The sequence below is a fragment of the Plecotus auritus genome, assembly GCF_963455305.1.
Source record: "Plecotus auritus genome assembly, chromosome: 1".
In the NCBI taxonomy this organism is placed as follows: Eukaryota; Metazoa; Chordata; class Mammalia; order Chiroptera; family Vespertilionidae; genus Plecotus; species Plecotus auritus.
In genome coordinates this window covers 1,126,506-2,279,938 of record NC_137770.1, presented here as the reverse complement: position 1 = coordinate 2,279,938, position 1,153,433 = coordinate 1,126,506, and positions in this window count along the sequence as shown.

Below are 1,153,433 nucleotides of genomic sequence, written 5' to 3'. Positions count from 1 at the left end.
GTCTGGTATTTGGAGCAGAAACTAGAGGTGGCTTTCTCCCAGACAGGCTGCTCCTAGGGGTCATTGATTCTGTGCTGGGACCTGCCCCATCACATAGTTGCCTCAAAGCCATATCTGAGGGTCCGTCAGTCTGGCTCCACAGTGTGCTCTGCCCTGCTAATTCCCTGAGAACTCACCCCATCCAAAATGCAGCCCCACCCAAGCTGCTTGCAGCAGCCTTTCCATAGGAATGGCTTGTCCTGGCTCAGGCTTCAGACTCTCCTAAAATCTCTCAAACAAGCAGCAGCTGGTATCAGCATGCCCCAAACCTATCAATAGGAGACACAAGACCTGGCACTAGCACCAGCATGCCCTGCTTCACAACTTGTCCTCACCTGGGCACTTCCATGCCCAATACAAGTAGCAGCCATCTGCAGATCCCCCTGTAGCCTCTGCTTGGTGGCCCCAGGCAGTGACTGACTTTGCACCTCCCAGGAGTCACTAGAGCCAGTGCACCCAGTGGACAGCTTTGGACAACCCCACATTACAACTCCACACATTCAGGAGGGGGAGGAGGAAGAGATGGGGGATGAGGGGGAGAAGGAGGAAGATGAGGAGGAAAAGGAAAGGAGGAGGAGGTGGAGGAGGAGGAAGAGGAGGAGGAGGAAGAACAAGAAGGGAACAAAGCCATACCGGTTTGGCTCTGTGGTTAGAGCGCTGGCCTGCTGATTGTAGGGTTCCAGGTTTGAATCTGGTCAGGGGCATGTGCCTTGATTGTGGGTGTGCAGAAGGTGGCTGATCAGTAATTCTCTGTCATCATTGATGTTACTTTCTCTCTCTCTCTCTCTCTCTCTCTCTCTCTCATCTCTATCTCTATCTCCTCTCTATCTCTCTCTCTCTTCCTCTCTCTCTCTCTCTCCCCCTCCTAACCCTCTGTAATTAATAAAAATATAAAAATAGAAAATACGAACAAAATAATGGCAATACATACATAACTATCAACAATTGAATATAAGAACAAAAATAAATGAACAAAATACCTAATTAACAAAATTAACTGATGAAAAAAATAGAACTGGAGGCATGAAAACATGGAACAGAATGACGAAACTCAGAGGGAAGAGGGAGGGGAGGGTGGAAAGGGATGAACCAAAGAACTCATATGCATATGCATGACCTTTGGACACAGACAGGATGGTGGTGAAGACAGGATTGGGGTAGGAATGGGGTGGAAGGTTGATATGGGGATAAAAAGTGGGACATCAGTAATACTCTCAACAGCAAAGATTTTTTTTAAGAAAAGAAATTAGAAAAGGAAGATCAAAATCACCCAGAATCAAGCAGAAGGAAGGAAAAATAAAGGTGAACAGAGATTAATGAAACCAACAGAGAAAAATGATAGAAAACAACCAATGATGCCAACAGCTGAATCTTTGAAAAGATCAATAAAACTAACTCAATGCTAACAAGACTGACAAAGACACAAATGACCAATATCAGGAATTAATTAGGAGATATGAACACGTTCCCCCAGGGCATTCTTATGAGACCGGCATTCTTTGTGCAGTGAGTACAGAGAAAGAGTAAACTACAGACCGAAATCTCTCATTAACATATTTACTAAAATCCTCAACAGAAGATGAGCCAATCCCACCAGCAATATAATAAAATCATACTACACCATGACCAAGCAGGAAGTATCGCAACAATTCAAAGCTGATTCCACATTTTTAAATCAACCAGTGTAATCCACCAGGTCAACTGTGTAGAGAAGAGAAGTCACATGGTTATTAAAATCGACACAGAAAAGTGTGTGACAAAGCACAGCACTCATTCATGATCACACGCTTAGGGCACTTGGGATAAAGGCCCTTCCTCACTCTGGTCCTGGGACTCCTGTAGCTACTATCATACTCGATTGTGGGGAGTTAAATGATCCCCTCAGATGGGGACAAGGTCAGAAAGGTCCACTCTCACCACCTCTATTCACATGGCACTTGACGCTTTAACAAGAGCAAGAAGACGAGAAAAGTGCATGGAGCCATTCCGATGTGAACCAACATACAAGGCGGCCCTCCTTGCAGGGGACATGTTCATCTGTGAAGAGAAACCAGAAGACTCTGCTTCAGCATCACGGGTGAGTGTACAGAAATGGGGCTATTTGAGACGTATCCTCACGGCAGTGGAGCTGCCCATGTGGGGCTGGCAAAGCAGCAGATAAGGGGGCGGAACTGAGTTCTTGCGGGAAACCATCCCCAGAAACACAGCTTCTCCCAGAGGTGCAGCCTCCAGGAGGAACTGGGCAGCACACTGGTCCCCAGAGTTCGCCCCAAATCCCCTGCTGACTGGAGGGGCCACGCGTGTTTGCTCACTGAGCTGAGCCCACGGAACAGGACATCTCCCGCCTCTTTGGGACAGGAAGTAGGTTTGCACTGGGAGCCAGGAGCCCCCTGAAGCCTGGCTGCCCCCTTTCTCCCACAGAAGCGGGGAGAGGGGTGCCCCTAGAGGTCACACTTCAGAGTGGGTTCCCAGGTCCCCAGAAAGCATGCTGGGATTGAAGCTGGGGAGGTGCTCAGTGAGCTTCTAAACTGACATTGAAAACCACATGCGTGTTGAAGGGAAGGGGGGCGGAAGTCCCTGTCTCCTCCTTGCACCTGGGAAAACGGACTTTTCCTCATTTAGGTTTGTATTTCCTCAGCCTCACGGAGCCCTCACCAGCTGGCTGGGGCGGGTCCCCCACAGAGAGGCCCAGCATCCGCCTGCAGGAGAGGGGGTCCGGGTGGTTCTGGTCTTTAAGTCTCTGGAGAGAGGTTCCGGCCCAGCTCCCCATGCACCCCTGTATCCTGGCCCCTGGGGCTGCCCTTCTGGGGGCCTCTCCATTCTGGTTCCCCTGGTTCTGGCAACACAGACAACCCCCAGGTCTGCTGTTCCCTGGCAGGACCCCGGCTGCCTGCATGTGGTGCGGGGCCTCCACAGTGTTAACTAGACATGGGGGGAGGGCCCTATCCATATAGCTCAGTGGATAGAGCCTCAGCCTATGGACTGACGGGTCTTGGGTTTGATTCCTGTCAAGGTCACGGACCTCAATTACAAGCTCGATTTCTGCCTGCAAGTGGCATCTTCTCACTGTGTCTCTATGGGCTCCCCTTCTCCCCTCCCTTCCACTTTCTCTAAAAATAAGAGGGAAATATCCTCGGGTGAGGATGAACACAACTAACTGAATAAAGGAATCTTAAAAAAAAAAAATAGAAAGAAGGAAAGAAATGGTAAGAGGTCACCCCAGAGCCCTCCCAGTGTTACTCATTGGTTGAGCTTCGACCTATGAACCAAGAGGTCAGGGTTGGAGTCCTGGTCAGGGCACTTGCCTGAGCTGCTGCCTGGACCCCCAGTGGGGGGCGTGCAGGAGGCAACTAATAGATGATTCTCTCTCATCACTGAGGTTTCTATCTCTATCTCCCCTCCTTTCTTCTCTGAAATCAATAAAAATATATTTTAAAATAAGAATAAAAAATGAAAAGGAAGAGAGAAGGAAGGCTTCGTGGTGTCTGACCTGCCCACGCCTCCCCCTCCCCAGCGTGATCGCACTTTCCAAGTGATGGTGGCCGCCTTCCCAGAGATACAAGGGACCACAGTCCCAGATTCCTGTGTCCATCTGTCCTCACCTGGGGCTGTGGGAGGATGGACACAGGTGGCCGCTCTCCTCTGAGATGGAAGGTGATCACCTGACCCCAAGGATGACAAGATGCCTCAACTCCCTACCCAGGGTTTTGCTTCCAAGAGCAAACATATTATTTCTTATCTTTTTTCATCGTCACCCAAGGATATATTTCCATTGCTTTTCAGAGAGAGAGAGAAAGGGAGGGAGGGGAAGAAAGAAACATTGATGTGAGAGAAACACATCAAATGGGTGCCTCCTGCATGTGCCCTCGCCAGGGCTAAGGCAAAGGAGGGGCCTGCAACCCAGGTACGTGCCCTTGACCAGAATCCAACCGGGTACCCTTTGGTTCAAAGGGCAGCACTGTATCCACTGACACAATCTGGCCAGGGCCAGGACTCCATTTTAAAAACTTATTTATTTACTCAGATTTATTAATATTTTATTGTTAAAAGTCACGCATTACTTTCTTCGCCTCATTGATCCCCTCCAGGCCGCACACACCATCTGCCAGGGCTCCATGTGTAACTTATGGAAACTCTCTCACTTTGAGAAGCTGGGAAACAGGGCTTTTGCACACGCACAGCTGGGAAGTTGAGGGAAATGTGTGCTTTGGGGAGGCAGCTGTGTGCTTGTGAGAGTGGCAGCAGGTTAGAGATGGAGGCTGCGGCCACAGCGTCCAGCCCAGCCTCTCCTGCCTCCTCACAGGCACATGTTAGAGTTTTGTGGACGATCTGGTTGTGGAAAATACATGGAGAATCTTTCAGTCTCAAAATAAAAGCATCATCCAATGCAAATTCTTATTCCCAAACCACAGAAAGCAACATGGCCCACGGCGGGTGAAGGGGAGCGAGAGGAAGCCCCATCCACACGACTCTGGGGGCAGCACCCCTGGGTCCTCATCAAAACCCCGAGGAAGGAGGACTCTCAATCCTGGAAGCTGACCCCAAGGAATGGGGTCAGGGTGACTGGTCTCAGTATAGGAGGGAGGGAGGAGGGCCAGGATGGGACCCCCTGTGGCCAGCATCCTTGAGTCCTTTCCCATCTGGGGTCGCCCCTAGGATGACAAGGTCAGGCATGCAGCCCAGGGTCACAGCTGCACCTTATATGCAGACTCCATGCAAATGGGGCTCTCCTCCTGCTCATAAAAGGGGGCCCTTGCCCTCCATGTTGGAAGACACCCAGAACCTAAGTGCCTGAGACAGGACCCCAGCAGTGCCACCATGGACTTGGTGCCAAGCTGCGTTTTCCTCCTGATCATTTCTCAAGGTCATTCTCAGGAGTGGGGAGTGCTGAGACCTGTACCTGTGCCTGTGTGTGCTTCCATGTGATTCTAAGTCCCCCTGTGTCTCTGTGTTTGCAGGTGTCCAGTGTGAGGTGCAGCTGGTGGAGTCTGGGGGAGGCCTGGTGCAGCCTGGGGGGTCTCTGAGACTCTCCTGTGTAGCCTCTGAATTCACCTTCAGGGACTATCGCATGAACTGGGTCCGCCAAGCTCCAGGGAAGGGGCTGGAGTGGGTCGCCTACACTAGTTATGGTGACGGTAAACCCATATACTATGCCGACTCTGTGAAGGGCCGCTTCACCATCTCCAGGGACAACGCCAAGAGCACGCTGTACCTGCAAATGAGCAGCCTGAAAGCCGAGGACACAGCCATGTATTATTGTGCGAGAGACACAGTGAGGGGAAGTCAGTGTGAGCCCAGACACTAACCTCCCTGAGGAGACAGAAGGCTGGGCTGCAGAGAGGGTCCAGGACACCAGGGGGCGCTCAGGAACCACAGCACAGAGAGCAGCCCCAGAGCAGGGGCAGAGGGAGGTGGGAGGGAAGGGCCTTCCTGTTGGGCACAGGGATTTCCTCTCAAGCTCTCAGCTGTCTCCAGGGAAGGCTCCTGCTCTTTCTCTGAGGCTCTAATTCCCCGCTTTCTCACTGCAGACCCCAGAGGAGGAGGTGACACTGCTGCTGGCAGATGACATATGGGCAGTGATGGGGACTCTTCTCACCAGGTGCCTGTATTTCCTGCTTTTCTTTCTCAGCAGAGACCATCCTCAGGGCTCTCCTTGGCCTGTGGTTGGAAACTTTCCCACCAAGAGAGACCCCAGCACAGCCCAGGCCCCTGTGTGCTGAGCTCGGGGTCTGACCCACATGCGCACCTGCCCCATAGGGGCCTTCGTACTGACAGGCCCACAGTAAATAAAACATGTGCACATCCCACGGACAGTGGAAGCTGGATGAAACCATCTGAATGGTGCAAAGGGCCCCTGAGCGCTGCTCTCTGGTAGCCTCACCTGTACAGGTGCCAGGATTTGCTGTTTCTGGTCCCACAAGAGCAGGAAATGACCTCAGCTCTCTTCCTACAGGCGTCACACCAGCACTGATGTGAGAGGATCGCAGTGTGCGTGTCCCGTGTAGTGTAGTTTAATAGGGATGTTAAACAAGGTTCATTGGAAATCATCTCATTTCAACAAGCAGCTGACTTGGGAAATCTCTTGGTGAAGGAGACAGCTTTACAGTTTTCCAATCGTTTTTACTTAAAACCATGAGCTAAAGTTTGACATTTCATAATGACGGTGTTGAGTCCTCTGTAGATCACTCCTCTGAGGGCGCAGACGGGATAATAACCCAGGTAGAGGCTGCTTGTTGGTTGTTGCTCTATCTCAGCATTTCCCAGCCTCCATGTTATAGGTTCTGTAGTGGCCCCACCTTCTCCTCACTCACGTCTGCAGGATGGAGGAGACCTCCCATGCCGAGTTTCTTGTCCCAGCTTTATGAAGGGTTCAGCAATCTGGAGAAAGGAGCTGATGGATGCATAGATTACGAAGGAGTCCAAAGATGAAAGATAATTTTGAAAGGCATTGGGGGTCAGAGGATCCTCAGCTAAAGGAGCTAGAAGACTACCCCTTGACTTAGGACCCCCTGCTATTTATTAACACAATTTGTCCTAAGGCAAGGTGGAGATAATACACTTCTAAGGGTTGGGTTTCAAAGGGTAGGGTACAGAAGCATTTTCATTTTGGGGAATAGCCTATAACTGTTGAGGTGTTTAGCAATAGAACGTAGATTTAAGATGCTCTGAGCTGTCTGGCAGCAAGCAATAATCTTATTCAGGGTTGGGGAAATGCCCTTCAGCAGTCCCAGATGATTCAGCCCTGCTGACATGCTGGTACTGGCTTTTGGCACTCCCACACTTCCCTCCTTGCTCCTTTGATGGGTTTCTGGGAGCCATGAGAACCCACTGTATCTGCAAAGCTTCCCCAAGTCATGCACTACTGCTCAGACCTCTTTGTGTCTCCCCTGGTCCCCTCCTGATTGACAGCTCTGGTGACTACAGAACCTTTCACCACTCAGGAAGGGGACCCAGTAAAATCAGGAGCTGGTATTTTGAAAAGATAAAAACGATTGATGAACCATTAGCCCGACTCATCAGGAAACAGAGAGAGGGAACCCAAATAATAGTCAGAAATGAAAGCGGAGAAGTAACAACCAACATCCCAGAAATAAAAAGGGTTGTAATAAAGTACTATGAACAACTATATGCCAACAGGCTGGACAATCAGGATGAAATGGACAAATTCATAGAGAAACACAGTACCCCAAAATGAGACAGGAAGAACCAGAAAACCTGAATAGACCAATAACAACTGAGGAAATAGAAGCAAGAATCCAAAAACTCCCAGCAAACTAAAGTCCTGGTCTGCCTGCCTTCACAGGGGAGTTTTACCAAACATCCAAAGAACTAACTATACTCCCCAAACTATTCAGAAAAATTCCAAGAGGAAGGGACACTTCCAAACTCTTTTTATGAGGCCAACATTATCCTATCTCCAAAACCAGATGACACTACTAAGAACACTAATTACTGGCCAGTATCCCTGATGAACATAGATGCTAACATTCTCAACAAAATATGAGCAAATTGGATCCAGTAGTATTTTAAAAAGATCATACACCATCACCAACTGGGATTTACCCAGGGATGCAAGGCTGGTACAATATTCACAAATCAATAAATGTGATACATCACATAAACAAACTGAAAAACAAAAAATAACATGTCCATATCTATAGATTCCGAAAAAGCATTAGACAAAACCCAGCACTACTTTTGATAAATGCTCTCAGCAAAGTGGAAGAAGAGGGCTCATATCTCAACATAATAAAGGACATGTATGACAAACCTACAGCCAAAATCATATCCAATGATCTGTCTGTGTCTCTCTAGTTCCTGCTTCTGGTTCCCATGGACCCAATCAGACACTGCACTTCCCCCCAATACTTGGTCCATGGACTCTAGAGTCACACTCTGATCTTAGTTTGTCCTCTGATCACTCTGTAGAGCAACTAGTGTCAGAGGGAACTTCCTGTCTCCTGAACATGAGCCTCCTTGTCTTTTACTTCTTTCTCAGCTGGTGAGGGTTGATTTCTCTTGGTTGTCATTACTGGTGACTGTCAAAGGCATCTCTCATTTCAAAGCTTCTCTTTTCCTTTTTAAGACAAATTTCTCTCCTGGGTCTCTGTGCAGCTCTCCTGCAGCAGAAGGATCCAGTGGGGAGGGCACAGGCCAGATGCAGGGCTCACTATTTCCACATGTGGACACTTGAACAAGCTGCAAATCTACTTAGAATTTTGTATTTAGTTATTGAAATGTTACCGTGACCACAGTCCTCCCACAGGACACTCTCACCTGCACGGAGGCAGGGCCCTCCCTGTATGTCTCCCACTCAGAGCTCCCTATATAGCAGAAGGACACGCAAATAGGGCCCCCTCTGCTCATAAAATCCAGCCCAGCCCCGACCCTGGAGCTCTGGGACAGGAGCCCAGCCCCGGCATCCCAGGTGTTCCCATTCCCTGATCAGGACTCAACACTGACCACTCACCATGGACTCTGGGCTCAGCTGGGTTTTCCTTGTGGCTCTTTTATGAGGTAATTTATGGAAAAGAAGAGACACTGAGTATGTGAGTGGACATGAGTGAGAGAAACAGTGGACGTGTGAGGGTTTCCCGACCAGGATGTCTCTGTGTTTGCAGGTGTCCAGTGTGAGGTGCAGCTGATAGAGTCTGGGGGAGGCCTGGTGCAGCCTGGCGGGTCTCTGAGACTCTCCTGTGCAGCCTCTGGATTCAACATCAGTAGCTACTGGATGCACTGGGTCCGCCAGGCTCCAGGGAAGGGGCTGGAGTGGGTTTCTACTCATACTAGTGTTAGCACATACTACACCGACTCTGTGAAGGGCCGCTTCACCATCTCCAGAGACAATACCAAGAGCACGCTGTACCTGCAAATGAGCAACCTGAGAACCGAGGACACGGCCGTGTATTACTGTGAGAGTAACACAGTGAGGGGAAGTCAGTGTGAGCCCAGACACTAACCTCCCTGAGGAGGCAGCAGGGCTGGGCTGCAGGGAGCGTCCAGGACATCAGGGGGCGCTCAGGACCAGCACACCCAGGGTCCCAGCTCAGAGGCTGTCCCTGGAGGGGTTGTGAGTGCTTCCTATTGGGGTCAATGCTTCCTTCCCTCCTAGTGTCCTGGGGGCAGGCCCTGCTTCCTTCTTTGTGTCTAATTAGATTCGCTGCAGGAAAAAAGCAGGAAGTGGCTGTGTTTCAGATCTGGTCGACTTCTCTGCGCCTTTCCTGTCAGCATGTCCCTGATGGAGGATCTCCGGGGTGACAAGGAAAACATTGTAAGGGTTCTGGTTCCCTCACTGAGAGCGACATCCCCCACCCTCCACACAGTGCTGAGCGGGGAACACGGAGTCCAGGCCCCAAACCTCACCTGCAGGTGATGAGCCCCTTGCCCTGCCCCAGGAGAAGCCCTTTGGGGGCAGTTAGCCGCTTGCCTCTCACTGACATGGCTGCACATGGAGGTGTAGGGTCGGACCTGCAGGCGCTGCCTCTCTGTGAGCCTGGAAGCACCCACCTCTCCGTGTGCCCCAGATGGAGGCAGGAAGCCCTGCTGGGCCCTGTTCCCCGTGGGTGTCAGAACCTGGTCCCAGGGGACGTGTCCCAACACCTGTCCCGCTTCCCCTGTAGAACCACCTGCATCCTGAGAACCTGCTGAAGGGAGACCTGGTCCCACCACCTCTGCTGTGCCTCCAGCTCTGCAGACTTCACCCCATCCTCACCCTCTGTCCTCTGCCGCCCACACTCTCACCCCATGGGGCCTGCACAGGACGTCCCATGTGGATACATCTGCCCTCTCCTTCCCGCCCTGGTAGGTTTGGCCACATATGCACCCCCAGGTCACCCCCTCATGCCCATCTCCTGTGCCACACCCTCCCTGAGATACCAACCCTGGGGACACTCAGGCGGCCTGAAGCCAATCTCAGCCTCCTTGCTGAGCCCACTGGCAGTGCCCACATGTGATGTCAGCCTGTGAGGGTACCACCTGTGTTAGGTGGAGACACAGCTGAGCACTGAGCTCAGAGCACCTCCAACAGCTCGCACCTGTGCTGAGGGAACTTCCAGGGGCCCGTGAGCTGCAGAGCATTGTGGTGGACAAGCCCGTGGCCACTGAGGTCAGAGGGCAGTCATGGATTGGCTGGACCCTGGTCACCTGTAAGGTTGGCAACGTCCTGCTGACCAGAGCCCAGGTACACGGGGAGCTCCGTGAATCCTAAAAGTTCAGGGACAGCCCAGCCAGTGTTGCTCAGTGATTGAGGAGCGACCTCTTAAGAAGAGGTCACGGCCAAAACCGGTTTGGCTCAGTGGATAGAGCGTCGGCCTGCGGACTGAAAGGTCCCGGGTTCGATTCCGGTCAAGGGCATGTACCTTGGTTGCGGGCACATCCTCAGTGGGAGGTGTGCAGGAGGCAGCTGATCGATGTTTCTCTCTCATCGATGTTTCTAGCTCTCTATCCCTCTCCCTTCCTCTCTGTGAAATATCAATAAAATATATTAAAAAAAAAAAAAAAAAAGAAGAGGTCACAGTTCGATTCCAGGTCAGGGCACATGCCCAGGTTGCCACTAACATCCTCAGTTGGGGCATGCAGGAGGCAGCCAATCAAATATTCTCTCTTATAAATGATGTTTCTGTCTCTCTCTCACTCTCCCTTCCTCTCTGATATCTATTTTAAAATATTTGAATGAATAAATGAAAATGTGGCAGGTGTGGTTAGCAGTATGGGTGCATATGTGAAGCAACTGATCAATGTTTCTCTCTCACATCCATGTTTCTCTCTCTCCATCTCTTTCTTTCCTTTGCCTCTAAAAAATAATGAACATATCCTCAGGTGAGGAAAAAAAAAAAGAAAATCCACCCTGGCTCATGTGGCTCAGCAGTTGTGCGTCGACACATGAACCAAGAAGTCACTGGTTTGATTCCTGGTGAGGGCACTTGATGGGGTTATAGTCTCCATCCCCAGTGGGGGCCATGCAGGAGTCAGCCAATTGATGATTCTCTCTCATGGATGTTTCTATCTGTCTATCTCACTCCTTTCCTCTCTCTCTAAATACCAAGAAAATTGCATTTTTTTAAAAATATCTATATCTATGTCTATCTCTACTTCTATATCTATAGACCTATATCTACATCTATACCTATATATATACCTTATCGATATGTATCTATATCCATGGAAGAAGAGGCACATTGATGTTATCCCTAAGGAGTCACTGATTGTGCCCATATCCCAATTCCTGACCACTTCCTGCAGCACAGCCCCTGGTGTGGAAGAAGAGGCCCCTGGGCACAGTGACCAGGACCCCAAAGAGGGCCTGGTTCTCTGAGGGCACAGTCAGAACCTCCTTCCAGAAGAAACTCCAGAGACCGGACCTCCCTCACCTCTTGCCTTTTGTATGTGCAGACACCTCCCATATGCAAATGCCCACACAGCCACCAGATACACACACAGTTGGCGTCCACTTAAATGCTGGGCCTCCTCACCCTGGAGAATACTTTCTGGGGGACGAGGACCTCACCTGCAAGACATGACTCCCCTGTGGCTCTTCCTGTTCCTGCTGTCAGCTCCCAGATGTGAGTGACTCAGGGCTTAGACGTGAGGAGATGGGGACCCTGCATCTGAACCCAGGACTCACTGTGTTCTCTCTGTCCCAGGTGTCCTGTCCCAGGTGCAGCTGCAGGAGTCGGGCCCAGGACTGGTGAAGCCCTCGCAGACCCTCTCCCTCACCTGCACTGTCTCTGGTTACTCCATCACCAGTGGTGGTTACTCCTGCAACTGGATCCGCCAGCCCCCAGGGAAGGGGCTGGAGTGGATGGGGAATATTTGATATGATGGAGACACTTACTACAGCCCCTCCCTCAAGAGCCGAACCTCCATCTCCAGAGACACATCCAAGAACCAGTTCTCCCTGCAGCTGAGCTCCGTGACCACCGAGGACACGGCCGTGTATTACTGTGCGAGAGACACAGTGAGGGGAAGTCAGTGTGAGCCCAGACACTAACCTCCCTGATGGAGACAGCCAGGCAGGGCTGCAGGGAGCATCCAGGACCAGCAGGGGGCGCTCAGGACCAGCACAGAGCCCTGATCAGGAGCAGATGGAGAGTTGAGCAAACACCATTTCCTGCTCCATCTTAAATTCCTTTTGCTCTGAGGCTCAGCCACAGAGCTCACAGGAAGCCCTGTCCTAGGTCTAGTTTTAGGGATTGTGTTTGTGAACAAAAAGGGGGCTCTGTCCTAAATCTGACAGAACTCAGTGACTGACAGGACCCTCACAGGAGGCTCTGATCACACATTCCTACCTGGGCAGTCCTGGGGGTGGGCTCCCCCCAGGCCTATAACTTCTTTACTAAAAGGCTCCTCTTTGCCTGAAGCACCCCGTCCATGGTTCCTGTGCATCTGGGTTAACACACCTGTGACATCAGCATGACCACCCTCAGGAGAGCACCTCTTGGCCATCTGTGTGTCCACTTTGGAGACTTCCCCATTTAGGCCCTTTGCCCACTTTTTAATCACATTGTTGTCTTCCTTTTGTGAAGTTGTATGAGTTCCTATACATTTTGGAGATTAACCTCTTATCAGACGTACCCATGCTGCTGCAAATGGTCAGAGTTCTTTCTTTTTCATGGCTGCATAGTGTTCCATGGTGTAGAAATACCACGATTTTTTATCCAATCGACTGCTGACGGGCACTTAGGCTGTTTCCAAACCTTAGTTATTGTAAACTGCACTGCTATGAACATAGGGGTGCATGCATTCTATGTGATGAGTGTTTTGGGTTTCTTAGGATGTATTCCTAGAGGAGGGATCACTGGGTCAAATAGGAGTTCCACTTTTAGTTTTTAGATGGAACTCCGTATTTTTACCATAATGGCTGCCCCAGTGTGCATTGCTAATGGACCAACTAAACTGATGAACAAAAGTAGACCCAGAGCCGTAGAAGCATGAACAGACCATGGAACCTCAGAGGGAAGGCAGGGGAAGGGGTGGGAAGAGATCAGCCCGTGGACTTGTCTGCGTATATGCCTCACCCGGGGTGGACACAGACTGTCCGAGAGAGGAGGGTGTTACCGAGGCGTCCCTTCGGATAAACTTAACGAGAAGGGGCTGGGACATTTCACGTAGGTGCTAGTGAAGAGACTGCTCCAGGCCAGCGGGGCCGAGGGTAGGCACCATCATCTGACCTTATCTTAGCACAATTAAGACCCCAGGGAATTAGCCACACAAATCCATGCAGCTGCAGATCACACCGCACTGCCTTCCTTCCCCAGATTCCTGGAGCCGGGGTACAGGCCTCACGGGATCCCAGATGTGGCTCTCCTCTAGCAGCAGCAGCAGCGGCAGGGTGTCTGCCTGGCAGGTCGGGTCAGGAACGTGGTTTCGGTTTTGGGGGCGTCGCTGTCAGAGGTCCTTGTGCCCCGCCATGGTATTGCGCCCATAGATCCGAGGCTCAGCCCTTCCTCTGCCTTCCTGTGGGGAGCGGAGCGGACTGCACCCAGACTGGGGCCATCATCGAAGGCAAGCTTCCAGCCATCCCGCACCAGCGGGGCGCAGGGATCCATGCGATCAGCGATGGCAGCGCGTCCAGCGATCAAGCAATGACCGCAGAGGTCTCTTGGGGGACCCGATTGTATAGCCTGTTCGCACCCACAGCAGTCCAGGTGTTTATCTTACAACCACGTCAGGGCTGAGAGGGTTCATCAGCAAGTACGCAGGTGAACATGGGTCTTCACAGCAAGTCACTCTCAGTCGGTAATCGAAGGCCACATCCTTATCTATGGACACACACGCTCAGGGTGGGGGTGGGGGCGTCCTTCATACCACGCTTTCAGTTTCAGGAAATTTAACTCAAACATTTTAAAACATTTTAAACCTTTTCAGACATTTTTAAACATTTTAGACATTTCTATATGTTACTACAACACAGACACTGGGGTGGTGAGAACATAGATGGGGGACGGGAGGGAGCAGGAAGGGGTTTATGGGGGGAAAGGAAGGCCTATGTAATACTTTTAACAATAAAGATTTTTAGGGAGAGAGAGAGAGAGAGAGAGAGAGAGAGAGAGAGAGAGAGCACCTCCTGTTCACTCTCCTGTCACCCAGTCCCGCCTTGCTCTCTCCCACCCCCATGTCACTCCTCACCTTCCCTCCTTCACTGCAAATGCACAAACGCAGCTGCAAACGGTTATTCTCCGGAGCATTGGAGGTCTTGCTCCCCAACAGATGTCGTCAGTTTGGCTGAAATAAAATCTTATGAACATGCTCTCCATGTTTGGACATTTCTTACACCAACGTGTTGTCTTTTCTTCGTTTACCACACACGTTCACACATGTCCTCCCGTGTGGAGAGGGCGGTGCACACAATCATAAAACCTGCTGCCTCCACATGATGGTGGTGGTGACTCTAAAGAGTTCGCACCCGCCGAAACCGGTTTGGCTCAGTGGTAGAGCGTCGGCCTGCGGACTGAAAGGTCCCAGGTTCGATTCCGGTCAAGGGCATGTACCTTGGTTGCGGGGATGTCCCCAGTAGGAGGTGTGCAGGAGGCAGCTGATCGATGCTTCTCTCTCATCGATGTTTCTAACTCTCTATCCCTCTCCCTTCCTCTCTGTAAAAAATCAATAAAATATATTAAAAAAAAAAAAAAAGAGTTCGCACCCTTTGGTGCGGGGATGACGCTCCAACCACTGAGCCCACCAGCCAGGCTCCATGTGTAAATGATGGAAACTCTCCCCTGTGAGAGGCTGGGAACAGGGCTTGTGCACACGCACAGCAGGGAAGTTGAGGGAAAAGTGAGCTTTCGGGAGGCAGCTGTGTGCTTGTGAGAGTGGCAGCAGGTTAGAGACGGAGGCTGCGGCCACAGCGTCCAGTCCAGCCTCTCCTGCCTCCTCACAGGCACATGTTAGAGTTTTGTGGACGATCTGGTTGTGGAAAATCACAAGGAGAATCTTTCAGCTTCAAAATAAAAGCATCATCCAATGTAAGTTCTTATTCCCACACCCCTTAAAGAACATGGCCCACGGCGGGTAAAAGGGAGCGAGAGGAAGCCCCATCCATGCGCCTCTGGGGCAGCACCCCTGGGTCCTCATCAAAACCCCGAGGAAGGAGGACTCTCAGTCCTGGAAGCTGCCCCCAAAGGAATGGCGTCATGGTGAGGGGTCTCAGGAAAGGAGTGATGGAGGGCAGGTCAGGACGGGAACCCTGTGGCCAGCATCCTTGAGTCCTTTCCCATCTGGGGTCGCCCCTAGGATGACAAGGTCAGGCATGCAGCCCAGGGTCACAGCTGCACCTTATATGCAGACTCCATGCAAATGGGGCTCTCCTCCTGCTCATAAAAGGGGGCCCTTGCCCGGCATGTTGGGGAGACACCCAGAACCCAAGTGCCTGAGACAGGACCCCAGCGGCTCCACCATGGACTTGGTGCCAAGCTGTGTTTTCCTCCTGATCATTTCTCAAGGTCATTCTCAGGAGTGGGGAGCGCTGAGACCTGTGCCTGTGCCTGTGTGTGCTTCCATGTGATTCTAAATCCCCCTGTGTCTCTGTGTCTGCAGGTGTCCAGTGTGAGGTGCAGCTGGTGGAGTCTGGGGGAGGCCTGGTGCAGCCTGGGGGGTCTCTGAGACTCTCCTGTGCAGCCTCTGGATTCACCTTCAGTAGCTACTACATGCACTGGGTCCGCCAGGCTCCAGGGAAGGGGCTGGAGTGGGTTGCATACCAGTACATTAGTAGTGATGGTAGAAGTTACATAAACTACGCCGACTCTGTGAAGGGCCGCTTCACCATCTCCAGGGACAACGCCAAGAGCACGCTGTACCTGCAAATGAGCAGCCTGAGAAGTGAGGACACGGCCGTGTATTACTGTGCAAGAGACACAGTGAGGGGAAGTCAGTGTGAGCCCAGACACTAACCTCCCTGAGGAGACAGCAGGGCTGGGCTGCAGGGAGCGTCCAGGACACCAGGGAGCGCTCAGGACCCACAGCACAGAGAGCAGCCCCAGGAGCAGGGGCAGAGGGAGGCTGGGGGATGGGCCTTCCTGTTGGGTTCAGGGATTTCCTCTCAAGCTCTCAGCTGTCTCCAGGGAGGGCTCTTCCTTCTCATGTTCTCAATGCAGACAACAGTGAAGAAGGGCATTGTGTTTGCAGGTGACATGAGGGCAGGGAGTGGACTCTCCTTCACCAAGTCTCTTATTTTCTGCTTCTCTTTCTCTACAAGGAGATCATCCTCAGTGCTCTCAGCGTTCTGGGTTTGGGAAACGTTCCCACCATGAGAGACCCCAGCGCAGCCCAGGTCTCTGTGTGCTGACCTCAGGCCCCTGTCCCCACCTTTCCCTCTCACAGGCCCCTGTCCCCACCTTTCCCTCTCACAGGCCCACCTGCCCCCACCTTTCCCTCTCACAGGCCCACCTGTCCCCACCTTTCCCTCTCATGGGGACACGTGGCGCCATGTTGACGAGGATCATCCCCAGGACCTCCCATCACAGCTCTCTATCATCCCTACCACACGCTTCCCTCCTGATCCTCATTCACTCGAGTGGATGTGCAAACCCACCCCAATTTCTGGCTTCAATCATCACAAAACCTTGGGTCTGATTTGCTTTGTTTCCCAATGAAGGGGACCCTGTGGTTACAGGAATTTCCCAGCAGATGGCTCAGGGTTACCCCCACGTCAGCACCCTTAGCTCCATTGTCCCCACCTTAACCATCTGCAAAGTCCTGTCATATAAGGATACCCACAGGCCACCGCAATGAGAACCTGGATATTCCTGAGGTCAGGGTCCAGCCATCACAATCCCCTGAGAGTCAGGGCCTCCAGGGCCCCTCAAGAACCTGGGGACGGGTTTCCTTCCTGGGAGCTGGGAGTTGTGTGTGTGAGAGTGTGAGTGTGCATGTGTGTGTGTGTGTGTGCACATGGTAATCTGTTTGGAATTGAGCCATGACACCCGTCTGTCTGGGATGCAGACACAGTAGTTCGGACGTCACGTGGAACCTGAAACGTGGGTTAATCTTCAAGCCAATGCTTCCTTTTGAAGGACTCCAGATGTGATGTGTGGCTATTTCAGGGAAGAGAGAGGCCAATGGAACTGGTTGGACAATGAGGAAATCACAACACAATGGAGGAACGGTCCCAGAGATGTGCCTGCTCAGACGTGGTGAATTCCCGTGAATGGTAATTCCCCTTCAGTCTCAGGGTGGCTTTTCCCATGTTGCACGTGGGTCCATCCAGTGAATGGGCTTTAGGGCCTGGGGTCGCCCATCATGTAGGGACACGGTGACGGCACTGCCCAGGGCCACAGGCAGACCCGAGGAGGCACTGGAGAGGGAGGACATGGTGCCTCTGAAATGAGCTCCTAATGAAGCAGGAAAGCCCCACGTGCCCTCCCGCTCCCTGGTTAGAACCATGTCACATGTCCACATGGACTCAGACCCTGATGGAAAGAACAAGGCAGAGCCACCAAGGCTGAGCAGGTTTCTATGACATTAGATCCATCAGCTCCAGTAACGGGCGGTTTTCTGGATGATCTATTCATTCTGTAATAACGGACAGAGAAAAAGAATACTCTTCATAGATAAACTAGATGCCCGGTGTGTGAAATTTGTGCACGGGGCCGGGGGTGGGGGGGCCTCAGCCCAGCCTGCACCCTCTCCAATCTAGGTTCCCTTGGGGGATGTCTGACTGCCTCTCACAATCTGGGACCGCTGGCTCCAAACGGCTCGCCTGCCTGCCTGCCTCATCGGCCCTGACCCCTGTGCCTCACTGCCTCATCGCCCCTAACCACCTTTGTCTGCCTCATCGCCCAAACCACCTCTACCTGTCTGCCTGATTGCTCCTATCTACTGGCCTACTGGCCTGATCGCCCTAAGTGCTCCCCTGCTGGCCTGATCGCCCGTAGCCACCTCTGCCTCATCCCATACCCAAGACCCAGGATTCCCTCCTCCGGCTGGTCTCAGGCACCTGGGACCTGGGCTTCCCACCCTCTGGCTGGCTGCAGGCACCCAGGACCTGGGCCCACTTCGCCTGGGCTGGCTGCAGCCGCAGGGGACCATGGGCGGGTGGCTTTGCTTGGGCCACAGCCGCAGGTGCCTGGGACTGCTGGCAGGTCGCTTATCCCTCTCCAGGAGCTTAGTCACAGGAGCTGACATCTGGGACTGCGGGTTGTGTGGCTTGTCCCTCTCCTGGGCCACAGCCTGGCTCGTCCCCATTCTTCTCTCACAAGCTCATTTATGCCTGGCTGGTCCTCATTCCTCTCTCCCCATTGTTGAGTGTCTGAGTAGTCCAGGCCTGACGGTGTGAGGGCATGACAACCATTTGCATATTAGCTCTTTATTATATAGGATGATTTATTATATCTGTTCTTTCATATCAGTGTTTTACATCAAGACTTTTTATAATTAAACTAGAGGCCCGGTGCACAAATTTGAGCACCAGTGGGGTCTCGGCCTGGCGTGCGTGATTGGGCCGAAACTGGCTCTCTGACATCCCCTGAGGGATCCCGGATTGTAACAGGGCACAGGCCTGCCAAGAGACCCCACTGGTTCAGGATCAGGGTTGGGAAAAGACACAGGAGGTTGGCCATCCAGGGAGGGACCTCAGGAGTGCTCCAGGGTATGTCTGCCCATCTGGCTCAGTCTCAATAGGCTGGACCCCAGCATCAAGGAAACCTGCCGGTCGGAGCATCTGCCCTGTGGTGGTCAGTGCACGTCATAGCGAGCAGATGAGCTGCCTTAGCATATCATTAGCATATTATGTTAATGATCAAATCTTCTGACCCAGGTCTCTAGATCCAACGAGAGGCTCTTCTGACTCCACAGTGCAGCTCAGCCCCACACAGCTCAGGGCCAAGCCAGCCAGCAGGACAGGAGCTTGGTGGACAGCGGGCACTGTGAATGCCGCATCCATTAGTGGCTAGGGTTCAAGGTCTAGAGAAGGGGCTGATGCATAAATGAATACACTAGACAAGAAATATAAATTTAGAAAGCCTGGGGGAGCCATGGGGAGACCTTACTCTTTAGCAGAGAGGCTCCCTGAAACCCCGGACCCATCACCTTTTATTTACTTGTACACACATTTGCCCTTTAGGAGTGCACACAGGCATATCCATGGTAAAGTTTGGTAAACAGTAAAGGATTATCAGGTTAGGGGTTTGCCTGCAGCCATTCGGCCCAAAGCAGGGCAATATTATGCTGATTTTCAGCCCTTACTGTATATCAAAGTCCATTGGCTTTCCAGTAGACTTCTTGTATAATTATGCTAACTACTTGTTGGTCTTCGCCTCCAGCAGGGCACCCGTCATGTGACCCCCAAAACTAGAGAAGAAGGACCCCAGGTGTTCAAGGTCATTGACTTGTCATCATACTCACAACACTGAGAGTAGCTGACACCAGGCAGAGGCAGCTGACCCCCAGCAGCTCGGTCCAGATGTCCAGGACGACCACCAATACCCACACCAAGGGGCATGGGATGTGTATTATGCACGTAGCTGAGCTCTCTGGAAGCACAGGAAAGGCCCTTCAGGAAGGCAGAGCTGCTTTGATGGAGCCAGGAAAGGAGACTCCCTCAGGGATTTTATTTGTTGAGGGGATGGGGGGAGGGGGATTCTGCTTCCAGGGGTTGTGTGGCTTCAACCTCTTAGTGACCAATGAAGAGGAGAACAATATTTCGGGTCAGATTGTCGTGGGGGGCAGATGGAGAAGAGGCAGGAATGAGCCATACGTTGTCAGCAGTCGAATGTAAATAATATAATGTCTGGCTACCTATTGCCCTTAACAATGTTAATAAATGAACAAATATGAAGTTAAGGGTCAGTACTGTGTGCAACAACCATGTCTACAGAAAATGGGTGGAGAACAATTATAGGTAAGACGATGTTGTGGATGAGGATGATCATGGTGGTGATGATGACGATGACCATGGACTGAGACAGGGGTCCTGATCCAATGGAATGAAGGCTCCTCATACAGACACACCGTCACCTTGTCTCCTGCATTGAGGGGTGTCCAACATTCCCTGTAGGTGTTGTGAGATTTCATAAATGGGACCCCAAAGAATGAGGCAGCTTGGGTGATTCAGGTGAGACCATGTGAATAATGACACCACAGGTGTCTGAGTGCTAATCCTATTGGCCTGGGAAGGTGTCACCTTTGAGAACAGAGACACTGTGAGAATGTGCATGTAGGAAACAGGGGAACCATTCCCACCAGTGTGCAGTGATGGGTTCCTTATTTCTCTTGATCCCTGCCTGCATGACCTTTAACGCTTCTACTTCAATCAACTGCTCATCATTATTCAGGTGTTTCCTATGATGATAGGAGCTGTCTCTGTGATGCCCTGCACTTCCTTCTGGGCATTCACTGCAGGAGGCTTTAAACCCACATGTCCAGTAGCTCTTTGTCCATGAACATCAGGCACAGTTCTGTCATGTGACTCAAATCAAGTCCAGCTTCCTCCCCTCACCCAGGTCCATAGCCACGTCCAGATTTATGGGTAGTTTCCCAGCAGCACTCCCCTCTGCTACCAGAACCTGCTCCAGTTCCTGTGGCTGCTGTAGCCAATGCACATGTGGAAGCCCAGCATTTTCTAGGGAGTTCTTTGTAAAATCACCCAAAACAGGTCCCATCAAAGACAATAGTGATGAATTGAACATTAATAAAATAAACCCATTTTCCCCACCAAATATTCCATCAAGTAAATTTAATGACAAGCTTAGCAAGAGAATATCTCTCAAATCCTGTGCCTGATGGGGAATGTGTGCATTGCACATTACGGGTGTGGTATGTTGTGGGGAGACCCCGGCACCCTCTGACCACAGTGAGCATCCTCAGGGACAGGGCAGAGGGAGGCTGGGAGTGAGGGATTCCTGACAGGGTTGAAGTGTCCTTTCCTGTGAGAAAATGTACGCTAGGAATTCTCCAATTCCCCTCCCTCTGAACCCCAACACCACTGAGAACACTAGACTGAGAAATCGGGTCACTTAACAGGCTGCCATATCACTTCAACATATGAAAGATTCTCAGTGGTGCACTGGCATAATCACTGCTTTTATTTCTAATCTTTTCTCCAGGTTAAATCATGATTATCTCTGCTGTGATTAGCTCTGCTATGATTATCTCTGCTGTGCAATATGCAATGGGCTGGCATAAGGGAAGAGTTTCCACAGTGAGTTATAACACAATAAAAAGGTTCCAACATCAAGAATCAAGGGTCTCCCTTTTCCTTGTGCTTTGGTAGTAGTTACTCAGATCAAAGTGAATACCGACCTCAGATCCTCTACTTATAAGGGAAAGGCTGATCCACATGCAAATTTCCATTCAAGCTCCAGGGTACTTCCTCCCCTGGGCTGTGCAGGCTCACAGCTCTCTCCTCACTCAGGGCTGAGGTCTCTGGAAGGCAGAGCTGAGGTCTAGAAGAAGATGAGACTGCTGGGTCTTCTCCTGTGCCTGCTGACAGCCCCACAAGGTGAGGGTCTCAGGGGTCAGGCAGGGGTCATGGGGTGGCTCTGACTGCAGGTGACTGACAGGACTGATGCTCCTTGTCCCCAGGTGTCCTGTCCCAGGTACAGCTGCAGGAGTCGGGCCCAGGACTGGTGAAGCCCTCACAGACGCTCTCTCTCACCTGCACTGTGTCTGGATTCTCTCTGACAAGCTATGGTGTACACTGGACTCGCCAGGCTCCAGGAAAGGGGCTGGAGTGGGTCGGGATTATGTGGAGTGATGGAAGTACAGACTATAACCCAACACTGAAATCCCGCCTCAGCATCACTAGGGACACGTCCAAGAGCCAAGTTTACTTAACACTGAACAGCATGAGAGCCGAGGACACGGCTGTGTATTACTGTGCTAGACACACAGTGAGGGGAAGTCAGTGTGAGGCCAGACACTAACCTCCCTGAGCAGACAGCAGGGCTGGGCTGCAGGGGGCACTCAGGACACCAGGGGGCGCTCAGGACCCACAGCACAGAGAGCAGCCCCAGGAGCAGGGGCAGAGGGAGGTGGGAGGGAAGGGCCTTCCTGTTGGGCTCAGGGATTTCCTCTCAAGCTCTCAGTTGCCTCCAGGGAGGGCTCCTGCTCTTTCTCTGAGGCTCTAATTTCCTGCTTTCTCACTGCAGACCCCAGAGGAGGAGGTGACACTGCTGCTGGCAGATGACATATGGGCAGTGATGGGGACTCTCCTCACAACATGATACTGTACATACAAAACCTGAAGGACTCAACCAAAAACCTACTGGATTTAAGAAACGAATTCGGTAATGTAGCAGAATATGAAATGAACACGGGGAAGTCGATGGTATTTTATACACCAAAAATGAATTCTCAGAAAGGGAAACCAAACCCACAACCCCATTTACCCTTGCATCAAAAACATTATGATACTTACGAATAAACTGAACCAAACAGGTAAAAAGACTTGTACTCAGAAAAATACGGGATGTGAATAAAGAGATAGAGGAAGGTATTAACAAGTGAAAAAATATACTGTGATCATGGATTGGTAGAATTAACATCATTAAAATGTCCATATTACCCAAAGCACTCTACAGATTCATGTAATCCCTATTAAAATAGCAACAGCATATTTCAAAGATCTACGACAAATACTTCAAAAATTTGTATGGAACCAAAAAAGACCCCATTTAGCCATAGCAATCTCCAGAAAGAAGAACAACCGTGGAGGGATCACAATACCAGATATCAAATTACACTCCAAAGCCATAGTAATCAAAACAGCCTGGTACTGGCACTAGAACAGGCATATACATCCATGGCCAGAACAGAGAACCCAGAAATCTACCCAAGCCATTACACTCAATTAATATATGACAAAGGAGGCAAGAGCATACAATGGAGTCAAAACAGTCTCTACAATAAATATTGTTGGGAAAATTGGACAGATAATCGTGCAAAAAAAAGGAAAAAAATACACAAACATATACCATACACAGGAGTAAACTCAAAATGGTTAAAAGACTTCAATGTAAGTAGGGAAACCATAAAATTCCTAGAAGAAACCATAGGCAGCAAAAACTCAGACATCTCTCATAGCAATGTGTTAGCAGATACATCTCCCAGGACAAAGGAAACTAAGGAGAAAATAAACAAATGGGGACACATCAGAATAAAAAGTGTCTGCACATTAAAGAAACCATCCACAAAATGAAAAGGGAGCCCACAGTATGGGAGAACATATTTGGCAAGGACACATGTGATAAAGGGTTAATATCCAACATGTATAAGAAACACATACAACTTACCCAAAGGAAGATAAGCAATCCAATTACAAAATGGGCAAAGGACCTAAATACACACTTCTCCAAAGGGAACACACAGATGGCCAAGAGCCATAGGAAAATGCTCAGAGTCAGTGACCATCAGAGAGATGCAAATTAAAGGACAGTGAGGTATCAGCTCACACCTGTCAGAATGGGGACCATCAACAAATCAACAAATAACAAGTGCTGGTGAGGGTGTGGAGCAAAGGGAACCCTCCTACTCTGCTGGTGGGAAGGCAGGCAGGTGCAGCCACTATGAACACAGGATGGAGTTTCCTCAAAAAATAAAAGATGAAACTGCCATTTCACCAGTGATCCCACTTTTAGGAATATATGCTAAGGGACCCCAAACACCAATCAGAAACAATGTATGCACCCCTATGTTCATAGCAGCACAATTTGCAATCACTAAGATCTGGAAACAGCCCAAGTGTCCATCAGTAGCTGAGTGGATAAAAAGCTGTGGTACATTTATGCCACGGAATACTATGCAGCAGTAAAAGAGAAGGATCTCTCACACTTTGGGACAGCGTGGAGGGACCTGGACAGTATCATGGTAAGTGACGTAAGCCAGTCAGAGAAAGCCAAGTGTCACATGATCTCACTCATATGTGGAACCTAATGAACAAAATAAACTGATGAAGAGAATGGATCCAGAGACCTGGAAGCATGGAGCAGACTGGGGAATCTCAAAGGGAAGTCGTGGTAGGGTGGGTGGGTGGGAAGAGGTCAATGAACAAACTCGAGTGCATAGAGGCTTAATCCAGGGACACAGACAATAGGATGGTGAAGCCCTGGGGCACCCGGGGCAGGCTAGAAGGTGTCAATGGGGTTGAAAGGGGACATGTGGAATACCTTCAACAATTATGGTACAATTTAAAGAAAAAAGAATTAGGACTTGGACCCTCAGACACCCACTGAACATGGTCCCTGTGTCATCATCTTCTCTCAGGTGGGGTCAAGACCTCAGCTATGAAATACTCTGCCTCATGACTATGCAAAAGAGAGGAGGCAGAGGAGGGTAAATATGGGTAAGTCTGTGCCCTGAGGGCATCACCCACAGCCACACCCTCCCCTACAGAAGTGCTCCCAGCACAGCCCTCACCATGCACTGGAGCTGGAGAACCCTCCTCCTGGTGGCCATGGCGACAGGTAAGGGGCTCCCGTCCTGGTTAAGGAGGGTCCAGGGACAGTCCAGGGGGATTCCACTCACTCCTGTCTCCTCCCACAGGTGTCCACTCCCAGGTGCAGCTGGTGCAGTCTGGGGCTGAGGTGAGGAAGCCTGGGGCCTCCGTGAAGGTCTCCTGCAAGTCTTCTGGATACACCTTCACCAGCTACTGGATGCACTGGGTGCGACAGGCCCCAGGACAGGGACTTGAGTGGGTGGGGATAGTTAACCCTTTATTTATAATAACAAACTACGCACAGAAATTCCAAGGCAGAGTCTCCATGACAGCAGACACGTCCACGAGCACAGCCTACATGGAGCTCAGCAGCCTGAGAACCAAGGACACAGCCGTGTATTACTGTGGGAGACTCAGTGAGGGGAAGTCAGTGTGAGCCCAGACACTAACCTCCCCGAGGAGGCAGCAGGACTGGGCTGCAGGAAGCGTCAGGGACACCAGGCATCGCTCAGGGCCCTCACCAAAAGCATGTGGAGAGTTAAAGAAAGACACCATTTCCTGCACCATCTTAAATTAGTTTTGCACCGAGGCTCAGCCACAGAGCTCACAGGAAGCCCTGTCCTAGGTCTAGTTTTAGGGATTATGTTTGTGAACAAAAAGGGGGCTCTGTCCTAAATCTGACAAAACTCAGTGACTGACAGGACCTCACAGGAAGCTCTGATCACACATTCCTACCTGGGCAGTCTTGGGGGTGGGCACGCCCCAGGCCTATGACTTCTTTACTAAAAGGCTCCTCTTTGCCTGAAGCACCCCCATCCATGGTTCCTGTGCATCTGGGTTAACACACCTGTGACATCAGCATGACCACCCTCAGCAGAGCACCTCCTGTTCACTATCCTGTCACCCAGTCCCCGCCTTGCTCTCTCCCACCTCAATATCACTCTGCACCTTCCCTCCTTCACTTCAAATGCACAAACGCAGCTGCAACCCGTTATTCTCTAGAGCATTGGAGGTCTTGCTCCCCAACAGATGTGGTCAGTTTGGCTGAAATAAAATCTTATAAACATGCTCTCCATGTTTGGACATTCCTTACACCAACGTGTTGTCTTTTCTTCGTTTACCACACACGTTCACACACGTTTCTCCCATGTGGAGAGGGAGGTGCACACAATCATAAAACCTGCTGCCTCCACATGATGGTGGTGGTGACTCTGAAGAGTTCGCACCCTTTGGTGTGGGGATGACGATCCAACCACTGAGCCCTCCATCCAGCTCAATGTGTAAATGATGGAAACTCTCCCCTGTGAGAGGCTGGGAACAGGGCTTGTGCACACGACCAGCAGGGAAGTGGAGGGAAATGTGTGCTTTAGGGAGGCAGCTGTGTGCTTGTGAGAGTGGCAGCAGGTTAGAGACGGAGGCTGCGGCCACAGCGTCCAGCCCAGCCTCTCCTGCCTCCTCACAGGCACATGTTAGAGTTTGTGGACGATGTGATTGTGGAAAATAACAAGGAGAATCTTTCAGTCTCAAAATAAAAGCATCATCCAATGCAAATTCTTATTCCCAAGCCCCAGAAAGCAACATGGCCCATGGCGGTTGAAGGGGAGCAGAGGAAGCCCCATCCACGCGCCTCTGGGGAGCACCCCTGGGTCCTCATCAAAACCCCGAGGAAGAAGGACTCTCAGTCCTGGAAGCTGCCCCCAAAGGAATGGGGTCAGGGTGATGGGTCTCAGGAAAGGACGGAGGGAGGGCGGGTCAGGACTGGACCCCCTGTGGCCAGCATCCTTGAGTCCTTTCCCATCTGGGGTCGCCCCTAGGATGACAAGGTCAGGCATGCTGCCCAGGGTCACAGCTGCACCTTATATGCAGACTCCATGCAAATGGGGTTCTCCTCCTGCTCATAAAAGGGGGCCCTTGCCCAGCATTTTGGGGAGACACCCGGAACACAAGCGCTTGATACAGGACCCCATCGGCTCCACCATGGACTTGGTGCCAAGCTGCGTTTTCCTCCTGATCATTTCTCAAGGTCATTCTCAGGAGTGGGGAGCGCTGAGCCCTGTGCCTGTGCCTGTGTGTGCTTCCATGTGACTCTAAGTCCCCATGTGTCTTTGTGTTTGCAGGTGTCCAGTGTGAGGTGCAGCTGGTGGAGTCTGGGGGAGACCTGGTGCAGCCTGGGGGGTCTCTGAGACTCTCCTGTGCAGCCTCTGGATTCACCTTCAGTAGCTACGAAATGAACTGGGTCCGCCAGGCTCCAGGGAAGGGGCTGGAGTGGGTCTCATACATTAGTAGTAGTGGTGGTAGCACATACTATGCCGACTCTGTGAAGGGCCGCTTCACCATCTCCAGGGACAACGCCAAGAGCACGCTGTACCTGCAAATGAGCAGCCTGAGAACTGAGGACACAGCCATGTATTACTGTGCGAGAGACACAGTGAGGGGAAGTCAGTGTGAGCCCAGACACTAACCTCCCTGAGGAGGCAGCAGGGCTGGGCTGCAGAGAGCATGGAGGACACCAGGGGGCGCTCAGGACCCACAGCACAGAGAACAGCCCCAGGAGCAGGGGCAGAGGGAGGCTGGGGGAAGGGCCTTTCTGTTGGGCTCAGGGATTTCCTCTCAAGTTCTCAGCTGCCTCCAGGGAGGGCTCTTCCTTCTCATGTTCTCAATGCAGTCAACAGTGAAGAAGGGCATTGTGTTTGCAGGTGACATGAGGGCAGGGAGTGGACTCTCCTTCACCAAGTCTTATTTTCTGTTTCTCTTTCTCTACAAGGAGATCATCCTCAGTGCTCTCGGCGTCCTTGGTTTGGGAAACGTTCCCACCATGAGAGACCCCAGCGTAGCCCAGGTCCCTGTGTGCTGACCTCATGGCCCTGTCCCCACCTTTCCTTCTCACAGGCCCACCTGACCCCACCTTTACCTCTCACAGGTTCACCTGTCCCCACCTTTCCCTCTCACAGGCCCACCTGCCCCCACCTTTCCCTCTCACAGGCCCACCTGTCCCCATGTTTCCTTCTCACAGGTCCACCTGTGACACCACGACCAGGATCATCCCCCGGGACCTCCCACCTCAGCACTTCGTCATCCCTACCTGTTGAATGAAACACACAAGGGCTTTAATCTAACAGACAGGAGTGGGTAGAACTGGTCTGTATTTTGAATTTCTAGAGGTTAAGAAAGTAACAACATCTGCAATGAATAATACATGGAGTTAGACTCACACTGCAGATTAAACATACATGAACTTCAAGAAGTCTAAGGAAACTCTCCAAAATGGAACACAGAATAAATTTCCCACAAAACAGCCAAGTGTCAGGAATGTTAGAGACAATAAAGCAGTTAAATATCTGTAATCATAAAAGTGTAATATGCAAATCGACCAAACAACCAAACAGCAGAATGACCATCCAGACGACTTTCCAGATGACCTCGCTGTGACACACACTGGCACCAGGCCAACCAATGAGGGTGCAATGTGATTGGATGGGGGTCCCCACCATTGCCCCATGATTGCCCTGGAAATGGATGCCCAGGCCACTGCCAGCAACACTCCGGTGGGTGTGCAGGGCCATCCAATGATCACCCCACAGAGGGAGGTCCAGGCAAGCTAAGCGATTGCACTCCTTTCCTGTTTCCACAGGGGGAGGCGACCTGTGGTGGGGAAAGGAGGCAGAACCACATAGATGGCAAGTAGTGGCAGCAGCGGGGGTGGGTCCAGCTGCTGCAGCGGGAGGAAAGAAAACCCTGATGGGCCTTGATCACCGGCCAGGCCTAGGGACCCTACCTGAGGGGTCCTGGATTATGAGAGGGCACAGGCCGGGCTGAGTGACACCACCTGTCCTGTGCACAAATTCCATGCACCGGGCCTCTAGTCTATATGTACAACTGCCTAAAGGACCGAATGACTGAACCACCATTTGACCAGTTGCTATGATACGCACTGACCACCAGGGGGAAATCACTCAATGCAGGAGCTGCCCTCTGGTGGTCAGTGTGCTTCCATAGCAGCAGCGAGCTCAGCTGAATAACAGACACTGGCCTTACAGCTGGCGAGAGCAGCTGCAGCAGCACAAGCCTCTACAGCAGCACGCTACCAAGTGACGGCCTGCGCAGCACGGCCAGAATCAGCTGGAGCATCGTGGCACCCAGCCCGCGCTCAGGCTCCTCCCTGGCCACCTGCCAGTTGGCGCACTACTACATCCCTCAGAGGATGTCAGACTGCTGGTGTCCAGCCTATTCCTGCAGGCCCCAAGGGGTCCCGAATTGCGAGATGGTGCAGGCCAGGCTGAGGGACCCCACCGGTGAACGAATCAGTGCACTGGATCCCTAGTATATACATGGAATTGGAATCCAATAAAGAGGAGAGGGGGCACCAAGAAAAATGTTTGAAGAAATCATTTCAAATAGTTTTTCAGAATTTGATGTAAACTATAAAGAGATCTAAGGACACCAAAGTACTCCAAGAAGAAATGAAAATAAACAACATTAAGTCATGGCCCATTGAAGTCAAACTGGTGAAAAAGATAAAATGCCCACGGGCAGCAAAGAGAAAACCACACCTGAGTCAAGAAACAAGATTAATAATAACATAAAAGGTCACATGAAAAACTACCCAAACCAGAAGACAATGGAGGGACAACTCAAAGAGCTGAAGGAACATTAAAGGAACATCAATGTAGAATTCTAAACTAACAGAATATCTATTTCAAAACTTGATGCAATGAAATTACAAAATATCAGTTTTGTGAGATGCAGCTAGAGCAGTGCTTGGAGGGAAATGGACAGCATTAAATGCTTATGTTAGAAAAGGATAAAGATCTTTACAGCGATCATCTAAGCCAGTGGTCGGCAAACTCATTAGTCAACAGAGCCAAATATCAACAGTTCAATGATTGAAATTTCTTTTGAGAGCCAAAAACCAACTTCTGCGCATGGGCCACGAAGTTTCAATCGCACTGCATGTGCACGCCTACACGTGGTATTTTGTAGAAGAGCCACACTCAAGGGGCCAAAGAGCCGCATGTGGCTCGCGAGCCGCAGTTTGCCAACCACTGATCTAAGCCCCCACTATAAAAAATTGGAAAAGGGTGAGAACCAATTTGGAGGCAGAGGTAAATGCATGTTCCCGCTGCCTCCCACAACCACATGAAATGCACAACTAAGGTAGAGAACAACCATCATTCTGGACTAGGGAGGTAAAGAAGAAAGCACACTGAGATAGGTAGGAAGGGTGGAGGTGGGAGCAGGCTGGTACGACACCCACATGTGGCATGTTTTTAATTGGCAGGGATATCTCAGCTCTGGAGGCCTCCTGTGAGAAGCAAAGAGTCCCAGTCCAACACCAGAGCCCCAACCCAGGGTTCCAGAGCTGGGAAGAGAAGTCTTCAGAGCTTCAGGATGTAAAAACCAGCAATGATTGTCACTGAGTGACATGGACGCAGCTGCAGACCCAGGCTGTTCCCCTTAAAGGGACAGCACAGGAACTGACAGGGTCCCCCCTCCTCTGAGCTCCAAGGAGCAGATGGTGGAATTAGAGGATCCAGGGACATACGGGAAAGAACTGGATTCTTCAGCATTAGGGCAGGAACTTGTGATGGCTTTCTCCCAGACAGGCTGCTCCCAGGGTTCTTTGATTCTGTGCTGGGACCTCCCCCATCGCATACCTGCCTTGAAGCCATATCTGAGGTTCCATCAGTGGGGCTTCCACAGTGTGCTCTGCCCTGCTGATTCCCTGAGAACCCACCCCATCCAAATTGCAGCCCCACCCAAGGTGTTTGCAGCAGCCTTTCCATGTGATTGGCTTGTCCTGGCTCAGGCTTCAGACTCCCCTAAAATCTCTCAAACAGGCAACAGCTGGCATCAGCGTGCCCCAAATCTATCAATAATAGACCCAAGTCTGGCACTAGCACCAGCCTGCCTTGCTTCACAGCTTGTCCTCACCTGGGCACCTCCATGCCCAATACAAGTAGCAGCCATCTGCAGATCCCCCTGTAGGTCCTGCTTGGTGGTGTTGTGGAGTGAATTCGAGTGAACGACCACTGGATTCCAAACCAAATTAAAATTTAGGGAGCCTTTATTAGCCGGCCAGCTGGCCGGCCAGTCAGCCGGCAACTGCTCTGCCTTTCTCTATGCAGGGAGCCCAGAGAGCAGCCCCTACCCTTTGTGCAGGACCACTTTTAAGCACAATAACCACATCCTGTTTTTGCAGAGCAAGTAACCCAAGACAAAACAGTTTTTCCTAAGCAATGTCAGGATCATGCCATTGACGACCATGTTATTCACAGGGTCATCCTGTTCTTCAGAAAGCTGACAGTGTTCTATGACAGAAGGCCTACGTGCTGGGAGGGGCCATGAGACCGTATCTCAAGGCCTGGCCTGGTGTCAGCATTGACAACTCTTTCTGGGGCATAGTCAGTGACCTCTCTGGAATGGTAGTAGTAAGCATGCTCAAAAATTCAAACTCTCAACAGGTGGCCCCAGGCAGTGGCTGACTTTGCATTTTCCAGGAGGACCTAGAGCCAGTGCACCCAGTGGACAGTTTCAGATCACACCAGATTACAACTCCACACATTCAGGAAAAGGAGGAGAAGGAGAAAGAAGAGGGGGGAAAGTTGGAGGGAAAGGAGGAGGAGAAGGAGGAGTAGCAGGAGGATCAGGAAAAGGAAGAAGGAGGAAGAAGAAGGAGGAGGAGGAGGAGGAGGAGGAGGAGGAGGAGGAGGAGGAGGAGGAGGAGGAGAAGAAGAAGAAGAAGAAGAAGAAGAAGAAGAAGAAGAAGAAGAAGAAGAAGAAGAAGGAGAAGAAGAAGAAGAAGAAAAGGAAGAGGAAGAAGAAGGAGAAGAAGAAGGAGGAGAAGAAGAAAATATGAACAAAGGAATAGCCAGTTTGGGTCAGTGGATAGAACATTGGCCTGCTGACTGTAGGGTTCCAGGTTTGAATGTGGCCAGGAGCACGTGCCAGGATTGTGGACTTGCAGAAGGTGGCTGATCAGTGATTGTCTGTCACCATTGATGTTTCTCTCTCTCTCTCTCTCTCTCTCTCTCTCTCTCTCTCTCTCTCTGTCCCTCCCTCTTTCTCTCTCTCTCTCTCTTTCCCTTCCTGTCTGAAATCAATAAAAATATAAAAATAAATAAAAATAAAATGTATGAACAAAATAATGGCAATTATTACCTATGTATAAACAATTAAATCTAAGAACCAAAAAAAAATAAAATATCTAATTAACTTATAAGTAAAATAGAACCTGGTGCATGGAAACATGGAACAGAATGACCAAACTCAGAGGGAAGAGTGGGGGAGAGAGGAAAGGGATGAACCAAAGAACTCATATGCATATGCATGACCTACAGACACAGACAGGAGGGTGGTGAAGGCAGGGGTGGGGCAGAATGGGGTATAAGGTTGATATGGGGGTAAAAAGGGGGACATCAGTAATACTCCCAACAGCAAAGATTTTTTAAAGAAAGAAATTAGAAAAGAAAGATCAAAATCACCTACAATCAAGCAGAAGGAAGGAAAAATAAAGATGAACAGAGATTAATGAAATCAACAGACAAAAATGATAAAAAACAACCAATGATGCCAACAGCTGAATCTTTGAAAAAATCAATAAAATTAACTCAATGCTAACAAGACTGCCAAAGAGACAAATGACCAATATCAGAAATTAATCAGGAGATATAAATACGTTTCCCAGTGCATTCTTATGAGACCGGCATTCTTTGTGCAGTCAGTATAGAGAAAGAGTAAACTACAAACCGAAATCTCTTGTTAACATATTTAATAAAATCCTCATCAGAAGATGAGCCAATCCTACCAGCAAGATAAGAAAATCATACTACACCATGACCAAGCAGTAATTATCCCAACAACTCAAAGCTGAGTCAACATTTTTAAATCAACCAGTGTAATCCACCAGGTCAACTGGGTAGAGAAGAGAAGTCACCTGGTCATTAAAATCAACACAGAAAAGTGTGTGACAAAGCACAGCACTCATTCATGATCACATGCTTAGGGCACTTGGGATAAAGGCCGTTCCTCACTCTGGTCCTGTAGCTACTATCATACTCGATTGTGGGGAGTTAAATGATCCCCTCAGATGGGGACAAAGTCAGAAACCACTTCTATTCACATAGTACTTGACGCTTTAACAAGAGCAAGAAGACGAGAAAAGTGCATGGAGACATTCCGATGTGAACCAACATACAAGGCGTCCCTCCTTGCAGGGACATGTTCATCTGTGAAGAGAAACCAGAAGAATCTGCTTCAGCATCACAGGCGAGTGTACAGAAATGGGGCTATTTGAGACGTATCCTCACGGCAGTGGTGCTGCCCGTGTGGGCTGGCAAAGCAGCAGATAAGTGGACGGAACTGACTTCTTGCGGGAAACCATCCCCAGAAACACAGCTTCTCCCAGAGGTGCAGCCTCCAGGAGGAACTGGGCAGCACACTGGTCCCCAGAGTTCACCCTAAATCCCCTGCTGACTGGAGGGGCCACGCGTGTTTGCTCATTGAGCTGAGCCCAGGGAACAGGACATCTCCCTCCTCTTTGGGACAGGAAGTAGGTTTGCACTGGGAGCCAGGAGCCCCCTGAAGCCTGGCTGCCCCCTTTCTCCCACAGAAGCGGGGAGAGGGGTGCCCCCTAGGGTCACACTTCAGAGTGGGTTCCCAGGTCCCCAGAAAGCATGCTGGGGTGTGAAGCTGGGGAGGCGCTCAGTGAACTTCTAACTGACATTGAGCCCCACATGCGTGTTGAAGGGAAGGGGGGAGGAAGTCCCTGTCTCCTCCTGGCACCTGAGTAAACGGACTTTTCCTCATTTAGGTTTGTATTCCCTCAGCCTCACGGAGCCCTGACCAGCTGGCTGGGGCGGGTCCCCCACAGCGAGGCTCAGCATCCGCCTGCAGGAGAGGGGGTCTGGGTGGTTCTTCCTCTTTAAGTCTCTGGAGAGAGGTTCCGGCCCAGCTCCCCATGCACCCCTGTATCCTGGCCCCTGGGGCTGCCCTTCTGGGGGCCTCTCCATCCTGGTTCCCCTGGTTCTGGCAACACAGACAACCCCCAGGTCTGCTGTTCCCTGGCAGGACCCTGGCTGCCTGCCAGCGGTGCCGGGCCTCCACAGTGTTAACTAGACATGGGGGGAGGGGCCCTACCCGTGTGGCTCAGTGGATAGAGCCTCAGCCTGCGGACTGACGGGCCTCCGGTTTGATTCCTGTCATGGGCACGGACGTCCATTGCAAGCTCCATCCCTGCCTGCAAGAGGCACCTCCTCACTGTGTCTCTATGGGCTCCCCCTCTCCCCTCCCTTCCACTTTCTCTAAAAATAAGTGGGAAATATCCTCGGGTGAGGATGAACACTACTAACTGAATAAAGGAATCTTTAAAAAAATATATAGAAAGAAGGAAAGAAATGGTAAGAGGTCACCCCAGAGCCCTCCGAGTGTTGCTCATTGGTTGAGCTTCGACCTAAAACCAAGAGGTCAGGGTTGGAGTCCTGGTCAGGGCACTTGCCTGGGCTGCTGCCTGGACCCCCAGTGGGGGGCGTGCAGGAGGCAACTAATCGATGATTCTCTCTCATCACTGAGGTTTCTATCTCTCTCCCCTCCTTTCCTCTCTGAAATCAATAAAAATATATATTAAAATAAGAATAAAAAATGAAAAGGAAGAGAGAAGGAAGGCTTCATGGTGTCTGACCTGCCCATGCCTCCCCCTCCCCAGCGTGACCGCACTTTCCAAGTGGTGGTGGCCGCCTTCCCAGAGGAACAAGGGACCACAGTCCCAGATTCCTGTGTCCCTCTGTCCTCACCTGGGGCTGTGGGAGGATGGACACAGGTGGCCGCTCTCCTGTGAAAAGAGAAAAGCTCACCTGCCCCCAAGGACGACGAGGTGCCTCAACTCTCTACCCAGAGTTTTGCTTCCAAGAGCCAACATATTCCTTTTTTTTCTTTTTTCATCCTCACCCAAGGATATTGTTCCATTGCTTTTCAGAGAGAGAGTGGAAGGGAGGGAGGGGAAGAGAGAAACATTGATGAGAGAGAAACACATCAACTGGGTGCCTCCTGCATGTACCCTCACCAGGGCAAGGGCCAGGGAGGGGCCTGCATCGCAGGTACGTGCCCTTGACCAGAATTGATCCTCAGACCCTTTGGTTTAAAGGCCAACACTCTATCCACTGACACAAACTGGCCAGGGCCATGACTCCATTTATTAAATTTATTTATTCATTTATTCGTATTTATTAATGTTTTATTGTTGAAAGGATCACATATGTCCCCTTTACCAATTGATCCCCTCCAGCCCACCTCCACCACCTACTAGGGCTCCATGTGTAAATGATGGAAACTCTCCCCTGGGAGAGGCTGGGAAACAGGGCTTGTGCACACGCACAGCAGGGAACTGAGGGAAATGTGTGCTTTCGGGAGGCAGCTGTGTGCTTGTGAGAGTGGCAGCAGGTTAGAGACGGAGGCTGCGGCCACAGTGTCCAGCCCAGCCTCTCCTGCCTCCTCACAGGCATATGTTAGAGTTTTGTGGATGATCTGATTGGGTAAAACAACAAGGAGAATCTTTCAGCTTCAAAATAAAAGCATCATCCAATGCAAATTCTTATTCCCAAACCCCAGAAAGCAACATGGCCCACGACCGGTGAAGGAGAGCGAGAGGAAACACCCTCTACGCACCTCTGGGGAGCACCCCTGGGTCCTCATCAAAACCCCGAGGAAGGAGGACTCTCAAACCTGGAAGCTGCCCCCAAAGGAATGGGGTCAAGGTGAGGGGTATCAGGAAAGGAGGGAGGGAGGAGGGTCAGGACGGGACCCCCTGTGGCCAACATCCTTGAGTCCTTTCCCATCTGGGGTCGCCCCTAGGATGACAAGGTCAGGCATGCAGCCCAGGGTCACAGCTGCACCTTATATGCAGACTCCATGCAAATGGGGCTCTCTTCCTGCTCATAAAAGTGGGCCTTTGTCCGGCATGTTGGGGAGACACCCAGAACCCAAGTGCCTGAGACAGGACCCCAGTGACTCCACCATGGACTTGGTGCCAAGCTGCGTTTTCCTCCTGATCATTTCTCAAGGTCATTCTCAGGAGTGGGGAGCGCTGAGACCTGTGCCTGTGCCTGTGTGTGCTTCCATGTGACTCTAAGTCCCCCTGTGTCTCTGTGTTTGCAGGTGTCCAGTGTGAGGTGCAGCTGGTGGAGTCTGGGGGAGGCCTGGTGCAGCCTGGGGGGTCTCTGAGACTCTCCTGTGCAACCTCTGGATTCACCTTCAGTAGCTATGGCATGCACTGGGTCCGCCAGCCTCCAGGGAAGGGTCTGGAGTGGGTTTCTGCTATTGGTAGTGGTGGTAGCACATACTACGCCGACTCTGTGAAGGGCCGCTTCACCATCTCCAGGGACAACGCCAAGAGCACGCTGTACCTGCAAATGAGCAGCCTGAGAACTGAGGACACAGCCTTGTATTACTGTGCTAGAGACACAGTGAGGGGAAGTCAGTGTGAGCCCAGACACTAACCTCCCTGAGGAGGCAGCAGGGCTGGGCTGCAGAGAGCATGGAGGACACCAGGGGGCGCTCAGGACCCACAGCACAGAGAGCAGCCCCAGGAGCAGGGGCAAGGGAGGGGTGAGGGAAGGGCCTTCCTGTTGGGCTCAGGGATTTCCTCTCAAGCTCTCAGCTGCCTCCAGGGAGGGCTCTTCCTTCTCATGTTCTCACTGCAGACAACAGTGAAGAAGGGCATTGTGTTTGCAGGTGACATGACGGCAGGGAGTGGACTCTCCTTCACCAAGTCTTTTATTTTCTGTTTCTCTTTCTCTACAAGGAGATCATCCTCAGTGCTCTCGGCGTCCTTGGTTTGGGAAACGTTCCCACCATGAGAGACCCCAGCGTAGCCCAGGTCCCTGTGTGCTGATCTCAGGCCCCTGTCCCCACCTTTCCTTCTCTCAGGCTCACCTGCCCCCACCTTTCCCTCTCACAGGCCCACCTGCCCCCACCTTTCCCTCTCACAGGCCCACCTGTCCCCACCTTTCCCTCTCACGGGAACAAGTAGCGCCATGGCAACGAGGATCATCCCCCAGGACCTCCCATCACAGCTCTCTATCATCCCTACCACACGCTTCCCTCCTGGTCCTCATTCACTCGAGTGGATGTGCAAACCCACCCCAAATTCTGGCTTCAATCATCACAAAACCTTGGGTCTGATTTGCTTTGTTTCCAGATGAAGGGGACCCTGTGGTTACAGGAATTTCCTAGCAGATGGCTCAGGGTGACCCCCAAGTCAGCACCCTTAGCTCCATTGTCCCCACCTTAACCATCTGCAAAGTCCTGTCATATAAGAACACCCACAGGCCCCCGCAATGAGAACCTGGATATTCCTGAGGTCAGGGTCCAGCCATCACAATCCCCTGAGAGTCAGGGCCTCCAGGGCCCCTCAGGAACCTGGGGACGGGTTTCCTTCCTGGGAGCTGGGAGTTGTGTGTGTGAGAGTGTGAGTGCGCATGTGTGTGTGGGTGTGCACATGGTAATCTGTTTGGAATTGAGCCATGACACCCGTCTGTCTGGGATGCAGACACAGTAGTTCGGACCTCACGTGGAACCTGGAACGTGGGTTAATCTTCAAGCCAATGCTTTCTTTCCTGAAGGACTCCAGAGGTGATGTGTGGCTATTTCAGGGAAGAGAGAGGCAAATGGAACTGGTTGGACAATGAGGAAATCACAACGCAATGGAGGAAAGATCCTGGAGATGTGCCTGCTCAGACGTGGTGAATTCCCGTGAATGGTAATTCCCCTTCAGGCTCAGGGTGGCTTTTCCCATGTCGCACGTGGGTCCATCCAGTGAATGGGCTTTAGGGCCTGGGGTCGCCCATCATGCAGGGACACGGTGACGGCACTGCCCAGGGCCACACGCAGACCCGAGGGGGCACTCGAGAGGGAGGACATGATGCCTCTGAAATGAGCTGCTGATGAAGCAAGAAAGCCCCACTGCCCTCCCGCTCCCTAGTTAGAACCACATCACATGTCCACATGGACTCAGACCCTGACAGAGAGAACGAGGCAGAGCCACCAAGGCTGAGCAGGTTTCTATGACATTAGATCCAACAGCTCCAGTAACGGGCAGTTTTCTGGATGATCTATTCATTCTGTAATAATGGATAGAGAAAAAGAATACTCTTCATATATAAACTAGATGCCCAGGGTGTGAAATCCGTGCACGGGGCCAGGGTGGGGGGGCCCCTCAGCCCAGCCTGCACCCTCTCCAATCTAGGATCCCTTGGGGGATGTCTGACTGCCTCTCACAATCTGGGACCGCTGGCTCCAAACGGCTCTCCTGCCTGCCTGCGTCATCGCCCAAACCACCTCTACCTGTCTGCCTGATTGCTCCTAACTACTGGCCTACTGGCCTCATCGCCCTAACTGCTCCCCTGCTGGCCTGATTGCCCCTAGCCACCTCTGCCTCACCCCATACCAAGACCCAGGATTCCCTTCTCTGGCCGGTCTCAGGCACCCTGGACCTGGGCTTCCCTCCCTCTGGCTGGCTACAGGCACCCAGGGCCTGGGCCCACTTTGCCTGGGCCGGCTGCAGCCGCAGGAGACCATGGGCGGGTGGCTTTGCCTGGGCCACAGCCCCAGGCGCCCGGGACTGCTGGCAGGTTGCTTATCCCTTTCCAGGGGCGTAGCCTCAGGAGCTTACACCTGGGACTGTGGGGTGTGTGGCTTGTCCCTCTCCTGGGCCACAGCCTGGCTCGTCCCCATTCTTCTCTCACAAGCTCATTTATGCCTGGCTGGTCCTCATTCCTCTCTCCCCATTGTTGAGTGTCTGAGCAGTTCAGGTGTGAGGGTGTGAGGGCATGACAACCATTTGCATATTAGCTCTTTATTATATAGGATGATTTATTATATCTGTTCTTTCATATCAGTGTTTTACATCAAGACTTTTTATAATTAAACTAGAGGCCCGGTGCACGAATTTGTGCACCAGTGGGGACTCGGCCTGGCTTGCGTAATCGGACCGAAACTGGCTCTCTGACATCCCCTGAGGGGTCCCGGATTGCAAGAGGGCACAGGCCTGCCAAGAGACCCCACCGGTTCAGGATCAGGGTTGGGAAAAGACACAGGAGGTTGGCCAGCCAGTGAGGGACCTCAGGAGTGCTCCAGGGTGTATCTGCCCATCTTGCTCAGTTTCAATAGGCTGGACTCCAGCAGCAAGGAAACCTGCAGGTCGGAGCATCTGCCCTCTAGTGGTCAGTGCACGTCATAGCGAGCAGTTGATCTGCCTTAGCATATCATTAGCATATTATGTTAATGATCAAACCTTCTGACCCAGGTCTCTAGATCCAACAAGAGGCTCTTCTGACTCCACAGTGCAGCTCAGCCCCACACAGCTCAGGGCCACGCCAGCCAGCAGGACAGGAGCGTGGTGGACAGCGGGCACTGTGAATGGCCCATCCATTAGCGGCTAGGGTTCAAGGTCTAGAGAAGGGACTGACGCATAAATGAATACACTAGACAAGAAATATAAATTTAGAAAGCCTGGGGGAGCCATGGGGAGACCTAACTCTGTAGCGGAGAGGCTCCCTGAAACCCCGGACCCATCACCTTTTATTTACTTGTATACACATTAGCCCTTTAGGAGTGCACACAGGCATATCCATGGTAAAGTTTGGTAAACAGTAAAGGATTATCAGGTTAGGGGATTGCCTTCAGGCATTCGGCCCAAAGCAGGGCAATATTATGCTGATTTTCAGCCCTTAGTGTATATCAAAGTCCAATGGCTTTCCAGTGGACTTCTTGTATAATTATGCTAACTACTTGTTGGTCTTCGCCTCCAGCAGGGCACCCGTCATGTGACCCCCAAAACTAGAGAAGAAGGACCCCAGGTGTTCAAGGTCATTGACTTGTCATCATACTCACAGCACTGAGAGTAGCTGACACCAGGCAGAGGCAGCTGACCCCCAGCAGCTCGGTCCAGATGTCCAGTACGACCACCAATACCCACACCAAGGGGCATGGTATGTGTATTATGCACGTAGCTGAGCTCTCTGGAAGCACAGGAAAGGCCCTTCAGGAAGGCAGAGCTGCTTTGATGGAGCCAGGAAAGGAGACTCCCTCAGGGATTTTATTTGTTGAGGGGATGGGGGGAGGGGGATTCTGCTTTCAGGGGTTGTGTGGCTTCAACCTCTTAGTGACCAATGAAGAGGAGACCAATATTTCGGGTCAGATTCCCGTGGGGGCAGATGGAGAAGAGGCAGGAATGAGCTATACGTTGTCAGCAGTCGAATGTAAATAATATAATGTCTGGCTACCTATTGCCCTTCACAATGTTAATAAATGACCAAATATGAAGTAAAGGGTCAGTACTGTGTGCCACAACCATGTCTACAGATAATGGGTGGGAGAACGATTATACGTAAGACGATGTTGTGGATGAGGATGATCATGGTGGTGATGATGACGATGACCATGGACTGAGACAGGGGTCCTGATCCAATGGAATGAAGGCTCCTCATACAGACACACTGTCACCTTGGCTCCTGCAGTGAGGGGTGTCCAACTTTCCCTGTAGGTGTTGTGAGATTTCATAAATGGGACCCCAAAGAATGAGGCAGCTTGGGTGATTCAGGTGAGACCATGTGAATAATGACCCCACAGGTGTCTGAGTGCTCATCCTATTGGCCTGGGAAGGTGTCACCTTTGAGAACAGAGACACTGTGAGAATGTGCATGTAGGAAACAGGGGTCCCCTTCCCACCAGTGTGCAGTGACAGGTTCCTTATTTCCCTTGCTGTGATTATCTCTGCTGTGATTATCTCTGCTGTGCAATATGCAATGGGCTGGCATAAGGGAAGAGATTCACAGTGAGTTATAACACAATAAAAAGGTTCCAACATCAAGAATCAAGGGTCTCCCTTTTCCTTGTGCTTTGGTAGTAGTTACTCAGATCAAAGTAAATACCGACCTCAGGCCCTCTACTTATAAGGGAAAGGCTGCCCCACATGCAAATTTCCATTCAAGCTCCAGGGTACATCCTCCCCTGGGCTGGGCAGGCTCACAGCTCTCTCCTCACTCAGGGCTGAGGTCTCTGGAAGGCAGAGCTGTGGTCTAGAAGAAGATGAGACTGCTGGGTCTTCTCCTGTGCCTGTTGACAGCCCCACAAGGTGAGGGTCTCAGGGGTCAGGCAGGGGTTATGGGACAGCTGTGACTGCAGGTGACTGACAGGACTGATGCCCCTTGTCCCCAGGTGTCCTGTCCGAGGTGCAGCTGCAGGAGTCAGGCCCAGGACTGGTGAAGCCCTCCCAGACCCTCTCTCTAACCTGCACTGTGTCTGGATTCTCTCTGACAAGCTATCATGTACACTGGATCCGCCAGGCTCCAGGAAAGGGGCTGGAGTGGGTCGGGATTATGTGGACAGATGGAAGTACAAAGTATAACCCAACTCTAAAATCGCGCCTCAGCATCACCAGGGACACGTCCAAGAGCCAAGTTTACTTAACGCTGAACAGCCTGAGAGCCGAGGACAGGGCCGTGTATTACTGTGCAAGAGACACAGTGAGAAGAAGTCAGTGTGAACCCAGACACTAACCTCCCTGAAGAGACAGCAGGGCTGGGCTGCAGGGGGCACCCCGGACACGAGGGGGCGCTCAGGACCCACAGCACAGAGAGCAGCCCCAGGAGCAGGGGCAGAGGAAGGTGGGAGGGAAGGGCCTTCCTGTTGGGCACAGGGATTTCCTCTCAAGCTCTCAGCTGCCTCCAGGGATGGCTCTTGCTCTTTCTCTGAGGCTCTAATTTCCTGCTTTCTCACTGCAGACCCCAGAGGAGGAGGGAACACTGCTGCTGGGAGATGACATATGGGCAGTGATGGGGACTCTCCTCACAACATGATACTATACATAGAAAACCTGAAAGACTCAACCAAAAAACTACTGGATTTAAGAAACGAATTTAATAATGTAGCAGGATAGGAAATTAACAGCCCAAAATCGATGGAACTTTTTACAACAATAACGAATTCTCAGAAAGGGGAACCAGACCAACAATCCCATTTACCATTGCATCAAAAACATTATGATACTTCAGAATAAACTTAGCCAAGCACGTAAATGACTTGTACTCAGAAAAACACAGGAGGTTGAATAAATAGATAGAGGAAGACATAAACAAGTGAAAAAGTATACTGTGATCATGGATTAGTAGAATTAACATCATTAAAACGTCCATATTACCCAAAGCACTCTACAGATTCAATGTAATCCCTATTAAAATAGCAACAGCATATTTCACAGATCTACAACAAATACTCCAAAAATTTATATGGAACCAAAACAGATCCCACGTAGCCACAGCCATCTTGAGAAAGAAGAATAACGGTGGAGGGATCACAATACCAGATATCGAATTATACTCCAAAGCCATAGTAATCAAAACAGCCTGGCACTGGCACTGGAACAGGCATATACATCCATGGAACAGAACAGAGAACCCAGAAATCTACCCAAGCCATTACGCTCAATTAATATTTGACAAGGAGGCAAGAGCAGACAATGGAGTCAAAACAGTCCTTCAATAAATATTGTTGGGAAAATTGGACAGATATATGAGCAAGAAAATGAAACAATACACTAACATACACCATACACAGCAGTAAACTCAAAATGGTTAAAAACTTAAATGTAAGTAGGGAAACCATAAAAATCCTAGAAGAAGCCATAGGCAGCAATATCTCAGACATCTCTCATAGCAATGTGTTTGCAGATACATCTCCCAGGACAAAGGAAACTAAGGAGAAAATAAACAAATGGGGATACATCAGAATAAAAAGTGTCTGCGCATTAAAGAAACCATCCACAAAATTAAAAGGGAGCCCACAGTATGGGAGAACATATTTGACAAGGACACATGTGATGAAGGGTTAATATCCAAAATGTATAAGAAACCCACACAACTTAACCAAAGGAAGACAAGCAATCCAATTTAAAAATGGGCAAAGGCCCTAAATACACACTTCTCCAAAGGGAACACACAGATGGCCAAGAGCCATAGGAAAATGCTCAGAGTCAGTGACCATCAGAGAGATGCAAATTAAAAGGACAGTGAGGTATCAGCTCACACCTGTCAGAATGGCGACCATCAACAAATCAACAAATGACAAGTGCTGGCGAGGGTGGGGAGCAAAGGGAACCCTCCTACTCTGCTGGTGGGAATGCAGGCAGGTGCAGCCACTATGGACACAGTATGGAGTTTCCTCAAAAAATTAAAGATGGAACTGCCATTTCACCCAGTGATCCCACTTTTAGGAATATATGCTAAGGGACCCCAAACACCAATCAGAAACAATGTATGCACCCCTATGTTGATAGCAGCACAATTTGCAATCGCTAAGATCTGGAAACAGCCCAAGTGCCCATGAGTAGCTGAGTGGATAAAAAGCTGTGGTACATTTATACCATGGAATACTATGCAGCAGTAAAAGAGAAGGATCTCTTATGTTTTGGGACAGCATGAAGGGACCTGGAGAGTATCATAGTAAGTGAAATAAGCCATTCCCAGAAAGACAAGTATCACATGATCTCACTCATATGTGGAACCTAATGAACAAAATAAACTGACGAAGAGAAAGGATCCAGAGACCTGGAAGCATGGAGCAGACTGGGGAATCTCAGAGGGAAGTCGTGGTAGGGTGGGTGGGTGGGAAGAGGTCAACCAACAAACTCATATGCATAGAGGCTTAATCCAGGGACATAGACAATAGGATGGTGAAGTCCTGGGGCACCCGGGGCAGGCTCGAACGTGTCAATGGGTGATGAAAGAGGACATGAGTAATACCTTCAACAATAAAGGTACAATTTAAAGAAAAAAGAATTAGGACTTGGACCCTCAGACTCCCCCTGAACATGGTCCTTGTGTCACCCATCTTCTCTCAGGTGGGGTCAAGACCTCAGCTATGAAATACTCTGCCTCATGAATATGCAAAAGAGAGGAGGCAGAGGAGGTTAAATATGAGTAAGTCTGTGCCCTGAGGGCATCACCCACAGCCAAACCCTCCCCTACAGAAGTGCTCCCAGCACAGCCCTCACCATGGACTGGAGCTGGAGAACCCTCCTCCTGGTGGCCATGGCGACAGGTAAGGGGCTCCCGTCCTGGTTAAGGAGGGTCCAGGGAGAGTCCAGGGGGATTCCACTCACTCCTGTCTCCTCCCACAGGTGTCCACTCCCAGGTGCAGCTGGTGCAGTCTGGGGCTGAGGTGAGGAAGCCTGGGGCCTCCGTGAAGGTCTCCTGCAAAGCTTCTGGATTCACCTTCACCAACTACTACATGTACTGGGTGCGACAGGCCCCAGGACAGGGGCTTGAGTGGGTGGGGAGGGTTGACCCTGAAAATGGAAACACAAAGTACGCACAGAAGTTCCAAGGCAGAGTCTCCATCACCGCAGACACGTCCACGAGCACAGCCTACATGGAGCTCAGTAGCCTGAGAGCCGAGGACACGGCTGTGTATTACTGTGCAAGACACAGTGAGGGGAAGTCAGTGTGAGTCCAGACACTAACCTCCCTTTAGGAGACAGCGGGTCTGGGCTGCAGGGGGCACTCGGGACACCAGGGGGCGCTCAGGGCCCACAGCAGAGAGCAGCCCCAGGAGCAGGGACAGAGGGAGGTGGAGGGAAGGGCCTTCCTGTTGGGCACAGGGATTTCCTCTCAAGCTCTCAGCTGCCTCCAGGGAAGGCTCCTGCTCTTTCTCTGAGGCTCTAATTTCCCGCTTTCTCACTGCAGACCCCAGAGGAGGAGGTGACACTGCTGCTGGCAGAGGACATATGGGCAGTCATGGGGACTCTCCTCACAACATGATACTGTACATAGAAAACCCGAAGGACTCGACCAAAAACCCACTCTATTTAAGAAACGAATTTGGCAGAATAGGAAATTAACAGCCAAAAATCAATGCTATTTTTATCTACCAATAACGAATTCTCTGAAAGGGAAACCAAACCGACAATCCCATTTACCATTGCATCAAAAACATTATGATACTTAAGAATAAACTTAACCAAGCAGGTAAAAGACTTGTACTCAGAAAAATACAGGAGGTTGAATGAAGAGATAGAGGAAGATATAAACAAGTGGAAAAATATACCGTGATCATGGATTGGTAGAATTAACATCATTAAAATGTCCATATTGCTGAAATCACTCTACAGATTCAATGTAATCCCTATTAAAATAGCAACAGCATAGAACAACCAAGATGGTGGCATAGGTAAACACCTGTGCTTGCTGCCTCTCACAACCACATCGAAACTCCAACTAAAAGACAGAACGAATATCATCCAGAACCACGGGAAAACTGCTTGAGGGGAAGTTCTACAACCAGAAGGAAAGAGAAAAGCGCATTGAGACTGGTAGGAGATGCTTAGGTGCGGAGGCACGGAGGCACGAGTGAAATGGGCTGGCAACTGGGTGCGCTGTTGTTCTTTTTCAATAGGGAGGGAGATACAAGCTCCTGATTGCTCTGAACTCCAGTTCCAGGTGAGACTCTGGGGACCCACACTCATATGGGGACAATCTAGCCAGCCGTGGGCTGGATCCGGCCCGTTCGGCTGTTCTATCCGGCCCGCAGAGCCGAAAGAGCAGAGGGTTCTCTTGCTCTCCCCTCCGCTCCTTCACCAGCAGCAGTGTTAACATGGCAACGTCGGGAAACACGGCCGCAGCTCCTTCTTCTGAGTGGGCGGATTTATATCCTCCCATTCAGTAGAAGGAACAACCTCTCAATCTTCCAGAGGCTCCTTGGAATGCCCGCGGACGCGTCGCCCGACATCACCCTGGGAATGCGTAGACACGTTATCGTGATGATGTAGGGAGACACGCCCCTGGAGAGCACAGTATCAGAGCCTTTCTGAGGTAAGATTAAGAGCTCTACTCAAACACAATTTTTTCCTGTTCCCACATTCTGTACATCACAATGACTTGTTAATAAAACAACAAAGACTTTCAGCTTTTAGGGCTTGTATCCACTGCAATTTTTTTTCCCACTGCAGACGCACGCAGCAGGGAAAAAGACATACAGAGGACATGTCACACTAGCCATGCTGCGGCTGCATTTTTTTGCTGATACGGATGCGGTATCAGTAACGCTACCGTGGCCACTAACCGCATGTGTTAGCGGCAAAACAAATGCATTTTGCACTGCGTTTGCTTCTCCCCCTTGCGCCTGTAAAAATTCGTGCTACAGGGCATTTGTGTTAAGGTGCACCACTGCACATTAGCATCAACGCAAACATGATGAAACCTGTGTACCCTGCATTAACCCTAGCTGCCCTGCATTGCAGTACTGCACCACACTGCAACGGCAGCACAGCTAGTGTGAACGAACCCTAATTCAGTGGGTTGAACAAAAAGATTGTATAGAAATGTGATGAACTAAAGATTTTATTACAAAATCGCTTAATTTCAGGGTTTCAGAAGTAATTGGACAAATGAAAAACTGAAGATCAAATATTCATATCTAATACTTGGATGAAACCCTTTCCTGGTAATGACAGCCTGAAGTCTTGTACTTATGGACATCACCAGATGCTGGGTTTTCTCCTTTGTAATGCTCTGCCAGGCTGTCACAGTAGAGGTATATATATAAATATCCTGCCATTTCCAGCTTTTAATAAGAAAAACTGTTGCAATGGGCATTTAAAAGTGGCACTTGGTTGTTTTTATAGAGTCCAGTGGATACAATCTGACATTGATAATGGGCTCTTTCACACTATGTGCACTGCAGCTGTTTTTTGCCAGTAACGGAAGTGCTAGTGGTAACTACTGGTTACCCATGTTTTGCACTGCCCTAGCACCTCCCATACAAGTGTGTCTGGAAGACACAGCAATGTGCAGCTATGTGTGTTACCATAAACAAAGGGCCTGTGTGAAAGACACACAGGTTTCCTATGGAGGAAAGGGGTTGTTCTCTATGGTCAGGGTGTGCCTCTGTCCCATGTCTGAACTTTTTCAGATGATTTTGTTATATATATATTTTTAGAAGACCAAAAATGTTATAGTAGAGCAAATTTAATCACTTGTTTTTATACTTTACTGTCTTATTTTAGTAAAGAATTTAATAAGAGAATGGTACTGTTGGTTTTAGCCCAATATTAAACATGAGTGGACCAAAGAAAAGGAAAGTGGACAGTGAATGCCGAGTGTTTAAGAGGGAGTGGACAACAAAATATTTTTTCTCCGAAGTCCGATCAATGCCGGTATGTCTGATATGCCAGGAAACACTTGCAGTCTTCAAAGAGTACAATCTCAGCCGTCACTTTGCCACAAAGCATGGCAACTATGCTAGCAAGCAGTCACCTCAAGAACGGGAGGCTACTGCACAGAGGTTGATGGCTAAATTACAGGCTCAGCAAAATGTCTTTCACAGACAAACTGCAATTCAAGAGACAACTACCAAAGCAAGTTTTATGCTATCATTCAAATTAGCAAAAGCTAGCAAACCTCTCTCTGAAGGCGAGTTTTTGAAAGAATGTATGATAGAGACAGCAGGTCTCTTGTGTCCAGAGAGCAAAGGCAAGTTTGAAAAACTCAGCTTATCGCGCAGGACAGTGACTCGTCGAGTGGAACTGATTGATGAAGACTTGGCCAGCAAGTTAAATAGTAAGGCAGAGTTCTTTAAGTTTTATTCACTAGCATTGGATGAAAGTAATGACGTAAAGGACACTGCTCAGCTCTTAATTTTTATCCGAGGGATTAGTGACAATTTTGAAATTACGGAGGAGTTTTTAGCCATGGAGCCACTGAAAGGAAAAACACGGGGAGAGGACTTGTATGACCAGGTGTCTACTGTCATCGAGAAAATGAAGCTACCCTGGAGTAAACTTGCTAATGTCACGACAGATGGATCTCCAAATTTAACTGGAAAAAATGTTGGACTGCTAAAAAGAATTCAGGATAAAGTGAAAGAGGAGAACCCTAACCAAGATGTTATTTTTCTTCACTGTATTATTCACCAGGAATCATTGTGCAAGTCTATATTACAACTTAATCATGTTGTCAATCCAGTCGTAAAGCTTGTTAATTTCATTCTTGCAAAGGGACTTCAGCACCGTCAGTTTATTAAGTTTCTGGAGGAAACTGATGCGGATCACCACGACTTACTTTACCACTCTCGTGTCCACTGGTTGAGTTTGGGCAAAGTTTTCCAACGAGTGTGGGAGCTCAAAGAAGAGATTGGTTCATTTTTGAAATTAAAGGGGAAGTCTGACGAATTTACTGAGCTGAGTGACAAGAATTGGCTGTGTGACTTTGCATTTGCTGTAGATATATTTTCACATTTGAATGAGCTAAATGTGAAGCTACAGGGAAAAGATCAGTATGTACATGACATGTACACTAATGTGAAAGCCTTTAAATCGAAGCTGATTTTCTTTTCCAGACAAATTTCAGACAAAAGTCTTCACTCATTTTGCCACACTAGCCACACAGAAGGAGACCATCCAAAACGTGAAGAAATATAGCAAATCACTGGATGACCTGCATGCAGAATTCTGTCATCGGTTTTCTGATGTTGAAAAAATTGACCAGTCACTTCAACTGGTGGCCTGTCCTTTGTCACAACCCTGAAACAGCACCAGAAAAGGTGCAACTGGAACTCATCGATCTTCAGTCTGACTTTGTCCTAAAGGAGAAATTCAGCTCTCTTGAACTAAGAGACTTTTATGCTTCACTTAATGAAGCCACTTTTCCAAACATCCGGAGGATGGCACAGAAGATACTGGTGCTGTTTGGGTCAACCTATGTTTGTGAGCAGACATTTAGCATCATGAACATCAACAAAGCCCCTCACAGATCCAGCTTAACTGACGAACACCTCAGATCTATCCTGAGAATAGCCACAACAAAACTAACTCCAGACTTTGATGCATTAGCTAAAAAAGGAGACCAACAACACTGTTCCCACTGAAGTTGATGTTTTAAAGACCCCAAACCTTTCAACCCAGTCTACATTGCCATCTACATCTACATCCCGGGCATAATTTGGAAGTTGCACTAAAGAAAATGTTTAATTTACTGTTTACACATTTTGTTCTTTTCTATTTGTTTTAGTTTTAAATTATTTTATTATATTTAAGTTTAATTTGAAAGGCTTTTGTACCTTTCCTTTGTTAGGCAATTTTATTTTGCCTTTGCCATCTTCAATATAAAGTATGTTATTGTGCTATGATTCCTCCATTTTTTGAAGTTTCAAATTATAATAATTAGTGTTTACATTCTTCTTGTTAAAATGTTTGAAATGAATAAAACTATTGAAATAAAAAAAAAAAAGACCGTACCCTTTTATGTAATGATGTTTACTTTGAATTTATATTAGTTCACACAAACACTCCATCCATGATTTTGTTCTGGCCCTCCGATCCAGTTTAAGAACCCATTGTGGCCCTCGAGTCAAAAAGTTTGCCCACCCCTGGTCTAGGGAATGAACACCACAAAGGAGGCCGTGCAGCTGCTACACGTCCAGCACCAAACTGCCCTGAAGGAGTAGGACCCAGGAGCTCTGTCTGTGTCTCTCTAGTTCATGCTTCTGGTTCCCAGGGACCCTCACAGACGATCCTCTTTCCCCAACACATGGTCCACTGGCTCTAGGCTCACACTCTGATCTTAGTTTGTCCTCTGAACTGTTTGTAGCGGAAACAATGTCAGGCAATTTCCTGCCTCCTGAACATGAACCAACTGCACTTTTTCATCTTTCTCGGGTTGTGAGATTGGGTTTCCCTTGATTGTCATGACTGGTGACTGAAAAGGCATCTCTCCCTGTAAGCCCTACTCGTGTTCTTTTATGACAATTTTCTCTTCTGGGTCTCTGTACAGGTCCCTGCAGCAGTGGGGTCCAGAGAGGAGGCCACACGCCAGATGTTGGGTTCACTTTTATCACATGTTGACACTTGAACAAGCTGCAAACCTACTTAGAATTTTATATTTAGTTATTGAAATGTTATCCTGACCACAATCCTCCCACAGGACACTCTCACCTGCACGAAGGCACTGCCCTCCCTGTAGGTCTCCCACCCAGAGCTCCCTATATAGCAGAAGGACATGCAAATGGGGCCACCTCTGCTCATAAAAACCAACCCCAACCTTGCAACTCTGGGACAGGAGCCCGGATCCAGGATCCCCAGGTGTGTCCATTCCCTGATCAGGACTGAACACTGAACACTCACCGTGGTGTTGGGGCTCAGTTGGGTGTTCCTTGTTGCTATTTTGAGAGGTAATTTAAGGAGAAGAAGAAACACTGAGTATGTGAGTGGACATGGGGAAGAGGAACAGTGGAAGTATGAGAGTTTCCTAATGAGGACGTTTATGTGTTTGCAGGTGTCCAGTGTGAGGTGCAGATGGTGGAGTCTGGGGGAGGCTTGGTGCAGCCTGGGGGGTCTCTAAAACTCTCCTGTGCAGCCTCTGGATTCATCTTCAGTAGCTACAACATGGACGGGGTCCTTCAGGCTCCAGGGAAGGGGCTGGAGTGGCTATCAGGCATTAGTGCTGTTGGTAGCACACACTACGCCCACTCTGTGAAGGGCCGCTTCACCATCTCCAGCGACAACGCCAAGAACTCGCTGTACCTGCAAATGAGCAGCCTGAGAGCTGAGGACATGGCTGTGTATTACTGCACAAGACACAGTGAGGGGAAGTCAGGATGAGCCCAGACACAAACCTCCTTGTGTGACCACCAGGGGGCGCCCAGGGTCCCTGAACATAAGGACCATCCCAGCAGCAGGTGCAGTTGGAAGATTGAGCTGATTCCTGTGTTGTTTCCTCCTCATGCCACAGTTTCCCCCAGGGAACCTCTGGGTCCTGATTCTGCACTTACCTCTGACGCCTCTGAGGGAGAAAGTCTGTTGTAAACAGAAACAACTTCCTCACATGGACAAACCGCAGAGTCTTTGCAGGCACTCCTATGCCAAGTACCAGGTAATGATCAAATCTCTGACCCAGGTCACCTAGATCCAAAGAGAGGCTCTTCTGACTCCACAGTGCAGCTCAGCCCCACACAGCTCAGGGCCCAGCCAGCCAGCAGGACAGGAGCGTGGTGGACAGAGGGCACTGTGAATGCCGCATCCATTAGCGGCTAGGGTTCAAGGTCTAGAGAAGGGGCTGACACATAAATGAATATACTAGACAAGAAATATAAATTTAGAAAGCCTGGGGGAGCCATGGGGAGACCTTACTCTATAGCGGAGAGGCTGCCTGAAACCCCGGACCCATCATCTTTTATTTACTTGTATACACATTTGCCCTTTAGGAGTGCACACAGGCATATCAATGGTAAAGTTTGGTAAACAGTGAAGGATTATCAGGTTAGGGGATTGCCTTCAGCCATTCGGCCCAAAGCAGGGAAATATTATGCTGAGTTTCAGCCCTTACTGTATATCAAAGTCCAATAGCATACCAGTGGACTTCTTATATAATTATGCTAACTACTTGTTGGTCTTCCCCTCCAGCAGGGGACCCGTCATGTGACCCCAAAACTAGAGAAGAAGGACCCCAGGTGTTCAAGGTCATTGACTGGTCATCATACTCACAGCACTGAGAGTAGCTCACACCAGGCAGAGGCATCTGACCCCCAGCAGCTCGGTCCAGATGTCCAGGACGACCACCAATACCCACACCAAGGAGCATGGGATGTGTATTATGCACGTAGCTGAACTCTCTGGAAGCACAGGAAAGGCCCTTCAGGAAGGCAGAGCTGCTTTTTGGAGCCAGGAAAGGAGACTCCCTCAGGGATTTTATTTGTTGAGGGGATGGGGGGAGTGGGATTCTGCTTCCAGGGGTTGTGTGGCTTCAACCTCTCAGTGACCAATGAAGAGGAGAACAATATTTCGGGTCAGATTCCCGTGGGGGGCACATGGAGAAGAGGCAGGAATGAGCCATACGTTGTCAGCAGTCGAATGTAAATAATATAATGTCTGGCTACCTATTGCCCTTCACAATGTTAATAAATGAGCAAATATGAAGTAAAGGGTCAGTACTGTGTGCAACAACCATGTCTACAGAAAATGGGTGGAGAACTATTATACGTAAGACGATGTTGTGGATGAGGATGATCATGGTGGTGATGATGACGATGACCCTGGACTTAGACAGGGGTCCTGATCCAATGGAATGAAGGCTCCTCATACAGACACACCGTCACCTTGGCTCCTGCAGTGAGGGGTGTCCAACTTTCCCTGTAGGTGTTGTGAGATTTCATAAATGGGACCCCAAAGAATGAGGCAGCTTGGGTGATTCAGGTGAGACCATGTGAATAATGACCCCACAGGTGTCTGAGTGCTCATCCTATTGGCCTGGGAAGGTGTCACCTTTGAGAACAGAGACACTGTGAGAATGTGCATGTAGGAAACAGGGGTCCCCTTCCCACCAGTGTGCAGTGACAGGTTCCTTATTTCCCTTGATCCCTGCCTGCATGACCTTTAACGCTTCTACTTCAATCAACTCCTGCTCACCATTATTCAGGTATTTCCTACGATGATGGGAGCTGTCTTTATGATGCCTTGCACTTCCTTCTGGGCCTTCACTGGAGAAGACTTTAAACCCACATGTCCAGTAGCTCTTTGTCCATGAACATCAGGCACAGTTCTGTCATGTGACTCAAATCAAGTCCAGCTTCCTCCCCTCACCCAGGTCCATAGCCACGTCCAGATTTATGGGTAGTTTCCCAGCAGCGCTCCCCTCTGCTACCAGAACCTGCTCCAGTTCCTGTGGCTGCTGTAGCCAATCCACATGGACAGTGGAAGCCCAGCATTTTCTAGGGAGTTCTTTGTAAAATCACCCAAAACCGGTCCCATCAAAGAAAATAGTGATGAATTGAACATTAATAAAATAAACACATTTTCCCCACCAAATATTCCATCAAGTAAATTTAATGACAAGCTTAGCAAGAGAATATCTCTCAAATCCTGTGCCTGATGGGGAATGTGTACATTGTACATTAAGGGTGTGGTATGTTAGGGGGAGAGCCCTGCACCCTCTGACCACAGTGAGCATTCTCAGGGACAGGGCAGAGGGAGGCTGGGATGAGGGATTCCTGACAGGGTTGAAGTGTCCTTTCCTGTGAGAAAATGTTTGCTAGGAATTCTCCAATTCCCCTCCCTCTGAACCCCAACATCACTGATAACACTAGACTGAGAAATCAGGTCACTTAACAGGCTGCCATATCATTTAAAATATAAGAGATTCTCAATGGTGCACATGCATAATCACTGTTGTTATTTCTAATCCGTTCTCCAGGTTAAAACATGACTAACTCTGAAGTGATTAGCTCGGAGTCTGTGCACTATTCAATGGCATTGCATAAGGGAAGAGTTTTCACAGTGTATTATCCTATATAATAAGAGCTTAATATGCTAAGTGTCCGGTCGACCAGTCAGCTGTTCAATCAAGCAATCAAAGCATAATATGCTAATGATCTGCTAGAGGTGCTCAACCGCTCGCTATGACATGCAAAGACCACCAGGGGGCAGACGCTCCAAAAGGTAGGTTAGCTAGCTGCTGGGGTGTGGCAATCTGGACTGAGCAAGATAATCCACACATGTCCCGGACCCCTCCCACAGTACCTCCCGGCTGGCCAACCGCCCACTTATCTCCCCAGCCCCAATCATGCACTGGTGGGGTTTCTCGGCCTGGCATGTGCCCTATCACAATCCAGGACCCCTCAGGGGATGTCGAACTGCGGGTTTTGGCTCAATCCTGCAAGCCAGGCCAAGAGACACCACTGGTGCACGGATCAGTGCACTGGGCCTTTAGAACCACAATAAAAAGGTTCCAACGTCAAGAATCAAGGGTCTCCCTTTTCCTTGTGCTTTGGTAGTAGTTACTCAGATCAAAGTGAATACAGACCACAGATCCTCTACTTATAAGGGAAAGGCTGACCCACATGCAAATTTCCATTCAAGCTCCAGGGTACATCCTCCCCTGGGCTGGGCAGGCTCACAGCTCTCTCCTCACTCAGGGCTGAGGTCTCTGGAAGGCAGAGCTGTGGTCTAGAAGAAGATGAGACTGCTGGGTCTTCTCTTGTGCCTGCTGACAGCCCCCCAAGGTGAGGGTCTCAGGGGTCAGGCAGGGGTCATGGGATGGCTGTGACTGCAGGGGACTGACAGGACTGATGCTCCTTGTCCCCAGGTGTCCTGTCCCAGGTGCAGCTGCAGGAGTCGGGCCCAGGACTGGTGAAGCCCTCACAGACCCTCTCTCTCACCTGCACTGTGTCTGGATTCTCTCTGACAAGCTATGGTGTACACTGGATCCGCCAGGCTCCAGGAAAGGGGCTGGAGTGGGTCGGGGTTATGTGGGGTGGTGGAAGTACAGACTATAACCCAACACTCAAATCCCGCCTCAGCATCACCAGGGACACGTCCAAGAGCCAAGTTTACTTAAAACTGAACAGCCTGAGAACCCAGGACACGGCCGTGTATTTCTGTGCAAGAGACACACAGTGAGGGGAAGTCAGTGTGAGCCCAGACACTAACCTCCCTGAGGAGGCAGCAGGGCTGGGCTGCAGGGGGCGCTCAGGACACCAGGGGGCGCTCAGGACCCACAGCACAGAGAGCAGCCCCAGGAGCAGGGGCAGAGGGAGGTGGGAGGGAAGGGCCTTCCTGCTGGCCTCAGGGATTTCCTCTCAAGCTCTCAGCTGCCTCCAGGGAGGGCTCCTGCTCTTTCTCTGAGGCTCTAATTTCCTGCTTTCTCACTGCAGACCCCAGAGGAGGAGGTGACACTGCTGCTGGCAGATGACATATGGGCAGTGATGGGGACTCTCTTCACCATGTTCCTGTATTTCCTGCTTTTCTTTCTCAGCAGAGACCATCCTCAGGGCTCTCCTCGGCCTGTGGTTGGAAACTTTCCCACCAAGAGAGACCCCAGCACAGCCCAGGCCCCTGTGTGCTGAGCTCGGGGTCTGACCCACATGCCCACCTGCCCCATAGGGGCCTTCGTACTGACAGGCCCACAGTAAATAAAACATGTGCACATCCCACGGGCAGTGGAAGCTGGATGAAACCATCTGAATGGTGCAAAGGGCCCCTGAGGGCTGCTCTCTGGTCGCCTCACCTGTACAGGTGCCAGGATTTGCTGTTTCTGGTCCCACAGGAGCAGGAAATGACCTCAGCTCTCTTCCTATAGGCGTCACACCAGCACTGATGTGAGAGGATTGCAGTGTGCGTGTCCCGTGTAGTGTAGTTTAATAGAGATGTTAAACAAGGTTCATTGGGAATCATCTCATTTCAACAAGCAGCTGACTTGGGGAATCTCTTGGTGAAGGAGACAGCTTTACATTTTTCCAATCTTTTTTACTTAAAACCATGGGCTAAAGTTTGACATTTCATAATGACGGTGTTGAGTCCAATGTAGATCACTCCTCTGAGGGCGCAGACGGGATAATAACCCAGGTAGAGGCTGCTTGTTGGTTGTTGCTCTATCTCAGCATTTCCCAGCCTCCATGTTATAGGTTCTGTAGTGGCCCCACCTTCTCCTCACTCACGTCTGCAGGATGGAGGAGACCTCCTATGCCGAGTTTCTTGTCCCAGCTTTATGAAGGGTTCAGCAATCTGGAGAAAGGAGCTGATGGATGCATAGATTTCGAAGGAGTCCAAAGATGAAAGATAATTTTGAAAGGCATTGGGGGCCAGAGGATCCTCAGCTAAAGGAGCTAGAAGACTACCCCTTGACTTAGGACCCCCTGCTATTTATTAACACAATTTGTCCTAAGGCAAGGTAGAGATAATACACTTCAAAGGGTTGGGTTCCAAAGGGTAGGGTACAGAAGCATTTTCATTTTGGGGAATAGCTTATGGCTGTTGAGGTGTTTGGCAATAGCATGTAGATTTAAGATGCTCTGAGCTGTCTGGCAGTAAGCAATAATCCTATTCAGGGTTGGGGAAATGCCCTTCAGCTGTCCCAGATGATTCAGCCGTGCTGATATGCTGGTACTGACTTCTGGCACTCCCACACTTCCCTCCTTGCTCCTTTGGTGGGTTTCTGGGAGCCATGAGAACCCACTGTGTCTGCAAAGCTTCCCAAAGTCATGCACTGCTCCCCAGACCTCTTTGTGTCTCCCCTGGTCCCCTCCTGATTGACAGCTCTGGTGACTACAGAACCTTTCACCACTCAGGAATGGGATCCAGTGAAACCAGGAGCTGGTACTTTGAAAAGATAAAAACGTTTGATGAACCATTAGCCAGACTCATCAGGAAACAGAGAGAGGGAACCAAAATAAATAGTCAGAAATGAAAGCGGAGAAGTAACAACCAACATTCCAGAAATAAAAAGGGTTGTAATAAAATATTATGAACAACTATATGCCAACAGGATGAATGATGAGGATTAAATGGACAATTTCATAGAAAACACAGTACCCCAAAATAAAGCAGGAAGAACCAGAAAACCTGAATAGACCAATAACAACTGAGGAAATAGAAGCAGGAACCCAAAAACACCCAGCAAACTAAAGTCCTGGTCTGCATGCCTTCACAGGGGAGTTTTACCAAACATCCAAAGAAGAACTAACACCCATACTCCCCAAACTATTCAAAAAAAAAATCCAAGAGGAAGGAACTCTTCCAAACTCTTTTTATGAGGCCAACATTATCCTAATTCAAAACCAGATGACACTACTAAGAACACTAATTACAGGCCAGTATCCCTGTTGAACATAGATGCTAACATTCTCAACAAAATATTAGCAAATTGGATCCAGCAGTATTTTAAAAAGATCATACACCATCACCAACTGGGATTTATCCAGGGATGCAAGGCTGGTACAATATTCACAAATGAATAAACATGATACATCACCTAAACAAACTGAAAGAGAAAAATAACATGACCATATCTATAGATTCAGAAAAAGCATTCGACAAAACCCAACGCCCATTTTGATAAATATTCTCAGCAAAGTGGGAGAAGAGGGCTCATATCTCAACATTATAAAGGACATGTATGACAAACCCACAGCCAGAATTATATTCAATGAACAAAAACAAAAAACATTTCCCCTAAGAAATGGAACAAAACAGAAATGTCAGTTTTCACCACTCTTATTCAACACTAGAGGCCAAGTGCACGAAATCCGTGCACTGGTGGAGGGGGTCCCCTCAGCCCAGCCCTCACCCTCTCCAATCCGGGACCCCTCGGGGGATGTTGGCTGCTGGTTTAGGATCGGTCCTAAACTGGCAGTCAGACATCCCTCTCACAATCCAGGACTGCTGTCTCCCAACTGCTTGCCTGCCTGCCTGATTACCCCTCACTGCTTCTGCCTGCCAGCCTGATCACCCACTAACTATTCCCCAGCCAGCCTGATCGATGCTAATTGCTCCCCTGCCAGCCCAATCACCCCCAACTGCCCTCTCTTACAGGCCTGGTTCCCCCCAACTGCCCTCCCCTGCTGGCCTGGTTGCCCCTAACTGTCCTCCCCTGCCGACTGGTCACCCCTAACTGCCCTCCCTGTTCAGCCTGGTTGCCCCTAACTGCCCTCCCCTGCTGGCCTGGTTGCCCCTAACTGCCATCACCTGAAGAACTGGTCCCCCCTCAAATGCCCTCCCTCCTCTGCAGGCCAGGTCGCCCTCAACTGCCCTCCCTTGCTGGCCTGGTAGGTTTTGCCTTAAATGCACCCCCACGTCATCTCCTCATGCCCACCTCCAGTGCCAGGCCGTCTCACAGACTCCAAGGCCAGGGCCACTCAGCCACCTTGCTAATACGGGCAGTGCCCACGTGTGATGTCAGGCTGTGGGGGCCCCTCTTGTGTCAGGTAGAGACAAAGCTGAGCACTGAGTTCAGAGCACCTCCAATAGCTCACACCTGAGCTGAGGAATCACCAGGGGCCCGTGAGCTGCAGAGCATTGTGGTGGACAAACCCATGGCCACTGGGGTCAGAGGGCAGTCAGAGAAGGCCTAGTGCCTGGTCACCTATGATGTTACCAACGTCTCGCTGACCAGAGCCCAGGTGCACAGGGAGCTCTGTGAATCCTAAAAGTGCAAGAACAGCCCAGCCAGCATGGCTCAGTGGTTGAGCATCGACCTATGTACCAGGAGGTCATAGTTCAATTCCCGGTCAGGGCACATGCCCAGTTTACTAACAACATCTCCAGTGTGGGGTGTGCAGGAGGCAGCCAGACAATGATCCTCTCTCATCATTGATGTTTCTATGTCTCTCTCCCTCTCCCTTCCTCTCTAATATCAATTAAGAAATATTTAAACAAATCCTATATAATAAAAAGCTCAAATGCAAATGGTCATCATGCCTCATGCCATCACACAGTAATGGCTCACACACTCAACACTGGGGAGGAAGAATGGGACCAGCCAGGCACAAATGAGCTCGTGAGAGAGGAATGAGGACCAGCCAGGCTGTGGCCCGGGAGAGGGACAAGCTGCCCACTACACGGTCCCAGGCGCCAGCGGATGAGGCTACAGGCCAGGAGAGGGACAGCTGCCCACCCTTCAGTTCCGGGTGCCAGCGTCTGCGCCTGCGCCTGCTGCCTGGGAAAGGGACAAGCCACATGCCCCATGTTACTGTCACCGGTGGCTGTGACCTGGGGAAAGCCGCCAGTGCACGGTCTCCTGCAGCTACAGCCGACCAGGGCGAAGCTGGGATGGGTCCTGGTGCCTGTGGCCAGCCAGAGGGAGGGAAGCTGAGGTCCCGGATGCCTGCAACCAGCCAGAGGAGGGAATACTGGGTCCCTGGTACAGGCCAAGGCAGAGGCAATTAGGGGCGATCAGGCAGGCAGGCAGAGGTTGTTAGAGGCAATCAGGCAGGCAGAGATACTTAGGGGCGATCAGGCAGGTAGGCAAGTGAACAGTTAGGAGCCAGGGATCCCTGATTGCAAGAGGCAGTTGGACATACCCAGAGGCGTTCCGGATTGGAGAGGGAGAGGCCGGGCTGAGGGACCTCCCCACCTTACACGAATTTCATGCACCCGGCCTGTGGTAAATACATAAATGAAAACGTTGCTGGTTTGATTCACAGAATGGGCATATATGGAAGGCAACTGATCACTATGTCTCTCTCACATCAGTGTTTCTCTCTGTCCTTCTCTCTCTCCTTCCCTTTCCTCTAAAAATCAATGAACATATCCTCAGGTGAGGATAAAGAAAATAGTATCTATATCTATACATATGTGTACATCCACAAAGACATCTACATCTTTATATCTATATCTGTCTCTACATCTCTATCTATATCTAGAGCTATATCTACATCTCTATCTATTTCTAGAGCTATATCTATATCTGTATCTATATCTATGTCCATGGGAGCAGAGGCACATTGATATTATCCCTAAGGAGTCATTGATTGTGCCCACATCCTACTTCCTGACCACCTCCTGCAGCACAGCCCCTGGTGTGAAAGAAGAGGCCCCTGGGCACGGTGACCAGGACCCCAAGGAGGGCCTGGTTCTCTGAGGGCACAGTCAGAACCTTCTTCCAGGAGAAGCCCCAGAGACCAGGACCTCCCTCACCTCTTGCCCTTTGTATGTGCAGGCACCTCCCCTATGCAAATGCCCACACGGCCACCAGACACACACACAGTTGGCGTCCACTTAAATGCAGGGCCTCCTCACCCTGGAGAATACTTTCTGGGGGACGAGGACCTCACCTGCAAGACATGACTTCCCTGTGGCTCTTCCTCTTCCTGCTGTCAGCTCCCAGATGTGAGTGACTCAGGGGCTTAGATGTGAGGGGATGGGGACCCTGCATCTGAGCCCAGGACTCACTGTGTTCTCTCTGTCCCAGGTGTCCTGTCCCAGGTGCAGCTGCAGGAGTCGGGCCCAGGACTGGTGAAGCCCTCGCAGACCCTCTCCCTCACCTGCACTGTGTCTGGGGGCTCAGTCACCAGCAGTTACTACTGGCACTGGATCCGCCAGCCCCCGGGGAAAGGGTTGCAGTGGATGGGGTACTGGACAGGGGGCACAAGCTACAACCCAGCCTTCCAGGGCCGCATCTCCATCACTGCTGACACAGCCAGGAACCAGTTCTCCCTGCAGCTGAGCTCCGTGACCACCGAGGACACGGCCATGTATTACTGTGCAAGAGACACAGTGAGGGGAAGTCAGTGTGAGCCCAGACACTAACCTCCCTGAGGAGACAGCAGGGCTGGGCTGCAGGGAGCGCTCAGGACACCAGGGGGCGCTGAGGACCCGCAAAACCAGGCTCCCAGTTCAGAGGCTGTCCCTGGAGCAGTTGTGAGGGCTTGCTATTGGGGTCAGTGCTTCCTTCCCTCTTAGTGTCCCAGGGGCAAGTGCTGCTTCCTTCTTTGTGTCTCTAAATAGATTCTCTGCAGGAAAAAGCAGGAAGCAGCTGTGTTTCAGATCTGGTCCACTCCTCATCTGCTCCTTTCCCGTCACCAGGTCCCTGATGGTCGCTCTCTGGGTTGACAAGGAAAACATTGTAGGGAATCCCATCCCCTCACTGAGAGCGACGTCCCCCACCCTCCAAGTAGTGCTGAGAGGGGAACACGGAGTCCAGGCCCCAATCCTCACCTGAGGGTGATCAGCCCCTCGCTCTGCCCCAGGAGGAGCCCTTTGTGGGGCAGTTAGCCGTTTGCTTCTCCCTGAAATGGCTGCACATGGAGGTGTAGGGTCGGACCCTGCAAGCACTGCCTCTCTGTGAGCCTGGAAGCGCCCAGCTATCCTTGTGCCCCAGATGGAGGCAGGAAGCCCTGCTGGGCCCTGTTCCCCGTGGGTCTCAGAACCTGGTCCCAGGGGACGTGTCCCAACACCTGTCCCGCTTCCCCTGGAGAACCACCTGCATCCTGAGAACCTGCTGAGGGAGACCTGGTCCACCCACCTCTGCTGTGCCTCCAGCTCCGCAGACTCCACCCCATCCTCCCCCTCTGTCTTCTGCCGCCCACACTCTCACCCCATGGGGCCTGCACAGGACGTCCCGTGTGGCTGTGCTCTGCCCTCTCCTTCCCGCCCTGGTAGGTTTTGCCTTAAATGCAGCCCCACGTCATCTCGTCATGCCCATCTCCTGTGCCAGGCCCTCCTTGAGACGCCAGGGCCAGGGCCACTCAGCCGCTCTTCTGAGCCCATGGGCAGTGCCCAAGTGTGATGTCAGGCAATGGGGGCCCCTCTTGTGTCCGGTGGAGACACAGCAGAGCACTGAGCTCAGAGCACCTCCAACAGCTCACACCTGAGCTGAGGGAACCTCCAGGGGCCAGTGAGCTGCAGAGCATCGTGGTGGACAAGCCTGTAGCCACTGGGGTCAGAGAGCAGTCAGGGAAGGGCTGGTGTCTGGTCACCTATGATGTTACCAATGTCTCCTTACCAGAGCCCAGGTACACAGGGAGCTCTGTGAATCCTAAAAGTGCAGGAACAGCCCAGGCAGCATGGCTCAGTGATTGAGCTTCGACCTATGTACCAGGAGGTCATGGTTCAATTCCCGGTCAGGGCACCTGCCCTGGTTACCAACAACATCTCCAGTGTGGGGCGTACAAGAGGCAGTCAGACAATGATTCTCTCTCATCATTGATGTTTCTTGTCTCTCTCCCTCTCCCTTCCTCTCTAATATAAATTAAGAAATATTTAAACAAATCCTATATAATAAAGAGCTAATATGCAAATGGTCATCATGCCCTCATGCCATCACATGGTAATGGCTCAGACACTCAACACTGGGGAGGAGGAATGGGACCAGCCAGGCACAAATGAGCTCGTGAGGGAAGAATGGGGACCAGCCAGGCTGTGGGCTGGGAGAGGGACAAGCCACCTGCCCTGTGTTCCCAGGCGACAGCATCTGCACCTGCGACTGTGGCCTGGGAGAGGGACAAGCCACATGACCCATGGTCCTGTCACCTGCGGCTGCGGCCAGGGCGAAGCCGCCAGCGCACGGTCCCCTGCAGCTACCACCTGGCCAGGCAAATACAGCTCAGGTCCTGGTGCCTGTGGCCGGCCAGAGGGTGGGAAGCTGAGGTTCTGGGTGCCTGCAACCAGCCAGAGGAGGGAATACTGGGTCCTGGGTGCAGGGCATGGCAGAGGCAGTTAGGGATAATCAGACTGGTAGGGGAGCAGTTAGGGGCTGTCAGGGAGGCAGGCAGAGGTGATTAGGGTTGATCAGGCAGGCTGAGGTGGTTAGGGGTGATCAGTCAGGCAGAGGGAGTTAGGGACGATCAGGCAGACAGTCAGGCGAGCGGTTATGAGCCAGTGATCCCAGATTGTGAGAGGCAGTCAGACATCCCCCGAGGGGTCCCAGATTGGAGAGGGAGCAGGCTGGGCTGAGGGACCTCCCCACCTTGCACGAATTTCATGCACCCGGCCTGTGGTAAATACATAAATGAAAATGTTGCCGGTTTGATTCACAGTATGGGCATGTATGGAAGGCAACTGATCAATATGTCTCTCTCACATCAATGTTTCTCTCTGTCCTTCTCTCTCTCCTTCCCTTTCCCTCTAAAAATCAATGAACATATCCTCAGGTGAGGATAAAGAAAACAGTATCTATATCTATACATATGTGTACATCCACAAATACATCTACATCTGCATCTTTATAACTATATCTGTCTCTACATCTATATCTATATCTATATATCTATATCTAGAGCTATACCTACGTCTCTATCTATATCGAGAGCCATATCTGTATTTATATCTATATCTATATCTACCTCATCTATATCTATATCTATATCTATATCTATATCTATATCTATATCTATATCTACATCTACATCTATATCTACATCTACATCTACATCTATATCTATATCTATATCTATATCTATATCTATATCTATATCTATATCTATATCTATATCTATCTCTGGAAGAACAGGCACATTGGTGTTATCCCTAAGGAGTCACTGATTGTGCCCACATCCCACTTCCTGACCACCTCCTGCAGCACAGCCCCTGGTTTGGAAGAAGAGGCCCCTGGGCATGGTGACCAGGACCCCAAGGAGGGCCTGGTTCTCTGAGGGCACAGTCAGCACCTCCTTCTCTGGAGAAGCCCCAGAGACCAGGACCTCCCTCACCTCTTGCCCTTTATATATGCAGACACCTCCCATATGCAAATGCCCACATCGGAGCCAGACACACACACAGTTGGCATCCACTTAAATGCAGGGCCTCCTCACCCTGGAGAATACTTTCTGGGGGACGAGGACCTCACCTGCAAGACATGACTCCCCTGTGGCTCTTCCTCTTCTTGCTGTCAGCTCCCAGATGTGAGTGACTCAGGGGCTCAGAGGTAAGGAGATGGGGACCCTGCATGTGAGCCCAGGACTCACTGTGTTCTCTCTGTCCCAGGTGTCCTGTCCCAGGTGCAGCTGCAGGAGTCGGGCCCAGGACTGGTGAAGCCCTCGCAGACCCTCTCCCTCACCTGCACTGTCTCTGGTTACTCCATCACCAGTGATTACTGCTGGAGTTGGATCCGCCAGCCCCCGGGGAAGGGGCTGGAGTGGATGGGGTGCATAAATTATGGTGGAAACACTTATTACAGCCCCTCCCTCAAGAGCCGAACCTCCATCTCCAGAGACACGTCCAAGAACCAGTTCTCTCTGCAGCTGAGCTCCATGACCACTGAGGACACAGCCGTGTATTACTGTGCAAGAGACACAGTGAGGGGAAGTCAGTGTGAGCCCAGACACTAACCTCCCTGAGGAGACAGCAGAGCTGGGCTGGAGGGGGCTCCCCGGGCACCAGGGGGCGCTCAGGACCCACAGCACAGAGAGCAGCCCCAGGAGCTGGGGCAGAGGGAGGGGGGAAGGAAGGGCCTTCCTGTTGGGCGCAGGGATTTCCTCTCAAGCTCTCAGCTGCCTCCAGGGAAGGCTCTTCCTTCTCATGTTCTCACTGCACACAACATGAAGAAGGGCATTGTGTTTGCAGGTGACATGGCGGCAATGAGGGGGACTCTCCTTCACCAAGTCTCCTTCACAAATTCTAAAAGTGGCTTTTTTTTTCACTGTCTTTTCAGTGTTTCGCTGACGACTGTGAACTCCGCAGCTGTGTCACTGGGATTGGGCTGTGTGCACAGCTCTGCATCCCTCCCTCGGGGGGCACAACTCCCTCACTGTCTGACTCTCCATGTGCCCTCCCCTCCTGGTTCCTGGGAGATCACAGGCCCTCCCTCTGCTGAAAGGCCTGAGCACACTCAGGGCTGCAGACCTCACTCATCCCCTCTGGGTCCACATTGACCCCCAGAAGAGCTGTCAGCTCAGTGCACCAAACACAGGGAGCCCCACATCCATCTACCTGAGGGCCCTGCTGTCCATCAGGAAGCAGTGCTAACCCCACAGCGGGGCAGGTGACTTTGTGGGCTGGGATGTGCATCATCAAACTCTTCCTCCACCTTCCCTCCTGGAGCCAAGGTTTTCTAGCTTCACTGGGGGTGAGATATGCATGGGGAGCATTTTGGAAGCTGAGGAGCATCGGTGGGACCCCCTCCATCCATCCTGTCCTCTTACTACTTGCCCAGGAAACAGAGTCACACACAAACACACACACACAGTCACACACACATACACACAGACACACAGTCACACATACAGTCACGCACACAGTCACACACACAGAGTCACACATATAGAGACACACTTGTTTCTGGAAAAGACATGCAGTCACACATGAGCAGTGATACAAAACCGTTCCTGTCCTTATACACTGTACTTTATGAATTCTATATAAGAAAATGGGGTTATCCCTAGCCAATTTGGCTCAGTGGATAGAGCGCTGGCCAGCAGACTGAAGGGTCCTGGATTTGATTCCTGTCAAGGGCACATATCCCAGCGGGTGAAGTGCAGGAGACAGCCAATCAATAATTCTCTCTCATCATTAGTGTTTCTATCTCTCGCTCCCTCTACCTTCCTCTCTGAAATCAATAAAGAAATATTTCTTTTTAATTATTTAAAAAGAAAATTGGGGTTATATTTCATTTTCTTGGATGCCATATGAAATAAATATGAGGTCTGCAAGCAACTATTATTTCAACACTGACCACAACCTGTGAAGATCAACAGTTGTATTTCTCAGTCCACTTAGTAGGAGCTCAAATTAGGAATTTAAACCAAACTTTGCTAGATTACAACAAAGTTTTAAAATATAATTGAAGTAATAGTGAAAATTTTCCAACAAATATAAGCCAAGGGCCAAATGAACTCAAGGTTGAATTGTATCAGAATTTCAAATAAGAGTTGAGAACTTTCTATCAACTCTTCTTGAACTCTTCCAAGAATTAAGGAAAGAGACAACACTTACAAACAGATTTATTAAGGTGACCATTACATTCATATCAAAGTAAAGTAAAAACATACAAAAATGACAGGTCAATATCCCTGATGAAATTACATGTAAAACCCTCAAAAATATACTAGGAAACTAAACTGCATACTGAAAGGGTCATTTACCGCAATCAAGTGGGATACCGTCCTAGCATCCAAGGATGGTTCAATGTATGTAAAAGAGTAACTATGCCACATCTCATCCACAGAATGAATGATAAAGTATACCGTTGTGTAAAAAGATACAGAATAAAGCCGTAAAATTGAGAATCACTAAGGAATTAAAATTCTTAGCAGACTAGGTGTAGAAGTGATGGACCTCAATATACTAAAGGCCACATTTGAAAAGCCAACAAGTGACATCACGCTACACAGAGAAAATTTCAAAGCTTTTCTTCTTACATCAGGACCAAGACAAGGGCTCCCTGTGACTACTTCTATTCGTCAAAACTACAAGTCCTTTTCAGAATAATTAGGCAAGAAAAGGACATTTCAAATGTCTAAATCATAAAGAAACGAGTTAAAATAAATGTTTCTCCTTATCTGTAAGCAGATGACAGGATCTTGTACATAGAAAACCCTAAAAACTGTATGAGAAGCTCATACAACTGGAATCCAGGAAAGATGTAAGATACAAAACCAACACACAAATTGCTTGTGTCCCTGCTCCCTCTTAACAGAGTGTCTTCATGGCTCCAGGAAACATGTGGGCTGTTTCAGAGGAAAGTGAGGGAAGGAAACGTGAACTGGCTACACAACAAGGAGATGACAACCTAATGAGACAAGAACCCGGGACCTGTGTGTCCTCGGTCTTGGTTAATCCCCCATCATGTTCCCAGGGAGCTCTCCCCGCAATGTGGCACTGGGTCAGGTGCGGGTTCCAGTTGACCCCCATCATGTGGGGACAGTGGTCACAAGGGTCACATGCAGACATGAGCTCTCCAATAAGAAGATTTCATCACCTAAACTTAATTATTCCTAAATCATTTCCGACATCTTCCCCTCAACACACCTGGTCATATCGGAGGTTCTTCTATGTCCCAAGGCATGCAACTGGGTCTACAACAGAGTCTAGAGAATGAACACCACAAAGGAGGTCGTGCAGCTGCTACACGTACAGCACCAAACTGCCCTGAAGGAGTAGGACCCAGAGCTCTGTCTCTGTCTCTGTAGTTCATGCTTCTGGTTCCCAGGGACCCTCACAGACATTCCGCTCTCCCCAACACTCTGTCCGCTGGCTGTAGGCTCACACTCTGCTCTTAGTTTGTCCTCTGATCACTTTGTAAGAGAAACAGTGTCAGATGGGACGTCTGGTCTCCTGAACATGAGCCTCCTGCAACAAATGAGGACGTTAAGTGCTGAAGGAAAACTGAGTAGCATTCAAGGTTGAATTCTAAATGAACTGAAAGTATATTTCAAAATTGAATGAAGTCATGCAGGTGTGGCACAGTGGTTGAGCTTCGACCTGTGATTCCATTCTTGATCAGGGCAATGACCTGGGTTGTGGGCTTGATTCCCAGTAGTGACCATTGAGGAGGCAGCTGATCAATGGTTCTCTTTCATCATTGATATTTCTGTCACCCTCTCCATTCCTCTATGAAATAAAATATATATATATTAAAATAAATATATGACAAGGTTATGGGTTTGATTCCCACTCTTGGGAGATATGGGAGGTAAATGATAAATATCTTCCCTACCAGCAATGTTTCTCTCTTTCTCACCATCTTTCTCTGTTCAATATTTCTATCCCACATCAATGTCTCTCTCTCTGTCTCACTCTCTCTCTATCTCTATCTCTATCTCTATATATCTCTATATCTCTCTCCTTTCCATTTCTCTAAAAATCAATGAAAATATCCTCAAGTAAGGACAAAGAAAAGAATCCCTATATCTATATCGACATATACAACTATAGCTAAGCTATACATATAAAAATCTATATCTATATCTATATCTATATCTATATCTATATCTATATCTATATCTATATCTATATCCATGGGAGCAGAGGAACATTGATGTTATCCCCAAAGGAGTCACTGATTGTGCCCACATCCTACTTCCTGACCACCTCCTGCAGCACAGCCCCTGCTGTGGAAGAAGAGGTCCCTGGGCATGGCGACCAGGACCCCCAGGAGGGCCTGGTTCCCTGAGGGCACAGTCAGCACCTCCTTCCAGGAGAAGCCCCAGAGACCGGGACCTCCCTCACCTCTTGCCCTTTGTATGTGCAGGCACCTCCCATATGCAAATGCCCACACGGCCACCAGACACACACACAGTTGGCGTCCACTTAAATGCAGGGCCTCCTCACCCTGGAGAATACTCTCTGGGGGACGAGCACCTCACCTGCAAGACATGACTCCCCTGTGGCTCTTCCTCTTCCTGCTGTCAGCTCCCAGATGTGAGTGACTCAGGGGCTCAGAGGTAAGGAGATGGGGACCCTGCATGTGAGCCCAGGACTCACTGTGTTCTCTCTGTCCCAGGTGTCCTGTCCCAGGTGCAGCTGCAGGAGTCGGGCCCAGGACTGGTGAAGCCCTCGCAGACCCTCTCCCTCACCTGCACTGTGTCTGGATTCTCCATCACAACCAGTGGTTACCGCTGGAGCTGGATCCGCCAGCCCCCAGGGAAGGGGCTGGAGTGGTTGGGGTACATAGCTATTAGTGGGAGCACGTACTACAACCCCTCCCTCAAGAGCCGAACCTCCATCTCCAGAGACACGTCCAAGAACCAGTTCTCCCTGCAGCTGAGCTCCGTGACCACCGAGGACACGGCCATGTATTACTGTGCAAGAGACACAGTGAGGGGAAGTCAGTGTGAGCCCAGACACTAACCTCCCTGAGGAGGCAGCAGGGCTGGGCTGCAGGGATCATGCAGGACACCAGGGGGCGCTCAGGACCAACGAAACCAGGCTCCCAGCTCAGAGGCTGTTCCTGGAGGGGCTGTGAGGGCTTCCTATTGGGGTCAGTGCTTCCTTCCCTCTTAGTGTCCCAGGGGCAGGTCCTGCTTCCTTCTCTGTGTCTCTAATTAGATTCTCTGCAGGAAAAACCAGGAAGTGGCTGTGTTTCAGATCTGGTCCACTCCTCATCTGCTCCGTTCTTGTCACCACGTCCCTGATGGTCGCTCTCTGGGTTGACAAGGAAAACATTGTAGGGATTCCCGTCCCCTTACTGAGAGCGATGTCCCCCACCCTCCACGAAGTGCTGAGCAGGGAACATGGAGTCCAGGCCCCAACCCTCCCCTGAGGGTGATCAGCCCCTCGCTCTGCCTTAGGAGGAACCATTTGGGGGCAGTTAACCACTTGCCTCTCACTGTCATGGCTGCACATGGAGGAGTAGGGTCTGATCCCTATGGGCGCTGCTCCTCCATTTGCCTGGGAGATGGACCCAGCCCCCAGGGTGTCCCTGGACAGAGGCAGAAAGGAGGCCCAGTGACAGGCCCTGTCCCAGCCCTACTGGGCCCTGTTCCCCGTGGGTCTCAGAACCTGGTCCCAGGGGACGTGTCCCAACACCTGTCCCGCTTCCCCTGGAGAACCACCTGCATCCTGAGAACCTGCTGAAGGGAGACCTGGTCCCACCACCTCTGCTGTGCCTCCAGCTCCGCAGACTCCACCCCATCCTCCCCCTCTGTCCTGTGCCGCCCACACTCTTACCCCATGTGGATGCATCTGCCCTCTCCTTCCTGCACTGGTAGGTTTTGCCTCAAATGCAGCCCCACGTCATCCCGTCATGCCCATCTCCTGTGACAGGCCCTCCCTCAGACGCCAGGGCCAGGGCCTCTCAGTCGTCCTGCTGAGCCCATGTGCAGTGCCCATGTATGATGTCAGGCTGTGAGGGCCACTCCTGTGTCAGGTAGAGACACAGGTGAGCACTGAGCTCAGAGCACCTCCAACAGCTCACATTTGAGCTGAGGGAACCTCCAGGAGCCCATGAGCTCAGAGCATCCTGGTGGACAAGTCTGTGGCCACTGGGGTCAGAGGGCAGTCAGGGAAGGGCTGGAGCCTGGTCACCTATGATGTTGCCAACATCTCCTGACCAGAGTCCAGGTGCACAGGGAGCTCTGTGAACCCTTAAAGTGTAGGCAGAGCTGGGCCAGCATGGCTCAGTGGTTGAGTGCTGACCTATGAACCAGGAGGTCACCATTCTATTCCCAGTCAGGGCACATGTTCAGAATGTGGGAAACATCCCTAGTGTGGGGCATGCAGGAGGTTGCCCATGTGTGATTTTCTCTTAACACTGATGTTCCTATCTCTCTCTCCCTTCCTCTCCGTAATCAATAAAAAAATTTTAATAAATAAATAAATCTATATATAAACAGGTGATATGCAAATTAGCTGGGCATGACGACCGGCTCAAGGAGGCTGCGTCACCACCGCTTAGGAGGAGCTGCTCGCACAGATGGGTGGGTGGGTGGGTACCGCGTGCTGCCCTCACCCCAGCGGACACACACACACCTCCGGTGGGGTGTGCTCAGAGCTGGGACACACACACCAGGGCCAGGGGAGAGCTGGGAGTGGCCGTGTGGCGTGGCTCGGATCAGCCCCCAGTTGGTGGCAGCGGCTAAAGAAAAGTAGCCCAGGTCCCGGGTGCTGGAGGGAAACCAGAGCTGGCAGCCGGGGAAGGAAGGCTTATTCCAGCAAACCCTTCCTGCAGCGGGCCTCCAGCACGTACATAAATGTTGTGCAGATTTGATTGACAGTGGAGTCATATATGGGAGGAAACTGATCAATATTTCCCTCTCACATCAAAGTTTCTCTCTTTCCTTCTCTCTCTCTCTCCTTTACTTTCCCTCTAAAAATGAATGAATATATATTCGGGTGAGGATAAAGAAAACTATATCTATACCTTTATGTACATCTGCAAATACATCTTCATCTGCATCTTTATCTTTACATCGATCTCTACATTTGTATCTATATATATATCTATACCTATCATCTCTGGAAGAAGAGGCACATTGATGTTATCCCTGAGGAGTCACTGATGGTTCCCACATCCCACTTCCTGACCACCTCCTGCAGCACAGCCCCTGCTGTGGAAGAAGAGGCCCCTGGGCACAGTGACCAGGACCCCAAGGAGGGCCTGGTTCTCTGAGGGCACAGTCAGCACCTCCTTCCAGGAGAAGCCCCAGAGACCAGGACCTCCCTCACCTCTTGCCCTTTGTATGTGCAGACACCTCCCATATGCAAATGCCCACACGGCCACCAGACACACACACAGTTGGAGTCCACTTAAATGCAGGGCCTCCTCATCCTGGAGAATACTTTCTGGGGGACGAGCACCTCACCTGCAAGACATGACTCCCCTGTGGCTCTTCCTCTTCCTGCTGTCAGCTCCCAGATGTGAGTGACTCAGGGGCTCAGATGTGAGGAGATGGGGACCCTGCACCTGAGCCCAGGACTCACTGTGTTCTCTCTGTCCCAGGTGTCCTGTCCCAGGTGCAGCTGCAGGAGTCGGGCCCAGGACTGGTGAAGCCCTCGCAGACCCTCTCCCTCACCTGCACTGTCTCTGGTTACTCCATCCAGTGGTTACTGCTGGGCCTGGATCCGCCAGCCCCCAGGGAAGGGACTGGAGTGGATGGGAAGCATATGTTATAATGGAAACACTTACTACAGCCCCTCCCTCAAGAGCCGAACCTCCATCTCTAGAGACACGTCCAAGAACCAGTTCTCCCAGCAGCTGAGCTCCATGACCACAGAGGACACAGCCGTGTATTACTGTGCGAGAGACACAGTGAGGGGAGACAGTGTGAGCCCAGACACAAACCTCCCTGCAGCAGAGGCTGCAACCACCAGGGGGCGCACAGGACCCACAGCACAGAGAGCAGCCCCAGGAGCAGGGGCAGAGGGAGCAGGGAGGGAAGGGCCTTCCTGCTGGGCTCAGGGATTTCCTCTCAAGCTCGCAGCTGCCTCCAGGGAGGGCTCTTCCTTCCCATGTTCTCACTGCAGACAACAGTGAAGAAGGGGCATGGTGTTTGCAGGTGACATGTAGGCAGGGAGCGAGGACTCTCCTTCACCAAGTGTTTTATTTTCTGTTTCTCTTTCTCTGCCAGGAGACCATCATCAGCACTCTCATCGTCCTGGGTTTGGGAAACGTTCCCACCGAGAGAGACCCCAGCACAGCTCAGGCCCCTGTTCCTACCTTTCTCTCTCACAGGCCCACCTGTCCCCACCTTTCCCTCTCACAGGCCCACCTGTCCCCCCCTTTACCTCTCACAGGCCCACCTGTCCCCACCTTCCCTCTCACAGGCCCACCTGTCCTCACCTTTTCCTCTCACAGGCCCACCTGTCCCCACCTTCCCTCTACAGGCCCACCTGTCCTCACCTTTCCCTCTCACAGGCCCACCTGTCCCCACCTTCCCTCTCACAGGCCCACCGGCCCTCACTTTTCCCTCTCACAGGCCCACCTGTCCCCACCTTTCCCTCTCACAGGCCCAACTGTCCCCACCTTTACCTCTCACAGGCCCACCTGTCCCCACCTTTCCCTCTCACAGGCCCAACTGTCCCCACCTTTACCTCTCAAAGGCCCACCTGTCCCCACCTTTCCCTCTTACAGGCCCACCTGTCCCCACCTTTCCCTCTCACAGGCCCACCTGTCCCCACCTTTCCCTCTCACAGGCCCACCTGTCTTCACCTTTCCCTCTCACAGGCCCACCTGTCCCCACCTTTCCCTCTCACAGGCCCACCTGCCCCCACCTTTCCCTCTCACAGGCCCACCGGCCCTCACCTTTCCCTCTCTCAGGCCCACCTGTCCCCACCTTTCCCTCTTACAGGTCCACCTGTCCCCACCTTTGCCTCTCACAGGCCCACCTGTCCCCACCTTTCCCTCTCACAGGCCCACATGTCCCCACCTTTCCCTCTTACAGGCCCACCTGTCCCCACCTTTCCCTCTCACAGGCCCACCTGTCCCCACCTTTCCCTCTCACAGGCCCAACTGTCCCCACCTTTACCTCTCACAGGCCCACCTGTCCCCACCTTTCCCTCTCACAGGCCCAACTGTCCCCACCTTTACCTCTCAAAGGCCCACCTGTCCCCACCTTTCCCTCTTACAGGCCCACCTGTCCCCACCTTTCCCTCTCACAGGCCCACCTGTCCCCACCTTTCCCTCTCACAGGCCCACCTGTCTTCACCTTTCCCTCTCAGAGGCCCACCTGTCCCCACCTTTCCCTCTCACAGGCCCACCTGTCCCCACCTTTCCCTCTCACAGGCCCACCGGCCCTCACCTTTCCCTCTCTCAGGCCCACCTGTCCCCACCTTTCCCTCTTACAGGTCCACCTGTCCCCACCTTTGCCTCTCACAGGCCCACCTGTCCCCACCTTTCCCTCTCACAGGCCCACATGTCCCCACCTTTCCCTCTTACAGGCCCACCTGTCCCCACCTTTCCCTCTCATAGGCCCACCTGTCCCCACCTTTCCCTCTCACAAGCCCACCTGGGCCACCACGACCAGGATCATCCCCCAGGACCTCCCACCACAGCGCTCCGTCCTCCCTACCTGTTGAATGAAAAACACAAGGGCTTTAATCTAACAGACAGGAGTGGGTAGAACTGGTCTGTATTTTGAATTTCTAGAGGTTAAGAAAGTAACAACATCTGCAATAACTAATACATGGAGTAAGACTAACACTGCAGGTTAAACATACGTGAACTTCAAGAAGTCTAAGGAAACTCTCCAAAAGGGAACACAGAATAAATTTTCCACAAAACAGCCAAGTGTCAGGAATGTAAGAGATGATAAAGCAGTCAAATAGCCATAATGGTAAATGCGTAATCTGCACATAGACCGAACGACCGAACAGCAGAACAACCGTCCACACAACCTTCCGGACGACCACGCTCTGACACACACTGGCACCAGGCCAACCAATGCGAGTGCAATGTGATTGGATGGGGGGCCCCACCACTGCCCCAAGATCACCCTGCAGAGGGAGGCCCAGGCCACCAGCCTGCGATGCTGTGGCGGGTGTGCAGGGCAGCCAATGATCACCCCAAATTTGGAGGCCCAGGGAAGCCAAGCAATTGCACCCCATGCCTGTTTCCCACAGAGGGAGGCTACCAGTGGTGGGGGAAAGGGGCAGAAACACACAGATGGCAAGCAGTGGCATCAGCGGGGGTGGGTCCAGCTGCCACAGCCAGAGGAAATAAAGCTCTGATAGGCCCTGAACGCTGGCCAGGCCTAGGGACCCTACCTGAGGGGTCCTGGATTACAAGAGGGCACAGGCCGGGCTGAGTAACACCCCCTGTTCTGTGCATGAATTTCATGCACTGGGCTTCTAGTCTATATATATAAAAGCTTAAACGCCTGAATGAGGGTTTGACTGGTCACTTTGACAGGCAACTGACAACCAGGGGGTAAATGCTCAATGCAGGAGCTGCCCCATGATGGTCAGTGTGCTCCCTCAGCAGGAGCATGGCTCCGCTGACTGACAGATGTTGGGCTTATGGTTGGTGAGTGCAATAGCAGTGGAGCAAGCCTCTCCTGCCTCCACGGCAGCACACTACAGAGTGACAGAAGGCGCAGCTGGGCCAAGATCAGGCTAAACCCGTGACACCTGCCGCTGGGCGCACTACTACATCCCTCAGGGGATGTCAGACTGCTGGTTTCGGCCCGAACCCTGCATGCTCCAAGGGGTCCCAAATTGAAAAGGGTGCAGGACCCCACTGGTGCATGAATCCGTGAACTGGGTCTCTAGTATGTAAGTGGAATAGGAATTCCAGAAAGAGGAGAGAGGGGACCCCAAGAAAAATGTTTGAAGAAATCCTTGCAAATACTTTTTCAGAATTTGATGTAAACTATAAAGAGATCTAAGAACACCAAAGTACTCCAAGAAGAAATGAAAATAAACAACATTAAGTCATGGCACATTGAAGTCAAACTGGTGAAAAAGATAAAATGCCCTAGGGCAGCAAAGAAAAAACCACACCTGAGTCAAGGAACAAGATTAATAATAACATCAAAGGTCACATGAAAAACTACCCAAACCAGAAGACAATGGAGGGACGACTCAAAGAGCTGAAGGAACATTGAACGAACATCAACGTAGAATTCTAAGCAAAAAGAAAACCTATTTCCAACTGGATGAAAATGAAATTACAAAATATCCAATATTGTGAGATGGAGCTAGAGTGGTGCTTGGAAGGAAATGTATAGCATTAAATGCTTATGTTAGAAAAGAATAAAGATATTTAAAGCAATCATCTCAGCCTCCACTTTAAAAAATTGGAAAAGGGTGAGAACCAATTTGGAGGCAGAGGGAAATGCATGTTCCCGCTGCCTCCCACAACCACGTGAAATGCACAACTACAATAGAGAACAACCATCATTCTGGACTAGGGAGGTGAAGAAGAAAGCACACCGAGACTGGTAGGAAGGGTGGAGGTAGGAGCAGGCTGGTCCAACACTCATATATGGAGTGTTTTTAATCGGCAGGGATTTCTCAGCTCTGGAGGCCTCCTGTGAGAAGCAAAGAGTCCCAGTCCCACACCAGACCCCCAACCCAGGGTTCCAGAGCTGGGAAGAGAAGTCCTCAGAGCTTCAGGATGTAAAAACCAGCAATGATTGTCACTGATTGACATGGACGCAGCTGGAGACCCAGGCTGTTCCCCTTAAAGGGACAGCACAATAACTGAAAGGGTCTCCCCTCCTCTGAGCTCCAAGAATCAGATGGTGGAATTAGAGTATCCAGGGACATATGGGAAAGCACTGGATTCTTCAGCATTAGGGCAGGAACTTGGGGTGGCTTTCTCCCAGACAGACAGCTCCCAAGGTTATTTGACACCTCCCCCATCGCATAGCTGCCTTGAAGCCATATCTGAGGTTCCATCAGTGTGGCTTCCACATTTTGCTCTGCCCTGCTGATTCCCTGAGAACCCACCCCATCCAAATTGTAGCCCCACCCAAGCTCTTTGCAGCAGCCTTTCCATGTGATTGGCTTGTCCTGGCTCAGGCTTCAGACTCCCCTAAAATCTCTCAAACTGGCAACAGCTGGCATCAGCGTGCCCCAAAGCTATCAATTATAGACCCAAGACTGGCACTAGCACCAGCCTGCCTTGCTTCACAACTTGTCCTCGCCTGGGCACTTCCATGCCCAATACAAGTAGCAGCCATCTGCAGATCCCCCTGTAGGTCCTGCTTGGTGGTGTTGTGGAGCAAATGCGAGTGAACTACTACTGGAGTCCCAACCAAATTAAAATTTAGGGAGCCTTTATTAGCCATCCAGCTGGCTGGCCAGTCAGCTGGTGACTGCTCTGCCTTTCTCCATGCAGGGAGCCCAGAGAGCAGCCCCTACCCTTTGTGCAGGACCACTTTTAGCACATTTACCACATCCTGTTTTTGCAGAGCAAGTAACCCAAGACAAAACAGTTTTTCCTAAACAATGTCAGGATCATGCCATTGACGACCATATTATTCACAAGGTCATCCTGTTCTTCAGAAAGCTGACAGTGTTCTATGAAAGAAGGCCTATGTGCCGGGAAGGGGCCATGAGACCGTATCTCAAGGCCTGGCCTGGTGTCAGCACTGACAACACTGTCTGGGGCATAGTCCACGGCCTCTCTGGAATGGTAGTAGTAAGCATGCTCAAAAATTCGCACGCTCCAACAGGTGGCCCCAGGCAGTGGCTGACTTTGCATCTTCCAGGAGGACCTAGAGCCAGTGCACCCAGTGGACAGTTTCAGACCACACCAGATTACAACTCCACACATTCAGGAAAAGGAGGAGAAGGAGAAAGAAGAGGGGGGAAAGGAGGAGGAAGTAGAGGAGGAGCAGGAGGATCAGGAAAAAGAAGGAGAAAAAAGAAGGAGGAGGAGGAGAAGGAGGGGGAGGGGGAAGAGGAGGAGGAGGAGGAGGAGGAGGAGGAGGAGGAGGAGGAGGAGAAGAAGAAGAAGAAGAAGAAGAAGAAGAAGAAGAAGAAGAAGAAGAAGAAGAGGAAGAAGAAGAAGAAGAAATGAACAAAGGATTAGCCATTTTGGGTCAGTGCATAGAACATTGGCCTGCTGACTGTAGGGTTCCAGGTTTGAATGTGGCCAGGGCCACATGCCAGGATTTGGGGCTTGCAGAAGGTGGCTGATCAATGATTCTTTGTCATCATTGATCTCTCTCTCTCTCTCTCTCTCTCTCTCTCTCTCTCTCTCTCTGTCTCTCCCTTCCTCTATGAAATCAATAAAAATATAAAAATAAATAAAAATAAAATATATGAACAAAATAATGGTAATTATTACATATGTATAAACAATTAAATCTAAGAACCAAAATACACAAATAAAGTATCTAATTAACTTATAAATAAAATAGAACCTGGAGCATGGAAACATGGAACAGAATGACCAAACTCAGAGGTAAGTGGGAGGGGAGAGTGGAAAGGGATGAATCAAAGAACTCATATGCATATGCATGACCTATGGACACAGACAGGAGGGTAGAGAAGGCAGGGGTGGGGCACGAATGGGGTGTAAGGTTGACATGGTGGTAAAAGGGGGGACATCAGTAATACTCTCAACAGCAAAGAATTTTTAAAGAAAGAAATTAGAAAAGGAAGATCAAAATCACCTAAAATCAAGCAGAAGAAAGGAAAAATAAAGGTAAAGAGAGATTAATGAAATCAACAGAGAAAAATGATTAAAAAAAAAAACCAATGATGCCAACAGCTGAATCTTTGAAAAGATCAATAAAACTAACTCAGTGCTAATAAGACTGCCAAAGAGACAAATGACCAATATCAGAAATTAATTAGGAGACATAAACACGTTCCCCAGGGCATTCTTATGAGACCGGCATTCTTTGTGCAGTCAGTACAGAGAAAGAGTAAACTACAGACCTAAATCTCTCGTTAACATATTTACTAAAATCCTCAACAGAAGATTAGCCAATCCTACCAGCAATATAAGAAAATCATACTACACCATGACCAAGCAGGAATTATCCCAACAATTCAAAGCTGATTCCACATTTTTAAATCAACCAGTGTAATCCACCAGGTCAACTGGGTAGAGAAGAGAAGTCACCTGGTCATTAAAATCGACACAGAAAAGTGTGTGACAAAGCACAGCACTCACTCATGAGCACACGCTTAGGCACGGGGGATAAAGGCCCTTCCTCACTCTGATCCTGGGACTCCTGTACCTACTATCATACTCAATTGTGGGGAGTTAAATGATCCCCTCAGATGGGGACAAAGTCAGAAAGGTCCACTCTCACCACCTCTATTCACATAGAACTTGACGCTTTAACAAGAGCAAGAAGACGAGAAAAGTGCATGGAGACATTCCAATGTGAACCAACATACAAGGCGTCCCTCCTTGCAGGGGACATGTTCATCTGTGAAGAGAAACCAGAAGAATCTGCTTCAGCATCACGGGTGAGTGTACAGAAACGGGGCTATTTGAGGCGTATCCTCACGGCAGTGGTGCTGCCCGTGTGGGGCTGGCAAAGCAGCAGATAAGGGGACGGAACTGAGTTCTTGTGGGAAACCATCCCCAGAAACACAGCTTCTCCCAGAGGTGCAGCCTCCAGGAGGAACTGGGCAGCACACTGGTCCCAGAGTTCACCCTAAATCCCCTGCTGACTGGAGGGGCCACGCATGTTTGCTCACTGAGCTGAGCCCACGGAACAGGACATCTCCCGCCTCTTTAGCACAGGAAGTAGGTTTGCACTGGGAGCCAGGAGCCCCCTGAAGCCTGGCTGCCCCCTTCCTCCCACAGAAGCGGGGAGAGGCGTGCCCCTAGAGGTCACACTTCAGAGTGGGTTCCCAGGTCCCCAGAAAGCACACTGGGTGTGAAGCTGGGGAGGCGCTCAGTGAGCTTCTAAACAGACATTGAACCCCACATGCGTGTTGAAGGGAAGGGGGGCGGAAGTCCCTGTCTCCTCCTGGCACCTGGGAAAATGCACTTTTCCTCATTTAGGTTTGTATTTCCTCAGCCTCACGGAGCCCTGACCAGCTGGCTCAGGCGGGTCCCCCACAGCGAGGCTCAGCATCCGCCTGCAGGAGAGGGGGTCTGGGTGGTTCTTCTCTTTAAGTCTCTGGAGAGAGGTTCCAGCCCAGCTCCCCATGCACCCCTGTATCCTGGCCCCTGGGGCTGCCCTTCTGGGGGCCTCTCCATCCTGGTTCCCCTGGTTCTGGCAAACAGACAACCCCCAGGTCTGCTGTTCCCTGGCAGGATACCGGCTGCCTGCATGCTGTGCGGGGCCTCCACAGTGTTAACTAGACATGGGGGGAGGGGCCCTACTGGTGTGGCTCAGTGGATAGAGCCTCAGCCTGCGGACTGAGGGGTCTCGGTTTTGAATCCTGTCAAGGGCACGGACGTCCATTGGAAGCTCCATCCCTGCCTGCAAGAGGCACCTCCTCACTGTGTCTCTATGGGCTCCTCCTCTCCCCTCCCTTCCACTTTCTCTAAAAATAAGAGGGAAATATCCTCGGGTGAGGATGAACACCACTAACTGAATAAAGGAATCTTTTTTAAAAAAAATAGAAAGAAGGAAAGAAAGGGTAAGAGGTCACCCCAGAGCCCAGCCGGTGTTGCTCATTGGTTGAGCTTCAACCTATGAACCAAGAGGTCAGGGTTGGAGTCCTGGTCAGGGCACTTGCCTGGGCTGCTGCCTGGACCCCCGGTCGGGGGCGTGCAGGAGGCAACTGATCGATGATTCTCTCTCATCACTGATGTTTCCATCTCTCTCCCCTCCTTTCCTCTCTGAAATCAATAAAAATATATTTTAAAATAAGAATTAAAAATGAAAAGGAAGAGAGAAGGAAGGCTTCGTGGTGTCTGACCTGCCCATGCCCTCCCCCTCCCCAGCGTGATCGCACTTCCCAAGCGGTGGTGGCCGCCTTCCCAGATGAACAAGGGACCACAGTCCCAGATCCCTGTGTCAGTCTGTCCTCACCCGGGGCTGTGGGAGGATGGACACAGGTGGCTGCTAACCTCCAAGAAAGGAGGTGCTCACCTGCCCCCAAGGACGACGTGGTGCCTCAACTCTCTACCCAGGGTTTAGCTTCCAAGAGCCAACATATTCCTTTTTTATCTTCTTTCATCCTCACCCAAGCATATATTTCCATTGCTTTTCAGAGAGAGAGAGGAAGGGAGAGAGGGGGAAGAGAAAAACATAGATGTGAGAGAAACACATCAACTAGTTGCCTCCTGAACGTGCCCTCACCAGGGCAAGGGCCAGGAAGGGGCCTGCAACCCAGGTAAGTGCACTTGACCAGAATTGATCCCGACACCCTTTGATTCAAAGGCCAACACTCTATCCACTGACACAAACTGGCCAGAGCCAGGAATCCAGTTATTAAATTTATTTATTCATTTATTCGTCTTTATTAATATTTTATTTTTGAAAAGATCACATATGTCCCCTTTATCCATTGATCCCCTCCAGCCTGCCCCCACCACCAGCCAGGGCTCCATGTGTAAATGATGGAAACTCTCCCTGTGAGAGACTATGAAACAGGGCTTGTGCACACGCACAGCAGGGAAGTTGAGGGAAATGTGTGCTTTCGGGAGGCAGCTGTGTGCTTGTGAGAGTGGCAGCAGGTTAGAGACAGAGGCTGCAGCCACAGCGTCCAGCCCAGCCTCTCCTGCCTCCTCACAGGCACATGTTAGAGTTTTGTGGAGGATCTGGTTGTGGAAAACAACAAGGAGAATCTTTCAGCTTCAAAATAAAAGCATCATCCAATGTAAATTCTTATTCCCAAACCCCAGAAAGCAACATGGCCCACGACCGGTGAAGGAGAGCGAGAGGAAACCCCATCCCAGCTCCTCTGGGAGAGCACCCCTGGGTCCTCATCAAAACCCCAAGGAAGGAGGACTCTCAAACCTGGAAGCTGCCCCCAAAGGAATGGGGTCAGGGTGACGGGTCTCAGGAAAGGAGGGAGGGAGGCGGGTCAGGACAGGACCCCCTGTGGCCAGCATCCTTGAGTCCTTTCCCATCTGGGGTCGCCCCTAGGATGACAAGGTCAGGCATGCAGCCCAGGGTCACAGCTGCACCTTATATGCAGACTCCATGCAAATGGGGCTCTCCTCCTGCTCATAAAAGGGGGCCCTTGCCCAGCATGTGAGGGAGACACCCAGAACCCAAGCACCTGAGACAGGACCCCAGCGGCTCCACCATGGACTTGGTGCCAAGCTGCGTTTTCCTCCTGATCATTTCTCAAGGTCATTCTCAGGAGTGGGGAGCGCTGATCCCGTTCCTGTGCCTGTGTGTGCTTCCATGTGATTCTAAGTCCCCCTGTGTCTCTGTGTTTGCAGGTGTCCAGTGTGAGGTGCAGCTGGTGGAGTCTGGGGGAGGCCTGGTGCAGCCTGGAGGGTCTCTGAGACTCTCCTGTGTAGCCTCTGGATTCACCTTCAGAGACTATGGCATGAACTGGGACCGCCAGGCTCCAGGGAAGGGGCTGGAGTGGGTTGCATACCAGTACATTAGTAGTGATGGTAGAAGTTACATAAACTACGCTGACTCTGCGAAGGGCCGCTTCACCATCTCCAGAGACAACGCCAAGAACATGCTGTACCTGCAAATGAACAGACTGAGAACCGAGGACACAGCCCTGTATTACTGTGCAAGAGACACAGTGAGGGGAAGTCAGTGTGAGCCCAGACACTAACCTCCCTGAGTAGACAGCAGGGCTGGGCTGCAGGAGGATCTGTGACCACCAGGGGTCGCGCAGGATCTTTGAACACAAGGACCATCCCAGCAGCAGGTGTAGTTGTAAGGTTTGGCAGTTTCCTGTGTGGTTTCCTCCTCATGTCACAGTTTCCCTCAGGGAACCTCTGGGTCCTGATTCTGCACTTACCTCTGAGGACTCTGAGGGAGAAAGTCTGTTGTAAACAGAAACAACTTCCTCACATGGACAAACCGCAGTCTTTGCAGGCACTCCTGTGCCAAGTACCAGGTAATGATCCAGTCTTCTGACCCAGGTCACCTAGATCCAACGAGAGGCTCTTCTGACTCCACAGTGTAGCTCAGGCCCACACAGCTCAGGGCCAAGCCAGCCAGCAGGACAGGAGCGTGGTGGACAGCGGGCACTGTGAATGCCGCATCCATTAGCGGCTAGGGTTCAAGGTCTAGAGAAGGGGCTGATGCATAAATGAATACATTAGACAAGAAATATAAATTTAGAAAGCCTGGGGGAGCCATGGGGAGACCTTACTCTATAGCGGAGAGGCTCCCTGAAACACCGGACCCATCACCTTTTATTTACTTGTACACACATTTGCCCTTTAGGAGTGCACACAGGCATATCCATGGTAAAGTTTGGTAAACAGTAAAGGATTATCAGGTTAGGGGATTGCCTTCAGGCATTCGGCCCAAAGCAGGGCAATATTATGCTGATTTTCGGCCCTTACTGTATATCAAGGTCCATTGCCTTTCCAGTGGACTTCTTGTATAATTATGCCAACTACTTGTTGGTCTTCCCCTCCAGCAGGGGACCCGTCATGTGACCCCAAAACTAGAGAAGAAGGACCCCAGTTGTTCAAGGTCATTGACTTGTCATCATACTCACAGCACTGAGAGTAGCTGACACCAGGCAGAGGAAGCTGACCCCCAGCAGCTCGGTCCAGATGTCCAGGATGACCACCAATACCCACACCAAGGGCCATGGGATGTGTATTATGCACGTAGCTGAGCTCTCTGGGAGCACAGGAAAGGCCCTTCAGGAAGGCAGAGTTGCTTTGATGGAGCCAGGAAAGGAGACTCCCTCAGGGATTTTATTTGTTGAGGGGATGGGGGGAGGGGGATTCTGCTTCCAGGGGTTGTGTGGCTTCAACCTCTTAGTGACCAATGAAGAGGAGACCAATATTTCGGGTCAGATTCCCGTGGGGGGCAGATGGAGAAGAGGCAGGAATGAGCCATACGTTGTCAGCAGTCGAATGTAAATAATATAATGTCTGGCTACCTATTGCCCTTCACAATGTTAATAAATGACCAAATATGAAGTAAAGGGTCAGTACTGTGTGCAACAACCCTGTCTACAGATAATGGGTGGAGAACTATTATACCTAAGACGATGTTGTGGATGAGGATGATCATGGTGGTGATGATGACGATGACCATGGACTGAGACAGGGGTCCAGATCCAATAGAATGAAGGCTCCTCATACAGACACACCGTCACCTTGGCTCCTGCAGTGAAGGGTGTCCAACTTTCCCTGTAGGTGTTGTGAGATTTCATAAATGGGACCCCAAAGAATAAGGCAGCTTGGGTGATTCAGGTGAGACCATGTGAATAATGACCCCACAGGTGTCTGAGTGCTCATCCTATTGGCCTGGGAAGGTGTCACCTTCTAGAACAGAGACACTGTGAGAATGTGCATGTAGGAAACAGGGGTCCCCTTCCCACCAGTGTGCAGTGACAGGTTCCTTATTTCCGTTGATCCCTGCCTGCATGACCTTTAACACTTCTACTTCAATCAACTCCTGCTCACCATTATTCAGGTATTTCCTACGATGATACGAGCTGTCTCTATGATGCCTTGCACTTCCTTCTGGGCCTTCACTGGAGGAGGCTTTAAACCCACATGTCCAGTAGCTCTTTGTCCATGAACATCAGGCACAGTTCTGTCATGTGACTCAAATCAAGTCCAGCTTCCTCCCCTCACCCAGGTCCATAGCCACGTCCAGATTTATGGGTAGTTTCCCAGCAGCGCTCCCCTCTGCTACCAGAACCTGCTCCAGTTCCTGTGGCTGCTGTAGCCAATCCACATGGACAGTGGAAGCCCAGCATTTTCTAGGGAGTTCTTTGTAAAATCACCCAAAACAGGTCCCATCAAAGAAAATAGTGATGAATTGAACATTAATAAAATAAGCACATTTTCCCCACCAAATATTCCATCAAGTAAATTTAATGACAAGCTTAGCAAGAGAATATCTCTCAAATCCTGTGCCTGATGGGGAATGTGTACATTGCACATTAAGGGTGTGGTATGTTAGGGGGAGACCCCGGCACCCTCTGACCACAGTGAGCATCCTCAGAGACAAGGCAGAGGGAGGCTGGGATGAGGGATTCCTGACAGGGTTGAAGTGTCCTTTCCTGTGAGAAAATGTACGCTAGGAATTCAACAATTCCCCTGCCTCTGAACCCCAACATCACTGATAACACTAGACTGCGAAATCAGGTCACTTAACAGGCTGCCATATCACTTCAACATATGAAAGATTCTCAGTGGTGCACAGGCACAATCACTGCTTTTATTTCTAATCTTTTCTCCAGGTTAAATCATGATTATCTCTGCTGTGGTTATTTCTGCTGTGATTATCTCTGCTGTGCAATATGCAATGGGCTTGCATAAGGGAAGAGTTTCACACTGAGTTATAACACAATAAAAAGGTTCCAACATCAAGAATCAAGGGTCTCCCTTTGCCTTGTGCTTTGGTAGTAGTTACTCAGATCAAAGTGAATACAGACCTCAGGCCCTCTACTTATAAGGGAAAGGCTACCCCACATGCAAATTTCCATTCAAGATCCAGGGTACATCCTCCCCTGGGCTGGGCAGGCTCACAGCTCTCTCCTCACTCAGGGCTGAGGTCTCTGGAAGGCAGAGCTGTGGTCTAGAAGAAGATGAGACTGCTGGGACTTCTCCTGTGCCTGCTGACAGCCCCCCAGGGTGAGGGTCTCAGGGGTCAGGCAGGGGTCATGGGGTGGCTGTGACTGCAGGTGACTGACAGGACTGATGCTCCTTGTCCCCAGGTGTCCTGTCCCAGGTGCAGCTGCAGGAGTCGGGCCCAGGACTGGTGAAGCCCTCACAGACGCTCTCTCTCACCTGCACTGTGTCTGGATTCTCTCTGACAAGCTATAGTGTACACTGGATCCGCCAGGCTCCAGGAAAGGGGCTGGAGTGGGTTGGGATTATGTGGAATGATGGAAGTACAGACTATAACCCAACACTGAAATCCCGCCTCAGCATCACCAGGGACACGTCCAAGAGCCAAGTTTACTTAACACTGAACAGCCTGAGAGCCGAGGACACGGCCGTGTATTACTGTGCGAGAGACACAGTGAGGGGAAGTCAGTGTGAGCCCAGACACTAACCTCCCTGAGGATACAGCAGGGCTGGGCTGCAGGGGGTGCTCAGGACACCAGGGGGCGCTCAGGACCCACAGCACAGAGAGCAGCCCCAGGAGCAGGGGCAGAGGGAGGTGGAGGGAAGGGCCTTCCTGTTGGGCACAGGGATTTCCTCTCAAGCTCTCAGCTGCCTCCAGGGAAGGCTCCTGCTCTTTCTCTGAGGCTCTAATTTCCTGCTTTCTCACTGCAGACCCCAGAGGAGGAGGTGACACTGCTGCTGGCAGATGACATATGGGCAGTGATGGGGACTCTCCTCACAACATGATACTGTACATAGAAAACCTGAAAGACTCAACCAAAAAACTACTGGATTTGAGAAACCAATTCGGTAATGTAGCAGGATAGGAAATTAACAGCCAAAAATCTATGGAACTTTTTACAACAATAACGAATTCTCAGAAAGGGGAACCAGACCAACAATCCCATTTACCATTGCATCAAAAAATTATGATACTTCAGAATAAATTTAGCCAAGCAGGTAAAAGACTTGTACCTAGAAAAACACTGGAGGTTGGATAAATATATAGAGGAAGACATAAACAAGTGAAAAAGTATACTGTGATCATGGATTAGTAGAATTAACATCATTAAAACGTCCATATTACCAAGCACTCTACAGGTTCAATGTAATCCCTATTAAAATTTAGCAACAGCATATTTCACAGATCTACAACAAATACTCCAAAAATTTATATGGAACCGAAAAAGATCCCACGTAGCCACAGCCATCTTGAGAAAGAAGTATAACAGTGGAGGGATCACAATACCAGATATCGAATTATACTCAAAAGCCATAGTAATCAAAACAGCCTGGTACTGGCACTAGAACAGGCATATACATCCATGGAACAGAAGAGAGAAACCAGAAATCTACCCAAGCCATTACACTCAATTAATATATGACAAAGGAGGCAAGAGCATACAATGGAGTCAAAACAGTCCTTCAATAAATATTGTTGGGAAAATTGGACAGATAAATGAGCAACAAAATGAAACAATACACGAACATACACCACACACAGGAGTAAACACAAAATGGTTAAAAACTTAAATATAAGTAGGGAAACCATAAAAATCCTAGAAGAAACCATAGGCAGCAATAACTCAGACATCTCTCATAGCAATGTGTTTGCAGATACATCTCCCAGGACAAAGGAAACTAAGGAGAAAATAAACAAATGGGGTTACATCAGAATAAAAAGTGTCTGCACATTAAAGAAACCATCCACAAAATGAAAAGGGAGCCCACAGTATGGGAGAACATATTTGGCAAGGACACATGTGATAAAGGGCTAATATCCAAAATGTATAAGAAACCCATACAACTTAACCAAAGGAAGACAAGCAATCCAATTACAAAATGGGCAAAGGGCCTAAATACACACTTCTCCAAAGGGAACATACAGATGGCCAAGAGCCATAGGAAAATGCTCAGAGTCACTGACCATCAGAGAGATGCAAATTAAAGGACAGTGAGGTATCAGCTCACTCCTGTCAGAATGGCGACCATCAACAAATCAACAAATGACAAGTGCTGGCGAGGGTGTGGAGCAAAGGGAACCCTCCTACTCTGCTGGTGGGAAGGCAGGCAGGTGCAGCCACTATGAACACAGGATGGAGTTTCCTCAAAAAATAAAAGATGGAACTGCCATTTCACCCAGTGATCCCACTTTTAGGAATATATGCTAAGGGACCCCAAAAACCAATCAGAAACAATGGATGCACCCCTATGTTCATAGCAGCACAATTTGCAATAGCTAAGATCTGGAAACAGCCCAAGTGCCCATAAGTAGCTGAGTGGATAAAAAGCTGTGGTACATTTATGCGATGGAATACTATGCAGCAGTAAAAGAGAAGGATCTCTTACTCTTTGGGACAGCATGGAGGGACCTGGAGAGTATCATGCTAAGTAAAATAAGCCAGTCAGAGAAAGACAAGTATCACATGATGTCACCCATATGTGGAACCTAATGAACAAAATAAACTGACAAAAAGAGTGGATCCAGAGACCTGGAAGCATGGAGCAGACTGGGGAATCTCAGAGGGAAGTCGTGGTAGGGTGGGTGGGTGGGAAGAGGTCAATGAACAAACTCGTAAGCATAGAGGTTTAATCCAGGGACACAGACAATAGGATGGTGAAGGCCTGGAGCACCTGGGGTAGGCTAGAAGGTGTCAATGGGGTTGAAAGGGGACATGAGTAATACCTTCAACAATAAAGGTATAATTTCAAGAAAAAGAATTAGGACTTGGACCCTCAGACACCCACTGAACATGATCCCTGTGTCACCATCTTCTCTCAGGTGGGGTCAAGAACTCAGCTATGAAATACTCTGCCTCATGACTATGCAAAAGAGAGGAGGCAGAGGAGGGTAAATATGGGTAAGTCTGTGCCCTGAGGGCATCACCCACAGCCACACCCTCCCCTACAGAAGTGCTCCCAGCACAGCCCTCACCATGGACTAGAGCTGGAGAACCCTCTTCCTGGTGGCCATGGAGACAGGTAAGGGGCTCCCGTCCTGGTTAAAGAGGGTCCAGGGACAGTCCAGGGGGATTCCACTCACTCCTGTCTCCTCCCACAGTTGTCCACTCCCAGGTGCAGCTGGTGCAGTCTGGGGCTGAGGTGAGGAAGCCTGGGGCCTCCGTGAAGATCTCCTGCAAGGCTTCTGGATACACCTTCACCAGCTACTGGATGCACTGGGTGCGACAGGCCCCAGGACAGGGGCTTGAGTGAGTGGGGAGGGTTGACCCAAGTGATGGAGAAACAAATTACGCACAGAAGTTCCAGGGCAGAGTCTCCATTACTGCACACACGTCCAGGAGCACAGCCTACATGGAGCTCAGCAGCCTGAGAGCCGAGGACATGTCCGTGTATTACTGTGCGAGACACAGTGAGGGGAAGTCAGTGTGAGCCCAGACACTAACCTCCCTGAGGAGGCAGCAGGACTGGGCTGCAGGAAGCGTCCTTGACACAAGGGGACGCTCAGGACCAACACAGTGCCCAGATCAGGAGCAGGTGGAGAGTTGAGCAAGATACCATTTCCTGCTCCGTCTTAAAATAGTTTTGATCTGAGGCTCAGCCACAGAGCTCACAGAAAGCCCTTTCCTACGTCTAGTTTTAGGGATTATGTTTGTGATAAAAAAGGGGGCTCTGCTCTATGGATGAAAGGACCACATGCTAACCTGACAAGCTCAGGGGAGGCCTGCATGGCGGTTGTACAAACTCAGAGACCTAACATAACGACAGAAGATGGTCTGAAAATTAAATATTTAACTACAAACAGGTTATGGTGGGTAGTCATGTTCTAGGCCAGTATTTTCCCTACAAAGATCTACTTAGATCTTACCTGAGCCCATTGGTCTTTTTGCCTCTAAGATAACATATTGGTGAGATGACTGGGTAACTTGTAACTTCCCTTTTTTTCCCCCAGACCCTTCAGGGCACAACAAATAGCACCAGGACATTCCCTCATTGTGATTGTTATCAAGTTAATCTTCAACTGTTAATTATGTTAAACTATACCTTATCCATCTCTGTAAAAGAAGCACATGTTCATCATCTCACTTTTTGCCCTATCCCAGAGGTCTCCCCGCTTTGCTTTCTCCACCTCCTTAATCGATCACCAATGAATTTCATGTAACCCCTCTACATCCCTTCCTTTGTTTGCAATGTATAAATACAGATGTACCCCGCCAATCTCCGGAGCATTATCTCAATTCATTGAGGTTCTGCTTCTCAGCCTATGTACACAGTTTGGCTCAAATAAACTCACAAAATTCTTCACAGGTTTAAATGTTTTTTACGTTAACAGTTCTTTCTTTTTCACGACTGCATAGTGTTCCGTGGTGTAGATGTACCACGCTTATCCAATCATCTGCTAATGGGCACTTAGGCCGTCTCCCATGCTTAGCTGTTGTAAATTACACTGCTATGACCATAGGGTTGCATACACTCTTTCTGATGAGTGTGTTGGGTTTCTTAAGATGTATTCCTAGGTGTGGGATCACTGGGTCAAATGAGAGTTCCATTTTCAATTTTTAGATGGAACTCCATATTGTTTACCATAATGGCTGCCCCAGTCTGCATTGCTAATGGACCAACTAAACTGATGAACAAAAGTAGACCCAGAGCCGTAGAAGCATGAAGAGACCATGGAACCTCAGATGGAAGGCAGGGGAGGGTGGGTGGGAAGAGATCAGCCAATGAACTTGTCTGCATATAAGGCTCACCCGGGGACACAGACAATGGGGTGGTGATGGCCTGGGGAGGGAATGGGAGCGAGGAGGGAGGGGATAATGGGGAGAAAAGGGGGACCTATGTAATACTTTCAACAATAAAGATTAGAAAGAGAGAGAGAGAGAGAGAGAGAGAGAGAGAGAGAGAGAGAGAGAGAGCACCTCTGTTCACTATCTGGGCATCCAGTCCCCGCCTAGCTCTCTCCCACCTCCATGTCACTCCTCGCCTTCCCTCCTTCACTTCAAATGCACAAACAGGGCTGCAAACGGTTATTCTCCGGAGCATTGGAGGTCTTTCTCCCCCACACTTGTCATCCGTTTGGCCCCAATAAAATCTTATCAAATATTTTCTACATGTTAGGACATTTCTTACATCAAAATATTGTCTTTTCTTCATTTACAACACACGTTCATACACGTTTTATCTCCGTGTGCAGAGGGAGGTTCACACAATTATTAAACACCTGCCACTGTTACAGAATTTACCAGGGGACCAGAAATACACAGGAGAACCCGGAGATACAGGAAAACCCATTCATTTCCAGATGCACCAGTACCGTGACTCAGGGGAGCCTGTGTCCAAACCCTGAGCAAGCCCATATGGAGGAGGAAGCTTTCTCTTTATACCCTTTGGTTTCTTTGTCCCCCAAACATGGATCAGACTTCCGGACCTTTTGGGGGCTTTGCAAAAAGCCCCGTGTGCTGGGATGGGGCGATGGGACCACCTACAGGCCTGGCCTGGCGCCAGCGCTGATAACCCCTCTGGGGGTTGTGTATGGTTCATGGTTTATGGCCTCTGTGACGTGGGAGTGTTTAGTAAACAGGTCTTGCAAGACCAGATAATTAAGGAAGGGGCAGTGACACATTCATATGTTAGAGTTTTATGGAGGATCTAGTTGGGGAAAACAACAAGGAGAATCTTTAACCTTCAAAATAAAAGCATCATTCAATGCAAATTCTTATTCACAAACCCCAGAAACCAACATGACCCATGGTGGGTGAAGGGGAGGGAGAGGAAGCCCCGTCCGCTTGCCTCTGGGGAGCACCCCTGGGTTCTCATCAAAACCCCAAGAAAGGAGGACTCTCAGTCCTGGAAGCTGCCCCCAAAGGAATGGGGTCAGGGTGATGGGTCTCAGGAAAGGAGGGAGGGAGGGCGGGTCAGGACGGGACCCCCTGTGGCCAGCATCCTTGAGTCCTTTCCATCTGGGGTCGCCCCTAGGATGACAAGGTCAGGCATGCAGCCCAGGGTCACAGCTGCAGCTTATATGCAGACTCCATGCAAATGGGGCTCTCCTCCTGCTCATAAAAGGGGGCCCTTGCCCGGCATGTGGGGGAGACACCCAGAACCCAAGTGCCTGAGACAGGACCCCAGCGGCTCCACCATGGACTTGGTGCCAAGCTGCGTTTTCCTCCTGATCATTTCTCAAGGTCATTCTCAGGAGTGGGGAGCACTGAGACCTGTGCCTGTGCCTGTGTGTGCTTCCATGTGATTCTAAGTCCCCCTGTGTCTCTGTGTTTGCAGGTGTCCAGTGTGAGGTGCAGCTGGTGGAGTCTGGGGGAGGCCTGGTGCAGCCTGGGGGGTCTCTGAGACTCTCCTGTGCAGCCTCTGGATTCACCTTCAGTAGCTATGGCATGCACTGGGTCCGCCAGGCTCCAGGGAAGGGGCTGGAGTGGGTTTCTGCTATTGGTAGTGGTGGTAGCACATACTACGCCGCCTCTGTGAAGGGCCGCTTCACCATCTCCAGGGACAACGCCAAGAACACGCTGTACCTGCAAATGACCAGTCTGAGAACCGAGGACACAGCCGTGTATTACTGTGCAAGAGACACAGTGAGGGGAAGTCAATGTGAGCCCAGACACTAACCTCCCTGAGGAGGCAGCAGGGCTGGGCTGCAGGGGGGCGTGCAGGACACCAGGGGGCGCTCAGGACCAAAACACCCTGGGTCCCAGCTCAGAGGCTATCCCTGGAGGGGGTGTCCCCAGGGCAGGTCCTGCTTCCTTCTTTGTGTCTCTAATTAGATTCTCTGCAGGAAAAAAGCAGGAAGCAGCTGTGTTTCAGATCTGGTCGACTTCTCATATTTCCCCTTCCTGTCACCATGTCCCTGATAGTCGCTCTCTGAGGTGACAAGGAAAACATTGTAGGGAATGCAGTCCCCTCACTGAGAGTGAAGTTCCCCACCCTCCATGCAGTGCTGAATGAGGAAGTCGGAGTCCAGGCCCCAAACCTCACCTGAGGGTGAACAACCCCTCGCTCTGCCCCAGGAGGAGCCCTTTGGGGGCAGTTAGCCGCTTGCCTCTCACTGACATGGCTGCACATGGAGGTGTAGGGTCCGACCCCTGTGGGCGCTGCCTCTCTGTGAGCCTGGAAGCGCCCACCTCTCCGTGTGCCCCAGATGGAGGCAGGAAACCCTGCTGAGCCCTGTTCCCCATTGGTCTCAGAACCTGGTACCAGGGGAAGGGTCCCAACAACTGTCCCGCTTCCCCTGGAGAACCACCTGCATCCTGGGAACCTGCTGAAGGGAGACCTGGTCCCACCCACCTCTGCTGTGCCTCCAGCTCCGCAGACTCCACTCCATCCTCACCCTCTGTCCTCTGCCGCGCACACTCTCACCCCATGGGGCCTGCACAGGACGTCCCGTGTGGCTGTGCTCTGCCCTCTCCATTCCACCCTGGTAGGTTTTGCCTTAAATGCAGCCCCACGTCACCCCCTCATGACCATTTCCTATGCCAGGCCCTCCCTGAGACGCCAGGGCCAGGGACACTCAGCAGCCCTTGTGAGCCCACAGGCACTGCCCACGTGTGATGTCAGGCCGAGGGGCCCCTCCTGTTTCAGGTGGAGACACAGCTGAGCACTGAGCTCAGAGCACCTCCAACAGCTCACACCTGAGCTGAGGGAACCTCCAGGGGCTTGTGAGCTGCAGAGCATCCTGGTGGACAAGCCCGTGGCCACTGGGCTCAGGGGGCAGTCAGGGAAGGGCTGGTGCCTGGTCACCTATGATGTTACCAACGTCTCCTGACCAGAGCCCAGGTGCACAGGGAGCTCTGTGAATCCTAAAATTGCAGGGACAGCCCAAGCAGCATGGCTCAGTGGTTGAGCATCGACCTATGTACCAGGAGGTCACGGTTCAATTCCAAGTCAGGGCACCTGCCCTGGTTACCAACAACATCTCCAGTGTGGGCCGTACAGGAGGCAGTCAAACAATGATTCTCTCTCATCATTGATGTTTCTATGTCTGTCTCCCTCTCCCTTCCTCTCTAATATCAATTAAGAAATATTTAAAGAAATCCTATATAATAAAGAGCTCATATGCAAATGGTCATCATGCCCCATGCCATCACACAGTAATGGCTCAGACACTCAACACTGGGGAGAGAGGAATGGGACCAGCCAGGCACAAATGAGCTCGTGAGGGAAGAATGGGGACCAGCCCGGCTTTAGCGCAGGAGAGGGACAAGCTGCCCACTCCACGGTCCCAGGTGCTAGTAGCTTAGGCTGCAGGCCAGGAGAGGGACAGCTGCCCGCCCTTCAGTTCCAAGTGCGAGTGGCTGTGCCTGCAGCCAGGGAGATGGACAAGCCGCATGCCCCATGGTCCCATCGCCTGCGGCTGCGCCCGGCCCGGGTAAAGAAGGCCTGGGTTCTGGTGCCTGCGGCCAGCCAGAGAGAGGGAAGCCAAGGTCCCCAGTGCCTGCAACCAGCAAGAGGAGGGGATACTGGGTCCCAGGTGCAGGGCAAGGCAGAGGCAATTAGGGGCGATCAGACAGGCAGGCAAAGGTCGTTAGGGGCAATCAGGCAGGCAGATGTAGTTAGGGGTGATCAGGCAGGCAAGCAAGTGAGCAGTTAGGAGCCAGCGATCCCTGATTGCAAGAGGCAGTTGGACATTCCCCGAGGGGTTCAGGATTGGAGAGGGAGAGGCCGGGCTGAGGGATACCCTCCCCCCCCCCTGCATGAATTTCATGCACTGGGCCTCTAGTTAGTAAATACATAAATGAAAACGTAGCCGGTTTGATTCACAGTATAGGCATATATGGAAGGCAACTGATCACTATGTCCCTCACACATCAATGTTTCTCTCTGTCCTTCTCTCTCTCCTTCCCTTTCCTCTAAAAAATCAATGAACATATCCTCAGGTGAGGATAAAGAAAAAAGTATCTATATCTACACATATGTGTACATCCACAAATACATCTACATCTTTATATCTATATCTGTCTCTACACCTATATCTATTTCTAGAGCTATATCTACATCTCTATCTATTTCTAGAGCTATATCTATATCTATATCTATATCTATATCTACATCTGTATCTATATCTATATCTATATCTATATCTATATCTATATCTATATCTATATCTACATCTATATCTATATCTGTATCTGTATCTATATCTATATCTATATCTATATCCATGGGAGCAGAGGCACATTGATGTTATCCCTAAGGAGTCACTGATTGTGCCCACATCCCAATTCCTGACCACCTCCTGCAGCACAGCCCCTGGTGTGGAAGAAGAGGCCCCTGGGCACAGTGACAAGAACCCACAGGAGGGGCTGGTTCTCTGAGGGCACAGTCAGCACCTCCTTCCAGGAGAAGCCCCAGACAATGGGACCTCCCTCACCTCTTGCCCTTTGTATGTGCAGACACCTCCCATATGCAAATGCCCACACGGCCACCAGACACACACACAGTTGGCGTCCACTTAAATGCAGGGCCTACTCACCCTGGAGAATACTTTCTGGGGGACGAGGACCTCACCTGCAAGACATGACTCCCCTGTGGCTCTTCCTCTTCCTGCTGTCAGCTCCCAGATGTGAGTGACTCAGGGCTTAGATGTGAGGAGATGGGGACCCTGCATGTGAGCCCAGGACTCACTGTGTTCTCTCTGTCCCAGGTGTCCTGTCCCAGGTGCAGCTGCAGGAGTTGGGCCCAGGACTGGTGAAGCCCTCGCAGACCCTCTCCCTCACCTGCACTGTCTCTGGATTCTCCATCACAACCAGTCCTTACTGCTGGGACTGGATCCGCCAGCCCCCAGGGAAGGGGCTGGAGTGGATTGCAGCAATATGTTATGAAGGGAGCACTTTCTACAGCCCCTCCCTCAAGAGCCGAACCTCCATCTCCAGAGACACATCCAAGAACCAGTTCTCCCTGCAGCTGAGCTCCGTGACCACCGAGGACACGGCTGTGTATTACTGTGTGAGAGACACAGTGAGGGGAAGTCAGTGTGAGCCCAGACAGAAACCTCCCTGAGGAGACAGCAGGGCTGGGCTGCAGGGTGAGCTTAGGATACCAGTGGGCGCCCAGGACCAGCACAGGGCCCTGACCAGGAGCCTGAGGAGAGTTAAAAAAGACACCTTTTCCTGTTCCTCTTAAAATAGTTTTGCTCTGAGGCTCAGCCACAGAGCTCACAGGAAGCCCTGTCCTAGGTCTGGTTTTAGGGATTGTGTTTGTGAACAAAAAGGGGGCTCTGTCCTAAATCTGACAGAAATCAGTGACTGACAGGACCCTCACAGGTGGCTCTGATCACACATTCCTACCTGGGCAGGTCATGGTGAGCACTCATGCCCCAGGCCTATGACTTCTTTACTAAAAGGCTCCTCTTTGCCTGAAGCACCCCGTCCATGGTTCCCGTGCATCTGGGTTAACACACCTGTGACATCAGCATGACCACCCTCAGGAGAGCACCTCCTGTTCACTATCCTGTCACCCAGTCCCGCCTTGCTCTCTCCCACCCCCATGTCACTCCTCACCTTCCCTCCTTCACTGCAAATGCACAAACGCAGCTGCAAACGGTTATTCTCCGGAGCATTGGAGGTCTTCCTCCCCAACAGATGTCGACAGTTTGTCTGAAATAAAATCTTATAAACATGCTCTCCATGTTTGGACATTCCTTACACCAACGTGTTGTCTTTTCTTCGTTTACCACACACGTTCACACATGTTTCTCCCGTGTGGGGAGGGAGGTGCACACAATCATAAAACCTGCTGCCTCCACACGATGGTGGCGGTGACTCTAACGAGTTCGCACCCATTGGTGTGGGGATGACGCTCCAACCACTGAGCCCGCCATCCAGCTCAATGTGTAAATGATGGAAACTCTCCCCTGTGAGAGGCTGGGAACAGGGCTTGTGCACACGACCAGCAGGGAAGTGGAGGGAAATGTGTGCTTTCGGGAGGCAGCTGTGTGCTTGTGAGAGTGGCAGCAGGTTAGAGACGGAGGCTGCGGCCACAGCGTCCAGCCCAGCCTCTCCTGCCTCCTCACAGGCACATGTTAGAGTTTTGTGGACGATCTGATTGAGGAAAATAACAAGGAGAATCTTTCAGTCTCAAAATAAAAGCATCATTCAATGCAAATTCTTATTCCCAAACCACAGAAAGCAACATGGCCCACGGCGGGTGAAGGGGAGCGAGAGGAAGCCCCATCCACACGACTCTGGGGGCAGCACCCCTGGGTCCTCATCAAAACCCCGAGGAAGGAGGACTCTCAGTCCTGGAAGCTGACCCCAAAGGAATGGGGTCAGGGTGACGGATCTCAGGAAAGGACGGAGGGAGGAAAGCGGGTCAGGACGGGACCCCCTGTGGCCAGCATCCTTGAGTCCTTTCCCATCTGGGGTTGCCCCTAGGATGACAAGATCAGGCATGCAGCCCAGGGTCACAGCTGCACCTTATATGCAGACTCCATGCAAATGGGGCTCTCCTCCTGCTCATAAAATGGGACCCTTGCCCGGCATGTTGGGGAGACACCCAGAACCCAAGTGCCTGAGGCAGGACCCCAGCGGCTCCACCATGGACTTGGTGCCAAGCTGAGTTTTCCTCCTGATCATTTCTCAAGGTCATTCTCAGGAGTGGGGAGTGCTGAGACTTGTACCTGTGCCTGTGTGTGCTTCCATGTGATTCTAAGTCCCCCTGTGTCTCTGTGTTTGCAGGTGTCCAGTGTGAGGTGCAGCTGGTGGAGTCCGGGGGAGGCCTGGTGCAGCCTGGGGGGTCTCTGAGACTCTCCTGTGCAGCCTCTGGATTCACCTTCAGTAACTTCTACATGAACTGGGTCCGCCAGGCTCCAGGAAAGGGGCTGGAGTGGGTCTCTAGCATTAGTGAGGGTAGTGGTTACATATACTACGCCGACTCTGTGAAGGGCCGCTTCACCATCTCCAGGGACAACGCCAAGAGCACTCTGTTCCTGCAAATGAGCAGCCTGAGAACCGAGGACACAGCCCTGTATTACTGTGCGAGAGACACAGTGAGGGGAAGTCAGTGTGAGCCCAGACACTAACCTCCCTGAGGAGACAGCAGGGCTGGGCTGCGGGAGGATCTGTGACCACCAGAGGTCGCCCAGGGTCTCTGAACACAAGGACCATCCCAGCAGCAGGTGCAGTTTGAGGTCTGGGCTGGTTCCTGTGTGGTTTCCTCCTCATGTCACAGTTTCCCTCAGGGAATCTCTGGGTCCTGATTCTGCTCTGACCTCTGAGGACTCTGAGGGAGAAAGTCTGTTGTTAACAGAAACAACTTCCTCACATGGACAAACCGCAGAGTCTTTGCAGGCACTCCTGTGCCAAGTACCAGTTAATGATCAAATCTTCTGACCCAGGTCACCTAGATCCAATGAGAGGCTCTTCTGACTCCACAGGGCAGCTCAGCCCCACACAGCTCAGGGCCCAGCCAGCCAGCAGGACAGGAGCGTGGTGGACAGCGGGCACTGTGAATGCAGCATCCATTAAGGGCTAGGGTTCAAGGTCTAGAGAAGGGGCTGACGCATAAATGAATACACTAGACAAGAAATATAAATTTAGAAAGCCTGGGGGAGCCATGGGGAGACCTTACTTTATAGCGGAAAGGCTCCCTGAAACCTCGGACCCATCGCCTTTTATTTACTTGTACACACATTTGCCCTTTAGGAGTGCACACAGGCATATCCATGGTAAAGTTTGGTGAACGGTAAAGGATTATCAGGTTAGGGGATTGCCTTCAGCCATTGGCCCAAAGCAGGGCAATATTATGCTGAGTTTCAGCCCTTACTGTATATCAAGGTCCAATAGCTTTCCAGTGGACTTCTTGTATAATTATGCTAACTACTTGTTGGTCTTCGCCTCCAGCATGGCACCCGTCATGTGACGCCAAAACTAGAGAAGAAGGACCCCAGGTGTTCAAGGTCATTGACTTGTCATCATACTCACAGCACTGAGAGTAGCTGACACCAGGCAGAGGCAGCTGACCCCCAGCAGCTCGGTCCAGATGTCCAGGACGACCACCAATACCCACACCAAGGGGTATGGGATGTGTATTATGCACGTAGCTGAGCTCTCTGGGAGCACAGGAAAGGCCCTTCAGGAAGGCAGAGTTGCTTTGATGGAGCCAGGAAAGGAGACTCCCTCAGGGATTTTATTTGTTGAGGGGATGGGGGAGGGGGATTCTGCTTCCAGGGGTTGTGTGGCTTCAACCTCTTAGTGACCAATGAAGAGGAGACCAATATTTCGGGTCAGATTCCCGTGGGGGGCAGATGGAGAAGAGGCAGAAATGAGCCATACGTTGTCAGCAGTCGAATGTAAATAATATAATGTCTGGCTACCTATTGCCCTTCACAATGTTAATAAATGACCAAATATGAAGTAAAGGGTCAGTACTGTGTGCAACAACCCTGTCTACAGAAAATGGGTAGAGAACTATTATACGTAAGACGATGTTGTGAATGAGGATGATCATGGTGGTGATGATGACGATGACCATGGACTGAGACAGGGGTCCTGATCCAATGGAATGAAGGCTCCTCATACAGACACACCGTCACCTTGGCTCCTGCAGTGAGGGGTGTCCAACTTTCCCTGTAGGTGTTGTGAGATTTCATAAATGGGACCCCAAAGAATGAGGCAGCTTGGGTGATTCAGGTGAGACCATGTGAACAATGACCCCACAGGTGTCTGAGTGCTAATCCTATTGGCCTGGGAAGGTGTCACCTTTGAGAACAGAGACACTGTGAGAATGTGCATGTAGGAAACAGGGGTCCCCTTCCCACCAGTGTGCAGTGACAGGTTCCTTATTTCCCTTGATCCCTGCCTGTGTGACCTTTAAGGCTTCTATTTCAATCAACTCCTGCTCACCATTATTCAGGTATTTCCTACGATGATGCGAGCTGTCTCTATGATGCCCTGCACTTCCTTCTGGGCCTTCACTGGAGGAGGCTTTAAACCCACATGTCCAGTAGCTCTCTGTCCATGAACATCAGGCACAGTTCTGTCATGTGACTCAAATCAAGTCCAGCTTCCTCTCCTCCCTCAGTTCTACAGTCACATCCAGATTTATTGATAGTTTCCCAGCAGCAGGCCCCTCTGGTACCAGAACCTGCTCCAGTTCCTGTGGCTGCTGTAGCCAATCCACATGGACAGTGGAAGCCCAGCATTTTCTAGGGAGTTCTTTGTAAAATCACCCAAAACAGGTCCCATCAAAGAAAATAGTGATGAATTGAACATTAATAAAATAAGTACATTTTCCCCACCAAAAATTCCATCTAGTAAATTTGTGAAAAGCTTAGCAAGAGAATATCTCTCAAATCCTGTGCCTGATGGAGAATGTGTGCATTGCACATGAAGGGTGTGGTATGTTGTGGGGAGAGCCCGGCACCCTCTGACCACAGTGAGCATCCTCAGGGACAGGGCAGAGGGAGGCTGGGATGAGGGGTTCCTGACAGGGTTGAAGTGTCCTTTCCTGTGAGAAAATGTACGCTAGGAATTCTCCAATTCCCCTCCCTCTGAACCCCAACACCACTGATAACACTAGACTGAGAAATCAGGTCACTTAACAGGCTGTCATATCATTTAAAATATAAGAGATTCTCAATGGTGCACATGCATAATCACTGCTGTTATTTCTAATCTGTTCTCCAGGTTCAAACATGATTATCCCTTGAAGAGATTAGCTCAGGGTTTCTGCAATATGCAGTGGGCTTGTATAACGGAAGAGTTTTCACAGTGTATTTTCCTACGTAATAAGAGCTTAATATGCTAAGTGTCTGCTGGACCGGTCCGCTGTTCAATCAAGCAATGAAAGCATAATATGCTAATGATTTCCTAGGGCTGCTCAACTTCTCACAATGACATGCAATGACCACCAGGGGGCAGACGCTCCAACCGGTAGGTTAGCTAGCTGCTGGGGTGCGACCAATCAGGACAGAGCAAGATAATCCAGACATGCCCTGGAGCCCTCCCGCAGTACCTCTTGGCTTGCCAACCTCCCACATCTCTCCCCGGCTACATCATGCACTGGTGGGGTTTCTCGGCCTGGCATGTGCCCTCTCATAATCAGGGACCCCTCGGGGGTTGTCGAAATGCCGGTTTTGGCTCAATCCTGCAAGCCAGGTCAAGGGACCCCACTGGTGCACGGATCAGTGCCCTGGGCCTTTAGAACCACAATAAAAAGGTTCCAACATCAAGAATCAAGGGTCTCCCTTTTCCTTGTGCTTTGGTAGTAGTTACTCAGATCAAAGTGAATACAGACCTCAGATCCTCTACTTATAAGGGAAAGGCTGCCCCACATGCAAATTTCCATTCAAGCTCCAGGGTACATCCTCCCCTGGGCTGGGCAGGCTCACAGCTCTCTCCTCACTCAGGGCTGAGGTCTCTGGAAGGCAGAGCTGTGGTCTAGAAGATGAGACTGCTGGGACTTCTCCTGTGCCTGCTGACAGCCCCACAAGGTGAGGGTCTAAGGGGTCAGGCAGGGGTCATGGGATGGCTGTTACTGCAGGGGACTGACAGGACTGATGCTCCTTGTCCCCAGGTGTCCTGTCCCAGGTGCAGCTGCAGGAGTCGGGCCCAGGACTGGTGAAGCCCTCACAGACGCTCTCTCTCACCTGCACTGTGTCTGGATTCTCTCTGACAAGCTATAATGTACACTGGATCCGCCAGGCTCCAGGAAAGGGGCTGGAGTGGGTTGGGATTATGTGGAATGATGGAAGTACAGACTATAACCCAACACTGAAATCCCGCCTCAGCATCACCAGGGACACGTCCAAGAGCCAAGTTTACTTAACACTGAACAGCCTGAGAGCCGAGGACACGGCCGTGTATTACTGTGCGAGAGACACAGTGAGGGGAAGTCAGTGTGAGCCCAGACACTAACCTCCCTGAGGATACAGCAGGGCTGGGCTGCAGGGGGTGCTCAGGACACCAGGGGGCGCTCAGGACCCACAGCACAGAGAGCAGCCCCAGGAGCAGGAGCAGAGGGAGGTGGAGGGAAGGGCCTTCCTGTTGGGCACAGGGATTTCCTCAAGCTACAGCTGCCTCCAGGGAGGGCTCCTGCTCTTTCCCTGAGGCTCTAATTTCCAGCTTTCTCACTGCAGACCCCAGAGGAGGCGGTGACACTGCTGCTGGCAGATGACATATGGGCAGTGAGGGGGACTCTCCTCACAACATGATACTGCACATAGAAAACCTGAAAGACTGGACCAAAAAAACTACTGGATTTAAGAAACGAATTCGGTAATGTAGCAGGATAGGAAATTAACAGCCAAAAATCTATGGAACTTTTTACAACAATAACGAATTCTCAGAAAGGGGAACCAGACCAACAATCCCATTTACCATTGCATCAAAAAATTATGATACTTCAGAATAAATTTAGCCAAGCAGGTAAAAGACTTGTACCTAGAAAAACACTGGAGGTTGGATAAATATATAGAGGAAGACATAAACAAGTGAAAAAATATACTGTGATCATGGATTAGTAGAATTAACATCATTAAAACGTCCATATTACCAAGCACTCTACAGGTTCAATGTAATCCCTATTAAAATTTAGCAACAGCATATTTCACAGATCTACAACAAATACTCCAAAAATTTATATGGAACCGAAAAAGATCCCACGTAGCCACAGCCATCTTGAGAAAGAAGTATAACAGTGGAGGGATCACAATACCAGATATCGAATTATACTCAAAAGCCATAGTAATCAAAACAGCCTGGTACTGGCACTAGAACAGGCATATACATCCATGGAACAGAAGAGAGAAACCAGAAATCTACCCAAGCCATTACACTCAATTAATATATGACAAAGGAGGCAAGAGCATACAATGGAGTCAAAACAGTCCTTCAATAAATATTGTTGGGAAAATTGGGCAGATAAATGAGCAACAAAATGAAACAATACACGAACATACACCACACACAGGAGTAAACACAAAATGGTTAAAAACTTAAATATAAGTAGGGAAACCATAAAAATCCTAGAAGAAACCATAGGCAGCAATAACTCAGACATCTCTCATAGCAATGTGTTTGCAGATACATCTCCCAGGACAAAGGAAACTAAGGAGAAAATAAACAAATGGGGTTACATCAGAATAAAAAGTGTCTGCACATTAAAGAAACCATCCACAAAATGAAAAGGGAGCCCACAGTATGGGAGAACATATTTGGCAAGGACACATGTGATAAAGGGCTAATATCCAAAATGTATAAGAAACCCATACAACTTAACCAAAGGAAGACAAGCAATCCAATTACAAAATGGGCAAAGGGCCTAAATACACACTTCTCCAAAGGGAACATACAGATGGCCAAGAGCCATAGGAAAATGCTCAGAGTCACTGACCATCAGAGAGATGCAAATTAAAGGACAGTGAGGTATCAGCTCACTCCTGTCAGAATGGCGACCATCAACAAATCAACAAATGACAAGTGCTGGCGAGGGTGTGGAGCAAAGGGAACCCTCCTACTCTGCTGGTGGGAAGGCAGGCAGGTGCAGCCACTATGAACACAGGATGGAGTTTCCTCAAAAAATAAAAGATGGAACTGCTATTTCACCCAGTGATCCCACTTTTAGGAATATATGCTAAGGGACCCCAAAAACCAATCAGAAACAATGGATGCACCCCTATGTTCATAGCAGCACAATTTGCAATAGCTAAGATCTGGAAACAGCCCAAGTGCCCATAAGTAGCTGAGTGGATAAAAAGCTGTGGTACATTTATGCGATGGAATACTATGCAGCAGTAAAAGAGAAGGATCTCTTACTCTTTGGGACAGCATGGAGGGACCTGGAGAGTATCATGCTAAGTAAAATAAGCCAGTCAGAGAAAGACAAGTATCACATGATGTCACCCATATGTGGAACCTAATGAACAAAATAAACTGACAAAAAGAGTGGATCCAGAGACCTGGAAGCATGGAGCAGACTGGGGAATCTCAGAGGGAAGTCGTGGTAGGGTGGGTGGGTGGGAAGAGGTCAATGAACAAACTCGTAAGCATAGAGGTTTAATCCAGGGACACAGACAATAGGATGGTGAAGGCCTGGAGCACCTGGGGTAGGCTAGAAGGTGTCAATGGGGTTGAAAGGGGACATGAGTAATACCTTCAACAATAAAGGTATAATTTCAAGAAAAAGAATTAGGACTTGGACCCTCAGACACCCACTGAACATGATCCCTGTGTCACCATCTTCTCTCAGGTGGGGTCAAGAACTCAGCTATGAAATACTCTGCCTCATGACTATGCAAAAGAGAGGAGGCAGAGGAGGGTAAATATGGGTAAGTCTGTGCCCTGAGGGCATCACCCACAGCCACACCCTCCCCTACAGAAGTGCTCCCAGCACAGCCCTCACCATGGACTAGAGCTGGAGAACCCTCTTCCTGGTGGCCATGGAGACAGGTAAGGGGCTCCCGTCCTGGTTAAAGAGGGTCCAGGGACAGTCCAGGGGGATTCCACTCACTCCTGTCTCCTCCCACAGTTGTCCACTCCCAGGTGCAGCTGGTGCAGTCTGGGGCTGAGGTGAGGAAGCCTGGGGCCTCCGTGAAGATCTCCTGCAAGGCTTCTGGATACACCTTCACCAGCTACTGGATGCACTGGGTGCGACAGGCCCCAGGACAGGGGCTTGAGTGAGTGGGGAGGGTTGACCCAAGTGATGGAGAAACAAATTACGCACAGAAGTTCCAGGGCAGAGTCTCCATTACTGCACACACGTCCAGGAGCACAGCCTACATGGAGCTCAGCAGCCTGAGAGCCGAGGACATGTCCGTGTATTACTGTGCGAGACACAGTGAGGGGAAGTCAGTGTGAGCCCAGACACTAACCTCCCTGAGGAGGCAGCAGGACTGGGCTGCAGGAAGCGTCCTTGACACAAGGGGACGCTCAGGACCAACACAGTGCCCAGATCAGGAGCAGGTGGAGAGTTGAGCAAGATACCATTTCCTGCTCCGTCTTAAAATAGTTTTGATCTGAGGCTCAGCCACAGAGCTCACAGAAAGCCCTTTCCTACGTCTAGTTTTAGGGATTATGTTTGTGATAAAAAAGGGGGCTCTGCTCTATGGATGAAAGGACCACATGCTAACCTGACAAGCTCAGGGGAGGCCTGCATGGCGGTTGTACAAACTCAGAGACCTAACATAACGACAGAAGATGGTCTGAAAATTAAATATTTAACTACAAACAGGTTATGGTGGGTAGTCATGTTCTAGGCCAGTATTTTCCCTACAAAGATCTACTTAGATCTTACCTGAGCCCATTGGTCTTTTTGCCTCTAAGATAACATATTGGTGAGATGACTGGGTAACTTGTAACTTCCCTTTTTTTCCCCCAGACCCTTCAGGGCACAACAAATAGCACCAGGACATTCCCTCATTGTGATTGTTATCAAGTTAATCTTCAACTGTTAATTATGTTAAACTATACCTTATCCATCTCTGTAAAAGAAGCACATGTTCATCATCTCACTTTTTGCCCTATCCCAGAGGTCTCCCCGCTTTGCTTTCTCCACCTCCTTAATCGATCACCAATGAATTTCATGTAACCCCTCTACATCCCTTCCTTTGTTTGCAATGTATAAATACAGATGTACCCCGCCAATCTCCGGAGCATTATCTCAATTCATTGAGGTTCTGCTTCTCAGCCTATGTACACAGTTTGGCTCAAATAAACTCACAAAATTCTTCACAGGTTTAAATGTTTTTTACGTTAACAGTTCTTTCTTTTTCACGACTGCATAGTGTTCCGTGGTGTAGATGTACCACGCTTATCCAATCATCTGCTAATGGGCACTTAGGCCGTCTCCCATGCTTAGCTGTTGTAAATTACACTGCTATGACCATAGGGTTGCATACACTCTTTCTGATGAGTGTGTTGGGTTTCTTAAGATGTATTCCTAGGTGTGGGATCACTGGGTCAAATGAGAGTTCCATTTTCAATTTTTAGATGGAACTCCATATTGTTTACCATAATGGCTGCCCCAGTCTGCATTGCTAATGGACCAACTAAACTGATGAACAAAAGTAGACCCAGAGCCGTAGAAGCATGAAGAGACCATGGAACCTCAGATGGAAGGCAGGGGAGGGTGGGTGGGAAGAGATCAGCCAATGAACTTGTGTGCATATAAGGCTCACCCGGGGACACAGACAATGGGGTGGTGATGGCCTGGGGAGGGAATGGGAGCGAGGAGGGAGGGGATAATGGGGAGAAAAGGGGGACCTATGTAATACTTTCAACAATAAAGATTAGAAAAGAGAGAGAGAGAGAGAGAGAGAGAGAGAGAGAGAGAGAGAGAGCACCTTTGTTCACTATCTGGGCATCCAGTCCCCGCCTAGCTCTCTCCCACCTCCATGTCACTCCTCGCCTTCCCTCCTTCACTTCAAATGCACAAACAGGGCTGCAAACGGTTATTCTCCGGAGCATTGGAGGTCTTGCTCCCCCACAGTTGTCATCCGTTTGGCCCCAATAAAATCTTATCAAATATTTTCTACATGTTAGGACATTTCTTACATCAAAATATTGTCTTTTCTTCATTTACAACACACGTTCATACACGTTTTATCTCCGTGTGCAGAGGGAGGTGCACACAATTATTAAACACCTGCTACTGTTACAGAATTTACCAGGGGACCGGAAATACACAGGAGAACCCGGAGATACAGGAAAACCCATTCATGTCCAGATGCACCAGTACCGTGACTCAGGGGAGCCTGTGTCCAAACCCTGAGCAAGCCCATATGGAGGAGGAAGCTTTCTCTTTATACCCTTTGGTTTCTTTGTCCCCCAAACATGGATCAGACTTCCGGACCTTTTGGGGGCTTTGCAAAAAGCCCCGTGTGCTGGGATGGGGCGATGGGACCACCTACAGGCCTGGCCTGGCGCCAGCGCTGATAACCCCTCTGGGGGTTGTGTATGGTTCACGGTTTATGGCCTCTGTGACGTGGGAGTGTTTAGTAAACAGGTCTTGCAAGACCAGATAATTAAGGAAGGGGCAGTGACACATTCATATGTTAGAGTTTTATGGAGGATCTAGTTGGGGAAAACAACAAGGAGAATCTTTAACCTTCAAAATAAAAGCATCATTCAATGCAAATTCTTATTCACAAACCCCAGAAACCAACATGACCCATGGTGGGTGAAGGGGAGGGAGAGGAAGCCCCGTCCGCTTGCCTCTGGGGAGCACCCCTGGGTTCTCATCAAAACCCCAAGAAAGGAGGACTCTCAGTCCTGGAAGCTGCCCCCAAAGGAATGGGGTCAGGGTGATGGGTCTCAGGAAAGGAGGGAGGGAGGGCGGGTCAGGACGGGACCCCCTGTGGCCAGCATCCTTGAGTCCTTTCCATCTGGGGTCGCCCCTAGGATGACAAGGTCAGGCATGCAGCCCAGGGTCACAGCTGCAGCTTATATGCAGACTCCATGCAAATGGGGCTCTCCTCCTGCTCATAAAAGGGGGCCCTTGCCCGGCATGTGGGGGAGACACCCAGAACCCAAGTGCCTGAGACAGGACCCCAGCGGCTCCACCATGGACTTGGTGCCAAGCTGCGTTTTCCTCCTGATCATTTCTCAAGGTCATTCTCAGGAGAGGGGAGCGCTGAGACCTGTGCCTGTGCCTGTGTGTGCTTCCATGTGATTCTAAGTCCCCCTGTGTCTCTGTGTTTGCAGGTGTCCAGTGTGAGGTGCAGCTGGTGGAGTCTGGGGGAGGCCTGGTGCAGCCTGGGGGGTCTCTGAGACTCTCCTGTGCAGCCTCTGGATTCACCTTCAGTAGCTATGGCATGAACTGGGTCCGCCAGGCTCCAGGGAAGGGGCTGGAGTGGGTTTCTGCTATTGGTAGTGGTGGTAGCACATACTACGCCGCCTCTGTGAAGGGCCGCTTCACCATCTCCAGGGACAACGCCAAGAACACGCTGTACCTGCAAATGACCAGTCTGAGAACCGAGGACACAGCCGTGTATTACTGTGCAAGAGACACAGTGAGGGGAAGTCAATGTGAGCCCAGACACTAACCTCCCTGAGGAGGCAGCAGGGCTGGGCTGCAGGGGGGCGTGCAGGACACCAGGGGGCGCTCAGGACCAAAACACCCTGGGTCCCAGCTCAGAGGCTATCCCTGGAGGGGGTGTCCCCAGGGCAGGTCCTGCTTCCTTCTTTGTGTCTCTAATTAGATTCTCTGCAGGAAAAAAGCAGGAAGCAGCTGTGTTTCAGATCTGGTCGACTTCTCATATTTCCCCTTCCTGTCACCATGTCCCTGATAGTCGCTCTCTGAGGTGACAAGGAAAACATTGTAGGGAATGCAGTCCCCTCACTGAGAGTGAAGTTCCCCACCCTCCATGCAGTGCTGAATGAGGAAGTCGGAGTCCAGGCCCCAAACCTCACCTGAGGGTGAACAACCCCTCGCTCTGCCCCAGGAGGAGCCCTTTGGGGGCAGTTAGCCGCTTGCCTCTCACTGACATGGCTGCACATGGAGGTGTAGGGTCCGATCCCTGTGGGCGCTGCCTCTCTGTGAGCCTGGAAGCGCCCACCTCTCCGTGTGCCCCAGATGGAGGCAGGAAACCCTGCTGAGCCCTGTTCCCCATTGGTCTCAGAACCTGGTACCAGGGGAAGGGTCCCAACAACTGTCCCGCTTCCCCTGGAGAACCACCTGCATCCTGGGAACCTGCTGAAGGGAGACCTGGTCCCACCCACCTCTGCTGTGCCTCCAGCTCCGCAGACTCCACTCCATCCTCACCCTCTGTCCTCTGCCGCGCACACTCTCACCCCATGGGGCCTGCGCAGGACGTCCCGTGTGGCTGTGCTCTGCCCTCTCCATTCCACCCTGGTAGGTTTTGCCTTAAATGCAGCCCCACGTCACCCCCTCATGACCATTTCCTATGCCAGGCCCTCCCTGAGACGCCAGGGCCAGGGACACTCAGCAGCCCTTGTGAGCCCACAGGCACTGCCCACGTGTGATGTCAGGCCGAGGGGCCCCTCCTGTTTCAGGTGGAGACACAGCTGAGCACTGAGCTCAGAGCACCTCCAACAGCTCACACCTGAGCTGAGGGAACCTCCAGGGGCTTGTGAGCTGCAGAGCATCCTGGTGGACAAGCCCGTGGCCACTGGGCTCAGGGGGCAGTCAGGGAAGGGCTGGTGCCTGGTCACCTATGATGTTACCAACGTCTCCTGACCAGAGCCCAGGTGCACAAGGAGCTCTGTGAATCCTAAAATTGCAGGGACAGCCCAAGCAGCATGGCTCAGTGGTTGAGCATCGACCTATGTACCAGGAGGTCACGGTTCAATTCCAAGTCAGGGCACCTGCCCTGGTTACCAACAACATCTCCAGTGTGGGCCGTACAGGAGGCAGTCAAACAATGATTCTCTCTCATCATTGATGTTTCTATGTCTGTCTCCCTCTCCCTTCCTCTCTAATATCAATTAAGAAATATTTAAAGAAATCCTATATAATAAAGAGCTCATATGCAAATGGTCATCATGCCCCATGCCATCACACAGTAATGGCTCAGACACTCAACACTGGGGAGAGAGGAATGGGACCAGCCAGGCACAAATGAGCTCGTGAGGGAAGAATGGGGACCAGCCCGGCTTTAGCGCAGGAGAGGGACAAGCTGCCCACTCCACGGTCCCAGGTGCTAGTAGCTTAGGCTGCAGGCCAGGAGAGGGACAGCTGCCCGCCCTTCAGTTCCAAGTGCGAGTGGCTGTGCCTGCAGCCAGGGAGATGGACAAGCCGCATGCCCCATGGTCCCATCGCCTGCGGCTGCGCCCGGCCCGGGTAAAGAAGGCCTGGGTTCTGGTGCCTGCGGCCAGCCAGAGAGAGGGAAGCCAAGGTCCCCAGTGCCTGCAACCAGCAAGAGGAGGGGATACTGGGTCCCAGGTGCAGGGCAAGGCAGAGGCAATTAGGGGCGATCAGACAGGCAGGCAAAGGTCGTTAGGGGCAATCAGGCAGGCAGATGTAGTTAGGGGTGATCAGGCAGGCAAGCAAGTGAGCAGTTAGGAGCCAGCGATCCCTGATTGCAAGAGGCAGTTGGACATTCCCCGAGGGGTTCAGGATTGGAGAGGGAGAGGCCGGGCTGAGGGATACCCTCCCCCCCCCCTGCATGAATTTCATGCACTGGGCCTCTAGTTAGTAAATACATAAATGAAAACGTAGCCGGTTTGATTCACAGTATAGGCATATATGGAAGGCAACTGATCACTATGTCCCTCACACATCAATGTTTCTCTCTGTCCTTCTCTCTCTCCTTCCCTTTCCTCTAAAAAATCAATGAACATATCCTCAGGTGAGGATAAAGAAAAAAGTATCTATATCTACACATATGTGTACATCCACAAATACATCTACATCTTTATATCTATATCTGTCTCTACACCTATATCTATTTCTAGAGCTATATCTACATCTCTATCTATTTCTAGAGCTATATCTATATCTATATCTATATCTATATCTATATCTATATCTACATCTGTATCTATATCTATATCTATATCTATATCTATATCTATATCTATATCTACATCTATATCTATATCTGTATCTATATCTATATCTATATCTATATCTATATCTATATCTATATCTATATCTATATCTATATCCATGGGAGCAGAGGCACATTGATGTTATCCCTAAGGAGTCACTGATTGTGCCCACATCCCAATTCCTGACCACCTCCTGCAGCACAGCCCCTGCTGTGGAAGAAGAGGCCCCTGCGCACAGTGACAAGAACCCACAGGAGGGGCTGGTTCTCTGAGGGCACAGTCAGCACCTCCTTCCAGGAGAAGCCCCAGACAATGGGACCTCCCTCACCTCTTGCCCTTTGTATGTGCAGACACCTCCCATATGCAAATGCCCACACAGCCACCAGACACACACACAGTTGGCGTCCACTTAAATGCAGGGCCTACTCACCCTGGAGAATACTTTCTGGGGGACGAGGACCTCACCTGCAAGACATGACTTCCCTGTGGCTCTTCCTCTTCCTGCTGTCAGCTCCCAGATGTGAGTGACTCAGGGCTTAGATGTGAGGAGATGGGGACCCTGCATGTGAGCCCAGGACTCACTGTGTTCTCTCTGTCCCAGGTGTCCTATCCCAGGTGCAGCTGCAGGAGTTGGGCCCAGGACTGGTGAAGCCCTCGCAGACCCTCTCCCTCACCTGCACTGTCTCTGGATTCTCCATCACAACCAGTCCTTACTGCTGGGACTGGATCCGCCAGCCCCCAGGGAAGGGGCTGGAGTGGATTGCAGCAATATGTTATGAAGGGAGCACTTTCTACAGCCCCTCCCTCAAGAGCCGAACCTCCATCTCCAAAGACACATCCAAGAACCAGTTCTCCCTGCAGCTGAGCTCCGTGACCACCGAGGACACGGCTGTGTATTACTGTGTGAGAGACACAGTGAGGGGAAGTCAGTGTGAGCCCAGACAGAAACCTCCCTGAGGAGACAGCAGGGCTGGGCTGCAGGGTGAGCTTAGGATACCAGTGGGCGCCCAGGACCAGCACAGGGCCCTGACCAGGAGCCTGTGGAGAGTTAAAAAAGACACCTTTTCCTGTTCCTCTTAAAATAGTTTTGCTCTGAGGCTCAGCCACAGAGCTCACAGGAAGCCCTGTCCTAGGTATAGTTTTAGGGATTGTGTTTGTGAACAAAAAGGGGGCTCTGTCCTAAATCTGACAAAACTCAGTGACTGACAGGACCCTCACAGGTGGCTCTGATCACACATTCCTACCTGGGCAGCCCTGGGGGTGGGCATGCCCCAGGCCTATGACTTCTTTACTAAAAGGCTCCTCTTTGCCTGAAGCACCCCGTCCATGGTTCCCGTGCATCTGGGTTAACACACCTGTGACATCAGCATGACCACCCTCAGGAGAGCACCTCCTGTTCACTCTCCTGTCACCCAGTCCCGCCTTGCTCTCTCCCACCCCCATGTCACTCCTCACCTTCCCTCCTTCACTGCAAATGCACAAACGCAGCTGCAAACGGTTATTCTCCGGAGCATTGGAGGTCTTGTTCCCCAACAGATGTCGTCAGTTTGGCTGAAATAAAATCTTATAAACATGCTCTCCATGTTTGGACATTTCTTACACCAACGTGTTGTCTTTTCTTCGTTTACCACACACGTTCACACATGTTTCTCCCGTGTGGAGAGGGCGGTGCACACAATCATAAAACCTGCTGCCTCCACACGATGGTGGCGGTGACTCTAACGAGTTCGCACCCTTTGGTGTGGGGATGACGCTCCAACCACTGAGCCCACCAGCCAGGCTCCATGTGTAAATGATGGAAACTCTCCCCTGTGAGAGGCTGGGAACAGGGCTTGTGCACACGACCAGCAGGGAAGTGGAGGGAAATGTGTGCTTTCGGGAGGCAGCTGTGTGCTTGTGAGAGTGGCAGCAGGTTAGAGACGGAGGCTGCGGCCACAGCGTCCAGCCCAGCCTCTCCTGCCTCCTCACAGGCACATGTTAGAGTTTTGTGGACGATCTGGTTGTGGAAAATAACAAGGAGAATCTTTCAGTCTTAAAATAAAAGCATCATTCAATGCAAATTCTTATTCCCAAACCCCAGAAAGCAACCTGGCCCACGGCGGGTGAAGGGGAGCGAGAGGAAGCCCCATCCTCACGCCTCTGGGGCAGCACCCCTGGGTCCTCATCAAAACCCCGAGGAAGGAGGACTCAATCCTGGAAGCTGCCCCCAAAGGGATGAGGTTGGGGTGACGGATCTCAGGAAAGGAGGAATGGAGGGCGGGTCAGGACGAGACACCCTGTGGCCAGCATCCTTGAGTCCTTTCCCATCTGGGGACGCCCCTAGGAGGACAAGGTCAGGCATGCAGCCCAGGGTCACAGCTGCACCGTATATGCAGACTCCATGCAAATGGGGCTCTCCTCCTGCTCATAAAAGGGAGCCCTTGCCCAGCATGTTGGGGAGACACCCAGAACCCAAGCGCCTGAGACAGGACCCAGCGGCTCCACCATGGACTTGGTGCCAAGCTGCGTTTTCCTCCTGATCATTTCTCAAGGTCATTCTCAGGAGTGGGGAGCGCTGAGACCTGTGCCTGTGCCTGTGTGTGCTTCCATGTGATTCTAAGTCCCCCTGTGTCTCTGTGTTTGCAGGTGTCCAGTGTGAGGTGCAGCTGGTGGAGTCTGGGGGAGGCCTGGTGCAGCCTGGGGGGTCTCTGAGACTCTCCTGTGCAACCTCTGGATTCACCTTTAGTAGCAACTGGATGAGTTGGGTCCGCCAGGCTCCAGGGAAGGGGCTGGAGTGGATATCAGCCATTAATGGTGGTGGTGGTAGCACATACTAAGCCGACTCTGTGAAGGGCCGCTTCACCATCTCCAGAGACAACGCCAAGAACACGCTGTACCTGCAAATGAGCAGCCTGAGAACTGAGGACACTGCCCTTTATTACTGTGCGAGAGACACAGTGAGGAGAAGTCAGTGTGAGCCCAGGCACTAACCTCCCTGCAGGAAGATCTCTGACCACCAGGTGGCGATCAGGGTCCCTGAACCCAAGGACCATCCCAGCAGCAGGTGCAGTTGGAGGTCTGGGCTGGTTCCTGTGTGGTTTCCTCCTCATGTCACAGTTTCCCTCAGGGAACCTCTGGGTCCTGATTCTGCACTTACCTCTGACGTCTGAGTGAGAAAGTCTGTTGTGAAGAGAGACAACTTTCTCTTGTGGCCAAACCACAGAGACTTTCTTTTGGAAAGTCTTGTGTCCAAACAATAATCATCTAATCTTCTGACCCTCATCACCTAAATCCAACCAGCGGCTCTGTTTACTCACCAGTGCAACTCAGCCCCACAGAGCTCAGGGTCCTAGCCAGCCAGGAGGACATGAGGGTGTTAAACAATGGGCACCAGAGTCATGTTACCCCAAAGCTAGAGAAGAAAAACCTTTGGGGTACAGGTCATTGGCCTGACATGGTGCTCATGGCAACAAGAGTAGGTGACACCAGGCAGAGGCTTGGGGACCCACATCAGCTTGGTACAGATGTCCAGGGTGACGACAAACACACACCGAGGCACATGAAATGTTAATTCCATGCATAACTAAATCTCTGGGGAGCATAGGATAGGCCCTCCAGGAAGTCAGACCTGCTTTGATGGAGTCAGGAAAGGAGACTGGCTCGGGGCTTTTATTTTGGTGAGGTGTGGGGGAGGGGAGGAATTTTGCTCCCAGGGGCTTATGTGGTTTCTACCTCTTAGTGACAAATGAAGAGGAGACCGATGTTTCTGGTTTGATTCCCATGTGGGGCAGATGGAGAAGAGGCGAAGAATGAGCCATACATTGTCAGCATTCAAATGTAAAGGAATATAATGTCTGGCCAGGTATTTTCCTTAAAAATTTTAATATATGACCAAAAATGAGATAAAGGGTCATTATTTGTTGACAACAAATATGTCTACAGAAATGAGTGCAAGAACAATTATAAGTGAGCCAGCGGTGTGGATGATGATGATGGTGATGATGGTGATGGTGGTGATGGTGGTAATAAGGATGATGATGGTTATGATGACAAGGATGGACTGAGACAGGGGTCCTGGTCCAAAGAAATGAAGGCTCCTCATACAGACACACCATCACCATGGCTCCTACAGTGAGAGGTGTCCACCCTTCCCTGTCAGTGTTGAGAGAGTTCATAGAAGAGACACAAATGAATTGTGCATCTTCAGGAATCCATGGTGAGACCAGATCAGTAATGACCCCAAAGGTGTCCAAGAGGGAATACCTTGAACCTGGGAAGTGTCACCTTCTAGAACAGAGACACTGTGAGAATGTGCCTGTGGGAAACAGGGGACCCCTTCCTACCACTTTGAGTGACAGGTTCCTTATTTCCCTTGATCCCTGCCTGCATGATCTTTAACGTTTCTACTTCAATTAACTCCTGCTCATCATTATTCAGGTGTTTCCTATGATGATACGAGCTGTCTCTATGATGCCCTGCACTTCCTTCTGGGCCTTCACTGGAGAAGACTTTAAACCCACTTGTCCAGTAACTCTCTGTCCATGAACATCAGGCACAGTTCTGTCATGTGACTCAAATCAAGTCCAGCTTCCTCCCCTCCCTCAGTTCTACAGTCACATCCAGATTTATTTATAGTTTCACAGCAGCAGGCCCCTCTGGTACCAGAACCTGCTCCAGTCCCTGTGGCTGCTGTAGCCAATCCACATGGACAGTGGAGGCTCAGCATTTTCTGGGAAGTTTTTTATAAAATCACCCAAAAGAGCACCCATCAAAGAAAATAATGAGGAATTGAACTTTAACAAAATAAATACATTTTCCCCAACAAAGATTCCATCAAGTAAATTTAATGACAAGCTTAGCAAGAGAATATCTCTCAAATCCAGGCCTGATGGGGAATGTGTACATTGCACATTAAGGGTGTGGTATGTTAGGGGGAGACCCCGGCACCCTCTGACCACAGTGAGCATCCTCAGGGACCGGGCAGAGGGAGGCTGGGAGTGAGGGATTCCTGACAGGGTTGAAGTTCCCTTTCCTGTGAGAAAATGTTTGCTAGGAATTCTCCAATTCCCCTCCCTCTGAACCCCAACATCACTGATCACACTAGACTGAGAAATCAGGTCACTTAACAGGCTGCCATATCATTTAAAATATAAGAGATTCTCAAAGGTGCACATGCATAATCATTGCTTTATTTCTAATCTGTTCTGGTTAAAACATGATTATCTCAAGAAGAGATTAGCTCAGGGTTTCTGCACTATGCAGTGGGCTTGCATAACGGAAGAGTTTTTTCACAGTGTATTTTCCTATGTAATAAGAGCTTAATATGGTAAGTGTCTGGTCGACCAGTCAGCTGTTCAATCAAGCAATGAAAGCATAATATGCTAATGATTTCCTAGGGCTGCTCAACTTCTCACAATGACATGCAATGACCACCAGGGGGCAGACGCTCCAACCAGTAGGTTAGCTAGCTGCTGGGGTGGGGCCAGTGAGGATTGAGCAAGATAATCCAGACATGCCCTGGAGCCCTCCCTCAGTATCTCCTGGCTTGCCAACCTCCCACGTCTCTCACCGGCTACATCATGCACTGGTGGGGTTTCTCGGCCTGGCATGTGCCCTCTCATAATCTGGGACCCCTCCGGGGTTGTCAAACTGCGGGTTTGGTCTCAATCCTGCAAGCCAGGTCAAGGGACCCCACTGGTGCACGGATCAGTGCACTGGGCCTTTAGAACCACAATAAAAAGGTTCCAACATCAAGAATCAAGGGTCTCCCTTTTCCTTGTGCTTTGGTAGTAGTTACTCAGATCAAAGTGAATACCGACCTCAGATCCTCTACTTATAAGGGAAAGGCTGCCCCACATGCAAATTTCCATTCAAGCTCCAGGGTACATCCTCCCCTGGGCTGGGCAGGCTCACAGCTCTCTCCTCACTCAGGGCTGAGGTCTCTGGAAGGCAGAGCTGTGGTCTAGAAGAAGATGAGACTGCTGGGTCTTCTCCTGTGCCTGCTGACAGCCCCCCAAGGTGAGGGTCTCAGGGGTCAGGCAGGGGTCATGGGACAGCTGTGACTGCAGGTGACTGACAGGACTGATGCTCCTTGTCCCCAGGTGTCCTGTCCCAGGTGCAGCTGCAGGAGTCGGGCCCAGGACTGGTGAAGCCCTCACAGACCCTCTCCCTCACCTGCACTGTGTCTGGATTCTCTCTGACAAGCTATGGTGTAAACTGGATCCGCCAGGCTCCAGGAAAGGGGCTGGAGTGGGTCGGGGTTATGTGGAGTGGTGGAGGTACAGACTATAACCCAACACTGAAATCCCGCCTCAGCATCACCAGGGACACGTCCAAGAGCCAAGTTTACTTAACACTGAACGGCCTGAGAGCCGAGGACACAGCCGTGTATTACTGTGCGAGAAACACAGTGAGGGGAAGTCAGTGTGAGCCCAGACACTAACCTCCCTGAGGAGACAGCAGGGCTGGGCTGCAGGGGGCGCTCAGGACACCAGGGGGCGCTCAAGACCCACAGCACAGAGAGCAGCCCCAGGAGCAGGGTTAGGGGGAGGTGGGAGGGAAGGGCCTTCCTGTTGGGCACAGGGATTTCCTCTCAAGCTCTCAGCTGCCTCCAGGAAGGGCTCCTGCTCTTTCTCTGAGGCTGTAATTTCCTGCTTTCTCACTGCAGACCCCAGAGGAGGAGGTGACACTGCTGCTGGCAGATGACATATGGGCAGTGATGGGGACTCTCCTCACAACATGATACTGTACATAGAAAACCTGAAAGACTCGACCAAAAAACTACTGGATTTGAGAAACCAATTCGGTAATGTAGCAGGATAGGAAATTAACAGCCAAAAATCTATGGAACTTTTTACAACAATAACGAATTCTCAGAAAGGGAAACCAGACCAACATTCCCATTTACCATTGCATCAAAAACATTATGATACTTAAGAATAAACTGAGCCAAGCAGGTAAAAGACTTGTACTCAGAAAAACACAGGAGGTTGAATAAATAGATAGAGGAAGATACAAACAAGTGGATAACAATACCGTGATCATGGATTGGTAAGATTAACATCATTAAAACGTCCATATTACCAAGCACTCTACAGATTCAATGTAATCCCTATTAAAATAACAACAGCATATTTCAGAGATCTACAAGAAATACTCCAAAAATTTATATGGAACCAAAAAAGATCCCACGTAGCCACAGCCATATTGAGAAAGAAGAATAACGGTGGAGGGATCACAATACCAGATATCGAATTATACTCCAAAGCCATAGTAATCAAAAAGGCCTGGCACTGGCACTAGAACAGGCATATACATCCATGGAACAGAAGAGAGAAACCAGAAATCTACCCAAGGCATTACGCTCAATTAATATGACAAAGGAGGCAAGAACATACAATGGAGTCAAAACAGTACTACAATAAATATTGTTGGGAAAATTGGACAGATAAATGAGCAACAAAATGAAACAATACACGAACATACATCATACACAGGAGTAAACTCAAAATGGTTAAAAGACTTCAATGTAAGTAGGGAAACCATAAAAATCCTAGAAGAAGCCATAGGCAGCAAAAACTCACACATCTCTCATAGCAATGTGTTTGCAGACACATCTCCCAGGACAAAGGAAACTAAGGAGAAAATAAACAAATGGGGATACATCAGAATAAAAAGTGTCTGCACATTAAAGAAACCATCCTCAAAATGAAAAGGGAGCCCACAGTCTGGGAGAACATATTTGGCAAGGACACATGTGATAAAGGGTTAATGTCCAAAATGTATAAGAAACCCACACAACTTAACCAAAGGAAGACAAGCAATCCAATTTAAAAATGGGCAAAGGACCTAAATACACACTTCTCCAAAGGGAACACACAGATGGCCAAGAGCCATAGGAAAAATGCTCAGAGTCAGTGACCATCAGAGTGATGCAAATTAAAGGACAATGAGGTATCAGCTCACACCTGTCAGAATGGCGACCATCAACAAATCAACAAATGACAAGTGCTGGCGAGGGTGTGGAGGAAAGGGAACCCTCCTACTCTGCTGGTGGGAATGCAGGCAGGTGCAGCCACTATGAACACAGAATGGAGTTTCCTCAAAAAATTAAAGATGGAACTGCCATTGGACCCAGTGATCCCACTTCTAGGAATATATGGTAAGGGACCCCAAAAACCAATGAGAAACAATGGATGCACCCCTATGTTCATAGCAGCACAATTTGCAATAGCTAAGATCTGGAAACAGCCCAAGTGCCCATGAGTAGCTGAGTGGATAAAAAGCTGTGGTATATTTATGCCACACAATACTATGCAGCAGTAAAAGAGAAGGATCTCTTACCCTTTGGGACAGCATGGAGGGACCTGGAGAGTATCATGTTAAGTGAAATAAGCCAGTCAGAGAAAGACAAGTGTCACATTATCTCACCCATATGTGGAACCTAATGAACAAAATAAACTGACAAAGAGAGTGGATCCAGAGACGTGGAAGCATGCAGCAGACTGGGGAATCTCAGAGGGAAGTCGTGGTAGGGTGGGTGGGTGGGAAGAGGTCAACCAACAAACTCGAAAGCATAGAGGCTTAATCCAGGGACACAGACAATAGGATGGTGAAGCCCTGGGGCACCCGGGGCAGGCTAGAAGGTGTCAATGGGGTTGAAAGGGGAGATGAGTAATTCCTTCAACAATAAAGGTACAATTTAAAGAAAAAAGAATTAGGACTTGGACCCTCAGACACCCACTGAACATGGTCCCTGTGTCACCATCTTCTCTCAGGTGGGGTCAAGATCTCAGCTATGAAATACTCTGCCTCATGACTATGCAAAAGAGAGGAGGCAGAGGAGGGTAAATATGGGTAAGTCTGTGCCCTGAGGGCATCACCCACAGCCACACCCTCCCCTACAGAAGTGCTCCCAGCACAGCCCTCACCATGGACTGGAGCTGGGGAACCCTCCTCCTGGTGGCCATGGCGACAGGTAAGGGGCTCCCATCCTGGTTAAGGAGGGTCCAGGGAGAGTCCAGGGGGATTCCACTCACTCCTGTCTCCTCCCACAGGTGTCCACTCCCACGTGCAGCTGGTGCAGTCTGAGGCTGAGGTGAGGAAGCCTGGGGCCTCCGTGAAGGTTTCCTGCAAGGATTCTGGATTCACCTTCACCAGCTACTACATGCACTGGGTGCGACAGGTCCCAGGACAGGGGCTTGAGTGGGTGGGGAGGTTTGACCTAAGCGATGGAGAAACAAAGTACGCACAGAAGTTCCAAGGCAGAGTCTCCATGACCGGAGACACGTCCACGAGCACAGCCTACATGGAGCTCAGCAGCCTGAGAGCCGAGGACACGGCCGTGTATTACTGTGCGAGACACAGTGAGGGGAAGTCAGTGTGAGCCCAGACACTAACCTCCCTGAGGAGGCAGCAGGACTGGGCTGCAGGGAGCGTCCTTGACACAAGGGGCCGCTCAGGACCAACACAGTGCCCAGATCAGGTGGAGGTGGAGAGTTGAGCAAAGATACCATTTCCTGCTCCGTCTTAAAATAGTTTTAATCTGAGGCTCAGCCACAGAGCTCACAGAAAGCCCTTTCCTAGGTCTAGTTTTAGGGCTTATGTTTGTGATAAAAAAAGGGGGCTCTGTTCCATGGATGAAAGGGGCCACATGCTAACCTCACAAGCTCAGGGGAGGCCTGCATGGCCATTGTACAAACTCAGAGACCTAACATAATGACATAAGATGGTCTGAAAATTAAATATTTAACTACAAACAGGTTATGGTGGGTAGTCATGTCCTAGGCCAGTATTTTCCCTACAAAGATCAACTTAGATCTTTCCTGAGCCCATTTGTCTTGTTGCCTCTAAGATAACACACCTGTGAGATGACTGGGTAACTTGTAACTTCCCTTTTTTCCCCCAGAGCCCTCAGGGAACAACAAATGGCACCAGGACATTCCCTCATTGTGATTGTTATCAAGTTAATCATCAACTGTTAATTATGTTAAACTATACCTTATCCATCTCTGTAAAAGAAGCACATGTCCATCATCACACTTTTTACCCTATCACAGAGGTCTCCCCGCTTTGCTTTCTCCACCTCCTTAATCGATCACCAATGAATTTCATGTAACCCCTCTACATCCCTTCCTTTGATTGCAATGTGTAAATACAGATGTAACCCGCCAATCTCCGGAGCATTATCTCAATTCACTGAGGTTCTGCTTCCTGGCCTATGTCCACAGTTTGGCTCAAATAAACTCACAAAATTCTTCACAGGTCTAAATGTTTTTTATGTTAACAGTTCTTTCTTTTTCATGACTGCATAGTGTTCTATGGTGTAGATGTACCACGGTTATCCAATCATCTGCTAATGGGCACTTAGGCTGTCTCCAAAGCTTAGCTGTTGTAAATTACACTGCTATGACCATAGGGGTGCATACATTCCTTCTGATGAGTGTTTTGGGTTTCTTAGGATGTATTCCTAGAAGTGGGATCACTGAATCAAATGGGAGTTCCATTTTCAATTTTTAGATGGAACTCCATATTGTTTACTATAATGGCTGCTCCAGTATGCATTGCTAATGGACCAACTAAACTGATGAACAAAAGTAGACCCAGAGCCGTAGAAGCATGAACAGACCATGGAAACTCAGAGGGAAGGCAGGGGAGGGGGGGTGGGAAGAGATGAACCAATGAACTTGTCTGCATATATGCCTCACCCGGGGACACAGACAATGGGGTGGTGAGGGCCTGGGGAGGGAATGGGAGCGAGCAGGAAGAGGATAATGGGGAGAAAGTGGGGAACCTATGTAATATTTTCAACAATAAAGATTAGAAAAGAGAGAGAGAGAGAGAGAGAGAACCTCCTGTTCACTATCTGGGCATCCAGTCCACGCCTAGCTCTCTCCCACCTCCATGTCACTCCTCTCCTTCCCTCCTTCACTTCAAATGCACAAACGCAGCTGCAAACGGTTATTCTCCAGAGCATTGGAGGTCTTGCTCCCCCACACTTGTCATCCGTTTGGCCCCAATAAAATCTTATCAAATATTCTCTACATGTTAGGACATTTCTTACATCAAAATATTGTCTTTTCTTCATTTACAACACACGTGCATACACGTTTTTTCTCCGTGTGCAGAGGGAGGTGCACACAATTATTAAACACCTGCCACTATTACAGAATTTACCGGGGACCAGAAATACACAGGAGTACCCGGAGATACAGGAAAACCCATTCATTTCCAGATGCACCAGTACCGTGACTCAGGGAGCCTGTGTCCAAACCCTGAGCAAGCCCATATGGAGGAGGAAGCTTTCTCTTTATTCCCTTTGGTTTCTTTGTCCCCCAAACATGGATCAGACTTCCGGACCTTTTGGGGGCTTTGCAAAAAGCCCCGTGTGCTGGGATGGGGGCTATGTGACCACCTACAGGTCTGGCCTGGCGCCAGTGCTGATAACCCCTCTGGGGGTTGTGTATGGTTCATGGTTTATGGCCTCTGTGACGTGGGAGTGTTTAGTAAACAGGTCTTGCAAGACCAGATAATTAAGGAAGGGGCAGTGACTGGACTACACGCTAACAGGAATGTGCATTAGGACTACTGATTAACTCAGTACACAGTCAGGCTGCGGGTCTCGTACATTCTTTCACAAATGTCTTATTTTCCTCATCACGACCTCCACAGGATGAATTCTAAGGAGTTCGCACCCTTTGGTGTGGGCAATGGTGCTCCAGCCACTGAGCCACAGCAGCCAGGGCTCCATGTGTAAATGATGGAAACTCTCCCCTGTGAGAGGCTGGGAAACAGGGCTTGTGCACACGCACAGCAGGGAAGTTAAGGGAAATGTGTGCTTTCGGGAGGCAGCTGTGTGCTTGTGAGAGTGGCAGCAGGTTAGAGACGGAGGCTGCGGCCACAGCGTCCAGCCCAGCCTCTCCTGCCTCATCACTTGAATACGGTGGAGGTTTTTCGGGGTAGGAATGCACTGCTGGGGAACCGGCTAGACTTGTAGGACATAGTAATCCTGCTCTGTTAACGGTGAAGGTTTATTCTGATTAAAGAAGCACATTCTAGCCTGGCTGGCAGCCACAGGGGGGACCTGGGACTCACCTGGAAGCTCAGCCCTTCCTCCCACTGGGAGCTGCCTGTTATCCTGGAGAGATGACCAACTTTGCTGCAGGAACAGAGCAGCAGCCCCATGAAGGTCCCAGCCCTCTGCTCCCCGTCAACGGCCCCTCGCCATACCCTGTGGCTCCTTCCACGTAATCTTCATCCTTTCACTCAATATAAGCAGCTGCTTATGGGGGCTGCAGAGCAGGTTTTTGTGGATGACCTGCTGCTCTCCCATATTGCCCGCAGCATTGGAATGAATGTCGACGTGTGATTCAACCCCGCCTCTGCTCGATTGGCTCAGGGACTGACCAGGCAGCACAGACCATGCACTGTCCGATTACATGTTGGTGTGTGTGAGATGTGATGGGGGAACACAACAAGGAGAATCTTTTAGTCTCAAAATAACAGCATCATTCAATGCAAATTCTTATTCCCAAACCCCAGAAAGCAACATGGCCCACGGCGGGTGAAGGGGAGCGAGAGGCAGCCCCATCCACACGCCTCTGGGGGAGCACCACTGGTTCCTCATCAACACCCCGAAGAAGGAAAACTCTCAATCCGAGAAGCTGCCCCTAAAGGAATGGGGTCAGGTTGACGGGTCTCAGGAAAGGAGTGAGGGAGGCGGGTCAGGAAGGGACCCCCTGTGGCCAGCATCCTTGAGTCCTTTCCCATCTGGGGTCGCCCCTAGGATGACAAGGTCAGGCATGCAGCCCAGGGTCACAGTTGCACCTTATATGCAGACTCCATGCAAATGGGGCTCTCCTCCTGCTCATAAAAGTGAGCCCTTGCCAGGCATGTTGGGGAGACACCCAGAACCCAAGTGCCTGAGACAGGATCCCAGCGACTCCACCATGGACTTGGTGCCAAGCTGCGTTTTCCTCCTGATCATTTCTCAAGGTCATTCTCAGGAGTGGGGAGCGCTGAGCCCTGTGCCTGTGCCTGTGTGTGCTTCCCTGTGATTCTAAGTCCCCCTGTGTCTCTGTGTTTGCAGGTGTCCAGTGTGAGGTGCAGCTGGTGGAGTCTGGGGGAGGCCTGGTGCAGCCTGGGGGGTCTCTGAGACTCGCCTGTGCAGCCACTGGACTCACCTTCAGTGACTACTACATCAACTGGGTCCGCCAGGCTCCAGGGAAGGGGCTGGAGTGGGTTTCTGCTATTAGTAGTGATGGTAGCACATACTACGCCGACTCTGTGAAGGGCCGCTTCACCATCTCCAGGGACAACGCCAAGAACACGCTGTACCTGCAAATGAGCAGCCTGAAAGCCGAGGACTCGGCCCTGTATTACTGTGCGAGAGACACAGTGAGGGGAAGTCAATGTGGGCCCAGACACTAACCTCCCTGCAGGAAGATCTCTGACCACCAGGGGGCACTCAGGGTCCCTGAACCCAAGGACCATCCCAGCAGCAGGTGCAGTTGGAGGTCTGGGCTGGTTCCTGTGTGGTTTCCTCTTCATGTCACAGTTTCCCTCAGGGAACCTCTGGGTCCTTGTTCTGCACTTACCTCTGACGTCTGAGTGAGAAAGTCTGTTGTGAAGAGAGACAACTGGCTCATGTGGTCAAACCACAGAGGCTTTCTTTTGGAAAGTCTTGTGTCCAAATAATCATCATCTAATCTTCTGACCCTCGTCACCTAAATCCAACCAGAGGCTCTGTGTACTCAATGATAGATCGTCCCTTCCCCCAACTGGTGGGCGGAGTATGACATACGATGTAACCGGCGTCTGCTGCCTGGACATCCCTGAGACATTCAACCACCAATCAGCATGTGCTGAGTGCCCTGGGCCCCACCCCTTCCTGTTCCTCCCCTCAAAAGGCATGTTCACTGCTGCACGTGCTGCTGTCTCTCCCAGTCTGTGAGGCAGCCCCGCTGAGGTCCTTTTTCTTCTCCTTCTCCCCCTCCTCTAATCCTGGTCTATCTACCCTCCTCTGTAATGAATCTCGCTCGTTAATGTGGAATAAACCTCCTCTTTAACATGCCTTGGTCTCCGACTCCCGTTTCCTGTACCTCGAACCTTACACTCAACAATGCAGCTCAGCCCCACAGAACTCAGGGTCCCAGCCAGCAGGACATGAGCGTGTTAAACAGTGAGCACCAGAGTCATGTGACCCCAAAGCTAGAGAAGAAAGAACTTTGGGGTGAAGGTCATTGGCCCGTCATAGTGCTCATGGCAACAACAGTAGGTGACACCAGGCAGAGGCTTAGAACCCACACCAGCTTGGTACAGATGTCCAGGGTGACGACAAACACACACCGAGGCACATGAAATGTTTATTCCATACATAACTAAATCTCTGGGAAGCACAGCATAGGCCCTCCAGGAAGTCAGACCTGCTTTGATGGAGTCAGGAAAGGAGACTGGCTTGGGGCTATGATTTTGGTGAGGTGGTGGGGGAGGGAAGGAATTCTGCTTCCAGGGGCTTATGTGGTTTCTACCTCTTAGTGACAAATGAAGAGGAGACCCATGTTTCTGGTTAGATTCCCGTGTGGGGCAGATGGAGAAGAGGCGAGGAATGAGCCATACATTGTCAGCATTCAAATGTAAAGGAATATAATGTCTGGCCAGGTATTTTCCTTAAACATTTTAATATATGAGCAAAAATGAGATAAAGGGTCATTATTTGTTGACAACAAATATGTCTACAGAAATGAGTGCAAGAACAATTATAAGTGAGCCAGTGGTGTTGATGATGATGAGGGTGATGGTGGTGATGGTGGTGATAAGGATGATGATGGTTATGATGACAAGGATGGACTGAGGCAGGGGTTCTGGTCCAATGAAATGAAAGGTCCTCATACAGACACACCCTCACCATGGCTCCTACAGTGAGGGGTGTCCACCCTTCCCTGTCAGTGTAGAGAGAGTTCATAGAAGGGACACAAATGAATTGTGCATCTTCAGGAATCCATGGTGAGACCAGATCAGTAATGACCCCAAAGATTTCCAAGAGGGAATACCTTGAACCTGGGAAGTGTCACCTTCTAGAACAGAGACAGTGTGAGAATGTGCCTGTGGGAAACAGGGGTCCCCTTCCCACCACTTTGAGTGACAGGTTCTGTATTTCTCTTGATCCCTGCCTGCATGACATTTAATGCTTCTACTTCAATCAACTCCTGCTCATCATTATTCAGGTGTTTCCTTCGATGATGCGAGCTTTCTCCATGAATCCCTGCACTTCCTTCTGGGCCTTCACTGGAGGAGGCTTTAAACCCACATGTCCAGTAACTCTCTGTCCATGAACATCAGGCACAGTTCTGTCATGTGACTCAAATCAAATCCAGCTTCCTCCCCTCCCTCAGTTCTACAGTCACATCCAGATTTATGGGTAGTTTCCCAGCAGCAGGCCCCTCTGGTACCAGAACCTGCTCCAGTCCCTGTGGCTGCTGTAGCCAATCCACATGGACAGTGGAGGCTCAGCATTTTCTGGGAAGGTCTTGTAAAATCACCCAAAAGAGCACCCATCAAAGAAAATAATGAGGAATTGAACTTTAACAAAATAAATACATTTTCCCCAACAAATATTCCATCAAGTAAATTTGTGACAAGCTTAGCAAGAGAATATCTTTCCAAATCCTGTGCCTGATGGGAGAATGTGTGTGTTACAAATTAAGGGTGTGGTATGTTAGGGGGAGAGCCCGGCACCCTCTGACCACAGTGAGCATCCTCAGGGACAGGGCAGAGGGAGGCTGGGATGAGGGGTTCCTGACAGGGTTGAAGTTCCCTTTCCTGTGAGAAAATGTATGCTAGGAATTTAACAATTCCTCTCCCTCTGAACCCCAACATCACTGATAACATTAGACTGAGAAATCAGGTCACTTAACAGGCTGCCATATCATTTAAAATATAAGAGATTCTCAATGGTGCACATGCATAATCACTGCTTTTATTTCTCATCTTTTCTCCAGATTAAAACATGATTATCTCTTGAAGAGATTAGCTCAGGGTTTCTGCAATATGCAGTGGGCTTGCATAAGGGAAGAGTTTTCACAGTGTATTATCCTATGTAATAAGAGCTTAATATGCTAAGTGTCCGGTCGACCGGTCAGCTGTTCAGTCAATCAATCAAAGCATAATATGCTAATGATCTGCTAGAGGGGCTCAACCGCTCGCTATGATATGCAATGACCACCAGGGAGCAGACGCTCCAAAAGGTAGGTTAACTAGCTGCTGAGGTGTGGCAATCTGGACTGAGCAAGCTAATCCAGACATGCCCTCCCACAGTATCTCTGGGCTGGCCAACCGCCCACGTCTCAACCCAGCCACAATCATGCACTGGTGGGGTTTCTCGGCCTGGCATGTGCCCTCTCAAAACCCAGGACCCCTCAGGGGATGTCGGACTGCCATTTTGGCCCAATCCTGCAAGCCAGGCCGAGGGACCCCACTGGTGCATGAATCAGTGCACTGGGCCTTTGGTACCACAATAAAAAGGTTCCAACATCAAAAATCAAGGGTCTCCCTTTTCCTTGTGCTTTGGTCGTAGTTACTCAGATCAAAGTGAATACAGACCTCAGATCCTCTACTTATAAGGGAAAGGCTGCCCCACATGCAAATTTCCATTCAAGCTCCAGGGTACATCCTCCCCTGGGCTGGGCAGGCTCACAGCTCTCTCCTCACTCAGGGCTGAGGTCTCTGGAAGGCAGAGCTGTGGTCTAGAAGAAGATGAGACTGCTGGGTCTTCTCCTGTGCCTGCTGACAGCCCCCCAAGGTGAGGGTCTCTGGGGTCAGGCAGGGGTCATGGGATGGCTGTTACTGCAGGTGACTGACAGGACTGATGCTCCTTGTCCCCAGGTGTCCTGTCCCAGGTGCAGCTGCAGGAGTCGGGCCCAGGACTGGTGAAGCCCTCACAGACGCTCTCTCTCACCTGCACTGTGTCTGGATTCTCTCTGACAAGCTATGGTGTACACTGGATCCGCCAGGCTCCAGGAAAGGGGCTGGAGTGGGTCGGGGTTATAGGGAGTAGTGGAGGTACAGCCTACAACCCAACACTGAAATCCCGCCTCAGCATCACCAGGGACACGTCCAAGAGCCAAGTTTACTTAACACTGAACAGCCTGAGAGCCGAAGACACGGCCATGTATTACTGTGCAAGACACACAGTGAGGGGAAGTCACTGTGAGCCCAGTCACTAACCTCCCTGAGGAGACAGCAGGGCTGGGCTGCAGGGGGCACTCAGGACACCAGGTGGCGCTCAGGACCCACAGCACAGAGAGCAGCCCCAGGAGCTGGGGCAGAGGGAGGTGGGAGGGAAGGGCCTTCCTGCTGGCCTCAGGGATTTCCTCTCAAGCTCTCAGCTGCCTCCAGGGAAGGCTCCTGCTTTTTCTCTGAGGCTCTAATTTCCCGCTTTCTCACTGCAGACCCCAGAGGAGGAGGTGACACTGCTGCTGGCAGATGACATATGGGCAGTGATGGGGACTCTCCTCACCATGTTCCTGTATTTCCTGCTTTTCTTTATCAGCAGAGACCATCCTCAGGGCTCTCTTCGGCCTGTGGTTGGAAACTTTCCCACCAAGAGAGACCCCAGCACAGCCCAGGCCCCTGTGTGCTGAGCTCGGGGTCTGACCCACATGCCCACCTGCCCCATAGGGGCCTTCGTACTGACAGGCCCACAGTAAATAAAACATGTACACATCCCACGGGCAGTGGAAGCTGGATGAAACCATCTGAATGGTGCAAAGGGCCCCTGAGCGCTGCTCTCTGGTCGCCTCACCTGTACAGGTGCCAGGATTTGCTGATTCTGGTCCCACAGGAGCAGGAATTGACCTCAGCTCTCTTCCTATAGGCGTCACACCAGCACTGATGTGAGAGGATTGCAGTGTGCGTGTCCCGTGTAGTGTAGTTTAATAGGGACATTTAACAAGGTTCATTGGGAATCATCTCATTTCAACAAGCAGCTGACTTGGGAAATCTCTTGGTGAAGGAGACAGCTTTATAGTTTTCCAATCTTTTTTACTTAAAACTATGAGCTAAAGTTTGACATTTCATAATGACGGTGTTGAGTCCTCTGTAGATCACTCCTCTGAGGGCGCAGACGGGATAATAACCCAGGTAGAGGCTGCTTGTTGGGTTGTTGCTCTATCTCAGCATTTTCCAGCCTCCCTGTTATAGGTGCTATAGTGGCCCCACCTTCTCCTCACTCACGTCTGCAGGATGGAGGAGACCTCCCATGCCAAGTTTCTTGTCTCAGCTTTATGAAGGGTTCAGCAATCTGGAGAAAGGAGCTGATGGATGCATAGATTAAGAAGGAGTCCAAAGATGAAAGATAATTTTGAAAGGCATTGGGGTCAGAGGAACCTCAGCTAAAGGAGCTAAAAGACTACCCCTTGACTTAGGACCCCCTGCTATTTATTAACACAATTTGTCCTAAGGCAAGGTGGAGATCATACACTTCAAAGGGTTTGGTTTCAAAGGGTAGGGTACAGAAGCATTGTCAGTTTGGGGAATAGCCTATGACTATTGAGATGTTTGGCAATAGCATGTATATTTAAGATGCTCTGAGCTGTCTGGCAGCAAGCAATAATCCTATTCAGGGTTGGGGAAATGCCCTTCAGCCGTCCCAGATGATTCAGCCCTGCTGACATGCTGGTACTGACTTCTGGCACTCCCACACTTCCCTCCTTGCTCCTTTGGTGGGTTTCTGGGAGCCATGAGAACCCACTGTGTCTGCAAAGCTTCCCCAAGTCATGCACTGCTCCCCAGACCTCTTTGTGTCTCCCCTGGTCCCCTCCTGATTGACAGCTCTGGTGACTACAGAACCTTTCACCACTCAGGAATGGGATCCAGTGAAACCAGGAGCTGGTACTTTGAAAAGATAAAAACGATTGATGAACCATTAGCCCGAGTCATCAGGAAACAGAGAGAGGGAACCCAAATAAATAGTCAGAAATGAAAGCGGAGAAGTAACAACCAACATCCCAGAAATAAAAAGGGTTGTAATAAAGTATTATGAACAACTGTATGCCAACAGGCTGGACAATGAGGATGAAATGGACAAATTCATAGAGAAACACAGTACCCCAAAATGAAACAGGAAGAACCAGAAAACCTGAATAGACCAATAACAACTGAGGAAATAGAAGCAAGAATCCAAAAACTCCCAGCGAACTAAAGTCCTGGTCTGCATGCCTTCACAGGGGAGTTTTACCAACATCCAAAGAACTAACACCCATACTCCCCAAACTATTCAGAAAAATCCCAAAAGGAAGGAACACTTCCAAACTCTTTTTATGAGGCCAACATTATCCTATCTCCAAAACCAGGTGACACTCCTAAAAGAGATAATTACAGGCCAATGTCCCTGATGCTAAAATCCTCAACAAAACTTTAGCAAATTGGATCCAGCAGTATTTTTAAAAAGATCATACACCATCACCAACTGGGATTTATCCAGGGATGCAAGGCTGGTACAATATTCACAAATGAATAAACATGATATATCACCTAAACAAACTGAAAGAGAAAAATAACATGACCATATCTATAGATTCAGAAAAAGCATTCGACAAAACCCAATGCCCACTTTTGATAAATATTCTCAGCAAAGTGGGAGAAGAGAGCTCATATCTCAACATAATAAAGGACATGTATGACAAACCCACAGCCAGAATTATATTCAATGAACAAAAACAAAAAACATTTCCCCTAAGAAATGGAACAAAACAAAAATGTCAGTTTTCACCACTCATTCAACACTAGAGGCCAAGTGCCCGAAATCCGTGCACGGGTGGGGGGGTCCCCTCAGCCCAGCCCTCACCCTCTCCAATTTGGGACCCCTCAGGGGATGTCGGCTGCTGGTTTAGGATCGGTCCTAAACTGGCAGTCAGACATCCCTCTCACAATCCGGGACTGCTGTCTCCCAACTGCTTGCCTGCCTGCCTGATTACCACTCACTGCTTCTGCCTGCCAGCCTGATCACCCACTAACTCTTCCCCAGCCAGCCTGATCGATGCTAACTACTCCCCTGCCAGCCCGATCATCCCCAACTGCCCTCTCTTACAGGCCTGGTTCCCCCCAACTGCCCTACCCTGCTGGCCTGGTTGACCCTAACTGCCCTCCCCTGCCGACCTGGTCACCCCTAACTGCCCTCCCTGTCCAGCCTGGTTGCCCCTAACTGCCCTCCCCTGCTGGCCTGGTCGTAACTAACTGCCATCCCCTGAAAAACTGGTCCCCCCTCAAATGCCCTCCCTCCTCTGTAGGCCAGGTCACCCTCAATTGCCCTCCCCTGCTGGCCTGGTAGGTTTTGCCTTAAATGCACCCCCATGTCATCTCCTCATGCCCATCTCCAGTGCCAGGCCCTCCCTCAGACGCCAGGGCCAGGGCCACTCAGCCGCCCTGCTGAACTCAGGGGCAGTGCCGACGTGTGATGTCAGGCCGTAGGGGCCCCACCTGTGTCAGGTGGAGACACAGCTGAGCACTGAGCTCAGAGCACCTCCAACAGCTCACACCTGAGCTGAGGGAACCTGCAGGGGCCCGTGAGCTGCAGAGCATCGTGGTGGACAAACCCATGGCCACTGGGGTCAGAGGGCAGTCAGGGAAGGCCTAGTGCCTGGTCACCTATAATGTTGCCAACGTCTCGCTGACCAGAGCCCAGGTGCACAGGGAGCTCTGTGAATCCTAAAAGTGCAGGGACAGTCCAGCCAGCATTGCTCAGTGGTTGAGCATCGACCTATGTGCCAGGAGGTCATGGTTCAATTCCCGGTCAGGGCACATGCCCAGTTTACTTACAACATCTCCAGTGTGGGGTGTGCAGGAGGCAGCCAGACAATGATTCTCTCTCATCATTGATGTTTCTAAGTCTCTCTCCCTCTCCCTTCCTCTCTAATATCAATTAAGAGATATTTAAACAAATCCTATATAATAAAGAGCTAATATGCAAATGGTCATGATGCCCTCACGCCATCACACAGTAATGGCTCAGACACTCAATACTCGGGAGAGAGGAATGGGACCAGCCAGGCACAAATGAGCTCCTGAGAGAGGAATGGGGACCACCCAGGCTGTGGCCCAGGAGAGGGACAAGCTGCCCACTCCACGGTCCCAGGTGCCAGCGGCTGAGGCTGCAGCCCAGGAGAGGGACAAACTGCCTGCCCTTCATGTCAGGGTGCGAGTGGCTGCTCCTGTGGCCAGGGAGAGAGACAAGCTGCATGCCCCATGGTCTCATCGCCTGCGACTGCGGCCCGCCCAGGTAAAGACGATCTGGGTTCTGGTGCCTGCGGCTGGCCAGAGAGAGGGAAGCCAAGGTCCCCAGTGCCTGCAACCAGCAAGAGGAGGGGATACTGGGTCCCAAGTGCAGGGCAAGGCAGAGGCAATTAGGGGCGATCAGGCAGGCAGGCAGAGGTAGTTAGGGGCAATCAGGCAGGCAGAGATACTTAGGGGTGATCAGGCAGGCAGGCAAGTGAGCAGTTAGGAGCCAGCGATCCCCGATGCAAGAGACAGTTGGACATTCTCCGAGGGGTTCAGCATTGGAGAGGGAGAGGCTGGGCTGAGGGATACTCCCCCTCCCCCGCATGAATTTCATGCCCTGGGCCTCTAGTTAGTAAATACATAAATGAAAACGTAGCCGGTTTGATTCACAGTATGGGCATGTATGGAAGGCAACTGATCACTATGTCCCTCACACATCAATGTTTCTCTCTGTCCTTCTCTCTCTCCTTCCTTTTCCCTCTAAAAATCAATGAACATATCCGCAGGTGAGGATAAAGAAAACAGTATCTATATCTGTACATATGTGTACGTCCACAAATACATCTACATCTGTATATCTATATCTGTCTCTACACCTATATCTAGAGCTATATCTACATCTCTATCTATATCTAGAGCAATATCTATATCTGTATCTATAAATTATATCCAGGGGAGCAGAAGCACATTGATTTGATCCCTAAGGAGTCACTGATGGTTCCCACATCCTACTTCGTGACCACCTCCTGCAGCACAGCCCCTGGTGTGGAAGAAGAGGTTCCTGGGCACAGTGACCAGGACCCCAAGGAGGGCCTGGTTCTCTGAAGGCACAGTCAGCACCTCCTTCCAGGAGAAGCCCCAGACACCAGGACCTCCCTCACCTCTTGCCCTTTGTATGTGCAGACACCTCCCATATGCAAATGCCCACAGAGACACCAGACACATACACAGTAGTCGTCCACTTAAATGCAGGGCCTCCTCACCCTGGAGAACACTTTCTGGGGGTCGAGGACCTCACCTGCAAGACATGACTCCCCTGTGGCTCTTCCTCTTCCTGCTGTCAGCTCCCAGATGTGAGTGACTCAGGGGCTCAGACATGAGGAGATGGGGATCCTGCATCTGAGCCCAGGACTCACTGTGTTCTCTGTCCCAGGTGTGCTGTCCCAAGTGCAGCTGCAGGAGTCGGGCCCAGGACTGGTGAAGCCCTCACAGACCCTCTCGCTCACCTGCACTGTGTCTGGTTACTCCATCACCAGTGGTTACCACTGGAGCTGGATCCGCCAGCCCCCGCGGAAGGGGCTGGAGTGGATGGGGTACATGAGGTATGATGGATATACTAACTACAGCCCCTCCCTCAAGAGCCGAACCACCATCTCCAGAGACACGTCCAAGAACCAGTTCTCCCTGCAGCTGAGCTCCATGACCACCGAGGACACGGCTGTGTATTACTGTGCGAGACACAGTGAGGAGAAGTCAGTGTGAGCCCAGACATTAACCTCCCTGAGCAGGCAGCAGGGCTGGGCTGCAGTGAGCGTCCAGGACACCAGGGGGCGCCCAGGACCAGCTCAGGGCCCTGACCAGGAGCAGGTGGAGAGTTAAAGAAAGACACCATTTCCTGCTCCATCTTAAATTCCTTTTGCTCTGAGGCTCAGCCACAGAGCTCACAGGAAGCTCTGTCCTATGTCTAGTTTTAGGGATTGTGTTTGTGAACAAAAAGGGGGCTCTGTTCTGAATCTGACAAAACTCAGTGACTGACAGGACCCTCACAGATGGCTCTGATCACACATTCCTACCTGGGCAGTCCTGGGGGTGGGCTCCCCCCAGGCCTATAACTTCTTTACTAAAAGGCTCCTCTTTGCCGGAAGCACCCCGTCCATGGTTCCTGTGCATCTGGGTTAACACACCTGTGACATCAGCATGACCACCCTCAGGAGAGCACCTCTTGGCCATCTGTGTGTCCACTCTGAAGACTTACCCATTTAAGCCCTTTGCCCACTTTTTAATCATATTGTTGTCTTCCTTTGGTGAAGTTGTATGTGTTCCCTTTATGACACAGGAATGTTTAGGGGTGAAAAGGACAGGTCTAGGAACTTTTAGGAATTTTAGAATTTAAGGGGACCGGGAAGAAGCACAGGGCTGCAGAGCAGCAGAAGGTGCATTTCCATGGAATGGGGAGCTGGGAACAGCCAGGTCTGTATTTACAAACTAAAGGGAAGGAAGCCCCTCATCCAGAGGAGAAGGAAGCCCAAAGGGAATAGGAAATCAATAAGGAAGGAGGAGGAGACCATCACGTGTCCCCTGTGACTTTAGACCTTTGAGCTCAGGAGTTACCATAGTAACCAGTCTAAGGGAATAGTGACCAATCAGAGGGGATATCAAGGCACAAAGATCTGTAGCCTCTATACAACGTGGAAAAGGGACTCAGTGGGACCCTTCCACCCCCCACGTGGGAGTCAGTACTTGTTCTTTAATAAATTTCCACCTTTGCTACCCCACCTTCCATCCCTGGATTCATTCTTCGACTCAGAGGGACAAAGAACCCGGGAACCATCCTGCGCAGAGGAACACCCCATGTTCCAGTCCAAAAATCCCACTTCCTGTACATTTTGGAGATTAACCCCTTATAGGACGTACCCATGCTGCTGCGAATGGTCAGAGTTCTTTCTTTTTCACGGCTGCATAGTATTCCATGGTGTAGATGTACCACAGTTTTTTATCCAATCGACTGCTGACGGGCACTTAGGCTGTTTCCAAGCCTTAGTTATTGTAAACTGCACTGCTATGAACATAGGGGTGCATGCATTCTGTCTGATGAGTGTTTGGGTTTCTTAGGATGTATTCCTAGAAGAGGGATCACTGGGTCAAATAGGAGTTCCACTTTTAATTTTTAGATGGAACTCCGTATTTTTACCATAATGGCTGCCCCAGTGTGCATTGCTAATGGACCAACTAAACGGATGAACAAAAGTAGACCCAGAGCCGTAGAAGCATGAACAGACCATGGAACCTCAGAGGGAAGGCAGGGGAGGGGGGGTGGGAAGAGATCAGCCCGTGGACCTGTCTGCGTATGTGCCTCACCCGGGGACACAGACTGTCCGAGAGAGGAGGGTGTTACCGAGGCGTCCCTTCGGATAAACTTAACGGGAAGGGGCTGGGACATTTCAGGTGGTTGCTAGTGAAGAGACTGCTCCAGGCCAGCAGGGCCGAGGGTAGGCACCATCATCTGACCTTATCTTAGCACAATTAAGACCGCGGGGAATTAGCCACACAAATCCATGCAGCTGCAGATCACACCGCACTGCCTTCCTTCCCCAGATTCCTGGAGCCGGGGTACAGGCCTCACGGGATCCCAGATGTGGCTATCCTCGAGCGGCAGCAGCAGCGGCGGGTGTCTGCCTGGCAGGTCGGGTCAGGAAAGGGGTTTCGGTTTTGGGGGCGTCGCTGTCAGAGGTCCTTGTACCCCGCCATGGTATTGCACCCATAGATCCGAGGCTCAGCCCTTCCTCTGCCTTCCTGTTGGGAGCGGAGCGGACTGCACCCAGACTGGGGTCATCAGCGAAGGCAAGCTTCCAGCCATCCCGCACCAGCGGGGCGCAGGGATCCATGTGATCAGCGATGGCAGCGCGTCCAGCGATCAAGCAATGATCGCAGAGGTCTCTTGGGGGACCCGTTTGTATAGCCTGTTCGCACCCACAGCAGTCCAGGTGTTTATCTTACAACCGCGTCAGGGCTGAGAGGGTTCATCAGCAAGTACGCAGGTGAACATGGGTCCTCACAGCAAGTCACTCTCAGTCGGTAATCGAAGGCCACATCCTTATCTATGGGACACACACGCTCAGGGTGGAGGTGGGGGCGTCCTTCATAGCACGCTTTCAGTTTCAGAAAAATTAACTCAAACATTTTAAAATAATTTACAGCTTTTCAGACATTTTTCACATTTTAGACATTTCTATATGTTTCTACAACACAGACACTGGGGTGGTGAGAGCATAGATGGGGGATGGGAGGGAGCAGGAAGAGGGTTCATGGGGGGAAAGGAAGGCCTATGTAATACTTTTAACCATAAAGATTTTTAAAGAGAGAGAGAGAGAGAGAGAGAGAGAGCACCTCCTGTTCACTCTCCTGTCACCGAGTCCCCGCCTTGCTCTCTCCCACCTCCATGTCACTCCTCACCTTCCCTCCTTCACTGCAAATGCGGAAACACAGCTGCAAACGGTTATTCTCCGGAGCATTGGAGGTCTTGCTCCCCAACAGATGTCGTCAGTTTGACTGAAATAAAATCTTATAAACATGCTCTCCATGTTTGCACATTCCTTACACCAACGTGTTGTCTTTTCTTCGTTTACCACACACGTTCACACACGTTCCTCCCGTGTGGAGAGGGAGGTGCACACAATCATAAAACCTGCTGCCTCCACACGATGGTGGTGGTGACTCTAAAGAGTTCACACCCGTTGGTGTGGGGATGACGCTCCAACCACTGAGCCCACCAGCCAGCTCCATGTGTAAATGATGGAAACTCTCCCCTGTGAGAGGCTGGGAACAGGGCTTGTGCACACGCACAGCAGGGAAGTTGAGGGAAATGTGTGCTTTGGGGAGGCAGCTGTGTGCTTGTGAGAGTGGCAGCAGGTTAGAGACGGAGGCTGCGGCCACAGCGTCCAGCCCAGCCTCTCCTGCCTCCTCACAGGCACATGTTAGAGTTTTGTGGACGATCTGATTGTGGAAAATAACAGGAGAATCTTTCACCTTCAAAATAAAAGCGTCATCCAATGCAAATTCTTATTCCCAAACCCCAGAAAGCAACATGGCCCATGGCGGGTGAAGGGGAGCGAGAGGAAGCCCCATCCATGCGCCTCTGGGGCAGCACCCGTGGGTCCCCATCAAAACCCGAGGAAGGAGGACTTTCAATCTTGGAAGCTGCCCCCAAATGAATGGGGTCAGGGTGACAGGTCTCAAGAAAGGAGGGAGTGAGGGAGTCGGGTCAGGATGGGACCCCCTGTGGCCAGCATCCTTGAGTCCTTTCCCATCTGGGGTCGCCCCTAGGATGACAAGATCACGCATGCAGCCCAGGGTCACAGCTGCACCTTATATGCAGACTCCATGCAAATGGGGCTCTCCTTCTGCTCATAAAATGGGACCCTTGCCCGGAATGTTGGGGAGACACCCAGAACCCAAGTGCCTGAGGCAGGACCCCAGCGGCTCCACCATGGACTTGGTGCCAAGCTGAGTTTTCCTCCTGATCATTTCTCAAGGTCATTCTCAGGAGTGGGGAGTGCTGAGACTTGTACCTGTGCCTGTGTGTGCTTCCATGTGATTCTAAGTCCCCCTGTGTCTCTGTGTTTGCAGGTGTCCATTGTGAGGTGCAGCTGGTGGAGTCTGGGGGAGGCCTGGTGCAGCCTGGGGGGTCTCTGAGACTCTCCTGTGCAGCCTCTGGATTCACCTTCAGTAACTTCTACATGAACTGGGTCCGCCAGGCTCCAGGAAAGGGGCTGGAGTGGGTCTCTAGCATTAGTGAGGGTAGTGGTTACATATACTACGCCGACTCTGTGAAGGGCCGCTTCACCATCTCCAGGGACAACGCCAAGAGCACTCTGTTCCTGCAAATGAGCAGCCTGAGAACCGAGGACACAGCCCTGTATTACTGTGCGAGAGACACAGTGAGGGGAAGTCAGTGTGAGCCCAGACACTAACCTCCCTGAGGAGACAGCAGGGCTGGGCTGCTGGAGGATCTGTGACCACCAGAGGTCGCCTAGGGTCTCTGAACACAAGGACCATCCCAGCAGCAGGTGCAGTTGGAGGTCTGGGCTGGTTCCTGTGTGGTTTCCTCCTCATGTCACAGTTTCCCTCAGGGAATCTCTGGGTCCTGATTCTGCTCTGACCTCTGAGGACTCTGAGGGAGAAAGTCTGTTGTTAACAGAAACAACTTCCTCACATGGACAAACCGCAGAGTCTTTGCAGGCACTCCTGTGCCAAGTACCAGTTAATGATCAAATCTTCTGACCCAGGTCACCTAGATCCAATGAGAGGCTCTTCTGACTCCACAGGGCAGCTCAGCCCCACACAGCTCAGGGCCCAGCCAGCCAGCAGGACAGGAGCGTGGTGGACAGCGGGCACTGTGAATGCAGCATCCATTAGGGGCTAGGGTTCAAGGTCTAGAGAAGGGGCTGACGCATAAATGAATACACTAGACAAGAAATATAAATTTAGAAAGCCTGGGGGAGCCATGGGGAGACCTTACTTTATAGCTGAAAGGCTCCCTGAAACCTCGGACCCATCACCTTTTATTTACTTGTACACACATTTGCCCTTTAGGAGTGCACACAGGCATATCCATGGTAAAGTTTGGTGAACGGTAAAGGATTATCAGGTTAGGGGATTGCCTTCAGCCATTGGCCCAAAGCAGGGCAATATTATGCTGGGTTTCAGCCCTTACTGTAGATCAAGGTCCATTGCCTTTCCAGTGGACTTCTTGTATAATTATGCTAACTACTTGTTGGTCTTCGCCTCCAGCATGGCACCCGTCATGTGACGCCAAAACTAGAGAAGAAGGACCCCAGGTGTTCAAGGTCATTGACTGGTCATCATACTCACAGCACTGAGAGTAGCTGACACCAGGCAGAGGCAGCTGACCCCCAGCAGCTCGGTCCAGATGTCCAGGACGACCACCAATACCCACACCAAGGGCCATGGGATGTGTATTATGCACGTAGCTGAGCTCTCTGGAAGCACAGGAAAGGCCCTTCAGGAAGGCAGAGCTGCTTTGATGGAGCCAGGAAAGGAGACTCCCTCAGGGATTTTATTTGTTGAGGGGGTGGGGGGAGGGCGATTCTGCTTCCAGGGGTTGTGTGGCTTCAACCTCTTAGTGACCAATGAAGAGGAGACCAATATTTGGGGTCAGATTCCCGTGGGGGGCAGATGGAGAAGAGGCAGAAATGAGCCATACGTTGTCAGCAGTCAAATGTAAATAATATAATGTCTGGGTACCTATTGCCCTTCACAATGTTAATAAATGACCAAATATGAAGTACAGGGTCAATACTGTGTGTCACAACCATGTCTACAGAAAATGGGTGGAGAACTATTATACGTAAGACGATGTTGTTGATGAGGATGATCATGGTGGTGATGATAACGATGACCATGGACTGAGACAGGGGTCCTGATCCAACGGAATGAAGGCTCCTCATACAGACACACCGTCACCTTGGCTCCTGCATTGAGGGGTGTCCAACTTTCCCTGTAGGCGTTGTGAGAGTTCATAAATGGGACCCCAAAGAATGAGGCAGCTTGGGTGATTCAGGTGAGACCATGTGAATAATGACCCCACAGGTGTCTGAGTGCTAATCCTATTGGCCTGGGAAGGTGTCACCTTCTAGAACAGAGACACTGTGAGAATGTGCATGTAGGAAACAGGGGTCCCCTTCCCACCAGTGTGCAGTGCCAGGTTCCTTATTTCCCTTCATCCCTGCCTGCATGACCTTTAACGCTTCTGCTTCAATCAACTCCTGTTCACCATTATTCAGGTATTTCCTAAGATGATACGAGCTGTCTCTATGATGCCTTGCACTTCCTTCTGGGCCTTCACTGGAGAAGACTTTAAACCTACATGTCCAGTAGCTCTTTGTCCATGAACATCAGGCACAGTTCTGTCATGTGACTCAAATCAAGTCCAGCGTCCTCCCCTCACCCAGGTCCATAGCCACGTCCAGATTTATGGGTAGTTTCCCAGCAGCGCTCCCCTCTGCTACCAGAACCTGCTCCAGTTCCTGTGGCTGCTGTAGCCAATGCACATGGACAGTGGAAGCCCAGCATTTTCTAGGGAGTTCTTTGTAAAATCATCCAAAAGAGAACCCATCAAAGAAAATAGTGATGAATTGAACATTAATAAAATAAACACATTTTCCCCACCAAATATTCCATCAAGTACATTTAATGACAAGCTTAGCAAGAGAATACCTCTCAAACCCTGTGACTGATGGGGAATGTGTGCATTGCACATTAAGGGTGTGGTATGTTGTGGGGAGAGCCCGGCACCCTCTGACCACAGTGAGCATCCTCAGGGACAGGGCAGAGGGAGGCTGGGATGAGGGGTTCCTGACAGGGTTGAAGTGTCCTTTCCTGTGAGAAAATGTATGCTCGGAATTCTCCAATTCCCCTCCCTCTGAACCCCAACATCATTGATAACACTAGACTGAGAAATCAGGTCACTTAACAGGCTGCCATATCACTTCAACATATGAAAGATTCTCAGTGGTGCACAGGCATAATCACTGCTTTTATTTCTAATCTTTCTCCAGGTTAAATCATGATTATCTCTGCTGTGATTAGCTCTGCTGTGCAATATGCAATGGGCTTGCATAAGGGAAGAGTTTCGCAGTGAGTTATAACACAATAAAAAGGTTCCAACATCAAGAATCAAGGGTCTCCCTTTTCCTTGTGCTTTGGTAGTAGTTACTCAGATCAAAGTAAATACCAACCTCAGGCCCTCTACTTATAAGGGAAAGGCTGCCCCACATGCAAATTTCCATTCAAGCTCCAGGGTACATCCTCCCCTGGGCTGGGCAGGCTCACAGCTCTCTCCTCACAGGGCTGAGGTCTCTGGAAGGCAGAGCTGTGGTCTAGAAGAAGATGAGACTGCTGGGACTTCTCCTGTGCCTGCTGACAGCCCCCCAAGGTGAGGGTCTCAGGGGTCAGGCAGGGGTTATGGGACAGCTGTGACTGCAGGTGACTGACAGGACTGATGCCCCTTGTCCCCAGGTGTCCTGTCCGAGGTGCAGCTGCAGGAGTCAGGCCCAGGACTGGTGAAGCCCTCCCAGACCCTCTCTCTAACCTGCACTGTGTCTGGATTCTCTCTGACAAGCTATCGTGTACACTGGATCCGCCAGGCTCCAGGAAAGGGGCTGGAGTGGGTCGGGATTATGTGGACAGATGGAAGTACAAACTATAACCCAACTCTAAAATCGCGCCTCAGCATCACCAGGGACACGTCCAAGAGCCAAGTTTACTTAACGCTGAACAGCCTGAGAGCCGAGGACACGGCCGTGTATTACTGTGCGAGAGACACAGTGAGGGGAAGTCAGTGTGAGCCCAGACACTAACCTCCCTGAGGAGACAGCAGGGCTGGGCTGCAGGGGGCACCCCGGACACGAGGGGGCGCTCAGGACCCACAGCACAGAGAGCAGCCCCAGGAGCAGGGGCAGAGGGAGGTGGAGGGAAGGGCCTTCCTGTTGGGATTTCCTCTCAAGCTCTCAGCTGCCTCCAGGGAGGGCTCCTGCTCTTTCTCTGAGGCTCTAATTTCCCGCTCTCTCACTGCAGACCCCAGAGGAGGAGGTGACACTGCTGCTGGGAGATGACATATGGGCAGTGATGGGGACTCTCCTCACAACATGATACTGTACGTACAAAACCTGAAAGACTCAACCAAAAAACTACTGGATTTAAGAAACGAATTTGGTAATGTAGCAGGATAGGAAATTAACAGCCAAAAATTTATGGAACTTTTTACAACAATAACGAATTCTCAGAAAGGGGAACCAGACCAACAATCCCATTTACCATTGCATCAAAAACATTATGATACTTCAGAATAAACTTAGCCAAGCACGTAAATGACTTGTACTCAGAAAAACACAGGAGGTTGAATAAATAGATAGAGGAAGACATAAACAAGTGAAAAAGTATACTGTGATCATGGATTAGTAGAATTAACATCATTAAAACGTCCATATTACCCAAAGCACTCTACAGATTCAATGTAATCCCTATTAAAATAGCAACAGCATATTTCACAGATCTACAACAAATACTCCAAAAATTTATATGGAACCAAAACAGATCCCACGTAGCCACAGCCATCTTGAGAAAGAAGAATAACGGTGGAGGGATCACAATACCAGATATCGAATTATACTCCAAAGCCATAGTAATCAAAACAGCCTGGCACTGGCACTGGAACAGGCATATACATCCATGGAACAGAAGAGAGAACCCAGAAATCTACCCAAGCCATTACGCTCAATTAATATTTGACAAGGAGGCAAGAGCAGACAATGGAGTCAAAACAGTCCTTCAATAAATATTGTTGGGAAAATTGGACAGATATATGAGCAAGAAAATGAAACAATACACTAACATACACCATACACAGCAGTACACTCAAAATGGTTAAAAACTTAAATGTAAGTAGGGAAACCATAAAATTCCTAGAAGAAGCCATAGGCAGCAATATCTCAGACATCTCTCATAGCAATGTGTTTGCAGATACATCTCCCAGGACAAAGGAAACTAAGGAGAAAATAAACAAATGGGGATACATCAGAATAAAAAGTGTCTGCGCATTAAAGAAACCATCCACAAAATGAAAAGGGAGCCCACAGTATGGGAGAACATATTTGACAAGGACACATGTGATGAAGGGTTAATATCCAAAATGTATAAGAAACCCACACAACTTAATCAAAGGAAGACAAGCAATCCAATTTAAAAATGGGCAAAGGCCCTAAATACACACTTCTCCAAAGGGAACACACAGATGGCCAAGAGCCATAGGAAAATGCTCAGAGTCAGTGACCATCAGAGAGATGCAAATTAAAAGGACAGTGAGGTATCAGCGCACACCTGTCAGAATGGCGACCATCAACAAATCAACAAATGACAAGTGCTGGCGAGGGTGTGGAGCAAAGGGAACCCTCCTACTCTGCTGGTGGGAAGGCAGGCAGGTGCAGCCACTATGAACACAGTATGGAGTTTCCTCAAAAAATTAAAGATGGAACTGCCATTTCACCCAGTGATCCCACTTTTAGGAATATATGCTAAGGGACCCCAAACACCAATCAGAAACAATGTATGCACCCCTATGTTGATAGCAGCACAATTTGCAATCGCTAAGATCTGGAAACAGCCCAAGTGCCCATGAGTAGCTGAGTGGATAAAAAGCTGTGGTACATTTATACCATGGTATACTATGCAGCAGTAATAGAGAAGGATCTCTTATGTTTTGGGACAGCATGAAGGGACCTGGAGAGTATCATAGTAAGTGAAATAAGCCATTCCCAGAAAGACAAGTATCACATGATCTCACTCATATGTGGAACCTAATGAACAAAATAAACTGACGAAGAGAAAGGATCCAGAGACCTGGAAGCATGGAGCAGACAGGGGAATCTCAGAGGGAAGTCGTGGTAGGGTGGGTGGGTGGGAAGAGGTCAACCAACAAACTCATATGCATAGAGGCTTAATCCAGGGACATAGACAATAGGATGGTGAAGTCGTGGGGCACCCGGAGCAGGCTCGAACATGTAAATGGGTGATGAAAGAGGACATGAGTAATACCTTCAACAATAAAGGTACAATTTAAAGAAAAAAGAATTAGGACTTGGACCCTCAGACTCCCCCTGAACATGGTGCTTGTGTCACCCATCTTCTCTCAGGTGGGGTCAAGACCTCAGCTATGAAATACTCTGTCTCATGAATATGCAAAAGAGAGGAGGCAGAGGAGGTTAAATATGAGTAAGTCTGTGCCCTGAGGGCATCACCCACAGCCACACCCTCCCCCACAGAAGTGCTCCCAGCACAGCCCTCACCATGGACTGGAGCTGGAGAACCCTCCTCCTGGTGGCCATGGTGACAGGTAAGGGGCTCCCGTCCTGGTTAAGGAGGGTCCAGGGAGAGTCCAGGGGGATTCCACTCACTCCTGTCTCCTCCCACAGGTGTCCACTCCCAGGTGCAGCTGGTGCAGTCTGGGGCTGAGGTGAGGAAGCCTGGGGCCTCCGTGAAGGTCTCCTGCAAAGCTTCTGGATTCACCTTCACCGACTACTACATGTACTGGGTGCGACAGGCCCCAGGACAGGGGCTTGAGTGGGTGGGGAGGGTTGACCCTGAAAATGGAAACACAAAGTACGCACAGAAGTTCCAAGGCAGAGTCTCCATCACCGCAGACACGTCCACGAGCACAGCCTACATGGAGCTCCGCAGCCTGAGAGCCGAGGACACGGCCGTGTATTACTGTGCAAGACACAGTGAGGGGAAGTCAGTGTGAGCCCAGACACTAACCTCCCTTTAGGAGACAGAGGGTCTGGGCTGCAGGGGGCACTCGGGACACCAGGGGGCGCTCAGGGCCCACAGCAGAGAGCAGCCCCAGGAGCAGGGTCAGAGGGAGGTGGGAGGAAAGGGCCTTCCTGTTGGGCTCAGGGATTTCCTCTCAAGCTCTCAGCTGCCTCCAGGGAAGGCTCCTGCTCTTTCTCTGAGGCTCTAATTTCCCACTTTCTCACTGCAGACCCCAGAGGAGGAGGGAACACTGCTGCTGGCAGATGACATATGGGCAGTGATGGGGACTCTCCTCACAAACATGATACTGTACATACAAAACCCGAAAGACTCGACCAAAACCCCACTCTATTTAAGAAACGAATTTGGCAGAATAGGAAATTAACAGCCAAAAATCAATGCTATTTTTATCTACCAATAACGAATTCTCTGAAAGGGAAACCAAACCGACAATCCCATTTACCATTGCATCAAAAACATTATGATACTTAAGAATAAACTTAACCAAGCAGGTAAAAGACTTGTACTCAGAAAAATACAGGAGGTTGAATGAAGAGATAGAGGAAGATATAAACAAGTGGAAAAATATACCGTGATCATGGATTGGTAGAATTAACATCATTAAAATGTCCATATTGCTGAAATCACTCTACAGATTCAATGTAATCCCTATTAAAATAGCAACAGCATAGAACAACCAAGATGGTGGCATAGGTAAACACCTGTGCTTGCTGCCTCTCACAACCACATCGAAACTCCAACTAAAAGACAGAACGAATATCATCCAGAGCCACGGGAAAACTGCTTGAGTGGAAGTTCTACAACCAGAAGGAAAGAGAAAAGCGCATTGAGACTGGTAGGAGATGCTTAGGTGCGGAGGTGCGGAGGCACGAGTGAAATGGGCTGGCAACTGGGTGCGCTGTTGTTCTTTTTCAATAGGGAGGGAGATACAAGCTCCTGATTGCTCTGAACTCCAGTTCCAGGTGAGACTCTGGGGACCCACACTCATATGGGGAGAATCTAGCCAGCCGTGGGCTGGATCCGGCCCGTTCGGCTGTTCTATCCGGCCCGCAGAGCCGAAAGAGCAGAGGGTTCTCTTGCTCTCCCCTCCGCTCCTTCACCAGCAGCAGTGTTCACATGGCAATGTCGGGAAACATGGCCGCAGCTCCTTCTTCTGAGTGGGCGGATTTATATCCTCCCATTCAGTAGAAGGAACAACCTCTCAATCTTCCAGAGGCTCCTTGGAATGCCCGCGGACGCGTCCCCCGACATCACCCTGGGAATGCGTAGACACGTTATCGTGGTGATGTAGGGAGACACGCCCCTGGAGAGCACAGTATCAGAGCCTTTCTGAGGTAAGATTAAGAGCTCTACTCAAACACAATTTTTTCCTGTTCCCACATTCTGTACATCACAATGACTTGTTAATAAAACAACAAAGACTTTCAGCTTTTAGGGCTTGTATCCACTGCAATTTTTTTTCCCACTGCAGACGCACGCAGCAGGGAAAAAGACATACAGAGGACATGTCACACTAGCCATGCTGCGGCTGCATTTTTTTGCTGATACGGATGCGGTATCAGTAACGCTACCGTGGCCACTAACCGCATGTGTTAGTGGCAAAACAAATGCATTTTGCACTGCGTTTGCTTCTCCCCCTTGCGCCTGTAAAAATTCGTGCTACAAGGCATTTGTGTTAAGGTGCACCACTGCACATTAGCATCAACGCAAACATGATGAAACCTGTGTACCCTGCATTAACCCTAGCTGCCCTGCATTGCAGTACTGCACCACACTGCAACGGCAGCACGGCTAGTGTGAACAAACCCTAATTCAGTGGGTTGAACAAAAAGATTGTATAGAAATGTGATGAACTAAAGATTTTATTACAAAATCGCTTAATTTCAGGGTTTCAGAAGTAATTGGACAAATGAAAAACTGAAGATCAAATATTCATATCTAATACTTGGATGAAACCCTTTCCTGGTAATGACAGCCTGAAGTCTTGTACTTATGGACATCACCAGATGCTGGGTTTTCTCCTTTGTAATGCTCTGCCAGGCTGTCACAGTAGAGGTATATATATAAATATCCTGCCATTTCCAGCTTTTAATAAGAAAAACTGTTGCAATGGGCATTTAAAATTGGCACTTGGTTGTTTTTATAGAGTCCAGTGGATGCAATCTGGCATTGATAATGGGCTCTTTCACACTATGTGCACTGCGGCTGTTTTTTGCCAGTAACGGAAGTGCTAGTGGTAACTACTGGTTACCCATGTTTTGCACTGCCCTAGCACCTCCCATACAAGTGTGTCTGGAAGACACAGCAATGTGCAGCTATGTGTGTTACCATAAACAAAGGGCCTGTGTGAAAGACACACAGGTTTCCTATGGAGGAAAGGGGTTGTTCTCTATGGTCAGGGTGTGCCTCTGTCCCATGTCTGAACTTTTTCAGATGATTTTGTTATATATATATTTTTAGAAGACCAAAAATGTTATAGTAGAGCAAATTTAATCACTTGTTTTTATACTTTACTGTCTTATTTTAGTAAAGAATTTAATAAGAGAATGGTACTGTTGGTTTTAGCCCAATATTAAACATGAGTGGACCAAAGAAAAGGAAAGTGGACAGTGAATGCCGAGTGTTTAAGAGGGAGTGGACAACAAAATATTTTTTCTCCGAAGTCCGATCAATGCCGGTATGTCTGATATGCCAGGAAACACTTGCAGTCTTCAAAGAGTACAATCTCAGCCGTCACTTTGCCACAAAGCATGGCAACTATGCTAGCAAGCAGTCACCTCAAGAACGGGAGGCTACTGCACAGAGGTTGATGGCTAAATTACAGGCTCAGCAAAATGTCTTTCACAGACAAACTGCAATTCAAGAGACAACTACCAAAGCAAGTTTTATGCTATCATTCAAATTAGCAAAAGCTAGCAAACCTCTCTCTGAAGGCGAGTTTTTGAAAGAATGTATGATAGAGACAGCAGGTCTCTTGTGTCCAGAGAGCAAAGGCAAGTTTGAAAAACTCAGCTTATCGCGCAGGACAGTGACTCGTCGAGTGGAACTGATTGATGAAGACTTGGCCAGCAAGTTAAATAGTAAGGCAGAGTTCTTTAAGTTTTATTCACTAGCATTGGATGAAAGTAATGACGTAAAGGACACTGCTCAGCTCTTAATTTTTATCCGAGGGATTAGTGACAATTTTGAAATTACGGAGGAGTTTTTAGCCATGGAGCCACCGAAAGGAAAAACACGGGGAGAGGACTTGTATGACCAGGTGTCTACTGTCATCGAGAAAATGAAGCTACCCTGGAGTAAACTTGCTAATGTCACGACAGATGGATCTCCAAATTTAACTGGAAAAAATGTTGGACTGCTAAAAAGAATTCAGGATAAAGTGAAAGAGGAGAACCCTAACCAAGATGTTATTTTTCTTCACTGTATTATTCACCAGGAATCATTGTGCAAGTCTATATTACAACTTAATCATGTTGTCAATCCAGTCGTAAAGCTTGTTAATTTCATTCTTGCAAAGGGACTTCAGCACCGTCAGTTTATTAAGTTTCTGGAGGAAACTGATGCGGATCACCACGACTTACTTTACCACTCTCGTGTCCACTGGTTGAGTTTGGGCAAAGTTTTCCAACGAGTGTGGGAGCTCAAAGAAGAGATCGGTTCATTTTTGAAATTAAAGGGGAAGTCTGACGAATTTACTGAGCTGAGTGACAAGAATTGGCTGTGTGACTTTGCATTTGCTGTAGATATATTTTCACATTTGAATGAGCTAAATGTGAAGCTACAGGGAAAAGATCAGCATGTACATGACATGTACACTAATGTGAAAGCCTTTAAATCGAAGCTGATTTTCTTTTCCAGACAAATTTCAGACAAAAGTCTTCACTCATTTTGCCACACTAGCCACACAGAAGGAGACCATCCAAAACGTGAAGAAATATAGCAAATCACTGGATGACCTGCATGCAGAATTCTGTCATCGGTTTTCTGATGTTGAAAAAATTGACCAGTCACTTCAACTGGTGGCCTGTCCTTTGTCACAAAACCCTGAAACAGCACCAGAAGAGGTGCAACTGGAACTCATCGATCTTCAGTCTGACTTTGTCCTAAAGGAGAAATTCAGCTCTCTTGAACTAAGAGACTTTTATGCTTCACTTAATGAAGCCACTTTTCCAAACATCCGGAGGATGGCACAGAAGATACTGGTGCTGTTTGGGTCAACCTATGTTTGTGAGCAGACATTTAGCATCATGAACATCAACAAAGCCCCTCACAGATCCAGCTTAACTGACGAACACCTCAGATCTATCCTGAGAATAGCCACAACAAAACTAACTCCAGACTTTGATGCATTAGCTAAAAAAGGAGACCAACAACACTGTTCCCACTGAAGTTGATGTTTTAAAGACCCAAAACCTTTCAACCCAGTCTACATTGCCATCTACATCTACGTCCCGGGCATAATTTGGAAGTTGCACTAAAGAAAATGTTTAATTTACTGTTTACACATTTTGTTCTTTTCTATTTGTTTTAGTTTTAAATTATTTTATTATATTTAAGTTTAATTTGAAAGGCTTTTGTACCTTTCCTTTGTTAGGCAATTTTATTTTGCCTTTGCCATCTTCAATATAAAGTATGTTATTGTGCTATGATTCCTTCATTTTTTGAAGTTTCAAATTATAATAATTAGTGTTTACATTCTTCTTGTTAAAATGTTTGAAATGAATAAAACTATTGAAATAAAAAAAAAAGACCGTACCCTTTTATGTAATGAAGTTTACTTTGAATTTATATTAGTTCACACAAACACTCCATCCATGATTTTGTTCTGGCCCTCCGATCCAGTTTAAGAACCCATTGTGGCCCTCGAGTCAAAAAGTTTGCCCACCCCTGGTCTAGGGAATGAACACCACAAAGGAGGCCGTGCAGCTGCTACACGTCCAGCACCAAACTGCCCTGAAGGAGTAGGACCCGGGAGCTCTGTCTGTGTCTCTCTAGTTCATGCTTCTGGTTCCCAGGGACCCTCACAGACGATCCTCTTTCCCCAACACATGGTCCACTGGCTCTAGGCTCACACTCTGATCTTAGTTTGTCCTCTGAACTGTTTGTAGCGGAAACAATGTCAGGCAATTTCCTGCCTCCTGAACATGAACCAACTGCACTTTTTCGTCTTTCTCAGGTTGTGAGATTGGGTTTCCCTTGATTGTCATGACTGGTGACTGAAAAGGCATCTCTCCCTGTAAGCCCTACTCGTGTTCTTTTATGACAATTTTCTCTTCTGGGTCTCTGTACAGGTCCCTGCAGCAGTGGGGTCCAGAGAGGAGGCCACACGCCAGATGTTGGGTTCACTTTTATCACATGTTGACACTTGAACAAGCTGCAAACCTACTTAGAATTTTATATTTAGTTATTGAAATGTTATCCTGACCACAATCTTCCCACAGGACACTCTCACCTGCACGAAGGCACTGCCCTCCCTGTAGGTCTCCCACCCAGAGCTCCCTATATAGCAGAAGGACATGCAAATGGGGCCACCTCTGCTCATAAAAACCAACCCCAACCTTGCAACTCTGGGACAGGAGCCCGGATCCAGGATCCCCAGGTGTGTCCATTCCCTGATCAGGACTGAACACTGAACACTCACCGTGGTGTTGGGGCTCAGTTGGGTGTTCCTTGTTGCTATTTTGAGAGGCAATTTAAGGAGAAGAAGAAACACTGAGTATGTGAGTGGACATGGGGGAGAGGAACAGTGGAAGTATGAGAGTTTCCTAATGAGGACGTTTATGTGTTTGCAGGTGTCCAGTGTGAGGTGCAGATGGTGGAGTCTGGGGGAGGCTTGATGCAGCCTGGGGGGTCTCTGAAACTCTCCTGTGCAGCCTCTGGATTCATCTTCAGTGGTTACAACATGGACTGGGTCCTTCAGGCTCCAGGGAAGGGGCTGGAGTGGGTATCAGGCATTAATTGTCTTGGTAGCACACACTACGCCCACTCTGTGAAGGGCCGCTTCACCATCTCCAGCGACAATGCCAAGAACTCGCTGTACCTGCAAATGAGGAGCCTGAGAACTGAGGACATGGAGGTGTATTACTGTGCAAGACACAGTGAGGGGAAGTCAGGGTGAGCCCAGACACAAACCTCCATGTGTGACCACCAGGGGGCGCCCAGGGTCCCTGAACACAAGGACCATCCCAGCAGCAGGTGCAGTTGGGGATGGGCTGTTTCCTGTGTGGTTTCCTCCTCATGTCACAGTTTCCCTCAGGGAACCTCTGGGTCCTGATTCTGCACTTACCTCTGAGGACTCTGAGGGAGAAAGTCTGTTGTAAACAGAAACAACTTCCTCACATGGACAAACCGCAGAGTCTTTGCAGGCAATCCTGTGCCAAGTAACAGGTAATGATCAAATCTTCTGACCCAGGTCACCTAGATCCAACGAGAGGTTCTTCTGACTCCACAGGGCAGCTCAGCCCCACACAGCTCAGTGCCAAGCCAGCCAGCAGGACAGGAGCGTGGTGGACAGCGGGCACTGTGAATGCCGCATCCATTAGCGGCTAGGGTTCAAGGTCTAGAGAAGGGGCTGATGCATAAGTGAATACACTAGACAAGAAATATAAATTTAGAAAGCCTGGGGAGCCATGGGGAGACCTTACTCTATAGCGGAGAGGCTCCCTGAAACCCCGGACCCATCACCTTTTATTTACTTGTACACACATTTGCCCTTTAGGAGTGCACACAGGCATATCCATGGTAAAGTTTGGTAAACAGTAAAGGATTATCAGGTTAGGGGATTGCCTTCAGGCATTCGGCCCAAAGCAGGGCAATATTATGCTGATTTTCAGCCCTTACTATATATCAAGGTCCATTGCCTTTCCAGTGGACTTCTTGTATAATTATGCTAACTACTTGGTGGTCTTCGCCTCCAGCAGGGCACCCGTCATGTGACCCCAAAACTAGAGAAGAAGGACCCCAGGTGTTCAAGGTCATTGACTGGTCATCATACTCACAGCACTGAGAGTAGCTGACACCAGGCAGAGGCAGCTGACCCCCAGCAGCTCGGTCCAGATGTCCAGGACGACCACCAATACCCACACCAAGGGCCATGGGATGTGTATTATGCACGTAGCTGAACTCTCTGGAAGCACAGGAAAGGCCCTTCAGGAAGGCAGAGCTGCTTTGATGGAGCCAGGAAAGGAGACTCCCTCAGGGATTTTATTTGTTGAGGGGGTGGGGGGAGGGGGATTCTGCTTCCAGGGGTTGTGTGGCTTCAACCTCTTAGTGACCAATGAAGAGGAGACCAATATTTCGGGTCAGATTCCCGTGGGGGGCAGATGGAGAAGAGGCAGGAATGAGCCATACGTTGTCAGCAGTCAAATGTAAATAATATAATGTCTGGCTACATATTGCCCTTCACAATGTTAATAAATGAACAAATATGAAGTAAAGGGTCAGTACTGTGTGCAACAACCATGTCTACAGAAAATGGGTGCGAGAACTATTATACGTAAGACGATGTTGTTGATGAGGATGATCATGGTGGTGATGATGACGATGACCATGGACTGAGACAGGGGTCCAGATCCAATGGAATGAAGGCTCCTCATACAGACACACCGTCACCTTGGCTCCTGCAGTGAGGGGTATGCAACTTTCCCTGTAGGTGTTGTGAGATTTCATAAATGGGACCCCAAAGAATGAGGCAGCTTGGGTGATTCAGGTGAGACCATGTGAATAATGACCCCACAGGTGTCTGAGTGCTAATCCTATTGGCCTGGGAAGGTGTCACCTTCTAGAACAGAGACCCTATGAGAATGTGATTGTAGGAAACAGGGGTCCCCTTCCCACCAGGGTGCAGTGACAGGTTCCTATTTCCCTTGATCCCTGCCTGCGTGACCTTTAACGCTTCTACTTCAATCAACTCCTGCTCACCATTATTCAGGTATTTCCCACGATGATACGAGCTGTCTCTATGATGCCCTGCACTTCCTTCTGGGCCTTCACTGGAGAAGACTTTAAACCCACATGTCCAGTAGCTCTTTGTCCATGAACATCAGGCACAGTTCTGTCATGTGACTCAAATCAAGTCCAGCGTCCTCCCCTCACCCAGGTCCATAGCCACGTCCAGATTTATGGGTAGTTTCCCAGCAGCGCTCCCCTCTGCTACCAGAACCTGCTCCAGTTCCTGTGGCTGCTGTAGCCAATCCACATGGACAGTGGAAGCCCAGCATTTTCTAGGGAGTTCTTTGTAAAATCACCCAAAACAGGTCCCATCAAAGACAATAGTGATGAATTGAACATTAATAAAATAAACACATTTTCCCCACCAAATATTCCATCAAGTAAATTTAATGACAAGCTTAGCAAGAGAATATCTCTCAAATCCTGTGCCTGATGGGGAATGTGTGCATTGCACATTAAGGGTGTGGTATGTTGTGGGGAGAGCCCGGCACCCTCTGACCACAGTGAGCATCCTCAGGGACAGGGCAGAGGGAGGCTGGGATGAGGGATTCCTGACAGGGTTGAAGTGTCCTTTCCTGTGAGAAAATGTTTGCTAGGAATTCAACAATTCCCCTCCCTCTGAACCCCAACATCACTGATAACACTAGACTGAGAAATCAGGTCACTTAACAGGATGCCATATCACTTCAACATATGAAAGATTCTCAGTGGTGCACAGGCATAATCACTGCTTTTATTTCTAATCTTTTCTCCAGGTTAAATCATGATTGTCTCTGCTGTGATTATCTCTGCTGTGATTATCTCTGCTGTGCAATATGCAATGGGCTTGCATAAGGGAAGAGTTTCGCAGTGAGTTATAACACAATAAAAAGGTTCCAACATCAAGAATCAAGGGTCTCCCTTTTCCTTGTGCTTTGGTAGTAGTTACTCAGATCAAAGTGAACACAGACCACAGATCCTCTACTTATAAGGGAAAGGCTGCCCCACATGCAAATTTCCATTCAAGCTCCAGGGTACATCCTCCCCTGGGCTGGGCAGGCTCACAGCTCTCTCCTCACTCAGGGCTGAGGTCTCTGGAAGGCAGAGCTGTGGTCTAGAAGAAGATGAGACTGCTGGGACTTCTCCTGTGCCTGCTGATAGCCGCCCAGGGTGAGGGTCTCAGGGGTCAGGCAGGGGTCATGGGGTGCCTGTGACTGCAGGTGACTGACAGGACTGATGCTCCTTGTCCCCAGGTGTCCTGTCCCAGGTGCAGCTGCAGGAGTCGGGCCCAGGACTGGTGAAGCCCTCACAGACGCTCTCTCTCACCTGCACTGTGTCTGGATTCTCTCTGACAAGCTATCATGTACACTGGATCCGCCAGGCTCCAGGAAAGGGGCTGGAGTGGGTCGGGGTTATGTGGAATTATGGAAGTACAGATTATAACCCAACACTAAAATCCCGCCTCAGCATCACTAGGGACACGTCCAAGAGCCAAGTTTACTTAACACTGAACAGCCTGAGAGCCGAGGACACGGCCGTGTATTACTGTGCGAGAGACACAGTGAGTTGAAGTCAGTATGAGCCCAGACACTAACCTCCCTGAGGATACAGCAGGGCTGGGCTGCAGGGACGCTCAGGACACCAGGGGGCGCTCAGGACCCACAGCACAGAGAGCAGCCACAGGAGCAGGGGCAGAGGGAGGTGGGAGGGAAGGCCCTTCCTGTTGGGCACAGGGATTTCCTCTCAAGCTATCAGCTGCCTCCAGGGAGGGCTCCTGCTCTTTCTCTGAGGCTCTAATTTCCTGCTTTCTCACTGCCGACCCCAGAGGAGGAGGGAATACTGCTGCTGGCAGATGACATATGGGCAGTGATGGGGACTCTCCTCACAACATGATACTGTACATAGAAAACCTGAAAGACTCAACCAAAAACCTACTGGATTTAAGAAACGAATTCGGTAATGTAGCAGGATAGGAAATTAACAGCCCAAAATCTATGGAACTTTTTACAACAATAACGAATTCTCAGAAAGGGGAACCAGACCAACAATCCCATTTAACACTGCATCAAAAACATTATGATACTTCAGAATAAACTGAGCCAAGCAGATAAAAGACTTGTACTCAGAAAAACACAGGAGGTTGAATAAAGAGATAGAGGAAGACATAAACAAGTGAAAAAGTATACTGTGATCATGGATTAGTAGAATTAACATCATTAAAACGTCCATATTACCCATAGCACTCTACAGATTCAATGTAATCCCTATTAAAATAACAACAGCATATTTCACAGATCTACAACAAATACTCCAAAAATTTATATGGAACCGAAAAAGATCCCAAGTAGCCACAGCCATCTTGAGAAAGAAGAAGAACGGTGGAGGGATCACAATACCAGATATCAAATTATACTCCAAAGCCATAGTAATCAAAACAGCCTGGTACTGGCACTAGAACAGGCATATACATCCATGGAAGAGAACAGAGAACCCAGATTCTACCCAAGCCATTAGGCTTAATTAATATTTGACAAAGGAGGCAAAAGCATACAATGGAGTCAAAACCGTCCTTCAATAAATATTGTTGGGAAAATTGGACAGATAAATGAGCAACAAAATGAAACAATACACAAACATACACCATACACAGGAGTAAACTCAAAATGGTTAAAAACTTAAATGTAAGTAGGGAAACCATAAAAATCCTAGAAGAAACCATAGGCAGCAATATCTCAGACATCTCTCATAGCAATGTGTTTGCAGACACATCTCCCAGGACAAAGGAAACTAAGGAGAAAATAAACAAGTGGGGATACATCAGAATAAAAAGTGTCTGCACATTAAAGAAACCATCCACAAAATGAAAAGGGAGCCCACAGTCTGGGAGAACATATTTGGCAAGGACACATGTGATGAAGGGTTAATATCCAAAATGTATAAGAAACCCATACAACTTAACCAAAGGAAGACAAACAATCCAATTTAAAAATGGACAAAGGACCTAAATACACACTTCTCCAATGGGAACATACAGATGGCCAAGAGACATAGAAAAATGCTCAGAGTCGGTGACCATCAGAGAGATGCAAATTAAAGGACAGTGAGGTATCAGCTCACACCTGTCAGAATGGCGACCATCAACAAATCAACAAATGACAAGTGCTGGTGAGGGTGTGGAGCAAAGGGAACCCTCCTACTCTGCTGGTGGGAATGCAGGCAGGTGCAGCCACTATGAACACAGTATGGAGTTTCCTCAAAAAATTAAAGATGGAACTGCCATTTCACCCAGTGATCCCACTTTTAGGAATATAGGTTAAGGGACCCCCAAAACCAATCAGAAACAATGGATGCACCCCTATGTTCATAACAGCACAACTTGCAATAGCTAAGATCTGGAAACAGCCCAAGTGCCCATGAGTAGCTGAGTGGATAAAAAGCTGTGGTACATTTATGCCACACAATACTATGCAGCAGTAAAAGAGAAGGATCTCTTACCCTTTGGGACAGCATGGAGGGACTTGGAGAGTATCATGTTAAGAGAAATAAGCCAGTCAGAGAAAGACAAGTGTCACATGATCTCACCCATATGTGGAACCTAATGAACTAAATAAACTGACGAAGAGAATGGATCCAGAGACCTGGAAGCATGGAGCAGACTGGGGAATCTCAGAGGGAAGTCGTGGTAGGGTGGGTGGGTGGGAAGAGGTCAATGAACAAACTCGTAAGCATAGAGGCTTAATACAGGGACACAGACAATAGGATGGTGAAGCCCTGGGGTGTCAATGGGGTTGAAGGTGTCAATGGGGTTGAAAGGGGACATGAGTAATTCTTTCAACAATAAAGGTATAATTTAAAGAAAAAAGAATTAGGACTTGGACCCTAAGACACCCACTGAACATGGTCCCTGTGTCACCATCTTCTCTCAGGTGGGGTCAAGACCTCAGCTATGAAATACTCTGCCTCATGAATATGCAAAAGAGAGGAGGCAGAGGAGGTTAAATATGGGTAAGTCTGTGTCATGAGGGCATCACCCACAGCCACACCCTCCCCTACAGAAGTGCTAACAGCACAGCCCTCACCATGCACTGGAGCTGGAGAACCCTCCTCCTGGTGGCCATGGCGACCCTCCCACAGGTGTCCACCCCCAGGTGCAGCTGGTGCAGTCTGGGGCTGAGGTGAGGAAGCCTGGGGCCTCCGTGAAGGTCTCCTGCAAGGCTTCTGGATACACCTTCACCGACTACTACATGCACTGGGTGCGACAGGCCCCAGGACAGGGGCTTGAGTGGGTGGGGTGGGTTTACCCTAATAATGGAAACACAAACTATGCACAGAAGTTCCAAGGCAGAGTCTCCATGACCGCAGACACGTCCACGAGCACAGCCTACATGGAGCTCAGCAGCCTGAGAGCCGAGGACACGGCCGTGTATTACTGTGCAAGACACAGTGAGGGGAAGTCAGTGTGAGCCCAGACACTAACCTCCCTGAGGAGACAGCAGGGCTGGGCTGTAGGGAGCGTCCAGGACACCAGGGGGCGCTCAGGACCAGCACAGGGCCCTGAACAGGAGCAAGTGGAGAGGTAAGAAAGACACCATTTCCTGCTCCATCTTAAAATAGTTTTAATCTGAGGCTCAGCCACAGAGCTCACAGGAAGCCCTGTCCTAGGTCTAGTTTTAGGGATTGTGTTTGTGAACAAAAAGGGGGCTCTGTCCTAAATCTGACAAAACTCAGTGACTGACAGGACCCTCACAGGAGGCCCTGATCACACATTCCTACCTGGGCAGACCTGGTGGGTGGGCACGCCCCAGGCCTATGACTTCTTTACTAAAAGGCTCCTCTTTGCCTGAAGCACCCCGTCCATGGTTCCCGTGCATCTGGGTTAACACACCTGTGACATCAGCATGACCACCCTCAGGAGAGCACCTCCTGTTCACTCTCCTGTCACCCAGTCCCGCCTTGCTCTCTCCCACCTCCATGTCACTCCTCACCTTCCGTCCTTAACATCAAATGCACAAACGCAGCTGCAAACGGTTATTCTCCGGAGTATTGGAGGTCTTGCTCCCAACAGATGTCGTCAGTTTGGCTGAAATAAAATCTTATAAACATGCTCTCCATGTTTGGACATTCCTTACACCAATGTGTTGTCTCTTCTTCGTTTACCACACACTTTCACACACGTTTCTCCCGTGTGGAGAGGGCGGTGCACACAATCATAAAACCTGCTGCCTCCACATGATGGTGGTGGTGACTCTAAAGAGTTCGCACCCGTTGGTGTGGGGATGACGCTCCAACCACTGAGGCCACCAGCCAGCTCCATGTGTAAATGATGGACACTCTCCCCTGTGAGAGGCTGGGAACAGGGCTTGTGCACACGACCAGCAGGGAAGTGGAGGGAAATGTGTGCTTTGGGGAGGCAGCTGTGTGCTTGTGAGAGTGGCAGCAGGTTAGAGACGGAGGCTGCGGCCACAGCGTCCAGCCCAGCCTCTCCTGCCCCCTCACAGGCCCATGTTAGAGTTTTGTGGACGATCTGATTGAGGAAAACAACAAGGAGAATCTTTCAGCTTCAAAATAAAAGCATCATCCAATGCAAATTTTTATTCCCAAACCCCAGAAAGCAACATGGTCCACGGCGGGTGAAGGAGAGCGAGAGGACGTCCCTTCCACGCGCCTCTGGGGAGCACCCCTGGGTCCCCATCAACACCCCGAGGAAGGAGGACTCTCAGTCCTGGAAGCTGCCCCCAAAGGAATGGGGTCAGGGTGAGAGGTATCAGGAAAGGAGGGAGGGAGGCGGGTCAGGATGGGACCCCTTGAGGCCAGCATCCTGGAGTCCTTTCCCATCTGGGTCGCCCCTAGGATGACAAGGTCAGGCATGCAGCCCAGGGTCACAGCTGCACCTTATATGCAGACTCCATGCAAATGGGGCTCTCCTCCTGCTCATAAAAGGGGGCCCTTGCCCGGCATGTTGGGGAGACACCCAGAGCCCAAGCGCCTGAGACAGGACCCCAGCAGCTCCACCATGGACTTGGTGCCAAGCTGCGTTTTCCTCCTGATCATTTCTCAAGGTCATTCTCAGGAGTGGGGAGCGCTGAGACCTGTGCCTGTGCCTGTGTGTGCTTCCATGTGATTCTAAGTCCCCCTGTGTCTCTGTGTTTGCAGGTGTCCAGTGTGAGGTGCAGCTGGTGGAGTCTGGGGGAGGCCTGGTGCAGCCTGGGGGATCTCTGAGACTCTCCTGTGAAGCCTCTGGATTCACCTTCAGTAGCTACTGGATGAATTGGGTCCGCCAGGCTCCAGGGAAGGGTCTGGAGTGGGTCGCATACATTAGTACTGGTGGTGGTAGCACATACTACGCCGACTCTGTGAAGGGCCGCTTCACCATCTCCAGAGACAACGGCAAAAACACGCTGTTCCTGCAAATGAGCAGCCTGAGAACCGAGGACACGGCCATGTATTACTGTGCCAGAGACACAGTGAGGGGAAGTCAGTGTGAGCCCAGACACTAACCTCCCTGAGGAGACAGCAGAGCTGGGCTGCAGGGAGCATCCAGGACACCAGGGGTCGCTCAGGACCCACAGCACAGAGAACAGCCCCAGCAGCAGGGGCAGAGGGAGGTGGGAGGGAAGGGCTTTCCTGTTGGGCTCAGGGATTTCCTCTCAAGCTCTCAGCTGCCTCCAGGGACAACTCTTCCTTCTCATGTTCTCACAGCAGACAACAGTGAAGAAGGGGCAATGTGTTTGCAGGTGACGAATTCACAATGACGGGGACTCTCCTTCACCAAGTCTTGTATTTTATGTTTCTCTTTCTCTACAAGGAGATCATCCTCAGGGCTCTGGTCGTCCTGGGTTTGGGAAACGTTCCCACCAAGAGAGACCCCAGCACTGCCCAGGTCCCTGTGTGCTGACCTCAGGCCCCTGCCCCCACCTTTCCCTCTCACAGGCTCACCTGTCCCCACCTTTCCCTCTCACAGGTCCACCTGAGTTGGAAGTCGCCCATTGTCCTCACTAGCAGAGGGGTGTGGACAAAGAACCAGGACGGTTGGTCAACCTTGAAGCTCTGAAAGGTCAGAGCCAACCACCTACTGTCTAGTTGAGACAATGGTAGCTAAATCAACCTCCACCTTTTAATCTTATGTGAATCCTTGCTGAATCAGTATTACTGGAATTGCCTGCCTAGAGCTATGGGTGGATTCCAAACCTTAATAAAAGGGATCTCAAGGCCAGAGCAAAGTGAAGTCCTGCTCCTTGAGTTGGGCTCCTGCCTGGCCCCCAATATTTCCAAATTAATATTTTCAAGTCTCTTCATTTGCGTGCGGCCTCCTCCAGAGCCCAAACCCTGAACCTGAACCCTGAACCACGCGACGTGAAGAGGAGTTCACTACAAACCTGCCCACACATTTCCCTCTCACAGGCACACCTGCCCCCACCTTTCCCTCTCACAGACCCACTTGCCCCCACCTTTTTCTCTGACAGGCCCACCTGTCCCCACCTTTCCCTCTCACAGACCCACTTGCCCCCACCTTTCCCTCTCACAGGCCCACCTGTCCCCACCTTACCCTCTCACAGGTTCACCTGTCCCCACCTTTCCCTCTCACAGGCTCACCAGTCCCCACCTTTCCCTCTCACAGACCCACCTGTCCCCACCTTTTTCTCTGACAGGCCCAACTGTCCCCACCTTTCCCTCTCACAGGCCCACCTGTCCCCACCTTTCCCTCTCACAGGCCCACCTGTCCCCACCTTTCCCTCTCACACGCCCACCTGGGCCATCACAACCAGGATCATCCCCCAGGACCTCCCACCACAGCGCTCCGTCCTCCCTACCTGTTGGATGAAACACACAAGGGCTTTAATCTAACAGAAAGGAGTGGCTAGAACTGGTCTGTATTTTGAATTTGTAGAGGTTAAGAAAGTAAAAACATCTGCAATGAATAATACATGGAGTAAGACTCACACTGCAGATTAAACATACATGAACTTCAAGAAGTCTAAGGAAACTCTCCAAATTGGAACACAGAATAAATTTTCCACAAAATAGCCAAGTGTCAGGAATGTAAGAGACAATAAAGTAGTCAAATATCTATAATAATAAAAGCATAATATGCAAATAGACAGAACAACGGAACAGCAGAACATCCGTCCAGACGACCTTCCAGAAGACCACGCTATGCCACGCACTGGCACCAGGCCAACCAATGGGGAAGCAATGTGATTGGATGGTGGGCCCCACCATTGCCCATGATCGCCCTGCAGAGGGAGGCCCAGGCCACCCTCTGTGGGGCAATTGAAGGGGGGGGTGACTCTGCCATCAATCACCCTGCAGAAGGCTGGCTGAGGGACCCTACCCGTGAACAAATCTGTGCACTGGGCCTCTAGTATATACATGTAATAGGAATCCCAGAAAGAGGAGAGAGGGGGCCCCAAGAAAAATGTTTGAAGGAATCATTGCAAATAGTTTTTCAGAATTTGATGTAAACTATAAAGAGATCTAAGAACACCAAAGTACTGCAAGAAGAAATGAAAATAAACAACATTAAGTCATGGCACATTGAAGTCCAACTGGTGAAAAAGATAAAATGCCTAAGGGCAGCAAAGAAAAAAACCACACCTGAGTCAAGAAACAAGATTAATAATAACATCAAAGGTCACATGAAAAACTACCAAAACCAGAAGACAATGCAGTGACAACTCAAAGAGCTGAAGGAACGTTAAAGGAACGTCAACATAGAATTCTAAACTAATAGAATATCTATTTCAAAACTGGATGAAATAAAATTACAAAATATCAATTTTGTTTGATGCAGCTAGAGCAGTGCTTGGAGGGAAATGGACAGCATTAAATGCTTATGTTAGAAAAGAATGAAGATCTTTAAAGCGATCATCTAAGCCAGTGGTTGGCAAACTCATTAGTCAACAGAGCCAAATATCAACAGTACAACGATTGAAATTTTTTTGAGAGCCAAAAACCGACTTCTGCGCCTGGGCCACGAAGTTTTAATCGCACTGTACTTGCACGCCTGCACGTGGTATTTTGTGGAAGAGCCACACTCAAGGGGCCAAAGAGCCGCATGTGGCTCGCGAGCCACAGTTTGCCAAACACTGATCTAAGCCTCCACTTTAAAAAATTGGAAAAGGGTGAGAACCAATTTGGAGGCAGAGGTAAATGCATGTTCCCGCTGCCTCCCACAACCACATGAAATGCACAACTAAGATAGAGAACAACCATCTTTCGGGACTAGAAAGGTAAAGAAGAAAGCACACCGAGACTGGTAGGAAGGGTGGAGGTGGGAGCAGGCTGGTCCGACACCCACATGTGGCATGTTTTCAATTGGCAGAGATATCTCAGCTCTGCGGGCTTCCTGTGAGAAGCAAAGTGTCCCAGCACCACACCAGACTCCCAACCCAGGGATCCAGAGCTGGGAAGGGAGGTCCTCAGAACTTCAGGATGTAAAAACCAGCAATGATTGTCGCTGAGGGAAATGGAGGCAGCTGGAGATCCAAGCTGTTCCTCTTAAAGGGCCAGCACAGAAACTGATAGGGTCCCGCCTCCTCTGAGCTCCAAGGAGAAGATGGTGGAATTGGAGGATCCAGGGACATATGGGGAAGACCTGGGTATTCCAGCATTAGGGCAAGAAGGTGGGGTGGCTTTCTCCCAGACAGGGCTGCTCCCAGGGTTCTTTGATTCTGTGCTGGGACCTCCCCCATCGCATAGCTGCCTTGAAGCCATATCTGAGGTTCCATCAGTGTGGCTTCCACAGTTTGCTCTGCCCTGCTGATTCCCTGAGAACCCACCCCATCCAAATTGCAGCCCCACCCAAGGTGTTTGCAGCAGCCTTTCCATGTGATTGGCTTGTCCTGGCTCAGGCTTCAGACGCCCCTAAAATCTCTCAAACAGGCAACAGCTGGCATCAGCGTGCCCCAAACCTATCAATAAGAGACCCAAGACTGGCACTAGCACCAGCCTGCCTTGCTTCACAACTTGTCCTCGCCTGGGCACTTCCATGCCCAATACAAGTAGCAGCCATCTGCAGATCCCCCTGTAGGTCCTGCTTGGTGGTGTTGTGGAGCGAATGCGAGTGAATGACCACTGGAGTTCAGACCAAATTAAAATTTAGGGAGCCTTTATTAGCCGGCCAGCTGGCCGGCCAGTCAGCCAGTGACTGCTCTGCCTTTCTCCACGCAGGGAGCCCAGAGAGCAGCCCCTACCCTTTGTGCAGGACCACTTTTAAGCACATTAACCACATCCTGTTTTTGCAGAGCAAGTAACCCAAGACAAAACATTTTTTCCTAAGCAATGTCAGGATCATGCCATTGACGACCATGTTATTCACAGGGTCATCCTGTTCTTCAGAAAGCTGACAGTGTTCTATGACAGAAGGCCTACGTGCTGGGAAGGGGCCATGAGACCGTATCTCAAGGCCTGGCCTGGTGTCAGCGCTGACAACTCTATCTGGGGCATAGTCCACGGCCTCTCTGGAATGGTAGTAGTAAGCATGCTCAAAAATTCCCACTCTCCAACAGGTGGCCCCAGGCAGTGGCTGACTTTGCATCTTCCAGGAGGACCTAGAGCCAGTGCACCCAGTGGACAGTTTCAGACCACACCAGATTACAACTCCACACATTCAGGAAAAGGAGGAGAAGGAGAAAGAAGAGGGGGGAAAGGAGGAGGAAGACGAAGAGGAGGAGGAGGAGGAGGAGAAGGAGGTGGAGCAGGAGGATCAGGAAAAGGAAGAAAGAGGAAGAAGAAGAAAGAGGAGGAGGAGGAGGAGGAGAAGAAGAAGAAGGAGGAGGAGAAGGAGGAGGAGAAGGAGGAGGAGGAGGAGGAGGGGGAGAAGGAGGAGGAGGAAGAGGAGGAGGAGGAGGAGATATGACAGAGGATTAGCCAGTTTGGGTCAGTGGATAGAACATTGGCCTGGTGACCGTAGGGTTCCAGGTTTGAATCTGGTCAGGGGCACATGCCAGGATTTCGGGCTTGCAGAAGGTGGCTGATCAGTGATTCTCTGTCATCATTGATGTTTCTCCCTCTCTCTCTCTCTCTCTCTCCCCCCTCCCTCTTTCTCTCTCTCTCTCTTTCCCTTCCTCTCTGAAATCAATAAAAATATAAAAATAAATAAAAATAAAATATGTGAACAAAATAATGGCAATTATTACATATGTATAAACAATTAAATCTAAGAACCAAAATAAACAAATAAAGTATCTAATTAACTTATAAATAAAATAGAACCTGGTGCATGGAAACATGGAACAGAATGACCAAACTCAGAGGGAAGAGGTAGGGGAGAGTGGAAAGGGATGAAACAAAGAACTCATATGCATATGCATGACCTACGGACACAGACAGGAGGGTGGTGAAGGCAGGGGTGGGGCACGAATGGGGTGTAAGGTTGATATGGGGGTAAAAAGGGGGACATCAGTAATACTCTCAACAGCAATTTTTTTTTTAAAGAAAGAAATTAGAAAAGAATGATCAAAATCACCTAAAATCAAGCAGAAGGAAGGGAAAATAAAAGTGAACAGAGATTAATGAAATCAATAGACAAAAATGATAAAAAACCAATTATGCCAACAGCTGAATCTTTGAAAAGATCAATAAAACTAACTCAATGCTAACAAGACTGACAAAGACACAAATGACCCTTCCTCACTCTGGTCCTGGGACTCCTGTAGCTACTATCATACTTGATTGTGGGGAGTTAAATGATCCCCTCAGATGGGGACAAAGTCAGAAAGGTCCACTCTCACCACTTCTGTTCACATTGTACTTGACGCTTTAACAAGGGCAAGAAGACAAGAAAAGTGTATGGAGACATTCCGATGTGAACCAACATACAAGGCGTCCCTCCTTGCAGGGGACATGTTCATCTGTGAAGAGAAACCAGAAGAATCTGCTTCAGCATCACGGGTGAGTGTACAGAAACGGGGCTATTTGAGACGTATCCTCACGGCAGTGGAGCTGCCCGTGTGGGCTGGCAAAGCAGCAGATAAGGGGACGGACTGAGTTCTTGTGGGAAACCATCCCCAGAAACACAGCTTCTCCCAGAGGTGCAGCCTCCAGGAGGAACTGGGCAGCACACTGGTCCCCAGAGTTCACCCTAAATCCCCTGCTGACTGGAGGGGCCACGCGTGTTTGCTCATTGAGCTGAGCCCATGGAACAGGACATCTCCCGCCTCTTTGGGACAGGAAGTAGGTTTGCACTGGGAGCCAGGAGCCCCCTGAAGCCTGGCTGCCCCCTTCCTCCCACAGAAGCGGGGAGAGGGGTGCCCCTAGAGGTCACACTTCAGAGTGGGTTCCCAGGTCCCCAGAAAGCATGCTGGGATTGAAGCTGGGGAGGTGCTCAGTGAACTTCTAACTGACATTGAACCCCACATGCATGTTGAAGGGAAGGGGCGCGGAAGTCCCTGTCTCCTCCTGGTACCTGGGAAAACGGACTTTTCCTCATTTAGGTTTGTATTCCTTCAGCCTCACGGAGCCCTGACCAGCTGGCTCGGGCGGGTCCCCCACAGCGAGGCCCAGCATCCGCCTGCAGGAGAGGGGGTCTGGGTGGTTCTTCTCTTTAAGTCTCTGGAGAGAGGTTCCGGCCCAGCTCCCCATGCACCCCTGTATCCTGGCCCCTGGAGCTGCCCTTCTGGGGGCCTCTCCATCCTGGTTCCCCTGGTTCTAGCAACACAGACAACCCCCAGGTCTGCTGTTCCCTGGCAGGACCCTGGATGCCTGCCAGCGGTGCGGGGCCTCCACAGTGTTAACTAGACATGGGGAGAGGGGCCCTACCCGTGTGGCTCAGTGGATAGAGCCTCAGCCTACGGACTGAGGGGTCTCGGGTTTGATTCCTGTCAAGGTCACGGACCTCAATTACAAGCTCGATTTCTGCCTGCAAGTGGCATCTTCTCACTGTGTCTCTATGGGCTCCCCATCTCCCCTCCCTTCCACTTTCTCTAAAAATAAGAGGGAAATATCCTCAGGTGAGGATGAACACAACTAACTGAATAAGGGAATCTTTAAAAAAAATAGAAAGAAGGAAAGAAATGGTAAGAGGTCACCCCAGAGCCCTCCCAGTGTTGCTCATTGGTTGAGCTTCGACCTATGAACCAAGAGGTCAGGGTTGGAGTCCTGGTCAGGGCACTTGCCTGAGCTGCTGCCTGGACCCTCAGTGGGGGGCGTGCAGGAGACAACTAATCAATGATTCTCTCTCATCACTGATGTTTCCATCTCTCTCCCCTCCTTTCTTCTCTGAAATCAATAAAAATATTTTTTAAAATAAGAATAAAAAATGGAAAGGAAGAGAGAAGGAAGGCTTCGTGGTGTCTGACCTGCCCATGCCTCCCCCTCCCAGCGTGATCGCACTTTCCAAGTGGTGGTGGCCGCCTTCCCAGAGGAACAAGGGACCACAGTCCCAGATTCCTGTGTCCGTCTGTCCTCACCCAGGGCTGTGGGAGGATGGACACAGGTGGCCGCTCTCCTATGAGAAGGGAGGTGCTCACCTGCCCCAAGGACAACGTGGTGGGTCAACTCTCTACCCAGCGTTTGCTTCCAAGAGCCAACATATTCCTTTTTTATCTTCTTTCATCCTCACCCAAGGATATTGTTCCATTGCTTTTCAGAGAGAGAGAGGAAGGGAGGGAGAGGAAGAGGGAAACATTGATTTGAAAGAAACACATCAACTGGTTGCCTCCTGCACACGCCTTAACCAGGGCAAGGGCCAGGGAGGGGCCTGCAACCTAGGTACAGGCCATTGACAGGAATCGAACCCGAAACCCTTTGGTTCAAAGACAACACTCTATCCACTGAGTGAAACCAGCGATGGCCAGTACTCCATTTTAAATTTTAATTAATTAATTAATTAATTAATTAAATAATTTTTATTGTTGAAAGTATCACATATTTCCACTTTTTTACAGCATCCTTTAGTCCTTTCCCATCTGGGATCCCCCCTAGGATGACAAGGTCAAGCATGCAGCCCAGGGTCACAGCTGCACCTTATTTGCACAGTCCATGCAAATGGGGCTCTCCTCCTGCTCATAAAAGGGGGCCCTTGCCCGGCATGTTGGGGAGACACCCAGAACCCAAGTGCCTGAGACAGCAACCCAGTGGCTCAACCATGGACTTGATGCCAAGCTGCGTTTTCCTCCTGATCATTTCTCAAGGTCATTCTCAGGAGTGGGGAGCGCTGAGACCTGTGCCTGTGCCTGTGTGTGCTTCCATGTGATTCTAAGTCCCCCTGTGTCTCTGTGTTTGCAGGTGTCCAGTGTGAGGTGCAGCTGGTGGAGTCTGGGGGAGGCCTGGTGCAGCCTGGAGGGTCTCTGAGACTCTCCTGTGCAGCCTCTGGATTCACCTTTGATGACTATGGCATGAACTGGGTCCGCCAGGCTCCAGGGAAGGGGCTGGAGTGGGTCTCATATATTGATTGGAGTAGTAGTTACATATACTACGCCAACTCTGTGAAGGGCCGCTTCACCATCTCCAGAGACAACTCCAAGAACTTGCTGTACCTGCAAATGAGCAGCCTGAGAACCGAGGACACGGCCTTGTATTACTGTGCCAGTGACACAGTGAGGGGAAGTCAGTGTGAGCCCAGACACAAACCACCCTGAGGACACAGCTGGGCTGGGAGCAGGGAGCATCCAGGACACCAGGGGGCGCTCAGGACCAGCAAACCTAGGTCCCAGCTCAGAGGCTGTCCCTGGAGAGGTTGTGAGGGCTTCCTATTAGGGTCAAGGCTTCCTTCCCTCCTAGTGTCCCTGGGGCAGGTCCTGCTTCCTTCTCTGTGTCTTTAATTAGATTCTCTGCAGGAAAAGAGCAAGAAGTGACTGTTTCAGATCTGGCCGACGTCTCCTCTGCGCCCTTTCTGTCAGCATGTCCCTGATGGTCGCTCTCTGAGTTGACAAAAAAAGTTGTAGGGAATCCTGTCCCTCACTGAGAGCGACGATTCTCCCCCTCCATGCAGTGCTGAGTGGGGAACACAGAGTCCAGGCCCCAAACCTCACCTGAGGGTGATCAGACCCTCGCTCTGCCCCAGGAGGAGCCCTTTGGGGGCAGTTAGCCGCTTGCCTCTCACTGACATGGCTGCACAAGGAGGATTAGGGTCCGACCCCTGTGGGCACTGTCTCTCTGTGAGCCTGGAAGCTCCCAGCTCTCCGTGTGCCCCAGATGGAGGCAGGAAGCCCTGCTGGACCCTGTTCCTCGTGGGTCTCAGAACCTGGTCCCAGGGGACGGGTCCCAACACCTTCCCCACTTCCCCTGGAGAACCACCTGCATCCTGGGAAGCTGCTGAAGGGAGAACTGGCCCACCCACCTCTGCTGTGCCTCCAGCTCCGCAGACTCCACCCCATCCTCCCCCTCTGTCCTCTGCCGCCCACACTCTCACCCCATGGGGCCTGCACAGGACGTCCCGTCTGGCTGTGCTCTGCCCTCCCCATCCCGCCCTGGTAGGTTTTGCCTTAAATGCAGCCCCACGTCATCCCCTCATGCCCATCTCCTGTGCCAGGCCCTCCCTGAGACGCCAGGCCAGGACCACTCAGCCGCGCTGCTGAGCCCACGGGCAGTGTCCACGTGTAATGTCAGCCCGTGGGGGCCCCTCCTGTGTCAGTTGGAGACACAACTGAGCACTGAGCTCAGAGCACCTCCAACAGCTCACACCTGAGCTGAGGGACCTCCAGGAGCCCGTGAGCTGCAGAGCATCCTGGTGGACAAGCCTGTGGCCACTGGGGTCAGAGGGCAGTCACGGAAGGGCTGGTGCCTGGTCACCTATGATGTTACCAATGACCTGCTGACCAGAGCCCAGGTGCACAGGGAACTCTGTGAATCCTAAAAGTGCAGGGATAGCCCAGCCAGCATGGCTCAGGGGTTGAGCATTGACCTATGTACCAGGAGGTCATGGTTCAATTCCCAGTCAGGGCACATGCCCAGTTTACTAACAACATCTCCAGTGTGGGGTGTGCAGGAGGAAGCCAGACAATTATTCTCTCTTATCATTGGTGTTTCCATGTCTCTCTCCCTCTCCCTTCCTCTCTAATATCAATTAAGAAATATTTAAAGAAATCCTATATAATAAAGAGCTAATATGCAAATGGTCATCATGCCCTCATGCCATCACATGGTAATGGCTCAGACACTCAACACTGGGGAGGAGGAATGGGACCAGCCAGGCACAAATGAGCTCCTGAGAGAGGAATGGGGACCAGCCAGGCTGTAGCCCGGGAGAGGGACAAGCTGCCCACTCCACGGTTCCAGGTGCTAGTAGCTTAGGCTGCAGGCCAGAAGAGGGACAAACTGCCTGCCCTTCAGTTCCGGGTGCGAGTGGCTGTGCCTGCAGCCAGGGAGAGGGACACGCCGCATGCCCCATGGTCCCATCGCCTGCGGCTGCGGCCGGCCTGGGTAAAGACAACCTGGGTTCTGGTGCCTGCGGCCCGACAGAGAGAGGGAAGCCAAGGTCCCCCGTGCCTTCAACCAGCCAGAGGAGGGGATACTGGGTCCCAGGTGCAGGGCAAGGCAGAGGCAATTAGGGGCGATCAGGCAGGCAGGCAGAGGTCGTTAGGGGCAATCAGGCAGGCAGATGTAGTTAGGGGTGATCAGGCAGGCAAGCAAGTGAGTAGTTAGGAGCCAGAGATCCCCAATTGCAAGAGGGGGTTGGGCATTCCCCGAGGGGTTCAGGATTGGAGAGGGAGAGGCCGGGCTGAGAGATACCGTCCCCCCCACCCCCGCATGAATTCCATGCACTGGGCCTCTAGTTAGTAAATACATAAATGAAAACGTTGCCAGTTTGATTCACAGAATGGGCATATATTGAAGGCAACTGATCACTATGTCTCTCTCACATCAATGTTTCTCTCTGTCCTTCTCTCTCTCCTTTCTTTTCCCTCTAAAAATCAATGAACATATCCTCAGGTGAGGATAAAGAAAACAGTATCTATATCTATACATATGTGTACATCCACACAGACATCTACATCTTTATATCTATATCTGTCCTACATCTCTATCTATATCTAGAGCTATATCTACATCTCTATCTATTTCTAGAGCTATATCTATATCTGTATCTATATCTATATCCATGGGAGCAGAGGCACATTGATATTATCCCTAAGGAGTCATTGATTGTGCCCACATCCTACTTCCTGACCACCTCCTGCAGCACAGCCCCTGGTGTGGAAGAAGATGCTCTTGGGCACAGTGACCAGGACCCCAAGGAGGGCCTGGTTCTCTGAGGGCACAGTCAGCACCTCCTTCCAGGAGAAGCCCCAGAGACCGGGACCTCCCTCACCTCGTGCCCTTTGTATGTGCAGACACCTCCCTATGCAAATGCCCACACGGCAACCAGACACACACACACAGTTGGCGTCCACTTAAATGCAGGGCCTCCTCACCCTGGAGAATACTTTCGGGGGGACGAGGACCTCACCTGCAAGACATGACTTCCCTGTGGCTCTTCCTCTTCCTGCTGTCAGCTCCCAGATGTGAGTGACTCAGGGCTTAGACATGAGGAGATGGGGACCCTGCATCTGAGCCCAGGACTCACTGTGTTCTCTCTGTCCCAGGTGTCCTGTCCCAGGTGCAGCTGCAGGAGTCGGGCCCAGGACTGGTGAAGCCCTCGCAGACACTCTCCCTCACCTGCTCTGTCTCAGGATTCTCCATCACAACCAGTGGTTACTGCTGGCATTGGATCCACCAGTACCCGGGGAAGGGGCTGGAGTGGATAGGGCATATCTGGTATAATGGAGACACTTACTACAGCCCCTCCCTCAAGAGCCGAACCTCCATCGCCAGAGACACGTCCAAGAACCAGTTCTCCCTGCAGCTGAGCTCCATGAACACCGAGGACACGGCTGTTTATTACTGTGCAAGAGACACAGTGAGGGGAAGTCAGTGTGAGCCCAGACACTAACCTCCCTGAGGGAGAATGCAGGGCTGGGCTGCAGGGGGCTCCCCAGACACCAGGGGGAGCTCAGGACCCACAGCACAGAGAGCAGCCCCAGGAGCAGGGGCAGAGGGAAGTGGGGGGAAAGGCCTTCCTGTTGGGCACAGGGGTTTCCTCTCAAGCTCTCAGCTGCCTCCAGGGAAGGCTCTTCCTTCTCATGTTCTCACTGCAGACAACAGTGAAGAAGGGCATTGTGTTTGCAGGTGGCATGGCGACAGTGACGGGGACTCGCCTTCACCAAATCTCCTTCACAAATTCTAAAAGTGACTTTTTTCACTGTATTTTCTACGTATTGCTGATGAGTGTGAACTACACAGCTGGGTCGCGGGGATTGGGCTGTGTGCACAGCTCTGCATCCCTCCCTCAGCGGCACAGCTCCCTTAGTGTCTGACTCTCCCTGTGCCCTCCCCCTCCTGGTTCCAGGGAGATCACAGGCCCTCCCTCTGCTGAAAGGCCTGCGCACACTCAGGGCTCAGGGACCTCACCCATCCTCTCTGGTTCCACATTGACCCCCAGAAGAGCTGTCAGCTCAGTGCACCAAACACAGGGAGCCCCACATCCATCTACCTGAGGGCCCTGCTGTCCATCAGGAAGCGGTGCTGACCCCACAGCGGGGACAGGTGACCCTGAGGGCTAGGATGTGCATCATCCAACTCCTCGTCCACCTTTCCTCCTGGAGCCAAGGTTCTCTAGCTTCACTGTGGGTGAGATGTGCATCGGGAGCGTGTTGGAAGCCGAGGAGCATCCGTGGGACCACCTGCATCCATACTGTCCTCTTACTACTTGCCCAGGAAACGCAGTGTCACACACTCACACACACACACACACACACACACACACACAGTAACATATACAGTCACACACACAGAGTCACACACACAGTCACACACACAGAATCACACACAAAGTGACACACTCGTTTCTGGAAAAGACATGCATTCACACATGAGCAGTGATATAAACCCTTCACGTACTTTATGAATCCTATGTAAGAAAGTGGGGTTATCCCTAGCCGATTTGGCTCAGTCGATAGAGCGCCAGCCTGTAGATTGAAGGATCCAGGATTTGATTCAGGTCAACGGCACATATCCCAGTGCGTGAAGTGCAAGATGCAGCCAAAGATTCTCTCTCATTATTGATGTTTCTACCTCTATCTCTCTCTACCTTCCTCTCTAAAATCAATAAAGAAATATTTCTTTTTAATTGTTTAAAAAGAAAAAATGGGGTTATATTTCATTTTCTTGGATGCCATATGAAGTAAATATGAGGTCTGCAAGCAACTATTATTTCAACACTGACCACAACCTGTGAAGATCAACAGTTGTATTTCTCAGTCCACTTAGTAGGACCTCAAATTAGAAATTTAATCCAAACATTGCTGGATTACTACAAAATTTTAAAATATAATTGAAGTAATAGTGAAAAATTGCCAACAAATAAAAGCCAAGGACCAAATGAACTCAAAGGTGAATTGTATCAGAATTTCAAATAAGAATTGATAACTTTCTATCAACTCTTCTTGAATTCTTTCAAGAATTAAGGGAACAGACAACACTTTCAAACAGATTTATTGAGGTGACCATTACATTCATATCAAAGTCAAGTAAAAACATACAAAAATGACAGGTCAATATCCCTGATGAAATTACACGTAAAACCCTCAAAAATATACTAGAAAACTAAACTGCATACTGACAGGGTCATTGACCACGATCAAGTGGGATACCATCCTAGCATGCAAGGATGGCTCAACATATGTAAACCAGTAACTGTGCTACATCTCATCCACAGAATGAAGGATAAAGTAAACAGTTGTATAAATAGATACAGAATAAAGCTTTTAAAATTGAGAATTGGTTCAGAATTAAAATTCTTAGCAGACTAGGTGCAGAAGTAATGGACCTCAATATACTAAAGGCCACATTTGAAAAGCCAACAAGTGACATCACGGCATACAGAGAAAATTTTAAAGCTTTTCCTCTTACATCAGGACCAAGACAAGGGCTCCCCTATGACTACTTCTATTCATCAAAACAAGAAGTGTTTGTCAGAATAATTAGGCAAGAAAAGGAAATTTCAAATGTCTAAATCAGAAAGAAATGAGTTAAAATGTTCCTCCTTATCTGTAAGAAGATGACAGGATCTTGTACATAGAAAACCCTAAAAACGTAAGAGAAACTTATAGAACTAGAATCCAGGAAAGATGTAAGATAAGAAACCAACATGCAATGGCTTGTGCCCCTGCTTCCTCTCAACAGAGTGTCTTCACGGCTGTAGGAAACATGTGGGCTGTTTCAGAGGAAAGTGAGGGAAGGAAACGTGAACCGGCTACACAACAAGGAGATGACAACCTAATGAGACAAGAACCCGGGACGTGTGTGTCCTCGGTCTTGGTTAATCCCCCATCATGTTCCCAGGGAGTTCTCCCCGCAATGTGGCACTGGGTCAGGTGCGGGTTCCAGTTGACTCCCATCATGTGGTCACAAGGGTTACAAGGGTCACATGCAGACATGAGCTCTCCAATAACAAGATTTTCATCACCTAAACTTAATTATTCCTAAACCATTTCCGACATCTTCCCCTCAACACACCTGGTCATGACGGAGGTTCTTCTATGCCCACAGCATGGAACTGGGTCTACAACAGAGTCTAGAGAATGAACACCACAAAGGAGGCCGTGCAGCTGCTACACGTCCAGCACCAAACTGCCCTGAAGGAGTAGGACCCGGAGCTCTGTCTCTGTCTCTGTAGTTCCTGCTTTTGGTTCCCAGGGACCCTCACAGACGTTCCTCTCTCCCCAACACTCTGTCCACTGGCTCTAGGCTCACACTCTGGTCTTAGTTTGTCCTGTGATCACTTTGTAAGGGAAACAGTGTCAGATGGGACTTCTGGTCTCCTGAACATGAGCCTCCTGCAGCAAATGAGGACGTTAAGTGCTGAAAAAAACTTGAGTGGTGTTCAAGGTTGAATTCTAAATGAACTGAAAATATATTTCAAAATTGAATGAAGCCATGCTGGTGTGGCACAGTGGTTGAGCTTCGACCTGTGATTCCATTCCTGGTCAGGGCAATAACCTAGGTTGTGGGCTTGATTCCCAGTAGTGACCATAGAGGAGGCAGCCAATCAATGGTTCTCTTTCATCCTTGATGTTTCTATCTGTCTCTCCCTCTCGATTCCTCTATGAAATAAAAAATATATATTAAAATAAATGTATGACAAGGTTGTGGGTTTGATTCCCAGTCTTGGGAGATATGGGAGCAAATGATAAATATGTTACCCATCAGCAATGTTTCTCTCTTTCTCACCATCTTTCTCTGTTCAATATTTCTATCTCACATCAATGTCTCTCTCTCTGTCTCATTCTCTATCTCTATCTTTATCGCTATCTCTTTATATCTCTATATCTCTCTCCTTTCCATTTCTCTAAAAATCAATGAAAATATCCTCAAGTAAGGACAAAGAAAAGAATCTCTATATCTATACTATATCTAAATCTACATATACAACTATAGCTAAGTTATACATATAAAAATCTATGTCTATATCTATATGTGTATTTATATCTATATCTATCTATATACATGGGAGCAGAGGAACATTGATATTATCCCTAAGGAATCACTGATTGTGCCCACATCCTACTTCCTGACCACCTCCTGCAGCACAGCCCCTGCTGTGGAAGAAGAGGCCCCTGGGCAAGATGACCAGGACCCCAAGGAGGGCCTGGTTCTCTGAGGGTACAGTCAGCACCTCCTTCCAGGAGAAGCCCCAGAGACCGGGACCTCCCTCACCTCTTGCACTTTGTATGTGCAGGCACCTCCCATATGCAAATGCCCACACGGCCAACAGACACACACACAGTTGGCGTCCACTTAAATGCAGGGCCTCCTCACCCTGGAGAATACTTTCTGGGGGACGAGCACCTCACCTGCAAGACATGACTCCCCTGTGGCTCTTCCTCTTCCTGCTGTCAGCTCCCAGATGTGAGTGACTCAGGGCTTAGATGTGAGGAGATGGGGACCCTGCATCTGAGCCCAGGACTCACTGTGTTCTCTCTGTCCCCGGTGTCCTGTCCCAGGTGCAGCTGCAGGAGTCGGGCCCAGGACTGGTGAAGCCCTCGCAGACCCTCTCCCTCACCTGCACTGTCTCTGGATTCTCCATCACAACCAGTTATTACTGCTGGCACTGGATCCGCCAGCCACCGGGGAAGGGGCTGGAGTGGATGGGAAGCATATGTTATGATGGAAACACTTACTACAGCCCCTCCCTCAAGAGCCGAACCTCCATCTCCAGAGACACGTCCAAGAACCAGTTCTCCCTGCAGCTGAGCTCCGTGACCACCGAGGACACGGCCGTGTATTACTGTGGGAGACACAGTGAGGAGAAGTCAGTGTGAGCCCAGACACTAACCTCCCTGAGGAGACAGCAGGGCTGGGCTGCAGGGAGCATCCAGGACACCAGGGGGCGCTCAGGACCCGCAAACCCAAGCTCCCAGCTCAGAGGCTGTCCCTGGAGAGGTTGTGAGGGCTTCCTATTGGGGTCAATGCTTCCTTCCCTCTTAGTGTCCCAGGGGCAGGTCCTGCTTCCTTCTCTGTGTCTCTAATTAGATTCTCTACAGAAAAAGCAGGAAGCAGCTGTGTTTCAGATCTGGTCCACTCCTCATCTGCTCCTTTCCTGTCACCAGGTCCCAGATGGTGGCTTTCTGGGTTGACAAGGAAAACATTGTAGGGATTCCCGTCCCCTCACTGAGAGCGATGTCCCCCACCCTCCACGCAGTGCTGAGAGGGGAACATGGAGTTCAGGCCCCAAACCTCACCTGAGGGTGATCAGCCCCTCGCTCTGCCCCAGGAGGAGCCCTTTGGGGGCAGTTAGCCGCTTGCCTCTCACTGACATGGCTGCACATGGAGGTGTAGGGTCCGACCCCTGTGGTCGCTGCCTCTCTGTGAGCCTGGAAGGACCCAGCTCTCTGTGTGCCCCAGATGGAGGCAGGAAGCCTTGCTGCACCCTGTTCCCTGCGGGTCCAGAATCTGGTCCCAGGGGACTTGTCCCAACACCTGTCCCGCTTCCCCTGGAGAACCACCTACATCCTGAGGACCTGCTGAATGAGACATGGTCCCACCCACCTCTGCTGTGCCTCCAGCTCCTCAGACTCCACCCCATCCTCCCCCTCTGTACTCTGCTGCCCACACTCTCACCCCATGGGGCCTGCACAGGACGTCCCTTGTGGCTATGCTCTGCCCTCTCCTTCCCGCCCTGGTAGGTTTTGCCTTAAATGTTACCCCACGTCATCCCCTCATGTCCATCTCCTGTGCCAGGCCCTCCCAGAGATGCCAGGGCCAGGGACACTCAGCCGCCCTGCTGAGCTCACGGGCAGTGCCCACGTGTGATGTCAGGCAATGGGGCCCCTCCTGTGTCAGGTGGAGACACAGCTGAGCACTGAGCTCAGAGCACCTCCAACAGCTCACACCTGGGCTGAGGGAACCTCCAGGGGCCAGTGAGCTGCAGAGCATTGTGGTGGACCAGCCCGTGGCCACTGGGGTCAGAGGGCAGTCAGGGAAGGGCTGCGCCTGGTCACCTATGATGTTACCAAGGTCTCGCTGACCATAGCCCAGGTGCACAGGGAGCTCTGTGAATCCTAAAAGTGCAGGGACAGCCCAACCAGCATGACTCACAGGTTGAGCGTTGACCTATGTACCAGGAGGTCACGGTTTGATTCTCAGTCAGGGCACCTGTCCAGGATGGGGGAAACATCCCCAGTGTTGGGCATGCGGGAGGCAGCCAATCAATAATTCTTTCTCATCATTGATGTTTCTATCTGTCTCTTCCCCTCCCTTCCTCTCTGAAATCTATAAAAAAATTTAATTAATAAATACATACATACATAAAAATGGCACAGATTTGAATCACAGTAGAGTCATATATGGGAGGAAACTGACCAATATTTCTCTCTCACATCCATGTTTCTCTCTTTCCTTCTCTCTCTCTCCATTACTTTTCCCCTAAAAATGAATGATTATATCGTCAGGTGATGATAAAAAAAACAATATCTATATCTATACCTTATGTACATCTACAAATACATCTCCATCTCCATCTTTATCTCTATTTCTATCTCTACATCTACATCTATATCTATAAATCAATGAACATATTCATAGGTAAGAATAAAGAAAAGAAGATCTATCTATGTCTATCTCCATATCTATATCTAAACCATCTATAATAATAAAAGCATAATATGCTAATTAGACCGGATGTCCTTCCACAAGGAACAGTGGAGACAGTGGGGGCCGAGCCCCTTGAACCAATTTCGTGCATTGGGCCTCTAGTATATCTATATCTATATCTATATCTATATCTATATCTATATCTATATCTATACCTATATCTATATCTATATCTATATCTATATCTATATCTATATCTATATTTATATCTATCGAAATCCATGAAAACAGAGCCTCATTGATTTTATCCCCAAAGGAGTCACTGATGGTGCCCACATCCTACTTCCTGACCACCTCCTGAAGCACAGCCCCGGCTGTGGAAGAAGAGGTCCCTGGGCACAGTGACCAGGACCCTCAAGAGGGCCTGATTCTCTGAGGGCACAGTCAGAACTCCTTTCCAAGGGAAGCCCCAGAGACCAGGACTTCCCTCACCTCTTGCCCTAAGTATGTACAGACACCTCCCATATGCAAATGCCCACACGGCCACCAGACACACACACAGTTGGCATCCACTTAAATGCAGGGCCTCCTCACCCTGGAGAACACTTTCTGGGGGACGAGCACCTCACCTGCAAGACATGACTGCCCTGTGGCTCTTCCTCTTCCTGCTGTCAGCTCCCAGATGTGAGTGACTTAGGGCTTAGACGTGAGGAGATGGGGACCCTGCATCTGAGCCCAGGACTCACTGTGTTCTCTCTGTCCCAGGTGTCCTGTCCCAGGTGCAGCTGCAGGAGTCGGGCCCAGGACTGGTGAAGCCCTCGCAGACACTCTCCCTCACCTGCACTGTCTCTGGTTACTCCATCACCAGTGATTACTCCTGGAACTGGATCCGCCAGCCCCCAGGGAAGGGGCTGGAGTGGATGGGGAATATTTGGTATAATGGAAACACTTACTACAGCCCCTCCCTCAAGAGCCGAACCTCCATCTCCAGAGACACGTCCAAGAACCAGTTCTCCCTGAAGCTGAGCTCCGTGACCACCGAGGACACGGCCGTGTATTACTGTGCAAGAGGCACAGCGAGGGGAAGTCAGTGTGAACCCAGACACAAACCTCCCTGAGGAGACAGCAGGGCTGGGTTGCAGGGAGCATCCAGAACACCAGGGGGCGCCCAGGACCAGCTCAGGGCCCTGACCAGGAGCAGGTGGAGTTTTAAAGAAAGATACCATTTGCTGCTCCATCTTAAATTCCTTTTGCTCTGAGGCTCAGCCACAGAGCTCACAGGAAGGTCTGTCCTAGGTCTAGTTTTAGGGAATGTGTTTGTGATCAAAAAGGGGGCTCTGTCCTAAATCTGGCAAAACTCAGTGACTGACAGGACCCTCACAGGCAGCTCTGATCACACGTTCCTACCTGGGCAGTCCTGGGGGTGGGCACGCCCCAGGCCTATAACTTCTTTTCTAAAAGGCTCCTCTTTGCCTTAAGCACCCCGTCCATGGGTCCTGTGCATCTGGGTTAACACTCCTGTGACATCAGCATGACCACCCTCAGGAGAGCACCTCCTGTTCACTATCCTGTCACCCAGTCCCCCCTTGCTCTCTCCCACCTCCATGTCACTCCGCACCTTCCCTCCTTCACTTCAAATGCACAAACGCAGCTGCAAACGGTTCTTCTCCGGAGCATTGGAGGTCTTCCTCCCCAACAGATGTCGACAGTTTGTCTGAAATAAAATCGTATAAACATGCTCTCCATGTTTGGACATTTCTTACACCAATGTGTTGTCTTTTCTTCGTTTACCACACACGTTCACACATGTTTCTCCCGTGTGGAAAGGGAGGTGCACACAATCATAAAACCTGCTGCCTCCACATGATGGTGGTGGTGACTCTAAAGAGTTCGAACCTGTTGGTGTGGGGATGACGCTCCAACCACTGAGCCCACCAGCCAGGCTCCATGTGTAAATGATGGAAACTCTCCCCTGTGAGAGGCTGGGAAACAGGGCTTGTGCACACGCACAGCAGGGAAGTGGAGGGAAATGTGTGCTTTGGGGAGGCAGCTGTGTGCTTGTGAGAGTGGCAGCAGGTTAGAGACGGAGGCTGCGGCCACAGCGTCCAGCCCAGCCTCTCCTGCCTCCTCACGGGCATATGTTAGAGTTTGTGGACGATGTGATTGTGGAAAATACATGGAGAATCTTTCAGTCTCAAAATAAAAGCATCATCCAATGCAAATTCTTATTCCCAAACCCCAGAAAGCAACATGGCCCAAGGCGGGTGAAGGGGAGCAGAGGAAGCCCCATCCATGCGCCTCTGGGACAGCACCCCTGGGTCCTCAACAAAACCCCGAAGAAGGAAGACTCTCAGTCCTGGAAGCTGCCCCCAAAGGAATGGGGTCAGGGTGACGAGTCTCAGGAAAGGAGGGAGGGAGGCGGGTCAGGACAGGACGCCCTGTAGGCAGCATCCTTGAGTTCTTTCCCATCAGGGGTCGCCCCTAGGATGATAAGGTCAGGCATACAGCTCAGGGTCACAGCTGCACTTTATATGCAGACTCCATGCAAATGGGGCTCTCCTCCTGCTCATAAAAGGGGGCCCTTGCCCGGCATGTTGGGGAGACACCCAGAACCCAAGCGCCTGAGACAGGACCCAGCGGCTCCGCCATGGACTTGGTGCCAAGCTGCGTTTTCCTCCTGATCATTTCTCAAGGTCACTCTCAGGAGTGGGGAGCGCTGAGCCCTGTGCCTGTGCCTGTGTGTGCTTCCATGTGATCCTAAGTCCCCCTGTGTCTCTGTGTTTGCAGGTGTCCAGTGTGAGGTGCAGCTGGTGGAGTCTGGGGGAGGCCTGGTGCAGCCTGGGGGGTCTCTGAGACTCTCCTGTGCAGCCTCTGGATTCACCTTCAGAGACTATGGCATGAACTGGGTCCGCCAGGCTCCAGGGAAGGGACTGGAGTGGGTTGCATACACTGGTAGTGGTAGTGGTAATCCCATATACTACGCCAACTCTGTGAAGGGCCGCTTCACCATCTCCAGAGACAACGCCAAGAACACGCTGTTCCTGCAAATGAGCAGCCTGAGAACCGAGGACACCGCCGTGTATTACTGTGCGAGAGACACAGTGAGGGGAAGTCAATGTGAGCCCAGACACTAACCTCCCTGAGGAGACAGCAGGGCTGGGCTACAGGGAGCGTCCATGACCAGCAGGTGGTGCTCAGGACCCGCAAAGGGCCCTCACCAGGGGCAGGTGGAGAGTTAAGAAAGACACCATTTCTTGCTCAGTCTTAAAATAGTTTTAATCTGAGGCTCAGCCACAGAGCTCACAGGAAGCCCTGTCCTAGGTCTAGTTTTAGGGATTGTGTTTGTGAACAAAACGGGGGCTCTGTCCTAAATCTGACAGAACTCAGTGACTGACAGGACCCTCACAGGAGGCTCTGATCACACATTCCTACCTGGGCATCCCTGGGGGTGGGCACGCCCCAGCCTATAACTTCTTTATTAAAGGTTCCTCTTTGCCTGAAGCACCCCGTTCCTGTGCATCTGGGTTAACACACCTGTGACATCAGCATGACCACCCTCAGGAGAGCACCTCCTGTTCACTATCCTGTCACCCAGTCCCCGCCTTGCTCTCTCCCACCTCCATGTCACTCCTCACCTTCCTTAACTTCAAATGCACAAACGCCGCTGCAAACCGTTATTCTTCGGAGAATTGGAGGTCTTGCTCCCTATAGTTGTCGACAGTTTGGCCCCAATAAAATCTTATAAACATTCCCTACATGTTTGGACATTCCTTACATCAACATGTTGTCTTTTCTTCATTTATAACATATGTTCACACACGTTTCTTCCCTGTGTGGAGAGGAAAGTGCACACAATTATAAAAACCTGCTACCTGGATGGGATGAGTTCAAATGAGTTCACAGGAGCTGGAGATGAGACAAGTTTGCTGTTGGTTGTCATGGACATAAGTGTCCCATCTTTTTACAGCCCAGCAGGTGTGACTGGGAGGTTGAGCATCGACCTATGAACCAGGAGGTAATGGTTGGATCCCTTGGTCACGGCACATGTACGGGTTGCATTCTCGATCCCCAGGGGTTGGGATCAGGAGGCAGCCGATCAGTGATTCTCATCATTGATGTTTCTATCGCTCCACTGGCCTCCTCTCTGGAGTCAAGGAAAGTGTATAAAGAAGGAGAAGGAAAGAAAGGCGGCTTCCCCAGCTATGCCTTCTCCCCTGTGACACTCTGGCGCGTTCCCCTGCTAGTTGAATCGGCATAAAATCCACAACATGAATGAGCCACTTTGAAGCCATTGACATGAGAACCTCTAAGCCCCTGGAGAATATTTTTAAGAGTTAATTTGAGACAAACTTGATCACCGGAACAGCGAGCCCAGCTTCTTCTGTCCCCGGGGTGGGGGGTCACCAAGTCCAAGAATGAAATCGGGGACCAGAAGATTTAAGCAAAAGCGTGGAGGGTTTATTACAAGCAGATTCAGTCTCCCTGCATGAGGAGGGGCCCCCTGATGGGCTGCCCCTGAAGCCTGTGGTCTCGGGTGTATATGTGCCACCAGCCTGCTCCGTGTCCCCCCGTGTGCCCACCTGATGGCCCTCCTTGTTCCTGCCCAGCAAGGGGCCTGCACGTCCCCTGTCCCCTTGTGTGCGCTCCCCTTCCTGTCCCAGGCCCTCCCTCATTTCCCAGGCTCCCGCTCTGAGTCCCGAAACATTGTGCTGTGTCTGCCTGGTTGGTGCCTGTGGTTCGGCTGCTCAGAGGGCTGAGTCTGCCCTGCCTACCAGCCACCTGCCTTGGTTTCCCATGGACCCTGCCCTGTCTGCCTGCCCGTCAAGCTAACTCCCCTCAACGCCACCCCTTCTGGACGTGTGTCTGGGGTCCTCCAGGAACAGGAGGCTCATCTTCCTAAAACACAGGCTCTCCTTACAAACACCAGAGTCATTGCTCAGCCCCGGCCCCTCCTCCCGCCTCTGCTGGCCTGGGATGGGCGCTGCCCCCTCTGTTCTCTCTGTTGTTGGTAGATTCCCGGGGCGGTTGCTCTTCTCCCTTCTCATTCTCTGTTTGTTCAAAAGGAGTCACTGAGGAGAAGGGGGAGAAGAAAAATGGTGTTGGAGGCAGCTTCAAACTCTTGTTCCAACACAAAAGCATCAAAAAACAAACTAAACTGTCAGAACTGGCATCTGAAGGGCTCTCGAACACAGTCAGAAACCTGCAGCAACTGAGTGAACCCCAAGTCAAGTACATGCTGCTCAGAAAGGGAAGGAGCCGAGGGTGCGGTTCAGGGGTTGAGTGTAGGCCCAGGAACCACCAGGTTATGGGATTGATTCCCGGTCAGGGCACATGCCCTGGGTTGCAGGATCAATCCCCAATAGCAGGCATGCAGGAGGCAGTCGATCAATGATTCTCTCTCATCACTGATGTTTCCATCTCCTTCTCCCTCTCCCTACCTCTCTGACACCAAAAAAAATATTTTTTAAATAATAATAAAAACATCAAACGTCACACAATAAACTGAAAAAGGAATAACGACTTAAAAGTGCTGAAGAAGTAGGAGATCCAAGATGGCGGCATAGGTAAACACCTAAACTGCTGCCTCGCACAACAATTTCAAAACTACACCTAAAAGACAAAACATCTATCACCCAGTACCACGGGAAAGCTGGCTGAGTGGAAGTTCTACAACTAGAAGGAAAGAGCAAACAGCATTGAGGGGTGCACAAGCGCTGAAAAGCTGAGGTACGGAGACGCGCGAATCGGGCTGGCGACGGGTGACTGGGAACGCTGCTGTTTTCAACCCAAAGGGAGATAAGCTCCCGATTACTCCGAACTCGTTTCTGGGGAGACGCGGGGGACCCAAACTCCTACGGGGAGAAGCTGGACTGTCTGCCATCAGGTCGGTAAGTGAGGGAGGCTTGCTTGCAGGGCTGCGCGCAGGAACAATTGTTTATTGTGCTGGGAGGTGGGATGCGGGGACACGGTTGGAGACACAGAGCCTCAGAGCCGGCTTACTGGCAGCCATCGCTGTTTGCCACGCCCTAGCCTAGTCACGCCCTGAGACCCCGCCCTGCACAATCTACGAACCCACCCAAGCTCCAAGCAGCGTCTTTAGCATATGAATGGCCTGCCTTATCGCAGCTTAACCTAGCAAACTTGCAGCCCGGGTCAGACAGCTCCAAAACCTCCAAACCCCAAGCAAAGAGGAGAAAACTGTAGTTCTTACTGTAGCTCCTGCTGGGTGGCCTCAGACAGTAGCTGACCTGCACCCCATTGGAGATCCAGAAGCCAGTGTACCTGGTGGTCAGTGTGAGACACCAAATTTCAACTCCTCACATCCATAAGTGATACATTCAAGAGGCAGACTCAGTGAGCACCAAAGCCTCACTGAAACAAGTCCTGCACCATAAGCATGTCTCCAGCGCAGCAGTTCTTCCATTATAGACACAGCGGGTCCTCACAGCCAATTGGCCTGGAGGTCAATTCCTCCCAGTGTACCAACAGCAATCAAGGCTTAACTACATCAAGACTTTGCACTCAGCCCACAAAGGGGTGTACCAAAGGTGTCCACCTCAGGTGATTGGGGAGGCTGAGCTACCGGTCCTATAGGTCACCTACCACACAAAGCCACTCCATCAACACAAGGAAGCAGCAAAATGCGGAGACAAAGAAACATGTCACGAATGAGAGAAATGGAGGAAAGCAAACTAATGGACGACATAGAGTTCAGAACCACATTTATAAGGTTACTCAAGAATCTTTTAAAAACCCCCGAGAAACTTGATGAGACCTCCGAGGAGCTTAGTGAGACCTTCAAGGACCTTAATGAGAATGCCAAAAAAATGGAAAAGGAACAGTCAGAAATTAAGCATACACTGTCTGAAATAAAGAATATACAGAAACTCAACTGTAGATCAACGTACCCCAAAAATCAAACCAAAGATCTGAAATATGAGGAAACAAAAACACCCAACCAGAAAAACAAAAAGAAAAAATCCAAAAATATGAAGATAGTGTAAGGAGCCTCTGGGACAACTTTAAGCGTACCAACATCCAAATTTTTGGGGTGCCAGAAGAAGAGAAAGAGCATAATATTGAAAACCTATTAGAAGAAATAATGACAGAAAACTTTCCCTACCTGGTGAAAGAAATAGACTTTCAAGTTCAGGAAGCACACAGAACCCCATATAAGAGGAATCCAAAGAGGACCACACCAAGACACATCATAATTAAAATGCCAAGGGCAAAAGACAAAGAGAGAATCTTGAAAGCAGCAAGAGAAAAACGGTTAGTTACCTACAAGAGAGCACCCATACGACTGTCAGTTGATTTCTCGGCAGAAACTATGCAGGCCAGAAGGGAGTGGCAAGAAATATTCAAAGTGATGAACAGCAAGAACCTACAATCAAGATTACTCTACCCAGCAAAGCTATCATTCAGAGTTGAAGGTCAGATAAAGAGCTTCACAGACAAGAAAAAGCTAAAGGAGTTCATCACCACCAAACCAGGATTACATGAAATACTGAAGGGTGTTCTTTAAGAAGAGGAAGAAGAAGAAAAAGGTAAAGATAAAAATTATGAACAACAAAATGACATCAAATACATACCTACCAACAAGTGAATCTAAAAATCAAGTGAATAAAAAATCTGAAGAATAGAATGACTGGTGAATATAATAGAATCAGGGACATAGAAAGGGAGTGGACTGACAATTCTCAGGAGGAAGGGGGTGTGAGGGGTGCGGGAAGAGACTGGACAAAAAGCTTACACCTATGGATGAAGACAGTGGCGGGGGGTAAGGGCATGGGTGGGGTGGGGAATCAGGTGGAGGGGAGCTAGGGGGGAAAAAAGAGGAACACCTGTAATAATCTGAACAATAAAGATTTATTTTTTTAAAAAAAAGTGCTGAAGAAAAAATGAAAAGCCATCCACTTAGAATTTTAAACTAACTGAAAATATATTTCAACATGGAATGAAGCCTGGTTGATGTCACTCAGTGGTTGAGCTTTGCCCTATGATTCCATTCCTGGTCAGGGCACACGCCCGCATTTTGAGCTCCATACCCAATATTGGCCATGCAGGACACAACAGATCAATGATTCTCTCTCATTATTGATGTTTCTATCTCTCCCTCCCTCTCCCTTCCTCTCTGAAATCTATGAAATATATACTATATTTAAAAAAATGCTAATATGCAATTTGTCACCTGGACCAGGAGTTTAACCAGGGTGCGGGGCCGGCTGGCCAACTACCCGCCGCCCTTCCCTCCAACCGGCCCACCCCGATAGTCCAGGATCGAGCGGGCCGGCCAGACTCCACCCGCGCACAAATTCCCGCTCTTGGCCTCTAGTTTTAAAATAAATAAATAAAAAGGTTGTGGATTTGATTACCAGTCCCAGCAGTTATTTTCTCTGCTGTCAATATTTCTCTTTCTCTCCCATCTCTGATCAATATTTCTATCTGACATCAATATTTCCCTCTCCTTTCCTTTCCCTCTAAAAATCAACGAGCACATTCTCTGGTGAGAATAAAGGAAAGAAGATCCAGCCTGGCTCCTGTGGCTCAGTGATTTAACTTTGAATCTGGACCCAAGAAGTCACTGGTTTGATTCCTGGTGAGGACACATGAATGGGGTTGCAGGCTCCATCCCCAAAGAGGGACATGCAGTAGGCAGCCAGTCAATGATTCTCTCTCATGTATGTCTCTCTCTATTCCTCTCCCTTCTTCTCTCTCTAAATATCAAGAAAATTATATTTTAAAAAAAATCTGTATCTATGTCTATCTGTACATAAATCTATATATGTATATCTATATCTATATCGCTATGTCTATGTCTATATCTATATCTATATCTATATCTATATCTATATCTATACGTCTATATCTATATCTATACGTCTATGTCTATATCTATATCTATATGTCTATGTCTATATCTATGTCTATATCTATATCTATATCTATATCTATATCTATATCTATATTGCTATGTCTATATCTATATCTATATCTATGTCTATGTCTATGTCTATATCTATATCTATATCTATATCTATATCTATATCTATATCTATATCTATATCTATATCTATCTATAACTCTGGAAGAACAGGCACATTTATTTTATCCCTAAGGAGTCACTGATTGTGCCCACATCGCATTTCCTGACCACCTCCTGCAGCACAGCCCCTAGTGAGGAAGAAGAGGTCCCTGGGCACGTGACCAGGACCCCAAGGAGGGCCTGGTTCTCTGAGGGCACAGTCAGCACCTCCTTCCAGGAGAAGCCTCGGAGCCCGAGACCTCCCTCACCTCTTGCCCTTTGTATGTGGAGACACCTCCCATATGCATATGACCACACGACCACCAGACACACACACAGTTGGTGTCCACTTAAATGCAGGGCCTCCTCACCCTGGAGAATACTTTCTGGGGGACGAGGACCTTGCTTGCAAGACATGACTCCCATGTGGTTCTTTCTTTTCCTGCTGTCAGCTCCCACATGTGAGTGCTTCAGGGCTTAGATGTGAGGAGATGGGGACCCTGCATCTGAGCCCAGGACTCACTGTGTTCTCTCTGTCCCAGGTGTCCTGTCCCAGGTGCAGCTGCAGGAGTCGGGCCCAGGACTGGTGAAGCCCTCGCAGACCCTCTCCCTCACCTGCTCTGTCTCTGGATTCTCCATCACAACCACTGGTTACTACTGGAGCTGGATCCGCCAGCCCCCGGGGAAGGGGCTGGAGTGGATGGGGCATATCTGGTATAATGGAGACACTTACTACAGCCCCTCCCTCAAGAGCCGAACCACTATCTCCAGAGACACGTCCAAGAACCAGTTCACTCTGCAGCTGAGCTCCGTGACCACTGAGGACACGGCCGTGTATTACTGTGCGAGACACAGTGAGGGGAAGTGGGGGTGAGCCCAGACACTAACCTCCCTGAGGAGACAGCAGGGCTGGGCTGCAGGGGGCGCCCATACATAAGGGGGCACTCAGGGTCCCTGAACACAAGGACCCTCCCAGCAGCATTTGCAGTTGGAGGTCTGGGCTGGTTCCTGTGTGGTTTCCTCCTCATGTCACAGTTTCCCTCAGGGAACCTCTGGGTCCTGGTTCTTCGCTGTTGTCTGAGTCTCTGAGTGAGAAAAGTCCGTTGTGAAGAGAGACAACTTTCTCATGGGAACAGAAGGTAGAGTCTCTTTCATACACATTTGTGCCATAATGAGTTCTGACATCAAACCTTCTGACTCACGTCACCTGAATCTAACAAGACGCTCAAAGGTCTCAACACTGCAGCTCACCTGCATGCTGGACGGTGGGCAACACATGTGTGTGACCCCAAAGCTACAGAAGAGGGACCCACAGGGTGACAGCCCTTGTCTTGTCGTCATGCTCACAGCACCTAGAGTAGTGGACACCATGCAGAAGCAGAGGCACAAGAGCTGGTGCAGATGTTCATGACGCACACACGCCAAGGGCACGTGGGGTGTTTATTCTGCTCATGATTGACATCCCTGAGAAGCACAGGAAAGACCCCTCAGCAGGTCAGCCCTGCTGGATGGAGACTGGAAAGGAGACAGGCGCCGGGCCTTTATGTTGGCGAGGTGGTGGGAAGAGGGAGGACTTCTGCTTCCAGGGACTAGTGTGGTTTCAGTCTCCCAATGACTTCTAAAGAGAACACTATGGCCCTCCCCCCTCACTCCTGCGCACTGCTTTCCCTGTGGACCCTGTGGTCCCAGTCCCAGGTGAGCAGCTGCAGGAACCACCACCTCCAAGGCCCTGCCACCAGCGGGGGAGCCCCCACCGCCTCGCCGCTGCCCTCCCCTCTGGGTCCTCACGTTGCCATGGGCCAGAGCAGGAGGAAGCGCTTCAAGGAACCTCCTTTCTCCCTCCAGCCACTGTCAGGCCGAGTTGGCAGCTGGGAGAAGGGGACTGAGCAAGAGGATGCTGAGCTACTGGGAGAGCTCCAGCCCCCAGCACCCAGGTCCCTGAGTGGGGAGGGGGAACCACCTCAGAGGCCAAGGAAAGGCTGGGGAAGGCGAGGGTGGGTCTGACCCCAGGCAATGAGATGCAGGAGGCTCCTCCTCAGCGAAGGGGCAGGAGGAAACCTTCTTTTCGGACTGGAGAGAGGCCCCACTGCTGAGGGAGCAGCAGACCTGCTGCAGGTCCCTGTCCTCCTGTGCTCCACACAGAGGCCTAGGCCCCTTGTAGGGAGAGAGCTTTCCCGGGAGACAATGAGGCTCAGGGAGAGCCCCTGGCGAGGGCGGGGCAGCTGTGTCTCCCCTCTGCCTCCCCCCTGAGAAGTGCCGCCCCCACCACTGCCCCCTCCCCAGGAAGGCCTCTGAGAAAACCCCTGTCCCAGCAGCGCTGCAGTGGGCGCCTGTTACAGGAGCCCCGTGTGGAAGCCTGTGGGTAGAAAGGTGAACTCCATGCCCTGCGAGCCCTCCTGTGTCTCCATCCCCTTTCCCTGTGGAGGCAGAGCCCTGGGCTGGTGGACCTCCAGGCCCTGGGGCAGCTCCTGTGCACCCCCTTTCTCAGCCAGACTTTCCAAGCCCCTGGGCACCCTGTAGCCAGAGACAGTGCCTGGAGGGCCTTCTGCACACAATGGCCGCCAAGAACCGTCCTCAGGGCGTGACCCAGACCCACTGATGACTGTGCTGCGCAGGCATCCAGAGGGCAGCAAGGGGCGGGGGGTGGGTGAACGTGGTCAGTATTTTGGGGACCACAGGCATGGGCCTTGCCAAGGAGGATGGTGCACTTGAGACTCTCAGACCATCGGGTGCTTCCTGCCGGATGGAGCCACCCAGGGCCCCTCGCTGGTGGTGATGGGAGAGGCCGTGACGCCCCCTTCCATGTGTCCCCCACAGCAAGGAGGCTGAGAGGGCCCCGTGCAGACCCATCTGTTACCTGCCCTGAAGGATTTCAGCCATTCCTCAGGATGAAGATCCGAGAACAAGGGAAAGGCAAGTGCGGTCCAGACCAGCTGTGCGATCTCCACACCGTGAAGGTGGACTTGAGGAGGGTTGTCGCTCATCAAGAAACTTGAGAAAAGACTGACTGCTTGGCCCGTTGAAAGAGAACAATTCTTGTCCCAAAGTGTCCAACCCCCCAGGTCTCCCTGGCGTGTGTACATTTCGGAAAGCGCTGGTCAGTGTCTGTATTCTGGGTGTTAATTTGAAGTTCCCAGAACTTTGAGGTCCGTCAGAAACTCGTCCTTCCTTGAGCTCTGGGATCAGAGGGCCTTTCTCGTGCTCTCTCCGCCTCAGTCACCGGACAGGGGAGGCTGGCAGCTCGGTGGAGCCTCAGCTGGTGCTCCAGGAGCAGTGCAGAAACTTGACTGGATTTTGCAAAAACAGGAGAACCAGAGGCATTGCTTGGATGCTCTTTTACGTCAGTACCATTCTACATTGGCTGACTCTCTAACACATTTGAAGACAAGCTCGATGAAAGATTTTTGGTCTGAAGTGTATCAATTATGTTTACCTTTTGTGAAGTGAACAAATTGAATTTGTGTCCCACCATTTAGTAGAATATACGAAAGAGCTAATGAGGTCTTTATCACCCTCTATAGAACCAGATCAGATGGATTATTGCTTTGTAACCTCTCTCCTTGTTTAATTTGATATGTCATCAGAATTGGAGAAAAATATTTTGTAATAAATAACTTTTTCATCAAAAAAATAAGAAAACAGTGATTTCTTATGTGATTTCCCGTGTGTGGGGCAGATGGAGAAGAGGCAGCAATGAGCCATCTGTTGTTAGAAGTCAAATGAAAAAGAAAATGGACTATGGACCCCAATTTTACATACAACCATACACAATGAGCAAAAATTGATGGGAAAAAAAGGTCCTTATATCTCTACTAAAATCACATCTAAAGAAATTGAGAAGAATAATTATAAGTTTGCAAATAATGGTGATGATGATGTTGACCATGATGGTGATGGTGGTGGTGGTGATGGTGATGGTGGTGGTGGTGGTGGTGGTGGTGGTGGTGGTGGTGGTGATTGTGGTGGTGATGGTGATGGTGATGGTGGTGATGGTGATGGTGGTGGTGATGATAGAACTGGAAAGGAATCTTGGTCCAATGTCTTGGTGGGAATCTGTCCTTTCCCACCAATCTGTCATTTGCTTTTTCAAAGGCCTGTGTCAACTGAGAGTTGGGCCATTGGGGTCTCAATCCCTGATGGCATGTGAAGAGGAGGCGCCAGCTTTGTTTACTTATAAGAAGTCGTTGTGTGTGGACAACCACCATGTCCATAGAAAATGAGAAGAATGATTATAAGTAAGCACATTGTGGTGATGATGATGATGTTCACAGTGATTGCAATGAAGATGATGGACTGAGACAGGAGCCCTGGTCTAATGGAATGAAGGCTCCTCATACAGACACACTGTCACCTTGGCTCCTCCAGTTAGGAATGTCCACTCTTCCCAGTGAGTGTGGAGAGATTTTATAAATGGGACCCCAATAAATTATACAACTTGGGTGATTCATGGTGAGACCATGTGGTTAATCAACCCCAAGTGGTGTCCAAGTGGGAATACCTTGAACCTGGGAAGGTGTCACCTTCTAGAACAGAGACCCTGTGAGAATGTGCATGTAGGAAACAGGGGTCCCCTTCCCACCAGTGTGCAGTGACAGGTTCCTTATTTCTCTTGATCCCTGCCTGCATGATCTTTAATGCTTCTACTTCAATCAACTCCTGCTCATCATTATTCAGGTATTTCCTAAGGTGATGCGAGCTTTCTCCATGAATCCCTGCACTTCCTTCTGGGCCTTCACTGCAGGAGGCTTTAAACCCACATGTCCAGTAACTCTCTGTCCATGTACATGAGGCAGATTTCTGTCATGTGACTCAAAACAATCCAGCTTCCTCCCCTCACCCAGTTCCACAATCACGTCCAGATTTATGGGTAGTTACCCAGCATCAGGCCCCTCTGGTACCAGAACCTGCTCCAGTCCCTGTGGCTGCTGTAGCCAATCCACATGGACAGTGGAGGCTCAGCATTTTCTGGTAAGGTCTTGTAAAATCACCCAAAACAGCACCCATCAAAGAAAATAGTGATGTTGAACTTTAATAAAATAAATACATTTTCCCCACCAAATATTCCATCAAGTAAATTTAATGACAAGCTTAGCAAGAGAATATCTTTCCGAATCCTGTGCCTGATGGGGAATGTGTGCATTGCACATTAAGGGTGTGGTATGTTAGGGGGAGACCCCGGCACCCTCTGACCACAGTGAGCATCCTCAGGGACAGGGCAGAGGGAGGCTGGGATGAGGGGTTCCTGACAGGGTTGAAGTGTCCTTTCCTGTGAGAAAATGTTTGCTAGGAATTCTCCAATTCCCCTCCCTCTGAACCCCAACATCACTGATCACACTAGACTGAGAAATCAGGTCACTTAACAGGCTGCCATATCATTTTAAATATAAGAGATTCTCAATGGTACACATGCATAATCATTGCTTTTATTTCTAATCTGTTCTCCAGGTTAAAACATGATTATCTCTTAAAGAGATTAGCTCAGGGTTTCTGCAATATGCAGTGGGCTTGAATAACGGAAGAGTTTTCACAGTGTATTTTCCTACGTAATAAGAGCTTAATATGCTAAGTGTCTGCTCGACCAATCAGCTGTTCAATCAAGCAATGAAATCATAATATGCTAATGATTTACTAGGGCTACTCAACTTCTCACAATGACATGCAATGACCACCAGGGGGCAGACGCTCCAACCGGTAGGTTAGCTAGCTGCTGGGGTGCGAACAATCAGGACTGAGCAAGATAATCCAGACATGCCCTGGAGCCCTCCCTCAGTACCTCCGGGCTTGCCAACCTCCCAAATCTCTCCATGGCTAGATCATGCACTGGTGGGGTTTCTCGGCCTGGCATGTGCCCTCTCATAATCTGTGACCCCTCAGGGGTTGTCGAACTGCGGGTTTTGGCTCAATCCTGCAAGCCAGGTCAAGGGACCCCACTGGTGCACGGATCAGTGCACTGGGCCTTTAGAACCACAATAAAAAGGTTCCAACATCAAGAATCAAGGGTCTCCCTTTTCCTTGTGCTTTGGTAGTAGTTACTCAGATCAAAGTGAATACCGACCACAGATACTCTACTTATAAGGGAAAGGCTGCCCCACATGCAAATTTCCATTCAAGCTCCAGGGTACATCCTCCCCTGGGCTGGGCAGGCTCACAGCTCTCTCCTCACTCAGGGCTGAGGTCTCTGGAAGGCAGAGCTGTGGGCTAGAAGAAGATGAGACTGCTGGGTCTTCTCCTGTGCCTGCTGACAGCCCCCCAAGGTGAGGGTCTCAGGGGTCAGGCAGGGGTCATGGGGTGGCTGTGACTGCAGGTGACTGACAGGAATTTATGCTTTTTGTCCACAGGTGTGCTCTCCCAGGTGCAGCTGCAGGAGTCGGGTCCAGGACTGGTGAAGCCCTCACAGACCCTCTCCCTCACGTGCACTGTGTCTGGATTCTCTCTGACAAGCTATGGTGTACACTGGATCCGCCAGGCTCCAGGAAAGGGGCTGGAGTGGGTCGGGGTTATGTGGGGTGGTGGAAGTACAGCCTATAACCCAACACTGAAATCCCGCCTCAGCATCACCAGGGACACGTCCAAGAACCAAGTTTACTTAACACTGAATAGCCTGAGAGCTGAGGACACGGCCGTGTATTTCTGTGCAAGACACACAGTGAGGGGAAGTCAGTGTGAGCCCAGACATTAACCTCCATGATGAGACAGCAGGGCTGGGCTGCAGGGGGTGCTTCGGACACCAGGGGGCGCTCAGGACACACAGCAGAGAGCAGCCCCAGGAGCAGGGTTAGGGGGAGGTGGGAGGGAAGGGCCTTCCTGTTGGGCACAGGGATTTCCTCTCAAGCTCTCAGCTGTCTCCAGGGAGGGCTCCTGCTCTTTCTCTGAGGCTCTAATTTCCCGCTTTCTCACTGCAGACCCCAGAGGAGGAGGTGACACTGCTGCTGGCAGATGACATATGGGCAGTGATGGGGACTCTCCTCACCATGTTCAGTATTTCCTGCTTTTCTTTCTCAACAGAGACCATCCTCAGGGCTCTCCTCAGCCTGTGGTTGGAAACTTTCCCACCAAGAGAGACCCCAGCACAGCCCAGGCCACTGTGTGCTGAGCTCAGGGACTGACCCACATGCCCACCTGCCCCATAGGGGCCTTCGTACTGACAGGCCCACAGTAAATAAAACATGTACACATCCCACGGACAGTGGAAGCTGGATGAAACCATCTGAATGGTGCAAAGGGCCCCTGAGGGCTGCTCTCTGGTCGCCTCACCTGTACAGGTGCCAGGATTTGCTGTTTCTGGTCCCACAGGAGCAGGAATTGACCTCAGCTCTCTTCCTACAGGCGTCACACCAGCACTGATGTGAGAGGATTGAAGTGTGCATGTCCCGTGTAGTGTAGTTTAATAGGAACATTTAACAAGGTTCATTGGAAATCATCTAATTTCAACAAGCAGCTGACTTGGGGAAACTCTTGGTGAAGGAGACAGCTTTACAGTTTTCCAATCTTTTTTACTTAAAACCATGGGCTAAAGTTTGACATTTCATAATGACGGTGTTGAGTCCTCTGTAGATCACTCCTCTGAGGGCGCAGACGGGATAATAACCCAGGTAGAGGCTGCTTGTTGGCTGTTGCTCTATCTCGGCATTTCCCAGCCTCCATGTTATAGGTGCTGTAGTGGCTCCACCTCCACCTGACTCAAGTCTGCAGGACGGAGGGGACCTCCCACTCTTCCCTCCTTGCTCCTTTGGTGGGTTTCCAGGAGCCATGAGAACCCACTGTGTCTGCAAAGCTTCCCCAAGTCATGCACTGCTCCCCAGACCTCTGTGTGTCTCCCCTGGTCCTCTCCTGATTGACAGCTCTGGCGACTACAGAACCTTTCACCACTCCGGAATGGGACTTGGTGAAACCACCAGCTGGTTCTTTGAAAAGATTTTTTAAAAAATTGATGAACCATTAGCCAGATTCATCAGGAAACAAAGAGAGGGAACCAAAATAAACAAAGTCAGAAATGAAAGCAGAGAAGTAACAACCGACACCCCAGAAATAAAAAGGGTTCTAATAAAGAACTATGAACAACTATATGCCAACAAGCTGGACAATGAGGATGAAATGGACAAATTCATAGAAAAACACAGTACCCCAAAACTTTAACAGGTAGAATCAGAAAACCTGAATAAGCCAATGACAACTGAGGAAATAGAAGCAGGAATCCAAAGGTCCTGGTCTGGATGCCTTCACAGGGGAGTTTTACCAAACATCCAAAGAACTAACACCCATACTCCCCAAACTATTAAAAAAAATCCAAGAGGAAGGAACACTTCCAAACTCTTTTTATGAGGCCAGCATTATCTTAATTCCAAAACCAGATGACACTCCTAAGAGAGATAATTACAGGCCAATGTCCCTGATGAACATAGATGCTAAAATCCTCAACAAAATATTAGCAAATTGGATCCAGCAGTATTTTTAAAAAGATCATACACCTTCACCAACTGGGATTTATCCAGGGATGCAAGGCTGGTACAATATTCACAAATGAATAAACATGATACATCACCTAAACAAACTGAAAGAGAAAAATAACATGACCATATCTATAGATTCAGAAAAAGCATTCCACAAAACCCAACACCCACTTTTGATAAATATTCTCAGCAAAGTGGGAGAAGAGGGCTCATATCTCAACATAATAAAGGACATGTGTGACAAACCCACAGCCAGAATTATATTCAATGAATAAAAACAAAAAACATTTCCCCTAAGAAAAGGAACAAAACAGAAATGTCAGTTTTCACCACTCTTATTCCACACTAGAGGCCAAGTGCACGAAATCCATGCACGGGTGGAGGGGTCCCCTCAGCCCAGCCCTCACCCTCTCCAATCCGGGACCCCTCGGGGGATGTAGGCTGGTGGTTTAGGATCGGTCCTAAACCGGCAGTCAGACATCCCTCTCACAATCCAGGACTGCTGTCTCCCAACTGCTTGCCTGCCTGCCTGATTACCCCTCACTGCTTCTGCCTGCCAGCCTGATCACCCACTAACTATTCCCTAGCCAGCCTGATCAATGCTAACTGCTCCCCTGAAAGCCCGATCATCCCCAACTGCCCTCTCCTACAGGCCTGGTTCCCCCCAACTGCCCTCCCCTGCTGGCCTGGTTGCCCCTAACTACCCTCCCCTGCCGACCTGGTCACCCCTAACTGCCCTCCCTGTTCAGCCTGGTTGCCCCTAACTGCCCTCCCCTGCTGGTCTGGTCGCCCATAACTGCCATCACCTGAAGAACTGGTCCCTCCTCAAATGCCCTCCCTCCTCTGCAGGCCAGGTCGCCCTCAACTGCCCTCCCCTGCTGGCCTGGTAGGTTTTGCCTTAAATGCACCCCCACGTCATCTCCTCATGCCCATCTCCAGTGCCAGGCCCTCCCTCAGACGCCAGGGCCAGGGCCACTCAGCCGCCCTGCTGAGCCCACAGGCAGTGCCCACGTGTGATGTCAGACCATGGGGGCCCCTCCTGTGTCAGGTGGAGACACAGCTGAGCACTGAGCTCAGAGCACCTCCAACAGCTCACACCTGTGTTGAGGAATCACCAGGGGCCCATGAGCTGCAAAGCATCGTGGTGGACAAACCCATGGCCACTGGGGTCAGAGGGCAGTCAGGGAAGGCCTAGTGCCTGGTCACCAATGATGTTACCAACATCTCCTGACCAGAGCCCAGGTGCACAGGGAGCTCTGTGAATCCTAAAAGTGCAAGAACAGCCCAGCCAGCATGGCTCAGTGGTTGAGCATCGACCTATGTACCAGGAAGTCATGGTTCAATTCCCAGTCAGGGCACATGCCCAGTTTACTATCAACATCTCCAGTCTGGGGTGTGCAGGAGGCAACCAGACAATGATTCTCTCTCATCATTGATGTTTCTATGTCTCTCTCCCTCTCCCTTCCTCTCTAATATCAATTAAGAGATATTTAAACAAATCCTATATAATAAAGAGCTAATATGCAAATGGTCATCATGCCCTATGCCATCACACAGTAATGGCTCAGACACTCAATACTGGGGAGGAAGAATGGGACCAGCCAGGCACAAATGAGCTTGTGAGAGAGGAATGGGGACCAGCCAGGCTGTGGCCCGGGAGAGGGACAAGATGCCCACTCCACGGTCCCAGGCGCCAGCGTCTGAGGCTGCAGGCCAGGAGAGGGACAGCTGCCCACCCTTCAGTTCCGGGTGCCAGCGGCTTTGCCTGCGCCTGCTGCCTGGGAAAGGGACAAGCCACATGCCCCATGTTACTGTCACCTGTGGCTGCGACCTGGGGAAAGCCGCCAGTGCACGGTCCCCTGCAGCTACAGCAGACCAGGGCAAAGCTGGGCTGGGTCCTGGTGCCTGTGGCCAGCCAGAGGGAGGGAAGCTGAGGTCCCGGATGCCTGCGACCAGCCAGAGGAGGGAATACTGGGTCCCTGGTACAGGCCAAGGCAGAGGCAATTAGGGGTGATCAGGCAGGCAGGCAGAGGTTGTTACAGGCAATCAGGCAGGCAGAGATACTTAGGGGCGATCAGGCAGGCAGACAAGTGAACAGTTAGGAGCCAGGGATCCCCGATTGCGAGAGGCAGATGGACATTCCCCAAGGGGTTCCGGATTGGAGAGGGAGAGGCCGGGGGAAGGACCTCCCCACCTTGCACGAATTTCATGCACCCGGCATCTAGTAAATACATAAATGAAAACGTTGCCGGTTTGATTCACACTATGGGCATGTATGGAAGGCAACTGATCAATATGTCTCTTTCACATCAATGTTTCTCTCTGTCCTTCTCATTCTCCTTCCCTTTCCCTCTAAAAATCAATGAACATAACCTCAGGTGAGGATAAAGAAAACAGTATCTATATCTATACATATGTGTACATCCAAAAATACATCTACATCTTTATATCTATATCTGTCTCTACATCTCTATCTATATCTAGAGCTATATCTATACCTCTATCTATTTCTAGAGCAATATCTATATCTGTATCTATATCTGTATCTATATCTATATCCATGGGAGCAGAGGCACATGGATATTATCCCTAAGGAGTCACTGATTGTGCCCCCATCCTACTTCCTGACGACCTCCTGCAGCACAGCCCCTGGTGTGGAAGAAGAGGTCCTGGGCATGGTGACCAGGACCCCAAGGAGGGCCTGGTTCTCTGAGGGCACAGTCAGCACCTCCTTCCAGGAGAAGCCTCGGAGCCCAAGACCTCCCTCACCTCTTGCCCTTTGTATGTGCAGACACCTCCCATATGCAAATGCCCACACAGCCACCAGACACACACACACAGTAGGCGTCCACTTAAATACAGGGCCTCCTCACCCTGGAGAATACTTTCGGGGGGACGAGCACCTCACCAGCAAGACATGACTCCCCTGTGCCTCTTCCTCTTCCTGCTGTCAGCTCCCAGATGTGAGTGACTTAGGGCTTAGACGTGAGGAGATGGGGACCCTGCATCTCAGCCCAGGACTCACTGTGTTCTCTCTGTCGCAGGTGTCCTGTCCCAGGTGCAGCTGCAGGAGTCGGGCCCAGGACTGGTGAAGCCCTCGCAGACCCTCTCCCTCACCTGCACTGTCTCTGGATTCTCCATCACAACCAGTTATTACTCCTGGAACTGGATCCGCCAGCCCCTGGGGAAGGGGCTGGAGTGGATGGGGAATATCTGGTATGATGGAGACACTTACTACAGCCCCTCCCTCAAGAGCCGAACCTCCATCTCCAGAGACACGTCCAAGAACCAGTTCTCCCTGCAGCTGAGCTCCGTGACCACCGAGGACACAGCCGTGTATTACTGTGCAAGAGGCACAGTGAGGGGAAGTCAGTGTGAACCCAGACACAAACCTCCCTGATGAGACAGCTGGGCTGCAGGGAGCATCCAGGACCAGCAGGGGGCGCTGAGGACCAGCCCAGAGCCCTGACCAGGAGAAGGTGGAGATTTGAGCAAAGACACCATTTCCTGCTCCGTCTTAAATTCGTTTTGCTCTGAGGCTCAGCCACAGAGCTCACAGGAAGCCCTGTCCTAGGTCTAGTTTTAGGGATTGTGTTTGTGAACAAAAAGGGGGCTCTGTCCTAAATCTGACAAAACTCAGTCACTGACAGGACCCTCACAGGCAGCTCTGATCACACATTCCTACCTGGGCAGCCCTGGGGGTGGGCTCGCCCCAGGCCTATTACTTCTTTACTAAAAGGCTCCTCTTTGCCTGAGGCACCCCGTCTATGGTTCCTGTGCATCTGGGTTAACACACCTGTGACATCAGCATGACCACCCTCAGGAGAGCACTTCTTGGCCATCTGTGTGTCCACTTTGGAGACTTCCCCATTTAGGCCCTTTGCCCACTTTTTAATCATATTGTTGTCTTCCTTTTGTGAAGTTGTATGAGTTCCTATACAGTTTGTTGATTAACCCCTTATCGGACACAACCGTACTGCTGCAAATGGTCAGAGTTCTTTCTTTTTCACGGCTGCATAGTGTTCTATGGTGTAGACGTACCACAGTTTTTTATCCAATCGTCTGCTGACGGGCACTTAGGCTGTTTCCAAGCCTTGGTTATTGTAAATTACTCTGCTATGAACATAGGGGTGCATGCATTCTTTCTGATGAGTGTTTGGGTTTCTTAGGATGTATTCCTAGAAGAGGGATCACTGGGTCAAATAGGAGTTCCACTTTTAATTTTAGATGGAACTCCATATTTTTACCATAATGGCTGCACCAGTGTGCATTGCTAATGACCAACTAAACGGATGAACAAAAGTAGACCCAGAGCCGTAGAAGCATGAACAGACCATGGAACCTCGGAGGGAAGGCAGGGGAGGGGGTGGGAAGAGATCAGCCCGTGGACTTGTCTGCGTATATGCCTCACCCGGGGACACAGAATGTCCCAGGGAGGAGGGTGTTACCCGAGGCGTCTCTTCGGATAAACTTAACGGGAAGGGGCTGGGACATTTCAGGTAGTTGCTAGCGAAGAGACTGCTCCAGGCCAGCAGGGCCGAGGGTAGGCACCATCATCTGACCTTATCTTAACACAATTAAGACCCCGGGGAATCAGCCACACAAATCCATGCAGCTGCAGATCACACTGCACTGCTTTCCTTCCCCAGATTCCTGGAGCCGGGGTACAGGCCTCACGGGATCCCAGATGTGGCTCTCCTCTAGCGGCAGCAGCGATGGGGTGTCTGTCTGACAGGTCGTGTCAGGAACGGGGATTCGGTTTTGGGGGCGTCGCTGTCAGAGATCCCTGTGCCCCGCCATGGTATTGCGTCCATAGATCCGAGGCTCAGCCCTTCCTCTGCCTTCCTGTGGGGACCGGAACGGACTGCACCCAGACTGGGGCCATCAGCGAAAGCAAGCTTCCAGCCATCCCGCACCAGCAGGGGCACAGGGACCCATGCGATCAGCAATGGCAGCGCGTCCAGCGATCAAGCAATGATCACAGAGGTCTCTTGGGGGACCCGTTTGTATAGCCTGTTCGCACCCACAGCAGTCCAGGTGTTTATCTTACAACCACGTCAGGGCTGAGAGGGTTCATCAGCAAGTACGCAGGTGAACACGTGTCTTCACAGCAAGTCACTCTCAGTCGGTAATCGAAGGCCAAATCCTTATCTATGGACACATACGCTCAGGATGGGGGTGCGGGTGTCCTTCATACCCCACTTTCAGTTTCAGAAAAATTAACTCAAACTTTTAAAAATATTTTTAACCTTTTCAGACATTTTAAACATTTTAGACATTTCTATATGTTACTACAACACAGACAATGGGTTGGTGAGAGCATAGATGGGGGACAGGAGGGAGCAGGAAGGGGTTTATGGGGGGAAAGGAAGGCCTATGTAATACTTTTAACAATAAAGATTTTTAAAGAGAGAGAGAGAGAGAGAGAGCACCTCCTGTTCACTCTCCTGTCACCCAGTCCCGCTTTGCTCTCTCCCACCTCCATGTCATTCCTCACCTTCCCTCCTTCACTGCAAATGCACAAACGCAGCTGCAAACGGTTATTCTCCTGAGCATTGGAGGTCTTGCTCCCCAACAGATGTCGTCAGTTTGGCTGAAATAAAATCTTATAAACATGCTCTCCATGTTTGGACATTTCTTACACCAATGTGTTGTCTCTTCTTCGTTTACCACACACGTTCACACACGTTCCTCCCGTGTGGAGAGGGAGGTGCACACAATCATAAAACCTGCTGCCTCCACACGATGGTGGTGGTGACTCTAAAGAGTTCGCACCCGTTGGTGTGGGGATGACGCTCCAACCACTGAGCCCACCAGCCAGCTCCATGTGTAAATGATGGAAACTCTCCCCTGTGAGAGGCTGGGAACAGGGCTTGTGCACACGCACAGCAGGGAAGTGGAGGGAAATGTGTGCTTTCGGGAGGCAGCTGTGTGCTTGTGAGAGGGGCAGCAGGTTAGAGACGGAGGCTGCGTCCACACCGTCCAGCCCAGCCTCTCCTGCCTCCTCACTTGAATCTGTTAGAGTTTTGTGGACGATCTGGTTGTGGAAAATAACAAGGAGAATCTTTCAGCTTCAAAATAAAAGCATCATTCAATGCAAATTCTTATTCCAAAACCCCAGAAAGCAACATGGCCCATGGCGGGTGAAGGGGAGCAGAGGAAGTCCCATCCACACGCCTCTGGGGGAGCACCCCTGGGTCCTCATCAAAACCCCGAGGAAGGAGGACTCTCAATCCTGGAAGCTGCTTCCAAAGGAATGGGGTCAGGATGACGGGTCTCAGGAAAGGAGGGAGGGAGGTCGGGTCAGGATGGGACCCCCTGTGGCCAGCATCCTTAAGTCCTTTCCCATCTGGGGTCGCCCCTAGGATGACAAGGTCAGGCATGCAGCCCAGGATCATAGCTGCACCTTATATGCAGACTCCATGCAAATGGGACTCTCCTACTGCTCATAAAAGGGGGCCCCTGCCCGGCATGTTGGGGAGACACCCAGAACCCAAGCTCCTGAGGCAGGACCCCAGCAGCTCCACCATGGACTTGGTGCCAAGCTGTGTTTTCCTCCTGATCATTTCTCAAGGTCATTCTCAGGAGTGGGGAGCGCTGAGCCCTGTGCCTGTGCCTGTTTGTGCTTCCATGTGACTCTAAGTCCCCCTGTGTCTCTGTGTTTGCAGGTGTCCAGTGTGAGGTGCAGCTGGTGGAGTCTGGGGGAGGCCTGGTGCAGCCTGGGGGGTCTCTGAGACTCGCCTGTGCAGCCACTGGACTCACATTAAGTGACTACCACATAAACTGGGTCCGCCAGGCTCCAGGGAAGGGGCTGGAGTGGGTTTCTGCTATTAGTAGTGGTGGTAGCACATACTACGCCGACTCTGTGAAGGGCCGCTTCACCATCTCCAGGGACAACGCCAAGAGCACGCTGTACCTGCCAATGAGCAGCCTGAAAGCCGAGGACACGGCCGTGTATTACTGTGCAAGATACACAGTGAGGGGAAGTCACTGTGAACCCAGACACTAACCTCCCTGCATGAAGATCTCTGACCACCAGGGGGCACTTAGGGTCCCTGAACCCAAGGACATCCCAGCAGCAGGTGCAGGTGGAGGTTTGGGCTGGTTCCTGTGTGGTTTCCTCCTCATGTCACAGTTTCCCTCAGGGAACCTCTGGGTCCTGGTTCTGCACTTACCTCTGACATCTGAGTGAGAAAGTCTGTTGTGAAGAGAGACAACTTTCTCATGTGGCCAAACACAGAGACTTTCTTTTGGAAAGTCTTGTGTCCAAATAATAATCATCTAATCTTCTGACCCTCATCACCTAAATCCAACCAGAGGCTCTGTGTACTCAATGATAGATCGTCCCTTCCCCCAACTGGTGGGTAGAGTATGACATACGATGTAACCGGCGTCTGCTGCCTGTACATCCCTGAGACATTCAACCACCAATCAGCGCGTGCTGAGTGCCCTGGGCCACACCCCTTTCTGTTCCTCCCCTCAAAAGGCATGTTCACCACTGCACATGTTGCTGTCTCTCCCAGTCTGCGAAGCAGCCTGGCTGAGGTCCTTTTTCTTCTCCTCCTCCCCCTCCTCTCATCCTGGTCTACCTACCCTCCTCTGTAATAAATCTTGCTCGTTAGAGTGGAATAAACATCCTCTTTAACATGCCTTGGTCTCAATCTCCCGTTTCCTGCGCCTCGAACCTTACACTCAACAATGCAGCTCAGTCCCACAGAACTCAGGGTCCCAGCTAGCCAGCAGAGCATGAGTATGTTAAACAGTGGGCACCAGAGTCATGTGACCCCAAGATAGAGAAGAAAGACCTTTGGAGGTGAAGGTCATTGACCTGTCATGGTGCTCATGGCAATAAGAGTAGGTGACACCAGGCAGAGGCATAGAGACCCACATCAGCTTGGTACAGATGTCCAGGGTGACGACAAACACACACCGAGGCACATGAAATGTTAATTCTATGCATAACTAAATCTCTGGGGAGCACAGCATAGGCCCTCCAGGAAGTCAGACCTGCTTTGATGGAGCCAGGAAAGGAGACTGGCTCGGGGCTATGATTTTGGTGAGGTGGTGGGGGAGGGGAGGAATTCTGCTTCCAGGGGCTTATGTGGTTTCTACCTCTTAGTGACAAATGAAGAGGAGACCCCGATGTTTCTGGTTAGATTCCCATGTGGGGCAGATGGAGAAGAGGCTACTAATGAGCTATACATTGTCAGCATTAAAATGTAAAGGAATATAATGTCTGGCCAGGTATTTTCCTTAAAAATTTTAATATATGACCAAAAATGAGATAAAGGGTCATTATTTGTAGACAACAAATATGTCTACAGAAATGAGTGCAAGAACAATTATAAGTGAACCAGTGGTGTTGATGATGATGAGGGTGATGAGGGTGATGGTGGTGATGGTGGTAATAAGGATGATGATGGTTATGATGACAAGGATGGACTGAGACAGGGGTCCTGGTCTAACGAAATGAAGGCTCCTCATACAGACACACCATCTCCATGGCTCCTGCAGTGAGGGGTGTCCACCCTTCCCTGTCAGTGTTGGGAGAGTTCATAGAAGGGACACAAATGAATTGTGCAGCTTCAGGAATCCATGGTGAGACCAGATCAGTAATGACCCCAAAGGTGTCCAAGAGGGAATACCTTGAACCTGGGAAGTGTCACCTTCTAGAACAGAGACACTGTGAGAATGTGCCTGTGGGAAACAGGGGACCCCTTCCCACCACTTTGAGTGACAGGTTCCTTATTTCTCTTAATCCCTGCCTGCATGATCTTTAACGTTTCTACTTCAATTAACTCCTGCTCACCATTATTCAGGTATTTCCTTCGATGATGCGAGCTGTCTCTATGATGCCCTACACTTCCTTCTGGGCCTTCACTGGAGGAGGCTTTAAATCAACATGTCCAGTAGCTCTCTGTCCATGAACATCAGGCACATTTCTGTCATGTGACTCAAATCAAGTCCACCTTCCTCCCCTCCCTCAGTTCCACAGTCACATCCAGATTTATTTATAGTTTCCCAGCATCAGGCCCCTCTGGTACCAGAATCTGCTCCAGTCCCTGTGGCTGCTGTGGCCAATCCACATGGACAGTGGAGGCTCAGCATTTTCTGGGAAGTTTTTTATAAAATCACCCAAAACAGCACCCTTCAAAGAAAATAGTGATGAATGGAACATTAATAAAATAAACACATTTTCCCCACCAAATATTCCATCAAGTAAATTTAATGACAAGCTTAGCAAGAGAATAACTTTCTGAATCCTGTGCCTGATGGAGAATGTGTGCATTGCACATTAAGGGTGTGGTATGTTAGGGGGAGACCCCGGCACCCTCTGACCACAGTGAGCATCCTCAGGGACAGGGCAGAGGGAGGCTGGGATGAGGGATTCCTGACAGGGTTGAAGTTCCCTTTCCTGTGAGAAAATGTACGCTAGGAATTCTCCAATTCCCCTCCCTCTGAACCCCAACATCACTGATAACACTAGACTGAGAAATCAGGTCACTTAACAGACTGCCATATCATTTAAAATATAAGAGATTCTCAATGGTGCACATGCATAATCACTGCTTTTATTTCTAATCTGTTCTCCAGGTTAAAACATGATTATCTCTTGAAGAGATTAGCTCAGGGTTTCTGCAATATGCAGTGGGCTTGCATAACGGAAGAGTTTTCACAGAGCATTATCCTATGTAATAAGAGCTTAATATGCTAACTGTCTGCTCGACCGGTCAGCTGTTCAATCAAGCAATGAAAGCATAATATGCTAATGATTTACTAGGGCTGCTCAACTTGTCACAATGACATGCAATGACCACCAGGGGGCAGACGCTCCAACCGGTAGGTTAGCTAGCTGCTGGCGTGTGACCAATCAGGACTGAGCAAGATAATCCAGACATGCCCTAGAGCCCTTATGCAGTACCTCCCACATCTCTCCATGGCTACATCATGCACTGGTGGGGTTTCTCGGCCTGGCATGTGCCCTCTCATAATCTGGGACCCCTCAGGGGTTGTCGAACTGCGGGTTTTGGCTCAATCCTGCAAGCCAGGTCAAGGGACCCCACTGGTGCACGGATCAGTGCACTGGGCCTTTGGTACCACAAAAAAGGTTCCAACATCAAGAATCAAGGGTCTCCCTTTTCCTTGTGCTTTGGTAGTAGTTACTCAGATCAAAGTGAACACAGACCTCAGATCCTCTACTTATAAGGGAAAGGCTGCCCCACATGCAAATTTCCATTCAAGCTCCAGGGTACATCCTCCCCTGGGCTGGGCAGGCTCACAGCTCTCTCCTCACTCAGGGCTGAGGTCTCTGGAAGGCAGAGCTGTGGTCTAGAAGAAGATGAGACTGCTGGGACTTCTCCTGTGCCTGCTGACAGCCCCACAAGGTGAGGGTCTAAAGGGTCAGGCAGGGGTCATGGGATGGCTGTGACTACAGGGGACTGACAGGACTGATGCTCCTTGTCCCCAGGTGTCCTGTCCCAGGTGCAGCTGCAGGAGTCAGGCCCAGGACTGGTGAAGCCCTCACAGACCCTGTCCCTCACCTGCACTGTGTCTGGATTCTCTCTGACAAGCTCTCTTGTACACTGGATCCGCCAGGCTCCAGGAAATGGGCTGGAGTGGGTCGGGGTTATGTGGGGTGATGGAAGTACAGCCTATAACCCAACACTGAAAACCCGCCTCAGCATCACCAGGGACACGTCCAAGAACCAAGTTTACTTAACGCTGAACAGCCTGAGAACTGAGGACACGGCCGTGTATTACTGTGCAAGAGACACAGTGAGAGGAAGTCAGTGTGAGCCCAGACACTAACTTCCCTGAGGAGACAGCAGGGCTGGGCTGCAGGGGGCGCTCAGGACACCAGGGGGCGCTCAGGTGCCACAGCACAGAGTGCAGCCCCAGGAGCAGGGGCAGTGGGAGGTGGGAGGGAAGGGCCTTCTTGTTGGGAACAGGGATTTCCTCTCAAGCTCTCAGCTGCCTCCAGGGAGGGCTCCTGCTCTTTCTCTGAGGCTCTAATTTCCCGCTTTCTCACTGCAGACCCCAGAGGAGGAGGTGACACTACTGCTGGCAGATGACATATGGGCAGTGAGGGGGACTCTCCTCACACCATGATACTGTACATACAAAACCTGAAAGACTCAACCAAAAAACTACTGGATTTGAGAAACGAATTTGGTAATGTAGCAGGATAGGAAATTAACAGCCAAAAATCGATGGAACTTTTTATAACAATAACGAATTCTCAGAAAGGGGAACCAGACCAACAATCCCATTTACCATTGCATCAAAAAATTATGATATTTCAGAATAAATTTAGCCAAGCAAGTAAAAGACTTGTACTCAGAAAAACACAGGAGGTTGAATAAAGAGATAGAGGAAGATACAAACAAGTGGATAACAATACCGTGATCATGGATTGGTAAGATTAACATCATTAAAACGTCCATATTACCAAGCACTCTACAGATTCAAGTAATCCCTATTAAAATAACAACAGCATATTTCAGAGATCTACAAGAAATACTCCAAAAATTTATATGGAACCAAAAAAGATCCCACGTAGCCACAGCCATCTTGAGAAAGAAGAATAACGGTGGAGGGATCACAATACCAGATATCGAATTATACTCCAAAGCCATAGTAATCAAAAAGGCCTGGCACTGGCACTAGAACAGGCATATACATCCATGGAACAGAAGAGAGAAACCAGAAATCTACCCAAGGCATTACGCTCAATTAATATGACAAAGGAGGCAAGAACATACAATGGAGTCAAAACAGTACTACAATAAATATTGTTGGGAAAATTGGACAGATAAATGAGCAACAAAATGAAACAATACACGAACATACATCATACACAGGAGTAAACTCAAAATGGTTAAAAGACTTCAATGTAAGTAGGGAAACCATAAAAATCCTAGAAGAAGCCATAGGCAGCAAAAACTCACACATCTCTCATAGCAATGTGTTTGCAGACACATCTCCCAGGACAAAGGAAACTAAGGAGAAAATAAACAAATGGGGATACATCAGAATAAAAAGTGTCTGCACATTAAAGAAACCATCCTCAAAATGAAAAGGGAGCCCACAGTCTGGGAGAACATATTTGGCAAGGACACATGTGATAAAGGGTTAATGTCCAAAATGTATAAGAAACCCACACAACTTAACCAAAGGAAGACAAGCAATCCAATTTAAAAATGGGCAAAGGACCTAAATACACACTTCTCCAAAGGGAACACACAGATGGCCAAGAGCCATAGGAAAAATGCTCAGAGTCAGTGACCATCAGAGTGATGCAAATTAAAGGACAATGAGGTATCAGCTCACACCTGTCAGAATGGCGACCATCAACAAATCAACAAATGACAAGTGCTGGCGAGGGTGTGGAGGAAAGGGAACCCTCCTACTCTGCTGGTGGGAATGCAGGCAGGTGCAGCCACTATGAACACAGAATGGAGTTTCCTCAAAAAATTAAAGATGGAACTGCCATTGGACCCAGTGATCCCACTTCTAGGAATATATGGTAAGGGACCCCAAAAACCAATGAGAAACAATGGATGCACCCCTATGTTCATAGCAGCACAATTTGCAATAGCTAAGATCTGGAAACAGCCCAAGTGCCCATGAGTAGCTGAGTGGATAAAAAGCTGTGGTATATTTATGCCACACAATACTATGCAGCAGTAAAAGAGAAGGATCTCTTACCCTTTGGGACAGCATGGAGGGACCTGGAGAGTATCATGTTAAGTGAAATAAGCCAGTCAGAGAAAGACAAGTGTCACATTATCTCACCCATATGTGGAACCTAATGAACAAAATAAACTGACAAAGAGAGTGGATCCAGAGACGTGGAAGCATGCAGCAGACTGGGGAATCTCAGAGGGAAGTCGTGGTAGGGTGGGTGGGTGGGAAGAGGTCAACCAACAAACTCGAAAGCATAGAGGCTTAATCCAGGGACACAGACAATAGGATGGTGAAGCCCTGGGGCACCCGGGGCAGGCTAGAAGGTGTCAATGGGGTTGAAAGGGGAGATGAGTAATTCCTTCAACAATAAAGGTACAATTTAAAGAAAAAAGAATTAGGACTTGGACCCTCAGACACCCACTGAACATGGTCCCTGTGTCACCATCTTCTCTCAGGTGGGGTCAAGATCTCAGCTATGAAATACTCTGCCTCATGACTATGCAAAAGAGAGGAGGCAGAGGAGGGTAAATATGGGTAAGTCTGTGCCCTGAGGGCATCACCCACAGCCACACCCTCCCCTACAGAAGTGCTCCCAGCACAGCCCTCACCATGGACTGGAGCTGGGGAACCCTCCTCCTGGTGGCCATGGCGACAGGTAAGGGGCTCCCATCCTGGTTAAGGAGGGTCCAGGGAGAGTCCAGGGGGATTCCACTCACTCCTGTCTCCTCCCACAGGTGTCCACTCCCAGGTGCAGCTGGTGCAGTCTGAGGCTGAGGTGAGGAAGCCTGGGGCCTCCGTGAAGGTTTCCTGCAAGGATTCTGGATTCACCTTCACCAGCTACTACATGCACTGGGTGCGACAGGTCCCAGGACAGGGGCTTGAGTGGGTGGGGAGGTTTGACCTAAGCGATGGAGAAACAAAGTACGCACAGAAGTTCCAAGGCAGAGTCTCCATGACCGGAGACACGTCCACGAGCACAGCCTACATGGAGCTCAGCAGCCTGAGAGCCGAGGACACGGCCGTGTATTACTGTGCGAGACACAGTGAGGGGAAGTCAGTGTGAGCCCAGACACTAACCTCCCTGAGGAGGCAGCAGGACTGGGCTGCAGGGAGCGTCCTTGACACAAGGGGCCGCTCAGGACCAACACAGTGCCCAGATCAGGTGGAGGTGGAGAGTTGAGCAAAGATACCATTTCCTGCTCCGTCTTAAAATAGTTTTAATCTGAGGCTCAGCCACAGAGCTCACAGAAAGCCCTTTCCTAGGTCTAGTTTTAGGGCTTATGTTTGTGATAAAAAAAGGGGGCTCTGTTCCATGGATGAAAGGGGCCACATGCTAACCTCACAAGCTCAGGGGAGGCCTGCATGGCCATTGTACAAACTCAGAGACCTAACATAATGACATAAGATGGTCTGAAAATTAAATATTTAACTACAAACAGGTTATGGTGGGTAGTCATGTCCTAGGCCAGTATTTTCCCTACAAAGATCAACTTAGATCTTTCCTGAGCCCATTTGTCTTGTTGCCTCTAAGATAACACACCTGTGAGATGACTGGGTAACTTGTAACTTCCCTTTTTTCCCCCAGAGCCCTCAGGGAACAACAAATGGCACCAGGACATTCCCTCATTGTGATTGTTATCAAGTTAATCATCAACTGTTAATTATGTTAAACTATACCTTATCCATCTCTGTAAAAGAAGCACATGTCCATCATCACACTTTTTACCCTATCACAGAGGTCTCCCCGCTTTGCTTTCTCCACCTCCTTAATCGATCACCAATGAATTTCATGTAACCCCTCTACATCCCTTCCTTTGATTGCAATGTGTAAATACAGATGTAACCCGCCAATCTCCGGAGCATTATCTCAATTCACTGAGGTTCTGCTTCCTGGCCTATGTCCACAGTTTGGCTCAAATAAACTCACAAAATTCTTCACAGGTCTAAATGTTTTTTATGTTAACAGTTCTTTCTTTTTCATGACTGCATAGTGTTCCATGGTGTAGATGTACCACAGTTATCCAATCATCTGCTAATGGGCACTTAGGCTGTCTCCAAAGCTTAGCTGTTGTAAATTACACTGCTATGACCATAGGGGTGCATACATTCCTTCTGATGAGTGTTTTGGGTTTCTTAGGATGTATTCCTAGAAGTGGGATCACTGAATCAAATGGGAGTTCCATTTTCAATTTTTAGATGGAACTCCATATTGTTTACTATAATGGCTGCTCCAGTATGCATTGCTAATGGACCAACTAAACTGATGAACAAAAGTAGACCCAGAGCCGTAGAAGCATGAACAGACCATGGAAACTCAGAGGGAAGGCAGGGGAGGGGGGGTGGGAAGAGATGAACCAATGAACTTGTCTGCATATATGCCTCACCCGGGGACACAGACAATGGGGTGGTGAGGGCCTGGGGAGGGAATGGGAGCGAGCAGGAAGAGGATAATGGGGAGAAAGTGGGGAACCTATGTAATATTTTCAACAATAAAGATTAGAAAAGAGAGAGAGAGAGAGAGAGAGAACCTCCTGTTCACTATCTGGGCATCCAGTCCACGCCTAGCTCTCTCCCACCTCCATGTCACTCCTCTCCTTCCCTCCTTCACTTCAAATTCACAAACGCAGCTGCAAACGGTTATTCTCCAGAGCATTGGAGGTCTTGCTCCCCCACACTTGTCATCCGTTTGGCCCCAATAAAATCTTATCAAATATTCTCTACATGTTAGGACATTTCTTACATCAAAATATTGTCTTTTCTTCATTTACAACACACGTGCATACACGTTTTTTCTCCGTGTGCAGAGGGAGGTGCACACAATTATTAAACACCTGCCACTGTTACAGAATTTACCAGGGGACCAGAAATACACAGGAGTACCCGGAGATACAGGAAAACCCATTCATGTCCAGATGCACCAGTACCGTGACTCAGGGAGCCTGTGTCCAAACCCTGAACAAGCCCATATGGAGGAGTAAGCTTTCTTTTTATTCCCTTTGGTTTCTTTGTCCCCCAAATATGGATCGGACTTCCGGACCTTTTGGGGGCTTTGCAAAAAGCCCCGTGTGCTGGGATGGGGGCTATGTGACCACCTACAGGTCTGGCCTGGCGCCAGTGCTGATAACCCCTCTGGGGGTTGTGTATGGTTCATGGTTTATGGCCTCTGTGACGTGGGAGTGTTTAGTAAACAGGTCTTGCAAGACCAGATAATTAAGGAAGGGGCAGTGACTGGACTACACGCTAACAGGAATGTGCATTAGGACTACTGATTAACTCAGTACACAGTCAGGCTGCGGGTCTCGTACATTCTTTCACAAATGTCTTATTTTCCTCATCACGACCTCCACAGGATGAATTCTAAGGAGTTCGCACCCTTTGGTGTGGGCAATGGTGCTCCAGCCACTGAGCCACAGCAGCCAGGGCTCCATGTGTAAATGATGGAAACTCTCCCCTGTGAGAGGCTGGGAAACAGGGCTTGTGCACACGCACAGCAGGGAAGTTAAGGGAAATGTGTGCTTTCGGGAGGCAGCTGTGTGCTTGTGAGAGTGGCAGCAGGTTAGAGACGGAGGCTGCGGCCACAGCGTCCAGCCCAGCCTCTCCTGCCTCGTCACTTGAATAGGGTGGAGGTTTTTCGGGGCAGGAATGCACTGCTGGGGAACCGGCTAGACTTGTACGACATAGTAATCCTGCTCTGTTAACGGTGAAGGTTTATTCTGATTAAAGAAGCACATTCTAGCCTGGCTGGCAGCCACAGGGGGGACCTGGGACTCACCTGGAAGCGCAGCCCTTCCTCCCACTGGGAGCTGCCTGTTCTCCTGGAGAGATGACCAACTTTGCTGCAGGAACAGAGCAGCAGCCCCATGAAGGTCCCAGCCCTCTGCTCCCCGTCAACGGCCCCTCGCCATACCCTGAGGCTCCTTCCATGTAATCTTCATCCTTTCACTCAATATTAGCAGCTGCTTATGGGGGCTGCAGAGCAGGTTTTTGTGGATGACCTGCTGCTCTCCCATATTGCCCACAGCATTGGAATGAATGTCGACGTGTGATTCAACCCCGCCTCTGCTTGATTGGCTCAGGGACAGACCAGGCAGCACGGACCATGCCCTGTCCGATTACATGTTGGTGTGTGTGAGATGTGATGGGGGAACACAACAAGGAGAATCTTTTAGTCTCAAAATAACAGCATCATTCAATGCAAATTCTTATTCCCAAACCCCAGAAAGCAACATGGTCCATGGCAGGTGAAGGGGAGCGAGAGGAAGCCCGATCCACGCGCCTCTGGGGCAGCACCACTGGGTCCTCATCCACACCCCGAAGAAGGAGGACTCTCAATCCTGGAAGTTGCCCCCAAAAGAATGGGGTCAGGGTGACAGGTCTCAGGAAAGGAGAGAGGGAGGCGGGTCACGACGGGACCCCCTGTGGCCAGCATCCTTCAGTCCTTTCCAATCTGGGGTCGCCCCTAGGATGACAAGGTCAGGCATGCAGCCCAGGGTCACAGCTGAAACTTATATGCAGACTCCATGCAAATGGGGCTCTCCTCCTGCTCATAAAAGGGGGCCCTTGCCCGGCATGTTGGGGAGACACCCAGAACCCAAGTGCCTGAGACAGAACCCCAGAGGCTCCACCATGGACTTGGTGCCAAGCTGCGTTTTCCTCCTGATCATTTCTCAAGGTCACTCTCAGGAGTGGGGAGCGCTGAGACCTGTGCTGTGCCTGTGAGTGCTTCCATGTGATTCTAAGTCCCCCTGTGTCTCTGTGTTTGCAGGTGTCCAGTGTGAGGTGCAGCTGGTGGAGTCTGGGGGAGGCCTGGTGCAGCCTGGGGGGTCTCTGAGACTCGCCTGTGCAGCCACTGGACTCACCTTCAGTGACTACTACATCAACTGGGTCCGCCAGGCTCCAGGGAAGGGGCTGGAGTGGGTTTCTGCTATTAGTAGTGGTGGTAGCACATACTACGCCGACTCTGTGAAGGGCCGCTTCACCATCTCCAGGGACAACGCCAAGAACACGCTGTACCTGCAAATGAGCAGCCTGAAAGCCGAGGACACGGCAGTGTATTACTGTGCGAGAGACACAGTGAGGGGAAGTCAGTGTGAGCCCAGACACTAACCTCCCTGAGGAGACAGCAGGGCTGGGAGCAAGGAGCGCCCCAGACACCAGGGGGCGCTCAGGGCCCACAACACAGAGAGCAGCCCCAGGAACAGGGGCAGAGGGAGGTGGGAGGGATGTGCTTTCCTGTTGGGCAAAGGGTATTCCTCTCAAGCTCTCAGTTGCCTCCAGGGAAGGCTCTTCCTTCTCATGTTCTCACTGCACACAACAGTGAAGAAGGGGCATTGTGTTTACAGGTGACGAATTCACAATGACTGGGCCTCTCCTTCACCAAGTCTCCTTCACAAATTCTAAAAGTGGCTTTTTTCACTCTTTCCAATGTTTCTCTGATGAGTGTGAACTCCCCGGGTGGGTCGCTGGGATTGTGCTGTGTGCACAGCTCTGCATCCCTCCCTTGGGGGGCACAGCTCCCTCAGTGGCTGACTCTCCGTTTGCCCTCCCCCTCCTGGTTCCAGGAAGATCACAGGCCCTCCCTCTGCTGAAAGGCCTGAGCACACTCAGGCCTGCAGACCTCTCCCATCCTCTCTGGGTCCACATTGACCCGGGAAGAGCTGTGAGCTCAGTGCACCAAACACAGGGAGCCCCACATCCATCCACACGAGGGGCCCTGCTGTCCATCAGGAAGCAGTGCTAACCCCACAGCAGGGACAGGTGACCCTGAGGGCTGGGATGTGCATCATCCAACTCCTCCTCCACCTTTCCTGCGTCCATACTGTCCTCTTACTACTTGCCCAGGAAACACAGGGTCACACGGACACATAGTCACACACTCAGAGTCATACACACACACACACACAGTCACACACACAGTCACACACACACACACACACAGTCTCACACACACACAGTCACACTCACACAGTCACACACTCGTTTCTGGAAAAGACATTCATTCACACATGAGCAGTGATACAAAAGCATTCATGTCGTTACACACTGTACTTTAGGAATTCTATATAATGAAACGGGGTTATAGGTCATGCTCTTGGATGACATATGAAATAAATACGTAGTGTGCAAGCAACTATTATTTCAACACTGATTACAACCTGTGAAGATCAACAGTTGTATTTCTCAGTCCACTTAGTAGGAGCTCAAATTAGGAATTTAATCCAAACTTTGCTAGATTGCTACAAAATTAAAAATATGACGGAAGTAATAGTGAAACCTTCCACCAAATAAAAGCCAAGGACCAAATGGACTCAAGGGTGAAATCTATTACAGTTTCAAATAGGAATTGATAACTTTCTATCAACTCTTATTGAACTCTTCCAAGAATTAAGGAAAGAGACAACATTTCCAAACACATTTATTGAGGACACCATTACACTCATATCAAAGCCAAGTAAAAACATACAAAAATGACAGGTCAATATCCCTGATGAAATTACATGCAAAACCCTCAAAAATATACTAGGAAACTAAACAGCACACGGACAGGGTCATTTACCACAATCAATGGGATACTGTCCTAGCATGCAAGGATGGCTCAACATATGTAAACCAGTAACTATGCTACATCTCATCCACAGAATGAAGGATAAAGTGTACAGTCATATAAATAGATACAGAATAAAGCCTTTAAATTTGAGAATCGCTTCAGAATTGAAATTCTTAGCAGACTAAGTGTAGAAGTGATGGGCCTCAATACACTAAAGGCCACATTTGAAAAGCCAACAAGTGACATCATGCTACACGGAGAAAAATTCAAAGCTTTTCTTCCTACATCAGGAAGAAGACACGCCCCCCACCCCGCACCCCCGCCGCCCGTGACTATTTCTATTTGTAAAAACAAGAGGTCCTTGTCAGAATAATTAAGCCAGAAATGGAAACGTCAAATGTCTAAATCAGAAAGAAATGAGTTAAAATATTTCTCTTATCTGTAAGCAGATGACAGGATCTTGTACATAGAAAACCCTAAAAACTGTATGAGAAGCTCATAGAACTAGAATCCAGGAAAGATGTAAGATACAAAACCAACACACAATGGCTGGTGCCCCTGCTCCCTCTCAACACAGTGTCTTCATGGCTCCAGGAAACATGTGGGCTGTTTCAGAGGAAAGTGAGGGAAGGAAACGTGAACTGGCTACACAACAAGGAGATGACAACCTAATGAGACAAGAACCCGGGACGTGTGTGTCCTCGGTCTTGGTTAACCCCCCATCATGTTCCCAGGGAGCTCTCCCCCAATGTGGCCCTGGGTCAGGTGCGGGTTCCAGTTGACTCCCATCATGTTGTCACAAGGGTTACAAGGGTCACATGCAGACATGAGCTCTCCAATAACAAGACTTTCATCACCTAAACTTAATTATTCCTAAATCATTTCTGACATCTTCCCCTCAACACACCTGGTCATGACGGAGGTTCTTCTATGTCCCAAGGCATGGAACTGGGTCTACAACAGAGTCTAGAGAATGAACACCACAAAGGAGGCCGTGCAGCTGCTACACGTCCAGCACCAGACTGCCCTGAAGGAATAGGACCCGAGAGCTCTGTCTGTGTCTCTCTAGTTCCTGCTTCTGGTTCCCCGGGACCCTACAGATACTCCTCTCTCCCCCAACACTTGGTCCACTGGATCTAGGCTCACACTCTGGTCTTAGTTTGTCGTCTGATCACTTTGTAAGGGAAACAGTGTCAGATGGGACTTCTGGTCTCCTGAACATGAGCCTCCTGCAACAAATGAGGACGTTAAGTGCTGAAGGAAAACTGAGTAGCATTCAAGGCTGAATTCTAAACGAACTGAAAATATATTTCAAAACTGAATGAAGCCATGCTGGTGTGGCACAGTGGTTGAGCTTTGACCTGTGATTCCATTCCTGGTCAGGGAAATTACCTGGATTGTGGGCTTGATTCCCAGTAGTGACCATAGAGGAGGCAGCTGATCAATGATTCTCTTTCATCATTGATGTTTCTATCTGTCTCTCCCTCTCCATTCCTCTATGAAATAAAAAATATATATTAAAATAAATATATGACAAGGTGTGGGTTTGCTTCCCAGTCTTGGGAGATATGGGAGGCAAATGATAAATATGTTCCCCACCAGCAATGTTTCTCTCTTTCTCACTTTCTTTCTCTGTTCAATATTTCTATCTCACATCAATGTCTCTCTCTCTGTCTCACTCTCTCTCTATCTCTATATATCTCTATATCTCTCTCCTTTTCATTTCTCTAAAAATCAATGAAAATATCCTCAAGTAAGGACAAAGAAAAGAATCTCTATATCTATAGTATATTTATATCTACATATACAACTATAGCTAAGCTATACATATAAAAATCAATATGTATATCTATATGTATATCTATATCTATATCTATATCTATATCTATATATCTATATCTATACCTATACCTATATGTATATGTATATGTATATGTATATGTATATGTATATCTATATCTATATCTATATCTATATCTATATCCATGGGAGCAGAGGCACATTGATGTTATCCCTAAGGAGTCACTGATTGTGCCCACATCCTACTTCCTGACCACCTCCTGCAGCATAGCCCCTGGTGTGGAAGAAGAGGTCCCCGGGCACGGTGACCAAGACCCCAAGGAGAGCCTGGTTCTCTGAGGGCACAGTCAGCACCTCTTTCCAGGAGAAGCCCCAGAGACCGGGACCTCCCTCACCTCTTGCCCTTTGTATGTGCAGACACCTCCCCTATGCAAATGTCCACACAGACACCAGACACACACACACAGTTGGCGTCCACTTAAATGCAGGGCCTCCTCACCCTGGAGAATACTTTCTGGGGGACGAGGACCTCACCTGCAAGACATGACTCCCCTGTGGCTCTTCCTCTTCCTGCTGTCAGCTCCCAGATGTGAGTGACTCAGGACTTAGACGTGAGGAGATGGGGACCCTGCATCTGAGCCCAAGACTCACTGTGTTCTCTGTCCCAGGTGTGCTGTCCCAGGTGCAGCTGCAGGAGTCGGGCCCAGGACTGGTGAAGCCCTCGCAGACCCTCTCCCTCACCTGCACTGTCACTGGTTACTCCATCACCAGTGGTTACTGCTGGGACTGGATCCGCCAGCCCCCGTGGAAGGGGCTGGAGTGGATGGGAAGCATATGTAGTAGTGGGAACACTTACTACAGCCCCTCCCTCAAGAGCCGAACCTCCATCTCCAGAGACACGTCCAAGAACCAGGTCATTGGTAACATCATCCCTGCAGCTGAGCTCCGTGACCACCGAGGACAAGGCCATGTATTAATGTGCTAGATGCACAGCGAGGGTAAGTCAGTGTGAGCCCAGACACTAACCTCCCTGAGGAGACAGCAGGGCTGGGCTCCAGGGAGCGTCCAGGACACCAGGGGGCGCTCAGGACCCGCAAACCCATGCTCCCAGTTCAGAGGCTGTCCCTGGAGCAGTTGTGAGGGCTTCCTATTGGGGTCAGTGCTTCCTTCCCTCTTAGTGTCCCCGGGGCAAGTCCTGCTTCTTTCTCTGTGTCTCTAATTAGATTCTCTGCAGGAAAAAGCAGGAAGTGGCTGTGTTTCAGATCTGGTTCACTGCTCATCTGCTCTTTTCCTGTCACCACTTCCCTGATGGTCGCTCTCTGGGTTGACAAGGTAAACATTGTAGGGAATCCCATCCCCTCACTGAGAGCGACGTCCCCCACCATCCACGCAGTGCTGAGAGGGGAACACGGAGTCCAGGCCCCAAACCTCACCTGAGGGTGATAAGCCCCTCGCTCTGCCCCAGGAGGAGCCCTTTGTGGGGCAGTTAGCCGTTTGCTTCTCCCTGAAATGGCTGCACATGGAGGTGTAGGGTCCGACCCTGCAGGCGCTGCCTCTCTGTGAGCCTGGAAGTGCCCACCTCTCCGTGTGCCCCAGATGGAGGCAGGAAACCCTGCTGGGCCCTGTTCCCCGTGGGTCTCAGAACCTGGTCCCAGGGGACGTGTCCCAACACTTGTCCCGCTTCCCTGGTGAAACACCTGCATCCTGAGAACCTGCTGAGGGAGACCTGGTCCCACCACCTCTGCTGTGCCTCCAGCTCCGCAGACTCCACCCCATCCTCTCCCTCTGTCCTCTGCTGCCCACACTCTCACCCCATGGGGCCAGCACAGGACATCCCATGGGTATGTGTCTGCCCTCTCCTTCCCGCCCTGGTAGGTTTTGCCTTAAATGCAGCCCCACGTCACCCCTCATGCCCATCTCCTGTGCAAGGCCCTCCCTGAGACGCCAGGGCCAGGGCCACTCAGCCGCCCTGCTGAGCCCACGCGCAGTGCCCTCGTGTGATGTCAGCCCGTGTGGGCCCCTCCTGTGTCAGGTGGAGGCACAGCTGAGTACTGAGCTCAGAGCACCTCCAACAGCTCACACCTGAGATGAGGGAACCTCCAGGAGCCCATGAGCTCAGAGCATCCTGGTGGACAAGCCTGTGGCCACTGGGGTCAGAGGGCAGTCAGGGAAGGGCTGGTGCCTGGTCACCTATGATGTTACCAATGACCTGCTGACCAGAGCCCAGGTGCACAGGGAACTCTGTGAATCCTAAAAGTGCAGGGACAGCCCAGCCAGCATGGCTCAGGGGTTGAGCAGCCACCTATTTTACCAGGAGGTTATGGTTCAATTCCCAGTCAGGGCACATGCCCAGTTTACTAACAACATCTCCAGTGTGGGGTGTGCAGGAGGCATCCAGACAATGATTCTCTCTCATCATTGGTGTTTCCATGTCTCTCTCCCTCTCCCTTCCTCTCTAATATCAATTAAGAAATATTTAAACAAATCCTATATAATAAAGAGCTAATATGCAAATGGTGATGATGCCCTTACGCCATCACACAGTAATGGCTCAGACACTCAACACTGTGGAGAGAGGAATGGGACCAGCCAGGCACAAATGAGCTCGTGAGAGAGGAATGGGAACCAGCCAGGCTGTAGCCCGGGAGAGGGACAAGCTGCCCACTCCACGGTCCCAGGTGCTAGTAGCTTAGGCTACAGGCCAGGAGAGGGACAAACTGCCTGCCCTTCAGTTCCGGGTGCGAGTGGCTGCGCCTGTGGCCAGGGAGAGGGACAAGCCGCATGCCCCATGGTCCCATCGCCTGCGGCTGCGGCCGGCCAGGGTAAAGAAGGCCTGGGTTCTGGTGCCTGTGGCTGGCCAGAGAGAGGGAAGCCAAGGTCCCCAGTGCCTGCAACCAGCAAGAGGAGGGGATACTGGGTCCCAGGTGCAGGGCAAGGCAGAGGCAATTAGGGGCGATCAGGCAGGCAGGCAGAGGTCGTTAGGGGCAATCAGGCAGGCAGATGTAGCTAGGGGTGATCAGGCAGGCAGAGATACTTAGGGGCGATCAGGCAGGCAAGCAAGTGAGCAGTTAGGAGCCAGCGATCCCCGATTGCAAGAGGCAGTTGGACATTCCCCGAGGGGTTCAGGATTGGAGAGGGAGAGGCCGGGCTGAGGGATACCCTCCCCCGCGGCATGAATTTCATGCCCTGGGCCTCTAGTTAGTAAATACATAAATGAAAATGTAGCCGGTTTGATTCACAGAATGGGCATATATGGAAGGCAAATGATCACTATGTCCCTCACACATCAATGTTTCTCTCTGTCCTCTCTCTCCTTCCCTTTCCTCTAAAAAATCAATGAACATATCCTCAGGTGAGGATAAAGAAAACAGTATCTATATTTACACATATGTGTACATCCACAAATACATCTACATCTGTATATCTATGTCTGTCTCTACACCTATATCTATTTCTAGAGCTATATCTACATGTCTATCTATATCTATATCAATATCTATATCTATATCTATATCTATATCTATATCTATATCTATATCTATATCTATATCTGTATCTATATCTATATCCATGGGAGCAGAGACACATTGATGTTATTCCTAAGGAGTCACTGATTGTGCCCACATCCTACTTCCTGACCACCTCCTGCAGCACAGCCCCTGGTGTGGAAGAAGAGGTCCCTGGGCATAGTGACCAGGACCCCAAGGAGGGCCTGGTTCTCTGAGGGCACAGTCAGCACCTCCTTCCAGGAGAAGCCCCAGACACCGGGGCCTCCCTCACCTCTTGCCCTTTGTATGTGCAGACACCTCCCATATGCAAATGCCCACACGGCCACCAGACACACACACAGTTGGCGTCCACTTAAATGCAGGGCCTCCTCACCCCGGAGAATACTTTCTGGGGGACGAGGACCTCACCTGCAGACATGACTCCCCAGTGGCTCTTCCTCTTCCTGCTGTCAGCTCCCAGATGTGAGTGACTCAGGGCTTAGATGTTAGGAGTTGGGGACCCTGCATCTGAGCCCAGGACTCACTGTGTTCTCTCTGTCCCAGGTGTGCTGTCCCAGGTGCAGCTGCAGGAGTTGGGCCCAGGAGTGGTGAAGCCCTCGCAGACCCTCTCCCTCACCTGCACTGTCTCTGGATTCTCCATCACAACCAGTCCTTACTGCTGGGACTGGATCCGCCAGCCCCCAGGGAAGGGGCTGGAGTGGATTGCAGCAATATGTTATGAAGGGAGCACTTTCTACAGCCCCTCCCTCAAGAGCCGAACCTCCATCTCCAGAGACACATCCAAGAACCAGTTCTCCCTGCAGCTGAGCTCCGTGACCACCGAGGACACGGCTGTGTATTACTGTGTGAGAGACACAGTGAGGGGAAGTCAGTGTGAGCCCAGACAGAAACCTCCCTGAGGAGACAGCAGGGCTGGGCTGCAGGGTGCGCTTAGGATACCAGTGGGCCCCCAGGACCAGCACAGGGCCCTGATCAGGAGCCTGTGGAGAGTTAAAAAAGACACCTTTTCCTGTTCCTCTTAAAATAGTTTTGCTCTGAGGCTCAGCCACAGAGCTCACAGGAAGCCCTGTCCTAGGTATAGTTTTAGGGATTGTGTTTGTGAACAAAAAGGGGGCTCTGTCCTAAATCTGACAAAACTCAGTGACTGACAGGACCCTCACAGGTGGCTCTGATCACACATTCCTACCTGGGCAGGTCGTGGTGGGCACTCATGCCCCAGGCCTATGACTTCTTTTCTAAAAGGCTCCTCTTTGCCTGAAGCACCCCATCCATGGTTCCTGTGCATCTGGGTTAACACACCTGTGACATCAGCATGACCACCCTCAGGAGAGCACCTCCTGTTCACTCTCCTGTCACCCAGTCCCGCCTTGCTCTCTCCCACCTCCATGTCACTCCTCACCTTCCCTCCTTCACTGCAAATGCACAAACGCAGCTGCAAACCGATATTCTCCGGAGCATTGGAGGTCTTCCTCCCCAACAGATGTCGTCAGTTTGGCTGAAATAAAATCTTATGAACATGCTCTCCATGTTTGGACATTCCTTACACCAACGTGTTGTCTTTTCTTCGTTTACCACACACGTTCACACATGTTTCTCCCGTGTGGGGAGGGAGGTGCACACAATCATAAAACCTGCTGCCTCCACACGATGGTGGTGGTGACTCTAAAGAGTTCGCACCCTTTGGTGTGGGGATGACGCTCCAACCACTGAGCCCGCCATCCAGCTCCATGTGTAAATGATGGAAACTCTCCCCTGTGAGAGGCTGGGAACAGGGCTTGTGCACACGACCAGCAGGGAAGTGGAGGGAAATGTGTGCTTTGGGGAGGCAGCTGTGTGCTTGTGAGAGTGGCAGCAGGTTAGAGACGGAGGCTGCGGCCACAGCGTCCAGCCCAGCCTCTCCTGCCTCCTCACAGGCACATGTTAGAGTTTTGTGGATGATCTGATTGTGGAAAACAACAAGGAGAATCTTTCAGTCTCAAAATAAAAGCATCATCCAATGCAAATTCTTATTCCCAAACCACAGAAAGCAACATGGCCCACGGCGGGTGAAGGGGAGCGAGAAGAAGCCCCATCCACACGACTCTGGGGGCAGCACCCCTGGGTCCTCATCAAAACCCCGAGGAAGGAGGACTCTCAGTCCTGGAAGCTGACCCCAAAGGAATGGGGTCAGGGTGACGGATCTCAGGAAAGGACGGAGGGAGGAAAGCGGGTCAGGACGGGACCCCCTGTGGCCAGCATCCTTGAGTCCTTTCCCATCTGGGGTTGCCCCTAGGATGACAAGATCAGGCATGCAGCCCAGGGTCACAGCTGCACCTTATATGCAGACTCCATGCAAATGGGGCTCTCCTTCTGCTCATAAAATGGGACCCTTGCCCGGCATGTTGGGGAGACACCCAGAACCCAAGTGCCTGAGGCAGGACCCCAGCGGCTACACCATGGACTTGGTGCCAAGCTGAGTTTTCCTCCTGATCATTTCTCAAGGTCATTCTCAGGAGTGGGGAGTGCTGAGACCTGTGCCTGTGCCTGTGTGTGCTTCCATGTGATTCTAAGTCCCCCTGTGTCTCTGTGTCTGCAGGTGTCCAGTGTGAGGTGCAGCTGGTGGAGTCCGGGGGAGGCCTGGTGCAGCCTGGGGGGTCTCTGAGACTCTCCTGTGCAGCCTCTGGATTCACCTTCAGTAACTTCTACATGAACTGGGTCCGCCAGGCTCCAGGAAAGGGGCTGGAGTGGGTCTCTAGCATTAGTGAGGGTAGTGGTTACATATACTACGCCGACTCTGTGAAGGGCCGCTTCACCATCTCCAGGGACAACGCCAAGAGCACGCTGTTCCTGCAAATGAGCAGCCTGAGAACCGAGGACACAGCCCTGTATTACTGTGCGAGAGACACAGTGAGGGGAAGTCAGTGTGAGCCCAGACACTAACCTCCCTGAGGAGACAGCAGGGCTGGGCTGCTGGAGGATCTGTGACCACCAGAGGTCGCCTAGGGTCTCTGAACACAAGGACCATCCCAGCAGCAGGTGCAGTTGGAGGTCTGGGCTGGTTCCTGTGTGGTTTCCTCCTCATGTCACAGTTTCCCTCAGGGAATCTCTGGGTCCTGATTCTGCTCTGACCTCTGAGGACTCTGAGGGAGAAAGTCTGTTAACAGAAACAACTTCCTCACATGGACAAACCGCAGAGTCTTTGCAGGCACTCCTGTGCCAAGTACCAGTTAATGATCAAATCTTCTGACCCAGGTCACCTAGATCCAATGAGAGGCTCTTCTGACTCCACAGGGCAGCTCAGCCCCACACAGCTCAGGGCCCAGCCAGCCAGCAGGACAGGAGCGTGGTGGACAGCGGGCACTGTGAATGCAGCATCCATTAAGGGCTAGGGTTCAAGGTCTAGAGAAGGGGCTGACGCATAAATGAATACACTAGACAAGAAATATAAATTTAGAAAGCCTGGGGGAGCCATGGGGAGACCTTACTTTATAGCGGAAAGGCTCCCTGAAACCTCGGACCCATCACCTTTTATTTACTTGTACACACATTTGCCCTTTAGGAGTGCACACAGGCATATCCATGGTAAAGTTTGGTGAACGGTAAAGGATTATCAGGTTAGGGGATTGCCTTCAGCCATTGGCCCAAAGCAGGGCAATATTATGCTGAGTTTCAGCCCTTACTGTATATCAAGGTCCAATAGCTTTCCAGTGGACTTCTTGTATAATTATGCTAACTACTTGTTGGTCTTCGCCTCCAGCATGGCACCCGTCATGTGACGCCAAAACTAGAGAAGAAGGACCCCAGGTGTTCAAGGTCATTGTCTTGTCATCATACTCACAGCACTGAGAGTAGCTGACACCAGGCAGGGGCAGCTGACCCCCAGCAGCTCGGTCCAGATGTCCAGGACGACCACCAATACCCACACCAAGGGCCATGGGATGTGTATTATGCACGTAGCTGAGCTCTCTGGAAGCACAGGAAAGGCCCTTCAGGAAGGCAGAGCTGCTTTGATGGAGCCAGGAAAGGAGACTCCCTCAGGGATTTTATTTGTTGAGGGGATGGGGGGAGGGGGACTCTGCTTCCAGGGGTTGTGTGGCTTCAACCTCTTAGTGACCAATGAAGAGGAGACCAATATTTCGGGTCAGATTCCCGTGGGGGGCACATGGAGAAGAGGCAGGAATGAGCCATACGTTGTCAGCAGTCGAATGTAAATAATATAATGTCTGGCTACCTATTGCCCTTAACATTGATAATAAATGACCAAATATGAAGTAAAGGGTCAGTACTGTGTGCAACAACCATGTCTACAGATAATGGGTGGAGAACTATTATACGTAAGACGATGTTGTGGATGAGGATGATCACGGTGGTGATGATGACGATGACCATGGACTGAGACAGGGGACCTGATCCAATGGAATGAAGGCTCCTCATACATACACACCGTCACCTTGGCTCCTGCAGTGAGGGGAGTCCAACTTTCCCTGTAGGTGTTGTGAGATTTCATAAATGGGACCCCAAAGAATGAGGCAACTTGGGTGATTCAGGTGAGACCATGTGAATAATGACCCCACAGGTGTCTGAGTGCTAATCCTATTGGCCTGGGAAGGTGTCACCTTCTAGAACAGAGACACTGTGAGAATGTGCATGTAGGAAACAGGGGTCCCCTTCCCACCAGTGTGCAGTGACAGGTTCCTTATTTCTCTTCATCCCTGCCTGCATGACCTTTAACGCTTCTACTTCAATCAACTCCTGTTCACCATTATTCAGGTATTTCCTACGATGATACGAGCTGTCTCTATGATGCCTTGCACTTCCTTCTGGGCCTTCACTGGAGAAGACTTTAAACCCACATGTCCAGTAACTCTCTGTCCATGAACATCAGGCACAGTTCTGTCATGTGACTCAAATCAAGTCCAGCATCCTCCCCTCACCCAGGTCCATAGCCCAGTCCAGATTTATGGGTAGTTTCCCAGCAGCGCTCCCCTCTGGTACCAGAACCTGCTCCAGTTCCTGTGGCTGCTGTAGACAATCCACATGGACAGTGGAAGCCCAGCATTTTCTAGGGAGTTCTTTGTAAAATCACCCAAAACAGGTCCCATCAAAGAAAATAGTGATGAATTGAACATTAATAAAATAAACACATTTTCACCACCAAATATTCCATCAAGTAAATTTAATGACAAGCTTAGCAAGAGAATATCTCTCAAATCCTGTGCCTGATGGGGAATGTGTGCATTGCACATTAAGGGTGTGGTAGGTTGTGGGGAGAGCCCGGCACCCTCTGACCACAGTGAGCATCCTCAGAGACAAGGCAGAGGGAGGCTGGGATGAGGGATTCCTGACAGGGTTGAAGTGTCCTTTCCTGTGAGAAAATGTACGCTAGGAATTCAACAATTCCCCTGCCTCTGAACCCCAACATCACTGATAACACTAGACTGCGAAATCAGGTCACTTAACAGGCTGCCATATCACTTCAACAAATGAAAGATTCTCAGTGGTGCACAGGCACAATCACTGCTTTTATTTCTAATCTTTTCTCCAGGTTAAATCATGATTATCTCTGCTGTGGTTATTTCTGCTGTCATTATCTCTGCTGTGCAATATGCAATGGGCTGGCATAAGGGAAGAGTTTCGCAGTGAGTTATAACACAATAAAAAGGTTCCAACATCAAGAATCAAGGGTCTCCCTTTTCCTTGTGCTTTGGTAGTAGTTACTCAGATCAAAGTGAATGCAGACCTCAGATCCTCTACTTATAAGGGAAAGGCTGCCCCACATGCAAATTTCCATTCAAGCTCCAGGGTACATCCTCCCCTGGGCTGGGCAGGCTCACAGCTCTCTCCTCACTCAGGGCTGAGGTCTCTGGAAGGCAGAGCTGTGGTCTAGAAGAAGATGAGACTGCTGGGACTTCTCCTGTGCCTGCTGATAGCCGCCCAGGGTGAGGGTCTCAGGGGTCAGGCAGGGGTCATGGGGTGGCTGTGACTGCAGGTGACTGACAGGACTGATGCTCCTTGTCCCCAGGTGTCCTGTCCCAGGTGCAGCTGCAGGAGTCTGGCCCAGGACTGGTGAAGCCCTCACAGACGCTCTCTCTCACCTGCACTGTGTCTGGATTCTCTCTGACAAGCTATCATGTACACTGGATCCGCCAGGCTCCAGGAAAGGGGCTGGAGTGGGTCGGGGTTATGTGGAATTATGGAAGTACAGAGTATAACCCAACACTAAAATCCCGCCTCAGCATCACCAGGGACACGTCCAAGAGCCAAGTTTACTTAACACTGAACAGCCTGAGAACCGAGGACACGGCTGTGTATTACTGTGCGAGAGACACAGTGAGGGGAAGTCAGTATGAGCCCAGACACTAACCTCCCTGAGGAAACAGCAGGGCTGGGCTGCAGGGACGCTCAGGACACCAGGGGGCGCTCAGGACCCACAACACAGAGAGCAGCCCCAGGAACAGGGGCAGAGGAAGGTGGGAGGGAAGGGCCTTCCTGTTGGGCACAGGGATTTCCTCTCAAGCTCTCAGCTGCCTCCAGGGAGGGATCCTGCTCTTTCTCTGAGGCTCTAATTTCCCGCTTTCTCACTGCAGACCCCAGAGGAGGAGCGAACACTGCTGCTGGCAGAAGACATATGGGCAGTGAGGGGGACTCTCCTCACAACATGATACTGTACATAGAAAACCTGAAAGACTCAACCAAAAACCTACTGGATTTAAGAAATGAATTCGGTAATGTAGCAGGATAGGAAATTAACAGCCCAAAATCTATGGAACTTTTTACAACAATAACGAATTCTCAGAAAGGGGAACCAGACCAACAATCCCATTTACCACTGCATCAAAAACATTATGATACTTCAGAATAAACTGAGCCAAGCAGGTAAAAGACTTGTACTCAGAAAAACACAGGAGGTTGAATAAAGAGATAGAGGAAGACATAAACAAGTGAAAAAGTATACTGTGATCATGGATTAGTAGAATTAACATCATTAAAACGTCCATATTACCCAAAGCACTCTACAGATTCAATGTAATCCCTATTAAAATAACAACAGCATATTTCACAGATCTACAACAAATACTCCAAAAATTTATATGGAACCAAAAAAGATCCCACGTAGCCACAGCCATCTTGAGAAAGAAGAAGAACGGTGGAGGGATCACAATACCAGATATCAAATTATACTCCAAAGCCATAGTAATCAAAACAGCCTGGCACTGGCACTAGAACAGGCATATACATCCATGGAACAGAACAGAGAACCCAGAAATGTACCCAAGCCATTAGGCTCAATTAATATTTGACAAAGGAGGCAAGAGCATACAATGGAGTCAAAACAGTCCTTCAATAAATATTGTTGGGAAAATTGGGCAGATAAATGAGCAAGAAAATGAAACAATACACTAACATACACCATAGACAGGTGTAAACTCAAAATGGTTAAAAACTTAAATGTAAGTAGGGAAACCATAAAAATCCTAGTAGAAGCCATAGGCAGCAAAATCTCAGACATCTCTCATAGCAATGTGTTTGCAGATACATCTCCCAGGACAAAGGAAACTAAGGAGAAAATAAACAAATGGGGATACATCAGAATAAAAAGTGTCTGCACATTAAAGAAACCATCCACAACATGAAAAGGGGGCCCACAGTCTGGGAGAACATATTTGGCAAGGACACATGTGATAAAGGGTTAATATCCAAAATGTATAAGAAATCCATACACCTTAACCAAAGGAAGACAAACAATCCAATTTAAAAATGGGCAAAGGACCTAAATACACACTTCTCCAAAGGGAACATACAGATGGCCAAGAGCCATAGGAAAAAGGCTCAGAGTCAGTGACCATCAGAGAGATGCAAATTAAAGGACAGTGAGATATCAGCTCACACCTGTCAGAATGGGGACCATCAACAAATCAACAAATGACAAGTGCTGGAGAGGGTGTGGAGCAAAGGGAACCCTCCTACTCTGCTGGTGGGAATGCAGGCAGGTGCAGCCACTATGAACACAGGATGGAGTTTCCTCAAAATATTAAAGATGGAACTGCCATTTGACCCAGTGATCCCACTTTTAGGAATATATGCTAAGGGACCTCAAACACCAATCAGAAACAATGTATGCACCCCTATGTTCAAAGCAGCACAATTTGCAATAGCTGAGATTTGGAAACAGCACAAGTGCCCATGAGTAGATTAGTGGATCAAAAGCTGTGGTACATTTATGCCATGGAATACTATGCAGCAGTAAAAGAGAAGGATCTCTTACCCTTTGGGACAGCGTGGAGGGACCTGGACAGTATCATGGTAAGTGACGTAAGCCAGTCAGAGAAAGCCAAGTGTCACATGTTCTCACTCATATGTGGAACCTAATGAACAAAATAAACTGATGAAGAGAGTGGATCCAGAGACCTCGAAGCATGGAGCAGACTGGGGAATCTCAGAGGGAAGTCGTGGTAGGGTGGGCGGGAGGAAGTCAACCAACAAACTCATAAGCATAGAGGCTTAATCCAGGGACACAGATAATAGGATGGTGAAGACCTGGGGCACCCGGGGCAGGCTAGAAGGTGTCAATGGGGGAAAAAAGGGGACATGTGGAATACCCTCAACAATAAAGGTACAATTTAAAGAAAAAAGAATTAGGACTTGGACCCTCAGACTCCCCCTGAACATGGTCCCTGTGTCACCATCTTCTCTCAGGTGGGGTCAAGACCTCAGCTATGAAATACTCTGCCTCATGAATATGCAAAAGAGAGGAGGCAGAGGAGGTTAAATATGGGTAAGTCTGTGCCCTGAGGGCATCACCCACAGCCACACCCTCCCCTACAGAAGTGTTCCCAGCACAGCCCTCACCATGCACTGGAGCTGGAGAACCCTCCTCCTGGTGGCCATGGCGACAGGTAAAGGGCTCCCGTCCTGGTTAAGGAGGGTCCAGGATGAGTCCAGGGGGATTCCACTCACCCCTGTCTCCTCCCACAGGTGTCCACTCCCAGGTGCAGCTGGTGCAGTCTGGGGCTGAGGTGAGGAAGCCTGGGGCCTCCGTGAAGGTCTCCTGCAAGGCTTCTGGATACACCTTCACCAGCTACTACATGCATTGGGTGCGACAGGCCCCAGGACAGGGGCTTGAGTGGATGGGGAGGGTTAACCCTAATAATGGAGACACAAACTACGCACAGAAGTTCCAGGGGAGAGTCTCCATCACAGCAGACTCGTCCATGAGCACAACCTACATGGAGCTCCGCAGCCTGAGAGCCGAGGACACGGCCGTGTATTACTGTGCGAGACACAGTGAGGGGAAGTCAGTGTGAGCCCAGACACTAACCTCACTGAGGAGACAGCAGGCCTGGGCTGCAGGGGGCACTGGGGATACCAGGGGGCGCTCGGGACCCACAGCAGAGAGAGCAGACCCAGCAGCAGGGGCAGAGGGAGGTGGAGGGAAGGGCCTTCCTGTTGGGCTCAGGGGTTTCCTCTCAAGCTCTCAGCTGCCTCCAGGGAGGGCTCCTGCTCTTTCTCTGAGGCTCTGATTTCCTGCTTTCTCACTGCAGACCCCAGAGGAGGAGGTGACACTGCTGCTGGCAGATGACATATGGGCAGTGATGGGGACTCTCCTCACAAACATGATACTGTACATAGAAAACCCGAAGGACTCGACCAAAAACCCACTCTATTTAAGAAAGGAATTTCGCAGAATAGGAAATTAACAGCCAAAACTCAATGCTCTTTTTATAAACCAATAACGAATTCTCTGAAAGGGAAACCAAACCAACAATCCCATTTACCATTGCATCAAAAACATTATGATACTTAAGAATAAACTTAACCACGCAGGTAAAAGACTTGTACTCAGAAAAATACAGGAGATTGAATGAAGAGATAGAGGAAGATATAAACAAATGGAAAAATATACTGTGATCATGGATTGGTAGAATTAACATCATTAAAATGTCCATATTGCTGAAATCACTCTACAGATTCAATGTAATCCCTATTAAAATAGCAACAGCATGGAACAACCAAGATGGTGGCATAGGTAAACACCTGTGCTTGCTGCCTCTCACAACCACATCGAAACTCCAACTAAAAGACAGAACGAATATCATCCAGAGCCACGGGAAAACTGCTTGAGTGGAAGTTCTACAACCAGAAGGAAAGAAAAAGGCACATTCAGACTGGTAGGAGATGCTTAGGTGCGGAGGTGCGGAGGCACGAGTGAAATGGGCTGGCAACTGGGTGCGCTGTTGTTGTTTTCAATTCGGAAGGAGATACAAGCTCCTGAATGCTCTGAACGCCAGTTCCAGGTGAGACTCTGGGGACCCAGACTCATATGGGGAGAATCTAGAGCCAGCCTTAGGCAAACTATGGCCCGTGGGCTGGATCCGGCTGTTCTATCCAGTTCTCTTGCTCTCCCCTCCGCTCCTTTACTTTGAATTTATATTAGTTCACACAAACACTCCATCCATGCTTTTGTTCCCGCCCTCCGGTCCAGTTTAAGAACCCATTGTGGCCCTCGAGTCAAAAAGTTTGCCCACCCCGATCTAGGCTGTCAGGTATCGGGCAGGAACGCGAGGGCAGCTTTCTCTCCGAGGTGCTCGCAGCGATCATTGTTCCTGCACGGTGCCATGGGACACAGAGACCCAGGGATGTAGAGAGCGCCTGGGAAGGCACCTGGGCATTCTTTAATTATTGTCAGCTGAACCCAGTGGCGTTGGCAAAGCCACACCCTGGGAACACGCTTTGCCAAAAAGGCAAGAATGTTATCAGCTTGACCTCCATTTCAGCCCAGGTGTCCAGAGTGTGTTTTGATATGTAAATCCAATGAAGCACCAGGAATGCTCAGGCCTACTCAACAATGCAAATAATCTCCTTTGTCTTTCTTTTGGTGAAACTTCCTGGTATTTGGGATATAAAATAAACTCTCTGGATTGGCTCTGGGTTATTGTTTCTTCAGCAGAAGAGGGCAGTGGTCCCACCCAGTCCAGCTTTTTCCTTCTATTTTGTGTCTTGTCTCTTTCTTTTATTTCTCAATCCCCAGCCGCCCCTACTCAGGAACTAGACTTGCTCTCTAGCCGTTCTGGACGAGGAAAGAGAGAAATACCTACAGAATAGGACCTGCGAGCTCTGCCTGTGTCTCTAGTTCATGCTTCTGACTCCCAGGGACCCAAGCAGATGCTGCACTTACCAACACTTGGTCCACTGGATCTAGAGACACAGCCTGATCTTAGTTTGTCCTCTGATCTCTTTGTAAGGGAAACAGTGTCAGATGGGACTTCTGGTCTCCTGAACATGAACCTCCTGCAACAAATGAGGACATTAAGTGCTGAAGGAAAATTGAGTAGCATACAAGGATGAATTCTAAACTAACTGAAAATATATTTCAAAACTGAAGGAAGCCATGCTGGTGTGGCGCAGTGGTTGAGCTTCGACCTGTGATTCCATTACTGGTCAGGGCAATTACCTGGGAGACATGGTCCCACCCACCTCTGCTGTGCCTCCAGCTCTGCAGACACCACCCCATCCTCACTCTCTCTCCTCTGCCGGGCACACACTCACCCCACGGGGCCTGCACAGGACATCCCGTGTGGCTGTGCTCTGCCCACTCCTTCCTGCCCTGGTAGGTTTTGCTTTAAATGCTGCCCCACGTCATCCCCTCATGTCCATCTCCTGTGCCAGGCCCTCCCAGAGATGCCAGGGCCAGGGACACTCAGCCGCCCTGCTGAGCCCACAGGCAGTGCCCTCGTGTGATGTCAGGCCATGGAGGCCCCTCCTGTGTCAGGGAGACACAGCTTAGCACTGAGCTCAGAGCACCTCCAACAGCTCACACCTGAGCTGAGGGACCTCCAGGGGCCTGTGAGCTGCAGAGCATCCTGGTGGACAAGCCTGTAGCCACTGGGGTCAGAGGGCATTCAAGGAAGGGCTGGTGCCTGGTCACGTATGATGTTGCCAACGTCTCCTGACCAGAGCCCAGGTGCACAGGGAGCTCTGTGAATCCTAAAAGTGCAGGGACAGCCCGGCCAGCATGGCTCAGTGGTTGAGCATCGACTTATGTACCAGGAGGTCATGGTTCAATTCCTGGTCAGGGCACCTGCCCTGGTTACCTACAACATCTCCAGTGTGGGGTGTGCAGGAGGCAGCCAGACAATGATTCTCTCTCATCATTGGTGTTTCTATGTCTCTCTCTTCTCTCCCTTCCTCTCTAATATCAATTATGAAATATTTAAACAAATTCTATATAATAAAGGGCTAATAGCAAATGGTCATCATGTCCTCATGCCATCACACAGTAATGGCTCAGACACTAAACACTGGGGAGAAGGAATGGGACCAGCCAGGCACAAATGAGCTCGTGAGGGAAGAATGGGGACCAGCCAGGCTGTGGCCTGAGAGAGGGACAAGCCACATGCCCCATGGTCCTGTAACCTGCGGCTACGGCCAGGGCAAAGCCGCCAGCGCACGGTCCCCTGCAGCTACAGCCTGACCAGGCAAATTCAGCTCAGGTCCTGGTGCCTGTGGTGGGCCAGAGGGAGGGAGGCTGAGGTTCTGGGTGCCTGCAACCAGCCATAGGAGGGAATACTGGGTCCTGGGTGCAGGGCAAGGCAGAGGCAGTTAGGGATAATCAGACTGGCAGGGGAGCAGTTAGGGGTGTCAGGGAGGCAGGCAGAGGTGATTAGGGGTGATCAGGTAGGCTGAGGTGGTTAGGGGTGATCAGTCAGGCAGAGGTAGTTAGGGACCATCAGGCAGACAGTCAGGCGAGCGGTTATGAGCCAGTGATCCCAGATTGTGAGAGGTAGTCAGACATCCCCCGAGGGGTCCCAGATTAGAGAGGGAGCAGGCTGGGCTGAGGGACCTCCCCACCTTGCACGAATTTCATGCACCCAGCCTGTGGTAAATACATAAATGAAAATGTTGCCGGTTTGATTCACAGAATGGGCATGTATGAAAGGGAACTGATCAGTATGTCTCTCTCACATCAATGTTTCTCTCTGTCTTTCTCTCTCTCCTTCCCTTTCGCTCTAAAATTCAATGAACATATCCTCAGGTGAGATAAAGAAAACAGTATCTATATCTATACATATGTGTACATCCACAAATACATCTACATCTACATCTTTATATCTATATCTGTCTCTACATCTATATCTATATCTATATCTATATCTATATCTATATCTATATCTATAGCCATATCTGTATTTATATCTATATCTATATCTACATCATCTATATCTATATCTCTGGAAGAACAGGCACATTGATGTTATCCCTATGTTGTAATTGATTGTGCCCACATCCTACTTCCTGACCACCTCCTGCAGCATAGTCCCTGGTGAGGAAGAAGAGGTCCCTGGGCACAGTGACCGGGACCCCAAGGAGGGCCTGGTTCTCTGGGGGCACAGTCATCACCTCCTTCCAGGAGAAGCCCAGAGACCGGGACCTCCCTCACCTCTTGCCCTTAATATGTGCAGACACCTCCCATATGCAAATGCCCACACGGCCACCAGACACACACAGTTGGCGTCCACTTAAATGCAGGGCCTCCTCACCCTGGAGAATACTTTCTGGGGGACGAGGACCTCACCTGCAAGACATGACTCCCCTGTGGCTCTTCCTCTTCCTGCTTTCAGCTCCCAGATGTGAGTGACTCAGGGCTTAGACGTGAGGAGATGGGGATCCTGCATCTGAGCCCAGGACTCACTGTGTTCTCTCTGTCCCAGGTGTCCTGTCCCAGGTGCAGCTGCAGGAGTCGGGCCCAGGACTGGTGAAGCCCTCCCAGACCCTCTCCCTCACCTGCACTGTCTCTGGTTACTCCATCACCAGTGGTTACTGCTGGAGTTGGATCTGCCAGCCCCCAGGGAAAGGGCTGGAGTGGATGGGGTGCATAAATTATGATGGAAACACTTATTACAGCCCCTCCCTCAAGAGCCGAACCTCCATCTCCAGAGACACGTCCAAGAACCAGTTCTCCCTGCAGCTGAGCTCCCTGACCACCGACGACACGGCCGTGTATTACTGTGCAAGAGACACAGTGAGGGGAAGTCAGTGTGAGCCCAGACAGAAACCTCCCTGAGGAGACAGCAGGACTGGGCTGGAGGGTGCTCCCCGGGCACCAGGGGGTGCTCAGGGCACACAGCACAGAGAGCAGCCCCAGGAAGATGGGCAGAGGGAGGGGGAGGGAAAGGCCTTCCTGTTGGGCTCAGGGATTTCCTCTCAAGCTCTCAGCTGCCTCCAGGGAAGGCTCTTCCTTCTCATGTTCTCACTGCAGACAACAGTGAAGAAGGGCATTGTGTTTGCAGGTGACATGGCAGCAGTGAGGGGGACTCTCCTTCACCAAGTCTCCTTCACAAATTCTAAAAGTGGCTTTTTTCACTCTTTCCAACGTTTCACTGATGAGTGTGAACTCCGCAGCTGGGTCACTGGGATTGGGCTGTGTGCACAGTTCTGCCTCCCTCCCTCAGGGGGCACAACTCCCTCACTGTCTGACTCTCCATGTGCCCTCCCCCTCCTGGTTCCTGGGAGATCACAGTCCCTCCCTCTGTTGAAAGGCCTGAGCACACTCGGGCCTGCAGACCTCACTCATCCTCTCTGCGTCCACATTGACCCCGCAAGAGCTGTCACCTCAGTGCACCAAACACAGGGAGCCCCACATCCATCTACCTGAGGGCCCTGCTGTCCATCAGGAAGCAGTGCTAACCCCACAGCGGGGACAGGTGACTCTGTGGGCTGGGATGTGCATCATCACACTCCTCCTCCACCTTCCCTCCTGGAGCCAAGGTTTTCTAGCTTCACTGGGGGTGAGATATGCATGGGGAGCATTTTGGAAGCTGAGGAGCATCCGTGGGACCCCCTCCATCCAACCTGTCCTCTTACTACTTGCCCAGGAAACAGAGTCACACACAAACACACACACACACACACAGTCACACACACACAGTCACACACACATACACACAGACACACAGTCACACATACAGTCACGCACACAGTCACACACACAGAGTCACATATACAGTGACACACTTGTTTCTGGAAAAGACATGCATTCACACATGAGCAGTGATACAAAACCGTTCCTGTACTTTATGAATTCTATGTAAGAAAATGAGGTTATCCCTAGCTAATTTTGCTCAGTGGATAGAGCGCTGGCCAGCAGACTGAAGGGTCCTGGATTTGATTCCTGTCAAGGGCACATATCCCAGCGGGTGAAGTGCAGGAGACAGCCAATCAATAATTCTCTCTCATCATTAATGTTTCTATCTCTCGCTCCCTCTACCTTCCTCTCTGAAATCAATAAAGAAATATTTCTTTTTAATTATTTAAAAAGAAAATTGGGGTTATATTTCATTTTCTTGGATGCCATATGAAATAAATATGAGGTCTGCAAGCAACTATTATTTCAACACTGACCACAACCTGTGAAGATCAACAGTTGTATTTCTCAGTACACTTAGTAGGAGCTCAAATTAGGAATTTAATCCAAACTTTGCTAGATTACAACAAAATTTTAAAATATAATTGAAGTAATAGTGAAAATTTTCCAACAAATATAAGCCAAGGGCCAAATGAACTGAAGGTTGAATTGTATCAGAATTTCAAATAAGAGTTGATAACTTTCTATCAACTCTTATTGAACTCTTCCAAGAATTAAGGAAAGAGACAACACTTACAAACAGATTTATTGAGGTGACCATTACATTCATATCAAAGTAAAGTAAAAACATACAAAAATGGCAGGTCAATATCCCTGATGAAATTACATGTAAAACCCTCAAAAATATACTAGGAAACTAAACTGCACACCGAAAGGGTCATTTACCACAATCAAGTGGGATACCGTCCTAGCATCCAAGGATGGTTCAATGTATGTAAACCAGTAACTGTGCCACATCTCATCCACAGAATGAATGATAAAGTATACTGTTGTGTAAAAAGATACAGAATAAAGCCGTTAAAATTGAGAATCTCTTCGGAATTAAAATTCTTAGCACACTAGGTGTAGAAGTGATGGACCTCAGTATACTAAAGGCCACATTTGAAAAGCCAACAAGTGACATCACGCCAAACAGAGAAAATTTCAAAGATTTTCTTCTTACATCAGGACCAAGACAAGGGCTCCCCTGTGACTACTTATACTCATCAAAACTACAAGTCCTTTTCAGAATAATTAGGCAAGAAAAAGACATTTCAAATGTTTAAATCATAAAGAAACGAGTTAAAAAAATATTTCTCTTATCTGTAAGCAGATTACCGGATCTTCTAAATAGAAAACCCTAAAAACTGTATGAGAAGCTCATACAACTGGAATCCAGGAAAGATGTAAGATACAAAACCAACACACAAATTGCTTGTGTCCCTGCTCCCTCTTAACAGAGTGTCTTCATGGCTCCAGGAAACATGTGGGCTGTTTCAGGGGAAAGTGAGGGAAGGAAACGTGAACTGGCTACACAACAAGGAGATGACAACCTAATGAGACAAGAACTCGGGACGTGTGTGTCCTTGGTCTTGGTTAATCCCCCATCATGTTCCCAGGGAGCTCTCCCCACAATGTGGCACTGGGTCAGGTGCGGGTTCCAGTTGATCCCCATCATGTGGGGACACTGATCACAAGGTTCACATGCAGACATGAGCTCTCCAATAACAAGATTTCATCACCTAAACTTAATTATTCCTAAATCATTTCTGACATCTTCCCCTCAACACACCTGGTCATGAAGGAGGTTCTTCTATGTCCCAAGGCATGAAACTGGGTCTACAACAGAGTCTAGAGAATGAACACCACAAAGGAGGCCGTGCAGCTGCTACACGTCCAGCACCAGACTGCCCTGGTGGAATAGGACCCGGAGCTCTGTCTCTGTCTCTGTAGTTCCTGCTTTTGGTTCCCAGGGACCCTCACAGACATTCCTCTCTCCCCAACACTCTGTTTACTGGCTGTAGGCTCACACTCTGCTCTTAGTTTGTCCTCTGATCACTTTGTAAGAGAAACAGTGTCAGATGGGACGTCTGGTCTCCTGAACATGAGCCTCCTGCAACAAATGAGGACGTTAAGTGCTGAAGGAAAACTGAGTAGCATTCAAGGTTGAATTCTAAATGAACTGAAAGTATATTTCAAAACTGAATGAAGTCATGCAGGTGTGGCACAGTGGTTGAGCTTCGACCTGTGATTCCATTCTTGGTCAGGGCAAATACCTGGGTTGTGGGCTTTATTTCCAGTAGTGACCATAAAGGAGGCAGCTGATCAATGGTTCTCTTTCATCATTGATATTTCTGTCACCCTCTCCATTCCTCTATGAAATAAAAAATATATATTAAAATAAATATATGACAAGGTTATGGGTTTGATTCCCACTCTTGGGAGATATGGGAGGCAAATGATAAATATCTTTCCTACCAGCAATGTTTCTCTCTTTCTCACCATATTTCTCTGTTCAATATTTCTATCCCACATCAATGTCTCTCTCTCTGTCTCACTCTCTCTCTATCTCTATCTCTATCTCTATCTCTATCTCTATATATCTCTATATCTCTCTCCTTTCCATTTCTCTAAAAATCAATGAAAATATCCTCAAGTAAGGACAAAGAAAAGAATCCCTATATCTAAATCGACATATACAACTATAGCTATGCTATACATATAAAAATCTATATCTATATCTATATCTATATCTATATCTGTATCTATATCTATATCTATATCTATATCTATATCTATATCTATATCTATATCTATATCTATATCTAACATCTCTGGAAGAAGAGGCACATTGATGTTATCCCTAAGGAGTCACTGATGGTTCCCACATCCCAATTCCTGACCACCTCCTGCAGCACAGCCCCTGCTGTGGAAGAAGAGGTCCCTGGGCACGGTGACCAGGACCCCAAGGAGGGCCTGGTTCTCTGAGGGCACAGTCAGCACCTCCTTCCAGGAGAAGCCCCAGAGACCGGGACCTCCCTCACCTCTTGCCCTTTGTATGTGCAGACACCTCCCATATGCAAATGCCCACATGGCCACCAGACACACACACACAGTTGGCGTCCACTTAAATGCAGGGCCTCCTCACCCTGGAGAATACTTTCTGGGGGACAAGCACCTCACCTGCAAGACGAGACTCCCCTGTGGCTCTTCCTCTTCCTGCTGTCAGCTCCCAGATGTGAGTGACTCAGGGCTTAGACGTGAGGAGATGGGGACCCTGCATCTGAGCCCAGGACTCACTGTGTTCTCTCTGTCCCAGGTGTCCTGTCCCAGGTGCAGCTGCAGGAGTCGGGCCCAGGACTGGTGAAGCCCTCGCAGACCCTCTCCCTCACCTGCACTGTGTCTGGATTCTCCATCACAACTACTGGTTACTACTGGAGCTGGATCCGCCAGCCACCGGGGAAGGGGCTGGAGTGGATGGGAAGCATATGTTATGATGGAAACACTTACTACAGCCCCTCCCTCAAGAGCCGAACCTCCATCTCCAGAGACACGTCCAAGAACCAGTTCTCCCTGCAGCTGAGCTCTGTGACCACCGAGGACACGGCTGTGTATTACTGTGCGAGACACAGTGAGGGGAAGTCAGTGTGAGCCTAGACACTAACCTCCCTGAGGAGACAGCAGGGCTGGGCTGCAGGGAGCGTCCAGGACATCAGGGGGCGCTCAGGACCCGCAAACCCAGGCTCCCAGCTCAGAGGCTGTCCCTGGAGGGGCTGTGAGGGCTTCCTATTGGGGTCAGTGCTTCCTTCCCTCCTAGTGTCCCCGGGGCAGGTCCTGCTTCCTTCTCTGTGTCTCTAATTAGATTCTCTGCAGGAAAAGAGCAGGAAGTGTCTGTGTTTCAGATCTGGTTCACTGCTCATCTGCTCCTTTCCTGTCACCATGTCCCTGATTGTGGCTTTCTGGATTGACAAGGAAATCATTGTAGGGATTCCCGTCCCCTCACTGAGAGCGATGTCCCCCACCCTCTACGCAGTGCTGAGAGGGGAATACGGAGTCCAGGCCCCAAACCTCACCTGAGGGTGATCAGCCCCTCGCTCTGCCCCAGGAGGAGCCCTTTGGGGGCATTTAGCCACTTGCCTCTCACTGACATGGCTGCACATGGAGGTGTAGGGTCTGACCTCTGTGGGCGCTGCCTCTCTGTGAGCCTGGAAGCTCCCACCTCTCCGTATGCCCCAGATGGAGGCAGGAAGCCATACTGGGCCCTGTTCCCCTTGGGTCCAGAATCAGGTCCAGGGGACATGTCCCAACACCAGTCCTGCTTTCCCAGGAGAACCACCTGCATCCTGAGAACCTGCTGAAGGAGACATGGTCCCACCCACCTCTGCTGTGCCTCCAGCTCTGCAGACACCACCCCATCCTCCCCCTCTGTCCTCTGCCGCCCTCACTCTCACCCCACGGGACCTGTACAGGACGTCCCGTGTGGCTGTGCTCTGCCCTCTCCTTCCCGCCCTCGTAGGTTTTGCCTTAAATGCAGCCCCATGTCATCCCGTCATGCCCATCTCCTGTGTCAGGCCCTCCCTGAGACGCCAGGGCCAGGGCCACTCAGCCGTCCTGCTGAGCTCACGGGCAGTGCCCACGTGTGATGTCAGGCTATGGGGGTCCCTCCTGTGTCAGGTGAATACACAGCTGAGCACTGAGCTCAGAGCACCTCCAACAGCTCACACCTGAGCTGAGGGACCTCCAGGGGCCCGTGAGCTGCAGAGCATCCTGGTGGACAAGTCTGTGGCCACTGGGGTCAGAGGGCAGACAGGGAAGGACTAGGGCCTGGTCGCCTATGATGTTGCCTAAGTCTCCTGACCAGAGCCCAGGTACACAGGGAGCTCTGTGAATCCTAAAAGTTCAGGGGGAGCTGGACCAGCATGGCTCAGTGGTTGAGTGTTGACCTATGAACCAGGAGGTCACCATTCGATTCCCAGTCAGGGCACATGTCCAGAATGTGGGAAACATCCCCAGTGTGGGGCATGCAGGAGCCTGCCAATCTATGATTTTCTGTTAACACGATGTTTCTATCTCTCTCTCCCTTCCTCTCTGAAACAAAATTAACAAAAATTTAATAAATAAATAAATCTATATATATAAACAGGTAATATGCAAATTAGCTGGGCATGACGACCGGCTCAAGGAGGCTGCGTCACCACCGCTCAGGAGGAGCTGCTCGCACAGATGGGTGGGTGGGTGGGTGGGTACTGCGTGCCGCCCCCTCCCCAGCGGACACACACACACACCACCGGTGGGGTGTGCTCAGAGCTGTGACACACACACCAGGGCAGGGGGCGAGCTCGGAGTGGCCATGTGGCGCGGCTCGGATCAGCCCCCAGTGGGTGGCAGCGGCTGGAGAAAAGTAGCCCAGGTCCAGGGTGCTGGAGGGAAACCAGAGCTGGCAGCCCGGGGAAGGAAGGCTTATTCCCTCAAACCCTTCCCGCATCAGGCCTCCAGCACGTGCATAAATGTTGTGCAGATTTGATTGACAGTGGAGTCATATATGGGAGGCAACTGATCAATATTTCCCTCTCACATCAAAGTTTCTCTCTTTCCTTCTCTCTCTCCTTTACTTTCCCTCTAAAAATGAATGAATATATATTCGGGTGAGGATAAAGAAAACTATATCTCTGCCTTTATGTACATCTGCAAATACATCTTCATCTGCATCTTTATCTCTACATCGATCTCTAAATTTCTATCTATATCTATATCTATACCTATCATCTCTGGAAGAAGAGGCACATTGATGTTATCCCTAAGGAGTCACTGATTGTGTCCACATCTCACTTCCTGACCACCTCCTGCAGCACAGCCCCTGGTGTGGAAGAAGAGGCCCCTGGGCACAGTGACCAGGACCCCCAGGAGGGCCTGGTTCTCTGAGGGCACAGTCAGCACCTCCTTCCAGGAGAAGCCCCAGAGACCAGGACCTCCCTCACCTCGTGCCCTTTGTATGTGCAGACACCTCCCTTATGCAAATGCCCACACGGCCACCAGACACACACACAGTTGGCGTCCACTTAAATGCAGGGCCTCCTCACCCTGGAGAATACTTTCTGGGGGACGAGGACCTCACCTGCAAGACATGACTCCCCTGTGGCTCTTCCTCTTCCTGCTGTCAGCTCCCAAATGTGAGTGACTCAGGGCTTAGATGTGAGGAGATGGGGACCCTGCATGTGAGCCCAGGACTCACTGTGTTCTCTCTGTCCCAGGTGTCCTGTCCCAGGTGCAGCTGCAGGAGTCGGGCCCAGGACTGGTGAAGCCCTCGCAGACCCTCTCCCTCACCTGCACTGTCTCTGGATTCTCCATCACAACCAGTCCTTACTGCTGGGACTGGATCCGCCAGCCCACAGGGAAGGGGCTGGAGTGGATAGGGCTCATATGTTATGATGGAAACACTTACTACAGCCCCTCCCTCAAGAGCCGAACCTCCATCTCCAGAGACACGTCCAAGAACCAGTTCTCCCTGCAGCTGAGCTCAGTGACCACCGAGGACACGGCTGTGTATTACTGTGCGAGAGACACAGTGAGGGGAGTCAGTGTGAGCCCAGACACAAACCTCCCTGCAGCAGAGGCTGCAACCACCAGGGGGCGCTCAGGACCCACAGCACAAAGAGCAGCCCCAGGAGCAGGAGCAGAGGGAGCAGGGAGGGAAGGGCCTTCCTGTTGGGCTCAGGGATTTCCTCTCAAGCTTTCAGCTGTCTCCAGGGATGGCTCTTCCTTCCCATGTTCTCACTGCAGACAACAGTGAAGAAGGGGCATGGTGTTTGCAGGTGACATGTGGGCAGGGAGCGAAGACTCTCCTTCACCAAGTCTATTATTTTCTGTTTCTCTTTCTCTGCCAGGAGACTATCCTCAGCACTCTCGTAGTCCTGGGTTTGAGAAACGTTCCCACCGAAAGAGACCCCAGGGCAGCTCAGGCCCCTATCCTCACCTTTCCCTCTCACAGGCCCACCGGCCCTCACCTTTCCCTCTCACAGGCCCACCTGTCCCCACTTTTCCCTCTCACAGGCCCACCTGTCCCCACCTTTACCTCTCACAGGCCCACCTGTCCCCACCTTTCCCTCTCACAGGCCCACCTGCCCTCAACTTTCCCTCTCACAGGCCCACCTGTCCCCACTTTTCCCTCTCACAGGCCCACCTGTCCCCACCTTTACCTCTCACAGGCCCACCTGTCCCCACCTTTACCTCTCACAGGCCCACCTGTCCCCACCTTTCCCTCTTAAAGGCCCACCTGTCCCCACCTTTCCCTCTCACAGGCCCACCTGTCCCCACCTTTCCCTCTCACAGGCCCACCTGTCCCCACCTTTCCCTCTTAAAGCCCCACCGGCCCTCACCTTTCCCTCTCCCAGGCCCACCTGTCCCTACCTTTTCCTCTCACACGCCCACCTGGGCCACCACAACCAGGATCATCCCCAGGACCTCCCACCACAGTGCTCCGTCCTCCCTACCTGTTGAATGAAACACACAAGGGCTTTAATCTAACAAACAGGAGTGGCTAGAACTGGTCTGTATTTTGAATTTCTAGAGGTTAAGAAAGTAACAACATCTGCAATAACTAATACATGGAGTAAGACTAACACTGCAGGTTAAACATACGTGAACTTCAAGAACTCTAAGGAAACTCTCCAAAAGGGAACACAGAATAAATTTTCCACAAAATAGCCAAGTTTCAGGAATGTAAGAGACAATAAAGCTGTCAAATAGCCATAATGATAAACGCTTAATCTGCACATAGACCGAACGACCGAACAGCAGAACAACTGTCCACACAACCTTCTGGACGACCACGCTCTGACACACACTGGCACCAGGCCAACCAATGGGAGTGCAATGTGATTGGACGGGGGGCGTCCACCACTGCCCCAAGATCACCCTGCAGAGGGAGGCCCAGGCCACCAGCCCGCGATGCTGTGGTGGGTGTGCAGGGCAGCCAATGATCCCCCCAATTTGGAGGCCCAGGCAAGCCAAGCAATTGCACCCCACACCTGTTTCCCGCAGAGGGACGCTACCAGTGGTGGGGGAAAGGGGCAGAAACACACAGATGGCAAGCAGTGGCAGCAGCGATGGCGGATCCAGCTGCCACAGCCAGAGGAAATAAAGCTCTGATAGGCCCTGATCGCTGGCCAGGCCTAGGGACCCTACCTGAGGGGTCCTAGATTACGAGAGGGCACAGGCCGGGCTGAGTGACATCCCCTGTTCTGTGCATGAATTTCATGCACTGGGCCTCTAGTTTATATATATATAAAAGCTTAAACGCCTGAACGAGGGTTTGACCGGTCACTTTGACAGGCAACTGACAACCAGGGGGCAAACGCTCAATGCAGGAGCTGCCCCATGATGGTCAGTGTGCTCCTCAGCAGGAGCACGGCTCCGCTGACTGACAGATGTCGGGCTTATGGTTGGTGAGTGCAATAGCAGTGGAGCAAGCCTCTCCCGCCTCCACGGCAGCACACTACAGAGTGACAGAAGGCGCAGCTGGGCCAGGATCAGGTTCCTCCCGTGACACCTGCTGCTGGGCACACTTCTACATCCCTCAGGGGATGTCAGACTGCTGGTTTCGGCCCGAACCCTGCAAGCTCCAAGGGGTCCCAAATTGGAGAGGGTGCAGGACCCACTGGTGCATGAATCCGTGAACTGGGCCTCTACTATATACATGGAATTGGAATCCCAGAAAGAGGAGAGAGGGGGCCCCAAGAAAAATGTTTGAAGAAATCCTTGCAAACAGTTTTTCAGAATTTGATGTAAACTATAAAGAGATCTAAGAACACCAAAGTACTCCAAGAAGAAATGAAAATAAACACATTAAGTCATGGCACATTGAAGTCAAACTGGTGAAAAAGATAAAATGCCCAAGGGCAGCAAAGAAAAAAACCACACCTGAGTCAAGGAACAAGATTAATAAAAACATCAAAGGTCACATGAAAAACTACCAAAACCAGAAGACAATGGAGGGACAACTCAAAGAGCTGAAGGAACATTAAAGGAACATCAATGTAGAATTCTAAACTAACAGAATATCTATTTCAAAACTGGATGAAATAAAATTACAAAATATCAGTTTTGTGAGATTCAGCTAGAGTGGTGCTTGGAGGAAAACGGACAGCATTAAATGCTTATGTTAGAAAAGAATAAAGATCTTTAAAGCGATAATCTAAGCCAGTGGTCGGCAAACTCATTAGTCAACAGAGCCAAATATCAACAATACAACGATTGAAATTTCTTTTGAGAGCCAAAAACCGACTTCTGCGCATGGGCCACGAAGTTTCAATCGCACTGTACGTATGTGCCTGCACGTGGTATTTTGTGGAAGAGCCACACTCAAGGGGCCAAAGAGCCGCATGTGGCTCACGAGCCGCAGTTTGCCAACCACTGATCTAAGCCTCCACTTTAAAAAATTGGAAAAGGGTGAGAACCAATTTGGAGGCAGAGGTAAATGCATGTTCCCGCTGCCTCCCACAACCACGTGAAATGCACAACTAAAATAGAGAACAACCATCATTCTGGACTAGGGAGGTAAAGAAGAAAGCACACCGAGATAGGTAGGAAGGGTGGAGGTGGGAGCAGGCTGGTCCGACACCCACATGTGGCATGTTTTTAATTGGCAGGGATATCTCAGTTCTGGGGGCCTCCTGTGAGAAGCAAAGTGTCCCAGCACCACACCAGACTCCCAACCCAGGGATCCAGAGCTGGGAAGGGAAGTCCTCAGAGCTTCAGGATGTAAAAACCAGCAATGATTGTCGCTGAGGAAAATGGAGGCATCTGGAGATCCAAGCTGTTCCTCTTAAAGGGCCAGCACAGGAACTGACAGGGTCCCGCCTCCTCTGAGCTCCAAGGAGAAGATGGTGGAATTAGAGGATCCAGGGACATAGAGGGAAGAACTGGATTCTTCAGCATTAAGGCAGGAAGGTGGGGTGGCTTTCTCCCAGACAGGGCTGCTCCCAGGGTTCTTTGATTCTGTGCTGGGACCTCCCCCATCGCATACATGCCTCCAAGCCATATCTGAGGTTCCATCAGTGTGGCTTCCACAGTGTGCTCTGCCCTGCTGATTCCCTGAGAACCCACCCCATCCAAACTGCAGCCCCACCCAAGCTGTTTGCAGCAGCCTTTGATGTGATTGGCTTGTCCTGGCTCAGGCTTCAGACTCCCCTAAAATCTCTCAAACAGGCAACAGCTGGCATCAGCGTGCCCCAAAGCTATCAATAAGAGACCCAAGTCTGGCACTAGCACCAGCGTGCCTTGCTTCACAACTTGTCCTCGCCTGGGCACGTCCATGCCCAATACAAGTAGCAGCCATCTGCAGATCCCCCTGTAGGTCCTTCTTGGTGGTGTTGTGGAGCGAATGCGAGTGAACGACCACTGGAGTCCAAACCAAATTAAAATTTAGGGAGCCTTTATTAGCCGGCCACCTGGCCGGCCAGTCAGCCGGTGACTGCTCTGCCTTTCTCCACGCAGGGAGCCCAGAGAGCAGCCCCTACCCTTTGTGCAGGACCAATTTTTAGCACATTAACCACATCCTGTTTTTGCAGAGCAAGTAACCCAAGACAAAACAGTTTTTCCTAAGCAATGTCAGGATCATGCCATTGACGACCATGTTATTCCCAGGGTCATCCTGTTCTTCAAAAAGCTGACAGTGATCTATGACAGAAGGCCTACGTGCTGGGAGGGGCCATGAGACCGTATCTCAAGGCCTAGCCTGGTGTCAGCACTGACAACTCTGTCTGGGGCATAGTCCATGGCCTCTCTGGAATGGTAGTAGTAAGCATGCTCAAAAATTCCCACTCTCCAACAGGTGGCCCCAGGCAGTGGCTGACTTTGCATCTTCCAGGAGGACCTAGAGCCAGTGCACCCAGTGGACAGTTTCAGACCACACCAGATTACAACTCCACACATTCAGGAAAAGGAGGAGAAGGAGAAAGAAGAGGGGGGAAAGGAGGAGGAAGAGGAAGAGGAAGAGGAGGAGGAGGATGAGGAGGAGGAGGAGGAGAAGGAGGTGGAGCAGGAGGATCAGGAAAAGGAAGAAGGAGGAAGAAGAAGAAAGAGGAGGAGGAGGAGAAGGAGAAGAAGAAGAAGAAGAAGAAAAAGAAGAAGGAGGAGGAGGAGGAGGAGGAAGAGGAGGAGGAGGAGAAGGAGATATGAACAGAGGATTAGCCAGTTTGGGTCAGTGGATAGAACATTGGCCTGCTGACCGTAGGGTTCCAGGTTTGAATCTGGTCAGGGGCACATGCCAGGATTTCGGGCTTGCAGAAGGTGGCTGATCAGTGATTCTCTGTCATCATTGATGTTTCTCTCTGTCTCTCTCTCTCTCTCTCTCTCTCTCTCTCTCTCTTTCCCTTCCTCTCTGAAATCAATAAAAATATAAAAATAAATAAAAATAAAATATATGAACAAAATAATGGCAATTATTACATATGTATACACAATTAAATCTAAGAACAAAAATAAACAAATAAAGTATCTAATTAACTTATAAATAAAATAGAACCTGGTGCATGGAAACATGAAACAGAATGACCAAACTCAGAGGGAAGAGGTAGGGGAGAGTGGAAAGGGATGAACCAAAGAACTCATATGCACATGCATGACCTACAGACAGGGACAGGAGGGTGGTGAAGGCAAGGGTGAGGCACGAATGGGGTGTAAGGTTGATATGGGGGTAAAAAGGGGGACATCAGTAATACTCTCAACAGCAAAGATTTTTTAAAGAAAGAAATTAGAAAAGAAAGATCAAAAATCACCTAAAATCAAGCAGAAGGAAGGGAAAATAACAGAGATTAATGAAATCAACAGACAAAAATGATAAAAAAACAACCAATGATGCCAACAGCTGAATCTTTGAAAAGGTCAATAAAACTAACTCAATGCTAACAAGACTGACAAAGACACAACTGACCAATATCAGAAATTAATTAGGAGATATGAACACGTTCTCCATGCATTCTTATGAGACCGGCATTTTTTGTGCAGTCAGTACAAAGAAAGAGTAAACTACAGAGCAAAATCTCTTGTCAACATATTTACTAAAATCCTCATCAGAAGATGAGCCAATCCTACCAGCAATACAATAAAATCATACTACACCATGACCAAGCAGGAATTATCCCAACAACTCAAAGCTGATTCGACATTTTTAAATCAACCAGTGTAATCCACCAGGTCAACTGGGTAGAGAGGAGAAGTCACATGGTCATGAAAATCGACACAGAAAAGTGTGTGACAAAGCACAGCACTCACTCATGATCACACGCTTAGGGCACGGGGGATAAAGGCCCTTCCTCACTCTGATCCTGGGACTCCTGTACCTACTATCATACTCGATTGTGGGGAGTTAAATGATCCCCTCAGATGGGAACAATGTCAGAAATTTCCACTCTGACCACTTCTATTCACATGGTACTTGACGCTTTAACAAGACAAGAAGACGAGAAAAGTGCATGGAGACATTCCAATGTGAACCAACATACAAGGGGTCCCTCCTTGCAGGGGACATGTTCATCTATGAAGAGAAACGAGAAGAATCTGCTTCAGCATCACGGGTGAGTGTACAGAAACGGGGCTATTTGAGACGTATCCTCACGGCAGTGGTGCTGCCCGTGTGGGACTGGCAAAGCAGCAGATAAGGGGACGGAACTGAGTTCTTGTGGAAACCAGCCCCAGAAACACAGCTTCTCCCAGAGGTGCAGCCTCCAGGAGGAACTGGGCAGCACACTGGTCCCCAGAGTTCACCCTAAATCCCCTGCTGACTGGAGGGGCCACGCGTGTTTGCTCATTGAGCTGAGCCCACGGAACAGGCCATCTCCCGCCTCTTTGGGACAGGAAGTAGGTTTGCACTGGGAGCCAGGAGCCCCCTGAAGCCTGGCTGCCCCCTTCCTCCCACAGAAGCTGGGAGAGGGGTGCCCCCTAGAGGTCACACTTCAGAGTGGGTTCCCAGGTCCCCAGAAAGCATGCTGGGTGTGAAGCTGTGGAGGCGCTCAGTGAGCTTTTAAACTGACATTGAACCCCACATGCGTGTTGAAGGGAAGGGGGGAGGAAGTCCCTGTCTCCTCCTGGCACCTGGGAAAACGAACTTCTCTTTTAGGTTTGTATTTCCTCAGCCTCACGGAGCCCTGACCAGCTGGGACGGGCAGGTCCCCCACAGTGAGTCCCAGCATCCGCCTGCAGGAGAGGGAATCTGGGTGGTTCTTCATCTTTAAGTCTCTGGAGAGAGGTTCCGGCCCAGCTCCCCATGCACCCCTGTATCCTGGCCCCTGGAGCTGCCCTTCTGGGGGCCTCCCCTGGTTCTGGCAACACAGACAACCCCCAGGTCTTCTGTTCCCTGGCAGGACCCTGACTACCTGCATGTGGTGCGGGGCCTCCACAGTATTAACTAGACATGGGGGGAGGGCCCTATCCGTATAGCTCAGTGGATAGAGCCTCAGCCTGCAGACTGAGGGGTCTCGGGTTTGATTCCTGTCAAGGGCACGGACGTCCATTGCAAGCTCCATCCCTGCCTGCAAGAGGCACCTACTCACTGTGTCTGTATGGGCTCCCCCTCTCCCCTCCCTTCCACTTTCTCTAAAAATAAGAGGGAAATATCCTCGGGTGAGGATGAACACCACTAACTGAATAAAGGAATCTTTTTTTTTTTTTAATAGAAAGAAGGAAAGACATGGTAAGAGGTCACCCCAGAGCCCTCCCAGTGTTGCTCATTGGTTGAGCTTTGACCTATAAACTAAAAGGTCAGGGTTTGAATCCTGGTCAGGGCACTTGCCTGGGCTGCTGCCTGGACCCCCAGTGGGGGGCGTGCAGGAGGCAACTGATCATTGATTCTCTCTCATCACTGATGTTTCCATGTCCCTCCACTCCTTTCCTCTCTGAAATCAATAAAAATATATTTTAAAATAGGAATAAAAAATGAAAAGGAAGAGAGAAGGAAGGCTTCAGGGTGTCTGACCTGCCCATGCCTCCCCCTCCCAGCGTGATCGCACTTTCCAAGTGGTGGTGGCCGCCTTCCCAGAGGAACAAGGGAACACAGTCCCAGATTCCTGTGTCTGACTGTCCTCACCCGGGGCTGTGGGAGGATGAACACAGGTGGCCGCTCTCCTATGAGAAGGGAGGTGCTCACTTTCCCCCAAGGACGACGAGGTGCCTCAACTCTCTACCCAGGGTTTTGCTTCCAAGAGCCAACATATTCCTTTTTAATCTTTTTTCATCCTCACCCAAGGATATTGTTCCATTGCTTTTCAGAGAGAGAGAGGAAGGGAGGGAGGGGAAGAGAAAAACATTGATGTGAGAGAAACACATCAACTGGTTGCCTCCTGCACATGCCTTAACCAGGGCAAGGGACAGGGAGGGGCCTGCAACCTAGGTACAGGCCCTTGACAGAAATTGAACCCGATACCTTTTGGTTCAAATGCAACACTCTACCCACTGAGTGAAACCTACCATGGCCAGTACTCTATTTTAAATTTTAATTAATTAATTAATTAATTAATTAATTAAACATTTTTATTGTTGAAAGTATCGCATATATCCACTTTTTTTCAGCATCCTTGATTCCTTTCCCATCGGGGGTCCCCCCCTAGGATGACAAGGTCAAACATGCAGCCCAGGGTCACAGCTGCACCTTATATGCAGACTCCATGCAAATGGGGCTCTCCTCCTGCTCATAAAAGGGGGCCCTTGCCTGGCATGTTGGGGACACACCCAGAACCCAAGTGCCTGAGACAGGACCCAGCGGCTCCACCATGAACTTGGTGCCAAGCTGCGTTTTCCTCCTGATCATTTCTCAAGGTCATTCTCAGGAGTGGGGAGCTCTGAGACCTGTGCCTGTGCCTGTGTGTGCTTCCATGTGATTCTAAGTCCCCCTGTGTCTCTGTGTTTGCAGGTGTCCAGTGTGAGGTGCAGCTGGTGGAGTCTGGGGGAGGCCTGGTGCAGCCTGGGGGGTCTCTGAGACTCTCCTGTGCAGCCTCTGGATTCACCTTTGATGACTATGCCATGCACTGGGTCCGCCAGGCTCCAGGGAAGGGGCTGGAGTGGGTCTCATACATTAGTTGGAATGGTGGTAGCACAAACTACGCCGACTCTGTGAAGGGCCGCTTCACCATCTCAAGAGACAACTCCAAGAACTTGCTGTACCTGCAAATGAGCAGCCTGAGAGCCGAGGACACGGCCATGTATTATTGTACCAGAGACACAGTGAGGGGAAGTCAGTGTGAGCCCAGACACTAACCTCCCTGAGGAGACAGCAGGGCTGGGCTGCAGGGAGCGTCCAGTACACCAGGGGGCGCCCAGGACCAGCAAACCTAGGTCCCAGCTCAGATGCTGTCCCTGGAGGGGTTGTGGGTGCTTCCTATTGGGGTCAATGCTTTCTTCCCTCCTAGTGTCCCTGGGGCAGGTCCTGCTTCCTTCTCTGTGTCTTTAATTAGATTCTCTGCAGGAAAAGAGCAGGAAGTGACTGTTTCAGATCTGGTCGACGTCTCCTCATCTGCTCCTTTCCTGTCAGTATGTCTCTGATGGTCGCTATCTGAGTTGACAAAAAAAATTGTAGGGAATCCTGTCCCTCACTGAGAGCGACGTTTCCCTCCCTCCATGCAGTGCTGAGTGGGGAACACGGAGTCCAGGCCCCAAACCTCACCTGAGGGTGATCAGCCCCTCACTCTGCCCCAGGAGGAGCCCTTTGGGGGCAGTTAGCCGCTTGCCTCTCACTGACATGGCTGCACAAGGAGGATTAGGGTCTGACCCCTGTGGGCGCTGCCTCTCTGTGAGCCTGGAAGCACCCACCTCTCCGTGTGCCCCAGTTGGAGGCAGGAAGCTCTGCTGGACCCTGTTCCCCGTGGGTCTCAGAACCTGGTCCCAGGGAACGGGTCCCAACACCTGTCCCGCTTCCCCTGGAGAACCACCTGCATCCTGGGAACCTGCTGAAGGGAGACCTGGTCCCACCCACCTCTGCTGTGCCTCCAGCTCCGCAGACTCCACCCCATCCTCCCGCTCTGTCCTCTGCCGCCCACACTCTCACCCCATGGGGCCTGCACAGGACGTCCCGTCTGGCTGTGCTCTGCGCTCTCCTTCCCGCCTGGTAGGTTTTGCCTTAAATGCAGCCCCACATCACCCCCTCATGCCCATCTCCTGTGCCAGGCCCTCCCTGAGACGCCAGGGCCAGGGCCACTCAGCCGCCCTGCTGAGCCACCGGGCAGTGCCCACGTGTGATGTCAGCCCGTGCGGGCCCCTCCTGTGTCAGGTGGAGACACAGCTGAGCACTGAGCTCAGAGCACCTCCAACAGCTCACACTTGGGCTGAGGAAACCTCCAGGGGCCTGTGAGCTGCAGAGCATCCTGGTGGACAAGCCTGTGGCCACTGGGGTCAGAGGGCAGTCACGGAAGGGCTGGTGCCTGGTCACCTATGATGTTGCCAATGACCTGCTGACCAGAGCCCAGGTGCACAGGAAACTCTGTGAATCCTAAAAGTGCAGGGACAGCCCAGCCAGCATGGCTCAGTGGTTGAGCATCGACCTATGTACCAGGAGGTCATTGTTCAATTCCCAGTCAGGGCACATGCCCAGTTTACTAACAACATCTCTAGTGTGGGGTGTGCAGGAGGCATCCAGACAATGATTCTCTCTCATCATTGGTGTTTCCATGTCTCTCTCCCTCTCCTTCCTCTCTAATATCAATTAAGAAATATTTAAACAAATCCTATATAATAAAGAGATAATATGCAAATGGTGATGATGCCCTTACGCCATCACACAGTAATGGCTCAGACACTCAACACTGTGGAGAGAGGAATGGGGACCAGCCAGGCTGTAGCCCGGGAGAGGGACAAGCTGCCCACTCCACGGTCCCAGGTGCTAGTAGCTTAGGCTGCAGGCCAGGAGAGGGACAAACTGCCTGCCCTTCAGTTCCGGGTGCGAGGGGCTGCGCCTGTGGCCAGGGAGAGGGACAAGCCGCATGCCCCATGGTCCCATCGCCTGCGGCTGCGGCCGGCCAGGGTAAAGAAGGCCTGGGTTCTGGTGCCTGTGGCTGGCCAGAGAGAGGGAAGCCAAGGTCCCCAGTGCCTGCAACCAGCAAGAGGAGGGGATACTGGGTCCCAGGTGCAGGGCAAGGCAGAGGCAATTAGGGGCGATCAGTCAGGCAGGCAGAGGTCGTTAGGGGCAATCAGGCAGGCAGATGTAGTTAGGGGTGATCAGGCAGGCAAGCAAGTGAGAAGTTAGGAGCCAGCGATCCCCGATTGCAAGAGGCAGTTGGACATTCCCCGAGGGGTTCAGGATTGGAGAGGGAGAGGCCGGGCTGAGGGATACCCTCCTCTCCCCCCCCCCCCGCATGAATTTCATGCACTGGGCCTCTAGTTAGTAAATACATAAATGAAAATGTAGCCGGTTTGATTCACAGAATGGGCATATAGGGAAGGCAACTGATCACTATGTCCCTCACACATCAATGTTTCTCTCTGTCCTCTCTCTCCTTCCCTTTCCTCTAAAAAATCAATGAACATATCCTCAGGTGAGGATAAAGAAAACAGTATCTATATCTACAATATGTGTACATCCACAAATACATCTACATCTGTATATCTATATCTGTCTCTACACCTATATCTATTTCTAGAGCTATATCTACATGTCTATCTATATCTATATCAATATCTATATCTATATCTATATCTATATCTGTATCTGTATCTATATCTATATCTATATCTATATCTATATCTATATCTATATCTATATCCATGGGAGCAGAGGCACATTGATTTGATCCCTAAGGAGTCACTGATTGTGCCCACATCCTACTTCCTGACCACCTCCTGCAGCACAGCCCCTGCTGTGGAAGAAGAGGCCCCTGGGCACAGTGACCAGGACCCCAAAGAGGGCCTGGTTCTCTGAGGGCACAGTCAGCACCTCCTTCCAGGAGAAGCCCCAGAGACCGGGACCTCCTTCACCTCTTGCCCTTTGTATGTGCAGACACCTCCCATATGCAAATGCCCACACGGCCACCAGACACACACACAGTTGGCGTCCACTTAAATGCAGGGCCTCCTCACCCTGGAGAATACTTTCTGGGGGACGAGCACCTCACCTGCAAGACATGACTCCACTGTGGCTCTTCCTGTTCCTGCTGTCAGCTCCCAGATGTGAGTGACTCAGGGCTTAGATGTGAGGAGATGGGGACCCTGCATCTGAGCCCAGGACTCACTGTGCTCTCTCTGTCCCAGGTGTCCTGTCCCAGGTGCAGCTGCAGGAGTCGGGCCCAGGACTGGTGAAGCCCTCGCAGACCCTCTCCCTCACCTGCACTGTCTCTGGATTCTCCATCACAACCAGTCCTTACTGCTGGGACTGGATCCGCCAGCCCCCAGGGAAGGGGCTGGAGTGGATTGCAGCAATATGTTATGAAGGGAGCACTTTCTACAGCCCCTCCCTCAAGAGCCGAACCTCCATCTCCAAAGACACATCCAAGAACCAGTTCTCCCTGCAGCTGAGCTCCGTGACCACCGAGGACACGGCTGTGTATTACTGTGCAAGAGGCACAGTGAGGGGAAGTCAGTGTGAGCCCAGACAGAAACCTCCCTGAGGAGACAGCAGGGCTAGGCTGCAGGGTGCGCTTAGGAAACCAGGGGGCGCTCAGGACCAGCACAGGGCCCTGACCAGGAGCCTGTGGAGAGTTAAAAAAGACACCTTTTCCTGTTCCTCTTAAAATAGTTTTGCTCTGAGGCTCAGCCACAGAGCTCACAGGAAACCCTGTCCTAGGTCTGGTTTTAGGGATTGTGTTTGTGAACAAAAAGGGGGCTCTGTCCTAAATCTGACAGAACTCAGTGACTGACAGGACCCTCACAGGAGGCTCTGATCACACATTCCTACCTGGGCAGCCCTGGGGGTGGGAATGCCCCAGGCCTATGACTTCTTTACAAAAAGGCTCCTCTTTGCCTGAAGCACCCCATCCATGGTTCCTGTGCATCTGGGTTAACACACCTGTGACATCAGCATGACCACCCTCAGGAGAGCACCTCCTGTTCACACTCCTGTCACCCAGTCCCGCCTTGCTCTCTCCCACCCCCATGTCACTCCTCACCTTCCCTCCTTCACTGCAAATGCACAAACGCAGACGCAAACGGTTCTTCTCCGGAGCATTGGAGGTCTTCCTCCCCAACAGATGTCGTCAGTTTGTCTGAAATAAAATCTTATAAACATGCTCTCCATGTTTGGACACTTCTTACACCAACGTGTTGTCTTTTCTTCGTTTACCACACACGTTCACACACGTTCCTCCCGTGTGGGGAGGGAGGTGCACACAATCATAAAACCTGCTGCCTCCACACTATGGTGGTGGTGACTCTAAGGAGTTCGCACCCGTTGGTGTGGGGATGACGCTCCAACCACTGAGCCCACCAGCCATCTCCATGTGTAAATGATGGAAACTCTCCCCTGTGAGAGGCTGGGAACAGGGCTTGTGCACACGACCAGCAGGGAAGTGGAGGGAAATGTGTGCTTTCGGGAGGCAGCTGTGTGCTTGTGAGAGTGGCAGCAGGTTAGAGACGGAGGCTGCGGCCACAGCGTCCAGCCCAGCCTCTCCTGCCTCCTCACAGGCACATGTTAGAGTTTGTGGACGATCTGATTGAGGAAAATAACCTGGAGAATCTTTCAGCTTCAAAATAAAAGCATCATCCAATGCAAATTCTTATTCCCAAACCCCAGAAAGCAACATGGCCCATGGCGGGTGAAGGGGAGCGAGAGGAAGCCCCATCCACGCGCCTCTGGGGAGCACCCCTGGGTCCTCATCAAAACCCTGAGGAAGGAGGAATCTCAGTCCTGGAAGCTGACCCCAAAGGAATGGGGTCAGGGTGACGGGTCTCAGGAAAGGACGGAGGGAGGGCGGGTCAGGACGGGACCCCCTGTGGCCAGCATCCTTGAGTCCTTTCCCATCTGGGTCGCCCCTAGGATGACAAGGTCAGGCATGCAGCCCAGGGTCACAGCTGCACCTTATATGCAGACTCCATGCAAATGGCGCTCTCCTCCTGCTCATAAAAGAGGGCCCTTGCCCAGCATGTGGGGGAGACATCCAGAACCCAAGTGCCTGAGACAGGACCCCAGCGGCTCCACCATGGACTTGATGCCAAGCTGCGTTTTCCTCCTGATCATTTCTCAAGGTCATTCTCAGGAGTGGGGAGCGCTGAGACCTGTGCCTGTGCCTGTGTGTGCTTCCATGTGATTCTAAGTCCCCCTGTGTCTCTGTGTTTGCAGGTGTCCAGTGTGAGGTGCAGCTGGTGGAGTCTGGGGGAGGCCTGGTGCAGCCTGGGGGGTCTCTGAGACTCTCCTGTGCAGCCTCTGGATTCACCTTCAGTAGCTACGAAATGAACTGGGTCCGCCAGGCTCCAGGGAAGGGGCTGGAGTGGGTCTCATACATTAGTGGTCCTAGTGGTAGTAGCACATACTACGCCGACTCTGTGAAGGGCCGCTTCACCATCTCCAGAGACAACGCCAAGAGCACGCTGTACCTGCAAATGAGCAGCCTGAGAACTGAGGACATGGCCATGTATTACTGTGTGAGAGACACAGTGAGGGGAAGTCATTGTGGGCCCAGACACTAACCTCCCTGCATGAAGATCTCTGTCCACCAGGGGGCACTCAGGGTCCCTGAACCCAAGGACCTTCCCAGCAGCAGGTGCAGTTGGAGGTCTGGGCTGGTTCCTGTGTGGTTTCCTCCTCATGTCACAGTTTCCCTCAGGGAACCTCTGGGTCCTGATTCTGCACTTACCTCTGACGTCTGAGTGAGAAAGTCTGTTGTGAAGAGAGACAACTTTCTCATGTGGCCAAACACAGAGACTTTCTTTTGGAAAGTCTTGTGTCCAAACAATAATCATCTAATCTTCTGACCCTCGTCACCTAAATCTAACCAGAGGCTCTGTGTACTCAATGATAGATCGTCCCTTCCCCCAACTGGTGGGCGGAGTATGACATAAGACGTAACCGGCGTCTACTGCCTGGACATCCGAGACATTCAACCACCAATCAGCATGTGCTGAGTGCCCTGGGCCCCACCCCTTCCTGTTCCTACCCTCAAAAGGCATGTTCACTGCTGCACGTGCTGCTGTCTCTCCCAGTCTGTGAGGCAGCCCCGCTGAGGTCCTTTTTCTTCTCCTCCTCCCCCTCCTCTAATCCTGGTCTATCTACCCTCCTCTGTAATGAATCTCGCTCGTTAATGTGGAATAAACCTCCTCTTTAACATGCCTTGGTCTCCGACTCCCGTTTCCTGTACCTCGAACCTTACACTCAACAATGCAGCTCAGCCCCACAGAACTCAGGGTCCTAGCCAGCAGGACATGAGCGTGTTAAACAGTGAGCACCAGAGTCATGTGACCCCAAAGCTAGAGAAGAAAGAACTTTGGGGTGAAGGTCATTGGCCCGTCATAGTGCTCATGGCAACAACAGTAGGTGACACCAGGCAGAGGCTTAGAACCCACACCAGCTTGGTACAGATGTCCAGGGTGGCGACAAACACACACCAAGGTACATGAAATGTTTATTCCATTCATAACTAAATCTCTGGGAAGCACAGGATTGGCCGTCCAGGAAGTCAGACCTACTTTGATGGAGCCAGGAAAGGAGACTGGCTTGGGGCTATGATTTTGGTGAAGTGGTGGGGGAGGGGAGGAATTCTGCTTCCAGGGGCTTATGCGGTTTCTACCTCTTAGTGACAAATGAAGAGGAGACCCATGTTTCTGGTTAGATTCCCCTGTGGGGCAGATGGAGAAGAGGCGAGGAATGAGCCATACATTGTCAGCATTCAAATGTAAAGGAATATAATGTCTGGCCAGGTATTTTCCTTAAAAATTTTAATATATGAGCAAAAATGAGATAAAGGGTCATTATTTGTTGACAACAAATATGTCTACAGAAATGAGTGCAAGAACAATTATAAGTGAGCCAGTGGTGTTGATGATGATGAGGGTGATGGTGGTGATGGTGGTGATAAGGATGATGATGGTTATGATGACAAGGATGGACTGAGGCAGGGGTCCTGGTCCAATGAAATGAAAGGTCCTCATACAGACACACCCTCACCATGGCTCCTGCAGTGAGGGGTGTCCACCCTTCCCTGTCAGTGTTGGGAGAGTTCATAGAAGGGACACAAATGAATTGTGCAGCTTCAGGAATCCATGGTGAGACCAGATCAGTAATGACCCCAAAGGTGTCCAAGTGGGAATACCTGGGACTTTAGAAGGGGTCACCTTCTAGAACAGAGACAGTGTGAGAATGTGCCCGTAAGAAACAGGGGTCCCCTTCCCACCAGTGTGCAGTGACAGGTTCTTTATTTCCCTTTATCCCTGCCTGCATGATCTTTAACGTTTCTACTTCAATCAACTCCTGCTCATCATTATTCAGGTGTTTCCTACAATGATGCGAGCTGTCTCTATGATGCCCTGCACTTCCTTCTGGGCCTTCACTGGAGGAGGCTTTAAACCCACATGTCCAGTAGCTCTCTGTCCATAAACATCAGACACAGTTCTGTCATGTGACTCAAATCATGTCCAGCTTCCTCCCCTCCTTCAGTTCCACAGTCACATCCAGATTTATGGGTAGTTACCCAGCAGCAGGCCCCTCTGTTACCAGAACCTGCTCCAGTCCCTGTGGCTGCTGTAGCCAATCCACATGGACAGTGGAGGCTCAGCATTTTCTGGGAAGTTTTTTATAAAATCACCCAAAAGAGCACCCATCAAAGAAAATAGTGAGGAATTGAACTTTAACAAAATAAATACATTTTCCCCAACAAATACTCCATCAAGTAAATTTAATGACAAGCTTAGCAAGAGAATATCTCTCAAATCCTGTGCCTGATGGGGAATGTGTGCATTGCACATTAAGGGTGTGGTATGCTGTGGGGAGAGCCCGGCACCCTCTGACCACAGTGAGCATCCTCAGGGACAGGGCAGAGGGAGGCTGGGATGAGGGGTGCCTGACAGGGTTGAAGTTCCCTTTCCTGTGAGAAAATGTACGCTAGGAATTCAACAATTCCCCTCCCTCTGAACCCCAACATCACTGATAACACTAGACTGAGAAATCAGGTCACTTAACAGGCTGCCATATCATTTAAAATATTAGAGATTCTCAATGGTGCACATGCATAATCACTGCTTTTATTTCTTATCTGTTCTCAGGTTAAAACATGATTATCTCTTGAAGAGATTAGCTCAGGGTTTCTGCAATATGCAGTGGGCTTGCATAACGGAAGAGTTTTCACAGTGTATTATCCTATGTAATAAGAGCTTAATATGCTAAGTGTCTGGTCGCCTGGTCAGCTGTTCAATCAAGCAATGAAAGCATAATATGCTAATGATCTGCTAGAGGTGCTCAACCGCTCACTATGACATGCAATGGCCACCAGGGGACAGACGCTCCAACCGGTAGGTTAGCTAGCTGCTGGGGTGCGACCAATCAGGACTGAGCAAGATAATCCAGACATGCCCTGGAGCCCTCCCTCAGTACCTCCCGGCTTGCCAACCTCCCACATCTCTCCCCGGCTACATCATGCACTGGTGGGGTTTCTCGGCCTGGCATGTGCCCTCTCATAATCTGGGACCCCTCAGGGGTTGTCGAACTGCGGGTTTGGTCTCAATCCTGCAAGACAGGTCAAGGGACCCCACTGGTGCACGGATCAGTGCACTGGGCCTTTAGAACCACAATAAAAAGGTTCCAACATCAAGAATCAAGGGTCTCCCTTTTCCTTGTGCTTTGGTAGTCGTTACTCAGATCAAAGTGAATACAGACCACAGATCCTCTACTTATAAGGGAAAGGCGGCCCCACATGCAAATTTCCATTGAAGCTCCAGGGTACATCCTCCCCTGGGCTGTGCAGGCTCACAGCTCTCTCCTCACTCAGGGCTGAGGTCTCTGGAAGGCAGAGCTGTGGGCTAGAAGAAGATGAGACTGCTGGGTCTTCTCCTGTGCCTGCTGACAGCCCCCCAAGGTGAGGGTCTCAGGGGTCAGGCAGGGGTCATGGGATGGCTGTGACTGCAGGGGACTGACAGGACTCATGCTCCTTGTCCCCAGGTGTGCTGTCCCAGGTCCAGCTGCAGGAGTCGGGCCCAGGACTGGTGAAGCCCTCACAGACGCTCTCTCTCACCTGCACTCTGTCTGGATTCTCTCTGACAAGCTATCCTGTACACTGGATCCGCCAGGCTCCAGGAAAGGGGCTGGAGTGCGTTGGGGTTATATGGAGTTATGGGGGTACAGCCTATAACCCAACACTAAAATCCCGCCTCAGCATCACCAGGGACACGTCCAAGAGCCAAGTTTACTTAACGCTGAACAGCCTGAGAACCGAGGACACGGCCATGTATTACTGTGCTAGAGAGAGACACAGTGTGGGGAAGTCAGTGTGAGCCCAGACACTAACCTCCCTGAGGAGACATCAGGGCTGGGCTGCAGGGAGCGTCCTTGACACCAGGGGCGCTCAGGACCCACAGCACAGAGAGCAGCCCCAGGAGCAGGGTCAGAGGGAGGTGGGAGGTGAGGGCCTTCCTGTTGGACTCAGGGATTTCCTCTCAAGCTCTCAGCTGCCTCCAGGGAGGGCTCCTGCTCTTTCTCTGAGGCTCTAATTTCCTGCTTTCTCACTGCAGACCCCAGAGGAGGAGGTGACACTGCTGCTGGCAGATGACATATGGGCAGTGATGGGGAGTCTCCTCACAACATGATACTGTACATAGAAAACCCGAAACACTCAACCAGAAAACTACTGGATTTAAGAAACGAATTCGGTAATGTAGCAGAATATGAAATGAACAGGTGAAAGTCGGTGGTACTTTTATACACCAATAATGAATTCTCAGAAAGGGAAACCAAACCCACAATCCCATTTACCCTTGCATCAAAAACATTATGATATTTAAGGATAAACTTAGCTAAACAGGTAAAAGACTTGTACTCAGAAAAATACGGGATGTGAATAAGGAGATAGAGGAAGGTATTAACAAGTGAAAAAATATACTGTGATCATGGACTGGTAGAATTAACATCATTAAAATGTCCATATTACCCAAAGCACTCTACAGATTCATGTAATCCCTATTAAAATAGCAACAGCATATCTCAAAGATCTACACCAAATAATTCAAAAATTTTATGGAACCAAAAAAGACCCCATTTAGCCATAGCAATCTCCAGAAAGAAGAACAACCGTGGAGGGATCACAATACCAGATATCGAATTATACTCCAAAGCCATAGTAATCAAAACAGCCTGGCCCTGGCAGTACAACAGGCATATACATCCATGGAACAGAAGAGAGAAACCACAAATCTACCCAAGCCATTATGCTCAATTAATATTTGACAAAGGTGGCAAGAGCATACAATGGAGTAAAAACAGTCCTTCAATAAATATTGTTGGGAAAATTGGACAGATAAATGAGCAAGAAAATGAAACAATACACTAACATACACCATACACAGCAGTAAACTCAAAATGGTTAAAAATTTAAATGTAAGTAGGAAAACCATAAAAATCCTAGAAGAAGCCATAGGCAGCAAAAACTCAGACATCTCTCATAGCAATGTGTTTGCAGACACATCTCCCAGGAAAAAGGAAACTAAGGAGAAAATAAACAAATGGGGATACATCAGAATAAAAAGTGTCTGCACATTAAAGAAACCATCCACAAAATGGAAAGGGAGCCCACAGTATGGGAGAACATATTTGGCAAGGATACATGTGATGAAGGGCTAATATCCAAAATGTATAAGAAACCCATACAACTTAACCAAAGGAAGACAATCCAATTTAAAAATGGGCAAAGGACCTAAATACACATTTCTCCAAAGGGAACATACAGATGGCCAAGAGCCATAGGAAAAATGCTCAGAGTCAGTGACCATCAGAGAGATGCAAATTAAAGGACAATGAGGTATCAGCTCACACCTGTCAGAATGGCGACCATCAACAAATCAACAAATGACAAGTGCTGGTGAGGGTGTGGAGCAAAGGGAACCCTCCTACTCTGCTGGTGGGAATGCAGGCAGGTGCAGCCACTATGAACACAGGATGGAGTTTCCTAAAAAAATTAAAGATGGAACTGCCATTTCACCCAGTGATCCCAATTTTAGGAATATATGCTAAGGGACCCCAAACACCAATGAGAAACAATGTATGCACCCCTAAGTTCATAACAGCACAACTTGCAATAGCTAAGATCTGGAAACAGCACAAGTGCCCATGAGTAGCTGAGTGGATGAAAAGCTGTGGGACATTTATACCATGGAACACTATGCAGCAGTAAAAGAGAAGGATCTCTTACCCTTTGGGACAGCATGGAGGGACCTGGAGAGGATCATGGTAAGTGAAATAAGCCCGTCCCAGAAAGCCAAGTATCACATAATCTCACTCATATGTGGAACCTAATGAACAAAATAAACTGATGAAGAGATTGGATCCAGAGACCTGGAAGCATGGAGCAGACTGGGGAATCTCAGAGGGAAGTCATGGTAGGGTGGGTGGGTGGGAAGAGGTCAACCAACAAACTCATATGCATAGAGGCTTAATCCAGGGACACAGACAATAGGATGGTGAAGGCCTGGGGCACCCGGGGCAGGCTAGAAGGTGTCAATGGGGGATTGACTGCACAAAGAATGCCGGTCTCATAAGAATGCGTTGGGGAACCTGTTTATATCTGCTAATTAATTTCTGATATTGGTCATTTGTCTCTTTGCCATTCTTATTAGCATTGAGTTAGTTTTAATGATCTTTTCAAAGATTCAGCTGTTGGCATCATTGGTTGTTTTCTATCATTTTTCTCTGTTGATTTCATTAATCTCTGTTCATCTTTATTTTTCCTCCTTCTGCTTGATTTTAGGTGATTTTGATCTTCCTTTTCTAATTTCTTTCTTTAAAAAAATCTTTGCTGTTGAGAGTATTACTGATGGCCCCCTTTTAACCCCCATATCAACCTTCCACCCATTCCTGCCCCACCACTGCTGGTCATAGAATTAGGACCTGGACCCTCAGACTCCCCCTGAACATGGTCACTGTGTCACCATCTTCTCTCAGGTAGGGTCAAGACCTCAGCTATGAAATACTCTGCCTCATGAATATGCAAAAGAGAGGAGGCAGAGGAGGGTAAATATGGGTAAGTCTGCGCCCTGAGGGCATCACCCACAGTCACACCCTCCCTTACAGAAGTGCTCCCAGCACAGCCCTCACCATGCACTGGAGCTGGAGAACCCTCCTCCTGGTGGCCATGGCGACAGGTAAGGGGCTCCCGTCCTGGTTAAGGAGGGTCCAGGGAAAGTCCAGGGGGATTCCACTCACTCCTGTCTCCTCCCACAGGTGTCCACTCCCAGGTGCAGCTGGTACAGTCTGGGGCTGAGGTGAGGAAGCCTGGGGCCTCCGTGAAGGTCTCCTGCAAGGCTTCTGGATTCACCTTCACCGACTATGGCATCCATTGGGTGCGACAGGCCCCAGGACAGGGGCTTGAGTGGGTGGGGTGGGTTGACCCTGATAATGGAAACACAAACTACGCACAGAAGTTCCAAGGCAGAGTCTCCATCACCGCAGACACGTCCACGAGCACAGCCTACATGGAGCTCAGTAGCCTGAGAGCCGAGGACACGGCCGTGTATTACTGTGAGAGTGACACAGTGAGAGGAAGTCAGTGTGAGCCCAGACACTAACCTCCCTGAGGAGGCAGCAGGGCCGGGCTGCAGGGGGCACTCGGGATACCAGGGGGCGCTCGGGACCCACAGCACAGAGAGCAGCCCCAGGAGCAGGGGCAGAGGGAGGTGGGAGGGAAGGGCCTTCCTGTTGGGCACAGGGATTTCCTCTCAAGCTCTCAGCTGCCTCCAGGGAGGGCTCTTGCTCTTTCTCTGAGGCTCTAATTTCCCGCTTTCTCACTGCAGACCCCAGAGGAGGAGGTGACACTGCTGCTGGCAGATGACATATGGGCAGTGATGGGGACTCTCCTCACAACATGATACTGTACATAGAAAACCCGAAGGACTCGACCAAAAACCCACTCTATTTAAGAAACGAATTTGGCAGAATAGGAAATTAACAGCCAAAAATCAATGCTATTTTTATCTACCAATAACGAATTCTCAGAAAGGGAAACCAAACCAACAATCCCATTTACCATTGCATCAAAAAATTATGATACTTAAGAATAAACTTAATCACGCAGATAAAAGACTTGTACTCAGAAAAATACAGGAGGTTGAATGAAGAGATAGAGGAAGACATAAACAAGTGAAAAAGTATACTGTGATCATGGATTGGTAGGATTAACATCATTAAAATGTCCATATTGCTCAAAGCACTCTACAGATTCAATGTAATCCCTATTAAAATAGCAACAGCATAGAACAACCAAGATGGTAGCATAGGTGCTTGCTGCCTCTCACAACCACATCGAAACTCCAACTAAAAGACAGAACGAATATCATCCAGAACCACGGGAAAACTGCTTGAGTGGAAGTTTTACAACCAGAAGGAAAGAGAAAAGCGCATTGAGACTGGTAGGAGATGCTTAGGTGCGGAGGTACGGAGGCACGAGTGAAATGGGCTGGCAACTGGGTGTGCTGTTGTTGTTTTTCATTCGGGAGGGAGATACAAGCTCCTGATTGCTCTGAACTCCAGTTCCAGGTGAGACTCTGGGGACCCAGACTCATATGGGGACAATCTAGAGCCAGCCGTGGGCAAACTACGGCCCGCGGGCCGGATCCGGCTGTTCTATCCGGTTCTCTTGCTTTCCCCTCCGCTCCTTTACTTTGAATTGATATTAGTTCACACAAACACTCCATCCATGCTTTTGTTCTGGCCCTCCGGTCCAGTTTAAGAACCCATTGTGGCCCTCGAGTCAAAAAGTTTGCCCACCCCTGACTGTCAGGTATCGGGCAGGAACACGAGGGCAGCTTTCTCTCCAAGGTGCTCGCAGCGATCATTGTTCCTACACGGTGCCATGGGACACAGAGACCCAGGGATGTAGAGAGCGCCTGGGAAGGCACATGGGCATTCTTTAATTATTGTCAGCTGAACCCAGTGGCATTGGCAAAGCCACACCCTGGGAACATGCTTTGCCAAAAAGGCAAGAATGTTATCAGCTTGACCTCCATTTCAGCCCAGGTGTTCAGGAGTGTGTTTTGATATGTAAATCCAGTGAAGCACCAGGAATGCTTGGGCCTACTCAACAATGCAAATAATCTCCTTTGTCTTGACTTTTGGTGACACTTCCTGGTATTTAGGATATAAAATAAACTCTCTGGATTGGCTCTGGGTCATTGTCTCTTCAGCAGAAGAGGGCAGTGGTCCCACCCAGTCCAGCTTTTTCCTTCTATTTTGTGTCTTGTCTCTTTCTTTTATTTCTCAATCCCCAGCCGCCCCTACTCAGGAACTAGACTCGCTCTCTAGCCGTTCTGGACGAGGAAAGAGAGAAATACCTACAGAATAGGACCTGCGAGCTCTGCCTGTGTCTCTAGTTCATGCTTCTGACTCCCAGGGACCGAAGCAGATGCTGCACTTACCAACACTTGGTCCACTGGATCTAGAGTCACAGCCTGATCTTAGTTTGTCCTCTGATCTCTTTGTAAGGGAAACAGGGTCAGATGGGACTTCTGGTCTCCTGAACATGAACCTCCTGCAACAAGTGAGGACATTAAGTGCTGTAGGAAAATTGAGTAGCATACAAGGATGAATTCTAAACTAACTGAAAATATATTTCAAAACTGAATGAAGCCATGCTGGTGTGGCACAGTGGTTGAGCTTCGACCTGTGATTCCATTCCTGGTCAGGGCAATTACCTGGGTTATGGGCTTGATTCCCAGTAGTGACCATACAGGGGGCAGCTGATCAATGATTCTCTTTCATCATCGATGTTTCTATCTGTCTCTCCCTCTCCCTTCCTCTCTGAAATCTTAAAATATATATTTAAAAAAGTAAATGACAAGGTTGTGAGTTTTATTCCCAGTCTTGGGAGATATGGGAGGCAAATGATAAAGATGTTCCCTGCAATCAATGTTTCTCTCTTTCTCACCATCTTCCTCTGTTCAATATTTCTATCTCTCATCAGTGTTTCTCTCTCTCTCTCTCTCTCTCTCTCTCTCTCTCTCTCTCTCCCCCTCCCCTCTCTCTACCTTTCTCTCTCTTTCTCTCTCAATCTCTATCTCTCTCCTTTCCATTTATCTAAAAATTAATGAAAATATCCTCAAGTAAAGATAAAGAAAACAATCTCAATATCTATATCTACAAATACAACTATACTTAAGTTATACATGTATCTAAATCTATATCTATATCAATATCCATGGGAGCAGAGGCACATTGATTTGATCCCTAAGGAGTCACTGATTGTGCCCACATCCTACTTCCTGACCACCTCCTGTGGCACAGCCCCTGGTGTGGAAGAAGAGGTCCCTGGGCACGGTGACCAGAACCCCAAGGAGGGCCTGGATCTCTGAGGGCACAGTCAGCACCTCCTTCCAGGAGAAGCCCCAGAGACCGGGACCTCCCTCACCTCTTGCCCTTTGTATGTGCAGACACCTCCCATATGCAAATGCCCACACGGCCACCAGACACACACACAGTTGGCGTCCACTTAAATGCAGGGCCTCCTCACCCTGGAGAATACTTTCTGGGGGACGAGCACCTCACCGCAAGACATGACTCCCATGTGGCTCTTCCTCTTCCTGCTGTCAGCTCCCAAATGTGAGTGACTCAGGGCTTAGACGTGAGGAGATGGGGACCCTGCATCTGAGCCCAGAACTCACTGTGTTCTCTGTCCCAGGTGTCCTGTCCCAAGTGCAGCTGCAGGAGTCGGGTCCAGGACTGGTGAAGCCCGCACAGACCCTCTCCCTCACCTGCACTGTCTCTGGTTACTCCATCACCACTGGTTACTGGAGCTGGATCCGCCAGCCCCCAGGGAAGGGGCTGGAGTGGATGGGCTACATCAGGTATGATGGATATACTAACTACAGCCCCTCCCTCAAGAGCCGAACCACCATCTCCAGAGACACATCCAAGAACCAGTTCTCCCTACAGCTGAGCTCCTTGACCACCGAGGACACAGCTGTGTATTACTGTGCTAGACACAGTGAGGGGAAGTCAGTGTGAGCCCAGACACTAACCTCCCTGAGGAGACAGCAGGGCTGGGCTGCAGGGAGCATCCAGGACACCAGGGGGCCCCCAGGACCAGCTCAGGGCCCTGACCAGGAGCAGGTGGAGAGTTAAAGAAAGATACCATTTGCTGTTCCATCTTAAATTCCTTTTTCTCTGAGGCTCAGCCACAGAGCTCACAGGAAGCCCTGTCCTAGGTCTAGTTTTAGGGATTGTGTTTGTGAACACAAAGGGGGTTCTGTCCTAAATCTGACAGAACTCAGTGACTGACAGGACCCTCACAGGAGGCTCTGATCACACATTCCTACAATGGCAGTGCTAGGGGTGGGCTCACCCCAGGCCTATGACTTCTTTACTAAAAGGCTCCTCTTTGCCTGAAGCACCCCGTCCATGGTTCCTGTGCATCTGGGTTAACACACCTGTGACATCAGCATGACCACCCTCAGGAGAGCACATCTTGGCCATCTGTGTGTCCACTTTGGAGACTTACCTATTTAGGCCCTTTGCCCACTTTTTAATCATATTGTTGTCTTCCATTTGTGAAGTTGTATGCATTCCCTCTATGACACAGGAATGTTTAGGGGTGAAAAGGACAGGTCTAGGAACTTTTAGGAATTTTAGAATTTAAGGGGACCAGGAAGAAGCACAGGGCTCCAGAGCAGCAGGAGGTGCATTTCCATAAAATGCAGGAGCTGGGAACAGCAGGTCTGTATTTACAAAATAAAGGGAAGGAAGCCCCTCATCCAGAGGAGAAGGAAGCCCAAAGGGAATAGGAAATCAATAAGGAAGGAGGGGGAGACCCTCACATGTCCCCTGTGACTTTAGACCTTTGAGCTCAGGAGTTACCATAGTAACCAGTCTAAGGGAATAGTGACCAATCAGAGGGGCTATCAAGGCACAAAGATCTGTAGCCTTTATACACCGTGGAAAAGGGACTCAGTGGGACCCTTCCACCCCCCACGTGGGAGTCAGTACTTGTTCTTTAATAAATTTCCACCTTTGCTACCCCACCTTCCATCCCTGGATTCATTCTTCGACTCAGAGGGACAAAGAACCCGGGCACCATCCTGCCCAGAGGAACACCCCAAGTTCCAGTCCAAATATCCCAGTTCCTGTACATTTTGGAGATTAACCCCTTATCGGACGTACCCATGCTGCTGCGAATGGTCAGAGTTCTTTCTTTTTCACGGCTGCATAGTGTTCCATGGTGTAGATGTACCACGGTTTTTTATCCAATTCTCTGCTGACGGGCACTGAGGCTGTTTCCAATCCTTAGTTATTGTAAACTGCACTGCTATGAACATAGGGGTGCATGCATTCTGTCTGATGAGTGTTTTGGGTTTCTTAGGATGTATTCCTAGAAGAGGGATCACTGGGTCAAATAGGCGTTCCACTTTTAATTTTTAGATGGAACTCCGTATTTTTACCATAATGGCTGCCCCAGTGTGCATTGCTATTGGACCAACTAAACTGATGAACAAAAGTAGACCCAGAGCCGTAGAAGCATGAACAGACCATGGAACCTCAGAGGGAAGGCAGGGGAGGGGGGTGGGAAGAGATCAGCCCGTGGACTTGTCTGCGTATATGCCTCACCCGGGGACACAGACTGTCCGAGAGAGGAGGGTGTTACCGAGGCGTCCCTTCGGATAAACTTAACGGGAAGGGGCTGGGACATTTCAGGTAGTTGCTAGTGAAGAGACTGCTCCAGGCCAGCGGGGCCGAGGGTAGGTACCATCATCTGACCTTATCTTAGCACAATTAAGACCCCGGGGAATTAGCCACACAAATCCATGCAGCTGCAGATCACACCGCACTGCCTTCCTTCCCCAGATTCCTGGAGCCGGGGTACAGGCCTCACGGGATCCCAGATGTGGCTCTCCTCGAGCGGCAGCAGCAGCGGCGGGTGTCTGCCTGGCAGGTCGGGTCAGGAACGCGGTTTCGGTTTTGGGGGCGTCGCTGTCAGAGGTCCTTGTGCCCCGCCATGGTATTGCGCCCATAGATCCGAGACTCAGCCCTTCCTCTGCCTTCCTGTGGGGAGCGGAGCGGACTGCACCCAGACTGGGGCCATCAGCGAAGGCAAGCTTCCAGCCATCCCGCACCAGCGGGGCGCAGGGACCCATGAGATCAGAGATGGCAGCGCGTCCAGCGATCAAGCAATGATCGCAGAGGTCTCTTGGGGGACCCGTTTGTATAGCCTGTTCGCACCCACAGCGGTCCAGGTGTTTATCTTACAACCACGTCAGGGCTGAGAGGGTTCATCAGCAAGTACGCAGGTGAACATGGGTCTTCACAGCAAGTCACTCTCAGTCGGTAATCGAAGGTGAAATCCTTATCTATGGGACACACACGCTCAGGGTGGGGGTATGTGTCCTTCATACCACGCTTTCAGTTTCAAAAAAAAAATAACTCAAACATTTTAAAAGATTTTAAACCTTTTCAGATATTTTTAAACATTTTAGACATTTCTATATGTTACTACAACACAGACACTGGGGTGGTGAGAGCATAGATGGGGGACGGGAGGGAGCAGGAAGGGGTTTATGGGGGGAAAGGAAGGCCTGTGTAATACTTTTAACCATAAAGATTTTTAAAGAGAGAGAGAGAGAGAGAGAGAGCACCTCCTGTTCACTCTCCTGTCACCCAGTCCCGCCTTGCTCTCTCCCACCTCCATGTCACTCCTCACCTTCCCTTCTTCACTGCAAATGCACAAACGCAGCTGCAAACGGTTATTCTCCAGAGCATTGGAGGACTTGCTCCCCAACAGTTGTCGTCAGTTTGACTGAAATAAAATCTTATGAACATGCTCCCCATGTTTGAACGTTTCTTACACCAACGTGTTGTCTTTTCTTCGTTTACCACACACGTTCACACATGTTCCTCCCGTGTGGGGAGGGAGGTGCACACAATCATAAAACCTGCTGCCTCCACACGATGGTGGTGGTGACTCTAAAGAGTTCGCACCCGTTGGTGTGGGGATGACGCTCCAACCACTGAGCCCACCAGCCATCTCCATGTGTAAATGATGGAAACTCTCCCCTGTGAGAGGCTGGGAACAGGGCTTGTGCACACGCACAGCAGGGAAGTGGAGGGAAATGTGTGCTTTCGGGAGGCAGCTGTGTGCTTGTGAGAGTGGCAGCAGGTTAGAGACGGAGGCTGCGGCCACAGCGTCCAGCCCAGCCTCTCCTGCCTCCTCACAGGCATATGTTAGAGTTTTGTGGACGATCTGATTGAGGAAAATAACATGGAGAATCTTTCAGTCTCAAAATTAAAGCATCATTCAATGCAAGTTCTTATTCCCAAATTCCAGAGCAACATGGCCCATGACGGGTGAAGGGGAGTGAGAGTAAGCCCCATCCATGCGCCTCTGGGGGCAGCACCCCTGGGTCCTCATCAAAACCCCGAGGAAGGAGGACTCTCAATCCTGGAAGCTGCCCCAAAAGGAATGGGGTCAGGGTGACGGGTCTCAGGAAAGGAGGGAGGGAGGCGGGTCAGGATGGGACCCCCTGTGGCCAGCATCCTGGAGTCCTTTCCCATCTGGGGTCGCCCCTAGGATGACAAGGTCAGGCATGCAGCCCAGGGTCACAGCTGCACCTTATATGCAGACTCCATGCAAATGGGGCTCTCCTCCTGCTCATAAAAGGGGGCCCTTGCCCGGCATGTTGGGGAGACACCCAGAACCCAAGTGCCTGAGACAGGACCCCAGCAGCTCCACCATGGACTTGGTGCCAAGCTGCGTTTTCCTCCTGATCATTTCTCAAGGTCATTCTCAGGAGTGGGGAGCGCTGAGCCCTGTGCCTGTGCCTGTGTGTGCTTCCATGTGACTCTAAGTCCCCCTGTGTCTCTGTGTTTGCAGGTGTCCAGTGTGAGGTGCAGCTGGTGGAGTCTGGGGGAGGCCTGGTGCAGCCTGGGGGGTCTCTGAGACTCTCCTGTGTAGCCTCTGGATTCACCTTCAGGAACTATCGCATGAACTGGGTCCGCCAAGCTCCAGGGAAGGGGCTGGAGTGGGTCGCCTACACTAGTTATGGTGACGGTAAACCCATATACTACGCCGACTCTGTGAAGGGCCGCTTCACCATCTCCAGGGACAACGCCAAGAGCACGCTGTACCTGCAAATGAGCAGCCTGAAAGCCGAGGACACAGCCATGTATTATTGTGCGAGAGACACAGTGAGGGGAAGTCTGTGTGAGCCCAGACACTAACCTCCCTGAGGAAACAGAAGGCTGGGCTGCAGAGAGCGTCCAGGACACCAGGGGGCGCTCAGGACCCACAGCACAGAGAGCAGCCCCAGGAGCAGGGGCAGAGGGAGGTGGGAGGGAAGGGCCTTCCTGTTGGGCTCAGGGATTTCCTCTCAAGCTCTCAGCTGCCTCCAGGGAGGGCTCCTGCTCTTTCTCTGAGGCTCTAATTCCCCGCTTTCTCACTGCAGACCCCAGAGGAGGAGGTGACACTGCTGCTGGCAGATGACATATGGGCAGTGATGGGGACTCTTCTCACCAGGTGCCTGTATTTCCTGCTTTTCTTTCTCAGCAGAGACCATCCTCAGGGCTCTCCTTGGCCTGTGGTTGGAAACTTTCCCACCAAGAGAGACCCCAGCACAGCCCAGGCCCCTGTGTGCTGAGCTCGGGGTCTGACCCACATGCGCACCTGCCCCATAGGGGCCTTCGTACTGACAGGCCCACAGTAAATAAAACATGTGCACATCCCACGGACAGTGGAAGCTGGATGAAACCATCTGAATGGTGCAAAGGGCCCCTGAGCGCTGCTCTCTGGTCGCCTCACCTGTACTGGTGCCAGGATTTGCTGTTTCTGGTCCCACAAGAGCAGGAAATGACCTCAGCTCTCTTCCTATAGGCGTCACACCAGCACTGATGTGAGAGGATCGCAGTGTGCGTGTCCCGTGTAGTGTAGTTTAATAGGGATGTTAAACAAGGTTCATTGGAAATCATCTCATTTCAACAAGCAGCTGACTTGGGAAATCTCTTGGTGAAGGAGACAGCTTTACAGTTTTCCAATCGTTTTTACTTAAAACCATGAGCTAAAGTTTGACATTTCATAATGACGGTGTTGAGTCCTCTGTAGATCACTCCTCTGAGGGCTCAGATGGGATAATAACCCAGGTAGAGGCTGCTTGTTGGTTGTTGCTCTATCTCAGCATTTCCCAGCCTCCATGTTATAGGTTCTGTAGTGGCCCCACCTTCTCCTCACTCACGTCTGCAGGATGGAGGAGACCTCCCATGCCGAGTTTCTTGTCCCAGCTTTATGAAGGGTTCAGCAATCTGGAGAAAGGAGCTGATGGATGCATAGATTACGAAGGAGTCCAAAGATGAAAGATAATTTTGAAAGGCATTGGGGGTCAGAGGATCCTTAGCTAAAGGAGCTAGAAGACTACCCCTTGACTTAGGACCCCCTGCTATTTATTAACACAATTTGTCCTAAGGCAAGGTAGAGATAATACACTTCAAAGGGTTGGGTTTCAAAGGGTAGGGTACAGAAGCATTGTCAGTTTGGGGAATAGCCTAAGACTGTTGAGGTGTTTAGCAATAGAATGTAGATTTAAGATGCTCTGAGCTGTCTGGCAGCAAGCAATAATCTTATTCAGGGTTGGGGAAATGCCCCTCAGCCGTCCCAGATGATTCAGCCCTGCTGACATGCTGGTTCTGACTTCTGGCACTCCCACACTTCCCTCCTTGCTCCTTTGATGGGTTTCTGGGAGCCATGAGAACCCACTGTATCTGCAAAGCTTCCCCAAGTCATGCACTACTGCTCAGACCTCTGTGTGTCTCCCCTGGTCCCCTCCTGATTGACAGCTCTGGTGACTACAGAACCTTTCACCACTCAGGAAGGGGACCCAGTAAAATCAGGAGCTGGTATTTTGAAAAGATAAAAACGATTGATGAACCATTAGCCCGACTCATCAGGAAACAGAGAGAGGGAACCCAAATAATAGTCAGAAATGAAAGCGGAGAAGTAACAATCAACATCCCAGAAATGAAAAGGGTTGTAATAAAGTACTATGAACAACTATATGCCAACAGGCTGGACAATCAGGATGAAATGGACAAATTCATAGAGAAACACAGTACCCCAAAATGAAACAGGAAGAACCAGAAAACCTGAATAGACCAATAACAACTGAGGAAATAGAAGCAAGAATCCAAAAACTCCCAGCAAACTAAAGTCCTGGTCTGCCTGCCTTCACAGGGGAGTTTTACCAAACATCCAAAGAACTAGCTATACTCCCCAAACTATTCAGAAAAATTCCAAGAGGAAGGGACACTTCCAAACTCTTTTTATGAGGCCAACATTATCCTATCTCCAAAACCAGATGACACTACTAAGAACACTAATTACTGGCCAGTATCCCTGATGAACATAGATGCTAACATTCTCAACAAAATATGAGCAAATTGGATCCAGTAGTATTTTAAAAAGATCATACACCATGTCCAATTGGGATTTACCCAGGGATGCAAGGCTGGTACAATATTCACAAATCAATAAATGTGATACATCACATAAACAAACTGAAAAACAAAAAATAACATGTCCATATCTATAGATTCCGAAAAAGCATTAGACAAAACCCAGCACCACTTTTGATAAATGCTCTCAGCAAAGTGGAAGAAGAGGGCTCATATCTCAACATAATAAAGGAAATGTATGACAAACCTACAGCCAAAATCATATCCAATGATGTGTCTGTGTCTCTCTAGTTCATGCTTCTGGTTCCCAGGGACCCAAGCAGATGCTGCACTTCCCCCCAATACTTGGTCCATGGACTCTAGAGTCACACTCTGATCTTAGTTTGTCCTCTGATCACTCTGTAGAGCAACTAGTGTCAGAGGGAACTTCCTGTCTCCTGAACATGAACCTCCTACTCTTTTACTTCTTTTTCAGCTGGTGAGAGTTGATTTCTCTTGGTTGTCATTACTGGTGACTGTCAAAGGCATCTCTCATTTCAAAGCTTCTCTTTTCCTTTTTAAGACAAATTTCTCTCCTGGGTCTCTGTGCAGCTCTCCTGCAGCAGAAGGATCCAGTGGGGAGGGCACAGGCCAGATGCAGGGCTCACTGTTACCACATGTGGACACTTGAACAAGCTGCAAACCTACTTAGAATTTTATATTTAGTTATTGAAATGTTATCCTGACCACAATCCTCCCGCAGGACACTCTCACCTGCACGAAGGCAGGGCCCCCCCTGTAGGTCTCCCACCCAGAGCTCCCTTTATAGCAGAAGGACATGCAAATAGGGCCCCCTCTCCCTATAAAACCAGCCCCAACCCTGCAGCTCTGGGACAGGAGCCCAGCCCCGGGATCCCAGGTGTTCCCATTCCCTGATCAGGACTCAACACTGACCACTCACCATGGGGTCTGGGCTCAGCTGGGTTTTCCTTGTGGCTCTTTTACGAGGTAATTTATGGAAAAGAAGAGACACTGAGTATGTGAGTGGACATGAGTGAGAGAAACTGGACATGTGAGCGTTTCCCGACCAGGATGTCTCTTTGTTTGCAGGTGTCCAGTGTGAGGTGCAGCTGGTGGAGTCTGGGGAGGCCTGGTGCAGCATGGCGTGACTCTGAGACTCTCCTGTGCAGCCTCTGGATTCAACATCACTTGCTACTGGATGCACTGGGTCCGCCAGGCTCCGGGGAAGGGGCTGGAGTGGGTTTCTACTCATACTGGTGGTAGCACATACCACGCTGACTCTGTGAAGGGCCGCTTCACCATCTCCAGAGACAACGCCAAGAACATGCTGTACCTGCAAATGAGCAGCCTGAGAACCGAGGACACGGCCTTGTATTACTGTGAGAGTGACACAGTGAGGGGAAGTCAGTGTGAGCCCAGACACTAACCTCCCTGAGGAGACAGCTGGGCTGGACTGCAGGGAGCGTCCAGGACACCAGGGGGCGCTCAGGACACGCACACCCAGGGTCCCTGCTCCCAGGTTGTCTCTGGAGTGGCTGTGAGGGCTTCCTATTGGGGTCAGTGCTTCCTTCCCTCTTAGTGTCCCAGGGGCAAGTCCTGCTTCCTTCTCTGTGTCTCTAATTAGATTCTCTGCAGGAAAAAAGCAGGAAGTGGCTGTGTTTCAGATCCGGTCGATTTCTCATATTTCCCCTTACTGTCACCAGGTCCCTGATGGTCTCTCTCTGGGTTCACATGGAAAATATTGTAGGGGTTCCCTTCTCCTCACTGAGAGCGACGTCCCCCACCCAGTGCTGAGCGGGGCAAATGGATTCCAGGCCCCAAACCTCACCTGAGGGTGGTCAGCCCCTCGCTCTGCCCCAGGAGGAGCCCTTTGGGGGCAGTTAGCCGCTTGCCTCTCACTGGCATGGCTGCACTTGGAGGTGTAGGGTCGGACCCTGCACGTGCTGCCTCTCTGTGAGCCTGGAAGCACCCACCTCTCCGTGTGCCCCAGATGGAGGCAGGAAGCCCTGCTGGGCCCTGTTCCCCGTGGGTCTCAGAACCTGGTCCCAGGGGATGTGTCCCACCACCTGTCTGGCTTCCCCTGGAGAAACACCTGCATCCTGAGAACCTGCTGAAGGGAGACCTGGTCCCACCACCTCTGCTGTGCCTCCAGCTTCGCAGACTCCACCCCATTCTCCCCCTCTGTCCTCTGCTGCCCACACTCTCACCCCATGGGGCCTGCACAGGACATCCCATGTGGATGCATCTGCCCTCTCCTTCCCACCTGCTGGTTTGGCCACATATGCACCCCCAGGTCACCCCCTCATGCCCATCTCCTGTGCCAGGCCCTCCCTGAGACGCCAGGGGCAGGTTCACTCAGCTGCCCTGCTGAGCCCATGAGTGCCCACTTGTGATGTCAGGCCATGGGGGCCCTGTTGAAAGCTGCCCATTGTCTTCACTAGCAGAGAGCTGTGGACAAGGAACCGGAAAGGCTGGTGACCCTTGAGCCCTGGCAAAGGTCAGGGCTGTGTCTCCACCGTTAGTCCAGACAATGGTAGCTGAAGCAACTTCCCCACCTGACAGTCACGTAAATCCTTACTGACAAGATAGTCTGCCTGTTACTGGAAATTGCCTGCCTAAGGGCTATAGGTGTATCCCAAATGGAATAAAAGTATGGCGATGCCAGAGCCCAGGCCGAGTCCTTCCTCATGAGCTAGGCTCCCGCCTGGTTAACCAATATTTTCCAAATTATTTCTTGTCTCATCTCTTTCATTTGCCTGCGGCCCCTCTTCCAGAGCCGGAACCCTGAACCACGCGGGACGTGGGAATTCACAGGGCCCCTCCTGTGTCAGGTGGAGACACAGGTGAGCACTGAGCTCAGAGCACCTCCAACAGCTCACACCTGGGCTGAGGGAACCTCTAGGGGCCCATGAGCTCAGAGCATAGTGGTGGACCAGCCCATGGCCACTGAAGTCAGAGGGCAGAAAGGGAAGGACTAGGGCTTGGTCACCTATGATGTTGCCAACGTCCTGCTGACCAGAGCCCAGGTACACAGGGAGCTCTGTGAATCCTAAAAGTGCAGGGACAGCTGAGCCAGCATGGCTCAGTGGTTGAGTGTTGACCTATGAACCAGGAGGTCACCATTCGATTCCCAGTCAGGGCACATATCCAGAATGTGGGAACATTCCCAGTATGGAGCATGCAGGAGGCTGCTGATCTGAGATTTTCTCTTAACACTGATGTTTCTATCTCTCTCTCCCTTCCTTTCTGAAATCAATAAAAAAAATTTTTAATAAATATATATATATATATATATATATATATGTATATATATATATATATATATATATATATATATATATATATATATATATACAGGTGATATGCAAATTAGTCGGGCATCACAACTGGCTCCAGAGGGCTGCATCATGACTGCTCAGGAGGACCTGCATGCGCAGCTGGGGGGGAGGGGACTGCGTGCCGCCCCCACCCCAGCGGACACACACACACCAGGGCTGGAGGCCTGCTCTGAGCTGGGATGCACAGCATGGCTCAGAGCACACCCCAGTGGTTGGCAGCAGCGGCTGGAGCAAAGCAGCGCGGGTCCCAGGTGCCAGAGAGGAACCGGTGCTGGCAACCAGGAGAAAGAAGGCTTATTCTTGCACGAATCTTCCTGCATCGGGCCTCTAGTACATACTTAAAATGTTGCAGATTGGATTCTCAGTGGAGTCATATATGGGAGGCAACTGATCAATATTTCTCTCTCACATCAATATATCTCTCTTTCCTTCTCTCTCTCACCTTTACTTTCCCTCTAAAAATGAATGAATATTTTCTCAGATGAGAATAAAGAAAATTATATCTATAGCTATACTTTTAAGTACATCAACAAATACATCTACATCTACACCTTTATGTCTATGTCTACCTCTACATCTGTATCCATATAAGTCAATGAACATATTCACAGGTGAGGATAAAGAAAAGAAGATCTACCTATGTCTATCTCCATATCTATATATCTATATCTATACCTATACCTATACCTATATCTATATCTATATCTATATCTATATCTACATCTATCTATATCTATATCTATATCTATATCTATATCTATATCTATATCTATATCTATATCCATGGGAGCAGAGGCACATTGATGTTAACCCTAAGGAGTCACTGATTGTGCCCACATCCCACTTCCTGACCACCTCCTGCAGCACAGCCCCTGGTGTGGAAGAAGAGGCCCCTGGGCACAGTGACCAGGACCCCAAAAAGGGCCTGGATCTCTGAGGGCACAGTCAGCACCTCCTTCCAGGAAAAGCCCCAGAGACCAGGACCTCCCTCACCTCTTGCCCTTTGTATGTGCAGACACCTCCCATATGCAAATGCCCACAGAGACACCAGATACATACACAGTTGGCGTCCACTTAAATGCAGGGCCTCCTCACCCCGGAGAATACTTTCTGGGGGACTAGGACCTCCCTGCAAGACATGTCTCCCATGTGGCTCTTCCTCTTCCTGCTGTCAGCTCCCAGATGTGAGTGACTCAGGGGCTCAGACTTGAGGAGATGGGGACCCTGCATCTGATCCCAGGACTCACTGTGTTCTCTGTCCCAGGTGTCCTGTCCCAGGTGCAGCTGCAGGAGTTGGGCCCAGGACTGGTGAAGCCCTCACAGACCCTCTCCCTCACCTGCACTGTCTCTGTTTACTCCATCACCAGTGGTTACTGCTGGGACTGGATCCTCCAGCCACCGCGGAAGGGGCTGGAGTGGATGGGAAGCATATGTAGTAGTGGGAACACTTACTACAGCCCCTCCCTCAAGAGCCGAACCTCCATCTCCAGAGACACGTCCAAGAACCAGTTCTCCCTGCAACTGAGCTCCGTGACCACCGAGGACACAGCCATGTATTACTGTGCAAGAGACACAGTGAGGGGAAGTCAGTGTGAGCCCAGACACTAACCTCCCTGAGGAGACAGCAGGGCTGGGCTGCAGAAAGTGCCCAGGACACCAGGGGGCCCTGAGGACCTGCAAAACCAGGCTCCCAGTTCAGCAGCTGTCCCTGGAGCAGTTGTGAGGGCTTGCTATTGGGGTCAGTGCTTCCTTCCCTCTTAGTGTCCCAGGGGCAAGTGCTGCTTCCTTCTTTGTGTCTCTAAATAGATTCTCTGCAGGAAAGAGCAGGAAGCAGCTGTGTTTCAGATCTGGTCCACTCCTCATCTGCTCCTTTCCTGTCACCACGTCCCTGATGGTCGCTCTCTGGGTTGACAAGGAAAACATTGTAGGGAATCCCATCCCCTCACTGAGAGCGATGTCCCCCACCCTCCAAGAAGTGCTGAGAGGGGAACACGGAGTCCAGGCCCCAAACCTCATCTAAGGGTGATAAGCCCCTCGCTCTGCCCCAGGAGGAGCCCTTTGTGGGCCAGTTAGCCGTTTGCTTCTCCCTGAAATGGCTGCACATGGAGGTGTAGGGTCGGACCCTGCAAGCGCTGCCTCTCTGTGAGCCTGGAAGCACCCAGCTCTCCTTTTGCCCCAGATGGAGGCAGGAAGCCCTGCTGGGCCCTGTTCCCCGTGGGTCTCAGAACCTGGTCCCAGGGGACGTGTCCCAACACCTGTCCCGCTTCCCCTGGAGAACCACCTGTATCCTGAGAACCTGCTGAGGGAGACCTGGTCCACCCACCTCTGCTGTGCCTCCAGCTCCGCAGACATCCTCCCCCTCTGTCCTCTGTCGCCCACACTCTCACCCCACAGGGCCTGCACAGGACGTCCCGTGTGGCTGTGCTCTGCCCTCTCCTTCCGCCCTGGTAGGTTTTGCCTTAAATGCTGCCCCACGTCATCCCGTCATGCCCATCTCCTGTGCCAGGCCTTCCTTGAGACGCCAGGGCCAGGGCCACTCAGCAGCTCTGCTGAGCCCATGGGCAGTGCCCACGTGTGATGTCAGGCAATGGGGGCCCCTCCTGTGTCCGGTGGAGACACAGCAGAGCACTGAGCTCAGAGCACCTCCAACAGCTCACACCTGAGCTGAGGGAACCTCCAGGGGCCAGTGAGTTGCAGAGCATCGTGGTGGACAAGCCTGTAGCCACTGGGGTCAGAGGGCAGTCAGGGAAGGGCTGGTGTCTGGTCACCTATGATGTTACCAACGTCTCCTGACCAGAGCCCAGGTGCACAGGGAGCTCTGTGAATCCTAAAAGTGCAGGAACAGCCCAGGCAGCATGGCTCAGTGATTGAGCTTCGACCTATGTACCAGGAGGTCATGGTTCAATTCCCGGTCAGGGCACATGCCCAGGTTACCAACAACATCTCCAGTGTGGGCCGTACAGGAGGCAGTCAAACAATGATTCTCTCTCATCATTGATGTTTCTTGTCTCTCTCCCTCTCCCTTCCTCGCTAATATCAATTAAGAGATATTTAAACAAATCCTATATAATAAAGAGCTAATATGCAAATGGTCATCATGCCCTCATGCCATCACATGGTAATGGCTCAGACACTCAACACTGGGGAGGAGGAATGGGACCAACCAGGCACAAATGAGCTCGTGAGGGAAGAATGGGGACCAGCCAGGCTGTGTCCTGGGAGAGGGACAAGCCACCTGCCCTGTGTTCCCAGGCGACAGCATCTGCACCTGTGACTGTGGCCTGGGAGAGGGACAAGCCACATGACCCATGGTCCTGTCACCTGCGGCTGCGGCCAGGGTGAAGCCGCCAGCACACGGTCCCTTGCAGCTACCACCTGGCCAGGCAAATCCAGCCCAGGTCCTGGTGCCTGTGGCCGGCCAGAAGGAGGGAAGCTGAGGTTCTGGGTGCCTGCAACCAGCCAGAGGAGGGAATACTGGGTCCTGGGTGCAGGGCAAGGCAGAGGCAGTTAGGGATAATCAGACTGGTAGGGGAGCAGTTAGGGGCAATCAGGGAGGCAGGCAGAGGTGATTAGGGGTGATCAGGCAGGCAGAGGTGGTAAGGGGCGATCAGTCAGGCAGACAGTCAGGGGAGCGGTTAGGACCCAGTGATCCCAGATTGTGAGAGGCAGTCAGACATCCCCCGAGGGGTCCCAGATTGGAGAGGGAGCAGGCTGGGCTGAGGGACCCCCTCCCGACCCCCCGCACGAATTTCATGCACCCGGCCTGTGGTAAATACATAAATGAAAATGTCGCCGGTTTGATTCACAGTATGGGCATGTATGGAAGGCAACTGATCAATATGTCTCTCTCACATCAATGTTTCTCTCTGTCCTTCTCTCTCTCCTTCCCTTTCCCTCTAAAAATCAATGAACATATCCTCAGGTGAGGATAAAGAAAACAACATCTTTATTTGTACATATGTGTAATCCACAAATACATCTACATCTTTATATCTATATCTGTCTCTACACCTATATCTAGAGCTATATCTACATTTCTATATATATCTAGAGCCATATCTGTATCTATATCTATATCTATATCTATATCTATATCTATATCTGTATCTATATCTATATCTATATCTCTGGAAGAACAGGCACATTGATGTTATCCCTAAGGAGTCACTGATTGTGCCCACATCCCAATTCCTGACCACCTCCTGCAGCACAGCCCCTGCTGTGGAAGAAGAGGTCCCTGGGCATGGTGACCAGGATCCCAAGGAGGGCCTGGATCTCTGAGGGCACAGTCAGCACCTCCTTCCAGGAGAAGCCCCAGAGACCGGGACCTCCCTCACCTCTTGCCCTTTGTATGTGCAGACACCTCCCATATGCAAATGCCCACACGGCCACCAGACACACACACATTGGGAGTCCACTTAAATGCAGGGCCTCCTCACCCTGGAGAATACTTTCTGGGGGACGAGGACCTCACCTGCAAGACATGACTCCCCTGTGGCTCTTCCTCTTCCTGCTGTCAGCTCCCAGATGTGAGTGACTCAGGGCTTAGGCCTGAGGAGATGGGGATCCTCCATCTGAGCCCAGGACTCACTGTGTTCTCTCTGCCGCAGGGGTCCTGTCCCAGGTGCAGCTGCAGGAGTCGGGCCCAGGACTGGTGAAGCCCTCGCAGACCCTCTCCCTCACCTGCGCTGTCTCTGGATTCTCCATCACAACCAGTGGTTACTACTGGCACTGGATCCGCCAGCCCCTGGGGAAGGAGCTGCAGTGGATGGGGTACATACATAGTAGTGGGAGCACACACTACAGCCCCTCCCTCAAGAGCCGAACCTCCATCTCCAGAGACACGTCCAAGAACCAGTTCTCCCTGCAGCTGAGCTCCGTGACCACCGAGGATATGGCCGTGTATTACTGTGCAAGAGACACAGTGAGGGGAAGTCAGTGTGAGCCCAGACACTAACCTCCCTGAGGAGGCAGCAGGGATGGGCTGCAGGGAGCGTCCAGGACATCAGGGGGCGCTCAGGACCCGCAAACCCAAGCTCCAGCTCAGAGGCTGTCCCTGGAGGGGCTGTGAGGGCTTCCTATTGGGGGTCAATGCTTCCTTCCCTCCTAGTGTCCCAGGGGCAAGTCCTGCTTCCTTCTCTGTGTCTCTAATTAGATTCTCTGCAGGAAAAGAGCAGGAAGCAGCTGTGTTTCAGATCTGGCCACTCCTCATCTGCTCCTTTCCTGTCACCACGTCCCTGATGGTCGCTCTCTGGGTTGACAAGGAAAACATTGTAGGGATTCCCATCCCCTCACTGAGAGCGATGTCCCCCTCCCTCCATGCAGTGCTGAGTGGGGAACACGGAGTCCCAGCCCCAAACCTCACCTGAAGGAGATCAGCCCCTCGCTCTGCCCCAGGAGGAGCCCTTTGGGGGCAGTTAGCCACTTGCCTCTCACTGACATGGCTGCACATGGAGGTGTAGGGTCCGAACCTGTAGGGGCTGCCTCTCTGTGAGCCTGGAAGTGCCCAGCTCTCCGTGTGCCCCAGATAGAGGCAGGAAGCCCTGCTGGCCCTGTTCCCGTGGGTCTCAGAACCTGGTCCCAGGAGACATGTCCCAACACCTGTCCTACTTCCCCTGGAGAACCACCTGCATCCTGAGAACCTGCTGAAGGGAGACCTGGTCCCACCACCTCTGCTGTGCCTCCAGCTCCGCAGACTCCACCCATCCTCCCCCTCTGTCCTCTGACGCCCACACTCTCACCCCATGGGGCCTGCACAGGACGTCCCGTGTGGCTGTGCTCTACCCTCTCCTTCCTGCCCTGATAGGTTTTGCCTTAAATGCTGCCCCACGTCATCCCCTCATGTCCATCTCCTGTGCCAGGCCCTCCCTGAGACGCCAGGGCCAGGGACACTCAGCCGCCCTGCTGAGCCCACATGTGATGTCAGGCAATGTAGGCCCCTCCTGTGTCAGGTGGAGACACAGGTGAGCACTGAGCTCAGAGCACCTCCAACAGCTCACATTTGGGCTGAGGGAACCTCCAGGAGCCCATGAGCTCAGAGCATCCTGGTGGACAAGTCTGTGGCCACTGGGGTCAGAGGGCAGTCAGGGAAGGGCTGGAGCCTGGTCACCTATGATGTTGCCAACGTCCTGCTGACCAGATCCCAGGTGCACAGGTAGCTCTGTGAACCCTAAAAGTGTAGGCAGAGCTGGGCCAGCATGGCTCAGTGGTTGAGTGCTGACCTATGAACCAGGAGGTCACCATTCTATTCCCAGTCAGGGCACATGTCCAGAATGTGGGAAACATCCCTAGTGTGGGGCATGCAGGAGGCTGCCGATGTGTGATTTTCTCTTAACACTGATGTTCCTATCTCTCTCTCCCTTCCTCTCTGTAATCAATAAAAAATTTTTAATAAATAAATAAATCTCTATATATAAACAGGTGATATGCAAATTAGCTGGGCATGACGACCGGCTCAAGGAGGCTGCGTCACCACCGCTCAGGAGGAGCTGCTCGCACAGATGGGTGGGTGGGTGGGTGGGTACTGCGTGCCGCCCCCACCCCAGCGGACACACACACACCACCGGTGGGGGTGTGCTCAGAGCTGGGACACACACACCAGGGCCGGGGGCGAGCTCGGAGTGGCCCTGTGGCGCGGCTCGGATCAGCCCCCAGTGGGTGGCAGCAGCTGGAGAAAAGTAGCCCAGGTCCCGGGTGCTGGAGGGAAACCAGAGCTGGCAGCCCGGGGAAGGAAGGCTTATTCCCTCAAACCCTTCCTGCAGCGGGCCTCCAGCACATACATAAATGTTGTGCAGATTTGATTGACAGTGGAGTCATATATGAGATGCAACTGATCAATATTTCTCTGTCACATCAATGTTTCTATCTTTCCTTCTCTCTCTCTCTTTTACTTTCCCTCTAAAAATGAATGAATATATCCTCGGGTGAGGATAAAGTAAACTATATCTATATCTTTATGTACTTCTGCAAATACATCTTCATCTGCATTTTATCTCTACATCGATCTCTACATTTGTATCTATATCTATATCTATATCTATATCTATCATCTCTGGAAGAACAGGCACATTGATGTTATCCCTAAGGAGTCACTGATTGTGCCCACATCCCACTTCCTGACCACCTCCTGCAGCACAGCCCCTGCTGTGGAAGAAGAGGCCCCTGGGCACAGTGACCGGGACCCCAAGGAGGGCCTGGATCTCTGAGGGCACAGTCAGCACCTCCTTCCAGGAAAAGCCCCAGAGACCGGGACCTCCCTCACCTCTTGCCCTTTGTATGTGCAGACACCTCTCATATGCAAATGCCCACACGGCCACCAGACACACACACAGTTGGCGCCCACTTAAATGCAGGGCCTCCTCACCCTGGAGAATACTTTCTGGGGGACGAGCACCTCACCTGCAAGACATGACTCCCCTGTGGCTCTTCCTCTTCCTGCTGTCAGCTCCCACATGTGAGTGACTCAGGGCTCAGACGTGAGGAGATGGGGACCCTGCATCTGAGCCCAGGACTCACTGTGTTCTCTCTGTCCCAGGTGTCGTGTCCCAGGTGCAGCTGCAGGCGTCAGGCCCAGGACTGGTGAAGCCCTCGCAGACCCTCTCCCTCACCTGCACTGTGTCTGGGGGCTCAGTCACCAGCAGTTACTACCGGCACTGGATCCGCCAGCCCCCTGGGAAAGGGTTGCAGTGGATGGGGTACTGGACAGGGGGCACAAGCTACAACCCAGCCTTCCAGGGCCGCATCTCCATCACTGCTGACATGGCCAGGAACCAGTTTTCCCTGCAACTGAGCTCCGTGACCACCGAGGACACGGCCGTGTCCGTGTATTACTGTGCGAGACACACAGTGAGGGGTAGTCAGTGTGAGCCCAGACACTAACCTCCCTGAGGAGACAACAGGGCTGGGCTGCAGGGAGGGCCCCGGACACCAGGGGGCGCTCAGGGCCCACAGCACAGAGAGCCACCCCAGGAGCAGGGGCAGAGAGAGGTGGGAGGGAAGGGCCTTCCTGTTGGGCTCAGGAGTTTCCTCTCAAGCTCTCAGCTGCCTCCAGTGAAGGCTCTTCCTTCTCATGTTCTCACTGCAGACAACAGTGAAGAAGGGCATTGTGTTTGCAGGTGACATGGCGGCAGGGAGTGGGCACTCTCCCTCACCAAGTCTTTGTATTTTCTGTCTCTCTTTCTCTACAAGGAGACCATCCGCAGTGCCCTCCTCATTCTGCTTCCAGGGAGATCTCAGGCCCTTCCTCTGCTGAAAGGCCAGAGCACACTGCAGACCTCACCCATCCTCTCTGGGTCCACATTGACCCGGGAAGAGCTGTGAGCTCAGTGCACCAAACACAGGGAGCCCCACATCCATCCACACGAGGGGCCCTGCTGTCCATCAGGAAGCAGTGCGAACCCCACAGCGGGGACAGGTGACCCTGAAGGCTGGGATGTGCATCATCCAACTCCTCCTCCACCTTCCCTCCTGGAGCCAAGGTTCTCTAGCTTCACTGTGGGTGAGATGTGCATCGGGAGCATGTTGGAAGCTGAGGAGCATCCATGGGACCCCCTGCGTCCATACTGTCCTCTTACTACTTGCCCAGGAAACACAGCGTCACACACACACATAGTCAAACACTCAGAGTCATAGACACACACACACACAGTCACACACAGTCACACACACACACGCACACAGTCACACACACAGTCACACACACAGTCACACACACAGTCACACACACAGTCACACACTCGTTTCTGGAAAAGACATTCATTCACACTTGAGCAGTGATACAAAAGCATTCATGTCGTTACACACTGTACTTTAGGAATTCTATATAATAAAACGGGGTTATATGTCATGCTCTTGGATGCCATATGAAATAAATATGTAGTGTGCAAGCAACTATTATTTCAACACTGACCACAACCTGTGAAGATCAACAGTTGTATTTCTCAGTCCACTTAGTAGGAGCTCAAATTAGGAATTTAATCCGAACTTTGCCAGATTGCTACAAAATTAAAAATATGACGGAAGTAATAGTGAAAACCTTCCACTAAATAAAAGCCAAGGACCAAATGGACTCAAGGGTGAAATCTATTACAGTTTCAAATAGGAATTGATAACTTTCTATCAACTCTTATTGAACTCTTCCAAGAATTAAGGAAAGAGACAACATTTCCAAACGCATTTATTGAGGTCACCATTACACTCATATCAAAGCCAAGTAAAAACATACAAAAATGACAGGTCAATATCCCTGATGAAATTACATGCAAAACCCTAAAAAATATACTAGGAAACTAAATAGCACACTGACAGGGTCATTTACCACAATCAATGGGATACTGTCCTAGCATGCAAGGATGGTTCAAGGTATGTAAACCAGTAACTGTGCTACCTCTCATCCACAGAATGAAGGATAAAGTATACAGTCATATAAATAGATACAGAATAAAGCCTTTAAATTTGAGAATCGCTTCAGGATTAAAATTCTTAGCAGACTAGGTGTAAAAGTGATGGGCCTCAATACACTAAAGGCCACATTTGAAAAGCCAACAAGTGACATCATGCTACACGAAGAAAATTTCAAAGCTTTTCTTCCTACATCAGGAAGAAGACATGCCCCCTCACCCACCGCCCGTGACTATTTCTATTTGTAAAAACAAGAGGTCCTTGTCAGAATAATTAGGCCAGAAATGAAAACGTCAAATGTCTAAAACAGAAAGAAATGAGTTAAAATATTTCTCTTATCTGTAAGCAGATGACAGGATCTTGTACATAGAAAACCCTAAAAACTGTATGAGAAGCTAATAGAACTAGAATCCAGGAAAGATGTAAGATACAAAACCAACACACAATGGCTGGTGCCCCTGCTCCCTCTAAACAGAGTGTCTTCATGGTTCCAGGAAACATGTGGGCTGTTTCAGAGGAAAGTGAGGGAAGGAAATGTGAAGTGACTACACAACAAGGTGATGACAACCTAATGAGACAAGAACCCGGGACGAGTGTGTCCTCGGTCTTGGTTAATCCCCCATCATGTTCCCAGGGAGCTCTCCCCCAATGTGGCACTGGGTCAGGTGCGGGTTCCAGTTGATCCCCATCATGTGGGGACAGTGGTCACAAGGGTCAGATGCAGACATGAGCTCTCCAACAACAAGACTTTCATCACCTAAACTTAATTATTCCTAAATCATTTCTGACATCTTCCCCTCAACACACCTGGTCATGACGGAGGTTCTTCTATGTCCCAGGGCATTGAACTGGGTCTACAACAGAGTCTAGAGAATGAACACCACAAAGGAGGCCGTGCAGCTGCAACACGTCCAGCACCAAACTGCCCTGAAGGAATAGGACCAGGAGCTCTGTCTGTGTCTCTCTAGTTCCTGCTTCTGGTTCCCCGGGACCTTACAGATGCTCCTCTCTCCCCCAACACTCGGTCCACTGGCTCTAGGCTCACACTCTGGTCTTAGTTTGTCCTGTGATCTCTTTGTAAGGGAAACAGTGTCAGATGGGACTTCTGGTCTCCTGAACATGAGCCTCCTGCAACAAATGAGGACGTTAAGTGCTGAAAAAAAATTGAGTAGTGTTCAAGGTTGAATTCTAAACGAACTGAAAATATATTTCAAAATTGAATGAAGCCATGCTGGTGTGGCACAGTGGTTGAGCTTCGACCTGTGATTCCATTCCTGGTCAGGGCAATAACCTAGGTTGTGGGCTTGATTCCCAGTAGTGACCATAGAGGAGGCAGCCGATCAATGGTTCTCTTTCATCATTGGTGTTTCTATCTGTCTCTCCCTCTCCATTCCTCTATGAAATAAAATATATATATTAAAATAAATATATGACAAGGTTGTGGGTTTGATTCCCAGTCTTGGCAGATATGGGAGGCAAATGATAAATATGTTACCCACCAGCAATGTTTCTCTGTTTCTCACCATCTTTCTCTGTTCAATATTTCTATCTCACATCAATGTCTCTCTCTCTGTCTCACTCTCTATCTCTATCTCTATCGCTATCTCTATATATCTCTATATCTCTCTCCTATCCATTTCTCTAAAAATCAATGAAAATATCGTCAAGTACGGACAAAGAAAAGAATCTCTATATCTATACTATATCTATATCTACATATACAACTATAGCTAAGCTATACATATAAAAATCTATATCTATATCTATATGTGTATGTATATCTATATCTATCTATATCCATGGGAGCAGAGGCACATTGATGTTATCCCTAAGGAGTCACTGATTGTGCCCACATCCTACTTCCTGACCACCTCCTGCAGCATAGCCCCTGCTGTGGAAAAAGAGGCCCCTGGGCAAGATGACCAGGACCCCAAGGAGGGCCTGGTTCTCTGAGGGCACAGTCAACACCTCCTTCCAGAAGAAACCCCAGAGACCGGGACCTCCCCTCACCTCTTGCCCTTTGTATGTGCAGACACCTCACATATGCAAATGCTGACACGGCCACCAGACACACACACAGTTGGCGTCGACTTAAATGCAGGGCCTCCTCACCCTGGAGAATACTTTCTGGGGGACGAGGACCTCACCTGCAAGACATGACTCCCCTGTGGCTCTTCCTCTTCCTGCTGTCAGCTCCCAGATGTGAGTGACTCAGGGCTTAGACGTGAGGAGATGGGGACCCTGCATCTGAGCCCAGGACTCACTGTGTTCTCTCTGTCCCAGGTGTGCTGTCCCAGGTGCAGCTACAGGAGTCGGGCCCAGGACTGGTGAAGCCCTCGCAGACTCTCTCCCTCACCTGCACTGTGTCTGGATTGTCCATCACAGCCAGTTATTACTGCTGGTACTGGATCCGCCAGCCACCGGCGAAGGGCCTGGAATGGATAGGGCATATATGTTATGATGGAAGCACTTACTACAGCCCCTCCCTCAAGAGCCGAACCTCCATCGCCAGAGACACATCCAAGAACCAATTCTCCCTGCAGCTGAGATCCGTGACCACCGAGGACACGGCCGTGTATTACTGTGCAAGACACAGTGAGGGGAAGTCAGTGTGAGCCCAGACACAAACCTCCCTGAGGAGACAGCAGGGCTGGGCTGCAGGGAGCGTCCAGGACATCAGGGGGCGCTCAGGACCCGCAAACACAGGCTCTCAGCTCAGAGGCTGTCCCTGGAGCTGTTGTGAGGGCTTCCTATTGGGGTCAGTGCTTCCTTCCCTCCTAGTGTCCCAGGGGCAGGTCCTGCTTCCCTCTTTGTGTCTCTAATTAGATTCTCTGCAGGAAAAAGCAGGAAGCGCTGTGTTTCAGATCTGGTCGACTCCTCATCTGCTCCTTTCCTGTCACCAGGTCCCTGATGGTCGCTCTCTGGGTTGACAAGGAAAACATTGTAGGGATTCCCGTACCCTTACTGAGAGCAATGTCCCCCACCATCCATGCAGTGCTGAGCGGGGAACACGGTGTCCAGGACCCAAACCTCACCTGAGGGTAATCAGCCCCTCGCTCTGCCCCAGGAGCAGCCCTTTGGGGGCAGTTAGCCGCTTGCCTCTCACTGACATGGCTGCACAAGGAGGATTAAGGTCCGACCCCTGTGGGCGCTGCCTCTCTGTGAGCCTGGAAGTGCCCACCTCTCCGTGTGCCCCAGATGGAGGCAGGAAGCCCTGTTGGGCCCTGTTCCCTGCGGGTCCAGAATCTGGTCCAGGGGACGTGTCCCAATACCTGTCCTGCTTCCCCTGGAGAACCACCTGCATCCTGAGAACCTGCTGAAGGGAGACCTGGTCCCACCACCTCTGCTGTGCCTCCAGCTCCGCAGACACCACCCCATCCTCCCCCTCTGTCCTCTGCTGCCCACACTCTCACCCCAAGGGGCCTTCACAGGACGTCCCCTGTGGATGCATCTGCCCTCTCCTTCCTGCCTGGTAGGTTTGGCCACATATGCACCCCCAGGTCACCCCCTCATGCCCATCTCCTGTGCCAGGCCCTCCCTGAGACGCCATGGCCAGGGCCACTCAGCCACCCTGCTCAGCCCATGAGTGCCCACTTGTGATGTCAGTCCTTGGGGCCCCTGTTGAAAGCTTCTCATTGTCTTCACTAGCAGAGAGGTGTGGACAAGGAACCGGAAAGGCTGGTGACCCTTGAGCTCTGGCAAAGGTCAGGGCTGTGTCTCCACCGTTTAGTTCAGACAATGGTAGCTGAATCAGCTTCCACACCAGACAGTCACGTAAATCCTTACTGACAAGATAGTCTGCCTGTTACTGGAAATTGCCCTACTAAGGGCTATAGGTGTATCCCAAATGGAATAAAAGGATATCGAGGCCAGAGCCCAGGTCCAGTCCTTCCTCTTGAGCTGGGCTCCCGCCTGGTAAACCAATATTTTCCAAAATATTTCTTGTCTCATCTCTTTCATTTGCGTGCGGCCCCTCTTCCAGAGCTGGAACCCTGAACCACGTGGGGACGTGGGAAATCACAGGGTCCCTCCTGTGTCAGGTGGAGACACAGGTGAGCACTGAGCTCAGAGCACCTCCAACAGCTCACACTTGGGCTGAGGGAACCTCTAGGGGCCCATAAGCTCAGAGCATCGTGGTGGACAAGCCCATGGCCACTGAGGTCAGAGGGCAGACAGGGAAGGACTAGGGCCTGGTCACCTATGGTGTTGCCAGTGTCGTGCTGACCAGAGCCCAGGTGCACAGGGAGCTCTCTGAATCCTAAAAGTGCAGGGAGAGCTGGCCCAGCATGGCTCAGTGGTTGAGTGTTGACCTATGAACAAGGAGGTCGCCATTCAACTCCCAGTCAGGGCACATATCCAGAATGTGGGAAACATCCCCAGTATGGAGCATGCAGGAGGCTGCCAATCTGTTATTTTCTCTTAACACTGATGTTTCTATCTCTCTCTCCCTTCCTTTCTGAAATCAGTAAAAAAAAATTTTAAATAAATAAATCTATGTATCTATATATAAACAGGTGAGTGATATGCAAATTAGTCGGGCGTCACGACTGGCTCCAGGAGGCTGCATCATGACCGCTCAAGAGGAGCTGCGTGTGCAGCTGGGTGGGAGGGGACTGCGTGCCGCCCCCACCCCAGCGGACACACACACACCAGGGCTGGAGGCATGCTCTGAGCTGAGATGCACAGCATGGCTCAGAGCACACCCCAGTGGTTGGCAGCAGCGGCTGGAGCAAAGCAGCCAGGGTCCCAGGTGCCAGAGGGGAACCGGTGCCGGCAACCAGGAGAAGGAAGGCGTATTCTTGCACAAATCTTCCTGCATCGGGCCTCTAGTACATACTTAAAATGTAGATTGGATTCGCAGTGGAGTCATATATGGGAGGGAACTGATCAATATTTCTCTCTCACATCAATATATCTCTCTTTCCTTCTCTCTATCACCTTTACGTTCCCTCTAAAAATGAATGAATATTTTCTCAGATGAGAATAAAGAAAACTGTATCTATAGCTATACCTTTAAGTACATCTAAAAAATACATCTACATCTACACCTTTATGTCTATATCTATCTCTACATCTGTATCCATATAAGTTAATGAACATATTCATAGGTGAGGATAAAGAAAAGATCTACCTATGTCTATCTCCATATCTATATCTACATGTATATCTATATCTATATCTATATCTATATCTATATCTATATCTATATCTATATCTATCTATATCCATGGGAGCAGAGGCACATCGATGTTATCCCTAAGGAGTCATTGATTGTGCCCACATCCTACTTCCTGACCACCTCCTGCAGCACAGCTCCTGGTGTAGAAGACGAGGCCCCTGGGCACAGTGACCAGGACACCAAGGAGGGCCTGGTTCTCTGAGGGCACAGTTAGCACCTCCTTCCAGGGGAAGCCCCAGAGACCAGGACCTCCCTCACCTCTTGCCCTTTGTATGTGCAGACACCTCCCATATGCAAATGCCCACATGGGAGCCAGACACACACACAGTTGGCGTCCACTTAAATGCAGGGCCACCTCACCCTGGAGAATACTTTCTGGGGGACGAGGACCTCACCTGCAAGACATGACTCCCATGTGGCTCTTCCTCTTCCTGCTGTCAGCTCCCAGATGTGAGTGACTCAGGGCTCAGACCTGAGGAGATGGAGACCCTGCATCTGAGCCCAGGACTCACCGTGTTCTCTCTGTCCCAGGTGTGCTGTCCCAAGTGCAGCTGCAGGAGTCGGGCCCAGGACTGGTGAAGCCCTCGCAGACCCTATCCCTCACCTGCACTGTCTCTGGTTACTCTATCACCAGTGGTTACGGCTGGAGCTGGATCCGCCAGCCCGCAGGGAAGGGGCTTGAGTGGATGGGGTACATGAGGTATGATGGATATACTAACTACAGCCCATCCCTCAAGAGCCGAACCTCCATCTCCAGAGACACGTCCAAGAACCAGTTCTCCCTGCAACTGAGCTCCGTGACCACCGAGGACACGGCCGTGTATTACTGTGCGAGTTACACAGTGAGGGGAAGTCAGTGTGAGCCCAGGCACTAACCTCCCTGAGGCGACAGCAGGGCTGGGCTGCAGGGAGCACCCAGGACACCAGGGGGCGCGCAGGAGCCCCAAACCCAGGCTCCCAGTTCAGAGGCTGTCCCTGGAGGGGTTGTGAGTGCTTGCTATTGGGGTCAGTGCTTCCTTCCCTCTTAGTGTCCCCGGGGCAAGTCCTGCTTCCTTCTTTGTGTCTCTAATTAGATTCTCTGCAGGAAAAAGCAGGAAGCAGCTGTGTTTCAGATCTGGTCCACTCCTCATCTACTCCTTTCCTGTCACCAAGTCCCTGATGGTCGCTCTCTGGGTTGACAAGGAAAACATTGTAGGGAATCCCATCCCCTCACTGAGAGCGACGTCCCCCACCCTCCACGCAGTGCTGAGAGGGGAACACGGAGTCCAGGCCCCAAACCTCACCTGAGGGTGATCAGCCCCTCGCTCTGCCCCAGGAGGAGCCCTTTGTGGGGCAGTTAGCCGCTTGCCTCTCACTGTCATGGCTGCACATGGAGGTGTAGGGTCCGACCCCTGTGGGCGCTGCCTCTCTGTGATTCTGGAAGCTCCCACCTCTCCCTGTGCCCCAGATGGAGGCAGGAAGCCCTGCTGGGCCCTGTTCCCCGTGGGTCTCAGAACCTGGTCCCAGGGGAAGGGTCCCAACACCTGTCCCGCTTCCCCTGGAGAACCACCTGCATCCTGAGAACCTGCTGAGGGAGTCCTGGTTCCAACACCTCTGCTGTGCCTCCAGCTCCGCAGACTCCACCCCATCCTCCCCCTCTGTCCTCTGCCGCCCACAGTCTCACCCCATGGGGCCTGCACAGGACGTCCCGTGTGGATGGATCTGCCCTCTCCTTCCCGCCTGGTAGGTTTTGCCTTAAATGCAGCCCCACGTCACCCCCTCATGCCCATCTCCTGTGCCAGGCCCTCCCTGAGACGCCAGTGCCAGGGCCACTCAGCCGTCCTGCTGAGCCCACGGGCAGTGCCCACGTGTGATATCAGGTGATGAGGGCCCCTCCTGTGTCAGGTGGAGGCACAGCTGAGCACTGAGCTCAGAGCACCAACAAAGGCTCACACCTGAGCTGAGGGAACCTCCAGGAGCCCGTGAGCTCAGAGCATCGTGGTGGACAAGCCCATGGCCACTGGGGTCAGAGGGAAGTCAGGGAAGGGCTGGTGCCTGGTCACCTATGATGTTGCCAACGTCTCCTGACCAGATCCCAGGTGCATAGGGAGCTCTGTGAATCCTAGATGTGCAGTGAGAGCTGGGCCAGCATGGCTCAGTGGTTGAGTGTTGAACTATGTACCAGGAGGTCACCATTCAATTCCCAGTCAGGGCACATATCTGGAATGTGGGAAACATCCCCAGTGTGGGGCATGGAGGAGGCTGCTGATCTATGATTTTCTCTTAACACTGATGTTCCTATCTCTCTCTCCCTTCCTCTCTGAAATCAATAAAAAAAGTTTTTTTTAATAAATAAATAAATCTATCTATATAAACAGGTAATATGCAAATTACCTGGGCATCACCACCAGCTCAAGGAGGCTGCGTCACCACCGCTCAGGAGGAGCTGCTCGCACAGATGGGTGGCTGGGTGGGTACCGCGTGCTGCCCCCACCCCAGCGGACACACACACACCACCGGTGGGGTGGGCTCAGAGCTGGGACACACACACCAGGGCCGGGGGTGAGCTCGGAGTGGCCGTGTGGCGCGGCTCGGATCAGCCCCCAGTGGGTGGCAGCGGCTGGAGAAAAGTAGCCCAGGTCCCGGGTGCTGGAGGGAAACCAGAGCTGGTAGCCTGGGGAAGGAAGGCTTATTCCCACAAACCCTTCCTGCAGCGGGCCTCCAGCACATACATAAATGTTGTGCAGATTTGATTACCAGTGGAGTCATATATGGGAGGCAACTGATCAATATTTCTCTCTCACATCAAAGTTTCTCTCTTTCCTTCTCTCTCTCTCCTTTACTTTCCCTCTAAATGAATGAATATATATTCGGGTGAGGATAAAGAAAACTATATCTATACCTTTATGTACATCTGCAAATACATCTTCATCTGCATCTTTATCTCTACATCGATCTCTAAATTGCTATCTATATCTATATTTATATCTATATCTATATCTATATCTATATCTATATCTATATCTATATCTATATCTATACCTATCATCTCTGGAAGAAGAAGCACATTGATGTTATCCCTAAGGAATCACTGATGGTTCCCACAACCTACTTCCTGACCATCTCCTGCAGCATAGCCCCTGGTGTGGAAGAAGAGGTCCCTGGGCACGGTGACCAGGACCCCAAGGAGGGCCTGGTTCTCTGAGGGCACAGTCAGCACCTCCTTCCAGGAGAAGCCCCAGAGACCGGGACCTCCCTCACCTCTTGCCCTTTGTATGTGCAGACACCTCCCATATGCAAATGCCCACACGGCCACCAGACACACACACAGTTGGCGTCCACTTAAATGCAGGGCCTCCTCACCCTGGAGAATACTTTCTGGGGGACAAGGACCTCACCTGCAAGACATGACTCCCCTGTGGCTCTTCCTCTTCCTGCTGTCAGCTCCCAGATGTGAGTGACTCAGGGCTTAGACGTGAGGAGATGGGGTCCCTGCATCTGAGCCCAGGACTCACTGTGTTCTCTCTGTCCCAGGTGTCCTGTCCCAGGTGCAGCTGCAGGAGTCGGGCCCAGGACTGGTGAAGCCCTCCCAGACCCTCTCCCTCACCTGCACTGTCTCTGGATTCTCCATCACAACCAGTGGTTACTGCTGGGGCTGGATCCGCCAGCCACCGGGGAAGGGACTGGAGTGGATGGGGCTCATATGTTATGATGGATACACTTACTACAGCCCCTCCCTCAAGAGCCGAACCTCCATCTCCAGAGACACGTCCAAGAACCAGTTCTCCCTGCAGCTGAGCTCCATGACCACCGAGGACACAGCCGTGTATTACTGTGCGAGAGACACAGTGAGGGGAGTCAGTGTGAGCCCAGACACAAACCTCTCTGCAGCAGAGGCTGCAACCACCAGGGGGCTCTCAGGACCCACAGCACAGAGAGCAGCCCCAGGAGCAGGGGCAGAGGGAGCAGGGAGGGAAGGGCCTTCCTGTTGGGCCCAGGGATTTCCTCTCAAGCTCTCAGCTGCCTCCAGGGAGGGCTCTTCCTTCCCATGTTCTCACTGCAGACAACAGTGAAGAAGGGGCATGGTGTTTGCAGGTGACATGTAGGCAGGGAGCGAGGACTGTCCTTCACCAAGTCTTTTATTTTCTGTTTCTCTTTCTCTGCCAGGAGACCATCCTCAGCACTCTCGTCGTCCTGGGTTTGGGAAACGTTCCCACCGAGAGATACCCCAGCGCAGCTCAGGCCCCTATCCCCACCTTTCCCTCTCACAGGCCCACCTGTCCCCACTTTTCCCTCTCACAGGCCCACCTGTCCCCACCTTTACCTCTCACAGGCCCACCTGTCCCCACCTTTACCTCTCACAGGCCCACCTGTCCCCACCTTTCCCTCTCACAGGCCCACCTGCCCCCACCTTTCCCTCTCACAGGCCCACCTGCCCCCACCTTTCCCTCTCACAGGTTCACCTCTCCCCACATTTCCCTCTCACAGGCCCACCTGCCCCCATCTTTTTCTCTGACAGGCCCACCTGTCCCCACCTTTCCCTCTTACATGCCCACCTGGGCCATCACGACCAGGATCATCCCCCAGGACCTCCCACCACAGCGCTCCATACTCCCTACCTGTTGAATGAAACACACAAGGGCTTTAATCTAACTGAAAGGAGTGGGTAGAACTGGTCTGTATTTTGAATTTCTAGAGGTTAAGAAAGTAACAACATCTGCAATGACTAATACATGAAGTAAGACTAACACTGCCCGTTAAACACACATGAACTTCAAGAAGTCTAAGGAAACTCTCCAAATTGGAACACAGAATAAATTTTCCACAAAATAACCAAGTGTCAGGAATGTAAGAGACAATAAAGCAGTCAAGCATCTATAATAATAAAAGCATAATATGCAAATCGACCAAACAACCGAACAGCAGAACGACCATCCACACAACCTTCCCGATGACCTCGCTCTGACACACACTGGCACCAGGCCCACCAATGCTGCTGCAATGTGATTGGATGGGAGGCCCCACCATTGCCCATGATCGCCCTGCAGAGAGAGGCCCAGGCCACCCTCCAACGATGCTGTGGCCGGTGTGCGAGGCCAGCCCACAATCACTCCCATAGAGGGAGGCCCAGGCAAGCCAAGCGATTGCACTCCACGCCTGTTTCCCGCAAAGGGAGGTGACCCATGTTGGGGGGAGGGGGCAGAACCACACAGATGGCAAGCAGTGGCAGCAGCTGGGGCAGTTCCAGCTGCCGCAGCAGGAGGAAAGAAAGCTCCGATAGGCCTTGATCGCCTGCCAGGCCTAGGGACTCTACCTGAGGGGTCCTGGATTATGAGAGGGCACAGGCCAGGCTGAGTGACACCCCCTGTTTTGTGCACAAATTCCATGCACTGGGCCTCTAGTCTATATGTACAACTGCCTAAAGGACCGAATGACTGAACCACCATTTCACCGGTCGCTATGATGCGCACTGACCACCAGGGGGGAAACACTCAATGGAGGAACTGCCCCCTGGTGGTCAGCGTGCTTCCATAGCAGCAGCGAGCTCAGCTGAATAACAGACACTGGGCTTACAGCTGGCGAGGGCAGCTGCAGCAGCGCAAGCCTCTACAGCAGCATGGCCAGGATCAGCTGCAGCTGATGGCACCCGGCCCGGGCTCAGGCTCCTCCCTGGCCACCTGCCACTTGGCAAACTACTACATCCCTCAGGGGATGTTGGACTTCTGGTGTAGGTTGTAACCCCGCAGGCCCCAAGGGGTCCCAAATTGCAAGAGGGTGCAGGCCAGGCTGAGGGACCTCACCAGTGAAGGAATCCATGAACTGGGCCTCTAGTATATACATGGAATTGGAATCCCAGAAAGAGGAGAGAGGGGGCACCAAGAAAAATGTTTGAAAAAAATCGTTGCAAATAGATTTTCAGAATTTGATGTAAACTATAAAGAGATCTAAGAACACCAAAGTACTCCAAGAAGAAATGAAAATAAACAACATTAAGTCATGGCACATTGAAGTCAAAGTGGTGAAAAAGATAAACTGCCTAAGGGCAGCAAAGAGAAAACCACAACTGAGTCAAGAAACAAGATTAATAATAACATCAAAGGTCACATGAAAAACTACCCAAACCAGAAGACAATGGAGTGACGACTCAAAGAGCTGAAGGAACATTGAAGGAACATCAACGTAGAATTCTAAACTAACAGAATATCTATTCAAAACTGGATGAAATAAAATTACAAAATATCCAATTTTGTGAGATGTAGCTAGAGCAGTGCTTGGAGGGAAATGTACAGCATTAAATGCTTATGTTAGAAAAGAATAAAGATCTTTAAATCAATGATCTCAGCCTCCATTTTAAAAAAATTGGAAAAGGGTGAGAACCAATTTGGAGGCAGAGGTAAATGCATGTTCCCGCTGCCTCCCACAACCAGGTGAAATGCACAACTAAGATAGAGAACAACCATCACTCCGAACTAGGGAGGTAAAGAAGAAAGCACACAGAGATAGGTAGGAAGGGTGGAGGTGGGGAGCAGGCTGGTCCGACACCCACATGTGGCATGTTTTTAATCGGCAGGGATATCTCAGCTCTGGAGGCCTCCTGTGAGAAGCAAAGGGTCCCAGCCCCACACCAGACCCCCAACCCAGGGTTCCAGAGCTGGGAAGAGAAGTCCTCAGAGCTTCATGATGTAAAAACCAGAAATGATTGTCGCTGAGTGACATGGAGGCAGCTGGAGATCCAGGCTGTTCCCTTTAAAACAAGACAATCTCCTTCCATCAGCATTTCAACATATGAATGATTCTATGTTGTGCACATACATGATCACTGCTTTTATTTCGTGTCTTCTCTCCACGTAGAGCCATGACCATTTCTGATGGAACTATCTGGTGTCTCCGCAATAGGCCATGAGCTGGCATAAGGGAAGAGTGTGCACAGGAAGCTAACTCCTGTCAGAATGGCAACCATAAACAAATTAATGAATAACGAGTGCTGGCGAGGGTGTGGAGCAAAGGGAACCCTCCTACTCTGCTGGTGGGAATGCAGGCAGGTGCAGCCACTATGAACACAGGATGGAGTTTCCTCAAAAAATTAAAGATGGAACTGCCATTTCACCAGTGATTTCACTTTGAGGAATATATGCTAAGGGACCCCAAACAACAATCAGAAACAATGTATGCACCCCAATGTTCATAGCAGCACAATTTTCAATAGCTAAGATCTGGAATCAGTGAAAGTGTCCATCAGCAGAGGAGTGGATAAAAAGCTGTGGTACATTTATGCGATGGCATACGATGCAGCAGTAAAAGAGAAGGATTTCTTACCCTTTGGGACTGCATGGAGGGACCTGGAGAGTATTATGGTAAGTGAAATAAGCCACTCAGAGAAAGACAAGTATCACATGATCTCAATCATATGTGGAACCTAATGAACAAAACAAACTGATGAAGAGAATGGATCCAGAGACCTGGAAGCATGGAGCAGACTGGGGAATCTCGGAGGGAAGTCGTGGTAGGCTGGGTGGGTGGGAAGAGGTCAACCAACAAACTCGTAACCATAGAGGCTTAATCCAGGGACACAGACAATAGGATGGTGAAGACCAGGGGCACCCGGGGCAGGCTAGAAGGTGTCAATGGGGGATACAAGGGGACATGTGTAATACCTTCAACAATAAAGGTACAATTTAAAGAAAAAAGAATTAGGACTTGCACCTTCAGACTCCCCCTGAACATGGTCCCTGTGTCACCATCTTCTCTCAGGTGGGGTGAAGACCTCAGCTATAAAATACCCTGCCTCATGAATATGCAAAAGAGAGGAGGCAGAGGAGGTTAAATATGGGTAAGTCTGTGCCCTGAGGGCATCACCCACAGCCACACCCTCCGCTACAGAAGTGCTCCCAGCACAGCCCTCACCATGGACTGGAGCTGGAGAACCCTCCTCCTGGTGGCCATGGCAACAGGTAAGGGGCTCCCGTCCTGGTTAAGGAGGGTCCAGGGAGAGTCCAGGGGGATTCCACTCACTCCTGTCTCCTCCCCACAGGTGTCCACTCCCAGGTGCAGCTGGTGCAGTCTGGGGCTGAGGTGAGGAAGCCTGGGGCCTCCGTGAAGATCTCCTGCAAGGCTTCTGGATTCACCTTTACTGACTACTACATGCACTGGGTGCGACAGGCCCCAGGACAGGGGCTTGAGTGGGTGGGGAGGGTTGACCCAAGCGATGGAGACACAAACTACGCACAGAAGTTCCAAGGCAGAGTCTCCATCACCGCAGACACGTCCACGAGCACAGCCTACATGGAGCTCAGCAGCCTGAGAGCCGAGGACATGGCTGTGTATTACTGTGCAAGACACACAGTAAGGGGAAGTCAGTGTGAGCCCAGACACTAACCTCCCTGAGGAGACAGCGGGGCTGGGCTGCAGGGAGCGTCCAGGACACCAGGGGGCGCTCAGGACCCGCAAACCCAGGATCCCAGCTCAGAGGCTCCCTGGAGGGGCTGTGAGGGCTTCCTATTGGGGTCAGTGCTTCCTTCCCTCTTAGTGTCCCTGGGGCAGGTCCTGCTTCCTTCTTTGTGTCTCTAATTAGATTCTCTGCAGGAAAAAAGCAGGAAGCAGCTGTGTTTCAGTTCTGGTCCACTCCTCATCTGCTCCTTTCCTGTCACCAGGTCCCTGATGGTCGCTCTCTGGGTTGACAAGGAAAACATTGTAGGGGTTCCTGTCCCCTCACTGAGAGCGACATCCCCCACCCTCCACGCAGTGCTGAGCGGGAACACGGAGTCCAGGCCCCAAACCTCACCTGAGGGTGATCAGCCCCTCGCTCTGCCCCAGGAGGAGCCCTTTGGGGGCAGTTAGCCGCTTGCCTCTCTCTGACATGGCTGCACATGGAGGTGTAGGGTCGGACCCCTTTGGGCCCTGCCTCTCTGTGAGCCTGGAAGCACCCACCTCTCCGTGTGCCCCAGATGGAGGCTGGAAGCCCTGCTGGGCCCTGTTCCCCGTGGGTCTCAGAACCTGGTCCCAGGGGACGTGTCCCAACACCTGTCCGGCTTCCCCTGGAGAACCACCTGCATCCTGAGAACCTGCTGAAGGAGACCTGGTCCCACCACCTCTGCTGTGCCTCCAGCTCTGCAGACTCCACCCCATCCTCACCCTCTGTCCTCTGCTGCCCACACTTTCACCCCATGGGGTCTGCAGAGGACTTCCTGTGTAGATGCATCTGCCCTCTCCTTCCGTCTGGTAGGTTTGGCCACATATGCAACCCCAGGTCACCCCGTCATGCCCATCTCCTGGGCCAGGCCCTCCCTGAGACGCCAGGGCCAGGGACACTCAGGCGCCCTGCTGAGCCCACAGGCAGTGCCCACGTATGATGTTAGGCAATGGGGGCCCCTCCTGTGTCAGGTGGAGACACAGCTGAGCACTGAGCTCAGAGCACCTCCAACAGCTCACCCCTGAGCTGACGGAACCTCCAGGAGCCGGTGAGCTGCAGAGCATCCTGGTGGACAAGCCTGTAGCCACTGGGGTCAGAGGGCATTCAGGGAAGGGCTGGTGCCTGCTCACCTATGATGTTACCAACGTCTCCTGACCAGAGCCCAGGTGCACAGGAAGCTCTGTGAATCCTAAAAGTTCAGGGACAGACCGGCCAGCATGGCTCAGTGGTTGAGCATCGACCTATGTACCAGGAGGTCATGGTTCAATTCCCGGTCAGGGCACATGCCCTAGTTACCAACAACATCTCCAGTGTGGGGCGTACAGGAGGCAGCCAGACAATGATTCTCTCTCATCATTGATGTTTCTATGTCTCTCTCCCTCTCCCTTCCTCTCTAATATCAATTAAGAAATATTTAAACAAATCCTATATAATAAAGAGCTAATATGCAAATGGTCATCATGCCCTTATGCCATCTCATGGTAATGGCTCAGACACTCAACACTGGGGAGGAGGAATGGGACCAGCCAGGCACAAATGAGTTCATGAGGGAAGAATGGGGACCAGCCAGGCTGTGGCCTGGGAGAGGGACAAGCCACCTGCCTTGTGTTCCCAGGCATCAGAATCTGCACCTGCGACTGTGGCCTGGGAGAGGGACAAGCCACATGCCCGATGGTCCTGTCACCTGCGGCTGCGGCCGGGGTGAAGCCGCCAGCGCACGGTCCCCTGCAGCTACCACCTGGCCAGGCAAATTCATCCCGGGTCCTGGTGCCTGTGGCCGGCCAGAGGGAGGGAAGCTGAAGTCCCGGGTGCCTGCAACCAGCCAGAGGAGGGAATACTGGGTCCTGGGTGCAGGGCAAGGCAGAAGCAGTTAGGGATAATCAGACTGGTAGGGGAGCAGTTAGGGGTGATCACGGAGGCAGGCAGAGGTGATTAGGGGTGATCAGGCAGGCTGAGGTGGTTAGGGGCGATCAGTCAGGCAGACAGTCAGGCGAGCGGTTAGGAGCCAGTGATCCCAGATTGTGAGAGGCAGTCAGACATCCCCCGAGGGGTCCCAGATTGGAGAGGGAGCAAGCTGGGCTGAAGGACCTCCCCACCTTGCACGAATTTCATCCACCGGGCCTGTGGTAAATACATAAATGAAAATGTTGCCTGTTTGATTCACAGAATGGGCATGTATGGAAGGCAACTGATCAATATGTCTCTCTCACATCAATGTTTCTCTCTGTCTTTCTCTCTCTCTTCCCTTTCCCTCTAAAAATCAATGAACATATCCTCAGGTGAGATAAAGAAAACAGTATCTATATCTATACATATGTGTACATCCACAAATACATCTACATCTACATCTTTATATCTATATCTTTCTCTACATCTATATCTATATCTAGAGCTATATCTACATCTCTATATATATCTAGAGACATATCTGTATTTATATCTATATGTATATCTACATCATCTATATCTATATCTATATCTATATCTACATCATCTATATCTATATCTATATCTCTGGAAGAACAGTCACATTGATGTTATCCCTATGTTGTCATTGATTGTGCCCACATCCTACTTCCTGACCACCTCCTGCAGCATAGTCCCTGGTGTGGAAGAAGAGGTCCCTGGGTATGGTGACCAGGACCCCAAGGAGGGCCTGGTTCTCTGAGGGCACAGTCAGCACCTCCTTCCGGGAGAAGCCCCAGAGACCAGGACCTCCCTCACCTCTTGCCCTTTGTATGTGCAGACACCTCCCATATGCAAATGCCCACACGGCCACCAGACACACACACAGTGGGCGTCCACTTAAATGCAGGGCCTCCTCACCCTGGAGAATACTTTCTGGGGGACGAGGACCTCACCTGCAAGACATGACTGCCCTGTGGCTCTTCCTCTTCCTGCTGTCAGCTCCCAGATGTGAGTGACTCAGGGCTTAGACGTGAGGAGATGGGGACCCTGCATCTGATCCCAGGAATCACTGTGTTCTCTGTCCCAGGTGTCCTGTCCCAGGTGCAGCTGCAGGAGTCGGGCCCAGGACTGGTGAAGCCCTCGCAGACCCTCTCCCTCACCTGCACTGTCTCTGGTTACTCCATCACTAGTGGTTACTGCTGGAGTTGGATCCGCCAGCCACCGGGGAAGGGGCTGGAGTGGATGGGGTGCATAAATTATGGTGGAAACACTTATTACAGCCCCTCCCTCAAGAGCCGAACCTCCATCTCCAGAGACACGTCCAAGAACCAGTTCTCCCTGCAGCTGAGCTCCGTGACCACTGAGGACACTGCCGTGTATTACTGTGCAAGAGACACAGTGAGGGGAAGTCATTGTGAGCCCAGACAGAAACCTCCCTGAGGAGACAGCAGGGCTGGGCTGCAGGGGGCGCTCCGGACACCAGGGGGAGCTCAGTGCCCACAGCACAGAGAGCAGCCCCAGGAACAGGGGCAGAGGGAGGGGGTAGGAAGGGCCTTCCTGTTGGGCACAGGGATTTCCTCTCAAGCTCTCAGCTGCCTCCAGGGAAGGCTCTTCCTTCTCATGTTCTCACTGCACACAACAGTGAAGAAGGGCATTGTGTTTGCAGGTGGCATGGCGGCAGTGAGGGGGACTCTCCTTCACCAAGTCTCCTTCACAAATTCTAAAAGTGGCTTTTTTTTCCCACTGTCTTTTCAGTGTTTTGCTGATGAGTGTGAACTCCACAGGTGGGTCCCTGGGATTGGGCTGTGTGCACAGCACTGCATCCCTCCCTCGGGGGGCCCAGCTCCCTCAGTGTCTGACTCTCCGTGTGCCCTCCCTTTCCTGGTTCCAGGGAGATCACAGGCCCTCCCTCTGCTGAAAGGCCTGAGCACACTCAGGGCTCAGGGACCTCACCCATCCTCTCTGGGTCCACATTGACCCCCGGAAGAGCTGTCAGCTCAGTGCACCAAAGACAGGGATCCCCACATCCATCTACAAGAGGGTCCCTGCTGTCCATCAGGGAGCAGTGCTGACCCCAAGGAGGGGACAGGTGACCCTGAGGGCTGGGATGTGCATCATCCAACTCCTCCTCCACCTTCCCTCCTGGAGCCAAGGTTTTCTAGCTTCACTGGGGGTGAGATGTGCATGGGGAGCATTTTGGAAGCTGAGGAGCATCCGTGGGACCCCCTCCATCCAACCTGTCTTCTTACTACTTGCCCAGGAAACAGAGTCACACACACACACACACACACACAGTCACACACACAGTCACACACACAGAGTCCCACATACAGTGACACACTTGTTTCTGGAAAAGACATGCATTCACACATGAGCAGTGATACAAAACCATTCCTGTCCTTATACACTGTACTTTATGAATTCTATGTAAGAAAATGGGGTTATCCCTAGCCAATTTGGCTCAGTGGATAGAACACTGGCCAGCAGACTGAAGGGTCCTCGATTTGATTCCTGTCAAGGGCACATATCCCAGTGGGTGAAGTGCAGGAGACAGCCAATCAATGATTCTCTCTCATCATTGATGTTTCTATATCTCGCTCCCTCTACCTTCCTCTCTGAAATCAATAAAGAAATATTTCTTTTTAATTATTTAAAAAGAAAATTGGGGTTATATTTAATTCTCTTGTATGCCATATGAAATAAATATGAGGTCTGCAAGCAACTATTATTTCAACACTGACCACAACCCGTGAAGATCAACAGTTGTATTTCTCAGTCCACTTAGTAGGAGCTCAAATTAGGAATTTAATCCAAACTTTGCTAGATTACAACAAAGTTTTAAAATATAATTGAAGTAATAGTGAAAATCTTCCAACAAATGAAAGCCAAGGGCCAAATGAACTCAAGGTTGAATTGTATCAGAATTTCAAATAAGAGTTGATAACTTTCTATCAACTCTTCTTGAACTCTTCCAAGAATTAAGGAAAGAGACAACACTTTCAAACAGATTTATTAAGGTGACCATTACATTCATATCAAAGTCAAGTAAAAACATACAAAAATGACAGGTCAATATCCCTGATGAAATTACATGTAAATCCTCAAAAATATACTAGGAAACTAAACTGCACACAGAAAGGGTCATTTACCACAATCAAGTGGGATACTGTCCTAGCATCCAAGGATGGTTCAATGTGTGTAAACAGTAACTGTGCTACATCTCATCCACAGAATGAAGGATAAAGTATACTGTTGTGTAAAAAGATACAGAATAAAGCCATTAAAATTGAGAATCTCTTCGGAATTAAAATTCTTAGCACACTAGGTGTAGAAGTGATGGACCTCAGTATACTAAAGGCCACATTTGAAAAGCCAACAAGTGACATCACGCCAAACAGAGAAAATTTCAAAGCTTTTCTTCTTACATCAGGACCAAGACAAGGGCTCCCCTGTGACTACTTCTATTCATCAAAACTACAAGTCCTTTTCAGAATAATTAGGCAAGAAAAAGACATTTCAAATGTCTAAATCATAAAGAAACGAGATAAAAAATGTTTCTCCTTGTCTGTAGGCAGATGACAGGATCTTGTACATAGAAAACCCTAAAAACTGTATGAGAAGCTAATAGAACTAGAATACAGAAAAGACATAAGATACAAAACCAACACACAAATGGCTTGTGTCCCTGCTCCCTCTCAACAGAGTGCATTCATGGCTCCAGGAAACATGTGGGCTGTTTCAGAGGAAAGTGAGGGAAGGAAACGTGAACTGGCTACACAACAAGGAGGTGACAACCTGATGAGACAAGAACCCGGGACGTGTGTGTCCTCGGTCTTGGTTAATCCCCCATCATGTTCCCAGGGAGCTCTCCCTGCAATGTGGCACTGGGTCAGGTCGGGTTCCAGTTGACCCCTATCATGTGGGGACAGTGGTCACAAGGGTCACATGCAGACATGAGCTCTCCCATAACAAGATTTCTTCACCTAAACTTAATTATTCCTAAATCATTTCTGACATCTTCCCCTCAACACACCTGGTCATGACGGAGGTTCTTCTATGTCCCAAGGCATGGAACTGGGTCTACAACAGAGTCTAGAGAATGAACACCACAAAGGAGGCCGTGCAGCTGCTACACGTCCAGCACCAGACTGCCCTGGGGGAATAGGACCCGGAGATCTGTCTGTGTCTCTCTAGTTCATGCTTCTGGTTCCCAGGGACCCTCACAGACGCTCCTCTCTCCCCAACACTTGGTTCACTGGCTCTAGGCTCACACTCTGGTCTTAGTTTGTCCTCTGATCACTTTGTAAGGGAAACAGTGTCAGATGGGACTTCTGGTCTCCTGAACATGAGCCTCCTGCAACAAATGAGGACGTTAAGTGCTAAAAGAAATTTGAGTAGCATTCAAGGTTGAATTCTAAACTAACTGAAAATATATTTCAAAACTGAATGAAGCCATGCTGGTGTGGCACAGTGGTTGAACTTCGACCTATGATTCCATTCTTGGTCAGGGCAATTACCTGGGTTGTGGGCTTGATTCCCAGTAGTGACCATTGAAGAGGCAGCCGATCAATGATTCTCTTTCATCATTGATGTTTCTATCTGTCTCTCCCTCTCCCTTCCTCTACAAAATCTATCCTATCTAATAAAGCTGTAATATGCTAATTGACCATCACTCCATCACAAAGATGGCTGCACCTACAGCTGAAGCCAAGTTCCCATAAGGAGCCTTAAGGAGCAATCAGCAGGGACCTGAGGCGATGCCCTCCCCAACCCCCGTGGGGCTTGACAGGGGACCTCATGCTGCATCCTCCAGCAGGGCTTGACAGGGGACCTCAGGCCACGCCTCCCACCTTAGCACCAGGCTGCGGGACCTCAGGCCACACCCCCCGCCTGCAGGGCTTGATGGGGGACCTCAAGGTGCTCTTCCCATCCTGGTGCTGGGCTAGGGGACCTCAGGCTGCTCCCCTCGCCCCAGCGCCAGGCCGGGGGACCTCAGGCTGTGCCCCCCTCCAGGTGGGACTTGACAGGGGACCTCTGGCTGCACCGCCCACCTCAGCACCAGGCCAGGGGACTTGAAGCTGCACCCCCGTGCCTGGTGAGGCTTGACAGGGGACCTCAGGCCGTGATCCCCACCCAGTGGGGCTTGACAGAGGACCTCAAGGTGCACCCCCAGTGCTGGGTCAGGGGAACTCAGGCTGCACCCCCTGCCCAGCAGGGCTTGATGGGGGACCTTCGGCTGTACCCCTCTGCTGGTGGGGCTTGATGGGGGACCTGAGGCTGCACCCCTCTGCTGATGGGGCTTGACAGGGGGCCTGAAACTGTGTCCCTCTCCCAGTGCTGGGCCAGGGGACCTGAGGCTGTGCCCCCCTGCATGGTGAGGATTGACAGGGGACCTCAGGCCATGACCCACACCCAGTGGGGCTTGACAGGGGATCTCATGCCATGTCCCGCACCTGGCGGGGCTTGACAGGGGACCCCAAGGCATGCCCCCCACCCCAGTCTGGGCTGGGAGACCTCAGGCCACGTCCCCCATCCTGGCGCCGGGCCAGGGGACCTGAGGCTATGTCCCCTGCCCGGTGGGGTTTGACAAAAGTGGGACTGCCCAGGTTTGGATCTAGCCCAATGGGGGCAGGGGCTAGCCAGGTCTGGGTCTCATGTGATTTTGAGGTGCATGTGGGTGGGCCAGGACTTGACTCTGGGTCCCGTGGTGCACCTTAGACTCTGACAGGAGGAAGGGTTTCATATACATTTTACTAATTTTCTTTCATCTCTGACACTTCTATTATAGAGAAAGGGCAAATAGCAATATTAAATTATTTCCTCTAATTAATCCCCTTTTAATGTGCACGAATTTCCTGCACTGGGCCACAGGTAAAATATATATTAAAACAAGTAAATGACAAGGTTGTAAGTTTGATTCCCAGTCTTGGCAGATATGGGAGGCAAATAATAAATATGTTCCCTGCCATCAATGTTTCTCTCTTTCTAACCATCTTTCTCTGTTCTATATTTCTATCTCACAGCAATGTTTCTCTCTCTCTCTCTCAATTTCTATAGCGCTATCTCCTTTCCATTTATCTAAAAATCAATGAAAATATCCTTAAGTGAAGATAAAGAAAACAATCTCTATATCTATAGGATATCTATATCTACAAATACATCTATACTTAAGCTATACATATATCTAAATCACTATCTATATCTTATCAATATCTATATCTATATCTATATCTATATCATCTATATCTATATCTATATCTATATCCATGGGAGCAGAGGCACATTGATGTTATCCCTAAAGAATCACTGATTGTGCCCACAAACTTCTTCCTGACCACCTCCTGCAGCATAGGCCCTGGTGTGGAAGAAGAGGCCCCTGGGCATGGTGACCAGGACCCCAAGGAGGGCCTGGTTCTCTGAGGGCACAGTCAGCACCTCCTTCCAGGAGAAGCCCCAGAGACCAGGACCTCCCTCACCTCTAGCCCTTTGTATGTGCAGACACCTCCCCTATGCAAATGCTCACACGGCCACCAGACACACACAGTTGGCGTCCACTTAAATGCAGGGCCTCCTCACCCTGGAGAATACTTTCCGGGGGACGAGCACCTCACCTGCAAGACATGACTCCCCTGTGGCTCTTCCTCTTCCTGCTGGCAGCTCCCAGATGTGAGTGCCTCAGGGCTTAGATGTGAGGAGATGAGGACCCTGCATCTGAGCCCAGGACTCACTGTGTTCTCTCTGTCGCAGGTGTCCTCTCCCAGGTACAACTACAGGAGTCGCGCCCAGGAATGGTGAAGCCCTCGCAGACCCTCTCCCTCACCTGCTCTGTCTCTGGATTCTCCATCACAACTACTGGTTACAGCTGGAACTGGATCCGCCAGCGCCCAGGGAAGGGGCTGGAGTGGATGGGAAGCATAGATTATGATGGAGACACTTACTACAGCCCTTCCCTCAAGAGCCGAACCACCATCTCTAGAGACACGTCCAAGAACCAGTTCTCTCTGCAGCTGAGTTCCGTGACCACGGAGGACACGGCCATGTATTACTGTGCGAGAGACACAGTGAGGGGAAGTCAGTGTGAGCCCAGACACAAACCTGCCAAAGGGAGACAGCAGGGCTGGGCTGCAGGGGGCGCCCAGACATAAGGGGGCGCTCAGGGTCTCTGAACACAAGGACCCTCCCAGCAGCAGGTGCAGTTGGAGGTCTGGGCTTCTTCCTGTGTGGTTTCCTCCTCATGTCACAGATTCCCGCAGGGAACCTCTGGGCCCTGATTCTTCGCTGACATCTGAGTCTCTGAGTGAGAAAAGTCCGTTGTGAAGAGAGACAACTTTCTCATGGGAACAGAAGGTAGAGAGTCTCTTTCATACACACTTGTGCCATAATGAGTTCTAACGTCAAATCTTCTGACCCACGTCACCTGAATCTAACAAGAGGCTCTAATGACTCAACACTGCAGCTCACCTGCCTGCTGGACCATGGGCACCACATGTGTGTGACCCCAAAGCTACAGAAGAGGGACCCACGAGGTGACAGTCCTTGTCTTGTGGTCATGCTCACAGCACCTAGAGTCGTGGACACCATGCAGACGCAGAGGCACAACAGCTGTTACAGATGTCCATGACACCCTCAGCCAAGGGCACGTGGGGTGTTTCTTCTGCTCATGATTGACATCCCTGAGAAGCACAGGAAAGACCCCTCAGCAGGTCAGCCCTGCTGGATGGAGACTGGAAAGGAGACGGGCGCCGAGCCTTTATGTTGGCGAGGTGGTGGGGAGAGGGAGGACCTCTGCTTCCAGGGACTTGTGTGGTTTCAGTCTCCCAATGACTTCTAAAGAGAACACTATGGCCCTCCTCCCTCGCGCCTGCGCACTGCTTTCCCTTTGGGCCCTGTGATCCCAGTCCCAGGTGAGCAGCTGCAGGAACCACTGCCTCCAAGGCCTTGCCACCAGCGGGGGAGCCCCCACCGCCTCGCCGCTGCCCTCCCCTCTGGGTCCTCACGTTGCCATGGGCCAGAGCAGGAGGAAGCGCTTCAAGGAATCTCCTTTCTCCCTCCAGCCACTGTCAGGCCGAGTTGGCAGCTGGGAGAAGGGGACTGAGCAAGAGGAGGCAGAGCTGCTGGGAGAGCCCCAGCCCCCCAGCACCCAGGTCCCTGAGTGGGGAGAGGGAACCACCTCAGAGGCCAAGGAAAGGCTGGGGAAGGCGAGGGCAGGTCTGACCCCAGGCAATGAGGTGCAGGAGGCTCCTCCTCAGCGAAGGGGCAGGAGGAAACCTTCTTTTCGGACTGGAGAGAGGCCCCACTGCTGAGGGAGCAGCAGACTGTGCTGCAGGTCCCTGTCCGCCTGTGCTCTGCACAGAGGCCTCGGCCTTGCGTTGGGGGAGAGCTTTCCAGGAAGAGAATGAGGCACAGGGAGAGCCGCTGGCTAGGGTGGGGCGGCTGTGTCTCCCCTCTGTCTCCCCCCTGAGAAGCGCTGCCCCCACCACTGGCCCCTCCCCAGGAAGGCCTCTGAGAAAACCCCTTTCCCAGCAGCACTGCCCTGGGCTCATGTTCCAGGAACCCCTCCTGGAAGCCGGTGGGTAGAAAGGTGAACTCCATACCCTGCGAGCCCTCCTGTGTCTCCATCCCCTGTCCCTGTGGAGGCGGAGCCCTGGGCGGGCGGCCCTCCAGGCCCTGCAGCTCCTGTGCACCCCTTCTTTCTCAGCCAGACTTTCCAAGCCCCTGGGCGCCCTGGAGCCACAGGCAGTGCCTGGATGCCCTTCTGCACACAATGGCTGCCAAAAGCAGTCCTCAGGGCGCGACCCCTACCCGCTGATGACTGTGCTGCGAGGGCATCCAGAGGGCAGCGTGGGGGGAAGGTGAACGTGGTCAGTATTTTGGGGACCACAGGCAGCGGCCTTGCCAAGGAGGATGGTGCACTTGAGACTCGCAGACCATCGGGTGCTTCCTGCCGGATGGGGCCACGTAGGGCCGCTCGCTGATGGTGGGGGGAGAGGCCCTGAAGCCCCATTTCATGTGTCCCTACAGCAAGGAGGCGGAGAGGGCCCCATGCAGACCCATCGGTTTCCTGCCCTGAGGGATTCCAGCCAGTCTTCAGGATGAAGATCCAGGAAGAAGGGAAAGGCAAGTGCAGTCCAGACCAGCTGTGCGATCTCCACACCGTGAAGGTGGACTTGAGGAGGGTTGTCGCTCATCAAGAAACTTGAGAAAAGACTGACTGCTTGGCCCGTTGAAAGAGAACAATTCTTGTCCCAAAGTGTCCAACCCCCAGGTCTCCCCGGCGTGTGTACATTTCCGAAAGCGCTGGTCAGTGTCTGTATTCTGTGTGTTAATTTGAAGTTCCCAGAACTTTGAGGCCCGTCAGAACTCGTCCTTCCTTGAGCTCTGGGATCGGAGGGCCTTTCTCCTGCTCTCTCCGCCTCAGTCACTGGACAGGGAAGGCTGGCAGCTCAGAGGAGCCTCAGCTGGTGCTCCAGGAGCAGTGCAGGAACTTGACTGGATTTTGCAAAAACAGGAGAACCAGAGGCATTGCTTGGATGCTCTTTTACGTCAGTACCATTCTACATTGGCTGACTCTCTAACACATTTGAAGACAAGCTTGACGAAAGATTTTTGGTCTGAAGTGTATCAATTATGTTTACCTTTTGTGAAGTGAACGAGTTGAATTTGTATTCCACCATTCAGTAGAATGTACGAAAGAGCTAATGAGTTCTTTATCACCCTCTATAGAACCAGATCAGATGGATTATTGCTTTGTAACCTCTCTCCTTGTTTAATTTGACATATCATCAAAATTGGAGAAAAATGTTTTGTAATAAATAACTTTTTCATCAAAAAAATAAGAAAATGTGATTTTTTACGTGATTTCCCGTCTGTGGGGCAGATGGAGAAGAGGCAGCAATGAGCCATCTGTTGTTAGAAGTCAAATGAAAAAAAAAATGGACTATGGCCCCCAATTTTACATACAACCATACACAATGAGCAAAAAATGATGGGAAAAAAGGTCCTTATATCTCTACTAAAACCACATCTAAAGAAACTGAGAAGAATAATTATAAGTTTGCAAATAATGCTGATGATGATGTTGACCATGATGGTGATGGTGGTGGTGGTGGTGATGGTGATGGTGGTGGTGGTGGTGATGGTGATGATAGAACTGGAAAGGAATCTGGGTCCAATGTCTTGGTGGGAATCTGTCCTTTCCCACCAATCTCTCATTTGCTTTTTCAAAGGCCTGTGTCAACTGACAGTTGGGCCATTGGGGTCTCAATCCCTGATGATGTCTAAAGAGGAGGCGCCAGCTTTGGTTACTTATAAGAAGTCATTGTGTGTGGGCAACCACCATGTCCATAGAAAATGAGAAGAATGATTATAAGTAAGCACATTGTGGTGATGATGATGATGTTCACGGTGTTTGCAATGAAGATGATGGACTGAGACAGGAGCCCTGGTCTAATGGAATGAAGGCTCCTCATACAGACACACCGTCACCTTGGCTCCTCCAGTGAGGAATGTCCACTCTTCCAGTGAGTGTGGAGAGATTTCATAAATGGGACCCCAATAAATTATGCAGCTTGGGTGTTTCATGGTGAGACCATGTGGTTACTCAACCCAAAGGTGTCCAAGTGAAAATACCTTGGACCTGGGAAGGGATCACCTTCTAGAACAGAGACCCTGTGAGAATGTGCATGTAGGAAACAGGGGTCCCCTTCCCACCAGTTTGCAGTGACAGGTTCCTTATTTCTCTTGATCCCTGCCTGCATGATCTTTAATGTTTCTACTTCAATTAACTCCTGCTCATCATTATTCAGGTATTTCCTAAGGTGATGCGAGCTTTCTCCATGAATCCCTGCACTTCCTTCTGGGCCTTCACTGCAGGAGGCTTTAAACCCACATGTCCAGTAACTCTCTGTCCATGAATATGAGGCACATTTCTGTCATGTGACTCAAAACAATCCAGCTTCCTCCCCTCACCCAGTTCCACAATCACGTCCAGATTTATGGGTAGTTACCCAGCAGCAGGCCCCTCTGGTCCCAGAACCTGCTCCAGTTCCTGTGGCTGCTGTAGCCAATCCACATGGACAGTGGAGGCTCAGCATTTTCTGGGAAGGTCTTGTAAAATCACCCAAAACAGCACCCATCAAAGAAAATAGTGATGTTGAACCTTTAATAAAATAAATACATTTTCCCCACCAAATATTCCATCAAGTAAATTTAATGACAAGCTTAGCAAGAGAATAATTTTCCGAATCCTGTGCCTGATGGAGAATGTGTACATTGCACATTAAGGGTGTGGTATGTTGTGGGGAGAGCCCGGCACCCTCTGACCACAGTGAGCATCCTCAGGGACCGGGCAGAGGGAGGCTGGGATGAGGATTCCTGACAGGGTTGAAGTTCCCTTTCCTGTGAGAAAATGTTTGCTAGGAATTCAACAATTCCCCTCCCTCTGAACCCCAACATCACTGATAACACTAGACTGAGAAATCAGGTCACTTAACAGGCTGCCATATCATTTAAAATATAAGAGATTCTCAATGGTGCACATGCATAATCACTGCTTTTATTTCTAATCTGTTCTCCAGGCTAAAACATGATTATCTCTTGAAGAGATTAGCTCAGGGTTTCTGCACTATGCAGTGGGCTTGCATAACGGAAGAGTTTTCACAGTGTATTTTCCTACGTAATAAGAGCTTAATATGCTAAGTGTCTGGTCGACTGGTCAGCTGTTCAATCAAGCAATGAAAGCATAATATGCTAATGATTTCCTAGGGCTGCTCAACTTCTCACAATGACATGCAATGACCACCAGGGGGCAGACGCTCCAACCGGTAGGTTAGCTAGCTGCTGGGGTGCGGCCAGTGAGGACTGTGCAAGATAATCCAGACATGCCCTGGAGCCCTCCCGCAGTACCTCCTGGCCTGCCAACCTCCCACATCTCTCCCCTGCTAGATCATGCACTGGTGGGGTTTCTGGGCCTGGCATGTGCCCTCTCATAATCTGTGATCCCTCGGGGGTTGTCGAACTGCGGGTTTTGGCTCAATCCTGCAAGCCAGGTCAAGGGACCCCACTGGTGCACGGATCAGTGCCCTGGGCCTTTAGAACCACAATAAAAGGTTACCAACATCAAGAATCAAGGGTCTCCCTTGTTCTTGTGCTTTGGTAGTAGTTACTCAGATCAAAGTGAATACAGACCACAGATCCTCTACTTATAAGGGAAAGGCTGCCCCACATGCAAATTTCCATTCAAGCTCCAGGGTACATCCTCCCCTGGGCTGGGCAGGCTCACAGTTCTCTCCTCACTCAGGGCTGAGGTCTCTGGAAGGCAGAGCTGTGGTCTAGAAGAAGATGAGACTGCTGGGACTTCTCCTGTGCCTGCTGACAGCCCCACAAGGTGAGGGTCTCAGGAGTCAGGCAGGGGTCATGGGGTGGCTGTGACTGCAGGTGATTGACAGGGACTGATGCTTTTTGTCCACAGTTGTGCTGTCCCAGGTGCAGCTGCAGGAGTCGGGCCCAGGACTGGTGAAGCCCTCACAGACCCTCTCCCTCACCTGCACTGTGTCTGGATTCTCTCTGACAAGCTCTGGTGTACACTGGATCCGCCAGGCTCCAGGAAAGGGGCTGGAGTGGGTCGGGATTATGTTTGGTGGTGGAAGTACAGACTATAACCCAACACTGAAATCCCGCCTCAGCATCACCAGGGACACGTCCAAGAGCCAAGTTTACTTAACACTGAACAGCCTGAGAGCCGAGGACACGGCTGTGTATTACTGTGCGAGAGCCACAGTGAGGGGAAGTCAGTGTGAGCCCAGACACTAACCTCCCTGAGGAGACAGCAGGGCTGGGCTGCAGGGGGCACTCGTGACACCAGGGGGTGCTCAGGACCCACAGCACAGAGAGCAGCCCCAGGAGCAGGGGCAGAGGGAGGTGGAGGGAAGGGCCTTCTTGTTGGGCACAGGGATTTCCTCTCAACCTCTCAGCTGCCTCCAGGGAAGGCTCCTGCTCTTTCTCTGAGGCTCTAATTTCCCGCTTTCTCACTGCAGACCCCAGAGGAGGAGGTGACACTGCTGCTGGCAGATGACATATGGGCAGTGATGGGGACTCTCCTCACCATGTGCCTGTATTTCCTGCTTTTCTTTCTCAGCAGAGACCATCCTCAGGGCTCTCCTTGGTCTGTGGTTGGAAACTTTCCCACCAAGAGAGACCCCAGCACAGCCCAGGCCCCTGTGTGCTGAGCTCGGGGTCTGACCCACATGCCCACCTGCCCCATAGGGGCCTTCGTACTGACAGGCCCACAGTAAATAAAACATGTACACATCCCACGGGCAGTGGAAGCTGGATGAAACCATCTGAATGGTGCAAAGGGCCCCTGAGGGCTGCTCTCTGGTCGCCTCACCTGTACAGGTGCCAGGATTTCCTGTTTCTGGTCCCACAGGAGCAGGAATTGACCAAAGCCCTCTTCCTATAGGCGTCACACCAGCACTGATGTGAGAGGATTGAAGTGTGCATGTCCCGTGTAGTGTAGTTTAATAGGAACATTTAACAAGGTTCATTGGAAATCATCTAATTTCAACAAGCAGCTGACTTAGGAAATCTCTTGGTGAAGGAGACAGCTTTACAGTTTTCCAATCTTTTTTACTTAAAACCATGAGCTAAAGTTTGACATTTCATAATGACGGTGTTGAGTCCTCTGTAGATCACTCCTCTGAGGGCGCAGACGGGATAATAACCCAGGTAGAGGCTGCTTGTTGGTTGTTGCTCTATCTTGACATTTCCCAGCCTCCATGTTATAGGTTCTGTAGTGGCCCCACCTTCTCCTCACTCACGTCTGCAAGATGGAGGAGACCTCCCATGCTGAGTTTCTTGTCCCAGGTTTATGAAGGGTTCAGCAATCTGGAGAAAGGAGCTGATGGATGCATAGATTACGAAGGAGTCCAAAGATGAAAGATAATTTTGAAAGGCATTGGGGGTCAGAGGATCCTCAGCTAAAGGAGCTAGAAGACTACCCCTTGACTTAGGACCCCCTGCTATTTATTAACACAATTTGTCCTAAGGCAGGGTGGAGATAATGCACTTCAAAGGGTTGGGTTTCAAAGGGTAGGGTACAGAAGCATTGTCAGTTTGGGGAATAGCCTATGACTGTTGAGGTGTTTGGCAATAGCACGTAGATTTAAGATGCTCTGAGGTGTCTGGCAGCAAGCAATAATCCTATTCAGGGTTGGGGAAATGCCCTTTAGCCGTCCCAGATGATTCAGCCCTGCTGACATGCTGGTACTGACTTCTGGCACTCCCACACTTCCCTCCTTGCTCCTTTGATGGGTTTCTGGGAGCCATGAGAACCCAATGTGTCTTCAAAGCTTCCCCAAGTCAGGCACTGCTCCCCAGACCTCTTTGTGTCTCCTCTGGTCCCCTCCTGATTGACAGCTCTGGTGACTACAGAACCTTTCACCACTCAGGAATGGGACCCAGTAAAACCAGGAGCTGGTATTTTGAAAAGATAAAAACAATTGATGAACCATTAGCCCGACTCATTAGGAAACAGAGAGAGGGAACCCAAATAAATAGTCAGAAATGAAAGCGGAGAAGTAACAACCAACATCCCAGAAATAAAAAGGATTGTAATAAAGTACTATGAACAACTATATGCCAACAAGCTGGACAATGAGGATGAATGGACAAATTCATAGAGAAACACAGTACCCCAAAATGAAACAGGAAGAACCAGAAAACCTGAATATACCAATAACAACTGAGGAAATAGAAGCAGGAACCCAAAAACTCCCAGCAAACAAAAGTCCTGGTCTGCATGCCTTCACAGGGGAGTTTTACCAAACATCCAAAGAAGAACTAACACCCATAATCCCCAAACTATTAAAAAAAATTCCAAGAGGAAGGAACACTTCCAAACTCTTTTTATGAGGTCAACATTATCCTATCTCCAAAACCAGATGACACTACCAAGAACACTAATTACAGGCCAGTATCCCTGATGAACATAGATGCTAACATTCTCAACAAAATATTAGCAAATTCCATCCAGCAATATTTTAAAAAGATCATACACCTTCACCAACTGGGATTTATCCAGGGATGCAAGGCTGGTACAATATTCACAAATGAATAAACATGATACATCACCTAAACAAACTGAAAGAGAAAAATAACATGACCATATCTATAGATTCAGAAAAAGCATTCGACAAAACCCAGCGCCCACTTTTGATAAATACTCTCAGCAAAGTGGGAGAAGAGGGCTCATATCTCAACATAATAAAGGACATGTGTGACAAACCCACAGCCAGAATTATATTCAATGAACAAAAACAAAAAAACATTGCCCCTAAGAAATGGAACAAAACAGAAATGTCAGTTTTCACCACTCTTATTCAACACTAGAGGCCAAGTGCACGAAATCCGTGCACTGGTGGAGGGGGTCCCCTCAGCCCAGCCCTCACCCTCTCCAAACTGGATGAGGCTGCAGGCCAGGAGAGGGACAAGCTGCCCTCCTTAAGTTCCGGATGCCAGATGCTGTGCCTGTGCCTGTTGCCTGGGAGAGGGACAAGCCACATGCCCCATGGAACCGTCGCCTGTGGCTGCGGACTGGGGAAAGCCGCCAGTGCATGGTCTCCTGCAGCTACAGCCGACCAGGGAAAAGCCTGGCCAGGTCCTGGTGCCTGCGACCAGCCAGAGGGAGGGAAGCTGAGGTCCCAGATGCCTGCGACCAGCCAGAGGAGGGAATACTGGGTCCCTGGTACAGGCCAAGGCAGAGGTACTTAGGGGCGATCAGGCAGGCAGGCAAGTGAGCAGTTAGGAGTCTGTGATCCCCGATTGCGAAAGGCAGTTGGACATTCCCTGAGGGGTTCTGGATTGGAGAGGGAGAGGCCGGGCTGAGGGATCCCCCCACCGTGCACGAATTTCATGCACCCTGCCTCTAGTAAATACATAAATGAAAACATTGCCGGTTTGATTCACACTATGGGCATATATGGAAGGCAACTGATCACTATGTCTCTCTCACATCAATGTTTCTCTCTGTCTTTCTCTCTCTACTTCCCTTTCCCTCTAACAGTCAATGAACATATCCTCAGGTGAGGATAAAGAAAACAGTATCTATATCTATACATATGTGTACATCCACAAATACATCTACATCTGTATATCTATATCTGTCTCTACATCTCTATCTATATCTACAGCTATATCTACATCTCTATCTTATCTAGAGCTATATCTACATCTCTATCTATATCTAGAGCAATAACTATATCTGTATCTATATCTGTATCTATAATCTATATCCATGGGAGCAGAGCCACATTGATATTATCCCTAAGGAGTCACTGATTGCACCCACATCCTACTTCCTCACAACCTCGTGCAGCACAGGCCCTGCTGTGGAAGAAGAGGCTGCTGGGCACGTGACCAAGACGCCAAGGAGGGCCTGGTTCTCTGAGGGCACAGTCAGCACCTCCTTCCAGGAGAAGCCCCAGAGACCAGGACCTCCTCACCTCGTGCCCTTTGTATGTGCAGACACCTCCCATATGCAAATGCCCACACGGCCACCAAACACACACACAGTTAAATGCAGGGCCACTTAAATGCAGGGCCACTTAAATGCGTCCACTTAAATGCAGGGCCTCCTCACCCTGGAGAATACTTTTTTGGGAACGAGCACCTCACCTGCAAGACATGACTCCCCTGTGCCTCTTCCTGTTCCTGCTGTCAGCTCCCAGATGTGAGTGACTCAGGGGCTTAGATGTGAGGAGATGGGGACCCTGCATCTGAGCTCAGGACTCACTGTGTTTTCTCTGTCCCAGGTGTCCTGTCCCAGGTGCAGCTGCAGGAGTCGGGCCCAGGAGTGGTGAAGCCCTCGCAGACCCTCTCCCTCACCTGCACTGTCTCTGGATTCTCTATCACAACCAGTTATTACTGCTGGGACTGGATCCGCCAGCCCCCAGGGAAGGGGCTGGAGTGGATGGGTGAAATATGTTATAATGGAAACACTTACTACAGCCCCTCCCTCAAGAGCCGAACCTCCATCTCCAGAGACACGTCCAAGAACCAGTTCTCCCTGCAGCTGAGCTCTGTGACCACCGAGGACACGGCCGTGTATTACTGTGCAAGAGACACAGTGAGGGGAAGTCAGTGTGAGCCCAGACACTAACCTCCCTGAGGAGACAGCAGGGCTGGGCTGCAGGGAGCATCCAGGACACCAGGGGGCGGTCAATACCAGGAATTGGCCAGAACCAGGAGCAGGTGAAGAGTTGAGCAAAGATACCATTTCCTGCACCATCTTAAATTAGTTTTGCACCAAGGCTCAGCCACAGAGCTCACAGGAAGCCCTGTCCTATGTCTAGTTTTAGGGATTGTGTTTGTGAACAAAAAGGGGGCTCTGTCCTAAATCTGACAGAACTCAGTGACTGACAGGACCCTCACAGGTGGCCCTGATCACACATTCCTACCTGGGCAGTCCTGGGGGTGGGCTCCCCCCAGGCCTATAACTTCTTTACTAAAAGGCTCCTCTTTGCCTGAAGCTCCCCGTCCATGGTTCCTGTGCATCTGGGTTAACACACCTGTGACATCAGCATGACCACCCTCAGGAGAGCACCTCTTGGCCACCTGAGTGTCCACTTTGGAGACTTACCCATTTAGGCCCTTTGCCCACTTTTTAATCATATTGTTGTCTTCCTTTTGTGAAGTTGTATGCGTTCCCTCTATGACACAGGAATGTTTAGGGGTGAAAAGGACAGCTTTAGGAACTTTTAGGAATTTTAGAATTTAAGGGGACCGGGAAGAAGCACAGGGCTGCAGAGCAGCAGGAGGTGCATTTCCATGGAATGGGGAGCTGGGAACAGCAGGTCTGTATTTACAAACTAAAGGGAAGGAAGCCCCTCATCCAGAGGAGAAGGAAGCCCAAAGGGAATAGGAAATCAATAAGGAAGGAGGAGGAGACCCTCACGTGTCCCCTGTGACTTTAGATCTTTGAGCTCAGGAGTTACCATAGTAACCAGTCTAAGGGAATAGTGACCAATCAGAGGGGCTATCAAGGCACAAAGATCTGTAGCCTTTATACACCGTGGAAGAGGGACTCAGTGGGACCCTTCCACCCCCCACGTGGGAGTCAGTACTTGTTCTTTAATAAATTTCCACCTTTGCTACCCCACCTTCCATCCCTGGATTCATTCTTCGACTCAGAGGGACAAAGACCCCGGGAACCATCCTGCGCAGAGGAACACCCCATGTTCCAGTCCAAAAATCCCACTTCCTGTACATTTTGGAGATTAACCCCTTATCGGACGTACCCATGCTGCTGCGAATGGTCAGAGTTCTTTCTTTTTCACGGCTGCATAGTGTTCCATGGTGTAGATGTACAACGGTTTTTTATCAAATCGACTGCTGATGGGCACTTAGGCTGTTTCCAAACCTTAGTTATTGTAAACTGCACTGCTATGAACAGAGGGGTGCATGCATTCTGTGTGATGAGTGTTTTGGGTTTCTTAGGATGTATTCCTAGAAGTGGGATCACTGGGTCAAATAGGAGTTCCACTTTTAATTTTTAGATGGAACTCCGTGTTTTTACCGTAATGGCTGCCCCAGTGTGCATTACTAATGGACCAACCAAACTGATGAACAAAAGTAGACCCAGAGCCGTAGAAGCATGAACAGACCATGGAACCTCAGAGGGAAGGCAGGGGAGGGGGGTGGGAAGAGATCAGCCCCTGGAATGTCTGCGTATATGCCTCACCCGGGGACACAGACTGTCCGAGAGAGGAGGGTGTTACCGAGGCGTCCCTTCGGATAAACTTAACGGGAAGGGGCTGGGGCATTTCAGGTAGATGCTAGTGAAGAGACTGCTCCAGGCCAGCAGGGCCGAGGGTAGGCACCATCATCTGACCTTATCTTAGCACAATTAAGACCCCGGGGAATTAGCCACACACATCCATGCAGCTGCAGATCACACCGCACTGCCTTCCTTCCCCAGATTCCTGGAGCCGGGGTACAGGCCTCACGGGATCCCAGATGTGGCTCTCCTCTAGCGGCAGCAGCAGCGGCGGGGTGTCTGCCTGGCAGGTCGGGTCAGGAACGGGGTTTCGGTTTTGGGGGAGTCGCTGTCAGAGGTCCTTGTGCCCCGCCATGGTATTGCGCCCATCGATCCCAGGCTCAGCCCTTCCTCTGCCTTCCTGTGGGGAGCGGAGCGGACTGCACCCAGACTGGGGCCATCAGCGAAGGCAAGCTTCCAGCCATCCCGCACCAGCGGGGCGCAGGGATCCATGCGATCAGGGATGGCAGCGCGTCCAGCGATCAAGCAATGACCGCAGAGGTCTCTTGGGGGACCCGTTTGTATAGCCTGTTCGCACCCACAGCAGTCCAGGTGTTTATCTTACAACCACGTCAGGGCGGAGAGGGTTCATCAGCAAGTACGCAGGTGAACATGGGTCTTCACAGCAAGTCACTCTCAGTCGGTAATCGAAGGCCAAATCCTTATCTATGGACACACACGCTCAGGGTGGGGGTGGGGGTGTCCTTCATACCCCGCTTTCAGTTTCAGAAAAATTAACTCAAATATTTTAAAACATTTTAAACCTTTTCAGACATTTTTAAACATTTTAGACATTTCTATATGTTACTACAACACAGACACTGGGGTGGTGAGAGCATAGATGGGGGACGGGAGGGAGCAGGAAGGGGTTTATGGGGGAAAAGGAAGGCCTATGTAATACTTTTAACCATAAAGATTTTTAAAGAGAGAGACAGAGAGAGAGAGAGAGAGAGAGAGAGAGAGAGAGAGAGAGAGAGAGAGCACCTCCTGTTCACTGTCCTGTCACCCAGTCCCGCCCTGCTCTCTCCCACCTCCATGTCACTCCGCACCTTCCCTCCTTCACTGCAAATGCACAAACGCAGCTGCAAACGGTTATTCTCCGGAGCATTGGAGGTCTTGCTCCCCAACAGATGTCGTCAGTTTGGCTGAAATAAAATCTTATGAACATGCTCTCCATGTTTGCACATTCCTTACACCAACGTGTTGTCTTTTCTTCGTTTACCACACACGTTCACACACGTTCCTCCCGTGTGGAGAGGGAGGTGCACACAATCATAAAACCTGCTGCCTCCACATGATGGTGGTGGTGACTCTAAAGAGTTCGCACCCTTTGGTGTGGGGATGACGCTCCAACCACTGAGCCCACCATCCAGCTCCATGTGTAAATGATGGAAACTCTCCCCTGTGAGAGGCTGGGAACAGGGCTTGTGCACACGCACAGCAGGGAAGTGGAGGGAAATGTGTGCTTTGGGGAGGCAGCTGTGTGCTTGTGAGAGTGGCAGCAGGTTAGAGACGGAGGCTGCGGCCACAGCGTCCAGCCCAGCCTCTCCTGCCTCCTCACAGGCACATGTTAGAGTTTTGTGGACGATGTGATTGGGGAAAACAACAAGGAGAATCTTTCAGTCTCAAAATAAAAGCGTCATTCAATCCAAATTCTTATTCCCAAACCCCAGAAAGCAACATGGCCCACGGCGGGTGAAGGGGAGCAGAGGAAGTCCCATCCATGCGCCTCTGGGGGAGCACCCCTGGGTCCTCATCAAACCCCAAGGAAGGAGGACTCTCAATCCTGGAAGCTGACCCCAAAGGAATGGAGTCAGGGTGATGGGTCTCAGGAAAGGAGGGAGAAAGGCGGGTCTGGACGGGACCCCCTTGTGGCCAGCATCCTTGAGTCCTTTCCCATCTGGGGTCGCCCCTAGGATGACAAGGTCAGTCATGCAGCCCAGGGTCACAGCTGCACCTTATATGCAGACTCCATGCAAATGGGGCTCTCCTCCTGCTCATAAAAGGGGGTCTTTGCCCGGCGTGTTGGGGAGACACCCAGAACCCAAGCGCCTGAGACAGGACCCAGCGGCTCCACCATGGACTTGGTGCCAAGCTGCGTTTTCCTCCTGATCATTTCTCAAGGTCATTCTCAGGAGTGGGGAGCGCTGAGACCTGTGCCTGTGCCTGTGTGTGCTTCCATGTGACTCTAAGTTCCCCTGTGTCTCTGTGTTTGCAGGTGTCCAGTGTGAGGTGCAGCTGGTGGAGTCTGGGGGAGGCCTGGTGCAGCCTGGGGGGTCTCTGAGACTCTCCTGTGCAGCCTCTGGATTCACCTTCCGTAGCTACGAAATGAACTGGGTCCGCCAGGCTCGAGGGAAGGGGCTGGAGTGGGTCTCATACATTAGTTGGAGTGGTAGTACAATATACTACGCCGACTCTGTGAAGGGCCGCTTCACCATCTCCAGGGACAACGCCAAGAACACGCTGTACCTGCAAATGAGCAGCCTGAGAACCGAGGACACGGCCTTGTATTACTGTGCGAGAGACACAGTGAGGGGAAGTCAGTGTGAGCCCAGACACTAACCTTCCTGCAGGAAGATCTCTGACCACCAGGGGGCACTCAGGGTCCCTGAACCCAAGGACCTTCCCAGCAGCAGGTGCAGTTGGAGGTTCAGGCTGGTTCCTGTGTGGTTTCCTCCTCATGTCACAGTTTCCCTCAGGGAACCTCTGGGTCCTGGTTCTGCACTTACCTCTGACGTCTGAGTGAGAAAGTCTGTTGTGAAGAGAGACAACTTTCTCATGTGGCCAAACCACAGAGACTTTCTTTTGGAAAGTCTTGTGTCCAAATAATCATCATCTAATCTTCTGACCCACGTCACCTAAATCCAACCAGAGGCTCTGTGTACTCAATGATAGATCGTCCCTTCCCCCAACTGGTGGGTAGAGTATGACATACGATGTAACCGGCGTCTGCTGCCTGTACTTCCCTGAGACATTCAACCACCAATCAGTGCGTGCTGAGTGCCCTGAGCCCCACCCCTTTCTGTTCCTCCCCTCAAAAGGCATGTTCACTGCTGCACGTGCTGCTGTCTCTCCCAGTCTGTGAGGCAGCCCCGCTGAGGTCCTTTTTCTTCTCCTCCTCCCCCTCCTCTAATCCTGGTCTATCTACCCTCCTCTGTAATGAATCTCGCTCGTTAATGTGGAATAAACCTCCTCTTTAACATGCCTTGGTCTCCGACTCCCGTTTCCTGTACCTCGAACCTTACACTCAACAATGCAGCTCAGCCCCACAGAACTCAGGGTCCTAGCCAGCAGGACATGAGCGTGTTAAACAGTGAGCACCAGAGTCATGTGACCCCAAAGCTAGAGAAGAAAGAACTTTGGGGTGAAGGTCATTGGCCCGTCATAGTGCTCATGGCAACAACAGTAGGTGACACCAGGCAGAGGCTTAGAACCCACACCAGCGTGGTACAGATGTCCAGGGTGGCGACAAACACACACCGAGGCACATGAAATGTTAATTCTATGCATAACTAAATCTCTGGGGAGCATAGGATAGGCCCTCCAGGAAGTCAGACCTGCTTTGATGGAGCCAGGAAAGAGACTGGCCTGGGGCTATGATTTTGGTGATGTGGTGGGGAAGGGGAGGAATTCTGCTTCCAGGGGCTTATGTGGTTTCTACCTCTTAGTGACAAATGAAGAGGAGACCCCGATGTTTCTGGTTAGATTCCCGTGTGGGGCAGATGGAGAAGAGGCTACGAGTGAGCCATACGTTGTCAGCATTCAAATGTAAAGGAATATAATGTCTGGCCAGGTATTTTCCTTAAAAATTTTAATATATGAGCAAAAATGAGATAAAGGGTCATTATTTGTTGACAACAAATATGTCTATAGAAATGAGTGCAAGAAGAATTATAAGTCAGCCAGTGGTGTTGATGATGATGAGGATGATAATGGTGATGGTGGTAATAAGGATGATGATGGTTATGATGACAAGGATGGACTGAGACAGGGGTCCTGGTCCAATGAAATGAAGGCTCCTCATACAGACACACCATCACCATGGCTCCTGCAGTGAGGGGTGTCCACCCTTCCCGGTCAGTGTTGAGAGAGTTCATAGAAGGGACACAAATAAATTGTGCATCTTCAGGAATCCATGTTGAGATCAGATCAGTAATGACCCCAAAGGTGTCCTAGAGGGAATACCTTGAACCTGGGAAGTGTCACCTTCTAGAACAGAGACACTGTGAGAATGTGCATGTAGGAAACAGGGGTCCCCTTCCCTACAGTTTGCACTGACAGGTTCCTTATTTCTCTTCATCCCTGCCTGCATGATCTTTAACGCTTCTACTTCAATCAACTCCTGCTCACCGTTATTCAGGTGTTTCCTACAATGATGCGAGCTGTCTCTATGATGCCCTGCACTTCCTTCTGGGCCTTCACTGGAGGAGGCTTTAAACCCACATGTCCAGTAGCTCTCTATCCATGAACATCAGGCACAGTTCTGTCATGTGACTCAAATCAAGTCCAGCTCCCTCCCCTCACCCAGTTCTACAGTCACGTCCAGATTTATTGATAGTTTCCCAGCAGCAGGCCCCTCTGGTACCAGAACCTGCTCCAGTCCCTGTGGCTGCTATAGCCAATCCACATGGACAGTGGAGGCTCAGCATTTTCTGGGAAGTTCTTTATAAAATCACCCAAAACAGGTCCCATCAAAGAAAATAATGAGGAATTGAACTTTAACAAAATAAATACATTTTCCCCAACAAATATTCCATCAAGTAAATTTGTGAAAAGCTTAGCAAGAGAATGTCTTTCCGAATCCTGTGCCTGATGGAGAATGTGTGCATTGCACATTAAGGGTGTGGTATGTTAGGGGGAGACCCCGGCACCCTCTGACCACAGTGAGCAACCTCAGGGACAGGGCAGAGGGAGGCTGGGATGAGGGATTCCTGACAGGGTTGAAGTTCCCTTTCCTGTGAGAAAATGTATGCTAGGAATTCTCCAATTCCCCTCCCTCTGAACCCCAACACCACTGATAACACTAGACTGAGAAATCAGATCACTTAGCAGGCTGCCATATCATTTAAAATATAAGAGATTCTCAATGGTGCATATGCATAATCACTGTTTTTATTTCTAATCTGTTCTCCAGGTTAAAACATGCCTATCTCTTGAAGCGATTAGCTCAAGGTTTCTGCAATATGCAGTGGGCTCGCATAACGGAAGAGTTTTCACAGTGTATTTTCCTACGTAATAAGAGCTTAATATGCTAAGTGTCTGGTCGACCAGTCAGCTGTTCAATCAAGCAATGGAAGCATAATATGCTAATGATTTCCTAGGGCTGCTCAACTTCTCACAATGACATGCAATGACCACCAGGGGGCAGACGCTCCAACCAGTAGGTTAGCTAGCTGCTGGGGTGCGGCCAGTGAGGACTGAGCAAGATAATCCAGACATGCCCTGGAGCCCTCCTGCAGTACCTCCAGGCTTGGCAACCTCCCACATCTCTCCCTGGCTACATCATGCACTGGTGGGGTTTCTGGGCCTGGCATGTGCCCTCTCATAATCTGGGACCCCTCGGGGGTTGTCGAAATGCGGGTTTAGGCTCAATCCTGCAAGCCAGGTCAAGGGACCCCACTGGCGCACGGATCAGTGCACTGGGCCTTTAGTACCACAATAAAAAGGTTCCAACCTCAAGAATCAAGGGTCTCCCTTTTCCTTGTGCTTTGGTAGTAGTTACTCAGATCAAAGTGAATACAGACCACAGATCCTCTACTTATAAGGGAAAGGCTGCCCCACATGCAAATTTCCATTCAAGCTCCAGGGTACATCCTCCCCTGGGCTGTGCAGGCTCACAGCTCTCTCCTCACTCAGGGCTGAGGTCTCTGGAAGGTAGAGCTGTGGTCTGAAAGAAGATGAGAATGCTGGGTCTTCTCCTGTGCCTGTTGACAGCCCCCCAAGGTGAGGGTCTCAGGAGTCAGGCAGGGGTCATGGGGTGGCTGTGACTGCAGGTGACTGACAGGGACTGATGCTTTTTGTCCACAGCTGTGCTGTCCCAGGTTCAGCTGCAGGAGTCGGGCCCAGGACTGGTGAAGCCCTCACAGACCCTCTCCCTCACCTGCACTGTGTCTGGATTCTCTCTGACAAGCTATAATGTACACTGGATCCGCCAGGCTCCAGGAAAGGGGCTGGAGTGGGTCGGGGTTATGTGGTATGATGGGGGTACAAACTATAACCCAACCCTGAAATCCCGCCTCAGCATCACCAGGGACACGTCCAAGAGCCACGTTTACTTAACACTGAACAGCCTGAGAGCCGAGGACACGGCTGTGTATTGCTGTGCGAGAGACACAGTGAGGGGAAGTCAGTGTGATTCCAGACACTAACCTCCCTGAGGAGGCAACAGGGCTGGGCTGCAGGGGGCGCTCAGGACACCAGGTGGTGCTCAGGACCCACAGCACAGAGAGCAGCCCCAGGAACAGGGCCAGAGGGAGGTGGGAGGTAAGGGCCTTCCTGTTGGGCACAGGGATTTCCTCTCAAGCTCTCATCTGCCTCCAGGGAAGGCTCCTGCTCCTTCTCTGAGGCTCTAATTTCCTGCTTTCTCACTGCAGACCCCAGAGGAGGAGGTGACACTGCTGCTGGCAGATGACATATGGGCAGTGATGGGGACTATCCTCACCATGTTCCTGTATTTCCTGCTTTTCTTTCTCAGCAGAGACCATCCTCAGGGCTCTCCTCGGCCTGTGGTTGGAAACGTTCCCACCAAGAGAGACCCCAGCACAGCCCAGGCCCCTGTGTGCTGAGCTCGGGGTCTGACCCACATGCCCACCTGCCCCATAGGGGCCTTCGTACTGACAGGCCCACAGTAAATAAAACATGTACACATCCCACAGGCAGTGGAAGCTGGATGCAACCATCTGAATGGTGCAAAGGGCCCCTGAGGGCTGCTCTCTGGTCGCCTCACCTGTACAGGTGCCAGGATTTGCTGTTTCTGGTCCCACAGGAGCAGGAAATGACCTCAGCTCTCTTCCTATGGGCGTCACACCAGCACTGATGTGAGAGGATTGCAGTGTGCGTGTCCCGTGTAGTGTAGTTTAATAGGAACATTTAACAAGTTTCATTGGAAATCATCTCATTTCAACAAGCAGCTGACTTGGGAAATCTCTTGGTGAAGGAGACAGCTTTATAGTTTTCCAATCTTTTTTACTTAAAACTATGAGCTAAAGTTTGACATTTCATAATGACGGTGTTGAGTCCTCTGTAGATCACTCCTCTGAGGGCGCAGACGGGATAATAACCCAGGTAGAGGCTGCTTGTTGGGTTGTTGCTCTATCTCAGCATTTTCCAGCCTCCCTGTTATAGGTGCTATAGTGGCCCCACCTTCTCCTCACTCACGTCTGCAGGATGGAGGAGACCTCCCATGCCAAGTTTCTTGTCCCAGCTTTATGAAGGGTTCAGCAATCTGGAGAAAGGAGCTGATGGATGCATAGATTAAGAAGGAGTCCAAAGATGAAAGATAATTTTGAAAGGCATTGGGGTCAGAGGAACCTCAGCTAAAGGAGCTAAAAGACTACCCCTTGACTTAGGACCCCCTGCTATTTATTAACACAATTTGTCCTAAGGCAAGGTGGAGATCATACACTTCAAAGGGTTTGGTTTCAAAGGGTAGGGTACAGAAGCATTGTCAGTTTGGGGAATAGCCTATGACTATTGAGATGTTTGGCAATAGCATGTATATTTAAGATGCTCTGAGCTGTCTGGCAGCAAGCAATAATCCTATTCAGGGTTGGGGAAATGCCCTTCAGCCGTCCCAGATGATTCAGCCCTGCTGACATGCTGGTACTGACTTCTGGCACTCCCACACTTCCCTCCTTGCTCCTTTGGTGGGTTTCTGGGAGCCATGAGAACCCACTATGTCTGCAAAGCTTCCCCAAGTCATGCACTGCTCCCCAGACCTCTTTGTGTCTCCCCTGGTCCCCTCCTGATTGACAGCTCTGGTGACTACAGAACCTTTCACCACTCAGGAATGGGATCCAGTGAAACCAGGAGCTGGTACTTTGAAAAGATAAAAACGATTGATGAACCATTAGCCAGACTCATCAGGAAACAGAGAGAGGGAACCCAAATAAATAGTCAGAAATGAAAGCGGAGAAGTAACAACCAACATCCCAGAAATAAAAAGGGTTGTAATAAAGTATTATGAACAACTGTATGCCAACAGGCTGGACAATGAGGATGAAATGGACAAATTCATAGAGAAACACAGTACCCCAAAATGAAACAGGAAGAACTAGAAAACCTGAATAGACCAATAACAACTGAGGAAATAGAAGCAAGAATCCAAAAACTCCCAGCGAACTAAAGTCCTGGTCTGCATGCCTTCACAGGGGAGTTTTACCAACATCCAAAGAACTAACACCCATACTCCCCAAACTATTCAGAAAAATCCCAAAAGGAAGGAACACTTCCAAACTCTTTTTATGAGGCCAACATTATCCTATCTCCAAAACCAGGTGACACTCCTAAAAGAGATAATTACAGGCCAATGTCCCTGATGAACATAGATGCTAAAATCCTCAACAAAACTTTAGCAAATTGGATCCAGCAGTATTTTTAAAAAGATCATACACCATCACCAACTGGGATTTATCCAGGGATGCAAGGCTGGTACAATATTCACAAATGAATAAACATGATATATCACCTAAACAAACTGAAAGAGAAAAATAACATGACCATATCTATAGATTCAGAAAAAGCATTCGACAAAACCCAATGCCCACTTTTGATAAATATTCTCAGCAAAGTGGGAGAAGAGGGCTCATATCTCAACATAATAAAGGACATGTATGACAAACCCACAGCCAGAATTATATTCAATGAACAAAAACAAAAAACATTTCCCCTAAGAAATGGAACAAAACAAAAATGTCAGTTTTCACCACTCATTCAACACTAGAGGCCAAGTGCCCGAAATCCGTGCACGGGTGGGGGGGTCCCCTCAGCCCAGCCCTCACCCTCTCCAATTTGGGACCCCTCAGGGGATGTCGGCTGCTGGTTTAGGATCGGTCCTAAACTGGCAGTCAGACATCCCTCTCACAATCCGGGACTGCTGTCTCCCAACTGCTTGCCTGCCTGCCTGATTACCCCTCACTGCTTCTGCCTGCCAGCCTGATCACCCACTAACTCTTCCCCAGCCAGCCTGATCGATGCTAACTACTCCCCTGCCAGCCCGATCATCCCCAACTGCCCTCTCTTACAGGCCTGGTTCCCCCCAACTGCCCTACCCTGCTGGCCTGGTTGACCCTAACTGCCCTCCCCTGCCGACCTGGTCACCCCTAACTGCCCTCCCTGTCCAGCCTGGTTGCCCCTAACTGCCCTCCCCTGCTGGCCTGGTCGTAACTAACTGCCATCCCCTGAAAAACTGGTCCCCCCTCAAATGCCCTCCCTCCTCTGTAGGCCAGGTCACCCTCAATTGCCCTCCCCTGCTGGCCTGGTAGGTTTTGCCTTAAATGCACCCCCATGTCATCTCCTCATGCCCATCTCCAGTGCCAGGCCCTCCCTCAGACGCCAGGGCCAGGGCCACTCAGCCGCCCTGCTGAACTCAGGGGCAGTGCCGACGTGTGATGTCAGGCCGTAGGGGCCCCACCTGTGTCAGGTGGAGACACAGCTGAGCACTGAGCTCAGAGCACCTCCAACAGCTCACACCTGAGCTGAGGGAACCTGCAGGGGCCCGTGAGCTGCAGAGCATCGTGGTGGACAAACCCATGGCCACTGGGGTCAGAGGGCAGTCAGGGAAGGCCTAGTGCCTGGTCACCTATAATGTTGCCAACGTCTCGCTGACCAGAGCCCAGGTGCACAGGGAGCTCTGTGAATCCTAAAAGTGCAGGGACAGTCCAGCCAGCATTGCTCAGTGGTTGAGCATCGACCTATGTGCCAGGAGGTCATGGTTCAATTCCCGGTCAGGGCACATGCCCAGTTTACTTACAACATCTCCAGTGTGGGGTGTGCAGGAGGCAGCCAGACAATGATTCTCTCTCATCATTGATGTTTCTAAGTCTCTCTCCCTCTCCCTTCCTCTCTAATATCAATTAAGAGATATTTAAACAAATCCTATATAATAAAGAGCTAATATGCAAATGGTCATGATGCCCTCACGCCATCACACAGTAATGGCTCAGACACTCAATACTCGGGAGAGAGGAATGGGACCAGCCAGGCACAAATGAGCTCCTGAGAGAGGAATGGGGACCACCCAGGCTGTGGCCCAGGAGAGGGACAAGCTGCCCACTCCACGGTCCCAGGTGCCAGCGGCTGAGGCTGCAGCCCAGGAGAGGGACAAACTGCCTGCCCTTCATGTCAGGGTGCGAGTGGCTGCTCCTGTGGCCAGGGAGAGAGACAAGCTGCATGCCCCATGGTCTCATCGCCTGCGACTGCGGCCCGCCCAAGTAAAGACGATCTGGGTTCTGGTGCCTGCGGCTGGCCAGAGAGAGGGAAGCCAAGGTCCCCAGTGCCTGCAACCAGCAAGAGGAGGGGATACTGGGTCCCAGGTGGAGGGCAAGGCAGAGGAAATTAGGGGCAATCAGGCAGGCAGGCAGAGGTAGTTAGGGGCAATCAGGCAGGCAGAGATACTTAGGGGTGATCAGGCAGGCAGGCAAGTGAGCAGTTAGGAGCCAGCGATCCCCGATGCAAGAGACAGTTGGACATTCTCCGAGGGGTTCAGCATTGGAGAGGGAGAGGCTGGGCTGAGGGATACTCCCCCTCCCCCGCATGAATTTCATGCCCTGGGCCTCTAGTTAGTAAATACATAAATGAAAACGTAGCCGGTTTGATTCACAGTATGGGCATGTATGGAAGGCAACTGATCACTATGTCCCTCACACATCAATGTTTCTCTCTGTCCTTCTCTCTCTCCTTCCTTTTCCCTCTAAAAATCAATGAACATATCCGCAGGTGAGGATAAAGAAAACAGTATCTATATCTGTACATATGTGTACGTCCACAAATACATCTACATCTGTATATCTATATCTGTCTCTACACCTATATCTAGAGCTATATCTACATCTCTATCTATATCTAGAGCAATATCTATATCTGTATCTATAAATTATATCCAGGGGAGCAGAAGCACATTGATTTGATCCCTAAGGAGTCACTGATGGTTCCCACATCCTACTTCGTGACCACCTCCTGCAGCACAGCCCCTGGTGTGGAAGAAGAGGTTCCTGGGCACAGTGACCAGGACCCCAAGGAGGGCCTGGTTCTCTGAGGGCACAGTCAGCACCTCCTTCCAGGAAAAGCCCCAGAGACCGGGACCTCCCTCACCTCTTGCCCTTTGTATGTGCAGACACCTCCCATATGCAAATGCCCACAGAGACACCAGACACATACACAGTAGTCGTCCACTTAAATGCAGGGCCTCCTCACCCTGGAGAACACTTTCTGGGGGTCGAGGACCTCACCTGCAAGACATGACTCCCCTGTGGCTCTTCCTCTTCCTGCTGTCAGCTCCCAGATGTGAGTGACTCAGGGCTCAGACGTGAGGAGATGGGGATCCTGCATCTGAGCCCAGGACTCACTGTGTTCTCTGTCCCAGGTGTGCTGTCCCAAGTGCAGCTGCAGGAGTCGGGCCCAGGACTGGTGAAGCCCTCACAGACCCTCTCGCTCACCTGCACTGTGTCTGGTTACTCCATCACCAGTGGTTACCACTGGAGCTGGATCCGCCAGCCCCCGCGGAAGGGGCTGGAGTGGATGGGGTACATGAGGTATGATGGATATACTAACTACAGCCCCTCCCTCAAGAGCCGAACCACCATCTCCAGAGACACGTCCAAGAACCAGTTCTCCCTGCAGCTGAGCTCCATGACCACCGAGGACACGGCTGTGTATTACTCTGCGAGACACAGTGAGGAGAAGTCAGTGTGAGCCCAGACATTAACCTCCCTGAGCAGGCAGCAGGGCTGGGCTGCAGTGAGCGTCCAGGACACCAGGGGGCGCCCAGGACCAGCTCAGGGCCCTGACCAGGAGCAGGTGGAGAGTTAAAGAAAGACACCATTTCCTGCTCCATCTTAAATTCCTTTTGCTCTGAGGCTCAGCCACAGAGCTCACAGGAAGCTCTGTCCTATGTCTAGTTTTAGGGATTGTGTTTGTGAACAAAAAGGGGGCTCTGTCCTAAATCTGACAAAACTCAGTGATTGACAGGACCCTCACAGGAGGCTCTGATCACACATTCCTACCTGGGCAGTCCTGGGTGTGGGCACGCCCCAGGCCTATGACTTCTTTACTAAAAGGCTCCTCTTTGCCTGAAGCACCCCGTCCATGGGTCCTGTGCATCTGGGTTAACACACCTGTGACATCAGCATGACCACCCTCAGGAGAGCACCTCTTGGCCATCTGTGTGTCCACTTTGGAGACTTACCAATTTAGGCCCTTTGCCCACTTTTTAATCATATTGTTGTCTTCCTTTTGTGAAGTTGTATGAGTTCCCTCTATGACACAGGAATGTTTAGGGGTGAAAAGGACAGCTTTAGGAACTTTAAGGAATTTTAGAATTTAAGGGGACCGGGAAGAAGCACAGGGCTGCAGAGCAGCAGGAGGTGCATTTCCATGGAATGGGGAGCTGGGAACAGCAGGTCTGTATTTACAAACTAAAGGGAAGGAAGCCCCTCATCCAGAGGAGAAGGAAGCCCAAAGGGAATAGGAAATCAATAAGGAAGGAGGAGGAGACCCTCACGTGTCCCCTGTGACTTTAGACCTTTGAGCTCAGGAGTTACCATAGTAACCAGTCTAAGGGAATAGTGACCAATCAGAGGGGCTATCAAGGCACAAAGATCTGTAGCCTTTATACACCGTGGAAAAGGGACTCAGTGGGACCCTTCCCCCTCCCAGGTGGGAGTCAGTACTTGTTCTTTAATAAATTTCCACCTTTGCTACCCCACCTTCCATCCCTGGATTCATTCTTCGACTCAGAGGGACAAAGAACCCGGGCACCATCCTGCCCAGAGGAACACCCCATGTTCCAGTCCAAAAATCCCACTTCCTGTACATTTTGGAGATTAACCCCTTATCAAACGTACCCATGCTGCTGCAAATGGTCAGAGTTCTTTCTTTTTCACGGCTGCATAGTGTTCCATGGTGTAGAAATTCCGCGGTTTTTTATCCAATCGTCTGCTGACGGGCACTTAGGCTGTTTCCAAACCTTAGTTATTGTAAACGGCACTGCTATGAACATAGGGGTGCATGCATTCTGTGTGATGAGTGCTTTGGGTTTCTTAGGATGTATTCCTAGAAGAGGGATCACTGGGTCAAATAGGAGTTCCACTTTTAGTTTTTAGATGGAACTCCGTGTTTTTACCATAATGGCTGCCCCAGTGTGCATTGCTAATGGACCAACTAAACTGATGAACAAAAGTAGACCCAGAGCCGTAGAAGCATGAACAGACCATGGAACCTCAGAGGGAAGGCAGGGGAGGGGGGGTGGGAAGAGATCAGCCTGTGGACTTGTCTGCGTATATGCCTCACCCGGGGACACAGACTGTCCGAGAGAGGAGGGTGTTACCCGAGGCGTCCCTTCGGATAAACTTAACGGGAAGGGGCTGGGACATTTCAGGTAGTTGCTAGTGAAGAGACTGCTCCAGGCCAGGGGGGCCGAGGGTAGGCACCATCATCTGACCTTATCTTAGCACAATTAAGACCCCGGGGAATCAGCCACACACATCCATGCAGCTGCAGATCACACCGCACTGCCTTCCTTCCCCAGATTCCTGGAGCCGGGGTACAGGCCTCACGGGATCCCAGATGTGGTTCTCCTCTAGCAGCAGCAGCGGCGGGGTGTGTGCCTGGCAGGTCGGTCAGGAAAGGGGTTTCGGTTTTGGGGGTGTCGCTGTCAGAGGTCCTTGTGCCCCGCCATGGTATTGCACCCATCGATCCGAGGCTCAGCCCTTCCTCTGCCTTCCTGTGGGGAGCGGAGCGGACTGCACCCAGACTGGGGCCATCAGCGAAGGCAAGCTTCCAGCCATCCCGCACCAGCGGGGCGCAGGGATCCATGCGATCAGTGATGGCAGCGCCTCCAGCGATCAAGCAATGACCGCAGAGGTCTCTTGGGGGACCCGTTTGTATAGCCTGTTCGCACCCACAGCAGTCCAGGTGTTTATCTTACAACCACGTCAGGGCGGAGAGGGTTCATCAGCAAGTACGCAGGTGAACATGGGTCTTCACAGCAAGTCACTCTCAGTCGGTAATCGAAGGCCAAATCCTTATCTATGGACACACACGCTCAGGGTGGGGGTGGGGGTGTCCTTCATACCACGCTTTCAGTTTCAGGAAAATGAACTCAAACATTTTAAACCTTTTCAGACATTTTAAACATTTTAGACATTTCTATATGTTACTACAACACAGACACTGGGGTGGTGAGAACATAGATGGGGGATGGGAGGGAGCAGGAAGGGGTTTATGGGGGGAAAGGAAGGCCTATGTAACACTTTTAACCATAAAGATTTTTAAAGAGAGAGAGAGAGAGAGCACCTCCTGTTCACTATCCTGTCACCCAGTCCCGCCTTGCTCTCTCCCACCTCCATGGCACTCCTCACCTTCCCTCCTTCACTTCAAATGCACAAACGCAGCTGCAAACGGTTATTCTCCGGAGCATTGGAGGTCTTGTTCCCCAACAGTTGTAGTCAGTTTGGCTGAAATAAAATATTATAAACATGCTCTCTATGTTTGGACATTTCTTACACCAACGTGTTGTCTTTTCTTCGTTTACCACACACGTTCACACACGTTCCTCCCGTGTGGAGAGGGAGGTGCACACAATCATAAAACCTGCTGCCTCCACACGATGGTGGTGGTGACTCTAAAGAGTTCGCGCCCGTTGGTGTGGGGATGACGCTCCAACCACTGAGCCCACCAGCCAGGCTCCATGTGTAAATGATGGACACTCTCCCCTGTGAGAGGCTGGGAACAGGGCTTGTGCACACACACAGCTGGGAAGTTGAGGGAAATGTGTGCTTTGGGGAGGCAGCTGTGTGCTTGTGAGAGTGGCAGCAGGTTAGAGACGGAGGCTGTGGCCACAGCGTCCAGCCCAGCCTCTCCTGCCTCCTCACAGGCACATGTTAGAGTTTTGTGGACGATGTGATTGTGGAAAATAACAAGGAGAATCTTTCAGCTTCAAAATAAAAGCATCATTCAATGCAAATTCTTATTCCCAAACCCCAGAAAGCAACATGGCCCACGGCGGGTGAAGGGGAGCAGAGGAAGTCCCATCCACGCGCCTCTCGGGCAGCACCCCTGGGTCCTCATCAAAACCCCGAGGAAGGAGGAATCTCAGTCCTGGAAGCTGACCCCAAAGGAATGGGGTCAGGGTGACGGGTCTCAGGAAAGGAGGGAGGGAGGGAGTGTCAGGACGGGACCCCCTGTGGCCAGCATCCTTGAGTCCTTTCCCATCTGGGGTCGCCCCTAGGATGACAAGGTCAGGCATGCAGCCCAGGGTCACAGCTGCACCTTATATGCAGACTCCATGCAAATGGGGCTCTCCTCCTGCTCATAAAAGGGGGCCCTTGCCCGGCATGTTGGGGAGACACCCAGAACCCAAGTGCCTGAGACAGGACCCAGCGGCTCCACCATGGACTTGGTGCCAAGCTGCGTTTTCCTCCTGATCATTTCTCAAGGTCATTCTCAGGAGTGGGGAGCGCTGAGCCCTGTGCCTGTGCCTGTGTGTGCTTCCATGTGACTCTAAGTCCCCCTGTGTCTCTGTGTTTGCAGGTGTCCAGTGTGAGGTGCAGCTGGTGGAGTCTGGGGGAGGCCTGGTGCAGCCTGGGGGGTCTCTGAGACTCTCCTGTGCAGCCTCTGGATTCACCTTCAGTAACTTCTACATGAACTGGGTCCGCCAGGCTCCAGGAAAGGGGCTGGAGTGGGTCTCTAGCATTAGTGAGGGTAGTGGTTACATATACTACGCCGACTCTGTGAAGGGCCGCTTCACCATCTCCAGGGACAACGCCAAGAGCACTCTGTTCCTGCAAATGAGCAGCCTGAGAACCGAGGACACAGCCCTGTATTACTGTGTGAGAGACACAGTGAGGGGAAGTCAGTGTGAGCCCAGACACTAACCTCCCTGAGGAGACAGCAGGGCTGGGCTGCTGGAGGATCTGTGACCACCAGAGGTCGCCTAGGGTCTCTGAACACAAGGACCATCCCAGCAGCAGGTGCAGTTGGAGGTCTGGGCTGGTTCCTGTGTGGTTTCCTCCTCATGTCACAGTTTCCCTCAGGGAATCTCTGGGTCCTGATTCTGCTCTGACCTCTGAGGACTCTGAGGGAAAAAGTCTGTTGTTAACAGAAACAACTTCCTCACATGGACAAACCGCAGAGTCTTTGCAGGCACTCCTGTGCCAAGTACCAGTTAATGATCAAATCTTCTGACCCAGGTCACCTAGATCCAACGAGAGGCTCTTCTGACTCCACAGGGCAGCTCAGCCCCACACAGCTCAGGGCCCAGCCAGCCAGCAGGACAGGAGCGTGGTGGACAGCGGGCACTGTGAATGCAGCATCCATTAGGGGCTAGGGTTCAAGGTCTAGAGAAGGGGCTGACGCATAAATGAATACACTAGACAAGAAATATAAATTTAGAAAGCCTGGGGGAGCCATGGGGAGACCTTACTCTATAGCGGAGAGGCTCCCTGAAACCTCGGACACATCACCTTTTATTTACTTGTACACACATTTGCCCTTTAGGAGTGCACACAGGCATAGCCATGGTAAAGTTTGGTGAACGGTAAAGGATTATCAGGTTAGGGGATTGCCTTCAGCCATTGGCCCAAAGCAGGGCAATATTATGCTGAGTTTCAGCCCTTACTGTATATCAAAGTCCAATAGCTTTCCAGTGGACTTCTTGTATAATTATGCTAACTACTTCTTGGTCTTCGCCTCCAGCAGGACACCCATCATGTGACCCCCAAAACTAGAGAAGAAGGACCCCAGGTGTTCAAGGTCATTGTCTTGTCATCATACTCACAGCACTGAGAGTAGCTGACACCAGGCAGAGGCAGCTGACCCCCAGCAGCTCGGTCCAGATGTCCAGGACGACCACCAATACCCACACCAAGGGGTATGGAATGTGTATTATGCACGTAGCTGAACTCTCTGGAAGCACAGGGAAGGCCCTTCAGGAAGGCAGAGCTGCTTTGATGGAACCAGGAAAGGAGACTCCCTCAGGGATTTTATTTGTTGAGGGGATGGGGGGAGGGCGATTCTGCTGCCAGGGGTTGTGTGGCTTCAACCTCTTAGTGACCAATGAAGAGGAGACCAATATTTGGGGTCAGATTCCCGTGGGGGGCAGATGGAGAAGAGGCAGAAATGAGCCATACGTTGTCAGCAGTCAAATGTAAATAATATAATGTCTGGCTACCTATTGCCCTTCACAATGTTAATAAATGACCAAATATGAAGTAAAGGGTCAGTACTGTGTGCAACAACCATGTCTACAGAAAATGGGTGGAGAACTATTATACGTAAGCAGATGTTGTGGATGAGGATGATCATGGTGGTGATGATGACGATGACCATGGACTGAGACAGGGGTCCTGATCCAATGGAATGAAGGCTCCTCATACAGACACACTGTCACCTTGGCTCCTGCAGTGAGGGGTGTCCAACTTTCCCTGTAGGTGTTGTGAGATTTCATAAATGGGACCCCAAAGAATGAGGCAGCTTGGGTGATTCAGGTGAGACCATGTGAATAATGACCCCACAGGTGTCTGAGTGCTAATCCTATTGGCCTGGGAAGGTGTCACCTTTGAGAACAGAGATACTGTGAGAATGTGCATGTAGGAAACAGGGGTCCCCTTCCCACCAGTGTGCAGTGACAGGTTCCTTATTTCTCTTCATCCCTGCCTGCATGACCTTTAACGCTTCTACTTCAATCAACTCCTGCTCATCATTATTCAGGTATTTCCTAAGGTGATGCGAGCTTTCTCCATGAATCCCTGCACTTCCTTCTGGGCCTTCACTGGAGGAGGCTTCAAACCCACATGTCCAGTAGCTCTTTGTCCATGAACATCAGGAACAGTTCTGTCATGTGACTCAAATCAAGTCCAGCTTCCTCCCCTCACCCAGGTCCATAGCCACGTCCAGATTTATGGGTAATTTCTCAGCAGCGCTCCCCTCTGCTACTAGAACCTGCTCCAGTTCCTGTGGCTGCTGTAGCCAATGCACATGGACAGTGGAAGCCCAGCATTATCTAGGGAGTTCTTTGTAAAATCACCAAAAACAGGTCCCATCAAAGAAAATAGTGATGAATTGAACATTAATCAAATAAACACATTTTCCCCACCAAATATTCCATCAAATACATTTAATGATAAGCTTAGCAAGAGAACACCTCTCAAATCCTGTGCCTGATGGGGAATGTGTGCATTGCACATTAAGGTTGTGGTATGTTGTGGGGAGAGCCCGGCACCCTCTGACCACAGTGAGCATCCTCAGGGACAGGGCAGAGGGAGGCTGGGATGAGGGGTTCCTGACAGGGTTGAAGTGTCCTTTCCTGTGAGAAAATGTTTGCTAGGAATTCTCCAATTCCCCTCCCTCTGAACCCCAACATCACTGATAACACTAGACTGAGAAATCAGGTCACTTAACAGGCTGCCATATCATTTAAAATATAAGAGATTCTCAATGGTGCACATGCATAATCATTGCTTTTATGTATAATCTGTTCTCCAGGTTAAAACATGATCATCTCTTGAAGAGATTAGCTCAGGGTTTCTGCAATATGCAGTGGGTTTGCATAACGGGAGAGTTTTCACAGTGCATTTTCCTACGTAATTAGAGCTTAATATGCTAAGTGTCTGGTCGACCGGTCAGCTGTTTAATCAAGCAATGAAAGCATAATATGCTAATGATTTAATAGGGCGGCTCAACTTCTCACAATGACATGCAATGACCACCAGGTGGCAGACGCTCCAACAGGTAGGTTAGCTAGCTGCTGGGGTGCGACCAAAAAGGACTGAGCAAGATAATCCAGACATGCCCTGGAGCCCTCCTTCAGTACCTCCAGGCTTGCCAACTTCCCACATCTCTCACCGGCTACGTCATGCACTGGTGGGTTTTCTCGGCATGGCATGTGCCCTCTCATAATCTGTGACCCCTCAGGGGTTTTCGAACTGTGGGTTTAGGCTCAATCCTGCAAGCCAGGTCAAGGGACCCCACTGGTGCACGGATCAGTGCACTGGGCCTTTAGTACCACAATAAAAAGGTTCCAACCTCAAGAATCAAGGGTCTCCCTTTTCCTTGTGCTTTGGTAGTAGTTACTCAGATCAAAGTGAATACAGACCACAGATCCTCTACTTATAAGGGAAAGGCGGCCCCACATGCAAATTTCCATTCAAGCTCCAGGGTACATCCTCCCCTGGGCTGGGCAGGCTCACAGCTCTCTTCTCACTCAGGGCTGAGGTCTCTGGAAGGCAGAGCTGTGGGCTAGAAGAAGATGAGACTGCTGGGTCTTCTCCTGTGCCTGCTGACAACCCCCCAAGGTGAGGGTCTCAGGGATCAGGCAGGGGTCATGGGACGGCTGTGACTGCAGTTGACTGACAGGACTGATGCTCCTTGTCCCCAGGTGTCCTGTCCCAGGTGCAGCTGCAGGAGTCGGGCCCAGGACTGGTGAAGCCCTCACAGACGCTCTCTCTCACCTGCACTGTGTCTGGATTCTCTCTGACAAGCTATCCTGTAGACTGGATCCGCCAGGCTCCAGGAAAGGGGCTGGAGTGGGTCGGGGTTATAGGGAGTAGTGGAGGTACAGTCTATAACACAACACTAAAATCCCGCCTCAGCATCACCAGGGACACGTCCAAGAGCCAAGTTTACTTAACGCTGAACAGCCTGAGAACCGAGGACACGGCCGTGTATTACTGTGCAAGACGCACAGTGAGGGGAAGTAAGTGTGAGCCCAGACACTAACCTTCCTGAGGAGACAGCAGGGCAGGGCAGCAGGGGGCACTCAGGACACCAGGGGGCGCTCAGGACCCACAGCACAGAGAGCAGCCCCAGGAGCAGGGGCAGAGGAAGGTGGGAGGGAAGGGCCTTCCTGTTGGGCACAAGGATTTCCTCTCAAGCTCTCAGCTGCCTCCAGGGAGGGCTCCTGCTCTTTCTCTGAGGCTCTGATTTCCTGCTTTCTCACTGCAGACCCCAGAGGAGGAGGTGACACTGCTGCTGGCAGATGACATATGGGCAGTGAGGGGGACTCTCCTCACAACATGATACTGTACATAGAAAACCTGAGAGACTCGACCAAAAAACTACTGGATTTAAGAAATGAATTCGGTAATGTAGCAGGATAGGAAATTAGCAAAAAATCGATGGAACTTTTATACACCAATAACGAATTCTCAGAATGGGAAACCAGACCAACAATCCCATTTACCATTGCATCAAAAACATTATGATACTTAAGAATAAACTGAGCCAAGCAGGTAAAAGACTTGTACTCAGAAAAACACAGGAGGTTGAATAACTAGATAGAGGAAGACATAAACAAGTGAAAAAGTATACTGTGATCATGGATTAGTAGAATTAACATCATTAAAACACCCATATTACCCACAGCACTCTACAGATTCAATGTAATCCCTATTAAAATAGCAACAGCATATTTCTCAGATCTACAACAAATACTCCAAAAATTTATATGGAACCAAAAGAGATCCCACGTAGCCACAGCCATCTTGAGAAAGAAGAATAACGGTGGAGGGATCACAATACCAGGTATTGAATTACACTCCAAAGCCATAGTAATCAAAACAGCCTGGCACTGGCACTAGAACAGGCATATACATCCATGGAACAGAAGAGAGAAACCAGAAATCTACCCAAGGCATTACGTTCAATTAATATTTGACAAGGAGGCAAGAGCATACAATGGAGTCAAAACAGTCCTTCAATAAATATTGTTGGGAAAATTGGGCAGATAAACGAGCAAGAAAATGAAACAATACACAAACATACACCATACACAGGAGTAAACTCAAAATGGTTAAAAACTTAAATGTAAGTAGGGAAACCATAGAAATCCTAGAAGAAGCCATAGGCAGCAGTATCTCAGACATCTCTCATAGCAATGTGTTTACAGATACATCTCCCAGGACAAAGGAAACTAAGGAGAAAATAAACAAATGGGGTTACATCAGAATAAAAAGTGTCTGCACATTAAAGAAACCATCCACAAAATGAAAAGGGAGCCCACAGTCTGGGAGAACATATTTGGCAAGGACACATGTGATAAAGGGCTAATATCCAACATGTATAAGAAACCCATACAACTTAACCAAAGGAAGACAAGCAATCCAATTTAAAAATGGGCAAAGGACCTAAATACACACTTCTCCAAAGGGAACGTACAGATGGCCAAGAGACATAGAAAAATGCTCAGTCACTGACCATCAGAGAGATGCAAATTAAAGGACAGTGAGGTATCAGCTCACACCTGTCAGAATGGCGACCATCAACAAATCAACAAATGACAAATGCTGGTGAGGGTGTGGAGCAAAGGGAACCCTCCTACTCTGCTGGTGGGAATGCAGGCAGGTGCAGCAACTATGGACACAGGATGGAGTTTCCTCAAAAAATTAAAGATAGAACTGCCATTTCACCCAGTAATCCCACTTTTAGGAATATAAGCTAAGGGACCCCAAACACCAATCAGAATCAATGTATGCACCCCTAAGTTCATAGCAGCACAATTTTCAATAGCTAGATCTGGAAACAGCACAAGTGCCCATGAGTAGCTGAGTGGATACAAAGCTGTGGGACATTTATAGCATGGAATACTATGCAGCAGTAAAAGAGAAGGATCTCTTACCCTTTGGGACAGCATGGAGGGACCTGGAGAGTATCATACTAAGTGAAATAAGCCAGTCCCAGAAAGACAAGTATCACATGATCTCACCCATATGTGGAACCTAATGAACAAAATTAACTGATGAAGAGAATGGATCCAGAGACCTGGAAGCATGGAGCAGACTGGGGAATCTCAGAGGGAAGTCGTGGTAGGGTGGGTGGGTGGGAGGAGGTCAACCAACAAACTCTTAAGCATAGAGGCTTAATCCAGGGACACAGACAATAGGATGATGAAGGCCTGGGGCACCCGGGGCAGGCTAGAAGGTGTCAATGGGGGATGAAAGGAGACATGAGTAATACCTTAAACTATAAAGGTATAATTTAAAGAAAAAAGAATTAGGACTGGGACCCTCAGACACCCACTGAACATGGTCCCTGTGTCACCCATCTTCTCTCAGGTGGGGTCAAGATCTCAGCTATGAAATACTCTGCCTCATGAATATGCAAAAGAGAGGAGGCAGAGGAGGTTAAATATGGGTAAGTCTGTGCCCTGAGGGCATCACCCACAGCCTCACCCTCCCCTACAGAAGTGCTCCCAGCACAGCCCTCACCATGGACTGGAGCTGGAGAACCCTCCTCCTGGTGGCCATGGCGACAGGTAAGGGGCTCCCATCCTGGTTAAGGAGGGTCCCGTAAGAGTCCAGGGAGATTCCACTCACTCCTGTCTCCTCCTACAGGTGTCCACTCCCAGGTGCAGCTGGTGCAGTCTGGGGCTGAGGTGAGGAAGCCTGGGGCCTCCGTGAAGGTTTCCTGCAAGGCTTCTGGATACACCTTCACCGACTACTACATGCACTGGGTGCGACAGGCCCCAGGACAGGGGCTTGAGTGGGTGGGGTGGGTTTATCCTGGAAATGGAAACACAAAATACGCGCAGAAATTCCAAGGCAGAGTCTCCATGACCGCAGACACGTCCACGAGCACAGCCTACATGAGCTCAGCAGCCTGAGAGCTGAGGACACAGCCGTGTATTACTGTGCAAGACACAGTGAGGGGAAGTCAGTGTGAGCCCAGACACTAACCTCCCTGAGGAGGCAGCAGGACTGGGCTGCAGGGAGCGTCCTTGACACCAGGGGGCGCTCAGGACCAGCACAGTGCCCAGATCAGGAGCAGGTCCAGAGTTGAGCAAAGATACCATTTCCTGCTCAGTCTTAAAATAGTTTTAATCTGAGGCTCAGCCACAGAGCTCACAGAAAGCCCTTTCCTAGGTCTAGTTTTAGGGATAGTGTTTGTGATATAAAAGGGGGCTCTGTTCTATGGATGAAAGGGGCCACATGCTAACCTGACAGGCTCCAGGGAGGCCTGCATGGCGGTTGTACAAACTCAGAGACCTAACATAACCACAGAAGATGGTCTGAAAATGAAATATTTAACTACAAACAGGTTATGGTGGGTAGTCATGTCCTAGGCCAGTATTTTCCCTACAAAGATCATCTTAGATCTTTCCTGAGCCCATTTGTCTTTTTGCCTCTAAGATAACATATTGGTGAGATGACTGGGTAACTTGTAACTTCCCTTTTTTTCCAAAACCTCTCAGGGCACAACAAATGGCACCAGGACATTCCCTCATTGTGATTGTTATCAAGTCAATCATCAACTGTTAATTATGTTAAAGTATCCTGTATCCATCTCTGTAAAAGAAGCACATGTCCATCATCACACTTTTTACCCTATCCCAGAGGTCTCCCCGCTTTGCTCTCTCCACCTCCTTAATCTATCACCAATGAATTTCATGTTACCCCTCTACATCCCTTCCCTTGTTTGCAATGTATAAATACAGATGTAACCCGCCATTCTCTGGAGCATTATCTCAATTCATTGAGGTTCTGCTTCCTGGCCTATGTCTACAGTTTGGCTCAAATAAACTTTCAAAATTCTTTACAGGTCTAAATGTTTTTTTACGTTAACAGTTCTTTCTTTTTCACGACTGCATACTGTTCCATGGTGTAGATGTACCATGGTTATCCAATCATCTGCTAATGGGCACTTAGGCTGTCTCCAAAGCTTAGCTGTTGTAAATTACACTGCTATGACCATAGGGGTGCATACATTCTTTCTGATGAGTGTTTTGGGTTTCTTAGGATGTATTCTTAAAAGTGGGATCACTGGGTCAAATGGGAGTTCCACTTTTAATTTTTAGATGGAACTCCGTATTTTTACCATAATGGCTGCCCCAGTCTGCATTGCTAATGGACCAAATAAACTGATGAACAAAAGTAGACCCAGAGACATGGAAGCATGAACAGACCATTGAACCTCAGAGGGAAGGCAGGGGACGGTGGGTGGGAAGAGATGAACCAATGAACTTGTCTGCATATATGCCTCACCCGGGGACACAGACAATGGGGTGGTGAGGGCCTGGGGAAGGAATAGGAGCGAGCAGGAAGAGGATAATGGGGAGAAAATGGGGACCTGTGTAATACTTTCAACAATAAAGATTAGAAGAGAGAGAGAGAGAGAGAGAGAGAGAGAGAGAGAGAGAGAGAGAGAGAGAACCTCCTGGTCACTATCCGGTCATCAGGTCCCCGTCTAGCTCTCTCCCACCTCCATGTCACTCCTCACCTTCCCTCCTTCACTTCAAATGCACAAACAGGGCTGCAAACAGTTATTCTCCAGAGCATTGGAGGTCTTGCTCCCCCACAGATGTCATCTGTTTGGCCCCAATAAAATCTTATCAAATATTCTCTACATGTTAGGACATTTCTTACATCAAAATATTGTCTTTTCTTCATTTACAACACACGTTCATACACGTTTTTTCTCCGTGTGCAGAGGGAGGTTCACACAATTATTAAACACCTGCCACTGTTACAGAATTTACCAGGGGACCAGAAATACACAGGAGTACCCGGAGATACAGGAAAACCCATTCATTTCCAGATGCACCAGTACCGTGACTCAGGGAGCCTGTGTCCAAACCCTGAGCAAGCCCATATGGAGGAGGAAGCTTTCTCTTTATACCCTTTGGTTTCTTTGTCCCCCAAACATGGATCAGACTTCCGGACCTTTTGGGGGCTTTGCAAAAAGCCCCGTGTGCTGGGATGGGGCCTATGTGACCACCCACAGGCCTGGCCTGGTGCCAGCGCTGATAACCCCTCTGGGGGTTGTGTATGGTTCATGGTTTATGGCCGCTGTGAGGTGGGAGTGTTTAGTAAACAGGTCTTGCAAGACCAGACAATTAAGGAAGGGGCAGTGACTGGTCTCCAGGCTAACAGGAATGTGCATTAGGACTACTGATTAACTCGGTACAGAGTCAGGCTGCGGGTCTCCTACATTCTTTCACAAATGCCTTATTTTCCTCATCACGACCCCCACAGGATGAATTGTAAGGAGTTCGCACCCTTTGGTGTGGGCACTGGTGCTCCAACCACTGAGCCACAGCAGCCAGGTTCCATGTGTAAATGATGGACACTCTCCCCTGTGAGAGGCTTGGATACAAGGCATTTGCACACGCACAGCAGGGAAGTTGAGGGAAATGTGTGCTTTCGGGAGGCAGCTGTGTGCTTGTGAGAGGGGCAGCAGGTTAGAGACGGAGGCTGCGGCCACAGCGTCCAGCCCAGCCTCTCCTGCCTCGTCACTTGAATAGGGTGGAGGTTTTTCGGGGCAGGAATGCACTGCTGGGGAACCGGCTAGACTTGTAGGACATAGTAATCCTGCTCTGTTAACGGTGAAGGTTTATTCTGATTAAAGAAGCACGTTCTAGCCTGGCTGGCAGCCACAGGGGGGACCTGGGACTCACCTGGAAGCGCAGCCCTTCCTCCCACTGGGAGCTGCCTGTTATCCTGGAGAGATGACCAACTTTGCTGCAGGAACAGAGCAGCAGCCCCATGAAGGTCCCAGCCCTCTGCTCCCCGTCAACGGCCCCTCGCCATACCCTGTGGCTCCTTCCATGTAATCTTCATCCTTTCACTCAATATAAGCAGCTGCTTGTGGGGGCTGCAGAGCAGGTTTTTGTGGATGACCTGCTGCTCTCCCATATTGCCCACAGCATTGGAATGAATGTCGACGTGTGATTCAATCCCGCCTCTGCTCGATTGGCTCAGGGACTGACCAGGCAGCACGGACCATGTACTGTCCGATTACATGTTGGTGTGTGTAAGATGTGATGGGGGAACAAAACAAGGAGAGTCTTTCAGTCTCAAAATAAAAGCGTCATTCAATGCAAATTCTTATTCCCAAACCCCAGAAAGCAACATGGCCCACGGCGGGTGAAGGGGAGGGAGTGGCAGCCCCATCCACCCGCCTCTGGGAGAGCACCACTGGGTCCTCATCAAAACCCCGAGGAAGAAGGACTGTCAATCCTGAAGCTGCCCCCAAAGGAATGGAGTCAGGGTGACGGGTCTCATGAAAGGAGAGAGGGAGGCGGGTCAGGAAGGGACCCCTTGTGGCCAGCATCCTTGAGTCCTTTCCCATCTGGGGTCGCCCCTAGGATGACAAGGTCAGGCATGCAGCCCAGGGTCACAGCTGCACCTTATATGCACACTCCATGCAAATGGGGCTCTCCTCCTGCTCATAAAAGGGGGCCCTTGACCAGCATGTTGTGGAGACACCCAGAACCCAAGTGCCTGAGACAGGACCCAGCGGCTCCACCATGGACTTGGTGCCAAGCTGCGTTTTCCTCCTGATCATTTCTCAAGGTCACTCTCAGGAGTGGGGAGCGCTGAGACCTGTGCCTGTGCCTGTGTGTGCTTCCATGTGATTCTAAGTCCCCCTGTGTCTCTGTGTTTGCAGGTGTCCAGTGTGAGGTACAGCTGGTGGAGTCTGGGGGAGGCCTGGTGCAGCCTGGGGGGTCTCTGAGACTCTCCTGTGCAGCCTCTGGATTCACCTTCAGAGACTATGGCATGAACTGGGTCTGCCAGGCTCCAGGGAAGGGGCTGGAGTGGGTCTCATACATTAGTAGCAGTGGTGGTACCACATACTACGCCGACTCTGTGAAGGGCCGCTTCACCATCTCCAGAGACAACGCCAAGAACTCGCTCTATCTGCAAATGAGCAGCCTGAGAACTGAGGACACGGCCATGTATTACTGTGCGAGTGACACAGTGAGGGGAAGTCAGTGTGGGCCCAGACACTAACCTCCCTGAGGAGGCAGCAGGGCTGGGCTGCAGGGGGCGTCCAGGACACCAGGGGGCGCTCAGGACCCGCAAACCCAGGGTCCCAGTTCAGAGGCTCCCTAGAGGGGTTGTAAGGGCTTCCTATTGGGGTCAGTGCTTCCTTCCCTCTTAGTGTCCCAGGGGCAGGTCCTGCTTCCTTCTTTGTGTCTCTAATTAGATTCTCTGCAGGAAAAAAGCAGGAAGGGGCTGTGTTTCAGATCTGGTCGACTTCTCATCTGCTCCTTTCCTGTCACCATGTCCCTGATGGTCGCTCTCTGGGTTGACAAGGAAAACATTGTAGGGATTCCCGTCCCCTCACTGAGAGCGATGTCCCCCACCCTCCACGCAGTGCTGAGCGGGGTACATGGAGTCCAGCCCTCAAACTTCACCGAGGGTGATCAGCCCCTCGCTCTGCCCCAGGAGGAGCCCTTTGGGGGCAGTTAGCCGCTTGCCTCTCACTGACATGGCTGCACATGGAGGTGTAGGGTCGGACACCTGTGGGCCCTGCCTCTCTGTGAGCCTGGAAGCGCCCACCTCTCAGTGTGCTCCAGATGGAGGCAGGAAGCCCTGCTGGGCCCTGTTCCCCGCGGGTCCAGAATCTGGTCCAGGGGACGTGTCCCAGCACCTGTCCCGCTTTCCCTGGAGAACCACCTGCATCCTGAGAACCTGCTGAAGAGAGACCTGGTCCCACCCCCCTCTGCTGTGCCTCCAGCTCCGCAGACTCCAACCCATCCTCACTCTCTCTCCTCTGCCTGCACACACTCACCCCACGGGGCCTGCACAGGACGTCCCGTGTGGCTGTGCTCTGCCCTCTCCTTCCCGCCCTGGTAGGTTTTGCTTTAAATGCTGCCCCACTTCATCCCCTTATGTCCATCTCCTGTGCCAGAACCTCCCTGAGACGCCAGGGCCAGGGACACTCAGCCGTTCTGCTGAGCCCACAGGCAGTGCCCATGTGTGATGTCAGGCCATGGAGGCCCCTCCTGTGTCAGGTGGAGACACAGCTGAGCACTGAGCTCAGAGCACCTCCAACAGCTCACACCTGTGCTGAGGGAACCTCCAGGGGCCCGTGAGCTGCAGAGCATTGTGGTGGACAAGCCTGTAGCCACTGGGGTCAGAGGGCAGTCAGGGAAGGGCTGGTGCCTGGTCACGTATGATGTTGCCAACGTCTCCTGACCAGAGCCCAGGTGCACAGGGAGCTCTGTGAATCCTAAAAGTGCAGGGAGAGCCCAGCCAGAATGGCTCAGTGGTTGAGCATCAACCTATGTACCAGGAGGTCATGGTTCAATTCCCGGTCAGGGCACCTGCCCTGGTTACTAACAACATCTCCAGTGTGGGGTGTGCAGGAGGCAGCCAGACAGTGATTCTCTCTCATCATTGGTGTTTCTATGTCTCTCTCCCTCTCTCTTCCTCTCTAATATCAATTAAGAAATATTTAAACAAATCCTATATAATAAAGAGCTCAAATGCAAATGGTCATCATGCCCTCATGCCATCACATGGTAATGGCTCAGACACTCAACACTGGGGAGGAGGAATGGTACCAGCCAGGCATAATTGAGCTCGTGAGGGAGGAATGGGGACCAGCCAGGCTGTGGCCTGGGAGAGGGACAAGCCACCTGCCCTGTGTTCCCAGGCGACAGCATCTGCACCTGCGACTGTGTCCTGAGAGAGGGACAAGCCACATGACCCATGGTCCTGTCACCTGCGGCTGGGGCCAGGGCGAAGCCGCCAGCACACGGTCCCCTGCAGGTACCACCTGGCCAGTCAAATACAGCTCAGGTCCTGGTGCCTGTGGTGGGCCAGAGGGAGGGAAGCTGAGGTTCCGGGTGCCTGCAACCAGCCAGAGGAGGGAATACTGGGTCCTGGGTGCAGGATATGGCAGAGGCAGTTAGGGATAATCAGGCAGGTAGGGGAGCAATTAGGGGTGATCAGGCAGGCAGAGGTGGTTAGGGGTGATCAGGCAGGCAGGCTGAGGTGGTTAGGGGTGATTGGTCAGGCAGAGGTAGTTAGGGACGATCAGGCAGACAGTCAGGGGAGTGGTTAGGAGCCAGTGATCCCAGATTGTGAGAGGCAGTCAGACATCCCCCGAGGGGTCCCAGATTGCAGAGGGAGCAGGCTGGGCTGAGGGACCTCCCCACCTTGCACGAATTTCATGCACCCGGCCTGTGGTAAATACATAAATGAAAATGTTGCCGGTTTGATTCACAGTATGGGCATGTATGGAAGGCAACTGATCAATATGTCTCTCTCACATCAATGTTTCTCTCTGTCTTTCTCTCTCTCCTTCCCTTTCCCTCTAAAAATCAATGAACATATCCTCAGGTGAGGATAAAGAAAACAGTATCTATATCTGTACATATGTGTACATCCACAGATACATCTACATCTTTATATCTATATCTGTCTCTACATCTATATCTATATCTTTATGTATATCTATATCTATATCTATATATCTATATCTATATCTAGAGCTATATCTACATCTCTATCTATATCTAGAGCCATATCTGTATTTATATCTCTATCTATATATATACCTACATCATCTATATCTATATCTATATCTCTGGAAGAACGGACACATTGATGTTATCCCTACGTTGTCATTGATTGTGCCCACATCCTACTTCCTGACCACCTCCTGCAGCACAGCCCCTGGTGTGGAAGGAGAGGCCCCTGGGCATGGTGACCAGGACCCCAAGGAGGGCCTGGTTCTCTGAGGGCACAGTCAGCACCTCCTTCCAGGAGAAGCCCCAGAGACCGGGACCTCCCTCACCTCTTGCCCTTTGTATGTGCAGACACCTCCCACATGCAAATGCCCACACGGCCACCAGACACACACACAGTTGGTGTCCACTTAAATGCAGGGCCTCCTCACCCTGGAGAATACTTTCTGGGGGACGAGGACCTCACCTGCAAGACATGACTCCCCTGTGGCTCTTCCTCTTCCTGCTGTCAGCTCCCACATGTGAGTGACTCAGGGGCTCAGATGTGAGGAGCTGGGGACCCTGCCTCTGAGCCCAGGACTCACTGTGTCCTCTCTGTCCCAGGTGTCCTGTCCCAGGTGCAGCTACAGGAGTCGGGCCCAGGACTGGTGAAGCCCTCGCAGACCCTCTCCCTCACCTGCACTGTCACTGGATTATCAATCACAACCAATCCTTACTGCTGGGCCTGGATCCGCCAGCCCCCAGGGAAGGGGCTGGAGTGGATTGCAGAAATATGTTATGAAGGGAGCACTTACTACAGCCCCTCCCTCAAGAGCCGAACCTCCATCGCCAGAGACACGTCCAAGAACCAGTTCTCCCTGCAGCTGAGCTCCGTGACCACCGAGGACATGGCCTTGTATTACTGTGCCAGAGACACAGTGAGGGGAAGTCAGTGTGAGCCCAGACAGAAACCTCCCTGAGGAGACAGCAGGGCTGGGCTGCAGGGAGTGTCCAGGACACCAGGGGGCGCTCAGGACCCGCAAACCCAGGCTCCCAGCTCAGAGGCTGTCCCTGGAGCAGTTGTGAGGGCTTCCTATTGGGGTCAATGCTTCCTTCCCTCCTAGTGTCCCAGGGGCAGGCCCTGCTTCCTTCTCTGTGTCTCTAATTAGATTCTCTGCAGGAAAAAGCAGGAAGGGGCTGTGTTTCAGATCTGGTCCACTCCTCATCTGCTCCCTTCCTGTCACCACGTCCCTGATGGTCGCTCTCTGGGTTGACAAGGAAAACATTGTAGGGGTTCCCTTCCCCTCACTGAGAGCAATGTCCCCACTCTCCACGCAGTGCTGAGCGGGGAACACGGAGTCCAGGCCCCAAACCTCACCTGAGGGTGGTCAGCCCCTCGCTCTGCCCCAGGAGGAGCCCTTTGGGGGCAGTTAGCCGCTTGCCTCTCACTGACATGGCTGCACAAGGAGAATTAGGGTCCCACCCCCGTGGGTGCTGCCTCTCTGTGAGCCTGGAAGCGCCCACCTCTCCGTGTGCCCCAGATGGAGGCAGGAAGCCCTGCTGGGCCCTGTTCCCTGCAAATCCAGAACCTGGTCCCAGGGGACGTGTCCCAACACCTGTCCTGCTTCCCCTGGAGAACCACCTGCATCCTGAGAACCTGCTGAAGGGAGACCTGGTCCCACCACCTCTGCTGTGCCTCCAACTCCGCAGACTCCACCCCATCCTCCTCCTCTGTCCTCTACCGCCCACACTCTCACCCCATGGGACCTGCACAGGACGTCCCGTGTGGCTGTGTTCTGCCCTCTCCTTCCCGCCTGGTAGGTTTGGCCTTAAATGCAGCCCCACGTCATTCCCTCATGTCCATCTCCTGTTCCAGGCCCTCCCTGAGACGCCAGGGCCAGGGCCACTCAGCTGCCCTGCTGAGCCCACTGGCAGTGCCCACATGTGATGTCAGGCAATGGGGGCCCCTCCTGTGTCAGGTGGAGACACAGCTGAGCACTGAGCTCAGAGCACCTCCAACAGCTCACACCTGGGCTTAGGGAACCTCCAGGGCCCGTGAGCTGCAGAGCATTGTGGTGGACAAGACTGTGGCCACTGGGGTCAGAGGGCAGTCAGGGAAGGGCTAGGGCCTGGTCACCTATGGTGTTACCAACGTCTCGCTGACCAGAGCCCAGGTGCACAGGGAGCTCTGTGAATCCTAAAAGTGCAGGGACAGCCCAACCAGCATGACTCACAGGTTGAGCGTTGACCTATGAACCAGGAGGTCACGGTTTGATTCCCAGTCAGGGCACCTGTTCAGGATGCGGGAAACCCCCAGTGTTGGGCATGTGGGAGGCAGCCAATCAATAATTCTTTCTCATCATTGATGTTTCTATTTCTCTCTTCTCCTCCCTTCCTCTCTGAAATCTATAAAAAAAAATTTTAATTAATAAATACATAAAAATGGCACTGATTTTAATCACATTAGAATCATATATGGGAGGAAACTAACCAATATTTCTCTCTCACATCAATGTTTCTCTCTTTCCTTCTCTCTCTCTCCTTTACTTTTCCTCTAAAAATGAATGATTATATCGTCTGGTGAGTAAAAAGAAAACAATATCTATATCTATACCTTATGTACATCTACAAATACATTTCCATCTACATCTTTATCTCTATTTCTATGTCTACATCTACATCTATATCTATAAATCAATGAACATATTCATAGGTGAGGATAAAGAAAAGAAGATCTATCTATGTCTATCTCCATATCTATAACTATATCTAAACCATCTATAATAATAAAAGCATAATATACTAATTAGACCAGATGTCCTTCCACAAGAAAGAGCGGAGACAGTGGGGGCCGAGCCCCTTGAACCAATTTCGTGCATTGGGCCTCTAGTATATCTATATCTATATCTATATCTATATCTATATCTATATCTATACCTATACCTATATCTATATCTATATCTATATCTATATTTATATCTATCGAAATCCATGAAAACAGAGCCTCATTGATTTTATCCCCAAAGGAGTCACTGATGGTGCCCACATCCTTCTTCCTGACCACCTCCTGCAGCACAGCCCCGGCTGTGGAAGAAGAGGCCCCTGGGCACAGTGACAAGAACCCACAGGAGGGCCTGATTCTCTGAGGGCACAGTCAGCACCTCCTTCCAGGAGAAGCCCCAGAGACCAGGACCTCCCTCACCTCTTGCCCTTTGTATGTGCAGACACCTCCCCTATGCAAATGCCCACACGGCCACGAGACACACACACAGTTGGCATCCACTTAAATGCAGGGCCTCCTCACCCTGGAGAATACTTTCTGGGGGACGAGGACCTCACCTGCAAGACATGACTGCCCTGTGGCTCTTCCTCTTCCTGCTGTCAGCTCCCAGATGTGAGTGACTCAGGGGCTCAGACGTGAGGAGATGGGGACCCTGGCTCTGAGCCCAGGACTCACTGTGTTCTCTCTGTCCCAGGTGTCCTGTCCCAGGTGCAGCTGCAGGAGTCGGGCCCAGGACTGGTGAAGCCTTCGCAGACCCTCTCCCTCACCTGCACTGTCTCTGGTTACTCCATCACCAGTGGTTACTACTGGAGCTGGATCCGCCAGCCCCCAGGGAAGGGGCTGGAGTGGATGGGGAATATCTGGTATAATGGAAACACTTACTACAGCCCCTCCCTCAAGAGCCGAACCTCCATCTCCAGAGACACATCCAAGAACCAGTTCTCCCTGCAGCTGAGCTCCATGACCACCGAGGACACAGCTGTGTATTATTGTGCAAGAGACACAGTGAGGGGAAGTCAGTGTGAGCCCAGACACTAACCTCCCTGAGACAGCAGGGCTTGGCTGCAGGGAGCATCCAGGACCAGCAGGGGGCGTTCAGGACCAGCACAGAGCCCTGACCAGGAGCTGGTGGAGAGTTAAAGAAAGACACCATTTCCTGCTCCATCTTAAATTCCTTTTGCTCTGAGGCTCAGCCACAGAGCTCACAGGAAGCCCTGTCCTAGGTCTAGTTTTAGGGATTGTGTTTGTGAACAAAAAGGGGGCTCTGTCCTAAGTCTGACAGAACTCAGTGACTGACAGGACCCTCACAGGAGGCTCTGATCACACGTTCCTACCTGGGCAGCCCTGGGGGTGGGCACAGCCAGGCCTATAACTTCTTTACTAAAAGGCTCCTCTTTGCCTGAAGCTCCCCGTCCATGGTTCCTGTGCATCTGGGTTAACACACCTGTGACATCAGCATGACCACCCTCAGGAGAGCACCTCTTGGCCATCTGTGTGTCCACTTTGGAGACTTACCCATTTAAGCCCTTTGCCCACTTTTTAATCATATTGTTGTCTTCCTTTTCTGAAGTTGTATGAGTTCCTATACATTTTGGAGATTAACCCCTTATCGGACGTACCCATGCTGCTGCAAATGGTCAGAGTTCTTTCTTTTTCACGGCTGCATAGTGTTCCATGGTGTAGAAATACCACGGATTTTTATCCAATCGTCTTCTGACGGGCACTTAGGCTGTTTCCAAACCTTAGTTATTGTAAACTTCACTGCTATGAACATAGGGGTGCATGCATTCTGTCTGATGAGTGTTTGGGTTTTTTAGGATGTATTCCTGGAAGAGGGATCACTGGGTCAAATAGGCGTTCCACTTTTAATTTTTAGATGGAACTCCGTGTTTTTACCATAATGGCTACCCCAGTCTGCATTGCTAATGGACCAACTAAACTGATGAACAAAAGTAGACCCAGAGCCGTAGAAGCATGAACAGACCATGGAACCTCAGAGGGAAGGCAGGGGAGGGGGGTGGGAAGAGATCAGCCAGTGGACTTGTCTGCGTATATGCCTCACCCGGGGACACAGACTGTCCGAGAGAGGAGGGTGTTACCCGAGGCGTCCCTTCGGATAAACTTAACGGGAAGGGGCTGGGACATTTCAAGTAGTTGCTAGTGAAGAGACTGCTCCAGGCCAGCAGGGCCGAGGGTAGGCACCATCATCTGACCTTATCTTAGCACAATTAAGACCGCGGGGGAATTAGCCACACACATCCATGCAGCTGCAGATCACACCGCACTGCCTTCCTTCCCCAGATTACTGGAGCCGGGGTACAGGCCTCACGGGATCCCAGATGTGGTTCTCCTCTAGCAGCAGCAGCAGCGGGGTGTGTGCCTGGCAGGTCGGTCAGGAAAGGGGTTTCGGTTTTGGGGGTGTCGCTGTCAGAGGTCCTTGTGCCCCGCCATGGTATTGCGCCCATAGATCCGAGGCTCAGTCCTTCCTCTGCCTTCCTGTGGGGAGCGGAGCAGACTGCACCCAGACTGGGGCCATCAGCGAAGGCAAGCTTCCAGCCATCCCGCACCAGCGGGGCGCAGGGATCCATGCGATCAGCAATGGCAGCGCGTCCAGCGATCAAGCAATGACCGCAGAGGTCTCTTGGGGGACCCGATTGTATAGCCTGTTCGCACCCACAGCAGTCCAGGTGTTTATCTTACAACCACGTCAGGGCTGAGAGGGTTCATCAGCAAGTACGCAGGTGAACACGTGTCTTCACAGCAAGTCACTCTCAGTCGGTAATTGAAGGCCAAATCCTTATCTATGGGACACACACGCTCAGGGTGGGGGTGGGGGTGTCCTTCATACCACGCTTTCAGTTTCAGGAAAATGAACTCAAACATTTTAAAACATTTTAAACCTTTTCAGACATTTTTAAACATTTTAGACATTTCTATATGTTACTACAACACAGACACTGGGGTTGTGAGAACATAGATGGGGGACAGGAGGGAGCAGGAAGGGGTTTATGGGGGGAAAGGAAGGCCTATGTAATACCTTTAACAATAAAGATTTTTAAAGAGAGAGACAGAGAGAGAGAAAGAGAGAGAGAGAGCACCTCCTGTTCACTCTCCTGTCACCCAGTCCTGCCTTGCTCTCTCCCACCTCCATGTCACTCCACACCTTCCCTCCTTCACTTCAAATGCACAAACGCAGCTGCAAACGGTTATTCTCCGGAGCATTGGAGGACTTGCTCCCCAACAGTTGTCGTCAGTTTGGCTGAAATAAAATCTTATGAACATGCTCTCCATGTTTGGACATTTCTTACACCAACGAGTTGTCTTTTCTTCGTTTACCACACACGTTCACACATGTCCTCCCGTGTGGAGAGGGCGGTGCACACAATCATAAAACCTGCTGCCTCCACACGATGGTGGTGGTGACTCTAAAGAGTTCGCACCCTTTGGTGTGAGGATGACGCTCCAACCACTGAGCCCGCCATCCAGCTCCATGTGTAAATGATGGAAACTCTCCCCTGTGAGAGGCTGGGAACAGGGCTTGTGCACACGCACAGCAGGGAAGTGGAGGGAAATGTGTGCTTTTGGGAGGCAGCTGTGTGCTTGTGAGAGTGGCAGCAGGTTAGAGACGGAGGCTGCGGCCACAGCGTCCAGCCCAGCCTCTCCTGCCTCCTCACAGGCATATGTTAGAGTTTGTGGACGATCTGATTGTGGAAAATACATGGAGAATCTTTCAGCTTCAAAATAAAAGCATCATCCAATGCAAATTCTTATTCCCAAACCACAGAAAGCAACATGGCCCACGGCGGGTGAAGGGGAGCGAGAGGAAGCCCCATCCACACGACTCTGGGGGCAGCACCCCTGGGTCCTCATCAAAACCCCGAGGAAGGAGGACTCTCAGTCCTGGAAGCTGACCCCAAGGAATGGGGTCAGGGTGACGGGTCTCAGGAAAGGAGGGAAAGAGGAGGGTCAGGATGGGACCCCCTGTGGCCAGCATCCTTGAGTCCTTTCCCATCTGGGGTCGCCCCTAGGATGACAAGGTCAGGCATGCGGCCCAGGGTCACAGCTGCACCTTATATGCAGACTCCATGCAAATGGGGCTCTCCTCCTGCTCATAAAAGGGGGCCCTTGCCCTCCATGTTAGAAGACACCCAGAACCTAAGTGCCTGAGACAGGACCCCAGCAGTGCCACCATGGAATTGGTGCCAAGCTGCGTTTTCCTCCTGATCATTTCTCAAGGTCATTCTCAGGAGTTGGGAGCGCTGAGACCTGTGCTTGTGCGTGTGTGTGCTTCCATGTGATTCTAAGTCCATCTGTGTCTCTGTGTTTGCAGGTGTCCAGTGTGAGGTGCAGCTGGTGGAGTCTGGGGGAGGCCTGGTGCAGCCTGGGGGGTCTCTGAGACTCTCCTGTGTAGCCTCTGAATTCACCTTCAGGGACTATCGCATGAACTGGGTCCGCCAAGCTCCAGGGAAGGGGCTGGAGTGGGTCGCCTACACTAGATATGGTGACGGTAAACCCATATACTATGCCGACTCTGTGAAGGGCCGCTTCACCATCTCCAGGGACAACGCCAAGAGCACGCTGTACCTGCAAATGAGCAGCCTGAAAGCCGAGGACACAGCCATGTATTATTGTGCGAGAGACACAGTGAGGGGAAGTCAGTGTGAGCCCAGACACTAACCTCCCTGAGGAGACAGAAGGCTGGGCTGCAGAGAGGGTCCAGGACACCAGGGGGCGCTCAGGAACCACAGCACAGAGAACAGCCCCAGAGCAGGGGCAGAGGGAGGTGGGAGGGAAGGGCCTTCCTGTTGGGCACAGGGATTTCCTCTCAAGCTCTCAGCTGTCTCCAGGGAAGGCTCCTGCTCTTTCTCTGAGGCTCTAATTTCCTGCTTTCTCACTGCAGACTCCAGAGGAGGAGGTGACACTGCTGCTGGCAGATGACATATGGGCAGTGATGGGGACTCTCCTCACCATGTTCCTGTATTTCCTGCTTTTCTTTCTCAGCAGAGACCATCCTCAGGGCTCTCCTTGGCTTGTGGTTGGAAACTTTCCCACCAAGAGAGACCCCAGCACAGCCCAGGCCCCTGTGTGCTGAGCTCGGGGTCTGACCCACATGCCCACCTGCCCCATAGGGGCCTTCGTACTGACAGGCCCACAGTAAATAAAACATGTGCACATCCCACGGACAGTGGAAGCTGGATGAAACCATCTGAATGGTGCAAAGGGCCCCTGAGGGCTGCTCTCTGGTCGCCTCACCTGTACAGGTGCCAGGATTTCCTGTTTCTGGTCCCACAGGAGCAGGAATTGACCAAAGCCCTCTTCCTATAGGCGTCACACCAGCACTGATGTGAGAGAATCGCAGTGTGCGTGTCCCGTGTAGTGTAGTTTAATAGGGATGTTAAACAAGGTTCATTGGAAATCATCTAATTTCAACAAGCAGCTGACTTGGGAAATCTCTTGGTGAAGGAGACAGCTTTACAGTTTTCCAATCGTTTTTACTTAAAACCATGAGCTAAAGTTTGACATTTCATAACGACGGTGTTGAGTCCTCTGTAGATCACTCCTCTGAGGGCTCAGATGGGATAATAACCCAGGTAGAGGCTGCTTGTTGGTTGTTGCTCTATCTCAGCATTTCCCAGCCTCCATGTTATAGGTTCTGTAGTGGCCCCACCTTCTCCTCACTCACGTCTGCAGGATGGAGGAGACCTCCCATGCCGAGTTTCTTGTCCCAGCTTTATGAAGGGTTCAACAATCTGGAGAAAGGAGCTGATGGATGCATAGATTACGAAGGAGTCCAAAGATGAAAGATAATTTTGAAAGGCATTGGGGGTCAGAGGATCCTTAGCTAAAGGAGCTAGAAGACTACCCCTTGACTTAGGACCCCCTGCTATTTATTAACACAATTTGTCCTAAGGCAAGGTAGAGATAATACACTTCAAAGGGTTGGGTTTCAAAGGGTAGGGTACAGAAGCATTGTCAGTTTGGGGAATAGCCTAAGACTGTTGAGGTGTTTAGCAATAGAATGTAGATTTAAGATGCTCTGAGCTGTCTGGCAGCAAGCAATAATCTTATTCAGGGTTGGGGAAATGCCCCTCAGCCGTCCCAAATGATTCAGCCCTGCTGACATGCTGGTTCTGACTTATGGCACTCGCACACTTCCCTCCTTGCTCCTTTGATGGGTTTCTAGGAGCCATGAGAACCCACTGTATCTGCAAAGCTTCCCCAAGTCATGCACTACTGCTCAGACCTCTGTGTGTCTCCCCTGGTCCCCTCCTGATTGACAGCTCTGGTGACTACAGAACCTTTCACCACTCAGGAAGGGGACCCAGTAAAATCAGGAGCTGGTATTTTGAAAAGATAAAAACGATTGATGAACCATTAGCCCGACTCATCAGGAAACAGAGAGAGGGAACCCAAATAATAGTCAGAAATGAAAGCGGAGAAGTAACAACCAACATCCCAGAAATGAAAAGGGTTGTAATAAAGTACTATGAACAACTATATGCCAACAGGCTGGACAATCAGGATGAAATGGACAAATTCATAGAGAAACACAGTACCCCAAAATGAGACAGGAAGAACCAGAAAACCTGAATAGACCAATAACAACTGAGGAAATAGAAGCAAGAATCCAAAAACTCCCAGCAAACTAAAGTCCTGGTCTGCCTGCCTTCACAGGGGAGTTTTACCAAACATCCAAAGAACTAACTATACTCCCCAAACTATTCAGAAAAATTCCAAGAGGAAGGGACACTTCCAAACTCTTTTTATGAGGCCAACATTATCCTATCTCCAAAACCAGATGACACTACTAAGAACACTAATTACTGGCCAGTATCCCTGATGAACATAGATGCTAACATTCTCAACAAAATATGAGCAAATTGGATCCAGTAGTATTTTAAAAAGATCATACACCATGTCCAATTGGGATTTACCCAGGGATGCAAGGCTGGTACAATATTCACAAATCAATAAATGTGATACATCACATAAACAAACTGAAAAACAAAAAATAACATGTCCATATCTATAGATTCCGAAAAAGCATTAGACAAAACCCAGCACCACTTTTGATAAATGCTCTCAGCAAAGTGGAAGAAAAGGGCTCATATCTCAACATAATAAAGGACATGTATGACAAACCTACAGCCAAAATCATATCCAATGATCTGTCTGTGTCTCTCTAGTTCCTGCTTCTGGTTCCCAGGGACCCAAGCAGATGCTGCACTTCCCCCCAATACTTGGTCCATGGACTCTAGAGTCACACTCTGATCTTAGTTTGTCCTCTGATCACTCTGTAGAGCAACTAGTGTCAGAGGGAACTTCCTGTCTCCTGAACATGAACCTCCTACTCTTTTACTTCTTTTTCAGCTGGTGAGAGTTGATTTCTCTTGGTTGTCATTACTGGTGACTGTCAAAGGCATCTCTCATTTCAAAGCTTCTCTTTTCCTTTTTAAGACAAATTTCTCTCCTGGGTCTCTGTGCAGCTCTCCTGCAGCAGAAGGATCCAGTGGGGAGGGCACAGGCCAGATGCAGGGCTCACTGTTACCACATGTGGACACTTGAACAAGCTGCAAACCTACTTAGAATTTTATGTTTAGTTATTGAAATGTTATCCTGACCACAATCCTCCCGCAGGACACTCTCACCTGCACGGAGGCAGGGGCCCCCCTGTAGGTCTCCCACTCAGAGCTCCCTTTATAGCAGAAGGACATGCAAATAGGGCCCCCTCTCCCTATAAAACCAGCCCCAACCCTGCAGCTCTGGGACAGGAGCCCAGCCCCGGGATCCCAGGTGTTCCCATTCCCTGATCAGGACTCAACACTGACCACTCACCATGGGGTCTGGGCTCAGCTGGGTTTTCCTTGTGGCTCTTTTAAGAGGTAATTTATGGAAAAGAAGAGACACAGAGTATGTGAGTGGACATGAGTGAGAGAAACTGGACATGTGAGCGTTTCCCGACCAGGATGTCTCTTTGTTTGCAGGTGTCCAGTGTGAGGTGCAGCTGGTGGAGTCTGGGGGAGGCCTGGTGCAGCATGGCGTGACTCTGAGACTCTCCTGTGCAGCCTCTGGATTCAACATCACTTGCTACTGGATGCACTGGGTCCGCCAGGCTCCGGGGAAGGGGCTGGAGTGGGTTTCTACTCATACTGGTGGTAGCACATACCACGCCGACTCTGTGAAGGGCCGCTTCACCATCTCCAGGGACAACGCCAAGAACACGCTGTACCTGCAAATGAGCAGCCTGAGAACCGAGGACACGACCTTGTATTACTGTGAGAGTGACACAGTGAGGGGAAGTCAGTGTGAGCCCAGACACTAACCTCCCTGAGGAGACAGCTGGGCTGGACTACAGGGAGCGTCCAGGACACCAGGGGGCGCTCAGGACACGCACACCCAGGGTCCCTGCTCCCAGGTTGTCTCTGGAGTGGCTGTGAGGGCTTCCTATTGGGGTCAGTGCTTCCTTCCCTCTTAGTGTCCCAGGGGCAAGTCCTGCTTCCTTCTCTGTGTCTCTAATTAGAATCTCTGCAGGAAAAAAGCAGGAAGTGGCTGTGTTTCAGATCCGGTCGATTTCTCATATTTCCCCTTACTGTCACCAGGTCCCTGATGGTCTCTCTCTGGGTTCACATGGAAAATATTGTAGGGGTTCCCTTCTCCTCACTGAGAGCGACGTCCCCCACCCAGTGCTGAGCGGGGCAAATGGATTCCAGGCCCCAAACCTCACCTGAGGGTGGTCAGCCCCTCGCTCTGCCCCAGGAGGAGCCCTTTGGGGGCAGTTAGCCGCTTGCCTCTGTCAGTTAGCAGCCTGACATGGCTGCACTTGGAGGTGTAGGGTCGGACCCTGCACGTGCTGCCTCTCTGTGAGCCTGGAAGCACCCACCTCTCCGTGTGCCCCAGATGGAGGCAGGAAGCCCTGCTGGGCCCTGTTCCCCGTGGGTCTCAGAACCTGGTCCCAGGGGATGTGTCCCACCACCTGTCTGGCTTCCCCTGGAGAACCACCTGCATCCTGAGAACCTGCTGATGGGAAACCTGGTCCCACCACCTCTGCTGTGCCTCCAGCTTCGCAGACACCATCCCATCCTCCCCCTCTGTCCTCTGACGCCCACACTCTCACCCCATGGGGCCTGCACAGGACATCCCATGTGGATGCATCTGCCCTCTCCTTCCCGCCTGCTGGTTTGGCCACATATGCACCCCCAGGTCACCCCCTCATGCCCATCTCCTGTGCCAGGCCCTCCCTGAGACGCCAGGGGCAGGTTCACTCAGCTGCCCTGCTGAGCCCATGAGTGCCCACTTGTGATGTCAGGCCATGGGGGCCCTGTTGAAAGCTGCCCATTGTCTTCACTAGCAGAGAGCTGTGGACAAGGAACCGGAAAGGCTGGTGACCCTTGAGCCCTGGCAAAGGTCAGGGCTGTGTCTCCACCGTTAGTCCAGACAATGGTAGCTGAAGCAACTTCCCCACCTGACAGTCACGTAAATCCTTACTGACAAGATAGTCTGCCTGTTACTGGAAATTGCCTGCCTAAGGGCTATAGGTGTATCCCAAATGGAATAAAAGTATGGCGATGCCAGAGCCCAGGCCGAGTCCTTCCTCATGAGCTAGGCTCCCGCCTGGTTAACCAATATTTTCCAAATTATTTCTTGTCTCATCTCTTTCATTTGCCTGCGGCCCCTCTTCCAGAGCTGGAACCCTGAACCACGCGGGACGTGGGAATTCACAGGGCCCCTCCTGTGTCAGGTGGAGACACAGGTGAGCACTGAGCTCAGAGCACCTCCAACAGCTCACACCTGGGCTGAGGGAACCTCTAGGGGCCCATGAGCTCAGAGCATCGTGGTGGACCAGCCCATGGCCACTGAAGTCAGAGGGCAGAAAGGGAAGGACTAGGGCTTGGTCACCTATGATGTTGCCAACGTCCTGCTGACCAGAGCCCAGGTACACAGGGAGCTCTGTGAATCCTAAAAGTGCAGGGAGAGCTGGCCCAGCATGGCTCAGTGGTTGAGTGTTGACCTATGAACCAGGAGGTCACCATTCGATTCCCAGTCAGGGCACATATCCAGAATGTGGGAACATTCCCAGTATGGAGCATGCAGGAGGCTGCTGATCTGAGATTTTCTCTTAACACTGATGTTTCTATCTCTCTCTCCCTTCCTTTCTGAAATCAATAAAAAATTTTTTAATATATATATATATATATATATATATATATATATATATATATATATACAGGTGATATGCAAATTAGTCGGGCATCACAACTGGCTCCAGGAGGCTGCATCATGACTGCTCAGGAGGACCTGCATGCGCAGCTGGGTGGGAGGGGACTGCGTGCCGCCCCCACCCCAGCGGACACACACACACCAGGGCTGGAGGCCTGCTCTGAGCTGGGATGCACAGCATGGCTCAGAGCACACCCCAGTGGTTGGCAGCAGCGGCTGGAGCAAAGCAGCCCAGGTCCCAGGTGCCAGAGAGGAACCGGTGCTGGCAACCAGGAGAAAGAAGGCTTATTCTTGCACAAATCTTCCTGCATCGGGCCTCTAGTACATACTTAAAATGTTGCAGATTGGATTCTCAGTGGAGTCATATATGGGAGGCAACTGATCAATATTTCTCTCTCACATCAATATATCTCTCTTTCCTTCTCTCTCTCACCTTTACTTTCCCTCTAAAAATGAATGAATATTTTCTCAGATGAGAATAAAGAAAATTATATCTATAGCTATACCTTTAAGTACATAAACAAATACATCTACATCTACACCTTTATGTCTATGTCTACCTCTACATCTGTATCCATATAAGTCAATGAACATATTCACAGGTGAGGATAAAGAAAAGAAGATCTACCTATGTCTATCTCCATATCTATATATCTATATCTATACCTATACCTATATCTATATCTATATCTATATCTATATCTATATCTATATCTATATCTATATCTATATCTATATCTATCTATATCTATATCTATATCTATGTCTATCTCCATATCTATATCTCCATCTATATCTATATCTATATCTATATCTATATCTATATCTATATCTATATCTATATCTATATCCATGGGAGCAGAGGCACATTGATGTTAACCCTAAGGAGTCACTGATTGTGCCCACATCCCACTTCCTAACCACCTCCTGCAGCACAGCCCCTGGTGTGGAAGAAGAGGCCCCTGGGCACAGTGACCAGGACCCCAAAAAGGGCCTGGATCTCTGAGGGCACAGTCAGCACCTCCTTCCAGGAGAAGCCCCAGAGACCAGGATCTCCCTCACCTCTTGCCCTTTGTATGTGCAGACACCTCCCATATGCAAATGCCCACAGAGACACCAGATACATACACAGTTGGCGTCCACTTAAATGCAGGGCCTCCTCACCCCGGAGAATACTTTCTGGGGGACTAGGACCTCCCTGCAAGACATGACTCCCCTGTGGCTCTTCCTCTTCCTGCTGTCAGCTCCCAGATGTGAGTGACTCAGGGGCTCAGACTTGAGGAGATGGGGACCCTGCATCTGATCCCAGGACTCACTGTGTTCTCTGTCCCAGGTGTCCTGTCCCAGGTGCAGCTGCAGGAGTTGGGCCCAGGACTGGTGAAGCCCTCACAGACCCTCTCCCTCACCTGCACTGTCTCTGTTTACTCCATCACCAGTGGTTACTGCTGGGACTGGATCCTCCAGCCACCGCGGAAGGGGCTGGAGTGGATGGGAAGCATATGTAGTAGTGGGAACACTTACTACAGCCCCTCCCTCAAGAGCCGAACCTCCATCTCCAGAGACATGTCCAAGAACCAGTTCTCCCTGCAACTGAGCTCCGTGACCACCGAGGACACAGCCATGTGTTACTGTGCAAGAGACACAGTGAGGGGAAGTCAGTGTGAGCCCAGACACTAACCTCCCTGAGGAGACAGCAGGGCTGGGCTGCAGAAAGTGCCCAGGACACCAGGGGGCCCTGAGGACCTGCAAAACCAGGCTCCCAGTTCAGCAGCTGTCCCTGGAGCAGTTGTGAGGGCTTGCTATTGGGGTCAGTGCTTCCTTCCCTCTTAGTGTCCCAGGGGCAAGTGCTGCTTCCTTCTTTGTGTCTCTAAATAGATTCTCTGCAGGAAAAAGCAGGAAGCAGCTGTGTTTCAGATCTGGTCCACTCCTCATCTGCTCCTTTCCTGTCACCACGTCCCTGATGGTCGCTCTCTGGGTTGACAAGGAAAACATTGTAGGGAATCCCATCCCCTCACTGAGAGCGATGTCCCCCACCCTCCAAGAAGTGCTGAGAGGGGAACATGGAGTCCAGGCCCCAAACCTCACCTAAGGGTGATAAGCCCCTCGCTCTGCTCCAGGAGGAGCCCTTTGTGGGCCAGTTAGCCGTTTGCTTCTCCCTGAAATGGCTGCACATGGAGGTGTAGGGTCGGACCCTGCAAGCGCTGCCTCTCTGTGAGCCTGGAAGCAACCAGCTCTCCTTTTGCCCCAGATGGAGGCAGGAAGCCCTGCTGGGCCCTGTTCCTCGTGGGTCTCAGAACCTGGTCCCAGGGGACGTGTCCCAACACCTGTCCCGCTTCCCCTGGAGAACCACCTGCATCCTGAGAACCTGCTGAGGGAGACCTGGTCCACCCACCTCTGCTGTGCCTCCAGCTCCGCAGACATCCTCCCCCTCTGTCCTCTGTCGCCCACACTCTCACCCCACAGGGCCTGCACAGGACGTCCCGTGTGGCTGTGCTCTGCCCTCTCCTTCCGCCCTGGTAGGTTTTGCCTTAAATGCAGCCCCACGTCATCCCGTCATGCCCATCTCCTGTGCCAGGCCTTCCTTGAGACGCCAGGGCCAGGGCCACTCAGCCGCTCTGCTGAGCCCATGGGCAGTGCCCACGTGTGATGTCAGGCAATGGGGGCCCCTCCTGTGTCAGGTGGAGACACAGCAGAGCACTGAGCTCAGAGCACCTCCAACAGCTCACACCTGAGCTGAGGGAACCTCCAGGGGCCAGTGAGTTGCAGAGCATCGTGGTGGACAAGCCTGTAGCCACTGGGGTCAGAGGGCAGTCAGGGAAGGGCTGGTGTCTGGTCACCTATGATGTTACCAACGTCTCCTGACCAGAGCCCAGGTGCACAGGGAGCTCTGTGAATCCTAAAAGTGCAGGAACAGCCCAGGCAGCATGGCTCAGTGATTGAGCTTCGACCTATGTACCAGGAGGTCATGGTTCAATTCCCGGTCAGGGCACATGCCCAGGTTACCAACAACATCTCCAGTGTGGGCCGTACAGGAGGCAGTCAAACAATGATTCTCTCTCATCATTGATGTTTCTTGTCTCTCTCCCTCTCCCTTCCTCGCTAATATCAATTAAGAGATATTTAAACAAATCCTATATAATAAAGAGCTAATATGCAAATGGTCATCATGCCCTCATGCCATCACATGGTAATGGCTCAGACACTCAACACTGGGGAGGAGGAATGGGACCAACCAGGCACAAATGAGCTCGTGAGGGAAGAATGGGGACCAGCCAGGCTGTGTCCTGGGAGAGGGACAAGCCACCTGCCCTGTGTTCCCAGGCGACAGCATCTGCACCTGCGACTGTGGCCTGGGAGAGGGACAAGCCACATGACCCATGGTCCTGTCACCTGCGGCTGCGGCCAGGGTGAAGCCGCCAGCACACGGTCCCTTGCAGCTACCACCTGGCCAGGCAAATCCAGCCCAGGTCCTGGTGCCTGTGGCCGGCCAGAAGGAGGGAAGCTGAGGTTCTGGGTGCCTGCAACCAGCCAGAGGAGGGAATACTGGGTCCTGGGTGCAGGGCAAGGCAGAGGCAGTTAGGGATAATCAGACTGGTAGGGGAGCAGTTAGGGGCAATCAGGGAGGCAGGCAGAGGTGATTAGGGGTGATCAGGCAGGCAGAGGTGGTAAGGGGCGATCAGTCAGGCAGACAGTCAGGGGAGCGGTTAGGACCCAGTGATCCCAGATTGTGAGAGGCAGTCAGACATCCCCGAGGGGTCCCAGATTGGAGAGGGAGCAGGCTGGGCTGAGGGACCTCCCCACCTTGCACGAATTTCATGCACCCGGCCTGTGATAAATACATAAATGAAAATGTCGCCGGTTTGATTCACAGTATGGGCATGTATGGAAGGCAACTGATCAATATGTCTCTCTCACATCAATGTTTCTCTCTGTCCTTCTCTCTCTCCTTCCCTTTCCCTCTAAAAATCAATGAACATATCCTCAGGTGAGGATAAAGAAAACAACATCTTTATTTGTACATATGTGTAATCCACAAATACATCTACATCTTTATATCTATATCTGTCTCTACACCTATATCTAGAGCTATATCTACATCTCTATATATATCTAGAGCCATATTTGTATCTATATCTATATCTATATCTATATCTGTATCTATATCTATATCTATATCTCTGGAAGAACAGGCACATTGATGTTATCCCTAAGGAGTCACTGATTGTGCCCACATCCCAATTCCTGACCACCTCCTGCAGCACAGCCCCTGCTGTGGAAGAAGAGGTCCCTGGGCATGGTGACCAGGATCCCAAGGAGGGCCTGGATCTCTGAGGGCACAGTCAGCACCTCCTTCCAGGAGAAGCCTCAGAGACCAGGACCTCCCCTCACCTCTTACCCTTTGTATGTGCAGACACCTCCCATATGCAAATGCCCACACGGCCACCAGACACACACACAGTGGGAGTCCACTTAAATGCAGGGCCTCCTCACCCTGGAAAATACTTTCTGGGGGACGAGCTCCTCACCTGCAAGACATGACTCCCCTGTGGCTCGTCCTCTTCCTGCTGTCAGCTCCCAGATGTGAGTGACTCAGGGCTTAGACGTGAGGAGATGGGGATCCTCCATCTGAGCCCAGGACTCACTGTGTTCTCTCTGCCGCAGGGGTCCTGTCCCAGGTGCAGCTGCAGGAGTCGGGCCCAGGACTGGTGAAGCCCTCGCAGACCCTCTCCCTCACCTGCGCTGTCTCTGGATTCTCCATCACAACCAGTGGTTACTACTGGAACTGGATCCGCCAGCCCCTGGGGAAGGAGCTGCAGTGGATGGGGTACATACATAGTAGTGGGAGCACACACTACAGCCCCTCCCTCAAGAGCCGAACCTCCATCTCCAGAGACACGTCCAAGAACCAGTTCTCCCTGCAGCTGAGCTCCGTGACCACCGAGGATACGGCCGTGTATTACTGTGCAAGAGACACAGTGAGGGGAAGTCAGTGTGAGCCCAGACACTAACCTCCCTGAGGAGGCAGCAGGGATGGGCTGCAGGGAGCGTCCAGGACATCAGGGGGCGCTCAGGACCCGCAAACCCAGGCTCCAGCTCAGAGGCTGTCCCTGGAGGGGCTGTGAGGGCTTCCTATTGGGGGTCAATGCTTCCTTCCCTCCTAGTGTCCCAGGGGCAAGTCCTGCTTCCTTCTCTGTGTCTCTAATGAGATTCTCTGCAGGAAAAGAGCAGGAAGCAGCTGTGCTTCAGATCTGGCCACTCCTCATCTGCTCCTTTCCTGTCACCACGTCCCTGATGGTCGCTCTCTGGGTTGACAAGGAAAACATTGTAGGGATTCCCATCCCCTCACTGAGAGCGATGTCCCCCTCCCTCCATGCAGTGCTGAGTGGGGAACACGGAGTCCCAGCCCCAAACCTCACCTGAAGGAGATCAGCCCCTCGCTCTGCCCCAGGAGGAGCCCTTTGGGGGCAGTTAGCCACTTGCCTCTCACTGACATGGCTGCACATGGAGGTGTAGGGTCCGAACCTGTAGGGGCTGCCTCTCTGTGAGCCTGGAAATGCCTACCTCTCCGTGTGCCCCAGATGGAGGCCGGAAGCCCTGCTGGCCCTGTTCCCGTGGGTCTCAGAACCTGGTCCCAGGAGACGTGTCCCAACACCTGTCCTACTTCCCCTGGAGAACCACCTGCATCCTGAGAACCTGCTGAAGGGAGACCTGGTCCCACCACCTCTGCTGTGCCTCCAGCTCCTCAGACTCCACCCATCCTCCCCCTCTGTCCTCTGACGCCCACACTCTCACCCCATGGGGCCTGCACAGGACATCCCGTGTGGCTGTGCTCTACCCTCTCCTTCCTGCCCTGATAGGTTTTGCCTTAAATGCTGCCCCACGTCATCCCCTCATGCCCATCTCCTGTGCCAGGCCCTCCCTCAGACGCCAGGGCCAGGGCCACTCAGCCGCCCTGCTGAGCCCACGTGTGATGTCAGGCAATGGGGGCCCCTCCTGTGTCAGGTGGAGACACAGGTGAGCACTGAGCTCAGAGCACCTCCAACAGCTCACATTTGGGCTGAGGGAACCTCCAGGAGCCCATGAGCTCAGAGCATCCTGGTGGACAAGTCTGTGGCCACTGGGGTCAGAGGGCAGTCAGGGAAGGGCTGGAGCCTGGTCACCTATGATGTTGCCAACGTCCTGCTGACCAGATCCCAGGTGCACAGGTAGCTCTGTGAACCCTAAAAGTGTATGCAGAGCTGGGCCAGCATGGCTCAGTGGTTGAGTGCTGACCTATGAACCAGGAGGTCACCATTCTATTCCCAGTCAGGGCACATGTCCAGAATGTGGGAAACATCCCTAGTGTGGGGCATGCAGGAGGCTGCCGATGTGTGATTTTCTCTTAACACTGATGTTCCTATCTCTCTCTCCCTTCCTCTCTGTAATCAATAAAAAATTTTTAATAAATAAATAAATCTCTATATATAAACAGGTGATATGCAAATTAGCTGGGCATGACGACCGGCTCAAGGAGGCTGCATCACCACCGCTCAGGAGGAGCTGCTCGCACAGATGGGTGGGTGGGTGGGTACTGCGTGCCGCCCCCACCCCAGCGGACACACACACACCACCGGTGGGGGTGTGTTCAGAGCTGGGACACACACACCAGGGCCGGGGGCGAGCTCGGAGTGGCCCTGTGGCGCGGCTCGGATCAGCCCCCAGTGGGTGGCAGCAGCTGGAGAAAAGTAGCCCAGGTCCCGGGTGCTGGAGGGAAACCAGAGCTGGCAGCCCGGGGAAGGAAGGCTTATTCCCTCAAACCCTTCCTGCAGCGGGCCTCCAGCACATACATAAATGTTGTGCAGATTTGATTGACAGTGGAGTCATATATGAGATGCAACTGATCAATATTTCTCTGTCACATCAATGTTTCTATCTTTCCTTCTCTCTCTCTCCTTTACTTTCCCTCTAAAAATGAATGAATATATCCTCGGGTGAGGATAAAGTAAACTATATCTATATCTTTATGTACTTCTGCAAATACATCTTCATCTGCATTTTATCTCTACATCGATCTCTACATTTGTATCTATATCTATATCTATATCTATATCTATCATCTCTGGAAGAACAGGCACATTGATGTTATCCCTAAGGAGTCACTGATTGTGCCCACATCCTACTTCCTGACCACCTCCTGCAGCACAGCCCCTGCTGTGGAAGAAGAGGCCCCTGGGCACAGTGACCGGGACCCCAAGGAGGGCCTGATTCTCTGAGGGCACAGTCAGCACCTCCTTCCAGGAAAAGCCCCAGAGACCGGGACCTCCCTCACCTCTTGCCCTTTGTATGTGCAGACACCTCTCATATGCAAATGCCCACACGGCCACCAGACACACACACAGTTGGCGCCCACTTAAATGCAGGGCCTCCTCACCCTGGAGAATACTTTCTGGGGGACGAGCACCTCACCTGCAAGACATGACTCCCCTGTGGCTCTTCCTCTTCCTGCTGTCAGCTCCCACATGTGAGTGACTCAGGGCTTAGACGTGAGGAGATGGGGACCCTGCATCTGAGCCCAGGACTCACTGTGTTCTCTCTGTCCCAGGTGTCCTGTCCCAGGTGCAGCTGCAGGAGTCGGGCCCAGGACTGGTGAAGCCCTCGCAGACCCTCTCCCTCACCTGCGCTGTCTCTGGATTCTCCATCACAACCAGCTATTACTACTGGAGCTGGATCCGCCAGCCCCCAGGGAAGGGACTGGAGTGGATAGGGTTCATAGACAGTAGTGGGAGCACTTACTACAACCCTTCCCTCAAGAGTCGAACCTCCATCTCCAGAGACACGTCCAAGAACCAGTTCTCCCTGCAGCTGAGCTCCGTGACCACTGAGGACACGGCTGTGTATTACTGTGCTAGAGCCACAGTGAGGGGAAGTCAGTGTGAGCCCAGACACTAACCTCCCTGAGGAGACAGCAGGGCTGGGCTGCAGGGGGCGCCCATACATAAGGGGGCGCTGAGGGTCCCTGAACACAGGGACCATCCCAGCAGCATTTGCAGTTGGAGGTCTGGGCTGGTTCCTGTGTGGTTTCCTCCTCATGTCACAGTTTCCCTCAGGGAACCTCTGGGTCCTGACTCTTCGCTGACGTCTGAGTCTCTGAGTGAGAAAAGTCCGTTGTGAAGAGAGACAACTTTCTCATGGGAACAGAAGGTAGAGAGTCTCTTTCACACACACGTGTGCCATAATGAGTTCTGACATCAAATCTTCTGACCCACGTCACCTGAATCTAACAAGACGCTCAAAGGTCTCAACACTGCAACTCACCTGCATGCTGGACTGTGGGAACCACATGTGTGTGACCCCAAAGCTACAGAAGAGGGACCCACGGGGTGACAGCCCTTGTCTTGTCGTCATGCTCACAGCACCTAGAGTAGTGGACACCATGCAGAAGCAGAGGCACAACTGCTGGTGCAGATGTTCATGATACACACACACCAAGGGGACGTGGGGTGTTTATTCTGCTCATGATTGACATCCCTGAGAAGCACAGGAAAGACCCCTCAGCAGGTCAGCTCTGCTGGATGGAGACTGGAAAGGAGACAGGCGCCGGGCCTTTACATTGGCGAGGTGGTGGGGAGAGGGAGGACTCTGCTTCCAGGGACTTGTGTGGTTTCAGTCTCCCAATGACTTCTAAAGAGAACACTATGGCCCTCCTCCCTCGCCCTGCGCACTGCTTTCCCTGTGGACCCTGTGGTCCCAGTCCCAGGTGAGCAGCTGCAGGAACCACCACCTCCAAGGCCCTGCCACCAGCGCGGGAGCCCCCACCGCCTCGCCGCTGCCCTCCCCTCTGGGTCCTCACATTGCCATGGGCCAGAGCAGGAGGAAGCGCTTCAAGGAACCTCCTTTCTCCCTCCAGCCACTGTCAGGCCGAGTTGGCAGCTGGGAGAAGGGGACTGAGCAAGAGGAGGCTGAGCTACTGGGAGAGCTCCAGCCCCCAGCACCCAGGTCCCTGAGTGGGGAGAGGGAACCACCTCAGAGGCCTAGGAAAGGCTGGGGAAGGCGAGGGCGGGTCTGACCCCAGGCAATGAGATGCAGGAGGCTCCTCCTCAGCGAAGGGGCAGGAGGAAACCTTCTTTTCGGACTGGAGAGAGGCCCCACTGCTGAGGGAGCAGCAGACTGCTCTGCAGGTCCCTGTCCGCCTGTGCTCTGCACAGAGGCCTGGGCCCTGCTTTGGGGGAGAGCTTTCCAGGAAGAGAATGAGGCACAGGGAGAGCCGCTGGCTAGGGTGGGGCGGCTGTGTCTCCCCTCTGCCTCCCCCCTGAGAAGCGCTGCCCCCACCACTGGCCCCTCCCCAGGAAGGCCTCTGAGAAAACCCCTTTCCCAGCAGCACTGCCCTGGGCTCATGTTCCAGGAACCCCTCCTGGAAGCCGGTGGGTAGAAAGGTGAACTCCATACCCTGCGAGCCCTCCTGTGTCTCCATCCCCTGTCCCTGTGGAGGCGGAGCCCTGGGCGGGCGGACCTCCAGGCCCTCCAGCTCCTGTGCACCCCTTCTTTCTCAGCCAGACTTTCCAAGCCCCTGGGCGCCCTGGAGCCACAGGCAGTGCCTGGATGCCCTTCTGCACACAATGGCTGCCAAAAACAGTCCTAAGGGCGCGACCCCTACCCGCTGATGACTGTGCTGTGCGGGCATCCAGAGGGCAGCGTGGGGAGAAGGTGAACGTGGTCAGTATTTTGGGGACCACAGGCAGCGGCCTTGCCAAGGAGGATGGTGCACTTGAGACTCGCAGACCATTTTGTGCTTCCTGCCGGATGGGGCCACATAGGGCCGCTCGCTGATGGTGGGGGGAGAGGCCCTGAAGCCCCATTTCATGTGTCCCTACAGCAAGGAGGCGGAGAGGGCCCCATGCAGACCCATCGGTTTCCTGCCCTGAAGGATTCCAGCCAGTCTTCAGGATGAAGATCCAGGAAGAAGGGAAAGGCAAGTGCAGTCCAGACCAGCTGTGCGATCTCCACACCGTGAAGGTGGACTTGAGGAGGGTTGTCGCTCATCAAGAAACTTGAGAAAAGACTGACTGCTTGGCACGTTGAAAGAGAGCAATTCTTGTCCCAAAGTGTCCACACCCCCAGGTCTCCCTGGCGTGTGTACATTTCCGAAAGCGCTGGTCAGTGTCTGTATTCTGTGTGTTAATTTGAAGTTCCCAGAACTTTGAGGCCCGTCAGAACTCGTCCTTCTTTGAGCTCTGGGATCGGAGGGCCTTTCTCGTGGTCTTTCAACCTCAGACACCGGACAGGGGAGGCTGGCAGCTCAGAGGAGCCTCAGTTGGAGCTCCAGGAGCAGTGCAGGAACTTGACTGGATTTTGCAAAAACAGGAGAACCAGAGGCATTGCTTGGATGCTCTTTTACGTCAGTATCATTCTACATTGGCTGACTCTCTAACACATTTGAAGACAAGCTTGATGAAAGATTTTTGGTCTGAAGTGTATCAATTATGTTTACCTTTTGTGAAGTGAACGAATTGAATTTGTATTCCACCATTTAGTAGAATGTACGAAAGAGCTAATGAGGTCTTTGTCACCCTCTATAGAACCAGATCAGATGGATTATTGCTTTGTAACCTCTCTCCTTGTTTAATTTGATATGTCATCAGAATTGGAGAAAAATATTTTGTACTAAATAACTTTTTCATGAAAAAAAAAGAAAACAGTGATTGCTTTTGTGATTTCCCGTCTGTGGGGCAGATGGAGAAGAGGCAGCAATGAGCCATCTGTTGTTAGAAGTCAAATGAAAAAGAGAATGGACTATGGCCCCCAATTTTACATACAACCATACACAATGAGCAAAAATTGATGGGATAAAGGTCCTTATATCTCTACTTAAAACCACATCTAAAGAAACTGAGAAGAATAATTATAAGTTTGCAAATAATGGTGATGATGATGTTGACCATGATGGTGATGGTGGTGGTGGTGGTGATGGTGATGGTGGTGGTGGTGGTGGTGGTGATGATAGAACTGGAAAGGAATCTGGGTCCAATGTCTTGGTGGGAATCTGTCCTTTCCCACCAATCTGTCATTTGCTTTTTCAAAGGCCTGTGTCAACTGACAGTTGGGCCATTGGGGTCTCAATCCCTGATGGTGTCTAAAGAGGAGGCGCCAGCTTTGGTTACTTATAAGAAGTCATTGTGTGTGGGCAACCACCATGTCCATAGAAAATGAGAAGAATGATTATAAGTAAGCACATTGTGGTGATGATGATGATGTTCACGGTGATTGCAATGAAGATGATGAACTGAGACAGGAGCCCTGGTCTAATGGAATGAAGGCTCCTCATACAGACACACAGTCACCTTGGCTCCTCCAGTGAGGAATGTCCACTCTTCCAGTGAGTGTGGAGAGATTTCATAAATGGGACCCCAATAAATTATGCAACTTGGGTGTTTCATGGTGAGACCATGTGGTTACTCAACCCAAAGGTGTCCAAGTGAAAATACCTTGGACCTGGGAAGGGATCACCTTCTAGAACAGAGACACAGTGAGAATGTGCATGTAGGAAACAGGGGTCCCCTTCCCAACAGTTTGCACTGACAGGTTTCTTATTTCTCTTGATCCCTGCCTGCATGATCTTTAATGTTTCTACTTCAATTAACTCCTGTTCATCTTTATTCAGGTATTTCCTAAGGTGATGCGAGCTTTCTCCATGAATCCCTGCACTTCCTTCTCGGCCTTCACTGGAGGAGGCTTTAAACCCACATGTCCAGTAACTCTCTGTCCATGAACATCAGGCACATTTCTGTCATGTGACTCAAATCAAGTCCAGCTTCCTCCCCTCACCCAGTTCCACAATCACGTCCAGATTTATGGGTAGTTACCCAGCAGCAGGCCCCTCTGGTCCCAGAACCTGCTCCAGTTCCTGTGGCTGCTGTAGCCAATCCACATGGACAGTGGAGGCTCAGCATTTTCTGGGAAGGTCTTGTAAAATCACCCAAAACAGCACCCATCAAAGAAAATAGTGATGTTGAACCTTTAATAAAATAAATACATTTTCCCCACCAAATATTCCATCAAGTAAATTTAATGACAAGCTTAGCAAGAGAATAATTTTCCGAATCCTGTGCCTGATGGAGAATGTGTACATTGCACATTAAGGGTGTGGTATGTTGTGGGGAGAGCCCGGCACCCTCTGACCACAGTGAGCATCCTCAGGGACAGGGCAGAGGGAGGCTGGGATGAGGGGTTCCTGACAGGGTTGAAGTGTCCTTTCCTGTGAGAAAATGTTTGCTAGGAATTCAACAATTCCCCTCCCTCTGAACCCCAACACCACTGATAACACTAGACTGAGAAATCAGGTCACTTAACAGGATGCCATATCATTTAAAATATAAGAGATTCTCAATGGTGCACATGCATAAGCATTGCTTTTATTTCTAATCTGTTCTCCAGGTTAAAACATGATTATCTCTTGAAGAGATTAGCTCAGGGTTTCTGCAATATGCAGTGGGCTTGCATAACCGAAGAGTTTTCACAGTGTATTTTCCTACGTAATAAGAGCTTAATATGCTAACTGTCTGCTCGACTGGTCAGCTGTTCAATCAAGCAATGAAAGCATAATATGGTAATGATTTACTAGGGCTGCTCAAGTTCTCACAATGACATGCAATGACCACCAGGGGGCAGACGCTCCAACTGGTAGGTTAGCTAGCTACTGGGGTGCGACCAATCAGGACTGAGCAAGATAATCCAGACATGCCCTGGAGCCCACCCTCAGTACTTCCAGGCTTGCCAACCTCCCACATCTCTCCCAGGCTACATCATGCACTGGTGGGGTTTCTCAGCCTGGCATGTGCCCTCTCATAATCTGGGACCCCTCAAGGGTTGTCGAACTGCGGGTTTAGGCTCAATCCTGCAAGCCAGGTCAAGGGACCCCACTGGTGCACGGATCAGTGCACTGGGCCTTTAGAACCACAATAAAAAGGTTCCAACATCAAGAATCAAGGGTCTCCCTTTTCCTTGTGCTTTGGTCGTAGTTACTCAGATCAAAGTGAATACAGACCACAGATCCTTTACTTATAAGGGAAAGGCTGCCCCACATGCAAATTTCCATTCAAGCTCCAGGGTACATCCTCCCCTGGGCTGGGCAGGCTCACAGCTCTCTCCGCACTCAGGGCTGAGGTCTCTGGAAGGCAGAGCTGTGGTCTAGAAGAAGATGAGAATGCTGGGTCTTCTCCTGTGCCTGCTGACAGCCCCACAAGGTGAGGGTCTCAGGGGTCAGGCAGGGGTCATGGGACGGCTGTGACTGCAGTTGACTGACAGGACTGATGCTCCTTGTCCCCAGGTGTGCTGTCCCAGGTGCAGCTGCAGGAGTCGGGTCCAGGACTGGTGAAGCCCTCACAGACCCTCTCCCTCACCTGCACTGTGTCTGGATTCTCTCTGACAAGCTATCTTGTACACTGGATCCGCCAGGCTCCAGGAAAGGGGCTGCAGTGGGTCGGGGTTATAGGGAGTAGTAGAGGTACACTCTATAACCCAACACTAAAATCCCGCCTCAGCATCACCAGGGACACGTCCAAGAGCCAAGTTTACTTAACGCTGAACAGCCTGAGAACCAAGGACACGGCCCTGTATTACTGTGCGAGAGACACAGTGAGGGGAAGTCAGTGTGAGCCCAGACACTAACCTCCCTGAGGAGACAGCAGGGCTGGGCTGCAGGGGGCGCTCAGGACACCAGGGGGCGCTCAAGACCCACAGCACAGAGAGCAGCCCCAGCAGCAGGGGCAGAGGGAGGTTGAGGGAAGGGCCTTCCTGTTGGGCTCAGGGATTTCCTCTCAAGCTCTCAGCTGCCTCCAGGGAAGGCTCCTGCTCTTTCTCTGAGGCTCTAATTTCCCGCTTTCTCACTGCAGACCCCAGAGGAGGAGGTGACACTGCTGCTGGCAGATGACATATGGGCAGTGATGGGGAGTCTCCTCACAACATGATACTGTACATAGAAAACCTGAAAGACTCGACCAAAAAACTACTGGATTTGAGAAACCAATTCGGTAATGTAGCAGGATAGGAAATTAACAGCCAAACATCTAAGGAACTTTTTACAACAATAACGAATTCTCAGAAAGGGAAACCAGACCAACATTCCCATTTACCATTGCATCAAAAACATTATGATACTTCAGAATAAACTTAGCCAAGCAGGTAAAAGACTTGTACTCAGAAAAACACAGGAGGTTGAATAAATAGATAGAGGAAGACATAAACAAGTGAAAAAGTATACTGTGATCATGGATTAGTAGAATTAACATCATTAAAACGTCCATATTACCCAAAGCACTCTACAGATTCAATGTAATCCCTATTAAAATAGCAACAGCATATTTCACAGATCTACAACAAATACTCCAAAAATTTATATGGAACCAAAAAAGATCCCACGTAGCCACAGCCATCTTGAGAAAGAAGAATAACGGTGGAGGGATCACAATACCAGATATCGAATTATACTCCAAAGCCATAGTAATCAAAACAGCCTGGCACTGGCACTAGAACAGGCATATACATCCATGGAACAGAAGAGAGAACCCAGAAATCTACCCAAGGCATTACGCTCAATTAATATTTGACAAGGAGGCAAGAGCAGACAATGGAGTCAAAACAGTCCTTCAATAAATATTGTTGGGAAAATTGGACAGGTAAATGAGCAACAAAATGAAACAATACACGAACATACACCATACACAGGAGTAAATTCAAAATGGTTAAAAGACTTCAATGTAAGTAGGGAAACCATAAAAATCCTAGAAGAAACCATAGGCAGCAATATCTCAGACATCTCTCATAGCAATGTGTTTGCAGACACATCTCCCAGGACAAAGGAAACTAAGGAGAAAATAAACAAATGGGGATACATCAGAATAAAAAGTGTCTGCACATTAAAGAAACCATCCACAAATGAAAAGGGAGCCCACAGTCTGGGAGAACATATTTGACAAGGACACGTGTGATAAAGGGTTAATATCCAAAATGTATAAGAAACCCACACAACTTAACCAAAGGAAGACAAACAATCCAATTTAAAAATGGGCAAAGGACCTAAATACACACTTCTCCAAAGGGAACGTACAGATGGCCAAGAGACATAGGAAAAATGCTCAGAGTCAGTGACCATCAGAGAGATGCAAATTAAAGGACAATGAGGTATCAGCTCACACCTGTCAGAATGGCGACCATCAACAAATCAACAAATGACACGTGCTGGCGAGGGTGTGGAGCAAAGGGAACCCTCCTACTCTGCTGGTGGGAAGGCAGGCAGGTGCAGCCACTATGGACACAGTATGGAGTTTCCTCAAAAAATTAAAGATGGAACTGCCATTTGACCCAGTGATCCCACTTTTAGGAATATAAACTAAGGGACTCCAAACACAATCAGAAACAATGTATGTAACCCTATGTTCATAGCAGCACAATTTTCAATAGCTAAGATCTGGAAACAGCCCAAGTGCCCATGAGTATCTGAGTGGATAAAAAAGATGTGGTACATTTATGCCATGGAATACTATGCAGAGCGACATCCCCTTCCGTTCACACAGTGTTGAGTGGGGAACACGGAGTCCAGGCCCCAAACCTCACCTGAGGGTGATTAGACCTGGGAGGTGGACCCAGCTCTCAGGGTGTCCCAGGACAGAGGAAGGAAGGAGGCCCAGTGACAGGCCCTGTCCCAGCCCTTCTGGGCCCTGTTCCCCCTGGGTCTCAGAACCCGGTCCCAGGGGACGTGTCCCAACACCTGTCGCGCTTCCCCTGGAGAACCACCTGCATCCTGAGAACCTGCTGAAGGGAGACCTGGTCCCACCCACCTCTGCTGTGCCTCCAACTCCGCAGACACCACCCATTCTCACCCTCGGTCTTCTGCCGCCCACCCTTTCACCCCATGGGCCGGCACAGGACGTCCCGTGTGAATGCGTCCGACCTCTCCTTCCTGCCTGGTAGGTTTATCCTTAAATGCAACCCCAGGACCAGAGCCACTCAGGCAGCCTGAAGCCGGCCTCAGCCGCCCTGCCAAACCCACATGCAGTGCCAAATCCACATGCAGTGCCCACGTGTGACGTCAGACCATGGGAGCCCCACCTGTGTCAGGTGGAGACACAGCTGAGCACTGAGCTCAGAGCACCTCCAACAGCTCACACCTGGGCTGAGGGAACCTCTAGGGGCCCATGAGCTGCAGAGCATCGTGGTGGACAAGCCCATGGCCACTGGGGTCAGAGGGCAGTCAGGGAAGGGCTGGTGCCTGGTCACCTATGATGTTTCCAACGTCCTGCTGTCCAGATCCCAGGTGCACAGGGAGCTCTGTCAATCCTAAGAGTGCAGGGACAGCCTGGCTAGAATGGCTCAGTGGGTGGGCAGCGACCTAAGAACCAGGAAGTCATGGTTGGATTCCTGGTCAGAGCACATGCCCAGGTTGCCACCAACATGCACAGTGTGGGGCATGCAGGAGGCAGCCAATCAGTTATTCTCTTTTATCATTGACGTTTCTCTCTCTCTCTCACTCTTCCTTTCTCTCTGATATCTATTTTAAAGTATTTAAATAAATAAAGTAAAATGTTGCAGGTGTGGTTAGCAGTATGGGTTTATATGGGAGGCAACTGATCAATGTTTCTCTCCGTCCTTCTCTCTCTCCCCTTTTCCTTTCACTCTGAAAATCAATGAACACATCCTCAGGTGAGGACAAAGAAAAGAAGATCCAGCCTGGCTCATGTGGCTCTGAGGTTGAGCTTCATCCCAGGAACCAAGAAGTCACTGGTTAGATTCCTGGTAAGGACGCATGATGGGGTTATAGTCTCCATCCCCAGTGGGGGCCATGCAGGAGGCAGCCAATTGATGATTCTCTCTCATGCATGTTTCTATCTCTATGCTGCTCCATTCCTCTCTCTCTACATATCAAGAAAATAGTATTTTTTAATGATCTATGTCTATATCTATATATCTATATCTATATCTATATCTATATCTATATCTATATCTATATCTATCTATATCCATGGGTGCAGAGGCACATTGATTTGATCCCTAAGGAGTCACTAATTGTGTCCGCATCCTACTTCCTGACCACCTCCTGCAGCACAGCCCCTGCTGTGGAAGAAGAGGTGCCTGGGTATGGTGACCAGGACCCCAAGGAGGGCCTGGTTCTTCTCTGAGGGCACAGTCAGCAACTCCTTCCAGGAGAAGCCCCAGAGACCAGGACCTCCCTCACCTCGTGCCCTTTGTATGTGCAGACACCTCCCATATGCAAATGCCCACATGGCCACCAGACACACACACACAGTTGGCGTCCACTTAAAATCAGGGCCTCCTCACCCTGGAGAATACTTTCTGGGGGACGAGGACCTCACCTGCCAGACATGACTCCCCTGTGGCTCTTCCTCTTCCTGCTGTCAGCTCCCAGATGTGAGTGACTCTGGGCTTAGACGTGAGGAGATGGGGATCCTGCATCTGAGCCCAGGACTCACTGTGTTCTCTCTGTCCCAGGTGTCCTGTCCCAGGTGCAGCTGCAGGAGTCGGGCCCAGGACTGGTGAAGCCCTCGCAGACCCTCTCCCTCACCTGCACTGTCTCTGGATTCTCCATCACAACCAGTGGTTACAGCTGGAACTGGATCCGCCAGCCTCGAGGGAAGGGGCTAGAGTGGATTGGGCGAATAAGATATAGTGGAGACACTTACTACAGCCCCTCCCTCAAGAGCCGAACCTCCATCTCCAGAGACACGTCCAAGAACCAGTTCTCCCTGCAGCTGAGCTCCATGACCACCGAGGACACGGCCGTGTATTACTGTGCAAGACACACAGTGAGGGGAAGTCAGTGTGAGCCCAGACACAAACCTCCCTTAGGAGCCAGCAGGGCTGGGCTGCAGGGAGTGTCCAGGACACCAGGGGGCGCTCAGGGCCTACAGCACAGAGAGCAGCCCCAGTAGCAGGGGCAGAAGGAGCAGGGAGGGAAGGGCCTTCCTGTTGGGCTCAGGGATTTCCTCTCAAGCTCTCAGCTGCCTCCAGGGAAGGCTTTTCCTTCTCATGTTCTCACTGCAGACAACAGTGAAGAAGGGCATTGTGTTTGCAGGTGACATGTCGGCAATGAGGGGGACTCTCTTTCACCAAGTCTCCTTCACAAATTCTAAAAGTGGCTTTTTTCACTCTTTTCAGTGTTTCGCTGATGAGTGTGAACTCCGCAGCTGGGTCGCTGGGATTGGGCTGTGTGCACAGCTCTGCATCCCTCCCTCTGGGATACAGCTCCCTCAGTGTCTGACTCTCCCTGTGCCCTCCCCCTCCTGGTTCCAGGGAGATCACCGTCCCTCCCTCTGCTGAAAGGCCTGAGCACACTCAGGGCTGCGGACCTCACCCATCCTCTTTTTAACGAAAAAAAACAAAAGCATTGAAACCTGTAAAGAATTTTTGTAAGTTTATTTGAGCCAAACTGTGGACATATGCTGGGAAGCAGAACCTCAATGAATTGAGATAATGCTCCAGAGAATGGTGGGTTACGTCTGTATTTACACATTGCAATCAAAGGAAGGGATGTAGAGGGGTTACATGACATTCACTGGTGATAGATTAAGGAGGTGGGATAAAGCAAAGTGGGGAAACCTCTGGGATTGGGTAAAAAGTGAAATGATAGACATGTGCTTCTTTTACAGAGATGGATACAGGATAGTTTAATGTAATTAACAGTTGACAATTAACTTGATAACAATCACAATGAGGTAATGTCCTGGTGCCCTGAGGGATCTGGGTAAAAAGGAAGTTACAAGTTACCCAGACATGTCACAGATATGCTATCTTAGAGGCAAAAAGGTAAATGGCTGGTTAAAGATCTAAGTTGATCTTCATCAGGGAAAATATCAGCCTAGGACATGACTACCCACTATAACCTGTTTGTATTTAAATATTTAAATTTCAAACCATCTTTTGTGGTTATTTTAGGTCTCTGAGTTTGCAAGACTGCCACACAGGCCTCCCCTGAGCTTGTCAGGTTAGCATGTGGCTCCTTTCGTCTACACTCTCTGGGTCCCCATTGACCCCCGGAAGAGCTGTCAGCTCAGTACACCAAACACAGGGAGCCCCAAATCCATCCACACAAGGGGCCCTGCTGTCCATCAGAAAGCAGTGCTAACCCCACAGCGGGGACAGGTGACCCTGAGGGCTGGGATGTGCATCATCGAACTTCTAAACCACCTTTCCTCCTGGAGCCAAGGTTTTCTAGCTTCACTGTGGGTGAGTTGTGCATCGGGAGCATGTTGGAAGCTGAGGAGCATCCATGGGACCCCCTGCGTCCATACTGTCCTCTTACTACTTGCCCAGGAGACACTGAGTCACACAGACACATAGTCACACACACAGTCACACACACACACACACACACACACACACAGTAACACACACATAGTCACACACACAGTCACACACAGTAAAACACAGAGTCACACTCACACAGTCACACACTCATTTCTGGAAAAGACATGCATTCACACGTGAGCAGTGATACAAAACCATTCATATCATTACACACTGTACTTTAGGAATTCTATATAATACAACGGAGTTATATTTCATACTCTTGGATGTCATATAAAATAAATATGTTGTGTGCAAGCAACTATCATTTCAACACTAACCACAACCTGTGAAGATCAACAGTTGTATTTCTCAGTCCACTTAGTAGGAGCTCAAATTAGGAATGTAATCCAAACTTTGCTAGATTGCTATAAAATTTTAAAATATAATTGAAGTAATAGTGAAAACCTTCCACCAAATAAAAAACAAGGTCCAAATGAACTGAAGGGTGAATTCTATCAAAATTTCAAATAGGAATTGATAACTTTCTATCAACTCTTCTTGAACTCTTCCAAAAATTAAAGAAAGAGACATTTCCAAACAGATTTATTGAGGTGACCATTACACTCATATCAAAGCCAAGTAAAAACATACAAAAATGACAGGTCAATATCCCTGATGAAATTACATGCAAAACCCTCAAAAATATGCTAGGACACTAAACTGCACACTGAAAGGGTCATTTACCATGATCAAGTGGAATACCGTCCAAGCATGCAAGGATGGTTCAACGTATGTAAATCAGTAACTGTGCTACATCTCATCCACAGAATGAAGGATAAAGTGTACACTCATATAAATAGATACAGAATAAAGCCTTTAAAATTGAGAATCACTTTAGAATTAAAATTCTTAGCAGACTAGGTGTAGAAGTAATGGGCCTCAACACACTAAATGCCACATTTGAAAAGCCAACAAGTGACATCACGCTACACAGAGAAAATTTCAAAGCTTTTCTTCTTACATCAGGACCAAGACATGGGCTCCCCTGTGACTACTTCTATTCCTCAAAACAAGAAGTCCTTGTCAGAATAATTAGGCAAGAAAAGGAAATTTCAAATGTCTAATTCATAAAGAAACGAGTTAAAATAAATGTTTCTCCTTATCTGTAAGCAGATGACAGGATCTTGTACATAGAAAACCCTAAAAACCGTATGAGAAGCTAATAGAACTAGAATCCAGGAAAGATGTAAGATACAAAACCAACACACAAATGGCAGGTGCCCCTGCTCCCTCTCAACAGAATGTCTTCATGGCTCCAAGAAACATGTGGGCTGTTTCAGAGGAAAGTGAGGGAAGGAAACGTGAACTGGCTACACAACAAGGAGATGACAACCTAATGAGACAAGAACCCGGGACGTGTGTGTCCTCGGTCTTGGTTAATCCCCCATCATGTTCCCAGGGAGCTCTCCCCCAATGTGGCACTGGGTCAGGTGCGGGTTCCCGTTGACCCCCATCATGTGGTCACAGAGTCACATGCAGACATGAGCTCTCCAATAACAAGATTTTTATCACCTAAACTTAATTATTCCTAAACCATTTCCGACATCTTCCCCTCAACACAGCTGGTCATGACAGAGGTTCTTCTATGTCCCAAGGCATGGAACTGGGTCTACAACAGAGTCTAGAGAATGAACACCACAAAGGAGGCCGTGCAGCTGCTACACGTCCAGCACCAAACTGCCCTGAAGGAGTAGGACCCGGAGCTGTGTCTGTGTCTCTCTAGTTCATGCTTCTGGTTCCCAGGGACCCAAGCAGACACTTCTCCCTCCCCAACACTCGGTCCCCGGGCTCTAGGCTCACACTCTGTTCTTAGTTTGTCCTCTGATCACTTTGTAAGGGAAACAGTGTCAAATAGGACTTCTTGTCTCCTGAACATGAACCTCCTGCAACACATGAGGACGTTAAGTGCTGAAGGAAAATTGAGGAGCATTCAAGGTTGAATTCTAAATGAATTGAAAATATATTTCAAAACTGCATGAAGCCATGCTGGTGTGGCACAGTGGCTGAGCTTCGACCTATGATTCCATTGATGGTCAGTCAGTGCAATTACCTGGGTTGTTGGCTTGATTCCCAGTAGTGAACATACAGGAGACAGCGATCAATTATTCTTTTTCATCATTGATGTTTCTATCTGTCTTTCCCTCTCACTTCCTCTCTGAAATCTATAAAATATATATTAAAACAAATAAATGATAAGGTTGTGGGATTGCCTCCCAGTCTTGGCAGATATGGGAGGCAAATGATAAATATGTTCTCCACCATCAATGTTTCTCTCTCTCTCTCTCTCTCTCTCTCTCTCAATGTTATATCTCTCTCTCCTTTTCATTTCTCTAAAAATCAATGAAAATATCCCCAAGTAAGAATAAAGAATACAATCTCTATATCTATACTATATCTATATCTACAAATGCAACTATAGTTAAGCTATACATATATAAATCAATATCTATCTTATCGATAACTATCTACATCCATGGGAGAAGAGTCACATTGATTTTATCCCCAAAGGAGTCACTGATTGTCCCAAATCCTACACCCTGACCACCTCCTGCAGCATAGCCCCTGGTGTGGGAGAAGAGGCCACTGGACACAGTGACCAGGACCCCAAGTCTGGTTCTCTGAGGGCACAGTCAGCCCCTACTTCCAGGAGGAGCCCCAGAGACCAGGACCTCCCTCACCTCTTGCCCTTTGTATGTGCAGACACCTCCCACATGCAAATGCCCACACAGCCACCACACACACACACAGTTGGCGGCCACTTAAACGCTGGGCCTCCTCACCCTGGAGAGTACTTTCTGGGGACGAGGACCTCACCAGCAAGACATGATTCCCCTGTGGCTCTTCCTCTTCCTGCTGTCAGCTCCCAGATGTGAGTGACTAAGGGCTTAGACATGAGGAGATGGAGAACCTGCATCTGAGCCCAGAACTCACTGTGTTCTCTCTGTCCCAGGTGTCCTGTCCCAGGTGCAGCTGCAGGAGTCGGGCCCAGGACTGGTGAAGCCCTCGCAGACCCTCTCCCTCACCTGCACTGTCTCTGGATTCTCCATCACAGCCAGTGGTTACTGCTGGGACTGGATCCGCCAGCCCCCAGGGAAGGGGCTGGAGTGGATTGCAGAAATATGTTATGAAGGGAGCACTTACTACAGCCCCTCCCTGAAGAGCCGAACCACCATCTCCAGAGACACGTCCAAGAACCAGTTCTCCCTGCAGCTGAGCTCCATGACCACCGAGGACACGGCTGTGTATTACTGTGCGAGACGCACAGTGAGGGGAAGTCAGTGTGAGCCCAGACAGAAACCTCCCTGAGGAGACAGCAGGGCTGGGTGCAGGGAGCTCTCAGGACACCAGGGGCCGCTGGGGACCACAGACATGAGGACCAGCTCAGGAGCTGGGACCTGGGGGATATAGTCTCCGATGACCTGGTCGGTGGTTTTATTCTCCAGGAGTAACACCCTCCTCAAGGACTAACTGCCCCTCCCCTTTATGCCTTACGTTTCCTTTCACACCACCCCTGAGAGGAAGTCCCTTTCCTCCCTGCCCCATTGATCAGTCAGAAGGAGGCCTTAGTGTTTCCTTTGGTCTCTCCTCCAGGAGACATTGCCATGTTCAGGAGGCCATTGGGGACGTCGTTGGGCAGTGACCAGAGGAACGTGACTGCAGCCCCAGCAACCAAGAAGCTCGGCTGTGCTAACAAAGGGCCAGTCTTCTGTCAGGAGCTTCTGGTGGATGAAACACACGAGGGCTTTAATCTAACAGAAAAGAGCGGGTACAACTGGTCTGTATTTTGAATTTCTAGAGGTTAAGAAGGTAACAATATCTGTAATAAATAATAAATGGAGTTAGACTCACACTGCGGATTAAACATAGGTGAACTTCAAGAAGTCTAAGGAAACTCTCCAAAAGGGAACACAGAAGAAATTTTCCACAAAATAGCCAAGTGTCAGGAATGTAAGAGACAGTAAAGCAGTCAAATATCAATAAAAATTAAAGCATAATATGCACATAGACCGAATGTGCGAACAGCAGAACAACCGTCCAGACGACCTTCCAGACGACCACGCTATGACACACACTGGTACCAGGCCAACCAATGCAGGTGCAATGTGAATGGTCAGGGGCCCTACTGCAGAGGGAGGCCCAGGACCGCTCTGCAGAGGGAGGCCCAGGTCAGCCAAGCGATCACACCCTCGCCTGTTGCCCGCAAAGGGAGGCGTCCAGTGGCAGGGAAGGGGGGCAGAGCTAAACAGATGGAAAGCAGTGGCAGCGGCGGTGGAGGCGGGGCCAGCTGCAGCAGCTGGAAGAATGAAAGCCCCTATAGGCCCTGATCATTGACCAGCCTTAGAGACCTTACCCTTAGGGTCCAGGATTGTGAGAGGGTGCAGGCCAGGGTGAGGAACCTCACGGTACAGGAATGCGTGCACTGGGCCTCTAGTATATGCATGTGATTGGAATCCCAGAAAGAGGAGAGAGGGGGCACCAAGAAAAATGTTTGAAGAAATCATTGCAAATAGTTTTTCAGAATTTGATGTAAACTATAAATACATCTAAGAACACCAAAGTACTCCAAGAAGAAATGAAAATAAACACATTAAGTCATGGCACATTGAAGTCAAACTGGTGAAAAAGATAAAATGCCCAAGGGCAGCAAAGAAAAAACCACACCTGAGTCAAGAACAAGATTAATAATAACATCAATAGTAACATGAAAAACTACCCAAACCAGAAGACAATGGAGGGACGACTCAAAGAGCTGAAGGAACATTGAGAAGTCATCAACGTAGAATTCAAAACAGGATGAAATTACAAAATAACAATTTTGTGAGATGCAGCTAGAGCGGTGCTTGGAGGGAAATGTACAGCATTAAATGCTTATGTTAGAAAAGAATAAAGATCTTTAAATCAATGGTCTCAGCCTCCACATTAAAAAATTGGAAAAGGGTGAGAACCAATTTGGAGGCAGAGGTAAATGCATGTTCTCTGTGCCTTCCACAAACAGGTGAAATGCACAACTACAGTAGAGAACAACCATCATTCTGGACTAGGGAGGTAAAGAAGAAAGCGCACCGAGATCGGTAGGAAGGGTGGAGGTGGGGAGCAGGCTGGTCCGACACCCACATGTCGAATATTTTTAATTGGCAGGGATATCTCAGCTCTGGAGGCCTCCTGTGAGAACCAAAGGGTCCCAGCCGCACACCAGACTCCCAACCCAGGGTTCCAGAGCTGGGAAGAGAAGTCCTCAGAGCTTCAGGATGTAAAAACCAGAAATGATTGTCACTGAGGGACATGGAGGCAGCTGGAGATCCAGGCTGTTCCCCTTCAAACAAGACAATCTCCTTCCATCAGCATTTCAACATATGAATGATTCTATGTTGTGCACATACATGAGCACTGCTTTTATTTCGTGTCTTCTCTCCATGTAGAGCACTGACTATTCTGATGGAACTATTTGGTGTCTCCACAATAGGCCATGAGCTGGCATAAGGGAAGAGTGTGCACAGGAAGCTAACTCCTGTCAGAATGGCAACCATAAACAAATTAATGAATAACAAGTGCTGGAGAGGGTGTGGAGCAAAGGGAACCCTCCTACTCTGCTGGTGGGAATGCAGGCAGGTGCAGCCACTATGAACACAGAATGGAGTTTCCTCAAAAAATTAAAGATGGAACTGCCATTTCACCAGTGATCCCACTTTTAGGAATATAGGCTAAGGGACCCCAAAAACCAACCAGAAACAATGTATGCACCACTGTGTTCATAGCAGCACAATATTCAATAGCTAGATCTGGAAACAGCACAAGTGCCCATGAGTAACTGAGTGAATAAAAAGCTGTGGTACATTTATGCCATGGAATACTATGCAGCAGTAAAAGAGAAGGATCTCTTGCCCTTTGGGACAGCATGGAGGGACCTGGAGAGTATCATGCTAAATGAAGTAAGCCAGTCAGAGAAAGACAAGTATCACATGATCTCACTCATATGTGGAACCTAATGAACAAAATAAACTGATGAAGAGAATGGATCCAGAGACCTGGAAGCATGGAGCAGACGAGGAAATCTCAGAGGGAAGTTGTGGTAGGGTGGTGGGTGGGAAGAGGTCAATGAACAAACTCGGGTGCATAGAGGCTTAATCCAGGGACATAGACAATAGGATGGTGAAGTCGTGGGGCACCTGGGGCAGGCTCGAACGTGTCAATGGGGGATAAAAGGGGACATGTGTAATACCTTCAACAATAAAGGTACAATTTAAAGAAAAAAGAATTAGGACTTGGACCCTCAGACACCCACTGAACATGGTCCCTGTGTCACCATCTTCTCTCAGGTGGGGTCAAGACCTCAGCTATGAAAGACTCTGCCTCATGAATATGCAAAAGAGAGGAGGCAGAGGAGGGTAAATATGGGTAAGTCTGTGCCCTGAGGGCATCACCCACAGCCACACCCTCCCCTACAGAAGTGCTCCCAGCACAGCCCTCACCATGGACTGGAGCTGGAGAACCCTCCTCCTGGTGGCCATGGCGACAGGTAAGGGGCTCCCGTCCTGGTTAAGGAGGGTCCAGGGACAGTCCAGGGGGATTCCACTCACTCCTGTCTCCTCCCCACAGGTGTCCACTCCCAGGTGCAGCTGGTGCAGTCTGGGGCTGAGGTGAGGAAGCCTGGGGCCTCCGTGAAGGTCTCCTGCAAGGCTTCTGGATACACCTTCACCACCTACTGGATGCACTGGGTGCGACAGGCCCCAGGACAGGGGCTTGAGTGGGTGGGGAGGGTTTACCCTGGTGATGGAGACACAAACTACGCACAGAAGTTCCAAGGCAGAGTCTCCATGACCGGAGACAAGTCCACGAGCACAGCCTACATGGAGCTCAGCAGCCTGAGAGCCGAGGACACGGTCGTATATTACTGTGCAATACACAGTGAGGGGAAGTCAGAGTGAGCCCAGACACAAACCTCCCTGAGGAGGCAGCAGGGCTTGGCTTCAGGGAGCGTCCAGGACACCAGGGGACGCTCAAAACCAGCACAGGGCCCTGACCAGGAGCAGGTGGAGAGTTAAAGAAAGATACCATTTCCTGTACCATCTTAAATTCCTTTTACTCTGAGGCTCAGCCACAGAGCTCACAGGAAGCCCTGTCCTAGGTCTAGTTTTAGGGATTGTGTGTGTGAAAAAAATGGCTTCTCTGTCCTAAATCTGACAGAACTCAGTGACTGACAGGACCCTCACAGGAGGCTCTGATCACACATTCCTACCTGGGCAGCCCTGGGGGTGGGCTCGCCCCAGGCCTATGACTTCTTTACTAAAAGGCTCCTCTTTGCCTGAAGCACCCCGTCCATGGAACCTGTGCATCTGGGTTAACACTCCTGTGACATCAGCATGACCACCCTCAGGAGAGCACCTCTTGTTCACTCTCCTGTCACCCAGTCCCCCCTTGCTCTCTCCCACCTCCATGTCACTCCTCACCTTCCCTCCTTCACTTCAAATGCACAAACGCAGCTGCAAACGGTTATTCTCCGGAGCATTGGAGGTCTTGCTCCCCAACAGATGTCGTCAGTTTGGCTGAAATAAAATCTTATGAACATGCTCTCCATGTTTGGACATTTCTTACATCAACGTGTTGTCTTTTTTTCGTTTACCACACACGTTCACACACGTTCCTCCCGTGTGGAGAGGGAGGTGCACACAATCATAAAACCTGCTGCCTCCACATGATGGTGGTGGTGATTCTAAAGAGTTCGCACCCTTTGGTGTGGGGATGACGCTCCAACCACTGAGCCCACCATCCAGCTCCATGTGTAAATGATGGAAACTCTCCCCTGTGAGAGGCTGGGAACAGGGCTTGTGCACACGACCAGCAGGGAAGTGGAGGGAAATGTGTGCTTTCGGGAGGCAGCTGTGTGCTTGTGAGAGTGGCAGCAGGTTAGAGACGGAGGCTGCGGCCACAGCGTCCAGCCCAGCCTCTCCTGCCTCCTCACAGGCACATGTTAGAGTTTTGTGGACGATCTGATTGTGGAAAATAACAAGGAGAATCTTTCAGCTTCAAAATGAAAGCATCATCCAATGCAAATTCTTATTCCCAAACCCCAGAAAGGAACATGGCCCACGGTGGAGGAAGGGGAGCAGAGGAAGCCCCATCCATGCGCCTCTGGGAAGCACCCCTGGGTCCTCATCAAAACCCCGAGGAAGGAAGACTCTCAAGCCTGGAAGCTGCCCCCAAAGGAATGGGGTCAGGATGACGAGTCTCAGGAAAGGAGAGAGGGAGGGCGGGTCAGGACGGAACCCCCTGTGGCCAGCATCCTGGAGTCCTTTCCCATCTGGGGTTGCCCCTAGGATGACAAGGTCAGGCATGCAGCCCAGGGTCACAGCTGCACCTTATATGCAGACTCCATGCAAATGGGGCTCTCCTCCTGCTCATAAAAGGGGGCCCTTGCCCGGCATGTTGGGGAGACACCCAGAACCCAAGTGCCTGAGACAGGACCCCAGCGGCTCCACCATGGACTTGGTGCCAAGCTGTGTTTTCCTCCTGATCATTTCTCAAGGTCATTCTCAGGAGTGGGGAGCGCTGAGACCTGTGCCTGTGCCTGTGTGTGCTTCCATGTGATTCTAAGTCCCCCTGTGTCTCTGTGTTTGCAGGTGTCCAGTGTGAGGTGCAGCTGGTGGAGTCTGGGGGAGGCCTGGTGCAGCTTGGGGGATCTCTGAGACTCTCCTGTGCAGCCTCTGGATTCACCTTCAGAGACTATGGCATGAACTGGGTCCGCCAGGCTCCAGAGAAGGGACTGGAGTGGGTTGCATACACTGGTAGTGGTAGTGGTAATCCCATATACTACGCCAACTCTGTGAAGGGCCGCTTCACCATCTCCAGAGACAACGCCAAGAACACGCTGTTGCTGCAAATGAGCAGCCTGAGAGCTGAGGACACGGCCGTGTATTACTGTGCGAGAGACACAGTGAGGGGAAGTCAGTGTGAGCCCAGACACTAACCTCCCTGAGGATGCAGCAGGGGTGGGCAGCAGGGGGTGCTCAGGACACCAGGGGGCGCTCAGGGCCCACAACACAGAGAGCAGACCCAGGTGCAGGGGCAGAGGGAGGTGGAGGGAAGGGCCTTCCTGTTGGGCACAGGGATTTCCTCTCAAACTCTCAGTTGCCTCCAGGGAGGGCTCCTGCTCTTTCTCTGAGGCTCTGATTTCCTGCTTTCTCACTGCAGACCCCAGAGGAGGAGGTGACACTGCTGCTGGCAGATGACATATGGGCAGTGATGGGGACTCTCCTCACAACATGATACTGTACATAGAAAACCCGAAGGACTCGACCAAAAAACTACTGGATTTGAGAAACCAATTCGGTAATGTAGCAGGATAGGAAATTAACAGCCAAAAATCAATGGAACTTTTTACAACAATAACGAATTCTCAGAAAGGGAAACAGAACCAACAATCCCATTTACCATTGCATCAAAAACATTATGATACTTCAGAATAAATTTAGCCAAGCAGGTAAAAGACTTGTACTCAGAAAAACACAAGAGGTTGAATAAATAGATAGAGGAAGACAAAAACAAGTGAAAAAGTATACTAGGATCATGGATTAGTAGAATTAACATCATTAAAACACCCATATTACCCAAAGCACTCTACAAATTCAATGTAATCACTATTAAAATAACAACAGCATATTTCACAGATCGAGAACAAATACTCCAAAAATTTATATGGAACCGAAAAAGATCCCACGTAGCCACAGCCATCTTGAGAAAGAAGAATAACGGTGGAGGGATCACAATACCAGATATCGAATTATACTCCAAAGCCATAGTAATCAAAACAGCCTGGCACTGGCACTGGAACAGGCATATACATCCATGGAAGAGAACAGAGAACCCAGAAATCTCCCCAAGGCATTACGCTCAATTAATATATGACAAAGGAGGCAAGAGCATACAATGGAGTCAAAACAGTCCTTCAATAAATATTGTTGGGAAAATTGGACAGATAAATGAGCAACAAAATGAAACAATACACGAACATACACCACACACAGCAGTAAACTCAAAATGGTTAAAAACTTAAATGTAAGTAGGGAAACCATAAAAATCCTAGAAGAAGCCATAGGCAGCAAAATCTCAGACATCTCTCATAGCAATGTGTTAGCAGATACATCTCCCAGGACAAAGGAAACTAAGGAGAAAATAAACAAATGGGGATACATCAGAATAAAAAGTGTCTGCACATTAAAGAAACCATCCACAAAATGAAAAGGGAGCCCACAGTATGGGAGAACATATCACACACATGTGATAAAGGGTTAATATCCAAAATGTATAAGAAACCCATACAACTTAACCAAAGGAAGACAAACAATCCAATTTAAAAATGGGCAAAGGACCTAAATACACACTTCTCCAAAGGGAACGTACAGATGGCCAAGACATAGAAAAATGCTCAGAGTCACTGACCATCAGAGAGATGCAAATTAAAGGACAGTGAGGTTATCAGCTCACACCTGTCAGAATGGCGACCATCAACAAATCAACAAATGACAAGTGCTGGCGAGGGTGTGGAGCAAAGGGAACCCTCCTACTCTGCTGGTGGGAATGCAGGCAGGTGCAGCCACTATGGACACAGTATGGAGTTTCCTCAAAAAATTAAAGATGGAACTGCCATTTGACCCAGTGATCCCACTTTTAGAATATATGCTAAGGGACCCCAAACACCAATCAGAAACAATGTATGCACCCCTATGTTCATAGCAGCAAAACTTGCAATAGCTAAGATCTGGAAACAGCCCAAGTGCCCATGAGTAGCTGAGTGGATTAAAAGCTGTGGGACATTTATAGCATGGAATACTATGCAGCAGTAAAAGAGAAGGATCTCTCCCTTTGGGACAGCATGGAGGGACCTGGAGAGTATCATGCTAAGTGAAATAAGACAGTCCCAGAAAGACAAGTATCACATGATCTCACCCATATGTAAAATCTAATGAACAAAAAAAACTGATGAAGAGAGTGGATCCAGAGACCTGGAAGCATGGAGCAGACTGGGGAATCTCAGAGGGAAGTCGTGGTAGGGTGGGTGGGTGGGAGGAGGTCAACCAACAAACTCATATGCATAGAGGCTTAATCCAGGGACACAGACAATAGGATGATGAAGACCAGGGGCACCCGGGGGCAGGCTAGAAGGTGTCAATGGGGTTGAAAGGGGACATGAGTAATACCTTCAACAATAAAGGTATAATTTAAAGAACAAAGAATTAGGACTTGGACCCTCAGACTCCCACTGAACATGGTCCCTGTGTCACCATCTTCTCTCAGGTGGGGTCAAGACCTCAGCTATGAAAGACTCTGCCTCATGAATATGCAAAAGAGAGGAGGCAGAGGAGTTTAAATATGGGTAAGTCTGTGCCCTGAGGGCATCACCCACAGCCACACCCTCCCCTACAGAAGTGCTCCCAGCACAGCCCTCACCATGCACTGGAGCTGGAGAACCCTCCTCCTGGTGGCCATGGCGACAGGTAAAGGGCTCCCATCCTGGTTAAGGAGGGTCCAGGGACAGTCCAGGGGGATTCCACTCACTCCTGTCTCCTCCCCACAGGTGTCCACTCTCAGGTGCAGCTGGTGCAGTCTGGGGCTGAGGTGAGGAAGCCTGGGGCCTCCGTGAAGATCTCCTGCAAGGCTTCTGGATTCACCTTCACCGACTACTACATGCACTGGGTGGGACAGATCCCAGGACAGGGGCTTGAGTGGGTGGGGTGGGTTGACCCTGAAGATGGAGACACAAACTACGCACAGAAGTTCCAGGGCAGAGTCTCCATCACCACAGACTTGTCGAGGAGCACAGCCTACATGGAGCTCAGCAGCCTGAGAGCCAAAGACAGGGCCGTGTATTACTGTGCGAGACACAGTGAGGGGAAGTCAATGTGAGCCCAGACACTAACCTCCCTGAGGAGACAGCAGGGCTGGACTGCAGGGAGCATCCAGGACACCAGGGGGCGCTCAGGACCAGCACAGGTCCCTGACCAAGAGCAGGTGAATAGTTCAGCCAAGACACCATTTCCTCTCCTTCTTAAATTACTTTTGCTCTGATGCTCAGCCACAGAGCTCACAGAAAGATCTTTCCTCAATCTAGTTTTTAGGGATTATGTTTGTGAACATAAAGGGGGCTCTGTCCTAAATCTGACAAAACTCAGTGACTGACAGGACCCTCACAGGAAGCTCTGATCACAGATTCCTAACAGGGCAGTCCTGGAGATGGGCACACCTCAGGCCTATAACTTCTTTACTAAAAGGGTCCTCTTTGCCCAAAGCACTCCGGTCCATGGTTCCTGTGACATCAGCATGACCACCCTCAGGAGAGCACCTCCTGTTCACTATCCTGTCACCCAGTCCCGCCTTGCTCTCTCCCACCTCCATGTCACTCCTCACCTTCCCTCCTTCACTGCAAATGCACAAAAGCAGCTGCAAACGGTTCTTCTCCGGAGCATTGGAGATAATGCTTCCCAATAGTTGTGGACAGTCTGGATTCAATGAAATCTTACAAAACATTTTCTACATGTTTGACATTTCTTACATCAACATGTTATCTTTTCTTCTTTACCACATACGTTCACACACGTTTCTTCCCTGTGTGGAGAGGGAAGTGCACACAATTATAAAAACCTGCTACCTGGACGGGGTGAGTTCAAATGAGTTCACAGGTGTTAGAGATAATACAAGTTTGCTGTTGGTTGTCATGAACATAAGTGTCCCGTCTGTTTCCAGCCCAGTAGTCGTGACTGGGAGGTTGAGCATCGACCTTTGAACGAGGAGGTCATGGTTTGATCCCTTGGTCAGGGCACATGCACGGGTTGCAGTCTCCATCCCCAGGGGGTGAGGGGCAGGAGGCAGCTGATCAGTGATTCTCATCATTGATGTTTCCATCGCTCCACTGGCCTCCTCTCTGGACTCAAGGAAAGTGTATAAAGAAGGAGAAGGAAAGAAAGGAGGCCTCCCCAGCTGTGCCTTCTCCCCTGTGACACTCTGGCAGGTTCCCCTGCTGGTTGAATCGGCATACAATCCACAACATAAATAAGCCACTTTGAAGTCTTGACATGAGAACCTCTAAGCCTGTGGAGAACATTTTTAAGAGTTTATTTCAGACAAACTTGATCACTGGAACAGCGAGCCCAGCTTCTTCTGTCCCCGGGATCGGGGGTTAATAAGAATGAAATCGGGGACCAGAAGGTTTAAGCTAAAGGAGGCCTGGTGCAGCCTGGGGGTCTCTGAGACTCTCCTGTGCAGCCTCTGGATTCACCTTCCGTAGCTATGGCATGCACTGGGTCCGCCAGGCTCCAGGGAAGGGGCTGGAGTGGGTCGCATACATTAGTTGGAATGGTGGTAGCACATACTACGCTGACTCTGTGAAGGGCCGCTTCACCATCTCCAGAGACAACGCCAAGAACACACTGTACCTGCAAATGAGCAGCCTGAGAACCCAGGACACGGCCGTGTATTACTGTGGAGACACAGTGAGGGGAAGTCAGTGTGAGCCCAGACACTAACTCCCTGGGACATGCAGGAGGCAGCCAATCAGTTATTCTCTCTCATCATTGATGTCTCTATGTCTCTCTCCTCTCTCTTCCTCTCTGATATCAATTAAGAGATATTTAAAGAAATCCTATATAATAAAGAGCTAATATGCAAATAGTCATCATGCCCTCAGGCCATCACAAGGTAATGGCTCAGACACTCAACACTGGGGAGGAGGAATGGGACCAGCCAGGACCCTAGACATGGTGACCAGGACCACAAGGATGGCCGGGTTCTTGAGGGCACAGTCAGCACCTCCTTCCAGGAAAAGACCCAGAGACCAGGACCTCCCTCACCTCTTGCCCTTTGTATGTGCAGACACCTCCCATATGCAAATGCCCACACGGCCACCAGACACACATACAGTTGGTGTCCACTTAAATGCAGGGCCTCCTCACCCTGGAGAATACTTTCTGGGGGACGAGCACCTCACCTGCAAGACATGACTCCCCTGTGGCTCTTCCTCTTCCTGCTGTCAGCTCCCAGATGTGAGTGACTCAGGGCTTAGACGTGAGGAGATGGGGACCCTGCCTCTGAGCCCAGGACTCACTGTGCTCTCTCTGTCCCAGGTGTCCTGTCCCAGGTGCAGCTGCAAGAGTCGGGCCCAGGACTGGTGAAGCCCTCGCAGACCCTCTCCCTCACCTGCACTGTGTCTGGGGTCTCAGCCACCAGCAGTGATTACTGGCACTGGATCCGCCAGCCCCCGGGGAAAGGGTTGCAGTGGATGGGGTGGTGGAGAGGGAGCACAAGCTACAACCCAGCCTTCCAGGGCCGCATCTCCATCAGTGCTGACACGGCCAGGAACCAGTTCTCCCGGCAGCTGAGCTCCGTGACCACCGAGGACTCGGCCGTGTATTACTGTGGGAGACACACAGTGAAGGAAAGTCAGCGTGAGCCCAGACACTAACCTCCCTGAGGAGACAGCAGGGCTGGGCTGCAGGGAGCGTCCAGGACACCAGGGGGCGCTCAGGGTCCACAGCACAGAGAGCAGCCCCAGGAGCAGGGGCAGAGGGAGGGGGGAGGAAGGGCCTTCCTGTTGGGCACAGGGATTTCCTCTCAAGCTCTCAGCTGCCTCCAGGGAGGGCTCTTCCTTCTCATGTTCTCACTGCAGACAACAGTGAAGAAGGGCATTGTGTTTGCAGGTGACATGTCAGAAATGACGGGGACTCTCCTTCACCAAGTCTCCTTCACAAATTCTAAAAGTGGCTTTTTTCACTCTGTTCAATGTTTCGCTGATGAGTGTGAACTCTGCAGCTGGGTCGCTGGGATTGGGCTGTGTGCACAGCTCTGCATCCCTCCCTCAGGGGCACAGCTCCCTTAGTGTCTCAAGCTCCGTGTGCCCTCCCCCTCCTGGTTCCAGGGAGATCACAGGCCCTCCCTCTGATGAAAGGCCTGAGCACACTCAGGGCTGCGGACCTCACCCATCCTCTTGTTAACGAAAAAAAAAAAAAACACATTGAAACCTGTAAAGAATTTTTGTGAGTTTATTTGAGCCAAACTGTGGACATATGCCGGGAAGCAGAACCTCAATGAATTGAGATAATGCTCCGGAGAATGGAGGGTTACATCTGTATTTATACACTGCAATCAAAGGAAGGGATGTAGAGGGGTTACATGACATTCACTGGTGATAGATTAAGGAGGTGGGATAAAGCAAAGTGGGGAAACCTCTGGGATTGGGTAAAAAGTGAAATGATGGACATGTTCTTCTTTTACAGAGATGGATACAGGATACTTTAACTTAATTAATAGTTGACAATTAACTTGATAACAATAACAATGAGGGAATGTCCCAGTGCCCTGAGGGGTCTGGGGTAAAAAGGAAGTTACAATTACCCAGACATGTCACAGATATGCTATCTTAGAGGCAAAAAGGTAAATGGCTCGTTAAAGATCTAAGTTGATCTTCGTCAGGGAAAATATCAGCCTAGGACATGACTACCCACTATAACCTGTTTGTAGTTAAATATTTAATTTTCAAACCATCTTTTGTGGTTATTTTAGGTCTCTGAGTTTGCAAGACTCCCATGCAGGCCTCCCCCTGAGCTTGTCAGGTTAGCATGTGGCTCTTTTCGTCTACACTCTCTGGGTCCCCATTAACCCCAGAAGAGCTGTCAGCTCAGTGCACCAAACACAGGGAGCCCCACATCCATCTACATGAGGGGCTCTGCTGTCCATCAGGAAGCAGTGCTAACCCCACAGCGGGGTTAGGTGACCCTGAGGGATGGGATGTGCATCATCAATCTCCTCCTCCACCTGTCCTCCTGGAGCCAAGGTTTTCTAGCTTCACTGTGGGTGAGATGTGCATTGGGAGCATGTTGGAAGCTGAGGAGCATCCGTGGGACTCCCTGCATTCATACCGTCCTCTTACTACTTGCCCAGGAAACACTGAGTCACATAGACACATAGTCACACAAACAGTCACACACACACACACACACACACACACACAGTCACACACTCGTTTCTGGAAAAGACATGCATTCACACGTGAGCAGTGATACAAAACCATTCATATTATTACACACTGTACTTTAGGAGTTCTATATAATACAACGGTGTTATATTTCATACTCTTGGATGTCATATAAATAAATATGTTGTGTGCAAGCAACTATTATTTCAACACTGACCACCACCTGTGAAGATCAATAGTTGTATTTCTCAGTCCACTTAGTAGGAGCTCAAATTAGGAATGTAATCCAAACTTTGCTAGATTGCTATAAAATTTAAAAATATAATTGAAGTAATAGTGAAAATCTTCCACCAAATAAAAAACAAGGTCCAAATGAACTGAAGGGTGAATTCTATAAAAAATTTCAAATAAGAATTGATAACTTTCTATCAACTGTTCTTGAATTCTGCCAAAAATTAAAGAAAGAGACAACATTTCCAAACATATTTATTGAGGTGACCATTACACTCATATCAAGTCAAGAAAAAACATACAAAAATGACAGGTCAATATCCCTGATGAAATTACATGTAAAACCCTCAAAAATATGCTAGGAAACTAAACTGCACACTGAAAGTGTCATTTACCACGATCAAGTGGGATACCGTCCTAGCATCCAAGGATGGTTCAACGTATATAAATCAGTAACTGTGCTACATCTCATCCACAGAATGAAGGATAAAGTATACAGTCATATAAACAGATACAGAATAAAGCCTTTAAATTTGAGAATCACTTCAGAATTAAAATTCTTAGCACACTAGGTGTAGAAGTGATGGACCTCAATGTACTAAAGGCCACATTTGCAAAGCCAACAAGTGACATCACGCCAAACAGAGAAAATTTCAAAGCTTTTCTTCTTACATCAGGACCAAGACATGGGCTCCCTTGTGACTACTTCTATTCGTCAAAACTAGAAGTCCTTGTAGGAATAATTATGCAAGAAAAGGAAATTTCAAAAGTCTAAATCATAAAGAAACGAGTTAAAATAAATGTTTCTCCTTATCTGTAAGCAGATGACAGGATCTTGTACATAGAAAACCCTAAAAACCGTATGAGAAGCTAATAGAACTAGAATCCAGGAAAGATTTAAGATAGGAAACCAACACACAATGTCTTGTGTCCCTGCTCCCTCTCAACAGAGTGTCTTCATGGCTCCAGGAAACATGTGGGCTGTTTCAGAGGAAAGTGAGGGAAGGAAACGTGAACTGGCTACACAACAAGGAGATGACAACCTAATGAGACAAGAACCCGGGACGTGTGTGTCCTCGGTCTTGGTTAACCCCCCATCATGTTCCCAGGGAGCTCTCCCTGCAATGTGGCACTGGGTCAGGTGCGGGTTCCAGTTGACCCCCATCATGTGGGGTCAGTGGTCACAAGGGTTACAAGGGTCACATGCAGACATCAGCTCTCCAATAATAATATTTTCATCACCTAAACTTAATTATTCCTAAATCATTTCTGACATCTTCCCCTCAACACACCTGGTCATGACAGAGGTTCTTCTATGTCCCAAGGCATGGAACTGGGTCTACAACAGAGTCTAGAGAATGACCACCACAAAGGAGGCCATGCAGCTGCTACACGTCCCGCACCAAACTGCCCTGAAGGAGTAGGACCCGGAGCTCTGTCTGTGTCTCTCTAGTTCCTGCTTCTGGTTCCCAGGGACCCTCACAGACACTGCACTTCCCCCCAATACTTGGTCCATGGACTCTAGAGTCACAATCAGGTCTTAGTTTGTCCTCTGATCACTCTGTAGGACTAAGAGTGTCAGAGGGAACTTCCTGTCTCCTGAACATGAGCCTCCTTGTCTTTTACTTCTTTCTCAGGTGGTGAGGGTTGATTTCTCTTGGTTGTCATTACTGGTGACTGTCAAAGGCATCTCGCATTTGAAACCTTCTCTTTCTTTTTAAGACAAATTTCTCTCCTGGGTCTCTGTGCAGGTCTCCTGCAGCAGAGGGGTCCAGTGGGGAGGGCACAGGCCAGTTGCAGGGCTCACTGTTACCACATGTGGACACTTGAAGAAGCTGAAAACCTACTTAGAATTTTGTATTTAGTTATTGAAATGTTATCGTGACCACAATCCTCCCACAGGACACTCTCACCTGCACGGAGGCAGGGCCCTCCCTGTAGGTCTCCCACTCAGAGCTCCCTATATAGCAGAAGGACATGCAAATTGGGCCCCCTCTGCTCATAAAATCCAGCCCAGCCCCGACCCTGCAGCTCTGGGACAGGAGCCCAGCCCCGGGATCCCAGGTGTTCCCATTCCCTGATTAGGACTCAACACTGACCACTCACCATGGGGTCTGGGCTCAGCTGGGTTTTCCTTGTGGCTCTTTTAAGAGGTAATTTATGGAAAAGAAGAGACACTGAGTATGTGAGTGGACATGAGCAAGAGAAACAGTGGACGTGTGAGAGTTTCCTGACCAGGATGTCTCTGTGTTTGCAGGTGTCCAGTGTGAGGTGCAGCTGGTGGAGTCTGGGGGAGGCCTGGTGCAGCCTGGGGGGTCTCTGAGACTCTCCTGTGCAGCCTCTGGATTCACCATTAGTAGCTACTGGATGCACTGGGTCCGCCAGGCTCCAGGGAAGGGGCTGGAGTGGGTTTCTACTCATACTGGTGGTAGCACATACTACGCCGACTCTGTGAAGGGCCGCTTCACCATCTCCAGAGACAACGCCAAGAACACGCTGTACCTGCAAATGAGCAGCCTGAGAGCCCAGGACACGGCCTTGTATTACTGTGCAAGAGACACAGTGAGGGGAAGTCAGTGTGAGCCCAGACACTAACCTCCCTGAAAAGGCAGCAGGGCTGGGCTGCAGGGAGCATTCAGGACACCAGGGGGCGCTCAGGACCAGCAAACCCAGGCCCCCAGCTCAGATGCTGTCCCTGGAGGGGTTGTGAGGGCTTCCTATTGGGGTCAATGCTTCCTTCCCTCCTAGTGTCCCAGGGGCAGGCCCTGCTTCCTTCTCTGTGTCTCTAATTAGATTCTCTGCAGGAAAAAAGCAGGAAGTGGCTGTGTTTCAGATCTGGTCCACTCCTCATCTGATCCTTTCCTGTCACCAGGTCCCTGATGGTCGCTCTCTGGGTTGACAAGAAAACATTGTAGGGATTCCCGTCCCCACACTGAGAGTGATGTCCCCCACCCTCCACACAGTGCTGAGCGGGGAACACGGAGTCCAGGCCCCAAACCTCACCTGAGGGTGGTCAGCCCCTCGCTCTGCCCCAGGAGGAGCCCTTTGGGGGCAGTTAGCCTCTTGCCTCTCACTGACATGGCTGCACATGGTGGTGTAGGGTCGGACCCCTGCAGGCGCTGCCTCTCTGTGAGCCTGGAAGCACCCACCTCTCCGTGTGCCCCAGATGGAGGCAGGAAGCCCTGCTGGGCCCTGTTCCCGGTCGGTCTCAGAACCTGGTCCAGGGGACGTGTCCCAACACCTGTCCTGCTTCCCCTGTAGAACCACCTGCATCCTGATAACCTGCTGAAGGGAGACCTGGTCCCACCCATCTCTGCTGTCCCTCCAGCTCCGAAGACACCACCCATCCTCCCCCTCTGTCCTCTGCTGCCCACACTCTCACCCCATGGGGCCTGCACAGGACGTCCCTTGTGGCTGTGCTCTGCCTTCTCCTTCCCACCTGGTAGGTTTTGCCTTAAATGCACCCCCAGGTCATCCCCTCATGTCCATCTCCGGTATCAGGCTCTCCCTGAGACGCCAGGGCCAGGGACACTCAGCTGTTCTGCTGAGCCCACGGGCAGTGCCCACTTTTGATGTTAGGTCCTGGGGGCCCCGCCTCTGTCAGGTGGAGAAACAGCTGAGCACTGAGCTCAGAGCACCTCCAACAGCTCACACCTGTGCTGAGGGAACCTCCAGGGGCCAGTGAGCTGCAGAGCATCATGGTGGACAATCCTGTGGCCACTGGGGTCAGAGGGCAGTCAGGGAAAGGCTGGGGCCTGGTCACCTATAATGTTGCCAACGACCCACTATTGACAGAGCCCAGGTGCACAGGGAGCTCTGTCAATCCTAAAAGTGCAGGGACAGCCCGGCCAGTATTGCTCAGTGGTTGAGCGTTGACCTATGAACCAAGAGGTCACTGTTCGATTCCCTGTCAGGGCACATGCCCAGGTTGCTGACAACATCTCCGGTGTGAGGCATGCAGGAGGCAGTCAATCAATAATTCTCTGTTATAATTGATGTTTCTATCTCTCTATCCCGCTCCAATTCTCCCTGATATCAATTAAGAAATACTTAAACAAATACATACATAAATGAAATGTTGCCGATTTGATTCACAGTATGGGCATATATGGAAGGCAACAGATCAATTTTTCTCTCTCACATCAATTTTACCCTCTGTCCTTCTCTCTCTCTTTTCCTTTCCCTCTAAAAATCAATCAACACATCATCAGATGAGGGCAAATAAAACAGTATATATATATATATATATATATATATATATATATATATATATATATACACACATACACACACACATATATATACACCTATAAATACATCTACAACTATATATCTCTGTGTCTAGCTATATCTATATCTATATCTATATCTATATCTATATCTATACCTATATCTACATCTACATCTACTTCTACATCTACATCTACATCTACATCTACATCTATATCTATATCTATATCTATATCTATATCTATATCTATATCTATATCTATGTCATCTATAACTCTGGAAGAACAGGCACATGGATGTTAACCCTAAGGAGTCACTGATTGTGCCCACATCCCACTTCCTGACCATCTCCTGCAGCTCAGCCCCTGCTGTGGAAGAAGAGGTCCCTGGGCACAGTGACCAGGACCCCAAAGAGGGCCTGGTTCTCTGAGGGCACAGTCAGCACCTCCTTCCAGGAGAAGCCCCAGAGACCGGGACTTCCCTCACCTCTTGCCCTTTGTATGTGCAGACACCTCCCATATGCAAATGCCCACACGGCCACCAGACATACACACAGAGTTGGCGTCCACTTAAATGCAGGGCCTCCTCACCCTGGAGAATACTTTCTGGGGGACGAGCACCTCACCTGCAAGACATGACTCCCCTGTGGCTCTTCCTCTTCCTGCTGTCAGCTCCCAGATGTGAGTGACTCAGGGCTTAGACGTGAGGAGATAGGGACCCTGCATCTGAGCCCAGGACTCACTGTGTTCTCTCTGTCCCAGGTGTCCTGTCCCAGGTGCAGCTGCAGGAGTCGGGCCCAGGACTGGTGAAGCCCTCGCAGACCCTCTCCCTCACCTGCACTGTCTCTGGATTCTCCATCACAACCAGTGGTTACTGCTGGGACTGGATCCGCCAGCCACCGGGGAAGGGGCTGGAGTGGATGGGAAGCATATGTTATGATGGAAACACTTACTACAGCCCCTCACTCAAGAGCCGAACCTCCATCTCCAGAGACACGTCCAAGAACCAGTTCTCCCTGCAGCTGAGCTCTGTGACCACCGAGGACACGGCTGTGTATTACTGTGCAAGACACACAGTGAGGGGAAGTCATTGTGAGCCCAGACACTAACCTCCCTGAGGAGACAGCAGGGCTGGGCTGCAGGGAGCATCCAGGACATCAGGGGGCGCTCAGGACCCGCAAACCCAGGCTACCAGCTCAGATGCTGTCCCTGGAGAGGTTGTTAGGGCTTCCTATTGGGGTCAATGCTTCCTTCCCTCTTAGTGTCCCAGGGGCAAGTCCTGCTTCCTTCTCTGTGCCTCTAATTAGATTCTCTGCAGGAAAAGAGCAGGAAGTGTCTGTGTTTCAGATCTGGTCCACTCCTCATCTGCTCCTTTCCTTTCACCAGGTCCCTGATGGTGGCTTTCTGGGTTGACAAGGAAAACATTGTAGGGATTCCCGTCCCCTCACTGAGAGCAATGTCTCCCACCCTCTACGCAGTGCTGAGAGGGGAACACGGAGTCCAGGCCCCAAACCTCACCTGAGGGTGATCAGCCCCTCGCTCTGCCCCAGGAGGAGCCCTTTGGGGGCATTTAGCCGCTTGCCTCTCACTGACATGGCTGCACATGGAGGTGTAGGGTCTGACCCCTGTGGGCGCTGCCTCTCTGTAAGCCTGGAAGTGCCCACCTCTCCGTGTGCCCCAGATGGAGGCAGGAAGCCCTACTGGGCCCTGTTCCCCATGGGTACAGAATCAGGTCCAGGGGACGTGTCCCAACACCAGTCCTGCTTTCCCTGGAGAACCACCTGCATCCTGAGAACCTGCTGAAGGAGACATGGTCCCATCCACCTCTGCTGTGCCTCCAGTTCTGCAGACACCACCCCATCCTCACTCTCTCTCCTCTGCCGCGCACACACTCACCCCACGGGGCCTGTACAGGACGTCCCGTGTGGCTGTGCTCTGCCCTCTCATTCCCGCCCTCGTAGGTTTTGCCTTAAATGTCACCCCCTCATGCCCATCTCCTGTGCCAGGCCCTCCCTGAGATGCCAGGGTCAGGGCCACTCAGCTGTCCTGCTGAGCTCACGGGCAGTGCCCACGTGTGATGTCAGGCTATGGGGGTCCCTCCTGTGTCAGGTGGAGACACAGCTGAGCACTGAGCTCAGAGCACCTCCAACAGCTCACACCTGAGCTGAGGGACCTCCAGGGGCCCGTGAGCTGCAGAGCATCCTGGTGGACAAGTCTGTGGCCACTGGGGTCAGAGGGCAGTCAGGTAAGGGCTGGGCCTGCTCACCTATGATGTTGCTTAAGTCTCCTGACCAGAGCCCAGGTGCACAGGGAGCTCTGTGAATCCTAAAAGTGTAGGTGGAGCTGGACCAGCATGGCTCAGTGGTTGAGTGTTGACCTATGAACCAGGAGGTCACCATTCTATTCCCAGTCAGTGCACATATCCAGATTGTGGGAAACATCCCCAGTGTGGGGCATGCAGGAGCCTGCTGATCTATGATTTTCTCTTAACACTGATGTTTCTATCTCTCTCTCCCTTCCTCTCTGAAATCAATAAAAAAAAAATTAATAAATAAATAAATCTGTATATATAAACAGGTGATATGCAAATTAGCTGGGCATCACCACCAGTTCAAGGAGGCTGTGTCACCACCGCTCAGGAGGAGCTGCTCGCACAGATGGGTGGGTGGGTGGGTACCGCGTGCCGCCCCCACCCCAGCGGACACACACACACCACCGGTGGGGTGTGCTCAGAACTGGGACACACACACCAGGGCCGGGGGCGAGCTCGGAGTGGCCGTGTGGCGCGGCTCGGATCAGCCCCCAGTGGGTGGCAGTGGCTGGAGAAAAGCAGCCCAGGTCCCGGGTGCTGGAGGGAAACCAGAGCTGGCAGCCGGGAAAGGAAGGCTTACTCCAGCAAACCCTTCCCGCATCGGGCCTCCAACACATACATAAATGTTGTGCAGATTGGATTCCCAGTGAAGTCATATATTGGAGGGAACTGATCACTATTTCTCTCTCACATCAAAGTTTCTCTCTTTCCTTCTCTCTCTCTCCTTTACTTTCCCTCTAAAAATGAATGAATATATATTCAGGTGAGGATAAAGAAAACTATATCTATACCTTTATGTACATCTGCAAATACATCTTCATCTGCATCTTTATCTCTACATCGATCTCTACATTTGTATCTATATCTATATCTATATCTATCATCTCTGGGAGAAGAGGCTCATTGATGTTATCCCTAAGGAGTCACTGATGGTTCCCACAACCTACTTCCTGACCACCTCCTGCAGCACAGCCCCTGCTGTGGAAGAAGAGGCCCCTGGGCACAGTGACCGGGACCCCAAGGAGGGCCTGGTTCTCTGAGGGCACAGTCAGCACCTCCTTCCAGGAGAAGCCCCAGAGACCAGGACCTCCCTCACCTCTTGCCCTTTGTATGTGCAGACACCTCCCCTATGCAAATGCCCACACGGCCACCAGACACACACACAGTTGGCGTCCACTTAAATGCAGGGCCTCCTCACACTGGAGAATACTTTCTGGGGGACGAGCACCTCACCTGCAAGACATGACTCCCCTGTGGCTCTTCCTCTTCCTGCTGTCAGCTCCCAGATGTGAGTGACTCAGGGGCTCAGATGTGAGGAGATGGGGACCCTGCACCTGAGCCCAGGACTCACTGTGTTCTCTCTGTCCCAGGTGTCCTGCCCCAGGTGCAGCTGCAGGATTCGGGCCCAGGACTGGTGAAGCCCTCGCAGACCCTCTCCCTCACCTGCACTGTCTCTGGTTACTCCATCCAGTGGTTACTGCTGGGCCTGGATCCGCCAGCCCCCAGGGAAGGGACTGGAGTGGATGGGAAGCATATGTTATGATGGAAACACTTACTACAGTCCCTCCCTCAAGAGCCGAACCTCCATCTCCAGAGACACGTCCAAGAACCAGTTCTCCCAGCAGCTGAGCTCCATGACCACAGAGGACACAGCTGTGTATTACTGTGCGAGAGACACAGTGAGGGGAGACAGTGTGAGCCCAGACACAAACCTCCCTGCAGCAGAGGCTGCAACCACCAGGGGGCGCACAGGACCCACAGCACAGAGAGCAGCCCCAGGAGCAGGGGCAGAGGGAGGAGGGGGAGGGAAGGGCCTTCCTGCTGGGCTCAGGGATTTCCTCTCAAGCTCTCAGCTGCCTCCAGGGAGGGCTCTTCCTTCTCATGTTCTCACTGCAGACAACAGTGAAGAAGGGGCATGGTGTTTGCAGGTGACATGTAGGCAGGGAGCGAGGACTCTCCTTCACCAAGTGTTTTATTTTCTGTTTCTCTTTCTCTGCCAGGAGACCATCCTCAGCACTCTCATCGTCCTGGGTTTGGGAAACGTTCCCACCGAGAGAGACCCCAGCACAGCTCAGGCCCCTGTTCCTACCTTTCCCTCTCACAGGCCCACCTGTCCCCACCTTTCCCTCTCACAGGCCCACCTGTCCCCCCCTTTACCTCTCACAGGCCCACCTGTCCCCACCTTTACCTCTCACAGGCCCACCTGTCCCCACCTTTCCCTCTCACAGGCCCACCTGTCCCCACCTTTCCCTCTCACAGGCCCACCTGTCTTCACCTTTCCCTCTCACAGGCCCACCTGTCCCCACCTTTGCCTCTCACAGGCCCACCTGTCCCCACCTTTCCCTCTCACAGGCCCACATGTCCCCACCTTTCCCTCTTACAGGCCCACCTGTCCCCACCTTTCCCTCTCATAGGCCCACCTGTCCCCACCTTTCCCTCTCACAAGCCCACCTGGGCCACCACGACCAGGATCATCCCCCAGGACCTCCCACCACAGCGCTCCGTCCTCCCTACCTGTTGAATGAAAAACACAAGGGCTTTAATCTAACAGACAGGAGTGGGTAGAACTGGTCTGTATTTTGAATTTCTAGAGGTTAAGAAAGTAACAACATCTGCAATAACTAATACATGGAGTAAGACTAACACTGCAGGTTAAACATACGTGAACTTCAAGAAGTCTAAGGAAACTCTCCAAAAGGGAACACAGAATAAATTTTCCACAAAATAGCCAAGTGTCAGGAATGTAAGAGATGATAAAGCAGTCAAATAGCCATAATGGTAAACGCGTAATCTGCACATAGACCGAACGACCGAACAGCAGAACAACCGTCCACACAACCTTCCGGACGACCACGCTCTGACACACAAGGGCACCAGGCCAACCAATGCGAGTGATTGGATGGGGGGCCCCACCACTGCCCCAAGATCACCCTGCAGAGGGAGGCCCAGGCCACCAGCCTGCGATGCTGTGGCGGGTGTGCAGGGCAGCCAATGATCACCCCAAATTTGGAGGCCCAGGGAAGCCAAGCAATTGCACCCCACGCCTGTTTCCCACAGAGGGAGGCTACCAGTGGTGGGGGAAAGGGGCAGAAACACACAGATGGCAAGCAGTGGCATCAGCGGGGGTGGGTCCAGCTGCCACAGCCAGAGGAAATAAAGCTCTGATAGGCCCTGAACGCTGGCCAGGCCTAGGGACCCTACCTGAGGGGTCCTGGATTACAAGAGGGCACAGGCCGGGCTGAGTAACACCCCCTGTTCTGTGCATGAATTTCATGCACTGGGCCTCTAGTTTATATATATAAAAGCTTAAACGCCTGAATGAGGGTTTGAATGGTCACTTTGACAGGCAACTGACAACCAGGGGGTAAATGCTCAATGCAGGAGCTGCCCCATGATGGTCAGTGTGCTCCTCAGCAGGAGCACGGCTCCGCTGACTGACAGATGTCGGGCTTATGGTTGGTGAGTGCAATAGCAGTGGAGCAAGCCTCTCCTGCCTCCACGGCAGCACACTACAGAGTGACAGAAGGCCCATCTGGGCCAGGATCAGGCTCCTCCCGTGACACCTGCTGCTGGGCGCACTTCTACATCCCTCAGGGGATGTCAGACTGCTGGTTTCGGCCCGAACCCTGCATGCTCCAAGGGGTCCCAAATTGAAAAGGGTGCAGGACCCCACTGGTGCATGAATCCGTGAACTGGGTCTCTAGTATGTAAGTGGAATAGGAATTCCAGAAAAAGGAGAGAGGGGACCCCAAGAAAAATGTTTGAAGAAATCCTTGCAAATACTTTTTCAGAATTTGATGTAAACTATAAAGAGATCTAAGAACACCAAAGTACTCCAAGAAGAAATGAAAATAAACAACATTAAGTCATGGCACATTGAAGTCAAACTGGTGAAAAAGATAAAATGCCCTAGGGCAGCAAAGAAAAAACCACACCTGAGTCAAGGAACAAGATTAATAATAACATCAAAGGTCACATGAAAAACTACCCAAACCAGAAGACAATGGAGGGACGACTCAAAGAGCTGAAGGAACATTGAACGAACATCAACGTAGAATTCTAAGCAAAAAGAAAACCTATTTCCAACTGGATGAAAATGAAATTACAAAATATCCAATATTGTGAGATGGAGCTAGAGTGGTGCTTGGAAGGAAATGTATAGCATTAAATGCTTATGTTAGAAAAGAATAAAGATATTTAAAGCAATCATCTCAGCCTCCACTTTAAAAAATTGGAAAAGGGTGAGAACCAATTTGGAGGCAGAGGGAAATGCATGTTCCCGCTGCCTCCCACAACCATGTGAAATGCACAACTACAATAGAGAACAACCATCATTCTGGACTAGGGAGGTGAAGAAGAAAGCACACCGAGACTGGTAGGAAGGGTGGAGGTAGGAGCAGGCTGGTCCAACACTCATATATGGAGTGTTTTTAATCGGCAGGGATTTCTCAGCTCTGGAGGCCTCCTGTGAGAAGCAAAGAGTCCCAGTCCCACACCAGACCCCCAACCCAGGGTTCCAGAGCTGGGAAGAGAAGTCCTCAGAGCTTCAGGATGTAAAAACCAGCAATGATTGTCACTGATTGACATGGACGCAGCTGGAGACCCAGGCTGTTCCCCTTAAAGGGACAGCACAAGAACTGAAAGGGTCTCCCCTCCTCTGAGCTCCAAGAATCAGATGGTGGAATTAGAGTATCCAGGGACATATGGGAAAGCACTGGATTCTTCAGCATTAGGGCAGGAACTTGGGGTGGCTTTCTCCCAGACAGACAGCTCCCAAGGTTATTTGACACCTCCCCCATCGCATAGCTGCCTTGAAGCCATATCTGAGGTTCCATCAGTGTGGCTTCCACATTTTGCTCTGCCCTGCTGATTCCCTGAGAACCCACCCCATCCAAATTGTAGCCCCACCCAAGCTCTTTGCAGCAGCCTTTCCATGTGATTGGCTTGTCCTGGCTCAGGCTTCAGACTCCCCTAAAATCTCTCAAACTGGCAACAGCTGGCATCAGCGTGCCCCAAAGCTATCAATTATAGACCCAAGACTGGCACTAGCACCAGCCTGCCTTGCTTCACAACTTGTCCTCGCCTGGGCACTTCCATGCCCAATACAAGTAGCAGCCATCTGCAGATCCCCCTGTAGGTCCTGCTTGGTGGTGTTGTGGAGCAAATGCGAGTGAACTACTACTGGAGTCCAAACCAAATTAAAATTTAGGGAGCCTTTATTAGCCATCCAGCTGGCTGGCCAGTCAGCTGGTGACTGCTCTGCCTTTCTCCATGCAGGGAGCCCAGAGAGCAGCCCCTACCCTTTGTGCAGGACCACTTTTTAGCACATTTACCACATCCTGTTTTTGCAGAGCAAGTAACCCAAGACAAAACAGTTTTTCCTAAGCAATGTCAGGATCATGCCATTGACGACCATATTATTCACAAGGTCATCCTGTTCTTCAGAAAGCTGACAGTGTTCTATGAAAGAAGGCCTATGTGCCGGGAAGGGGCCATGAGACCGTATCTCAAGGCCTGGCCTGGTGTCAGCACTGACAACACTGTCTGGGGCATAGTCCACGGCCTCTCTGGAATGGTAGTAGTAAGCATGCTCAAAAATTCGCACGCTCCAACAGGTGGCCCCAGGCAGTGGCTGACTTTGCATCTTCCAGGAGGACCTAGAGCCAGTGCACCCAGTGGACAGTTTCAGACCACACCAGATTACAACTCCACACATTCAGGAAAAGGAGGAGAAGGAGAAAGAAGAGGGGGGAAAGGAGGAGGAAGTAGAGGAGGAGCAGGAGGATCAGGAAAAAGAAGGAGAAAAAAGAAGGAGGAGGAGGAGAAGGAGGGGGAGGGGGAAGAGGAGGAGGAGGAGGAGGAGGAGGAGGAGGAGGAGGAGGAGGAGGAGGAGGAGGAGGAGGAGAAGAAGAAGAAGAAGAAGTAGAAGAAGAAGAAGAAGAAGAAGAAGAAGAAGAAGAAGAAGAAGAAGAAGAAGAGGAAGAAGAAGAAGAAGAAATGAACAAAGGATTAGCCATTTTGGGTCAGTGCATAGAACATTGGCCTGCTGACTGTAGGGTTCCAGGTTTGAATGTGGCCAGGGCCACATGCCAGGATTTGGGGCTTGCAGAAGGTGGCTGATCAATGATTCTTTGTCATCATTGATCTCTCTCTCTCTCTCTCTCTCTCTCTCTCTCTCTCTGTCTCTCCCTTCCTCTCTGAAATCAATAAAAATATAAAAATAAATAAAAATAAAATATATGAACAAAATAATGGTAATTATTACATATGTATAAACAATTAAATCTAAGAACCAAAATACACAAATAAAGTATCTAATTAACTTATAAATAAAATAGAACCTGGAGCATGGAAACATGGAACAGAATGACCAAACTCAGAGGTAAGTGGGAGGGGAGAGTGGAAAGGGATGAATCAAAGAACTCATATGCATATGCATGACCTATGGACACAGACAGGAGGGTAGAGAAGGCAGGGGTGGGGCACGAATGGGGTGTAAGGTTGACATGGTGGTAAAAGGGGGGACATCAGTAATACTCTCAACAGCAAAGAATTTTTAAAGAAAGAAATTAGAAAAGGAAGATCAAAATCACCTAAAATCAAGCAGAAGGAAGGAAAAATAAAGGTAAACAGAGATTAATGAAATCAACAGAGAAAAATGATTAAAAAAAAAAAAACCAATGATGCCAACAGCTGAATCTTTGAAAAGATCAATAAAACTAACTCAGTGCTAACAAGACTGCCAAAGAGACAAATGACCAATATCAGAAATTAATTAGGAGACATAAACACGTTCCCCAGGGCATTCTTATGAGACCGGCATTCTTTGTGCAGTCAGTACAGAGAAAGAGTAAACTACAGACCTAAATCTCTCGTTAACATATTTACTAAAATCCTCAACAGAAGATTAGCCAATCCTACCAGCAATATAAGAAAATCATACTACACCATGACCAAGCAGGAATTATCCCAACAACTCAAAGCTGATTCCACATTTTTAAATCAACCAGTGTAATCCACCAGGTCAACTGGGTAGAGAAGAGAAGTCACCTGGTCATTAAAATCGACACAGAAAAGTGTGTGACAAAGCACAGCACTCACTCATGAGCACACGCTTAGGCACGGGGGATAAAGGCCCTTCCTCACTCTGATCCTGGGACTCCTGTACCTACTATCATACTCAATTGTGGGGAGTTAAATGATCCCCTCAGATGGGGACAAAGTCAGAAAGGTCCACTCTCACCACCTCTATTCACATAGAACTTGACGCTTTAACAAGAGCAAGAAGACGAGAAAAGTGCATGGAGACATTCCGATGTGAACCAACATACAAGGCGTCCCTCCTTGCAGGGACATGTTCATCTGTGAAGAGAAACCAGAAGAATCTGCTTCAGCATCACAGGCGAGTGTACAGAAATGGGGCTATTTGAGACGTATCCTCACGGCAGTGGTGCTGCCCGTGTGGGCTGGCAAAGCAGCAGATAAGTGGACGGAACTGACTTCTTGCGGGAAACCATCCCCAGAAACACAGCTTCTCCCAGAGGTGCAGCCTCCAGGAGGAACTGGGCAGCACACTGGTCCCCAGAGTTCACCCTAAATCCCCTGCTGACTGGAGGGGCCACGCGTGTTTGCTCATTGAGCTGAGCCCAGGGAACAGGACATCTCCCTCCTCTTTGGGACAGGAAGTAGGTTTGCACTGGGAGCCAGGAGCCCCCTGAAGCCTGGCTGCCCCCTTTCTCCCACAGAAGCGGGGAGAGGGGTGCCCCCTAGGGTCACACTTCAGAGTGGGTTCCCAGGTCCCCAGAAAGCACGCTGGGTGTGAAGCTGGGGAGGCGCTCAGTGAACTTCTAACTGACATTGAGCCCCACATGCGTGTTGAAGGGAAGGGGGGAGGAAGTCCCTGTCTCCTCCTGGCACCTGAGTAAACGGACTTTTCCTCATTTAGGTTTGTATTCCCTCAGCCTCACGGAGCCCTGACCAGCTGGCTGGGGCGGGTCCCCCACAGCGAGGCTCAGCATCCGCCTGCAGGAGAGGGGGTCTGGGTGGTTCTTCCTCTTTAAGTCTCTGGAGAGAGGTTCCGGCCCAGCTCCCCATGCACCCCTGTATCCTGGCCCCTGGGGCTGCCCTTCTGGGGGCCTCTCCATCCTGGTTCCCCTGGTTCTGGCAACACAGACAACCCCCAGGTCTGCTGTTCCCTGGCAGGACCCTGGCTGCCTGCCAGCGGTGCCGGGCCTCCACAGTGTTAACTAGACATGGGGGGAGGGGCCCTACCCGTGTGGCTCAGTGGATAGAGCCTCAGCCTGCGGACTGACGGGCCTCCGGTTTGATTCCTGTCATGGGCACGGACGTCCATTGCAAGCTCCATCCCTGCCTGCAAGAGGCACCTCCTCACTGTGTCTCTATGGGCTCCCCCTCTCCCCTCCCTTCCACTTTCTCTAAAAATAAGTGGGAAATATCCTCGGGTGAGGATGAACACTACTAACTGAATAAAGGAATCTTTAAAAAAATATATAGAAAGAAGGAAAGAAATGGTAAGAGGTCACCCCAGAGCCCTCCGAGTGTTGCTCATTGGTTGAGCTTCGACCTAAAACCAAGAGGTCAGGGTTGGAGTCCTGGTCAGGGCACTTGCCTGGGCTGCTGCCTGGACCCCCAGTGGGGGGCGTGCAGGAGGCAACTAATCGATGATTCTCTCTCATCACTGAGGTTTCTATCTCTCTCCCCTCCTTTCCTCTCTGAAATCAATAAAAATATATATTAAAATAAGAATAAAAAATGAAAAGGAAGAGAGAAGGAAGGCTTCATGGTGTCTGACCTGCCCATGCCTCCCCCTCCCCAGCGTGACCGCACTTTCCAAGTGGTGGTGGCCGCCTTCCCAGAGGAACAAGGGACCACAGTCCCAGATTCCTGTGTCCCTCTGTCCTCACCTGGGGCTGTGGGAGGATGGACACAGGTGGCCGCTCTCCTGTGAAAAGAGAAAAGCTCACCTGCCCCCAAGGACGACGAGGTGCCTCAACTCTCTACCCAGAGTTTTGCTTCCAAGAGCCAACATATTCCTTTTTTTTCTTTTTTCATCCTCACCCAAGGATATTGTTCCATTGCTTTTCAGAGAGAGAGTGGAAGGGAGGGAGGGGAAGAGAGAAACATTGATGAGAGAGAAACACATCAACTGGGTGCCTCCTGCATGTACCCTCACCAGGGCAAGGGCCAGGGAGGGGCCTGCATCGCAGGTACGTGCCCTTGACCAGAATTGATCCTCAGACCCTTTGGTTTAAAGGCCAACACTCTATCCACTGACACAAACTGGCCAGGGCCATGACTCCATTTATTAAATTTATTTATTCATTTATTCGTATTTATTAATGTTTTATTGTTGAAAGGATCACATATGTCCCCTTTACCAATTGATCCCCTCCAGCCCACCTCCACCACCTACTAGGGCTCCATGTGTAAATGATGGAAACTCTCCCCTGGGAGAGGCTGGGAAACAGGGCTTGTGCACACGCACAGCAGGGAACTGAGGGAAATGTGTGCTTTCGGGAGGCAGCTGTGTGCTTGTGAGAGTGGCAGCAGGTTAGAGACGGAGGCTGCGGCCACAGTGTCCAGCCCAGCCTCTCCTGCCTCCTCACAGGCATATGTTAGAGTTTTGTGGATGATCTGATTGGGTAAAACAACAAGGAGAATCTTTCAGCTTCAAAATAAAAGCATCATCCAATGCAAATTCTTATTCCCAAACCCCAGAAAGCAACATGGCCCACGACCGGTGAAGGAGAGCGAGAGGAAACACCCTCTACGCACCTCTGGGGAGCACCCCTGGGTCCTCATCAAAACCCCGAGGAAGGAGGACTCTCAAACCTGGAAGCTGCCCCCAAAGGAATGGGGTCAAGGTGAGGGGTATCAGGAAAGGAGGGAGGGAGGAGGGTCAGGACGGGACCCCCTGTGGCCAACATCCTTGAGTCCTTTCCCATCTGGGGTCGCCCCTAGGATGACAAGGTCAGGCATGCAGCCCAGGGTCACAGCTGCACCTTATATGCAGACTCCATGCAAATGGGGCTCTCCTCCTGCTCATAAAAGGGGGCCCTTGCCTGGCATGTTGGGGAGACACCCAGAACCCAAGTGCCTGAGACAGGACCCAGCGGCTCCACCATGGACTTGGTGCCAAGCTGCGTTTTCCTCCTGATCATTTCTCAAGGTCATTCTCAGGAGTGGGGAGCGCTGAGACCTGTGCCTGTGCCTGTGTGTGCTTCCATGTGACTCTAAGTCCCCCTGTGTCTCTGTGTTTGCAGGTGTCCAGTGTGAGGTGCAGCTGGTGGAGTCTGGGGGAGGCCTGGTGCAGCCTGGGGGGTCTCTGAGACTCTCCTGTGCAACCTCTGGATTCACCTTCAGTAGCTATGGCATGCACTGGGTCCGCCAGGCTCCAGGGAAGGGTCTGGAGTGGGTTTCTGCTATTGGTAGTGGTGGTAGCACATACTACGCCGACTCTGTGAAGGGCCGCTTCACCATCTCCAGGGACAACGCCAAGAGCACGCTGTACCTGCAAATGAGCAGCCTGAGAACTGAGGACACAGCCTTGTATTACTGTGCGAGAGACACAGTGATGCGAAGTCAGTGAGAGCCCAGACACAAACCTCCCTGAGGAGGCAGCAGGGCTGGGCTGCAGGGAGCATCAAGGACACCAGGGGGCGCTCAGGACCCACAGCACAGAGAGCAGCCCCAGGAGCAGGGGCAAGGGAGGGGTGAGGGAAGGGCCTTCCTGTTGGGCTCAGGGATTTCCTCTCAAGCTCTCAGCTGCCTCCAGGGAGGGCTCTTCCTTCTCATGTTCTCACTGCAGACAACATGAAGAAGGGTGTTGTGTTTGCAGGTGACATGACGGCAGGGAGTGGACTCTCCTTCACCAAGTCTTTTATTTTCTGTTTCTCTTTCTCTACAAGGAGATCATCCTCAGTGCTCTCGGCGTCCTTGGTTTGGGAAACGTTCCCACCATGAGAGACCCCAGCGTAGCCCAGGTCCCTGTGTGCTGATCTCAGGCCCCTGTCCCCACCTTTCCTTCTCTCAGGCTCACCTGCCCCCACCTTTCCCTCTCACAGGCCCACCTGCCCCCACCTTTCCCTCTCACAGGCCCACCTGTCCCCACCTTTCCCTCTCACGGGAACAAGTAGCGCCATGGCAACGAGGATCATCCCCCAGGACCTCCCATCACAGCTCTCTATCATCCCTACCACACGCTTCCCTCCTGGTCCTCATTCACTCGAGTGGATGTGCAAACCCACCCCAAATTCTGGCTTCAATCATCACAAAACCTTGGGTCTGATTTGCTTTGTTTCCAGATGAAGGGGACCCTGTGGTTACAGGAATTTCCTAGCAGATGGCTCAGGGTGACCCCCAAGTCAGCACCCTTAGCTCCATTGTCCCCACCTTAACCATCTGCAAAGTCCTGTCATATAAGAACACCCACAGGCCCCCGCAATGAGAACCTGGATATTCCTGAGGTCAGGGTCCAGCCATCACAATCCCCTGAGAGTCAGGGCCTCCAGGGCCCCTCAGGAACCTGGGGACGGGTTTCCTTCCTGGGAGCTGGGAGTTGTGTGTGTGAGAGTGTGAGTGCGCATGTGTGTGTGGGTGTGCACATGGTAATCTGTTTGGAATTGAGCCATGACACCCGTCTGTCTGGGATGCAGACACAGTAGTTCGGACCTCACGTGGAACCTGGAACGTGGGTTAATCTTCAAGCCAATGCTTTCTTTCCTGAAGGACTCCAGAGGTGATGTGTGGCTATTTCAGGGAAGAGAGAGGCAAATGGAACTGGTTGGACAATGAGGAAATCACAACGCAATGGAGGAAAGATCCTGGAGATGTGCCTGCTCAGACGTGGTGAATTCCCGTGAATGGTAATTCCCCTTCAGGCTCAGGGTGGCTTTTCCCATGTCGCACGTGGGTCCATCCAGTGAATGGGCTTTAGGGCCTGGGGTCGCCCATCATGCAGGGACACGGTGACGGCACTGCCCAGGGCCACACGCAGACCCGAGGGGGCACTCGAGAGGGAGGACATGATGCCTCTGAAATGAGCTGCTGATGAAGCAAGAAAGCCCCACTGCCCTCCCGCTCCCTAGTTAGAACCACATCACATGTCCACATGGACTCAGACCCTGACGGAGAGAACGAGGCAGAGCCACCAAGGCTGAGCAGGTTTCTATGACATTAGATCCAACAGCTCCAGTAACGGGCAGTTTTCTGGATGATCTATTCATTCTGTAATAATGGATAGAGAAAAAGAATACTCTTCATATATAAACTAGATGCCCGGTATGTGAAATTCTTGCACGGGGCCGGGGGTTGGGGGGCCCCTCAGCCCAGCCTGCACCCTCTCCAATCTAGGATCCCTTAGGGGATGTCTGACTGCCTCTCACAATCTGGGACCGCTGGCTCCAAACGGCTCTCCTGCCTGCCTGCCTCATCGCCCAAACCACCTCTACCTGTCTGCCTGATTGCTCCTAACTACTGGCCTACTGGCCTCATCGCCCTAACTGCTCCCCTGCTGGCCTGATTGCCCCTAGCCACCTCTGCCTCACCCCATACCAAGACCCAGGATTCCCTTCTCTGGCCGGTCTCAGGCACCCTGGACCTGGGCTTCCCTCCCTCTGGCTGGCTACAGGCACCCAGGGCCTGGGCCCACTTTGCCTGGGCCGGCTGCAGCCGCAGGAGACCATGGGCGGGTGGCTTTGCCTGGGCCACAGCCCCAGGCGCCCGGGACTGCTGGCAGGTTGCTTATCCCTTTCCAGGGGCGTAGCCTCAGGAGCTTACACCTGGGACTGTGGGGTGTGTGGCTTGTCCCTCTCCTGGGCCACAGCCTGGCTCGTCCCCATTCTTCTCTCACAAGCTCATTTATGCCTGGCTGGTCCTCATTCCTCTCTCCCCATTGTTGAGTGTCTGAGCAGTTCAGGTGTGAGGGTGTGAGGGCATGACAACCATTTGCATATTAGCTCTTTATTATATAGGATGATTTATTATATCTGTTCTTTCATATCAGTGTTTTACATCAAGACTTTTTATAATTAAACTAGAGGCCCGGTGCACGAATTTGTGCACCAGTGGGGACTCGGCCTGGCTTGCGTAATCGGACCGAAACTGGCTCTCTGACATCCCCTGAGGGGTCCTGGATTGCAAGAGGGCACAGGCCTGCCAAGAGACCCCACCGGTTCAGGATCAGGGTTGGGAAAAGACACAGGAGGTTGGCCAGCCAGTGAGGGACCTCAGGAGTGCTCCAGGGTGTATCTGCCCATCTTGCTCAGTTTCAATAGGCTGGACTCCAGCAGCAAGGAAACCTGCAGGTCGGAGCATCTGCCCTCTAGTGGTCAGTGCACGTCATAGCGAGCAGTTGATCTGCCTTAGCATATCATTAGCATATTATGTTAATGATCAAACCTTCTGACCCAGGTCTCTAGATCCAACAAGAGGCTCTTCTGACTCCACAGTGCAGCTCAGCCCCACACAGCTCAGGGCCACGCCAGCCAGCAGGACAGGAGCGTGGTGGACAGCGGGCACTGTGAATGGCCCATCCATTAGCGGCTAGGGTTCAAGGTCTAGAGAAGGGACTGACGCATAAATGAATACACTAGACAAGAAATATAAATTTAGAAAGCCTGGGGGAGCCATGGGGAGACCTAACTCTGTAGCGGAGAGGCTCCCTGAAACCCCGGACCCATCACCTTTTATTTACTTGTATACACATTAGCCCTTTAGGAGTGCACACAGGCATATCCATGGTAAAGTTTGGTAAACAGTAAAGGATTATCAGGTTAGGGGATTGCCTTCAGGCATTCGGCCCAAAGCAGGGCAATATTATGCTGATTTTCAGCCCTTAGTGTATATCAAAGTCCAATGGCTTTCCAGTGGACTTCTTGTATAATTATGCTAACTACTTGTTGGTCTTCGCCTCCAGCAGGGCACCCGTCATGTGACCCCAAAACTAGAGAAGAAGGACCCCAGGTGTTCAAGGTCATTGACTTGTCATCATACTCACAGCACTGAGAGTAGCTGACATCAGGCAGAGGCAGCTGACCCCCAGCAGCTCGGTCCAGATGTCCAGGATGACCACCAATACCCACACCAAGGGCCATGGGATGTGTATTATGCACGTAGCTGAGCTCTCTGGAAGCACAGGAAAGGCCCTTCAGGAAGGCAGAGCTGCTTTGATGGAGCCAGGAAAGGAGACTCCCTCAGGGATTTTATTTGTTGAGGGGATGGGGGGAGAGGGATTCTGCTTCCAGGGGTGGTGTGGCTTCAACCTCTTAGTGACCAATGAAGAGGAGACCAATATTTTGGGTCAGATTCCGGTGGGGGGCAGATGGAGAAGAGGCAGGAATGAGCCATAAGTTGTCAGCAGTCGAATGTAAATAATACAATGTCTGGCTACCTATTGCCCTTCACAATGTTAATAAATGAACAAATATGAAGTAAAGGGTCAATACTGTGTGTCACAACCATGTCTACAGAAAATGGATGCGAGAACTATTACACATAAGACGATGTTGTGGATGAGGATGATCATGGTGGTGATGATGATGATGACCATGGACTGAGACACGGGTCGTGATCCAATGGAATGAAGGCTCCTCATACAGACACACCGTCACCTTGGCTCCTGCAGTGAGGGGTGTCCAACATTCCCTGTAGGTGTTGTGAGATTTCATAAATGGGACCCCAAAGAATGAGGCAGCTTGGGTGATTCAGGTGAGACCATGTGAATAATGACCCCACAGGTGTCTGAGTGCTAATCCTATTGGCCTGGGAAGGTGTCACCTTTCAGAACAGAGACACTGAGAGAATGTGCATGTAGGAAACAGGGGTCCTCTTCCCACCAGTGTGCAGTGACAGGTTCCTTATTTCTCTTGATCCCTGCCTGCATGACCTTTAATGCTTCTACTTCAATCAACTCCTGCTCACCATTATTCAGGTATTTCCTACGATGATACGAGCTGTCTCTATGATGTCTTGCACTTCCTTCTGGGCCTTCACTGGAGAAGACTTTAAACCCACATGTCCAGTAGCTCTTTGTCCATGAACATCAGGCACAGTTCTGTCATGTGACTCAAATCAAGTCCAGCTTCCTCCCCTCACCCAGGTCCATAGCCACGTCCAGATTTATGGGTAGTTTCCCAGCAGCGCTCCCCTCTGCTACCAGAATCTGCTCCAGTTCCTGTGGCTGCTGTAGCCAATCCACATGGACAGTGGAAGCCCAGCATTTTCTAGGGAGTTCTTTGTAAAATCACCCAGAACAGGTCCCATCAAAGAAAATAGTGATGAATTGATCATTAATAAAATAAACACATTTTCCCCACCAAATATTCCATCAAGAAAATTTAATGACAAGCTTAGCAAGAGAATGTCTCTCAAATCCTGTGCCTGATGGGGAATGTGTACATTGCACATTAAGGGTGTGGTATGTTAGGGGAGAGCCCGGCACCCTCTGACCACAGTGAGCATCCTCAGGGACAGGGCAGAGGGAGGCTGGGATGAGGGATTCCTGACAGGGTTGAAGTGTCTTTTCCTGTGAGAAAATGTTTCCTAGGAATTCTCCAATTCCTCTCCCTCTGAACCCCAATATCACTGATAACACCAGACTGAGAAATCAGGTCACTTAACAGGCTGCCATATCACTTCAACATATGAAAGATTTTCAGTGGTGCACAGGCATAATCCCTGCTTTTATTTCTAATCTTTTCTCCAGGTTAAATCATGATTATCTCTGCTGTGATTAGCTCTGCTGTCATTATCTCTGCTGTGCAACATGCAATGGGCTTGCATAAGGGAAGAGTTTCGCAGTGAGTTATAACACAATAAAAAGGTTCCAACATCAAGAATCAAGGGTCTCCCTTGTTCTTGTGCTTTGGTAGTAGTTACTCAGATCAAAGTGAATAACGACCTCAGATCCTCTACTTATAAGGGAAAGGCTGCCCCACATGCAAATTTCCATTCAAGCTCCAGGGTACATCCTCCCCTGGGCTAGGCAGGCTCACAGCTCTCTCCTCACTCAGGGCTGAGGTCTCTGGAAGGCAGAGCTGTGGTCTAGAAGAAGATGAGACTGCTGGGACTTCTCCTGTGCCTGCTGACAGCCCCACAAGGTGAGGGTCTAAGGGGTCAGGCAGGGGTCATGGGATGGCTGTGACTACAGGGGACTGACAGGACTGATGCTCCTTGTCCCCAGGTGTCCTGTCCCAGGTGCAGCTGCAGGAGTCGGGCCCAGGAGTGGTGAAGCCCTCAGAGACCCTGTCCCTCACCTGCACTGTGTCCGGATTCTCTCTGACAAGCTATGGTGTACACTGGATCCGCCAGGCTCCAGGAAAGGGGCTGGAGTGGGTCGGGGTTATATGGAATGTTGGAAGTACAGCCTATAACCCAACACTGAAATCCCGCCTCAGCATCTCCAGGGACAGGTCTAAGAGCCAAGTTTACTTAACGCTGAACAGCATGAGAGCTGAGGACACGGCCGAGTATTACTGTGCGAGACACACAGTGAGGGGAAGTCAGTGTGAGCCCAGACACTAACCTCCCTGAGGAGACAGCAGGGCTGGGCTGCAGAGGGCGCTCAGGACACCAGGGGGCGCTTGGGTCCCACAGCACAAAGAGCAGCCCCAGGTGCAGGGGCAGATGGAGGTGGGAGGGAAGGGCCTTCCTGTTGGGCACAGGGATTTCCTCTCAAGCTCTCAGCTGCCTCCAGGGAAGGCTCCTGCTCTTTCTCTGAGGCTCTAATTTCCTGCTTTCTCACTGCAGACCCCAGAGGAGGAGGTGACACTGCTGCTGGCAGATGACATATGGGCAGTGATGGGGACTCTCCTCACAACATGATACTGTACATAGCAAACCCGAAACACTCAACCAGTAAACTACTGGATTTAAGAAACGAATTCGGTAATGTAGCAGAATATGAAATGAACAGGCGGAAGTCGATGGTTCTTTTATACACCAATAATGAATTCTCAGAAAGGAAACCAAACCCACCATCCACTTACCATTGCATCAAAAACCTTATGATACTTAAGAATAAACTTAACAAAGCAGGTAAAAGGCTTGTACTCAGAAAAATACGGCATGTGAATAAAGAGATAGTGGAAGGTATTAAAAAGTGAAAAAATATACTGTGATCATGGATTGGTAGAATTAACATCATTAAAATGTCCATATTACTCAAAGCACTCTACAGATTCAAGTAATCCCTATTAAAATAGCAACATCAAATTTCAAAGATCTACAACAAATACTTCAAAAATTTGTATGGAACCAAAAAAGACCCCACTCAGCCATGGCAATCTCCAGAAAGAAGAACAACCATGGAGGGATCACAATACCAGATATCGAATTATACTCCAAAGCCATAGTAATCAAAACAGCCTGGCACTGGCACTAGAACAGGCATATACATCCATGGAAGAGAAGAGAGAACCCAGAAATCTACCCAAGCTATTATGCTCAATTAATATATGACAAAGGAGGCAAGAGCATACAATGGAGTCAAAACAGTCCTTCAATAAATATTGTTGGGAAAATTGGACAGATAAATGAGCAACAAAATGAAACAATACACGAACATACACCATACACAGGAGTAAAGTCAAAATGGTTAAAAACTTAAATGTAAGTAGGGAAACCATAGAAATCCTAGAAGAAGCCATAGGCAGCAATATCTCAGACATCTCTCATAGCAATGTGTTTGCAGGTACATCTCCCAGGACAAAGGAAACTAAAGAGAAAATAAACAAATGGGGATACATCAGAATAAAAAGTGTCTGCACATTAAAGAATCCATCCACAAATGAAAAGGGAGCCCACAGTCTTGGAGAACATATTTGGCAAGGACACATGTGATGAAGGGTTAATATCCAAAATGTATAAGAAACCCATACAACTTAACCAAAGGATGACAAACAATCCACTTTAAAAATGGGCAAAGGACCTAAATACACATTTCTCCAAAGGGAACGTACAGATGGCCAAGAGCCATAGGAAAAATTCTCAGAGTCACTGACCATCAGAGAGATGCAAATTAAAGGACAATGAGGTATCAGCTCACACCTGTCAGAATGGCTACCATCACAGAACACCCCAAGTGCCCATGAGTAGATGAGTGGATGAAAAGCTGTGGTACATTTATGCCATGGAATACTATGCAGCAGTAAAAGAGAAGGATCTCTTACCATTTGGGACAGCATGGAGGAACTGGAGAGTATCATGCTAAGTGAAATGAGCCAGCCCCAGAAAGCCAAGTATCACATGATCTCACCCATATGTGGAACCTAATGAACAAAATAAACTGATGAAGAGAGTGGATCCAGAGACCTGGAAGTATGGAGCTGACTGGGGAATCTCAGAGGGAAGTCGTGGTAGGGTGGGTGGGTGGGAAGAGGTCAACCAACAAACTCCTAAGCATAGAGGCTTATCCAGGGACACAGACAATAGGATGGTGAAGACCTGGGGCACCCGGGCAGGCTAGAAGGTGTCAATGGGGTTGAAAGGGGACATGAGTAATACCTTCAACAATAACGGTACAATTTAAAGAAAAAAGAATTAAGACTTGGACCTTCGGACTCTACATGAACATGGTCCCTGTGTCACCATCTTCTCTCAGGTGGGGTCAAGACCTCAGCTATGAAATACTCTGCCTCATGAATATGCAAAAGAGAGGAGGCAGACCAGGTTAAATATGGGTAAGTCTGTGCCCTGAGGGCATCACCCACAGCCACACCCTCCCCTACAGATGTGCTCCCAGCACAGCCCTCACCATGCACTGGAGCTGGAGAACCCTCCTCCTGGTGGCCATGGCGACAGGTAAGGGGCTCCCCTCCTGGTTAAGGAGGGTCCAGGGACAGTCCAGGGGGATTCCACTCACTCCTGTCTCCTCCCACAGGTGTCCACTCCCAGGTGTAGCTGGTGCAGTCTGGGGCTGAGGTGAGGAAGCCTGGGGCCTCCGTGAAGGTCTCCTGCAAGGCTTCTGGATTCACCTTCACCAGCTACGCGATGCACTGGGTGCGACAAGCTCCAGGACAGGGGCTTGAGTGGGTTGGGTGGGTTTATCCTGTATTTGGAGACAAAAACTACGCACCGAAATTCCAGGGCAGAGTCTCCATCACCGCAGTCTTGTCGACGAGCACAGCCTACATGGAGCTCAGCAGCCTGAGAGCCAAAGACAGGGCCGTGTATTACTGTGCGAGACACAGTGAGGGGAAGTCAGTGTGAGCCCAGACACTAACCTCCCTGAGGAGACAGCAGGGCTGGACTGCAGGGAGCATCCAGGACACCAGGGGGCGCTCAGGACCAGCACAGGGCCCTGACCAAGAGCAGGTGGATATTTCAGCCAAGAAACCATTTCCTCTCCTTCTTAAACTACTTTTGCTCTGATGCTCAGCCACAGAGCTCACAGAAAGACCTTTCCTCAATCTGGTTTTTAGGGATTGTGTTTGTGAACAAAAAGGGGGCTCTGTCCTAAATCTGACAAAACTCAGTGACTGACAGGACCCTCACAGGAGGCTCTGATCACACATTCCTACCTGGGCAGTCCTGGGGGTGGGCACACCCCAGGCCTATAACTTCTTTACTAAAAGGGTCCTCTTTGCCCAAAGCACCCCCGTCCATGGTTCCTGTGACATCAGCATGACCACACTCAGGAGAGCACCTCCTGTTCACTCTCCTGTCACCCAGTCCCGCCTTGCTCTCTCCCACCTCCATGTCACTCCTCACTTTCCCTCCTTCACTTCAAATGCACAAACGCAGCTGCAAACGGTTCTTCTCCAGAGCATTTGAGATAATGCTTCCCAATAGTTGTCGACAGTCTGGCTTCAATGAAATCTTACAAAACATTTTCTACATGTTTGACATTTCTTACATCAACATGTTATCTTTTCTTCATTTACCACATACGTTCACACACGTTTCTTCCCCATGTGGAGAGGGAAGTGCACATAATTATAAAAAACTGCTACCTGGATGGGATGAGTTCAAATGAGTTCACAGGAGCTGGAGATGAGACAAGTTTGCTGTTGGTTGTCATGGACGTAAGTGTCCCATTTTTTTCCAGCCCAGCAGGTGTGACTGGGAGGTTGAGCATCAACCTATGAACCAGGAGGTCATGGTTGGATCCCTTGGTCAGGGCACATGCACGGGTTGCAGTCTCGATCCCCAGGGGGTGCGGGGCAGGAGGCAGCTGATCAGTGATTCTCATCATTGATGTTTCCATCGCTCCACTGGCTTCCTCTCTGGAGTCAAGGAAAGTGTATAAAGAAGGAGAAGGAAAGAAAGGAGGCTTCCCCAGCTGTGCCTTCTCCCCTGTGACACTCTGGCACGTTCCCCTGCTGGTTGAATCAGCATACAATCCACAACATAAATGAGCCACTTTGAAGTCTTGACATGAGAACCTCTAAGCCTGTGGAGAACATTTTTAAGAGTTTATTTCAGACAAACTTGATCACTGGAACAGCGAGCCCAGCTTCTTCTGTCCCCGGGATCGGGGGTTAATAAGAATGAAATCGGGGACCAGAAGGTTTAAGCTAAAGGAGGCCTGGTGCAGCCTGGGGGTCTCTGAGACTCTCCTGTGCAGCCTCTGGATTCACCTTCCGTAGCTATGGCATGCACTGGGTCCGCCAGGCTCCAGGGAAGGGGCTGGAGTGGGTCTCATACATTAGTTGGAATTGTGGTAGCACATACTACGCTGACTCTGTGAAGGGCCGCTTCACCATCTCCAGAGACAATGACAAGAACTCGCTGTACCTGCAAATGAGCAGCCTGAGAACCCAGGACACGGCCGTGTATTACTGTGGAGACACAGTGAGGGGAAGTCAGTGTTAGCCCAGACACTAACTCCCTGGGACATGCAGGAGGCAGCCAATCAGTTATTCTCTCTCATCATTGATGTCTCTATGTCTCTCTCCTCTCTCTTCCTCTCTGATATCAATTAAGAGATATTTAAAGAAATCCTATATAATAAAGAGCTAATATGCAAATAGTCATCATGCCCTCAGGCCATCACAAGGTAATGGCTCAGACACTCAACACTGGGGAGGAGGAATGGGACCAGCCAGGACCCTAGACATGGTGACCAGGACCACAAGGATGGCCGGGTTCTTGAGGGCACAGTCAGCACCTCCTTCCAGGAAAAGACCCAGAGACCAGGACCTCCCTCACCTCTTGCCCTTTGTATGTGCAGACACCTCCCATATGCAAATGCCCACACGGCCACCAGACACACACACAGTGGGCGTCCACTTAAATGCAGGGCCTCCTCACCCTGGAGAATACTTTCTGGGGGACGAGGACCTCACCTGCAAGACATGACTCCCCTGTGGCTCTTCCTCTTCCTGCTTTCAGCTCCCAGATGTGAGTGACTCAGGGCTTAGACGTGAGGAGATGGGGACCCTGCATCTGAGCCCAGGACTCACTGTGCTCTCTCTGTCCCAGGTGTCCTGTCCCAGGTGCAACTGCAGGAGTCGGGCCCAGGACTGGTGAAGCCCTCGCAGACCTTCTCCCTCACCTGCACTGTGTCTGGGGTCTCAGTCACCAGCAGTGATTACTGGCACTGGATCCGCCAGCCCCCGGGGAAAGGGTTGCAGTGGATGGGGTGGTGGAGAGGGAGCACAAGCTACAACCCAGCCTTCCAGGGCCGCATCTCCATCAGTGCTGACACGGCCAGGAACCAGTTCTCCCGGCAGCTGAGCTCCGTGACCACCGAGGACTCGGCCGTGTATTACTGTGGGAGACACACAGTGAAGGAAAGTCAGCGTGAGCCCAGACACTAACCTCCCTGAGGAGACAGCAGGGCTGGGCTGCAGGGAGCGTCCAGGACACCAGGGGGCGCTCAGGGCCCACAGCACAGAGAGCAGCCCCAGGAGCAGGGGCAGAGGGAGGCCAGAGGGAAGGGCCTTCCTGTTGGGCTCAGGGGTTTCCTCTCAAGCTCTCAGCTGCCTCCAGGGAAGGCTTTTCCTTCTCATGTTCTCACTGCAGACAACAGTGAAGAAGGGCATTGTGTTTGCAGGTGACATGTCAGAAATGACGGGGACTCTCCTTCACCAAGTCTCCTTCACAAATTCTAAAAGTGGCTTTTTTCACTCTGTTCAATGTTTCGCTGATGAGTGTGAACTCTGCAGCTGGGTCGCTGGGATTGGGCTGTGTGCACAGCTCTGCATCCCTCCCTCAGGGGCACAGCTCCCTTAGTGTCTCAAGCTCCGTGTGCCCTCCCCCTCCTGGTTCCAGGGAGATCACAGGCCCTCCCTCTGATGAAAGGCCTGAGCACACTCAGGGCTGCGGACCTCACCCATCCTCTTGTTAACGAAAAAAAAAAAAACACATTGAAACCTGTAAAGAATTTTTGTGAGTTTATTTGAGCCAAACTGTGGACATATGCCGGGAAGCAGAACCTCAATGAATTGAGATAATGCTCCGGAGAATGGAGGGTTACATCTGTATTTATACACTGCAATCAAAGGAAGGGATGTAGAGGGGTTACATGACATTCACTGGTGATAGATTAAGGAGGTGGGATAAAGCTAAGTGGGGAAACCTCTGGGATTGGGTAAAAAGTGAAATGATGGACATGTTCTTCTTTTACAGAGATGGATACAGGATACTTTAACTTAATTAATAGTTGACAATTAACTTGATAACAATAACAATGAGGGAATGTCCCAGTGCCCTGAGGGGTCTGGGGTAAAAAGGAAGTTACAATTACCCAGACATGTCACAGATATGCTATCTTAGAGGCAAAAAGGTAAATGGCTCGTTAAAGATCTAAGTTGATCTTCGTCAGGGAAACTATCAGCCTAGGACATGACTACCCACTATAACCTGTTTGTAGTTAAATATTTAATTTTCAAACCATCTTTTGTGGTTATTTTAGGTCTCTGAGTTTGCAAGACTCCCATGCAGGCCTCCCCCTGAGCTTGTCAGGTTAGCATGTGGCTCTTTTCGTCTACACTCTCTGGGTCCCCATTAACCCCGGAAGAGCTGTCAGCTCAGTGCACCAAACACAGGGAGCCCCACATCCATCTACATGAGGGGCTCTGCTGTCCATCAGGAAGCAGTGCTAACCCCACAGCGGGGTTAGGTGACCCTGAGGGATGGGATGTGCATCATCAATCTCCTCCTCCACCTGTCCTCCTGGAGCCAAGGTTTTCTAGCTTCACTGTGGGTGAGATGTGCATTGGGAGCATGTTGGAAGCCAAGGAGCATCCGTGGGACTCCCTGCATTCATACCGTCCTCTTACTATTTGCCCAGGAAACACTGAGTCACATAGACACATAGTCACACAAACAGTCACACACACACACACACACACACACACACACACAGTCACAAACACATAGTCACACACACAGTCACACACAGTAAAACACAGAGTCACACTCACACAGTCACACACTCGTTTCTGGAAAAGACATGCATTCACACGTGAGCAGTGATACAAAACCATTCATATTATTACACACTGTACTTTAGGAGTTCTATATAATACAACGGTGTTATATTTCATACTCTTGGATGTCATATAAATAAATATGTTGTGTGCAAGCAACTATTATTTCAACACTGACCACCACCTGTGAAGATCAATAGTTGTATTTCTCAGTCCACTTAGTAGGAGCTCAAATTAGGAATGTAATCCAAACTTTGCTAGATTGCTATAAAATTTAAAAATATAATTGAAGTAATAGTGAAAATCTTCCACCAAATAAAAAACAAGGTCCAAATGAACTGAAGGGTGAATTCTATAAAAAATTTCAAATAAGAATTGATAACTTTCTATCAACTGTTCTTGAATTCTGCCAAAAATTAAAGAAAGAGACAACATTTCCAAACAGATTTATTGAGGTGACCATTACACTCATATCAAGTCAAGTAAAAACATACAAAAATGACAGGTCAATATCCCTGATGAAATTACATGTAAAACCCTCAAAAATATGCTAGGAAACTAAACTGCACACTGAAAGTGTCATTTACCACGATCAAGTGGGATACCGTCCTAGCATCCAAGGATGGTTCAACGTATATAAATCAGTAACTGTGCTACATCTCATCCACAGAATGAAGGATAAAGTATACAGTCATATAAACAGATACAGAATAAAGCCTTTAAATTTGAGAATCACTTCAGAATTAAAATTCTTAGCACACTAGGTGTAGAAGTGATGGACCTCAATGTACTAAAGGCCACATTTGCAAAGCCAACAAGTGACATCACGCCAAACAGAGAAAATTTCAAAGCTTTTCTTCTTACATCAGGACCAAGACATGGGCTCCCTTGTGACTACTTCTATTCGTCAAAACTAGAAGTCCTTGTAGGAATAATTATGCAAGAAAAGGAAATTTCAAAAGTCTAAATCATAAAGAAACGAGTTAAAATAAATGTTTCTCCTTATCTGTAAGCAGATGACAGGATCTTGTACATAGAAAACCCTAAAAACCGTATGAGAAGCTAATAGAACTAGAATCCAGGAAAGATTTAAGATAGGAAACCAACACACAATGTCTTGTGTCCCTGCTCCCTCTCAACAGAGTGTCTTCATGGCTCCAGGAAACATGTGGGCTGTTTCAGAGGAAAGTGAGGGAAGGAAACGTGAACTGGCTACACAACAAGGAGATGACAACCTAATGAGACAAGAACCCGGGACGTGTGTGTCCTCGGTCTTGGTTAACCCCCCATCATGTTCCCAGGGAGCTCTCCCTGCAATGTGGCACTGGGTCAGGTGCGGGTTCCAGTTGACCCCCATCATGTGGGGTCAGTGGTCACAAGGGTTACAAGGGTCACATGCAGACATCAGCTCTCCAATAATAATATTTTCATCACCTAAACTTAATTATTCCTAAATCATTTCTGACATCTTCCCCTCAACACACCTGGTCATGACAGAGGTTCTTCTATGTCCCAAGGCATGGAACTGGGTCTACAACAGAGTCTAGAGAATGACCACCACAAAGGAGGCCATGCAGCTGCTACACGTCCCGCACCAAACTGCCCTGAAGGAGTAGGACCCGGAGCTCTGTCTGTGTCTCTCTAGTTCCTGCTTCTGGTTCCCAGGGACCCTCACAGACACTGCACTTCCCCCCAATACTTGGTCCATGGACTCTAGAGTCACAATCAGGTCTTAGTTTGTCCTCTGATCACTCTGTAGGACTAAGAGTGTCAGAGGGAACTTCCTGTCTCCTGAACATGAGCCTCCTTGTCTTTTACTTCTTTCTCAGGTGGTGAGGGTTGATTTCTCTTGGTTGTCATTACTGGTGACTGTCAAAGGCATCTCGCATTTGAAACCTTCTCTTTCTTTTTAAGACAAATTTCTCTCCTGGGTCTCTGTGCAGGTCTCCTGCAGCAGAGGGGTCCAGTGGGGATGGCACAGGCCAGTTGCAGGGCTCACTGTTACCACATGTGGACACTTGAAGAAGCTGCAAACCTACTTAGAATTTTGTATTTAGTTATTGAAATGTTATCGTGACCACAATCCTCCCACAGGACACTCTCACCTGCACGGAGGCAGGGCCCTCCCTGTAGGTCTCCCACTCAGAGCTCCCTATATAGCAGGAGGACATGCAAATAGGGCCCCCTCTGCTCATAAAATCCAGCCCAGCCCCGACCCTGCAGCTCTGGGACAGGAGCCCAGCCCCGGGATCCCAGGTGTTCCCATTCCCTGATTAGGACTCAACACTGACCACTCACCATGGGGTCTGGGCTCAGCTGGGTTTTCCTTGTGGCTCTTTTATGAGGTAATTTATGGAAAAGAAGAGACACTGAGTATGTGAGTGGACATGAGTGAAAGAAACTGGACATGTGAGCGTTTCCCGACCAGGATGTCTCTGTGTTTGCAGGTGTCCAGTGTGAGGTGCAGCTGGTGGAGTCTGGGGGAGGCCTGGTGCAGCCTGGCGGGTCTCTGAGACTCTCCTGTGCAGCCTCTGGATTCACCATCAGTAGCTACTGGATGCACTGGGTCCGCCAGGCTCCAGGGAAGGGGCTGGAGTGGGTTTCTACTCATACTGGTGGTAGCACATACTACGCCGACTCTGTGAAGGGCCGCTTCACCATCTCCAGAGACAACGCCAAGAACACGCTGTATCTGCAAATGAGCAACCTGAGAGCCCAGGACACGGCCTTGTATTACTGTGCGAGAGACACAGTGAGGGGAAGTCAGTGTGAGCCCAGACACTAACCTCCCTGAGGAGGCAGCAGGGCTGGGCTGCAGGGAGCGTCCAGGACATCAGGGGGCGCTCAGGACCAGCACACCCAGGGTCCCAGCTCAGAGGCTGTCCCTGGAGGGGTTGTGAGTGCTTCCTATTGGGGTCAATGCTTCCTTCCCTCCTAGTGTCCTGGGGGCAGGCCCTGCTTCCTTCTTTGTGTCTAATTAGATTCTCTGCAGGAAAAAAACAGGAAGTGCCTTGTTTCAGATCTGGTCGACTTCTCTGCGCCTTTCCTGTCAGCATGTCCCTGATGGAGGATCTCCGGGGTGACAAGGAAAACATTGTAAGGGTTCTGGTCCCCTCACTGAGAGCGACATCCCCCACCCTCCACACAGTGCTGAGCGGGGAACACGGAGTCCAGTCCTCAAACTTCACCGAGGGTGATCAGCCCCTCGCTCTGCCCCAGGAGGAGCCCTTTGGGGGCAGTTAGCCGCTTGCCTCTCACTGACATGGCTGCACATGGAGGTGTAGGGTCGGACCTGCAGGCGCTGCCTCTCTGTGAGCCTGGAAGCACCCACCTCTCCGTGTGCCCCAGATGGAGGCAGGAAGCCCTGCTGGGCCCTGTTCCCCGTGGGTGTCAGAACCTGGTCCCAGGGGACATGTCCCAACACCTGTCCCGCTTCCCCTGGAGAAACCACCTGCATCCTGAGAACCTGCTGAAGGGAGACCTGGTCCCACCACCTCTGCTGTGCCTCCAGCTCCTCAGACTCCACCCCATCCTCCCCCTCTGTCCTCTGCCGCCCACACTCTCACCTCATGGGGCCTGCACAGGACGTCCCATGTGGATACATCTGCCCTTTCCTTCCCGCCCTGGTATGTTTGGCCACATATGCACCCCCAGGTCACCCCCTCATGCCCATCTCCTGTGCCAAACCCTCCCTGAGATACCAACCCTGGGGACACTCAGGCGGCCTGAAGCCAATCTCAGCCTCCTTGCTGAGCCCACTGGCAGTGCCCACATGTGATGTCAGCCTGTGAGGGTACCACCTGTGTTAGGTGGAGACACAGCTGAGCACTGAGCTCAGAGCACCTCCAACAGCTCGCACCTGTGCTGAGGGAACTTCCAGGGGCCCGTGAGCTGCAGAGCATTGTGGTGGACAAGCCCGTGGCCACTGAGGTCAGAGGGCAGTCATGGATTGGCTGGACCCTGGTCACCTGTAAGGTTGGCAACGTCCTGCTGACCAGAGCCCAGGTACACGGGGAGCTCCGTGAATCCTAAAAGTTCAGGGACAGCCCAGCCAGTGTTGCTCAGTGATTGAGGAGCGACCTCTTAAGAAGAGGTCACGGCCAAAACCGGTTTGGCTCAGTGGATAGAGCGTCGGCCTGCGGACTGAAAGGTCCCGGGTTCGATTCCGGTCAAGGGCATGTACCTTGGTTGCGGGCACATCCTCAGTGGGAGGTGTGCAGGAGGCAGCTGATCGATGTTTCTCTCTCTTCGATGTTTCTAGCTCTCTATCCCTCTCCCTTCCTCTCTGTGAAATATCAATAAAATATATTAAAAAAAAAAAAAAAGAAGAGGTCACAGTTCGATTCCAGGTCAGGGCACATGCCCAGGTTGCCACTAACATCCTCAGTTGGGGCATGCAGGAGGCAGCCAATCAGATATTCTCTCTTATAAATGATGTTTCTGTCTCTCTCTCACTCTCCCTTCCTCTCTGATATCTATTTTAAAATATTTGAATGAATAAATGAAAATGTGGCAGGTGTGGTTAGCAGTATGGGTGCATATGTGAAGCAACTGATCAATGTTTCTCTCTCACATCCATGTTTCTCTCTCTCCATCTCTCTCTTTCCTTTGCCTCTAAAAAATAATGAACATATCCTCAGGTGAGGAAAAAAAAAAAAAGAAAATCCACCCTGGCTCATGTGGCTCAGCAGTTGTGCGTCGACACATGAACCAAGAAGTCACTGGTTTGATTCCTGGTGAGGGCACTTGATGGGGTTATAGTCTCCATCCCCAGTGGGGGCCATGCAGGAGTCAGCCAATTGATGATTCTCTCTCATGGATGTTTCTATCTGTCTATCTCACTCCTTTCCTCTCTCTCTAAATACCAAGAAAATTGCATTTTTTTAAAAATATCTATATCTATGTCTATCTCTACATCTATATCTATAGACCTATATCTACATCTATACCTATATATATACCTTATCGATATGTATCTATATCCATGGAAGAAGAGGCACATTGATGTTATCCCTAAGGAGTCACTGATTGTGCCCATATCACAATTCCTGACCACCTCCTGCAGCATAGCCCCTGGTGTGGAAGAAGAGGCCCCTGGGCACAGTGACCAGGACCCCAAAGAGGGCCTGGTTCTCTGAGGGCACAGTCAGAACCTCCTTCCAGAAGAAACTCCAGAGACCGGACCTCCCTCACCTCTTGCCCTTTGTATGTGCAGACACCTCCCATATGCAAATGCCCACACAGCCACCAGACACACACACAGTTGGCGTCCACTTAAATGCAGGGCCTCCTCACCCTGGAGAATACTTTCTGGGGGACGAGGACCTCACCTGCAAGCCATGACTCCCCTGTGGCTCTTCCTCTTCCTGCTGTCAGCTCCCAGATGTGAGTGACTCAGGGGCTCAGACGTGAGGAGATGTGGATCCTGCATCTGAGCCCAGGACTCACTGTGTTCTCTCTGTCCCAGGTGTCCTGTCCCAGGTGCAGCTGCAGGAGTCGGGCCCAGGACTGGTGAAGCCCTCGCAGACCCTCTCCCTCACCTGCACTGTCTCTGGTTACTCCATCACCAGTGGTGGTTACTCCTGGAACTGGATCCGCCAGCCCCCAGGGAAGGGGCTGGAGTGGATGGGGAATATTTGGTATGATGGAGACACTTACTACAGCCCCTCCCTCAAGAGCCGAACCACCATCTCCAGAGACACGTCCAAGAACCAGTTCTCCCTGCAGCTGAGCTCCGTGACCACCGAGGACACGGCCGTGTATTACTGTGCAAGAGGCACAGTGAGGGGAAGTCAGTGTGAGCCCAGACACAAACCTCCCTGATGGAGACAGCCAGGCAGGGCTGCAGGGAGCATGCAGTACCAGCAGGGGGCGCTCAGGACCAGCACAGAGCCCTGATCAGGAGCAGATGGAGAGCTGAGCAAACACCATTTCCTGCTCCATCTTAAATTCCTTTTGCTCTGAGGCTCAGCCACAGAGCTCACAGGAAGCCCTGTCCTAGGTCTAGTTTTAGGGATTGTGTTTGTGAACAAAAAGGAGGCTCTGTCCTAAATCTGACAAAACTCAGTGACTGACAGGACCCTCACAGGAAGCTCTGATCACACGTTCCTACCTGGGCAGCCCTGGGGGTGGGCACGCCCCAGGCCTATAACTTCTTTACTAAAAGGCTCCTCTTTGCCTGAAGCACCCCGTCCACTGTTCCTTTGCATCTGGGTTAACACACCTGTGACATCAGCATGACCACCCTCAGGAGAGCACTTCTTGGCCATCTGTGTGTCCACTTTGGAGACTTACCCATTTAGGCCCTTTGCCCACTTTTTAATCACATTGTTGTCTTCCATTTGTGAAGTTGTATGAGTTCCTATACATTTTGGAGATTAACCCCTTATCGGACGTACCCATGCTGCTGCAAATGTTCAGAGTTCTTTCTTTTTCACGGCTGCATAGTGTTCCATGGTGTAGATGTACCACGGTTTTTTATCCAATCGTCTGCTGACGGGCACTTAGGCTGTTTCCAAACCTTAGTTATTGTAAACTTCACTGCTATGAACATAGGGGTGCATGCATTCTGTCTGATGAGTGTTTTGGGTTTCTTAGGATGTATTCCTAGAGGAGGGATCACTGGGTCAAATAGGAGTTCCACTTTTAATTTTTAGATGGAACTCCGTGTTTTTACCATAATGGCTGCACCAGTGTGCATTGCTAATGGACCAACTAAACGGATGAACAAAAGTAGACCCAGAGCCGTAGAAGCATGAACAGACCATGGAACCTCAGAGAAAAGGCAGGGGAGGGGGTGGGAAGAGATCAGCCCGTGGACTTGTCTGCGTATATGCCTCACCCGGGGACACAGACTGTCCGAGAGAGGAGGGTGTTACCCGAGGCGTCCCTTCGGATAAACTTAACGGGAAGGGGCTGGGACATTTCAAGTAGTTGCTAGTGAAGAGACTGCTCCAGGCCAGCAGGGCCGAGGGTAGGCACCATCATCTGACCTTATCTTAGCACAATTAAGACCCCGGGGAATCAGCCACACAAATCCATGCAGCTGCAGATCACACCGCACTGCCTTCCTTCCCCAGATTCCTGGAGCCGGGGTACAGGCCTCACGGGATCCCAGATGTGGCTCTCCTCTAGCAGCAGCAGCGGTGGGGTGTCTGCCTGGCAGGTCGGGTCAGGAACGCGGTTTCGGTTTTGGGGGCGTGGCTGTCAGAGATCCCTGTGCCCCGCCATGCTATTGCGTCCATTGATCTGAGGCTCAGCCCTTCCTCTGCCTTCCTGTGGGGAGCGGAGCGGACTGCACCCAGACTGGGGCCATCAGCGAAGGCAAGCTTCCAGCCATCCCGCACCAGCGGGGCGCAGGGACCCATGCGATCAGCGATGGCAGCGCGTCCAGTGATCAAGCAATGACCGCAGAGGTCTCTTGGGGGACCCGTTTGTATAGCCTGTTCGCACCCACAGCGGTCCAGGTGTTTATCTTACAACCACGTCAGGGCTGAGAGGGTTCATCAGCAAGTACGCAGGTGAACATGGGCCTTCACAGCAAGTCACTCTCAGTCGGTAATCGAAGGCCAAATCCTTATCTATGGGACACACATGCTCAGGGTGGGGGTGGGGGCGTCCTTCATACCCCGCTTTCAGTTTCAGAAAAATTAACTCAAACATTTTAAAACATTTTAAACCTTTTTAAACATTTTTAAACATTTTAACATTTCTATATGTTACTACAACACAGACACTGGGGTGGTGAGAGCATAGATGGGGGACGGGAGGGAGCAGGAAGGGGTTTATGGGGGGAAAGGAAGGCCTATGTAATACTTTTAACAATAAAGATTTTTAAAGAGAGAGACAGAGAGAGAGAGAGAGCACCTCCTGTTCACTCTCCTGTCACCCAGTCCCCGCCTTGCTCTCTCCCACCTCCATGTCACCCCTCACCTTCCCTCCTTCACTGCAAATGCACAAACACAGCTGCAAACGGTTTTTCTCCGGAGCATTGGAGGTCTTGCTCCCCAACAGTTGTTGATAGTTTGGCTGAAATAAAATCGTATAAACATGATCTCCATGTTCAGACATTTCTTACACCAACGTGTTGTCTTTTCTTCGTTTACCACACACGATCACACACGTTCCTCCCGTGTGGAGAGGGCGGTGCACACAATCATAAAACCTGCTGCCTCCACACGATGGTGGTGGTGACTCCAAAGAGTTCGCACCCGTTGGTGTGGGGATGACGCTCCAACCACTGAGCCCGCCATCCAGCTCCATGTGTAAATGATGGAAACTCTCCCCTGTGAGAGGCTGGGAACAGGGCTTGTGCACATGCACAGCAGGGAAGTGGAGGGAAATGTGTGCTTTGGGGAGGCAGCTGTGTGCTTGTGAGAGTGGCAGCAGGTTAGAGACGGAGGCTGCGGCCACAGCGTCCAGCCCAGCCTCTCCTGCCTCCTCACAGGCACATGTTAGAGTTTGTGGACGATGTGATTGAGGAAAATAACATGGAGAATCTTTCAGCTTCAAAATAAAAGCATCATCCAATGCAAATTCTTATTCCCAAACCCCAGGAAGCAACATGGCCCATGGCGGGTGAAGGGGAGCAGAGGAAGCCCCATCCATGCGCCTCTGGGGGAGCACCCCTGGGTCCTCATCAAAACCCCGAAGAAGGAAGACTCTCAGTCCTGGAAGCTGCCCCCAAAGGAATGGGGTCAGGGTGACAGGTCTCAGGAAAGGAGGGAGGGAGGGCGGGTCAGGACGGGACACCCTGTGGCCAGCATCCTTGAGTCCTTTCCCATCTGGGTCGCCCCTAGGATGACAAGGTCAGGCATGCAGCCCAGGGTCACAGCTGCACCTTATATGCACACTCCATGCAAATGGGGCTCTCCTCCTGCTCATAAAAGGGGGCCCTTCCCTGGCATGTGGGGGAGACACCCAGAACCCAGGCACCTGAGACAGGACCCCAGCGGCTCCACCATGGACTTGGTGCCAAGCTGCGTTTTCCTCCTGATCATTTCTCAAGGTCATTCTCAGGAGTGGGGAGGGCTGAGACCTGTGCCTGTGCCTGTGTGTGCTTCCATGTGATTCTAAGTCCCCCTGTGTCTCTGTGTTTGCAGGTGTCCAGTGTGAGGTGCAGCTGGTGGAGTCTGGGGGAGGCCTGGTGCAGCCTGGGGGGTCTCTGAGACTCTCCTGTGAAGCCTCTGGATTCACCTTCAGAAACTATGGCATGCACTGGGTCCGCCAGGCTCCAGGGAAGGGGCTGGAGTGGGTATCAGACATTAATGGTGGTGGTGATAGCACATACTACGCCGACTCTGTGAAGGGCCGCTTCACCATCTCCAGAGACAACGCCAAGAACTCGCTGTACCTGCAAATGAGCAGCCTGAGAACTGAGGACACGGCCATGTATTACTGTGCGAGAGACACAGTGAGGGGAAGTCAGTGTGACCCCAGACACTAACCTCCCTGAGGAGGCATCAGGGCTGGGCTCTAGGGATCATCCAGGACACCAGGGGGCGCTCAGGACCAGCAAAGGGCCCTGACCAGGAGCAGGTGGAGAGTTGAGAAAAGATACCATTTCCTGCTCCATCTTAAATTAGTTTTGCTCCGAGGCTCAGCCACAGAGCTCACAGGAAGCCCTGTCCTATGTCTAGTTTTTAGGGATTGTGTTTGTGAACAAAACGGGGCTCTGTCCTAAATCTGACAAAACTCAGTGACTGACAGGACCCTCACAGGCAGTTCTGATCACACATTCCTACCTGGGCAGTCCTGGGGGTGGGCACGCCCCAGCCTATAACTTCTTTACTAAAAGGGTCCTCTTTGCCTGAAGCACCCCGTCCATGGTTCCTGTGCATCTGGGTTAACACACCTGTGACATCAGCATGACCACCCTCAGGAGAGCACCTCCTGTTCTCTATCCTGTCACCCAGTCCCCCCTTGCTCTCTCCCACCTCCGTGTCACTCCTCACCTTCCCTCTTTCACTGCAAATGCACAAACACAGCTGCAAACGGTTATTCTCTTGAGCATTGGGGGTCTTCCTCCCCAACAGATGTCGTCAGTTTGGCTGAAATAAAATCTTATAAACATGCTCTCTATGTTTGGACATTCCTTACACCAACGTGTTGTCTTTTCTTCGTTTACCACACACGTTCACACATGTTCCTCCCGTGTGGGGAGGGAGGTGCACACAATCATAAAACCTGCTGCCTCCACACGATGGTGGTGGTGACTCTAAAGAGTTCGCACCCGTTGGTGTGGGGATGACGCTCCAACCACTGAGCCCACCAGCCAGGCTCCATGTGTAAATGATGGACACTCTCCCCTGTGAGAGGCTGGGAAACAGGGCTTGTGCACAAGCACAGCAGGGAAGTGGAGGGAAATGTGTGCTTTGGGGAGGCAGCTGTGTGCTTGTGAGAGTGGCAGCAGGTTAGAGACGGAGGCTGCGGCCACAGCGTCCAGCCCAGCCTCTCCTGCCTCCTCACATGCTTATGTTAGAGTTTTGTGGATGATCTGATTGAGGAAAACAACAAGGAGAATCTTTCAGTCTCCAAATAAAAGCGTCATCCAATGCAAATTCTTATTCCCAAACCCCAGAAAGCAACATGGCCCACAGCGGGGAAAGGGGAGCGAGAGGAAGCCCCATCCATGCGCCTCTGGGGCAGCACCCCTGGGTCCTCAACAAAACCCCGAGGAAGGAGGACTCTCAATCCTGGAAGCTGCCCCCAAAGGATTGGGGTCAGGGTGAAGGGTCTCAGGAAAGGAGGGAGGGAGGGCGGGTCAGGACAGGACCCCCTGTGGCCAGCATCCTTGAGTCCTTTCCCATCTGGGGTCGCCCCTAGGATGACAAGGTCAGGCATGCAGCCCAGGGTCACAGCTGCACCTTATATGCAGACTCCATGCAAATGGGGCTCTCCTCCTGCTCATAAAAGGTGGTCTTTGCCCGGCGTGTTGGGGAGACACCCAGAACCCAAGCGCCTGAGACAGGACCCAGCGGCTCCACCATGGACTTGGTGCCAAGCTGCGTTTTCCTCCTGATCATTTCTCAAGGTCATTCTCAGGAGTGGGGAGCGCTGAGACCTGTGCCTGTGCCTGTGTGTGCTTCCATGTGACTCTAAGTCCCCCTGTGTCTCTGTGTTTGCAGGTGTCCAGTGTGAGGTGCAGCTGGTGGAGTCTGGGGGAGGCCTGGTGCAGCCTGGGGGGTCTCTGAGACTCTCCTGTGCAACCTCTGGATTCACCTTCAGTAGCTACTGGATGAGTTGGGTCCGCCAAGCTCCAGGGAAGGGGCTGGAGTGGGTATCAGCCATTAATGGTGGTGGTGGTAGCACATACTACGCCGACTCTGTGAAGGGCCGCTTCACCATCTCCAGAGACAACGCCAAGAACACGCTGTACCTGCAAATGAGCAGCCTGAAAGCTGAGGACTCGGCCCTGTATTACTGTGCGAGAGACACAGTGAGGGGAAGTCATTGTGGGCCCAGACACTAACCTCCCTGCAGGAAGATCTCTGACCACCAGGGGGCACTCAGGGTGCCCGAACCCAAGGACCATCCCAGCAGCAGGTGCAGTTGGAGGTTCAGGCTGGTTCCTGTGTGGTTTCCTCCTCATGTCACAGTTTCCCTCAGGGAACCTCTGGGTCCTGATTCTGCACTTACCTCTGACGTCTGAGTGAGAAAGTCTGTTGTGAAGAGAGACAACTTTCTCATGTGGCCAAACCACAGAGACTTTCTTTTGGAAAGTCTTGTGTCCAAACAATAATCATCTAATCTTCTGACCCTCATCACCTAAATATAACCAGAGGCTCTGTTTACTCACCAGTGCAACTCAGCCCCACAGAGCTCAGGGTCCCAGCCAGCCAGCAGGACATGAGCGTGTTAAACAGTGGGCACCAGAGTCATGTGACCCCAAAGCTAGAGAAGAGAGTCCTTTGGAGGTGAAGGTCATTGGCCTGTCATGGTGCTCATGGCAACAAGAGTAGGTGACACCAGGCAGAGGCTTGGGGACCCACATCAGCTTGGTACAGATGTCCAGGGAGATGACAAACACACACCGAGGCACATGAAATGTTAATTCCATGCATAACTAAATCTCTGGGAAGCACAGCATAGGCCCTCCAGGAAGTCAGACCTGCTTTGATGGAGCCAGGAAAGGAGACTGGCTCGGGGCTATGATTTTGGTGAGGTGGTGGGGGAGGGGAGGAATTCTGCTTCCAGGGGCTTATGTGGTTTCTACCTCTTAGTGACAAATGAAGAGGAGACCGATGTTTCTGGTTAGATTCCCGTGTGGGGCAGATGGAGAAGAGGCTAGGAATGAGCCATACATTGTCAGCATTCAAATGCAGAGGAATATAATGTCTGGCCAGGTATTTTTCTTAAAAATTTTAATATATGAGGAAAAATGAGATAAAGGATCATTATTTGTTGACAACAAATATGTCTATAGATATGAGTGCAAGAAGAATAATAAGTCAGCCAGTGGTGTTGATGATGATGAGGATGATAATGGTGATGGTGGTGATAAGGATGATGATGGTTATGATGACAAGGATGGACTGAGACAGGGGTCCTGGTCCAATGAAATGAAGGCTCCTCATACAGACACACCATCACCATGGCTCCTGCAGTGAGGGGTGTCCATCCTTCCCTGTCAGTGTTGAGAGAGCTCATAGAAGGGACACAAATGAATTGTGCATCTTCAGGAATCCATGGTGAGACCAGATCAGTAATGACCCCAAAGGTGTCCAAGAGGGAATACCTTGAACCTGGGAAGGTGTCACCTTCTAGAACAGAGACACTGTGAGAATGTGCATGTAGGAAACAGGGGTCCCCTTCCCAACAGTTTGCACTGACAGGTTCCTTATTTCTCTTGATCCCTGCCTGCATGATCTTTAATGTTTCTACTTCAATCAACTCCTGCTCATCATTATTCAGGTGTTTCCTTCGATGATGCGAGCTGTCTCTATGATGCCCTGCACTTCCTTCTGGGCCTTCACTGGAGGAGGCTTTAAATCCACATGTCCAGTAACTCTCTGTCCATGAACATCAGGCACATTTCTGTCATGTGACTCAAATCAAGTCCAGCTTCCTCCCCTCCCTCAGTTCCACAGTCACATCCGCATTTATTGATAGTTTCCCAGCAGCAGGCCCCTCTGGTACCAGAACCTGCTCCAGTCCCTGTGGCTGCTGTAGCCAATCCACATGGACAGTGGAGGCTCAGCATTTTCTGGGAAGTTCTTTATAAAAACATCCAAAAGAGAACCCATCAAAGAAAATAGTGAGGAATTGAACTTTAACAAAATAAATACATTTTCCCCAACAAATATTCCATCAAGTAAATTTGTGAAAAGCTTAGCAAGAGAATGTCTTTCCGAATCCTGTGCCTGATGGGAGAATGTGTACATTGCACATTAAGGTTGTGGCATGTTAGGGGGAGACCCCGGCACCCTCTGACCACAGTGAGCATCCTCAGGGACAGGGCAGAGGGAGGCTGGGAGTGAGGGATTCCTGACAGGGTTGAAGTGTCCTTTCCTGTGAGAAAATGTTTGCTAGGAATTCTCCAATTCCCCTCCCTCTGAACCCCAACATCACTAATAACACTAGACTGAGAAGTCAGGTCATTTAACAGGCTGCCATATCATTTAAAATATAAGAGATTCTCAATGGTGCACATGCATAATCACTGTTTTTATTTCTAATCTGTTCTCCAGGCTAAAACATGATTATCTCTTGAAGAGATTAGCTCAGGGTTTCTGCAATATGCAGTGGGCTTGCATAATGGAAGAGTTTTCACAGTGTATTTTCCTACGTAATAAGAGTTTAATATGCTTACTGTCTGCTGGACCGGTCCGCTGTTCAATCAAGCAATGAAAGCATAATATGCTAATGATTTCCTAGGGCTGCTCAACTTCTCACAATGACATGCAATGACCACCAGGGGGCAGACGCTCCAACCGGTGGGTTAGCTAGCTGCTGGGGTGCGGCCAGTGAGGACTGAGCAAGATAATCCAGACATGCCCTGGAGCCCTCCTGCAGTACCTCCTGGCTTGCCAACCTCCCACATCTCTCCCCGGCTACATCATGCACTGGTGGGGTTTCTGGGCCTGGCATGTGCCCTCTCATAATCTGGGACCCCTCAGGGGTTGTCGAACTGCGGGTTTTGGCTCAATCCTGCAAGCCAAGTCAAGGGACCCCACTGGCGCACGGATCAGTGCACTGGGCCTTTAGAACCACAATAAAAAGGTTCCAACATCAAGAATCAAGGGTCTCCCTTTTCCTTGTGCTTTGGTAGTAGTTACTCAGATCAAAGTGAATACAGACCACAGATCCTCTACTTATAAGGGAAAGGCTGCCCCACATGCAAATTTCCATTGAAGCTCCAGGGTACATCCTCCCCTGGGCTGGGCAGGCTCACAGCTCTCTCCTCACTCAGGGCTGAGGTCTCTGGAAGGCAGAGCTGTGGTCTAGAAGAAGATGAGGCTGCTGGGACTTCTCCTGTGCCTGCTGACAGCCCCACAAGGTGAGGGTCTAAAGGGTCAGGCAGGGGTCATGGGATGGCTGTGACTACAGGGGACTGACAGGACTGATGCTCCTTGTCCCCAGGTGTCCTGTCCCAGGTGCAGCTGCAGGAGTCAGGCCCAGGACTGGTGAAGCCCTCACAGACCCTGTCCCTCACCTGCACTGTGTCTGGATTCTCTCTGACAAGCTCTCTTGTACACTGGATCCGCCAGGCTCCAGGAAATGGGCTGGAGTGGGTCGGGGTTATGTGGGGTGATGGAAGTACAGCCTATAACCCAACACTGAAAACCCGCCTCAGCATCACCAGGGACACGTCCAAGAACCAAGTTTACTTAACGCTGAACAGCCTGAGAACTGAGGACACGGCCGTGTATTACTGTGCAAGAGACACAGTGAGAGGAAGTCAGTGTGAGCCCAGACACTAACTTCCCTGAGGAGACAGCAGGGCTGGGCTGCAGGGGGCGCTCAGGACACCAGGGGGCGCTCAGGTGCCACAGCACAGAGTGCAGCCCCAGGAGCAGGGGCAGTGGGAGGTGGGAGGGAAGGGCCTTCTTGTTGGGAACAGGGATTTCCTCTCAAGCTCTCAGCTGCCTCCAGGGAGGGCTCCTGCTCTTTCTCTGAGGCTCTAATTTCCCGCTTTCTCACTGCAGACCCCAGAGGAGGAGGTGACACTACTGCTGGCAGATGACATATGGGCAGTGAGGGGGACTCTCCTCACACCATGATACTGTACATACAAAACCTGAAAGACTCAACCAAAAAACTACTGGATTTGAGAAACGAATTTGGTAATGTAGCAGGATAGGAAATTAACAGCCAAAAATCGATGGAACTTTTTATAACAATAACGAATTCTCAGAAAGGGGAACCAGACCAACAATCCCATTTACCATTGCATCAAAAAATTATGATATTTCAGAATAAATTTAGCCAAGCAAGTAAAAGACTTGTACTCAGAAAAACACAGGAGGTTGAATAAAGAGATAGAGGAAGATACAAACAAGTGGATAACAATACCGTGATCATGGATTGGTAAGATTAACATCATTAAAACGTCCATATTACCAAGCACTCTACAGATTCAATGTAATCCCTATTAAAATAACAACAGCATATTTCAGAGATCTACAAGAAATACTCCAAAAATTTATATGGAACCAAAAAAGATCCCACGTAGCCACAGCCATCTTGAGAAAGAAGAATAACGGTGGAGGGATCACAATACCAGATATCGAATTATACTCCAAAGCCATAGTAATCAAAAAGGCCTGGCACTGGCACTAGAACAGGCATATACATCCATGGAACAGAAGAGAGAAACCAGAAATCTACCCAAGGCATTACGCTCAATTAATATGACAAAGGAGGCAAGAACATACAATGGAGTCAAAACAGTACTACAATAAATATTGTTGGGAAAATTGGACAGATAAATGAGCAACAAAATGAAACAATACACGAACATACATCATACACAGGAGTAAACTCAAAATCGTTAAAAGACTTCAATGTAAGTAGGGAAACCATAAAAATCCTAGAAGAAGCCATAGGCAGCAAAAACTCACACATCTCTCATAGCAATGTGTTTGCAGACACATCTCCCAGGACAAAGGAAACTAAGGAGAAAATAAACAAATGGGGATACATCAGAATAAAAAGTGTCTGCACATTAAAGAAACCATCCTCAAAATGAAAAGGGAGCCCACAGTCTGGGAGAACATATTTGGCAAGGACACATGTGATAAAGGGTTAATGTCCAAAATGTATAAGAAACCCACACAACTTAACCAAAGGAAGACAAGCAATCCAATTTAAAAATGGGCAAAGGACCTAAATACACACTTCTCCAAAGGGAACACACAGATGGCCAAGAGCCATAGGAAAAATGCTCAGAGTCAGTGACCATCAGAGTGATGCAAATTAAAGGACAATGAGGTATCAGCTCACACCTGTCAGAATGGCGACCATCAACAAATCAACAAATGACAAGTGCTGGCGAGGGTGTGGAGGAAAGGGAACCCTCCTACTCTGCTGGTGGGAATGCAGGCAGGTGCAGCCACTATGAACACAGAATGGAGTTTCCTCAAAAAATTAAAGATGGAACTGCCATTGGACCCAGTGATCCCACTTCTAGGAATATATGGTAAGGGACCCCAAAAACCAATGAGAAACAATGGTTGCACCCCTATGTTCATAGCAGCACAATTTGCAATAGCTAAGATCTGGAAACAGCCCAAGTGCCCATGAGTAGCTGAGTGGATAAAAAGCTGTGGTATATTTATGCCACACAATACTATGCAGCAGTAAAAGAGAAGGATCTCTTACCCTTTGGGACAGCATGGAGGGACCTGGAGAGTATCATGTTAAGTGAAATAAGCCAGTCAGAGAAAGACAAGTGTCACATTATCTCACCCATATGTGGAACCTAATGAACAAAATAAACTGACAAAGAGAGTGGATCCAGAGACGTGGAAGCATGCAGCAGACTGGGGAATCTCAGAGGGAAGTCGTGGTAGGGTGGGTGGGTGGGAAGAGGTCAACCAACAAACTCGAAAGCATAGAGGCTTAATCCAGGGACACAGACAATAGGATGGTGAAGCCCTGGGGCACCCGGGGCAGGCTAGAAGGTGTCAATGGGGTTGAAAGGGGACATGAGTAATTCCTTCAACAATAAAGGTATAATTTAAAGAAAAAAGAATTAGGACTTGGACCCTCAGACACCCACTGAACATGGTCCCTGTGTCACCATCTTCTCTCAGGTGGGGTCAAGATCTCAGCTATGAAATACTCTGCCTCATGACTATGCAAAAGAGAGGAGGCAGAGGAGGGTAAATATGGGTAAGTCTGTGCCCTGAGGGCATCACCCACAGCCACACCCTCCCCTACAGAAGTGCTCCCAGCACAGCCCTCACCATGGACTGGAGCTGGGGAACCCTCCTCCTGGTGGCCATGGCGACAGGTAAGGGGCTCCCATCCTGGTTAAGGAGGGTCCAGGGAGAGTCCAGGGGGATTCCACTCACTCCTGTCTCCTCCCACAGGTGTCCACTCCCAGGTGCAGCTGGTGCAGTCTGAGGCTGAGGTGAGGAAGCCTGGGGCCTCCGTGAAGGTTTCCTGCAAGGATTCTGGATTCACCTTCACCAGCTACTACATGCACTGGGTGCGACAGGCCCCAGGACAGGGGCTTGAGTGGGTGGGGAGGTTTGACCTAAGCGATGGAGAAACAAAGTACGCACAGAAGTTCCAAGGCAGAGTCTCCATGACCGGAGACACGTCCACGAGCACAGCCTACATGGAGCTCAGCAGCCTGAGAGCCGAGGACACGGCCGTGTATTACTGTGCGAGACACAGTGAGGGGAAGTCAGTGTGAGCCCAGACACTAACCTCCCTGAGGAGGCAGCAGGACTGGGCTTCAGGGAGCGTCCTTGACACAAGGGGCCGCTCAGGACCAACACAGTGCCCAGATCAGGTGGAGGTGGAGAGTTGAGCAAAGATACCATTTCCTGCTCCGTCTTAAAATAGTTTTAATCTGAGGCTCAGCCACAGAGCTCACAGAAAGCCCTTTCCTAGGTCTAGTTTTAGGGCTTATGTTTGTGATAAAAAAAGGGGGCTCTGTTCCATGGATGAAAGGGGCCACATGCTAACCTCACAAGCTCAGGGGAGGCCTGCATGGCCATTGTACAAACTCAGAGACCTAACATAATGACATAAGATGGTCTGAAAATTAAATATTTAACTACAAACAGGTTATGGTGGGTAGTCATGTCCTAGGCCAGTATTTTCCCTACAAAGATCAACTTAGATCTTTCCTGAGCCCATTTGTCTTGTTGCCTCTAAGATAACACACCTGTGAGATGACTGGGTAACTTGTAACTTCCCTTTTTTCCCCCAGAGCCCTCAGGGAACAACAAATGGCACCAGGACATTCCCTCATTGTGATTGTTATCAAGTTAATCATCAACTGTTAATTATGTTAAACTATACCTTATCCATCTCTGTAAAAGAAGCACATGTCCATCATCACACTTTTTACCCTATCACAGAGGTCTCCCCGCTTTGCTTTCTCCACCTCCTTAATCGATCACCAATGAATTTCATGTAACCCCTCTACATCCCTTCCTTTGATTGCAATGTGTAAATACAGATGTAACCCGCCAATCTCCGGAGCATTATCTCAATTCACTGAGGTTCTGCTTCCTGGCCTATGTCCACAGTTTGGCTCAAATAAACTCACAAAATTCTTCACAGGTCTAAATGTTTTTTATGTTAACAGTTCTTTCTTTTTCATGACTGCATAGTGTTCCATGGTGTAGATGTACCACAGTTATCCAATCATCTGCTAATGGGCACTTAGGCTGTCTCCAAAGCTTAGCTGTTGTAAATTACACTGCTATGACCATAGGGGTGCATACATTCCTTCTGATGAGTGTTTTGGGTTTCTTAGGATGTATTCCTAGAAGTGGGATCACTGAATCAAATGGGAGTTCCATTTTCAATTTTTAGATGGAACTCCATATTGTTTACTATAATGGCTGCTCCAGTATGCATTGCTAATGGACCAACTAAACTGATGAACAAAAGTAGACCCAGAGCCGTAGAAGCATGAACAGACCATGGAAACTCAGAGGGAAGGCAGGGGAGGGGGGGTGGGAAGAGATGAACCAATGAACTTGTCTGCATATATGCCTCACCCGGGGACACAGACAATGGGTTGGTGAGGGCCTGGGGAGGGAATGGGAGCGAGCAGGAAGAGGATAATGGGGAGAAAGTGGGGAACCTATGTAATATTTTCAACAATAAAGATTAGAAAAGAGAGAGAGAGAGAGAGAGAGAGAGAGAGAGAGAGAGAGAGAGAGAGAGAGAGAACCTCCTGTTCACTATCTGGGCATCCAGTCCCCGCCTAGCTCTCTCCCACCTCCATGTCACTCCTCACCTTCCCTCCTTCGCTTCAAATGCACAAACAGGGCTGCAAACGGTTATACTCCAGAGCATTGGAGGTCTTGCTCCCCCACACTTGTCATCCGTTTGGCCCCAATAAAATCTTATCAAATATTCTCTACATGTTAGGACATTTCTTACATCAAAATATTGTCTTTTCTTTATTTACAACACACGTTCATACACGTTTTTTCTCCGTGTGCAGGGGGAAGTTCACACAATTATTAAACACCTGCCACTGTTACAGAATTTACCAGAGGACCAGAAATACACAGGAGAACCCGGAGATACAGGAAAACCCATTCATTTCCAGATGCACCAGTACCGTGACTCAGGGAGCCTGTGTCCAAACCCTGAGCAAGCCCATATGGAGGAGGAAGCTTTCTCTTTATACCCTTTGGTTTCTTTGTCCCCCAAACATGGATCAGACTTCCCGACCTTTTGGGGGCTTTGCAAAAAGCCCCGTGTGCTGGGATGGGGGCGATGTGACCACCTACAGGCCTGGCCTGGCGCCAGCGCTGATAACCCCTCTGGGGGTTGTGTATGGTTCATGGTTTATGGCCTCTGTGACGTGGGAGTGTTTAGTAAACAGGTCTTGCAAGACCAGATAATTAAGGAAGGGGCAGTGACTGGACTACACGCTAACAGGAATGTGCATTAGGACTACTGATTAACTCGGTACAGAGTCAGGCTGCGGGTCTCCTACATTCTTTCACAAATGCCTTATTTTCCTCATCACGACCTCCACAGGATGAATTCTAAGGAGTTCGCACCCGTTGGTGTGGGCACTGGTGCTCCAGCCACTGAGCCACAGCAGCCAAGTTCCATGTGTAAATGATGGAAACTCTCCCCTGTGAGAGGCTTGGATACAAGGCATTTGCACACGACCAGCAGGGAAGTGGAGGGAAATGTGTGCTTTCGGGAGGCAGCTGTGTGCTTGTGAGAGTGGCAGCAGGTTAGAGATGGAGGCTGCGGCCACAGCGTCCAGCCCAGCCTCTCCTGCCTCGTCACTTGAATAGGGTGGAGGTTTTTCGGGGCAGGAATGCACTGCTGGGGAACCGGCTAGACTTGTAGGACATAGTAATCCTGCTCTGTTAACGGTGAAGGTTTATTCTGATTAAAGAAGCACGTTCTAGCCTGGCTGGCAGCCCCAGGGGGGACCTGGGACTCACCTGGAAGCTCAGCCCTTCCTCCCACTGGGAGCTGCCTGTTATCCTGGAGAGATGACCAACTTTGCTGCAGGAACAGAGCAGCAGCCCCATGAAGGTCCCAGCCCTCTGCTCCCCATCAACGGCCCCTCGCCATACCCTGTGGCTCCTTCCACGTAACCTTCATCCTTTCACTCAATATAAGCAGCTGCTTGTGGGAGCTGCAGAGCAGGTTTTTGTGGATGACCTGCTGCTCTCCCATATTGCCCGCAGCATTGGAATGAATGTCGACGTGTGATTCAACCCCGCTTCTGCTCGATTGGCTCAGAGACTGACCCGGCAGCACGGACCATGTACTGTCTGATTACATGTTGGTGTGTGTAAGATGTGATGGGGGAACACAACAAGGAGAGTCTTTCAGTCTCAAAATAAAAGCATCATCCAATGCAAATTCTTATTCCCAAACCCCAGAAAGCAACATAGCCCACGGCGGGTGAAGGGGAGCGAGAGGAAGCCCCATCCATGCACCTCTGCGGCAGCACCCTTGGGTCCTCATCAAAACCCCGAAGAAGGAAGACTCTCAACACTGGAAGTTGCCCCCAAAAGAATGGGATCAGGTTGACGAGTCTCAGGAAAGGAGGGAGGGAGGCGGGTCAGGAAGGGACCCCCTGTGGCCAGTATCCTTCAGTCCTTTCCCATGTGGGATCGCCCCTAGGATGACAAGGTCAGGCATGCAGCCCAGGGTCACAGCTGCACCTTATATGCAGACTCCATGCAAATGGGGCTCTCCTCCTGCTCATAAAAGGGGGCCCTTGCCCGGCATGTTAGGGAGACACCCAGAACCCAAGTGCCTGAGACAGGACCCAGCGGCTCCACCATGGACTTGGTGCCAAGCTGCGTTTTCCTCCTGATCATTTCTCAAGGTCATTCTCAGGAGTGGGGAGCGCTGAGACCTGTGCCTGTGCCTGTGTGTGCTTCCATGTGATTCTAAGTCCCCCTGTGTCTCTGTGTTTGCAGGTGTCCAGTGTGAGGTGCAGCTGGTGGAGTCTGGGGGAGGCCTGGTGCAGCCTGGGGGGTCTCTGAGACTCTCCTGTGCAGCCTCTGGATTCACCTTCAGAGACTATGACATGCACTGGGTCCGCCAGGCTCCAGGGAAGGGGCTGGAGTGGGTCTCATACATTAGTGGTCCTAGTGGTAGTAACATACAGTACGCCGACTCTGTGAAGGGCCGTTTCACCATCTCCAGGGACAACGCCAAGAGCACGCTGTACCTGCAAATGAGCAGGCTGAAAGCCGAGGACACGGCCATGTATTACTGTGCGAGAGACACAGTGAGGGGAAGTCAGTGTGGGCCCAGACACTAACCTCCCTGAGGAGACAGCAGGGCTGGGCTGCAGGGGGCGCTCAGGACACCAGGGGGCGCTAAAGAACCACAGCACAACCAGGGTCCCAGCTCAGAGGCTGTCCCTGGAGGGGTAGTAAGGTCTTCCTATTGGGGTCAAGGCTTTCTTCCCACCGCTGTCCCCAGGGCAGGTCCTGCTTCCTTCTCTGTGTCTTTAATTAGATTCTCTGCAGGAAAAAAGCAGGAAGCAGCTGTGTTTCAGATCTGGTCAACGTCTCCTCTGCGCCCTTCCTGTCACCATGTCCCTGATGGTCGCTCTCTGGGTTGACAAGGAAAACATTGTAGGGGTTCCCTTCCCCTCACTGAGAGCGATGTCCCCCACTCTCCACGCAGTGCTGAGCGGGGAACACGGAGTCCAGGCCCCAAACCTCCCCTGAGGGTGATCAGCCCCTCGCTCTGCCCCAGGAGGAGCCCTTTGGGGGCAGTTAGCCGCTTGCCTCTCACTGACATGGCTGCACATGGAGGTGTAGGGTCTGACCCCTGTGGGTGCTGCCTCTCTATGAGCCTGGAGATGGACCCAGCTCCCAGGGTGTCCCGGACCGAGGCAGGAAGGAGGCTCAGTGACGGGCCCAGTCACAGCCCTGCTGGGCATGTTCCCCATGGGTCTCAGAACCCTGTCCCAGGGGACGTGTCCCAACACCTGTCCTGCTTCCCCTGGAGAACCACCTGCATCCTGAGAACCTGCTGAAGGGAGTCCTGGTCCCACCCACCTGTGCTGTGCCTCCAGCTCTGCAGACACCACCCCATCCTTATCCTCTGTCCTCGCTGCCCACACTCTCACCCCACGGGGCCTGCACAGGACGTCCCGTGTGGCTATGCTCTGCCCTCTCCTTGCTGCCCCGGTCGGTTTTGCCTTAAATGCACCCCCACGTCATCCCCTCATGCCCATCTCCTGTGCCAGGCCCTCCCTGAGACGCCAGGGCCAGGGCCACTCAGCTGCCCTGCTGAGCCCATGGGCAGTGCCCAAGTGTAATGTCAGGCCGTGGGGGCCCCTCTTGTGTCAGGTGGAGACACAGCTGAGCACTGAGCTCAGAGCACCTCCAACAGCTCACACCTGAGCTGAGGGACCTGCAGGGGCCTGTGAGCTGCAGAGCATCCTGGTGGACAAGCTTCATGGCCACTGGTGTCAGAGGGCAGTCAGGGAAGGGCTGGTGCCTGCTCACCTATGAGTTTGCCAACGTCCTGCTGAGCAGATCCCAGGTGCACAGGGAGCTCGGTGAATCCTAAAAGTGCAGGGACAGCCCAGCCAGCATGGCTCAGTGGTTGAGCATCAACCTATGTACAAGGAGGTCATGGTTCCATTCCTGGTCAGGGCACATGTCCAGGTTACCAACAACATCTGCACTATGGAGCGTGTAGGAGGCAGCCAATCAGTTATTCTTTCTCATCAAGAATATTGTATGTTCTAAAAAGATCTATATCTATATCTATGTTTATATTGATTTTATCCCTAAGGAGTCACTGATTGTGCCCACATCCTACTTCCTGACCACCTCCTGCAGCACAGCTCCTGGTGTGGAAGAAGAGGCCCCTGGGCACGGTGACCAGGACCCCAAAGAGGGCCTGGTTCTCTGAGGGCACAGTCAGCACCTCCTTCCAGAAGAAGGCCCAGAGACCGGGACCTCCCTCACCTCTTGCCCTTTGTATGTGCAGACACCTCCCCTATGCAAATGCCCACACGGCCACCAGACACACACACACAGTTGGCGTCCACTTAAATGCAGGGCCTCCTCACCCTGGAGAATACTTTCTGGGGGACGAGGACCTCACCTGCAAGACATGACTCCCCTGTGGCTCTTCCTCTTCCTGCTGTCAGCTCCCAGATGTGAGTGACTCAGGGCTCAGACGTGAGGAGATGGGGACCCTGCATCTGAGCCCAGGACTCACTGTGGTCTCTCTGTCCCAGGTGTCCTGTCCCAGGTGCAGCTGCAGGAGTCGGGCCCAGGACTGGTGAAGCCCTCGCAGACCCTCTCCCTCACCTGCACTGTCTCTGGTTACTCCATCACCAGTGGTTACTGGCACTGGATCCGCCAGCCCCCGGGGAAAGGGTTGCAGTGGATGGGGTACTGGACTGGGGGCACAAGGTACAACCCAGCCTTCCAGGGCCGCATCTCCATCACTGCTGACACGGCCAGGAACCAGTTCTCCCTGCAGCTGAGCTCCGTGACCACCGAGGACACGGCCGTGTATTACTGTGCGGGGAAGCACAGTGAGGGGAAGTCAGTGTGAGCCCAGACACTAACCTCCCTGAGGAGACAGCAGGACTGGGCTGCAACAGGAACCCCAGACACTAGGGGGCACTCAGGACCCACAGCACAGAGAGCAGCCCCAGGAACAGGCGCAGAGGGAGGGGTGAGGGAAGGGCCTTTCTGTTGGGCACAGGGATTTCCTCTCAAGCTCTCAGCTGCCTCCAGGGAAGGCTCTTCCTTCTCATGTTCTCACTGCAGACAACAGTGAAGAAGGGCCATTGTGTTTACAGGTGACGAGTTCGCAATGAGGGGGACTCTCCTTCACCTAGTCTCCTTCACAAATTCTAAAAGTGGCTTTTTTCACTCTTTTCAGTGTTTTTCTGATGAGTGTGAACTCCGCTGGTGGGTCGCTGGGATTGTGCTGTGTGCACAGCTCTGCATCCCTACCTCAGGGGCACAGCTCCCTCTGTGTCTGACTCTCCGTGTGCCCTCCGCCTCCTGGTTCCAGGGAGATCACAGTCCCTCCCTCTGCTGAAAGCCTGAGCACACTCAGGGCTCAGGGACTTCACCCATCCTCTCTGGGTCCACAATGACCCCCAGAAGAGCTGTCAGCTCAGTGCACAAAACACAGGGAGCCCCACATCCATCTACACGAGGGGCCCTGCTGTCCATCAGGAAGCAGTGCTAACCCCACAGCGGGGACAGGTGACCCTGAAGGCTGGGATGTGCATCATCCAACTCCTCCTCCACCTTTCCTCCTGGAGCCAAGGTTCTCTAGCTTCACTGTGGGTGAGATGTGCATCGGGAGCATTTGGAAGCTGAGGAGCATCCATGGGACCCCCTGCGTCCATACTGTCCTCTTACTACTTGCCCAGGAGACACAGAGTCACACAGACACATAGACACACAGACAGTCACACACTCAGAGTCACACACACACACACACACACACACACACAGTCACATTCACAGAGTTACACACACAGTCACACACTGGTTTCTGGAAAAGACATGCATTCACACATGAGCAGTGGTACAAAACCATTCATGTCGTTACACGCTGCACTTTAGGAATTCTATGTTAAAACAGAGTTATATTTCATACTCTTGGATGTCATACGAAATAAATACGTGGTGTGTAAGGAACTGTTATTTCAACACTGACCACAGCCCGTGAAGATGAACAGTTCTATTTGTCAGTCCACTTAGTAGGAGCTCAAATTAGGAATTTCATCCAAACTTTGCCAGATTGCTACAAAATGTAAAAATATAACTGAAGTAATAGTGAAAACCTTCCACCAAATAAAAGCCAAGGACCAAATGAACTCAAGGGTGAATTCTACAGAATTTCAAATAGGAATTGATGACTGTCTATCAACTCTTCTTGAACTCTTCCAAGAATTAAGGAAAGAGACAACACTTTCAAACAGATTTATTGAGGTCACCATTACATTCATATCAAAGTCAAGTAAAAACATACAAAAATGACAGGTCAATAACCCCTGAGGAAATTACATGTAAAACCCTCAAAAACATACTAGGAAACTAAACTTCACACTGAAAGGGTCATTTACCTCGCCAGCCCTCAGGGAAGGGGCTGGAGTGGATAGGGTACATACATAGTAGTGAAAGCACTTACTACAGCCCCTCTCTCAAGAGCCGAACCACCATCTCCAGAGACTTGTCCAAGAACCAGTTCTCCCTGCAGCTGATATCTGTGACCACCCAGGACACGACCGTGTATTACTGTGGGAGATATACAGTGAGGGGCAGTCAGTGTGAGCCCAGACACAAACCTCCCTGAGGAGACAGCAGGGCTGGGCTGCAGGAGAATCTCTGACCACCAGGGGGAGCACAGGGTCCCTGAACACAAGGACCCTCCCAGCAGCAGGTGCAGTTGGAGGTCTGGGCTGCTTCCTGTGTGGTTTCCTCCTCATGTCACAGTTTCCCTCAGGGAACCTCTGGGTCCTGACTCTTCGCTGACGTCTGAGTCTCTGAGTGAGAAAAGTCCGTTGTGAAGAGAGACAACTTTCTCATGGGAACAGAAGGTAGAGAGTCTCTTTCTTACACACGTGTGCCATAATGAGTTCTAACGTCAAATCTTCTGACCCACGTCACCTGAATCTAACCAGAGGCTCTAATGACTCAACACTGCAGCTCACCTGCATGCTGGACTGTGGGCAACACATGTGTGTGACCCCAAAGCTACAGAAGAGGGACCCACAGGGTGACAGTCCTTGTCTTGTTGTTATGCTCACAGCACCTAGAGTAGTGGATACCATGCAGAAGCAGAGGCACAACAGCTGGTGCAGATGGACTTGAGGAGAGTTTTCGCTCATAAAGAAACTTGAGAAAAGACTGACTGTTTGGCCCGTTGAAAGAGAGCAATTCTTGTCCCAAAGTGTTCAGCTTTCCAGGTCTCCCTGGCGTGTGTACATTTCTGAAAGCCGCTGGTCAGTGTCTGTATTCTGTGTGTTAATTTGAAGTTCCCAGAACTTTGAAGCCCATCAGAAACTCGTCCTTCCTTGAGATTTGGGATTGGAGGGCATTTCTCCTGCTCTCTCCGCCTCAGTCACCGGACAGGGGGAGGCTGGCAGCTCGGAGGAGCCGCAGCTGGTGCTCCGTGAGCAGTGCAGGAACTTGACTGGATTTTGCAAAAACAGGAAAACCAAAGGCATTGCTTGGATGCTCTTTTACGTCAGTACCATTCTACATTGGCTGACTCTCTAACACATTTGAAGACAAGTTGATGAAAGATTTTTGGTCTGAAGTGTATCAATTATGTTTACCTTTTGTGAAGTGAATGAATTGAATATGTATTCCACCATTTAGTAGAATGGATAAAAGAGCTAATGAGGTCTGTATCACCCTCTATAGAACCAGATCAGATCGATTATAGCTTTGAAACCTCACTCCTTGTTTAATTTGATATGTCATCAGAATTGGAGGAAAATATTTTTAATAAATAACTTTTTAATGAAAAAAAGAAAACTATGATTTCTTATGTAATATCCCGAGTGTGGGGCAGATGGAGAAGAGGCAGCAATGAGCCATCTGTTGTTAGAAGTCAAACGAAAAGGAAAATAGACTATGGCCCCCCCATTTTACATACAACCATACAAAATGAGCAAAAATTGAGGGGGAAAAAGGTCCTTATATCTGTACTAAAACCACATCTCAAGTAAATGAGAAGATTAAGAATAAGTAAGCAAATGATGGTGATGATGATGTGGACTATGATGATGGTGGTGGTGGTGGTGGTAGTGGTGGTGATAGTGGTGGTGGTGGTAGTGGTGGTGATGGTGATGATAGAATTGGAAAGGAATCTTGCTCCAGTGTCTTGGCGGGTATCTGTCCTTTCCCACCAATCTGTCATCATCTTTTTCAAAGGCCTGTGTCAACTTACAGGTGGGCCATTGAGGTCTCAGGCCCTAATGGTGTCTAAAGAGGAGGCGCCTCCTTTGTTTACTTATAAGAAGTCGTTGTGTGTGGACAACCACCATGTCCATAGAAAATGAGAAGAATGATTATAAGTAAGCACATTGTGGTGATGATGATGATGTTCATGGTGATTGCAATGAAGATGATGGACTGAGACAGGAGCCCTGGTCTAATGGAATGAAGGCTCCTCATACAGACACACCATCATCTTGGCTCCTCCAGTAAGGAATGTCCACTCTTCCCAGGGAGTGTTGAGAGATTTCATAAATGGGACCCCATTGAATTATGCGACTTGGGTAATTCATGGTGAGACCATGTGGTTACTCAACCCAAAGGTGTCCAAGTGAGAATACCTTCGACCTGGGAAGGTGTCACCTTCTAGAACAGAGACCCTGTGAGAATGTGCATGTAGGAAACAGGGGTCCCCTTCCCAACAGTTTGCAGTGACAGGTTCCTTATTTCCCTTGATCCCTGCCTGCATGATCTTTAACGCTTCTACTTCAATCAACTCCTGCTCATAAATATTCAGATTTTTCCTACAATGATGAGAGCTGTCTCTATGATGCCCTGCACTACCTTCTGGGCCTTCACTGGAGGACACTTTAAACCCATATGTCTAGTAATTCTCTGTCCATCAACATCAGGCACATTTCTGTCATGTGACTCAAATCAAGTCCTGCTTCCTGCCCTCCCCTCCCCCAGTTCCACAGTCACATCCAGATTTATGGGTAGTTTCCCAGCAGTGCTCCCCTCTGGTACCAGAACCTGCTCCAGTCCCTGTGGCTGCTGTAGCCAATACACATAAACAGTGGATGCTCACAATTTTCTAGGGAGTTTTTTGTAAAATCAACCAAAACAGGTGCCAATAAAAAAAATACTGATGTACTGAACTTTAATAATAGTAAAATATTTGTCCCACTAAGAATTTCATCAAGAATATTCAATGACAAGCTTAGCATGAGATTGTATTTAGGAATTGTGTACCTGATGGGAGAATGTGTGTATTACACAATAAGGATGTTGTATGTTATGGGGGAGAGCCCACCACCATCTGACCACAGTGGCCTCCCAGAGGAAGAGCAGAGGGAGATTGGGAGGGAGGGATTCCTTTCAGGGTTGAAGTTCCCTTTCCTGTGAGAATTCTCTGGTGGAATTCTCCTCACTCACCTCCCTCTGAACCCAACATCACGGACGACACTAGACTGAGAAAGCAGGCCAATCTCCTTCCACCATCATTTCAACATATGAATGATTCCATGTAGGGCACATACATGAACACTGCCTTTACTTCATGTCTTCTCTCCACATAGGGCCATGACCATTTCTGATGGAACTATGTGGTGTCTTTGCAATAGGCCACGACCTTACATAAGGGAAGAGTGTGCACAGGAATCTCACACCTGTCAGAATGGCGACCATCAACAAATCAACAAATAACAAGTGCTGGTGAGGGTGTGGAGCAAAGGGAACCCTCATACTCTGCTGGTGGGAATGCAGGCAGGTGCAGCCACTATGAACACAGAATGAAGTTTCCTCAAAAAATTAAAGATGGAACTGCCATTTGACTCAGTGATCCCACTTTTAGGAATATATGTTAAGGGACCCCAAAAACCAATCAGAAACAATGTATGCACCCCTATGTTCATAGCAGCTCAATTTGCAATCACTAAGATCTGGAAATAGCCCAAGTGCCCTTAGTAGCTGACTGGATAAAAAGGTGTGGTACATTTATGCCATGGAATACTATGCAGCAGTAAAAGAGAAGGATCTCTTACCCTTTGGGACAGCATGGAGGGACCTGGAGAGTATCATGCTAAGTGAAATAAGCCAGTCCCAGAAAGACAAGTATCACATGATGTCACCCATATGTGGAACCTAATGAACAAAATAAACTGACAAAGAGAATGGATCCAGAGACCTGGAAGCATGGAGCAGACTGGAGAATCTCAGAGGGAAGTTGTGGTAGGGTGGGTGGGAAGAGGTCAACCAACAAACTCATATGCATAGAGGCTTAATCCAGGGACACAGACAATAGGATGGTGAAGACCTGGGGCACCAGGGGCAGGCTAGAAGGTGTCAATGTGGGATACAAGGGGACATGTGTAATACCTTCAACAATAAAGGTACAATTTAAAGAAAAAAGAATTAGGACTTGGACCCTAAGGCTCCCACTGAACATGGTCCCTGTGTCACCATCTTCTCTCAGGTGGGTCAAGACCTCAGCTATAAAATACTCTGTCTCATGAATATGCAAAAGAGAGGAGGCAGAGGAGGTTAAATATGGGTAAGTCTGTGCCCTGAGGGCATCACCCACAGCCACACCCTCCCCTACAGAAGTGCTCCCAGCACAGCCCTCACCATGCACTGGAGCTGGAGAACCCTCCTCCTGGTGGCCATGGCGACAGGTAAGGGGCTCCCGTCCTGGTTAAGGAGGGTCCAGGGTGAGTCCAGGGGGATTCCACTCACTCCTGTCTCCTCCCACAGGTGTCCACTCCCAGGTGCAGCTGGTGCAGCCTGGGGCTGAGGTGAGGAAGCCTGGGGCCTCCGTGAAGGTCTCCTGCAAGGCTTCTGGATACACCTTCAGAAGCTACTGGATGCACTGGGTGCGACAGGCCCCAGGACAGGGGCTTGAGTGGGTGGGGAGTGTTGACCCAAGAGATGGAGAAACAAAGTATGCACAGAAGTTCCAAGGCAGAGTCTCCATCACCGCAGACACGTCCATGAGCACAGCCTACATGGAGCTCAGCAGCCTGAGAGCCGAGGACACGGCTGTGTATTACTGTGCGAGACACACAGTGAGGGGAAGTCAGTGTGAGCCCAGACACTAACCTCCCTGAGGAGGCAGCAGGGCTGGGCTGCAGGGAGCGTGCAGAACACCAGGGGGCGCTCAGGACCAGCAAACCCAGGGTCCCAGCTCAGAGGCTGTCCCTGGAGGGGCTGTGAGGGCTTCCTATTGGGGTCAATGCTTCCTTCCCTCTTAGTGTCCCAGGGGCAAGTCCTGCTTCCTTCTCTGTGTCTCTCATTAGATTCTCGGGAGAAAAAGCAGGAAGCAGCTGTGTTTCAGATCTGGTCCACTCCTCATCTGCTCCTTTCCTGTCACCACGTCCCTGATGGTCGCTCTCTGGGTGACAAGGAAAACATTGTAGGGATTCCCGTCCCCTCACTGAGAGCGATGTCCCCCACCATCCACGCAGTGCTGAGCGGGGAACACGGAGTCCAGGTCCCAAACCTCACCTGAGGGTGATCAGCCCCTCGTTCTGCCCCAGGAGAAGCCCTTTGGGGGCAGTTAGCCGCTTGCCTCTCATTGACATGGCTGCACATGGAGGTGTAGGGTCCGACCCTGTAGGGGCTGCCTCTCTGTGAGCTTGGAAGTGCCCAGCTCTCCGTGTGCCCCAGATTTAGGCAGGAAGCCCTGCTGGGCCCTGTTCCCCATGTGTGTCAGAACCTGGTCCCAGGGGACATGTCCCAACACCTGTCCTGCTTCCCCTGGAGAACCACCTGCATCCTGAGAACCTGCTGAAGGGAGACCTGGTCCCACCACCTCTGCTGTGCCTCCAGCTCCACAGACTCCACCCCATCCTCCTCTTCTGTCCTCTGCCGCCCACACTCTCACCCCATTGGGCCTGCACAGGGCGTCCCGCGGGCTGCGTGTGCCCACTCCTTCCCGCCCTGGTAGGTTTTGCCTTAAATGCACCCCCACACCATCCCTTCATGCCCATCTCCTTTGCCAGGCCCTTCCTGAGAGACCAAGGCCAGGGCCAGTCAGCTGCCCTGCTGAGCCCACAGGCAGTGCCCCCTTCTGATGTTAGGTCCTGGGGGCCCCTCCTATGTCAGGTGGAGACACAGCTGGGCACTGACCTTAGAGAACCTCCAAGCTCACACCTGTGCTGAGGGAACCTCCAGGGGCCCGTGAGCTGCAGAGCATCTTGGTGGACAAGCCCGTGGCCATTGGGGTCAGAAGGCAGTCAGGAAAGGGCTGGGTCGTGGTCACGTATAATGTTGCCAACGTCCCACTGTTGACAGAGCCCACGTACACAGGGATCTCTGTCATTTCTAAAAGTGCAGGGACAGCCTGGCCAGTATTGCTCAGTGGTTGAGCGTCGACCTATGAACCAGGAGGTCACTGTTCGATTCCCTGTCAGATCACATGCCCAGATTGCTGACAACATCTCCAGTGTGGGGCATGAAGGAGGCAGTCAATAATTCTCTCTCATCATTGATGTTTCTCTCCAATTCTCTCTGATATCAATTAAGAAATATTTAAACAAATACATACATAAATGAAATATTGCCAGTTTGATTCACAGTATGGGCATATGGAAGGCAACAGATAAATGTTTCTCTCCCACATCAGTGTTACCCTCTGTCCTTCTCTCTCTCTTTGCCTTTCCCTCTAAAAATAAATAAACACATCCTCAGATGAGGACAAATAAAAGAGTATCTAAATATATACATATGTATACACCTATAAATACATGTACAACTATATCTCTATAGCTATCTATATCTATATCTATGTCTTCTATATCTATATCTATATCTATATCTATATCTATATCTATATCTATATCTATATCTATATCCATGGGAGCACAGGCACATTGATGTTATCCCTAAGGAGTCACTGATTGTGCCCACATCCTACTTCCTGACCACCTCCTGCCGCATAGTCCCTGGTGTGGAAGAAGAGGTCCCTGGGCATGGTGACCAGCACCCCAAGGAGGGCCTGGTTCTCTGATGGCACAGTCAGAACCTCCTTCCAGAAGAAACTCCAGAGACCGGACCTTCCTCACCTCTTGCCTTTTGTATGTGCAGACACCTCCCATATGCAAATGCCCACACGGCCACCAGACACACACACAGTTGGCGTCCACTTAAATGCAGGGCCTCCTCACCCTGGAGAATACTTTCGGGGGGACGAGCACCTCACCTGCAAGACATGACTCCCCTGTGGCTCTTCCTGTTCCTGCTGTCAGCTCCCAGATGTGAGTGACTCAGGGCTTAGACGTGAGGAGATGGGGACCCTGCATCTGAGCCCAGGACTCACTGTGTTCTCTCTGTCCCAGGTGTCCTGTCCCAGTTGCAGCTGCAGTAGTCAGGCCCAGGACTGGTGAAGCCCTTGCAGACCCTCTCCCTCACCTGCTCTGTCTCTGGTTACTCCATCACCAGTGATTACTCCTGGAACTGGATCCGCCAGCCCCCAGGGAAGGGGCTGGAGTGGATGGGGAATATCTGGTATGATGGATACACTTTCTACAGCCCCTCCCTCAAGAGCCGAACCTCCATCTCCAGAGACACTTCCAAGAACCAGTTCTCCCTACAGCTGAGCTCCGTGACCACCGAGGACACGGCCCTGTATTACTGTGCAAGAGGCACAGTGAGGGGAAGTCAGTGTGAGCCCAGACACAAACCTCCCTGATGGAGACAGCCAGGCAGGGCTGCAGGGAGCATGCAGTACCAGCAGGGGGCGCTCAGGACCAGCACAGTGCCCTGATCAGGAGCAGATGGAGAGTTGAGCAAACACCATTTCCTGCTCCATCTTAAATTCCTTTTGCTCTGAGGCTCAGCCACAGAGCTCACAGGAAGCCCTGTCCTAGGTCTAGTTTTAGGGATTGTGTTTGTGAACAAAAAGGGGGCTCTGTCCTAAATCTGACAAAACTCAATGACTGACAGGACCCTCACAGGAAGCCCTGATCACAGATTCCTAACTGGGCAGTCCTGGGGGTGGGCACACCTCAGGCCTATAACTTCTTTACTAAAGGGTCCTCTTTGCCCAAAGCACCCCCGTCCATGGGTCCTGTGACATCAGCATGACCACACTCAGGAGAGTACCTCCTGTTTACTATCCTGTCACCCGTCCCGCCTTGCTCTCTCCCACCTCCATGTCACTCCTCACCTTCCCTCCTTCACTTCAAATGCACAAACGCAGCTGCAAACGGTTCTTCTCCAGAGCATTGGAGATAATGCTTCCCAATAGTTGTCGACAGTCTGGCTTCAATGAAATCTTACAAAACATTCTCTCCATGTTTGGACATTTCTTACATCAACATGTTATCTTTTCTTCATTTACCACATACGTTCACACACGTTTCTTCCCCTGTGGAGAGGGAAGTGCACACAATTATAAAAAACTGCTACCTGGACGGGGTGAGTTCAAATGAGTTCACAGTTGCTGGAGATGAGACAAGTTTGCTGTTGGTTGTCATGGACATAAGTGTCCCATCTTTTTCCAGCCCAGCAGGTGTGACTGGGAGGTTGAGCATCGACCTATGAACCAGGAGGTCATGGTTTGATCCCTTGGTCAGGGCACATGCACGGGTTGCAGTCTCGATCCCCAGGGGGTGAGGGGCAGGAGGCAGCTGATCAGTGATTCTCATCATTGATGTTTCCATCGCTCCACTGGCCTCCTCTCTGGAGTCAAGGAAAGTGTATAAAGAAGGAGAAGGAAAGAAAGGAGGCCTCCCCAGCTGTGCCTTCTCCCCTGTGACACTCTGGCACGTTCCCCTGCTGGCTGAATTCGCATAAAATCCACAACATAAATGAGCCACTTTGAAGTCATTGACATGAGAACATCTAAACCACTGGAGAATATTTTCAAGAGTTTATTTGAGCCAAACTTGATCACTGGAACAGCGAGCCCAGCTTCTTCTGTCCCTGGGATCAGGTGTCACCAATTCCAAGAATGAAATCAGGGACCTGAAGATTTAGCAAAAGCCTGGGGCTTTTATTACAAGCAGATTCAGGCTCCCCGCAAGGGGAAGGGCCCCCTGATGGGCTGCCCCTGAAGCCTGTGGTCTCGGGTGTATATGTGCCACCAGCCTGCTCCGTGTCCCCCCGTGAGCCCACCTGATGGCCCTCCTTGTTCCTGCCCAGCAAGGGGCCTGCACGTCCCCTGTTCCCTTGTGTGCGCTCCCCTTCCTGTCCCAGGCCCTCCCTTGTTTCCCAGGCTCCCGCTCTGAGTCCAGAAACATTCTGCTGTGTCTGCCTGGTTGGTGCCTGTGGTTCGGCTGCTCAGAGGGCCGAGTCTGCCCTGCCTACCAGAAACCTGCCTTGGTTTCCCATGGACCCTGCCCTGTCTGCCTGCCCGTCAAGCTAACTCCCCTCAAAGCCACCCCTTCTGGACGTGTGTCTGGGGTCCTCCAGGAACAGGAAGCTCATCTTCCTAAAACACAGGCTCTCCTTACAAACACCAGAGTCACTGCTCAGCCCGGGCCCCTCCTCCCGCCTCTGCTGGCCTGGGATGGGTGCTGCCCCTTCTGTTCTCTCTGTTGTTGGTAGATTTCTGGGGCGGATGCTCTTCTCCCTTCTCATTTTCTGTTTGTTCAAAAGGAGTCACTGAGCAGAAGGGGCAGAAGCAAAATGGTGGCGTAGGCAGCTCCAAACTCTTGTTCCTCCAAAAAAAGCAGCAAAAAACAAACCAAAACTTTCAGAACTGGCATCTGTTGGGTTCTCGAACACAGTCAGACCTGCAGCAACTGAGTGAACCCCGAGTCAAGTACATGCTACTCAGAGAGGGAAGGAGCCAGGGTGTGGTACAAGGGTGAGTGTTGGCCCAGGAACCACCAGGTTATGGGTTTGATTCCGGGTCAGCGCTCACGCCCTGGGTTGCAGGATCAATCCCCAATGGGAGGCATGCAGGAGGCAGCAGATCAATGATTCTCTCTCATCATTGATGTTTCCATCTCGTTCTCCCTCTCCCTACCTCTCTGACATCAATAACAATACTTTTTAAAGATTAATAAAAACATCAACCATCACAAAAAACTGAAAAACCAGAGGATAAAGGAAGACAACTTTAAAGTGCTGAAGAGAAAATGAAAAGCCATCAACTAAGAATTCTAAACTAACTGAAAATGCATTTCAACATGGAATGAAGCCTGGTTGATGTCGCTCAGTGGTTGATCCTCGCCCCATGATTCCATTCCTGGTCAGGGCACCTGCCCGAGTTGTAGGCTCCAAACCCAATTGTGACCATGCAGGACACAACAGATCAATGATTCTCTTTCATCATTGATGTTTCTATCCCTCCCTCCTTCTCCTTTCCTCTCTGAAATCTATAAAATATATATTAAAATAAATAAATGAAAAGGCTATGGGTTTGATTACCAATCCCAGCATTATTGGAGGCAACTGATAAATATTTCTCTCTCCCGTCAATGTTTCTCTTTCTCTCCCCATCTTTCCCTGTTCAGTGTTTGCTGTAATATCATGTTTCTCCCCCTCCTTCTCTCCCTCTCTTTCCTTTCCCTCAAAAAGTCAATGAACAGCCCTTACCGGTTTGGCTCAGTGGATAGAGCGTTGGCCTGCGGACTGAAGGGTCTCAGGTTCAATTCCGGTCAAGGGCATGTACCTTGGTTGCGGGCACATCCCCAGTAGGGAGTGTGCAAGAGGCAGCTGAATTGATGTTTCTCTCTCATCGATGTTTCTAACTCTCTATACTTCTCCTTTCCTCTCTGTAAAAAATCAATAAAATATATTTTTAAAAAAAAAGTCAATGAACACATCCTCAGGTGAGGACAAAGGAAAAAAGACCCACCCGGGCTCGTGTGGCTCAGCAGTTGAGCTTTGACTCAGGACCCAAGAAGTCACTGGTTTCATTCTTGATGAGGACACTAGACAGGGTTGCAGTCTCCATCCCCAGTGGGGGCCATGCAGGAGGCAGCCAATCGATGATGCTCTCTCATCGATGTTTATCTCTATCCCTCTCCCTTCCTCGCTCTCTAAATAACACAAAAGTTATATTATTTTTAAAAAGATCTGTATCTATATTTATCCCTATCTATATCTATATTTATATCTATATCTATATCATCTATATCCATGACAACACAGCCTCATTGATTTTATCCCCAAAGGAGTCACTGATTGTGCCCACATCCCACTTCCTGACCACCTCCTGTGGCACAGCCCCTGCTGTGGAAGAAGAGGTCCCTGGGCACGGTGACCAGGACCCCAAGGAGGGCCTGGATCTCTGAGGGCACAGTCAGCACCCCCTTCCAGGAGAAACCCCAGAGACCTGGACCTCCCTCACCTCTTGCCCTTTGTATGTGCAGACACCTCCCCTATGCAAATGCCCACACGGCCACCAGACACACACAGTTGGCGTCCACTTAAATGCAGGGCCTCCTCACCCCGGAGAATACTTTCTGGGGGACGAGCACCTCACCGCAAGACATGACTCCCCTGTGGCTCTTCCTCTTCCTGCTGTCAGCTCCCAGATGTGAGTGACTCAGGGCTTAGACGTGAGGAGATGGGGACCCTGCCTCTGAGCCCAGAACTCACTGTGTTCTCTGTCCCAGGTGTGCTGTCCCAAGTGCAGCTGCAGGAGTCGGGCCCAGGACTGGTGAAGCCCTCGCAGACCCTCTCCCTCACCTGCACTGTCTCTGGTTACTCCATCACCAGTGGTTACTACTGGAGCTGGATCCGCCAGCCCCCAGGGAAGGGGCTGGAGTGGATGGGCTACATCAGGTATGATGGATATACTAACTACAGCCCCTCCCTCAAGAGCCGAACCACCATCTCCAGAGACACATCCAAGAACCAGTTCTCCCTGCAGCTGAGCTCCGTGACCACCGAGGACACAGCTGTGTATTACTGTGCGAGACACAGTGAGGGGAAGTCAGTGTGAGCCCAGACAGAAACCTCCCTGAGGAGACAGCAGGGCTGGGCTGCAGGGAGCATCCAGGACACCAGGGGGTGCACAGGTCCAGCTCAGGGCCCTTACCAGGAGCAGGTGGAGAGTTAAAGAAAGACACCATTTGCTGCTCCATCTTAAATTCCTTTTGCTCTGAGGCTCAGCCACAGAGCTCACAGGAAGCCCTGTCCTAGGTCTAGTTTTAGGGATTGTGTTTGTGAACACAAAGGGGGCTCTGTCCTAAATCTGACAGAACTCAGTGACTGACAGGACCCTCACAGGAGGCTCTGATCACACATTCCTACCTGGGCAGTCCTGGGGGTGGGCTCGCCCCAGGCCATAACTTCTTTACTAAAAGGCTCCTCTTTGCCTGAAGCACCCCGTCCATGGTTCCTGTGCATCTGGGTTAACACACCTGTGACATCAGCATGACCACCCTCAGGAGAGCACATCTTGGCCATCTGTGTGTCCACTTTGGAGACTTACCCATTTAAGCCCTTTGCCCACTTTTTAATCATATTGTTGTCTTCCTTTTGTGAAGTTGTATGAGTTCCTATACATTTTGGAGATTAACCCCTTATCGGACGTACCCATGCTGCTGCAAATGGTCAGAGTTCTTTCTTCTTCACGGCTGCATAGTGTTCCATGGTGTAGAAATACCACGGTTTTTTATCCAATCGTCTGCTGACGGGCACTGAGGCTGTTTCCAAACCTTAGTTATTGTAAACTTCACTGCTATTAACATAGGGGTGCATGCATTCTGTCTGATGAGTGTTTGGGTTTCTTAGGATGTATTCCTAGAGGAGGGATCACTGGGTCAAATAGGAGTTCCACTTTTAATTTTTAGATGGAACTCCGTGTTTTTACCATAATGGCTGCCCCAGTGTGCATTGCTAAAGGACCAACTAAACTGATGAACAAAAGTAGACCCAGAGCCGTAGAAGCATGAACAGACCATGGAACCTCAGAGGGAAGGCAGGGGAGGGGGGGTGGGAAGAGATCAGCCTGTGGACTTGTCTGCGTATATGCCTCACCCGGGGACACAGACTGTCTGAGAGAGGAGGGTGTTACCGAGGCGTCCCTTCGGATAAACTTAACGGGAAGGGGCTGGGACATTTCAGGTAGTTCCTAGTGAAGAGACTGCTCCAGGCCAGGGGGGCCAAGGGTAGGCACCATCATCTGACCTTATCTTAGCACAATTAAGACCCCGGGGAATTAGCCACACACATCCATGCAGCTGCAGATCACACCGCACTGCCTTCCTTCCCCAGATTCCTGGAGCCGGGGTACAGGCCTCACGGGATCCCAGATGTGGCTCTCCTCGAGCGGCAGCAGCAGCAGCGGGGTGTCTGCCTGGCAGGTCGGGTCAGGAACGCGGTTTCGGTTTTGGGGGCGTCGCTGTCAGAGGTCCTTGTGCCCTGCCATGGTATTGCGCCCATAGATCCGAGGCTCAGCCCTTCCTCTGCCTTCCTGTGGGGAGCGGAGCGGACTGCACCCAGACTGGGGCCATCAGCGAAGGCAAGCTTCCAGCCATCCCGCACCAGCGGGGCGCAGGGATCCATGCGATCAGCAATGGCAGCGCGTCCAGCGATCAAGCAATGATCGCAGAGGTCTTTTGGGGGACCCGTTTGTATAGCCTGTTCGCACCCACAGCGGTCCAGGTGTTTATCTTACAACCACATCAGGGCTGAGAGGGTTCATCAGCAAGTACGCAGGTGAACATGGGTCTTCACAGCAAGTCACTCTCAGTCGGTAATTGAAGGCCAAATCCTTATCTATGGACACACACGCTCAGGGTGGGGGTGTCCTTCATACCATGCTTTCAGTTTCAGGAAAATGAACTCAAACATTTTAAACCTTTTCAGACATTTTTAAACATTTTAGACATTTCTATATGTTACTACAACACAGACACTGGGGTGGTGAGAGCATAGATGGGGGACGGGAGGGAGCAGGAAGGGGTTTATGGGGGGAAAGGAAGGCCTACGTAATACTTTTAACAATAAAGATTTTTAAAGAGAGAGAGAGAGAGAGAGAGAGAGAGAGAGCACCTCCTGTTCACTCTCCTGTCACCCAGTCCCCCCTTGCTCTCTCCCACCTCCATGTCACTCCTCACCTTCCCTCCTTCACTGCAAACGCACAAACGCAGCTGCAAACGGTTATTCTTCGGAGCATTGGAGGTCTTGCTCCCCAACAGTTGTCATCAGTTTGGCTGAAATAAAATCTTAGAACATGCTCTCCATGTTTGGACATTTCTTACACCAACGTGTTGTCTTTTCTTCATTTACCACACACGTTCACACATGTTCCTCCCGTGTGGAGAGGGCGGTGCACACAATCATAAAACCTGCTGCCTCCACACGATGGTGGTGGTGACTCTAAAGAGTTCGTACCCGTTGGTGTGGGGATGACGCTCCAACCACTGAGCCCACCAGCCAGGCTCCATGTGTAAATGATGAAAACTCTCCCCTGTGAGAGGCTGGGAACAGGGCTTGTGCACACGCACAGCAGGGAAGTGGAGGGAAATGTGTGCTTTGGGGAGGCAGCTGTGTGCTTGTGAGAGTGGCAGCAGGTTAGAGACGGAGGCTGCGGCCACAGCGTCCAGCCCACCCTCTCCTGCCTCCTCACAGGCACATGTTAGAGTTTTGTGGTCGATCTGGTTGTGGAAAATAACAAGGAGAATCTTTCAGCTTCAAAATAAAAGCAACATTCAATGTAAGTTCTTATTCCCAAACCCCAGAAAGCAACATGGCCCATGGCGGGTGAAGGGGAGCAGAGGAAGTCCCATCCATGCGCCTCTGGGGGAGCACCCCTGGGTCCTCAACAAAACCCCGAAGAAGGAAGACTCTCAGTCCTGGAAGCTGCCCCCAAAGGAATGGGGTCAGGGTGACGTGTCTCAGGAAAGGAGGGAGGGAGGGAGAGCGGGTCAGGACGGGACCCCTGTGGCCAGCATCCTTGAGTCCTTTCCCATCTGGGGTCGCCCCTAGGATGATAAGGTCAGGCATACAGCCCAGGGTCAGAGCTGCACCTTATATGCAGACTCCATGCAAATGGGGCTCTCCTCCTGCTCATAAAAGGGGGCCCTTGCCCGGCATGTTGGGGAGACACCCAGAACTCAAGTGCCTGAGACAGGACCCCAGCGGCTCCACCATGGACTTGGTGCCAAGCTGCGTTTTCCTCCTGATCATTTCTCAAGGTCATTCTCAGGAGTGTGGAGCGCTGAGCCCTGTGCCTGTGCCTATGTGTGCTTCCATGTGATTCTAAGTCCCCCTGTGTCTCTGTGTTTGCAGGTGTCCAGTGTGAGGTGCAGCTGGTGGAGTCTGGGGGAGGCCTGGTGCAGCCTGGGGGGTCTCTGAGACTCTCCTGTGTAGCCTCTGGATTCACCTTTGATGATTATGCCATGCACTGGGTCCGCCAGGCTCCAGGGAAGGGGCTGGAGTGGGTCTCAGGCATTAGTAGTGGTGGTAGTTACATATACTACGCCGACTCTGTGAAGGGCCGCTTCACCATCTCCAGAGACAACGCCAAGAACATGCTGTACCTGCAAATGAACAGCCTGAGAACCGAGGACACAGCCCTGTATTACTGTGCAAGAGACACAGTGAGGGGAAGTCAGTGTGAGCCCAGACACTAACCTCCCTGCAGCAGAGGCTGCGACCACCAGGGGGCACTCAGGACCCACAGCACAGAGAGCAGCCCCAGTAGCAGGAGCAGAGGGAGGGGTGGGGGAAGGGCCTTCCTGTTGGGCACTGGGATTTCCTCTCAAGCTCTCAGCTGCCTCCAGGGAGGGCTCTTCCTTCTCATGTTCTCACTGCAGACAACAGTGAAGAAGGGGCATTGAGTTTGCAGGTGACATGTAGGCAGGGGGTGGGGACTCTCCTTCACCAAGTCTTTTATTTTCTGTGTCTCTTTCTCTGCAACGAGATCATCCTCAAGGATCTGGTCATCCTGGGTTTGGGAAACGTTCCCACCAAGAGATACCCCAGCACAGCCCAGGCCCCTGTGTGCTGAGCTCAGACCCGTGCCCCCATCTTTCCCTCTCACAGGCCCACCTGTCCCCACCTTTCCCTCTCACAGGCCCACCTGTCCCCACCTTTCCCTTTCACAGGCCCACCTGTCCCCACCTTTCCCTCTCACAGACCCACCTGGGCAACCACGACCAGGATCATCCCCCAGGACCTCCCACCACAGCGCTCCGTCCTCCCTACCTGTTGAATGAAACACACAAGGGCTTTAATCTAACAGACAGGAGTGGCTAGAACTGGTCTGTATTTTGAATTTCTAGAGGTTAAGATGTAACAACATCTGCAATAACTAATACATGGAGTAAGACTAACACTGCAGATTAAACATACATGAACTTCAAGAAGTCTAAGGGAACTCTCTAAAATGGAACACAGAAGAAATTTTCCACAAAATAGCCAAGTGTCAGGAATGTAAGAGACAATAAAGCAGTCAAATATCTTTAATAATAAAAGCATAATATGCAAATCGACCAAACAACCGAACAGCAGAACGACCATCCACACAACCTTCCCGACGACCACGCTCTGACACACACTGGCACCAGGCCCACCAGTGCGGGTGCAATGTGATTGGATGGGGGGCCCCACCATTGCCCATGATCGCCCTGCAGAGGGAGGCCCAGGCAAGCCAAGTGATTGCACTCCACGCCTGTTTCCCACAAAGGGAGGCGACCCATGTTGGGGGGAGGGGGAAGAACCACACAGATGGCAAGCAGTGGCAGCAGCGGGGGCGGTTCCAGCTGCCACAGCGGGATGAAAGGAAGGTCCGATAGGCCTTGATCGCTGGCCAGGCCTAGGGACTCTACCTGAGGGATCCTGGATTATGAGAGGGCACAGGCCGGGCTGAGTGACACCCCCTGTCCTGTGTACAAATCCATGCACCGGGCCTCTAGTCTATATGTACAACTGCCTAAAGGACCGAATGACTGAACCACCATTTCACCGGCAACTATGATGCACACTGACCACCAGGGGGGAAACACTCAATGGAGAAGCTGCCCCTGGTGGTCAATGTGCTCCCATAGCAGCAGCGAGCTCAGCTGAATAACAGACACTGGGCTTACAGCTGGCGAGGGCAGCTGCAGCAGCAAAAGCCTCTACAGCAGCACGGCCAGGATCAGCTACAGAGGATGGCACCCGGCCCAGGCTCAGGCTCCTCCCTGGCCACCTTCCACTTGGCAAACTACTACATCCCTCAGGGGATGTCGGACTGCTGGTGTAGGTCGTAACCCCGCAGGCCCCAAGGGGTCCCAAAATGCAAGAGGGTGCAGGCCAGGCTGAGGGACCTCACCAGTGAAGGAATCTGTGCACTGGGCCTCTAGTACATACATGGAATTGGAATCCCAGAAAGAGGAGAGAGGGGGCACCAAGAAAAATGTTTGAAGGAATCCTTGCAAATAGTTTTTCAGAATTTGATGTAAACTATACAGAGATCTAAGAACACCAAAGTACTCCAAGAAGAAATGAAAATAAACACATTAAGTCATGGCACATTGAAGTCAAACTGGTGAAAAAGATAAAATGCCCAAGGGCAGCAAAGAAAAAACCACACTTGAGTCAAGGAACGAGATTAATAAAAACATCAAAGGTCACATGAAAAACTACCAAAACCAGAAGACAATTCGAGGGACGACTCAAAGAGCTGAAGGAAAATTGAAGGAACATCAACGTAGAATTCTAAACTAACAGAATATCTATTTCAAAACTGGATGAAATAAAATTACAAAATATCGATTTTGTGAGATGCAGCTAGAGCAGTGCTTGGAGGGAAATGGACAGCATTAAATGCTTATGTTAGAAAAGAATAAAGATCTTTAAAGCGATCATCTAAGCCAGTGGTCGGCAAACTCACTAGTCAACAGAGCCAAATATCAACAGTACAACCATTGAAATTTCTTTTGAGAGCCAAAAACCGACTTCTGCGCCTGGGCCACGAAGTTTTAATCGCACTGTACTTGCACGCCTGCACATGGTATTTTGTGGAAGAGCCACACTCAAGGGGCCAAAGAGCTGCATGTGGCTCGTGAGCCGCAGTTTGCCAACCACTGATCTAAGCTTCTACTTTAAAAAATTGGAAAAGGGTGAGAACCAATTTGAAGGCAGAGGTAAATGCATGTTCCAGCTGCCTCCCACAACCACATGAAATGCACAACTAAGATAGAGAACAACCATCATTCTGGACTAGGGAGGTAAAGAAGAAAGCACACCGAGATAGGTAGGAAGGGTGGAGGTGGGAGCAGGCTGGTCCGACACCCACATGTGGTATGTTTTTAATTGGCAGGGATATCTCAGCTCTGGAGGCCTCCTGTGAGAAGCAAAGAGTCTCAGTCCCACACCAGACCCCCAACCCAGGGTTCCAGAGCTGGGAAGAGAAGTCCTCAGAGCTTCAGGATGTAAAAACCAGCAATGATTGTCGCTGAGTGACATGGAGGCAGCTGGAGACCCAGGCTGTTCCCCTTAAAGGGCCAGCACAAGAACTGAAAGGGTCTCCCCTCCTCTGAGCTCCAAGGAGCAGATGGTGGAATTAGAGGATCCAGGGACACATGGGAAAGAACTGGATTCTTCAGCATTAGGGCAGGTACTTGGGGTGGCTTTCTCCTAGACAGGCTGCTCCCAGGGCTATTTGATTCTGTGCTGCGACCTCCCCCATCGCATAGCTGCCTTGAAGCCATTTCTGAGGTTCCATCAGTGTGGCATCCACAGTTTGCTCTGCCCTGCTGATTCCCTGAGAACCCACCCCATCCAAACTGCAGCCCCACCCAAGCTGTTTGCAGCAGCCTTTCCATGTGATTGGCTTGTCCTGGCTCAGGCTTCAGACGCCCCTAAAATCTCTCAAACAAGCAGCAGCTGGCATCAGCATGACCCAAACCTATCAATAAGAGACCCAAAACGGGCACTAGCACCAGCCTGCCTTGCTTCACAACTTGTCCTCACCTGGGCACTTCCATGCCCAATACAAGTAGCAGCCATCTGCAGATCCACCTGTAGTTCCTGCTTGGTGGTGTTGTGGAGCGAATGGGAGTGAATGACCACTGGAGTCCAAACCAAATTAAAATTTAGGGAGTCTTTATTAGCCGGCCAGCTGGCCGGCCAGTCAGCCAGCGACTGCTCTGCCTTTCTCCATGCAGGGAGCCCAGAGAGCAGCCCCTACCCTTTGTGCAGGACCACTTTTTAGCACATTAACCACATCCTGTTTTTGCAGAGCAAGTAACCCAAGACAAAACAGTTTTTCCTAAGCAATGTCAGGATCATGCCATTGACGACCATGTTATTCACAGGGTCATTCTGTTCTTCAGAAAGCTGACAGTGTTCTATGACAGAAAGCCTAGGTGCTGGGAGGGGCCATGAGACCGTATCTCAAGGCCTAGCCTGGTGTCAGCACTGACAACTCTGTCTGGGGCATAGTCCACGGCCTCTCTGGAATGGTAGTAGTAAGCATGCTCAAAAATTCCCATGCTCCAACAGGTGGCCCCAGGCAGTGGCTGACTTTGCATCTTCCAGGAGGACCTAGAGCCAGTGCACCCAGTGGACAGTTTCAGACCACACCAGATTACAACTCCACACATTCAGGAAAAGGAGGAGAAGGAGAAAGAAGAGGGGGAAAAGGAGGAGGAGGAGGAGGAGGAGAAGGAGGAGAGTAGGAGGAGCAGGAGGAGCAGGAAAAGGAAGAAAGAGGAAGAATAAGAATAAGAAGGAGGAGGAGGAGGAGGAGGAGGAGCAGGAGCAGGAGGAGAAGGAGGAAGAGGAGGAGGAGAAGGAGGAGGAAGAGAAGAAGAAGAAGAAGAAGAAGAAGAAGAAGAAGAAGAAGGAGAAGGAGAAGGAGAAGGAGAAGGAGAAGGAGAAGGAGAAGGAGAAGGAGAAGGAGAAGGAGAAGGAGAAGGAGAAGGAGAAGGAGAAGGAGAAGGAGAAGGAGAAGGAGAAGGAGAAGGAGAAGGAGAAGGAGAAGGAGAAGGAGAAGGAGAAGGAGAAATAATGAACAAAGGATTAGCCAGTTTGGGTCAGTGGATAGAACATTGGCCTGCTGACTGTAGGGTTCCAGGTTTGAATCTGGTCAGCGGCACGTGCCAGGATTGCGGGCTTGCAGAAGGTGGCTGATCAGTGATTCTCTGTCATCATTGATATTTCTCTCTCTCTCTCTCTCTCTCTCTCTCTCTCTCTCTCTCTCTCTCTCCCCCTTCCTCTCTGAAATCAATAAAAATATAAAAATAAATAAAAATAAAATATATGAACAAAATAATGGCAATTATTACATATGTATACACAATTAAATCTAAGAACAAAAATAAACAAATAAAGTATCTAATTAACTTATAAATAATGTAGAACCTGGTGCATGGAAACATGAAACAGAATGACCAAACTCAGAGGTAAGAGGGAGGGGAGAGGGGAAAGGGATGAACCAAAGAACTCATATGCATATGCATGACCTACAGACACAGACAGGAGGGTGGTGAAGGCAGGGGTGGGGCACGAATGAGGTATAAGGTTGATATGGGGGTAAAAAAGGGGACATCAGTAACACTCCCAACAGCAAAGATTTTTTAAAGAAAGAAATTAGAAAAGGAAGATCAAAATCACCTAAAATTAAGCAGAAGGAAGGGAAAATAAAGGTGAACATAGATTAAAGAAATCAACAGACAAAAATGATAAAAAAAACAACCAATGATGCCAACAGCTGAATCTTTGAAAAGATCAATAAAACTAACTCAATGCTAACAAGATTGACAAAGACACAAATGAACAATATCAGAAATTAATCAGGAGATATGAACACGTTCTCCATGCATTCTTATGAGACCGACATTCTTTGTGCAGTCAGTACAGAGAAAGAGTAAACTACAGACCGAAATCTCTTGTTAACATATTTACTAAAATCCTCAACAGAAGATGAGCCAATCCTACCAGCAATATAAGAAAATCATACTACACCATGACCAAGCAGGAATTACCCAACAACTCAAAGCTGATTCGACACTTTTAAATCAACCAGTGTAATCCACCAGGTCAACTGTGTAGAGCGAAGTCACATGGTCATTAAAATTGACACAGAAAAGTGTGTGACAAAGCACAGCACTCATTCATGATAACACGCTTAGGGCACTTGGGATAAAGACCCGTCCTCACGCTGGTCCTGGGACTCCTGTAGCTACTATCATACTCGATTGTGGGAGTTAGATGATCCCCTCAGATGGGGACAAAGTCAGAAAGGTCCACTCTCACCACTTCTATTCACATGGTACTTGACGCTTTAAGAGCAGGAAGATGAGAAAAGTGCATGGAGACATTCCAATGTGAACCAACATACAAGGGGTCCTCTTTGCAGGGGACATGTTCATCTATGAAGAGAAACCAGAAGAATCTGCTTCAGCATCACGGGTGAGTGTACAGAAACAGGGCTATTTGAGGCGTATTCTCACGGCAGTGGTGCTGCCCGTGTGGGGCTGGCAAAGCAGCAGATAAGGGGACGGAACTGAGTTCTTGTGGGAAACCATCCCCAGAAGCACAGCTTCTCCCAGAGGTGCAGCCTCCAGGAGGAACTGGGCAGCACACTGGTCCCCAGAGTTCACCCTAAATCCCTGCTGACTGGAGGGGCCACGCGTGTTTGCTCATTGAGCTGAGCCCACGGAACATGACATCTCCCGCCTCTTTGGGACAGGAAGTAGGTTTGCACTGGGAGCCAGGAGCCCCCTGAAGCCTGGCTGCCCCCTTCCTCCAACAGAAGCGGGGAGAGGCGTGCCCCCTAGAGGTCACACTTCAGAGTGGGTTCCCAGGTGCGCAGAAAGCATGCTGGGAGTGAAGCTGGGGAGGCGCTCAGTGAGCTTTTAAACTGACATTGAACCCCACATGCGTGTTGAAGGGAAGTGGGGCGGAAGTCCCTGTCTCCTCCTGGCACCTGGGAAAACGAACTTTTCCTCATTTAGGTTTGTATTTCCTCAGCTTCAGGGAGCCCAGTCCAGCTGCTAGGGCGAGTCCCCCACAGCGAGGCCCAGCATCCGCCTGCAGGAGAGGGGGTCTGGGTGGTTCTTGGTCTTTAAGTCTCTGGAGAGAGGTTCCGGCCCAGCTCCCCATGCACCCCTGTATCCTGGCCCCTGGGGCTGCCCTTCTGGGGGCCTCTCCATCCTGGTTCCCCTCGTCCCGGCAACACAGAAAACCCCCAGATCTGCTGTTCCCTGGCAGGACCCTGGATGCCCGCATGTGGTGCGGGGCCTCCACAGTGTTAACTAGACATGGGGAGAGGGGCCCTACCAGTGTTGCTCAGTGGATAGAGCCTCAGCCTGCAGACTGACGGTCCTCGGGTTTGATTCCTGTCAAGGGCACGGACCTCCATTGGAAGCTCCATCCCTGCCTGCAAGAGGCACCTTCTCACTGTGTCTCTATGGGCTCCCCCTCTCCCCTCCCTTCCACTTTCTCTAAAAATAAGAGGGAAATATCCTCGGGTGAGGATGAACACTACTAACTGAATAAAGGAATCTTTTATTTTTTAAATAGAAAGAAGGAAAGAAATGGTAAGAGGTCACCCCAGAGCCCAGCCGGTGTTGCTCATTGGTTGAGCTTCAATCTATGAACCAAGAGGTCAGGGTTGGAGTCCTGGTCAGGGCACTTACCTGGGCTGCTGCCTGGACCCCCAGTGGGGGGCATGCAGGAGGCAACTGATCATTGATTCTCTCTCATCACTGATGTTTCCATCTCCTTCCCCTCCTTTCCTCTCTGAAATCAATAAAAATATATTTTAAAATAAGAATAAAAATGGAAAGGAAGAGAGAAGGAAGGCTTCGTGGTGTCTGACCTGCCCATGCCTCCCCCTCCCCAGCGTGATCGCACTTTCCAAGTGGTGGTGGCCACCTTCCCAGAGGAACAAGGGACCACAGTCCCAGATTCCTGTGTCCATCTGTCCTCACCTGGGGCTGTGGGAGGATGGACACAGGTGGCCGCTCTCCTCTGAGAAGGGAGGTGCTCACCTGCCCCCAAGGACAACGTGGTGCCTCAACTCTCTACCCAGGGTTTTACTTCCAAGAGTCAACATATTCCTTTTTTATCTTCTTTCATTCTCACCCAAGGATATTGTTTCATTGCTTTTCAGAGAGAGAGGAAGGGAGGGAGAGGAAGAGAGAAACATTGATGTGAGAGAAACACATCAACTGGTTGCCTCCTGCATGTGCCCTCACCAGGGCAAGGGCCAGGGAGGAGCCTGCATCCCAGGTACGTGCCCTTGACCAGATTGATCCTCAGACCCTTTGGTTCAAAGGCCAACACTCTATCCACTGACACAAACTGGCCAGGGCCATGACTCCATTTATTAAATTTATTTATTCATTTATTCGTATTTATTAATATTTTATAGTTGAAAGGATCACATATGTCCCCTTTAACCATTGATCCCCTCCAGCCCATATCCACCACCTACTAGGGTTCCAGGTGTAAATGATGGAAACTCTCCCCTGTGAGAGGCTGGGAAACAGGGCTTGTGCACACGCACAGCAGGGAACTGAGGGAAATGTGTGCTTTGGGGAGGCAGCTGTGTGCTTGTGAGAGTGGCAGCAGGTTAGAGACGGAGGCTGCGGCCACAGTGTCCAGCCCAGCCTCTCCTGCCTCCTCACAGGCACATGTTAGAGTTTGTGGATGATCTGATTGTGGAAAACAACAAGGAGAATCTTTCAGCTTCAAAATAAAAGCATCATCCAATGCAAATTCTTATTCCCAAACCCCAGAAAGCAACATGGCCCACGACCGGTGAAGGAGAGCGAGAGGAAACACCCTCTACGCACCTCTGGGGAGCACCCCTGGGTCCTCATCAAAACCCCGAGGAAGGAGGACTCTAAAACCTGGAAGCTGCCCCCAAAGGAATGGGGTCAAGGTGACGGGTCTCAGGAAAGGAGGGGGCAGGCGGGTCAGGATGGGACCCCTTGTGGCCAGCATCCTTGAGGCCTTTCCCATCTGGGGTCGCCCCTAGGATGACAAAGTCAGGCATGCAGCCCAGGGTCACAGCTGCACCTTATATGCAGACTCCATGCAAATGGGGCTCTCCTCCTGCTCATAAAAGGGGGCCCTTGCCCGGCATGCTGGGGAGACACCCAGAACCCAAGCGCCTGAGACAGGACCCAGCGGCTCCACCATGGACTTGGTGCCAAGCTGCGTTTTCCTCCTGATCATTTCTCAAGGTCATTCTCAGGAGTGGGGAGCGCTGAGACATGTGCCTGTGCCTGTGTGTGCTTCCATGTGACTCTAAGTCCCCCTGTGTCTCTGTGTTTGCAGGTGTCCAGTGTGAGGTGCAGCTGGTGGAGTCTGGGGGAGGCGTGGTGAAGCCTGGGGGGTCTCTGAGACTCTCCTGTGCAGCCTCTGGATTCACATTCAGTAGCTTCTACATGAACTGGGTCCGCCAGGCTCCAGGGAAGGGGCTGGAGTGGGTCTCACGCATTAGTAGTGGTGGTAGTTACATATACTACGCCGACTCTGTGAAGGGCCGCTTCACCATCTCCAGGGACAACGCCAAGAGCACGCTGTACCTGCAAATGAGCAGCCTGAGAACTGAGGACACGGCCGTGTATTACTGTGCAAGAGACACAGTGATGCGAAGTCAGTGAGAGCCCAGACACAAACCTCCCTGAGGAGGCAGCAGGGCTGGGCTGCAGGGAGCATCAAGGACACCAGGGGGCGCTCAGGACCCACAGCACAGAGAGCAGCCCCAGGAGCAGGGGCAGAGGGAGGCTGGGGGAAGGGCCTTTCTGTTGGGCTCAGGGATTTCCTCTCAAGCTCTCAGCTGCCTCCAGGGAGGGCTCTTCCTTCTCATGTTCTCACTGCAGACAACATGAAAAAGGGTGTTGTGTTTGCAGGTGACATGACGGCAGGGAGTGGATTCTCCTTCACCAAGTCTTTTATTTTCTGTTTCTCTTTCTCTACAAGGAGATCATCCTCAGTGCTCTCAGCCTCCTGGGTTTGGGAAACGTTCCCACCATGAGAGACCCCAGCGTAGCCCAGGTCCCTGTGTGCTGACCTCAGGCCCCTGTCCCCAACTTTCCTTCTTACAGGCCCACCTGCCCCCACCTTTCCTTCTCACAGGCCCACCTGCCCCCACCTTTCCCTCTCAAAGGCCCACCTGTCCCCACCTTTCCCTCTCACAGGAACAAGTAGCGCCATGACGACGAGGATCATCCCCCAGGACCTCCCATCACAGCTCTCTATCATCCCTACCACACGCTTCCCTCCTTGTCCTCATTCACTCGAGTGGATGTACAAACCCACCCCAAATTCTGGCTTCAATCATCACAAAACATTGGGTCTGATTTGCTTTGTTTCCCGATAAAGGGGACCCTGTGGTTACAGGAATATCCTAGCAGATGGCTCAGGGTGACCCCCACGTCAGCACCCTTAGCTCCATTGTCCCCACCTTAACCATCTGCAAAGTCCTGTCATATAAGAACACCCACAGGCCCCCGCAATGAGAACCTGGATATTCCTGAGGTCAGGGTCCAGCCATCACAATCCCCTGAGAGTCAGGGCCTCCAGGGCCCCTCAAGAACCTGGGGACGGGTTTCCTTCCTGGGAGCTGGGAGTTGTGTGTGTGAGAGTGTGAGTGCGCATGTGTGTGTGTGTGCACATGGTAATCTGTTTGGAATTGAGCCATGACACCCGTCTGTCTGGGATGCAGACACAGTAGTTCGGACCTCACTTGGAACCTGGAACGTGGGTTAATCTTCAAGCCAATGCTTTCTTTCCTGAAGGACTCCAGATGTGATGTGTGGCTATTTCAGAGAAGAGAGAGGCCAATGGAACTGGTTGGACAATGAGGAAATCACAACACAATGGAGGAATGGTCCCAGAGATGTGCCTGCTCAGACGTGGTGAATTCCCGTGAATGGTAATCCCCCTCCAGGCTTAGGGTGGGTTTTCTCATGTTGCACGTGGGTCCATCCAGTGAATGGGCTTTAGGGCCTGGGGTCGCCCATCATGTAGGGACACGGTGACGGCACTGCCCAGGGCCACATGCAGACCCGAGGGGGCACTGGAGAGGGAGGACATGGTGCCTCTGAAATGAGCTGCTGATGAAGCAGGAAAGCCCCACATGCCCTCCCGCTCCCTGGTTAGAACCATGTCACATGTCCACATGGACTCAGACCCTGATGGAGAGAACGAGGCAGAGCCACCAAGGCTGAGCAGGTTTCTATGACATTAGATCCATCAGCTCCAGTAACGGGCGGTTTTCTGGATGATTTATTCATTCTGTGATAATGGACAGAGAAAAAGAATACTCTTCATATATAAACTAGATGCCCAGGGTGTGAAATTCGTGCACGGGGCCGGGGTGGGGGGGCCCCTCAGCCCAGCCTGCACCCTCTCCAATCTAGGATCCCTTGGGGGATGTCTGACTGCCTCTCACAATCTGGGACCGCTGGCTCCAAACGGCTCGCCTGCCTGCCTGCCTCATCGGCCCTGACCCCTCTGCCTCACTGCCTCATCGCCCCTAACCACATTTGCCTGCCTCATAGCCCAAACCACCTCTACCTGTCTGCCTGATTGCTCCTAACTACTGGCCTACTGGCCTGATCGCCCTAACTGCTCCCCTGCTGGCCTGATCGCCCCTAGCCACCTCTGCCTCACCCCATACCCAAGACCCAGGATTCCCTCCTCTGGCCGGTCTCAGGCACCTGGGACCTGGGCTTCCCTCCCTCTGGCTGGCTGCAGGCACCCAGGACCTGGGCCCACTTCGCCTGGGCCGGCTGCAGCCGCAGGGAACCATGGGCGGGTGACTTTGCCTGGCCTACAGCCACAGGCACCCGGGACTGCTGGCAGGTCGCTTATCCCTCTCCTGTGGCGTAGCCACAGGAGCTGACATCTGGGACTGCGGGTTGTGTGGCTTGTCCCTCTCCTGGGCCACAGCCTGGCTCGTCCCCATTCTTCTCTCACAAGCTCATTTATGCCTGGCTGGTCCTCATTCCTCTCTCCCCATTGTTGAGTGTCTGAGCAGTTCAGGTGTGACGGTGTGAGAGCATGACAACCATTTGCATATTAGCTCTTTATTATATAGGATGATTTATTATATCTGTTCTTTCATATCAGTGTTTTACATCAAGACTTTTTATAATTAAACTAGAGGCCCGGTGCACAAATTTGTGCACCAGTGGGGTCTCGGCGTGGCTTGCGTGATCGGGCCAAAACTGGTTCTCAGACATCCCCTGAGGGGTCCCAGATTGCAAGAGGGCACAGGCCTTCCAAGAGACCCCACCGGTTCAGGATCAGGATTGGGAAAAGACACAGGAGGTTGGCCAGCCAGGGAGGGACCTCAGGAGTGCTCCAGGGTATGTCTGCCCATCTGGCTCAGTCTCAATAGGCTGGACCCCAGCAGCAAGGAAACCTGCCAGTCCAAGCATCTACCCTCTAGTGGTCAATGCACGTCATAGTGAGCAGTTGAGCTGCCTTAGCATATCATTAGCATATTATGCTTTGATTGGTTGAACTGCCGACTGATTGACCAGACACTTCCCACATTAGGGGTTTTTATGTAGGATTTACAAAACTACAACATAATTTCTGACCCATTGATATAAACAACTTCACCTAAACTGATCTGGTCATGATTACTTTCTTCTATGTCCCAAGGCATGGAACTGGGTCCACAGCAGAGTCTAGAGAAGAAACACCACAAAGGAGGCCGTACAGCTGCTACACGTCCAGCACCAAACTGCCATGAAGGAGTAGGACCCGGGAGCTCTGTCTGTGTCTCTCTAGTTCCTGCTTCTGGTTCCCAGGGACCCTCACAGACACTCCTCTCTCCCCAACACTCTGTCCACTGGCTCTAGGCTCACACTCTGCTCTTAGTTTGTCCTCTGATCACTTTGTAAGGGAAACAGTGTCAGATGGGACGTCTGGTCTCCTGAACATGACCTCCTGCAACAAATGAGGACGTTAAGTGATGAAAGAAAATGGAGTAGCCATCAAGGCTGAATTCTAAACGAACTGAAAATATATTTCAAAACTGAATGAAGCCATGCTGGTGTGGCACCATTTGCTCTGCCCTGCTGATTCCCTGAGAACCCACCCCATCCAAACTGCAGCCCCACCCAAGCTGTTTGCAGCAGCCTTTCCATGTGATTGGCTTATCCTGGCTCAGGCTTCAGACGCCCCTAAAATCTCTCAAACAAGCAGCAGCTGGCATCAGCATGACCCAAACCTATCAATAAGAGACCCAAAACGGGCACTAGCACCAGCCTGCCTTGCTTCACAACTTGTCCTCACCTGGGCACTTCCATGCCCAATACAAGTAGCAGCCATCTGCAGATCCCCCTGTAGGTCCTGCTTGGTGGTGTTGTGGAGCGAATGGGAGTGAATGACCACTGGAGTCCAAACCAAATTAAAATTTAGGGAGCCTTTATTAACCAGCCAGCTGGCTGGCCAGTCAGCCGGTGACTGCTCTGCCTTTCTCCATGCAGGGAGCCCAGAGAGCAGCCCCTACCCTTTGTGCAGGACCACTTTTAAGCACATTAACCACATCCTGTTTTTGCAGAGCAAGTAACCCAAGACAAAACAGTTTTTCCTAAGCAATGTCAGGATCATGCCATTGACGACCATGTTATTCACAGGGTCATCCTGTTCTTCAGAAAGCTGACAGTGTTCTATGACAGAAGGCCTACGTGCTGGGAGGGGCCATGAGACCGTATCTCAAGGCCTAGCCTGGTGTCAGCACTGACAACTCTGTCTGGGGCATAGTCCATGGCCTCTCTGGAATGGTAGTAGTAAGCATGCTCAAAAATTCCCACGCTCCAACAGGTGGCCCCAGGCAGTGGCTGACTTTGCATCTTCCAAGAGGACCTAGAGCCAGTGCACCCAGTGGACAGTTTCAGATCACACCAGATTACAACTCCACACATTCAGGAAAAGGAGGAGAAGGAGAAAGAAGAGGGGGGAAAGGAGGAGGAAGAGGAAGAGGAGGAGGAGGATGAGGAGGAGGAGGAGGAGAAGGAGGTGGAGCAGGAGGATCAGGAAAAGGAAGAAGGAGGAAGAAGAAGGAAGAGGAGGAGGAGGAGAAGGAGAAGAAGAAGAAGAAGAAGAAGAAGAAGAAGAAGAAGAAGAAGAAGAAGAAGAAGAAGAAGAAAAAGAAGAAGGAGGAGGAGGAGGAGGAGGAAGAGGAGGAGGAGGAGAAGGAGATATGAACAGAGGATTAGCCAGTTTGGGTCAGTGGATAGAACATTGGCCTGCTGACCGTAGGGTTCCAGGTTTGAATCTGGTCAGGGGCACATGCCAGGATTTCGGGCTTGCAGAAGGTGGCTGATCAGTGATTCTCTGTCATCATTGATGTTTCTCTCTGTCTCTCTCTCTCTCTCTCTCTCTCTATCTCTCTCTCTCTCTTTCCCTTCCTCTCTGAAATCAATAAAAATATAAAAATAAATAAAAATAAAATATATGAACAAAATAATGGCAATTATTACATATGTATACACAATTAAATCTAAGAACCAAAATAAACAAATAAAGTATCTAATTAACTTATAAATAAAATAGAACCTGGTGCATGGAAACATGAAACAGAATGACCAAACTCAGAGGGAAGAGGTAGGGGAGAGTGGAAAGGGATGAACCAAAGAACTCATATGCACATGCATGACCTACAGACAGGGACAGGAGGGTGGTGAAGGCAAGGGTGAGGCACGAATGGGGTGTAAGGTTGATATGGGGGTAAAAAGGGGGACATCAGTAATACTCTCAACAGAAAAGATTTTTTAAAGAAAGAAATTAGAAAAGAAAGATCAAAAATCACCTAAAATCAAGCAGAAGGAAGGGAAAATAAAGGTGAACAGAGATTAATGAAATCAACAGACAAAAATGATAAAAAACAACCAATGATGCCAACAGCTGAATCTTTGAAAAGGTCAATAAAACTAACTCAATGCTAACAAGACTGACAAAGACACAATTGACCAATATCAGAAATTAATTAGGAGATATGAACACGTTCTCCATGCATTTTTATGAGACCGGCATTTTTTGTGCAGTCAGTACAAAGAAAGAGTAAACTACAGAGCAAAATCTCTTGTCAACATATTTACTAAAATCCTCATCAGAAGATGAGCCAATCCTACCAGCAATACAATAAAATCATACTACACCATGACCAAGCAGGAATTATCCCAACAACTCAAAGCTGATTCGACATTTTTAAATCAACCAGTGTAATCCACCAGGTCAACTGGGTAGAGAGGAGAAGTCACATGGTCATGAAAATCGACACAGAAAAGTGTGTGACAAAGCACAGCACTCATTCATGATCACACGCTTAGGGCACGGGGGATAAAGGCCCTTCCTCACTCTGGTCCTGGGACTCCTGTAGCTACTATCATACTCGATTGTGGGGAGTTAAATGATCCCCTCAGATGGGGACAAAGTCAGAAAGGTCCACTCTGACCACTTCTATTCACATGGTACTTGGCGCTTTAACAAGAACAAGAAGACGAGAAAAGTGCATGGAGACATTCCAATGTGAACCAACATACAAGGGGTCCCTCCTTGCAGGGGACATGTTCATCTGTGAAGAGAAACGAGAAGAATCTGCTTCAGCATCACGGGTGAGTGTACAGAAACGGGGCTCTTTGAGACGTATCCTCACGGCAGTGGTGCTGCCCGTGTGGGGCTGGCAAAGCAGCAGATGAGGGGATGGAACTGAGTTCTTGTGGGAAACCATCCCCAGAAACACAGCTTCTCCCAGAGGTGCAGCCTCCAGGAGGAACTGGGCAGCACACCGGTCCCCAGAGTTCACCCTAAATCCCCTGCTGACTGGAGGGGCCACGTGTTTGCTCACTGAGCTGAGCCCACGGAACAGGACATCTCCGGCCTCTTTAGGACAGGAAGTAAGTTTGCACTGGGAGCCAGGAGGCCGCTGAAGCCTGGCTGCCACCTTCCTCCCACAGAAGTGGGGAGAGGGGTGCCCCTAGAGGTCACACTTCAGAGTGGGTTCCCAGGTCCCCAGAAAGCATGCTGGGTGTGAAGCTGTGGAGGCGCTCAGTGAGCTTTTAAACTGACATTGAACCCCACATGCGTGTTGAAGGGAAGGTGGGGGGAGGAAGTCCCTGTCTCCTCCTGGCACCTGGGAAAACGGACTTCTCTTTTAGGTTTGTATTTCCTCAGCCTCACGGAGCCCTGACCAGCTGCTCGGGCGAGTCCCCCACAGCGAGGCCCAGCATCCGCCTGCAGGAGAGGGAATCTGGGTGGTTCTTCTCTTTAAGTCTCTGGAGAGAGGTTCCGGCCCAGCTCCCCATGCACCCCTGTATCCTGGCCCCTGGGGCTGCCCTTCTGGGGGCCTCTCCATCCTGGTTCCCCTCGTTCTGGCAACACAGACAACCCCCAGGTCTTCTGTTCCCTGGCAGGACCCCGACTACCTGCATGTGGTGCGGGGCCTCCACAGTGTTAACTAGACATGGGGGGAGGGGCCCTATCCATATAGCTCAGTGGATAGAGCCTCAGCCATCGGACTGAGGGGTCTCGGGTTTGATTCCTGTCAAGGGCACGGACGTCCATTGCAAGCTCCATCCCTGCCTGCAAGAGGCACCTACTCACTGTGTCTCTATGGGCTCCCCCTCTCCCCTCCCTTCCACTTTCTCTAAAAATAAGAGGGAAACATCCTTGGGTGAGGATGAACACTACTAACTGAATAAAGGAATCTTTTTTTTTTTTTTAATAGAAAGAAGGAAAGAAGTGGTAAGAGGTCACCCCAGAGCCCTCCCAGTGTTGCTCATTGGTTGAGCTTTGACTTATGAACCAAGAGGTCAGGGTTGGAATCCTGGTCAGGGCACTTGCCTGGGCTGCTGCCTGGACCCCCGGTGGGGGGCATGCAGGAGGCAACTGATCATTGATTCTCTCTCATCACTGATGTTTCCATCTCCCTCCCCTCCTTTCCTCTCTGAAATCAATAAAAATATATTTTAAAATAAGAATAAAAAATGGAAAGGAAGAGAGAAGGAAGGCTTCATGGTGTCTGACCTGCCCATGCCTCCCCTCCCCAGCGTGATCGCACTTTCCAAGTGGTGGTGGCCGCCTTCCCAGAGGAACAAGGGACCACAGTCCCAGATTCCTGTGTCTGACTGTCCTCACCCGGGGCTGTGGGAGGATGAACACAGGTGGCCGCTCTCCTCTGAGACGGGAGGTGCTCACTTTCCCCCAAGGACGACGAGGTGCCTCAACTCTCTACCCAGGGTTTTGCTTCCAAGAGCCAACATATTCCTTTTTAATCTTTTTTCGTCCTCACCCAAGGATATTGTTCCATTGTTTTTCAGAGAGAGAGAGGAAGGGAGGGAGGGGAAGAGAAAAACATTGATGTGAGAGAAACACATCAACTGGTTGCCTCCTGCACAGGCCTTAACCAGGGCAAGGGCCAGGGAGGGGCCTGCAACCTAGGTACAGGCCCTTGACAGAAATTGATCCCGATACCTTTTGGTTCAAATGCAACACTCTACCCACTGAGTGAAACCTACCATGGCCAGTACTCTATTTTAAATTTTAATTAATTAATTAATTAATTAATTAAACATTTTTATTGTTGAAAGTATCGCATATATCCACTTTTTTTCAGCATCCTTGATTCCTTTCCCATCTAGTGTCGCCGATAGGATGACAAGGTCAAACATGCAGCCCAGGGTCACAGCTGCACCTTATATGCAGACTCCATGCAAATGGGGATCTCCTCCTGCTCATAAAAGGGGGCCCTTGCCTGGCATGTTTGGGAGACACCCAGAACCCAAGTGCCTGAGACAGGACCCAGTGGCTCCACCATGGACTTGGTGCCAAGCTGTGTTTTCCTCCTGATCATTTCTCAAGGTCATTCTCAGGAGTGGGGAGCGCTGAGCCCTGTGCCTGTGCCTGTGTGTGCTTCCATGTGATTCTAAGTCCCCCTGTGTCTCTGTGTTTGCAGGTGTCTAGTGTGAGGTGCAGCTGGTGGAGTCTGGGGGAGGCCTGGTGCAGCCTGGGGGGTCTCTGAGACTCTCCTGTGCAGCCTCTGGATTCACCTTTGATGATTATGCCATGCACTGGGTCCGCCAGGCTCCAGGGAAGGGGCTGGAGTGGGTCTCATACATTAGTTGGAATGGTGGTAGCACAAACTACGCCGACTCTGTGAAGGGCCGCTTCACCATCTCAAGAGACAACTCCAAGAACTTGCTGTACCTGCAAATGAGCAGCCTGAGAACCGAGGACACGGCCATGTATTATTGTACCAGAGACACAGTGAGGGGAAGTCAGTGTGAGCCCAGACACTAACCTCCCTGAGGACACAGCAGGGCTGGGCTGCAGGGAGCGTCCAGTACACCAGGGGGCGCCCAGGACCAGCAAACCTAGGTCCCAGCTCAGAAGCTGTCCCTGGAGGGGTTGTGGGTGCTTCCTATTAGGGTCAAGGCTTTCTTCCCTCCTAGTGTCCCCAGGGCAGGTCCTGCTTCCTTCTCTGTGTCTTTAATTAGATTCTCTGCAGGAAAAGAGCAGGAAGTGACTGTTTCAGATCTGGTCGACGTCTCCTCATCTGCTCCTTTCCTGTCAGTATGTCCCTGATGGTCGCTCTCTGAGTTGACAAAAAAAATTGTAGGGAATCCTGTCCCTCACTGAGAGCGACGTTTCCCTCCCTCCATGCAGTGCTGAGTGGGGAACACGGAGTCGAGGCCCCAAACCTCACCTGAGGGTGATCAGACCCTAGCTCTGCCCCAGGAGGAGCCCTTTGGGGGCAGTTAGCCGCTTGCCTCTCACTGACATGGCTGCACATGGAGGTGTAGGGTCGGACCCCTGTGGGCGCTGCCTCTCTGTGAGCCTGGAAGCGCCCACCTCTCCGTGTGCCCCAGATGGAGGCAGGAAGCCCTGCTGGGCCCTGTTCCCCGTGGGTCTCAGAACCTGGTCCCAGGGGACGTGTCCCAACACTTGTCCCGCTTCCCTGGTGAAACCACCTGCATCCTGAGAACCTGCTGAAGGGAGACCTGGTCCCCCCACCTCTGCTGTGCCTCCAGCTCCGCAGACTCCACCCCATCATCCCCCTCTGTCCTCTGCCGCCCACACTCTCACCCCATGAGGCCTGCACAGGACATCCCGTCTGGCTGTGCTCTGCCCTCTCCTTCCCGCCCTGGTAGGTTTTGCCTCAAATGCAGCCCCACGTCACCCCCTCATGCCCATCTCCTGTGCCAGGCCCTCCCAGAGACGCCAGGGCCAGGGCCACTCAGCCGCCCTGCTGAGCCCACGGGCAGTGCCCACGTGTGAAGTCAGACCATGGGGGCCCCTCCTGTGTCAGGTGGAGACACAGCTGAGCACTGAGCTCAGAGCACCTCCAACAGCTCACACGTGAGCTGAGGGACCTCCAGGGGCCCGTGAGCTGCAGAGCATCCTGGTAGACAAGTCTGTGGCCACTGGGGTCAGAGGGCAGTCAGGGAAGGGCTGGGGCCTGCTCACCTATGATGTTGCCAACGTCTCCTGACCAGAGCACAGGTGCACAGGGAGCTCTATGAATCCTAAAAGTGCAGGGACAGCCCGGCCAGTATTGCTCAGTGGTTGAGCGGTGACCTATGAACCAGGAGGTCACGGTTATCCCCGGTCAGGGCACATGCCCAGGTTACCAACAACATCTCCAGTGTGGGTGTGCAGGAGGCAGTCAAACAATGATTCTCTCTCATCATTAATGTTTCTATGTCTCTCTCCTCTCCCTTCCTCTCTAATATCAATTAAGAAATATTTAAACAAATCCTATATAATAAAGAGCTAATAGCAAATGGTCATCATGCCCTCATGCCATCACATGGTAATGGCTCAGACATTCAACACTGGGGAGGAGGAATGGGACCAGCCAGGCACAAATGAGCTCCTGAGGGAGGAATGGGGACCAGCCAGGCTGTGGCCTGGGAGAGGGACACGCCACATGCCCCATGGTCCAGTCACCTGCGGCTGCGGCCAGGGCGAAGCCGCCGGTGCACGGTCCCCTGCGGCTACAGCCTGCCCGGGCAAAGCAAGACCAGGTCCTGGTGCCTGCAGCCAACCAGAGGGAGAAAAGCTGAGGTCCCGGGTGCCTGCGACCAGTCAGAGGAGGGAATATTGGGTCCGAGGTGCAGGGCAAGGCAGAGGCGGTTAGGGGCGGTCAGGCCAGTAGATGAGCAGTTAGGGGCAATGAGGCAGGCAGGCAGAGGTAATTAGGGGCAAGCAGACAGGCAGAGGTGGTTAGGGATGATCAGGAGGCAGGCAGGCGAGCCGGTAGAAGCCAGCGATCCCAGATTGCGAGAGGTAGTCAGACATTCCCCGAAGGGTCACGGATTGGAGAGGGAAAAGGCCGGGCTGAGCGACCTCCCCACCTTGCATGAATTTCATGCACTGGACCTCTAGTAAATACATAAATGAAAATGTTGCAGGTTTGATTCACACTATGGGCATGTATGGAAGGCAAGTGATCACTATGTCTCTCTCAAATCAATGTTTCTCTCTGTCCTTCCCTTTCTCCTTTGCTTTCCCTCTAACAATCAATGAACATATCCTCAGGTGAGTATAAAGAAAATAGTAACTATATCTACACATATGTGTACATCCACAAATACATCTACATCTGTATATCTATATCTGTCTCTACATCTATATCTATATCTAGAGCTATATCTACATCTCTGTCTATATCTAGAGCTATATCTATATCTATATCTATATCTACATCTATATCTATATCTATATCTATATCTATATCTATATCTATATCTATATCTGTATCTATATCTACATCTATATCTATATCTATATCTATATCTATATCTGTAACTATATCTATATCTATATAAATATATCCATATCCATGGGAACATTGATTTAATCCCTAAGGAGTCACTGATTGTGCCCATATACCAATTCCTGACCACCTCCTGCAGCACAGCCCCTGGTGTGGAAGAAGTGGTCCCTGGGCACGGTGACCAGGACCCCAGGAGGGCCTGGTTCTCTGAAGGCACAGTCAGCACCTCCTTCCAGGAGAAGCCCCAGAGACCGGGACCTCCCTCACCTCTAGCCCTTTGTATGTGCAGACACCTCCCATATGCAAATGCCCATATGGCCACCAGATACACACACAGTTGGCGGCCACTTAAATGCAGGGCCTCCTCACCCTGGAGAATACTTTCTGGGGGACGAGGACCTCACATGCAGAACATGACTCCCCTGTGGCTCTTCCTCTTCCTGCTGTCAGCTCCCAGATGTGAGTGACTCAGGGGCTCAGACGTTAGGAGATGGGGATCCTGCCTCTGAGCCCAGGACTCACTGTGTTCTCTCTGTCCCAGGTGTCCTGTCCCAGGTGCAGCTGCAGGAGTCGGGCCCAGGACTGGTGAAGCCCTCGCAGACACTCTCCCTCACCTGCACTGTCTCTGGTTACTCCATCACCAGTGGTTACTGCTGGGGCTGGATCCGCCAGCCCCCAGGGAAGGGGCTGGAGTGGATGGGGTACATATGCAGTGGTGGAGACACTTACTACAGCCCCTCCCTCAAGAGCCGAACCTCCATCTCCAGAGACACGTCCAAGAACCAGTTCTCCCTGCAGCTGAGCTCTGTGACCACCGAGGACACGGCCATGTATTACTGTGCAAGAGACACAGTGAGGGGAAGTCAGTGTGAGCCCAGACACTAACCTCCCTGCAGGGGGATCTGTGACCACCAGGGGACGCCCAGGGTCCCTGAACACAAGGACCATCCCAGCAGCAGGTGCAGTTGGAAGATTGGGCAGTTTCCTGTGTGGTTTCCTCCTCATGTCACAGTTTCCCTCAGGGAACCTCTGGTTCCTGATTCTGCACTTACCTCTGACGCCTCTGAGGGAGAAAGTCTGTTGTAAACAGAAACAACTTCCTCACATGGACAAACCGCAGAGTCTTTGCAAGCACTCCTGTGCCAAGTACCAGGTAATGATCAAATCTTCTGACCCAGGTCACCTAGATCCAACGAGAGGCTCTTCTGACTCCACAGTGCAGCTCAGCCCCACACAGCTCAGGGCCAAGACAGCCAGCAGGACAGGAGCGTGGTGGACAGCGGGCGCTGTGAATGCCGCATCCATTAGCGGCTAGGGTTCAAGGTCTAGAGAGGGGGCTGACACATAAATGAATACACTAGACAAGAAATATAAATTTAGAAAGCCTGGGGGAGCCATGGGGAGACCTTACTCTATAGCGGAGAGGCTCCCTGAAACCCCGGACCCATCGCCTTTTATTTACTTGTACACACATTTGCCCTTTAGGAGTGCACACAGGCATATCCATGGTAAAGTTTGGTAAACAGTAAAGGATTATCAGGTTAGGGGATGCCTTCAGCCATTCGGCCCAAAGCAGGGCAATATTATGCTGATTTTCAGCCCTTACTATATATCACAGTCCATTAGCTTTCTAGTGGACTTCTTGTATAATTATGCTAACTACTTGTTGGTCTTCGCCTCCAGCAGGGCACCTGTCATGTGACCCCCAAAACTAGAGAAGAAGGACCCCAGGTGTTCAAGATCATTGACTTGTCATCATACTCACAGCACTGAGAGTAGCTGACACCAGGCAGAGGCAGCTGACCCCCAGCAGCTTGGTCCAGATGTCCAGGACGACCACCAATACCCACACCAAGGGGCATGGGATGTGTATTATGCACGTAGCTGAGCTCTCTGGAAGCACAGGAAAGGCCCTTCAGGAAGGCAGAGCTGCTTTGATGGAGCCAGGAAAGGAGACTCCCTCAGGGATTTTATTTGTTGAGGGGATGGGGGGAGGGGGACTCTGCTTCCAGGGGTTGTGTGGCTTCAACCTCTTAGTGACCAATGAAGAGGAGACCAATATTTCGGGTCAGATTCCCTTGGGGGGCAGATGGAGAAGAGGCAGGAATGAGCCATACGTTGTCAGCAGTCAAATGTAAATAATATAATGACTGGCTACCTATTGCCCTTCACAATGTTAATAAATGACCAAATATGAAGTAAAGGGTCAGTACTGTGTGCCACAACCATGTCTACAGAAAATGGGTGCGAGAACTATTACACATAAGACGATGTTGTGGATGAGGATGATCATGGTGGTGATGATGACGATGACCATGGACTGAGACAGGGGTCCTGATCCAATGGAATGAAGGCTCCTCATACAGACACACCGTCACCTTGGCTCCTGCAGTGAGGGGTGTCCAACTTTCCCTGTAGGTGTTGTGAGATTTCATAAATGGGACCCCAAAGAATGAGGCAGCTTGGGTGATTCAGGTGAGACGATGTGAATAATGACCCCACAGGTGTCTGAGTGCTAATCCTATTGGCCTGGGAAGGTGCCACCTTCTAGAACAGAGACATAGTGAGAATGTGCATGTAGGAAACAGGGGTCCCCTTCCCAACAGTGTGCAGTGACAGGTTCCTTATTTCCCTTGATCCCTGCCTGCATGACCTTTAACGCTTCTACTTCAATCAACTCCTGCTCACCATTATTCAGGTTTTTCCTATAATGATGTGAGCTGTCTCTACGATGCCCTGCACTTCCTTCTGGGCCTTCACTGGAGAAGACTTTAAACCTACATGTCCAGTAGCTCTTTGTCCATGAACATCAGGCACCTTTCTGTCATGTGACTCAAATCAAGTCCAGCTTCCTCCCCTCACCCAGGTCCATAGCCACGTCCAGATTTATGGGTAGTTTCCCAGCAGCGCTCCCCTCTGCTACCAGAACCTGCACCAGTTCCTGTGGCTGCTGTAGCCAATCCACATGGACAGTGGAAGCCCAGCATTTTCTAGGGAGTTCTTTGTAAAATCACCCAAAACAGGTCCCATCAAAGAAAATAGTGATGAATTGATCATTAATAAAATAAACACATTTTCCCCACCAAATATTCCATCAAGTACATTTAATGACAAGCTTAGCAAGAGAATATCTCTCAAATCCTGTGCCTGATGGGGAATGTGTGCATTGCACATTAAGGGTGTGGTATGTTGTGGGGAGAGCCCGGCACCCTCTGACCACAGTGAGCATCCTCAGGGACAGGGCAGAGGGAGGCTGGGATGAGGGGTTCCTGACAGGGCTGAAGTGTCCTTTCCTGTGAGAAAATGTATGCTAGGAATTCAACAATTCCCCTCCCTCTGAACCCCAACACCACTGATAACACTAGACTGAGAAATCAGGCCACTTAACAGGCTGCCATATCACTTCAACATGTGAAAAATTCTCAGTGGTGCACAGGCATAATCCCTGCTTTTATTTCTAATCTTTTCTCCAGGTTAAATCATGATTATCTCTGCTGTGATTAGCTCTGCTGTGATTATCTCTGCTGTGCTATATGCAATGGGCTTGCATAAGGGAAGAGTTTCGCAGTGAGTTATAACACAATAAAAAGGTTCCAACATCAAGAATCAAGGGTCTCCCTTTTCCTTGTGCTTTGGTAGTAGTTACTCAGATCAAAGTGAATACAGACCACAGATCCTCTACTTATAAGGGAAAGGCTGCCCCACATGCAAATTTCCATTCAAGCTCCAGGGTACATCCTCCCCTGGGCTGGGCAGGCTCACAGCTCTCTCCTCACTCAGGGCTGAGGTCTCTGGAAGGCAGAGCTGTGGGCTAGAAGAAGATGAGACTGCTGGGTCTTCTCCTGTGCCTGCTGACAGCCCCACAAGGTGAGGGTCTCAGAGGTCAGGCAGGGGTCATGGGATGGCTCTGACTGCAGGGGACTGACAGGACTGATGCTCCTTGTCCACAGGTGTGCTGTCCCAGGTGCAGCTGCAGGAGTCGGGCCCAGGACTGGTGAAGCCCTCACAGATGCTCTCTCTCACCTGCACTGTGTCTGGATTCTCTCTGACAAGCTATCATGTACACTGGATCCGCCAGGCTCCAGGAAAGGAGCTGGAGTGGGTCGGGATTATGTGGAGGGGTGGAAGTACAGACTATAACCCAACACTGAAATCCCGCCTCAGCATCACCAGGGACACGTCCAAGAGCCAAGTTTACTTAACGCTGAACAGCCTGAGAACCGAGGACACGGCTGTGTATTACTGTGCAAGAGACACAGTGAGGGGAAGTCAGTGTGAGCCCAGACACTAACCTCCCCGAGGAGACAGCAGGGCTGGGCTGCAGGGGGCGCTCAGGACACCAGGGGGCGCTCAGGACCCACAGCACATAGAGCAGCCCCAGGAGCAGGGGCAGAGGAAGGTGGGAGGGAAGGGCCTTCCTGTTGGGCACAGGGATTTCCTCTCAAGCTCTCAGCTGCCTCCAGGGAGGGCTCCTGCTCTTTCTCTGAGGCTCTAATTTCCTGCTTTCTCACTGCAGACCCCAGAGGAGGAGGTGACACTGCTGCTGGCAGATGACATGTGGGCAGTGATGGGGACTCTCCTCACAACATGATACTGTACATACAAAACCTGAAAGACTCGACCAAAAAACTACTGGATTAGAGAAACCAATTCGGTAATGTAGCAGGATAGGAAATTAACAGCCAAAAATCGATGGAACTTTTTACAACAATAACGAATTCTCAGAAAGGGAAACCAGACCAACATTCCCATTTACCACTGCATCAAAAACATTATGATACTTCAGAATAAACTTAGCCAAGCAGGTAAAAGACTTGTACTCAGAAAAACACAGGAGGTTGAATAAATAGATAGAGGAAGACATAAACAAGTGAAAAAGTATACTGTGATCATGGATTAGTAGAATTAACATCATTAAAACGTCCATATTACCCAAAGCACTCTACAGATTCAATGTAATCCCTATTAAAATAGCAACAGCATATTTCACAGATCTACAACAAATACTCCAAAAATTTATATGGAACCAAAAAAGATCCCACGTAGCCACAGCCATCTTGAGAAAGAAGAATAACGGTGGAGGGATCACAATACCAGATATCGAATTATACTCCAAAGCCATAGTAATCAAAACAGCCTGGCACTGGCACTAGAACAGGCATATACATCCATGGAACAGAAGAGAGAACCCAGAAATCTACCCAAGGCATTACGCTCAATTAATATTTGACAAGGAGGCAAGAGCAGACAATGGAGTCAAAACAGTCCTTCAATAAATATTGTTGGGAAAATTGGACAGGTAAATGAGCAACAAAATGAAACAATACACGAACATACACCATACACAGTAGTAAATTCAAAATGGTTAAAAGACTTCAATGTAAGTAGGGAAACCATAAAAATCCTAGAAGAAACCATAGGCAGCAATATCTCAGACATCTCTCATAGCAATGTGTTTGCAGACACATCTCCCAGGACAAAGGAAACTAAGGAGAAAATAAACAAATGGGGATACATCAGAATAAAAAGTGTCTGCACATTAAAGAAACCATCCACAAATGAAAAGGGAGCCCACAGTCTGGGAGAACATATTTGACAAGGACACGTGTGATAAAGGGTTAATATCCAAAATGTATAAGAAACCCACACAACTTAACCAAAGGAAGACAAACAATCCAATTTAAAAATGGGCAAAGGACCTAAATACACACTTCTCCAAAGGGAACATACAGATGGCCAAGAGCCATAGGAAAAATGCTCAGAGTCACTGACCATCAGAGAGATGCAAATTAAAGGACAGTGAGGTATCAGGTCACACCTGTCAGAATGGCGACCATCAACAAATCAACAAATGACAAGTGCTGGTGAGGGTGTGGAGCAAAGGGAACCCTCCTACGCTGCTGGTGGGAATGCAGGCAGGTGCAGCCACTATGGACACAGTATGGAGTTTCCTCAAAAAATTAAAGATGGAACTGCCATTTGACCCAGTGATCCCACTTTTAGGAATATATGCTAAGGGACCCCAAACACCAATCAGAAACAATGTATGCACCCCTATGTTCATAGCAGCACAATTTGCAATAGCTGAGATCTGGAAACAGCCCAAATGCCCATGAGTATATGAGTGGATAAAAAAGATGTGGTACATTTATGCCACGGAATACTATGCAGAGCGACGTCCCCCTCCTTTCACACAGCGCTGATTGGGGGACACGGAGTCCAGGCCCCAAACCTCACCTGAGGGTGATTAGACCTGGGAGGTGTACCCAGCTCTCAGGGTGTCCCTGGATGGAGGAAGGAAGGAAGCCCAGTGACAGGCCCCATCCCAGTCCTTCTTGGCCCTGTTCCCCGTGGGTCTCAGAGCCTGGTCCCAGGGGATGTGTCCCAACACCTGTCCGGCTTCCCCTGGAGAACCACCTACATCCTGAGAACCTGCTGAAGGGAGACCTGGTCCCACCCACCTGTGCTGTGCCTCCAGCTCCACAGACTCCACCCCATCCTCCCCCTCTGTCCTCTGCCGCCCACACTCTCACCCCATGGGCTGGCACAGGACGTCCCGTGTGAATGCGTCCGACCTCTCCTTCCCACCTGGTAGGTTTATCCTTAAATGCAACCCCAGGACCAGAGCCACTCAGGCAGCCTGAAGCCGGCCTCAGCCGCCCTGCCAAACCCACATGCAGTGCCCACGTGTGACATCAGACCATGGAAGCCCCACCTGTGTCAGGTGGAGACACAGCTGAGCACTGAGCTCAGAGCACCTCCAACAGCTCACACCTGGGCTGAGGGAACCTCTAGGGGCCCATGAGCTGCAGAGCATAGTGGTGGACAACCCATGGCCACTGGGGTCAGAGGGCAGTCAGGGAAGGGCTGGTGCCTGGTCACCTATGATGTTTCCAACGTCCTGCTGTCCAGATCCCAGGTGCACAGGGAGCTCTGTGAATCCTAAGAGTGCAGGGCCAGCCTGGCTAGAATGGCTCAGTGGGTGGGCAATGACCTAAGAACCAGGAAGTCATGGCTGGATTCCTGGTCAGAGCACATGCCCAGGTTGCCACCAACATGCACAGTGTGGGGCATGCAGGAGGCAGCCAATCAGTTATTCTCTCTCATCATTGATGTTTTTCTCTCTCTCTCTCTCACTCTTCCTTTCTCTATGATATCTATTTTAAAGTATTTAAATAAATAAAGCAAAATGTTGCAGGTGTGGTTAGCAGTATTGGTTTATATTGGAGGCAACTGATCAATGTTTCTCTCCGTCCTTCTCTCTCTCCCCTTTCCTTTCACTGTAAAAATCAATGAACACATCCTCAGGTGAGGACAAAGAAAAGAAGATCCAGCCTGGCTCATGTGGATCTGAGGTTGAGCTTCATCCCAGGAACCAAGAAGTCACTGGTTAGATTCCTGGTGAGGACGCATGATGGGGTTATAGTCTCCATCCCCAGTGGGGGCCATGAAGGAGGCAGCCAATTGATGATTCTCTCTCATGCATGTTTCTATCCCTATGCTGCTCCATTCCTCTCTCTTTAAATATCAAGAAAATAGTACTTTTTTAAATGATCTATGTCTATATCTATATATCTATATCTATATCTATCTATATCCATGGGTGCAGAGGCACATTGATGTTATCCCTAAGGAGTCACTAATTGTGCCCACATCCTACTTCCTGACCACCTCCTGCATCACAGCCCCTGGTGTGGAAGAAGAGGTCCATGGGCACGGTGACCAGGACCCCAAGGAGGGCCTGGTTCTCTGAGGGCACAGTCAGCACCTCCTTCCAGGAGAAGCCCCAGAGACCAGGACCTCCCTCACCTCGTGCCCTTTGTATGTGCAGACACCTCCCATATGCAAATGCCCACATGGCCACCAGACACACACACAGTTGGCGTCCACTTAAAATCAGGGCCTCCTCACCCTGGAAAATACTTTCTGGGGGACGAGGACCTCACCTGCAAGGCATGACTCCCCTGTGGCTCTTCCTCATCCTGCTGTCAGCTCCCAGATGTGAGTGACTCAGGGTTCAGACGTGAGGAGATGGGGACCCCGCATCTGAGCCCAGGACTCACTGTGTTCTCTCTGTCCCAGGTGTCCTGTCCCAGGTGCAGCTGCAGGAGTCGGGCCCAGGACTGGTGAAGCCCTCGCAGACCCTCTCCCTCACCTGCTCTGTCTCTGGATTCTCCATCACAACCAGTGGTTACTACTGGAGCTGGATCCGCCAGCCCCCGAGGACGGGGCTAGAGTGGATTGGGCGAATAAGATATAGTGGAGACACTTACTACAGCCCCTCCCTCAAGAGCCGAACCTCCATCTCCAGAGACACGTCCAGGAACCAGTTCTCCCTGCAGCTGAGCTCCGTGACCACTGAGGACACGGCCGTGTATTACTGTGCAAGAGACACAGTGAGGGGAAGTCAGTGTGAGCCCAGACACTAACCTCCCTGAGGAGATAGCAGGGCTGGGCTGCAGGGAGCGTCCAGGACACCAGGGGGCGCTCAGGGCCCACAGCACAGAGAGCAGCCCCAGGAGCAGGGGCAGAGGGAGTGGGGAGGAAGGGCCTTCCTGTTGGGCTCAGGGGTTTCCTCTCAAGCTCTTAGCTGCCTCCAGGGAGGGCTCTTCCTTCTCATGTTCTCACTGCAGACAACAGTGAAGAAGGGCATTGTGTTTGCAGGTGACATGGCGGCAGTGAGGGGGACTCTCCTTCACCAAGTCTCCTTCACAAATTCTAAAAGTGGCTTTTTTCACTCTTTCCAATGTTTCCCTGATGAGTGTGAACTCCTCAGCTGGGTCGCTGGGATTGGGCTGTGTGCACAGCTCTGCATCCCTCCCTCTGGGATACAGCTCCCTCAGTGTCTGACTCGCCATGTGCCCTCCCACTCCTGGTTCCAGGGAGATCACAGGCCCTCCCTCTGCTGAAAGGCCTGAGCACACTCAGGGCTGCGGACCTCACCCATCCTCTTGTTAACGAAAAAAAACACAAAAAACATTGAAACCTGTAAAGAATTTTTGTGAGTTTATTTGATCCAAACTGTGGTCATATGCCGGGAAGTAGAACCTCAATGAATTGAGTTAATGCTCCGGAAAATGGAGGGTTACATCTGTATTTACACATTGCAATCAAAGGAAGGGATGTAGAGGGGTTACATGACATTCACTGGTGATAGATTAAGGAGGTGGGATAAAGCAAAGTGGAGAAACCTCTGGGATTGGGTAAAAAGTGAAATGATGGACATGTGCTTGGTTTACAGAGATGGATACAGGATACTTTAATGTAATTAACAGTTGACAATTAACTTGATAAGAATCACAATGAGGGAATATCCCGGTGCCCTGAGGGGTCTGGAGTAAAAAGGAAGTTACAAGTTACTCAGACGTGTCACAGACATGTTATCTTAGAGGCAAAAAGGCAAATGGCTTCTTAGAGATCTAATTTGATCTTTGTCAGGGAAAATATCAGCCTAGGACATGACTACCCACTATATCCTGTTTGTAATTAAATATTTAATTTTCAAACCATCTTTTGTGGTTATTTTAGGTCTCTGAGTTTGCAAGACTGCCACGCAGGCCTCCCCTGAGCTTGTCAGGTTAGCATGTGGCTCCTTTCGTCTACACTCTCTGGGTCCCCATTGACCCCGGAAGAGCTGTCAGCTCAGTACACCAAACACAGGGAGCCCCACATCCATCTACCTGAGGGCCCTGCTGTCCATCAGGAGCAGTGCTAACCCCACAGCGGGGACAGGTGACCCTGAGGGCTGGGATGTGCATCATCCAACTCCTCCTCCACCTTCCCTCCTGGAGCCAACTCCTCCTCCACCTTCCCTCCATCTCACTGTGGGTGAGATGTGAATCGGGACCATGTTGGAAGCTGAGGAGCATCCATGGGACCCCGTAGTCCATACTGTCCTCTTACTACTTGCCCAGGAAACAGAGTCACACAGACACATAGTCACACACACAGTCACACACATACACACACACACACACATAGTCACACACACATAGTCACACACACAGTCAAACACAGAGTCACACTCACACAGTCACACACTCATTTCTGGAAAAGACATGCATTCACACGTGAGCAGTGATACAAAACCATTCATATCATTACACACTGTACTTTAGGAATTCTATATAATACAACGGAGTTATATTTCATACTCTTGGATCTCATATAAAATAAATATGTTGTGTGCAAGCAACTATTATTTCAACACTGACCACAACCTGTGAAGATCAACAGTTGTATTTCTCAGTCCACTTAGAACCTCAAATTAGGAATGTAATCCAGACTTTGCTAGATTGCTATAAAATTTAAAAATATAATTGAAGTAATCGTGAAAACTTTCCACCAAATAAAAAACAAGGTCCAAATGAACTGAAGGGTGAATTCTATAAAAAATTTCAAATAAGAATTGATAACTTTCTATCAACTGTTCTTGAACTCTTCCAAAAATTAAAGAAAGAGACAACATTTCCAAACATATTTATTGAGGTGACCATTACACTCATATCAAGTCAAGAAAAAACATATAAAAATGACAGGTCAATATCCCTGATGAAATTACATGTAAAACCCTCAAAAATATGCTAGGAAACTAAACTGCACACTGAAAGCGTCATTGACCACGATCAAGTGGGATACCGTCCTAGCATGCAAGGATGACTCAACGTATATAAACCAGTAACGGTGCTACATCTCATCCACAGAATGAAGGATAAAGTATACAGTCATATAAACAGATACAGAATAAAGCCTTTAAATTTGAGAATCGCTTCAGAATTAAAATTCTTAGCAGACTAGGTGTAGAAGTGATGGACCTCAATGTACTAAAGGCCACATTTGCAAAGCCAAAAAGTGACATCACGCCAAACAGAGAAAATTTCAAAGCTTTTCTTCTTACATCAGGACCAAGACAAGGGCTCCCCTGTGACTACTTCTATTCGTCAAAACTTGCCAAAACCGGTTTGGCTCAGTGGATAGAGCGTCGGCCTGTGGACTGAAAGGTCCCAGGTTCGATTCTGGTCAAGGGCACGTAACTTGGCTGCGGGCACATCCCCAGTAGGGGGTGTGCAAGAGGCAGCTGATTGATGTTTCTCTCTCATCGATGTTTCTAACTCTCTATCCCTCTTCCTTCCTCTCTGTAAAAAATCAATAAAATATATTTAAAAAAAACAAAAAACTAGAAGTCCTTGTAGGAATAATTATGCAAGAAAAGGAAATTTCAAAAGTCTAAATCATAAAGAAACGAGTTAAAATAAATGTTTCTCCTTATCTGTAAGCAGATGACAGGATCTTGTATATAGAAAACCCTAAAAACCGTATGAGAAGCTAATAGAACCTGAATCCAGGAAAGACGTAAGATAGGAAACCAACACACAAATGGCTGGTGCCCCTGCTCCCTCTCAACAGAGTGTCTTCATGGCTCCAGGAAACATGTGGGCTGTTTCAGAGGAAAGTGAGGGAAGGAAACGTGAACTGGCTACACAACAAGGAGATGACAACCTAATGAGACAAGAACCCGGGACGTGTTTGTCCTCGGTCTTGGTTAACCCCCCATCATGTTCCCAGGGAGCTCTCCCCACAATGTGGCACTGGGTCAGGTGAGGGTTCCAGTTGACCCCCATCATGTGGGGACAGTGGTCACAAGCGTCACATGCAGACATGAGCTCTCCAATAACAAGATTTTCATCTCCTAAACTTAATTATTCCTAAACCATTTCCGACATCTTCCCCTCAACACACCGGGTCATGACAGAGGTTCTTCTATGTCCCAAGGCATGGAACTGGGTCTACAACAGAGTCTAGAGAATGAACACCACAAAGGAGGCTGTGCCCCTGCTACACGTCCAGCACCAAACTGCCCTGAAGGAGTAGGACCCGCGAGCTCTGTCTGTGTCTCTCTAGTTCATGCTTCTGGTTCCCAGGGACCCTCACAGATGCTCCTCTCTCCCCAACTCTGTCCACTGGCTCTGGGCTCACACTCTGGTCTTAGTTTGTCCTCTGATCACTTCGTAAGGGAAACATTGTCAGATGGGATGTCTGGTCTCCTGAACATAAGCCTCCTGCAACAAATAAGGATGTTAAGTGCTGAAGGAAAATTGAGTAGCATTCAAGGTTGAATTCTAAACGAACTGAAAATATATTTCAAAACTGAATGAAGCCATGCTGGTGTGGCACAGTGGTTGAACTTCATCCTGTGATTCCATTCTTGGTCAGGGCAATTACCTGGGTTGTGGGCTTGATTCCCAGTAGTGACCATTGAGGAGGCAGCCGATCAATGATTCTCTTTCATCATTGATGTTTCTATCTGTCTCCCTCTCCATTCCTCTATGAAATAAAAAATATATATTAAAATAAATATATGACAAGGTTGTGGGTTTGATTCACAGTCTTGGGAGATATGGGAGGCAAATGATAAATATGTTCCCCACCAGCAATGTTTCTCTCTTTCTCACAATATTTCTCTGTTCAATATTTCTATCTCACGTCAATGTCTCTCTCTCTGTCTCACTCTCTCTCTATCTCTATCCCTATTTCTATATATCTCTATATCTCTCTCCTTTCCATTTCTCTAATAATCAATGAAAATATCCTCAAGTAAGGACAAAGAAAAGAATCTCTATATCTATATCGACATATACAACTATAGCTAAGCTATACATATAAAAATCTATATCTATATCTATATCTATATCTATATCTATATCTATATCTATATCTATATCTATCTATATCCATGGGAGCAGAGGAACATTGATGTTATCCCCAAAGGAGTCACAGATTGTGCCCACATCCTACTTCCTGACCACCTCCTGCAGCACAGCCCCTGGTGTGGAAGAAGAGGTCCCTGGGCACGGTGACCAGGACCCCAAGGAGGGCCTAGTTCTCTGAGGGCACAGTCAGCACCTTTTTCCAGGAGAAGCCAAGAGACCGGACCTCCTTCACCTCTTGCCCTTTGTATGTGCAGGCACCTCCCATATGCAAATGTCGACATGGCCACCAGACGCGCGCACACACACACACACACACACACACACACACACACACAGTGGGGGTCCACTTAAATGCAGGGCCTCCTCACCCTGGAGAATACTTTCTGGGGGACGAGGACCTCACCTGCAAGACATGACTCCCCTGTGGCTCTTCCTCTTTCTGCTGTCAGCTCCCAGATGTGAGTGACTCAGGGGCTCAGACGTGAGGAGATGGGGACCCTGCATCTGAGCCCAGGACTCACTGTTTTCTCTCTGTCCCAGATGTCCTGTCCCAGGTGCAGCTGCAGGAGTCGGGCCCAGGACTGGTGAAGCCCTCGCAGACCCTCTCCCTCACCTGCACTGTGTCTGGATTCTCCATCACAACCAGTGGTTACCGCTGGAGCTGGATCCGCCAGCCCCCAGGGAAGGGGCTGGAGTGGATAGGGTACATATGGTATGATGGAGATACTAACTACAGCCCCTCCCTCAAGAGCCGAACCTCCATCTCCAGAGACACGTCCAAGAACCAGTTCTCCCTGCAGTTGAGCTCCATGACCACCGAGGACACGGCCAAGTATTACTGTGCGAGAGACACAGTGAGGGGAAGTCAGTGTGAGCCCAGACACTAACCTCCCTGAGGAGGCAGCAGGGCTGGGCTTCAGGGAGCGTCCAGGACACAAGGGGGCGCTCAGGACCAGTGAACCCAGGGTCCCAGCTCAGAGGCTGTTCCTGGAGGGGTTGTGAGGGCTTCCTATTGTGGTCAGTGCTTCCTTCCCACTTAGTGTCCCAGGGGCAAGTCCTGCTTCCTTCTTTGTGTCTCTAATTAGATTCTCTGCAGGAAAAAAGCAGGAACTGGCTGTGTTTCAGATCTGGTCGACATCTCTTCTGCGCCCTTCCTGTCACCAGGTCCCTGATGGTCGCTCTCTGGGTTGACAAGGAAAACATTGCAGGGATTCCCGTCCCCTCACTGAGAGCGACGTCTTCTTCCCTCAACTCAGTGCTGAGCTGGGAACTGGAGTCCAGGACCCAAACCTCACCTGAGGGTGATCAGCCCCTCGCTCTGCCCCAGGAGGAGCCATTTGGGGGCAGTTAACCACTTGCCTCTCACTGACATGGCTGCACATGGAGGAGTAGGGTATGATCCCTATGGGCGCTGCTCCTCCGTTTGCCTGGGAGATGGACCCAGCTCTCAGGGTGTCTCTGGACAGAGGCAGGAAGGAGGCCCAGTGACAGGCCTTGTCCCAGCCCTACTGGGCCCTGTTCCCCGTGGGTCTCAGAACCTGGTCCCAGGGGACATGTCCCAAACCTGTCCTGCTTCCCCTGGAGAACCACCTGCATCCTGAGAACCTGCTGAAGGGAGACCTGGTCCCACCACCTCTGCTGTGTCTCCAGCTCCACAGACACCATCCCATTCTCCCCCTCTGTCCTCTGCCACGCACACACTCACCCCATGGGGCCTGCACAGGACGTCCCATGTGGCTGTGCTCTGCCCTCTCCTTCACTCCCTGGTAGGTTTTGCCTTAAATGCAGACCCAAGTCATCCCCTCATGCCCATCTCCTGTGCGAGGCCCTCCCTCAGACGCCAGAGCCAGGGCCACTCAGCCGCCCTGCTGAGCCCACGGGCAGTGCCCACGTGTGATGTCAGGCCGTGAGGGCCCCTCCTGTGTCAGGTGGAGATACAGCAGAGCACTGAGCTCGGAGCACCTCCAACAGCTCACTCTTGGGCTGAGGGAACCTCCAGGGCCCATGAGCTCAGAGCATCCTGGTGGACAAGCCCGTGGCCACTGGGGTCAGAGGGCAGTCAGGGAAAGGAAGGTAACCTATGATCTTGTAAACGTCTCCTGACCAGAGGCCAGGTGCACAGGGAGCTCTGTGAATCCTAAAAGTGCAGGGACAGCCCAGCCAGCATGGCTCAGTGGTTGAGTGCTGACCTAAGAACCAGGCGGTCACCATTCGATTCCCAGTCAGGGCACATATCCGGAATGTGGGAAACATCCCTAGTGTGGGGCATGCAGGAGCCTGCCAATCCGTGATTTCCTCTTAACACTGATGTTTCTATCTCTCTCTCCCTTCCTCTCTGAAATCAATAAAAAAAAGTTTAATAAATAAATAAATCTCTATATATAAACAGGTGATATGCAAATTAGCTGGGCATGACGACCGGCTCAAGGAGGCTGCGTCACCACCGCTCAGGAGGAGCTGCTCGCACAGATGGGTGGGTGGGTGGGTACTGCGTGCCACCCCCACCCCAGCGGACACACACACACACCACCGGTGGGGGTGTGCTTAGAGCTGCGACACACACACCAGGGCCGGGGGCGAGCTCGGAGTGGCCCTGTGGCGCGGTTCCGATCAGCCCCCAGTTGGTGGCAGCGGCTGGAGAAAAGTGGCCCAGGTCCCGGGTGCTGGAGGGAAACCAGAGCTGGCAGCCTGGGGAAGGAAGGCTTATTCCCGAAAACCCTTCCTGCATTGGGCCTCCAGCACATACATAAATGTTTTGCAGATTTGATTGACAGTGGAGTCATATATGAGATGCAACTGATCAATATTTCTCTGTCACATCAATGTTTCTATCTTTCCTTTTCTCTCTCTCCTTTACTTTCCCTCTAAAAATGAATGAATATATCCTCGGGTGAGGATAAAGTAAACTATATCTATATCTTTATGTACATCTGCAAATACATCCTCATCTGCATTTTATCACTATATCTATCTCTACGTTTGTATCTATATCTATATCTATATCTATATCTATATCTATATCTATCATCTCTGGAAGAACAGGCACATTGATGTTATCCCTAAGGAGTCACTGATGGTTCCCACATCCTACTTCCTGACCACCTCCTGCAGCACAGCCCCTGGTGTGGAAGAAGTGGTCCCTGGGCACGGTGACCAGGACCCCCAGGAGGGCCTGGTTCTCTGAGGGCACAGTCAGCACCTCCTTCCAGGAGAAGCCCCAGAGACCGGGACCTCCCTCACCTCTTGCCCTTTGTATGTGCAGACACCTCCCATATGCAAATGCCCACACAGCCACCAGACACACACACAGTGGGTGTCCACTTAAATGCAGTACTTCCTCACCCTAGAGAATACTTTCTTGGGGACGAGGACCTCACCTGCAAGACATGACTTCCCTGTGGCTCTTCCTCTTCCTGCTGTCAGCTCCCAGATGTGAGTGACTCAGGGTTTAGACGTGAGGAGATGGGGACCCTGCATCTGAGCCCAGGACTCACTGTGTTCTCTCTGTCCCAGGTGTCCTGTCCCAGGTGCAGCTGCAGGAGTCGGGCCCAGGACTGGTGAAGCCCTCGCAGACACTCTCCCTCACCTGCACTGTCTCTGGTTACTCCATCACCAGTGGTTCCTGCTGGGGCTGGATCCGCCAGCCCCCAGGGAAGGGGCTGGAGTGGATAGGGCACATATGTTATGATGGAAACACTTACTACAGCCCCTCCCTCAAGAGCCGAACCTCCATCTCCAGAGACACGTCCAAGAACCAGTTCTCCCTGCAGCTGAGCTCCATGACCACAGAGGACACAGCCGTGTATTACTGTGCAAGAGACACAGTGAGGGGAGACAGTGTGAGCCCAGACACAAACCTCCCTGCAGCAGAGGCTGCAACCACCAGGGGGCGCTCAAGACCCACAGCACAGAGAGCAGCCCCAGGAGCAGGGGCAGAGGGAGCAGGGAGGGAAGGGCCTTCCTGTTGGGCTCAGGGATTTCCTCTCAAGCTCTCAGCTACCTCCAGGGAGGGCTCTTCCTTCTCATGTTCTCACTGCAGACAACAGTGAAGAAGGGCATGGTGTTTGCAGGTGACATGTAGGCAGGGAGCGAGGACTCTCCTTCACCAATTCTTTTATTTTCTGTTTCTCTTTCTCTGCCAGGAGACCATCATCAGCACTCTAGTCATCCTGGGTTTGGGAAATGATCCCACCGAGAGAGACCCCAGCCCAGCTCAGGCCCCTATCCCCACCTTTACCTCTCAAAGGCCCACCTGTCCCCACCTTTACCTCTCACAGGCCCACCTGTCCCCATCTTTACCTCTCACAGGCCCACCTGTCCCCACCTTCCCTCTCACAGGCCCACCTGTCCTCACCTTTCCCTCTCACAGGCCCACCTGTCCCCACCTTCCCTCTCACAGGCCCACTGGCCCTCACTTTTCCCTCTCACAGGCCCACCAGTCCCCACCTTTCCCTCTCCCAGGCCCACCTGTCCCGACCTTTCCCTCTCCCAGGCCCACCTGTCCCCACCTTTCCCTCTCACAGGCTCACCTGTCCCCACCTTTCCCTCTCACAGGCCCACCTATCCCCACCTTTCCCTCTTACAGGCCCACCTGTCCCCACCTTTCCCTCTCACAGGCCCACCTGTCCCCACCTTTCCCTCTTACAGGCCCACCTGTCCCCACCTTTCCCTCTCATAGTTCCACCTGTCCCTACCTTTTCCTCTCACACGCCCACCTGGGCCACCACAACCAGGATCATCCCCCAGGACCTCCCACCACAGCGCTCCGTCCTCCCTACCTGTTGAATGAAACACACAAGGGCTTTAATCTAACAGACAGGAGTGGGTAGAACTGGTCTGTATTTTGAATTTGTAGAGGTTATGAAAGTAACAACATCTGCAATAACTAATACATGGAGTAAGACTAACACTGCAGGTTAAACATACGTGAACTTCAAGAACTCTAAGGAAACTCTCCAAAAGGGAACACAGAATAAATTTTACACAAAATAGCCAAGTGTCAGGAATGTAAGAGACAATAAAGCAGTCAAATAGCCATAATGATAAACGCGTAATCTGCACATAGACCGAACGACCGAACAGCAGAACAACCGTCCACACAACCTTCCGGACGACCACGCTCTGACACACACTGGCACCAGGCCAACCAATTGGAGTGCAATGTGATTGGACGGTGGGGCCCACCACTGCCCCAAGATCACCCTACAGAGGGAGGCCCAGGCCACCAGCCCGCGATGCTGTGGCCGGTGTGCAGGGCAGCCAATGATCACCCCACATTTGGAGGCCCAGGCAAGCCAAGCGATTGCACCCCACACCTGTTTCCCGCAGAGGGAGGCTACCAGTGGTGGGGGAAAGGGGCAGAAACACACAGATGGCAAGCAGTGGCAGCAGCGATGGCGGGTCCAGCTGCCACAGCCAGAGGAAATAAAACTCTGATAGGCCCTGATCGTTGGCCGGGCCTAGGGACCCTACCTGAGGGTTTCTGGATTACGAGAGGGCACAGGCCGGGCTGAGTGACACCCCCTGTTCTGTGCATGAATTTCATGCACTGGACCTCTAGTCTATATATATAAAAGCTTAAACGCCTGAACGAGGGTTTGACCGGTCACTTTGACAGGCAATTGACAACCAGGGGGCAAACGCTCAATGCAGGAGCTGCCCCATGATGGTCAGTGTGCTCCCTCAGCAGGAGCACGGCTCCGCTGACTGACAGATGTCGGGCTTATGGTTGGTGAGCGAAGTAGCAGTGGAGCAAGCCTCTCCCGCCTCCACGGCAGCACACTACAGAATGACAGAAGGCGCAGCTGGGCCAGGATCAGGCTCCTCCCGTGACACCTGCCGCTGGGCGCACTACTACATCCCTCAGGGGATGCCAGACTGCTGGTTTCGGCCCGAACCTTGCAAGCTCCAAGGGGTCCCAAATTGGAGAGGGTGCAGGACCCTACTGGTGCATGAATCCGTGAACTGGGCCTCTAGTATATACATGGAATTGGAATCCCAGAAAGAGGAGAGAGGGGACCCCAAGAAAAATGTTTGAAGGAATCATTGCAAATAGTTTTTCAGAATTTGATGTAAGCTATAAAGAGATCTAAGAACACCAAAGTACTCCAAGAAGAAATGAAAATAAACAACAGTAAATCAAGGCACATTGAAGTCAAACTGGTGAAAAAGATAAACTGCCCACGGGCAGCAAAGAAAAACCACACCCGAGTCAAGGAACAAGATTAATAATAACATCAAAGGTCACATGAAAAACTACCAAAACCAGAAGACAATGGAGGGACGACTCAAAGAGCTGAAGGAACATTAAAGGAACATCAATGTAGAATTCTAAACTAACAGAATATCTATTTCAAAACTGGATGAAATAAAATTACAAAATATCAGTTTTGTGAGATGCAGCTAGAGTGGTGCTTGGAGGAAAATGGACAGCATTAAATGCTTATGTTAGAAAAGAATAAAGATCTTTAAAGCGATCATCTAAGCCAGTGGTCGGCAAACTCATTAGTCAACAGAGCCAAATATCAACAGTACAACGATTGAAATTTCTTTTGAGAGCCAAAAACCGACTTCTGGGCATGGGCCACGAAGTTTCAATCGCACTGGACGTGCACTCCTGCATGTGGTATTTTGTGGAAGAACCACACTCAAGGGGCCAAAGAGCCGCATGTGGCTCACGAGCCGCAGTTTGCCAACCACTGATCTAAGCCTCCACTTTAAAAAATTGGAAAAGGATGAGAACCAATTTGGAGGCAGAGGTAAATGCATGTTCCCGCTGCCTCCCACAACCACATGAAATGCACAACTAAGATAGAGAACAACCATCATTCTGGACTAAGGAGGTAAAGAAGAAAGCACACCGAGATAGGTAGGAAGGGTGGAGGTGGGGAGCAGGCTGGTCTGACACCCACATGTGGCATGTTTTTAATTGGCAGGAATATCTCAGCTCTGGGGCCTCCAGTGAGAAGCAAAGAGTCCCAGTCCCACACCAGACCCCCAACCCAGGGTTCCAGACCTGGGAAGAGAAGTCCTCAGAGCTTCAGGATGTAAAAACCAGCAATGATTGTCACTGAGTGACATGGAGGCAGCTGGAGACCCAGGCTGTTCCCCTTATAGGGCCAGCACAGGAACTGACAGGGTCTCCCCTCCTCTGAGCTCCAAGGAGCAGATGGTGGAATTAGAGTATCCAGGGACATATGGGAAAGAACTGGATTCTTCAGCATTAGGGCAGGAACTTGGGGTGGCTTTCTCCCAGACAGGCTGCTCCCAGGGTTATTTGATTCTGTGCTGGGACCTCCCCCATCACATAGCTGCCTCGAAGCCATATCTGAGGTTCCATCAGTGTGGCTTCCACAGTTTGCTCTGCCATGGTGATTTCTGGAGAACCCACCCCATCCAAACTGCAGCCCCACCCAAGCTGTTTGCAGCAGCCTTTCCATGTGATTGGCTTGTCCTGGCTCAGGCTTCAGACTCCCTTAAAATCTCTCAAACAAGCAGCAGCTGGCATCAGCATGCCCCAAACCTATCAATAAGAGACCCAAGACTGGCACTAGCACCAGCCTGCCTTGCTTCACAACTTGTCCTCGCCTGGGCACTTCCATGCCCAATACAAGTAGCAGCCATCTGCAGATCCCCCTCTAGGTCCTGCTTGGTGGTGTTGTGGAGCTAATGCGAGTGAACGACCACTGGAGTCCAGACCAAATTAAAATTTAGGGAGCCTTTATTAGCCGGCCAGCTGGCCGGCCAGTCAGCCGGTGACTGCTCTGCCTTTCTCCACTCAGGGAGCCCAGAGAGCAGCCCCTACCCTTTGTGCAGGACCACTTTTTAGCACATTTACCACATCCTGTTTTTGCAGAGCAAGTAACCCAAGACAAAACAGTTTTTCCTAAGCAATGACAGGATCATGCCATTTACAACCATGTTATTCACAGGGTCATCCTGGTCTTCAGAAAGCTGACAGTGTTCTATGACAGAAGGCCTACGTGCTGGGAGGGGCCATGAGACCGTATCTCAAGGCCTGGCCTGGTGTCAGCACTGACAACTCTGTCTGGGGCATAGTCCACGGCCTCTCTGGAATGGTAGTAGTAAGCATGCTCAAAAATTCCCACTCTCTAACAGGTGGCCCCAGGCAGTGGCTGACTTTGCATCTTCCAGGAGGACCTAGAACCAGTGCACCCAGTGGACAGTTTCAGACCACACCAGATTACAACTCCACACATTCAGGAAAAGGAGGAGAAGGAGAAAGAAGAGGGGGAAAAGGAGGAGGAGCAGTAAAAGGAAGAAGGAGGAAGAAGAAGAAGAAGAAGAAGAAGAAGAAGAAGAAGAAGAAGAAGAAGAAGAAGAAGAAGAAGAAGAAGGAGAAGAAGAAGAAGAAGAAGGAGAAGAAGAAGAAGAAGAAGAAGAAGAAGAAGAAGAAGAAGAAGAAGAAGAAGAAGGAGAAGAAGAAGAAGAAGAAGAAGAAGAAGAAGAAGAAGAAGAAGAAGAAGAAGAAGAAGGAGGAGGAGGAGGAGGAGGAGGAGGAGGAGGAGGAGGAGGAGGAGGAGGAGGAGGAGGAGGAGGAGGAGAAGAAGAAGAAGAAGAAGAAGAAGAAGAAGAAGAAGAAGAAGAAGAAGAAGGAGAAGAAGAAGAAGAAGAAGGAGAAGAAGAAGAAGAAGGAGAAGAAGAAGAAGAAGAAGAAGAAGAAGAAGAAGAAGAAGAAGAAGGAGGAGGAGGAGGAGGAGGAGGAGGAGGAGGAGGAGGAGGAGGAGGGAGGAGGAGGAGGAGAAATGAACAAAGGATTAGCCAGTTTGGGTCAGTGCATAGAACATTGGCCTGCTGACTGAAGGGTTCCAAGTTTGAATCTGGTCAGGGCCACGTGCCAGGATTTCGGGCTTGCAGAAGGTGGCTGATCAGTGATTCTTTGTCATCATTGATCTCTCTCTCTCTCTCTCTCTCTCTCTCTCTCTCTCTCCCTTCCTCTCTGAAATCAATAAAAATATAAAAATAAATAAAAATAAAATATATGAACAAAATAATGGCAATTATTGCATATGTATAAACAATTAAATCTAAAAACCAAAATAAACAAATAAAGTATCTAATTAACTTATAAATAAAAAAGAACCTAGAGCACGGAAACATGGAACAGAATGACCAAACTCAGAGGTAAGAGGGAGGGGAGAGTGGAAAGGGATGAACCAAAGAACTCATATGCATATGAATGACCTATGGACACAGACAGGAGAGTGGAGAAGGCAGGGGTGGGGCACGAATGGGGTGTAAGGTTGACATGGGGGTAAAAAGCAGGACATCAGTAATACTCTCAACGACAAAGATTTTTTAAAGATAGAAATTAGAAAAGGAAGATCAAAATCACCTAAAATCAAGCAGAAGGAAGGAAAAATAAAGGTGAACAGAGATTAATGAAATCAACAGAGAAAAATGATAAAAAACAACCAATGATGCCAACAGCTGAATCTTTGAAAAGATCAATAAAACTAACTCAATGCTAACAAGACTGACAAAGACACAAATGATCAATATCAGAAATTAATTAGGAGATATGAACACGTTCCCCAGGGCATTCTTATGAGACCGGAATTCTTTGTGCAGTCAGTACAGAGAAAGAGTAAACTACAGACCGAAATCTCTCCTTAACATATTTACTAAAATCCTCATCAGAAGATGAGCCAATCCTTCCAGCAATATAAGAAAATCATACTACACCACGACAAAGCAGGAATTATCCCAACAATTCAAAGTTGATTTAACATTTTTAAATCAACCAGTGTAATCCACCAGGTCAATGGGGTAGAGAAGAGAAGTCACATGGTCATTAAAATCGACACAGAAAAGTGTGTGACAAAGCACAGCACTCATTCATTATCACACGCTTAGGGCACTTGGGATAAAGGCCCGTCCTCACGCTGGTCCTGGGACTCCTGTAGCTACTATCATACTGGATTGTGGGCAGTTAAATGATCCCCTCAGATGGAGACAAGGTCAGAAAGGTCCACTCTGACCACTTCTATTCACATGGTACTTGACGCTTTAACAAGAACAAGAAGACGAGAAAAGTGCATGGAGTCAGTCCAATGTGAACCAACATACAAGGCGTCCTCCTTGCAGGGGACATGTTCATCTGTGAAGAGAAACCAGAAGAATCTGCTTCAGCATCACGGGTGAGTGTACAGAAACGGGGCTATTTGAGACGTATCCTCACGGCAGTGGTGCTGTCCGTGTGGGGCTGGCAAAGCAGCAGATAAGGGGACGGAACTGAGTTCTTGTGGGAAACCATCCCCAGAAACACAGCTTCTCCCAGAGGTGCAGCCTCCAGGAGGAACTGGGCAGCACACTGGTCCCCAGAGTTCACCCTAAATCCCCTGCTGACTGGAGGGGCCATGCGTGTTTGCTCATTGAGCTGAGCCCACGGAACATGACATCTCCCGCCTCTTTGGGACAGGAAGTAGGTTTGCACTGGGAGCCAGGAGCCCCCTGAAGCCTGGCTGCCCCCTTCCTCCCACAGAAGTGGGGAGAGGGGTGCCCCCTAGAGGTCACACTTCAGAGTGGGTTCCCAGTTGCCCAGAAAGCACGCTGGGAGTGAAGCTGGGGAGGCGCTCAGTGAGCTTCTACCAGCTGTGGGAAAACTACGGCCCGCAGGCTGGATCTGGCTGTTCTATCCGGTTCTCTTGCTCTCCCATCCGCTCCTTTACTTTGAATTTATATTAGTTCACACAAACACTCCATCCATGATTTTGTTCCTGCCCTCCGGTCCAGTTTAAGAACGCATTGTAGCCCTCGAGTCAAAAAGTTTGCCCACCCCTTCTAAAGTGACATTGAACCCCACATGCGTGTTGAAGGGAAGGGGGGAGGAAGTCCCTGTCTCCTCCTGGCACCTGGGAAAATGGACTTTTCCTCATTTAGGTTTGTATTCCCTCAGCCTCACGGAGCCCTGACCAGCTGGCTCGGGCGGGTCCCCCACAGCGAGGCCCAGCATCCGCCTGCAGGAGAGGGGGCTGGGTGGTTCTTCCTCTTTAAGTCTCTGGAGAGAGGTTCCGGCCCAGCTCCCCATGCACCTCTGTATCCTGGCCCCTGGGGCTGCCCTTCTGGGGGCCTCTCCATCCTGGTTCCCCTGGTTCTGGCAACACAGACAACCCCCAGGTCTTCTGTTCCCTGGCAGGACCCCGGCTGCCTGCATGTGGTGCTGGGCCTCCACAGTGTTAACTAGACATGGGGAGAGGAGCCCTACCCGTGTGGCTCAGTGGATAGAGCCTCAGCCTGCGGACTGAGGGGTCTCAGGTTTGATTCCTGTCAAGGTCACAGACCTCCATTGCAAGCTCCATCCCTGCCTGCAAGAGGCACCTACTCACTGTGTCTCTATGGGCTCCCCCTCTCCCCTCCCTTCCACTTTCTCTATAAATAAGAGGGAAATATCCTCGAGTGAGGATGAACACAACTAACTGAATAAAGGAATCTTTTATTTTTTTAATAGAAAGAAGGAAAGAAATGGTAAGAGGTCACCCCAGAGCCCTCCCAGTGTTGCTCATTGGTTGAGCTTTGACCTAAAACCAAGAGGTCAGGGTTGGAGTCCTGCTCAGGGCACTTGCCTGGGCTGCTGCCTGGACCCCCGGTGGGGGGCGTGCAGGAGGCAATGGATCATTGATTCTCTCTCATCACTGATGTTTCCATCTCCCTCCCCTCCTTTCCTCTCTGAAATCAATAAAAATATATTTTAAAATAGGAATAAAAAATGGAAAGGAAGGGAGAAGGAAGGCTTCGTGGTGTCTGACCTGCCCATGCCTCCCCCTCCCCAGCGTGATCGCACTTTCCAAGTGGTGGTGGCCGCCTTCCCAGAGGAACAAGGGACCACAGTCCCAGATTCCTGAGTTTGTCTGTCCTCACCCAGGGCTGTGGGAGGATGGACACAGGTGGCCGCTCTCCTCTGAGAAGGGAGGTGCTCACTTTCCCCCAAGAACGACGAGGTGCCTCAACACTCTCCCTAGGGTTTTGCTTCCAAGAGCCAACATATTCCTTTTATCTTCTTTCATCTTCACCCAAGGATATTGTTCCATTGCTTTTCAGAGAGAGAGAGGAAGGGAGGGAGGGGAAGAGGGAAACATTGATGTGAAAGAAACACATCAACTGGGTGCCTCCTGTACAAGCCTTAACCAGGGCAAAGGCCAGGGAGGGGCCTGCAACCCAGGTACAGGCCATTGACAGGAATCGAACCCGAAACCCTTTGGTTCAAAGGCAACACTCTATCCACTGAGTGAAACCAGCCATGGCCAGTACTCCATTTTAAATTTTAATTAATTAATTAACTAATTAATTAATTAATTTAATTAATAATTTTTATTGTTGAAAGTATCACATATTTCCACTTTTTTACAGCATCCTTGATCCCTTCCCCTTTTGAGGTCCCCCCAGGATGACAATTTCAAGCATGCAGCCCAGGGTCACAGCTGCACCTTATTTGCACACTCCATGCAAATGGGGCTCTCCTCCTGCTCATAAAAGGGGGCCCTTGCCCGGCATGTTGGGGAGACACCCAGAACCCAAGTGCCTGAGACAGGACCCCAGCGGCTCCACCATGGACTTGGTGCCAAGCTGCGTTTTCCTCCTGATCATTTCTCAAGGTCATTCTCAGGAGTGGGGAGTGCTGAGACCTGTGCCTGTGCCTGTGTGTGCTTCCATGTGATTCTAAGTCCCCCTGTGTCTCTGTGTTTGCAGGTGTCCAGTGTGAGGTGCAGCTGGTGGAGTCTGGGGGAGGCCTGGTGCAGCCTGGGGGGTCTCTGAGACTCTCCTGTGCAGCCTCTGGATTCACCTTCAGAGACTATGGCATGAACTGGGTCCGCCAGGCTCCAGGGAAGGGGCTGGAGTGGGTCTCATATATTGATTGGAGTGGTTATGACATATACTACGCCAACTCTGTGAAGGGCCGCTTCACCATCTCCAGAGACAGCTCCAAGAACTTGCTGTACCTGCAAATGAGCAGCCTGAGAACCGAGGACACAGCCGTGTATTACTGTGCGAGAGACACAGTGAGGGGAAGTCAGTGTGAGCCCAGACACAAACCTCCCTGAGGATGCAGCTGGCTGGCAGCAGGGAGCATCCAGGACACCAGGGGGCGCTCAGGACCAGCAAACCTAGGTCCCAGCTCAGAAGCTGTCCCTGGAGGGGTTGTGGGTGCTTACTATTAGGGTCAAGGCTTTCTTCCCTCCTAGTGTCCCCGGGGCAGGTCCTGCTTCCTTCTCTGTGTCTTTAATTAGATTCTCTGCAGGAAGAGAGCAGGAAGTGACTGTCTCAGATCTGGTCGACGTCTCCTCTGCGCCCTTCCTGTCACCACGTCCCTGATGGTCGCTCTCTGAGTTGACAAGGAAAACATTGTAGGGAATCCTGTCCCCTCACTGAGAGCGACGATTCTCTCCCTCCATGCAGTGCTGAGCGGGAAACACGGTGTCCAGGCCCCAAACCTCACCTGAGGGTGATCAGCCCCTCGCTCTGCCCCAGGAGGAGCCCTTTGGGGGCAGTTAGCCGCTTGCCTCTCACTGACATGGCTGCACAAGGAGGATTAGGGTCCTACCCCTGTGGGTGCTGCCTCTCTGTGAGCCTGGAAGCGCCCACCTCTCCGTGTGCCCCAGATGGAGGCAGGAAGCCCTGCTGGACCCTGTTCCCCGTGGGTCTCAGAACCTGGTCCCAGGGGACGGGTCCCAACACCTGTCTCGCTTCCCCTGGAGAACCACCTGCATCCTGAGAACCTGCTGAAGGGAGACCTGGTCCCACCACCTCTGCTGTGCCTCCAGCTCCACAGACTCCACCCCATCCTCCCCCTCTGTCCTCTGCCGCCCACACTCTCACCCCATGGGGCCTGCACATGACATCCCGTGTGGCTGTGCTCTGCCCTCTCCTTCCAGCCCTGGTAGGTTTTGCCTTAAATGCAGCCCCACGTCACCCCCTCATGCCCATCTCCTGTGCCAGGCCCTCCCTGAGAGGCCAGGGCCAGGGACACTCAGCCGCCCTGCTGAGCCCACGGGCAGTGCCCACGTGTGATGTCAGGCAATGGGGGCCCCTCCTGTGTCAGGTGGAGACACAGCTGAGCACTGAGCTCAGAGCACCTCCAACAGCTCACACCTGAGCTGAGGGACCTCCAGGAGCCCGTGAGCTGCAGAGCATCCTGGTGGACAAGCCTGTAGCCACTGGGGTCAGAGGGCAGTCAAGGAAGGGCTGGTGCATGGTCACCTATGATGTTACCAACGTCTTGCTGACCAGAGCCCAGGTGCACAGGGAGCTCTGTGAATCCTAAAAGTGCAGGGACAGCCCAGCCAGCATGGCTCAGGGGTTGAGCATTGACCTATGTACCAGGAGGTCATGGTTCAATTCCCAGTCAGGGCACATGCCCAGTTTACTAACAACATCTCCAGTGTGGGGTGTGCAGGAGGCAGCCAGACAATGATTCTCTCCCATCATTGGTGTTTCCATGTCTCTCTCCCTCTCCCTTCCTCTCTAATATCAATTAAGAAATATTTAAAGAAATCCTATATAATAAAAAGCTAATATGCAAATGGTCATGATGCCCTTACGCCATCACACAGTAATGGCTCAGACACTCAACACTGGGGAGAGAGGAATGGGACCAGCCAGGCACAAATGAGTTCCTGAGAGAGGAATGGGGACCAGCCAGGCTGTAGCCTGGGAGAGGGACAAGCTGCCCACTCCACGGTCCCAGGTGCTAGTAGCTTAGGCTTCAGGCCAGGAGAGGGACAAACTGCCTGCCCTTCGGTTCCAGGTGCGAGTGGCTGTGCCTGCGGCCAGGGAGAGGGACAAGCCACATGCTCCATGGTCCCATCGCCTGCGGCTGCGGCCGGCCTGGGTAAAGAAGGCCTGGGTTCTGGTGCCTGTGGCTGGCCAGAGAGAGGGAAGCCAAGGTCCCCAGTGCCTGCAACCAGCAAGAGGAGGAGATACTGGGTCCCAGGTGCAGGGCAAGGCAGAGGCAATTAGGGGCGATCAGGCAGGCAGGCAGAGGTCGTTAGGGGCAATCAGGCAGGCAGATGTAGTTAGGGGTGCTCAGGCAGGCAAGCAAGTGAGTAGTTAGGAGCCAGAGATCCCCGATTGCAAGAGGGAGTTGGGCATTCCCCGAGGGGTTCAGGATTGGAGAGGGAGAGGCCGGGCTGAGGGATACCGCCCCCCCCCTCATGAATTTCATGCACTGGGCTTCTGTTAGTAAATACATAAATGAAAACGTTGCCGGTTTGATTCACAGAATGGGCATATATGGAAGGCAACTGACCACTATGTCTCTCTCACATCAATGTTTCTCTCTGTCCTTCTCTCTCTCCTTTCTTTTCCCTCTAAAAATCAATGAACATATCCTCAGGTGAGGATAAAGAAAACAGTATCTATATCTATACATATGTTTACATCCACACAGACATCTACATCTTTATATCTATATCTGTCTCTACATCTCTATCTATATTTAGAGCTATATCTACATCTCTATCTATTTCTAGAGCTATATCTATATCTGTATCTATATCTATATCCATGGGAGCAGAGGCACATTGATATTATCCCTAAGGAGTCATTGATTGTGCCCACATCCTACTTCCTGACCACCTCCTGCAGCACAGCCCCTGGTGTGGAAGAAGAGGTCCCTGGGCACAGTGACCAGGACCCCAAGGAGGGCCTGGTTCTCTGAGGGCACAGTCAGCACCTCCTTCCAGGAGAAGCCCCAGAGACCGGGACCTCCCTCACCTCGTGCCCTTTGTATGTGCAGACACCTCCCCTATGCAAATGCCCACACGGCCACCAGACACACACACAGTTGGCATCCACTTAAATGCAGGGCCTCCTAACCCTGGAAAATACTTTCGGGGGGACGAGGACCTCACCTGCAAGACATGACTCCCCTGTGGCTCTTCCTCTTCCTGCTGTCAGCTCCCAGATGTGAGTGACTCAGGGCTTAGACGTGAGGAGATGGGGACCCTGCCTCTGAGCCCAGGACTCACTGTGTTCTCTCTGTCCCAGGTGTCCTGTCCCAGGTGCAGCTGCAGGAGTCGGGCCCAGGACTGGTGAAGCCCTCGCAGACCCTCTCCCTCACCTGCACTGTGTCTGGGGGCTCAGTCACCAGCAGTGATTACTGGCACTGGATCCGCCAGCCCCCAGGGAAAGGGTTGCAGTGGATGGGGAGGTGGTCAGGGGTCACAAGGTACAACCCAGCCTTCCAGGTCCGCATCTCCATCACTGCTGACACGGCCAGGAACCAGTTCTCCCTGCAGATGAGCTCCGTGACCACCGAGGACACGGCCGTGTATTACTGTGCGAGACACAGTGAGGGGAAGTCAGTGTGAGCCCAGACACAAACCTCCCTGAGGAGACAGCAGGGCTGGGCTGCAACTAGAACCCCAGACACTAGGGGGCACTCAGGAAGCACAGCACAGAGAGCAGCCCCAGGAGCAGGGGCAAAGGGAGGTGGGAGGGAAGGGACTTCCTGTTGGGCACAGGGATTTCCTCTCAAGCTCTCAGCTACCTCCAAGGAAGGCTCTTCCTTCTCATGTTCTCACTGCAGACAACAGTGAAGAAGGGCATTGTGTTTGCAGGTGACATGGCGGCAGTGAGGGGGACTCTCCTTCAACAAGTCTCCTTCACAAATTCTAATAGTAGCTTTTTTCACTCTTTCCAACATTTCGCTGATGAGTGTGAACTCCGCAGCTGGGTCCCTGGGAGTGTGCACAGCTCTGTATCCCTCCCTCGGGGGGCACAGCTCCCTCCGTGTCTGACTCTCCGTGTGCCCTCCCCCTCCTGGTTCCAGGGAGATCACAGGCCCTCCCTCGGCTGAAAGGCCTGAGCACACTCAGGGCTCAGGGACCTCACCCATCCTCTCTGGGTCATATTGACCCTGAGAAGAGCTGTCAGCTCAGTGCACCAAACACAGGGAGCCCCACATCCATCTACACGAGGGGCCCTGCTGTCCATCAGGAAGCAGTGCTAACCCCACAGCGGGGACAGGTGACCCTCAGGGCTGGGATGTGCATCATCCAACTCCTCCTCCACCTTTCCTCCTGGAGCCAACTCCTCCTCCACCTTCCCTCCATCTCACTGTGGGTGAGATGTGAATCGGGACCATGTTGGAAGCTGAGGAGCATCCATGGGACCCCCTGCGTCCATACTGTCCTCTTACTACTTGCCCAGGAAACACTGAGTCACACAGACACATAGTCACACACACAGTCACACACTCAGAGTCACACACACACACACACACACACACACACACAGTCACATGCACAGAGTTACACACACAGTCACACACTGGTTTCTGGAAAAGACATGCATTCACACATGAGCAGTGGTACAAAACCATTCATGTCCTTACACGCTGCACTTTAGGAATTCTATGTAATAAAACAGAGTTATATTTCATACTCTTGGATGTCATACGAAATAAATACGTGGTGTGCAAGGAACTGTTATTTCAACACTGACCACAGCCCGTGAAGATGAACAGTTCTATTTGTCAGTCCACTTAGTAAGAGCTCAAATTAGGAATTTAATCCAAACTTTGCCAGATTGCTACAAAATGTAAAAATGTAACTGAAGTAATAGTGAAAACCTTCCACCAAATAAAAGCCAAGGACCCAATGAACTCAAGGGTGAATTCTACAGAATTTCAAATAGGAATTGATGACTTTCTATCAACTCTTCTTGGACTCTTCCAAGAATTAAGGAAAGAGACAACACTTCCAAACAGATTTATTGAGGTCACCATTACATTCATATCAAAGTCAAGTAAAAACATAGAAAAATGACAGGTCAATATCCCTGATGAAATTACATGTAAAGCCCTCAAAAACATACTAGGATACTAAACTTCACACTGAAAGGGTCATTTACCTCGCCAGCCCTCAGGGAAGGGGCTGGAGTGGATAGGGTACTTACATAGTAGTGAAAGCACTTACTACAGCCCCTCTCTCAAGAGCCGAACCACCATCTCCAGAGACTCGTCCAAGAACCAGTTCTCCCTGCAGCTGATATCTGTGACCACCCAGGACACGACCGTGTATTACTGTGGGAGGTATACAGTGAGGGGCAGTCAGTGTGAGCCCAGACACACACCTCCTGAGGAGACAGCAGGGCTGGGCTGCACGAGAATCTCTGACCACCAGGGGGCGCACAGGGTCCCTGAACACAAGGACCCTCCCAGCAGCAGGTGCAGTTGGAGGTCTGGGCTGGTTCCTGTGTGGTTTCCTCCTCATGTCACAGTTTCCCTCAGGGAACCTCTGTGCCCTGATTCTTCGCTGACGTCTGAGTCTCTGAGTGAGAAAAGTCTGTTGAAAAGAGAGACAACTTTCTCATGGGAACAGGTAGAGAGTCTCTTTCATGCACACTTGTGCCATAATGAGTTCTAACATCAAATCTTCTGACCCAAGTCACTGGAATCTAACAAGAGGCTCTAATGACTTAACGGTGCAGTTCCCCTGCCTGCTGGACCGTGGGCCCCACATGTGTGTGACCCCAAAGCTACAGAAGAGGGACCCACGGCGCTACAGTCCTTGTCTTGTTGTTATGCTCACAGCACCTAGAGTAGTGGACACCACGCAGAAGCAGAGGCACAACAGCTGGTGCAGATGAACTTGAGGAGAGTTTTCGCTCATAAAGAAACTTGAGAAAAAACTGACTGTTTGGCCCGTTGAAAGAGAGCAATTCTTGTCCCAAAGTGTTCAGCTCTCCAGGTCTCCCTAGGGTATGTACATTTCCGAAAGCCGCTGGTCAGTGTCTGTATTCTGTGTGTTAATTAGAAGTTCCCAGAACTTTGAAGCCCCTCAGAAACTCGTCCTTCCTTGAGCTCTGGGATCGGAGGGCGTTTCTTGTGCTCTCTCCGCCTCAGTCACCGGACAGGGGAGGCTGGCAGCTTGGAGGAGCCGCAGCTGGTGCTCCGTGAGCAGTTCAGGAACTTGACTGGATTTTGCAAAAACAGGAAAACCAGAGGCATTGCTTGGATGCTCTTTTATGTCGATATTATTTTATATTGGCTGACTCTCTAACACATTTGAAGACAAGTTGATGAAAGATTTTTCGTCTCAAGTATATCAATTATGTTTGCCTTTTGTGAAGTGAATGAATTGAATATGTATTCCACCATTTAGTAGAATGGATAAAAGAGCTAATGAGGTCTGTATCACCCTCTATAGAACCAGATCAGATCGATTATAGCTTTGAAACCTCACTCCTTGTTTAATTTGATATGTCATCAGAATTGGAGGAAAATATTTTTAATAAATAACTTTTTAATGAAAAAAAGAAAACTATGATTTCTTATGTAATATCCCGGGTGTGGGGCAGATGGAGAAGAGGCAGCAATGAGCCATCTGTTGTTAGAAGTCAAACGAAAAGGAAAATAGACTATGGCCCCCCCATTTTACATACAACCATACAAAATGAGCAAAATTTGAGGGGGAAAAAAGGTCCTTATATCTGTACTAAAACCACATCTCAAGTAAATGAGAAGATTAAGAATAAGTAAGCAAATGATGGTGATGATGATGTGGACTATGATGATGGTGGTGGTGGTGGTGGTAGTGGTGGTGATGGTGGTGGTGGTGGTAGTGGTGGTGATGGTGATGATAGAATTGGAAAGGAATCTTGCTCCAGTGTCTTGGTGGGTATCTGTCCTTTCCCGCCAGTCTGTCATCATCTTTTTCAAAGGCCTGTGTCAACTTACAGTTGGGCCATTGGGGTCTCAGGCCCTAATGGTGTCTAAAGAGGAGGCGCCTCCTTTGTTTACTTATAAGAAGTCGTTGTGTGTGGACAACCACCATGTCCATAGAAAATGAGAAGAATGATGATAAGTAAGCACATTGTGGTGATGATGATGATGTTCATGGTGATTCCAATGAAGATGATGGACTGAGACAGGAGCCCTGGTCTAATGGAATGAAGGCTCCTCAAACAGACACACCGTCATCTTGGCTCCTCCAGTGAGGAATGTCCACTCTTCCAGTGAGTGTTGAGAGATTTCATAAATGGGACCCCATTGAATTATGCAACTTGGGTGATTCATGGTGAGACCATGTGGTTACTCAACCCAAAGGTGTCCAAGTGAAAATAGCTTCGACCTGGGAAGGTGTCACCTTCTAGAACAGAGACCCTGTGAGAATGTGCATGTAGGAAACAGGGGTCCCCTTCCCACCAGTGTGCAGTGACAGGTTCCTTACTTCCCTTGATCCCTGCCTGCATGATCTTTAACGCTTCTACTTCAATCAACTCCTGCTCATAAATATTCAGATTTTTCCTACAATGATGCGAGCTGTCTCTATGATGCCCTGCACTACCTTCTGGGCCTTCACTGGAGGACACTTTAAACCCATATGTCTAGTAATTCTCTGTCCATCAACATCAGGCACATTTCTGTCATGTGACTCAAATAAAGTCCTGCTTCCTGCCCTCCCCTCCCCCAGTTCCACAGTCACATCCAGATTTATGGGTAGTTTCCCAGCAGTGCTCCCCTCTGGTACCAGAACCTGCTCCAGTCCCTGTGGCTGCTGTAGCCAATACACATAAACAGTGGATGCTCACAATTTTCTAGGGAGTTTTTTGTAAAATCAACCAAAACAGGTGCCAATAAAAAAAATACTGATGTACTGAACTTTAATAAAAGTAAAATATTTGTCCCACCAAGAATTTCATCAAGAATATTCAATGACAAGCTTAGCATGAGATTGTATTTAGGAATTGTGTACCTGATGGGAGAATGTGTGTATTACACATTAAGGATGTTGTATGTTATGGGGGAGAGACCACCACCAACTGACCACAGTGACCTCCCAGAGGAAGAGCAGAGGGAGATTGGGAGGGAGGGATTCCTTTCAGGGTTGAAGTTCCCTTTCCTGTGAGAAATTCTCTGGTGGAATTCTCCTCACTCACCTCCCTCTGAACCCAACATCACGGACGACACTAGACTGAGAAAGCAGGCCAATCTCCTTCCATCATCATTTCAACATAGGAATGATTCCATGTAGGGCACATACATGAACACTGCCTTTACTTCATGTCTTCTCTCCACATAGGGCCATGACCATTTCTGATGGAACTATGTGGTGTCTCTGCAATAGGCCATGAGCTCACATAAAGAAAGAGTGTGCACAGGAATCTCACACCTGCCAGAATGGTGACCATCAACAAATCAACAAATGACAAGTGCTGGTGAGGGTGTGGAGCAAAGGGAACCCTCCTACTCTGCTGGTGGGAATGCAGGCAGGTGCAGCCACTATGAACACAGAATGGACTTTCCTCAAAAAATTAAAGATGGAACTGCCATTTGACTCAGTGATCCCACTTTTAGGAATATATGTTAAGGGACCCCAAAAACCAATCAGAAACAATGTATGCACCCCTATGTTCATAGCAGCGCAATTTGCAATAGCTAAGATCTGAAAACAGCCCAAGTGCTCATGAGTAGCTGAGTGGATAAAAAGCTGTAGTACATTTATGCCACCGAATACTATGCAGCAGTAAAAGAGAAGGATCTCTTACCCTTTGGGACAGCATGGAGGGACCTGGAGAGTATCATGCTAAGTGAAATAAACCAGTCCCAGAAAGACAAGTATCACATGATGTCACCCATATGTGGAACCTAATGAACAAAATAAACTGACGAAGAGAATGGATCCAGAGACCTGGAAGCATGGAGCAGACTGGGGAATCTCAGAGGGAAGTCGTGGTAGGGTGGGTGGGTGGGAAGAGGTCAACCAACAAACTCATATGCATAGAGGCTTAATCCAGGGACATAGACAATAGGATGGTGAAGACCAGGGGCACCCGGGGCAGGCTAGAATGTGTCAATGGGGGATACAAAGGGACATGAGTAATACCTTCAACAATAACGGTATAATTTAAAGAAAAAAGAATTAGGACTTGGACCTTTGGACTCTCTATGAACATGGTCCCTGTGTCACCATCTTCTCTCAGGTGGGGTTAAGACCTCAGCTATGAAATACTCTGCCTCATGAATATGCAAAAGAGAGGAGGCAGACCAGGTTAAATATGGGTAAGTCTGTGCCCTGAGGGCATCACCCACAGCCACACCCTCCCCTACAGAAGTGCTCCCAGCACAGCCCTCACCATGCACTGGAGCTGGAGAACCCTCCTCCTGGTGGCCATGGCGACAGGTAAAGGGCTCCCGTCCTGGTTAAGGAGGGTCCAGGGAGAGTCCAGGGGGATTCCACTCACTCCTGTCTCCTCCCACAGGTGTGCACTCCCAGGTGCAGCTGGTGCAGTCTGGGGCTGAGGTGAGGAAGCCTGGGGCCTCCGTGAAGGTCTCCTGCAAGGCTTCTGGATACACCTTCACCAGCTACTGGATGCACTGGGTGCGACAAGCTCCAGGACAGGGGCTTGAGTGGGTGGGGAGGGTTTATCCTGTATTTGGAGACACAAACTACGCACAGAAGTTCCAGGGCAGAGTCTCCATCACCGCAGACTTGTCGAGGAGCACAGCCTACATGGAGCTCAGTAGCCTGAGAGCCAAAGACAGGGCCATGTATTACTGTGCGAGACACAGTGAGGGGAAGTCAGTTTAGCCCAGAAACAATCCTCCCTGAGGAGACAGCAGGGCTGGACTGCAGGGAGCATCCTTGACACCAGGGGGCGCTCAGGACCAGCACAGGGCCCTGACCAAGAGCAGGTGGATAGTTCAGCCAAGACACCATTTGCTGCTCCATCTTAAATTCCTTTTGCTCTGATGCTCAGCCACAGAGCTCACAGAAAGACCTTTCCTCAATCTAGTTTTTAGGGATTGTGTTTGTGAACAAAAAGGGGGCTCTGTCCTAAATCTGACAAAACTCAGTGACTGACAGGACCCTCACAGGAGGCCCTGATCACACATTCCTACCTGGGCAGTCCTGGGGGTGGGCACCCCCCATGCCTATGACTTCTTTACTAAAAGGGTCCTCTTTGCCTGAAGCACCCCGTCCATGGTTCCTGTGACGTCAGTATGACCACCCTCAAAAGAGTACCTCCTGTTCACTATCCTGTCACCCAGTACCCGCCTTGCTCTCTCCCACCTCCATGTCACTCCTCACTTTCCCTCCTTCACTTCAAATGCACAAACGCAGCTGCAAACGGTTCTTCTCCAGAGCATTTGAGATAATGCTTCCCAATAGTTGTCGACAGTCTGGCTTCAATGAAATCTTACAAAACATTTTCTACATGTTTGACATTTCTTACATCAACATGTTATCTTTTCTTCATTTACCACATACGTTCACACACGTTTCTTCCCTGTGTGGAGAGGGAAGTGCACAAAATTATAAAAACCTGCTACCTGGACGGGATGAGTTCAAATGAGTTCACAGGAGCTGGAGATGAGACAAGTTTGCTGTTGGTTGTCATGGACGTACATGTCCCATCTTTTTCCAGCCCAGCAGGTGTGACTGGGAGGTTGAGCATGGACCTATGAACCAGGAGGTCATGGTTTGATCCCTTGGTCAGGGCACATGCACGGATTGCAGTTCCGATCTTCAGGGGGTGGGGGGCAGGAGGCAGCCGATTAATGATTCTCATTGATGTTTCCATCGCTCCACTGGCCTCCTCTCTGGAGTCAAGGAAAGTGTATAAAGAAGGAGAAGGAAAGAAAGGAGGCTTCCCCAGCTGTGCCTTCTCCCCTGTGACACTCTGGCAGGTTCCCTCGCTGGTTGAATCGGCATAAAATCCACAACATAAATGAGCCACTTTGAAGTCATTGACATGAGAACCTCTAAACCACTGGAGAATATTTTCAAGAGTTTATTTGAGCCAAACTTGATCACCGGAACAGCGAGCCCAGCTTCTTCTGTCCCAGGGATCAGGTGTCACCAAGTCCAAGAATGAAATCGGGGACCAGAAGGTTTAAGCAAAAGCGTGGGGCGTTTATCACAAGCAGATTCAGGCTTCCCGCAGGGGGAGGGGCCCCCTGATGGGCTGCCCCAGAAGCCTGTGGTCTGGGGTGTATATGTGCCACCAACCTGCTCCGTGTCCCCCCGTGTGCCCACCTGATGGCCCTCCTTGTTCCTGCCCAGCAAGGGGCCTGCACGTCCCCTGTTCCCTTGTGTGTGCTCCCCTTCCTGTCCCAGGCCCTCCCTCATTTCCCAGGCTCCCGCTCTGAGTCCAGAAACATTCTGCTGTGTCTGCCTGGTTGGTGCCTGTGGTTCGGCTGCTCAGAGGGCCGAGTCTGCCCTGCCAACCAGCCACCTGCCTTGGTTTCCCATGGACCCTGCCCTGTCTGCCTGCCCGTCAAGCTAACTCCCCTCAACGCCACCCCTTCTGGACGTGTGTCTGGGGTCCTCCAGGAACAGGAGGCTCATCTTCCTAAAACACAGGCTCTCCTTACAAACACCAGAGTCAATGCTCAGCCCGGGCCCCTCCTCCCACCTCTGCTGGCCTGGGATGGGCGCTGCCCCCTCTGTTCTCTCTGTTGTTGGTAGATTTCAAGGGCGGTTTCTCTTTTCCCTTCTCATTCTCTGTTTGTTCAAAAGGAGTCACTGAGCAGAAGGGCCTTAAGCAAAATGGTGGTGTAGGCAGCTCCAAACTCTTGTTCCTCCAAAAAAAGCAGCAAAAAACAAACCAAAACTCTCAGAACTGGCATCTGTCGGGCTCTCAAACACAGTCCGACCTGCAGCTACTGAGTGAACCCCGGGGCAAGTACATGCTACTCAGAGAGGGAAGGAGCCAGGGTGCAGTTCAGGGGCTGAGTGTAGGCCCAGGAACCACCAGGTTTATGGGTTTGATTCCGGGTCAGGGCACACGCCCTGGGTTGCAGGATCAATCCCCAATAGGAGGCATGCAGGAGGCAGCAGATCAATGATTCTCTCTCATCATTGATGTTTCCATCTCCTTCTCCCTCTCCCTACTTCTCTGACATATATAACAATACTTTTTAAAGATTAATAAAAACATCAACCATCACACAAAACTGAAAAACCAGAGGATAAAGGAAGAAAACTTTAAAGTGCTGAAGAGAAAATGAAAAGCTATCAACTAAGAATTCTGAACTAATTGAAAAAACATTTCAACATGGAATGAAGCCTGGTTGATGTCGCTCAGTGGTTGATCCTCGCCCTATGATTCCATTCCTGGTCAGGGCACCTACCCGAGTTGTAGGCTCCAAACCCAATTGTGACCATGCAGGACACAACAGATCAATGATTCTCTTTCATTATTGATGTTTCTATCCCTCCCTCCTTCTCCTTTCCTCTCTGAAATCTATAAAATATATATTAAAATAAAAAAATGAAAAGGCCGTGGATTTGATTACCAATCCCAGCAGTATTGGAGGCAACTGATAAATATTTCTCTCTCCCGTCAATGTTTCTCTTTCTCTCCCCATCATTCACTGTTCAGTGTTTGCTGTCATATCATGTTTCTCCCCCTCCTTCTCTCCCTCTCTTTCCTTTCCCTCAAAAAATCAATGAACACATCCTCAGGTGAGGACAAAGGAAAAAAGACCCACCCGGGCTCGTGTGGCTCAGCAGTTGAGCTTTGACTCAGGACCCAAGAAGTCACTGGTTTCATACTTGGTGAGGACACTAGACAGGGTTGCGGTCTCCATCCCCAGTGGGGAGGCAGCCAATCGATGATGCTCTCTCATCGATGTTCTCTCTATCCCTCTCCCTTCCTCGCTCTCTAAATAACACAAAAGTTATATTATTTTTAAAAAGATCTGTATCTATATTTATCCCTACCTATATCTATATCTATATCTATATCTATATCTATATCTATATCTATATCTATATCTATATCTATAACTATATCATCTATATCCATGAAAACACAGCCTCATTGATTTTATCCCCAAAGGAGTCACTGATTGTGCCCACATCCTACTTCCTGACCACCTCCTGCAGCACAGCCCCTGGTTTGGAAGAGGCCCCTGGGCATGGTGACCAGGACCCCAAGGAGAGTCTGGTTCTCTGAGGGCAAAGTCAGCACCTCCTTTCAGGAGAAGCCCCAGAGACCGGGACCTCCCTCACCTCTTGCCCTTTGTATGTGCAGACACCTCCCATATGCAAATGCCCACACAGCCACCAGACACACACACAGTGGGCGTCCACTTAAATGCAGGGCCTCCTCACCCTGGAGAATACTTTCTGGGGGACGAGGACCTCACCTGCAAGACATGACTCCCCTGTGGCTCTTCCTCTTCCTGCTGTCAGCTCCCACATGTGAGTGACTCAGGGCTTAGACGTGAGGAGATGGGGACCCTGCATCTGAGCCCAGGACTCACAGTGTTCTCTCTGTCCCAGGTGTCCTGTCCCAGGTGCAGCTGCAAGAGTCGGGCCCAGGACTGGTGAAGCCCTCGCAGACCCTCTCCCTCACCTGCACTGTCACTGGTTACTCCATCACCAGTGGTTACTGCTGGAGCTGGATCCGCCAGCCACCGGGGAAGGGGCTGGAGTGGATGGGGTGCATACATAGTAGTGGGAGCACATACTACACCCCCTCCCTGAAGAGCCGAACCTCCATCTCCAGAGACACGTCCAAGAACCAGTTCTCCCTGCAGCTGAGCTCCGTGACCACCGAGGACACGGCCGTGTATTACTGTGCAAGAGACACAGTGAGGGGAAGTCAGTGTGAGCCCAGACACAAACTTCCCTGAGGAGACAGCAGGGCTGGGCTGCAGGGAGCATCCAGGACACCAGGGGGCGCTCAGGACCCGCAAACCCAGGCTACCAGCTCAGAGGTGGTCCCTGGAGCAGTTGTGAGGCTTCCTATTGGGGTCAGTGCTTCCTTCCCTCCTAGTGTCCCCGGGGCAGGTCGTATTTCTTTCTCTGTGTCTTTAACGAGATTCTCTGCAGGAAAAAAGCAGGAAGCAGCTGTGTTTCAGATCTGGTCCACTCTTCATCTGCTCTTTTCCTGTCACCACGTCCCTGATGGTCGCTTTCTGGGTTGACAAGGAAAACATTGTAGGGAATTCAGTCCCCTCACTGAGAGCGATGTCTCCCACCCTCCATGCAGTGCGGAGAGGGGAACACGAAGTCCAGGCCCCAAACCTCACCTGAGGGTGATCAGCCCCTCGCTCTGCCCCAGGAGGAGCCCTTTGGGGCAGTTAGCTGCTTGCCTCTCACTGACATGGCTGCACATGGAGGTGTAGGGTCCGACCCTGTAGGGGCTGCCTATATGTTAGCCTGGAAGCGCCCAGCTCTCCGTGTGCCCCAGATGGAGGCAGGAAGCTCTGCTGGGCCCGGTTCCCCGTGGGTCTCAGAACCTGGTCCCAGGAGACGGGTCCCAACACCTGTCCGGCTTCCCCTGGAGAACCACCTGCATCCTGGGAACCTGCTGAGGGAGTCCTGGTCCCACCACCTCTGCTGTGCCTCCAGCTCCGCAGACACCACCCCATCCTCCCCCTCTGTCCTCTGCAGCCCATACTCTCACCCCATGGGGCCTGCACAGGACGTCACATGTGGCTGTGCTCTGCCCTCTCCTTCCCGCCTGGTAGGTTTTGCCTTAAATGCACCCCCACGTCATCCCCTCACGCCCAACTCTGGTACCAGGCCCTCCCTGAGACACCAGGACCAGGGCCACTCAGCCGTCCTGCTGAGCCCATGGGCAGTGCCCACTTCTGATGTTAGGTCCTGGGCCCCACCTCTGTCAGGTGGAGACATAGGTGAACACTGAGCTCAGAGCACCCCCAACAGCTCACACCTGTGCTGAGGGAACCTCCAGGGGCACGTGAGCTGCAGAGCATCCTGGTGGACAAGCCTGTGGCCACTGGGGTTAGAGGGCAGTCAGGGAAGGGCTGGGGCCTGGTCACCTATGATGTTACCAATGACCTGCTGACCAGAGCCCAGGTGCACAGGGAGCTCTGTGAGTCCTAAAAGTGCAGGGACAGCCCGGCCAGTATTGCTCAGTGGTTGAGCGGCGACCTAGGAACCAAGAAGTCACTGTTCGATTCCCTGTCAGGGCACATGCCCAGGTTGCTGACAACATCTCCGGTGTGAGGCATGCAGGAGGCAGTCAATCAATAATTCTCTCTCATCATTGATGTTTCTATCTCTCTCTCCTGCTCCAATTCTCTCTGATATCAATTAAGAAATATTTAAACAAATACATACATAAATGAAATGTTGCCGGTTTGATTCACAGTATGGGCATACATGGAAGGCAACAGATCAATGTTTCTCTCTCACATCAGTGTTACCCTCTGTCCTTCTCTCTCTCTTTTCCTTTCCCTCTAAAAATCAATAAACACATCATCAGATGAGGACCAATAAAACAGTATATATATATATATATATATATATATATATATATATATATATATAAATACATATACAATAATATCTAATAATATCTTATATCTAGCTATATCTATATCTATGTATACTATATTTATATCTATATCTATATCTATATCTATATCTATATCTATATCTATATCTATCTCTGGAAGAAGAGGCACATTGATGTTATCCCTAAGGAGTCACTGATTGTGCCCACATCCTACTTCCTGACCACCTCCTGCAGCACAGCCCCTGGTGTGGAAGAAGAGGCCTTTGGGCACAGTGACCAGGACCCCCAGGAGGGCCTGGTTCTCTGAGGGCACAGTCAGCACCTCCTTCCAGGAGAAGCCACAGAGATCAGGACCTCCCTCACCTCTTGCCCTTTTTATGTGCAGACACCTCCCATATGCAAATGCCCACACGGCCACCAGACACACACACAGTAGGCGTCCACTTAAATGCAGGGCCTCCTCACCTGGAGAACACTTTCTGGGGGACGAGGACCTCACCTGCAAGACATGACTCCCCTGTGGCTCTTCCTCTTCCTGCTGTCAGCTCCCAGATGTGAGTGACTCAGGGCTTAGACGTGAGGAGATGGGGACCCGGTCTCTGAGCCCAGAACTCACAGTGTTCTCTCTGTCCCAGGTGTCCTGTCCCAGGTGCAGCTGCAAGAGTCGGGCCCAGGACTGGTGAAGCCCTCGCAGACCCTCTCCCTCACCTGCACTGTCACTGGTTACTCCATCACCAGTGGTTACTACTGGAGCTGGATCCGCCAGCCCCCGGGGAAGGGGCTGGAGTGGATGGGGAATATCTGGTATAATGGAAACACTTACTACAGCCCCTCCCTCAAGAGCCGAACCACCATCTCCAGAGACACGTCCAAGAACCAGTTCTCCCTGCAGCTGAGCTCCGTGACCACCGAGGACACGGCCGTGTATTACTGTGCAAGAGGCACAGTGAGGGGAAGTCAGTGTGAACCCAGACACAAACCTCCCTGAGGAGACAGCAGGGCTCGGCTGCAGGGAGCATCCACGACCAGCAGGGGGCGCTCAGGACCAGCACAGTGCCCTGATCAGGAGCAGGTGGAGAGTTGAGCAAAGACACCATTTCCTGTTCAGTCTTAAATTCCTTTTGCTCTGAGGCTCAGCCACAGAGCTCACAGGAAGCCCTGTCCTAGGTCTAGTTTTAGGGATTGTGTTTGTGAACAAAAAGGGGGCTCTGTCCTAAATCTGACAAAACTCAGTGACTGACAGGACCCTCACAGGAGGCTCTGATCACACATTCCTACCTGGGCAGCCCTGGGGGTGGACACACCTCAGGCCATAACTTCTTTACTAAAAGGCTCCTCTTGGCCTGAGGCACCCCGTCCATGGGTCCTGTGCATCGGAGTTAACACACCTGTGACATCAGCATGACCACCCTCAGGAGAGCACCTCTTGGCCATCTGTGTGTCCACTTTGGAGACTTACCCATTTAAGCCCTTTGCCCACTTTTTAATCATATTGTTGTCTTCCTTTTGTGAAGTTGTATGAGTTCCTATACATTTTGGAGATTAACCCCTTATCGGACGTACCCATGCTGCTGCAAATGGTCAGAGCTCTTTCTTTTTCACGGCTGCATAGTGTTCCATGGTGTAGAAATACCACGGATTTTTATCCAATCGTCTTCTGACGGGCACTTAGGCTGTTTCCAAACCTTAGTTATTGTAAACTTCACTGCTATGAACATAGGGGTGCATTCATTCTGTCTGATGAGTGTTTGGGTTTTTTAGGATGTATTCCTAGAGGAGGGATCACTGGGTCAAATAGGCGTTCCACTTTTAATTTTTAGATGGAACTCCGTGTTTTTACCATAATGGCTGCCCCAGTGTGCATTGCTAAAGGACCAACTAAACTGATGAACAAAAGTAGACCCAGAGCCGTAGAAGTATGAACAGATCATGGAACCTCAGAGGGAAGGCAGGGGAGGGGGTGGGAAGAGATCAGCCCATGGACTTGTCTGCGTATATGCCTCACCCGGGGACACACACTGTCCGAGAGAGGAGGGTGTTACCGAGGCGTCCCTTCGGATAAACTTAACGGGAAGGGGCTGGGACATTTCAGGTAGTTGCTAGCGAAGAGACTGCTCCAGGCCAGCAGGGCCAAGGGTAGGCACCATCATCTGACCTTATCTTAGCACAATTAAGACCCCGGGGAATTAGCCACACAAATCCATGCAGCTGCAGATCACACCGCACTGCCTTCCTTCCCCAGATTCCTGGAGCCGGGGTACAGGCCTCACGGGATCCCAGATGTGGCTCTCCTCGAGCGGCAGCAGCAGCGGCGGGTGTCTGCCTGGCAGGTCTGGTCAGGAATGCGGTTTCGGTTTTGGGGGCGTCGCTGTCAGAGGTCCTTGTGCCCCGCCATGGTATTGGGCCCATAGATCCGAGGCTCAGTCCTTCCTCTGCCTTCCTGTGGGGAGCGGAGCGGACTGCACCCAGATTGGGGCCATCAGCGAAGGCAAGCTTCCAGCCATCCCGCACCAGCGGGGCGCAGGGATCCATGCGATCAGCGGTGGCAGCGCGTCCAGTGATCAAGCAATGACCGCAGAGGTCTCTTGGGGGACCCGTTTGTATAGCCTGTTCGCACCCACAGCAGTCCAGGTGTTTATCTTACAACCACGTCAGGGCTGAGAGGGTTCATCAGCAAGTACGCAGGTGAACACGTGTCTTCACAGCAAGTCACTCTCAGTCGGTAATCGAAGGCCAAATCCTTATCTATGGGACACACACGCTCAGGGTGGGGGTGGGGGTGTCCTTCATACCACCCTTTCAGTTTCAGGAACATTAACTCAAACATTTTAAAATAATTTACAGCTTTTCAGACATTTTTCACATTTTAGACATTTCTATATGTTTCTACAACACAGACACTGGGGTGGTGAGAGCATAGATGGGGGACGGGAGGGAGCAGGAAGAGGGTTCATGGGGGGAAAGGAAGGCCTATGTAATACTTTTAACCATAAAGATTTTTAAAGAGAGAGAGAGAGAGCACCTTCTGTTCACTCTCCTGTCACCCAGTCCCCACCTTGCTCTCTCCCACCTCCATGTCACTCCTCACCTTCCCTCCTTCACTTCAAATGCACAAATGCAGCTGCAAACAGTTATTCTCCGGAGCATTGGAGGTCTTGCTCCCCAACAGTTGTCGTCAGTTTGGCTGAAATAGAATCTTATGAACATGCTCTCCATGTTTGGACATTTCTTACACCAATGTGTTGTCTCTTCTTCGTTTACCACACACGTTCACACATGTTCCTCTCGTGTGGAGAGGGCGGTGCACACAATCATAAAACCTGCTGCCTCCACATGATGGTGGTGGTGACTCTAAAAAGTTCGCACCCGTTGGTGTGGGGATGACGCTCCAACCACTGAGCCCACCAGCCAGCTCCATGTGTAAATGATGGAAACTCTCCCCTGTGAGAGGCTGGGAAACAGGGCTTGTGCACACGACCAGCAGGGAAGTGGAGGGAAATGTGTGCTTTCGGGAGGCAGCTGTGTGCTTGTGAGAGTGGCAGCAGGTTAGAGACGGAGGCTGCGGCCACAGCGTCCAGCCCAGCCTCTCCTGCCTCCTCACAGGCACATGTTAGCGTTTGTGGACGATCTGATTGTGGAAAATAACAAGGAGAATATTTCAGCTTCAAAATAAAAGCATCATTCAATGCAAATTCTTATTCCCAAACCCCAGGAAGCAACATGGCCCACGACGGGTGAAGGGGAGCGAGAGGAAGCCCCATCCATGCGCCTCTGGGGCAGCACCCCTTGGTCCCCATCAAAACCCCAGGAAGGAGGACTTTCAATCTTGGAAGCTGCCCCCAAATGAATGGGGTCAGGGTGACGGGTCTCAAGAAAGGAGGGAGGGAGGGCGGGTCAGGACGGGACACCCTGTGGCCAGCATCCTTGAGTCCTTTCCCATCTAGGGTCGCCCCTAGGATGACAAGATCACGCATGCAGCCCAGGGTCACAGCTGCACCTTATATGCAGACTCCATGCAAATGGGGCTCTCCTTCTGCTCATAAAATGGGACCCTTGCCCGGCATGTTGGGGAGACACCCAGAACCCAAGTGCCTGAGGCAGGACCCCAGTGGCTCCACCATGGACTTGGTGCCAAGCTGTGTTTTCCTCCTGATCATTTCTCAAGGTCATTCTCAGGAGTGGGGAGCGCTGAGACCTGTACCTGTGCCTGTGTGTGCTTCCATGTGATTCTAAGTCCCCCTGTGTCTCTGTGTTTGCAGGTGTCCAGTGTGAGGTGCAGCTGGTGGAGTCCGGAGGAGGCCTGGTGCAGCCTGGGGGGTCTCTGAGACTCTCCTGTGCAGCCTCTGGATTCACCTTCAGTAACTTCTACATGAACTGGGTCCGCCAGGCTCCAGGAAAGGGGCTGGAGTGGGTCTCTAGCATTAGTGAGGGTAGTGGTTACATATACTACGCCGACTCTGTGAAGGGCCGCTTCACCATCTCCAGGGACAACGCCAAGAGCACTCTGTTCCTGCAAATGAGCAGCCTGAGAACCGAGCACACAGCCCTGTATTACTGTGTGAGAGACACAGTGAGGGGAAGTCAGTGTGAGCCCAGACACTAACCTCCCTGAGGAGACAGCAGGGCTGGGCTGCTGGAGGATCTGTGACCACCAGAGGTCACCTAGGGTCTCTGAACACAAGGACCATCCCAGCAGCAGGTGCAGTTGGAGGATGGGCTGGTTCCTGTGTGGTTTCCTCCTCATGTCACAGTTTCCCTCAGGATATCTCTGGGTCCTGATTCTGCTCTGACCTCTGAGGACTCTGAGGGAGAAAGTCTGTTGTAAACAGAAACAACTTCCTCACATGGACAAACCGCAGAGTCTTTGCAGGCACTCCTGTGCCAAGTACCAGGTAATGATCAAATCTTCTGACCCAGGTCACCTAGATCCAACGAGAGGCTCTTCTGACTCCACAGGGCAGCTCAGTCCCACACAGCTCAGGGCCCAGCCAGCCAGCAGGACAGGAGCGTGGTGGACAGCGGGCACTGTGAATGTCGCATCCATTAGCGGCTAGGGTTCAAGGTCTAGAGAAGGGGCTGACGCATAAATGAATACACTAGACAAGAAATATAAATTTAGAAAGCCTGGGGGAGCCATGGGGAGACCTTACTCTATAGCGGAGAGGCTCCCTGAAACCCCGGACCCATCACCTTTTATTTACTTGTATACACATTTGCCCTTTAGGAGTGCACACAGGCATATCCATGGTAAAGTTTGGTAAACAGTAAAGGATTATCAGGTTAGGGGATTGCCTTCAGCCATTCGGCCCAAAGCAGGGCAATATTATGCTGATTTTCAGCCCTTACTGTATATCAAAGTCCAATGGCTTTCCAGTGGACTTCTTGTATAATTATGCTAACTACTTGTTGGTCTTCGCCTCCAGCAGGCCACCCATTATGTGACCACAAAAACTAGAGAAGAAGGACCCCAGGTGTTCAAGGTCATTGACTTGTCATCATACTCACAGCACTGAGAGTAGCTGACACCAGGCAGAGGCAGCTGACCCCCAGCAGCTCGGTCCAGATGTCCAGGACGACCACCAATACCCACACCAAGGGGCATGGGATGTGTATTATGCATGTAGCTGAGCTCTCTGGAAGCACAGGAAAGGCCCTTCAGGAAGGCAGAGCTGCTTTGATGGAGCCAGGAAAGGAGACTCCCTCAGGGATTTTATTTGTTGAGGGGATGGGGGAGGGGGATTCTGCTTCCAGGGATTGTGGGGCTTCAACCTCTTAGTGACAAATGTAGAGGAGACCAATATTTCGGGTCAGATTCCCGTGGGGGGCAGATGGAGAAGAGGCAGGAATGAGCCATACGTTGTCAGCAGTCAAATGTAAATAATATAATGTCTGGCTACCTATTGCCCTTCACAATGTTAATAAATGAACAAATATGAAGTAAAGGGTCAGTACTGTGTGCAACAACCATGTCTACAGAAAATGGGTGCGAGAACTATTATACGTAAGACGATGTTGTTGATGAGGATGATCATGGTGGTGATGATGACGATGACCATGGACTGAGACAGGGGTCCAGATCCAATGGAATGAAGGCTCCTCATACAGACACACCGTCACCTTGGCTCCTGCAGTGAGGGGTATGCAACTTTCCCTGTAGGTGTTGTGAGATTTCATAAATGGGACCCCAAAGAATGAGGCAGCTTGGGTGATTCAGGTGAGACCATGTGAATAATGACCCCACAGGTGTCTGAGTGCTAATCCTATTGGCCTGGGAAGGTGTCACCTTCTAGAACAGAGACCCTATGAGAATGTGATTGTAGGAAACAGGGGTCCCCTTCCCACCAGGGTGCAGTGACAGGTTCCTATTTCCCTTGATCCCTGCCTGCGTGACCTTTAACGCTTCTACTTCAATCAACTCCTGCTCACCATTATTCAGGTATTTCCCACGATGATACGAGCTGTCTCTATGATGCCCTGCACTTCCTTCTGGGCCTTCACTGGAGAAGACTTTAAACCCACATGTCCAGTAGCTCTTTGTCCATGAACATCAGGCACAGTTCTGTCATGTGACTCAAATCAAGTCCAGCGTCCTCCCCTCACCCAGGTCCATAGCCACGTCCAGATTTATGGGTAGTTTCCCAGCAGCGCTCCCCTCTGCTACCAGAACCTGCTCCAGTTCCTGTGGCTGCTGTAGCCAATCCACATGGACAGTGGAAGCCCAGCATTTTCTAGGGAGTTCTTTGTAAAATCACCCAAAACAGGTCCCATCAAAGACAATAGTGATGAATTGAACATTAATAAAATAAACACATTTTCCCCACCAAATATTCCATCAAGTAAATTTAATGACAAGCTTAGCAAGAGAATATCTCTCAAATCCTGTGCCTGATGGGGAATGTGTGCATTGCACATTAAGGGTGTGGTATGTTGTGGGGAGAGCCCGGCACCCTCTGACCACAGTGAGCATCCTCAGGGACAGGGCAGAGGGAGGCTGGGATGAGGGATTCCTGACAGGGTTGAAGTGTCCTTTCCTGTGAGAAAATGTTTGCTAGGAATTCAACAATTCCCCTCCCTCTGAACCCCAACATCACTGATAACACTAGACTGAGAAATCAGGTCACTTAACAGGATGCCATATCATTTAAAATATAAGAGAATCTCAATGGTGCACATGCATAAGCATTGCTTTTATTTCTAATCTGTCCTCCAGGTTAAAACATGATTATCTCTTGAAGAGATTAGCTCAGGGTTTCTGCAATATGCAGTGGGCTTGCATAAGGGAAGAGTTTTCACAGTGTATTTTCCTACGTAATAAGAGCTTAATATGCTAACTGTCTGCTCGACTGGTCAGCTGTTCAATCAAGCAATGAAAGCATAATATGGTAATGATTTACTAGGGCTGCTCAAGTTCTCACAATGACATGCAATGACCACCAGGGGGCAGACGCTCCAACTGGTAGGTTAGCTAGCTACTGGGGTGCGACCAATCAGGACTGAGCAAGATAATCCAGACATGCCCTGGAGCCCACCCTCAGTACTTCCAGGCTTGCCAACCTCCCACATCTCTCCCAGGCTACATCATGCACTGGTGGGGTTTCTCAGCCTGGCATGTGCCCTCTCATAATCTGGGACCCCTCAAGGGTTGTCGAACTGCGGGTTTAGGCTCAATCCTGCAAGCCAGGTCAAGGGACCCCATTGGTGCACGGATCAGTGCACTGGGCCTTTAGAACCACAATAAAAAGGTTCCAACATCAAGAATCAAGGGTCTCCCTTTTCCTTGTGCTTTGGTAGTAGTTACTCAGATCAAAGTGAACACAGACCACAGATCCTCTACTTATAAGGGAAAGGCTGCCCCACATGCAAATTTCCATTCAAGCTCCAGGGTACATCCTCCCCTGGGCTGGGCAGGCTCACAGCTCTCTCCTCACTCAGGGCTGAGGTCTCTGGAAGGCAGAGCTGTGGTCTAGAAGAAGATGAGACTGCTGGGACTTCTCCTGTGCCTGCTGATAGCCGCCCAGGGTGAGGGTCTCAGGGGTCAGGCAGGGGTCATGGGGTGCCTGTGACTGCAGGTGACTGACAGGACTGATGCTCCTTGTCCCCAGGTGTCCTGTCCCAGGTGCAGCTGCAGGAGTCGGGCCCAGGACTGGTGAAGCCCTCACAGACGCTCTCTCTCACCTGCACTGTGTCTGGATTCTCTCTGACAAGCTATCATGTACACTGGATCCGCCAGGCTCCAGGAAAGGGGCTGGAGTGGGTCGGGGTTATGTGGAATTATGGAAGTACAGATTATAACCCAACACTAAAATCCCGCCTCAGCATCACTAGGGACACGTCCAAGAGCCAAGTTTACTTAACACTGAACAGCCTGAGAGCCGAGGACACGGCCGTGTATTACTGTGCGAGAGACACAGTGAGTTGAAGTCAGTATGAGCCCAGACACTAACCTCCCTGAGGATACAGCAGGGCTGGGCTGCAGGGACGCTCAGGACACCAGGGGGCGCTCAGGACCCACAGCACAGAGAGCAGCCACAGGAGCAGGGGCAGAGGGAGGTGGGAGGGAAGGCCCTTCCTGTTGGGCACAGGGATTTCCTCTCAAGCTCTCAGCTGCCTCCAGGGAGGGCTCCTGCTCTTTCTCTGAGGCTCTAATTTCCTGCTTTCTCACTGCCGACCCCAGAGGAGGAGGGAATACTGCTGCTGGCAGATGACATATGGGCAGTGATGGGGACTCTCCTCACAACATGATACTGTACATAGAAAACCTGAAAGACTCAACCAAAAACCTACTGGATTTAAGAAACGAATTCGGTAATGTAGCAGGATAGGAAATTAACAGCCCAAAATCTATGGAACTTTTTACAACAATAACGAATTCTCAGAAAGGGGAACCAGACCAACAATCCCATTTAACACTGCATCAAAAACATTATGATACTTCAGAATAAACTGAGCCAAGCAGGTAAAAGACTTGTACTCAGAAAAACACAGGAGGTTGAATAAAGAGATAGAGGAAGACATAAACAAGTGAAAAAGTATACTGTGATCATGGATTAGTAGAATTAACATCATTAAAACGTCCATATTACCCATAGCACTCTACAGATTCAATGTAATCCCTATTAAAATAACAACAGCATATTTCACAGATCTACAACAAATACTCCAAAAATTTATATGGAACCGAAAAAGATCCCAAGTAGCCACAGCCATCTTGAGAAAGAAGAAGAACGGTGGAGGGATCACAATACCAGATATCAAATTATACTCCAAAGCCATAGTAATCAAAACAGCCTGGTACTGGCACTAGAACAGGCATATACATCCATGGAAGAGAACAGAGAACCCAGATTCTACCCAAGCCATTAGGCTTAATTAATATTTGACAAAGGAGGCAAAAGCATACAATGGAGTCAAAACCGTCCTTCAATAAATATTGTTGGGAAAATTGGACAGATAAATGAGCAACAAAATGAAACAATACACAAACATACACCATACACAGGAGTAAACTCAAAATGGTTAAAAACTTAAATGTAAGTAGGGAAACCATAAAAATCCTAGAAGAAACCATAGGCAGCAATATCTCAGACATCTCTCATAGCAATGTGTTTGCAGACACATCTCCCAGGACAAAGGAAACTAAGGAGAAAATAAACAAGTGGGGATACATCAGAATAAAAAGTGTCTGCACATTAAAGAAACCATCCACAAAATGAAAAGGGAGCCCACAGTCTGGGAGAACATATTTGGCAAGGACACATGTGATGAAGGGTTAATATCCAAAATGTATAAGAAACCCATACAACTTAACCAAAGGAAGACAAACAATCCAATTTAAAAATGGACAAAGGACCTAAATACACACTTCTCCAATGGGAACATACAGATGGCCAAGAGACATAGAAAAATGCTCAGAGTCGGTGACCATCAGAGAGATGCAAATTAAAGGACAGTGAGGTATCAGCTCACACCTGTCAGAATGGCGACCATCAACAAATCAACAAATGACAAGTGCTGGTGAGGGTGTGGAGCAAAGGGAACCCTCCTACTCTGCTGGTGGGAAGGCAGGCAGGTGCAGCCACTATGAACACAGTATGGAGTTTCCTCAAAAAATTAAAGATGGAACTGCCATTTCACCCAGTGATCCCACTTTTAGGAATATAGGTTAAGGGACCCCCAAAACCAATCAGAAACAATGGATGCACCCCTATGTTCATAACAGCACAACTTGCAATAGCTAAGATCTGGAAACAGCCCAAGTGCCCATGAGTAGCTGAGTGGATAAAAAGCTGTGGTACATTTATGCCACACAATACTATGCAGCAGTAAAAGAGAAGGATCTCTTACCCTTTGGGACAGCATGGAGGGACTTGGAGAGTATCATGTTAAGAGAAATAAGCCAGTCAGAGAAAGACAAGTGTCACATGATCTCACCCATATGTGGAACCTAATGAACAAAATAAACTGACGAAGAGAATGGATCCAGAGACCTGGAAGCATGGAGCAGACTGGGGAATCTCAGAGGGAAGTCGTGGTAGGGTGGGTGGGTGGGAAGAGGTCAATGAACAAACTCGTAAGCATAGAGGCTTAATACAGGGACACAGACAATAGGATGGTGAAGCCCTGGGGTGTCAATGGGGTTGAAGGTGTCAATGGGGTTGAAAGGGGACATGAGTAATTCTTTCAACAATAAAGGTATAATTTAAAGAAAAAAGAATTAGGACTTGGACCCTAAGACACCCACTGAACATGGTCCCTGTGTCACCATCTTCTCTCAGGTGGGGTCAAGACCTCAGCTATGAAATACTCTGCCTCATGAATATGCAAAAGAGAGGAGGCAGAGGAGGTTAAATATGGGTAAGTCTGTGTCATGAGGGCATCACCCACAGCCACACCCTCCCCTACAGAAGTGCTAACAGCACAGCCCTCACCATGCACTGGAGCTGGAGAACCCTCCTCCTGGTGGCCATGGCGACAGGTAAGGGGCTCCCGTCCTGGTTAAGGAGGGTCCAGGGAGAGTCCAGGGGGATTCCACTCACTCCTGTCTCCTCCCACAGGTGTCCACCCCCAGGTGCAGCTGGTGCAGTCTGGGGCTGAGGTGAGGAAGCCTGGGGCCTCCGTGAAGGTCTCCTGCAAGGCTTCTGGATACACCTTCACCGACTACTACATGCACTGGGTGCGACAGGCCCCAGGACAGGGGCTTGAGTGGGTGGGGTGGGTTTACCCTAATAATGGAAACACAAACTATGCACAGAAGTTCCAAGTCAGAGTCTCCATGACCGCAGACACGTCCACGAGCACAGCCTACATGGAGCTCAGCAGCCTGAGAGCCGAGGACACGGCCGTGTATTACTGTGCAAGACACAGTGAGGGGAAGTCAGTGTGAGCCCAGACACTAACCTCCCTGAGGAGACAGCAGGGTTGGGCTGTAGGGAGCGTCCAGGACACCAGGGGGCGCTCAGGACCAGCACAGGGCCCTGAACAGGAGCAAGTGGAGAGGTAAGAAAGACACCATTTCCTGCTCCATCTTAAAATAGTTTTAATCTGAGGCTCAGCCACAGAGCTCACAGGAAGCCCTGTCCTAGGTCTAGTTTTAGGGATTGTGTTTGTGAACAAAAAGGGGGCTCTGTCCTAAATCTGACAAAACTCAGTGACTGACAGGACCCTCACAGGAGGCTCTGATCACACATTCCTACCTGGGCAGTCCTGGGGGTGGGAATGCCCCAGGCCTATGACTTCTTTACTAAAAGGCTCCTCTTTGCCTGAAGCACCCCGTCCATGGTTCCCGTGCATCTGGGTTAACACACCTGTGACATCAGCATGACCACCCTCAGGAGAGCACCTCCTGTTCACTCTCCTGTCACCCAGTCCCGCCTTGCTCTCTCCCACCTCCATGTCACTCCTCACCTTCCGTCCTTAACATCAAATGCACAAACGCAGCTGCAAACGGTTATTCTCCGGAGTATTGGAGGTCTTGCTCCCAACAGATGTCGTCAGTTTGGCTGAAATAAAATCTTATAAACATGCTCTCCATGTTTGGACATTCCTTACACCAATGTGTTGTCTCTTCTTCGTTTACCACACACTTTCACACACGTTTCTCCCGTGTGGAGAGGGCGGTGCACACAATCATAAAACCTGCTGCCTCCACATGATGGTGGTGGTGACTCTAAAGAGTTCGCACCCTTTGCTGTGGGGATGATGCTCCAACCACTGAGGCCACCAGCCAGCTCCATGTGTAAATGATGGACACTCTCCCCTGTGAGAGGCTGGGAACAGGGCTTGTGCACACGACCAGCAGGGAAGTGGAGGGAAATGTGTGCTTTGGGGAGGCAGCTGTGTGCTTGTGAGAGTGGCAGCAGGTTAGAGACGGAGGCTGCGGCCACAGCGTCCAGCCCAGCCTCTCCTGCCCCCTCACAGGCCCATGTTAGAGTTTTGTGGACGATCTGATTGAGGAAAACAACAAGGAGAATCTTTCAGCTTCAAAATAAAAGCATCATCCAATGCAAATTTTTATTCCCAAACCCCAGAAAGCAACATGGTCCACGGCGGGTGAAGGAGAGCGAGAGGACGTCCCTTCCATGCGCCTCTGGGGAGCACCCCTGGGTCCCCATCAACACCCCGAGGAAGGAGGACTCTCAGTCCTGGAAGCTGCCCCCAAAGGAATGGGGTCAGGGTGAGAGGTATCAGGAAAGGAGGGAGGGAGGCGGGTCAGGATGGGACCCCTTGAGGCCAGCATCCTGGAGTCCTTTCCCATCTGGGTCGCCCCTAGGATGACAAGGTCAGGCATGCAGCCCAGGGTCACAGCTGCACCTTATATGCAGACTCCATGCAAATGGGGCTCTCCTCCTGCTCATAAAAGGGGGCCCTTGCCCGGCATGTTGGGGAAACACCCAGAGCCCAAGCGCCTGAGACAGGACCCCAGCAGCTCCACCATGGACTTGGTGCCAAGCTGCATTTTACTCCTGATCATTTCTCAAGGTCATTCTCAGGAGTGGGGAGCGCTGAGACCTGTGCCTGTGCCTGTGTGTGCTTCCATGTGACTCTAAGTCCCCCTGTGTCTCTGTGTTTGCAGGTGTCCAGTGTGAGGTGCAGCTGGTGGAGTCTGGGGGAGGCCTGGTGCAGCCTGGGGGGTCTCTGAGACTCTCCTGTGAAGCCTCTGGATTCACCTTCAGTAGCTACTGGATGAATTGGGTCCGCCAGGCTCCAGGGAAGGGTCTGGAGTGGGTCGCATACATTAGTACTGGTGGTGGTAGCACATACTACGCCGACTCTGTGAAGGGCCGCTTCACCATCTCCAGAGACAACGGCAAAAACACGCTGTTCCTGCAAATGAGCAGCCTGAGAACCGAGGACACGGCCATGTATTACTGTGCCAGAGACACAGTGAGGGGAAGTCAGTGTGAGCCCAGACACTAACCTCCCTGAGGAGACAGCAGAGCTGGGCTGCAGGGAGCATCCAGGACACCAGGGGTCGCTCAGGACCCACAGCACAGAGAACAGCCCCAGCAGCAGGGGCAGAGGGAGGTGGGAGGGAAGGGCTTTCCTGTTGGGCTCAGGGATTTCCTCTCAAGCTCTCAGCTGCCTCCAGGGACAACTCTTCCTTCTCATGTTCTCACAGCAGACAACAGTGAAGAAGGGGCAATGTGTTTGCAGGTGACGAATTCACAATGACGGGGACTCTCCTTCACCAAGTCTTGTATTTTATGTTTCTCTTTCTCTACAAGGAGATCATCCTCAGGGCTCTGGTCGTCCTGGGTTTGGGAAACGTTCCCACCAAGAGAGACCCCAGCACTGCCCAGGTCCCTGTGTGCTGACCTCAGGCCCCTGCCCCCACCTTTCCCTCTCACAGGCTCACCTGTCCCCACCTTTCCCTCTCACAGGTCCACCTGAGTTGGAAGTCGCCCATTGTCCTCACTAGCAGAGGGGTGTGGACAAAGAACCAGGACGGTTGGTCAACCTTGAAGCTCTGAAAGGTCAGAGCCAACCACCTACTGTCTAGTTGAGACAATGGTAGCTAAATCAACCTCCACCTTTTAATCTTATGTGAATCCTTGCTGAATCAGTATTACTGGAATTGCCTGCCTAGAGCTATGGGTGGATCCCAAACCTTAATAAAAGGGATCTCAAGGCCAGAGCAAAGTGAAGTCCTGCTCCTTGAGTTGGGCTCCTGCCTGGCCCCCAATATTTCCAAATTAATATTTTCAAGTCTCTTCATTTGCGTGCGGCCTCCTCCAGAGCCCAAACCCTGAACCTGAACCCTGAACCACGCGGGACGTGAAGAGGAGTTCACTACAAACCTGCCCACACATTTCCCTCTCACAGGCACACCTGCCCCCACCTTTCCCTCTCACAGACCCACTTGCCCCCACCTTTTTCTCTGACAGGCCCACCTGTCCCCACCTTTCCCTCTCACAGACCCACTTGCCCCCACCTTTCCCTCTCACAGGCCCACCTGTCCCCACCTTACCCTCTCACAGGTTCACCTGTCCCCACCTTTCCCTCTCACAGGCTCACCAGTCCCCACCTTTCCCTCTCACAGACCCACCTGTCCCCACCTTTTTCTCTGACAGGCCCAACTGTCCCCACCTTTCCCTCTCACAGGCCCACCTGTCCCCACCTTTCCCTCTCACAGGCCCACCTGTCCCCACCTTTCCCTCTCACACGCCCACCTGGGCCATCACAACCAGGATCATCCCCCAGGACCTCCCACCACAGCGCTCCGTCCTCCCTACCTGTTGGATGAAACACACAAGGGCTTTAATCTAACAGAAAGGAGTGGCTAGAACTGGTCTGTATTTTGAATTTGTAGAGGTTAAGAAAGTAACAACATCTGCAATGAATAATACATGGAGTAAGACTCACACTGCAGATTAAACATACATGAACTTCAAGAAGTCTAAGGAAACTCTCCAAATTGGAACACAGAATAAATTTTCCACAAAATAGCCAAGTGTCAGGAATGTAAGAGACAATAAAGTAGTCAAATATCTATAATAATAAAAGCATAATATGCAAATAGACAGAACAACGGAACAGCAGAACATCCGTCCAGACGACCTTCCAGAAGACCACGCTATGCCACGCACTGGCACCAGGCCAACCAATGGGGAAGCAATGTGATTGGATGGTGGGCCCCACCATTGCCCATGATCGCCCTGCAGAGGGAGGCCCAGGCCACCCTCTGTGGGGCAATTGAAGGGGGGGGTGACTCTGCCATCAATCACCCTGCAGAAGGCTGGCTGAGGGACCCTACCCGTGAACAAATCTGTGCACTGGGCCTCTAGTATATACATGTAATAGGAATCCCAGAAAGAGGAGAGAGGGGGCCCCAAGAAAAATGTTTGAAGGAATCATTGCAAATAGTTTTTCAGAATTTGATGTAAACTATAAAGAGATCTAAGAACACCAAAGTACTGCAAGAAGAAATGAAAATAAACAACATTAAGTCATGGCACATTGAAGTCCAACTGGTGAAAAAGATAAAATGCCTAAGGGCAGCAAAGAAAAAAACCACACCTGAGTCAAGAAACAAGATTAATAATAACATCAAAGGTCACATGAAAAACTACCAAAACCAGAAGACAATGCAGTGACAACTCAAAGAGCTGAAGGAACGTTAAAGGAACGTCAACATAGAATTCTAAACTAATAGAATATCTATTTCAAAACTGGATGAAATAAAATTACAAAATATCAATTTTGTTTGATGCAGCTAGAGCAGTGCTTGGAGGGAAATGGACAGCATTAAATGCTTATGTTAGAAAAGAATGAAGATCTTTAAAGCGATCATCTAAGCCAGTGGTTGGCAAACTCATTAGTCAACAGAGCCAAATATCAACAGTACAACGATTGAAATTTTTTTGAGAGCCAAAAACCGACTTCTGCGCCTGGGCCACGAAGTTTTAATCGCACTGTACTTGCACGCCTGCACGTGGTATTTTGTGGAAGAGCCACACTCAAGGGGCCAAAGAGCCGCATGTGGCTCGCGAGCCACAGTTTGCCAAACACTGATCTAAGCCTCCACTTTAAAAAATTGGAAAAGGGTGAGAACCAATTTGGAGGCAGAGGTAAATGCATGTTCCCGCTGCCTCCCACAACCACATGAAATGCACAACTAAGATAGAGAACAACCATCTTTCGGGACTAGGGAGGTAAAGAAGAAAGCACACCGAGACTGGTAGGAAGGGTGGAGGTGGGAGCAGGCTGGTCCGACACCCACATGTGGCATGTTTTCAATTGGCAGAGATATCTCAGCTCTGCGGGCTTCCTGTGAGAAGCAAAGTGTCCCAGCACCACACCAGACTCCCAACCCAGGGATCCAGAGCTGGGAAGGGAGGTCCTCAGAACTTCAGGATGTAAAAACCAGCAATGATTGTCGCTGAGGGAAATGGAGGCAGCTGGAGATCCAAGCTGTTCCTCTTAAAGGGCCAGCACAGAAACTGATAGGGTCCCGCCTCCTCTGAGCTCCAAGGAGAAGATGGTGGAATTGGAGGATCCAGGGACATATGGGGAAGACCTGGGTATTCCAGCATTAGGGCAAGAAGGTGGGGTGGCTTTCTCCCAGACAGGGCTGCTCCCAGGGTTCTTTGATTCTGTGCTGGGACCTCCCCCATCGCATAGCTGCCTTGAAGCCATATCTGAGGTTCCATCAGTGTGGCTTCCACAGTTTGCTCTGCCCTGCTGATTCCCTGAGAACCCACCCCATCCAAATTGCAGCCCCACCCAAGGTGTTTGCAGCAGCCTTTCCATGTGATTGGCTTGTCCTGGCTCAGGCTTCAGACGCCCCTAAAATCTCTCAAACAAGCAGCAGCTGGCATCAGCGTGCCCCAAACCTATCAATAAGAGACCCAAGACTGGCACTAGCACCAGCCTGCCTTGCTTCACAACTTGTCCTCGCCTGGGCACTTCCATGCCCAATACAAGTAGCAGCCATCTGCAGATCCCCCTGTAGGTCCTGCTTGGTGGTGTTGTGGAGCGAATGCGAGTGAATGACCACTGGAGTTCAGACCAAATTAAAATTTAGGGAGCCTTTATTAGCCGGCCAGCTGGCCGGCCAGTCAGCCAGTGACTGCTCTGCCTTTCTCCACGCAGGGAGCCCAGAGAGCAGCCCCTACCCTTTGTGCAGGACCACTTTTAAGCACATTAACCACATCCTGTTTTTGCAGAGCAAGTAACCCAAGACAAAACATTTTTTCCTAAGCAATGTCAGGATCATGCCATTGACGACCATGTTATTCACAGGGTCATCCTGTTCTTCAGAAAGCTGACAGTGTTCTATGACAGAAGGCCTACGTGCTGGGAAGGGGCCATGAGACCGTATCTCAAGGCCTGGCCTGGTGTCAGCGCTGACAACTCTATCTGGGGCATAGTCCACGGCCTCTCTGGAATGGTAGTAGTAAGCATGCTCAAAAATTCCCACTCTCCAACAGGTGGCCCCAGGCAGTGGCTGACTTTGCATCTTCCAGGAGGACCTAGAGCCAGTGCACCCAGTGGACAGTTTCAGACCACACCAGATTACAACTCCACACATTCAGGAAAAGGAGGAGAAGGAGAAAGAAGAGGGGGGAAAGGAGGAGGAAGACGAAGAGGAGGAGGAGGAGGAGGAGAAGGAGGTGGAGCAGGAGGATCAGGAAAAGGAAGAAAGAGGAAGAAGAAGAAAGAGGAGGAGGAGGAGGAGGAGAAGAAGAAGAAGGAGGAGGAGAAGGAGGAGGAGAAGGAGGAGGAGGAGGAGGAGGGGGAGAAGGAGGAGGAGGAAGAGGAGGAGGAGGAGGAGATATGACAGAGGATTAGCCAGTTTGGGTCAGTGGATAGAACATTGGCCTGGTGACCGTAGGGTTCCAGGTTTGAATCTGGTCAGGGGCACATGCCAGGATTTCGGGCTTGCAGAAGGTGGCTGATCAGTGATTCTCTGTCATCATTGATGTTTCTCCCTCTCTCTCTCTCTCTCTCTCCCCCCTCCCTCTTTCTCTCTCTCTCTCTTTCCCTTCCTCTCTGAAATCAATAAAAATATAAAAATAAATAAAAATAAAATATGTGAACAAAATAATGGCAATTATTACATATGTATAAACAATTAAATCTAAGAACCAAAATAAACAAATAAAGTATCTAATTAACTTATAAATAAAATAGAACCTGGTGCATGGAAACATGGAACAGAATGACCAAACTCAGAGGGAAGAGGTAGGGGAGAGTGGAAAGGGATGAAACAAAGAACTCATATGCATATGCATGACCTACGGACACAGACAGGAGGGTGGTGAAGGCAGGGGTGGGGCACGAATGGGGTGTAAGGTTGATATGGGGGTAAAAAGGGGGACATCAGTAATACTCTCAACAGCAATTTTTTTTTTAAAGAAAGAAATTAGAAAAGAATGATCAAAATCACCTAAAATCAAGCAGAAGGAAGGGAAAATAAAAGTGAACAGAGATTAATGAAATCAATAGACAAAAATGATAAAAAAACCAATTATGCCAACAGCTGAATCTTTGAAAAGATCAATAAAACTAACTCAATGCTAACAAGACTGACAAAGACACAAATGACCCTTCCTCACTCTGGTCCTGGGACTCCTGTAGCTACTATCATACTTGATTGTGGGGAGTTAAATGATCCCCTCAGATGGGGACAAAGTCAGAAAGGTCCACTCTCACCACTTCTGTTCACATTGTACTTGACGCTTTAACAAGGGCAAGAAGACAAGAAAAGTGTATGGAGACATTCCGATGTGAACCAACATACAAGGCGTCCCTCCTTGCAGGGGACATGTTCATCTGTGAAGAGAAACCAGAAGAATCTGCTTCAGCATCACGGGTGAGTGTACAGAAACGGGGCTATTTGAGACGTATCCTCACGGCAGTGGAGCTGCCCGTGTGGGCTGGCAAAGCAGCAGATAAGGGGACGGACTGAGTTCTTGTGGGAAACCATCCCCAGAAACACAGCTTCTCCCAGAGGTGCAGCCTCCAGGAGGAACTGGGCAGCACACTGGTCCCCAGAGTTCACCCTAAATCCCCTGCTGACTGGAGGGGCCACGCGTGTTTGCTCATTGAGCTGAGCCCACGGAACAGGACATCTCCCGCCTCTTTGGGACAGGAAGTAGGTTTGCACTGGGAGCCAGGAGCCCCCTGAAGCCTGGCTGCCCCCTTCCTCCCACAGAAGCGGGGAGAGGGGTGCCCCTAGAGGTCACACTTCAGAGTGGGTTCCCAGGTCCCCAGAAAGCATGCTGGGATTGAAGCTGGGGAGGTGCTCAGTGAACTTCTAACTGACATTGAACCCCACATGCATGTTGAAGGGAAGGGGCGCGGAAGTCCCTGTCTCCTCCTGGTACCTGGGAAAACGGACTTTTCCTCATTTAGGTTTGTATTCCTTCAGCCTCACGGAGCCCTGACCAGCTGGCTCGGGCGGGTCCCCCACAGCGAGGCCCAGCATCCGCCTGCAGGAGAGGGGGTCTGGGTGGTTCTTCTCTTTAAGTCTCTGGAGAGAGGTTCCGGCCCAGCTCCCCATGCACCCCTGTATCCTGGCCCCTGGAGCTGCCCTTCTGGGGGCCTCTCCATCCTGGTTCCCCTGGTTCTGGCAACACAGACAACCCCCAGGTCTGCTGTTCACTGGCAGGACCCTGGATGCCTGCCAGCGGTGCGGGGCCTCCACAGTGTTAACTAGACATGGGGAGAGGGGCCCTACCCGTGTGGCTCAGTGGATAGAGCCTCAGCCTACGGACTGAGGGGTCTCGGGTTTGATTCCTGTCAAGGTCACGGACCTCAATTACAAGCTCGATTTCTGCCTGCAAGTGGCATCTTCTCACTGTGTCTCTATGGGCTCCCCATCTCCCCTCCCTTCCACTTTCTCTAAAAATAAGAGGGAAATATCCTCAGGTGAGGATGAACACAACTAACTGAATAAGGGAATCTTTAAAAAAAATAGAAAGAAGGAAAGAAATGGTAAGAGGTCACCCCAGAGCCCTCCCAGTGTTGCTCATTGGTTGAGCTTCGACCTATGAACCAAGAGGTCAGGGTTGGAGTCCTGGTCAGGGCACTTGCCTGAGCTGCTGCCTGGACCCCCAGTGGGGGGCGTGCAGGAGACAACTAATCAATGATTCTCTCTCATCACTGATGTTTCCATCTCTCTCCCCTCCTTTCCTCTCTGAAATCAATAAAAATATTTTTTAAAATAAGAATAAAAAATGGAAAGGAAGAGAGAAGGAAGGCTTCGTGGTGTCTGACCTGCCCATGCCTCCCCCTCCCCAGCGTAATCGCACTTTCCAAGTGGTGGTGGCCGCCTTCCCAGAGGAACAAGGGACCACAGTCCCAGATTCCTGTATTCGTCTGTCCTCACCCAGGGCTGTGGGAGGATGGACACAGGTGGCCGCTCTCCTATGAGAAGGGAGGTGCTCACCTGCTCCAAGGACAACGTGGTGGGTCAACTCTCTACCCAGCGTTTTGCTTCCAAGAGCCAACATATTCCTTTTTTATCTTCTTTCATCCTCACCCAAGGATATTGTTCCATTGCTTTTCAGAGAGAGAGAGGAAGGGAGGGAGAGGAAGAGGGAAACATTGATTTGAAAGAAACACATCAACTGGTTGCCTCCTGCACATGCCTTAACCAGGGCAAGGACCAGGGAGGGGCCTGCAACCTAGGTACAGGCCATTGACAGGAATCGAACCCGAAACCCTTTGGTTCAAAGACAACACTCTATCCACTGAGTGAAACCAGAGATGGCCAGTACTCCATTTTAAATTTTAATTAATTAATTAATTAATTAATTAAATTAATAATTTTTATTGTTAAAAGTATCACATATTTCCACTTTTTTACAGCATCCTTTAGTCCTTTCCCATCTGGGGTCCCCCCTAGGATGACAAGGTCAAGCATGCAGCCCAGGGTCACAGCTGCACCTTATTTGCACACTCCATGCCAATGGGGCTCTCCTCTTGCTCATAAAAGGGGGCCCTTGCCCGGCATGTTGGGGAGACACCCAGAACCCAAGTGCCTGAGACAGCAACCCAGTGTCTCAACCATGGACTTGGTGCCAAGCTGCGTTTTCCTCCTGATCATTTCTCAAGGTCATTCTCAGGAGTGGGGATCGCTGAGACCTGTGCCTGTGCCTGTGTGTGCTTCCATGTGATTCTAAGTCCCCCTGTGTCTCTGTGTTTGCAGGTGTCCAGTGTAAGGTGCAGCTGGTGGAGTCTGGGGGAGGCCTGGTGCAGCCTGGGGGGTCTCTGAGACTCTCCTGTGCAGCCTCTGGATTCACCTTTGATGACTATGGCATGAACTGGGTCCGCCAGGCTCCAGGGAAGGGGCTGGAGTGGGTCTCATATATTGATTGGAATAGTAGTTACATATACTACGCCAACTCTGTGAAGGGCCGCTTCACCATCTCCAGAGACAACTCCAAGAACTTGCTCTACCTGCAAATGAGCAGCCTGAGAACCGAGGACACGACCGCGTATTACTGTGCGAGAGACACAGTGAGGGGAAGTCAGTGTGAGCCCAGACACTAACCTCCCTGAGGACACAGCTGGGCTGGGAGCAGGGAGCATCCAGGACACCAGGGGGCGCTCAGGACCAGCAAACCTACGTCCCAGCTCAGAAGCTGTCCCTGGAGGGGTTGTGGGTGCTTCCTATTAGGGTCAAGGCTTTCTTCCCTCCTAGTGTCCCCAGGGCAGGTCCTGCTTCCTTCTCTGTGTCTTTAATTAGATTCTCTGCAGGAAAAGAGCAGGAAGTGACTGTTTCAGATCTGGTCGACGTCTCCTCTGCGCCCTTTCTGTCACCATGTCCCTGATGGTCGCTCTCTGAGTTGACAAAAAAAATTGTAGGGAATCCTGTCCCTCACTGAGAGCGACGTTTCCCTCCCTCCATGCAGTGCTGAGTGGGGAACACGGAGTCCAGGCCCCAAACCTCACCTGAGGGTGATCAGCCCCTCACTCTGCCCCAGGAGGAGCCCTTTGGGGGCAGTTAGCCGCTTGCCTCTCACTGACATGGCTGCACAAGGAGGATTAGGGTCCGACCCCTGTGGGCGCTGCCTCTCTGTGAGCCTGGAAGCTCCCAGCTCTCCGTGTGCCCCAGATGGAGGCAGGAAGCCCTGCTGGGCCCTGTTCCCCGTGGGTCTCAGAACCTGGTCCCAGAGGACGGGTCCCAACACCTGTCCCGCTTCCCCTGGAGAACCACCTGCATCCTGGGAACCTGCTGAAGGGAGACCTGGTCCCACCCACCTCTGCTGTGCCTCCAGCTCCGCAGACTCCACCCCATCCTCCCCCTCTGTCCTCTGCCTCCCACACTCTCACCCCATGGGGCCTGCACAGGATGTCCCGTCTGGCTGTGCTCTGCCCTCTCCTTCCCGCCCTGGTAGGTTTTGCCTCAAATGCAGCCCCACGTCACCCCCTCATGCCCATCTCCTGTGCCAGGCCCTCCCAGAGACGCCAGGGCCAGGGCCACTCAGCCGCCCTGCTGAGCCCACGGGCAGTGCCCACGTGTGACGTCAGACCATGGGGGCCCCTCCTGTGTCAGGTGGAGACACAGCTGAGCACTGAGCTCAGAGCCCCTCCAACAGCTCACACGTGAGCTGAGGGACCTCCAGGGGCCCGTGAGCTGCAGAGCATCCTGGTGGACAAGTCTGTGGCCACTGGGGTCAGAGGGCAGTCAGGGAAGGGCTGGTGCCTGGTCAGCTATGATGTTACCAATGACCTGCTGACCAGAGCCCAGGTGCACAGGAAACTCTGTGAATCCTAAAAGTGCAGGGACAGCCCGGCCAGTATTGCTCAGTGGTTGAGCGGTGACCTATGAACCAGGAGGTCATGGTTCAATTCCCGGTCAGGGCACATGCCCAGGTTACCAACAACATCTCCAGTGTGGGTGTGCAGGAGGCAGTCAAACAATGATTCTCTCTCATCATTAATGTTTCTATGTCTCTCTCCTCTCCCTTCCTCTCTAATATCAATTAAGAAATATTTAAACAAATCCTATATAATAAAGAGCTAATAGCAAATGGTCATCATGCCCTCACGGCATCACACGGTAATGGCTCAGACACTCAACACTGGGGAGGAGGAATGGGACCAGCCAGGCACAAATGAGCTCCTGAGGGAGGAATGGGGACCAGCCAGGCTGTGGCCTGGGAGAGGGACAAGCCACATGCCCCATGGTCCAGTCACCTGCGGCTGCAGCCATGGCGAAGACACCGGTGCATGGTCCCCTGCGGCTACAGCCTGCCCGGGCAAAGCAAGACCAGGTCCTGGTGCCTGCAGCCAACCAGAGGGAGAAAAGCTGAGGTCCCGGGTGCCTGCGACCAGTCAGAGGAGGGAATATTGGGTCCGAGGTGCAGGGCAAGGCAGAGGCGGTTAGGGGCGGTCAGGCCAGTAGATGAGCAGTTAGGGGCGATGAGGCAGGCAGGCAGAGGTCATTAGGGACAAGCAGACAGGCAGAGGTGGTTAGGGATGATCCGGAGGCAGGCAGGCGAGCCGGTAGGAGCCAGCGATCCCAGATTGCGAGAGGCAGCCGGACATCCCCCGAAGGGTCACGGATTGGAGAGGGAGCAGGCTGGGCTGAGAGACCTCCCCCGCCCCTTGCACGAATTTCATGACCGGACCTCTAGCAAATACATAAATGAAAATGTTGCAGGTTTGATTCACACTATGGGCATGTATGGAAGGCAAGTGATCACTATGTCTCTCTCAAATCAATGTTTCTCTCTGTCCTTCCCTTTCTCCTTTGCTTTCCCTCTAAAAATCAATGAACATATCCTCAGGTGAGTATAAAGAAAATAGTAACTATATCTACACATATGTGTACATCCACAAATACATCTACATCTGTATATCTATATCTGTCTCTACATCTATATCTATATCTAGAGCTATATCTACATCTCTGTCTATATCTAGAGCTATATCTATATCTATATCTGTATCTATATCTATATCATCTATATCTATATCTATATCTATATCTATATCTATATCTATATCTATATCTATATAAATATATCCATATCCATGGGAACATTGATGTTATCCCTAAGGAGTCACTGATTGTGCCCATATACCAATTCCTGACCACCTCCTGCAGCACAGCCCCTGGTGTGGAAGAAGAGGTCCCTGGGCACGGTGACCAGGACCCCAGGAGGGCCTGGTTCTCTGAAGGCACAGTCAGCACCTCCTTCCAGGAGAAGCCCCAGAAACCAGGACCTCCTTCACCTCTTGCCCTTTGTATGTGCAGACACCTCCCATATGCAAATGCCCACAGGGCCACCAGACACACACAGTTGGCGGCCACTTAAATGCAGGGCCTCCTCACCCTGGAGAATACTTTCTGGGGGACGAGGACCTCACCTGCAAGACATGACTCCCCTGTGGCTCTTCCTCTTTTTGCTGTCAGCTCCCACATGTGAGTGACTCAGGGGCTCAGACGTGAGGAGATGGGGATCCTGCCTCTGAGCCCAGGACTCACTGTGTTCTCTCTGTCCCAGGTGTCCTGTCCCAGGTGCAGCTGCAGGAGTCGGGCCCAGGACTGGTGAAGCCCTCGCAGACCCTCTCCCTCACCTGCACTGTCTCTGGTTACTCCATCACCAGTGGTTACTGCTGGGGCTGGATCCGCCAGCCCCCAGGGAAGGGGCTGGAGTGGATGGGGTACATATGCAGTGGTGGAGACACTTACTACAGCCCCTCCCTCAAGAGCCGAACCTCCATCTCCAGAGACATGTCTAAGAACCAGTTCTCCCTGCAGCTGAGCTCTGTGACCACGGAGGACACGGCCATGTATTACTGTGCAAGAGACACAGTGAGGGGAAGTCAGTGTGAGCCCAGACACTAAACTCCCTGCAGGAGGATCTGTGACCACCAGGGGGCGAGCAGGGTTCCTGAACACAAGGACCCTCCCAGCAGCAGGTGCAGTTGGAAGGTTGGGCAGTTTCCTGTGTGGTTTCCTCCTCATGTCACAGTTTCCCTCAGGGAACCTCTGGGTCCTGATTCTGCACTTACCTCTGACGCCTCTGAGGGAGAAAGTCTGTTGTAAACAGAAACAACTTCCTCACATGGACAAACCGCAGAGTCTTTGCAGGCACTCCTGTGCCAAGTACCAGGTAATGATCAAATCTTCTGACCCAGATCACCTAGATCCAACGAGAGGCTTCTGACTCCACAGTGCAGCTCAGCCCCACACAGCTCAGGGCCAAGACAGCCAGCAGGACAGGAGCGTGGTGGACAGCGGGCACTGTGAATGCCGCATCCATTAGCGGCTAGGGTTCAAGGTCTAGAGAAGGGGCTGACGCATAAATGAATACACTAGACAAGAAATATAAATTTAGAAAGCCTGGGGGAGCCATGGGGAGACCTTACTCTATAGCGGAGAGGCTCCCTGAAACCCCGGACCCATCACCTTTTATTTACTTGTACACACATTTGCCCTTTAGGAGTGCACACAGGCATATCCATGGTAAAGTTTGGTAAACAGTAAAGGATTATCAGGTTAGGGGATTGCCTTCAGGCATTCGGCCCAAAGCAGGGCAATATTATGCTGATTTTCAGCCCTTACTATATATCAAGGTCCATTGCCTTTCCAGTGGACTTCTTGTATAATTATGCCAACTACTTGTTGGTCTTCCCCTCCAGCAGAGGACCCGTCATGTGACCCCAAAACTAGAGAAGAAGGACCCCAGTTGTTCAAAGTCATTGACTGGTCATCATACTCACAGCACTGAGAGTAGCTCACACCAGGCAGAGGCAGATGACCCCCAGCAGCTCGGTCCAGATGTCCAGGACGACCACCAATACCCACACCAAGGGGCATGGGATGTGTATTATGCACGTAGCTGAGCTCTCTGGAAGCACAGGAAAGGCCCTTCAGGAAGGCAGAGCTGCTTTGATGGAGCCAGGAAAGGAGACTCCCTCAGGGATTTTATTTGTTGAGGGGATGGGGGGAGGGGGACTCTGCTTCCAGGGGTTGTGTGGCTTCAACCTCTTAGTGACAAATGTAGAGGAGACCAATATTTCGGGTCAGATTCCCGTGGGGGGCAGATGGAGAAGAGGCAAGAATGAGCCATACGTTGTCAGCAGTCGAATGTAAATAATATAATGTCTGGCTACCTATTGCCCTTCACAATGTTAATAAATGACCAAATATGAAGTAAAGGGTCAGTACTGTGTGCAACAACCCTGTCTACAGATAATGGGTGGAGAACTATTATACCTAAGACGATGTTGTGGATGAGGATGATCATGGTGGTGATGATGACGATGACCATGGACTGAGACAGGGGTCCAGATCCAATAGAATGAAGGCTCCTCATACAGACACACCGTCACCTTGGCTCCTGCAGTGAGGGGTGTCCAACTTTCCCTGTAGGTGTTGTGAGATTTCATAAATGGGACCCCGAAGAATGAGGCAGCTTGGGTGATTCAGGTGAGACCATGTGAATAATGACCCCACAGGTGTCTGAGTGCTAATCCTATTGGCCTGGGAAGGTGTCACCTTTGAGAACAGAGACACTGTGAGAATGTGCATGTAGGAAACAGGGGTCCCCTTCCCACCAGTGTGCAGTGACAGGTTCCTTATTTCTCTTGATCCCTGCCTGCATGACCTTTAACGCTTCTACTTCAATCAACTCCTGCTCACCATTATTCAGGTATTTCCTATGATGATAAGAGCTGTCTCTATGATGCCTTGCACTTCCTTCTGGGTCTTCACTGGAGAAGACTTTAAACCCACATGTCCAGTAGCTCTTTGTCCATGAACATCAGGCACAGTTCTGTCATGTGAATCAAATCAAGTCCAGCGTCCTCCCCTCACCCAGGTCCATAGCCACGTCCAGATTTATGGGTAGTTTCCCAGCAGCGCTCCCCTCTGCTACCAGAACCTGCTCCAGTTCCTGTGGCTGCTGTAGCCAATCCACATGGACAGTGGAAGCCCAGCATTTTCTAGGGAGTTCTTTGTAAAATCACCCAAAACAGGTCCCATCAAAGAAAATAGTGATGAATTGAACATTAATAAAATAAACACATTTTCCCCACCAAATATTTCATCAAGTAAATTTAATGACAAGCTTAGCAAGAGAATGTCTCTCAAATCCTGTGCCTGATGGGGAATGTGTACATTGCACATTAAGGGTGTGGTATGTTGTGGGGAGAGCCCGGCACCCTCTGACCACAGTGAGCATCCTCAGGGACAGGGAAGAGGGAGGCTGGGATGAGGGGTTCCTGACAGGGTTGAAGTGTCCTTTCCTGTGAGAAAATGTATGCTAGGAATTCTCCAATTCCTCTCCCTCTGAACCCCAACACCACTGATAACACTAGACTGAGAAATCAGGTCACTTAACAGGCTGCCATATCACTTCAACATATGAAAGATTCTCAGTGGTGCACAGGCATAATCACTGCTTTTATTTCTAACCTGTTCTCCAGGTTAAATCATGATCATCTCTGCTGTGATTAGCTCTGCTGTGATTATCTCTGCTGTGATTAGCTCTGCTGTCATTATCTCTGCTGTGCAATATGCAATGGGCTGGCATAAGGGAAGAGTTTCGCAGTGAGTTATAACACAATAAAAAGGTTCCAACATCAAGAATCAAGGGTCTCCCTTTTCCTTGTGCTTTGGTAGTAGTTACTCAGATCAAAGTGAATACTGACCTCAGATCCTCTACTTATAAGGGAAAGGCTGCCCCACATGCAAATTTCCATTCAAGTTCCAGGGTACATCGTCCCCTGGGCTGGGCAGGCTCACAGCTCTCTCCTCACTCAGGGCTGAGGTCTCTGGAAGGCAGAGCTGTGGTCTAGAAGGAGATGAGGCTGCTGGGTCTTCTGCTGTGCCTGCTGACAGCCCCCCAGGGTGAGGGTCTCAGGGGTCAGGCAGGGTTCATAGGATGGCTGTGACTGCAGGTGACTGACAGGACTGATGCTCCTTGTCCCCAGGTGTCCTGTCCCAGGTCCAGCTGCAGGAGTCGGGCCCAGGACTGGTGAAGCCCTCACAGACCCTCTCCCTCACCTGCACTGTGTCTGGATTCTCTCTGAGAAGCTATGGTGTACACTGGATCGGCCAGGCTCCAAGAAAGGGGCTGGAGTGGGTCGGGATTATTTGGAGTGGTGGAAGTACAGACTATAACCCAACACTGAAATCCCGCCTCAGCATCACCAGGGACACGTCCAAGACCCAAGTTTACTTAACACTGAACAGCCTGAGAGCCGAGGACACAGCCGTGTATTACTGTGCCAGACACACAGTGAGGGGAAGTCAGTGTGAGCCCAGACACTAACCTCCCTGAGGAGACAGCAGGGCTGGGCTGCAGGGGGCGCTCAGGACACGAGGGGGCGCTCAGGACCCACAGCACAGAGAGCAGCCCCAGGAGCAGGGGCAGAGGGAGGTGGAGGGAAGGGCCTTCCTGTTGGGATTTCCTCTCAAGCTCTCAGCTGCCTCCAGGGAGGGCTCCTGCTCTTTCTCTGAGGCTCTAATTTCCAGCTTTCTCACTGCAGACCCCAGAGGAGGAGGTGACACTGCTGCTGGCAGATGACATATGGGCAGTGATGGGGACTCTCCTCACAACATGATACTGTAAATGGAAAACCCGAAATACTCGACCAGATAACGTCTGGATTTAAGAAACAAATTCGGTAATGTAGCAGGATAGGAAATTAACAGCCAAAAATCTATGGAACTTTTTACAACAATAACGAATTCTCAGAAAGGGAAACCAAACCCACAATCCATTTACCATTGCATCAAAAACATTATGATACTTAAGAATAAACTTAACAAAGCAGGTAAAAGACTTGTACTCAGAAAAATACAGGAGGTTGAATAAACAGATAGAGGAAGGTATTAACAAGTGAAAAAAATATACTGTGATCATGGATTGGTAGAATTAACATCATTAAAATGTCCATATAACCCAAAGCACTCTACAGATTCATGTAATACCTATTAAAATAGCAACAGCATATTTCAAAGATATACAACAAATATTTCAAAAATTTGTATGGAACCAAAAAAGACCCCATTTAGCCATGGCAATCTCCAGAAAGAAGAACAATGGTGGAGGGATCACAATACCAGATATCGAGTTATACTCCAAAGCCATAGTAATCAAAACAGCCTGGCAGTGGCACTAGAACAGGCATATACATCCATGGAAGAGAAGAGAGAACCCAGAATTCTACCCAAGCCATTACGCTCAATTAATATTTGACAAAGGAGGCAAGAGCATACAATGGAGTCAAAACAGTCCTTCAATAAATATTGTTGGGAAAATTGGACAGATAAATGAGCAACAAAATGAAACAATACACGAACATACACCATACACAGCAGTAAACTCAAAATGGTTAAAAACTTAAATGTAAGTAGGGAAACCATAAAAATCCTAGAAGAAGCCACAGGCAGCAATATCTCACACATCTCTCATAGCAATGTGTTAGCAGATACATCTCCCAGGACAAAGGAAACTAAGGAGAAAATAAACAAATGGGGACACATCAGAATAAAAAGTGTCTGCACATTAAAGAAACCATCCACAACATGAAAAGGGAGCCCACAGTATGGGAGAACATATTTGGCAAGGACACATGTATGAAGGGTTAATATCCAAAATGTATAAGAAACCCATACAACTTAACCAAAGGAAGACAAACAATCCAATTAAAAATGGGCAAAGGACCTAAATACACAGTTCTCCAAAGGGAACATACAGATGGCCAAGAGCCATAGGAAAATGCTCAGAGTCACTGACCATCAGAGAGATGCAAATTAAAGGACAGTGAGGTATCAGCTCACACCTGTCAGAATGGCGACCATCAACAAATCAACAAATGACAAGTGCTGGCGAGGGTGTGGAGCAAAGGGAACCCTCCTACTCTGATGGTGGAATTGCAGGCAGGTGAAGCCACTAAGGACACAGTATGGAGTTTCCTCAGAAAATTAAAGATGGAACTGCCATTTCACCCAGTGAACCCACTTTTAGGAATATATGCTAAGGGACCCCAAACACCAATCAGAAACAATGGACGCACTCCTATATTGATAGCAGCACAATTTTCAATAGCTAAGATCTGGAAACAGCCCCAGTGCCCATGAGTAGCTGAGTGGATAAAAAAGATGTGGTACATCTTTTATGCCACGGAATACTATGCAGAGCGACGTCCCCTTCCCTTCACACATTGCTGATTGGGGGACACGGAGTCCAGGCCCCAAACCTCACCTGAGGGTGATTAGACCTGGGAGGTGGACCCAGCTCTCAGGGTTTCCCAGGACTGAGGAAGGAAGGAGGCCCAGTGACAGGCCCTGTCCCAGCCTTTCTGGGCCCTGTTCCCCGTGGGACTCAGAACCTGGTCTCAGGGGACGTGTCCCAACACCTGTCCGGCTTCCCCTGGAGAACCACCTGCATCCTGAGAACCTGCTGAAGGGAGACCTGGTCCCACCCATCTCTGCTGTGCCTCCAGCTCCTCAGACACCACCCATTCTCACCCTTGGTCTTCTGCTGCCCACACTCTCACCCCATGGGCCCGCACAGGACGTCCCGTGTGAATGCATCCGACCTCTCCTTCCCACGTGGTAGGTTTATCTTTAAATGCAACCCCAGGACCAGAGCCACTCAGGCAGCCTGAAGCCGGCCTCAGCCGCCCTGCCAAACCCACATGCAGTGCCAAACCCACATACAGTGCCCACGTGTGACTTCAGACCGTGGTAGCCCCACCTGTGTCAGGTGGAGACACAGCTGAGCACTGAGCTCAGAGCACCTCCAACAGCTCACACCTGGGCTGAGGGAACCTCTAGGGGCCCATGAGCTGCAGAGCATAGTGGTGGACAAGCCCATGGCCACTGGGGTCAGAGGGCAGTCAGGGAAGGGCTGGTGCCTGGTCACCTATGATGTTTCCAACGTCCTGCTGTCCAGATCCCAGGTGCACAGGGAGCTCTGTGAATCCTAAAAGTGCAGGGCCAGCCTGGCTAGAATGGCTCAGTGGGTGGGCAATGACCTAAGAACCAGGAAGTCATGGCTGGATTCCTGGTCAGAGCACATGCCCAGGTTGCCACCAACATGCACAGTGTGGGGCATGCAGGAGGCAGCCAATCAGTTATTCTCTTTTATCATTGATGTTTCTTTCTCTCTCTCTCACTCTTCCTTTCTCTATGATATCTATTTTAAAGTATTTAAATAAATAAAGCAAAATGTTGCAGGTGTGGTTAGCAGTATTGGTTTATATTGGAGGCAACTGATCAATGTTTCTCTCCGTCCTTCTCTCTCTCCCCTTTCCTTTCACTCTGAAAATCAATGAACACATCCTCAGGTGCGGACAAAGAAAAGAAGATCCAGCCTGGCTCATGTGGATCTGAGGTTGAGCTTCGTCCCAGGAACCAAGAAGTCACTGGTTAGATTCCTGGTGAGGACGCATGATGGGGTTATAGTCTCCATCCCCAGTGGGGGCCATGCCGGAGGCAGCCAATTGATGATTCTCTCTCATGCATGTTTCTATCTCTATGCTGCTCCATTCCTCTCTCTCTAAATATCAAGAAAATAGTACTTTTTTAAATGATCTATGTCTATATCTATATATCTATATCTATATCTATCTATAACCATGGGAGCAGAGGCACATTGATTTGATCCCTAAGGAGTCACTAATTGTGCCCACATCCCACTTCCTGGCCACCTCCTGCATCACAGCCCCTGGGATGGAAGAAGAGGTCCCTGGGCACGGTGACCAGGACCCCAAGGAGGGCCTGGTTCTCTGAGGGCACAGTCAGCACCTCCTTCCAGGAGAAGCCCCAGAGACCAGGACCTCCCTCACCTCGTGCCCTTTGTATGTGCAGACACCTCCCATATGCAAATGCCCACATGGCCACCAGACACACACACACAGTTGGCGTCCACTTAAAATCAGGGCCTCCTCACCCTGGAGAATACTTTCTGGGGGACGAGGACCTCACCTGCAAGACATGACTCCCCTGTGGCTCTTCCTCTTCTTGCTGTCAGCTCCCAGATGTGAGTGACTCAGGGTTCAGACGTGAGGAGATGGGGACCCCGCATCTGAGCCCAGGACTCACTGTGTTCTCTCTGTCCCAGGTGTCCTGTCCCAGGTGCAGCTGCAGGAGTTGGGCCCAGGACTGGTGAAGCCCTCGCAGACCCTCTCCCTCACCTGCACTGTCTCTGGATTCTCCATCACAACCAGTGGTTACTACTGGAGCTGGATCCGCCAGCCTCGAGGGAAGGGGCTAGAGTGGATTGGGCGAATAAGATATAGTGGAGACACTTACTACAGCCCCTCCCTCAAGAGCCGAACCTCCATCTCCAGAGACACGTCCAGGAACCAGTTCTCCCTGCAGCTGAGCTCCGTGACCACTGAGGACACGGCCGTGTATTACTGTGCAAGAGACACAGTGAGGGGAAGTCAGTGTGAGCCCAGACACTAACCTCCCTGAGGAGATAGCAGGGCTGGGCTGCAGGGAGCGTCCAGGACACCAGGGGGCGCTCAGGGCCCACAGCACAGAGAGCAGCCCCAGGAGCAGGGGCAGAGGGAGTGGGGAGGAAGGGCCTTCCTGTTGGGCTCAGGGGTTTCCTCTCAAGCTCTCAGCTGCCTCCAGGGAGGGCTCTTCCTTCTCATGTTCTCACTGCAGACAACAGTGAAGAAGGGCATTGTGTTTGCAGGTGACATGTCGGCAGTGAGGGGGACTCTCTTTCACCAAGTCTCCTTCACAAATTCTAAAAGTGGCTTTTTTCACTCTTTCCAATGTTTCCCTGATGAGTGTGAACTCCTCAGCTGGGTCGCTGGGATTGGGCTGTGTGCACAGCTCTGCATCCCTCCCTCAGGGGCACAGCTCCCTTAGTGTCTGACTCTCCATGTGTCCTCCCCCTCCTGGTTCCAGGGAGATCACAGGCCCTCCCTCTGCTGAAAGGCCTGAGCACACTCAGGGCTGCGGACCTCACCCATCCTCTTGTTAACGAAAAAAAAAAAAAAAAAAAAAAAAAAAAAAAACATTGAAACCTGTAAAGAATTTTTGTGAGTTTATTTGAGCCAAACTGTGGACATATGCCGGGAAGCAGAACCTCAATGAATTGAGTTAATGCTCCGGATAATGGAGGGTTACATCTGTATTTACACATTGCAATCAAAGGAAGGGATGTAGAGGGGTTACATGACATTCACTGGTGATAGATTAAGGAGGTGGGATAAAGCAAAGTGGAGAAACCTCTGGGATTGGGTAAAAAGTGAAATGATGGACATGTGCTTCATTTACAGAGATGGATACAGGATACTTTAACGTAATTAACAGTTGACAATTAACTTGATAAGAATCACAATGAGGGAATGTCCCTGTGCCCTGAGGGGTCTGGAGTAAAAAGGAAGTTACAAGTTACTCAGACGTGTCACAGACATGTTATCTTAGAGGCAAAAAGGCAAATGGCTTCTTAGAGATCTAATTTGATCCTTGTCAGGGAAAATATCAGCCTAGGACATGACTACCCACTATATCCTGTTTGTAATTAAATATTTAATTTTCAAACCATCTTTTGTGGTTATTTTAGGTCTCTGAGTTTGCAAGACTGCCACGCGGGCCTCCCCTGAGCTTGTCAGGTTAGCATGTGGCTCCTTTCGTCTACACTCTCTGGGTCCCCATTGACCCCGGAAGAGCTGTCAGCTCAGTACACCAAACACAGGGAGCCCCACATCCATCTACCTGAGGGCCCTACTGTCCATCAGGAGCAGTGCTAACCCCACAGTGGGGACAGGTGACCCTGAAGGCTGGGATGTGCATCATCCAACTCCTCCTCCACCTTCCCTCCTGGAGCCAACTCCTCCTCCACCTTCCCTCCATCTCACTGTGGGTGAGATGTGAATCGGGACCATGTTGGAAGCTGAGGAGCATCCATGGGACCCCGTAGTCCATACTGTCCTCTTACTACTTGCCCAGGAAACAGAGTCACACAGACACATAGTCACACACACAGTCACACACACAGTCACACACACACAGTAACATACACATAGTCACACACACAGTCAAACACAGAGTCACACTCACACAGTCACACACTCATTTCTGGAAAAGACATGCATTCACACGTGAGCAGTGATACAAAACCATTCATATCATTACACACTGTACTTTAGGAATTCTATATAATACAATGGAGTTATATTTCATACTCTTAGCTGTGATATAAATAAATATGTTTTGTGCAAGCAACTATTATTTCAACACTGACCACAACCTGTGAAGATCAACAGTTGTATTTCTCAGTCCACTTAGAACCTCAAATTAGGAATGTAATCCAGACTTTGCTAGATTGCTATAAAATTTAAAAATATAATTGAAGTAATAGTGAAAACTTTCCACCAAATAAAAAACAAGGTCCAAATGAACTGAAGGATGAATTCTATAAAAAATTTCAAATAAGAATTGATAACTTTCTATCAACTGTTCTTGAACTCTTCCAAAAATTAAAGAAAGAGACAACATTTCCAAACATATTTATTGAGGTGACCATTACACTCATATCAAGTCAAGAAAAAACATATAAAAATGACAGGTCAATATCCCTGATGAAATTACATGTAAAACCCTCAAAAATATGCTAGGAAACTAAACTGCACACTGAAAGAGTCATTGACCACGATCAAGTGGGATACCGTCCTAGCATGCAAGGATGGCTCAACGTATATAAACCAGCAACGGTGCTACATCTCATCCACAGAATGAAGGATAAAGTATACAGTCATATAAACAGATACAGAATAAAGCCTTTAAATTTGAGAATCGCTTCAGAATTAAAATTCTTAGCAGACTAGATGTAGAAGTGATGGACCTCAATGTACTAAAGGCCACATTTGCAAAGCCAAAAAGTGACATCATGCCAAACAGAGAAAATTTCAAAGCTTTTCTTATTACATCAGGACCAAGACAAGGGCTCCCCTGTGACTACTTCTATTCGTCAAAACAAGAAGTCCTTTTCAGAATAATTAGGCAAGAAAAGGACATTTCAAATGTCTAAATGAGAAAGAAATGAGTTAAAATGTTCCTCCTTATCTGTAAGCAGATGACAGGATCTTGTACATAGAAAACCCTAAAAACCGTATGAGAAGCTCATAGAACTAGAATCCAGGAAAGATGTAAGATACAAAACCAACGCACAATGGCTTGTGCCCCTCTCAACAGAGTGTCTTCATGGCTCCAGGAAACATGTGGGCTGTTTCAGAGGAAAGTGAGGGAAGGAAACGTGAACTGGCTACACAACAAGGAGATGACAAACTAATGAGACAAGAACCCGGGACGTGTGTGTCCTCGGTCTTGGTTAATCCCAGATCATGTTCCCAGGGAGCTCTCCCCGCAATGTGGCCCTGGGTCAGGTGCGGGTTCCAGTTGACCCCCATGATGTGGGGACACTGATCACAAGGGTCACATGTAGAAATCAGCTCTCCAATAATAACATTTTCATCACCTAAACTTAATTATTACTAAATCATTTCTGACATCTTCCCCTCAACACACCTGGTCATGACGGAGGTTCTTCTATGTCCCAAGGCATGGAACTGGGTCTACAACAGAGTCTAGAGAATGAACACCACAAAGGAGGCTGTGCAGCTTCTACACGTCCAGCACCAGACTGCCCTGAAGGAATAGGACCCGGGAGCTCTGTCTGTGTCTCTCTAGTTCCTGCTTCTGGTTCCCAGGGACCCTCACAGACACTGCACTTCCCCCCAATACTTGGTCCATGGACTCTAGAGTCACAATCAGGTCTTAGTTTGTCCTCTGATCACTCTGTAGGACTAAGAGTGTCAGAGGGAACTTCCTGTCTCCTGAACATGAGCCTCCTTGTCTTTTACTTCTTTCTCAGGTGGTGAGGGTTGATTTCTCTTGGTTGTCATTACTGGTGACTGTCAAAGGCATCTCGCATTTGAAACCTTCTCTTTCTTTTTAAGACAAATTTCTCTCCTGGGTCTCTGTGCAGGTCTCCTGCAGCAGAAGGGTCCAGTGGGGAGGGCACAGGCCAGATGCAGGGCTCACTATTTCCACATGTGGACACTTGAAGAAGCTGCAAACCTACTTAGAATTTTGTATTTAGTTATTGAAATGTTATCTTGACCACAATCCTCCCACAGGACACTCTCACCTGCACGGAGGCAGGGCCCCCCCTGTAGGTCTCCCACTCAGAGCTCCCTATATAGCAGAAGGACATGCAAATAGGGCCCCCTCTACTCATAAAATCCAGCCCAGCCCCGACCCTGCAGCTCTGGGACAGGAGCCCAGCCCTGGGATCCCAGGTGTTCCCATTCCCTGCTCAGAACTCAACACTGACCACTCACCATGGGGTCTGGGCTCAGCTTGGTTTTTTTTGTGGCTCTTTTAAGAGGTAATTTATGGAAAAGAAGAGACACTGAGTATGTGAGTGGACATGAGTGAAAGAAACTGGACATGTGAGCGTTTCCTGACCAGGATGTCTCTGTGTTTGCAGGTGTCCAGTGTGAGGTGCAGCTGGTGGAGTCTGGGGGAGGCCTGGTGCAGCCTGGCGGGTCTCTGAGACTCTCCTGTGAAGCCTCTGGATTCACCATCAGTACCTACTGGATGCACTGGGTCCGCCAGGCTCCAGGGAAGGGGCTGGAGTGGGTTTCTACTCATACTAGTGGTGGTAGCGCATACTACGCCGACTCTGTGAAGGGTCGCTTCACCATCTCCAGGGACAACGCCAAGAACACGCTGTACCTGCAAATGAGCAACCTGAGATCCCAGGACAGGGCCGTGTATTACTGTGCAAGAGACACAGTGAGGGGAAGTCAGTGTGAGCCCAGACACAAACCTCCCTGAGAAGACAGCAGGGCTGGGCTGCAGGGAGCATTCAGGACACCAGGGGGCGCTCAGGACCAGCAAACCCAGGCCCCCAGCTCAGATGCTGTCCCTGGAGGGGTTGTGAGGGCTTCCTATTGGGGTCAATGCTTCCTTCCCTCCTAGTGTCCCAGGGGCAGGCCCTGCTTCCTTCTCTGTGTCTCTAATTAGATTCTCTGCAGGAAAAAAGCAGGAAGTGGCTGTGTTTCAGATCTGGTCCACGCCTCATCTGATCCTTTCCTGTCACCAGGTCCCTGATGGTCGCTCTCTGGGTTGACAAGAAAACATTGTAGGGATTCCCGTCCCCACACTGAGAGTGATGTCCCCCACCCTCCACACAGTGCTGAGCGGGGAACACGGAGTCCAGGCCCCAAACCTCACCTGAGGGTGGTCAGCCCCTCGCTCTGCCCCAGGAGGAGCCCTTTGGGGGCAGTTAGCCTCTTGCCTCTCACTGACATGGCTGCACATGGTGGTGTAGGGTCGGACCCCTGCAGGCGCTGCCTCTCTGTGAGCCTGGAAGCACCCACCTCACCGTGTGCCCCAGATGGAGGCAGGAAGCCCTGCTGGGCCCTGTTCCCGGTCGGTCTCAGAACCTGGTCCAGGGGACGTGTCCCAACACCTGTCCTGCTTCCCCTGTAGAACCACCTGCATCCTGATAACCTGCTGAAGGGAGACCTGGTCCCACCCATCTCTGCTGTCCCTCCAGCTCCGAAGACACCACCCATCCTCCCCCTCTGTCCTCTGCTGCCCACACTCTCACCCCATGGGGCCTGCACAGGACGTCCCTTGTGGCTGTGCTCTGCCTTCTCCTTCCCACCTGGTAGGTTTTGCCTTAAATGCACCCCCAGGTCATCCCCTCATGTCCATCTCCGGTATCAGGCTCTCCCTGAGACGCCAGGGCCAGGGACACTCAGCTGTTCTGCTGAGCCCACGGGCAGTGCCCACTTTTGATGTTAGGTCCTGGGGGCCCCGCCTCTGTCAGGTGGAGAAACAGCTGAGCACTGAGCTCAGAGCACCTCCAACAGCTCACACCTGTGCTGAGGGAACCTCCAGGGGCCAGTGAGCTGCAGAGCATCATGGTGGACAATCCTGTGGCCACTGGGGTCAGAGGGCAGTCAGGGAAAGGCTGGGGCCTGGTCACCTATAATGTTGCCAACGACCCACTATTGACAGAGCCCAGGTGCACAGGGAGCTCTGTCAATCCTAAAAGTGCAGGGACAGCCCGGCCAGTATTGCTCAGTGGTTGAGCGTTGACCTATGAACCAAGAGGTCACTGTTCGATTCCCTGTCAGGGCACATGCCCAGGTTGCTGACAACATCTCCGGTGTGAGGCATGCAGGAGGCAGTCAATCAATAATTCTCTGTTATCATTGATGTTTCTATCTCTCTATCCCGCTCCAATTCTCCCTGATATCAATTAAGAAATACTTAAACAAATACATACATAAATGAAATGTTGCCGATTTGATTCACAGTATGGGCATATATGGAAGGCAACAGATCAATTTTTCTCTCTCACATCAATTTTACCCTCTGTCCTTCTCTCTCTCTTTTCCTTTCCCTCTAAAAATCAATCAACACATCATCAGATGAGGGCAAATAAAACAGTATATATATATATATATATATATATATATATATATATACACACATACACACACACATATATATATACACCTATAAATACATCTACAACTATATCTCTATGTCTAGCTATATCTATATCTATATCTATATCTATATCTATATCTATATCTATATCTATATCTATACCTATATCTACATCTACATCTACTTCTACATCTACATCTACATCTAACTCTACATCTACATCTACATCTACATCTATATCTATATCTATATCTATATCTATATCTATATCTATGTCATCTATAACTCTGGAAGAAGAGGCACATGGATGTTAACCCTAAGGAGTCACTGATTGTGCCCACATCCCACTTCCTGACCACCTCCTGCAGCTCAGCCCCTGCTGTGGAAGAAGAGGTCCCTGGGCACGGTGACCAGGACCCCAAGGAGGGCCTGGTTCTCTGAGGGCACAGTCAGCACCTCCTTCCAGGAGAAGCCCCAGAGACCGGGACTTCCCTCACCTCTTGCCCTTTGTATGTGCAGACACCTCCCATATGCAAATGCCCACACGGCCACCAGACATACACACAGAGTTGGCGTCCACTTAAATGCAGGGCCTCCTCACCCTGGAGAATACTTTCTGGGGGACGAGCACCTCACCTGCAAGACATGACTCCCCTGTGGCTCTTCCTCTTCCTGCTGTCAGCTCCCAGATGTGAGTGACTCAGGGCTTAGACGTGAGGAGATAGGGACCCTGCATCTGAGCCCAGGACTCACTGTGTTCTCTCTGTCCCAGGTGTCCTATCCCAGGTGCAGCTGCAGGAGTCGGGCCCAGGACTGGTGAAGCCCTCGCAGACCCTCTCCCTCACCTGCACTGTCTCTGGATTCTCCATCACAACCAGTGGTTACTGCTGGGACTGGATCCGCCAGCCACCGGGGAAGGGGCTGGAGTGGATGGGAAGCATATGTTATGATGGAAACACTTACTACAGCCCCTCACTCAAGAGCCGAACCTCCATCTCCAGAGACACGTCCAAGAACCAGTTCTCCCTGCAGCTGAGCTCTGTGACCACCGAGGACACGGCTGTGTATTACTGTGCAAGACACACAGTGAGGGGAAGTCATTGTGAGCCCAGACACTAACCTCCCTGAGGAGACAGCAGGGCTGGGCTGCAGGGAGCGTCCAGGACATCAGGGGGCGCTCAGGACCCGCAAACCCAGGCTACCAGCTCAGATGCTGTCCCTGGAGAGGTTGTTAGGGCTTCCTATTGGGGTCAATGCTTCCTTCCCTCTTAGTGTCCCAGGGGCAAGTCCTGCTTCCTTCTCTGTGCCTCTAATTAGATTCTCTGCAGGAAAAGAGCAGGAAGTGTCTGTGTTTCAGATCTGGTCCACTCCTCATCTGCTCCTTTCCTTTCACCAGGTCCCTGATGGTGGCTTTCTGGGTTGACAAGGAAAACATTGTAGGGATTCCCGTCCCCTCACTGAGAGCAATGTCTCCCACCCTCTACGCAGTGCTGAGAGGGGAACACGGAGTCCAGGCCCCAAACCTCACCTGAGGGTGATCAGCCCCTCGCTCTGCCCCAGGAGGAGCCCTTTGGGGGCATTTAGCCGCTTGCCTCTCACTGACATGGCTGCACATGGAGGTGTAGGGTCTGACCCCTGTGGGCGCTGCCTCTCTGTAAGCCTGGAAGTGCCCACCTCTCCGTGTGCCCCAGATGGAGGCAGGAAGCCCTACTGGGCCCTGTTCCCCATGGGTACAGAATCAGGTCCAGGGGACGTGTCCCAACACCAGTCCTGCTTTCCCTGGAGAACCACCTGCATCCTGAGAACCTGCTGAAGGAGACATGGTCCCATCCACCTCTGCTGTGCCTCCAGTTCTGCAGACACCACCCCATCCTCACTCTCTCTCCTCTGCCGCGCACACACTCACCCCACGGGGCCTGTACAGGACGTCCCGTGTGGTTGTGCTCTGCCCTCTCATTCCCGCCCTCGTAGGTTTTGCCTTAAATGTCACCCCCTCATGCCCATCTCCTGTGCCAGGCCCTCCCTGAGATGCCAGGGTCAGGGCCACTCAGCTGTCCTGCTGAGCTCACGGGCAGTGCCCACGTGTGATGTCAGGCTATGTGGGTCCCTCCTGTGTCAGGTGGAGACACAGCTGAGCACTGAGCTCAGAGCACCTCCAACAGCTCACACCTGAGCTGAGGGACTTCCAGGGGCCCGTGAGCTGCAGAGCATCCTGGTGGACAAGTCTGTGGCCACTGGGGTCAGAGGGCAGTCAGGTAAGGGCTGGGCCTGCTCACCTATGATGTTGCTTAAGTCTCCTGACCAGAGCCCAGGTGCACAGGGAGCTCTGTGAATCCTAAAAGTGTAGGTGGAGCTGGACCAGCATGGCTCAGTGGTTGAGTGTTGACCTATGAACCAGGAGGTCACCATTCTATTCCCAGTCAGTGCACATATCCAGATTGTGGGAAACATCCCCAGTGTGGGGCATGCAGGAGCCTGCTGATCTATGATTTTCTCTTAACACTGATGTTTCTATCTCTCTCTCCCTTCCTCTCTGAAATCAATAAAAAAAAAATTAATAAATAAATAAATCTGTATATATAAACAGGTGATATGCAAATTAGCTGGGCATCACCACCAGTTCAAGGAGGCTGTGTCACCACCGCTCAGGAGGAGCTGCTCGCACAGATGGGTGGGTGGGTGGGTACCGCGTGCCGCCCCCACCCCAGCGGACACACACACACCACCGGTGGGGTGTGCTCAGAACTGGGACACACACACCAGGGCCGGGGGCGAGCTCGGAGTGGCCGTGTGGCGCGGCTCGGATCAGCCCCCAGTGGGTGGCAGTGGCTGGAGAAAAGCAGCCCAGGTCCCGGGTGCTGGAGGGAAACCAGAGCTGGCAGCCGGGAAAGGAAGGCTTATTCCAGCAAACCCTTCCCGCATCGGGCCTCCAACACATACATAAATGTTGTGCAGATTGGATTCCCAGTGAAGTCATATATTGGAGGGAACTGATCACTATTTCTCTCTCACATCAAAGTTTCTCTCTTTCCTTCTCTCTCTCTCCTTTACTTTCCCTCTAAAAATGAATGAATATATATTCAGGTGAGGATAAAGAAAACTATATCTATACCTTTATGTACATCTGCAAATACATCTTCATCTGCATCTTTATCTCTACATCAATCTCTACATTTGTATCTATATCTATATCTATACCTATCATCTCTGGGAGAAGAGGCTCATTGATGTTATCCCTAAGGAGTCACTGATGGTTCCCACAACCTACTTCCTGACCACCTCCTGCAGCACAGCCCCTGCTGTGGAAGAAGAGGCTCCTGGGCACAGTGACCAGGATCCCAAGGAGGGCCTGGTTCTCTGAGGGCACAGTCAGCACCTCCTTCCAGGAGAAGCCCCAGAGACCAGGACCTCCCTCACCTCTTGCCCTTTGTATGTGCAGACACCTCCCCTATGCAAATGCCCACACGGCCACCAGACACACACACAGTTGGAGTCCACTTAAATGAAGGGCCTCCTCACACTGGAGAATACTTTCTGGGGGACGAGCACCTCACCTGCAAGACATGACTCCCCTGTGGCTCTTCCTCTTCCTGCTGTCAGCTCCCAGATGTGAGTGACTCAGGGGCTCAGATGTGAGGAGATGGGGACCCTGCATGTGAGCCCAGGACTCACTGTGTTCTCTCTGTCCCAGGTGTCCTGTCCCAGGTGCAGCTGCAGGAGTCGGGCCCAGGACTGGTGAAGCCCTCGCAGACCCTCTCCCTCACCTGCACTGTCTCTGGTTACTCCATCCAGTGGTTACTGCTGGGCCTGGATCGGCCAGCCCCCAGGGAAGGGACTGGAGTGGATGGGAAGCATATGTTATGATGGAAACACTTACTACAGTCCCTCCCTCAAGAGCCGAACCTCCATCTCCAGAGACACGTCCAAGAACCAGTTCTCCCAGCAGCTGAGCTCCATGACCACAGAGGACACAGCCGTGTATTACTGTGCGAGAGACACACTGAGGGGAGACAGTGTGAGCCCAGACACAAACCTCCCTGCAGCAGAGGCTGCAACCACCAGGGGGCGCACAGGACCCACAGCACAAAGAGCAGCCCCAGGAGCAGGGGCAGAGGGAGCAGGGAGGGAAGGGCCTTCCTGCTGGGCTCAGGGATTTCCTCTCAAGCTCTCAGCTGCCTCCAGGGAGGGCTCTTCCTTCTCATGTTCTCACTGCAGACAACAGTGAAGAAGGGGCATGGTGTTTGCAGGTGACATGTAGGCAGGGAGCGAGGACTCTCCTTCACCAAGTCTTTTATTTTCTGTTTCTCTTTCTCTGCCAGGAAACCATCATCAGCACTCTCATCGTCCTGGGTTTGGGAAACGTTCCCACCGAGAGAGACCCCAGCGCAGCTCAGGCCCCTGTTCCTACCTTTCTCTCTCACAGGCCCACCTGTCCCCCCTTTCCCTCTCACAGGCCCACCTGTCCCCCCCTTTACCTCTCACAGGCCCACCTGTCCCCCCTTTCCCTCTCACAGGCCCACCTGTCCCCCCCTTTACCTCTCACAGGCCCACCTGTCCCCACCTTTACCTCTCACAGGCCCACCTGTCCCCACCTTCCCTCTCACAGGCCCACCTGTCCTCACCTTTTCCTCTCACAGGCCCACCTGTCCCCACCTTCCCTCTACAGGCCCACCTGTCCTCACCTTTCCCTCTCACAGGCCCACCTGTCCCCACCTTCCCTCTCACAGGCCCACCGGCCCTCACTTTTCCCTCTCACAGGCCCACCTGTCCCCACCTTTCCCTCTCACAGGCCCAACTGTCCCCACCTTTACCTCTCACAGGCCCACCTGTCCCCACCTTTCCCTCTCACAGGCCCAACTGTCCCCACCTTTACCTCTCAAAGGCCCACCTGTCCCCACCTTTCCCTCTTACAGGCCCACCTGTCCCCACCTTTCCCTCTCACAGGCCCACCTGTCCCCACCTTTCCCTCTCACAGGCCCACCTGTCTTCACCTTTCCCTCTCACAGGCCCACCTGTCCCCACCTTTCCCTCTCACAGGCCCACCTGCCCCCACCTTTCCCTCTCACAGGCCCACCGGCCCTCACCTTTCCCTCTCTCAGGCCCACCTGTCCCCACCTTTCCCTCTTACAGGTCCACCTGTCCCCACCTTTGCCTCTCACAGGCCCACCTGTCCCCACCTTTCCCTCTCACAGGCCCACATGTCCCCACCTTTCCCTCTTACAGGCCCACCTGTCCCCACCTTTCCCTCTCACAGGCCCACCTGTCCCCACCTTTCCCTCTCACAGGCCCAACTGTCCCCACCTTTACCTCTCAAAGGCCCACCTGTCCCCACCTTTCCCTCTCACAGGCCCAACTGTCCCCACCTTTACCTCTCAAAGGCCCACCTGTCCCCACCTTTCCCTCTTACAGGCCCACCTGTCCCCACCTTTCCCTCTCACAGGCCCACCTGTCCCCACCTTTCCCTCTCACAGGCCCACCTGTCTTCACCTTTCCCTCTCACAGGCCCACCTGTCCCCACCTTTCCCTCTCACAGGCCCACCTGTCCCCACCTTTCCCTCTCACAGGCCCACCGGCCCTCACCTTTCCCTCTCTCAGGCCCACCTGTCCCCACCTTTCCCTCTTACAGGTCCACCTGTCCCCACCTTTGCCTCTCACAGGCCCACCTGTCCCCACCTTTCCCTCTCACAGGCCCACATGTCCCCACCTTTCCCTCTTACAGGCCCACCTGTCCCCACCTTTCCCTCTCATAGGCCCACCTGTCCCCACCTTTCCCTCTCACAAGCCCACCTGGGCCACCACGACCAGGATCATCCCCCAGGACCTCCCACCACAGCGCTCCGTCCTCCCTACCTGTTGAATGAAAAACACAAGGGCTTTAATCTAACAGACAGGAGTGGGTAGAACTGGTCTGTATTTTGAATTTCTAGAGGTTAAGAAAGTAACAACATCTGCAATAACTAATACATGGAGTAAGACTAACACTGCAGGTTAAACATACGTGAACTTCAAGAAGTCTAAGGAAACTCTCCAAAAGGGAACACAGAATAAATTTTCCACAAAATAGCCAAGTGTCAGGAATGTAAGAGATGATAAAGCAGTCAAATAGCCATAATGGTAAACGCGTAATCTGCACATAGACCGAACGACTGAACAGCAGAACAACCGTCCACACAACCTTCCGGACGACCACGCTCTGACACACAAGGGCACCAGGCCAACCAATGCGAGTGCAATGTGATTGGATGGGGGGCCCCACCACTGCCCCAAGATCACCCTGCAGAGGGAGGCCCAGGCCACCAGCCTGCGATGCTGTGGCGGGTGTGCAGGGCAGCCAATGATCACCCCAAATTTGGAGGCCCAGGGAAGCCAAGCAATTGCACCCCACGCCTGTTTCCCACAGAGGGAGGCTACCAGTGGTGGGGGAAAGGGGCAGAAACACACAGATGGCAAGCAGTGGCATCAGCGGGGGTGGGTCCAGCTGCCACAGCCAGAGGAAATAAAGCTCTGATAGGCCCTGAACGCTGGCCAGGCCTAGGGACCCTACCTGAGGAGTCCTGGATTACAAGAGGGCACAGGCCGGGCTGAGTAACACCCCCTGTTCTGTGCATGAATTTCATGCACTGGGCTTCTAGTCTATATATATAAAAGCTTAAACGCCTGAATGAGGGTTTGACTGGTCACTTTGACAGGCAACTGACAACCAGGGGGTAAATGCTCAATGCAGGAGCTGCCCCATGATGGTCAGTGTGCTCTTTCAGCAGGAGCACGGCTCCGCTGACTGACAGATGTTGGGCTTATGGTTGGTGAGTGCAATAGCAGTGGAGCAAGCCTCTCCTGCCTCCACGGCAGCACACTACAGAGTGACAGAAGGCGCAGCTGGGCCAAGATCAGGCTAAACCCGTGACACTTGCCGCTGGGCGCACTACTACATCCCTCAGGGGATGTCAGACTGCTGGTTTCGGCCCGAACCCTGCATGCTCCAAGGGGTCCCAAATTGAAAAGGGTGCAGGACCCCACTGGTGCATGAATCCGTGAACTGGGTCTCTAGTATGTAAGTGGAATAGGAATTCCAGAAAGAGGAGAGAGGGGACCCCAAGAAAAATGTTTGAAGAAATCCTTGCAAATACTTTTTCAGAATTTGATGTAAACTATAAAGAGATCTAAGAACACCAAAGTACTCCAAGAAGAAATGAAAATAAACAACATTAAGTCATGGCACATTGAAGTCAAACTGGTGAAAAAGATAAAATGCCCTAGGGCAGCAAAGAAAAAACCACACCTGAGTCAAGGAACAAGATTAATAATAACATCAAAGGTCACATGAAAAACTACCCAAACCAGAAGACAATGGAGGGACGACTCAAAGAGCTGAAGGAACATTGAACGAACATCAACGTAGAATTCTAAGCAAAAAGAAAACCTATTTCCAACTGGATGAAAATGAAATTACAAAATATCCAATATTGTGAGATGGAGCTAGAGTGGTGCTTGGAAGGAAATGTATAGCATTAAATGCTTATGTTAGAAAAGAATAAAGATATTTAAAGCAATCATCTCAGCCTCCACTTTAAAAAATTGGAAAAGGGTGAGAACCAATTTGGAGGCAGAGGGAAATGCATGTTCCCGCTGCCTCCCACAACCACGTGAAATGCACAACTACAATAGAGAACAACCATCATTCTGGACTAGGGAGGTGAAGAAGAAAGCACACCGAGACTGGTAGGAAGGGTGGAGGTAGGAGCAGGCTGGTCCAACACTCATATATGGAGTGTTTTTAATCGGCAGGGATTTCTCAGCTCTGGAGGCCTCCTGTGAGAAGCAAAGAGTCCCAGTCCCACACCAGACCCCCAACCCAGGGTTCCAGAGCTGGGAAGAGAAGTCCTCAGAGCTTCAGGATGTAAAAACCAGCAATGATTGTCACTGATTGACATGGACGCAGCTGGAGACCCAGGCTGTTCCCCTTAAAGGGACAGCACAAGAACTGAAAGGGTCTCCCCTCCTCTGAGCTCCAAGAATCAGATGGTGGAATTAGAGTATCCAGGGACATATGGGAAAGCACTGGATTCTTCAGCATTAGGGCAGGAACTTGGGGTGGCTTTCTCCCAGACAGACAGCTCCCAAGGTTATTTGACACCTCCCCCATCGCATAGCTGCCTTGAAGCCATATCTGAGGTTCCATCAGTGTGGCTTCCACATTTTGCTCTGCCCTGCTGATTCCCTGAGAACCCACCCCATCCAAATTGTAGCCCCACCCAAGCTCTTTGCAGCAGCCTTTCCATGTGATTGGCTTGTCCTGGCTCAGGCTTCAGACTCCCCTAAAATCTCTCAAACTGGCAACAGCTGGCATCAGCGTGCCCCAAAGCTATCAATTATAGACCCAAGACTGGCACTAGCACCAGCCTGCCTTGCTTCACAACTTGTCCTCGCCTGGGCACTTCCATGCCCAATACAAGTAGCAGCCATCTGCAGATCCCCCTGTAGGTCCTGCTTGGTGGTGTTGTGGAGCAAATGCGAGTGAACTACTACTGGAGTCCCAACCAAATTAAAATTTAGGGAGCCTTTATTAGCCATCCAGCTGGCTGGCCAGTCAGCTGGTGACTGCTCTGCCTTTCTCCATGCAGGGAGCCCAGAGAGCAGCCCCTACCCTTTGTGCAGGACCACTTTTTAGCACATTTACCACATCCTGTTTTTGCAGAGCAAGTAACCCAAGACAAAACAGTTTTTCCTAAGCAATGTCAGGATCATGCCATTGACGACCATATTATTCACAAGGTCATCCTGTTCTTCAGAAAGCTGACAGTGTTCTATGAAAGAAGGCCTATGTGCCGGGAAGGGGCCATGAGACCGTATCTCAAGGCCTGGCCTGGTGTCAGCACTGACAACACTGTCTGGGGCATAGTCCACGGCCTCTCTGGAATGGTAGTAGTAAGCATGCTCAAAAATTCGCACGCTCCAACAGGTGGCCCCAGGCAGTGGCTGACTTTGCATCTTCCAGGAGGACCTAGAGCCAGTGCACCCAGTGGACAGTTTCAGACCACACCAGATTACAACTCCACACATTCAGGAAAAGGAGGAGAAGGAGAAAGAAGAGGGGGGAAAGGAGGAGGAAGTAGAGGAGGAGCAGGAGGATCAGGAAAAAGAAGGAGAAAAAAGAAGGAGGAGGAGGAGAAGGAGGGGGAGGGGGAAGAGGAGGAGGAGGAGGAGGAGGAGGAGGAGGAGGAGGAGGAGAAGAAGAAGAAGAAGAAGAAGAAGAAGAAGAAGAAGAGGAAGAGGAAGAAGAAGAAGAAGAAATGAACAAAGGATTAGCCATTTTGGGTCAGTGCATAGAACATTGGCCTGCTGACTGTAGGGTTCCAGGTTTGAATGTGGCCAGGGCCACATGCCAGGATTTGGGGCTTGCAGAAGGTGGCTGATCAATGATTCTTTGTCATCATTGATCTCTCTCTCTCTCTCTCTCTCTCTCTCTCTCTCTCTCTCTGTCTCTCCCTTCCTCTCTGAAATCAATAAAAATATAAAAATAAATAAAAATAAAATATATGAACAAAATAATGGTAATTATTACATATGTATAAACAATTAAATCTAAGAACCAAAATACACAAATAAAGTATCTAATTAACTTATAAATAAAATAGAACCTGGAGCATGGAAACATGGAACAGAATGACCAAACTCAGAGGTAAGTGGGAGGGGAGAGTGGAAAGGGATGAATCAAAGAACTCATATGCATATGCATGACCTATGGACACAGACAGGAGGGTAGAGAAGGCAGGGGTGGGGCACGAATGGGGTGTAAGGTTGACATGGTGGTAAAAGGGGGGACATCAGTAATACTCTCAACAGCAAAGAATTTTTAAAGAAAGAAATTAGAAAAGGAAGATCAAAATCACCTAAAATCAAGCAGAAGGAAGGAAAAATAAAGGTAAACAGAGATTAATGAAATCAACAGAGAAAAATGATTAAAAAAAAAAACCAATGATGCCAACAGCTGAATCTTTGAAAAGATCAATAAAACTAACTCAGTGCTAACAAGACTGCCAAAGAGACAAATGACCAATATCAGAAATTAATTAGGAGACATAAACACGTTCCCCAGGGCATTCTTATGAGACCGGCATTCTTTGTGCAGTCAGTACAGAGAAAGAGTAAACTACAGACCTAAATCTCTCGTTAACATATTTACTAAAATCCTCAACAGAAGATTAGCCAATCCTACCAGCAATATAAGAAAATCATACTACACCATGACCAAGCAGGAATTATCCCAACAACTCAAAGCTGATTCCACATTTTTAAATCAACCAGTGTAATCCACCAGGTCAACTGGGTAGAGAAGAGAAGTCACCTGGTCATTAAAATCGACACAGAAAAGTGTGTGACAAAGCACAGCACTCACTCATGAGCACACGCTTAGGCACGGGGGATAAAGGCCCTTCCTCACTCTGATCCTGGGACTCCTGTACCTACTATCATACTCAATTATGGGGAGTTAAATGATCCCCTCAGATGGGGACAAAGTCAGAAAGGTCCACTCTCACCACCTCTATTCACATAGAACTTGACGCTTTAACAAGAGCAAGAAGACGAGAAAAGTGCATGGAGACATTCCAATGTGAACCAACATACAAGGCGTCCCTCCTTGCAGGGGACATGTTCATCTGTGAAGAGAAACCAGAAGAATCTGCTTCAGCATCACGGGTGAGTGTACAGAAACGGGGCTATTTGAGGCGTATCCTCACGGCAGTGGTGCTGCCCGTGTGGGGCTGGCAAAGCAGCAGATAAGGGGACAGAACTGAGTTCTTGTGGGAAACCATCCCCAGAAACACAGCTTCTCCCAGAGGTGCAGCCTCCAGAAGGAACTGGGCAGCACACTGGTCCCAGAGTTCACCCTAAATCCCCTGCTGACTGGAGGGGCCACGCATGTTTGCTCATTGAGCTGAGCCCACGGAACAGGACATCTCCCGCCTCTTTAGGACAGGAAGTAGGTTTGCACTGGGAGCCAGGAGCCCCCTGAAGCCTGGCTGCCCCCTTCCTCCCACAGAAGCGGGGAGAGGGGTGCCCCCTAGGGTCACACTTCAGAGTGGGTTCCCAGGTCCCCAGAAAGCACACTGGGAGTGAAGCTGGGGAGGCGCTCAGTGAGCTTTTAAAATGACATTGAACCCCACATGCATGTTGAGGGGAAGGGGGGCGGAAGTCCCTGTCTCCTCCTGGCACCTGGGAAAACAGACTTTTCCTCATTTAGGTTTGTATTTCCTCAGCCTCATGGAGCCCTGACCAGCTGGCTCGGGCGGGTCCCCCACAGCAAGGCCCAGCATCTGCCTACAGGAGAGGGGGTCTGGGTGGTTCTTCTCTTTAAGTCTCTGGAGAGAGGTTCCGGCCCAGCTCCCCATGCACCCCTGTATCCTGGCCCCTGGGGCTGACCTTCTGAGGGCCTCTCCATCCTGGTTAACCTGGTTCCGGCAACACAGACAACCCCCAGGTCTGCTGTTCCCTGGCAGGACCCTGGATGCCTGCATGCGGTGCGGGGCCTCCACAGTGTTAACTAGACATGGGGAGAGGGGCCCTACCCGTGTGGCTCAGTGGATAGAGTGTCAGCCTGCGGACTGAGGGGGCTCGGGTTTGATTCCTGTCAAGGGCACGGACCTCAATTACAAGCTCGATTTCTGCCTGCAAGTGGCATCTTCTCACTGTGTCTCTATGGGCTCCCCATCTCTCCTCCTTTCCACATTCCCTAAAAATAAGAGGGAAATATCCTCGGGTGAGGATAAACTCAACTAACTGAATAAAGGAATCTTAAAAAAAAAAAAAATAGAAAGAAGGAAAGAAATGGTAAGAGGTCACCCCAGAGCCCTCCCAGTGTTACTCATTGGTTGAGCTTCGACCTATGAACCAAGAGGTCAGGGTTGGAGTCCTGGTCAGGGCACTTGCCTGGGCTGCTGCCTGGACCCCCAGTGGGGGGCGTGCAGGAGGCAACTAATCGACTATTCTCTCTCATCACTGATGTTTCCGTCTCCCTCCCCTCCTTTCCTCTCTGAAATCAATAAAAATATATTTTAAAATAAGAATAAAAAATGAAAAGGAAGAGAGAAGGAAGGCTTCGTGGTGTCTGACCTGCCCATGCCTCCCCCTCCCCAGCGTGATCGCACTTTCCAAGTGGTGGTGGCCGCCTTCCCAGAGGAACAAGGGACCACAGTCCCAGATTCCGGTGTCCGTCTGTCCTCACCCGGGGCTGTGGGAGGATGGACACAGGTGGCCGCTCTCCTCTGAGAAGGAAGGTGCTCACCTGCCCCCAAGGACGACGTGGTGCCTCAACTCTCTCCCCAGTGTTTTGCTTCCAAGAGCCAACATATTCCTTTTTTATCTTTTTTCATCCTCACCCAAGGATATTTTTCCATTGCTTTTCAGAGAGAGAGAGGAAGGGAGGGAGGGTAAGAGGGAAACATTGATGTGAGAGAAACACATCAACTGGTTGCCTCCTGTACATGCCTTAAACAGGGCAAAGGCCAGGGAGGGGCCTGCAAGCCAGGTACAGGCCCTTGACAGGAATCAAACTCGAGACCCTTTGGTTCAAAGGTAACACTCTATTCAGTGAGTGAAACTAGCCATGGCCAGTACTCCATTTTAAATTTTAATTAACTAATTAATTAATTAATTAAATTAATAATTTTTATTGTTGAAAGTATCACATATTTCCACTTTTTCCAGCATCCTTCAGTCCTTTCCCATCAGGGGTCGCCCCTAGGATGACAAGGTCAGGCATGCAGCCCAGGGTCACAGCTGCACCTTATATGCACACTCCATGCAAATGGGGCTCTCCTCCTGCTCATAAAAGGGGGCCCTTGCCCGGCCTGTGGGGGAGACACCTGGAACGCAAGTGCCTGACAGGACCCCAGAGGCTACACCATGGACTTGGTGCCAAGCTGCGTTTTCCTCCTGATCATTTCTCAAGGTCATTCTCAGGAGTGGGGAGCGCTGAGCCCTGTGCCTGTGCCTGTGTGTGCTTCCATGTGATTCTAAGTCCACCTGTGTCTCTGTGTTTGCAGGTGTCCAGTGTGAGGTGCAGCTGGTGGAGTCTGGGGGAGGCCTGGTGCAGCCTGGGGGGTCTCTGAGACTCTCCTGTGAAGCCTCTGGATTCACCTTCAGTGACTATAGCATGAATTGGGTCCGCCAGGCTCCAGGGAAGGGGCTGGAGTGGGTGGCATACATTAGATATGGTGATGGAAGTACCAAATACTACGCCGACTCTGTGAAGGGCCGCTTCACCATCTCCAGAGACAACGCCAAGAATATGCTGTTCCTGCAAATGAGCAGCCTGAGAGCCGAGGACACAGCCGTGTATTACTGTGCGAGAGACACAGTGAGGGAAAGTCAGTGTGGGCCCAGACACTAACCTCCCTGAGGAGACAGCAGGGCTGGGCTGCAGGGGGCGCTCCGGACACCAGGGGGCGCTCGGGGCACACAGCACAGAGAGCAGCCCCAGGAGCAGGGGCAGAGGGAGGTGGAGGGAAGGGCCTTCCTGTTGGGCTCAGGGATTTCCTCTCAAGCTCTCAGCTGCCTCCAGGGAGGGCTCCTGCTCTTTCTCTGAGGCTCTAATTTCCCGCTTTCTCACTGCAGACCCCAGAGGAGGAGGTGACACTGCTGCTGGCAGATGACATATGGGCAGTGATGGGGACTCTCCTCACAAACATGATACTGTACATAGAATACCCGAAGGCCTCGACCAAAAACCCACTCTATTTAAGAAAGGAATTTGGCAGAATAGGAAATTAACAGCCAAAAATCAATGCTTTTTTTATCTACCAATAACTAATTCTCAGAAAGGGAAACCAAACCAACAATCCCATTTACCATTCCATCAAAAAATTATGATACTTAAGAATAAACTTAACCACGCAGATAAAAGACTTGTACTCAGAAAAATACAGGAGGTTGAATGAAGAGATAGAGGAAGACATAAACAAGTGGAAAAATATACCGTGATCATGGATTGGTAGGATTAACATCATTAAAATGTCCATATTGCTCAAAGCACTCTACAGATTCAATGTAATCCCTATTAAAATAGCAACAGCATAGAATAACCAAGATGTTTCCTGCCTCTCACAACCACATCGAAACTCCAACTAAAAGACAGAACGAATATCATCCAGAACCACGGGAAAAGTGCTCGAGTGGAAGTTCTACAACCAGAAGGAAAGAGAAAAGCGCATTGAGACTGGTAGGAGATGCTTAGGTGCGGAGGTACGGAGGCACGAGTGAAATGGGCTGGCAACTGGGTGCGCTGTTGTTGTTTTTCTATCGGGAGGGAGATACAAGCTCTTGATTGCTCTGAACTCCAGTTTCAGGTGAGACTCTGGGGACCCACACTCATATGGGGAGAATCTAGAGCCAGCCTTGGGCAAACTACGGCCCGCGGGCCGGATCCGGCTGTTCTATCCAGTTCTCTTGCTCTCCCCTCCGCTCCTTTACTTTGAATTTATATTAGTTCACACAAACACTCCATCCATGCTTTTGTTCCGGCCCTCCGGTCCAGTTTAAGAACCCATTGTGGCCCTCGAGTCAAAAAGTTTGCCCACCCCGATCTAGGCTGTCAGGTATCGGGCAGGAACGCGAGGGCAGCTTTCTCTCGGAGGTGCTCGCAGCGATCATTGTTCCTGCACGGTGCCATGGGACACAGAGACCCGGGGATGTAGAGTGCGCCTGGGAAGGCACATGGGCATTCTTTAATTATTGTCAGCTGATCCCAGTGGCATTGGCAAAGCCACACCCTGGGAACATGTTTTGCCAAAATGGCAAGAATGTTATCAGCTTGACCTCCATTTCAGCCCAGGTGTCCAGAGTGTGTTTTGATATGTAAATCCAGTCAAGCACCAGGAATGCTCAGGCCTACTCAACAATGCAAATAATCTCCTTTGTCTTTCTTTTGGTGAAACTTGCTGGTATTTGGGATATAAAATAAACTCTCTGGATTGGCTCTGGGTCATTGTCTCTTCAGCAGAAGAGGGCAGTGGTCCCACCCAGTCCAGCTTTTTCCTTCTGTTTTGTGTCTTGTCTCTTTCTTTTATTTCTCAATCCCCAGCCGCCCCTACTCAGGAACTAGACTTGCTCTCTAGCTGTTCTGGACGAGGAAAGAGAGAAATACCTACAGAATAGGACCTGCGAGCTCTGCCTGTGTCTCTAGTTCATGCTTCTGACTCCCAGGGACCCAAGCAGATGCTGCACTTACCAACACTTGGTCCACTGGCTCTAGAGACACAGCCTGATCTTAGTTTGTCCTCTGATCTCTTTGTAAGGGAAACAGGGTCAGATGGGACGTCTGGTCTCCTGAACATGAGCCTCCTGCAACAAATGAGGACGTTAAGTGCTGAAGGAAAATTGAGTAGCATTCAAGGTTGAATTCTAAACGAACTGAAAATATATTTCAAAACTGGATGAAGCCATGCTGGCGTGGCACAGTGGTTGAGCTTGGACCTGTGATTCCATTCATGGTCAGGGCAATTACCTGGGTTGTGGGCTTGATGCCCAGTAGTGACCATACAGGGGGCAGCCGATCAATGGTTCTCTTTCATCATCGATGTTTCTATCTGTCTCTCCCTCTCCATTCCTCTCTGAAATTTTAAAATATATATTTAAAAAAGTAAATGACAAGGTTGTGAGTTTGATTCCCAGTCTTGGCAGATATGGGAGGCAAATGATAAAGATGTTCCCTGCAATCAATGTTTCTCTCTTTCTCACCATCTTTCTCTGTTCAATATTTCTATTTCACATCAGTGTTTTTCTCTCTCTGTCTCTCTCTGTCTCTCTCTCTCTCTATCTTTCTCTCTCTCTCTCTCCTTCTCTCTCAATCTCTATATCTCTCTCTCCTTTCCATTTATCTAAAAATCAATGAAAATATCCTCAAGTAAAGATAAAGAAAACAATCTCAATATCTATATCTACAAATACATCTATACTTAAGCTACACATATATCTAAATCTATATCTATATCTATATCCATGGGAGCAGAGGCACATTGATGTTATCCCTAAGGAGTCATTGATTGTGCCCACATCCTACTTCCTGACCACCTCCTGCAGCACAGTCCCTGCTATGGAAGAAGAGGCCCCTGGGCACGGTGACCAGTACCCCTAGGAGGGCCTGGTTCTCTGAAGGCACAGTCAGCACCTCCTTCTAGGAGGAGCCTCAGAGACCAAGACCTCCCTCACCTTTTGCCCGTTTTGTGTGCAGACACCTCCCATATGCAAATGCCCACACGGCCACCAGACACACACACACAGTTGGCGTCCACTTAAATGCAGGTCCTCCTCACCCTGGAGAATACTTTCTGGGGCACGAGGACCTCACCTGCAAGACATGACTCCCCTGTGGCTCTTCCTCTTCCTGCTGTCAGCTCCCAGATGTGAGTGACTCAGGGCTTAGATGTGAGGAGATGGGGACCCTGCATCTGAGCCCAGGACTCACTGTGGTCTCTCTGTCCCAGGTGTCCTGTCCCAGGTGCAGCTGCAGGAGTCAGGCCCAGGACTGGTGAAGCCCTCGCAGACCATCTCCCTCACATGCACTGTGTCTGGATTCTCCATCACAGCCACTGGTTACCTCTGGAGCTGGATCCGCCAGCCCCCAGGGAAGGGGATGGAGTGGATGGGGTACATATGGTATGATGGAGATACTAACTACAGCCCCTCCCTCAAGAGCCGAACCACCATCTCCAGAGACACGTCCAAGAACCAGTTCTCCTTGCAGCTGAGCTCCGTGACCACCGAGGACACGGCTGTGTATTACTGTGCGAGACACACAGCAAGGGGAAGTCAGTGTGAGCCCAGACACAAACCTCCCTGAGGAGATAGCAGGGCTGGGCTGCAGGAAGCGTACAGGACACCAGGGGGCGCTCAGGACCCGCAAACCCAGGCTCCCAGTTCAGAGGCTGTCCCTTTAGGGACTGTGAGGGCTTCCTATTGGGGTCAGTGCTTCCTTCCCTCCTAGTGTCCCAGGGGCAGGTCCTGCTTCCTTCTCTGTGTCTCTAATTAGATTCTCTGCGGGAAGAAGCAGGAAGTGGCTGTGTTTCATATCTGGTCCACTCCTCATCTGCTCCTTTCCTGTCACCATGTCCCTGATGGTCGCTCTGTGGGTTGACAAGGAAAACATTGTAGGGATTCCCGTCCCCTCACTGAGAGCGACGTCCCCCACCAGCCACGCAGTTCTGAGTGGGGAACACGGAGTCCAGGCCCCAAACCTCACCTGAGGGTGATCAGCCCCTCCCGCTGCCCCAGGAGGAGCCCTTTGGGGGCAGTTAGCCGCTTGCCTCTCACTGACATGGCTGCACATGGAGGATTACGGTCCGACCCCTGTGGGCGCTGCCTCTCTGTGAGCGTGGAAGCGCCCAGCTCTCCGTGTGCCCCAGATGGAGGCAGGAAGGCCTGCTGGGCCCTGTTCCCCGTGGGTCTCAGAACCTGGTCCCAGGGGATGTGTCCCAACACCTGTCCAGCTTCCCCTGGAGAACCACCTGCATCCTGAGAACCTGCTGAGGGAGACCTGGTCCCACCACCTCTGCTGTGCCTCCAGCTCCGCAGACTCCACCCATCCTCACTCTCTCTCCTCTGCCGCCCACACTCTCAGTCCACGGGGCCTGCACAGGACGTCCCGTGTGGCTGTGCTCTGCCCTCTCCTTCCCGCCCTGGTAGGTTTTGCCTTAAATGCTGCCCCACGTCATCCCCTCATGTTCACCTCATGTGCCAGGCCCTCCCTGAGACGCAAGGGCCAGGGCCACTCAGCCGCCCTGCTGAGCCCACGGGCAGTGCCCACGTGTGATGTCAGGCAATGGGGGCCCCTCCTGTGTCAGGTGGAGACACAGATGAGCACTGAGCTCAGAGCACCTCCAACAGCTCACACCGGAGTTGAGAGAACCTCCAGGGGCCTGTGAGCTGCAGAGCATCCTGGTGGACAAGTCTGTAGCCACTGGGGTCAGAAGGCAGTCAGGGAAGGGCTGGTGCCTGGTCACCTATGATGTTGCAAATGTCTCCTGAGCAGAGCCCAGGTGCACAGGGAGCTCTGTGAATCCTAAAAGTGCAGGGACAGCCCAGCCAGCATGGCTCAGTGGTTGAGCATCGACCTATGTACCAGGAGGTCATGGTTCAATTCCCGGTCAGGGCACCTGCCCTGGTTTCCAACAACATCTCCAGTGTGGGCCATACAGGAGGCAGCCAGACAATGATTCTCTCTCATCATTGATGTTTCTATGTCTCTCTCCCTCTCCCTTCCTCTCTAATATCAATTAAGAGATATTTAAACAAATCCTATATAATAAAGAGCTAATATGCAAATGGTCATCATGCCCTCACGACATCACATGGTAATGGCTCAGACACTCAACACTGGGGAGGAGGAATGGGACCAGCCAGGCACAAATGAGCTCGTGAGGGAGGAATGGGGACCAGCCAGGCTGTGGCCTGGGAGAGGGACAAGCCACCTGCCCTGTGTTCCCAGGCGACAGCATCTGCACCTGTGACTGTGGCCTGGGAGAGGGACAAGCCACATGCCCCATGGTCCTGTCACCTGCCTGGGGCCAGGGGGCCAGGGTGAAGCCGCCCGCACATGGTCCCCTGCAGCTACAGCCAGGCCAGGCAAATCCAGCCAGAGTCCTGGTGCCTGTGGCCGGCCAGAGGGAGGGAATCTGAGGTTCTGGGTGCCTGCAAATAGCCAGAGGAGGGAATACTGGGTCCTGGGTGCAGGGCATGGCAGAGGCAGTTAGGGATAATCAGGCAGGTAGGGGAGCAGTTAGGGGCTATCAGGCAGGCAGTCAGAGGTGATTGGGGGTGATCAGGCAGCCTGAGGTCATTAGGGGCGATCAGTCAAGCAGAGGTAGTTAGGGACGATCAGGCAGACAGTCAGGCGAGCTGTTAGGAGCCAGTGATCCCAGATTGTGAGAGGCAGTCAGACATCCCCGAGGGGTCCCAGATTGGAGAGGGAGCAGGCTGGCCTGAGGGACCTCCCCACCTTGCACGAATTTCATGCACGGGCCTGTGGTAAATACATAAATGAAAATGTTGCCGGTTTGATTCACAGTATGGGCATGTTAGGAAGGCAACTGTTCAATATGTCTCTCTTACATCAGTGTTTCTCTTTGTCCTTCTCTCTCTCCTTTCCTTCCCTCTAAAAATCAATGAACATATCCTCAGGTGAGGATAAAGAAAACAGCATCTTTATTTGTACATATGTGTACATCCACAAATACATCTACATCTTTATATCTATATCTGTCTCTTCACCTATATCTAGAGCTATATATCAATCTCTACCGATATCTAGAGCCATATCTGTATCTGTATCTATATCTATATCTATATCTATATCTATATCTATATCTATATCTATGTATACTATATTTATATCTATATCTATATCTATATCTATATCTATATCTATATCTATATCTCTGGAAGAACAGGCACATTGATGTTAACCCTAAGGAGTCACTGATTGTGCCCACATCCCACTTCCTGACCACCTCCTGCAGCACAGCCCCTGCTGTGGAAGAAGAGGTCCCTGGGCACAGTGACCAGAACCCCCAGGAGGGCCTGGTTCTCTGCGGCACAGTCAGCACCTCCTTCCAAGAGAAACCCCATAGACTAGGACCTCCTTCACCTCTTGCCCTTTGTATGTGCAGACACCTCCCACATGCAAATGCCCACACGGCCACCAGACACACACACAGTTGGCATCCACTTAAATGCAAGGCCTCCTCACCCTGGAGAATACTTTCTGGGGGACGAGGACCTCACCTGCAAGACATGACTCCCCTGTGGCTCTTCCTCTTCCTGCTGTCAGCTCCCAGATGTGAGTGACTCAGGGCTTAGACGTGAGGAGATGGGGACCCTGCATCTGAGCCCAGGACTCACTGTGTTCTCTCTGTCCCAGGTGTCCTGTCCCAGGTGCAGCTGCAGGAGTCGGGCCCAGGACTGGTGAAGCCCTCGCAGACCATCTCCCTCACATGCACTGTGTCTGGATTCTCCATCACAGCCACTGGTTACCTCTGGAGCTGGATCCGCCAGCCCCCAGGGAAGGGGATGGAGTGGATGGGGTACATATGGTATGATGGAGATACTAACTACAGCCCCTCCCTCAAGAGCCGAACCACCATCTCCAGAGACACGTCCAAGAACCAGTTCTCCCTGCAGCTGAGCTCCATGACCACCGAGGACACGGCTGTGTATTACTGTGCGAGACACAGTGAGGGGAAGTCATTGTGAGCCCAGACACAAACCTCCCTGAGGAGACAGCAGGATTGGCTGCAACAAGAACCCCAGACACTAGGGGACACTCAGGACCCACAGCACAGAGAGCAGCCCCAGGAACAGGTGCAGAGGGAGGTGGGAGGGAAGGGCCTTCCTGTTGGGCACAGGGATTTCCTCTCAAGCTCTCAGCTGCCTCCAGGGAAGGCTCTTCCTTCTCATGTTCTCACTGCAGACAACAGTGAAGAAGGGGCATTGTGTTTACAGGTGATGAGTTAGCAATGAGGGGGACTCTCCCTCACCAAGTCTCCTTCACAAATTCTAAAAGTGGCTTTTTTCACTCTTTCCAACGTTTTGCTGATGAGTGTGAACTCCGCAGCTGGGTCCCTGGGAGTGTGCAGAGCTCTGCCTCCCTCCCTCGGGGGGCACAGCTCCCTCAGTGTCTGACTCTTCGTGTGCCCTGCCCGTCCTGGTTCCAGGGAGATCACAGGCCCTCCCTCTGCTGAAAGGCCTGAGCACACTCAGGCCTGCAGACCTCACCCATCCTCTCTGGGTCCACATTGCTGTCAGCTCAGTGCACCAAACACAGGGAGCCCCACATCCATCTACACGAGGGGCCCTGCTGTCCATCAGGAAGCAGTGCTAACCCCACAGCGGGGACAGGTGACCCTGAGGGCTGGGATGTGCATCATCCAACTCCTCCTCCACCTTCCCTCCTGGAGCCAAGGTTTTCTAGCTGCACTGTGGGTGAGATGTGCATGGGGAGCATGTTGGAAGCCGAGGAGCATCCGTGGGACCCCCTGCGTCCATACTGTCCTCTTACTACTTGCCCAGGAGACACAGAGTCACACAGACACATAGACACACAGACAGTCACACACTCAGAGTCACACACACACACACACACACACACACACACACACACAGTCACATACACACAGTCACACACTGGTTTCTGGAAAAGACATGCATTCACACATGAGCAGTGGTACAAAACCATTCATGTCCTTACACGCTGCACTTTAGGAATTCTATGTAATAAAACAGAGTTATATTTCATACTCTTCACTGTCATATAAAATAAATATGAGGTGTGCAAGCAACTATTATTTCAACACTGACCACAACCCGTGAAGATCAACAGTTCTATTTGTCAGTCCACTTAGTAGGAGCTCAAATTAGGAATTTAATCCAAACTTTGCCAGATTGCTACAAAATGTAAAAACGTAACTGAAGTATTAGTGAAAACCTTCCACCAAATAAAAGCCAAGGACCAATGAACTCAAGGGTGAATTCTACAGAATTTCAAATAGGAATTGATGACTTTCTATCAACTCTTCTTGAATTCTTCCAAGAATTAAGGAAAGAGGAAACACTTCCAAACAGATTTATTGAGGTGACCATTACATTCATATCAAAATCAAGTAAAAACATACAAAAATGACAGGTCAATATCCCTGATGAAATTACATGTAAAACCCTCAAAAACGTACTAGGAAACTAAACTTCACACTGAAAGGGTCATTGACCACGCCAGGCCTCAGGGAAGGGGCTGGAGTGGATTGCAGAAATATGTTGTAGTGGGAGCACTTACTACAGCCCCTCCCTCAAGAGCCGAACCTCCATCTCCAGAGACAAGTCCAAGAACCAGTTCTCCCTGCAGCTGAGCTCTGTGACCACCGAGGACACGGCTGTGTATTACTGTGCGAGATACACAGTGAGGGGAGTCAGTGTGAGCCCAGACACAAACCTCCCTTAGGAGACAGCAGGGCTGGGCTGCAGGGAGCGTCCAGGACACCACGGGGCGGTCAATACCAGGAATTGGCCAGAACCAGGTGCAGGTGGAGAGTTGAGCAAACACACCATTTCCTGCTCCATCTTAAATTAGTTTTGCACCAAGGCTCAGCCACAGAGCTCACAGAAAGCCCTGTCCTAGGTCTAGTTGTAGGGATTGTATTTGTGAACAAAATGGGGCTCTGTCCTAAATCTGACAAAACTCAGTGACTGACAGGACCCTCACAGGAGGCTCTGATCACACATTCCTACCTGGGCAGTCCTGGGCATGGGCACGCCCCAGGCCTATAACTTCTTTACTAAAAGGCTCCTCTTTGCCTGAAGCACCATGTCCATGGTTCCTGTGCATCTGGGTTAACACACCTGTGACATCAGCATGACCACCCTCAGGACGGCACCTCTTGTTCACTATCCTGTCACCCAGTCCCCGCCTTGCTCTCTCCCACCTCCATGTCACTCCTCACCTTTTCTCCTCAACTTCAAATGCACAAGCACAGCTGCAAAAGGTTATTCTCTGGAGCATTGGAGGTCTTCCTTCCCAACAGTTGTCATCCGTTTAGCACCAATAAAATCATATAAAACATTCTCTCCATGTTTGCACATTTCTTACTTCAACATGTTGTCTTTTTTCATTTACAACATATGTTCACACACATTTCTTCCCCGTTTGGAGAGGGAAGTGCACACGCATTAAAAACCTGCTACCTGGACGGGATGAATTCAAATGAGTTCACAGGAGCTGGAGATAAGACAAGGTTGCTGTTGGTTGTCATGGACATAAGTGTCCCGTCTTTTTCCAGCCCAGCAGGTGTGACTCGGTGGTTGAGCATCAACCTATGAACCAGGAGGTCATGGATGGACCCCTTGGTCAGGGCACATGCACGGGTTGCAGTCTCAATCCCCAGGGTGTGGGGGGCAGGAGGCAGCGGATCAGTGATTCTCATCATTGATGTTTCCATCGCTCAACTGGCCTCCTCTCTGGAGTCAAGGAAAGTGTATAAAACAGGAGAAGGAAAGAAAGGAGGCTTCCCCAGCTGTGCCTTCTCCCCTGTGACACTCTGGCAGGTTCCCCTGCTGGTTGAATCGGCATAAAATCCACAACATAAAGGATCCACTTTGAAGTAAATGACATGAGAAACTCTAAGGCTGTGGGGAATATTTTTAAGAGTTTATTTGAGCCAAACTTGATCACCGGAACAGCAAGCCCAGCTTCTTCTGTCCCCAGGATTGGGGGTCACCAAGTTCAAGAATGAAATCAGATTCAGAAGGTTTAAGCAAAAGTGTGGAGCGTTTATTACAAGCAGATTCTGGCTCCCCGCATGGGGAGGGTCACCCTAATGAGCTGCCCCTGAAGCCTGTGGTCTCGGGTGTATATGTGCCACCAGCCTGCTCCGTGTCCCCCCGTGTGCCCACCTGATGGCCCTCCTTGTTCCTGCCCAGCAAGGGGCCTGCACTCCCCTGTTCCCTTGTGTGCGCTCCTCTTCCTGTCCCAGGCCCTCCCTCATTTCCCAGGCTCCCGCTCTGAGTCCAGAAACATTCTGCTGTGTCTGCCTGGTTGGTGCCTGTGGTTAGGCTGCTGAGAGGGCCGAGTCTGCCCTGCCTACCAGCCACCTGCCTTGGTTTCCCATGGACCCTGCCCTGTCTGCCTGCCCGTCAAGCTAACTCCCCTCAAAGCCACCCCTTCTGGATGTGTGTCTGGGGTCCTCCAGGAACAGGAAGCTCATCTTCCTGAAACACAGGCTCTCCTTACAAACACCAGAGTCACTGCTCAGCCCGGGCCCCTCCTCCCGCCTCTGCTGGCCTGGGATGGGTGCTGCCCCCTCTGTTCTCTCTGTTGTTGGCATATTTCCGGGGCGGTTGCTCTTCTCCCTTCTCATTCTCTGTTTCTTCAAAAGGGGTCACTGAGCAGAAGGGGCTGAAGCAAAATGGTGGCGTAGGCAGCCCAAACTCTTTTTCCTCCACAAAAGCATCAAAAAACAAATGGAAACTCTCAGAACTGGCATCTGTCAGGCTCTCAAACACAATCAGACCTGCAGCAACTGAGCAAACCCCGAGTCAAGTACATGCTACTCAGAGAGGGAAGGAGCCCGGGTGTGGCTCAGGGGCTGAGTGTCGGCCCAAGAACCACCAGGTTATGGGTTTGATTCTGGGTCAGGGCACACGCCCTGGGTTGCAGGATCAATCCCCAATAGGAGGCATGCAGGAGGCAGCCAATCAATGATTCTCTCTCATCATTGATGTTTCCATCTCCTTCTCCCTCTCCCTACCTCTGTGACATCAATAACAATATTTTTTAAAGAATAATAAAAACATCAAACGTCACACAAAAAAAAAACTGAAAAACCAGAGGATAAAGGAATGATGACTTTAAAGTGCTGAAGAAAAAATGAAAAGCCATCCACTTAGAATTCTAAACTAACTGAAAATGCATTTCAACATAGAAGGAAGCCTGGTTGATGTCACTCAGTGGTTGAGCTTCGCCCTATGATTCCATTCCTGGTCAGGGCACACGCCCGCATTTTGAGCTCCATACCCAATATTGGCCATGCAGGACACAACAGATTAATGATTCTCTCTCATCATTGACTATTCTATCTCTCCCTCCCTCTCCCTTCTTCTCTGAAATCTATGAAATATATACTATATTTTTAAAAAACCGCTAATATGCAAATTGCCACCTGGACCAGGAGTTTAACCAGGGTCCGGGGCCGGCTGGCCAACTACCCGCCGCCCTTCCCTCCACCCGCCCATCCCCATAGTCCAGGATCGAGCGGGCCGGTCGGACGCCACCCGTGCACAAATTCCCGCTCTTGGCCTCTAGTTTTAAAATAAATAAATAAAAAGGTTGTGGATTTGATTACCAGTCCCAGCAGTTATTTTCTTTGCTGTCAATATTTCTCTTTCTCTCCCCATGTCTGATCAATATTTCTATCTGACATCAATATTTCCCTCTCCTTTCCTTTCCCTCTAAAAATCAACGAGCACATTCTCAGGTGAGAATAATGGAAAGAAGATCCAGCCTGGCTCCTGTGGCTCAGTGTTTTAACTTTGACTCTGGACCCAAGAAGTCACTGGTTTGATTCCTGGTGAGGACACATGAATGGGGTTGCAGGCTCCATCCCCAAAGAGGGCCATGCAGTAGGCAGCCAGTCAATGATTCTCTCTCACGTATGTCGCTCTCTATTCCTCTCCCTTCTTCTCTCTCTAAATATCAAGAAAATTATATTTTTAAAAAGATCTGTATCTATGTCTATCTGTACATAAATCTATCTATATCTATATCTATATCTATATCTATATCTATATCTATATCTTTATCTATATCTATCTATAGCCATGGGAGCAGAGGCACATTGATGTTATCCCTAAGGAGTCACTGATTGTGCCCACATCCTACTTCCTGACCACCTCCTGCAGCATAGCCCCTGGTGAGGAAGAAGAGGTCCCTGGGCACGGTGACCAGGACCCCAAGGAGGGCCTGGTTCTCTGAGGACACAGTCAGCACCTCCTTCCAGGAGAAGCCCCAGAGACCAGGACCTCCCTCACCTCTTGCCCTTTGTACGTGCAGACACCTCCCATATGCAAATGCCAACACAGCCACCAGATACACACACAGTTGGCGTCCACTTAAATGCAGGGCCGCCTCAGCCTGGAGAATACTTTCTGGAGGACGAGGACCTCACCTGCAAGACATGACTCCCCTGTGGCTCTTCCTCTTCCTGCTGTCAGCTCCCAGATGTGAGTGACTCAGGGGCTCAGACGTGAGGAGATGGGGACCCTGCATCTGAGCCCAGGACTCACTGTGTTCTCTCTGTCCCAGGTGTCCTGTCCCAGGTGCAGCTGCAGGAGTCGGGCCCAGGACTATTGAAGCCCTCACAGACCCTCTCCCTCACCTGCACTGTGTCTGGGGGCTCAGTCACCAGCAGTGATTACTGGCACTGGATCCGCCAGCCCCCGGGGAAAGGGTTGCAGTGGATGGGGTGGTGGTCAGGGAGCACAAGGTACAACCCAGCCTTCCAGGGCCGCATCTCCATCAGTGCAGACACGGCCAAGAACCAGTTCTCCCTGCAGCTGAGCTCTGTGACCACCGAGGACACGGCCGTGTATTACTGTGCAAGACACACAGTGAGGGGAAGTCAGTGTGAGCCCAGACACTAACCTCCCTGAGGAGACAGCAGGGCTGGGCTGCAGGGGACACCCCAGACACCAGGGGGTGCTCAGGACCCACAGCACAGAGAGCAGCCCCAGGAGCAGGGGCAGAAGGAGGCGGGGAGAAGGACCTTCCTGTTGGGCACAGGGGTTTCCTCTCAAGCTCTCAGCTGCCTCCAGGGAGGGCTCTTCCTTCTCATGTTCTCACTGCAGACAACAGTGAAGAAGGGCATTGTGTTTGCAGGTGATATGTCGGCAGGGAGTGGGGACTCTCCTTCACCAAGTCTTTGTATTTTCTGTGTCTCTTTCTCTGCAATGAGATCATCCTCAAGGTTCTGGTCATCCTGGGTTTGGGAAACGTTCCCACCAAGAGAGACCCCAGCACAGCCCAGGCCCCTGTGTGCTGAGCTCAGACCCGTGCCCCCATCTTTCCCTCTCACAGGCTCATCTGGCCCCACCTTTCCCTCTCACAGGCCCAGCTGTCCCCACCTTTCCCTCTCACAGACCACCTGTCCCCACTTTTCCCTCTCACAGGTCCACCTGCCCCCACCTTTCCCTCTCACAGGCCCACCTGTCCCCACCTTTCCCTCTCACAGGCCCACCTGTCCCCACCTTTACCTCTCACAGGCCCACCTGTCCCCACCTTGCCCTCTCACAGGCTCACCTGTGCCCACCTTTCCCTCTCACAGGCCCACCTGCCACCACCTTTTTCTCTGACAGACCCACCTGCCCCCACCTTTCCCTCTCACACACCCACATGTCCCCACCTTTCCCTCTCACAGGCCCACCTTCCCCCACCTTTCCCTCTCACAGGCCCACCTGCCCCCCACCTTTCCCTCTCACAGGCTCACCTGCCCCCACCTTTCCCTCTCACAGGCTCACCTGCCCCCACCATTCCCTCTCACAGGCCCACCTGCCCCCCACCTTTCCCTCTGACAGGTCCACCTGGGCCACCACGACCAGGATCATCCCCCAGGACCTCCCACCACAGCGCTCTGGCGTGTGTACATTTCCGAAAGCCGCTGGTCAGTGTCTGTATTCTGTGTGTTAATTTGAAGTTCCCAGAACATTGAGGCCTGTCAGAAACTCGTCCTTCCTTGAGCTCTGGGATCGGAGGGCATTTCTCGTGGTCTCTCCGCCTCAGTCACCGGACAGGGGGAGGCTGGCAGCTCGGAGGAGCCTCAGCTGGTGCTCCAGGAGCAGTGCAGGAACTTGACCGAATTTTGCAAAAACAGGAAAACCAGAGGCATTGCTTGGATGCTCTTTTACGTCAGTACCATTCTACATTGGCTGACTCTCTAACACATTTGAAGACAAGCTTGATGAAAGATTTTTGGTCTGAAGTGTATCAATTATATTTACTTTTTGTGAAGTGAATGAATTGAATTTGTATTCCACCATTTAGTAGAATATACAAAAGAGCTAATGAGGTCTTTATCACCCTCTATATAACCAGATCAGATGGATTATTGCTTTGTAACCTCTCTCCTTGTTTAATTTGATATATCATCAGAATTGAAGGGAAATATTTTTTAATGAATAAGTTTTTAATAAAAAAAAGAAAACTATGATTTCTTATGTGATTTCCCATGTGTGGGGCAGATGGAGAAGAGGCAGCAATGAGCCATCAGTCGTTAGAATTCAAATGAAAAAGAAAATGGATTATGCCCCCCCCTTTTATATACAATGAATCAAAATGAGCAAAAATTGAGAAAAAAGATTATTATGTCTGTACTAAAACCACATCTAAAGAAAATGAGAAGAATAAGAATAAGTAAGCAAGTGATGGTGATGATGATGTTGACAATGATGGTGATGGTGGTAGTGGTGGTGGTGGTGACGGTGATGGTTTTGGTGATGGTGGTGATAGAACTGGAAAGGAATCTTGGTCCAATATCTTAGTGGGAATCTGTCGTTTCCCACCAATCTGTCATCGGCTTTTTCAAAGGCCTGTGTCAACTTACAGTTGGGCCATTGGGGTCTCAATCCCTAATGGCATCTGAAGAGGGGGCACCTGCTTTGTGTACTTATGAGAAGTCATGGTGTATGGACAACCACCATGTCCATAGAAAATGAGAAGAATGATGATAAGTAAGCAAATTGTGGTGATGATGATGATGTTCATGGTGATTGCAATGAAGATGATGGACTGAGACTGGAGCCCTGGTCTAATGGAATGAAGGCTCCTCATACAGACACACCATCACCTTGGCTCCTCCAGTGAGGAATGTCCACTCTTCCCAGTGAGTGTGGAGAGATTTTATAAATGAGATACCAATGAATTATGCAACTTGTGTGATTCATGGTGAGACCATGTGGTTAATCAACCCAAAGGTGTCCAAGTGGGAATGCCTTGGACCTGGGAAGGTGTCACCTTCTAGAACAGAGACCCTGTGAGAATGTGCATGTAGGAAACAGGGGTCCCCTTCCCAACAGTTTGCACTGACAGGTTCCTTATTTCTCTTGATCCCTGCTTGCATGACCTTTAACACTTCTACTTCAATCAACTCCTGCTCATCATTATTCAGGTATTTCCTATGATGATGTGAGCTGTCTCTATGATGCCCTGCACTTTCTTCTGGGCCTTCACTGGAGGAGGCTTTAAACCCATATGTCCAGTAGCTCTCTGTCCATGAACATCAGGCACATTTCTGTCATGTGACTCAAATCTCACTTGATCTGGCTTCCTCCCCTCCCCCAATTCCACAACCACGTCCAGATTTATGGGTAGTTTCCCAGCAGCAGGCCCCTCTGGTACCAGAACCTGCTCCAATCCCTGTAGCTGCTGTAGGCGATCCACATGTGCAGTGGAGGCTACGCAATTTCTGGGAAATTCTTTGTAAAATCACCCAAAATAAGACCCATTACAGGCAATACTGTTAAATTAGCCTTGGTTAAAATTAAAGACTTTTGTCCCACCAAAGATTCCATTGGACAAATTAAAACATAGACCTAAAGAATGTATTTCTAAATCATGTCTGATGGCAGAATGTACACATAATACATTAAGGATGTTACATGTTTGTGGGAGAGCCCAGTACCCTCTGACCACAGTACCTCCCAGGGGAAGGGGAGGGCGGCCTGGAAGGGAGGGATTCCCCTCCGGGTTATAGTTCCCTTTCTGATGAGAAATTCTATGGTTGGAATTCTCTTCACTCACCTCCCTCTGAACCCCAGTGTCACTGATGACACTCGACTGAGAAAACAGTTCAACCTCCATCCATCATCATTTCAACCTAAGAATGATTCTGCGTTGTGCACATACATGATCACTGATTTTATTTCATGTCTTTTCTCCACTTAAAGCCATGACTATTTCTGATGTAACTATTATGGGGGTACCTGCCATCGGACATGACCTTGCATATCAAATAGTTTGCACAGGAAGCTGCAAACACAATCACAAAATTTCCAACCTCAAGAATCACAGGTGTCTCACCTTTCTCTGCTTGGGAGGTAGTTTCTCAGATAAAAATAATATCATAAATTAAGATATTGAAAGTGGCCGTCCTTTACTTTTATTTTTTGTACAACAATAGGAAGTTTTTCTACAAAATTAGATTTTTAAAATCTGGAAATGTGGATATATTAAGATTTTGAGATTCAGGAATGGTCTGAACAAATGCTAATCCCTTTGACAACCTATTTGAAAGATACATGATAGTTAAATGTGTAACCTTCTCATCAAGTTCACAATTTCTTGAGAATGTAGGCCATTCTTGGACATAATTCCAATGTGCTCATGACCCAGGTGGTCCCCTGTCCTTGAATTACATGGTGAGTGAGGTCAAGTGAAGAGATGCCCAAAGAGGGACTCCAGAATGACCATGGCAGGCTGACCTCAGGCCCTACACTTATACTAAAGGCTGCCCCACATGCAATTTCCCTTCAAGCTCCAGGATACATCCTCCCCTGGGCTGTGCAGGCTCACAGCTCTCTCCTCACTCAGGGCTGAGGTCTCTGGAAGGCAAAGCTGTGGTCTAGAAGAAGATGAGACTGCTGGGTGTTCTCCTGTGCCTGGTGACAACCCCCAAGGTGAAGGTGTCAGGGGTCAGGCAGGGGTCATGGGATGGCTGTGACTGCAGGTGATTGACAGGACTGATGTTCCTTGTCCCCAGGTGTCCTGTCCCAGGTGCAGCTACAGGAATCAGGCTCAGGACTGGTGAAGCTTTGCAGACCCTCTCCCTCACCTGCATTGTCTCTGGTTACTCCATCACCAGTGGTTACTGCTGGAGCTGGATTCGCCAGCCTCCGGGGAAGGGGCTGGAGATGATGGGGTACATATGTAGTAGTGGGAGCACATACCACAGCCCCTCCCTCAAGAGCCCAACCTCCATCTTCAGAGACACATCCAAGAACCAGTTCTTCCTGAAGTTGAGCTCCGTGGCCACGGAGGACACGGCCGTGTATTACTGTGTGAGAGACACAGTGAGGGGAAGTCATTAGGAGCCCAGACACAACCTCCCTGAAGAGACAGCAGGGTGGGCTGCAGGGAGCACTCAGGATAGTGGGGGTGCTACTGGCCATCGTGCAGTGATCAGGCCGCCAGGGGGCGCTGGACAACCAAAGATCAGTGCATCCAGCCCAGGAGCAGGTGCAGTTGGAGGTTAAGGCCTGGGGTCCTGTTGTCGTCTGGGTTTTCCTCTTCATCTGACATTTGCTCTTGACCTTCTCCAGAGTCATGAACTAGAAATTATTCTAATTTGACAAAGTCACATTTGCCATGCACCATTCTCAGGTCCTCACGTGGACAAAAGGCAGAGAGTCTTTTGTACCCAAATGACAAACATCAAATCTTCTGAATTACATCAGCTAAATCCAACCAGAAGCTCTGCTGACTCAGCAATGCAGCTCAGCCCCACACAGCTCAGGGCCCCAGGCAGCGGCAGGGCACCTGCGTCCTGACGGCAGGCACCAGAATCCTGTGAGCCCAAAGCTAGAGAGGAAAGACCCCAATGGTGAAGGTCATGACTTGTCATCATGCTCAAAGCATGGAGAGTAGGTGACACCGGGCAGAGGCGGAGGGACGCATGGCAGCTTGGTACAGGTGTCCAGGCGATGACAAACAAACACACACCAGGGGACAAGGAGTGTTCATTATGCACAGAGTGAAAACCCTGGGAAGCACAGGAAAGTCCCTCAGGAAGTCAGATGTGCTTCAATAGAGCCCAGAGAGGAGATGGCTCAGGGATTTATTTTGTTGAGGTGGTTGTGGATGGGGAGGAATTCTTCCTACAGGGGCTTGTGCGGTTTCAGTCTCTTATTGACATCTGGAGAGGAGACCCATCTTTTTTTCCAGATTCTCATGTGGGGCCAAGTGAAAAGAGGCAGGAATCAGCCATCCGTTTTCAGCAATCAAACAAAACAGATAATAAAGTATGGCTACCATTTTACTTAACAACTAGAGGTCCAGTGCATGAAATTTGTGCACAGGAAGGGTCCCTAGGCCTGGCCAGGGATCAGGGGTGATTGGGGCCTTCATGTTCCAGCCAGAGCCTTCCTTAGTTCTGTGCCACCCCCGGGTGGTCAGCGTATGTCATAGTGAGTGATCCAACTCCTGGTCTCCAGGTCCAACTCCTGAGGGGATACTTTGCATATTAGCCTTTTATATATATAGATTATAAAAATTCCCCAAACATTGAAAAAAGGGGTCATTACATGGGTACAAAAACAATGACTATAGAAAAGGTGAAAAATAATGATCAGTAAGAAAATGATGATGATACTGATGGTAGTAGTGACCGTGATGGTGCTGATGACCATAGAATGGGACAGGGGGCTTGGTCTATTGTCCTGGGTGGGATCTCTCCCCCGTTCAAGGCCATCAGTTAGTTGGATGGCCTTGTATCCAATTTTACGTGAGGCCTTTGTGGATTCAAGTTCCAATGACATCTAAAGAGGAGACTCCTGCTTTTATTATTTGATAAAAAGTCATTGTGTGTGGATATCCACCATATCTACAAAATGTGAGAGCAATTAAAATAAGCAAATGATGATGATGGTGGTGGTGGACAGACACAAGGGCACTGGTCAACTGAAATGAAGGATCCTCACACAGACATACCATCACCACGGCTCTTCCAGTGAGAGGTGTCCACTCCTCCTTCCAAGTGTAGAGAAATTTCATAAATGGGACTCAATAAATTTTGTGGCTTGGGTGATTCAGGTAGAGACCCTGGGAATAATGACCCCACAGGTGTCCAAGTATGCATAGAGGCTTAATCCAGGGACACAGACAATAGGATGGTGAAGAACTGGGGCACCCAGGGCGGGCTAGAAGGTGTCAATGGGGGAAAAAGGGGTCACCTTCTGGAACAGAGACATTGTGAGAATGTGCATGTACGAAACAGTGGTCCCCTTCCCACCAGTTTGGAGTGACAGGTTCCTTATTTCTCTTGATCCCTGCCTGCATGACCTTTAATGCCTCTACTTCAATCAACTCCTGCTCATAATTATCTAGATATTTCCTATGATGATGTGAGCTGTCTCTATGATGCCCTGCACTTCCTCCTGGGCCTTTACTGGAGGAGGCTTTAAACCCACATGTCCAGTAACTCTCTGTCCATGAACACCAGGCACATTTCTGTCATGTGACTCAAATCAAGTCCAGCTTCCTCCCCTCACCCAGTTCCTACAGTCACATGCAGATTTATGGGTAGTTTCCCAGCAGGACTCCCCTCTGGTACCAGAACCTGCTCCAGACCCTGTGGCTGCTGTATCCAATCCACATGGGCAGCAGAGACTCAGCATTTTCTAGGGCGTTCTTTGTAAAATCACCCAAACAGGTGCCAATGAAGAAAATATTGATATACTGAACTTTAATAAAAGTAAAACATTCATCCCACCAAGAATGTCATCGAGGATATTCAATGACAAGCTTAGCATGACATCATATTTTGTGATCATGTGCCTGATGGGAGAATGTGTGTATTTCACATTAAGGATGTTGTATGTTATGGTGGAGAACCCATCACCATCTGACCACAGTAACCTCCCAGGGGAAGGTCAGAGGGAGGCTGGGAGGGAGGGATTCCTCTCAGGGTTGATGTTCCCTTTGCTGTGAGAAATTCTATGGTGGAATTATCCTCATTCTCCTCCCTCTGAACCCAACATCACTGACGACACTAGACTGAAAAAACAGGTCTCCTTCCATCATCATTTCAACATATGAATGATTCTGGGTAGTGCAGATACATGATCAATGCCTTTACTTTATGTCATCTCTTCACATAGAACCATGACCATTTCTGATGGAACTATTTGGTGTCTCTGCAATAGTCCATGAGCTTGCATAAAGGAAGAGTGTGCACAGAAATCTCACAACGGCCAGAATGGCTACCATCAACAAACCAACAAATGACAAGTGCTGGAGAGGGTGTGGAGCAAAGGGAACCCTCATACTCCGCTGGTGGGAATGCAGGCAGGTGCAGCCACTATGAGCACAGGATGGAGTTTCCTCAAAAAATTAAAGATGGAACTGCCATTTAACCCAGTGATCCCACTTTTAGGAATATAGGCTAGGGGACCCGAAACACCAATCAGAAACAATGTATGCACCCTATGTTGATAGCAGCACAATTTGCAATAGCTAAGATCTGGAAACAGTCCAAGTGCCCATCAGTAGTTGAGTGGATAAAAAGCTGTGGGACATTTATGCCATGGAATACTATGCAGCAGTAAAAGAGAAGGATCTCTTACCTTTTGGCACAGCATGGAGGGACCTGGAGAGTATCATGTTAAGTGAAATAAGCCAGTCCCAGAAAGATAAGTATCACATGATCTCACCCATATGTGGAATCTAATGAACAAAATAAACTGATGAAGAGAATGGATCCAGAGACCTGGAAGCATGGAGCAGACTAGGGAATCTCAGAGGGAAGTCGTGGTAGGGTGGGTGGGTGGGAAGAGGTCAATGAACAAACTCGAGTGCATAGAGGCTTAATCCAGGGACACAGACAATAGAATGGTGAAGCCCTGGGGCACCCGGGGCAGGCTAGAAGGTGTCAGTGGGGTTGAAAGGGGACATGAGTAATTCCTTCAACAATAAAGGTACAATTTAAAGAAAAAAGAATTAGGACTTGGACCATCAGACACCCACTGAACATGGTCCCTGTGTCACCATCTTCTCTCAGGTGGGGTCAAGACCTCAGCTATGAAATACTCTGCCTCATTAATATGCAAAAGAGAGGAGGCAGAGGAGGGTAAATATGGGTAAGTCTGTCCCTGAGGGCATCACCCACAGCCACACCCTCCCCTACAGAAGTGCTCCCAGCACAGCCCTCACCATGCCCTGGAGCTGGAGAACCCTCCTCCTGGTGGCCATGGCGACAGGTAAGGGGCTCCTGTCCTGGTTAAGGAGGGTCCAGGGACAGTCCAGGGGGATTCCACTCACTCCTGTCTCCTCCCACAGGTGTCCACTCCCAGGTGCAGCTGGTGCAGTCTGGGGCTGAGGTGAGGAAGCCTGGGGCCTCAGTGAAGGTCTCCTGCAAGGCTTCTGGATTCACCTTCATCGACTATGGCATCCATTGGGTGCGACAGGCCCCAGGACAGGGGCTTGAGTGGGTGGGGTGGGTTGACCCTGTATTTGGAAACACAAACTACGCACAGAAGTTCCAGGGCAGAGTCTCCATCACCTCAGACTTGTCGACGAGCACAGCCTACATGGAGCTCAGTAGCCTGAGAGCCTAGGACACGGCCCTGTATTACTGTGCAAGAGGCACAGTGAGGGGAAGTCAGTGTGAGCCCAGACACTAACCTCCCTGAGGAGACAGCAGGGCTGGGCTGCAGGGAGCGTCCAGGACACCAGGGGGCGCTCAGGACCAGCACAGGGCCCTGACCAAGAGCAGGTGGATAGTTCAGCCAAGACACCATTTCCTCTCCTTCTTAAATTCCTTTTGCTCTGATGCTCAGCCACAGAGCTCACAGAAAGACCTTTCCTCAATCTAGTTTTTAGGGATTGTGTTTGTGAACAAAAAGGGGGCTCTCTCCTAAATCTGACAGAACTCAGTGACTGACAGGACCCTCACAGGCAGCTCTGATCACACATTCCTAACTGGGCAGTCCTGGGGGTTGGCACACCCCAGGCCTATAACTTCTTTACTAAAAGGGTCCTCTTTGCCCAAAGCACCCCTGTCCATGGTTCCTGTGACATCAGCATGACCACCCTCAGGAGAGCACCTCTTGTTCACTATCCTGTCACCCAGTCCCCGCCCTGCTCTCTCCCACCTCCATGTCACTCCTCACTTTCCCTCCTTCACTTCAAATGCACAAACGCAGCTGCAAACGGTTCTTCTCCGGAGCATTGGAGATAATGTTTCCCAATAGTTGTCGACAGTCTGGCTTCAATGAAATCTTACAAAACATTTTCTACACGTTTGACATTTCTTACATCAACATGTTATCTTTTCTTCATTTACCACATACGTTCACACACGTTTCTTCCCCGTGTGGAGAGGGAAGTGCCACAATTATAAAAACCTGCTACCTGGACGGGATGAGTTCAAATGAGTTCACAGGTGTTAGACATAATACAAGTTTGCTGTTGGTTGTCATGAACATAAGTGTCCCCTCTGTTTCCAGCCCAGTAGGCGTGACTGGGAGGTTGAGCACCGACCTATGAACGAGGAGGTCATGGTTTGATCCCTTGGTCAGGGCACATGCACGGGTTGCAGTCTCCATCCCCAGGGAGTGGGAGACAGAAGGCATCCGATTAATGATTCTCATCATTGATGTTTCCATCGCTCCACTGGCCTCCTCTCTGGAGTCAAGGAAAGTGTATAAAGAAGGAGAAGGAAAGAAAGGAGGCCTCCCCAGCTGTGCCTTCTCCCCTGTGACACTCTGGCAGGTTCCCCTGCTGGTTGAATTGGCATAAAATCCACAACATAAATGAGCCACTTTGAAGTCATTGACATTAGAACCTCTAAGACCCTGGAGAATATTTTCAAGAGTTTATTTGAGCCAAACTTGATCACCGGAACAGCAAGCCCAGCTTCTTCTGTGCCAGGGATCGGGGGTCACCAAGTCCAAGAATAAAATCTGGGACCTGAAGATTTAGCAAAAGCGTGGAGCGTTTATTACAAGCAGATTCAGGCTCCCTGCACGGAAAGAGGCCTCCTGATGGGCTGCCCCTGAAGCCTGTGGTCTCGGGTGTATATGTGCCACCAGCCTGCTCCGTGTCCCCCAGTGTGCCTACCTCATGGCCTTCCTTGTTCCTGCCCAGCAAGGGGCCTGCATGTCCCCTGTTCCCTTGTGTGAGTTCCCCTTCCTGTCCCAGGCCCTCCCTCGTTTCCCAGGCTCCCGCTCTGAGTCCAGAAACATTCTGCTGTGTCTGCCTGGTTGGTGCCTGTGGTTAGGCTGCTGAGAGGGCCGAGTCTGCCCTGCCTACCAGCCACCTGCCTTGGTTTCCCATGGACCCTGCCCTGTCTGCCTGCCCGTCAAGCTAACTCCCCTCAAAGCCACCCCTTCTGGACTTGAGTCTGGGGTCCTCCAGGAACAGGAAGCTCATCTTCCTAAAACACAGGCTCTCCTTACAAACACCAGAGTCACTGCTCAGCCCGAGCCCCTACTCCCGCCTCTGCTGACCTGGGATGGGTGCTGCCCCCCTGTTCTCTCTGTTGTGGTAGATTTCAAGGGAGGTTTCTCTTTTCCCTTCTCATTCTCTGTTTGTTCAAAAGGAGTCACTGAGCAGAAGGGGCAGAAGCAAAATGGTGGCATAGGCAGCTCCACACTCTTGTTCCTCCAAAAAAAGCATCAAAAAACAAACCAAAACTCTCAGAACTGGCATCTGTTGGGTTCTCGAACACAATCAGAGACCTGCAGCAACTGAGCGAACCCCGAGTCAAGTACATGCTACTCAGAGAGGGAAGGAGCCAGGGTGCGGTTCAGGGGCTGAGTGTAGGCCCAGGAAACACCAGGTTATGGGTTTGATTCTGGGTCAGGGCACATGCCCTGAGTTGCAGGATCAATCCCCAATGGGAGGCAGGCAGGAGGCAGCAGATCAATGATTCTCTCTCATCATTGATGTTTCTATCTCCTTCTCCCTCTCCCTACCTCTCTGACATCAATAACAATACTTTTTAAAGATTAATTAAAACATCAACCATCACACAAAAACTGAAAAACCAGAGGATAAAGGAAGACAACTTTAAAGTGCTGAAGAGGAAATGAAAAGCCATCAACTAAGAATTCTAAACTAACTGAAAAAACATTTCAACATGGAATGAAGCCTGGTTGGTGTCGCTCAGTGGTTGATCCTCGCCCTATGATTCCATTCCTGGTCAGGGCACATGCCCGAGTTGTAGGCTCCAAACCCAATTGTGACCATGCAGGACACAACAGATCAATGATTCTCTTTCATCATTGATGTTTCTATCCCTCCCTCCTTCTCCTTTCCTCTTTGAAATCTATAAAATATATAGTAAAATAAATAAATGAAAAGGCTATGGGTTTGATTACCAATCCCAGCAGTATTGGAGGCAACTGATAAATATTTCTCTCTCCCGTCAATGTTTCTCTTTCTCTCCCCATCATTCACTGTTCAGTGTTTGCTGTCATATCATGTTTCTCCCCCTCCTTCTCTCCCTCTCTTTCCTTTCCCTCTAAAAATCAATGAACACATCCTCAGGTGAGGACAAAGGAAAAAAGACCCACCCGGGCTCGTGTGGCTCAGCAGTTGAGCTTTGACTCAGGACCCAAGAAGTCACTGGTTTCATTCTTGGTGAGGACACTAGACAGGGTTGTGGTCTCCATCCCCAGTGGGGTCCATGCAGGAGGCAGCCAATCGATGATGCTCTCTCATCGATGTTTTTCTCTATTCCTCTCCCTTCGTCCCTCTCTAAATAACACAAAAGTTATATTATTTTTAAAAAGATCTTTATCTATATTTATTCCTACCTATATCTATATCTATATCTATATCTATATCTATATCTATATCTATATCTATATCTATATCTATATCTATATCTATATCATCTATATCCATGAAAACACAGCCTCATTGATTTTATCACCAAAGGAGTCACTGATTGTGCCCACATCCTACTTCCTGACCACCTCCTGCAGCACAGCCCCTGGTGTGGAAGAAGAGGCCCCTGGGCACAGTGACCAGTACCCCAAGGAGAGTCTGGTTCTCTGAGGGCACAGTCAGCACCTCCTTCCAGGAGAAGCCCCAGAGACCGGGACCTCCCTCACCTCTTGCCCTTTTTATGTGCAGACACCTCCCATATGCAAATGCCCACACAGCCACCAGACACACACACAGTTGGTGTCCACTTAAATGCAGGGCCTCTTCACCCTGGAGAATACTTTCTGGGGGACGAGGACCTCACCTGCAAGACATGACTCCCCTGTGGCTCTTCCTCTTCCTGCTGTCAGCTCCCAGATGTGAGTGACTCAGGACTTAGACGTGAGGAGATGGGGACCCTGCATCTGAGCCCAGGACTCACTGTGTTCTCTCTGTCCCAGGTGTCCTGTCCCAGGTGCAGCTGCAGGAGTCGGGCCCAGGACTGGTGAAGCCCTCGCAGACCCTCTCCCTCACCTGCACTGTCTCTGGTTACTCCATCACCAGTGGTTACTGCTGGGCCTGGATCCGCCAGCCCCCGGGGAAGGGGATGGAGTGGATGGGGCACATATGTTATGATGGAAACACTTACTACAGCCCCTCCCTCAAGAGCCGAACCTCCATCTCCAGAGACACGTCCAAGAACCAGTTCTCCCTGCAGCTGAGCTCCATGACCACAGAGGACACAGCCGTGTATTACTGTGCCAGAGACACAGTGAGGGGAGTCAGTGTGAGCCCAGACACAAACCTCCCTGCAGCAGAGGCTGCAACCACCAGGGGGCGCTCAGGACCCACAGCGCAGAGAGCAGCCCCAGGAGCAGGGGCAGAGGGAGCAGGGAGGGAAGGGCCTTCCTGTTGGGCTCAAGGATTTCCTCTCAAGCTCTCAGCTGCCTCCAGGGAAGGCTCTTCCTTCCCATGTTCTCACTGCAGACAACACTGAAGAAGGGGCATGGTGTTTGCAGGTGACATGTAGGCAGGGAGCGAGGACTCTCCTTCATCAAGTCTTTTATTTTCTGTTTCTCTTTCTCTGCCAGGAGACCATCATCAGCACTCTCATTGTCCTGGGTTTGGGAAACGTACGCACCAAGAGAGACCCCAGCACAGCTCAGGCCCCTGTCCCCACCTTTCCCTCTCACAGGCCCACCTGTCCCCCCCTTTACCTCTCACAGGCCCACCTGTCCCCACCTTTACCTCTCACAGGCCCACCTGTCCCCACCTTCCCTCTCACAGGCCCACCTGTCCTCACCTTTCCCTCTCACAGGCCCACCTGTCCCCTCCTTCCCTCTCACAGGCCCACCGGCCCTTACTTTTCCCTCTCACAGGCCCACCTGTCCCCACCTTTCCCTCTCACAGGCCAAACTGTCCCCACCTTTACCTCTCACAGGCCCACCTGTCCCCACCTTTCCCTCTTACAGGCCCACCTGTCCTCACCTTTCCCTCTCACAGGCCCACCTGTCCCCACCTTTCCCTCTCACAGGCCCACCTGTCCTCACCTTTCCCTCTCACAGGCCCACCTGTCCCCACCTTTCACTCTCACAGGCCCACCTGTCCCCACCTTTCCCTCTTACAGGCCCACCAGCCCTCACCTTTCCCTCTCCCAGGCCCACCTGTCCCCACCTTTCCCTCTTACAGGCCCACCTGTCCCTATTTTTCCCTCTCACACGCCCACCTGGGCCACCACGACCAGGATCATCCCCCAGGACCTCCCACCACAGAGCTCCGTCCTCCCTACCTGTTGAATGAAAAACACAAGGGCTTTAATCTAACAAACAGGAGTGGGTAGAACTGGTCTGTATTTTGAATTTCTAGAGATTAAGAAAGTAACAACATCTGCAATAACTAATACATGGAGTAAGACTAACACTGCAGGTTAAACATACGTGAACTTTAAGAACTCTAAGGAAACTCTCCAAAAGGGAACACAGAATAAATTTTCCACAAAATAGCCAAGTGTCAGGAATGTAAGAGACAATAAAGCAGTCAAATAGCCATAATGATAAACGCTTAATCTGCACATAGACCGAACGACCGAACAGCAGAACAACCGTCCACACAACCTTCTGGATGACCACACTCTGACACACACTGGCACCAGGCCAACCAATGCGGTGCAATGTGATTGGACGGGGGTCCCCACCATTGCCCCATGATTGCCCTGGAGATGGATGCCCAGGCCACTGCCAGCAACACTCCGGTGGCTGTGCGGGGCCAGCCAATGATCACCCCACAGAGGGAGGTCCAGGCAAGCTAAGCGATTGCACTCCACGCCTGTTTCCACAGGGGGAGGCGACCTGTGGTGGGGAAAGGAGGCAGAACAACATAGATGGCAAGCAGTGGCAGCAGCGGGGGTGGGTCCAGCTGCCGCAGCGGGAGGAAAGAAAACCCTGATGGGCCTTGATCGCCGGCCAGGCCTAGGGACTCTACCTGAGGGGTCCTGGATTATGAGAGGGCACAGGCTGGGCTGAGTGACACCACCTGTCCGGTGCACAAATTCCATGCACCGGGCCTCTAGTCTATATGTACAACTGCCTAAATGACCGAATGACTGAACCAGCATTTGACCGGTTGCTATGATACGCACTGACCACCAGGGGGAAATCACTCAATGCAGGAGCTGCCCCCTGGTGGTCAATGTGCTCCCATAGCAGCAGCAAGCTCAGCTGAATAACAGACACTGGCCTTACAGCTGGCGAGTGCAGCTGCAGCAGCACAAGCCTCTACAGCAGCACGCTACCAAGCGACGGCCTGTGCAGCACGGCCAGAATCAGCTGGAGCACCGTGGCACCCAGCCCGGGCTCAGGCTCCTCCCTGGCCACCTGCCAGTTGGCGCACTACTACATCCCTCAGAGGATGTCAGACTGCTGGTGTCCAGCCTATTCCTGCAGGCCCCAAGGGGTCCCGAATTGCGAGATGGTGCAGGCCAGGCTGAGGGACCCCACCGGTGAACGAATCCGTGCACTGGATCCCTAGTATATACATGGAATTGGAATCCAATAAAGAGGAGAGGGGAGCACCAAGAAAAATATTTGAAGAAATCATTGCAAATAGTTTTTCAGAATTTGATGTAAACTATAAAGAGATCTAAGAACACCAAAGTACTCCAAGAAGAAATGAAAATAAACAACATTAAGTCATGGCCCATTGAAGTCAAACTAGTGAAAAAGATAAAATGCCCAAGGGCAGCAAAGAGAAAACCACACCTGAGTCAAGAAACAAGATTAATAATAACATCAAAGGCCACATGAAAAACTACCCAAACCAGAAGACAATGGAGGGACGACTCAAAGAGCTGAAGGAACATTGAAGTAACATCAACGTAGAATTCTAAACAAAAAGAAAACCTATTTCCAAACTGGATGAAAATGAAATTACAAAATATCAATTTTGTGAGATGCAGCCAGAGCAGTGGTTGGAGGGAAATGGACAGCATTAAATGCTTATGTTAGAAAACAATAAAGATCTTTAAAGCGATCATCTAAGCCAGTGGTCGGCAAACTCATTAGTCAACAGAGCCAAATATCAACAGTACAATGATTGAAATTTCTTTTGAGAGCCAAAAACCAACTTCTGCGCATGGGCCACGAAGTTTCAATCGCACTGTACGTGTGTGCCTACACGTGGTATTTTGTGGAAGAGCCACACTGAAGGGGCCAAAGAGCCACATGTGGCTTGCGAGACGCAATTTGCCAACCACTAATCTAAGCCTCCACTTTAAAAAATTGGAAAAGGGTGAGAACCAATTTGGAGGCAAAGGTAAATGCATGTTCCCGCTGCCTCCCACAACCACATGAAATGCACAACTAAGATAGAGAACAACCATCTTTCGGGACTAGGGAGGTAAAGAAGTAAGCACACCGAGACTGGTAGGAAGGGTGGAGGTGGGAGCAGGCTGGTCCGACACCCACATGTGGCATGTTTTCAATTGGCAGGGATATCTCAGCTCTGGGGGCCTCCTGTGAGAAGCAAAGTGTCCCAGCACCACACCAGACTCCCAACCCAGGGATCCAGAGCTGGGAAGGGAAGTCCTCAGAACTTCAGGATGTAAAAACCAGCAATGATTGTCGCTGAGGGAAATGGAGGCAGCTGGAGATCCAAGCTGTTCCTCTTAAAGGGCCAGCACAGAAACGGACAGGGTCCCGCCTCCTCTGAGCTCCAAGGAGAAGATGGTGGAATTGGAGGATCCAGGGACATATGGGGAAGACCTGGGTATTCCAGCATTAGGGCAGGAAGGTGGGGTGGCTTTCTCCCAGACAGGGCTGCTCCCAGGGTTCTTTGATTCTGTGCTGAAACCTCCCCCATCACAAGGCTGCCTTGAAGCCATATCTGAGGTTCCCATCTTCCAGGAGGACCTAGAGCCCGTGCACCCAGTGGACAGTTTCAGACCACACCAGATTACAACTCCACACGTTCAGGAAAAGGAGGAGAAGGAGAAAGAAGAGGGGGGAAAGGAGGAGGAAGAGGAAGAGGAGAAGGAGGAGGAGGAGGAGAAGGAGGTGGAGCAGGAGGATCAGGAAAAGGAAGAAGGAGGAAGAAGAAAGAGGAGGAAGAGGACGAGGAGAAGAAGAAGAAGAAGGAGGAGGAGGAGAAGGAGGAGGAGGAGGAAGAGGAGGAGGAGGAGGAGGAGGAGGAGAAGGAGGAGGAGGAAGAGGAGGAGGAGGAGGAGACAGGACAGAGGATTAGCCAGTTTGGGTCAGTGGATAGAACATTGGCCTGGTGACAGTAGGGTTCCAGGTTTGAATCTGGTCAGGGGCACATGCCAGGATTTCGGGCTTGCAGAAGGTGGCTGATCAGTGATTCTCTGTCATCACTGATGTTTCTCCCTCTCTCTCTCTCTCTCTCTCTCTCTCCCCCCCTCCCTCTTTCTCTCTCTCTCTCTTTCCCTTCCTCTCTGAAATCAATAAAAATATAAAAATAAATAAAAATAAAATATGTGAACAAAACAATGGCAATTATTACATATGTATAAACAATTAAATCTAAGAACCAAAATAAACAAATAAAGTATCTAATTAACTTATAAATAAAATAGAACCTGGTGCATGGAAACATGAAACAGAATGACCAAACTCAGAGGTAAGAGGTAGGGGAGAGTGGAAAGGGATGAACCAAAGAACTCATATGCATATGCATGACCTACGGACACAGACAGGAGGGTGGTGAAGGCAGGGGTGGGGCACGAATGGGGTGTAAGGTTGATATGGGGGTAAAAAGGGGGACATCAGTAATACTCTCAACAGAAAAGATTTTTTAAAGAAAGAAATTAGAAAAGAAAGATCAAAAATCACCTAAAATCAAGCAGAAGGAAGGGAAAATAAAGGTGAACAGAGATTAATGAAATCAACAGACAAAAATGATAAAAAACAACCAATGATGCCAACAGCTGAATCTTTGAAAAGGTCAATAAAACTAACTCAATGCTAACAAGACTGACAAAGACACAATTGACCAATATCAGAAATTAATTAGGAGATATGAACACGTTCTCCATGCATTCTTATGAGACCGACATTCTTTGTGCAGTCAGTACAGAGAAAGAGTAAACTACAGAGCGAAATCTCTTGTCAACATATTTACTAAAATCCTCATCAGAAGATGAGCCAATCCTACCAGCAATACAATAAAATCATACTACACCATGACCAAGCAGGAATTATCCCAACAACTCAAAGCTGATTCCACAATTTAAATCAACCAGTGTAATCCACCAGGTCAACTGGGTAGAGAAGAGAAGTCACATGGTCATTAAAATTGACACAGAAAAGTGTGTGACAAAGCACAGCACTCATTCATGATCACACGCTTAGGGCACTTGGGATAAAGGCCCGTCCTCACTCTGGTCCTGGGACTCCTGTAGCTACTATCATACTTGATTGCGGGGAGTTAAATGATCCCCTCAGATGGGGACAAGGTCAGAAAGGTCCACTCTGACCACCTCTGTTCACATGGTACTTGACGCTTTAACAAGAGCAAGAAGACAAGAAAACTGCATGGAGACATTCCAATGTGAACCAATATACAAGGCGTCCCTCCTTGCAGGGGACATGTTCATCTCTGAAGAGAAACCAGAAGAATCTGCTTCAGCATCATGGGTGAGTGTACAGAAAAGGGGCTATTTGAGACGTATCCTCATGGCAGTGGGGCTGCCCGTGTGGGGCTGGCAAAGCAGCAGATATGGGGACAGAACTGAGTTCTTGTGGGAAAACATCCCCAGAAACACAGCTTCTCCCAGAGGTGCAGCCTCCAGGAGGAACTGGGCAGCACACTGGTCCCCAGAGTTCACCCTAAATCCCCTGCTGACTGGAGGGGCCACGCGTGTTTGCTCACTGAGCTGAGCCCATGGAACATGACATCTCCCGCCTCTTTGGGACAGGAAGTAGGTTTGCACTGGGAGCCAGGAGCCCCCTGAAGGCTAGCTGCCCCCTTCCTCCCACAGAAGCGGGGAGAGGGGTGCCCCCTAGAGGTCACACTTCAGAGTGGGTTCCCAGGTGCCCAGAAAGCACGCTGGGAGTGAAGCTGGGGAGGCGCTCAGTGAGCTTTTAAACTGACATTGAACCCCACATGCGTGTTGAAGGGAAGGGGTGGCGGAAGTCCCTGTCTCTTCCTGGCACCTGGGAAAACGAACTTTTCCTCATTTGGGTTTGTATTTCCTCAGCCTCATGGAGCCCTGACCAGCTGGCTGGGGCGGGTCCCCCACAGAGAGGCCCAGCATTCGCCTACAGAAGAGGGGGTCTGGGTGGTTCTTCATCTTTAAGTCTCTGGAGAGAGGTTCCGGCCCAGCCCCCCATGCACCCCTGTATCCTGGCCCCTGGGGCTGCCCTTCTGGGGGCCTCTCCATCCTGGTTCCCCTCGTCCTGGCAACACAGACAACCCCCAGGTCTGCTGTTCCCTGAGCAGGACTCTGGCTGCCTGCATGCGGTGCGGGGCCTCCACAGTGTTAACTAGACATGGGCGTAGGGGCCCTACCGGTGTGCTCAGTGGATAGAGCCTCAGCCTGCGGACTGAGGGGTCTCGGGTTTGATTCCTGTCAAAGACACGGACCTCCATTGCAAGCTGGATCCCTTCCTTCAAGAGGCACCTACTCACTGTGTCTCTATGGGCTCCCCCTCTCCCCTCCCTTCCACTTTCTCTAAAAATAAGAAGGAAACATCCTTGAGTGACGATGAACACAATTAACTAAATAAAGGAATCTTTTTTTTTTTTAAATAGAAATAAGGAAATAAATGGTATGATATCACCCCAGAGCCCAGCCGGTGTTGCTCAGTGGTTGAGCTTCAGCCTATGAACATAGAGGTCAGGGTTGGAGTCCTGGTCAGGGCACTTGCCTGGGCTGATGCCTGGACCCCCGGTGGGGGGCGTGCAGGAGGCAACTAATCGACAATTCTCTCTCATCACTGATGTTTCCATCTCCCTCCCCTCCTTTCCTCTCTGAAATCAATAAAAATATATTTTAAAATAGGAATAAAAAATGGAAAGGAAGAGAGAAGGAAGGCTTCGTGGTGTCTGACCTGCCCATGCCTCCCCCTCCCCAGCGTGATCGCACTTTCCAAGTGGTGGTGGCCGCCTTCCCAGAGGAACAAGGGACCACGGTCCCAGATTCCTGTGTCTGTCTGTCTTCACCCGGGGCTGTGGGAGGATGGACAGAGGTGGCCGCTCTCCTCTGAGAAGGGAGGTGCTCACCTGCCCCCAAGGACGACGTGGTGCCTCAACTTTCTACCGAGGGTTTTATTTCCAAGAGCCAACATATTCCTTTTTTATCTTTTTTCATCCTCACCCAAGGATAATGTTCCATTGCTTTTCAGAGAGAGAGAGGAAGGGAGGGAAGGGAAGAGGGAAACATTGATGTGAGAGAAACACATCAACTGGTTGCCTCCTGCACATGCCTTACCAGGGCAAGGGCCAGGGAGGGGCCTGCAACCCAGGTATAGGCCCTTGACAGGAATCTAATCTGAGACCCTTTGGTTCAAAGGCAACACTCTATCTACTGAGTGAAAGCAGCCATGGCCAGTACTCCATTTTAAATTTTAATTAATGAATGAATTAATTAATTAAATTAATAATTTTTATTGTTGAAAGTATCACATATTTCCACTTTTTTTCAGCATCCTTGAGTCCTTTCCCATCAGGGGTCGTCCCTAAGATGACAAGGTCAAGCATGCAGACCAGGGTCACAGCTGCACCTTATTTGCACACTCCATGCAAATGGGGCTCTTCTCCTGGTCATAAAAGGGGGCCCTTGCCTGGCATGTTGGCTAGATGCCCAGAACCCACCTGCCTGAGACAGGACCCCAGCAGCTCCACCATGGACTTGGTGCCAAGCTGCGTTTTCCTCCTGATCATTTCTCAAGGTCATTCTCAGGAGTGGGGAGCGCTGAGACCTGTGCCTGTGCCTGTTTGTGCTTCCATTTGATTCTAAGTCCCCCTGTGTCTCTGTGTTTGCAGGTGTCCAGTGTGAGGTGCAGCTGGTGGAGTCTGGGCGAGGCCTGGTGCAGCCTGGGGGGTCTCTGAGACTCTCCTGTGCAGCCTCTGGATTCACGTTTGATGACTACCGCATGCACTGGGTCCCCCAGGCTCCAGGGAAGGGGCTGGAGTGGGTCTCATCTAATAGTTGGAGTGGTAGTGACATGTACTACGCCAACTCTGTGAAGGGCCGCTTCACCATCTCCAGAGACAACTCAAAGAACACGCTGTACCTGCAAATGAGCAGCCTGAGAACCGAGGACATGGCCATGTATTACTGTGCAAGAGACACAGTGAGGGGAAGTCAGTGTGAAACCACACACAAACATCCCTGAGAACACAGCTGGGCTGGGAGCAGGGAATATCCAGTACACCAGGGGGCGCGCAGGACCAGCAAACCTAGGTCCCAGCTCAGAAGCTCTCCCTGGAGGGGTTGTGGGTGCTTCCTATTGGGGTCAAGGTTTTCTTCCCTCCTAGTGTCCCCAGGGCAGATCCTGCTTCCTTCTTTGTGTCTTTAATTAGATACTCTGCCGGAAAAGAGCAGGAAGTGACTGTTTCAGATCTGGTCCACTCCTCATCTGCTCCTTTCCTATCACCACGTCCCTGATGGTCGCTCTCTGGGTTGACAAGGAAAACATTGTAGGGATTCCCATCCCCTCACTCAGAGCAACGTCACCCTCCCTCCACACAGTGCTGAGCGGGGAACACGGAGTCCAGGGGCCAAACCTCACCTGAGGGTGATCAGCCCCTCGCTCTGCCCCAGGAGGAGCCCTTTGGGGGCAGTTAGCCGCTTGCCTCTCACTGACATGGCTGCACATGGAGGTGTAGGGTCCGACCCCTGTGGGCACTGCCTTTCTGTGATCCTGGAAGCTCCCACCTCTCCGTGTGCCCCAGATGGAGGCAGGAAGCCCCGCTGGGCCCTGTTCTCCGTGGGTCTCAGAACCTGGTCCCAGGGGACGGATCCCAACAACTGTCCCTCTTCCCCTGGAGAACCACCTGCATCCTGAGAACCTGCTGAAGGAGACATGGTCCCACCCACCTCTGCTGTGCCTCCAGCTCCGCAGACTCCACCCCATCCTTCCCTTCTGTCCTCTGCCGCCCACACTCTCACCCCATGGGGCCAGCACAGGACATCCCATGGGTATTTGTCTGCCCTCTCCATTCCACCCTGGTAGGTTTTGCCTTAAATGCAGCCCCACGTCACCCCCTCATGCCCATCTCCTGTGCCAGGCCCTCCTTGAGACGCCAGGGCCAGGGACACTCAGCCGCCCTTGTGAGCCCACGGGCAGTGCCCACGTGTGATGTCAGGCCGTGGGGGCCCCTCCTGTGTCAGGTGGAGACACAGCTTAGCACTGAGTTCAGAGCACCTCCAACAGCTCACACCTGAGCTGAGGGACCTCCAGGAGCCCATGAGCTCAGAGCATCCTGGTGGACAAGCCCGTGGCCACTGGGGTCAGAGGGCAGTCAGGGAAGGGCTGGTGCCTGGTCACCTATGATGTTACCAATGACATGCTGACCAGAGCCCAGGTGCACAGGGAGCTCTGTGAATCCTAAGAGTGCAGGGACAGCCCAGCCAGCATGGCTCAGTGGTTGAGCATCCACCTATGTACCAGGAGGTCATGGTTCAATTCCCAGTCAGGGCACATGCCCAGTTTACTAACAACATCTCCAGTGTGGGGTGTGCAGGAGGCAGCCAGACAATGATTCTCTCTCATCATTGATGTTTCTATGTTTCTCTCCCTCTCCCTTCCTCTGTAATATCAATTAAGAAATATTTAGAAGATGGCGGCATAGGTAAACACCTAAACTGCTGCCTCGCACAACAATTTCAAAACTACAACTAAAAGACAGAACGGACACCATCCAGAACCGCAGGAAAGCTGACTGAGTGAAAATTCTACAACTAGAAGGAAGGAGAAAAGCTCACAGAGAATTGGAGGTACGGCAAAGGGTCTTTGTGCGCGCAGAGAGGAAGGGCGGCGGAGTGCCTGGCTGGCTTTCTCTGGCGGAAGGGGGAAGGGAGCCCCCGACCGCATTGAACCCCAGTTCTGACTGCACTGAACACCTATTCCGGGCGAGCCCCTGGGGACCCACGCTCTTGTGGGGGGAGTCTGGACTCTCGGGCGGAGACTCGGGAGCCGGGGAAGGCGGAAGACTGAAAGTCCGCTCGCGCCAGTGCGCACAAAGGCTGCGGGAGGCTGCCACAGGCTTTCCCTAGCGGAAGGGAGTGAGAGGCTCCTGACGGCACAAAACCCCAGTTCTGACTGAAGTGAGCCCCAGTTCTGACTGCAGTGAACCCCGGTTCCAGGCGAACCCCCGGGGACCCACGCTCTTGTGGGGGGAGTCTGGACTCTCGGGCGGAGACTCGGGAGCCGGGGAAGGCGGAAGACTGAAAGTCCGCTCGCGCCAGTGCGCACAAAGGCTGCGGGAGGCTGCCACAGGCTTTCCCTAGCGGAAGGGAGTGAGAGGCTCCTGACGGCACAAAACCCCAGTTCTGACTGAAGTGAGCCCCAGTTCTGACTGCAGCGAACCCCAGTTCCAGGCGAGCCCCCGGGGACCCACGCTCTTGTGGGGGGAGTCTGGACTCTCGGGCGGAGACTCGGGAGCCGGGAAGGCAGAGGACTGAAGGCACACACGTGCTAGCAAGGGCAAGGCTGATGGGAAGCCAAGACTGAGACTCCACCCCATCCAAGCAGAGCACAGAGGCTATTGCAATTTGGCAAGTCTAATCCTATAAGGCTGTCTCCAGCACCGGACTTCTCCCAGCATAGACACAGCTGATCCTTACAGCCAACTGGCCTGGAGGTCAATTCTTCCCAGTGATACCAACAACAATAAAGACTTAATTACAACAAGGCTGTACACACAGTCCACAAAGGGGTGCACCAAGAGTGTCCACCCCAGGTTAACTGAGGAGGCAGACCCACTGGGCCAAATTGGAAACCTAGAACACAAATCTACCAACTCAGGGAAGCAGTGAAAATGTGGCGTCTAAGAATCAGATCACAAACGAAAGAAATGGAGGAAAACAAATGACTGGATATAGAATTCAAAACCACGGTTATAAGGCTTTTTAAGAATATCCTAGAAAAGGCCGATAAATATAACGAGACCCTCGAAGAGATGAAAAAGGACCAACTAGAAATTAAACATACACTGACTGAAATAAAAAATATTATACAGAGACCCAAAAACAGACAAGAGGAACACAAAAATCAAGTCAAAGAATTGAAATACAAAGAAGCAAAAAACACTCAACCGAAAAAGCAAAAAGCAAAAAAAAAAATCCAAAAAGTTGAAGATAATGTAAGAAGACTCTGGGACAACTTCAAGCGTACCAACATCAGAATTATGGGGGTGCCAGAAGAAGAGAGAGAGCAAAATACTGAAAACCTATTTGAAGAAATAATGACCGAAAACTTCCCCCACCTGGTGAAAGAAATAGACTTACAAGTCCAGGAAGCCCACAGAACCCCAAACAAAAGGAATCCAAAGAGGACTACACCAAGACACATCATAATTAAAATGCCAAGAGCAAAAGACAAAGAGAGAATATTAAAAGCAGCAAGAGAAAAACAGTTAGTTACCTACAGGGGAGCACCCATACGACTGTCAGCTGACTTTTCAACGGAAACTATGCAGGCCAGACGGGAGTGGCAAGAAATTTTCAATGTGATGAATAGCAAGAACCTACAACCAAGATTACTCTACCCAGCAAAGCTATCATTCAGAATTGAAGGGCAGATAAAGAGTTTCACAGACAAGAAAAAGCTAAAGGAGTTCATCACCACCAAACCAGTATTATATGAAATGCTGAAAGGTATTCTTAAAGAAGAGGAAGAAGAAAAAAGGAAAGATAAAAATTATGAACAACAAATACATATCTATCAACAAGTGAACCTAAAAATCAAGTGAATTAAAAACCTGAGGAACAGAATAATCTGGTGAATACAATAGAATCAGGGGCATAGAAAGGGAGTGGACTGATAATTCTCAGGGGGAAAGGGGTATGGGGGGGGTTCATAAAGAGACTGGACAAAAATCATACACCTATGGATGAGGACAGTGGGGGGTAGGTAAGGGCAGAAGGTGGGGTGGGAAATGGCTGGAGGGGAACTATGGGGGAAAAAAGGAGAAATAATTGTAATAATCTGAATAAAGATTTATTTAAAAAAAAAAAAAAAAAAAAAGAAATATTTAAACAAATCCTATAAAGAGCTAATATGCAAATGGTTAGCATGCCCCATGCCATCACACAGTAATGGCTCAGACACTCAACACTGGGGAGGAGGAATGGGACCAGCCAGGCACAAATGAGCTCGCAAGAGAGGAATGGGGACCAGCCAGGCTGTGGCCCGGGAGAGGGACAAGCTGCCCACTCCATGGTCCCAGTCGCTAGCGGCTGAGGCTGCAGGCCAGGAGAGGGACAGCTGCCCGCCCTTCAGTTCCGGGTGCCAGCAGCTGCGCCTGCGCCTGCTGCCTGGGAGAGGGACAAGCCACATGCCCCATGTTACCATCGCCTGTGGCTGCGGCCTGGGGAAAGCCGCCAGTGCACCGTCTCCTGCAGCTACAGCCCACCAGGGCAAAGCCAGGCTGGGTCCTGGTGCCTGCGGCTGGCCAGAGGGAGGGAAGCTGAGGTCCCGGATGCCTGCGACCAGCCAGAGGAGGGAATACTGGGTCCCTGGTACAGGCCAAGGCAGAGGCAGTTAGGGGCGATCAGGCAGGCCAGCAAGTGAACAGTTAGGAGACAGGGATCCCCAATTCTGAGAGGCAGTTGGACATTCCCTGAGGGGTTCCAGATTGGAGAGGGAGAGGCCGGGCTGAGGGACCTCCCCACCTTGCACGAATTTCATGCACCCGGCCTCTAGTAAATACATAAATGAAAACGTTGCCGGTTTGATTCACACTATGGGCATATATGGAAGGCAACTGATCACTATGTCTCTCTCACATCAGTGTTTCTCTCTGTCCTTCTCTCTCTCCTTCCTTTTCCCTCTAAAAATCAATGAACATATCCGCAGGTGAGGATAAAGAAAACAGTATCTATATCTATACATATGTGTACATCCACAAAGACATTTACATCTTTATATCTATATCTGTCTCTACATCTCTATCTATATCTAGAGCTATATCTACATCTCTATCTATTTCTAGAGCAATATCTATATCTGTATCTATATCTATATCCATGGGAGCAGAGGCACATAGATATTATCCCTAAGGAGTCATTGATTGTGCCCACATCCTACTTCCTGACCACCTCCTGCAGCACAGCCCCTGCTGTGGAAGAAGAGGCCCCTGGGCACGGTGACCAGGACCCCAAGGAGGGCCTGGTTCTCTGGGGGCACAGTCAGCACCTCCTTCCAGGAGAAGCCCCAGAAACCGGGACCTCCCTCACCTCGTGCCCTATTTATGTGCAGACACCTCGCATATGCAAATGCCCACACAGCCACCAGACACACACACAGTTGGCGTCCACTTAAATGCAGGGCCTCCTCACCCCGGAGAATACTTTCTGGGGGACGAGCACCTCACCTGCAAGACATGACTCCCCTGTGGCTCTTCCTCTTCCTGCTGTCAGCTCCCACATGTGAGTGACTCAGGGCTTAGACCTGAGGAGATGGGGACCCTGCATCTGAGCCCAGGACTCACTGTGTTCTCTCTGTCCCAGGTGTTCTGTCCCAGGTGCAGCTGCAGGAGTCAGGCCCAGGACTGGTGAAGCCCTCACAGACCCTCTCCCTCACCTGCACTGTGTCTGGGGGCTCAGTCACCAGCAGTTACTACTGGAGCTGGATCCGCCAGCCCCAGGGGAAAGGGTTGCAGTGCATGGGATACTGGTCAGGGGGCACATGGTACAACCCAGCCTTCCAGGGCCGCATCTCCATCACGGCGGACACGGCCAGGAACCAGTTCTCCCTGCAGCTGAGCTCCGTGACCACCGAGGACACGGCCGTGTATTACTGTGCGAGAGACACAGTGAGGGGAAGTCAGTGTGAGCTCAGACACTAACCTCCCTGAGGAGACAGGAGGGCTTGCCTGCAGGGGGCGCCCCGGACACCAGGGGGCGCTCAGGGCCCACAGTACAGAGAGCAGCCCCAGGAGCAGGGGCAGAGGGAGGTGAGAGGAAAGGGCCTTCCTGTTGGGCTCAGGGATTTCCTCTCAAGCTCTCAGCTGCCTCCAGGGAAGGCTCTTCCTTCTCATGTTCTCACTGCACACAACAGTAAAGAAGGGCATTGTGTTTGCAGGTGACATGGCTGCAGGGAGTGGGGATTCTCCCTCACCAAGTCTATGTATTTTGTGTCTCTCTTTCTCTACAAGGAGACCATCCGCAGTGCCCTCCTCATCCTGGTTCCAGGGAGACCACAGGCCCTCCCTCTGCTGAAAGGCCTGAGCACACTGCAGACCTCACCCATCCTCTCTGGGTCCACATTGACCCGGGAAGAGCTGTGAGCTCAGTGCACCAAACACAGGGAGGCCCACAACCATCCACACGAGGGGCCCTGCTGTCCATCAGGAAGCAGTGCTAACCCCACCGCGGGGACAGGTGACCCTGAGGGCTGGGATGTGCATCATCCAACTCCTCATCCACCTTTCCTCCTGGAGCCAAAGTTTTCTAGCTTCACTGTGGGTGAGATGTGCATCGGGAGCATGTTGGAAGCTGAGGAGCATCCGTGGGACCCCCTGCGTCCATACTGTCCTCTTACTACTTGCCCAGGAAACACAGAGTCACACAGACACATAGTCAAACACTCAGAGTCATAGACACACACACACACAGTCACACACACAATCACACACACAGTCACACACTCGTTTCTGGAAAAGACATTATTCACACGTGAGCAGTGATACAAAAGCACTCATGTCGTTACACACTGTACTTTAGGAATTCTATATAATAAAACGGGGTTATATGTCATGCTCTTGGATGCCATATGAAATAAATATGAGGTCTGCAAGCAACTATTATTTCAACACTGACCACAACCTGTGAAGATCAACAGTTGTATTTCTCAGTCCACTGAGTAGGAGCTCAAATTAGGAATTTAATCCAAACTTTGCTAGATTGCTACAAAATTAAAAATATGACGGAAGTAATAGTGAAAACCTTCCACCAAATAAAAGCCAAGGACCAAATGGACTCAAGGGTGAAATCTATTACAGTTTCAAATAGGAATTGACAACTTTCTATCAACTCTTATTGAACTCTTCCAAGAATTAAGGAAAGAGACAACATTTCCAAACACATTTATTGAGGTCACCATTACACTCATTTCAAAGCCAAGTAAAAACATACAAAAATGACAGGTCAATATCCCTGATGAAATTACATGCAAAAACCCTCAAAAATATACTAGGAAACTAAATAGCACACTGACAGGGTCATTTACCACAATCAATGGGATACTGTCCTAGCATGCAAGGATGGTTCAAGGTATGTAAACCAGTAACTGTGCTACATCTCATCCACAGAATGAAGGATAAAGTGTACAGTCGTATAAATACATACAGAATAAAGCCTTTAAATTTGAGAATCGCTTCAGAATTAAAACTCTTAGCAGACTAAGTGTAGAAGTGATGGGCCTCAATACACTAAAGGCCACATTTGAAAAGCCAACAAGTGACATCATACTACACGGAGAAAAATTCAAAGCTTTTCTTCCTACATCAGGAAGAAGACACGCCCCCCACCCCGCACCCCCGCCGCCCGTGACTATTTCTATTTGTAAAAACAAGAGGTCCTTGTCAGAATAATTAAGCCAGAAATGGAAACGTCAAATGTCTAAATCAGAAAGAAATGAGTTAAAATATTTCTCTTATCTGTAAGCAGATGACAGGATCTTGTACATAGAAAACCCTAAAAACTGTATGAGAAGCTTATAGAACTAGAATCCAGGAAAGATGTAAGACACAAAACCAACACACAATGGCTTGTGCCCCTGCTCCCTCTCAACAGAGTGTCTTCATGGCTCCAGGAAACATGTGGGCTGTTTCAGAGGAAAGTGAGGGAAGGAAACGTGAACTGGCTACACAACAAGGAGATGACAACCTAATGAAACAAGAACCCGGGACGTGTGTGTCCTCGGTCTTGGTTAATCCCCCATCATGTTCCCAGGGAGCTCTCCCCCAATGTGGCACTGGGTCAGGTGCGGGTTCCAGTTGACCCCCATCATGTGGTCACAGGGTTACAAGGGTCACATGCAGACATGAGCTCTCCAATAACAAGACTTTCATCACCTAAACTTAATTATTCCTAAATCATTTCTGACATCTTCCCCTCAACACACCTGGTCATGATGGAGGTTCTTCTATGTCCCAAGGCATGGAACTGGGTCTACAACAGAGTCTAGAGAATGAACACCACAAAGGAGGCTGTGCAGCTGCTACACGTCCAGCACCAAACTGCCCTGATGGAGTAGGACCCGGGAGCTCTGTCTGTGTCTCTCTAGTTCCTGCTTCTGGTTCCCCGGGACCCTACAGATCCTCCTCTCTCCCCCAACACTTGGTCCACTGGATCTAGGCTCACACTCTGGTCTTAGTTTGTCGTCTGATCACTTTGTAAGGGAAACAGTGTCAGATGGGACTTCTGGTCTCCTGAACATGAGCCTCCTGCAACAAATGAGGACGTTAAGTGCTGAAGGAAAATTGAGTAGCATTCAAGGTTGAATTCTAAACGAACTGAAAATATATTTCAAAACTGAATGAAGCCATGCTGGTGTGGCACAGTGGTTGAGCTTCGACCTGTGATTCCATTCCTGGTCAGGGAAATTACCTGGATTGTGAGCTTGATTCCCAGTAGTGACCATAGAGGAGGCAGCCGATCAATGATTCTCTTTCATCATTGATGTTTCTATCTGTCTCTCCCTCTCCATTCCTCTATGAAATAAAAAATATATATTAAAATAAATATATGACAAGGTGTGGGTTTGCTTCCCAGTCTTGGGAGATATGGGAGGCAAATGATAAATATGTTCCCCACCAGCAATGGTTCTCTCTTTCTCACCATCTTTCTCTGTTCTATATTTCTATCTCACATCAATGTCTCTCTCTCTGTCTCACTCTCTCTCTATCTCTATATATCTCTATATCTCTCTCCTTTTCATTTCTCTAAAAATCAATGAAAATATCCTCAAGTAAGGACAAAGAAAAGAATCTCTAAATCTATAGTATATTTATATCTACATATACAACTATAGCTAAGCTATACATATAAAAATCAATATGTATATCTATATGTATATCTATATGTATATCTATATGTATATCTATATGTATATCTATATGTATATCTATATGTATATGTATATGTATATGTATATCTATATCTATATCTATATGTATATCTATATGTATATCTATATGTATATCTATATGTATATGTATATGTATATGTATATGTATATGTATATCTATATCTATATCTATATCTATATCTATCAATATCCATGGGAGCAGAGGAACATTGATGTTATCCCTAAAGAGTCAGTGATTGTGCCCACATCCTACTTCCTGACCATCTCCTGCAGCACAGCCCCTGCTGTGGAAGAAGAGGCCCCTGGGCACGATGACTAGGACCCCAAGGAGGGCCTGGTTCTCTGAGGGCACAGTCAGCACCTCCTTCTAGGAGGAGCCCCAGAGACCAGGACCGCCCTCACCTCTTGCCCTTTGTATGTGCAGACACCTCCCATATGCAAATGCCCACACGGCCACCAGACACACACACAGTTGGAATCCACTTAAATGCAGGGCCTCCTCACCCTGGAGAATACTTTCTGGGGGACGAGGACCTCACCTGCAAGACATGACTCCCCTGTGGCTCTTCCTCTTCCTGCTGTCAGCTCCCAGATGTGAGTGACTTAGGGCTTAGACATGAGGAGATGGGGACCCTTCATCTGAGCCCAGGAGTTACTGTGTTCTCTCTGTCCCAGGTGTCCTGTCCCAGGTGCAGCTGCAGGAGTCGGGCCCAGGACTAGTGAAGCCCTCGCAGACCCTCTCCCTCACCTGCACTGTCTCTGGATTCTCCATCACAACCACTGGTTACTGCTGGGACTGGATCCGCCAGCCCCCAGGGAAAGGACTGGAGTGGATTGCAGAAATATGTAGTAGTGGGAGCACTTACTACAGCCCCCCCTTCAAGAGCCGAACCTCCATCTCCAGAGACACGTCCAAGAACCAGTTCTCCCTGCAGCTGAGCTCCGTGACCACCGAGGACACGGCCATGTATTACTGTGCGAGACACAGTGAGGGGAAGTCAGTGTGAGCCCAGACACAAACCTCCCTGAGGAGACAGCAGGGCTGGGCCGCAACAGGAACCCCAGACACCAGGGGGCACTCAGGACCCACAGCACAGAGAGCAGCCCCAGGAGCAGGGGCAGAGGGAGGTGGGAGGGAAGGGCCTTCCTGTTGGGCTCAGGGATTTCCTCTCAAGCTCTCAGCTGCCTCCAGGGAAGGCTCTTCCTTCTCATGTTCTCATTGCAGACAACAGTGAAGAAGGGCATTGTGTTTACAGGTGACGAATTCGCAATGAGGGGGAATCTCCTTCACCAAGTCTCATTCACAAATTCTAAAAGTGGCTTTTTTCACTCTTTCCAATGTTTCACTAATGAGTGTGAACTCCACAGCTGGGTCCCTGGGAGTGTGCAGAGCTCTGCCTCCCTCCCTCGGGGGGCACAGCTCCCTCAGTGTCTGACTCTTCGTGTGCCCTGCCCGTCCTGGTTCCAGGGAGATCACAGGCCCTCCCTCTGCTGAAAGGCCTGAGCACACTCAGGCCTGCAGACCTCACCCATCCTCTCTGGGTCCACATTGCTGTCAGCTCAGTGCACCAAACACAGGGAGCCCCACATCCATCTACACGAGGGGCCCTGCTGTCCATCAGGAAGCAGTGCTAACCCCACAGCGGGGACAGGTGACCCTGAGGGCTGGGATGTGCATCATCCAACTGCTCCTCCACCTTTCCTCCTGGAGCCAAGGTTTTCTAGCTGCACTGTGGGTGAGCTGTGCATCGGGAGCATGTTGGAAGCCGAGGACTCTCCGTGGGACCCCCTGCGTCCATACTGTCCTCTTACTACTTGCCCAGGAAACAGAGTCACACACACACACAGTCACACAGACACATAGACACACAGACAGTCACACACTCAGAGTCACACACACACAAACACACACAGTCACACACTGGTTTCTGGAAAAGACATGCATTCACACATGAGCAGTGACACAAAACCATTCATGTCGTTACACGCTGTATTTAGGAATTCTATGTAATAAAACAGAGTTATATTTCATACTCTTGGATGTCATATGAAATAAATACGTGCTATGCAAGCAACTATTATTTCAACACAGACCACAACCCGTGAAGATCAACAGTTCTCTTTGTCAGTCCACTGAGTAGGAGCTAAAATTAGGAATTTAATCCAAACTTTGCCAGATTGCTACAAAATGTAAAAATGTAACTGAAGTATTAGTGAAAACCTTCCACCAAATAAAAGCCAAGGACCAAATGAACTCAAGGATTAATTCTACAGAATTTCAAATAGGAATTGATGACTTTCTATCAACTCTTCTTGAATTCTTCCAAGAATTAAGGAAAGAGGAAACACTTCCAAACAGATTTATTGAGGTGACCATTACATTCATATCAAAATCAAGTAAAAACATACAAAAATGACAGGTCAGTATCTCTGATGAAATTACATGTAAAACCCTCAAAAACATACTAGGAAACTAAACTTCACACTGAAAGGGTCATTGACCACGCCAGGCCTCAGGGAAGGGGCTGGAGTGGATAGGGTACATATGTAGTAGTGGGAGCACTTACTACAGCCCCTCCATCAAGAGCCGAACCTCCATCTCCAGAGACACGTCCAAGAACCAGTTCTCCCTGCAGCTGAGCTCCGTGACCACCGAGGACACGGCCGTGTATTACTGTACAGGAGACACAGTGAGGGAAAGTCAGTGTGAGCCCAGACACTAACCTCCCTGAGGAGACAGCAGGGCTGGGCCGCAGGGAGCATCCAGGTCACCAGGGGGCGGTCAGTACCGGGAATTGGCCAGAACCAGGAGCAGGTGGAGAGTTGAGAAAAGATACCATTACCTGCTCCATCTTAAATTAGTTTTGCACCAAGGCTCAGCCACAGAGCTCACAGGAAGCCCTGTCCTAGGTCTAGTGTTAGGGATTGTGTTTGTGAACAAAAAGGGGGCTCTGTCCTAAATCTGACAGAACTCAGTGACTGACAGGACCCTCACAGGAGGCTCTGATCACACATTCCTACCTGGGCAGTCCTGGGGGTGGGCACGCCCCAGGCCTATAATTCTTTACTAAAAGGCTCCTCTTTGCCTGAAGCACCCCCATCCATGGTTCCTGTGCATCTGGGTTAACACACCTGTGACATCAGCATGACCACCCTCAGGAGAGCACCTCTTGTTCACTATCCTGTCACCCAGTCCCTGCCTTGCTCTCTCCCACCTCCATGTCACTCCTCACCTTCCCTCCTCAACTTCAAATGCACAAACGCAGCTGCAAACGGTTATTTCTGGAGCATTGGAGGTCTTCCTTCCCAACAGTTGTCATCCGTTTAACACCAATAAAATCTTATAAAACATTCTCTCCATGTTTGCACATTTCTTACTTCAACATGTTGTCCTTTTTCATTTACAACATACGTTCATAAACGTTTCTTTCCCTTGTGGAGAGGGGAGTGCACGCACATTAAAAACCTGCTACCTGGACGGGATGAATTCAAATGAGTTCACAGTTGCTGGAGATGAGACAAGTTTGCTGTTGGTTGTCATGGACGTAAGTGTCCCTTTTTTTTCCAGCCCAGCAGGTGTGACTGGGAGGTTGAGCTTCGACGTATGAATCAGGAGGTCATGGTTTGATTCCTTGGTCAGGGCACATGCACGGGTTGCAGTCTCCATCCCCAGGGAGTGTGAGGCAAGAGGGAGCAGATTAATGATTCTCATCATTGATGTTTCCATCACTCCACTGGCCTCCTCTCTGGAGTCAAGGAAAGTGTATAAAGAAGGAGAAGGAAAGAAAGGAGGCTTCCCCAGCTGTGCCTTCTCCCCTGTGACACTCTGGCAGGTTCCCCTGCTGGTTGAATCGGCATAAAATCCACAACATAAATGAGCCACTTTGAAGTCATTGACATTAGAACTTCTAAGCCCCTGGAGAATATTTTTAAGAGTTTATTTGAGACAAACATGATCACTGGAACAGCAAGTCCAGCTTCTTCTGTCCCCGGGATCTGGGGTGACCAAGTCCAAGAGCGAAATTGGGCACCAGAAGGTTTAAGCAAAAGCTTGGAGTGTTTATTACAAGCAGATTCAGGCTCCCCGCACGGGGAGGGGCCCCCTGATGGGCTGCCCCTGAAGCCTGTGGTCTCGGGTGTATATGTGCCACCAGCCTGCTCCGTGTCCCCCCGAGTGCCCACCTGATGGCCCTCCTTGTTCCTGCCCAGCAAGGGGCCTGCACGTCCCCTGTTCCCTTGTGTGCGCTCCCCTTCCTGTCCCAGGCCCTCCCTCGTTTCCCAGGCTCCCGCTCTGAGTCCAGAAACATTCTGCTGTGTCTGCCTGGTTGGTGCCTGTGGTTAGGCTGCTGAGAGGGCCGAGTCTGCCCTGCCTACCAGCCACCTGCCTTGGTTTCCCATGGACCCTGCCCTGTCTGCCTGCCCGTCAAGCTAACTCCCCTCAAAGCCACCCCTTCTGGAGGAGTGTCTGGGGTCCTCCAGGAACAGGAAGCTCATCTTCCTAAAACACAGGCTCTCCTTACAAACACCAGAGTCACTGCTCAGCGCAGGGCCCTCCTCCCGCCTCTGCTGGCCTGGGATGGGTGCTGCCCCCTCTGTTCTCTCTGTTGTTGGCGGATTTTGGGGCGGTTGCTCTTCTCCCTTCTCATTCTCTGTTTGTTCAAAAGGAATCACTGAAGAGAAGGGGGAGAAGAAAAATGGTGGCGTAGGCAGCTCCAAACTCTTTTTCCTCCACAAAAGCATCAAAAAATCAAACTGAAACTCTCATAACTGGCATCTGTCAGGCTCTCGAACACAGTCAGACCAGCAGCAACTGAGCGAACCCCGAGTCAAGTACATGCTACTCAGAGAGGGAAGGAGCCAGGGTGTGGCTCAGGGGCTGAGTGTTGGCCCAGGAACCACCAGGTTATGGGTTTGATTCCGGGTCAGGTCACACGCCCTGGGTTACAGGATCAATCCCCAATAGGAGGCATGCAGGAAGCAGCAGATCAATGATTCTCTCTCATCATTGATGTTTCCATCTCTCTATCCCCTCCTTTCCTCTCTGAATTCAATAAAAATATTTTTTTAAAAATAAGAATAAAAAATGGCCCTAACTGATTTGGCTCAGTGGATGGAACGTCAGGCTTCGAACTGAAGGGTTCCAGGTTCAATTCCAGTTAAGGGCATGTCCGTTGGTTGCGGACACATCCCCTGTAGAGGGTGTGCAGGAAGCAGCTGATCGATGTTTCTCTCTCATCGATGGTTCTAGCTCTCAATCCCTCTCCCTTCCTCTCTGAAATTAATAAAAATATATTTTAAAATAAGAATAAAAAATGAAAAGGAAGGCTTCGTGGTGTCTGACCTGCGCACACCCTCCCCCTCCCCAGCGTGATCACACTTTCCAAGTGGTGGTGGCCGCCTTCCCAGAGGAACAAGTGACCACAGTCCCAGATTCCTGTGTCCTTCTGTCCTCACCCGGGGCTGTGGGAGGATGGACACAGGTGGCCGCTCTCCTCCAAGAAGGGAGGTGCTCACCTGCCCCCAAGGACGACGTGGTGCCTCAACTCTCTACCCACAGTTTTGCTTCCAAGAGCCAACATATTCCTTTCTTATCTTTTTTCATCCTCACCAAAAAATATTTTTCTATTGCTTTTCAGAGAGGGAGTGGAAGGGACCGAGGGGAAGAGAGAAACATGGATGTGAGAGAAACACATCAATTGGGTGCCTTCTGAACATGCCCTAACCAGGGCAAGGGCAAGGGAGGGGCCTGCAACCCAGGTTCGTGCCCTTGACCAGAAGTGAACCTGAGACCCTTTGGTTCAAAGGCCAACACTCTAACCACCAAGTCAAATCAGTCACTTAAATTTTAATTAATTACTTAATTATCTACACTAATAAAAGTGAAATATCAAATTGACCATCACTCTGCTACACCCACCAGCCAGTCAGGAGTGAGTATCCAAATTAACCCAACAAAGGTGGTGGCCACAGAGCTGGAGTGAGCAGGAGGTTTGGGTTGCCTCCGGTGATGGAGGAAGCCAAGCTTCCCGTCTGCCCTGGCTGGCCCTGGCCTCCATTCAAGGCTACAAAGTTTCAATTATAGAAGATAAAGAAATCCCTGATACCTGCTTCCAGCCGGCCCTGGCTTCCACTCAAGGAGGTGCTGAAATAAAAACGAAAAAAGAAAAAAAGGAGGGGCTGGGAGCTTGGGTTGCCGGGGGGTGTGGCCAGCCTGCAAACAGTCATCAGCCCCTCACCCAGGCTGGCCAGGCACCATAGCGAACCCACAACTTGAAGGGGCTGTGGGCAGCCTGCAAACAGCCATCAGCTCCTCACCCAGGCTGACCAGACACCGCAGTGGGGACCCCAACCCAAAAGGGGGTGTGGCCAGCCTGAAAACAGTTCTCAGCCCCTCAGCCAGGCTGACCACACCCACATGACCCAATCCCTCTAAATGAGGAGTTGAACATCCCTCGAGGAGTCCCAAATTGGAGAAAGTCCAGTTTTGGCTGAGCGACACCCCTCCCCCCAGCAGTAACGAATTTCGTGCACCTGGTCTCTAGTATTTAATAATATTTTATTGTTGAAAGTATCACAAATGTCCACTTTTTCCCCCATTGACCTCAGCCAGTCAGCCAGCCCCCACCACCCATCACAGCTCCATTTGTAAATGATGGGAATTCTCCCACTTTGAGAGGCTGGGAAACAGGGCTTTTGCACACACACAGCAGGGAAGTTGAGGGAAATGTGTGCTTTCGGGAGGCAGCTGTGTGCTTGTGAGAGTGGCAGCAGGTTAGAGACGGAGGCTGCGGCCACAGCGTCCAGCCCAGCCTCTCCTGCCTCCTCACATACATATGTTAGAGTTTTGTGGATGACCTGGTTGTGGAAAATAACAAGGAGAATCTTTCAGTCTCAAAATAAAAGCATCATTCAATGCAAATTCTTATTCCCAAACCCCAAAAAGTAACATGGCCCACTGCGGGTGAAGGAGAGCGAGAGGAAGCCCCATCCACGTGTATCTGGGGGAGCACCCCTGGGTCCTCATCAAAACCCCCAGGAAGGAGGACTCTCAATCCTGGAAGCTGCCCCCAAAGAAATGGGGTCAGGGTGACGGGTCTCAGGAAAGGAGGGATGGAGAATGGGTCAGGACAGGACCCCCTGTGGCCAGCATCCTTGAGTCCTTTCCCATCTGGGGTCGCCCCTAGGATGACAAGGTCAGGCATGCTGCCCAGTGTCACAGCTGCACCTTATTTGCAGACTCCATGCAAATGGGGCTCTCCTCCTGCTCATAAAAGAGGGCCCTTGCCCGGCATGTTGGGGAGACACCCAGAACCCAAGTGCCTGAGACAGGACCCCAGTGGCTCCACCATGGACTTGGTGCCAAGCTGCGTTTTCCTCCTGATCATTCTTCAAGGTCATTCTCAGGAGTGGGGAGAGCTGAGACCTGTGCCTGTGCCTGTTTGTGCTTCCATGTGATTCTAAGTCCCCCTGTGTCTCTGTGTTTGCAGGTGTCCAGTGTGAGGTGCAGTTGGTGGAGTCTGGGGGAGGGGTGGTGCAGCCTGGGAGGTCTCTGAGACTCTCCTGTGCAGCCTCTGGATTCACCTTTGATGACTATGGCATGCGCTGGGTCCGCCAGGCTCCAGGGAAGGGGCTGGAGTGGGTCGCATACATTAGTTGGAATGGTGGTAGCACATACTACACCTCCTCTGTGAAGGGCCGCTTCACCATCTCCAGAGACAACGCCAAGAGCACGCTGTACCTGCAAATGAGCAGCCTGAGAGCCGAGGACACGGCCGTGTATTACTGTGGAGACACAGTGAGGGGAAGTCAGTGTTAGCCCAGACATTAACTCCCTGGGGCATGCAGGAGGCAGCCAATCAGTTATTCTCTCTCATCATTGATGTTTCTATGTCTCTCTCCTCTCTCTTCCTCTCTGATATCAATTAAGAGATATTTAAACAAATCCTATATAATAAGGAGCTAATATGCAAATGGTCATCATGCCCTCAGGCCATCACAAGGTAATGGCTCAGACACTCAACACTGGGGAGGAGGAATGGGACCAGCGAGGCACAATGAGCTTGCGAGGGAGGAATGGGGACCAGCCAGGTTGCGGCCTGGGAGAGGGACAAGCCACGTGCCCCATGGTCTCGGCACCTGCGGCTGTGGCTTAAGCAAAGCCTCCAGCACACGGTCGCCTGCCACCCCAGGCAAAGCCGGCCTGGGTCCTGGGTCTTGGTGCCTGGGGCCATCCAGAAGGAGGGTAGCTGAGGTCACGGGTGCCTGGGACCAGCCAGAGCAGGGAATACTGGGTCCCTGGTGCAGGGCAAGGCAGAGGCGGTTAGGGGGAATCAGGCCAGTAGATGAGCAGTTAGGGGCGATCAGGCAGGCAGGTAGAGGTGATTAGGGATGATCAGGAGGCAGGCAGGCGAGCCGTTAGGAGCCAGCGATCTCAGATTGCCAAAGGCAGTTGGAAATCCCCCGAGGAGTCCCGGATTGGAGAGGGTGCAGGCCGGGCTGAGGGACCCCTCTCTTGCAAGAATTTCATGCACCGGACCTCTAGTAAATATATAAATGAAAACGTTGCCCGTTTGAGTCACAGTATGGGCATGTATGGAAGGCAACTGATCAATATGTCTCTCTCACATCAATGTTTCTCTCTGTCCTTCTCTCCTTTCCTTCCCTCTAAAAATCAATGAACATATCCTCAGGTGAGGATAAAGAAAACAATATCTGTATCTATACATATGTGTACATCCACAAATACAACTACATCTACATCTTTATATCTATATCTGTCTCTACATCTATATCTATATCTAGAGCTATATCTATATCTGTATCTATATCTATCTATAGATATGTATCTATATCTATATCTATATCTATATCTATATCTATATCTATATCTATATCTATATCTATATCTATATCTCTGGAAGAAGAGGAACATTGATTTGATCCCTAAGGAGTCACTGACTGTGCCCACATCCTATTTCCTGCCCACCTCCTGCAGCATAGCCCCTGGTGTGGAAAAAGAGGACCCTAGACACGGTGAACAGGACCCCAAGGAGGGGCTGGTTCTCTGAGGGCACAGTCAGCACCTCCTTCCAGGAGAAGCCCCAGAGACCAGGACCTCCCTCACCTCTTGCCCTTTGTATGTGCAGACACCTCCCATATGCAAATGCCCACACGGCCACCAGACACACACACAGTTGGAATCCACTTAAATGCAGGGCCTCCGCACCCTGGAGAATACTTTCTGGGGGACGAGGACCCCACCTGCAAGACATGACTCCCCTGTGGCTCTTCCTCTTCCTGCTGTCAGCTCCCAGATGTGAGTGACTCAGGGCTTAGACGTGAGGAGATGGGGACCCTGCATCTGAGCCCAGGACTCACTGTGTTCTCTCTGTCCCAGGTGTCCTGTCCCAGGTGCAGCTGCAGGAGTCGGGCCCAGGACTGGTGAAGCCCTCGCAGACCCTCTCCCTCACCTGCACTGTGTCTGGGGGCTCAGTCACCAGCAGTTACTGGTGGAACTGGATCCGCCAGCCCCCGGGGAAAGGGTTGCAGTGGATGGGGTACTGGACAGGGGGCACAAGCTACAACCCAGCCTTCCAGGGCCGCATCTCCATCACTGCTGACACGGCCAGGAACCAGTTCTACCTGCAGCTGAGCTCCGTGACCACCGAGGACACGGCTGTGTATTACTGTGCGAGAGACACAGTGAGGGGAAGTCAGTGTGAGCCCAGACAGAAACCTCCCTGAGGAGACAGCAGCGCTGAGCTGCAGGGGGCGCCCTGGACACCAGGGGGCGCTCAGGGCCCACAGCACAGACAGCAGCCCCAGGAGCAGGGGCAGAGGGAGCAGGGAGGGAAGGGCCTTCCTGTTGGGCTCAGGGGTTTCCTCTCAAGCTCTCAGCTGCCTCCAGGGAAGGCTCTTCCTTCTCATGTTCTCACTGCACACAACAGTGAAGAAGGGCAATGTGTTTGCAGGTGACATGGCGGCAGGGAGTGGGGACTCTCTCTCACCAAGTCTTTTTATTTTCTGTCTCTCTTTCTCTACAAGGGGACCATCCACAGTGCCCTCCTCATCCTGGTTCCAGGGAGACCACAGGCCCTCCCTCTGCTGAAAGGCCTGAGCACACTGCAGACCTCACCCATCCTCTCTGGGTCCACATTGACCCGGGAAGAGCTGTGAGCTCAGTGCACCAAACACAGGGAGCCCCACATCCATCCACACAAGGGGCCCTGCTGTCCATCAGGAAGCAGTGCTAACCCCACCGCGGGGACAGGTGACCCTGAGGGCTGGGATGTGCATCATCCAACTCCTCCTCCACCTTTCCTGCGTCCATACTGTCCTCTTACTACTTGCCCAGGAAACACAGGGTCACACGGACACATAGTCACACACTCAGAGTCATACACACACACACACACACAGTCTCACACACACACAGTCACACTCACACAGTCACACACTCGTTTCTGGAAAAGACATTCATTCACACATGAGCAGTGATACAAAAGCATTCATGTCGTTACACACTGTACTTTAGGAATTCTATATAATGAAACGGGGTTATATGTCATGCTCTTGGATGCCATATGAAATAAATACGTAGTGTGCAAGCAACTATTATTTCAACACTGATTACAACCTGTGAAGATCAACAGTTGTATTTCTCAGTCCACTTAGTAGGAGCTCAAATTAGGAATTTAATCCAAACTTTGCTAGATTGCTACAAAATTAAAAATATGATGGAAGTAATAGTGAAACCTTCCACCAAATAAAAGCCAAGGACCAAATGGACTCAAGGGTGAAATCTATTACAGTTTCAAATAGGAATTGATAACTTTCTATCAACTCTTATTGAACTCTTCCAAGAATTAAGGAAAGAGACAACATTTCCAAACACATTTATTGAGGACACCATTACACTCATATCAAAGCCAAGTAAAAACATACAAAAATGACAGGTCAATATCCCTGATGAAATTACATGCAAAACCCTCAAAAATATACTAGGAAACTAAACAGCACACGGACAGGGTCATTTACCACAATCAATGGGATACTGTCCTAGCATGCAAGGATGGCTCAACATATGTAAACCAGTAACTATGCTACATCTCATCCACAGAATGAAGGATAAAGTGTACAGTCATATAAATAGATACAGAATAAAGCCTTTAAATTTGAGAATCGCTTCAGAATTGAAATTCTTAGCAGACTAAGTGTAGAAGTGATGGGCCTCAATACACTAAAGGCCACATTTGAAAAGCCAACAAGTGACATCATGCTACACGGAGAAAAATTCAAAGCTTTTCTTCCTACATCAGGAAGAAGACACGCCCCCCACCCCGCACCCCCGCCGCCCGTGACTATTTCTATTTGTAAAAACAAGAGGTCCTTGTCAGAATAATTAAGCCAGAAATGGAAACGTCAAATGTCTAAATCAGAAAGAAATGAGTTAAAATATTTCTCTTATCTGTAAGCAGATGACAGGATCTTGTACATAGAAAACCCTAAAAACTGTATGAGAAGCTCATAGAACTAGAATCCAGGAAAGATGTAAGATACAAAACCAACACACAATGGCTGGTGCCCCTGCTCCCTCTCAACACAGTGTCTTCATGGCTCCAGGAAACATGTGGGCTGTTTCAGAGGAAAGTGAGGGAAGGAAACGTGAACTGGCTACACAACAAGGAGATGACAACCTAATGAGACAAGAACCCGGGACGTGTGTGTCCTCGGTCTTGGTTAACCCCCCATCATGTTCCCAGGGAGCTCTCCCCCAATGTGGCCCTGGGTCAGGTGCGGGTTCCAGTTGACTCCCATCATGTTGTCACAAGGGTTACAAGGGTCACATGCAGACATGAGCTCTCCAATAACAAGACTTTCATCACCTAAACTTAATTATTCCTAAATCATTTCTGACATCTTCCCCTCAACACACCTGGTCATGACGGAGGTTCTTCTATGTCCCAAGGCATGGAACTGGGTCTACAACAGAGTCTAGAGAATGAACACCACAAAGGAGGCCGTGCAGCTGCTACACGTCCAGCACCAGACTGCCCTGAAGGAATAGGACCCGAGAGCTCTGTCTGTGTCTCTCTAGTTCCTGCTTCTGGTTCCCCGGGACCCTACAGATACTCCTCTCTCCCCCAACACTTGGTCCACTGGATCTAGGCTCACACTCTGGTCTTAGTTTGTCGTCTGATCACTTTGTAAGGGAAACAGTGTCAGATGGGACTTCTGGTCTCCTGAACATGAGCCTCCTGCAACAAATGAGGACGTTAAGTGCTGAAGGAAAACTGAGTAGCATTCAAGGCTGAATTCTAAACGAACTGAAAATATATTTCAAAACTGAATGAAGCCATGCTGGTGTGGCACAGTGGTTGAGCTTTGACCTGTGATTCCATTCCTGGTCAGGGAAATTACCTGGATTGTGGGCTTGATTCCCAGTAGTGACCATAGAGGAGGCAGCTGATCAATGATTCTCTTTCATCATTGATGTTTCTATCTGTCTCTCCCTCTCCATTCCTCTATGAAATAAAAAATATATATTAAAATAAATATATGACAAGGTGTGGGTTTGCTTCCCAGTCTTGGGAGATATGGGAGGCAAATGATAAATATGTTCCCCACCAGCAATGTTTCTCTCTTTCTCACTTTCTTTCTCTGTTCAATATTTCTATCTCACATCAATGTCTCTCTCTCTGTCTCACTCTCTCTCTATCTCTATATATCTCTATATCTCTCTCCTTTTCATTTCCCTAAAAATCAATGAAAATATCCTCAAGTAAGGACAAAGAAAAGAATCTCTATATCTATAGTATATTTATATCTACATATACAACTATAGCTAAGCTATACATATAAAAATCAATATGTATATCTATATGTATATCTATATGCATATCTATATGTATATCTATATGTATATCTATATGTATATCTATATCTATATCTATATCTATATCTATATCTATATCTATATCTATATCTATATCTATATCTATCTATATCCATGGGAGCAGAGGAACATTGATGTTATCCCTAAAGAGTCAGTGATTGTGCCCACATCGTACTTCCTGACCACCTCCTGCAGCACAGCCCCTGGTGTGGAAGAAGAGGCCCCTGGGCAAGATGACCAGGACCACAAGGAGGGCCTGGTTCTCTGAGGGCACAGTCAGCACCTCCTTCTAGGAGGAGCCCCAGAGACTGGGATCTCCCCTCACCTCTTGCCCTTTGTATGTGCAGACACCTCCCATATGCAAATGCCCACACGGCCACCAGACACACACACAGTTGGCGTCCACTTAAATGAAGGGCCTCCTCACCCTGGAGAATACTTTCTGGGGAACGAGGACCTCACCTGCAAGACATGACTCCCCTGTGGCTCTTCCTGTTCCTGCTGTCAGCTCCCAGATGTGAGTGACTCAGGGCTTAGACGTGAGGAGATGGGGATCCTACCTCTGAGCCCAGGACTCACTGTGTTCTCTCTGTCCCAGGTGTCCTGTCCCAGGTGCAGCTGCAGGAGTCGGGCCCAGGACTGGTGAAGCCCTCGCAGACCCTCTCCCTCACCTGCACTGTCACTGGTTACTCCATCACCAGTGGTTATTACTGGTGCTGGAACTGGATCCGCCAGCCCCCAGGGAAGGGGCTGGAGTGGATGGGGTGCATACATAGTAATGGGAGCACTTACTACAGCCCCTCCCTCAAGAGCCGAACCTCCATCTCCAGAGACACGTCCAAGAACCAGTTCTCCCTGCAGCTGAGCTCCGTGACCACTGAGGACACGGCCGTGTATTACTGTGCTAGACACAGTGAGGGTAAGTCAGTGTGAGCCCAGACACTAACCTCCCTGAGGAGATAGCAGGGCTGGGCTGCAGGGGGAGCGTCCAGGACACCAGGGGGCGCTCAGGACCTGCAAACCCAGGCTCCCAGCTCAGAGGCTGTCCCTGGAGGGGCTGTGAGGGCTTCCTATTGGGTTCAGTGCTTCCTTCCCTCTTAGTTTCCCAGGGGCAGGTCCTGCTTCCTTCTTTGTGTCTCTAATTAGATTCTCTGCAGAAAAAAGCAGGAAGCAGCTGTGTTTCAGATCTGGTCGACTCCTTATCTGCTCCTTTCCTGTCACCAGGTCCCTGATGGTGGCTCTCTGGGTTGACAAGGAAAACATTGTAGGGATTCCCATCCCCTCACTGAGAGTGATGTCCCCCACCATCCATGCAGTGCTGAGCGGGGAACACGGAGTCCAGGCCCCAAACCTCACCTGAGGGTAATCAGCCCCTCGCTCTGCCCCAGGAGGATCCCTTTGGGGGCAGTTAGCCGCTTGCCTCTCACTGACATGGCTGCACATGGAGAATTACAGTCTGACCCCTGTGGGCGCTGCCTCTCTGTGAGCCTGGAAGTGCCCAGCTCTCCGTGTGCCCTGGTTGGAGGCAGGAAGCCCTGCTGGGCCCTGTTCCCCGTGGGTCTCAGAACCTGGTCCCAGGGGATGTGTCCCAACACCTGTCCCGCTTCCCCTGGAGAACCACCTGCATCCTGCCAACCTGCTGAAGGGAGTCCTGGTCCCACCCACCTCTGCTGTGCCTCCAGCTCCGCAGACTCCACCCCATCCTCCCCCTCTGTCCTCTGCCGCCCACACTCTCACCCCATGGGGCCTGCACAGGACATCACGTGTGGATGCATCTGCCCTCTCCTTCCTGCCTGGTAGGTTTGGCCACATATGCACCCCCAGGTCACCCCCTCATGCCCATCTCCTGTGCCAGGCCCTCCCTGAGACGCCAGGGGCAGGGCCACTCAGCCGCCCTGCTGAGCCCATGAGTGCCCATTTGTGATGTCAGTCCATGGGGGCCCTGGTGAAAGCTGCCCATTGTCTTCACTAGCAGAGAGGTGTGGACAAGGAACCGGAAAGGCTGGTGACCCTTGAGCTCTGGCAAAGGTCAGGTCTGTGTACCCACCGTTTAGTCCAGACAATGGTAGCTGAAGCAACTTCCCCACCAGAGAGTCATGTAAATCCTTACTGACAAGATAGTCTGCCTGTTACTGGAAATTGCCTGCCTTAGGGCTATAGGTGTATCCCAAACTGAAGAAAAGGATGGTGAGGCCGGAGCCCAGGCCCAGTCCTTCCTCTTGAGCTGGGCTCCCGCCTGGTTAACCAATATTTTCCAAATTATTTCTTGTCTCATCTCTTTCATTTGCATGCGGCCCCTCTTCCAGAGCCGGAACCCTGAACCACACGGGGACGTGGGAATTCACAGGGTCCCTCCTGTGTCAGGTGGAGACAAAGGTGAGCACTGAGCTCAGAGCACCTCCAACAGCTCACACTTGGGCTGAGGGAACCTCTAGGGGCCCATGAGCTCAGAGCATCGTGGTGGACAAGCCCATGGCCACTGGGGTCAGAGGGCAGACAGAAAAGGACTAGGGCCTGGTCACCTATGATGTTACCAACATCCCCCTGACCAGAGTCCAGGTACACAGGGAGCTCTGTGAATTTTAAAAGTTCAGGCAGAGCTGGGCCAGCATGGCTCAGTGGTTGAGTGTTGACCTATGAACCAGGAGGTCACCATTCAACTCCCAGTCAGGGCACATATCTAGAATGTGGGGAACATTCCCAGTATGGAGCATGTAGGAGGCTGCCGATCTGTGATTTTCTCTTAACACTGATGTTTCTATCTCTCTCTCCCTTCCTTTCTGAAATCAATAAAAAAATTTTTTAATAAATAAATCTATCTATATATATAAACAGGTGATATGCAAATTAGTCGGGCGTCACAACTGGCTCCAGGAGGCTGCGTCATGACCGCTCAGGAGGAGCTGCGTGTGCAGCTGGGTGGGAGGGGACTGCGTGCCGCCCCCACCCCAGCGGACACACACACACCAGGGCTGGAGGCATGCTCTGAGCTGGGATGCACAGCATGGTCAGAGCACACCCCAGTGGTTGGCAGCAGCGGCTGGAGCAAAGCAGCCCAGGTCCCAGGTGCCAGAGGGGAACCGGTGCCAGCAACCAGGGGAAGGAAGGTGTATTCTTGCACGAATCTTCCTGCATCGGGCCTCTAGTACATACTTAAAATATTGCAGATTGGATTCGCAGTGGAGTCATATATGGGAGGCAACTGATCAATATTTCTCTCTCACATCAATATATCTCTTTCCTTCTCCCTCTCACCTTTACTTTCCCTCTGAAAATGAATGCATATTTCCTCAGATGAGAATAAAGAAAACTATATCTATAGCTATACCTTTAAGTACATCTAAAAAATACATCTACCTCTACACCTTTATGTCTATATCTATCTCTACATCTGTATCCATATAAGTCAATGAACATATTCATAGGTGAGGGTAAAGAAAAGAAGATCTACCTATGTCTATCTCCATATCTATATCTACATCTATATCTATATCTATATCTATATCTATATCTATATCTATATATCTATATCTATACCTATACCTATATCTATATGTATATGTATATGTATATGTATATGTATATGTATATCTATATCTATATCTATATCTATATCCATGGGAGCAGAGGCACATTGATGTTATCCCTAAGGAGTCACTGATTGTGCCCACATCCTACTTCCTGACCACCTACTGCAGCATAGCCCCTGGTGTGGAAGAAGAGGTCCCCGGGCACGGTGACCAAGACCCCAAGGAGGGCCTGGTTCTCTGAGGGCACAGTCAGCACCTCTTTCCAGGAGAAGCCCCAGAGACCGGGACCTCCCTCACCTCTTGCCCTTTGTATGTGCAGACACCTCCCCTATGCAAATGTCCACACAGACACCAGACACACACACAGTGGGCGTCCACTTAAATGCAGGGCCTCCTCACCCTGGAGAATACTTTCTGGGGGACGAGGACCTCACCTGCAAGACATGACTCCCCTGTGGCTCTTCCTGTTCCTGCTGTCAGCTCCCAGATGTGAGTGACTCAGGACTTAGACGTGAGGAGATGGGGACCCTGCATCTGAGCCCAAGACTCACTGTGTTCTCTGTCCCAGGTGTCCTGTCCCAGGTGCAGCTGCAGGAGTCGGGCCCAGGACTGGTGAAGCCCTCGCAGACCCTCTCCCTCACCTGCACTGTCACTGGTTACTCCATCACCAGTGGTTACTGCTGGGACTGGATCCTCCAGCCCCCGCGGAAGGGGCTGGAGTGGATGGGAAGCATATGTAGTAGTGGGAACACTTACTACAGCCCCTCCCTCAAGAGCCGAACCTCCATCTCCAGAGACACGTCCAAGAACCAGTTCTCCCTGCAGCTGAGCTCCGTGACCACCGAGGACACGGCCATGTATTACTGTGCTAGATGCACAGCGAGGGTAAGTCAGTGTGAGCCCAGACACTAACCTCCCTGAGGAGACAGCAGGGCTGGGCTGCAGGGAGCATCCAGGACACCAGGGGGCGCTCAGGACCCGCAAACCCATGCTCCCAGTTCAGAGGCTGTCCCTGGAGCAGTTGTGAGGGCTTCCTATTGGGGTCAGTGCTTCCTTCCCTCCTAGTGTCCCCAGGGGCAAGTCCTGCTTCTTTCTCTGTGTCTCTAATTAGATTCTCTGCAGGAAAAAGCAGGAAGTGGCTGTGTTTCAGATCTGGTTCACTGCTCATCTGCTCTTTTCCTGTCACCACTTCCCTGATGGTCGCTCTCTGGGTTGACAAGGAAAACATTGTAGGGAATTCAGTCCCCTCACTGAGAGCGACGTCCCCCACCCTCCACGCATTGATGAGAGGGGAACACGGAGTCCAGGCCCCAAACCTCACCTGAGGGTGATAAGCCCCTCGCTCTGCCCCAGGAGGAGCCCTTTGTGGGGCAGTTAGCCGTTTGCTTCTCCCTGAAATGGCTGCACATGGAGGTGTAAGGTCGGACCCTGCAGGCGCTGCCTCTCTGTGAGCCTGGAAGTGCCCACCTCTCCGTGTGCCCCAGATGGAGGCAGGAAACCCTGCTGGGCCCTGTTCCCCGTGGGTGTCAGAACCTGGTCCCAGGGGACGTGTCCCAACACTTGTCCCACTTCCCTGGTGAAACACCTGCATCCTGAGAACCTGCTGAGGGAGACCTGGTCCCACCACCTCTGCTGTGCCTCCAGCTCCGCAGACTCCACCCCATCCTCTCCCTCTGTCCTCTGCTGCCCACACTCTCACCCCATGGGGCCAGCACAGGACATCCCATGGGTATGTGTCTGCCCTCTCCTTCCCGCCCTGGTAGGTTTTGCCTTAAATGCAGCCCCACGTCACCCCCTCCTGTCCATCTCCTGTGCCAGGCCCTCCCTGAGACGCCAGGGCCAGGGCCACTCAGCCGCCCTGCTGAGCCCACGCGCAGTGCCCTCGTGTGATGTCAGCCCGTGTGGGCCCCTCCTGTGTCAGGTGGAGGCACAGCTGAGTACTGAGCTCAGAGCACCTCCAACAGCTCACACCTGAGATGAGGGAACCTCCAGGAGCCCATGAGCTCAGAGCATCCTGGTGGACAAGCCTGTGGCCACTGGGGTCAGAGGGCAGTCAGGGAAGGGCTGGTGCCTGGTCACCTATGATGTTACCAATGACCTGCTGACCAGAGCCCAGGTGCACAGGGAACTCTGTGAATCCTAAAAGTGCAGGGACAGCCCAGCCAGCATGGCTCAGGGGTTGAGCAGCCACCTATTTTACCAGGAGGTTATGGTTCAATTCCCAGTCAGGGCACATGCCCAGTTTACTAACAACATCTCCAGTGTGGGGTGTGCAGGAGGCATCCAGACAATGATTCTCTCTCATCATTGGTGTTTCCATGTCTCTCTCCCTCTCCCTTCCTCTCTAATATCAATTAAGAAATATTTAAACAAATCCTATATAATAAAGAGCTAATATGCAAATGGTGATGATGCCCTTACGCCATCACACAGTAATGGCTCAGACACTCAACACTGTGGAGAGAGGAATGGGACCAGCCAGGCTGTAGCCCGGGAGAGGGACAAGCTGCCCACTCCACGGTCCCAGGTGCTAGTAGCTTAGGCTGCAGGCCAGGAGAAGGACAAACTGCCTGCCCTTCAGTTCCGGGTGCGAGTGGCTGCGCCTGTGGCCAGGGAGAGGGACAAGCCGCATGCCCCATGGTCCCATCGCCTGCGGCTGCGGCCGGCCAGGGTAAAGAAGGCCTGGGTTCTGGTGCCTGTGGCTGGCCAGAGAGAGGGAAGCCAAGGTCCCCAGTGCCTGCAACCAGCAAGAGGAGGGGATACTGGGTCCCAGGTGCAGGGCAAGGCAGAGGCAATTAGGGGCGATCAGGCAGGCAGGCAGAGGTCGTTAGGGGCAATCAGGCAGGCAGATGTAGTTAGGGGTGATCAGGCAGGCAGAGATACTTAGGGGCGATCAGGCAGGCAAGCAAGTGAGCAGTTAGGAGCCAGCGATCCCCGATTGCAAGAGGCAGTTGGACATTCCCCGAGGGGTTCAGGATTGGAGAGGGAGAGGCCGGGCTGAGGGATACCCTCCCCCGCGGCATGAATTTCATGCCCTGGGCCTCTAGTTAGTAAATACATAAATGAAAATGTAGCCGGTTTGATTCACAGAATGGGCATATATGGAAGGCAAATGATCACTATGTCCCTCACACATCAATGTTTCTCTCTGTCCTCTCTCTCCTTCCCTTTCCTCTAAAAAATCAATGAACATATCCTCAGGTGAGGATAAAGAAAACAGTATCTATATTTACACATATGTGTACATCCACAAATACATCTACATCTGTATATCTATGTCTGTCTCTACACCTATATCTATTTCTAGAGCTATATCTACATGTCTATCTATATCTATATCAATATCTATATCTATATCTATATCTATATCTATATCTATATCTATATCTGTATCTATATCTATATCCATGGGAGCAGAGACACATTGATGTTATTCCTAAGGAGTCACTGATTGTGCCCACATCCTACTTCCTGACCACCTCCTACAGCACAGCCCCTGGTGTGGAAGAAGAGGTCCCTGGGCACAGTGACCAGGACCCCAGGAGGGCCTGGTTCTCTGAGGGCACAGTCAGCACCTCCTTCCAGGAGAAGCCCCAGAAACCAGGACCTCCCTCACCTCTTGCCCTTTGTATGTGCAGACACCTCCCTTATGCAAATGCCCACATGGCCACCAGACACACACACAGTTGGCGTCCACTTAAATGCAGGGCCTCCTCACCCCAGAGAATACTTTCTGGGGGACGAGGACCTCACCTGCAGACATGACTCCCCTGTGGCTCTTCCTCTTCCTGCTGTCAGCTCCCAGATGTGAGTGACTCAGGGCTTAGATGTTAGGAGTTGGGGACCCTGCATCTGAGCCCAGGACTCACTGTGTTCTCTCTGTCCCAGGTGTGCTGTCCCAGGTGCAGCTGCAGGAGTTGGGCCCAGGAGTGGTGAAGCCCTCGCAGACCCTCTCCCTCACCTGCACTGTCTCTGGATTCTCCATCACAACCAGTCCTTACTGCTGGGACTGGATCCGCCAGCCCCCAGGGAAGGGGCTGGAGTGGATTGCAGCAATATGTTATGAAGGGAGCACTTTCTACAGCCCCTCCCTCAAGAGCCGAACCTCCATCTCCAGAGACACATCCAAGAACCAGTTCTCCCTGCAGCTGAGCTCCGTGACCACCGAGGACACGGCTGTGTATTACTGTGTGAGAGACACAGTGAGGGGAAGTCAGTGTGAGCCCAGACAGAAACCTCCCTGAGGAGACAGCAGGGCTGGGCTGCAGGGTGAGCTTAGGATACCAGTGGGCGCCCAGGACCAGCACAGGGCCCTGACCAGGAGCCTGTGGAGAGTTAAAAAAGACACCTTTTCCTGTTCCTCTTAAAATAGTTTTGCTCTGAGGCTCAGCCACAGAGCTCACAGGAAGCCCTGTCCTAGGTATAGTTTTAGGGATTGTGTTTGTGAACAAAAAGGGGGCTCTGTCCTAAATCTGACAAAACTCAGTGACTGACAGGACCCTCACAGGTGGCTTTGATCACACATTCCTACCTGGGCAGCCCTGGGGGTGGGCACACCCCAGGCCTATAACTTCTTTACTAAAAGGTTCCTCTTTGCCTGAAGCACCCCGTCCATGGGTCCTGTGCATCTGGGTTAACACACCTGTGACATCAGCATGACCACCCTCAGGAGAGCACCTCCTGTTCACTCTCCTGTCACCCAGTCCCGCCTTGCTCTCTCCCACCCCCATGTCACTCCTCACCTTCCCTCCTTCACTGCAAATGCACAAACGCAGCTGCAAACGGTTATTCTCCGGAGCATTGGAGGTCTTGTTCCCCAACAGATGTCGTCAGTTTGGCTGAAATAAAATCTTATAAACATACTCTCCATGTTTGGACATTTCTTACACCAACGTGTTGTCTTTTCTTCGTTTACCACACACGTTCACACATGTTTCTCCCGTGTGGAGAGGGCGGTGCACACAATCATAAAACCTGCTGCCTCCACACGATGGTGGCGGTGACTCTAACGAGTTCGCACCCATTGGTGTGGGGATGACGCTCCAACCACTGAGCCCACCAGCCAGCTCCATGTGTAAATGATGGAAACTCTCCCCTGTGAGAGGCTGGGAACAGGGCTTGTGCACACGACCAGCAGGGAAGTGGAGGGAAATGTGTGCTTTCGGGAGGCAGCTGTGTGCCTGTGAGAGTGGCAGCAGGTTAGAGACGGAGGCTGCGGCCACAGCGTCCAGCCCAGCCTCTCCTGCCTCCTCACAGGCACATGTTAGAGTTTTGTGGACGATCTGGTTGTGGAAAATAACAAGGAGAATCTTTCAGCTTCAAAATAAAAGCATCATTCAATGTAAGTTCTTATTCCCAAACCCCAGAAAGCAACATGGCCCACGGCGGGTGAAGGGGAGGGAGAGGATGCCACATCCATGCGCCTCTGGGGGAGCACCCCTGGGTCCTCAACAAAACCCCGAGGAAGAAGGACTCTCAGTCCTGGAAGCTGCCCCCAAAGGAATGGGGTCAGGGTGATGGGTCTCAGGAAAGGAGGGATGGAGGGCGGGTCAGGACTGGACCCCCTGTGGCCAGCATCCTTGAGTCCTTTCCCATCTGGGGTCGCCCCTAGGATGATAAGGTCAGGCATACAGCCCAGGGTCACAGCTGCACCTTATATGCAGACTCCATGCAAATGGGGCTCTCCTCCTCCTCATAAAAGGGGGCCCTTGCCCGGCATGTTGGGGAGACACCCAGAACCCAGGTGCCTGAGACAGGACCCCAGCGGCTCCACCATGGACTTGGTGCCAAGCTGCGTTTTCCTCCTGATCATTTCTCAAGGTCATTCTCAGGAGTGGGGAGCGCTGAGACCTGTGCCTGTGCCTGTGTGTGCTTCCATGTGATTCTAAGTCCCCCTGTGTCTCTGTGTTTGCAGGTGTCCAGTGTGAGGTGCAGCTGGTGGAGTCTGGGGGAGGCCTGGTGCAGCCTGGGGGGTTTCTGAGACTCTCCTGTGTAGCCTCTGGATTCACCTTTGATGATTATGCCATGGACTGGGTCCGCCAGGCTCCAGGGAAGGGGCTGGAGTGGGTCTCAGGCATTAGTAGTGATGGTAGTTACATATACTACGCCGACTCTGTGAAGGGCCGCTTCACCATCTCCAGAGACAATGCCAAGAACACGCTGTACCTGCAAATGAACAGCCTGAGAACCGAGGACACAGCCCTGTATTACTGTGCAAGAGACACAGTGAGGGGAAGTCAGTGTGAGCCCAGACACTAACCTCCCTGCAGCAGAGGCTGCGACCACCAGGGGGCACTCAGGAACCACAGCACAGAGAGCAGCCCCAGTAGCAGGAGCAGAGGGAGGGGTGGGGGAAGGGCCTTCCTGTTGGGCACTGGGATTTCCTCTCAAGCTCTCAGCTGCCTCCAGGGAGGGCTCTTCCTTCTCATGTTCTCACTGCAGACAACAGTGAAGAAGGGGCATTGAGTTTGCAGGTGACATGTAGGCAGGGGGTGGGGACTCTCCTTCACCAAGTCTTTGTATTTTCTGTGTCTCTTTCTCTGCAACGAGATCATCCTCAAGGTTCTGGTCATCCTGGGTTTGGGAAACGTTCCCACCAAGAGATACCCCAGCACAGCCCAGGCCCCTGTGTGCTGAGCTCAGACCCGTGCCCCCATCGTTCCCTCACAGGCTCACCTGCCCCCATCGTTCCCTCACAGGCTCACCTGTCCCCACCTTTCCCTTTCACAGGCCCACCTGTCCCCACCTTTCCCTCTCACAGACCCACCTGGGCAACCACGACCAGGATCATCCCCCAGGACCTCCCACCACAGCACTTCATCCTCCCTACCTGTTGGATGAAACACACAAGGGCTTTAATCTAACAGACAGGAGTGGCTAGAACTGGTCTGTATTTTGAATTTCTAGAGGTTAAGATGTAACAACATCTGCAATAACTAATACATGGAGTAAGACTAACACTGCAGATTAAACATACATGAACTTCAAGAAGTCTAAGGGAACTCTCTAAAGTGGAACACAGAAGAAATTTTCCACAAAATAGCCAAGTGTCAGGAATGTAAGAGACAATAAAGCAGTCAAATATCTTTAATAATAAAAGCATAATATGCAAATCGACCAAACAACCGAACAGCAGAACGACCGTCCACACAACCTTCCCGACGACCACGCTCTGACACACACTGGCACCAGGCCCACCAGTGCGGGTGCAATGTGATTGGATGGGGGGCCCCACCATTGCCCATGATCGCCCTGCAGAGGGAGGCCCAGGCAAGCCAAGTGATTGCACTCCACGCCTGTTTCCCACAAAGGGAGGCGACCCATGTTGCGGGGAGGGGGCAGAACCACACAGATGGCAAGCAGTGGCAGCAGCGGGGGCGGTTCCAGCTGCCACAGCGGGATGAAAGGAAGGTCCGATAGGCCTTGATCGCTGGCCAGGCCTAGGGACTCTACCTGAGGGATCCTGGATTATGAGAGGGCACAGGCCGGGCTGAGTGACACCACCTGTCCTGTGTACAAATCCATGCACGGGGCCTCTAGTCTATATGTACAACTGACTAAAGGACCGAATGACTGAACCACCATTTCACCGGCCGCTATGATGCACACTGACCACCAGGGGGGAAACACTCAATGGAGGAGCTGCCCCTGGTGGTCAATGTGCTCCCATAGCAGCAGCGAGCTCAGCTGAATAACAGACACTGGGCTTACAGCTGGCGAGGGCAGCTGCAGCAGCACAAGCCTCTACAGCAGCATGGCCAGGATCAGCTACAGAGGATGGCACCCGGCCCAGGCTCAGGCTCCTCCCTGGCCACATTCCACTTGGCAAACTACTACATCCCTCAGGGGATGTTGGACTGCTGGTGTAGGTCGTAACCCCGCAGGCCCCAAGGGGTCCCAAAATGCAAGAGGGTGCAGGCCAGGCTGAGGGACCTCACCAGTGAAGGAATCTGTGAACTGGGCCTCTAGTATATACATGGAATTGGAATCCCAGAAAGAGGAGAGAGGGGGCACCAAGAAAAATGTTTGAAAAAAAATCGTGGCAAATAGTTTTTCAGAATTTGATGTAAACTATAAAGACATCTAAGAACACCAAAGTACTCCAAGAAGAAATGAAAATAAACAACATTAAATCAAGGCACATTGAAGTCAAACTGGTGAAAAGAAAAAACCACACCTGAGTCAAGAAACAAGATTAATAAAAACATCAAAGGTCACATGAAAAACTACCAAAACCAGAAGACAATGGAGTGACAGCTCAAAGAGCTGAAGGAACATTGAACGAACATCAACGTAGAATTCTAAACTAACAGAATATCTATTCAAAACTGGATGAAATAAAATTACAAAATATCAGTTTTGTGAGATGCAGCTAGAGCGGTGCTTGGAGGGAAATGTACAGCATTAAATGCTTATGTTAGAAAAGAATAAAGATCTTTAAATCAATCATCTCAGCCTCCACTTTAAAAAATTGGAAAAGGGTGAGAACCAATTTGGAGGCAGAGGTAAATGTGTTCACACTGCCTCCCACAACCACGTGAAATGCAGAGTTGTTCTCTAAAGTAGAGAACAACCATCACTCCAGACTAGGGAGGTAAAGAAGAAACCACACCGAGACGGGTAGGAAGGGTGGAGGCGGGGAACAGGCTGGTCCGACACCCACATGTGGCATGTTTTTTTTTGTTTTGTTTTGTTTTTTAGTATATTTTATTGATTTTTTACACAGAGGAAGAGAGAGGGACAGAAAGTTAGAAACATCGATGAGAGAGAGACATTGATCAGCTGCCTCCTGCACGCCCCCTACTGGGGATGTGCCTGCAACCCAGGTACATGCCCTTGACCGGAATCGATCCCGGGACCCTTCAGTCTGCAGGCCGACGCTCTATCCACTGAGCCCAACCGGTTAGGGCACGTGGCTTGTTTATAATTGGCAGGGATATCTCAGCTCTGGAGGCCTCCTGTGAGAAGCAATGGGTCCCAGCCCCACACTAGACCCCCAACCCAGGGATCCAGAGCTGGGAAGAGAAGTCCTCAGAGCTTCAGGATGTAAAAACCAGCAATGATTGTCACTGAGTGACATGGAGGCAGCTGGAGACCCAAGCGGTTCCTCTTAAAGGGCCAGCACAAGAACTTACAGGGTCCTGCTTCCTCTGAGCTCCAGGGGCAGGCGGTGGAATTGTGGGATCCAGGGACATACAAGGAAGTACTGGTTGTCTGGCATTAAGGCAGGAACTAAGGGTGGCTTTCCTCCAGACAGGCTGCTCCTAGGGTGTCATTGTTTCTGTGCTGTGAATTTCCCATCACATAGCTGCCTCGAAGACATATCTGAGGTTCCATCAGTGTGGTTCACACGGTTTGCTCTGCCCTGCTGATTCCCTGAGAACCCACCCCATCCAGATTGCAGCCCCACCCAAGCTGTTTGCAGCAGCCTTTCCATAGGAATGGCTTGTCCTGGCTCAGGCTTCAGACTCTCCTAAAATCTCTCAAACAAGCAGCAGCTGGCATCAGCGTGCCCCAAACCTATCAATAAGAGACCCAAGATCTGGCACTAGCACCAGCCTGCCCTGCTTCACAACTTGACTTTGCCTGGGCACTTCAATACCAAATACAAGTAGCAGCCATCTGCAGATCCCCCTGTAGCTCCTGTTTGGTGGCCCCAGGCAGTGGCTGACTCTACACCTCCCAGGAGGCCCTAGAGCCAGTGCACCCGGTGGACAGCTTTAGACCACACCAGATTACAACTCCACTAATTCAGGAAGTGGAGAAGCAGGAAGAGGAGGAGGAGGAGGAGGAGGAGGAGGAGGAGGAGGAGGAGGAGAGTAAAATATGAATAAAGCCATAGCCTGGTTGGCTCAGTGGATAGAGCAATGTCCTGCTGACTGAAGGATTCCAGGTTTGATTCTGGTCAGGGGCACATGCCTGGCTGGCAGGCATGCAGAAGGTGGCTGATCAGTGATTTTCTGTCATCATTGATGTTTCTCTCTCTCTCCTCCTTCCCCTCTGAGATCAATAAAAATAGAAACAAAATGATGGAAATACATATATATATATATATATATATATATATATATATATATATATATCAACAATTGAATCTAAGAAATGAAATAAATGAACAAAGTACCTAATGACAACTTATAAAAAAAATAGAACCTGAGGCATGGAAACATGGAACAGAATGATGAAACTCAGAGGGAAGAGGGAGGGGAGAGTGGAAAGGGATGAATCAAAGAACTCATATGCATATGCATGACCTATGGACATAGACAGGAGGGTAGAGAAGGCAGGGGTGGGGCACGAATGGGGTGTAAGGTTGACATGGTGGTAAAAGGGGGGACATCAGTAATACTCTCAACAGCAAAGAATTTTTAAAGAAAGAAATTAGAAAAGGAAGATCAAAATCACCTAAAATCAAGCAGAAGGAAGGAAAAATAAAGGTAAACAGAGATTAATGAAATCAACAGAGAAAAATGATTTTAAAAAAAAAACCAATGATGCCAACAGCTGAATCTTTGAAAAGATCAATAAAACTAACTCAGTGCTAACAAGACTGCCAAAGAGACAAATGACCAATATCAGAAATTAATTAGGAGACATAAACACGTTCCCCAGGGCATTCTTATGAGACCGGCATTCTTTGTGCAGTCAGTACAGAGAAAGAGTAAACTACAGACCTAAATCTCTCGTTAACATATTTACTAAAATCCTCAACAGAAGATTAGCCAATCCTACCAGCAATATAAGAAAATCATACTACACCATGACCAAGCAGGAATTATCCCAACAACTCAAAGCTGATTCCACATTTTTAAATCAACCAGTGTAATCCACCAGGTCAACTGGGTAGAGAAGAGAAGTCACCTGGTCATTAAAATCGACACAGAAAAGTGTGTGACAAAGCACAGCACTCACTCATGATCACACGCTTAGGCACGGGGGATAAAGGCCCTTCCTCACCCTGGTCCTGGGACTCCTGTAGTTATTATCATACTCAATTGTGGGGAGTTAAATGATCCCCTCAGATGGGGACAAAGTCAGAAAGGTCCACTCTCACCACCTCTATTCACATAGAACTTGACGCTTTAACAAGAGCAAGAAGACGAGAAAAGTGCATGGAGACATTCCGATGTGAACCAACATACAAGGGGTCCCTCCTTGCAGGGGACATGTTCATCTATGAAGAGAAACCAGAAGAATCTGCTTCAGCATCACGGGTGAGTGTACAGAAACGGGGCTATTTGAGACGTATCCTCACGGCAGTGGTGCTGCCCGTGTGGGGCTGGCAAAGCAGCAGATAAGGGGACGGAACTGAGTTCTTGTGTGAAACCATCCCCAGAAACACAGCTTCTCCCAGAGGTGCAGCCTCCAGGAGGAACTGGGCAGCACACTGGTCCCCAGAGTTCACCCCAAATCCCCTGCTGACTGGAGGGGCCACGCGTGTTTGCTCACTGAGCTGAGCCCACGGAACATGACATCTCCCGCCTCTTTGGGACAGGAAGTAGGTTTGCACTGGGAGCCAGGAGCCCCCTGAAGCCTGGCTGCCCCCTTCCTCCCACAGAAGCGGGGAGAGGGGTGCCCCCTAGAGGTCACACTTCAGAGTGGGTTCCCAGGTCCCCAGAAAGCACACTGGGAGTGAAGCTGGGGAGGCGCTCAGTGAGCTTCTAAACTGACATTGAGCCCCACATGCGTGTTGAAGGGAAGGGGGGCGGAAGTCCCTGTCTCCTCCTGGCACCTGGGAAAACAGACTTTTCCTCATTTAGGTTTGTATTCCCTCAGCCTCACGGAGCCCTGACCAACTGGCTCAGGCGGGTCCCCCACAACGAGGCCCAGCATCCACATGCAGGAGAGGGCGTCTGGGTGGTTCTTCTCTTTAAGTCTCTGGAGAGAGGTTCCGGCCCAGCTCCCCATGCACCCCTGTATCCTGGCCCCTGGGGCTGCCCTTCTGGGGGCCTCTCCATCCTGGTTCCCCTGGTTCTGGCAAACAGACAACCCCCAGGTCTGCTGTTCCCTGGCAGGACCCTGGATGCCTGCCAGCAGTGCGGGGCCTCCACAGTGTTAACTAGACATGGGAGGAGGGGGCCCTACCGTGTGGCTCAGTGGATAGAGCCTCAGCCTGCGGACTGAGGGGTCTCGGGTTTGATTCCTGTCATGGGCATGGACGTCCATTGCAAGCTCCCTCCATGCCTGCAAGAGGCACCTACTCACTGTGTCTCTATGGGCTCCCCCTCTCCCCTCCCTTCCACTTTCTCTAAAAATAAGAGGGAAATATCCTCGGGTGAGGATGAACACTACTAACTGAATAAAGAAATCTTTAAAAAATAGAAAGAAGGAAAGAAGTGGTAAGAGGTCACCCCAGAGCCCTCCCAGTGTTGCTCATTGGTTGAGCTTCGACCTATGAACCAAGAGGTCAGGGTTGGAGTCCTGGTCAGGGCACTTGCCTGGGCTGCTGCCTGGACCCCCAGTCGGAGGCATGCAGGAGACAACCAATCATTGATTCTCTCTCATCACTGATGTTTCCATCTCCCTCCCCTCCTTTCCTCTCTGAAATCAATAAAAATATTTTTTAAAATAAGAATAAAAAATGGAAAGGAAGAGAGAAGGAAGGCTTCGTGGTGTCTGACCTGTCCATGCCCTCCCCCTTCCCAGCGTGATCGCACTTTCCAAGTGGTGGTGGCCGCCTTCCCAGAAGAACAAGGGACCACAGTCCCAGATTCCGGTGTCTGTCTGTCCTCACCCGGGGCTGTGGGAGGATGGACACAGGTGGCCGCTCTCCTCTGAGAAGGGAGGTGCTCACCTGCCCCCCAGGATGACGTGGTGCCTCAACTCTCTCCCCAGTGTTTTGCTTCCAAGAGCCAACATATTCCTTTTTTATCTTTTTTCATCCTCACCCAAGGATATTTTTCCATTGCTTTTCAGAGAGAGAGAGGAAGGGAGGGAGGGTAAGAGGGAAACATTGATGTGAGAGAAACACATCAACTGGTTGCCTCCTGTACATGCCTTAAACAGGGCAAGGGACAGGGAGGGGCCTGCAAGCCAGATACAGGCCCTTGACAGGAATCAAACTCGAGACCCTTTGGTTCAAAGGCAACACTCTATCCAGTGAGTGAAACTAGCCATGGCCAGTACTCCATTTTAAATTTTAATTAACTAATTAATTAATTAATTAATTAAATTAATAATTTTTATTGTTGAAAGTATCACATATTTCCACTTTTTCCAGCATCCTTGAGTCCTTTCCCATCAGGGGTCGCCCCTAGGATGACAAGGTCAGGAATGCAGCCCAGGGTCACAGCTGCACCTTATATGCAGACTCCATGCAAATGGGGCTCTCCTCCTGCTCATAAAAGGGGGCCCTTGCCCAGCATGTGAGGGAGACACCTGGAACGCAAGCGCCTGAGACAGGACCCCAGCGGCTCCACCATGGACTTGGTGCCAAGCTGCGTTTTCCTCCTGATCATTTCTCAAGGTCATTCTCAGGAGTGGGGAGCGCTGAGACCTGTGCCTGTGCCTGTGTGTGCTTCCATGTGATTCTAAGTCCCCCTGTGTCTCTGTGTTTGCAGGTGTCCAGTGTGAGGTGCAGCTGGTGGAGTCTGGGGGAGGCCTGGTGCAGCCTGGGGGGTCTCTGAGACTCTCCTGTGCAGCCTCTGGATTCACCTTCAGAGACTATGGCATGAACTGGGTCCGCCAGGCTCCAGGGAAGGGACTGGAGTGGGTTGCATACACTGGTAGTGGTAGTGGTAATCCCATATACTACACCAACTCTGTGAAGGGCTGCTTCACCATCTCCAGGGACAACGCCAAGAGCACGCTGTTCCTGCAAATGAGCAGCCTGAGAACCGAGGACACGGCCATGTATTACTGTGCCAGAAACACAGTGAGGGGAAGTCAGTGTGAGCCCAGACACTAACCTCCCTGAGGATGCAGCAGTGCTGGGCTGCAGGGGTGCTCAGGACACCAGGGGGCGCTCAGGACCCACAGCACAGAGAGCAGACCCAGGAGCTGGGGCAGAGGGAGGTGGGAGGGAAGGGCCTTCCTGTTGGGCACAGGGATTTCCTCTCAAACTCTCAGCTGCCTCCAGGGAGGGCTCCTGCTCTTTCTCTGAGGCTCTAATTTCCAGCTTTCTCACTGCAGACCCCAGAGGAGGAGGTGACACTGCTGCTGGCAGATGACAAATGGGCAGTGATGGGGACTCTCCTCACAACATGATACTGTACATAGAAAACCCGAAGGACTTGACCAAAAACTACTGGATTTGAGAAACCAATTCGGTAATGTAGCAGGATAGGAAATTAACAGCCCAAAATCTATGGAACTTTTTACAACAATAACGAATTCTCAGAAAGGGGAACCAGACCAACAATCCCATTTACCATTGCATCAAAAACATTATGATACTTCAGAATAAACTTAGCCAAGCAGGTAAAAGACTTGTACTCAGAAAAACACAAGAGGTTGAATAAATAGATAGAGGAAGACAAAAACAAGTGAAAAAGTATACTGTGATCATGGATTAGTAGAATTAACATCATTAAAACACTCATATTACCCAAAGCACTCTACAAATTCAATGTAATCACTATTAAAATAGCAACAGCATATTTCACAGATCTACAACAAATACTCCAAAAATTTATATGGAACCTAAAAAGATCCCACGTAGCCACAGCCATCTTGAGAAAGAAGAATAACGGTGGAGGGATCACAATACCAGATATCGAATTATACTCCAAAGCCATAGTAATCAAAACAGCCTGGCACTGGCACTAGAACAGGCATATACATCCATGGAAGAGAACAGAGAACCCAGAAATCTCCCCAAGGCATTACGCTCAATTAATATATGACAAAGGAGGCAAGAGCATACAATGGAGTCAAAACAGTCCTTCAATAAATATTGTTGGGAAAATTGGACAGATAAATGAGCAACAAAATGAAACAATACACGAACATACACCACACACAGGAGTAAACTCAAAATGGTTAAAAACTTAAATGTAAGTAGGGAAACCATAAAAATCCTAGAAGAAGCCATAGGCAGCAAAATCTTAGACATCTCTCATAGCAATGTGTTAGCAGATACATCTCCCAGGACAAAGGAAACTAAGGAGAAAATAAACAAATGGGGATACATCAGAATAAAAAGTGTCTGCACATTAAAGAAACCATCCACAAAATGAAAAGGGGGCCCACAGTCTGGGAGAACATATTTGGCAAGGACACATGTGATAAAGGGTTAATATCCAACATGTATAAGAAACCCATACACCTTAACCAAAGGAAGACAAGCAATCCAATTTAAAAATGGGCAAAGGACCTAAATACACACTTCTCCAAAGGGAACATACAGATGGCCAAGAGACATAGGAAAATGCTCAGAGTCAGTGACCATCAGAGAGATGCAAATTAAAGGACAATGAGGTATTAGCTCACACCTGTCAGAATGGCGACCATCAACAAATCAACAAATGACAAGTGCTGGCGAGGGTGTGGAGCAAAGGGAACCCTCCTACTCTGCTGGTGGGAATGCAGGCAGGTGCAGCCACTATGAACACAGAATGGAGTTTCTTCAAAAAATTAAAGATGGAACTGCCATTTGACCCAGTGATCCCACTTTTAGGAATATAGGCTAAGGGACCCCAAACACCAATCAGAAACAATGTATGCACCCCTATGTTCATAGCAGCAAAACTTGCAATAGCTAAGATCTGGAAACAGCCCAAGTGCCCATGAGTAGCTGAGTGGATAAAAAGCTGTGGTACATTTATGCCATGGAATACTATGCAGCAGTAAAAGAGATGGATCTCTTATCCTTTGGGACAGCATGGAGGGACCTGGAGAGTATCATGCTAAGTGAAATAAGCCATTCCCGGAAAGACAAGTATCACATGATCTCACCCATATGTGGAACCTAATGAACAAAATAAACTGATGAAGAGAATGGATCCAGAGACCTGGAAGCATGGACCAGACTGGGGAATCTCAGAGGGAAGTCGTGGTAGGGTGGGTGGGTGAGAGGAGGTCAACCAACTAACTCGTAAGCATAGAGGCTTAATCCAGAGACACAGACAATAGGATGGTGAAGAACTGGGGCACCCGGGGCTGGGCTAGAAGGTGTCAATGGGGGATACAAGGGGACATGAGTAATACCTTCAACAATAAAGGTACAATTTAAAGAAAAAAGAATTAGGACTTGGACCCTCAGACACCCACTGAACATGGTCCCTGTGTCACCATCTTCTCTCAGGTGGGGTCAAGACCTCAGCTATGAAATACTCTGCCTCATGAATATGCAAAAGAGAGGAGGCAGACCAGGTTAAATATGGGTAAGTCTGTGCCCTGAGGGCATCACCCACAGCCACACCCTCCCCTACAGAAGTGCTCCCAGCACAGCCCTCACCATGCACTGGAGCTGGAGAACCCTCCTCCTGGTGGCCATGGCGACAGGTAAGGGGCTCCCTTTAGGAGGGTCCAGGGAGAGTCCAGAGGGATTCCACTCACTGCTGTCTCCTCCCCACAGGTTTCCACTCCAAGGTGCAGCTGGGGCAGTCTGGGACTGAGGTGAGGAAGCCTGGGGCCTCCGTGAAGGTCTCCTGCTAAGCTTCTGGATTCACCTTCACCAGCTACTGGATGCACTGGGTGCGACAGGCCCAGGGCAGGGGCTTGAGTGGGTGGGGAGTGTTTACCCTGGAGATGGAGACACAAACTACGCGCAGAAATTCCAAGGCAGAGCCTCCATAACCGGAGACAAGTTCACTAGCACAGCCTACATGGAGCTCAGCAGCCGAAGAGCTGAGGACACGGCCTTGTATTACTTTGCAAGACACACAGTGAGGGGAAGTCAGTGTGAGCCCAGGCACTAACCTCCCTCAGGAGGCAGCAGGGCTGGGCTGCAGGGAGCGTCCATGACCAGCAGGGGGCGCTCAGGACCAGCCCAGAGCCCTGACCAGGAGCAGGTGGAGAGTTAGGAAAGATACCATTTCCTGCTCAGTCTTAAATTCCTTTTGCTCCGAGGCTCAGCCACAGAGCTCACAGGAAGCCCTGTCCCAGGTCTAGTTTTAGGGATTGTGTTTGTGAACAAAAAGGGGGCTCTGTCCTAAATCTGACAGAACTCAGTGACTGACAGGACCCTCACAGGAGGCTCTGATCACAGATTCCTACCTGGGCAGCCCTGGGGGTGGGCTCGCCCCAGCCTATAACTTCTTTACTAAAAGGCTCCTCTTTGCCTGAAGCACCCCGTCCATGGTTCCTGTGCATCTGGGTTAACACACCTGTGACATCAGCATGACCACCCTCAGGAGAGCACCTCCTGTTCTCTATCCTGTCACCCAGTCCCCGCCTTGCTCTCTCCCACCTCTATGTCACTCCTCACCTTCCCTCCTTCACTTCAAATGCACAAACGCAGACGCAAACCGTTATTCTCCGGAGCATTGGAGATCTTGCTCCCCAACAGTTGTCGACAGTTTGGCTGAAATAAAATCTTATAAACATTCCCTACATGTTTGACATTCCTTACATCAACATGTTGTCTTTTCTTTATTTACAACATACGTTCACACATGTTTCTTCCCCGTGTGGAGAGGGAAGTGCACACAATTATAAAACCTGCTGCCTGGACGGGATGAGTTCAAATGAGTTCACAGTTGATGGAGGTGAGAAAAGTTTGCTGTTGGTTGTCATGGACGTAAGTGTCCCGTATTTTTCCAGCCCAGCAGGCCTGACTGGGAGGTTGCTCATGGACCTATGAACCAGGAGGTCAGGGTTGGATCCCTTGGTCAGGGCACATGCCCGGATTGCAGTCTCAATCCCCAGGGGGTGCGGGCCAGGAGGCAGCCGATTAATGATTCTCATCATTGATGTTTCCATCGCTCCACTGGCCTCCTCTCTGGAGTCAAGGAAAGTGTATAAAGAAGGAGAAGGAAAGAAAGGAGGCCTCCCCAGCTGTGCCTTCTCCCCTGTGACACTCTGGCAGGTTCCCCTGCTGGTTGAATTGGCATAAAATCCACAACATAAATGAGCCACTTTGAAGTCATTGACATGATAACTTCTAAGCCTGTGGAGAATATTTTTAAGAGTTTATTTGAGACAAACTTGATCACTGGAACAGTGAGCCCAGCTTCTTCTGTCCCAGGGATTGGTGGTCACCAAGTCCAAGAATGAAATCGGGGACCAGAAGGTTTAAGCAAAAGCGTGGAGGGTTTATTACAAGCAGATTCAGGCTCCCCGCAGGGGGAGGGGCCCCCTGATGGGCTGCCCCTGAAGCCTGTGGTCTCGGGTGTATATGTGCCACCAGCCTGCTCCGTGTCCCCCCGAGTGCCCACCTGATGGCCCTCCTTGTTCCTGCCCAGCAAGGGGCCTGCAAGTCCCCTGTTCCCTTGTGTGCGCTCCCCTTCCTGTCCCAGGCCCTCCCTCGTTTCCCAGGCTCCCGCTCTGAGTCCAGAAACATTCTGCTGTGTCTGCCTGGTTGGTGCCTGTGGTTAGGCTGCTCAGAGGGCCGAGTCTGCCCTGCCTACCAGCCACCTGCCTTGGTTTCCCATGGACCCTGCCCTGTCTGCCTGCCCGTCAAGCTAACTCCCCTCAAAGCCACCCCTTTCTGGACGTGTGTCTGGGGTCCTCCAGGAACAGGAAGCTCATCTTCCTAAAACACAGGCTCTCCTTACAAACACCAGAGTCACTGCTCAGCCCCGGCCCCTCCTCCCTCCTCTGCTGGCCTAGGATGGGCGCTGCCCCTCTGTTCTCTCTGTTGTTGGCAGATTTCCGGGGCGGTTGCTCTTCTCCCTTCTCATTCTTTGTTTGTTCAAAAGGAATCACTGAGCAGAAGGGGCAGAAGCAAAATAGTGGCGTAGGCAGCTCCAAACTCTTGTTCCTCCACAAAAGCATCAAAAAACAAACCGAAACTCTCAGAACTGGCATCTGAAGGGCTCTCGAACACAGTCAGACCTGCAGCAACTGAGCGAACCCGAGTCAAGTACATGCTACTCAGAGAGGGAAGGAGCCAAGGTTTTGGTTCAGGGGTTGAGTGTAGGCCCAGGAACCACCAGGTTATGGGTTTGATTCCGGGTCAGGGTACATGCCCTGGGTTGCAGGATCAATCCCCAATAGGAGGCTTGCAGGAGGCAGTAGATCAATGATTCTCTCTCATCATTGATGTTTCCATCTCCGTCTCCCTCTCCCTACCTCTCTGACATCAATAAAAATATTTTTTAAAGATTAATAAAAACATCCACCATCACAAAAAAAACTGAAAAACCAGAGGATAAAGGAAGACAACTTTAAAGTGCTTATGAGAAAATGAAAAGCCATCAACTAAGAATTCTAAACTAACTGAAAATGCATTTCAACATGGAATGAAGACTGGTTGATGTCGCTCAGTGGTTGATCCTCCCCCTCTGATTCCATTCTAGGTCAGGGCACCTGCCCAAGTTGTAGGCTCCAAACCCAATTGTGACCAAGCAGGACACAACAGATCAATGATTCTCTTTCATCATTGATGTTTCTATCCCTCCCTCCTTCTTCTTTCCTCTCTGAAATCTATAAAACATATAGTAAAATAAATAAATGAAAAGGCTATGGGTTTGATTACCAATCCCAGCAGTATTGGAGGCAACTGATAAATATTTCTCTCTCCCGTCAATGTTTCTCTTTCTCTCCCCATCATTCACTGTTCAGTGTTTGCTGTCATATCATGTTTCTCACCCTCCTTCTCTCCCTCTCTTTCCTTTCCCTCTAAAAATCAATGAACACATCCTCAGGTGAGGACAAAGAAAAAAAGACCCACCCAGGCTCCTGTGGCTCAGCAGTTGAGCTTTGACTCAGGACCCAAGAAGTCACTGGTTTCATTCTTGGTGAGGACACTAGACAGGGTTGCGGTCTCCATCCCCAGTGGGGTCCATGCAGGAGGCAGCCAATCGATGATGCTCTCTCATCAATGTTTCTCTCTATCCCTCTCCCTTCCTCCCTCTCTAAATAACACAAAAGTTATATTATTTTTAAAAAGATCTGTATCTATATTTATCCCTATCTATATCTATATCTATATCTATAACTATATCTATATCTATATCTATATCTATATCTATATCTATATCTATATCTATATCTATATCTATATCCATGGACACAACCTCATTGATTTTATCCCCAAAGGAGTCACTGATTGTGCCCACATCGTACTTCCTGACCACCTCCTGCAGCACAGCCCCTGGTGTGGAAGAAGAGGTCCCTGGGCATGATGACTAGGACCCCAAGGAGGGCCTGGTTCTCTGAGGGCACAGTCAGCACCTCCTTCCAGGAGAAGCCCCAGAGACCGGGACCTCCCTCACCTCGTGCCCTTTGTATGTGCAGACACCTCCCACATGCAAATGCCCACAGGGCCACCAGACACACACAGTTGGCGTCCACTTAAATGCAGGGCCTCCTCACCCTGGAGAATACTTTCTGTGGGACGAGCACCTCACCTGCAAGACATGACTCCCCTGTGGCTCTTCCTGTTCCTGCTGTCAGCTCCCAGATGTGAGTCACTCAGGGCTTAGAAGTGAGTAGATGGGGACCCTGCATCTGAGCCCAGGACTCACTGTGTTCTCTCTGTCCCAGGTGTCCTGTCCCAGGTGCAGCTGCAGGAGTCTGGCCCAGGACTGGTGAAGCCCTCGCAGACGCTATCCCTCACCTGCATTATCACTGGTTACTCCATCACCAGTGGTTACTCCTGGCACTGGATCCGCCAGCCCCCGGGGAAGGAGCTGCAGTGGATGGGGTTCATAGATATTAGTGGGGGCACATACTACAGCCCCTTCGTCAAGAGTCGAACCACCATCTCCAGAGACACGTCCAAGAACCAGTTCTCCCTGGAGCTGAGCTCCGTGACCACCGAGGACACAGCTGTGTATTACTGTGCCAGAGACACCATGAGGGGAAGTCAGTGTGAGCCCAGACACTAACCTCCCTGAAGAGACAGCAGGGCTGGGCTGCAGGGAGTGTCCAGGACACCAGGGGGCGCTCAGGACCAGCAAACCCAGGGTCCCAGTTCAGAGGCTGTCCCTGGAGGGGTTGTGAGGGCTTCCTATTGGGGTCAGTGCTTCCTTCTCTCCTAGTGTCCCAGGGGCAAGTCCTGCTTCCTTCTTTGTGTCTCTAATTAGATTCTCTGCAGGAAAGAAGCAGGAAGCAGCTGTGTTTCAGATCTGGTCCACTCCTCATCTGCACCCTTCCTGTCACCAGGTCCCTGATGGTCGCTCTCTGGGTTGACAAGGAAAACATTGTAGGGAATCCTGTCCCCTCACTGAGAGCAATGTCCCCCACCTTCCATGCAGTGCTGAGCGGGAACACGGTGTCCCCGCCCCAAACATCTCCCGAGGGTGATCAGCCCCTCTCTCTGCCCCAGGAGGATCCCTTTGGGGGCAGTTAGCCGCTTGCCTCTCACGGACATGGCTGCACATGGAGGATTACGATCCGACCCCTGTGGGCGCTGCCTTTCTGTGAGCTTGGAAGCACCCACCTCTCCGTGTGCCCAGATGGAGGCAGGAAGCCCTGCTGGGCCCTGTTCCCTGCGGGTCCAGAACCTGGTCCCAGGGGATGTGTCCCAACATCTGTCCCGCTTCCCCTGGAGAACCACCTGAATCCTGAGAACCTCTGAAGGGAGACCTGGTCCCACCCACCTCTGCTGTGCCTCCAGCTCCGCAGACACCACCCCATCCTCCCCCTCTGTCCTCTGCTGTCCACACTCTCACCCCATGGGGCCTGCACAGGACGTCCCGTGTGGCTGTGCTCTGCGCTCTCCTTCCCGCCCTGGTAGGTTTTGCCTTAAATGCTGCCCCACATCATCCCCTCATGTCCACCACCTGTGCCAGGCCCTCCTAGAGATGCCAGGGCCAGGGCCACTCAGCCTCCCTGCTGAGCCCACGGGCAGTGCCCACGTGTGATGACAGGAAATGGGGGCCCCTCCTGTGTCACTTGGAGACACAGCTGAGCACTTTGCTCAGAGCACTTCCAACATTTAACACCTGAGCTGAGGAAACCTCCAGGAGCCTGTGAGCTGCAGAGCATCCTGGTGGACAAGCCCATGGCGACGGGGGTCAGAGGGCAGTCAGGGAAGGGCTGGGGCCTGATCACCTATGATGTTGCCAACGTCTCCTGACCAGAGCCCAGGTGCACAGGGAGCTCTGTGAATCCTAAAAGTGCAGGGACAGCCCAAGCAGCATGGCTCAGTGGTTGATCGGTGACCTATGAACCAGAAGCTCATGGTTCAATTCCCGGTCAGGGCACCTGCCCAGGTTTCCAACAACATCTCCAGTGTGGGGTGTGCAGGAGGCAGCCAGACAATGATTCTCTCTCATCATAGATGTTTCTATGTCTCACTCCCTCTCCCGTCTTCTTTAATATCAATTAAGAAATATTTAAACAAATTCTATATAATAAAGAGTTAATATGCAAATGGTCATCATGCCCTCATGCCATCACACAGTAATGGCTCAGACACTCAACACTGGGGAGGAGGAATGGGGACCAGCCAGGCTGTGGGCTGGGAGAGGGACAAGCCACCTGCCCTGTGTTCCCAGGCGACAGCATCTGCACCTGCGACTGTGGCCTGGGAGAGGGACAAGCCACATGCTCCATGGTCCTGTCACCTGCGGCTGCGGCCAGGGTGAAGCCGCCAGTGCACGGTCCCCTGCAGCTACAGCCTGACCAGGCAAATCCAGCCCGGGTCCTGGTGCCTGTGGCCGGCCAGAGGGAGGGTAGCTGAGGTTCCGGGTGCCTGCAACCAGCCAGAGGAGGGAATACTGTGTCCCGGGTGCAGGGCAAGGCAGAGGCAGTTAGGGATAATCAGACTGGTAGGGGAGCAGTTAGGGGCGGTCAGGGAGGCAGGCAGAGGTGATTAGGGGTGATCAGGCAGGCTGAGGTGGTTAGGGGTGATCAGGCAGGTTGAGTTCATTAGGGGCGATCAGTAAAGCAGAGGTAGTTAGGGACCATGAGGCAGACAGTCAGGGGAGCGGTTAGGACCCAGTGATCCCAGATTGTGAGAGGCAGTCAGACATCCCCCGAGGGGTCCGAGATTGGAGAGGGAGCAGGCTGGGCTGAGGGACCTCCCCACCTTGCACGAATTTCATGCACCGGGCCTCTGGTAAATACATAAATGAAAATGGTGCCGGTTTGATTCACAGTATGGGCATGTATGAAAGGCAACTGATCAATATGTCTCTCTCACATCAATGTTTCTCTCTGTCTTTCTCTCTCTCCTTCCCTTTCCCTCTAAAAATCAATGAACATTTCCTCAGGTGAGGATAAAGAAAACAGTGTCTATATCTACACATGTGTGTACATCCACAACTACATCTACATCTACATCTTTATATCTATATCTGTCTCTACATCTATATCTATATCTATATATCTATATCGAGAGCCATATCTGTATTTATATCTATATCTATATCTACATCATCTATATCTATATCTGTATCTATATCTATATCTATATCTATATCTATATCTATATCTATATCTATATCTATATCTCTGGAAGAACAGGCACATTGATGTTATCCCTAAGGAGTCACTGATTGTGCCCACATCCCACTTCCTGACCACCTCCTGCAGCATAGCCCCTGGTGTGGAAGAAGAGGTCCCTGGGCACGGTGACCAGGACCCCAAGGAGGGCCTGGTTCTCTGAGGGCACAGTCAGCACCTCCTTCCAGGAGAAGCCCTAGAGACCAGGACCTCCTTCACCTCTTGCCCTTTGTATGTGCAGACACCTCCCATATGCAAATGCCCACACGGCCACGAGACACACACACAGTTGGCGTCCACTTAAATGCAGGGCCTCCTCACCCTGGAGAATACTTTCTGGGGGACGAGGACCTCACCTGCAAGACATGACTCCCCTGTGGCTCTTCCTCTTCCTGCTGTCAGCTCCCAGATGTGAGTGACTCAGGGCTTAGACGTGAGGAGATGGGGACCCTGACTCTGAGCCCAGGACTCACCGTGTTCTCTCTGTCCCAGGTGTCCTGTCCCAGGTGCAGCTGCAGGAGTCGGGCCCAGGAGTGGTGAAGCCCTCGCAGACCCTCTCCCTCACCTGCTCTGTCTCTGGATTCTCCATCACAACCAGTGGTTACTGCTGGGGCTGGATCCGCCAGCCCACAGGGAAGGGACTGGAGTGGATAGGGCTCATATGTTATGATGGAAACACTTATTACAGCCCCTCCCTCAAGAGCCGAACCTCCATCTCCAGAGACATGTCCAAGAACCAGTTCTCCCTGCAGCTGAGCTCCGTGACCACTGAGGACACGGCCATGTATTACTGTGCGAGAGACACAGTGAGGGGAAGTCAGTGTGAGCCCAGACACTAACCTGCCAAAGGGAGACAGCAGGGCTGGGCTGCAGGCGGCGCCCAGACATAAGGGGGCACTCAGGGTCCCTGAACACAAGGACCCTCCCAGCAGCAGGTGCAGTTGGAGGTCTGGGCTGGTTCCTGTGTGGTTTCCTCCTCATGTCACAGTTTCCCTCAGGGAACCTCTGGGTCCTGATTCTTCGCTGACGTCTGAGTCTCTGAGTGAGAAAAGTCCGTTGTGAAGAGAGACAACTTTCTCATGGGAACAGAAGGTAGAGAGTCTCTTTCACACACACGTGTGCCATAATGAGTTCTAACGTCAAATCTTCTGACCCACGTCACCTGAATCTAACGAGAGGCTCAAAGGTCTCAACACTGCAGCTCACCTGCATGGTGGACCGTGGGCGCCACATGTGTGTGACCCCAAAGCTACAGAAGAGGGATCCACAGGGTGACAGTCCTTGTCTTGTCGTCATGCTCACAGCACCTAGAGTCGTGGACACCATGCAGACGCAGAGGCACAACAGCTGGTGCAGATGTTCATGACGCACACACACCAAGGGCACGTGGGGTGTTTATTCTGCTCATGATTGACATCCCTGAGAAGCACAGGAAAGATCCCTCAGCAGGTCAGCCCTGCTGGATGGAGACTGGAAAGGAGACGGGCCTTTATGTTGGCGAGGTGGTGGGAGAGGGAGGACTTCTGCTTCCAGGGACTTGTGTGGTTTCAGTCTCCCATTGACTTCTAAAGAGAACACTATGGCCCTCCTCCCTCGCCCTGCGCACTGCTTTCCCTGTGGGCCCTGTGGGCCCAGGCCCAGGTGAGCAGCTGCAGGAACCACCACCTCCAAGGCCCTGCCACCAGCGGGGGAGCCCCCACCGCCTTGCCTCTGCCCTCCCCTCTGGGTCCTCACGTTGCCATGGGCCAGAGCAGGAGGAAGCGCTTCAAGGGGCCTCAGTTCTCCCTCCAGCGACTGTCAGGCCCTGTTGGCAGCTGGGAGAAGGGGACTGAGCAAGAGGAGGCAGAGCTACTGGGAGAGCTCCAGCCCCCAGCACCCAGGTCCCCGAGTGTGGAGAGGGAACCACCTTGGAAGCCCAGGAAAGCCTGGGGAGGGCAAGGGCGGGTCTGACCACAGGCGATGAGATGCAAGAGGAAACCTTATTTTCAGACTGACTTCCGCCCACTCGCCAGGAGGTGCAAGAGGCCCCGCTGCTGAGGGCACAGCAGACTGCACTGCAGGTCCCTGTCCTCCTGTGCTCTGCATAGAGGCCTGGACCCTGCTTTGGGGGAGAGCTCTCCAGGGAGAGAGCGAGGTGCAGGGAGAGCCCCTGGCGAGGGCAGGGCAGCTGTGTCTCCCCTCTGCCCCCGCCCCCCTGAGATGCACCACCCCCACCACTGCCCCCTCCCCAGGAAGGCCTCTGAGAAAACCCCTTTCCCAGCAGCGCTGCCGTGGGCGCCTGTTCCAGGAACCCCGCATGGAAGCCTGTGGGTAGAAAGGTGAACTCCCTGCCCTGCAAGCCCTCCTGTGTCTCCATCCCCTGTCCCTGCGGAGGCGGAGCCCTGGGCAGGTGGCCCTCCAGGCCCTGGGGCAGCTCCTGTGCACCCCCTCTCTCAGCCAGACTTTCCAAGCTCCTGGGTGCCCTGGAGCCACAGGCAATGCCTGGAGGCCCTTCTACACACAATGGCCGCCAAGAACAGGCCTCAGGGCCCGACCTAGACCCCCTGATGACTGTGCAGCTCTGGCATCCAGAGGGCAGTGGGGGGAGGGTGAACGTGGTCAGTATTTCGGGATCACAGGCAGCGGCCTCGCCAAGGACGATGGTGCACTTGAGACTCTCAGACCATCGGGTGCTTCCTGCCGGATAAGACCACCCAGGGCCCCTCGCTGGTGGTGGGGGGAGAGGCCCTGACGCCCCTTCCATGTGTCCCCGAAGGCCCGTTGAAAGAGAGCAATTCTTGTCCCAAAGTGTCCAAACCACCAGATCTCCCTGGCGTGTGGACATTTCGGAAAGCGCTAGTCAGTGTCTGTATTCTGTGTGTTAATTTGAAGTTCCCAGAACTTTGAGGTCCGTCAGAAACTTGTCCTTCCTTGAGCTCTGGGATCAGAGGGCCTTTCTCGTGCTCTCTCCGCCTCAGTCACCGGACAGGGGAGGCTGGCAGCTCGGAGGAGCCTCAGCTGGTGCTCCAGGAGCAGTGCAGGAACTTGACTGGATTTTGCAAAAACAGGAAAACCAGAGGCATTGCTTGGATGCTCTTTTACGTCAGTACCATTCTACATTGGCTGACTCTCTAACACATTTGAAGACAAGCTTGATGAAAGATTTTTGGTCTCAAGTATGTAAATTATGTTTACCTTTTGTGAATTGAATGAATTCAATTTGTATTCCACCATTTAGTAGAATGGACGAAAGAGCTAATGAGGTCTGTATCACCCTCTATAGAACCAGATCAGATGGATTATTCCTTTGAAACCTCTCTCCTTGTTTAATTTTATATGTCATCAGAATTGGAAGAAAATATTTTTTATATATATTTTTTATTGTTTTGGTTTTTTTTTACAGAGAGGAAGAAAGAGGGACAGAGAGTTAGAAACATCGATGAGAGAGAAACATCGATCAGCTGCCTCCTGCACACTCCCCACTGGGTATGTGCCTGCAACCAAGGTACATGCCCTTGACTGGAATCAAACCTGGGACCCTTGAGTCAGCAGGCCTACGCTCTATCCACTGAGCCAAACCGGTTAGGGCGGAAAATATTTTTAATAAATAACTTTTTAATGAAAAAAAGAAAACTATGCTTTCTTATGTAATTTCCCGGGTGTGTGGCAGATGGAGAACAGGCAGCAGTGAGCCATCAGTTGTTAGAAGTCAAACGAAAAGGAAAATAGACTATAGCCCCCCATTTTACATACAACCATACAAAATGAGCACAAATTGAGGGGGGGGAAGGTCCTTATATCTGTACTAAAACCACATCTAAAGTAAATGAGAAGGATAAGAATAAGTAAGCAAATGAGTGTGATGATGATGTTGACTATGATGATGGTGGTGGTGGTGGTGGGGGTGATGATAAAATTGGAAAGGAATCGTGCTCTAATGTCTTGGTGGGTATCTGTCTTTCCCACCAATCTGTCATCAACTTTTTCAAAGGCCTGTGTCAACTTATAGTTGGGCCAATGGGGTCTCAATCCCGAATGGTGTCTGAAGAGGAGGCGCCTGCTTTGTTTACTTATAAGAAGTCGTTGTGTGTGGACAACCACCATGTCCATAGAAAATGAGAAGAATGATGATAAGTAAGCACATTGTGGTGATGATGATGATGTTCACGGTGATTGCAATGAAGATGATGGACTGAGACCGGAGCCCTGGTCTAATGGAATGAAGGCTCCTCATACAGACACACCGTCACCTTGGCTCCTCCAGTGAGGAATGTCCACTCTTCCCAGTGAGTGTGGAGAGATTTCATAAATGGGACCCCATTGAATTATGCGACTTGGGTGTTTCCTGGTGAGACCATGTGGTTACTCAACCCAAAGGTGTCCAAGTGAGAATACCTTGGACCTGGGAAGGTGTCACCTTCTAGAACAGAGACCCTGTGAGAATGTGCATGTAGGAAACAGGGGTCCCCTTCCCACCAGTGTGCAGTGACAGGTTCCTTACTTCCCTTCATCCCTGCCTGCATGACCTTTAACGCTTCTGCTTCAATCAACTCCTGCTCATTATTATTCAGGTATTTCCTACGATGATGCGAGCTGTCTCTACGATGCTCTGCACTTCCTTCTGGGCCTTTGCTGGAGGTGGCTTTAAACCCACATGTCCAGTAGCTCTCTGTCCATGAACATCAGGCACAGTTCTGTCATGTGACTCAAATCAAGTTTAGCTTCCTCCCCTCACCCAGTTCCACAGTCACCTACAGATTTATGGGTAGTTTCCCAGCAGCAGGCCCCTCTGGTACCAGAACCTGCTCCAGTCCCTGTGGCTGCTGTAGCCAATCCACATGGACAGTGGAGGCTCAGCAATTTCTGGGAAATTCTTTGTAAATTCACCCAAAACAGGTGCCAATAAAGAAAATACTGATGTATTGAACTTTAATAAAAGTAAAACATTCATCCCACCAAGAATGGCATCATTGATATTCAATGACAGCTTAGCATGAAATTATATTTTGGAATCGTGTGCCTGATGGGGGAAGGTGTGTATTACTCATGAAGGATGTTGTATGTTATGGGCGTGAGCCCAGCACCATCTGACCACAGTGACCTCCCAGGGGAAGGGCAGAGGGAGGTTGGGAGGGAGGGATTCCTGTCCGGGTTGAAGTTCCCTTTCCTGTGAGAAATTCTATGGTGGAATTCTCCTCACTCACCTCCCTCTGAACCCAACATCACGGACGACACTAGACTGAGAAAGCAGGCCAATCTCCTTCCATCATCATTTCAACATATGAATGATTCCATGTAGGGCACATACATGATCACTGCCTTTACATAGGGCCATGACCATTTCTGATGGAACTATGTGGTGTCTCTATAATAGTCCAAGAGCTTACATAAGGGAAGAGTGTGCACAGGAAGCTTACACCTGTCAGAATGGCGACCATCAACAAACCAACAAATGACACGTGCTGGTGAGGGTGTGGAGCAAAGGGAACCCTCCTACTCTGCTGGTGGGAATGCAGGCAGGTGCAGCCACTAAGGAATACAGTATAGACTTTCCTCAAAAAACTAAAGATGGAACTGCCATTTGACTCAGTGATCTCACTTTTAGGAATATATGTTAAGGGACCCCAAAAACCAATCAGAAACAATGTATGCACCCCTATGTTCATAGCAGCGCAATTTGCAATCACTAAGATCTGAAAACAGCCCAAGTGCTCATGAGTAGCTGAGTGGATAAAAAGCTGTGGTACATTGATACCATGGAATACTATGCAGCAGTAAAAGAGAAGGATCTCTTACCCTTTGGGACAGCATGGAGGGACCTGGAGAGTATCATGCTAAGTGAAATAAGCCATTCCCGGAAAGACAAGTATCACATGATCTCACCCATATGTGGAACCTAATGAACAAAATAAACTGACGAAGAGAATGGATCCAGAGACCTGGAAGCATGGAGCAGACTGGGGAATCTCAGAGGGAAGTCGTGGTAGGGTGGGTGGGTGGGAAGAGGTCAACCAACAAACTCATATGCATAGAGGCTTAATCCAGGGACATAGACAATAGGATGGTGAAGACCAGGGGCACCCGGGGCAGGCTAGAATGTGTCAATGGGGGATACAAGGGGACATGAGTAATACCTTCAACAATAACGGTATAATTTAAAGAAAAAAGAATTAGGACTTGGACCTTTGGACTCTCTATGAACATGGTCCCTGTGTCACCATCTTCTCTCAGGTGGGGTTAAGACCTCAGCTATGAAATACTCTGCCTCATGAATATGCAAAAGAGAGGAGGCAGACCAGGTTAAATATGGGTAAGTCTGTGCCCTGAGGGCATCACCCACAGCCACACCCTCCCCTACAAATGTGCTCCCAGCACAGCCCTCACCATGGACTGGATCTAGAGAACCCTCCTCCTGGTGAACATTGCGACAGGTAAGGGGCTCCCCTCCTGGTTAAGGAGGGTTCAGGGACAGTCCAGGGGGATTCCACTCACTCCTGTCTCCTCCCACAGGTGTGCACTCCCAGGTGCAGCTGGTGCAGTCTGGGGCTGAGGTGAGGAAGCCTGGGACCTCCGTGAAGGTCTCCTGCAAGGCTTCTGGATACACATTCACCAGCTACGCGATGCACTGGGTGCGACAAGCTCCAGGACAGGGGCTTGAGTGGGTGGGGAGGGTTTATCCTGTATTTGGAGACACAAACTACGCACAGAAGTTCCAGGGCAGAGTCTCCATCACCGCAGACTTGTCGATGAGCACAGCCTACATGGAGCTCAGTAGCCTGAGAGCCAAAGACAGGGCCATGTATTACTGTGCGAGACACAGTGAGGGGAAGTCAGTTTAGCCCAGAAACAATCCTCCCTGAGGAGACAGCAGGGCTGGACTGCAGGGAGCATCCTTGACACCAGGGGGCGCTCAGGACCAGCACAGGGCCCTGACCAAGAGCAGGTGGATAGTTCAGCCAAGACACCATTTGCTGCTCCATCTTAAATTCCTTTTGCTCTGATGCTCAGCCACAGAGCTCACAGAAAGACCTTTCCTCAATCTAGTTTTTAGGGATTGTGTTTGTGAACAAAAAGGGGGCTCTGTCCTAAATCTGACAAAACTCAGTGACTGACAGGACCCTCACAGAAGGCCCTGATCACACATTCCTACCTGGGCAGTCCTGGGGGTGGGCACCCCCCAGGCCTATGACTTCTTTACTAAAAGGGTCCTCTTTGCCTGAAGCACCCCGTCCATGGTTCCTGTGACGTCAGCATGACCACCCTCAAAAGAGTACCTCCTGTTCACTATCCTGTCACCCAGTACCCGCCTTGCTCTCTCCCACCTCCATGTCACTCCTCACTTTCCCTCCTTCACTTCAAATGCACAAACGCAGCTGCAAACGGTTCTTCTCCAGAGCATTTGAGATAATGCTTCCCAATAGTTGTCGACAGTCTGGATTCAATGAAATCTTACAAAACATTTTCTACATGTTTGACATTTCTTACATCAACATGTTATCTTTTCTTCATTTACCACATACGTTCACACACGTTTCTTCCCTGTGTGGAGAGGGAAGTGCACAAAATTATAAAAACCTGCTACCTGGACGGGATGAGTTTAAATGAGTTCACAGGAGCTGGAGATGAGACAAGTTTGCTGTTGGTTGTCATGGACGTACATGTCCCATCTTTTTCCAGCCCAGCAGGTGTGCCTGGGAGGTTGAGCATGGACCTATGAACCAGGAGGTCATGGTTTGATCCCTTGGTCAGGGCACATGCACGGATTGCAGTCTCGATCTTCAGGGGGTGGGGGGCAGGAGGCAGCCGATTAATGATTCTCATCATTGATGTTTCCATCGCTCCACTGGCCTCCTCTCTGGAGTCAAGGAAAGTGTATAAAGAAGGAGAAGGAAAGAAAGGAGGCTTCCCCAGCTGTGCCTTCTCCCCTGTGACACTCTGGCAGGTTCCCTCGCTGGTTGAATCGGCATAAAATCCACAACATAAATGAGCCACTTTGAAGTCATTGACATGAGAACCTCTAAACCACTGGAGAATATTTTCAAGAGTTTATTTGAGCCAAACTTGATCACCGGAACAGCGAGCCCAGCTTCTTCTGTGCCAGGGATCGGGGGTCACCAAGTCCAAGAATGAAATCGGGGACCAGAAGGTTTAAGCAAAAGCGTGGAGAGTTTATTACAAGCAGATTCAGGCTCCCCGCAGGGGGAGGGGCCCCCTGATGGGCTGCCCCTGAAGCCTGTGGTCTCGGGTGTATATGTGCCACCAGCCTGCTCCCTGTCCCCCCGTGTGCCCACCTGATGGCCCTCCTTGTTCCTGCCCAGCAAGGGGCCTGCACGTCCCCTGTTCCCTTGTGTGCGCTCCCCTTCCTGTCCCAGGCCCTCCCTCGTTTCCCAGGCTCCCGCTCTGAGTCCAGAAACATTCTGCTGTGTCTGCCTGGTTGGTGCCTGTGGTTCGGCTGCTCAGAGGGCCGAGTTTGCCCTGCCTACCAGCCACCTGCCTTGGTTTCCCATGGACCCTGCCCTGTCTGCCTGCCCGTCGAGCTAACTTCCCTCAAAGCCACCCCTTCTGGACCTGTGTCTCGGGTCCTCCAGGAATAGGAAGCTCATCTTCCTAAAACACAGGCTCTCCTTACAAACACCAGAGTCACTGCTCAGCCCTGGCCCCTCCTCCCGCCTCTGCTGGCCTGGGATGGGTGCTGCCCCCTCTGTTCTCTCTGTTGTTGGTAGATTTCAAGGGCGGTTTCTCTTTTCCCTTCTCATTCTCTGTTTGTTCAAAAGGAGTCACTGAGCAGAAGGGCCTTAAGCAAAATGGTGGCGTAGGCAGCTCCAAACTCTTGTTCCTCCAAAAAAAGCAGCAAAAAACAAACCAAAACTCTCAGAACTGGCATCTGTTGGGTTCTCGAACACAATCAAAGATCTGCAGCAACTGAGCGAACCCCGAGTCAAGTACATGCTACTCAGAGAGGGAAGGTGCCAGGGTGCGGTTCAGGGGCTGAGTGTTGGCCCAGGAACCACCAGGTTATGGGTTTGATTCTGGGTCAGGGCACAGGCCCTGGGTTGCAGGATCAATCCCCAATAGGAGGCATGCAGGAGGCAGCAGATCAATGATTCTCTCTCATCATTGATGTTTCCATCTCCTTCTCCCTCTCCCTACTTCTCTGACATCTATAACAATACTTTTTAAAGATTAATAAAAACATCAACCATCACACAAAACTGAAAAACCAGAGGATAAAGGAAGAAAACTTTAAAGTGCTGAAGAGAAAATGAAAAGCTATCAACTAAGAATTCTGAACTAATTGAAAAAACATTTCAACATGGAATGAAGCCTGGTTGATGTCGCTCAGTGGTTGATCCTCGCCCCATGATTCCATTCCTGGTCAGGGCACATGCCCGAGTTGTAGGCTCCAAACCCAATTGTGACCATGCAGGACACAACAGATCAATGATTCTCTTTCATTATTGATGTTTCTATCCCTCCCTCCTTCTCCTTTCCTCTCTGAAATATATAAAATATATATTAAAATAAAAAAATGAAAAGGCCGTGGGTTTGATTACCAATCCCAGCAGTATTGGAGGCAACTGATAAATATTTCTCTCTCCCGTCAATGTTTCTCTTTCTCTCCCCATCATTCACTGTTCAGTGTTTGCTGTCATATCATGTTTCTCCCCCTCCTTCTCTCCCTCTCTTTCCTTTCCCTCAAAAAATCAATGAACACATCCTCAGGTGAGGACAAAGGAAAAAAGACCCACCCGGGCTCGTGTGGCTCAGCAGTTGAGCTTTGACTCAGGACCCAAGAAGTCACTGGTTTCATTCTTGGTGAGGATACTAGACAGGGTTGCGGTCTCCATCCCCAGTGGGGAGGCAGCCAATCGATGATGCTCTCTCATCAATGTTCTCTCTATCCCTCTCCCTTCCTCGCTCTCTAAATAACACAAAAGTTATGTTATTTTTAAAAAGATCTGTATCTATATTTATCCCTATCTATATCTATATCTATATCTATATCTATATCTATATCTATATCTATATCTATATCTATATCTATATCTATATCTATATCTATAACTATATCATCTATATCCATGAAAACACAGCCTCATTGATTTTATCCCCAAAGGAGTCACTGATTGTGCCCACATCCTACTTCCTGACCACCTCCTGCAGCACAGCCCCTGGTTTGGAAGAGGCCCCTGGGCATGGTGACCAGGACCCCAAGGAGAGTCTGGTTCTCTGAGGGCAAAGTCAGCACCTCCTTTCAGGAGAAGCCCCAGAGACCGGGACCTCCCTCACCTCTTACCCTTTGTATGTGCAGACACCTCCCATATGCAAATGCCCACACGGCCACCAGACACACACACACAGTGGGCGTCCACTTAAATGCAGGGCCTCCTCACCCCGGAGAATACTTTCTGGGGGACGAGGACCTCACCTGCAAGACATGACTCCCCTGTGCCTCTTCCTGTTCCTGCTGTCAGCTCCCAGATGTGAGTCACGCAGGGCCTAGACGTGAGGAGATGGGGACCCTGCATCTGAGCCCAGGACTCACTGTGTTCTCTCTGTCCCAGGTGTCCTGTCCCAGGTGCAGCTGCAAGAGTCGGGCCCAGGACTGGTGAAGCCCTCGCAGACCCTCTCCCTCACCTGCACTGTCACTGGTTACTCCATCACCAGTGGTTACCGCTGGAGCTGGATCCGCCAGCCACCGGGGAAGGGGCTGGAGTGGATGGGGTACATCAGGTATGATGGATATACTAACTACAGCCCCTCCCTCAAGAGCCGAACCACCATCTCCAGAGACACGTCCAAGAACCAGTTCTCCCTGCAGCTGAGCTCCGTGACCACCGAGGACACGGCCGTGTATTACTGTGCAAGAGACACAGTGAGGGGAAGTCAGTGTGAGCCCAGACAAAAACTTCCCTGAGGAGACAGCAGGGCTGGGCTGCAGGGAGCATCCAGGACACCAGGGGGCGCTCAGGACCCGCAAACCCAGGCTACCAGCTCAGAGGTGGTCCCTGGAGCAGTTGTGAGGCTTCCTATTGGGGTCAGTGCTTCCTTCCCTCCTAGTGTCCCCGGGGCAGGTCGTATTTCTTTCTCTGTGTCTTTAACTAGATTCTCTGCAGGAAAAAGCAGGAAGCAGCTGTGTTTCAGATCTGGTCCACTCTTCATCTGCTCTTTTCCTGTCACCACGTCCCTGATGGTCGCTTTCTGGGTTGACAAGGAAAACATTGTAGGGAATTCAGTCCCCTCACTGAGAGCGACGTTTCCCTCCCTCCATGCAGTGCTGAGAGTGGAACACGGAGTCCAGGCCCCAAACCTTACCTGAGGGTGATCAGCCCCTTGCTCTGCCCCAGGAGGAGCCCTTTGGGGGCAGTTAGCCGCTTGCCTCTCACTGACATGGCTGCACATGGAGGTGTAGGGTCCGACCCTGTAGGGGCTGCCTCTATGTTAGCCTGGAAGTGCCCAGCTCTCCGTGTGCCCCAGATGGAGGCAGGAAGCCCTGCTGGGCCCTGTTCCCCGTGGGTCTCAGAACCTGGTCCCAGGAGACGGGTCCCAACACCTGTCCGGCTTCCTCTGGAGAACCACCTGCATCCAGAGAACCTGCTGAAGGGAGACCTGGTCCCACCACCTCTGCTGTGCCTCCAGCTCCGCAGACACCACCCCATCCTCCCCCTCTGTCCTCTGCAGCCCATACTCTCACCCCATGGGGCCTGCACAGGACGTCACATGTGGCTGTGCTCTGCCCTCTCCTTCCCGCCTGGTAGGTTTTGCCTTAAATGCACCCCCACGTCATCCCCTCATGCCCAACTCTGGTACCAGGCCCTCCCTGAGACACCAGGACCAGGGCCACTCAGCCGTCCTGCTGAGCCCATGGGCAGTGCCCACTTCTGATGTTAGGTCCTGGGCCCCACCTCTGTCAGGTGGAGACATAGGTGAACACTGAGCTCAGAGCACCCCCAACAGCTCACACCTGTGCTGAGGGAACCTCCAGGGGCACGTGAGCTGCAGAGCATCCTGGTGGACAAGCCTGTGGCCACTGGGGTCAGAGGGAAGTCAGGGAAGGGCTGGGGCCTGGTCACCTATGATGTTACCAATGACCTGCTGACCAGAGCCCAGGTGCACAGGGAGCTCTGTGAATCCTAAAAGTGCAGGGACAGCCCGGCCAGTATTGCTCAGTGGTTGAGCGGCGACCTAGGAACCAAGAAGTCACTGTTCGATTCCCTGTCAGGGCACATGCCCAGGTTGCTGACAACATCTCCGGTGTGAGGCATGCAGGAGGCAGTCAATCAATAATTCTCTCTCATCATTGATGTTTCTATCTCTCTCTCCCGCTCCAATTCTCTCTGATATCAATTAAGAAATATTTAAACAAATACATACATAAATGAAATGTTGCCGGTTTGATTCACAGTATGGGCATACATGGAAGGCAACAGATCAATGTTTCTCTCTCACATCAGTGTTACCCTCTGTCCTTCTCTCTCTCTTTTCCTTTCCCTCTAAAAATCAATAAACACATCATCAGATGAGGACCAATAAAACAGTATATATGTATATATATATATATATATATATATATATATATATATATATACCTATAAATACATATACAATAATATCTAATAATATCTTATATCTAGCTATATCTATATCTATGTATACTATATTTATATCTATATCTATATCTATATCTATATCTATATCTATATCTATATCTATATCTATATCTATATCTATATCTATCTCTGGAAGAAGAGGCACATTGATGTTATCCCTAAGGAGTCACTGATTGTGCCCACATTCCAATTCCTGACCACCTCCTGCAGCACAGCCCCTGGTGTGGAAGAAGAGGCCCCTGGGCACAGTGACCAGGACCCCCAGGAGGGCCTGGTTCTCTGAGGGCACAGTCAGCACCTCCTTCCAGGAGAAGCCACAGAGATCAGGACCTCCCTCACCTCTTGCCCTTTTTATGTGCAGACACCTCCCATATGCAAATGCCCACACGGCCACCAGACACACACACAGTAGGCGTCCACTTAAATGCAGGGCCTCCTCACCCTGGAGAATACTTTCTGGGGGACGAGGACCTCACCTGCAAGACATGACTCCCCTGTGGCTCTTCCTCTTCCTGCTGTCAGCTCCCAGATGTGAGTGACTCAGGGCTTAGATGTGAGGAGATGGGGACCCGGTCTCTGAGCCCAGAACTCACAGTGTTCTCTCTGTCCCAGGTGTCCTGTCCCAGGTGCAGCTGCAGGAGTCGGGCCCAGGACTGGTGAAGCCCTCGCAGACCCTCTCCCTCACCTGCACTGTCACTGGTTACTCCATCACCAGTGGTTACAGCTGGAACTGGATCCGCCAGCCACCAGGGAAGGGGCTGGAGTGGATGGGGAATATCTGGTATAATGGAAACACTTACTACAGCCCCTCCCTCAAGAGCCGAACCACCATCTCCAGAGACACGTCCAAGAACCAGTTCTCCCTGCAGCTGAGCTCCGTGACCACAGAGGACACGGCCGTGTATTACTGTGCAAGAGGCACAGTGAGGGGAAGTCAGTGTGAGCCCAGACACTAACCTCCCTGAGGAGACAGCAGGGCTCGGCTGCAGGGAGCATCCACGACCAGCAGGGGGCGCTCAGGACCAGCACAGTGCCCTGATCAGGAGCAGGTGGAGAGTTGAGCAAAGACACCATTTCCTGTTCAGTCTTAAATTCCTTTTGCTCTGAGGCTCAGCCACAGAGCTCACAGGAAGCCCTGTCCTAGGTCTAGTTTTAGGGATTGTGTTTGTGAACAAAAAGGGGGCTCTGTCCTAAATCTGACAAAACTCAGTGACTGACAGGACCCTCACAGGAGGCTCTGATCACACATTCCTACCTGGGCAGCCCTGGGGGTGGACACACCTCAGGCCATAACTTCTTTACTAAAAGGCTCCTCTTGGCCTGAGGCACCCCGTCCATGGTTCCTGTGCATCGGAGTTAACACACCTGTGACATCAGCATGACCACCCTCAGGAGAGCACCTCTTGGCCCTCTGTGTGTCCACTTTGGAGACTTACCCATTTAGGCCCTTTGCCCACTTTTTAATCATATTGTTGTCTTCCTTTTGTGAAGTTGTATGAGTTCCTATACAGTTTGGAGATTAACCCCTTATCGGACGTACCCATGCTGCTGCAAATGGTCAGAGTTCTTTCTTTTTCACGGCTGCATAGTGTTCCATGGTGTAGAAATACCACGGTTTTTTATCCAATTGACTGCTGACGGGCACTTAGGCTGTTTCCAAACCTTAGTTATTGTAAACTGCACTACTATGAACATAGGGGTGCATTCATTCTGTCTGATGAGTGTTTGGGTTTCTTAGAATGTATTCCTAGAGGAGGGATCACTGGGTCAAATAGGAGTTCCACTTTTAATTTTTAGATGGAACTCCGTGTTTTTACCATAATGGCTGCCCTAATGGACCAACTAAACTGATGAACAAAAGTAGACCCAGAGCCGTAGAACATGAACAGACCATGGAACCTCGGAGGGAAGGCAGGGGAGGGGGGGGTGGGAAGATATCAGCCCGTGGACTTGTCTGCGTATATGCCTCACCGGGGACACAGACTGTCTGAGAGAGGAGGGTGTTACCCGAGGCGTCCCTTCGGATAAACTTAACAGGAAGGGGCTGGGACATTTCAAGTAGTTGCTAGTGAAGAGACTGCTCCAGGCCAGCAGGGCCGAGGGTAGGCACCATCATCTGAACTTATCTTAGCACAATTAAGACCGCGGGGAATTAGCCACACATATCCATGCAGCTGCAGATCACACCGCACTGCCTTCCTTCCCCAGATTACTGGAGCCGGGGTACAGGCCTCACGGGATCCCAGATGTGGCTCTCCTCTAGCAGCAGCAGCAGCGGCGGGGTGTCTGCCTGGCAGGTCGGGTCAGGAACCGGGTTTTGGTTTTGGGGGAGTCGCTCTCAGAGGTCCTTGTGCCCCGCCATGCTATTGCGTCCATGGATCGGAGGCTCAGCCCTTCCTCTGCATTCCTGTGGGGAGCGGAGCGGACTGCACCCAGACTGGGGCCATCAGCGAAGGCAAGCTTCCAGCCATCCCGCACCAGCGGGGCGCAGGGATCCATGCGATCAGCGATGGCAGCGCGTCCAGCGATCAAGCAATGATCGCAGAGGTCTCTTGGGGGACCCGTTTGTGTAGCCTGTTCGCACCCACAGCAGTCCAGGTGTTTATCTTACAACCACGTCAGGGCGGAGAGGGTTCATCAGCAAGTACGCAGGTGAACATGGGCCTTCACAGCAAGTCACTCTCAGTCCGTAATCGAAGGCCAAATCCTTATCTATGGACACACACGCTCAGGGTGGGGGTGGGGGTGTCCTTCATACCACGCTTTCAGTTTCAGGAAAATGAACTCAAACATTTTAAACCTTTTCAGACATTTTTAAACATTTTAGACATTTCTATATGTTACTACAACACAGACACTGGGGTGGTGAGAACATAGATGGGGGATGGGAGGGAGCAGGAAGGGGTTTATGGGGGGAAAGGAAGGCCTACGTAATACTTTTAACCATAAAGATTTTTAAAGAGAGAGACAGAGAGAGAGAGAGAGAGAGAGAGAGAGAGAGAGAGAGCACCTCCTGTTCACTCTCCTGTCACCCAGTCCCCCCTTGCTCTCTCCCACCTCCATGTCACTCCTCACCTTCCCTCCTTCACTGCAAATGCACAAACGCAGCTGCAAACGGTTATTCTCCGGAGCATTGGAGGTCTTGTTCCCCAACAGATGTCATCAGTTTGGCTGAAATAAAATCTTATGAACATGCTCTCCATGTTTGGACATTTCTTACACCAACGTGTTGTCTTTTCTTCATTTACCACACACGTTCACACATGTTCCTCCCGTGTGGAGAGGGCGGTGCACACAATCATAAAACCTGCTGCCTCCACACGATGGTGGTGGTGGCTCTAAAGAGTTCGCACCCTTTGGTGTGGGGATGACGCTCCAACCACTGAGCCCACCATCCAGCTCCATGTGTAAATGATGAAAACTCTCCCCTGTGAGAGGCTGGGAAACAGGGCTTGTGTACACGACCAGCAGGGAAGTGGAGGGAAATGTGTGCTTTCGGGAGGCAGCTGTGTGCTTGTGAGAGTGGCAGCAGGTTAGAGACGGAGGCTGCGGCCACAGCGTCCAGCCCAGCCTCTCCTGCCTCCTCACATGCTTATGTTAGAGTTTTGTGGATGATCTGATTGTGGAAAACAACAAGGAGAATCTTTCAGCTTCAAAATAAAAGCAACATTCAATGTAAGTTCTTATTCCCAAACCCCAGAAAGCAACATGGCCCATGGCGGGTGAAGGGGAGCAGAGGAAGCCCCATCCATGCGCCTCTGGGGCAGCACCCCTGGGTCCTCATCAAAACCCTGAGGAAGGAGGACTCTCAGTCCTGGAAGCTGCCCCCAAAGGAATGGGGTCAGGGTGACGGGTCTCAGGAAAGGAGGGAGGGAGGGCGGGTCAGGACGGGACCCCCTATGTCCAGCATCCTTGAGTCCTTTCCCATCTGGGTCACCCCTAGGATGACAAGGTCAGGCATGCGGCCCAGGGTAACAGCTGCACCTTATATGCAGACTCCATGCAAATGGGGCTCTCCTCCTGCTCATAAAAGGGGGCCCTTGCCCGGCATGTTGGGGAGACACCCAGAACCCAAGTGCCTGAGACAGGACCCCAGCGGCTCCACCATGGACTTGGTGCCAAGCTGCGTTTTCCTCCTGATAATTTCTCAAGGTCATTCTCAGGAGTGGGGAGCGCTGAGACCTGTGCCTGTGCCATTTGTGCTTCCATGTGATTCTAAGTCCCCCTGTGTCTCTGTGTTTGCAGGTGTCCAGTGTGAGGTGCAGCTGGTGGAGTCTGGGGGAGGCGTGGTGAAGCCTGGGGGGTCTCTGAGACTCTCCTGTGCAGCCTCTGGATTCACCTTCAGTAGCTATGGCATGCACTGGGTCAGCCAGGCTCCAGGGAAGGGGCTGGAGTGGGTCTCTAGCATTAGTGGTCCTAGTGGTAGTAACATATACAACGCCAAGAGCACGCTGTACCTGCAAATGAGCAGCCTGAGAGCCGAGGACACAGCCATGTATTACTGTGCGAGAGACACAGTGAGGGGAAGTCAGTGTGAGCCCAGACACAAATCTCCCTGAGGATGCAGCAGGGCTGGGCTGCAGGGAGCATCCAGGACACCAGGGGGCGCTCAGGACCCGCAAACCCAGGCTCCAGCTCAGAGGCTGTCCCTGGAGGGGTTGTAAGGGCTTCCTATTGGGGTCAGTGCTTCCTTCCCTCTTAGTGTCCCGGGGGCAAGTCCTGATTCCTTCTCTGTGTCTCTAATTAGATTCTCTGCAGGAAAAAAGCAGGAAGTGGCTGTGTTTCAGATCTGGTCCACTTCTCATCTGCTCCTTTCCTGTCACCACGTCCCTGATGGTCGCTCTCTGGGTGACAAGGAAAACATTGTAGGGAATCCCATCCCCTCACTGAGAGCGATGTCCCCCACCCTCCACGCAGTGCTGAGCGGGGAACACCGAGTCCAGGCCCCAGACCTCACCTGAGGGTGATCAGCCCCTCACTCTGCCCCAGGAGGAGCCCTTTGGGGGCAGTTAGCCGCTTGCCTGTCACTGACATGGCTGCACAAGGAGGATTAGGGTCCGACCCCTGTGGGCGCTGCCTCTCTGTGAGCCTGGAAGCGCCCACCTCTCCGTGTGCCCCAGATGGAGGCAGGAAGACCTGCTGGGCCCTGTTCCCCGTGGGTCTCAGAACCTGGTCCCAGGGGATGGGTCCCAACACCTGTCCCGCTTCCCCTGGAGAACCACCTGCATCCTGAGAACCTGCTGAAGGGAGACCTGGTCCCACCACCTCTGCTGTGCCTCCAGCTCCGCAGACTCCACCCCATCCTCCCCCTCTGTCCTCTGCTGCCCACACTCTCACCCCATGGGGCCTGCACAGGACGTCCCGTGTGGCCGTGCTCTGCCCTCTCCTTCCCGCCCTGGTAGGTTTTGCCTCAAATGCAGCCCCACATCACCCCCTCATGCCCATCTCCTGTGCCAGGCCCTCCCAGAGACGCCAGGGCCAGGGCCACTCAGCCGCCCTGCTGAGCCCACGGGCAGTGCCCACGTGTGAAGTCAGACCATGGGGGCCCCTCCTGTGTCAGGTGGAGACACAGCTGAGCACTGAGCTCAGAGCACCTCCAACAGCTCACACCTGAGCTGAGGGACCTCCAGGGGCCCGTGAGCTGCAGAGCATCCTGGTGGACAAGCCTGTAGCCACTGGGGTCAGAGGGCATTCAGGGAAGGGCTGGTGCCTGGTCACGTATGATGTTGCCAACGTCTCCTGACCAGAGGCCAGGTGCACAGGGAGCTCTGTGAATCCTAAAAGTGCAGGGACAGCCCGGCCAGCATGGCTCAGTGGTTGAGCATCGACTTATGTACCAGGAGGTCATGGTTCAATTCCTGGTCAGGGCACCTGCCCTGGTTACCTACAACATCTCCAGTGTGGGGTGTGCAGGAGGCAGCCAGACAATGATTCTCTCTCATCATTGGTGTTTCTATGTCTCTCTCTTCTCTCCCTTCCTCTCTAATATCAATTATGAAATATTTAAACAAATTCTATATAATAAAGGGCTAATAGCAAATGGTCATCATGCCCTCATGCCATCACATGGTAATGGCTCAGACATTCAACACTGGGGAGGAGGAATGGGACCAGCCAGGCACAAATGAGCTCCTGAGGGAGGAATGGGGACCAGCCAGGCTGTGGCCTGGGAGAGGGACAAGCCACATGCCCCATGGTCCAGTCACCTGCGGCTGCGGCCAGGGCGAAGCCGCCGGTGCACGGTCCCCTGCGGCTACAGCCTGCCCGGGCAAAGCAAGACCAGGTCCTGGTGCCTGCAGCCAACCAGAGGGAGAAAAGCTGAGGTCCCGGGTGCCTGCGACCAGTCAGAGGAGGGAATATTGGGTCCGAGGTGCATGGCAAGGCAGAGGCGGTTAGGGGCGGTCAGGCCAGTAGATGAGCAGTTAGGGGCGATGAGGCAGGCAGGCAGAGGTCATTAGGGGCAAGCAGACAGGCAGAGGTGGTTAGGGATGATCAGGAGGCAGGCAGGCGAGCCGGTAGGAGCCAGCGATCCCAGATTGCGAGAGGTAGTCAGACATTCCCCGAAGGGTCACGGATTGGAGAGGGAAAAGGCCGGGCTGAGCGACCTCCCCACCTTGCATGAATTTCATGCACTGGACCTCTAGTAAATACATAAATGAAAATGTTGCAGGTTTGATTCACACTATGGGCATGTATGGAAGGCAAGTGATCACTATGTCTCTCTCAAATCAATGTTTCTCTCTGTCCTTGCCTTTCTCCTTTGCTTTCCCTCTAAAAATCAATGAACATATCCTCAGGTGAGTATAAAGAAAATAGTAACTATATCTACACATATGTGTACATCCACAAATACATCTACATCTGTATATCTATATCTGTCTCTACATCTATATCTATATCTAGAGCTATATCTACATCTCTGTCTATATCTAGAGCTATATCTATATCTATATCTGTATCTATATCTATATCTATATAAATATATTCATATCCATGGGAACATTGATTTAATCCCTAAGGAGTCACTGATTGTGCCCATATACCAATTCCTGACCACCTCCTACAGCATAGCCCCTGCTGTGGAAGAAGAGGCCCCTGGGCACAGTGACCAGGACCCCAAGGAGGGCCTGGTTCTCTGAGGGCACAGTCAGCACCTCCTTCCAGGAGAGGCCCCAGAAACCAGGACCTCCTTCACCTCTTGCCCTTTGTATGTGCAGACACCTCCCATATGCAAATGCCCACATGGCCACCAGACACACACAGTTGGCGGCCACTTAAATGCAGGGCCTCCTCACCCTGGAGAATACTTTCTGGGGGACGAGGACCTCACCTGCAAGACATGTCTCCCCTGTGGCTCTTCCTCTTCCTGCTGTCAGCTCCCAGATGTGAGTGACTCAGGGGCTCAGACGTGAGGAGATGGGGATCCTGCCTCTGAGCCCAGGACTCACTGTGTTCTCTCTGTCCCAGGTGTCCTGTCCCAGGTGCAGCTGCAGGAGTCGGGCCCAGGACTGGTGAAGCCCTCGCAGACCCTCTCCCTCACCTGCACTGTCTCTGGTTACTCCATCACCAGTGGTTACTGCTGGGGCTGGATCCGCCAGCCCCCAGGGAAGGGGCTGGAGTGGATGGGGTACATATGCAGTGGTGGAGACACTTACTACAGCCCCTCCCTCAAGAGCCGAACCTCCATCTCCAGAGACACGTCTAAGAACCAGTTCTCCCTGCAGCTGAGCTCTGTGACCACCGAGGACACGGCCATGTATTACTGTGCAAGAGACACAGTGAGGGGAAGTCAGTGTGAGCCCAGACACTAACCTCCCTGCAGGGGGATCTGTGACCACCAGGGGGCGCCCAGGGCCCCTGAACACAAGGACCATCCCAGCAGCAGGTGCAGTTGGAAGGTTGGGCAGTTTCCCGTGTGGTTTCCTCCTCATGTCACAGTTTCCCTCAGGGAACCTCTGGGTCCTGATTCTGCTCTTACCTCTGACGCCTCTGAGGGAGAAAGTCTGTTGTAAACAGAAACAACTTCCTCACATGGACAAACCGCAGAGTCTTTGCAGGCACTCCTGTGCCAAGTACCAGGTAATGATCAAATCTTATGACCCAGATCACCTAGATCCAACGAGAGGCTTCTGACTCCACAGTGCAGCTCAGCCCCACACAGCTCAGGGCCAAGACAGCCAGCAGGACAGGAGCGTGGTCGACAGCGGGCGCTGTGAATGCCGCATCCATTAGCGGCTAGGGTTCAAGGTCTAGAGAGGGGGCTGACGCATAAATGAATATACTAGAAAAGAAATATAAATTGAGAAAGCCAGGGGGAGCCATGGGGAGACCTTACTCTATAGCGGAGAGGCTCCCTGAAACCCCGGACCCATCACCTTTTATTTACTTGTACACACATTTGCCCTTTAGGAGTGCACACAGGCATATCCATGGTAAAGTTTGGTAAACAGTAAAGGATTATCAGGTTAGGGGATTGCCTTCAGCCATTCGGCCCAAAGCAGGGCAACATTATGCTGATTTTCAGCCCTTACTGTATATCAAAGGCCATTAGCTCTCCAGTGGACTTCTTGTATAATTATGCTAACTACTTTTGGTCTTCGCCTCCAGCAGGGCACCCGTCATGTGACCCCAAAACTAGAGAAGAAGGACCCCAGGTGTTCAAGGTCATTGACTTGTCATCATACTCACAGCACTGAGAGAAGCTGACACCAAACAGAGGCAGATGACCCCCAGCAGCTCGGTCCAGATGTCCAGGACGACCACCAACACCCACACCAAGGGGCATGGGATGTGTATTATGCACGTAGCTGAACTCTCTGGAAGCACAGGAAAGGCCCTTCAGGAAGGCAGAGCTGCTTTGATGGAGCCAGGAAAGGAGACTCCCTCAGGGATTTTATTTGTTGAGGGGATGGGGGGGAGGGGGATTCTGCTTCCAGGGGTTGTGTGGCTTCAACCTCTTAGTGACCAATGAAGAGGAGGCCAATATTTCGGGTCAGATTCCCGTGGGGGGCAGATGGAGAAGAGGTAGGAATGAGCCATACGTTGTCAGCAGTCGAATGTAAATAATATAATGTCTGGCTACCTATTGCCCTTCACAATGTTAATAAATGACCAAATATGAAGTAAAGGGTCAGTACTGTGTGCAACAACCATGTCTACAGATAATGGGTGGAGAACTATTATACGTAAGACGATGTTGTGGATGAGGATGATCGTGGTGGTGATGATGACGATGACCATGGACTGAGACAGGGGTCCTGATCCAATGGAATGAAGGCTCCTCATGCAGACACACCGTCACCTTGGCTCCTGCAGTGAGGGGTGTCCAACTTTCCCTGTAGGTGTTGTGAGATTTCATAAATGGGACCCCAAAGAATGAGGCAGCTTGGGTGATTCAGGTGAGACCATGTGAATAATGACCCCACAGGTGTCTGAGTGCTAATCCTATTGGCCTGGGAAGGTGTCACCTTTGAGAACAGAGACACTGTGAGAATGTGCATGTAGGAAACAGGGGTCCTCTTCCCACCAGTGTGCAGTGACAGGTTCCTTATTTCTCTTGATCCCAGCCTGCATGACCTTTAACGCTTCTGCTTCAATCAACTCCTGCTCACCATTATTCAGGTATTTCCTACGATGATGTGAGCTGTCTCTATGATGCCTTGCACTTCCTTCTGGGCCTTCACTGGAGAAGACTTTAAACCCACATGTCCAGTAACTCTCTGTCCATGAACATCAGGCACAGTTCTGTCATGTGACTCAAATCAAGTCCAGCGTCCTCCCCTCACCCAGGTCCATAGCCACGTCCAGATTTATGGGTAGTTTCCCAGCAGTGCTCCCCTCTGCTACCAGAACCTGCTCCAGTTCCTGTGGCTGCTGTAGCCAATCCACATGGACAGTGGAAGCCCAGCATTTTCTAGGGAGTTCTTTGTAAAATCACCCCAAACAGGTCCCATCAAAGAAAATAGTGATGAATTGACCATTAATAAAATAAACACATTTTCCCCACCAAATATTCCATCAAGTAAATTTAATGACAAGCTTAGCAAGAGAATATCTCTCAAATCCTGTGCCTGATGGGGAATGTGTGCATTGCACATTAAGGGTGTGGTATGTTGTGGGGAGAGCCTGGCACCCTCTGACCAAAGTGAGCATCCGCAGGGACAGGGCAGAGGGAGGCTGGGATGAGGGGTTCCTGACAGGGTTGAAGTGTCCTTTCCTGTGAGAAAATGTTCGCTAGGAATTCTCCAATTCCCCTCCCTCTGAACCCCAACACCACTGATAACACTAGACTGAGAAATCAGGGCACTTAACAGGCTGCCATATCACTTCAACATGTGAAAGATTCTCCGTGGTGCACAGGCGTAATCACTGTTTTTATTACTAATCTTTTCTCCAGGTTAAATCATGATTATCTCTGCTGTGATTAGCTCTCCTGTGATTATCTCTGCTGTGCAATATGGAATGGGCTTGCATAAGGGAAGAGTTTCACAGTGAGTTATAACACAATAAAAAGGTTCCAACATCAAGAATCAAGGGTCTCCCTTTTCCTTGTGCTTTGGTAGTAGTTACTCAGATCAAAGTGAATACCGACCACAGATCCTCTACTTATAAGGGAAAGGCTGCCCCACATGCAAATTTCCATTCAAGCTCCAGGGTACATCCTCCCCTGGGCTGTGCAGACTCACAGCTCTCTCCTCACTCAGGGCTGAGGTCTGTGGAAGGCAGAGCTGTGGTCTAGAAGAAGATGAGACTGCTGGGTCTTCTCCTGTGCCTGCTGACAGCCCCCCAAGGTGAGGGACTCAGGGGTCAGGCAAGGGTCATGGGGTGGCTGTGACTGCAGGTGACTGACAGGACTGATGCTCCTTGTCCCCAGGTGTCCTGTCCCAGGTGCAGCTGCAGGAGTCGGGCCCAGGACTGGTGAAGCCCTCACAGACGCTCTCTCTCACCTGCACTGTGTCTGGATTCTCTCTGACAAGCTATCCTGTACACTGGATCCGCCAGGCTCCAGGAAAGGGGCTGGAGTGGGTCGGGGTTATGTGGAGTTATGGCGGTACAGCCTATAACCCAACACTGAAATCCCGCCTCAGCATTACCAGGGACACGTTCAAGAGCCAAGTTTACTTAACACTGAACAGCCTGAGAACCGAGGACACGGCCGTGTATTACTGTGCTAGAGAGACACACATTGAGGGGAATAGAGTGTGAGCCCACACTCTAACCTCCCTGAGGAGACAGCAGGGCCGGGCTGCAGGGGGCGCTCAGTACACCAGGGGGCGCTTGGGGCCCACAGCACAGAGAGCAGCCCAGGAGCAGGGGCAGAGGGAGGTGGGAGGGAAGGGCCTTCCTGTTGGGCACAGGGATTTCCTCTCAAGCTCTCAGCTGCCTCCAGGGAGGGCTCCTGCTCTTTCTCTGAGGCTCTAATTTCCTGCTTTCTCACTGCAGACCCCAGAGGAGGAGGTGACACTGCTGCTGGCAGATGACATATGGGCAGTGATGGGGAGTCTCCTCACAACATGATACTGTACATACAAAACCCGAAGGACTCGACCAAAAACTACTGGATTTTATAAACAAATTCGGTAATGTAGCAGGATAGGAAATGAACAGGAGAAAGTCGATGGTACTTTTATACACCAATAATGAATTCTCAGAAAGGGAAACGAAACTCACAATCCCATTTACCCTTGCATCAAAAACATTATGATACTTAAGAATAAACTTAGCTAAACAGGTAAAAGGCTTGTACTCAGAAAAATACGGGATGTGAATAAAGAGATAGAGGAAGGTATTAACAAGTGAAAAAATATACTGTGATCTCATTAAAATGTCCATAATACCCAAAGCACTCTACAGATTCATGTAATCCCTATTAAAATAGCAACAGCATATCTCAAAGATCTACACCAAATAATTCAAAAATTTTATGGAACCTAAAAAGACCCCAATTAGCCATAGCAATCTCCAGAAAAAAGAACAGCAGTGGAGAGATCACAATACCAGATATCGAATTACACTCCAAAGCCATAGTAATCAAAACAGCCTGGCACTGGCACTAGAACAGGCATATACATCCATGGAAGAGAACAGAGAACCCAGAAATCTACCCAAGCCATTACACTCAATTAATATTTGCCAAAGGAGGCAAGAGCATACAATGGAGTCAAAACAGTCCTTCAATAAATATTGTTGGGAAAATTGGATAGATAAATGAGCAAGAAAATGAAACAATACACGAACATACACCATACACAGGAGTAAACTCAAATTGGTTAAAAACTTAAATGTAAGTAGGGAAACCATAAAATTCCTAGAAAAACCATAGGCAGCAAAATCTCAGACATCTCTCATAGCAATGTGTTTGCAGACACATCTCCCAGGACAAAGGAAACTAAGGAGAAAATAAACAAATGGGGATACATCAGAATAAAAAGTGTCTGCACATTAAAGAAACCATCCACAAAATGAAAAGGGAGCCCACAGTATGGGAGAACATATTTGGCAAGGACACATGTGATAAAGGGTTAATATCCAAAATGTATAAGAATCCCACACAACTTAACCAAAGGAAGACAAGCAATCCAATTACAAAATGGGCAAAGGACCTAAATACACACTTCTCCAAAGGGAACATACAGATGGCCAAGAGACCTAGGAAAAATGCTCAGAGTCAGTGACCATCAGAGAGATGCAAATTAAAGGACAGTGAGGTATCAGTTCACACCTGTCAGAATGGCTACCATCAACAAATCAACAAATGACAAGTGCTGGCGAGGGTGTGGAGCAAAGGGAACCCTCCTACTCTGCTGGTGGGAAGGCAGGCAGGTGCAGCCACTATGGAACACAGAATGGAGTTTCCTCAAAAAATTAAAGATGGAACTGCCATTTGACCCAGTGATCCCACTTTTAGGAATATAGGCTAAGGGACCCCAAACACCAATCACAAACAATCTATGCACCCCTATGTTCAAAGCAGCACAATTTGCAATAGCTAAGATCTAGAAACAGCCCAAGTGCCCATGAGTAGCTGAGTGGATAAAAAGCTGTGGTACATTGATACCATGGAATACTATGCAGCAGTAAAAGAGAAGGATCTCTTATGCTTTGGGACAGCATGGAGGGACCTGGAGAGTATCATGCTAAGTGAAAAAAGCCAGTCCCAGAAAGACAAGTATCACATGATCTCACTCATATGTGGAACCTAATGAACAAAATAAACTGATGAACGGAATGGATCCAGAGACCTGGAAGCATGGAGCAGACTGGGGAATCTCAGAGGGAAGTCGTGGTAGGGTGGGTGGGTGGGAAGAGGTCAACCAAGAATCTCGTAAGCATAGAGGCTTAATCCAGGGACACAGACAATAGGATGGTGAAGGCCTGGGGCACCCGGGGCAGGCTAGAAGGTGTCAATGGGGTTGAAAGGGGACATGAGTAATACCTTCAACAATAAAGGTACAATTTAAAGAAAAAAGAATTAGGACTTGGACCCTCAGACACCCACTGAACATGGTCCCTGTGTCACCATCTTCTCTCAGGTGGGGTCAAGACCTCAGCTATGAAATACTCTGCCTCATGAATATGCAAAAGAGAGGAGGCAGACCAGGTTAAATATGGGTAAGTCTGTGTCCTGAGGGCATCACCCACAGACACACCCTCCCCTACAGAAGTGCTCCCAGCACTGCCCTCACCATGCACTGGAGCTGGAGAACCCTCCTCCTGGTGGCCATGGCGACAGGTAAAGGGCTCCCATCCTGGTTAAGGAGGGTCCAGGGAGAGTCCAGGGAGATTCCACTCACTCCTGTCTCCTCCCACAGGTGTCCACTCCCAGGTGCAGCTGGTGCAGTCTGGGGCTGAGGTGAGGAAGCCTGGGGCCTCCGTGAAGGTCTCCTGCAAGGCTTCTGGATACACCTTCACCAGCTACTGGATGCACTGGGTGCGACAGGCCCCAGGACAGGGGCTTGAGTGGGTGGGGAGTGTTAACCCTTTATTTAAAATAACAAACTACGCACAGAAATTCCAAGGCCGAGTCTCCATCACCGCAGACATGTCCACGAGCACAGCCTACATGGAGCTCAGCAGCCTGAGAGCCGAGGATACGGCCGTGTATTACTGTGCGAGAGACACAGTGAGGGGAAGTCAGTGTGAGCCCAGACACTAAACTCCCTGAGGAGACCTCAGGGCTGGGCTGCAGGGAGCGTACATGACCAGCAGGCGACACTCAGGACCAGCACAGGGCCCTCACCAGGAGCATGTGGAGAGCAAATGAAAGATACCATTTCCTGCACTATCTTAAATTAGTTTTGCACCAAGGCTCAGCCACAGAGCTCACAGGAAGCCCTGTCCAATGTCTAGTTTTAGGGATTGTGTGTGTGAACAAAAAGGGGGCTCTGTCCTAAATCTGACAGAACTCAGTGACTGACAGGACCCTCACAGGAGGCTCTGATCACACATTCCTACCTGGGCAGCCCTGGGGGTGGGCACGCCCCAGGCCTATAACTTCTTTACTAAAAGGCTCCTCTTGGCCTGAGGCACCCCCGTCCATGGTTCCTGTGCATCTGGGTTAACACACCTGTGACATCAGTATGACCACCCTCAGGAGAGCACCTCCTGTTCACTATCCTGTCACCCAGTCCCCGCCTTGCTCTCTCCCACCTCCATGTCACTCCTCACCTTCCCTCCTTAACTTCAAATGCACAAACGCAGCTGCAAACCGTTATTCTCCAGAGCATTGGAGGTCTTGCTCCCCAACAGTTCTCGTCTTCCGTTTGGCTCCAATAAAATCTTATAAACATTCTCTACTGCCAAGAACCAATTCCAGCATTTAGTAATTAAAAGAGTTTTACCAAAAGGTTGGTGAAGCTTGAGGAGCTCAACAGGGTTGAGTCACATGTAGCTTACCTGTTGGAAAGGGCTACAAAGCATTTCCCCCAAACCTGAATAGGATGACTGTTAACTGCCAGACAGCTCAGGGCATTTTAATGCCTCCTGTTGGCCAAACACCTGAACAGCTGTAGGCGATTCCCCAAACTGACAATCTCTGTAAACCCTTTGATACCAAACCCTTTGAAGTGTATATTTCCACCTTGCCTTGGGACAACTTGTATTTAATAAAAGCACGGGTCCTTGGTCAAGGAGGAGAGTCTTCTAGCTCCTTCAGCTGTAAGCTCCTCTGACCCCCAATTCCCTTCAAAAATATCTTTCGTCCTTGGACTCCTTCTTAATCATCTAAGGGCAGCCCTTTCTCCAGAAGCTGAACCCTTTGTAAGGCTGGGACAAAGAACCCCGGCGCTCTACATGTTTGGACATTCCTTACATCAACATGTTGTCCTTTTTCATTTACAACATACGTTCACACACGTTTCTTCCCCGTGTGGAGAGGGAAGTGCACACAATAATTAAAACCCTGCTACCTGGACAGGATGAGTTCAAATGAGTTCACAGGTGTTGGAGATGAGACAAGTTTGCTGTTGGTTGTCATGGACCTCAGTGTTCCGTCTTTTTCCAGCCCAGCAGGTGTGACTGGGAGGTTGCGCATCGACCTATGAACCAGGAGGTCATGGTTCGATTCCTTGGTCAGGGCACATGCCTGGTTGGAGTCTCCATCGCCAGGGGGTGGGGGACAGGAGGCAGCCCATCAGTGATTCTCATCATTGATGTTTTCATCGCTCCACTGGCCTCCTCTCTGGAGTCAAGGAAAGTGTATAAAGAAGGAGAAGGAAAGAAAGGAGGCCTCCCCAGCTGTGCCTTCTCCCCTGTGACACTCTGGCAGGTTCCCCTGCTGGTTGAATTGGCATAAAATCCACAACATAAATGAGCCACTTTGAAGTCATTGACATGAGAACCTCTAAGCCTGTGGGGAATATTTTTTTGGAGAGACAACTCACAGCATTTTATTTGTTAATCCATTTCACTCCATATTGCACCATCTTGTTCCTGACACCATTAATACTACTGTCATTGTTTCCCCTCGAGAGAACCCTGCTTCTGAGACATCTGAGTTGGATTTCCGTCGATTAACTCTAACATGTTTCACCTTACCAAAAAGAATCCCCCAATCAGCTAAGATGGAGGTGGTATGGGTAGGGTGTTTTAGTCAAAAGGTGGGAGCACAGGTAAACCAACAAGCACATTTAGTGCATGGCTTAAACCAGATGGCAGGGAGAGAGCACCAACATAGCCGAGGCCTTCGTGAAGGGAGCTAGAAGGACCCTGCCAAGTAGGTTAGTCTGCAGAACGGAAAGACACAACCTTTTCCTAGTGTCTACTCAAACCCAAGCAGAGAAGATGAAAGAATGGGTAACTAGAGGGTCGGGACTTTCCTGAAAACAGAAAGGTGGAGTAACTCACCACCCCTGAAAGAGTGAGGTGGGTGTCAGTGCAGGGAGAGGTGTGGATATTTTCTTTAAGTTTGTTTTTGGCGTTTTGGTCTGTGAGCAATCAAGATGGAGAGGGCGGCTGTCCCAAAGGGGAACGTCAGCAGGAACCAGAGTAGCTGAGCCCGACCATTCGTGACGCCTGTAGACGTGCACAATACCGTGGCACACAGGGCTGTCCCCTGCATCAGCCACGCTCGCCATCTCCGGTGCACAGAAGGGTGTGATGGTGGTCCACCAAGTACTGAGTGATGGGCCCAGGGGCCCAGGCTCTGATAAGAAAGGCTCTGAGGCCAGAAGACAAACCATGTGTAAGAGTCAGAGGAGAGCTTGACGACCGTGACCCAGAACAGACTGCCCTCTGGAAGGAAGCCTCATCGCCTGCCGCCTTCCCCATCGCTGCAGCACATCCCCTGGAGAACATTTTTAAGAGTTTATTTGAGACAAACTTGATCACCAGAACAGCGAGCCCAGCTTCTTCTGTCCCCAGGATCAGGGGTCACCAAGTCCAAGAATGAAATTGGGGACCAGAAGTTTTAAGCAAAAGCATGGAGCGTTTATTACAAGTAGATTCAGGCTCCCCACACAGGGAGGGGCCCCCTGATGGGCTGCCCCTGAAGCCTGTGGTCTCGGGTGTATATGTGCCACCAGCCTGCTCCGTGTCCCCTCGTGTGCCCACCTGATGGCCCTCCTTGTTACTGCGCAGCAAGGGGCCTGCACGTCCCCTGTTCCCTTGTGTGGGCTCCCCTTCCTGTCCCAGGCCCTCCCTCGTTTCCCAGGCTCCCCCTCTGAGTCCAGAAACATTCTGCTGTGTCTGCCTGGTTGGTGCCTGTGGTTAGGCTGCTCAGAGGGCCGAGTCTGCCCTGCCTACCAGCCACCTGCCTTGGTTTCCCATGGACCCTGCCCTGTCTGCCTGCCAGTCAAGCTAACTCCCCTCAAAGCAACCCCTTCTGGATGTGTGTCTGGGGTCCTCCAGGAACAAGAAGCTCATCTTCCTGAAACACAGGCTCTCCTTACAAACACCAGAGTCACTGCTCAGCCCGGGCCCCTCCTCCCACCTCTGCTGGCCTGGGATGGGCACTGCCCCCTCTGTTCTCTCTGTTGTTGGCAGATTTCCTGGGCAGTTGCTCTTCTCCCTTCTCATTCTCTGTTTGTTCAAAAGGAGTCACTGAGCAGAAGGGGCAGAAGCAAAATGGTGGCGTAGGCAGCTCCAAACTTTTGTTCCTCCACAAAAGCATCAAAAACAAACCAAAACTCTCAGAACTGGCATCTGTCAGGCTCTTGAACACAATCAGACCTGCAGCAACTAAATGAACCCCGAGTCAAGTACATGCTACTCTGAGACGGAAGGACCCAGGGTGTGGTACAGGGGTGAGTGTTGGCCCAGGAACCACCAGGTTATGGGTTTGTTTCCGGGTCAGGTCACACACCCTGGGTTGCAGGATCAATCCCCAATAGGAGGCATGCAGGAGGCAGCAGATCAATGATTGTCTCTCATCATTGATGTTTCCATCTCCTTCTCCCTCTCCCTACCTCTCTGACATCAATAACAATACTTTTTAAAGATTAATAAAAACGTCAAACGTCACACAAAAAACTGAAAAACCAGAGGATAAAGGAATACAACTTTAAAGTGCTGAAGAGAAAATGAAAAGCCATCAACTAAGAATTCTAAACTAACTGAAAAAACATTTCAACATGGAATGAAGCCTGGTTGATGACGCTCAGTGGTTGATCCTCGCCCTATGATTCCATTCCTGGTCAGGGCACCTGCCCGAGTTGTAGGCTACAAACCCAATTGTGACCATGCAGAACACAACAGATCAATGATTCTCTTTCATCATTGATGATTCTATCCCTCCCTCCTTCTCCTTTCCTCTCTGAAATCTATAAAATATATATTAAAATAAATAAATGAAAAGGCTATGGGTTTGATTACCAATCCCAGCAGTATTGGAGGCAACTGATAAATATTTCTCTCTCCCGTCAATGTTTCTCTTTCTCTCCCCATCATTCACTGTTCAGTGTTTGCTGTCATATCATGTTTCTTCCCCTCCTTCTCTCCCTCTCTTTCCTTTCGCTCTAAAAATCAATGAACACATCCTCAGGTGAGGACAAAGGAAAAAAGACCCACCCAGGCTCGTGTGGCTCAGCAATTGAGCTTTGACTCAGGACCCAAGAAGTCACTGGTTTCATTCTTGGTGAGGACACTAGACAGGGTTGCGGTCTCCATCCCCAGTGGGGGGCATGCAGGAGGCAGCCAATCGATGATGCTCTCTAATTGATGTTTCTCTCTATCCCTCTCCCTTCCTCGCTCTCTAAATAACACAAAACTTATATTATTTTTAAAAAGATCTGTATCTATATTTATCCCTACCTATATCTATATCTATATCTATATCTATAACTATATCTATATCTATATCTATATCTATATCATCTATATCCATGACAACACAGCCTCATTGATTTTATCCCCAAAGGAGTCACTGATTGTGCCCACAACCTACTTCCTGACCACCTCCTGCAGCACAGCCCCTGGTGTGGAAGAGGCCCCTGGGAACGGTGACCAGGACCCCAAGGAGAGTCTGGTTCTCTGAGGGCACAGTCAGCACCTCCTTCCAGGAGAAGCCCCAGAGACCGGGACCTCCCTCACCTCTTGCCCTTTGTATGTGCAGACACCTCCCATATGCAAATGTCCACACAGACACCAGACACACACACAGTTGGCGTCCACTTAAATGCAGGGCCTCCTCACCCTGGAGAATACTTTCTGGGGGACGAAGACCTCACCTGCAAGACATGACTCCCCTATGCCTCTTCCTGTTCCTGCTGTCAGCTCCCACATGTGAGTGACTCAGGGCTTAGACATGAGGAGATGGGGACCCTGCATCTGAGCCCAGGACTCACTGTGTTCTCTCTGTCCCAGATGTCCTGTCCCAGGTGCAGCTACAGGAGTCTGGCCCAGGACTGGTGAAGCCCTCGCAGACCCTCTCCCTCACCTGCACTGTCACTGGTTACTCCATCACCAGTGGTTACTACTGGCACTGGATCCGCCAGCCCCCGGGGAAGGGGCTGCAGTGGATGGGGTTCATAGATATTAGTGGGGGCACATACTACAGCCCCTCGGTCAAGAGCCGAACCACCATTTCCAGAGACACGTCCAAGAACCAGTTCTCCCTGCAGCTGAGCTCCGTGACCACCGAGGACACGGCCGTGTATTATTGTGCAAGAGACACAGTGAGGGGAAGTCAGTGTGAGCCCAGACACAAACTTCCCTGAGGAGACAGCAGGGCTGGGCTGCAGGGAGCATCCTGGACACCAGGGGGCGAGCAGGACAAGTAAACCCAGGCTACCAGCTCAGAGGTGGTCCCTGGAGCAGTTGTGAGGCTTCCTATTGGGGTCAGTGCTTCCTTCCCTCCTAGTGTCCCAGGGGCAAGTCCTGCTTCCTTCTTTGTGTCTCTAATTAGATTCTCTGCAGGAAAAAAGGAGGAAGCAGCTGTGTTTCAGATCTGGTTCACTCCTCATCTGCTCCTTTCCTGTCACCACGTCCCTGATGGTCGCTCTCTGGGTTGACAAGGAAAACATTGTAGGGAATCCCGTCCCCTCACTGAGAGCGACGTCCCCCACCCTCCACGCAGTGCTGAGCGGGGAACACAGAGTCCAGGCCCCAAACCTCACCTGAGGGTGATCAGCCCCTCGTTCTGCCCCAGGAGGAGCCCTTTGGGGGCAGTTAGCCGCTTGCCTCTCACTGACATGGCTGCACATGGAGGTGTAGGGTCTGACCCTGTAGGGGCTGCCTCTATGTCAGTCTGGAAGCGCCCAGCTCTCCGTTTGCCCCAGATGGAGGCAGGAAGCCCTGCTGGGCCCTGTTCCCCGTGGGTCTCAGAACCTGGTCCCAGGGGACGTGTCCCAACACCTGTCCCGCTTCCCCTGGAGAACCACCTGCATCCTGAGAACCTGCTGAGGGAGACCTGGTCCCACCACTTCTGCTGTGCCTCCAGCTCCGCAGACTCCACCCCATCCTTCCCCTCTGTCCTCTGCTGCCCACACTCTCACCCCACGGGGCCTGCACAGGACGTCCCATGTGGCTGTGCTCTGCCCTCTCCTTCTCGCCTTGTAGGTTTTGCCTTAAATGCAGCCCCATGTCACCCCCTCATGCACAACTCTGGTGCCAGGCCCTCCCTGAGACGCCAGGGCCAGGGACACTCAGCCGTTCTGCTGAGCCCATGGGCAGTGCCCACTTCTGATGTTAGGTCCTGGGCCCCACCTCTGTCAGGTGGAGACATAGGTGAACACTGAGGTGAGAGCACCCCCAACAGCTCACACCTGTGCTGAGGGAACCTGCAGGTGCCCGTGAGCTGCAGAGCATCCTGGTGGACAAGCCTGTGGCCCTGGGGTCAGAGGGCAGTCAGGGAAGGGTTGGGGCCTGGTCACCTATAATGTTGCCAATGTCTCGCTGACCAGATCCCAGGTGCACAGGGAGCTCTGTGAATCCTAAAAGTGCAGGGACAGCCCGGCCAGTATTGCTCAGTGGTTGAGCGGCGACCTAGGAACCAAGAAGTCACTGTTCGATTCCCTGTCAGGGCACATGCCCAGGTTGCTGACAACATCTCCGGTGTGAGGCATGCCGGAGGCAGTCAATCAATAATTCTCTCTCATCGTTGATGATTCTATCTCTCTCTCCCGCTCCAATTCTCTCTGATATCAATTAAGAAATATTTAAACAAATACATACATAAATGAAATGTTGCCGGTTAGATTCACAGTATGGGCATATATGGAAGGCAACAGATCAATGTTTCTCTCTCACATCAGTGTTACCCTCTGTCCTTCTCTCTCTCTTTTCCTTTCCCTCTAAAAATCAATAAACACATCATCAGATGAGGACCAATAAAACAGTATCTATATATATATATGTATATATACACCTATAAATACATCTACAATAATATCTTATATCTAGCTATATCTATATCTATGTATAATATATTTATATCTATTTCTATATCTATATCTATATCTAAATCTACATCTACATCTACATCTATATCTATATCTATATCTATATCTATATCTATATCTATATCTATATCTATCTCTGGAAGAAGAGGCAAATTGATGTTATCCCTAAGGAGTCACTGATGGTTCCCACATCCCAATTCCTGACCACCTCCTGCAGCACAGCCCCTGGTGTGGAAGAAGAGGCCCCTGAGCACAGTGACCAGAACCCAGAGGAGGGCCTGGTTCTCTGAGGGCACAGTCAGCACCTCCTTCCAGGAGAAGCCCCAGAGACCGGGACCTCCCTCACCTCTTGCCCTTTGTATGTGCAGACACCTCCCATATGCAAATGCCCACACGGCCACCAGACACACACACAGTGGGTGTCCACTTAAATGCAGGGCTTCCTCACCCTGGAGAATACTTTCTGGGGGTCGAGCACCTCACCTGCAAGACATGACTCCCCTGTGGCTCTTCCTCTTCCTGCTGTCAGCTCCCAGATGTGAGTGACTCAGGGCTTAGATGTGAGGAGATGGGGACCCTGCCTCTGAGCCCCAGACTCACTGTGTTCTCTCTGTCCCAGGTGTCCTGTCCCAAGTGCAGCTGCAGGAGTCGGGCCCAGGACTGGTGAAGCCCTCGCAGACCCTCTCCCTCACCTGCACTGTGTCTGGTTACTCCATCACCAGTAATTACTGCTGGAGTTGGATCCGCCAGTCACCGGGGAAGGGTCTGGAGTGGATGGGGTGCATAGATTATGATGGAAACACTTATTACAGCCCCTCCCTCAAGAGCCGAACCTCCATCTCCAGAGACACGTCCAAGAACCAGTTCTCCCTGAAGCTGAGCTCCATGGCCACTGAGGACACGGCTGTGTATTACTGTGCGAGAGACACAGTGAGGGGAAGTCAGTGTGAGCCCAGACACTAACCTCCCTGAGGAGACAACAGGGCTGGGCTGCAGGGAAGGCCCCGGACACCAGGGGGCGCTCAGGGCCCACAGCACAGAGAGCAGCCCCAGGAGCAGGGGCAGAGGGAGGTGGGGGGGAAAGGCCTTCCTGTTGGGCACAGGGGTTTCCTCTCAAGCTCTCAGCTGCCTCCAGGGAGGGCTCTTCCTTCTCATGTTCTCACTGCAGACAACAGTGAAGAAGGGCATTGTGTTTGCAGGTGACCTGTCGGCAATGACGGGGACTCTCCTTCACCAAGTCTCCTTCACAAATTCTAAAAGTGTCTTTTTTTTTTCACTGTCTTTTCAGTGTTTCTATGATGAGTGTGAACTCCACAAATGGGTCGCTGGGATTGGGCTGTGTGCACAGCTCTGCATCCCTCCATCAGGCGTGGCCCAGCTCCCTCACTGTCTGACTCTCCATTGTGCCCTCCTGCTCCTGGTTCCAGGGAGATCACAGGCCCTCCCTCTGCTGAAAGGCCTGAGCACACTCAGGACTCAGGGACCTCAACCATCCTCTCTGGGTCCACATTGTCCCCGGAAGAGCTGTCAGCTCAGTGCACCAAACACAGGGAGCCCCACAACTATCCACACAAGGGGCCCTGCTATCCATCAGGCAGCAGTGCTGACCCCACAGCGGGGACAGGTGACCCTGAGGGCTGGGATGTGCATCATCGAACCCCTCCTCCACCTTTCTTCCTGGAGCCAAGGTTTTCTAGCTTCACTCGGGGTGAGATGTGCATGGGGTGTACTTTGGAAGCCGAGGAGCATCCGTGGGACCCCCTGTGTCCATCCTGTCCTCTTACTACTTGCCCAGGAAACAGTCACACACACACACACACACACACACACACACACAGTCACACACACACACACACAGTCACTCATACAGTCACATACACAGTCACACACACAGAGTTACACATACAGTGACACACTTACTTCTGGAAAAGACATGCATTCACACATGAGCAGTGATACAAAACTGTTCCTGTCCTTATACACTGTACTTTATGAATTTTATGTAAGAAAATGGGGTTATCCCAACCCAATTTGGCTCAGTCGATAGAGCGCCGGCCTGTAGATTGAAGGGTCCTGGATTTGATTCCTGTCAAGGGCACATATACCAGTGGGTGAAGTGCAGGAGACAGCCAATCAATAATTCTCTCTCATCTTTGATGTTTCTATCTCTCGCTCCCTCTACCTTCCTCTCTGAAATAAATAAAGAAATATTTCTTTTTAATTATTTAAAAAGAAAATTGGGGTTATATTTCGTTTTCTTGGATGCCATATGAAATAAATATGAGGTCTGCAAGCAACTATTATTTCAACACTGACCACAACCCGTGAAGATCAACAGTTGTATTTCTCAGTCCACTTAGTAGGAGCTCAAATTAGGATTTTAACCCAAACTTTGCTAGATTACAACAAAATTTTAAAATATAATTGAAGTAATAGTGAAAATCTTCCAACAAATAAAAGCCAAGGACCAAATGAACTCAAGGTTGAATTGTATCAGAATTTCAAATAACAGTTGATAACTTTCTATCAACTCTTCTTGAACTCTTCCAAGAATTAAGGAAAGAGACAACACTTACAAACAGATTTATTGAGGTGACCATTACATTCATACCAAAGTCAAGTAAAAACATACAAAAATGACAGGTCAATATCCCTGATGAAATTACATGTAAAACCCTCAAAAATATACTAGGAAAGTAAACTGCATACTGAAAGGGTCATTTACCACAATCAAGTGGGATACTGTCCTAGCATGAAAGGATGGTTCAATGTATGTAAACCAGTAACTGTGCCACATCTCATCCACAGAATGAAGGATAAAGTATACCGTTGTATAAATAGATACAGAATAAAGCAGTTAAAATTGAGAATCACTAAGGAATTAAAATTCTTAGCAGACTAGGTGTAGAAGTGATGGACCTCAGTATACTAAAGGCCACATTTGAAAAGCCAACAAGTGACATCACGCCAAACAGAGAAAATTTCAAATCTTTTCTTCTTACATCAGGACCAAGACAAGGGTTCCCCTTTGACTACTTCTGTTCATCAAAACAAGAAGTCCTTTTCAGAATAATTAGGCAAGAAAGGGAAATTTCAAATGTCTAAATCTGAAAGAAATGAGTTAAAACGTTTCTCCTTATCTGTAAGCAGATGACAGGATCTTGTACATAGAAAACCCTGAAAACGTATAAGAAGCTAATAGAACTAGAATCCAGGAAAGATGTAAAATATGAAACCAACATACAAGTGGCTTGTGCCCCTGCTCCCTCTCAACAGAGTGTCTTCATGGCTCTAGGAAACATGTGGGCTGTTTCAGAGGAAAGTGAGGGAAGGAAACGTGAACTGGCTACACAACAAGGAGATGACAACCTAATGAGACAAGAACCCGGGACGTGTGTGTCCTCGGTCTTGGTTAATCCCCCATCATGTTCCCAGGGAGCTCTCCCCGCCATGTGGCACTGGGTCAGGTGCGGGTCCAGTTGACTCCCATCATGTGGTCACAAAGGTTACAAAGGTCACATGCAGACATGAGCTCTCCAATAACAAGATTTCATCACCTAAACTTAATTATTCCTAAACTATTTCCGACATCTTCCCCTCAACACACCTGGTCATGACGGAGGTTCTTCTATGTCCCAAGGCATGGAACTGGGTCTACAACAGAGTCTAGAGAATGAACACCACAATGGAGGCCGTGCAGCTGCTACACTACAGCAGCAAACTCTCCTGAAGGAATAGGACCCGAGAGCTCTGTCTGTCTCTCTAGTTCATGCTTCTGGTTTCCAGGGACCCACACAGACACTGTACTTCCCCCCAATACTTGGTCCATGGACTCTTGAGTCACAATCGGGTCTTAGTTTGTCCTCTGATCACTCTGTAGGGCAAAGAGTGTCAGAGGGAACTTCCTGTCTCCTGAACATGAGCCTCCTTGTCTTTTACTTCTTTCTCAGGTGGTGAGGGTTGATTTCTCTTGGTTGTCATTACTGGTGACTGTCAAAGGCATCTCGCATGAAACCTTCTCTTTTCCTTTTTAAGACAAATTTCTCTCCTGGGTCTCTGTACAGGTCCCTGTAGCAGAAGGGTCCAGTGGGGAGGGCACAGGCCAGATGCAGGGCTCACTATTTCCACATGTGGACACTTGAACAAGCTGCTAACCTACTTAGAATTTTGTATTTAGTTATTGAAATGTTATCCTGACCACAATCCTCCCACAGGACACTCTCACCTGCATGGAGGCAGGGCCTTCCCTGTAGGTCTCCCACTCAGAGCTCCCTATATAGCAGAAGGACATGCAAATAGGGCCCCCTCTGCTCATAAAATCCAGCTCAGCCCTGACCCTGCAGCTCTGGGACAGGAGCCCAGCCCCGGGATCCCAGGTGTTCCCATTCTCGGATCAGGACTCAACACTGACCACTCACCATGGGGTCTGGGCTCAGCTGGGTTTTCCTTGTGGCTCTTTTAAGAGGTAATTTATGGAGAACAAGAGACACTGAATATGTGAGTGGACATGAGTGAGCGAAACAGTGGACGTGTGAGAGTTTCCTGACCAGGATGTCTCTGTGTTTGCAGGTGTCCAGTGTGAGGTGCAGCTGGTGGAGTCTGGGGGAGGCATAATGGCCACCTGCCGCTTGGCGCACTACTACATCCCTCGGGGGATGTTGGACTGCTGGTGTAGGCCCAATCCCCACAGGAAACAAGGGGCAGGCTGAGGGACCCCACTAGTGAATGAATACATGCACTGTGCCTCTAGTATATACATGGAATTGGAATCCCAGAAAGAGGAGAGAGTGGGCACCAAGAAAAATGTTTGAAGGAATCATTACAAATAGTTTTTCAGAATTTGATGTAAACTTTAAAGAAACCTAAAAACACCAAAGTACTCCAAGAAGAAATGAAAATAAACAATATTAAGTCATGGCACATTGAAGTCAAACTGGTGAAAAAGGTAAAATGCCCACGGGCAGCAAAGAAAAAACCACACCTGAGTCAAGGAACAAGATTAATAAAAACATCAAAGGTCACATGAAAAACTCCCAAAACCAGAAGACAATGGAGTGACAACTCAAGGAGCTGAAGGAACATTGGAGGAACATCAACGTAGAATTCTAAACTAACAGAAAATCTATTTTAAAACTGGATGAAAATGAAATTAGAAAATATCAATTTTGTGAGATGCAGCTAGAACGGTGCTTGGAGGAAAATGTACAGCATTAAATGCTTATGTTAGAAAGGAATAAAGATCTTTACATCAATCATCTAAGCCTCCACTTTAAAAAAATTGGAAAAGGGTGAGAACCAATTTGGAGGCACAGGTAAATGCATGTTCCCACTGCCTCCCACATCCACATGAAATGCACAACTAAGATAGAGAACAACCATCATTCTGGACTAGAGAGGTAAAGAAGAAATCACTCCGAGATAGGTAGGAAGGGTCGGGGCAGGTAACAGCCTGGTCCAACACCCACATGTGGCATGTTTTCAATTGTCAGGGATATCTCAGCTCTGTAGGCATCCTGTGAGAAGCAATGGGTCCCAGTCCCACACCAGACCCCCAACCCAGGGTTCCAGAGGTGGGGAGAGAAGTCCTCAGAGCTTCAGAATGTAAAAACCAGAAATGATTGTCGCTGAGTGACACGGAGGCAGCTGGAGACCCAGGCTGTTCCCCTTAAAGGGCCAGCACAGGAACTTACAGGGTCCTGCCTCCTCTGAGCTCCAATGGGCAGATGGTGGAATTGGAGGATCCAGGGACATACGGGGAAGAACTGGATTGTCTGGTATTTGGAGCAGAAACTAGAGGTGGCTTTCTCCCAGACAGGCTGCTCCTAGGGGTCATTGATTCTGTGCTGGGACCTGCCCCATCACATAGTTGCCTCAAAGCCATATCTGAGGGTCCGTCAGTCTGGCTCCACAGTGTGCTCTGCCCTGCTAATTCCCTGAGAACTCACCCCATCCAAAATGCAGCCCCACCCAAGCTGCTTGCAGCAGCCTTTCCATAGGAATGGCTTGTCCTGGCTCAGGCTTCAGACTCTCCTAAAATCTCTCAAACAAGCAGCAGCTGGTATCAGCATGCCCCAAACCTATCAATAGGAGACACAAGACCTGGCACTAGCACCAGCATGCCCTGCTTCACAACTTGTCCTCACCTGGGCACTTCCATGCCAATACAAGTAGCAGCCATCTGCAGATCCCCCTGTAGCCTCTGCTTGGTGGCCCCAGGCAGTGACTGACTTTGCACCTCCCAGGAGTCACTAGAGCCAGTGCACCCAGTGGACAGCTTTGGACAACCCCACATTACAACTCCACACATTCAGGAGGGGGAGGAGGAAGAGATGGGGGATGAGGGGGAGAAGGAGGAAGATGAGGAGGAAAAGGAAAGGAGGAGGAGGTGGAGGAGGAGGAAGAGGAGGAGGAGGAAGAACAAGAAGGGAACAAAGCCATACCGGTTTGGCTCTGTGGTTAGAGCGCTGGCCTGCTGATTGTAGGGTTCCAGGTTTGAATCTGGTCAGGGGCATGTGCCCTGATTGTGGGTGTGCAGAAGGTGGCTGATCAGTAATTCTCTGTCATCATTGATGTTACTTTCTCTCTCTCTCTCTCTCTCTCTCTCTCTCTCTCTCTCTCTCTCTCTCATCTCTATCTCTATCTCCTCTCTATCTCTCTCTCTCTTCCTCTCTCTCTCTCTCTCCCCCTCCTAACCCTCTGTAATTAATAAAAATATAAAAATAGAAAATACGAACAAAATAATGGCAATACATACATAACTATCAACAATTGAATATAAGAACAAAAATAAATGAACAAAATACCTAATTAACAAAATTAACTGATGAAAAAAATAGAACTGGAGGCATGAAAACATGGAACAGAATGAGGAAACTCAGAGGGAAGAGGGAGGGGAGGGTGGAAAGGGATGAACCAAAGAACTCATATGCATATGCATGACCTTTGGACACAGACAGGATGGTGGTGAAGACAGGATTGGGGTAGGAATGGGGTGGAAGGTTGATATGGGGATAAAAAGTGGGACATCAGTAATACTCTCAACAGCAAAGATTTTTTTTAAGAAAAGAAATTAGAAAAGGAAGATCAAAATCACCCAGAATCAAGCAGAAGGAAGGAAAAATAAAGGTGAACAGAGATTAATGAAACCAACAGAGAAAAATGATAGAAAACAACCAATGATGCCAACAGCTGAATCTTTGAAAAGATCAATAAAACTAACTCAATGCTAACAAGACTGACAAAGACACAAATGACCAATATCAGGAATTAATTAGGAGATATGAACACGTTCCCCCAGGGCATTCTTATGAGACCGGCATTCTTTGTGCAGTGAGTACAGAGAAAGAGTAAACTACAGACCGAAATCTCTCATTAACATATTTACTAAAATCCTCAACAGAAGATGAGCCAATCCCACCAGCAATATAATAAAATCATACTACACCATGACCAAGCAGGAAGTATCGCAACAATTCAAAGCTGATTCCACATTTTTAAATCAACCAGTGTAATCCACCAGGTCAACTGTGTAGAGAAGAGAAGTCACATGGTTATTAAAATCGACACAGAAAAGTGTGTGACAAAGCACAGCACTCATTCATGATCACACGCTTAGGGCACTTGGGATAAAGGCCCTTCCTCACTCTGGTCCTGGGACTCCTGTAGCTACTATCATACTCGATTGTGGGGAGTTAAATGATCCCCTCAGATGGGGACAAGGTCAGAAAGGTCCACTCTCACCACCTCTATTCACATGGCACTTGACGCTTTAACAAGAGCAAGAAGACGAGAAAAGTGCATGGAGCCATTCCGATGTGAACCAACATACAAGGCGGCCCTCCTTGCAGGGGACATGTTCATCTGTGAAGAGAAACCAGAAGACTCTGCTTCAGCATCACGGGTGAGTGTACAGAAATGGGGCTATTTGAGACGTATCCTCACGGCAGTGGAGCTGCCCATGTGGGGCTGGCAAAGCAGCAGATAAGGGGGCGGAACTGAGTTCTTGCGGGAAACCATCCCCAGAAACACAGCTTCTCCCAGAGGTGCAGCCTCCAGGAGGAACTGGGCAGCACACTGGTCCCCAGAGTTCGCCCCAAATCCCCTGCTGACTGGAGGGGCCACGCGTGTTTGCTCACTGAGCTGAGCCCACGGAACAGGACATCTCCCGCCTCTTTGGGACAGGAAGTAGGTTTGCACTGGGAGCCAGGAGCCCCCTGAAGCCTGGCTGCCCCCTTTCTCCCACAGAAGCGGGGAGAGGGGTGCCCCTAGAGGTCACACTTCAGAGTGGGTTCCCAGGTCCCCAGAAAGCATGCTGGGATTGAAGCTGGGGAGGTGCTCAGTGAGCTTCTAAACTGACATTGAAAACCACATGCGTGTTGAAGGGAAGGGGGGCGGAAGTCCCTGTCTCCTCCTTGCACCTGGGAAAACGGACTTTTCCTCATTTAGGTTTGTATTTCCTCAGCCTCACGGAGCCCTCACCAGCTGGCTGGGGCGGGTCCCCCACAGAGAGGCCCAGCATCCGCCTGCAGGAGAGGGGGTCCGGGTGGTTCTGGTCTTTAAGTCTCTGGAGAGAGGTTCCGGCCCAGCTCCCCATGCACCCCTGTATCCTGGCCCCTGGGGCTGCCCTTCTGGGGGCCTCTCCATTCTGGTTCCCCTGGTTCTGGCAACACAGACAACCCCCAGGTCTGCTGTTCCCTGGCAGGACCCCGGCTGCCTGCATGTGGTGCGGGGCCTCCACAGTGTTAACTAGACATGGGGGGAGGGCCCTATCCATATAGCTCAGTGGATAGAGCCTCAGCCTATGGACTGACGGGTCTTGGGTTTGATTCCTGTCAAGGTCACGGACCTCAATTACAAGCTCGATTTCTGCCTGCAAGTGGCATCTTCTCACTGTGTCTCTATGGGCTCCCCTTCTCCCCTCCCTTCCACTTTCTCTAAAAATAAGAGGGAAATATCCTCGGGTGAGGATGAACACAACTAACTGAATAAAGGAATCTTAAAAAAAAAAAATAGAAAGAAGGAAAGAAATGGTAAGAGGCACCCCAGAGCCCTCCCAGTGTTACTCATTGGTTGAGCTTCGACCTATGAACCAAGAGGTCAGGGTTGGAGTCCTGGTCAGGGCACTTGCCTGAGCTGCTGCCTGGACCCCCAGTGGGGGGCGTGCAGGAGGCAACTAATAGATGATTCTCTCTCATCACTGAGGTTTCTATCTCTATCTCCCCTCCTTTCTTCTCTGAAATCAATAAAAATATATTTTAAAATAAGAATAAAAAATGAAAAGGAAGAGAGAAGGAAGGCTTCGTGGTGTCTGACCTGCCCACGCCTCCCCCTCCCCAGCGTGATCGCACTTTCCAAGTGGTGGTGGCCGCCTTCCCAGAGATACAAGGGACCACAGTCCCAGATTCCTGTGTCCATCTGTCCTCACCTGGGGCTGTGGGAGGATGGACACAGGTGGCCGCTCTCCTCTGAGATGGAAGGTGATCACCTGACCCCAAGGATGACAAGATGCCTCAACTCCCTACCCAGGGTTTTGCTTCCAAGAGCAAACATATTATTTCTTATCTTTTTTCATCGTCACCCAAGGATATATTTCCATTGCTTTTCAGAGAGAGAGAGAAAGGGAGGGAGGGGAAAAAAGAAACATTGATGTGAGAGAAACACATCAATTGGGTGCCTCCTGCATGTGCCCTCGCCAGGGCTAAGGCAAAGGAGGGGCCTGCAACCCAGGTACGTGCCCTTGACCAGAATCCAACCGGGTACCCTTTGGTTCAAAGGGCAGCACTGTATCCACTGACACAATCTGGCCAGGGCCAGGACTCCATTTTAAAAACTTATTTATTTACTCAGATTTATTAATATTTTATTGTTAAAAGTCACGCATTACTTTCTTCGCCTCATTGATCCCCTCCAGGCCGCACACACCATCTGCCAGGGCTCCATGTGTAACTTATGGAAACTCTCTCACTTTGAGAAGCTGGGAAACAGGGCTTTTGCACACGCACAGCTGGGAAGTTGAGGGAAATGTGTGCTTTCGGGAGGCAGCTGTGTGCTTGTGAGAGTGGCAGCAGGTTAGAGATGGAGGCTGCGGCCACAGCGTCCAGCCCAGCCTCTCCTGCCTCCTCACAGGCACATGTTAGAGTTTTGTGGACGATCTGGTTGTGGAAAATACATGGAGAATCTTTCAGTCTCAAAATAAAAGCATCATCCAATGCAAATTCTTATTCCCAAACCACAGAAAGCAACATGGCCCACGGCGGGTGAAGGGGAGCGAGAGGAAGCCCCATCCACACGACTCTGGGGGCAGCACCCCTGGGTCCTCATCAAAACCCCGAGGAAGGAGGACTCTCAATCCTGGAAGCCGACCCCAAGGAATGGGGTCAGGGTGACTGGTCTCAGTATAGGAGGGAGGGAGAAGGGCCAGGATGGGACCCCCTGTGGCCAGCATCCTTGAGTCCTTTCCCATCTGGGGTCGCCCCTAGGATGACAAGGTCAGGCATGCAGCCCAGGGTCACAGCTGCACCTTATATGCAGACTCCATGCAAATGGGGCTCTCCTCCTGCTCATAAAAGGGGGCCCTTGCCCTCCATGTTGGAAGACACCCAGAACCTAAGTGCCTGAGACAGGACCCCAGCAGTGCCACCATGGACTTGGTGCCAAGCTGCGTTTTCCTCCTGATCATTTCTCAAGGTCATTCTCAGGAGTGGGGAGCGCTGAGACCTGTGCCTGTGCCTGTGTGTGCTTCCATGTGATTCTAAGTCCCCCTGTGTCTCTGTGTTTGCAGGTGTCCAGTGTGAGGTGCAGCTGGTGGAGTCTGGGGGAGGCCTGGTGCAGCCTGGGGGGTCTCTGAGACTCTCCTGTGTAGCCTCTGAATTCACCTTCAGGGACTATCGCATGAACTGGGTCCGCCAAGCTCCAGGGAAGGGGCTGGAGTGGGTCGCCTACACTAGTTATGGTGACGGTAAACCCATATACTATGCCGACTCTGTGAAGGGCCGCTTCACCATCTCCAGGGACAACGCCAAGAGCACGCTGTACCTGCAAATGAGCAGCCTGAAAGCCGAGGACACAGCCATGTATTATTGTGCGAGAGACACAGTGAGGGGAAGTCAGTGTGAGCCCAGACACTAACCTCCCTGAGGAGACAGAAGGCTGGGCTGCAGAGAGGGTCCAGGACACCAGGGGGCGCTCAGGAACCACAGCACAGAGAGCAGCCCCAGAGCAGGGGCAGAGGGAGGTGGGAGGGAAGGGCCTTCCTGTTGGGCACAGGGATTTCCTCTCAAGCTCTCAGCTGTCTCCAGGGAGGGCTCCTGCTCTTTCTCTGAGGCTCTAATTCCCCGCTTTCTCACTGCAGACTCCAGAGGAGGAGGTGACACTGCTGCTGGCAGATGACATATGGGCAGTGATGGGGACTCTCCTCACCAGGTGCCTGTATTTCCTGCTTTTCTTTCTCAGCAGAGACCATCCTCAGGGCTCTCCTTGGCCTGTGGTTGGAAACTTTCCCACCAAGAGAGACCCCAGCACAGCCCAGGCCCCTGTGTGCTGAGCTCGGGGTCTGACCCACATGCGCACCTGCCCCATAGGGGCCTTCGTACTGACAGGCCCACAGTAAATAAAACATGTGCACATCCCACGGACAGTGGAAGCTGGATGAAACCATCTGAATGGTGCAAAGGGCCCCTGAGCGCTGCTCTCTGGTCGCCTCACCTGTACTGGTGCCAGGATTTGCTGTTTCTGGTCCCACAAGAGCAGGAAATGACCTCAGCTCTCTTCCTACAGGCGTCACACCAGCACTGATGTGAGAGGATCGCAGTGTGCGTGTCCCGTGTAGTGTAGTTTAATAGGGATGTTAAACAAGGTTCATTGGAAATCATCTCATTTCAACAAGCAGCTGACTTGGGAAATCTCTTGGTGAAGGAGACAGCTTTACAGTTTTCCAATCGTTTTTACTTAAAACCATGAGCTAAAGTTTGACATTTCATAATGACGGTGTTGAGTCCTCTGTAGATCACTCCTCTGAGGGCTCAGATGGGATAATAACCCAGGTAGAGGCTGCTTGTTGGTTGTTGCTCTATCTCAGCATTTCCCAGCCTCCATGTTATAGGTTCTGTAGTGGCCCCACCTTCTCCTCACTCACGTCTGCAGGATGGAGGAGACCTCCCATGCCGAGTTTCTTGTCCCAGCTTTATGAAGGGTTCAGCAATCTGGAGAAAGGAGCTGATGGATGCATAGATTACGAAGGAGTCCAAAGATGAAAGATAATTTTGAAAGGCATTGGGGGTCAGAGGATCCTTAGCTAAAGGAGCTAGAAGACTACCCCTTGACTTAGGACCCCCTGCTATTTATTAACACAATTTGTCCTAAGGCAAGGTAGAGATAATACACTTCAAAGGGTTGGGTTTCAAAGGGTAGGGTACAGAAGCATTGTCAGTTTGGGGAATAGCCTAAGACTGTTGAGGTGTTTAGCAATAGAATGTAGATTTAAGATGCTCTGAGCTGTCTGGCAGCAAGCAATAATCTTATTCAGGGTTGGGGAAATGCCCCTCAGCCGTCCCAGATGATTCAGCCCTGCTGACATGCTGGTTCTGACTTCTGGCACTCCCACACTTCCCTCCTTGCTCCTTTGATGGGTTTCTGGGAGCCATGAGAACCCACTGTATCTGCAAAGCTTCCCCAAGTCATGCACTACTGCTCAGACCTCTGTGTGTCTCCCCTGGTCCCCTCCTGATTGACAGCTCTGGTGACTACAGAACCTTTCACCACTCAGGAAGGGGACCCAGTAAAATCAGGAGCTGGTATTTTGAAAAGATAAAAACGATTGATGAACCATTAGCCTTACTCATCAGGAAACAGAGAGAGGGAACCCAAATAATAGTCAGAAATGAAAGCGGAGAAGTAACAACCAACATCCCAGAAATGAAAAGGGTTGTAATAAAGTACTATGAACAACTATATGCCAACAGGCTGGACAATCAGGATGAAATGGACAAATTCATAGAGAAACACAGTACCCCAAAATGAGACAGGAAGAACCAGAAAACCTGAATAGACCAATAACAACTGAGGAAATAGAAGCAAGAATCCAAAAACTCCCAGCAAACTAAAGTCCTGGTCTGCCTGCCTTCACAGGGGAGTTTTACCAAACATCCAAAGAACTAACTATACTCCCCAAACTATTCAGAAAAATTCCAAGAGGAAGGGACACTTCCAAACTCTTTTTATGAGGCCAACATTATCCTATCTCCAAAACCAGATGACACTACTAAGAACACTAATTACTGGCCAGTATCCCTGATGAACATAGATGCTAACATTCTCAACAAAATATGAGCAAATTAGATCCAGTAGTATTTTAAAAAGATCATACACCATGTCCAATTGGGATTTACCCAGGGATGCAAGGCTGGTACAATATTCACAAATCAATAAATGTGATACATCACATAAACAAACTGAAAAACAAAAAATAACATGTCCATATCTATAGATTCCGAAAAAGCATTAGACAAAACCCAGCACCACTTTTGATAAATGCTCTCAGCAAAGTGGAAGAAAAGGGCTCATATCTCAACATAATAAAGGACATGTATGACAAACCTACAGCCAAAATCATATCCAATGATCTGTCTGTGTCTCTCTAGTTCCTGCTTCTGGTTCCCAGGGACCCAAGCAGATGCTGCACTTCCCCCCAATACTTGGTCCATGGACTCTAGAGTCACACTCTGATCTTAGTTTGTCCTCTGATCACTCTGTAGAGCAACTAGTGTCAGAGGGAACTTCCTGTCTCCTGAACATGAACCTCCTACTCTTTTACTTCTTTTTCAGCTGGTGAGAGTTGATTTCTCTTGGTTGTCATTACTGGTGACTGTCAAAGGCATCTCTCATTTCAAAGCTTCTCTTTTCCTTTTTAAGACAAATTTCTCTCCTGGGTCTCTGTGCAGCTCTCCTGCAGCAGAAGGATCCAGTGGGGAGGGCACAGGCCAGATGCAGGGCTCACTGTTACCACATGTGGACACTTGAACAAGCTGCAAACCTACTTAGAATTTTATATTTAGTTATTGAAATGTTATCCTGACCACAATCCTCCCGCAGGACACTCTCACCTGCACGGAGGCAGGGCCCCCCCTGTAGGTCTCCCACCCAGAGCTCCCTTTATAGCAGAAGGACATGCAAATAGGGCCCCCTCTCCCTATAAAACCAGCCCCAACCCTGCAGCTCTGGGACAGGAGCCCAGGTGTTCCCATTCCCTGATCAGGACTCAACACTGACCACTCACCATGGGGTCTGGGCTCAGCTGGGTTTTCCTTGTGGCTCTTTTAAGAGGTAATTTATGGAAAAGAAGAGACACAGAGTATGTGAGTGGACATGAGTGAGAGAAACTGGACATGTGAGCGTTTCCCGACCAGGATGTCTCTTTGTTTGCAGGTGTCCAGTGTGAGGTGCAGCTGGTGGAGTCTGGGGGAGGCCTGGTGCAGCATGGCGTGACTCTGAGACTCTCCTGTGCAGCCTCTGGATTCAACATCACTAGCTACTGGATGCACTGGGTCCGCCAGGCTCCGGGGAAGGGACTGGAGTGGGTTTCTACTCAAACTGGTGGTAGCACATACCACGCCGACTCTGTGAAGGGCCGCTTCACCATCTCCAGAGACAACGCCAAGAACACGCTGTACCTGCAAATGAGCAGCCTGAGAACCGAGGACACGGCCTTGTATTACTGTGAGAGTGACACAGTGAGGGGAAGTCAGTGTGAGCCCAGACACTAACCTCCCTGAGGAGACAGCTGGGCTGGACTACAGGGAGCGTCCAGGACACCAGGGGGCGCTCAGGACACGCACACCCAGGGTCCCTGCTCCCAGGTTGTCTCTGGAGTGGCTGTGAGGGCTTCCTATTGGGGTCAGTGCTTCCTTCCCTCTTAGTGTCCCAGGGGCAAGTCCTGCTTCCTTCTCTGTGTCTCTAATTAGAATCTCTGCAGGAAAAAAGCAGGAAGTGGCTGTGTTTCAGATCCGGTCGATTTCTCATATTTCCCCTTACTGTCACCAGGTCCCTGATGGTCTCTCTCTGGGTTCACATGGAAAATATTGTAGGGGTTCCCTTCTCCTCACTGAGAGCCACGTCCCCCACCCAGTGCTGAGCGGGGCAAATGGATTCCAGGCCCCAAACCTCACCTGAGGGTGGTCAGCCCCTCGCTCTGCCCCAGGAGGAGCCCTTTGGGGGCAGTTAGCCGCTTGCCTCTCACTGACATGGCTGCACTTGGAGGTGTAGGGTCGGACCCTGCACGTGCTGCCTCTCTGTGAGCCTGGAAGCACCCACCTCTCCGTGTGCCCCAGATGGAGGCAGGAAGCCCTGCTGGGCCCTGTTCCCCGTGGGTCTCAGAACCTGGTCCCAGGGGATGTGTCCCACCACCTGTCTGGCTTCCCCTGGAGAACCACCTGCATCCTGAGAACCTGCTGATGGGAAACCTGGTCCCACCACCTCTGCTGTGCCTCCAGCTTCGCAGACACCATCCCATCCTCCCCCTCTGTCCTCTGCCGCCCACACTCTCACCCCATGGGGCCTGCACAGGACATCCCATGTGGATGCATCTGCCCTCTCCTTCCCGCCTGCTGGTTTGGCCACATATGCACCCCCAGGTCACCCCCTCATGCCCATCTCCTGTGCCAGGCCCTCCCTGAGACGCCAGGGGCAGGTTCACTCAGCTGCCCTGCTGAGCCCATGAGTGCCCACTTGTGATGTCAGGCCATGGGGGCCCTGTTGAAAGCTGCCCATTGTCTTCACTAGCAGAGAGCTGTGGACAAGGAACCGGAAAGGCTGGTGACCCTTGAGCCCTGGCAAAGGTCAGGGCTGTGTCTCCACCGTTAGTCCAGACAATGGTAGCTGAAGCAACTTCCCCACCTGACAGTCACGTAAATCCTTACTGACAAGATAGTCTGCCTGTTACTGGAAATTGCCTGCCTAAGGGCTATAGGTGTATCCCAAATGGAATAAAAGTATGGCGATGCCAGAGCCCAGGCCGAGTCCTTCCTCATGAGCTAGGCTCCCGCCTGGTTAACCAATATTTTCCAAATTATTTCTTGTCTCATCTCTTTCATTTGCCTGCGGCCCCTCTTCCAGAGCTGGAACCCTGAACCACGCGGGACGTGGGAATTCACAGGGCCCCTCCTGTGTCAGGTGGAGACACAGGTGAGCACTGAGCTCAGAGCACCTCCAACAGCTCACACCTGGGCTGAGGGAACCTCTAGGGGCCCATGAGCTCAGAGCATCGTGGTGGACCAGCCCATGGCCACTGAAGTCAGAGGGCAGAAAGGGAAGGACTAGGGCTTGGTCACCTATGATGTTGCCAACGTCCTGCTGACCAGAGCCCAGGTACACAGGGAGCTCTGTGAATCCTAAAAGTGCAGGGACAGCTGAGCCAGCATGGCTCAGTGGTTGAGTGTTGACCTATGAACCAGGAGGTCACCATTCGATTCCCAGTCAGGGCACATATCCAGAATGTGGGAACATTCCCAGTATGGAGCATGCAGGAGGCTGCTGATCTGAGATTTTCTCTTAACACTGATGTTTCTATCTCTCTCTCCCTTCCTTTCTGAAATCAATAAAAAAATTTTTAATAAATAAATATATATATATATATATATATATATATATATATATATATATATATATATATATACAGGTGATATGCAAATTAGTCGGGCATCACAACTGGCTCCAGGAGGCTGCATCATGACTGCTCAGGAGGACCTGCATGCGCAGCTGGGTGGGAGGGGACTGCGTGCCGCCCCCACCCCAGCGGACACACACACACCAGGGCTGGAGGCCTGCTCTGAGCTGGGATGCACAGCATGGCTCAGAGCACACCCCAGTGGTTGGCAGCAGCGGCTGGAGCAAAGCAGCGCGGGTCCCAGGTGCCAGAGAGGAACCGGTGCTGGCAACCAGGAGAAAGAAGGCTTATTCTTGCACAAATCTTCCTGCATCGGGCCTCTAGTACATACTTAAAATGTTGCAGATTGGATTCTCAGTGGAGTCATATATGGGAGGCAACTGATCAATATTTCTCTCTCACATCAATATATCTCTCTTTCCTTCTCTCTCTCACCTTTACTTTCCCTCTAAAAATGAATGAATATTTTCTCAGATGAGAATAAAGAAAATTATATCTATAGCTATACCTTTAAGTACATCAACAAATACATCTACATCTACACCTTTATGTCTATGTCTACCTCTACATCTGTATCCATATAAGTCAATGAACATATTCACAGGTGAGGATAAAGAAAAGAAGATCTACCTATGTCTATCTCCATATCTATATATCTATATCTATACCTATACCTATATCTATATCTATATCTATATCTATATCTATATCTATATCTATATCTATATCTATATCTATATCTATCTATATCTATATCTATATCTATATCTATGTCTATCTCCATATCTATATCTCCATCTATATCTATATCTATATCTATCTATATCTATATCTATATCTATATCTATATCTATATCTATATCTATGTCTATCTCCATATCTATATCTCCATCTATATCTATATCTACATCTATATCTATATCTATATCTATATCTATATCTATATCTATCTATATCCATGGGAGCAGAGGCACATTGATGTTAACCCTAAGGAGTCACTGATTGTGCCCACATCCCACTTCCTAACCACCTCCTGCAGCACAGCCCCTGGTGTGGAAGAAGAGGCCCCTGGGCACAGTGACCAGGACCCCAAAAAGGGCCTGGATCTCTGAGGGCACAGTCAGCACCTCCTTCCAGGAGAAGCCCCAGAGACCAGGACCTCCCTCACCTCTTGCCCTTTGTATGTGCAGACACCTCCCATATGCAAATGCCCACAGAGACACCAGATACATACACAGTTGGCGTCCACTTAAATGCAGGGCCTCCTCACCCCGGAGAATACTTTCTGGGGGACTAGGACCTCCCTGCAAGACATGACTCCCCTGTGGCTCTTCCTCTTCCTGCTGTCAGCTCCCAGATGTGAGTGACTCAGGGGCTCAGACTTGAGGAGATGGGGACCCTGCATCTGATCCCAGGACTCACTGTGTTCTCTGTCCCAGGTGTCCTGTCCCAGGTGCAGCTGCAGGAGTTGGGCCCAGGACTGGTGAAGCCCTCACAGACCCTCTCCCTCACCTGCACTGTCTCTGTTTACTCCATCACCAGTGGTTACTGCTGGGACTGGATCCTCCAGCCACCGCGGAAGGGGCTGGAGTGGATGGGAAGCATATGTAGTAGTGGGAACACTTACTACAGCCCCTCCCTCAAGAGCCGAACCTCCATCTCCAGAGACACGTCCAAGAACCAGTTCTCCCTGCAACTGAGCTCCGTGACCACCGAGGACACAGCCATGTATTACTGTGCAAGAGACACAGTGAGGGGAAGTCAGTGTGAGCCCAGACACTAACCTCCCTGAGGAGACAGCAGGGCTGGGCTGCAGAAAGTGCCCAGGACACCAGGGGGCCCTGAGGACCTGCAAAACCAGGCTCCCAGTTCAGCAGCTGTCCCTGGAGCAGTTGTGAGGGCTTGCTATTGGGGTCAGTGCTTCCTTCCCTCTTAGTGTCCCAGGGGCAAGTGCTGCTTCCTTCTTTGTGTCTCTAATTAGATTCTCTGCAGGAAAAAGCAGGAAGCAGCTGTGTTTCAGATCTGGTCCACTCCTCATCTGCTCCTTTCCTGTCACCACGTCCCTGATGGTCGCTCTCTGGGTTGACAAGGAAAACATTGTAGGGAATCCCATCCCCTCACTGAGAGCGATGTCCCCCACCCTCCAAGAAGTGCTGAGAGGGGAACACGGAGTCCAGGCCCCAAACCTCACCTAAGGGTGATAAGCCCCTCGCTCTGCCCCAGGAGGAGCCCTTTGTGGGCCAGTTAGCCGTTTGCTTCTCCCTGAAATGGCTGCACATGGAGGTGTAGGGTCGGACCCTGCAAGCGCTGCCTCTCTGTGAGCCTGGAAGCACCCAGCTCTCCTTTTGCCCCAGATGGAGGCAGGAAGCCCTGCTGGGCCCTGTTCCCGTGGGTCTCAGAACCTGGTCCCAGGGGACGTGTCCCAACACCTGTCCCGCTTCCCCTGGAGAACCACCTGCATCCTGAGAACCTGCTGAGGGAGACCTGGTCCACCCACCTCTGCTGTGCCTCCAGCTCCGCAGACATCCTCCCCCTCTGTCCTCTGTCGCCCACACTCTCACCCCACAGGGCCTGCACAGGACGTCCCGTGTGGCTGTGCTCTGCCCTCTCCTTCCGCCCTGGTAGGTTTTGCCTTAAATGCAGCCCCACGTCATCCCGTCATGCCCATCTCCTGTGCCAGGCCTTCCTTGAGACGCCAGGGCCAGGGTCACTCAGCCGCTCTGCTGAGCCCATGGGCAGTGCCCACGTGTGATGTCAGGCAATGGGGGCCCCTCCTGTGTCCAGTGGAGACACAGCAGAGCACTGAGCTCAGAGCACCTCCAACAGCTCACACCTGAGCTGAGGGAACCTCCAGGGGCCAGTGAGTTGCAGAGCATCGTGGTGGACAAGCCTGTAGCCACTGGGGTCAGAGGGCAGTCAGGGAAGGGCTGGTGTCTGGTCACCTATGATGTTACCAACGTCTCCTGACCAGAGCCCAGGTGCACAGGGAGCTCTGTGAATCCTAAAAGTGCAGGAACAGCCCAGGCAGCATGGCTCAGTGATTGAGCTTCGACCTATGTACCAGGAGGTCATGGTTCAATTCCCGGTCAGGGCACATGCCCAGGTTACCAACAACATCTCCAGTGTGGGCCGTACAGGAGGCAGCCAGACAGTGATTCTCTCTCATCATTGATGTTTCTTGTCTCTCTCCCTCTCCCTTCCTCGCTAATATCAATTAAGAGATATTTAAACAAATCCTATATAATAAAGAGCTAATATGCAAATGGTCATCATGCCCTCATGCCATCACATGGTAATGGCTCAGACACTCAACACTGGGGAGGAGGAATGGGACCAACCAGGCACAAATGAGCTCGTGAGGGAAGAATGGGGACCAGCCAGGCTGTGTCCTGGGAGAGGGACAAGCCACCTGCCCTGTGTTCCCAGGCGACAGCATCTGCACCTGTGACTGTGGCCTGGGAGAGGGACAAGCCACATGCCCCATGGTCCTGTCACCTGCGGCTGCGGCCAGGGTGAAGCCACCAGCACACGGTCCCTTGCAGCTACCACCTGGCCAGGCAAATCCAGCCCAGGTCCTGGTGCCTGTGGCCGGCCAGAAGGAGGGAAGCTGAGGTTCTGGGTGCCTGCAACCAGCCAGAGGAGGGAATACTGGGTCCTGGGTGCAGGGCAAGGCAGAGGCAGTTAGGGATAATCAGACTGGTAGGGGAGCAGTTAGGGGCAATCAGGGAGGCAGGCAGAGGTGATTAGGGGTGATCAGGCAGGCAGAGGTGGTAAGGGGCGATCAGTCAGGCAGACAGTCAGGGGAGCGGTTAGGACCCAGTGATCCCAGATTGTGAGAGGCAGTCAGACATCCCCCGAGGGGTCCCAGATTGGAGAGGGAGCAGGCTGGGCTGAGGGACCCCCTCCCGACCCCCCGCACGAATTTCATGCACCCGGCCTGTGGTAAATACATAAATGAAAATGTCGCCGGTTTGATTCACAGTATGGGCATGTATGGAAGGCAACTGATCAATATGTCTCTCTCACATCAATGTTTCTCTCTGTCCTTCTCTCTCTCCTTCCCTTTCCCTCTAAAAATCAATGAACATATCCTCAGGTGAGGATAAAGAAAACAACATCTTTATTTGTACATATGTGTAATCCACAAATACATCTACATCTTTATATCTATATCTGTCTCTACACCTATATCTAGAGCTATATCTACATTTCTATATATATCTAGAGCCATATCTGTATCTATGTCTATATCTATATCTATATCTGTATCTATATCTATATCTATATCTCTGGAAGAACAGGCACATTGATGTTATCCCTAAGGAGTCACTGATTGTGCCCACATCCCAATTCCTGACCACCTCCTGCAGCACAGCCCCTGCTGTGGAAGAAGAGGTCCCTGGGCATGGTGACCAGGATCCCAAGGAGGGCCTGGATCTCTGAGGGCACAGTCAGCACCTCCTTCCAGGAGAAGCCTCAGAGACCAGGACCTCCCCTCACCTCTTGCCCTTTGTATGTGCAGACACCTCCCATATGCAAATGCCCACACGGCCACCAGACACACACACAGTGGGAGTCCACTTAAATGCAGGGCCTCCTCACCCTGGAGAATACTTTCTGGGGGACGAGGACCTCACCTGCAAGACATGACTCCACTGTGGCTATTCCTTTTCCTGCTGTCAGCTCCCAGATGTGAGTGACTCAGGGCTTAGACCTGAGGAGATGGGGATCCTCCATCTGAGCCCAGGACTCACTGTGTTCTCTCTGCCGCAGGGGTCCTGTCCCAGGTGCAGCTGCAGGAGTCGGGCCCAGGACTGGTGAAGCCCTGGCAGACCCTCTCCCTCACCTGCGCTGTCTCTGGATTCTCCATCACAACCAGTGGTTACTACTGGCACTGGATCCGCCAGCCCCTGGGGAAGGAGCTGCAGTGGATGGGGTACATACATAGTAGTGGGAGCACACACTACAGCCCCTCCCTCAAGAGCCGAACCTCCATCTCCAGAGACACGTCCAAGAACCAGTTCTCCCTGCAGCTGAGCTCCGTGACCACCGAGGATACGGCCGTGTATTACTGTGCAAGAGACACAGTGAGGGGAAGTCAGTGTGAGCCCAGACACTAACCTCCCTGAGGAGGCAGCAGGGATGGGCTGCAGGGAGCGTCCAGGACATCAGGGGGCGCTCAGGACCCGCAAACCCAAGCTCCAGCTCAGAGGCTGTCCCTGGAGGGGCTGTGAGGGCTTCCTATTGGGGGTCAATGCTTCCTTCCCTCCTAGTGTCCCAGGGGCAAGTCCTGCTTCCTTCTCTGTGTCTCTAATTAGATTCTCTGCAGGAAAAGAGCAGGAAGCAGCTGTGTTTCAGATCTGGCCACTCCTCATCTGCTCCTTTCCTGTCACCACGTCCCTGATGGTCGCTCTCTGGGTTGACAAGGAAAACATTGTAGGGATTCCCATCCCCTCACTGAGAGCGATGTCCCCCTCCCTCCATGCAGTGCTGAGTGGGGAACACAGAGTCCCAGCCCCAAACCTCACCTGAAGGAGATCAGCCCCTCGCTCTGCCCCAGGAGGAGCCCTTTGGGGGCAGTTAGCCACTTGCCTCTCACTGACATGGCTGCACATGGAGGTGTAGGGTCCGAACCTGTAGGGGCTGCCTCTCTGTGAGCCTGGAAGTGCCCAGCTCTCCGTGTGCCCCAGATAGAGGCAGGAAGCCCTGCTGGCCCTGTTCCCGTGGGTCTCAGAACCTGGTCCCAGGAGACGTGTCCCAACACCTGTCCCGCTTCCCCTGGAGAACCACCTGCATCCTGAGAACCTGCTGAAGGGAGACCTGGTCCCACCACCTCTGCTGTGCCTCCAGCTCTGCAGACTCCACCCATCCTCCCCCTCTGTCCTCTGACGCCCACACTCTCACCCCATGGGGCCTGCACAGGACGTCCCGTGTGGCAGTGCTCTACCCTCTCCTTCCTGCCCTGATAGGTTTTGCCTTAAATGCTGCCCCACGTCATCCCCTCATGTCCATCTCCTGTGCCAGGCCCTCCCTGAGACGCCAGGGCCAGGGACACTCAGCCGCCCTGCTGAGCCCACGTGTGATGTCAGGCAATGGGGGCCCCTCCTGTGTCAGGTGGAGACACAGGTGAGCACTGAGCTCAGAGCACCTCCAACAGCTCACATTTGGGCTGAGGGAACCTCCAGGAGCCCATGAGCTCAGAGCATCCTGGTGGACAAGTCTGTGGCCACTGGGGTCAGAGGGCAGTCAGGGAAGGGCTGGAGCCTGGTCACCTATGATGTTGCCAACGTCCTGCTGACCAGATCCCAGGTGCACAGGTAGCTCTGTGAACCCTAAAAGTGTAGGCAGAGCTGGGCCAGCATGGCTCAGTGGTTGAGTGCTGACCTATGAACCAGGAGGTCACCATTCTATTCCCAGTCAGGGCACATGTCCAGAATGTGGGAAACATCCCTAGTGTGGGGCATGCAGGAGGCTGCCGATGTGTGATTTTCTCTTAACACTGATGTTCCTATCTCTCTCTCCCTTCCTCTCTGTAATCAATAAAAAATTTTTAATAAATAAATAAATCTCTATATATAAACAGGTGATATGCAAATTAGCTGGGCATGACGACCGGCTCAAGGAGGCTGCGTCACCACCGCTCAGGAGGAGCTGCTCGCACAGATGGGTGGGTGGGTGGGTACTGCGTGCCGCCCCCACCCCAGCGGACACACACACACCACCGGTGGGGGTGTGCTCAGAGCTGGGACACACACACCAGGGCCGGGGGCGAGCTCGGAGTGGCCCTGTGGCGCGGCTCGGATCAGCCCCCAGTGGGTGGCAGCAGCTGGAGAAAAGTAGCCCAGGTCCCGGGTGCTGGAGGGAAACCAGAGCTGGCAGCCCGGGGAAGGAAGGCTTATTCCCTCAAACCCTTCCTGCAGCGGGCCTCCAGCACATACATAAATGTTGTGCAGATTTGATTGACAGTGGAGTCATATATGAGATGCAACTGATCAATATTTCTCTGTCACATCAATGTTTCTATCTTTCCTTCTCTCTCTCTCTTTTACTTTCCCTCTAAAAATGAATGAATATATCCTCGGGTGAGGATAAAGTAAACTATATCTATATCTTTATGTACTTCTGCAAATACATCTTCATCTGCATTTTATCTCTACATCGATCTCTACATTTGTATCTATATCTATATCTATATCTATATCTATCATCTCTGGAAGAACAGGCACATTGATGTTATCCCTAAGGAGTCACTGATTGTGCCCACATCCTACTTCCTGACCACCTCCTGCAGCACAGCCCCTGCTGTGGAAGAAGAGGCCCCTGGGCACAGTGACCGGGACCCCAAGGAGGGCCTGGATCTCTGAGGGCACAGTCAGCACCTCCTTCCAGGAAAAGCCCCAGAGACCGGGACCTCCCTCACCTCTTCTCCTTTGTATGTGCAGACACCTCTCATATGCAAATGCCCACACGGCCACCAGACACACACACAGTTGGCGCCCACTTAAATGCAGGGCCTCCTCACCCTGGAGAATACTTTCTGGGGGACGAGGACCTCACCTGCAAGACATGACTCCCCTGTGGCTCTTCCTCTTCCTGCTGTCAGCTCCCACATGTGAGTGACTCAGGGCTTAGACTTGAGGAGATGGGGACCCTGCATCTGAGCCCAGGACTCACTGTGTTCTCTCTGTCCCAGGTGTCCTGTCCCAGGTGCAGCTGCAGGAGTCGGGCCCAGGACTGGTGAAGCCCTCACAGACCCTCTCCCTCACCTGCTCTGTCTCTGGATTCTCCATCACAACCAGCTATTACTACTGGAGCTGGATCCGCCAGCCCCCAGGGAAGGGACTGGAGTGGATAGGGTTCATAGACAGTAGTGGGAGCACTTACTACAACCCTTCCCTCAAGAGTCGAACCTCCATCTCCAGAGACACGTCCAAGAACCAGTTCTCCCTGCAGCTGAGCTCCGTGACCACTGAGGACACTGCTGTGTATTACTGTGCTAGACACACAGTGAGGGGAAGTGGGGGTGAGCCCAGACACTAACCTCCCTGAGGAGACAGCAAGGCTGGGCTGCAGGGGGCGCCCATACATAAGGGGGCGCTGAGGGTCCCTGAACACAAGGACCCTCCCAGCAGCATTTGCAGTTGGAGGTCTGGGCTGGTTCCTGTGTGGTTTCCTCCTCATGTCACAGTTTCCCTCAGGGAACCTCTGGGTCCTGACTCTTCGCTGACGTCTGAGTCTCTGAGTGAGAAAAGTCCGTTGTGAAGAGAGACAACTTTCTCATGGGAACAGAAGGTAGAGAGTCTCTTTCACACACACGTGTGCCATAATGAGTTCTAACATCAAATCTTCTGACCCACGTCACCTGAATCTAACGAGAGGCTCAAAGGTCTCAACACTGCAGCTCACCTGCATGCTGGACTGTGGGAACCACATGTGTGTGACCCCAAAGCTACAGAAGAGGGACCCACGGGGTGACAGCCCTTGTCTTGTCGTCATGCTCACAGCACCTAGAGTAGTGGACACCATGCAGAAGCAGAGGCACAACTGCTGCTGCAGATGTTCATGATACACACACACCAAGGGCACGTGGGGTGTTTATTCTGCTCATGATTGACATCCCTGAGAAGCACAGGAAAGACCCCTCAGCAGGTCAGCTCTGCTGGATGGAGACTGGAAAGGAGACAGGCGCCGGGCCTTTATGTTGGCGAGGTGGTGGGAAGAGGGAGGACTTCTGCTTCCAGGGACTAGTGTGGTTTCAGTCTCCCAATGACTTCTGAAGAGAACACTATGGCCCTCCCCCCTCGCGCCTGCACACTGCTTTCCCTGTGGACCCTGTGGTCCCAGTCCCAGGTGAGCAGCTGCAGGAACCACCACCTCCAAGGCCCTGCCACCAGAGGAGCCCCCACCGCCTCGCCGCTGCCCTCCCCTCTGGGTCCTCACGTTGCCATGGGCCAGAGCAGGAGGAAGCGCTTCAAGGAACCTCCTTTCTCCCTCCAGCCACTGTCAGGCCAAGTTGGCAGCTGGGAGAAGGGGACTGAGCAAGAGGAGGCTGAGCTACTGGGAGAGCTCCAGCCCCCCAGCACCCAGGTCCCTGAGTGGGGAGAGGGAACCACCTCAGAGGCCTAGGAAAGGCTGGGGAAGGCGAGGGTGGGTCTGACCCCAGGCAATGAGATGCAGGAGGCTCCTCCTCAGAGAAGGGGCAGGAGGAAACCTTCTTTTCGGACTGGAGAGAGGCCCCACTGCTGAGGGCGCAGCAGACTGCTCTGCAGGTCCCTGTCCGCCTGTGCTCTGCACAGAGGCCTGGGCCCTGCTTTGGGGGAGAGCTTTCCAGGAAGAGAATGAGGCACAGGGAGAGCCGCTGGCTAGGGTGGGGCGGCTGTGTCTCCCCTCTGCCTCCCCCCTGAGAAGCGCTGCCCCCACCACTGGCCCCTCCCCAGGAAGGCCTCTGAGAAAACCCCTTTCCCAGCAGCACTGCCCTGGGCTCATGTTCCAGGAACCCCTCCTGGAAGCCGGTGGGTAGAAAGGTGAACTCCATACCCTGCGAGCCCTCCTGTGTCTCCATCCCCTGTCCCTGTGGAGGCGGAGCCCTGGGCGGGCGGCCCTCCAGGCCCTGCAGCTCCTGTGCACCCCTTCTTTCTCAGCCAGACTTTCCAAGCCCCTGGGCGCCCTGGAGCCACAGGCAGTGCCTGGATGCCCTTCTGCACACAATGGCTGCCAAAAACAGTCCTCAGGGCGCGACCCCTACTTGCTGATGACTGTGCAGCGCGGGCATCCAGAGGGCAGCGTGGGGAGAAGGTGAACGTGGTCAGTATTTTGGGGACCACAGGCAGCGGCCTTGCCAAGAAGGATGGTGCACTTGAGACTCGCAGACCATCGGGTGCTTCCTGCCGGATGGGGCCACGTAGGGCCGCTCGCTGATGGTGGGGGGAGAGGCCCTGAAGCCCCATTTCATGTGTCCCTACAGCAAGGAGGCGGAGAGGGCCCCATGCAGACCCATCGGTTTCCTGCCCTGAGGGATTCCAGCCAGTCTTCAGGATGAAGATCCGGGAAGAAGGGAAAGGCAAGTGCAGTCCAGACCAGCTGTGCGATCTCCACACCGTGAAGGTGGACTTGAGGAGGGTTGTCGCTCATCAAGAAACTTGAGAAAAGACTGACTGCTTGGCCCGTTGAAAGAGAACAATTCTTGTCCCAAAGTGTCCAACCCCCAGGTCTCCCTGGCGTGTGTACATTTCCGAAAGCGCTGGTCAGTGTCTGTATTCTGTGTGTTAATTTGAAGTTCCCAGAACTTTGAGGCCCGTCAGAACTCGTCCTTCTTTGAGCTCTGGGATCGGAGGGCCTTTCTCGTGGTCTCTCAACCTCAGACACTGGACAGGGGAGGCTGGCAGCTCAGAGGAGCCTCAGTTGGAGCTCCAGGAGCAGTGCAGGAACTTGACTGAATTTTGCAAAAACAGGAAAACCACAGGCATTGCTTGGATGCTCTTTTACGTCAGTATCATTCTACATTGGCTGACTCTCTAACACATTTGAAGACAAGCTTGATGAAAGATTTTTGGTCTGAAGTGTATCAATTATGTTTACCTTTTGTGAAGTGAACGAATTGAATTTGTATTCCACCATTTAGTAGAATGTACGAAAGAGCTAATGAGGTCTTTGTCACCCTCTATAGAACCAGATCAGATGGATTATTGCTTTGTAACCTCTCTCCTTGTTTAATTTGATATGTCATCAGAATTGGAGAAAAATATTTTGTAATAAATAACTTTTTCATAAAAAAAAAAAAGAAAACAGTGATTGCTTTTGTGATTTCCCGTCTGTGGGGCAGATGGAGAAGAGGCAGCAATGAGCCATCTGTTGTTAGAAGTCAAATGAAAAAGAGAATGGACTATGGCCCCCAATTTTACATACAACCATACACAATGAGCAAAAATTGATGGGATAAAGGTCCTTATATCTCTACTTAAAACCACATCTAAAGAAACTGAGAAGAATAATTATAAGTTTGCAAATAATGGTGATGATGATGTTGACCATGATGGTGATGGTGGTGGTGGTGGTGATGGTGATGGTGGTGGTGGTGGTGATGGTGATGATAGAACTGGAAAGGAATCTGGGTCCAATGTCTTGGTATGAATCTGTCCTTTCCCACCAATCTGTCATTTGCTTTTTCAAAGGCCTGTGTCAACTGACAGTTGGGCCATTGGGGTCTCAATCCCTGATGGTGTCTAAAGAGGAGGCGCCAGCTTTGGTTACTTATAAGAAGTCATTGTGTGTGGGCAACCACCATGTCCATAGAAAATGAGAAGAATGATTATAAGTAAGCACATTGTGGTGATGATGATGATGTTCACGGTGTTTGCAATGAAGATGATGGACTGAGACAGGAGCCATGGTCTAATGGAATGAAGGCTCCTCATACAGACACACCGTCACCTTGGCTCCTCCAGTGAGGAATGTCCACTCTTCCAGTGAGTGTGGAGAGATTTCATAAATGGGACCCCAATAAATTATGCAACTTGGGTGTTTCATGGTGAGACCATGTGGTTACTCAACCCAAAGGTGTCCAAGTGAAAATACCTTGGACCTGGGAAGGGATCACCTTCTAGAACAGAGACCCTGTGAGAATGTGCATGTAGGAAACAGGGGTCCCCTTCCCAACAGTTTGCACTGACAGGTTTCTTATTTCTCTTGATCCCTGCCTGCATGATCTTTAATGTTTCTACTTCAATTAACTCCTGCTCATCATTATTCAGGTATTTCCTAAGGTGATGCGAGCTTTCTCCATGAATCCCTGCACTTCCTTCTGGGCCTTCACTGGAGGAGGCTTTAAACCCACATGTCCAGTAACTCTCTGTCCATGAACATCAGGCACATTTCTGTCATGTGACTCAAATCAAGTCCAGCTTCCTCCCCTCACCCAGTTCCACAATCACGTCCAGATTTATGGGTAGTTACCCAGCAGCAGGCCCCTCTGGTCCCAGAACCTGCTCCAGTTCCTGTGGCTGCTGTAGCCAATCCACATGGACAGTGGAGGCTCAGCATTTTCTGGGAAGGTCTTGTAAAATCACCCAAAACAGCACCCATCAAAGAAAATAGTGATGTTGAACCTTTAATAAAATAAATACATTTTCCCCACCAAATATTCCATCAAGTAAATTTAATGACAAGCTTAGCAAGAGAATAATTTTCCGAATCCTGTGCCTGATGGAGAATGTGTACATTGCACATTAAGGGTGTGGTATGTTGTGGGGAGAGCCCGGCACCCTCTGACCACAGTGAGCATCCTCAGGGACCGGGCAGAGGGAGGCTGGGATGAGGATTCCTGACAGGGTTGAAGTTCCCTTTCCTGTGAGAAAATGTTTGCTAGGAATTCAACAATTCCCCTCCCTCTGAACCCCAACATCACTGATAACACTAGACTGAGAAATCAGGTCACTTAACAGGCTGCCATATCATTTAAAATATAAGAGATTCTCAATGGTGCACATGCATAATCACTGCTTTTATTTCTAATCTGTTCTCCAGGCTAAAACATGATTATCTCTTGAAGAGATTAGCTCAGGGTTTCTGCACTATGCAGTGGGCTTGCATAACGGAAGAGTTTTCACAGTGTATTTTCCTACGTAATAAGAGCTTAATATGCTAAGTGTCTGGTCGACTGGTCAGCTGTTCAATCAAGCAATGAAAGCATAATATGCTAATGATTTCCTAGGGCTGCTCAACTTCTCACAATGACATGCAATGACCACCAGGGGGCAGACGCTCCAACCGGTAGGTTAGCTAGCTGCTGGGGTGCGGCCAGTGAGGACTGTGCAAGATAATCCAGACATGCCCTGGAGCCCTCCCGCAGTACCTCCTGGCCTGCCAACCTCCCACATCTCTCCCCTGCTAGATCATGCACTGGTGGGGTTTCTGGGCCTGGCATGTGCCCTCTCATAATCTGTGATCCCTCGGGGGTTGTCGAACTGCGGGTTTTGGCTCAATCCTGCAAGCCAGGTCAAGGGACCCCACTGGTGCACGGATCAGTGCCCTGGGCCTTTAGAACCACAATAAAAGGTTACCAACATCAAGAATCAAGGGTCTCCCTTGTTCTTGTGCTTTGGTAGTAGTTACTCAGATCAAAGTGAATACAGACCACAGATCCTCTACTTATAAGGGAAAGGCTGCCCCACATGCAAATTTCCATTCAAGCTCCAGGGTACATCCTCCCCTGGGCTGGGCAGGCTCACAGCTCTCTCCTCACTCAGGGCTGAGGTCTCTGGAAGGCAGAGCTGTGGTCTAGAAGAAGATGAGACTGCTGGGACTTCTCCTGTGCCTGCTGACAGCCCCACAAGGTGAGGGTCTCAGGAGTCAGGCAGGGGTCATGGGGTGGCTGTGACTGCAGGTGATTGACAGGGACTGATGCTTTTTGTCCACAGTTGTGCTGTCCCAGGTGCAGCTGCAGGAGTCGGGCCCAGGACTGGTGAAGCCCTCACAGACCCTCTCCCTCACCTGCACTGTGTCTGGATTCTCTCTGACAAGCTCTGGTGTACACTGGATCCGCCAGGCTCCAGGAAAGGGGCTGGAGTGGGTCGGGATTATGTTTGGTGGTGGAAGTACAGACTATAATCCAACACTGAAATCCCGCCTCAGCATCACCAGGGACACGTCCAAGAGCCAAGTTTACTTAACACTGAACAGCCTGAGAGCCGAGGACACGGCTGTGTATTACTGTGCGAGAGCCACAGTGAGGGGAAGTCAGTGTGAGCCCAGACACTAACCTCCCTGAGGAGACAGCAGGGCTGGGCTGCAGGGGGCACTCGTGACACCAGGGGGTGCTCAGGACCCACAGCACAGAGAGCAGCCCCAGGAGCAGGGGCAGAGGGAGGTGGAGGGAAGGGCCTTCTTGTTGGGCACAGGGATTTCCTCTCAACCTCTCAGCTGCCTCCAGGGAGGGCTCCTGCTCTTTCTCTGAGGCTCTAATTTCCCGCTTTCTCACTGCAGACCCCAGAGGAGGAGGTGACACTGCTGCTGGCAGATGACATATGGGCAGTGATGGGGACTCTCCTCACCAGGTGCCTGTATTTCCTGCTTTTATTTCTCAGCAGAGACCATCCTCAGGGCTCTCCTCGGCCTGTGGTTGGAAACTTTCCCACCAAGAGAGACCCCAGCACAGCCCAGGCCCCTGTGTGCTGAGCTCGGGGTCTGACCCACATGCCCACCTGCCCCATAGGGGCCTTCGTACTGACAGGCCCACAGTAAATAAAACATGTACACATCCCACGGGCAGTGGAAGCTGGATGAAACCATCTGAATGGTGCAAAGGGCCCCTGAGGGCTGCTCTCTGGTCGCCTCACCTGTACAGGTGCCAGGATTTCCTGTTTCTGGTCCCACAGGAGCAGGAATTGACCTCAGCTCTCTTCCTATAGGCGTCACACCAGCACTGATGTGAGAGCATTGAAGTGTGCATGTCCCGTGTAGTGTAGTTTAATAGGAACATTTAACAAGGTTCATTGGAAATCATCTAATTTCAACAAGCAGCTGACTTAGGAAATCTCTTGGTGAAGGAGACAGCTTTACAGTTTTCCAATCTTTTTTACTTAAAACCATGAGCTAAAGTTTGACATTTCATAATGACGGTGTTGAGTCCTCTGTAGATCACTCCTCTGAGGGCGCAGACGGGATAATAACCCAGGTAGAGGCTGCTTGTTGGTTGTTGCTCTATCTTGACATTTCCCAGCCTCCATGTTATAGGTTCTGTAGTGGCCCCACCTTCTCCTCACTCACGTCTGCAAGATGGAGGAGACCTCCCATGCTGAGTTTCTTGTCCCAGGTTTATGAAGGGTTCAGCAATCTGGAGAAAGGAGCTGATGGATGCATAGATTACGAAGGAGTCCAAAGATGAAAGATAATTTTGAAAGGCATTGGGGGTCAGAGGATCCTCAGCTAAAGGAGCTAGAAGACTACCCCTTGACTTAGGACCCCCTGCTATTTATTAACACAATTTGTCCTAAGGCAGGGTGGAGATAATGCACTTCAAAGGGTTGGGTTTCAAAGGGTAGGGTACAGAAGCATTGTCAGTTTGGGGAATAGCCTATGACTGTTGAGGTGTTTGGCAATAGCACGTAGATTTAAGATGCTCTGAGGTGTCTGGCAGCAAGCAATAATCCTATTCAGGGTTGGGGAAATGCCCTTTAGCCGTCCCAGATGATTCAGCCCTGCTGACATGCTGGTACTGACTTCTGGCACTCCCACACTTCCCTCCTTGCTCCTTTGATGGGTTTCTGGGAGCCATGAGAACCCAATGTGTCTGCAAAGCTTCCCCAAGTCAGGCACTGCTCCCCAGACCTCTTTGTGTCTCCTCTGGTCCCCTCCTGATTGACAGCTCTGGTGACTACAGAACCTTTCACCACTCAGGAATGGGACCCAGTAAAACCAGGAGCTGGTATTTTGAAAAGATAAAAACAATTGATGAACCATTAGCCCGACTCATCAGGAAACAGAGAGAGGGAACCCAAATAAATAGTCAGAAATGAAAGCGGAGAAGTAACAACCAACATCCCAGAAATAAAAAGGATTGTAATAAAGTACTATGAACAACTATATGCCAACAAGCTGGACAATGAGGATGAAATGGACAAATTCATAGAGAAACACAGTACCCCAAAATGAAACAGGAAGAACCAGAAAACCTGAATATACCAATAACAACTGAGGAAATAGAAGCAGGAACCCAAAAACTCCCAGCAAACAAAAGTCCTGGTCTGCATGCCTTCACAGGGGAGTTTTACCAAACATCCAAAGAAGAACTAACACCCATAATCCCCAAACTATTAAAAAAAATTCCAAGAGGAAGGAACACTTCCAAACTCTTTTTATGAGGTCAACATTATCCTATCTCCAAAACCAGATGACACTACCAAGAACACTAATTACAGGCCAGTATCCCTGATGAACATAGATGCTAACATTCTCAACAAAATATTAGCAAATTCCATCCAGCAATATTTTAAAAAGATCATACACCTTCACCAACTGGGATTTATCCAGGGATGCAAGGCTGGTACAATATTCACAAATGAATAAACATGATACATCACCTAAACAAACTGAAAGAGAAAAATAACATGACCATATCTATAGATTCAGAAAAAGCATTTGACAAAACCCAATGCCCACTTTTGATAAATACTCTCAGCAAAGTGGGAGAAGAGGGCTCATATCTCAACATAATAAAGGACATGTGTGACAAACCCACAGCCAGAATTATATTCAATGAACAAAAACAAAAAAACATTGCCCCTAAGAAATGGAACAAAACAGAAATGTCAGTTTCACCACTCTTATTCAACACTAGAGGCCAAGTGCCCGAAATCCGTGCACTGGTGGAGGGGGTCCCCTCAGCCCAGCCCTCACCCTCTCCAAACGGGATGAGGCTGCAGGCCAGGAGAGGGACAAGCTGCCCTCCTTAAGTTCCGGATGCCAGATGCTGTGCCTGTGCCTGTTGCCTGGGAGAGGGACAAGCCACATGCCCCATGGAACCGTCGCCTGTGGCTGCGGACTGGGGAAAGCCGCCAGTGCATGGTCTCCTGCAGCTACAGCCGACCAGGGAAAAGCCTGGCCAGGTCCTGGTGCCTGCGACCAGCCAGAGGGAGGGAAGCTGAGGTCCCAGATGCCTGCGACCAGCCAGAGGAGGGAATACTGGGTCCCTGGTACAGGCCAAGGCAGAGGTACTTAGGGGCGATCAGGCAGGCAGGCAAGTGAGCAGTTAGGAGTCTGCGATCCCCGATTGCGAAAGGCAGTTGGACATTCCCTGAGGGGTTCTGGATTGGAGAGGGAGAGGCCGGGCTGAGGGATCCCCCCACCGTGCACGAATTTCATGCACCCTGCCTCTAGTAAATACATAAATGAAAACATTGCCGGTTTGATTCACACTATGGGCATATATGGAAGGCAACTGATCACTATGTCTCTCTCACATCAATGTTTCTCTCTGTCTTTCTCTCTCTACTTCCCTTTCCCTCTAACAGTCAATGAACATATCCTCAGGTGAGGATAAAGAAAACAGTATCTATATCTATACATATGTGTACATCCACAAATACATCTACATCTGTATATCTATATCTGTCTCTACATCTCTATCTATATCTACAGCTATATCTACATCTCTATCTTATCTAGAGCTATATCTACATCTCTATCTATATCTAGAGCAATAACTATATCTGTATCTATATCTGTATCTATAATCTATATCCATGGGAGCAGAGCCACATTGATATTATCCCTAAGGAGTCACTGATTGCACCCACATCCTACTTCCTCACAACCTCGTGCAGCACAGGCCCTGCTGTGGAAGAAGAGGCTGCTGGGCACGTGACCAAGACGCCAAGGAGGGCCTGGTTCTCTGAGGGCACAGTCAGCACCTCCTTCCAGGAGAAGCCCCAGATACAAGGACCTCCCTCACCTCTTGCCCTTTGTATGTGTAGACACCTCCCCTATGCAAATGCCCACACGGCCACCAGACACACACACAGTTGGCGTCCACTTAAATGCAGGGCCTCCTCACCCCGGAGAATACTTTTTTGGGAACGAGCACCTCACCTGCAAGACATGACTCCCCTGTGGTTCTTCCTGTTCCTGCTGTCAGCTCCCACATGTGAGTGACTCAGGGGCTTAGATGTGAGGAGATGGGGACCCTGCATCTGAGCTCAGGACTCACTGTGTTTTCTCTGTCCCAGGTGTCCTGTCCCAGGTGCAGCTGCAGGAGTCGGGCCCAGGACTGGTGAAGCCCTCGCAGACCCTCTCCCTCACCTGCACTGTCTCTGGTTACTCCATCACCAGTGGTTACTGCTGGGACTGGATCCGCCAGCCCCCGCGGAAGGGGCTGGAGTGGATGGGTGAAATATGTTATAATGGAAACACTTACTACAGCCCCTCCCTCAAGAGCCGAACCTCCATCTCCAGAGACACGTCCAAGAACCAGTTCTCCCTGCAGCTGAGCTCTGTGACCACCGAGGACACGGCCGTGTATTACTGTGCAAGAGACACAGTGAGGGGAAGTCAGTGTGAGCCCAGACACTAACCTCCCTGAGGAGACAGCAGGGCTGGGCTGCAGGGAGCATCCAGGACACCAGGGGGCGGTCAATACCGGGAATTGGCCAGAACCAGGAGCAGGTGAAGAGTTGAGCAAAGATACCATTTCCTGCACCATCTTAAATTAGTTTTGCACCAAGGCTCAGCCACAGAGCTCACAGGAAGCCCTGTCCTATGTCTAGTTTTAGGGATTGTGTTTGTGAACAAAAAGGGGGCTCTGTCCTAAATCTGACAGAACTCAGTGACTGACAGGACCCTCACAGGTGGCCCTGATCACACATTCCTACCTGGGCAGTCCTGGGGGTGGTCTCCCCCCAGGTCTATAACTTCTTTACTAAAAGGCTCCTCTTTGCCTGAAGCTCCCCGTCCATGGTTCCTGTGCATCTGGGTTAACACACCTGTGACATCAGCATGACCACCCTCAGGAGAGCACCTCTTGGCCACCTGAGTGTCCACTTTGGAGACTTACCCATTTAGGCCCTTTGCCCACTTTTTAATCATATTGTTGTCTTCCTTTTGTGAAGTTGTATGCGTTCCCTCTATGACACAGGAATGTTTAGGGGTGAAAAGGACAGCTTTAGGAACTTTTAGGAATTTTAGAATTTAAGGGGACCGGGAAGAAGCACAGGGCTGCAGAGCAGCAGGAGGTGCATTTCCATGGAATGGGGAGCTGGGAACAGCAGGTCTGTATTTACAAACTAAAGGGAAGGAAGCCCCTCATCCAGAGGAGAAGGAAGCCCAAAGGGAATAGGAAATCAATAAGGAAGGAGGAGGAGACCCTCATGTGTCCCCTGTGACTTTAGATCTTTGAGCTCAGGAGTTACCATAGTAACCAGTCTAAGGGAATAGTGACCAATCAGAGGGGCTATCAAGGCACAAAGATCTGTAGCCTTTATACACCGTGGAAAAGGGACTCAGTGGGACCCTTCCCCCTCCCACGTGGGAGTCAGTACTTGTTCTTTAATAAATTTCCACCTTTGCTACCCCACCTTCCATCCCTGGATTCATTCTTCGACTCAGAGGGACAAAGAACCCGGGAACCATCCTGCCCAGAGGAACACCCCAAGTTCCAGTCCAAATATCCCACTTCCTGTACATTTTGGAGATTAACCCCTTATCGGACGTACCCCTGCTGCTGCAAATGGTCAGAGTTCTTTCTTTTTCACGGCTGCATAGTGTTCCATGGTGTAGAAATTCCACGGTTTTTTATCCAATCGACTGCTGACGGGCACTTAGGCTGTTTCCAATCCTTAGTTATTGTAAACTTCACTGCTATGAACATAGGGGTGCATGCATTCTGTGTGATGAGTGTTTGGGTTTCTTAGGATGTATTCCTGGAAGAGGGATCACTGGGTCAAATAGGAGTTCCACTTTTAATTTTTAGATGGAACTCTGTGTTTTTACCATAATGGCTGCCCCAGTGTGCATTGCTAATGGACCCACTAAACTGATGAACAAAAGTAGACCCAGAGCCGTAGAACATGAACAGACCATGGAACCTCAGAGGGAAGGCAGGGGGGGCGGGGAAGAGATCAGCCCATGGACTTGTCTGCGTATATGCCCCACCCGGGGACACAGACTGTCCGAGAGAGGAGGGTGTTACCCGAGGCGTCCCTTCGGATAAACTTAACGGGAAGGGGCTGGGACATTTCAGGTAGTTCCTAGTGAAGAGACTGCTCCAGGCCAGGGGGGCCGAGGGTAGGCACCATCATCTGACCTTATCTTAGCACAATTAAGACCGCGGGGAATTGGCCACACACATCCATGCAGCTGCAGATCACACCGCACTGCCTTCCTTCCCCAGATTCCTGGAGCCGGGGTACAGGCCTCAGGGGATCCCAGATGTGACTCTCCTCTAGCAGCAGCAGCAGCGGCGGGGTGTGTGCCTGGCAGGTCGGGTCAGGAAGGGGGTTTCGGTTTTGGGGGCGTCGCTGTCAGAGGTCCTTGTGCCCCGCCATGGTATTGCGTCCATCAATCCGAGGCTCAGCTCTTCCTCTGCCTTCCTGTGGGGAGCGGAGCGGACTGCACCCAGACTGGGCCCATCAGCGAAGGCAAGCTTCCAGCCATCCCGCACCAGCGGGGCGCAGGGACCCATGCGATCAGCGATGGCAGCGCGTCCAGCGATCAAGCAATGATCGCAGAGGTCTCTTGGGGGACCCGTTTGTATAGCCTGTTCGCACCCACAGCAGTCCAGGTGTTTATCTTACAACCACGTCAGGGCGGAGAGGGTTCATCAGCAAGAACGCAGGTGAACATGGGTCTTCACAGCAAGTCACTCTCAGTCGGTAATCGAAGGCCAAATCCTTATCTATGGGACACACACGCTCAGGGTGGGGGTGGGGGCGTCCTTCATACCCCGCTTTCAGTTTCAGAAAAATTAACTCAAACATTTTAAAACATTTTAAACCTTTTTAAACATTTTTAAACATTTTAACATTTCTATATGTTACTACAACACAGACACTGGGGTGGTGAGAGCATAGATGGGGGACGGGAGGGAGCAGGAAGGGGTTTATGGGGGGAAAGGAAGGCCTATGTAATATTTTTAACAATAAAGATTTTTAAAGAAGAGATAGAGAGAGAGAGAGAGCACCTCCTGTTCACTCTCCTGTCACCCAGTCCCGCCTTGCTCTCTCCCACCTCCATGTCACTCCTCACCTTCCCTCCTTCACTTCAAATGCACAAACGCAGCTGCAAACGGTTATTCTCCGGAGCATTGGAGGTCTTTCTCCCCAACAGATGTCGTCAGTTTGGCTGAAATAAAATCTTATGAACATGCTCTCCATGTTTGGACATTCCTTACACCAATGTGTTGTCTTTTCTTCGTTTACCACACACGTTCACACACGTTCCTCTCGTGTGGAGAGGGAGGTGCACACAATCATAAAACCTGCTGCCTCCACACGATGGTGGTGGTGACTCCAAAGAGTTCGCACCCGTTGGTGTGGGGATGACGCTCCAACCACTGAGCCCACCAGCCAGCTCCATGTGTAAATGATGGAAACTCTCCCCTGTGAGAGGCTGGGAACAGGGCTTGTGCACACGACCAGCAGGGAAGTGGAGGGAAATGTGTGCTTTCGGGAGGCAGCTGTGTGCTTGTGAGAGTGGCAGCAGGTTAGAGACGGAGGCTGCGGCCACAGCGTCCAGCCCAGCCTCTCCTGCCTCCTCACAGGCATATGTTAGAGTTTTGTGGACGATCTGATTGAGGAAAATAACATGGAGAATCTTTCAGTCTCAAAATTAAAGCATCATTCAATGCAAGTTCTTATTCCCAAATTCCAGAAAGCAACATGGCCCACGGCGGGTGAAGGGGAGTGAGAGTAAGCCCCATCCACAAGCCTCTGGGGCAGCACCCCTGGGTCCTCATCAAAACCCCGAGGAAGGAGGACTCTCAGTCCTGGAAGCTGCCCCAAAAGGAATGGGGTCAGGGTGACGGGTCTCAGGAAAGGAGGGAGGGAGGCGGGTCAGGATGGGACCCCCTGTGGCCAGCATCCTTGAGTCCTTTCCCATCTGGGGTCGCCCCTAGGATGACAAGGTCAGGCATGCAGCCCAGGGTCACAGCTGCACCTTATATGCAGACTCCATGCAAATGGGGCTCTCCTCCTGCTCATAAAAGGGGGCCCTTGCCCGGCATGTTGGGGAGACACCCAGAACCCAAGCGCCTGAGACAGGACCCCAGCAGCTCCACCATGGACTTGGTGCCAAGCTGCGTTTTCCTCCTGATCATTTCTCAAGGTCATTCTCAGGAGTGGGGAGCGCTGAGACCTGTGCCTGTGCCTGTGTGTGCTTCCATGTGATTCTAAGTCCCCCTGTGTCTCTGTGTTTGCAGGTGTCCAGTGTGAGGTGCAGCTGGTGGAGTCTGGGGGAGGCCTGGTGCAGCCTGGGGGGTCTCTGAGACTCTCCTGTGAAGCCTCTGGATTCACCTTCAGTAGCTACTGGATGAGTTGGGTCCGCCAGGCTCCAGGGAAGGGGCTGGAGTGGGTCTCATATATTGATTGGAGTAGTGGTTACATATACTACGCCGACTCTGTGAAGGGCCGCTTCACCATCTCCAGAGACAACGGCAAAAACACGCTGTTCCTGCAAATGAGCAGCCTGAGAACCGAGGACACGGCCATGTATTACTGTGCCAGAGACACAGTGAGGGGAAGTCAGTGTGAGCCCAGACACTAACCTCCCTGAGGAGACAGCAGAGCTGGGCTGCAGGGAGCATCCAGGACACCAGGGGTCGCTCAGGACCCACAGCACAGAGAACAGCCCCAGCAGCAGGGGCAGAGGGAGGTGGGAGGGAAGGGCTTTCCTGTTGGACTCAGGGATTTCCTCTCAAGCTCTCAGCTGCCTCCAGGGACAACTCTTCCTTCTCATGTTCTCACAGCAGACAACAGTGAAGAAGGGGCAATGTGTTTGCAGGTGACGAATTCGCAATGACGGGGACTCTCCTTCACCAAGTCTTGTATTTTATGTTTCTCTTTCTCTACAAGGAGATCATCCTCAGGGCTCTGGTCGTCCTGGGTTTGGGAAACGTTCCCACCAAGAGAGACCCCAGCACTGCCCAGGCCCCTGTGTGCTGACCTCAGGCCCCTGCCCCCACCTTTCCCTCTCACAGGCTCACCTGTCCCCACCTTTCCCTCTCACAGGTCCACCTGAGTTGGAAGTCGCCCATTGTCCTCACTAGCAGAGGGGTGTGGACAAAGAACCAGGACGGTTGGTCAACCTTGAAGCTCTGAAAGGTCAGAGCCAACCACCCACTGTCTAGTTGAGACAATGGTAGCTAAATCAACCTCCACCTTTTAATCTTATGTGAATCCTTGCTGAATCAGTATTACTGGAATTGCCTGCCTAGACCTATGGGTGGATCCCAAACCTTAATAAAAGGGATCTCAAGGCCAGAGCAAAGTGAAGTCCTGCTCCTTGAGTTGGGCTCCTGCCTGGCCCCCAATATTTCCAAATTAATATTTTCAAGTCTCTTCATTTGCGTGCGGCCTCCTCCAGAGCCCAAACCCTGAACCTGAACCCTGAACCACGCGGGACGTGAAGAGGAGTTCACTACAAACCTGCCCACACATTTCCCTCTCACAGGCACACCTGCCCCCACCTTTCCCTCTCACAGACCCACTTGCCCCCACCTTTTTCTCTGACAGGCCCACCTGTCCCCACCTTTCCCTCTCACAGACCCACTTGCCCCCACCTTTCCCTCTCACAGGCCCACCTGTCCCCACCTTACCCTCTCACAGGTTCACCTGTCCCCACCTTTCCCTCTCACAGGCTCACCAGTCCCCACCTTTCCCTCTCACAGACCCACCTGTCCCCACCTTTTTCTCTGACAGGCCCAACTGTCCCCACCTTTCCCTCTCACAGGCCCACCTGCCCCCACCTTTTTCTCTGACAGGCCCACCTGTCCCCACCTTTCCCTCTCACAGGCCCACCTGTCCCCACCTTTCCCTCTCACACGCCCACCTGGGCCATCACAACCAGGATCATCCCCCAGGACCTCCCACCACAGCGCTCCGTCCTCCCTACCTGTTGGATGAAACACACAAGGGCTTTAATCTAACAGAAAGGAGTGGCTAGAACTGGTCTGTATTTTGAATTTCTAGAGGTTAAGAAAGTAACAACATCTGCAATGAATAATACATGGAGTAAGACTCACACTGCAGATTAAACATACATGAACTTCAAGAAGTCTAAGGAAACTCTCCAAATTGGAACACAGAATAAATTTTCCACAAAATAGCCAAGTGTCAGGAATGTAAGAGACAATAAAGTAGTCAAATATCTATAATAATAAAAGCATAATATGCAAATAGACAGAACAACGGAACAGCAGAACATCCGTCCAGACGACCTTCCAGAAGACCACGCTATGCCACGCACTGGCACCAGGCCAACCAATGGGGAAGCAATGTGATTGGATGGTGGGCCCCACCATTGCCCATGATCGCCCTGCAGAGGGAGGCCCAGGCCACCCTCTGTGGGGCAATTGAAGGGGGGGGAGACTCTGCCATCAATCACCCTGCAGAAGGCTGGCTGAGGGACCCTACCCGTGAACAAATCTGTGCACTGGGCCTCTAGTATATACATGTAATAGGAATCCCAGAAAGAGGAGAGAGGGGGCCCCAAGAAAAATGTTTGAAGGAATCATTGCAAATAGTTTTTCAGAATTTGATGTAAACTATAAAGAGATCTAAGAACACCAAAGTACTGCAAGAAGAAATGAAAATAAACAACATTAAGTCATGGCACATTGAAGTCCAACTGGTGAAAAAGATAAAATGCCTAAGGGCAGCAAAGAAAAAAACCACACCTGAGTCAAGAAACAAGATTAATAATAACATCAAAGGTCACATGAAAAACTACCAAAACCAGAAGACAATGCAGTGACAACTCAAAGAGCTGAAGGAACGTTAAAGGAACGTCAACATAGAATTCTAAACTAATAGAATATCTATTTCAAAACTGGATGAAATAAAATTACAAAATATCAATTTTGTTTGATGCAGCTAGAGCAGTGCTTGGAGGGAAATGGACAGCATTAAATGCTTATGTTAGAAAAGAATGAAGATCTTTAAAGCGATCATCTAAGCCAGTGGTTGGCAAACTCATTAGTCAACAGAGCCAAATATCAACAGTACAACGATTGAAATTTCTTTTGAGAGCCAAAAACCGACTTCTGCGCATGGGCCACGAAGTTTCAATCGCACTGTACTTGCACGCCTGCACGTGGTATTTTGTGGAAGAGCCACACTCAAGGGGCCAAAGAGCCGCATGTGGCTCTCGAGCCACAGTTTGCCAAACACTGATCTAAGCCTCCACTTTAAAAAATTGGAAAAGGGTGAGAACCAATTTGGAGGCAGAGGTAAATGCATGTTCCCGCTGCCTCCCACAACCACATGAAATGCACAACTAAGATAGAGAACAACCATCTTTCGGGACTAGGGAGGTAAAGAAGAAAGCACACCGAGACTGGTAGGAAGGGTGGAGGTGGGAGCAGGCTGGTCCGACACCCACATGTGGCATGTTTTCAATTGGCAGAGATATCTCAGCTCTGGGGGCCTCCTGTGAGAAGCAAAGTGTCCCAGCACCACACCAGACTCCCAACCCAGGGATCCAGAGCTGGGAAGGGAGGTCCTCAGAACTTCAGGATGTAAAAACCAGCAATGATTGTCGCTGAGGGAAATGGAGGCAGCTGGAGATCCAAGCTGTTCCTCTTAAAGGGCCAGCACAGAAACTGACAGGGTCCCGCCTCCTCTGAGCTCCAAGGAAAAGATGGTGGAATTGGAGGATCCAGGGACATATGGGGAAGACCTGGGTATTCCAGCATTAGGGCAAGAAGGTGGGGTGGCTTTCTCCCAGACAGGGCTGCTCCCAGGGTTCTTTGATTCTGTGCTGGGACCTCCCCCGTCGCATAGCTGCCTTGAAGCCATATCTGAGGTTCCATCAGTGTGGCTTCCACAGTTTGCTCTGCCCTGCTGATTCCCTGAGAACCCACCCCATCCAAATTGCAGCCCCACCCAAGGTGTTTGCAGCAGCCTTTCCATGTGATTGGCTTGTCCTGGCTCAGGCTTCAGACGCCCCTAAAATCTCTCAAACAAGCAGCAGCTGGCATCAGCGTGCCCCAAACCTATCAATAAGAGACCCAAGACTGGCACTAGCACCAGCCTGCCTTGCTTCACAACTTGTCCTCGCCTGGGCACTTCCATGCCCAATACAAGTAGCAGCCATCTGCAGATCCCCCTGTAGGTCCTGCTTGGTGGTGTTGTGGAGCGAATGCGAGTGAATGACCACTGGAGTTCAGACCAAATTAAAATTTAGGGAGCCTTTATTAGCCAGCCAGCTGGCTGGCCAGTCAGCCGGTGACTGCTCTGCCTTTCTCCATGCAGGGAGCCCAGAGAGCAGCCCCTACCCTTTGTGCAGGACCACTTTTTAGCACATTTACCACATCCTGTTTTTGCAGAGCAAGTAACCCAAGACAAAACATTTTTTCCTAAGCAATGTCAGGATCATGCCATTGACGACCATGTTATTCACAGGGTCATCCTATTCTTCAGAAAGCTGACAGTGTTCTATGACAGAAGGCCTACGTGCTGGGAAGGGGCCATGAGACCGTATCTCAAGGCCTGGCCTGGTGTCAGCGCTGACAACTCTATCTGGGGCATAGTCCACGGCCTCTCTGGAATGGTAGTAGTAAGCATGCTCAAAAATTCCCACTCTCCAACAGGTGGCCCCAGGCAGTGGCTGACTTTGCATCTTCCAGGAGGACCTAGAGCCAGTGCACCCAGTGGACAGTTTCAGACCACACCAGATTACAACTCCACACATTCAGGAAAAGGAGGAGAAGGAGAAAGAAGAGGGGGGAAAGAAGGAGGAAGACGAAGAGGAGGAGGAGGAGGAGGAGAAGGAGGTGGAGCAGGAGGATCAGGAAAAGGAAGAAAGAGGAAGAAGAAGAAAGAGGAGGAGGAGGAGGAGGAGGAGGAGGAGGGGGAGAAGGAGGAGGAGGAAGAGGAGGAGGAGGAGGAGATATGACAGAGGATTAGCCAGTTTGGGTCAGTGGATAGAACATTGGCCTGGTGACCGTAGGGTTCCAGGTTTGAATCTGGTCAGGGGCACATGCCAGGATTTCGGGCTTGCAGAAGGTGGCTGATCAGTGATTCTCTGTCATCATTGATGTTTCTCCCTCTCTCTCTCTCTCTCTCTCCCCCCTCCTTCTTTCTCTCTCTCTCTCTTTCCCTTCCTCTCTGAAATCAATAAAAATATAAAAATAAATAAAAATAAAATATGTGAACAAAATAATGGCAATTATTACATATGTATAAACAATTAAATCTAAGAACCAAAATAAACAAATAAAGTATCTAATTAACTTATAAATAAAATAGAACCTGGTGCATGGAAACATGGAACAGAATGACCAAACTCAGAGGTAAGAGGGAGGGGAGAGTGGAAAGGGATGAACCAAAGAACTCATATGCATATGCATGACCTAAGGACACAGACAGGAGGGTGGTGAAGGCAGGGGTGGGGCACGAATGAGGTATAAGGTTGATATGGGGGTAAAAAGGGGGACATCAGTAATACTCTCAACAGCAAATTTTTTTTAAAGAAAGAAATTAGAAAAGAATGATCAAAATCACCTAAAATCAAGCAGAAGGAAGGGAAAATAAAAGTGAACAGAGATTACTGAAATCAACAGACAAAAATGATAAAAAACCAATGATGCCAACAGCTGAATCTTTGAAAAGATCAATAAAACTAACTCAATGCTAACAAGACTGACAAAGACACAAATGACCAATGTCAGAAATTAATCAGGAGATATGAACACGTTCTCCATGCATTCTTATGAGACCGGCATTCTTTGTGCAGTCAGTACAGAGAAAGAGTAAACTACAGACCGAAATCTCTTGTTAACATATTTACTAAAATCCTCATCAGAAGATGAGCCAATCCTACCAGCAATATAATAAAATTATACTACACCATGACCAAGCAGGAATTATCCCAACAATTCAAAGCTGATTTGACATTTTTACATCAACCAATGTAATCCACCAGGTCAACTGGGTAGAGAAGAGAAGTCACATGGTCATTAAAATCGACACAGAAAAGTGTGTGACAAAGCATAGCACTCATTCATGATCACACGCTTAGGGCACGGGGGATAAAGGCCCTTCCTCACTCTGATCCTGGGACTCCTGTAGCTACTATCATACTTGATTGTGGGGAGTTAAATGATCCCCTCAGATGGGGACAAGGTCAGAAAGGTCCACTCTCACCACTTCTATTCACATTGTACTTGACGCTTTAACAAGGGCAAGAAGACGAGAAAAGTGCATGGAGACATTCCGATGTGAACCAACATACAAGGCGTCCCTCATTGCAGGGGACATGTTCATCTGTGAAGAGAAATGAGAAGAATCTGCTTCAGCATCACGGGTGAGTGTACAGAAACAGGGCTATTTGAGACGTATCCTCACGGCAGTGGCGCTGCCCATGTGGGGCTGGCAAAGCAGCAGATAAGGGGACGGAACTGAGTTCTTGTGGGAAACCATCCCGAGAAACACAGCTTCTCCCAGAGGTGCAGCCTCCAGGAGGAACTGGGCAGCACACTGGTCCCCAGAGTTCACCCTAAATCCCCTGCTGACTGGAGGGGCCACGCGTGTTTGCTCATTGAGCTGAGCCCACGGAACAGGACATCTCCCGCCTCTTTAGCACAGGAAGTAGGTTTGCACTGGGAGCCAGGAGCCCCCTGAAGCCTGGCTGCCCCCTTTCTTCCACAGAAGCGGGGAGAGGGGTGCCCCCTAGGGTCACACTTCAGAGTGGGTTCCCAGGTGCCCAGAAAGCATGCTGGGAGTGAAGCTGGGGAGGCGCTCAGTGAACTTCTAACTGACATTGAACCCCACATGCGTGTTGAAGGGAAGGGGGGCGGAAGTCCCTGTCTCCTCCTGGCACCTGGGAAAACGGACTTCTCTTTTAGGTTTGTATTCCCTCAGCCTCACGGAGCCCTGACCAGCTGGCTCAGGCGGGTCCCCCACAGCGAGGCCCAGCATCCGCCTGCAGGAGAGGGGTCTGGGTGGTTCTTGGTCTTAAAGTCTCTGGAGAGAGGTTCTGGCCAGCTCCCCATGCACCCCTGTATCCAGGCCCCTGGGGCTGCCCTTCTGGGGGCCTCTGGTTCCGCAAAACAGACAACCCCCAGGTCTTCTGTTCCCCCGGCAGGACCCTGGCTGCCTGCATGCAGGGCGGGGCCTCCCAAGTGTTAACTAGACATGGGGAGAGGAGCCCTACCCGTGTGGCTCAGTGGATAGAGCCTCAGCCTGCGGAATGAGGAGTCTCGGGTTTGATTCCTGTCAAGGGCACGGACCTCCATTGCAAGCTCCATCCCTGCCTGCAAGAGGCACCTACTCACTGTGTCTCTATGGGCTCCCCCTCTCCCCTCCCTTCCACTTTCTCTAAAAATAAGAGGGAAATATCCTCGCGTGAGGATGAACACAACAAACTGAATAAAGGAATCTTATTTTTTAAATAGAAAGAAGGAAAGAAATGATAAAAGGTCACCCCAGAGCTCAGCGGGCTTTGCTCATTGGTTGAGCTTCGATCTATGAACCTAGAGGTCAGGGTTGGAGTCCAGGTCAGGGCACTTGCCTGGGCTGCTGCCTGGACCCCCAGTGGGGGGCGTGCAGGAGGCAATGGATCATTGATTCTCTCTCATCACTGATGTTTCTATCTCTCTCTCTCCTCCTTTCCTCTCTGAAATCAATAAAAATATATTTTAAAATAGGAATAAAAAATGGAAAGGAAGAGAGAAGGAAGGCTTCGTGGCGTCTGACCTGCCCATGCCTCCCCCTCCCAGCGTGATCGCACTTTCCAAGTGGTGGTGGCCGCCTTCCCAGAGGAACAAGGGACCACAGTCCCAGATTGCTGAGTCCGTCTGTCCTCACCCGGGGCTGTGGGAGGATGGACACAGGTGGCCGCTCTCCTCTGAGAAGGGAGGTGCTCACCTGCCCCCAAGGACGACGTGGTGCCTCAACTCTCTACCCAGCGTTTTGCTTCCAAGAGCCAACATATTCCTTTTTTATCTTTTTTAATCCTCACCCAAGGATATTGTTCCATTGCTTTTCAGAGAGAGAGAGGAAGGGAGGGAAAGGGAAGAGAGAAACATTGATGTGAGAGAAACACATCAATTGGGTGCCTCCTGCACATGCCCTCACCAGGGCCAGGGCCAGGGAGGAGCCCGCAACCCAGGAACGTGCCCTTGACCAGAATCAAACCTGAGACCCTTTGGTTCCCAGGGGTATGTGCTATCCACTGAGCGAAATTGGCCAGCGCAAAGACTCAATTTTATTTATTTATTTATTTATTTATTTATTTATTTATTTATTTATTTATATTTAATAATTTTTTTGTTGAAAGTGTGACATATGTCCACTTTTTCCCACCATTGACTCCAGCCAGCCAGCCCCCACCACCTGCCAGGGCTCCATGTGTAAATGATGGAAACTCTCCCCTGTGAGAGGCTGGGAACAGGGCTTGTGCACACGCACAGCAGGGAAGTGGAGGGAAATGTGTGCTTTCGGGAGGCAGCTGTGTGCTTGTGAGAGTGGCAGCAGGTTAGAGACGGAGGCTGCGGCCACAGCGTCCAGCCCAGCCTCTCCTGCCTCCTCACAGGCATATGTTAGAGTTTGTGGACGATCTGATTGTGGAAAATAACATGGAGAATCTTTCAGCTTCAAAATAAAAGCATCATCCAATGCAAATTCTTATTCCCAGACCCCAGAGCAACATGGCCCACGACCGGTGAAGGAGAGCGAGAGAAAACCCCCTCTACGCACCTCTGGGGAGCACCCCTGGGTCCTCATCAAAACCCCAAGGAAGGAGGACTCTCAAACCTGGAAGCTTCCCCCAAAGGAATGGGGTCAGGGTGACGGGTCTCAGAAAAGGAGGGGGAGAGGGCGGGTCAGGACGGGACCCCCTGTGGCCAGCATCCTTGAGTCCTTTCCCATCAGGGGTCGCCCCTAGGATGACAAGGTCAAACATGCAGCCCAGGGTCACAGCTGCACCTTATATGCAGACTCCATGCAAATGGGGCTCTCCTCCTGCTCATAAAAGGGGGCCCTTGCCCGGCAGGTTGGGGAGACACCCAGAACCCAAGCGCCTGAGACAGGACCCCAGCAGCTCCACCATGGACTTGGTGCCAAGCTGCGTTTTCCTCCTGATCATTTCTCAAGGTCATTCTCAGGAGTGGGGAGCGCTGAGACCTGTGCCTGTGCCTGTGTGTGCTTCCATGTGATTCTAAGTCCCCCTGTGTCTCTGTGTTTGCAGGTGTCCAGTGTGAGGTGCAGCTGGTGGAGTCTGGGGGAGGCCTGGTGCAGCCTGGGGGGTCTCTGGGACTCTCCTGTGCAGCCTCTGGATTCACCTTCAGTAGCTACTACATGCACTGGGTCCGCCAGGCTCCAGGGAAGGGGCTGGAGTGGGTTGCATACCAGTACATTAGTAGTGATGGTAGAAGTTACATAAACTACGCCGACTCTGTGAAGGGCCGCTTCACCATCTCCAGAGACAACGCCAAGAACATGCTGTACCTGCAAATGAGCAGCCTAAGAACCGAGGACACAGCCCTGTATTACTGTGCAAGAGACACAGTGAGGGGAAGTCAGTGTGAGCCCAGACACTAACCTCCCTGAGTAGAAAGCAGGGCTGGGCTGCAGGAGGATCTGTGACCACCAGGGGTCGCGGAGGGTCTTTGAACACAAGGACCATCCCAGCAGCAGGTGCAGTTGGAGGTCTGGGCTGGTTCCTGTGTGGTTTCCTCCTCATGTCAGTTTCCCTCAGGGAACCTCTGGGTCCTGATTCTGCACTTACCTCTGACGTCTGAGGGAGAAAGTCTGTTATAAACAGAAACAACTTCCTCACATGGACAAACCGCAGAGTCTTAGCAGGCAATCCTGTGCCAAGTACCAGGTAATGATCAAATCTTCTGACTCAGGTCACCTAGATCCAACGAGAGGCTCTTCTGACTCCACAGGGCAGCTCAGCCCCACACAGCTCAGGGCCCAGCCAGCCAGCAGGACAGGAGCGTGGTGGACAGCGGGCACTGTGAATGTCGCATCCATTAGCGGCTAGGGTTCAAGGTCTAGAGAAGGGGCTGACTCATAAATGAATACACTAGACAAGAAATATAAATTTAGAAAGCCTGGGGGAGCCATCGGGAGACCTTACTCTATAGCGGAGAGGCTCCCTGAAACCCCGGACCCATCACCTTTTATTTACTTGTATACACATTAGCCCTTTAGGAGTGCACACAGGCATATCCATGGTAAAGTTTGGTAAACAGTAAAGGATTATCAGGTTAGGGGATTGCCTTCAGCCATTCGGCCCAAAGCAGGGCAATATTATGCTGATTTTCAGCCCTTACTGTATATCAAAGTCCAATGGCTTTCCAGTGGACTTCTTGTATAATTATGCTAACTACTTGTTGGTCTTCGCCTCCAGCAGGCCACCCATCATGTGACCCCAAAAACTAGAGAAGAAGGACCCCAGGTGTTCAAGGTCATTGACTTGTCATCATACTCACAGCACTGAGAGTAGCTGACACCAGGCAGAGGCAGCTGACCCCCAGCAGCTTGGTCCAGATGTCCAGTACGACCACCAACACCCACACCAAGGGCCATGGGATGTGTATTATGCACGTAGCTGAGCTCTCTGGGAGCACAGGAAAGGCCCTTCAGGAAGGCAGAGCTGCTTTAATGGAGCCAGGAAAGGAGACTCCCTCAGGGATTTTATTTGTTGAGGGGATTGGGGAAGAAGGATTCTGCTACCAGGGATTGTGGGGCTTCAAACTCTTAGTGACAAATGTAGAGGAGACCAATATTTCGGGTCAGATTCCCATGGGGGGCAGATGGAGAAGGGGCAGGAATGAGCCATACGTTGTCAGCAGTCAAATGTAAATAATATAATGTCTGGCCACCTATTGCCCTTAAAAATGTTAATAAATGACCAAATATGAAGTAAAGGGTCAATACTGTGTGTCACAACCATGTCTACAGAAAATGGATGCGAGAACTATTACACATAAGACGATGTTGTTGATGAGGATGATCATGGTGGTGATGATGACGATGACCCTAGACTGAGACAGGGGTCCTGATCCAATGGAATGAAGGCTCCTCATACAGACACACCGTCACCTTGGCTCCTGCAGTGTGGGGTGTCCAACTTTCCCTGTAGGTGTTGTGAGATTGCATAAATGGGACCCCAAAGAATGAGGCAGCTTGGGTGATTCAGGTGAGACCATGTGAATAATGACCCCACAGGTGTCTGAGTGCTAATCCTATTGGCCTGGGAAGGTGTCACCTTCTAGAACAGAGACACTGTGAGAATGTGCATGTAGGAAACAGGGGTCCTCGTCCCACCAGTGTGCAGTGACAGGTTCCTTATTTCCCTTGATCCCTGCCTGCATGACCTTTAACGCTTCTACTTCAATCAACTCCTGCTCACCATTATTCAGGTATTTCCTACGATGATACGAGCTGTCTCTATGATGCCTTGCACTTCCTTCTGGGCCTTCACTGGAGAAGACTTTAAACCCACATGTCCAGTAGCTCTTTGTCCATGAACATCAGGCACAGTTCTGTCATGTGACTCAAATCAAGTCCAGCGTCCTCCCCTCACCCAGGTCCATAGCCACGTCCAGATTTATGGGTAGTTTCCCAGCAGCGCTCCCCTCTGCTACCAGAACCTGCTCCAGTTCCTGTGGCTGCTGTAGCCAATCCACATGGACAGTGGAAGCCCAGCATTTTCTAGGGAGTTCTTTGTAAAATCACCCCAAACAGGTCCCATCAAAGAAAATAGTGATGAATTGACCATTAATAAAATAAACACATTTTCCCCACCAAATATTCCATCAAGTAAATTTAATGACAAGCTTAGCAAGAGAATATCTCTCAAATCCTGTGCCTGATGGGGAATGTGTGCATTGCACATTAAGGGTGTGGTATGTTGTGGGGAGACCCCGGCACCCTCTGACCACAGTGAGCATCCTCAGGGACCGGGCAGAGGGAAGCTGGGATGAGGGATTCCTGACAGGTTGAAGTGTCCTTTCCTGTGAGAAAATGTACGCTAGGAATTCAACAATTCCCCTCCCTCTGAACCCCAACACCACTGATAACACTAGACTGAGAAATCAGGTCACTTAACAGGCTGCCATATCACTTCAACATGTGAAAGATTCTCAGTGGTGCACAGGCACAATCACTGCTTTTATTTCTAATCTTTTCTCCAGGTTAAATCATGATTATCACTGCTGTGATTAGCTCTGCTGTGATTAGCTCTGCTGTGCAATATGCAATGGGCTGGCATAAGGGAAGAGTTTCACACTGAGTTATAACACAATAAAAAGGTTCCAACATCAAGAATCAAGGGTCTCCCTTTTCCTTGTGCTTTGGTAGTAGTTACTCAGATCAAAGTGAATACCGACCTCAGATCCTCTACTTATAAGGGAAAGGCTGCCCCACATGCAAATTTCCATTCAAGCTCCAGGGTACATCCTCCCCTGGGCTGGGCAGGCTCACAGCTCTCTCCTCACTCAGGGCTGAGGTCTCTGGAAGGCAGAGCTGTGGACTAGAAGAAGATGAGACTGCTGGGTCTTCTCCTGTGCCTGCTGACAGCCCCACAAGGTGAGGGTCTCAGGGGTCAGACAGGGGTCATGGGGTGGCTCTGACTGCAGGTGACTGACAGGACTGATGCTCCTTGTCCCCAGGTGTCCTGTCCCAGGTGCAGCTGCAGGAGTCGGGCCCAGGACTGGTGAAGCCCTCACAGACGCTCTCTCTCACCTGCACTGTGTCTGGATTCTCTCTGACAAGCTATCCTGTACACTGGATCCGCCAGGCTCCAGGAAAGGGGCTGGAGTGGGTCGGGATTATTTGGAGTGGTGGAAGTACAGACTATAACCCAACACTCAAATCCCGCCTCAGCATCACCAGGGACACGTCCAAGAGCCAAGTTTACTTAACGCTGAACAGCCTGAGAGCCGAGGAAACAGCCGTGTATTTCTGTGCAAGAGACACAGTGAGGGGAAGTCAGTGTGAGCCCAGACACTAACCTCCCTGAGAAGACAGCAGGGCTGGGCTGCAGGGGGCGCTCAGGACAGCAGGGGGCGCTCAGGACCCACAGCACAGAGAGCAGCCCCAGGAGCAGGGGCAGAGGGAGGTGGGAGGGAAGGGCCTTCCTGTTGGGCACAGGGGTTTCCTCTCAAGCTCTCAGGTGCCTCCAGGGATGGCTCCTGCTCTTTCTCTGAGGCTCTAATTTCCTGCTTTCTCACTGCAGACCCCAGAGGAGGAGGTGACACTGCTGCTGGCAGATGACATATGGGCAGTGATGGGGACTCTCCTCACAACATGATACTGTACATAGAAAACTCGAAAGACTCGACCAAAAAACTACTGGATTTAAGAAACGAATTTGGTAATGTAGCAGGATAGGAAATGAACAGGCGGAAGTCGATGGTTCTTTTATACACTAATACTGAATTCTCAGAAAGGAAACCAAACCCACAATCCATTTACTATTGCATCAAAAACCTTATGATACTTAAGAATAAACTTAACAAAGCAGGAAAAAGGCTTGTACTCAGAAAAATACGGCATGTGAATAAAGACATAGAGGAAGGTATTAACAAGTGAAAAAATATACTGTGATCATGGATTGGTAGAATTAACATCATTAAAATGTCCATATTACTCAAAGCACTCTACAGATTCAAGTAATCCCTATTAAAATAGCAACATCATATTTCAAAGATCTACAACAAATACTTCAAAAATTTGTATGGAACCAAAAAAGACCTCATTTAGCCATGGCAATCTCCAGAAAGAAGAACAACCGTGGAGGGATCACAATACCAGATATAGAATTATACTCCAAAGCCATAGTAATCAAAACAGCCTGGCACTGGCACTGGAACAGGCATATACATCCATGGAAGAGAACAGAGAACCCAGAAACCTACCCAAGCCATTACGCTCAATTAATATTTGACAAAGGAGGCAAGAGCATACAATGGAGTCAAAACAGTCCTTCAATAAATATTGTTGGGAAAATTGGACAGATAAATGAGCAACAAAATGAAATAATACACGAACATACACTATACACAGCAGTAAACTCAAAATGGTTAAAAACTTAAATGTAAGTAGGGAAACCATAAAAATCCTAGAAGAAGCCATAGGCAGCAAAAACTCAGACATCTCTCATAGCAATGTGTTTGCAGACACATCTCCCAGGACAAAGGAAACTAAGGAGAAAATAAACAAGTGGGGATACATCAGAATAAAAAGTGTCTGCACATTAAAGAAACCATCCACAAAATGAAAAGGGGGCCCACAGTTTGGGAGAACATATTTGGCCAAGGACACGTGTGATAAAGGGCTAATATCCAACATGTATAAGAAACCCACACAAATTAACCAAAGGAAGACAAGCAATCCAATTTAAAAATGGGCAAAGGACCTATATACACACTTCTCCAAAGGGAACTTACAGATGGCCAAGAGACATAGGAAAAATGCTCAGAGTCAGTGACCATCAGAGAGATGCAAATTAAAGCACAATGAGGTATCAGCTCACACCTGTCAGAATGGTGACCATCAACAAATCAACAAATGACAAGTGCTTTCAAGGGTGTGGAGCAAAGGGAACCCTCCTTCTCTGCTGGTGGGAATGCAGGCAGGTGCAGCCACTATGAACACAGAATGGAGTTTCCTCAAAAAATTAAAGATGGAACTGCCATTTGACCCAGTATTCCCACTTTTAGGAATATATGTTAAGGGACCCCAAACACCAATCAGAAACAATGGATGCACCCCTCTATGCATAGCAGCACAACTTGCAATAGCTAAGATCTGGAAACAGCCCAAGTTTCCATCAGTAGCTGAGTGGATAAAAAGCTGTGGTACATTTATGCCACACAATACTATGCAGCAGTAAAAGAGAAGGATCTCTTACCCTTTGGGACAGCATGGAGGGACCTGGAGAGTATCATGGTAAGTGACGAAGCCAGTCCCAGAAAGACAAGTATCACATGATCTCACTCATATGTGGGACCTAAAGAACAAAATAAACTGATGAACAGAATGGATCCAGAGACCTGGAAGCATGGAACAGACTGGGGAATCTCGGAGGGACGTCGTTGTAGGGTGGTGGGTGGGAGGAGGTCAACCAAGAAACTCTCAACCAAGAAACTCGTAAGCATAGAGGCTTAATCCAGGGACACAGACAATAGGATGGTGAAGACCTGGGGCACCTGGGGCAGGCTACAAGGTGTCAATGGGGGATGAAAGGGGACATGTGTAATACCCTCAACAATAAAGGTATAATTTAAAGAAAAAAGAATTAGAACTTGGAACCTCAGACTCCCCTGATCCTGGTCCCTGTGTCACCATCTTCTCTCAGGTGGGGTCAAGACCTCAGCTATGAAATACTCTGCCTCATGAATATGCAAAAGAGAGGAGGCAGAGGAGGTTAAATATGGGTAAGTCTGTGCCCTGAGGGCATCACACACAGCCACACCCTCCCCTACAGAAGTGCTCCCAGCACAGCCCTCACCATGCACTGGAGCTGGAGAACCCTCCTCCTGGTGGCCATGGCGACAGGTAAGGGGCTCCCGTCCCGGTTAAGGAGGGTCCAGGGAGAGTCCAGGGGGATTCCACTCACCCCTGACTCCTCCCACAGGTGTCCACTCCCAGGTGCAGCTGGTGCAGTCTGGGGCTGAGGTGAGGAAGCCTGGGGCCTCCGTGAAGGTCTCCTGCAAGGCTTCTGGATACACCTTCACCGACTACGACATGCACTGGGTGCGACAGGCCCCAGGAGAGGGGCTTGAGTGGGTGGGGTGGGTTTACCCTGGAAATGGAAACACAAACTACGCCCAGAAATTCCAAGGCAGAGTCTCCATGACCGCAGACACGTCCACGAGCACAGCCTACATGGAGCTCAGCAGCCTGAGAGCCGAGGACACGGCCATGTATTACTGTGCGAGACACAGTGAGGGGAAGTCAGTGTGAGCCCAGACACTAACCTCCCTGAGGAGACAGCAGGGCTGGGCTGCAGGGAGCATCCAGGACACCAGGGGGCGGTCAATACCAGCACAGGGGCCTCACCAGGAGCAGGTGGAGAGTTAAGACAACATTTCCTGCTCTGTCTTAAAATAGTTTTAATCTGAGGCTCAGCCACAGAGCTCACAGGAAGCCCTGTCCTAGGTCTAGTTTTAGGGATTGTGTGTGTGAACAAAAAGGGGGCTCTGTCCTAAATCTGACAAAACTCAGTGACTGACAGGACCCTCACAGGAGGCCCTGATCACACATTCCTACCTGGGCAGCCCTGGGGGTGGGCACGCCCCAGGCCTATGACTTCTTTACTAAAAGGCTCCTCTTTGCCTGAAGCACCTCCGTCCACTGTACCTTTGCATCTGGGTTAACACACCTGTGACATCAGCATGACCACCCTCAGGAGAGCACCTCCTGTTCACTATCCTGTCACCCAGTCCCCGCCTTGCTCTCTCCCACCTCCATGTCACTCCTCACCTTCCCTCCTTCACTTCAAATGCACAAACACAGCTGCAAACCGTTATTCTCCGGAGCATTGGAGGTCTTCCTTCCCAACAGTTGTCATCCGTTTAGCTCCAATAAAATCTTATAAACATTCTCTCCATGTTTGCACATTTCTTACTTCAACATGTTGTCTTTTTTCATTTACAACATATGTTCACACACGTTTCTTCCCCGTGTGGAGAGGGAAGTGCACACAATTATAAACACCTGCTACCTGGACGGGATGAGTTCAAATGAGTTCACAGGTGCTGGAGATAAGGCAAATTTGCAGTTGGTTGTCATGAACGTAAGTGTCCCGTCTTTTTCCAGTCCAGCAGGTGTGACATGGTGGTTCATCATTGACCTATGAACCAGGAGGTCATGGTTTTATTCATTGGTCAGGGCACATGCACGGGTTGCAGTCTCGATCCCCAGGGGGTGCGGGGCAGGAGGCAGCCGATCAGTGATTCTCATCATTGATGTTTCCATCACTCCACTGGCCTCCTCTCTGGACTCAAGGAAAGTGTATAAAGAAGGAGAAGGAAAGAAAGGCAGCTTCCCCAGCTGTGCCTTCTCCCCTGTGACACTCTGGCAGGTTCCCCTGCTGGTTGAATCAGCATAAAATCCACAACATAAATGAGCCACTTTGAAGTCATTGACATGAGAACCTCTACGCCCCTGGAGAATATTTTTAAGAGTTTATTTGATCCAAACTTGATCACTGGAACAGTGAACCCAGCTTCTTCTGTCCCCGGGATGGGGTGTCACCAAGTCCAAGAATGAAATCGGGGAACAGAAGGTTTAAGCAAAAGAGTGGAGCGTTTATTACAAGTAGATTCAGGCTCCCCGCACGCAGAGGCGCCCTCTGAAGCCTCTGGTCTCGGGTGTATATGTGCCACCAGCCTGCTCCGTGTGCCCCCGTGTGACCACCTGATGGCCCTCCTTGTTCCTGCCCAGCAAGGGGCCTGCACGTCCCCTGTTCCCTTGTGTGCGCTCCCCTTCCTGTCCCAGGCCCTCCCACATTTCCCAGGCTCCAGCTCTGAGTCCAGAATCATTCTGCTGTGTCTGCCTGGTTGGTGCCTGTGGTTAGGCTGCTCAGAGGGCCGAGTCTGCCCTGCCTACCAGCCACCTGCCTTGGTTTCCCATGGACCCTGCCCTGTCTGCCTGCCCGTCAAGCTAACTCCCCTCAAAGCCACCCCTTCTGGACCTGAGTCTGGGGTCTTCCAGGAACAGGAAGCTCATCTTCCTAAAACACAGGCTCTCCTTACAAACACCAGAGTCACTGCTCAGCCCGGGCCCCTCCTCCCGCCTCTGCTGGCCTGGGATGGGCGCTGCCCCCTCTGTTCTCTCTGTTGTTGGTAGATTTTGGGGGCAGATGCTCTTCTCCCTTCTCATTCTCTGTTTGTTCAAAAGGAATCACTGAGCAGAAGGGGCAGAAGCAAAATTCTGGTGTAGGCAGCTCCACACTCTTGTTCCTCCACAAAAGCATCAAAAAACAAACCAAAACTCTCAGAACTGGCATCTGTCGGGCTCTCAAACACAGTCAGACCTGCAGCTACTGAGTGAACCCCAAATCAAGTACATGCTACTCAGAGAGGGAAGGACCCAGGGTGTGGTACAGGGGTGAGTGTTGGCCCAGGAACCACCAGGTTATGGGTTTGATTCCGGGTCAGGGCACAGGCCCTGGGTTGCAGGATCAATCCCCAATAGGAGGAGTGCAGGAGGCAGCAGATCAATGATTATCTCTCATCATTGATGTTTCCATCTCCTTCTCCCTCTTCCTACCTCTCTGACATCAATAACAATACTTTTTAAAGATTGATAAAAACATCAACCATCACACCAAAACTGAAAAACCAGAGGATAAAGGAAGACAACTTTTAAGTGCTGAAGAGAAAATGAAAAGCTATCAACTTAGATTTCTATACTAACTGAAAATGCATTTCAACATGGAATGAAGCCTGGTTGATGTTGCTCAGTGGTTGATCCTCGCCCTATGATTCCATTCCTGGTCAGGGCACATGCCCGAGTTGTGGGCTCCAAATCCAATTGTGACCATGCAGGACACAACAGATCAATGATTCTCTTTTATCATTGATGTTTCTATCCGTCTCTCCTTCTCCTTTCCTCTCTGAAATCTATAAAACATATAGTAAAATAAATAAATGAAAAGGCTATTGGTTTGATTACCAATCTCAGCAGTTATGGGAAGCAACTGATAAATATTTCTCTCTCCCGTCAATGTTTCTCTTTCTCTCCCCATCTTTCACTGTTCAGTGTTTGCTGTCATATTATCTTTCTCCCCCTCCTTCTCTCCCTCTCTTTCCTTTCCCTCTAAAAATCAATGAACACATCCTCAGGTGAGGACAAAGAAAAAAAGACCCAGCCGGGCTCGTGTGGCTCAGCAGTTGAGCTTTGACTCAGGACCCAAGAAGTCACTGGTTTCATTCTTGGTGAGGACACTAGACAGGGTTGCGGTCTCCATCCCCAGTGGGGTCCATGCAGGAGGCAGCCAATCGATGATGCTCTCTCATCCATGTTTCTCTCTATCACTCTCTCTTCCTCCCTCTCTAAATAACACAAAAGTTATATTATTTTTTAAAAGATCCGTATCTATATTTATCCCTATCTATATCTATATCTATATCTATATCTATTTCTATATCTATATCATCTATATCCATGAAAACACAGCCTCATTGATTTTTTCCCCAAAGGAGTCACTGATTGGGCCCATATCCTACTTCCTGACCACCTCCTGCAGCACAGCCCCTGGTGTGGAAGGAGAGGTCCCTGGGCACGGTGACCAGGACCCCAAGGAGGGCCTGGTTCTCTGAGGGCACAGTCAGCACCTCCTTCCAGGAGAAGCCCCAGAGACCAGGACCTCCCTCACATCGTGCCCTTTGTATGTGCAGACACCTCCCACATGCAAATGCCCACACGGCCACCAGACACACACAGAGTTGGCGTCCACTTAAATGCAGGGCCTCCTCACCCTGGAGAATACTTTCTGGGGGACGAGGACCTCACCTGCAAGACATGACTCCCATGTGCCTCTTCCTGTTCCTGCTGTCAGATCCCAGATGTGAGTGACTCAGGGCTTAGACGTGAGGAGATGGGGACCCTGCAGCTGAGCCCAGGACTCACTGTGTTCTCTCTGTCCCAGGTGTCCTGTCCCAGCTGCAGCTGCAGGAGTCGGGCCCAGGACTGGTGAAGCCCTCGCAGACCCTCTCCCTCACCTGCACTGTCACTGGTAATTCCATCACCAGTGGTTACTACTGGCACTGGATCCGCCAGCCCCCGGGAAAGGGGCTGCAGTGGATGGGGTTCATAGATATTAGTGGGGGCACATACTACATCCCCTCCCTCAAGAGCCGAACCTCCATCTCCAGAGACACATCCAAGAACCAGTTCTCCCTGCAGCTGAGCTCCGTCACCACCGAGGACACGGCCGTGTATTACTGTGCAAGAGACACAGTGAGGGGAAGTCAGTGTGAGCCCAGACACTAACCTCCCTGAGGAGACAGCAGGGCTGGGCTGCAGGGAGCGTCCAGGACATCAGGGGGCGCTCAGGACCCGCAAACCCAGGCTCCCAGCTCATAGGCTGTCCCTGGAGCAGTTGTGAGGGCTTCCTATTGGGGTCAGTGCTTCCTTCCCTCTTAGTGTCCCAGGGGCAAGTCCTGCTTCCTTCTTTGTGTCTCTAATTAGATTCTCTGCAGGAAAAAGCAGGAAGCAGTTGTGTTTCAGATCTGGTCCACTCCTCATCTGCTCCTTTCCTGTCACCACGTCCCTGATGGTCGCTTTCTGGGGTGACAAGAAAACATTGTAGGGATTCCCGTCCCCTCACTGAGAACGATGTCCCCCACCATCCACACAGTGCTGAGTGGGGAACACGAAGTCCAGGCCCCAAACCTCTCCTGAGGGTGATCAGCCCCTCGCTCTGCCCCAGGAGGAGCCCTTTGGGGCAGTTAGCTGCTTGCCTCTCACTGACATGGCTGCACATGGAGGTGTAGGGTCGGACCCCTGTAGGGGCTGCCTCTCTGTGAGCCTGGAAGCGCCCAGCTCTCCGTGTGCCCCAGATGGAGGCAGGAAACCCTGCTGGGCCCTGTTCCCCGTGGGTCTCAGAACCTGGTCCCAAGGGACGTGTCCCAACACCTGTCAGGCTTCCCCCTGGAGAACCACCTGCATCCTGAGAACCTGCTGAAGGAGACATGGTCCCACCCACCTCTGCTGTGCCTCCAGCTCCTCAGACTCCACCCCATCCTCCCCCTCTGTCCTCTGCCGACCACACTCTCACCCCATGGGGCCTGCACAGGATGTCCCAGGTGGCTGTGCTCTGCCCTCTTCTTCCCGCCTGGTAGGTTTTGCCTTAAATGCAGCCCCACGTCATCCCCTCATGCCCAACTCCGGTGCCAGGCCTTCCCTGAGACACCAGGGCCAGGGCCACTCAGCCGTCCTGCTGAGCCCACAAGCAGTGCCCACTTCTGATGCTAGGTCCTAGGCCCCACCTCTGTCAGGTGGAGACATAGGTGAACACTGAGCTCAGAGCACCCCCAACAGCTCACACCTGTGCTGAGGGAACCTCCAGGGGCCCGTGAGCTGCAGAGCATGGTGTTGGACAAGCCTGTGGCCACTGGGGTCAGAGGGCAGTCAGGGAAGGGCTGTGGCCTGGTCACCTATAATGTTGCCAATGTCTCGCTGACCACAGCCCAGGTGCACAGGGAGCTCTGTGAATACTAAAAGTGCAGGGACAGCCCGGCCAGTATTGCTTAGTGGTTGAGCGTCGACCTATGAACCAAGAGGTCACTGTTCGATTCCCTGTCAGGGCACATGCCCAGGTTGCTGACAACATCTCCGGTGTGAGGCATGCAGGAGGCAGTCAATTAATAATTCTCTCTCCTCATTGATGTTTCTATCTCTCTCTCCTGCTCCAATTCTCCCTGATATCAATTACGAAATATTTAAACAAATACATACATAAATGAAATGTTGCCGGTTTGATTGACAGTATGGGCATATATGGAAGGCAACAGATCAATGTTTCTCTCTCACATCCGTGTTACCCTCTGTCTTTCTCTCTCTCTTTTCCTTTCCCTCTAAAAATCAATAAACACATCATCAGATGAGGACCAATGAAACAGTATCTATATATATATATATATATATATATATATATATATATATATATATACATGTATATATACACCTATAAATACATCTACAATAATATCTCTATATCTAGCTATATCTATATCTATGTCTACTATAGTTATATCTATATCTATATCTATATCTACATCTACATCTATATCTATATCTATATCTATATCTATATCTATATCTATATCTATAACTCTGGAAGAAGAGGCAAATTGATGTTATCCCTAAGGAGTCACTGATTGTGCCCACGTCCCACTTCCTGACCACCTCCTGCAGCACAGACCCTGGTGTGGAAGAAGAGGCCCCTGGGCACAGTGACCAGGATCCCAAGGAGGGCCTGGTTCTCTGAGGGCACAGTCAGCACCTCCTTCCAGGAGAAGCCCCAGAGACCAGCACCTCCCTCACCTCTTGCCCTTTGTATGTGCAGACACCTCCCATATGCAAATGCCCACATGGGAGCCACACACACACAGTTGGCGTCCACTTAAATGCAGGGCCTCCTCACCCTGGAGAATACTTTCAGGGGGACAAGGACCTCACCTGCAAGACATGACTCCCCTGTGGCTCTTCCTCTTCCTGCTGTCAGCTCCCACATGTGAGTGACTCAGGGCTTAGATGTGAGGAGATGGGGACCCTGCATCTGAGCTCAGGACTCACTGTGTTCTCTCTGTCCCAGGTGTCCTGTCCCAGGTGCAGCTGCAGGAGTCGGGCCCAGGACTGGTGAAGCCCTCGCAGACCCTCTCCCTCACTTGCACTGTCTCTGGTTACTCCATCACCAGTGGTTACTGCTGGGACTGGATCCGCCAACCCCCAGGGAAGGGACTGGAGTGGATGGGGAATATCTGCTATAATGGAAACACTTACTACAGCCCCTCCCTCAAGAGCCGAACCTCCATCTCCAGAGACACGTCCAAGAACCAGTTCTCCCTGCAGCTGAGCTCCGTGACCACCGAGGACACGGCCGTGTATTACTGTGCAAGAGGCACAGTGAGGGGAAGTCAGTGTGAGCCCAGACACTTACCTCCCTGAGCAGGCAGCAGGGCTGGGCTGCAGGGAGCATCCAGGACCAGCAGGGGGCGTTCAGGACCAGCACAGAGCCCTGACCAGGAGCAGGTGGAGAGTTAAAGAAAGATACCATTTGCTGCTCCATCTTAAATTCCTTTTGCTCTGAGGCTCAGCCACAGAGCTCACAGGAAGCCCTGTCCTAGGTCTAGTTTTAGGGATTGTGTTTGTGAACAAAAAGGGGGCTCTGTCCTAAATCTGACAAAACTCAGTGACTGACAGGACCCTCACAGGAGGCTCTGATCACACATTCCTACCTGGGCAGCCCTGGGGGTGGGCTCGCCCCAGCCTATAACTTCTTTACTAAAAGGCTCCTCTTTGCCTGAAGCTCCCCGTCCATGGTTCCTGTGCATCTGGGTTAACACACCTGTGACATCAGCATGACCACCCTCAGGAGAGCACCTCTTGGCCATCTGTGTGTCCACTTTGGAGACTTCCCCATTTAGGCCCTTTGCCCACTTTTTAATCATATTGTTGTCTTCCTTTTGTGAAGTTGTATGAGTTCCTATACATTTTGGAGATTAACCCCTTATCGGACCTACCCATGCTGCTGCAAATGGTCAGAGTTCTTTCTTTTTCATGGCTGCATAGTGTTCCATGGTGTAGAAATACCACGGTTTTTTATCCAATCGTCTGCAGACAGGCACTTAGGCTGTTTCCAAACCTTAGTTATTGTAAACTGCACTGCTATGAACATAGGGGTGCATGCATTCTATGTGATGAGTGTTTTGGGCTTCTTAGGATGTATTCCTAGAAGAGGGATCACTGGGTCAAATAGGAGTTCCACTTTTAATTTTTAGATGGAACTCCGTGTTTTTACCATAATGGCTGCCCCAGTCTGCATTGCTAATGGACCAACTAAACTGATGAACAAAAGTAGACCCAGAGCCGTAGAAGCATGAACAGACCATGGAACCTCGGAGGGAAGGCAGGGGAGGGGGTGGGAAGAGATCAGCCCGTGGACTTGTCTGCGTATGTGCCTCACCCGGGGACACAGACTGTCCGAGAGAGGAGGGTGTTACCGAGGCGTCCCTTCGGATAAACTTAACGGGAAGGGGTGGGACATTTCAGGTAGTTGCTAGTGAAGAGACTGCTCCAGGCCAGGGGGGCCGAGGGTAGGCACCATCATCTGACCTTATTTTAGCACAATTAAGACCGCGGGGAATTAGCCACACACATCCATGCAGCTGCAGATCACACCGCACTGCCTTCCTTCCCCAGATTCCTGGAGCCGGGGTACAGGCCTCACGGGATCCCAGATGTGGCTCTCCTCTAGCGGCAGCAGCGGCGGGGTGTGTGCCTGGCAGGTCGGGTCAGGAAGGGGGTTTCGGTTTTGGGGGTGTCGCTGTCAGAGGTCCTTGTGCCCCGCCATGGTATTGCGCCCATTGATCTGAGGCTCAGCTCTTCCTCTGCCTTCCTGTGGGGAGCGGAGCGGACTGCACCCAGACTGGGGCCATCAGCGAAGGCAAGCTTCCAGCCATCCCGCACCAGCGGGGCGCAGGGACCCATGCGATCAGCGGTGGCAGCGCGTCCAGCGATCAAGCAATGACCGCAGAGGTCTCTTGGGGGACCCGTTTGTATAGCCTGTTCGCACCCACAGCGGTCCAGGTGTTTATCTTACAACCACGTCAGGGCTGAGAGCATTCATCAGCAAGAACGCAGGTGAACATGGGTCTTCACAGCAAGTCACTCTCAGTCGGTAATCGAAGGCCAAATCCTTATCTATGGACACACACGCTCAGGGTGGGGGTGGGGCTGTCCTTCATACCATGCTTTCAGTTTCAGGAAAATTAACTCAAACATTTTAAAACATTTTAAACCTTTTCAGACATTTTTCACATTTTAGACATTTCTATATGTTACTACAACACAGACACTGGGGTTGTGAGAACATAGATGGGGGACAGGAGGGAGCAGGAAGGGGTTTATGGGGGGAAAGGAAGGGCTATGTAATACTTTTAACAATAAAGATTTTTAAAGAGAGAGAGAGAGAGAGAGAGAGAGAGAGAGCACCTCCTGTTCTCTATCCTGTCACCCAGTCCCGCCTTGCTCTCTCCCACCTCCATGTCACTCCTCACCTTCCCTCCTTCACTTCAAATGCACAAACGCAGCTGCAAACGGTTATTCTCCGGAGCATTGGAGGTCTTGCTCCCCAACAGTTGTAGTCAGTTTGGCTGAAATAAAATATTATAAACATGCTCTCTATGTTTGGACATTTCTTACACCAACGTGTTGTCTTTTCTTCGTTTACCACACACGTTCACACACGTTCCTCCCGTGTGGAGAGGGAGGTGCACACAATCATAAAACCTGCTGCCTCCACACGATGGTGGTGGTGACTCTAAAGAGTTCGCGCCCGTTGGTGTGGGGATGATGCTCCAACCACTGAGCCCGCCATCCAGCTCCATGTGTAAATGATGGAAACTCTCCCCTGTGAGAGGCTGGGAACAGGGCTTGTGCACACGACCAGCAGGGAAGTTGAGGGAAATGTGTGCTTTCGGGAGGCAGCTGTGTGCTTGTGAGAGTGGCAGCAGGTTAGAGACGGAGGCTGCGGCCACAGCGTCCACCCCAGCCTCTCCTGCCTCCTCACAGGCACATGTTAGAGTTTCGTGGACGATCTGATTGGGGAAAATAACAAGGAGAATCTTTCAGCTTCAAAATAAAACCGTCATTCAATGTAAGTTCTTACTCCCAAACCCCAGAAAGCAACATGGCCCACGGCGGGTGAAGGGGAGCGAGAGGAAGCCCCATTCCACACGCCTCTGGGGCAGCACCCCTGGGTCCTCATCAAAACCCTGAGGAAGGAGGACTCTCAGTCCTGGAAGCTGCCCCAAAAGGAATGGGGTCAGGGTGACGGGTCTCAGGAAAGGAGGGAGGGAGGTCGGGTCAGGACGGGACCCCCTGTGGCCAGTATCCTTGAGTCCTTTCCATCTGGGTCGCCCCTAGGATGACAAGGTCAGGCATGCAGCCCAGGGTCACAGCTGCACCTTATATGCAGACTCCATGCAAATGGGGCTCTCCTCCTGCTCATAAAAGGGGGCCCTTGCCCGGCGTGTTGGGGAGACACCCAGAACCCAAGTGCCTGAGACAGGACCCAGCGGCTCCACCATGGACTTGGTGCCAAGCTGCGTTTTCCTCCTGATCATTTCTCAAGGTCATTCTCAGGAGTGGGGAGCGCTGAGACCTGTGCCTGTGCCTGTGTGTGCTTCCATGTGATTCTAAGTCCCCCTGTGTCTCTGTGTTTGCAGGTGTCCAGTGTGAGGTGCAGCTGGTGGAGTCTGGGGGAGGCCTGGTGCAGCCTGGGGGGTCTCTGAGACTCTCCTGTGCAGCCTCTGGATTCACCTTTGATGATTATGCCATGCACTGGGTCCGCCAGGCTCCAGGGAAGGAGCTGGAGTGGGTCTCATACATTAGTTGGAATGGTGGTAGCACAAACTACGCCGACTCTGTGAAGGGCCGCTTCACCATCTCCAGAGACAACGCCAAGAGCACGCTGTACCTGCAAATGAGCAGCCTGAGAGCCGAGGACACGGCCATGTATTATTGTACCAGAGACACAGTGAGGGGAAGTCAGTGTGAGCCCAGACACAAACCTCCCTGAGGACACAGCTGGGCTGGGAGCAGGGAGCATCCAGGACACCAGGGGGCGCTCAGGACCAGCAAACCTAGGTCCCAGCTCAGAAGCTGTCCCTGGAGGGGTTGTGGGTGCTTCCTATTAGGGTCAAGGCTTTCTTCCCTCCTAGTGTCCCCAGGGCAGGTCCTGCTTCCTTCTCTGTGTCTTTAATTAGATTCTCTGCAGGAAAAGAGCAGGAAGTGACTGTTTCAGATCTGGTCGAAGTCTCCTCTGCGCCCTTCCTGTCAGCATGTCCCTGATGGTCGCTCTCTGAGTTGACAAAAAAAATTGTAGGGAATCCTGTCCCTCACTGAGAGCGACGTTTCCCTCCCTCCATGCAGTGCTGAGTGGGGAACACGGAGTCCAGGCCCCAAACCTCACCTGAGGGTGATCAGCCCCTCACTCTGCCCCAGGAGGATCCCTTTGGGGGCAGTTAGCCGCTTGCCTCTCACTGACATGGCTGCACATGGAGGTGTAGGGTCCGACCCCTGTGGGCGCTGCCTCTCTGTGAGCCTGGAAGCTCCCAGCTCTCCGTGTGCCCCAGATGGAGGCAGGAAGCCCTGCTGGGCCCTGTTCCCCGTGGGTCTCAGAACCTGGTCCCAGGGGACGGGTCCCAACACCTGTCCCGCTTCCCCTGGAGAACCACCTGCATCCTGGGAACCTGCTGAAGGGAGACCTGGTCCCACCCACCTCTGCTGTGCCTCCAGCTCCGCAGACTCCACCCCATCCTCCCCCTCTGTCCTCTGCCGCCCACACTCTCACCCCATGGGGCCTGCACAGGACGTCCCGTCTGGCTGTGCTCTGCCCTCCCCATCCCGCCCTGGTAGGTTTTGCCTTAAATGCAGCCCCATGTCACCCCCTCATGCCCATCTCCTGTGCCAGGCCCTCCCTGAGACGCCAGGGCCAGGGACACTCAGCCGCCCTGCTGAGCCACCGGGCAGTGCCCTCGTGTGATGTCAGCCCGTGCGGGCCCCTCCTGTGTCAGGTGGAGACACAGCTGAGCACTGAGCTCAGAGCACCTCCAACAGCTCACACTTGGGCTGAGGAAACCTCCAGGGGCCCGTGAGCTGCAGAGCATCCTGGTGGACAAGCCTGTGGCCACTGGGGTCAGAGGGCAGTCAGGGAAGGGCTGGTGCCTGGTCAGCTATGATGTTACCAATGACCTGCTGACCAGAGCCCAGGTGCACAGGAAACTCTGTGAATCCTAAAAGTGCAGGGATAGCCCAGCCAGCATGGCTCAGTGGTTGAGCATCGACCTATGTACCAGGAGGTCATGGTTCAATTCCCAGTCAGGGCACATGCCCAGTTTACTAACAACATCTCCAGTGTGGGGTGTGCAGGAGGCATCCAGACAATGATTCTCTCTCATCATTGGTGTTTCCATGTCTCTCTCCCTCTCCCTTCCTCTCTAATATCAATTAAGAAATATTTAAACAAATCCTATATAATAAAGAGCTAATATGCAAATGGTGATGATGCCCTTACGCCATCACACAGTAATGGCTCAGACACTCAACACTGTGGAGAGAGGAATGGGGACCAGCCAGGCTGTAGCCCGGGAGAGGGACAAGCTGCCCACTCCACGGTCCCAGGTGCTAGTAGCTTAGGCTGCAGGCCAGGAGAGGGACAAACTGCCTGCCCTTCAGTTCCGGGTGCGAGGGGCTGCGCCTGTGGCCAGGGAGAGGGACAAGCCGCATGCCCCATGGTCCCATCGCCTGCGGCTGCGGCCGGCCAGGGTAAAGAAGGCCTGGGTTCTGGTGCCTGTGGCTGGCCAGAGAGAGGGAAGCCAAGGTCCCCAGTGCCTGCAACCAGCAAGAGGAGGGGATACTGGGTCCCAGGTGCAGGGCAAGGCAGAGGCAATTAGGGGCGATCAGTCAGGCAGGCAGAGGTCGTTAGGGGCAATCAGGCAGGCAGATGTAGTTAGGGGTGATCAGGCAGGCAAGCAAGTGAGAAGTTAGGAGCCAGCGATCCCCGATTGCAAGAGGCAGTTGGACATTCCCCGAGGGGTTCAGGATTGGAGAGGGAGAGGCCGGGCTGAGGGATACCCTCCTCTCCCCCCCCCCCCCGCATGAATTTCATGCACTGGGCCTCTAGTTAGTAAATACATAAATGAAAATGTAGCCGGTTTGATTCACAGAATGGGCATATAGGGAAGGCAACTGATCACTATGTCCCTCACACATCAATGTTTCTCTCTGTCCTCTCTCTCCTTCCCTTTCCTCTAAAAAATCAATGAACATATCCTCAGGTGAGGATAAAGAAAACAGTATCTATATCTACAATATGTGTACATCCACAAATACATCTACATCTGTATATCTATATCTGTCTCTACACCTATATCTATTTCTAGAGCTATATCTACATGTCTATCTATATCTATATCAATATCTATATCTATATCTATATCTATATCTGTATCTGTATCTATATCTATATCTATATCTATATCTATATCTATATCCATGGGAGCAGAGGCACATTGATTTGATCCCTAAGGAGTCACTGATTGTGCCCACATCCCAATTCCTGACCACCTCCTGCAGCACAGCCCCTGGTGTGGAAGAAGAGGCCCCTGGGCACAGTGACCAGGACCCCAAAGAGGGCCTGGTTCTCTGAGGGCACAGTCAGCACCTCCTTCCAGGAGAAGCCCCAGAGACAAGGACCTCCCCTCACCTCTTGCCCTTTGTATGTGCAGACACCTCCCATATGCAAATGCCCACACGGCCACCAGACACACACACAGTTGGCGTCCACTTAAATGCAGGGCCTCCTCACCCCGGAGAATACTTTCTGGGGGACGAGCACCTCACCTGCAAGACATGACTCCCCTGTGGCTCTTCCTCTTCCTGCTGTCAGCTCCCAGATGTGAGTGACTCAGGGCTTAGATGTTAGGAGTTGGGGACCCTGCATCTGAGCCCAGGACTCACTGTGTTCTCTCTGTCCCAGGTGTCCTGTCCCAGGTACAACTGCAGGAGTCGGGCCCAGGACTGGTGAAGCCCTCGCAGACCCTCTCCCTCACCTGCACTGTCTCTGGATTCTCCATCACAACCAGTCCTTACTCCTGGAACTGGATCCGCCAGCCCCCAGGGAAGGGGCTGGAGTGGATTGCAGCAATATGTTATGAAGGGAGCACTTTCTACAGCCCCTCCCTCAAGAGCCGAACCTCCATCTCCAAAGACACATCCAAGAACCAGTTCTCCCTGCAGCTGAGCTCCGTGACCACCGAGGACACGGCTGTGTATTACTGTGTGAGAGACACAGTGAGGGGAAGTCAGTGTGAGCCCAGACAGAAACCTCCCTGAGGAGACAGCAGGGCTGGGCTGCAGGGTGAGCTTAGGATACCAGTGGGCGCCCAGGACCAGCATAGGGCCCTGACCAGGAGCCTGTGGAGAGTTAAAAAAGACACCTTTTCCTGTTCCTCTTAAAATAGTTTTGCTCTGAGGCTCAGCCACAGAGCTCACAGGAAGCCCTGTCCTAGGTATAGTTTTAGGGATTGTGTTTGTGAACAAAAAGGGGGCTCTGTCCTAAATCTGACAGAACTCAGTGACTGACAGGACCCTCACAGGTGGCTCTGATCACACATTCCTACCTGGGCAGGTCATGGTGAGCACTCATGCCCCACGCCTATGACTTCTTTTCTAAAAGGCTCCTCTTTGCCTGAAGCACCCCGTCCATGGTTCCTGTGCATCTGGGTTAACACACCTGTGACATCAGCATGACCACCCTCAGGAGAGCACCTCCTGTTCACTATCCTGTCACCCAGTCCCGCCTTGCTCTCTCCCACCCCCATGTCACTCCTCACCTTCCCTCCTTCACTGCAAATGCACAAACGCAGCTGCAAACGGTTATTCTCCGGAGCATTGGAGGTCTTGCTCCCCAACAGATGTCGACAGTTTGTCTGAAATAAAATCTTATGAACATGCTCTCCATGTTTGGACACTTCTTACACCAACGTGTTGTCTTTTCTTCGTTTACCACACACGTTCACACACGTTCCTCCCGTGTGGGGAGGGTGGTGCACACAATCATAAAACCTGCTGCCTCCACACTATGGTGGTGGTGACTCTAAGGAGTTCGCACCCGTTGGTGTGGGGATGACGCTCCAACCACTGAGCCCACCAGCCATCTCCATGTGTAAATGATGGAAACTCTCCCCTGTGAGAGGCTGGGAACAGGGCTTGTGCACACGACCAGCAGGGAAGTGGAGGGAAATGTGTGCTTTGGGGAGGCAGCTGTGTGCTTGTGAGAGTGGCAGCAGGTTAGAGACGGAGGCTGCGGCCACAGCGTCCAGCCCAGCCTCTCCTGCCTCCTCACAGGCACATGTTAGAGTTTGTGGACGATCTGATTGAGGAAAATAACCTGGAGAATCTTTCAGCTTCAAAATAAAAGCATCATCCAATGCAAATTCTTATTCCCAAACCCCAGAAAGCAACATGGCCCATGGCGGGTGAAGGGGAGCGAGAGGAAGCCCCATCCACGCGCCTCTGGGGAGCACCCCTGGGTCCTCATCAAAACCCTGAGGAAGGAGGAATCTCAGTCCTGGAAGCTGACCCCAAAGGAATGGGGTCAGGGTGACGGGTCTCAGGAAAGGACGGAGGGAGGGCGGGTCAGGACGGGACCCCCTTGAGGCCAGCATCCTTGAGTCCTTTCCCATCTGGGTCGCCCCTAGGATGACAAGGTCAGGCATGCAGCCCAGGGTCACAGCTGCACCTTATATGCAGACTCCATGCAAATGGGGCTCTCCTCCTGCTCATAAAAGGGGGCCCTTGCCCGGCATGTTGGGGAGACACCCAGAACCCAGGTGCCTGAGACAGGACCCAGCGGCCCCACCATGGACTTGGTGCCAAGCTGCGTTTTCCTCCTGATCATTTCTCAAGGTCATTCTCAGGAGTGGGGAGCGCTGAGACCTGTGCCTGTGCCTGTGTGTGCTTCCATGTGACTCTAAGTCCCCCTGTGTCTCTGTGTTTGCAGGTGTCCAGTGTGAGGTGCAGCTGGTGGAGTCTGGGGGAGGCCTGGTGCAGCCTGGGGGGTCTCTGAGACTCTCCTGTGAAGCCTCTGGATTCACATTCAGTAGCTACGAAATGAACTGGGTCCGCCAGGCTCCAGGGAAGGGGCTGGAGTGGGTCGCATACATTAGTAGTCCTAGTGGTAGTAGCACATACTACGCCAACTCTGTGAAGGGCCGCTTCACCATCTCCAGAGACAACGCCAAGAACACGCTGTACCTGCAAATGAGCAGCCTGAGAACTGAGGACATGGCCATGTATTACTGTGTGAGAGACACAGTGAGGGGAAGTCATTGTGGGCCCAGACACTAACCTTCCTGCAGGAAGATCTCTGACCACCAGGGGGCACTCAGGGTCCCTGAACCCAAGGACCTTCCCAGCAGCAGGTGCAGTTGGAGGTTCAGGCTGGTTCCTGTGTGGTTTCCTCCTCATGTCACAGTTTCCCTCAGGGAACCTCTGGGTCCTGGTTCTGCACTTACCTCTGACGTCTGAGTGAGAAAGTCTGTTGTGAAGAGAGACAACTTTCTCATGTGGCCAAACCACAGAGACTTTCTTTTGTAAAGTCTTGTGTCCAAATAATCATCATCTAATCTTCTGACCCACATCACCTAAATCCAACCAGAGGCTCTGTGTACTCAATGATAGATCGTCCCTTCCCCCAACTGGTGGGTAGAGTATGACATACGATGTAACCGGCGTCTGCTGCCTGTACTTCCCTGAGACATTCAACCACCAATCAGTGCGTGCTGAGTGCCCTGAGCCCCACCCCTTTCTGTTCCTCCCCTCAAAAGGCATGTTCACTGCTGCACGTGCTGCTGTCTCTCCCAGTCTGTGAGGCAGCCCCGCTGAGGTCCTTTTTCTTCTCCTCCTCCCCCTCCTCTAATCCTGGTCTATCTACCCTCCTCTGTAATGAATCTCGCTCGTTAATGTGGAATAAACCTCCTCTTTAACATGCCTTGGTCTCCGACTCCCGTTTCCTGTACCTCGAACCTTACACTCAACAATGCAGCTCAGCCCCACAGAACTCAGGGTCCTAGCCAGCAGGACATGAGCGTGTTAAACAGTGAGCACCAGAGTCATGTGACCCCAAACCTAGAGAAGAAAGAACTTTGGGGTGAAGGTCATTGGCCCGTCATAGTGCTCATGGCAACAACAGTAGGTGACACCAGGCAGAGGCTTAGAACCCACACCAGCTTGGTACAGATGTCCAGGGTGGCGACAAACACACACCGAGGCACATGAAATGTTAATTCCATGCATAACTAAATCTCTGGGGAGCACAGGATAGGCCCTCCAGGAAGTCAGACCTGCTTTGATGGAGCCAGGAAAGAGACTGGCCTGGGGCTATGATTTTGGTGATGTGGTGGGGAAGGGGAGGAATTCTGCTTCCAGGGGCTTATGTGGTTTCTACCTCTTAGTGACAAATGAAGAGGAGACCGATGTTTCTGGTTAGATTCCCGTGTGGGGCAGATGGAGAAGAGGCGAGGAATGAGCCATACATTGTCAGCATTCAAATGTAAAGGAATATAATGTCTGGCCAGGTATTTTCCTTAAAAATTTTAATATATGAGCAAAAATGAGATAAAGGGTCATTATTTGTTGACAACAAATATGTCTACAGAAATGAGTGCAAGAACAATTATAAGTGAGCCAGTGGTGTTGATGATGATGAGGGTGATGGTGGTGATGGTGGTGATAAGGATGATGATGGTTATGATGACAAGGATGGACTGAGGCAGGGGTCCTGGTCCAATGAAATGAAAGGTCCTCATACAGACACACCCTCACCATGGCTCCTACAGTGAGGGGTGTCCACCCTTCCCTGTCAGTGTAGAGAGAGTTCATAGAAGGGACACAAATGAATTGTGCATCTTCAGGAATCCATGGTGAGACCAGATCAGTAATGACCCCAAAGATTTCCAAGAGGGAATACCTTGAACCTGGGAAGGTGTCACCTTCTAGAACAGAGACACAGTAAGAATGTGCCTGTGGGAAACAGGGGTCCCCTTCCCACCACTTTGAGTGACAGGTTCTGTATTTCTCTTGATCCCTGCCTGCATGACCTTTAATGCTTCTACTTCAAACAACTCCTGCTCATCATTATTCAGGTGTTTCCTTCGATGATGCGAGCTGTCTCTATGATGCCCTGCACTTCCTTCTGGGCCTTCACTGGAGGAGGCTTTAAACCCACATGTCCAGTAACTCTCTGTCCATGAACATCAGGCACAGTTCGGTCATGTGACTCAAATCAAATCCAGCTTCCTCCCCTCACCCAGTTCCACAATCACGTCCAGATTTATGGGTAGTTTCCCAGCAGCAGGCCCCTCTGGTACCAGAACCTGCTCCAGTCCCTGGGGCTGCTGTAGCCAATCCACATGGACAGTGGAGGCTCAGCATTTTCTGGGAAGGTCTTTATAAAATCACCCAAAAGAGCACCCATCAAAGAAAATAGTGAGGAATTGAACTTTAATAAAATAAATACATTTCCCCCACCAAATATTCCATCAAGTAAATTTGTGACAAGCTTAGCAAGAGAATATCTTTCCAAATCCTGTGCCTGATGGGGAATGTGTGCATTGCACATTAAGGGTGTGGTATGTTGTGGGGACAGCCCGGCACCCTCTGACCACAGTGAGCATCCTCAGGGACAGGGCAGAGGGAGGCTGGGATGAGGGGTTCCTGACAGGGTTGAAGTGTCCTTTCCTGTGAGAAAATGTATGCTAGGAATTTAACAATTCCTCTCCCTCTGAACCCCAACATCACTGATAACATTAGACTGAGAAATCAGGTCACTTAACAGGCTGCCATATCATTTAAAATATAAGAGATTCTCAATGGTGCACATGCATAATCACTGCTTTTATTTCTCATCTTTTCTCCAGATTAAAACATGATTATCTCTTGAAGAGATTAGCTCAGGGTTTCTGCAATATGCAGTGGGCTTGCATAAGGGAAGAGTTTTCACAGTGTATTATCCTATGTAATAAGAGCTTAATATGCTAAGTGTCCGGTCGACTGGTCAGCTGTTCAGTCAATCAATCAAAGCATAATATGCTAATGATCTGCTAGAGGGGCTCAACCGCTCGCTATGATAGGCAATGACCACCAGGGAGCAGACGCTCCAAAAGGTAGGTTAACTAGCTGCTGAGGTGTGGCAATCTGGACTGAGCAAGCTAATCCAGACATGCCCTCCCACAGTATCTCTGGGCTGGCCAACCGCCCACGTCTCAACCCAGCCCCAATCATGCACTGGTGGGGTTTCTCGGCCTGGCATGTGCCCTCTCAAAACCCAGGACCCCTCAGGGGATGTCGGACTGCCATTTTGGCCCAATCCTGCAAGCCAGGCCGAGGGACCCCACTGGTGCACGGATCAGTGCACTGGGCCTTTGGTACCACAATAAAAAGGTTCCAACATCAAAAATCAAGGGTCTCCCTTTTTCTTGTGCTTTGGTAGTAGTTACTCAGATCAAAGTGAATACCGACCTCAGATCCTCTACTTATAAGGGAAAGGCTGCCCCACATGCAAATTTCCATTCAAGCTCCAGGGTACATCCTCCCCTGGGCTGTGCAGGCTCACAGCTCTCTCCTCACTCAGGGCTGAGGTCTCTGGAAGGCAGAGCTGTGGTCTAGAAGAAGATGAGGCTGCTGGGTCTTCTCCTGTGCCTGCTGACAGCCCCCCAAGGTGAGGGTCTCAGGGGTCAGGCAGGGGTCATGGGACGGCTGTGACTGCAGGGGACTGACAGGACTGATGCTCCTTGTCCACAGGTGTCCTGTCCCAGGTGCAGCTGCAGGAGTCGGGCCCAGGACTGGTGAAGCCCTCACAGACGCTCTCTCTCACCTGCACTGTGTCTGGTTTCTCTCTGACAAGCTATGGTGTAAACTGGATCCGCCAGGCTCCAGGAAAGGGGCTGGAGTGGGTCGGGGCTATGTGGAGTGGTGGAGGTACAGACTATAACCCAACACTGAAATCCCGCCTCAGCATCACCAGGGACACGTCCAAGAGCCAAGTTTACTTAACGCTGAACAGCCTGAGAGCCGAGGACACGGCCGTGTATTACTGTGCGAGAGACACAGTGAGGGGAAGTCTGTGTGAGCCCAGACACTAACCTCCCTGAGGAGACAGCAGGGCTGGGCTGCAGGGGGCGCTCAGGACACCAGGGGGCGCTCGGGGCCCACAGCACAAAGTGCAGCCATAGGAGCAGGGGCAGAGGAAGGTGGGAGGGAAGGGCCTTTCCCTTGGGCACAGGGATTTCCTCTCAAGCTCTCAGCTGCCTCCAGGGAGGGCTCCTGCTCTTTCTCTGAGGCTCTGATTTCCTGCTTTCTCACTGCAGACCCCAGAGGAGGAGGTGACACTGCTGCTGTCAGATGACATATGGGCAGTGATGGGGACTCTCCTCACACCATGATACTGTACATACAAAACCTGAAAGACTCAACCAAAAAACTACTGGATTTGAGAAACCAATTCGGTAATGTAGCAGGATAGGAAATTACCAGCCCAAAATCGATGGAACTTTTTACAACAATAACGAATTCTCAGAAAGGGAAACCAGACCAACAATCCCATTTACCATTGCATCAAAAAATTATGTTACTTCAGAATAAACTTAACCACGCAGGTAAAAGACTTGTACTCAGAAAAATACAGGAGGTTGAATGAAGAGATAGAGGAAGATATAAACAAGTGGAAAAATATACCGTGATCATGGATTGGTAGAATTAACATCATTAAAATGTCCATATTACTCAAAGCACTCTACAGATTCAATGCAATCCCTATTAAAATAGCAACAGCATAGAACAACTAAGATGGTGGCATAGGTAAACACCTGTGCTTGCTGCCTCTCACAACCACATCGAAACTCCAACTAAAAGACAGAACGAATATCATCCAGAACCACGGGAAAACTGCTCGAGTGGAAGTTCTACAACCAGAAGGAAAGAGAAAAGCGCATTGAGACTGGTAGGAGATGCTTAGGTGCGGAGGTACGGAGGCACGAGTGAAATGGGCTGGCAACTGGGTGCACTGTTGTTCTTTTTCAATAGGGAGGGAGATACAAGCTCCTGATTGCTCTGAACTCCAGTTCCAGGTGAGACTCTGGGGACCCACACTCATATGGGGAGAATCTAGCCAGCCGTGGGCTGGATCCGGCCCGTTCGGCTGTTCTATCCGGCCCGCAGAGCCGAAAGAGCAGAGGGTTCTCTTGCTCTCCCCTCCGCTCCTTCACCAGCAGCAGTGTTCACATGGCAACGTCGGGAAACACGGCCGCAGCTCCTTCTTCTGAGTGGGCGGATTTATATCCCCATTCAGTAGAAGGAACAACCTCTCAATCTTCCAGAGGCTCCTTGGAATGCCCGCGGACGCGTCCCCCGACATCACCCTGGGAATGCGGAGACACGTTATCGTGGTGATGTAGGGAGACACGCCCCTGGAGAGCACAGTATCAGAGCCTTTCTGAGGTAAGATTAAGAGCTCTACTCAAACACAATTTTTTCCTGTTCCCACATTCTGTACATCACAATGACTTGTTAATAAAACAACAAAGACTTTCAGCTTTTAGGGCTTGTATCCACTGCAATTTTTTTTCCCACTGCAGACGCACGCAGCAGGGAAAAAGACATACAGAGGACATGTCACACTAGCCATGCTGCGGCTGCATTTTTTTGCTGATACGGATGCGGTATCAGTAACGCTACCGTGGCCACTAACCGCATGTGTTAGCGGCAAAACAAATGCATTTTGCACTGCGTTTGCTTCTCCCCCTTGCGCCTGTAAAAATTCGTGCTACAGGGCATTTGTGTTAAGGTGCACCACTGCACATTAGCATCAACGCAAACATGATGAAACCTGTGTACCCTGCATTAACCCTAGCTGCCCTGCATTGCAGTACTGCACCACACTGCAACGGCAGCACAGCTAGTGTGAACGAACCCTAATTCAGTGGGTTGAACAAAAAGATTGTATAGAAATGTGATGAACTAAAGATTTTATTACAAAATCGCTTAATTTCAGGGTTTCAGAAGTAATTGGACAAATGAAAAACTGAAGATCAAATATTCATATCTAATACTTGGATGAAACCCTTTCCTGGTAATGACAGCCTGAAGTCTTGTACTTATGGACATCACCAGATGCTGGGTTTTCTCCTTTGTAATGCTCTGCCAGGCTGTCACAGTAGAGGTATATATATAAATATCCTGCCATTTCCAGCTTTTAATAAGAAAAACTGTTGCAATGGGCATTTAAAAGTGGCACTTGGTTGTTTTTATAGAGTCCAGTGGATACAATCTGACATTGATAATGGGCTCTTTCACACTATGTGCACTGCAGCTGTTTTTTGCCAGTAACGGAAGTGCTAGTGGTAACTACTGGTTACCCATGTTTTGCACTGCCCTAGCACCTCCCATACAAGTGTGTCTGGAAGACACAGCAATGTGCAGCTATGTGTGTTACCATAAACAAAGGGCCTGTGTGAAAGACACACAGGTTTCCTATGGAGGAAAGGGGTTGTTCTCTATGGTCAGGGTGTGCCTCTGTCCCATGTCTGAACTTTTTCAGATGATTTTGTTATATATATATTTTTAGAAGACCAAAAATGTTATAGTAGAGCAAATTTAATCACTTGTTTTTATACTTTACTGTCTTATTTTAGTAAAGAATTTAATAAGAGAATGGTACTGTTGGTTTTAGCCCAATATTAAACATGAGTGGACCAAAGAAAAGGAAAGTGGACAGTGAATGCCGAGTGTTTAAGAGGGAGTGGACAACAAAATATTTTTTCTCCAAAGTCCGATCAATGCCGGTATGTCTGATATGCCAGGAAACACTTGCAGTCTTCAAAGAGTACAATCTCAGCCGTCACTTTGCCACAAAGCATGGCAACTATGCTAGCAAGCAGTCACCTCAAGAACGGGAGGCTACTGCACAGAGGTTGATGGCTAAATTACAGGCTCAGCAAAATGTCTTTCACAGACAAACTGCAATTCAAGAGACAACTACCAAAGCAAGTTTTATGCTATCATTCAAATTAGCAAAAGCTAGCAAACCTCTCTCTGAAGGCGAGTTTTTGAAAGAATGTATGATAGAGACAGCAGGTCTCTTGTGTCCAGAGAGCAAAGGCAAGTTTGAAAAACTCAGCTTATCGCGCAGGACAGTGACTCGTCGAGTGGAAATGATTGATGAAGACTTGGCCAGCAAGTTAAATAGTAAGGCAGAGTTCTTTAAGTTTTATTCACTAGCATTGGATGAAAGTAATGACGTAAAGGACACTGCTCAGCTCTTAATTTTTATCCGAGGGATTAGTGACAATTTTGAAATTACGGAGGAGTTTTTAGCCATGGAGCCACCGAAAGGAAAAACACGGGGAGAGGACTTGTATGACCAGGTGTCTACTGTCATCGAGAAAATGAAGCTACCCTGGAGTAAACTTGCTAATGTCACGACAGATGGATCTCCAAATTTAACTGGAAAAAATGTTGGACTGCTAAAAAGAATTCAGGATAAAGTGAAAGAGGAGAACCCTAACCAAGATGTTATTTTTCTTCACTGTATTATTCACCAGGAATCATTGTGCAAGTCTATATTACAACTTAATCATGTTGTCAATCCAGTCGTAAAGCTTGTTAATTTCATTCTTGCAAAGGGACTTCAGCACCGTCAGTTTATTAAGTTTCTGGAGGAAACTGATGCGGATCACCACGACTTACTTTACCACTCTCGTGTCCACTGGTTGAGTTTGGGCAAAGTTTTCCAACGAGTGTGGGAGCTCAAAGAAGAGATTGGTTCATTTTTGAAATTAAAGGGGAAGTCTGACGAATTTACTGAGCTGAGTGACAAGAATTGGCTGTGTGACTTTGCATTTGCTGTAGATATATTTTCACATTTGAATGAGCTAAATGTGAAGCTACAGGAAAAGATCAGTATGTACATGACATGTACACTAATGTGAAAGCCTTTAAATCGAAGCTGATTTTCTTTTCCAGACAAATTTCAGACAAAAGTCTTCACTCATTTTGCCACACTAGCCACACAGAAGGAGACCATCCAAAACGTGAAGAAATATAGCAAATCACTGGATGACCTGCATGCAGAATTCTGTCATCGGTTTTCTGATGTTGAAAAAATTGACCAGTCACTTCAACTGGTGGCCTGTCCTTTGTCACAACCCTGAAACAGCACCAGAAAAGGTGCAACTGGAACTCATCGATCTTCAGTCTGACTTTGTCCTAAAGGAGAAATTCAGCTCTCTTGAACTAAGAGACTTTTATGCTTCACTTAATGAAGCCACTTTTCCAAACATCCGGAGGATGGCACAGAAGATACTGGTGCTGTTTGGGTCAACCTATGTTTGTGAGCAGACATTTAGCATCATGAACATCAACAAAGCCCCTCACAGATCCAGCTTAACTGACGAACACCTCAGATCTATCCTGAGAATAGCCACAACAAAACTAACTCCAGACTTTGATGCATTAGCTAAAAAAGGAGACCAACAACACTGTTCCCACTGAAGTTGATGTTTTAAAGACCCAAAACCTTTCAACCCAGTCTACATTGCCATCTACATCTACGTCCCGGGCATAATTTGGAAGTTGCACTAAAGAAAATGTTTAATTTACTGTTTACACATTTTGTTCTTTTCTATTTGTTTTAGTTTTAAATTATTTTATTATATTTAAGTTTAATTTGAAAGGCTTTTGTACCTTTCCTTTGTTAGGCAATTTTATTTTGCCTTTGCCATCTTCAATATAAAGTATGTTATTGTGCTATGATTCCTCCATTTTTTGAAGTTTCAAATTATAATAATTAGTGTTTACATTCTTCTTGTTAAAATGTTTGAAATGAATAACACTATTGAAATAAAAAAAAAAAAAGACCGTACCCTTTTATGTAATGATGTTTACTTTGAATTTATATTAGTTCACACAAACACTCCATCCATGATTTTGTTCTGGCCCTCCGATCCAGTTTAAGAACCCATTGTGGCCCTCGAGTCAAAAAGTTTGCCCACCCCTGGTCTAGGGAATGAACACCACAAAGGAGGCCGTGCAGCTGCTACACGTCCAGCACCAAACTGCCCTGAAGGAGTAGGACCCAGGAGCTCTGTCTGTGTCTCTCTAGTTCATGCTTCTGGTTCCCAGGGACCCTCACAGACGATCCTCTTTCCCCAACACATGGTCCACTGGCTCTAGGCTCACACTCTGATCTTAGTTTGTCCTCTGAACTGTTTGTAGCGGAAACAATGTCAGGCAATTTCCTGCCTCCTGAACATGAACCAACTGCACTTTTTCATCTTTCTCGGGTTGTGAGATTGGGTTTCCCTTGATTGTCATGACTGGTGACTGAAAAGGCATCTCTCCCTGTAAGCCCTACTCGTGTTCTTTTATGACAATTTTCTCTTCTGGGTCTCTGTACAGGTCCCTGCAGCAGTGGGGTCCAGAGAGGAGGCCACACGCCAGATGTTGGGTTCACTTTTATCACATGTTGACACTTGAACAAGCTGCAAACCTACTTAGAATTTTATATTTAGTTATTGAAATGTTATCCTGACCACAATCCTCCCACAGGACACTCTCACCTGCACGAAGGCACTGCCCTCCCTGTAGGTCTCCCACCCAGAGCTCCCTATATAGCAGAAGGACATGCAAATGGGGCCACCTCTGCTCATAAAAACCAACCCCAACCTTGCAACTCTGGGACAGGAGCCCGGATCCAGGATCCCCAGGTGTGTCCATTCCCTGATCAGGACTGAACACTGAACACTCACCCTGGTGTTGGGGCTCAGTTGGGTGTTCCTTGTTGCTATTTTGAGAGGTAATTTAAGGAGAAGAAGAAACACTGAGTATGTGAGTGGACATGGGGGAGAGGAACAGTGGAAGTATGAGAGTTTCCTAATGAGGACGTTTATGTGTTTGCAGGTGTCCAGTGTGAGGTGCAGATGGTGGAGTCTGGGGGAGGCTTGATGCAGCCTGGGGGGTCTCTGAAACTCTCCTGTGCAGCCTCTGGATTCATCTTCAGTGGCTACAACATGGACTGGGTCCTTCAGGCTCCAGGGAAGGGGCTGGAGTGGGTATCAGGCATTAATTGTCTTGGTAGCACACACTACGCCCACTCTGTGAAGGGCCGCTTCACCATCTCCAGCGACAATGCCAAGAACTCGCTGTACCTGCAAATGAGCAGCCTGAGAACTGAGGACATGGAGGTGTATTACTGCACAAGACACAGTGAGGGGAAGTCAGAGTGAGCCCAGACACAAACCTCCATGTGTGACCACCAGGGGGCGCCCAGGGTCCCTGAACACAAGGACCATCCCAGCAGCAGGTGCAGTTGGAGGATGGGCTGTTTCCTCTGTGGTTTCCTCCTCATGTCACAGTTTCCCTCAGGGAACCGCTGGGTCCTGATTCTGCACTTACCTCTGAGGACTCTGAGGGAGAAAGTCTGTTGTAAACAGAAACAACTTCCTCACATGGACAAACCGCAGAGTCTTTGCAGGCACTCCTGTGCCAAGTAACAGGTAATGATCAAATCTTCTGACCCAGGTCACCTAGATCCAACGAGAGGTTCTTCTGACTCCACAGGGCAGCTCAGCCCCACACAGCTCAGTGCCAAGCCAGCCAGCAGGACAGGAGCGTGGTGGACAGCGGGCACTGTGAATGCCGCATCCATTAGCGGCTAGGGTTCAAGGTCTAGAGAAGGGGCTGATGCATAAGTGAATACACTAGACAAGAAATATAAATTTAGAAAGCCTGGGGAGCCATGGGGAGACCTTACTCTATAGCGGAGAGGCTCCCTGAAACCCGGACCCATCACCTTTTATTTACTTGTACACACATTTGCCCTTTAGGAGTGCACACAGGCATATCCATGGTAAAGTTTGGTAAACAGTAAAGGATTATCAGGTTAGGGGATTGCCTTCAGGCATTCGGCCCAAAGCAGGGCAATATTATGCTGATTTTCAGCCCTTACTATATATCACAGTCCATTAGCTTTCTAGTGGACTTCTTGTATAATTATGCTAAGTACTTGGTGGTCTTCGCCTCCAGCAGGGCACCCGTCATGTGACCCCCAAAACTAGAGAAGAAGGACCCCAGGTGTTCAAGGTCATTGGCTTGTCATCATACTCACAGCACTGAGAGTAGCTGACACCAGGCAGAGGCAGCTGACCCCCAGCAGCTCGGTCCAGATGTCCAGGACGACCACCAATACCCACACCAAGGGGCATGGGATGTGTATTATGCACGTAGCTGAGCTCTCTGGAAGCACAGGAAAGGCCCTTCAGGAAGGCAGAGCTGCTTTGATGGATCCAGGAAAGGAGACTCCCTCAGGGATTTTATTTGTTGAGGGGATGGGGGAGGGGGATTCTGCTTCCAGGGGTTGTGTGGCTTCAACCTCTTAGTGACCAATGAAGAGGAGACCAATATTTCGGGTCAGATTCCCGTGGGGGGGGGGGGGGCAGATGGAGAAGAGGCAGGAATGAGCTATACGTTGTCAGCAGTCAAATGTAAATAATATAATGTCTGGCTACCTATTTTCCTCAACAATGTTAATAAATGACCAAATATGAAGTAAAGGGTCAGTACTGTGTGCCACAACCATGTCTACAGAAAATGGGTGGAGAACTATTATACGTAAGACGATGTTGTGGATGAGGATGATCATGGTGGTGATGATGACGATGACCATGGACTGAGACAGGGGTCCTGATCCAATGGAATAAAGGTTCCTCATACAGACACACCGTCACCTTGGCTCCTGCAGTGAGGGGTGTCCAACTTTCCCTGTAGGTGTTGTGAGATTGCATAAATGGGACCCCAAAGAATGAGGCAGCTTGGGTGATTCAGGTGAGGCCATGTGAATAATGACCCCACAGGTGTCTGAGTGCTAATCCTATTGGCCTGGGAAGTGTCACCTTCTAGAACAGAGACACTGTGAGAATGTGCCTGTAGGAAACAGGGGTCCCCTTCCCACCAGTGTGCAGTGACAGGTTCCTTATTTCCCTTGATCCCTGCCTGCATGACCTTTAACGCTTCTACTTCAATCAACTCCTGCTCATCATTATTCAGGTATTTCCTACGATGATACGAGCTGTCTCTATGATGCCCTGCACTTCCTTCTGGGCCTTCACTGGAGAAGACTTTAAACCCACATGTCCAGTAGCTCTTTGTCCATGAACATCAAGCACAGTTCTGTCATGTGACTCAAATCAAGTCCAGCGTCCTCCCCTCACCCAGGTCCATAGCCACGTCCAGATTTATGGGTAGTTTCCCAGCAGCGCTCCCCTCTGCTACCAGAACCTGCTCCAGTTCCTGTGGCTGCTGTAGCCAATCCACATGGACAGTGGAAGCCCAGCATTTTCTAGGGAGTTCTTTGTAAAATCACCCAAAACAGGCCCCATCAAAGAAAATAGTGATGAATGGAACATTAATAAAATAAACACATTTTCCCCACCAAATATTCCATCAAGTACATTTAATGACAAGCTTAGCAAGAGAATATCTCTCAAATCCTGTGCCTGATGGGGAATGTGTGCATTGCACATTAAGGGTGTGGTATGTTGTGGGGAGAGCCCGGCACCCTCTGACCACAGTGAGCATCCTCAGGGACAGGGCAGAGGGAGGCTGGGATGAGGGATTCCTGACAGGGTTGAAGTGTCCTTTCCTGTGAGAAAATGGATGCTAGGAATTCAACAACTCCCCTCCCTCTGAACCCCAACATCACTGATAACACTAGACTGAGAAATCAGGTCACTTAACAGGCTGCCATATCACTTCAACATATGAAAGATTCTCAGTGGTGCCCAGGCATAATCACTGCTTTTATTTCTAATCTTTTCTCCAGGTTAAATCATGATTATCTCTGCTGTGATTAGCTCTGCTGTCATTATCTCTGCTGTGCAATATGCAATGGGCTTGCATAAGGGAAGAGTTTCGCAGTGAGTTATAACACAATAAAAAGGTTCCAACGTCAAGAATCAAGGGTCTCCCTTTTCCTTGTGCTTTGGTAGTAGTTACTCAGATCAAAGTGAATACCGACCTCAGATCCTCTACTTATAAGGGAAAGGCTGCCCCACATGCAAATTTCCATTCAAGCTCCAGGGTACATCCTCCCCTGGGCTGGGCAGGCTCACAGCTCTCTCCTCACTCAGGGCTGAGGTCTCTGGAAGGCAGAGCTGTGGTCTAGAAGAAGATGAGACTGCTGGGTCTTCTCCTGTGCCTGCTGACAGCCCCCCAAGGTGAGGGTCTCAGGGGTCAGGCAGGGGTCATGGGGTGGCTGTGACTGCAGGTGACTGACAGGACTTATGCTCCTTGTCCCCAGGTGTCCTGTCCCAGGTGCAGCTGCAGGAGTCAGGCCCAGGACTGGTGAAGCCCTCACAGACGCTCTCTCTCACCTGCACTGTGTCTGGATTCTCTCTGACAAGCTATGGTGTACACTGGATCCGCCAGGCTCCAGGAAAGGGGCTGGAGTGGGTCGAGGTTATAGGGAGTAGTGGAGGTACAGCCTATAACCCAACACTAAAATCCCGCCTCAGCATCACCAGGGACACGTCCAAGAGCCAAGTTTACTTAACGCTGAACAGCCTGAGAACCGAGGACACCGCCGTGTATTACTGTGCAAGAGACACAGTGAGGGGAAGTCAGTGTGAGCCCAGACACTAACCTCCCTGAGGAGACAGCAGGACTTGGGCTGCAGGGGGCGCTCAGGACACCAGGGGGCGCTCAGGACCCACAGCACAGAGAGCAGCCCCAGGAGCAGGGGCAGAGGGCGGTGGGAGGGAAGGGCCTTCCTGCTGGCCTCAGGGATTTCCTCTCAAGCTCTCAGCTGCCTCCAGGGAGGGCTCCTGCTCTTTCTCTGAGGCTCTAATTTCCTGCTTTCTCACTGCAGACCCCAGAGGAGGAGGTGACACTGTTGCTGGCAGATGACATATGGGCAGTGATGGGGACTCTCCTCACAACATGATACTGTACATAGAAAACCTGAAAGACTCAACCAAAAAAACTACTGGATTTAAGAAACGAATTTGGTAATGTAGCAGGATAGGAAATTAACAGCCAAAAATCGATGGAACTTTTTACACCAATAACGAATTCTCAGAAAGGGAAACCAGACCAACAATCACATTTACCATTGCATCAAAAACATTATGATACTTCAGAATAAACTTAGCCAAGCAGGTAAAAGACTTGTACTCAGAAAAACACAGGAGGTTGAATAAATAGATATAGGAAGACAAAAGCAAGTGAAAAAGTTTACTGTGATCATGGATTAGTAGAATTAACATCATTAAAATGTCCATATTACCCACAGCACTCTACAGATTCAATGTAATCCCTATTAAAATAGCAACAGCATATTTCACAGATCTACAACAAATACTCCACAAATTTATATGGAACCAAAAAAGATCCCACGTAGCCACAGCCATCTTGAGAAAGAAGAAAAACGGTGGAGGGATCACAATACCAGATATCGAATTATACTCCAAAGCCATAGTAATCAAAACAGCCTGGCACTGGCACTAGAACAGGCATATACATCCATGGAAGAGAACAGAGAACCCAGAAATCTACCCAAGCCATTACGCTCAATTAATATTTGACAAAGGAGGCAAGAACATACAATGGAGTCAAAACAGTCCTTCAATAAATATTGTTGGGAAAATTGGACAGATAAGTGAGCAAGAAAATGAAACAATACACGAACATACACCACACACAGGAATAAACTCAAAATGGTTAAAAACTTAAATGTAAGTAGGGAAACCATAAAATTCCTAGAAGAAGCCATAGGCAGCAAAATCTCAGACATCTCTCATAGCAATGTGTTTGCAGACACATCTCCCAGGACAAAGGAAACTAAGGAGAAAACAAACAAATGGGGATACATCAGAATAAAAGTGTCTGCACATTAAAGAATCCATCCACAAAACGAAAAGGGAGCCCTCAGTCTGGGAGAACATATTTGGCAAGGACACATGTGATAAAGGGTTAATATCCAAAATGTATAAGAAACCCATACAACTTAACCAAAGGAAGACAAACAATCCAATTTAAAAATGGGCAAAGGATCTAAATACACACTTCTCCAAAGGGAACATACAGATGGCCAAGAGACATAGAAAAATGCTCAGTCAGTGACCATCAGAGAGATGCAAATTAAAGGACAGTGAGGTATCAGCTCACACCTGTCAGAATGGTGACCATCAACAAATCAACAAATGACAAGTGTTGGTGAGGGTGTGGAGCAAAGGGAACCCTCATACTCTGCTGGTGGGAATGCAGGCAGGTGCAGCCACTATGAACACAGATTGGAGTTTCCTCAAAAAATTAAAGGTGGAACTGCCATTTCACCCAGTGATCCCACTTTTAGGAATATAAGCTAAGGGACCCCAAACACCAATCAGAAACAATGTATGCACCCCTATGTTCACAGCAGCACAATATTCAATAGCTAGATCTGGAAACAGCACAAGTGCCCATGAGTAGCTGAGTGGATAAAAAGCTGTGGGACATTTATAGCATGGAATACTATGCAGCAGTAAAAGAGATGGATCTCTTACCCTTTGGGACAGCATGGAGGGACCTGGAGAGTATCATGCTAAGCAAAATAAGCCAGTCCCAGAAAGACAAGTATCACAAGATCTCACTCATATGTAAAACCTAATGAACAAAATAAACTGATGAAGAGAGTGGATCCAGAGACCTGGAAGCATGGAGCAGACTGGGGAATCTCAGAGGGAAGTCGTGGTAGGGTGGGTGGGTGGGAAGAGGTCAACCAACAAACTCGTATGCATAGAGGGTTAATCCAGGGACACAGACAATAGGATGGTGAAGACCTGGGGCACCCGGGGCAGGCTGGAAGGTGTCAATGGTGGATACAAGGGGACATGAGTAATACCTTCAACAATAAAGGTATAATTTAAAGAAAAAAGAATTAGGACTTGGACCCTTAGACACCCCTGAACATGGTCCCTGTGTCTACATCTTCTCTCAGGTGGGGTCAAGACCTCAGCTATGAAATACTCTGCCTCATGAATATGCAAAAAAGAGAAGGCAGAGGAGTTTAAATATGGGTAAGTCTGTGCCCTGCGGGCATCACCCACAGCCACACCCTCCCCTACAGAAGTGCTCCCAGCACAGCCCTCACCATGCACTGGAGCTGGAGAACCCTCCTCCTGGTGGCCATGGCGACAGGTAAGGGGCTCCCGTCCTGGTTACGGAGGGTTCAGAGAGAGTCCAGGGGGATTCCACTCACCCCTGTCTCCTCCCACAGGTGTCCACTCCCAGGTGCAGCTGGTGCAGTCTGGGGCTGAGGTGAGGAAGCCTGGGGCCTCCGTGAAAGTCTCCTGCAAGGCTTCTGGATTCACCTTCACCAGCTACTTGATGCACTGGGTGCGACAGGCCCCAGGACAGGGGCTTGAGTGGGTGGGCATGGTTTACCCTGGAAATGGAAACACAAAATACGGGCAGAAATTCCAAGGCAGAGTCTCCATGACCGCAGACAAGTCCACGAGCACAGCCTACATGGAGCTCAGCAGCCTGAGAGCCGAGGACACAGCCGTGTATTACTGTGCCAGACACAGAGTGAGGGGAAGTCAGTGTGAGCCCAGACACTAACCTCCCTGAGGATGCAGCAGGGCTGGGCTTCAGGGAGCGTCCAGGACACCAGGGGGCGCTCAGGACCAGCACAGGGCCCTGACCAGGAGCAGGTGGAGAGTTAAGAAAGACACCATTTCCTGCTTTGTCTTAAAATAGTTTTAATCTGAGGCTCAGCCACAGAGCTCACAGGAAGCCCTGTCCTAGGTCTAGTTTTAGGGATTATGTTTGTGAACAAAAAGGGGGCTCTGTCCTAAATCTGACAAAACTCAGTGACTGACAGGACCCTCACAGGAGGCCCTGATCACACATTCCTACCTGGGCAGTCCTGGGGGTGGGCACGCCCCAGGCCTATAACTTCTTTACTAAAAGGCTCCTCTTTGCCTGAAGCACCCCGTCCATGGTTCCTGTGCAACTGGGTTAACACACCTGTGACATCAGCATGACCACCCTCAGGAGAGCACCTCCTGTTCACTCTCCTGTCACCCAGTCCTGCCTTGCTCTCTCCCACCTCCATGTCACTCCTCACCTTCCTTCACTTCAAATGCACAAACGCCGCTGCAAACTATTATTCTCCGGAGCATTGGAGGTCTTGCTCCCTATAGTTGTCGACAGTTTGGCCCCAATAAAATCTTATAAACATTCCCTACATGTTTGGACATTCCTTACATCAACATGTTGTCTTTTCTTTATTTACAACATATGTTCACACACATTTCTTCCCCGTGTGGAAATCGAAGTCCACACAATTATAAAAACCTGCTACCTGGATGGGATGAGTTCAAATGAGTTCACAGTTGCTGGAGATGAGACAAGTTTGCTGTTGGTTGTCATGGACGTAAGTGTCCCGTCTTTTTCCAGCCCAGCAGGTGTGACTGGGAGGTTGAGCATCGACCTATGAACCAGGAGGTAATGGTTGGATCCCTTGGTCACGGCACATGCACGGGTTGCAGTCTCGATCCCCAGGGGGTGGGATCAGGAGGCAGCCGATTAATGATTCTCACCATTGATGTTTCCATCACTCCACTGGCCTCCTCTCTGGAGTCAAGGAAAGTGTATAAAGAAGGAGAAGGAAAGAAAGGAGGCCTCCCCAGCTATGCCTTCTCCCCTGTGACACTCTGGCAGGTTCCCCTGCTGGTTGAATCCGCATAAAATCCACAACATAAATGAGCCACTTTGTAGCCTTTGACATGAGAACCTCTAAGCCCCTGGAGAATATTTTTAAAAGTTTATGTAAGACAAACTTGATCATCGGAACAGCGAGCCCAGCTTCTTTTGTCCCCGGGATGGGGGGTCACTAAGTCCAGGAATGAAATCGGGGACCAGAAGGTTTAAGCAAAGGCTTGGAGGGTTTATTACAAGCAGATTCAGGCTCCCCTCACAGGGAGGGGCCCCCTGATGGGCTGCCCCTGAAGCCTGTGGTCTCGGGTGTCTATGTGCCACCAGCCTGCTCCGTGTCCCCCCGTGTGCCCACCTGATGGCCCTCCTTGTTCCTGCCCAGCAAGGGGCCTGCACGTCCCCTGTTCCCTTGTGTGCGCTCCCCTTCCTGTCCCAGGCCCTCCCTCGTTTCCCAGGCTCCCGCTCTGAGTCCAGAAACATTCTGCTGTGTCTGCCTGGTTGGTGCCTGTGGTTAGGCTGCTCAGAGGGCCGAGTCTGCCCTGCCTACCAGCCACCTGCCTTGGTTTCCCATGGACCCTGCCCTGTCTGCCCGTCAAGCTAACTCCCCTCAAAGCCACCCCTTCTGGACGTGAGTCTGGGGTCCTCCAGGAACAGGAAGCTTATCTTCCTAAAACACAGGCTCTCCTTACAAACACCAGAGTCACTGCTCAGCCCGGGCCCCTCCTCCCGCCTCTGATGGCCTGGGATGAACGCTGCCCCCTCTGTTCTCTCTGTTGTTGGCAGATTTCCGGGGCAGTTGCTCTTCTCCCTTCTCATTCTCTGTTTGTTCAAAAGGAATCACTGAGCAGAAGGTGCTGAAGCAAAATGGTGGCGTAGGCAGCTCCAAACGCTTGTTCCTCCAAAAAAGCAGCAAAAAACAAACCAAAAACTCTCAGAACTGGCTTCTGTCGGGCTCTCAAACACAATCAGAGATCTGCAGCTACTGAGTGAACCCCAAGTCAAGTACATGCTACTCAGAGAGGGAAGGAGCCAGGGTGTGGTACAGGGGTGAGTGTTGGCCCAGGAACCACCAGGTTATGGGTTTGATTCCGGGTCAGGGCACACGCCCTGAGTTGTAGGATCAATCCCCAATAGGAGGTGTGCAGGAGGCAGCAGATCAATGATTCTCTCTCCTCATTGATGTTTCCATCCCCTTCTTCCTCTCCCTACCTCTCTGACATCAATAACAATACTTTTTAAAGATTGATAAAAACATCAACGATCACACAAAAACTGAAAAACCAGAGGATAAAGGAAGACAAATTTAAAGTGCTGAAGAGAAAATGAAAAGCCATCAACTAAGAATTCTAAACTAACTGAAAATGCATTTCAACATGGAATGAAGCCTGGTTGATGTCGCTCAGTGGTTGATTCTTGCCCTATGATTCCATTCCTGATCAGGGCACATGCCCGAGTTGTAGGCTCCAAACCCAATTATGACCATGCAGGACACAACAGATCAATGATTCTCTTTTATCATTGATGTTTCTATCCGTCTCTCCTTCTCCTTTCCTCTCTGAAATCTATAAAACATATAGAAAAATGAATAAATGAAAAGGCTATGGGTTTGATTACCCATCCCAGCAGTTATGGGAAGCAACTGATAAATATTTCTCTCTCCTGTCAATGTTTCTCTTTCTCTCCCCATCATTCACTGTTCAGTGTTTGCTGTCATATCATGTTTCTCACCCTCCTTCTCTCCCTCTCTTTCCTTTCCCTCTAAAAATCAATGAACACATCCTCAGGTGAGGACAAATAAAAAAAGACCCACCCGGGCTCGTGTGGCTCAGCAGTTGAGCTTTGACTCAGGACCCAAGAAGTCACTGGTTTCATTCTTGGTGAGGACACTAGACAGGGTTGCGGTCTCCTTCCCCAGTGGGGTCCATGCAGGAGGCAGCCAATCGATGATGCTCTCTCATCGATGTTTCTCTCTATCCCTCTCCCTTCCTCCCTCTCTAAATAACACAAAAGTTATATTATTTTTTAAAATATCTGTATCTATATTTATCCCTATCTATATCATGTATATCTATATCTATATCTATATCTATATCTATATCTATATCTATATCTATATCTATATCTATATCTATATCTATAATCTATATCCATGGGAGCAGAGGCACATTGATGTTATTCCTAAGGAGTCACTGATTGTGCCCACATCCTACTTCCTGACCACCTCCTGCAGCACAGCCCCTGGTGTGAAAGAAGAGGCCCCTGGGCATGGTGACCAGGACCCCAAGGAGGGCCTGGTTCTCTGAGGGCACAGTCAGCTCCTCCTTCCAGGAGAAGCCCCAGAGACCGGGACCTCCCTCACCTCTTGCCCTTTGTATGTGCAGACACCTCCCATATGCAAATGCCCACACGGCCACCAGACACACACACACATTTGGCGTCCACTTAAATGCAGGGCCTCCTCACCCTGGAGAATACTTTCTGGGGGACGAGGACCTCACCTGCAAGACATGACTCCCCTGTGGCTCTTCCTCTTCCTGCTGTCAGCTCCCAGATGTGAGTGACTCAGGGGCTCAGACGTGAGGAGATGGGGATCCTGCATCTGAGCCCAGGACTCACTGTGTTCTCTGTCCCAGGTGTCCTGTCCCAGGTGCAGCTGCAGGAGTCGGGCCCAGGACTGGTGAAGCCCTCGCAGACCCTCTCGATCACCTGCACTGTGTCTGGTTACTCCATCACCAGTGGTTACCACTGGAGCTGGATCCGCCAGCCCCCAGGGAAGGGGCTGGAGTAGATGGGGTACATCAGGAATGATGGATATACTAACTACAGCCCCTCCCTCAAGAGCCGAACCACCATCTCCAGAGACACGTCCAAGAACCAGTTCTCCCTGCAGCTGAGCTCCGTGAACACCGAGGACACAGCCGTGTATTACTGTGCAAGACACAGTGAGGGGAAGTCAGTGTGAGACCAGACACTAACCTCCCTGAGCAGGGTGCATGGCTGGGCTGCAGGGAGTGTCCAGGACACCAGGGGGCACCCAGGACCAGCTCAGGGCCCTGACCAGGAGCAGGTGGAGAGTTAAAGAAAGATACTATTTGCTGCTCCATCTTAAATTCCTTTTGCTCTGAGGCTCAGCCACAGAGCTCACAGGAAGCTCTGTTCTCGGTCTAGTTTTAGGGATTGTGTTTGTGAACAAAAAGGGGGCTCTGTCCTAAATCTGACAAAACTCAGTGACTGACAGGACCCTCACAGGAGGCTCTGATCACACATTCCTACAATGGCATTGATAGGGGTGGGCTCCCCCCAGGGCTATGACTTCTTTACTAAAAGGTTCCTCTTTGCCTGAAGCACCCCGTCCATGGTTCCTGTGCATCTGGGTTAACACACCTGTGACATCAGCATGACCACCCTCAGGAAAGCACCTCTTGGCCATCTGTGTGTCCACTTTGGAGACTTACCCATTTAGGCCCTTTGCCCACTTTTTAATCATATTGTTGTCTTCCTTTTGTGAAGTTGTATGCGTTCCCTCTATGACACAGGAATTGTTAGGGGTGAAAAGGACAGCTTTAGGAACTTTTAGGAATTTTAGAATTTAAGGGGACCGGGAAGAAGCACAGGGCTGCAGAGCAGCAGGAGGTGCATTTCCATAGAATGGGGAGCTGGGAACAGCCAGGTCTATATTTACAAAATGAAGGGAAGGAAGCCCCTCATCCAGAGGAGAAGGAAGCCCAAAGGGAATAGGAAGTCAATAAGGAAGGAGGAGGAGACTCTCACGTTGTAAGGCCTTGAAGACCCCCGGTGGGTCCTTTGGCAGAGCGACGACCCCAAATCAAACGCCGAACTCGAGTCTCGATGCAAAAGCAAGAGGTTTCTTTATTCAAGCGCGGCGCAGGGACTCACAGGCAACAATTCTCACAAGAGACTGCTGACTGGAGGAGCCCTGAACCAGGGTTGGTTACAGGCTTTTAAAGACAAAAAACCACACGCAGGTGGGGGGCAAGATAGAATGTTGACTTATTCTCACGGGAATGGTATGTTTTATCTCAACAGAAAACTTTGTGAGAACTGGAATTTTAACAGAAACCAGAAGCTAGGACGTTTACTGATAAGCGCTGAGGGGGAGGTCAGCATGCTCTTCTCTGGGAACAGAGCTGTGCCTGCTTTATTTTAACTATTCCTGCGCCTGCTCTGAGAGTGCATTCTTTCAACGTGTCCCCTGTGACTTTAGACCTTTGAGCTCAGGAGTTACCATAGTAACCAGTCTAAGGGAATAGTGACCAATCAGAGGGGATATCAAGGCACAAAGATCTGTAGCCTTTATACACCGTGGAAAAGGGACTCAGTGGGACCCTTTCCCCTCCCACGTGGGAGTCAGTACTTGTTCTTTAATAAATTTCCACCTTTGCTACCCCACCTTCCATCCCTGGATTCATTCTTCGACTCAGAGGGACAAAGAACCCGGGCACCATCCTGCCCAGAGGAACACCCCATGTTCCAGTCCAAATATCCCACTTCCTGTACATTTTGGAGATTAACCCCTTATCGGGCGTACCCATGCTGCTGCGAATGGTCAGAGTTCTTTCTTTTTCACGGCTGCATAGTGTTCCATGGTGTAGAAATTCCACGGTTTTTTATCCAACCGACTGCTGACGGGCACTTAGGCTGTTTCCAAACCTTAGTTATTGTAAACTGCACTGCTATGAACAGAGGGATGCATGCATTCTGTGTGATGAGTGTTTGGGTTTCTTAGGATGTATTCCTGGAAGAGGGATCACTGGGTCAAATAGGAGTTCCACTTTTAATTTTTAGATGGAACTCCGTATTTTTACCATAATGGCTGCCCCAGTCTGCATTGCTAATGGACCAACTAAACTGATGAACAAAAGTAGACCCAGAGCCGTAGAAGCATGAACAGACCATGGAACCTCAGAGGGAAGGCAGGGGAGGGGGTGGGAAGAGATAAGCCCGTAGACTTGTCTGCGTATATGCCTCACCCGGGGACACAGACTGTCCGAGAGAGGAGGGTGTTACCCGAGGCGTCCCTTCGGATAAACTTAATGGGAAGGGGCTGGGACATTTCAGGTAGTTGCTAGTGAAGAGACTGCTCCAGGCCAGCAGGGCCGAGGGTAGGCACCATCATCTGACCTTATCTTAGCACAATTAAGACCCCGGGGAATTAGCCACACAAATCCATGCAGCTGCAGATCACACCGCACTGCCTTCCTTCCCCAGATTCCTGGAGCCGGGGTACAGGCCTCACGGGACCCCAGATGTGGCTCTCCTCGAGCGGCAGCAGCAGCGGCGGGGTGTCTGTCTGGCAGGTCTGGTCAGGAAGGGGGTTTCGGTTTTGGGGGCGTCGCTGTCAGAGGTCCTTGTGCCCCGCCATGGTATTGCGCCCATAGATCCCAGGATCAGCCCTTCCTCTGCCTTCCTGTGGGGAGCGGAGCGGACTGCACCCAGACTGGGGCCATCAGCGAAGGCAAGCTTCCAGCCATCCCGCACCAGCAGGGCGCAGGGACCCATGCGATCAGTGGTGGCAGCGCGTCCAGCGATCAAGCAATGACCGCAGAGGTCTCTTGGGGGACCCGTTTGTATAGCCTGTTCGCACCCACAGCGGTCCAGGTGTTTATCTTACAACCACGTCAGGGCGGAGAGGGTTCATCAGCAAGTACGCAGGTGAACATGGGCCTTCACAGCAAGTCACTCTCAGTCGGTAATCGAAGGCCAAATCCTTATCTATGGGACACACACGCTCAGGGTGGGGGTGGGGGTGTCCTTCATACCACGCTTTCAGTTTCAGGAAAATTAACTCAAACATTTTAAAACATTTTAAACCTTTTTAGACATTTTTAAACATTTTAGACATTTCTATATGTTACTACAACACAGACACTGGGGTGGTGAGAACATAGATGGGGGACAGGAGCGAGCAGGAAGGGGTTCATGGGGGGAAAGGAAGGCCTACGTAATACTTTTAACCATAAAGATTTTTAAAGAGAGAGAGAGAGAGAGAGAGAGAGCACCTCCTGTTCACTCTCCTGTCACCCAGTCCCGCCTTGCTCTCTCCCACCTCCATGTCACTCCTCACCTTCCCTCCTTCACTGCAAATGCACAAACGCAGCTGCAAACGGTTATTCTCCGGAGCATTGGAGGTCTTGTTCCCCAACAGTTGTCGTCAGTTTGGCTGAAATAAAATCTTATAAACATGCTCTCCATGTTTGGACATTTCTTACACCAACGTGTTGTCTTTTCTTCGTTTACCACACACGTTCACACACGTTCCTCCCGTGTGCAGAGGGAGGTGCACACAATCATAAAACCTGCTGCCTCCACACGATGGTGGTGGTGACTCTAAAGAGTTCGCGCCCGTTGGTGTGGGGATGATGCTCCAACCACTGAGCCCGCCATCCAGCTCCATGTGTAAATGATGGAAACTCTCCCCTGTGAGAGGCTGGGAACAGGGCTTGTGCACACGACCAGCAGGGAAGTTGAGGGAAATGTGTGCTTTCGGGAGGCAGCTGTGTGCTTGTGAGAGTGGCAGCAGGTTAGAGACGGAGGCTGCGGACACAGCGTCCACCCCAGCCTCTCCTGCCTCCTCACAGGCACATGTTAGAGTTTCGTGGACGATCTGATTGGGGAAAATAACAAGGAGAATCTTTCAGCTTCAAAATAAAACCGTCATTCAATGTAAGTTCTTACTCCCAAACCCCAGAAAGCAACATGGCCCACGGCGGGTGAAGGGGAGCGAGAGGAAGCCCCATTCCACACGCCTCTGGGGCAGCACCCCTGGGTCCTCATCAAAACCCTGAGGAAGGAGGACTCTCAGTCCTGGAAGCTGCCCCAAAAGGAATGGGGTCAGGGTGACGGGTCTCAGGAAAGGAGGGAGGGAGGTCGGGTCAGGACGGGACCCCCTGTGGTCAGCATCCTTGAGAACTTTCCCATCTGGGGTCGCCCCTAGGATAACAAGGTCAGGCATGCAGCCCAGGGTCACAGCTGCACCTTATATGCAGACTCCATGCAAATGGGGCTCTCCTCCTGCTCATAAAAGGGGGCCCTTGCCCGGCATGTTGGGGAGACACCCAGAACCCAAGTGCCTGAGACAGGACCCAGCGGCTCCACCATGGACTTGGTGCCAAGCTGCGTTTTCCTCCTGATCATTTCTCAAGGTCATTCTCAGGAGTGGGGAGCGCTGAGACCTGTGCCTGTGCCTGTGTGTGCTTCCATGTGATTCTAAGTCCCCCTGTGTCTCTGTGTTTGCAGGTGTCCAGTGTGAGGTGCAGCTGGTGGAGTCTGGGGGAGGCCTGGTGCAGCCTGGGGGGTCTCTGAGACTCTCCTGTGCAGCCTCTGGATTCACCTTCAGGGACTATAGCATGAACTGGGTCCTACAAGCTCCAGGGAAGGGGCTGGAGTGGGTGGCCTACACTAGTTATGGTGATGGTAATCCCATATACTACGCCAACTCTGTGAAGGGCCGCTTCACCATCTCCAGAGACAACTCCAAGAACTTGCTGTACCTTAAAATGAGCAGCCTGAGAACGGAGGACACGGCCGTGTATTACTGTGCGAGAGACACAGTGAGGGGAAGTCAGTGTGAGCCCAGACACTAACCTCCCTGAGGATGCAGCTGGGCTGGGAGCAGGGAGCATCCAGGACATCAGGGGGCGCTCAGGACCAGCAAACCTAGGTCCCAGGTCAGAAGCTGTCCCTGGAGGGGTTGTGGGTGCTTCCTATTAGGGTCAAGGCTTTCTTCCCTCCTAGTGTCCCCAGGGCAGGTCCTGCTTCCTTCTCTGTGTCTTTAATTAGATTCTCTGCAGGAAAAGAGCAGGAAGTGACTGTTTCAGATCTGGTCGACGTCTCCTCAGGGCCCTTTCTGTCAGTATGTCCCTGATGGTCGCTCTCTGAGTTGACAAAAAAAATTGTAGGGAATCCTGTCCCTCACTGAGAGCGACGTTTCCCTCCCTCCATGCAGTGCTGAGTGGGAAACACAGAGTCCAGGCCCCAAACTTCATCTGAGGGTGATCAGCCCCTCGCTCTGCCCCAGGAGGAGCCCTTTGGGGGCAGTTAGCCGCTTGCCTCTCACTGACATGGCTGCACATGGAGGTGTAGGGTCGGACCCCTGTGGGCGCTGCCTCTCTGTGAGCCTGGAAGCGCCCACCTCTCCGTGTGCCCCAGATGGAGGCAGGAAGGCCTGCTGGGCCCTGTTCCCCGTGGGTCTCAGAACCTGGTCCCAGGGGACGTGTCCCAACACTTGTCCCGCTTCCCTGGTGAAACCACCTGCATCCTGAGAACCTGCTGAAGGGAGACCTGGTCCCACCACCTCTGCTGTGCCTCCAGCTCCGCAGACTCCACCCCATCATCCCCCTCTGTCCTCTGCTGCCCACACTCCCACCCCATGGGGCCTGCACAGGACATCCCGACTGGCTGTGCTCTGCCCTCTCCTTCCCGCCCTGGTAGGTTTTGCCTCAAATGCAGCCCCACGTCACCCCCTCATGCCCATCTCCTGTGCCAGGCCCTCCCAGAGACGCCAGGGCCAGGGCCACTCAGCCGCCCTGCTGAGCCCATGGGCAGTGCCCACGTGTGAAGTCAGACCATGGGGGCCCCTCCTGTGTCAGGTGGAGACACAGCTGAGCACTGAGCTCAGAGCACCTCCAACAGCTCACACCTGAGCTGAGGGACCTCCAGGGGCCCGTGAGCTGCAGAGCATCCTGGTAGACAAGTCTGTGGCCACTGGGGTCAGAGGGCAGTCAGGGAAGGGCTGGGGCCTGCTCACCTATGATGTTGCCAATGTCTCCTGACCAGAGCACAGGTGCACAGGGAGCTCTATGAATCCTAAAAGTGCAGGGACAGCCCGGCCAGTATTGCTCAGTGGTTGAGCGGTGACCTATGAACCAGGAGGTCATGGTTATCCCCGGTCAGGGCACATGCCCAGGTTACCAACAACATCTCCAGTGTGGGTGTGCAGGAGGCAGTCAAACAATGATTCTCTCTCATCATTAATGTTTCTATGTCTCTCTCCTCTCCCTTCCTCTCTAATATCAATTAAGAAATATTTAAACAAATCCTATATAATAAAGAGCTAATAGCAAATGGTCATCATGCCCTCATGCCATCACATGGTAATGGCTCAGACATTCAACACTGGGGAGGAGGAATGGGACCAGCCAGGCACAAATGAGCTCCTGAGGGAGGAATGGGGACCAGCCAGGCTGTGGCCTGGGAGAGGGACAAGCCACATGCCCCATGGTCCAGTCACCTGCGGCTGCGGCCAGGGTAAAGCCGCCGGTGCACGGTCCCCTGTGGCTACAGCCTGCCCGGGCAAAGCAAGACCAGGTCCTGGTGCCTGCAGCCAACCAGAGGGAGAAAAGCTGAGGTCCCGGGTGCCTGCGACCAGTCAGAGGAGGGAATATTGGGTCCGAGGTGCAGGGCAAGGCAGAGGCGGTTAGGGGCGGTCAGGCCAGTAGATGAGCAGTTAGGGGCTATGAGGCAGGCAGGCAGAGGTCATTAGGGGCAAGCAGACAGGCAGAGGTGGTTAGGGATGATCAGGAGGCAGGCAGGCGAGCCGGTAGGAGCCAGCGATCCCAGATTGCGAGAGGTAGTCAGACATTCCCCGAAGGGTCATGGATTGGAGAGGGAAAAGGCCGGGCTGAGCGACCTCCCCACCTTGCATGAATTTCATGCACTGGACCTCTAGTAAATACATAAATGAAAATGTTGCAGGTTTGATTCACACTATGGGCATGTATGGAAGGCAAGTGATCACTATGTCTCTCTCAAATCAATGTTTCTCTCTGTCCTTCCCTTTCTCCTTTGCTTTCCCTCTAAAAATCAATGAACATATCCTCAGGTGAGTATAAAGAAAATAGTAACTATATCTACACATATGTGTACATCCACAAATACATCTACATCTGTATATCTATATCTGTCTCTACATCTATATCTATATCTAGAGCTATATCTACATCTCTGTCTATATCTAGAGCTATATCTATATCTATATCTGTATCTATATCTGTATCTATATCTATATCTATATAAATATATCCATATCCATGGGAACATTGATTTGATCCCTAAGGAGTCACTGATTGTGCCCACATCCTACTTCCTGACCACCTCCTGCAGCATAGCCCCTGGTGTGGAAGAAGTGTCCCTGGGCATGGTGACCAGGACCCCAAGGAGGGCCTGGTTCTCTGAGGGCACAGTCAGCACCTCCTTCCAGGAGAAGCCCCAGAAACCAGGACCTCCTTCACCTCTTGCCCTTTGTATGTGCAGACACCTCCCATATGCAAATGCCACAGGGTCACCAGACACACACAGTTGGCGGCCACTTAAATGCAGGGCCTCCTCACCCTGAAGAATACTTTCTGGGGGACGAGGACCTCACCTGCAAGACATGACTCCCCTGTGGCTCTTCCTCTTTTTGCTGTCAGCTCCCACATGTGAGTGACTCAGGGGCTCAGACGTTAGGAGATGGGGATCCTGCCTCTGAGCCCAGGACTCACTGTGTTCTCTCTGTCCCAGGTGTCCTGTCCCAGGTGCAGCTGCAGGAGTCGGGCCCAGGACTGGTGAATCCCTCGCAGACCCTCTCCCTCACCTGCACTGTCTCTGGTTACTCCATCACCAGTGGTTACTGCTGGGGCTGGATCCGCCAGCCCCCAGGGAAGGGGCTGGAGTGGATGGGGTACATATGCAGTGGTGGAGACACTTACTACAGCCCCTCCCTCAAGAGCCGAACCTCCATCTCCAGAGACACGTCCAAGAACCAGTTCTCCCTGCAGCTGAGCTCTGTGACCACCGAGGACACGGCCATGTATTACTGTGCAAGAGACACAGTGAGGGGAAGTCAGTGTGAGCCCAGACACTAACCTCCCTGCAGGGGGATCTGTGACCACCAGGGGACGCCCAGGGTCCCTGAACACAAGGACCATCCCAGCAGCAGGTGCAGTTGGAAGATTGGGCAGTTTCCTGTGTGGTTTCCTCCTCATGTCACAGTTTCCCTCAGGGAACCTCTGGTTCCTGATTCTGCACTTACCTCTGACGCCTCTGAGGGAGAAAGTCTGTTGTAAACAGAAACAACTTCCTCACATGGACAAACCGCAGAGTCTTTGCAAGCACTCCTGTGCCAAGTACCAGGTAATGATCAAATCTTCTGACCCAGATCACCTAGATCCAACGAGAGGCTTCTGACTCCACAGTGCAGCTCAGCCCCACACAGTTCAGGGCCAAGACAGCCAGCAGGATAGGAGCGTGGTCGACAGCGGGCGCTGTGAATGCCGCATCCATTAGCGGCTAGGGTTCAAGGTCTAGAGAGGGGGCTGACACATAAATGAATACACTAGACAAGAAATATAAATTTAGAAAGCCTGGGGGAGCCATCGGGAGACCTTACTCTATAGCGGAGAGGCTCCCTGAAACCCCGGACCCATCACCTTTTATTTACTTGTACACACATTTGCCCCTTAGAAGTGCACACAGGCATATCCATGGTAAAGTTTGGTAAACAGTAAAGGATTATCAGGTTAGGGGATGCCTTCAGCCATTCGGCCCAAAGCAGGGCAATATTATGCTGATTTTCAGCCCTTACTGTATATCCAAGTCCATTGGCTTTCCAGTGGACTTCTTGTATAATTATGCCAACTACTTGTTGGTCTTCGCCTCCAGCAGGACACCCATCATGTGACCCCCAAAACTAGAGAAGAAGGACCCCAGGTGTTCAAGGTCATTGACTTGTCATCATACTCACAGCACTGAGAGTAGCTGACACCAGGCAGAGGCAGCTGACCCCCAGCAGCTCTGTCCAGATGTCCAGTACGACCACCAATACCCACACCAAGGGGCATGGGATGTGTATTATGCACGTAGCTGAGCTCTCTGGGAGCACAGGAAAGGCCCTTCAGGAAGGCAGAGCTGCTTTGATGGAGCCAGGAAAGGAGACTCCCTCAGGCATTTTATTTGTTGAGAGGATGGTGGGAGGGGGATTCTGCTTCCAGGGGTTGTGTGGCTTCAACCTCTTAGTGACAAATGAAGAGGAGACCAATATTTCGGGTCAGATTCCCTTGGGAGCAGATGGAGAAGAGGCAGGAATGAGCCATACGTTGTCAGCAGTCGAATGTAAATAATATAATGTCTGGCTACCTATTGCCCTTAACAATGTTAATAAATGGCCAAATATGAAGTAAAGGGTCAGTACTGTGTGCAACAACCATGTCTACAGAAAATCGATGGAGAACTATTACACGTAAGACGATGTTGTTGATGAGGATGATCATGGTGGTGATGATGACGATGACCATGGACTGAGACAGGGGTCCTGATCCAACGGAATGAAGGCTCCTCATACAGACACACCGTCACCTTGGCTCCTGCAGTGAGGGGTGTCCAACTTTCCCTGTAGGTGTTGTGAGATTTCATAAATGGGACCCCAAAGAATGAGGCAGCTTGGGTGATTCAGGTGAGACCATGTGAATAATGACCCCACAGGTGTCTGAGTGCTAATCCTATTGGCCTGGGAAGGTGTCACCTTCTAGAACAGAGACACTGTGAGAATGTGCATGTAGGAAACAGGGGTCCCCTTCCCACCAGTGTGCAGTGACAGGTTCCTTATTTCCCTTGATCCCTGCCTGCATGACCTTTAACGCTTCTGCTTCAATCAACTCCTGCTCACCATTATTCAGGTATTTCCTACGATGATTCGAGCTGTCTCTATGATGCCTTGCACTTCCTTCTGGGCCTTCACTGGAGAAGACTTTAAACCCACATGTCCAGTAGCTCTTTGTCCATGAACATCAGGCACCTTTCTATCCTGTTACTCAAATCAAGTCCAGCTTCCTCCCCTCACCCAGGTCCATAGCCACGTCCAGATTTATGGGTAGTTTCCCAGCAGCGCTCCCCTCTGCTACCAGAACCTGCTCCAGTTCCTGTGGCTGCTGTAGCCAATGCACATGGACAGTGGAAGCCCAGCATTTTCTAGGGAGTTCTTTGTAAAATCACCCAAAACAGGTCCCATCAAAGAAAATAGTGATGAATTGACCATTAATAAAATAAACACATTTTCCCCACCAAATATTCCATCAAGTAAATTTAATGACAAGCTTAGCAAGAGAATACCTCTTAAATCCTGTGCCTGATGGGGAATGTGTGCATTGCACATTAAGGGTGTGGTATGTTGTGGGGAGAGCCCGGCACCCTCTGACCACAGTGAGCATCCTCAGGGACAGGGCAGAGGGAGGCTGGGATGAGGGGTTCCTGACAGGGTTGAAGTTCCCTTTCCTGTGAGAAAATGTACGCTAGGAATTCAACAACTCCCCTCCCTCTGAACCCCAACATCACTGATAACACTAGACTGAGAACTCAGGTCACTTAACAGGCTGCCATATCATTTAAAATATAAGAGATTATCAATGGTGCACATGCATAATCATTGCTTTTATGTATAATCTGTTCTCCAGGTTAAAACATGATTATCTCTTGAAGAGATTAGCTCAGGGTTTCTGCAATATGCAGTGGGCTTGCATAACGGAAGAGTTTTCACAGTGCATTTTCCTACGTAATTAGAGCTTAATATGCTAAGTGTCTGGTCGACCGGTCAGCTGTTTAATCAAGCAATGAAAGCATAATATGCTAATGATTTAATAGGGCGGCTCAACTTCTCACAATGACATGCAATGACCACCAGGTGGCAGACGCTCCAACAGGTAGGTTAGCTAGCTGCTGGGGTGCGACCAAAAAGGACTGAGCAAGATAATCCAGACATGCCCTGGAGCCCTCCTTCAGTACCTCCAGGCTTGCCAACCTCCCACGTCTCTCACCGGCTACGTCATGCACTGGTGGGTTTTCTCGGCCTGGCATGTGCCCTCTCATAATCTGTGACCCCTCAGGGATTTTCGAACTGTGGGTTTAGGCTCAATCCTGCAAGCCAGGTCAAGGGATCCCACTGGTGCACGGATCAGTGCACTGGGCCTTTAGAACCACAATAAAAAGGTTCCAACCTCAAGAATCAAGGGTCTCCCTTTTCCTTGTGCTTTGGTAGTAGTTACTCAGATCAAAGTGAATACTGACCACAGATCCTCTACTTATAAGGGAAAGGCGGCCCCACATGCAAATTTCCATTCAAGCTCCAGGGTACATCCTCCCCTGGGCTGGGCAGGCTCACAGCTCTCTTCTCACTCAGGGCTGAGGTCTCTGGAAGGCAGAGCTGTGGGCTAGAAGAAGATGAGACTGCTGGGTCTTCTCCTGTGCCTGCTGACAACCCCCCAAGGTGAGGGTCTCAGGGATCAGGCAGGGGTCATGGGACGGCTGTGACTGCAGTTGACTGAAAGGACTGATGCTCCTTGTCCCCAGGTGTCCTGTCCCAGGTCCAGCTGCAGGAGTCGGGCCCAGGACTGGTGAAGCCCTCACAGACGCTCTCTCTCACCTGCACTGTGTCTGGATTCTCTCTGACAAGCTATCCTGTAGACTGGATCCGCCAGGCTCCAGGAAAGGGGCTGGAGTGGGTCGGGGTTATAGGGAGTAGTGGAGGTACAGTCTATAACCCAACACTAAAATCCCGCCTCAGCATCACCAGGGACACGTCCAAGAGCCAAGTTTACTTAACGCTGAACAGCCTGAGAACCGAGGACACGGCTGTGTATTACTGTGCAAGACGCACAGTGAGGGGAAGTAAGTGTGAGCCCAGACACTAACCTCCCTGAGGAGACAGCAGGACGGGGCTGCAGGGGGCTCTCAGGACACCAGGGGGCGCTCAGGACCCACAGCACAGAGAGCAGCCCCAGGAGCAGGGGCAGAGGGAGGTGGGAGGGAAGGGCCTTCCTGTTGGGCACAGGGATTTCCTCTCAAGCTCTCAGCTGCCTCCAGGGAGGGCTCCTGCTCTTTCTCTGAGGCTCTAATTTCCTGCTTTCTCACTGCAGACCCCAGAGGAGGAGGTGACACTGCTGCTGGCAGATGACATGTGGGCAGTGATGGGGACTCTCCTCACAACATGATACTGTACATAGAAAACCCGAAACACTCAACCAGAAAACTACTGGATTTAAGAAACGAATTTGGTAATGTAGCAGGATAGGAAAATAACAGCCAAAAATCGATGGAACTTTTTACAACAACAACGAATTCTCAGAAAGGGGAACCAGACCAACAATCCCATTTACCATTGCATCAAAAAATTATGATACTTCAGAATAAATTTAGCCAAGCACGTAAATGACTTGTACTCAGAAAAACACAGGAGGTTGAATAAAGAGATAGAGGAAGATACAAACAAGTGGATAACAATACTGTGATCATGGATTGGTAAGATTAACATCATTAAAACGTCCATATTACCAAGCACTCTACAGATTCAATGTAATCCCTATTAAAATAGCAACAGCATATTTCACAGATCTACAAGAAATACTACAAAAATTTATATGGAACCAAAAGAAAACCCAAGTAGCCACAGCCATCTTGAGAATGAAAAACAACGGAGGAGGGATCACAATACCAGATATCAAATTATACTCCAAAGCCATAGTAATCAAAACAGCCTGGCACTGGCACTGGAACAGGCATATACATCCATGGAAGAGAACAGAGAACCCAGAAATCTCCCCAAGGCATTACACTCAATTAATATTTGACAAAGGAGGCAAGAGCATACAATGGAGTCAAAACAGTCCTTCAATAAATATTGTTGGGAAAATTGGGCAGATAAATGAGCAAGAAAATGAAACAATACACTAACATACACCATACACAGGAGTAAACTCAAAATGGTTAAAAACTTAAATGTAAGTAGGGAAACCATAAAAATCCTAGTAGAAGCCATAGGCAGCAATATCTCAGACATCTCTCATAGCAATGTGTTTGCAGATACATCTCCCAGGACAAAGGAAACAAAGGAGAAAATATACAAATGGGGATACATCAGAATAAAAAGTGTCTGCACATTAAAGAAACCATCCACAAAATGAAAAGGGGGCCCACAGTATGGGAGAACATATTTGGCAAGGACACATGTGATAAAGGGTTAATGTCCAACATGTATAAGAAACCCATACAACTTAACCAAAGGAAGACAAACAATCCAATTTAAAAATGGACAAAGGACCTAAATACACACTTCTCCAAAGGGAACATACAGATGGCCAAGAGACATAGAAAAATGCTCAGAGTCAGTGACCATCAGAGAGATGCAAATTAAAGGACAATGAGGTATCAGCTCACACCTGTCAGAATGGCGACCATCAACAAATCAACAAATGACAAGTGCTGGAGAGGGTGTGGAGCAAAGGGAACCCTCCTACTCTGCTGGTGGGAAGGCAGGCAGGTGCAGCCACTATGAACACAGGATGGAGTTTCCTCAAAAAATTAAAGATGGAACTGCCATTTCACCCAGTGATCCCACTTTTAGGAATATAAGCTAAGGGACTCCAAACACCAATCAGAAACAATGTATGCACCCCTATGTTCATAGCAGCACAATTTTCAATAGCTAAGATCTGGAAACAGCACAAGTGCCCATTGTGGAGGGCAGGAAGGGACTAGACCTCGGGGTCTAGAGTCAGAGTAGAAAAATTTAAAACAACCACTTGGAAAGGTCACCCCCCCGCAGGCACTATAGAACTCCCCGTTCCATAAATAAAAGAAATAGTTTCTGCCTGACCACCACTCCCCTACCTGCCAGAGGCATTACAGAGCTGTCTCTGTAACAAACAACCCATATAGGGAAAGGTCTGGTGGTCCTAGAGCGAACCATATTAGGAAAAGTCCAGGACAAAGGGGTCCCACATTCGTGGGTCATTCAAAGGGGCCAATCAGGGAATGCCAGGCCAACGGTTATAGAGGGAAGGGTTATAAAGGAAGGGACTGCCCCTTTCAACAGCGCTCTCGCCACGGCACTTGCCTGCTGCTGCGTCAGCTACGGCGGGGCCCAGATTCGAATCTGCAATAAACTTTTTCCTGTTTGATCCAATTGGTCTCGGTGGTCTATCTCCGGGGGACGCGCTCCGTTACACCCATGAGTAGCTGAGTGGATAAAAAGCTGTGGGACATTTATAGCATGGAATACTATGCAGTAGTAAAAGAGAAGGATCTCTTATGCTTTGGGACAGCATGGAGGGACCTGGAGAGTATCATGCTAAGTGAAATAAGCCAGTCCTGGAAAGCCAAGTATCACATGATCTCACTCATATGTGGAACCTAATGAACAAAATAAACTGATGAAGGGAATGGATCCAGAGACCTGGAAGCATGGAGCAGACTGGGGAATCTCAGAGGGAAGTCGTGGTAGGGTGGTGGGTGGGAGGAGGTCAACCAACAAACTCATATGCATAGAGGCTTAATCCAGGGACACAGACAACAGGATGGTGAAGGCCTGGGGCACACGGGGCAGGCTAGAAGGTGTCAATGGGAGATTAAAGGAGACATGAGTAATACCTTAAACTATAAAGGTACAATTTAAAGAAAAAAGAATTAGGACTGGGACCCTCAGACTCCCCCTGAACATAGTCCCTGTGTCACCATCTTCTCTCAGGTGGGGTCAAGACCTCAGCTATGAAATACTCTGCCTCATGAATATGCAAAAGAGAGGAGACAGAGGAGGTTAAATATGGGTAAGTGTGTGCCCTGAGGGCATCACCCACAGCCACACCCTCCCCTACAGAAGTGCTCCCAGCACAGCCCTCACCATGCACTGGAGCTGGAGAACCCTCCTCCTGGTGGCCATGGCGACAGGTAAGGGGCTCCCGTCCTGGTTAAGGAGGGTCCAGGGACAGTCCAGGGGGATTCCACTCACTCCTGTCTCCTCCCACAGGTGTCCACTCCCAGGTGCAGCTGGTGCAGTCTGGGGCTGAGGTGTGGAAGCCTGGGGCCTCCGTGAAGGTCTCCTGCAAAGCTTCTGGATTCACCTTCACCGACTACTACATGCACTGGGTGCGACAGGCCCCAGGACAGGGGCTTGAGTGGGTGGGGAGGGTTGACCCTGAAAATGGAAACACAAACTACGCACAGAAGTTCCAAGGCAGAGTCTCTATGACCGCAGACACGTCCACGAGCACAGCCTACATAGAGCTCAGCAGCCTGAGAGCCGAGGACACAGCCGTGTATTACTGTGCAAGACACAGTGAGGGGAAGTCAGTGTGAGCCCAGACACTAACCTCCCTGAGGAGACAGCAGGGCTGGGATGCAGGGGGCACTCGGGATACCAGGGGGTGCTCGGGGCCCACAGCAGAGAGCCCCAGGAGCAGGGGCAGAGGGAGGTGGGAGGAAAGGGCCTTCCTGTTGGGCTCAGGGATTTCCTCTCAAGCTCTCAGCTGCCTCCAGGGAAGGCTCTTGCTCTTTCTCTGAGGCTCTCATTTCCCGCTTTCTCACTGCAGACCCCAGAGGAGGAGGTGACACTGCTGCTGGCAGATGACAAATGGGCAGTGATGGGGACTCTCCTCACAACATGATACTGTACATAGAAAACCCGAAGGACTTGACCAAAAACTACTAGATTTCAGAAACGAATTTAGAAATGTAGCAGGATAGAAAATAAAGAGCCAGAAATCGATGGAACTTTTTACAACAATAACGAATTCTCAGAAAGGGGAACCAGACCAACAATCCCATTTACCATTGCATCAAAAACATTATGATACTTCAGAATAAACTTAGCCAAGCAGGTAAAAGACTTGTACTCAGAAAAACACAGGAGGTTGAATGAAGAGATAGAGGAAGATATAAACAAGTGGAAAAATATACCGTGATCATGGATTGGTAGAATTAACATCATTAAAATGTCCATATTGCTGAAATCACTCTACAGATTCAATGTAATCCCTATTAAAATAGCAACAGCATAGAACAACCAAGATGGCGGCATAGGTAAACACCTGTGCTTGCTGCCTCTCACAACCACATCAAAACTCCAACTAAAAGACAGAACGAATATCATCCAGAACCACGGGAAAACTGCTTGAGTGGAAGTTCTACAACCAGAAGGAAAGAGAAAAGCGCATTGAGACTGGTAGGAGATGCTTAGGTGCGGAGGCACGGAGGCACGAGTGAAATGGGCTGGCAACTGGGTGTGCTGTTGTTGTTTTTCATTCGGGAGGGAGATACAAGCTCCTGATTGCTCTGAACTCCAGTTCCAGGTGAGACTCTGGGGACCCACACTCATATGGGGACAATCTAGCCAGCCGTGGGCTGGATCCGGCCCGTTCGTCTGTTCTATCCGGCCCGCAGAGCCGAAAGAGCAGAGGGTTCTCTTGCTCTCCCCTCCGCTCCTTCACCAGCAGCAGTGTTCACATGGCAACGTCGGGAAACACGGCCACAGCTCCTTCTTCTGAGTGGGCGGATTTATATCCTCCCATTCAGTAGAAGGAACAACCTCTCAATCTTCCAGAGGCTCCTTGGAATGCCCGCGGACGCGTCCCCCGACATCACCCTGGGAATGCGGAGACACGTTATCGTGGTGATGTAGGGAGACACGCCCCTGGAGAGCACAGTATCAGAGCCTTTCTGAGGTAAGATTAAGAGCTCTACTCAAACACAATTTTTTCCTGTTCCCACATTCTGTACATCACAATGACTTGTTAATAAAACAACAAAGACTTTCAGCTTTTAGGGCTTGTATCCACTGCAATTTTTTTTCCCACTGCAGACGCACGCAGCAGGGAAAAAGACATACAGAGGACATGTCACACTAGCCATGCTGCGGCTGCATTTTTTTGCTGATACGGATGCGGTATCAGTAACGCTACCGTGGCCACTAACCGCATGTGTTAGCGGTAAAACAAATGCATTTTGCACTGCGTTTGCTTCTCCCCCTTGCGCCTGTAAAAATTCGTGCTACAGGGCATTTGTGTTAAGGTGCACCACTGCACATTAGCATCAACGCAAACATGATGAAACCTGTGTACCCTGCATTAACCCTAGCTGCCCTGCATTGCAGTACTGCACCACACTGCAACGGCAGCACAGCTAGTGTGAACGAACCCTAATTCAGTGGGTTGAACAAAAAGATTGTATAGAAATGTGATGAACTAAAGATTTTATTACAAAATCGCTTAATTTCAGGGTTTCAGAAGTAATTGGACAAATGAAAAACTGAAGATCAAATATTCATATCTAATACTTGGATGAAACCCTTTCCTGGTAATGACAGCCTGAAGTCTTGTACTTATGGACATCACCAGATGCTGGGTTTTCTCCTTTGTAATGCTCTGCCAGGCTGTCACAGTAGAGGTATATATATAAATATCCTGCCATTTCCAGCTTTTAATAAGAAAAACTGTTGCAATGGGCATTTAAAAGTGGCACTTGGTTGTTTTTATAGAGTCCAGTGGATACAATCTGACATTGATAATGGGCTCTTTCACACTATGTGCACTGCAGCTGTTTTTTGCCAGTAACGGAAGTGCTAGTGGTAACTACTGGTTACCCATGTTTTGCACTGCCCTAGCACCTCCCATACAAGTGTGTCTGGAAGACACAGCAATGTGCAGCTATGTGTGTTACCATAAACAAAGGGCCTGTGTGAAAGATACACAGGTTTCCTATGGAGGAAAGGGGTTGTTCTCTATGGTCAGGGTGTGCCTCTGTCCCATGTCTGAACTTTTTCAGATGATTTTGTTATATATATGTTTTTAGAAGACCAAAAATGTTATAGTAGAGCAAATTTAATCACTTGTTTTTATACTTTACTGTCTTATTTTAGTAAAGAATTTAATAAGAGAATGGTACTGTTGGTTTTAGCCCAATATTAAACATGAGTGGACCAAAGAAAAGGAAAGTGGACAGTGAATGCCGAGTGTTTAAGAGGGAGTGGACAACAAAATATTTTTTCACCAAAGTCCGATCAATGCCGGTACGTCTGATATGCCAGGAAACACTTGCAGTCTTCAAAGAGTACAATCTCAGCCGTCACTTTGCCACAAAGCATGGCAACTATGCTAGCAAGCAGTCACCTCAAGAACGGGAGGCTACTGCACAGAGGTTGATGGCTAAATTACAGGCTCAGCAAAATGTCTTTCACAGACAAACTGCAATTCAAGAGACAACTACCAAAGCAAGTTTTATGCTATCATTCAAATTAGCAAAAGCTAGCAAACCTCTCTCTGAAGGCGAGTTTTTGAAAGAATGTATGATAGAGACAGCAGGTCTCTTGTGTCCAGAGAGCAAAGGCAAGTTTGAAAAACTCAGCTTATCGCGCAGGACAGTGACTCGTCGAGTGGAACTGATTGATGAAGACTTGGCCAGCAAGTTAAATAGTAAGGCAGAGTTCTTTAAGTTTTATTCACTAGCATTGGATGAAAGTAATGACGTAAAGGACACTGATCAGCTCTTAATTTTTATCCAAGGGATTAGTGACAATTTTGAAATTACGGAGGAGTTTTTAGCCATGGAGCCACTGAAAGGAAAAACACGGAGAGAGGACTTGTATGACCGGGTGTCTACTGTCATCGAGAAAATGAAGCTACCATGGAGTAAACTTGCTAATGTCACGACAGATGGATCTCCAAATTTAACTGGAAAAAATGTTGGACTGCTAAAAAGAATTCAGGATAAAGTGAAAGAGGAGAACCCTAACCAAGATGTTATTTTTCTTCACTGTATTATTCACCAGGAATCATTGTGCAAGTCTATATTACAACTTAATCATGTTGTCAATCCAGTCGTAAAGCTTGTTAATTTCATTCGTGCAAAGGGACTTCAGCACCGTCAGTTTATTAAGTTTCTGGAGGAAACTGATTCGGATCACCACGACTTACTTTACCACTCTCGTGTCCACTGGTTGAGTTTGGGCAAAGTTTTCCAACGAGTGTGGGAGCTCAAAGAAGAGATTGGTGCATTTTTGAAATTAAAGGGGAAGTCTGACGAATTTACTGAGCTGAGTGACAAGAATTGGCTGTGTGACTTTGCATTTGCTGTAGATATATTTTCACATTTGAATGAGCTAAATGTGAAGCTACAGGGAAAAGATCAGCATGTACATGACATGTACACTAATGTGAAAGCCTTTAAATCGAAGCTGATTTTCTTTTCCAGACAAATTTCAGACAAAGTCTTCACTCATTTTGCCACACTAGCCACACAGAAGGAGACCATCCAAAACGTGAAGAAATATAGCAAATCACTGGATGAACTGCATGCAGAATTCTGTCGCCGGTTTTCTGATGTTGAAAAAATTGACCAGTCACTTCAACTGGTGGCCTGTCCTTTGTCACAAAACCCTGAAACAGCACCAGAAGAGGTGCAACTGGAACTCATCGATCTTCAGTCTGACTTTGTCCTAAAGGAGAAATTCAGCTCTCTTGAACTAAGAGACTTTTATGCTTCACTTAATGAAGCCACTTTTCCAAACATCCGGAGGATGGCACAGAAGATACTGGTGCTGTTTGGGTCAACCTATGTTTGTGAGCAGACATTTAGCATCATGAACATCAACAAAGCCCCTCACAGATCCAGCTTAACTGACGAACACCTCAGATCTATCCTGAGAATAGCCACAACAAAACTAACTCCAGACTTTGATGCATTAGCTAAAAAAGGAGACCAACAACACTGTTCCCACTGAAGTTGATGTTTTAAAGACCCAAAACCTTTCAACCCAGTCTACATTGCCATCTACATCTACGTCCCGGGCATAATTTGGAAGTTGCACTAAAGAAAATGTTTAATTTACTGTTTACACATTTTGTTCTTTTCTATTTGTTTTAGTTTTAAATTATTTTATTATATTTAAGTTTAATTTGAAAGGCTTTTGTACCTTTCCTTTGTTAGGCAATTTTATTTTGCCTTTGCCATCTTCAATATAAAGTATGTTATTGTGCTATGATTCCTCCATTTTTTGAAGTTTCAAATTATAATAATTAGTGTTTACATTCTTCTTGTTAAAATGTTTGAAATGAATAAAACTATTGAAATAAAAAAAAAAGACCGTACCCTTTTATGTAATGATGTTTACTTTGAATTTATATTAGTTCACACAAACACTCCATCCATGCTTTTGTTCCGACCCTCCAGTCCAGTTTAAGAACCCATTGTGGCCCTCGAGTCAAAAAGTTTGCCCACCCCTGGTCTAGGGAATGAACACCACAAAGGAGGCCGTGCAGCTGCTACACATCCAGCACCAAACTGCCCTGAAGGAGTAGGACCCGGGAGCTCTGTCTGTGTCTCTCTAGTTCATGCTTCTGGTTCCCAGGGACCCAAGAAGACGCTGCACTTCCCCCCAATACTTTCCCCAACACTTGGTCCACTGGCTCTAGGCTCACACTCTGATCTTAGTTTGTCCTCTGAACTGTTTGTAGCGGAAACAATGTCAGGCAATTTCCTGCCTCCTGAACATGAACCAACTGCACTTTTTCGTCTTTCTCGGGTTGTGAGATTGGGTTTCCCTTGATTGTCATGACTGGTGACTGAAAAGGCATCTCTCCCTGTAAGCCCTACTGGTGTTCTTTTATGACAATTTTCTCTTCTGGGTCTCTGTACAGGTCCCTGCAGCAGTGGGGTCCAGAGAGGAGGCCACACGCCAGATGTTGGGTTCACTTTTATCACATGTTGACACTTGAACAAGCTGCAAACCTACTTAGAATTTTTTATTTAGTTATTGAAATATTATCGTGACCACAATCCTCCCACAGGACACTCTCACCTGCATGGAGGCACTGCCTTCCCTGTAGGTCTCCCACCCAGAACTCCCTATATAGCAGAAGGACATGCAAATGGGGGCCCCTCTGCTCATAAAAACCAACCCCAACCTTGCAACTCTGGGACAGGAGCCCGGATCCAGGATCCCCAGGTGTGTCCATTCCCTGATCAGGACTGAACACTGAACACTCACCGTGGGGTTGGGGCTCAGTTGGGTGTTCCTTGTTGCTATTTTGAGAGGTAATTTAAGGAGAAGAAGAAACACTGAGTATGTGAGTGGACATAGGGGAGAGGAACAGTGGAAGTATGAGAGTTTCCTAATGAGGACTTTTTTGTGTTTGCAGGTGTCCAGTGTGAGGTGCAGATGGTGGAGTCTGGGGGAGGCTTGGTGCAGCCTGGGGGGTCTCTAAAACTCTCCTGTGCAGCCTCTGGATTCATCTTCAGTAGCTACAACATGGACGGGGTCTTTCAGGCTCCAGGGAAGGGGCTGGAGTGGCTATCAGGCATTAGTGCTGTTGGTAGCACACACTACGCCCACTCTGTGAAGGGCCGCTTCACCATCTCCAGCGACAACGCCAAGAACTCGCTGTACCTGCAAATGAGCAGCCTGAGAGCTGAGGACATGGCTGTGTATTACTGTGCAAGACACAGTGAGGGGAAGTCAGGGTGAGCCCAGACACAAACCTCCTTGTGTGACCACCAGGGGGCGCCCAGAGTCCCTGAACACAAGGACCATCACAGCAGCAGGTGCAGTTGGAAGATTGAGCTGGTTCCTGTGTGGTTTCCTCCTCATGTCACAGTTTCCCTCAGGGAACCTCTGGGTCCTGATTCTGCACTTACCTCTGACTCCTCTGAGGGAGAAAGTCTGTTATAAACAGAAACAACTTCCTCACATGGACAAACCGCAGAGTCTTTGCAGGCACTCCTGTGCCAAGTACCAGGTAATGATCAAATATTCTGACCCAGGTCACCTAGATCCAACGAGAGGCTCTTCTGACTCCACAGTGCAGCTCAGCCCCACACAGCTCAGGGCCAAGACAGCCAGCAGGATAGGAGCGTGGGGGACAGCAGGCACTGTGAATGCCGCATCCATTAGCGGCTAGGGTTCAAGGTCTAGAGAAGGGGCTGATGCATAAGTGAATACACTAGACAAGAAATATAAATTTAGAAAGCCTGGGGGAGCCATGGGGAGACCTTACTCTATAGCGGAGAGGCTCCCTGAAACCCCGGGCCCATCATCTTTTATTTACTTGTACACACATTTGCCCTTTTAGGGTGCACACAGGCATATCCATGGTAAAGTTTGGTAAACAGTAAAGGATGATCAGGTTAGGGGTTTGCCTTCAGGCATTCGGCCCAAAGCAGGGCAATATTATGCTGATTTTCAGCCCTTACTGTATATCAAAGTCCAATAGATTTCCAGTGGACTTCTTGTATAACTATGCTAACTACCTGTTGGTCTTTGCCTCCAGCAGGGCACCCGTCATGTGACCCCAAAACTAGAGAAGAAAGACCCCAGGTGTTCAAGGTCATTGAAGTGTCATCATACTCACAGCACTGAGAGTAGCTGACACCAGGCAGAGGCATCTGACCCCCAGCAGCTCGGTCCAGATGTCCAGGACGACCACCAACACCCACACCAAGGGGCATGGGATGTGTATCATGCACGTAGCTGAACTCTCTGGAAGCACAGGAAAGGCCCTTCAGGAAGGCAGAGCTGCTTTGATGGAGCCAGGAAAGGAGACTCCCTCAGGGATTTTATTTGTTGAGGGGATTGGGGAAGGGGGATTCTGCTACCAGGGGTTGTGTGGCTTCAACCTCTTAGTGACCAATGAAGAGGAGGCCAATATTTCGGGTCAGATTCCCTTGGGGGGCACATGGAGAAGAGGCAGGAATGAGCCATACGTGGTCAGCAGTCGAATGTAAATAATATAATGTCTGGCTACCTATTGCCCTTAACAATGTTAATAAATGGCCAAATATGAAGTAAAGGGTCAGTACTGTGTGCAACAACCATGTCTACAGATAATGGGTGGGAGAACTATTATACGTAAGACGATGTTGTGGATGAGGATGATCATGGTGGTGATGATGACGATGACCATGGACTGAAACATGGGGTCCTGATCCAATGGAATGAAGGCCCCTCATACAGACACACCATCACCTTGGCTCCTGAAGTGAGGGGAGTCCAACTTTCCCTGTAGGTGTTGTGAGATTTCATAAATGGGACCCCAAAGAATGAGGCAGCTTGGGTGATTCAGGTGAGACCATGTGAATAATGACCCCACAGGTGTCTGAGTGCTAATCCTATTGGCCTGGGAAGGTGTCACCTTCTAGAACAGAGACACTGAGAGAATGTGCATGTAGGAAACAGGGGTCCCCTTCCCACCAGTGTGCAGTGACAGGTTCCTTATTTCTCTTGATCCCTGCCTGCATGACCTTTAATGCTTCTACTTCAATCAACTCCTGCTCACCATTATTCAGGTATTTCCTACGATGATACGAGCTGTCTCTATGATGCCTTGCACTTCCTTCTGGGCCTTCACTGGAGAAGACTTTAAACCCACATGTCCAGTAGCTCTTTGTCCATGAACATCAGGCACAGTTCTGTCATGTGACTCAAATCAAGTCCAGCTTCCTCCCCTCACCCAGGTCCATAGCCACGTCCAGATTTACGGGTAGTTTCCCAGCAGCGCTCCCCTCTGCTACCAGAACCTGCTCCAGTTCCTGTGGCTGCTGTAGCCAATCCACATGGACAGTGGAAGCCCAGCATTTTCTAGGGAGTTCTTTGTAAAATCACGCAAAACCGGTCCCATCAAAGAAAATAGTGATGAATTGAACATTAATAAAATAAACACATTTTCCCCACCAAATATTCCATCAAGTAAATTTAATGACAAGCTTAGCAAGAGAATATCTCTCAAATCCTGTGCCTGATGGGGAATGTGTACATTGTACATTAAGGGTGTGGTATGTTAGGGGGAGAGCCCGGCACCCTCTGACCACAGTGAGCATTCTCAGGGACAGGGCAGAGGGAGGCTGGGATGAGGGATTCCTGACAGGGTTGAAGTGTCCTTTCCTGTGAGAAAATGTTTGCTAGGAATTCTCCAATTCCCCTCCCTCTGAACCCCAACATCACTGATAACACTAGACTGAGAAATCAGGTCACTTAACAGGCTGCCATATCATTTAAAATATAAGAGATTCTCAATGGTGCACATGCATAATCACTGTTGTTATTTCTAATCCGTTCTCCAGGTTAAAACATGACTAACTCTGAAGTGATTAGCTCGGAGTCTGTGCACTATTCAATGGCATTGCATAAGGGAAGAGTTTTCACAGTGTATTATCCTATATAATAAGAGCTTAATATGCTAAGTGTCCGGTCGACCGGTCAGCTGTTCAGTCAAGCAATCAAAGCATAATATGCTAATGATCTGCTAGAGGTGCTCAACAGCTCGCTATGACATGCAAAGACCACCAGGGGGCAGACGCTCCAAAAGGTAGGTTAGCTAGCTGCTGGGGTGTGGCAATCTGGACTGAGCAAGATAATCCAGAGATGTCCCAGAGCCCTCCCACAGTACCTCCCGGCTGGCCAACCGCCCACTTATCTCCCCAGCCCCAATCATGCACTGGTGGGGTTTCTCAGCTTGGCCTGTGCCCTGTCACAATCCAGGACCCCTCAGGGGATGTCAGACTGCCATTTTGGCCCAATCCCGCAAGCCAGGCCGAGAGAACCCATTGGTGCATGAATCAGTGCACTGGGCCTTTAGAACCACAATAAAAAGGTTCCAACGTCAAGAATCAAGGGTCTCCCTTTTCCTTCTGCTTTGGTAGTAGTTACTCAGATCAAAGTGAATACTGACCACAGATCCTCTACTTATAAGGGAAAGGCTGCCCCACATGCAAATTTCCATTCAAGCTCCAGGGTACATCCTCCCCTGGGCTGGGCAGGCTCACAGCTCTCTCCTCACTCAGGGCTGAGGTTTCTGGAAGGCAGAGCTGTGGTCTAGAAGAAGATGAGACTGCTGGGTCTTCTCTTGTGCCTGCTGACAGCCCCCCAAGGTGAGGGACTCAGGGGTCAGGCAGGGGTCATGGGATGGCTGTGACTGCAGGGGACTGACAGGACTGATGCTCCTTGTCCCCAGGTGTCCTGTCCCAGGTGCAGCTGCAGGAGTCGGGCCCAGGACTGGTGAAGCCCTCACAGACCCTCTCTCTCACCTGCACTGTGTCTGGATTCTCTCTGACAAGCTATGGTGTACACTGGATCCGCCAGGCTCCAGCAAAGGGGCTGGAGTGGGTCGGGGTTATGTGGGGTGGTAGAAGTACAGACTATAACCCAACACTCAAATCCCGCCTCAGCATCACCAGGGACACGTCCAAGAGCCAAGTTTACTTAACACTGAACAGCCTGAGAACCCAGGACACGGCCGTGTATTTCTGTGCAAGAGACACACAGTGAGGGGAAGTCAGTGAGAGCCCAGACATTAACCTCCCTGAGGAGGCAGCAGGGCTGGGCTGCAGGGGGCGCTCAGGACACCAGGGGGCGCTCAGGACCCACAGCAGAGAGCATCCCCAGGAGCAGGGTCAAGGGGAGGTGGGAGGGAAGGGCCTTCCTGTTGGGCTCAGGGATTTCCTCTCAAGCTCTCAGCCGCCTCCAGGGAAGGCTCTTGCTCTTTCTCTGAGGCTCTAATTTCCTGCTTTCTCACTGCAGACCCCAGAGGAGGAGGTGACACTGCTGCTGGCAGATGACATATGGGCAGTGATGGGGACTCTCCTCACCAGGTGCCTGTATTTCCTGCTTTTATTTCTCAGCAGAGACCATCCTCAGGGCTCTCCTCGGCCTGTGGTTGGAAACTTTCCCACCAAGAGAGACCCCAGCACAGCCCAGGCCCCTGTGTGCTGAGCTCGGGGTCTGACCCACATGCCCACCTTCCCAATAGGGGCCTTCGTACTGACAGGCCCACAGTTAATAAAACATGCACACATCCCACGGACAGTGGAAGCTGGATGAAACCATCTGAATGGTGCAAAGAGCCCCTGAGGGCTGCTCTCTGGTAGCCTCACCTGTACAGGTGCCAGGATTTGCTGATTCTGGTCCCACAGGAGCAGGAATTGACCTCAGCTCTCTTCCTATAGGCATCACACCAGCACTGATGTGAGAGGATTGCAGTGTGCGTGTCCTGTATAATGTAGTTTAATAGGAACATTTAACAAGTTTCATTGGAAATCATCTCATTTCAACAAGCAGCTGACTTAGGAAGTCTCTTGGTGAAGGAGAGAGCTTTACAGTTTTCTAATCTTTTTTACTTAAAACCATGAGCTAAAGTTTGACATTTCATAATGACGGTGTTGAGTCCTCTGTAGATCACTCCTCTGAGGGCGCAGACGGGATAATAACCCAGGTAGAGGCTGCTTGTTGGTTGTTGCTCTATCTCAGCATTTCCCAGCCTCCATGTTATAGGTTCTGTAGTGGCCCCACCTTCTCCTCACTCACGTCTGCAGGATGGAGGAGACCTGCCATGCCGAGTTTCTTGTCCCAGCTTTATGAAGGGTTCAGCAATCTGGAGAAAGGAGCTGATGGATGCATAGATTACGAAGGAGTCCAAAGATGAAAGATAATTTTGAAAGGCATTGGGGGCCAGAGGATCCTCAGCTAAAGGAGCTAGAAGCCTACCCCTTGACTTAGGACCCCCTGCTATTTATTAACACAATTTGTTCTAAGGCAAGGTAGAGATAATACACTTCAAAGGGTTGGGTTCCAAAGGGTAGGGTACAGAAGCATTTTCATTTTGGGGAATAGCTTATAGCTGTTGAGGTGTTTGGCAATAGCATGTAGATTTAAGATGCTCTGAGCTGTCTGGCAGTAAGCAATAATCCTATTCAGGGTTGGGGAAATGCCCTTCAGCCGTCCCAGATGATTCAGCCGTGCTGATATGCTGGTACTGACTTCTGGCACTCCCCCACTTCCCTCCTTGCTCCTTTGGTGGGTTTCTGGGAGCCATGAGAACCCACTGTGTCTGCAAAGCTTCCCAAAGTCATGCACTGCTCCCCAGAACTCTTTGTGTCTCCCCTGGTCCCCTCCTGATTGACAGCTCTGGTGACTACAGAACCTTTCACCACTCAGGAATGGGATCCAGTGAAACCAGGAGATGGTACTTTGAAAAGATAAAAACGTTTGATGAACCATTAGCCAGACTCATCAGGAAACAGAGAGAGGGAACCAAAATAAATAGTCAGAAATGAAAGCGGAGAAGTAACAACCAACATTCCAGAAATAAAACGGGTTGTAATAAAATATTATGAACAACTATATGCCAACAGGATGGATGATGAGGATTAAATGGACAATTTCATAGAAAACACAGTACCCCAAAATAAAGCAGGAAGAACCAGAAAACCTGAGTAGACCAATAACAACTGAGGAAATAGAAGCAGGAACCCAAAAACACCCAGCAAACTAAAGTCCTGGTCTGCATGCCTTCACAGGGGAGTTTTACCAAACATCCAAAGAAGAACTAACACCCATACTCCCCAAACTATTCAAAAAAAAAATCCAAGAGGAAGGAACTCTTCCAAACTCTTTTTATGAGGCCAACATTATCCTAATTCAAAACCAGATGACACTACTAAGAACACTAATTACAGGCCAGTATCCCTGATGAACATAGATGCTAACATTCTCAACAAAATATTAGCAAATTGGATCCAGCAGTATTTTAAAAAGATCATACACCATCACCAACTGGGATTTATCCAGGGATGCAAGGCTGGTACAATATTCACAAATGAATAAACATGATACATCACCTAAACAAACTGAAAGAGAAAAATAACATGACCATATCTATAGATTCAGAAAAAGCATTCGACAAAACCCAACGCCCATTTTGATAAATATTCTCAGCAAAGTGGGAGAAGAGGGCTCATATCTCAACATTATAAAGGACATGTATGACAAACCCACAGCCAGAATTATATTCAATGAACAAAAACAAAAAACATTTCCCCTAAGAAATGGAACAAAACAGAAATGTCAGTTTTCACCACTCTTATTCAACACTAGAGGCCAAGTGCACGAAATCCGTGCACTGGTGGAGGGGGTCCCCTCAGCCCAGCCCTCACCCTCTCCAATCCAGGACCCCTCGGGGGATGTTGGCTGCTGGTTTAGGATCGGTCCTAAACCGGCAGTCAGACATCCCTCTCACAATCCAGGACTGCTGTCTCCCAACTGCTTGCCTGCCTGCCTGATTACCCCTCACTGCTTCTGCCTACCAGCCTGATCACCCACTAACTATTCCCCAGCCAGCCTGATCGATGCTAATTGCTCCCCTGCCAGCCCAATCACCCCCAACTGCCCTCTCTTACAGGCCTGGTTCCCCCCAACTGCCCTCCCCTGCTGGCCTGGTTGCCCCTAACTGTCCTCCCCTGCCGACTGGTCACCCCTAACTGCCCTCCCTGTTCAGCCTGGTTGCCCCTAACTGCCCTCCCCTGCTGGCCTGGTCGCCCCTAACTGCCATCACCTGAAGAACTGGTCCCCCCTCAAATGCCCTCCCTCCTCTGCAGGCCAGGTCGCCCTCAACTGCCCTCCCTTGCTGGCCTGGTAGGTTTTGCCTTAAATGCACCCCCACGTCATCTCCTCATGCCCATCTCCAGTGCCAGGCCGTCTCACAGACTCCAAGGCCAGGGCCACTCAGCCACCTTGCTAATACGGGCAGTGCCCACGTGTGATGTCAGGCTGTGGGGGCCCCTCTTGTGTCAGGTAGAGACAAAGCTGAGCACTGAGTTCAGAGCACCTCCAATAGCTCACACCTGAGCTGAGGAATCACCAGGGGCCCGTGAGCTGCAGAGCATTGTGGTGGACAAACCCATGGCCACTGGGGTCAGAGGGCAGTCAGAGAAGGCCTAGTGCCTGGTCACCTATGATGTTACCAACGTCTCGCTGACCAGAGCCCAGGTGCACAGGGAGCTCTGTGAATCCTAAAAGTGCAAGAACAGCCCAGCCAGCATGGCTCAGTGGTTGAGCATCGACCTATGTACCAGGAGGTCATAGTTCAATTCCCGGTCAGGGCACATGCCCAGTTTACTAACAACATCTCCAGTGTGGGGTGTGCAGGAGGCAGCCAGACAATGATCCTCTCTCATCATTGATGTTTCTATGTCTCTCTCCCTCTCCCTTCCTCTCTAATATCAATTAAGAAATATTTAAACAAATCCTATATAATAAAAAGCTCAAATGCAAATGGTCATCATGCCTCATGCCATCACACAGTAATGGCTCACACACTCAACACTGGGGAGGAAGAATGGGACCAGCCAGGCACAAATGAGCTCGTGAGAGAGGAATGAGGACCAGCCAGGCTGTGGCCCGGGAGAGGGACAAGCTGCCCACTACACGGTCCCAGGCGCCAGAGGATGAGGCTACAGGCCAGGAGAGGGACAGCTGCCCACCCTTCAGTTCCGGGTGCCAGCGTCTGCGCCTGCTCCTGCTGCCTGGGAAAGGGACAAGCCACATGCCCCATGTTACTGTCACCGGTGGCTGCGACCTGGGGAAAGCCGCCAGTGCACCGTCTCCTGCAGCTACAGCCGACCAGGGCGAAGCTGGGATGGGTCCTGGTGCCTGTGGCCAGCCAGAGGGAGGGAAGCTGAGGTCCCGGATGCCTGCAACCAGCCAGAGGAGGGAATACTGGGTCCCTGGTACAGGCCAAGGCAGAGGAAATTAGGGGCGATCAGGCAGGCAGGCAGAGGTTATTAGAGGCAATCAGGCAGGCAGAGATACTTAGGGGCGATCAGGCAGGTAGGCAAGTGAACAGTTAGGAGCCAGGGATCCCTGATTGCAAGAGGCAGTTGGACATACCCAGAGGCATTCCGGATTGGAGAGGGAGAGGCCGGGCTGAGGGACCTCCCCACCTTACACGAATTTCATGCACCCGGCCTGTGGTAAATACATAAATGAAAACGTTGCTGGTTTGATTCACAGAATGGGCATATATGGAAGGCAACTGATCACTATGTCTCTCTCACATCAGTGTTTCTCTCTGTCCTTCTCTCTCTCCTTCCCTTTCCTCTAAAAATCAATGAACATATCCTCAGGTGAGGATAAAGAAAATAGTATCTATATCTATACATATGTGTACATCACAAAGACATCTACATCTTTATATCTATATCTGTCTCTACATCTCTATCTATATCTAGAGCTATATCTACATCTCTATCTATTTCTAGAGCTATATCTATATCTGTATCTATATCTATGTCCATGGGAGCAGAGGCACATTGATATTATCCCTAAGGAGTCATTGATTGTGCCCACATCCTACTTCCTGACCACCTCCTGCAGCACAGCCCCTGGTGTGAAAGAAGAGGCCCCTGGGCACGGTGACCAGGACCCCAAGGAGGGCCTGGTTCTCTGAGGGCACAGTAGCACCTTCTTCCAGGAGAAGCCCCAGAGACCAGGACCTCCCTCACCTCTTGCCCTTTGTATGTGCAGGCACCTCCCCTATGCAAATGCCCACACGGCCACCAGACACACACACAGTTGGCATCCACTTAAATGCAGGGCCTCCTCACCCTGGAGAATACTTTCTGGGGGACGAGGACCTCACCTGCAAGACATGACTTCCCTGTGGCTCTTCCTCTTCCTGCTGTCAGCTCCCAGATGTGAGTGACTCAGGGGCTTAGATGTGAGGGGATGGGGACCCTGCATGTGAGCCCAGGACTCACTGTGTTCTCTCTGTCCCAGGTGTCCTGTCCCAGGTGCAGCTGCAGGAGTCAGGCCCAGGACTGGTGAAGCCCTCGCAGACCCTCTCCCTCACCTGCACTGTGTCTGGGGGCTCAGTCACCAGCAGTAACTACTGGCACTGGATCCGCCAGCCCCCGGGGAAAGGGTTGCAGTGGATGGGGTACTGGACAGGGGGCACAAGCTACAACCCAGCCTTCCAGGGCCGCATCTCCATCACTGCTGACACAGCCAGGAACCAGTTCTCCCTGCAGCTGAGCTCCGTGACCACCGAGGACACGGCCATGTATTACTGTGCAAGAGACACAGTGAGGGGAAGTCAGTGTGAGCCCAGACACTAACCTCCCTGAGGAGACAGCAGGGCTGGGCTGCAGGGAGCGCTCAGGACACCAGGGGGCGCTGAGGACCCGCAAAACCAGGCTCCCAGTTCAGAGGCTGTCCCTGGAGCAGTTGTGAGGGCTTGCTATTGGGGTCAGTGCTTCCTTCCCTCTTAGTGTCCCAGGGGCAAGTGCTGCTTCCTTCTTTGTGTCTCTAAATAGATTCTCTGCAGGAAAAAGTAGGAAGCAGCTGTGTTTCAGATCTGGTCCACTCCTCATCTGCTCCTTTCCTGTCACCAGGTCCCTGATGGTCGCTCTCTGGGTTGACAAGGAAAACATTGTAGGGAATCCCATCCCCTCACTGAGAGCGACGTCCCCCACCCGCCAAGTAGTGCTGAGAGGGGAACACGGAGTCCAGGCCCCAATCCTCACCTGAGGGTGATCAGCCCCTCGCTCTGCCCCAGGAGGAGCCCTTTGTGGGGCAGTTAGCCGTTTGCTTCTCCCTGAAATGGCTGCACATGGAGGTGTAGGGTCGGACCCTGCAAGCACTGCCTCTCTGTGAGCCTGGAAGCGCCCAGCTCTCCTTGTGCGCCAGATGGAGGCAGGAAGCCCTGCTGGGCCCTGTTCCCCGTGGGTCTCAGAACCTGGTCCCAGGGGACGTGTCCCAACACCTGTCCCGCTTCCCCTGGAGAACCACCTGCATCCTGAGAACCTGCTGAGGGAGACCTGGTCCACCCACCTCTGCTGTGCCTCCAGCTCCGCAGACTCCACCCCATCCTCCCCCTCTGTCCTCTGCCGCCCACACTCTCACCCCATGGGGCCAGCACAGGACGTCCCGTGTGGCTGTGCTCTGCCCTCTCCTTCCCGCCCTGGTAGGTTTTGCCTTAAATGCAGCCCCACGTCATCCCGTCATGCCCATCTCCTGTGCCAGGCCCTCCTTGAGACCCCAGGGCCAGGGCCACTCAGCCGCTCTTCTGAGCCCATGGGCAGTGCCCACGTGTGATGTCAGGCAATGGGGGCCCCTCTTGTGTCCGGTGGAGACACAGCAGAGCACTGAGCTCAGAGCACCTCCAACAGCTCACACCTGAGCTGAGGGAACCTCCAGGGGCCAGTGAGCTGCAGAGCATCGTGGTGGACAAGCCTGTAGCCACTGGGGTCAGAGAGCAGTCAGGGAAGGGCTGGTGTCTGGTCACCTATGATGTTACCAATGTCTCCTTACCAGAGCCCAGGTACACAGGGAGCTCTGTGAATCCTAAAAGTGCAGGAACAGCCCAGGCAGCATGGCTCAGTGATTGAGCTTCGACCTATGTACCAGGAGGTCATGGTTCAATTCCCGGTCAGGGCACCTGCCCTGGTTACCAACAACATCTCCAGTGTGGGGCGTACAAGAGGCAGTCAAACAATGATTCTCTCTCATCATTGATGTTTCTTGTCTCTCTCCCTCTCCCTTCCTCTCTAATATCAATTAAGAAATATTTAAACAAATCCTATATAATAAAGAGCTAATATGCAAATGGTCATCATGCCCTCATGCCATCACATGGTAATGGCTCAGACACTCAACACTGGGAGGAGGAATGGGACCAGCCAGGCACAAATGAGCTCGTGAGGGAAGAATGGGGACCAGCCAGGCTGTGGCCTGGGAGAGGGACAAGCCACCTGCCCTGTGTTCCCAGGCGACAGCATCTGCACCTGTGACTGTGTCCTGGGAGAGGGACAAGCCACATGCCCCATGGTCCTGTCACCTGCGGTTACGGCCAGGGTGAAGCCGCCAGTGCACGGTCCCCTGCAGCTACAGCCTGGCCAGGCAAATCCAGCCCGGGTCCTGGTGCCTGTGGCCGGCCAGAGGGAGGGAAGCTGAGGTTCCGGGTGCCTGCAACCAGCCAGAGGAGGGAATACTGTGTCCCGGGTGCAGGGCAAGGCAGAGGCAGTTAGGGATAATCAGACTGGTAGGGGAGCAGTTAGGGGCGGTCAGGGAGACAGGCAGAGGTGATTAGGGGTGATCAGGCAGGCTTAGCTGGTTAGGGGTGATCAGGCAGGCTGAGTTCATTAGGGGAGATCAGTAAAGCAGAGGTAGTTAGGGACCATGAGGCAGACAGTCAGGAGAGCGGTTAGGAGCCAGTGATCCTAGATTGTGAGAGGCAGTCAAACATCCCCCAAGGGGTCCCAGATTGGAGAGGGAGCAGGCTGGGCTGAGGGACATCCCCACCTTGCACGAATTTCATGCACCGGGCCTCTGGTAAATACATAAATGAAAATGGTGCCGGTTTGATTCACAGTATGGGCATGTATGGAAGGCAACTGATCAATATGTCTCTCTCACATCAATGTTTCTCTCTGTCCTTCTCTCTCTCCTTCCCTTTCCCTCTAAAAATCAATTAACATTTCCTCAGGTGAGGATAAAGAAAACAGTGTCTATATCTACACATGTGTGTACATCCACAACTACATCTACATCTACATCTTTATATCTATATATGTCTTTACATCTATATCTATATCTATATATCTATATCGAGAGCCATATCTGTATTTATATCTATATCTACATCATCTTTATCTATATCTGTATCTATATCTATATCTATATCGATATCTATATCGATATCTATATCTGTATCTATATCTCTGGAAGAACAGGCACATTGATGTTATCCCTAAGGAGTCACTGATTGTGCCCACATCCCACTTCCTGACCACCTCCTGCAGCACAGCCCCTGGTGTGGAAGAAGAGGTCCCTGGGCACGGTGACCAGGACCCCAAGGAGGGCCTGGTTCTCTGAGGGCACAGTCAGCACCTCCTTCCAGGAGAAGCCCCAGAGACCGGGACCTCCCTCACCTCTTGCCCTTTATATATGCAGACACCTCCCATATGCAAATGCCCACATCGGAGCCAGACACACACACAGTTGGCGTCCACTTAAATGCAGGGCCTCCTCACCCTGGAGAACACTTTCTGGGGGACGAGGACCTCACCTGCAAGACATGACTCCCCTGTGGCTCTTCCTCTTCCTGCTGTCAGCTCCCAGATGTGAGTGACTCAGGGGCTCAGACGTGAGGAGATGGGGACCCTGCATCTGAGCCCAGGACTCACTGTGTTCTCTCTGTCCCAGGTGTCCTGTCCCAGGTGCAGCTGCAAGAGTCGGGCCCAGGACTGGTGAAGCCCTCCCAGACCCTCTCCCTCACCTGCACTGTCTCTGGTTACTCCATCACCAGTAATTACTGCTGGAGTTGGATCCGCCAGCCACCGGGGAAGGGGCTGGAGTGGATGGGGTGCATAAATTATGGTGGAAACACTTATTACAGCCCCTCCCTCAAGAGCCGAACCTCCATCTCCAGAGACACGTCCAAGAACCAGTTCTCCCTGCAGCTGAGTTCCGTGAGCACTGAGGACAAGGCCGTGTATTACTGTACAAGAGACACAGTGAGGGGAAGTCAGTGTGAGCCCAGACACTAACCTCCCTGAGGGAGACAGCAGGACTGGGTTGGAGGGGGCTCCCCAGGCACCAGGGGGTGCTCAGGGCCCACAGCACAGAGAGCAGCTCCAGGAAGAGGGGCAGAGGGAGCGGGGAGGGAAGGGCCTTCCTGTTGGGCATAGGGATTTCCTCTCAAGCTCTCAGCTGCCTCCAGGGAGGGCTCTTCCTTCTCAGGTTCTCACTGCAGACAACAGTGAAAAAGGCCATTGTGTTTGCAGGTGGCATGGCGACAGTGAGGGGGACTCTCCTTCACCAAGTCTCCTTCACAAATTCTTAAAGTGGATTTTTTTTTCACTGTCTTTTCAGTGTTTCGCTGACGACTGTGAACTCCGCAGCTGGGTCACTGGGATTGGGCTGTGTGCACAGCTCTGCCTCCCTCCCTCGGGGGGCACAACTCCCTCACTGTCTGACTCTCCATGTGCCCTCCTCCTCCTGGTACCTGGGAGATCAAAGGCCCTCCCTCTGCTGAAAGGCCTGAGCACACTCAGGGCTGCAAACCTCACTCATCTTCTCTGGGTCCACATTGACCCCCAGAAGAGTTGTCAGCTCAGTGCACCAAACACAGAGAGCCCCACATCCATCTACCTGAGAGCCCCGCTGTCCATCAGGAAGCAGTGCTAACCCCACAGCGGGGCAGGTGACTCTGTGGGCTGGGATGTGCATCATCAAACTCTTCCTCCACCTTTCCTCCTGGAGCCAAGGTTTTCTAGCTTCACTGGGGGTGAGATGTGCATGGGGAGCATTTTGGAAGCTGAGGAGCATCCGTGGGACCCCCTGCATCCATACTGTCCTCTTACTACTTGTCCAGGAAACAGAGTCACACACACACACACACACACACAGTCACACACACATACACACAGACACACAGTCACACATACAGTCACGCACACAGTCACACACACACACACACACAGTCACACACACACACACACAGTCACACACACAGAGTCACACACACATACACACAGACACACAGTCACACATACAGTCACGCACACAGTCACACACACAGAGTCACACATAGAGAGACACACTTGTTTCTGGAAAAGACATGCAGTCACACATGAGCAGTGATACAAAACTGTTCCTGTCCTTATACACTGTACTTTATGAATTCTATGTAAGAAAATGGGGTTATCCCTAGCCAATTTGGCTCAGTGGATAGAGTGCTGGCCAGCAGACTGAAGGGTCCTGGATTTGATTCCTGTCAAGGGCACATATACCAGTGGGTGAAGTGCAGGAGATAGCCAATCAATAATTCTCTCTCATCATTAGTGTTTCTATCTCTCGCTCCCTCTACCTTCCTCTCTGAAATCAATAAAGAAATATTTATTTTTAATTATTTAAAAAGAAAATTGGGGTTATATTTCCTTTTCTTGGATGCCATAGGAAATAAATATGAGGTCTGCAAGCAACTATTATTTCAACACTGACCAAAACCTGTGAAGATCAACAGTTGCATTTCTCAGTCCACTTAGTAGAAGCTCAAATTAGGAATTTAATCCAAACTTTGCTAGATTACAACAAAGTTTTAAAATATAACTGAAGTAATAGTGAAAATTTTCCAACAAATATAAGCCAAGGGCCAAATGAACTCAAGGTTGAATTGTATCAGAATTTCAAATAAGACTTGATAACTTTCTATCAACTCTTCTTGAACTCTTCCAAGAATTAAGGAAAGAGACAACACTTACAAACAGATTTATTAAGGTGACCATTACATTCATATCAAAGTAAAGTAAAAACATACAAAAATGACAGGTCAATATCCCTGATGAAATTACATGTAAAACCCTCAAAAATATACTAGGAAACTAAACTGCATACCGAAAGGGTCATTTACCACAATCAAGTGGGATACCGTCCTAGCATCCAAGGATGGTTCAATGTATGTAAAAGAGTAACTGTGCTACATCTCATCCATAGAATGAATGATAAAGTATACCGTTGTGTAAAAAGATACATAATAAAGCCGTTAAAATTGAGAATCTCTTCGGAATTAAAATTCTTAGCACACTAGGTGTAGAAGTGATGGACCTCAGTATACTAAAGGCCACATTTGAAAAGCCAACAAGTGACATCACGCCAAACAGAGAAAATTTCAAAGCTTTTCTTCTTACATCAGGACCAAGACAAGGGCTCCCCTGTGACTACTTCTATTCGTCAAAACTACAAGTCGTTTTCAGAATAATTATGCAAGAAAAAGACATTTCAAATGTCTAAATCATAAAGAAACGAGTTAAAAAATGTTTCTCCTTGTCTGTAGGCAGATGACAGGATCTTGTACATAGAAAACCCTAAAAACTGTATGAGAAGCTAATAGAACTAGAATACAGAAAAGACATAAGATACAAAACCAACACACAAATGGCTTGTGCCCCTGCTCCCTCTCAACAGAGTGTATTCATGGCTCCAGGAAACATGTGGGCTGTTTCAGAGGAAAGTGAGGGAAGGAAACGTGAACTGGCTACACAACAAGGAGATGACAAACTAATGAGACAAGAACCCGGGACGTGTGTGTCCTCGGTCTTGGTTAATCCCCCATCATGTTCCCAGGGAGCTCTCCCCGCAATGTGGCACTGGGTCAGGTCGGGTTCCAGTTGACCCCCATCATGTGGTCACAGAGTCACATGCAGACATGAGCTCTCCAATAACAAGATTTCATCACCTAAACTTAATTATTCCTAAATCATTTCTGACATCTTCCCCTCAACACACCTGGTCATGAAGGAGGTTCTTCTATGTCCCAAGGCATGGAACTGGGTCTACAACAGAGTCTAGAGAATGAACACCACAAAGGAGGCCGTGCAGCTGCTACACGTCCAGCACCAGACTGCCCTGGTGGAATAGGACTCGGAGCTCTGTCTGTGTCTCTCTAGTTCATGCTTCTGGTTCCCAGGGACCCTCACAGACGCTCCTCTCTCCCCAACACTTGGTCCACTGGCTCTAGGCTCACACTCTGGTCTTAGTTTGTCCTCTGATCACTTTGTAAGGGAAACAGTGTCAGATGGGGCGTATGGTCTCCTGAACATGAGCCTCCTGCAACAAATGAGGACGTTAAGTGCTAAAAGAAAATTGAGTAGCCATCAAGGTTGAATTCTAAACTAACTGAAAATATATTTCAAAACTGAATGAAGCCATGCTGGTGTTGCACAGTGGTTGAACTTCGACCTATGATTCCATTCTTGGTCAGGGCAATTACCTGGGTTGTTGGCTTGATTCCCAGTAGTGACCATTGAGGAGGCAGCCGATCAATGATTCTCTTTCATCATTGATGTTTCTATCTGTCTCTCCCTCTCCCTTCCTCTACGAAATCTATCCTATCTAATAAAGCTGTAATATGCTAATTGACCATCACTCCATCACAAAGATGGATGCACCTACAGCTGAAGCCAAGTTCCCATAAGGAGCCTTAAGGAGCAATCAGCAGGGACCTGAGGCGATGCCCTCCCCAACCCCCGTGGGGCTTGACAGGGGACCTCATGCTGCATCCTCCAGCAGGGCTTGACAGGGGACCTCAGGCCACGCCTCCCACCTTAGCACCAGGCTGCGGGACCTCAGGCCACACCCCCCGCCTGCGGGGCTTGATGGGGGACCTCAAGGTGCTCTTCCCATCCTGGTGCTGGGCTAGGGGACCTCAGGCTGCTCCCCTCGCCCCAGTGCCAGGCCAGGGGACCTCAGGCTGTGCCCCCCTCCAGGTGGGGCTTGACAAGGGACCTCTGGCTGCACCGCTCACCTCAGCACCGGGCCAGGAGACTTGAGGCTGCACCCCCCTGGCTGGTGAGGCTTGACAGGGGACCTCAGGCCTTGATCCCCACCCAGTGGGGCTTGACAGAGGACCTCAAGGTTCACCCCCAGTGCTGGGTCAGGGGAACTCAGGCTGCAGCCTTTGCCCAGCAGGGCTTGATGGGGGACCTGCGGCTGTACCCCTCTGCTGGTGGGGCTTGATGGGTGACCTAAGGCTGCACCCCTCTGCTGATGGGGCTTGACAGGGGGCCTGAAACTGTGTCCCTCTCCCAGTGCTGGGCCAGGGGACCTGAGGCTGTGCCCCCCTGCATGGTGAGGATTGACAGGGGACTTCAGGCCATGCCCCACACCCAGTGGGGCTTGACAGGGGATCTCATGCCATGTCCCGCACCTGGCGGGGCTTGACAGGGGACCCCAAGGCATGCCCCCCACCCCAGTCTGGGCTGGGGGACCTCAGGCCACGTCCCCCATCCTGGCGCCGGGCCAGGGGACCTGAGGCTATGTTCCCTGCCCTGTGGGGTTTGACAAAAGTGGGACTGCCCAGGTCTGGATCTAGCCCAATGGGGACAGGGGCTAGCCAGGACTGGGTCTCATGTGATTTTGAGGTGCATGTGGGTGGGCGGGGACTTGACTCTGGGTCCCATGGTGCACCTTAGACTCTGACAGGAGGAAGGGTTTCATATACATTTTACTAATTTTATTTCATCTCTGACACTTCTATTATAGAGAAAGGACAAATAGCAATATTAAATTATTTCCTCTAACTAATCCCCTTTTAATATGCACGAATTTCCTGCACTGGGCCACAGGTAAAATATATATTAAAACAAGTAAATGACAAGGTTGTAAGTTTGATTCCCAGTCTTGGCAGATATGGGAGGCAAATAATAAATATGTTCCCTGCCATCAATGTTTCTCTCTTTCTCACAATCTTTCTCTGTTCTATATTTCTATCTCACAGCAATGTTTCTCTCTCTCTCTCTCAATTTCTATAGCTCTCTCTCCTTTCCATTTATCTAAAAATCAATGAAAATATCCTTAAGTAAAGATAAAGAAAACAATCTCTATATCTATAGGATATCTATATCTACAAATACATCTATACTTAAGCTATACATATATCTAAATCACTACCTATATCTTATCAATATCTATATCTATATCTATATCATCTATATCTATATCTATATCTATATCTATATCTATATCTATATCTATATCTATATCCATGGGAGCAGAGGCACATTGATGTTATCCCTAAAGAGTCACTAATTGTGCCCACAAACTTCTTCCTGACCACCTCCTGCAGCACAGCCCCTGGTATGGAAGAAGAGGCCCCTGGGCATGGTGACCAGGACCCCAAGGAGGGCCTGGTTCTCTGAGGGCACAGTCAGCACCCCCTTCCAGGAGAAGCCCCAGAGACCAGGACCTCCCTCACCTCTAGCCCTTTGTATGTGCAGACACCTCCCATATGCAAATGCCCACACGGCCACCAGACACACACAGTTGGCGTCCACTTAAATGCAGGGCCTCCTCACCCTGGAGAATACTTTCTGGGGGACGAGGACCTCACCTGCAAGACATGACTCCCCTGTGGCTCTTCCTGTTCCTGCTGTCAGCTCCCAGATGTGAGTGACTCAGGGCTTAGATGTGAGGAGATGAGGACCCTGCCTCTGAGCCCAGGACTCACTGTGTTCTCTCTGTCCCAGGTGTGCTGTCCCAGGTGCAACTGCAGGAGTCGGGCCCAGGACTGGTGAAGCCCTCGCAGACCCTCTCCCTAACCTGCTCTGTCTCTGGATTCTCCATCACAACTACTGGTTACAGCTGGACCTGGATCCGCCAGTGCCCAGGGAAGGGGCTGGAGTGGATGGGAAGCATAGATTATGATGGAGACACTTACTACAGCCCCTCCCTCATGAGCCGAACCACCATCTCTAGTGACATGTCCAAGAACCAATTCTCCCTGCAGCTGAGCTCCGTGACCACGGAGGACACGGCCATGTATTACTGTGCTAGAGACACAGTGAGGGGAAGTCAGTGTGAGCCCAGACACTAACCTCCCTGAGGAGACAGCAGGGCTGGGCTGCAGGGGGCACCCAGACATAAGGGGGCGCACAGGGTCCCTGAACACAAGGACCATCCCAGCAGCAGGTGCAGTTGGAGGTGTGGGCTGCTTCCTGTGTGGTTTCCTCCTCATGTCACAGTTTCCCTCAGGGAACCTCTGGGTCCTGACTCTTCGCTGACGTCTGAGTCTCTGAGTGAGAAAAGTCCGTTGTGAAGAGAGACAACTTTCTCATGGGAACAGAAGGTAGAGAGTCTCTTTCACACACACGTGTGCCATAATGAGTTCTGACATCAAATCTTCTGACCCACGTCACCTGAATCTAACAAGAGGCTCAAAGGTCTCAACACTGCAGCTCACCTGCCTGCTGGACTGTGGGCACCACATGTGTGTGACCCCAAAGCTACAGAAGAGGGACACACGAGGTGACAGTCCTTGTCTTGTCGTCATGCTCACAGCACCTAGAGTAGTGGACACCATGCAGACACAGAGGCACAACAGCTGGGGAAGATGTGCATGACGCCCTCAGCCAAGGGGACATGGGGTGTTTCTTCTGCTCATGATTGACATCCCTGAGAAGCACAGGAAAGGTCCCTCAGCAGGTCAGCCCTGCTGGGTGGAGACTGGAAAGGAGACGGGCCTTTATGTTGGCGAGGTGGTGGGGAGAGGGAGGACTTCTGCTTCCAGGGACTTGTGTGGTTTCAGTCTCCCAATGACTTCTAAAGAGAACACTATGGCCCTCCTCCCTCACTCCTGCACACTGCTTTCCCTGTGGGCCCTGTGGGCCCAGGCCCAGATGAGCAGCTGTAGGAACCACCACCTCCATGGCCTTGCCACCAGCGGGGGAGCCCCCACCACCTCGCCGCTGCCCTTCCCTCTGGGTCCTCATGTTGCCAGGGGCCAGAGCATGAGGAAGCGCTTCAAGGGGCCTCAGTTCTCCCTCCAGAGACTGTCAGGCTGAGTTGGCAGCTGGGAGAAGGGACTGAGCAAGAGGAGGCGGAGCTACTGGGAGAGCACCAGCACCAGCACCAGTGCCTGTGAGCTGGGCTGGTCTGGCTGGTGCAGCAGCTGGTGATCCTGGACCTGGTGGACCTAGGGGACCTGGGGGACCTGTGAGACCTGGGGGACCTGGGGGCCCTAGGGGACCTGGGGGACCTGGGAGACCTGGGAACCTGGCGTCCTGGACCCCTTCGCCCTCCGCCCCGGGCCGCTGCTGCTCCTCCCCAGCCTGGCAGTAGGGAGAGGAGGCCGGTGCCTCAGGGTCTCAGTGCTTGGGAGGCTTGAGGTTTGTCATGACAGGGTGACTGCGGGTCTTATGACCCAGGTCGCTCTGCCCCGAGAGCGCAGCGCTGGTGGGTTCAGAGCGGGGCCTCCAGGGAGGAGAAAGCAGAACAGAAACCCTGTGAGGACTTGGCCGCGAGGCCCCAGGAGCTGTGGAGGGTCTGTGAATGCAGTGAGGGAGCAGCGTCCCCACTCAGCACAGAGGGCGCTTGGAGATGGAAGGACAGGGTTTGGGGTTCCCACCAGGTGACCTGGCTGTCCCAGCGGCATGTTGTTTGCGGGGCGGTAATGGGGGTCCCCCAGAGCTCCTGAGAGCGGTGGACGCGCAGCCTGGCGGGTGCTGGATCTGCACGCTATCCCCTGGGGGTCCCTGAGCGCGTCCTGTGGGAGAGGCTGGGGCGTCTCAGGGTGGAAGCGAAAGGACATGGTTCCGTCCAAGAGTCCAGCAGAGCTCAGAGTGCCTCCTCCAGGTCTCACCGAGGCTGTGGGCACAGACACCGGCGCAGTGGTCACTCAGAGGAGGGAGGCCGAGAGCAGAGAGGGAACCACCGCGGAGGCCTAGGAAAGGCTGGGGAAGGCGAGGGCGGTGAGGCTGTGTCTCCCCTCTGCCTCCCTCCTGAGAAGCGCCGCCCCCACCACTGCCCCCTCCCCAGGAAGGCCTCTGAGAAAACCCCTTTCTCAGCAGCGCCAGGGACGCATGTTCCAGGAACCCCGCGTGGAAGCCTGTGGGTAGAAAGGTGAACTCCTTGCCCTGCGAGCCCTCCTGTGTCTCCATCCCCTGTCCCTGCGGAGGCTGAGCCCTGGGCAGGCAGCCCTCCAGGCCTTGGCGCAGCTCCTGTGCACCCCCTCTTTCTCAGCCAGACTTTCCAAGCCCCTGGGCGCCCTGGAGCCAGAGGCAGTGCCTGGAGGGCCTTCTGCACACAATGGTGGCCAAGAACAGGCCTCAGGGCCGGGACCCCGACCCGCTGATGACTGTGCAATGCCTGCATCCAGAGGGCAGCGTCGGGGGAGGGTGAACGTGGTCAGTATTTTGGGGACCACAGGCAGAGGCCTCGCCAAGGAGGATGGTGCACTTGAGACTCTCAGACCATCGGGTGCTTCCTGCCGGATGGGGCCACGTAGGGCCGCTCATTGATGGTGGGGGGAGAGGCCCTGAAGCCCCATTCCATGTGTCCCGACAGCAAGGAGGCTGACAGGGCTCCTTGCAGACCCATCTGTTCCCTGCCCTGAAGGATGCCAGCCAGTCTTCAGGATGAAGATCCGGGAAGAAGGGAAAGGCAAGTTCAGTCCAGACCAGCTGTGCGATCTCCACACCGTGAAGGTGGACTTGAGGAGGGTTGTCGCGCATCGAGAAACTTGAGAAAAGACTGACTGCTTGGCCCGTTGAAAGGGAGCAATTCTTGTCCCAAAGTGTCCGACCCCCCAGGTCTCCCTGGCGTGTGTACATTTCCGAAAGCGCTGGTCAGTGTCTGTATTCTTTGTGTTAATTTGAAGTTCCCAGAACTTTGAGGCCTGTCAGAAACTCGTCCTTCCTTGAGCTCTGGGATTGGAGGGCATTGCTCGTGCTCTCTCCGCCTCAGTCACCGGACAGGGGGAGGCTGGCAGCTAAGAGGAGCCTCAGCTGGTGCTCCAGGAGCAGTGCAGGAACTTGACTGAATTTTGCAAAAACAGGAGAACCAGAGGCATTGCTTGGATGCTCTTTTACGTCAGTACCATTCTACATTGGCTGACTCTCTAACACATTTGAAGACAAGCTTGGTGAAAGATTTTTGGTCTGAAGTGTATAAATTATGTTTGCCTTTTGTGAAGTGAATGAATTGAATTTGTATTGCACCATTTAGTAGAATGGATGGAAGAGCTAATTAGGTCTGTATCACCCTCTATAGAACCAGATCAGATCAATTATTGCTTTGAAACCTCACTCCTTGTTCAATTTTATATGTCATCAGAATTGGAGGAAAATATTTTTAATAAATAACTTTTTAATGAAAAAAAGAAAACTATGATTTCTTATGTAATTTCCTGGGTGTGTAGCAGATATAGAAGAGGCAGCAATGAGCCATCAGTTGTTAGAAGTCAAAAGAAAAGGAAAATAGACTATGGCCCCCCATTTTACATACAACCATACAAAATGAGCAAAAATTGAGGTGGGGGGGAAGGTCCTTATATCTGTACTAAAACCACATCTAAAGAAAATGAGAAGAATAAGAATAAGTAAGCAAATGATGGTGATGATGATGTTGACTATGATGATGGTGGTGGTGGTGGTGGTGGTGATGATCAAATTGGAAAGGAATCTTGCTCCAATGTCTTGGTGGGTATCTGTCCTTTCCCACCAATCTGTCATCGTCTTTTTCAAAGGCCTGTGCCAACTTATAATTGGGCCAATGGGGTCTCAATCCCTAATGGTGTCTGAAGAGGAGGTGCCTTGCTTTGTGTACTTATAAGAAGTATTGTGTGTGGACAACCACCATGTCCATAGAAAATGAGAAGAATGATTATAAGTAAGCACATTGTGGTGATGATGATGATGTTCACAGTGATTGCAATGAAGATGATGGACTTAGACAGGACCCCTGGTCTAATGGAATGAAGGCTCCTCATACAGACACACCATCACCTGGCTCCTCCAGTGAGGAATGTCCACTCTTCCCAGTGAGTGTTGAGACATTTCATAAATGGGACCCCAATGAATTATGCAACTTGGGTGATTCATGGTGAGACCATGTGGTTAATCAACCCAAAGGTGTCCCAGTGGGAATACCTTGGACCTGGGAAGGTGTCACCTTCTAGAACAGAGACACAGTGAGAATGTGCATGCAGGGAACAGGGGCCCCTTCCCACCAGTGTGCAGTGACAGGTTCCTTATTTCCCTTGATCCCTGCCTGCATAACCTTTAATGCTTCTACTTCAATTAACTCCTGCTCATCATTATTCAGATGTTTCCTATGATGATACGAGCTGTCTCTATCATGCCCTGCACTTCCTTCTTGGCCTTTGCTGGAGGAGGCTTTAAACCCACATGTCCAGTAGCTCTCTGTCCATGAACATCAGGCACATTTCTGTCATGTGACTCAAATCAAGTCTAGCTTCCTCCCCTCACCCAGTTCCACAGTCACGTCCAGATTTATGGGGAGTTTCCCAGTAGTGCTCCCCTCTGGTACCAAGACCTGCTCCAGTCCCTGTGGCTGCTGTGGCCAATCCACATGACAGTGGAGGCTCAGCAATTTCTGGGAAATTCTTTGTAAATTCACCCAAAACAGGTGCCAATAAAGAAAATACTGATGTATTGAACTTCAATAAAAGTAAAACATTAATCCCACCAAGAATGGCATCAAGGATATTCAATGACAGCTTAGAATGAAATTATATTTCAGAATCGTGTGCCTGATGGGGGAAGGTGTGTATTACTCATGAAGGATGTTGTATGTTATGGGCGTGAGCCCAGCACCATCGGACCACAGTGACCTCCCAGAGGAAGGGCAGAGGGAGGTTGGGAGGGAGGGATTCCTGTCCGGGTTGAAGTTCCCTTTCCTGTGAGAAATTCTCTGGTGGAATTCTCCTCACTCACCTCCCTCTGAACCCAACATCACTGACGAAACTAGACTGAGAAAGCAGGCCAATCTCCTTCCATCATCATTTCAACATATGAATGATTCTGTGTTGTGCACATACATGATCACTGCTTTTATTTCCTGTCTTCTCTCCACGTAGAGCCATAACTATTTCAGATGGAACTATGTGGTGTCTTTGCAATAGGCCACGAGCTTACATAAAGGAAGAGTGTGCACAGGAAGCTCACACCTGTCAGAATGGCGACTATCAACAAATCAACAAATGACAAGTGCTGGCGAGGGTGTGGAGCAAAGGGAACCCTCCTACTCTGCTGGTGGGAATGCAGGCAGGTGCAGCCACTATGGAACACAGTATAGACTTTCCTCAAAAAATAAAAGATGAAACTGCCATTTCACCAGTGATCCCACTTTTAGAATATATGCTAAGGGACTTCAAACACCTATCAGAAACAATGTATGCACCCCTATGTTGATAGCAGCACAATTTGCAATAGCTCAGATCTGGAAACAGCGAAAGTGTCCATCAGTAGCTGAGTGGATAAAAAGCTGTGGTACATTTATGCCACACAATACTATGCAGCAGTAAAAGAGAAGGATCTCTTACCCTTTGGGACAGCATGGAGGGACCTGGAGAGTATCATGCTAAGTGAAATGAGCCAGTCCCAGAAAGACAAGTATCACATAATCTCACCCATATGTGGAACCTAATGAACAAAATAAACTGACGAAGAGAATGGATCCAGAGACCTGGAAGCATGGAGCAGACTGGGGAATCTCAGAGGGAAGTGGTGGTAGGGTGGGTGGGAGAGAAGAGGTCAATCAACAAACTCGTATGCATAGAGGCTTAATCCAGGGACACAGACAATAGGATGTTGAAGACCAGGGGCACCCAGGGGCAGTCTAGAAGGTGTCAATGGGGATACAAGGGGACATGTGGAATACCTTCAACAATAAAGGTACAATTTAAAGAAAAAAGAATTAGGACTTGGACCCTCAGACTCTCCTGAACATGGTTCCTGTGTCACCATCTTCTCTCAGGTGGGGTCAAGACCTCAGCTATGAAATACTCTACCTCATGAATATGCAAAAGAGAGGAGGCAGAGGAGGGTAAATATGGGTAAGTCTGTGCCCCGAGGGCATCACCCACAGCCACACCCTCCCCTACAGAAGTGCTCCCAGCACAGCCCTCACCATGGACTGGAGCTGGAGAACCCTCCTCCTGGTGGCCATGGCGACAGGTAAGGGGCTCCCGTCCTGGTTAAGGAGGGTCCAGGGAGAGTCCAGGGGGATTCCACTCACTCCTGTCTCCTCCCACAGGTGTCCACTCCCAGGTGCAGCTGGTGCAGTCTGGGGCTGAGGTGAGGAAGCCTGGGGCCTCCGTGAAGGTCTCCTGCAAGGCTTCTGGATACACCTTCACCGACTACTACATGCACTGGGTGCGACAGGCCCCAGGACAGGGGCTTGAGTGGATGGGGTGGGTTGACCCTGGAAATGGAGACACAAACTACGCACAGAAGTTCCAGGGCAGAGTCTCCATGACCGCAGACACGTCCATGAGCACAGCCTACATGGAGCTCAGCAGCCTGAGAGCCGAGGACACGGCCGTATATTACTGTGCAGGAGACACAGTGAGGGGAAGTCAGTGTGAGCCCAGACACTAACCTCCCTGAGGACACAGCAGGGCTGGCCTGCAGGGGGCACTTGGGACACCAGGGGGCGCTCAGGACCCACAGCACAGAGAGCAGCCCCAGGAGCAGGGGCAGAGGGAGGTGGGAGGGAAGGGCCTTCCTGTTGGGCACAGGGATTTCCTCTCAAGCTCTCAGCTGCCTCCAGGGAGGGCTCTTGTTCTTTCTCTGAGGCTCTCATTTCCCGCTTTCTCACTCAGACCCCAGAGTAGTAGGGAACACTGCTGCTGGCCGATGACATATGGGCAGTGATGGGGACTCTCCTCACAAACATGATACTGTACATAGAAAACCCGAAGGACTTGACCAAAAACCCACTCTATTTAAGAAACAAATTTGGCAGAATAGGAAATTAACAGCCAAAAATCAATGGTATTTTTATAAACCAATAACGAATTCTCAGAAAGGGAAACCAAACCAACAATCCCATTTACCATTGCATCAAAAAATTGTGATACTTAAGAATAAACTTAGCCAAGCAGGTAAAAGACTTGTACTCAGAAAAATACAGGAGGTTGAATGAAGAGATAGAGGAAGACATAAACAAGTGGAAAAATATACCGTGATCATGGATTGGTAGAATTAACATCATTAAAATGTCCGTATTGCTCAAAGCACTCTACAGATTCAATGCAATCCCTATTAAAATAGCAACAGCATAGAACCACCAAGATGGTGGCATAGGTAAACACCTGTGCTTGCTGCCTCTCACAACCACATCGAAACTCCAACTAAAAGACAGAACGAATATCATCCAGAGCCACGGGAAAACTGCTTGAGTGGAAGTTCTACAACCAGAAGGAAAGAGAAAAGCGCATTGAGACTGGTAGGAGATGCTTAGGTGTGGAGGTGCGGAGGCACGAGTGAAATGGGCTGGCAACTGGGTGTGCTGTTGTTGTTTTTCTATCGGGAGGGAGATACAAGCTCCCGACTGCTCTGAACTCCAGTTCCAGGTGAGACTCTGGGGACCCACACTCATATGGGGAGAATCTAGACTGTCAGGTATCGGGCAGGAACGCAAGGGCAGCTTTCTCGCCGAGGTGCTCGAAGTGATCATTGTTCCTGCACGGTGCCGTGGGACACAGAGACCCGGGGATGTAGAGAGCACCTGGGAAGGCACATGGGCATTCTTTAATTATTGTCAGCTGAACCTGTTGCAGAAAACCGGAATAATCAAACAATGCAGGAGAGTTTGGAGTCACAGTTTATTCACCGCGGTGGGCTTAGAGAAAATGAATTCAAATTCTAAGCAAAGCTGCAAGCAGGATTTCCCTTTTTATTAAGGAGCCATTCCTCTGTGCAATTAGTGGTTATCTCGCTGCTGGCCTTGAAGATGTAAGGTCTGGGGCTGGGAAAGCAGGAATTTTCCCGATCCCACCCCCGCTAAGTTGGACAAGCCACAGCCGTGCTGGCGCCCTGCTGGACAATAAATAACTGCCCGAGACTTCTCAAGGATGGCCAGAGTGTAGCTGTACCACCTTCCAGCTTCATAAATCACCCACCACCAGCTACCTCAGATAAACTACCTCGAATAAACCTGATTGGTTCAACAGCAGCATAAAGGAACTCTGCCAGGCACAGGCGGGTGTGACTCCCCTGGCCTGTGCTCTCGGACCGCGGGACCTCACCCAAGAGCTTTCAGTAAACGCGATCTTTCGCTTTTACCTTGCTTGTCTTGGTCAACTTATGGCTTCGGTCAGATTAAGTCTTACATCTCTGATTAAACCTTACATTCTGGTGCCGAAACCCAGGAGGCTTATTAAGCCTCTCGGCCAGGACCTTCCTTACCGGACCAGTGGGCCTCCAAACCGATCTTCGCCCGGCGGTGAGGTAAGCTTCCACCCGTTCTATTCAGCGTTCCTAGGGCACCCCTGTCTGTAGTCACGGCAGTGCCAGGGGGCCCTCCTGTAAGGTATCCCAGGGATATCTTCCACGGACTTGCCTCTCTGGTGGGGATGCCACCGAGACGGCCTGTCCCATGCCTCTGTCTGTATTTGGAGTTCTCTCCCAACTGGGGACACCTGCTTGAGAGATCTCTCCGACCCGGGACCTGAATCAGTATGGGCAGCAATTCCTCCAAGCCGGACTCCAAAACACCCTTAGGGTGCGTTCTCTGCAATGGGCACGAATTAGGGTACGATCAGACGGAACAGAGAAAGCGACGCCTCATCCAATTGTCCACTGACATGTGGCCTCACTACACTCTGGACAATGGCTCCATCTGGCCCCCGGGCGGCACTTCCGATTTCAGAATCTTGACTGACCTAACCAATTTTAGCCAACGCACAGGTAAATGGCCTGAAATCCCTTATGGATCCCTCAATTTATCAAGGAGTTCAGATACCTTTCTCAGGCTTATGACCTCGCCTGGCATGACATCCACATAATTCTAACTTCCACCATGACCGCAGATGAACGTGACCGAGTCCAAGCAGCAGCAAGAGACTACACAGACCGAGCACACGTAGCCGACATCACCGCTGCTACAGGAGTAGAGGCTGTGCCGGTAGTAGAACCCCACTGGGGATATCAGGATGGGGAGGGGGGAAGGAGACGCCGAGACTATGTGCTCCGATGCCTTATAGAAGGCAGGGAAAGGGCGGCTCAGAAGGTAGTCAACTACAACAAACTCAGGGAAATCACCCAGGGCAAAGACGAAAACCCAGCCACTTTCCTAAGCCGCCTCACGGAGGCCATGCAACTCCATACCCGACTCTCCCCTGAAGACCCTGCTGGGGCTGTGGTCTTAGCGACCCACTTTATCACTCAGTCAGCCCAGGACATCAGGAGGAAGCTCAAAAAGGCAGAACAGGGCCCTCAAACTCCAGTACGGGACCTGGTAAACATGGCAATTAAAGTCTTTAACTCCCGCGAGGAGGACGCAGAGATAGCCCGCCAGCGGCAGGCCAAAGAGGCCGCTACTTTCCAGGCTCAGGCCCTCGTGGCTGCTCTAAGGCCTGCGGCTGGGAAGGGGCTCCCAAAAAAAGGCGGCGTCCCGCCAGGACGCTACTACAAATGTGATCAGGAAGGCCACTGGGCCCAAAGCTGCCCCAGCCCTCGTCCTCCCCGCAAGCCAGGTCCACTGTGCAAAAAGGCCGGACATTGGAAATGTGATTGTCCTGGGACCGCTGACTCACTCTCGGCCCCTCTACGCGGGGAGGGAGCTGAGGCCCCTGCCTTGGATCTTGCAATGCTTGGACTTGCGGACGACTGAGGAGGCCCAGACTCGGAGATGCCCATCACCCTCGCCGAGCCTAGGTTAACTCTCCAGGTAGCGGGTAAGTCAACCACCTTTCTGGTGGACACGGGGGCTACCTACTCTGTCCTTCCCTCCTTCTCCGGTCCCTCAGCTAACCATGTATGGACAGGGGGAGTTCCTACAAAAACTCTTGCCAGCTCCCTTCCGCTTAAAACGCGCTGTCTTTCTCCCTGTGGTGGTCGGTCTTTCCCTGGCCTCCGCTCTGGCAACGGGGCTCTAAGCCACAGCATCTCCTCCTCTGGGGACCTAGAGGGAAGACTGCAGGTAGCACTAGAAGCCTCCACTGCCTCCCTAGCCTCCCTGCAATGGCAAATAACATCAGCGGCCAGAGTCGCCCTACAAAACAGGTGAGCCCTCGACCTGCTTATGGCAGACAAAGGTGGCACTTGCCTATTCCTGCGAGAGGAATGCTGTTACTACATCAACGAAACAGGGCTAGTCGAAGAAAACATTGACGTCCTCAGTAAACTGGGGGAGGAACTAAGGCAACGCCGACGGGGCAGAGGCCCCTTCGCGGGATGGTGGGAGGGAGAAATGTTGCAATGGATACTCCCCGTACTTACCCCCTTACTAACCCTCAGCCTAATCCTAATGCTTGCTCCCTGCATTTTTAAATATTTGCAGTCCCACATGCAAGAAATCTCTCGGATAACGGTCAACCAGCTCCTCTTACACCCTTATAGTCCATTGCCCCTGGACCCCCCGGATCCCAACCTCGCTTAAACTCCGCCCCTGGTCAGCCCGAAGAAGTCGGACCGGTCATCGCCCTATATCACCAAAGAGGTCGGGATGTAAGGTCTGGGGCCGGGAAAGAAGGAACTTTCCCGATCCCACCCCCGCTAAGTTGGACAAGCCATAGCTGTGCTGGCGCCCTGCTGGACAATAAATAACTGCCCGAGACTTCTCAAGGATGGCCAGAGTGTAGCTGTACCACCTTCCAGCTTCATAAATCACCCACCACAAGCTACCTCAGATAAACTACCTCGAATAAACCTGATTGGTTCAACAGCAGCATAAAGGAACTCTGCCAGGGAGAGGCGGGTGTGACTCCCCGGCCTGTGCTCTCGGACCGCAGGACCTCACCCGAGAGCTTTCAATAAACGTGATCTTTCGCTTTTACCCTGCTTGTCCTGGTCAACTTATTGGCTTCGGTCAGATTAAGTCTTACATCTCTGATTAAACCTTACAGGGAAGTCAGTGTAAGCCCAGACACTAACCTCCCTGAGAAGACAGCAGTGCTGGGCTGCAGGGATGGTCCAGGACACCAGGGGGCGCTCAGGACCAGCACAGGGCCCTGACCAGGAGCAGGTGGACAGTTGAGAAAAGATACCATTTCCTGCTCCATCTTAAATTAGTTTTGCTCTGAGGCTCAGCCACAGAGCTCACAGGAAGCCCTGTCCTAGGTCTAGTTTTAGGGACTGTGTTTGTGAACAAAACGGGGGCTCTGTCCTAAATCTGATAAAACTCAGTGACTGACAGGACCCTCACAGGAGGCTCTGATCACACATTCTTACCTGGGCAGCCCTGGGGGTGGGCACGCCCCAGCCTATAACATCTTTACTAAAAGGCTCCTCTTGGCCTGAAGCACCTCGTCCATGGTTCCTGTGCATCTGGGTTAATACACCTGTGACATCAGCATGACCACCCGCAGGAGAGCACCTCCTGTTCACTCTCCTGTCACCCAGTCCTGGCCTTGCTCTCTCCCACCTCCATGTCACTCCTCACCTTCCCTCCTTCACTTCAAAGGCACAAACACAGCTGCAAACGGTTATTGTCCGGAGCATTGGAGGTCTTGCTCCCCAACAGATGTCGTCAGTTTGGCTGAAATTAAATCTCATAAACATGCTCTCCATGTTTGGACACTTCTTACACCAACGTGTTGTCTTTTCTTCGTTTACCACAGACGTTCACACACGTTTCTCCCGTGTGGAGAGGGAGGTGCACACAATCATAAAACCTGCTGCCTCCATATGATGATGGTGGTGACTCTAAAGAGTTCGCACCCGTTGGTGTGGGGATGACGCTCCAACCACTGAACCCACCAACATGGCTCCATGTGTAAATGATGGAAACTCTCCCCTGTGAGAGGCTGGGAAACAGGGCTTGTGCACACGACCAGCAGGAATGTTGAGTGAAATCTGTGCTTTGGGTAGGCAGCTGTGTGCTTGTGAGAGTGGCAACAGGTTAGAGACGGAGGTTGCGGCCACACCATCCAGCCCAGCATCTCCTGCCTCCTCACAGGCATATGTTAGAGTTTTGTGGACGATCTGGTTGAGGAAAATAACATGGAGAATCTTTCAGTCTCAAAATAAAAGAATCATTCAATTCAAATTCTTATTCCCAAACCCCAGAAAGCAACATGACCCACGGCAGGTGAAGGGGAGCGAGAGGAAGTCCCATCCACAAGCCTCTGGGGCAGCACCCCTGGGTCCTCATCAAACCCCAAGGAAGGAGGACTCTCAATCCTGGAAGCTGCCCCCAAAGGAATGGGGTCAGGGTGACGGGTCTCAGAAAAGGAGGGAGGGAGGCGGGTCAGGATGGGACCCCTTGAGTACAGCATCCTTGAGTCCTTTCCCATCTGGGGTCGCCCCTAGGATGACAAGGTCAGGCATGCAGCCCAGGGTCACAGGTGCACCTTATATGCAGACTCCATGCAAATGGGGCTCTCCTCCTGCTCATAAAAGGGGGCCCTTGCCCGGCATGTTGGGGAGACACCCAGAACCCAAGCGCCTGAGACAGGACCCAGCGGCTCCACCATGGACTTGGTGCCAAGCTGTGTTTTCCTCCTGATCATTTCTCAAGGTCACTCTCAGGAGTGGGGAGCGCTGAGACCTGTGCCTGTGCCTGTGTGTGCTTCCATGTGATTCTAAGTCCCCCTGTGTCTCTGTGTTTGCAGGTGTCCAGTGTGAGGTGCAGCTGGTGGAGTCTGGGGGAGGCGTGGTGCAGCTTGGGGGATCTCTGAGACTCTCCTGTGCAGCCTCTGGATTCACCTTCAGAGACTATGGCATGAACTGGGTCCGCCAGGCTCCAGGGAAGGGACTGGAGTGGGTTGCATACACTGGTAGTGGTAGTGGTAATCCCATATACTACACCAACTCTGTGAAGGGCCGCTTCACCATCTCCAGGGACAACGCCAAGAGCACGCTGTTCCTGCAAATGAGCAGCCTGAGAACCGAGGACACGGCCATGTATTACTGTGCGAGAAACACAGTGAGGGGAAGTCAGTGTGAGCCCAGACACTAACCTCCCTGAGGATGCAGCAGTGCTGGGCTGCAGGGGTGCTCAGGACACCAGGGGGCGCTCAGGGCCCACAACACAGAGAGCAGACCCAGGAGCTGGGGCAGAGGGAGGTGGGAGGGAAGGGCCTTCCTGTTGGGCACAGGGATTTCCTCTCAAGCTCTCAGCTGCCTCCAGGGAGGGCTCCTGCTCTTTCTCTGAGGCTCTAATTTCCCGCTTTCTCACTGCAGACCCCAGAGGAGGAGGGAACACTGCTGCTGGCAGATGACATATGGGCAGTGAGGGGGACTCTCCTCACAACATGATACTGCACATACAAAATCCGAAGGACTTGACCAAAAACTACTGGATTTGAGAAACGAATTTAGAAATGTAGCAGGATAGGAAATTAACAGCCCAAAATCTATGGAACTTTTTACAACAATAACGAATTCTCAGAAAGGGGAACCAGACCAACAATCCCATTTACCATTGCATCAAAAACATTATGATACTTCAGAATAAATTTAGCCAAGCAGGTAAAAGACTTGTACTCAGAAAAACACAAGAGGTTGAATAAATAGATAGAGGAAGACAAAAACAAGTGAAAAAGTATACTGTGATCATGGATTAGTAGAATTAACATCATTAAAACACTCATATTACCCAAAGCACTCTACAAATTCAATGTAATCACTATTAAAATAGCAACAGCATATTTCACAGATCTACAACAAATACTCCAAAAATTTATATGGAACCAAAAAAGATCCCACGTAGCCACAGCCATCTTGAGAAAGAAGAATAACGGTGGAGGGATCACAATACCAGATATCGAATTATACTCCAAAGCCATAGTAATCAAAACAGCCTGGCACTGGCACTAGAACAGGCATATACATCCATGGAAGAGAACAGAGAACCCAGAAATCTCCCCAAGGCATTACGCTCAATTAATATATGACAAAGGAGGCAAGAGCATACAATGGAGTCAAAACAGTCCTTTAATAAATATTGTTGGGAAAATTGGACAGATAAATGAGCAACAAAATGAAACAATACACGAACATACACAACACACAGGAGTAAACTCAAAATGGTTAAAAACTTAAATGTAAGTAGGGAAACCATAAAAATCCTAGAAGAAGCCATAGGCAGCAAAATCTCAGACATCTCTCATAGCAATGTGTTAGCAGATACATCTCCCAGGACAAAGGAAACTAAGGAGAAAATAAACAAATGGGGATACATCAGAATAAAAAGTGTCTGCACATTAAAGAAACCATCCACAAAATGAAAAGGGGGCCCACAGTCTGGGAGAACATATTTGGCAAGGACACATGTGATAAAGGGTTAATATCCAACATGTATAAGAAACCCATACACCTTAACCAAAGGAAGACAAGCAATCCAATTTAAAAATGGGCAAAGGACCTAAATACACACTTCTCCAAAGGGAACATACAGATGGCCAAGAGACATAGGAAAATGCTCAGAGTCAGTGACCATCAGAGAGATGCAAATTAAAGGACAATGAGGTATTAGCTCACACCTGTCAGAATGGCGACCATCAACAAATCAACAAATGACAAGTGCTGGCGAGGGTGTGGAGCAAAGGGAACCCTCCTACTCTGCTGGCGGGAATGCAGGCAGGTGCAGCCACTATGAACACAGAATGGAGTTTCTTCAAAAAATTAAAGATGGAACTGCCATTTGACCCAGTGATCCCACTTTTAGGAATATAGGCTAAGGGACCCCAAACACCAATCAGAAACAATGTATGCACCCCTATGTTCATAGCAGCAAAACTTGCAATAGCTAAGATCTGGAAACAGCCCAAGTGCCCATGAGTAGCTGAGTGGATAAAAAGCTGTGGTACATTTATGCCATGGAATACTATGCAGCAGTAAAAGAGATGGATCTCTTATCCTTTGGGACAGCATGGAGGGACCTGGAGAGTATCATGCTAAGTGAAATAAGCCATTCCCGGAAAGACAAGTATCACATGATCTCACCCATATGTGGAACCTAATGAACAAAATAAACTGATGAAGAGAATGGATCCAGAGACCTGGAAGCATGGACCAGACTGGGGAATCTCAGAGGGAAGTCGTGGTAGGGTGGGTGGGTGAGAGGAGGTCAACCAACTAACTCGTAAGCATAGAGGCTTAATCCAGAGACACAGACAATAGGATGGTGAAGAACTGGGGCACCCGGGGCTGGGCTAGAAGGTGTCAATGGGGGATACAAGGGGACATGAGTAATACCTTCAACAATAAAGGTACAATTTAAAGAAAAAAGAATTAGGACTTGGACCCTCAGACACCCACTGAACATGGTCCCTGTGTCACCATCTTCTCTCAGGTGGGGTCAAGACCTCAGCTATGAAATACTCTGCCTCATGAATATGCAAAAGAGAGGAGGCAGAGGAGGTTAAATATGGGTAAGTCTGTGCCCTGAGGGCATCACCCACAGCCACACCCTCCCCTACAGAAGTGCTCCCAGCACAGCCCTCACCATGCACTGGAGCTGGAGAACCCTCCTCCTGGTGGCCATGGCGACAGGTAAGGGGCTCCCTTTAGGAGGGTCCAGGGAGAGTCCAGAGGGATTCCACTCACTGCTGTCTCCTCCCCACAGGTGTCCACTCCAAGGTGCAGCTGGGGCAGTCTGGGGCTGAGGTGAGGAAGCCTGGGGCCTCCGTGAAGGTCTCCTGCTAAGCTTCTGGATTCACCTTCACCAGCTACTGGATGCACTGGGTGCGACAGGCCCAGGGCAGGGGCTTGAGTGGGTGGGGAGGGTTTACCCTGGAGATGGAGACACAAACTACGCGCAGAAATTCCAAGGCAGAGTCTCCATAACCGGAGACAAGTTCACTAGCACAGCCTACATGGAGCTCAGCAGCCGAAGAGCTGAGGACACGGCCTTGTATTACTTTGCAAGACACACAGTGAGGGGAAGTCAGTGTGAGCCCAGGCACTAACCTCCCTCAGGAGGCAGCAGGGCTGGGCTGCAGGGAGCGTCCATGACCAGCAGGGGGCGCTCAGGACCAGCCCAGAGCCCTGACCAGGAGCAGGTGGAGAGTTAGGAAAGATACCATTTCCTGCTCAGTCTTAAATTCCTTTTGCTCCGAGGCTCAGCCACAGAGCTCACAGGATGCCCTGTCCTATGTCTAGTTTTAGGGATTGTGTTTGTGAACAAAAAGGGGGCTCTGTCCTAAATCTGACAGAACTCAGTGACTGACAGGACCCTCACAGGAGGCTCTGATCACACATTCCTACCTGGGCAGCCCTGGGGGTGGACACACCCCAGCCTATAACTTCTTTACTAAAAGGGTCCTCTTTGCCTGAAGCACCCCGTCCATGGTTCCTGTGCATCTGGGTTAACACACCTGTGACATCAGCATGACCACCCTCAGGAGAGCACCTCCTGTTCTCTATCCTGTCACCCAGTCCCGCCTTGCTCTCTCCCACCTCTATGTCACTCCTCACCTTCCCTCCTTCACTTCAAATGCACAAACGCAGACGCAAACCGTTATTCTCCGGAGCATTGGAGGTCTTCCTCCCCAACAGTTGTCGACAGTTTGGCTGAAATAAAATCTTATAAACATTCCCTACATGTTTAACATTCCTTACATCAACATGTTGTCTTTTCTTTATTTACAACATACGTTCACACATGTTTCTTCCCCGTGTGGAGAGGGAAGTGCACACAATTATAAAACCTGCTGCCTGGACGGGATGAGTTCAAATGAGTTCACAGTTGATGGAGGTGAGAAAAGTTTGCTGTTGGTTGTCATGGACGTAAGTGTCCCGTATTTTTCCAGCCCAGCAGGCCTGACTGGGAGGTTGCTCATGGACCTATGAACCAGGATGTCAGGGTTGGATCCCTTGGTTAGGGCACATGCCCGGATTGCAGTCTCAATCCCCAGGGGGTGCGGGCCAGGAGGCAGCCGATTAATGATTCTCATCATTGATGTTTCCATCGCTCCACTGGCCTCCTTTCTGGAGTCAAGGAAAGTGTATAAAGAAGGAGAAGGAAAGAAAGGAGGCCTCCCCAGCTGTGCCTTCTCCCCTGTGACACTCTGGCAGGTTCCCCTGCTGGTTGAATTGGCATAAAATCCACAACATAAATGAGCCACTTTGAAGTCATTGACATGATAACTTCTAAGCCTGTGGAGAATATTTTTAAGAGTTTATTTGAGACAAACTTGATCACTGGAACAGTGAGCCCAGCTTCTTCTGTCCCAGGGATTGGTGGTCACCAAGTCCAAGAATGAAATCGGGGACCAGAAGGTTTAAGCAAAAGCGTGGAGGGTTTATTACAAGCAGATTCAGGCTCCCCGCACGGGGAGGGGCCCCCTGATGGGCTGCCCCTGAAGCCTGTGGTCTCGGATGTATATGTGCCACCAGCCTGCTCCGTGTCCCCCCGAGTGCCCACCTGATGGCCCTCCTTGTTCCTGCCCAGCAAGGGGCCTGCACGTCCCCTGTTCCCTTGTGTGCGCTCCCCTTCCTGTCCCAGGCCCTCCCTCGTTTCCCAGGCTCCTGCTCTGAGTCCAGAAACATTCTGCTGTGTCTGCCTGGTTGGTGCCTGTGGTTAGGCTGCTCAGAGGGCCGAGTCTGCCCTGCCTACCAGCCACCTGCCTTGGTTTCCCATGGACCCTGCCCTGTCTGCCTGCCCGTCAAGCTAACTCCCCTCAAAGCCACCCCTTTCTGGACGTGTGTCTGGGGTCCTCCAGGAACAGGAAGCTCATCTTCCTAAAACACAGGCTCTCCTTACAAACACCAGAGTCACTGCTCAGCCCCGGCCCCTCCTCCCTCCTCTGCTGGCCTAGGATGGGCGCTGCCCCTCTGTTCTCTCTGTTGTTGGCAGATTTCCGGGGTGGTTGCTCTTCTCCCTTCTCATTCTCTGTTTGTTCAAAAGGGGTCACCGAGCAGAAGGGGCAGAAGCAAAATAGTGGCGTAGGCAGATCCAAACTCTTGTTCCTCCACAAAAGCATCAAAAAACAAACCCACACTATCAGAACTGGCATCTGAAGGGCTCTCGAACACAGTCAGACCTGCAGCAACTGAGCGAACCCGAGTCAAGTACATGCTACTCAGAGAGAGAAGGAGCCAAGGTTTTGGTTCAGGGGTTGAGTGTAGGCCCAGGAACCACCAGGTTATGGGTTTGATTCCGGGTCAGGGTACATGCCCTGGGTTGCAGGATCAATCCCCAATAGGAGGCTTGCAGGAGGCAGTAGATCAATGATTCTCTCTCATCATTGATGTTTCCATCTCCGTCTCCCTCTCCCTACCTCTCTGACATCAATAAAAATATTTTTTAAAGATTAATAAAAACATCCACCATCACAAAAAAAACTGAAAAACCAGAGGATAAAGGAAGACAACTTTAAAGTGCTTATGAGAAAATGAAAAGCCATCAACTAAGAATTCAAAACTAACTGAAAATGCATTTCAACATGGAATGAAGACTGGTTGATGTCGCTCAGTGGTTGATCCTCGCCCTCTGATTCCATTCTAGGTCAGGGCACCTGCCCAAGTTGTAGGCTCCAAACCCAATTGTGACCAAGCAGGACACAACAGATCAATGATTCTCTTTCATCATTGATGTTTCTATCCCTCCCTCCTTCTTCTTTCCTCTCTGAAATCTATAAAACATATAGTAAAATAAATAAATGAAAAGGCTATGGGTTTGATTACCAATCCCAGCAGTATTGGAGGCAACTGATAAATATTTCTCTCTCCCGTCAATGTTTCTCTTTCTCTCCCCATCTGTCACTGTTCAGTGTTTGCTGTCATATCATGTTTCTCACCCTCCTTCTCTCCCTCTCTTTCCTTTCCCTCTAAAAATCAATGAACACATCCTCAGGTGAGGACAAAGAAAAAAAGACCCACCCAGGCTCCTGTGGCTCAGCAGTTGAGCTTTGACTCAGGACCCAAGAAGTCACTGGTTTCATTCTTGGTGAGGACACTAGACAGGGTTGCGGTCTCCATCCCCAGTGGGGTCCATGCAGGAGGCAGCCAATCGATGATGCTCTCTCATCAATGTTTCTCTCTATCCCTCTCCCTTCCTCCCTCTCTAAATAACACAAAAGTTATATTATTTTTAAAAAGATCTGTATCTATATTTATCCCTATCTATATCTATATCTATAACTATATCTATATCTATATCTATATCTATATCTATATCTATATCTATATCTATATCTATATCTATATCCATGGACACAACCTCATTGATTTTATCCCCAAAGGAGTCACTGATTGTGCCCACATCCTACTTCCTGACCACCTCCTGCAGCACAGCCCCTGGTGTGGAAGAAGAGACCCCTGAGCACAGTGACCAGAACGCACAGGAGGGCCTGGTTCTCTGAGGGCACAGTCAGCACCTCCTTCCAGGAGAAGCCCCAGAGACCGGGACCTCCCTCACCTCGTGCCCTTTGTATGTGCAGACACCTCCCACATGCAAATGCCCACAGGGCCACCAGACACACACAGTTGGCGTCCACTTAAATGCAGGGCCTCCTCACCCTGGAGAATACTTTCTGTGGGACGAGCACCTCACCTGCAAGACATGACTCCCCTGTGGCTCTTCCTGTTCCTGCTGTCAGCTCCCAGATGTGAGTCACTCAGGGCTTAGAAGTGAGTAGATGGGGACCCTGCATCTGAGCCCAGGACTCACTGTGTTCTCTCTGTTCCAGGTGTCCTGTCCCAGGTGCAGCTGCAGGAGTCGGGCCCAGGACTGGTGAAGCCCTCGCAGACGCTATCCCTCACCTGCATTATCACTGGTTACTCCATCACCAGTGGTTACTCCTGGCACTGGATCCGCCAGCCCCCGGGGAAGGAGCTGCAGTGGATGGGGTTCATAGATATTAGTGGGGGCACATACTACAGCCCCTTCGTCAAGAGCCGAACCACCATCTCCAGAGACACGTCCAAGAACCAGTTCTCCCTGGAGCTGAGCTCCGTGACCACCGAGGACACAGCTGTGTATTACTGTGCCAGAGACACCATGAGGGGAAGTCAGTGTGAGCCCAGACACTAACCTCCCTGAAGAGACAGCAGGGCTGGGCTGCAGGGAGTGTCCAGGACACCAGGGGGCGCTCAGGACCAGCAAACCCAGGGTCCCAGTTCAGAGGCTGTCCCTGGAGGGGTTGTGAGGGCTTCCTATTGGGGTCAGTGCTTCCTTCTCTCTTAGTGTCCCCGGGGCAAGTCCTGCTTCCTTCTTTGTGTCTCTAATTAGATTCTCTGCAGGAAAGAAGCAGGAAGCAGCTGTGTTTCAGATCTGGTCCACTCCTCATCTGCACCCTTCCTGTCACCAGGTCCCTGATGGTCGCTCTCTGGGTTGACCAGGAAAACATTGTAGGGAATCCTGTCCCCTCACTGAGAGCAATGTCCCCCACCTTCCATGCAGTGCTGAGCGGGAACACGGTGTCCCCGCCCCAAACATCTCCCGAGGGTGATCAGCCCCTCTCTCTGCCCCAGGAGGATCCCTTTGGGGGCAGTTAGCCGCTTGCCTCTCACGGACATGGCTGCACATGGAGGATTACGATCCGACCCCTGTGGGCGCTGCCTTTCTGTGAGCTTGGAAGCACCCACCTCTCCGTGTGCCCAGATGGAGGCAGGAAGCCCTGCTGGGCCCTGTTCCCTGCGGGTCCAGAACCTGGTCCCAGGGGATGTGTCCCAACATCTGTCCCGCTTCCCCTGGAGAACCACCTGAATCCTGAGAACCTCTGAAGGGAGACCTGGTCCCACCCACCTCTGCTGTGCCTCCAGCTCCGCAGACACCACCCCATCCTCCCCCTCTGTCCTCTGCTGTCCACACTCTCACCCCATGGGGCCTGCACAGGATGTCCCGTGTGGCTGTGCTCTGCGCTCTCCTTCCCGCCCTGGTAGGTTTTGCCTTAAATGCTGCCCCACATCATCCCCTCATGTCCACCACCTGTGCCAGGCCCTCCCAGAGATGCCAGGGCCAGGGCCACTCAGCCTCCCTGCTGAGCCCACGGGCAGTGCCCACGTGTGATGACAGGAAATGGGGGCCCCTCCTGTGTCACTTGGAGACACAGCTGAGCACTTTGCTCAGAGCACTTCCAACATTTAACACCTGAGCTGAGGGAACCTCCAGGAGCCTGTGAGCTGCAGAGCATCCTGGTGGACAAGCCCATGGCGACGGGGGTCAGAGGGCAGTCAGGGAAGGGCTGGGGCCTGATCACCTATGATGTTGCCAACGTCTCCTGACCAGAGCCCAGGTGCACAGGGAGCTCTGTGAATCCTAAAAGTGCAGGGACAGCCCAAGCAGCATGGCTCAGTGGTTGATCGGTGACCTATGAACCAGAAGCTCATGGTTCAATTCCCGGTCAGGGCACCTGCCCAGGTTTCCAACAACATCTCCAGTGTGGGGTGTGCAGGAGGCAGCCAGACAATGATTCTCTCTCATCATAGATGTTTCTATGTCTCACTCCCTCTCCCGTCTTCTTTAATATCAATTAAGAAATATTTAAACAAATTCTATATAATAAAGAGTTAATATGCAAATGGTCATCATGCCCTCATGCCATCACACAGTAATGGCTCAGACACTCAACACTGGGGAGGAGGAATGGGACCAGCCAGGCACAAATGAGCTCGTGAGGGAGGAATGGGGACCAGCCAGGCTGTGGGCTGGGAGAGGGACAAGCCACCTGCCCTGTGTTCCCAGGCGACAGCATCTGCACCTGCGACTGTGGCCTGGGAGAGGGACAAGCCACATGCTCCATGGTCCTGTCACCTGCGGCTGCGGCCAGGGTGAAGCCGCCAGTGCACGGTCCCCTGCAGCTACAGCCTGACCAGGCAAATCCAGCCCGGGTCCTGGTGCCTGTGGCCGGCCAGAGGGAGGGTAGCTGAGGTTCCGGGTGCCTGCAACCAGCCAGAGGAGGGAATACTGTGTCCCGGGTGCAGGGCAAGGCAGAGGCAGTTAGGGATAATCAGACTGGTAGGGGAGCAGTTAGGGGCGGTCAGGGAGGCAGGCAGAGGTGATTAGGGGTGATCAGGCAGGCTGAGGTGGTTAGGGGTGATCAGGCAGGTTGAGTTCATTAGGGGCGATCAGTAAAGCAGAGGTAGTTAGGGACCATGAGGCAGACAGTCAGGGGAGCGGTTAGGACCCAGTGATCCCAGATTGTGAGAGGCAGTCAGACATCCCCCGAGGGGTCCGAGATTGGAGAGGGAGCAGGCTGGGCTGAGGGACCTCCCCACCTTGCACGAATTTCATGCACCGGGCCTCTGGTAAATACATAAATGAAAATGGTGCCGGTTTGATTCACAGTATGGGCATGTATGAAAGGCAACTGATCAATATGTCTCTCTCACATCAATGTTTCTCTCTGTCTTTCTCTCTCTCCTTCCCTTTCCCTCTAAAAATCAATGAACATTTCCTCAGGTGAGGATAAAGAAAACAGTGTCTATATCTACACATGTGTGTACATCCACAACTACATCTACATCTACATCTTTATATCTATATCTGTCTCTACATCTATATCTATATCTATATATCTATATCGAGAGCCATATCTGTATTTATATCTATATCTATATCTACATCATCTATATCTATATCTATATCTGTATCTATATCTATATCTATATCTATATCTATATCTATATCTATATCTATATCTATATCTATATCTCTGGAAGAACAGGCACATTGATGTTATCCCTAAGGAGTCACTGATTGTGCCCACATCCCACTTCCTGACCACCTCCTGCAGCATAGCCCCTGGTGTGGAAGAAGAGGCCCCTGGGCACGGTGACCAGGACCCCAAGGAGGGCCTGGTTCTCTGAGGGCACAGTCAGCACCTCCTTCCAGGAGAAGCCCTAGAGACCAGGACCTCCTTCACCTCTTGCCCTTTGTATGTGCAGACACCTCCCATATGCAAATGCCCACACGGCCACCAGACACACACACAGTTGGCGTCCACTTAAATGCAGGGCCTCCTCACCCTGGAGAATACTTTCTGGGGGACGAGGACCTCACCTGCAAGACATGACTCCCCTGTGGCTCTTCCTCTTCCTGCTGTCAGCTCCCAGATGTGAGTGACTCAGGGCTTAGACGTGAGGAGATGGGGACCCTGACTCTGAGCCCAGGACTCACCGTGTTCTCTCTGTCCCAGGTGTCCTGTCCCAGGTGCAGCTGCAGGAGTCGGGCCCAGGAGTGGTGAAGCCCTCGCAGACCCTCTCCCTCACCTGCTCTGTCTCTGGATTCTCCATCACAACCAGTGGTTACTGCTGGGGCTGGATCCGCCAGCCCACAGGGAAGGGACTGGAGTGGATAGGGCTCATATGTTATGATGGAAACACTTATTACAGCCCCTCCCTCAAGAGCCGAACCTCCATCTCCAGAGACATGTCCAAGAACCAGTTCTCCCTGCAGCTGAGCTCCGTGACCACGGAGGACACGGCCATGTATTACTGTGCGAGAGACACAGTGAGGGGAAGTCAGTGTGAGCCCAGACACTAACCTGCCAAAGGGAGACAGCAGGGCTGGGCTGCAGGGGGCGCCCAGACATAAGGGGGCACTCAGGGTCCCTGAACACAAGGACCCTCCCAGCAGCAGGTGCAGTTGGAGGTCTGGGCTGGTTCCTGTGTGGTTTCCTCCTCATGTCACAGTTTCCCTCAGGGAACCTCTGGGTCCTGATTCTTCGCTGACGTCTGAGTCTCTGAGTGAGAAAAGTCCGTTGTGAAGAGAGACAACTTTCTCATGGGAACAGAAGGTAGAGAGTCTCTTTCACACACACGTGTGCCATAATGAGTTCTAACGTCAAATCTTCTGACCCACGTCACCTGAATCTAACGAGAGGCTCAAAGGTCTCAACACTGCAGCTCACCTGCATGGTGGACCGTGGGCGCCACATGTGTGTGACCCCAAAGCTACAGAAGAGGGATCCACAGGGTGACAGTCCTTGTCTTGTCGTCATGCTCACAGCACCTAGAGTCGTGGACACCATGCAGACGCAGAGGCACAACAGCTGGTGCAGATGTTCATGACGCACACACACCAAGGGCACGTGGGGTGTTTATTCTGCTCATGATTGACATCCTTGAGAAGCACAGGAAAGATCCCTCAGCAGGTCAGCCCTGCTGGATGGAGACTGGAAAGGAGACGGGCGCCGGGCCTTTATGTTGGCGAGGTGGTGGGGAGAGGGAGGACTTCTGCTTCCAGGGACTTGTGTGGTTTCAGTCTCCCAATGACTTCTAAAGAGAACACTATGGCCCTCCTCCCTCGTGCCTGCGCACTGCTTTCCCTGTGGGCCCTGTGGGCCCAGGCCCAGGTGAGCAGCTGCAGGAACCACCACCTCCAAGGCCCTGCCACCAGCGGGGGAGCCCCCACCGCCTCGCCTCTGCCCTCCCCTCTGGGTCCTCACGTTGCCATGGGCCAGAGCAGGAGGAAGCGCTTCAAGGGGCCTCAGTTCTCCCTCCAGCGACTGTCAGGCTGAGTTGTCAGAGGGGAGAAGAGGACTGAGCAAGAGGAGGCAGAGCTACTGGGAGAGCTCCAGCCCCCAGCACCCAGGTCCCCGAGTGTGGAGAGGGAACCACCTTGGAAGCCCAGGAAAGCCTGGGGAGGGCAAGGGCGGGTCTGACCACAGGCGATGAGATGCAAGAGGAAACCTTATTTTCAGACTGACTTCCGCCCACTCGCCAGGAGGTGCAAGAGGCCCCGCTGCTGAGGGCACAGCAGACTGCACTGCAGGTCCCTGTCCTCCTGTGCTCTGCATAGAGGCCTGGACCCTGCTTTGGGGGAGAGCTCTCCAGGGAGAGAGCGAGGTGCAGGGAGAGCCCCTGGCGAGGGCAGGGCGGCTGTGTCTCCCCTCTGCCCCCGCCCCCCTGAGATGCACCACCCCCACCACTGCCCCCTCCCCAGGAAGGCCTCTGAGAAAACCCCTTTCCCAGCAGCGCTGCCGTGGGCGCCTGTTCCAGGAACCCCGCATGGAAGCCTGTGGGTAGAAAGGTGAACTCCCTGCCCTGCAAGCCCTCCTGTGTCTCCATCCCCTGTCCCTGAGGAGGCGGAGCCCTGTGCAGGTGGCCCTCCAGGCCCTGGGGCAGCTCCTGTGCACCCCCTCTCTCAGCCAGACTTTCCAAGCTCCTGGGTGCCCTGGAGCCACAGGCAATGCCTGGAGGCCCTTCTACACACAATGGCCGCCAAGAACAGGCCTCAGGGCCCGACCTAGACCCCCTGATGACTGTGCAGCTCTGGCATCCAGAGGGCAGTGGGGGGAGGGTGAACGTGGTCAGTATTTCGGGATCACAGGCAGCGGCCTCGCCAAGGACGATGGTGCACTTGAGACTCTCAGACCATCGGGTGCTTCCTGCCGGATAAGACCACCCAGGGCCCCTCGCTGGTGGTGGGGGGAGAGGCCCTGACGCCCCTTCCATGTGTCCCCGAAGGCCCGTTGAAAGAGAGCAATTCTTGTCCCAAAGTGTCCAAACCACCAGATCTCCCTGGCGTGTGGACATTTCGGAAAGCGCTAGTCAGTGTCTGTATTCTGTGTGTTAATTTGAAGTTCCCAGAACTTTGAGGTCCGTCAGAAACTTGTCCTTCCTTGAGCTCTGGGATCAGAGGGCCTTTCTCGTGCCCTCTCAGCCTCAGTCACCAGACAGGGGAGGCTGGCAGCTCGGAGGAGCCTCAGCTGGTGCTCCAGGAGCAGTGCAGGAACTTGACTGGATTTTGCAAAAACAGGAAAACCAGAGGCATTGCTTGGATGCTCTTTTACGTCAGTACCATTCTACATTGGCTGACTCTCTAACACATTTGAAGACAAGCTTGATGAAAGATTTTTGGTCTCAAGTATGTAAATTATGTTTACCCTTTGTGAATTGAATGAATTCAATCTGTATTCCACCATTTAGTAGAATGGACGAAAGAGCTAATGAGGTCTGTATCACCCTCTATAGAACCAGATCAGATGGATTATTCCTTTGAAACCTCTCTCCTTGTTTAATTTTATATGTCATCAGAATTGGAAGAAAATATTTTTTATATATATTTTTTATTGTTTTGGTTTTTTTTTACAGAGAGGAAGAAAGAGGGACAGAGAGTTAGAAACATCGATGAGAGAGAAACATCGATCAGCTGCCTCCTGCACACTCCCCACTGGGTATGTGCCTGCAACCAAGGTACATGCCCTTGACTGGAATCAAACCTGGGACCCTTGAGTCAGCAGGCCTACGCTCTATCCACTGAGCCAAACCGGTTAGGGCGGAAAATATTTTTAATAAATAACTTTTTAATGAAAAAAAGAAAACTATGCTTTCTTATGTAATTTCCCGGGTGTGTGGCAGATGGAGAACAGGCAGCAGTGAGCCATCAGTTGTTAGAAGTCAAACGAAAAGGAAAATAGACTATAGCCCCCCATTTTACATACAACCATACAAAATGAGCACAAATTGAGGGGGGGGAAGGTCCTTATATCTGTACTAAAACCACATCTAAAGTAAATGAGAAGGATAAGAATAAGTAAGCAAATGAGTGTGATGATGATGTGACTATGATGATGGTGGTGGTGGTGGTGGGGGTGATGATAAAATTGGAAAGGAATCGTGCTCTAATGTCTTGGTGGGAATCTGTCCTTTCCCACCAATCTGTCATCAACTTTTTCAAAGGCCTGTGTCAACTTATAGTTGGGCCAATGGGGTCTCAATCCCGAATGGTGTCTGAAGAGGAGGCGCCTGCTTTGTTTACTTATAAGAAGTCGTTGTGTGTGGACAACCACCATGTCCATAGAAAATGAGAAGAATGATTATAAGTAAGCACATTGTGGTGATGATGATGATGTTCACGGTGATTGCAATGAAGATGATGGACTGAGACCGGAGCCCTGGTCTAATGGAATGAAGGCTCCTCATACAGACACACCGTCACCTTGGCTCCTCCAGTGAGGAATGTCCACTCTTCCCAGTGAGTGTGGAGAGATTTCATAAATGGGACCCCAATGAATTATGCAACTTGGGTGATTCATGGTGAGACCATGTGGTTACTCAACCCAAAGGTGTCCAAGTGGGAATACCTTGGACCGGGGAAGGTGTCACCTTCTAGAACAGAGACATAGTGAGAATGTGCATGTAGGAAACAGGGGTCCCCTTCCCACCAGTGTGCAGTGACAGGTTCCTTACTTCCCTTCATCCCTGCCTGCATGACCTTTAACGCTTCTGCTTCAATCAACTCCTGCTCATTATTATTCAGGTATTTCCTACGATGATGCGAGCTGTCTCTACGATGCTCTGCACTTCCTTCTGGGCCTTTGCTGGAGGTGGCTTTAAACCCACATGTCCAGTAGCTCTCTGTCCATGAACATCAGGCACAGTTCTGTCATGTGACTCAAATCAAGTTTAGCTTCCTCCCCTCACCCAGTTCCACAGTCACCTACAGATTTATGGGTAGTTTCCCAGCAGCAGGCCCCTCTGGTACCAGAACCTGCTCCAGTCCCTGTGGCTGCTGTAGCCAATCCACATGGACAGTGGAGGCTCAGCAATTTCTGGGAAATTCTTTGTAAATTCACCCAAAACAGGTGCCAATAAAGAAAATACTGATGTATTGAACTTTAATAAAAGTAAAACATTCATCCCACCAAGAATGGCATCATTGATATTCAATGACAGCTTAGCATGAAATTATATTTTGGAATCGTGTGCCTGATGGGGGAAGGTGTGTATTACTCATGAAGGATGTTGTATGTTATGGGCGTGAGCCCAGCACCATCTGACCACAGTGACCTCCCAGGGGAAGGGCAGAGGGAGGTTGGGAGGGAGGGATTCCTGTCCGGGTTGAAGTTCCCTTTCCTGTGAAAAATTCTATGGTGGAATTCTCCTCACTCACCTCCCTCTGAACCCAACATCACGGACGACACTAGACTGAGAAAGCAGGCCAATCTCCTTCCATCATCATTTCAACATATGAATGATTCCATGTAGGGCACATACATGATCACTGCCTTTACATAGGGCCATGACCATTTCTGATGGAACTATGTGGTGTCTCTATAATAGGCCATGAGCTCACATAAGGGAAGAGTGTGCACAGGAAGCTCACTCCTGTCAGAATGGCTATTATCAACAAACCAACAAATGACACGTGCTGGTGAGGGTGTGGAGCAAAGGGAACCCTCCTACTCTGCTGGTGGGAATGCAGGCAGGTGCAGCCACTAAGGAACACAGTATAGACTTTCCTCAAAAAACTAAAGATGGAACTGCCATTTGACTCAGTGATCCCACTTTTAGGAATATATGTTAAGGGACCCCAAAAACCAATCAGAAACAATGTATGCACCCCTATGTTCATAGCAGCGCAATTTGCAATCACTAAGATCTGAAAACAGCCCAAGTGCTCATGAGTAGCTGAGTGGATAAAAAGCTGTGGTACATTGATACCATGGAATACTATGCAGCAGTAAAAGAGAAGGATCTCTTACCCTTTGGGACAGCATGGAGGGACCTGGAGAGTATCATGCTAAGTGAAATAAGCCATTCCCAGAAAGACAAGTATCACATGATGTCACCCATATGTGGAACCTAATGAACAAAATAAACTGACGAAGAGAATGGATCCAGAGACCTGGAAGCATGGAGCAGACTGGGGAATCTCAGAGGGAAGTCGTGGTAGGGTGGGTGGGTGGGAAGAGGTCAACCAACAAACTCATATGCATAGAGGCTTAATCCAGGGACATAGACAATAGGATGGTGAAGACCAGGGGCACCCGGGGCAGGCTAGAATGTGTCAATGGGGGATACAAGGGGACATGAGTAATACCTTCAACAATAACGGTATAATTTAAAGAAAAAGAATTAGGACTTGGACCCTCAGACTCCCACTGAACATGGTCCCTGTGTCACCATCTTCTCTCAGGTGGGGTCAAGACCTCAGCTATGAAATACTCTGCCTCATGAATATGCAGAAGAGAGGAGGCAGACCAGGTTAAATATGGGTAAGTCTGTGCCCTGAGGGCATCACCCACAGCCACACCCTCCCCTACAGAAGTGCTCCCAGCACAGCCCTCACCATGCACTGGAGCTGGAGAACCCTCCTTCTGGTGGCCTTGGCGACAGGTAAGGGGCTCCCCTCCTGGTTAAGGAGGGTCCAGGGAGAGTCCAGGGGGATTCCACTCACTCCTGTCTCCTCCCACAGGTGTCCACTCCCAGGTGCAGCTGGTGCAGTCTGGGGCTGAGGTGAGGAAGCCTGGGGCCTCCGTGAAGGTCTCCTGCAAGGCTTCTGGATTCACCTTCACCAGCTACTCGATGCACTGGGTTCGACAAGCCCCAGGACAGGGGCTTGAGTGGGTGGGGAGGGTTTATCCTGTATTTGGAGACACAAACTACGCACAGAAATTCCAGGGCAGAGTCTCCATCACCGCAGACACGTCCACGAGCACAGCCTACATGGAGCTCAGCAGCCTGAGAGCCAAAGACAGGGCCGTGTATTACTGTGCGAGACACAGTGAGGGGAAGTCAGTGTGAGCCCAGACACTAACCTCCCTGAGGAGACAGCAGGGCTGGACTGCAGGGAGCATCCAGGACACCAGGGGGCGCTCAGGACCAGCACAGGGCCCTGACCAAGAGCAGGTGGATAGTTCAGCCAAGACACCATTTCCTCTCCTTCTTAAATTACTTTTGCTCTGATGCTCAGCCACAGAGCTCACAGAAAGATCTTTCCTCAATCTAGTTTTTAGGGATTATGTTTGTGAACAAAAAGGGGGCTCTGTCCTAAATCTGACAAAACTCAGGGACTGAGAGGACCCTCACAGGAAGCTCTGATCACAGATCTCTAACTGGGCAGTCCTGGGGGTGGGCACACCCCAGGCCTATAACTTCTTTACTAAAAGGGTCCTCTTTGCCCAAAGCACTCCCGTCCATGGTTCCTGTGACATCAGCATGACCACCCTCAGGAGAACACCTCCTGTTCACTATCCTGTCACCCAGTCCCGCCTTGCTCTCTCCCACCTCCATGTCACTCCTCACCTTCCCTCCTTCATTTCAAATGCACAAACGCAGCTGCAAATGGTTCTTCTCCAGAGCATTTGAGATAATGATTCCCAATAGTTGTCAACAGTCTGGATTCAATGAAATCTTACAAAACATTTTCTACATGTTTGACATTTCTTACATCAACATGTTATCTTTTCTTCTTTACCACATACGTTCACACATGTTTCTTCCCCGTGTGGAGAGGGAAGTGCACACAATTATAAAAAACTGCTACCTGGATGGGATGAGTTCAAATGAGTTCACAGGAGCTGGAGATGAGACAAGTTTGCTGTTGGTTGTCATGGACGTACATGTCCCATCTATTTCCAGCCCAGCAGGTGTGACTGGGAGGTTGAGCATCGACCTATGAACCAGGAGGTCATGGTTTGACCCCTTGGTCAGGGCACATGCACGGGTTGCAGTCTCGATCCCCAGGGGGTGCGGGGCAGGAGGCAGCTGATCAGTGATTCTCACCATTGATGTTTCCATCGCTCCACTGGCCTCTCTGGAGTCAAGGAAAGTGTATAAAGAAGGAGAAGGAAAGAAAGGAGGCCTCCCCAGCTGTGCCTTCTCCCCTGTGACACTCTGGCAGGTTCCCCTGCTGGTTGAATCGGCATAAAATCCACAACATAAATGAGCCACTTTGAAGTCATTGACATGAGAACCTCTAAGCCCCTGGAGAATATTTTCAAGAGTTTATTTGAGCCAAACTTGATCACCGGAACAGCGAGCCCAGCTTCTTCTGTCCCCGGGATCAGGTGTCACCAAGTCCAAGAATGAAATCGGGGACCTGAAGATTGAGCAAAAGCGTGGGGCGTTTATTACAAGCAGATTCAGGCTCCCCGCACGGGGAGGGGTCCCCTGATAGGCTGCCCCTGAAGCCTGTGGTCTCGGGTGTATATGTGCCACCAGCCTGCTCCGTGTCCCTCCGAGTGCCCACCTGATGGCCCTCCTTGTTCCTGCCCAGCAAGGGGCCTGCACGTCCCCTGTTCCCTTGTGTGCGCTCCCCTTCCTGTCCCAGGCCCTCCCTCGTTTCCCAGACTCCCGCTCTGAGTCCAGAAACATTCTGCTGTGTCTGCCTGGTTGGTGCCTGTGGTTCGGCTGCTCAGAGGGCCGAGTCTGCCCTGCCTACCAGCCACCTGCCTTGGTTTCCCATGGACCCTGCCCTGTCTGCCTGCCCGTCAAGCTAACTCCCTTCAAAGCCACCCCTTCCTGGACGTGTGTCTGGGGTCCTCCAGGAACAGGAAGCTCATCTTCCTAAAACACAGGCTCTCCTTACAAACACCAGAGTCACTGCTCAGCCCAGGCCCCTCCTCCTGTCTCTGCTGGCCTGGGATGGGCGCTGCCCCCTCTGTTCTCTCTGTTGTTGGCAGATTTCCAGGGCGGTTTCTCTTTACCCTTCTCATTCTCTGTTTGTTCAAAAGGAGTCACTGAGCAGAAGGGCCTTAAGCAAAATGGTGGCGTAGGCAGCTCCAAACTCTTGTTCCTCCAAAAAAAAAGCAGCAAAAAACAAACCAAAACTCTCAGAACTGGCATCTGTTGGGTTCTCGAACACAATCAGAAACCTACAGCAACTGAGCGAACCCCGAGTCAAGTACATGCTACTCAGAGAGGGAAGGTGCCAGGGTGTGGCTCAGGGGCTGAGTGTAGGCCCAGGAACCACCAGGTTATGGGTTTGATTCCCATTCAGGGCACAGGCCCTGGGTTGCAGGATCAATCCCCAATAGGAGGCGTGCAGGAGGCAGCAGATCAATGATTGTCTCTCATCATTGATGTTTCCATCTCCTTCTCCCTCTCCCTACCTCTCTGACATCAATAACAATATTTTTTAAAGAATAATAAAAACATCAACCATCACAAAAAAACTGAAAAACCAGAGGATAAAGGAAGACAACTTTAAAGTGCTGAAGAGAAAATGAAAAGCTATCAACTTAGAATTCTAAATTAATTGAAAATACATTTCAACATGGAATGAAGCCTGGTTGATGTCGCTCAGTGGTTGATTCTCGCCCTATGATTCCATTCCTGGTCAGGGCACATGCCCGAGTTGTAGGCTCCAAACCCAATTGTGACCATGCAGGACACAACATATCAATGATTCTCTTTCATCATTGATGTTTCTATCCCTCTCTCCTTCCCCTTTCCTCTCTGAAATCTATAAAACATATAGTAAAATAAATAAATGAAAAGGCTATGGGTTTGATTACCAATCCCAGCAGTATTGGAGGCAACTGATAAATATTTCTCTCTCTCGTCAATGTTTCTCTTTCTCTCCCCATCTTTCACTGTTCAGTGTTTGCTGTCATATCATGTTTCTCACCCTCCTTCTCTCCCTCTCTTTCCTTTCCCTCTAAAAATCAATGAACACATCCTCAGGTGAGGACAAAGAAAAAAAGACCCACCTGGGCTCGTGTGGCTCAGCAGTTGAGCTTTGACTCAGGACCCAAGAAGTCACTGGTTTCATTGTTGGTGAGGACACTAGACAGGGTTGCGGTCTCCATCCCCAGTGGGGGGCATGATGGATGCAGCCAATCGATGATGCTCTCTCATCAATGTTTCTCTCTATCCCTCTCCCTTCCCCCTCTCTAAATAACACAAAAGTTATATTATTTTTAAAAAGATCTGTATCTATATTTATCCCTATCTTCATCCCTATCTATATCTATATCTATATCTATATCTATATCTATATCTATATCTATATCCATGGGAGCACAGGCACATTGATTTTATCCCCAAAGGAGTCACTGATTGTGCCCACATCCCACTTCCTGACCACCTCCTGCAGCACAGCCCCTGGTGTGGAAGGAGAGGTCCCTAGGCATGGTGACCAGGACCCCAAGGAGGGCCTGGTTCTCTGAGTGCACAGTCAGCACCTCCTTCCAGGAGAAGCCCCAGAGACCGGGACCTCCCTCACCTCGTGCCCTTTGTATGTGCAGACACCTCCCATATGCAAATGCCCACACGGCCACCAGACACACAAACAGTTGGCGTCCACTTAAATGCAGGGCCTCCTCACCCTGGAGAATACTTTCTGGGGGACGAGCACTTCACCTGCAAGACATGACTCCCCTGTGGCTCTTCCTCTTCCTGCTGTCAGCTCCCAGATGTGAGTGACTCAAGGCTTAGCCGTGAGGAGATAGGGACCCTGCATCTGAGCCCAGGACTTACTGTGTTCTCTGTCCCAGGTGTCCTGTCCCAGGTGCAGCTGCAGGAGTCGGGCCCAGGACTGGTGAAGCCCTCGCAGACCCTCTCCCTCACCTGCACTGTCACTGGTTACTCCATCACCAGTGGTTACTACTGGCACTGGATCCGCCAGACCCCAGGAAAGGGGCTGGAGTGGATAGGGTACATATGGTATGATGGATATACTAACTACAGCCCCTCCCTCAAGAGCCGAACCACCATCTCCAGAGACACATCCAAGAACCAGTTCTCCCTGCAGCTGAGCTCGGTGACCACCGAGGACACGGCCGTGTATTACTGTGCGAGAGACACAGTGAAGGGAAGTCAGTGTGAGCCCAGACACTAACCTCCCTAAGGAGACAGCAGGGCTGGGCTGCAGGGAGCGTTCAGGACACCAGGGGGCGCTCAGGACCCGCACACCCAGGCTCCCAGTTCAGAGGCTGTCCCTGGAGAGGTTGTGAGGGCTTCCTATTGGGGTCAATGCTTCCTTCCCTCTTAGTGTCCCCAGGGCAAGTCCTGCTTCCTTCTCTGTGACTCTAATTAGATTCTCTGTAGGAAAAAGCAGGAAGTGGCTGTGTTTCAGATCTGGTCCACTCCTCATCTGCTCCTTTCCTGTCACCACGTCCCTGATGGTCGCTCTCTGGGTTGACAAGGATAACATTGTAGGGATTCCCGTCCCCTCACTGAGAGCGATGTCCCCCACCCTCCACGCAGTGCTGAGAGGGGAACACGGAGTCCAGGCCCCAAACCTCACCTGTAGGTGATCAGCCCCTCGCTCTGCCCCAGGAGGAGCCCTTTGGGGGAAGTTAGCTGCTTGCCTCTCACTGACATGGCTGCACATGGAGGTGTAGGGTCCAACCCTGCAGGGGCTGCCTCTCTGTGAGCCAGGAAGTGCCCATCTCTCCATGTGCCCCAGATGGAGGCAGGAAGCCCTGCTGCACCCTGTTCCCGCCGGTCAAGAATCTGGTCCCAGGTGACGTGTCCCAACACCTGTCCTGCTTTCCCTGGAGTACCACCTGCATCCTGAGAACCTGCTGAAGGAGACCTGGTCCCACCACCTCTGCTGTGCCTCCAGCTCCGCAGACTCCACCCCATCCTCCCCCTCTGTCCCCTGCCGCCCACACTCTCACCCCATGGGGCCTGCGCAGGACGTCCCGTGTGGCTGCGTGTGCCCTCTCCTTCCCTCCCTGGTAGGTCTGGCCATAAATGCATCCCCACGTCACCCCCTCATGCCCATTTCCTCTGCCAGCCCCTCCCTGAAACGCCAGAGGCAGGATCACTCAGCCGCCCTGCTGAGCCCATGAGTGCCCACTTGTGATGTCAGGCCTTGGGAGCCGCTGGTGAAAGCTGCCCGTTGTCTTCACTAGCAGAGAGGTGTGGACAAGGAACTGGAAAGGCTGGTGACCCTTGAGCTAGAGCAAAGGTCAGGGCTGTGTCCCACCGTTTAGTCCAGACAATGGTAGCTGAAGCAACTTCCTCACCTGACAGTCACATAAATCCTTACTGACAAGATAGTCTGCCTGTTACTGGAAATTGCCTGCCTTAGGGCTATAGGTGTATCCCAAACTGAAGAAAAGGATGGCGAGGCCGGAGCCCAGGCCGAGTCCATCCTCATGAGCTGGGCTCCCGCCTGGTTAACCAATATTTTCCAAATTATTTCTTGTCTCATCCCTTTCACTTGCGTGCGGCCACTCTTCCAGAGCCGGAACCCTGAACCACGCAGGGACGTGGGAATTCACAGGGCCCCTCCTGTGTCAGGTGGAGACACAGGTGAGCACTGAGCTCAGAGCACCTCCAACAGCTCACACTTGGGCTGAGGGAACCTCTAGGGGCCCATGAGCTCAGAGCATCGTGGTGGACAAGCCCATGGCCACTGAGGTCAGAGGGCAGACAGGGAAGGACTAGGGCCTGGTCACCTATGATGTTGCCAACATCCTGCTGACTAGAGCCAGGTACACAGGGAGCTCTGTGAATCCTAAAAGTGCAGGGACAGCTGAGCCAGCATGGCTCAGTGGTTGAGTGTTGACCTATGAACCAGGAGATCACCATTCAATTCCCAGTCAGGGCACATATCTAGAATGTGGGAAACATCCCCAGTATGGAGAATACAGGAGACTGCCGATCTGTGATTTTCTCTTAACACTGATGTTTCTATCTCTCTCTCCCTTCCTTTCTGAAATCAATAAATTTTTTTTTAATAAATAAATCTATCTATATATATATAAACAGGTGATATGCAAATGAGTCGGGCATCACGACTGGCTCCAGAAGGCTGCATCATGACCGCTCAGGAGGAGCTGCGTGCGCAGCTGGGTGGGAGGGGACTGCGTGCCGCCCCCACCCCAGCAGACACACACACACCAGGGCTGGAGACATGCTCTGAGCTGGGATGCACAGCATGGCTCAGAGCACACCCCAGTGGTTGGCAGCAGCAGCTGGAGCAAAGCAGCCCGGGTCCCAGGTGCCAGAGGGGAACCGGTGCTGGCAACCAGGAGAAAGAAGGCTTATTCTTGCACAAATCTTCCTGCATCGGGCCTCTAGTACATGCTTAAAATGATGCAGATTGGATTCGCAGTGGAGTCATATATGGGAGGCAACTGATCAATATTTCTCTCTCACATCAATATATCTCTTTCCTTCTCCCTCTCACCTTTACTTTCCCTCTAAAAATGAATGCATATTTCCTCAGATGAAAATAAAGAAAACTATATCTATAGCTATACCTTTAAGTACATCTACAAATACATCTACATCTACACCTTTATGTCTATGTCTATCTCTACATCTGTATCCATATAAGTCAATGAACATATTCATAGGTGAGGATAAAGAAAAGAAGATCTCCCTATGTCTATCTCCATATCTATATCTACATCTATATCTATATCTATATCTACATCTATATCCATATCCATATCTATATCTATGTCTATGTCTATGTCTATGTCTATATCTATATCTATATCTATATCTATATCTATATCTATGTCTATGCCTATGTCTATGTCTATGTCTATGTCTATGTCTATGTCTATATTTATATCTATATCTATATCTATGTCTATGTCTATGTCTATGTCTATATCTATGTCTATATCTATATCTATGTCTATGTCTATGTCTATATCTATATCTATATCTATGTCTATGTCTATGTCTATGTCTATGTCTATGTCTATATCTATATCTATGTCTATGTCTATGTCTATGTCTATGTCTATATCTATATCTATATCTATATCTATATCTATATCTATATCGATATCTATGTCTATGTCTATGTCTATATCTATATCTATATCTATCTATATCCATAGGAGCAGAGGCACATTGATATTATCCCTAAGGAAACACTGATTGTGCCCATATCCTACTTCCTGACCACCTCCTGCAGCACAGACCCTGGTGTGGAAGGAGAGGTCCCTGGGCACGGTGACCAGGACCCCAAGGAGGGCCTGGTTCTCTGAGGGCACAGTCAGCACCTCCTTCTACGAGAAGCCCCAAGACCAGGACCTCCCTCACCTCTTGCCCTTATTATGTGCAGACACCTCCCCTATGTAAATGCCCACACAGCCACCAGACACACACAGTGGGCGTCCACTTAAATGCAGGGCCTCCTCACCCTGGAGAATACTTTCTGGGGGTCGAGCACCTCACCTGCAAGACATGACTCCCCTGTGGCTCTTCCTCTTCCTGCTGTCAGCTCCCAGATGTGAGTGACTCAGGGCTTAGACGTGAGGAGATGGGGACCCTGCATCTGAGCCCAGGACTCACTGTATTCTCTCTGTCCCAGGTGTCCTGTCCGAGGTGCAGCTGCAAGAGTCGGGCCCAGGACTGGTGAAGCCTTCGCAGACCCTCTCCCTCACCTGCACTGTCTCTGGTTACTCCATCACCAGTGGTTACTGCTGGGACTGGATCCGCCAGCCCCCAGGGAAGGACTGGAGTGGATAGGGTACATATGTAGTAGTGGGAGCACTTACTACAACCCCGCCCTCAAGAGCCGAACCTCCATCTCCAGAGACACGTCCAAGAACCAGTTCTCCCTGCAGCTGAGCTCCGTGACCACTGAGGACACGGCTGTGTATTACTGTGCAAGAGACACAGTGAGGGGAAGTCAGTGTGAACCCAGACACTAACCTCCCTGAGGAGACAGCAGGGCTGGGCTGCAACAAGAACCCCAGACACCAGGGGACACTCAGGACCCACAGCACAGAGAGCAGCCCCAGGAACAGGTGCAGAGGGAGGGGGGAGGGAAGGGCCTTCCTGTTGGGCTCAGGGATTTCCTCTCAAGCTCTCAGCTGCCTCCAGGGAGGGCTCTTCCTTCTCATGTTCTCACTGCAGACAACAGTGAAGAAGGGCATTGTGTTTACAGGTGACGAGTTCACAATGACGGGGACTCTCCTTCACCAAGTCTCCTTCACAAATTCTAAAAGTGGCTTTTTTCACTCTTTCCAATGTTTCGCTGATGAGTGTGAACTCCGCAGTGGGTCGCTGGGAGTGTACACAGCTCTGCATCCCTCCCTTGGGGGGCACAGCTCCCTCAGTGTCTGACTCTCCGTGTGCCCTCCCCCTCCTGGTTCCAGGGAGATCACAGGCCCTCCCTCTGCTGAAAGGCGTGAGCACACTCAGGCCTGCAGACCTCACCCATCCTCTCTGGGTCCACATTGATCTCCGGAAGAGCTGTCGGCTCAGTGCACCAAACACAGGGTGCCCCACATCCATCTATACAAGGGTCCCTGCTGTCCATCAGGAAGCGGTGCTAACCCCACAGCGGGGACAGGTGACCCTGAGGGCTGGGATGTACATCATCCAACTGCTCCTCCACCTTCCCTCCTGGAGTCAAGGTTCTCTAGCTTCACTGTTGGTGATATGTGCATCAGGAGCATGTTGGAAGCTGAGGAGCATCCATGGGACCCCCTGCGTCCATACTGTCCTCTTACTACTTGCCCAGGAAACACTGAGTCACACAGACACATAGACACACAGACAGTCACACACTCAGAGTCACACACACACACACACACACACACACAGTCACACACACACAGTTACACACACAATCACACACTGGTTTCTGGAAAAGACATGCATTCACACATGAGCAGTGACACAAAACCATTCATGTTGTTACACGCTGCACTTTAGGGATTCTATGTAATAAAACAGAGTTATATTTCATACTCTTCAATGTCATATGAAATAAATATGAGGTGTGCAAGCAACTACTATTTCAACACTGACCACAACCCGTGAAGATCAACAGTTCTATTTGTCAGTCCACTTAGTAGGAGCTCAAATTAGGAATTTAATCCAAACTTTGCCAGATTGCTACAAAATGTAAAAACGTAACTGAAGTATTAGTGAAAACCTTCCACCAAATAAAAGCCAAGGACTAAATGAACTCAAGGGTGAATTCTACAGAATTTCAAATAGGAATTGATGACTTTCTATCAACTCTTCTTGAACTCTTCCAAGAATTAAGGAAAGAGACAACACTTTCAAACAGATTTATTGAGGCAACCATTACATTCATATCAAAGTCAAGTAAAAACATACAAAAATGACAGGTCAATATCCCTGATGAAATTACATGTAAAACCCTCAAAAACATACTAGGAAACTAAACTTCACACTGAAAGGGTCATTGACCACGCCAGGCCTCAGGGAAGGGGCTGGAGTGGATTGCAGAAATATGTAGTAGTGGGAGCATTTACTACAACCCCTCCCTCAAGAGCCGAACCTCCATCTCCAGAGACACGTCCAAGAACAGTTCTCCCTGAAGCTGAGCTCCGTGACCACGGAGGACACGGCCATGTATTACTGTGCTAGAGACACAGTGAGGGGAAGTCAGTGTGAGCCCAGACACTAACCTCCCTGAGGAGACAGCAGAGCTGGGCTGCAGGGGACGCCCAGACATAAGGGGGCGCTCAGGGTCCCTGAACACAAGGACCCTCCCAGCAGCAGGTGCAGTTGGAGGTCTGGGCTGGTTCCTGTGTGGTTTCCTCCTCATGTCACAGTTTCCCTCAGGGAACCTCTGGGTCCTGACTCTTCGCTGACGTCTGAGTCTCTGAGTGAGAAAAGTTCGTTGTGAAGAGAGACAACTTTCTCATCTGAACAGGAAGAGAGTCTCTTTCATTCACACTTGTGCCATAATGATTTGTGGAGGATCTGATCGAGGAAAATAACAAGGAGAATCTTTCAGTCTCAAAATAAAAGCGTCATTCAGGCAAATTCTTATTCCCAAACCCCAGAAAGCAACATGGCCCACGGCGGGTGAAGGGGAGCAAGAGGAAGCCCCATTCCCACGCCTCTGGGGCAGCACCCCTGGGTCCTCATCAAAACCCCGAGGAAGGAGGACTCTCAGTCCTGGAAGCTGCCCCCAAAGAAACAGGGTCAGGGTGATGGGTCTCAGGAAAGGAGGGAGGGAGGGCAGGTCAGGACAGGACCCCTTGTGGCCAGCATCCTTGAGTCCATTCCCATCTGGGGTCGCCCCTAGGATGACAAGGTCAGGCATGCAGCCCAGGGTCACAGCTGCACCTTATATGCAGACTCCATGCAAATGGGGCTCTCCTCCTGCTCATAAAACGGGGCCCTTGCCTGTCATGTTGGGGAGACAGACAGAACCCAAGTGCATTAGACAGGACCCCAGAGGCTCCACCATGGACTTGGTGCCAAGCTGCGTTGTCCTCCTGATCATTTCTCAAGGTCATTCTCAGGAGTGGGGAGCGCTGAGACCTGTGCCTGTGCCTGTGTGTGCTTCCATGTGACTCTAAGTCCCCCTGTGTCTCTGTGTTTGCAGGTGTCCAGTGTGAGGTGCAGCTGGTGGAGTCTGGGGGAGGCCTGGTGCAGCCTGGGGGGTCTCTGAGACTCTCCTGTGCAGCCTCTGGATTCACCTTTGATGACTATGGCATGCACTGGGTCCGCCAGGCTCCAGGGAAGGGGCTGGAGTGGGTCTCATCTATTAGTTGGAATAGTGGTAGCATATACTACGCCGACTCTGTGAAGGGCCGCTTCACCATCTCCAGAGACAACGCCAAGAACACGCTGTTCCTGCAAATGAGCAGCCTGAGAGCTGAGGACACGGCCGTGTATTACTGTGCAAGAGACACAGTGAGGGGAAGTCAGTGTGAGCCCAGACACTAACCTCCCTGAGGAGACAGCAGGGCTGGGCTGCAGGGGGCGTCCGGGACACCAGGGGGCGCTCAGGACCAGCAAACCCAGGCTCCCAGCTCAGAGGCTGTCCCTGGAGAGGTTGTGAGGGCTTCCTATTGGGGTCAATGCTTTCTTCCCTCTTAGTGTCCCAGGGGCAAGTCCTGCTTCCTTCTCTGTGTCTCTAATTAGATTCTCTGCAGGAAAAAAGCAGGAAGCAGCTGTGTTTCAGATTTGGTCAACTCCTCATCTGCTCCTTTCCTGTCACCAGGTCCCTGATGGTCACTCTCTGGGTTGACAAAAAAAACATTGTAGGGAACCCAGTCCCCTCACTGAGAGCGATGTCTCCCATCCTCCACGCAGTGCTGAGCGGGGAACACGGAGTCCAGGCCCCAAACCTCACCTGAGGGTGATCAGCCCCTCGCTCTGTCCCAGGAGGAGCCCTTTGGGGGCAGTTATCCGCTTGTCTCTCACTGACATGGCTGCACATGGAGGTGTAGGGTCCGACCCTGTAGGGGCTGCCTCTCTGTGAGCCCGGAAGTGCCCACCTCTCCGTGTGCCCCAGATGGAGGCAGGAAGGCCTGCTGGGCCCTGTTCCCCGTGGGTCTCAGAACCTGGTCCCAGGGGACGTGTCCCAACACCTGTCCCACTTCCCCTGGAGAACCACCTGCATCCTAAGAACCTGCTGAAGGGATACCTGGTCCCACCCACTTCTGCTGTGCCTCCAGCTCTGCAGACTCCACCCCATTCTCCCCCTCTGTCCTCTGCCGCCCACACTCTCACCCCATGAGGCCTGCACAGGACGTCCCGTGTGGATGCATCTGCCCTCTCCTTCCCGCCTGGTAGGTTTGGCCACATATGCAACCCCAGGTCACCCCCTCATGCCCATCTCCTGTGCCAGGCCCTCCCTGAGACGCCAGGGGCAGGGTCACTCAGCCGCCCTGCTGAGCCCATGAGTGCAAACTCATGATGTCAGGCCATGGGGGCCCTGTTGAAAGCTGCCCATTGTCTTAACTAACAGAGAGGTGTGGACAAGGAACCGGAAAGGCTGGTGACCCTTGAGCTCTGGCAAAGGTCAGGGCTGTGTCCCCACCATTTAGTCCAGACAATGGTAGCTGAAGCAACCTCCCCACCAGACAGTCACGTAAATCCTTACTGACAAGATAGTCTGCCTGTTACTGGAAATTGCCTGCCTAAGGGCTATAGCTGTATCCCAAATGGAATAAAAGGATGGCGAGGCCAGAGCCCAGGCCGACTCCTTCCTCATGAGCTGGGCTCCCGCCTGGTTAACCAATATTTTCCAAATTATTTCTTCTCTCATCTCTTTCATTTGCATGCGGCCCCTCTTCCAGAGCCGGAATCCTGAACCACGCGGGGACGTGGGAATTCACAGGGCCCCTCCTGTGTCAGGTGGAGACACAGGTGAGCACTGAGCTCAGAGCACCTCCAACAGCTCACACTTGGGCTGAGGGAACCTCTAGGGGCACATGAGCTCAGAGCATCGTGGTGGACAAGCCCATGGCCACTGAGGTCAGAGGGCAGACAGGGAAGGACTAAGGCCTGGTCACCTATGATGTTGCCAACGTCCTGCTGACCAGAACCCAGGTGCACAGGGAGCTCTGTGAATCCTAAAAGTTCAGGGACAGCTGGGCCAGCATGGCTCAGTGGTTGAATGTTGACCTATGAACCAGGAGGTCACCATTCGATTCCCAGTCAGGGCACATATCCAGAATGTGGGAACATTCCCAGTATGGAGCATGCAGGAGGCTGCCGATCTGTGATTTTCTCTTAACACTGATGTTTCTATCTCTCTCTCCCTTCCTTTCTGAAATCAATGAAAAAAAATTTTAATAAATAAATCTATTTACATATATAAACAGGTAATATGCAAATTAGTCGGGAGTCACGACTGGCTCCAGGAGGCTGCATCATGACCGCTCAGGAGGACCTGCATGCGCAGCTGGGTGGGAGGGGACTGCGTGCCGCCCCCACCCCAGCGGACACACACATACCAGGGCTGGAGGCCTGCTCTGAGCCGGGATGCACAGCATGGCTCAGAGCACACCCCAGTGGTTGGCAGCAGCGGCTGGAGCAAAGCAGCCTGGGTCCCAGGTGCCAGAGGGGAACAGGTGCAGGCAACCAGGGGAAGGAAGGCGTATTCTTGCACGAATCTTCCTGCATCGGGCCTCTAGTACATACTTAAAATGTTACAGATTGGATTCGCAGTGGAGTCATATATGGGAGGCAACTGATCAATATTTCTCTCTCACATCAATATATCTCTCTTTCCTTCTCTCTCTCACCTTTACTTTCCCTCTAAAAATGAATGAATATTTCCTCAGATGATAATAAAGAAAACTATATCTATAGCTATACCTTTAAGTACATCTAAAAAATACATCTACATCTACACCTTTATGTCTATATCTATCTCTACATTTGTATCCATATAAGTCAATGAACATATTCATAGGTGAGGGTAAAGAAAAGAAGATCTACCTATGTCTATCTCCATATCTATATCTATATCTATATCTAATTCTATATCTATATCTACATCTATATCTATACCTATACCTATACCTATATCTATATCTATATCTATATCTATATCTATATCTATATCTATATCCATGGGAGCAGAGGCACATTGATGTTATTCCTAAGGAGTCAATGATTGTGCGCACATCCTACTTCCTGACCACCTCCTGCAGCACAGCCCCTGGTGTGGAAGAAGAGGCCCCTGGGCACAGGGACCAGGGCCCAAGGAGGGCCCGGTTCTCTGAGGGCACAGTCAGCACCTGCTTCCAGGAAGAGCCCCAGAGACCGGGACCTCCCTCACCTCTTGCCCTTTGTATGTGCAGACACCTCCCATATGCAAATGCCCACACAGCCACCAGACACACACACAGTGGGCATCCACTTAAATGCAGGGCCTCCTCACCCTGGAGAATACTTTCTGGGGGACGAGGACCTCACCTGCAAGACATGACTCCCCTGTGGCTCTTCCTCTTCCTGCTGTCAGCTCCCAGATGTGAGTGACTCAGGGCTTAGACGTGAGGAGATTGGGACCCTGCCTCTGAGCCCAGGACTCACAGTGTTCTCTCTGTCCCAGGTGTCCTGTCCCAGGTGCAGCTGCAGGAGTCCGGCCCAGGACTGGTGAAGCCCTCACAGACCCTCTCCCTCACCTGCACTGTCTCTGGATTCTCCATCACCAGTGGTTACCACTGGAGCTGGATCCGCCAGCCCCCAGGGAAGGGCCTGAATTGCATGGGGTACATCAGGAATGATGGATATACTAACTACAGCCCCTCCCTCAATTGCCGAACCTCCATTTCCAGAGACACATCCAAGAACCAGTTCTCCCTGCAGCTGAGCTCCGTGACCACCGAGGACACGGCCGTGTATTACTGTGCAAGACACAGTTAGGGGAAGTCAGTGTGAGCCAGACACTAACCTCCCTGAGGAGGCAGCAGAGCTGGGCTGCAGGGAGCGTCCAGGACACCAGGGGGCGCTCAGGACCAGCTCAGGGCCCTGACCAGGAGCAGGTGGAGAGTTAAAGAAAGATACCATTTGCTGCTCCATCTTAAATTCCTTTTGCTCTGAGGCTCAGCCACAGAGCTCACAGGAAGCCCTGTCCTAGGTCTAGTTTTAGGGATTGTGTTTGTGAACAAAAAGGGGGCTCTGTCCTAAATCTGACAAAACTCAGTGACTGACAGGACCCTCACAGGAGGCTCTGATCACACTTTCCTACCTGGGCAGCCCTGGGGATGGGCTCACCCCAGGCCTATGACTTCTTTACTAAAAGGCTCCTCTTTGCCTGAAGCACCCTGTCCATGCTTCCTGTGCATCTGGGTTAACACACCTGTGACATCAGCATGACCACCCTCAGGAGAGCACCTCTTGGCCATCTGTGTGTCCACTTTGGAGACTTACCCATTTAAGCCCTTTGCCCACTTTTTAATCATATTGTTGTCTTCCTTTTGTGAAGTTGTATGAGTTCCTATACATTTTGGAGATTAACCCCTTATCGGACGTACCCCTGCTGCTGCAAATGGTCAGAGTTCTTTCTTTTTCACGGCTGCATAGTGTTCCATGGTGTAGATGTACCACGGTTTTCTTATCTAATCCTCTGCTTATGGGCAGTGAGGCTGTTTCCAAACCTTAGTTATTGTAAACTGCACTGCTATGAACATAGGGGTGCATGCATTCTGTCTGATGAGTGTTTGGGTTTCTTAGGATGTATTCCTGAAAGTGGGATCACTGGGTCAAATAGGAGTTCCACTTTTAATTTTTAGGTGGAACTCCGTATTTTTACCATAATGGCTGCCCCAGTGTGCATTGCTAATGCACTAACGAAACTGATGAACAAAAGTAGACCCAGAGCCGTAGAACATGAACAGACCATGGAACCTCAGAGGGAAGGCAGGGGAGGGGGTGGGAAGAGATCACACCGTGGACTTGTCTGCATATGTGCCTCACCCGGGGACACAGACTGTCCCAGAGAGGAGGGTGTTACCGAGGCGTCCCTTCGGATAAACTTAACGGGAAGGGGCTGGGACATTTCAGGTAGTTGCTAGCGAAGAGACTGCTCCAGGCCAGGGGGGCCGAGGGTAGGCACCATCATCTGACCTTATCTTAGCACAATTAAGACCCCGGGGAATCAGCCACACACATCCATGCAGCTGCAGATCACACCGCACTGCCTTCCTTCCCCAGATTCCTGGAGCCGGGGTACAGGCCTCACGGGATCCCAGATGTGGCTCTCCTCTAGCAGCAGCAGCAGCGGCGGGGTGTCTGCCTGGCAGGTCGGGTCAGGAACGCGATTTCGGTTTTGGGGGCGTCGCTGTCAGAGGTCCTTGTGCCCTGCCATGGTATTGCGCCCATAGATCCGAGGCTCAGCCCTTCCTCTGCCTTCCTGTGGGGAGCGGAGCGGACTGCACCCAGACTGGGGCCATCAGCGAAGGCAAGCTTCCAGCCATCCCGCACCAGCGGGGCGCAGGGATTCATGGGATCAGCAATGGCAGCGGGTCTAGCGATCAAGCAATGATCGCAGAGATCTCTTGGGGGACCCGTTTTTGTAGCCTGTTCGCACCCACAGCAGTCCAGGTGTTTATCTTACAACCACGTCAGGGCGGAGAGGGTTCATCAGCAAGTACGCAGGTGAACATGGGTCTTCACAGCAAGTCACTCTCAGTCGGTAATCGAAGGCCAAATCCTTATCTATGGGACACACACGCTCAGGGTGGGGGTGGGGGTGTCCTTCATACCACGCTTTCAGTTTCAGGAAATTTAACTCAAACATTTTAAAACATTTTAAACCTTTTCAGACATTTTTAAACATTTTAGACATTTCTATATGTTACTACAACACAGACACTGGGGTGGTGAGAACATAGATGGGGGATGGGAGGGAGCAGGAAGGGGTTTATGGGGGGAAAGGAAGGCCTATGTAATACTTGTAACAATAAAGATTTTTAAAGAGAGAGAGAGAGCACCTCCTGTTCACTGTCCTGTCACCCAGTCCCGCCTTGCTCTCTCCCACCTCCATGTCACTCCTCACCTTCCCTTCTTCACTGCAAATGCACAAACGCAGCTGCAAACGGTTATTCTCCGGAGCATTGGAGGTCTTGCTCCCCAACAGATGTCGTCAGTTTGGCTGAAATAAAATCTTATGAACATGATCTCCATGTTTGGACATTCCTTACACCAACGTGTTGTCTTTTCTTCGTTTACCACACACGTTCACACACGTTCCTCCCGTGTGGAGAGGGCGGTGCACACAATCATAAAACCTGCTGCCTCCACACGATGGTGGTGGTGACTCTAAAGAGTTCGCACCCTTTGGTGTGGGGATGACGCTCCAACCACTGAGCCCACCAGCCAGCTCCATGTGTAAATGATGGAAACTCTCCCCTGTGAGAGGCTGGGAACAGGGCTTGTGCACATGCACAGCAGGGAAGTGGAGGGAAATGTGTGCTTTCGGGAGGCAGCTGTGTGCTTGTGAGAGTGGCAGCAGGTTAGAGACGGAGGCTGCGGCCACAGCGTCCAGCCCAGCCTCTCCTGCCTCCTCACAGGCATATGTTAGAGTTTGTGGATGATCTGATTGTGGAAAATACATGGAGAATCTTTCAGCTTCAAAATAAAAGCATCATTCAATGCAAATTCTTATTCCCAAACCCCAGAAAGCAACCTGGCCCACGGCGGGTGAAGGGGAGCGGGAGGAAGCCCCATCCATGCACCTCTCGACAGCACCCCTGGGTCCTCATCAAAACCCCAAGGAAGGAGGACTCTCAGTCCTGGAAGCTGACCCCAAATGAATGGGGTCAGGGTGACGGGTCTCAGGAAAGGAGGGAGGAAGGCTGGTCAGGACGGGACCCCCTTGTGGCCAGCATCCTTGAGTCCTTTCCCATCTGGGGTCGCCCCTAGGATGACAAGGTCAGGCATGCAGCCCAGGGTCACAGCTGCACCTTATAGGCAGACTCCATGCAAATGGGGCTCTCCTCCTGCTCATAAAAGGGGGCCCTTGCCCAGCATGTTGGGGAGACACCCAGAACCCAAGTGCCTGAGACAGGACCCCAGAGGCTCCACCATGGACTTGGTGCCAAGCTGCGTTTTCCTCCTGATCATTTCTCAAGGTCATTCTCAGGAGAGGGGAGCGCTGAGACCTGTGCCTGTGCCTGTGTGTGCTTCCATGTGATTCTAAGTCCCCCTGTGTCTCTGTGTTTGCAGGTGTCCAGTGTGAGGTGCAGCTGGTGGAGTCTGGGGGAGGCGTGGTGCAGCCTGGGAGGTCTCTGAGACTCTCCTGTGAAGCCTCTGGATTCACCTTCAGTGACTACCACATGAACTGGGTCCGCCAGGCTCCAAGGAAGGGGCTGGAGTGGGTCTCATACATTAGTACTGGTGGTGGTAGCACATACTACGCTGACTCTGTGAAGGGCCGCTTCACCATCTCCAGAGACAACGCCAAGAACACGCTGTACCTGCAAATGAGCAGCCTGAGAACTGAGGACACGGCTGTGTATTACTGTGCAAGAGACACAGTGAGGGGAAGTCAGTGTGAGCCCAGACACTAACCTCCCTGCAGGAGACAGCAGGGCTGGACTGCAGGGAACATCCAGGACACCAAGGTGGCGCTCAGGACCCACAGCACAGAGAGCAGCCCCAGTAGCAGGGGCAGAGGGAGGGGGGAGGGAATTGCCTTCCTGTTGGGCTCAGGGATTTCCTCTCAAGCTCTCAGCTGCCTCCAGGGACGACTCTTCCTTCTCATGTTATCACAGCAGACAACAGTGAAGAAGGGCAATGTGTTCGCAGGTGACGAATTCGCAATGACGGGGACTCTCCTTTCACCAAGTCTTGTATTTTCTGTTTCTCTTTCTCTACAAGGAGATCATCCTCAGTGCTCTGGTCGCCCTGGTTTGGGAAACATTCCCACCAAGAGAGACCCCAGCGCAGCCCAGGCCCCTGTGTGCTGACCTCAGGCCCTTGTCCCCACCTTTCCCTCTACAGGCCCTCCTGTCCTCACCTTTCCCTCTCACAGGCTCACCTGTCCCCACCTTTCCCTCTCACAGGCTCACCTGTCCCCACCTTTCCCTCTCACAGGCTCACCTGTCCCCACCTTTCCCTCTCACAGGCTCACCTGTCCCCACCTTTCCCTCTCACAGGTCCACCTGTATTTGAAGCCGCCCATTGCCTTCACTAGCAGAGGGGTGTGGACAAGGAACCAGGAAGGCTGGTCAACCTTGAAGCTCTGAAAGGTCAGAGCCAACCACCCCCTGTCTAGTTGAGACAATGGTAGCTAAAGCAACCTCCACCTTTTAATCTTATGTGAATCCTTGCTGAATCGCTATTATTGGTATTGCCTGCCTAAAGGCTATGGGTGGATCCCAAACCTTAATAAAAGGGATCTCAAGGCCAGAGCAAAGTGAAGTCCTTCCTCTTGAGTTGGGCTCTTGCCAGGCCCCCAATATTTCCAAATTAATATTTTCTAGTCTCTTTCATTTGTGTGCGGCCTCCTCCAGAGCCCAAACCCTGAACCTGAACCCTGAACCACGCAGGACGTGAAAAGGGGTTCACTACAAACCTGCCCGCACATTTCCCTCTCACAGGCCCACCTGTCCCCACCTTTCCCTCTCACAGGCCCACCTGTCCCCACCTTTCCCTCTCACAGGCCCACCTGTCCCCACCTTTCCCTCTCACACACCCACCTGGGCCATCACGACTAGGATCATCCCCCAGGACCTCCCACCACAGCACTTTGTCCTCCCTACCTGCTGGATGAAACACACAAGGGCTTTAATCTAACAGAAAGGAGTGGCTAGAACTGGTCTGTATTTTAATTTGTAGAGGTTAAGAAAGTAACAACATCTGCAATGAATAATACATGGAGTAAGACTCACACTGCAGATTAAACATACATGAACTTCAAGAACTCTAAAGAAGCTCTCCAAATTGGAACACAGAATATTTTCCACAAAACAGCCAAGTGTCAGGAATGTAACAGACAATAAAGCAGTCAAATATCTATAATAATAAAAGCATAATATGCAAATAGACAGAACAACGGAACAGCAGAACATCCGTCCAGACGACCTTCCAGATGACCACACTATGCCACACACCGGCACCAGGCCAACCAATGTGGAAACAATGTGATTGGATGGTGGGCCCCACCATTGCCCATGATTGCCCTGCAGAGGGAGGGCCAGGCCACCCTCTTTGGGGCAATTGAAGGTGGTGGGGACTCTGCCATCAATCACCCTGCAGAAGGCGGGCTGAGGGAACCCACCGGTGACAAATCTGTGCACTGGGCCTCTAGTATATATATGTAATAGGAATCCCAGAAAGAGGAGAGAGGGGGCACCAAGAAAAGTGTTTGAAGGAATCATTGCAAATAGTTTTTCAGAATTTGATGTAAACTATAAAGAGATCTAAGACACCAAAGTACTCCAAGAAGAAATGAAAATAAACAACATTAAGTCATGGCACATTGAAGTCAAACTGGTGAAAAAGATAAAATGCCCAAGGGCAGCAAAGAGAAAACCACACCTGAGTCAAGAAACAAGATTAATAAAAACATCAAAAGTCACATGAAAAACTACCCAAACCAGAAGACAATGGAGGGACAACTCAAAGAGCTGAAGGAACATTGAAGGAACATCATCGTAGAATTCTAAACTAACAGAATATCTATTTCAAAACTGGATGAAATAAAATTACAAAATATCAGTTTTGTTAGATGCAGCTAGAGCGGTGCTTGGAGGGAAATGGACAGCATTAAATGCTTATGTTAGAAAAGAATAAAGATCTTTAAAGCAATCATCTAAGCCAGAGGTCGGCAAAATCATTAGTCAACAGAGCCAAATATCAACAGTACAACGATTGCAATTTCTTTTGAGAGCCAAAAACTGACTTCTGCGCATGGGCCACGAAGTTTCAATAGCACTGGACTTGCGCGCCTGCACGTGGTATTTTGTGGAAGAGCCACACTCAAGGGGCCAAAGAGCCGCATGTGGCTCGCGAGCCACTTTGCCAACCATTGATCTAAGCCTCCACTTTAAAAAATTGGAAAAGGGTGAGAACCAATTTGGAGGCAGAGGTAAATGCATGTTCCCGCTGCCTCCCACAACCACGTGAAATGCACAACTAAGATAGAGAACAACCATCATTCTGGACTAGGGAGGTAAAGAAGAAAGCACACTGAGATAGGTAGGGAGGGTGGAGGTGGGAGCAGGCTGGTATGACACCCACATGTGGTATGTTTTTAATTGTCAGGGATATCTCAGCTCTGGAGGCCTCCTGTGAGAAGCAAAGGGTCCCAGGTCCACACCAGACCCCCAACCCAGGGATCCATAGCTGGGAAGTGAAGTCCTCAGAGCTTCAGGATGTAAAAACCAGCAGTTATTGTCACTGAGAGACATGGAGGCAGCTGGAGATCCAGGCTGTTCCTCTTAAGGGGCCAACACAGGAACTGACAGGGTCCCGCCTCCTCTTAACTCCAAGGAGCAGATGGTGGAATTGGAGGATCCAGGGACATATGGGGAAGAACTGGATTCTTCAGCATTAGGGCAGGAACGTGGTGTGGCTTTCTCCCAGACAGGCTGCTCCCAGCGTTCTTTGATTATGTGCTGGGACCTCCCCCATCGCATAGCTGCCTTGAAGCCATATCTGAGGTTCCATCAGTGTGGCTTCCACAGTTTGCTCTGCCCTGCTTTCCTGAGAACCCACCCCATCCAAATTGCAGCCCCACCCAAGGTGTTTGCAGCAGCCTTTCCATGTGATTGGCTTGTCCTGGCTCAGGCTTCAGACTCCCCTAAAATCTCTCAAATAGGCAACAGCTGGCATCAGCGTGCCCCAAAACTATCAATAAGAGACCCAAGACTGGCACTAGCACCAGCCTGCCCTGCTTCACAACTTGTCCTCGCCTGGGCACTTCCATGCCCAATACAAGTAGCAGCCATCTGCAGAGCCCCCTGTAGGTCCTGCTTGGTGGTATTGTGGAGCAAATGCGAGTGAACTACCACTGGAGTCCAAATCAAATTAAAATTTAGGGAGCCTTTATTAGCCGGCCAGCTGGCCGGCCAGTCAGCCAGCAATTGCTCTGTCTTTCTCCAGGCTGGGAGTCCAGAGAGCAGCCCCTACCCTTTGTGCAGGACCACTTTTAAGCACATTAACCACACCCTTTTTTGCAGAGCAAGTAACCCAAGACAAAACATTTTTTCCTAAGCAACGTCAGGATCATGCCATTGACGACCATGTTATTCACAAGGTCATCCTGTTCTTCAGAAAGCTGACAGTGTTCTATGAAAGAAGGCCTACGTGCTGGGAAGGGGCCATGAGACCGTATCTCAAGGCCTGGCATGGTGTCAGCACTGACAGCTCTGTCTGGGGCATAGTCCACGGCCTCTCTGGAATGGTAGTAGTAAGCATGCTCAAAAATTCCCATGCTCCAACAGGTAGCCCCAGGCAGTGGCTGACTTTGCATCTTTCAGGAGGACCTAGAGCCAGTGCACCCAGTGGACAGTTTCAGATCACACCAGATTACAACTCCACACATTCAGGAAAAGGAGGAGAAGGAGAAAGAAGAGGGGGGAAAGGAGGAGGAAGAGGAAGAGGAAGAGGAAGAGGAGGAGGATCAGGAAAAGGAAGAAGGAGGAGGAAGAAGAAGAAGCAGGAGGAGGTGGAGGAGGAGGAGAATAAGAAGAGGAGGAGAATAAGAAGAGGAAGAAGAAGAAGAAGAAGAAGAAGAAGAAGAAGAAGGAGGAGGAGGAGGAGGAGGAGGAGGAGGAGGAGGAGGAGGAGGAGGAGGAGGAGGAGGAGGGGAAAATATGAACAAAGGAATAGCCAGTTTGGGTCAGTGGATAGAACATTGGCCTGCTAACTGTAGGGTTCCAGGTTTGAATGTGGCCAGGGGCACGTGCCAGGATTGCGGGCTTGCAGAAGGTGGCTGATCAGTGATTCTCTGTCACCATTGATGTTTCTCTCTCTCTCTTTCTCTCTCTCCCCCTCCCTCTTTCTCTCTCTCTCTCTTTCCCTTCCTCTCTGAAATCAATAAAAATATAAAAATAAATAAAAATAAAATATATGAACAAAATAATAGCAATTATTACATATGTATAAACAATTAAATCTAAGAGCCAAAATAAAAAAATAAAGTATCTAATTAACTTATAAATAAAATAGAACCTGGTGCATGGAAACTTGGAACAGAATGACCAAACTCAGAGGGAAGAGGGAGGGGAGAGTGGAAAGGGATGAACTAAAGAACTCATATGCATATGCATGACCTACGGACACAGACAGGAGGGTGTAGAAGGCAGGGGTGCGGCACGAATGGGGTGTAAGGTTGATATGGGAGTAAAAAGGGGGACATCAGTAATACTCCCAACAGCAAAGATTTTTTAAAGAAAGAAATTAGAAAAGGAAGATCAAAATCACCTAAAATCAAACAGAAGGTAGGAAAAATAAAGGTGAACAGAGATTAATGAAATCAACAGACAAAAATGATAAAAAACAACTAATGATGCCAACAGCTGAATCTTTGAAAAGATCAATAAAACTAACTCAATGCTAACAAGACTGACAAAGACACAAATGACCAATGTCAGAAATTAATTAGGAGATATGAACATGTTCTCCATGCATTCTTATGAGACCGGCATTCTTTGTGCAGTCAGTACAGAGAAAGAGTAAACTACAGACCGAAATCTCTTGTTAACATATTTACTAAAATCCTCATCAGAAGATGAGCCAATCCTACCAGCAATATAATAAAATTATACTACACCATGACCAAGCAGGAATTATCCCAACAATTCAAAGCTGATTCGACATTTTTACATCAACCAATGTAATCCACCAGGTCAACTGGGTAGAGAAGAGAAGTCACATGGTCATTAAAATCGACACAGAAAAGTGTGTGACAAAGCATAGCACTCATTCATGATCACACGCTTAGGGCACGGGGGATAAAGGCCCTTCCTCACTCTGGTCCTGGGACTCCTGTAGCTACTATCATACTCGATTGTGGGGAGTTAAATGATCCCCTCAGATGGGGACAAAGTCAGAAAGGTTCACTCTCACCACTTCTATTCACATAGAACTTGACGCTTTAACAAGAACAAGAAGACGAGAAAAGTGCATGGAGACATTCCGAAACCAACATACAAGGCGTCCCTCCTTGCAGGGGACATGTTCATCTGTGAAGAGAAACCAGAAGAATCTGCTTCAGCATCACGGGTGAGTGTACAGAAACGGGGCTATTTGAGACCCACGGCAGTGGCGCTGCCCGTGTGGGCCTGGCAAAGCAGCAGATAAGGGGACGGAACTGAGTTCTTGTGGGAAACCATCCCCAGAAACACAGCTTCTCCCAGAGGTGCAGCCTCCAGGAGGAACTGGGCAGCACACTGGTCCCCAGAGTTCACCCTAAATCCCTGCTGACTGGAGGGGCCACGCGTGTGTGCTCATTGAGGTGAGCCCACGGAACAGGACATCTCCCGCCTCTTTGGGACAGGAAGTAGGTTTGCACTGGGAGCCAGGAGCCCCCTGAAGCCTGGCTGCCCCCTTCCTCCCACAGAAGCGGGGAGAGGCGTGCCCCCTAGAGGTCACACTTCAGAGTGGGTTCCCAGGTGCCCAGAAAGCATGCTGGGAGTGAAGCTGGGGAGGCTCTCAGTGAACTTCTAACTGACATTGAACCCCACATGCGTGTTGAAGGGAAGGGGGGCGGAAGTCCCTGTCTCCTCCTGGCACCTGGGAAAACGGACTTTTCCTCATTTAGGTTTGTATTTCCTCAGCTTCACCGAGCCCTGACCAGCTGGCTCGGGCGGGTCCCCCACAGCGAGGCCCAGCATCCGCCTGCAGGAGAGGGGGTCTGGGTGGTTCTTGGTCTTAAAGTCTCTGGAGAGAGGTTCTGGCCAGCTCCCCATGCACCCCTGTATCCAGGCCCCTGGGGCTGCCCTTCTGGGGGCCTCTGGTTCGGCAAAACAGACAACCCCCAGGTCTTCTGTTCCCCCGGCAGGACCCTGGCTGCCTGCATGCAGGGCGGGGCCTCCCAAGTGTTAACTAGACATGGGGGGAGGGGGCCTACCCATGTGGCTCAGTGGATAGAGCCTCAGCCTGCGAAATGAGGAGTCTCGGGTTTGATTCCTGTCAAGGTCACGGACCTCCATTGCAAGCTCCATCCCTGCCTGCAAGAGGCACCTACTCACTGTGTCTCTATGGGCTCCCCCTCTCCCCTCCCTTCCACTTTCCCTAAAAATAAGAGGGAAATATCCTTGGGTGAGGATGAACACAACAAACTGAATAAAGGAATCTTATTTTTTAAATAGAAAGAAGGAAAGAAATGATAAGAGGTCACCCCAGAGCTCAGCGGGCTTTGCTCATTGGTTGAGCTTCGATCTATGAACCTAGAGGTCAGGGTTGGAGTCCAGGTCAGGGCACTTGCCTGGGCTGCTGCCTGGACCCCCAGTGGGGGGCGTGCAGGAGGCAATGGATCATTGATTCTCTCTCATCACTGATGTTTCTATCTCCCTCCCCTCCTTTCCTCTCTGAAATCAATAAAAATATATTTTAAAATAGGAATAAAAAATGGAAAGGAAGAGAGAAGGAAGGCTTCATGGTGTCTGACCTGCCCATGCCTCCCCCTCCCAGCGTGATCGCACTTTCCAAGTGGTGGTGGCCACCTTCCCAGAGGAACAAGGGACCACAGTCCCAGATTGCTGAGTCCGTCTGTCCTCACCCAGGGCTGTGGGAGGATGGACACAGGTGGCCGCTCTCCTCTGAGAAGGGAGGTGCTCACCTGCCCCCAAGGACGACGTGGTGCCTCAACTCTCTACCCAGGGTTTAGCTTTCAAGAGCCAACATATTCCTTTTTTATCTTTTTTCATCCTCACCCAAGGATATTGTTCCATTGCTTTTCAGAGAGAGAGAGGAAGGGAGGGAAAGGGAAGAGAGAAACATTGATGTGAGAGAAACACATCAATTGGGTGCCTCCTGCACATGCCCTCACCAGGGCCAGGGCCAGGGAGGAGCCTGCAACCCAGGAACGTGCCCTTGACCAGAATCAAACCTGAGACCCTTTGGTTCCCAGGGGTATACAGTATCCACTGAGCGAAACTGGCCAGCGCAAAGACTCCATTTTATTTATTTATTTATTTATTTATATTTAATAATTTTTATTGTTGAAAGTGTGACATATGTCCACTTTTTCCCACCATTGACCCCAGCCAGCCCGCCCGCCTCCACCACCTGCCAGGGCTCCATGTGTAAATGATGGAAACTCTCCCCTGTGAGAGGCTGGGAACAGGGCTTGTGCACACGACCAGCAGGGAAGTGGAGGGAAGTGTGTGCTTTGGGGAGGCAGCTGTGTGCTTGTGAGAGTGGCAGCAGGTTAGAGACGGAGGCTGCGTCCACAGCGTCCAGCCCAGCCTCTCCTGTCTCCTCACACGCATATGTTAGAGTTTGTGGACGATCTGATTGTGGAAAATAAAAAGGAGAATCTTTCAGTCTCAAAATAATGCATCATCCAATGCAAGTTCTTATTCCCAAACCCCCAAAAGCAACATAGCCCACGGCGGGTGCAGGAAAGGGAGAAGAAGCCCCCTCCACACGACTCTAGGAGAGCACCCCTGAGTTCTCCTCAAACCCCGAGGAAGAAGGACTCTCAGTCCTGGAAGCTGCCCCAAAAGGAATGGGGTCAGGGTGATGGGTCTCAGGAAAGGAGGGAGGGAGGGCGGGTCAGGACGGGACCCTCTGTGGCCAGCATCCTTGAGTCCTTTCCCATCTGGGGTCGCCCCTAGGATGACAAGGTCAGGCATGCAGCCCAGGGTCACAGCTGCACCTTATATGCACACTCCATGCAAATGGGGCTCTCCTCCTGCTCATAAAAGGGGGCCCTTACCCAGCAGGTTGGGGAGACACCCAGAACCCAGGTGCCTGAGACAGGATCCCAGCGGCTCCACCATGGACTTGGTGCCAAGCTGCGTTTTCCTCCTGATCATTTCTCAAGGTCATTCTCAGGAGCGGGGAGGGCTGAGACCTGTGTCTGTGCCTGTGTGTGCTTCCATGTGATTCTAAGTCCCCCTGTGTCTCTGTGTTTGCAGGTGTCCAGTGTGAGGTGCAGCTGGTGGAGTCTGGGGGAGGCCTGGTGCAGCCTGGGGGGTCTCTGAGACTCTCCTGTGCAGCCTCTGGATTCACCTTTGATGATTATGCCATGGACTGGGTCCGCCAGGCTCCAGGGAAGGGGCTGGAGTGGGTATCAGCCATTAATGGTGGAGGTGGTAGCACATACTATGCCGACTCTGTGAAGGGCCGCTTCACCATCTCCAGGGACAACGCCAAGAGCACGCTGTACCTGCAAATGAGCAGCCTGAGAACTGAGGACACAGCCGTGTATTACTGTGCGAGAGACACAGTGAGGGGAAGTCAGTGTGAGCCCAGACACTAACCTCCCTGAGGAGGCAGCAGGGCTGGGCTGCAGGGAGCATCAAGGACACCAGGGAGCGCTCACGACCCACAGCACAGAGAGCAGCCCCAGGAGCAGGGGCAGCGGGGGGGGGGGGGGGGGGGGAGGGGGGAGGGTGGGGGGGGGAAGGGCCTTCCTATTGGGCTCAGGGATTTCCTCTCAAGCTCTCAGCTGCCTCCAGGGAGGGCTCTTCCTTCTCATGTTCTCACTGCAGACAACAGTGAAGAAGGGCATTGTGTTTGCAGGTGACATGAGGGCAGGGAGTGGACTCTCCTTCACCAAGTCTTTTATTTTCTGTTTCTCTTTCTCTACAAGGAGATCATCCTCAGTACTCTGGGCGTCCTGGGTTTGGGAAACGTTCCCACCATGAGAGACCCCAGCGTAGCCCAGGTCCCTGTGTGCTGACCTCATGGCCCTGTCCCCATGTTTCCCTCTCCCTGGCGCTCCTGTCCCCACCTTTACCTCTCACAGGCCCACCTGACCCCACCTTTACCTCTCACAGGTTCACCTGTCCCCACCTTTCCCTCTCACAGGCCCACCTGCCCCCACCTTTCCCTCTCACAGGCCCACCTGTCCACACGTTTCCCTCTCACAGGCCCACCTGTCCCCACCTTTCTCTCTCACATGCCCTCCTGTCCCCACCTTTCCCTCTCACATGCCCACCTGTCCCCACCTTTCTCTCTCACACGCCCACCTGTCCCCACCTTTCCCTCTCACAGGCCCACCTATCCCCACGTTTCCTTCTCACAGGTCCACCTGTGACACCACGACCAGGATCATCCCCCGGGACCTCACACCACAGTGCTCCATACTCCCTACCTGTTGAATGAAACACACAAGGGCTTTAATCTAACAGACAGGAGTGGGTAGAACTGGTCTGTATTTTAATTTCTAGAGGTTAAGAAAGTAACAACATCTGCAATGAATATTACATGGAGTTAGACTAACACTGCAGATTAAACATACATGAACTTCAAGAAGTATAAGGGAACTCTCTAAAAAGGAACACAGAATAAATTTTCCACAAAATAGCCTCGTGTCAGGAATGTAAGAAACAATAAAGCAGTCAAATATCTATAATAATAAAAGCATAATATGCAAATCGACTGAACAACCGAACAGCAGAACGACCGTCCACACAACCTTCCCGACGACCAAGCTATGCCACACACTGGCACCAGGCCCACCAATGCTGGTGCAATGTAATTGGATGGGAGGCCCCACCATTGTCCATGATCGCCCTGCAGAGGGAGGCCCAGGCCACCCGCCAACGATGCTGTGGTCGGTGTGCGGGCCAGCCCACAATCACTCCCATAGAGGGAGGCCCAGGCAAGCCAAGCGATTGCACTCCACGCCTGTTTCCCGCAAAGGGAGGTGACCCATGTTGGGGGGAGGGGTCAGAACCACACAGATGGCAAGTAGTGACAGCAGCGGGGGTGGGTCCAGCTGCCGCAGCGGGAGGAAAGAAAACCCTGATGGGCCTTGATCGCCGGCCAGGCCTAGGGACTCTACCTGAGGGATCCTGGATTATGAGAGGGCACAGGCCGGGCTGAGTGACACCCCCTGTCCTGTGCACAAATCCATGCACTGGGCCTCTAGTCTATATGTACAACTGCCTAAAGGACCGAATGACTGAACCACCATTTCACCGGCCGCTATGATGCACACTGACCACCAGGGGGGAAACACTCAATGGAGGAGCTGCCCCTGGTGGTCAATGTGCTCCCATAGCAGCAGGGAGCTCAGCTGAATAACAGACACTGGGCTTACAGCTGGGGAGGGCAGCTGCAGCAGCAAAAGCCTCTACAGCAGCACGGCCAGGATCAGCTGCAGCGGATGGCACCCGGCCCAGGCTCAGGCTCCTCCCTGGCCACATTCCACTTGGCCAACTACTACATCCCTCAGGGGATGTTGGACTGCTGGTGTAGGTCGTAACCCCGCAGGCCCCAAGGGATCCCAAATTGCAAGAGGGTGCAGGCCAGGCTGAGGGACCTCACCAGTGAAGGAATCCGTGCACTGGATCCCTAGTATATACATGGAATTGGAATCCCAGACAGAGGAGAGAGGGGGCACCAAGAAAAATGTTTGAAGGAATCATTGCAAATAGTTTTTCAGAATTTGATGTAAACTATAAAGAGATCTAAGAACACCAAAGTACCCCAAGAAGAAATGAAAATAAACAACATTAAGTCATGGCACATTGAAGTCAAACTGGTGAAAAAGATAAAATGCCCACGGGCAGCAAAGAAAAAACCACACCTGAGTCAAGAAACAAGATTGATAATAACATCAAAGGTCACATGAAAAACTACCCAAACCAGAAGACAATGGAGGGACGACTCAAAGAGCTGAAGGAACATTAAAGGAACATCAACGTAGAATTCTAAACTAACAGAATATCTATTCAAAACTGGATGAAATAAAATTACAAAATATCCAATATTGTGAGATGGAGCTAGAGTGGTGCTTGGAGGGAAATGTACAGCATTAAATGCTTATGTTAGAAAAGAATAAAGATCTTTAAATCAATCATCTCAGCCTCCACTTTAAAAAATTGGAAAAGGGTGAGAACCAATTTGGAGGCAGAGGTAAATGCATGTTCTCACTGCCTCCCACAACCACATGAAATGCAGAGTTGTTCTCTAAAGTAGAGAACAACCATCACTCCAGACTAGGGAGGTAAAGAAGAAAGCACACCGAGACGGGTAGGAAGGGTGGAGGCGGGGAACAGGCTGGTCCGACACCCACATGTGGCGTGTTGTTGTTTTTTTTTAATATATTTTATTGATTTTTTACAGAGAGGAAGAGAGAGTGATAGAAAGTTAGAAACAGTGATGAGAGAGAGACATTGATCAGCTGCCTCCTGCACGCTCCCTACTGGGGATGTGCCTGCAACCCAGGTACATGCCCTTGACCGGAATCGATCCCGGGACCCTTCAGTACGCAGGCCGACGCTCTATCCACTGAGCCCAACCGGTTAGGGCATGAGGCATGTTTATAATTGGCAGGGATATCTCAGCTCTGGGGGCCTCCTGTGAGAAGCAAAGGGTCCCAGCCCCACACCAGACCCCCAACCCAGGGATCCAGAGCTGGGAAGAGAAGTCCTCAGAGCTTCAGGATGTAAAAACCAGCAATGATTGTCACTGAGTGACATGGAGGCAGCTGGAGACCCAAGCGGTTCCTCTTAAAGGGCCAGCACAAGAACTTACAGGGTCCTGCTTCCTCTGAGCTCCAGGGGCAGGCGGTGGAATTGTGGGATCCAGGGACATACAAGGAAGTACTGGTTGTCTGGCATTAAGGCAGGAACTAAGGGTGGCTTTCCTCCAGACAGGCTGCTCCTAGGGTGTCATTGTTTCTGTGCTGTGAATTTCACATCACATAGCTGCCTCGAAGACATATCTGAGGTTCCATCAGTGTGGTTCACACGGTTTGCTCTGCCCTGCTGATTCCCTGAGAACCCACCCCATCCAGATTGCAGCCCCACCCAAGCTGTTTGCAGCAGCCTTTCCATAGGAATGGCTTGTCCTGGCTCAGGCTTCAGACTCTCCTAAAATCTCTCAAACAAGCAGCAGCTGGCATCAGCGTGCCCCAAACCTATCAATAAGAGACCCAAGATCTGGCACTAGCACCAGCCTGCCCTGCTTCACAACTTGACTTTGCCTGGGCACTTCAATACCAAATACAAGGAGCAGCCATCTGCAGATCCCCCTGTAGCTCCTGCTTGGTGGCCCCAGGCAGTGGCTGACTCTACACCTCCCAGGAGGCCCTAGAGCCAGTGCACCCAGTGGACAGCTTTAGAAAACACCAGATTACAACTCCACTAATTCAGGAAGTGGAGAAGCAGGAAGAGGAGGAGGAGGAGGAGGAGGAGGAGGAGGAGGAGGAGGAGAGTAAAATATGAATAAAGCCATAGCCTGGTTGGCTCAGTGGATAGAGCAATGTCCTGCTGACTGAAGGATTCCAGGTTTGATTCTGGTCAGGGGCACATGCCTGGCTGGCAGGCATGCAGAAGGTGGCTGATCAGTGATTTTCTGTCATCATTGATGTTTCTCTCTCTCTCCTCCTTCCCCTTTGAGAGCAATAAAAATAGAAACAAAATGATGGAAATACATATATATATATATATATATATATATATATATATATATATCAACAATTGAATCTAAGATATGAAATAAATGAACAAAGTACCTACTGACAACTTATAAAAAAAAATAGAACCTGAGGCATGGAAATGTGGAACAGAAAGATGAAACTCAGAAGGAAGAGGAAGGGGAGAGTGGAAAGGGATGAATCAAAGAACTCATATGCATATGCATGACCTACAGACACAGACAGGAGGGTGGTGAAGGCAAGGGTGGGGCACAAATGAGGTGTAAGATTCATATGGGGGTAAAAAGGGGGACATCAGTAATACTCTCAACAGCAAAGATTTTTTAAAGAAAGAAATTAGAAAAGGAAGATCAAAATCACCTAAAATCATGCAGAAGGAAGGAAAAATAAAGATGAACAGAGATTGATGAAATCAACAGAGAAAAATGATAGAAAACAACCAATGATGCCAACAGCTGAATCTTTGAAAAGATCAATAAAACTAACTCAATGCTAACAAGACTGCCAAAGAGACAAATGACCAATATCAGAAATTAATTAGGAGAAATAAACACGTTCCCCAGGGCATTCTTATGAGACCGGCATTCTTTGTGCAGTCAGTACAGAGAAAGAGTAAACTACAGACCGAAATCTCTCATTAACATATTTTCTAAAATCCTCAACAGAAGATGAGCCAATCCCACCAGCAAGATAAGAAAATCATACTACACCATGACCAAGCAGGAATTATCCCAACAACTCAAAGCTGATTCGACATTTTTAAATCAACCAGTGTAATCCACCAGGTCAACTGGGTAGAGAGGAGAAGTCACCTGGTCATTAAAATTGACACAGAAAAGTGTGTGACAAAGCACAGCACTCATTCATGATCACACGCTTAGGGCACGGGGGATAAAGGCCCGTCCTCACTCTGGTCCTGGGACTCCTGTAGCTACTATCATACTCGATTGTGGGGAGTTAAATGATCCCCTCAGATGGGGACAAGGTCAGAAAGTACCACTCTGACCACCTCTATTCACATGGTACTTGACGCTTTAACAAGAGCAAGAAGACAAGAAAACTGCATGGAGACATTCCAATGTGAACCAATATACAAGGCGTCCCTCCTTGCAGGGGACATGTTCATCTCTGAAGAGAAACCAGAAGAATCTGCTTCAGCATCACGGGTGAGTGTACAGAAATGGGGCTATTTGAGACGTATCCTCACGGCAGTGGTGCTGCCCGTGTGGGGCTGGCAAAGTAGCAGATAAGGGGACAGAACTGAGTTCTTGTGGGAAACCATCCCCAGAAACACAGCTTCTCCCAGAGGTGCAGCCTCCAGGAGGAACTGGGCAGCACACTGGTCCCCAGAGTTCACCCCAAATCCCCTGCTGACTGGAGGGGCCACGCGTGTGTGCTCATTGAGCTGAGCCCACGGAACAGGCCATCTCCCGCCTCTTTGGGACAGGAAGTAGGTTTGCACTGGGAGCCAGGAGCCCCCTGAAGCCTGGCTGCCCCCTTCCTCCCACAGAAGTGGGGAGAGGGGTGCCACCTAAAGGTCACACTTCAGAGTGGGGTTCCCAGGTCCCCAGAAAGCATGCTGGGATTGAAGCTGGGGAGGTGCTCAGTGAGCTTCTAAACTGACATTGAAAACCACATGCATGTTGAAGGGAAGGGGGGGCGGAAGTCCCTGTCTCCTCCTTGCACCTGGGAAAACGAACTTTTCCTCATTTAGGTTTGTATTTCCTCAGCTTCACGGAGCCCTCACCAGCTGGCTCGGGCGGGTCCCCCACAGAGAGGCCCAGCATCCGCCTGCAGGAGAGGGGGTCCGGGTGGTTCTGGTCTTTAAGTCTCTGGAGAGAGGTTCCGGCCCAGCTCCCCATGCACCCCTGTATCCTGGCCCCTGGGGCTGCCCTTCTGGGGGCCTCTCCATTCTGGTTCCCCTCGTCTCGGTAACACAGACAACCCCCAGGTCTGCTGTTCCCTGGCAGGACCCCGGCTGCCTGCATGCGGTGCGGGGCCTCCAGAGTGTTAACTAGACATGGGGGGAGGGCCCTATCCGTATAGCTCAGTGGATAGAGCCTCAGCCTATGGACTGACGGGTCTTGGGTTTGATTCCTGTCAAGGTCACGGACCTCAATTACAAGCTCGATTTCTGCCTGCAAGTGGCATCTTCTCACTGTGTCTCTATGGGCTCCCCTTCTCCCCTCCCTTCCACTTTCTCTAAAAATAAGAGGGAAATATCCTCTGGTGAGGATGAACACAACTAACTGAATAAAGGAATCTTAAAAAAAAAAAAATAGAAAGAAGGAAAGAAATGGTAAGAGGTCACCCCAGAGCCCTCCCAGTGTTGCTCATTGGTTGAGCTTCGACCTATGAACCAAGAGGTCAGGGTTGGAGTCCTGGTCAGGGCACTTGCCTGAGCTGCTGCCTGGACCCCCAGTGGGGGGTGTGCAGGAGGCAACTAATCGATGATTCTCTCTCATCACTGATGTTTCCATCTCTCGCTCCCCTCCTTTCCTCTCAAAATCAATAAAAATATATTTTAAAATGGGAATAAAAAATGAAAAGGAAGAGAGAAGGAAGGCTTCATGGTGTCTGACCTGCCCATGCCCTCCCCCTCCCAGCATGATCGCACTTTCCAAGTGGTGGTGGCCGCCTTCCCAGAGGAACAAGGGACCACAGTCCCAGATTCCGGTGTCCGTCTGTCCTCACCCGGGGCTGTGGGAGGATGGACACAGGTGGCCGCTCTCCTCTGAGAAGGGAGAAGCTCACCTGCCCACAAGGACAACGTGGTGCCTCAACTCTCTACCCAGGGTTTTGCTTCCAAGAGCCAACATATTCCTTTTTTATCTTTTTTCATCCTCACCCAAGGATATTGTTCCATTGCTTTTCAGAGAGAGAGAGGAAGGGAGAAAGGGGAAGAGGGAAACATTGATGTGAGAGAAACACATCAACTGGTTGCCTCCTGCACATGCCTTAACCAGGCAAGGGCCAGGGAGGGGCCTGCAACCTAGGTACAGGCCCTTGACAGGAATCGAACCCGAAACCATTTGGTTCAAAGGCAACACTCTATCCACTGAGTGAAACCAGCCATGGCCAGTACTCCATTTTAAATTTTAATTAATTAATTAATTAATTAATTAATTAAATTAATAATTTTTATTGTTGAAAGTATCACATATTTCCACTTTTTTCCAGCATCCTTGAGTCCATTCCCATCGGGGGTCCCCCCGAGGATGACAAGGTCAGGCATGCAGCCCAGGGTCACAGCTGCACCTTATTTGCACACTCCATGCAAATGGGGCTCTCCTTCTGCTCATAAAAGGGGGCACTTGCCCGACATGTTGGGGAGACACCCAGAAACCAAGTGCCTGAGACAGCAACCCAGCGGCTCCACCATGGACTTGGTGCCAAGCTGCGTTTTCCTCCTGATCATTTCTCAAGGTCACTCTCAGGAATGGGGAGCGCTGAGCCCTGTGCCTGTGCCTGTTTGTGCTTCCATGTGACTCTAAGTCCCCCTGTGTCTCTGTGTCTGCAGGTGTCCAGTGTGAGGTGCAGCTGTTGGAGTCTGGGGGAGGCCTGGTGCAGCCTGGCGGGTCTCTGAGACTCTCCTGTGCAGCCTCTGGATTCACCTTCAGTAACTACCACATGAACTGGGTCCGCCAGGCTCAAGGAAAGGGGCTGGAGTGGGTCGCATACATTAGTTGGAATAGTGGTAGCACATACTACGCCGACTCTGTGAAGGGCCGCTTCACCATCTCAAGAGACAACGACAAGAACTTGTTGTACCTGCAAATGAGCAGCCTGAGAACCGAGGACACGGCCATGTATTACTGTGCGAGAGACACAGTGAGGGGAAGTCAGTGTGAGCCCAGACACTAACCTCCCTGAGGACACAGCAGGGCTGGGCTGCAGGGAGCGTCCAGTACACCAGGGGGCGCGCAGGACCAGCAAACCTAGTTCCCAGCTCAGAAGCTGTCCCTGGAGGGGTTGTGGGTGCTTCCTATTGGGGTCAATGCTTTCTTCCCTCCTAGTGTCCCCAGGGCAGGTCCTGCTTCCTTCTTTGTGTCTTTAATTAGATTCTCTGCAGGAAAAGAGCAGGAAGTGACTGTTTCAGATATGGTCGACGTCTCCTCAGGTCCCTTCCTGTCAGCATGTCCCTGATGGTCGCTCTCTGAGTTGACAAAAAAAATTGTAGGGAATCCTGTCCCTCACTGAGAGCGACGTTTCCCTCCCTCCATGCAGTGCTGAGTGGGGAACACGAAGTCCAGGCCCCAAACCTCACCTGAGGGTGATCAGCCCCTCACTCTGCCCCAGGAGGAGCCCTTTGGGGGTAGTTAGCCGCTTGCCTCTCACTGACATGGCTGCACAAATAGGATTAGGGTTTGACCCCTGTGGGCGCTGCCTCTCTGTGAGCCTGGAAGCGCCCACCTCTCCGTGTGCCCCAGATGGAGGCAGGAAGACCTGCTGGGCCCTGTTCCCCGTGGGTCTCAGAACCTGGTCCCAGGGGACATGTCCCAACACCTGTCTCGCTTCCCCTGGAGAACCACCTGCATCCTGAGAACCTGCTGAAGGGAGACCTGGTCCCACCACCTCTGCTTTGCCTCCAACTCCGCAGAATCCACCCCATCCTCCACCTCTGTCCTCTGCCGCCCACACTCACATCCCATGGGGCCTGCACAGGACGTCCCGTGTGGCTGTGCTCTGCCCTCTCCTTCCCGCCCTGGTAGGTTTGGCCTTAAATGCTGCCCCACGTCATCCCCTCATGTCCACCACCTGTGCCAGGCCCTCCCTGAGACGCCAGGGCCAGGGACACTCAGCGGTCCTGCTGAGCCCACGGGCAGTGCCCACGTGTGACGTCAGACCATGGGGGCCCCTCCTGTGTCAGGTGGAGACACAGCTGAGCACTGAGCTCAGAGCACCTCCAAAAGCTCACACCTGAGTTGAGGAACCTCCAGGGGCCCGTGAGCTGCAGAGCATCGTGGTGGACAATCCTGTGGCCACTGGGGTCAGAGGGCAGTCAGGGAACGGTTGGTGCCTGGTCACCTATGATGTTGCCAACGTCTCCTGACCAGAGCCCAGGTGCACAGGGAGCTCTGTGAATCCTAAAAGTGCAAGAACAGCCCAGGCAGCCTGGCTCAGTGGTTGAGCATCGACCTATGTACCAGAAGGTAATGGTTCAATTCCCGGTCAGGGCACATGCCCAGTTTACTAACAACATCTCCAGTGTGGGGTGTGCAGGAGGCAGCCAGACAATGATTCTCTCTCACCATTGATGTTTCTATGTCTCTCTCCCTCTCCCTTCCTCTCTAATATCATTTAAGAAATATTTAAACAAATTCTATATAATAAAGAGCTAATATGCAAATGGTCATCATGCCCTTACGCCATCACACAGTAATGGTTCAGACACTCAACACTGGGGAGAGAGTAATGGGACCAGCCAGGCACAAATGAGCTCGTGAGAGAGGAATGGGGACCAGCCAGGCTGTGGCCTGGGAGAGTGACAAGCCACCTGCCCAGTGGTCCCAGGTGCCAGTGGCTGCGCCTGCGCCTCTGGCCTGGGAGGGGGACAAGCCACATGCCCCATGGTCCCATCACCTGCGGCTGCGGTATGGGGAAAGCCGCCAGCGCACGGTCCCCTGGGGCTACACCTGGCCCGGGCAAAGCCGGCCCAGGTCCTGGTGCCTGCAGCCGTCCAGAGGAGGGAATATTGGGTCCCAGGTGCAGGGCAAGGCAGAGGCGGTTAGGGGCGATCAGGCCAGTAGATGAGCAGTTAGGGGCGATCAGGCAGGCAAGCAGAGGTCAATAGGGGCAAGCAGACAGGCAGAGGTGGTTAGGGATGATCAGGAGGCAGGCAGGCGTGCCGTTAGGAGCCAGCGATCCCAGATTGTGAGAGGCAGTCGGACATCCCCCGAGGGGTCACGAATTGGAGAGGGAAAAGGCCGGGCTGAGGGACCCCCATCCCCCACTCCCGCACGAATTTCATGCACCCGGCCTCTAGTAAATACATAAATGAAAATGTTGCTGGTTTGATTCACACTATGGGCATGTATGGAAGGCAACTGATCACTATGTCTCTCTCACATCAATGTTTCTCTCTGTCCTTCCCTTTCTCCTTTGCTTTCCCTCTAAAAATCAATGAACATATCCTCAGGTGAGTATAAAGAAAACAGTATCTATATCTACACATATGTGTACATCCACAGATACATCTACATCTGTATATCTATATCTGTCTCTACATCTGTATCTATATCTAGAGCTATATCTACATCTTTATCTATATCTAGAGCTATATCTATATCTGTATCTATATCTATCTATAGATATGTATCTATATCTATATCTATATCTATATCTATATCTATATCTATATCTATATCTATATCTATATCTCTGGAAGAAGAGGAACATTGATTTGATCCCTAAGGAGTCACTGATTGTGCCCACATCCTACTTCCTGCCCACCTCCTGCAGCATAGCCTCTGGTGTGGAAAAAGAGGACCCTACACACGGTGAACAGGACCCCAAGGAGGGGCTGGTTCTCTGAGGGCAGAGTCAGCACCTCCTTCCAGGAGAAGCCCCAGAGACCAGGACCTCCTCACCTCTTGCCCTTTGTATGTACAGACACCTCCCATATGCAAATGCCCACACGGCCACCAGACACACACACAGCTGGAATCCACTTAAATGCAGGGCCTCCTCACCCTGGAGAATACTTTCTGGGGGACGAGCACCTCACCTGCAAGACATGACTCCCCTGTGGTTCTTCCTCTTCCTGCTGTCAGCTCCCAGATGTGAGTGACTCAGGGCTTAGACGTGAGGAGATGGGGACCCTGCATCTGAGCCCAGGACTCACTGTGTTCTCTCTGTCCCAGGTGTCCTGTCCCAGGTACAGCTGCAGGAGTCGGGCCCAGGACTGGTGAAGCCCTCACAGATCCTCTCCCTCACCTGCACTGTCACTGGTTACTCCATCACCAGTGGTTACCGCTGGAGCTGGATCCGCCAACACCCAGGGAAGGGGCTGGAGTGGATGGGGTACATATGGTATGATGGAGATACTAACTACAGCCCCTCCCTCAAGAGCCGAATCTCCATCTCCAGAGACACATCCAAGAACCAGTTCTCCCTGCAGCTGAGCTCCGTGACCACCGAGGACACGGCCGTGTATTACTGTGCAAGATACACAGTGAGGGGAAGTCAGTGTGAGCCCAGACACAAACCTCCCTGAGGAGACAGCAGGGCTGGGCTGCAGGGAGCATCCAGGACACCAGGGGGCGCTCAGGATCCGCAAACCCAGGCTCCCAGCTCAGAGGTGGTCCCTGGAGGTGTTATGGGGGCATCCTAGTGGGGTCAATGCTTTCTTCCCTTCTAGTGTCCCCGAGCAGGGCCTGCTTCCTTCTCTGTGTCTTTAATTAGATTCTCTGCAGGAAAAAAGCAGGAAGTGCCTTGTATCAGATCTGGTCGACTTCTCCTCTGCGTACATACAGTCACCGGGTCCCTGATGGTCGCTCTCTGGGTTGACAAGGAAAACATTATAGGGATTCCCGTCCCTTCAGTGAGCGCGACGTCTTCCTCCCTCGACTCAGTGCTGAGCTGGGAACACGGTGTCCAGGCCCCAAACCTCACCTGAGGGTGATCAGCCTCTCCCTCTGCCTTAGGAGGAGCCATTTGGGGGCAATTAACCACTTGCCTCTCACTGACATGGCTGCACATGGAGGTGTAGGGTCCGATCCCTGTGGGCACTGCCCTCTGTTTGTCTGGGAGATGGACCCAGCCCCCAGGGTGTCCCTGGACAGAGGCAGGAAGGAGCCCAGTGACAGGCCCTGTCCCAGCCCTGCTGGGCCCTGTTCACCATGGGTCTCAGAACCTGGTCCCAGGGGACATGTCCCAAACCTGTCCTGCTTCCCCTGGAGAACCACCTGCATCCTGAGAACCTGCTGAGGGAGACCTGGTCCTACCCACCTCTGCTGTGTCTCCAGCTCCGCAGACTCCACCCCATCCTCCCCCTCTGTCCTCTGCCGCCCACACTCTCACCCCATGGGGCCTGCACAGGACATCCCATGTGGCTGTGCTCTGCCCTCTCCTTCCCGCCTGGTAGGTTTTGCCTTAAATGCAGCCCCACGTCATCCCCTTATGCCCATCTCCTGTGCCAGGCCCTCCCTCAGACCCCAGAGCCAGGGCCACTCAGCTTCCCTGCTGAGCCCACGGGCAGTGCCCACGTGTGATGTCAGGCTGTGAGGGCCCCTCCTGTGTCAGGTGGAGACACAGGTGACCACTGAGCTTGGAGCACCTCCAACAGCTCACACTTGGGCGGAGGGATCCTCCAGGGGCCAGTGAGCTCAGAGCATCATGGGGGACAAGCCTGTGGCCACTGAGGTCAGAGGGCAGTCAGGGAAGGGAAGGGCCTGGTCACCTATGATGTTGCCAACGTCTCCTGACCAGAGCCCAGGTGCACAGGGAGCTCTGTGAATCCTAAAAGTGCAGGGACAGCCCAGCCAGCATGGCTCAGTGGTTGAGTGTTGACCTATGTACCAGGAGGTCACCATTCGATTCCCAGTCAGGGCACATATCCGGAATGTGGGAAACATCCCCAGTGTGGGGCATGCAGGAGCCTGCAAATCTGTGATTTTCTCTTAACACTGATGTTTCTATCTCTCTCTCCCTTCCTCTCTGAAATCAATAAAAAAAGTTTAATAAATAAATAAATCTATATATATAAACAGGTGATATGCAAATTAGCTGGGCATCACGACAGGCTCAAGGAGGCTGCATCACCACCGCTCAGGAGGAGCTGCTCGCACAGATGGGTGGGTGGGTGGGTACCCCGTGCCGCCCCCACCCCAGCTGACACACACACACCACCGGTGGGGGTGTGCTCAGAGCTGGGACACACACACCAGGGACGGGGGCGAGCTCAGAGTGTCCGTGTGGCCCAGCTCGGATCAGCCCCCAGTGGGTGGCAGCGGCTGGAGAAAAGTAGCCCAGGTCCCAGGTGCTGGAGGGAAACCAGAGCTGGCAGCCCGGGGAAGGAAGGCTTATTCCCTCAAACCCTTCCAGCATCGGGCCTCCAGCACATACATAAATGTGCAGATTTGATTGACAGTGGAGTCATATATGGGAGGCAACTGATCAATATTTCTCTCTCACATCAATGTTTCTCTCTTTCCTTCTCTCTCTCTCCTTTACTTTCCCTATGAAAATGAATGAATATATATTCGGGTGAGGATAAAGAAAACTATATCTATACCTTTATGTACATCTGCAAATACATCTTCATCTGCATCTTTATCTCTACATCGATCTCTAAATTTGTATCTATATCTATATCTATATCTATATCTATATCTATATCTATATCTATATCTATACCTATACCTATATCTATATCTATATCTATATCTATACCTATATCTATATCTATACCTATACCTATATCTATATCTATATCTATATCTATATCTATATCTATATCTATATCTATCTATCATCTCTGGGAGAAGAGGCACATTGATGTTAACCCTAAGGAGTCACTGATTGTGCCCACATCCCAATTCCTGACCACCTCCTGCAGCACAGCCCCTGGTGTGGAAGAAGAGGCCCCTGGGCACAGTGACCAGGACCCCAAGGAGGGCCTGGTTCTCTGAGGGCACAGTCAGCACCTCCTCCCAGGAGAAGCCCCAGAAACCGGGACCTCCCCTCACCTCTTACCCTTTGTATGTGCAGACACCTCCCATATGCAAATGCCCACACGGCCACCAGACACACACACACAGTTGGCGTCCACTTAAATGCAGGGCCTCCTCACCCTGGAGAATACTTTCTGGGGGACGAGCACCTCACCTGCAAGACATGACTCCCCTGTGGCTCTTCCTCTTCCTGCTGTCAGCTCCCAGATGTGAGTGACTCAGGGCTTAGACGTGAGGAGATGGGGACCCTGCATCTGAGCCCAGGACTCACTGTGTTCTCTCTGTCCCAGGTGTCCTGTCCCAGGTGCAGCTGCAGGAGTCGGGCCCAGGACTGGTGAAGCCCTCGCAGACCCTCTCTCTCACCTGCTCTGTCTCTGGATTCTCCATCACAAGCAGTGGTTACTACTGGAGCTGGATCCGCCACCCCCCGGGGAAGGGGCTCGAGTGGATAGGGAGCATATATAGTAGTGGGAGCACTTACTACAACCCCTCCCTCAAGAGCCGAACCTCCATCTCCAGAGACACGTCCAAGAACCAGTTCTCCCTGCAGCTGAGCTCCGTGACCACCGAGGACACGGCCATGTATTATTGTGCAAGAGACACAGTGAGGGGAAGTCAGTGTGAGCCCAGACACTAACCTCCCTGAGGAGACAGCAGGACTGGGCTGCAGGGAGCATCCAGGACACCAGGGGGCTCTCAGGACCCGCAAACCCAGGCTCCCAGTTCAGAGGCTGCCCTGGAGAGGTTGTGAGGGCTTCCTATTGGGGTCAGTGCTTCCTTCCCTCTTAGTATCCCCGGGGCAAGTCCTGCTTCCTTCTCTGTGTCTCTAATTAGATTCTCTGCAGGAAAAAAGCAGGAAGCAGCTGTGTTTCAGATCTGGTCGACTCCTCATCTGCTCCTTTCCCGTCACCAGGTCCCTGATGGTGGCTTTCTGTGTTGACAAGGAAAACATTGTAGGGATTCCCGTCCCCTCACTGAGAGCAATGTCCCCCACCATCCATGCAGTGCTGAGAGGGGAACACGGTGTCCAGGACCCAAACCTCACCTGAGGGTGATCAGCCCCTCGCTCTGCCCCAGGAGGAGCCCTTTGGGGGCAGTTAGCCGCTTGCCTCTCACTGACATGGCTGCACATGGAGGTGTAGGGTCGGACCCCTTTGGGCCCTGCCTCTCTGTGAGCCTGGAAGCGCCCACCTCTCCATGTGCCCCAGATGGAGGCAGGAAGCCCTGCTGGGCCCTGTTTCCCATTGGTCCAGAACCTGGTCCCAGGGGACGTGTCCCAACACCTGTCCTGCTTTCCCTGGAGAACCACCTGCATCCTGAGAACCTGCTGAAGGGAGACCTGGTCCCACCACCTCTGCTGTGCCTCCAGCTCCGCAGACTCCACCCCATCCTCACCCTCTGTCCTCTGCCGCCCACACTCTCACCCCATGGGGCCTGCACAGGACGTCCCGTGTGGCTGCGTGTGCCCTCTCCTTCCCGCCCTGGTAGGTCTGGCCATATATGCAACCCCAGGTCACCCCCTCATGCCCATCTCCTGTGCAAGGCCCGCCCTGAGATGCCAGGGGCAGGGTCACTCAGCCGCCCTGCTGAGCCCATGAGTACCCATTTGTGATGTCAGGCCTTGGGGGCCCTTGTGAAAGCTGCCCATTGTCTTCACTAGCAGAGAGGTGTGGACAAGGAACCGGAAAGGCTGGTGACCCTTGAGCTAGGGCAAAGGTCAGGGCTGTGTCGCACCATTTAGTCCAGACAATGGTAGCTGAAGCAACTTCCTCACCAGACAGTCACGTAAATCCTTACTGACAAGATAGTCTGCCTGTTATTGGAAATTGCCTGCCTAAGGGCTATAGGTGTGTCCCAAACGGAATAAAAGGATGGCGAGGCCAGAGCCCAAGCCGAGTCCTTCCTCATGAGCTGGGCTCCCGCCTGGTTAACCAATATTTTCCAAAATATTTCTTGTCTCATCCCTTTCATTTGCATGCGGCCCCTCTTCCAGAGCCGGAACCCTGAACCATGCAGGGACGTGGGAATTCACAGGGTCCCTCCTGTGTCAGGTGGAGACACAGGTGAGCACTGAGCTCAGAGCACCTCCAACAGCTCACACTTGGGCTGAGGGAACCTCTAGGGGCCCATGAGCTCAGAGCATCGTGGTGGATAAGCCCATGGCCACTGAGGTCAGAGGGCAGACAGGGAAGGATTAGGGCCTGGTCACCTGTGATGTTGCCAACATCCTGCTGACCAGAGCCCAGGTACACAGGGAGCTCTGTGAATCCTAAAAGTGCAGGGACAGCTGGGCCAGTATGGCTCAGTGGTTGAGTGTTGACCTATGAACCAGGAGGTCACCATTCGATTCCCAGTCAGGGCACATATCCAGAATGTGGGAAACATCCCCAGTATGGAGCATACAGGAGGCTGCCGATCTGTGATTTTCTCTTAACAGTGATGTTTCTATCTCTCTCTCCCTTCCTTTCTGAAATCAATAAGAAAATTTTTTTAATAAATAAATCTATCTATATATATAAACAGGTGATATGCAAATTAGTCGGGCATCACGACTGGCTCCAGGAGGCTGCATCATGACCGCTCAGGAGGAGCTGCGTGTGCAGCTGGGTGGGAGGGGACTGCGTGCCGCCCCCACCCCAGCGGACACACACACGCCAGGGCTGGAGGCATGCTCTGAGCCGGGATGCACAGCATGGCTCAGAGCACACCCCAGTGGTTGGCAGCAGCGGCTGGAGCAAAGCAGCCCGGGTCCCAGGTGCCAGAGGGGAACCGGTGCCGGCAACCAGGAGAAAGAAGGCTTAATCTTGCACGAATCTTCCTGCATCGGGCCTCTAGTACATACTTAAAATCTTGCAGATTGGATTCGCAGTGGAGTCATATATGGGAGGCAACTGATCAATATTTCTCTCTCACATCAATATATCTCTCTTTCCTTCTCTCTCTCACCTTTACTTTCCCTAAAAAAATGAATGAATATTTTCTCAGATGAGGATAAAGAAAACTATATCTATAGCTATACCTTTAAGTACATCTAAAAAATACATCTACATCTACACCTTTATGTCTATATCTATCTCTACATCTGTATCCATATAAGTCAATGAACATATTCATAGGTGAGGATAAAGAAAAGAAGATCTACCTATGTCTATCTCCATATCTACATCTATATGTATATCTATATCTATATCTATATCTATCTATATCCATATCTATATCTATATCTATATCTATATCTATATCTATATCTATTTCTATTTCTATATCTATATGCATGGGAGCAGAGGCACATTGATGTTATTTCTAAGAAGTCACTGATTGTGCCCACATCCCACTTCCTGACCACCTCCTGCAGCATAGCCCCTGATGTGGAAGAAGAGGTCCCTGGGCACAGTGACCAGGACCCCAAGGAGGGCCTGGTTCTCTGAGGGCACAGTCAGCACCTCCTTCCAGGAGAAGCCCCAGAGACCAGGACCTCCCTCACCTCTTGCCCTTTGTATGTGCAGACACCTCCCATATGCAAATGCCTACACGGCCACCAGACACACACACAGTTGGCGTCCACTTAAATGCAGGGCCTCCTCACCCCGGAGAATACTTTCTGGGGGACGAGGACCTCACCTGCAAGACATGACTCCACTGTGGCTCTTCCTGTTCCTGCTGTCAGCTCCCAGATGTGAGTGACTCAGGGCTTAGACGTGAGGAGATGGGGACCCTGCATCTGAGCCCAGGACTCACTGTGTTCTCTCTGTCCCAGGTGTCCTGTCCCAGGTGCAGCTGCAGGAGTCGGGCCCAGGACTGGTGAAGCCCTCGCAGACCCTCTCCCTCACCTGCTCTGTCTCTGGATTCTCCATCACAACTACTGGTTACAGCTGGGACTGGATCCGCCAGCCTCCAGGGAAGGGGCTGGAGTGGATGGGAAGCATACATTATGATGGAGACACTTACTACAGCTCCTCCCTCAAGAGCCGAACCACCATCTCCAGAGACACGTCCAAGAACCAGTTCTCCCTGCAGCTGAGCTCCGTGACCATGGAGGACACGGCTGTGTATTACTGTGCGAGAGACACAGTGAGGGGAAGTCAGTGTGAGCCCAGACACTAACCTCCCTGAGGAGACAGCAGGGCTGGGCTGCAGGGGGCGCCCAGACATAAGGGGGCGCTCAGGGTCCCTGAACACAAGGACCCTCCCAGCATCAGGTGCAGTTGGAGGTCTGGGCTGGTTCCTGTGTGGTTTCCTCCTCATGTCACAGTTTCCCTCAGGGAACCTCTGGGTCCTGACTCTTCGCTGACGTCTGAGTCTCTGAGTGAGAAAAGTCCGTTGTGAAGAGAGAAAACTTTCTCATGGGAACAGAAGGTAGAGAGTCTCTTTCATACACACGTGTGCCATAATGAGTTCTGACGTCAAATCTTCTGACCCACGTCACCTGAATCTAACGAGAGGCTCTAATGACTGAACAGTGCAGCTCACCTGCCTGCTGGACCATGGGCACCACATGTGTGTGACCCCAAAGCTACAGAAGAGGGACACACGAGGTGACAGTCCTTGTCTTGTGGTCATGCTCACAGCACCTAGAGTCGTGGACACCATGCAGACGCAGAGGCACAACAGCTGGTGCAGATGTTCTTGACGCACTCAGCCAAGGGGACGTGGGGTGTTTATTGTGCTCATGATTGACATCCCTGAGAAGCACAGGAAAGATCCCTCAGCAGGTCAGCCCTGCTGGATGGAGACTGGAAAAGAGACGGGCGCCGGGCCTTTATGTTGGCGAGGTGGTGGGAAGAGGGAGGACTTCTGCTTCCAGGGACTTGTGTGGTTTCAGTCTCCCAATGACTTCTAAAGAGAACACTATGGCCCTCCTCCCTTGCGCCTGCGCACTGCTTTCCTTGTGGGCCCTGCAGTTCCAGGCCCAGGTGAGCAGCTGCAGGAACCACTGCCTCCAAGGCCCTGCCACCAGCGGGGGAGCCCCCACTGCCTCGCCACTGCCCTCCCCTCTGGGTCCTCACGTTGCCATGGGCCAGAGCAGGAGGAAGCGCTTCAAGGAACCTCCTTTCTCCCTCCAGCCACTGTCAGGCCAAGTTGGCAGCTGGGAGAAGGCGACTGAGCAAGAGGAGGCGGAGCTACTGGGAGAGCTCCAGCCCCCCAGCACCCAGGTCCCTGAGTGGGGAGAGGGAACCACCTCAGAGGCCTAGGAAAGGCTGGGGAAGGCGAGGGCGGGTCTGACCACAGGCAATGAGATGCAGGAGGCTCCTCCTCAGAGAAGGGGCAGGAGGAAACCTTCTTTTCGGACTGGAGAGAGGCCCCACTGCTGAGGGAGCAGCAGACTGCTCTGCAGGTCCCTGTCCACGTGTGCTGTGCACAGAGGCCTCGGCCTTGCGTTGGGGGAGAGCTTTCCAGGAAGAGAATGAGGCACAGGGAGAGCTGCTTGCGAGGGCGGGGCGGCTGTGTCTCCCCTCTGCCTCCCCCCTGAGAAGCGCCGCCCCCACCACTGCCCCCTCCCCAGGAAGGCCTCTGAGAAAACCCCTTTCCCAGCAGCGCTGCCCTGGGCACGTGTTCCAGGAACCCCTCCTGGAAGACTGTGGGTAGAAAGGTGAACTCCGTGCCCTGCGAGCCCTCCTGTGTCTCCATCCCCTGTCCCTGTGGAGGCGGAGCCCTGGGCGGGCGGCCCTCCAGGCCCTGGTGCAGCTCCTGTGCACCCCTTCTTTCTCAGCCAGACTTTCCAAGCCCCTGGGCGCCCTGGAGCCACAGGCAGTGCCTGGATGCCCTCCTGCACACAATGGCCACCAACAACCGTCCTCAGAGGGCAGCGATGGGGGAAGGTGAACGTGGTCAGTATTTTGGGGACCACAGGCAGCGGCCTTGCCAAGGAGGATGGTGCACTTGAGACTCTCAGACCATCAGGTGCTTCCTGCGGGAGGGGCCACACAGGGCCCCTCGCTGGTGGTGGGGGGAGAGCCCTGACGCCCCCTTCCATGTGTCCCCGAAGGCAAGGAAGATGAGAGGGCCCCGTGCAGACCCATCTGTTACCTTCCCTGAAGGATTCCAGCCAGTCTTCAGGATGAAGATCCTGGAAGAAGGGAAAGGCAAGTGCAGTCCAGACCAGCTGTGTGATCTCCACACTGTGAAGATGGACTTGAGGAGGGTTGTCGCTCATCAAGAAATTTGAGAAAAGACTGACTGCTTGGCCCGTTGAAAGAGAGCAATTCTTGTCCCAAAGTGTCCACACCCCCAGGTCTCCCTGGCGTGTGTACATATCCGAAAGCGCTGGTCAGTGTCTGTATTCTGTGTGTTAATTTGAAGTTCCCAGAACTTTGAGGCCCATCAGAACTCGTCCTTCTTTGAGCTCTGGGATCGGAGGGCCTTTCTCGTGCTCTCTCCGCCTCAGTCACCGGACAGGGGAGGCTGGCAGCTCAGAGGAGCCTCAGCTGGTGCTCCAGGAGCAGTGCGGGAACTTGACTGGATTTTGCAAAAACAGGAAAACCATAGGCATTGCTTGGATGCTCTTTTACGTCAGTATCATTCTACATTGGCTGACTGTCTAACACATTTTAAGACAAGCTTGATGAAAGATTTTGGTCTGAAATATATCAATTATGTTTACCTTTTGTGAAGTGAAAGAATTGAATTTGTATTCCACCATTTAGTAGAATGTACGAAAGTGCTAATGAGGTCTTTATCACCCTCTATAGAACCAGATCAGATGGATTATTGCTTTGTATCCTCTCTCTTTGTTTAATTTGATATGTCATCAGAATTGGAGGAACATGTTTTCAATAAATAACTTTTTAATGAAAAAAAAAAACCCCACTATGATTTCTTATGTAATGTCCCGGGAGTGGGGCAGATGGTTAACAGGCAGCAATGAGCCATCATTTGTTAGAAGTCAAACGAAAAGGAAAAATAGACTATGGCCCCCCATTTTACATACAACAATACAAAATGAGCAAAAATTGAGGGGGAAAAAAGGTCCTTATATCTGTACTAAAACCACATCTAAAGAAAATGAGAGGAATAAGAATAAGTAAGCAAATGATGGTGATGATGATGTTGACTATGATGATGATGGTGGTGGTGGTGGTGATGATAGAATTGGAAAGGAATCCTGGTCCAATGTCTTGGTGGGTATCTACCCTTTCCCACTAGTCTCTCATCGGCTTTTTCAATGGCCTGTGTCAACTTACAGTTGGGCCATTGGGGTTTCAATCCCTAATGGTGTCTAAAGAGGAGACACCACCTTTGTTTACTTATAAGAAGCCATTGTGTGTGAACAACCACCATGTCCATAGAAAATGAGAAGAATGATTATAAGTAAGCACATTGTGGTGATGATGATGATGTTCACGGTGATTGCAATGAAGATGATGGACTGAGACAGGAGCCCTGGTCTAATGGAATGAAGGCTCCTCATACAGACACACCGTCACCTTGGCTCCTCCAGTGAGGAATGTCCACTCTTCCCAGTGAGTGTTGAGAGATTTCATAAATGGGACCCCAATGAATTATGCAACTTGGGTGATTCATGGTGAGACCATGTGGTTACTCAACCCAAAGGTGTCCAAGTGGGAATACCTTGGACCTGGGAAGGTGTCACCTTCTAGAACAGAGACACTGTGAGAATGTGCATGTAGGGAACAGGGGCCCCTTCCCACCAGTGTGCAGTGACAGGTTCCTTATTTCTCTTGATCCCTGCCTGCATGACCTTTAACGCTTCTACTTCAATTAACTCCTGCTCATCATTATTCAGGTATTTCCTACGATGATACAAGCTGTCTCTATGATGCCCTGCACTTCCTTCTGGGCCTTCACTGGAGAAGACTTTAAACCCACATGTCCAGTAGCTCTTTGTCCATGAACATCAGGCACAGTTCTGTCATGTGACTCAAATCATGTCCAGCGTCCTCCCCTCACCCAGGTCCATAGCCACGTCCAGATTTATGGGTACTTTCCCAGCAGCGCTCCCCTCTGCTACCAGAACCTGCTCCAGTTCCTGTGGCTGCTGTAGCCAATCCACATGGACAGTGGAAGCCCAGCATTTTCTAGGGAGTTCTTTGTAAAATCACCCAAAACAGGTCCCATCAAAGAAAATAGTGATGTTGACCTTTAATAAAATAAATACATTTTTCCCACCAAATATTCCATCAAGTAAATTTAATGACAAGATTAGCGAGAGAATAACTTTCCGAATCCTGTGCCTGATGGGGAATGTGTACATTGCACATTAAGGGTGTGGTATGTTGTGGGGAGAGCCCGGCACCCTCTGACCACAGTGAGCATCCTCAGGGACAGGGCAGAGGGAGGCTGGGATGAGGGGTTCCTGACAGGGTTGAAGTGTCCTTTCCTGTGAGAAAATGTTTGCTAGGAATTCAACAATTCCCCTCCCTCTGAACCCCAACATCACTGATAACACTAGATTGAAAAATCAGGGCACTTAACAGGCTGCCATATCATTTAAAATATAAGAGATTCTCAATGGTGCACAGGCATAATCACTGCTTTTATTTCTAATCTTTTCTCCAGGTTAAAACATGATTATCTCTGCTGTGATTAGCTCTGCTGTCATTATCTCTGCTGTGCAATATGCAATGGGCTTGCATAAGGGAAGAGTTTCGCAGTGAGTTATAACACAGTAAAAAGGTTCCAACATCAAGAATCAAGGGTCTCCCTTGTTCTTGTGCTTTGGTAGTAGTTACTCAGATCAAAGTGAATACAGACCTCAGGCCCTCTACTTATAAGGGAAAGGCTGCCCCACATGCAAATTTCCATTCAAGCTCCAGGGTACATCCTCCCCTGGGCTGGGCAGGCTCACAGCTCTCTCCTCACTCAGGGCTGAGGTCTCTGGAAGGCAGAGCTGTGGTCTAGAAGAAGATGAGACTGCTGGGTCTTCTCCTGTGCCTGCTGACAGCCCCCCAAGGTGAGGGTCTCTGGGGTCAGGCAGGGGTCATGGGATGGCTGTGACTGCAGGGGACTGACAGGACTGATGCTCCTTGTCCCCAGGTGTCCTGTCCCAGGTGCAGCTGCAGGAGTCGGGCCCAGGACTGGTGAAGCCCTCACAGACGCTCTCTCTCACCTGCACTGTGTCTGGATTCTCTCTTACAAGCTATGGTGTACACTGGATCCGCCAGGCTCCAGGGAAGGGGCTGGAGTGGGTCGGGGCTATGTGGAGAGATGGAAGTACAGACTATAACCCAACACTTAAATCCCGCCTCAGCATCACCAGGGACACGTCCAAGAACCAAGTTTACTTAACGCTGAACAGCCTGAGAACCGAGGACACGGCCGTGTATTACTGTGCAAGAGACACACAGTGAGGGGAAGTCAGTGAGAGCCCAGACATTAACCTCCCTGAGGAAACAGCAGGACTTGGGCTGCAGGGGGCGCTCAGGACACCAGGGGGCGCTCAGGACCCACAGCACAGAGAGCAGCCCCAGGAGCAGGGGCAGAGGGAGGTGGGAGGGAAGGGCCTTCCTGTTGGGCACAGGGATTTCCTCTCAAGCTCTCAGCTGCCTCCAGGGAGGGCTCCTGCTCTTTCTCTGAGGCTCTAATTTCCTGCTTTCTCACTGCAGACCCCAGAGGAGGAGGTGACACTGCTGCTGGCAGATGACATATGGGCAGTGATGGGGACTCTCCTCACAACATGATACTGTACATAGAAAACCTGAAAGACTCAACCAAAAAACTACTGGATTTAAGAAACGAATTCGGTAATGTAGCAGAATAGGAAATTAACAGCCGAAAATCTATGGAACGTTTTACAACAATAACGAATTCTCAGAAAGGGGAACCAGGCCAACAATCCCATTTACCATTGCAACAAAAACATTATGATACTTCAGAATAAACTTAGCCAAGCAGTTAAAAGACTTGTACTCAGAAAAACACAAGAGGTTGAATAAATAGATAGAGGAAGACAAAAACAAGTGAAAAAGTATACTGTGATCAATGATTAGTAGAATTAACATCATTAAAATGTCCATATTACCCAAAGCACTCTACAGATTCAATGTAATCCCTATTAAAATAGCAACAGCATATTTCACAGATCTACAACAAATACTCCATAAATTTATATAGAACCAAAAAAGATCCCATGTAGCCACAGCCATCTTGAGAAAGAAGAATAACGGTGGAGGGATCACAATACCAGATATCGAATTATACTCCAAAGCCATAGTAATCAAAACAGCCTGGCACTGGCACTAGAACAGGCATATACATCCATGGAACAGAACAGAGAACCCAGAAATCTCCCCAAGCCATCACGCTCAATTAATATTTGACAAAGGAGGAAAGAACATACAATGGAGTCAAAACAGTCCTTCAATAAATATTGTTGGGAAAATTGGGCAGATAAATGAGCAACAAAATGAAACAATACACGAACATACACCACACACAGGAGTAAACTCAAAATGGTTAAAAACTTAAATGTAAGTAGGGAAACCATAAAATTCCTAGAAGAAGCCACTGGCAGCAAAATCTCAGACATCTCTCATAGCAATGTGTTTGCAGACACATCTCCCAGGACAAAGGAAAGTAAGGAGAAAATAAACAAATGGGGATACATCAGAATAAAAAGTGTCTGCACATTAAAGAAACCATTCACAAAATGAAAAGGGAGCCCGAAGTATGGGAGAACATATTTGGCAAGGACACATGTGATAAAGGGCTAATATCCAAAATGTATAAGAAACCCATACAACTTAACCAAAGGAAGACAAGCAATCCAATTTAAAAATGGGCAAAGGACCTAAATACACACTTCTCCAAAGGGAACATACAGATGGCCAAGAGACATAGGAAAAGGCTCAGAGTCAGTGACCATCAGAGAGATGCAAATTAAAGGACAGTGAGGTATCAGCTCACACCTGTCAGAATGGCGACCATCAACAAATCAACAAATGACAAGTGCTGGCCAGGGTGTGGAGCAAAGGGAACCCTCCTACTCTGCTGGTGGGAATGCAGGCAGGTGCAGCCACTATGAACACAGAATGGAGTTTCCTCAGAAAATTAAATAGGGAACTGCCATTTGACCCAGTGATCCCACTTTTAGGAATATATGCTAAGGGACCCCAAACACCAATCAGAAACAATGGACGCACTCCTATATTGATAGCAGCACAATTTTCAATAGCTAAGATCTGGAAACAGCCCCAGTGCCCATGAGTATATGAGTGGATAAAAAAGATGTGGTACATTTATGCCATGGAATACTATGCAGAGCGACGTCCCCTTCCGTTCACACATTGCTGATTGGGGAACACGGAGTCCAGGCCCCAAACCTCACCTGAGGGTGATTAGACCTGGGAGGTGGACCCAGCTCTCAGGGTTTCCCAGGACTGAGGAAGGAAGGAGGCCCGGTGACAGGCCCTGTCCCAGCCTTTCTGGGCCCTGTTGCCCGTGGGTCTCAGAGCCTGGTCTCAGGGGACCTGTCCCAACACCTGTCCGGCTTCCCCTGGAGAACCACCTGCATCCTGAGAACCTGCTGAAGGGAGACCTGTTCCCACCCATCTCTGCTGTGCCTCCAGCTCCTCAGACACCACCCATTCTCACCCTTGGTCTTCTGCCGCCCACACTCTCACCCCATGGGCCGGCACAGGACGTCCCGTGTGAATGCATCCGACCTCTCCTTCCCACGTGGTAGGTTTATCTTTAAATGCAACCCCAGGACCAGAGCCACTCAGGCAGCCTGAAGCTGGCCTCAGCCGCCCTGCCAAACCCACATGCAGTGCCAAACCCACATACAGTGCCCACGTGTGACTTCAGACCGTGGTAGCCCCACCTGTGTCAGGTGGAGACACAGCTGAGCACTGAGCTCAGAGCACCTCCAACAGCTCACACCTGGGCTGAGGGAACCTCTAGGGGCCCATGAGCTGCAGAGCATAGTGGTGGACAAGCCCGTGGCCACTGGGGTCAGAGGGCAGTCAGGGAAGGGCTGGTGCCTGGTCACCTATGATGTTTCCAACGTCCTGCTGTCCAGATCCCAGGTGCACAGGGAGCTCTGTGAATCCTAAGAGTGCAGGGCCAGCCTGGCTAGAATGGCTCAGTGGGTGGGCATTGACCTAAGAACCAGGAAGTCATGGCTGGATTCCTGGTCAGAGCACATGCCCAGGTTGCCACCAACATGCACAGTGTGGGGCATGCAGGAGGCAGCCAATCAGTTATTCTCTTTTATCATTGATGTTTCTCTCTCTCTCTTTCACTCTTCCTTTCTCTATGATATCTATTTTAAAGTATTTAAATAAATAAAGCAAAATGTTGCAGGTGTGGTTAGCAGTATTGGTTTATATTGGAGGCAACTGATCAATGTTTCTCTCCGTCCTTCTCTCTCTCCCCTTTCCTTTCACTCTAAAAATCAATGAATACATCCTCAGGTGAGGACAAAGAAAAGAAGATCCAGCCTGGCTCATGTGGATCTGAGGTTGAGCTTCATCCCAGGAACCAAGAAGTCACTGGTTAGATTCCTGGTGAGGACGCATGATGGAGTTATAGTCTCCATCCCCAGTGGGGGCCATGCAGGAGGCAGCCAATTGATGATTCTCTCTCATGCATCTTTCTATCCCTATGCTGCTCCATTCCTCTCTCTCTAAATATCAAGAAAATAGTACTTTTTTAAATGATCTATGTCTATATCTATATATCTATATCTATATCTATCTATATCCATGGGTGCAGAGGCACATTGATTTGATCCCTAAGGAGTCACTAATTGTGCCCACATCCTACTTCCTGACCACCTCTTGCAGCACAGCCCCTGGTGTGGAAGAAGAGGTCCCTGGGCACGGTGACCAGGACCCCAAGGAGGGCCTGGTTCTCTGAGGGCACAGTCAGCACCTCCTTCCAGGAGAAGCCCCAGAGACCAGGACCTCCCTCACCTCGTGCCCTTTGTATGTGCAGACACCTCCCATATGCAAATGCCCACATCGCTACCAGACACACACACACAGTTGGCGTCCACTTAAATGCAGGGCGTCCTCACCCTGGAGAATACTTTCTGGGGGACGAGGACCTCACCTGCAAGACATGACTCCCCTGTGGCTCTTCCTCTTCCTGCTGTCAGCTCCCAGATGTGAGTGACTCAGGGCTCAGACGTGAGGAGATGGGGATCCTGCATCTGAGCCCAGGACTCACTGTGTTCTCTCTGTCCCAGGTGTCCTGTCCCAGGTGCAGCTGCAGGAGTCGGGCCCAGGACTGGTGAAGCCCTCGCAGACCCTCTCCCTCACCTGCACTGTCTCTGGATTCTCCATCACAACCAGTGGTTACAGCTGGAACTGGATCCGCCAGCCCCCGAGGAAGGGGCTAGAGTGGATTGGGCGAATAAGATATAGTGGAGACACTTACTACAGCCCCTCCCTCAAGAGCCGAACCTCGCCGAAACCGGTTTGGCTCAGTGGATAGAGCGTCGGCCTGCGGACTGAAAGGTCCCGGGTTCGATTCCGGTCAAGGGCATGTACACTGCTTGCGGGCACATCCCCAGTGGGGGGTGTGCAGGAGGCAGCTGATCGATGTTTCTCTCTCATCGATGTTTCTAGCTCTCTATCCCTCTCCCTTCCTCTCTGTGAAATATCAATAAAAAATATGTAAAAAAAAAAAAAAAAAGAGCCGAACCTCCATCTCCAGAGACAAGTCCAGGAACCAGTTCTCCCTGCAGCTGAGCTCCGTGACCACCGAGGACACGGCTGTGTATTACTGTGCAAGAGACACAGTGAGGGGAAGTCAGTGTGAGCCCAGACACTAACCTCCCTGAGGAGACAGCAGGGCTGGGCTGCAGGGAGTGTCCAGGACACCAGGGGGCGCTCAGGGCCCACAGCACAGAGAGCAGCCCCAGTAGCAGGGGCAGAGGGAGCAGGGAGGGAAGGGTCTTCCTGTTGGGCTCAGGGGTTTCCTCTCAAGCTCTCAGCTGCCTCCAGGGAAGGCTCTTCCTTCTCATGTTCTCACTGCAGACAACAGTGAAGAAGGGCATTGTGTTTGCAGGTGACATGGCGGCAATGAGGGGGACTCTCTTTCACCAAGTCTCCTTCACAAATTCTAAAAGTGGCTTTTTTCACTCTTTTCAGTGTTTCGCTGATGAGTGTGAACTCCGCAGCTGGGTCGCTGGGATTGGGCTGTGTGCACAGCTCTGCATCCCTCCCTCTGGGATACAGCTCCCTCAGTGTCTGACTCTCCCTGTGTCCTCCCCCTCCTGGTTCCAGGGAGATCACAGGCCCTCCCTCTGCTGAAAGGCCTGAACACACTCAGGGCTGCGGACCTCACCCATCCTCTTTTTAACGAAAAAAAACAAAAGCATTGAAACCTGTAAAGAATTTTTGTATGTTTATTTGAGCCAAACTGTGGACATATGCTGGGAAGCAGAACCTCAATGAATTGAGATAATGCTCCAGAGAATGGTGGGTTACATCTGTATTTACACATTGCAATCAAAGGAAGGGATGTAGAGGGGTTACATGACATTCACTGGTGATAGATTAAGGAGGTGGGATAAAGCAAAGTGGGGAAACCTCTGGGATTGGGTAAAAAGTGAAATGATAGACATGTGCTTCTTTTACAGAGATGGATACAGGATAGTTTAATGTAATTAACAGTTGACAATTAACTTGATAACAATCACAATGAGGTAATGTCCTGGTGCCCTGAGGGATCTGGGTAAAAAGGAAGTTACAAGTTACCCAGACATGTCACAGATATGCTATCTTAGAGGCAAAAAGGTAAATGGCTGGTTAAAGATCTAAGTTGATCTTCATCAGGGAAAATATCAGCCTAGGACATGACTCCCCACTATAACCTGTTTGTATTTAAATATTTAAATTTCAAACCATCTTTTGTGGTTATTTTAGGTCTCTGAGTTTGCAAGACTGCCACGCAGGCCTCCCCTGAGCTTGTCAGGTTAGCATGTGGCTCCTTTCGTCTACACTCTCTGGGTCCCCATTGACCCCCAGAAGAGCTGTCAGCTCAGTACACCAAACACAGGGAGCCCCAAATCCATCCACACAAGGGGCCCTGCTGTCCATCAGAAAGCAGTGCTAACCCCACAGCGGGGACAGGTGACCCTGAGGGCTGGGATGTGCATCATCGAACTTCTAAACCACCTTTCCTCCTGGAGCCAAGGTTTTCTAGCTTCACTGTGGGTGAGTTGTGCATCGGGAGCATGTTGGAAGCTGAGGAGCATCCATGGGACCCCCTGCGTCCATACTGTCCTCTTACTACTTGCCCAGGAAACACAGAGTCACACAGACACATAGTCACACACACAGTCACACACACAGTCACACACACACAGTAACACACACATAGTCACACACACAGTCACACACAGTAAAACACAGAGTCACACTCACACAGTCACACACTCATTTCTGGAAAAGACATGCATTCACACGTGAGCAGTGATACAAAACCATTCATATCATTACACACTGTACTTTAGGAATTCTATATAATACAACGGAGTTATATTTCATACTCTTGGATGTCATATAAAATAAATATGTTGTGTGCAAGCAACTATCATTTCAACACTAACCACAACCTGTGAAGATCAACAGTTGTATTTCTCAGTCCACTTAGTAGGAGCTCAAATTAGGAATGTAATCCAAACTTTGCTAGATTGCTATAAAATTTAAAAATATAATTGAAGTAATAGTGAAAACCTTCCACCAAATAAAAAACAAGGTCCAAATGAACTGAAGGGTGAATTCTATCAAAATTTCAAGTAGGAATTGATAACTTTCTATCAACTCTTCTTGAACTCTTCCAAAAATTAAAGAAAGAGACATTTCCAAACAGATTTATTGAGGTGACCATTACACTCATATCAAAGCCAAGTAAAAACATAAAAAAATGAAAGGTCAATATCCCTGATGAAATTACATGCAAAACCCTCAAAAATATGCTAGGACACTAAACTGCACACTGAAAGGGTCATTTACCATGATCAAGTGGAATACCGTCCAAGCATGCAAGGATGGTTCAACGTATGTAAATCAGTAACTGTGCTACATCTCATCCACAGAATGAAGGATAAAGTGTACACTCATATAAATAGATACAGAATAAAGCCTTTAAAATTGAGAATCACTTTAGAATTAAAATTCTTAGCAGACTAGGTGTAGAAGTAATGGGCCTCAACACACTAAATGCCACATTTGAAAAGCCAACAAGTGACATCACGCTACACAGAGAAAATTTCAAAGCTTTTCTTCTTACATCAGGACCAAGACATGGGCTCCCCTGTGACTACTTCTATTCCTCAAAACAAGAAGTCCTTGTCAGAATAATTAGGCAAGAAAAGGAAATTTCAAATGTCTAATTCATAAAGAAACGAGTTAAAATAAATGTTTCTCCTTATCTGTAAGCAGATGACAGGATCTTGTTCATAGAAAACCCTAAAAACCGTATGAGAAGCTAATAGAACTAGAATCCAGGAAAGATGTAAGATACAAAACCAACACACAAATGGCAGGTGCCCCTGCTCCCTCTCAACAGAGTGTCTTCATGGCTCCAGGAAACATGTGGGCTGTTTCAGAGGAAAGTGAGGGAAGGAAACGTGAACTGGCTACACAACAAGGAGATGACAACCTAATGAGACAAGAACCCGGGACGTGTGTGCCCTCGGTCTTGGTTAATCCCCCATCATGTTCCCAGGGAGCTCTCCCCGCAATGTGGCACTGGGTCAGGTGCGGGTTCCAGTTGACCCCCATCATGTGGTCACAGAGTCACATGCAGACATGAGCTCTCCAATAACAAGATTTTCATCACCTAAACTTAATTATTCCTAAACCATTTCCGACATCTTCCCCTCAACACAGCTGGTCATGACGGAGGTTCTTCTATGTCCCAAGGCATGGAACTGGGTCTACAACAGAGTCTAGAGAATGAACACCACAAAGGAGGCCGTGCAGCTGCTACATGTCCAGCACCAAACTGCCCTGAAGGAGTAGGACCCGGGAGCTCTGTCTGTGTCTCTCTAGTTCATGCTTCTGGTTCCCAGGGACCCAAGCAGACACTTCTCCCTCCCCAACACTCGGTCCCCAGGCTCTAGGCTCACACTCTGGTCTTAGTTTGTCCTCTGATCACTTTGTAAGGGAAACAGTGTCAAATAGGACTTCTTGTCTCCTGAACATGAACCTCCTGCAACACATGAGGACGTTAAGTGCTGAAGGAAAATTGAGGAGCATTCAAGGTTGAATTCTAAATGAATTGAAAATATATTTCAAAACTGCATGAAGCCATGCTGGTGTGGCACAGTGGCTGAGCTTCGACCTATGATTCCATTGATGGTCAGTCAGTGCAATTACCTGGGTTGTTGGCTTGATTCCCAGTAGTGAACATACAGGAGACAGCGATCAATTATTCTTTTTCATCATTGATGTTTCTATCTGTCTTTCCCTCTCACTTCCTCTCTGAAATCTATAAAATATATATTAAAACAAATAAATGATAAGGTTGTGGGATTGCCTCCCAGTCTTGGCAGATATGGGAGGCAAATGATAAATATGTTCTCCACCATCAATGTTTCTCTCTCTCTCTCTCTCTCTCTCTCTCTCTCTCTCTCTCTCAATGTTATATCTCTCTCTCCTTTTCATTTCTCTAAAAATCAATGAAAATATCCCCAAGTAAGAATAAAGAATACAATCTCTATATCTATACTATATCTATATCTACAAATGCAACTATAGTTAAGCTATACATATATAAATCAATATCTATCTTATCGATAACTATCTACATCCATGGGAGAAGAGTCACATTGATTTTATCCCCAAAGGAGTCACTGATTGTCCCAAATCCTACACCCTGACCACCTCCTGCAGCATAGCCCCTGGTGTGGGAGAAGAGGCCACTGGACACAGTGACCAGGACCCCAAGTCTGGTTCTCTGAGGGCACAGTCAGCCACTACTTCCAGGAGGAGCCCCAGAGACCAGGACCTCCCTCACCTCTTGCCCTTTGTATGTGCAGACACCTCCCACATGCAAATGCCCACACAGCCACCACACACACACACAGTTGGCGGCCACTTAAATGCAGGGCCTCCTCACCCTGGAGAGTACTTTCTGGGGACGAGGACCTCACCAGCAAGACATGATTCCCCTGTGGCTCTTCCTCTTCCTGCTGTCAGCTCCCAGATGTGAGTGACTAAGGGCTTAGACATGAGGAGATGGAGAACCTGCATCTGAGCCCAGAACTCACTGTGTTCTCTCTGTCCCAGGTGTCCTATCCCAGGTGCAGCTGCAGGAGTCGGGCCCAGGACTAGTGAAGCCCTCGCAGACCCTCTCCCTCACCTGCACTGTCTCTGGATTCTCCATCACAGCCAGTGGTTACTGCTGGGACTGGATCCGCCAGCCCCCAGGGAAGGGGCTGGAGTGGATTGCAGAAATATGTTATGAAGGGAGCACTTACTACAGCCCCTCCCTGAAGAGCCGAACCACCATCTCCAGAGACACGTCCAAGAACCAGTTCTCCCTGCAGCTGAGCTCCATGACCACCGAGGACACGGCTGTGTATTACTGTGCGAGACGCACAGTGAGGGGAAGTCAGTGTGAGCCCAGACAGAAACCTCCCTGAGGAGACAGCAGGGCTGGGTGCAGGGAGCTCTCAGGATACCAGGGGCCGCTGGGGACCACAGACATGAGGACCAGCTCAGGAGCTGGGACCTGGGGGATATAGTCTCCGATGACCTGGTCGGTGGTTTTATTCTCCAGGAGTAACACCCTCCTCAAGGACTCACTGCCCCTCCCCTTTATGCCTTACGTTTCCTTTCACACCACCCCTGAGAGGAAGTCCCTTTCCTCCCTGCCCCATTGATCAGTCAGAAGGAGGCCTTAGTGTTTCCTTTGGTCTCTCCTCCAGGAGACATTGCCATGTTCAGGAGGCCATTGGGGACGTCGTTGGGCAGTGACCAGAGGAACGTGACTGCAGCCCCAGCAACCAAGAAGCTCGGCTGTGCTAACAAAGGGCCAGTCTTCTGTCAGGAGCTTCTGGTGGATGAAACACACGAGGGCTTTAATCTAACAGAAAAGAGCGGGTACAACTGGTCTGTATTTTGAATTTCTAGAGGTTAAGAAGGTAACAACATCTGTAATAAATAATAAATGGAGTTAGACTCACACTGCGGATTAAACATAGGTGAACTTCAAGAAGTCTAAGGAAACTCTCCAAAAGGGAACACAGAAGAAATTTTCCACAAAATAGCCAAGTGTCAGGAATGTAAGAGACAGTAAAGCAGTCAAATATCAATAAAAATTAAAGCATAATATGCACATAGACCGAATGTGCGAACAGCAGAACAACCGTCCAGACGACCTTCCAGACGACCACGCTATGACACACACTGGTACCAGGCCAACCAATGCAGGTGCAATGTGAATGGTCAGGGGCCCTACTGCAGAGGGAGGCCCAGGACCGCTCTGCAGAGGGAGGCCCAGGTCAGCCAAGCGATCACACCCTCGCCTGTTGCCCGCAAAGGGAGGCGTCCAGTGGCAGGGAAGGGGGACAGAGCTAAACAGATGGAAAGCAGTGGCAGCGGCGGTGGAGGCGGGGCCAGCTGCAGCAGCTGGAAGAATGAAAGCCCCTATAGGCCCTGATCATTGACCAGCCTTAGAGACCTTACCCTTAGGGTCCAGGATTGTGAGAGGGTGCAGGCCAGGGTGAGGAACCTCACGGTACAGGAATGCGTGCACTGGGCCTCTAGTATATGCATGTGATTGGAATCCCAGAAAGAGGAGAGAGGGGGCACCAAGAAAAATGTTTGAAGAAATCATTGCAAATAGTTTTTCAGAATTTGATGTAAACTATAAATACATCTAAGAACACCAAAGTACTCCAAGAAGAAATGAAAATAAACACATTAAGTCATGGCACATTGAAGTCAAACTGGTGAAAAAGATAAAATGCCCAAGGGCAGCAAAGAAAAAACCACACCTGAGTCAAGAACAAGATTAATAATAACATCAAAAGTAACATGAAAAACTACCCAAACCAGAAGACAATGGAGGGACGACTCAAAGAGCTGAAGGAACATTGAGAAGTCATCAACGTAGAATTCAAAACAGGATGAAATTACAAAATAACAATTTTGTGAGATGCAGCTAGAGCGGTGCTTGGAGGGAAATGTACAGCATTAAATGCTTATGTTAGAAAAGAATAAAGATCTTTAAATCAATGGTCTCAGCCTCCACATTAAAAAATTGGAAAAGGGTGAGAACCAATTTGGAGGCAGAGGTAAATGCATGTTCTCTGTGCCTTCCACAAACAGGTGAAATGCACAACTACAGTAGAGAACAACCATCATTCTGGACTAGGGAGGTAAAGAAGAAAGCGCACCGAGATCGGTAGGAAGGGTGGAGGTGGGGAGCAGGCTGGTCCGACACCCACATGTCGAATATTTTTAATTGGCAGGGATATCTCAGCTCTGGAGGCCTCCTGTGAGAACCAAAGGGTCCCAGCCGCACACCAGACTCCCAACCCAGGGTTCCAGAGCTGGGAAGAGAAGTCCTCAGAGCTTCAGGATGTAAAAACCAGAAATGATTGTCACTGAGGGACATGGAGGCAGCTGGAGATCCAGGCTGTTCCCCTTCAAACAAGACAATCTCCTTCCATCAGCATTTCAACATATGAATGATTCTATGTTGTGCACATACATGAGCACTGCTTTTATTTCGTGTCTTCTCTCCATGTAGAGCACTGACTATTCTGATGGAACTATTTGGTGTCTCCACAATAGGCCATGAGCTGGCATAAGGGAAGAGTGTGCACAGGAAGCTAACTCCTGTCAGAATGGCAACCATAAACAAATTAATGAATAACAAGTGCTGGAGAGGGTGTGGAGCAAAGGGAACCCTCCTACTCTGCTGGTGGGAATGCAGGCAGGTGCAGCCACTATGAACACAGAATGGAGTTTCCTCAAAAAATTAAAGATGGAACTGCCATTTCACCAGTGATCCCACTTTTAGGAATATAGGCTAAGGGACCCCAAAAACCAACCAGAAACAATGTATGCACCACTGTGTTCATAGCAGCACAATATTCAATAGCTAGATCTGGAAACAGCACAAGTGCCCATGAGTAACTGAGTGAATAAAAAGCTGTGGTACATTTATGCCATGGAATACTATGCAGCAGTAAAAGAGAAGGATCTCTTATGCTTTGGGACAGCATGGAGGGACCTGGAGAGTATCATGCTAAGTGAAATAAGCCAGTCAGAGAAAGACAAGTATCACATGATCTCACTCATATGTGGAACCTAATGAACAAAATAAACTGATGAAGAGAATGGATCCAGAGACCTGGAAGCATGGAGCAGACGAGGAAATCTCAGAGGGAAGTTGTGGTAGGGTGGTGGGTGGGAAGAGGTCAATGAACAAACTCGGGTGCATAGAGGCTTAATCCAGGGACATAGACAATAGGATGGTGAAGTCGTGGGGCACCTGGGGCAGGCTCGAACGTGTCAATGGGGGATAAAAGGGGACATGTGTAATACCTTCAACAATAAAGGTACAATTTAAAGAAAAAAGAATTAGGACTTGGACCCTCAGACACCCACTGAACATGGTCCCTGTGTCACCATCTTCTCTCAGGTGGGGTCAAGACCTCAGCTATGAAAGACTCTGCCTCATGAATATGCAAAAGAGAGGAGGCAGAGGAGGGTAAATATGGGTAAGTCTGTGCCCTGAGGGCATCACCCACAGCCACACCCTCCCCTACAGAAGTGCTCCCAGCACAGCCCTCACCATGGACTGGAGCTGGAGAACCCTCTTCCTGGTGGCCATGGTGACAGGTAAGGGGCTCCCGTCCTGGTTAAGGAGGGTCCAGGGAGAGTCCAGGGGGATTCCACTCACTCCTGTCTCCTCCCCACAGGTGTCCACTCCCAGGTGCAGCTGGTGCAGTCTGGGGCTGAGGTGAGGAAGCCTGGGGCCTCCGTGAAGGTCTCCTGCAAGGCTTCTGGATACACCTTCACCACCTACTGGATGCACTGGGTGCGACAGGCCCCAGGACAGGGGCTTGAGTGGGTGGGGAGGGTTTACCCTGGTGATGGAGACACAAACTACGCACAGAAGTTCCAAGGCAGAGTCTCCATGACCGGAGACAAGTCCACGAGCACAGCCTACATGGAGCTCAGCAGCCTGAGAGCCGAGGACACGGTCGTATATTACTGTGCAATACACAGTGAGGGGAAGTCAGAGTGAGCCCAGACACAAACCTCCCTGAGGAGGCAGCAGGGCTTGGCTTCAGGAAGCGTCCAGGACACCAGGGGACGCTCAAAACCAGCACAGGGCCCTGACCAGGAGCAGGTGGAGAGTTAAAGAAAGATACCATTTCCTGCACCATCTTAAATTCCTTTTACTCTGAGGCTCAGCCACAGAGCTCACAGGAAGCCCTGTCCTAGGTCTAGTTTTAGGGATTGTGTTTGTGAACAAAAAGGGGGCTCTGTCCTAAATCTGACAGAACTCAGTGACTGACAGGACCCTCACAGGAGGCTCTGATCACACATTCCTACCTGGGCAGCCCTGGGGGTGGGCTCGCCCCAGGCCTATGACTTCTTTACTAAAAGGCTCCTCTTTGCCTGAAGCACCCCGTCCATGGAACCTGTGCATCTGGGTTAACACTCCTGTGACATCAGCATGACCACCCCCAGGAGAGCACCTCTTGTTCACTCTCCTGTCACCCAGTCCCCCCTTGCTCTCTCCCACCTCCATGTCACTCCTCACCTTCCCTCCTTCACTTCAAATGCACAAACGCAGCTGCAAACGGTTATTCTCCGGAGCATTGGAGGTCTTGCTCCCCAACAGATGTCGTCAGTTTGGCTGAAATAAAATCTTATGAACATGCTCTCCATGTTTGGACATTTCTTACATCAACGTGTTGTCTTTTTTTCGTTTACCACACACGTTCACACACGTTCCTCCCGTGTGGAGAGGGAGGTGCACACAATCATAAAACCTGCTGCCTCCACATGATGGTGGTGGTGATTCTAAAGAGTTCGCACCCTTTGGTGTGGGGATGACGCTCCAACCACTGAGCCCACCATCCAGCTCCATGTGTAAATGATGGAAACTCTCCCCTGTGAGAGGCTGGGAACAGGGCTTGTGCACACGACCAGCAGGGAAGTGGAGGGAAATGTGTGCTTTCGGGAGGCAGCTGTGTGCTTGTGAGAGTGGCAGCAGGTTAGAGACGGAGGCTGCGGCCACAGCGTCCAGCCCAGCCTCTCCTGCCTCCTCACAGGCACATGTTAGAGTTTTGTGGATGATCTGATTGTGGAAAATAACATGGAGAATCTTTCAGCTTCAAAATAAAAGCATCATCCAATGCAAATTCTTATTCCCAAGCCCCAGAAAGGAACATGGCCCACGGTGGAGGAAGGGGAGCAGAGGAAGCCCCATCCATGCGCCTCTGGGGAGCACCCCTGGGTCCTCATCAAAACCCCGAGGAAGGAAGACTCTCAAGCCTGGAAGCTGCCCCCAAAGGAATGGGGTCAGGATGACGAGTCTCAGGAAAGGAGGGAGGGAGGGCGGGTCAGGACGGAACCCCCTGTGGCCAGCATCCTGGAGTCCTTTCCCATCTGGGGTTGCCCCTAGGATGACAAGGTCAGGCATGCAGCCCAGGGTCACAGCTGCACCTTATATGCAGACTCCATGCAAATGGGGCTCTCCTCCTGCTCATAAAAGGGGGCCCTTGCCCGGCATGTTGGGGAGACACCCAGAACCCAAGTGCCTGAGACAGGACCCCAGCGGCTCCACCATGGACTTGGTGCCAAGCTGTGTTTTCCTCCTGATCATTTCTCAAGGTCATTCTCAGGAGTGGGGAGTGCTGAGACCTGTGCCTGTGCCTGTGTGTGCTTCCATGTGATCCTAAGTCCCCGTGTGTCTCTGTGTTTGCAGGTGTCCAGTGTGAGGTGCAGCTGGTGGAGTCTGGGGGAGGCGTGGTGCAGCCTGGGGGGTCTCTGAGACTCTCCTGTGCAGCCTCTGGATTCACCTTCAGAGACTATGGCATGAACTGGGTCCGCCAGGCTCCAGGGAAGGGACTGGAGTGGGTTGCATACACTGGTAGTGGTAGTGGTAATCCCATATACTACGCCAACTCTGTGAAGGGCCGCTTCACCATCTCCAGAGACAACGCCAAGAACACGCTGTTCCTGCAAATGAGCAGCCTGAGAACCGAGGACACCGCCGTGTATTACTGTGCGAGAGACACAGTGAGGGGAAGTCAATGTGAGCCCAGACACTAACCTCCCTGAGGACACAGCAGGGCTGGGCTGCAGGGGGTGCTCAGGACACCAGGGGGCGCACAGGGCCCACAGCACAGAGAGTAAGCAGCCCCAGGAGCAGGGGCAGAGGGAGGTGGGAGGGAAGGGTCTTCCTGTTGGGCTCAGGGATTTCCTCTCAAGCTCTCAGCTGTCTCCAGGGAGGGCTCCTGCTCTTTCTCTGAGGCTCTAATTTCCTGCTTTCTCACTGCAGACCCCAGAGGAGGAGGTGACACTGCTGCTGGCAGATGACATATGGGCAGTGATGGGGACTCTCCTCACAACATGATACTGTACATACAAAACCCGAAGGACTTGACCAAAAACTACTAGATTTCAGAAACGAATTTAGAAATGTAGCAGGATAGAAAATAAAGAGCCAGAAATCGATGGAACTTTTTACAACAATAACGAATTCTCAGAAAGGGGAACCAGACCAACAATCCCATTTACCATTGCATCAAAAACATTATGATACTTCAGAATAAACTTAGCCAAGCAGGTAAAAGACTTGTACTCAGAAAAATACGGGAGGTTGAATAAATAGATAGAGGAAGACATAAACAAGTGAAAAAGTATACTGTGATCATGGATTAGTACAATTAACATCATTAAAATGTCCATATTACAAACAGCACTCTACAGATTCAATGTAATCCCTATTATAATAGCAACAGCATATTTCACAGATCTACAACAAATACTACAAAAATTTATATGGAACCGAAAAAGATCCCAAGTAGCCACAGCCATCTTGAAAAGAAGAATTATGGTGGAGGGATCACAATAGCAGATATTGACTTATACTCCAAAGCCATAGTAATCAAAACAGCCTGGCACTGGCACTAGAACAGGCATATACATCCATGGAAGAGAACAGAGAACCCAGATTCTACCCAAGCCATTACGCTCAATTAATATTTGACAAAGGAGGAAAGAGCATACAATGGAGTCAAAACAGTCCTTCAATAGATATTGTTGGGAAAATTGGACAGATAAATGAGCAACAAAATGAAACAATACACGAACATACACCACACACAGGAGTAAACTCAAAATGGTTAAAAACTTAAAAGTAAGTAGGGAAACCATAAAAATCCTAGAAGAAGCCATAGGCAGCAATATCTCAGACATCTCTCATAGCAATGTGTTTACACATACATCTCCCAGGACAAAGGAAACTAAAGAGAAAACAAACAAATGGGGTTACATCAGAATAAAAAGTGTCTGCACATTAAAGAAACCATCCACAAAATGAAAAGGGAGCCCACAGTATGGGAGAACATATTTGGCAAGGACACATGTGATAAAGGGTTAATATCCAAAATGTATAAGAAATCCATACACCTTAACCAAAGGAAGACAAACAATCCAATTTAAAAATGGGCAAAGGACCTAAATACACACTTCTCCAAAGGGAACGTACAGATGGCCAAGAGACATAGGAAAAATGCTCAGAGTCAGTGACCATCAGAGAGATGCAAATTAAAGGACAATGAGGTATCAGCTCACACCTGTCAGAATGGCAACCATCAACAAATCAACAAATGACAAGTGCTGGCGAGGGTGTGGAGCAAAGGGAACCCTCCTACTCTGCTGGCGGGAATGCAGGCAGGTGCAGCCACTATGGAACACAGAATGGAATTTCCTCAAAAAATTAAAGATAGAACTGCCATTTCACCCAGTGTTCCCACTTTTAGGAATATAGGCTAAGGGACCCCAAAAACCAATCAGAAACAATGGGTGCACCCCTATGTTCATAGCAGCACAATTTGCAATCACTAAGATCTGGAAATAGCCCAAGTGCCCACTCGTAGCTGAGTGGATAAAAAGCTGTGGTACATTTATGCCATGGAATACTATGCAGCAGTAAAAGAGAAGGATCTCTCCCTTTGGGACAGCATGGAGGGACCTGGAGAGGATCATGCTAAGCGAAATAAGCCAGTCCCAGAAAGACAAGTATCACATGATCTCACTCATATGTGGAACCTAATGAACAAAATAAACTGATGAAGAGAATGGATCCAGAGACCTGGAAGCATGGAGCAGACTGGGGAATCTCAGAGGGAAGTCGTGGTAGGGTGGGTGGGTGGGAAGAGGTAAACCAGCAAACTCGAAAGCATAGAGGCTTAATCCAGGGACACAGACAATAGGATGGGGAAGGGCTGGGGCACCCAGGGGTGGGCTAGAAGGTGTCAATGGGGGATACAAGGGGACATGAGAAATACCTTCAACAATAAAGGTACAATTTCAAGAAAAAAGAATTAGGACTTGGACCCTCAGACACCCACTGAACACGGTCCCTGTGTCACCATCTTCTCTCAGGTGGGATCAAGACCTCAGCTATGAAATACTCTGCCTCATGAATATGCAAAAGGGAGGAGGCAGAGGAGTTTAAATATGGGTAAGTCTGTGTCCTGAGGGCATCACCCACAGCCACACCCTCCCTTACAGAAGTGCTCCCAGCACTGCCCTCACCATGGACTGGAGCTGGAGAACCCTCCTCCTCTTGGCCATGATGACAGGTAAGGGGCTCCCGTCCTGGTTAAGCAGGGTCCAGGGAGAGTCCAGGGGGATTCCACTCACTCCTGTCTCCTCCCACAGGTGTCCACTCCCAGGTGCAGCTGGTGCAGTCTGGGGCTGAGGTGAGGAAGCCTGGGGCCTCCGTGAAGGTCTCCTGCAAGGCTTCTGGATACACCTTCACCAGCTACTGGATGCACTGGGTGCGACAGGCCCCAGGACAGGGGCTTGAGTGGGTGGGGAGGGTTTACCCAGGTGATAGAGACACAAACTACGCACAGAAGTTCCAAGGCAGAGTCTCCATGACCGGAGACAAGTCCACTAGCACAGTGGAAGGGCTGGGGCACCCAGAGGTGGGCTAGAAGGTGTCAATGGGGGATACAAGGGGACATGAGAAATACCTTCCGGTCATGGAGACTCTGCCTTGGAACTTCTGTGCCTACATGGAGCTCAGCAGCCTGAGAACCGAGGACACGGCCATGTATTACTGTGTGAGACACTCAGTGAGGGGAAGTCAGTGTGAGCCCAGACACTAACCTCCCTGAGGAGGCAGCAGGGCTGGGCTACAGGGAGCGTCCATGACCAGCAGGTGGTGCTCAGGACCCGCAAAGGGCCCTCACCAGGGGCAGGTGGAGAGTTAAGAAAGACACCATTTCTTGCTCAGTCTTAAAATAGTTTTAATCTGAGGCTCAGCCACAGAGCTCACAGGAAGCCCTGTCCTAGGTCTAGTTTTAGGGATTGTGTTTGTGAACAAAACGGGGGCTCTGTCCTAAATCTGACAGAACTCAGTGACTGACAGGACCCTCACAGGAGGCTCTGATCACACATTCCTACCTGGGCATCCCTGGGGGTGGGCACGCCCCAGCCTATAACTTCTTTATTAAAGGTTCCTCTTTGCCTGAAGCACCCCGTTCCTGTGCATCTGGGTTAACACACCTGTGACATCAGCATGACCACCCTCAGGAGAGCACCTCCTGTTCACTATCCTGTCACCCAGTCCCCGCCTTGCTCTCTCCCACCTCCATGTCACTCCTCACCTTCCTTAACTTCAAATGCACAAACGCCGCTGCAAACCGTTATTCTTCGGAGAATTGGAGGTCTTGCTCCCTATAGTTGTCGACAGTTTGGCCCCAATAAAATCTTATAAACATTCCCTACATGTTTGGACATTCCTTACATCAACATGTTGTCTTTTCTTCATTTATAACATATGTTCACACACGTTTCTTCCCTGTGTGGAGAGGAAAGTGCACACAATTATAAAAACCTGCTACCTGGATGGGATGAGTTCAAATGAGTTCACAGGAGCTGGAGATGAGACAAGTTTGCTGTTGGTTGTCATGGACATAAGTGTCCCATCTTTTTACAGCCCAGCAGGTGTGACTGGGAGGTTGAGCATCGACCTATGAACCAGGAGGTAATGGTTGGATCCCTTGGTCACGGCACATGTACGGGTTGCATTCTCGATCCCCAGGGGTTGGGATCAGGAGGCAGCCGATCAGTGATTCTCATCATTGATGTTTCTATCGCTCCACTGGCCTCCTCTCTGGAGTCAAGGAAAGTGTATAAAGAAGGAGAAGGAAAGAAAGGCGGCTTCCCCAGCTATGCCTTCTCCCCTGTGACACTCTGGCGCGTTCCCCTGCTAGTTGAATCGGCATAAAATCCACAACATGAATGAGCCACTTTGAAGCCATTGACATGAGAACCTCTAAGCCCCTGGAGAATATTTTTAAGAGTTAATTTGAGACAAACTTGATCACCGGAACAGCGAGCCCAGCTTCTTCTGTCCCCGGGGTGGGGGGTCACCAAGTCCAAGAATGAAATCGGGGACCAGAAGATTTAAGCAAAAGCGTGGAGGGTTTATTACAAGCAGATTCAGTCTCCCTGCATGAGGAGGGGCCCCCTGATGGGCTGCCCCTGAAGCCTGTGGTCTCGGGTGTATATGTGCCACCAGCCTGCTCCGTGTCCCCCCGTGTGCCCACCTGATGGCCCTCCTTGTTCCTGCCCAGCAAGGGGCCTGCACGTCCCCTGTCCCCTTGTGTGCGCTCCCCTTCCTGTCCCAGGCCCTCCCTCATTTCCCAGGCTCCCGCTCTGAGTCCCGAAACATTGTGCTGTGTCTGCCTGGTTGGTGCCTGTGGTTCGGCTGCTCAGAGGGCTGAGTCTGCCCTGCCTACCAGCCACCTGCCTTGGTTTCCCATGGACCCTGCCCTGTCTGCCTGCCCGTCAAGCTAACTCCCCTCAACGCCACCCCTTCTGGACGTGTGTCTGGGGTCCTCCAGGAACAGGAGGCTCATCTTCCTAAAACACAGGCTCTCCTTACAAACACCAGAGTCATTGCTCAGCCCCGGCCCCTCCTCCCGCCTCTGCTGGCCTGGGATGGGCGCTGCCCCCTCTGTTCTCTCTGTTGTTGGTAGATTCCCGGGGCGGTTGCTCTTCTCCCTTCTCATTCTCTGTTTGTTCAAAAGGAGTCACTGAGGAGAAGGGGGAGAAGAAAAATGGTGTTGGAGGCAGCTTCAAACTCTTGTTCCAACACAAAAGCATCAAAAAACAAACTAAACTGTCAGAACTGGCATCTGAAGGGCTCTCGAACACAGTCAGAAACCTGCAGCAACTGAGTGAACCCCAAGTCAAGTACATGCTGCTCAGAAAGGGAAGGAGCCGAGGGTGCGGTTCAGGGGTTGAGTGTAGGCCCAGGAACCACCAGGTTATGGGATTGATTCCCGGTCAGGGCACATGCCCTGGGTTGCAGGATCAATCCCCAATAGCAGGCATGCAGGAGGCAGTCGATCAATGATTCTCTCTCATCACTGATGTTTCCATCTCCTTCTCCCTCTCCCTACCTCTCTGACACCAAAAAAAATATTTTTTAAATAATAATAAAAACATCAAACGTCACACAATAAACTGAAAAAGGAATAACGACTTAAAAGTGCTGAAGAAGTAGGAGATCCAAGATGGCGGCATAGGTAAACACCTAAACTGCTGCCTCGCACAACAATTTCAAAACTACACCTAAAAGACAAAACATCTATCACCCAGTACCACGGGAAAGCTGGCTGAGTGGAAGTTCTACAACTAGAAGGAAAGAGCAAACAGCATTGAGGGGTGCACAAGCGCTGAAAAGCTGAGGTACGGAGACGCGCGAATCGGGCTGGCGACGGGTGACTGGGAACGCTGCTGTTTTCAACCCGAAGGGAGATAAGCTCCCGATTACTCCGAACTCGTTTCTGGGGAGACGCGGGGGACCCAAACTCCTACGGGGAGAAGCTGGACTGTCTGCCATCAGGTCGGTAAGTGAGGGAGGCTTGCTTGCAGGGCTGCGCGCAGGAACAATTGTTTATTGTGCTGGGAGGTGGGATGCGGGGACACGGTTGGAGACACAGAGCCTCAGAGCCGGCTTACTGGCAGCCATCGCTGTTTGCCACGCCCTAGCCTAGTCACGCCCTGAGACCCCGCCCTGCACAATCTACGAACCCACCCAAGCTCCAAGCAGCGTCTTTAGCATATGAATGGCCTGCCTTATCGCAGCTTAACCTAGCAAACTTGCAGCCCGGGTCAGACAGCTCCAAAACCTCCAAACCCCAAGCAAAGAGGAGAAAACTGTAGTTCTTACTGTAGCTCCTGCTGGGTGGCCTCAGACAGTAGCTGACCTGCACCCCATTGGAGATCCAGAAGCCAGTGTACCTGGTGGTCAGTGTGAGACACCAAATTTCAACTCCTCACATCCATAAGTGATACATTCAAGAGGCAGACTCAGTGAGCACCAAAGCCTCACTGAAACAAGTCCTGCACCATAAGCATGTCTCCAGCGCAGCAGTTCTTCCATTATAGACACAGCGGGTCCTCACAGCCAATTGGCCTGGAGGTCAATTCCTCCCAGTGTATCAACAGCAATCAAGGCTTAACTACACCAAGACTTTGCACTCAGCCCACAAAGGGGTGTACCAAAGGTGTCCACCTCAGGTGATTGGGGAGGCTGAGCTACCGGTCCTATAGGTCACCTACCACACAAAGCCACTCCATCAACACAAGGAAGCAGCAAAATGCGGAGACAAAGAAACATGTCACGAATGAGAGAAATGGAGGAAAGCAAACTAATGGACGACATAGAGTTCAGAACCACATTTATAAGGTTACTAAAGAATCTTTTAAAAACCCCCGAGAAACTTGATGAGACCTCCGAGGAGCTTAGTGAGACCTTCAAGGACCTTAATGAGAATGCCAAAAAAATGGAAAAGGAACAGTCAGAAATTAAGCATACACTGTCTGAAATAAAGAATATACAGAAACTCAACTGTAGATCAACGTACCCCAAAAATCAAACCAAAGATCTGAAATATGAGGAAACAAAAAACACCCAACCAGAAAAACAAAAAGAAAAAATCCAAAAATATGAAGATAGTGTAAGGAGCCTCTGGGACAACTTTAAGCGTACCAACATCCAAATTTTTGGGGTGCCAGAAGAAGAGAAAGAGCATAATATTGAAAACCTATTAGAAGAAATAATGACAGAAAACTTTCCCTACCTGGTGAAAGAAATAGACTTTCAAGTTCAGGAAGCACACAGAACCCCATATAAGAGGAATCCAAAGAGGACCACACCAAGACACATCATAATTAAAATGCCAAGGGCAAAAGACAAAGAGAGAATCTTGAAAGCAGCAAGAGAAAAACGGTTAGTTACCTACAAGAGAGCACCCATACGACTGTCAGCTGATTTCTCGGCAGAAACTATGCAGGCCAGAAGGGAGTGGCAAGAAATATTCAAAGTGATGAACAGCAAGAACCTACAATCAAGATTACTCTACCCAGCAAAGCTATCATTCAGAGTTGAAGGTCAGATAAAGAGCTTCACAGACAAGAAAAAGCTAAAGGAGTTCATCACCACCAAACCAGGATTACATGAAATACTGAAGGGTGTTCTTTAAGAAGAGGAAGAAGAAGAAAAAGGTAAAGATAAAAATTATGAACAACAAAATGACATCAAATACATACCTACCAACAAGTGAATCTAAAAATCAAGTGAATAAAAAATCTGAAGAATAGAATGACTGGTGAATATAATAGAATCAGGGACATAGAAAGGGAGTGGACTGACAATTCTCAGGAGGAAGGGGGTGTGAGGGGTGCGGGAAGAGACTGGACAAAAAGCTTACACCTATGGATGAAGACAGTGGCGGGGGGTAAGGGCATGGGTGGGGTGGGGAATCAGGTGGAGGGGAGCTAGGGGGAAAAAAAGAGGAACACCTGTAATAATCTGAACAATAAAGATTTATTTTTTTAAAAAAAAGTGCTGAAGAAAAAATGAAAAGCCATCCACTTAGAATTTTAAACTAACTGAAAATATATTTCAACATGGAATGAAGCCTGGTTGATGTCACTCAGTGGTTGAGCTTTGCCCTATGATTCCATTCCTGGTCAGGGCACACGCCCGCATTTTGAGCTCCATACCCAATATTGGCCATGCAGGACACAACAGATCAATGATTCTCTCTCATTATTGATGTTTCTATCTCTCCCTCCCTCTCCCTTCCTCTCTGAAATCTATGAAATATATACTATATTTAAAAAAATGCTAATATGCAATTTGTCACCTGGACCAGGAGTTTAACCAGGGTGCGGGGCCGGCTGGCCAACTACCCGCCGCCCTTCCCTCCAACCGGCCCACCCCGATAGTCCAGGATCGAGCGGGCCGGCCAGACTCCACCCGCGCACAAATTCCCGCTCTTGGCCTCTAGTTTTAAAATAAATAAATAAAAAGGTTGTGGATTTGATTACCAGTCCCAGCAGTTATTTTCTCTGCTGTCAATATTTCTCTTTCTCTCCCATCTCTGATCAATATTTCTATCTGACATCAATATTTCCCTCTCCTTTCCTTTCCCTCTAAAAATCAACGAGCACATTCTCTGGTGAGAATAAAGGAAAGAAGATCCAGCCTGGCTCCTGTGGCTCAGTGATTTAACTTTGAATCTGGACCCAAGAAGTCACTGGTTTGATTCCTGGTGAGGACACATGAATGGGGTTGCAGGCTCCATCCCCAAAGAGGGACATGCAGTAGGCAGCCAGTCAATGATTCTCTCTCATGTATGTCTCTCTCTATTCCTCTCCCTTCTTCTCTCTCTAAATATCAAGAAAATTATATTTTAAAAAAAATCTGTATCTATGTCTATCTGTACATAAATCTATATATGTATATCTATATCTATATCGCTATGTCTATGTCTATATCTATATCTATATCTATATCTATATCTATATCTATATCTATACGTCTATATCTATATCTATACGTCTATGTCTATATCTATATCTATATGTCTATGTCTATATCTATGTCTATATCTATATCTATATCTATATCTATATCTATATCTATATCTATATTGCTATGTCTATATCTATATCTATATCTATGTCTATGTCTATGTCTATATCTATATCTATATCTATATCTATATCTATATCTATATCTATATCTATATCTATATCTATCTATAACTCTGGAAGAACAGGCACATTTATTTTATCCCTAAGGAGTCACTGATTGTGCCCACATCGCATTTCCTGACCACCTCCTGCAGCACAGCCCCTAGTGAGGAAGAAGAGGTCCCTGGGCACGGTGACCAGGACCCCAAGGAGGGCCTGGTTCTCTGAGGGCACAGTCAGCACCTCCTTCCAGGAGAAGCCTCGGAGCCCGAGACCTCCCTCACCTCTTGCCCTTTGTATGTGGAGACACCTCCCATATGCAAATGACCACACGACCACCAGACACACACACAGTTGGTGTCCACTTAAATGCAGGGCCTCCTCACCCTGGAGAATACTTTCTGGGGGACGAGGACCTTGCTTGCAAGACATGACTCCCATGTGGTTCTTTCTTTTCCTGCTGTCAGCTCCCACATGTGAGTGCTTCAGGGCTTAGATGTGAGGAGATGGGGACCCTGCATCTGAGCCCAGGACTCACTGTGTTCTCTCTGTCCCAGGTGTCCTGTCCCAGGTGCAGCTGCAGGAGTCGGGCCCAGGACTGGTGAAGCCCTCGCAGACCCTCTCCCTCACCTGCTCTGTCTCTGGATTCTCCATCACAACCACTGGTTACTACTGGAGCTGGATCCGCCAGCCCCCGGGGAAGGGGCTGGAGTGGATGGGGCATATCTGGTATAATGGAGACACTTACTACAGCCCCTCCCTCAAGAGCCGAACCACTATCTCCAGAGACACGTCCAAGAACCAGTTCTCTCTGCAGCTGAGCTCCGTGACCACTGAGGACACGGCTGTGTATTACTGTGCGAGAGACACAGTGAGGGGAAGTCAGTGTGAGCCCAGACACTAACCTCCCTGAGGAGACAGCAGGGCTGGGCTGCAGGGGGCGCCCATACATAAGGGGGCGCTCAGGGTCCCTGAACACAAGGACCCTCCCAGCAGCATTTGCAGTTGGAGGTCTGGGCTGGTTCCTGTGTGGTTTCCTCCTCATGTCAGTTTCCCTCAGGGAACCTCTGGGTCCTGGTTCTTCGCTGTTGTCTGAGTCTCTGAGTGAGAAAAGTCCGTTGTGAAGAGAGACAACTTTCTCATGGGAACAGAAGGTAGAGTCTCTTTCATACACATTTGTGCCATAATGAGTTCTGACATCAAATCTTCTGACCCACGTCACCTGAATCTAACAAGACGCTCAAAGGTCTCAACACTGCAGCTCACCTGCATGCTGGACGGTGGGCAACACATGTGTGTGACCCCAAAGCTACAGAAGAGGGACCCACAGGGTGACAGCCCTTGTCTTGTCGTCATGCTCACAGCACCTAGAGTAGTGGACACCATGCAGAAGCAGAGGCACAAGAGCTGGTGCAGATGTTCATGACGCACACACACCAAGGGCACGTGGGGTGTTTCTTCTGCTCATGATTGACATCCCTGAGAAGCACAGGAAAGATCCCTCAGCAGGTCAGCCCTGCTGGATGGAGACTGGAAAGGAGACGGGCGCCGGGCCTTTATGTAGGCGAGGTGGTGGGGAGAGGGAGGACTTCTGCTTCCAGGGACTTGTGTGGTTTCAGTCTCCCAATGACTTCTAAAGAGAACACGATGGCCCTCCTCCCTCGCGCCTGTGCACTGCTTTCCCTGTAGGCCCTGCAGTTCCAGGCCCAGGTGAGCAGCTGCAGAAACCACCACCTCCAAGGCCCTGCCACCAGAGGGGGAGCCCCCACCGCCTCGCCGCTGCCCTCCCCTCTGGGTCCTCACGTTGCCATGGGCCAGAGCAGGAGGAAGCACTTCAAGGGGCCTCAGTTCTCCCTCCAGCGATTGTCAGGCCCTGTTGGCAGCGGGGAGAAGGGGACTGAGCAAGATGAGGTGGAGCTGCTGGGAGAGCTCCAGCCCCCCAGCACCCAGGTCCCTGAGTGGGGAGGGGAACCACCTCAGAGGCCAAGGAAAGGCTGGGAAAGGCGAGGGCGGGTCTGACCACAGGCAATGAGATGCAGGAGGCTCCTCCTCAGAGAAGGGGCAGGAGGAAACCTTCTTTTCGGACTGGAGAGAGGCCCCACTGCTGAGGGAGCAGCAGACTGCTCTGCAGGTCCCTGTCCGCCTGTGCTCTGCACAGAGGCCTAGGCCCCTTGTAGGGAGAGAGCTTTCCCGGGAGACAATGAGGCTCAGGGAGAGCCCCTGGCGAGGGCGGGGCAGCTGTGTCTCCCCTCTGCCTCCCCCCTGAGAAGTGCCGCCCCCACCACTGCCCCCTCCCCAGGAAGGCCTCTGAGAAAACCCCTTTCCCAGCAGCCCTGCAGTGGGCGCCTGTTACAGGAGCCCCGTGTGGAAGCCTGTGGGTAGAAAGGTGAACTCCATGCCCTGCGAGCCCTCCTGTGTCTCCATCCCCTTTCCCTGTGGAGGCAGAGCCCTGGGCTGGTGGACCTCCAGGCCCTGGGGCAGCTCCTGTGCACCCCCTTTCTCAGCCAGACTTTCCAAGCCCCTGGGCACCCTGTAGCCAGAGACAGTGCCTGGAGGGCCTTCTGCACACAATGGCCGCCAAGAACCGTCCTCAGGGCGTGACCCAGACCCACTGATGACTGTGCTGCGCAGGCATCCAGAGGGCAGCGAGGGGGGGGGGTGGGTGAACGTGGTCAGTATTTTGGGGACCACAGGCATGGGCCTTGCCAAGGAGGATGGTGCACTTGAGACTCTCAGACCATCGGGTGCTTCCTGCCGGATGGAGCCACCCAGGGCCCCTCGCTGGTGGTGATGGGAGAGGCCGTGACGCCCCCTTCCATGTGTCCCCCACAGCAAGGAGGCTGAGAGGGCCCCGTGCAGACCCATCTGTTACCTGCCCTGAAGGATTTCAGCCATTCCTCAGGATGAAGATCCGAGAACAAGGGAAAGGCAAGTGCAGTCCAGACCAGCTGTGCGATCTCCACACCGTGAAGGTGGACTTGAGGAGGGTTGTCGCTCATCAAGAAACTTGAGAAAAGACTGACTGCTTGGCCCGTTGAAAGAGAGCAATTCTTGTCCCAAAGTGTCCAACCCCCAGGTCTCCCTGGCGTGTGTACATTTCCGAAAGCACTGGTCAGTGTCTGTATTCTGTGTGTTAATTTGAAGTTCCCAGAACTTTGAGGCCCGTCAGAAACTCGTCCTTCCTTGAGCTCTGGGATCAGAGGGCCTTTCTCGTGCTCTCTCCGCCTCAGTCACCGGACAGGGGAGGCTGGCAGCTCGGTGGAGCCTCAGCTGGTGCTCCAGGAGCAGTGCAGAAACTTGACTGGATTTTGCAAAAACAGGAGAACCAGAGGCATTGCTTGGATGCTCTTTTACGTCAGTACCATTCTACATTGGCTGACTCTCTAACACATTTGAAGACAAGCTCGATGAAAGATTTTTGGTCTGAAGTGTATCAATTATGTTTACCTTTTGTGAAGTGAACAAATTGAATTTGTGTCCCACCATTTAGTAGAATATACGAAAGAGCTAATGAGGTCTTTATCACCCTCTATAGAACCAGATCAGATGGATTATTGCTTTGTAACCTCTCTCCTTGTTTAATTTGATATGTCATCAGAATTGGAGAAAAATATTTTGTAATAAATAACTTTTTCATCAAAAAAATAAGAAAACAGTGATTTCTTATGTGATTTCCCGTGTGTGGGGCAGATGGAGAAGAGGCAGCAATGAGCCATCTGTTGTTAGAAGTCAAATGAAAAAGAAAATGGACTATGGACCCCAATTTTACATACAACCATACACAATGAGCAAAAATTGATGGGAAAAAAAGGTCCTTATATCTCTACTAAAATCACATCTAAAGAAATTGAGAAGAATAATTATAAGTTTGCAAATAATGGTGATGATGATGTTGACCATGATGGTGATGGTGGTGGTGGTGATGGTGATGGTGGTGGTGGTGGTGGTGGTGGTGGTGGTGGTGGTGATTGTGGTGGTGATGGTGATGGTGATGGTGGTGATGGTGATGGTGGTGGTGATGATAGAACTGGAAAGGAATCTTGGTCCAATGTCTTGGTGGGAATCTGTCCTTTCCCACCAATCTGTCATTTGCTTTTTCAAAGGCCTGTGTCAACTGAGAGTTGGGCCATTGGGGTCTCAATCCCTGATGGCATGTGAAGAGGAGGCGCCAGCTTTGTTTACTTATAAGAAGTCGTTGTGTGTGGACAACCACCATGTCCATAGAAAATGAGAAGAATGATTATAAGTAAGCACATTGTGGTGATGATGATGATGTTCACAGTGATTGCAATGAAGATGATGGACTGAGACAGGAGCCCTGGTCTAATGGAATGAAGGCTCCTCATACAGACACACTGTCACCTTGGCTCCTCCAGTTAGGAATGTCCACTCTTCCCAGTGAGTGTGGAGAGATTTTATAAATGGGACCCCGATAAATTATACAACTTGGGTGATTCATGGTGAGACCATGTGGTTAATCAACCCCAAGTGGTGTCCAAGTGGGAATACCTTGAACCTGGGAAGGTGTCACCTTCTAGAACAGAGACCCTGTGAGAATGTGCATGTAGGAAACAGGGGTCCCCTTCCCACCAGTGTGAAGTGACAGGTTCCTTATTTCTCTTGATCCCTGCCTGCATGATCTTTAATGCTTCTACTTCAATCAACTCCTGCTCATCATTATTCAGGTATTTCCTAAGGTGATGCGAGCTTTCTCCATGAATCCCTGCACTTCCTTCTGGGCCTTCACTGGAGGAGGCTTTAAACCCACATGTCCAGTAACTCTCTGTCCATGTACATGAGGCAGATTTCTGTCATGTGACTCAAAACAATCCAGCTTCCTCCCCTCACCCAGTTCCACAATCACGTCCAGATTTATGGGTAGTTACCCAGCATCAGGCCCCTCTGGTACCAGAACCTGCTCCAGTCCCTGTGGCTGCTGTAGCCAATCCACATGGACAGTGGAGGCTCAGCATTTTCTGGTAAGGTCTTGTAAAATCACCCAAAACAGCACCCATCAAAGAAAATAGTGATGTTGAACTTTAATAAAATAAATACATTTTCCCCACCAAATATTCCATCAAGTAAATTTAATGACAAGCTTAGCAAGAGAATATCTTTCCGAATCCTGTGCCTGATGGGGAATGTGTGCATTGCACATTAAGGGTGTGGTATGTTAGGGGGAGACCCCGGCACCCTCTGACCACAGTGAGCATCCTCAGGGACAGGGCAGAGGGAGGCTGGGATGAGGGGTTCCTGACAGGGTTGAAGTGTCCTTTCCTGTGAGAAAATGTTTGCTAGGAATTCTCCAATTCCCCTCCCTCTGAACCCCAACATCACTGATCACACTAGACTGAGAAATCAGGTCACTTAACAGGCTGCCATATCATTTTAAATATAAGAGATTCTCAATGGTACACATGCATAATCATTGCTTTTATTTCTAATCTGTTCTCCAGGTTAAAACATGATTATCTCTTAAAGAGATTAGCTCAGGGTTTCTGCAATATGCAGTGGGCTTGAATAACGGAAGAGTTTTCACAGTGTATTTTCCTACGTAATAAGAGCTTAATATGCTAAGTGTCTGCTCGACCAATCAGCTGTTCAATCAAGCAATGAAATCATAATATGCTAATGATTTACTAGGGCTACTCAACTTCTCACAATGACATGCAATGACCACCAGGGGGCAGACGCTCCAACCGGTAGGTTAGCTAGCTGCTGGGGTGCGAACAATCAGGACTGAGCAAGATAATCCAGACATGCCCTGGAGCCCTCCCTCAGTACCTCCAGGCTTGCCAACCTCCCAAATCTCTCCATGGCTAGATCATGCACTGGTGGGGTTTCTCGGCCTGGCATGTGCCCTCTCATAATCTGTGACCCCTCAGGGGTTGTCGAACTGCGGGTTTTGGCTCAATCCTGCAAGCCAGGTCAAGGGACCCCACTGGTGCACGGATCAGTGCACTGGGCCTTTAGAACCACAATAAAAAGGTTCCAACATCAAGAATCAAGGGTCTCCCTTTTCCTTGTGCTTTGGTAGTAGTTACTCAGATCAAAGTGAATACCGACCACAGATACTCTACTTATAAGGGAAAGGCTGCCCCACATGCAAATTTCCATTCAAGCTCCAGGGTACATCCTCCCCTGGGCTGGGCAGGCTCACAGCTCTCTCCTCACTCAGGGCTGAGGTCTCTGGAAGGCAGAGCTGTGGGCTAGAAGAAGATGAGACTGCTGGGTCTTCTCCTGTGCCTGCTGACAGCCCCCCAAGGTGAGGGTCTCAGGGGTCAGGCAGGGGTCATGGGGTGGCTGTGACTGCAGGTGACTGACAGGAATTTATGCTTTTTGTCCACAGGTGTGCTCTCCCAGGTGCAGCTGCAGGAGTCGGGTCCAGGACTGGTGAAGCCCTCACAGACCCTCTCCCTCACGTGCACTGTGTCTGGATTCTCTCTGACAAGCTATGGTGTACACTGGATCCGCCAGGCTCCAGGAAAGGGGCTGGAGTGGGTCGGGGTTATGTGGGGTGGTGGAAGTACAGCCTATAACCCAACACTGAAATCCCGCCTCAGCATCACCAGGGACACGTCCAAGAACCAAGTTTACTTAACACTGAACAGCCTGAGAGCCGAGGACACGGCCGTGTATTACTGTGCAAGACACACAGTGAGGGGAAGTCAGTGTGAGCCCAGACATTAACCTCCATGATGAGACAGCAGGGCTGGGCTGCAGGGGGTGCTTCGGACACCAGGGGGCGCTCAGGACCCACAGCAGAGAGCAGCCCCAGGAGCAGGGTCAGGGGGAGGTGGGAGGGAAGGGCCTTCCTGTTGGGCACAGGGATTTCCTCTCAAGCTCTCAGCTGTCTCCAGGGAGGGCTCCTGCTCTTTCTCTGAGGCTCTAATTTCCTGCTTTCTCACTGCAGACCCCAGAGGAGGAGGTGACACTGCTGCTGGCAGATGACATATGGGCAGTGATGGGGACTCTCCTCACCATGTTCAGTATTTCCTGCTTTTCTTTCTCAGCAGAGACCATCCTCAGGGCTCTCCTCGGCCTGTGGTTGGAAACTTTCCCACCAAGAGAGACCCCAGCACAGCCCAGGCCCCTGTGTGCTGAGCTCGGGGTCTGACCCACATGCGCACCTGCCCCATAGGGGCCTTCGTACTGACAGGCCCACAGTAAATAAAACATGTGCACATCCCACGGACAGTGGAAGCTGGATGCAACCATCTGAATGGTGCAAAGAGCCCCTGAGCGCTGCTCTCTGGTCGCCTCACCTGTACAGGTGCCAGGATTTGCTGTTTCTGGTCCCACAAGAGCAGGAAATGACCTCAGCTCTCTTCCTACAGGCGTCACACCAGCACTGATGTGAGAGGATCGCAGTGTGCGTGTCCCGTGTAGTGTAGTTTAATAGGAACATTTAACAAGGTTCATTGGAAATCATCTCATTTCAACAAGCAGCTGACTTAGAAAATCTCTTGGTGAAGGAGACAGCTTTACAGTTTTCCAATCGTTTTTACTTAAAACCATGAGCTAAAGTTTGACATTTCATAATGACGGTGTTGAGTCCTCTGTAGATCACTCCTCTGAGGGCGCAGACGGGATAATAACCCAGGTAGAGGCTGCTTGTTGGCTGTTGCTCTATCTCAGCATTTCCCAGCCTCCATGTTATAGGTGCTGTAGTGGCTCCACCTCCACCTCACTCAAGTCTGCAGGACGGAGGGGACCTCCCACTCTCCCTCCTTGCTCCTTTGATGGGTTTCCAGGAACCATGAGAACCCACTGTGTCTGCAAAGCTTCCCCGAGTCATGCACTGCTCCCCAGACCTCTGTGTGTCTCCCCTGGTCCTCTCCTGATTGACAGCTCTGGCGACTACAGAACCTTTCACCACTCAGGAATGGGACTTGGTGAAACCACAAGCTGGTTCTTTGAAAAGATTTTTTAAAAAATTAATGAACCATTAGCCAGACTCATCAGGAAACAGAGAGAGGGAACCAAAATAAACAAAATCAGAAATGAAAGCGGTGAAGTAACAACCGACACCCCAGAAATAAAAAGGGTTCTAATGAACAACTATATGCCAACAAGCTGGACAATGAGGATGAAATGGACAAATTCATAGAAAAACACAGTACCCCAAAACTTTAACAGGTAGAATCAGAAAACCTGAATAAGCCAATAACAACTGAGGAAATAGAAGCAGGAATCCAAAGGTCCTGGTCTGGATGCCTTCACAGGGGAGTTTTACCAAACATCCAAAGAAGAACTAACACCCAAACTTTCCAAACTATTAAAAAAAAAATCCAAAAGGAAGGAACACTTCCAAACTCTTTTTATGAGGCCAGCATTATCCTAATTCCAAAACCAGATGACACTCCTAAGAGAAATAATTACAGGTCAATGTCCCTGATGAACATAGATGCTAAAATCCTCAACAAAACATTAGCAAATTGGATCCAGCAGTATTTTTAAAAAGATCATACACCATCACCAACTGGGATTTATCCAGGGATGCAAGGCTGGTACAATATTCACAAATGAATAAACATGATACATCACCTAAACAAACTGAAAGAGAAAAATAACATGACCATATCTATAGATTCAGAAAAAGCATTCGACAAAACCCAACACCCACTTTTGATAAATATTCTCAGCAAAGTGGGAGAAGAGGGCTCATATCTCAACATAATAAAGGACATGTGTGACAAACCTACAGCCAGAATTATATTCAATGAACAAAAACAAAAAAACATTTCCCCTAAGAAATGGAACAAAACAGAAATGTCAGTTTTCACCACTCTTATTCAACACTAGAGGCCAAGTGCACAAAATCTGTGCATGGGTGGAGGGGTCCCTTCAGCCAGCCCTCACCCTCTCCAATCCGGGACCCCTCAGGGGATGTCGGCTGCTGGTTTAGGATTGGTCCTAAACCGGCAGTCAGACATCCCTCTCACAATCCGGGACTGCTGTCTCCCAAATGCTTGCCTGCCTGCCTGATTACCCCTCACTGCTTCTGCCTGCCAGCCTGATCACCCACTAACTATTCCCCAGCCAGCCTGACTGATGCTAACTGCTCCCCTGCCAGCCCAATTACCCCCAACTGCCCTCTCCTATAGGCTTGGTTCCCCCCAACTGCCCTCCCCTGCTGGCCTGGTTACCCCTAACTGCCCTCCCCTGCCAACCTGGTCACCCCTAACTGCCCTCCCTGTCCAGCCTCGTTGCCCCTAACTGCCCTCCCCTGCTGGCCTGGTCACCCTAACAGCCCTCTCCTGAAGAACTAGTCCCCCCTCAAATGCCCTCCCTCCCCTGCAGTCCAGGTCGCCCTCAACTGCCCTCTCCTTCCCGCCTGGTAGGTTTTGCCTTAAATGCAGCCCCACTTCACCCCCTCATGCCCATCTCCTATGCCAGGCCCTCCCTGAGACGCCACGGCCAGGGCCACTCAGCCGCCCTGCTGAGCCCACGGGCAGTGCCCACGTGTGATGTCAGCCCGTGGGGGCCCCTCCTGTGTCAGGTGGAGACACAACTGAACACTGAGCTCAGAGCACCTCCAACAGCTCACACCTGAGCTGAGGGACCTCCAGGAGCCCGTGAGCTGCAGAGCATCCTGGTGGACAAGCCTGTGGCCACTGGGGTCAGAGGGCAGTCACGGAAGGGCTGGTGCCTGGTCACCTATGATGTTACCAATGACCTGCTGACCAGAGCCCAGGTGCACAGGGAACTCTGTGAATCCTAAAAGTTCAGGGATAGCCCAGCCAGCATGGCTCAGGCGTTGAGCATTGACCTATGTACCAGGAGGTCATGGTTCAATTCCCAGTCAGGGCACATGCCCAGTTTACTAACAACATCTCCAGTGTGGGGTGTGCAGGAGGCAGCCAGACAATGATTCTCTCTCATCATTGGTGTTTCCATGTCTCTCTCCCTCTCCCTTCCTCTCTAATATCAATTAAGAAATATTTAAAGAAATCCTATATAATAAAGAGCTAATATGCAAATGGTCATGATGCCCTCACGCCATCACACAGTAATGGCTCAGACACTCAATACTGGGGAGAGAGGAATGGGACCAGCCAGGCACAAATGAGCTCCTGAGAGAGGAATGGGGACCAGCCTGGCTGTAGCCCGGGAGAGGGACAAGCTGCCCACTCCACGGTCCCAGGTGCTAGTAGCTTAAGCTGCAGGCCAGGAGAGAGACAAACTGCCTGCCCTTCAGTTCCGGGTGTGAGTGGCTGTGCCTGTGGCCAGGGAGAGGGACAAGCCGCATGCCCCATGGTCCCATCGCCTGCAGCTGCGGCCGGCCCGGGTAAAGAAGGCCTGGGTTCTGGTGCCTGTGGCTGGCCAGAGAGAGGGAAGCCAAGGTCCCCAGTGCCTGCAACCAGCAAGAGGAGGGGATACTTGGTCCCAGGTGCAGAGCAAGACAGAGGCAATTAGGGGCGATCAGGCAGGCAGGCAGAGGTCGTTAGGGGCAATCAGGCAGGCAGAGCTAGTTAGGGGTGATCAGGCAGGCAAGCAAGTGAGCAGCTAGGAGCCAGCAATCCTCGATTGGAAGAGGCAGATGGACAATCCCCGAGGGGTTCAGGATTGGAGAGGGAGAGGCCGGGCTGAGGGATACCCTCCCCCCCGCCCCCCGGCATGAATTTCATGCACTGGGCCTCTAGTTAGTAAATACATAAATGAAAACGTAGCCGGTTTGATTCACAGAATGGGCATATAGGGAAGGCAACTGATCACTATGTCCCTCACACATCAATGTTTCTCTCTGTCCTTCTTTCTCTCCTTCCCTTTCCCTCTAAAAATCAATGAACATATCCTCAGGTGAGGATAAAGAAAACAGTATCTATATCTACACATATGTGTACATCCACAGATACATCTACATATGTATATCTATATCTGTCTCTACATCTATATCTATATCTAGAGCTATATCTACATCTCTATCTATATCTAGAGGAATATCTACATCTGTATCTATATCTGTATCTATAATCTATATCCATGGGAGCAGAGGCACATTGATTTGATCCCTAAGAAGTCACTGATTGTGCCCACATCCTACTTCCTGACCACCTCCTGTAGCACAGCCCCTGGTGTGAAAGAAGAGGCCCCGGGGCACGGTGACCAGGACCTCAAGGAAGGCCTGGATCTCTGAGGGCACAGTTAGCACCTCCTTCCAGGAGAAGCCCCAGAGACCAGGACCTCCATCACCTCTTGCCCTTTGTATGTGCAGACACCTCCCATATGCAAATGCCCACACGGCCACCAGACACACACACAGTTGGCGTCCACTTAAATGCAGGGCCTCCTCACCCTGGAGAATACTTTCTGGGGGACGAGGACCTCACCTGCAAGACATGACTCCCCTGTGGCTCTTCCTCTTCCTGCTGTCAGCTCCCAGATGTGAGTGACTCAGGGGCTCAACGTGAGGAGATGGGAACCTTGCATCTGAGCCCAGGACTCACTGTGTTCTCTCTGTCCCAGGTGTCCTGTCCCAGGTGCAGCTGCAGGAGTCGGGCCCAGGACTGGTGAAGCCCTCGCAGACCCTCTCCCTCACCTGCACTGTGTCTGGGGGCTCAGTCACCAGCAGTGATTACTGGCACTGGATCCGCCAGCCCCCAGGGAAAGGGTTGCAGTGGATGGGGAGGTGGTCAGGGGTCACAAGGTACAACCCAGCCTTCCAGGGCCGAATCTCCATCATTGCTGACACGGCCAGGAACCAGTTCTCCCTGCAGCTGAGCTCCGTGACCACCGAGGACACGGCCATGTATTACTGTGCGAGACACAGTGAGGGGAAGTCAGTGTGAGCCCAGACACAAACCTCCCTGAGGAGGCAGCAGGGCTGGGCTGCAGGGAGCGCCCCCGACAACAGGGGGTGCTCAGGGCCCACAGCACAGAGAGCAGCCCCAGGAGCAGAGGCAGAGGGAGGTGGGAGGGAAGGGCATTCCTGTTGGGCACAGGGGTTTCCTCTCAAGCTCTCAGCTGCCTCCAGGGAGGGCTCTTCCTTCTCATGTTTTCACTACAGACAACAGTGAAGAAGGGCATTGTGTTTGCAGGTGGCATGGCGGCAGTGACGGGGACTCACCTTCACCAAGTCTCCTTCACAAATTCTAAAAGTGGCTTTTTTCACTGTATTTTCTACGTATTGCTGATGAGTGTGAACTACACAGCTGGGTCGCTGGGATTGGGCTGTGTGCACAGCTCTGCATCCCTCCCTCAGGGGCACAGCTCCCTTAGTGTCTGACTCTCCGTGTGCCATCCCCCTCCTGGTTCCAGGGAGATCACAGGCCCTCTCTCTGCTGAAAGGCCTGCGCACACTCAGGGCTCAGGGACCTCACCCATCCTCTCTGGGTCCACAATGACCCCCAGAAGAGCTGTCAGCTCAGTGCACCAAACACAGGGAGCCCCACATCCATCCACAAGAGGAGCCCTGCTGTCCATCAGGAAGCGGTGCTGACCCCACAGTGGGGACAGGTGACCCTGAGGGCTGGGATGTGCATCATCCAACTCCTCGTCCACCTTTCCTCCTGGAGCCAAGGTTCTCTAGCTTCACTGTGGGTGAGATATGCATCTGGAGCATGTTGGAAGCCGAAGAGCATCCATGGGACCCCCTGCGTCCATACTGTCCTCTTACTACCTGCCCAGGAAACACAGAGTCACACACACACACACACACACACACACACACACACACACACACACACAGTAACATATACAGTCACACACACACAGTCACACACACACAGTCACACACACAGAATCACACACAAAGTGACACACTCGTTTCTGGAAAAGACATGCATTCACACATGAGCAGTGATACAAAACCTTTCATGTACTTTATGAATCCTATGTAAGAAAGTGGGGTTATCCCTAGCCGATATGGCTCAGTCGATAGAGCGCCAGCCTGTAGACTGAAGGGTCCTGGATTTGATTCAGGTCAAGGGCACATATCCCAGTGGGTGAAGTGCAAGAGTCAGCCAATCAATGATTCTCTCTCACATTGATGTTTCTATCTCTAGCTCTCTACCTTCCTCTCTAAAAACAATAAAGAAATATTTCTTTTTAATTGTTTAAAAAGAAAAAATGGGGTTATATTTAATTCTCTTGGATGCCATAAGAAATAAATATGAGGTCTGCAAACAACTATTATTTCAACACTGACCACAACCTGTGAAGATCAACAGTTGTATTTCTCAGTCCACTTAGTAGGACCTCAAATTAATCCAAACATTGCTAGATTACTACAAAATTTTAAAATATAATTGAAGTAATAGTGAAAATTTGCCAACAAATAAAAGCCAAGGACCAAATGAACTCAAAGGTGAATTGTATCAGAATTTCAAATAAGAATTGATAACTTTCTATCAACTCTTCTTGAATCCTTCCAAGAATTAAGGAAACAGACAACACTTTCAAACAGATTTATTGAGATGACCATTACATTCATATCAAAGTCAAGTAAAAACATATAAAAATGACAGGTCAATATCCCTGATGAAATTACATGTAAAACCCTCAAAAATATACTAGGAAACTAAACTGCATACTGAAAGGGTCATTTACCACAATCAATGGGATACTGTCCTAGCATGCAAGGATGGCTCAATGTATGTAAAAGAGTAACTGTGCCACATCTCAACCACAGAATGAAGGATAAAGTATACCGTTGTGTAAAAAGATACAGAATAAAGCTTTTAAAATTGAGAATCGCTTCAGAATTATAATTCTTAGCAGACTAGGTGTAGAAGTGATGAGCCTCAATATAATAAAGGTCACATTTGAAAAGCCAACAAGTGACATCACGCCAAACAGAGAAAATTTCAAAGCTTTATCTCTTACATCAGGACCAAGACATGGGCTCCCCTGTGACTACTTCTACTCACCAAAACAAGAAGTCTTTGTCAGAATAATTAGGCAAGAAAAGGAAATTTCAAATGTCTATATCAGAAAGAAATGAGTTAAAATGTTCCTCCTTATCTGTAAGCAGATGACAGCATCTTGTACATAGAAAACCCTAAAAACGTATGAGAAGCTAATAGAACTAGAATCCAGGAGAGATGTAAGATACAAAACCAACACACAAATGGCTGGTGCCCCTGCTCCCTCTCAACAGAGTATCTTCATGGCTCCAGGAAACATGGGGGCTGTTTCAGAGGAAAGTGAGGGAAGGAAACATGAACTGGCTACACAACAAAGAGATGACAACCTAATGAAACAAGAACCCGGGACATGTGTGTCCTCGGTCTTGGTTAATCCCCCATCATGTTCCCAGGGAGCTCTCCCTGCAATGTGGCACTGGGTCAGGTGCGGGTTCCAGTTGATCCCCATCATGTGGGGACAGTGGTCACAAGGGTCACATGCAGACATGAGCTCTCCCATAACAAGATTTCATCACCTAAACTTAATTATTCCTAAACTATTTCCGACATCTTCCCCTCAGCACACCTGGTCATGACGGAGGTTCTTCTATGTCCCAAGGCATTGAACTGGGTCTACAACAGAGTCTAGAGAATGAACACCACAATGGAGTCCATGCAGCTGCTACACGTCCAGCACCAGACTGCCCTGAAGGAATAGGACCCAGAGCTCTGTCTCTGTCTCTGTAGTTCCTGCTTTTGGTTCCCAGGGACCCTCACAGACGCTCCTCTCTCCCCAACACTCTGTCCACTGGCTCTAGGCTCACACTCTGGTCTTAGTTTGTCCTCTGATCACTTTGTAAGGGAAACAGTGTCAGATGGGACGTCTGGTCTCCTGAACATGAACCTCCTGCAACAAATGAGGACGTTAAGTGCTAAAGGAAAATTGAGTAGCCATCAAGGTTGAATTCTAAACTAACTGAAAATATATTTCAAAACTGAATGAAGCCATGCTGGTGTGGCACAGTGGTTGAACTTCGACCTATGATTCCATTCTTGGTCAGGGCAATTACCTGGGTTGTGGGCTTGATTCCCAGTAGTGACCATTGAGGAGGCAGCCAATCAATGATTCTCTTTCATCATTGATGTTTCTATCTGTCTCTCCCTCTCCCTTCCTCTATGAAACCTATCCTATCTAATAAAGCAGTAATATGCTAATTGACCATCACTCCGTCACAAAGATGGCTGCACCTACAGGTGAAGCCAAGTTCCCATAAGGAGCCTTAACAAGCTATCAGCAGGAACCTGAGGCTATGCTGTCCCCCACCCCCATGGGGCTTGACAGGGGACCTCAGGCCACACCTCCCACCTTAGAACCAGGCTGGGGGACCTCAGGCCACACCCCCCACCTGTGGGGCTTGATGCGGGACCTCAAGGTGCTCTTCCCATCCTGGTGCTGGGCTAGGGGACCTCAGGCTGCTCCCCTCGCCCCAGCGCCAGGCCGGGGGACCTCAGGTTGCGCCCCCCACCAGGTGGGGCTTCACAGGGGACCTCTGGCTGCACCCCGCACCTCAGCACCAGGCCAGGGGACTTGAGGCTGCACCCCCCTGCCTGGTGAGGCTTGACAGGGGACCTCAGGCCATGATCCCCACCCAGCGGGGCTTGACAGAGAACCTCAAGGTGCACCCCCAATGCTGGGTCAGGGGAACTCAGGCTGCGCCCCCTGCCCAGCAGGGCTTGATGGGGGACCTGAGGCTGTACCCCTCTGCTGGTAGGGCTTGATGGGGGACCTGAGGCTGCACCCCTCTGCTGGTGGGGCTTGACAGGGGGCCTGAAGCTGTGTCCCTCTCCCAGTGCTGGGCCAGGGGACCTGAGGCTGTGCCCCCCTGCATGGTGAAGCTTGACAGGGGACCTCAGGCCATGCCCCACACCCAGTGGGGCTTGACAGGGGATCTCATGCCATGTCCCCCACCTGGCGGGGCTTGACAGGGGACCCCAAGGCATGCCCCCCACCCCAGTCTGGGCTGGGGGACCTCAGGCCACGTCCCCCGTCCTGGCGCTGGGCCAGGGGACCTGAGGCTATGTTCCCTGCCTGGTGGGGCTTGACAAGGGTGGGACTGCCCAGGTCTGGATCTAGCCCAATAGGGGCGGGGGCTAGCCAGGTCTGGGTCTCATGTGATTTTGAGGTGCATGTGGGTGGGCGGGGACTTGACTCTGGGTCCCGTGGTGCACCTTAGACTCTGACAGGAGGAAGGGTTTCATATACATTTTACTAATTTTTTTTCATATCTGACACTTCTATTATAGAGAAAAAGCAAATAGCAATATTAAATTATTTCCTCTAATTAATCCCCTTTTAATGTGCATGAATTTCCTGCACCAAGCCACTAGTAAAATATATATTAAAACAAGTAAATGACAAGGTTGTAAGTTTGATTCCCAGTCTGGCAGATATGGGACGCAAATAATAAATATGTTCCCCGCCATCAATGTTTCTCTCTTTCTCACCATCTTTCTCTGTTCTATATTTCTATCTCACAGCAATGTTTGTCTCTCTCTCTCTCAATTTCTATAGCTCTCTCTCCTTTCAATTTATCTAAAAATCAATGAAAATATCCTTAAGTGAAGATAAAGAAAACAATCTCTATATCTATAGGATATCTATATCTACAAATACATCTATACTTAAGCTATACATATATCTAAATCACTATCTATATCTATATCTATATCTATATCTATATCTATATCTATATCTATATCTATATCTATATCTATATCTATGGGAGCAGAGGCACATTGATGTTATCCCTATGAGTCACTGATTGTACCCACAACCTACTTCCTGACCACCTCCTGCAGCACAGCCCCTGGTGTGGAAGAAGATGCTCTTGGGCACGGTTACCAGGACCCAAGGATGGCCTGGTTCTCTGAGGGCACAGTCAGCACCTCCTTCCAGGAGAAGCTGCAGAGACCAGGACCTCCCTAACCTCTAGCCCTTTGTATGTGCAGACACCTCCCCTATGCAAATGCCCACACGGCCACCAGACACACACACAGTTGGCGTCCACTTAAATGCAGGGCCTCCTCACCCTGGAGAATACTTTCTGGGGGACGAGGACCTCACCTGCAAGACATGACTCCCCTGTGGCTCTTCCTCTTCCTGCTGTCAGCTTCCAGATGTGAGTGACTCAGGGCTTAGACGTGAGGAGATGGGGACCCTGCATCTGAGCCCCGGACTCACTGTGTTCTCTCTGTCGCAGGTGTCCTATCCCAGGTGCAGCTGCAGGAGTCGGGCCCAGGACTGGTGAAGCCCTCGCAGACCCTCTCCCTCACCTGCTCTGTCTCTGGATTCTCCATCACAACTACTGGTTACAGCTGGGACTGGATCCTCCAGCCCCAAGGGAAGGGGCTGGAGTGGATGGGAAGCATAGATTATGATGGAGACACTTACTACAGCCCCTCCCTCAAGAGCCGAACCACCATCTCCAGAGACACTTCCAAGAACCAGTTCTCCCTGCAGCTGAGCTCCATGACCACGGAGGACACGGCCATGTATTACTGTGCGAGAGACACAGTGAGGGGAAGTCAGTGTGAGCCCAGACACTAACCTCCCTGAGGAGACAGCAGGGCTGGGCTGCAGGGGGGGCCCAGACATAAGGGGGCGCTGAGGGTCCCTGAACACAAGGACCATCCCAGCAGCATTTGCAGTTGGAGGTCTGGGCTGCTTCCTGTGTGGTTTCCTCCTCATGTCACAGTTTCCCTCAGGGAACCTCTGGGTCCTGATTCTTCGCTGACGTCTGAGTCTCTGAGTGAGAAAAGTCCGTTGTGAAGAGAGACAACTTTCTCATGGGAACAGAAGGTAGAGAGTCCCTTTCATACACACGTGTGCCATAATGAGTTCTAACATCAAATCTTCTGACCCACGTCACCTGAATCTAACAAGAGGCTCAAAGGTCTCAACACTGCAGCTCACCTGCCTGCTGGACTGTGGGAACCACATGTGTGTGACCCCAAAGCTACAGAAGAGGGACCCACAGGGTGACAGCCCTTGTCTTGTCGTTACGCTCACAGCACCTAGAGTAGTGGACACCACGCAGAAGCAGAGTCACAACAGCTGTTACAGAGGTTCATGATGCACTAGCCAAGGGCACGTGGGGTGTTTATTCTGTTCATGATTGACATCCCTGAGAAGCACAGGAAAGATCCCTCAGCAGGTCAGCCCTGCTGGATGGAGACTGGAAAGGAGAAGGGCGCCCGGCCTTTATGTTGGCGAGGTGGTGGGGAGAGGGAGGATTTCTGCTTCCAGGTACTTGTGTGGTTTCAGTCTCCCAATGACTTCTAAAGAGAACACTATGGCCCTCCTCCCTCGCCCTGCACACTGCTTTCCCTGTGGGCCTTGGTGTCCCAGCCCAGGTGAGTAGCTGCAGGAACCACTGCCTCCAAGGCCCTGCCACCAGAGGGGGAGCCCCCACCGCCTCGCCACTGCCCTCCCCTCTGGGTCCTCACGTTGCCATGGGCCAGAGCAGGAGGAAGCGCTTCAAGGAACCTCCTTTCTCCCTCCAGCGACTGTCAGGCCGAGTTGGCAGCTGGGAGAAGGGGACTGAGCAAGAGGAGGCGGAGCTACTGGGAGAGCTCCAGCCCCCCAGCACCCAGGTCCCTGAGTGGGGAGAGGGAACCACCTCAGAGGCCAAGGAAAGGCTGGGGAAGGCGAGGGTGGGTCTGACCCCAGGCAATGAGATGCAGGAGGCTCCTCCTCAGAGAAGGGGCAGGAGGAAACCTTCTTTTCGGACTGGAGAGAGGCCCCACTGCTGAGGGAGCAGCAGACCTGCTGCAGGTCCCTGTCCTCCTGTGCTCTGCACAGAGGCCTGGGCCCTGCTTTGGGGGAGAGCTTTCCAGGGAGAGAATGAGGAGCAGGGAGAGCCCCTGGCGAGGGCGGGGCAGCTGTGTCTCCCCTCTGTCTCCCCCCTGAGAAGCGCTGCCCCCACCATTGCCCCCTCCCCAGGAAGGCCTCTGAGAAAACCCCTTTCACAGCAGCACTGCAGGGGGCGCGTGTTACAGGAGCCCAGCATGGAAGCCTGTGGGTAGAAAGCTGAACTCCCTGGCCTGCGAGCCCTCCTGTGTCTCCATCCCCTGTCCCTGCGGAGGCTGAGCCCTGGGCTGGCGGCCCTCCAGGCCCTGGGGCAGCTCCTGTGCACCCCCTTTCTCAGCCAGACTTTCCAAGCCCCTGGGCGCCCTGGAGCCACAGGCAGTGCCTGGAGGGCCTTCTGCACACAATGGCCTCCAAGAACAGGCCTCAGTGAGCGACCCCGACCCGCTGATGACTGTGCAGCTCGGGCATCCAGAGGGCAGCGAGGGTTGTGGGTGAACGTGGTCAGTATTTTGGGGACCACAGGCAGCGGCCTCGCCAAGGAGGATGGTGCACTTGACACTCTCAGACCACCGGGTGCTTCTTGCCGGATGTGGCCACCCAGGGCCGCTCGCTGATGGTGGGGGGAAAGGCCGTGACGCCCCCTTCCATGTGTCCCCGAAGGCAAGGAGGCTGAGAGGGCCCTGTGCAGACCCATCTGTTACCTGCCCTGAAGGATTCCAGCCAGTCTTCAGGATGAAGATCCCAAAGAAGGGAAAGGCAAGTGCAGTCCAGACCAGCTGTGCGACCTCCACACCGTGAAGGTGGACTTGAGGAGGGTTGTCGCTCATCAAGAAACTTGAGAAAAGACTGACTGCTTGGCCCGTTGAAAGAGAGCAATTCTTGTCCCAAAGTGTCCAACCCCCCAGGTCTCCCTGGCGTGTGTACATTTCCGAAAGCCGCTGGTCAGTGTCTGTATTCTGTGTGTTAATTTGAAGTTCCCAGAACTTTGAGGCCCGTCAGAACTCGTCCTTCCTTGAGCTCTGGGATCGGAGGGCCTTTCTCGTGCTCTCTCCGCCTCAGTCACCGGACAGGGGAGGCTGGCAGCTCGGAGGAGCCTCAGCTGGTGCTCCAGGAGCAGTGCAGGAATTTGAATGGATTTTGCAAAAACAGGAAAACCAGAGGCATTACTTGGATGCTCTTTTACGTCAGTACCATTCTACATTGGCTGACTCTCTAACACATTTGAAGACAAGCTCGATGAAAGATTTTTGGTCTGAAGTGTATCAATTATGTTTACCTTTTGTGAAGTGAACGAATTGAATTTGTATTCCCCCATTTAATAGAATGTACGAAAGAGCTAATGAGGTCTTTATCACCCTCTGTAGAACCAGATCAGATGGATTATTGCTTTGTAACCTCTCTCCTTGTTTAATTTGATATGTCATCAGAATTGGAGAAAAATATTTTGTAATAAGTAACTTTTTCATCAAAAAAATAAGAAAACAGTGATTTCTTATGTGATTTCCCGTCTGTGGGGCAGATGGAGAAGAGGCAGCAATGAGCCATCTGTTGTTAGAAGTCAAATGAAAAAGAAAATGGACTATGGCCCCCCATTTTACATACAACCATACACAATGAGCAAAAATTGATGGGAAAAAGGGTCCTTATATCTCTACTTAAAACCACATCTAAAGAAATTGAGAAGAATAATTATAAGTTTGCAAATAATGGTGATGATGATGTTGACCATAATGGTGATGGTGACTAATAAGCAGATGGTGGTGGTGGTGGTGGTGGTGATGGTGATGCTAGAACTGGAAAGGAATCTTGGTCCAATGTCTTGGTGGGAATCTGTCCTTTCCAACCAATATGTCATTTGCTTTTTCAAAGGCCTGTGTCAACTGACACTTGGGCCATTGGGGTCTCAATCCCTGATGGCATGTGAAGAGGAGGCACCAGCTTTGTTTACTTATAAGAAGGCGTTGTGTGTGGACAAACACCATGTCCATAGAAAATGAGAAGAATGATTATAAGTAAGCACATTGTGGTGATGATGATGATGTTCACGGTGATTGCAATGAAGATGATGGACTGAGACAGGAGCCCTGGTCTAATGGAATGAAGGATCCTCATACAGACACACCGTCACCTTGGCTCCTCCAGTGAGGAATATCCACTCTTCCCAGTGAGTGTGGAGAGATTTCATAAATGGGACCGCAATGAATTATGCAACTTGGGTGATTCATGGTGAGACCATGTGGTTACTCAACCCAAAGGTGTCCAAGTGAAAATACCTTGGACCTGGGAAGGTGTCACCTTCTAGAACAGAGACACAGTGAGAATGTGCATGTAGGAAACAGGGGTCCCCTTCCCAACAGTGTGCAGTGACAGGTTCCTTATTTCTCTTGATCCCTGCCTGCATGACCTTTAACGCTTCTACTTCAATTAACTCCTGCTCATCATTATTCAGGTATTTCCTAAGGTGATGCGAGCTTTCTCCATGAATCCCTGCACTTCCTTCTGGGCCTTCACTGGAGGAGGCTTTAAACCCACATGTCCAGTAGCTCTCTGTCCATGAACATCAGGCACATTTCTGTCATGTGACTCAAATCAAGTCCAGCTTCCTCCCCTCCCTCAGTTCCACAGTCACATCCAGATTTATTTATAGTTTCCCAGCATCAGGCCCCTCTGGTACCAGAACCCGCTCCAGTCCCTGTGGCTGCTGTAGCCAATCCACATGGACAGTGGAGGCTCAGCATTTTCTGGGAAGTTTTTTATAAAATCACCCAAAAGAGCAGCCATCAAAGAAAATAGTGAGGAATTGAACTTTAACAAAATAAATACATTTTCCCCAACAAATATTCCATCAAGTAAATTTAATGACAAGCTTAGCAAGAGAATATCTTTCCAAATCCTGTGCCTGATGGGGAATGTGTGCATTGCACATTAAGGGTGTGGTATGTTGTGGGGGGACCCGGCACCCTCTGACCACAGTGAGCATCCTCAGGGACCGGGCAGAGGGAGGCTGGGAAGAGGGATCCCTGACAGGGTTGAAGTGACCTTTCCTGTGAGAAAATGTTTGCTAGTAATTCAACAATTCCCCTCCCTCTGAACCCCAACATCACTGATAACACTAGACTGAGAAATCAGGTCACTTAACAGGCTGCCATATCATTTAAAATATAAGAGATTCTCAATGGTACACATGCATAATCATTGCTTTTATTTCTAATCTGTTCTCCAGGTTAAAACATGATTATCTCTTGAAGAGATTAGCTCAGGGTTTCTGCAATATGCAGTGGGCTTGCATAACAGAAGAGTTTTCACAGTGTATTTTCCTACGTAATAAGAGCTTAATATGCTAAGTGTCTGGTCGACTGGTCAGCTGTTCAATCAAGCAATGAAAGCATAATATGCTAATGATCTGCTAGAGGTGCTCAACCGCTCACTATGACATGCAATGACCACCAGAGGGCAGACGCTCCAACCGGTAGGTTAGCTAGCTGCTGGGGTGGGGCCAGTGAGGACTGAGCAAGATAATCCAGACATGCCCTGGAGCCCTCCCGCAGTACCTCTCGGCTTGCCAACCTCCCACATCTCTCCCCGGCTAGATCATGCACTGGTGGGGTTTCTTGGCCTGGCATGTGCCCTCTCATAATCTGGGACCCTTCAGAGGTTGTCGAACTGTGGGTTTGGTCTCAATCCTGCAAGCCAGGTCAAGGGATCCCACTGGTGCACGGATCAGTGCACTGGGCCTTTAGTACCCCAATAAAAAGGTTCCAACCTCAAGAATCAAGGGTCTCCCTTTTCCTTGTGCTTTGGTAGTAGTTACTCAGATCAAAGTGAATACAGACCACAGATCCTCTACTTATAAGGGAAAGGCTGCCCCACATGCAAATTTCAATTCAAGCTCCAGGGTACATCCTCCCCTGGGCTGGGCAGGCTCACAGCTCTCTCCTCACTCAGGGCTGAGGTCTCTGGAAGGCAGAGCTGTGGGCTAGAAGAACATGAGACTGCTGGGTCTTCTCCTGTGCCTGCTGACAGCCCCCCAAGGTGAGGGACTCAGGGGTCAGGCAGGGGTCATGGGGTGGCTGTGACTGCAGGTGACTGACAGGACTGATGTTCCTTGTCCCCAGGTGTGCTGTCCCAGGTGCAGCTGCAGGAGTCGGGCCCAGGACTGGTGAAGCCCTCACAGACGCTCTCTCTCACCTGCACTGTGTCCGGATTCTCTCTGACAAGCTATAGTGTACACTGGATCCGCCAGGCTCCAGGAAAGGGGCTGGAGTGGGTCGGGATTATGTGGGGTGATGGAAGTACTGACTATAACCCAACACTGAAATCCCGCCTCAGCATCACCAGGGACACATCCAAGAGCCAAGTTTACTTAACGCTGAACAGCATGAGAGCCGAGGACACGGCCGTGTATTACTGTGCAAGACACACAGTGAGGGGAAGTCATTGTGAGCCCAGACACTAACCTCCCTGAGAAGACAGCAGGGCTGGGCTGCAGGGGGCACTCCGGACACCAGGGGGAGCTCAGGACCCACAGCACAGAGAGCAGCCCCAGGAGCAGGGGCAGAGGGAGGTGGAGGTAAGGGCCTTCCTGTTGGGCACAGGGGTTTCCTCTCAAGCTCTCAGCTGCCTCCAGGGAGGGCTCCTGCTCTTTCTCTGAGGCTGTAATTTCCTGCTTTCTCACTGCAGACCCCAGAGGAGGAGGTGACACTGCTGCTGGCAGAAGACATATGGGCAGTGATGGGGACTCTCCTCACAACATGATACTGTACATACAAAACCTGAAAGACTCAACCAAAAAACTACTGGATTTAAGAAACGAATTTGGTAATGTAGCAGAATATGAAGTGAACAGGCGGAAGTCGATGGTATTTTATACACCGATAATGAATTCTCAGAAAGTGAAACCAAACCCACAATCCCATTTACCCATGCATCAAAAACATTATGATACTTAAGAATAAACTTAGCCAAGCAGGTAAAAAGCCTTGTACTCAGAAAAATACGGGATGTGAATAAAGAGATAGAGGAAGGTATTAACAAGTGAAAAAATATACTGTGATCATGGATTGGTAGAATTAACATCATTAAAATGTCCATATTAGCTAAAGCACTCTACAGATTCATGTAATCCCTATTAAAATAGCAACAGCATATTTCAAAGATCTACGACAAATACTTCAAAAATTTGTATGGAACCAAAAAAGATCCCATTTAGCCATAGCCATCTCCAGAAAGAACAACCGTGGAGGGATCACAATACCAGATATCGAATTATACTCCAAAGCCATAGTAATCAAAACAGCCAGGCACTGGCACTAGAACAGGCATATACATCCATGGAAGAGAACAGAGAACTCAGAAATCTACCCAAACCATTATGCTCAATTAATATTTGACAAAGGAGGCAAGAGCATACAATGGAGTCAAAACAGTCCTTCAATAAATATTGTTGGGAAAATTGGACAGATAAATGAGCAACAAAATGAAACAATACACGAACATACACCATACACAGGAGTGAACTCAAAATGGTTAAAAACTTAAATGTAAGTAGGGAAACCATAGAAATCCTAGAAGAAGCCATAGGCAGCAAAATCTCAGACATCTCTCATAGCAATGTGTTTGCAGGTACATCTCCCAGGACAAAGGAAACTAAAGAGAAAATAAACAAATGGGGATACATCAGAATAAAAAGTGTCTGCACATTAAAGAAACCATCCACAAATGAAAAGGGGGCCCACAGTATGGGAGAACATATTTGGCAAGGACACATGTGATAAAGGGCTAATATCCAACATGTATAAGAAACCCCTACACCTTAACCAAAGGAAGACAAGCAATCCAATTTAAAAATGGACAAAGGACCTAAATACACACTTCTCCAAAGGGAACATACAGATGGCCAAGAGACATAGGAAAAATGCTCAGAGTCACTGACCATCAGAGAGATGCAAATTAAAGGACAATGAGGTATCAGCTCACACCTGTCAGAATGGCGACCATCAACAAATCAACAAATGACAAGTGCTGGCGAGGGTGTGGAGCAAAGGGAACCCTCCTACTCTGCTGGTGGGAATGCAGGCAGGTGCAGCCACTATGAACACAGGATGGAGTTTCCTCAAAAAATTAAATAGGGAACTGCCATTTGACCCAGTGAACCCACTTTTAGGAATATATGCTAAGGGACCCCAAACACCAATCAGAAACAATGTATGCACCCCTATGTTCATAGCAGCAAAACTTGCAATAGCTAAGATCTGGAAACAGCCCAAGTGCCCATCAGTAGCTGAGTGGATAAAAAGCTGTGGTACATTTATGCCACACAATACTATGCAGCAGTAAAAGAGAAGGATCTCTCCTTTTGGGACAGCATGAAGGGATCTGGAGAGTATCATGCTAAGTAAAATAAGCCAGTCCCAGAAAGACAAGTATCACATGATCTCACCCATATGTGGAACCTAATGAACAAAATAAACTGATGAACAGAATGGACCCAGAGACCTGGAATCTTGGAGCAGACAGGGGAATCTCAGAGGGAAGGAGTGGTAGGGTGGGTGAGTGGGAGGTGGTCAACCAACAAACTCATAAGCATAGAGGCTTAATCCAGGGACACAGACAATAGGATGGTGAAGACCTGGGGCACCCGGGGGCAGCCTAGAAGGTGTCAGTGGGGGTTGAAAGGGGACATGAGTAATACCTTAAACTATAAAGGTACAATTTAAAGAAAAAAGAATTAGGACTTGGACCCTAAAACTCCTGAACATGGTCCCTGTGTCACCATCTTCTCTCAGGTGGGGTCAGGACCTCAGGTATGAAATACTCTGCCTCATGAATATGCAAAAGAGAGGAGACAGAGGAGGATAAATATGGGTAAGTCTGTGCCCTGAGGGCATCACCCACAGCCACACCCTCCCCTACAGAAGTGCTCCCAGCACAGCCCTCACCTTGCACTGGAGCTGGAGAACCCTCCTCCTGGTGGCCATGGCGACAGGTAAAGGGCTCCCGTCCTGGTTAAGGAGGGTCCAGGATGAGTCCAGGGGGATTCCACTCACTCCTGTCTCCTCCCACAGGTGTCCACTCCCAGGTGCAGCTGGTGCAGTCTGGGGCTGAGGTGAGGAAGCCTGGGGCCTCCGTGAAGGTCTCCTGCAAGGCTTCTGGATACACCTTCACCAGCTACTGGATGCACTGGGTGCGACAGGCCCCAGGACAGGGGCTTGAGTGGGTGGGGAGGGTTGACCCTAATAATGGAAACACAAACTACGCACAGAAGTTCCAAGGCAGAGTCTCCATCACCGCAGACACGTCCACGAGCACAGCCTACATGGAGCTCAGTAGCCTGAGAGCCGAGGACACGGCTGTGTATTACTGTGCCAGACACAGTGAGGGGAAGTCAGTGTGAGCCCAGACACTAACCTCCCTGAGGACACAGCAGGGCCGGGCTGCAGGGGGCACTCGGGATACCAGGGGGCGCTCGGGACCCACAGCAGAGAGTAGCCCCAGCAGCAGGGGCAGAGGGAGGTGGAGGGAAGGGCCTTCCTGTTGGGCTCAGGGATTTCCTCTCAAGCTCTCAGCTGCCTCCAGGGAAGGCTCTTGCTCTTTCTCTGAGGCTCTCATTTCCCGCTTTCTCACTGCAGACCCCAGAGGAGGAGGTGACACTGCTGCTGGCAGATGACATATGGGCAGTCATGGGGACTCTCCTCACAAACATGATACTGTACATAGAAAACCCGAAGGACTCGACCAAAAACCCACTCTATTTAAGAAAGGAATTTGGCAGAATAGGAAATTAACAGCCAAAAATCAATGCTATTTTTATCTACCAATAACTAATTCTCAGAAAGGGAAACCAAACCAACAATCCCATTTACCATTCCATCAAAAAATTATGATACTTAAGAATAAACTTAACCACGCAGATAAAAGACTTGTACTCAGAAAAATACAGGAGGTTGAATGAAGAGATAGAGGAAGACATAAACAAGTGGAAAAATATACTGTGATCATGGATTGGTAGAATTAACATCAATAAAATGTCCGTATTGCTCAAAGCACTCTACAGGTTCAATGTAATCCCTACTAAAATAGCAACAGCATAGAATAACCAAGATGTTTGCTGCCTCTCACAACCACATCGAAACTCCAACTAAAAGACAGAACGAATATCATCCAGAGCCACGGGAAAACTGCTTGAGTGGAAGTTCTACAACCAGAAGGAAAGAGAAAAGCGCATTGAGACTGGTAGGAGATGCTTAGGTGCGGAGGTGCGGAGGCACGAGTGAAATGGGCTGGCAACTGGGTGTGCTGTTGTTCTTTTTCAATAGGGAGGGAGATACAAGCTCCTGATTGCTCTGAACTCCAGTTCCAGGTGAGACTCTGGCATCCCAGACTCATATGGGGAGAATCTAGAGCCAGCCTTGGGCAAACTAAGGCCCGAGGGCCGGATCCGGCTGTTCTATCCGGTTCTCTTGCTCTCCCCTCCACTCCTTTACTTTGAATTTATATTAGTTCACACAAACACTCCATCCATGCTTTTGTTCTGTCCCTCCGGTCCAGTTTAAGAACCCATTGTGGCCCTCAAGTCAAAAAGTTTGCCCACCCCTGACTGTCAGGTATCAGGCAGGAACGCGAGGGCAGCTTTCTCTCCGAGGTGCTCGCAGTGATCATTGTTCCTGCACGGTGCCGTGGGACACAGAGACCCGGGGATGTAGAGAGCGCCTGGGAAGGCACATGGGCATTCTTTAATTATTGTCAGCTGAACCCAGTGGCATTGGCAAAGCCACACCCTGGGAACATGCTTTGCCAAAAAGGCAAGAATGTTATCAGCTTGACCTCCATTTCAGCCCAGGTGTTCAGGAGTGTGTTTTGATATGTAAATCCAGTGAAGCACCAGGAATGCTTGGGCCTACTCAACAATGCAAATAATCTCCTTTGTCTTGACTTTTGGTGACACTTCCTGGTATTTGGGATATAAAATAAACTCTCTGGATTGGCTCTGGGTCATTGTCTCTTCAGCAGAAGAGGGCAGTGGTCCCACCCAGTCCAGCTTTTTCCTTCTATTTTGTGTCTTGTCTCTTTCTTTTATTTCTCAATCCCCAGCCGCCCCTACTCAGGAACTAGACTCGCTCTCTAGCCGTTCTGGACGAGGAAAGAGAGAAATACCTACAGAATAGGACCTGCGAGCTCTGCCTGTGTCTCTAGTTCATGCTTCTGAGTCCCAGGGACCGAATCAGATGCTGCACTTACCAACACTTGGTCCACTGGATCTAGAGTCACAGCCTGATCTTAGTTTGTCCTCTGATCTCTTTGTAAGGGAAACAGGGTCAGATGGGACTTCTGGTCTCCTGAACATGAACCTCCTGCAACAAGTGAGGACATTAAGTGCTGTAGGAAAATTGAGTAGCATACAAGGATGAATTCTAAACTAACTGAAAATATATTTCAAAACTGAATGAAGCCATGCTGGTGTGGCACAGTGGTTGAGCTTCGACCTGTGATTCCATTCCTGGTCAGGGCAATTACCTGGGTTATGGGCTTGATTCCCAGTAGTGACCATACAGGGGGCAGCTGATCAATGATTCTCTTTCATCATCGATGTTTCTATCTGTCTCTCCCTCTCCCTTCCTCTCTGAAATCTTAAAATATATATTTAAAAAAGTAAATGACAAGGTTGTGAGTTTTATTCCCAGTCTTGGGAGATATGGGAGGCAAATGATAAAGATGTTCCCCGCAATCAATGTTTCTCTCTTTCTCACCATCTTCCTCTGTTCAATATTTCTATCTCTCATCAGTGTTTCTCTCTCTCTCTCTCTCTCTCTCTCTCTCTCTCTCTCTCCCTCCCCTCTCTCTACCTTTCTCTCTCTTTCTCTCTCAATCTCTATCTCTCTCCTTTCCATTTATCTAAAAATTAATGAAAATATCCTCAAGTAAAGATAAAGAAAACAATCTCAATATCTATATCTACAAATACAACTATACTTAAGTTATACATGTATCTAAATCTATATCTATATCAATATCCATGGGAGCAGAGGCACATTGATTTGATCCCTAAGGAGTCACTGATTGTGCCCACATCCTACTTCCTGACCACCTCCTGTGGCACAGCCCCTGGTGTGGAAGAAGAGGTCCCTGGGCACGGTGACCAGAACCCCAAGGAGGGCCTGGATCTCTGAGGGCACAGTCAGCACCACCTTCCAGGAGAAGCCCCAGAGACCGGGACCTCCCTCACCTCTTGCCCTTTGTATGTGCAGACACCTCCCCTATGCAAATGCCCACACGGCCACCAGACACACACACAGTTGGCGTCCACTTAAATGCAGGGCCTCCTCACCCTGGAGAATACTTTCTGGGGGACGAGCACCTCACCGCAAGACATGACTCCCATGTGGCTCTTCCTCTTCCTGCTGTCAGCTCCCAAATGTGAGTGACTCAGGGCTTAGACGTGAGGAGATGGGGACCCTGCATCTGAGCCCAGAACTCACTGTGTTCTCTGTCCCAGGTGTCCTGTCCCAAGTGCAGCTGCAGGAGTCGGGTCCAGGACTGGTGAAGCCCGCACAGACCCTCTCCCTCACCTGCACTGTCTCTGGTTACTCCATCACCACTGGTTACTGGAGCTGGATCCGCCAGCCCCCAGGGAAGGGGCTGGAGTGGATGGGCTACATCAGGTATGATGGATATACTAACTACAGCCCCTCCCTCAAGAGCCGAACCACCATCTCCAGAGACACATCCAAGAACCAGTTCTCCCTACAGCTGAGCTCCTTGACCACCGAGGACACAGCTGTGTATTACTGTGCTAGACACAGTGAGGGGAAGTCAGTGTGAGCCCAGACACTAACCTCCCTGAGGAGACAGCAGGGCTGGGCTGCAGGGAGCATCCAGGACACCAGGGGGCCCCCAGGACCAGCTCAGGGCCCTGACCAGGAGCAGGTGGAGAGTTAAAGAAAGATACCATTTGCTGTTCCATCTTAAATTCCTTTTTCTCTGAGGCTCAGCCACAGAGCTCACAGGAAGCCCTGTCCTAGGTCTAGTTTTAGGGATTGTGTTTGTGAACACAAAGGGGGTTCTGTCCTAAATCTGACAGAACTCAGTGACTGACAGGACCCTCACAGGAGGCTCTGATCACACATTCCTACAATGGCAGTGCTAGGGGTGGGCTCACCCCAGGCCTATGACTTCTTTACTAAAAGGCTCCTCTTTGCCTGAAGCACCCCGTCCATGGTTCCTGTGCATCTGGGTTAACACACCTGTGACATCAGCATGACCACCCTCAGGAGAGCACATCTTGGCCATCTGTGTGTCCACTTTGGAGACTTACCTATTTAGGCCCTTTGCCCACTTTTTAATCATATTGTTGTCTTCCATTTGTGAAGTTGTATGCATTCCCTCTATGACACAGGAATGTTTAGGGGTGAAAAGGACAGGTCTAGGAACTTTTAGGAATTTTAGAATTTAAGGGGACCAGGAAGAAGCACAGGGCTCCAGAGCAGCAGGAGGTGCATTTCCATAAAATGCAGGAGCTGGGAACAGCAGGTCTGTATTTACAAAATAAAGGGAAGGAAGCCCCTCATCCAGAGGAGAAGGAAGCCCAAAGGGAATAGGAAATCAATAAGGAAGGAGGGGGAGACCCTCACATGTCCCCTGTGACTTTAGACCTTTGAGCTCAGGAGTTACCATAGTAACCAGTCTAAGGGAATAGTGACCAATCAGAGGGGCTATCAAGGCACAAAGATCTGTAGCCTTTATACACCGTGGAAAAGGGACTCAGTGGGACCCTTCCACCCCCCACGTGGGAGTCAGTACTTGTTCTTTAATAAATTTCCACCTTTGCTACCCCACCTTCCATCCCTGGATTCATTCTTCGACTCAGAGGGACAAAGAACCCGGGAACCATCCTGCCCAGAGGAACACCCCATGTTCCAGTCCAAATATCCCACTTCCTGTACATTTTGGAGATTAACCCCTTATCGGACGTACCCATGCTGCTGCGAATGGTCAGAGTTCTTTCTTTTTCACGGCTGCATAGTGTTCCATGGTGTAGAAATACCACGGTTTTTTATCCAATCGTCTGCTGACGGGCACTTAGGCTGTTTCCAATCCTTAGTTATTGTAAACTGCACTGCTATGAACATAGGGGTGCATGCATTCTGTGTGATGAGTGCTTTGGGTTTCTTAGGATGTATTCTTAGAAGAGGGATCACTGGGTCAAATAGGAGTTCCACTTTTAGTTTTTAGATGGAACTCCATATTTTTACCATAATGGCTGCCCCAGTCTGCATTGCTAATGACCAACTAAACGGATGAACAAAAGTAGACCCAGAGCCGTAGAAGCATGAACAGACCATGGAACCTCAGAGGGAAGGCAGGGGAGGGGGTGGGAAGAGATCGGCCAGTGGACTTGTCTGCGTATGTGCCTCACCCGGGGACACAGACTGTCGGAGAGAGAAGGGTGTTACCGAGGCGTCCCTTCGGATAAACTTAACGGGAAGGGGCTGGGACATTTCAGGTAGTTGCTAGCGAAGAGACTGCTCCAGGCCAGGGGGGCCGAGGGTAGGCACCATCATCTGACCTTATCTTAGCACAATTAAGACCGCGGGGAATTAGCCACACAAATCCATGCAGCTGCAGATCACACCGCACTGCCTTCCTTCCCCAGATTCCTGGAGCCGGGGTACAGGCCTCACGGGATCCCAGATGTGGCTCTCCTGGAGCGGCAGCAGCAGCGGCGGGTGTCTGCCTGGCAGGTCGGGTCAGGAAAGGGGTTTCGGTTTTGGGGGCGTCGCTGTCAGAGGTCCTTGTACCCCGCCATGGTATTGCACCCATAGATCCGAGGCTCAGCCCTTCCTCTGCCTTCCTGTGGGGAGCGGAGCGGACTGCACCCAGACTGGGGCCATCAGCGAAGGCAAGCTTCCAGCCATCCCGCACCAGCGGGGCGCAGGGACCCATGCGATCAGCGATGGCAGCACGTCCAGCGATCAAGCAATGATCGCAGAGGTCTCTTGGGGGACCCGATTGTATAGCCTGTTCGCACCCACAGCAGTCCAGGTGTTTATCTTACAACCACGTCAGGGCTGAGAGGGTTCATCAGCAAGTACGCAGGTGAACATGGGTCCTCACAGCAAGTCACTCTCAGTCGGTAATCGAAGGCCAAATCCTTATCTATGGACACACACGCTCAGGGTGGGGGTGGGGGTGTCCTTCATACCACGCTTTCAGTTTCAGGAAAATGAACTCAAACATTTTAAAACATGTTAAACCTTTTCAGACATTTTAAACATTTTAGACATTTCTATATGTTACTACCACACAGACACTGGGGTGGTGAGAGCATAGATGGGGGACGGGAGGGAGCAGGAAGGGGTTTATGGGGGGGAAAGGAAGGTCTATGTAATACTTTTAACTATAAAGATTTTTAAAAAGAGAGACAGAGAGAGAGAGAGAGAGAGAGCACCTCCTGTTCACTCTCCTGTCACCCAGTCCCGCTTTGCTCTCTCCCACCTCCATGTCACTCCTCACCTTCCCTCCTTCACTGCAAATGCACAAACGCAGCTGCAAACCGTTATTCTCCGGAGCATTGGAGGTCTTGCTCCCCAACAGATGTCGTCAGTTTGTCTGAAATAAAATCTTATGAACATGCTCTCCATGTTTGGACATTCCTTACACCAATGTGTTGTCTCTTCTTCGTTTACCACACACGTTCACACATGTCCTCCCGTGTGGAGAGGGCGGTGCACACAATCATAAAACCTGCTGCCTCCACACGATGGTGGTGGTGACTCTGAAGAGTTCGCACCCGTTGGTGTGGGGATGACGCTCCAACCACTGAGCCCGCCATCCAGCTCCATGTGTAAATGATGGAAACTCTCCCCTGTGAGAGGCTGGGAACAGGGCTTGTGCACACGCACAGCAGGGAAGTTGAGGGAAATGTGTGCTTTCGGAGGCAGCTGTGTGCTTGTGAGAGTGGCAGCAGGTTAGAGACGGAGGCTGCGGCCACAGCGTCCAGCCCAGCCTCTCCTGCCTCCTCACAGGCACATGTTAGAGTTTTGTGGATGATCTGATTGTGGAAAATAACAAGGAGAGTCTTTCAGCTTCAAAATAAAAGCATCATTCAATGCAAATTCTTATTCCCAAACCCCAGAAAGCAACATAGCCCACTGCGGGTGAAGGGGAGTGAGAGTAAGCCCCATCCACAAGCCTCTGGGGCACCACCCCTGGGTCCTCATCAAAACCCCGAGGAAGGAGGACTCTCAGTCCTGGAAGCTGCCCCAAAAGGAATGGGGTCAGGGTGACGGGTCTCAGGAAAGGAGGGAGGGAGGCGGGTCAGGATGGGACCCCCTTGAGGCCAGCATCCTGGAGTCCTTTCCCATCTGGGGTCGCCCCTAGGATGACAAAGTCAGGCATGCAGCCCAGGGTCACAGCTGCACCTTATATGCAGACTCCATGCAAATGGGGCTCTCCTCCTGCTCATAAAAGGGGGGGCCCTTGCCCGGCATGTTGGGGAGACACCCAGAACCCAAGTGCCTGAGACAGGACCCCAGCGGCTCCACCATGGACTTGGTGCCAAGCTGCGTTTTCCTCCTGATCATTTCTCAAGGTCATTCTCAGGAGTGGGGAGCGCTGAGCCCTGTGCCTGTGCCTGTGTGTGCTTCCATGTGATTCTAAGTCCCCCTGTGTCTCTGTGTTTGCAGGTGTCCAGTGTGAGGTGCAGCTGGTGGAGTCTGGGGGAGGCCTGGTGCAGCCTGGGGGGTCTCTGAGACTCTCCTGTGAAGCCTCTGGATTCACCTTCAGTAGCTACTGGATGAGTTGGGTCCGCCAGGCTCCAGGGAAGGGGCTGGAGTGGGTCTCATATATTGATTGGAGTAGTAGTTACATATACTACGCCGACTCTGTGAAGGGCCGCTTCACCATCTCCAGGGACAACGCCAAAAACACGCTGTACCTGCAAATGAGCAGCCTGAGAACCGAGGACACGGCCATGTATTACTGTGCCAGAGACACAGTGAGGGGAAGTCAGTGTGAGCCCAGACACTAACCTCCCTGAGGAGACAGCAGAGCTGGGCTGCAGGGAGCATCCAGGACACCAGGGGTCGCTCAGGACCCACAGCACAGAGAACAGCCCCAGCAGCAGGGGCAGAGGGAGGTGGGAGGGAAGGGCTTTCCTGTTGGGCTCAGGGATTTCCTCTCAAGCTCTCAGCTGCCTCCAGGGACAACTCTTCCTTCTCATGTTCTCACAGCAGACAACAGTGAAGAAGGGGCAATGTGTTTGCAGGTGACGAATTCGCAATGACGGGGACTCTCCTTCACCAAGTCTTGTATTTTATGTTTCTCTTTCTCTACAAGGAGATCATCCTCAGGGCTCTGGTCGTCCTGGGTTTGGGAAACATTCCCACCAAGAGAGACCCCAGCACTGCCCAGGCCCCTGTGTGCTGACCTCAGGCCCCTGCCCCCACCTTTCCCTCTCACAGGCTCACCTGTCCCCACCTTTCCCTCTCACAGGTCCACCTGAGTTGGAAGCCGCCCATTGTCCTCACTAGCAGAGGGGTGTGGACAAAGAACCAGGACGGTTGGTCAACCTTGAAGCTCTGAAAGGTCAGAGCCAACCACCCACTGTCTAGTTGAGGCAATGGTAGCTAAAGCAACCTCCACCTTTTAATCTTATGTAAATCCTTGCTGATTCGCTATTACTGGAATTGCCTGCCTAGAGCTATGGGTGGATCCCAAACCTTAATAAAAGGGATCTCAAGGCCAGAGCAAAGTGAAGTCCTGCTCCTTGAGTTGGGCTCCTGCCTGGCCCCCAATATTTCCAAATTAATATTTTCAAGTCTCTTCATTTGTGTGCGGCCTCCTCCAGAGCCCAAACCCTGAACCTGAACCCTGAACCACGCGGGACGTGAAGAGGAGTTCACTACAAACCTGCCCACACATTTCCCTCTCACAGGCACACCTGTTCCCACCTTCCCTCTCACAGGCCCACCTGTCCCCACCTTTCCCTCTCACAGGCCCACCTGCCCCCACCTTTTTCTCTGACAGGCCCACCTGTCCCCACCTTTCCCTCTCACAGGCCCACCTGTCCCCACCTTTCCCTCTCACACGCCCACCTGGGCCATCACAACCAGGATCATCCCCCAGGACCTCCCACCACAGCGCTCTGTCCTCCCTACCTGTTGGATGAAACACACAAGGGCTTTAATCTAACAGAAAGGAGTGGCTAGAACTGGTCTGTATTTTGAATTGGTAGAGGTTAAGAAAGTAACAACATCTGCAATGAATAATACATGGAGTAAGACTCACACTGCAGATTAAACATACATGAACTTCAAGAAGTCTAAGGAAACTCTCCAAATTGGAACACAGAATAAATTTTCCACAAAATAGCCAAGTGTCAGGAATGTAAGAGACAATAAAGTAGTCAAATATCTATAATAATAAAAGCATAATATGCAAATAGACAGAACAACAGAACAGCAGAACATCCGTCCAGACGACCTTCCAGAAGACCACGCTATGCCACGCACTGGCACCAGGCCAACCAATGGGGAAGCAATGTGATTGGATGGTGGGCCCCACCATTGCCCATGATCGCCCTGCAGAGGGAGGCCCAGGCCACCCTCTGTGGGGCAATTGAAGGGGGGGGAGACTCTGCCATCAATCACCCTGCAGAAGGCTGGCTGAGGGACCCTACCCGTGAACAAATCTGTGCACTGGGCCTCTAGTATATACATGTAATAGGAATCCCAGAAAGAGGAGAGAGGGGGCCCCAAGAAAAATGTTTGAAGGAATCATTGCAAATAGTTTTTCAGAATTTGATGTAAACTATAAAGAGATCTAAGAACACCAAAGTACTGCAAGAAGAAATGAAAATAAACAACATTAAGTCATGGCACATTGAAGTCAAACTGGTGAAAAAGATAAAATGCCTAAGGGCAGCAAAGAAAAAAACCACACCTGAGTCAAGAAACAAGATTAATAGTAACATCAAAGGTCACATGAAAAACTACCAAAACCAGAAGACAATGCAGTGACAACTCAAAGAGCTGAAGGAACGTTAAAGGAACATCAACATAGAATTCTAAACTAATAGAATATCTATTTCAAAACTGGATGAAATAAAATTACAAAATATCAATTTTGTTTGATGCAGCTAGAGCAGTGCTTGGAGGGAAATGGACAGCATTAAATGCTTATGTTAGAAAAGAATGAAGATCTTTAAAGCGATCATCTAAGCCAGTGGTTGGCAAACTCATTAATCAACAGAGCCAAATATCAACAGTACAACGATTGAAATTTCTTTTGAGAGCCAAAAACTGACTTCTGCGCATGGGCCACGAAGTTTCAATCGCACTGTACGTGCGTGCCTGCACGTGGTATTTTGTGGAAGAGCCACACTCAAGGGGCCAAAGAGCCGCATGTGGCTCTCGAGCCACAGTTTGCCAAACACTGATCTAAGCCTCCACTTTAAAAAATTGGAAAAGGGTGAGAACCAATTTGGAGGCAGAGGTAAATGCATGTTCCCGCTGCCTCCCACAACCACATGAAATGCACAACTAAGATAGAGAACAACCATCTTTCGGGACTAGGGAGGTAAAGAAGAAAGCACACCGAGACTGGTAGGAAGGGTGGAGGTGGGAGCAGGCTGGTCCGACACCCACATGTGGCATGTTTTCAATTGGCAGAGATATCTCAGCTCTGGGGGCCTCCTGTGAGAAGCAAAGTGTCCCAGCACCACACCAGACTCCCAACCCAGGGATCCAGAGCTGGGAAGGGAGGTCCTCAGAACTTCAGGATGTAAAAACCAGCAATGATTGTCGCTGAGGGAAATGGAGGCAGCTGGAGATCCAAGCTGTTCCTCTTAAAGGGCCAGCACAGAAACTGACAGGGTCCCGCCTCCTCTGAGCTCCAAGGAGAAGATGGTGGAATTGGAGGATCCAGGGACATATGGGGAAGACCTGGGTATTCCAGCATTAGGGCAGGAAGGTGGGGTGGCTTTCTCCCAGACAGGGCTGCTCCCAGGGTTCTTTGATTCTGTGCTGGGACCTCCCCCATCGCATAGCTGCCTTGAAGCCATATCTGAGGTTCCATCAGTGTGGCTTCCACAGTTTGCTCTGCCCTGCTGATTCCCTGAGAACCCACCCCATCCAAATTGCAGCCCCACCCAAGGTGTTTGCAGCAGCCTTTCCATGTGATTGGCTTGTCCTGGCTCAGGCTTCAGACGCCCCTAAAATCTCTCAAACAAGCAGCAGCTGGCATCAGCGTGCCCCAAACCTATCAATAAGAGACCCAAGACTGGCACTAGCACCAGCCTGCCTTGCTTCACAACTTGTCCTCGCCTGGGCACTTACATGCCCAATACAAGTAGCAGCCATCTGCAGATCCCCCTGTAGGTCCTGCTTGGTGGTGTTGTGGAGCGAATGCGAGTGAATGACCACTGGAGTTCAGACCAAATTAAAATTTAGGGAGCCTTTATTAGCCGGCCAGCTGGCCGGCCAGTCAGCCAGTGACTGCTCTGCCTTTCTCCACGCAGGGAGCCCAGAGAGCAGCCCCTACCCTTTGTGCAGGACCACTTTTAAGCACATTAACCACATCCTGTTTTTGCAGAGCAAGTAACCCAAGACAAAACAGTTTTTCCTAAGCAATGTCAGGATCATGCCATTGACGACCATGTTATTCACAGGGTCATCCTGTTCTTCAGAAAGCTGACAGTGTTCTATGACAGAAGGCCTACGTGATGGGAAGGGGCCATGAGACCGTATCTCAAGGCCTGGCCTGGTGTCAGCGCTGACAACTCTATCTGGGGCATAGTCCACGGCCTCTCTGGAATGGTAGTAGTAAGCATGCTCAAAAATTCCCACTCTCCAACAGGTGGCCCCAGGCAGTGGCTGACTTTGCATCTTCCAGGAGGACCTAGAGCCAGTGCACCCAGTGGACAGTTTCAGACCACACCAGATTACAACTCCACACATTCAGGAAAAGGAGGAGAAAGAGAAAGAAGAGGGGGGAAAGGAGGAGGAAGACGAAGAGGAGGAGGAGGAGGAGGAGGAGAAGGAGGTGGAGCAGGAGGATCAGGAAAAGGAAGAAAGAGGAAGAAGAAGAAAGAGGAGGAGGACGACGAGGAGAAGAAGAAGAAGGAGGAGGAGAAGGAGGAGGAGAAGGAGGAGGAGGAGGAGGAGGGGGAGAAGGAGGAGGAGGAAGAAGAGGAGGAGGAGGAGATATGACAGAGGATTAGCCAGTTTGGGTCAGTGGATAGAACATTGGCCTGGTGACCGTAGGGTTCCAGGTTTGAATCTGGTCAGGGGCACATGCCAGGATTTCGGGCTTGCAGAAGGTGGCTGATCAGTGATTCTCTGTCATCATTGATGTTTCTCCCTCTCTCTCTCTCTCTCTCTCTCTCCCCCCTCCCTCTTTCTCTCTCTCTCTCTTTCCCTTCCTCTCTGAAATCAATAAAAATATAAAAATAAATAAAAATAAAATATGTGAACAAAATAATGGCAATTATTACATATGTATAAACAATTAAATCTAAGAACCAAAATAAACAAATAAAGTATCTAATTAACTTATAAATAAAATAGAACCTGGTGCATGGAAACATGGAACAGAATGACCAAACACAGAGGTAAGAGGTAGGGGAGAGTGGAAAGGGATGAAACAAAGAACTCATATGCATATGCATGACCTACGGACACAGACAGGAGGGTGGTGAAGGCAGGGGTGGGGCACGAATGGGGTGTAAGGTTGATATGGGGGTAAAAAGGGGGACATCAGTAATACTCTCAACAGCAAAATTTTTTTAAAGAAAGAAATTAGAAAAGAACGATCAAAATCACCTAAAATCAAGCAGAAGGAAGGGAAAATAAAAGTGAACAGAGATTAATGAAATCAACAGACAAAAATGATAAAAAACCAATGATGCCAACAGCTGAATCTTTGAAAAGATCAATAAAACTAACTCAATGCTAACAAGACTGACAAAGACACAAATGACCAATGTCAGAAATTTATTAGGAGATATGAACACGTTCTCCATGCATTCTTATGAGACCGGCATTCTTTGTGCAGTCAGTACAGAGAAAGAGTAAACTACAGACCGAAATCTCTTGTTAACATATTTACTAAAATCCTCATCAGAAGATGAGCCAATCATACCAGCAATATAATAAAATTATACTACACCATGACCAAGCAGGAATTATCCCAACAATTCAAAGCTGATTCGACATTTTTACATCAACCAATGTAATCCACCAGGTCAACTGGGTAGAGAAGAGAAGTCACATGGTCATTAAAATCGACACAGAAAAGTGTGTGACAAAGCATAGCACTCATTCATGATAACACGCTTTGGGCACGGGGGATAAAGGCCCTTCCTCACTCTGATCCTGGGACTCCTGTAGCTACTATCATACTTGATTGTGGGGAGTTAAATGATCCCCTCAGATGGGGACAAGGTCAGAAAGTACCACTCTGACCACCTCTATTCACATGGTACTTGACGCTTTAACAAGAGCAAGAAGACGAGAAAAGTGCATGGAGACATTCCGATGTGAACCAACATACAAGGCGTCCCTCCTTGCAGGGCACATGTTCATCTGTGAAGAGAAACCAGAAGAATCTGCTTCAGCATCACGGGTGAGTGTACAGAAACGGGGCTATTTGAGACGTATCCTCATGGCAGTGGTGCTGCCCCTGTGGGGCTGGCAAAGCAGCAGATAAGGGGACGGACTGAGTTCTTGCGGGAAACCATCCCCAGAAACACAGCTTCTCCCAGAGGTGCAGCCTCCAGGAGGAACTGGGCAGCACACTGGTCCCCAGAGTTCACCCCAAATCCCCTGCTGACTGGAAGGGCCACGAGTGTTTGCTCATTGAGCTGAGCCCACGGAACAGGACATCTCCGGCCTCTTTAGGAAAGGAAGTAGGTTTGCACTGGGAGCCAGGAGCCCCCTGAAGCCTGGCTGCCCCCTTCCTCCCACAGAAGTGGGGAGAGGGGTGCCCCTAGAGGTCACATTTCAGAGTGGGTTCCCAGGTGCCCAGAAAGCACACTGGGAGTGAAGCTGGGGAAGCGCTCAGTGAACTTCTAACTGACATTGCACCCCACATGCGTGTTGAAGGGAAGGGGGGAAGGAAGTCCCTGTCTCCTCCTGGCACCTGGGAAAACGGACTTTTCTTCATTTAGGTTTAAATTTCTTCAGCCTCATGGAGCCCTGACCAGCTGGGTCGGGCAGGTCCCCCACAGCGAGGCCCAGCATCCGCCTGCAGGAGAGGGGGTCCGGGTGGTTCTTCTCTTTAAGTCTCTGGAGAGAGGTTCTGGCCAGCTCCCCATGCACCCCTGTATCCAGGCCCCTGGGGCTGCCCTTCTGGGGGCCTCTGGTTCCGCAAAACAGACAACCCCCAGGTCTTCTGTTCCCCCCGCAGGACCCTGGCTGCCTGCATGCAGGGCGGGGCCTCCCAAGTGTTAACTAGACATGGGGGGAGGGGGCCTACCCATGTGGCTCAGTGGATAGAGCCTCAGCCTGCGGAATGAGGAGTCTCGGGTTTGATTCCTGTCAAGGGCACGGACCTCCATTGCAAGCTCCATCCCTGCCTGCAAGAGGCACCTACTCACTGTGTCTCTATGGGCTCCCCCTCTCCCCTCCCTTCCACTTTCCCTAAAAATAAGAGGGAAATATCCTTGGGTGAGGATGAACACAACAAACTGAATAAAGGAATCTTATTTTTTAAATAGAAAGAAGGAAAGAAATGATAAGAGGTCACCCCAGAGCTCAGCGGGCTTTGCTCATTGGTTGAGCTTCGATCTATGAACCTAGAGGTCAGGGTTGGAGTCCAGGTCAGGGCACTTGCCTGGGCTGCTGCCTGGACCCCCAGTGGGGGGCGTGCAGGAGGCAATGGATCATTGATTCTCTCTCATCACTGATGTTTCTATCTCCCTCCCCTCCTTTCCTCTCTGAAATCAATAAAAATATATTTTAAAATAGGAATAAAAAATGGAAAGGAAGAGAGAAGGAAGGCTTCATGGTGTCTGACCTGCCCATGCCTCCCCCTCCCAGCGTGATCGCACTTTCCAAGTGGTGGTGGCCGCCTTCCCAGAGGAACAAGGGACCACAGTCCCAGATTGCTGAGTCCGTCTGTCCTCACCCGGGGCTGTGGGAGGATGGACACAGGTGGCCGCTCTCCTCTGAGAAGGGAGGTGCTCACCTGCCCCCAAGGACGACGTGGTGCCTCAACTCTCTCCCCAGCGTTTTGCTTCCAAGAGCCAACATATTCCTTTTTTATCTTTTTTCATCCTCACCCAAGGATATTGTTCCATTGCTTTTCAGAGAGAGAGAGGAAGGGAGGGAAAGGGAAGAGAGAAACATTGATGTGAGAGAAACACATCAATTGGGTGCCTCCTGCACATGCCCTCACCAGGGCCAGGGCCAGGGAGGAGCCTGCAACCCAGGAACGTGCCCTTGACCAGAATCAAACCTGAGACCCTTTGGTTCCCAAGGGTATACAGTATCCACTGAGCGAAACTGGCCAGCGCAAAGACTCAATTTTATTTATTTATTTATTTATTTATTTATTTATTTATTTATATTTAATAATTTTTTTGTTGAAAGTGTGACATATGTCCACTTTTTCCCACCATTGACTCCAGCCAGCCAGCCCCCACCACCTGCCAGGGCTCCATGTGTAAATGATGGAAACTCTCCCCTGTGAGAGGCTGGGAACAGGGCTTGTGCACACGCACAGCAGGGAAGTTGAGGGAAATGTGTGCTTTGGGGAGGAAGCTGTGTGCTTGTGAGAGTGGCAGCAGGTTAGAGACGGAGGCTGCGGCCACAGCGTCCAGCCCAGCCTCTCCTGCCTTCTCACAGGCACATGTTAGAGTTTGTGGATGATCTGATTGTGGAAAACACATGGAGAATCTTTCAGTCTCAAAATAAAAGCATCATTCAATGCAAATTCTTATTCCCAAACCCCAGAAAGCAACATGGCCCACGGCGGGTGAAGGGGAGCAGAGGAAGTCCCATCCACGCGCCTCTGGGGGAGCACCCCTGGGTCATCATCAAAACCCCGAGGAAGGAGGACTCTCAATCCTGGAAACTGCCCCCAAAGGAATGGGGTCAGGGTGACGGGTCTCAGAAAAGGAGGGAGGGAGGGCGGGTCAGGACGGGACCCCCTGTGGCCAGCATCCTTGAGTCCTTTCCCATCTGGGGTCACCCCTAGGATAACAAGGTCAGGCATGCTGCCCAGGGTCACAGCTGCACCTTATATGCAGACTCCATGCAAATGGGACTCTCCTCCTGCTCATAAAAGGGGGCCCTTGCCCGGCATGTTGGGGAGACACCCAGAACCCAAGTGCCTGAGACAGGACCCCAGCGGCTCCACCATGGACTTGGTGCCAAGCTGCGTTTTCCTCCTGATCATTTCTCAAGGTCATTCTCAGGAGTGGGGAGCGCTGAGACCTGTGCCTGTGCCTGTGTGTGCTTCCATGTGACTCTAAGTCCCCCTGTGTCTCTGTGTTTGCAGGTGTCCAGTGTGAGGTGCAGCTGGTGGAGTCTGGGGGAGGCCTGGTGCAGCCTGGGGGGTCTCTGGGACTCTCCTGTGCAGCCTCTGGATTCACCTTCAGTAGCTACTACATGCACTGGGTCCGCCAGGCTCCAGGGAAGGGGCTGGAGTGGGTTGCATACCAGTACATTAGTAGTGATGGTAGAAGTTACATAAACTACGCCGACTCTGTGAAGGGCCGCTTCACCATCTCCAGAGACAACGCCAAGAACATGCTGTACCTGCAAATGAGCAGCCTAAGAACCGAGGACACAGCCCTGTATTACTGTGCAAGAGACACAGTGAGGGGAAGTCAGTGTGAGCCCAGACACTAACCTCCCTGAGTAGAAAGCAGGGCTGGGCTGCAGGAGGATCTGTGACCACCAGGGGTCGCGGAGGGTCTTTGAACACAAGGACCATCCCAGCAGCAGGTGCAGTTGGAGGTCTGGGCTGGTTCCTGTGTGGTTTCCTCCTCATGTCAGTTTCCCTCAGGGAACCTCTGGGTCCTGATTCTGCACTTACCTCTGACGTCTGAGGGAGAAAGTCTGTTATAAACAGAAACAACTTCCTCACATGGACAAACCGCAGAGTCTTAGCAGGCAATCCTGTGCCAAGTACCAGGTAATGATCAAATCTTCTGACTCAGGTCACCTAGATCCAACGAGACGCTCTTCTGACTCCACAGGGCAGCTCAGCCCCACACAGCTCAGGGCCCAGCCAGCCAGCAGGACAGGAGCGTGGTGGACAGCGGGCACTGTGAATGTCGCATCCATTAGCGGCTAGGGTTCAAGGTCTAGAGAAGGGGCTGACTCATAAATGAATACACTAGATAAGAAATATAAATTTAGAAAGCCTGGGGGAGCCATGGGGAGACCTTACTCTATAGCGGAGAGGCTCCCTGAAACCCCGGACCCATCACCTTTTATTTACTTGTACACACATTTGCCCTTTAGGAGTGCACACAGGCATATCGATGGTAAAGTTTGGTAAACAGTAAAGGATTATCAGGTTAGGGGATTGCCTTCAGGCATTCGGCCCAAAGCAGGGCAATATTATGCTGATTTTCAGCCCTTACTATATATCACAGTCCATTAGCTTTCTAGTGGACTTCTTGTATAATTATGCTAAGTACTTGGTGGTCTTCGCCTCCAGCAGGGCACCCGTCATGTGACCCCCAAAACTAGAGAAGAAGGACCCCAGGTGTTCAAGATCATTGACTTGTCATCATACTCACAGCACTGAGAGTAGCTGACACCAGGCAGAGGCAGCTGACCCCCAGCAGCTCGGTCCAGATGTCCAGGACGACCACCAATACCCACACCAAGGGGCATGGGATGTGTATTATGCACGTAGCTGAGCTCTCTGGAAGCACAGGAAAGGCCCTTCAGGAAGGCAGAGCTGCTTTGATGGAGCCAGGAAAGGAGACTCCCTTAGAGATTTTATTTCTTGAGGGGATGGGGGAGGGGGATTCTGCTTCCAGGGGTTGTGTGGCTTCAACCTCTTAGTGACCAATGAAGAGGAGACCAATATTTCGGGTCAGATTCCCGTGGGGGGTGGGGGGCAGATGGAGAAGAGGCAGGAATGAGCTATACGTTGTCAGCAGTCAAATGTAAATAATATAATGTCTGGCTACCTATTTTCCTCAACAATGTTAATAAATGACCAAATATGAAGTAAAGGGTCAGTACTGTGTGCCACAACCATGTCTACAGAAAATGGGTGGAGAACTATTATACGTAAGACGATGTTGTGGATGAGGATGATCATGGTGGTGATGATGACGATGACCATGGACTGAGACAGGGGTCCTGATCCAATGGAATAAAGGTTCCTCATACAGACACACCGTCACCTTGGCTCCTGCAGTGAGGGGTGTCCAACTTTCCCTGTAGGTGTTGTGAGATTGCATAAATGGGACCCCAAAGAATGAGGCAGCTTGGGTGATTCCGGTGAGGCCATGTGAATAATGACCCCACAGGTGTCTGAGTGCTAATCCTATTGGCCTGGGAAGTGTCACCTTCTAGAACAGAGACACTGTGAGAATGTGCCTGTAGGAAACAGGGGTCCCCTTCCCACCAGTGTGCAGTGACAGGTTCCTTATTTCCCTTGATTCCTGCCTGCATGACCTTTAACGCTTCTACTTCAATCAACTCCTGCTCATCATTATTCAGGTATTTCCTACGATGATACGAGCTGTCTCTATGATGCCCTGCACTTCCTTCTGGGCCTTCACTGGAGAAGACTTTAAACCCACATGTCCAGTAGCTCTTTGTCCATGAACATCAAGCACAGTTCTGTCATGTGACTCAAATCAAGTCCAGCGTCCTCCCCTCACCCAGGACCATAGCCACGTCCAGATTTATGGGTATTTTCCCAGCAGCGCTCCCCTCTGCTACCAGAACCTGCTCCAGTCCCTGTGGCTGCTGTAGCCAATCCACATGGACAGGGGAAGCCCAGCATTTTCTAGGGAGTTCTTTGTAAAATCACCCAAAACAGGCCCCATCAAAGAAAATAGTGATGAATGGAACATTCATAAAATAAACACATTTTCCCCACCAAATATTCCATCAAGTACATTTAATGACAAGCTTAGCAAGAGAATATCTCTCAAATCCTGTGCCTGATGGGGAATGTGTGCATTGCACATTAAGGGTGTGGTATGTTGTGGGGAGAGCCCGGCACCCTCTGACCACAGTGAGCATCCTCAGGGACAGGGCAGAGGGAGGCTGGGATGAGGGATTCCTGACAGGGTTGAAGTGTCCTTTCCTGTGAGAAAATGGATGCTAGGAATTCAACAACTCCCCTCCCTCTGAACCCCAACATCACTGATAACACTAGACTGAGAAATCAGGTCACTTAACAGGCTGCCATATCACTTCAACATATGAAAGATTCTCAGTGGTGCCCAGGCATAATCACTGCTTTTATTTCTAATCTTTTCTCCAGGTTAAATCATGATTATCTCTGCTGTGATTATCTCTGCTGTGATTAGCTCTGCTGTGCAATATGCAATGGGCTGGCATAAGGGAAGAGTTTCGCAGTGAGTTATAACACAATAAAAAGGTTCCAACATCAAGAATCAAGGGTCTCCCTTTTCCTTGTGCTTTGGTAGTAGTTACTCAGATCAAAGTGAATACAGACCTCAGATCCTCTACTTATAAGGGAAAGGCTGCCCCACATGCAAATTTCCATTCAAGCTCCAGGGTACATCCTCCCCTGGGCTGGGCAGGCTCACAGCTCTCTCCTCACTCAGGGCTGAGGTCTCTGGAAGGCAGAGCTGTGGTCTAGAAGAAGATGAGACTGCTGGGTCTTCTCCTGTGCCTGCTGACAGCCCCCCAAGGTGAGGGTCTCAGGGGTCAGGCAGGGGTCATGGGGTGGCTGTGACTGCAGGTGACTGACAGGACTTATGCTCCTTGTCCCCAGGTGTCCTGTCCCAGGTGCAGCTGCAGGAGTCAGGCCCAGGACTGGTGAAGCCCTCACAGACGCTCTCTCTCACCTGCACTGTGTCTGGATTCTCTCTGACAAGCTATGGTGTACACTGGATCCGCCAGGCTCCAGGAAAGGGGCTGGAGTGGGTCGAGGTTATAGGGAGTAGTGGAGGTACAGCCTATAACCCAACACTGAAATCCCGCCTCAGCATCACCAGGGACACGTCCAAGAGCCAAGTTTACTTAACGCTGAACAGCCTGAGAACCGAGGACACCGCCGTGTATTACTGTGCAAGAGACACAGTGAGGGGAAGTCAGTGTGAGCCCAGACACTAACCTCCCTGAGGAGACAGCAGGACTTGGGCTGCAGGGGGCGCTCAGGACACCAGGGGGAGCTCAGGACCCACAGCACAGAGAGCAGCCCCAGGAGCAGGGGCAGAGGGAGGTGGGAGGGAAGGGCCTTCCTGTTGGGCACAGGGATTTCCTCTCAAGCTCTCAGCTGCCTCCAGGGAGGGCTCCTGCTCTTTCTCTGAGGCTCTAATTTCCTGCTTTCTCACTGCAGACCCCAGAGGAGGAGGTGACACTGTTGCTGGCAGATGACATATGGGCAGTGATGGGGACTCTCCTCACAACATGATACTGTACATAGAAAACCTGAAAGACTCGACCAAAAAAACTACTGGATTTAAGAAACGAATTTGGTAATGTAGCAGGATAGGAAATTAACAGCCAAAAATCGATGGAACTTTTTACACCAATAACGAATTCTCAGAAAGGGAAACCAGACCAACAATCACATTTACCATTGCATCAAAAACATTATGATACTTCAGAATAAACTTAGCCAAGCAGGTAAAAGACTTGTACTCAGAAAAACACAGGAGGTTGAATAAATAGATATAGGAAGACAAAAGCAAGTGAAAAAGTTTACTGTGATCATGGATTAGTAGAATTAACATCATTAAAATGTCCATATTACCCACAGCACTCTACAGATTCAATGTAATCCCTATTAAAATAGCAACAGCATATTTCACAGATCTACAACAAATACTCCACAAATTTATATGGAACCAAAAAAGATCCCACGTAGCCACAGCCATCTTGAGAAAGAAGAAAAACGGTGGAGGGATCACAATACCAGATATCGAATTATACTCCAAAGCCATAGTAATCAAAACAGCCTGGCACTGGCACTAGAACAGGCATATACATCCATGGAAGAGAACAGAGAACCCAGAAATCTACCCAAGCCATTACGCTCAATTAATATTTGACAAAGGAGGCAAGAACATACAATGGAGTCAAAACAGTCCTTCAATAAATATTGTTGGGAAAATTGGACAGATAAGTGAGCAAGAAAATGAAACAATACACGAACATACACCACACACAGGAATAAACTCAAAATGGTTAAAAACTTAAATGTAAGTAGGGAAACCATAAAATTCCTAGAAGAAGCCATAGGCAGCAAAATCTCAGACATCTCTCATAGCAATGTGTTTGCAGACACATCTCCCAGGACAAAGGAAACTAAGGAGAAAACAAACAAATGGGGATACATCAGAATAAAAAGTGTCTGCACATTAAAGAATCCATCCACAAAACGAAAAGGGAGCCCTCAGTCTGGGAGAACATATTTGGCAAGGACACATGTGATAAAGGATTAATATCCAAAATGTATAAGAAACCCATACAACTTAACCAAAGGAAGACAAACAATCCAATTTAAAAATGGGCAAAGGATCTAAATACACACTTCTCCAAAGGGAACATACAGATGGCCAAGAGACATAGAAAAATGCTCAGTCAGTGACCATCAGAGAGATGCAAATTAAAGGACAGTGAGGTATCAGCTCACACCTGTGAGAATGGTGACCATCAACAAATCAACAAATGACAAGTGTTGGTGAGGGTGTGGAGCAAAGGGAACCCTCATACTCTGCTGGTGGGAATGCAGGCAGGTGCAGCCACTATGAACACAGATTGGAGTTTCCTCAAAAAATTAAAGGTGGAACTGCCATTTCACCCAGTGATCCCACTTTTAGGAATATAAGCTAAGGGACCCCAAACACCAATCAGAAACAATGTATGCACCCCTATGTTCACAGCAGCACAATATTCAATAGCTAGATCTGGAAACAGCACAAGTGCCCATGAGTAGCTGAGTGGATAAAAAGCTGTGGGACATTTATAGCATGGAATACTATGCAGCAGTAAAAGAGATGGATCTCTTACCCTTTGGGACAGCATGGAGGGACCTGGAGAGTATCATGCTAAGCAAAATAAGCCAGTCCCAGAAAGACAAGTATCACAAGATCTCACTCATATGTAAAACCTAATGAACAAAATAAACTGATGAAGAGAGTGGATCCAGAGACCTGGAAGCATGGAGCAGACTGGGGAATCTCAGAGGGAAGTCGTGGTAGGGTGGGTGGTTGGGAAGAGGTCAACCAACAAACTCGTATGCATAGAGGGTTAATCCAGGGACACAGACAATAGGATGGTGAGGACCTGGGGCACCCGGGGCAGGCTGGAAGGTGTCAATGGTGGATACAAGGGGACATGAGTAATACCTTCAACAATAAAGGTATAATTTAAAGAAAAAAGAATTAGGACTTGGACCCTTAGACACCCCTGAACATGGTCCCTGTGTCTACATCTTCTCTCAGGTGGGGTCAAGACCTCAGCTATGAAATACTCTGCCTCATGAATATGCAAAAAAGAGAAGGCAGAGGAGTTTAAATATGGGTAAGTCTGTGCCCTGCGGGCATCACCCACAGCCACACCCTCCCCTACAGAAGTGCTCCCAGCACAGCCCTCACCATGCACTGGAGCTGGAGAACCCTCCTCCTGGTGGCCATGGCGACAGGTAAGGGGCTCCCCTCCTGGTTACGGAGGGTTCAGAGAGAGTCCAGGGGGATTCCACTCACCCCTGTCTCCTCCCACAGGTGTCCACTCCCAGGTGCAGCTGGTGCAGTCTGGGGCTGAGGTGAGGAAGCCTGGGGCCTCCGTGAAAGTCTCCTGCAAGGCTTCTGGATTCACCTTCACCAGCTACTTGATGCACTGGGTGCGACAGGCCCCAGGACAGGGGCTTGAGTGGGTGGGCATGGTTTACCCTGGAAATGGAAACACAAAATACGGGCAGAAATTCCAAGGCAGAGTCTCCATGACCGCAGACAAGTCCACGAGCACAGCCTACATGGAGCTCAGCAGCCTGAGAGCCGAGGACACAGCCGTGTATTACTGTGCCAGACACAGAGTGAGGGGAAGTCAGTGTGAGCCCAGACACTAACCTCCCTGAGGAGGCAGCAGGGCTTGGCTTCAGGGAGCGTCCAGGACACCAGGGGGCGCTCAGGACCAGCACAGGGCCCTGACCAGGAGCAGGTGGAGAGTTAAGAAAGACACCATTTCCTGCTTTGTCTTAAAATAGTTTTAATCTGAGGCTCAGCCACAGAGCTCACAGGAAGCCCTGTCCTAGGTCTAGTTTTAGGGATTATGTTTGTGAACAAAAAGGGGGCTCTGTCCTAAATCTGACAAAACTCAGTGACTGACAGGACCCTCACAGGAGGCCCTGATCACACATTCCTACCTGGGCAGTCCTGGGGGTGGGCACGCCCCAGGCCTATAACTTCTTTACTAAAAGGCTCCTCTTTGCCTGAAGCACCCCGTCCATGGTTCCTGTGTATCTGGGTTAACACACCTGTGACATCAGCATGACCACCCTCAGGAGAGCACCTCCTGTTCACTCTCCTGTCACCCAGTCCTGCCTTGCTCTCTCCCACCTCCATGTCACTCCTCACCTTCCTTCACTTCAAATGCACAAACGCCGCTGCAAACTATTATTCTCCGGAGCATTGGAGGTCTTGCTCCCTATAGTTGTCGACAGTTTGGCCCCAATAAAATCTTATAAACATTCCCTACATGTTTGGACATTCCTTACATCAACATGTTGTCTTTTCTTTATTTACAACATATGTTCACACACATTTCTTCCCCGTGTGGAAATCGAAGTCCACACAATTATAAAAACCTGCTACCTGGATGGGATGAGTTCAAATGAGTTCACAGTTGCTGGAGATGAGACAAGTTTGCTGTTGGTTGTCATGGACGTAAGTGTCCCGTCTTTTTCCAGCCCAGCAGGTGTGACTGGGAGGTTGAGCATCGACCTATGAACCAGGAGGTAATGGTTGGATCCCTTGGTCACGGCACATGCACGGGTTGCAGTCTCGATCCCCAGGGGGTGGGATCAGGAGGCAGCCGATTAATGATTCTCACCATTGATGTTTCCATCACTCCACTGGCCTCCTCTCTGGAGTCAAGGAAAGTGTATAAAGAAGGAGAAGGAAAGAAAGGAGGCCTCCCCAGCTATGCCTTCTCCCCTGTGACACTCTGGCAGGTTCCCCTGCTGGTTGAATCCGCATAAAATCCACAACATAAATGAGCCACTTTGAAGCCTTTGACATGAGAACCTCTAAGCCCCTGGAGAATATTTTTAAAAGTTTATGTAAGACAAACTTGATCATCGGAACAGCGAGCCCAGCTTCTTTTGTCCCCGGGATGGGGGGTCACTAAGTCCAGGAATGAAATCGGGGACCAGAAGGTTTAAGCAAAGGCTTGGAGGGTTTATTACAAGCAGATTCAGGCTCCCCTCACAGGGAGGGGCCCCCTGATGGGCTGCCCCTGAAGCCTGTGGTCTCGGGTGTCTATGTGCCACCAGCCTGCTCCGTGTCCCCCCGTGTGCCCACCTGATGGCCCTCCTTGTTCCTGCCCAGCAAGGGGCCTGCACGTCCCCTGTTCCCTTGTGTGCGCTCCCCTTCCTGTCCCAGGCCCTCCCTCGTTTCCCAGGCTCCCGCTCTGAGTCCAGAAACATTCTGCTGTGTCTGCCTGGTTGGTGCCTGTGGTTAGGCTGCTCAGAGGGCCGAGTCTGCCCTGCCTACCAGCCACCTGCCTTGGTTTCCCATGGACCCTGCCCTGTCTGCCCGTCAAGCTAACTCCCCTCAAAGCCACCCCTTCTGGACGTGAGTCTGGGGTCCTCCAGGAACAGGAAGCTTATCTTCCTAAAACACAGGCTCTCCTTACAAACACCAGAGTCACTGCTCAGCCCGGGCCCCTCCTCCCGCCTCTGATGGCCTGGGATGAACGCTGCCCCCTCTGTTCTCTCTGTTGTTGGCAGATTTCCGGGGCAGTTGCTCTTCTCCCTTCTCATTCTCTGTTTGTTCAAAAGGAATCACTGAGCAGAAGGGGCAGAAGCAAAATGGTGGCGTAGGCAGCTCCAAACTCTTGTTCCTCCAAAAAAGCAGCAAAAAACAAACCAAAAACTCTCAGAACTGGCATCTGTCGGGCTCTCAAACACAATCAGAGATCTGCAGCTACTGAGTGAACCCCAAGTCAAGTACATGCTACTCAGAGAGGGAAGGAGCCAGGGTGTGGTACAGGGGTGAGTGTTGGCCCAGGAACCACCAGGTTATGGGTTTGATTCCGGGTCAGGGCACACGCCCTGAGTTGTAGGATCAATCCCCAATAGGAGGTGTGCAGGAGGCAGCAGATCAATGATTCTCTCTCCTCATTGATGTTTCCATCCCCTTCTTCCTCTCCCTACCTCTCTGACATCAATAACAATACTTTTTAAAGATTGATAAAAACATCAACGATCACACAAAAACTGAAAAACCAGAGGATAAAGGAAGACAAATTTAAAGTGCTGAAGAGAAAATGAAAAGCCATCAACTAAGAATTCTAAACTAACTGAAAATGCATTTCAACATGGAATGAAGCCTGGTTGATGTCGCTCAGTGGTTGATTCTTGCCCTATGATTCCATTCCTGATCAGGGCACATGCCCGAGTTGTAGGCTCCAAACCCAATTATGACCATGCAGGACACAACAGATCAATGATTCTCTTTTATCATTGATGTTTCTATCCGTCTCTCCTTCTCCTTTCCTCTCTGAAATCTATAAAACATATAGAAAAATGAATAAATGAAAAGGCTATGGGTTTGATTACCCATCCCAGCAGTTATGGGAAGCAACTGATAAATATTTCTCTCTCCTGTCAATGTTTCTCTTTCTCTCCCCATCATTCACTGTTCAGTGTTTGCTGTCATATCATGTTTCTCACCCTCCTTCTCTCCCTCTCTTTCCTTTCCCTCTAAAAATCAATGAACACATCCTCAGGTGAGGACAAATAAAAAAAGACCCACCCGGGCTCGTGTGGCTCAGCAGTTGAGCTTTGACTCAGGACCCAAGAAGTCACTGGTTTCATTCTTGGTGAGGACACTAGACAGGGTTGCGGTCTCCTTCCCCAGTGGGGTCCATGCAGGAGGCAGCCAATCGATGATGCTCTCTCATCGATGTTTCTCTCTATCCCTCTCCCTTCCTCCCTCTCTAAATAACACAAAAGTTATATTATTTTTTAAAATATCTGTATCTATATTTATCCCTATCTATATCATGTATATCTATATCTATATCTATATCTATATCTATATCTATATCTATAATCTATATCCATGGGAGCAGAGGCACATTGATGTTATTCCTAAGGAGTCACTGATTGTGCCCACATCCTACTTCCTGACCACCTCCTGCAGCACAGCCCCTGGTGTGAAAGAAGAGGCCCCTGGGCATGGTGACCAGGACACCAAGGAGGGCCTGGTTCTCTGAGGGCACAGTCAGCTCCTCCTTCCAGGAGAAGCCCCAGAGACCGGGACCTCCCTCACCTCTTGCCCTTTGTATGTGCAGACACCTCCCATATGCAAATGCCCACACGGCCACCAGACACACACACACATTTGGCGTCCACTTAAATGCAGGGCCTCCTCACCCTGGAGAATACTTTCTGGGGGACGAGGACCTCACCTGCAAGACATGACTCCCCTGTGGCTCTTCCTCTTCCTGCTGTCAGCTCCCAGATGTGAGTGACTCAGGGGCTCAGACGTGAGGAGATGGGGATCCTGCATCTGAGCCCAGGACTCACTGTGTTCTCTGTCCCAGGTGTGCTGTCCCAGGTGCAGCTGCAGGAGTCGGGCCCAGGACTGGTGAAGCCCTCGCAGACCCTCTCCCTCACCTGCACTGTGTCTGGTTACTCCATCACCAGTGGTTACCACTGGAGCTGGATCCGCCAGCCCCCAGGGAAGGGGCTGGAGTAGATGGGGTACATCAGGAATGATGGATATACTAACTACAGCCCCTCCCTCAAGAGCCGAACCACCATCTCCAGAGACACGTCCAAGAACCAGTTCTCCCTGCAGCTGAGCTCCGTGAACACCGAGGACACGGCCGTGTATTACTGTGCAAGACACAGTGAGGGGAAGTCAGTGTGAGACCAGACACTAACCTCCCTGAGCAGGGTGCATGGCTGGGCTGCAGGGAGTGTCCAGGACACCAGGGGGCACCCAGGACCAGCTCAGGGCCCTGACCAGGAGCAGGTGGAGAGTTAAAGAAAGATACCATTTGCTGCTCCATCTTAAATTCCTTTTGCTCTGAGGCTCAGCCACAGAGCTCACAGGAAGCTCTGTTCTCGGTCTAGTTTTAGGGATTGTGTTTGTGAACAAAAAGGGGGCTCTGTCCTAAATCTGACAAAACTCAGTGACTGACAGGACCCTCACAGGAGGCTCTGATCACACATTCCTACAATGGCATTGATAGGGGTGGGCTCCCCCCAGGGCTATGACTTCTTTACTAAAAGGTTCCTCTTTGCCTGAAGCACCCCGTCCATGGTTCCTGTGCATCTGGGTTAACACACCTGTGACATCAGCATGACCACCCTCAGGAAAGCACCTCTTGGCCATCTGTGTGTCCACTTTGGAGACTTACCCATTTAGGCCCTTTGCCCACTTTTTAATCATATTGTTGTCTTCCTTTTGTGAAGTTGTATGCGTTCCCTCTATGACACAGGAATTGTTAGGGGTGAAAAGGACAGCTTTAGGAACTTTTAGGAATTTTAGAATTTAAGGGGACCGGGAAGAAGCACAGGGCTGCAGAGCAGCAGGAGGTGCATTTCCATAGAATGGGGAGCTGGGAACAGCCAGGTCTATATTTACAAAATGAAGGGAAGGAAGCCCCTCATCCAGAGGAGAAGGAAGCCCAAAGGGAATAGGAAGTCAATAAGGAAGGAGGAGGAGACTCTCACGTTGTAAGGCCTTGAAGACCCCCGGTGGGTCCTTTGGCAGAGCGAGGACCCCAAATCAAACGCCGAACTCGAGTCTCGATGCAAAAGCAAGAGGTTTCTTTATTCAAGCGCGGCGCAGGGACTCACAGGCAACAATTCTCACAAGAGACTGCTGACTGGAGGAGCCCTGAACCAGGGTTGGTTACAGGCTTTTAAAGACAAAAAACCACACGCAGGTGGGGGGCAAGATAGAATGTTGACTTATTCTCACGGGAATGGTACGTTTTATCTCAACAGAAAACTTTGTGAGAACAGAAATTTTAACAGAAACCAGAAGCTAGGACGTTTACTGATAAGCGCTGAGGGGGAGGTCAGCATGCTCTTCTCTGGGAACAGAGCTGTGCCTGCTTTATTTTAACTATTCCTGCGCCTGCTCTGAGAGTGCATTCTTTCAACGTGTCCCCTGTGACTTTAGACCTTTGAGCTCAGGAGTTACCATAGTAACCAGTCTAAGGGAATAGTGACCAATCAGAGGGGATATCAAGGCACAAAGATCTGTAGCCTTTATACACCGTGGAAAAGGGACTCAGTGGGACCCTTTCCCCTCCCACGTGGGAGTCAGTACTTGTTCTTTAATAAATTTCCACCTTTGCTACCCCACCTTCCATCCCTGGATTCATTCTTCGACTCAGAGGGACAAAGAACCCGGGCACCATCCTGCCCAGAGGAACACCCCATGTTCCAGTCCAAAAATCCCACTTCCTGTACATTTTGGAGATTAACCCCTTATCGGACGTACCCATGCTGCTGCGAATGGTCAGAGTTCTTTCTTTTTCACGGCTGCATAGTATTCCATGGTGTAGATGTACCACGGTTTTTTATCCAATTCTCTGCTGACGGGCACTTAGGCTGTTTCCAAACCTTAGTTATTGTAAACTGCACTGCTATGAACAGAGGGATGCATGCATTCTGTGTGATGAGTGTTTGGGTTTCTTAGGATGTATTCCTGGAAGAGGGATCACTGGGTCAAATAGGAGTTCCACTTTTAATTTTTAGATGGAACTCCGTATTTTTACCATAATGGCTGCCCCAGTCTGCATTGCTAATGGACCAACTAAACTGATGAACAAAAGTAGACCCAGAGCCGTAGAAGCATGAACAGACCATGGAATCTCAGAGGGAAGGCAGGGGAGGGGGTGGGAAGAGATAAGCCCGTAGACTTGTCTGCGTATATGCCTCACCCGGGGACACAGACTGTCCGAGAGAGGAGGGTGTTACCCGAGGCGTCCCTTCGGATAAACTTAATGGGAAGGGGCTGGGACATTTCAGGTAGTTGCTAGTGAAGAGACTGCTCCAGGCCAGCAGGGCCGAGGGTAGGCACCATCATCTGACCTTATCTTAGCACAATTAAGACCCCGGGGAATTAGCCACACACATCCATGCAGCTGCAGATCACACCGCACTGCCTTCCTTCCCCAGATTCCTGGAGCCGGGGTACAGGCCTCACGGGACCCCAGATGTGGCTCTCCTCGAGCGGCAGCAGCAGCGGCGGGGTGTCTGTCTGGCAGGTCTGGTCAGGAAGGGGGTTTCGGTTTTGGGGGCGTCGCTGTCAGAGGTCCTTGTGCCCCGCCATGGTATTGCGCCCATAGATCCCAGGATCAGCCCTTCCTCTGCCTTCCTGTGGGGAGCGGAGCGGACTGCACCCAGACTGGGGCCATCAGCGAAGGCAAGCTTCCAGCCATCCCGCACCAGCAGGGCGCAGGGACCCATGCGATCAGCGGTGGCAGCGCGTCCAGCGATCAAGCAATGATCGCAGAGGTCTCTTGGGGGACCCGTTTGTATAGCCTGTTCGCACCCACAGCAGTCCAGGTGTTTATCTTACAACCACGTCAGGGCTGAGAGGGTTCATCAGCAAGAACGCAGGTGAACATGGGTCTTCACAGCAAGTCACTCACAGTCGGTAATCGAAGGCCAAATCCTTATCTATGGGACACACACGCTCAGGGTGGGGGTATGTGTCCTCCATACCACGCTTTCAGTTTCAGGAAAATTAACTCAAACATTTTAAAACATTTTAAACCTTTTCAGACATTTTTAAACATTTTAGACATTTCTATATGTTACTACAACACAGACACTGGGGTGGTGAGAACATAGATGGGGGACGGGAGGGAGCAGGAAGGGGTTTATGGGGGGAAAGGAAGGGCTATGTAATACTTTTAACAATAAAGATTTTTAAAGAGAGAGAGAGAGAGAGAGAGAGAGAGAGAGAGAGAGAGCACCTCCTGTTCACTCTCCTGTCACCCAGTCCTCCCTTGCTCTCTCCCACCTCCATGTCACTCCTCACCTTCCCTCCTTCACTGCAAATGCACAAACGCAGCTGCAAACGGTTATTCTCCGGAGCATTGGAGGTCTTGCTCCCCAACAGATGTCGTCAGTTTGGCTGAAATAAAATCTTATGAACATGCTCTCCATGTTTGGACATTTCTTACATCAACGTGTTGTCTTTTCTTCGTTTACCACACACGTTCACACACGTTCCTCCCGTGTGGAGAGGGCAGTGCACACAACCATAAAACCTGCTGCCTCCACACGATGGTGGTGGTGACTCTAAAGAGTTCGCACCCTTTGGTGTGGGGATGACGCTCCAACCACTGAGCCCACCATCCAGCTCCATGTGTAAATGATGGAAACTCTCCCCTGTGAGAGGCTGGGAACAGGGCTTGTGCACACGCACAGCAGGGAAGTGGAGGGAAATGTGTGCTTTCGGGAGGCAGCTGTGTGCTTGTGAGAGTGGCAGCAGGTTAGAGACGGAGGCTGCGGCCACAGCGTCCAGCCCAGCCTCTCCTGCCTCCTCACAGGCATATGTTAGAGTTTGTGGACGATTTGGTTGTGGAAAACAACAAGGAGAATCTTTCAGCTTCAAAATAAAAGCATCATCCAATGCAAATTCTTATTCCCAAACCCCAGAAAGCAACATGGCCCACAGCGGGGAAAGGGGAGGGAGGGGAATCCCCATCCCAGCACCTCTGGGGGAGCACCCCTGGGTCCTCATCAACACCCCGAGGAAGGAGGACTCTCAAACCTGGAAGCTGCCCCCAAAGGAATGGGGTCAGGGTGACGGCTCTCAGGAAAGGAGGGAGGGAGGTGGGTCAGGACGGGACCCCCTGTGGCCAGCATCCTTGAGTCCTTTCCCATCTGGGGTTGCCCCTACGATGACAAGGTCAGGCATGCAGCCCAGGGTCACAGCTGCACCTTATATGCAGACTCCATGCAAATGGGGCTCTCCTCCTGCTCATAAAAGGGGGCCCTTGCCCGGCATGTTGGGGAGACACCCAGAACCCAAGTGCCTGAGACAGGACCCCAGCAGCTCCACCATGGACTTGGTGCCAAGCTGCGTTTTCCTCCTGATCATTTCTCAAGGTCACTCTCAGGAGTGGGGAGCGCTGAGACCTGTGCCTGTGCCTGTGTGTGCTTCCATGTGATTCTAAGTCCCCCTGTGTCTCTGTGTTTGCAGGTGTCCAGTGTGAGGTGCAGCTGGTGGAGTCTGGGGGAGGCCTGGTGCAGCCTGGGGGGTCTCTGAGACTCTCCTGTGCAGCCTCTGGATTCACCTTTGATGACTATGCCATGCACTGGGTCCGCCAGGCTCCAGGGAAGGGGCTGGAGTGGGTCTCATCTATTAGTTGGAATGGTGGTAGCACAAACTACGCCGACTCTGTGAAGGGCCGCTTCACCGTCTCCAGAGACAACGACAAGAACACGCTGTACCTGCAAATGAGCAGCCTGAGAGCCGAGGACACGGCCATGTATTACTGTGCGAGATACACAGTGAGGGGAAGTCAGTGTGGGCCCTGACACTAACCTCCCTGAGGAGGCTGCAGGGCTGGGCTGCAGGGGGCGTCCGGGACACCAGGGGGCGCTCAGGACCAGCAAACCCAGGATCCCAGCTCAGATGCTGTCCCTGTAGGGGCTGTGAGGGCTTCCTATTGGGGTCAGTGCTTCCTTCCCTCTTAGTGTCCCAGGGGCAGGTCCTGCTTGCTTCTTTGTGTCTCTAATTAGATTCTCTGCAGGAAAAAAGCAGGAAGCAGCTGTGTTTCAGATCTGGTCCACTCCTCATCTGCTCCTTTCCTGTCACCAAGTCCCTGATGGTCACTCTGTGGGTTGACAAGGAAAACATTGTAGGGATTCCCGTCCCCTCACTGAGAGAGATGTCCTCCACCCTCCACGTAGTGTTGAGCGGGGAACACGGAGTTCAGGCCCCAAACCTCACCTGAGGGTGATCAGCCCCTCACTCTGCCCCAGGAGGATCCCTTTGGGGGCAGTTAGCCGCTTGCCTCTTACTGACATGGCTGCACATGGAGGTGTAGGGTCCGACCCTGTAGGGGCTGCCTCTCTGTGAGCCCGGAAGCTCCCACCTCTCCGTGTGCCCCAGATGGAGGCAGGAAGGCCTGCTGGGCCCTGTTCCCCGTGGGTCTCAGAACCTGGTCCCAGGGGACGTGTCCCAACACCTGTCCTGCTCCCCTGGCGAACCACCTGCATCCTGAGAACCTGCTGATGGGAGACCTGGTCCCACCCACCTCTGCTGTGCCTCCAACTCCGCAGACTCCACCCCATCCTCCCCCTCTGTCCTCTGCTGCCCACACTCTCACCCCATGGGGCCTGCTCAGGACGTCCCATGTGGCTGTGCTCTGCCCTCTCCTTCCCGCCTGGTAGGTTTTGCCTTAAATGCAGCCCCACGTCATCCCCTCATGCCCATCTCCTGTGCCAGGCCCTCCCTCAGACCCCAGAGCCAGGGCCACTCAGCCGCCCTGCTGAGCCCACAGGCAGTGCCCACGTGTGATGTCAGGCTGTGAGGGCCCCTCCTGTGTCAGGTGGAGACACAGGTGACCACTGAGCTTGGAGCACCTCCAACAGCTCACACCTGAGCTGAGGGATCCTCCAGGGGCCCATGAGCTCAGAGCATCATGGGGGACAAGCCTGTGGCCACTGAGGTCAGAGGGCAGTCAGGGAAGGGAAGGGCCTGGTCACCTATGATGTTACCAACGTCTCCTGACCAGAGTCCAGGTGCACAGGGAGCTCTGTGAATCCTAAAAGTGCAGGGACAGCCCAGCCAGCATGGCTCAGTGGTTGAGTGTTGACCTATGTACCAGGAGGTCACCATTCGATTCCCAGTCAGGGCACATATCCGGAATGTGGGAAACATCCCCAGTGTGGGGCATGCAGGAGCCTGCCAATATGTGATTTTCTCTTAACACTGATGTTTCTATCTCTCTCTCCCTTCCTCTCTGAAATCAATAAAAAAAAGTTTAATAAATAAATAAATCTGTATATATAAACAGGTGATATGCAAATTAGCTGGGCATCACGACAGGCTCAAGGAGGCTGCGTCACCACCGCTCAGGAGGAGCTGCTCGCACAGATGGGTGGGTGGGTGGGTACCGCGTGCCGCCCCCACCCCAGCGGACACACACACACCACCGGTGGGGGTGTGCTCAGAGCTGGGACACACACACCAGGGACCGGGGCGAGCTCGGAGTGGCCGTGTGGCGCGGCTCGGATCAGCCCCCAGTGGGTGGCAGAGGCTGGAGAAAAGCAGCCCAGGTCCCGGGTGCTGGAGGGAAACCAGGGATGGCAGCCGGGGAAGGAAGGCTTATTCCAGCAAACCCTTCCTGCAGCGGGCCTCCAGCATGTACATAAATGTTGTGCAGATTTGATTGACAGTGGAGTCATATATGGGAAGCAACTGATCAATATTTCCCTCTCACCTCAATGTTTCTCTCTTTCCTTCTCTCTCTCTCCTTTATTTTCCCTATGAAAATGAATGAATATATATTCGGGTGAGGATAAAGAAAACTATATCTATACCTTTATGTACATCTGCAAATACATCTTCATCTGCATCTTTATCTCTACATCGATCTCTACATTTGTATCTATATCTATATCTATATCTATACCTATACCTATACCTATATCTATATCTATATCTATATCTATATCTATATCTATATCTATATCTATCATCTCTGGGAGAAGAGGCTCATTGATGTTATCCCTAAGGAGTCACTGATTGTGCCCACAACCTACTTCCTGACCACCTCTTGCAGCATAGCCCCTGGTGTGAAAGAAGAGGTCCCTGGGCCCAGTGACCAGGACCCCAAAGAGGGCCTGGTTCTCTGAGGGCACAGTCAGCACCCCCTTCCAGAAGAAGCCCCAGAGACCGGGACCTCCCTCAACTCTTGCCCTTTGTATGTGCAGACACCTCCCATATGCAAATGCCCACAGGGCCACCAGACACACACACAGTTGGCGTCCACTTAAATGCAGGGCCTCCTCACCCTGGAGAACACTTTCTGGGGGACGAGGACCTAACCTGCAAGACATGACTCCCCTGTGGCTCTTCCTCTTCCTGCTGTCAGCTCCCAGATGTGAGTGACTCAGGGCTTAGACGTGAGGAGATGGGGACCCTGCCTCTGAGCCCAGGACTCACTGTGTTCTCTCTGTCCCAGGTGTCCTGTCCCAGGTGCAGCTGCAGGAGTCGGGCCCAGGACTGGTGAAGCCCTCGCAGACCCTCTCCCTCACCTGCACTGTCTCTGGATTCTCCATCACAACCAGTGCTTACTGCTGGCATTGGATCCGTCAGCCCCCAGGGAAGGGGCTGGAGTGGATAGGGCGCATATGTTATAATGGAAACACTTTCTACAGCCCCTCCCTCAAGAGCCGAACCACCATCTCCAGAGACACGTCCAAGAACCAGTTCTCCCTGCAGCTGAGCTCCGTGACCACCGAGGACACGGCCGTGTATTACTGTGCGAGACACAGTGAGGGGAAGTCAGTGTGAGCCCAGACACAAACCTCCCTGAGGGAGACAGCAGGGCTGGGCTGCAGGGGGCGCCCCAGACACCAGGGGGCGCTCAAGACCCACAGCACAGAGAGCAGCCCCAGGAACAGGGGCAGAGGGAGGCCAGAGGGAAGGGCCTTCCTGTTGGGCTCAGGGATTTCCTCTCAAGCTCTCAGCTACCTCCAGGGAAGGCTTTTCCTTCTCATGTTCCCACTGCAGACAACAGTGAAGAAGGGCCATTGTGTTTTCAGGTGACGAGTTCACAATGAGGGGGACTCTCCTTCACCAAGTCTCCTTCACAAATTCTAAAAGTGGCTTCTTTCACTGTCTTTTCAGTGTTTCACTGATGAGTGTGAACTCCGCAGCTGGGCCGCTGGATTGGGCTGTGTACAGCTCTACATCCCTCCCTCAGGGGCCCAGCTCCCTCAGTGTCTGACTCCCCCTGTGCCATCCCCCTCCTGGTTCCTGGGAGATCACAGGCCCTCCCTCTGCTGAAAGGCCTGAGCACACTCAGGGCTGCAGACCTCACCCATCCTCTCTGGGTCCACATTGACCCCCAGAAGAGCTGTCAGCTCAGTGCACCAAACACAGGGAGCCCCACATCCATCTCCACGAGGGGCCCTGCTGTCCATCAGGAAGCAGTGTTAACCCTACAGCGGGGTTAGGTGACCCTGAGGGCTGGGGTGTGCATCATCGAACTCTTCCTCCACCTTTCCTCCTGGAGCCAAGGTTCTCTAGCTTCACTGTGGGTGAGATGTGCATTGGGAGCATGTTGGAAGCCGAGGAGCATCCATGGGATCCCCTGTGTCCATACTGTCCTGTTACTACTTGCCCAGGAAACACAGAGTCACACACACACACAGTCACACACACACACACAGAGTCATACACACACACACACACAGTAACACACACAGTAACACAAACAGTCACACAATCATTTCTGGAAAAGACATGCAGTCACACATGAGCAGTGATACAAAACCGTTCCTGTCCTTATACACTGTACTTTAGGAATTCTATGTAAAAAAATGGGGTTATCCCTAGCCAATTTGGCTCAGTGGATAGAGCGTCAGCCTGCAGACTGAAGGGTCCTGGGTTTAATTCCGATCAAGGGCATATACCCCAGTGGGTGACTTGCAGGAGGCATCCATTCAATGACACTCTCTCATCATTGATGTTTCTATCTCTCGCTCCCTGTCCCTTCCTCTCTGAAATCAATTCAGAAATATTTCTTTTTAACTATTTTAAAAAGAAAAAATGGGGTTATATTTCATTTTCTTGGATGCCATATGAATTAAATACGAGGTCTGCAAGCAACTATTATTTCAACACTGACCACAACCTGTGAAGATCAACAATTGTATTTCTCAGTCCACTTAGTAGGAGCTCAAATTAGGAATTTAATCCAAACTTTGCTAGATTGCTATAAATTTAAAAATATAATTGAAGTAATAATGAAAACCTTCCACCAAATAAAAGCCAATGACCAAATGGACTCAAGGGTGAATTCTACCAGAATTTCAAATAAAATTGATAATTTTCTATCAACTCTTCTTGAACTCTTCCAAGAATTAAGGAAAGAGGCAAAACTTCCAAACAGATTTATTGAGGTGACCATTACACTCATATCAAGTCAAGTAAAAACATACAAAAACGACAGGTCAATATCCCTGATGAAATTACATGCAAAGCCCTCAAAAATATACTAGGAAACTAAACTGCACACTGAAAGGGTCATTTACCACGATCAAGTGGGATATGTTCCTAGCATGCAAGGATGGTTCAACATATGTAAATCAGTAACTGTGCTACATCTCATCCACAGAATGAAGGATAAAGTAAACAGTCATATAATTAGATACAGAATAAAGCCTTTAAATTTGAGAATCACTTCAGAATTAAAATTCTTAGCAGACTAGGTGTAGAAGTGATGGACCTCAATATACTAAAGGTCACGTGAAAAGCCAACAAGTGACATCACGCCAAACAGAGAAAATTTCAAAGCTTTTCTTCTTATATCAGGACCAAGTCAAGGACTCCCCTGTGACTCCTTCTATTCCTCAAAACTAGAAGTACTTGTCAGAATAATTAGGCAAGAAAAGGACATTTCAAATGTCAAAATCATAAAGAAACAAGTTAAACCGTTCCTCCTTATCCATAAGCAGATGACAGGATCTTGTACATAGAAAACCCTAAAAACCGTATGAGAAGCTAATAGAACTAGAATCCAGGAAAGATGTAAGATACAAAACCAACACACAATGGCTGGTGCCCCTGCTCCCTCTCAACACAGTGCATTCATGGCTCCAGGAAACATGTGGGCTGTTTCAGAGAAAGTGAGGGAAGGAAACGTGAACTGGCTACACAACAAGGAGATGACAACCTAATGAGACAAGAACCCGGGACGTGTGTGTCCTCGGTCTTGGTTAATCCCCCATCATGTTCCCAGGGAGCTCTCCCTGCAATGTGGCACTGGGTCAGGTGTGGGTTCCAGTTGACCCCCATCATGTGGGGTCAGTGGTCACAAGGGTTACAAGGGTCACATGCAGACATGAGCTCTCCAGTAACAAGATTTCATCACCTAAACTTAATTATTCATAAACCATTTCCGACATCTTCCCCTCAACACACCTGGTCATGACGGAGGTTCTTCTATGTCCCAAGGCATGGAACTGGATCTACAACAGAGTCTAGAGAATGAACACCACAAAGCAGGCCGTGCAGCTGCTACACATCCAGCACCAAACTGCCCTGAAGGAGTAGGACCCGGGAGCTCTGTCTGTGTCTCTCTAGTTCATGCTTCTGGTTCCCAGGGACCCTCACAGACGCTCTTCTCTCCCCCAACACTTGGTCCACTGGCTCTAGGCTCACACTCCAGGCTTAGTTTGTCCTCTGATCACTTTGTAAGGGAAACAGTGTCAGATGGGACGTCTGGTCTCCTGAACATGAGCCTCCTGCGACAAATGAGGACGTTAAGTGCTGAAGGAAAACTGAGTAGCCATCAAGGTTGAATTCTAAACTAACTGAAAATATATTTCAAAAATGAATGAAGCCATGCTGGTGTGGCGCAGTGGTTGAGCTTCGACCTGTGATTCCATTCCTGGTCAGGGCAATTACCTGGGTTGTGGGCTTGATTCCCAGTAGTGACCATTGAGGAGGCAGCCGATCAATGATTCTCCTTCATCATTGATGTTTCTATCTGTCTCTCCCTCTCCATTCCTCTATGAAATCAACAAAATATATATTAAAATAAATGTATGACAAGGTTGTGGGTTTGATTTCCACTCTTGGGAGATATGGGAGGCAAATGATAAATATGTTCCCCAGCAGCAATGGTTCTCTCTTTCTCACCATATTTCTCTGTTCAATATTTCTATCTCACATCAATGTCTCTCTCTGTCTCACTCTCTCTCTATCTCTATATATATCTCTATATCTCTCTCCTTTCCATTTCTCTAAAAATCAATGAAAATATCCTCAAGTAAGGACAAAGAAAAGAATCTCTATATCTATATCGACATATACAACTATAGCTAAGCTATACATATAAAAATCTATATGTATATGTATATCTATATCTATATCTATATCTATATCTATATCTATATCTATATCTATATCTATATCTGTATCTGTATCTATATCTATATCTATATCTATATCTATATCTATATCTATATCTATATCTATATCTATCTATATCCATGGGAGCAGAGAAACATTAATATTATCCCTAAAGAGTCAGTGATTGTGCCCACATCGTACTTCCTGACCACCTCCTGCAGCATAGCCCCGGTGTGGAAGAAGAGGCCCCTGGGCATGGTGACCAGGACCCCAAGGAGAGTCTGGTTCTCTGAGGGCACAGTCAGCACCTCCTTTCAGGAGAAGCCCCAGAGACCGGGACCTCCCTCACCTCTTGCCCTTTGTATGTGCTAACACCTCCCACATGCAAATGCCCACAGGGCCACCAGACACACACACAGTTGGCGTCCACTTAAATGCAGGGCCTCCTCACCCTGGAGAATACTTTCTGGGGGACGAAGACCTCACCTGCAAGACATGACTCCCCTGTGCCTCTTCCTGTTCCTGCTGTCAGCTCCCAGATGTGAGTGACTCAGGGCTCAGAAGTGAGGAGATGGGGATCCTGCATCTGAGCCCAGGACTCACTGTGTTCTCTCTGTCCCAGGTGTCCTGTCCCAGGAGCAGCTGCAGGAGTCGGGCCCAGGACTGGTGAAGCCCTCGCAGACCCTCTCCCTCACCTGCACTGTCACTGGTTACTCCATCACCAGTGGTTACTACTGGCACTGGATCCGCCAGCCACCGGGGAAGGGGCTGCAGTGGATGGGGTACATAGATAGTAGTGGGAGCACATACTACACCCCCTCCCTCAAGAGCCGAACCACCATCTCCAGAGACACGTCCAAGAACCAGTTCTCCCTGCAGCTGAGCTCCGTGACCACCGAGGACATGGCCGTGTATTACTGTGCCAGAGACACAGTGAGGGGAAGTCCGTGTGAGCCCAGACACTAACCTCCCTGAGGAGACAGCAGGGCTGGGCTGCAGGGAGCATCCAGGACATCAGGGGGCGCTCAGGACCGCAAACCCAGGCTATCAGCTCAGAGGTGGTCCCTGGAGCAGTTGTGAGGCTTCCTATTGGGGTCAATGCTTCCTTCCCTCTTAGTGTCCCAGGGGCAAGTCCTGCTTCCTTTTATGTGTCTCTAATTAGATTCTCTGCAGGAAAAAAAGCAGGAAGCAGCTGTGTTTCAGATCTGGTCCACTCCTCATCTGCTCCTTTCCTGTCACCACGTCCCTGATGGTCGCTCTCTGGGTTGACAAGGAAAACATTGTAGGGAATCCCATCCCCTCACTGAGAGCGATGTCCCCCACCCTCCAAGAAGTGCTGAGAGGGGAACACGGAGTCCAGGCCCCAAACCTCACCTAAGGGTGATAAGCCCCTCGCTCTGCCCCAGGAGGAGCCCTTTGTGGGCCAGTTAGCCGTTTGCTTCTCCCTGAAATGGCTGCACATGGAGGTGTAGGGTCGGACCCTGCAAGCGCTGCCTCTCTGTGAGCCTGGAAGCACCCAGCTCTCCTTTTGCCCCAGATGGAGGCAGGAAGCCCTGCTGGGCCCTGTTCCCCGTGGGTCTCAGAACCTGGTCCCAGGGGACGTGTCCCAACACCTGTCCCGCTTCCCCTGGAGAACCACCTGCATCCTGAGAACCTGCTGAGGGAGACCTGGTCCACCCACCTCTGCTGTGCCTCCAGCTCCGCAGACATCCTCCCCCTCTGTCCTCTGTCGCCCACACTCTCACCCCACAGGGCCTGCACAGGACGTCCCGTGTGGCTGTGCTCTGCCCTCTCCTTCCGCCCTGGTAGGTTTTGCCTTAAATGCAGCCCCACGTCATCCCGTCATGCCCATCTCCTGTGCCAGGCCTTCCTTGAGACGCCAGGGCCAGGGCCACTCAGCCGCTCTGCTGAGCCCATGGGCAGTGCCCACGTGTGATGTCAGGCAATGGGGGCCCCTCCTGTGTCCGGTGGAGACACAGCAGAGCACTGAGCTCAGAGCACCTCCAACAGCTCACACCTGAGCTGAGGGAACCTCCAGGGGCCAGTGAGTTGCAGAGCATCGTGGTGGACAAGCCTGTAGCCACTGGGGTCAGAGGGCAGTCAGGGAAGGGCTGGTGTCTGGTCACCTATGATGTTACCAACGTCTCCTGACCAGAGCCCAGGTGCACAGGGAGCTCTGTGAATCCTAAAAGTGCAGGAACAGCCCAGGCAGCATGGCTCAGTGATTGAGCTTCGACCTATGTACCAGGAGGTCATGGTTCAATTCCCGGTCAGGGCACATGCCCAGGTTACCAACAACATCTCCAGTGTGGGCCGTACAGGAGGCAGTCAAACAATGATTCTCTCTCATCATTGATGTTTCTTGTCTCTCTCCCTCTCCCTTCCTCGCTAATATCAATTAAGAGATATTTAAACAAATCCTATATAATAAAGAGCTAATATGCAAATGGTCATCATGCCCTCATGCCATCACATGGTAATGGCTCAGACACTCAACACTGGGGAGGAGGAATGGGACCAACCAGGCACAAATGAGCTCGTGAGGGAAGAATGGGGACCAGCCAGGCTGTGGGCTGGGAGTGGGACAAGCCACCTGCCCTGTGTTCCCAGGTGACAGCATCTGCACCTGCGACTGTGGCCTGAGAGAGGGACAAGCCACATGACCCATGGTCCTGTCACCTGCGGCTGCGGCCAGGGTGAAGCCGCCAGCACACGGTCCCTTGCAGCTACCACCTGGCCAGGCAAATCCAGCCCAGGTCCTGGTGCCTGTGGCCGGCCAGAAGGAGGGAAGCTGAGGTTCTGGGTGCCTGCAACCAGCCAGAGGAGGGAATACTGGGTCCTGGGTGCAGGGCAAGGCAGAGGCAGTTAGGGATAATCAGACTGGTAGGGGAGCAGTTAGGGGCAATCAGGGAGGCAGGCAGAGGTGATTAGGGGTGATCAGGCAGGCAGAGGTGGTAAGGGGCGATCAGTCAGGCAGACAGTCAGGGGAGCGGTTAGGACCCAGTGATCCCAGATTGTGAGAGGCAGTCAGACATCCCCCGAGGGGTCCCAGATTGGAGAGGGAGCAGGCTGGGCTGAGGGACCCCCTCCCGACCCCCCGCACGAATTTCATGCACCCGGCCTGTGGTAAATACATAAATGAAAATGTCGCCGGTTTGATTCACAGTATGGGCATGTATGGAAGGCAACTGATCAATATGTCTCTCTCACATCAATGTTGCTCTCTGTCCTTATCTCTCTCCTTCCCTTTCCCTCTAAAAATCAATGAACATATCCTCAGGTGAGGATAAAGAAAACAACATCTTTATTTGTACATATGTGTAATCCACAAATACATCTACATCTTTATATCTATATCTGTCTCTACACCTATATCTAGAGCTATATCTACATTTCTATATATATCTAGAGCCATATCTGTATCTATATCTATATCTATATCTATATCTGTATCTATATCTATATCTATATCTGTGGAAGAACAGGCACATTGATGTTATCCCTAAGGAGTCACTGATTGTGCCCACATCCCAATTCCTGACCACCTCCTGCAGCACAGCCCCTGCTGTGGAAGAAGAGGTCCCTGGGCATGGTGACCAGGATCCCAAGGAGGGCCTGGATCTCTGAGGGCACAGTCAGCACCTCCTTCCAGGAGAAGCCCCAGAGACCGGGACCTCCCTCACCTCTTGCCCTTTGTATGTGCAGACACCTCCCATATGCAAATGCCCACACGGCCACCAGACACACACACAGTGGGAGTCCACTTAAATGCAGGGCCTCCTCACCCTGGAGAATACTTTCTGGGGGACGAGCACCTCACCTGCAAGACATGACTCCACTGTGGCTATTCCTGTTCCTGCTGTCAGCTCCCAGATGTGAGTGACTCAGGGCTTAGACCTGAGGAGATGGGGATCCTCCATCTGAGCCCAGGACTCACTGTGTTCTCTCTGCCGCAGGGGTCCTGTCCCAGGTGCAGCTGCAGGAGTCGGGCCCAGGACTGGTGAAGCCCTCGCAGACCCTCTCCCTCACCTGCGCTGTCTCTGGATTCTCCATCACAACCAGTGGTTACTACTGGCACTGGATCCGCCAGCCCCTGGGGAAGGAGCTGCAGTGGATGGGGTACATACATAGTAGTGGGAGCACACACTACAGCCCCTCCCTCAAGAGCCGAACCTCCATCTCCAGAGACACGTCCAAGAACCAGTTCTCCCTGCAGCTGAGCTCCGTGACCACCGAGGATACGGCCGTGTATTACTGTGCAAGAGACACAGTGAGGGGAAGTCAGTGTGAGCCCAGACACTAACCTCCCTGAGGAGGCAGCAGGGATGGGCTGCAGGGAGCGTCCAGGACATCAGGGGGCGCTCAGGACCCGCAAACCCAAGCTCCAGCTCAGAGGCTGTCCCTGGAGGGGCTGTGAGGGCTTCCTATTGGGGGTCAATGCTTCCTTCCCTCCTAGTGTCCCAGGGGCAAGTCCTGCTTCCTTCTCTGTGTCTCTAATTAGATTCTCTGCAGGAAAAGAGCAGGAAGCAGCTGTGTTTCAGATCTGGCCACTCCTCATCTGCTCCTTTCCTGTCACCACGTCCCTGATGGTCGCTCTCTGGGTTGACAAGGAAAACATTGTAGGGATTCCCATCCCCTCACTGAGAGCGATGTCCCCCTCCCTCCATGCAGTGCTGAGTGGGGAACACGGAGTCCCAGCCCCAAACCTCACCTGAAGGAGATCAGCTCCTCGCTCTGCCCCAGGAGGAGCCCTTTGGGGGCAGTTAGCCACTTGCCTCTCACTGACATGGCTGCACATGGAGGTGTAGGGTCCGAACCTGTAGGGGCTGCCTCTCTGTGAGCCTGGAAGTGCCCAGCTCTCCGTGTGCCCCAGATAGAGGCAGGAAGCCCTGCTGGCCCTGTTCCCGTGGGTCTCAGAACCTGGTCCCAGGAGACGTGTCCCAACACCTGTCCTACTTCCCCTGGAGAACCACCTGCATCCTGAGAACCTGCTGAAGGGAGACCTGGTCCCACCACCTCTGCTGTGCCTCCAGCTCCGCAGACTCCACCCATCCTCCCCCTCTGTCCTCTGACGCCCACACTCTCACCCCATGGGGCCTGCACAGGACGTCCCGTGTGGCTGTGCTCTACCCTCTCCTTCCTGCCCTGATAGGTTTTGCCTTAAATGCTGCCCCACGTCATCCCCTCATGTCCATCTCCTGTGCCAGGCCCTCCCTGAGACGCCAGGGCCAGGGACACTCAGCCGCCCTGCTGAGCCCACGTGTGATGTCAGGCAATGTAGGCCCCTCCTGTGTCAGGTGGAGACACAGGTGAGCACTGAGCTCAGAGCACCTCCAACAGCTCACATTTGGGCTGAGGGAACCTCCAGGAGCCCATGAGCTCAGAGCATCCTGGTGGACAAGTCTGTGGCCACTGGGGTCAGAGGGCAGTCAGGGAAGGGCTGGAGCCTGGTCACCTATGATGTTGCCAACGTCCTGCTGACCAGATCCCAGGTGCACAGGTAGCTCTGTGAACCCTAAAAGTGTAGGCAGAGCTGGGCCAGCATGGCTCAGTGGTTGAGTGCTGACCTATGAACCAGGAGGTCACCATTCTATTCCCAGTCAGGGCACATGTCCAGAATGTGGGAAACATCCCTAGTGTGGGGCATGCAGGAGGCTGCCGATGTGTGATTTTCTCTTAACACTGATGTTCCTATCTCTCTCTCCCTTCCTCTCTGTAATCAATAAAAAATTTTTAATAAATAAATAAATCTCTATATATAAACAGGTGATATGCAAATTAGCTGGGCATGACGACCGGCTCAAGGAGGCTGCGTCACCACCGCTCAGGAGGAGCTGCTCGCACAGATGGGTGGGTGGGTGGGTACTGCGTGCCGCCCCCACCCCAGCGGACACACACACACCACCGGTGGGGGTGTGCTCAGAGCTGGGACACACACACCAGGGCCGGGGGCGAGCTCGGAGTGGCCCTGTGGCGCGGCTCGGATCAGCCCCCAGTGGGTGGCAGCAGCTGGAGAAAAGTAGCCCAGGTCCCGGGTGCTGGAGGGAAACCAGAGCTGGCAGCCCGGGGAAGGAAGGCTTATTCCCTCAAACCCTTCCTGCAGCGGGCCTCCAGCACATACATAAATGTTGTGCAGATTTGATTGACAGTGGAGTCATATATGAGATGCAACTGATCAATATTTCTCTGTCACATCAATGTTTCTATCTTTCCTTCTCTCTCTCTCTTTTACTTTCCCTCTAAAAATGAATGAATATATCCTCGGGTGAGGATAAAGTAAACTATATCTATATCTTTATGTACTTCTGCAAATACATCTTCATCTGCATTTTATCTCTACATCGATCTCTACATTTGTATCTATATCTATATCTATATCTATATCTATCATCTCTGGAAGAACAGGCACATTGATGTTATCCCTAAGGAGTCACTGATTGTGCCCACATCCTACTTCCTGACCACCTCCTGCAGCACAGCCCCTGCTGTGGAAGAAGAGGCCCCTGGGCACAGTGACCGGGACCCCAAGGAGGGCCTGGATCTCTGAGGGCACAGTCAGCACCTCCTTCCAGGAAAAGCCCCAGAGACCGGGACCTCCCTCACCTCTTGCCCTTTGTATGTGCAGACACCTCTCATATGCAAATGCCCACACGGCCACCAGACACACACTCAGTTGGCGCCCACTTAAATGCAGGGCCTCCTCACCCTGGAGAATACTTTCTGGGGGACGAGGACCTCACCTGCAAGACATGACTCCCCTGTGGCTCTTCCTCTTCCTGCTGTCAGCTCCCACATGTGAGTGACTCAGGGCTTAGACGTGAGGAGATGGGGACCCTGCATCTGAGCCCAGGACTCACTGTGTTCTCTCTGTCCCAGGTGTCCTGTCCCAGGTGCAGCTGCAGGAGTCGGGCCCAGGACTGGTGAAGCCCTCGCAGACCCTCTCCCTCACCTGCTCTGTCTCTGGATTCTCCATCACAACCAGCTATTACTACTGGAGCTGGATCCGCCAGCCCCCAGGGAAGGGACTGGAGTGGATAGGGTTCATAGACAGTAGTGGGAGCACTTACTACAACCCTTCCCTCAAGAGTCGAACCTCCATCTCCAGAGACACGTCCAAGAACCAGTTCTCCCTGCAGCTGAGCTCCGTGACCACTGAGGACACTGCTGTGTATTACTGTGCTAGACACACAGTGAGGGGAAGTGGGGGTGAGCCCAGACACTAACCTCCCTGAGGAGACAGCAAGGCTGGGCTGCAGGGGGCGCCCAGACATAAGGGGGCGCTCAGGGTCCCTGAACACAAGGACCCTCCCAGCAGCAGGTGCAGTTGGAGGTCTGGGCTGGTTCCTGTGTGGTTTCCTCCTCATGTCACAGTTTCCCTCAGGGAACCTCTGGGTCCTGACTCTTCGCTGACGTCTGAGTCTCTGAGTGAGAAAAGTCCGTTGTGAAGAGAGACAACTTTCTCATGGGAACAGAAGGTAGAGAGTCTCTTTCACACACACGTGTGCCATAATGAGTTCTAACATCAAATCTTCTGACCCACGTCACCTGAATCTAACGAGAGGCTCAAAGGTCTCAACACTGCAGCTCACCTGCATGCTGGACTGTGGGAACCACATGTGTGTGACCCCAAAGCTACAGAAGAGGGACCCACGGGGTGACAGCCCTTGTCTTGTCGTCATGCTCACAGCACCTAGAGTAGTGGACACCATGCAGAAGCAGAGGCACAACTGCTGCTGCAGATGTTCATGATACACACACACCAAGGGCACGTGGGGTGTTTATTCTGCTCATGATTGACATCCCTGAGAAGCACAGGAAAGACCCCTCAGCAGGTCAGCTCTGCTGGATGGAGACTGGAAAGGAGACAGGCGCCGGGCCTTTATGTTGGCGAGGTGGTGGGAAGAGGGAGGACTTCTGCTTCCAGGGACTAGTGTGGTTTCAGTCTCCCAATGACTTCTGAAGAGAACACTATGGCCCTCCCCCCTCGCGCCTGCACACTGCTTTCCCTGTGGACCCTGTGGTCCCAGTCCCAGGTGAGCAGCTGCAGGAACCACCACCTCCAAGGCCCTGCCACCAGAGGAGCCCCCACCGCCTCGCCGCTGCCCTCCCCTCTGGGTCCTCACGTTGCCATGGGCCAGAGCAGGAGGAAGCGCTTCAAGGAACCTCCTTTCTCCCTCCAGCCACTGTCAGGCCAAGTTGGCAGCTGGGAGAAGGGGACTGAGCAAGAGGAGGCTGAGCTACTGGGAGAGCTCCAGCCCCCCAGCACCCAGGTCCCTGAGTGGGGAGAGGGAACCACCTCAGAGGCCTAGGAAAGGCTGGGGAAGGCGAGGGCGGGTCTGACCACAGGCAATGAGATGCAGGAGGCTCCTCCTCAGAGAAGGGGCAGGAGGAAACCTTCTTTTCGGACTGGAGAGAGGCCCCACTGCTGAGGGCGCAGCAGACTGCTCTGCAGGTCCCTGTCCGCCTGTGCTCTGCACAGAGGCCTGGGCCCTGCTTTGGGGGAGAGCTTTCCAGGAAGAGAATGAGGCACAGGGAGAGCTGCTTGCGAGGGCGGGGCGGCTGTGTCTCCCCTCTGCCTCCCCCCTGAGAAGCGCTGCCCCCACCACTGGCCCCTCCCCAGGAAGGCCTCTGAGAAAACCCCTTTCCCAGCAGCACTGCCCTGGGCTCATGTTCCAGGAACCCCTCCTGGAAGCCGGTGGGTAGAAAGGTGAACTCCATACCCTGCGAGCCCTCCTGTGTCTCCATCCCCTGTCCCTGTGGAGGCGGAGCCCTGGGCGGGCGGCCCTCCAGGCCCTGCAGCTCCTGTGCACCCCTTCTTTCTCAGCCAGACTTTCCAAGCCCCTGGGCGCCCTGGAGCCACAGGCAGTGCCTGGATGCCCTTCTGCACACAATGGCTGCCAAAAACAGTCCTCAGGGCGCGACCCCTACTTGCTGATGACTGTGCAGCGCGGGCATCCAGAGGGCAGCGTGGGGGGAGGGTGAACGTGGTCAGTATTTTGGGGACCACAGGCAGCGGCCTTGCCAAGGACGATGGTGCACTTGAGACTCGCAGACCATCGGGTGCTTCCTGCGGGAGGGGCCACCCAGGGCCGCTCGCTGGTGGTGGGGGGAGAGCCCTGACGCCCTCTTCCATGTGTCCCCGAAGGCAAGGAGGCTGAGAGGGCCCCGTGCAGACCCATCTGTTACCTGCCCTGAAGGATCCCAGCCAGTCTTCAGGATGAAGATCCGGGAAGAAGGGAAAGGCAAGTGCAGTCCAGACCAGCTGTGCGATCTCCACACCGTGAAGGTGGACTTGAGGAGGGTTGTCGCTCATCAAGAAACTTGAGAAAAGACTGACTGCTTGGCCCGTTGAAAGAGAGCAATTCTTGTCCCAAAATGTCCACACCCCCAGGTCTCCCTGGCGTGTGTACATTTCCGAAAGCGCTGGTCAGTGTCTGTATTCTGTGTGTTAATTTGAAGTTCCCAGAACTTTGAGGCCCGTCAGAACTCGTCCTTCTTTGAGCTCTGGGATCAGAGGGCGTTGCTCGTGCTCTCTCCGCCTCAGTCACCAGACAGGGGAGGCTGGCAGCTCAGAGGAGCCTCAGCTGGTGCTCCAGGAGCAGTGCAGGAACTTGACTGGATTTTGCAAAAACAGGAAAACCAGAGGCATTGCTTGGATGCTCTTTTACGTCAGTACCATTCTACATTGGCTGACTCTCTAACACATTTGAAGACAAGCTCGATGAAAGATATTTGTTCTGAAGTGTATCAATTATGTTTACCTTTTGTGAAGTGAACGAATTGAATTTGTATTCCACCATTTAGTAGAATGTACGATAGAGCTAATGAGGTCTTTATCACCCAGAACCAGATGGATTATTGCTTTGTAAGCTCTCTCCTTGTTTAATTTGATATGTCATCAGAATTGGAGGAAAATATTTTGTAATAAATAACTTTTTCATCAAAAAAAAAAAAAAAGAAAACAGTGATTTCTTATGTGATTTCCCGTCTGTGGGGCAGATGGAGAAGAGGCAGCAATGAGCCATCTGTTGTTAGAAGTCAAATGAAAAAGAAAATGGACTATGGCCCCCCATTTTACATACAACCATACACAATGAGCAAAAATTGATTGGAAAAAAGGTCCTTATATCTCTACTTAAAACCACATCTAAAGAAACTGAGAAGAATAATTATAAGTTTGCAAATAATGGTGATGATGGTGTTGACCATGATGGTGGTGGTGAAGGTGATGGTGGTGATGGTGATGGTGGTGATGGTGATGGTGGTGGTGATGATAGAACTGGAAAGGAATCTTGGTCCAATGTCTTGGTGGATATCTGTCGTTTCCCACCAATCTGTCATTTGCTTTTTCAAAGGCCTGTGTCAACTGACAGTTGGGACATTGGGGTCTCAATCCCTGATGGCATGTGAAGAGGAGACACCACCTTTGTTTACTTATAAGAAGTATTGTGTGTGGACAAACACCATGTCCATAGAAAATGAGAAGAATGATTATAAGTAAGCACATTGTGGTGATGATGATGATGTTCACGGTGATTGCAATGAAGATGATGGACTGAGACAGGACCCCTGGTCTAATGGTATGAAGGCTCCTCATACAGACACACCGTCACCTTGGCTCCTCCAGTGAGGAATATCCACTCTTCCCAGTGAGTGTGGAGAGATTTCATAAATGGGACCCCAATGAATTATGCAACTTGGGTGATTCATGGTGAGACCATGTGGTTACTCAACCCAAAGGTGTCCAAGTGAAAATACCTTGGACCTGGGAAGGTGTCACCTTCTAGAACAGAGACACTGTGAGAATGTGCATGTAGGAAACAGGGGTCCCCTTCCCAACATTTTGCACTGACAGGTTCCTTATTTCTCTTGATCCCTGCCTGTATGATCTTTAATGTTTCTACTTCAATTAACTCCTGCTCATCATTATTCAGGTATTTCCTAAGGTGATGCGAGCTTTCTCCATGAATCCCTGCACTTCATTCTGGGCCTTCACTGCAGGAGGCTTTAAACCCACATGTCCAGTAACTCTCTGTCCATGAACAAGAGGCACATTTTTGTCATGTGACTCAAATCAAGTCCAGCTTCCTCCCCTCACCCAGTTCCACAATCACGTCCAGATTTATGGGTAGTTACCCAGCAGCAGGCCCCTCTGGTACCAGAACCTGCTCCAGTCCCTGTGGCTGCTGTGGCCAATCCACATGGACAGTGGAGGCTCAGCATTTTCTGGGAAGGTCTTGTAAAATCACCCAAAAGAGCACCCATCAAAGAAAATAGTGATGTTGACCTTTAATAAAATAAATACATTTTCCCCAACAAATATTCCATCAACTAAATTTAATGACAAGCTTAGCGAGAGAATAACTTTCCAAATCCTGTGCCTGATGGGGAATGTGTGCGTTACACATTAAGGGTGTGGTATGTTGTGGGGATAGCCCAGCACCCTCTGACCACAGTGAGCATCCTCAGGGACAGGGCAGAGGGAGGCTGGGATGAGGGATTCCTGACAGGGTTGAAGTGACCTTTCCTGTGAGAAAATGTATGCTAGGAATTCTCCAATTCTCCTCCCTCTGAACCCCAACATCACCGATAACACTAGACTGAGAAATCAGGTCACTTAACAGGCTGCCATATCATTTAAAATATAAGAGATTCTCAATGGTGCACATGCATAATCACTGTTTTTATTTCTAATCTGTTCTCCAGGTTAAAACATGCCTATCTCTTGAAGAGATTAGCTCAAGTTTTCTGCAATATGCAGTGGGCTCGCATAACGGAAGAGTTTTCACAGTGTATTTTCCTACGTAATAAGAGCTTAATATGCTAAGTGTCTGGTCGACCAGTCAGCTGTTCAATCAAGCGATGAAAGCATAATATGCTAATGATTTACTAGGGCTGCTCAACTTCTCACAATGACATGCAATGACCACCAGGGGGCAGACGCTCCAACCAGTAGGTTAGCTAGCTGCTGAGGTGAGGCCAGTGAGGACTGAGCAAGATAATGCAGACATGCCCTGGAGCCCTCCCGCAGTACCTCCTGGCTGCCAACCTCCCACATCTCTCCCAGGCTACATCATGCACTGGTGGGGTTTCTGGGCCTGGCATGTGCCCTCTCATAATCTGTGACCCCTCAGGGGTTGTCGAACTGCGGGTTTGGTCTCAATCCTGCAAGCCAGGTCAAGGGACCCCACTGGTGCACGGATCAGTGCACTGGGCCTTTAGAACCACAATAAAAAGGTTCCAACATCAAGAATCAAGGGTCTCCCTTTTCCTTGTGCTTTGGTAGTAGTTACTCAGATCAAAGTGAACACAGACCTCAGATCCTCTACTTATAAGGGAAAGGCTGCCCCACATGCAAATTTCCATTCAAGCTCCAGGGTACATCCTCCCCTGGGCTGGGCAGGCTCACAGCTCTCTCCTCACTCAGGGCTGAGGTCTCTGGAAGGCAGAGCTGTGGGCTAGAAGAAGATGAGACTGCTGGGACTTCTCCTGTGCCTGCTGACAGCCCCCCAAGGTGAGGGTCTCAGGGGTCAGACAGGGGTCATGGGATGGCTGTGACTGCAGGTGACTGACAGGGATTGATGCTCCTTGTCCCCAGGTGTCCTGTCCCAGGTGCAGCTGCAGGAGTCGGGCCCAGGACTGGTGAAGCCCTCACAGACGCTCTCTCTCACCTGCACTGTGTCTGGATTCTCTCTGACAAGCTATCCTGTACACTGGATCCGCCAGGCTCCAGGAAAGGGGCTGGAGTGGGTCGGGGCTATGTGGAGAGATGGAAGTACAGATTATAACCCAACACTGAAATCCCGCCTCAGCATCACCAGGGACACGTCCAAGAGCCAAGTTTACTTAAAGCTGAACAGCATGAGAGCCGAGGACACAGCCGTGTATTACTGTGCGAGAGACACAGTGAGGGGAAGTCAGTGTGAGCCCAGACACTAACCTCCCTGAGGAGACAGCAGGGCTGGGCTGCAGGGGGCACTCAGGACACCAGGGGGCGCTTGGGGCCCACAGCACAAAGAGCAGCCCCAGGTGCAGGGGCAGATGGAGGTGGAGGGAAGGGCCTTCCTGTTGGGCACAGGGATTTCCTCTCAAGCTCTCAGCTGCCTCCAGGGATGGCTCCTGTTCTTTCTCTGAGGCTCTAATTTCCCGCTTTCTCACTGCAGACCCCAGAGGAGGAGGTGACACTGCTGCTGGCAGATGACATATGGGCAGTGATGGGGACTCTCCTCACAACATGATACTGTACATAGAAAACCTGAAAGACTCAACCAGTAAACTACTGGATTTTAGAAACAAATTCGGTAATGTAGCAGAATATGAAATGAACAGGCGGAAGTCGATGGTTCTTTTATACACCAATACTGAATTCTCAGAAAGGGAAACCAAACCCACAATCCATTTACCATTGCATCAAAAACCTTATGATACTTAAGAATAAACTTAACAAAGCAGGTAAAAGGCTTGTACTCAGAAAAATACGGCATGTGAATAAAGAGATAGTGGAAGGTATTAACAAGTGAAAAAATATACTGTGATCATGGATTGATAGAATTAACATCATTAAAGTGTCCATATTACTCAAAGCACTCTACAGATTCAAGTAATCCCTATTAAAATAGCAACATCATATTTCAAAGATCTACAACAAATACTTCAAAAATTTGTAAGGAACCAAAAAAGACCCCATTTAGCCATGGCAATCTCCAGAAAGAACAACCATGGAGGGATCACAATACCAGATATAGAATTATACTCCAAAGCCATAGTAATCAAAACAGCCAGGCACTGGCACTAGAACAGGCATATACATCCATGGAAGAGAATAGAGAACTCAGAAATCTACCCAAGCCATTATGCTCAATTAATATTTGACAAAGGAGGCAAGAGCATACAATGGAGTCAAAACAGTCCTTCAATAAATATTGTTGGGAAAATTGGACAGATAAATGAGCAACAAAATGAAACAATACACGAACATACACCATACACAGGATTAAACTCAAAATGGTTAAAAACTTAAATGTAAGTAGGGAAACCATAGAAATCCTAGAAGAAGCCATAGGCAGCAATATCTCAGACATCTCTCATAGCAATGTGTTTGCAGATACATCTCCCAGGACAAAGGAAACTAAAGAGAAAATAAACAAATGGGGATACATCAGAATAAAAAGTGTCTGCACATTAAAGAAACCATCCACAAATGAAAAGGGAGCCCACAGTATGGGAGAACATATTTGGCAAGGACACATGTGATGAAGGGTTAATATCCAAAATGTATCAGAAACCCATACAACTTAACCAAAGGAAGACAAGCAATCCAATTTAAAAATGGGCAAAGCACCTAAATACACACTTCTCCAAAGGGAACGTACAGATGGCCAAGAGCCATAGGAAAAATTCTCAGAGTCACTGACCATCAGAGAGATGCAAATTAAAGGACAATGAGGTATCAGCTCACACCTGTCAGAATGGCTACCATCACAAAACAGCCCAAGTGCCCATGAGTAGATGAGTGGATGAAAAGCTGTGGTACACTTATGCCATGGAATACTATGCAGCAGTAAAAGAGAAGGATCTCTTACCATTTGGGACAGCATGGAGGAACTGGAGAGTATCATGGTAAGTGAAATGAGCCAGTCCCAGAAAGCCAAGTATCACATGATCTCACCTATATGTGGAACCTAATGAACAAAATAGACTGATGAAGAGAATGGATCCAGAGACCTGGAAGCATGGAGCAGACGGGGGAATCTCAGAGGGAAGTCGTGGTAGGGTGGGTGGGTGGGAGGAGGTCAAGCAACAAACTCATAAGCATAGAGGCTTAATCCACGGACACAGACAATAGGATGGTGAAGACCTGGGGCACCAGGGGCAGGCTAGAAGGTGTCAATGGGGGATACAAGGGGACATGAGTAATACCTTCAACAATAACGGTACAATTTAAAGAAAAAAGAATTAAGACTTGGACCTTCGGACTCTCCATGAACATGGTCCCTGTGTCACCATCTTCTCTCAGGTGGGGTCAAGACCTCAGCTATGAAATACTCTGCCTCATGAATATGCAGAAGAGAGGAGGCAGACCAGGTTAAATATGGGTAAGTCTGTGCCCTGAGGGCATCACCCACAGCCACACCCTCCCCTACAGATGTGCTCCCAGCACAGCCCTCACCATGCACTGGAGCTGGAGAACCCTCCTCCTGGTGGCCTTGGCGACAGGTAAGGGGCTCCCCTCCTGGTTAAGGAGGGTCCAGGGAGAGTCCAGGGGGATTCCACTCACTCCTGTCTCCTCCCACAGGTGTCCACTCCCAGGTGCAGCTGGTGCAGTCTGGGGCTGAGGTGAGGAAGCCTGGGGCCTCCGTGAAGGTCTCCTGCAAGGCTTCTGGATTCACCTTCACCAGCTACGCGATGCACTGGGTTCGACAAGCCCCAGGACAGGGGCTTGAGTGGGTGGGGAGGGTTTATCCTGTATTTGGAGACACAAACTACGCACAGAAATTCCAGGGCAGAGTCTCCATCACCGCAGACACGTCCACGAGCACAGCCTACATGGAGCTCAGCAGCCTGAGAGCCAAAGACAGGGCCGTGTATTACTGTGCGAGACACAGTGAGGGGAAGTCAGTGTGAGCCCAGACACTAACCTCCCTGAGGAGACAGCAGGCTGGACTGCAGGGAGCATCCAGGACACCAGGGGGCGCTCAGGACCAGCACAGGGCCCTGACCAAGAGCAGGTGGATAGTTCAGCCAAGACACCATTTCCTCTCCTTCTTAAACTACTTTTGCTCTGATGCTCAGCCACAGAGCTCACAGAAAGACCTTTCCTCAATCTAGTTTTTAGGGATTATGTTTGTGAACAAAAAGGGGGCTCTGTCCTAAATCTGACAAAACTCAGGGACTGACAGGACCCTCACAGGAAGCTCTGATCACAGATTCCTAACTGGGCAGTCCTGGGGGTGGGCACACCCCAGGCCTATAACTTCTTTACTAAAAGGGTCCTCTTTGCCCAAAGCACTCCGGTCCATGGTTCCTGTGACATCAGCATGACCACCCTCAGGAGAGCACCTCCTGTTCACTCTCCTGTCACCCAGTCCAGCCTTGCTCTCTCCCACCTCCATGTCACTCCTCACTTTCCCTCCTTCATTTCAAATGCACAAACGCAGCTGGAAACGGTTCTTCTCCAGAGCATTTGAGATAATGATTCCCAATAGTTGTCAACAGTCTGGATTCAATGAAATCTTACAAAACATTTTCTACATGTTTGACATTTCTTACATCAACATGTTATCTTTTCTTCTTTACCACATACGTTCACACACGTTTCTTCCCAGTGTGGAGAGGGAAGTGCACACAATTATAAAAAACTGCTACCTGGATGGGATGAGTTCAAATGAGTTCACAGGAGCTGGAGATGAGACAAGTTTGCTGTTGGTTGTCATGGACGTACATGTCCCATCTATTTCCAGCCCAGCAGGTGTGACTGGGAGGTTGAGCATCGACCTATGAACCAGGAGGTCATGGTTTGACCCCTTGGTCAGGGCACATGCACGGGTTGCAGTCTCGATCCCCAGGGGGTGCGGGGCAGGAGGCAGCTGATCAGTGATTCTCACCATTGATGTTTCCATCGCTCCACTGGCCTCTCTGGAGTCAAGGAAAGTGTATAAAGAAGGAGAAGGAAAGAAAGGAGGCCTCCCCAGCTGTGCCTTCTCCCCTGTGACACTCTGGCAGGTTCCCCTGCTGGTTGAATCGGCATAAAATCCACAACATAAATGAGCCACTTTGAAGTCATTGACATGAGAACCTCTAAGCCCCTGGAGAATATTTTCAAGAGTTTATTTGAGCCAAACTTGATCACCGGAACAGCGAGCCCAGCTTCTTCTGTCCCCGGGATCAGGTGTCACCAAGTCCAAGAATGAAATCGGGGACCTGAAGATTGAGCAAAAGCGTGGGGCGTTTATTACAAGCAGATTCAGGCTCCCCGCACGGGGAGGGGTCCCCTGATGGGCTGCCCCTGAAGCCTGTGGTCTCGGGTGTATATGTGCCACCAGCCTGCTCCGTGTCCCTCCGAGTGCCCACCTGATGGCCCTCCTTGTTCCTGCCCAGCAAGGGGCCTGCACGTCCCCTGTTCCCTTGTGTGCGCTCCCCTTCCTGTCCCATGCCCTCCCTCGTTTCCCAGACTCCCGCTCTGAGTCCAGAAACATTCTGCTGTGTCTGCCTGGTTGGTGCCTGTGGTTCGGCTGCTCAGAGGGCCGAGTCTGCCCTGCCTACCAGCCACCTGCCTTGGTTTCCCATGGACCCTGCCCTGTCTGCCTGCCCGTCAAGCTAACTCCCCTCAAAGCCACCCCTTCCTGGACGTGTGTCTGGGGTCCTCCAGGAACAGGAAGCTCATCTTCCTAAAACACAGGCTCTCCTTACAAACACCAGAGTCACTGCTCAGCCCAGGCCCCTCCTCCTGTCTCTGCTGGCCTGGGATGGGCGCTGCCCCCTCTGTTCTCTCTGTTGTTGGCAGATTTCCAGGGCGGTTTCTCTTTACCCTTCTCATTCTCTGTTTGTTCAAAAGGAGTCACTGAGCAGAAGGGCCTTAAGCAAAATGGTGGCGTAGGCAGCTCCAAACTCTTGTTCCTCCAAAAAAAAGCAGCAAAAAACAAACCAAAACTCTCAGAACTGGCATCTGTTGGGTTCTCGAACACAATCAGAAACCTACAGCAACTGAGCGAACCCCGAGTCAAGTACATGCTACTCAGAGAGGGAAGGAGCCAGGGTGTGGATCAGGGGCTGAGTGTAGGCCCAGGAACCACCAGGTTATGGGTTTGATTCCCATTCAGGGCACAGGCCCTGGGTTGCAGGATCAATCCCCAATAGGAGGCGTGCAGGAGGCAGCAGATCAATGATTCTCTCTCATCATTGATGTTTCCATCTCCTTCTCCCTCTCCCTACCTCTCTGACATCAATAACAATATTTTTTAAAGAATAATAAAAACATCAACCATCACAAAAAAACTGAAAAACCAGAGGATAAAGGAAGACAACTTTAAAGTGCTGAAGAGAAAATGAAAAGCTATCAACTTAGAATTCTAAATTAATTGAAAATACATTTCAACATGGAATGAAGCCTGGTTGATGTCGCTCAGTGGTTGATTCTCGCCCTATGATTCCATTCCTGGTCAGGGCACATGCCCGAGTTGTAGGCTCCAAACCCAATTGTGACCATGCAGGACACAACATATCAATGATTCTCTTTCATCATTGATGTTTCTATCCCTCTCTCCTTCCCCTTTCCTCTCTGAAATCTATAAAACATATAGTAAAATAAATAAATGAAAAGGCTATGGGTTTGATTACCAATCCCAGCAGTATTGGAGGCAACTGATAAATATTTCTCTCTCTCGTCAATGTTTCTCTTTGTCTCCCCATCTTTCACTGTTCAGTGTTTGCTGTCATATCATGTTTCTCACCCTCCTTCTCTCCCTCTCTTTCCTTTCCCTCTAAAATTCAATGAACACATCCTTAGGTGAGGACAAAGAAAAAAAGACCCACCTGGGCTCGTGTGGCTCAGCAGTTGAGCTTTGACTCAGGACCCAAGAAGTCACTGGTTTCATTGTTGGTGAGGACACTAGACAGGGTTGCGGTCTCCATCCCCAGTGGGGGGCATGATGGATGCAGCCAATCGATGATGCTCTCTCATCAATGTTTCTCTCTATCCCTCTCCCTTCCCCCTCTCTAAATAACACAAAAGTTATATTATTTTTAAAAAGATCTGTATCTATATTTATCCCTATCTTCATCCCTATCTATATCTATATCTATATCTATATCTATATCTATATCTATATCTATATCCATGGGAGCACAGGCACATTGATTTTATCCCCAAAGGAGTCACTGATTGTGCCCACATCCCACTTCCTGACCACCTCCTGCAGCACAGCCCCTGGTGTGGAAGGAGAGGTCCCTAGGCATGGTGACCAGGACCCCAAGGAGGGCCTGGTTCTCTGAGAGCACAGTCAGCACCTCCTTCCAGGAGAAGCCCCAGAGACCGGGACCTCCCTCACCTCGTGCCCTTTGTATGTGCAGACACCTCCCATATGCAAATGCCCACACGGCCACCAGACACACAAACAGTTGGCGTCCACTTAAATGCAGGGCCTCCTCACCCTGGAGAATACTTTCTGGGGGACGAAGACCTCACCTGCAAGACATGACTCCCCTATGCCTCTTCCTGTTCCTGCTGTCAGCTCCCAGATGTGAGTGACTCAAGGCTTAGCCGTGAGGAGATAGGGACCCTGCATCTGAGCCCAGGACTTACTGTGTTCTCTGTCCCAGGTGTCCTGTCCCAGGTGCAACTGCAGGAGGCGGGCCCAGGACTGGTGAAGCCCTCGCAGACCCTCTCCCTCACCTGCACTGTCACTGGTTACTCCATCACCAGTGGTTACTACTGGCACTGGATCCGCCAGACCCCAGGAAAGGGGCTGGAGTGGATGGGGTACATATGGTATGATGGATATACTAACTACAGCCCCTCCCTCAAGAGCCGAACCACCATCTCCAGAGACACATCCAAGAACCAGTTCTCCCTGCAGCTGAGCTCGGTGACCACCGAGGACACGGCCGTGTATTACTGTGCGAGAGACACAGTGAGGGGAAGTCAGTGTGAGCCCAGACAGTAACCTCCCTGAGGAGACAGCAGGGCTGGGCTGCAGGGAGCGTTCAGGACACCAGGGGGCGCTCAGGACCCGCACACCCAGGCTCCCAGTTCAGAGGCTGTCCCTGGAGAGGTTGTGAGGGCTTCCTATTGGGGTCAATGCTTCCTTCCCTCTTAGTGTCCCCAGGGCAAGTCCTGCTTCCTTCTCTGTGACTCTAATTAGATTCTCTGTAGGAAAAAGCAGGAAGTGGCTGTGTTTCAGATCTGGTCCACTCCTCATCTGCTCCTTTCCTGTCACCACGTCCCTGATGGTCGCTCTCTGGGTTGACAAGGATAACATTGTAGGGATTCCCGTCCCCTCACTGAGAGCGATGTCCCCCACCCTCCACGCAGTGCTGAGAGGGGAACACGGAGTCCAGGCCCCAAACCTCACCTGTAGGTGATCAGTCCCTCGCTCTGCCCCAGGAGGAGCCCTTTGGGGGAAGTTAGCTGCTTGCCTCTCACTGACATGGCTGCACATGGAGGTGTAGGGTCCAACCCTGCAGGGGCTGCCTCTCTGTGAGCCAGGAAGTGCCCATCTCTCCATGTGCCCCAGATGGAGGCAGGAAGCCCTGCTGCACCCTGTTCCCGCCGGTCAAGAATCTGGTCCCAGGTGACGTGTCCCAACACCTGTCCTGCTTTCCCTGGAGTACCACCTGCATCCTGAGAACCTGCTGAAGGAGACCTGGTCCCACCACCTCTGCTGTGCCTCCAGCTCCGCAGACTCCACCCCATCCTCCCCCTCTGTCCCCTGCCGCCCACACTCTCACCCCATGGGGCCTGCGCAGGATGTCCCGTGTGGCTGCGTGTGCCCTCTCCTTCCCTCCCTGGTAGGTCTGGCCATAAATGCATCCCCACGTCACCCCCTCATGCCCATTTCCTCTGCCAGCCCCTCCCTGAAACGCCAGAGGCAGGATCACTCAGCCGCCCTGCTGAGCCCATGAGTGCCCACTTGTGATGTCAGGCCTTGGGAGCCGCTGGTGAAAGCTGCCCGTTGTCTTCACTAGCAGAGAGGTGTGGACAAGGAACTGGAAAGGCTGGTGACCCTTGAGCTAGAGCAAAGGTCAGGGCTGTGTCCCACCGTTTAGTCCAGACAATGGTAGCTGAAGCAACTTCCTCACCTGACAGTCACATAAATCCTTACTGACAAGATAGTCTGCCTGTTACTGGAAATTGCCTGCCTTAGGGCTATAGGTGTATCCCAAACTGAAGAAAAGGATGGCGAGGCCGGAGCCCAGGCCCAGTCCATCCTCATGAGCTGGGCTCCCGCCTGGTTAACCAATATTTTCCAAATTATTTCTTGTCTCATCCCTTTCACTTGCGTGCGGCCACTCTTCCAGAGCCGGAACCCTGAACCACGCAGGGACGTGGGAATTCACAGGGCCCCTCCTGTGTCAGGTGGAGAAACAGGTGAGCACTGAGCTCAGAGCACCTCCAACAGCTCACACTTGGGCTGAGGGAACCTCTAGGGGCCCATGAGCTCAGAGCATCGTGGTGGACAAGCCCATGGCCACTGAGGTCAGAGGGCAGACAGGGAAGGACTAGGGCCTGGTCACCTATGATGTTGCCAACATCCTGCTGACTAGAGCCAGGTACACAGGGAGCTCTGTGAATCCTAAAAGTGCAGGGACAGCTGAGCCAGCATGGCTCAGTGGTTGAGTGTTGACCTATGAACCAGGAGATCACCATTCAATTCCCAGTCAGGGCACATATCTAGAATGTGGGAAACATCCCCAGTATGGAGAATACAGGAGACTGCCGATCTGTGATTTTCTCTTAACACTGATGTTTCTATCTCTCTCTCCCTTCCTTTCTGAAATCAATAAAATTTTTTTTAATAAATAAATCTATCTATATATATATAAACAGGTGATATGCAAATGAGTCGGGCATCACGACTGGCTCCAGAAGGCTGCATCATGACCGCTCAGGAGGAGCTGCGTGCGCAGCTGGGTGGGAGGGGACTGCGTGCCGCCCCCACCCCAGCAGACACACACACACCAGGGCTGGAGGCATGCTCTGAGCTGGGATGCACAGCATGGCTCAGAGCACACCCCAGTGGTTGGCAGCAGCAGCTGGAGCAAAGCAGCCCGGGTCCCAGGTGCCAGAGGGGAACCGGTGCCGGCAACCAGGAGAAGGAAGGCTTATTCTTGCACAAATCTTCCTGCATCGGGCATCTAGTACATGCTTAAAATGATGCAGATTGGATTCGCAGTGGAGTCATATATGGGAGGCAACTGATCAATATTTCTCTCTCACATCAATATATCTCTTTCCTTCTCCCTCTCACCTTTACTTTCCCTCTAAAAATGAATGCATATTTCCTCAGATGAAAATAAAGAAAACTATATCTATAGCTATACCTTTAAGTACATCTACAAATACATCTACATCTACACCTTTATGTCTATGTCTATCTCTACATCTGTATCCATATAAGTCAATGAACATATTCATAGGTGAGGATAAAGAAAAGAAGATCTCCCTATGTCTATCTCCATATCTATATCTACATCTATATCTATATCTATATCTACATCTATATCCATATCCATATCTATATCTATGTCTATGTCTATGTCTATGTCTATATCTATATCTATATCTATGTCTATGTCTATGTCTATGTCTATGTCTATGTCTATGTCTATGTCTATGTCTATATCTATATCTATGTCTATGTCTATGTCTATGTCTATGTCTATATCTATGTCTATATCTATGTCTATGTCTATGTCTATGTCTATATCTATATCTATATCTATATCTATATCTATGTCTATGTCTATGTCTATGTCTATGTCTATGTCTATATCTATATCTATGTCTATGTCTATGTCTATGTCTATGTCTATATCTATATCTATATCTATATCTATATCTATATCTATATCTATATTGATATCTATGTCTATGTCTATATCTATATCTATATCTATCTATATCCATAGGAGCAGAGGCACATTGATATTATCCCTAAGGAAACACTGATTGTGCCCATATCCTACTTCCTGACCACCTCCTGCAGCACAGACCCTGGTGTGGAAGGAGAGGTCCCTGGGCACGGTGACCAGGACCCCAAGGAGGGCCTGGTTCTCTGAGGGCACAGTCAGCACCTCCTTCTACGAGAAGCCCCAAGACCAGGACCTCCCTCACCTCTTGCCCTTATTATGTGCAGACACCTCCCCTATGCAAATGCCCACACAGCCACCAGACACACACAGTGGGCGTCCACTTAAATGCAGGGCCTCCTCACCCTGGAGAATACTTTCTGGGGGTCGAGCACCTCACCTGCAAGACATGACTCCCCTGTGGCTCTTCCTCTTCCTGCTGTCAGCTCCCAGATGTGAGTGACTCAGGGCTTAGACGTGAGGAGATGGGGACCCTGCATCTGAGCCCAGGACTCACTGTATTCTCTCTGTCCCAGGTGTCCTGTCCGAGGTGCAGCTGCAAGAGTCGGGCCCAGGACTGGTGAAGCCCTCGCAGACCCTCTCCCTCACCTGCACTGTCTCTGGTTACTCCATCACCAGTGGTTACTGCTGGGACTGGATCCGCCAGCCCCCAGGGAAGGGACTGGAGTGGATAGGGTACATATGTAGTAGTGGGAGCACTTACTACAACCCCGCCCTCAAGAGCCGAACCTCCATCTCCAGAGACACGTCCAAGAACCAGTTCTCCCTGCAGCTGAGCTCCGTGACCACTGAGGACACGGCTGTGTATTACTGTGCAAGAGACACAGTGAGGGGAAGTCAGTGTGAACCCAGACACTAACCTCCCTGAGGAGACAGCAGGGCTGGGCTGCAACAAGAACCCCAGACACTAGGGGACACTCAGGACCCACAGCACAGAGAGCAGCCCCAGGAACAGGTGCAGAGAGAGGCCAGAGGGAAGGGCCTTCCTGTTGGGCTCAGGGATTTCCTCTCAAGCTCTCAGCTGCCTCCAGGGAGGGCTCTTCCTTCTCATGTTCTCACTGCAGACAACAGTGAAGAAGGGCATTGTGTTTACAGGTGACGAGTTCACAATGACGGGGACTCTCCTTCACCAAGTCTCCTTCACAAATTCTAAAAGTGGCTTTTTTCACTCTTTCCAATGTTTCGCTGATGAGTGTGAACTCCGCAGTGGGTCGCTGGGAGTGTACACAGCTCTGCATCCCTCCCTTGGGGGGCACAGCTCCCTCAGTGTCTGACTCTCCGTGTGCCCTCCCCCTCCTGGTTCCAGGGAGATCACAGGCCCTCCCTCTGCTGAAAGGCGTGAGCACACTCAGGCCTGCAGACCTCACCCATCCTCTCTGGGTCCACATTGATCTCCGGAAGAGCTGTCGGCTCAGTGCACCAAACACAGGGTGCCCCACATCCATCTATACAAGGGTCCCTGCTGTCCATCAGGAAGCGGTGCTAACCCCACAGCGGGGACAGGTGACCCTGAGGGCTGGGATGTACATCATCCAACTGCTCCTCCACCTTCCCTCCTGGAGTCAAGGTTCTCTAGCTTCACTGTTGGTGATATGTGCATCAGGAGCATGTTGGAAGCTGAGGAGCATCCATGGGACCCCCTGCGTCCATACTGTCCTCTTACTACTTGCCCAGGAAACACTGAGTCACACAGACACATAGACACACAGACAGTCACACACTCAGAGTCACACACACACACACACACACACACACACACACACACACAGTCACACACACACAGTTACACACACAATCACACACTGGTTTCTGGAAAAGACATGCATTCACACATGAGCAGTGACACAAAACCATTCATGTTGTTACACGCTGCACTTTAGGGATTCTATGTAATAAAACAGAGTTATATTTCATACTCTTCAATGTCATATGAAATAAATATGAGGTGTGCAAGCAACTACTATTTCAACACTGACCACAACCCGTGAAGATCAACAGTTCTATTTGTCAGTCCACTTAGTAGGAGCTCAAATTAGGAATTTAATCCAAACTTTGCCAGATTGCTACAAAATGTAAAAACGTAACTGAAGTATTAGTGAAAACCTTCCACCAAATAAAAGCCAAGGACTAAATGAACTCAAGGGTGAATTCTACAGAATTTCAAATAGGAATTGATGACTTTCTATCAACTCTTCTTGAACTCTTCCAAGAATTAAGGAAAGAGACAACACTTTCAAACAGATTTATTGAGGCAACCATTACATTCATATCAAAGTCAAGTAAAAACATACAAAAATGACAGGTCAATATCCCTGATGAAATTACATGTAAAACCCTCAAAAACATACTAGGAAACTAAACTTCACACTGAAAGGGTCATTGACCATGCCAGGCCTCAGGGAAGGGGCTGGAGTGGATTGCAGAAATATGTAGTAGTGGGAGCATTTACTACAACCCCTCCCTCAAGAGCCGAACCTCCATCTCCAGAGACACGTCCAAGAACAGTTCTCCCTGCAGCTGAGCTCTGTGACCACGGAGGACACGGCCATGTATTACTGTGCTAGAGACACAGTGAGGGGAAGTCATTGTGAGCCCAGACACTAACCTCCCTGAGGAGACAGCAGAGCTGGGCTGCAGGGGACGCCCAGACATAAGGGGGCGCTCAGGGTCCCTGAACACAAGGACCCTCCCAGCAGCAGGTGCAGTTGGAGGTCTGGGCTGGTTCCTGTGTGGTTTCCTCCTCATGTCACAGTTTCCCTCAGGGAACCTCTGGGTCCTGACTCTTCGCTGACGTCTGAGTCTCTGAGTGAGAAAAGTTCGTTGTGAAGAGAGACAACTTTCTCATCTGAACAGGAAGAGAGTCTCTTTCATTCACACTTGTGCCATAATGATTTGTGGAGGATCTGATCGAGGAAAATAACAAGGAGAATCTTTCAGTCTCAAAATAAAAGCGTCATTCAGGCAAATTCTTATTCCCAAACCCCAGAAAGCAACATGGCCCACGGCGGGTGAAGGGGAGCAAGAGGAAGCCCCATTCCCACGCCTCTGGGGCAGCACCCCTGGGTCCTCATCAAAACCCTGTGGAAGGAGGACTCTCAGTCCTGGAAGCTGCCCCCAAAGAAACAGGGTCAGGGTGATGGGTCTCAGGAAAGGAGGGAGGGAGGGCAGGTCAGGACGGGACCCCTTGTGGCCAGCATCCTTGAGTCCATTCCCATCTGGGGTCGCCCCTAGGATGACAAGGTCAGGCATGCAGCCCAGGGTCACAGCTGCACCTTATATGCAGACTCCATGCAAATGGGGCTCTCCTCCTGCTCATAAAACGGGGCCCTTGCCTGTCATGTTGGGGAGACAGACAGAACCCAAGTGCATGAGACAGGACCCCAGAGGCTCCACCATGGACTTGGTGCCAAGCTGCGTTTTCCTCCTGATCATTTCTCAAGGTCATTCTCAGGAGAGGGGAGCGCTGAGACCTGTGCCTGTGCCTGTGTGTGCTTCCATGTGATTCTAAGTCCCCCTGTGTCTCTGTGTTTGCAGGTGTCCAGTGTGAGGTGCAGCTGGTGGAGTCTGGGGGAGGCCTGGTGCAGCCTGGGGGGTCTCTGAGACTCTCCTGTGCAGCCTCTGGATTCACCTTTGATGACTATGGCATGCACTGGGTCCGCCAGGCTCCAGGGAAGGGGCTGGAGTGGGTCTCATCTATTAGTTGGAATAGTGGTAGCATATACTACGCCGACTCTGTGAAGGGCCGCTTCACCATCTCCAGAGACAACGCCAAGAACACGCTGTTCCTGCAAATGAGCAGCCTGAGAGCTGAGGACACGGCCGTGTATTACTGTGCAAGAGACACAGTGAGGGGAAGTCAGTGTGAGCCCAGACACTAACCTCCCTGAGGAGACAGCAGGGCTGGGCTGCAGGGGGCGTCCGGGACACCAGGGGGCGCTCAGGACCAGCAAACCCAGGCTCCCAGCTCAGAGGCTGTCCCTGGAGAGGTTGTGAGGGCTTCCTATTGGGGTCAATGCTTTCTTCCCTCTTAGTGTCCCAGGGGCAAGTCCTGCTTCCTTCTCTGTGTCTCTAATTAGATTCTCTGCAGGAAAAAAGCAGGAAGCAGCTGTGTTTCAGATTTGGTCAACTCCTCATCTGCTCCTTTCCTGTCACCAGGTCCCTGATGGTCACTCTCTGGGTTGACAAAAAAAACATTGTAGGGAACCCAGTCCCCTCACTGAGAGCGATGTCTCCCATCCTCCACGCAGTGCTGAGCGGGGAACAAGGAGTCCAGGCCCCAAACCTCACCTGAGGGTGATCAGCCCCTCGCTCTGTCCCAGGAGGAGCCCTTTGGGGGCAGTTATCCGCTTGCCTCTCACTGACATGGCTGCACATGGAGGTGTAGGGTCCGACCCTGTAGGGGCTGCCTCTCTGTGAGCCCGGAAGTGCCCACCTCTCCGTGTGCCCCAGATGGAGGCAGGAAGGCCTGCTGGGCCCTGTTCCCCGTGGGTCTCAGAACCTGGTCCCAGGGGACGTGTCCCAACACCTGTCCCACTTCCCCTGGAGAACCACCTGCATCCTGAGAACCTGCTGAAGGGATACCTGGTCCCACCCACTTCTGCTGTGCCTCCAGCTCTGCAGACTCCACCCCATTCTCCCCCTCTGTCCTCTGCCGCCCACACTCTCACCCCATGAGGCCTGCACAGGACGTCCCGTGTGGATGCATCTGCCCTCTCCTTCCCGCCTGGTAGGTTTGGCCACATATGCAACCCCAGGTCACCCCCTCATGCCCATCTCCTGTGCCAGGCCCTCCCTGAGACGCCAGGGGCAGGGTCACTCAGCCGCCCTGCTGAGCCCATGAGTGCAAACTCATGATGTCAGGCCATGGGGGCCCTGTTGAAAGCTGCCCATTGTCTTAACTAGCAGAGAGGTGTGGACAAGGAACCGGAAAGGCTGGTGACCCTTGAGCTCTGGCAAAGGTCAGGGCTGTGTCCCCACCGTTTAGTCCAGACAATGGTTGCTGAAGCAACCTCCCCACCAGACAGTCACGTAAATCCTTACTGACAAGATAGTCTGCGTGTTACTGGAAATTGCCTGCCTAAGGGCTATAGCTGTATCCCAAATGGAATAAAAGGATGGCGAGGCCAGAGCCCAGGCCGAGTCCTTCCTCATGAGCTGGGCTCCCGCCTGGTTAACCAATATTTTTCAAATTATTTCTTCTCTCATCTCTTTCATTTGCATGCGGCCCCTCTTCCAGAGCCGGAACCCTGAACCACGCGGGGACGTGGGAATTCACAGGGTCCCTCCTGTGTCAGGTGGAGACACAGGTGAGCACTGAGCTCAGAGCACCTCCAACAGCTCACACTTGGGTTGAGGGAACCTCTAGGAGCCCATAAGCTCAGAGCATCGTGGTGGACAAGCCCATGGCCACTGAGGTCAGAGGGCAGACAGGGAAGGACTAGGGCCTGGTCACCTATGATGTTGCCAACGTCCTGCTGACCAGAGCCCAGGTGCACAGGGAGCTCTGTGAATCCTAAAAGTGCAGGGACAGCTGGGCCAGCATGGCTCAGTGGTTGAGTGTTGACCTATGAACCAGGAGATCACCATTCAATTCCCAGTCAGGGCACATATCTAGAATGTGGGAAACATCCCCAGTATGGAGAATACAGGAGACTGCTGATCTGTGATTTTCTCTTAACACTGATGTTTCTATCTCTCTCTCCCTTCCTTTCTGAAATCAATAAAATTGTTTTTAATAAATAAATCTATCTATATATATATAAACAGGTGATATGCAAATGAGTCAGGCGTCACGACTGGCTCCAGGAGGCTGCATCATGACCGCTCAGGAGGACCTGCATGCGCAGCTGGGTGGGAGGGGACTGCGTGCTGCCCCCACCCCAGCGGACACACACTCACCAGGGCTGGAGGCATGCTCTGAGCTGGGATGCACAGCATGGCTCAGAGCACACCCCAGTGGTTGGCAGCAGCGGCTGGAGCAAAGCAGCCTGGGTCCCAGGTGCCAGGGGGAACCGGTGCTGGCAACCAGGAGCAGGAATCTTCCTGCATCGGGCCTCTAGTACATACTTAAATGTTGCAGATTGGATTCGCAGTGGAGTCATATATGGGAGGCAACTGATCAATATTTCTCTCTCACATCAATATATCTCTCTTTTCTTCTCTCTCTCACCTTTACTTTCCCTCAAAAAATGAATGAATATTTACTCAGATGAGGATAAAGAAAACTATATCTTTAGCTATACCTTTAAGTACATCTACAAATACATCTACATCTACACCTTTATGTCTATATCTATCTCTTCATCTGTATCCATATAAGTGAATGAACATATTCATAGGTGAGGATAAAGAAAAGAAGATCTGCCGGGAGCCATAAAAGCAGAGTTCGTCCTCACTTCCTGGTCAGCCCTATTGAGCAAGAACAAAGAAAGCCTGTGCGGGCCAAAGAAGCCCGCGCGTGCCAAAAGCCAGAAGAACCTCCCACATCAGAATAACCAATCAGCTAGGACAGATACCCTGTCCCCAACCAATCATCCCATGGCAACTCCTTATTCTACCCCTCCCCTCCTGAGTGCTTATATACCACAACGCTCGAATAAAAAACGAGGCTTGATCAGAACCCTGTCTTGCCTCCGTTCTTCGCGTTCCTTGTTTGTTTCATTCTCTTAGGTGGTTCCTGTGTGCCCTCGTTGTTGCCCCGCGGGCCGGGGCAAATTGGCGCCCAACGTGGGGCACCCTGGGGACCCCGGACGAGAACGTCTACCGGAGAAGCCCTGGCCAGGCACACCCCCAGAGTCACCGCGAGGACCCGCGAATGAAGGCTCAGCACTAGATCGCCATGATCCCACCTGCCATGAGACAGATCGGAGTAAGGTAGGTAGACGATTTTTCAAACAAGATTTCAGAACATTTCACCCCTTTTTGCTCGACTGCTATTATTGGCTCTCTTGGTCGATTCCTTCCTGCCCACTAATAAGCCCTCACTTGTCGATTTGGGGAAGAGTGAAGGGTACCCATCTCCGGCTGTGAGAACTCTGATTCACTTGAATTAGTATCGTCGCCCGGCCTTCTTGTCGCTAGTTCTCTCCAACTAGACCTACTCTTAAAACCTTGAGCTTGCTTTGAACAAAAGGTCGTTCACCTCACAGACTCAACAAAGGGAATTCCTACTCACCTGACGAGGGCAAAAGGGGTCTTCCCATCTGTGCGGATCCGTGTAGGCGGATTATACCTACCGACTGTTTCACCCAAGCAAGGGAGTAAAGGGTAGAGTCGAAAAGAGAGTAATTCCGCCTGAATCCCTGGGTTGACGGGAAAATTCAGGCTGACCTGGACGGGGATTATACGTCCCGGAGGCTTACGTGGGGGAGGAAGTCACTCGGAGAGCCATCCAGTCGACCAATAATGGGGAATTCTTTGAGTACCCATGAAATGTTCCTTGACGGTCTCAAGATATCCCTCAGAGCGCGAGGAATAAGGGTTAAAAGAAAAGACCTTAGGCAGTTCTTTGAGTTTGTTCATGATACCTGCCCTTGGTTCCCCCTAGAAGGAACTATTAATCAAAAATGCTGAGAACGGGTAGGAGATGCCCTACAGGATTTTTATCGGGCCTTTGGCCCTGAGAAGATTCCCGTTACTGCCTTTTCTTATTGGAACCTAATTCATGACATTCTAAAAATCCATTCTCAGGACCCTGATGTTAAAGAGGTCATCAAAACAGGAGAGGAGATTCTTAAGGAAAACTCCCGTCCCCCCTCAACATGCCCTTCAGTCGTTATAGATCTCCCAGGAGAACCCCCAGAGACCCCTAAAGACCAATAACCTTTAAATATTAAAAAAGAACCAGAAAAGCCACAAGAAAAAATCCCCAATATCTACCCCTCGCTTACCTTTAAAAAAGATTACTCGGATCACCTAACCCCCGAAGAACAAGAAACCTTAGATGAGGAGGCGGCTCCCTATCATGATGACCCTTGGCGCCTAACTGCCCCGGCGCTTCATAGACCCCACCCCCCCCCTATAATCCCAATTCCCTAGTTCATCCTTCTCCTCTTCCAGATTTTAACTCCTGTCCATCTGACCCCATCAGACAAGCTAAAATAACCCTTGCTCGAGAAGTTTCTTCTTTAAAGGAAATTTTACAGCAGAAACGAGAGCATGTCCAACTTATTAAAGAAATTCAAGCCCTCGAGGCTGAGCTTTCCACCCTAAGTCCTACCCAACAGAATACTCCTCCCTCAACAAAATCACCCCCCAACAGACGAAAAACTAAAACTAAAGCCCCGCCCCAGGCCCTATCGGCTAAAAACAAACCCCCTCTCCTTGCCTTCCCGGTCACCCGCAGTCGCGGCCCTAAACCCCCCTCAAAAGATATAGGGGAAGAGGAAGAAAACTCCCCTGATGAAGATGATACTCCCCCAGACTCCCAAAATCCTGATCAAGACCCTACAGATAATGACTCTGAAACAGAGGACCCAGACCCCGAGCCCCAACACAAGAATCAGAAATACCGTCGCCTAAACCTTAAACACATAAAAGATTTAAAGGCGGCGGTTACTAATTACGGGCCCACGGCTCCTTATACAGTAGCTATACTCGAAAGCCTGAGTGATCGCTGGCTAACTCCTAATGATTGGATCTCTCTAGCCCGAGCGACACTCTCGGGGGGTGAATATGTCCTCTGGAGAACAGATTTTGTTGAAAACTGCCGAGAAACCGCCCAGCGCAATAGTGAAAGCAAAACCTCGCGCTCTTGGACGAGAGATAAGTTACTTGGCCGGAGTCCCTATGACTCCAATGAGGCACAGGCGGCCTTCCCCCCTGGGTTATTAGCTCAAATTCAAAACGCAGGCCTTAAGGCCTGGCGCCGACTCCCCCCAAAGGGCTCAGCCACAACCTCCTTGGCCAAAATCCGACAGGGCCCTGATGAGCCTTATAGCGATTTCATCAGTCGCCTCACTGATGCCGCGGAACGGCTGATTGGCGAGGGTGAGAATGAGAGCACATTTATTAAACATCTTGCCTATGAGAATGCCAACCCGATATGTCAGGAAACCTTAAGACCGTACCGGTGTGGGAGCCTTTCTGATTATATCAAGTTATGTTCAGGGATTGGTACTTCCCACTCTCTTGGCCTAGCTATAGGGGCAGCTTTAAAGAACTTCGGCCCGGAAAAACAAAGAGCCTGTTATAACTGTAAACAACCTGGGCATTTTGCTCGTGACTGTCCTACAAAGGAGCCTCAGACGCCAACCCTCCAGAAACCCCCCTCTAACAACTCATCAGATCGAAAACCCCCTAGAACCCCCTGCCCACGCTGCCGGCTCGGTCTTCACTGGGCTAAGGAATGCTACTCTAAAACGGATATAGAGGGCAAGCCTTTACCACCAAAACAGGGAAACTTCCAGAGGGGCCAGCCCTCGGCCCCAAACCAGGGACTGAATCAGGGGGCTATCCGATTCGTCCCACAGACGCTACCCCCTCAACAGATCCTTCACACTCAGGAGTCAGTTCCCTCCTCCGGGCCACCCCCGGCAGTGCAGGATTGGACCTCTGTGCCGCCGCCGACTCAATATTAATTCCCGATCAAGGCATTCAACTCCTCCCTACAGAGACGTTTGGACCCTTACCTCCCGAAACCTTTGGCTTAGTATTAGGCCGAGGAAGCTCCACATTAGCTGGCCTCCACATTACCCCTGGGGTCATCGACAATGATTATACAGGCCAAATCACCCTCCTAGCTTCAGCCCCATCCGGGCCTATATCTATTTCCAAGGGAAAGAGAATAGCCCAACTTATCTTACTCCCCCTAAAACCTACTAATAAAAGTCACTCCCAATGCCCCAGACAAGAATCCGCCCTCGGGTCATCTGATACCTACTGGGTACAGCAGATTACTCCAGAGAGACCGTTATTAACCCTACAATTAGATGGAAAGACCTTTAAAGGCCTAGTCGACACAGGGGCCGATGCCACAGTAATTTCAGACCAACACTGGCCACCAAGCTGGCCTTGCGAGGTCTCCCTGTCTCACCTTAAGGGAATTGGTCAGTCCACCAACCCAAAACAAAGCTCAAAAATATTAACTTGGAAAGACAGCGAGGGTAATTCCGGACAGGTACAGCCCTACATTGTTCCGGGCCTACCTGTCAACCTTTGGGGGCGGGATATCTTATCCCAATTAAAGCTCATCATGTGTAGCCCCAACGAAGTTATTACTCAACAGATGCTCAACCAAGGGTTTTTACCAGGGCAAGGACTGGGGAGAAACAAACAGGGAATAAAGGCCCCATTATCCATAACACCAAGGAACAATCTTTCAGGCCTAGGGAGTGAACATTTTCCTTAGCGGCCATTGACTTTCCTGTACCCCACGCGGACAAGATAAAATGGAAATCTGATTCCCCCGTTTGGGTAGATCAATGGCCTCTAAATAACAAAAAACTTACAGCTGCCACTAAGTTAGTACAGGAGCAATTGGCTGCTGGACATTTAGAACCCACTACCTCTCCTTGGAATACTCCCATATTCATAATTAAGAAGAAAACAGGAACGTGGAGACTTCTCCAAGGCCTCAGGGAAATCAACAAAACCTTGTTCATGATGGGAGCCCTCCAACCAGGCCTTCCCTCCCCTATTGCCATTCCAGCCAACTATTACAAAATTATTATTGACCTCAAGGATTGTTTTTTCACCATCCCCCTGCACACGCAAGACAGAGAACGTTTTGCGTTCAGTCTCCCCGTTACTAATTTTAAAGGACCTATGCCCCGGTACCAATGGAAAGTACTCCCTCAAGGCATGGCAAATAGCCCCACCCTATGCCAGAAATTTGTGGCCCAAGCTATAGATCCTCTCAGACCTTGCTGGCCTTCCATCTACATTATACATTACATGGATGACATTCTCCTAGCAGGAGCTTCATGCTCTGAAGTCCTCAAATGCAGCCAAGAACTGGCTGCCCGTCTTTCCTCTTTGGGGCTTCAAATAGCTCCTAACAAAATACAGCTTAAAGACCCCTATTACTATCTTGGTTTCGAGCTAAATCAAAACAGCATTACCACTCAAAAAATTCAATTAAGAACTGATCAATTACAAACCCTCAATGATTTCCAGAAATTCTTAGGAGATATCAACTGGCTTAGACCCTACTTAAGACTAACGATGGGAGATTTAAATCCCCTCTTTGATATCCTACAAGGAGACCCTGATCCCCTTTCCCCCCGTAAACTCTCTTCAGAGGCTAAATCTTCCCTCTCCAAGGTTGAAATTGCCATCCAGCAGCAACAAATTACCTTCCTATCCTATAATAAACCTTTTTCGCTTATCATCTGTGCTACTACCCACACACCTACAGGAGTTTTATGGCAGGACAACCCCTTACTCTGGATCCATTTACCCTCATCCCCCTCCCGAGTTCTTATTCCATATCCATCATTAATAACCAAAATCCTCCGATTAGGCAGGGAACGGAGCCATCAATATTTTGGTCGAGACCCCGATCATATTATACTTCCCTATACAAAAGAACAAATTAATTGGCTCCTCCAACAGGATGATGATTGGGTTATTTCCCTCTCCGCGTTCCAGGGAATAATAGATAATCATTACCCTCCTAATAAATTACTCCAATTTGCGCAAATACACCCTTTTATATTTCCAAAGATCACATCTAAGAGCCCCCTTAAGCAAGCATCCCTAGTATTCACAGATGGATCCTCTACTGGCATGGCAGCATACACCATTGATAGTCAAGAATTCACTATTAAATCCCCTTTCAAATCTGCACAGCTTGTTGAACTATTTGCTGTTCTACAAGTCTTCTCCAAATTGCCCACCACCCCTTTTAACCTTTATACTGATAGCTCCTATCTAGCGTCCTCCATTCCTCTACTAGAAACTGTCCCTCACATTAAACCCACCACCAATGCAGTCCCCCTTTTTCAGCAATTACAAACGCTAATTACAAATAGACTAGCCCCCTTCTTCATTGGACACCTAAGGGCCCACTCAGACCTTCCAGGCCCCCTTTCTCAAGGCAATACCGTGGTAGACCGAAACACCCGACTTATATACTCCCTTTCCTTAGATCCCCTTTCCCAGGCCCAACAGGCCCACAATATCCACCACCTCAACGCTAACACCCTTCGCCTTCTGTTCAAAATTACTAGAGAACAAGCCCGACACATCGTTAAAAGTTGCCCTGGATGTGTCACTCTCTTACCCCTCCCTCACCTGGGAGTCAACCCTAGAGGTATACTCCCCAATGAGATCTGGCAGATGGATGTTACCCACATCCCTGAATTTGGCAACCTTAAATATGTCCATGTCACCATTGACACCTACAGTGGGTTTATTTTCGCCACCCTCCATAGCGGAGAAGCCTCTAAAAATATCATAGCTCATGTCCTCCAATGCCTTACCGTTATGGGGAAGCCTCAAAAAATCAAAACTGACAATGGACCTGGATATACCTCTCATGCATTCCAAAATTTCTGCCATCAATTCCACATTAAACACACCACTGGCATTCCTTATAACCCCCAAGGACAAGGAATAGTAGAATGAGCTCATCAAACCCTAAAAAACACCATAAATAAGCTAAAAACAAATGATATTTATCCCACCAGGGGCTCCCCCCGTAACCTTTTAAATCATGCATTATTTACATTAAATTTCTTACAACTAGACAAAGAAGGAAACTCGGCTGCCGACCGGTTCTGGCACCAGGAAACAAAAAATCAATATGCAAAAGTCATGTGGAAAGATCCTTTGACCTCAAAATGGCATGGTCCAGATCCGGTCCTCATCTGGGGACGAGGCTCCGCATGTGTTTATGACACGCAAGGAGAAGGACCCCGATGGCTACTGGAACGACTTATAAAACCCATAGACCCCCCTTCCCCCGAGAAATAACCAAATCTCCTCCAGGGAAAGAAATCCCTGAGATAAACCCTTCTCTATCCACAGACACAGAAAAATACAACACCTAGCCAGACTGAGAAGTGACCGCTGGAAATGCTTTGGTACGTCTGGGTCATCATCATTCTTCTCCTGCTTATCATCTTTATCACTACCCTCTACGAGTGCCTCCAAGACCCAAGGCTTGTTCCAGGAGGCAACATTTTCTGCCCCTGCTGGGATCCAGAAAGACAGTAGATTTATCACCCAATGGCTACATCAATGGCTACATCCCTCACCATCCTCCTAACAATCGTCTCTGTCAGCTGCAGTCGTCATCAACCCTTCAACCAAACATGGTCTGTCACCTCATACATCGACGGTAAAGTACTATATTCCACCACACGCATTGCCCCATTGAACACCTTCTTCCCCACTCTCAACTTCGATCTCATGGATATTATGGAACCAGGGCCTGCCAGGAACCCCTGTAGTCAAGGCAAGGTAGATTTTTACATCTGCCCCAGCACCCGAGGTAATAGAGCAAAAATTAGACAATGTGGAGGCATTGAATCCCACTTTTGTGCCGCTTGGGGATGCGAATCACAGGCACCTTGGTTAAACCCAAGGCCTGATGCCCTTGTAATATTGTCCAGAGATCCCCTGACCCTAAATAATTGTGATAATTATCCACTTAGAGGTCATAATCCAAAGACGCCACAAAAACCCTGCAACAGACTCCTCATTTCCTTCACAGATAAAGGCAAAACTTATTCAGGCTGGACTTCTGGAGTAGATTTTGGAATTAGACAATATCTTTCTGGGACAGACTATGGAGGTGTCCTCACTATTAAACTACGAGCCACACCATCCACACCCCCGGTCAGTATCGGCCCTAACTTAGCTATCCCCCTAGCTGACAAGAATAAGTCTTCTCTAAAACCACTACCTACCAAAACAAACTCCAATACTCCCCCCACAACTCCGGCTCCCATACTGCCTCCCATTAGACCTCCATCCACCAAGGACTCTATGTTATCCTTACTCTCTGCTACCTCCCACACCCTAAACCAATCTAACCCCAATATCACCCAGTCCTGTTGGTTGTGTCTCTCCGCCATCCCTCCCTTCTATGAAGGCATAGCAACGTCCAACAATTACTCCATTGTTCAGAACATCACTCAATGCCGTTGGCAACACAGTGGACAGGGAAAAATAACACTCCAGGCTGTCTCTGGATCGGGACTCTGCCTAGGGCCCGTGCCTACTTCACATCGGCACCTCTGTAATCAAATAATTACCCCTCAGAATAATCAAGAATATTTAATTCCTAACAATAACACATGGTGGGCCTGCAGTGATGGCCTGACACCGTGCATCTATGCCCCCCTCCTCAGTAACTCCTTTTGTGTACAAGTTTCCTTAGTTCCTAAAGTATCCTATCTTAGTGATGACCAATTTTCCCACTCGTTATTCCCCGACAATGCCTCCCCTGATCCTTCCCTCAGACAGAAAAGGGAACTTATTACAACCCTCACGGTGGCCACCCTCTTAGGCCTCGGCGCCACGGGTACAGGGGTCGGAATAACCTCTCTTGTTCTTTCCAATCAATATTACAACCAATTACAAGAAGCTATCGATGAGGACATCAAAAGTCTAGAAGGTGCCATTTCTCATCTACAAGAATCCATGACGTCTCTAGCCGATGTGGTACTCCAAAACCGACGAGGCCTGGATCTACTTCTTCTACAACAGGGAGGCCTCTGCGCCGCCTTAGAGGAACAATGCTGCTTTTATGTTAACCATTCTGGGGTTATTAAAGACTCACTGACAAAGGTCAGAGATAGATTAGAGAAAAGGCAAAAGCTAAGAGAACAAAATCAAGATTGGGTAGAACGATGGTTTAACACCCGCCCCCCCTGGCTTTCAACCCTATTACCCTCTATCCTAGGCCCTCTAGTCGGTCTACTCCTACTCCTTGCTTTTGGACAGTGGGCCTTTAGAAGGCTCACACATTTTATCAAACAACAAATAGATTCCCTCATAGCCAAACCCATACAAGTACATTATCACCGCTTAGCTGAGGCTGACCGTGAACAGGACTATGACCTCTACCAGCGCTCCCTCCCTACGGGGACAGCATGATGACCAGAGGAATGCTTACCTACTCCCCTCCAGGAGAAAGGTATGGGCACCGAGCTGAGTGCAGAGCAAAGCACTGCAAGGGAAGGTCCCATAATCTTTCGACCCCCTCTGGTTTTCCCTGAGAGTATACCTGGCTTACATAGAGGTTGGTATCTATCAAATTTTTTTTCTCTTAGATGGCCAACAGAGATGCCCATACCGCATCCTACTCGGATGCTGTCTAATGAAGCAAGCCCTGGTGAGCTTGGCTGGCAGCCAATGACGGGTAAGAGGAGATGGCATACACTGAGGGGCTCTTCTATAGGCCCTACCTGCAACCTAAGACAGGCACTGGATCAGAGCGATTCAGTTAGGCCGATGATGGGTAATGCAGGCGTTAAACCAGGTATCCCGAGTCTCCCAACCTAAGATAGGCGCAGCCACCGCAGGGAAGGCTCTCTGGCCTTAATTCCAGGCTCTACCTCTCCTCCCCAAAAGATACCGAGAGCTGTTACCTGTAGGCTTGGGAAACCCACGGGAGGAGCCGGTCACTACTCCCTCACTCGGTTAAAGCCCACTCCCGCCTAAAAACAGAAAGGGAGGAGATTCCGGGAGCCATAAAAGCAGAGTTCGGTCTCACTTCCTGGTCAGCCCTATTGAGCAAGAACAAAGAAAGCCCGCGCGCGCCAAAGAAGCCCGTGCACGCCAAAAGCCAGAAGAACCTCCCACATCAGAATAACCAATCAGCTAGGACAGATACCCATTCCCCAACCAATCATCCCATGGCAACTCCTTATCCTACCCCTCCCCTCCTGAGTGCTTATATACCGCAACGCTCGAATAAAAAACGAGGCTTGATCAGAACCCTGTCTTGCCTCCGTTCTTCGCGTTACTTGTTTGTTTCATTCTCTTAGGTGGTTCCTGCGTGCCCTTATTGTTGCCTGGGGGCTGGGGCAAAGATCTACCTATGTCTATCTCCATATCTACATCTATATCTATATCTATATCTATATCTATATCTATATCTATATCTATATCTATATCTATATCTATATCTATATGCATGGGAGCAGAGGCACCTTGATGTTATTCCTAAGAAGTCACTGATTGTGCCCACATCCCACTTCCTGACCACCTCCTGCAGCATAGCCCCTGATGTGGAAGAAGAGGCCCCTGGGCACAGTGACCAGGACCCCAAGGAGGGCCTGGTTCTCTGAGGGCACAGTCAGCACCTCCTTCTACGAGAAGCCCCAGAGACCAGGACCTCCCTCACATCTTGCCCTTTGTATGTGCAGACACCTCCCATATGCAAATGCCCACACGGCCACCAGACACACACACAGTTGGCTTCCACTTAAATGCAGGTCCTCCTCACCCCGGAGAATACTTTCTGGGGGACGCGCACCTCACCTGCAAGACATGACTCCCCTGTGGCTCTTCCTCTTCCTGCTGTCAGCTCCCAGATGTGAGTGACTCAGGGGCTCAGATGTGAGGAGATGGGGACCCTGCATCTGAGCCCAGGACTCACTGTGTTCTCTCTGTCCCAGGTGTCCTGTCCCAGGTGCAGCTGCAGGAGTCGGGCTCAGGACTGGTGAAGCCCTCACAGACCCTCTCCCTCACCTGCTCTGTCTCTGGATTTTCCATCACAACCAGTGGTTACTGGAGCTGGATCCGCCAGCCCCCAGGGAAGGGGCTGGAGTGGATGGGGTACATGAGGTATGATGGATATACTAACTACAGCCCCTCCCTCAAGAGCCGAACCACCATCTCCAGAGACACGTCCAAGAACCAGTTCTCCCTGCAGCTGAGCTCCGTGACCACCGAGGACACGGCTGTGTATTACTGTGCAGGAGACACAGTGAGGGGAAGTCAGTGTGAGCCCAGACACTAACCTCCCTGAGGAGACAGCAGGGCTGGGCTGCAGGGAGCGTCCAGGACACCAGGGGTCGCCCAGGACCAGCTCAGGACCCTGACCAGGAGCAGAGTTGAGCAAAAATACCATTTGCTGCTCTGTCTTAAATTCCTTTTGCTCTGAGGCTCAGCCACAGAGCTCACAGAAAGCCCTGTCCTAGGTCTAGTTTTAGGGATTGTGTGTGTGAACAAAAAGGGGGCTCTGTCCTAAATCTGACAAAACTCAGTGACTGACAGGACCCTCACAGGAGGCTCTGATCACTTGTTCCTACCTGGGCAGCCCTGGGGGTGGGCTCGCCCCAGCCTATAACTTCTTTACTAAAAGGCTCCTCTTGGCCTGAAGCTCCCCGTCCATGGTTCCTGTGCATCTGGGTTAACACACCTGTGACATCAGCATGACCACCCTCAGGAGAGCACATCTTGGCCATCTGTGTGTCCACTTTGGAGACTTCCCCATTTAGGCCCTTTGCCCACTTTTTAATCATATTGTTGTCTTCCTTTGGTGAAGTTGTATGTGTTCCCTCTATGACACAGGAATGTTTAGGGGTGAAAAGCACAGGTTTAGCCGAAACCGGTTTGGCTCAGTGGATAAAGCGTCAGCCTGCGGACTGAAAGGTCCCAGGTTCGATTCCGGTCAAGGGCATGTACCTTGGTTGCGGGCGCATCCCCAGTGGGGGGTGTGCAGGAGGCAGCTGATCGATGTTTCTCTCTCATCTGTGTTTCTGACTCTCTATCCCTCTCCCTTCCTCTCTGTAAAAAATCAATAAAATATTTAAAAAAAAAAAAAAGCACAGGTTTAGGAACTTTTAGGAATTTTAGAATTTAAGGGGACCGGGACGAAGCACAGGGCTGCAGAGCAGCAGAAGGTGCATTTCGATAGAATAGGAGCTGGGAACAGCCAGGTCTGTTTTTACAAAATAAAGGGAAGGAAGCCCCTCATCCAGAGGAGAAGGAAGCCCAAAGGGAATAGGAAATCAATAAGGAAGGAGGAGGAAGACCCTCACGTGTCCCCTGTGACTTTAGACCTTTGAGCTCAGGAGTTACCATAGTAACCAGTCTAAGGGAATAGTGACCAATCAGAGGGGCTATCAAGGCACCACGATCTGTAGCCTTTATACACCGTGGAAAAGGGACTCAGTGGGACCCTTCCACCCCCCACGTGGGAGTCAGTACTTGTTCTTTAATAAATTTCCACCTTTGCTACCCCACCTTCCATCCCTGGATTCATTCTTCGACTCAGAGGGACAAAGAACCCGGGAACCATCCTGCCCAGAGGAACACCCCATGTTCCAGTCCAAATATCCCACTTCCTGTACATTTTGGAGATTAACCCCTTATCGGACGTACCCATGCTGCTGCAAATGGTCAGAGTTCTTTCTTTTTCACGGCTGCATAGTGTTCCATGGTGTAGAAATACCACGGTTTTTTATCCAATCGACTGCTGACAAGCACTTAGGCTGTTTCCAAACCTTAGTTATTGTAAACTGCACTGCTATGAACATAGGGGTGCATGCATTCTGTCTGATGAGTGTTTGGGTTTCTTAGGATGTATTCCTAGAGGAGGGATCACTGGGTCAAATAGGAGTTCCACTTTTAATTTTTATATGGAACTCCGTGTTTTTACCATAATGGCTGCCCCAGTCTGCATTGCTAATGACCAACTAAACGGATGAACAAAAGTAGACCCAGAGCCGTAGAAGCATGAACAGACCATGGAACCTCAGAGGGAAGGCAGGGGAGGGGGTGGGAAGAGATCAGCCCGTGGACTTGTCTGCGTATATGCCTCACCCGGGGACACAGACTGTCCGAGAGAGGAGGGTGTTACCCGAGGCATCCCTTCGGATAAACTTAACGGGAAGGGGCTGGGACATTTCAAGTAGTTGCTAGTGAAGAGACTGCTCCAGGCCAGCAGGGCCGAGGGTAGCACCATCATCTGACCTTATCTTAGCACAATTAAGACCCCGGGGAATTAGCCACACACATCCATGCAGCTGCAGATCACACCGCACTGCCTTCCTTCCCCAGATTACTGGAGCCGGGGTACAGGCCTCACGGGATCCCAGATGTGGCTCTCCTCTAGCAGCAGCAGCAGCGGCGGGGTGTCTGCCTGGCAGGTCGGGTCAGGAACCGGGTTTTGGTTTTGGGGGAGTCGCTCTCAGAGGTCCTTGTGCCCCGCCATGCTATTGCGTCCATGGATCGGAGGCTCAGCCCTTCCTCTGCATTCCTGTGGGGAGCGGAGCGGACTGCACCCAGACTGGGGCCATCAGCGAAGGCAAGCTTCCAGCCATCCCGCACCAGCGGGGCGCAGGGACCCATGCGATCAGCGGTGGCAGCGCGTCCAGCGATCAAGCAATGATCGCAGAGGTCTCTTGGGGGACCCGTTTGTATAGCCTGTTCGCACCCACAGCAGTCCAGGTGTTTATCTTACAACCACGTCAGGGCTGAGAGGGTTCATCAGCAAGTACGCAGGTGAACATGGGTCTTCACAGCAAGTCACTCTCAGTCGGTAATCGAAGGCCAAATCCTTATCTATGGGACACACACGCTCAGGGTGGGGGTGGGGGCGTCCTTCATAGCACGCTTTCAGTTTCAGAAAAATTAACTCAAACATTTTAAAATAATTTACAGCTTTTCAGACATTTTTCACATTTTAGACATTTCTATATGTTACTAAAACACAGACACTGGGGTGGTGAGAGCATAGATGGGGGACGGGAGGGAGCAGGAAGAGGGTTCATGGGGGGAAAGGAAGGCCTATGTAATACTTTTAACCATAAAGATTTTTAAAGAGAGAGAGAGAGAGAGAGAGAAAGCACCTCCTGTTCACTCACCTGTCACCGAGTCCCCGCCTTGCTCTCTCCCACCTCCATGTCACTCCTCACCTTCCCTCCTTCACTGCAAATGCGGAAACACAGCTGCAACCCGTTATTCTCCAGAGCATTGGAGGTCTTGCTCCCCAACAGTTGTCGTCAGTTTGGCTGAAATAAAATCTTATAAACATGCTCTCCATGTTTGGACATTCCTTACACCAATGTGTTGTCTCTTCTTCGTTTACCATACACGATCACACACGTTCCTCCCGTGTGGAGAGGGAGGTGCACACAATCATAAAACCTGCTGCCTCCACATGATGGTGGTGGTGACTCTGAAGAGTTCGCACCCGTTGGTGTGGGGATGACGCTCCAACCACTGAGCCCACCAGCCAGCTCCATGTGTAAATGATGGAAACTCTCCCCTGTGAGAGGCTGGGAACAGGGCTTGTGCACACACACAGCAGGGAAGTGGAGGGAAATGTGTGCTTTGGGGAGGCAGCTGTGTGCTTGTGAGAGTGGCAGCAGGTTAGAGACGGAGGCTGCGGCCACAGCGTCCAGCCCAGCCTCTCCTGCCTCCTCACGGGCATATGTTAGAGTTTTGTGGACGATCTGATTGAGGAAAATAACCTGGAGAATCTTTCAGTCTCAAAATAAAAGCATCATTCAATGCAAATTCTTATTCCCAAACCCCAGAAAGCAACATGGCCCACGGCGGGTGAAGGGGAGTGAGAGGAAGTCCCATCTGCACGCCTCTAGGATAGCACCCCTGGGTCCTCATCAAAACCCCGAGGAAGGAGGACTCTCAATCCTGGAAGCTGCCCCAAAAGGAATGGGGTCAGGGTGACGGGTCTCAGGAAAGGAGGGAGAAAGGCGGGTCAGGACGGGACCCCTTTGTGGCCAGCATCCTTGAGTCCTTTCCCATCTGGGGTCGCCCCTAGGTTGACAAGGTCAGGCATGCAGCCCAGGGTCACAGCTACACCTTATAGGCAGACTCCATGCAAATGGGGCTCTCCTCCTGCTCATAAAAGGGGGCCCTTGCCAGGCATGTTGGGGAGACACCCAGAACCCAAGTGCCTGAGACAGGACCCAGCGGCTCCACCATGGACTTGGTGCCAAGCTGCGTTTTCCTCCTGATCATTTCTCAAGGTCATTCTCAGGAGTGGGGAGCGCTGAGACCTGTGCCTGTGCCTGTGTGTGCTTCCATGTGATTCTAAGTCCCCCTGTGTCTCTGTGTTTGCAGGTGTCCAGTGTGAGGTGCAGCTGGTGGAGTCCGGGGGAGGCCTGGTGCAGCCTGGGGGGTCTCTGAGACTCTCCTGTGCAGCCTCTGGATTCACCTTCAGTAACTTTTACATGAACTGGGTCCGCCAGGCTCCAGGAAAGGGGCTGGAGTGGGTCTCTAGCATTAGTGAGGGTAGTGGTTACATATACTACGCCGACTCTGTGAAGGGCCGCTTCACCATCTCCAGGGACAACGCCAAGAGCACTCTGTTCCTGCAAATGAGCAGCCTGAGAACCGAGGACACAGCCCTGTATTACTGTGCGAGAGACACAGTGAGGGGAAGTCAGTGTGAGCCCAGACACTAACCTCCCTGAGGAGACAGCAGGGCTGGGCTGCTGGAGGATCTGTGACCACCAGAGGTCGCCTAGGGTCTCTGAACACAAGGACCATCCCAGCAGCAGGTGCAGTTGGAGGTCTGGGCTGGTTCCTGTGTGGTTTCCTCCTCATGTCACAGTTTCCCTCAGGGAATCTCTGGGTCCTGATTCTGCTCTGACCTCTGAGGACTCTGAGGGAGAAAGTCTGTTGTTAACAGAAACAACTTCCTCACATGGACAAACCGCAGAGTCTTTGCAGGCACTCCTGTGCCAAGTACCAGTTAATGATCAAATCTTCTGACCCAGGTCACCTAGATCCAACGAGAGGCTCTTCTGACTCCACAGGGCAGCTCAGCCCCACACAGCTCAGGGCCCAGCCAGCCAGCAGGACAGGAGCGTGGTGGACAGCGGGCACTGTGAATGCTGCATCCATTAGCGGCTAGGGTTCAAGGTCTAGAGAAGGGGCTGACGCATAAATGAACACACTAGACAAGAAATATAAATTTAGAAAGCCTGGGGGAGCCATGGGGAGACCTTACTCTATAGCGGAGAGGCTCCCTGAAACCTCGGACCCATCACCTTTTATTTACTTGTACACACATTTGCCCTTTAGGAGTGCACACAGGCATATCCATGGTAAAGTTTGGTGAACGGTAAAGGATTATCAGGTTAGGGGATTGCCTTCAGCCATTGGCCCAAAGCAGGGCAATATTATGCTGAGTTTCAGCCCTTACTGTATATCAAAGTCCAATAGCTTTCCAGTGGACTTCTTGTATAATTATGCTAACTACTTGTTGGTCTTCGCCTCCAGCAGGGCACCCGTCATGTGACGCCAAAACTAGAGAAGAAGGACCCCAGGTGTTCAAGGTCATTGTCTTGTCATCATACTCACAGCACTGAGAGTAGCTGACACCAGGCAGAGGCAGCTGACCCCCAGCAGCTCGGTCCAGATGTCCAGGACGACCACCAATACCCACACCAAGGGGCATGGGATGTGTATTATGCACGTAGCTGAACTCTCTGGAAGCACAGGAAAGGCCCTTCAGGAAGGCAGAGCTGCTTTGATGGAGCCAGGAAAGGAGACTCCCTCAGGGATTTTATTTGTTGAGGGGATGGGGGGAGGGCGATTCTGCTGCCAGGGGTTGTGTGGCTTCAACCTCTTAGTGACCAATGAAGAGGAGACCAATATTTGGGGTCAGATTCCCGTGGGGGGCAGATGGAGAAGAGGCAGAAATGAGCCATACGTTGTCAGCAGTCAAATGTAAATAATATAATGTCTGGGTACCTATTGCCCTTCACAATGTTAATAAATGACCAAATATGAAGTACAGGGTCAATACTGTGTGTCACAACCATGTCTACAGAAAATGGGTGAGAACTATTATACGTAAGACGATGTTGTTGATGAGGATGATCATGGTGGTGATGATAACGATGACCATGGACTGAGACAGGGGTCCTGATCCAACGGAATGAAGGCTCCTCATACAGACACACCGTCACCTTGGCTCCTGCAGTGAGGGGTGTCCAACTTTCCCTGTAGGTGTTGTGAGATTTCATAAATGGGACCCCAAAGAATGAGGCAGCTTGGGTGATTCAGGTGAGACCATGTGAATAATGACCCCACAGGTGTCTGAGTGCTAATCCTATTGGCCTGGGAAGGTGTCACCTTCTAGAACAGAGACACTGTGAGAATGTGCATGTAGGAAACAGGGGTCCCCTTCCCACCAGTGTGCAGTGCCAGGTTCCTTATTTCCCTTCATCCCTGCCTGCATGACCTTTAACGCTTCTGCTTCAATCAACTCCTGTTCACCATTATTCAGGTATTTCCTAAGATGATACGAGCTGTCTCTATGATGCCTTGCACTTCCTTCTGGGCCTTCACTGGAGAAGACTTTAAACCTACATGTCCAGTAGCTCTTTGTCCATGAACATCAGGCACAGTTCTGTCATGTGACTCAAATCAAGTCCAGCGTCCTCCCCTCACCCAGGTCCATAGCCACGTCCAGATTTATGGGTAGTTTCCCAGCAGCGCTCCCCTCTGCTACCAGAACCTGCTCCAGTTCCTGTGGCTGCTGTAGCCAATGCACATGGACAGTGGAAGCCCAGCATTTTCTAGGGAGTTCTTTGTAAAATCATCCAAAAGAGAACCCATCAAAGAAAATAGTGATGAATTGAACATTAATAAAATAAACACATTTTCCCCACCAAATATTCCATCAAGTACATTTAATGACAAGCTTAGCAAGAGAATACCTCTCAAATCCTGTGCCTGATGGGGAATGTGTGCATTGCACATTAAGGGTGTGGTATGTTGTGGGGAGAGCCCGGCACCCTCTGACCACAGTGAGCATCCTCAGGGACAGGGCAGAGGGAGGCTGGGATGAGGGGTTCCTGACAGGGTTGAAGTGTCCTTTCCTGTGAGAAAATGTATGCTAGGAATTCTCCAATTCCCCTCCCTCTGAACCCCAACATCATTGATAACACTAGACTGAGAAATCAGGTCACTTAACAGGCTGCCATATCACTTCAACATATGAAAGATTCTCAGTGGTGCACAGGCATAATCACTGCTTTTATTTCTAATCTTTCTCCAGGTTAAATCATGATTATCTCTGCTGTGATTAGCTCTGCTGTGATTAGCTCTGCTGTGCTATATGCAATGGGCTTGCATAAGGGAAGAGTTTCGCAGTGAGTTATAACACAATAAAAAGGTTCCAACATCAAGAATCAAGGGTCTCCCTTTTCCTTGTGCTTTGGTAGTAGTTACTCAGATCAAAGTGAATACAGACCTCAGATCCTCTACTTATAAGGGAAAGGCTGCCCCACATGCAAATTTCCATTCAAGCTCCAGGGTACATCCTCCCCTGGGCTGGGCAGGCTCACAGCTCTCTCCTCACTCAGGGCTGAGGTCTCTGGAAGGCAGAGCTGTGGTCTAGAAGAAGATGAGACTGCTGGGACTTCTCCTGTGCCTGCTGACAGCCCCACAAGGTGAGGGTCTCAGGGGTCAGGCAGGGGTTATGGGACAGCTGTGACTGCAGGTGACTGACAGGACTGATGCCCCTTGTCCCCAGGTGTCCTGTCCGAGGTGCAGCTGCAGGAGTCAGGCCCAGGACTGGTGAAGCCCTCCCAGACCCTCTCTCTAACCTGCACTGTGTCTGGATTCTCTCTGACAAGCTATCATGTACACTGGATCCGCCAGGCTCCAGGAAAGGGGCTGGAGTGGGTCGGGATTATGTGGACAGATGGAAGTACAAACTATAACCCAACTCTAAAATCGCGCCTCAGCATCACCAGGGACACGTCCAAGAGCCAAGTTTACTTAACGCTGAACAGCCTGAGAGCCGAGGACACGGCCATGTATTACTGTGCAAGAGACACAGTGAGAAGAAGTCAGTGTGAGCCCAGACACTAACCTCCCTGAAGAGACAGCAGGGCTGGGCTGCAGGGGGCACCCCGGACACGAGGGGGCGCTCAGGACCCACAGCACAGAGAGCAGCCCCAGGAGCAGGGGCAGAGGGAGGTGGAGGGAAAGGCCTTCCTGTTGGGCACAGGGGTTTCCTCTCAAGCTCTCAGCTGCCTCCAGGGAAGGCTCCTGCTCTTTCTCTGAGGCTCTAATTTCCTGCTTTCTCACTGCAGACCCCAGAGGAGGAGGTGACACTGCTGCTGGCAGATGACATATGGGCAGTGATGGGGACTCTCCTCACAACATGATACTGTACATAGAAAACCTGAAAGACTCAACCAAAAAACTACTGGATTTAAGAAACGAATTTGGTAATGTAGCAGGATAGGAAATTAACAGCCAAAAATTTATGGAACTTTTTACAACAATAACGAATTCTCAGAAAGGGGAACCAGACCAACAATCCCATTTACCATTGCATCAAAAACATTATGATACTTCAGAATAAACTTAGCCAAGCACGTAAATGACTTGTACTCAGAAAAACACAGGAGGTTGAATAAATAGATAGAGGAAGACATAAACAAGTGAAAAAGTATACTGTGATCATGGATTAGTAGAATTAACATCATTAAAATGTCCATATTACCAACAGCACTCTACAGATCCAATATAATCCCTATTAAAATAGCAACAGCATATTTCACAGATCTACAACAAATACTCCACAAATTTATATGGAACCAAAAAAGATCCCAAGTAGCCACAGCCATCTTGAGAAAGAAGAACAACGGTGGAGGGATCACAATACCATATATCGAATTATACTCCAAAGCCATATTAATCAAAACAGCCTGGCACTGGCACTAGAACAGGCATATACATCCATGGAACAGAACAGAGAACCCAGAAATCTACCCAAGACATTACACTCAATTAATATATGACAAAGGAGGGAAGAGCATACAATGGAGTCAAGAGTCCTTCAATAAATATTGTTGGGAAAATTGGACAGATATATGAGCAAGAAAATGAAACAATACACGAACATACACCACACACAGGAGTAAACTCAAAATGGTTAAAAACTTAAATGTAAGTAGGGAAACCATAAAAATCCTAGAAGAAGCCATAGGCAGCAAAATCTCAGACGTCTCTCATAGCAATGTGTTTGCAGATACATCTCCCAGGACAAAGGAAACTAAGGAGAAAATAAACAAATGGGGATACATCAGAATAAAAAGTGTCTGCACATTAAAGAAGCCACCCACAAAATGAAAAGGGAGCCCACAGTATGGGAGAACATATTTGGCAAGGACACATGTGATGAAGGGTTAATATCCAAAATGTATAAGAAACCCATACAACTTAACCAAAGGAAGAAAAACAATCCAATTTAAAAATGGGCAAAGGACCTAAATACACACTTCTCCAAAGGGAACATACAGATGGCCAAGAGCCATAGAAAAATGCTCAGTCAGTGACCATCAGAGAGATGCAAATTAAAGGACAGTGAGGTATCAGCTCACACCTGTCAGAATGGCGACCATCAACAAATCAACAAATGACAAGTGCTGGAGAGGGTGTGGAGCAAAGGGAACCCTTCTACTCTGCTGGTGGGAAGGCAGGCAGGTGCAGCCACTATGAACACAGGATGGAGTTTCCTCAAAAAATTAAAGATGGAACTGCCATTTCACCCAGTGATCCCACTTTTAGGAATATATGCTAAGGGACCCCAAACACCAATCAGAAACAATGTATGCACCCCTATGTTGATAGCAGCACAATTTGCAATCGCTAAGATCTGGAAACAGCCCAAGTGCCCATGAGTAGCTGAGTGGATAAAAAGCTGTGGTACATTTATACCATGGAATACTATGCAGCAGTAATAGAGAAGGATCTCTTATGTTTTGGGACAGCATGAAGGGACCTGGAGAGTATCATAGTAAGTGAAATAAGCCATTCCCAGAAAGACAAGTATCACATGATCTCACTCATATGTGGAACCTAATGAACAAAATAAACTGACGAAGAGAAAGGATCCAGAGACCTGGAAGCATGGAGCAGACTGGGGAATCTCAGAGGGAAGTCGTGGTAGGGTGGGTGGGTGGGAAGAGGTCAACCAACAAACTCATATGCATAGAGGCTTAATCCAGGGACATAGACAATAGGATGGTGAAGTCGTGGGGCACCTGGGGCAGGCTCGAACGTGTCAATGGGTGATGAAAGAGGACATGAGTAATACCTTCAACAATAAAGGTACAATTTAAAGAAAAAAGAATTAGGACTTGGACCCTCAGAATCCCCCTGAACATGGTCCTTGTGTCACCCATCTTCTCTCAGGTGGGGTCAAGACCTCAGCTATGAAATACTCTGCCTCATGAATATGCAAAAGAGAGGAGGCAGAGGAGGTTAAATATGAGTAAGTCTGTGCCCTGAGGGCATCACCCACAGCCACACCCTCCCCTACAGAAGTGCTCCCAGCACAGCCCTCACCATGGACTGGAGCTGGAGAACCCTCCTCCTGGTGGCCATGGCGACAGGTAAGGGGCTCCCGTCCTGGTTAAGGAGGGTCCAGGGAGAGTCCAGGGGGATTCCACTCACTCCTGTCTCCTCCCACAGGTGTCCACTCCCAGGTTCAGCTGGTGCAGTCTGGGGCTGAGGTGAGGAAGCCTGGGGCCTCCATGAAGGTCTCCTGCAAAGCTTCTGGATTCACCTTCACCGACTACTACATGTACTGGGTGCGACAGGCCCCAGGACAGGGGCTTGAGTGGGTGGGGAGGGTTGACCCTGAAAATGGAAACACAAAGTACGCACAGAAGTTCCAAGGCAGAGTCTCCATCACCGCAGACACGTCCACGAGCACAGCCTACATGGAGCTCCGCAGCCTGAGAGCCGAGGACACGGCCGTGTATTACTGTGCAAGACACAGTGAGGGGAAGTCAGTGTGAGCCCAGACACTAACCTCCCTTTAGGAGACAGAGGGTCTGGGCTGCAGGGGGCACTCGGGACACCAGGGGGCGCTCAGGGCCCACAGCAGAGAGCAGCCCCAGGAGCAGGGACAGAGGGAGGTGGAGGGAAGGGCCTTCCTGTTGGGCACAGGGATTTCCTCTCAAGCTCTCAGCTGCCTCCAGGGAGGGCTCCTGCTCTTTCTCTGAGGCTCTCATTTCCCGCTTTCTCACTGCAGACCCCAGAGGAGGAGGTGACACTCCTGCTGGCAGATGACATATGGGCAGTCATGGGGACTCTCCTCACAACATGATACTGTACATAGAAAACCCGAAGGACTCGACCAAAAACCCACTCTATTTAAGAAACGAATTTGGCAGAATAGGAAATTAACAGCCAAAAATCAATGCTATTTTTATCTACCAATAACGAATTCTCTGAAAGGGAAACCAAACCGACAATCCCATTTACCATTGCATCAAAAACATTATGATACTTAAGAATAAACTTAACCAAGCAGGTAAAAGACTTGTACTCAGAAAAATACAGGAGGTTGAATGAAGAGATAGAGGAAGATATAAACAAGTGGAAAAATATACCGTGATCATGGATTGGTAGAATTAACATCATTAAAATGTCCATATTGCTGAAATCACTCTACAGATTCAATGTAATCCCTATTAAAATAGCAACAGCATAGAACAACCAAGATGGTGGCATAGGTAAACACCTGTGCTTGCTGCCTCTCACAACCACATTGAAACTCCAACTAAAAGACAGAACGAATATCATCCAGAACCACGGGAAAACTACTTGAGTGGAAGTTCTACAACCAGAAGGAAAGAGAAAAGCGCATTGAGACTGGTAGGAGATGCTTAGGTGCGGAGGCACGGAGGCACGAGTGAAATGGGCTGGCAACTGGGTGCGCTGTTGTTCTTTTTCAATAGGGAGGGAGATACAAGCTCCTGATTGCTCTGAACTCCAGTTCCAGGTGAGACTCTGGGGACCCACACTCATATGGGGAGAATCTAGCCAGCCGTGGGCTGGATCCGGCCCGTTCGGCTGTTCTATCCGGCCCGCAGAGCCGAAAGAGCAGAGGGTTCTCTTGCTCTCCCCTCCGCTCCTTCACCAGCAGCAGTGTTCACATGGCAATGTCGGGAAACACGGCCGCAGCTCCTTCTTCTGAGTGGGCGGATTTATATCCTCCCATTCAGTAGAAGGAACAACCTCTCAATCTTCCAGAGGCTCCTTGGAATGCCCGCGGACGCGTCCCCCGACATCACCCTGGGAATGCGTAGACACGTTATCGTGGTGATGTAGGGAGACACGCCCCTGGAGAGCACAGTATCAGAGCCTTTCTGAGGTAAGATTAAGAGCTCTACTCAAACACAATTTTTTCCTGTTCCCACATTCTGTACATCACAATGACTTGTTAATAAAACAACAAAGACTTTCAGCTTTTAGGGCTTGTATCCACTGCAATTTTTTTTCCCACTGCAGACGCACGCAGCAGGGAAAAAGACATACAGAGGACATGTCACACTAGCCATGCTGCGGCTGCATTTTTTTGCTGATACGGATGCGGTATCAGTAACGCTACCGTGGCCACTAACCGCATGTGTTAGCGGCAAAACAAATGCATTTTGCACTGCGTTTGCTTCTCCCCCTTGCGCCTGTAAAAATTCGTGCTACAAGGCATTTGTGTTAAGGTGCACCACTGCACATTAGCATCAACGCAAACATGATGAAACCTGTGTACCCTGCATTAACCCTAGCTGCCCTGCATTGCAGTACTGCACCACACTGCAACGGCAGCACGGCTAGTGTGAACAAACCCTAATTCAGTGGGTTGAACAAAAAGATTGTATAGAAATGTGATGAACTAAAGATTTTATTACAAAATCGCTTAATTTCAGGGTTTCAGAAGTAATTGGACAAATGAAAAACTGAAGATCAAATATTCATATCTAATACTTGGATGAAACCCTTTCCTGGTAATGACAGCCTGAAGTCTTGTACTTATGGACATCACCAGATGCTGGGTTTTCTCCTTTGTAATGCTCTGCCAGGCTGTCACAGTAGAGGTATATATATAAATATCCTGCCATTTCCAGCTTTTAATAAGAAAAACTGTTGCAATGGGCATTTAAAATTGGCACTTGGTTGTTTTTATAGAGTCCAGTGGATGCAATCTGGCATTGATAATGGGCTCTTTCACACTATGTGCACTGCGGCTGTTTTTTGCCAGTAACGGAAGTGCTAGTGGTAACTACTGGTTACCCATGTTTTGCACTGCCCTAGCACCTCCCATACAAGTGTTTCTGGAAGACACAGCAATGTGCAGCTATGTGTGTTACCATAAACAAAGGGCCTGTGTGAAAGATACACAGGTTTCCTATGGAGGAAAGGGGTTGTTCTCTATGGTCAGGGTGTGCCTCTGTCCCATGTCTGAACTTTTTCAGATGATTTTGTTATATATATATTTTTAGAAGACCAAAAATGTTATAGTAGAGCAAATTTAATCACTTGTTTTTATACTTTACTGTCTTATTTTAGTAAAGAATTTAATAAGAGAATGGTACTGTTGGTTTTAGCCCAATATTAAACATGAGTGGACCAAAGAAAAGGAAAGTGGACAGTGAATGCCTAGTGTTTAAGAGGGAGTGGACAACAAAATATTTTTTCTCCGAAGTCCGATCAATGCCGGTATGTCTGATATGCCAGGAAACACTTGCAGTCTTCAAAGAGTACAATCTCAGCCGTCACTTTGCCACAAAGCATGGCAACTATGCTAGCAAGCAGTCACCTCAAGAACGGGAGGCTACTGCACAGAGGTTGATGGCTAAATTACAGGCTCAGCAAAACGTCTTTCACAGACAAACTGCAATTCAAGAGACAACTACCAAAGCAAGTTTTATGCTATCATTCAAATTAGCAAAAGCTAGCAAACCTCTCTCTGAAGGCGAGTTTTTGAAAGAATGTATGATAGAGACAGCAGGTCTCTTGTGTCCAGAGAGCAAAGGCAAGTTTGAAAAACTCAGCTTATCGCGCAGGACAGTGACTCGTCGAGTGGAACTGATTGATGAAGACTTGGCCAGCAAGTTAAATAGTAAGGCAGAGTTCTTTAAGTTTTATTCACTAGCATTGGATGAAAGTAATGACGTAAAGGACACTGCTCAGCTCTTAATTTTTATCCGAGGGATTAGTGACAATTTTGAAATTACGGAGGAGTTTTTAGCCATGGAGCCACCGAAAGGAAAAACACGGGGAGAGGACTTGTATGACCAGGTGTCTACCGTCATCGAGAAAATGAAGCTACCCTGGAGTAAACTTGCTAATGTCACGACAGATGGATCTCCAAATTTAACTGGAAAAAATGTTGGACTGCTAAAAAGAATTCAGGATAAAGTGAAAGAGGAGAACCCTAACCAAGATGTTATTTTTCTTCACTGTATTATTCACCAGGAATCATTGTGCAAGTCTATATTACAACTTAATCATGTTGTCAATCCAGTCGTAAAGCTTGTTAATTTCATTCTTGCAAAGGGACTTCAGCACCGTCAGTTTATTAAGTTTCTGGAGGAAACTGATGCGGATCACCACGACTTACTTTACCACTCTCGTGTCCACTGGTTGAGTTTGGGCAAAGTTTTCCAACGAGTGTGGGAGCTCAAAGAAGAGATTGGTTCATTTTTGAAATTAAAGGGGAAGTCTGACGAATTTACTGAGCTGAGTGACAAGAATTGGCTGTGTGACTTTGCATTTGCTGTAGATATATTTTCACATTTGAATGAGCTAAATGTGAAGCTACAGGGAAAAGATCAGTATGTACATGACATGTACACTAATGTGAAAGCCTTTAAATCGAAGCTGATTTTCTTTTCCAGACAAATTTCAGACAAAAGTCTTCACTCATTTTGCCACACTAGCCACACAGAAGGAGACCATCCAAAACGTGAAGAAATATAGCAAATCACTGGATGACCTGCATGCAGAATTCTGTCATCGGTTTTCTGATGTTGAAAAAATTGACCAGTCACTTCAACTGGTGGCCTGTCCTTTGTCACAAAACCCTGAAACAGCACCAGAAGAGGTGCAACTGGAACTCATCGATCTTCAGTCTGACTTTGTCCTAAAGGAGAAATTCAGCTCTCTTGAACTAAGAGACTTTTATGCTTCACTTAATGAAGCCACTTTTCCAAACATCCGGAGGATGGCACAGAAGATACTGGTGCTGTTTGGGTCAACCTATGTTTGTGAGCAGACATTTAGCATCATGAACATCAACAAAGCCCCTCACAGATCCAGCTTAACTGACGAACACCTCAGATCTATCCTGAGAATAGCCACAACAAAACTAACTCCAGACTTTGATGCATTAGCTAAAAAAGGAGACCAACAACACTGTTCCCACTGAAGTTGATGTTTTAAAGACCCAAAACCTTTCAACCCAGTCTACATTGCCATCTACATCTACGTCCCGGGCATAATTTGGAAGTTGCACTAAAGAAAATGTTTAATTTACTGTTTACACATTTTGTTCTTTTCTATTTGTTTTAGTTTTAAATTATTTTATTATATTTAAGTTTAATTTGAAAGGCTTTTGTACCTTTCCTTTGTTAGGCAATTTTATTTTGCCTTTGCCATCTTCAATATAAAGTATGTTATTGTGCTATGATTCCTCCATTTTTTGAAGTTTCAAATTATAATAATTAGTGTTTACATTCTTCTTGTTAAAATGTTTGAAATGAATAAAACTATTGAAATAAAAAAAAAGACCGTACCCTTTTATGTAATGAAGTTTACTTTGAATTTATATTAGTTCACACAAACACTCCATCCATGATTTTGTTCTGGCCCTCCGATCCAGTTTAAGAACCCATTGTGGCCCTCGAGTCAAAAAGTTTGCCCACCCCTGGTCTAGGGAATGAACACCACAAAGGAGGCCGTGCAGCTGCTACACGTCCAGCACCAAACTGCCCTGAAGGAGTAGGACCCGGGAGCTCTGTCTGTGTCTCTCTAGTTCATGCTTCTGGTTCCCAGGGACCCTCACAGACGATCCTCTTTCCCCAACACATGGTCCACTGGCTCTAGGCTCACACTCTGATCTTAGTTTGTCCTCTGAACTGTTTGTAGCGGAAACAATGTCAGGCAATTTCCTGCCTCCTGAACATGAACCAACTGCACTTTTTCGTCTTTCTCGGGTTGTGAGATTGGGTTTCCCTTGATTGTCATGACTGGTGACTGAAAAGGCATCTCTCCCTGTAAGCCCTACTCGTGTTCTTTTATGACAATTTTCTCTTCTGGGTCTCTGTACAGGTCCCTGCAGCAGTGGGGTCCAGAGAGGAGGCCACACGCCAGATGTTGGGTTCACTTTTATCACATGTTGACACTTGAACAAGCTGCAAACCTACTTAGAATTTTATATTTAGTTATTGAAATATTATTGTGACCACAATCCTCCCACAGGACACTCTCACCTGCACGAAGGCACTGCCCTCCCTGTAGGTCTCCCACCCAGAGCTCCCTATATAGCAGAAGGACATGCAAATGGGGCCACCTCTGCTCATAAAAACCAACCCCAACCTTGCAACTCTGGGACAGGAGCCCGGCTCCAGGATCCCCAGGTGTGTCCATTCCCTGATCAGGACTGAACACTGAACACTCACCGTGGTGTTGGGGCTCAGTTGGGTGTTCCTTGTTGCTATTTTGAGAGGTAATTTAAGGAGAAGAAGAAACACTGAGTATGTGAGTGGACATAGGGGAGAGGAACAGTGGAAGTATGAGAGTTTCCTAATGAGGACGTTTATGTGTTTGCAGGTGTCCAGTGTGAGGTGCAGATCGTGGAGTCTGGGGGAGGCTTGGTGCAGCCTGAGGGGTCTCTAAAACTCTCCTGTGCAGCCTCTGGATTCATCTTCAGTAGCTACAACATGGACAGGGTCCTTCAGGCTCCAGGGAAGGGGCTGGAGTGGCTATCAGGCATTAGTGCTGTTGGTAGCACACACTACGCCCACTCTGTGAAGGGCCGCTTCACCATCTCCAGCGACAACGCCAAGAACTCGCTGTACCTGCAAATGAGCAGCCTGAGAGCTGAGGACATGGCTGTGTATTACTGCGCAAGACACAGTGAGGGGAAGTCAGGATGAGCCCAGACACAAACCTCCTTGTGTGACCACCAGGGGGCGCCCAGGGTCCCTGAACACAAGGACCATCCCAGCAGCAGGTGCAGTTGGAAGATTGAGCTGGTTCCTGTGTGGTTTCCTCCTCATGTCACAGTTTCCCTCAGGGAACCTCTGGGTCCTGATTCTGCTCTTACCTCTGAGGACTCGGAGGGAGAAAGTCTGTTGTAAACAGAAACAACTTCCTCACATGGACAAACCGCAGAGTCTTTGCAGGCACTCCTGTGCCAAGTACCAGGTAATGATCAAATCTTCTGACTCAGGTCACCTAGATCCAACGAGAGGCTCTTCTGACTCCACAGTGCAGCTCAGCCCCACACAGCTCAGGGCCAAGCCAGCCAGCAGGACAGGAGCATGGTGGACAGTGGGCACTGTGAATGCCCCATCCATTAGCGGCTAGGGTTCAAGGTCTAGAGAAGGGGCTGACGCATAAATGAATACACTAGACAAGAAATATAAATTTAGAAAGCCTGGGGGAGCCATGGGGAGACCTTACTCTATAGCGGAGAGGCTCGCTGAAACCCCGGACCCATCATCTTTTATTTACTTGTACACACATTTGCCCTTTAGGAGTGCACACAGGCATATCGATGGTAAAGTTTGGTAAACAGTAAAGGATTATCAGGTTAGGGGATTGCCTTCATCCATTGGCCCAAAGCAGGGCAATATTATGCTGATTTTCAGCCCTTACTGTATATCCAAGTCCATTGGCTTTCCAGTGGACTTCTTGTATAATTATGCTAACTACTTGTTGGTCTTCGCCTCCAGCAGGGCACCCATCATGTGACCCCAAAACTAGAGAAGAAGGACCCCAGGTGTTCAAGGTCATTGACTTGTCATCATACTCACAGCACTGAGAGTAGCTGACACCAGGCAGAGGCAGCTGACCCCCAGCAGCTCGGTCCAGATGTCCAGTACGACCACCAATACCCACACCAAGGGGCATGGGATGTGTATTATGCACGTAGCTGAGCTCTCTGGAAGCACAGGAAAGGCCCTTCAGGAAGGCAGAGCTGCTTTGATGGAGCCAGGAAAGGAGACTCCCTCAGGGATTTTATTTCTTGAGGGGATGGGGGAGGGGGATTCTGCTTCCAGGGGTTGTGTGGCTTCAACCTCTTAGTGACCAATGAAGAGGAGACCAATATTTCGGGTCAGATTCCCGTGGGGGGCAGATGGAGAAGAGGCAGGAATGAGCCATACGTTGTCAGCAGTCGAATGTAAATAATATAATGTCTGGCTACCTATTGCCCTTCACAATGTTAATGAATGACCAAATATGAAGTAAAGGGTCAGTACTGTGTGCCACAACCATGTCTACAGAAAATGGGTGGAGAACTATTATGCGTAAGACGATGTTGTGGATGAGGATGATCATGGTGGTGATGATGACGATGACCATGGACTGAGACAGGGGTCCTGATCCAATGGAATGAAGGCTCCTCATACAGACACACCATCACCTTGGCTCCTGCAGTGAGGGGTGTCCAACTTTCCCTGTAGGTGTTGTGAGATTTCATAAATGGGACCCCAAAGAATGAGGCAGCTTGGGTGATTCAGGTGAGACCATGTGAATAATGACCCCACAGGTGTCTGAGTGCTCATCCTATTGGCCTGGGAAGGTGTCACCTGTGAGAACAGAGACACTGTGAGAATGTGCATGTAGGAAACAGGGGTCCCCTTCCACCAGTGTGCAGTGACAGGTTCCTTATTTCTCTTGATCCCTGCCTGCGTGACCTTTAACGCTTCTACTTCAATCAACTCCTGCTCACCATTATTCAGGTATTTCCTATGATGATACGAGCTGTCTCTCTGATGCCTTGCACTTCCTTCTGGGTCTTCACTGGAGAAGACTTTAAACCCACATGTCCAGTAGCTCTTTGTCCATGAACATCAGGCACAGTTCTGTCATGTGACTCAAATCAAGTCCAGCTTCCTCCCCTCAGCCAGGTCCATAGCCACGTCCAGATTTATGGGTAGTTTCCCAGCAGCGCTCCCCTCTGCTACCAGAACCTGCTCCAGTTCCTGTGGCTGCTGTAGCCAATCCACATGGACAGTGGAAGCCCAGCATTTTCTAGGGAGTTCTTTGTAAAATCACCCAAAACAGGTCCCATCAAAGAAAATAGTGATGAATTGAACATTAATAAAATAAACACATTTTCCCCACCAAATATTTCATCAAGTAAATTTAATGACAAGCTTAGCAAGAGAATGTCTCTCAAATCCTGTGCCTGATGGGGAATGTGTACATTGCACATTAAGGGTGTGGTATGTTGTGGGGAGAGCCCGGCACCCTCTGACCACAGTGAGCATCCTCAGGGACAGGGCAGAGGGAGGCTGGGATGAGGGATTCCTGACAGGGTTGAAGTGTCCTTTCCTGTGAGAAAATGTACGCTAGGAATTCAACAATTCCCCTCCCTCTGAACCCCAACATCACTGATAACACTAGACTAGAAATCAGGTCACTTAACAGGCTGCCATATCACTTCAACATATGAAAGATTCTCAGTAGTGCACAGGCACAATCACTGTTTTTATTACTAATCTTTTCTCCAGATTAAATCATGATTATCTCTGCTGTGATTAGCTCTCCTGTGATTATCTCTGCTGTGCAATATGCAATGGGCTTGCATAAGGGAAGAGTTTTCCAGTGAGTTATAACACAATAAAAAGGTTCCAACATCAAGAATCAAGGGTCTCCCTTTTCCTTGTGCTTTGGTAGTAGTTACTCAGATCAAAGTGAATACAGACCTCAGATCTTCTACTTATAAGTGAAAGGCTGCCCCACATGCAAATTTCCATTCAAGCTCCAGGGTACATCCTCCCCTGGGCTGTGCAGGCTCACAGCTCTCTCCTCACTCAGGGCTGAGGTCTCTGGAAGGCAGAGCTGTGGACTAGAAGAAGATGAGGCTGCTGGGTCTTCTCCTGTGCCTGCTGACAGCCGCCCAAGGTGAGGGTCTCAGCAGTCAGGCGGGAGTCATGGGGCGGCTCTGACTGCAGGGGACTGACAGGAGTGATGCTCCTTGTCCACAGGTGTCCTGTCCCAGGTGCAGCTGCAGGAGTCGGGCCCAGGACTGATGAAGCCCTCACAGACGCTCTCTCTCACCTGCACTGTGTCTGGATTCTCTCTGACAAGCTATCCTGTACACTGGATCCGCCAGGCTCCAGGAAAGGGGCTGGAGTGTGTCCGGGTTATATGGAGTTATGGCGGTACAGCCTATAACCCAACACTGAAATCCCGCCTCAGCATTACCAGGGACACGTCCAAGAGCCAAGTTTACTTAACACTGAACAGCCTGAGAGCTGAGGACATGGCCATGTATTACTGTGCTAGAGAGACACACATTGAGGGGAAGTCAGTGTGAGCCCACACACTAACCTCCCTGAGGAGACAGCAGGGCTGGGCTGCAGGGGGCGCTCCGGACACCAGGGGGCGCTCAGGACCCACAGCACAGAGAGTAAGCAGCCCCAGGAGCAGGGGCAGAGGGAGGTGGGAGGGAAGGGCCTTCCTGTTGGGCACAGGGATTTCCTCTCAAGCTCTCAGCTGCCTCCAGGCAGGGCTCTTGCTCTTTCTCTGAGGCTCTAATTTCCAGCTTTCTCACTGCAGACCCCAGAGGAGGAGGTGACACTGCTGCTGGCAGATGACATATGGGCAGTGAGGGGGACTCTCCTCACAACATGATACTGTACATAGAAAACCTGAAAGACTCAACCAAAAAACTACTGGATTTTAGAAACGAATTCGGTAATGTAGCAGAATATGAAATGAACAGGTGAAAGTCGGTGGTACTTTTATACACCAATAATGAATTCTCAGAAAGGGAAACGAAACTCACAATCCCATTTACCCTTGCATCAAAAACATTATGATACTTAAGAATAAACTTAGCTAAACAGGTAAAAGACTTGTACTCAGAAAAATACGGGATGTGAATAAAGAGATAGAGGAAGGTATTAACAAATGAAAAAATATACTGTGATCATGGATTGGTAGAATTAACATCATTAAAATGTCCATAATACCCAAAGCACTCTACAGATTCATGTAATCCCTATTAAAATAGCAAGAGCATATCTCAAAGATCTACACCAAATAATTCAAAAATTTTATGGAACCTAAAAAGACCCCAATTAGCCATAGCAATCTCCAGAAAAAAGAACAGCAGTGGAGAGATCACAATACCAGATATCGAATTACACTCCAAAGCCATAGTAATCAAAACAGCCTGGCACTGGCACTAGAACAGGCATATACATCCATGGAAGAGAACAGAGAACCCAGAAATCTACCCAAGCCATTACCTTCAATTAATATTTGCCAAAGGAGGCAAGAGCATACAATGGAGTCAAAACAGTCCTTCAATAAATATTGTTGGGAAAATTGGATAGATAAATAAGCAAGAAAATGAAACAATACACAAACATACACCACACACAGGAGTAAACTGAAATTGGTTAAAAACTTAAATGTAAGTAGGGAAACCATAAAATTCCTAGAAAAACCATAGGCAGCAAAATCTCAGACATCTCTCATAGCAATGTGTTTACAGATACATCTCCCAGGACAAAGGAAACTAAGGAGAAAATAAACAAATGGGGATACATCAGAATAAAAAGTGTCTGCACATTAAAGAAACCACCCACAAAATGAAAAGGGAGCCCACAGTATGGGAGAACATATTTGGCAAGGACACATGTGATAAATGGTTAATATCCAACATGTATAAGAAACCCACACAACTTAACCAAAGGAAGACAAGCAATCCAATTTAAAAATGGGCAAAGGACCTAAATACACACTTCTCCAAAGGGAACTTACAGATGGCCAAGAGACCTAGGAAAAATGCTCAGAGTCAGTGACCATCAGAGAGATGCAAATTAAAGGACAGTGAGGTATCAGCTCACACCTGTCAGAATGGCGACCATCAACAAATCAACAAATGACAAGTGCTGGTGAGGGTGTGGAGCAAAGGGAACCCTCCTACTCTGCTGGTGGGAATGCAGGCAGGTGCAGCCACTATGGACACAGTATGGAGTTTCCTCAAAAAATTAAAGATGGAACTGCCATTTGACCCAGTGATCCCACTTTTAGAATATATGCTAAGGGACCCCAAACACCAATCAGAAACAATGTATGCACCCCTATGTTCATAGCAGCAAAACTTGCAATAGCTAAGATCTGGAAACAGCCCAAGTGCCCATCAGTAGCTGAGTGGATTAAAAGCTGTGGGACATTTATAGCATGGAATACTATGCAGCAGTAAAAGAGAAGGATCTCTCCCTTTGGGACAGCATGGAGGGACCTGGACAGTATCATGCTAAGTGAAATAAGCCAGTCCCAGAAAGACAAGTATCACATGATCTCACCCATATGTAAAATCTAATGAACAAAATAAACTGATGAAGAGAGTGGATCCAGAGACCTGGAAGCATGGAGCAGACTGGGGAATCTCAGAGGGAAGTCGTGGTAGGGTGGGTGGGTGGGAGGAAGTCAACCAACAAACTCATATGCATAGAGGCTTAATCCAGGGACATAGACAATAGGATGGTGAAGACGTGGGGCACCCAGGGCAGGCTCGAAAGTGTCAATGGGTGATGGAAGAGGACATGAGTAATACCTTCAACAATAAAGGTATAATTTAAAGAAAAAAGAATTAGGACTTGGACCCTCAGACTCCCACTGAACATGGTCCCTGTGTCACCATCTTCTCTCAGGTGGGGTCAAGACCTCAGCTATGAAAGACTCTGCCTCATGAATATGCAAAAGAGAGGAGGCAGAGGAGGGTAAATATGGGTAAGTCTGTGCCCTGAGGGCATCACCCACAGCCACACCCTCCCCTACAGAAGTGCTCCCAGCACAGCCCTCACCATGCACTGGAGCTGGAGAACCCTCCTCCTGGTGGCCATGGCGACAGGTAAGGGGCTCCCGTCCTGGTTAAGGAGGGTCCAGGGACAGTCCAGGGGGATTCCACTCACCCCTGTCTCCTCCCACAGGTGTCCACTCCCAGGTGCAGCTGGTGCAGTCTGGGGCTGAGGTGAGGAAGCCTGGGGCCTCCGTGAAGGTCTCCTGCAAGGCTTCTGGATTCACCTTCACCGACTACTACATGCACTGGGTGGGACAGGTCCCAGGACAGGGGCTTGAGTGGATGGGGTGGGTTGACCCTGAAGATGGAGACACAAACTACGCACAGAAGTTCCAGGGCAGAGTCTCCATCACCACAGACTTGTCGAGGATCACAGCCTACATGGAGCTCAGCAGCCTGAGAGCCAAAGACAGGGCCGTGTATTACTGTTGGAGACACAGTGAGGGGAAGTCAGTGTGAGCCCAGACACTAACCTCCCTGAGGAGACAGCAGGGCTGGACTGCAGGGAGCATCCAGGACACCAGGGGGCGCTCAGGACCAGCTCAGGGCCCTGACCAAGAGCAGGTGAATAGTTCAGTCAAGACACCATTTCCTCTCCTTCTTAAATTACTTTTGCTCTGATGCTCAGCCACAGAGCTCACAGAAAGATCTTTCCTCAATCTAGTTTTTAGGGATTATGTTTGTGAACATAAAGGGGGCTCTGTCCTAAATCTGACAAAACTCAGTGACTGACAGGACCCTCACAGGAAGCTCTGATCACAGATTCCTAACAGGGCAGTCCTGGAGATGGGCACACCTCAGGCCTATAACTTCTTTACTAAAAGGGTCCTCTTTGCCCAAAGCACCCCCGTCCATGGTTCCTGTGACATCAGCATGACCACCCTCAGGAGAGCACCTCCTGTTCACTATCCTGTCACCCAGTCCCGCCTTGCTCTCTCCCACCTCCATGTCACTCCTCACCTTCCCTCCTTCACTGCAAATGCACAAACGCAGCTGCATACGGTTCTTCTCCGGAGCATTGGAGATAATGCTTCCCAATAGTTGTCGACAGTCTGGCTTCAATGAAATCTTACAAAACATTTTCTACACGTTTGACATTTCTTACATCAACATGTTATCTTTTCTTCATTTACCACATACGTTCACACACGTTTCTTCCCTGTGTGGAGAGGGAAGTGCACACAATTATAAAAACCTGCTACCTGGACGGGGTGAGTTCAAATGAGTTCACAGGTGTTAGAGATAATACAAGTTTGCTGTTGGTTTTCATGAACATAAGTGTCCCGTCTGTTTCCAGCCCAGTAGTCGTGACTGGGAGGTTGAGCATCGACCTTTGAACGAGGAGGTCATGGTTGGATCCCTTGGTCAGGGCACATGCACGGGTTGCAGTCTCCATCCCCAGGGGGTGGGGGGCAGGAGGCAGCCGATCAGTGATTCTCACCATTGATGTTTCCATCGCTCCACTGGCCTCCTCTCTGGAGTCAAGGAAAGTGTATAAAGAAGGAGAAGGAAAGAAAGGAGGCCTCCCCAGCTGTGCCTTCTCCCCTGTGACACTCTGGCACATTCCCCTGCTGGTTGAATCAGCATAAAATCCACAACATAAATGAGCCACTTCGAAGTCTTGACATGAGAACCTCTAAGCCTGTGGAGAACATTTTTAAGAGTTTATTTGAGACAAACTTGATCACTGGAACAGCGAGCCCAGCTTCTTCTGTCCCCGGGATCGGGGGTTAATAAGAATGAAATCGGGGACCAGAAGGTTTAAGCTAAAGGAGGCCTGGTGCAGCCTGGGGGTCTCTGAGACTCTCCTGTGCAGCCTCTGGATTCACCTTCCGTAGCTATGGCATGCACTGGGTCCGCCAGGCTCCAGGGAAGGGGCTGGAGTGGGTCGCATACATTAGTTGGAATGGTGGTAGCACATACTACGCCGCCTCTGTGAAGGGCCGCTTCACCATCTCCAGAGACAACACCAAGAACACACTGTACCTGCAAATGAGCAGCCTGAGAACCCAGGACACGGCCGTGTATTACTGTGGAGACACAGTGAGGGGAAGTCAGTGTGAGCCCAGACATTAACTCCCTGGGGCATGCAGGAGGCAGCCAATCAGTTATTCTCTCTCATCATTGATGTTTCTATGTCTCTCTCCTCTCTCTTCCTCTCTGATATCAATTAAGAGATATTTAAACAAATCCTATGTAATAAAGAGCTAATATGCAAATGGTCATCATGCCCTCAGGCCATCACAAGGTAATGGCTCAAACACTCAACACTGGGGAGGAGGAATGGGACCAGCGAGGCACAATGAGCTTGCGAGGGAGGAATGGGGACCATCCAGGTTGCGGCCTGGGAGAGGGACAAGCCACGTGCCCCATGGTCTCGGCACCTGCGGCTGTGGCTTAAGCAAAGCCTCCAACACACGGTTACCTGCCACCCTAGGCAAAGCCGGCCTGGGTCCTGGTGCCTGGGGCCATCCAGAGGGAGGGTAGCTGAGGTCACGGGGGCCTGCGACCGGCCAGAGCAGGGAATACTGGGTCCCTGGTGCAGGGCAAGGCAGAGGCGGTTAGGGGGGATCAGGCCAGTAGATGAGCAATTAGGGGCGATCAGGCAGGCAGGTAGAGGTGATTAGGGATGATCAGGAGGCAGGCAGGCGAGCCGTTAGGAGCCAGCGATCCCAGATTGCGAAAGGCAGTTGGAAATCCCCCGAGGAGTCCCGGATTGGAGAGGGTGCAGGCCGGGCTGAGGGACCCCTCTCTTGCAAGAATTTCATGCACCGGACCTCTAGTAAATATATAAATGAAAATGTTGCCCGTTTGATTCACAGTATGGGCATGTATGGAAGGCAACTGATCAATATGTCTCTCTCACATCAATGTTTCTCTCTGTCCTTCTCTCTCTCCTTTCCTTCCCTCTAAAAATCAATGAACATATCCTCAGGTGAGGATAAAGAAAACAATATCTATATCTATACATATGTGTAAATCCACAAATACAACTACATCTACATCTTTATATCTATATCTGTCTCTACATCTATATCTATATCTAGAGCTATATCTACATCTTTATCTATATCTAGAGCTATATCTATATCTGTATCTATATCTATCTATAGATATGTATCTATATCTATATCTATATCTATATCTATATCTATATCTATATCTATATCTATATCTAATCTCTGGAAGAAGAGGAACATTGATTTGATCCCTCAGGAGTCACTGATTGTGCCCACATCCTACTTCCTGCCCATCTCCTGCAGCATAGCCCCTGGTGTGGAAAAAGAGGACCCTAGACACGGTGAACAGGACCCCAAGGAGGGGCTGGTTCTCTGAGGGCACAGTCAGCACCTCCTTCCAGGAGAAGCCCCAGAGACCAGGACCTCCCTCACCTCTTGCCCTTTGTATGTGCAGACACCTCCCATATGCAAATGCCCACACGGCCACCAGACACACACACAGTTGGAATCCACTTAAATGCAGGGCCTCCACACCCGGGAGAATACTTTCTGGGGGACGAGGACCTCACCTGCAAGACATGACTCCCATGTGGTTCTTTCTCTTCCTGCTGTCAGCTCCCAGATGTGAGTGACTCAGGGCTCAGACGTGAGGAGATGGGGATCCTGCATCTGAGCCCAGGACTCACTGTGTTCTCTCTGTCCCAGGTGTGCTGTCTCAGTTGCAGCTGCAGGAGTCGGGCCCAGGACTGGTGAAGCCCTCACAGACACTCTCCCTCACCTGCACTGTGTCTGGGGGCTCAGTCACCAGCAGTTACTACTGGAGCTGGATCCGCCAGCCCCCGGGAAAAGGGTTGCAGTGGATGGGGTACTGGACAGGGAGCACAAGGTACAACCCAGCCTTCCAGGGCCGCAACTCCATCACTGCTGACACGGCCAGGAACCAGTTCTCCCTGCAGCTGAGCTCCGTGACCACCGAGGACACGGCCATGTATTACTGTGCGAGAGACACAGTGAGGGGAAGTCAGTGTGAGCCCAGACACAAACCTCCCTGAGGAGGCAGCAGGGTTGGGCTGCAGGGAGCGTCCAGACACCAGGGGGCGCTCAGGGCCCACAGCACAGAGAACAGCACCAGGAGCAGTGGCAGAGAGAGGCCAGAGGGAAGGGCCTTCCTGTTGGGCTCAGGGGTTTCCTCTCAAGCTCTCAGCTGCCTCCAGGGAAGGCTCTTCCTTCTCATGTTCTCACTGCAGACAACAGTGAAGAAGGGCAATGTGTTTGCAGGTGACATGTCGGCAATGATGGGGACTCTCCTTCACCAAGTCTCCTTCACAAATTCTAAAAGTGGCTTTTTTCACTCTTTCCAATGTTTCCCTGATGAGTGTGAACTCCTCAGCTGGGTCTCTGGGATTGGGCTGTGTGGACAGCTCTGCATCCCTCCCTCTGGGATACAGCTCCCTCAGTGTCTGACTCTCCGTGTGCCCTCCCCTCCTGGTTCCAGGGAGATCACAGGCCCTCCCTCTGCTGAAAGGCCTGAGCACACTCAGGGCTGCGGACCTCACCCATCCTCTTGTTAACGAAAAAAAACAAAAAACATTGAAACCTGTAAAGAATTTTTGTGAGTTTATTTGAGCCAAACTGTGGACATATGCCGGGAAGCAGAACCTCGATGAATTGAGTTAATGCACCGGATAATGGAGGGTTACATCTGTATTTACACATTGCAATCAAAGGAAGGGATGTAGAGGGGTTACATGACATTCACTGGTGATAGATTAAGGAGGTGGGATAAAACAAAGTGGGGAAACCTCTGGGATTGGGTAAAAAGTGAAATGATGGACATGTGCTTCGTTTACAGAGATGGATACAGGATACTTTAACGTAATTAACAGTTGACAATTAACTTGATAACAATCACAATGAGGGAATGTCCCAGTGCCCTGAGGGGTCTGGAGTAAAAAGGAAGTTACAAGTTACTCAGACGTGTCACAGACATGTTATCTTAGAGGCAAAAAGGCAAATGGCTTCTTAGAGATCTAATTTGATCTTTGTCAGGGAAAATATCAGCCTAGGACATGACTACCCACTATATCCTGTTTGTAATTAAATATTTAATTTTCAAACCATCTTTTGTGGTTATTTTAGGTCTCTGAGTTTGCAAGACTGCCACGCAGGCCTCCCCTGAGCTTGTCAGGTTAGCATGTGGCTCCTTTCGTCTACACTCTCTGGGTCCCCATTGACCCCGGAAGAGCTGTCAGCTCAGTACACCAAACACAGGGAGCCCCACATCCATCTACCTGAGGGCCCTACTGTCCATCAGGAAGCAGTGCTAACCCCACAGCGGGGACAGGTGACCCTGAAGGCTGGGATGTGCATCATCCAACTCCTCCTCCACCTTCCCTCCATCTCACTGTGGGTGAGATGTGAATCGGGAGCATGTTGGAAGCTGAGGAGCATCCATGGGACCCCGTAGTCCATACTGTCCTCTTACTACTTTTCCAGGAAACACTGAGTCACACAGACACATAGTCACACAGACAGTCACACACATACACACACACACACACAGTAACACACACATAGTCACACACACAGTCAAACACAGAGTCACACTCACACAGTCACACACTCATTTCTGGAAAAGACATGCATTCACACGTGAGCAGTGATACAAAACCATTCATATCATTACACACTGTACTTTAGGAATTCTATATAATACAATGGAGTTATATTTCATACTTTTAGCTGTGATATAAATAAATATGTTTTGTGCAAGCAACTATTATTTCAACACTGACCACAACCTGTGAAGATCAACAGTTGTATTTCTCAGTCCACTTAGAACCTCAAATTAGGAATGTAATCCAGACTTTGCTAGATTGCTATAAAATTTAAAAATATAATTGAAGTAATAGTGAAAACTTTCCACCAAATAAAAAACAAGGTCCAAATGAACTGAAGGGTGAATTCTATAAAAAATTTCAAATAAGAATTGATAACTTTCTATCAACTGTTCTTGAACTCTTCCAAAAATTAAAGAAAGAGACAACATTTCCAAACATATTTATTGAGGTGACCATTACACTCATATCAAGTCAAGAAAAAACATATAAAAATGACAGGTCAATATCCCTGATGAAATTACATGTAAAACCCTCAAAAATATGCTAGGAAACTAAACTGCACACTGAAAGCGTCATTGACCACGATCAAGTGGGATACCGTCCTAGCATGCAAGGATGGCTCAACGTATATAAACCAGCAACGGTGCTACATCTCATCCACAGAATGAAGGATAAAGTATACAGTCATATAAACAGATACAGAATAAAGCCTTTAAATTTGAGAATCGCTTCAGAATTAAAATTCTTAGCAGACTAGCTGTAGAAGTGATGGACCTCAATGTACTAAAGGCCACATTTGCAAAGCCAAAAAGTGACATCACGCCAAACAGAGAAAATTTCAAAGCTTTTCTTCTTACATCAGGACCAAGACAAGGGCTCCCCTGTGACTACTTCTATTCGTCAAAACTTGCCAAAACCGGTTTGACTCAGTGGATAGAGTGTCGGCCTGTGGACTGAAGGGTCCCAGGTTCGATTCCGGTCAAGGGCACGTAACTTGGCTGCGGGCACATCCCCAGAGGGGGTGTGCAAGAGGCAGCTGATCGATGTTTCTCTCTCATCAATGTTTCTAACTCTCTATCCCTCTTCCTTCCTCTCTGTAAAAAATCAATAAAATATATTTAAAAAAAACAAAAAACTAGAAGTCCTTGTAGGAATAATTAGGCAAGAAAAGGACATTTCAAAAGTCTAAATCATAAAGAAACGAGTTAAAATAAATGTTTCTCCTTATCTGTAAGCAGATGACAGGATCTTGTACATAGAAAACCCTAAAAACCGTATGAGAAGCTAATAGAACTAGAATCCAGGAAAGATGTAAGATAGGAAACCAACACACAATGTCTTGTGCCCCTGCTCCCTCTCAACAGAGTGTCTTCATGGCTCCAGGAAACATGTGGGCTGTTTCAGAGGAAAGTGAGGGAAGGAAACATGAACTGGCTACACAACAAGGAGATGACAACCTAATGAGACAAGAACCCGGGACGTGTGTGTCCTCGGTCTTGGTTAATCCCCCATCATGTTCCCAGGGAGCTCTCCCCGCAATGTGGCACTGGGTCAGGTGCGGGTTCCAGTTGACCCCCATCATGTGGGGACACTGATCACAAGGGTCACATGCAGACATGAGCTCTCCAATAATAACATTTTCATCACCTAAACTTAATTATTACTAAATCATTTCTGACATCTTCCCCTCAACACACCTGGTCATGAAGGAGGTTCTTCTATGTCCCAAGGTATGGAACTGGGTCTACAACAGAGTCTAGAGAATGAACACCACAAAGGAGGCTGTGCAGCTTCTACACGTCCAGCACCAGACTGCCCTGAAGGAGTAGGACCCGGGAACTCTGTCTGTGTCTCTCTAGTTCCTGCTTCTGGTTCCCAGGGACCCTCACAGACACTGCACTTCCCCCCAATACTTGGTCCATGGACTCTAGAGTCACAATCAGGTCTTAGTTTGTCCTCTGATCACTCTGTAGGACTAAGAGTGTCAGAGGGAACTTCCTGTCTCCTGAACATGAGCCTCCTTGTCTTTTACTTCTTTCTCAGGTGGTGAGGGTTGATTTCTCTTGGTTGTCATTACTGGTGACTGTCAAAGGCATCTCGCATTTGAAACCTTCTCTTTCTTTTTAAGACAAATTTCTCTCCTGGGTCTCTGTGCAGGTCTCCTGCAGCAGAAGGGTCCAGTGGGGAGGGCACAGGCCAGATGCAGGGCTCACTATTTCCACATGTGGACACTTGAACAAGCTGCAAACCTACTTAGAATTTTGTATTTAGTTATTGAAATGTTATCTTGACCACAATACTCCCACAGGACACTCTCACCTGCACGGAGGCAGGGCCCCCCCTGTAGGTCTCCCACTCAGAGCTCCCTATATAGCAGAAGGACATGCAAATAGGGCCCCCTCTGCTCATAAAATCCAGCCCAGCCCCGACCCTGCAGCTCTGGGACAGGAGCCCAGCCCCGGGATCCCAGGTGTTCCCATTCCCTGCTCAGGACTCAACACTGACCACTCACCATGGGGTCTGGGCTCAGCTGGGTTTTCCTTGTGGCTCTTTTAAGAGGTAATTTATGGAAAAGAAGAGACACTGAGTATGTGAGTGGACATGAGTGAAAGAAACTGGACATGTGAGCGTTTCCTGACCAGGATGTCTCTGTGTTTGCAGGTGTCCAGTGTGAGGTGCAGCTGGTGGAGTCTGGAGGAGGCCTGGTGCAGTCTGGCGGGTCTCTGAGACTCTCCTGTGCAGCCTCTGGATTCACCATTAGTAGCTACTGGATGCACTGGGTCCGCCAGGCTCCAGGGAAGGGGCTGGAGTGGGTTTCTACTCATACTGGTGGTAGCACATACTACGCCGACTCTGTGAAGGGCCGCTTCACCATCTCCAGAGACAACGCTAAGAACACACTGTATCTGCAAATGAGCAACCTGAGAACCCAGGACACGGCCTTGTATTACTGTGCAAGAGACACAGTGAGGGGAAGTCAGTGTGAGCCCAGACACTAACCTCCCTGAGAAGACAGCAGGGCTGGGCTGCAGGGAGCGTCCAGGACACCAGGGGGCGCTCAGGACCCGCAAACCCAGGGTCCCAGCTCAGAGGCTGTCCCTGGAGGGGTTGTGAGGGCTTCCTATTGGGGTCAATGCTTCCTTCCCTCCTAGTGTCCCAGGGGCAGGCCCTGCTTCCTTCTCTGTGTCTCTAATTGGATTCTCTGCAGGAAAAAAGCAGGAAGTGGCTGTGTTTCAGATCTGGTCCACTCCTCATCTGATCCTTTCCTGTCACCAGGTCCCTGATGGTCGCTCTCTGGGTTGACAAGAAAACATTGTAGGGATTCCCGTCCCCACACTGAGAGTGATGTCCCCCACCCTCCACACAGTGCTGAGCGGGGAACACGGAGTCCAGGCCCCAAACCTCACCTGAGGGTGGTCAGCCCCTCGCTCTGCCCCAGGAGGAGCCCTTTGGGGGCAGTTAGCCTCTTGCCTCTCACTGACATGGCTGCACATGGTGGTGTAGGGTCGGACCCCTGCAGGCGCTGCCTCTCTGTGAGCCTGGAAGCACCCACCTCTCCGTGTGCCCCAGATGGAGGCAGGAAGCCCTGCTGGGCCCTGTTCCCGGTCGGTCTCAGAACCTGGTCCAGGGGACGTGTCCCAACACCTGTCCTGCTTCCCCTGTAGAACCACCTGCATCCTGATAACCTGCTGAAGGGAGACCTGGTCCCACCCATCTCTGCTGTCCCTCCAGCTCCGAAGACACCACCCATCCTCCCCCTCTGTCCTCTGCTGCCCACACTCTCACCCCATGGGGCCTGCACAGGACGTCCCTGGTGGCTGTGCTCTGCCTTCTCCTTCCCACCTGGTAGGTTTTGCCTTAAATGCACCCCCAGGTCATCCCCTCATGTCCATCTCCGGTATCAGGCTCTCCCTGAGACGCCAGGGCCAGGGACACTCAGCTGTTCTGCTGAGCCCACGGGCAGTGCCCACTTTTGATGTTAGGTCCTGGGGGCCCCGCCTCTGTCAGGTGGAGAAACAGCTGAGCACTGAGCTCAGAGCACCTCCAACAGCTCACACCTGTGCTGAGGGAACCTCCAGGGGCCAGTGAGCTGCAGAGCATCATGGTGGACAATCCTGTGGCCACTGGGGTCAGAGGGCAGTCAGGGAAAGGCTGGGGCCTGGTCACCTATAATGTTGCCAACGACCCACTATTGACAGAGCCCAGGTGCACAGGGAGCTCTGTCAATCCTAAAAGTGCAGGGACAGCCCGGCCAGTATTGCTCAGTGGTTGAGCGTTGACCTATGAACCAAGAGGTCACTGTTCGATTCCCTGTCAGGGCACATGCCCAGGTTGCTGACAACATCTCCGGTGTGAGGCATGCAGGAGGCAGTCAATCAATAATTCTCTGTTATCATTGATGTTTCTATCTCTCTATCCCGCTCCAATTCTCCCTGATATCAATTAAGAAATACTTAAACAAATACATACATAAATGAAATGTTGCCGATTTGATTCACAGTATGGGCATATATGGAAGGCAACAGATCAATTTTTCTCTCTCACATCAATTTTACCCTCTGTCCTTCTCTCTCTCTTTTCCTTTCCCTCTAAAAATCAATCAACACATCATCAGATGAGGGCAAATAAAACAGTATATATATATATATATATATATATATATATATATATACACACACACATATATATACACCTATAAATACATCTACAACTATATCTCTATGTCTAGCTATATCTATATCTATATCTATATCTATATCTATATCTATATCTATATCTATACCTATATCTACATCTACATCTACTTCTACATCTACATCTACATCTACATCTACATCTACATCTACATCTATATCTATATCTATATCTATATCTATATCTATATCTATATCTATGTCATCTATAACTCTGGAAGAAGAGGCACATGGATGTTAACCCTAAGGAGTCACTGATTGTGCCCACATCCCACTTCCTGACCACCTCCTGCAGCTCAGCCCCTGCTGTGGAAGAAGAGGTCCCTGGGCACGGTGACCAGGACCCCAAGGAGGGCCTGGTTCTCTGAGGGCACAGTCAGCACCTCCTTCCAGGAGAAGCCCCAGAGACCGGGACTTCCCTCACCTCTTGCCCTTTGTATGTGCAGACACCTCCCATATGCAAATGCCCACACGGCCACCAGACATACACACAGAGTTGGCGTCCACTTAAATGCAGGGCCTCCTCACCCTGGAGAATACTTTCTGGGGGACGAGCACCTCACCTGCAAGACATGACTCCCCTGTGGCTCTTCCTCTTCCTGCTGTCAGCTCCCAGATGTGAGTGACTCAGGGCTTAGACGTGAGGAGATAGGGACCCTGCATCTGAGCCCAGGACTCACTGTGTTCTCTCTGTCCCAGGTGTCCTGTCCCAGGTGCAGCTGCAGGAGTCGGGCCCAGGACTGGTGAAGCCCTCGCAGACCCTCTCCCTCACCTGCACTGTCTCTGGATTCTCCATCACAACCAGTGGTTACTGCTGGGACTGGATCCGCCAGCCACCGGGGAAGGGGCTGGAGTGGATGGGAAGCATATGTTATGATGGAAACACTTACTACAGCCCCTCACTCAAGAGCCGAACCTCCATCTCCAGAGACACGTCCAAGAACCAGTTCTCCCTGCAGCTGAGCTCTGTGACCACCGAGGACACGGCTGTGTATTACTGTGCAAGACACACAGTGAGGGGAAGTCATTGTGAGCCCAGACACTAACCTCCCTGAGGAGACAGCAGGGCTGGGCTGCAGGGAGCGTCCAGGACATCAGGGGGCGCTCAGGACCAGCAAACCCAGGCCCCCAGCTCAGATGCTGTCCCTGGAGAGGTTGTTAGGGCTTCCTATTGGGGTCAATGCTTCCTTCCCTCTTAGTGTCCCAGGGGCAAGTCCTGCTTCCTTCTCTGTGCCTCTAATTAGATTCTCTGCAGGAAAAGAGCAGGAAGTGTCTGTGTTTCAGATCTGGTCCACTCCTCATCTGCTCCTTTCCTTTCACCAGGTCCCTGATGGTGGCTTTCTGGGTTGACAAGGAAAATATTGTAGGGATTCCCGTCCCCTCACTGAGAGCAATGTCTCCCACCCTCTACGCAGTGCTGAGAGGGGAACACGGAGTCCAGGCCCCAAACCTCACCTGAGGGTGATCAGCCCCTCGCTCTGCCCCAGGAGGAGCCCTTTGGGGGCATTTAGCCGCTTGCCTCTCACTGACATGGCTGCACATGGAGGTGTAGGGTCTGACCCCTGTGGGCGCTGCCTCTCTGTAAGCCTGGAAGTGCCCACCTCTCCGTGTGCCCCAGATGGAGGCAGGAAGCCCTACTGGGCCCTGTTCCCCATGGGTACAGAATCAGGTCCAGGGGACGTGTCCCAACACCAGTCCTGCTTTCCCTGGAGAACCACCTGCATCCTGAGAACCTGCTGAAGGAGACATGGTCCCATCCACCTCTGCTGTGCCTCCAGTTCTGCAGACACCACCCCATCCTCACTCTCTCTCCTCTGCCGCGCACACACTCACCCCACGGGGCCTGTACAGGACGTCCCGTGTGGCTGTGCTCTGCCCTCTCATTCCCGCCCTCGTAGGTTTTGCCTTAAATGTCACCCCCTCATGCCCATCTCCTGTGCCAGGCCCTCCCTGAGATGCCAGGGTCAGGGCCACTCAGCTGTCCTGCTGAGCTCACGGGCAGTGCCCACGTGTGATGTCAGGCTATGGGGGTCCCTCCTGTGTCAGGTGGAGACACAGCTGAGCACTGAGCTCAGAGCACCTCCAACAGCTCACACCTGAGCTGAGGGACCTCCAGGGGCCCGTGAGCTGCAGAGCATCCTGGTGGACAAGTCTGTGGCCACTGGGGTCAGAGGGCAGTCAGGTAAGGGCTGGGCCTGCTCACCTATGATGTTGCTTAAGTCTCCTGACCAGAGCCCAGGTGCACAGGGAGCTCTGTGAATCCTAAAAGTGTAGGTGGAGCTGGACCAGCATGGCTCAGTGGTTGAGTGTTGACCTATGAACCAGGAGGTCACCATTCTATTCCCAGTCAGTGCACATATCCAGATTGTGGGAAACATCCCCAGTGTGGGGCATGCAGGAGCCTGCTGATCTATGATTTTCTCTTAACACTGATGTTTCTATCTCTCTCTCCCTTCCTCTCTGAAATCAATAAAAAAAAAATTAATAAATAAATAAATCTGTATATATAAACAGGTGATATGCAAATTAGCTGGGCATCACCACCAGTTCAAGGAGGCTGTGTCACCACCGCTCAGGAGGAGCTGCTCGCACAGATGGGTGGGTGGGTGGGTACCGCGTGCCGCCCCCACCCCAGCGGACACACACACACCACCGGTGGGGTGTGCTCAGAACTGGGACACACACACCAGGGCCGGGGGCGAGCTCGGAGTGGCCGTGTGGCGCGGCTCGGATCAGCCCCCAGTGGGTGGCAGTGGCTGGAGAAAAGCAGCCCAGGTCCCGGGTGCTGGAGGGAAACCAGAGCTGGCAGCCGGGAAAGGAAGGCTTATTCCAGCAAACCCTTCCCGCATCGGGCCTCCAACACATACATAAATGTTGTGCAGATTGGATTCCCAGTGAAGTCATATATTGGAGGGAACTGATCACTATTTCTCTCTCACATCAAAGTTTCTCTCTTTCCTTCTCTCTCTCTCCTTTACTTTCCCTCTAAAAATGAATGAATATATATTCAGGTGAGGATAAAGAAAACTATATCTATACCTTTATGTACATCTGCAAATACATCTTCATCTGCATCTTTATCTCTACATCGATCTCTACATTTGTATCTATATCTATATCTATATCTATCATCTCTGGAAGAAGAGGCTCATTGATGTTATCCCTAAGGAGTCACTGATGGTTCCCACAACCTACTTCCTGACCACCTCCTGCAGCACAGCCCCTGCTGTGGAAGAAGAGGCCCCTGGGCACAGTGACCAGGATCCCAAGGAGGGCCTGGTTCTCTGAGGGCACAGTCAGCACCTCCTTCCAGGAGAAGCCCCAGAGACCAGGACCTCCCTCACCTCTTGCCCTTTGTATGTGCAGACACCTCCCATATGCAAATGCCCACACGGCCACCAGACACACACACAGTTGGAGTCCACTTAAATGAAGGGCCTCCTCACACTGGAGAATACTTTCTGGGGGACGAGCACCTCACCTGCAAGACATGACTCCCCTGTGGCTCTTCCTCTTCCTGCTGTCAGCTCCCAGATGTGAGTGACTCAGGGCTTAGATGTGAGGAGATGGGGACCCTGCACCTGAGCCCAGGACTCACTGTGTTCTCTCTGTCCCAGGTGTCCTGTCCCAGGTGCAGCTGCAGGAGTCGGGCCCAGGACTGGTGAAGCCCTCGCAGACCCTCTCCCTCACCTGCACTGTCTCTGGTTACTCCATCCAGTGGTTACTGCTGGGACTGGATCCGCCAGCCCCCAGGGAAGGGACTGGAGTGGATGGGAAGCATATGTTATGATGGAAACACTTACTACAGTCCCTCCCTCAAGAGCCGAACCTCCATCTCCAGAGACACGTCCAAGAACCAGTTCTCCCAGCAGCTGAGCTCCATGACCACAGAGGACACAGCCGTGTATTACTGTGCGAGAGACACAGTGAGGGGAGACAGTGTGAGCCCAGACACAAACCTCCCTTCAGCAGAGGCTGCAACCACCAGGGGGCGCACAGGACCCACAGCACAGAGAGCAGCCCCAGGAGCAGGGGCAGAGGGAGCAGGGAGGGAAGGGCCTTCCTGTTGGGCTCAGGGATTTCCTCTCAAGCTCTCAGCTGCCTCCAGGGAGGGCTCTTCCTTCTCATGTTCTCACTGCAGACAACAGTGAAGAAGGGGCATGGTGTTTGCAGGTGACATGTTGGCAGGGAGCGAGGACTCTCCTTCACCAAGTGTTTTATTTTCTGTTTCTCTTTCTCTGCCAGGAGACCATCCTCAGCACTCTCATCGTCCTGGGTTTGGGAAACGTTCCCACCGAGAGAGACCCCAGCACAGCTCAGGCCCCTGTTCCTACCTTTCCCTCTCACAGGCCCACCTGTCCCCACCTTTCCCTCTCACAGGCCCACCTGTCCCCCCCTTTACCTCTCACAGGCCCACCTGTCCCCACCTTTACCTCTCACAGGCCCACCTGTCCCCACCTTCCCTCTCACAGGCCCACCTGTCCTCACCTTTTCCTCTCACAGGCCCACCTGTCCCCACCTTCCCTCTACAGGCCCACCTGTCCTCACCTTTCCCTCTCACAGGCCCACCTGTCCCCACCTTCCCTCTCACAGGCCCACCGGCCCTCACTTTTCCCTCTCACAGGCCCACCTGTCCCCAGCTTTCCCTCTCACAGGCCCAACTGTCCCCACCTTTACCTCTCACAGGCCCACCTGTCCCCACCTTTCCCTCTCACAGGCCCAACTGTCCCCACCTTTACCTCTCAAAGGCCCACCTGTCCCCACCTTTCCCTCTTACAGGCCCACCTGTCCCCACCTTTCCCTCTCACAGGCCCACCTGTCCCCACCTTTCCCTCTCACAGGCCCACCTGTCTTCACCTTTCCCTCTCACAGGCCCACCTGTCCCCACCTTTCCCTCTCACAGGCCCACCTGCCCCCACCTTTCCCTCTCACAGGCCCACCGGCCCTCACCTTTCCCTCTCTCAGGCCCACCTGTCCCCACCTTTCCCTCTTACAGGTCCACCTGTCCCCACCTTTGCCTCTCACAGGCCCACCTGTCCCCACCTTTCCCTCTCACAGGCCCACATGTCCCCACCTTTCCCTCTTACAGGCCCACCTGTCCCCACCTTTCCCTCTCACAGGCCCACCTGTCCCCACCTTTCCCTCTCACAGGCCCAACTGTCCCCACCTTTACCTCTCACAGGCCCACCTGTCCCCACCTTTACCTCTCACAGGCCCAACTGTCCCCACCTTTACCTCTCAAAGGCCCACCTGTCCCCACCTTTCCCTCTTACAGGCCCACCTGTCCCCACCTTTCCCTCTCACAGGCCCACCTGTCCCCACCTTTCCCTCTCACAGGCCCACCTGTCTTCACCTTTCCCTCTCACAGGCCCACCTGTCCCCACCTTTCCCTCTCACAGGCCCACCTGTCCCCACCTTTCCCTCTCACAGGCCCACCGGCCCTCACCTTTCCCTCTCTCAGGCCCACCTGTCCCCACCTTTCCCTCTTACAGGTCCACCTGTCCCCACCTTTGCCTCTCACAGGCCCACCTGTCCCCACCTTTCCCTCTCACAGGCCCACATGTCCCCACCTTTCCCTTTCACAGGCCCACCTGTCCCCACCTTTCCCTCTCATAGGCCCACCTGTCCCCACCTTTCCCTCTCACAAGCCCACCTGGGCCACCACGACCAGGATCATCCCCCAGGACCTCCCACCACAGTGCTCCGTCCTCCCTACCTGTTGAATGAAAAACACAAGGGCTTTAATCTAACAGACAGGAGTGGGTAGAACTGGTCTGTATTTTGAATTTCTAGAGGTTAAGAAAGTAACAACATCTGCAATAACTAATACATGGAGTAAGACTAACACTGCAGGTTAAACATACGTGAACTTCAAGAAGTCTAAGGAAACTCTCCAAAAGGGAACACAGAATAAATTTTCCACAAAATAGCCAAGTGTCAGGAATGTAAGAGATGATAAAGCAGTCAAATAGCCATAATGGTAAACGCGTAATCTGCACATAGACCGAACGACCGAACAGCAGAACAACCGTCCACACAACCTTCAGGACGACCACGCTCTGACACACAAGGGCACCAGGCCAACCAATGCGAGTGCAATGTGATTGGATGGGGGGCCCCACCACTGCCCCAAGATCACCCTGCAGAGGGAGGCCCAGGCCACCAGCCTGCGATGCTGTGGCGGGTGTGCAGGGCAGCCAATGATCACCCCAAATTTGGAGGCCCAGGGAAGCCAAGCAATTGCACCCCACGCCTGTTTCCCACAGAGGGAGGCTACCAGTGGTGGGGGAAAGGGGCAGAAACACACAGATGGCAAGCAGTGGCATCAGCGGGGGTGGGTCCAGCTGCCACAGCCAGAGGAAATAAAGCTCTGATAGGCCCTGAACGCTGGCCAGGCCTAGGGACCCTACCTGAGGGGTCCTGGATTACAAGAGGGCACAGGCCGGGCTGAGTAACACCCCCTGTTCTGTGCATGAATTTCATGCACTGGGCTTCTAGTCTATATATATAAAAGCTTAAACGCCTGAATGAGGGTTTGACTGGTCACTTTGACAGGCAACTGACAACCAGGGGGTAAATGCTCAATGCAGGAGCTGCCCCATGATGGTCAGTGTGCTCCCTCAGCAGGAGCACGGCTCCGCTGACTGACAGATGTCGGGCTTATGGTTGGTGAGTGCAATAGCAGTGGAGCAAGCCTCTCCTGCCTCCACGGCAGCACACTACAGAGTGACAGAAGGCGCAGCTGGGCCAAGATCAGGCTAAACCTGTGACACCTGCCGCTGGGCGCACTACTACATCCCTCAGGGGATGTCAGACTGCTGGTTTCGGCCCGAACCCTGCATGCTCCAAGGGGTCCCAAATTGAAAAGGGTGCAGGACCCCACTGGTGCATGAATCCGTGAACTGGGTCTCTAGTATGTAAGTGGAATAGGAATTCCAGAAAGAGGAGAGAGGGGACCCCAAGAAAAATGTTTGAAGAAATCCTTGCAAATACTTTTTCAGAATTTGATGTAAACTATAAAGAGATCTAAGAACACCAAAGTACTCCAAGAAGAAATGAAAATAAACAACATTAAGTCATGGCACATTGAAGTCAAACTGGTGAAAAAGATAAAATGCCCTAGGGCAGCAAAGAAAAAACCACACCTGAGTCAAGGAACAGGATTAATAATAACATCAAAGGTCACATGAAAAACTACCCAAACCAGAAGACAATGGAGGGACGACTCAAAGAGCTGAAGGAACATTGAACGAACATCAACGTAGAATTCTAAGCAAAAAGAAAACCTATTTCCAACTGGATGAAAATGAAATTACAAAATATCCAATATTGTGAGATGGAGCTAGAGTGGTGCTTGGAAGGAAATGTATAGCATTAAATGCTTATGTTAGAAAAGAATAAAGATATTTAAAGCAATCATCTCAGCCTCCACTTTAAAAAATTGGAAAAGGGTGAGAACCAATTTGGAGGCAGAGGGAAATGCATGTTCCCGCTGCCTCCCACAACCACGTGAAATGCACAACTACAATAGAGAACAACCATCATTCTGGACTAGGGAGGTGAAGAAGAAAGCACACCGAGACTGGTAGGAAGGGTGGAGGTAGGAGCAGGCTGGTCCAACACTCATATATGGAGTGTTTTTAATCGGCAGGGATTTCTCAGCTCTGGAGGCCTCCTGTGAGAAGCAAAGAGTCCCAGTCCCACACCAGACCCCCAACCCAGGGTTCCAGAGCTGGGAAGAGAAGTCCTCAGACCTTCAGGATGTAAAAACCAGCAATGATTGTCACTGATTGACATGGACGCAGCTGGAGACCCAGGCTGTTCCCCTTAAAGGGACAGCACAAGAACTGAAAGGGTCTCCCCTCCTCTGAGCTCCAAGAATCAGATGGTGGAATTAGAGTATCCAGGGACATATGGGAAAGCACTGGATTCTTCAGCATTAGGGCAGGAACTTGGGGTGGCTTTCTCCCAGACAGACAGCTCCCAAGGTTATTTGACACCTCCCCCATCGCATAGCTGCCTTGAAGCCATATCTGAGGTTCCATCAGTGTGGCTTCCACATTTTGCTCTGCCCTGCTGATTCCCTGAGAACCCACCCCATCCAAATTGTAGCCCCACCCAAGCTCTTTGCAGCAGCCTTTCCATGTGATTGGCTTGTCCTGGCTCAGGCTTCAGACTCCCCTAAAATCTCTCAAACTGGCAACAGCTGGCATCAGCGTGCCCCAAAGCTATCAATTATAGACCCAAGACTGGCACTAGCACCAGCCTGCCTTGCTTCACAACTTGTCCTCGCCTGGGCACTTCCATGCCCAATACAAGTAGCAGCCATCTGCAGATCCCCCTGTAGGTCCTGCTTGGTGGTGTTGTGGAGCAAATGCGAGTGAACTACTACTGGAGTCCCAACCAAATTAAAATTTAGGGAGCCTTTATTAGCCATCCAGCTGGCTGGCCAGTCAGCTGGTGACTGCTCTGCCTTTCTCCATGCAGGGAGCCCAGAGAGCAGCCCCTACCCTTTGTGCAGGACCACTTTTTAGCACATTTACCACATCCTGTTTTTGCAGAGCAAGTAACCCAAGACAAAACAGTTTTTCCTAAGCAATGTCAGGATCATGCCATTGACGACCATATTATTCACAAGGTCATCCTGTTCTTCAGAAAGCTGACAGTGTTCTATGAAAGAAGGCCTATGTGCCGGGAAGGGGCCATGAGACCGTATCTCAAGGCCTGGCCTGGTGTCAGCACTGACAACACTGTCTGGGGCATAGTCCACGGCCTCTCTGGAATGGTAGTAGTAAGCATGCTCAAAAATTCGCACGCTCCAACAGGTGGCCCCAGGCAGTGGCTGACTTTGCATCTTCCAGGAGGACCTAGAGCCAGTGCACCCAGTGGACAGTTTCAGACCACACCAGATTACAACTCCACACATTCAGGAAAAGGAGGAGAAGGAGAAAGAAGAGGGGGGAAAGGAGGAGGAAGTAGAGGAGGAGCAGGAGGATCAGGAAAAAGAAGGAGAAAAAAGAAGGAGGAGGAGGAGAAGGAGGGGGAGGGGGAAGAGGAGGAGGAGGAGGAGGAGGAGGAGGAGGAGGAGGAGGAGGAGAAGAAGAAGATGAAGAAGAAGAAGAAGAAGAAGAGGAAGAAGAAGAAGAAGAAATGAACAAAGGATTAGCCATTTTGGGTCAGTGCATAGAACATTGGCCTGCTGACTGTAGGGTTCCAGGTTTGAATGTGGCCAGGGCCACATGCCAGGATTTGGGGCTTGCAGAAGGTGGCTGATCAATGATTCTTTGTCATCATTGATCTCTCTCTCTCTCTCTCTCTCTCTCTCTCTCTCTCTCTCTCTCTCCCTTCCTCTCTGAAATCAATAAAAATATAAAAATAAATAAAAATAAAATATATGAACAAAATAATGGTAATTATTACATATGTATAAACAATTAAATCTAAGAACCAAAATACACAAATAAAGTATCTAATTAACTTATAAATAAAATAGAACCTGGAGCATGGAAACATGGAACAGAATGACCAAACTCAGAGGTAAGTGGGAGGGGAGAGTGGAAAGGGATGAATCAAAGAACTCATATGCATATGCATGACCTATGGACACAGACAGGAGGGTAGAGAAGGCAGGGGTGGGGCACGAATGGGGTGTAAGGTTGACATGGTGGTAAAAGGGGGGACATCAGTAATACTCTCAACAGCAAAGAATTTTTAAAGAAAGAAATTAGAAAAGGAAGATCAAAATCACCTAAAATCAAGCAGAAGGAAGGAAAAATAAAGGTAAACAGAGATTAATGAAATCAACAGAGAAAAATGATTAAAAAAAAAAACCAATGATGCCAACAGCTGAATCTTTGAAAAGATCAATAAAACTAACTCAGTGCTAACAAGACTGCCAAAGAGACAAATGACCAATATCAGAAATTAATTAGGAGACATAAACACGTTCCCCAGGGCATTCTTATGAGACCGGCATTCTTTGTGCAGTCAGTACAGAGAAAGAGTAAACTACAGACCTAAATCTCTCGTTAACATATTTACTAAAATCCTCAACAGAAGATTAGCCAATCCTACCAGCAATATAAGAAAATCATACTACACCATGACCAAGCAGGAATTATCCCAACAACTCAAAGCTGATTCCACATTTTTAAATCAACCAGTGTAATCCACCAGGTCAACTGGGTAGAGAAGAGAAGTCACCTGGTCATTAAAATCGACACAGAAAAGTGTGTGACAAAGCACAGCACTCACTCATGAGCACACGATTAGGCACGGGGGATAAAGGCCCTTCCTCACTCTGATCCTGGGACTCCTGTACCTACTATCATACTCAATTGTGGGGAGTTAAATGATCCCCTCAGATGGGGACAAAGTCAGAAAGGTTCACTCTCACCACCTCTATTCACATAGAACTTGACGCTTTAACAAGAGCAAGAAGACGAGAAAAGTGCATGGAGACATTCCAATGTGAACCAACATACAAGGCGTCCCTCCTTGCAGGGGACATGTTCATCTGTGAAGAGAAACCAGAAGAATCTGCTTCAGCATCACGGGTGAGTGTACAGAAACGGGGCTATTTGAGGCGTATCCTCACGGCAGTGGTGCTGCCCGTGTGGGGCTGGCAAAGCAGCAGATAAGGGGACAGAACTGAGTTCTTGTGGGAAACCATCCCCAGAAACACAGCTTCTCCCAGAGGTGCAGCCTCCAGGAGGAACTGGGCAGCACACTGGTCCCCAGAGTTCACCCTAAATCCCCTGCTGACTGGAGGGGCCACGCATGTTTGCTCATTGAGCTGAGCCCACGGAACAGGACATCTCCCGCCTCTTTAGGACAGGAAGTAGGTTTGCACTGGGAGCCAGGAGCCCCCTGAAGCCTGGCTGCCCCCTTCCTCCCACAGAAGCGGGGAGAGGGGTGCCCCTAGAGGTCACACTTCAGAGTGGGTTCCCAGGTCCCCAGAAAGCACGCTGGGAGTGAAGCTGTGGAGGCGCTCAGTGAGCTTCTAAACAGACATTGAACCTCACATGGGTGTTGAAGGGAAGGGGGGAGGAAGTCCCTGTCTCCTCCTGGCACCTCGGAAAATGCACTTTTCCTCATTTAGGTTTGTATTTCCTCAGCCTCACGGAGCCCTGACCAGCTGGCTCAGGCGGGTCCCCCACAGTGAGGCTCAGCATCCGCCTGCAGGAGAGGGGGTCTGGGTGGTTCTTCTCTTTAAGTCTCTGGAGAGAGGTTCCAGCCCAGCTCCCCATGCACCCCTGTATCCTGGCCCCTGGGGCTGCCCTTCTGGGGGCCTCTCCATCCTGGTTCCCCTGGTTCTGGCAAACAGACAACCCCCAGGTCTGCTGTTCCCTGGCAGGATACCGGCTGCCTGCATGCTGTGCGGGGCCTCCACAGTGTTAACTAGACATGGGGGGAGGGGCCCTACTGGTGTGGCTCAGTGGATAGAGCCTCAGCCTGCGGACTGAGGGGTCTCGGTTTTGAATCCTGTCAAGGGCACGGACGTCCATTGGAAGCCCCATCCCTGCCTGCAAGAGGCACCTCCTCACTGTGTCTCTATGGGCTCCTCCTCTCCCCTCCCTTCCACTTTCTCTAAAAATAAGAGGGAAATATCCTCGGGTGAGGATGAACACCACTAACTGAATAAAGGAATCTTTTTAAAAAAAAATAGAAAGAAGGAAAGAAAGGGTAAGAGGTCACCCCAGAGCCCAGCCAGTGTTGCTCATTGGTTGAGCTTCAACCTATGAACCAAGAGGTCAGGGTTGGAGTCCTGGTCAGGGCACTTGCCTGGGCTGCTGCCTGGACCCCCGGTCGGGGGCGTGCAGGAGGCAACTGATCGATGATTCTCTCTCATCACTGATGTTTCCATCTCTCTCCCCTCCTTTCCTCTCTGAAATCAATAAAAATATATTTTAAAATAAGAATTAAAAATGAAAAGGAAGAGAGAAGGAAGGCTTCGTGGTGTCTGACCTGCCCATGCCCTCCCCCTCCCCAGCGTGATCGCACTTCCCAAGCGGTGGTGGCAGCCTTCCCAGATGAACAAGGGACCACAGTCCCAGATCCCTGTGTCAGTCTGTCCTCACCCGGGGCTGTGGGAGGATGGACACAGGTGGCTGCTAACCTCCAAGAAAGGAGGTGCTCACCTGCCCCCAAGGACGACGTGGTGCCTCAACTCTCTACCCAGGGTTTAGCTTCCAAGAGCCAACATATTCCTTTTTTATCTTCTTTCATCCTCACCCAAGGATATTGTTCCATTGCTTTTCAGAGAGAGAGAGGAAGGGAGGGAGGGGAAGAGAAAAACATAGATGTGAGAGAAACACATCAATTGGGTGCCTCCTGCACGTGCCCTCACCAGGGCAAGGGCCAGGAAGGGGCCTGCAACCCAGGTAAGTGCACTTGACCAGAATTGATCCCGACACCCTTTGATTCAAAGGCCAACACTCTATCCACTGACACAAACTGGCCAGGGCCAGGAATCCATTTATTAAATTTATTTATTCATTTATTCGTCTTTATTAATATTTTATTTTTGAAAAGATCACATATGTCCGCTTTATCCATTGATCCCCTCCAGCCTGCCCCCACCACCAGCCAGGGCTCCATGTGTAAATGATGGAAACTCTCCCTGTGAGAGACTATGAAACAGGGCTTGTGCACACGCACAGCAGGGAAGTTGAGGGAAATGTGTGCTTTCGGGAGGCAGCTGTGTGCTTGTGAGAGTGGCAGCAGGTTAGAGACAGAGGCTGCGGCCACAGCGTCCAGCCCAGCCTCTCCTGCCTCCTCACAGGCACATGTTAGAGTTTGTGGAGGATCTGTTTGTGGAAAACAACAAGGAGAATCTTTCAGCTTCAAAATAAAAGCATCATCCAATGCAAATTCTTATTCCCAAACCCCAGAAAGCAACATGGTCCACGGGGTGTGAAGGAGAGCGAGAGGAAACCCCATCCCAGCTCCTCTGGGAGAGCACCCCTGGGTCCTCATCAAAACCCCAAGGAAGGAGGACTCTCAAACCTGGAAGCTGCCCCCAAAGGAATGGGGTCAGGGTGACGGGTCTCAGGAAAGGAGGGAGGGAGGCGGGTCAGGACAGGACCCCCTGTGGCCAGCATCCTTGAGTCCTTTCCCATCTGGGGTCGCCCCTAGGATGACAAGGTCAGGCATGCAGCCCAGGGTCACAGCTGCACCTTATATGCAGACTCCATGCAAATGGGGCTCTCCTCCTGCTCATAAAAGGGGGCCCTTGCCCAGCATGTGAGGGAGACACCCAGAACCCAAGCACCTGAGACAGGACCCCAGCGGCTCCACCATGGACTTGGTGCCAAGCTGCGTTTTCCTCCTGATCATTTCTCAAGGTCATTCTCAGGAGTGGGGAGCGCTGATCCCGTTCCTGTGCCTGTGTGTGCTTCCATGTGATTCTAAGTCCCCCTGTGTCTCTGTGTTTGCAGGTGTCCAGTGTGAGGTGCAGCTGGTGGAGTCTGGGGGAGGCCTGGTGCAGCCTGGAGGGTCTCTGAGACTCTCCTGTGTAGCCTCTGGATTCACCTTCAGAGACTATGGCATGAACTGGGTCCGCCAGGCTCCAGGGAAGGGGCTGGAGTGGGTTGCATACCAGTACATTAGTAGTGATGGTAGAAGTTACATAAACTACGCTGACTCTGTGAAGGGCCGCTTCACCATCTCCAGAGACAACGCCAAGAACATGCTGTACCTGCAAATGAACAGCCTGAGAACCGAGGACACAGCCCTGTATTACTGTGCAAGAGACACAGTGAGGGGAAGTCAGTGTGAGCCCAGACACTAACCTCCCTGAGTAGACAGCAGGGCTGGGCTGCAGGAGGATCTGTGACCACCAGGGGTCGCACAGGATCTTTGAACACAAGGACCATCCCAGCAGCAGGTGTAGTTGTAAGGTTTGGCAGTTTCCTGTGTGGTTTCCTCCTCATGTCACAGTTTCCCTCAGGGAACCTCTGGGTCCTGATTCTGCTCTGACCTCTGAGGACTCTGAGGGAGAAAGTCTGTTGTGAACAGAAACAACTTCCTCACATGGACAAACCGCAGAGTCTTTGCAGGCACTCCTGTGCCAAGTACCAGGTAATGATCAAATCTTCTGACCCAGGTCACCTAGATCCAACGAGAGGCTCTTCTGACTCCACAGTGTAGCTCAGGCCCACACAGCTCAGGGCCAAGCCAGCCAGCAGGACAGGAGCGTGGTGGACAGCGGGCACTGTGAATGCCGCATCCATTAGCGGCTAGGGTTCAAGGTCTAGAGAAGGGGCTGACGCATAAATGAATACACTAGACAAGAAATATAAATTTAGAAAGCCTGGGGGAGCCATGGGGAGACCTTACTCTATAGCGGAGAGGCTCCCTGAAACCCCGGACCCATCACCTTTTATTTACTTGTACACACATTTGCCCTTTAGGAGTGCACACAGGCATATCCATGGTAAAGTTTGGTAAACAGTAAAGGATTATCAGGTTAGGGGATTGCCTTCAGGCATTCGGCCCAAAGCAGGGCAATATTATGCTGATTTTCGGCCCTTACTGTATATCAAGGTCCATTGCCTTTCCAGTGGACTTCTTGTATAATTATGCCAACTACTTGTTGGTCTTCCCCTCCAGCAGGGGACCCGTCATGTGACCCCAAAACTAGAGAAGAAGGACCCCAGTTGTTCAAGGTCATTGACTGGTCATCATACTCACAGCACTGAGAGTAGCTCACACCAGGCAGAGGCAGCTGACCCCCAGCAGCTCGGTCCAGATGTCCAGGACGACCACCAACACCCACACCAAGGGGCATGGGATGTGTATTATGCACGTAGCTGAGCTCTCTGGAAGCACAGGAAAGGCCCTTCAGGAAGGCAGAGCTGCTTTGATGGAGCCAGGAAAGGAGACTCCCTCAGGGATTTTATTTGTTGAGGGGATGGGGGGAGGGGGATTCTGCTTCCAGGGGTTGTGTGGCTTCAACCTCTTAGTGACCAATGAAGAGGAGACCAATATTTCGGGTCAGATTCCCGTGGGGGGCAGATGGAGAAGAGGCAGGAATGAGCCATACGTTGTCAGCAGTCGAATGTAAATAATATAATGTCTGGCTACCTATTGCCCTTCACAATGTTAATAAATGACCAAATATGAAGTAAAGGGTCAGTACTGTGTGCAACAACCCTGTCTACAGATAATGGGTGGAGAACTATTATACCTAAGACGATGTTGTGGATGAGGATGATCATGGTGGTGATGATGACGATGACCATGGACTGAGACAGGGGTCCAGATCCAATAGAATGAAGGCTCCTCATACAGACACACCGTCACCTTGGCTCCTGCAGTGAGGGGTGTCCAACTTTCCCTGTAGGTGTTGTGAGATTTCATAAATGGGACCCCAAAGAATAAGGCAGCTTGGGTGATTCAGGTGAGACCATGTGAATAATGACCCCACAGGTGTCTGAGTGCTCATCCTATTGGCCTGGGAAGGTGTCACCTTTGAGAACAGAGACACTGTGAGAATGTGCATGTAGGAAACAGGGGTCCCCTTCCCACCAGTGTGCAGTGACAGGTTCCTTATTTCCGTTGATCCCTGCCTGCATGACCTTTAACACTTCTACTTCAATCAACTCCTGCTCACCATTATTCAGGTATTTCCTACGATGATACGAGCTGTCTCTATGATGCCTTGCACTTCCTTCTGGGCCTTCACTGGAGGAGGCTTTAAACCCACATGTCCAGTAGCTCTTTGTCCATGAACATCAGGCACAGTTCTGTCATGTGACTCAAATCAAGTCCAGCTTCCTCCCCTCACCCAGGTCCATAGCCACGTCCTGATTTATGGGTAGTTTCCCAGCAGCGCTCCCCTCTGCTACCAGAACCTGCTCCAGTTCCTGTGGCTGCTGTAGCCAATCCACATGGACAGTGGAAGCCCAGCATTTTCTAGGGAGTTCTTTGTAAAATCACCCAAAACAGGTCCCATCAAAGAAAATAGTGATGAATTGAACATTAATAAAATAAACACATTTTCCCCACCAAATATTCCATCAAGTAAATTTAATGACAAGCTTAGCAAGAGAATATCTCTCAAATCCTGTGCCTGATGGGGAATGTGTGCATTGCACATTAAGGGTGTGGTATGTTAGGGGGAGACCCCGGCACCCTCTGACCACAGTGAGCATCCTCAGAGACAAGGCAGAGGGAGGCTGGGATGAGGGATTCCTGACAGGGTTGAAGTGTCCTTTCCTGTGAGAAAATGTACGCTAGGAATTCAACAATTCCCCTGCCTCTGAACCCCAACATCACTGATAACACTAGACTGCGAAATCAGGTCACTTAACAGGCTGCCATATCACTTCAACATATGAAAGATTCTCAGTGGTGCACAGGCACAATCACTGCTTTTATTTCTAATCTTTTCTCCAGGTTAAATCATGATTATCTCTGCTGTGATTAGCTCTGCTGTGATTATCTCTGCTGTGCAATATGCAATGGGCTGGCATAAGGGAAGAGTTTCACACTGAGTTATAACACAATAAAAAGGTTCCAACATCAAGAATCAAGGGTCTCCCTTTTCCTGTGCTTTGGTAGTAGTTACTCAGATCAAAGTGAATACAGACCACAGATCCTCTACTTATAAGGGAAAGGCTGACCCACATGCAAATTTCCATTCAAGCTCCAGGGTACATCCTCCCCTGGGCTGTGCAGGCTCACAGCTCTCTCCTCACTCAGGGCTGAGGTCTCTGGAAGGCAGAGCTGTGGGCTAGAAGAAGATGAGACTGCTGGGTCTTCTCCTGTGCCTGCTGATAGCCGCCCAGGGTGAGGGTCTCAGGGGTCAGGCAGGGGTCATGGGGTGGCTGTGACTGCAGGTGACTGACAGGACTGATGCTCCTTGTCCCCAGGTGTCCTGTCCCAGGTGCAGCTGCAGGAGTCTGGCCCAGGACTGGTGAAGCCCTCACAGACGCTCTCTCTCACCTGCACTGTGTCTGGATTCTCTCTGACAAGCTATGGTGTACACTGGATCCGCCAGGCTCCAGGAAAGGGGCTGGAGTGGGTCGGGGTTATGTGGAATTATGGAAGTACAGAGTATAACCCAACACTAAAATCCCGCCTCAGCATCACTAGGGACACGTCCAAGAGCCAAGTTTACTTAACACTGAACAGCCTGAGAGCTGAGGACACGGCCTTGTATTACTGTGCCAGACACACAGTGAGGGGAAGTCAGTATGAGCCCAGACACTAACCTCCCTGAGGAAACAGCAGGGCTGGGCTGCAGGGACGCTCAGGACACCAGGGGGCGCTCAGGACCCACAACACAGAGAGCAGCCCCAGGAGCAGGGGCAGAGGGAGGTGGGAGGGAAGGGCCTTCCTGTTGGGCTCAGGGATTTCCTCTCAAGCTCTCAGCTGCCTCCAGGGAGGGCTCCTGCTCTTTCTCTGAGGCTCTAATTTCCTGCTTTCTCACTACAGACCCCAGAGGAGGAGCGAACACTGCTGCTGGCAGAAGACATATGGGCAGTGAGGGGGACTCTCCTCACAACATGATACTGTACATAGAAAACCTGAAAGACTCAACCAAAAACCTACTGGATTTAAGAAATGAATTCGGTAATGTAGCAGGATAGGAAATTAACAGCCCAAAATCTATGGAACTTTTTACAACAATAACGAATTCTCATAAAGGGGAACCAGACCAACAATCCCATTTACCACTGCATCAAAAACATTATGATACTTCAGAATAAACTGAGCCAAGCAGGTAAAAGACTTGTACTCAGAAAAACACAGGAGGTTGAATAAAGAGATAGAGGAAGACATAAACAAGTGAAAAAGTATACTGTGATCATGGATTAGTAGAATTAACATCATTAAAACGTCCATATTACCCAAAGCACTCTACAGATTCAATGTAATCCCTATTAAAATAACAACAGCATATTTCACAGATCTACAACAAATACTCCAAAAATTTATATGGAACCGAAAAAGATCCCACGTAGCCACAGCCATCTTGAGAAAGAAGAAGAACGGTGGAGGGATCACAATACCAGATATCAAATTATACTCCAAAGCCATAGTAATCAAAACAGCCTGGCACTGGCACTAGAACAGGCATATACATCCATGGAACAGAACAGAGAACCCAGAAATGTACCCAAGCCATTAGGCTCAATTAATATTTGACAAAGGAGGCAAGAGCATACAATGGAGTCAAAACAGTCCTTCAATAAATATTGTTGGGAAAATTGGGCAGATAAATGAGCAAGAAAATGAAACAATACACTAACATACACCATAGACAGGTGTAAACTCAAAATGGTTAAAAACTTAAATGTAAGTAGGGAAACCATAAAAATCCTAGTAGAAGCCATAGGCAGCAAAATCTCAGACATCTCTCATAGCAATGTGTTTGCAGATACATCTCCCAGGACAAAGGAAACTAAGGAGAAAATAAACAAATGGGGATACATCAGAATAAAAAGTGTCTGCACATTAAAGAAACCATCCACAACATGAAAAGGGGGCCCACAGTCTGGGAGAACATATTTGGCAAGGACACATGTGATAAAGGGTTAATATCCAAAATGTATAAGAAACCCACAAAACTTAACCAAAGGAAGACAAACAATCCAATTTAAAAATGGGCAAAGGACCTAAATACACACTTCTCCAAAGGGAACATACAGATGGCCAAGAGCCATAGGAAAAAGGCTCAGAGTCAGTGACCATCAGAGAGATGCAAATTAAAGGACAGTGAGATATCAGCTCACACCTGTCAGAATGGGGACCATCAACAAATCAACAAATGACAAGTGCTGGAGAGGGTGTGGAGCAAAGGGAACCCTCCTACTCTGCTGGTGGGAATGCAGGCAGGTGCAGCCACTATGAACACAGGATGGAGTTTCCTCAAAATATTAAAGATGGAACTGCCATTTGACCCAGTGATCCCACTTTTAGGAATATATGCTAAGGGACCTCAAACACCAATCAGAAACAATGTATGCACCCCTATGTTCAAAGCAGCACAATTTGCAATAGCTGAGATCTGGAAACAGCACAAGTGCCCATGAGTAGATTAGTGGATCAAAAGCTGTGGTACATTTATGCCATGGAATACTATGCAGCAGTAAAAGAGAAGGATCTCTTACCCTTTGGGACAGCGTGGAGGGACCTGGACAGTATCATGGTAAGTGACGTAAGCCAGTCAGAGAAAGCCAAGTGTCACATGTTCTCACTCATATGTGGAACCTAATGAACAAAATAAACTGATGAAGAGAGTGGATCCAGAGACCTCGAAGCATGGAGCAGACTGGGGAATCTCAGAGGGAAGTCGTGGTAGGGTGGGCGGGAGGAAGTCAACCAACAAACTCATAAGCATAGAGGCTTAATCCAGGGACACAGATAATAGGATGGTGAAGACCTGGGGCACCCGGGGCAGGCTAGAAGGTGTCAATGGGGGAAAAAAGGGGACATGAATAATACCTTCAACAATAAAGGTACAATTTAAAGAAAAAAGAATTAGGACTTGGACCCTCAGACTCCCCCTGAACATGGTCCCTGTGTCACCATCTTCTCTCAGGTGGGGTCAAGACCTCAGCTATGAAATACTCTGCCTCATGAATATGCAAAAGAGAGGAGGCAGAGGAGGTTAAATATGGGTAAGTCTGTGCCCTGAGGGCATCACCCACAGCCACACCCTCCCCTACAGAAGTGTTCCCAGCACAGCCCTCACCATGCACTGGAGCTGGAGAACCCTCCTCCTGGTGGCCATGGCGACAGGTAAAGGGCTCCCGTCCTGGTTAAGGAGGGTCCAGGATGAGTCCAGGGGGATTCCACTCACCCCTGTCTCCTCCCACAGGTGTCCACTCCCAGGTGCAGCTGGTGCAGTCTGGGGCTGAGGTGAGGAAGCCTGGGGCCTCCGTGAAGGTCTCCTGCAAGGCTTCTGGATACACCTTCACCAGCTACTACATGCACTGGGTGCGACAGGCCCCAGGACAGGGGCTTGAGTGGATGGGGAGGGTTAACCCTAATAATGGAGACACAAACTACGCACAGAAGTTCCAGGGCAGAGTCTCCATGACCGCAGACACGTCCACGAGCACAGCCTACATGGAGCTCAGTAGCCTGAGAGCCGAGGACACGGCCGTGTATTACTGTGAGAGTGACACAGTGAGGGGAAGTCAGTGTGAGCCCAGACACTAACCTCACTGAGGAGACAGCAGGCCTGGGCTGCAGGGGGCACTGGGGATACCAGGGGGCGCTCGGGACCCACAGCAGAGAGAGCAGCCCCAGCAGCAGGGGCAGAGGGAGGTGGAGGGAAGGGCCTTCCTGTTGGGCTCAGGTGTTTCCTCTCAAGCTCTCAGCTGCCTCCAGGGAGGGCTCCTGCTCTTTCTCTGAGGCTCTAATTTCCTGCTTTCTCACTGCAGACCCCAGAGGAGGAGGTGACACTGCTGCTGGCAGATGACATATGGGCAGTGATGGGGACTCTCCTCACAACATGATACTGTACATAGAAAACCCGAAACAGTCAACCAGAAAACTACTGGATTTAAGAAACGAATTCGGTAATGTAGCAGAATATGAAATGAACAGGTGAAAGTCGGTGGTACTTTTATACACCAATAATGAATTCTCAGAAAGGGAAACCAAACCCACAATCCCATTTACCATTGCATCAAAAACATTATGATATTTAAGGATAAACTTAACAAAGCAGGTAAAAGACTTGTACTCAGAAAAATACGGGATGTGAATAAAGAGATAGAGGAAGGTATTAACAAGTGAAAAAATATACTGTGATCATAGACTGGTAGAATTAACATCATTAAAATGTCCATATTACCCAAAGCACTCTACAGATTCATGTAATCCCTATTAAAATAGCAACAGCATATCTCAAAGATCTACACCAAATAATTCAAAAATTTTATGGAACCAAAAAAGACCCCATTTAGACATAGCAATCTCCAGAAAGAAGAGCAACCGTGGAGGGATCACAATACCAGATATCGAGTTATACTCCAAAGCCATAGTAATCAAAACAGCCTGGCACTGGCACTAGAACAGGCATATACATCCATGGAACAGAACAGAGAACCCAGAAATCTACCCAAGCCATTACGCTCAATTAATATTTGACAAAGGAGGCAAGAGCATACAATGGAGTCAAAACAGTCCTTCAATAAATATTGTTGGGAAAATTGGACAGATAAATGAGCAACAAAATGAAACAATACACGAACATACACCACACAAAGGAGTAAACTCAAAACGGTTAAAAATTTAAATGTAAGTAGGGAAACCATAAAAATCCTAGAAGAAGCCATAGGCAGCAAAATCTCAGACATCTCTCATAGCAATGTGTTTGCAGATACATCTCCCAGGACAAAGGAAACTAAGGAGAAAATAAACAAATGGGGACACATCAGAATAAAAAGTGTCTGCACATTAAAGAAACCATCCACAAAATGGAAAGGGAGCCCACAGTATGGGAGAACATATTTGGCAAGGACACATGTGAGAAAGGGTTAATGTCCAACATGTATAAGAAACCCATACACCTTAACCAAAGGAAGACAAGCAATCCAATTTAAAAATGGGCAAAGCACCTAAATACACACTTCTCCAAAGGGAACGTACAGATGGCCAAGAGACATAGGAAAATGCTCAGAGTCACTGACCATCAGAGAGATGCAAATTATAGGACAGTGAGGTATCAGCTCACACCTGTCAGAATGGCGACCATCAACAAATCAACAAATGAAAAGTGCTGGCGAGGGTGTGGAGCAAAGGGAACCCTCCTACTCTGCTGGTGGGAATGCAGGCAGGTGCAGCCACTATGGACACAGAATGGAGTTTCCTCAAAAAATTAAAGATGGAACTGCCATTTGACCCAGTGATCCCACTTTTAGGAATATATGCTAAGGGACCCCAAACACCAATCAGAAACAATGTATGCACACCTATGTTCATAGCAGCACAATTTCCAATAGCTAAGATCTGGAAACAGCCCAAATGCCCATGAGTATATGAGTGGATAAAAAAGATGTGGTACATTTATGCCACGGAATACTATGCAGAGCGACGTCCCCTTCCCTTCACACATCGCTGAGTGGGGAACACGGAGTCCAGGCCCCTAACCTCACCTGAGGGTGATTAGACCTGGGAGGTGGACCCAGCTCTCAGGGTGTCCCAGGACAGAGGAAGGAAGGAGGCCCAGTGACAGGCCCTGTCCCAGCCCTTCTTGGCCCTGTTCCCCGTGGGTCTCAGAACCTGGTCCCAGGGGACGTGTCCCAACACCTGTCCCACTTCCCCTGGAGAACCACCTGCATCCTGAGAACCTGCTGAAGGGAGAACTGGTCCCACCACCTCTGCTGTGCCTCCAACTCCGCAGACACCACCCATTCTCACCCTCGGTCTTCTGCCGCCCACACTCTCACCCCATGGGCCGGCACAGGACGTCCCGTGTAAATGCGTCCGACCTCTCCTTCCTGCCCTGGTAGGTTTATCCTTATATGCAACCCCAGGACCAGAGCCACTCAGGCAGCCTGAAGCCGGCCTCAGCCGCCCTGCCAAACCCACATGCAGTGCCAAATCCACATGCAGTGCCCACGTGTGACGTCAGACCATGGGAGCCCCACCTGTGTCAGGTGGAGACACAGCTGAGCACTGAGCTCAGAGCACCTCCAACAGCTCACACCTGGGCTGAGGGAACCTCTAGGGGCCCATGAGCTGCAGAGCATCGTGATGGACAAGCCCATGGCCACTGGGGTCAGAGGGCAGTCAGGGAAGGGCTGGTGCCTGGTCACCTATGATGTTTCCACATCCTGCTGTCCAGATCCCAGGTGCACAGGGAGCTCTGTGAATCCTAAGAGTGCAGGGACAGCCTGGCTAGAATGGCTCAGTGGGTGGGCAGCGACCTAAGAACCAGGAAGTCATGGCTGGATTCCTGGTCAGAGCACATGCCCAGGTTGCCACCAACATGCACAGTGTGGGGCATGCAGGAGGCAGCCAATCAGTTATTCTCTCTCATCATTGATGTTTCTCTCTCTCACTCTTCCTTCCTCTCTGATATCTATTTTAAAGTATTTAAATAAATAAAGTAAAATGTTGCAGGTGTAGTTAGCAGTATGGGTGTGTATGGCAGGCAACTGATCAATGTTTCTCTCTGTCCTTCTCTCTCTCCCCTTTCCTTTCACTCTGAAAATTAATGAACACATCCTCAGGTGAGGACAAAGAAAAGAAGATCCAGCCTGGCTCATGTGGCTCTGAGGTTGAGCTTCGTCCCAGGAACCAAGAAGTCACTGGTTAGATTCCTGGTGAGGACGCATGATGGGGTTATAGTCTCCATCCCCAGTGGGGGCCATGCAGGAGCAGCCAATTGGTGATTCTCTCTCATGCATGTTTCTATCTCTATGCTGCTCCATTCCTCTCTCTCTACATATCAAGAAAATAGTATTTTTTAAATTATCTATGTCTATATCTATATCTATATCTATCTATATCCATGGGAGCAGAGGCACATTGGTTTGATCCCAAAGGAGTCACGGATTGTGCCCACATCCTACTTCCTGACCACCTCCTGCAGCACAGACCCTGGTGTGGAAGAAAAGGTCCCTGGGCATGGTGACCAGGACCCCAAGGAGGGCCTGGTTCTCTGAGGGCACAGTCAGCACCTCCTTCCAGGAGAAGCCCCAGACACCGGGACCTCCCTCACCTCTTGCCCTTTGTATGTGCAGACACCTCCCATATGCAAATGCCCACACAGCCACCAGACACACACACAGTTGGCGTCCACTTAAATGCAGGGCCTGCTCACCCTGGAGAATACTTTCTGGGGGACGAGGACCTCACCTGCAAGACATGACTCCCCTGTGTCTCTTCCTCTTCCTGCTCTCAACTCCCACATGTGAGTGACTCAGGGCTTAGACGTGAGGAGATGGGGACCCTGCATCTGAGCCCAGGACTCACTGTGTTCTCTCTGTCCCAGGTGTTCTGTCCCAGGTGCAGCTGCAGGAGTCGGGCCCAGGACTGGTGAAGCCCTCCCAGACCCTCTCTCTCACCTGCACTGTGTCTGGGGGCTCAGTCACCAGCAGTTACTACTGGAGCTGGATCCGCCAGCCCCCGGGGAAAGGGTTGCAGTGGATGGGGATGTGGTCAGGGGGCACATGGTACAACCCAGCCTTCCAAGGCCGCATCTCCATCACTGCGGACACGGCCAGGAACCAGTTCTCCCTGCAGCTGAGCTCCGTGACCACCGAGGACACGGCCGTGTATTACTGTGCAAGAGACACAGTGAGGGGAAGTCAGTGTGAGCCCAGACACTAACCTCCCTGAGGAGACAGCAGGGCTGGGCTGCAGGCGGCGCCCCGGACACCAGGGGGCGCTCAGGGCCCACAGCACAGAGAGCAGCCCCAGGAGCAGGGGCAGAGGGAGGTGGGAGGGAAGGGCCTTCCTGTTGGTCTCAGGGATTTCCTCTCAAGCTCTCAGCTGCTTCCAGGGAAGGCTCTTCCTTCTCATGTTCTCACTGCAGACAACAGTGAGGAAGGGCAATGTGTTTGCAGGTGACATGGCGGCAGGGAGTGGGGACTCTCTCTCACCAAGTCTTTTTATTTTCTGTCTCTCTTTCTCTACAAGGGGACCATCCACAGTGCTCTCCTCATCCTGGTTCCAGGGAGATCACAGGCCCTCCCTCTGATGAAAGGCCTGAGCATACTGCAGACCTCACCCATCCTCTCTGGGTCCACATTGACCCGGGAAGAGCTGTGAGCTCAGTGCACCAAACACAGGGAGCCCCACATCCATCCACACGAGGGGCCCTGCTGTCCATCAGGAAGCAGTGCTAACCCCACAGCGGGGACAGGTGACCCTGAGGGCTGGGATGTGCATTGTTGAACTCCTCCTCCACCTTTCCTCCTGGAACCAAGGTTTTCTAGCTTCACTGTGGGTAAGATATGCATCGGGAGCATGTTGGAAGCTAAGGAGCATCCATGGGACCCCCTGTGTCCATACTGTCCTCTTACTACTTGCCCTGGAAACACAGAATCACACACTCAGAGTCACACACACACACACACACACACACACACAGTCACACACACACACAGTCACACACACAGTCACACACTCGTTTCTGGAAAAGACATTCATTCACACATGAGCAGTGATACAAAAGCATTCATGTCGTTACACACTGTACTTTAGGAATTCTATATAATAAAACGGGGTTATATGTCATGCTCTTGGATGCCATATGAAATAAATATGTAGTGTGCAAGCAACTATTATCTCAACACTGATTACGACCTGTGAAGATCAACAGTTGTATTTCTCAGTCCACTTAGTAGAAGCTCAAATTAGGAATTTAATCCAAACTTTGCTAGATTGCTACAAAATTAAAAATATGATGGAAGTAATAGTGAAAACCTTCCACCAAATAAAAGCCAAGGATCAAATGGACTCAAGGGTGAAATCTATTACAGTTTCAAATAGGAATTGATAACTTTCTTTCAACTCTTCTTGAAATCTTCCAAGAATTAAGGAAAGAGACAACACTTCCAAACAGATTTATTGAGGTGACCATTACACTCCTACCAAAGCCAAGTAAAAACATACAAAATTGACAGGTCAATATCCCTGAGGAAATTACATGCAAAGCCCTCAAATATATACCAGGAAACTAAACAGCACAATGACAGGGTCATTTACCACAATCAATGGGATACGGTCCTAGCATGCAAGGATGGCTCAACGTATGTAAACCAGTAACTGTGCTACATCTCATCCACAGAATGAAGGATAAAGTGTACAGTCATATAAATAGATACAGAATAAAGCCTTTAAATTTGAGAATTACTTCAGAATTAAAATTATTAGCAGACTAAGTGTAGAAGTAATGGGCCTCAATACACTAAAGGCCACATTTGAAAAGACAACAAGTGACATGCTACATGGAGAAAATTTCAAAGTGACATGCTACATGGAGAAAATTTCAAAGTGACATGCTACATGGAGAAAATTTCAAAGCTTTTCTTCTAACATCAGGAAGAAGACACGACCCCACCAACCCTCGTGACTCTTTCTATTTGTCAAAACAAGAAGTCCTTGTCAGAATAATTAGGCCAGAAAAGGAAATGTCAAATGTCTAAATCAGAAAGAAACAAGTTAAAATAAATGTTTCTCCTTATCTGTAAACAGATGACAGGATCTTGTACATAGAAAACCCTAAAAACCGTATGAGAAGCTCATAGAACTAGAATCCAGGAAAAATGTAAGATACAAAACCAACACACAATGGCTTGTGCCCCTGCTCCCTCTCAACAGAGTGTCTTCATGGCTCCAGGAAACATGTGGGCTGTTTCAGAGGAAAGTGAGGGAAGTTAACGTGAACTGGCTACACAACAAGGAGATGACAACCTAATGAGACAAGAACCCGGGACCTGTGTGTCCTCGGTCTTGGTTAATCTCCCATCATGTTCCCAAGGAGCTCTGCCCACAATGTGGCACTGGGTCAGGTATGAGTTCCATTAGACCCCCATGATGTGGGGACACTGATCACAAGGGTCACATGCAGACATCAGCTCTACGATAACAAGATTTTCATCACCTAAACTTAATTATTCCTAAACCATTTCCGACATCTTCCCCTCAACACACCTGGTCATGACGGAGGTTCTTCTATGTCCCAAGGCATGGAACTGGGTCTACAACAGAGTCTAGAGAATGAACACCACAAAGGAGGCCATGCAGCTGCTACACATCCAGCACCAAACTTCCCTGAAATAATAGGACCCGGGAGCTCTGTCTGTGTCTCTCTAGTTCATGCTTCTGGTTCCCAGGGACCCTCACAGATGCTCCTCCCTCTCCAACACTCAATCCACTGGCTCTAGGCTCACACTCTGGTCTTAGTTTGTCCTCTGATCACTTTGTAAGGGAAACAGTGTCAGATGGGACATATGGTCTCCTGAACATGAACCTCCTGCAACAAATGAGGACGTTAAGTGCTGAAGGAAAATTGAGTAGCCAAAAAAGGTTGAATTCTAAACTAACTGAACACATATTTCAAAACTGAATGAAGCCATGCTGGTGTGGCACAGTCGTTGAGCTTCGACCTATGATTCCATTCCTGGTCAGGGCAATTACCTGGGTTGTGGGCTCGATTCCCAGTAGTGAACACACAGGAGACAGCCGATCAATGATTCTTTTTCATCATTGATGTTTCTATCTGTCTTTCCCTCTCACTTCCTCTCTGAAATCTATAAAATATATATTAAAAAAAATAAATGATAAGGTTGTGGGTTTGATTCCCAGTCTTGGGAGATATGGGAGGCAAATGATAAATAAGTTCCCCACCATCAATGTTTCTCTCTTTTTCACCGTCTTTCTCTGTTCAATATTTCTATCTTACATCAATGTTTCTCTCTCTCTCTCTCTCTCTCTCTCTCTCTCTCTCTCTCTCTCTCAATGTTTATCTCTCTCACTCTTTTCTGTTTATCTAAAAATCAATGAAAATATCCTCAAGTAAGGATAAAGAAAATAATCTCTATATCTATATCTACAAATAAATCTATAATTAAGCTATACATATATCTAAATCAATATCTATGTCTATATCTTATGAATATCTATAATCTATATCCATAGGAGCAAAGGCACATTGATGTTATCCCTAAGAGTCACTGATTGTGCCCACATCCTACTTCCTGACCACCTCCCGCAGCATAGCCCCTGGTGTGGAAGAAGAGGTCCCTGGGCAGCATGACCGGGACCACAATGAGGGCCTGGTTCTTTGAGCCACAGTCAGCACCTCCTTCCAGGAGAAGCCGCAGAGACCAGGACTTCCCCTCACCTCTTGCCCTTTGTATGTGCAGACACCTCCCATATACAAATGCCCACACGCCCACCAGACAGACACACAGTTGGCATCCACTTAAATGCAGGGCCTCATCACCCTAGAGAATACTTTCTGGGGGACGAGGACCTCACCTGAAAGACATGAATCCCATGTGGCTCTTCCTCTTCCTGCTGTCAGCTCCCAGATGTAAGTGACTCAGGGCTTAAATGTAAGGAGATTGGAACCCTGCATCTGAGCACAGGACTGACTGTGTTCTCTCTGTCCTAGGTGTCCTGTCCCAGGTGCAGCTGCAGGAGTCAGGCCCAGGACTGGTGAAGCCCTCGCAGACCATCTCCCTCACCTGCACTGTGTCTGGGGGCACAGTCACCAGCAGTGATTACTGGCACCGGATCCGCCAGCCCCGGGGGAAAGGGTTGCAGTAGATGGGGTGGTGGACAGGGAGCACAAGCTACAACCCAGCCTTCCAAGGCCGCATCTCCATCACTGCTGACATGGCCAGGAACCAGTTCTCCCTGCAGCTGAGCTCTGTGACCACCGAGGACACGGCCATGTATTACTGTGCCAGAGGCACAGTGAGGGGAAGTCAGTGTGAGCCCAGACACAAACCTCCCTGAGGAGGCAAAAGGGCTGGACTGCAGGGATCGCCCCGGACACCAGAGGGCGCTCAGGACCACAGCACAGAGAGCAGCCCCAGGAGCAGGGGCAGAGGGAGGTGTGGGGGTAGGGCTTTCCTGTTGGGCACAGGGATTTCCTCTTAAGCTCTCAACTGCCTCCAGGGAGGGCTCTTCCTTCTCATGTTCTCACTGCAGACAGCAGTGAAGAAGGGCATTGTGTTTGCAGGTGGCATGGAGGCAGGGAGGGGGAATCTCCTTCACCAAGTCTCCTTCACAAATTCTAAAAGTGGCTTTTTTCACTCTTTTCAGTGTTTTTCTGATGAGTGGGAACTCCGCAGGTGGGTCGCTGGGATTGGGCTGTGTGCACAGCTCTGCATTGTGCTCTTCCCCTCCTGGTTCCAGGGAGATCACAGGCCCTCCCTCTGCTGAAAGACCTGAGCACACTCAGGGCTCAGGGACCTCACCCATCCTCTCTGGGTTCACATTGATCCCCGGAAGAGCTGTTAGCTCAGTGCACCAAACACAGGGAGCCCCACATCATCCACATGAGGGGCCCTGCTATCCATCAGGCAGCAGTGCTAACACCCCAGTGGGGACAGGAGCCTATGGGCTGGGATGTGCATCATTGAACTCCTCCTCAACCTGTCCTCCTGGAGCCAAGGGTGAGATGTGCATGGGGAACATGTTGGAAGCCGAGGCGCATCCGTGGGACCCCCTGAGTCCATACTGTCCTCTTATTACTTTCCCAGGAGACACAGAGTCACACACTCACACACACACACACACAGACACACACACACACACACAATAACATATACAGTCACACACACAGAGTCACACACACAGAGTCACACACACAGAGTCACACACAAAGTGACACACTCGTTTCTGGAAAAGACATGCATTCACACATGAGCAGTGATACAAAACTGTTCATGTACTTTATGAATCCTATGTCAGAAAATCAGGTTATCCCTAGCCGATTTGGCTCAGTCGATAGAATGACAGCCTGTAGACTGAAGGGTCCTGGATTTGATTCAGGTCAAGGACACATATCCCATTGGGTGAAGTGCAAGAGGCAGCCAATCAATGATTCTCTCTCATCATTGATGTTTCTATCTCTAGCTCTACCTTCCTCTTTAAAAACAATAAAGAAATATTTCTTTTTAATTGTTTAAAAAGAAAAAAATGGGGTTATATTTAATTCTCTTGGATGCCATATGAAATAATATGAGGTCTGCAAGCAACTATTATTTCAACACTGACCACAACCTGTGAAGATCAACAGTTGTATTTCTCAGTCCACTTAGTAGGAGCTCAAATTAGGAATTTAATCCAAACATTGCTAGATTACTACAAAAATTTAAAATATAATGGAAGTAATAGTGAAAATTTACCAACAAATGAAAGCCAAGGACCAAATGAACTCAAAGGTAAATTGTATCAGAATTTCAAATAAGAATTGATAACTTTCTGTCACCTCTTCTTGAATTCTTCCAAGAATTAAGGAAACAGACAACACTTTCAAACAGATTTATTGAGGCGACCATTACATTCATATCAAAGTCAAGTGAAAACATACAAAAATGACAGGTCAATATTCCTGATGAAATTACATGTAAACCCTCAAAAATATACTAGGAAACTAAACTGCACACTGAAAGGGTCATTTAACACAATCAAGTGGGAAACCGTCCAAGCATGCAAAGATGGCTCAACAGTAACTGTGCTACATCTCAACCACAGAATGAAGGATAAAGTATACAGTTATATAAAAAGATACAGAATAAAGCCTTTAAATTTGAGAATCGCTTCAGAATTAAAATTCTTAGCAGACTAGGTGTAGAAGTGATGGACCTCAATATAATAAAGGCCACATTTGAAAAGCCAACAAGTGACATCATGCTACACAGAGAAAATTTCAAATCTTTTCTTCTTACATCAGGACCAAGACAAGGGCTCCCCTGTGACTACTTCTATTCGTCAAAACAAGAAGTCCTTTTCAGAATAATTAGGCAAGAAAAGGACATTTCAAATGTCTAAATGAGAAAGAAATGAGTTAAAATGTTCCTCCTTATCTGTAAGCAGATGACAGGATCTTGTACATAGAAGACCCTAAAAACCGTATGAGAAGCTAATAGAACTAGAATCCAGGAAAGATGTAAGATAGGAAACCAACACACAATGTCTTGTGCCCCAGCTCCCTCTCAACAGAGTGTCTTCATGGCTCCAGGAAACATGTGGGCTGTTTCAGAGGAAAGTGAGGGAAGGAAACGTGAACTGGCTACACAACAAGGAGATGACAACCTAATGAAACAAGAACCCGGGACGTGTGTGTCCTCGGTCTTGGTTAATCCCCCATCATGTTCCCAGGGAGCTCTCCCTGCAATGTGGCACTGGGTCAGGTGGGGGTTCCAGTTGACCCCCATGATGTGGGGACACTGATCACAAGGGTCACATGCAGACATGAGCTCTCCAATAACAAGATGTTCATCACCTAAACTTAATTATTCCTAAATCATTTCCGACATCTTCCCCTCAACACACCTGGTCATGACGGAGGTTCTTCTATGTCCCAAGGCATGGAACTGGGTCTACAACAGAGTCTAGAGAATGAACACCACAAAGGAGGCCGTGCAGCTGCTACACATCCAGCACCAAACTGCCCTGAACGAGTACGACCCGGGAGCTCTGTCTGTGTCTCTCTAATTCATGTTTCTGGTTCCCAGGGACCCTCACAGATGCTCCTCTCTCCCCAACATTCGGTACGCTGGCTCTAGGCTCACACTCTGGTCTTAGTTTGTCCTTTGATCACTTTGTAAGGGAAACAGTGTCAGATGGGAAGTCTGGTCTCCTGAACATTAACCTCCTGCAACAAATGAGGACGTTAAGTGCTGAAGGAAATTGAGTAGCCATCAAGGTTGAATTCTAAACTAACTGAAAATATATTTCAAAATTGAATGAAGCCATGCTGGTGTTGCAAAGTGGTTGAGCTTCTACCTTTGATTCCATTCTTGGTCAGGGCAATTAGGTGGGTTGTGGGCTTGATTCCCAGTAGTGACCATACAGGGGCAGCCATTCAATGATTCTCATTCATCATTGATGTTTCTATCTGTCTCTCCCTCCCCCTTCCTCTATGATATCTATAAAATATATATTAAAACAAATAAATGACAAGGTTGTGAGTTTGATTCCCAGTCTTGGGAGATATGGAGGCAAATAATAAATATGTTCCCCACCATCAATGTTTCTCTCTTTCTCACCATCTTTCTCTGTTCAATATTTCTATCTCACATCAATGTTTCCCTCTCTGTCTCTCTCTGTCTCTGTCTCTCTCTATCTCTGTCTCTCTCTGTCTCTCTCTCTCTCTCTGTCTCTCTCTCTCTCTCTCTCTCTCTCTCTCTCTATATATATATATATATATATATATATATATATATATCCTTTTCATTTCTCTAAAAATCAATGGAAATATCCTCAAGTAAGTATAAAGAAAACCATCTCTATATCTATATGATACCTAGATCTACAAATACAGCTATACTTAAGCTATACATATATGTAAATCAATATCTATATCTATATCTTAACTATATCTATCTATATCCATGGGAGCAGAGGCTCACTGATTTTATCCTTAAGGAGTAAACAAGAGTATGTGACACCGGGCAGAGGCATAGGGACCCACATCCTACTTCCTGACCACCTCCTGCAACACAGCCCCTGGTATGGAAGAAGAGGTCCTTGGGCACGGCGACCAGGACCCCAAAGAGAGCCTGGTTCTCTGAGGGCGCAGTCAGCATCTCTTTTCCAGAAGATGTCCCAGAGAACGGGACCTCCGTCACCTCTTGCAGACACCTCCCATAAATGCAAATGCCCACACGGTCACTATACACACACACAGTTGGCGTCCACTTAAATGCAGGGCCTCCTCACCCTGGAGAATACTTTCTGGGGGACAAGGACCTCACCTGCAAGACATGACTCCCCTGTGGCTCTTCCTATTCCTGCTGTCAGCTCCCAGATGTGAGTGACTCAGGGCTTAGACGTGAGGAGATGGGGATCCTGCATCTGAGCCCAGGACTCACTGTGTTCTCTCTGTCCCAGGTGTCCTGTCCCAGGTGCAGCTTCAGGAGTCGGGCCCAGGACTGGTGAAGCCCTCGCAGACCCTCTCCCTCACCTGCACTGTCTCTGGATTCTCCATCACAACCAGTGTTTACTACTGGTGCTGGATCCGCCCACCCCCGGGGAAGGGGCTGGAGTGGATTGGGCGAATAAGTTATAGTGGAAACACTTAGTACAGCCCCTCCCTCAAGAACCGAACTTCCATCTCCAGAGACACATCCAAGAACCAGTTCTCCCTGCAGCTGAGCTCAGCAACCACCTAGGACAGAGCCGTGTATTACTGTGTGAGAGACACAGTGAGGGGAAGTCAGGGTGAGCCCAGACACAAACATCCCTCTGTGACCACCTTGGGGCTCTCAGGGTCCCTGAACACAAGGACCATCCCAGCAGCAGGTGCAGTTGGAAGGTTGGGCACTTTCCTGTGTTGTTTCCTCCTCATGTCACAGTTTCCCTCGGGGAACCTCTGGGTCCTGATTCTGCACTTACCTCTGAGGACTCTGAGGGAGAAAGTCTGTTGTAAACAGAAACAACTTCCTCACATGGACAAACCGCAGTCTTTGCAGGCACTCCTGTGCCAAGTACCAGGTAATGATCCAATCTTCTGACCCAGGTCACCTAGATCCAACGAGAGGCTCTTCTGACTCCACAGTGCACTCAGCCCCACACAGCTCAGGACCAAGCCAGCCAGCAGGACAGGAGCGTGGTGGACAGGGGGCACTGCGAATGCCGCATCCATTAGCGGCTAGAGTTCAAGGTCTAGAGAAGGGGCTGACGCATAAATGAATATCCTAGACAAGAAATATAAATTTAGAAAGCCTGGGGGAGCCATGGGGAGACCTTACTCTATAGCGGAGAGGCTCCCTGAAAACCCAGACCCATCACCTTTTATTTAGTTGTACACACATTTGCCCTTTTAGGGTGCACACAGGCATATCCATGGTAAAGTTTGGTAAACAGTAAAGGATTATCATGTTAGGGGATTGCCTTCAGCCATTCGGCCCAAGGCAGGGCAATATTATGCTGATTTTCAGCCCTTACTGTATATTAAATTCCAATAGCTTTCCAGTGGACTTCTTGTATAATTATGCTAACTACTTGTTGGTCTTCGCCTCCAGCAGGGCACCCGTCATGTGACCCCAAAACTAGAGAAGAAGGACCCCAGGTGTTCAAGGTCATTGACTTGTCATCATACTCTCAGCACTGAGAGTAGCTGACACCAGGCAGAGGCAGCTGACCCCCAGCAGCTCGGTCCAGATGTCCAGGACGACCACCAATACCCACACCACGGGGCATGGGATGTGTATTATGCAGGTAGCTGAACTCTCTGGAAGCACAGGAAAGGGCCTTCAGGAAGGCAGAGCTGCTTTGATGGAGCCAGGAAAGGAGACTCCCTCAGGGATTTTATTTGTTGAGGGTATGGGGGTAGGGGGACTCTGCTTCCAGGGGTTGTGTGGCTTCAACCTCTTAGTGACCAATGAAGAGGAGACCAATATTTCGAGTCAGATTCCCGTGGGGGGGAGATGGAGAAGAGACAGGAATGAGCCATACGTTGTCAGCAGTGGAATGTAAATAATATAATGTCTGGCTACCTATTGCCCTTAACAATGTTAATAAAAGACCAAATATGAAGTAAAGGGTCAGTACTGTGTGCCACAACCATGTCTACAGATAATGGGTGGAGAACGATTATACGTAAGACGATGTTGTGGATGAGGATGATCATGGTGGTGATGATGACGATGACCATGGACTGAGACAGGGGTCCTGATCCAATGGAATGAAGGCTCCTCGTACAGACACACCGTCACCTTGGCTCCTGCCATGAGGCGTGTCCCACTTTCCCTGTAGGTGTTGTGAGATTTCATAAATGGGACCCCAAAGAATGAGGCAGCATGGGTGATTCAGGTGAGACCATGTGAATAATGACCCCACAGGTGTCTGAGTGCTAATCCTATTGGCCTGGGAAGGTGTCACCTTTGAGAACGGAGACACTGTGAGAATGTGCATATAGGAAACAGGGGTCCCCTTCCCACCAGTGTGCAGTGACAGGTACCTTATTTCCCTTGATCCCTGCCTGCATGACCTTTAACGCTTCTACTTCAATCAACTCCTGCTCACCATTATTCAGGTATTTCCTACAATGATACGAGCTGTCTCTATGATGCCCTGCACTTCCTTCTGGGCCTTCACTGGAGAAGACTTTAAACCCACATGTCCAGTAGCTCTTTGTCCATGAACATCAGGCACAGTTCTGTCATGTGACTCAAATCATGTCCAGCTTTCTCCCCTCACCCAGGTCCATAGCCACGTCCAGATTTACGGGTAGTTTCCCAGCAGCGCTCCCCTCTGCTACCAGAACCTGCTCCAGTTCCTGTGGCTGCTGTAGCCAATCCGCATGGACAGTGGAAGCCCAGCATTTTCTAGGGAGTTCTTTGTAAAATCACCCAAAACAGGTCCCATCAAAGAAAATAGTGATGAATTGAACATTAATAAAATAAGCACATTTTCCCCACCAAATATTCCATCAAGTAAATTTAATGACAAGCTTAGCAAGAGAATATCTCTCAAATCCTGTGCCTGATGGGGAATGTGTGCATTGCACATTAAGGGTGTGGTATGTTGTGGGGAGAGCCCGGCACCCTCTGACCACAGTGAGCATCCTCAGGACAGGGCAGAGGGAGGCTGGGATGAGGGATTCCTGACAGGGTTGAAGTGTCCTTTCCTGTGAGAAAATGTTTGCTAGGAATTCAACAATTCCTCTCCCTCTGAACCCCAACATCACTGATAACACTAGACTGAGAAATCAGGCCACTTAACAGGCTGCCATATCACTTCAACATATGAAAGATTCTCAGTGGTGCACAGGCATAATCACTGCTTTTATTTCTAATCTTTTCTCCAGGTTAAATCATGATTATCTCTGCTGTGATTAGCTCTGCTGTCATTATCTCTGCTGTGCAACATGCAATGGGCTGGCATAAGGGAAGAGTTTCGCAGTGAGTTATAACACAATAAAAAGGTTCCAACATCAAGAATCAAGGGTCTCCCTTTTCCTTGTGCTTTGGTAGTAGTTACTCAGATCAAAGTGAATACCGACCTCAGGCCCTCTACTTATGAGGGAAAGGCTGCCCCACATGCAAATTTCCATTCAAGCTCCAGGGTACATCCTCCCCTGGGCTGGGCAGGCTCACAGCTCTCTCCTCACTCAGGGCTGAGGTCTCTGGAAGGCAGAGCTGTGGTCTAGAAGAAGATGAGACTGCTGGGTCTTCTCCTGTGCCTGCTGACAGCCCCCCAAGGTGAGGGTCTCAGCAGTCAGGCAGGGGTCATGGGGTGGCTCTGACTGCAGGGGACTGACAGGAGTGATGCTCCTTGTCCACAGGTGTCCTGTCCCAGGTGCAGCTGCAGGAGTCTGGCCCAGGACTGATGAAGCCCTCACAGATGCTCTCTCTCACCTGCACTGTGTCTAGATTCTCTCTGACAAGCTATCCTGTACACTGGATCCGCCAGGCTCCAGGAAAGGGGCTGGAGTGTGTCGGGGTTATATGGAGTTATGGCGGTACAGCCTATAACCCAACACTGAAATCCCGCCTCAGCATTACCAGGGACACGTCCAAGAGCCAAGTTTACTTAACACTGAACAGCCTGAGAGCTGAGGACACGGCCATGTATTACTGTGTTAGAGAAACACACATTGAGGAGAAGTCAGTGTGAGCCCACACGCTAACCTCCCTGAAGAGACAGCAGGGCCGGGCTGCAGGGGGCGCTCAGTACACCAGGGGGCGCTCAGGACCCACAGCACAGAGAGTAAGCAGCCCCAGGAGCAGGGGCAGAGGGAGGTGGAGGGAAGGGCCTTCCTGTTGGGCACAGGGATTTCCTCTCAAGCTCTCAGCTGCCTCCAGGGAGGGCTCCTGCTCTTTCTCTGAGGCTCTAATTTCCTGCTTTCTCACTGCAGACCCCAGAGGAGGAGGTGACACTGCTGCTGGCAGATGACATAAGGGCAGTGATGGGGAGTCTCCTCACAACATGATACTGTACATACAAAACCTGAAAGACTCGACCAGAAAAACTACTGGATTTTAGAAACGAATTCGGTAATGTAGCAGGATAGGAAATGAACAGGTGAAAGTCGGTGGTACTTTTATACACCAATAATGAATTCTCAGAAAGGGAAACGAAACTCACAATCCCATTTACCCTTGCATCAAAAACCTTATGATACTTAAGAATAAACTTAGCTAAACAGGTAAAAGACTTGTACTCAGAAAAATACGGGATGTGAATAAAGAGATAGAGGAAGGTATTAACAAGTGATAAAATATACTGTGATCATGGATTGGTAGAATTAACATCATTAAAATGTCCATAATACCCAAAGCACTCTACAGATTCATGTAATCCCTATTAAAATAGCAACAGCATATCTCAAAGATCTACACCAAATAATTCAAAAATTTTATGGAACCTAAAAAGACCCCAATTAGCCATAGCAATCTCCAGAAAAAAGAACAGCAGTGGAGAGATCACAATACCAGATATCGAATTACACTCCAAAGCCATAGTAATCAAAACAGCCTGGCACTGGCACTAGAACAGGCATATACATCCATGGAAGAGAACAGAGAACCCAGAAATCTACCCAAGCCATTACACTCAATTAATATTTGCCAAAGGAGGCAAGAGCATACAATGGAGTCAAAACAGTCCGTCAATAAATATTGTTGGGAAAATTGGATAGATAAATAAGCAAGAAAATGAAACAATACACGAACATACACCATACACAGGAGTAAACTCAAAATGGTTAAAAACTTAAATGTAAGTAGGGAAACCATAAAAATCCTAGTAGAAGCCATAGGCAGCAAAATCTCAGACATCTCTCATAGCAATGTGTTTGCAGACACATCTCCCAGGACAAAGGACACTAAGGAGAAAATAAACAAGTGGGGATACATCAGAATAAAAAGTGTCTGCACATTAAAGAAACCATCCACAAAATGAAAAGGGGGCCCACAGTTTGGGAGAACATATTTGGCAAGGACACATGTGATAAAGGGCTAATATCCAAAATGTATAAGAAACCCATACAACTTAACCAAAGGAAGACAAACAATCCAATTTAAAAATGGGCAAAGGACCTAAATACACACTTCTCCAAAGGGAACATACAGATGGCCAAGAGCCATAGGAAAAATGCTCAGAGTCAGTGACCATCAGAGAGATGCAAATTAAAGGACAGTGAGGTATCAGCTCACACCTGTCAGAATGGCGACCATCAACAAATCAACAAATGACAAGTGCTGGCGAGGGTGTGGAGCAAAGGGAACCCTCCTACTCTGCTGGTGGGAAGGCAGGCAGGTGCAGCCACTATGAACACAGGATGGAGTTTCCTCAAAAAATTAAAGATGGAACTGCCATTTCACCCACTGATCCCACTTCTAGGAATATATGCTAAGGGACCCCAAAAACCAATCAGAAACAATGTATGCACCCCTATGTTCATAGCAGCACAATTTGCAATAGCTAGATCTGGAAACAGCACAAGTGCCCATGAGTAGATGAGTGGATAAAAAGCTGTGGGACATTTATAGCATGGAATACTATGCAGCAGTAAAAGAGATGGATCTCTTATGCTTTGGGACAGCATGGAGGGACCTGGAGAGTATCATGCTAAGTGAAATAAGCCAGTCCTGGAAAGCCAAGTATCACATGATCTCACTCATATGTGGAACCTAATGAACAAAATAAACTGATGAAGGGAATGGATCCAGAGACCTGGAAGCATGGAGCAGACTGGGGAATCTCAGAGGGAAGTCATGGTAGGGTGGGTGGGTGGGAAGAGGTCAACCAACAAACTCATATGCATAGAGGCTTAATCCAGGGACACAGACAATAGGATGGTGAAGACCTGGGGCACCCGGGGCAGGCTAGAAGGTGTCAATGGGGGATGAAAGGAGACATGAGTAATACCTTAAACTATAAAGGTACAATTTAATGAAAAAAGAATTAGGACTGGGACCCTCAGACTCCCCCTGAACATAGTCCCTGTGTCACCATCTTCTCTCAGATGGGGTCAAGACCTCAGCTATGAAATACTCTGCCTCATGAATATGCAAAAGAGAGGAGGCAGAGGAGGTTAAATATGGGTAATTCTGTGCCCTGAGGGCATCACCCACAGCCACACCCTCCCCTACAGAAGTGCTCCCAGCACAGACCTCACCATGGACTGGAGCTGGAGAACCCTCCTCCTGGTGGCCATGGCGACAGGTAAGGGGCTCCCGGCCTGGTTAAGGAGGGTCCAGGGAGAGTCCAGGGGGATTCCACTCACTCCTTTCTCCTCCCACAGGTGTCCACTCCCAGGTGCAGCTGGTGCAGTCTGGGGCTGAGGTGAGGAAGCCTGGGGCCTCCGTGAAGGTCTCCTGCAAAGCTTCTGGATTCACCTTCACCGACTACTACATGTACTGGGTGCGACAGGCCCCAGGACAGGGGCTTGAGTGGATGGGGTGGGTTGACCCTGAAGATGGAAACACAAACTACGCACAGAAGTTCCAGGGCAGAGTCTCCATGACCGCAGACACGTCCACGAGCACAGCCTACATGGAGCTCAGCAGCCTGAGAGCCGAGGACACGGCCATGTATTACTGTGCAAGACACAGTGAGGGGAAGTCAGTGTGAGCCCAGACACTAACCTCCCTGAGGAGACAGCAGGGCTGGGCTGCAGGGGGCGCTCCGGACACCAGGGGGCGCTCGGGGCACACAGCACAGAGAGCAGCCCCAGGAGCAGGGGCAGAGGGAGGTGGGAGGGAAGGGCCTTCCTGTTGGGCACAGGGATTTCCTCTCAAGCTCTCAGCTGCCTCCAGGGAGGGCTCCTGCTCTTTCTCTGAGGCTCTAATTTCCTGCTTTCTCACTGCAGACCCCAGAGGAGGAGGTGACACTGCTGCTGGCAGATGACATATGGGCAGTGATGGGGACTCCCCTCACAACATGATACTGTACATAGAAAACCCGAAGGACTCGACCAAAAACCCACTCTATTTAAGAAAGGAATTTGGCAGAATAGGAAATTAACAGCCAAAAATCAATGCTATTTTTATCTACCAATAACTAATTCTCAGAAAGGGAAACCAAACCAACAATCCCATTTACCATTGCATCAAAAAATTATGATACTTAAGAATAAACTTAACCACGCAGATAAAAGACTTGTACTCAGAAAAATACAGGAGGTTGAATGAAGAGATAGAGGAAGACATAAACAAGTGGAAAAATATACCGTGATCATGGATTGGTAGGATTAACATCATTAAAATGTCCATATTGCTCAAAGCACTCTACAGATTCAATGTAATCCCTATTAAAATAGCAACAGCATAGAATAACCAAGATGTTTCCTGCCTCTCACAACCACATCGAAACTCCAACTAAAAGACAGAACGAATATCATCCAGAACCACGGGAAAACTGCTTGAGTGGAAGTTCTACAACCAGAAGGAAAGAGAAAAGCGCATTGAGACTGGTAGGAGATGCTTAGGTGCGGAGGCACGGAGGCACGAGTGAAATGGGCTGGCAACTGGGTGTGCTGTTGTTGTTTTTCATTCGGGAGGGAGATACAAGCTCCTGATTGCTCTGAACTCCAGTTCCAGGTGAGACTCTGGGGACCCAGACTCATATGGGGACAATCTAGAGCCAGCCGTGGGCAAACTACGGCCCGCGGGCTGGATCCGGCTGTTCTATCCAGTTCTCTTGCTCTCCCCTCCGCTCCTTTACTTTGAATTTATATTAGTTCACACAAACACTCCATCCATGCTTTTGTTCCGGCCCTCCGGTCCAGTTTAAGAACCCATTGTGGCCCTCAAGTCAAAAAGTTTGCCCACCCCTGACTGTCAGGTATCGGGCAGGAACACGAGGGCAGCTTTCTCTCCGAGGTGCTCGCAGTGATCATTGTTCCTACATGGTGCGGTGGGACACAGAGACCCGGGGATGTAGAGAGCGCCTGGGAGGGCACATGGGCATTCTTTAATTATTGTCAGCTGAACCCAGTGGCATTGGCAAAGCCACACCCTGGGAACACGCTTTGCCAAAAAGGCAAGAATGTTATCAGCTTGACCTCCATTTCAGCCCAGGTGTCCAGAGTGTATTTTGATATGTAAATCCAATGAAGCACCAGGAATGCTCAGGCCTACTCAACAATGCAAATAATCTCCTTTGTCCTGACTTTTGGTGAAACTTCCTGGTATTTGGGGTATAAAATAAACTCTCTGGATTGGCTCTGGGTCATTGTCTCTTCAGCAGAAGAGGGCAGTGGTGCCACCCAGTCCAGCTTTTTCCTTCTATTTTGTGTCTTGTCTCTTTCTTTTATTTCTCAATCCCCAGCCGCCCCTATCAGGAACTAGACTCGCTCTCTAGCTGCACTGGACAATGAAAGAGAGAAATACCTACAGAATAGGACCTGCGAGCTCTGCCTGTGTCTCTAGTTCATGCTTCTGACTCCCAGGGACCCAAGCAGATGCTGCAATTACCAACACTTGGTCCACTGGCTCTAGAGTCACAGCCTGATCTTAGTTTGTCGTCTGATCACTTTGTAAGGGAAACAGGGTCAGATGGGACGTCTGGTCTCCTGAACATGAACCTCCTGCAACAAATGAGGACGTTAAGTGCTGAAGGAAAATTGAGTAGCATTCAAGGATGAATTCTAAACTAACTGAAAATATATTTCAAAACTGAATGAAGCCATGCTGGTGTGAGGCAGTGGTTGAGCTTCGACCTGTGATTCCATTCCTGGTCAGGGCAATTACCTGGGTTATGGGCTTGATTCCCAGTAGTGACCATACAGGGGGCAGCTGATCAATGATTCTCTTTCATCATTGATGTTTCTGTCTCTCCCTCTCCCTTCCTCTCTGAAATCTTAAAATATATATTTAAAAAAGTAAATGACAAGGTTGTGAGTTTTATTCCCAGTCTTGGGAGATATGGGAGGCAAATGATAAATATGTTCCCCGCCATCAGTGTTTCTCTCTTTCTCACCATCTTCCTCTGCTCAATATTTCTATTTCATATCAGTGTTTCTCTCTCTCTCTCTCTCTCTCTCTCTCAATCTCTATATCTCTCTCTCCTTTCCATTTATCTAAAAATCAATGAAAATATCCTCAAGTAAAGATTAGGAAAACAATCTCAATATCTATATCTACAAATACATCTATACTTAAGCTATACATATATCTAAATCTATATCTATGTCTATATCCATGGGAGCAGAGGCACATTGATGTTATTCCTAAGAAGTCATTGATTGTGCCCACATCCTACTTCCTGACCACCTCCTGCAGCATAGTCCCTGCTATGGAAGAAGAGGCCCCTGGGCACGGTGACTAGGACCCCTAGGAGGGCCTGGTTCTCTGAGGGCACAATCAGCAACTCCATCAAGGAGGAGCCTCAGAGACCAGGACATCCCTCACCTCTTGCCCATTTTATATGCAGACACCTCGCATATGCAAATGCCCACACGGCCACCAGACACACACACAGTTGGCGTCCACTTAAATGCAGGGCCTCCTCACCCTGGAGAATACTTTCTGGGGGACGAGGACCTCACCTGCAAGACATGACTCCCCTGTGGCTCTTCCTCTTCCTGTTGTCAGCTCCCAGATGTGAGTGACTCAGGGCTCAGACATGAGGAGATGGGGACCCTGCATCTGAGCCCAGGACTCACTGTGTTCTCTCTGTCCCAGGTGTCCTGTCCCAGGTGCAGCTGCAGGAGTCGGGCCCAGGACTGGTGAAGCCCTCGCAGACCCTCTCCCTCACCTGCACTGTCTCTGGATTCTCCATCACAACCAGTCCTTACTGCTGGGACTGGATCTGCCAGCCCCCAGGGAAGGGGCTGGAGTGGATTGCAGAAATATGTTATGAAGGGAGCACTTACTACAGCCCTTCCCTGAAGAGCCGAACCACCATCTCCAGAGACACGTCCAAGAAACAGTTCTCCCTGCAGCTGAGCTCCGTGACCACCGAGGACACGGCTGTGTATTACTGTGCGAGACGCACAGTGAGGGGAAGTCAGTGTGAGCCCAGACAGAAACCTCCCTGAGGAGATAGCAGGGCTGGGTGCAGGGAGCTCTCAGGACACCAGGGGCCGCTGGAGACCACAGACATGAGGACCAGCTCAGGAGCTGGCACCTGGGGGATATAGTCTCCGATGACCTGGTCGGTGGTTTTATTCTCCAGGAGTAACACCCTCCTCAAGGACTCACTGCCCCTCCCCTTTATGCCTTACGTTTCCTTTCACACCACCCCTTAGAGGAAGTCCCTTTCCTCCCTGCCCCATTGATCAGTCAGAAGGAGGCCTTAGTGTTTCCTGTGGTCTCTCCTCCAGGAGACATTGCCATGTTAAGGAGGCCATTGGGGATGTCATTGGGCAGTGACCAGAGGAACGTTACTGCAGCCCCAGCAACCAAGAAGCTCGGCTGTGCTAACAAAGGGCCAGTCTTCTGTCAGGAGCTTCTGGTGGATGAAACACAAGAGGGCTTTAATCTAACAGAAAAGAGCAGGTACAACTGGTCTGTATTTTGAATTTCTAGAGGTTAAGAAGGTAACAACATCTGAAATGAATAATACATGGAGTTAGACTAACACTGCGGATTAAACATAGGTGAACTTCAAGAACTCTAAGGAAAATTTCCAAAAGGGAACACAGAAGAAATTTTCCACAAAATAGCCAAGTGTTAGGAATGTAAGAGACAATAAAGCAGTCAAATAGCCATAATAATAAAAGCCTAATATGCACATAGACTGAACGTCTGAACAGCAGAACAACCGTCCAGACGACCACGTTATGACACACACTGGTACCAGGCCAACCAATGCAGGTGCAATGTGATTGGACTGGGGCCCTACTATTGCCCCAGGATCACCCTGCAGAGGGAGGCCCAGGTCAGCCAAGAGATCACACCCTCGCCTGTTGCCCACAGAGGGAGGCGTCCAGTGGCAGGGAAGGGGGGCAGAGCTAAACAGATGGAAAGCAGTGGCAGCGGTGGAGGCGGGGCCAGCTGCAGCAGCTGGAAGAAGGAAAGCCCCTATAGGCCCTGATCGCTGACCAGCCTTAGAGACCTTACCCTTAGGGTCCAGGATTGTGAGAGGGTGCAGGCCAGGCTGAGGGACCACACGGTATAGGAATGCGTGCCCTGGGCCTCTAGTATATGCATGTGATTGGAATCCCAGAAAGAGGAGAGAGGGGGCACCAAGAAAAATGTTTGAAGGAATCATTGCAAATAGTTTTTCAGAATTTGATGTAAACTATAAAGAGATCTAAGAACACCAAAGTACTGCAAGAAGAAATGAAAATAAACAACATTAAGTCATGGCACATTGAAGTCAAACTGGTGAAAAAGATAAAATGTCCCAGGGCAGCAAAGAAACAACCACACCTGAGTCAAGAAACAAGATTAATAAAAACATCAAAGGTCACATGAAAAACTACCAAAACCAGAAGACAATGGAGGGACGACTCAAAGAGCTGAAGGAACATTGAAGGAACATCAACATAGAATTCTAAACTAACAGAATATCTATTTCAAAACTGGATGAAATAAAATTACAAAATATCTATTTTGTGAGATGCAGCTAGAGCAGTGCTTGGAGGGAAATGGACAGCATTAAATGCTTATGTTAGAAAAGAATGAAGATCTTTAAAGCGATCATCTAAGCCAGTGGTTGGCAAACTCATTAATCAACAGAGCCAAATATCAACAGTACAACGATTGAAATTTCTTTTGAGAGCCAAAAACTGACTTCTGCGCATGGGCCACGAAGTTTCAATCGCACTGTACGTGCGTGCCTGCACGTGGTATTTTGTGGAAGAGCCACACTCAAGGGGCCAAAGAGCCGCATGTGGCTCTCGAGCCACAGTTTGCCAAACACTGATCTAAGCCTCCACTTTAAAAAATTGGAAAAGGGTGAGAACCAATTTGGAGGCAGAGGTAAATGCATGTTCCCGCTGCCTCCCACAACCACATGAAATGCACAACTAAGATAGAGAACAACCATCTTTCGGGACTAGGGAGGTAAAGAAGAAAGCACACCGAGACTGGTAGGAAGGGTGGAGGTGGGAGCAGGCTGGTCCGACACCCACATGTGGCATGTTTTCAATTGGCAGAGATATCTCAGCTCTGGGGGCCTCCTGTGAGAAGCAAAGTGTCCCAGCACCACACCAGACTCCCAACCCAGGGATCCAGAGCTGGGAAGGGAGGTCCTCAGAACTTCAGGATGTAAAAACCAGCAATGATTGTCGCTGAGGGAAATGGAGGCAGCTGGAGATCCAAGCTGTTCCTCTTAAAGGGCCAGCACAGAAACTGACAGGGTCCCGCCTCCTCTGAGCTCCAAGGAGAAGATGGTGGAATTGGAGGATCCAGGGACATATGGGGAAGACCTGGGTATTCCAGCATTAGGGCAGGAAGGTGGGGTGGCTTTCTCCCAGACAGGGCTGCTCCCAGGGTTCTTTGATTCTGTGCTGGGACCTCCCCCATCGCATAGCTGCCTTGAAGCCATATCTGAGGTTCCATCAGTGTGGCTTCCACAGTTTGCTCTGCCCTGCTGATTCCCTGAGAACCCACCCCATCCAAATTGCAGCCCCACCCAAGGTGTTTGCAGCAGCCTTTCCATGTGATTGGCTTGCCCTGGCTCAGGCTTCAGACTCCCCTAAAATCTCTCAAACTGGCAACAGCTGGCATCAGCGTGCCCCAAACCTATCAATAAGAGACCCAAGTCTGGCACTAGCACCAGCGTGCCTTGCTTCACAACTTGTCCTCGCCTAGGCACTTCCATGCCCAATACAAGTAGCAGCCATCTGCAGATCCCCCTGTAGGTCCTGCTTGGTGGTATTGTGGAGCGAATGCGAGTGAACGACCACTGGAGTCCAAACCAAATTAAAATTTAGGGAGCCTTTATTAGCCGGCCAGCTGGCCGGCCAGTCAGCCAGCCACTGCTCTGCCTTTCTCCAAGCAGGGAGTCCACATAGCAGCCCCGACCCTTTGTGCAGGACCACTTTTTAGCACATTAACCACATCCTGTTTTTGCAGAGCAAGTAACCCAAGACAAAACATTTTTTCCTAAGCAATGTCAGGATCATGCCATTGACGACCATGTTATTCACAGGGTCATCCTGTTCTTCAGAAAGCTGACAGTGTTCTATGACAGAAGGCCTACGTGCTGGGAAGGGGCCATGAGACCATATCTCAAGGCCTGGCCTGTTGTCAGTGCTGACAACTCTATCTGGGGCATAGTCCACGGCCTCTCTGGAATGGTAGTAGTAAGCATGCTCAAAAATTCCCACGCTCCAACAGGTGGCCCCAGGCAGTGGCTGACTTTGCATCTTCCAGGAGGACCTAGAGCCAGTGCACCCAGTGGACAGTTTCAGACCACACCAGATTACAACTCCACACATTCAGGAAAAGGAGGAGAAGGAGAAAGAAGAGGGGCAAAAGGAGGAGGAAGACGAAGAGGAGGAGGAGGAGGAGGAGGAGGAGAAGGAGGTGGAGCAGGAGGATCAGGAAAAGGAAGAAAGAGGAAGAAGAAGAAAGAGGAGGAGGAGGATGAGGAGAAGAAGAAGAAGGAGGAGGAGAAGGAGGAGGAGAAGGAGGAGGAGGAGGAGGAGGGGGAGAAGGAGGAGGAGGAGATATGACAGAGGATTAGCCAGTTTGGGTCAGTGGATAGAACATTGGCCTGGTGACCGTAGGGTTCCAGGTTTGAATCTGGTCAGGGGCACATGCCAGGATTTCGGGCTTGCAGAAGGTGGCTGATCAGTGATTCTCTGTCATCATTGATGTTTCTCCCTCTCTCTCTCTCATCATTGATGTTTCTCCCTCTCTCTCTCTCTCTCTCTCCCCCCTCCCTCTTTCTCTCTCTCTCTCTTTCCCTTCCTCTCTGAAATCAATAAAAATATAAAAATAAATAAAAATAAAATATGTGAACAAAATAATGGCAATTATTACATATGTATAAACAAATCTAAGAACCAAAATAAACAAATAAAGTATCTAATTAACTTATAAATAAAATAGAACCTGGTGCATGGAAACATGGAACAGAATGACCAAACTCAGAGGGAAGAGGTAGGGGAGAGTGGAAAGGGATGAAACAAAGAACTCATATGCATATGCATGACCTACGGACACAGACAGGAGGGTGGTGAGGCAGGGGTGGGGCACGAATGGGGTGTAAGGTTGATATGGGGGTAAAAAGGGGGACATCAGTAATACTCTCAACAGCAAATTTTTTTTAAAGAAAGAAATTAGAAAAGAATGATCAAAATCACCTAAAATCAAGCAGAAGGAAGGGAAAATAAAAGTGAACAGAGATTAATGAAATCAACAGACAAAAATGATAAAAAACCAATGATGCCAACAGCTGAATCTTTGAAAAGATCAATAAAACTAACTCAATGCTAACAAGACTGACAAAGACACAAATGACCAATGTCAGAAATTTATTAGGAGATATGAACACGTTCTCCATGCATTCTTATGAGACCGGCATTCTTTGTGCAGTCAGTACAGAGAAAGAGTAAACTACAGACCGAAATCTCTTGTTAACATATTTACTAAAATCCTCATCAGAAGATGAGCCAATCCTACCAGCAATATAATAAAATTATACTACACCATGACCAAGCAGGAATTATCCCAACAATTCAAAGCTGATTCGACATTTTTACATCAACCAATGTAATCCACCAGGTCAACTGGGTAGAGAAGAGAAGTCACATGGTCATTAAGATCGACACAGAAAAGTGTGTGACAAAGCATAGCACTCATTCATGATCACACGCTTAGGGCACGGGGGATAAAGGCCCTTCCTCACTCTGGTCCTGGGACTCCTGTAGCTACTATCATACTTGATTGTGGGGAGTTAAATGATCCCCTCAGATGGGGACAAAGTCAGAAAGGTCCACTCTCACCACTTCTATTCACATTGTACTTGACGCTTTAACAAGGGCAAGAAGACAAGAAAAGTGCATGGAGACATTGCAATGTGAACCAACATACAAGGCGTCCCTCATTGCAGGGGACATGTTCATCTGTGAAGAGAAACCAGAAGAATCTGCTTCAGCATCACGGGTGAGTGTACAGAAACAGGGCTATTTGAGACGTATCCTCACGGCAGTGGTGCTGCCCGTGTGGGGCTGGCAAAGCAGCAGATAAGGGGACGGACTGAGTTCTTGTGGGAAACCATCCCCAGAAACACAGCTTCTCCCAGAGGTGCAGCCTCCAGGAGGAACTGGGCAGCACACTGGTCCCCAGAGTTCACCCCAAATCCCCTGCTGACTGGAGGGGCCACGCGTGTTTGCTCATTGAGCTGAGCCCACGGAACAGGACATCTCCCGCCTCTTTAGGACAGGAAGTAGGTTTGCACTGGGAGCCAGGAGCCCCCTGAAGCCTGGCTGCCCCCTTCCTCCCACAGAAGTGGGGAGAGGGGTGCCCCCTAGAGGTCACACTTCAGAGTGGGTTCCCAGGTCCCCAGAAAGCACGCTGGGAGTGAAGCTGTGGAGGCGCTCAGTGAGCTTCTAAACTGACATTGCACCCCACATGCGTGTTGAAGGGAAGGGGGGCGGAAGTCCCTGTCTCCTCCTTGCACCTGGGAAAACGGACTTTCCCTCATTTAGGTTTGTATTCCTTCAGCCTCACGGAGCCCTGACCAGCTGGCTAGGGCGGGTCCCCCACAGCGAGGCCCAGCATCCGCCTGCAGGAGAGGGGGTCTGGGTGGTTCTTCCTCTTTAAGTCTCTGGAGAGAGGTTCCGGCCCAGCTCCCCATGCACCCCTGTATCCTGGCCCCTGGGGCTGCCCTTCTGGGGGCCTCTCCATCCTGGTTCCCCTGGTTCTGGCAACACAGACAACCCCCAGGTCTTCTGTTCCCTGGCAGGACCCTGGATGCCTGCATGCGGTGCAGGGCCTCCACAGTGTTAACTAGACATGGGAGGAGGGGGCCCTACCCGTGTGGCTCAGTGGATAGAGCCTCAGCCTGCGGACTGAGGGGTCTCGGGTTTGATTCCTGTCAAGGGCACGGACGTCCATTGCAAGCTCCATCCCTGCCTGCAAGAGGCACCTACTCACTGTGTCTCTATGGGCTCCCCCTCTCCCCTCCCTTCCACTTTCTCTAAAAATAAGAGGGAAATATCCTCGGGTGAGGATGAACACAACTAACTGAATAAAGGAATCTTTTTTTTTTTTAATAGAAAGAAGGAAAGAAGTGGTAAGAGGTCACCCCAGAGCCCTCCCAGTGTTGGTCATTGGTTGAGCTTTGACTTATGAACCAAGAGGTCAGGGTTGGAATCCTGGTCAGGGCACTTGCCTGGGCTGCTGCCTGGACCCCCGGTGGGGGGCATGCAGGAGGCAACTGATCATTGATTCTCTCTCATCACTGATGTTTCCATCTCCCTCCCCTCCTTTCCTCTCTGAAATCAATAAAAATATATTTTAAAATAAGAATAAAAAATGGAAAGGAAGAGAGAAGGAAGGCTTCAGGGTGTCTGACCTGCCCATGCCCTCCCCCTCCCCAGCGTGATCGCACTTTCCAAGTGGTGGTGGCCGCCTTCCCAGAGGAACAAGGGACCACAGTCCCAGATTCCTGAGTTTGTCTGTCCTCACCCAGGGCTGTGGGAGGATGGACACAGGTGGCCGCTCTCCTCTGAGAAGGGAGGTGCTCACTTTCCCCCAAGGACGACGAGGTGCCTCAACTCTCTACCCAGGGTTTTGCTTCCAAGAGCCAACATATTCCTTTTTAATCTTTTTTCATCCTCACCCAAGGATATTGTTCCATTGTTTTTCAGAGAGAGAGAGGAAGGGAGGGAGGGGAAGAGAAAAACATTGATGTGAGAGAAACACATCAACTGGTTGCCTCCTGCACAGGCCTTAACCAGGGCAAGGGCCAGGGAGGGGTCTGCAACCTAGGTACAGGCCCTTGACAGAAATTGAACCCGATACCTTTTGGTTCAAATGCAACACTCTACCCACTGAGTGAAACCTACCATGGCTAGTACTCTATTTTAAATTTTAATTAATTAATTAATTAATTAATTAATTAAACATTTTTATTGTTGAAAGTATTGCATATATCCACTTTTTTTCAGCATCCTTGATTCCTTTCCCATCTAGGATCGCTGATAGGATGACAAGGTCAAACATGCAGCCCAGGGTCACAGCTGCACCTTATATGCACACTCCATGCAAATGGGGCTCTCCTCCTGCTCATAAAAGGGGGCCCTTGCCCGGCATGTTGGGGAGACACCCAGAACCCAAGTGCCTGAGACAGGACCCAGCAGTGCCACCATGGACTTGGTGCCAAGCTGCGTTTTCCTCCTGATCATTTCTCAAGGTCATTCTCAGGAGTGGGGAGCGCTGAGACCTGTGCCTGTGCCTGTGTGTGCTTCCATGTGACTCTAAGTCCCCCTGTGTCTCTGTGTTTGCAGGTGTCCAGTGTGAGGTGCAGCTGGTGGAGTCTGGGGGAGGCCTGGTACAGCCTGGGGGGTCTCTGAGACTCTCCTGTGCAGCCTCTGGATTCACCTTTGATGATTATGCCATGCACTGGGTCAGCCAGGCTCCAGGGAAGGAGCTGGAGTGGGTCTCATACATTAGTTGGAATGGTGGTAGCACAAACTACGCCGACTCTGTGAAGGGCCGCTTCACCATCTCCAGAGACAACGCCAAGAGCACGCTGTACCTGCAAATGAGCAGCCTGAGAGCCGAGGACACGGCCATGTATTATTGTACCAGAGACACAGTGAGGGGAAGTCAGTGTGAGCCCAGACACAAACCTCCCTGAGGACACAGCTGGGCTGGGAGCAGGGAGCATCCAGGACACCAGGGGGCGCTCAGGACCAGCAAACCTAGGTCCCAGCTCAGAAGCTGTCCCTGGAGGGGTTGTGGGTGCTTCCTATTAGGGTCAAGGCTTTCTTCCCTCCTAGTGTCCCCAGGGCAGGTCCTGCTTCCTTCTTTGTGTCTTTAATTAGATTCTCTGCAGGAAAAGAGCAGGAAGTGACTGTTTCAGATCTGGTCGAAGTCTCCTCTGCGCCCTTCCTGTCAGCATGTCCCTGATGGTCGCTCTCTGAGTTGACAAAAAAAATTGTAGGGAATCCTGTCCCTCACTGAGAGCGACGTTTCCCTCCCTCCATGCAGTGCTGAGTGGGGAACACGGAGTCCAGGCCCCAAACCTCACCTGAGGGTGATCAGCCCCTCACTCTGCCCCTGGAGGAGCCCTTTGGGGGCAGTTAGCCGCTTGCCTCTCACTGACATGGCTGCACAAGGAGGATTAGGGTCCGACCCCTGTGGGCGCTGCCTCTCTGTGAGCCTGGAAGCTCCCAGCTCTCCGTGTGCCCCAGATGGAGGCAGGAAGCCCTGCTGGGCCCTGTTCCCCGTGGGTCTCAGAACCTGGTCCCAGGGGACGGGTCCCAACACCTGTCCCGCTTCCCCTGGAGAACCACCTGCATCCTGGGAACCTGCTGAAGGGAGACCTGGTCCCACCCACCTCTGCTGTGCCTCCAGCTCCGCAGACTCCACCCCATCCTCCCCCTCTGTCCTCTGCCGCCCACACTCTCACCCCATGGGGCCTGCACAGGACGTCCCGTCTGGCTGTGCTCTGCCCTCCCCATCCCGCCCTGGTAGGTTTTACCTTAAATGCAGGCCCATGTCACCCCCTCATGCCCATCTCCTGTGCCAGGCCCTCCCTGAGACGCCAGGGCCAGGGACACTCAGCCGCCCTGCTGAGCCACCGGGCAGTGCCCTCGTGTGATGTCAGCCCGTGCGGGCCCCTCCTGTGTCAGGTGGAGACACAGCTGAGCACTGAGCTCAGAGCACCTCCAACAGCTCACACTTGGGCTGAGGAAACCTCCAGGGGCCCGTGAGCTGCAGAGCATCCTGGTGGACAAGCCTGTGGCCACTGGGGTCAGAGGGCAGTCAGGGAAGGGCTGGTGCCTGGTCAGCTATGATGTTACCAATGACCTGCTGACCAGAGCCCAGGTGCACAGGAAACTCTGTGAATCCTAAAAGTGCAGGGACAGCCCAGCCAGCATGGCTCAGTGGTTGAGCATCGACCTATGTACCAGGAGGTCATGGTTCAATTCCCAGTCAGGGCACATGCCCAGTTTACTAACAACATCTCCAGTGTGGGGTGTGCAGGAGGCATCCAGACAATGATTCTCTCTCATCATTGGTGTTTCCATGTCTCTCTCCCTCTCCCTTCCTCTCTAATATCAATTAAGAAATATTTAAACAAATCCTATATAATAAAGAGCTAATATGCAAATGGTGATGATGCCCTTACGCCATCACACAGTAATGGCTCAGACACTCAACACTGTGGAGAGAGGAATGGGGACCAGCCAGGCTGTAGCCCGGGAGAGGGACAAGCTGCCCACTCCACGGTCCCAGGTGCTAGTAGCTTAGGCTGCAGGCCAGGAGAGGGACAAACTGCCTGCCCTTCAGTTCCGGGTGCGAGGGGCTGCGCCTGTGGCCAGGGAGAGGGACAAGCCGCATGCCCCATGGTCCCATCGCCTGCGGCTGCGGCCGGCCTGGGTAAAGAAGGCCTGGGTTCTGGTGCCTGCGGCCGGCCAGAGAGAGGGAAGCCAAGGTCCCCAGTGCCTGCAACCAGCAACAGGAGGGGATACTGGGTCCCAGGTGCAGGGCAAGGCAGAGGCAATTAGGGGCGATCAGGCAGGCAGGCAGAGGTCGTTAGGGGCAATCAGGCAGGCAGATGTAGTTAGGGGTGATCAGGCAGGCAAGCAAGTGAGAAGTTAGGAGCCAGCGATCCCCAATTGCAAGAGGCAGTTGGACATTCCCCGAGGGGTTCAGGATTGGAGAGGGAGAGGCCGGGCTGAGGGATACCCTCCTCCCCCCCCCACCCCGGCATGAATTTCATGCACTGGGCCTCTAGTTAGTAAATACATAAATGAAAACGTAGCCGGTTTGATTCACAGAATGGGCATATATGGAAGGCAACTGATCAATATGTCCCTCACACATCAATGTTTCTCTCTGTCCTCTCTCTCCTTCCCTTTCCTCTAAAAAATCAATGAACATATCCTCAGGTGAGGATAAAGAAAACAGTATCTATATCTACACATATGTGTACATCCACAAATACATCTACATCTGTATATCTATATCTGTCTCTACACCTATATCTATTTCTAGAGCTATATCTACATGTCTATCTATATCTATATCTATATCTGTATCTGTATCTATATCTATATCTATATCTATATCTACATCTATATCTATATCTATATCTATATCTATATCTATATCTATATCTATATCTATATCCATGGAAACACAGCCTCATTGATTTTATCCTCAAAGGAGTCACTGATTGTGCCCACATCCTTCTTCCTGACCACCTTCTGCAGCACAGCCCCTGGTGTGGAAGAAGAGGTCCCTGGGCACAGTGACCAGGACCCCAAGGAGGGCCTGGTTCTCTGAGGACACAGTCAGCACCTCCTTCCAGGAGAAGCCCCAGATACAAGGACCTCCCTCACCTCTTGCCCTTTGTATGTGCAGACACCTCCCCTATGCAAATGCCCACACGGCCACAAGACACACACACAGTTGGCGTCCACTTAAATGCAGGGCCTCCTCACCCCGGAGAATACTTTCTGGGGGACGAGGACCTCACCTGCAGACATGACTCCCCTGTGGCTCTTCCTCTTCCTGCTGTCAGCTCCCAGATGTGAGTGACTCAGGGCTTAGACGTGAGGAGATGGGGACCCTGCATCTGAGCCCAGGACTCACTGTGTTCTCTGTCCCAGGTGTCCTGTCCCAGGTACAGCTGCAGGAGTCGGGCCCAGGACTGGTGAAGCCCTCGCAGACCCTCTCCCTCACCTGCACTGTCTCTGGATTCTCCATCACAACCAGTCCTTACTGCTGGGACTGGATCCGCCAGCCCCCAGGGAAGGGGCTGGAGTGGATTGCAGCAATATGTTATGAAGGGAGCACTTTCTACAGCCCCTCCCTCAAGAGCCGAACCTCCATCTCCAAAGACACATCCAAGAACCAGTTCTCCCTGCAGCTGAGCTCCGTGACCACCGAGGACACGGCTGTGTATTACTGTGTGAGAGACACAGTGAGGGGAAGTCAGTGTGAGCCCAGACAGAAACCTCCCTGAGGAGACAGCAGGGCTGGGCTGCAGGGTGAGCTTAGGATACCAGTGGGCGCCCAGGACCAGCACAGGGCCCTGACCAGGAGCCTGTGGAGAGTTAAAAAAGACACCTTTTCCTGTTCCTCTTAAAATAGTTTTGCTCTGAGGCTCAGCCACAGAGCTCACAGGAAGCCCTGTCCTAGGTATAGTTTTAGGGATTGTGTTTGTGAACAAAAAGGGGGCTCTGTCCTAAATCTGACAGAACTCAGTGACTGACAGGACCCTCACAGGTGGCTCTGATCACACATTCCTACCTGGGCAGGTCATGGTGAGCACTCATGCCCCAGGCCTATGACTTCTTTTCTAAAAGGCTCCTCTTTGCCTGAAGCACCCCGTCCATGGTTCCTGTGCATCTGGGTTAACACACCTGTGACATCAGCATGACCACCCTTAGGAGAGCACCTCCTGTTCACTGTCCTGTCACCCAGTCCCGCCTTGCTCTCTCCCACCTCCATGTCACTCCTCACCTTCCCTCCTTCACTGCAAATGCACAAACGCAGCTGCAAACCGATATTCTCCGGAGCATTGGAGGTCTTCCTCCCCAACAGATGTCGTCAGTTTGACTGAAATAAAATCTTATGAACATGCTCTCCATGTTTGGACATTTCTTACACCAACGTGTTGTCTTTTCTTCGTTTACCACACACGTTCACACACGTTCCTCCCGTGTGGGGAGGGAGGTGCACACAATCATAAAACCTGCTGCCTCCACACTATGGTGGTGGTGACTCTAAGGAGTTCGCACCCGTTGGTGTGGGGATGACGCTCCAACCACTGAGCCCACCAGCCATCTCCATGTGTAAATGATGGAAACTCTCCCCTGTGAGAGGCTGGGAACAGGGCTTGTGCACACGACCAGCAGGGAAGTGGAGGGAAATGTGTGCTTTGGGGAGGCAGCTGTGTGCTTGTGAGAGTGGCAGCAGGTTAGAGACGGAGGCTGCGGCCACAGCGTCCAGCCCAGCCTCTCCTGCCTCCTCACAGGCACATGTTAGAGTTTTGTGGACGATCTGATTGAGGAAAATAACCTGGAGAATCTTTCAGCTTCAAAATAAAAGCATCATCCAATGCAAATTCTTATTCCCAAACCCCAGAAAGCAACATGGCCCATGGCGGGTGAAGGGGAGCGAGAGGAAGCCCCATTCACGCGCCTCTGGGGAGCACCCCTGGGTCCTCATCAAAACCCTGAGGAAGGAGGAATCTCAGTCCTGGAAGCTGACCCCAAAGGAATGGGGTCAGGGTGACGGGTCTCAGGAAAGGACGGAGGGAGGGCGGGTCAGGACGGGACCCCCTTGAGGCCAGCATCCTTGAGTCCTTTCCCATCTGGGTCGCCCCTAGGATGACAAGGTCAGGCATGCAGCCCAGGGTCACAGCTGCACCTTATATGCAGACTCCATGCAAATGGGGCTCTCCTCCTGCTCATAAAAGGGGGCCCTTGCCCGGCATGTTGGGGAGACACCCAGAACCCAAGTGCCTGAGACAGGACCCCAGCGGCTCCACCATGGACTTGGTGCCAAGCTGCGTTTTCCTCCTGATCATTTCTCAAGGTCATTCTCAGGAGTGGGGAGCGCTGAGACCTGTGCCTGTGCCTGTGTGTGCTTCCATGTGATTCTAAGTCCCCCTGTGTCTCTGTGTTTGCAGGTGTCCAATGTGAGGTGCAGCTGGTGGAGTCTGGGGGAGGCCTGGTGCAGCCTGGGGGGTCTCTGAGACTCTCCTGTGCAACCTCTGGATTCACCTTCAGTACCTACTGGATGAGTTGGGTCCGCCAGGCTCGAGGGAAGGGGCTGGAGTGGGTATCAGCCATTAATGGTGGTGGTGGTAGCACATATTATGCCGACTCTGTGAAGGGCCGCTTCACCATCTCCAGAGACAACTCCAAGAACACGCTGTACTTGCAAATGAGCAGCCTGAAAGCCGAGGACTCGGCCCTGTATTACTGTGCTAGAGACACAGTGAGGGGAAGTCAGTGTGGGCCCAGACACTAACCTCCCTGCAGGAAGATCTCTGACCACCAGGGGGCACTCAGGGTGCCTGAACCCAAGGACCATCCCAGCAGCAGGTGCAGTTGGAGGTTCAGGCTGGTTCCTGTGTGGTTTCCTCCTCATGTCACAGTTTCCCTCAGGGAACCTCTGGGTCCTGATTCAGCACTTACCTCTGACGTCTGAGTGAGAAAGTCTGTTGTGAAGAGAGACAACTTTCTCATGTGGCCAAACCACAGAGACTTTCTTTTGGAAAGTCTTGTGTCCAAATAATGATCATCTAATCTTCTGACCCTCATCACCTAAATCTAACCAGAGGCTCTGTTTACTCACCAGTGCAACTCAGCCCCACAGAGCTCAGGGTCCCAGCCAGACAGCAGGACATGAGCGTGTTAAACAGTTGGCACCAGAGTCATGTGACCCCAAAGCTAGAGAAGAAAGTCCTTTGGAGGTGAAGGTCATTGGCCTGTCATGGTGCTCATGGCAACAAGAGTAGGTGACACCAGGCAGAGGTATAGAGACCCACAACAGCTTGGTACAGATGTCCAGGGTGATGACAAACACACACCGAGGCACATGAAATGTTAATTCCATGCATAACTAAATCTCTGAGGAGCATAGGATAGGCCCTCCAGGAAGTCAGACCTGCTTTGATGGAGTCAGGCAAAAAGACTGTCCTGGGGCTATGATTTTGGTGAGGTGGTGGGGGAGGGGAGGAATTCTGCTTCCAGGGGCTTATGTGGTTTCTACCTCTTAGTGACAAATGAAGAGGAGACCCCGATGTTTCTGGTTAGATTCCCGTGTGGGGCAGATGGAGAAGAGGCTACGAGTGAGCCATACATTGTCAGCATTCAAATGCAAAGGAATATAATGTCTGGCCAGGTATTTTCCTTAAAAATTTTAATATATGAGCAAAAATGAGATAAAGGGTCATTATTTGTTGACAACAAATATGTCTATAGAAATGAGTGCAAGAAGAATTATAAGTCAGCCAGTGGTGTTGATGATGATGAGGATGATAATGGTGATGGTGGTAATAAGGATGATGATGGTTATGATGACAAGGATGGACTGAGACAGGGGTCCTGGTCCAATGAAATGAAGGCTCCTCATACAGACACACCATCACCATGGCTCCTGCAGTGAGGGGTGTCCACCCTTCCCGGTCAGTGTTGAGAGAGTTCATAGAAGGGACACAAATAAATTGTGCATCTTCAGGAATCCATGTTGAGATCAGATCAGTAATGACCCCAAAGGTGTCCTAGAGGGAATACCTTGAACCTGGGAAGTGTCACCTTCTAGAACAGAGACACTGTGAGAATGTGCATGTAGGAAACAGGGGTCCCCTTCCCTACAGTTTGCACTGACAGGTTCCTTATTTCTCTTCATCCCTGCCTGCATGATCTTTAACGCTTCTACTTCAATCAACTCCTGCTCACCGTTATTCAGGTGTTTCCTACAATGATGCGAGCTGTCTCTATGATGCCCTGCACTTCCTTCTGGGCCTTCACTGGAGGAGGCTTTAAACCCACATGTCCAGTAGCTCTCTATCCATGAACATCAGGCACAGTTCTGTCATGTGACTCAAATCAAGTCCAGCTCCCTCCCCTCACCCAGTTCTACAGTCACGTCCAGATTTATTGATAGTTTCCCAGCAGCAGGCCCCTCTGGTACCAGAACCTGCTCCAGTCCCTGTGGCTGCTGTAGCCAATCCACATGGACAGTGGAGGCTCAGCATTTTCTGGGAAGTTCTTTATAAAATCACCCAAAACAGGTCCCATCAAAGAAAATAATGAGGAATTGAACTTTAACAAAATAAATACATTTTCCCCAACAAATATTCCATCAAGTAAATTTGTGAAAAGCTTAGCAAGAGAATGTCTTTCCGAATCCTGTGCCTGATGGAGAATGTGTGCATTGCACATTAAGGGTGTGGTATGTTAGGGGGAGACCCCGGCACCCTCTGACCACAGTGAGCAACCTCAGGGACAGGGCAGAGGGAGGCTGGGATGAGGGATTCCTGACAGGGTTGAAGTTCCCTTTCCTGTGAGAAAATGTATGCTAGGAATTCTCCAATTCCCCTCCCTCTGAACCCCAACACCACTGATAACACTAGACTGAGAAATCAGATCACTTAGCAGGCTGCCATATCATTTAAAATATAAGAGATTCTCAATGGTGCATATGCATAATCACTGTTTTTATTTCTAATCTGTTCTCCAGGTTAAAACATGCCTATCTCTTGAAGCGATTAGCTCAAGGTTTCTGCAATATGCAGTGGGCTCGCATAACGGAAGAGTTTTCACAGTGTATTTTCCTACGTAATAAGAGCTTAATATGCTAAGTGTCTGGTCGACCAGTCAGCTGTTCAATCAAGCAATGGAAGCATAATATGCTAATGATTTCCTAGGGCTGCTCAACTTCTCACAATGACATGCAATGACCACCAGGGGGCAGACGCTCCAACCAGTAGGTTAGCTAGCTGCTGGGGTGCGGCCAGTGAGGACTGAGCAAGATAATCCAGACATGCCCTGGAGCCCTCCTGCAGTACCTCCAGGCTTGGCAACCTCCCACATCTCTCCCTGGCTACATCATGCACTGGTGGGGTTTCTGGGCCTGGCATGTGCCCTCTCATAATCTGGGACACCTCGGGGGTTGTCGAACTGCGGGTTTGGTCTCAATCCTGCAAGCCAGGTCAAGGGACCCCACTGGTGCACGGATCAGTGCACTGGGCCTTTAGAACCACAATAAAAAGGTTCCAACCTCAAGAATCAAGGGTCTTCCTTGTTCTTGTGCTTTGGTAGTAGTTACTCAGATCAAAGTGAATACAGATCTCAGATCCTCTACTTATAAGGGAAAGGCTGCCCCACATGCAAATTTCCATTCAAGCTCCAGGGTACATCCTCCCCTGGGCTGTGCAGGCTCACAGCTCTCTCCTCACTCAGGGCTGAGGTCTCTGGAAGGTAGAGCTGTGGTCTGAAAGAAGATGAGACTGCTGGGTCTTCTCCTGTGCCTGTTGACAGCCCCCCAAGGTGAGGGTCTCAGGGGTCAGGCAGGGGTCATGGGGTGGCTGTGACTGCAGGTGACTGACAGGACTGATGCTTTTTGTCCACAGCTGTGCTGTCCCAGGTTCAGCTGCAGGAGTCGGGCCCAGGACTGGTGAAGCCCTCACAGACCCTCTCCCTCACCTGCACTGTGTCTGGATTCTCTCTGACAAGCTATAATGTACACTGGATACGCCAGGCTCCAGGAAAGGGGCTGGAGTGGGTCGGGGTTATGTGGTATGATGGGGGTACAAACTATAACCCAACCCTGAAATCCCGCCTCAGCATCACCAGGGACACGTCCAAGAGCCAAGTTTACTTAACACTGAACAGCCTGAGAGCCGAGGACACGGCTGTGTATTACTGTGCGAGAGCCACAGTGAGGGGAAGTCAGTGTGAGCCCAGACACTAACCTCCCTGAGGAGACAGCAGGGCTGGGCTGCAGGGGGCACTTGTGACACTAGGGGGCGCTCAGGACCCACAGCAGAGAGCAGCCCCAGGAGCAGGGTCAGGGGGAGGTGCGAGGGAAGGGCCTTCCTGTTGGGCACAGGGATTTCCTCTCAAGCTCTCAGCTGCCTCCAGGGAAGGCTCCTGCTCCTTCTCTGAGGCTCTAATTTCCCACTTTCTCACTGCAGACCCCAGAGGAGGAGGTGACACTGCTGCTGGCAGATGACATATGGGCAGTGATGGGGACTCTCCTCACCATGTGCCTGTATTTCCTGCTTTTCTTTCTCAGCAGAGACCATCCTCAGGGCTCTCCTTGGCCTGTGGTTGGAAACTTTCCCACCAAGAGAGACCCCAGCACAGCCCAGGCCCCTGTGTGCTGAGCTCGGGGTCTGACCCACATGCCCACCTGCCCCATAGGGGCCTTCGTACTGACAGGCCCACAGTAAATAAAACATGTACACATCCCACGGGCAGTGGAAGCTGGATGAAACCATCTGAATGGTGCAAAGGGCCCCTGAGGGCTGCTCTCTGGTCGCCTCACCTGTACAGGTGCCAGGATTTCCTGTTTCTGGTCCCACAGGAGCAGGAATTGACCAAAGCCCTCTTCCTATAGGCGTCACACCAGCACTGATGTGAGAGGATTGAAGTGTGCATGTCCCGTGTAGTGTAGTTTAATAGGAACATTTAACAAGGTTCATTGGAAATCATCTAATTTCAACAAGCAGCTGACTTAGGAAATCTCTTGGTGAAGGAGACAGCTTTACAGTTTTCCAATCGTTTTTACTTAAAACCATGAGCTAAAGTTTGACATTTCATAATGACGGTGTTGAGTCCTCTGTAGATCACTCCTCTGAGGGCGCAGACGGGATAATAACCCAGGTAGAGGCTGCTTGTTGGTTGTTGCTCTATCTTGACATTTCCCAGCCTCCATGTTATAGGTTCTGTAGTGGCCCCACCTTCTCCTCACTCACGTCTGCAAGATGGAGGAGACCTCCCATGCTGAGTTTCTTGTCCCAGGTTTATGAAGGGTTCAGCAATCTGGAGAAAGGAGCTGATGGATGCATAGATTACGAAGGAGTCCAAAGATGAAAGATAATTTTGAAAGGCATTGGGGGTCAGAGGATCCTCAGCTAAAGGAGCTAGAAGACTACCCCTTGACTTAGGACCCCCTGCTATTTATTAACACAATTTGTCCTAAGGCAGGGTGGAGATAATGCACTTCAAAGGGTTGGGTTTCAAAGGGTAGGGTACAGAAGCATTGTCAGTTTGGGGAATAGCCTATGACTGTTGAGGTGTTTGGCAATAGCACGTAGATTTAAGATGCTCTGAGGTGTCTGGCAGCAAGCAATAATCCTATTCAGGGTTGGGGAAATGCCCTTTAGCCGTCCCAGATGATTCAGCCCTGCTGACATGCTGGTACTGACTTCTGGCACTCCCACACTTCCCTCCTTGCTCCTTTGATGGGTTTCTGGGAGCCATGAGAACCCAATGTGTCTTCAAAGCTTCCCCAAGTCAGGCACTGCTCCCCAGACCTCTTTGTGTCTCCTCTGGTCCCCTCCTGATTGACAGCTCTGGTGACTACAGAACCTTTCACCACTCAGGAATGGGACCCAGTAAAACCAGGAGCTGGTATTTTGAAAAGATAAAAACAATTGATGAACCATTAGCCCGACTCATCAGGAAACAGAGAGAGGGAACCCAAATAAATAGTCAGAAATGAAAGCGGAGAAGTAACAACCAACATCCCAGAAATAAAAAGGATTGTAATAAAGTACTATGAACAACTATATGCCAACAAGCTGGACAATGAGGATGAAATGGACAAATTCATAGAGAAACACAGTACCCCAAAATGAAACAGGAAGAACCAGAAAACCTGAATATACCAATAACAACTGAGGAAATAGAAGCAGGAACCCAAAAACTCCCAGCAAACAAAAGTCCTGGTCTGCATGCCTTCACAGGGGAGTTTTACCAAACATCCAAAGAAGAACTAACACCCATAATCCCCAAACTATTAAAAAAAATTCCAAGAGGAAGGAACACTTCCAAACTCTTTTTATGAGGTCAACATTATCCTATCTCCAAAACCAGATGACACTACCAAGAACACTAATTACAGGCCAGTATCCCTGATGAACATAGATGCTAACATTCTCAACAAAATATTAGCAAATTCCATCCAGCAATATTTTAAAAAGATCATACACCTTCACCAACTGGGATTTATCCAGGGATGCAAGGCTGGTACAATATTCACAAATGAATAAACATGATACATCACCTAAACAAACTGAAAGAGAAAAATAACATGACCATATCTATAGATTCAGAAAAAGCATTCGACAAAACCCAGCGCCCACTTTTGATAAATACTCTCAGCAAAGTGGGAGAAGAGGGCTCATATCTCAACATAATAAAGGACATGTGTGACAAACCTACAGCCAGAATTATATTCAATGAACAAAAACAAAAAACATTTCCCCTAAGAAATGGAACAAAACAGAAATGTCAGTTTTCACCACTCTTATTCAACACTAGAGGCCAAGTGCACGAAATCCGTGCACTGGTGGAGGGGGTCCCCTCAGCCCAGCCCTCACCCTCTCCAAACTGGATGAGGCTGCAGGCCAGGAGAGGGACAAGCTGCCCTCCTTAAGTTCCGGATGCCAGATGCTGTGCCTGTGCCTGTTGCCTGGGAGAGGGACAAGCCACATGCCCCATGGAACCGTCGCCTGTGGCTGCGGACTGGGGAAAGCCGCCAGTGCATGGTCTCCTGCAGCTACAGCCGACCAGGGAAAAGCCTGGCCAGGTCCTGGTGCCTGCGACCAGCCAGAGGGAGGGAAGCTGAGGTCCCAGATGCCTGCGACCAGCCAGAGGAGGGAATACTGGGTCCCTGGTACAGGCCAAGGCAGAGGTACTTAGGGGCGATCAGGCAGGCAGGCAAGTGAGCAGTTAGGAGTCTGCGATCCCCGATTGCGAAAGGCAGTTGGACATTCCCTGAGGGGTTCTGGATTGGAGAGGGAGAGGCCGGGCTGAGGGATCCCCCCACCGTGCACGAATTTCATGCACCCTGCCTCTAGTAAATACATAAATGAAAACATTGCCGGTTTGATTCACACTATGGGCATATATGGAAGGCAACTGATCACTATGTCTCTCTCACATCAATGTTTCTCTCTGTCTTTCTCTCTCTACTTCCCTTTCCCTCTAACAGTCAATGAACATATCCTCAGGTGAGGATAAAGAAAACAGTATCTATATCTATACATATGTGTACATCCACAAATACATCTACATCTGTATATCTATATCTGTCTCTACATCTCTATCTATATCTACAGCTATATCTACATCTCTATCTTATCTAGAGCTATATCTACATCTCTATCTATATCTAGAGCAATAACTATATCTGTATCTATATCTGTATCTATAATCTATATCCATGGGAGCAGAGCCACATTGATATTATCCCTAAGGAGTCACTGATTGCACCCACATCCTACTTCCTCACAACCTCGTGCAGCACAGGCCCTGCTGTGGAAGAAGAGGCTGCTGGGCACGTGACCAAGACGCCAAGGAGGGCCTGGTTCTCTGAGGGCACAGTCAGCACCTCCTTCCAGGAGAAGCCCCAGATACAAGGACCTCCCTCACCTCTTGCCCTTTGTATGTGCAGACACCTCCCCTATGCAAATGCCCACACAGCCACAAGACACACACACAGTTGGCGTCCACTTAAATGCAGGGCCTCCTCACCCTGGAGAATACTTTCTGGGGGACGAGCACCTCACCTGCAAGACATGACTCCCCTGTGGCTCTTCCTCTTCCTGCTGTCAGCTCCCAGATGTGAGTGACTCAGGGGCTTAGATGTGAGGAGATGGGGACCCTGCATCTGAGCTCAGGACTCACTGTGTTTTCTCTGTCCCAGGTGTCCTGTCCCAGGTGCAGCTGCAGGAGTCGGGCCCAGGAGTGGTGAAGCCCTCGCAGACCCTCTCCCTCACCTGCACTGTCTCTGGATTCTCTATCACAACCAGTTATTACTGCTGGGAGTGGATCCGCCAGCCCCCAGGGAAGGGGCTGGAGTGGATGGGTGAAATATGTTATAATGGAAACACTTACTACAGCCCCTCCCTCAAGAGCCGAACCTCCATCTCCAGAGACACGTCCAAGAACCAGTTCTCCCTGCAGCTGAGCTCTGTGACCACCGAGGACACGGCCGTGTATTACTGTGCAAGAGACACAGTGAGGGGAAGTCAGTGTGAGCCCAGACACTAACCTCCCTGAGGAGACAGCAGGGCTGGGCTGCAGGGAGCATCCAGGACACCAGGGGGCGGTCAATACCGGGAATTGGCCAGAACCAGGAGCAGGTGGAGAGTTGAGCAAAGATACCATTTCCTGCACCATCTTAAATTAGTTTTGCACCAAGGCTCAGCCACAGAGCTCACAGGTAGCCCTGTCCTATGTCTAGTTTTAGGGATTGTGTTTGTGAACAAAAAGGGGGCTCTGTCCTAAATCTGACAGAACTCACTGACTGACAGGACCCTCACAGGAGGCTCTGATCACACATTCCTACAATGGCAGTGCTAGGGGTGGGCTCGCCCCAGGCCTATGACTTCTTTACTAAAAGGCTCCTCTTTGCCTGAAGCTCCCCGTCCATGGTTCCTGTGCATCTGGGTTAACACACCTGTGACATCAGCATGACCACCCTCAGGAGAGCACCTCTTGGCCACCTGAGTGTCCACTTTGGAGACTTACCCATTTAGGCCCTTTGCCCACTTTTTAATCATATTGTTGTCTTCCTTTTGTGAAGTTGTATGCGTTCCCTCTATGACACAGGAATGTTTAGGGGTGAAAAGGACAGCTTTAGGAACTTTTAGGAATTTTAGAATTTAAGGGGACCGGGAAGAAGCACAGGGCTGCAGAGCAGCAGGAGGTGCATTTCCATGGAATGGGGAGCTGGGAACAGCAGGTCTGTATTTACAAAATAAAGGGAAGGAAGCCCCTCATCCAGAGGAGAAGGAACCCCAAAGGGAATAGGAAATCAATAAGGAAGGAGGAGGAGACCCTCATGTGTCCCCTGTGACTTTAGATCTTTGAGCTCAGGAGTTACCATAGTAACCAGTCTAAGGGAATAGTGACCAATCAGAGGGGCTATCAAGGCACAAAGATCTGTAGCCTTTATACACCGTGGAAGAGGGACTCAGTGGGACCCTTCCCCCTCCCACGTGGGAGTCAGTACTTGTTCTTTAATAAATTTCCACCTTTGCTACCCCACCTTCCATCCCTGGATTCATTCTTCGACTCAGAGGGACAAAGAACCCGGGCACCATCCTGCCCAGAGGAACACCCCATGTTCCAGTCCAAATATCCCACTTCCTGTACATTTTGGAGATTAACCCCTTATCGGACGTACCCATGCTGCTGCGAATGGTCAGAGTTCTTTCTTTTTCACGGCTGCATAGTGTTCCATGGTGTAGAAATACCACGGTTTTTTATCCAATCGACTGCTGACGGGCACTGAGGCTGTTTCCAATCCTTAGTTATTGTAAACTGCACTGCTATGAACATAGGGGTGCATGCATTCTGTCTGATGAGTGCTTTGGGTTTCTTAGGATGTATTCCTAGAAGAGGGATCACTGGGTCAAATAGGAGTTCCACTTTTAATTTTTAGGTGGAACTCCGTATTTTTACCATAATGGCTGCCCCAGTCTGCATTGCTAATGGACCAACTAAACGGATGAACAAAAGTAGACCCAGAGCCGTAGAAGCATGAACAGACCATGGAACCTCAGAGGGAAGGCAGGGGAGGGGGGTGGGAAGAGATCAGCCCGTGGACTTGTCTGCGTATGTGCCTCACCCGGGGACACAGACTGTCCGAGAGAGGAGGGTGTTACCAAGGCGTCCCTTTGGATAAACTTAACGGGAAGGGGCTGGGACATTTCAGGTAGTTGCTAGTGAAGAGTCTGCTCCAGGCCAGCAGGGCTGAGGGTAGGCACCATCATCTGACCTTATCTTAGCACAATTAAGACCCCGGGGAATCAGCCACACAAATCCATGCAGCTGCAGATCACACCGCACTGCCGTCCTTCCCCAGATTCCTGGAGGCGGGGTACAGGCCTCACGGGATCCCAGATGTGGCTCTCCTCTAGCAGCAGCAGCGGTGGGGTGTCTGCCTGGCAGGTCGGGTCAGGAAGGGGGTTTCTGTTTTGGGGGCATCGCTGTCAGAGGTCCTTGTGCCCCGCCATGGTATTGCGCCCATAGATCCGAGGCTCAGCCCTTCCTCTGCCTTCCTGTGGGGAGCGGAGCGGACTGCACCCAGACTGGGGCCATCAGCGAAGGCAAGCTTCCAGCCATCCCGCACCAGCGGGGCGCAGGGACCCATGCGATCAGCGATGGCAGCGCGTCCAGCGATCAAGCAATGATCGCAGAGGTCTCTTGGGGGACCCGTTTGTATAGCCTGTTCGCACCCACAGCAGTCCATGTGTTTATCTTACAACCACGTCAGGACTGAGAGGGTTCATCAGCAAGTACGCAGGTGAACATGGGTCTTCACAGCAAGTCACTCTCAGTCGGTAATCGAAGGCCAAATCCTTATCTATGGGACACACATGCTCAGGGTGGGGGTGGGGGTGTGCTTCATACCACGCTTTCAGTTTCAGGAAAATTAACTCAAACATTTTAATACATTTTAAACCTTTTTAGACATTTTTAAACATTTTAGACATTTCTATATGTTACTACAACACAGACACTGGGGTGGTGAGAGCATAGATGGGGGACGGAAGGGAGCAGGAAGGGGTTTATGGGGGGAAAGGAAGGCCTATGTAATACTTTTAACAATAAAGATTTTTAAAGAGAGAGATCGAGAGCACCTCCTGTTCACTATCCTGTCACTCAGTCCCGCCTTGCTCTCTCCCACCTCCATGTCACTCCGCACCTTCCCTCCTTCACTTCAGATGCACAAACGCAGCTGCAAACCGTTATTCTCCAGAGCATTGGAGGTCTTGCTCTCCAAGAGTTCTTGTCTTCCGTTTGGCTCCAATAAAATCTTATAAAACATTCTCTACTGCCAAGAACCAATTCCAGCATTTAATAATTACAAGAGTTTTACCAAAAGGTTGGTGAAGCTTGGGGAGCTCAACAGGGTTGAGTCACATGTAGCTTACCTGTTGGAAAGGGCTAAGGCACTTCCCCCAAACCTGAATAGGATGATTGTTAACTGACAGACAGCTCAGGGCATTTTATTGCCTCCTGTTGGCCAAACACCTGAACAGCTGTATGCTATTCCCCAAACTGAAAATCTCTGTAAACCCTTTGATACCGTACCCTTTGAAGTGTATATTTCCACCTTGCCTTGGAACAAATTGTATTTAATAAAAGCAGAGGTCATTGGTCAAGGAGGAGAGTCTTCTAGCTCCTTCAGCTGGAAGCTCCTCTGACCCCCAATGCCTTTCAAAAATATCTTTCGTCCTTGGACTCCTTCTTAATCATCTAAGCACAGCCCTTTCTCCAGAATGCTGAACCCTTTGTAAGGCTGGGAAAAGAACCCCGGCACTCTACATGTTTGGACATTTCTTACATCAACATGTTGTCCTTTTTCATTTACCACATACGTTCACACACGTTTCTTCCCCGTGTGGAGAGGGAAGTGCACACAATTATAAAAACCTGCTACCTGGACGGGATGAGTTCAAATGAGTTCACAGGTGTTGGAGATGAGACAAGTTTGCTGTTGGTTTTCATGGACCTAAGTGTTCCATATTTTTCCTGCCCAGCAGGTGTGACTGGGAGGTTGAGCATCGACCTATGAACCAGGAGGTCATGGATGGATCCCTTGGTCAGGGCACATGCACGGGTTGTAGTCTCCATACCCAGGGGATGGGGGACAGGAGGAAGCTGATCAGTGATTCTCATCATTGATGTTTCCATTGCTCCACTGGCCTCCTCTCTGGAGTCAAGGAAAGTGTATAAAGAAGGAGAAGGAAAGAAAGGAGGCTTCCCCAGCTGTGCCTTCTCCCCTGTGACACTCTGGCAGGTTCCCCTGCTGGTTGAATCGGCATAAAATCCACAACATAAATGAGCCACTTTGAAGTCATTGACATGAGAACCTCTAAGCCTGTGGGGAATATTTTTTTGAAGAGACAACTCACAGCATTTTATTTGTTAATCCATTTCACTCCATAATGCACCATCTTGTTCCTGACACTATTAATACTACTGTCATTGTTTCCCTTGGAGAGGACCCTGCTTCTAAGAAATCTGAGTTGGATTTCCGTCGATTAACTCTAACATGTTTCACCTTACCAAAAAGCAACCCCTAAAAGCTAAGATGGAGGTGGTATGGGTAGGGTGTTTTAGTCAAAAGGTGGGAGCACAGGGAAACCAACAAGCACATTTAGTGCATGGCTTAAACCAGATGGCAGGAAGAGAGCACCAACACAGCCGAGGCCTTCGCGAAGGTAGGTAGAAGGACCCTGCCAAGTAGCTTCGTCTGCAGAATGGAAAGCCAAAACCTTTTCCTAGTGTCTACTCAAACCCAAGCAGAGAAGATGAAAGAATGAGTAACTAGAGGGTCGGGACTTTCCTGAAAACAGAAAGGTGGAGTAACTCACCACCCCCCGAAAGAGCGAAGTGGGTGTCAGTGCAGGGAGAGGTGTAGATATTTTTTTAAGTTTTTTTCTGGCATTTTGGTCTGTGAGCAATCAAGATGGAGAGGGAGGCTGTCCCAAAGGGGAACGTCTGCAGGAACCAGAGTAGCTGAGCCCGACCATTCGTGACGCCTGTAGACATGCACAATACCGTGGCACAAAGGACTGTCCCCCTGAATCAGCCAGGCTCGCCATCCCCGGTGCACAGAAGGGTGTGATGATGGTCCACCAAGTGCTGAGTGATGGGACCACGGGCCCAAGGCTCTGATAAGGAAGACTCTGAGGACAGAAGACAACCCACGTGTAAGAGCGAGAGGAGAGCGTGACAACCATGACCCAGAACAGACTGCCCTCTGGAAGGAAGCCTCCTCGCCTGCCGCCTTCCCCATCACTGCAGCACATCCCCTGGAGAACATTTTTAAGAGTTTATTTGAGACAAACTTGATCACCGGAACAGCGAGCCCAGCTTCTTCTGTCCCTGGGATCGGGGGTCACCAAGTCCAAGAATGAAATCAGGGACCAGAAGTTTTAAGCAAAAGCATGGAGAATTTATTACAAGCAGATTCAGGCTCCAGGCACGGGGAGGGGCCCCCTGATGGGCTGCCCCTGAAGCCTCTGATATCCGGTGTATATGTGCCACCAGCCTGCTCCGTGTCCCACCGTGTGCCCACCTGATGGCCCTCCTTGTTCCTGCCCAGCAAGGGGCCTGCACATCCCCTGTTCCCTTGTGTGCACTCCCCTTCCTGTCCCTGGCCCTCCCTCGTTTCCCAGGCTCCCGCTCTGAGTCCAGAAACATTCTGCTGTGTCTGCCTGGTTGGTGCCTGTGGTTAGGCTGCTCAGAGGGCCGAGTCTGCCCTGCCTACCAGCCACCTGCCTTGGTTTCCCATGGACCTTGCCCTGTCTGACTGCCCGTCAAGCTAACTCCCCTCAAAGCCACCCCTTCTGGACGTGTGTCTGGTGTCCTCCAGGAACAGGAAGCTCATCTTCCTAAAACACAGGGTCTCCTTACAAACACCAGAGTTACTGCTCAGCCCGGGCCCCTCCACCCGCCTCTGCTGTACTGGGATTGGCGCTGCCCCCTCTGTTCTCTCTGTTGTTGGTAGATTTCCGGGGCGGTTGCTCTTCTCCCTTCTCATTCTCTGTTTGTTCTAAAGGGGTCACTGAGCAGAAGAGGCAGAAGTAAAATGGTGGCGGAGGCAGCTCCACACTCTTGTTCCTTCACAGAAACATCAAAAAACAAACTGAAACTCTCAGAACTGGCATCTTTCGGGCTCTCAAACACAGTCAGACCTGCAGCAACGCCGAGTCAAGTACATGCTACTCTGAGAGGGAAGGAGCCAGGGTGTGGTTCAGGGGCTGAGTGTTGGCCCAGGAACCACCAGGTTATGGGTTTGATTCCCTGTCAGGGCACACACCCTGTGTTGCAGGATCAATCCCCAATAAGAGGCATTCAGGAGGCAGCTAATCAAGGATTCTCTCTCATCATTGATGGTTCCATCTCCTCCTCCCTCTCCCTACCTCTCTCACATCAATTACAATATTTTTTAAAGAATAATATAAACATCAAACGTCACACAGAAAACTGAAAAACCAGAGGATAAAGGAATGACGACTTTAAAGTGCTGAAGAAAAAATGAAAAGCCATCCACTTAGAATTCTAAACTAACTGAAAATACATTTCAACATGGAATGAAGCCTGGTTGATGGCACTCAGTGGTTGAGCTTCGCCCTATGATTCCATTCCTGCTCAGGGCACATGCCCATATTGTGAGCTCCATACCCAATATTGGCCATGCAGGACACAACAGATCAATGATTCTCTCTCATCATTGACGTTTCTATCTCTCCCTCCCTCTCCCTTGCTTTCTGAAATCTATGAAATATATACTATATTTAAAAAAACGCTAATATGCAAATTGTCACCTCGACAAGGAGTTTATCCAGGGGGCGGGGCCAACAGGCCAACTACCCGCTGCCCTTCCCTCCAACCGGCCCACCCCGATAGTCCAGGATCCAGCGGGCCGGCTGGACCCCACCCGTGCACAAATTCCCGCTCTTGGCCTCTAGTTTTAAAATAAATAAATGAAAAGGTTGTGGATTTGATTACCAGTCCCAGCAGTTATTTTCTCTACTGTCAATATTTCTCTTTCTCTCCCCATCTCTGATCAATATTTCTATCTGACATCAATATTTCCCTCTCCTTTCCTTTCCCTCTAAAAATCAATGAGCAAATCCTCAGGTGAGAATTAAGGAAAGAAGATCCAGCCTGGCTCCTGTGGCTCAGCGGTTTAACTTTGACTCTGGACCCAAGAAGTCACTGGTTTGATTCCTGGTGAGGACACATGAATGGGGTTGCAGTCTCCATCCCCAGAGAGGGCCATGCAGTAGGCAGCCAGTCAATGATTCTCTCTCATGTATGTCTCTCTCTATTCCTCTCCCTTCTTCTCTCTCTAAATATCAAGAAAATTATGTTTTTAAAAAGATCTGTATCTATGTCTATCTGTACATAAATCTATATCTGTATCTATCTATATGTCTATGTCTGTATCTATATCTATATGTCTATATCTATGTCTATATGTCTATATCTATATCGCTATGTCTATGTCTATGTCTCTATCTATATCTATATCTATATCTATATCTATATCTATATCTATATCTATCTATAGCCATGGGAGGAGAGGCACATTGATTTGATCCCTAAGGAGTCACAGATTATGTCTATGTCTCTATCTATATCTATATCTATATCTATATCTATATCTATATCTATATCTATATCTATATCTATATCTATCTATAGCCATGGGAGGAGAGGCACATTGATTTGATCCCTAAGGAGTCACAGATTGTTTCCACATCCTACTTCCTGACCACCTCCTGCAGCATAGCCTCTGCTGTGGAAGAAGAGGTCCCGGGGCACGGTGACCAGGACCCCCAGGAGGGGCTGGTTCTCTGAGGGCACAGTCAGCACCTCCTTCCAGGAGAAACCCCAGAGACCGGGACCTCCCTCACCTCTTGTCCTTTGTATGTGCAGACACCTCCCATATGCAAATGCCCACACGGCCACCAGACACACACACAGTTGGCGTCCACTTAAATGCAGGGCCTCCTCACCCTGGAGAATACTTTTTGGGGGACGAGGACCTCACCTGCAAGACATGACTCCCCTGTGGCTCTTCCTCTTCCTGCTGTCAGCTCCCACATGTGAGTGACTCAGGGCTTAGACGTGAGGAGATGGGGACCCTGCATCTGAACCCAAGACTCACTGTGTTCTCTCTGTCCCAGGTGTCCTGTCCCAGGTGCAGCTGCAGGAGTCGGGCCCAGGACTGGTGAAGCCCTCGCAGACCCTCTCCCTCACCTGCTCTGTCTCTGGATTCTCCATCACAACCAGCTTTTACTACTGGAGCTGGATCCGCCAGCCCCCGGGGAAGGGGCTGGAGTGGATGGCACGCATAGATTACGATGGAGACACTTACTACAGCCCCTCCCTCAAGAGCCGAACCTCCATCTCCAGAGACACGTCCAAGAACCAGTTCTCTCTGCAGCTGAGCTTCGTGACCACGGAGGACACGGCCGTGTATTACTGTGCGAGACACAGTGAAGGGAAGTCAGTGTGAGCCCAGACACAAACCTGCCAAAGGGAGACAGCAGGGCTGGGCTGCAGGGGGCACCTAGACATAAGGGGGTGCTCAGGGTCCCTGAACCCAAGGACCCTCCCAGCAGCAGGTGCAGCTGGAGGTCTGGGCTGCTTCCTGTGTGGTTTCCTCCTCATGTCACAGTTTCCCTCAGGGAACCTCTGGGTCCTGACTCTTCGCTGACGTCTGAGTCTCTGAGTGAGAAAAGTCCGTTGTGAAGAGAGACAACTTTCTCATGGGAACAGAAGGTAGAGAGTCTCTTTCATACACACGTGTGCCATAATGAGTTCTGACATCAAATCTTCTGACCCACGTCACCTGAATCTAACGAGAGGCTCAAAGGTCTCAACACTGCAGCTCACCTGCATGCTGGACGGTGGGCACCACATGTGTGTGACCCCAAAGCTACAGAAGAGGGACCCACGGGGTGACAGTCCTTGTCTTGTCGTCATGCTCACAGCACCCAGAGTAGTGGACACCATGCAGACGCAGAGGCTCAACAGCTGGTGCAGATGGACTTGAGGAGGGTTGTCGCTCATCAAGAAACTTGAGAAAAGACTGACTGCTTGGCCCGTTGAAAGAGAGCAATTCTTGTCCCAAAGTGTCCATACCCCCAGGTCTCCCTGGCGTGTGTACATTTCCGAAAGCCGCTGGTCAGTGTCTGTATTCTGCGTGTTAATTTGAAGTTCCCAGAACTTTTAAGCCCTTCAGAAACTCGTCCTTCCTTCAGGTTTGGGATTGGAGGGTGTTTCTCATGCTCTCTCCGCCTCAGTCACCGGACAGGGGAGGCTGGCAGCTCAGAGGAGCCTCAGCTGGTGCTCCAGGAGCAGAGCAGAAACTTGACTGAATTTTGCAAAAACAGGAGAACCAGAGGCATTGCTTGGATGCTCTTTTACGTCAGTATCATTCTACATTGGCTGACTCTCTAACACATTTGAAGTAAAGTTGATGAAAGATTTTTGGTCTGAAGTGTATCACTTATATTTACCTTTTGTGAAGTGAATGAATTGAATTTGTATTCCACCATTTAGTAGAATGGACGAAAGAGCTAATGAGGTCTGTATCACCATCTATAGAACCAGATCAGATCAATTATTGCTTTGTAACTTCACTCCTTGTTTAATTTGATATGTCATCAGAATTGGAGGAAAATATTTTTAATAAATAACTTTTTAATAAAAAAAGAAAACTATGATTTCTTATGTAATTTCCCAGGTGTGGGACAGATGGAGAAGACGCAGCAATGAGCCATCAGTTGTTAGAAGTCAAGCGAAAAGGAAAATAGACTATGGCCCCCCATTTTACATACAGCCATACAAAATGAGCAAAAATTGAGGGGGAGAAAAAGTCCTTATATCTGTACCAAAACCATATCTAAAGAAAATGAGAAGAATAAGAATAAGTAAGCAAATGATGGTGATGATGATGTTGACTATGACGATGATGGTGGTGGTGGTGGTGGTGGTGGTAGTGGTGGTGATGATAGAATTGGAAAAGAATCTTGCTCCAGTGTCTTGGTGGGTATCTGTCCTTTCCCAGCAGTCTGTCATAGTCTTTTTCAAAGGCCTGTGTCAACTTGCAGTTGGGCCATTGGGGTCTCAATCCCTAATGGTGTCTAAAGAGGAGGTGCCTCCTTTGATTACTTATAAAAAGTCACGGTGTGTGGCCACCCACCATGTCCATATAAAATGAGAAGAATGATTATAAGTAGGCACATTGTGGTGATGATGATGATGATGATGTTCACGGCAATTGCAATGAAGATGATGGACTAAGACAGGGACCCTGGTCTAATGGAATGAAGGCTCCTCATACAGACACACCGTCCCTTTGGCTCCTCCATTAAGGAATATCCACTCTTCCCAGTGAGTGTGGAGAGATTTCATAAATGGGACCCCAATAAATTATGCAACTTGGGTGATTCATGGTGAGACCATGTGGTTACTCAACCCAAAGGTGTCCAAGTGGGAATACCTTGGACCTGGGAAGGTGTCACCTTCTAGAACAGAGACACAGTGAGAATGTGCATGTAGGAAACAGGGGTCCCCTTCCCACCAGTTTGCACTGACAGGTTCCTTATTTCTCTTGATCCCTGCCTGTATGATCTTTAACGTTTCTACTTCAATCAACTCCTGCTCATCATTATTCAGGTGTTTCCTATGATGATGCGAGCTGTCTCTACGATGCTCTGCACTTCCTTCTGGGCCTTTGCTGGAGGTGGCTTTAAACCCACATGTCCAGTAGCTCTCTGTCCATGAACATCAGGCACATTTCTGTCATGTGACTCAAATCAAGTCTAGCTTCCTCCCCTCACCCAGTTCCACAGTCACCTACAGATTTATGGGTAGTTGCCCAGCAGTGCTCCCCTTTTGGTCCAAACCTGCTCCAGTCCCTGTGGCCTCTGTGGCCAATCCACATGACAGTGGAGGCTCAGCAATTTCTGGGAAATTCTTTGTAAATTCACCACAAACAGGTGCCAATAAAGAAAATACTGATGTATTGAACTTTAATAAAAGTAAAATATTCATCCCACCAAGAATGTCATCAAGGATATTCAGTGACAGCTTAGCATGAGATTATATTTAGCAATCGTGTGCCTGATGGGGGAAGGTGTGTATTACTCATGAAGGATGTTGTATGTTATGGGCGTAAGCCCAGCACCATCTGACCACAGTGACCTCCCAGGGGAAGGGCAGAGGGAGGGTGGTAGGGAGGGATTCCTATCCGGGTTGAAGTTCCCTTTCCTGTGAGAAATTCTCTGATGGAATTTTACTCACTCACCTCCCACTGAACCACAACATCACTGATGACACTAGACTGAGAAAACAGGTCAATCTCCTTCCATCATCATTTCAACATATGAATGATTCTGTGTTGTGCACATACATGATCCCTGCTTTTATTTCGTGTCTACCCTCCACGTAGAGCCATAACTATTTCAGATGGAACTATTTGGAGTCTCTGCAATAGGCCACGACCTTACATAAAGGAAGAGTGTGCACAGGAAGCTCACACCTGTCAGAATGGGGACCATCAACAAACCAACAAATGACAAGTGCTGGTGAGGGTGTGGAGCAAAGGGAGCCCTCCTACTCTGCTGGTGGGAATGCAGGCAGGTGCAGCCACTATGGACACAGTATAGACTTTCCTCAAAAAATTAAAGATGGAACTGCCATTTGACCCAGTTATCCCACTTTTAGGAATATAAGCTAAGGGACCTCAACACCGATCAGAAAAAATGTATGCACCCCTATGTTCATAGCAGCACAATTTGCAATAGCTAAGATCTGGAAACAGCCCCAGTGCCCATGAGTAGCTGAGTGGATAAAAAGCTGTGGTACATTTATGCGATGGAATACTATGCAGCAGTAATAAAGAAGGATCTCTTGCCCTTTGGGACAGCATGGATGGACCTGGAGAGTATCATGGTAAGTGACGTAAGTCAGTCAGAGATAGAGAAGTGTCACATGATCTCACTGATATGTGGAACCTAATGAACAAAATAAACTGATGAAGAGAATGGACCCAGAGACCTGGAAGCATGGAACAGACTGGGGAATCTCAGAGGGAAGTCATGGTAGGGTGGGTGGGTGGAAAGAGGTCAACCAACAAACTCGTATGCATAGAGGCTTAATCCAGGGACACAGACAATAGGATGGTGAAGACCTGGGGCATCCGGGCTGGGCTGGAAGGTGTCAATGGGGGATACAAGGGGACATGTGTAATACCTTCAACAATAAAGGTATAATTTAAAGAAAAAAGAATTAGGACTTGGACCCTAAGACTCCTGAACATGGTCCCTGTGTCACCATCGTCTCTCAGGTGCGGTCAAGACCTCAGCTATGAAATACTCTGCCTCATGAATATGCAAAAGAGAGGAGGCAGAGGAGGTTAAATATGGGTAAGTCTGTGCCCTGAGGGCATCACCCACAGACACACCCTCCCCTACAGAAGTGCTCCCAGCACTGCCCTCACCATGCACTGAAGCTGGAGAACTCTACTCCTGGTGGCCATGGTGACAGGTAAGGGGCTCCCGTCCTGGTTAAGGAGGTTCCAGGGACAGTCAGGGGGATTACACTCACTCCTGTCTCCTCCCACAGGTGTCCACTCCCAGGTGAAGCTGGTGCAGTCTGGGGCTGAGGTGAGGAAGCCTGGGGCCTCCGTGAAGGTCTCCTGCAAGGCTTCTGGATACACCTTCACCGGCTACTGGATGCACTGGGTGTGACAGGCCCCAGGACAGGGACTTGAGTGGGTGGGGAGGGTTGACCCTAGAAATGGAAACACAAACTACGCACAGAAGTTCCAAGGCAGAGTCTCCATGACTGCAAACACGTCCACGAGCACAGCCTACATGGAGCTCAGCAGCCTGAGAGCCGAGGACACGGCCGTATATTACTGTGCAGGAGACACAGTGAGGGGAAGTCAGTGTGAGCCCAGACACCAACCTCCCTGAGAAGACAGCAAGGCTGGGCTGCAGGGAGCGTCCATGACCAGCAGGAGGCGCTGAGGACCATCACAGGGCCCTGACCAGGAGCAGGTGGAGTTAAGAAAGACACCATTTCCTGCTCAGTCTTAAAATAATTTTAATCTGAGTCTCAGCCACAGAGCTCACAGGAAGCCCTGTCCTAGGTCTAGTTTTAGGGATTATGTTGGTGAACAAAAAGGGGGCTCTGTCCTAAATCTAACAGAACTCAGTGACTGACAGGACCCTCACATGGGGGCTCTGATCACACATTCCTACCTGGGCAGCCCTGGTGGGTGGGCACTGCCCAGGCCTATAACTTCTTTACTAAAAGGGTCCTCTTTGCCTGAAGCACCCCGTCCATGGTTCCTGTGCATCTGGGTTAACACACCTGTGACATCAGCATGACCACCCTCAGGAGAGCACCTCCTGTTCACTATCCTATCACCCAGTCCCCGCCCTGCTCTCTCCCACCTCCATGTCAGTGCTCACCTTCCCTCCTTCACTTCAAATGCACAAACGCAGCTGCAAACAGTTATTCTCCAGAGCATTGGAGGTCTTGCTCCCTATAATTGTCAACAGTTTGGCCCCAATAAAATCTTATAAACATTCCCTACATGTTTGGGCTCTTCTTACATCAACATGTTCTCTTTTCTTTATTTACAACATACGTTCGCACACGTTTCTTCCCCATGTGGAGAGGGAAGTGCACACAATTATAAAACCTGCTACTGGGACGGAATGAGTTCAAATGAGTTCACAGGTGCTGGAGATGAGACAAGTTTGCTGTTGATTGTCATGGATGTAAGTGTCCCATCTTTTTCCAGCCCAGCAGGCCTGACTGGGAGGTTGAGCATTGACCTATGAACCAAGAGGTCATGGTTGGATCCCTTGGTCAGGGCACATGCACGGGTTGCAGTCTCCATCCCCAGGGGGTGGGGGGCAGGAGGCAGCCGATTAATGATTCTCATCATTGATGTTTCCATCGCTCCTCTGGCCTCCTCTCTGGAGTCAAGGAAAATGTATAAAGAAGGAGAAGGAAATAAAGGAGGCCTCCCCAGCTGTGCCGTCTCCCCTGTGACACTCTGGAAGGTTCCCCTGCTGGTTGAATCGGCATAAAATCCACAACATAAATGATCCACTTTGAAGTCATTGACATGAGAACCTCTACGCCCCTGGAGAATATTTTTAAGACTTTATTTGATCCAAAGTTGATCATTGGAACAGTGAGCCCCAGCTTCTTCTGTCCCCGGGATGGGGTGTCACCAAGTCCAAGAATGAAATCGGGGAACAGAAGGTTTAAGCAAAAGAGTGGAGCGTTTATTACAAGTAGATTCAGGCTCCCCGCACGCAGAGGCGCCCTCTGAAGCCTCTGGTCTCGGGTGTATATATGCCACCAGCCTGCTCCGTGTCCCCCCGTGTGCCCACCTGATGGCCCTCCTTGTTCCTGCCCAGCAAGGGGCCTGCACTTCCCCTGTTCCCTTGTGTGCGCTCCCCTTCCTGTCCCAGGCCCTCCCTCGTTTCCCAGGCTCCTGCTCTGAGTCCAGAAACATTCTGCTGTGTCTGCCTGGTTGGAGCCTGTGGTTAGGCTGCTCAGAGGGCTGAGTCTGCCCTGCCTACCAGCCACCTGCCTTGGTTTCCCATGGACCCTGCCCTGTCTGCCTGCCTGTCAAGCTAACTCCCCTCAAAGCCACCCCTTCTGGATGTGTGTCTGGGGTCCTCCAGGAACAGGAAGCTCATCAGAGGGGCGGGGACCCAGGGCCACCAGGCCGCATGCAGATTTCCAGGGCGGTTGCTCTTCTTCCTTCTCATTCTCTGTTTGTTCAAAAGGAGTCACTGAGTAGGAGGGGCAGAAGCAAAATGGTGGCGTAGGCAGCTCCAAACTCTTGTTCCTCCACAAAAGCATCAAAAAACAAACCGAAACTTTCAGAACTGGCATCTGTCAGGCTCTCAAACACAGTCAGACCTGCAGCAACTGAGTGAACCCCGAGTCAAGTACATGCTACTCAGAGAGGGAAGGAGTGAGGGTGTGGTTCAGGGGCTCAGCGTTGACCCAGGAACCACCAGGTTATGGGTTTGATTCTGGGTCAGGGCACACGCCCTGGGTTGCAGGATCAATCCCCAATAGGAGGCGTGCAGGAGGCAGCAGATCAATGATTCTCTCTCATCATTGATGTTTCCATCTCCTTCTCCCTCTCCCTACCTCTCTGACATCAATAACAATACTTTTTAAAGATTGATAAAAACATCAAACGTCACAAACACAAAAATGAAAAACCAGAGGATAAAGGCAGATGGCTTTAAAGTGCTGAAGAGAAAATGAAAAACCATCCACTTAGAATTCTAAACTAACTGAAAACATATTTTGACACGGAATGAAGCCTGATTGATGTCGCTCAGTGGTTGAGCTTCGACCTATGTTTCTGTTCCTGGTCAGGGCACATGCCCGCGTTGTGGGATCCTTACCCAATTGTGACCATGCAGGACACAATAGATCAATGATTCTCTCTCATTATTGATGTTTCTATCTCTCCCTTTCTCTCCCTTCCTCTCTGAAATCTATGAAATATATATTGAAATAAGTAAATGAAAAGGCTATGGGTTTGATTCCCAGTCCTGGAAGTTATGGGAGGCAACTGATAAATATTTCTCTCTCCCGTCAATGTTTCTCTTTCTCTCCCCATCTTCCACTGATCAATGTTTCTCTCTCACATCAAAGTTTCTCTCTCTCCTCTCTCTCTCCTTTCCGTTCCCTCTAAAAATCAATGAACACATCTTCAGATGAGGACAAGAAAAAGTAAATCCAGCCTGGCTCATGTGGCTCAGCTGTTTATCTTTGACTCAGGACCCAAGAACTCAGTGGTTTGATTCCTGGTGAAAACACATGATGGGGTTGTGGTTTCTATCCCCAGTGGGGGCCATGCAGGGGGCAGCCAATCGATGATTCTCTCTCTTGGATGTTTCTCTATATCCCTCTCCCTTTCTCTCTCTCTAAATATCATGAAAGTTAAATATTTTTAAAAAGATTAGTATCCATATTTATCCCTACATATAGCTACATCATCTATATCTATATCAATATCTATATCTATATCATCTCTATCTATATCTATATCTATACCTATACTATATCTATATCTATATCTATACCTACACCTATACCTATACCTATACCTATACCTATATCTATATACCTATACCTATAACTATACCTATACCTATATCTATATCTATATCTAAATCTATATCGATATCTATATCGATATTTATATCTATATCCATGGGAGCAGAGGCACCTTGATGTTATACCTCACGAGTCTCTGATGGTGCCCAAATCCTTCTTCCTGACCACCTCCTGCAGCATAGCCCCTGGTGTGGAAGGAGAGGCCCCTGGGCATGGTGACCAGGACTCCAAGGAGGGCCTGGTTCTCTGAGGGCACAGTCAGCACCCCTTTTCCAGGAGAAGCCCCAGAGACCAGGACTTCCCTCACCTCTTGCCCTTTGTATGTGCAGACACCTCCCATATGCAAATGTCCACACAGACACCAGACACACACACAGTTGGCGTCCACTTAAATGCAGGGCCTCCTCACCCCGGAGAATGCTTTCTGGGGACGAGGACCTCACCTGCAAGACATGAATCCCCTGTGGCTCTTCCTCTTCCTGCTGTCAGCTCCCAGATGTGAGTGACTCAGGGGCTCAGACGTGAGGAGATGGGGACCCTGCATCTGAGCCCAGGACTCACTGTGTTCTCTGTCCCAGGTGTGCTGTCCCAAGTGCAGCTGCAGGAGTCGGGCCCAGGACTGGTGAAGCCCTCACAGACCCTCTCCCTCACCTGCACTGTCTCTGGATTCTCCATCACAACCAGTGGTCACTGGAACTGGATCCGCCAGCCCCCAGGGAAGGGGCTTGAGTGGATGGGGTACATGAGGTATGATGGATATACTAACTACAGCCCCTCCCTCAAGAGCCGAACCTCCATCTCCAGAGACACGTCCAAGAACCAGTTATCCCTCCAGCTGAGCTCCGTGACCACCGAGGACACAGCCATGTATTACCTTGCAAGATGCACAGTGAGGGGAAGTCAGTGTGAGCCCAGACACTAACCTCCCTGAGGAGACAGCAGGGCTGGGCTGCAGGGAGCGTCCAGGACACCAGGGGGCGCTCAGGGCCCGCAAACCCAAGCTCCCAGTTCAGAGGCTGTCCCTGGAGGGGCTGTGAGGGCTTCCTATTGGGGTCAGTGCTTCCTTCCTTCCTAGTGTCCCCAGGGCAGGTCCTGCTTCCTTCTGTGTGTCTCTAATTAGATTCTCTGCTGGGAAAAGCAGGAAGCAGCTGTGTTTCAGATCTGGTCCACTCCTCATCTGATCCTTTCCTGTCACCATGTCCCTGATGGTCGCTCTCTAGGTTGACAAGGAAAACATTGTAGGGATTCCCGTCCCCTCGCTGAGAGTGATGTCCCCCACCCTCCACGCAGTGCTGAGCGGGGAACACGGAGTCCAGGCCCCAAACCTCACCTGAGGGTGATCAGCCCCTCGCTCTGCCCCAGGAGGAGCCCTTTGGGGGCAGTTATTCGCTTGCCTCTCACTGACATGGCTGCTCATGGAGGTGTAGTGTCAGACCCTGCAGGCGCTGCCTCTCTGTGAGCCTGGAAGTGCTCACCTCTCCGTGTGCCCCATATGCAGGCAGGAGGCCCTGCTGGGCCCTGTTCCCCGTGGGTCTCAGAACCTGGTCCCAGGGGACGGGTCCCAATACCTGTCCCGCTTCCCCTGGAAAACCACCTGCATCCTGAGAACCTGCTTAGGGAGTCCTGGTCCCACCACCTCTGCTGTGCCTCCAGCTCCGCAGACACCACCCCATCCTTCCCCTCTGTCCTCTGCCGCCCACACTCTCACCCCATGGGGCCTGCACAGGACATTCCATGTGGCTGTGCTCTGCCCTCTCCTTCCCGCCTGGTAGGTTTGGCCACATATGCACCCCCAGGTCACCCCCTCATGCCCATCTCCCGTGTCAGGCCCTCCCTGAGACGCCATGGCCAGGGCCACTCAGCTGCCCTGCTGAGCCCATGAGTGCCCACTTGTGATGTCAGGCCTTGGGGGCCGCTGGTGAAAGCTACTCATTGTCTTCACTAGCAGAGAGGTGTGGACAAGGAACCGGAAAGGCTGGTGACCCTTGAGCTCTGGCAAAGGTCAGGGCTGTGTCCCCACCGTTTAGTTCAGAAAATGGTAGCTGAATCAGCTTCCCCACCAGACAGTCACGTAAATCCTTACTGACAAGATAGTCTGCCTGTTACTGGAAATTGCCTGACTAAGGGCTATAGGTGTGTCCCAAATAGAATAAAAGGATGGCGAGGCCAGAGCCCAGGCCCAGTCCTTCCTCATGAGCTGGGCTCCCGCCTGGTTAACCAATATTTTCCAAAATATTTCTTGTCTCATCTCTTTCATTTGCGTGCGGCCCCTCTTCCAAAGCCGGAACCCTGAACCACGCAGGGACGTGGAAATTCACAGGGTCCCTCCTGTGTCAGGTGGAGACACAGGTGAGCACTGAGCTCAGAGCACCTCCAACAGCTCACACTTGGGCTGAGAGAACCTCTAGGGGCCCATGAGCTCAGAGCATCGTGGTGGACAAGCCCATGGCCACTGAGGTCAGAGGGCAGACAGGGAAGGACTAGGGCCTGGTCACCTATGATGTTGCCAATGTCCTGCTGACCAGAGCCCAGGTGCACAGGGAGCTCTCTGAATCCTAAAAGTGCAGGGAGAGCTGGGCCAGCATGGCTCAGTGGTTGAGTGTTGACCTATGAACCAGGAGATCACTATTCAATTCCCAGTCAAGGCACATATCCAGAATGTGGGAACATTCCCAGTATGGAGCATGCAGGAAGCTGCCAATCTATTAATTTCTCTTAACATTGATGTTTCTATCTCTCTCTCCCTTCTTTTCTGAAATCAATAAAAAAAATTTTAATAAATGAATCTATCTATTATATATAAACAGGTGTTATGCAAATTAGTCGGGAGTCACGACTGGCTCCAGGAGGCTGCATCATGACCGCTCAGGAGGACCTGCATGCGCAGCTGGGTGGGAGGGGACTGCGTGCCGCCCCCACCCCAGCGGACACACACACACCAGGGCTGGAGGCATGCTCTGAGCCGGGATGCACAGCATGGCTCAGAGCACACCCCAGTGGTTGGCAGCAGTGGCTGGAGCAAAGCAGCCCGGGTCCCAGGTGCCAGAGGGGAACCGGTGCCGGCAACCAGGAGAAGGAAGGCTTGTTCTTGCACGAATCTTCCTGCATCGGGCCTCTAGTACATACTTAAAATGTTGTAGATTGGATTCGCAGTGGAGTCATATATGGGAGGCAACTGATCAGTATTTCTCACATCAATATATCTCTCTTTCCTTCTCTTTCTCACCTTTACTTTCCCTCTAAAAATGAATGAATATTTCCTCATATGAGGATAAAGAAAACTATGTCTATAGCTATACCTTTAAGTACATCTACAAATACACCTACATCTACATCTTTATGTCTATGTCTATCTCTACATCTGTATCCATATAATTCAATGACCATATTCATAGGTGAGGATAAAGAAAAGAAGATCTACCTATGTCTATCTCCATATCTATATCTATATCTATATATCTATATCTATATCTATATCTATATCTATATCTATATCTATATCTATATCTATATCTATCTCTGGAAGAAGAGGCACATTGATGTTATTCCTAAGGAGTCACTGATTGTGCCCACATCCCACTTCCTGACCACCTCCTGCAGCATAGCCCCTGCTGTGGAAGAAGAGGTCCCTGGGCACAGTGACCTGGACCCCAAGGAGGGCCTGGTTCTGTGAGGGCACAGTCAGCACCTCCTTCCAGGAGAAGCCCCAGAGACCGGGACCTCCCTCACCTCTTGCCCTTTGTATGTGCAGACACCTCCCATATGCAAATGCCCACAAGGCCACCAGACACACACACAGTTGGCGTCCAGTTAAATGCAGGGCCTCCTCACCCTGGAGAATACTTTCTGGGGGACAAGGACCTCACCTGCAAGACATGACTCCCATGTGGCTCTTCCTCTTCCTGCTGTCAGCTCCCAGATGTGAGTGACTCAGGGCTTAGACGTGAGGAGATGGGGACCCTACCTCTGAGCCCAGGACTCACTGTGTTCTCTGTCCCAGGTGTGCTGTCCCAAGTGCAGCTGCAGGAGTCGGGCCCAGGACTGGTGAAGCCCTCACAGACCCTCTCCCTCACCTGCACTGTCTCTGGTTACTCCATTACCAGTGGTTACCACTGGAGCTGGATCCGCCAGGCCACAGGGAAGGGGCTGGAGTGGATGGGGTACATCAGGTATGATGGATATACTAACTACAGCCCCTCCCTCAAGAGCCGAACCACCATCTCCAGAGACACGTCCAAGAACCAGTTCTCCCTGCAGCTGAGCTCCGTGACCACCGAGGACACAGCTGTGTATTACTGTGCGAGACACAGTGAGGGGAAGTCAGTGTGAGCCCAGACACTAACCTCCCTGAGGAGACAGCAGGGCTGGGCTGCAGGGAGCGTCCAGGACACCAGGGGGCGTCCAGGACCAGCTCAGGGCCCTGAGCAGGAGCAGGTGGAGAGTTAAAGAAAGATACCATTTGCTGCTCCATCTTAAATTCCTTTTGCTCTGAGGCTCAGCCACAGAGCTCTCAGGAAGCCCTGTCCTAGGTCTAGTTTTAGGGATTGTGTTTGTGAACAAAAAGGGGGCTCTGTCCTAAATCTGACAGAACTCAGTGACTGACAGGACCCTCACAGGAGGCTCTGATCACACATTCCTACCTGGGCAGTCCTGGGGGTGGGCACGCCCCAGGCCTATTACTTCTTTACTAAAAGGTTCCTCTTTGCCTGAAGCTCCCCCGTCCATGGTTCCTGTGCATCTGGGTTAACACACCTGTGACATCAGCATGACCACCCTCAGGAGAGCACATCTTGGCCACCTGTGTGTCCACTTTGGAGACTTACCCATTTAGGCCCTTTGCCCACTTTTTCATTGTATTGTTGTCTTCCTTTGGTGAAGTTGTATGTGTTCCCTTTATGACACAGGAATGTTTAGGGGTGAAAAGGACAGGTCTAGGAACTTTTAGGAATTTTAGAATTTAAGGGGACCGGGAAGAAGCACAGGGCTGCAGAGCAGCAGGAGGTGCATTTCCATCGAATGGGGAGCTGGGAACAGCAGGTCTGTATTTACAAACTAAAGGGAAGGAAGCCCCTCATCCAGAGGAGAAGGAAGCCCAAAGGGAATAGGAAATCAATAAGGAAGGAGGAGGAGACCCTCACGTGTCCCCTGTGACTTTAGACCTTTGAGCTCAGGAGTTACCATAGTAACCAGTCTAAGGGAATAGTGACCAATCAGAGGGGATATCAAGGCACCACGATCTGTAGCCTTTAGACACCGTGGAAAAGGGACTCAGTGGGACCCTTCCCCCTCCCACGTGGGAGTCAGTACTTGTTCTTTAATAAATTTCCACCTTTGCTACCCCACCTTCTATCCCTGGATTCATTCTTCGACTCAGAGGGACAAAGAACCCGGGAACCATCCTGCCCAGAGGAACACCCCATGTTCCAGTCCAAAAATCCCACTTCCTGTACATTTTGGAGATTAACCCCTTATCGGACGTACCCATGCTGCTGCGAATGGTCAGAGTTCTTTCTTTTTCACGGCTGCATAGTGTTCCATGGTGTAGATGTACAACGGTTTTTTATCCAACCGACTGCTGACGGGCACTTAGGCTGTTTCCAAACCTTAGTTATTGTAAACTGCACTGCTATGAACATAGGGGTGCATGCATTCTGTCTGATGAGTGTTTGGGTTTCTTAGGATGTATTCCTAGAAGTGGGATCACTGGGTCAAATAGGATTTCCACTTTTAGTTTTTAGATGGAACTCCGTGTTTTTACCATAATGGCTGCCCCAGTGTGCATTGCTAATGGACCAACCAAACTGATGAACAAAAGTAGACCCAAGGCGTAGAAGCATGAACAGACCATGGAACCTCAGAGGGAAGGCAGGGGAGGGGGGGTGGGAAGAGATGAACCAATGAACTTGTCTGCATATATGCCTCACCCGGGGACACAGACAATGGGGTGGTGAGGGCCTGGGGAGGGAATAGGAGTGAGTGGGAAGAGGATAATGGGGAGAAAATGGGGACCTATGTAATATTTTCAACAATAAAGATTAGAAGAGAGAGAGAGAGAAAGAGAGAGAGAGAGAGAACCACCTGTTCACTATCCAGGCATCCAGTCCCTGCCTAGCTCTCTCCCACCTCTATGTCACTCCTCACCTTCCCTCCTTCACTTCAAATGCACAAACGCAGCTGCAAACAGTTATTCTCCGGAGCATTGGAGGTCTTTCTCCCCCACACTTGTCATCGGTTTGGCCCCAATAAAATCTTATCAAATATTCTCTACATGTTAGGACATTTCTTACATCAAAATATTGTCTTTTCTTCATTTACAACACACGTTCATACACGTTTTTTCTTTGTGTGCAGAGGGAGGTTCACACAATTATTAAACACCTGCTACTGTTACAGAATTTACCAGGGGACCAGAAATACACAGGAGTGCCCAGAGATACAGGAAAACCCATTCATTTCCAGATGCACCAGTACCGTGACTCAGGGAGCCTGTGTCCAAACCCTGAACAAGCCAATATGGAGGATGAAGCTTTCTCTTTATACCCTTTGGTTTCTTTGTCCCCCAAACATGGATCAGACTTCCGGACCTTTTGGGGGCTTTGCAAAAAGCCCCGTGTGCTGGGATGGGGGCTATGTGACCACCCACAGGCCTGGCCTGGCGCCAGCGCTGATAACCCCTCTGGGGGTTGTGTATGGTTCATGGTTTATGGCCGCTGTGACGTGGGAGTGTTTAGGAAACAGGTCTTGCAAGACCAGACAATTAAGGAAGGGGCAGTGACTGGTCTCCAGGCTAACAGGAATGTGCATTAGGACTACTGATTAACTGGGTACAGAGTCAGGCTGCGGGTCTCCTACATTCTTTCACAAATGCCTTATTTTCCTCATCATGACCTCCACAGGATGAATTCTAAGGAGTTCGCACCCTTGGGTGTGGGCACTGGTGCTCCAACCACTGAACCACAGCAGCCAGGTTCCATCTGTAAATGATGGAAACTCTCCCCTGTGAGAGGCTTGGATACAAGGCATTTGCACACACACAGGAGGGAAGTTGAGGGAAATGTGTGCTTTCGGGAGGCAGCTGTGTGCTTGTGAGAGTGGCAGCAGGTTAGAGACGGAGGCTGTGGCCACAGCGTCCAGCCCAGCCTCTCCTGCCTCGTCACTTGAATAGGGTGGAGGTTTTTCGGGGCAGGAATGCACTGCTGGGGAACCGGCTAGACTTGTAGGACATAGTAATCCTGCTCTGTTAACGATGAAGGTTTATTCTGATTAAAGAAGCACATTCTAGCCTGGCTGGCAGCCCCAGGGGGGACCTGGGACTCACCTGGAAGCGCAGCCCTTCCTCCCACTGGGAGCTGCCTGTTATCCTGGAGAGATGACCAACTTTGCTGCAGGAACAGAGCAGCAGCCACATGAAGGTCCCAGCCCTCTGCTCCCCGTCATCGGCCCCTCGCCATACCCTGTGGCTCCTTCCACGTAATCTTCATCCTTTCACTCAATATAAGCAGCTGCTTATGGGGGCTGCAGAGCAGGTTTTTGTGGATGACCTGCTGCTCTCCCATATTGCCCAGAGCATTGGAATGAATGTCGATGTGTGATTCAACCCTGCCTCTGCTCGATTGGCTCAGGGACTGACCAGGCAGACGTACCATGCACTGTCCGATTACATGTTGGTGTGTGTAAGATGTGATGGGGGAACACAACAAGGAGAGTCTATCAGTCTCAAAATAAAAGCGTCATTCAATGCAAATTCTTATTCCCAAACCCCAGAAAGCAACATGGCCCACAACGGGAGAAGGGGAGCAAGAGGCAGCCCCATCCACCCGCCTCTGGGAGAACACCACTGGGTCCTCATCAACACCCCGAAGAAGGAGGACTCTCAATCCTAGAAGCTGCCCCCAAAGGAATGGGGTCAGGTTGACGGGTCTCAGGAAAGGAGGGAGGGAGGCGGGTCAGGAAGGGACCCCCTGTGGCCAGCATCCTTGAGTCCTTTCCCATCTGGGGTCGCCCCTAAGATGACAAGGTCAGGCATGCAACCCAGGGTCACAGCTGCACCTTATATGCAGACTCCATGCAAATGGGGCTCTCCTCCTGCTCATAAAAGGGGGCCCTTGCCAGGCAATGTTGGGAGACACCCAGAACCCAGGTACCTGAGACAGGACCCAGCGGCTCCACCATGGACTTGGTGCCAAGCTGCGTTTTCCTCCTGATCATTCTTCAAGGTCATTCTCAGGAGTGGGGAGCGCTGAGACCTGTGCCTGTGCCTGTGTGTGCTTCCACGTGATTCTAAGTCCCCCTGTGTCTCTGTGTTTGCAGGTGTCCAGTGTGAGGTGCAGCTGGTGGAGTCTGGGGGAGGCCTGGTGCAGCCTGGGGGGTCTCTGAGACTCTCCTGTGCAGCCTCTGGATTCACCTTCAGAGACTATGGCATGAACTGGGTCCGCCAGGCTCCAGGGAAGGGGCTGGAGTGGGTCTCATACATTAGTGGTCCTAGTGGTAGTAACATATACTACACCGACTCTGTGAAGGGCCGCTTCACCATCTCCAGGGACAACGCCAAGAGCACGCTGTACCTGCAAATGAGCAGGCTGAAAGCCGAGGACACGGCCATGTATTACTGTGCGAGAGACACAGTGAGGGGAAGTCAGTGTGAACCCAGACACTAACCTCCCTGAGGAGACAGCAGGGCTGGGAGCAGGGAGCATCGAGGACACCAGGGGGCGTTCAGGGCCCACAGCACAGAGAGCAGCCCCAGGAACAGGGGCAGAGGGAGGGGGAAGGGATGTGCCTTCCTGTTGGGCACAGGGATTTCCTCTCAAGCTCTCAGCTGCCTCCAGGGAAGGCTCTTCCTTCTCATGTTCCCACTGCAGACAACAGTGAAGAAGGGGCATTGTGTTTACAGGTGATGAATTCACAATGATGGGGACTCTCCTTGACCAAGTCTCCTTCACAAATTCTAAAAGTGGCTTTTTTCACTCTTTTCAATGTTTCGCTGATGAGTGTGAACTCCCCGGGTAGGTCGCTGGGATTGTGCTGTGTGCACAGCTCTGCATCCCTCCCTGGGGGGCACAGCTCCCTCAATGTCTGACTCTCCATGTGCCCTCCCCCTCCTGGTTCCAGGGAGATCACAGGCCCTCCCTCTGCTGAAATGCTTGAGCACACACAGGGCTCAGGGACCTCACCCATCCTCTCTGGGTCCACATTGACCCCGAGAAAAGCTGTCAGCTCAGTGCACCAAACACAGGGAGCCCCACATCCATCTACCTGAGCGCCCTGCTGTCCATCAGAAAGCAGTGCTAACCCCACAGCAGGGACAGGTGACCCTGAGGACTGGGATGTGCATCATCTAACTCCTCCTCCACCTTCCCTCCTGGAGCCAAGGTTTTCTAGCTGCACTGTGGTTGGTATGTTAATCGGGAGCATGTTGGAAGCCTTGGAGCATCCGTGGGACCCTCTGTGTCCATACCATCCTCTTACTATTTCCTCAGGAAACACAGAGTCACACAGACACATAGTCACACACACACACACACACACACACACACACACACACACAGAGACACACATAGTCACATACACACACAGAGAGAGACACACACAAACACATACACAGTCACACAATCGTTTCTGGAAAAGACATGCATTCACACATGAGCAGTGGTACAAATCCCTTCATGTCTTTACACACTGTATTTTAGGAATTCTATATAATAAAATGAGGTTATATTTAATTTTATTGGAAGCCATATGAAATAAATATGTGGTCTGCAAGCAACTATTATTTCACCACTGACCACAACCTGTGAAGATAAACAGTTCTATTTCTCAGTCCACTTAGTTGGAGCTCAAATAAGGACTTTAATCCAAACTTCGCTAGATTGCTATAAAATTTTAAATATAATTGAAGTAATAGTGAAAACCTTCCACCAAATAAAAGCCAAGGACCAATGAACTCAAGGGTGAATTCTATCAGAATTTCAAATAAGAATTGATAACTTTCTATCAACTCTTCTTGGACTCTTCCAAGAATTAAGGAAAGAGACAACACTTCCAAACAGATTTATAGAGGTTACCATCACATTCATATCAAAGTCAAGTAAAAACATACAAAAATGACAGGTCAATATCCCTGATGAAATTACATGCAAAAACACTCAAAAATATCCTAGGAAACTAAACTGCACACTGAAAGGGTCATTTACCATGATCAAGTGGGATACTGTCCAAGCATGCAAGGATGGTTCAACATATGTAAACCAGTAACTGTGCTACATCTCATCCACAGAATGAAGGATAAAGTGTACAGTCATATAAACAGATACAGAATAAAGCCTTTAAATTTGAGAATAGCTTCAGAATTAAAATTCTTAGCAGACTAGGTGTAGAAGTGATGGATCTCAATATGCTAAAGGCCACATTTGCAAAGCCAACAAGTGACATCACGCCAAACAGAGAAAATTTCAAAGCATTTCTTCTTACATCAGGACCAAGACAAGGGCTCCCCTGTGACTACTTCTATTCGTCAAAACTAGAACTCCTTGTCAGAATAATTAGGCAAGAAAAGGAAATTTCAAAAGTCCAAAATCAGAAAGAAATGAGTTAAAATATTTCTCTTATCTGTAAGCAGATGACAGGATCTTGTACATAGAAAATTCTAAAAACTGTATGAGAAGCTCATAGAACTAGAATCCAGGAAAGATGTAAGATACAAAACCAACACACAAATGGCTGCTCCCTCTCAACACAGTGTCTTCATGGCTCCAGGAAACATGGGGGCTGTTTCAGAGGAAAGTGAGGGAAGGAAACGTGAACTGGCTACACAACAAGGAGATGACAACCTGATGAATCAAGAACCCGGGACCTGTGTGTCCTCGGTCTTGGTTAATCCCCCATCATGTTCCCAGGGAGCTCTCCCCGCAATGTGGCACTGGGTCAGGTGCGGGTTCCAGTTGACTCCCATCATGTGGAGACAGTGGTCACAAGGGTCTCATGAAGACATGAGCTCTCCCATAACAAGATGTTCATCACCTAAATTTAATTATTCCTAAACTATTTCCGACATCATCCCCTCAATACAACTGGTCATGACGGAGGTTCTTCTATGTCCTAAGGCATGGAACTGGGTCTACAACAGAGTCTAGAGAATGAACACCACAAAGGAGGCCGTGCAGCTGCTACACGTCCAGCACCAAACTGCCCTGAAGGAATAGGACCCGGAGCTCTTTCTGGTCTCCCTAGTTCATGCTTCTGGTTCCCAGGGACCCTCACAGACACTGCACTTCCCCCCAATACTTGGTCCACGGACTCTAGAGTCACAATCGGGTCTTAGTTTGTCCTCTGATCACTCTGTAGGGCAAAGAGTGTCAGAGGGAACTTCCTGTCTCCTGAACGTGAACCTCCTTCTCTTTTACTTCTTTCTCAGCTGGTGAGGGTTGATTTCCCTTGATTGTCATCACTGGTGACTGTCAAAGGCATCTGGCATTTTAAACCTTCTCTTTTACTTTTTAAGACAATTTTCTCTCCTGGGTCTCTGTACAGGTCTCCTGCAGCAGAAGGGTCCAGAGAGGAGGCCACAAGCCTGAT